General features: G+C 37.2%; 135 protein-coding genes, 8 long non-coding RNA genes and 40 pseudogenes across 179 annotated transcripts; 104 read left to right on the top strand and 79 right to left on the bottom strand.

The window, feature by feature from the left end:
• Positions 1-3,047: 3,047 nt before the first annotated feature.
• LOC148924084 (putative late blight resistance protein homolog R1A-3) lies at positions 3,048-11,370 on the bottom strand. Its single transcript, XM_089061887.1, has 2 exons — positions 8,944-11,370; positions 3,048-3,670 (listed from the first exon to the last, which is right to left on the bottom strand). Exons 1-2 carry the CDS (start codon positions 11,276-11,278, stop codon positions 3,177-3,179), a joined length of 2,829 nt encoding a protein of 942 aa, XP_088918013.1. The 5' UTR covers positions 11,279-11,370; the 3' UTR covers positions 3,048-3,176.
• An 8,609-nt stretch (positions 11,371-19,979) lies between these two features.
• On the bottom strand, positions 19,980-23,860 carry LOC148924082 (putative late blight resistance protein homolog R1A-3). The gene is made up of 3 exons (XM_089060667.1): positions 23,570-23,860; positions 20,581-22,939; positions 19,980-20,356 (listed from the first exon to the last, which is right to left on the bottom strand). The coding sequence occupies exons 2-3, from the start codon at positions 21,767-21,769 to the stop codon at positions 20,232-20,234; spliced, it is 1,314 nt and encodes a 437-aa protein (XP_088916793.1). The 5' UTR covers positions 21,770-22,939; positions 23,570-23,860; the 3' UTR covers positions 19,980-20,231.
• LOC148924083 (disease resistance RPP8-like protein 3) lies at positions 22,109-23,771 on the bottom strand. The gene is made up of 3 exons (XM_089061677.1): positions 23,570-23,771; positions 22,718-22,939; positions 22,109-22,671 (listed from the first exon to the last, which is right to left on the bottom strand). Exons 1-3 carry the CDS (start codon positions 23,769-23,771, stop codon positions 22,109-22,111), a joined length of 987 nt encoding a protein of 328 aa, XP_088917803.1.
• Positions 23,861-25,823: 1,963 nt separating the features above from the next.
• Positions 25,824-28,717, bottom strand: LOC125205663 (putative late blight resistance protein homolog R1A-3). 2 transcript variants are annotated; one of them, XM_089060280.1, is made up of 2 exons: positions 27,969-28,717; positions 25,824-26,462 (listed from the first exon to the last, which is right to left on the bottom strand). In XM_089060280.1, exons 1-2 carry the CDS (start codon positions 28,639-28,641, stop codon positions 25,915-25,917), a joined length of 1,221 nt encoding a protein of 406 aa, XP_088916406.1. In that variant the 5' UTR covers positions 28,642-28,717; the 3' UTR covers positions 25,824-25,914. The 2 variants fall into 2 exon arrangements, with proteins under 2 accessions (XP_088916406.1, XP_088916405.1); XM_089060279.1 differs by having other exon boundaries at positions 25,824-28,717.
• Positions 28,718-30,578: 1,861 nt separating this feature from the next.
• LOC125205669 (uncharacterized) lies at positions 30,579-32,157 on the top strand. Its single transcript, XR_016132355.1, has 4 exons — positions 30,579-30,683; positions 31,527-31,686; positions 31,760-31,804; positions 31,875-32,157. It is a non-coding gene; the product is annotated as an uncharacterized LOC125205669 (long non-coding RNA).
• A 971-nt stretch (positions 32,158-33,128) lies between these two features.
• Positions 33,129-35,911, bottom strand: LOC148924081 (putative late blight resistance protein homolog R1C-3). Its single transcript, XM_089061881.1, has one exon. The coding sequence runs from the start codon at positions 35,809-35,811 to the stop codon at positions 33,238-33,240; it is 2,574 nt and encodes an 857-aa protein (XP_088918007.1). The 5' UTR covers positions 35,812-35,911; the 3' UTR covers positions 33,129-33,237.
• An 8,537-nt stretch (positions 35,912-44,448) lies between these two features.
• LOC148924080 (putative late blight resistance protein homolog R1C-3) lies at positions 44,449-48,027 on the bottom strand. Its single transcript, XM_089060656.1, has 2 exons — positions 47,680-48,027; positions 44,449-47,066 (listed from the first exon to the last, which is right to left on the bottom strand). Exons 1-2 carry the CDS (start codon positions 47,879-47,881, stop codon positions 44,521-44,523), a joined length of 2,748 nt encoding a protein of 915 aa, XP_088916782.1. The 5' UTR covers positions 47,882-48,027; the 3' UTR covers positions 44,449-44,520.
• Positions 48,028-53,194: 5,167 nt separating this feature from the next.
• Positions 53,195-55,463, bottom strand: LOC148924079 (uncharacterized). The gene is made up of 2 exons (XM_089062013.1): positions 54,642-55,463; positions 53,195-54,547 (listed from the first exon to the last, which is right to left on the bottom strand). Exons 1-2 carry the CDS (start codon positions 55,388-55,390, stop codon positions 53,341-53,343), a joined length of 1,956 nt encoding a protein of 651 aa, XP_088918139.1. The 5' UTR covers positions 55,391-55,463; the 3' UTR covers positions 53,195-53,340.
• Positions 55,464-58,048: 2,585 nt separating this feature from the next.
• On the bottom strand, positions 58,049-60,971 carry LOC148924078 (putative late blight resistance protein homolog R1A-3; annotated as a pseudogene).
• A 4,316-nt stretch (positions 60,972-65,287) lies between these two features.
• LOC148924077 (uncharacterized) lies at positions 65,288-69,440 on the bottom strand. The gene is made up of 2 exons (XM_089062014.1): positions 68,705-69,440; positions 65,288-66,155 (listed from the first exon to the last, which is right to left on the bottom strand). Exons 1-2 carry the CDS (start codon positions 69,339-69,341, stop codon positions 66,082-66,084), a joined length of 711 nt encoding a protein of 236 aa, XP_088918140.1. The 5' UTR covers positions 69,342-69,440; the 3' UTR covers positions 65,288-66,081.
• Positions 69,441-73,118: 3,678 nt separating this feature from the next.
• Positions 73,119-76,969, bottom strand: LOC148924076 (putative late blight resistance protein homolog R1A-3; annotated as a pseudogene). Its single transcript, XR_016133039.1, has 3 exons — positions 76,708-76,969; positions 73,620-76,080; positions 73,119-73,495 (listed from the first exon to the last, which is right to left on the bottom strand). The product of XR_016133039.1 is annotated as a putative late blight resistance protein homolog R1A-3 (transcript).
• Positions 76,970-78,917: 1,948 nt separating this feature from the next.
• Positions 78,918-81,773, bottom strand: LOC148924075 (putative late blight resistance protein homolog R1A-3). Its single transcript, XM_089062011.1, has one exon. It carries the CDS (start codon positions 81,682-81,684, stop codon positions 79,042-79,044), a length of 2,643 nt encoding a protein of 880 aa, XP_088918137.1. The 5' UTR covers positions 81,685-81,773; the 3' UTR covers positions 78,918-79,041.
• A 2,242-nt stretch (positions 81,774-84,015) lies between these two features.
• LOC148924074 (putative late blight resistance protein homolog R1A-3) lies at positions 84,016-86,995 on the bottom strand. Its single transcript, XM_089062010.1, has one exon. It carries the CDS (start codon positions 86,873-86,875, stop codon positions 84,125-84,127), a length of 2,751 nt encoding a protein of 916 aa, XP_088918136.1. The 5' UTR covers positions 86,876-86,995; the 3' UTR covers positions 84,016-84,124.
• A 1,196-nt stretch (positions 86,996-88,191) lies between these two features.
• LOC125207009 (uncharacterized) lies at positions 88,192-90,486 on the bottom strand. The gene is made up of 2 exons (XM_089062012.1): positions 89,635-90,486; positions 88,192-89,539 (listed from the first exon to the last, which is right to left on the bottom strand). Exons 1-2 carry the CDS (start codon positions 90,405-90,407, stop codon positions 88,318-88,320), a joined length of 1,995 nt encoding a protein of 664 aa, XP_088918138.1. The 5' UTR covers positions 90,408-90,486; the 3' UTR covers positions 88,192-88,317.
• A 3,010-nt stretch (positions 90,487-93,496) lies between these two features.
• On the bottom strand, positions 93,497-98,031 carry LOC148924073 (putative late blight resistance protein homolog R1A-10). The gene is made up of 3 exons (XM_089061676.1): positions 97,610-98,031; positions 96,645-97,454; positions 93,497-93,551 (listed from the first exon to the last, which is right to left on the bottom strand). The coding sequence occupies exons 1-3, from the start codon at positions 98,029-98,031 to the stop codon at positions 93,497-93,499; spliced, it is 1,287 nt and encodes a 428-aa protein (XP_088917802.1).
• A 365-nt stretch (positions 98,032-98,396) lies between these two features.
• LOC148924072 (uncharacterized) lies at positions 98,397-99,713 on the bottom strand. The gene is made up of 2 exons (XM_089062015.1): positions 99,394-99,713; positions 98,397-98,909 (listed from the first exon to the last, which is right to left on the bottom strand). The coding sequence occupies exons 1-2, from the start codon at positions 99,593-99,595 to the stop codon at positions 98,443-98,445; spliced, it is 669 nt and encodes a 222-aa protein (XP_088918141.1). The 5' UTR covers positions 99,596-99,713; the 3' UTR covers positions 98,397-98,442.
• A 2,061-nt stretch (positions 99,714-101,774) lies between these two features.
• On the bottom strand, positions 101,775-104,668 carry LOC148924071 (putative late blight resistance protein homolog R1A-10; annotated as a pseudogene).
• Positions 104,669-106,063: 1,395 nt separating this feature from the next.
• Positions 106,064-106,465, bottom strand: LOC148924070 (desmethyl-deoxy-podophyllotoxin synthase pseudogene; annotated as a pseudogene).
• Positions 106,466-108,311: 1,846 nt separating this feature from the next.
• LOC148924069 (putative late blight resistance protein homolog R1C-3) lies at positions 108,312-111,249 on the bottom strand. The gene is made up of 2 exons (XM_089060322.1): positions 110,480-111,249; positions 108,312-110,368 (listed from the first exon to the last, which is right to left on the bottom strand). The coding sequence occupies exons 1-2, from the start codon at positions 111,141-111,143 to the stop codon at positions 108,423-108,425; spliced, it is 2,610 nt and encodes an 869-aa protein (XP_088916448.1). The 5' UTR covers positions 111,144-111,249; the 3' UTR covers positions 108,312-108,422.
• Positions 111,250-123,572: 12,323 nt separating this feature from the next.
• LOC148924068 (putative late blight resistance protein homolog R1A-10) lies at positions 123,573-125,888 on the bottom strand. Its single transcript, XM_089061675.1, has one exon. The coding sequence runs from the start codon at positions 125,886-125,888 to the stop codon at positions 123,573-123,575; it is 2,316 nt and encodes a 771-aa protein (XP_088917801.1).
• A 7,802-nt stretch (positions 125,889-133,690) lies between these two features.
• LOC148924067 (putative late blight resistance protein homolog R1A-3) lies at positions 133,691-138,371 on the bottom strand (annotated as a pseudogene). Its single transcript, XR_016132900.1, has 4 exons — positions 138,170-138,371; positions 135,231-137,686; positions 134,302-134,446; positions 133,691-134,209 (listed from the first exon to the last, which is right to left on the bottom strand). The product of XR_016132900.1 is annotated as a putative late blight resistance protein homolog R1A-3 (transcript).
• A 1,991-nt stretch (positions 138,372-140,362) lies between these two features.
• LOC148924066 (putative late blight resistance protein homolog R1A-3) lies at positions 140,363-143,324 on the bottom strand. The gene has a single exon (XM_089060325.1). It carries the CDS (start codon positions 143,220-143,222, stop codon positions 140,490-140,492), a length of 2,733 nt encoding a protein of 910 aa, XP_088916451.1. The 5' UTR covers positions 143,223-143,324; the 3' UTR covers positions 140,363-140,489.
• A 1,837-nt stretch (positions 143,325-145,161) lies between these two features.
• LOC148924065 (uncharacterized) lies at positions 145,162-145,799 on the top strand. The gene is made up of 3 exons (XR_016132380.1): positions 145,162-145,284; positions 145,358-145,402; positions 145,473-145,799. It is a non-coding gene; the product is annotated as an uncharacterized LOC148924065 (long non-coding RNA).
• A 721-nt stretch (positions 145,800-146,520) lies between these two features.
• LOC148924064 (putative late blight resistance protein homolog R1A-3) lies at positions 146,521-149,344 on the bottom strand (annotated as a pseudogene).
• Positions 149,345-151,504: 2,160 nt separating this feature from the next.
• LOC148924063 (putative late blight resistance protein homolog R1B-16) lies at positions 151,505-154,954 on the bottom strand (annotated as a pseudogene).
• Positions 154,955-156,161: 1,207 nt separating this feature from the next.
• LOC148924062 (putative late blight resistance protein homolog R1A-3) lies at positions 156,162-158,982 on the bottom strand. The gene has a single exon (XM_089060133.1). It carries the CDS (start codon positions 158,909-158,911, stop codon positions 156,239-156,241), a length of 2,673 nt encoding a protein of 890 aa, XP_088916259.1. The 5' UTR covers positions 158,912-158,982; the 3' UTR covers positions 156,162-156,238.
• Positions 158,983-161,234: 2,252 nt separating this feature from the next.
• On the bottom strand, positions 161,235-164,050 carry LOC125207017 (putative late blight resistance protein homolog R1A-10; annotated as a pseudogene).
• A 12,238-nt stretch (positions 164,051-176,288) lies between these two features.
• Positions 176,289-179,101, bottom strand: LOC148924061 (putative late blight resistance protein homolog R1A-10). The gene has a single exon (XM_089061182.1). The coding sequence runs from the start codon at positions 179,002-179,004 to the stop codon at positions 176,377-176,379; it is 2,628 nt and encodes an 875-aa protein (XP_088917308.1). The 5' UTR covers positions 179,005-179,101; the 3' UTR covers positions 176,289-176,376.
• A 2,710-nt stretch (positions 179,102-181,811) lies between these two features.
• Positions 181,812-184,662, bottom strand: LOC125205668 (putative late blight resistance protein homolog R1A-3; annotated as a pseudogene).
• A 2,057-nt stretch (positions 184,663-186,719) lies between these two features.
• Positions 186,720-189,300, bottom strand: LOC125205664 (desmethyl-deoxy-podophyllotoxin synthase-like). Its single transcript, XM_048104726.2, has 2 exons — positions 188,391-189,300; positions 186,720-187,469 (listed from the first exon to the last, which is right to left on the bottom strand). Exons 1-2 carry the CDS (start codon positions 189,297-189,299, stop codon positions 186,843-186,845), a joined length of 1,536 nt encoding a protein of 511 aa, XP_047960683.1. The 5' UTR covers position 189,300; the 3' UTR covers positions 186,720-186,842.
• Positions 189,301-192,760: 3,460 nt separating this feature from the next.
• Positions 192,761-194,881, bottom strand: LOC125208356 (cytochrome P450 71D10-like; annotated as a pseudogene). The gene is made up of 2 exons (XR_016132985.1): positions 193,986-194,881; positions 192,761-193,422 (listed from the first exon to the last, which is right to left on the bottom strand). The product of XR_016132985.1 is annotated as a cytochrome P450 71D10-like (transcript).
• Positions 194,882-196,586: 1,705 nt separating this feature from the next.
• On the bottom strand, positions 196,587-198,905 carry LOC125204963 (cytochrome P450 71D10-like). Its single transcript, XM_048103734.1, has 2 exons — positions 198,009-198,905; positions 196,587-197,493 (listed from the first exon to the last, which is right to left on the bottom strand). Exons 1-2 carry the CDS (start codon positions 198,897-198,899, stop codon positions 196,867-196,869), a joined length of 1,518 nt encoding a protein of 505 aa, XP_047959691.1. The 5' UTR covers positions 198,900-198,905; the 3' UTR covers positions 196,587-196,866.
• Positions 198,906-201,629: 2,724 nt separating this feature from the next.
• Positions 201,630-203,907, bottom strand: LOC125208084 (cytochrome P450 71D10-like). The gene is made up of 2 exons (XM_048107638.2): positions 203,005-203,907; positions 201,630-202,395 (listed from the first exon to the last, which is right to left on the bottom strand). Exons 1-2 carry the CDS (start codon positions 203,896-203,898, stop codon positions 201,772-201,774), a joined length of 1,518 nt encoding a protein of 505 aa, XP_047963595.1. The 5' UTR covers positions 203,899-203,907; the 3' UTR covers positions 201,630-201,771.
• Positions 203,908-209,286: 5,379 nt separating this feature from the next.
• On the bottom strand, positions 209,287-211,339 carry LOC125208158 (salviol synthase-like). The gene is made up of 2 exons (XM_048107733.2): positions 210,425-211,339; positions 209,287-210,067 (listed from the first exon to the last, which is right to left on the bottom strand). The coding sequence occupies exons 1-2, from the start codon at positions 211,319-211,321 to the stop codon at positions 209,429-209,431; spliced, it is 1,536 nt and encodes a 511-aa protein (XP_047963690.1). The 5' UTR covers positions 211,322-211,339; the 3' UTR covers positions 209,287-209,428.
• A 2,911-nt stretch (positions 211,340-214,250) lies between these two features.
• On the bottom strand, positions 214,251-217,286 carry LOC125207988 (cytochrome P450 71D10-like; annotated as a pseudogene). The gene is made up of 2 exons (XR_016132572.1): positions 216,399-217,286; positions 214,251-215,099 (listed from the first exon to the last, which is right to left on the bottom strand). The product of XR_016132572.1 is annotated as a cytochrome P450 71D10-like (transcript).
• Positions 217,287-224,083: 6,797 nt separating this feature from the next.
• On the bottom strand, positions 224,084-226,119 carry LOC125204937 (desmethyl-deoxy-podophyllotoxin synthase-like; annotated as a pseudogene). Its single transcript, XR_016133022.1, has 2 exons — positions 225,219-226,119; positions 224,084-224,878 (listed from the first exon to the last, which is right to left on the bottom strand). The product of XR_016133022.1 is annotated as a desmethyl-deoxy-podophyllotoxin synthase-like (transcript).
• Positions 226,120-231,266: 5,147 nt separating this feature from the next.
• Positions 231,267-231,779, bottom strand: LOC148924060 (uncharacterized). The gene has a single exon (XM_089061674.1). The coding sequence runs from the start codon at positions 231,777-231,779 to the stop codon at positions 231,267-231,269; it is 513 nt and encodes a 170-aa protein (XP_088917800.1).
• A 1,245-nt stretch (positions 231,780-233,024) lies between these two features.
• Positions 233,025-235,680, bottom strand: LOC125207014 (desmethyl-deoxy-podophyllotoxin synthase-like). The gene is made up of 2 exons (XM_048106224.2): positions 234,787-235,680; positions 233,025-233,866 (listed from the first exon to the last, which is right to left on the bottom strand). Exons 1-2 carry the CDS (start codon positions 235,672-235,674, stop codon positions 233,231-233,233), a joined length of 1,524 nt encoding a protein of 507 aa, XP_047962181.2. The 5' UTR covers positions 235,675-235,680; the 3' UTR covers positions 233,025-233,230.
• Positions 235,681-239,091: 3,411 nt separating this feature from the next.
• LOC125204938 (cytochrome P450 71D9-like) lies at positions 239,092-242,642 on the bottom strand. The gene is made up of 2 exons (XM_048103712.2): positions 241,593-242,642; positions 239,092-239,933 (listed from the first exon to the last, which is right to left on the bottom strand). Exons 1-2 carry the CDS (start codon positions 242,478-242,480, stop codon positions 239,298-239,300), a joined length of 1,524 nt encoding a protein of 507 aa, XP_047959669.1. The 5' UTR covers positions 242,481-242,642; the 3' UTR covers positions 239,092-239,297.
• A 1,354-nt stretch (positions 242,643-243,996) lies between these two features.
• On the bottom strand, positions 243,997-247,669 carry LOC125204939 (26S proteasome regulatory subunit 7-like). The gene is made up of 10 exons (XM_048103713.2): positions 247,507-247,669; positions 246,867-246,948; positions 246,686-246,777; positions 246,528-246,605; positions 246,235-246,296; positions 245,595-245,739; positions 245,273-245,491; positions 245,000-245,181; positions 244,460-244,635; positions 243,997-244,381 (listed from the first exon to the last, which is right to left on the bottom strand). The coding sequence occupies exons 1-10, from the start codon at positions 247,591-247,593 to the stop codon at positions 244,224-244,226; spliced, it is 1,281 nt and encodes a 426-aa protein (XP_047959670.1). The 5' UTR covers positions 247,594-247,669; the 3' UTR covers positions 243,997-244,223.
• An 831-nt stretch (positions 247,670-248,500) lies between these two features.
• LOC125205536 (uncharacterized protein YDL183C-like) lies at positions 248,501-252,466 on the bottom strand. 2 transcript variants are annotated; one of them, XM_089061065.1, is made up of 9 exons: positions 251,795-252,466; positions 251,535-251,697; positions 250,473-250,537; positions 250,224-250,322; positions 249,767-249,814; positions 249,412-249,481; positions 249,238-249,309; positions 249,030-249,158; positions 248,501-248,884 (listed from the first exon to the last, which is right to left on the bottom strand). In XM_089061065.1, the coding sequence occupies exons 1-9, from the start codon at positions 251,935-251,937 to the stop codon at positions 248,741-248,743; spliced, it is 933 nt and encodes a 310-aa protein (XP_088917191.1). In that variant the 5' UTR covers positions 251,938-252,466; the 3' UTR covers positions 248,501-248,740. The 2 variants fall into 2 exon arrangements, with proteins under 2 accessions (XP_088917191.1, XP_047960506.1); XM_048104549.2 differs by having other exon boundaries at positions 251,535-251,909.
• A 319-nt stretch (positions 252,467-252,785) lies between these two features.
• LOC125205535 (O-fucosyltransferase 36-like) lies at positions 252,786-255,631 on the bottom strand. Of its 2 annotated transcripts, XM_048104548.2 has the most exons (4): positions 255,231-255,360; positions 254,115-255,154; positions 253,782-254,031; positions 252,786-253,412 (listed from the first exon to the last, which is right to left on the bottom strand). In XM_048104548.2, exons 2-4 carry the CDS (start codon positions 255,152-255,154, stop codon positions 253,236-253,238), a joined length of 1,467 nt encoding a protein of 488 aa, XP_047960505.1. In that variant the 5' UTR covers positions 255,231-255,360; the 3' UTR covers positions 252,786-253,235. The 2 variants fall into 2 exon arrangements, with proteins under 2 accessions (XP_047960505.1, XP_047960502.1); XM_048104545.2 differs by having other exon boundaries at positions 254,115-255,631.
• A 1,012-nt stretch (positions 255,632-256,643) lies between these two features.
• On the top strand, positions 256,644-257,625 carry LOC148924059 (uncharacterized). Its single transcript, XR_016132818.1, has 3 exons — positions 256,644-256,770; positions 257,342-257,375; positions 257,546-257,625. It is a non-coding gene; the product is annotated as an uncharacterized LOC148924059 (long non-coding RNA).
• Positions 257,626-257,789: 164 nt separating this feature from the next.
• On the bottom strand, positions 257,790-261,248 carry LOC125205437 (muscle M-line assembly protein). Its single transcript, XM_048104364.2, has 7 exons — positions 261,005-261,248; positions 260,247-260,702; positions 260,117-260,169; positions 259,668-259,705; positions 259,134-259,452; positions 258,701-259,020; positions 257,790-258,532 (listed from the first exon to the last, which is right to left on the bottom strand). Exons 1-7 carry the CDS (start codon positions 261,015-261,017, stop codon positions 257,929-257,931), a joined length of 1,803 nt encoding a protein of 600 aa, XP_047960321.1. The 5' UTR covers positions 261,018-261,248; the 3' UTR covers positions 257,790-257,928.
• A 4,035-nt stretch (positions 261,249-265,283) lies between these two features.
• Positions 265,284-266,946, top strand: LOC125204685 (RING-H2 finger protein ATL3-like). The gene has a single exon (XM_048103392.2). The coding sequence runs from the start codon at positions 265,730-265,732 to the stop codon at positions 266,579-266,581; it is 852 nt and encodes a 283-aa protein (XP_047959349.1). The 5' UTR covers positions 265,284-265,729; the 3' UTR covers positions 266,582-266,946.
• A 182-nt stretch (positions 266,947-267,128) lies between these two features.
• Positions 267,129-270,647, bottom strand: LOC125203242 (ubiquitin-conjugating enzyme E2 34-like). 2 transcript variants are annotated; one of them, XM_048101552.2, is made up of 10 exons: positions 270,456-270,647; positions 269,427-269,543; positions 269,258-269,312; positions 268,687-268,725; positions 268,439-268,502; positions 268,279-268,340; positions 268,148-268,187; positions 268,034-268,061; positions 267,805-267,896; positions 267,129-267,575 (listed from the first exon to the last, which is right to left on the bottom strand). In XM_048101552.2, the coding sequence occupies exons 2-10, from the start codon at positions 269,481-269,483 to the stop codon at positions 267,299-267,301; spliced, it is 714 nt and encodes a 237-aa protein (XP_047957509.1). In that variant the 5' UTR covers positions 269,484-269,543; positions 270,456-270,647; the 3' UTR covers positions 267,129-267,298. The 2 variants fall into 2 exon arrangements, with proteins under 2 accessions (XP_047957509.1, XP_047957508.1); XM_048101551.2 differs by having other exon boundaries at positions 269,427-269,540.
• A 1,021-nt stretch (positions 270,648-271,668) lies between these two features.
• LOC125207575 (uncharacterized) lies at positions 271,669-275,553 on the bottom strand. Of its 2 annotated transcripts, none has more exons than XM_089061882.1 (8): positions 275,242-275,553; positions 275,003-275,141; positions 273,622-273,982; positions 273,274-273,402; positions 273,151-273,200; positions 272,782-272,879; positions 272,421-272,708; positions 271,669-272,315 (listed from the first exon to the last, which is right to left on the bottom strand). In XM_089061882.1, exons 1-8 carry the CDS (start codon positions 275,284-275,286, stop codon positions 271,839-271,841), a joined length of 1,587 nt encoding a protein of 528 aa, XP_088918008.1. In that variant the 5' UTR covers positions 275,287-275,553; the 3' UTR covers positions 271,669-271,838. The 2 variants fall into 2 exon arrangements, with proteins under 2 accessions (XP_088918008.1, XP_088918009.1); XM_089061883.1 differs by having other exon boundaries at positions 273,622-273,874; positions 275,242-275,551.
• A 4,709-nt stretch (positions 275,554-280,262) lies between these two features.
• LOC125207357 (pectinesterase-like) lies at positions 280,263-284,422 on the top strand. Its single transcript, XM_048106656.2, has 3 exons — positions 280,263-280,788; positions 281,908-282,403; positions 283,419-284,422. The coding sequence occupies exons 1-3, from the start codon at positions 280,288-280,290 to the stop codon at positions 284,108-284,110; spliced, it is 1,689 nt and encodes a 562-aa protein (XP_047962613.1). The 5' UTR covers positions 280,263-280,287; the 3' UTR covers positions 284,111-284,422.
• A 1,024-nt stretch (positions 284,423-285,446) lies between these two features.
• Positions 285,447-289,726, top strand: LOC125207585 (alanine aminotransferase 2-like). Its single transcript, XM_048106986.2, has 15 exons — positions 285,447-285,809; positions 286,558-286,608; positions 286,698-286,748; positions 287,013-287,078; positions 287,160-287,221; positions 287,447-287,525; positions 287,622-287,726; positions 287,821-287,931; positions 288,008-288,145; positions 288,223-288,297; positions 288,418-288,538; positions 288,631-288,785; positions 288,863-288,937; positions 289,090-289,293; positions 289,426-289,726. The coding sequence occupies exons 1-15, from the start codon at positions 285,558-285,560 to the stop codon at positions 289,540-289,542; spliced, it is 1,662 nt and encodes a 553-aa protein (XP_047962943.1). The 5' UTR covers positions 285,447-285,557; the 3' UTR covers positions 289,543-289,726.
• A 1,144-nt stretch (positions 289,727-290,870) lies between these two features.
• On the top strand, positions 290,871-293,532 carry LOC125203943 (proteasome subunit alpha type-5). 2 transcript variants are annotated; one of them, XM_048102466.2, is made up of 10 exons: positions 290,871-290,976; positions 291,084-291,121; positions 291,205-291,286; positions 291,406-291,486; positions 291,970-292,083; positions 292,156-292,257; positions 292,689-292,747; positions 292,901-293,003; positions 293,121-293,186; positions 293,282-293,532. In XM_048102466.2, the coding sequence occupies exons 2-10, from the start codon at positions 291,108-291,110 to the stop codon at positions 293,372-293,374; spliced, it is 714 nt and encodes a 237-aa protein (XP_047958423.1). In that variant the 5' UTR covers positions 290,871-290,976; positions 291,084-291,107; the 3' UTR covers positions 293,375-293,532. The 2 variants fall into 2 exon arrangements, with proteins under 2 accessions (XP_047958423.1, XP_047958424.1); XM_048102467.2 differs by having other exon boundaries at positions 290,904-290,966.
• Positions 293,533-296,301: 2,769 nt separating this feature from the next.
• LOC125207967 (Remorin family protein) lies at positions 296,302-300,170 on the bottom strand. Its single transcript, XM_048107493.2, has 5 exons — positions 299,686-300,170; positions 299,021-299,582; positions 298,004-298,487; positions 297,844-297,925; positions 296,302-296,635 (listed from the first exon to the last, which is right to left on the bottom strand). The coding sequence occupies exons 1-5, from the start codon at positions 299,740-299,742 to the stop codon at positions 296,381-296,383; spliced, it is 1,440 nt and encodes a 479-aa protein (XP_047963450.1). The 5' UTR covers positions 299,743-300,170; the 3' UTR covers positions 296,302-296,380.
• A 4,339-nt stretch (positions 300,171-304,509) lies between these two features.
• LOC125205159 (uncharacterized) lies at positions 304,510-305,660 on the top strand. The gene is made up of 3 exons (XR_016133043.1): positions 304,510-304,767; positions 305,098-305,204; positions 305,386-305,660. It is a non-coding gene; the product is annotated as an uncharacterized LOC125205159 (long non-coding RNA).
• Positions 305,661-305,940: 280 nt separating this feature from the next.
• LOC125205158 (1-phosphatidylinositol-3-phosphate 5-kinase FAB1B-like) lies at positions 305,941-313,667 on the bottom strand. Its single transcript, XM_048103977.2, has 12 exons — positions 313,334-313,667; positions 312,308-312,996; positions 311,257-312,003; positions 310,952-311,105; positions 310,525-310,869; positions 309,646-310,449; positions 309,243-309,574; positions 309,017-309,140; positions 308,746-308,916; positions 307,172-308,659; positions 306,664-306,930; positions 305,941-306,578 (listed from the first exon to the last, which is right to left on the bottom strand). The coding sequence occupies exons 2-12, from the start codon at positions 312,919-312,921 to the stop codon at positions 306,228-306,230; spliced, it is 5,397 nt and encodes a 1,798-aa protein (XP_047959934.1). The 5' UTR covers positions 312,922-312,996; positions 313,334-313,667; the 3' UTR covers positions 305,941-306,227.
• Positions 313,668-317,958: 4,291 nt separating this feature from the next.
• Positions 317,959-319,962, bottom strand: LOC148924058 (uncharacterized). The gene is made up of 9 exons (XM_089061673.1): positions 319,857-319,962; positions 319,698-319,777; positions 319,482-319,539; positions 319,321-319,405; positions 319,123-319,240; positions 318,819-318,982; positions 318,619-318,718; positions 318,270-318,509; positions 317,959-318,189 (listed from the first exon to the last, which is right to left on the bottom strand). Exons 1-9 carry the CDS (start codon positions 319,960-319,962, stop codon positions 317,959-317,961), a joined length of 1,182 nt encoding a protein of 393 aa, XP_088917799.1.
• A 4,134-nt stretch (positions 319,963-324,096) lies between these two features.
• LOC125203341 (uncharacterized) lies at positions 324,097-326,570 on the top strand. Its single transcript, XM_048101663.2, has 5 exons — positions 324,097-324,689; positions 325,013-325,165; positions 325,243-325,384; positions 325,868-326,109; positions 326,189-326,570. Exons 1-5 carry the CDS (start codon positions 324,264-324,266, stop codon positions 326,393-326,395), a joined length of 1,170 nt encoding a protein of 389 aa, XP_047957620.1. The 5' UTR covers positions 324,097-324,263; the 3' UTR covers positions 326,396-326,570.
• A 6,523-nt stretch (positions 326,571-333,093) lies between these two features.
• On the bottom strand, positions 333,094-335,857 carry LOC148924057 (uncharacterized). Its single transcript, XM_089061672.1, has 5 exons — positions 335,726-335,857; positions 334,564-334,909; positions 334,175-334,450; positions 333,395-333,671; positions 333,094-333,337 (listed from the first exon to the last, which is right to left on the bottom strand). The coding sequence occupies exons 1-5, from the start codon at positions 335,855-335,857 to the stop codon at positions 333,094-333,096; spliced, it is 1,275 nt and encodes a 424-aa protein (XP_088917798.1).
• Positions 335,858-338,466: 2,609 nt separating this feature from the next.
• Positions 338,467-340,703, bottom strand: LOC125208057 (uncharacterized; annotated as a pseudogene). The gene is made up of 2 exons (XR_016132597.1): positions 339,887-340,703; positions 338,467-339,792 (listed from the first exon to the last, which is right to left on the bottom strand). The product of XR_016132597.1 is annotated as an uncharacterized LOC125208057 (transcript).
• Positions 340,704-341,719: 1,016 nt separating this feature from the next.
• On the bottom strand, positions 341,720-343,909 carry LOC125207012 (uncharacterized). Its single transcript, XM_048106222.2, has 2 exons — positions 343,077-343,909; positions 341,720-342,995 (listed from the first exon to the last, which is right to left on the bottom strand). Exons 1-2 carry the CDS (start codon positions 343,874-343,876, stop codon positions 341,804-341,806), a joined length of 1,992 nt encoding a protein of 663 aa, XP_047962179.2. The 5' UTR covers positions 343,877-343,909; the 3' UTR covers positions 341,720-341,803.
• A 2,130-nt stretch (positions 343,910-346,039) lies between these two features.
• Positions 346,040-346,921, top strand: LOC125208522 (uncharacterized). Its single transcript, XR_016132242.1, has 2 exons — positions 346,040-346,376; positions 346,492-346,921. It is a non-coding gene; the product is annotated as an uncharacterized LOC125208522 (long non-coding RNA).
• Positions 346,922-348,769: 1,848 nt separating this feature from the next.
• Positions 348,770-354,371, top strand: LOC125207294 (AT-rich interactive domain-containing protein 4-like). The gene is made up of 16 exons (XM_048106571.2): positions 348,770-349,165; positions 349,366-349,678; positions 349,764-349,952; positions 350,508-350,561; positions 350,693-350,781; positions 350,935-351,211; positions 351,298-351,354; positions 351,477-351,508; positions 351,679-351,814; positions 351,922-352,095; positions 352,214-352,816; positions 352,903-353,040; positions 353,130-353,228; positions 353,317-353,417; positions 353,745-353,835; positions 353,929-354,371. Exons 2-16 carry the CDS (start codon positions 349,529-349,531, stop codon positions 354,025-354,027), a joined length of 2,289 nt encoding a protein of 762 aa, XP_047962528.2. The 5' UTR covers positions 348,770-349,165; positions 349,366-349,528; the 3' UTR covers positions 354,028-354,371.
• A 5,352-nt stretch (positions 354,372-359,723) lies between these two features.
• On the top strand, positions 359,724-362,588 carry LOC125207313 (subtilisin-like protease SBT1.5). The gene has a single exon (XM_048106600.2). The coding sequence runs from the start codon at positions 359,810-359,812 to the stop codon at positions 362,147-362,149; it is 2,340 nt and encodes a 779-aa protein (XP_047962557.2). The 5' UTR covers positions 359,724-359,809; the 3' UTR covers positions 362,150-362,588.
• A 1,537-nt stretch (positions 362,589-364,125) lies between these two features.
• Positions 364,126-366,704, top strand: LOC125204883 (uncharacterized). The gene is made up of 2 exons (XM_048103643.2): positions 364,126-364,939; positions 365,369-366,704. The coding sequence occupies exons 1-2, from the start codon at positions 364,146-364,148 to the stop codon at positions 366,588-366,590; spliced, it is 2,016 nt and encodes a 671-aa protein (XP_047959600.2). The 5' UTR covers positions 364,126-364,145; the 3' UTR covers positions 366,591-366,704.
• Positions 366,705-369,937: 3,233 nt separating this feature from the next.
• On the top strand, positions 369,938-372,229 carry LOC125207011 (uncharacterized). Its single transcript, XM_089060321.1, has 2 exons — positions 369,938-370,810; positions 370,925-372,229. Exons 1-2 carry the CDS (start codon positions 369,951-369,953, stop codon positions 372,111-372,113), a joined length of 2,049 nt encoding a protein of 682 aa, XP_088916447.1. The 5' UTR covers positions 369,938-369,950; the 3' UTR covers positions 372,114-372,229.
• Positions 372,230-375,473: 3,244 nt separating this feature from the next.
• On the top strand, positions 375,474-378,095 carry LOC125204707 (uncharacterized). Its single transcript, XM_048103423.2, has 2 exons — positions 375,474-376,384; positions 376,696-378,095. Exons 1-2 carry the CDS (start codon positions 375,591-375,593, stop codon positions 377,063-377,065), a joined length of 1,164 nt encoding a protein of 387 aa, XP_047959380.2. The 5' UTR covers positions 375,474-375,590; the 3' UTR covers positions 377,066-378,095.
• On the top strand, positions 377,288-377,884 carry LOC148924056 (protein VACUOLELESS GAMETOPHYTES-like). The gene has a single exon (XM_089061671.1). It carries the CDS (start codon positions 377,288-377,290, stop codon positions 377,882-377,884), a length of 597 nt encoding a protein of 198 aa, XP_088917797.1.
• Positions 378,096-380,897: 2,802 nt separating the features above from the next.
• Positions 380,898-383,139, top strand: LOC125207010 (uncharacterized). The gene is made up of 2 exons (XM_089060299.1): positions 380,898-381,758; positions 381,840-383,139. Exons 1-2 carry the CDS (start codon positions 380,965-380,967, stop codon positions 382,996-382,998), a joined length of 1,953 nt encoding a protein of 650 aa, XP_088916425.1. The 5' UTR covers positions 380,898-380,964; the 3' UTR covers positions 382,999-383,139.
• A 1,858-nt stretch (positions 383,140-384,997) lies between these two features.
• Positions 384,998-387,081, top strand: LOC148924055 (uncharacterized; annotated as a pseudogene).
• A 4,012-nt stretch (positions 387,082-391,093) lies between these two features.
• Positions 391,094-393,249, top strand: LOC125208252 (uncharacterized). Its single transcript, XM_048107833.2, has 2 exons — positions 391,094-391,890; positions 391,981-393,249. The coding sequence occupies exons 1-2, from the start codon at positions 391,094-391,096 to the stop codon at positions 393,164-393,166; spliced, it is 1,983 nt and encodes a 660-aa protein (XP_047963790.2). The 3' UTR covers positions 393,167-393,249.
• A 3,176-nt stretch (positions 393,250-396,425) lies between these two features.
• On the top strand, positions 396,426-398,513 carry LOC148924054 (uncharacterized). The gene is made up of 2 exons (XM_089059860.1): positions 396,426-397,216; positions 397,296-398,513. Exons 1-2 carry the CDS (start codon positions 396,426-396,428, stop codon positions 398,452-398,454), a joined length of 1,950 nt encoding a protein of 649 aa, XP_088915986.1. The 3' UTR covers positions 398,455-398,513.
• A 3,717-nt stretch (positions 398,514-402,230) lies between these two features.
• Positions 402,231-404,376, top strand: LOC125203306 (uncharacterized). The gene is made up of 2 exons (XM_089062043.1): positions 402,231-403,009; positions 403,096-404,376. The coding sequence occupies exons 1-2, from the start codon at positions 402,231-402,233 to the stop codon at positions 404,303-404,305; spliced, it is 1,989 nt and encodes a 662-aa protein (XP_088918169.1). The 3' UTR covers positions 404,306-404,376.
• A 2,644-nt stretch (positions 404,377-407,020) lies between these two features.
• LOC125205010 (uncharacterized) lies at positions 407,021-409,256 on the top strand. 2 transcript variants are annotated; one of them, XM_048103797.2, is made up of 3 exons: positions 407,021-407,812; positions 407,906-408,612; positions 408,709-409,256. In XM_048103797.2, exons 1-3 carry the CDS (start codon positions 407,022-407,024, stop codon positions 409,128-409,130), a joined length of 1,920 nt encoding a protein of 639 aa, XP_047959754.2. In that variant the 5' UTR covers position 407,021; the 3' UTR covers positions 409,131-409,256. The 2 variants fall into 2 exon arrangements, with proteins under 2 accessions (XP_047959754.2, XP_047959753.2); XM_048103796.2 differs by having other exon boundaries at positions 407,906-409,256.
• Positions 409,257-412,581: 3,325 nt separating this feature from the next.
• LOC148924053 (uncharacterized) lies at positions 412,582-414,651 on the top strand. Of its 2 annotated transcripts, none has more exons than XM_089060050.1 (2): positions 412,582-413,375; positions 413,478-414,651. In XM_089060050.1, exons 1-2 carry the CDS (start codon positions 412,582-412,584, stop codon positions 414,649-414,651), a joined length of 1,968 nt encoding a protein of 655 aa, XP_088916176.1. The 2 variants fall into 2 exon arrangements, with proteins under 2 accessions (XP_088916176.1, XP_088916175.1); XM_089060049.1 differs by having other exon boundaries at positions 412,582-413,387.
• A 1,767-nt stretch (positions 414,652-416,418) lies between these two features.
• Positions 416,419-418,579, top strand: LOC125203390 (uncharacterized; annotated as a pseudogene).
• A 3,769-nt stretch (positions 418,580-422,348) lies between these two features.
• Positions 422,349-424,559, top strand: LOC148924052 (uncharacterized). Its single transcript, XM_089059985.1, has 2 exons — positions 422,349-423,136; positions 423,256-424,559. The coding sequence occupies exons 1-2, from the start codon at positions 422,349-422,351 to the stop codon at positions 424,439-424,441; spliced, it is 1,974 nt and encodes a 657-aa protein (XP_088916111.1). The 3' UTR covers positions 424,442-424,559.
• Positions 424,560-425,876: 1,317 nt separating this feature from the next.
• LOC125203906 (uncharacterized) lies at positions 425,877-429,484 on the top strand. Its single transcript, XM_048102417.2, has 3 exons — positions 425,877-426,040; positions 426,906-427,752; positions 428,150-429,484. Exons 2-3 carry the CDS (start codon positions 426,923-426,925, stop codon positions 429,330-429,332), a joined length of 2,013 nt encoding a protein of 670 aa, XP_047958374.2. The 5' UTR covers positions 425,877-426,040; positions 426,906-426,922; the 3' UTR covers positions 429,333-429,484.
• A 425-nt stretch (positions 429,485-429,909) lies between these two features.
• Positions 429,910-432,442, top strand: LOC125207008 (uncharacterized). The gene is made up of 2 exons (XM_089061670.1): positions 429,910-430,708; positions 431,067-432,442. The coding sequence occupies exons 1-2, from the start codon at positions 429,910-429,912 to the stop codon at positions 432,242-432,244; spliced, it is 1,977 nt and encodes a 658-aa protein (XP_088917796.1). The 3' UTR covers positions 432,245-432,442.
• Positions 432,443-435,993: 3,551 nt separating this feature from the next.
• LOC125205647 (ethylene-responsive transcription factor RAP2-2-like) lies at positions 435,994-438,304 on the top strand. Of its 2 annotated transcripts, none has more exons than XM_048104707.2 (3): positions 435,994-436,396; positions 437,062-437,991; positions 438,083-438,304. In XM_048104707.2, the coding sequence occupies exons 1-2, from the start codon at positions 436,123-436,125 to the stop codon at positions 437,943-437,945; spliced, it is 1,158 nt and encodes a 385-aa protein (XP_047960664.1). In that variant the 5' UTR covers positions 435,994-436,122; the 3' UTR covers positions 437,946-437,991; positions 438,083-438,304. The 2 variants fall into 2 exon arrangements, with proteins under 2 accessions (XP_047960664.1, XP_047960663.1); XM_048104706.2 differs by having other exon boundaries at positions 435,994-436,402.
• A 2,225-nt stretch (positions 438,305-440,529) lies between these two features.
• LOC125203595 (uncharacterized) lies at positions 440,530-443,875 on the top strand. Of its 6 annotated transcripts, none has more exons than XM_048101979.2 (12): positions 440,574-440,676; positions 440,750-440,800; positions 440,870-441,043; positions 441,766-441,897; positions 441,977-442,116; positions 442,236-442,322; positions 442,412-442,537; positions 442,623-442,775; positions 442,846-442,947; positions 443,236-443,409; positions 443,479-443,546; positions 443,637-443,875. In XM_048101979.2, exons 3-12 carry the CDS (start codon positions 440,971-440,973, stop codon positions 443,713-443,715), a joined length of 1,134 nt encoding a protein of 377 aa, XP_047957936.2. In that variant the 5' UTR covers positions 440,574-440,676; positions 440,750-440,800; positions 440,870-440,970; the 3' UTR covers positions 443,716-443,875. The 6 variants fall into 6 exon arrangements, with proteins under 6 accessions (XP_047957939.1, XP_047957941.1, XP_047957936.2 ...); XM_089060943.1 differs by having other exon boundaries at positions 440,870-441,355; XM_089060942.1 differs by having other exon boundaries at positions 440,870-441,471.
• An 821-nt stretch (positions 443,876-444,696) lies between these two features.
• Positions 444,697-448,028, top strand: NDHO (NAD(P)H:plastoquinone dehydrogenase complex subunit O). Its single transcript, XM_048102958.2, has 6 exons — positions 444,697-444,932; positions 446,529-446,584; positions 447,008-447,073; positions 447,156-447,197; positions 447,410-447,469; positions 447,853-448,028. Exons 1-6 carry the CDS (start codon positions 444,740-444,742, stop codon positions 447,880-447,882), a joined length of 447 nt encoding a protein of 148 aa, XP_047958915.1. The 5' UTR covers positions 444,697-444,739; the 3' UTR covers positions 447,883-448,028.
• A 1,006-nt stretch (positions 448,029-449,034) lies between these two features.
• LOC125205869 (GDSL esterase/lipase 5-like) lies at positions 449,035-452,930 on the top strand. Its single transcript, XM_048105033.2, has 5 exons — positions 449,035-449,309; positions 449,520-449,653; positions 451,886-452,116; positions 452,203-452,458; positions 452,521-452,930. The coding sequence occupies exons 1-5, from the start codon at positions 449,075-449,077 to the stop codon at positions 452,751-452,753; spliced, it is 1,089 nt and encodes a 362-aa protein (XP_047960990.2). The 5' UTR covers positions 449,035-449,074; the 3' UTR covers positions 452,754-452,930.
• Positions 452,931-453,430: 500 nt separating this feature from the next.
• LOC125205868 (pentatricopeptide repeat-containing protein At4g32450, mitochondrial-like) lies at positions 453,431-455,511 on the bottom strand. The gene has a single exon (XM_048105031.2). The coding sequence runs from the start codon at positions 455,440-455,442 to the stop codon at positions 453,547-453,549; it is 1,896 nt and encodes a 631-aa protein (XP_047960988.1). The 5' UTR covers positions 455,443-455,511; the 3' UTR covers positions 453,431-453,546.
• A 9,784-nt stretch (positions 455,512-465,295) lies between these two features.
• Positions 465,296-471,817, top strand: LOC125207569 (phosphoinositide phosphatase SAC2-like). The gene is made up of 16 exons (XM_089060992.1): positions 465,296-465,793; positions 466,476-466,680; positions 466,779-466,944; positions 467,487-467,709; positions 467,952-468,028; positions 468,149-468,336; positions 468,416-468,513; positions 468,624-468,757; positions 468,850-468,945; positions 469,225-469,660; positions 469,817-469,938; positions 470,056-470,163; positions 470,402-470,590; positions 470,830-471,006; positions 471,112-471,208; positions 471,312-471,817. Exons 1-16 carry the CDS (start codon positions 465,662-465,664, stop codon positions 471,429-471,431), a joined length of 2,568 nt encoding a protein of 855 aa, XP_088917118.1. The 5' UTR covers positions 465,296-465,661; the 3' UTR covers positions 471,432-471,817.
• An 897-nt stretch (positions 471,818-472,714) lies between these two features.
• Positions 472,715-474,370, top strand: LOC125203714 (aldehyde oxidase GLOX1 pseudogene; annotated as a pseudogene).
• Positions 474,371-475,410: 1,040 nt separating this feature from the next.
• Positions 475,411-478,109, top strand: LOC125207366 (putative complex I intermediate-associated protein 30). 2 transcript variants are annotated; one of them, XM_048106667.2, is made up of 9 exons: positions 475,411-475,538; positions 475,622-475,698; positions 475,931-476,047; positions 476,141-476,254; positions 476,449-476,505; positions 476,802-476,893; positions 477,122-477,202; positions 477,355-477,453; positions 477,766-478,109. In XM_048106667.2, the coding sequence occupies exons 2-9, from the start codon at positions 475,647-475,649 to the stop codon at positions 477,955-477,957; spliced, it is 804 nt and encodes a 267-aa protein (XP_047962624.1). In that variant the 5' UTR covers positions 475,411-475,538; positions 475,622-475,646; the 3' UTR covers positions 477,958-478,109. The 2 variants fall into 2 exon arrangements, with proteins under 2 accessions (XP_047962624.1, XP_047962625.1); XM_048106668.2 differs by lacking the exon at positions 475,931-476,047.
• Positions 478,110-478,195: 86 nt separating this feature from the next.
• LOC125207715 (uncharacterized) lies at positions 478,196-482,046 on the top strand. Of its 2 annotated transcripts, none has more exons than XM_089062030.1 (6): positions 478,196-478,290; positions 479,058-479,249; positions 479,817-479,910; positions 480,313-480,386; positions 481,309-481,365; positions 481,552-482,046. In XM_089062030.1, the coding sequence occupies exons 2-6, from the start codon at positions 479,145-479,147 to the stop codon at positions 481,840-481,842; spliced, it is 621 nt and encodes a 206-aa protein (XP_088918156.1). In that variant the 5' UTR covers positions 478,196-478,290; positions 479,058-479,144; the 3' UTR covers positions 481,843-482,046. The 2 variants fall into 2 exon arrangements, with proteins under 2 accessions (XP_088918156.1, XP_088918155.1); XM_089062029.1 differs by lacking the exon at positions 478,196-478,290 and adding an exon at positions 478,639-478,972.
• A 2,248-nt stretch (positions 482,047-484,294) lies between these two features.
• Positions 484,295-487,141, top strand: LOC125208162 (uncharacterized). Its single transcript, XM_048107738.2, has 2 exons — positions 484,295-485,593; positions 485,905-487,141. Exons 1-2 carry the CDS (start codon positions 484,719-484,721, stop codon positions 487,040-487,042), a joined length of 2,013 nt encoding a protein of 670 aa, XP_047963695.1. The 5' UTR covers positions 484,295-484,718; the 3' UTR covers positions 487,043-487,141.
• Positions 487,142-488,092: 951 nt separating this feature from the next.
• LOC125203644 (uncharacterized) lies at positions 488,093-490,116 on the top strand. Its single transcript, XM_048102036.2, has 3 exons — positions 488,093-488,167; positions 489,297-489,353; positions 489,590-490,116. Exons 2-3 carry the CDS (start codon positions 489,300-489,302, stop codon positions 489,878-489,880), a joined length of 345 nt encoding a protein of 114 aa, XP_047957993.1. The 5' UTR covers positions 488,093-488,167; positions 489,297-489,299; the 3' UTR covers positions 489,881-490,116.
• A 2,998-nt stretch (positions 490,117-493,114) lies between these two features.
• Positions 493,115-495,693, top strand: LOC125204735 (uncharacterized). The gene is made up of 2 exons (XM_048103447.2): positions 493,115-494,351; positions 494,426-495,693. Exons 1-2 carry the CDS (start codon positions 493,141-493,143, stop codon positions 495,606-495,608), a joined length of 2,394 nt encoding a protein of 797 aa, XP_047959404.1. The 5' UTR covers positions 493,115-493,140; the 3' UTR covers positions 495,609-495,693.
• A 5,061-nt stretch (positions 495,694-500,754) lies between these two features.
• On the top strand, positions 500,755-503,513 carry LOC125203113 (uncharacterized). Its single transcript, XM_048101399.2, has 2 exons — positions 500,755-502,045; positions 502,121-503,513. The coding sequence occupies exons 1-2, from the start codon at positions 500,808-500,810 to the stop codon at positions 503,295-503,297; spliced, it is 2,415 nt and encodes an 804-aa protein (XP_047957356.2). The 5' UTR covers positions 500,755-500,807; the 3' UTR covers positions 503,298-503,513.
• Positions 503,514-505,373: 1,860 nt separating this feature from the next.
• On the top strand, positions 505,374-508,193 carry LOC125204789 (uncharacterized). 3 transcript variants are annotated; one of them, XM_089060071.1, is made up of 3 exons: positions 505,374-506,658; positions 506,743-507,324; positions 507,427-508,193. In XM_089060071.1, the coding sequence occupies exons 1-3, from the start codon at positions 505,412-505,414 to the stop codon at positions 507,899-507,901; spliced, it is 2,304 nt and encodes a 767-aa protein (XP_088916197.1). In that variant the 5' UTR covers positions 505,374-505,411; the 3' UTR covers positions 507,902-508,193. The 3 variants fall into 3 exon arrangements, with proteins under 3 accessions (XP_088916197.1, XP_088916198.1, XP_047959478.2); XM_089060072.1 differs by having other exon boundaries at positions 506,743-507,386; positions 507,475-507,667; XM_048103521.2 differs by having other exon boundaries at positions 506,743-508,193.
• A 1,938-nt stretch (positions 508,194-510,131) lies between these two features.
• LOC125204953 (uncharacterized) lies at positions 510,132-512,304 on the top strand. The gene is made up of 2 exons (XM_048103726.2): positions 510,132-510,911; positions 511,002-512,304. The coding sequence occupies exons 1-2, from the start codon at positions 510,148-510,150 to the stop codon at positions 512,155-512,157; spliced, it is 1,920 nt and encodes a 639-aa protein (XP_047959683.2). The 5' UTR covers positions 510,132-510,147; the 3' UTR covers positions 512,158-512,304.
• A 2,381-nt stretch (positions 512,305-514,685) lies between these two features.
• LOC125208339 (uncharacterized) lies at positions 514,686-516,933 on the top strand. The gene is made up of 2 exons (XM_048107928.2): positions 514,686-515,524; positions 515,607-516,933. The coding sequence occupies exons 1-2, from the start codon at positions 514,701-514,703 to the stop codon at positions 516,838-516,840; spliced, it is 2,058 nt and encodes a 685-aa protein (XP_047963885.2). The 5' UTR covers positions 514,686-514,700; the 3' UTR covers positions 516,841-516,933.
• A 2,460-nt stretch (positions 516,934-519,393) lies between these two features.
• LOC125208122 (uncharacterized) lies at positions 519,394-521,552 on the top strand. Its single transcript, XM_048107679.2, has 2 exons — positions 519,394-520,181; positions 520,272-521,552. The coding sequence occupies exons 1-2, from the start codon at positions 519,418-519,420 to the stop codon at positions 521,425-521,427; spliced, it is 1,920 nt and encodes a 639-aa protein (XP_047963636.2). The 5' UTR covers positions 519,394-519,417; the 3' UTR covers positions 521,428-521,552.
• Positions 521,553-524,174: 2,622 nt separating this feature from the next.
• Positions 524,175-526,562, top strand: LOC125207001 (uncharacterized). The gene is made up of 2 exons (XM_089060605.1): positions 524,175-525,003; positions 525,303-526,562. Exons 1-2 carry the CDS (start codon positions 524,213-524,215, stop codon positions 526,444-526,446), a joined length of 1,935 nt encoding a protein of 644 aa, XP_088916731.1. The 5' UTR covers positions 524,175-524,212; the 3' UTR covers positions 526,447-526,562.
• Positions 526,563-529,198: 2,636 nt separating this feature from the next.
• LOC125204525 (uncharacterized) lies at positions 529,199-531,353 on the top strand. The gene is made up of 2 exons (XM_048103208.2): positions 529,199-530,018; positions 530,113-531,353. The coding sequence occupies exons 1-2, from the start codon at positions 529,255-529,257 to the stop codon at positions 531,263-531,265; spliced, it is 1,917 nt and encodes a 638-aa protein (XP_047959165.2). The 5' UTR covers positions 529,199-529,254; the 3' UTR covers positions 531,266-531,353.
• A 3,174-nt stretch (positions 531,354-534,527) lies between these two features.
• LOC125207000 (uncharacterized) lies at positions 534,528-536,901 on the top strand. 2 transcript variants are annotated; one of them, XM_089061910.1, is made up of 3 exons: positions 534,528-535,426; positions 535,523-536,143; positions 536,282-536,901. In XM_089061910.1, the coding sequence occupies exons 1-3, from the start codon at positions 534,636-534,638 to the stop codon at positions 536,709-536,711; spliced, it is 1,842 nt and encodes a 613-aa protein (XP_088918036.1). In that variant the 5' UTR covers positions 534,528-534,635; the 3' UTR covers positions 536,712-536,901. The 2 variants fall into 2 exon arrangements, with proteins under 2 accessions (XP_088918036.1, XP_088918035.1); XM_089061909.1 differs by having other exon boundaries at positions 534,529-535,426; positions 535,523-536,901.
• Positions 536,902-539,166: 2,265 nt separating this feature from the next.
• Positions 539,167-545,255, top strand: LOC125206999 (ABC transporter B family member 19-like). Its single transcript, XM_089061911.1, has 8 exons — positions 539,167-540,195; positions 540,497-540,551; positions 540,649-540,824; positions 540,907-541,071; positions 541,268-541,563; positions 541,685-542,001; positions 542,548-544,661; positions 544,733-545,255. Exons 1-8 carry the CDS (start codon positions 539,167-539,169, stop codon positions 545,078-545,080), a joined length of 4,500 nt encoding a protein of 1,499 aa, XP_088918037.1. The 3' UTR covers positions 545,081-545,255.
• Positions 545,256-546,385: 1,130 nt separating this feature from the next.
• On the bottom strand, positions 546,386-549,520 carry LOC125204576 (DNA N(6)-methyladenine demethylase ALKBH1C-like). Its single transcript, XM_048103262.2, has 4 exons — positions 549,225-549,520; positions 548,118-548,768; positions 547,342-547,686; positions 546,386-547,181 (listed from the first exon to the last, which is right to left on the bottom strand). The coding sequence occupies exons 1-4, from the start codon at positions 549,351-549,353 to the stop codon at positions 546,906-546,908; spliced, it is 1,401 nt and encodes a 466-aa protein (XP_047959219.2). The 5' UTR covers positions 549,354-549,520; the 3' UTR covers positions 546,386-546,905.
• A 1,024-nt stretch (positions 549,521-550,544) lies between these two features.
• On the top strand, positions 550,545-553,367 carry LOC125208194 (25.3 kDa vesicle transport protein SEC22-1). Its single transcript, XM_048107778.2, has 6 exons — positions 550,545-550,747; positions 551,331-551,539; positions 551,930-552,090; positions 552,182-552,328; positions 552,526-552,602; positions 553,003-553,367. The coding sequence occupies exons 2-6, from the start codon at positions 551,352-551,354 to the stop codon at positions 553,084-553,086; spliced, it is 657 nt and encodes a 218-aa protein (XP_047963735.1). The 5' UTR covers positions 550,545-550,747; positions 551,331-551,351; the 3' UTR covers positions 553,087-553,367.
• LOC125206998 (3-oxoacyl-[acyl-carrier-protein] synthase II, chloroplastic-like) lies at positions 552,961-556,565 on the bottom strand. Its single transcript, XM_048106207.2, has 13 exons — positions 556,256-556,565; positions 555,757-555,944; positions 555,475-555,678; positions 555,130-555,240; positions 554,909-555,004; positions 554,778-554,823; positions 554,622-554,701; positions 554,446-554,514; positions 554,272-554,356; positions 554,015-554,169; positions 553,862-553,942; positions 553,712-553,771; positions 552,961-553,628 (listed from the first exon to the last, which is right to left on the bottom strand). The coding sequence occupies exons 1-13, from the start codon at positions 556,563-556,565 to the stop codon at positions 553,506-553,508; spliced, it is 1,608 nt and encodes a 535-aa protein (XP_047962164.2). The 3' UTR covers positions 552,961-553,505.
• A 2,005-nt stretch (positions 556,566-558,570) lies between these two features.
• Positions 558,571-561,124, top strand: LOC125208223 (zinc finger CCCH domain-containing protein 62-like). Its single transcript, XM_048107802.2, has 9 exons — positions 558,571-558,812; positions 558,935-559,008; positions 559,322-559,436; positions 559,515-559,576; positions 559,657-559,708; positions 559,796-559,907; positions 560,029-560,127; positions 560,213-560,331; positions 560,434-561,124. The coding sequence occupies exons 1-9, from the start codon at positions 558,667-558,669 to the stop codon at positions 560,984-560,986; spliced, it is 1,332 nt and encodes a 443-aa protein (XP_047963759.2). The 5' UTR covers positions 558,571-558,666; the 3' UTR covers positions 560,987-561,124.
• Positions 561,125-561,203: 79 nt separating this feature from the next.
• Positions 561,204-563,949, bottom strand: LOC125203945 (acetylglutamate kinase, chloroplastic pseudogene; annotated as a pseudogene). Of its 2 annotated transcripts, none has more exons than XR_016132814.1 (2): positions 563,816-563,949; positions 561,204-562,421 (listed from the first exon to the last, which is right to left on the bottom strand). The product of XR_016132814.1 is annotated as an acetylglutamate kinase, chloroplastic pseudogene, transcript variant X2 (transcript). The 2 variants fall into 2 exon arrangements; XR_016132813.1 differs by lacking the exon at positions 563,816-563,949 and adding an exon at positions 562,931-563,069.
• Positions 563,715-569,688, bottom strand: LOC125206997 (protein PHYTOCHROME-DEPENDENT LATE-FLOWERING-like). Its single transcript, XM_048106206.2, has 12 exons — positions 569,432-569,688; positions 569,073-569,112; positions 568,908-568,972; positions 568,714-568,794; positions 568,313-568,393; positions 568,070-568,228; positions 567,893-567,991; positions 566,584-567,818; positions 566,177-566,403; positions 565,951-566,099; positions 565,799-565,837; positions 563,715-565,724 (listed from the first exon to the last, which is right to left on the bottom strand). Exons 1-12 carry the CDS (start codon positions 569,597-569,599, stop codon positions 564,108-564,110), a joined length of 3,960 nt encoding a protein of 1,319 aa, XP_047962163.2. The 5' UTR covers positions 569,600-569,688; the 3' UTR covers positions 563,715-564,107.
• Positions 569,689-571,102: 1,414 nt separating this feature from the next.
• LOC125207636 (oligouridylate-binding protein 1B-like) lies at positions 571,103-575,056 on the bottom strand. Its single transcript, XM_048107059.2, has 12 exons — positions 574,781-575,056; positions 573,955-574,016; positions 573,519-573,621; positions 573,331-573,407; positions 573,192-573,253; positions 572,965-573,052; positions 572,709-572,784; positions 572,598-572,628; positions 572,342-572,455; positions 571,995-572,080; positions 571,719-571,895; positions 571,103-571,585 (listed from the first exon to the last, which is right to left on the bottom strand). Exons 1-12 carry the CDS (start codon positions 574,883-574,885, stop codon positions 571,301-571,303), a joined length of 1,266 nt encoding a protein of 421 aa, XP_047963016.1. The 5' UTR covers positions 574,886-575,056; the 3' UTR covers positions 571,103-571,300.
• A 7,834-nt stretch (positions 575,057-582,890) lies between these two features.
• Positions 582,891-585,210, top strand: LOC125205863 (exocyst complex component EXO70A1 pseudogene; annotated as a pseudogene).
• Positions 585,211-587,073: 1,863 nt separating this feature from the next.
• On the bottom strand, positions 587,074-590,230 carry LOC125206996 (putative late blight resistance protein homolog R1A-3). Its single transcript, XM_048106205.2, has one exon. It carries the CDS (start codon positions 590,221-590,223, stop codon positions 587,089-587,091), a length of 3,135 nt encoding a protein of 1,044 aa, XP_047962162.2. The 5' UTR covers positions 590,224-590,230; the 3' UTR covers positions 587,074-587,088.
• A 6,027-nt stretch (positions 590,231-596,257) lies between these two features.
• On the bottom strand, positions 596,258-599,605 carry LOC125206995 (putative late blight resistance protein homolog R1A-3). Its single transcript, XM_089061013.1, has one exon. The coding sequence runs from the start codon at positions 599,504-599,506 to the stop codon at positions 596,390-596,392; it is 3,117 nt and encodes a 1,038-aa protein (XP_088917139.1). The 5' UTR covers positions 599,507-599,605; the 3' UTR covers positions 596,258-596,389.
• A 2,724-nt stretch (positions 599,606-602,329) lies between these two features.
• Positions 602,330-605,581, bottom strand: LOC125206994 (putative late blight resistance protein homolog R1A-3). Its single transcript, XM_048106203.2, has one exon. It carries the CDS (start codon positions 605,488-605,490, stop codon positions 602,398-602,400), a length of 3,093 nt encoding a protein of 1,030 aa, XP_047962160.2. The 5' UTR covers positions 605,491-605,581; the 3' UTR covers positions 602,330-602,397.
• Positions 605,582-606,570: 989 nt separating this feature from the next.
• On the bottom strand, positions 606,571-609,560 carry LOC125206993 (late blight resistance protein R1-A-like; annotated as a pseudogene).
• Positions 609,561-612,117: 2,557 nt separating this feature from the next.
• On the top strand, positions 612,118-614,062 carry LOC125206992 (exocyst complex component EXO70A1-like). The gene has a single exon (XM_048106201.2). It carries the CDS (start codon positions 612,273-612,275, stop codon positions 613,743-613,745), a length of 1,473 nt encoding a protein of 490 aa, XP_047962158.2. The 5' UTR covers positions 612,118-612,272; the 3' UTR covers positions 613,746-614,062.
• Positions 614,063-615,555: 1,493 nt separating this feature from the next.
• LOC148924051 (uncharacterized) lies at positions 615,556-617,440 on the top strand. The gene is made up of 6 exons (XM_089061669.1): positions 615,556-616,087; positions 616,349-616,444; positions 616,549-616,656; positions 616,730-616,825; positions 616,911-617,111; positions 617,219-617,440. Exons 1-6 carry the CDS (start codon positions 615,563-615,565, stop codon positions 617,438-617,440), a joined length of 1,248 nt encoding a protein of 415 aa, XP_088917795.1. The 5' UTR covers positions 615,556-615,562.
• A 1,972-nt stretch (positions 617,441-619,412) lies between these two features.
• LOC125206991 (uncharacterized) lies at positions 619,413-621,227 on the top strand. Its single transcript, XM_089061668.1, has 7 exons — positions 619,413-619,952; positions 620,055-620,162; positions 620,254-620,349; positions 620,434-620,547; positions 620,637-620,750; positions 620,844-620,948; positions 621,192-621,227. The coding sequence occupies exons 1-7, from the start codon at positions 619,413-619,415 to the stop codon at positions 621,225-621,227; spliced, it is 1,113 nt and encodes a 370-aa protein (XP_088917794.1).
• A 1,378-nt stretch (positions 621,228-622,605) lies between these two features.
• On the top strand, positions 622,606-624,495 carry LOC148924050 (uncharacterized). Its single transcript, XM_089061667.1, has 6 exons — positions 622,606-623,137; positions 623,400-623,495; positions 623,599-623,706; positions 623,779-623,874; positions 623,961-624,161; positions 624,268-624,495. Exons 1-6 carry the CDS (start codon positions 622,613-622,615, stop codon positions 624,493-624,495), a joined length of 1,254 nt encoding a protein of 417 aa, XP_088917793.1. The 5' UTR covers positions 622,606-622,612.
• A 1,710-nt stretch (positions 624,496-626,205) lies between these two features.
• LOC148924049 (uncharacterized) lies at positions 626,206-628,130 on the top strand. Its single transcript, XM_089061666.1, has 6 exons — positions 626,206-626,757; positions 627,020-627,115; positions 627,220-627,327; positions 627,400-627,495; positions 627,577-627,795; positions 627,903-628,130. Exons 1-6 carry the CDS (start codon positions 626,206-626,208, stop codon positions 628,128-628,130), a joined length of 1,299 nt encoding a protein of 432 aa, XP_088917792.1.
• A 2,429-nt stretch (positions 628,131-630,559) lies between these two features.
• Positions 630,560-632,448, top strand: LOC148924048 (uncharacterized). Its single transcript, XM_089061665.1, has 6 exons — positions 630,560-631,111; positions 631,411-631,506; positions 631,591-631,704; positions 631,795-631,908; positions 632,002-632,106; positions 632,200-632,448. Exons 1-6 carry the CDS (start codon positions 630,560-630,562, stop codon positions 632,446-632,448), a joined length of 1,230 nt encoding a protein of 409 aa, XP_088917791.1.
• Positions 632,449-638,238: 5,790 nt separating this feature from the next.
• Positions 638,239-639,584, top strand: LOC148924047 (F-box protein CPR1-like). Its single transcript, XM_089061778.1, has one exon. The coding sequence runs from the start codon at positions 638,296-638,298 to the stop codon at positions 639,397-639,399; it is 1,104 nt and encodes a 367-aa protein (XP_088917904.1). The 5' UTR covers positions 638,239-638,295; the 3' UTR covers positions 639,400-639,584.
• Positions 639,585-639,720: 136 nt separating this feature from the next.
• On the top strand, positions 639,721-645,827 carry LOC148924046 (uncharacterized). 2 transcript variants are annotated; one of them, XM_089061777.1, is made up of 3 exons: positions 639,721-640,712; positions 640,912-642,372; positions 642,454-645,827. In XM_089061777.1, the coding sequence occupies exon 3, from the start codon at positions 643,319-643,321 to the stop codon at positions 644,921-644,923; it is 1,605 nt and encodes a 534-aa protein (XP_088917903.1). In that variant the 5' UTR covers positions 639,721-640,712; positions 640,912-642,372; positions 642,454-643,318; the 3' UTR covers positions 644,924-645,827. The 2 variants fall into 2 exon arrangements, with proteins under 2 accessions (XP_088917903.1, XP_088917902.1); XM_089061776.1 differs by lacking the exon at positions 639,721-640,712 and having other exon boundaries at positions 640,725-642,372.
• A 6,378-nt stretch (positions 645,828-652,205) lies between these two features.
• On the top strand, positions 652,206-655,207 carry LOC148924045 (protein DEEPER ROOTING 1-like). The gene is made up of 5 exons (XM_089061662.1): positions 652,206-652,453; positions 653,849-653,912; positions 654,015-654,078; positions 654,475-654,980; positions 655,076-655,207. Exons 1-5 carry the CDS (start codon positions 652,206-652,208, stop codon positions 655,205-655,207), a joined length of 1,014 nt encoding a protein of 337 aa, XP_088917788.1.
• Positions 655,208-656,274: 1,067 nt separating this feature from the next.
• Positions 656,275-657,215, top strand: LOC148924044 (sm-like protein LSM1B; annotated as a pseudogene).
• A 92-nt stretch (positions 657,216-657,307) lies between these two features.
• LOC148924043 (sm-like protein LSM1B) lies at positions 657,308-661,362 on the top strand (annotated as a pseudogene).
• Positions 661,363-661,455: 93 nt separating this feature from the next.
• LOC148924042 (sm-like protein LSM1B) lies at positions 661,456-665,510 on the top strand (annotated as a pseudogene).
• Positions 665,511-665,603: 93 nt separating this feature from the next.
• On the top strand, positions 665,604-669,658 carry LOC148924041 (sm-like protein LSM1B; annotated as a pseudogene).
• Positions 669,659-669,751: 93 nt separating this feature from the next.
• LOC148924040 (sm-like protein LSM1B) lies at positions 669,752-673,806 on the top strand (annotated as a pseudogene).
• Positions 673,807-677,139: 3,333 nt separating this feature from the next.
• Positions 677,140-677,954, top strand: LOC148924039 (sm-like protein LSM1B; annotated as a pseudogene).
• A 3,333-nt stretch (positions 677,955-681,287) lies between these two features.
• LOC148924038 (sm-like protein LSM1B) lies at positions 681,288-682,102 on the top strand (annotated as a pseudogene).
• A 3,333-nt stretch (positions 682,103-685,435) lies between these two features.
• LOC148924037 (sm-like protein LSM1B) lies at positions 685,436-686,247 on the top strand (annotated as a pseudogene).
• Positions 686,248-689,579: 3,332 nt separating this feature from the next.
• On the top strand, positions 689,580-690,394 carry LOC148924036 (sm-like protein LSM1B; annotated as a pseudogene).
• A 93-nt stretch (positions 690,395-690,487) lies between these two features.
• LOC148924035 (sm-like protein LSM1B) lies at positions 690,488-694,541 on the top strand (annotated as a pseudogene).
• Positions 694,542-701,831: 7,290 nt separating this feature from the next.
• Positions 701,832-703,256, bottom strand: LOC125206987 (uncharacterized). The gene is made up of 2 exons (XM_048106196.1): positions 703,134-703,256; positions 701,832-703,079 (listed from the first exon to the last, which is right to left on the bottom strand). Exons 1-2 carry the CDS (start codon positions 703,254-703,256, stop codon positions 701,832-701,834), a joined length of 1,371 nt encoding a protein of 456 aa, XP_047962153.1.
• Positions 703,257-710,591: 7,335 nt separating this feature from the next.
• Positions 710,592-712,541, bottom strand: LOC148924034 (uncharacterized). Its single transcript, XM_089061661.1, has 2 exons — positions 711,171-712,541; positions 710,592-710,629 (listed from the first exon to the last, which is right to left on the bottom strand). The coding sequence occupies exons 1-2, from the start codon at positions 712,423-712,425 to the stop codon at positions 710,592-710,594; spliced, it is 1,293 nt and encodes a 430-aa protein (XP_088917787.1). The 5' UTR covers positions 712,426-712,541.
• Positions 712,542-715,189: 2,648 nt separating this feature from the next.
• On the top strand, positions 715,190-722,660 carry LOC125208164 (uncharacterized; annotated as a pseudogene). The gene is made up of 16 exons (XR_016132847.1): positions 715,190-715,324; positions 715,468-715,559; positions 715,944-716,032; positions 716,110-716,236; positions 716,310-716,493; positions 716,764-716,909; positions 717,001-717,091; positions 717,867-717,925; positions 717,998-718,075; positions 718,415-718,498; positions 720,229-720,368; positions 720,799-720,925; positions 721,538-721,610; positions 721,839-721,924; positions 722,100-722,186; positions 722,304-722,660. The product of XR_016132847.1 is annotated as an uncharacterized LOC125208164 (transcript).
• Positions 722,661-722,901: 241 nt separating this feature from the next.
• On the bottom strand, positions 722,902-725,423 carry LOC148924033 (NAC domain-containing protein 78-like). The gene is made up of 2 exons (XM_089061284.1): positions 724,566-725,423; positions 722,902-723,186 (listed from the first exon to the last, which is right to left on the bottom strand). The coding sequence occupies exon 1, from the start codon at positions 725,362-725,364 to the stop codon at positions 724,570-724,572; it is 795 nt and encodes a 264-aa protein (XP_088917410.1). The 5' UTR covers positions 725,365-725,423; the 3' UTR covers positions 722,902-723,186; positions 724,566-724,569.
• Positions 725,424-728,662: 3,239 nt separating this feature from the next.
• Positions 728,663-730,892, top strand: LOC148924032 (uncharacterized). The gene is made up of 6 exons (XR_016132673.1): positions 728,663-729,582; positions 729,693-729,864; positions 730,172-730,239; positions 730,322-730,388; positions 730,486-730,544; positions 730,630-730,892. It is a non-coding gene; the product is annotated as an uncharacterized LOC148924032 (long non-coding RNA).
• Positions 730,893-731,206: 314 nt separating this feature from the next.
• Positions 731,207-733,652, bottom strand: LOC148924031 (NAC domain-containing protein 96-like). Its single transcript, XM_089062105.1, has 2 exons — positions 732,735-733,652; positions 731,207-731,492 (listed from the first exon to the last, which is right to left on the bottom strand). The coding sequence occupies exons 1-2, from the start codon at positions 733,572-733,574 to the stop codon at positions 731,460-731,462; spliced, it is 873 nt and encodes a 290-aa protein (XP_088918231.1). The 5' UTR covers positions 733,575-733,652; the 3' UTR covers positions 731,207-731,459.
• Positions 733,653-735,666: 2,014 nt separating this feature from the next.
• LOC148924030 (uncharacterized) lies at positions 735,667-737,900 on the top strand. Its single transcript, XR_016132674.1, has 6 exons — positions 735,667-736,590; positions 736,701-736,872; positions 737,180-737,247; positions 737,330-737,396; positions 737,494-737,552; positions 737,638-737,900. It is a non-coding gene; the product is annotated as an uncharacterized LOC148924030 (long non-coding RNA).
• A 314-nt stretch (positions 737,901-738,214) lies between these two features.
• Positions 738,215-740,660, bottom strand: LOC148924029 (NAC domain-containing protein 96-like). Its single transcript, XM_089062104.1, has 2 exons — positions 739,743-740,660; positions 738,215-738,500 (listed from the first exon to the last, which is right to left on the bottom strand). The coding sequence occupies exons 1-2, from the start codon at positions 740,580-740,582 to the stop codon at positions 738,468-738,470; spliced, it is 873 nt and encodes a 290-aa protein (XP_088918230.1). The 5' UTR covers positions 740,583-740,660; the 3' UTR covers positions 738,215-738,467.
• Positions 740,661-742,674: 2,014 nt separating this feature from the next.
• LOC148924028 (uncharacterized) lies at positions 742,675-744,908 on the top strand. Its single transcript, XR_016132690.1, has 6 exons — positions 742,675-743,598; positions 743,709-743,880; positions 744,188-744,255; positions 744,338-744,404; positions 744,502-744,560; positions 744,646-744,908. It is a non-coding gene; the product is annotated as an uncharacterized LOC148924028 (long non-coding RNA).
• A 314-nt stretch (positions 744,909-745,222) lies between these two features.
• On the bottom strand, positions 745,223-747,507 carry LOC148924027 (NAC domain-containing protein 78-like). The gene is made up of 2 exons (XM_089060124.1): positions 746,751-747,507; positions 745,223-745,508 (listed from the first exon to the last, which is right to left on the bottom strand). The coding sequence occupies exon 1, from the start codon at positions 747,457-747,459 to the stop codon at positions 746,755-746,757; it is 705 nt and encodes a 234-aa protein (XP_088916250.1). The 5' UTR covers positions 747,460-747,507; the 3' UTR covers positions 745,223-745,508; positions 746,751-746,754.
• Positions 747,508-752,247: 4,740 nt separating this feature from the next.
• LOC148924020 (uncharacterized) lies at positions 752,248-828,104 on the bottom strand (annotated as a pseudogene).
• LOC148924026 (disease resistance protein At4g27190-like) lies at positions 761,431-767,702 on the top strand. The gene is made up of 5 exons (XM_089060718.1): positions 761,431-762,005; positions 762,915-766,285; positions 766,696-766,788; positions 766,949-767,059; positions 767,505-767,702. The coding sequence occupies exons 2-4, from the start codon at positions 762,916-762,918 to the stop codon at positions 766,996-766,998; spliced, it is 3,513 nt and encodes a 1,170-aa protein (XP_088916844.1). The 5' UTR covers positions 761,431-762,005; position 762,915; the 3' UTR covers positions 766,999-767,059; positions 767,505-767,702.
• Positions 775,049-780,952, bottom strand: LOC148924025 (DNA mismatch repair protein MSH1, mitochondrial-like). The gene is made up of 14 exons (XM_089060783.1): positions 780,944-780,952; positions 780,668-780,835; positions 780,483-780,588; positions 780,010-780,085; positions 779,729-779,787; positions 778,952-779,019; positions 778,686-778,859; positions 778,370-778,576; positions 777,664-777,920; positions 777,433-777,576; positions 776,951-777,008; positions 776,483-776,782; positions 775,568-776,281; positions 775,049-775,463 (listed from the first exon to the last, which is right to left on the bottom strand). The coding sequence occupies exons 1-14, from the start codon at positions 780,950-780,952 to the stop codon at positions 775,236-775,238; spliced, it is 2,568 nt and encodes an 855-aa protein (XP_088916909.1). The 3' UTR covers positions 775,049-775,235.
• Positions 780,666-783,980, bottom strand: LOC148924024 (DNA mismatch repair protein MSH1, mitochondrial-like). 4 transcript variants are annotated; one of them, XM_089060661.1, is made up of 9 exons: positions 783,851-783,980; positions 783,672-783,769; positions 783,174-783,249; positions 782,924-783,043; positions 782,535-782,582; positions 782,308-782,372; positions 781,724-781,809; positions 781,260-781,450; positions 780,666-780,777 (listed from the first exon to the last, which is right to left on the bottom strand). In XM_089060661.1, the coding sequence occupies exons 2-8, from the start codon at positions 783,758-783,760 to the stop codon at positions 781,305-781,307; spliced, it is 630 nt and encodes a 209-aa protein (XP_088916787.1). In that variant the 5' UTR covers positions 783,761-783,769; positions 783,851-783,980; the 3' UTR covers positions 780,666-780,777; positions 781,260-781,304. The 4 variants fall into 4 exon arrangements, 3 of the variants coding, with proteins under 3 accessions (XP_088916787.1, XP_088916786.1, XP_088916785.1); XM_089060660.1 differs by having other exon boundaries at positions 781,286-781,450; XR_016132599.1 differs by having other exon boundaries at positions 780,673-780,777; positions 781,247-781,450.
• Positions 783,811-785,638, bottom strand: LOC148924023 (uncharacterized). The gene is made up of 2 exons (XM_089060782.1): positions 785,510-785,638; positions 783,811-785,310 (listed from the first exon to the last, which is right to left on the bottom strand). The coding sequence occupies exons 1-2, from the start codon at positions 785,573-785,575 to the stop codon at positions 783,811-783,813; spliced, it is 1,566 nt and encodes a 521-aa protein (XP_088916908.1). The 5' UTR covers positions 785,576-785,638.
• On the bottom strand, positions 786,638-787,989 carry LOC148924022 (F-box protein CPR1-like). Its single transcript, XM_089060658.1, has one exon. The coding sequence runs from the start codon at positions 787,924-787,926 to the stop codon at positions 786,823-786,825; it is 1,104 nt and encodes a 367-aa protein (XP_088916784.1). The 5' UTR covers positions 787,927-787,989; the 3' UTR covers positions 786,638-786,822.
• On the bottom strand, positions 808,598-810,961 carry LOC148924021 (uncharacterized; annotated as a pseudogene).
• Positions 828,105-828,424: 320 nt separating the features above from the next.
• On the bottom strand, positions 828,425-829,928 carry LOC125206990 (NAC domain-containing protein JA2-like). The gene is made up of 5 exons (XM_089061660.1): positions 829,377-829,928; positions 828,990-829,085; positions 828,733-828,840; positions 828,557-828,652; positions 828,425-828,451 (listed from the first exon to the last, which is right to left on the bottom strand). Exons 1-5 carry the CDS (start codon positions 829,926-829,928, stop codon positions 828,425-828,427), a joined length of 879 nt encoding a protein of 292 aa, XP_088917786.1.
• A 2,653-nt stretch (positions 829,929-832,581) lies between these two features.
• On the bottom strand, positions 832,582-834,566 carry LOC148924019 (uncharacterized; annotated as a pseudogene).
• Positions 834,567-837,158: 2,592 nt separating this feature from the next.
• LOC148924018 (uncharacterized) lies at positions 837,159-843,819 on the bottom strand. Its single transcript, XM_089061659.1, has 9 exons — positions 843,288-843,819; positions 842,890-842,985; positions 842,632-842,739; positions 838,450-838,557; positions 838,264-838,359; positions 838,006-838,113; positions 837,776-837,877; positions 837,487-837,687; positions 837,159-837,377 (listed from the first exon to the last, which is right to left on the bottom strand). The coding sequence occupies exons 1-9, from the start codon at positions 843,810-843,812 to the stop codon at positions 837,159-837,161; spliced, it is 1,563 nt and encodes a 520-aa protein (XP_088917785.1). The 5' UTR covers positions 843,813-843,819.
• A 4,905-nt stretch (positions 843,820-848,724) lies between these two features.
• Positions 848,725-850,708, bottom strand: LOC125207411 (sm-like protein LSM1B). 2 transcript variants are annotated; one of them, XM_048106738.2, is made up of 5 exons: positions 850,407-850,708; positions 849,433-849,501; positions 849,248-849,363; positions 849,100-849,162; positions 848,725-849,038 (listed from the first exon to the last, which is right to left on the bottom strand). In XM_048106738.2, the coding sequence occupies exons 1-5, from the start codon at positions 850,465-850,467 to the stop codon at positions 848,961-848,963; spliced, it is 387 nt and encodes a 128-aa protein (XP_047962695.2). In that variant the 5' UTR covers positions 850,468-850,708; the 3' UTR covers positions 848,725-848,960. The 2 variants fall into 2 exon arrangements, with proteins under 2 accessions (XP_047962695.2, XP_088916617.1); XM_089060491.1 differs by lacking the exon at positions 849,100-849,162.
• A 1,287-nt stretch (positions 850,709-851,995) lies between these two features.
• Positions 851,996-853,680, bottom strand: LOC125206985 (protein DEEPER ROOTING 1-like). Of its 2 annotated transcripts, XM_089060254.1 has the most exons (4): positions 853,617-853,680; positions 852,389-852,912; positions 852,117-852,285; positions 851,996-852,015 (listed from the first exon to the last, which is right to left on the bottom strand). In XM_089060254.1, the coding sequence occupies exons 1-4, from the start codon at positions 853,666-853,668 to the stop codon at positions 851,996-851,998; spliced, it is 765 nt and encodes a 254-aa protein (XP_088916380.1). In that variant the 5' UTR covers positions 853,669-853,680. The 2 variants fall into 2 exon arrangements, with proteins under 2 accessions (XP_088916380.1, XP_047962150.2); XM_048106193.2 differs by lacking the exon at positions 853,617-853,680 and having other exon boundaries at positions 852,389-852,970.
• A 5,496-nt stretch (positions 853,681-859,176) lies between these two features.
• Positions 859,177-861,181, top strand: LOC125207406 (exocyst complex component EXO70C2-like). The gene has a single exon (XM_048106734.2). It carries the CDS (start codon positions 859,285-859,287, stop codon positions 860,986-860,988), a length of 1,704 nt encoding a protein of 567 aa, XP_047962691.2. The 5' UTR covers positions 859,177-859,284; the 3' UTR covers positions 860,989-861,181.
• Positions 861,182-862,405: 1,224 nt separating this feature from the next.
• LOC125207402 (putative disease resistance protein RGA3) lies at positions 862,406-866,374 on the top strand. Its single transcript, XM_048106729.2, has 2 exons — positions 862,406-862,915; positions 863,765-866,374. Exons 1-2 carry the CDS (start codon positions 862,616-862,618, stop codon positions 866,249-866,251), a joined length of 2,787 nt encoding a protein of 928 aa, XP_047962686.1. The 5' UTR covers positions 862,406-862,615; the 3' UTR covers positions 866,252-866,374.
• A 5,464-nt stretch (positions 866,375-871,838) lies between these two features.
• Positions 871,839-873,161, top strand: LOC125207408 (uncharacterized). The gene is made up of 3 exons (XM_048106736.2): positions 871,839-872,147; positions 872,250-872,406; positions 872,612-873,161. Exons 2-3 carry the CDS (start codon positions 872,252-872,254, stop codon positions 872,958-872,960), a joined length of 504 nt encoding a protein of 167 aa, XP_047962693.2. The 5' UTR covers positions 871,839-872,147; positions 872,250-872,251; the 3' UTR covers positions 872,961-873,161.
• Positions 873,162-876,437: 3,276 nt separating this feature from the next.
• Positions 876,438-880,419, bottom strand: LOC125207407 (aldehyde dehydrogenase family 7 member B4-like). The gene is made up of 15 exons (XM_048106735.2): positions 880,263-880,419; positions 880,018-880,154; positions 879,554-879,640; positions 879,314-879,445; positions 879,045-879,117; positions 878,909-878,931; positions 878,751-878,814; positions 878,558-878,603; positions 878,037-878,217; positions 877,753-877,929; positions 877,496-877,660; positions 877,278-877,418; positions 877,101-877,198; positions 876,863-877,012; positions 876,438-876,715 (listed from the first exon to the last, which is right to left on the bottom strand). The coding sequence occupies exons 2-15, from the start codon at positions 880,150-880,152 to the stop codon at positions 876,661-876,663; spliced, it is 1,527 nt and encodes a 508-aa protein (XP_047962692.2). The 5' UTR covers positions 880,153-880,154; positions 880,263-880,419; the 3' UTR covers positions 876,438-876,660.
• A 2,296-nt stretch (positions 880,420-882,715) lies between these two features.
• On the top strand, positions 882,716-885,099 carry LOC125207405 (cation/calcium exchanger 4-like). Its single transcript, XM_048106733.2, has one exon. The coding sequence runs from the start codon at positions 883,006-883,008 to the stop codon at positions 884,881-884,883; it is 1,878 nt and encodes a 625-aa protein (XP_047962690.2). The 5' UTR covers positions 882,716-883,005; the 3' UTR covers positions 884,884-885,099.
• Positions 885,100-887,223: 2,124 nt separating this feature from the next.
• Positions 887,224-889,777, top strand: LOC125207404 (subtilisin-like protease SBT1.4). Its single transcript, XM_048106732.2, has one exon. It carries the CDS (start codon positions 887,249-887,251, stop codon positions 889,598-889,600), a length of 2,352 nt encoding a protein of 783 aa, XP_047962689.2. The 5' UTR covers positions 887,224-887,248; the 3' UTR covers positions 889,601-889,777.
• A 4,716-nt stretch (positions 889,778-894,493) lies between these two features.
• Positions 894,494-897,368, top strand: LOC125207403 (putative late blight resistance protein homolog R1B-16). The gene has a single exon (XM_089059850.1). It carries the CDS (start codon positions 894,536-894,538, stop codon positions 897,308-897,310), a length of 2,775 nt encoding a protein of 924 aa, XP_088915976.1. The 5' UTR covers positions 894,494-894,535; the 3' UTR covers positions 897,311-897,368.
• A 1,996-nt stretch (positions 897,369-899,364) lies between these two features.
• LOC148924017 (putative late blight resistance protein homolog R1A-3) lies at positions 899,365-902,773 on the top strand. The gene has a single exon (XM_089059849.1). The coding sequence runs from the start codon at positions 899,391-899,393 to the stop codon at positions 902,637-902,639; it is 3,249 nt and encodes a 1,082-aa protein (XP_088915975.1). The 5' UTR covers positions 899,365-899,390; the 3' UTR covers positions 902,640-902,773.
• Positions 902,774-908,860: 6,087 nt separating this feature from the next.
• LOC148924016 (uncharacterized) lies at positions 908,861-911,952 on the top strand. Its single transcript, XM_089059852.1, has one exon. It carries the CDS (start codon positions 908,929-908,931, stop codon positions 909,808-909,810), a length of 882 nt encoding a protein of 293 aa, XP_088915978.1. The 5' UTR covers positions 908,861-908,928; the 3' UTR covers positions 909,811-911,952.
• LOC148924015 (late blight resistance protein R1-A-like) lies at positions 910,435-911,952 on the top strand. Its single transcript, XM_089059851.1, has 2 exons — positions 910,435-911,441; positions 911,547-911,952. Exon 1 carries the CDS (start codon positions 910,435-910,437, stop codon positions 911,377-911,379), a length of 945 nt encoding a protein of 314 aa, XP_088915977.1. The 3' UTR covers positions 911,380-911,441; positions 911,547-911,952.
• A 1,535-nt stretch (positions 911,953-913,487) lies between these two features.
• Positions 913,488-916,864, top strand: LOC148924014 (putative late blight resistance protein homolog R1A-3; annotated as a pseudogene).
• A 4,453-nt stretch (positions 916,865-921,317) lies between these two features.
• Positions 921,318-924,802, top strand: LOC125206982 (putative late blight resistance protein homolog R1A-3). Its single transcript, XM_048106190.2, has one exon. The coding sequence runs from the start codon at positions 921,420-921,422 to the stop codon at positions 924,666-924,668; it is 3,249 nt and encodes a 1,082-aa protein (XP_047962147.2). The 5' UTR covers positions 921,318-921,419; the 3' UTR covers positions 924,669-924,802.
• A 3,009-nt stretch (positions 924,803-927,811) lies between these two features.
• On the top strand, positions 927,812-931,635 carry LOC148924013 (putative late blight resistance protein homolog R1A-3). Its single transcript, XM_089060331.1, has 2 exons — positions 927,812-931,081; positions 931,255-931,635. Exons 1-2 carry the CDS (start codon positions 927,869-927,871, stop codon positions 931,279-931,281), a joined length of 3,240 nt encoding a protein of 1,079 aa, XP_088916457.1. The 5' UTR covers positions 927,812-927,868; the 3' UTR covers positions 931,282-931,635.
• Positions 931,636-942,857: 11,222 nt separating this feature from the next.
• Positions 942,858-945,822, top strand: LOC148924012 (putative late blight resistance protein homolog R1A-3). Its single transcript, XM_089061005.1, has one exon. The coding sequence runs from the start codon at positions 942,877-942,879 to the stop codon at positions 945,652-945,654; it is 2,778 nt and encodes a 925-aa protein (XP_088917131.1). The 5' UTR covers positions 942,858-942,876; the 3' UTR covers positions 945,655-945,822.
• A 6,599-nt stretch (positions 945,823-952,421) lies between these two features.
• LOC148924011 (putative late blight resistance protein homolog R1A-3) lies at positions 952,422-959,585 on the top strand. 2 transcript variants are annotated; one of them, XM_089061004.1, is made up of 3 exons: positions 952,422-956,607; positions 957,291-957,684; positions 959,091-959,585. In XM_089061004.1, exon 1 carries the CDS (start codon positions 952,530-952,532, stop codon positions 955,752-955,754), a length of 3,225 nt encoding a protein of 1,074 aa, XP_088917130.1. In that variant the 5' UTR covers positions 952,422-952,529; the 3' UTR covers positions 955,755-956,607; positions 957,291-957,684; positions 959,091-959,585. The 2 variants fall into 2 exon arrangements, with proteins under 2 accessions (XP_088917130.1, XP_088917129.1); XM_089061003.1 differs by having other exon boundaries at positions 959,040-959,585.
• Positions 959,586-978,945: 19,360 nt separating this feature from the next.
• On the top strand, positions 978,946-979,998 carry LOC148924010 (putative late blight resistance protein homolog R1A-3). The gene has a single exon (XM_089061658.1). The coding sequence runs from the start codon at positions 978,946-978,948 to the stop codon at positions 979,996-979,998; it is 1,053 nt and encodes a 350-aa protein (XP_088917784.1).
• Positions 979,999-988,973: 8,975 nt separating this feature from the next.
• LOC148924009 (putative late blight resistance protein homolog R1A-3) lies at positions 988,974-992,549 on the top strand. The gene has a single exon (XM_089061744.1). It carries the CDS (start codon positions 989,089-989,091, stop codon positions 992,458-992,460), a length of 3,372 nt encoding a protein of 1,123 aa, XP_088917870.1. The 5' UTR covers positions 988,974-989,088; the 3' UTR covers positions 992,461-992,549.
• A 6,532-nt stretch (positions 992,550-999,081) lies between these two features.
• LOC148924008 (putative late blight resistance protein homolog R1A-3) lies at positions 999,082-1,002,385 on the top strand (annotated as a pseudogene).
• Positions 1,002,386-1,003,276: 891 nt separating this feature from the next.
• LOC148924007 (putative late blight resistance protein homolog R1A-3) lies at positions 1,003,277-1,006,789 on the top strand. 2 transcript variants are annotated; one of them, XM_089061746.1, is made up of 3 exons: positions 1,003,569-1,003,687; positions 1,003,807-1,006,589; positions 1,006,680-1,006,789. In XM_089061746.1, the coding sequence occupies exons 2-3, from the start codon at positions 1,003,864-1,003,866 to the stop codon at positions 1,006,708-1,006,710; spliced, it is 2,757 nt and encodes a 918-aa protein (XP_088917872.1). In that variant the 5' UTR covers positions 1,003,569-1,003,687; positions 1,003,807-1,003,863; the 3' UTR covers positions 1,006,711-1,006,789. The 2 variants fall into 2 exon arrangements, with proteins under 2 accessions (XP_088917871.1, XP_088917872.1); XM_089061745.1 differs by having other exon boundaries at positions 1,003,277-1,006,589.
• Positions 1,006,790-1,010,689: 3,900 nt separating this feature from the next.
• LOC148924006 (putative late blight resistance protein homolog R1A-3) lies at positions 1,010,690-1,014,006 on the top strand (annotated as a pseudogene).
• A 2,007-nt stretch (positions 1,014,007-1,016,013) lies between these two features.
• Positions 1,016,014-1,018,991, top strand: LOC148924005 (putative late blight resistance protein homolog R1A-3; annotated as a pseudogene).
• Positions 1,018,992-1,019,965: 974 nt separating this feature from the next.
• On the top strand, positions 1,019,966-1,023,533 carry LOC148924004 (putative late blight resistance protein homolog R1A-3). Its single transcript, XM_089061747.1, has one exon. The coding sequence runs from the start codon at positions 1,020,064-1,020,066 to the stop codon at positions 1,023,364-1,023,366; it is 3,303 nt and encodes a 1,100-aa protein (XP_088917873.1). The 5' UTR covers positions 1,019,966-1,020,063; the 3' UTR covers positions 1,023,367-1,023,533.
• A 6,935-nt stretch (positions 1,023,534-1,030,468) lies between these two features.
• Positions 1,030,469-1,031,332, top strand: LOC148924003 (uncharacterized; annotated as a pseudogene).
• Positions 1,031,333-1,032,322: 990 nt separating this feature from the next.
• On the bottom strand, positions 1,032,323-1,033,629 carry LOC148924002 (uncharacterized). The gene is made up of 2 exons (XM_089061657.1): positions 1,033,625-1,033,629; positions 1,032,323-1,033,484 (listed from the first exon to the last, which is right to left on the bottom strand). Exons 1-2 carry the CDS (start codon positions 1,033,627-1,033,629, stop codon positions 1,032,329-1,032,331), a joined length of 1,161 nt encoding a protein of 386 aa, XP_088917783.1. The 3' UTR covers positions 1,032,323-1,032,328.
• A 48-nt stretch (positions 1,033,630-1,033,677) lies between these two features.
• On the bottom strand, positions 1,033,678-1,034,403 carry LOC148924001 (protein VACUOLELESS GAMETOPHYTES-like). Its single transcript, XM_089061656.1, has one exon. It carries the CDS (start codon positions 1,034,377-1,034,379, stop codon positions 1,033,678-1,033,680), a length of 702 nt encoding a protein of 233 aa, XP_088917782.1. The 5' UTR covers positions 1,034,380-1,034,403.
• Positions 1,034,404-1,035,980: 1,577 nt separating this feature from the next.
• On the top strand, positions 1,035,981-1,039,494 carry LOC148924000 (putative late blight resistance protein homolog R1A-3). The gene has a single exon (XM_089061058.1). The coding sequence runs from the start codon at positions 1,036,075-1,036,077 to the stop codon at positions 1,039,402-1,039,404; it is 3,330 nt and encodes a 1,109-aa protein (XP_088917184.1). The 5' UTR covers positions 1,035,981-1,036,074; the 3' UTR covers positions 1,039,405-1,039,494.
• Positions 1,039,495-1,045,503: 6,009 nt separating this feature from the next.
• On the top strand, positions 1,045,504-1,048,878 carry LOC148923999 (putative late blight resistance protein homolog R1A-3). The gene has a single exon (XM_089061056.1). It carries the CDS (start codon positions 1,045,585-1,045,587, stop codon positions 1,048,870-1,048,872), a length of 3,288 nt encoding a protein of 1,095 aa, XP_088917182.1. The 5' UTR covers positions 1,045,504-1,045,584; the 3' UTR covers positions 1,048,873-1,048,878.
• Positions 1,048,879-1,053,234: 4,356 nt separating this feature from the next.
• LOC148923998 (putative late blight resistance protein homolog R1A-3) lies at positions 1,053,235-1,056,615 on the top strand. The gene has a single exon (XM_089061057.1). It carries the CDS (start codon positions 1,053,284-1,053,286, stop codon positions 1,056,533-1,056,535), a length of 3,252 nt encoding a protein of 1,083 aa, XP_088917183.1. The 5' UTR covers positions 1,053,235-1,053,283; the 3' UTR covers positions 1,056,536-1,056,615.
• Positions 1,056,616-1,058,054: 1,439 nt separating this feature from the next.
• On the top strand, positions 1,058,055-1,061,370 carry LOC125200345 (putative late blight resistance protein homolog R1A-3). The gene has a single exon (XM_048098003.2). It carries the CDS (start codon positions 1,058,141-1,058,143, stop codon positions 1,061,210-1,061,212), a length of 3,072 nt encoding a protein of 1,023 aa, XP_047953960.2. The 5' UTR covers positions 1,058,055-1,058,140; the 3' UTR covers positions 1,061,213-1,061,370.
• An 8,015-nt stretch (positions 1,061,371-1,069,385) lies between these two features.
• On the top strand, positions 1,069,386-1,072,702 carry LOC148923997 (putative late blight resistance protein homolog R1A-3). The gene has a single exon (XM_089060903.1). It carries the CDS (start codon positions 1,069,444-1,069,446, stop codon positions 1,072,696-1,072,698), a length of 3,255 nt encoding a protein of 1,084 aa, XP_088917029.1. The 5' UTR covers positions 1,069,386-1,069,443; the 3' UTR covers positions 1,072,699-1,072,702.
• Positions 1,072,703-1,076,061: 3,359 nt separating this feature from the next.
• On the top strand, positions 1,076,062-1,079,495 carry LOC148923996 (putative late blight resistance protein homolog R1A-3; annotated as a pseudogene).
• Positions 1,079,496-1,081,007: 1,512 nt separating this feature from the next.
• Positions 1,081,008-1,083,848, top strand: LOC148923995 (putative late blight resistance protein homolog R1A-3). The gene has a single exon (XM_089060904.1). The coding sequence runs from the start codon at positions 1,081,066-1,081,068 to the stop codon at positions 1,083,724-1,083,726; it is 2,661 nt and encodes an 886-aa protein (XP_088917030.1). The 5' UTR covers positions 1,081,008-1,081,065; the 3' UTR covers positions 1,083,727-1,083,848.
• Positions 1,083,849-1,087,036: 3,188 nt separating this feature from the next.
• On the top strand, positions 1,087,037-1,090,444 carry LOC148923994 (putative late blight resistance protein homolog R1A-3; annotated as a pseudogene).
• Positions 1,090,445-1,108,988: the final 18,544 nt, after the last annotated feature.

Below are 1,108,988 nucleotides of genomic sequence, written 5' to 3'. Positions count from 1 at the left end.
CACCTAATTTACTCTCTCTTACTCTATTCTCTCTTCATCTTTACCTTTTTCATTTTCCACTTTATTCTCCCTTTACTTAACTCACCTAACACAATTTTCTTAATTTCATTGCCGAAAAGAAACGTCTCCATTACTATGGAACGAAGGTAGTACTAGCTAAGAAAATTACTTTTAACTTCATTACTGTATTTTTTAAGTTTCAGTGAGACATTTCTTTTTAACAGAAAAAGATAAAAAAAAAGAATTGTAAGATAGAAGAATAATGTGATAAGATAGAAGTATTTTGCAGCTTTCTTGAAATAGTATACGATTGCGATTGTAAGGATGTGGACTTTTCAATTAAAGATTAACCCTACATACAATTATGCATGAATCTTTTGCAGCTGAACGACACAAGTCACAGTTCTCCACTCACAGTTTCCTTTTAGCTAAAGTACAAAATAAACATAAATCTAACAATCACAAATTTGAAATACCAAAACTCAAAAGCCACTTCAAGACAAGAAAATTATATTTTTTTGTAAAATTCTTAACTGAGAAATCCATTAGAAATTAACCCCCAAACAACGTTTCACATACTAATAGTAGTAGCAAAACTTTTAAGGGATGTTCGGCTTGCAAGATTGTATCCGGGATCAAATTTGTAGTGTGTTTGGTTCATGAAATTCAATTCGACAACTCAATCCTAGATGAATTTATAATTAGTCATAGCTAATTCTCAATGACTAAAATAATCCCACAACTCAATCCTAGATAGTATATTGATATTATTATATCTTGGAAACCCAACACCTCTTTAGCCGATTAATGCATGTGAAATGGAACTTTGAAAATGACCCATAGTTGGAATTCAGTTAGGCCCAAAAAATATAATCGGTGCTAAAAGTAATTGTTTTGCGGCCCAAAATATTGTTTTTGGCCCATTAAGTCCATTTGTGCACATCCATTTTTAAGGAATTAAAATTCCAAATGCAACAAATAAGCCCTTCGTTAATGTGGTCCTTAAAAAAATAAGTAGACATGAAACAATATTTTTTCAAAAAAAAATATTATCTAATTCTTTACCATAAAACTCGTTTCAAAATAACCACAAAACAGTCAACTGTTGATATAGTTAGTCCCTCCATCCCTAAATATAGAAATTCTTTTCTTGTAAGTCTGTTCCTAAAAATAGTAACTTTCTTTAACAAGGTGTGACTCATTTTTTACTAACACACTTTTTTTTCAATATCTATCTTACTTTAACAATTTTGCATTAATACTTATGTCGTTTCAAAAGGAATGACAAAAAACCAACAAATTACTATTAAAAAAAATTACTTTAAATATTACTACTACTCACTTTTGCATTACAAGAAAAAATCAACAAAAAACACGGAAAGAAACTTATAATTATGCTCAACTGTATATTTATTACATGTAATAATAAATTAAGAACGAACTATTCTAACGTGACAATCTTGATAACGTCCCAGGGATTTGGTTTGGCGACAAGACCTTTGATCATTCTCTTTGGCTTGGGCCGCCTATCGGTGGCTTATCACTCTCAGGTCGAGCTGTTTATCATCCGTTTGGGTCTATTGCGAACGTCGTCGCTCTTTAGCCCTTAACATCATTCCCTTGTATGGGAACACGGCAGGCCTAAGTTTATGCATTTTCCAAATTTCAATTGGTGCAACAAAATAATCTTCACAATCAATGATTAGTGTGTGTAGATTCCAAAGCAGATTGATTGAAAGAATCACAAGCTCCCTAGCTTTAAAAGCAAGGTATCGTGAATTCAACAAGTGAAACACATTTTCAGAGGAATACTTGCAGTTTGTATATGGGCCATCATGTGCATACAGTGTCCTCAGAAATCTTGAATTTGGCAATTCTTGATCTCCATGTGCATGGCATACATAAAACCGAGCATGCGACATAGAGTCCAAGGCATCACGGCTATTTTCCTTTGAAGTGCTTCCCGAATTGACAATCCGGTGGTGGCTAATTACTCCTCGACGACTCTCTTCTCTCATGACATAAAAAAATCTCTGTTTTTGAGCTTCTTTTACAGATACATCTCTTAATAAATCATGAATTTTGCATAATTTTACATTCCCATATAACCCCAGCTTTTGAACTATAATCAGATTTCTATCAACTAGCTCCTTTAGGTACTCTTTCGCAATCGTTGTCAAACTTTTGTTATCTATAGGTTTAAGAAATCCTTCAGAAACCCATAGCTCGACTATTGTCGAGGATTTTATCTCGCAGTCTTCTTTAAACACACCCATATACAAAAAACAAGGCTTTAGATAGATAGGAAACTGATTATAGCTCAATTTCAATATCTTATTCTCTGAAATTTTCACAATTATTGAGAGATACTTAAAACTTAAAAGCGAGTGCACTATTTATTGGATGATTAATGCAATTGAAATAACAATTCTAAGACCCATCAAGTGTCTAGGCCCAAATAAAGCGGACCGAATTAATTTGGTTTCGGTATATTAAAATGAAGCAGCAGCCTTTTCCAGCCAAGTCAACAAGAAAAAACATCGAATTCTCTGTTTGTTTTCACTTAACATATCGTGGACATCGAATCGAATATATGGTGTGAAATAAATGCAGAATTTCGTGTCATTTTATGAACCTAAATTTAGAAGTCGTTACCCTTTCACTAAAGCCATATGAATGAAAAAAAAATAGAATATGCATATTAAAAATATTCAACTAAAAGTCTTGGTTAACATTTTAACCTATTAAACAAAAGATTTAGAATTACAATACGCTCACTTAAGGTTCTTTTTTTGTACTGTAAAATTTTGACAACAACCAAACTCATGTGTGAATTACTCATTTCAAGCAATAAACCATTTTCTTTCTTTGTTTGAGTTGTAACTGATGCTACCTTTTTTTTGAATTGTGCCTAAAATTCAATTGATTTGAGTGTAGATCTTTCTCCAATTTCTAAAGGGATCCCCTTCAAATAATCTAAAAACCAAACACAAAGCTCCTCAAGAGTTAACTCTCGAGTCGTAAAAGAACAACAGAAACTCAATATGTAAGTGTCAAGCAATTCCAAATTTGTAAGATTATAAATGAAAATTGACCATTTACAAAGAAAGAGAAGACTTCACTAATATTATGCAGGGAAGCATACAAGGTAATGAAGAGCGATCAAATCACTTCAACTAGAGTTTTAACACAAATACTTGAAAATTGGAACTTCTCAGCCTCTGCAACGCTTCATCTTTCTCCCAGACTACAGCACGGACATGAAGGTCTAGTTGGTCTCCTTGTGAATCCTCTTGCTCCTTCAATATCTCATTAGCTGACAACACCAATAATTCATTGCAATAATCCAATTCAATTGATCTGAGTGTTGGTATTTCTCCAATTTCCGATGGAATCTCCTTCAAGTTTTTCATATTACAAAGACCAAGCTTCTGAAGAAATGGAAAATGGGAGCTCTCTGACACTGTCCACTTTTCTAGATCTTGACAATAGACCAAGCTTAGTGACCTGAGGCTGGGGAATTGGCCTTCAACTGTTTCCCACTCGCCTTTTTTGAAGCGACCGGACATTAATGTGAGCTCGTGAAGAAGTGGTAAGGCCCCTATCATTGGCAGTATGTCTTCCCACTCAAAACCGTTTGGGAAAGAGAGTTCCAACTCCTTAAGGGAGTCTGGGATGTTGAAAAGTAAAATGAAGAAAATAAAAGACACTAAAATTTTTATCGACTACATTGTATTGGATTTGAATTGTTATTTGTGATACAATGACATCTTTATTTATAGGACTAGAGATGTAAATGCACCTAAGAACAATACAATTGGAACACTATATTATAAATACAATCTCCTCTTTCCAATAGATTGGGACTCCACACTCTCTCTTCCCAATAGATTGGGACTCCACACTCTCTCTTCCCAATATACTTGGGACACCCCAATTTCTCTTTCCAACACTCCCCCTCAAATTAAGTATCGAGTTTTTAGAAACTTAACTTGCACGATCTTCACTTTGATAAATAGTTTATACTCATATTCAGGAGTCCTTCACTTTTTCTGATAACAATTTAGCTCGGTCTATAGCCATTTTCGGCAGTTTTAGCTCATGCCATAGGAGCCATCTTTGGCAGTTTTAGCTCGTGCCATTATGAGCCATCTTCGGCAGTTTTAGCTCATGCCATTAGGAGCCATTCTGACAGTTTTGACTCATGTCGAGGAGTTAATTCCAGACCATTCTCGATCCATTCCAGCTCAAACCATGAGCCAGTTTCATTCACATCTCAAACCATGAGCCAGTTTCATTCATTTTTGGAAGACCAATATTCTCGGTCCTTTCCACAATTCAAACCATGAGCCATCATCTTTTCATTTTTTTTTTCTTTCTTGAGCCCGACTAGCTCAAACTTTTCTTCTTTTCAAGGAGCCACCGTCCCATTAACTAATGCCACGGACCCACTTTAATGATAATGCCTCCAACTCTCAATCAGCCACCATCATTATTTCTCTTTCTGATGAGCACAGAAAATTACAGGAAGAGTGGGTAGATTCCGGCGTTTGGCGACTGGGAGAATACGAGTGAGATGCCGATAATGCAGTATTTCGAGTGTGCGAGGCAGGCAGGGCTGCTCCACTGCAGCTGCTCAAGCGCCTCCTTCTGGCGATCGCCGTGCCTCCGCCGACCGTGTGCAGGCTCCTCCTCGTCTCTCTCTGTCTCAACCCATCCTATGTGTACTGAATCTAAACATTTCAGTGCTTCCTCCTCTTGACTTCTGGAAATAAGGGGGCAGTCAAATTCAAAGATCTCACGCCACAGCTCGCTGGTGATCCTCGTCATCTCCAAACCGATGGAGACAAAGTCTGCTTCCCTGACGTGGTGCCACAGCTCTGCCAGCGCGGGGCTTGAAATTCGACTTGGTCACCTTTTTCAGCTACACGGCAGCGGCGTAGCAACTCTGAAGACGAGTTGTCTGGTTGGTTATTATCTCGCCCTCTCAGGCGGATAACTCGTCGGCTATTTCTTTGTTCTGGTGGCTGCCTCCATGGTCAGTCTGCTCATCTCCTCAGCCCTTGCCACCGCCGCCTCCCTCGCCTCATTCTGTCATCTATCCTTTCGCGTCACATGCTTGACGCTCCATCGGCGTGTAGGCTGAGCTTCTGCAGCCTTTTCTTCTCTCACCGGCGCGGTCGTCTTTGGCCTACACGTCCAACATAGGTTTGGAGAGGAATTGTTCGATCGCATAATTCTCTCCCCCTAGGCCGGACAAACCGACAACTCCATCTTCTCTGCATCATCAGCTGAACCGGAATTAGTTCTCTCCTCTCCTGATTTTGAGGCTGTTGCGGCGATAGTTTCAAGCCGAGGGATTGGATGCTGGTTGTGGAGCGTCTCTCTCCATTGTTAAGATAGGGGAATCGTCCGGTCGCATGCCTTAATCTCCCCCTAGGCCGGACGTTTCTTGAAAACGGATTTTATCTCCGGATATAGGGCTAGCTTGTCGGGCTGTCTTGTTGACGTCTCACCTTCTCAGCAACCAGACGAGCCCAGCTACTGTTGATGTCTCATAATAAACTAGAGCTTTTGAGATACGGTGGCTCAAGAGAGGTCATCATCGCGATTGATGCTTTCGGGGCCGCCGCTGCTTTCAGGGTCCCGGATAAGGTACTTGAGAACTGGGATTCGAACCTCGTGAGCCCTTGCACCTGGTTCCACGTCCCTGCCTTCGCCTAGCCTCCTCACCGCCACCGCTGCGACACTCTCTCGCCGTCTCCGTTCCTTCCGCGGGGCTGTGGTTGCTCGATCTTGCTGTTGCATCACCATGGTCGGGTTTCGCCGTCGATTCCCGTTTGAAATTCAGCCAACGAGAGCTCACTGTTGTTGTCTCGGTCCAGCCAAGCGCCACCGTCGTTTACAGCGATGCCACCGCCAACCTCAGACTCGGTCGCTGCCGCTGCCGTCATGATGCCGTTTCCGTCGGGTCTTGCTATACGGTCACTTTGTTGGTGAAGAACTTGGCTGTTGGGCAAAGTTTCAGCCCCTTGCTAACTGCAGAGCCTCCTCTTCCTTGATTTTTTTTTTTTGTTTTTTTTTTTTGATATAGAGACAGAGATCGACCCATGTGATCGAACCTGCTCTGATACCATGTTGAAAAGTAAAATGCAGAAAATAAAAGACACTAAAATTTTTATCGACTACATTGTATTGGATTTGAATTGTTATTTGTGATACAATGACATCTTTATTTATAGGACTAGAGATGTAAATGCACCTAAGAACAATACAATTGGAACACTATATTATAAATACAATCTTGATACGATCATCCTCTACCTATTATTAGGGAGTATCTATAGGATATTATTCTATTTAGTTAATTGTGATTCACCGTATCTTTCCCATGTTAGTTTAGATATTATTAGATTTGATTTACTCTATTTCTGTAGGATATCATTGTATCCCCACATATTATAAATATGTGGAGTATTTGCACATGATAGGAATTCAATGAATAAGATTATTTTCCCTAAACGTAAAGTCTTCCACAATAATATATTCGTTCTCTCTTGCCGCTGATCGGAATACGTCCGAGAAAACAGCAAGTCGTGATCTCTCTTTCGAGTTTGTCGAAGGTCCGATCACCTTATCAATCCGAGAAGTTAGTTAACCGGCCTAGTTACGGAGCACGTCTGTAACAACTGGTGCTTTCATCCCGAACTCTTCCTATATCTTAGTTCCATCTATATCCCCAAATTATTCACCAATATCAAAAAAAAAAAAAAAATCAGCCTCTGCACTACCCCACAGCCACACCAAATCGTCCATCTTATTCATCCATATTCCCCAAATACCGAAGAAAAAAAGTCAGCCCCGAGCTTCACCGCCGCCGTTCAACGTCATCATGTCACGCAACTACACCGGATTGGGGCATTATGAACAATTGTTCGATCAATTGGATGCCGCTATCTCCAAGTTGGAATCACGTTGTGACAAAATCGAACGGCGTTTTACAAACTTGCATACGTCAAAAGCAACATATACACAGCAGCCCTATGCGTGCTCCGATTCCCGCAGAAAGCTTTGCCCTCGTCCGCTTCCGGAGCCACAGCCACAGCCGGCTCAAGATCTGCGGTACTATTCGCTGCCTTGCTGGGACCCTCTGGGCTATCGGCAACAGTTCGGTCGGGCCGCATATGAGCCGCTACCTGCTCGCCGGTATTCCACCCGACAGAATGCCTATCAGCCGCCGCGCAATGCCTTCCCCTCTAGGGATCAGTTTGTGGAGCAGGAACGGCCACTCCGACAGCCGCATTGCGCACGCCAAAGCCCGAACTCGGGTTGGTTTTCTCCAGAATCGCATCAGCAGCAATTTCTGGATGCGAAAAGGCAGACTTGCTGGTGTCCACCCTCCCAAACGTCCGGTCGCCGTATTGAAGATATTCGCACTTCCCCGCTGCCAGAACCTCCGCCACAGCCGACTCCACCAGACCTGCTGTGCCAGCAGCCCCAAAACCAGAACCAGCTACCCACGTTCCCAAGCTCCCGTACCCTCACACGACCGCAGCTCGTGCTCGACCAGAAGCCACCGCTGCAGTCAGATCATCCGCTAAAACAGCCAAGTACAACATCGACTATTGAGCTTCCGCCCTACGCCGCATTGAGTCCTTGCCAGCCCTTGCTATCGTTGTCCGTGAAAGCTCCATTATGCGCCTCTCCTCATCAACTGCAAGCGGGTGTCTCAAGCTCAAGGAAAAATGAGTGGGAAATTGATTCGCATAATTGTGAAGAGAAGAGGGAGGAGAAGTTGATCGTATTTACTAGTTTGTGGAATGACTATATGGCCAAAAGAGAAGAAGAGGTCAATAACACTTTTTTGCAGCTACTCGAGAAAGAGAATACAGTTGAAGCCCTTCGATCTAGTTTAGCGACGGAAGAAAACAATTTCATTGTGTTGACTAAGAAGGTGAGCAAGAGAGAGAGCATGGAGATTCAAAACCTTGATGATGACAATAAGGCTGGATTTGATATGAAAAAGCAGGACAGTCGAGTGGAACTGGAAGAGAAGCGAAGGTTGTTCGAGGATGTGCTTAAGTTACAAGCGGAAGATTTGGGTAAGACAGGAGATGCTCACACCGGTTCACAGGGGCTTGCTTGTGTCTATGTGGATTTAAATGTCAGTGATGTTCCAATTATGAATCCTCGATTACCATCGCCCAGCGCCGATGCAAGGTTGATTCCTCCGCGAAATAACAAGTCGTGTTTGCACATTCAGGGATGTGTGGCAGAGCTTTCCATGTTAGCATTGAATTTGGACGACCACATCTGTCCGCCTTTATTGATTTTTTACGGAGGTGATGAAGGGAGACGCTCAGCTGTTTGGTGTGTGTTTGATCCAGGAGGAGATGCCTTGCCAAAGTCGGCTTTCAACTCTCTTTATTGCTTCGTGGTTCCCACCTTGAGGACAAGGTGGTTTTCAACCGTGGGGGAGTTGATACGATCATCCTCTACCTATTATTAGGGAGTATCTATAGGATATTATTCTATTTAGTTAATTGTGATTCACCGTATCTTTCCCATGTTAGTTTAGATATTATTAGATTTGATTTACTCTATTTCTGTAGGATATCATTGTATCCCCACATATTATAAATATGTGGAGTATTTGCACATGATAGGAATTCAATGAATAAGATTATTTTCCCTAAACGTAAAGTCTTCCACAATAATATATTCGTTCTCTCTTGCCGCTGATCGGAATACGTCCGAGAAAACAGCAAGTCGTGATCTCTCTTTCGAGTTTGTCGAAGGTCCGATCACCTTATCAATCCGAGAAGTTAGTTAACCGGCCTAGTTACGGAGCACGTCTGTAACAAATCTCCTCTTTCCAATAGATTGGGACTCCACACTCTCTCTTCCCAATATACTTGGGACACCCCAATTTCTCTTTCCAACATGGGAAGCTCATCTTCTGAACATACCTTCCGTTATTGGTGGAGTGGACGATCAAACTCAAGGATTCAAGCTTAGTAAGACACTGAAGACAGCTGAAATAGTTCACTCCCTCAATTACTTCCATATCATAAGTTATACATAATTTCTTGATATTCGGAATTCTTTGAACAACATCCTCACTCAAATTGAGATTCTTCACTGCTCCGAGCGCCTCTAGATGCTTCATGACAATAATATCATCGTCAGCGCTCGGGGGAGCTCGGAGATGCATCTTCAAATTAATGAACTCGACATGCCTAAGTTTAAGCATTTTCCAGATATCAATTTGTCCCGTAGAATCACCCCCACAAAAAATGATTAGTGTATGTAGATTCCATAGCAATTTGATCGAAGTTTGCACATGAAAAGCATCGTTTCGAAAAGCAAGGTATCGTGAGTTCACAGGTTTTGGGGTATTTCTCTTTGTATAAAGTCCACGTGCATGTAGTGTCCTCAGAAATCTAGATTTTGGCAATTCTAGATCACTAATCTTGTCACACCATAGTAAACAAGAACGAACATGTGACATGGATTCAAAGGCATTGAGGATTTTTTCCTTAGAAGTACTTCTTGGAATAACAATCCGGTGTTGGCTAATTACGCCTACAGGACTTTCTTCTCTCAAAACATAAAAAAACCTCTGTTGTTTTTGAGCTTCTTTCATTGATAAATCTCTTAGTAAATCATGAATTTTGCAGGATTTTGCATTCCCAACTAACCCCAACTCATGAACTAAAATGAGATTCCTATCAACTAGCTCTTGCAAGTACTCTTTTGCAATTGTTGTCCAGCTTTCGTTGTCTAATGGTTTAAGAAACCCTTCAGACTCCCATAGCTCGGTAATTTCTAAAGCACTAAGAACATTGTCTTCCTCAAACACTCCCATGTAAAGAAAACAAGGATTTAGATAGGTAGGCAAATGATTATAACTTAGTTTTAATATTCTCAAGCAATAATCATCATTCTCCGAATTCACTATTGAGCTTATGTTTTCCTTTATGTGCTCCCAATATTCGACTGTAGGTTCGAATTTAGCCATTAAACCCCCTATCACATCAATCGCCAAAGGAAGTCCCTTACACTTTTCCAAAATTTTCTTTCCAATACTCTTGAGTTGAGTAGGGAAACTTTGTTCCCCAAATACAGTTTTGGAGAACAAAGTCCAACTACTAGCCTCATCTAGGAACCCCATCTTAAAAACTCCATAGGAATCAGTTAAGTAGGCAGCCAAGTTGGACATCCTAGTTGTTACCACTATTCGACTGCCCTCACTGCAACCCGGAAAGGAAAATTTCAACCTATCCCACACATCTATGGTCCACATATCATCCAATATAATGAGATACCTCCTACCCCATAAACACTTGTGTAATTTTACTTCCAATTCTTTATCATCCATACTATTCGAGGACCCTCCTGCTCGATAGAGAACTTGCCTAAGAGTTTCTACTATATTATAATCTTGAGAAATTGTAGCCCACACACATATATCAAAATGATCCTTGATAAACTTGTGTTCAAACGCACCTTTTGCAAGAGTAGTTTTGCCGATGCCACCCATCCCTGCGATAGGGATGATTTGGAGATTGGTGTTTCCATCGGTAAGCTTATGCAGGAGTAGATGAAGCACATCATCAAACCCTACCATGTTAGAGCTCTTCTCAGTGGAACTGCTGGATCTTAAATACGCTACGTTCCTCTGGTGCACTACCTTTTCCCTTGTTATTCCAGTCACCTCTTTTTTGATCATATCTACTTCTTCAATCACATTTTGCAGATCCTGATACAAGTGGATGCAACTGATTGGTTCACCATCACCACCAACACCACCGCCATCATCATCATCACCAGCACCACCACCAGCACAACCAGCACCACTACTAGCATCACCATCATCATCATCACTACTAGCACCATCATCATCATCATCGTCATCATCACTACTAGCACCATCATCATCATCATCACCATCACCATCACCATCACCATCACCATCACCACCACCACTAGCACCATCGTTAGTTGCTGCCACAGAAAGGTGAATAGTGTCAATTATATATGACTCGATCACATCTTCGGCCGCTTGAGCTGCATCTACAATGCGCATCTCCAATGGATCTGCTTCGTCGCTGTATGCATAAGGAGACTTATAGCTTTCGAGAAATTCCTGCAAAAAGACAAGTTTTTCGGTGAGAGATTCAACTTGTTGTTTATCGAGAAAAATTGGAGGGGATGGATGAGTTTCAATATCATCTATGACTTTCATAAGAGAAGTCAGAGCTGCATAAGCCGCCATAAATTCTAAGAGACTGAATTGAGAATGAAAATAAGATTAAATTACAGAGATGAAGAAGACTAATATGATAGAATTGTTTTGAAGATGTCTTAAAATACTACTAATAACTTTTTAATTAAAGAATGACCCTACATAGCAATTATGCATGATTCTTTTCAGCTGCTTTCCATTGTCTAAACGACACAAGTGACAGCTCTCACACCCACAATTTTTCCCTTTTGCTAAAGAACAAATAAACATAAAGCAACTTGCTTTTGTGATTTTTAATAACAATCACATCGGAGTATTTGAAATATCAAATGACACTTCAATGTCTTTTTTGAAATTGAATTTTAGCCCTTCAAAATAAGAATATTGAGTTTCTTGTTCTCACAAATAGTAGTAACATTATTAGCCAATAAATCCATGTGAAATGGACTCCTATTTGGAAGGTAAATCTGATGCCCTTCCGTATTAAATACTCTCCCGTCTCCTAATAATTGTCCAATTTGATTCCGACACGATTTTTAAGAAGTGTAAAGAAAAGTAAGTTGCAAAAGTTACTAGAATATGAGTTTCACTTTTATATATTAGTTTTATAATAAAATGTGATTGAAATGAGTTTGTGGAATCTACAACCTACTTACCATTTATAGTAAAACTGAAAGTTGGACACTTAATGGGGGACTGATGAAAATGACAAAAGTGGATAATTAATAGGGAATAGAAGAGTACGTATCTTTTGATCGCAAGATGTAAGAAAGAGAATAAAAGTTAAAGAAAGATTAAGTGAGAAAAATAGAAAAATTAAAGAGGGTAAATAGAGAAAAAAAAAGTACTCCGACCAAGAAATTAAATATATTTCGGTTCCAAATAGTATCATCTAATATTAGCTGTCGGCAATAATTTGCAAAGGTGAAAAAACCAGTCACGCGCGCAACGTTTGTCATAATTATTGAGGAGACATAATAATTAGAGTGTTATAATAAAATATTATTTCATCAATCTTCACCCAAACAGTCATTTGTTTTTGGGTAAAACTGAACTGCAAATTTAGAACCACTCTCCCATGCTATTTGTACTAATTTTTTTTTGTTTTAAACTATTTATATTTTTCTCTTTTAATTAAAATTAAGGTATTTATTTAAGATATTATAATTAATTAAATTTTCTCTTAATATTACATTTTAATGTACTAATTACTCAATTCTTAATTTACGATCCAAAGAGAAAAGTGTGAATAGTAGAGGGAATACTTCAATAAATACTTTGGATCATATTCTAAATTAAATCATCTCTTATTATTAAAGAGAGACAAAGACAATGCCACAAAAGAAGTCTACTTTGTTGAAGCATCATAAGTTCAAAGTCATGAAATTGGGCTTTAGGCCCAAAGAATAAAAATTAGACACCCAAATCAATAGTCCATAAATCCAAGGTCATGTAAAATTCCATAATGTAGAGCCATTTAAAAATCCTAAGGCCCATCAATTTCTTGGCCCAAACAAGGCGGACCAAAATAACTTTTTATCGGCCCATTAAATTTCCAGCCCATTCAACATGAAAAAGCGTCGATTCTTTGCCCTTTTTTTAACTGAACACATCACCGACATCGAATGTAAGGTTAAAAATGAGTGCAGAATTCATGTCGTCGTTCTGTCGAACACGTAATGTGCAGACGATCAATTCGAATGTTAACAATTTTGTGAAGATGGTTGGCCGCTGACTTGAGCTCAGTCATGAGAGGGAAAGTTGCTCAAGCTGAAGCACGTTTTTAGTTCAGCTGTGATTTTTTAATCTCAGCCGTCAGATCAGTTTCAGATAGATAGCTTGAATCTGGACCATTTATTTTTCCTTCTTTTTGTTTTGCCTTTTCTTACTTAGTCGAAGAGTAAGGGTTTTAATCCCCAATTCTGTAATTCAATTTGTACTGGTACACAAGATTTGATTCACAGAATATATTCAAGATTCCTCTTCCGTTCCAATTCAATTCTTGTTCTTGTTTTACACTTGTTGCTCAATCGATTCCGGACGTTCTCGCCAACAAGTGGCGCCGTCTGTGGGAAGTGTTTTGTTCAGAGAAGTTCGGAGATTGGTCGAGAATGGCTTCGCGATTTGAAGCAGAAAAATTCAATGGCAAGAATGACTATGGGCTCTGAAGATGAAGATGAAAGCTCTATTGATCCAGCAAAGATTAGCGAGTGCGTTACAGCCAAAGATCCAGAGGAGAAGGGGAAAGAACCGCTCGACGAGAAAGCGAAGCAACGACAGGAAGAGGTGTCGATGAAGGCGCATAGTGCGGTGATCCTCTGTCTTGGGGATAAAGTGCTGCGGGAAGTGCTGAGGAATTCTCAAGAAACTGGATGAATTATATTTGGGTAAGTCTTTAGCTAATCGACTTTACCTTAAGAGAAGGCTGTATTCCTGCTGTTTTGTGGAGGATAAGTCGATTATTGAACAATACGACGATTTCACAAAATCAGTAGATGACCTAGAGGATGTGGATGTTAAGATGAGCGATGAAGACAAGACGATTCTTGTGTTGAATGCCTTGCCGAAGTCATATGACCAGATGCGAGATGCTATACTATATGGGAGAGATAAGCCAATAACTCTGGCTGAAGTTCACTCAGCTTTGATGGCAAAAGAACTGCAAAAGGGTATGGGCAGACATCAAGATATGAAAGGGCAAGAATCCCAAATCCCAGAGAGCCTGAATATCGAGAAATTCAAGTCCAAGAAAGGAGGCTAGAAGGACTCTACTAAGCCTAATTCTAAGGATCAAAAGGAGACAAGATCCTGCCACTGGTGCAAGAAGCCAGGGGATTTGAAACGAGACTGCTTCGCGTGGAGGCCGAAGAAGCTGCTGGAAATAAGCAGACCTTTGATTGTGTGCAAGAAGTGGAGAATGCTTATGCTCTTAACATAATGGAGGAGGTAGAAGAGAGCTCCTGGATTCTTGACACGTGATGCAGCTTCCATATATGTTCAAAGATCTGTTGGTTTGATTCTATTACTAAGGCAGAGGGCTCAGTGGTTCTTGGAAATAATCAGGTGTGTAAAGTTGATGGGATTGGAAATATTAGGCTGAGGCTTACTGATAGATCAATCAAAATTCTTACTGAAGTGAGATATATCCCTGAAGTCAAAAGAAACTTGATTTCACTTGGTGCACTTGAAAGAAAAGGGTATTCCTTCTGCTCCTCAAAGGGTGTGATGGTTGTAGGGCTAGGTGGAGAAATGATATTGCAGGCTGAGAGGAAGGGTAGTCTGTATTACTTGAATGCCACTGTGGTCAAACATGGTGAACTAAACTCTGTAAAAGCTGAATCAGTAAAGTGCTGGCATCAGAGGCTAGGCCATCCTGCCTTCGGGAGTATTGATCAACTGGTGAAAAAAGAAGGTGATCAGCAGTGATGGTAAGAAGAATGATCAAACTGTGAGGAGTGTATTTTGGCAAAATCTAAGAAACTATCTTATCCTAAAGGTAAGCATACTTCATCACCTCCTTTAGATTATGCTCACAGTGACCTTTGGGGTCCTGCTCCTGTAAATTTTGTTGGGGGAGGGAGATATTACATGAGCATAATAGATGACTATTCTAGGAAAATTTGGTTGTATGTGTTGAAGGAGAAGAGTGAGGCCTTTGGGAAATTCAGAGATTGGTTCAAAATGATGGAAACTGAAAAGAGGGGTTGTTTGAAATGCTTAACAACAGACAATGGCCTGGAATTTCTATCAAAGGAATTTGAAAATTTCTGTCTTGAGAAGGGAATTAAAAGGCATAGGACTGTGCCTCTAAATCCTCAACAGAATGGAGTTGCACAGAGAGCTAATAGGACAATCCTTGAGAGGGTGAGGTCTATGTTGCAGGCATCTGAATGGAGAAGAAATTTTGGGCTGAAGCTGCTGCTACAGCAGTAAAGTTAATGAATATGTGCCCATCCTCCAGCATAGGAGGTGATACTCCAAATTTCAGATGGTATGGGGAATTTGGTGATTATTCCCATCTCAGATTTTTTGGTTGTAAGGCCTATGCACATTTGAAGCAATCTAAGCTTGATGCAAGGGCACTAAGGTGTGTTATGTTGGGGTATCAGTCAGGTGTGAAGGGCTATAGGCTGTGGTGTGTAGAGCCTGGAAATCACAAGGTAATCATTAGTAGAGATGTGGTATTCTCTAAATCAGAAATGCATTTCAAACCGACTGGAGTCAGTATGGAAGAGGAGCTGGATTCAGGAGTTGAGGTGGAGAATTAGCCAGAATCTAGTGCTAAGATTGGGTCTGAGATTAGTAGTGATGAAGGAGATGATGATGTTCCAGGTGTTCACACAGATGCCACCAGATTTGAGAAATTATCAATTGGCAAGAGATAGAGTCAGGAGGATCAATATCAGACCTCCAGCCAAATATGTAGATTCAGAGATGTTGTATTTTGCATTGTGTGTGGCTGAGCAGGTGGTGTTCTCAGAACCTGACTCATATCAGGAAGCTATGAACTGTGAAGAAAGAGATAAGTGGCTATTGGCAATGATTGAGGAAATTGATTCCTTGATAAAGAATAAGATTTGGGTTCTTGTAGACAAGGTTGAGGGCAGAAAGGTTATAAGCTACAAGTGGATTTCAAGAAAAAACTAGAATCTGCAGAGAATGACAAGGTAAGGTTCAAAGCAAGATTAGTAGCAAGGGGATTCACACAGGAGGAAGGGGTTGATTATAATGAAGTCTTCTCTCCTGTGGTGAAGCACACATCAATCAGAATCCTACTTGCGGTTGTGGCAAAGAAAGATTGGGAACTTGAGCAATTGGATGTCAAGACTGCCTTTCTACATGGTGACTTGGAAGAAACCATTTATATGCAGCAGCCTCAAGGCTTTGTAAAGCCAAGAGAAGAGAGCAAAGTTTGCTTGCTTAAAAGAAGCATTTATGGGCTCAAACATGCTAGCAGACAGTGGCATAAGAAATTTGATGAGCATGTGTTGAGTAATGGTTTCAAAAGGTCAAGATATGATGAATGTGTCTATATCAAGAAGAGAGGTGGAGCTGTGGTTGCGTACTTGCTACTATATGTAGATGATATGCTAGTGGCAGGTGAATGCAAGAGAGAAATCCAAAGAGTGAAGGATGATCTCAGCAAGGCCTTTGATATGAAGAACCTTGGTTGTGCTAGCATAATTCTTGGCATGGATATTGTAAGAGACAGAGGCAAGAAAGAGATATGGCTCAGTCAGGCTGATTATGTCAGGAGAGTGATTGAAAGGTTTAAGATGGAAGAGGCTAAGGAGGTTGGAACTCCACTGGCATTACACTTTAAGCTGTCAAAACAGCAAATACCAAAGAGTGAAGAAGTAAAACAGGAAATGCAACTAACACCTTATGCTAACGTTGTGGGTAGCATTATGTATGCTATGATTGGTACTAGGCCTGATGTGGCTCAAGCTATTAGTGTCTTGAGCAGATTTATGGCAGATCATGGCAAACATCACTGGTTGGCTCTCAAATGGACCCTTAGGTATCTGAAAGGTGCAAAGAAGTATGGTATCTTGTACAGGGGCAATGAGGAGCTGAAGGGGGAAGCTTTGGTGGGGTATTGTGATAGTGATCTTACTGGCAACATTGATAACATGAAATCACAGACAGGTTATATTTTCACTTTGTTTGGTGGGGCTATCAGCTGGAAATCGACATTGCAGAGTGTGGTGGCCTTGTCCACCACTGAGGCCGAGTATATGGCTATCACAACTGCGGTGAAGGAAAGTTTTTGGCTGAGGGGCATTGCTGGAGAGTTTGGAGTGGTGCATAGGACGATTCCTATAGGCTGCGACAACAGTGGTGCTATAAGTTTGGCGAAGCACCAGGTTTTTCACGAACGCAGCAAGCACATAGACGTGCGTTATCATTTTGTGAGGGAAGAGATTGAGAAGGGGAACATACGTGTGTTCAAAGTGGACACAAAGAATAATCCGGCCGACATGCTAACTAAGCCACTGAACAGAGAAAAGTTTGAGTTGTGCAGGGAGTTGGCCCTTGTAAGATGGAAATTCAGAAAATTAAAGATGATCTGAAGATGAAGTTTGATATGAAGGATCTGGGAGATGCTAAAAGAATTCTTGGTATAGATATACTCAGAGATAGAAGGAAAAAGGAGTTAAGGCTGGTGCAGGCAGATTACATCAGTAAAGTGATCAAGAAATATCAGATGGAAGATACTAAGTCTGTATCCATTCCTTTGGCTAGCCATTTTAAACTTAGCAAAGAACAGATGCCAAAGGAGGAAAGGGATAGAAGAGAAATGAATCAGATCCCATATGCAAATATTGTGGGCAGTATCATGTATCTAATTATCTGCACAAGGCCTGATGTGGCCCATGCTATTAGTGTGGTTAGCAGGTATATGTCAGACCCAGGTAAGGAACATTGGCTAGCCTTGAAGTGGATTATAAAATACCTGAAGGGATCTGTGAGTGTTGGGTTGTTTTTTGGAGGTGGAGCCTGGTCTGAAGGTGATGATGCTTTGGAGGGATTCTGTGATTCAGATTATGCTGCGAATTTGGACAACAGAAAATCTCAGAGTGGTTATATCTTCACGTTATTTGGCACTGCAGTGAGCTGGAAATCAAATTTGCAACCTGTGGTAGCATTATCTACAACAAAGGCTGAATATATTTCATTAACTGAGGCTGCAAAGGAAGGAAAATGGCTGCAGGGCATCCTCCATGATTTTGGTTTGGAGCAGGCTGGGGTGAGAATAAAGTGTGATAGTAACTCTGCCATATGTCTGGCCAAGCATCAAATGTTCCATGAAAGGTCGAAACATATTGATGTAAGGAGGCATTTCATTCGTGATGAGATTCAGCAGGGAAGTATAGATGTTGTGAAGGTTCCAACTGAAGAAAATGCATCTGACATGTTGACAAAAGCTTTGCCAGTATCCAAGTTCAAGCACTGTTTGGATTTGGTGAAGGTGGTGTATTGCTGAAGTGAGTAACAAAGTTGAGAAGGGAATTTAGATATTGGTGGTTGTATTACAAGCACAAGGTGGAGATTTGTGAGTTTGTGTCCTTGCAATACAATGGCTTAGCCAAGAGAATAGAGCCGTTGGAGCTCAAAGGGAAGATCAAGAAAGAGAGCTCAGTTTGTTGAGCTAAAAGTAGCCGTTGGTTTTGACGGTTATAACTGATTCTTTGTGAAGTGTTTGGTTAGTTTTCTTCTTCTTCGTCTCATATATAGCTCGGTGATTCAGTTGTAAAAGAGCAGAGTGAATAACACACAATTACACACACGATTAGGAGATTACTACTTGAGCTTGCGATTAGTCTTGAGTGGTTGTATTGTGAGTGTATGATTCTTGTTCTTGAGAGTTCATCCATCAATAAAATTCCAGTCATCTTCTCCGTGGATGTAGGCAAAATTGCCGAACCACGTAATTGCCTCGGTGTGCTTTAGCTTCTTGTTTGTGTGTGTGGTTTTCAATCGGTAGCTAGATCCTAACAGAGTTGGTCGGCATGAAGAAGAGGAGTTAGTGAACTCAAAGTCAGGCAACCAAGGTGAAGATTTGTGAAGATGGTTGGCTGCTGACTTGAGCTCAGTCATGAGAGGGAAAGTTGCTCAAGCTGAAGCACGTTTTTAGTTCAGCTGTGATTTTTTAATCTCAGCCGTCAGATCAGTTTCAGAGATTGAATCTGGACCATTTATTTTTCCTTCTTTTTGGTTTGCCTTTTCTTACTTAGTCGAAGAGTAAGGGTTTTAATCCCTAATTCTGTAATTCAATTTGTACTGGTACACAAGATTTGATTCACAGAATATATTCAAGATTCCTCTTCCGTTCCAATTCAATTCTTGTTCTTCTTTTACACTTGTTGCTCAATCGATTCCGGACGTTCTCGCCAACAAATTTTTCCCACATGATTTCGATATAAACGTATTTATGAAGTTGCATTACATGAATTTATCACATTACATAATATTCTCGACCTTTTTTTTTATTAAAAATTTATAACTGTGCAGGAATTTTAAAAGCTTTCATATTCTTAAATGAAATTAACAAATTTGCGGACAAGTACTTACTGCATAAAGGAACACTCTGATCTTAAAATTTCGGCAGCTAAAATAAAGAAATGGATTTTTTCGATAATATTCTAAAGCATGAACCCGTTTGAAAATAAAAAAAAACCTACCTTTATCAAATACTCCCTTCGTCCCATAAAGATTGTCCCATTTTTCTATTTCGGTCCGTCCCACAAAGTTTGTCCTATTTCACTTTTTACCTTTTTTGGTAGTGGATCTCATGAATCACTAACTCATTCCTATTCACATTTTATTATAAAACTAATATATAAAAGTAGGACCCACATTCCACTAACACTCACTTTCCATTACATTTCTTAAAACCCGTGCCCGGTCAAAGTGGGACAATCTTTGTGGGGGTCGGAGGGAGTAAACAATTTAAATGGAATTCTATTTTAAAAGTTGATTCAAGCCTCCGTCCTCTATTATGTCCCAATTTTTCATTTAGGTTAGTTCCTTATTAATTCACATTCTACTAACCTATTTTTCTCTCACATTATATTATTAAATTAATATATAAAAGTATGACTTGCGTACCACTAACTATTTCATTTTACTTTTCCTTAAATTTATTAAAATCTATGTCAAATCAAAGTGAGACATATATTGAAGGAGCAGATGAAATATTACATTTGTGGAAATAGTGGTCCACACAAAAATCAAAATGATCTTTATAAATTTGTGTTTAAAAAGCACCTTATGCCCCTAAGGATCACCTATGACAATCCACAGGAATTTGTCACAGGTGATCCTTACTCCCTTTTGCCTGAGTGGTTTTTGCCGATTCCACTCATTCCTACTACGATAAGGATGATTTGGCGATTGGTGTTTCCATCAGTCATCAGTAAGCCTATTCCCCAAACCTCTCTGGTTGACGTGTCTGTGGTCGCGGGTGCTGTTTCTTGACCTACGTCGGTTCTTCTCCCGCCGCTGTCTCGAAATTCACTTCTTCCCTTTGTTCAGAGCTCAGAGCTACCACATCCTTATCCATCAGGCCCTCGGTGTCTTGGACATATAGCTTTCGAGAAATTCCTGCAAAAAGTCAAGTTTTTTTTCGTGAGAGATTCAACTTCTTGTTCATCGGCACATATTGGTAGGAAATAGGGAATGGATGAGTTTAAATATCATCTGTGACTTTGATAAGAGAAATTAAGAGACTGAAGAGATGAAAATGAGATAAAATTGCAGAGGTGAAAGTAGTAAGATTGAAGTATTTTTGCAGTAAGAGCAATGAAATCAGACTATTCAGTACTTACCAATCACTTCAACTTCAAAATTGGAAGTTGCCAACTTCTGCAGCGCTCCATATTCTGCTCGAATCAAAACGCGAACATGAAGGTCTAGTTCGTCTCCATTTAAATCCTCTTGCTCCTCTAATATACGCTTAGCTGACAACACCACTGATTTACAGCAAAAATCCACTTGAATCGTTTCGAGTGTTGGTATTTCTCCAATTTCCGAAGGGATCCCCTCCAGTCCATCTAAATACCGAAGACGAAGCTCCTGGAGAAGTGGAAAGTGGGAACTCTCCGACACTATCCAGTTTTCAAGATCACTACATCCGAACAATGTTAGTGACTTGAGGCTGGGGAATTGGCCTTCAATTGTTTCCCACTCGCGTGTTCTGAAGCAACCTTCAAATAATGTGAGCTCGTGAAGAAGTGGTAAGGAGCCTATCGTTGGCAGTATGTCTTCCAACTCAAAACCAGTTGGTAGCTCGAGAAACAACTTCTTAAGGGATGGCGGGAAGCTCATCTTCAGCACACACTCTCTATTATAGGAGGAGGGGTAGAGCCGCAGAGCCAAGCTTTCCAGTTTACTAAGACAATGAAGATAGCTGAAATAGTTTACTCCCTCAACTAGTTTCACTAAGTAGTTCATATCCAATTTCTTGATGTTGGGAATTCTTTTAACAACATCTTCACTTAAATAGAAATCGCGCACTCCTTTGAGCGCCTCTAGATTCTCCATGATGACAATATCACTATCGATGATCGAATGATTTAGGAGATGCAAATTCCGAGTTAGGAAGTCAACATACCTAAGTCTGTGCATTTTCCAAATTTCAACTGGTGCAATAAAATCATTCCTACAAGAAATAATTAGTGTGTGTAGATTCCAAAGCAGATTGATTGAAGGAATCGCGCACTCCCCATTAGCTTTAAAATAAAGGTATCGTGAATTCACCAAACGAAACACTTTTTCAGGGGAATATCTGCAGCATGTGAATGGGCTATCATATGCATATAGTGTCCTCAGAAATCTAGAATTTGGCAATTCTTGATCTCCGTCTTCATGACATACATAAGACCGAACATGTGACATAGAGTCCAAGTTTTCCTTTAAACTGCATTCCGAAATAACAATGCGGTGTTGGCTAATTACTCCTTCAGAACTTTGTTCCCTCAAGACATAAAAAAACCTTTGTTTTCGAGCTTCTTTCATAGATAGATCTCTTAGTAAATCATGAATTTTGAAGAATTTTACATTCCCCAATACTCCCAACTTTTCAACTAGAATGAGATTTCACTCAATTAGTTCCTTCAAGTACTTCTTCGGAATTGTTGTCAAACTTTTGTTATCTATCGGTTTAAGAAATCCTACAGAATCCCATAGCTTGACTATTGTTGAAGCACTAATCTCACGGTCTTCCTTAAAAACTCCCATGTAAAGAAAACAAGGCTTTAGATAGATAGGCAAATGGTTATAGCTCAGTTTCAATATCCTCAAGCAATAATCATCATTCTCCGAATTCACTATTGAGCTTAAGTTTTCCTCTATGTGCTACCAATATTCTAATGTAGGTTCGGATTTTGCCATTAGACCTCCTAGCACAACAATCGCCAAAGGAAGTCCATTACACTTTTCCACAATTTTCTTTCCAATTGTCTCAAGTTGAGTAGGAAAACTTTGTTCCCTACATACAATTTTGGTGAACAAAGTCCAACTACTGAACTCGTTTAGAAATCCCATCTTAAAGATTCTATAGGAACTAGTCCAGTGGGAAGCCAAGTTCGACATCCTAGTTGTTACCACTATTCGACTACCCTCATTGCAATCAGGAAAGGAAAATTTCAACTTATCCCACACATCTATACTCCACATATCATCCAATACAATGAGATATCTCCTACCCCATAAATACTGGTGTAATTTTACTTCCAATTCTTTCTCATCCATACTACTAGAGTAGTCCCCTTTTGCTTTGAACAGAACTTCCTTAAGAGTTTCAATTATATTATAATCTTGGGAAATGGTAGTCCACACAAAAATATCGAAATGATCCTTAATAAGCATGTGCTCAAACGCACCTTTTGCAAGAGTAGTTTTGCCGATGCCACCCATCCCTACGATAGGAATGATTTCGAGATTGGAATTTCCACAAATAAGCACTGGATCTTACACCAGCCAAGTTTCGCAGCTGCCCTTTCATCTCCCTCATTATCATAGTCACCTCTTTCTTGATCAAATCAATTTCTTCTATCACATTTTGCAGATCTTGATAGAAATGGATGCAGCTGATTTGTTCATCACCACCCTCATCAGTTGTTGCAGACAGCTGAATAGTGTCGATAATATAGGATTCGATCACATCTTCAGCCGCATGAATTGCATCTGCAGTGAAAATTAAATTGTCATGGAGTAAAGAACACAAAAGAACAAGTAGAATAAAACTCAAAGAAAAAAAAATAATCTTCCAAAGAGGCCTACACCTAAACACTTTAATTTCTATGAAATCTAAACATGTCAAGCAAATCAACTTAAACACAAACAATGGAGATGTCCATATATATATATATATTAGTTTATAATAAACCAAACATTTACATAAGCTTACAATAATAATAGGACTAGTAATCTACATCAACAATTACATCATAATCTTAAATAAGTCAATAATGATTTGAAAATACTGAACCATCCAATGTCATGGTTATTAATTTTAAATAAGAACAAAAATAATAAAAAATCGATCCTAAAAAAAGAATTTGGACCCATTTTCCACATTCCATTTCATCTGAGTTATTCGACTGATTTGACTTAAAAGTAATTGAACTTAATTATCTAAAATAGTACCAAACTACCCAAATTTAATTCTATAATCAAGCTAAAATTCATAAATGATCAAATAGTTATTTTTACTATTCCAATTTTTTTTCCCAATAATATACATGGAAAATTAAATAATCAGCATGTTTTGGAAGATATAACAACTGCTTAAGCATTTTGAAAAGATCTACTCACCCATAATGCGAATCTCCAATGGATCTGCTTCGTCGCTGTAGTCATAGGGTGATTTGTAGCACTCGAGAAATTCCTGCAAGAAGGTAACTATTTCTACGAGAGATTCCACTTGTTTCTTGTCGAGAGAAATCGGAGGGGAAGGGTGAGTTTCAATATCATTTATGATTTGCATAAGAGAAACCAGAGCTGCATAAGCATCCATCTTAATTCTTTGAAACTTAATGCACAAACATAGTGTAAATTGATTTGATAGGAAATTATCAAAGATGAATTTGGTATTTGGGCACTGTAATTGAGACTTAGAAACTTTTCGATAAACATTAGCATCATCGTTTGGCCTAACTACTTTATTTATTCATTTAATTATTGCCTTTAGCTTGACTAATTATTTTGTTTATATATGAAAAGCATAAACAACTGGCCGTGACAGGCTGGTTATTCTTTGATAAAATATTACTACCACTTGACCAATTATTACTAAAAATTACACTTTTTCCATTCCTAATAATTTGATCTGGCACCTGTTTTAAGAAATAGAATAGAATGGATTTAAAAAGTTAGTTCATTTAGCAATTCATGAACTATAAATGACCTACAATTAGATTTCTGTTAGGTCCAGACACAATAGGTAGTAACAACCTGATGTCGGACGCAAAAAAAGAAAGCGGGGCTATGCTTTCCGAATATTAATTGAAAGTATATTTTTAAGTAATTTATATTATTAATAAAAGCTTTGTATAACAATTTACACAAAATTTAGATGAATTTTAAAAATTTGTTAAAGAAATCTACAAATATATAAAAGGGGAGTTTTGGTGATATTTACAAGAATGCCATTTAAATTAAAAAATTATAAGTATTAAATTGAAAATATAATATTAAATGGAAAGATAGTGGGAGGTTTTATAATGAGTGGGAGGTTTCATAATGTATAGTGAACGGCTAATATTGACATGAATCAAAATTAAGTTATTGAATTGCAGAGGCAAGCGATTGAGTGGGAGAACGGGGAAAGGATGAACTACAATTGCAAGTAAGTGTTCGCCTTGAATTTCGGTTGAATTTGTGTAGATTTAGAGGGTTTGCATTCCTTTTTTGTTGATCTTATTTTTGTGGATATGTGATTCTAAATTTTGCAGTTACATTAAGAATTATGTGCATAATATTTAGCCTATAAATATGTCATTTAAAGGTTGGATATCCACACATACCTACTTACCTTATAGAATTCAAGCATATCATTTTTAGTCTTACTATAGGAGGAAAGCTTAATGTCATTTAACCATTCAACTCTATGCTCAGTGATTTCAAGGCTTCCTCAATTTCTTTGGTTGACTAATTTTGTTCTTTTTAATTATGTTTTTGTTCCTTTTCATTTTAATAATTATATATGATTTAATGTTTAAATATTATATTATGTGATTTATTTATTATGCTTCAAAGTTGATTTGTATAGATTTTTTATCTCATATAACTAATATTCTTACTCATATTGTTCATTGTTAATATTGATTCTAATTTTATTTAATTAATTTAAAATTAAAAGTTACTCCCTCCGTCCCACATAATTTTACCAAATATTCCATTTCAGGTCGTCCCACGTAATTTTACACACTTCACTTTTACCATTTTTGGTAGTGGACCTCGTATTCCATTAACTCATTCCTACTCACATTTTATTATAAAACTAATACTTTTAAAAGTAGGACCCACATCCCACCAACTTTTTCAACTCACTTTCCTTTAAATTTCTTAAAACCCGTGCCGGGTCAAAGTGAATAAAATTATGTGGGACGGAGGGAGTAATATTTTAAAAATATGTTAATATGTGGCACAGGCGTGATACTAGTTACCTTAAAAAATGAGTTCTTACGGGCTTAAGCCAAACACAATTGCTAGTAAAACCTAGGAATTAGTTGTTCGAAAATCCCATAGCCCATTTAATTTAGAGGACCAAAAAAATTGATTTCGGCCCATTAAGAGAATTTGTCATTAATCGGTATTGCGAGTAAGACCATTGTTGCTAGACATATACATATCCAAAAGGAACATTTAGATATTAAAATTTCAAAAGCAACAAAGCCCTCCGTTAATGTTGGCCTTAAAAAAACTAGTAATATATTTTTATGACTTAAAACAACAAGATGCACATTTTTTTCTTTTCAGATACAAAATCTATGTATGTTACCTTTAGACTTTAGAATTGGCAATGACGATGAGATTTAGTAGAAGAGAAATCTATGGGAGAAAGGAAAGCAAAGAACAATAGTGTCAAAGCAATTCCAAATGTACAAGATGAGAAATGAAAATCGACCATATTAAGTTTACAAAGAAAGGAAGAGCGATCAATGCACAATAGCCCTGGACACTCGAACTACAAAATTGGAACTTGTCAAGCTCAGCAACGCTTCATCTTTCTCCTCGACGAAAGCACGGACATGAAGGTCAAGTTGGTCTCCTTGTAAATCCTCTTGCTCCTTCAATATCTCTTTAGCTGACAACACCAACAATTCATTGCAACGATCCACTTCAATTGATCTCAGTGTTGGTATTTCTCCAATTTCTAAAGGAATCTCCTTCAATTTTTTCATTTCACAAAGACGAAGCTCCTGAAGAAATGGAAAATGGGAGCTCTCCGACACTGTCCAGTTTTCTAGATCTAGACAAGAGTCCAACCTTAGTGACCTGAGGCTGGGGAATTGGCCTTCAACTGTTTCCCACTCGCCTTTTTTGAAGCGACCTCCAAGTAATGTGAGCTCCTGAAGAAGTGGTAAGGCCCCTATCATTGGCAGTATGTCTTCCCACTCAAAACCGATTGGGAAAGAGAGTTTCAAATTCTTAAGGGAGTTTGGGAAGCTCATCTTCTGAACATACCTTCCGTTATTGGTGGAGTCTACGAACAACCACAAGAATTCAAGTTTAGTAAGACACTGAAGACAACTGAGATAGTTCATTCCCTCAATTACTTCCATATCATAAGTTATGACTAATTTCTTGATATTGGGAATTCTTTGAACAACATCCTCACTCAAATTGAGATTCTTCACTCCTCTAAGCACCTCCATATGCCTCATGACAATAATATCATCGTCAGCGCTCGGGGGAACTCGGAGATGCATCTTCAAATTAATGAACTCGACATGCCTAAGTTTAAGCATTTTCCAGATATCAATTCGTCCCTTAAAATAATCACCCTCCCCAAAAATAATTAGTGTTTGTAGATTCCAGAGCAATTTGATTGAAGTTTGCACATGCAGAGCAAGGTATCGTGAGTTCACAGGTTTTGGGGAATTTCTCTTTGTATAAAGTCCATGTGCATCTACTGTCCTCAGAAATCTAGATTTTGGCAATTCTAGAACACTATTATTGTCATACCATAGTAAACAAGAACGAACATGTGACATGGATTCAAAGGCATTGAGGATTTTTTCCTTAGAAGTACTTCTTGGAATAACAACCCGGTGTTGGCTAATTATGCCTACGGGACTTTCTTCTCTCAAAACATAAAAAAACCTATGTTTTTGAGCTTCTTTCATTGATAAATCTCTTAGTAAATCATGAATTTTGCAGGATTTTACATTACCAAGTAACCCCAACTTATGAACTAAAATGAGATTCCTATCAACTAGCTCCTGCAGGTACTCCTTGGCAATTGTTGTCAAGCTTTTGTTGTCTAATGGTTTAAGAAACCCTTCAGAATCCCATAGCTTGACAATTGTTGAAGCACTAAGCACACGGTCTTCCTCAAACACTCCCATGTAAAGAAAACAAGGCTTTAGATAGGTAGGCAAATGATTATAACTTAGTTTTAATATTCTCAAGCAATAATCATCATTCTCCGAATTCACTATTGAGCTTAAGTTTTCCTTTATGTGCTCCCAATATTCTACTGTAGGTTCGGATTTAGCCATTAAACCCCCGATCACAGCAATTTCCAGAGGAAGTCCCTTACACTTTTCCACAATTTTCTTTCCAATACTCTTGAGTTGAGTAGGGAAACCTTGTTCCCCAAATACAGTTTTGGAGAACAAAGTCCAACTACTAGCCTCATCTAGAAACCCCATCTTAAAAACTCCATAGGAATCAGTTAAGTAGGCAGCTAAGTTGGACATCCTAGTTGTAACCACTATTCGACTACCCTTACCACAATCAGGAAAAGAAAATTTCAACCAATCCCACACATCTATGGTCCACATATCATCCAATATAATGAGATACCTCCTACCCCATAAACACTTGTCTAATTTTACTTCCAATTCTTTATCATCCATACTACTCGAGGACCCTCCCACTCGAGAGAGAACTTGCCTAAGAGTTTCTACTATATCATAATCTTGAGAAATTGTAGCCCACACACATATATCAAAATGATCCTTGATAAACTTGTGTTCAAACGCACCTTTTGCAAGAGTAGTTTTGCCGATGCCACCCATCCCTACGATAGGGATGATTTGAAGATTGGTGTTTCCATCGGTAAGCTTATGCAAGAGTTGATGAAGCACATCATCAAACCCTACCATGTTAGAGCTCTTCTCAGTGGAACTGCTGGATCTTAAATCCGCCACGTTCCTCTGGTGCACTACCTTTTCCCTTGTTATTCCAGTCACCTCTTTTTTGATCATATCCACCTCTTCAATCACATTTTGCAGATCCTGATAGAAGTGGATGCAACTAATTTGTTCACCATCACCAATACCACCACCATCACCACCACCACCACCATCAACATCATCATCATCATCATCATCATCACCACTAGCACCACCATCACCATCATCATCACTAGCACCATCGTCAGTTGCTGCAGCAGAAAGGTGAATAGTGTCAATGATATATGACTCGATCACATCTTCAGCCGCTTGAGCTGCATCTAAAATTCGCATCTCCAACGGATCTGCTTCGTCGCTGTATGCAAAAGGAGAGTCATAGCTTTCGAGAAATTCCTGCAAAAAGACAAGTTTTTCAGTGAGAGATTCAACTTGTTGTTTATCGAGATAAATTGGAGGGAATGGATGAGTTTCAATATCATTTATGACTCTCATAAGAGAAATCAGAGATGCATAAGCCGCCATGAATGCTAAGAGACTGATTAGATGAATAGTGTGAATGAAAATAAGATTAAATTGCAGAGATGAAGAAGACTAATATGATAGAATTGTTTTGAAGATGTCTTAAAATACTACTAATAACTTTTTAATTAAAGAATGACCCTACATAGCAATTATGCATGATTCTTTTCAGCTGCTTTCCATTGTCTAAACGACACAACTGACAGCTCCCCACCCACAATTTCCCTTTCGCTAAGGACAAATAAACATAAAATTAAAGCAACTTGCATTTTTGCTTTTGAGTAACAATCACATATTTGAAATATCAAATGCCAGAATTTTAGTCCTTCAAAAATAGTAGAATATTGAGTTTTTTGTTCTCACAAATAGTAGTAAAATTATTAGCCAATAAATCCATGTGAAATGGACTCCTATTTGGAAGGTAAATCAGATGCCCTTCCGTATTAACGTTTCTTTTGATCACGACGGTAAATCGAAAAATAAATTGCTAAGAAATTAAATATATTGACTTTTGTATAAACAATAAAGTCAATAAATAAATACAATTCGATTTCAAAATATCATCTAACCGTGTTCGGTTGGTTTAGTTGATTGGTTGAAATTGGCTTTCTATAAGACTAAATAAATATTGGAGAAAGATAATGGGGAACAAAAGAGAGATGTGGAGAGATAAAATAGTCGGAGGGTTGAAGCTCCGATTAATAGTCGGTATTTCAGTATTTCAATGCAGAAAATATATCATGTAGATGGGCCGACCACTGGCCTTTATTTGTATTGGGCCAACATAATTTCCAATATTAGCAATTGAACACGTTAAAGTTGTCAGCCAAATTATATCATGCTAATCTCTCCAACCGAACGCCGTCTAATAATTTATTTGTGACTAAAAAATGTTTATCATCTTAGCAGTCGGAAATAATTTGCAAAGGTGAAAAAATCACCCAAACAGTCTCACAAGAGACAAGGAGTGAATAGTTTATGGAATTTGTTTTTGGAACCACTCTCCCATGCTATTCGTATTATTCTTTTTGGTGTATGCTTTAAACTATTCATATTATATCTCTTTTAAATAGGAATTAAGGTGCCCATTTAAGATATTAGAATTCTTAAATTGCGACCAAAGAGAAAAGTGCAAATAGCACGAGAGAATACTTCAATAAACATTTTGGATCATATTCTAAATTAAATCATCTCTTATTATTCAAGAGATTTGTTGAACCATCATAAGTTCAAAGTCATAAAATTGGGCTTTAGGCCCAAAGAATAAAAATTAGTCACCCAAATCAATAGTCCATAAATCCAAAGTCATGTTAAATTCCATCAATTTTTATCACTGAACACATTATGGACATCAATTTAGCACATTAATTTTGATTACTGTCTATATTTTCTCAAACATTGCTACCTCAAAAATAATTATATTTACATCTCGTTATTTTGTAAGTAAAATGGATCGAAATAAATGTTGAATAATGTAAGTTAGCCCAAATTTGTGACAATTTTAGGTGGGGATGCTGCCGGTTTACCGATTTCGATTTAAAACCAGAGATTTCTTGGCAATCTTCAATGGTTTTTACTGTTTTTTCCTTCTGCTGAAAGACCATATGAAGCTTGATTGTTCTTAAAGATTGTTCTGAGCCTTTTTCTGAGCTTCTTAGGTGGAAGGCAAAGAAGGCCTTGTTTCGGGTTTTTTCAATGGTTTTTTTTACCATGGTTTCCCTAGGCTTATCTCGGTTTTGGGCAAAAATTGATGGTTTTTAGTGTAGCTCACTCTTTTTTTGAAATTAAATGGTGAATATGGATTTGAAAGCACACCACCAGTTTTGTGATTTAAAGCTACTTAATGTTATGTGGTTTCACTTGTCAAATCGTACGACTCAATTGCTTACCCTTCTCAAGAATTTGGTGCAAATTCTTGTTTACTAGAAAACTTGATAGTTATTGAATTGTTCGTTATGGGGTTCTAATTTCCGTGGCAGGAGAGCCAGTGTAGTCCGACGGTTGATGAACTGACATCCGCAAAGTGGGCTGTCCTCTTTAGTAGGGTAAGTGAATGAGATAATATGATGAGTAAAGGCCAAATGTGGTCCCTAACATATGACTATTTTATCAATTTGGTCCTTAACATTATCTTTTTTATTATTTGGTCCCTCACAAATAAACTCGAATCCGAATCGGTCCTCACTTAACAGAACCGTCAAAAAATAGACGATGACCGCAATTTGACTGTATTAAATTACTAATGGTAATTAATTATACCTAATTATAATTCTTTTCCTATTAGCAAAATTGGAAAAAAGATAGTATAAGTTGTAAAATGAAATGAATAATTTGTAATTTAATAGGAATTAAGAATTATAATTAGGTATAATTAATTACCATTAGTAATTTAATATAGTCAAACTGCAATCACCGTCTATTTTTTGACGGTTTTGTTAAGTGAGGACCGATTCGCGTCCGAGTTTATTTGTGAGGTACCAAAAAATCAAAATGATAATGTTAAGGACCAAATTGATAAAACAGTCATATGTTAAGGACCATATTTGGCCTTTACTCTAATATGATACTACTATTTTCTGGGAATATTTGCACATTGGGCTTGATTGATTGGTGTTGTAATGACAAATACTCCCTCCGTTCCATAGTAGTAGAGTCATTTTGCCATTTTGGTACGTTCCATAGTAGTAGAGTCATTTCCTTTTTTAGTAAAAGTCAACACATTTTTCCACACCTACTTTACTCTCTCTTACTTTATTCTCTCTACATCTCTCTACCTTTTTCATTTCCTACTTTATTCTTCATTTACTTAACTCACCTAACAAAACTTTTTCTTAATCTCCGTGCCGAAAAGAAATGCCTCTACTACTATGGAACGGAGGGAGTATTAGGTTGGTGATAATCTATTGATGTATCTGTTGAAGTGTACTTCAATATTTCTTCCTCTTCCTCGGAAGAAGCACCATCAGATTTGTGGCCGTTCCGTTGCCAAATTGTTCTCCAACTTCCCAAGAGGCATGCCTAAGTCTAGAGCTCCGCATCATCCACCAAGTAACGTTTATTGAGTCGTGACTTCTCACTTAACTTTAGCAATGCTTCAAGATTTTGATGATTCTTTGATCAGGACACGAGGCTAGGAGGCAAAGGGTGGTTAAGAGACTTCCATGAGGTATGTATCGAATGTCACACGGTTTGATATTTGGCTTTACACTAGGCATGATGTGTTTCCACTTCTTTAGGTGTACACGAACAAGCTAAACGGAAGGAGGGTGTATTCTTTCAAATGTGCTGGTTTTCGTCCCAGGTACGACGTGGAAAGGAAGAATGTTATTTGGTTGGGTTTGCATGCTTACAGAAGGGTGCTGCTGAAGAAGCACTTATGGTGAGGTGGAGAACATGTGACCTGAGCTCAAATATTGATTTTGTGATGCATCAATTCATATTCAGTTGGGCATGGGATGGATGTTCTCTTCTTTTGTACAGTATCCTTTTGGCTTTCTATGCAATCGAATGCCCAAAATATATGGCTTTTATCCCAATTATCTTATGCCAAGATAATTTATTCTTGTTATCTCATCTATATTTTATTATCTATTCATTTAATTAATTAAATATTGTTTTTTAAAATTTTTATAAAAAAATAAAATGCATCACTTAAATTAGGCGGAGAGACTAGAGATTAATGATTTATTTTGTCTAGTGAAGAAGAGTCTCGGTTCACTTTTACCATAAATGGTACTCCCTCCGTCCCATGTTACTTGCATTATTACTTTTCGGCACGTCACAAACTCCTTAAATTATTTATAGTTTAAGTTAGAATTAATGCATATAATTAATATGTTAGTTTAAGTTAAGAGGTCATTTATTAAGTGATGTCTCATTACACTTAAAATTCTAACTTAATTACATAAAAAAATCAATCTCAAATTTACGGCCTAAAATGAAAAGTGCGAGTAGCATGAGACGGAGGGAGTAATAGGTTGATAGGTCCCACCTTCCACTAATTCATTCCACTCACATTTCCTTTGAAACTAATATATACAAATGGGATCCCTAATTTACTAACTTTTTTTCGTCCACTTTTCTTAACATTTCTTAAAATCCGTGTCGCCCATGAATGAGACTTCTAAAGGCGAACGGAGGGAGTAACTCTTAACCAATCCATTTGAAAATAACCATGAAACATGTAATTCCTACGTACCAACTAAGTTGAGCACTAAAAAAAATCTACCGCTCTCAAAGAAGCCAATTTGAAATGGAATTCTATTTTATAGACTACTCTAGCATTTCATCGAATTATCCTCGCGTAAATCAAAATCTGGGCATTTAGCGTTTCAGAATCGGGGAATGAATATTTCATCAAATTTTTCATCAACACTCAACAATTTTGATATACATACTGGAAATTGACGACTGTAACATGTGCTCATTAATGTAGAAGGTATATGGTCTGACTTAAACAAGATGCATTATCACTTCAAAAACTCAATGTGTAGTATCAAAGCAATTCCAAAGTTGCAAGATGAGAAATGAAAAATTGATCTGATTAAGTTTACAAGGAAATAATTAAGAAAAAAGAAGAGCGATCAATACACATTAACACTAGAAAGTAGACACAACAACTTCAAAATTGGAACTTGCCAGCCTCTCCAAGGCTTTATCTTTCTTCTCGACTAGAGCACGAACATGAAGGTCTAGTTGGTCTCCTTGTGAATCCTCTTGCTCCTTCAATATCTCTTTAGCTGACAACACCAATAACTCACTGCAATATTGCAATTCAATTGATCTCAGTGTTGGTATTTCTCCAATTTCTGAAGGAATCTCCTTCAAGTTTTTCATTCCACTAAGACAAAGCTTCTGAAGAGATGGAAAATGGGAGCTCTCTGACACTGTCCAGTTTTCTAGATCTTGACAATAGACCAAGTTTAGTGACCTGAGGCTGGGGAACTGGCCTTCAGTTGTTTCCCACTCGCCTTCTTTGAAGCGACCTCCACGTAATGTGAGCTTATGAAGAAGTGGTAATGCCCCTATCATTGGCAGTATGTCTTCCCACTCAAAACCCTTCTGAACATACCTTCCTTTATTGGTGGAGTAGACGGACAAACTCAAGGATTCAAGCTTGGTAAGACACTGAAGACAGCTGAGATAGTTCACTCGCACAATTATGGATAATTTCTTGATATTGGGAATTCTTTGAACAGCATCTTCACTCAAATTGAGATTCTTCACTCCTCCGAGCACCTCTAGATGCTTCATGACAATAATATCATCGTCAGCGCTCGGGGGAGCTCGGAGATGCATCATTCGATCATAGAACTCGACATGCCTAAGTTTAAGCATTTTCCAGATACCAATTCGTCCCATAGAATCACCCTCACAAACAATGATTAGTGTATGTAGATTCCAGAGAAATTTGATCGAAGTTTGCAAATGAAAAGCAACGCTTCGAAAAGCAAGGTATCGTGAGTTCACAGGTTTTGGGGTACTTCTCTTTGGATAAAGTCTATATGCATGTAGTGTCCTCAAAAATCTAAGTTTTGGCAATTCTTGAACACTAATATAGTCACCCCATAGTAAACAAGAACGAACATGTGACATGGATTCAAAGGCATTGAGGATTTTTTTCTCAGAAGTACTTCTTGGAATAACAATCCGGTGTTGGCTAATTACGCCTACAGGACTTTCTTCTCTCAAAACATAAAAAAACCTCTGTTTTTGAGCTTCTTTCATTGATAAATCTCTTAGTAAATCATGAATTTTGCAGGATTTTACATTCCCAAGTAACCCCAACTCATGAACTAAAATGAGATTCCTATCAATTAGCTCCTGCAAGTACTCTTTTGCAATTGTTGTCAAGCTTTTATTGTCTAATGGTTTAAGAAACCCTTCAGAATCCCATAACTTGACAATTTCTGAAGCACTAAGCACACGGTCTTCCTCAAACACTCCCATGTAAAGAAAACAAGGCTTTAGATAGGTAGGCAAATGATTATAACTTAGTTTTAATATTCTCAAGCAATAATCATCATTCTCCGAATTCACTATTGAGCTTAAGTTTTCCTTTATGTGCTCCCAATATTCTACTGTATGTTCGGACTTAGCCATTAGACCCCCTATCACAGCAATTGCCAAAGGAAGTCCATTACACTTTTTCACAATTTTCTTTCCAATACTCTTGAGTTGAGTAGGGAAACTTTGTTCGCCAAATACAGTTTTGGAGAACAAAGTCCAACTACCAGCCTCATCTAGAAATCCCATCTTGAAGACGTTATAGGAATCAGTCAAGTGGGCAGCCAAGTTCGACATCCTAGTTGTGACTAGTATTCGACTACTATTACAACAATCAGGAAAGGAAAATTTCAACTTATCCCACACATCTATACTCCACATATCATCCAATATAATGAGATATCTTCTACCCCATAAATACTGGTATAATTTTACTACCAATTCTTTCTCATCCATACTGCTCGAGGACCCTCCTGCTCGAGAGAGAACTTCTCTAAGAGTTTCTACTATATTATAACCTTGGGAAATGGTAGTCCACACACAAATACCAAAACGCTCTTTAATAAGCTTGTGTTCGAACGCACCTTTTGCGAGAGTAGTTTTGCCGATTCCACCCATCCCCACGATAGGGATGATTTGGCGATTGGTGTTTCCATCAGTAAGCCTATCCAAGAGTTGAAGAAGCACATCATCAAACCCTACCATGAGATGCTTCTTTTCAGTGGAACTACTGGATCTTAAATCTGCCACGTTCCTCTGGTGCACTACCTTTTCCCTTGTTATTCCAGTCACCTCTTTTTTGATCATATCCACTTCTTCAATCACATTTTGCAGATCCTGATAGAAGTGGATGCAACTAATTTGTTCATCATCACCACCACCACTAGCACCAGTTGCTGCTGCAGAAATGTGAATAGTGTCAATTATATATGACTCGATCACATCTTCGGCCGCTTGAGCTGCATCTACAATGCGCATCTCCAACGGATCTGCTTCGTCGCTGTATGCATAAGGAGAGTTATAGCTTTCGAGAAATTCCTGCAAAAACACAAGTTTTTCAGTGAGCGATTCAACTTGTTGTTTATCGAGAAAAATTGGAGGGAATGGATGAGTTTCAATATCATCTATGACTTTCATAAGAGAAATCAGAGCTGCATAAGCCGCCATGAAAGCTCAGAAACTGAATATTTGAGCAGTGTGAATGAAAATGAGATAAAATGCAAACATGAAAGAAGAAGACCAAAGTGATATTGTTGAAAATATTGCAATTGTGTGGCTATGGACGTTTCAATTCAAGAATGACCCTACATTATAATTATCCATGAAATATACATAATCTTTGCAGCTGGCATCCATTCTCATCTCTGTCGGCAATTATGTGGAGAAGGCAATTATTGAGAAGAAAAATTGGTTATGACATTAAAATGCACAAAATTAATTTTAAATAATCACCGATTAGTTTAATCTTATACTAAAATATCCAGACAAATTAATAGTATTGACACAACTCAAATACTTCTAAAAGTTCAAAATTCAAACATTTTTCCTGACTCCAGTTTCAAAATTTGTATTGCAATATATTTTAGAAATTTACTGGTTCTAATGCGAAATAATTCATTATCTATTTATGTACTGTAATAAAATTGAATAAAATAATGGACGAATTTATGGCCAAATCGATGAGAAAACCAATAATTTAGTTTTTTTTTAGATAATTTATTTACATAGATCGCTCCATAACCTCATTGGGCTCAGCTCAAAAATAGACATATTTCCAAATCTATTGTTCAAAATGTGGGCTTCTACAAACATCACTTTTTTACAAAGCCCAGAAGTGAGCCTGACTATGTGGCCCAGATCTAATATAAATCTATAAGTTTTAGAAAGAATAATATCTTTATTTTTTTCTATTCATAATTTACTCTCTTTATTAACTCAAAAAAATATTACCCTAAATCTCTCGGGTATAAACTTCTCAGCATCATTCCAATACTCAGGGTCTCTTCCAAGTACCCATCCCTGCACTACCACTCTTGTTCCGGCTGGGATTTCGTATCCATTTATTTCACATCGTGGGCACTCATTCTTGGAACTAGGAGTGGCAACGGAGGGTGCAATCTTAGAGTCTCCTTGATGATTAATTTAAGATATTTAGAGTCTCTTTGATGATTAATTTAAATGGACTATCTCTTCTAACAAACTAGACTTTTAAATTGAGTTCTCATGTTTAGTGTGTATCACTGTCATATCATAGAACTCCTACTGTGTGTAAACATTCAAACAATTTATAAAACACAGCATATTCATACGATAATTCCAAATCATATAGTATTATTCAACAAGCATTGAACAATTACTATGAGACTAACATATCATATATATAATTCAAGAGAGACGTTGCTATCAAAGAGTTCACAATAATAAATTCGAATTCATCAAATTGGGCTTTAGGCCCAAAGATAAAATTCGTCACTCAAATCAACGGTCCCCATCTCCAAATGCATTAAACAATCCAAAGCCCATCAATTTTCAGAGCCCAAGCAAGGGTGGACCAAATAATTTTTTTCGGCCCAATAAATTTTCCACCCAACATGAAAAAGCCATTAGGAGTAACACTTTGACCGGGCACGGGTTTTAAGAAATGTAAAAAAAAATTGGTTGAAAAAGTTAATGGAATGTGAGACCCACTTTTTTATATTGATTTTATAATAAAATGTTAGTGAAATGAGTTAGTGGAATGTGAGACCTACTATCACTTATGGTAAAAATGAAGTGATCCTCTTAATTTGGGACATACTAAAATGGAAATTGGTAACTCTTATTCGGAGACGGAGGAAATAATAAATAGTATTTCATCTATCACACGAACCATAGAGAGAATAGTTTATGGATTTTGTTTTTTTTTAAAACTTAAACATTCAAATTATATCTACTAGTACTCCATAAAACATGGCATATTCATACGACAATTCCAAATCATATGGAGTACTATCTCTGTCCTATCCTATGCTATGCACATTTTTCTTGTTCAACCCATCCTAAACTTGCTGCACTATATTTATTTTAAGTAAAAAAATAAAATACTACTCTGTAGTTAATTACTTCGTCCGTCTCCGATTAAGAGTTACACTTTTTCCATTTCGGACCATCCTCAATTATGAGTCACATTTCATTTTTACCATAAATAGTAAGTAGGTCTCACATTCCACTAGCTCAATTCACTCACATTTTATTATAAAACCAATATAAAAAATGGGTCCCACATTCCACTAACTTTTTCAACCAACTTTTCTTCACATTTCTTAAAATTCGTACCCGGTCAAAGTGTGACTCTTAATCGGGACGGAGGGAGTAAAATATTAAAGTTAAATAAATGTTCTTTTATTATATTTAATATTACACTAATTACTCAATCCTTAATTTATGATCCAAATAGAATATTTCAAGAGAGAACATTTTGGATCATATTCTAAATTAAATCATCTCTTATCATTCAAAAGAGACATTGCCATAAAAGAAGTCCATTTTGTTGAAGCATCATAAATTCAAAGTCCATAAAATTGGGCTTTTGGCCCAAAGAATAAAAATTGGTCACCAAATCAGCAGTCCATAAATCCAAGGTAATGTAAAATTCAAGAATGTAGAGCCATTTAACAATCCTAAGGCCCATCAATTTTCTAGGCCCAATTACTTATTTAGAAAATAAGTAATGAAATTCAATTTTTTTTTCCTCTCTTTATTCCTTACTTATTTAGAAAATAAGTAATGAAATTCAATTTTTATTCTTCTCTTTATTCCTCTCTCCTACTGTATTTTATAGGTCGATCTAGCATTTCGAACACTGATCGTCCTCGCTTGGACATTGAATAATTCATCAATTTTTTTTATCAACACTCAACAAATTCAAAGGTAAAGTATACTCCCTCTGTGTCATTAGAAATGAAACGTTTTCCTCTTTTGGTTGTCTCAATAAAAATGAAACATTTCTTAAAATAGAAACAACACTATTTCTACTCTTTCTCTCTCTTACTTTACTCTCTCTTCATTAACTCACAAAACAACACTGCATAAAATCTCATGACGGAAACCAAATGTTGCATATTTATTGGGACGGAGGGAGTACTACATACTCGAAATTGACGACCGTAACATGTGCTCAATAATGTAACATAAACAAGATGCATTTTTTCGAAATGAGAACTATATGAAGGTCTAGTTGGTCTCCGTATAAATCCTCTTGCTCCACTAATATCTGTTTCGCTGACAACACCACCGATTCACTGCAATCGCACAATGTAATTGATTTGAGTGTTTGGTATTTCTCCGATTTCCAAAGGGATCTCCTTCAATTCTTTCAAAAACAAAAGATGAAGATTCTGAAGAAGCGGAAAGTGGGAGCTCTCTAACACAGTCCAGTATTCCAGATCAATACAGCCGGACAACTTCAGTGACCCGACACTACAAAAAAAGGCGCCGGTTGCTACCAAATATTTGATAGCACCAGGGTGTGCTCGCAAAATTCGAAATATTTTCTAGCACATTTGCGAGCATATATAAAAAAACAACCATGTTTCGAAATATTGAGTGTATTTCTAGCACTGGTATGTGCTAGAAACATTGTGAGCACCTAATGCTAGCAAATTTACCAACTAGTCAAATTTCCTTCAGTTTGCGAGCACTCGTATGTGCTAGCAAATGCTTTTTTATGTAAAAAGGAAATATAATCATTTTCCGCCGACTATTTTGCGAGTGGGAGTAAAATTGCTAGTAACTTTGCGAGTGACAGTAAATGTGCTAGCAAATTTGCGAGTACACGTACAAGTGCTAGTAAAATTGTGAGCACAAAATGCTAGCAAATTAACCAACTAGTCAAATTTCCTTCAGTTTGCGAGCACTCGTATGTGCTAGCAAACGTTTTTACATTTAAAAAGGAAATATAATTATTTTCCACGGATTGTGCTAGCAAATTTCCTCGCGAGGCTAAGGAATTGGTCTTCAATCGTTTCCCACTTGCGTGTTCTGAAGCGGCCTTCATATAACGCGAGCTTCTGAAGAAGTTCAGCTCCAAGGATTCCAGTTTACTAAGACGTTGATGATAGCCGAGATAGTTTACTCTCTCAACTAGTTCCGAGCGATACATCATTTTCAGTTTCTTGACATTAGGAATTCTTTTAACAACATCTTCACTTGGCATGAAAGAGGTTGGACAGAAGGTGTTCGATCAAATATCTAGTCCAATACCTGGAAAAGTGAACGGATGAGGGGTGGTTATATATCCAAATCTCTAACCTTGTGTCTTAAAAAATATTAATATAAAGTTCCTATGTTAGTGAAAGTATGCTAAAAAGCAATCCCATGATGTCATTCAAATGTTGTAACAATAATTTCCAAAATGAGGAATAACATTTTAAACAAGCCAATATTTTAATTAATAATTCGGCTTATATAACAAAACCTCAGCCCACTCCCATTTCCAAAATTTTCAAGTAAGGAATCACAATTTAAACAAGCCAATATTTTAATTCATAATTGGGCCTAAAACAAGCTTGGGCTATGAAATATCCTAAGCCCACTCCCATCCAGCCCAGTTGTGGAATTACAAAATAATAATAATAAAAAAAAGGAATATTTTAATTAGGACCATTATGATGTTAAGCAACAATTAAGCTCTTTGTTAAAATTTTCCATTACAAAATAACATAGGGATTTATGAATAATATTCTTAACCATGAAACCCATATGAAAATAAACACCACATAAGCAATAAATATAAATTATTTTACCATTTATAAAGTATTCTATTTGAATGTCGACTCTAGCATTTCATCAATTCATACATGGGCGTTTAGCGTTTAAGAATTGGACGATGAATAAATATTTCATCAAATTTTCATCAGCAATTAAAATTTACAATTTCAAAGGAAAATATAAATTACTATAATTTGACCACTGTAACATGTGATAATCTTGAAGGTATATATGCCTGACTTAAACAAAGATGCAATGTTCTTTTTCCACTTCCAGAGCAATTCCAAATTTGCAAGATGAGAAATGAAAATTGACCATATTAAGTTTACAAAGAAAGAGAAGACTCAACTAGACCAGACACTACAACTTCAAAATTGGAACTTGCCAGCCTCTGCAACGCTTTATCTTTATTGTCGACGAAAGCACAAACATGAAGGTCTAGTTGGTCTCCTTGTAAATCCTCTTGCTCCTTTAATATCTCTTTAGCTGATAACACCAATAATCCATTGCAATGATCCACCAGAATTAATCTCAGTGTGGGTATTTCTCCAATTTCTGAAGGAATCTCCTTCAATTTTTTTCATTTCACAAAGACGAAGCTCCTGAAGAAATGGAAAATGGGAGCTCTCCGACACTGTCCAGTTTTCTAGATCTTGACAAGAGTCCAACCTTAGTGACCTTCAATGTCTTTTTTGAAATAACAATCACATAGGAGTATTTGAAATATCAAATGACACTTCAATGTCTTTTTTGAAATTGAATTTTAGCCCTTCAAAAATAGAATATTGAGTTTTTTGTTCTCACAAATAGTAGTAAAATTATTAGCCAATAAATCCATGTGAAATGGACTCCTATTTGGAAGGTAAATCTGATGCCCTTCCGTTTTAAATACTCTCCCGTCCCCCAATAATTATCCAATTTGATTCCGACACGAGTTTTAAGAAGTGTAAAGAAAAGTGAGTTGCAAAAGTTATTGGAATATGAGTCTCATTTTTATATATTAGTTTTATAATAAAATGTGAGTGAAATGACAAAAGTGGATAATTAATAGGGGATAGAAGAGCTGCATAAGTCGCCATGAAAGCTCAGAAACAGAATATATGAGCAGTGTGAATGAAAATGAGATACAATGCAAACATGAAAGAAAGAAGACCAATGTGATATTGTTGTATAGGAAAGCATCTCTTGAATATATTGCAATTGTAAGGATATAGACATTTCAATTCAAGAATGGCCCTACATTGCAATTATCCATGAAATATACATAATCTTTGCAGCTGGCATCCTGATACGTGATATCTCTAAGAATATTCCCTCAACCCTATTATTTAGTTAGTTATTGATTTAGCATATCTTGCCAATATTTTCTCATATATCTCTTAGGATCTTTTGTCTTGCTCATTAAGTTAGTATCCTATTATAAATAGGGTCTTTGTTATTCCTTTCCATTAATCAAGAAATATCATTAATCCTTCTATTTTATTTTTACGCTTCTACTTCATTTCGGTATTGATCTTGGTTTGATCGACGGGCAAAGCTCCCGCGACTACCTCGTCTACCTTTTATCCCTCCGACGATCGCCTCTGCGACGCCGGAATCTTGTTAAGAGAAATCATCTCTTAACACATCCATTGTCTAGGCACAAGTGTGATTTGCTCTTTATTCTGCACTCACAATTTCCTTTTAGCAAAATATCAACCACACACCGAAAATATCAAAATCCACATATAAGACCTTTTAGAAATTGAATTTTAGCCTTTCAAACTAAGGAAATGGATTTTTTTGGTAATGTTAGCTGAGAAATCCATTCGTAAATAACCATCAAACATGAAAAATTTTAGCCTATCAATAGTAAAATTCTTAGCCGAGAAAACCATCTGTTTTGAAGGTAAATCAAATGTATAATCCATGATTTTTGTTGAGGAAACACCTAGTGTGCATTCAAAAGTTTTATTAGTGGAGTTTCCCTTTTTTTGTTACATTTTTTTGTTGATTTTTAAGTTAATAATTGGAAGATTAAGGCAACTAATTAAGTTAATCTTTAGAAACATGAGAAATTATTGAGACCTCTTCTAAACCAAAGATTCTCTTCTGACGAATTTCAATCACAATTTAACAGTAACTGCAATTTGTCACAAAATTAGGGCATTTCAAGAAAGCCAGACATCAATGGAAAAATAAATTAAAACTCCCCTAAATTTTTCTGACTAATTTTAATCAATAAAAAAGAATTTTTTTGAATTACGATTATTCCCAATTAAGAACTGGAAAAGGAAAAGAAAAGAGAAAAGATGCTACCTTTGGCCAACTAAGAATTATTAGCTCAAGAATCTTGCTGAATTCAGCTGTGGTGTTTTCTTTGAAAATGGGAAAAAGGAGTTGAATTTCAAGAAAATTAAATAATACTCCATCTGTCCCATTAGAAATGAAAGTTTTCAGTTTGTCCCATTAAAAATAAAACGTTTCTAAAGATAGAAACAATACCCTCTGTACTTTTTCTTCTCTCTTACTTTACTCTCTCTTCATTAACTCACAAAACAGCACTACCTAAAATCTTGTACCGAAAAATAAATGTTGCATATTTAATGGGACGGAGGGAGTATTAGCTAGCTTTTAAATAGTCACGATTGTTTATGACATTGAAAATTAATTTTTAGTTTTTTGAAATTATTTACATAGATCTCTCGCTCCATAACCTCATTGGGCTCATACCAAAAATAATCTTACATTCCAAATCTATTGTTCAAAAAGTGGGCTTCTACACGTATCAGTTTTTTACAAAGCCCAGAACTGAGCCTGAATATGTGGCCCGATTTAAGATAGATCTATAAGTTTAGAAACATCACTATCTATTTTTCCTTCTCTTACTTTATTATATCTTCATTAACTCACAAAATAACATTCTCTAAAATTTCGTGTCAAAAACCAAATTTTCATATTTATTAGGATAGAGAGAGTATTTACTTGCATTGGAATCTATAACACAATACATACAATATTAACTTAACGCACTCTACATTAAAAGTAAACGCTCCCTGGATAAGTCAAACACGCGCATGTAAAGGTCTCTTAACAATAGGGATCAAGCGCAAAGGGTGTTTCCTATTAACAGTTGCGCCAAAGGCCTCCGTCATATCCAATTCATCATGCTTCATCCCATATAGCATTTTCCAATCGAAATGAAAAAGAAGCATAGCAAGTGGAATCTCCACATTTGCCAGACCGAACAACATGCCGGGACATATTCTCCTTCCCGCACCAAAGGGCATGTATTCGAGATTGCTCGCATGGAAATCATGCGAGCTTTCCTCAAATCTCTCAGGTATAAACTTCTCAGCATCATTCCAATACTCATGGTATCTTCCAAGTACCTATCCCTGCACTACCACTACCACTGTGATATTGTGATATAGGAAATAAGTATGGAGCTGCTTTTCTGGAATCCATTGAGATAATATCAAAAGGATAACAAAGCTTAGCCCCACAACGTTTGCTACAATTATTGAGGAGTTAATTTGAGTTTTATTTGTCGTTTCTGGCATATCATCAAACTCCTACTCTTCATTCTCGCTTGTATAGATATCTTCATTAATGGAATTTCCCTTTTTATTGCTTTTTTTGTGCTGCTATTAAGATCAATGGGTGTATTTGAATAGATATTGTTAAATTCTCTAAATTCTGTCCCACATCGACTTGGTGATGATCCAATCTAATCTATATAAGTGTGAATAACTCTCCCCTTATGAGCCCTTTTAAGGGGTGAGTGGCCCATTTCTAATAGATATCTTTATTAAAGGAAATGATCTGTTTGGTAAAACTTAATTTGCCGCTGTAGAACTGTGGGGCCAACATAGAGATAAGGGAGAAATCTCATTAGAAAAGAGAGTTTTTTCAGCATCAATCTTATTAGAAGTCTGAAAATAATTGTGAGTTTTTTAATATGAAATTACTTTATGAAAATTGATCAATATATTGTTTAAAACAAATCACTGTATAATGCACAAAAGATTCTGTGAATATTACAATGAAGCTATACATATTGCAATACGAATTGGTATTTCTGTTCAAAATGAAGTTGTATACATTGTAAAATGAGTATGTATTTTTATTCAAAATGGGCTGTCTGAATCAGATAACTTCAAAGTTGGAACTTGCCAACTTCTCTAGCATTTCATCTTTCTTCGAAACTAAAACATGAACATGAAGGTCTAGTTGGTCTCCCTGTAAATCCTCCTGCACCTCTAATATTTGTTTCGCTGACAACACCACTGATTTATTGCAATGTTGCAATTCAATTGATCTAAGTGTAGGTATTTCTCCAATTTCCGAAGGGATCTCTTTCAACTCTTCCAACCCAAAAAGACAAAGCTCCTGAAGAAGTGGAAAGTGCGATCTCTCTAACATTGTCCAGTTTTCTAGATCACGACACGTGGACAATGTTAGTGACCTGAGATTGGAGAATTGACCTTCAATTGTTTCCCACTTGCTTGTTCTGAAGCAACCATAATATAATGAGAGCTTCTCAAGAAGTGGTAAGGAACCTATTGTTAGCAGTGTGTCTTCCAACTCAAAATCATATGGTACAAAGAGTATCAACTTCTTAAGGGAGCATGGGAAGCTCATCTTTTCCACAAAATTTTCAATATCGATGGAATAGATCTTCAACCACAAGGATTGCAGTTTACTAAGACATTGAAGATTATTGAGACGGTTCACTCTCTCAATTTGTTTCCCATCGTATTCCATATACAATTTCTTGATATTGGGAATTCTATTAACAGCATGTTCACTTAAATTGAAATTCTTCAGTCCTTTCAGTGCCTCTAAATTGTCCATGATAATAATATCCTCTTCGGCAATTGGGGGATCTGGAAGATGCAATTTCCTATACGTGAACTCGACATGCCTAAGTTTATGCATTTTCCAGATTTCTATTGGTGCAATAAAATCTTTCACACAAGCAATAATTAGTGTATGTAGATTCCAAAGCAGATTGATTGAAGGAATCATGCACACATCGTAAACACTAAAAGCAAGGTACCTTGAGTTCACTAAATGAAACACATTTTCTAGTGAATACACGCATCCCATCTCTCCATTTGTGCTATCATATGTATATAGTGTCCTTAGAAATCGAGAATTTGGCAATTCGAGAACTCCACTGTAATAACATACATAAGAACGAGCACGTGACATAGATTCCTTCATTATGAAATTGGCATTGTGGATTCCTGACTCTGAAGTGCTTCTCGGAATAACAATGCGATGTTGGCAATGATTTTCTAGGGAATACAGACAACCCATCTCTCCATTTGGACTATGTTCCTTGAAGACATAAAAAAACCTATGTTTCTGAGCTTCTTTCAATGATAAATCTCTTAGTAAATCATGAATCTTACATGATTTTATATTCCCAAGTATCCCTAACTTATGAACTAGAATGAGATTTCTGTCGACTAGTTCTTTCAAGTACTCATTGGCAATTGTTTTCAAGCTTTTGTTACCTATTGGCTTAAGAAATCCTTCACAAACCCATAGCTTGACGATTGTTGAAGTACTGATTGCACAATCCTCCTTAAACACTCCCATATACAGAAAACAAGGCTTGAGATAGGCAGGCAAGTGGTTATAGCTCAATTTCAATATTTTCAAACAATAATCATCATTCTCAGAATTCACTATTGAGCTTATGTTTTTTGATACATGCTGCCAATTTTCTAGTGTATGTTCGGATTTTCCCATCAGACCCCCTATCACAACAATCGACAAAGGAAGTCCATTACACTTTTCAACAATTTTCTTTCCAATACTCTCGAGTTGAGTAGGAAAACTTTGTTCTCCAAATACAATTTTAGAGAACAAAGTCCAACTACTAACCGCGTCCAGAAATTCCATCTTAAAGAATCTATTGGAATCGGTCAAGTGGGAAGCTAAGTTTGACATCCTAGTTGTTACGATTATTCGACTACAATTACCGCAATCAGGAAAGGAAAATATCAACTCATCCCACGCATCAATACTCCACATATCATCCATTATGATTAGGTACCTCCTATTCCATAAATACTTGTGTGATTCAACTACCAAATCTTTCTCATCCATACTGCTCGAGTATCCTCCTACTTGAGAGAGAACTTCCCTAAGAATTTCTACTATATTATAATCTTGAGAAATGGTAGCCCACACACAAATATCAAAATGGTATTTTATAAGCGGGTGTTCAAACGCACCTTTTGCAAGGGTGGTTTTGCCGATTCCACCCATCCCTACGATAGGGATGATTTGGCGATTCGTGTTTCCATCAGTAAGTGTATCCAAGAGCTCAAGCAACATATCGTCAAACCCTACCATGAGATGGTTCTTCTTCTCGGTGGGACTGGACCTTACACCTGCATCATCGGAAGCAAACTTTCTCTGTTTGTCTTCCTTTTCATTGTTTCTCAAACTGGCATCATCAAAAGCCACTCTATCTTTCTGTTCATTCTCCCTTGTTATTATCCCAGCCACCTCTTTCTTGATCATATCCATTTCTTCTATCACATTTTGCAGATCTTGATAAAAATGGATGCAGCTGATGTGTTCATCACCACCTTCATCAGTTGCTGCTGCTGCAGACTGCTGAATAGTGTCAATAATATAGGACTCGATCACATCTTCAGCCGCATGAGTTAAATCTGCAATGCAAATTAGGGGTGAGTTACATTTACAACCCTAATAATCATAGTAAGTCATTATATTTTGAAAATATCAAACCATCTAGGAACAAATAGGAATTATAAATTAAATAGATCACAAGTCGGATTTCGAGCAGATCAAAGCAGCTGGATCTTAATATTCATGACCTAAATTCAGATCAGATCCGATCCAGATCCATTGGATACTTTCTTTGGAGCACCCAGATCCTAAAATATGGATTTGGATTCCTCTTCCAGGTCCATCCATATTCTATCTTATCTTAATTATCAGGTGGATTTGACTTAAAAAGTAAATAACCTAAATTTTTTAAAATACAACAAAACGAACCGAATTTACTTCCGTAATCAAACTAAAATAACCTGACTAATCTAATGGTTTTTTAGGGTTTTTCCAAATTTTACCAAAAGAAATCCGATTTTATTCAAATTTGTTTTCATCGCAATCAATAATTTAATAAAATCCTTGTCAAATACCTATACCATTTATCATCAAGACCAACAAAAAAAAATTAATAGAACAAATAGTCAGCTTTTCTTGAATTTCAACAAATAATAGAGCTCGCTTAAACATTTTGAAAAAAAAATTACTCACCAATAATGCGAATCTCCAATGGATCTGCTTTGTCGCTGTATGCATAGGGTGATTCGTAACCATCAAGAAATTCCTGCAAGAAGGTAACTATTTCTGTGAGAGATTCAACTTGTTGCTTGTCGAGAGAAATCGGAGGGGAAGGATGAGTTTCAACGTCTTCTATGATATGCATAAGAGAAATCAGAGCTGAATAAGCCGCCATCTTAATTCTTTGAAAATTAATGCACAAACACAGTGTGAATAGAAATGATGAGACAAATGTATCTAATATGAACTGGTATTTTGATGATTTTTATGATATACTCAAAAATAAAGAAAAGAATGTGCAACGAATGCTACATGGAAGAGTATGAAATGAGACAAAACTATAAGGATGAAAAGAATGTGATAATTGAAAGACAAGTTTAATAGCATTATATATAGAGCATCATACTGTGATACTCCCTCCGTCCCGGCTAAGCTGACACATTGCTTAGCCGGCACGGGGTTTTAGGAGTTATTGGTTAAAGTGTTTAATTGAAGAGAGAGAAGGTGGGTGTAAGTATTAAAGTAGAGAGATAAAGAAAGATGGATATTTTAATAGGAGTGAGAAAAAGTGGTTGAGTGTATTAATTGGAGAGAGAAAGTTACCAAAAAAGAAAATGTGTCATCTTAGTTGGGACAAACTAAAAAGGAAAACGTGTCATCTTAAGCGGGACGGAGGGAGTATAATTTTATTTATTCTATTTGTTGTCAGAAATGCTTAAAAGATAATTAGTGTGACAGGCTGGAAATGAGGCCAGACTATATTTCTGGGAATATGATAGTTTTAGAAAATGGTAAGTCAACTTTCATTATGTTGACGTTTTGTTTTAACCTTGTTAAAGTATTGTGTTAAAGTTTAAAGTGAAAAGAGTAAAGTAAGATATAAAAAGATAGTAAAATATGAGAAAGAATAAAGTTTGTAAATTGACTCAACTCTCATAGAACAAAACTTGGGACAGAGGCCATATATGAATTTCATAAAAATTAGGCGTGACAGCTGGTTTATGTTGATAAAATATTGCTATGACTTGACCAATTATTGCTGAAATGTATAACTAATTAGAACGTTTGCCTCAGCTTCAGTAAAATATTTAATGTAAATATTCTATATTATCACAACAAAGCCACCAAAATCATTACTATTCCATACTAAAACTTGGTCCTCGTGACGTTATCACAAAATTATCGAAATCATCCACCCATTATAAATTACTGATCCAGTTGTGAAGGTTGAGGTCAAAAGTCTTAAATCCGGTGTGTTTAAAAAAATCTCTAATCCTATTTAAAATTTAGAAAAAACCTGGGCCTGAAAATTATCAGCCCACTCCCAATTCCACAAATCCAAATAGAGAATCATAAAATAAAAAATCCAATAATTTATTATAGTACATAATTTGGCCAAAACAAACTTCACTTTTACTCTCGCACTACCTCCGTTCCCCAAATATTCTTTCACTTTGACCCGACATGAATTTTAAGAAATGTAATAGAAAGTGAGTTGAAAAAGTTAGTAAATTGTGGGTCCTACTTTTATATATTAGTTTTATAATAAAATGTGAGTATGTATGAGTTGGTGGAATATGAGGTCCACTACCAAAAATGGTAAAAAAAAGAAATGGAACAAACTTTGGGGGATAGACGGAAATGTAAAAATGGGACAAATTTTCAAGGACGGAGGTAGTATTATTGATCGAATAAATATTACTACCTCCGTCCACCAAAATTTGTCCCACTTTGACTCGACACGGGTTTTAAGAAATGTAATGAAAAATGAGTTGAAAAAGTTAGTGGATTTTGGGTCCTACTTTTATATATTAGTTTTATAATAAAATGTGAGTAGGAATGAGTTAATGAAATATGAAGTCCACTACTAAAAATGATAAAAGTGAAATGGGACAAATTTTGGTGGACGGAGGTAGTAATTCTTAAATCCCAAAACACTCTAATATCATTTTCTCGCCATAGTTTACAAATTAATCTTGATCGGTCGAGTTAGTTTCCCGTCGCAACAAACTTATATGAGTTGACTAAGTGGCAGAGTGATTGGCTAAGTCAAAAGGCGTCGGGCTTTAAATCTTTTGTTGTGCAATCTTTAAATTTATGTTTAGTATTTAACAATAATATCACACAGCTATTTTAATTTAATTCCGAAAAAATATTTTACTAAGTCTAATGGAGTATTTTTTTTTAGTTTACTAATTTTTGCATTAAAATTCTGTTGTCCATTCTAAAATATAATGAAAAAGGTAATAATACAAGCACTATTAAATGTTTCTATCTCTGCAACTTGTCTGCGTCAAGTGAGAAGTAGGTGAAAATTGAATGTTATAATCCTGGAAAAAAAGTTCTTTTATCTCGATTTAAGTGACAAATGGTTTGAACAGAAAATAATGATTCAACTCAACTATAGATGTTATATGCATATATAATTAGACACACTACATAGTTATGTGGCAGATACAAACACTTGCAATTGTATTATCAGATAATTTATTTATCCAAGATTCATTACAATTAATAATTAGAGTTAATCGTCTATTTAATGGTATAGTAAATATTAATCTTTTGTATAAATAATTAAATTATGCTAACCAAATTTTGGACAATACTTAATTATTTGCCATTAGTGAGTCCTAATTAACTAAGGAAATAGTGCACGTATATGTGAAAAAAAAAGTTTCACTTAATGCAACAGGCTAACAATCTATTGAACAAATATGAAAACTCATCCTAAAAAACTAGTCTTTTATTCAAAAAAAATCTATTAGTCCTAAAAGACTAATTTATTAGGAGAAAAAATTCACAACTAGCTAGTATATAAACCTCACACTGTCTTACGCAAGTGATGTGTTATAAGTTTATTATGTTGTTTTACACACTTGATGTAGGATATATTTACCTGCATTGGAATCCATAACATAATTAATACAAATCATTATCAACTTAATGTACACTCTACCACTCAAAGTAAACGCTATGTAAATAAGTCAAACATGTGCACGTAAAGGTCGCTTAACAATAGGAATCAAGCGCAACGGGTGTTTCCTATTGACAGTCGCGCCAAACGCCTCCGTCATATCCAATTCATCATGCTTCATCCCATATGGCATTTTCCAATCGAAATGAAAAAGAAGCATAGCAAGTGGAATCTCCACATTTGCCTGACCGAACAACATGCCGGGACATATTCTCCTTCCCGCGCCAAAGGGCATGTATTCGAGATTGCTCGCATGGAAATCATGCAAGCTTTCCTCAAATCTCTCAGGTATAAACTTCTCAGCATCGTTCCTGTAGTGATCAGATCATTCGGGATTCACTAATTACCGAGACCTCTTTATTGCAATTGACCTAAGATGACTAATCTCAGAGTTACAAGCCAAGTTACAGAGCGTACAATCGAACTATACAATCTACAGATGCTGCAAGATACAGAACCCTAGTACTAATCAGAATCTCACTCCATGGCTATATCCTTAGTTCTTGACTTGCACACTAAGTAGAACGAATAGTATAGTAAGAACTCAGATCCTAAAGGATCTGAAACAAGAAAGTAATATGAAGAACACAAGTAAGAAACCGAGGGACAATGGCTCAGGTTGCACACGCAACTTCACAAGGGCCAGAGACCTCCACCGTCTGCACCGCGAGTCACAAGGGAGCACCGTGAGACTGAAAAACCCCCAAACCCTAGGGATTAACCGATTACTCCTTCACAGAAGCGATTCACCACAGAAATCACAAGGACTCGTCTCAATCACCAAGAACACTGCCAGAACATCACCAATTGTTCCTCACACATCGAGATCTTCTCAAATCTTCACCAAATGCAAAAAGATCATAACTCAACCGTTCGATCACCAACAGATCCACCACATCAACACAACGTTGAAAGGATCACACTCTTCCTCACACAACAAGAGAGGGAATGGTCGGAGAAGATGACCGAAGAAGAGAGAGAGAGATAAAGCAATCACTAGAGAGAGAGTCTAAGATTCAGAATGAATGAGGCGGAAGAGAGAGATGTGAGTTTAACCACTCACAACAAAAACACCTTAGATCCAACGACCTGCATTCAAGATCCGGGTGACTATGCCACGTGGCAGCCATCGGTTAATCCCAGGTAAGTTTTGGGCCACAACACATTGGGCCACAAATAATAGAATTTGGGCTCCGAATTAATTAAGCCCACAATTAATTCCTCCAGCCCAATTCACAATTGGTCCATATATCTCACGGTTCCAATACTCAGGGTCTCTTCCCACCAGAACCCATCCCTGCACTACTACTCTTGTTCAAGCTGGGATTTCATATCCATTTATTTCACATCTTTGGGCACTCATTCTTGGAACTAGGAGTGGCAACGGAGGGTGCAATCTTAGTGTCTCATTCTTGAAATGGACTCTCTCTTGTAATAGACTAGTTTTTTGAACTGAGTTCTCTGTATCATTGTCTTAGAACTCCCACTGCGTGTAATCATTCAAACAATTTATAAAACACAACATATTCATACGATAATTCCAAATCATATATTCAATAAGCATTGACAAATTACTATGAGACTAACATATCATATAATTCAAGAGAGACATTGCTATCAAAGAGTTCACAATAATAAATTCGGATTCATCAAATTGGGCTTTAGGCCCAAAAAATAAAATTCGCCACTCAAGTCAACGGTCCCCATCTCCAAAGTCATGCAATATTCTACAATGCATTAAACAATCCAAAAGCCCATCAATTTTCTGAGCCCAAGCAAGGCGGACCAAATTAATTTTTTTCGACCCAACATGAAAAAGCACCGTTTCTCTGCCCTTTTTTCACTTAACAGATCATGGACTTCTGTCGAATCTCCAAATGGATCTATCAACAACATTCCAAACAAATCCCTTAATTAGTTAGGATTTCACGGGTGGCCAGCTCACATAAATTGGAATAGAACGAATCATACAAAACCTCCAATATGAGAAAAGAATGTAGTATTATGACAATCTTCACTTAATTTAATTCCAATCCAAGATTCTCCTATTTTTTTTATTTATGCGTATGTGCCTTTTTTGTCTTTTGTCTTTCTCTTTGTCTCATTGTTTGTCTTTTGCTGTCCTCACATTTTGTCTTTATATCTTTTACTTTCCTCTTTGAATCCAGTTCAAAGATTTCTAGCATTTCTTGTAGTACACTATATTGTTACGGATTCAATTCCCACCTCGGTTGTGAGAACAACTGGTATGGAATATATAGACTAAATGAGCTCTCTCTCCTAACAGGCTAGTCTTTTGGGCTGAGTAATCCTATTTAGACTTAATTAGTTATCGCATGGTTAGCTCAGTTGGTCTCTAGAACATTAATGCGTCCTCTTTTCAAAAAGAGTTAAATATTTATTTGAATTGATGTTCAATCACTACCAAGAAACACACAATAACGGGTTAATATAACTACAAAAGATGTCCTTAATCTTTAAGCAGGTGAAGAAGTGAAAACTTGTGCAACTGTATTTTTAAAAGCAAGCTACAATCTTCATTAAATTAAAAATAGTACACTCAAACAAATATGGTAAAAAAAACTCAAGTAAAGAAGAAGAAGAAGAAGAAGAAGAAGAAGAAGAAGAAGAAGAAGAAGAAACATTGAGCCTTGTTTTTTTCAATCCACGGCCTCAATGTTGCCATCTTTGATCATATCTTTACCGCAGCCGTCGAAACAAATGAAGAAGTTGCAGAATGCACAGTAAAAACCAGTCTTTTCATGCATATCCTTACCACAAACGTCGCAGCAGTGTTTTGTAGTGAGAATTTGATAGGTGAGAAGGTGGCAGTGGGCTCTGGCGATCACATATTTTTGACCAAACTTGATGTTTCTATACTCGCCGGATGTATTTTTAAAGCAGCTCGGATGGAAGGATATATCACAACTGCGGCAATGATACATCCAACGCTTGGGATTCATTTCTTCCTCGCATTCATTGCAGTAGAATTCACCGGGATGGTTAAGAGTGGCATCGTGCGTCAGAAGCAGTGGGTGGTGCTTGTCCCATCTACGGCTGGTGGTTGAAGCTGGCAAAATCGTGCATCCAAAGTGCACGATGAAATCACAGCTGCCACATGCATACCTTTGTTCACTAGGGAACCATAATATACCATTACAGGCATCACATGTATCGCCATCTCGCCTCCAAGTATCTTCTGTGGAGAGAAGGTTGAGGGGGTGTGGAGGGTGAGCTCCGTGATATATGGTGTCCGGCATTGAAGCGCACTTTATATCTACTTTGAAGTCTTCACATTTTGTGCAACTATAAAACAGACCATTCGTATATTTACGGCAGACTCTGCAAAATGACGCATTCCATGGTTTAAGTTTATCACCGGATTGAAGGACAAGGCTGTGATCATTCTCGTTCTCATGTTTGTGGAGGAGAGGAAGAGAGGAGAGCTGACGTGGCATGTGGAAGCATGCCAAGTGGAGATAGTATTTGCACAATCTCATGCTACATCTCATGTAGTAGTAATCTTTACTACTACTACTACTAGTACTTAAACAAGAAGAAGTGGAAGATGAAAATGATGTTTGTTTAAGAAATATTGGAGTAATGCACCCATTGCATATTAACTCCGATTTTCTACAAGAGTTGTCTTCCTCGTCATCATCATCATCACTATTTTTTTCTTCTTGTTCTTGAAATGATGATGAGGAGGAGACAAATGTGAGTTTGTGATGGTGGAACTCATAATCAACATCATCTTGATGAGGAATGAGTGTATGTGCATCAACTCCTAGTCTCCTCAGAAAAGCTCCAATTAGGTCCTCTCCCACAGCCATATCATTTATTGGAAACTCCATAATCCCTTTCTCTCTACATTCAATGCAACAAAGCACACATTTCAACATAAATAAACCAACATTTTTTTGAGGTAACATAATTAGATTTACATGAGTATCGATTATACCTAGTGATGGCAAGTGTTTTGTTGAAGGTGCAGGCGAGATGGACAACATAGCTGCAAAGCTCGCAATGATATATCCAAAGTTTGGATATTAATCTTTTTCTGCACACTTCACAGCGGTAGTCATATCTGAGATATTGAGGAGGGACATGATAAGAGAGAGAGAGGGAGTGGTTGTGATCTTCCCTTTGGATATTCTGAGGCAAAGAAGCACATCTCTCATGGATCCAATACTCACATGCAGGTGTGGTGCATGTGTAGGAACTTCCTTTGGCGCCTGTGGTGCCACAAGCATCGCACTGGAATGAACAACTTCTCTTCAGAAACAAGAGTTGATGCTCAGGGTGACTCGGATGATGGATGATGCTGCTGCTCCTCTGCTGCTCCACATCTTCTTCAGCTGCATACATCATGTCGCTGCCCTGTGCGCATCTGACATGTGCCACGAACGTGCATTCTGCGCCCGTGCATCTGTACACGATGCGTTGGTAAACTCGTGACCTGCAGATAGAGCAGCGTATTTTCCAAGGGAAAGCGAATTTTTGAGTGAGTGTGTGTTGAGGGTGCATTGCGTGTCTGATCTTCCTCGGCGCCTCTGCACAGTCTTCATGTAGTTGGACACCATACCCACATTTCTGGCTACATCTATAACCTATGTCTCCTCTTCTAAATCCCCCACTACAACCATTACAATATAAATCAACAATCCTCACCAGAGAAAGTGGATGCTCGTGGCTCCAATGATGAAGCATCTTTCTCTCCTCTTCTATCTCATTCTCTGCTCACTCATTCTTATGTGTGTGTGTATTTTCTTTTTTACTTCTTGTGTTTGTATATCAAAACTTATATAGACTGTTTATTGGAGTACTATCTTTATTACGCATAACTTCTAATGTAACAACTCTTCTTTTTTCCTTTTTCTTTTTCTTTTTCTTTATCTTTATCTTTATCTTTTTCTTTTTCTTTCTCTTTCTCTTTTGTCTTTGCTTTTCCGATATTATTAGTATATTTTTCTAACGTCTAATTTAACTTTTGCTTTTTTCCTTTGCTTTTTCCGATATTATTAGTACATTTTGTTATTTTTGTATGTTCCATAGTAATAGAGTTATTTCCTTATTTTGATCAACACATTTCTCCGCACCTAATTTACTCTCTCTTACTTTATTCTCTCTTCATATCTTTACCTTTTTCATTTTCCACTTTATTCTCCCTTTATTTAACTCACCTAACACCATTTTCTTAATCTCCTTACCGAAAAGAAACGCCTCCATTACTATGGAACGAAGGTAGTACTAGCTAAGAAAATTACTTTAACTTCATTACTGTATTTCTAAGTTTCAGTGAGACATTTCTTTTTAATAGAAAAAGATAAAAAAAGAATTGTAAGATAGAAGAATGATGTGATAAGATAGAAGTATTTAGCAGCTTTCTTGAAATAGTATACAATTGCGATTGTAAGGATGTGGACTTTTCAATTAAAGATTGACCCTACATACAATTATGCATGAATCTTTTGCAGCTGAACAAAACAAGTCACAGTTCTCCACTCACAGTTTCCTTTTAGCTAAAGTACAAAATAAACATAAATCTGACAATCACAAATTTGAAATACCAAAACTCAAAAGCCACTTCGACGTCCTTTTTGAAATTGATTAAGCCCTTCAAGACAAGAAAATTATATTTTTTTGTAAAATACTTAACCGAGAAATCCATTAGAAATTAACCCCCAAACAACGTTTCACAGACGTATCTTGTAAGCTGTGCAAAGGTGAAATTGTCACTATTATTGAGAGATTCATAATTCTAAGGCCCATCAAGTGTCTAGGCCCAAATAAAGCGGACCAAATTAATTTGGTTTCGGTATATTAAAATGAAGCCGCAGCCTTTTCCGGCCCAATAAACAAGAAAAAACATCGAATTCTCTGGTTTTTTTTCACTTAACGTATCATGGACATCGAATATATGGTTCGACATAAATGCATAATTTCATGTCATTTTATGAACCTAAATGTAGAAGTCGTTACCCTTTCACTAAAGCTATATGAATGAAAAAAAAAGAATATGCATATTAAAAATATTCTACAGTCTTGGTTAATATTTTGACCTATTAAACAAAAGATTTAGAATTACAATACGCTCACCTAAGTTTTTTTTTTGGATACTGTAATAAACAACAACCAAACTCTTGTGTGAATGACTCATTTCAAGCAATAAATCATTCTTTCTTTATTTGAGTTGTAAATAAAGTTACTTTTTGCATTGTGCCTAAAACTTAATTTGGTTTACCCAAACGCTTATAACTCTGTGATGACTATTTATGCTTCTTAAAAACAAAGAAATTCCAAAATTGTAAATGAGATATGAAATTGAATTGACTTGTAGTCACAGAAACGGAAGAGAGAGAAGACTTCTAATAATTGTTTATTGCAATAATACAATTTAATTGATTTGAGTTTAGATATTTCTCCAATTTCTGAAAGGGATCTCCTTCAAATCATCTAAAAACCAAAGACAGCTCCTCAAGAGTTAACTCTCGAGTCGTTAAAGAACAATAGAAACTCAATATGTAGTCGTTAATCGGTATTGCGAGTAAGACCATTGTTGCTAGACATATACATATCCAAGAGGAACATTTAGATATTAAAATTTCAAAAGCAACAAAGCCCTCCGTTAATGTTGGCCTTAAAAAAACTAGTAATAGATTTTTATGACTTAAACAACAAGATGCACATTTTTTTCTTTTCCGATACAAAAACTATTTATGTTACCTTTAGACTTTAGTATTGATCTCAGGGTTGGTATTTCTCCAATTTCTGAAGGAAACTCTTGTGCAAATGACTCATTTCAAGCAATAAACCATTTTATTTCTTTGTTTTGTGCCTAAAACTTTATTCTGTGATGACTATTTATGCTTCTTAAAAACACAGAAATTCCATATTTGTAAATGAGATATGATATTGAATTGACTTGTAGTCACAGAAACGGAAGAGAGAGAAGACTTCTAATACTCCCTCCGTCCCACTTAAAATGCAACATTTGGAAATCGGCACGGGATTTTATGTAGTGTTGTTTTGTGAGTGGATGAAGAGAGAGTAAAGTAAGAGAGATGAAAAGGTAGAGATAGAGTTGTTTCCATTTTAGGAAACGTTTCATTTTTAATGGGACAATTAAAAAAGGAAAACGTTGCATTTTTAATGGGACAGAGGGAGTATCTGTTTATTGCAATAATACAATTTAATTGATTTGAGTTTAGATCTTTCTCCAATTTATGAAGGAATCTCCTTCAAATCATCAAAAACCAAAGACAGCTCCTCGAGGTTTAACTCTCGAGTCGTAAAGGAACAATAGAAACTCAATATGTAAGTGTCAAGCAATTCCAAATTTGCAAGATTATAAATGAAAATTGACCATTTACAAAGAAAGAGAAGACTTCACTAATATTATGGAGGGAAGCATACAAGGTAAAGAAGAGCGATCAAATCACTTCAACTCTTGATATACACAAAAACTTCAAAATTGGAACTTGCCAGCCTCTGCAACGCCTCATCTTTCTCCTCGACGAAAGCAAGGACATGAAGGTCTAGTTGGTCTCCTTGTAAATCCTCTTGCTCCTTCAATATCTCTTTAGCTGACAACACCAACAATTCATTGCAACGATCCACTTCAATTGATCTCAGTGTTGCTATTTCTCCAATTTCTGAAGGAATCTCCTTCAATTTTTTCATTTCAAAAAGAAGAAGCTTCTGAAGAAATGGAAAATGGGAGCCCTCTGACACTGTCCAGTTTCTAGATCTTGACAAGAGAACAAGCTTAGTGACCTGAGGCTGGGGAATTGGCCTTCAACTGTTGCCCACTCGCCTTTTTTGAAGCGACCGGAAATTAATGTGAGCTTGTGAAGAAGTGGTAAGGCCCCTATCATTGGCAGTATGTCTTCCCACTCAAAACCGATTGGGAAACGGAGTATCAACCTCTTAAGGGAGTCTGGGAAGCTCATCTTCTGAACATACCTTCTGTTTTTGGTGGAGTCTACGAACAACCACAAGGATTCAAGTTTAGTAAGACACTGAAGACAGCTGAGATAGTTCACTCCCTCAATTACTTCCTTATCATAAGTTATGGCTAAGTTCTTGATATTGGGAATTCTTTGAACAACATCCTCACTCAAATTGAGATTCTTCACTCCTCCAAGCACCTCTAGATGCTTCATGACAATAATATCATCGTCTGTGCTCGGGGGAGCTCGGAGATACATCTTCCAATTAGTTAAATCGACATGCCTAAGTTTAAGCATTTTCCAGATATCAATTCGTCCAATAGAATCACCCTCCCAAAAAATGATTAGTGTATGTAGATTCCAGAGCAATTTGATTGAAGTTTGCACATGAAAAGGAACGTTTCGAAAAGCAAGGTATCGTGAGTTCACAGGTTTTGGGGTATTTCTCGTTGTATAAAGTCCATATGCATGTAGTGTCCTCATAAATCTAGATTTTGGCAATTCTAGAACACTAATATTGTGACACCATAGTAAACAAGAACGAACATGTGACATGGATTCAAAGACATTGAGGATTTTTTCCTTAGAAGTACTTCTTGGAATAACAATCCGGTGTTGCCTAATTACGCCTACAGGACTTTCTTCTCTGAAACAATAAAAAAACCTCTGTTTTTGAGCTTCTTTCATTGATAAATCTCTTAGTAAATCATGAATTTTGCAGGATTTTACATTCCCAAATAGCCCCAATTCATGAACTAAAATGAGATTCCTATCAACTAGCTCCTGCAAGTACTCTTTTGCAATTGTTGTCGAGCTTTTGTTGTCTAATGGTTTAAGAAACCCTTCAGACTCCCATAGCTCGACAATTTCTGAAGCACTAAGCACCCAGTCTTCCTCAAACACTCCCATGTAAAGAAAACAAGGCTTTAGATAGGTAGGCAAATGATTATAACTTAGTTTTAATATTCTCAGGCAATAATCATCATTCCCCGAATTCACTATTGAGCTTAAGTTTTCCTTTATGTGCTCCCAATATTCTACTGTAGGTTCGGATTTAGCCATTAAACCCCCTATCACAGCAATCGCCAAAGGAAGTCCATTACACTTTTCCACAATTTTCTTTCCAATGCTCTCGAGTTGAGTAGGAAAACTTTGTTCCCCAAATACAGTTTTGGAGAACAAAGTCCAACTACTAGCCTCATCTAGAAATCCCATCTTGAAGACGTTATAGGAATCAGTCAAGTGGGCAGCCAAGTTCGACATCCTAGTTGTGACTAGTATTCGACTACTATTACAACAATCAGGAAAGGAAAATTTCAACTTATCCCACACATCTATACTCCACATACCATCCAATATAATGAGATATCTTCTACCCCATAAATACTTGTATAATTTTACTACCAATTCTTTCTCATCCATACTGCTCGAGGACCCTCCTGCTCGAGAGAGAACTTCCCTAAGAGTTTCTACTATATTATAATCTTGGGAAATGGTAGTCCACACACAAATACCAAAACGCTCTTTAATAAGCTTGTGTTCGAACGCACCTTTTGCGAGAGTAGTTTTGCCGATTCCACCCATCCCCACGATAGGGATGATTTGGCGATTGGTGTTTCCATCAGTAAGCCTATCCAAGAGTTGAAGAAGCACATCATCAAACCCTACCATGATAAGGTTCTTCTCAGTGGAACTACTGGATCGTAAATCCGCCACGTTCCTCTGGTGCACTACCTTTTCCCTTGTTATTCCAGTCACCTCCTTTTTGATCATATCCACTTCTTCAATCACATTTTGTAGATAATGATAGAAGTGGATGCAACTGATTTGTTCACCATCACCATCATCATCACCATCACCATCACCACCATCATCATCATCATCATCACCACTAGCATCACCATCATCATTATCATCACCACCACCAACACCACCGCCATCATCATCACCACCACCATCGTCAGTTGCTGCCGCAGAAAGGTGAATAGTGTCAATGATATATGACTCGATCACATCTTCGGCCGCTTGAGCTGCATCTACGATGCGCATCTCCAGCGGATCTGCCTCATCGCTGTATGCAAAAGGGGAGTCATAGCTTTCGAGAAATTTCTGCAAAAAGACAAGTGTTTTAGTGAGAGATTCAACTTGCTGTTTATCAAGAGAAATTGGAGGGGATGGATGAGTTTCAATATCATCTATGACTTTCATAAGAGAAACCACAGCTGCATAAGCCGCCATCAAAGATCAGAAAATTAGTTCAAATTGAGGAGATGAAAGAAGAAGAGAAATGTGATATTGTGGTAGAGAAATGGAATATGTGCTGCTTTTTGAAATCAAATGCGAAAATGAATTGAAGTTGTTGGACTATGAATTATCATACCTACCAAGTACTTGTCCATTCATGTTTAAAGCTGCCATTCTTTTTCTTACCGCTGTCACGTGGCTGCAATTGTTTTGTCACACCGTAAATAATACTCGGACCGTTCTATAGCAGTGGAGACGTTTCTTTTCGGCATAGAGAAAATAAAATAAGAAAGACTAAAGTAAGTGAAAAAAATATGTTGACTTTTATTATAAATAAAAATGATTCCAATACTATGAAACAGATGGAGCAGTACTCATTAAATATGAAACGTTTATTTTTTAGCATGAGATTTTATTTATTGCTATTTTATAAGTTAATAAAAAGAGAATACAGTAAGAAAGATGTAAAAGGTAGAAATAATAGTGTTTTCATTTTGAAAACGTTTCATTTTTAATAAGACTACAAAAAAGAAAAGCATTTCATTTTTAATAGGACAAAGAGAGTAATTTATACATACGGAGTACTACTAATTTATTGAGTATGGAGTATATCTTAATGAATTTAATTGTTTGTAGAGAATGAACTCAATTTGTTAGAAATAAATATCAATAAAAAATAAAAGTACACTCATTTTTATACATGAAAAGAGAATATTATATTTAATTTTGTTAAAATTATTTTATTACTCCATGAGTAAATTAATTAAAAAAACATTATAAATTTAAAATGTTGCTAACATAGAAAATCAAATTTAAAAATAATAAAAGTACGAATAAATAAATTAAATACTAAAGAATAAACTGAATTTAGAATAAAATTTTAAAATAATGATAGTACGAGCAAATAAACAAATTAAATGAAGTATTAATAGAAGATGGAAGATAAAACGAATTAGGTAAAAGTACAATAAATGAAAGGTAAAAAAAAAAGAACGTGTAGGTCATAGGTAAAAGTACAATAAATGAAAGGTAAAAAAAAAGAACGTGTAGGTCATAGGTAAAAGTACAATAAATGAAAGGTAAAAAAAAGAACGTGTAGGTCATCAGTAATAAATATCAATACAAATAAATATTGGAAAATAAACTCAAAATATGAGCAGTATGAATGCGTATGAGATGATGAAGTAGTTCTACTACGATCATAAATGAAGGCAAAGGACAAGTATTATTATTGCAAAAGGTTGAAATCCCTAACCCAAAGGATTCGATCGTATTATGAGGGGTGTTCATATCCATAAGAGTGCGCAGTAATCCGCTAAGGGAGAGGATCGTAATCCACCGTCCTTCCAGAAAATCATTTCCCAAGTCTTCACACTTGTGCCGAAAAATATTGCAATTGCACTGCAATGGTAAGAATCAATCCTTAATTATATATTCTTATAAATCTCACAGTGCAGAATCAACTTCTCCCTCCGTTCTATAATAATAGAGTTATTTTGCTATTTTGGTACGTTCTATAATAATAAAGTCATTTCCTTTTTTAAGTAAAAGTCAATACATTTTTCCACACCTACTTTACTCTCTTTTACTTTATCCTCTCTTCATCTCACTACCTTTTTCATTTTCCACTGTAATCTCCTTTTGCTTAACTCGCCTAATATAATTTTTCTTAATCTCCGTGTCGAAAAGAATATCTCCATTATTATGGAACGAAGTGAAGTGAGTACTTGTCTACGTGGGCTTGCCCCATGTGAGCAAAATGACAAAGTATTATTGTTTACACAGCTTTCTTCCCTTGTTTGATAGCATTCACGTGGCTTACCCTAGTATTGTCAAATCAACAATAATAATTTACCTATCTTCATTTTCATTTTAATATAAATTAGTAATAATTATATATAGTATTCCCTCTGTTCTCCATATTTTGTCCTCTTTTGACTGGGCACGAGTTTTAAGAAAATGTGTTTGACTTTGTATTAAATAGAGATGTGGTGGAGTATGGGTCCCACATTGAAATTTGAGGGGAAAATGAAGGGTATTTTGATAGTCTATTTTTGGTAAATTCTAAAGGGGACAAATTTTATGGGACGGACGAAAAAGGAAATAGAGGATAAATTTTCAGGGACGGAAGGAGTACCTCCTTTTCGTGAAATAATATTCACTTTATTTCATCTATCATCACACGAACCAAAGAGTGAATAGTTTATGGATTTTGTTTTTTTTTTAAAACTTAAACATTCAAACCATATCTACTAGTACTCCATAAACCATGGCATATTCATACAACAATTCCAAATCAAATGGAGTACTATCTCTGTCCTATTCTATACTATGTACATTTTTCTTGTTCAACCCGTCCTAAACTTGCTGCACTATATTTATTTTGAGTAAAAAAATTAAAATACTATAATTATTCCCTCCGTCTCCGATAAAGAGCCATACTTTTCCATTTCGGTCCGTCCTAAATTAAGAGTCACAATTCATTTTTAGCATAAATAGTAAGTAGGTCTCACATTCCACTAGCTCAATTCACTCACATTTTCTTATAAAACCAATATAAAAAATGGGTCTCACATTGGGGAACTTTTTCAACCAACTTTTCTTTACATTTCTTAAAACTCGTATCCGGTCAAAGTGTGACTCTTAATCGGGGAAGGAGGGAGTAAGATATTAGAGTTAAATAAGTGTTTATTTATTATATTTAATATACCAATTTAATATTACACTAATTACTCAATCCTTAATTTATGATCCAAAAAGAAAAATGCGAGTACGATGAAACAAATAGAGTATTTCAAGAGAAAACATTTTGGATCATATTCCAAATTAAATCATCTCTTATCATTCAAGAGAGACATTGCCATAAAAGAAGTCCATTTTGTTAAAGCATCGTAAATTCGAAGTCATAAAATTGGGCTTTAGGCCCAAAGAATAAAAATTGGTCACCAAATCAACAGTCCATAAATCCAAGGTCATGTAAAATTCAAGAATGTAGAGCCATTTTACAATCCTAAGGACCATCAATTTTCTAGGCCCAAATAAGTCGACCCAAATTAATATTTTTCGGCCCATTAAAACATTGAATATATGATTTGAAATAAATGGAGAATTCATGTCTATCGTTCTGTCAAACATGTAAATGTGCATGTTGATCAATTCGAATATAAACAATTTGTCCTACATGATTTTGATAAAAACCTATTTATTTATGATGGTGCATACATGGATTTGTCACATTGCATAAGGAGTAATAAGTTTATTAAGTACATGCACAACATTAGTGGAAAGTGGTAGCTCTCTAACATTGTCCAATTTTGATATAAATTAAACCTATTTATTTTATGATGGTGCATCAATTAGGACTCAATCGCATCTCCAGTGGCATGAGCTACATCCACAATGCTATTTGAAACAGGAGTATCAAATAAACATTAAAGCTACTTGCTATTGTACTTGTGAATAACATTCACGTACTATTTGAAATAGGAGTATCAAATACTACTCCCCCGTTCCCTTAAATTTGATCACATTTTGACCAGGTACGAGTTTTAAGAAATATAATGAAAAGTGAGTTGAAAAAAATAATATGAAGTGGGTCCTACTTTTATGAATTAGTTTTGTAATAAAAATGTGAGTTGTAATGAGTTAGTGGAATATAAGGTTCACTAAAAAAATGGTAAAAAGTAAAATGTGATAAATTTTGTTGGAAAAAATGAAAAAATTATTTAGAGATACTATTCTGAGGCCCATTAAGTATCTAGGCCCAAATAAAGCGGACTGAATTAATTTGGTTTCGGTATATTAAAATGAAGCAGCAGCCTTTTCCAGCCCAATCAACAAGAAAAAACATTTAATTCTCTGTTTTTTTTCACTTAACATATCATGGACATCGAATCAAATATATGATTTGAAATAAATGCAGAATTTCATGTCATTTTATGAACCTAAATTTAGAAGTTGTTACCCTTTCACTAAAGCCATATGAATGAAAAAAAAAAAAAATAGAATATGCATATTAAAAATATTCAACTAAAAGTCTTGGTTAACATTTTAACCTATTAAACAAAAGATTTAGAATTACAATACGCTCACTTAAGTTTTTTTTTGGGTCTGTAAAAAACAACAACCAAACTCATGTGTGAATTACTCATTTCAAGCAATAAACCATTTTCTTTCTTTGTTTGAATTGTAACTGATGCTACTTTTTTTTTGCATTGTGCCTAAAATTCAATTGATATGAGTGTAGATCTTTCTCCAATTTCTAAAGGGATCCCCTTCAAATCATCTAAAAACCAAAGACAAGCTCCTCAAGAGTTAACTCTCGAGTCGTTAAAGAACAATAGAAACTCAATATGTAGTGTCAAGCAATTCCAAATTTGCAAGATTATAAATGAAAATTGACCAGATTAAGTTTACAAAGAAAGAGAAGACTTCACTAATATTATGGAGGGAAGCATACAAGGTAAAGAAGAGCGATCAAATCACTTCAACTCGAGTGAAGCACAGAAACTTTAAAATTGGAACTTGCCAGCCTCAGCAACGCTTCATCTTTCTCCTCGACGTAAGCACGGACATGAAGGTCAAGTTGGTCTCCTTGTGAATCCTCTTGCTCCTTCAATATCTCTTTAGCTGACAACACCAATAATCCATGGCAATGTTCCAATTCAATTGATCTGAGTGTTGGTATTTCTCCAATTTCTGAAGGAAACTCCTTCAATTTTTTCATATAAGAAAGACGAAGCTTCTGAAGAGATGGAAAATGGGAGCTCTCTGACACTGTCCACTTTTCTAGATCTTCACAACTGAACAAGCTTAGTGACCTGAGACTGGGGAATTGGCCTTCAACTGTTTCCCACTCGCCTTTTTTGAAGCGACCGGACATTAATGTGAGCTCGTGAAGAAGTGGTAAGGTCCCTATCATTGGCAGTATGTCTTCCCACTCAAAACCGATTGGGAAAGAGAGATGTAACTCCTTAAGGGAGACTGGGAAGCTCATCTTCTGAACATACCTTCCGTTATTGGTGGAGTTAACGTACAAACTCAAGGATTCAAGTTTAGTAAGACACTGAAGACAGCTGAGATAATTCACTCCCTCAATTACTTCCATATCACAAGCTATAGATAATCTCTTGATATTGGGAATTCTTTGAACAACATCCTCACTCAAATTGAGATTCTTCACTCCTCTGAGCACCTCTAGATGCTTCATGACAATAATATCATCGTCAGCGCTCGGGGGAGCTCGGAGATGCATCTCCCAATTAATGAACTCGACATGCCTAAGTTTAAGCATTTTCCAGATATCAATTCGTCCCATAGAATCACCCCCACAAAAAATGATTAGTGTACGTAGATTCCAGAGCAATTTGTTTGAAGTTTGCACATGAAAAGGAACGTTTCGAAAAGCAAGGTATCGTGAGTTCACAGGTGTTGGGGTATTTCTCTTTATATAAAGTCCATATGCATGTAGTGTCCTCAGAAATCTAGATTTTGGCAATTCTAGAACACTAATAAACTCACACCATAGTAAACAAGAACGAACATGTGACATGGATTCAAAGGCATTGAGGATTTTTTCCTTAGAAGTACTTCTTGGAATAACAATCCGGTGTTGCCTAATTACTCCTTGAGGATTATCTTCTCTTAAAACATAAAAAAACCTCTGTTTTTGAGCTTCTTTCATTGATAAATCTCTTAGTAAATCATGAATTTTGCAGTATTTTACATTCCCAAGTAACCCCAACTCATGAACTAAAATGAGATTCCTATCAACTAGCTCTTGCAAGTACTCCTTGGCAATTGTTTTCAAGCTTTTGTTGTCTAATGGTTTAAGAAACCCTTCAGAATCCCATAGCTTGACAATTGCTGAAGCACTAAGCACACGGTCTTCCTCAAACACTCCCATGTATAGAAAACAAGGCTTTAGATAGGTAGGCAAATGATTATAACTTAGTTTTAATATTCTCAAGCAATGATCATCATTCTCCGAATTCACTATTGAGCTTAAGTTCTCCTTTATTTGCTCCCAATATTCTACTGTAGGTTCGGATTTAGCCATTAAACCCCCTATCACAACAATCGCCAAAGGAAGTCCCTTACACTTTTCCACAATTTTCTTTCCAATGCTCTCGAGTTGAGAAGGAAAACCTTGTTCCCCAAACACAGTTTTGGAGAACAAAGTCCAACTACTAGCCTCGTCTAGAAATCCCATCTTAAAATCTCCATAGGAATCAGTTAAGTAGGCAGCCAAGTTGGACATCCTAGTTGTTACCACTATTCGACTACCCTAACTGCAACAAGGAAACGAAAATTTCAACCTATTCCACACATCTATGCTCCACATAACATCCAATATAACGAGATACCTCCGACCCCATAAGCATTTGTGTAATTCTACCTCCAGTACTTTCTCATCCATACTACTCGAGGACCCTGATACGATTCAACCCCAGCGACGTGAGGCGGAGCAGCAGAGGAAGGATCGCGAGCCGCCGGTGGTGCCACCGTCGATCGCGATGTCGAAGCCCAAGCGAGCCGTGCGACCGCCCAACAAGTTTGGAGACTTCACGTCCTAATTAGATTAGGAATCTTTTTACTTTTAAGTATTTTTCCTTTTGAGTAATTATTTCTTTTTACCTTTTGAGTCGAGCATATCTATAAGTTCCGTTTCGGGTTTTCTTTGTTGGTTCTTTCCCGAGATGTATTAGGATTAGGTGTCGAACCAACCCTAGGGTCCTTAGTCTATAAATAGGGAGTGTGTTAATTGATCATTCATTCATAATTTTAATAAACACATGTTTTGTGCCCTAAACCTTGTGAGACAAGTCAATTCTCAAATTCTCGGTACAACGCTGCCCGACGGGGAATACCCCGCGCACAGCATCTGTTCCTCGCCGCCGACCCATCCAAGGGCGCCGGCAATCGTTTCGGTCACGCACACTGCTGACCGATTCCGTTAGGGGGAAGAAAACCCTTAACAACTGGTGCTTTCCGTTAGGGGGAAGAACGACGAATGTTATGGCATGATCGAGAGCCAAAGGAGCACGTACTGATTCGTTGGTCCGATGGTACTGAGTCGCCAACCTGGGAACCGCTGGAAATGGTGCAACGTCGGTTTCCAAATGTGCTCCTTGAGGACAAGGAGGTCGCTATGGGGGAGGGAGTTGATACGATTCAACCCCAGCGACGTGAGGCGGAGCAGCAGAGGAAGGATCGCGAGCCGCCGGTGGTGCCATCGTCGATCGCGATGTCGAAGCCCAAGCGAGCCGTGCGACCGCCCAACAAGTTTGGAGACTTCACGTCCTAATTAGATTAGGAATCTTTTTACTTTTAAGTATTTTTCCTTTTGAGTAATTATTTCTTTTTACCTTTTGAGTCGAGCATATCTATAAGCTCCGTTTCGGGTTTTCTTTGTTGGTTCTTTCCCGAGATGTATTAGGATTAGGTGTCGAACCAACCCTAGGGTCCTTAGTCTATAAATAGGGAGTGTGTTAATTGATCATTCATTCATAATTTTAATAAACACACGTTTTGTGCCCTAAACCTTGTGAGACAAGTCAATTCTCAAATTCTCGGTACAACGCTGCCCGACGGGGAATACCCCGCGCACAGCATCTGTTCCTCGCCGCCGACCCATCCAAGGGCGCCGGCAATCGTTTCGGTCACGCACACTGCTGACCGATTCCGTTAGGGGGAAGAAAACCCTTAACAGACCCTCCTGCTCGAGTGAGAACTTGCCTAAGAGTTTCTACTATATTATAATCTTGAGAAATGGTGGCCCACACACATATATCAAAATGATCCTTGATAAACTTGTGTTCAAACGCACCTTTTGCAAGAGTAGTTTTGCCGATGCCACCCATCCCTACGATAGGGATGATTTGGAGATTGGTGTTTCCATCGGTAAGCTTATGCAGGAGTTGATGAAGCACATCATCAAACCCTAGCATGTTAGAGCTCTTCTCAGTGGAACTGCTGGATCTTAAATTCGCCACGTTCCTCTGGTGCACCGTCTTTTCCCTTGTTATTCCAGTCACCTCTTTTTTGATCATATCCACTTCTTCAATCACATTTTGCAGATCCTGATAGAAGTGGATGCAACTGATTTGTTCACCCTCACCACCACCATCACCATCACCATCACCACCACCACCACCACCACCACCATCATCATCACTAGCACCATCCTCAGTTGCTGCCGCAGAAAGGTGAATAGTGTCGATTATATAGGACTCGATCACATCTTCGGCTTCGTGAGCTGCATCAACAATGCGCATCTCCAACGGATCTGCTTCGTCGCTGTATGCATAAGGAGAGTTATAGCTTTCGAGAAATTCCTGCAAAAAGACAAGTTTTTCAGTGTGAGATTCAACTTGTTGTTTATCGAGAAAAATTGGAGGGGATGGATGAGTTTCAATATCATCTATGACTCTCATAAGAGAAATCAGAGCTGCATAAGCCGCCATGAATGCTAAAAGACTGATTAGATGAATAGTATGAATGAAAATGGGATAAATTTGAAGAGAAGATAGAGAATATATGATTGTTGTGATAAGGGTGAGAATATTTTCTTAAATAAAATTTGTCATGTATTGTCTTAGTGGGGTACAATGATATCTTTGCAAGATAATTTATAATCTAAAATAATTGTTTGTCACTTTAATCTACTCATGTTTTGTCTTAGCTTTGATATAATATATTGCCACTAGCATATGCAGCCTTTCTCTTTGTGTCCTAATTTTGTTTTTTCTTTTCCTTTTCTCGTTATCTCGTCCCTTTTTTATTCTCTGAATTGTTTTTATTTTGCATACATTTTTCTTTGTAAAAAATTTATTAATTGTATATTTCCTTCATCCCATTCCCATTGTAATTGAGTTTAGTCGTCTCAATATAGCAAACAACAACATTATTATTTATCATACTTTATTCATTTTTTACTTCATTTTCATTCCATTTATCTGGTTAAACATTACTTTTTTACATAGTTTTTCCGAATGAAATGCATCAATTACGATTTGGTTGATGAAATATTACTTTAAAAAAATATATAAATAAAACGTGTATTTATGTAGATATGGTTATATAGTAGGATTATTAGTAGTAAAACAAATGAAAAGGATTAAAGTAGCAGAAATTTGGACTGGATTAAAATTAAGATGTGACATATTGAAAGAAGTAATATGTACCTATCCTGAAATCAATTTAATGAAAATAACAAATACTACTATCGTAATCGAGTGTTCAATTCTAGAATGGCCCTACATAATTTGGGAAAAGTGAGGATTTGAGAGAAACAAAAACTTTTTAATCAAAGTGGGATCGGAGAATATAATATAGTAGGAGCATTGTCTAATTAAAAGCCTGAGTAATAATTAACGCTTTAGTTCTCCACTCACAATTTTTTTTAACAAAAACAAACATTAACAAATATAAAGCTCATTACTTTTGTGCTTGTGCCTAACAACCCACCTACCCACCCACATACATTATCTCACACGCCACAATTTACACATAAGCCCAATTAAAAAGGTTATGTATTGGCGTATTGAGTCCAATTTCATGTACTAGAAGAGAAATTCAATCTCCTATTTATCAATTCATGAACTAGAAGAAAAATTCAATGAAAAGATAGGCGCTTCTTTGTTGCGTAAACGATGAGAAAATACTTGCTTATTATTTTTTCTATTTAGAATTTTTTTTTTGCATAGATCACCAATAAGTTTCAAGTCCAAAGTGGATTATGCATGATTCTTTTCAGCTGCTTTCCATTGTCTAAACGACACAACTAACAGCGCTCTCCACCCACAATTTCCCTTTTGCTAAAGAACAAATAAACATAAAGCAACTTGCTTTTGTGCTTTTGAGTAACAATCAGATACTGTATTTAATATTTGAAATATCAAATGCCACTTCAACGTCCTTTTTGTTGAATTTTAGCCCTTCAAAAATAGAATATTGAGTTGTTTGTTCTCACAAATATTAGTAAAATTATTAGCCAATAAATCCATGTGAAATGGACTCCTATTTGGAAGGTAAATCTGATGCCCTTCCGTATTAACCGTCCCCCAATAATTGTCCAATTTGATTACGACACTAGTTTTAAGAAGTGTAGAAAAAAGTGAGTTGCAAAAGGTACTGGAATATGAGTTTATAATAAAATGTGAGTGAAATGAGTTAGTGGAATGTAAATGAAAATGGCAATAGAAGAATGTAGGCAGCAGAACTTCATTGTGCAAGTTTTGAATTGCATTTCTGATATGATTTTTCGAATGATCAACAAGTTATAAGCTATATATATATAGTCATCTAATGCAACTGACAAAACGTGCAATCCGAAACTAACTAGATCATGGTCCATCATCCTTTCTTCTAACCACGTTGTTAGTGGCCCAACAGAGCAGCTTTCCAATTCATGAGCTGAGGTGGAACTGCTTTGGTTTCCTTATCTTCACGATCAATTTCCACACGAGCTGCATTACATCCATATTTTTCGCTCGAGCTCATTTCTTCATTCATCAAGTCGTGAGTAGTTTCAACATAATGTATAACCTACTTACCATTTATAGTGAAACTGAAAATGGACACTTAATGGGAACCGACGAAAATAACAAAAGTGGATAATTAATAGGGGATAGAAGGGTACGTTTCTTTTGATCACGAGAGGTAAGAAAGAGAATAAAAGTTAAAAGAAAGATTAAGTAAGAACAATAGAAAAGGGTAAATAGAGAAAAAAAAGTACACCTACCAAGAGTATATTGATTTTTGTATAAAAATAAAGTCACTAAATAAAATACATTTCGATTCCAAAATAGTATCATCTAATATTTTATTTGTGACTAAAAAAATGTTTTATCATCTTAGCTGTCGGCAATAATTTGCAAAGGTGAAAAAACCAGTCACGCGCGCAACGTTTGTCACAATTATTGAGGAGACATAATAATTAAAGTGTTATAATAAAATATTATTTCATCAATCTTCACCCAAAGTCATTTGTTTTTGGGTAAAACTGAACTGCAAATTTAGAACCACTCTCCCATGCTATTTGTACTAATTTTTTGTTTTGTTTTAAACTATTTATATTTTTCTCTTTTAATTAAAATTAAGGTATTTATTTAAGATATTAGAATTAATTAAATTTTCTCTTAATATTACGTTTAATATATTAATTATTCAATTCTTAATTTACGATCCAAAGAGAAAAGTGCGAATAGTAGAGGGAATACTTCAATAAATACTTTGGATCATATTCTAAATTAAATAATCTCTTATTATTCAAGAGAGACAAAGACAATGCCACAAAAGAAATCTACTTTGTTGAAGCATCATAAGTTCAAAGTCATGAAATTGGGCTTTAGGCCCAAAGAATAAAAATTAGACACCCAAATCAATAGTCCATAAATCCAAGGTCATGTAAAATTCCATAATGTAGAGCCATTTAAAAATCCTAAGGCCCATCAATTTCTTGGCCCAAACAAGGCGGACCAAATAATTTTTTTTCGGCCCATTAAATTTCAGCCCATTCAACATGAAAAAGCGTCGATTCTTTGCCCTTTTTTTCACTTAACACACATCATGCACGTTGAATGTAAGGTTTAAAATGAGTGCAGAATTCATGTCGTCGTTCTGTCGAACACGTAATGTGTATGACGATCAATTCGAATGTTAACTATTTTTCCTACATGAGTTCGATATAGACCTATTTATATGGTGCATACATGAATTTATCACATTACATAATATTCTCGACCTTTTTTTTATTACAAATTTATAACTGTGCAGGAATTTTAAAAGCTTTCATATTCTTAAATGAAATTAACAAATTTGCAGAGAAGTACTTACTACATTAAGGAACACTCTGATCTTAAAATTTCGGAAGCTAAAATAAAGAAATGGATTTTTTTGATAATATTCTAAAGCATGAACCCGTTTGAAAATTAAAAAACCTACCTTTATCAAATAAACAATTTAAATGGAATTCTATTTTAAAAGTTGATTCAAGCCTCCGTCCTTTATTATGTCCCAATTTTTCATTTAGGTTAGTTCCTTATTAATTCACATTCTGCTAACCTATTTTTCTCTCAATTATATTATTAAATTAATATATAAAAGTATGACTCGCATACCACTAATTATTTCAATTTACTTTTCCTTAAATTTATTAAAATCCATGTCAAATCAAAGTGAGACACATATTGAAGGAGACCGAATGATATATTATATTTGTGGAAATAGTGGTCCACACAAAAATCAAAATGATCTTTATAAATTTGTGTTTAAAAAGCACCTTATGCCCCTAAGGATCACCTATGACAATTCCAGGAATTTGTCACAGGTGATCCTTACTCCCTTTTGCCTGAGTGGTTTTTGCCGATTCCACTCATTCCTATTACGATAAGGATGATTTGGCGATTGGTGTTTCCATCAGTCATCAGTGAGCCTATTCCCCAAACCTCTCTGGTTGACGTGTCTGCAGTCGCGGGCGCTGTTTCTTGACCGACGTCTGTTCTTCTCCCTCCGCTGTCTTCACTTCTTCCCTTGGTAAGTCCGTCACATATAGCTTTCGGGAAATTCCTTGCAAAAAGTCAAGTTTTTTTCGTAAGAGATTCAACTTCTTGTTCATCTGCACATGGTGGGAAATATGGAATGGATGAGTTTCAATATCATCTGTGACTTTGATAAGACACTGAAGAGATGAAAATGAGATAGAAATGAAGAGCAATGAAATCAGACTATTCAGTACTTACCAATCACTTCAACTTCAAAATTGGAAGTTGCCAACTTCTGCAGATCTCCATCTTCTGCTCGAATCAAAACGCGAACACGAAGGTCTAGTTCGTCTCCATTCAAATCCTCTTGCTCCTCTAATATACGCTTAGCTGACAACACCACTGATTTACAGCAAAATCCACTTGAATCGTTTCGAGTGTTGGTATTTCTCCAATTTCTGAAGGGATCCCCTTCAGTCCATCTAAATACCGAAGACGAAGCTCCTGGAGAAGTGGAAAGTGGGAACTCGCCGACACTATCCAGTTTTCTAGATCACTACATCCGAACAATGTTAGTGACTTGAGGCTGGGGAATTGGCCTTCAATTGTTTCCCACTCGCGTGTTCTGAAGCAACCTTCAAATAATGTGAGCTCGTGAAGAAGTGGTAAGGAGCCTATCGTTGGCAGTATGTCTTCCAACTCAAAACCAGTTGGTAGCTCGAGAAACAACTTCATTAGGGATGGCGGGAAGCTCATCTTCAGCACACACTCTCTATTATAGGAGGAGGGGTAGAGCCGCAGAGCCAAGCTTTCCAGTTTACTAAGACAATGAAGATAGCTGAAATAGTCCACTCCCTCAACTAGTTTCACAATGTAGTTCATATCCAATTTCTTGATGTTGGGAATTCTTTTAACAACATCTTCACTTAAATAGAAATCGCGCACTCCTTTGAGCGCCTCTAGATTCTCCATGATAACAATATCACTATCGATGATCGGAGGATTTGGGAGATGCAAATTCCGATTTAGGAAGTCAACATACCTAAGTTTGTGCATTTTCCAAATTTCAACTGGTGCAATAAAATCATTCCTACAAGAAATAATTAGTGTGTGTAGATTCCAAAGCAGATTGATTGAAGGAATCGCGCACTCCCCATTAGCTTTAAAATAAAGGTATCGTGAATTCACCAAACGAAACACTTTTTCAGGGGAATATCTGCAGCGTGTGAATGGGCTATCATATGCATATAGTGTCCTCAGAAATCTAGAATTTGGCAATTCATGATCTCCGTCTTCATGACATACATAAGACCGAACATGTGACATAGAGTCCAAGTTTTCCTTTAAACTGCATTCCGAAATAACAATGCGGTGTTGGCTAATTACTCCTTCAGAACTTTGTTCCCTCAAGACATAAAAAAACCTTTGTTTTCGAGCTTCTTTCATAGATAGATCTCTTAGTAAATCATGAATTTTGAAGAATTTTACATTCCCCAATACTCCCAACTTATCAACTAGAATGAGATTTCTCTCAGTTAGTTCCTTCAAGTACTTCTTTGCAATCGTTGTCAAACTTTTGTTATCCATCGGTTTAAGAAATCCTATAGAAACCCATAGCTTGACTATTGTTGAAGCTCTAATCTCATGGTCTTCCTTAAAAACTCCCATGTAAAGAAAACAAGGCTTAAGATAGACGGGCAAATGGTTATAGCTCAGTTTCAATATCCTCAAGCAATAATCATTATTTTCCGAATTCACTATTGAGCTTTGTGCTCCCAATATTCTAGTGTAGGTTCGGATTTTGCCATTAGACCTCCTAGCACAACAATCGCCAAAGGAAGTCCATTACACTTTTCCACAATTTTCTTTCCAATTGTCTCAAGTTGAGTAGGAAAACTTTGTTCCCTACATACAATTTTGGTGAACAAAGTCCAACTACTGAACTCGTTTAGAAATCCCATCTTAAAGATGCTATAGGAACTAGTCCAGTGGGAAGCCAAGTTCGACATCCTAGTTGTTACCACTATTCGACTACCCTCATTGCAATCAGGAAAGGAAAATTTCAACTTATCCCACACATCTATACTCCACATATCATCCAATACAATGAGATATCTCCTACCCCATAAATACTGGTGTAATTTTACTTCCAATTCTTTCTCATCCATACTACTAGAGTAGTCCCCTTTTGCTTTGAACAGAACTTCCCTAAGAGTTTCAATTATATTATATTCTTGGGAAATGGTAGTCCACACAAAAATATCGAAATGATCCTTAATAAGCATGTGCTCAAACGCACCTTTTGCAAGAGTAGTTTTGCCGATGCCACCCATCCCTACGATAGGAATGATTTCGAGATTGGAATTTCCACAAATAAGCCTATCCAGGAGTTGAAGAAGCACATCATCAAACCCTACCATGAGATGGCTCTTTTCAGTGGAACTAGATCTTATACTAACATCATTAGAACCCTCATTTCTCTCCACTTCCTTCTCACTGGATCTTACACCAGCCAAGTTTCGCAGCTGCCCTTTCATCTCCCTCATTATCATAGTCACCTCTTTCTTGATCAAATCAATTTCTTCTATCACATTTTGCAGATCTTGATAGAAATGGATGCAGCTGATTTGTTCATCACCACCCTCATCAGTTGTTGCAGACAGCTGAATAGTGTCGATAATATAGGATTCGATCACATCTTCAGCCGCATGAATTGCATCTGCAGTGAAAATTAAATTGTCATGGAGTAAAGAACACCAAAGAACAAGTAGAATAAAACTCAAAGAAAAAAAAATAATCTTCCAAAGAGGCCTACACCTAAACACTTTAATTTCTATGAAATCTAAACATGTCAAGCAAATCAACTTAAACACAAACAATGGAGATGTCCAGATATATACATTAGTTCATAATAAACCAAACATTTACATAAGCTTACAATAATAATAGGACTAGTAATATACATCTACAATTACATTATAATCTTAAATAAGTCAATAATGATTTGAAAATACTGAACCATCCAATGTCATGGTTATTAATTTTAAATAAGAATAAAAATAATAAAAAATCGATCCTAAAAATAGGATTTGGACCCATTTTCCACATTCCATTTCATCTGTGTTATTTGATTGATTTGACTTAAAAAGTAATTGAACTTAATTATCTAAAATATAACCAAACTACCCAAATTTAATTCTATAATCAAACTAAAATTCATGAATGATCAAATAGTTATTTCTACTATTCCAATTTTTTTTCCCAATAATATACATGGAAAATTAAATAATCAGCATGTTTTGGAAGATATAACAACTGCTTAAGCATTTTGAAAAGATCTACTCACCCATAATGCGAATCTCCAATGGATCTGCTTCGTCGTTGTAATCATAGGGTGATTTGTAGCACTCGAGAAATTCCTGCAAGAAGGTAACTATTTCTACAAGAGATTCCATTTGTTTCTTGTCGAGAGAAATAGGAGGGGAAGGGTGAGTTTCAATATCATTTATGATATGCATAAGAGAAACCAGAGCTGCATAAGCAGCCATCTTAATTCTTTGAAACTTAATGCACAAACATAGTGTAAATTGATTTGATAGGAAATTATCAAAGATGAATTTGGTATTTGGGCACTGTAATTGAGACTTAGAAACTTTTTGATAAACATTAGCATCATCGTTTGGCCTAACTACTTTATTTATTCATTTAATTATTGCCTTTAGCTTGACTAATTATTTTGTTTATATATGAAAAGCATAAACAACTGGCCGTGACAGGCTGGTTATTCTTTGATAAAATATTACTACCACTTGACCAATTATTACTAAAAATTACACTTTTTCCATTCCTAATAATTTGATCTGGCACCTATAGAATAGAATGGATTTAAAAAGTTAGTTCATTTAGCAATTCATGAACTATAAATGACCTACAATTAGATTTCTGTTAGGTCCGGACACAATAGGTAGTAACAACCTGATGTCGGACGCAAAAAAGAAAGCGGGGCTATGCTTTCCGAATATTAATTGAAAGTATATTTTTAAGTAATTTATATTATTAATAAAAGCTTTGTATAACAATTTACACAAAATTTAGATGAATTTTAAAAATTTGTTAAAGAAATCTACAAATATATAAAAGGGGAGTTTTAGTGATATTTACAAGAATGCCATTTAAATTAAAAAATTATAAGTATTAAATTGAAAATATAATATTAAATGGAAAGATAGTGGGAGGTTTTATAATGAGTGGGAGGTTTCATAATGTATAGTGAACGGCTAATATTGACATGAATCAAAATTAAGTTATTGATTTGCAGAGGCAAGCGATTGAGTGGGAGAACGGGGAAAGGATGAACTACAATTGCAAGTAAGTGTTCGCCTTGAATTTCGGTTGAATTTGTGTAGATTTAGAGGGTTTGCATTCCTTTTTTGTTGATCTTATTTTTGTGGATATGTGATTCTAAATTTTGCAGTTACATTAAGAATTATGTGCATAATATTTAGCCTATAAATATGTCATTTAAAGGTTGGATATCCACACATACCTACTTACCTTATAGAATTCAAGCATATCATTTTTGGTCTTACTATAGGAGGAAAGCTTAATGTCATTTAACCATTCAACTCTATGCTCAATGATTTCAAGGCTTCCTCAATTTCTTTGGTTGACTAATTTTGTTCTTTTTAATTATGTTTTTGTTCCTTTTCATTTTAATAATTATATATGATTTAATGTTTAAATATTATATTATGTGATTTATTTATTATGCTTCAAAGTTGATTTGTATAGATTTTTTATCTCATATAACTAATATTCTTACTCATATTGTTCATTGTTAATATTGATTCTAATTTTATTTAATTAATTTAAAATTAAAAGTTACTCCCTCCGTCCCACATAATTTTACCAAATATTCCATTTCAGGTCGTCCCATATAATTTTACACACTTCACTTTTACCATTTTTGGTAGTGTACCTCGTATTCCATTAACTCATTCCTACTCACATTTTATTATAAAACTAATACTTTTAAAAGTAGGACCCACATCCCACCAACTTTTTCAACTCACTTTCCATTAAATTTCTTAAAACTCGTGCCGGGTCAAAGTGAATAAAATTATGTGGGACGGGGGGAGTAATATTTTAAAAATATGTTAATCTGTGGCACAGGCGTGATACTAGTTACTTTAAAAAATGAGTTCTTACGGGCTTAAGCCAAACACAATTGCTAGTAAAACCTAGGAATTAGTTGTTCGAAAATCCCATAGCCCATTTAATTTAGAGGACCAAAAAAATTGATTTCGGCCCATTAAGAGAATTTGTCATTAATCGGTATTGCGAGTAAGACCATTGTTGCTAGACATATACATATCCAAAAGGAACATTTAGATATTAAAATTTCAAAAGCAACAAAGCCCTCCGTTAATGTTGGCCTTCAAAAAACTAGTAATAGATTTTTATGACTTAAAACAACAAGATGCACATTTTTTTCTTTTCAGATACAAAATCTATGTATGTTACCTTTAGACTTTAGAATTGGCAATGACGATGAGATTTAGTAGAAGAGAAATCTATGGGAGAAAGGAAAGCAAAGAACAATAGTGTCAAAGCAATTCCAAATGTACAAGATGAGAAATGAAAATCGACCATATTAAGTTTACAAAGAAAGGAAGAGCGATCAATGCACAATAGCCCTGGACACTCGAACTACAAAATTGGAACTTACCAGCCTCTGCAACGCTTTATCTTTATTGTCGACGAAAGCAAAGACATGAAGGTCTAGTTGGTCTCCTTGTAAATCCTCTTGCTCCTTTAATATCTCTTTAGCTGATAACACCAATAATCCATTGCAATGATCCACCAGAATTAATCTCAGTGTGGGTATTTCTCCAATTTCTGAAGGAATCTCCTTCAATTTTTTCATTTCACAAAGACGAAGCTCCTGAAGAAATGGAAAATGGGAGCTCTCCGACACTGTCCAGTTTTCTAGATCTTGACAAGAGTCCAACCTTAGTGACCTGAGGCTGGGGAATTGGCCTTCAACTGTTTCCCACTCGCCTTTTTTGAAGCGACCTCCAAGTAATGTGAGCTCCTGAAGAAGTGGTAAGGCCCCTATCATTGGCAGTATGTCTTCCCACTCAAAACCGATTGGGAAAGAGAGTTTCAAATTCTTAAGGGAGTTTGGGAAGCTCATCTTCTGAACATACCTTCCGTTATTGGTGGAGTCTACGAACAACCACAAGAATTCAAGTTTAGTAAGACACTGAAGACAACTGAGATAGTTCATTCCCTCAATTACTTCCATATCATAAGTTATGACTAATTTCTTGATATTGGGAATTCTTTGAACAACATCTTCACTCAAATTGAGATTCTTCACTCCTCTAAGCACCTCCATATGCCTCATGACAATAATATCATCGTCAGCGCTCGGGGGAACTCGGAGTTGCATCCTTCCACCAGTGAAATGGACATGCCTAAGTTTAAGCATTTTCCAGATATCAATTCGTCCCTTAAAATAATCATCCTCCCCCAAAATAATTAGTTTTTGTAGATTCCAGAGCAATTTGATTGAAGTTTGCACATGCAGAGCAAGGTATCGTGAGTTCACAGGTTTTGGGGTATTTCTCTTTATATAGAGTCCATGTGCACGTAGTGTCCTCAGAAATCTAGATTTTGGCAATTCTAGAACACTAATATTGTCACACCATAGTAAACAAGAACGAACGTGTGACATGGATTCAAAGGCATTGCGGATTTTATCCTCAGAAGTACTTCTTGGAATAACAATCTGGTGTTGGCTAATTACGCCTACAGGACTTTCTTCACTCAAAACATAAAAAAACCTCTGTTTTTGAGCTTCTTTCATTGATAAATCTCTTAGTAAATCATGAATTTTGTAGGATTTTACATTCCCAAGTAACCCCAACCCATGAACTAAAATGAGATTTCTATCAACTAGCTCCTGCCAGTATTCTTTTGCAATTGTTGTCAAGCTTTTGTTGTCTAATGGTTTAAGAAACCCTTCAGACTCCCATAGCTCGAAAATTCCTGAAGCACTAAGCAAAGTGTCTTCCTCAAACACTCCCATGTATAGAAAACATGGCTTTAGATGGGCAGGCAAATGATTATAACTTAGTTTCAATATTCTCAAGCAATAATCATCATTCTCCGAGTTCACTATTGAGCTTAAGTTTTCCTTTATGTGCTCCCAATATTCTAGTGTAGGTTCGGATTTAGCCATTAGACCCCCTATGACAACAATCGCCAAAGGAAGTCCATTACACTTTTCCACAATTTCCTTTCCAATGCTCTCGAGTTGAGTAGGAAAACCTTGTTCCCCAAACACAGTTTTGGAGAACAAAGTCCAACTACTAGCCTCGTCTAGAAATCCCATCTTAAAATCTCCACAGGAATCAGTTAAGTAGGCAGCCAAGTTGGACATCCTAGTTGTTACCACTATTCGACTACCCTCATTGCAACCGGGAAACGAAAATTTCAACCTATCCCACACATCTATGCTCCACATATCATCCAATATAATGAGATACCTCCTACCCCATAAACACTTGTGTAATTTTACCTCCAATTCTTTCTCATCCATACTACTCGAGGACTCTCCTGCTCGAGAGAGAACTTGCCTAAGAGTTTCTACTATATTATAATCTTGAGAAATGGTGGCCCACACACAAATATCAAAATGATCCTTGACAAACTTGTGTTCAAACGCACCTTTTGCAAGAGTAGTTTTGCCGATGCCACCCATCCCTACGATAGGGATGATTTGGAGATTGGTGTTTCCATCGGTAAGCTTATGCAGGAGTTGATGAAGCACATCATCAAACCCTACCATGATAGAGCTCTTCTCAGTGGAACTGCTGGATCGTAAACCGGCATCATCAGATGTCACCATTCGCTGGTGAACTACCTTCTCCCTCGTTATTAAAGCCACCTCTTTTGTGATCAAATCAATTCCTTCTATCACATTTTGCAGATCTTGATAGAATTGGATGCAACTGATTTGTTCGTCACCACCGCCATTGTCAGTTGCTGTTGCAGAAATGTGAATAGTGTCAATTATATATGACTCGATCACATCTTCAGCCGCTTGAGCTGCATCTACAATGCGCATCTCCAACGGATCTGCTTCGTCTCTGTATGCATAAGGAGAATTATAGCTTTCGAGAAATTCCTGCAAAAAGACGAGCTTTTCAGTGAGAGATTCAACTTGTTGTTTATCGAGAAAAATGGGAGGGGATGGATGAGTTTCAATATCATCTATGACTTTCATAAGAGAAATCAGAGCTGCATAAGCCGCCATGAATGCTAAGAGACTGAATAGATGGAAAGTGTGAATGAAAATGAGATGAAATTGCAGAGATGAAAGTAGAAGACTAATGTGATAAGATACAAGTATTTTGCAGCTTTCTTGAAATAGTATACAATTGCGATTGTAAGGATGTGGACCTTTCAATTAAAGATTGACCCTACATACAATTATGCATGAATCTTTGCAGCTAAACGACACAAGTCACAGTACTCCACTGGTCCACTAACAGTTTCCTTTTAGCTATAGTACAAATAAGCATAAATCTACTTGCTTTTGAAAATAACAATCACAAATTTGAAATATCAAAAGCCACTTCAACGTCCTTTTTGAAAATTGATTTAGCCCTTCAAGACAACAATATTACTCCCTCCGTCCACAAACAATAGATATATTGTTGTTCGGCACGGGTTTTAGTGTAGAATTGGTAAAGTAAGAAAAAGGAGGAGAAAAAGTAGGTAAAGTAAGAGATATAGTGAAAAAAAGTGAGTAAAGTATGAGAGAGGGAAGAAAAAGTGGGAAAAGTATGTGAGATAAACTTTCCATTTTTAGAAAGTGATCTATTTTTTTTGGACGTCCTAAAATGACAAAAGTGATCTATTTTTTTTGGACGGAGGGAGTATATTTTTATTGTAAAACTCTTAGCCGATAAATCCATGTGAAATGGAACTTTGAAAATGACCCATAGTTGGAATTCTGTTAGGCCCAAACACTATAATCGGCACTAAGAGAAATTGATTTGAGGTCCAAAATAAGCGGCCCAAAATACTTTTTTGTCAATATCCATTTGTCATTGATTTGATGATTCTTTTCCTCTCTATCTTTGATCAGGACACAAAGTTAAGAGGCAAAGGGTGGTTAAGAAGAGACTTCTATGAGGTATGTATCGAATGTCACACGGTTTGATATTTTGTAATTTATTCTTATTCTCTCATCTATCCTATATTTTACTCCCTCCGTTTCACCATAGTTGAGGCGAAACTTTTCGGCACGGAGTTTAAGAAATGGATGTTGAGTGTGTTGAATAAATAGATAAAATAAGTAAGAGAGAGAAAAAGGTGGAGAGAATAAAGTAGAAAGTGAATAAAGTAGAGAGAAAAAAGTAAGAGAGAGTAAAGTAAGAAAGAGAAAATAATTACTATATTTGGAAACGACTCAACTATGAAGAAACTTTCCGAAATGGTAAAATGACTCAACTATGGTGAAACGGAGGGAGTATTATCTTTTCATTTAATTAATTAAATATTGTTTTTTAAATTTTTTATAAAAAAATAAAATGCATCACTCAAATTAGGTGGAGAGACTAGAGATTGATGATTTATTTTGTCTAGCCATATCACCGCTACTAGAAGAACTCATCCCCATATTTATCAATTCATTAACTATAAGAAAAATTCAATGAAATGATGAGAGATTCTTTGAAAGTACATAGGAGTACTTATTTGTTTTTTTAATAAATGTAGTAATTTATTCCCATAGATCACCAATAACTTTGTAGTCCAAAGTGTGCTTCTCCAGACATCAATTCCTTACAAAGCCCAAATTTGCAGCCCAAAATTGAGCATAATTATTGTTCATTTTCGTGTTATCAATACTACTATTAATTCTCACGTAAAATGTGCAAATTTAATATTAAGCCCTTTGTTAGTTTTGCACTTTAACAAAAATAGATTTGATTTTATGATAATACTCTTAATTCTTACTCTCTCAGTCCGCGAATAAGAGTCTCGTTTTTCCATTTTAGTCCGTCTGCGAATAAGAGTCTCGGTTCACTTTTACCATAAATGGTAATAAGTTAATAGGTCCCACCTTCCACTAACTCATTCCCCTCACATTTCATTTGAAACTAATATATACAAGTGGGATCCCTATTCCACTAACTTTTTTCCATCCACTTTTCTTAACATTTCTTAAAATCCGTGCCGCCTATGAATGAGACTCCTAATGGCGGACGGAGGGAGTAACTCTTAACCAATCCATTTGAAAATAACCATGAAACAGACAATTAATTGTAATCCCCACGTCCCAACTAAGTTGAGCACTAAAAAAATCTACCGTTCTCAAGGAAGCCAATTTAAAATGGAATTCTATTTTATAGACTACTCTAGCATTTCATCGAATTATCCTCGCGTAAATCAAAATCTGGGCATTTAGCGTTTCAGAAATGGGGAATGAATATTTCATCAAATTTTTCATCAACACTCAACAATTTCGATATACATACTAAAAATTGACGACTGTAACATCTGCTCATTAATGTAGAAGGTATATTGTCTGACTTAAACAAGATGCATTGTTCCTTTGTCACTTCAAAAACTCAATGTGTAGTATCAAAGCAATTCCAAATATGCAAGATGAGAAATGAAAAATAGATGTGATTAAGTTTACAAGGAAATAATTAAGAAAAAAGAAGAGAGATCAATACACATTAACACTACACTAAAACTTCAAAATTGGAACTTGCCAGCCTCAGCAACGCTTCATCTTTCTTCTCGACTACAGCAAGAACATGAAGGTCTAGTTGGTCTCCTTGTAAATCCTCTTGCTCCTTTATTATCTCTTTAGCTGAAAACACCAATAATTCACTGCAATGATCCAGTTCAATCGATCTGAGTGTTGGTATTTCTCCAATTTCTGAAGGAATCGCCTTCAATTCTATATTAAAAAGACGAAGCTTCTGAAGAAATGGAAAATGGGAGCTCTCTGACACTGTCCAGTTTTCTAGATCTTGACAAAAGGACAAGCTTAGAGACCTGAGGCTGGGGAATTGGCCTTCAACTGTTTCCCACTCGCCTTTTTTGAAGCGACCGGACATTAATGTGAGCTCGTGAAGAAGTGGTAAGGCCCCTATCATTGGCAGTATGTCTTCCCACTCAAAACCGATTGGTAACTTGAGATTCAACTTCTTAAGGGAGTCTGGGAAGCTCATCTTCTGAACATACCTTCCGTTATTGGTGGAGTAGATGAACAAACTCAAGGATTCAAGCTTAGTAAGACACTGAAGACAGCTGAGATAGTTCACTCCCTCAATTACTTCCATATCATAAGTTATGGCTAAATTCTTGATATTGGGAATTCTTTGAACAACATCCTCACTCAAATTGAGATTCTTCACTCCTATGAGTGCCTCTAGATGCTTCATGACAATAATATCATCGTCAGTGCTTGGGGGAGCTCGGAGATGCATATTTCGACCAATGAACTGGACATGCCTAAGTTTATGCATTTTCCAGATTTCAATTCGTCCAATAGAATCACCCTCCCAAAAAATGTTTAGTGTATGTAGATTCCAGAGAAATTTGAATGAAGTTTGCACATGCAGAGGAACGTTTCGAAAAGCAAAGTATCGTGAGTTCACAGGTTTTGGGGTATTTCTCTTTATATAAAGTCCATATGCATGTAGTGTCCTCAGAAATCTAGATTTTGGCAATTCTAGAACACTAATAAACTGACACCATAGTAAACAAGAACGAGCATGTGACATGGATTCAAAGGCATTGAGGATTTTTTCCTTAGAAGTACTTCTTGGAATAACTATCCGGTGTTGCCTCATCACACCTACAGGACTTTCTTCTCTCAAAACATAAAAAAACCTCTGTTTTTTAGCTTCTTTCATTGATAAATCTCTTATTAAATCATGAATTTTGCAGAATGTTACATTCCCAAGTAACCCCAACCCCTCAACTAAAATGAGATTCCTATCAACTAGCTCCTGCAAGTACTCTTTTGCAATTGTTGTCAAGCTTTTATTGTCTAATGGTTTAAGAAACCCTTCAGACTCCCATAGCTCGACAATTTCTGAAGCACTAAGCAGACGGTCTTCCTCAAACACTCCCATGTAAAGAAAACAAGGCTTTAGATAGGTAGGCAAATGATTATAACTTAGTTTTAATATTCTCAAGCAATAATCATTATTCTCCGAATTCACTATTGAGCTTATGTTTTCCTTTATGTGCTCCCAATATTCTAGTGTAGGTTCGGATTTAGCCATTAGACCCCCTATCACAACAATCGCCAAAGGAAGTCCATTACACTTTTCCACAATTTTCTTTCCAATGCTCTCGAGTTGAGTAGGAAAATTTTGTTCCCCAAATACAGTTTTGGAGAACAAAGTCCAACTACTAACCTCGTCTAGAAATCCCATCTTAAAATCGCCATAGGAATCAGTTAAGTTGGCAGCCAAGTTGGACATCCTAGTTGTTACCACTATTCGACTACCCTCACTGCAACCAGGAAACGAAAATTTTAACCTATCCCACACATCTATGCTCCACATATCATCCAATATAATGAGATACCTCCTACCCCATAAACACTTGTGTAATTTTACCTCCAATTCTTTCTCATCTACACTACTCGAGGACCCTCCTGCTCGAGAGAGAACTTGCCTAAGAGTTTCTACTATATTATAATCTTGAGAAATGGTGGCCCACACACAAATATCAAAATGATCCTTGACAAACTTGTGTTCAAACGCACCTTTTGCAAGAGTAGTTTTGCCGATGCCACCCATCCCTACGATAGGGATGATTTGGAGCTTGGTGTTTCCATCGGTAAGCTTATGCAGGAGTTGATGAAGCACATCATCAAACCCTACCATGTTAGAGCTCTTCTCAGTGGATGAGCTGGATCGTAAATCCGCCACGTTCCTCTGGTGCACTACCTTTTCCCTTGTTATTCCAGTCACCTCCTTTTTTATCATATCCACTTCTTCAATCACATTTTGCAGATCCTGGTAGAAGTGGATGCAACTGATTTGTTCACCATCACCATCACCATTACCGCCATCATCATCACCACTAGCACCATCATCATCATCATCATCATCATTATCAGTACTAGCACCATCATCATCATCATCATCATAACCACTAGCACCATCATCACCACCATCGCCAGCGCCATCGTCAGTTGCTGCCGCAGAAAGGTGAATAGTGTCGATGATATATGACTCGATCACATCTTCGGCCGCTTGAGCTGCATCTACAATGCACATCTCCAACGGATCTGCTTCGTCGCTGTATGCATAAGGAGAGTTATAGCTTTCGAGAAATTCCTGCAAAAACACAAGTTTTTCAGTGAGCGATTCAACTTGTTGTTTATCGAGAAAAATTGGAGGGGATGGATGGGTTTCAATATCATCTATGACTCTCATAAGAGAAATCAGAGCTGCATAAGCCGCCATGAAAGCTCAGAAACTGAATATTTGAGCAGTGTGAATGAAAATGAGATAAAATGCAAACATGAAAGAAGAAGATCACGGTGATATTGTTGAAAATATTGCAATTGTGTGGCTGTGGACGTTTCAATTCAAGAATGACCCTACATTATAATTATCCATGAAATATTCATAATCTTTGCAGCTGGCATCGTGACACATCTCTGTCGGCAATTATGTGGAGAAGGCAATTATTGAGAAGATAAATTGAGGACTATTTGTCGTGGGTACTCATTCTTGGAACTAGGAGTGGCAACGGAGGGTGCAATCTTAGAGTCTCCTTGATGATTAATTTAAGATATTTAGAGTTTCTTTGATGATTAATTTAAATGGAATATCTCTTCTAACAAACTAGTCTATTAAACTGAGTTCTCATGTTTAGTGTGTATCACTCTCTTAGAACTCTCACTGTGTGTAAACATTCAAACAATTTATAAAACACAGCATATTCATACGATAATTCCAAATCATATAGTAGTATTATTCAATAAGCATTAATTGTTAAATCATATAGTAGTATTATTCAATAAGCATTGAACAATTACTATGAGACTAACATATCATATAATTCAAGAGAGACATTGCTATCAAAGAGTTCACAATAATAAATTCGAATTCATCAAATTGGGCTTTAGGCCCAAAGAATAAAATTTGTCACTCAAGTCAACGGTCATTCAATATTCTATAATGCATTAAACAATCCAAAGCCCATCAATTTTCTGAGCCCAAGCAAGGCGGACCAAATCAATATTTTTCTGTTGAATCTCCAAATGGATCTATCAACAACATTCCAAACAAATCCCTTAATTAATTAGGCCAGCTCACATAAATTGGAATAGAACGAATCATACAAAACCCTCCAATATGAGAAAAGAATGTATATGACAATCATCACTTAATTCAATTCCAATCCAAGAATCTCCTTTTTTTATTTATGCGTATGTGCCTTTGTCTATTTGTCTCATTGTTTGTCTTTTGCTGTCCTCACATTTTGTATTTATATCTTTTACTTTTTCTCTTTGAATCCATCTCAAAGATTTCTAGCATTTCTTTTAGTACACTATATGATCGATGTACATTAAGACGTCTTTAATTTGGAAAGTCGTGAGAGTTGGATAAGCCAGAATTGCTCATATTTTATGCTAGTACGTAGTGATAAATTGTGTTAATTAATGTAGGCAAAAAATCCGTACGAATAACTTGTACTTGTAGCCAAGAAACACACAATAACGGGTTAATTAATATTACTACAGAAGATGTCCTTAATCTTTAAGCATGTGAAGAAGTGAAAACTTGACAACTGTATTTTTAAAAAGCAAGGCTACAATCTTCATTAAATTAAAAATAGTACACTCAAACAAATACGGTATGAAAAACACAAGTAGAAGAAACATTGAGCTTTTTTTTTTTCAATCCACGGCCTCAATGTTGCCATCTTTGATCATATCTTTACCGCAGCTGCCGAAACAAATGAAGAAGTTGCAGAATGCACAGTAAAAACCAATCTCCTCATGCCTATCCTCACCACAAACGTCGCAGCGGCATTTTGTAGTGAGAATTTGATAGGTGAGAGGGTGTGGATGGGTTTCTGCATTCACATTATATTCCTGCCCAAACTTGATGTTTCTATACTTACCGGACGTAGTTTTAAAGCAGCTCGGATGGAAGGATGTATCACAGCTGCGGCAGTGATACATCCAACGCTTGGGATTCATTTCTTCCTCGCATTCATTGCAGTAGAATTCACCGGGATGGTTTAGAGTGGCGTCGTGCGTCAGAAGCAGCGGGTGGTGCTTGTCCCATCTATGGCTGGTGGTTGACGCAGGCAGCATCGCGCATCCAGCGCCCACGATGAAATCACAGCTGCCGCATGCATACCTTTGATTACTAGGGAGCCATAAGATACCATTACAGCCATCACATGTATCGCCACGTCGTATATAATTATCTTCTTTGGAGAGAAGGTTGAGGGGGTGTGGAGGGTGAGCTGCGTGATATATGGTGTCCGGCATTGAAGCGCACTTTATATCTACTTCGAAGTAATTGCATTTTGTGCAACTATAAAACAGACCATTCGTCTCTTTATAGCAGACGCTGCATTGTTGCCAATTCCATGGTTTATGATTGTCACCAGATTGAAGGACAAGGCTGTGATCATTCTCATTCTCATTCTCATGTTTGTGGAGGAGAGGAAGAGAGGAGATCTGAGTTGGCAAGCGGAAGCACGCCAAGTGAAGATAGTATTTGCATGAGCTGATGCTACATCTTATGTAGTAGTAATCTTTACTACTAGTACTACTACTACTACTTAAACAAGAAGAAGAAGATGAAAATGATGTTTTTTTAAGAAATATTGGAGTAATGCACCCATTGCATATTAACTCCGATTTTCTACAAGAGTTGTCTTCCTCATCATCATCATCATCACAATTTTCTTCTTCTTGTTCTTGAAATGATGATGAGGAGGAGGAGACTAATGTGAGTTTGTGATGGTGGAACTTATAATCAACATCATCTTGATGATCAAGTATGAGAGACTTTGTATGTGTATCAACTCCTTGTCTCCTTAGAAAAGCTCCAATTAGGTCCTCTCCCACATCACTTATTGGAAACTCCATAATCCCTTTCTCTCTACATTCAATGCAACAAAACACACATTTCAACATATATAATCCAACATTTTTTTTGAGGTAACATAATTAGATTTACATGAGTATCGATTATACCTAGTGATGGCAAGTGTTTTGTTGAAGGTGCAGGCGAGATGGACAACATAGCTGCAAAGCTCGCAATGATATATCCAAAGTTTGGATATTAATCTTTTTCTGCACACTTCACAGCGGTAGTCATGTCTGAGATATTGAGGAGGGACATGATAAGAGAGAGAGAGGGAGTGGTTGTGATCTTCCCTTTGGATATTCTGAGGCAAAGAAGCACATCTCTGATGGATCCAATACTCACATGCAGGTGTGGTGCATGTGTAGGAACTCCCTTTGGCGCCTGTGGTGCCACAAGCATCGCACTTGAATGAACACCTTCTCTTCAGAAACAAGAGTTGATGCTCAAGGTGACTCGGATGATGGATGATGCTGCTGCTCCTCTGCTTCTCCACATCTTCTTCAGCTGCATACATCATGTCGCTGCCCTGCGCGCATCTGACATGTGCCACGAACGTGCATTCTGCGCCCGTGCATCTGTACAAGATGTCTTGGTAAACTCGCAACCTGCAGATAGAGCAGCACATTTCCAAACCTGTTATCATGTAAGAGAATTTTTGAGTGAGTGTGTGTTGAGGGTGCATTGCGTGTCTGATCTTCCTCGGCGCCTCTGCACAGTCTTCATGTAGTTGGAAAAAAGACGTACATTCCAGGCACCTATAACCTCTCTCTCCTCTTCTAAATCTCCCAGTACAACCATCACAACCATATGAAATACCAACCCTCACCAGAGAAAGTGGATGCTCGTGGCTCCAATGATTGAGCATCTTTCTCTCACTCATTCTTATGTGTGTGTGTGTCTATTTTCTTTTTTACTTCTTGTGTTTGTATATCAAAACTTATATAGACCGTTTATTGGAGTACTATCTTTATTACGCGTAACTTCTAATCTCAACAAAGTACCTACTCCTATATACACAACTCTTCTTTTTTCCTTTTCCTTTTCCTTTTCCTTTTTCTTTTTCTTTTTCTTTTTCTCTCTTTCTCTTTTGTCTTTTGCTTTTCCGATATTATTAGTATATTTTTCTAACGTCTAATTTAACTTCGTACGATGTACTCCCTCCATTCCATAGTAATAGAGTCATTTTGTCATTTTGGTACGTCCATTACATCATTTCCTTTTTTAATAAAAGTCAACACATCTCTCCACACCTAATTTACTCTCTCTTACTCTATTCTCTCTTCATATCTTTACCTTTTACATTTTCCACTTTATTCTCCTTTTACTTAACTCGCCTAACACAATTTTCTTAATCTCTTTGCCGAAAAGAAACGTCTCCATTACTATGGAACGGAGGTAGTACTAGCTAAGAAAATTACTTTTGAGTTCATTAAGTTTAAGTGAAACATTTCTTTTTAACATAAAAAGATAAAAAAAAGAATTGTAAGTCAGAAGAATAATGTGATAAGATAGAAGTATTTTGCAGCTTTCTTGAAATAGTATACAATTGCGATTGTAAGGATGTGGACTTTTCAATTAAAGATTGACCCTACATACAATTATGTATGAATCTTTGCAGCTGAACGATACAAGTCACAGTTCTCCTTTTACCTAAAGTACAAAATAAACATAAATCTAACAATCACAAATTTGAAATACCAAAACTCAAAAGCCACTTCAACGTCCTTTTTGAAATTGATTTAGCCCTTCAACACAAGAAAATTATTTATTTTGTAAAATTCATAACCGAGAAATCCATTAGAAATTAACCCCCAAACAACGTTTCACGGACTAATAGTAGTACCAAAACTCTTGGGGGATGTTCGGCTTGCAAGATTGTATCCGAGATCAAATTTGTAGTGTGTTTGGTTCATGGAATTCAACCCCACGACTCAATCCTAGATGGATAATTAGTCATAGATAACTCCCTATAAATAAAATAATCACACACAACTCAATCCTAGATAGTATCTTGGAAATCGAACACCACTTTAGCCTTAGCCGATAAATCAATGTGAAATGGAACTTTGAAAATGACCCATAGTTGGAATTCTGTTAGGCCCAAAAAATATAATTGGTACTAAGAGTAATTGTTTTGTGGCCCAAAATATTGTTTTTGGCCCATTAAGTCGCTGGACATTTGTGCACATCCATTTTTAAGGAATTAAAATTTCAAAAGCAACAAATAAGCCCTTCGTTAATGTGGCCCTTAAAAAAAATAAGTAGACATGGACTTTTAGACAATATTTATTTTTTTTGAAGAAAAAAATATTGTCTAATTCTTTACCATAAAACTCGTTTCAAAATAACCACAAAACAGCCAACTGCTGATATAATCCCTCCATTCCTAAAAATAGGAATTCTTTCCTTGTAAGTCTGTTCCCTAAAAATAGTAACTTTCTTTAATAAAGTGTGACTCATTTTCTACCAGCACCATCGCCAGTTGCTGCTGCAGCACCATCGCCAGTTGCTGCTGCAGAAAGGTGAATAGTGTCAATGATATATGACTCGATCACATCTTTGGCCGCTTGAGCTGCATCTACAATGCGCATCTCCAATGGATCTGCTTCGTCGCTGTATGCATAAGGAGACTTATAGCTTTCGAGAAATTCCTGCAAAAAGACAAGTTTTTCGGTGAGAGATTTAACTTGTTGTTTATCGAGAAAAATTGGAGGGGATGGATGAGTTTCAATATCATCTATGACTTTCATAAGAGAAATCACATATGCATAAGCCGCCATGAATGCCAAGTAGATGAATGGTGTGAACGAAATTAAGATTAAATTGCAGAGATGAAGAAGACTAATATGGTAGAATTATTTTGCAGATATCTTAAAATACAACTATTAACTTTTTAATTAAAGAAAGACCCTACATAGCAATTATGCATGATTCTTTTCAGCTGCTTTCCATCGTGAGTAGTTTCAACAGAATGTACAGCTTACTTACCATTTATATTGAAACTGAAAGTGGACACTTAATGGGGACCGGCGAAAATAACAAAAGTGGATAGTTAACAGGGGATAGAAGAGTACGTTTCTTTTGATCACGAGAGGTAAGAAAGAGAATAAAAGTTAAAGAAAGATTAAGTAAGAAAAATAGAAAAATTAAAGAGGGTAAATAGAGAAAAAAAAGTACACCTACCAAGAAATTAAAAATATATTGATTTTTGTATAAAAATAAAGTCACTAAATAAAATACATTTCGATTCCAAAATAGTATCATCTAATATTTTATTCGTGACTAAAAAATGTTTATCATCTTAGCTGTCGGCAATAATTTGCAAAGGTGAAAAAACCAGTCACGCGCGCAACGTTTGTCACAATTATTGAGGAGACATAATAATTAAAGTGTTATAATATACTATCTTCGCCCAAACAGTCTCACAAAGAGCCAAAGAGTGAGTAGTTTATGGAATTTGTTTTTGGGTAAAACTGAACTGCAAATTTAGAACCACTCTCCCATGCTATTTGTATTATTTTTTTTTTGTTTTAAACTATTTATATTTTTCTCTTTTAATTAAAATTAAGGTATTTATTTAAGATATTAGAATTAATTAAATTTTCTCTTACTATTACATTTAATATACTAATTAATCAATTCTTAATTTACGATCCAAAGAGAAAAGTGCGAATAGTAGAGGGAATACTTCAATAAATACTTTGGATCATATTCTAAATTAAATCATCTCTTATTATTCAAGAGAGAGAAAGAGAATGCCACAAAAGAAGTCTACTTTGTTGAAGCATCATAAGTTCAAAGTCATGAAATTGGGCTTTAGGCCCAAAGAATAAAAATTAGACACCCAAATCAATAGTCCATAAATCTAAGGTCATGTAAAATTCCATAATGTAGAGCTATTTAAAAATCCCAAGGCCCATCAATTTCTTGGCCCAAACAAGGCGGACCAAGATAATTTTTTACGGCCCATTAAATTTCAGCCCATTCAACAAGAAAAAGCGTCGATTCTTTGCCCTTTTGATCACTGAACACATCATGGACATCGAATGTAAGGTTTAAAATGATCAATTCGAATGTAGATAATTTTTCCTACATGATTTCGATATAAACCTATTTATGATGCTGCGTTACATGAATTTATCACATTACATAATAAGTATTCTCGATTTTTTTATTACAAATTTATTACTCTGTTCCCGATTAAGAGTCACATTTTACCATTTCGGTCCGTCCCCAATTAAGAGTCACACTTCATTTTTACCATAAATAGGAAGTAGGTCTCACATTCCACTAATTCAATTCACTCATATTTTATTGTAAAACCAATATAAAAAATGGGTCCCACATTCCACTACCTTTTTTAACTAACTTTTTTTTATATTTCTTAAAACTTGTGAGCAGTAAGTGTGACTCTTAATACATTCACACTCACATTTTCAACCAACTTTTCTTTATATTTCTTAAAACTTGTGAGTAGTAAGTGTGACTCTTTATACATTCATACTCACATTCCAATAGTAAGTGTGACTCTTAATCGGGGACGGATGGAGTATTTACCTGTGCCGGAATTTAAAAAGCTTTCATATTCTTAAATGAAATTTACAAATTTGCAGACAACTACTCCCTCCGTCCCTGATTAATTATCACTCTTTTCCATTTCGATCTATCCCTCAATAATTGTCACATTTCATTTTTACGTGAGTATGTCCTATATTCCACTAACTCACTCCACTCACATTTTTATTATAAAACTAATATAAAAATATGGGTCCCACATTCCACTAATTTTTTCAACAAACTTTTCTTTATATATCTTAAAACCCTTACCCAGTCAAAGAGTGACTATTAATCGGGGATGGAGGAAGTAGTTACTACATTAAGTAAAATGAGAAATAAAAATTGATCCATTAAGATATGACATATCAACTTGCAAGTCGCAAGAAACGAAAGAGAGAAGAGCGATCACACTATTCACCAAACACACTAACTTTAAAGTTGGAGCTTGCTAACATCTTCAAGGCTCTATCTTTCTTCATACCTGTAACGCTTACTCGAAGGTCCGGTTGGTCTCCATATAAGAGCATCTCCAATGGTCGGCTAGCCACCGGCTAGCCGATTCATCGCGCTAGCCGGTCGGCTAGCCGAACCATTGCAGTAGGCGAGAGCGTTTTCGGCTAGCAGATCGGCGTGGGCTGGCCGATCGGTGGGCGCTGGCCGATGCGCTTGCCGATCTGCAAGCCGCTATTGTGGCAGCCCGATCGGCCAGCGACCGGCTAGCGCCGATTTTTGGTTTTTTTTTTTTAAAAAAAAAAACCTATATAAACGCGATTTTCGTTTCATTTTCATTTGCACCACTTGTTTTAACGAGTTTTCTCCCTCTCTAACTTTCTGTACAAGAGCATCATCGAGCAATGGATCACAACAACGAGTTCAGTCCAGCGACTAGTGGATCTCAGACTCCCACGGTACCTGTGGGATCTGGATGGGGGCAGATGGGCCCGGGGTTTAACATCCCTTCGAATCAGATGATGGGGATGATGGCCGATGCGCCGGGGGGTATGCCAGGCGGCGGGCAGTCAGCACCCGGGTGGGGGGGTACGCCCCAGATGCAGCAGCAGCAGATGATGCTGTAGCAGATGATGATGTGGCAGGGCGGGGTGCCGGGGGGATGCAGCATGGTATGCATCCCGGGATGCAGGAGGGGGTTCAGGGGTCACCGGGAGGGGACACGGTATATCGGCCCTCGCTTGATTTTTTGACGGCTTCGTCTCACACGTCGACCCCAGTGGAGACGCAGTTTACTGGCGATGACCTTCTGTCATTGCATGATATGAGGATCGATCTCGACGATCCGGATACTCCCGTTCCGGCGAGGCGGGCCGCGCCGAAGAAGAAGACGAGGGGGAAGGCCAAGGCCAAGGCGGTCGGGGAGTCATCGCAGCCCACTGTTGACCACACCCCTGGCCGGAGGAAGTGGACGGAGGATGAGTACGCCGGGGTGGCCAGGGGGTGGTTGGAGGTGTGCGACGATCCGCTGGTTGCGAACAACCAGCGGGTCGTCAACATGTGGTCGAAGATCAGAGTTGCCTATAGGAGACACTGCCCGTATGGGAAGGACTTCAGCAACGAGGAGGTCCGGAAGGGGTGGGAGCGCACCAGGGCCGCGGTGGGCCGTTTTGCGAATTTGTACGCCAACGCCCTCCGTCAGCTCAGTAGTGGACAGAATGAGGACGACGCCCGGAGGATAGCCGCGAGTCAGTTCTCCTTGGAGGGGAGGTATAAGGACTTCACCTTCTGGGAGTGCTTCTTGTTGCTGAAGGACTCCGAGAAGTTCCGGGCGGGGTGCGACGCTGGGTGGTCGAAGAAGCAGCGATTGAACTATAGCGGCGACTACAGCGGCAGCAGCGGCGGATCCCACGACCTCCCCCCGGATGTTGAGGAGTTTCCATCCCCTTCTTCATTTGTTGGTCGCCCTCACCCGGTTGGACAGAAGGGGGCGCAACGGGCTGCTCGGGGCGGATACCCCCTCTCGCCCCGATCGGTCCAATCCTCCGCCCACCCACCCGCCCCACTCGAGTACACTCTCCATTCGCGTAACCAAACGCGCGAGCAGATGTACAAGGTCTTCTAAGAGTGGAAGGCCGCCACTGACGCCACGGAGAAGATGTTTCATCACGAGATGCTCGAGAGCATGCGGGTTGATTTGGAAATCGCGCGGGCATGGCTAGCGGGTTCCGACGTGGCCTCAGATACCACGGGTGGCGGCGGCAGCGGCGGCGGCGGTGGCGGTAGCGACGAGGGCGACGGCGAGGATACCGGCGACGGCGATGAGGAGTAGAGAGTGGTGGGGCTCGTGTGTGGAAGCCCTTTTTTTTAAAAAAATTCATGTACTTTTTTAAAAATCTTTGTACTTTTTTTTAATGGAATGGATTATTTTTTCCGTATATGTCTCGTAAATTTAATTCCGTATTTTAATCGTAATTTTAATTCCGTAAAATGTAGTATATTTTGAATTACTTTTATTGCGGCTGGCCTATGGCTGGCCTAAATCTGATGTGGCAGGTGGATTTTTTAGTGTTGCTGACGTGGCAGGGGAGAGAATGGCTGGCCTAAGCACCATTGGAGATGCTCTAAATCCTCTTGCTCCTCCAATATCCATTTAGCCGACAACACCGTCGTTTCACTGCAACTGTGCAATTTAATCGACCTGAGTTTGGGGATTTCTCCAATTTCTAAAGGGATCTCCTCCAATCCATCTAAATATAAAAGATGAAGCTCCTCAAGAAGCGGAAAGTGGGAGCTCTCTAACACTGTCCATTTCTCAAAATCACGACATTCCCACAATGTTAGTGACTTGAGACTGAGGAACTGGCCTTCAACTGTTTCCCACTCGCGCGTTCTGAAGCGACCATCGTATAATCTGAGCTTCTGAAGAAGTGGTAACGAACCTATCGTTGGCATTACGTCTTCCAACTCAAAGCTACTCAGTAGAGAGAGTGTCAACTTCTTAAGAGAGAGCGGGAAACTCATCTTCAGCACATAGTTTCTATCCTTGAGGGAGTAGATCCACATCCTCAAGGATTCCAGTTTACTAAGACAATGAAGATAGCTCAGATAGTTCACTCTCTCAAGTAGTTCCACACTGTAATTCACATCCAATTTCTCGATATTGGGAATTCTTTTAACGACATCTTCACTTAAACTCAAATCATCCATTCCCTTCAGCGCCTCTAGATTCTCCATGATAGTAATATCATTGTCGATGCTCGGAGGATTTGGGAGATACAAATTCCAGTTTGGGAATTTGACATGCCTAAGCTTATGCATTCTCCAAATTTCAATTGGTGCAATAAAATCTTTCTCACAACAAATAATTAGTGTACTTAGATTCCAAAGCAGATTGATCGAAGGAATCACGGACTCCCAACTAGCTTTAAGAGCAAGGCATCATGAATTCACCAAATGAAACACTTTTTCAAGGGAATACAAGTTTTCAAACCCTATATATTTGCTATCATATGAAAATAGTGTCCGAAGGAATCTAGAATTTGGCAGTTCTTGAACTTCATATTTATGACGTACATCAGACCGAGCGTGTGACATAAACTCCGAGGCATTGCTAACTTCATCGATAGATCTCTTAGTAAATCATAAATCTTGCAGTGTTTTATATTTCCAAGTATGCCCAACTCATGAACTACAATAAGATTCCTATCAACTAGCTCTTTTAAGTACTCTTTTGCAGTAGTTGTCAAGCTTTTATTGTCTATTGGTTTAAGAAATCCTTCAGAAACCCATAGCTCCACGATTGTAGAAGCTCTAATCACACTGTCTTCCTCAAACACTCCCATATACAAAATACAAGGCTTTAGATAGGCGGGCAATTGATTATAGCTCAGTTTCAATATCCTCGAGCAATAATCATCATTCTCTAAATTCACTATTGAACTAAAGTTTTTCTCTATAGACACCCAATATTCTAGTGAAACTTCAGATTTTGCCATTAGGCCCCCCCGTCACAACAATTGTCAAAGGAAGTCCATTACACTTTTCCACAATTTTCTTTCCAATACTCTCGAGTTGAGTAGGAAAACTTTGTTCCCCACATACAATCTTGGAGAACAAAGTCCAACTACTAACCTTGTCTAGAAATTTCATCTTGAAGACGCTATAGGAATCAGTCAAGTGGGAAGCTAAGATCGAAATCCTAGTTGTGACTAGTATTCGACTACCATTACCACAATCAGGAAAGGAAAATTTCAACTTATCCCACACATCTATACTCCACATATCATCCAATATAATGAGATATCTTCTACCCCATAAATACTGGTATAATTTTACTACCAATTCTTTCTCATCCATACTGCTCGAGGACCCTCCTGCTCGAGAGACAACTTCTCTAAGAGTTTCTACTACATTATAATCTTGGGAAATGGTAGTCCACACACAAATACCAAAACGCTCTTTAATAAGCTTGTGTTCAAACGCACCTTTTGCCAGAGTGTTTTTCTGATTCCACCCATCCCTACAATAGGAATGATTTGGCGATTGGTGTTTCCATCAGTAAGCCTATCCAAGAGTTGAAGGAGCACATCATCAAACCCTACCATGAGATTCTTCTTTTCAGTGGAACTACTAGATCTTAAAGCAGCATCATCAGAAACCAACTTCCTCTCCTTCTCTTCCTTCACCCTCGTTTTCCCGGTCACCTCTTGCATGATCAAATCCATTTCTTCTATCGCATTTTGCAGATCTTGATAGAAATGGGTGCATCTGATTTGTTCATCACCACCATCATCATGATCAGTTGCTGCTGAAGAATGCTGAATGGTGTCAATTGTATATGACTCGATCACATCTTCAGCCACTTGACTTGCATCTGCAATGCGAATTAAAGATGCCAATCAGTTTTATTCAAAAATAGAACAAGTTATACCAAATATGGTTTCATCTCAATCAACAAGTCAAATACCTATATCATTTCCAATCAACGCCAGAAAATAAATAATTTTCAATATTAAGTACTAGTAATATTTTGAAAATATCACAGCAACCCACGGTCAATCCTAAGTTATGACGTTTGGATATAAATTTATCTAAAATATAAATTGAATAGATCATAATAATATGGGTGTTTTCGTTTTAAAAATAACTTAACTAACACTTTTTTAGAATATAATTTTATCCTCAAACTAGAACATGTACAAAATTTGGTTTCATTACCATCAGCAATCATAAAATCCTGTCATAATTTGCAATATTCATAAAGTAATTCGTAGTAATTTATTGCAAATATGAGAAAATATTATAAACTTCAAAAAACACACCAAATGAAAAATAAACATTTTTAAAAAACAACTCACTCATAATGCGAATCTCCAATGGATCTGCTTCGCTGTTGTATTCATTGGGTGATTTGTAATCTTCAAGAAATTCTTGCAAGAAGGTTACTATTTTTTTGAGAGATTCCACTTGTTGCTCGTCGAAAGAAATCGGAGGGGAAGGATGAGTTTCAATATCATCTATGATATGCATAAGAGAAATTAGAGCTGCATAAGCCGCCATCTTAATTCTTTGAAATTAATGTATGAATTAAAATGATTAGACAAATATATCAAAGATGAATTTGGTATTTTGATGCAACAATTAAAATTTGACTTTTTATGAGAAAGAAAGAAAGAGGAATAAGTTTTGAATGTGGAAGAGTATGAAAAAGATGGAATGTATTATGTAACATAATCTTAACTTTATACTACTATAATCTTAACTTTTGAATGTGGAATGTATTATACTATAATCTTAACTTTATTGAAATTGGTTCTTATAAATTCTTAAAAATAATTAGCATGACAGGCTGGAAACTTATTTCTAGGAATATGATAATCTTAAAAAGGGGTAAGTCAACTTTCATTAAGTTGACGTTTTGCCATAACCACATGCATAAAAACTGGGCGTGACAGGCTGGTTTCTCTTTGAAAAAATGCAGCCACGACTTGACCAATTATTGTATACTCCCTCCGTCCCACAATAATAATCAATGCTTATTGTGGCATGACTTTTAATAAATATAAAAAAATTTGGTTGAAAAAGTTAGTAGAATGTGAGACTCACTTCTCTCTTCGTTCCGCGGTAGCTGAGTCACTTTGCCATTTCGGTACGTTCCATAGTAGTTAAGTCATTTCTTTTTATAGCAAAAGTCAACACATTTCTTATCTCTTACTTTACTCTCTCTTAATTTATTCTTTCTTCATCTCTCTACCTTTTTCACTTTTTACTTTATTCTTCCTATATTTATCCCACTTAACACAATTTTTCTTAAATCCCGTGCCGGAAAGAAACGCCTCTACTACCGCGAAACGGAGGGAGTATTAATTTTATAATAAAATGTGTGTGAAGTGAGTTAGTGGAATGTGAGACCTACTTGCATTTATAGTAAAATTAAAATGTGATAATTATTGTGGGACGAACTGAAATACAAAAGAGTAACGATTATTGTGAGACGAGAAAGATAAGAGAGTATTTACGTGGAGCTGCACTCCTATTTGAGTCAAAAGAATATGTCAAACAAATATGAAATCAAATATTGCGGCTAGCCTCCAACCATATATGCTATAAATGATTCACACTCATCCACCTCAATAATGAAGGCTATTTCTCATTATGAATTTATCACACTTCCGCAACTCTGTACCCTTACAATATAAAATAAATATTCTCAATATTATCACAACTTTGAAAAGTTAACAAGAATTCAAATCTACCACTATCCTAATGAATAGAACAATTATTAAATGAATATTAAAATTCTAAATCCTACCATATCTATTGCAATTGGAAAGCTTTCCCTAGAGAAGTCCGAATCTATACTCCAAGAAGTGGGCTTCTCCACATAACAATTCTTTCAAAGCCCATAAATAGGCCCGAATATGTGGCCTGCATCGAAGCATTGGCTTTTTTTGTTTTAGGCCTAATTTACCTTAGTTACAAAATCGATCACGACTTATTTAACATATATTTTTTAATTTAATTACTTTAATTGAGTTCAGAAGAAGTGTCACAGGTTTTGAAGCACAGTTTACTTCCCTTACATTGAGTCAAAAATAGAATATACTAGTGATTTTTTCAATTCTATTTCAAATTTCCATCTAAATTAGTAATAATCTAAATATTATATTCTACCCGTTCCACAGTAATAGAGCCGTTTCATTTTGAGCACTCATTTTGAAAAAATAATAATAAATAGTTAGAGTGAAGAAAGAGTAAAGTAAGAGAAATAATATTGTAGATAAGACTTTTCACTACATTATTCTCTTTCTTACTTTACTCTCTCTCCACTTTAACTATTTATTATAATTTTTTCAAAATGAGAACTCAAAACGAAACGCCTCTATTACCGTGGAACGGAGGGAGTACTTGTTCCTAACCATTCTCTTGCATACATGAATTAGTCACATTAAAAATTATCCAAATTCGTTTTACCAAAATTATTACACTTATAAAAGTATATACAACATATTCGACTTAATTTCATAATTGTTGGTTTGGGTTATAATTCTTGAATTTTTATTTTTTATTTTTGCAAAATAACTATATATGCTGGAATTTAATAAAGTTTTCATAATCTCAATTGTACTAACAAATTTTTGAAATATTATGCGGGAGCAATTCCAAATTTGCAAGATGAGAAATGAAAATTGATATGATTAAGTTTACAAGGAAATACTAACAACTTGAGGCACAGAAGGAAAGAGAAGGCTTCACTAAAATTATGGAGGGAAGAATACAAAGAAAAGAAGAGCGATCAATACACACTAACACTAGAAAGGAAGCACTACAACTTCAAAATTGGAACTTGCCAGCCTCTGCGACGCTTTATCTTTCTTCTCGACTACAACACGAACATGAAGGTCTAGTTGGTCTCCTTGTAAATCCTCTTGCTCCTTCAATATCTCTTTAGCTGACAACACCAATAATTCATTGCAAAGATTCAATTCAATCGATCTGAGTGTTGGTATTTCTCCAATTTCTGAAGGAATCTCCTTCAATTTTTTCATTTCACAAAGACGAAGCTTCTGAAGAAATGGAAAATGGGAGCTCTCTGACACTGGCCACTTTTCTAGATCTTGACAAGAGACCAAGCTTAGTGATCTGAGGCTTGGGAATTGGCCTTCAACTGTTTTCCACTCGCCTTTTTTGAAGCGACCGAAAATTAATGTGAGCTTGTGAAGAAGTGGTAAGGCACCTATCATTGGCAGTATGTCTTCCCACTCAAAACCGATTGGTAAATCGAGATTCAACTTCTTAAGGGAGTCTGAGAAGCTCATCTTCTGAACATACCTTCCGTTATTGGTGGAGTCTACGAACAGCCTCAAGGATTCAAGTTTAGTAAGACACTGAAGTATCTTCAGCTGAGATAGTTCACTCCCTCAATTACTTCCATATCATAAGTTATGGATAATTGCTTGATATTGGGAATTCTTTGAACAACATCTTCACTCAAATTGAGATTCTTCACTCCTCTGACCACCTCTAGATGCTTCATGACAATAATATCATCATCAGCGCTCGGGGGAGCTCGGAGATGCATCATTCGATTATTGAACTCGAAATGCCTAAGTTTAAGCATTTTCCAAATATCAATTCGTTCCATAGAAACACCATCACAAAAAATGAATAGTGTATGTAGATTCCAAAGCAATTTGATTGAAGTTTGCACATGAAAAGGAACGTTTCGAAAAGCAAGGTATCGTGAGTTCACAGGTTTTGGGGTATTTCTCTTTGTATAAAGTCCATATGCATGTAGTGTCCTCGGAAATCTAGATTTTGGCAATTCTAGATCACTAATCTTGTCACACCATAGTAAACAAGAACGGACATGTGACATGGATTCAAAGGCATTGAGGATTTTTTCCTCAGAAGTACTTCTTGGAATAACAATCCGGTGTTGGCTAATTACGCCTACAAGACTTTCTTCTCTCAAAACATTAAAAAACCTCTGTTTTTGAGCTTCTTTCATTGATAAATCTCTTAGTAAATCATGAATTTTGCAGAATTTAACATTCCCGAGTAACCCAAACTCCTCAACTAAAATGAGATTCCTATCAACTAGCTCCTGCAAGTGCTCTTTTGCAATTGTTACCATGCTTTTGTTGTCTAATGGTTTAAGAAACCCTTCAGACTCCCATAGCTCGGCAATTTCTGAAGCACTAAGCACACGGTCTTCCTCAAACACTCCCATGTAAAGAAAACAAGGCTTTAGATAGGTAGGCAAATAATTATAACTTAGTTTCAATATTGTCAAGCAATAATCATCATTCTCCGAATTCACTATTGAGCTTATGTTTTCCTTTATGTGCTCCCAATATTCTACTGTAGGTTCGGATTTAGCCATTAGACCCCCTATCACAGCAATTGCCAAAGGAAGTCCCTTACACTTTTCCACAATTTTCTTTCCAATACTCTTGAGTTGAGTAGGGAAACCTTGTTCCCCAAATACAGTTTTGGAGAACAAAGTCCAACTACCAGCCTCATCTAGAAATCCCATCTTGAAGACATTATAGGAATCAGTCAAGTGGGCAGCCAAGTTCAACATCCTAGTTGTGACTAGTATTCGACTACTATTACAACAATCAGGAAAGGAAAATTTCAACTTATCCCACACATCTATACTCCATATATCATCTAATATAATGAGATATCTCCTACCCCATAAATACTGGTATAATTTTACTACCAATTCTTTCTCATCCATACTGCTCGAGGACCCTCCTGCTCGAGAGAGAACTTCTCTAAGAGTTTCTACTATATTATAATCTTGGGAAATGGTAGTCCACACACAAATACCAAAACGCTCTTTAATAAGCTTGTGTTCGAACGCACCTTTTGCGAGAGTAGTTTTGCCGATTCCACCCATCCCCACGATAGGGATGATTTGGCGATTGGTGTTTCCATCAGTAAGCCTATCCAAGAGTTGAAGAAGCACATCATCAAACCCTACCATGATAAGGTTCTTCTCAGTGGAACTACTGGATCGTAAATCCGCCACGTTCCTCTGGTGCACTACCTTTTCCCTTGTTATTCCAGTCACCTCCTTTTTGATCATATCCACTTCTTCAATCACATTTTGCAGATCCTGATAGAAGTGGATGCAACTAATTTGTTCACCATCACCATCACCATCACCATTACCGCCATCATCATCACCACTAGCACCATCATCATCATCATCTCCACCAGTACCATCGCCAGTTGCTGCTGCAGAAAGGTGAATAGTGTCAATGATATATGACTCGATCACATCTTCGGCCGCTTGAGCTGCATCTACAATGCGCATCTCCAACGGATCTGCTTCGTCGCTGTATGCATAAGGAGAGTTATAGCTTTCGAGAAATTCCTGCAAAAACACAAGTTTTTCAGTGAGCGATTCAACTTGTTGTTTATCGAGAAAAATCGGAGGGAATGGATGAGTTTCAATATCATCTATGACTTTCATAAGAGAAATCAGAGCTGCATAAGCCGCCATGAAAGCTCGGAAACTGAATACTTGAGCAGTGTGAATGAAAATGAGTTAAAATGCAAACATGAAAGAAAGAAGACCAAAGTGATATTGTTGAAAATATTGCAATTGTGTGGCTATGGACGTTTCAATTCAAGAATGACCCTACATTATAATTATCCATGAAATATACATAATCTTTGCAGCTGGCATCCATTCTCACAATTTCCTTTTAGCAAAACAACAAATAAACTTAAAGATAAGTTACTTTTGTTCTTGTGAATAACAACCACACACTGAAATTATTAAAATCCACTTATAAGACCTTTTACAAATTGAATTTTAGCCTTTCAAAAAAAGGAAATGGATTTTTTGGTAAATCTGTTAGCCGAGAAATCCATTGGTAAATAATCATCAAAAATGAATTTTTTTTAAGGTAAATCAAGTTAATCAACTATAGTCAAACACCTAGCGTGCATTCAAAGTTTTATTAGGATGCTTTTAAGTTAATCTTTGGAAGATTAAGGCAACTAAGTTAATCTTTAGAAACATGTAAAATTATTGTGACATCATCTAAACCAAAGATCCTCTTCCGACGAATTTCAATCACAATTCAGTAGCAACTGCAAACTGCCACAAAATTAGGGGCAAAATATTACTCCATCCGTCCCGCTTTAGCAGTCCCATTGACTTTTCTGTCCTCTTTTTGTAAAAACAATAAAAAATAGTTAAAAAGGAGAAATGAGAAATTAAGAGAGAGAATAATATAGAAAAACGTCTTATCTACGTTATTGTCGCTCTTACTTTACCATTTTTCTACTTTAACTATTTTTTATCATTTTTACAAAAAGATGGCAGAAAAGTCAATGGAACTGCTAAAGCGGGACGGAGGGAGTACTAATTTCACCTCTAAATTTGGCGGTAATCGACAAGGAGCGATTTCAAGAAATTTATATCAATAAAAAAATTGAATAAAATGATTCTAATGCGATTTCACCTCTAAATTTGTACTGCAATAGTATTTTAGAAATATACTGGTTCTAATGCGAATAATAATTCATTTATCTATTTATGTACAGTAATAAAATTGAATAAAATGATGGACGATTTATTTATGGCCGAATTGATGTGAAAGTTAATAATACTTTTTTAGATCATTTATTTATGTGGATCGCTCCATAACCTCATTGGGCTCAGCTCAAAAATAAACTTCTATTCCAAATCTATTGTTAAAAAAGTGGGCTTTTTGCACATATTCACTTTATTACAAAGCCCAGAATTGAGCCTGAATTTGTAGCCCAGATTTAATATAAATCTATAAGCTTAGAACCAACCCTATCTTTTTTTATCATCTCTATTATTTTATCCTTTCTTCGTTAATTCACAAAATAACATTGTCTAACATCTCGTACCAAAAACCAAATATTTCATATTTATTGGGATAGATGGAGTATTTACTTGCGTTGGAATCTGTAACACATTACATACAATATCAACTTAACACACTTACCACTCAAAGTAAACGCTCATTGAATAAGTCAAAAACGTGCACGCAGTAAAGGTCGCTTAACAATAGGAATCAAGCGCAACGGGTGTTTCCTATTAACAGTCGCGCCAAAGGCCTCCGTCATATCCAATTCATCATGCTTCATCCCATATGGCATTTTCCAATCGAAATGAAAGAGAAGCATAGCAAGTGGAATCTCCACATTTGCCAGACCGAACAACATGCCAGGACATATTCTCCTTCCCGCGCCAAAGGGCATGTATTCGAGATTGCTCGCATGGAAATCATGCGAGCTTTCCTCAAATCTCTCAGGTATAAACTTCTCAGCATCGTTCCAGTACTCGGGGTCCCATCCAAGTACCCATCCTTGCACTACCACTCTTGTTCCGGCTGGGATTTCGTATCCATTTATTTCACATCTTTGGGCACTCATTCTTGGAACTAGGAGTGGCAACGGAGGGTGCAATCTTAGAGTCTCATTCTTGAATGGACTCTCTCTTCTATCAGTCTATGCTTTTGGATCATATTCTAAATTAAATCATCTCTTGTCATTCAAGAGAGAGCCAGTGTAGTCCGACGGTTTTGATGAACTGACATCCGCAAAGTGGGCTGTCCTCTTTAGTAGGGTAAGCGAATGAGATAATATGTAGTACTATTTTCTAGGTATATTTGCACATTGGGCTTGATTGATTGGTGTGGTAATGACAAATATTAGGTTGGTGATAATCTCTTGATGTATCTGTTGAAGTGTACTTCAATATTTCTTCCTCTTCCTCGGAAGAAGCACCATCAGATTTGTGGCCGTTCCGTTGCCAAATTGTTCTCCGACTTCCCAAGAGGCATGCCTAAGTCTAGAGCTCCGCATCATCCACCAAGTAACGTTTATTGTACTCTCTTACTCGTTTATTGAGTTGTGACTTCTTCTCATTTGATTTCAGCAATGCTTCAAGAGTTTGATGATTCTTTTCCTCTTTATCTTTGATCAGGACACAAAGTTAAGAGGCAAAGGGTAGTTAAGAAGAGACTTCTATGAGGTATGAATCGAATGTCACACGGTTTGATATTTTGTAATTTATTCTTACTCTCTCATCTATCCTATATTTTATTATCTCTTCATTTAATTAATTAAATATTATTTTTTAAAATTTTTATAAAAAAATAAAATGCATCACTTAAATTAGGTGGAGAGACTAGAGATTGATGATTTATTTTATCTGGCCATATGATCACAGCTACTAGAAGAACTCATCCCCATATTTATCAATTCATTAACTAGAAGAAAAATTCAATGAAATGATGAGCGATTCTTTGAAAGTACATAGGAGTACTTATTTTTTCTTTTTAGATGGAGTAATTTATTCCCATAGATCACCAATAACTTTCTAGTCCAAAGTGGGCTTCTCCTGACATCAATTCTTTACAAAGCCCAAATTTGAGCATAATTATTGTTCATTTTCGTGTTATCAATACTACTATTAATTCTCACGTAAAATGTGTTAATTTAATATTTTTCTTTTCAAATTATGATATTTAATATGATGCTCGAATTATGTTGTTGTTTTATTAAGCAACGTTTTGATATTAAAATTTCGAAACCAACAAATAAGCCCTTTGTTAGTTTTGCACTTTAACAAAAATAGATTTGATTTTATGATAATACTCTTAAGTCTTACTCCATCCGTCCCCGAATAAGAGTCCCGTTTTTTTCCATTTTAGTCCATCAGCAAATAAGAGTCCCGATTCACTTTTACCATAAATGGTAATAAGTTAATAGGTCTCACCTTCCACTAATTCATCCCACTCACATTTCATTTGAAACTAATATATACAACTGGGACCTCTATTCCACTAACTTTTTTTCCACCCACTTTTCTTAATATTTTTTAAAACTCGTGCTGCCCATGAACAGGACTCCTAATGGCGGACGGATGAAGTAACTCTTAACCAATCCATTTGAAAATAACCATGAAACAGACCATTAATTGTAATCCCTACGTCCCAACTAAGTTGAGCACTAAAAAAAATCTACGTCCCAATTAATTTTATAGACTACTCTAGCATTTCATCGAATTATCCTCACGTAAATCAAAATCTGGGCATTTAGCGTTTCAGAAATGGGGAATGAATATTTCATCAAATTTTTCATCAACACTCAACAATTTCGATATGCATGCATACTGGAAATTGACGACTGTAACATGTGATCATTAATGTAGAAGGTATATATTGTCTCTCTTAAACAGGATGCATTGTTCCTTTATCACTTCAAAAACTCAGTGTGTAGTATCAAAGCAATTCCAAATATGCAAGATGAGAAATGAAAAATTGATCTGATTAATTTTACAAGGAAATAATTAAGAAAAAAGAAGAGCGATCAATACACATTAACACTAGAAAGTAGACACTACAACTTCAAAATTGGAACTTGCCAGCCTCTGCAATGCTTTATCTTTATACTCGATGGAAGCACGGACATGAAGGTCTAGTTGGTCTCCTTGTGAATCCTCTTGCTCCTTCAACATCTCTTTAGCTGACAACACCAATAATTCATTGCAAAGTTGCACTTCAATTGATCTGAGTGTTGGTATTTCTCCGATTTCTGAAGGAATCTCCTTCAAGTTTTTCATTTCACAAAGACGAAGCTTCTGAAGAAATGGAAAATGGGAGCTCTCTGACACTGTCCACTTTTCTAGATCTTGACAAGAGGCCAAGCTTAGTGACCTGAGGCTGGGGAATTGGCCTTCAACTGTTTCCCACTCGCCTTTTTTGAAGCGACCGGAAATTAATGTGAGCTCGTGAAGAAGTGGTAAGGCCCCTATCATTGGCAGTATGTCTTCCCACTCAAAACCGATTGGGAAAGAGAGTTGTAACTCCTTAAGGGAGTCTGGGAAGCTCATCTTCTGAACATACCTTCCGTTATTGGTGGAGTAGACGAACAGCCCCAAGGATTCAAGTTTAGTAAGACACTGAATGCAGCTGAGATAGTTCACTCCCTCAATTACTTCCATATCATAAGTTATTTCTAAGTTCTTGATATTGGGAATTCTTTGAACAACATCTTCACTCAAATTGAGATTCCTCACTCCTTTGAGCAGTTCTAGATGCTTCATGACAATAATATCATTGTCAGCGTTCGGGGGAGCTCGGAGATGCATCGTTCCATCATAGAACTCGACATGCCTAAGTTTAAGCATTTTCCAAATATCAATTCGTCCCATAGAATCAACCTCACAAACAATGAATAGTGTATGTAGATTCCAGAGCAATTTTATTGAAGTTTGCACATGCAGAGGAACGTTTCGAAAAGCAAGGTATCGTGAGTTCACATGTTTTGGGGTATTTCTCATTGTATAAAGTCTATATGCATGTAGTGTCCTCAGAAATCTAGATTTTGGCAATTCTAGAACACTAATATTGACACGCCATAGGAAACAAGAACGAACATGTGACATGGATTCAAAGGCATTGCGGATTTTTTCCTTAGAAGTACTTCTTGGAATAACAATCCGGTGTTGTCTAATTACGCCTTCAGGACTTTCTTCTCTCAAAACATGAAAAAACCTCTGTTTCTGAGCTTCTTTCATTGATAAATCTCTTAGTAAATCATGGATTTGGCAGTATTTTACATTCCCAAGTAAATCCAACCCACGAACTAAAATGAGATTCCTATCAACTAGCTCCTGCAAGTACTCATTTGCAATTGTTGTCAAGCTTTTATTGTCTAATGGTTTAAGAAACCCTCCAGACTCCCATAGCTTGACAATTTCTGAAGCACTAAGCACACGGTCTTCCTCAAACACTCCCATGTAAAGAAAACAAGGCTTTAGATAGGTAGGCAAATAATTATAACTTAGTTTCAATATTGTCAAGCAATAATCATCATTCTCCGAATTCACTATTGAGCTTAAGTTTCCCTTTATGTGCTCCCAATATTCTAGTGTAGGTTCGGATTTAGCCATTAGACCCCCTATCACAGCAATGGCCAAAGGAAGTCCATTACACTTTTCCACAATTTTCTTTCCAATGCTCTCGAGTTGGGTAGGAAAACTTTGTTCTCCAAATACAGTTTTGGAGAACAAAGTCCAACTACCAGCCTCATCTAGAAATCCCATCTTGAAGACGTTATAGGAATCAGTCAAGTGGGCAGCCAAGTTCAACATCCTAGTTGTGACTAGTATTCGACTACTATTACAACAATCAGGAAAGGAAAATTTCAACTTATCCCACACATCTATACTCCACATATCATCCAATATAATGAGATATCTCCTACCCCATAAGCGTTTGTGTAATTGTACTACCAATTCTTTCTCATCCATACTGCTCGAGGACCCTCCTGCTTGAGAGAGAACTTCTCTAAGAGTTTCTACTATATTATAATCTTGGGAAATGGTAGTCCACACACAAATACCAAAACGCTCTTTAATAAGCTTGTGTTCGAACGCACCTTTTGCGAGAGTAGTTTTGCCGATTCCACCCATCCCCACGATAGGGATGATTTGGCGACTGGTGTTTCCATCAGTTAGCCTATCCAAGAGTTGAAGAAGCACATCATCAAACCCTACCATGACAGGGTTGTTCTCTGTGGAACTACTGGATCTTAAACCACCGTCATTAGAACCCATGTTTCTCTGGTGAACTTCCTTCTCCCTGTTAATCCCAGCCACCTCTTTCTTGAGCAAATCAAGTTCTTCAATCACATTCTGCAGATCCTGATAGAAGTGGATGCAACTGATTTGTTCACCACCATCTTCATCATTATCACCACCACCACCACCATCATCATCATCATAACCACTAGCACCATCATCATCTCCACCAGCACCATCCTCAGTTGCTGCTGCTGCAGAGAGCTGGATAGTGTCGATGATATATGACTCGATCACATCTTCGGCCGCTTGAGCTGTATCTACAATGCGCATCTCCAACGGATCTGCTTCGTCGCTGTATGCATAAGGAGAGTTATAGCTTTCGAGAAATTCCTGCAAAAACACAAGTTTTTCATTGAGCGATTCAACTTGTTGTTTATCGAGAAAAATTGGAGGGGATGGATGAGTTTCAATATCATCTATGACTCTCATAAGAGAAATCAGAGATGCATAAGCCGCCATCAAAGCTCAGAAAATTAGTTCAAATTGAGGAGATGAAAGAAGAAGAGAAATGTGATATTGTGGTAGAGAAATGGAATATGTGCTGCTTTTTGAAATCAAATGCGAAAATGAATTGAAGTTGTTGGACTATGAATTATCATACCTACCGAGTACTTGTCCTTTCATGTTTAAAGCTGCCATTCTTTTTCTTACCGCTGTCACGTGGCTGCAATTGTTTTGTCACACCGTAAATAATACTCCTTCCGATCCATAGTAGTGGAGGTATTTCTTTTCTACACATGATTTAAAAAAATTAAGTTAAATGGGTCAAGTAAAGGAAGAATAAAATATGAAATGAAAAAATAGAGAGAATAAAATAAGAAAAAGAGTAAAGTAAGAGAAAAAAATATGTTGACTTTTATTATAAATGAAAATGACTCCACTACTATGAAACATATCAAAATGGCAAAATGACTCCACTATTATGAAACAGAGGGAGTAGTACTCATTAAATATGAAACGTTTATTTTTTAGCACGAGATTTTATTTATTGCTATTTTATAAGTTAATAAAAAGAGAATATAGTAAGAAAGATGTAAAAAGTAGAAATAATAGTGTTTTCATTTTGAAAACGTTTCATTTTTAATAAGACTACAAAAAAGAAAAGCATTTCATTTTTAATAGAACAAAGAGAGTAATTTATACATACGGAGTACTACTAATTTATTGAGTATGGAATATATCTTAACAAATTGTTTTTCTTACCTACCAAGTACTTGTCCATTCATGTTTAAAGCTGCCATTCTTTTTCTTACTGTTGTCACATGGCTGCAATTGTTTTGTCACACCGTAAATAATACTCGACCGTTCCATAGCATTTGAGGCGTTTCTTTTCGGCATGCGATTTAAAAAAAAATTAAGTTAAATGAGTTAAGTAAAGGAAGAATAAAATATGAAATGAAAAAATAGAGAAAATAAAATAAGGAAGACTAAAGTAAGTAAAAAAATATGTTAGACTTTTATTATAAATAAAAATGACTCCACTACTATGAAATATGAAACGTATCAAAATGATAAAATGACTCCACTACTATGAAACGTTTATTTTGTAGCACGAGATTTTATTTATTGCTACTCCATTTTATAAGTTAATAAAAAGAGAATACGGTCAACATGGTAAGAATCAATCCTTAATTATATAAAGTCATTTCCTTTTTTAAGTAAAAATCAATACTTTTTCAACACCTACTTTACTCTCTTTTACTTTATTCTTTCTTCATCTTACTATCTTTTTCATTTTCCACTTTACTCTCCTTTTGCTTAACTTACCTAATATAATTTTTCTTAATCTCCGTGTCGAAAAGAAAAGCCTCCGTTCTTACATAACGAAGGGAGTACTTTTCCATGTGGGCTTGCCCCATGTGGGCAAAGGACAAAGTATTATTGTTTACACAGCTTTCTTCCCTTGTTTGATAGCATTCACGTGGCTTACCCTAGTATTGTCAAATCAACAATAATAATTTACCTATCTTCATTTTCATTTTAATATAAATAAGTAATAATTAAATATAGTACCTCCTTTTCGTTCGTGAATAATATTCACTTTATTTATCTATCATCACACGAACCAAAGAGTGAATAGTTTATGGATTTTGTTTTTTAACATTCAAACCATATCTACTACTCCCCCTGTCTCGCTTAAGATGACACGTTTTTCTTTTTAGTTTATTCCAACTAAGATGACACATTTCCTTTTTTGGTAACTTTATCTCTCCAATTAATACACCCAACCACTTTTTCTCACTCCTATTAAATTATTCATCTCTCTTTCTCTCTCTATTTTAATACTTACACCCACATTTTCTCTCTCCAATTAAACACTTTAACCAATAACTCCTAAAATCCAGTGCCGACAAAAAATGTGTCATCTTAGCCGGGACGGAGGGAGTAGTACTCCATAAAACATGGCATATTCATACAACAATTCCAAATCATATGGAGTACTATCTCTGTCCTATTCTATGCTATGCTATGCACATTTTTCTTGTTCAACCCGTCCTAAACTTGTTGCACTATATTTATTTTAAGTAAAAAAATTAAAATACTATAATTACTCCCTCCGTCTCCGATAAAGATCCACACTTTTCTATTTCGGTCCGTCATAAATTAAAAGTCACAATTCATTTTTACCATAAATAGTAAGTAGGTCTCACATTCCACTAGCTCAATTCACTCAAATTTTCTTATAAAACCAATATAAAAAATGAGTCTCACATTCCACTAACTTTTTCAACCAACTTTTGTTTACATTTCTTAAAACTCGTATCCGATCAAAGTGTGACTCTTAATCGGGGACGGAGGGAGTAAGATATTAGAGTTAAATAAATGTTTATTTATTATATTTAATATACCAATTTAATATTACACTAATTACTCAATTCTTAATTTATGATCCAAAAAGAAAAATGTGCGTATGATGAAACAAATAGAGTATTTCAAGAGAAAACATTTTGGATCATATTCCAAATTAAATCATCTCTTATCATTCAAGAGAGACATTGCCATAAAAGAAGTCCATTTTGTTGAAGCATCATAAATTCGAAGTCATAAAATTGGGCTTTAGGCCCAAAGAATAAAAATTGGTCACCAAATCAACAGCCCATAAAAGGTAATGTAAAATTCAAGAATGTAGAGCCATTTAACAATCCTAAGGCCCATCAATTTTCTAGGCCCAAATAAATCGACCCAAATTAATATTTTTCGGCCCATTAAAATTTTTTCATTTTATAAAGACGAAGCTTCTGAAGAAATGGAAAATGGGAGCTCTCTGACACTATCCAGTTTTCTAGATCTTGACAAGAGTCCAATCTTAGTGACTTGAGGCTGGGGAATTGGCCTTCAACTGTTTCCCACTCGCCTTTTTCGAAGCGACCGAAAATTAATGTGAGCTCGTGAAGAAGTGGTAAGGCCCCTATCATGGGCAGTATGTCTTCCCACTCAAAACCGATTGGGAAAGAGAGTTTCAACTCCTTAAGGGAGTCTGGGAAGCTCATCTTCTGAACATACCTTCCGTTATTGGTGGAGTCTACGAACAACCACAAGAATTCAAGTTTAGTAAGACACTGAAGACAGCTGAGATAGTTCACTCCCTCAATTACTTCTGTTGGTGCTGATCGGTGTTGCAGCGGATTCGAATTGAGAAACAAGAACTTGATTGAGAGGAATTTTTGGGGAATTTTCGTGTATTGCGTCGAGAAGAAAAAATTGGGAAAAACAACGCTCATTCACCGAGTTAACATTTGACCTAACTAACATCTCTTTTTATCTAACAGAAAACTAAGATACTTAAATCCTATGGCCAGGATTTAATCTCCCACAATCTCTGAGATGGACGGCTGCTGAAGCTCCCAACCCAAAACAGCTAAACAAATCAACGATCCTTCCTTCTCTCTCATTCCTTGTGCCTTAGCCATTGCAACTAAGCAATTAACTCTCACAAATCTCCACCTTCATTGCTTAGATGAAATCACTCAGTATTCCCGCCTTTCATACCAACCATCTCTAGACAAAGCTCAAACTTCTCCTTTGGCAGTGGTTTGGTTAGCATGTCGGCCGGGTTATCTGTCGTGTGAACTTTGAACAGCTTTACCGTTCCTTTCTCCACCTCTTCCCTCACAAAATGCAGCCGCACGTCGATGTGCTTACTGCGCTCATGGAAGACTTGGTGCTTTGCCAAACTCAAAGCCCCATTGTTGTCACAGCCAATAGCTACAACCTGCTGCTCCACCCCAAAATCAGCAGCTATTCCCTTGAGCCAAAAGCTCTCTTTCACAGCCGAAGTTAGGGCCATGTACTCAGCCTCTGTGGTGGACAAAGCCACCACCTTTTGCAGGCTTGATCTCCAACTAACAGCCGCTCCATACATGGTGAATATGTATCCAGTTTGAGATTTTCTGGTATCTATACTCCCTGCAAAATCACTATCACAGAAACCTACCAGAGCATCTTCCCCATTGTATGAGCTGCTACTAAACAATATTCCCAGATCCCCTGCTCCCTTCAGATACCTAAGAATCCACCTTAAGGCCAACCAATGATCTTTACCATAGTTGCTCATGAACCTACTAGTAGAGCTAATGGCCTGGGCTACATCAGGTCTGGTCCCAACCATAGCATACATTACACTCCCCACTATGTTAGCATAGGGAATGTTCTGCATCTCCAGCCTCTCTTCTTCGCCTTTTGGTGCCTGCTCCACAGTCAACCTGAAGTGTTGGGCCATAGGTGTTGCAGTTGATTTTGTAGTCTCCATTCTTAACCTCTTGATGATTCTGGAGATATAATCACTCTGGTTCAGCCAAATCTCTTTTCTTTCTCTGTTTCTCACAATATTCATGCCTAGAATACGTTTGGCTGCCCCCAAATCCTTCATCTCAAAAGCTAGACTCAAATCATCCTTGACCTTCTGAACCTCAGCCTTTGAAGCACCTGCCACCAACATATCGTCTACATATAGTAGCAGATAAGCAACTGCCACACCTTTCTTCCTCTTTATGTATACACATTCATCATAACTTGATCTTTCAAAGCCATTCCTCAGCACAAAATCATCAAATTTCTTGTGCCATTGCCTACTAGCTTGCTTTAGTCCATATATGCTTTTCTTGAGTAGGCATACCTTGTCTTCCATCCCTTGCTTCACAAAACCTTCTGGCTGGCTCATATATATGGTTTCCTCCAGATCCCCATGTAGAAAAGCTGTTTTCACATCTAGTTGTTCCAACTCCCAGTCCAGCTTAGCCACAACAGCCAATAAAATCCTAATCGAGGTATGCTTAACAACTGGTGAGAATACCTCAGTGTAGTCCACTCCATGTTCCTGAGTAAACCCTCTTGCTACAAGCCTTGCTTTGAACCTAATGAGCTCATTGTCTGCTGTCTCTATCTTCTTTTTGAATAGCCACTTGCAGCTCACAAGCTTCCTGCCATCCACCTTATCCACCAGAATCCACGTACCATTCTTGATGAGGGAATCAATCTCATCAATCATTGCTTTAAGCCATTTATCTCTTTCTCTGCAATTCATTGCTTCTTTATAAGATCCTGGTTCTGAAAACTCTATCTCCTCAGCAACACATAATGCAAAATACAACAAATCTTCATCTGCAAATCTGGCCGGAGGTCTCACATTTTTTCTTCTGGTTCTATCTCGAGCCAGTTGATAGCTCTTGATGCCTGGTTGTGGAGGTTCATTTTCAACTTCATCCTCATTTTCATCTGAACCCAGCATCTCACTTTCATTAGGCCCACCAGCCTCAGCCTGCACAACATGTTTCTGACTCTCAACTCCCATCTCAGTGTCTATCAGGGAATGTTGGGCTTTTTCTTCAGATCTCTTGAAAGGCATATCATCCTCCACAAATGTTACATCTCTGCTGATAACCACTCTTTGATTCCCTGGTTCAATACACCACAGTCTGTAACCCTTTACACCTTGTTGATAGCCTAACATCACACATTTCTGAGCCCTTGCATCAAGCTTGGTCTGCTTGAGATATGCGAAAGCCTTACAGCCAAAAGTTCTCAGCTGAGAGTAGTCTCCATAGCTGCCACACCACCTTAAGTCTGGTGTATCACCACCTATGCTGGAAGATGGGCATTTGTTGATGAGCTTCACTGCAGTGGCAACAGCCTCGGCCCAAAATCTCTTCTCCATACCAGAAGTAATCAACATACACCTCACCCTCTCCATAATTGTCCTGTTGCCCCTCTCTGCAACTCCATTCTGCTGCGGATTTAAGGGAACGGTTCTGTGCCTCTTAATGCCCTTACTTTGACAAAATTGCTCAAATTCTCTTGACAGGAATTCCAAGCCATTATCAGTCCTTAAGCACTTCACAACACAACCTTTTTCTTTCTCAACAATGGCACACCAATCTCTGAACCTAGAGAAGGCCTCTGATTTCTCCTTTAGGATGTAAGTCTAGAATTTCCTGGAGTAATCATCTATTATAGACATGTAATACCTCCCCCCACCAACAGATACAACTGGAGAAGGCCCCCACAAGTCACTGTGCACATAATCAAGAGGTGCAACAGAGGTATGTTTACCTTTCTGATAAGGCAGCTTCTTTGCCTTACCAAGAATGCATTCCTCACAAGGATGCTCTCCTCTATCACCACTACCAGATATGACCTCTCTCTTGATCAATTCCCTGATTCCTCCATCACCAGGATGCCCCAACCTAAGGTGCCAAGCTGCAATTGAATCTGCCTTCACTGTGTTCACTTGGTCAGGGGACTTTATTGCAAATCCGCATAGGTAGTATAGACTACCATTCCTGCCTCCCTTCAGCATCAGCTCTCCTCCTTTCTTGATTTCCATAACTCCACCAGATGAATAAAAAGAACACCCCTTTCTCTCCAGTAAGCCTAAGGAAATCAAATTTCTTTTGACCTCAGGAATGTATCTCACATCACTGAGGACTACAGTTGAGCTATCCTCCAACCTAAATCTAATTTTACCAATTCCCCGAATTTGGCAAACTTGATTGTTTCCCAGCACCACTGAACCATTTGCTTCTATGATCTCCTCAAACAAATCTAGTCTGGGACACATATGAAAACTTGCACCCGAGTCTAGGATCCATGATTCCTTACACAGCCTCTCCATCACAGTTAAGGCATGTGGAGTCTCCTCCTCCTGAACACAATCAAAGCTTGGTTTTGCAGCCCCATTTTCAAGGGCTTGCTTCCTCTTCAATGCAAAACAGTCCTTCTTGATGTGGCCTGGTTTCTTGCAATGATGGCAGCTTCTTGTCTCCTTAAATTCTCCTACCTTCTCCTTATCTGCCTTCTTGTTAAATTTCTTCTTGGTGGGAGGGAATTTCTTGTCATTCCCCTTAGTGTATAGGCTCTCTGGGGCTGGATATGTAGTCTTTTCTTCTGATCTCAGAGCATCTGCTTCTTCCACATCCTTGAGCTTTAATGCCTGATATACTTCTTCGTAACTCACCTTGGTCTCCCGGCCAAGAAGTATAGCCTCCTTGAAATGTACATAGCTTCTTGGCAAGGCATGCAACAGCATCAATGCCTTGTCTTCATCCTTCATGGATTCCTCAATTGCCTCTAAATCATCAAGAAGTCTATGAAATTCTTCAAGTTGTTTCAAGAGAGCTTCTGAGTCTGTAATCTTGAAGGCCAATAGTTTGTTCTTCAAATGTAGCCTATTGGTGGTGGATTTCGTAGCATATAGAGACTCTAATTTCACCCACACATCAAGCGCGGTCTCCTCCTTCTGCACCTCCCGTAGAACTCTGTCATTAAGGTATAGAAGGAGAGTGCTATACGCCTTGTACTCCAATTCCTCCATCTTCGCCGCCTCCTTCTCCGGCAGCCCCTCAATTGAAAGCGGTTTGCCATCCTTCAAGATTCTCCACGCACCTTGCTGCATCAGGACGGCCTTCATCTTGACCTTCCACAAACCAAAATCGTTCTGGCCTGTGAACTTCTCAATCTCGAACTTTGCCGCTGCCATTCTTCAACACTCCGTCGATCTGAACAAACTTCGAAGATCCTTCCCACAGACGGCGCCACTTGTTGGTGCTGATCGGTGTTGCAGCGGATTCGAATTGAGAAACAAGAACTTGATTGAGAGGAATTTTTGGGGAATTTTCGTGTATTGCGTCGAGAAGAAAAAATTGGGAAAAACAACGCTCATTCACCGAGTTAACATTTGACCTAACTAACATCTCTTTTTATCTAACAGAAAACTAAGATACTTAAATCCTATGGCCAGGATTTAATCTCCCACAATCTCTGAGATGGACGGCTGCTGAAGCTCCCAACCCAAAACAGCTAAACAAATCAACGATCCTTCCTTCTCTCTCATTCCTTGTGCCTTAGCCATTGCAACTAAGCAATTAACTCTCACAACTTCCATATCATAAGTTATAAATAATTTCTTGATATTGGGAATTCTTTGAACAACATCTTCACTCAAATTGAGATTCTTCACTCCTCTAAGCACCTCCAGATGCCTCATGACAATAATATCATCGTCAGCGCTGGGGGGAACTCGGAGTTGCATCCTTCGATCGATGAAATCGACATGCCTAAGTTTAAGCATTTTCCAGAAATCAATTCGTCCCTTAAAATAATCACCCTCCCCCAAAATAATTAGTTTTTGTAGATTCCAGAGCAATTTGATTGAAGTTTGCACATGCAGAGCAAGGTATCGTGAGTTCACAGGTTTTGGGGTATTTCTCTTTATATAGAGTCCATGTGCACGTAGTGTCCTCAGAAATCTAGATTTTGGCAATTCTAGAACACTAATATTGTCACACCATAGTAAACAAGAACGAACGTGTGACATGGATTCAAAGGCATTGCGGATTTTATCCTCAGAAGTACTTCTTGGAATAACAATCCGGTGTTGGCTAATTACGCCTACAGGACTTTCTTCACTCAAAACATAAAAAAACCTTTGTTTTGTGCTTCTTTCATTGATAAATCTCTTAGTAAATCATGAATTTTGTAGGATTTTACATTCCCAAGTAACCCCAACCCATGAACTAAAATGAGATTCCTATCAACTAGCTCCTGCAAGTACTCTTTTGCAGTTGTTGCCAAGCTTTTGTTGTCTAGTGGTTTAAGAAACCCTTCAGAATCCCATAGCTCGACAATTGTTGAAGCACTAAGCACACGGTCTTCCTCAAACACTCCCATGTATAGAAAACATGGCTTTAGATAGGTAGGTAAATGATTATAACTTAGTTTCGATATTCTCAAGCAATAATCATCATTCTCCGAATTCACTATTGAGCTTAAGTTTTCCTTTATGTGCTCCCAATATTCTAGTGTAGGTTCGGATTTAGCCATTAGACCCCCTATGACAACAATCGCCAAAGGAAGTCCATTACACTTTTCCAGAATTTCCTTTCCAATGCTCTCGAGTTGAGTAGGAAAACCTTGTTCCCCAAATACAGTTTTGGAGAACAAAGTCCAACTACTAGCCTTGTCTAGAAATCCCATCTTAAAAACTCCATAGGTATCAGTTAAGTAGGCAGCCAAGTTGGACATCCTAGTTGTTACCACTATTCGACTACCCTCACTGCAACCGGGAAACGAAAATTTCAACCTATCCCACACATCTATGGTCCACATATCATCCAATATAATGAGATACCTCCTACCCCATAAACACTTGTGTAATTTTACTTCCAATTCTTTCTCATCCATACTACTCGAGGACCATCCTGCTCGAGAGAGAACTTGCCTAAGAGTTTCTACTATATTATAATCTTGAGAAATGGTAGCCCACACACATATATCAAAATGATCCTTGAAAAAATCACCCAAACAGTATTACAAAAGACAAAGAATGAATAGTTTATGGAATTTGTTTTTGGTACCACTCTCCCATGCTATTCGTATTATTCTTTTTGGTGTATGTTTTAAACTATTCATATTATTTCTCTTTTAAATAGGAATTAAGGTGTCTATTTAAGATATTAGAATTAATAAATTGCGACCAAAGAGAAAAGTGCAAATAGCACGAGGGAATACTTCAATAAACATTTTGGATCATATTCTAAATTAAATCATCTCTTATTATTCAAGAGATTTGTTAAACCATCATAAGTTCAAAGTCATAAAATTGGGCTTTAGGCCCAAAGAATAAAAATTAGTCACCCAAATCAATAGTCCATAAATCCAAGGTCATGTTAAATTCCATCAATTTCTAGGCCCAAACAAGGCGGACCAAATAAATTTTTTTGGCCCATTAAATTTCCAGCCCATTCAACGTGAAAAAGAGTCAATTCTTTGCTCTTTTTATCACTGAACACATTATCGACATCGAATGTATGGATTAAAATGAGGACTCTAAAATTTAAGCTTGACCAGTCTAGTTAGTTTCCAGTCGCAACAAACTTGTAGGAAATTCAAATGGTATCAACTACTTTAATTTAGAATTTAGAATAGTTTTAGCCATTACTTAAGTAAACATTGTATTACGCGTATAAAACAGAAATGCCTATCTCAAAAGAATATCTATCAAGAGATAATAGCGTATTTGGTATACATATTGCACATCAGTTTTTCTTTTAACACAATCGATGCGGGATATATTTACTTGCATTGAATTCCATAACACAACACATACAGTATCTACAACATCATACTAACACACTCTGCCACTCAAGTAAATGCTCCCTGAATAAGTCAAACACGTGCACGTAAAGGTCGCTTAACAATACGCAACGGGTGTTTCCTATTAACAGTCGCGCCAAAGGCCTCTGTCATATCCAATTCATCATGCTTCATCCCATATGGCATTTTCCAATCGAAATGATAGAGAAGCATAGCAAGTGGAATCTCTACATTGCCAGACCGAACAACATGCCAGGACATATTCTCCTTCCCGCACCAAAGGGAATGTATTCGAGATTGCTCGCATGGAAATCATGCGAGCTTTCCTCAAATCTCTCAGATATAAACTTCCCTGCATCCAGGGGCGGAGCCACGGTAATTTGGACCCCCCACCGTAAAACTTCAGGCTCCGCCACTGCCTGCATCGGTCCAATACTCAGGGTCCCTTCCCAGAACCCATTCCTGCACTACCACTCTTGTTCCGACTGGGATTTCGTATCCATTTATTTCACATCTTTGGGCACTCATTCTTGGAACTAGGAGTGGCAAAGGAGGGTGCAATCTTAGAGTCTCATTCTTGAAATGGACTCTCTCTTCTATCAGACTAGTCTTTTGAACCGAGTTCTCGTGTTTAGTGTGTATCACTGTCTTAGAACTCCCACTGTGTGTAAACATTCAAACAATTTATAAGACACGGCATATTCATACGATAATTCCTAATCATATAGTATTATTAAATAAGCATTGATCAAATCACAATGAGACTATAACATATCAAAGAGTTCACAATAATAAATTGGAATTCATTATATTATGTGGGCTTTAGGCCCACAGAATCAAATTCGTCACTCAAATCAACGGTCCCCTTCTCCAAATGCATTAAACAATCCGAAGCCCATCAATTTTCTGAGCCCAAGTCAAGGGGCTTTAGGACCAAATTAATTTTTTTCGGCCCATTAAATTTTCCACCCAACATGAAAAACCACCGTTTCTCTGCCCTTTTTTCACTGAACAACAACATTCCAAACAAATCTCTTAATTAATTAGGCTTTCATAGGTGACCAGCTCACATAAATTGGAATAGAACGAATCATACAAAAACAAATCCCTTTGTCTTTTGTCTTTCTCTTTGTCTCATTGTTTTTCTTTTGCTGTCCTAACATTTTGTCTTTATATCTTTTACTTTTCTCTTTGAATCCAGCTCAAAGATTTCTAGCATTTCTTGTAGTATACTATATGATCGATGTAACATTATGACGTCTTTAATTTGGAAAGTCGTGAGAGTTGGTGATACGATCCTATATCTTATTATTTAGTTATATCTTTTGATTCACCAAATCCTTCTATATAATTGTTATCTTGGTCAATAAGTTAGGGTATAGTATTTGAGTATTATAAATAGGAATAGATGGTTATTATTTGCATTCATTCAGTAAATCAATAAATTCATTATTTTTCCAACATATTGTGGAATTCTCCACGAACCCTAGTTATCGCGTTGCCCGACGGAAAGAACCCGCGCACAACTCGAAACTATTATTTCCGCCGACCCGACGAAGGGCGCTGGAACACTTTTCGATCGCCACAAACACGCTGCAGATCGCAGTTAAGGAGAAGGTCCTTAACAAATTGGTGCTTTTCGATAAGCCATAATTGCTCATATTTTATACTAGTAGTACGTAGTGATAAATTGTGTTAATTAATGTAGGCAAAGAATCCGTATGAATAACTTGTAGTTGTTTACCATATGATGTACATTAAGACGAATGTCCTTGATTTGAAAAAATTAATACTAAAAATCTAAAATATATAATTTGAACTGATGCTGAATCACAAGTTAGGACAACAAAGAAATAGTTGCTTAGTTAGTCACCCGCCCGGATAGCTTAGTTGGTCTTCAAGAAGAGACAATTAATGCGTCCTCAAACCAAGAAACACACAATAACGGGTTAATATAACTACAGAAGATGTCCATAATATTTAAGCATGTGAAGAAGTGAAAACTTGAGCAACTGTATTTTAAAAAAGCAAGGCTACAATCTTCATTAAATTAAAAATAGTACACTCAAACAAATACGGTATGAAAAACACGAGTAAACATTGAGCTTTTTTTTTCAATAATCTTGAAGCTATATATGCCTGACTTACACAAAGATGCAATGTTCTTTTTCCACTTCCAAAAACTGAGCAATTCCAAATTTGCAGATGAGAAATGAAAATTGACCAGATTAAGTTTACAAAGAAAGAGAAGACTTAACTAAAATTATGGAGGGAAGAATACAGAGAAAGGAAGAGCAATCAATACACATTAATACTAGACACTACAACTTCAAAATTGGAACTTGCCAACCTCTGCAACGCTTTATCTTTCTTCATGACTACAGCACGAACACGAAGGTCTAGTTGGTCCCCATGTAAATCCTCTTGCTCCTTTAATATATCTTTAGCTGACAACACCAATAATTCATTGCAATATAGCAATTCAATTGATCTGAGTGTTGGTATTTCTCCAATTTCTGAAGGAATCTCCTTCAATTTTTTCATATGAGAAAGACGAAGCTCCTGAAGAAATGGAAAATGGGAGCTCTCTAACACTGTCCACTTTTCTAGATCTTGACAATTGAACAAGCTTAGTGACCTGAGGCTGGGGAATTGGCCTTCAACTGTTTCCCACTCGCCTTTTTTGAAGCGACCGAAAATTAATGTGAGCTCGTGAAGAAGTGGCAAGGCCCCTATCATTGGCAGTATGTCTTCCCACTCAAAACCGAATGGGAAAGAGAGTAATAACTCCTTAAGGGAGTCTGGGAAGCTCATCTTCTGAACATACCTTCTGTTATTGGTGGAGTCTACGAACAACCACAAGGATTCAAGTTTAGTAAGACACTGAAGACAGCTGAGATAGTTCACTCCCTCAATTACTACCATATCATAAATTATATATAATTTCTTGATATTGGGAATTCTTTGAACAACATCTTCACTCAAATTGAGATTCCTCACTGCTCCGAGCACCTCTAGATGCTTCATGACAATAATATCATTGTCAGCGTTCGGGGGAGATCGGAGAAGCATCTTTCGACCAGTGAAATGGACATGCCTAAGTTTAAGCATTTTCCAGATATCAATTCGTCCAATAGAATCACCCTCACAAATAATGATTATTGTATGTAGATTCCAGAGCAATTTGATTAAAGTTTGCACATGAAAAGCAACGTTTCGAAAAGCAAGGTATCGTGAGTTCACAGGTTTTGGGGTATTTCTCTTTGTAGAAAGTCCATATGCATGTAGTGTCCTCATAAATCTAGATTTTGGCAATTCTAGAACACTAATCTTGTCACGCCATAGTAAACAAGAACGAACATGTGACATGGATTCAAAGGCATTGACGATTTTTTCCTTAGAAGTACTTCTTGGAATAACTATCCGGTGTTGCCTCATCATGCCCACAGGACTTTCTTCTCTCAAAACATAAAAAAACCTCTGTTTTTGAGCTTCTTTCATTGATAAATCTCTTAGTAAATCATGAATTTTGCAGGATTTTACATTCCCAAGTAACCCAAACTCATGAACTAAAATGAGATTCCTATCAACTAGGTCCTGCAAGTACTCTTTTGCAATTGTCACCATGCTTTTGTTGTCTAATGGTTTAAGAAACCCTTCAGACTCCCATAGCTCGACAATTTCTAAAGCACTAAGCACACGGTCTTCCTCAAACACTCCCATGTAAAGAAAACAAGGCTTTAGATAGATAGGCAAATAATTATAACTTAGTTTCAATATTGTCAAGCAATAATCATCATTCTCCGAATTCACTATTGAGCTTATGTTTTCCTTTATGTGCTCCCAATATTCTAGTGTAGGTTCGGATTTAGCCATTAGACCCCCTATCACAGCAATCGCCAAAGGAAGTCCCTTACACTTTTCCACAATTTTCTTTCCAATACTCTTGAGTCGAGTAGGGAAACCTTGTTCCCCAAATACAGTTTTGGAGAACAAAGTCCAACTACTAGCCTCATCTAGAAATCTCATCTTAAAAACTCCGTAGGAAACAGTTAAGTAGGCAGCCAAGTTGGACATCCTAGTTGTTACCACTATTCGACTACCCTTACTACAATCAGGAAAAGAAAATTTCAACCTATCCCACACATCTATGGTCCACATATCATCCAATATAACGAGATACCTCCTACCCCATAAGCATTTGTGTAATTCTACTACCAATTCTTTCTCATCCATACTGCTCGAGGACCCTCCTGCTCGAGAGAGAACTTGCCTAAGAGTTTCTACTATATTATAATCTTGGGAAATGGTGGCCCACACACAAATACCAAAACGCTCTTTAATAAGCTTGTGTTCAAACGCACCTTTTGTGAGAGTAGTTTTGCCGATTCCACCCATCCCTACGATAGGGATGATTTGGAGCTTGGTGTTTCCATCGGTAAGCTTATGCAGGAGTTGAAGAAGCACATCATCAAACCCTACCATGTTAGAGCTCTTCTCAGTGGAACTGATGGATCTTAAATTCGCCACGTTCCTATGGTGCACTACCTTTTCCCTTGTTATTCCAGTCACCTCCTTTTTGATCATATCCACTTCTTCAATCACATTTTGCATATCCTGGTAGAAGTGGATGCATCTTATTTGTTCACCATCACCATCACCATCACCGCCATCATCATCATCACCACCAGCACCATCATCATCATCATCATCGTCTCCACTATCACCATCGTCAGTTGCTGCTGCAGAAATGTGAATAGTGTCAATGATATATGACTCGATCACATCTTCAGCCGCTTGAGCTGCATCTAAAATTCATCTATGACTCTCATAAGTGAAATCAGAGCTGCATAAGCCGCCATGAATGCTAACAGATTGATTAGATAATAGTGTGAATGAAAATAAGATTAAATTGCAATGATGAAGAAGACTAATATGATAGAATTGTTTTGAAGATATCTTAAAATACTACTAACAACTTTTTAATTAAAGAATGACCCTACATAGCAATTATGCATGATTCTTTTCAGCTGCTTTCCATTGTCTAAACGACACAACTGACAGCTCCCCACCCACAATTTCCCTTTTGCTAAGGACAAATAAACATAAAATTAGAGCAACTTGAATTTTTTGCTTTTGAATAACAATCACATATTTGAAATATCAAATGCCAGAATTATAGTACTTCAAAAATAGTAGAATATTGAGTTTTTTGTTCTCACAAATAGTAGTAAAATTATTAGCCAATAAATCCATGTGAAATGGACTCCTATTTGGAAGGTAAATCAGATGCCCTTCCGTATTAACGTTTCTTTTGATCACGAGATGTAAGAAAGAGCATAGAAGTTAAAGAAAGCGTAAGTAAGAAAAGTAGAAACATTAAAGACGGTAAATCGAAAAATAAAGTGCTAAGAAATTAAATATATTGACTTTTGTATAAACAATAAAGTCAATAAATAAATACAATTCGATTTCAAAATATCATCTAACCATGTTCGGTTGGTTATACTATAAATTAGTAGTTGATTGGTTGAAATTGGCTTTCTATAAGACTAAATAAATATTGGAGAAAGATAATGGGGAACAAAAGAGAGATGTGGAGAGATAAAATAGTCGGAGGGTTGAAGCTGAAGCTCCGATTAATAGTCGATATTCCAGTATTTCAATGCAGAAAATATATCATGTAGATAGGCCGACCCTGGCCTTTATTTGTATTGGGCCAACATAATTTCCAATATTAGCAATTGAACACGTTAAAGTTGTCAGCCAAATTATATCATGCTAATCTCTCCAACTGAATGCCGTCTAATAATTTATTTGTGACTAAAAAATGTTTATCATCTTAGCAGTCGGCAATAATTTGCAAAGGTGAAAAAATCACCCAAACAGTCTCACAAGAGACAAGGAGTGAATAGTTTATGGAATTTGTTTTTGGAACCACTCTCCCATGCTATTCGTATTATTCTTTTTGGTGTATGCTTTAAACTATTCATATTATATCTCTTTTAAATAGGAATTAAGGTGCCCATTTAAGATATTAGAATTCTTAAATTGCGACCAAAGAGAAAAGTGCAAATAGCACGAGAGAATACTTCAATAAACATTTTGGATCATATTCTAAATTAAATCATCTCTTATTATTCAAGAGATTTGTTGAACCATCATAAGTTCAAAGTCATAAAATTGGGCTTTAGGCCCAAAGAATAAAAATTAGTCACCCAAATCAATAGTCCATAAATTCAAGGTCATGTTAAATTCCATCAATTTCTAGGCCCAAACAAGGCGGACCAAATAAATTTCCAGCCCATTCAACATGAAAAAGCGTCGATTCTTTGCCCTTGTTATCACTGAACACATTATGGACATCAATTTAGCAATTTAATTTTGATTACTGTCTATATTTTCTCAAACATTGCTACCTCAAAAATAATTATATTTAGATCTCGTTATTTTGTAAGTAAAATGGATCGAAATAAATGTTGAATAATGTAAGTTAGCCCAAATTTGTGACAATTTTAGGTGGGGATGCTGCCGGTTTACCACTTTCGATTTAAAACCAGAGATTTCTTGGCAATCTTCACTGGTTTTGATACGAGCATATCTCCTAAAATATTCCCCATATCTATTATTTAGTTAGTCATTGATTTTCCATATATTTTCATATATTATTAGGATCTTTATTTTCTGTTCCCTAAGTCAGAGTAGTTTATAAATAGGAGATATTGTATTCTTCTATGACATTGAAGAAACATAATTATCCTTTTATTTTATACTTATGCTTTTATCGTAACATTCCTGGTTTGATCGACCGGCAAAGCTCCGGCGACTACCTTTTATTCCATAATTTGACGCCGGATTGATCGACGGGCAAAAGCTCCCTCGACGTTCGACGCGAATTATTCGAGTTAAGGAACTTCATCCTTAACAGGTTTTTACTGTTTTTTTTCCTTTTGCTGAAAGACCATTTGAAGCTTGATTGTTCTTAGAGATTGTGTTTGAGCCTTTTATGCGATGCTTAGGTGGAAGGCAAAGAAGGCCTCGTTCCCCGGGTTTTTCAATATTTTTTTACCACAGTTTCCCTAGGTTTATCTTGGTTATGGGCAAAAATTGATTGTTAATTGCTGAATACAGTTCAGACAATTTTAGTGTAGCTCACTCTTTTTTTTGGTGGATATGGATATGAAAGCACACCACCAGTTTTGTGATTTAAAGCTACTTAATGTCATTCACCAAGCAAAGGAATGGAATCAATCAAGGAATATCAATTCCTTTCCATTTGTATTCCTTACATTCACCAAGCATAAGAATGGAATGGAATCCTCATTCCATTTTTATCCTCATTTCATTCCAACCTCCATTCCATTCCACACCCATTCCTTTCCATCATACCAAGCATGGCCGTGTTTCAGAATTCGATAATGAATATTTGATCAACACTCAACAATTTCAAAAGTAAACTATAGTAGTGCATACTAGAAATTGACGACTGTAAATGCGCTCAATAATGTAGCAGGTAAACGTGACATAAACAAAATGCACAAAATGTGTAGTTAATGTGCAGCAAAAAAAAAGTTTAATTATGCTTTTTGTTTAGAGTGTCATTAGTAGGTTGGCTGATTATGACACTAGTCATTAATTCTCTAGCATGTGTTTTCATTTCCTAGAAAAGGTGTCTCGTATTCCATCTTTAATTAGTAGAGATGGAGAGTCTTTTGTAAGTTGAACCATTTTTTTCATCTATCTAATTATCAGACTTTCTCCCTTGAAAACTCACCTCCATAAGAACTCCTAAAACAGAGACTATACAACCATCATCTCAATCAAAAACAAAGGAGAAATTCTAGTGCCAACGATCCAACAGTTTGGCATCAGAGCCTAGTTGAAATACTAGGATTTCTCCAACAAAAAAGCCTCAAGAAGGTGAAAGGAAGAGCAATAGTTGCTGTCAAGTTTCAGCAGAGTATCTCATACAAAATGGAGAACTCACAACATGTTTCTCTACCAATCTTTGCCGGAGAGAACTTTGAGTTTTGGTGCAAGAAGATGAAGACACTACTTGCCTCATTGGACTTGTGGGAGCTCGTCGATGAAGGCTACGACGACGAAGCAAACGAGAATCCTACGGCGGCTCAAATAAAGGAGTTAAAGAAGACGAAGCAAAGAGATGCTGCAGCTTTGTCAAAGATCCAACAAGCCGTCGCCGATTCGATTTTCCCTCGAATCATGGGAGCTGAAAAATCAAAGGAGGCATGGGAGATTCTTCAAAAAGAATTTGGAGGAGATGAAAAGGTTAGAGCCATTAAACTCCAAACTCTACGAAGAGATTTTGAGAATACAAAAATGAAAGACAATGAAACCTTAAATCAGTTTCATTCAAGTTTTATTGAGCTCACAAATCAAATGAGAGTGTATGGTGAAGAGCTTTCAAATCAGAGAATGATAGAAAAGATTTTGATATGTCTTCCAAAAAGGTTTAATGCTATAGTTGCTGTTATTGAGCAAACTAAAGACATTTCTCAAATGAGCATTCATGAGTTGATGGGTTCTTTGAAATCATATGGAGAAAGGCTGTTAAGGCAATCGGAAAAGCCGATTGAGAGTGCATTTCAATCAAAACTGCATTTGAATGTTAAAAGCGTTGGTGAATCTTCATTTAGTGGTGGCCAACAAAATCGTAGTGGAACCTATGGTCGTGGAAGAGGTCAAGAGAAAACCAAACATGGTGGTAGAGGTTTTCACAAAGCTGAAAATGGGAAGAAGTGTACTCACTGTGGAAAGAGTAACCATGAGTACAAGGATTGTTGGTTCAAGGACAAGCCAAAATGCCACAAATGTAGTCGGTTTGGTCATCTTCAAAAGGATTGCTATGCAAACAATCAACCACAACAACAGCAACATGCAAATTTTTTGGAAGAAAAGCAGAGTGAAGAATATATGTTTTATGCTTCACAAAGCAAAAAACAAAAAGATGAAGATGTGTGGTACATCGACAGTGGTTGTAGTAACCACATGACAGGTGATGAGTCCATCTTTGTGAGCATTGATACATCTGTAAATTCTCAAGTGAAGATGGGAAATGGTGCTCTTGTCAAAGCTCAAGGAAAAGGAACGATAAGGGTCGACACGAAGAAAGGGATGAAGCGCATAAGTGATGTGCTACTTGTACCAGATTTGAGGCAGAATTTGTTGAGTGTTGGACAACTTATTGAACATGGATACACTGTCCATTTCGAAGGAAATTCATGTGTCATACTAGATAAAGAGGGGGCGAAGCAAATTGTGGCAAAAGTTCAAATGGAGAAGAGTCGCAGCTTTCCTCTCACATTCAAGTATGCTGAAAATGTGGCAATGAAAGCTCAAGTAATGGATGAATCATGGTTATGGCATTTGAGACTTGGACACTTGAACTTCAATAGTCTCAAGCTACTACACAACAAAAATATGGTCCATGGTCTGCCAAAAATTGGAGAAACACAGCAGCATGTCTGTGAAGGATGCGCACTTGGAAAGCATCACCGACTACCGTTTCCAAAAGGAGTTGCTTGGAGAGCAAAGGAACCTCTAGAGCTTGTACACACCGATGTGTGCGGACCAATGTCGATAAATTCTAATGGTGGAAACAGGTACTTCATTCTCTTCATTGATGATTTTACTCGTATGACGTGGGTTTACTTCTTGAAGCAAAAATCCGAAGTGTTTGAAGTCTTTCGGAAATTCAAGCTCTTTGTGGAGAATCAAAGTGGTCGTACCATCAAAGTGCTAAGAAGTGACAACGGAAAGGAGTACACTTCAAATCAATTCACCAAGTATTGTGAAGAAGAAGGCATTGGAAGACAACTAAGTGTTGGATACACACCACAACAAAATGGTGTATCCGAACGCAAGAATAGGACGGTGATGGAGATGGCAAAATCAATGATACATGCCAAAGGATTGCTTAAAAGTTTTTGGGCAGATGCCGTTCATACAGCAGTATACTTGCTGAATCGATGTCCAACAAAAGCTGTGATGGATAGAACTCCAACTGAAGCATGGAGTGGAAGAAAGCCATCAGTGAAGCATTTGAGAGTTTTTGGGTCAGTTTGCTATGCCCAAATTCCAAAAGAAAAAAGGCAAAAGCTTGATGAAACAAGTGTGAAATGTATACTTGTTGGCTATAGCAACATGTCCAAAGGCTATAGACTTTACAACTTGAAGACGAGAAGTGTTATCACAAGTCGAGATGTGATATTCGACGAAAATGCAAGTTGGAATTGGGAAGTAAATAAAGTGCAAAAGAGTGGATCAGTCATTGATGAAACACAGCAAGCTCCAACTGTTGAAGATGAGGGAGATGGTGATGAAGGTGCAGATTTTTCATCCCCAAATGATTCAAGCTCTAACTCGGATCCAAGTTCGTCCACATCATCATCAAGTCCTGCACCTAGAATGAAAAGCTTGCAAGATGTCTATGAGAGATGCAATGTTTGCCTCATAGAACCTGAAAATTTTGATGAAGCAATGGAGCAAGAAGCTTGGAGAAAAGCTATGCAAGAAGAAATTGATGTGATTGAAAAGAACAAGACATGGGAGTTGGTCGAACGCCCACGAGAAAAAGAAATCATTGGAGTGAAATGGGTCTACAAAGTTAAAGTAAATGAAGATGGATCATTTCAAAGAAACAAGGCAAGACTTGTAGCAAAAGGCTACACACAACAACCCGGAATTGACTACGATGAAACATTTTCGCCGGTTTCACGTTTGGATACAATCCGGATGCTCATTGCTCTTGCAGCTCAAAAGGGGTGGTTATTATACCAACTTGACATCAAATCAGCCTTCTTGAATGGAGAATTGACCAATGAAATTTATGTGGAGCAACCTCAAGGTTTTGTAATCGAAGGTGCCGAAGATAAAGTTTATCGGTTGAAGAAAGCATTGTACGGATTGAAGCAAGCATCAAGAGCTTGGTACAGCCAAATCGATGCATATTTCATTGAGCACGGATTTGAAAGGAGCAAAAGTGAGTCTACTTTGTATGTGAAGACTCAAGGTACATCTACTCTCATTGTTGCTTTATATGTTGATGATTTGTTGTTTTGTGGTGATGATGAGAAGATGATACATGATTTTAAAATTGAGATGATGAAGAGATATGAAATGAGTGATATGGGGCTGCTACATCATTTCTTGGGTATGGAGATATACCAAGAAAATGATGGGGTGTTTATTTGTCAGAGAAAGTATTCAAATAATATTCTGAAAAAATTTGGAATGGGTGATTGCAACCCAACTTTGATTCCATTGGTGGTGAATGAGAAAATGAAGAAAGAAGATGGTGAAAAGAAGATTGATGCTTCTATCTATCGAAGTATGGTTGGAAGTTTGTTGTATCTTTGTGCGACAAGACCGGACATTATGTTTGCTTCTAGTATGTTGTCAAGATTCATGAATAGTCCAAGTCAAATCCATCTTGGTGCAGCAAAGAGAGTTCTTAGATACATCAAAGGCACAACAAATTTTGGGATCAAGTATGTCAAAGGTGCCCAAATTAATTTGCAAGGCTATTGCGATAGCGATTGGGCCGGATGTTTGGATGATATGAAGAGTACTACGGGTTACTCATTTTCTCTTGGTTCAAGTGTGTTTTCTTGGAGTTCAAAGAAGCAGGAGAGTGTGGCACAGTCAACTGCCGAAGCTGAATATGTTGCAGCTGCTATGGCGACATCACAGGTGTATTGGCTGAGAAAGATTCTTGGTGATATTGGAATGAAGCAGAAGGAGGCTACCGAGCTGTTTTGCGACAACCAATCAGCAATTGCTATGAGCAAGAATCCTGTTTTTCATAACCGCACTCGACACATCAACATCAAATATCATTTCATCCGTGAAGCCATTGAAGAAGGTGAAGTTCAGCTCACATTTTGCAAGTCCGAAGATCAAGTGGCAGACATCTTCACCAAAGCACTTCCAAAGGAAAAGTTTTTCAAGTTCAGAGAACTTCTTGGTGTCATGGAGCAGCACATTAAGAGGGAGAACTGTAGTTAATGTGCAGCAAAAAAAAAGTTTAATTATGCTTTTTGTTTAGAGTGTCATTAGTAGGTTGGCTGATTATGACACTAGTCATTAATTCTCTAGCATGTGTTTTCATTTCCTAGAAAAGGTGTCTCGTATTCCATCTTTAATTAGTAGAGATGGAGAGTCTTTTGTAAGTTGAACCATTTTTTTCATCTATCTAATTATCAGACTTTCTCCCTTGAAAACTCACCTCCATAAGAACTCCTAAAACAGAGACTATACAACCATCATCTCAATCAAAAACAAAGGAGAAATTCTAGTGCCAACGATCCAACAAAATGAGTAATGAAAACTGATCAGATTAAGTTTACACAGAAATATTAACCTGCAGTAGCAGAAACTAATTAAAGAGAGAAGACTTCACTAAAATTAGGCTAATAATCAATCACTACAACTTCAAAGTTGGAACTGTCCAACCTCGCATGTTCTTTATCTTGCTCCAGAACTACAGCGGTTACCTTGAGGTCTAGTTGGTCTCCATATAAATCCTCTTGTTCCTCTATTATCTGTTTAGCTGACAGCAAAACTGATTCACAGCAATATTCCAATTCAATTGATCTGAGTGTTGGTATTTCTCCAATTTCTGAAGGGATCTTCAATCCATTTATACCTCGAAGACAAAGCTCCTGAAGAAGTGGAAAGTGGGAGCTCTCTGACACAGTCCAGTTTTCCAGATCATCAAAGAAGGACAATGTTAATGACTTGAGGCTCGGGAGTTGGTCTTGTATTGTTTCCCACTTGCCTGTTCTGAAGCGACCTCGCCATAATACGAGCTTCTGAAGAAGTGGTAACGAACCTATCATTGGCAGTATGTCTTCCCACTCAAAAACATTTTCTAGAAAGAGACTCAACTTCTTAAGGGATGGTGGGAAGCTCATCTTCAGCACGAACTTGGTACCAGTTTACTAAGACATTCAAGATAGCCAACCCAGGACACTGTATTACAAAACCTTATTTTCAATTTTTTGACATTGGGAATTCTTTCAACAACATCCTCTCTTAATATGAGATCCCTCGCTCCTTTGAGCACCTCTAGATTCTCCATGATAATAACATCATTGTCGATTCTCGGAGGATTCGGGAGACACAAATGCTTGTATGGGAAGACGGCATGCCTAAGTTTATGCATTTTCCAAATTTCAATTGGTGCAACAAAATAATCTTCACAGTCAATGATTAGTGTGTGTAGATTCCAAAGAAGATTGATTGAAAGAAACACATGCTCCCTAGCTTTAAAAGCAAGGTATCGTGAATTCACCAAGTGAAACACATTTTCAGAGGAATAATTGCAATTGAAATAACAATTCTAAGGCCCATCAAGTGTCTAGGCCCAAATAAAGCGGACCGAGTTAATTTGGTTTCGGTATATTAAAATGAAGCCGCAGCCTTTTCCGGCCCAATAAACAAGAAAAAACATTGAATTCTCTGGTTTTTTTTCACTTAACATATCATGGACATCGAATATATGGTTCGACATAAATGCAGAATTTCATGTCATTTATGAACCTAAATTTAGAAGTCGTGACCCTTTCACTAAAGCCATATGAATTAGAATATGCATGTAAAAAATATTCAACTTAAAGTCTTGGTTAATATTTTAACCTATTAAACAAAAGATTTAGAATTACAATACAGGTTTTTTTTTGTCTGTAAAAGACAACAAGCAAACTCATGTATTGTGAATGACTCATTTCAAGCAAAAAATCATTTTCTTTCTTTGTTTGAGTTGTAACTGAAGCTAGTTTTTGCATTGTGCCTTAAACTTTATCTAGTTTACCTAAACGCTTATAATTCTATGATGAAAGAAATTCCAAATTTGTAAATGAGATATGAAATTGAATTGACTTGTAGTCACAGAAACAGAAGAGAGAGAAGAAATGAATTCAGTCTAAACATCACATTTTAACACTCAAGTTGGAACTTTTAACTTCAAAGTTGGAACTTGCCAAGCTCTGCAGCTCTCCTTGTGCCTTGTAGACTTCAACGCGAACATGAAGGTCTAGTTGGTCTCCGTATAAATCCTCTTGCTCCTCTAATATCTGTTTAGCCGACAACACTGCTGATTCATTCAATAATACAATTCAATTGATTTGAGTGTATATATTTCTCCAATTTCTGATGGCATCTCCTTCAAATCATCTAAAAACCAAAGACAAAAAGCTCCTCAAGAAGTGGAAAGTGGGAGCTCTCCAACATTGTCCAGTTTTCTAGATTGCTACATTCAGACAATCTTAGTGACTTGAGACTGGGGAAATGACCTTCAATTGTTTCCCACTTGCGTGTTCTGAAGCGACCATAATTTAATACGAGCTTCTGAAGAAGTGGTAACGTACCTATCGTCAGCAGTGTGTCTTCCAACTCAAAATCAAATGGTACAGAGAGAATCAACTTCTTAAGGGAGGGCGGGAAGTTCATCTTGTTTACGTAGTTCCCAATATCGATCGAGTCAATCCACAATCGCAAGGATTCCAACTTAATAAGACATTGAAGATAGCTGAGATCACACACTTTCTCAATCAGTTTCCCATCGAATCCCATATACAATTTTTTGATATTCGGAATTCTTTTAACAACGTCTTCACATAAATTGAGATTCATCACTCCTTTGAGCGACTCCAGATTCTCCATTATAATGACATCGTCATCAGCCATCGGAGGATCAGGGAGATGCAATTTCCCATGTGTGATCTCCACGTGCATAAGCTTATGCATTTCCCAGAATTCAATTGGTGAAATAGAATCCCATGAATCAATAATTAGTGTATGCAGATTCCATAGCAGATTGATTGAAGAAGGAATTGCCAACTTTTGATGAGTATTAAGAGCAAGGTATCGTGAGTTCACCAAATGAAACACATATCCTAGGGAATACTTCTCTTCACTTATCCTACCACCAATATAAGCATTCAAAGTCCTCAAATATCTAGAATTTGGGAATTGCTCAACTTTGTGATCATGACATATATATGGACGAGCATGTGCCATAGATTCTAATGCATAGTTGATATTTTCCTTTGAAGTGCTTTTCGGGATAACAATACGCCGTTGGCTAATTATTCCATGAGGCCTCTGTTCTTTGATGACGTAAAAAAACCTCTGTTTTTGAGCTTCTTTTATCGATAGATCTCTTAATAAATCATGAATTTGAAGTATTTTACGTTCCCAAGTGACCCCAATTCATGAACTAGAATGAGATTTCTATCGACTAATTCTTTTAAGCACTCCTTGGCAATTGTTTTCAAGCTTTTGTTGCCTGTTGGCTTAAGAAATCCTTCAGAAATCCATAGCTTGACGATTGTTGAGGCAACAATTGAACGATCTTCCTCAAACACTCCCATATATAGAAAACAAGGCTTTAGATAGGAAGGCAAGTACTTATAGCTTAGTTTCAATATTCTCAAGCAATAATCGTTATTCTCTGAATTTACTATTGAGCTTATGCTTTCCCCTATGTGCTCCCAATATTCTAGTGTATTTTTGGATTTTTCCATTAGACCCCCTATCACAATAATCGACAAAGGTAGTCCATTACACTTTTCCATAATTTTCTTTCCTATTTTCTCGATTTGAGTAGGAAATTTTTTTTTCCCCAAATACAATTTTGGAGAACAAATACCAACTACTGACCTCGTCAAGAAATCTCATGTAAAATTTGTTATAGGAATCAGCCAAGTGGTCAGCCAAGTTTGACATCCTAGTTGTTACTATTATTCTACTACCATTACCGCCATGAGGAAACGAAAATTTCAACTTATCCCAAGCATCTATACTCCACATATCATCCAATATAATGAGATACCTCCTACCCCATAAACACTTGTGTAATTTTAGTTCTAATTCCAAATCTTCCTCATCCATACTGCTCGAGTACCCTGTTGCTTGAGAGAGAACTCTCCTTAGCGTTTCTCTTATATTATAATCTTGGGAAATGGTAGTCCAAACACAAATATCAAAATGATCTTTAATAAGCTTGTGTTCAAACGCACCTTTTGCAAGTGTAGTTTTGCCGATGCCACCCATCCCCACGATAGGGATGATTTGGAGATTGGTGTTGCCATCAGTAAGCCTATGCAGGAGTTGAAGAAGCACATCATCAAACCCTACCATGAGATGGTTCTTCTCAGTGGAATTGGATCTTAAACCAGCATCATCAGAACCCACGTTTCTCTGGTGAACTACCTTCTTCGTCGTAATCCCAGCCACCTCTTTCTTCATCATATCCAAATCTTCTATCACATTTTGCAGATCTTGATAGAAGTGGATGCAACTGATTTGTTCATCAACACCATCAACAGGAAAGTGAATAGTGTCAATTATATAGGACTCGATCACATCTTCCGCCACATGACTTGCATCTGAAATGCGAATTAGAGGTGAGTTACAGAGATCCCCATGGCCGGATTCAAACATGATTTAGTTCATAAAAACCAACATTTACATAAATTTACAATAAGAATTATAGGACTACCACATCAACAATAACATCAAAAACCCTAAATAAGTCAATAATGATTTGAAAATATTGAACCATAATAAAAAAATGAATCCTATCTTTGGAGGACCCGGATGCTACAAAAGGGATTTGGATCCATTTTCCATATTCCATTTCATCTGAGTTTTTTGATTGATTTGACTTAAAAAGTAATTGAACTTAATTTCTAAAATATAACCAAACTACCCAAATTTAATTCTATAATCAAGCTAAAATTCATGAATGATGAAATAGTTATTTCGGTTATACCAATTTTTTTTACCAATAATATACATGGAAAATTAAATAATCAGCATGTTTTGGAAGATATAACAACTGCTTAAGCATTTTGAAAAGATCTACTCACCCATAATGCGAATCTCCAATGGATCTGCTTCGTCGTTGTAATCATAGGGTGATTTGTAGCACTCGAGAAATTCCTGCAAGAAGGTAACTATTTCTACGAGAGATTACACTTGTTTCTTGTCGAGAGAAATAGGAGGGGAAGGATGACTTTCAATATCATTTATGATATGCGTAAGAGAAACCAGAGCTGCATAAGCAGCCATCTTAATTCTTTGAAACTTAATGCACAAACATAGTGTAAATTGATTTGATAGGAAATTATTAAAGATGAATTTGGTATTTGGGCACTGTAATTGACACTTTAGAAACTTTTTGATAAACATTAGCATCATCGTTTGGCCTAACTACTTTAATTATTCATTTAATTATTATCTTTAGCTTGAATAAATATTGCCGTTATTTTGTTTATATATGAAAAGCATAAACAACTGGCCGTGACAGGCTGGTTATTCTTTGATAAAATATTACTACCACTTGATACCAATTATTACTAAAAATTATACTTCTTCCATTCCTAATAATTTATTAGCATTTGATATGGCACCTGTTTTAAAGAAATAGAATAAAAAATGAATTTAAAAAGTTAGTTCATTTAGAAATTCATGAACTATAAATGACCTACAATTAGAAATCTGTTAGGTCCAAACACAATAGGTAGTAACAACCTGATGTCTCACATTCCACTAACTTTTTAATCAACATTTCTTCATATTTCTTAAAACTCATAATCGGTCAAAGTGTGACTCTTAATCGGGGACGGAGGAAGTAAGATATTAGAGTTAAATAAGTGTTTTTTTATTATATTTAATATACCAATTTAATATTATGCTAGTAACTCAATCATTAATTTATGCTCCAAAAAGAAAAATGCGAGTACGATGAAACGAATAAAGTATTTCAAGAGAAAACATTTTGGATCATATTCTAAATTAAATCATCTCTTATCATTCAAGAGAGACATTGCCATAAAAGAAGTCCATTTTGTTGAAGCATCATAAATTCGAAATCATAAAATTGGGCTTTTGGCCCAAAGAATAAAAATTGGTCACCAAATCAACAGTCCATAAATCCAAGGTCATGTAAAATTCAAGAATGTAGAGCCATTTAACAATCCTAAGGCCCATCAATTTTCTAGGCCCAAATAAGTCGACCCAAATTAATATTTTCCGGCCCATTAAAATTTCCAGCCCACAGCATCGATTCTCTGTCCTTTTTCATTGAACAGATCATGGACATGGAATATATGATTTGAAATAAATAGAGAATTCATGTTATCGTTCTGCCAAACATGTAAATGTGCATGCTGATCAATTCGAATATAAACAATTTGTCCTACATGATTTTAATACGGGGTGCGATCATATCATTAACTCATATTTTTGTGATAACCTAATAACCCTGTCATTTTATGGGTCAAAAGTATCATTTTTACTAAAAATGATATTTATACACGATAAAATGATATTTTTTCAGCATGCATAAAATGATACTTTTATTCTATAAAATGATATTCTGTTTCATAAAATGATATTTTTCGTTCATAAAATGAGGGTTATTAGGTTATCACCATAAATATGGGTTATGATATAAAGCTATTTTATAGGTTATCACATCCCATTTTAATACAAACCTATTTATTTCTGATGGTGGATACATGAATTTGTCACATTGCATAAGGAGTAATAAGTTTATAAAGTACATGCACATTAGTGGAAAGTGGGAGCTCTCTAACATTGTCCAATTTTGATATAAACCTATTTATTTTATGATGGTGCATCGATTAGGACCTCGATCGCATCTCCAGTGGCATGAGCTACATCCACAATGCTATTTGAAACAGGAGTATCAAATAAACATTAAAGCTAATTGCTATTATACTTGTGAATAACATTCACGTACTATTTGAAATAGGAGTATCAAATAAACATTAAAGCTAATTGCTATTATAATTGCTATTTAAATTTTGTCACATTTTGACCATGTATAAGTTTTAAGAAATATAATGAAAAGTGAATTGAAAAAAATAGTGGGGAGTGGATCCTACTTTTATGAATTAGTTTTATAATAAAAATGTGAGTTGTAATGAGTTAGTATAATATAAGGCTCATTACAAAAAATGGTAAAAAAATAAAATGTGATAAATTTCGTTGGAAAAAATGAAAAAAATGTGAAAAAATTTATGGGACGCAAGGAATATCTTATAAGCTGTCGGCAATAGTTTTCAAAGGTGAAAAAAACAGCCACTCGACGTTTGTCACATTTATTGAGAGATACTATTCTAAGGCCCATCAAGTGTCTAGGCCCAAATAAAGCGGACCGAATTAATTTGGTTTTGGTTTATTAAAATGAAGCAACATCCTTCTCCTCGCCGGAAGCACAGAAACTTTAAAATTGGAACTTGCCAGCCTCTGCAACGCTTCATCTTTCTCCCAGACTACAGCACGGACATGAAGGTCTAGTTGGTCTCCTTGTGAATCCTCTTGCTCCTTCAATATCTCTTTAGCTGACAACACCAATAATTCATTGCAATATCGCAATACAATTGATCTGAGTGTTGGTATTTCTCCAATTTCTGAAGGAATCTCCTTCAATTTTTTCATATTAAAAAGACGAAGCTTCTGAAGAAATGGAAAATGGGAGCTCTCTGACACTGTCCAGTTTTCTAGATCTTGACAAGAGTTCAAGCTTAGTGACCTGAGGCTGGGGAATTGGCCTTCAACTGTTTCCCACTCGCCTTTTTTGAAGCGACCGAAATTTAATGTGAGCTCGTGAAGAAGTGGCAAGGCCCCTATCATTGGCAATATGTCTTCCCACTCAAAACCGATTGCGAAAGAGAGTTTCAAGTTATTGGTGGAGTAGACGAACAAACTCAAGGATTCAAGTTTAGTAAGACACTGAAGACAGCTGAGATAATTCACTCCCTCAGTTACTTCCATATCATAAATTATGGATAATTTCTTGATATTGGGAATTCTTTGAACAACATCCTCACTCAAATTGAGATTCTTCACTCCTAGGAGTGCCTCTAGATGCTTCATAACAATAATATCATCGTCAGCGCTCCGGAGATGCATCTTTCGACCAAGGAACTCGACATGCCTAAGTTTAAGCATTTTCCAGATATCAATTCGTCCAATAGAATCACCCTCACAAAAAATGATTAGTGTATGTAGATTCCAGAGCAATTTGATTGAAGTTTGCACACGAAAAGGAACGTTTTCAAAAGCAAGGTATCGTGAGTTCACAGGTTTTGGGGTATTTCTCTTTGTATAAAGTCCATATGCATGTAGTGTCCTCAGAAATCTAGATTTTGGCAATTCTAGAGCACTAATATTGTCACACCATAGTACACAAGAACGAACATGTGACATGGATTCAAAGGCATTGGGGATTTTTTCCTTAGAAGTACTTTTTGGAATAACAATTCGGTGTTGTCTAATTACGCCTTCAGGACTTTCTTCTCTCAAAACATAAAAAAACCTTTGTTTTTGAGCTTCTTTCATTGATAAATCTCTTAGTAAATCATGAATTTTGCAGGATTTTACATTTCTAAGTAACCCCAACTCATGAACTAAAATGAGATTCCTATCAACTAGCTCCTGCAAGTACTCTTTTGCAATTGTTGTCAAGCTTTTGTTGTCTAATGGTTTAAGAAACCCTTCAGAATCCCATAGCTTGACAATTGTTGAAGCCCTAAGCACACGGTCTTCCTCAAACACTCCCATGTAAAGAAAACAAGGCTTTAGATAGGTAGGCAAATGATTATAACTTAGTTTTAATATTCTCAAGCAATAATCATCATTTTCCGAATTCACTATTGAGCTTAAGTTTTCCTTTATGTGCTCCCAATATTCTACTGTAGGTTCGGATTTAGCCATTAAACCCCCGATCACAGCAATTGCCAGAGGAAGTCCCTTACACTTTTCCACAATTTTCTTTCCAATACTCTTGAGTTGAGTAGGGAAACCTTGTTCCCCAAATACAGTTTTGGAGAACAAAGTCCAACTACTAGCCTCATCTAGAAACCCCATCTTAAAAACTCCATAGGAATCAGTTAAGTAGGCAGCTAAGTTGGACATCCTAGTTGTAACCACTATTCGACTACCCTTACCACAATCAGGAAAAGAAAATTTCAACCAATCCCACACATCTATGGTCCACATATCATCCAATATAATGAGATACCTCCTACCCCATAAACACTTGTGTAATTTTACTTCCAATTCTTTATCATCCATACTACTCGAGGACCCTCCCACTCGAGAGAGAACTTGCCTAAGAGTTTCTACTATATCATAATCTTGAGAAATTGTAGCCCACACACATATATCAAAATGATCCTTGATAAACTTGTGTTCAAACGCACCTTTTGCAAGAGTAGTTTTGCCGATGCCACCCATCCCTACGATAGGGATGATTTGAAGATTGGTGTTTCCATCGGTAAGCTTATGCAAGAGTTGATGAAGCACATCATCAAACCCTACCATGTTAGAGCTCTTCTCAGTGGAACTGCTGGATCTTAAATCCGCCACGTTCCTCTGGTGCACTACCTTTTCCCTTGTTATTCCAGTCACCTCTTTTTTGATCATATCCACCTCTTCAATCACATTTTGCAGATCCTGATAGAAGTGGATGCAACTAATTTGTTCACCATCACCAATACCACCACCATCACCACCACCATCACCACCACCACCACCACCATCAACATCATCATCATCATCATCATCATCACCACTAGCACCACCATCACCATCATCATCACTAGCACCATCGTCAGTTGCTGCAGCAGAAAGGTGAATAGTGTCAATGATATATGACTCGATCACATCTTCAGCCGCTTGAGCTGCATCTAAAATTCGCATCTCCAACGGATCTGCTTCGTCGCTGTATGCAAAAGGAGAGTCATAGCTTTCGAGAAATTCCTGCAAAAAGACAAGTTTTTCAGTGAGAGATTCAACTTGTTGTTTATCGAGATAAATTGGAGGGAATGGATGAGTTTCAATATCATCTATGACTTTCATAAGAGAAATCAGAGATGCATAAGCCGCCATGAATGCTAAGAGACTGATTAGATGAATAGTATGAATGAAAATTAGATTAAATTGCAGTGATGAAGAAGACTAATATGATAGAATTATTTTGAAGATATCTTAAAATACTACTAATAACTTTTCAATTAAAGAATGACCCTTCATAGCAATTATGCATGATTCTTTTCAGCTACATTCCATTGCCTAAACGACACAACTGACAGCTCCCCACCCACAATTTCCCTTTTGCTAAGGACAAATAAACATAAAATTAAAGCAACTTGCATTTTTGCTTTTGAGTAACAATCACATATTTGAAATATAAAATGCCAGAATTTTAGTCCTTCAAAAATAGTAGAATATTGAGTTTTTTGTTCTCACAAATAGTAGTAAAATTATTAGCCAATAAATCCATGTGAAATGGACTCCTATTTGGAAGGTAAATCAGATGCCCTTCCGTATTAACGTTTCTTTTGATCACGACAGTAAATCGAAAAATAAAGTGCTAAGAAATTAAATATATTGACTTTTGTACAAACAATAAAGTCAATAAATAAAATACAATTCGATTTCAAAATTTCATCTAATAATTTATTTGTGACTAAAAATGTTTATCACCTTAGCAGTCGGCAATAATTTGCAAAGGTGAAAAAATCACCCAAACAGTCTCACAAGAGACAAAGAGTGAATAGTTTATGGAATTTGTTTTTGGGTAAAACTGAACTGCAAATTTGGAACCACTCTCCCATGCTATTTGCATTATTCTTTTTGGTGTATGTTTTAAACTATTCATATTATTTCTCTTTTAAATAGGAATTAAGGTGTCCATTTAAGATATTAGAATTCTTAAAATGTGACCAAAGAGAAAAGTGCAAATAGCACGAGGGAATACTTCAATAAACATTTTGGATCATATTTTAAATTAAATCGTCTCTTATTATTCAAGAGATTTGTTGAACCATCATTAGTTCAAAGTCATAAAATTGGGCTTTAGGCCCAAAGAATAAAAATTAGTCACCCAAATCAACAGTCCATAAATTCAAGGTCATGTTAAATTCCATCAATTTCTAGGCCCAAACAAGGCGGACCAAATAAATTTTTTTGGCCCATTAAATTTCAGCCCATTCAACATGAAAAAGCGCCGATTCTTTGCCCTTGTTATCACTGAACACATTATGGACATCAATTTAGCACATTAATTTTGATTAACATTGCTATCTCATAAATAATTATATTTAGATCTAGTTATTTTGTAAGTAAAATGGATTGAAATAAATGTTGAATAGTGTAAGATAGCTCAAATTTGTGACAACTTTAGGTAGGGATTTAAAACCGGAGATTTCTTGGCAATCTTCACTGGTTTTTACTGTTTTTTCCTTTTGCTGAAAGACCATATGAAGCTTGATTGTTCTTAGAGATTGTTTTTGAGTCTTTTCTGTGCTGCTTAGGTGGAAGGCAAAGAAGGCCTCGTTCCCGGGGTTCAGTAGTTTTTTACTATGGTTTCCCTAGGTTTATCTCGGTTTTGGGCAAAAATTGATGGTTTTTAGTGTAGCTCACTCTTTTTTTGAAATTAAATGGTGAATATGGATTTGAAAGCACACCACCAGTTTTGTGATTTAAAGCTACTTAGTGTAATGAGGTTTCACTTGTCAAATCGTACAACTCAATTGCTTACCTTTCTCAAGAATTTGGTGCGAATTCTCGTGCACTAGAAGACTTGATAGTCATTGAATTGTTTGTTATGGGGTTCTAATTTCTGTGGCAGGAGAGCCAGTGTAGTCCGACGGTTGATGAACTGAAATCCGCAAAGTGGGCTGTCCTCTTTAGAAGGGTAAGTGAATGAGATAATATGATACTATACTATTTTCTGTGTATATTTGCACATTGGGCTTGATTGATTGGTGTTGTAATGACAAATATTAGGTTGGTGATGATCTATTGATGTATCTGTTGAAGTGTACTTCAATATTTCTTCCTCTTCCCCAGAAGAAGCACCATCAGATTTGTGGCCGTTCCGTTGCCAAATTGTTCTCCGACTTCCCAAGAGGCATGCCTAAGTCTAGAGCTCCGCATCATCCACCAAGTAACGTTTATTGAGTCGTGACTTCTCACTTAACTTTAGCAATGCTTCAAGATTTTGATGATTCTTTGATCAGGACACGAGGCTAAGAGGCAAAGGGTGGTTAAGAGACTTCCATGAGGTATGTATCGAATGTCACACGGTTTGATATTTGGCTTTACACTAGGCATGATGTGTTTCCACTTCTTTAGGTGTACACGAACAAGCTAAACGGAAGGAGGGTGTATTCTTTCAAATGTGCTGGTTTTCGTCCCAGGTACGACGTGGAAAGGAAGAATGTTATTTGGTTGGGTTTGCATGCTTACAGAAGGGTGCTGCTGAAGAAGCACTTATGGTGAGGTGGAGAACATGTGACCTGAGCTCAAATATTGATTTTGTGATGCATCAATTCATATTCAGTTGGGCATGGGATGGATGATCTCTTCTTTTGTACAGTATCTTTTTGGCTTTCTATGCAATCGAATGCCCAAAATATGACTTCTATCCCAATTATCTTATGCCAAGATAATTTATTCTTATTCTGTCATCTATCCTATATTTTATTATCTCTTCCTTTAATTAATTAAATATTGTTTTTTAAAATTTTTATATAAAAAAAAATGCATCACTTAAATTAGGCGGAGAGACTAGAGATTAATGATTTATTTTGTAAGAAGAGTCCCGGTTTACTTTTACCATAAATGGTACTCCCTCCGTCCCATGTTACTTGCACTATTACTTTTCGGCACGTCACAAACTCCTTAAATTATTTATAGTTTAAGTTAGAATTAATGCATATAATTAATATGTTAGTTTAAGTTAAGAGGTCCTTTATTAAGTGACGTCTCATTACACTTAAAATTCTAACTTAATTACATAAAAAAATCAATCTCAAATTTACGGCCTAAAATGAAAAGTGCGAGTAGCATGGGATGGAGGGAGTAATAGGTTGATAGGTCCCACCTTCCACTAATTCATTCCACTCACATTTCATTTGGGATTCTATTTTATAGACTACTCTAGCATTTCATCGAATTATCCTCGCGTAAATCAAAATCTGGGCATTTAGCGTTTCAGAATCGGGGAATGAATATTTCATCAAATTTTTCATCAACACTCGATTTCGATATACATACTGGAAATTGACGACTGTAACATGTGCTCATTAATGTAGAAGGTATATATTGTCTGACTTAAACAAGATGCATTGTTCCTTTATCACTTCAAAAACTCAATGTGTAGTATCAAAGCAATTCCAAATATGCAAAATGAGAAATGAAAAATTGATCTGATTAATTTTACATGGAAATAATTAAGAAAAAAGAAGAGCGATCAATACACATTAACACTAGAAATTAGACACAACAACTTCAAAATTGGAACTTGCCAGCCTCTCCAAGGCTTTATCTTTCTTCTCGACTAGAGCACGAACATGAAGGTCGAGTTGGTCCCCGTGTAAATCCTCTTGCTCCTTCAATATCTCTTTAGCTGATAACACCAATAATCCATTGCAATGATCCACTACAATTGATCTGAGTGTTGGTATTTCTCCAATTTCTGAAGGAATCTCCTTCAATTTTTTCATATTAAAAAAATGAAGCTTCTGAAGAAATGGAAAATGGGAGCTCTCTGACACTGTCCACTTTTCTAGATCTTGACAACTGAACAATCTTAGTGACCTGAGGCTGGGGAATTGGCCTTCAACTGTTTCCCATTCGCCTTTTTTGAAGCGACCGAACATTAATGTGAGCTTGTGAAGAAGTGGTAAGGCCCCTATCAATGGCAATATGTCTTCCCACTCAAAACCAATTGGGAAATAGAGTTCCAACTCCTTAAGGGAGTCTGGGAAGCTCATCTTCTGAACATACCTTCCGTTATTGGTGGAGTCGACGTACAACCTCAAGGATTCAAGTTTAGTAAGACACTGAAGACAGCTGAGATAGTTCATTCCCTCAATTACTTCCATATCATAAATTATGTCTAATTTCCTGATATTGGGAATTCTTTGAACAACGTCTTCACTCTAAATGCTTCATGACAATAATATCATCGTCAGCGCTCGGGGGAGCTCGGAGATGCATCGTTCCATAATATAACTCGACATGCCTAAGTTTAAGCATTTTCCAGATATCAATTCGTCCCATAGAAACATCCTCACAATATATGATTAGTGTATGGAGATTCCAGTGCAATCTGATTGAAGTTTGCACATGCTGAAGAGCTTTCGGAAAAGCAAGGTATCGTGAATTCACAGGTTTTGGGGTATTTCTCTTTGTACAAAGTCCATGTGCATGCAGTGTCCTCAGAAATCTAGATTTTGGCAATTCTAGAACACTAATATCGTCACACCATAGTAAACAAGAACGAACATGTGACATGGATTCAAAGGCATTGCGGATTTTTTCCATAGAAGTACTTCTTGGAATAAAAATCCGGTGTTGCCTAATTACGCCTACAGGACTTTCTTCTCTCAAAACATGAAAAAATCTCTGTTTTTGAGCTTCTTTCATTGATAAATCTCTTAGTAAATCATGAATTTTGCAGGATTTTACATTCCCAAGTAACCCCAACTCATGAACTAAAATGAGATTCCTATCAACTAGCTCCTGCAAGTACTCTTTTGCAATTTTTGTCGAGCTTTTGTTGTCTAATGGTTTAAGAAACCCTTCAGACTCCCATAGCTTGACAATTGTTGAAACCCTAAGCACATTGTCTTCCTCAAACACTCCCATGTACAGAAAACATGGCTTTAGATAGGCAGGTAAATGATTATAACTTAGTTTCAATATTCTCAAGCAATAATCATCATTCTCCGAATTCACTATTGAGCTTAAGTTTTCCTTTATGTGCTCCCAATATTCTAGTGTAGGTTCGGATTTAGCCATTAGACCCCCTAAGACAACAATCGCCAAAGGAAGTCCATTACACTTTTTCACAATTTTCTTTCCAATGCTCTTGAGTTGAGTCGGAAAACTTTGTTCCCCAAATACAGTTTTGGAGAACAAAGTCCAACTACTAGCCTCATCTAGAAACCCCATCTTAAAAACTCCATAGGAATCAGTTAAGTAGGCAGCCAAGTTGGACGTCCTAGTTGTTACCACTATTCGACTACCCTCACTGCAACCAGGAAACGAAAATTTCAACCTATCCCACACATCTATGCTCCACATATCATCCAATATAACGAGATACCTCCTACCCCATAAGCGTTTGTGTAATTCTATCTCCAATTCTTTCTCATCCATACTACTTGAGGACCCTCCTGCTTGAGAGAGAACTTGCCTAAGAGTTTCTACTATATTATAATCTTGAGAAATGGTGGCCCACACACATATATCAAAATGATCCTTGATAAACTTGTGTTCAAACGCACCTTTTGCAAGAGTAGTTTTGCCGATGCCACCCATCCCCTCGATAAGGATGATTTGGAGATTGGTGTTTCCATCGGTAAGCCTATGCAGGAGTTGATGAAGCACATCATCAAACCCTACCATGATAGAGCTCTTCTCAGTGGAAGAGCTGGATCGTAAATCCGCCACGTTCCTCTGGTGCACTACCTTTTCCCTTGTTATTCCAGTCACCTCTTTTTTTATCATTTCCACTTCTTCAATCACATCTTGCAGATCCTGATAGAAGTGGATGCAACTGATTTGTTCAGCACCACCACCGCCATCATCATCACCACCATCGTCATCACCACCACCACCACTAGCACCATCCTCAGTTGCTGCCGCCGAAAGGTGAATAGTGTCGATGATATATGACTCGATCACATCTTCGGCTGCTTGAGCTGTATCTACAATTTGCATCTCCAACGGATCTGCTTTGTCGCTGTATGCATAAGGAGAGTTATAGCTTTCGAGAAATTCCTGCAAAAACACAAGTTTTTCAGTGAGAGATTCAACTTGTTGTTTATCGAGAAAAATTGGAGGGGATGGATGAGTTTCAATATCATCTATGACTTTCATAAGAGAAATCAGAGCTGCATAAGCCGCCATAAATTCTAATAGACTGAATTGAGAATGTTGTGAATGAAAATAAGATTAAATTGCAGAGATGAAGAAGACTAATATGGTAGAATTATTTTGAAGATATCTTAAAATACAACTATTAACTTTTTAATTAAAGAATGACCCTACATAGCAATTATGCATGATTCTTTTCAGCTGCTTTCCATTGTCTAAACGACACAACTGACAGCGCTCTCCACCCACAATTTCCCTTTTGCTAAAGAACAAATAAACATACAGCAACTTGCTTTTGTGCATTTGAATAACAGTCAAATAGTGTTTAATATTTGAAATATCAAATGCCACTTCAACGTCCTTTTTGAAATTGAATTTTAGCCCTTCAAAAATAGAATATTGAGTTTTTTGTTCTCACAAATAGTAGTAAAATTATTAGCCAATAAATCCATGTGAAATGGACTCCTATTTGGAAGGTAAATCTGATGCCCTTCCGTATTAAATACTCTCCCTTCCCCCAATAATTGTCCAATTTGATTTCGACACGGATTTTAAAAAACTGAAAAAAAAGTGAGTTGCAAAAGGTACTGAAATATGAGTCCCACTTTTATATATTAGTTTTATAATAAAATATGAGTGAAATTGGTTAGTGGAATGTAAACGAAAATGACAATAGAGGAAAGTAGCAAAAGAACTTCATTGTGCAAGTTTTGAATTGCATTTCTGATATGATTTTTCAAATGATCAACAAGTTACAAAATAAGCTATATATATAGTCACCTAATGCAACTGACAGAACGTGCAATGGGTCCATCATCCTTTCTTCTAACAACCATTTCAACCACGTTGTTAGTGGCCCAACAGAGCAGCTTTCCAATTCATGAGCTGAGGTGGAACTGCTTTGGTTTCCTTATCTTCACGATCAATATCCACACGTGCCACATTACATCCATATTTTTCGCTCGAGCTCGTTTCTTCATTCATCAAGTCGTGAGTAGTTTCAAGCCTGCTTACCATTTATAGTGAAACTGAAAGTGGACACTTAATGGAGACCGACAAAAATGACAAAAGTGGATAATTAATAGGGGATAGAAGAGTACGTTCCTTTTGATCGCGAGATGTAAGAAAGAGAATAAAAGTTAAAGAAAGATTAAGTAAGAAAAATAGAAAAATTAAAGAGGGTAAATGGAGAAAAAAAATGTACTCCTACCAAGAAATTAAATATATTGATTTCTGTATAAAAATAAAGTCACTAAATAAAATACACATCGATTCCAAATAGTATCATCTAATCTTTTATTTGTGACTAAAAAAATGTTTATCATCTTAGCTGTCGGCAATAATTTGCAATGGTGAAAAAACCAGTCACGCGCGCAACGTTTGTCACAATTATTGAGGAGACATAATAATTAAAGTGTTAATAATAAAATATTATTTCATCAATCTTCACCCAAACATTCTCACAAAGAACCAAAGAGTGAGTAGTTTATGGAATTTGTTTTTGGGTAAAACTGAACTGCAAATTTATAACCACTCTCCCATGCTATTTGTATTAATTTTATTTTGTTTTAAACTATATATATTTTTCTCTTTTAATTAAAATTAAGGTATTTATTTAAGATATTAGAATTAATTAAATTTTCTCTTAATATTACATTTAATATACTAATTACTCAATTCTTAATTTACGATCCAAAGAGAAAAGTGCGAATAGTAGAGGGAATACTTCAATAAATACTTTGGATCATATTCTAAATTAAATCATCTCTTAGTATTCAAGAGAGACAAAGACAATACCACAAAAGAAGTCTACTTTGTTGAAGCATCATAAGTTCAAAGTCATGAAATTGGGCTTAAGGCCCAAAGAATAAAAATTAGACACCCAAATCAATAGTCCATAAATCCAAGGTCATGTAAAATTCCATTATGTAGAGGCATTTAAAAATCCTAAGGCCGGAATTTACCTGTGCCGGAATTTAAAAAGCTTTCATATTCTTAAATGAAATTAACAATTTGCAGACAACTATTCCCCCCGTCCCCGATTGATTATCACTCTTTTCCAGTTCGATCTATCCTTCAATAATTGTCACACTTCAATTTTACATATTCCACTATCTCACTTCACTCACATTTTTATTATAAAACCAATATAAAAATATGAGTCTCACGTTCCAGTAATTTTTTCAACCAACTTTTCTTTATATATCTTAAAACCCATGCCAAGTTAAAGAGTGACAATTAAGCAGGGATGGAAGAAGCACTTACTACATTAAGCAAAATGAGAAATAAAAATTGATCCATTAAGTTTACAATGACATATCAACTTGCAAGTCGCAAGAAACGAAAGAGAGAAGAGCGATCACACTATTCACCAAACACACTAACTTTAAAGTTGGAGCTTGCTAACATCTTCAAGGCTCTATCTTTCTTCATAACTGTAACGCTTACTCGAAGGTCCGGTTGGTCTCCGTATAAATCCTCTTGCTCCTCCAATATCCGCTTAGCCGACAACACTGCCGATTCACTGCAACTGTGCAATTTAATTGACCTGAGTTTGGGTATTTCTCCCATTTCTAAAGGGATCTCCTCCAATCCATCTAAATACAAAAGATGAAGCTCCTCAAGAAGTGGAAAGTGGGAGCTCTCTAACACCGTCCATTTCTCAAAATCACGACATTCCCACAATGTTAGTGACTTGAGACTGAGGAACTGGCCTTCAACTGTTTCCCACTCGCGCGTTCTGAAGCGACCATCGTATAATCTGAGCTTCTGAAGAAGTGGTAACGAACCTATCGTTGGCATTACGTCTTCCAACTCAAAGCTACTCAGTAGAGAGAGAGTCAACTTCTTAAGAGAGAGCGGGAAACTCATCTTCAGCACATAGTTTCTATCCTTGAGGGAGTAGATCCACAGCCTCAAGGATTCCAGTTTACTAAGACAATGAAGATAGCTCAGATAGTTCACTCTCTCAAGTAGTTCCACACTGTAATTCACATCCAATTTCTCGATATTGGGAATTCTTTTAACGACATCTTCACTTAAACTGAAATCATCCATTCCCTTCAGTGTCTCTAGATTCTCCATGATAGTAATATCCTTGTTGATGCTCGGAGGATTCGGGAGATACAAATTCCGGTTCGGGAATTCGACATGCCTAAGCTTATGCATTCTCCAAAATTCAATTGGTGCAATAAAATCTTTCTCACAACAAATAATTAGTGTACTTAGATTCCAAAGCAGATTGATTGAAGGAATCACGGACTCCCAATTAGCTTTAAGAGCCAGGCATCGTGAATTCACCAAACGAAACACTTTTTCAAGGGAATACAAGTTTTCAAACCCTATATATTTGCTATCATATGAAAATAGTGTCCGAAGGAATCTAGAATTTGGCAATTCTTGAACTTCATATTTATGACGTACATAAGACCGAGCATGTGACATAAACTCTAAGGCATTGCTAACTTTTTCCTTTGAAGTGCTTCTCGGGATAACAATGCGGTGTTGTCCAATTACTCCTTGAGGACTCTGTTCCCTCGATACATAAAAAAACCCTTGTTTTTATGCTTCTTTCATCGATAGATCTCTTAGTAAATCATGAATCTTGAAGTGTTTTATATTTCCAAGTATCCCCAACTCATGAACTACTATGAGATTCCTATCAACTAGCTCTTTTAAGTACTCTTTCGCAGTAGTTGTCAAGCTTTTATTGTCTATTGGTTTAAGAAATCCTTCAGAAACCCATAGCTCCAAGATTGTAGAAGCTCTAATCACACTGTCTTCTTCAAACACTCCCATATACAAAAAACAAGGCTTTAGATAGGCGGGCAATTGATTATAGCTGAGTTTCAATATCCTCGAGCAGTAATCATCATTCTCTGAATTCACTATTGAACTAAAGTTTTCCTCTACATTCTCCCAATATTTTAGTGAAACTTCAGATTTTGCCATTAGGCCCCCGTCACAACAATTGCCAAAGGAAGTCCATTACACTTTTCCACAATTTTCCTTCCAATACTCTCGAGTTGAGTAGGAAAACCTCTCCCCCCAAATACAGTTTTGGAAAACAAAGTCCAACTACTAACCTTACCTAGAAATTTCATTTCAAAGATGGTGTTGGAATTTTTCAAGTGGGCACCCAAATTTGATATCCTAGTTGTTACTATTATTCGACTCCCATTATTGTGTTCGGGAAAGAAAAACTTCATCTTATCCCATACTTCTATGCTCCACAAATCATCCATTATAACAAGATATCTCCTACCCGATAAAGATTTGTGTAGTTTTTCTCCCAAGTCCTCTTCACTCTCATTGCTCATGCTTACTCTTACTTGAGAGAGAACTTGCCTAAGTGTTTCTATTATATTATACTCTTGAGAAATGGTGGCCCACACACAAATATCAAAACGCTCTTTAATAAGCTTGTGTTCAAACGCACCTTTTGCCAGAGTGGTTTTTCCGATTCCACCCATCCCTACAATAGGAATGATTTGGCGATTGGTGTTTCCATCCGTAAGCCTATCCAGGAGTCGAAGAAGCACATCATCAAACCCTACCATGATAGGAGTGGAACTACTAGATCTTAAAGCAGCATCATCAGAAACCAACTTCCTCTCCTTCTCTTCCTTCGCCCTCAATGTCCCGGTCACCTCTTGCTTGATCAAATCCATTTCAACTATCACATTTTGCAGATCTTGATAGAAATGGATGCATCTGATTTGTTCATCACCACCATCATCATCATCAGTTGCTGCTGCAGAATGCTGAATGGTGTCAATTGTATATGACTCGATCACATCTTCGGCCACATGACTTGCATCTGCAATGCAAATTAGGGGTGAGTTACAGCCGAATTTATTTCGGTTATAACCGAACTTTTAGAAAAAAAGAAATCAGATTTTATTGAAAATGCCACAGTCAACAATTAATAAATCCTAGTCAAATACCTAGATCATTTCTAATCAACGGCCGTATTTAAATGGTAAAGTAAGAGAGAATAATGTAGACATGCAAGACTCAGCTTTTCTACATTATTATCCCTTTTACTTTACCACTTCTCCACTTTAACTATTATTTTTATAATTTGAGTGTAGAAAAGTCAAAGTGACTTCTAATGCGGGACGTATGTAATACTATTTTTAAAATATCATAGCAATCCACGGTCAATCCTAAGTTTATGACGTTTGGATATGAATTTATCAAAAATATAAATTGAATAGATCCTAATAAAATGGATCCAGATCGGTCCATATTCCATGGTATCTTTCCTAGATGAGTCCTGAATACTAAATTATTTGTGTGATTTGATTTTAAAAGGAACAGAACTATAATTTATTAGAATATAATTTTATTCTCAAACTAGAACATGTAGTACAAAATTTGGTTTCATTACAATCAATAAAATCCTGTCACAATTTGCAATATCAATAAAGTAATTAGTAATTTATTGCCAATATGAGAAAATACTATAAACTTCAGAAAACACACTAAATGAAAAAAAAAAAACATTTTAAAAAAATCTACTCACTCGTAATGCGAATCTCCAACGGATCTGCTTCGCTGCTGTATGCGTAGGGTGATTTGTAATCTTCAAGAAATTCCTGCAAGAAGGTTACTATTTTTGTGAGAGATTCCACTTGTTGCTTGTCGAGACAAATCGGAGGGGAAGGACGAGTTTCAATATCATCTATGATATGCATAAGAGAAATCAGAGCTGCGTAAGCCGCCATCTTAATTCTTTGAAAGTTAATGCATGAATTCAAATGATTAGACAAATATATCAAGATGAATTTGGTATTTTGACGCAACAATTAAAACTTTGTACTACTTTTTATGAGATAGAAGAAAGAAAGAAAGAGGAAGAAGTTTTGAAGTGTGAAGTAGAATATAATGAGAGTATTAAAAAAGACGGAATGTAATCTTAATTTTTTTGAAATTAGTTCTTAATTACAAATTCGGAAAGTCATTAAGTCAACTCTCTATTTTGACAGGCTGGTTTGATAAAATATAGCCAAGACTAGACCAATTGTATAAGAATATCTCCAAGGGAAAAGATAAAAGAAGAGGTAAACTAATATAACTACCATATTTACTTTTTATTCATGAAAAATCATTTTCCAAGAGGAGAGGTATTTGAGAAGGTATTATACCTTTTTTTCATTTGATAAAATATAGCCACGACTAGACCAATTATTGTATAATTAGGACATCTGGCTCAACTTCAGTTAAATATTTAAAATAAATACTCTCTATATTATCACAACATTAACAAATTAACAAGAATTCAAATCTACCACTATCTCCGAATCTATACCCCAAGAAGTGGGCTTCTTCACATATCAATTCTTTCAAAGCCCATAAATAGGCCCGAATATGTGGCCTGCACTTGACTTTATAGTTTTAGGCCTAATTTACCTTAGTTGCACAATAATCATGTCTTATTTAACATATTCTTTTAGTTTAATTATTTTAATTGAGTTTAGAAGAAGTGTCACAGGTGTTGAAGCATAGTTTTATCACCCTTGCATTGAGTAAAAAATAGAATATACTAGTGATTTTGTCAATTCTATCTCAAATTTCCATCTAAATTTATAGTAATCTAAATTATACTTGTTCCTAACCATTCTCTTGCATACATGAATTAGTTACATTACAAATTCTCCAAATTCGTTTTACCAAAATTATTACACTTATAAAAGTATATACAACATATTCGACTTAATTTCATAATTGTTTGTTTGGGTTATAATTCTTGAGTTTTTATTTTTTATTTTTGCAAAATAACCTATATACGCTGGAATTAATAAAGTTTTCATAATCTTAATTGAATTAACAAATTTTTGAAATATTATGCGGGAGCAATTCCAAATTTGCAAGATGAGAAATGAAAATTGATCTGATTAAGTTTACAAGGAAATACTAAACACTTGAGGCACAGAAGGAATGAGAAGGCTTCACTAAAATTATGGAGGGAAGAATACAAAGAAAGGAAGAGCAATCAATACACATTAACACTAGAAAGGTAACACTACAACTTCAAAATTGGAACTTGCCAGCCTCTGCAACGCTTTATCTTTCTCCTCGACTACAGCACGAACATGAAGGTCTAGTTGGTCTCCGTGTAAATCCTCTTGCTCCTTCAATAACTGTTTAGCTGACAACACCAATAATTCATTGCAACGATCCACTTCAATTGATCTCAGTGTTGGTATTTCTCCAATTTCTGAAGGAATCTCCTTCAAGTTTTTCATTCCACAAAGACGAAGCTGCTGAAGAAATGGAAAATGGGAGCTCTCTGACACTGTCCAGTTTTCTAGATCTCGACAACTGAACAAGCTTAGTGACCTGAGGCTGGGGAATTGGCCTTCAACTGTTTCCCACTCGCCTTTTTTGAAGCGACCGGAAATTAATGTGAGCTCGTGAAGAAGTGGCAAGGCCCCTATCACTGGCAGTATGTCTTCCCACTCAAAACCGATTGGGAAATCGAGTTGTAACTCCTTAAGGGAGTCTGGGAAGTTCATCTTCTGAACATACCTTCCGTTATTGGTGGAGTAGACGAACAACCGCAAGGATTCAAGCTTAGTAAGACACTGAAGACAGCTGAGATAGTTCACTTCCTCAATTACTTCCATATCATAAGTTATGGCTAAGTTCTTGATATTGGGAATTCTTTGAACAACATCCTCACTCAAATTGAGATTCTTCACTCCTATGAGTGCCTCTAGATGCTTCATGACAATAATATCATCGTCAGCGCTCGGGGGAGCTCGGAGATGCATCGTTCGATAATAGAACTCGACATGCCTAAGTTTAAGCATTTTCCAGATATCAATTCGTCCCATAGAATCACCCTCACAAATAATGAATAGTGTATGCAGATTCCAGAGGAATTTGATTGAAGTTTGCACATGAAAAGGAACATTTCGAAAAGCAAGGTATCGTGAGTTCACAGGTGTTGGGGTATTTCTCTTTGGATAAAGTCTATATGCATGTAGTGTCCTCAGAAATCTAGATTTTGGCAATTCTAGATCACTAATAAACTCACACCATAGTAAACAAGAACGAACATGTGACATGGATTCAAAGGCATTGAGGATTTTTTCCTTAGAAGTACTTCTTGGAATAACAATCCGGTGTTGCCTAATTACGCCTACAGGACTTTCTTTTCTCAAAACATAAAAAAACCTTTGTTTTTGAGCTTCTTTCATTGATAAATCTCTTATTAAATCATGAATTTTGCAGGATTTTACATTCCCAAGTAACCCCAACTCATGAACTAAAATGAGATTCCTATCAACTAGCTCCTGCAAGTACTCCTTTGCAATTGTTTTCAAGCTTTTGTTGTCTAATGGTTTAAGAAACCCTTCAGAATCCCATAGCTTGACAATTTCCGAAGCACTAAGCACATCGTCTTCCTCAAACACTCCCATGTACAGAAAACATGGCTTTAGATAGACAGGCAAATAATTATAACTTAGTTTCAATATTGTCAAGCAATAATCATCATTCTCCGAATTCACTATTGAGCTTATGTTTTCCTTTATGTGCTCCCAATATTCTACTGTAGGTTCGGATTTAGCCATTAGACCCCCTATCACAGCAATCGCCAAAGGAAGTCCCTTACACTTTTCCACAATTTTCTTTCCAATACTCTTGAGTTGAGTAGGGAAACCTTGTTCCCCAAATACAGTTTTGGAGAACAAAGTCCAACTACTAGCCTCATCTAGAAACCCCATCTTAAAAACTCCATAGGAATCAGTTAAGTAAGCAGCTAAGTTGGACATCCTAGTTGTTACCACTATTCGACTACCCTCACTGCAACCAGGAAACGAAAATTTCAACCTATCCCACACATCTATGGTCCACATATCATCCAATATAATGAGATACCTCCTACCCCATAAACACTTGTGTAATTTTACTTCCAATTCTTTCTCATCCATACTACTCGAGGACCCTCCTGCTCGAGAGAGAACTTGCCTAAGAGTTTCTACTATATCATAATCTTGAGAAATTGTAGCCCACACACATATATCAAAATGATCCTTGATAAACTTGTGTTCAAACGCACCTTTTGCAAGAGTAGTTTTGCCGATGCCGCCCATCCCTACGATAGGGATGATTTGGAGCTTGGTGTTTCCATCGGTAAGCTTATGCAGGAGTTGATGAAGCACATCATCAAACCCTACCATGTTAGAGCTCTTCTCAGTGGAACTGCTGGATCTTAAATTCGCCACGTTCCTTTGGTGCACTACCCTTTCCCTTGTTATTCCAGTCACCTCTTTTCTGATATTATCCACTTCTTCAATCACATTTTGCAGATCATGATAGAAGTGGATGCAACTGATTTGTTCACCATCACCATCACCACCACCATCACCACCACCATCATCATCACTAGCACCATCGTCAGTTGCTGCCGCAGAAAGGTGAATAGTGTCAATGATATATGACTCGATCACATCTTCAGCCGCTTGAGCTGCATCTAAAATGCGCATCTCCAACGGATCTGCTTCATCGCTGTATGCATAAGGAGAACTACAGCTTTCGAGAAATTCCTGCAAAAACACAAGTTTTTCAGTGAGAGATTCAACTTGTTGTTTATCGAGGAAAATTGGAGGGGATGGATGAGTTTCAATATCATCTATGACTTTCATAAGAGAAATCAGAGATGCATAAGCCGCCATGAATGCTAACAGACTGATTAGATGAATGGTGTGAATGAAAATAAGATTAAAGCAGTGATGAAGAAGACTAATACGATAGAATTATTTTGAAGATATCTTAAAATACTATTAATAACTTTTTAATTAAAGAATGACCCTACATAGCAATTATGCATGATTCTTTTCTGCTGCATTCCATTGTCTAAACGACACAACTGACAGCTCCCCACCCACAATTTCCCTTTTGCTAAGGACAAATAAACATAAAATTAAAGCAACTTGCATTTTTGCTTTTGAGTAACGATCACATATTTGAAATATAAAATGCCAGAATTTTAGTCCTTAAAAAATAGTAGAATATTGAGTTTTTTGTTCTCACAAATAGTAGTAAAATTATTAGCCAAAAAATCCATGTGAAATGGATTCCTATTTGGAAGGTAAATAAGATGCCCTTCCGTACTAACGTTTCTATTGATAACGACGGTAAATCGAAAAATAAAGTGCTAAGAAATTAAATATATTGACCCTTGTATAAACAATATAGTCCATAAATAAAATACAATTCGATTTCAAAATTTCATCTAATAATTTATTTGTGACTAAAAAATGTTTATCATCTTAGCAGTCGGCAATAATTTGCAAAGGTGAAATAATCACCCAAACAGTCTCACAAGAGACAAAGGGTGAATAGTTTATGGAATTTGTTTTTGGGTAAAACTGAACTGCAAATTTGGAATTAAGGTGTTTATTATTCTTTTTGGTGTAGGTTTTAAACTATTCATATTATTTCTCTTTTAAATAGGAATCAAGGTGTCTATTTAAGATAGTAGAATTCTTAAATTGCGACCAAAGAGAAAAGTGCAAATAGCACGAAATGGAGGGAATACTTCCATAAACATTTTGGATCATATTCTAAATTAAATCATCTCTTATTATTCAAGAGATTTGTTGAAGCACATAAGTTCAAAGTCATAAAATTGAGCTTTAGGCCCAAAGAATAAAAATTAGTCACCCAAATCAATAGTCCATAAATCCAAGGTCATGCTAAATTCCATCAATTTCTAGGCCCAAACAAGGCGGACCAAATAATTTTTTTTTGGCCCATTCAACATGAAAAAGCGTCAATTCTTTGCCCTTGTTACCACTGAACACATTAGGGACATCAATTTAGCACATTAATTTTGATTACTGTTTATATTTTTTCAAACATTGCTATCTCATAAATAATTATATTTAGATCTCGTTATTTTGTACGTAAAATGGATCTAAATAAATGTTGAATAATGTAAGATAGCCCAAATTTGTGACAATTTTAGGTGGGGATGCTGAAAGACCATATGCGGCTTGATTGTTCTTAGAGATTATTTTTGAGCCTTTTCTGCACAACTTAGGTGGAAGGCAAAGAAGGCCTCGTTCCCGGGGGTTTTCAATGGTTTTTTACCACGGTTCCCTAGGTTAATCTCGGTTTTGGGAAAAACTTGATGGTTAATTGCCTGATTACAGTTCTGAAAATTTTAGTGTAGCTCACTCTTTTTTTTGAAATTAAATGGTGAACATGGATTTGAAAGCACACCACCAGTTTTGTGATTTAAAGCTACTTAATGTTATGAGGTTTCACTTGTCAAATCGTCAAACTCAATTGCTTACCTTTCTCAAGAATTTGGTGCAAATTCTTGTGAAGACTTGATAGTTATTGAATTGTTCATTATGGGGTTCTATTTCTGTGGCAGGAGAGCCAGTGTAGTCCGACGGTTGATGAACTGACATCCGCAAAGTGGACTGATAGGCTAGCATTCGTCACCATTTTGGAGTCACATTTCATGCTATATTGTTGAAAATTTGCATATAAAGATGCATGTTTTGGTAGGAAATGAATGGAGTGGCCCGACGAGAATGCTAATGGAATGGATTCTAGATTACATGCAAAAGTAGAGGCAAATTGGATACAAATTCAGTATTTGGAGAAGGAATGAATCCACAAGACACAAACTGCCCAGTTTGATGGATTGGCCAGTGTTTGAGCAATGCTGACAGCTCTTCAAAGTCGCATTTCAAAGTTAAATTGACGAGTCTTTGTGCTACCAATGGCCACAAGAGACACTTTTGCAGGCAAAAGAAGCCAACTACCATCATGGGGAGTGGAGAAGCCTTCCACATCAGATTGGTTGGAAGCCTTCCACGAAAGTAACCACGAAATCTACCATTATCAAAGTAGCCAATTTGAAATGGAATTCTATTTTATACGTGACTCTAGCATTTTCATTGAACACCTGCTGATCATCTTTGCTTGTATGCGTTTAGCATTTCAGAATTCGATAATGAATATTTGATCAACACTCAACAATTGACAACTGTAACACGTGCTCAAGTAAATGTGACATAAACACGATGCATTTTTCCAATCTCGCAAAATGAGAAATGAAAATTGATCCGATTAAGTTTACACAGAAATATCAACCTGCAGCAACACAACAGAAACGAAAGAGAGAAGACTTAGGCTAATAATCAATCACTATAACTTCAAAGTTGGAACTTGCCAACCTCACCCGTTCTTTATCTTGCTCAAGAACTACAGCGGTTACCTTGAGGTCTAGTTGGTCTCCATATGTTTCCTCTTGCTCCTCTATTATCTCTTTAGCTGACAGCAAAACTGTTTCACTGCAACCATACAATTTAATTGATCTGAGTGTTGGTATCTCTCCAATTTCAGAAGGGATCTTCTTCAATCCATATATACCTCGAAGACGAAGCTCCTGAAGAAGTGGAAAGTGGGAGCTCTCTGACACTATCCAGTTTTCCAGATCATAACAGCCGTCCAGTGTTAGTGAGTTGAGGCTCGGGAATTGGTCTTCTATTGTTTCCCACTCGCCTGTTCTGAAGCGACCTCCATGTAATATGAGCTTCTGAAGAAGTGGTAACGAACCTATCATTGGCAGTATGTCTTCCCACTCAAAAACATTTTCTAGAAAGAGACTCGACTTCTTAAGGGATGGTGGGAAGCTCATCTTCAGCACAAACTTGGTTCGAACGTAGGGGATTTCAATCAGATTAAATGATTCCAGTTTAGTAAGACATTGAAGATAGCTGAGACGGTTCACTCTCTCAACTACTTCTGCACTATTCCTTAATTCAAATTTCAAATTCAATTTCTTGATATTCGGAATTCTTTTTACAACATCTTCACTTAAACTGAAATCCTTCACTCCTTTGAGCACCTCTAGATTCTCCATGATAATAATATCATTGACGATGCTTGGAGGACTTGGGAGATGCAATCTCACAGTGTAGAAGCTGACATGCCTAAGTTTATGCATTTTCCAAATTTCAATTGGTGCAATAAAATCATCCAAACACTGAATCATTAGTGTATGCAGATTCCAAAGCAGATTGATTGAAGGAATCACATTCTTCCAAATAAAACTAAAAGCAAGGTATCGTGAATTCACCAAATGAGACACATTTTCAAGAGCATAGAAGTGTTTATATTGGGTATCATATGCATATAGTGTCCTCAGAAATCTAGAATTTGGAAATTTTGAAACTTCACGCTTATGATGCACATAAGACCGAGCATGTGACATAGAGTCCAACACATCACAAATTTTTTCCTTTGAAGTGCTTGCCGAAGTAACAATGCGGTGCTGATTAATTACACCTTGAGGACTCTGTTCCCTTAAGACATAAAAAAACCTATGTTTTAGAGCTTCTTTGATAGATAGATAATAAATCATGAATCTTGCATGATTTTACATTCCCAAGTAACCCAAACTTATGAACTAGAATGAGATTTCTATCGACTAGCTCCTTTAAGTACTCTTTCGCAATAGTTGTCAAGCTTGTGTTGCCTACTGGTTTAAGAAATCCTTCAGAATTCCATAGCTCCACAATTTCTGAAGCTCTAATCACTCGGTCTTCCTTAAACAATCCCATATAAAGAAAACAAGGCTTTAGATGGACAGGCAATTGATTATAGCCCAGTTTCAATATCCTCAAACAATAATCATTATTCTCTGAATTTACTTTTGAGCTTAAGTTTTCTTCTATGTACACCCAATATTCTAGTGTAGCATCTGATTTTGCCATTAAACCTCCTATTACAGCAATCGCCAAAGGAAGACCATTACACTTTTTCACAATTTTCTTGCCAATTTTTACAAGTTGAGTAGGAACACTTTGTTCTCCAAAGATAGTGACGGAGAATAAAGTCCAGCTACTAACCTCATCTAGAAATCCAATCTTGAAGATGTTATAGGAATTAGTCAAGTGGGCAGCCAAGTTCGACATCCTAGTTGTGACTAGTATTCGACTACCATTACCACAATCAGGAAAGGAAAATTTCAACTTATCCCACACATCTATACTCCACATATCATCCAATATAATGAGATACCTCCTACCCCATAAGAGTTTGTGTAATTCAACTACCAATTCTTTCTCATCCATACTGCTCGAGGACCCTCCTGCTCGAGAGAGAACTTCTCTAAGAGTTTCTACTATATTATAATGTTGGGAAATGGTAGTCCACACACAAATACCAAAACGCTCTTTAATAAGCTTGTGTTCGAACGCACCTTTTGCGAGAGTAGTTTTGCCGATTCCACCCATCCCTACTATGGGGATGATTTGGCGACTGATGTTTCCATCAGTTAGCCTATCCAAGAGTTGAAGAAGCACATCATCAAACCCTACCATGAAAGGGTTGTTCTCTGTGGAACTACTGGATCTTAAACCACCATCATCAGAACCCATGTTTCTCTGCTGAACTACCTTCTCCCTCGGAATCCCAGCCACCTCTTTCTTGAGCAAATCAAGTTCTTCTATCTCATTCTGCAGATCCTGATAGAAGTGGATGCAACTGATTTGTTCATCACCACCATCCTCAGTTGCTGCTGCTGCAAAGAGCTGGATAGTGTCGATTATATATGACTCGATCACATCTTCGGCTGTGTGAGCTGCATCAACAATGCGCATCTCCAACGGATCTGCTTCATCGTTGTATGCAAAAGGAGAGTCGTAGCTTTCGAGAAATTTCTGCAAAGAGACAAGTGTTTTAGTGAGAGATTCAACTTGTTGTTTATCAAGAGAAATTGGAGGGGATGGATGAGTTTCAAGGTCATCTATGACTTTCATAAGAGAAACCACAGCTGCATAAGCCGCCATCAAAGCTCAGAAAATTAGTTCAAACTGAGGAGATGAAAGAAGAAGAGAAATGTGATATTGTGGTAGAGAAATGGAATATGTGCTGCTTTTTGAAATCAAATGCGAAAATGAATTGAAGTTGTTGGACTATGAATTATCATACTCCCTCCGTCCCGTAGTATTAGACTCACTTCTTTTTGGCACATGATTTAAGGAATTGATATTTAAATAGTTAAATTGGAGAGAGTAAAGTATGAGAGAGGGAAAAAAGTAGGGGAGAGAAGGGAGAAAAAAGTAGGTAGAGAATAAAATAAAAGAGATGCTTTTTGCTAAAAAAGGAAATGAGTCTAATATATTGGGACATCCCAAAAGGGAAAGTTGGTCTAATACCCTGGGACGGAGGGAGTATACCGCTGTCACGTGGCTGCAATTGTTTTGTCACACCGTAAATAATACTTGGACCGTTCCATAGCAATGGAGTCGTTTTTTTTCGGCACGCGATTTAATAAAGATTAAGTTAAATGAGTTAAGTAAAAGAAGAATAAAGTATGAAATGAAAAAATAGAGAAAATAAAATAAGAAAGAGTAAAGTAAGTGAAAAAAATATGTTGACTTTTTATTATAAATAAAAATTACTCCACTACTATGAAACGTATTAAAATGACAAAATGACTCCACTACTATGAAACAGAGGGAGTAATACTCATTAAATATGAAACGTTTATTTATTAGCACGAGATTTTATTTATTTCTACTATTTTATAAGTTAATAAAAAGAGAATACAGTAAGAAAGATGTAAAAAGTAGAAATAATAGTATTTTCATTTTGAAAACGTTTCATTTTTAATAAGACTACGAAAAAAAATAACATTTCATTTTTAATAGGACAAAGAGAGTAATTTATACATACGGAGTACTACTTATTGAGTATGGAGTGTATCTTAATGAATTTAATTTTTTGTAGAGAATGAACTCAATTTGTTAGAAATAAATATCAATCAAAAATAAAAGTACACTCATTTTTATACATGAAAAGAATTAGAAAATTAAAAAATATGGAGACAAAGAGATTATTATATTTAATTTTGTTAAAATTATTTTATTACTCCATGAGTAAATTAATTAAAAAATCATAATTATAAATTTAAAATGTTGCTAACATAGAAAATCAAATTTAAAAATAATAAAAGTACGAATAAATAAATTAAATACTAAAGAATAAACTGAATTTAAAATAAAATTTTAAAATAATGATAGTACGAGCAAATAAGCAAATTAAATGAAGTATTAATAGAAGATGGAAGATAAAACGTACTCCCTCCGTTCCATAGTAGTGGAGGCGTTTATTTTCGGCACGGAGATTAAGAAAAGTTGTGTTAGGTGATAAAGAATAAAGTAGGAAATGAAAAAGGTAGAAAGATGTAGAGAGAATAAAGTAAGAGAGAGTAAAGCAGGTGGGAAGAAATGTGTTGACTTTTACCAAAAAAGGAAATGACTCTACTACTATGGAACGTACCAAAATGGCAAAATGAATCTAGTACTATGGAACGGAGGGAGTATTAGGTAAAAGTACAATAAATGAAAGGTAAAAAAAGAACGTGTAGGTCATCAGTAATAAATATCAATACAAATAAATATTGGAAAATAAACTCAAAATATGAGCAGTAAGAATGCGTATGAGATGATGAAGTAGTACTACTACGATCATAAATGAAGGCAAAGGACTAGTATTATTATTGCAAAAGGTTGAAATCCCTAACCCAAAGGCCATCAAATTCGACCGTATTATGAGGGGTGTTCATGTCAATTAGAGTGCGAAGTAATCCGCTAAGGGAGAGGATCGTAATCCACCGTCCTTCCAGAAAACCATCTACCAAGACTTCACATTTGTGCCGAGAAATATTGCAATTACACGGCAACATGGTAAGAATCAATCCTTAATTATATATTCTTATAAATCTGCCTGTGCAGAATCAACTACTCCCTCCGTTCTATAATAATAGAGTCATTTTGCTATTTTGTTACGTTCTATAATAATAAAGTCATTTTCTTTTTTAAGTAAAAATCAATACATTTTTTCACACCTACTTTACTCTCTCTTACTTTATTCTCTTTCATCTTGTAGGGATCAGATTAGTCTAGGTTCACTAATTACCGAGACCTCTTTGTTCTTGTACAAGAGAGCTCAGCCAAACTCTCACCCACGCGGCTGATTTTAACAAGTAATACAAACTAAGATCACTAGAATCTAGTTCTAACTATTACAAGACCTTGAAGCTACAGTTCCAACTTCAATTGCACTCAAATGTACCTGCACACTCAAGGAACACGTTAGTACAACTAAGAGAGATCCTCTCGGATCTAAACACAAGATATTAACTAAAACACCAAAGAGTAAGAACAAGATATCAGAGGATCTTGGCTCAGAACCCGCCACACGAACACAGATCTATTATTCCAGAACTTAGATCAAAGGGAGCACAAGTGGATTGGATAGAGTTAACCCTCAGACCACCAATACCTCCACCGTAAAAGCCCCTCACACCAGATCAAGATCCACCGGACAAAACCTCCACTCACAAACCCTAGAACTTCTCTAGAACTTAAGCAATCGAAGAGATTGCTTCACACCAGCACTCACACAAGATCTTACTCTCAAAGAACCGAGAAAGATCACCAAGAGATGGCCGGAAGAACACCAGAGAGAAAAGGAGAGAAGAGAGAGAAGTTCTCAGTCACACACAGAAGAGAGAGATATCAGATATGAAACGGCTCAACGAAGCCACAACACATAACAACTCTCAACCCTACATCCAACGGTCAGGAAACAATCATCCAAAGAGAGGACACGTGGCAGCATCTGGTGAGAGGGGTTAAGTTATTGGGCTCAACCCAATTTATAACATCTGGGCTTAACAAATAAACACAGCCCAAATAATAGTCCATCAACAAACATCCAACATACTCCACCTTGGACTTTTATTCTGGGAAACCAATCAAGTGTTGTGGGCTAAGGTATTCTCATCATAGCCTACAAGGCAGATCCCTTAGCATCATGTCCACAAGTATTTTGGGAACTACCAGGTTGCCTTTAGACACCAGAGGGGCTGACACCCATTAGTCTAAAGGACTTTATGCCTCCAGTCACCTACCACCCTTACCACAGCAGATAAGGTGACTGAGGTCTTTCCCCCGGGACATGCAACCTATCCTAGATCAAAGTGCAAGAATTTTATGCAGAAAAGAAGTTTTTCTAAAGGTAAGGGCTTAGTTCCCATGTCAGCTGGGTTCTTATCAGTATGCACTTTATGAAGAAACACTTCACCTTTTTCTACAATATCCCTAATGTAATGAAATCTTACATCTATATGCTTTGTTCTATCATGAAAGACAGGGTTTTTACACAACTGTATAGCAGATTGAGAATCAGAGAACAACACAGGAGAGGGTTTCACAAACTTAAGTTCAGAAAGTACTCCCTTTAGCCATACAGCCTCTTTCATTGCCTCAGTGATGGCAATATACTCTGACTCAGTGGTGGACAGGGCCACAATGTGCTGCAGCTGTGATTTCCAACTTATGCAAGACCTACACACTGAAAATACATAGGAGGTTGTTGACTTCCTCTTATCTCTGTCATTAGCATAATTGGAATCCACAAAACCAGTTAGTAAGACACCATCATCACATTTAGAATAGCATAAACCATACATAGCAGTTTGCTTCAAGTATCTAAGAAGCCATTTCAGAGCTTACCAATGAATAGGACCTGGATTAGACATGTATCTACTGAGGCATGATACAGCATAGGCAATGTCAGGCCTGGTGCTAACCATTAAATACATAACAGATCCAATAGCATTAGCATAAGGGACTTTCTTCATGGCATCAATATCAGACTGAGACTTGGGGCATAGATCTTTACTCAACATAAAATGAGCAGCAAGGGGAACAGAGGCAGGCTTGGCATCAAACATGTTAAATTTCTTCAACACTTTATTCACATAAGGCTCCTGATGCAAAATAAGAGAATAATTCTTCCTATCTCTATCAATGCATATGCCAAGAATTTTCTAAGCATCCCCTAAGTCTTTCATGTCAAAGTTATCACTCAGAGAAGATTGCACAGCCTTAATAGTTTTCAAACATGGACCCATAATGAGCATATCATCCACATATAACAACAGAAACACAGGAACAGAATCAAGATCTTTAATATACAAGCATGCATCAAAGGTGCTTCTAGCAAAACCTAACTTATGCATGCAATTATTGAACTTGATGTTCCACTGCCTGGGAGATTGCTTCAAACCATACAGGGCCTTTTTTAACAAACACACATGATTAGGGAACTTAGGATCAACAAAGCCTTCAGGCTGTTTCATGTAAATAGGTTTATCTAAGTCACCATGCAAGAAGGCAGTCTTAACATCCATCTGTTTTAATTCCCAATCAAAATGAGCACATAAGGCAAGCATTAATCTCACAGTGATAAATTTAACAACAGGAGCAAAAATCTCTGTATAATCTACCCCCTCTTGTTGGGTAAAACCTTTTGCCACAAGTCTAGCCTTGTACCTAAGGCCCTACACCTCATTTTTCAATTTATAAAGCCACCTGCAATCAACTACAGAAGCACCAGGAGGCAAAGGTACAAGAATCCAGGTAAGGTTAATCTTTAAAGAATGCATTTCCTCCATCATGGCTGTATGCCGCTGACTCCAAAATTTAGATTTCGTAGCTTGCTTGTAGGTTTGGGGTTCATCCCCATCAGACTTATGAACATTGAAAGCTAAGTTTATAAGAGCAACTAAACCAACAAAGCCATCAAACTTAACAGGTTTCTTAACATTAGTTCTTCTAGCTCTATCTCTAGCAAGCACATAATCCTGTAAGTTAGGAACTTCAATAGCATTTTGAATACCACTAGGGCTATTAATCACATTTTGGACAGGGGGAGGAGGAATATTTCTAGCAAGACTATCATGCATATCAGGCAGGTTGTCACAAACATTTTGAACATTATTTGGTTGTCCTTCATTAAGTGTCTCATTAGGAGTATAGACTGGATAGGTGTTCCAGAATGGCTGCTCCACCTCACTTGGAGCACCAATAGGCTGCTCCACACCAGTGAGTGTATCTGTGGACTCCACCTCAATGAGAGGTTCATTGTCCACATCTATAGGATCTGGGCTCAATGTCAGTGTTAAGCAGGGGAATTCATCTTCATTGAAGACTACATCCCTACTTATTATGACCTTGAAACCAGGTTCATCCCTTAGCCAGACTCTATATCCTTTGACACCCTCAGGGTAACCTAGAAAAACACCTTTCCTAGATCTAGGCTCAAGTTTGTCAGACTTATTATGCACAAAGGCAGTGCAGCCAAAAACCCTAAGGTGAGAAAAATCAAGAGGCTTGCCATAGAAAACATACTCAGGACACTGACCAACCAGAGGCACAGAAGGAGACCTATTTACCAAATAAGTAGCAGTTAATAAAGCTTCACCCCAAAACTTTTTTGACAATCCAGACTTAGAAAGCATGCATCTCACTTTTTCAAGTAAAGTCCTGTTCATTCTCTCAGCAACCCCATTTTGCTGTGGGGTATAAGGCACAGTTCTATGTCTTTTAATTCCAAAGCTATCACATAAATCATTCATCTGATTATTACAAAACTACAGGCCATTATCAGTCCTAATAGCCTTAATCTTCTTACCAGTTTGAGTTTCAATCAAGGTTTTCCAAGTTTTAAGTTTTTCAAAAACATCAGACTTGTGTCTCATCAAAAAACACCACACTTTTCTTGAGAAATCATCAATCACAGATAAGAAGTAAACACATCCAAAGTGAGAGGACACAGAGGCTGGACCCCAAACATCCATATGCAGATATTCCAGAATACATTTACTCACATTAACAGGAGCAGGGGTATTAGGGAAAGAAACTCTGTGTTGTTTACCCAGCACACAAGAATCACTAAAGGGGAACTCACTTTGAAAATCATTATCATAGAGAAAGGCATGCTTTTTTAGGATACTCAAACCTTTTGCACTCATATGACCTAGCCTATTATGCCACAACATGGTTCTATCAGTTTTAACTATATACAAGCCACTATCAGTTTTAACTATATACCAGCAAAGCCTATTATGCCACTACATTGGCATAAGCTTTTTCACATGCAAGAGGCACAACATTACAAATATACAAGCCACATTTCTTCTTAGCTTTGAAAAGACACATAGAACCTCTGCAAATTTTCATACAACCTTCTCCCCACTTCCCTCCCATACCCTCATTTTCAAGGGCAGTACAAGACATCAAATTATAGCATAGATCAGGAACATATCTGACATCCTTTAGGCTGAGCACATAACCATTTTCAAACTTCAAACACACAGTGCCAATACCAAGAATTTCACACTTCTTGTCATCAGCCATTGACACAAAAGTCTTAGTTACAGGTTTCAGCTCAGAAAACACCTCCTTAAAAGGACTTACATGATAAGTACATCCAGAATCACACAGCCAATCATTTGAAGTAAAAGGACATGCAGGGGAGGCATTAACAAATTGCAGATCATGTACCATAAAAACAGAGTCATTTACATTATCATAAGCAACAACATTGACAAGGGTTTCAACTTGGGGATTGTTGTTAGGAAACTTATTCTTTTTAGGTTTAGTGCACTCTCTCTTATAGTGCCCAACATCACCACAGTTGAAACACTTCCTATAGGTTTTAGGGTCCTTGCTTCTAGATCTAGACCTAAACTTTTTCCTAGGGTTTGAGGAATTACCAGAACCACTACTGGGTTCATTACCCCCTCTTGATTTAGATCTAGCTCTAACATTCAACACCTTATTATAAGCATTCTTATCAGCAGCCCTTTCCCTAAGCTCAAGTTCTTTGGATTTCAGGGAGCTAATAATCAGGTTTAGAGGAGCAGAGTCTCTTCCATACTTAATGGCAGCCTTAACATCACTATAGGAGTCAGGTATGGCATTCATCAGGGCTATACTTGTGTATTCATCTATAGTTTTATCACCTCAACATCTTAACTCTCTATTTAATGGTTTTTGGAGGCTGATCTTTAAGAGCTTTGGTGTATTTATTTCTCTACTGTTAAAGCATTTACTCTTAGTTCTTGGGTTCTTGTTTAGAGTTTAAATCACCTAGATTAATTAGTTTAGCATGTTTTAAGTGTAATGTTTGTGGCTTAATTTCTTGCCTTGCTATTCATCCTCCATTGTTGTTGTTTTTAAGCTTCTTTCATCATGTTTAAGTGCTTTAATATTCAGCTTTTCATTTGGTGTTTTCAATGCATGTTTAGGTAGTTGTTGATTTTGTGTTTCTCCTTGTATTTGTAATTATGTAGCAGCCAAGTAGTCTTCCCTCTCACTTATTTTCGTGCCTTTAGTGTAGAATTAGGAGCCACTTTTAGGAGTTAAGTGGAAGAACCATTAGTTGTAGGCTTTTATCCAATGGTTTTACACCTTCGGTTAATAGAAGTTGGGAGACAACAAGTACATGCTTTCTTTTCACTTTTGGCAGGCCTTTTAGCTTAGTTAATTTCTGCACTCAACCTTTATTTACATGTGATTTAGTTTACCTTTTAGGAGTTAATTAATCTAGCCACTTTTAAGGGTCACAATCCTAGTTTTCTAGCTTTCTTTTAAGAGCCAACACTTAGTTTATTTTCCTTAGCTCTTTCAACTTAGTTCCTTTTGCTTTCTAATTTTAGAAATGCTCATGCAAGTTGCTGATCTATTTTCATTTTCGAAATGTTCTTATTTTCGCCAAGTGTTAATTTCTCTGCTAAGTTGCCCAGTTTATCAGATTGTCCAGTCTGTGTTCCAGTTTAATTGCTTTCTTCTTATTGTATTTTATTTGCATGTTTAGTTCCCAACTTAGCTTAGGTGTTATTTACATTTTGTAGTTCAGTTCTCACCCCCAATTTAGAGCGTGGCGGCATCGCCAAAACCTTAAGTGTGGAAATGCATAACGGATGCTACCGTTCCTCGTGGGTTCGACACCCTAACTTACCATATGCTAATTAATAGTATTTTGGAAAGTGGGAACTTATAAATCTTGTTGAATAGGAAGGAACACATGTCGTTGCATGCATGTCGAAATGAAGAGAGAGTAAAGTAAGAGAGAGATTGCATGAGATTTTATGCAGTGTTGTTTTGTGAGTTAATGAAGAGAGAGTAAAGTAAGAGAGAAAAAAGAGTAGAAAAAGTGTTGTTTCCATTTTAGGAAACGTTTCATTTTTATTGAGACAACCAAAAAAGGAAAACGTTTCATTTCTAATGAGACAGATGGAGTATATTTTACATTTGAATTTGTTGAGTGTTGAAAAAAATTTTTTATGAATTATTCAATGTCCAAGCAAGGACGATCAGTGTTCGAAATGCTAGATCGACCTATAAAATACAGTAGGAGAGAGGAATAAAGAGAGGAAAAAAAAATTGAATTTAATTACTTATTTTCTAAATAAGTAAGGGGTTATCTTTCTTGGACGTGCGGAAAAAGGAAAGTGAGATGGAGGAATAAGTACAAAGATTAATTATTGGAACTATAATCTTTGTATATTGATGGTCGAGACGTCTTCCTTTTGGGCTGCGTAGAGACCACAACCACTTGGGCTTGGTCGGCAGGCATGATTGGTTTAGCCGATGGATTGAGAACCTAACGTTAGGTTCCTTACCACTTCTTCAGAAGCTTGACTTATCTTATGGTCGCTTCAGAAAAGAAAAATAGGAAACTATTGAAGGCCAATTCCCGAATCTCAAGTCACTAACGTTGTTCAGTTGGTGTGATCTAGAAAATTGGACAATGTTAGAGAACTCCCACTTCCTATTTATAATGTGACAAATTCATGTATGCACCATCATAAATAAATACTCCCTCCGTCCCATATAATTCGAACTAGTATTTCATTTCGGATCGTCCCACATAATTTGTCCCACTTCACTTTTACTATTCTTGGTAGCGGAGCCTACATTCCACTAACTCATTCATACTCACATTTTATTATAAAACTAATACTTTAAAAGTAGGACATACGTCCTACCAACTTTTTCAACTCACCTTCCGTTACATTTCTTAAAACCCGTGCCGAGTCAAAGTGTCCCAAATTATATGGGACGGAAGGAGTAGGTTTTTATCAAAACATGTAGGACAAATTGTTTATATTCGAATTGATCAGCATGCACATTTACATGTTTGACAGAACGATGACATGAATTCTCCATTTATTTCAAATCATATATTCGATGTCCATGATCTGTTCAATGAAAAAGGACAGAGAATCGATGCTGTGGCCTGGAAACTTTAATGGGCCGAAAAATATTAATTTGGGTCGACTTATTTGGGCCTAGAAAGTTGATGGTCCTTAGGATTGTTAAATGGCTCTACATTCTTGAATTTTACATTACCTTGGATTTATGGACTGCTGATTTGGTGACCAATTTTTATTCTTTGGGCCAAAAGCCCAATTTTATGACTTCGAATTTATGATGCTTCAACAAAATGGACTTCTTTTATGGCAATGTCTCTCTTGAATGATAAGAGATGATTTAATTTAGAATATGATCCAAAATGTTTTCTCTTGAAATATTCTATTTGGATCATAAATTAAGAACATTTATTTAACTCTAATATTTTACTTTCTTTGTCTCCGATTATGAGTCACACTTTGACCGGGTACGAGTTTTAATAAATGTGAAAAAAAGTTGGTTGAAAAAGTTAGTGGAATATGGGACCCAGTTTTTTATATTGGTTTTATAATAAAATGTGAGTGAATTGAGCTAGTGGAATGTGGGACCTACTTACTATTTATGGTAAAAATGAAATGTGACTCATAATTGAGGACGGATCGAAATGGAAAAAGTGTAACTCTTAATCGGAGACGGAGGAAGTAATTAACTACTGAGTAGTATTTTATATTTTACTTAAAATAAATATAGTGCAGCAAGTTTAGGGCGAGTTGAACAAGAAAAATGTCCATAGCATAGGATAGGACAGAGACAGTATTCCATATGATTTGGAATTGTCGTATGAATATGCCATGTTTTATGGAGTACTAGTAGATATGGTTTGGATGTTTAAGTTTTAACAAAAAAAACAAAATCCATAAACTATTCACTCTTTGGGTTCGTGTGATGATAGATGAAATAAAGCGAATATTATTTCAGGAACGAAAAGGAGGTACTATATTTAATTATTACATATTATATTAAAATGAAAATGAAGATAGGTAAATTATTATTGTTGATTTGACAATACTAGGGTAAGCCACGTGAATGCTATCAAACAAGGGAAGAAAGCTGTGTAAACAATAATATACTTTGTCCTTTGCCCACATGGGGCAAGCCCACATAGACAATTACTCACTTCGTTCCGTAAGAATGGAGACGTTTCTTTTCGGTACGGAGATTAAGAAAAATTATATTAGGCGAATTAAGCAAAAGGAGAATAAAGTGGAAAATGGAAAAGGTAGTGAGATGTGTTGGATGTTTGTTGATGGACTATTATTTGGGCTGTGTTTATTTGTTAAGCCCAGATGTTATAAATTGGGTTGAGCCCAATAACTTAACCCCTCTAACCAGATGTTGCCACGTGTCCTCTCTTTGGATGATTGTTTCCTGACCGTTGGATGTAGGGTTGAGAGTTGTTATGTGTTGTGGCTTCATTGAGCCGTTTCATATCTGATATCTCTCTCTCTCTTCTGTGTGTGACTGAGAACTTCTCTCTCTTCTCTCCTTTTCTCTCTGGTGTTCTTCCGGCCATCTCTTGGTGATCTTTCTCGGTTCTTTGAGAGTAAGATCTTGTGTGAGTGCTGGTGTGAAGCAATCTCTTCGATTGCTTAAGTTCTAGAGAAGTTCTAGGGTTTGTGAGTGGAGGTTTTGTCTGGTGGATCTTGATCTGGTGTGAGGGGCTTTTACGGTGGAGGTATTGGTGGTCTGAGGGTTAACTCTATCCAATCCACTTGTGCTCCCTTGGATCTAAGTTCTGGAAGAATAGATCTGTGTTCGTGTGGCGGGTTCTGAGCCAAGATCCTCTGATATCTTGTTCTTACTCTTTGGTGTTTTAGTTAATATCTTGTGTTTAGATCCGAGAGGATCTCTCTTAGTTGTACTAACGTGTTCCTTGAGTGTGCAGGTACATTTGAGTGCAATTGAAGCTGGAACTGTAGCTTCAAGGTCTTGTAATAGTTAGAACTAGATTCTAGTGATCTTAGTTTGTATTACTTGTTAAAATCAGCCGCGTGGGTGAGAGTTTGGCTGAGCTCTCTTGTACCAAAACAAAGAGGTCTCGGTAATTAGTGAACCCAGACTAATCTGATCCCTACAGTGGTATCAGAGCCACGGGGGGATTAGTCTAGCACGCCGAGTCGCTTAAGGAGGTGGGCAAGTGGAATCCTCCTTCGAGTGGGGGTTCACTCTGGTAAATTGGCTTAACTCTTTCTTGTTTAAATTTCTGTTTAGTGCCAACTATAGGCTTGGGCTTTTATTTCTGGTAGACAGTCTTTGGCAAGGACTTAGGACTTCTGTGTTTTCTTTTCTTTGTGTTGCTTCCGCTGTTTCTTGTGCTCTTTGATCTGTGATCTCAAGTCACTTGACCACCAAGCATCTTGTACTGCCCAAGTGACCCCCTGCGCCCTCCAGTAGTGAGTGATTGCGAGCTGGGATAGCCTTGGCCAGTCTTGCTCGTGACAGTCAAGGATTTGAGTCCCTTTCTGTTGTGTGAAAGCTTTTGGTCTGTTCCTGCTTTGCTGGTGTATGTCTCTGTGCTTTCAGGTGTGTAAGGCTGTGTGTTTCTGTCTTGCTTCCTGTGTTCTTGCAAATTTTCTTGCTAAAATGGCTCAACCTGTTGGTGTGGTTCCTTACAATGGTAAAAATGATTTTGCTATTTGGAAACAGAAAATGAAATGTGTTTTGATTCAACAAAAGGTGTTTAAAGTTGTTGATGGTACATTGCCTGATGGTACTGCTTAGGATAAAATTGATGAGATGAATGAATTGGCAAGGGCTACTATTGTGTTAAATCTATCTGATTCTGTGATTAGGAAAGTTGATCATGAGGAATCTGCTGATGAAATGTGGAAATTACTTGATACTCTGTATACTGAAACCTCCATGTCTTCCAGAATGTATTTGCTTGAAAAATTGTTTAAATTTAAGCTTGATCTTGCTAAAGACATTGTTGACAATGTGGATACTACATGTGTAGTATCAAAGCAATTCCAAATATGCAAGATGAGAAATGAAAAATTGATCCGATTAAGTTTACAAGGAAATAAATAAGAAAAAAGAAGAGAGATCAATACACATTAACACTAGAAAATAGACACTACAACTTCAAAATTGGAACTTGCCAGCCTCTGCAACGCTTTATCTTTCTTCTTGACTTCAACACGAACATGAAGGTCAGGTTGGTCTCCTTGTAAATCCTCTTGCTCCTTTAATATCTCTTTAGCTGAAAACACCAATAATTCATTGCAATGATACAATTCAATTGATCTCAGTGTTGGTATTTCTCCAATTTCCAAAGGAATCTCCTTCAAGTTTTTCATTTTACAAAGACGAAGCTCCTGAAGAAATGGAAAATGGGAGCTCTCTGACACTGTCCAGTTTTCTAGATCTTGACAAACGACCAAGTTTAGTGACCTGAGGCTGGGGAACTGGCCTTCAGTTGTTTCCCACTCGCCTTCTTTGAAGCGACCTCCACGTAATGTGAGCTTATGAAGAAGTGGTAATGCCCCTATCATTGGCAGTATGTCTTCCCACTCAAAACCAATTGGTAAATCGAGATTCAACTTCTTAAGGGAGTCTGGGAAGCTCATCTTCTGAACATACCTTCCTTTATTGGTGGAGTAGACGGACAAACTCAAGGATTCAAGCTTGGTAAGACACTGAAGACAGCTGAGATAGTTCACTCGCACAATTATGGATAATTTCTTGATATTGGGAATTCTTTGAATAACATCTTCACTCAAATTGAGATTCTTCACTCCTCCGAGCACCTCTAGATGCTTCATGACAATAATATCATCGTCAGCGCTCGGGGGAGCTCGGAGATGCATCATTCGATCATAGAACTCGACATGCCTAAGTTTAAGCATTTTCCAGATATCAATTCGTCCCATAGAATCACCCTCACAGAAAATGATTAGTGTATGTAGATTCCAGAGAAATTTGATCGAAGTTTGCAAATGAAAAGCAACGCTTCGAAAAGCAAGGTATCGTGAGTTCACAGGTTTTGGGGTACTTCTCTTTGGATAAAGTCTAAGTGCATGCAGTGTCCTCAGAAATCTAGATTTTGGCAATTCTAGAACACGAATAAAATCACACCATAGTAAACAAGAACGAACATGTGACATGGATTCAAAGGCATTGACGATTTTTTCCTTAGAAGTACTTCTTGGAATAACTATCCGGTGTTGCCTCATCACGCCCACAGGACTTTCTTCTCTCAAAACATAAAAAAACCTCTGTTTTTGAGCTTCTTTCATTGATAAATCTCTTAGTAAATCATGAATTTTGCAGGATTTTACATTCCCAAGTAACCCAAACTCATGAACTAAAATGAGATTCCTATCAACTAGCTCCTGCAAGTACTCTTTTGCAATTGTCACCATGCTTTTGTTGTCTAATGGTTTAAGAAACCCTTCAGACTCCCATAGCTCGACAATTTCTAAAGCACTAAGCACACGGTCTTCCTCAAACACTCCCATGTAAAGAAAACAAGGCTTTAGATAGATAGGCAAATAATTATAACTTAGTTTCAATATTGTCAAGCAATAATCATCATTCTCCGAATTCACTATTGAGCTTATGTTTTCCTTTATGTGCTCCCAATATTCTACTGTAGGTTCAGATTTAGCCATTAGACCCCCTATCACAGCAATCGCCAAAGGAAGTCCCTTACACTTTTCCACAATTTTCTTTCCAATACTCTTGAGTTGAGTAGGGAAACCTTGTTCCCCAAATACAGTTTTGGAGAACAAAGTCCAACTACTAGCCTCATCTAGAAATCCCATCTTGAAGACGTTATAGGAATCAGTCAAGTGGGCAGCCAAGTTCGACATCCTAGTTGTGACTAGTATTCGACTACTATTACAACAATCAGGAAAGGAAAATTTCAACTTATCCCACACATCTATACTCCACATATCATCCAATATAATGAGATATATTCTACCCCATAAATACTGGTATAATTTTACTACCAATTCTTTCTCATCCATACTGCTCGAGGAACCTCCCGCTCGAGAGAGAACTTCTCTAAGAGTTTCTACTATATTATAATCTTGGGAAATGGTAGTCCACACACAAATACCAAAACGCTCTTTAATAAGCTTGTGTTCGAACGCACCTTTTGCGAGAGTAGTTTTGCCGATTCCACCCATCCCCACGATAGGGATGATTTGGCGATTGGTGTTTCCATCAGTAAGCCTATCCAAGAGTTGAAGAAGCACATCATCAAACCCTACCATGATAGAGCTCTTCTCATTGGATGAGCTGGATCTTAAATCCGCCATGTTCCTCTGGTGCACTACCTTTTCCCTTGTTATTCCAGTGACCTCTTTTTTGATCATATCCACTTCTTCAATCACATTTTGCAGATCCTGATAGAAGTGGATGCAACTAATTTGTTCACCATCACCACCACCACTAGCACCATCGTCAGTTGCTGCTGCAGAAATGTGAATAGTGTCAATTATATATGACTCGATCACATCTTCGGCCGCTTGAGCTGCATCTACAATGCGCATCTCCAACGGATCTGCTTCGTCGCTGTATGCATAAGGAGAGTTATAGCTTTCGAGAAATTCCTGCAAAAACACAAGTTTTTCAGTGAGCGATTCAACTTGTTGTTTATTGAGAAAAATCGGAGGGAATGGATGAGTTTCAATATCATCTATGACTTTCATAAGAGAAATCAGAGCTGCATAAGCCGCCATGAAAGCTCAGAAACTGAATATTTGAGCAGTGTGAATGAAATAAGATAAAATGCAAACATGAAAGAAGAAGACCAAAGTGATATTGTTGAAAATATTGCAATTGTGTGGCTATGGACGTTTCAATTCAAGAATGACCCTACATTATAATTATCCATGAAATATACATAATCTTTGCAGCTGGCATCCATTCTCATCTCTGTCGGCAATTATGTGGAGAAGGCAATTATTGAGAAGAAAAATTGGTTATGACATTAAAATGCACAAAATTAATTTTAAATAATCACCGATTAGTTTAATCTTATACTAAAATATCCACACAAATTAATAGTATTGACACAACTCAAATACTTGTAAAAGTTCAAAATTCAAACATTTTTCCTGACTCCAGTTTCAAAATTTGTATTGCAATATATTTTAGAAATTTACTGGTTCTAATGCGAAAAATAATTCATTTATCTATTTATGTACTGTAATAAAATTGAATAAAATAGTGAACGAATTTATGGCCGAATCGATGAGAAAATCAAATTTTAGTTTTTTTTAGATAATTTATTTACATAGATCGCTCCATAACCTCATTGGGCTCAGCTCAAAAATAAACATATTTCCAAATCTATTGTTCAAAATGTGGGCTTCTACACACGTCACTTTTTGACAAAGCCCAGAACTGAGCCCGACTATGTGGCCCAGATTTAATATAAATCTATAAGTTTTAGAAACGATAATATCTTTATTTTTTTCTATTCATACTTTACTCTCTTTTCATTAACTCATAAAATAATATTATCCTAAATCTCGTGTCAGAAACCAAATATTTCATATTTATTTAAATAGAAAGAGCATTTACTTGCATTGGAATCTATAACACAATACATATAATATCAACTTAACGTACACTCTACCACTCAAAGTAAAAGCTCCCAAAATAAGTCAAACACGTGCACATAAAGGTCACTTAACAATAGGAATCAAACGCAACGGGTGTTTCCTATTAACAGTCGCGCCAAAGGCCTCCGTCATATCCAATTCATCATGCTTAATCCCATTAGGCATTTTCCAATCGAAATGATAGAGAAGCATAGCAAGTGGAATCTCCACATTTGCCAAACCGAACAACATGTCGGGACAGATTCTCCTTCCCGCGCCAAAGGGCATGTATTCGAGATTGCTCCCGTGGAAATCATGCGGGCTTTCCTCAAATCTCTCAGGTATAAACTTCTCTGCATCGTTCCAATACTCAACTGCACTACCACTCTTGTTCCGGCTGGGATTTCGTATCCATTTATTTCACATCGTGGGCACTCATTCTTGGAACTAGGAGTGGCAACAGAGGGTGCAATCTTAGAGTCTCATTGATAATTAATTTAAGATATTTAGAGTCTCTTTGATGATTAATTTAAATGGACTATCTCTTCTAACAAACTAGTCTTTTAAACTGAGTTCTCATGTTTAGTGTGTATCACTGTCTTAGAACTCCCACTGTGTGTAAACATTCAAACAATTTATAAAACACAGCATATTCATACGATAATTCCTAATCATATAGTATTATTCAATAAGCATTGAACAATTACTATGAGACTTAACATATCATATTATTCAAGAGAGACGTTGCTATCAAAGAGTTCACAATAATAAATTCGAATTCATCAAATTGGGCTTTAGGCCCAAAGATAAAATTCGTCCCTCAAATCAACGGTCCCCATCTCCAAATGCATTAGACAATCCAAAGCCCATCAATTTTCAGAGCCCAAGCAAGGCGGACCAAATTAATCTTTTTCAGCCCAATAAATTTTCCCCCCAACATGAAAAAGCCATTAGGAGTAAGACTTTGACCGGATACGTATTTTAAGAAATGTAAAAAAAAGTTGGTTGAAAAAGTTAGTGGAATATGAGACCCACTTTTTTATATTGATTTTATAATAAAATGTGAGTGAAATGAGTTAGTGGAATGTGAGACATACTTATCATTTAATTTGGGACAGACCAAAATAGAAATTAGTAACTCTTATTTGGGGACGGAGGGAGTAATAAGTAGTATTTCATCAATCATCACACGAACCAAAGAGTGAATAGTTTATGGATTTTGTTTTTTTGGTAAAACTTAAACATTCAAATCATATCTACTAGTACTCCATAAAACATGGCATATTCATACGACAATTCCAAACATGTAAATGTGCATGCTGATCAATTCGAATATAAACAATTTGTCCTACACGATTTTGATAAAAACCTATTTACATGATAGTGCATACATGAATTTGTCACATTGCATAAGGAGTAATAAGTTTATAAAGTACTTGCACAACATTAGTGGAAAGTGAGAGCTCTCTAACATTGTCCAATTTTGATATAAACCTATTTATTTTATGGTGGTGCATACTGCATCCAATTAGGACTCAATCGCATCCCCAGTGGCATGAACTACATCCACAATGCTATTTGAAACAGGAGTATCAAATAAACATTAAAGCTACTTGCTATTGTACTTGTGAATAACATTCACGTACTATTTGAAATAGAAGTATCAAATATTACTCCCTCCATCCCTTAAATTTTGTCACATTTTGACCAGGTACGAGTTTTAAGAAATATAATGAAAAGTGAGTTAAAAAAAATAGTAGAGAGTTGGTCCTACTTTTATGAGTTAGTTTTATAATAAAAATGTGAGTTGTAATGAGTTAGTGGAATATAAAGTTCACTACAAAAAATGGTAAAACAATAAAATGTGATAAATTTCGTTGGAAAAAATGAAAAAATGTAATAAAATTTAACTCTCAAGAGAACAACAGAAACTCAATATGTAAGTGTCAAGCAATTCCAAATTTGTAAGATTATAAATGAAAATTGACCATTTACAAAGAAAGAGAAGACTTCACTAATATTATGGAGGGAAGCATACAAGGTAAAGAAGAGCGATCAAATCACTTCAACTCTTGATATACACAAAAACTTCAAAATTGGAACTTGCCAGCCTCTGCAACGCCTCATCTTTCTCCTCGACGAAAGCAAGGACATGAAGGTCTAGTTGGTCTCCTTGTAAATCCTCTTGCTCCTTCAATATCTCTTTAGCTGACAACACCAACAATTCATTGCAACGATCCACTTCAATTGATCTCAGTGTTGCTATTTCTCCAATTTCTGAAGGAATCTCCTTCAATTTTTTCATTTCAAAAAGAAGAAGCTTCTGAAGAAATGGAAAATGGGAGCCCTCTGACACTGTCCAGTTTCTAGATCTTGACAAGAGAACAAGCTTAGTGACCTGAGGCTGGGAAATTGGCCTTCAACTGTTGCCCACTCGCCTTTTTTGAAGCGACCGGAAATTAATGTGAGCTTGTGAAGAAGTGGTAAGGCCCCTATCATTGGCAGTATGTCTTCCCACTCAAAACCGATTGGGAAAGAGAGTCTCAACTCCTTAAGGGAGTCTGGGAAGCTCATCTTCTGAACATACCTTCCGTTATTGGTGGAGTCTACGAACAACCACAAGAATTCAAGTTTAGTAAGACACTGAAGACAGCTGAGATAGTTCACTCCCTCAATTACTTCCATATCATAAGTTATGGCTAAGTTCTTGATATTGGGAATTCTTTGAACAACATCCTCACTCAAATTGAGATTCTTCGCTCCTCTGAGCACCTCTAGATGCTTCATGACAATAATATCATCGTCAGCGCTCGGGGGAGCTCGGAGATGCATCTTCCAATTAATGAACTGGGCGTGCCTAAGTTTAAGCATTTTCCAGATATCAATTCGTCCTCACAAAAAATGATTAGTGTATGTAGATTCCAGAGCAATTTGAATGAAGTTTGCACATGCAGAGGAACGATTCGAAAAGCACAGGTGTTGGGGTATTTCTCTTTGGATAAAGTCTCTGGGCATGTAGTGTCCTCAGAAATCTAGATTTTGGCAATTCTAGATCACTAATCTTGTCACACCATAGTAAACAAGAACGAACATGTGACATGGATTCAAAGGCATTGCGGATTTTTTCCTTAGAAGTACTTCTTGGAATAACAATCCGGTGTTGCCTAATTACGCCTATAGGACTTTCTTCTCTCAAAACATAAAAAAACCTCTGTTTTTTAGCTTCTTTCCTTGATAAATCTCTTAGTAAATCATGAATTTTGCAGGATTTTACATTCCCAAGTAACCCCGACTCATGAACTAAAATGAGATTCCTATCAACTAGCTCCTGCAAGTACTCTTTTGCAATTGTTGTCAAGCTTTTGTTGTCTAATGGTTTAAGAAACCCTTCAGACTCCCATAGCTCGACAATTTCTGAAGCACTAAGCACACGGTCTTCCTCAAACACTCCCATGTAAAGAAAACAAGGCTTTAGATAGGTAGGCAAATGATTATAACTTAGTTTTAATATTCTCAAGCAATAATCATCATTCTCCGAATTCACTATTGAGCTTAAGTTTTCCTTTATGTGCTCCCAATATTCTAGTGTAGGTTCGGATTTAGCCATTAGACCCCCTATGACAACAATCGCCAAAGGAAGTCCATTACACTTTTCCACAATTTCCTTTCCAATGCTCTCGAGTTGAGTAGGAAAACTTTGTTCTCCAAATACAGTTTTGGAGAACAAAGTCCAACTACCAGCCTCATCCAGAAACCCCATCTTAAAAACTCCATAGGAATAAGTTAAGTAGGCAGCTAAGTTGGACAACCTAGTTGTTACCACTATTCGACTACCCTCACTGCAACAAGGAAACGAAAATTTCAACCTATCCCACACATCTATGCTCCACATATCATCCAATATAACGAGATACCTCCTACCCCATAAGCATTTGTGTAATTTTACCTCCAATTCTTTCTCATCTACACCACTCGAGGACCCTCCTGCTCGAGAGAGAACTTGCCTAAGAGTTTCTACTATATTATAATCTTGAGAAATGGTGGCCCACACACATATATCAAAATGATCCTTGATAAACTTGTGTTCAAACGCACCTTTTGCAAGAGTAGTTTTGCCGATGCCACCCATCCCCACGATAGGGATGATTTGGAGATTGGTGTTTCCATCAGTAAGCCTATGCAGGAGTTGTTGAAGCACATCATCAAACCCTACCATGATAAGGTTCTTCTCAGTGGAACTACTGGATCTTAAATTCCAGTCACCTCTTTTTTGATCATATCCACTTCTTCAATCTCATTTTGCAGATCCTGATAGAAGTGGATGCAACTGATTTGTTCACCATCATCATCACCAGCACCATCATCATCATCATCATCATCATCATTATCATCATCATCATCACCACTAGCACCATGGTCAGTTGATGCCGCAGAAAGGTGAATAGTGTCAATGATATATGACTCGATCACATCTTCAGCCGCTTGAGCTGCATCTAAAATGCGCATCTCCAACGGATCTGCTTCATCGCTGTATGCATGAGGAGAGTTATAGCTTTCGAGGAATTCCTGCAAAAACACAAGTTTTTCAGTGAGAGATTCAACTTGTTGTTTATCGAGAAAAATTGGAGGGGATGGATGAGTTTCAATATCATCTATGACTTTCATAAGAGAAATCAGAGCTGCATAAGCCGCCATAAATTCTAAGAGACTGAATTGAGAATGTTGTGAATGAAAATAAGATTAAATTGCAGGGATGAAGAAGACTAATATGATAGAATTGTTTTGAAGATGTCTTAAAATACTACTAATAACTTTTTAATTTAAGAATGACCCTACATGGCAATTATGCATGATTCTTTACAGCTGCTTTCCATTGTCTAAACGACACAAGTGACAGCTCTCCACCCACAATATTTCCCTTTTGCTAAAGAACAAATAAACATAAAGCAACTTGCTTTTGTGATTTTTAATAACAATCACATAGGAGTATTTGAAATATCAAATGACACTTCAATGTCTTTTTTGAAATTGAATTTTAGCCCTTCAAAAATAGAATATTGAGTTTTTTGTTCTCACAAATAGTAGTAAAATTATTAGCCAATAAATCCATGTGAAATGGACTCCTATTTGGAAGGTAAATCTGATGCCCTTCCGTATTAAATACTCTCCCGTCCCCCAATAATTGTCCAATTTGATTCTGACACGAGTTTTAAGAAGTGTAAAGAAAAGTGAGTTGCAAAAGTTATTGGAATATGAGTCTCATTTTTATATATTAGTTTTATAATAAAATGTGAGTGAAATGAGTTAGTGAAATGACAAAAGTGGATAATTAATAGGGGATAGAAGAGCTGCATAAGTCGCCATGAAAGCTCAGAAACAGAATATTTGAGCAGTGTGAATGAAAATGAGATAAAATGCAAACATGAAAGAAAGAAGACCAATGTGATATTGTTGTATAGGAAAGCATCTCTTGAATATATTGCAATTGTAAGGATATAGACATTTCAATTCAAGAATGGCCCTACATTGCAATTATCCATGAAATATACATAATCTTTGCAGCTGGCATCCATTTTCTAATAGGCACAAGTGTGATTTGCTCTTTATTCTGCACTCACAATTTCCTTTTAGCATCAACCACACCGAAAATATCAAAATCCACATATAAGACCTTTTAGAAATTGAATTTTAGCCTTTCAACAAAAAGGAAATGGATTTTTTGGTAAATCTATTAGCCGAGAAATCCATTCGTAAATAACCATCAAACATGAAAAATTTAACCTATCAATAGTAAAATTCTTAGCCGAGAAAACCATCTGTTTTGAAGGTAAATCAAATGTATATAATCTATAATTTTTGTTGAGGAAAAGTTGTTTATCCCTTTCAACGGCGTGAACATATCTCTGTCGGCAATAATGTGGAAAAGGCAATAAATAGTGGAGTTTCCCTTTTTGGTTACATTTTTTTGTTGATTTTTAAGTTAATCATTGGAAGATTAAGGCAACTAATTAAGTTAATCTTTAGAAACATGAAAAATTATTGAGACTTCTTCTAAACCAAAGATTCTCTTCTGACGAATTTCAATCACAATTTAACAGTAACTGCAATTTGTCACAAAATTAGGGCATTTCAAGAAAGCCAGACATCAATGAAAAAATAAATTAAAACTCCCCTAAATATTTCTGACTAATTTGAATCAATAAAAAAGAATTTTTTTGAATTACGAGTACTCCCAATTAAGAACCGGAAAAGGAAAAAGAAAAGAGAAAAGATGCTACCTTTGGCCAACTAAGAATTAGTAGCTCAAGAATCTTGCTGAATTCAGCTGTGGTGTTTTCTTTGAAAATGGGAAAAAGGAGTTGAATTTCAAGAAAATTAAATAATACTCTCTCTGTCCTATTAGAAATGAAAGTTTTCCCTTTTAGTTTGTCACATTAAAAATGAAATGTTTCTAAAGATAGAAACAATACCATCTATACATCTTGTGCCGAAAAATAAATGTTACATATTTAATGGGACGGAGGGAGTATTAGCTAGCTTTTAAATAGTCACGATTGTTTATGACATTGAAAATTAATTTTTAGTTTTTTGAAATTATTTACATAGATCGCTCGCTCCATAAACTCATTGGGCTCAAACCAAAAATAAACTTACATTCCAAATCTATTGTTCAAAAAGTGGGCTTCTACACGTATCAGTTTTTTACAAAGCCCAGAACTGAGCCTGAATATGTGGCCCGACTTAAGATAGATATATAAGTTTAGAAACATCACTATCTATTTTTCCTTCTCTTGCTTTATTATCTCTTCATTAACTCACAAAATAACATTCTCTAAAATTTCATGTCAAAAACCAAATTTTCATATTTATTGGGATAGAGAGAGTATTTACTTGCATTGGAATCTATAACACAATACATACAATATTAACTTAACGCACTCTACACTAAAAGTAAACGCTCCCTGGATAAGTCAAACACGTGCACGTAAAGGTCTCTTAACAATAGGGATCAAGCGCAAAGGGTGTTTCCTATTAACAGTCGCGCCAAAGGCCTCCGTCATATCCAATTCATCATGCTTCATCCCAGATGGCATTTTCCAATCAAAATGATAGAGAAGCATAGCAAGTGGAATCTCCACATTTGCCAAACCGAACAACATGCCGGGACAGATTCTCCTTCCCGCACCAAAGGGCATGTATTCGAGATTGCTCGCATGGAAATCATGCAAGCTTTCCTCAAATCTCTCAGGTATAAACTTCTCTACATCGTTCCAGTACTCGGGGTCCCTTCCAAGTACCCATCCTTGCACTACCACTCTTGTTCCGGCTGGGATTTCGTATCCATTTATTTCACATCTTTGGGCACTCATTCTTGGAACTAGGAGTGGCAACGGAGGGTGCAATCTTAGAGTCTCTTTGATGATTAATTTGAGATATTTTAGCTTATCGAACTTATCTTCGTCTACGTATCCCTGCTCTTCAAAAACCATCCTTACTTCTTCTTGAGCCTTGTTGAGTTTGCTAGGGTTTCTTATCATTTCTGACATTGCCCATTCCACTGTGGTGGCTGATGTGTCAGTTCCAGCAACAAACATGTCCTGAAATGGAAAAGGTGCAGTCAGATCATACATCAGTTCCATTATGTGTTCTATTTTTCATTTTGATCCGCCCCTTCACAAATAATACCTCCGTCCCCCAAAATTTAATACATATTACCATTTCGGTCCGTCCCTGAAAATTTGATACACTTCACTTTTACCATTTTAGGAAGTGGACCCCATATTCCACTAACTCATTCCTACTCACATTTTATTATAAAACTAATACTTTAAGAGTAGGACCCACATTCCACCAACTTTTTCAACTCACTTTCCATTACATTTCTTAAAACCCGTGTCGGGTCAAAGTGTATCGAATTTTAGAGAACGGAGGTAGTAACACTAATATGGACCATGTCTTTACACAATACAAAAAACACCAAATATCATAAAAATCATACTCATCAATATTTTCACGTTTTCATAGTTAAATAAACAAAACTTTTAAATGTCACATCGCGATTAACTGGAACTCAAAACTTCCTGCGTCAAAAATAATCACTCTACTACTCGACTAACACACATGCACATCCACATATTTTTGTAGAACGAAAAGAGTCATAAAGAGACAGGCTACTCTAAGTCCATCAAATATAGGAAAATAAATGCAAAATCATTATTCCACGATTTTGAAGGGCATTTTAGTACTCCCTCCATTCTATAGTAATAGAGTCATTTTGTTATTTTGATACGTTCCATAGTAATAGAGTCATTTCCCTTTTTAATAAAAGTCAACACATTTTTCCACACTTATTTTACTCTCTCTTACTTTTTTCTCTCTTCATCTCTCTACCTTTTTCATTTTCCACTTTATTCTTTCTTTACTTAACTCACCTAACACAATCTTCCTTAATCTCCGTACCGAAAAAAAATGCATCCATTGCTATGGAACGGGGGGAGTAATAAATAAAAAAGACATACCACAAGCAAAGCTTTGACGAGGTCAGTAGTTAGAGTCCCATCCTTTTCAAACTTGAGAAGAACATCCACAAACCTCGCACCACCATCACCATCACCACCGTCGCCGTCGCTCGCTGCCGCTCTGTGCTGCTCGATGATGCCATCGAGCACTCTGTCCAGTCTCCTCCGCATCCGCCTGATCTTAAACCAAGCACCAGTAATTAGCGGCAGAAATTTCACCGAAGGAAACAGATCAGCCAGCATGAATCCCGACCCCAGCCTCAGCGACTCCACCACCACTGCGATCATCATCTCCCGCTCCTCCGTCTTCGCCTTCACCGCCGCCCTGGCCACCACATCGTACGTGGCAAGGTAAATCTTTTCCGAAAGATTAACCAACAATCCTTCGCAGGAAGCGATTTCTCTGCAAAGATTCAAATTCTCCTCTTCCCTGATCCCGCGGAACGACCGCACTGGCCGGGCGCTCAGGAGGCCCTCCATGCAGATCCTCCTGAGCCGGCGCCAGTGCGGGCCGCAGGGGGAGAAGACGATGTCGGAGAGGCTGTAGAGGAGCGTCTCCGGCACCAGGCCCGGGGGCCGGTTCGCGAAGGTGGCGTCGTGGGTTTTGACAATTTGTCTCGCGGCGTCGACGGAGGAGACGATGAGGAAGTGGAGCTCGCCGAGCTGGAGGTGCATGAGGGGGCCGTGCTCGGCGGCGAGGCGGCGGAAGAGGTGGTGGGGGGCGGTGGCGCGGAGCATGAGGTGGAGGTGGCCGATGATGGGGAGGGGTTTGGGGCCGGGGAGGTGGGAGTAGAGGGAGGAAGTGGCTGTGGATTTTGAGGTGAGTAGACATTTGAGAAAGGTGAAGAGGAAGAGGAAGAGGAGGAAGGAGAGTAGAGGTATGAGTGTTGATGAGGTGTTGAATTCCATGATTTTAGTTGAGGAGTTTTTCTCTTTGGGTTGAATTAGTATATATTGACATATTAGCCAAGCAAAAGAAACGTGATAGATTATTCCTCTATTTCAATATAAGCGAAACGTATTCCTTTTCGGATGTTTCAATCGAAGTGAAACATTTTATTTTTAGCAATAATTAACTCGCTTCTCTATTTTTACTTTGTCGTCTTATCTCTTGTGGTGTTTAAAACACTAAACACCACTGTCTAAATTTGTGTAAAAATAAAAACTCCTCACTTGTACCGAACGGATAGAGTATTTATTTTAAATATATCATTAATATTTTTATATGATATCATCAAAAAGATAAATCAATTCATACAACAAATTAGGCTTCCTTGATAGACTATTTTTTCAATATCATACTTTATTTTCTACTTAATTTAATAAATTTAATTTTTTTAAATACCAAGCCTAAAAGAAACTCTTCTTATGTAGTGGACGAATGAACTATATATTCCTCCGTCCTATTAAATATGCAATATTTGCTTTTCGACATAGGATTTTATATATTGTTGTTTTGTGAGTTAATGAAGAAAGAATAAAGTAAGAGAGAAGAAAAAGTAGAGAGAATATTGTTTCTATTTTTAAAAATGTTTTATTTTTAATGGAACAAATCAAATAGAAAAATGTTTCAATTCTAATGAAAAAGAGAAATATAGTTAAATTTGTTTGAATACTTTTGCATGTTGTTATTATAGCAAGTACTCCCTCCGTCCACGAATAAGAGTCTCGTTTTTTCATTTTAGTCCGTCCACGAATAAGAGTCACAGTTCATAATTACCATAAATGGTAAAGAGACCCCACATTCCATTAACTCATTCCACTCACATATCATTTAAAATTAATATATACAAGTGGGACCCTTATTCCACTAACTTTCTTCCACTCACTTTTCTTTAACATTTCTTAAAACCCGCGCCATTTAGAAATGGGACTCTTAATCGTGGACGGAGGGAGTATTTTCTATGCATGAGTGGGCGTCAATCCCAAAGATTCTCATTGGAAACGAACATATTGATGGTTCCTTTCCCTAGGCTACTATTATGTGGGCCACCACTTCTAGACGTGGGCTCCCAAACATTTTCATTAATCAAGATTAGGTTTTTGTTCTTTCATGTCACCACTATGAGTTGCCGAATATTTTAATATAAGTAATATTAGAGATTAAATAAAATTTCATTAACATACCAAAAGAGAGAGTTCATTATATTTCAAATTTATAATTGTATTTAGCCGAAATAAGACAAGTTTCCTTATAATGAATTCATAACATTAAACCATAAATTTGTAGGGTTTTTCATTAGTTCCATACTTCCATACATATATCTATAAATTTTAAACTATATCATATTAGTGGCATGTTAGGGTACCACCACCCCTTAAAATAATACCATATCACTATTTCTATCCAATCATTTGTACACGTGGACGAATAATAAGCTGCCACGTGGCAAAAAAAAAGAAAAAAAATTCTGAAAAACACGGCCAGTAATATGCTGGTCTTTAACCAGCAATATTTCTTAACCAGCAATATCCGACACACTATACAGCAATCTATAGATTGCTGTGTAGTGTTTGTAATATTGCTATATATCGTTTATAATATTGTTGTATAAGTATTGTCACGTTATCATTTTAAGAGGTGGTGTTATTTTAACACAAACCTATCATATTATTCATAAATAATAGAAGGACAATATATTGATAATTAGTCCCTTTTTTGTCGAATTCGACCAACTTTTTCTCGGTTGTGAGATCCATTGTGAAACAAGCCCATCAAGCCAGAGCCCACTTGGAGATGGGCTTATTTAGTAGCAGCAGAGATAAAATATTGATAGGACTCCATTATTTATTTTAATTTCTCTAAATATTAAATTGACACTATTGAACTTAATTTTTTGATAATTCAAAAATATTTTAAAACAGGAAAAAGAAAAAAAAATATATTTGGTACCAAGGAGCTTTTTCTTATTAGTTCCACCATTGCAAATGATCAACCTCCAAGCCAGCTACAAGGACTTGCTATGAGTCCATGCGACCTTTTATCGAGTCTTTAGTCCGGTTAGTTGAGTCGAGTATTTATACACTTAAGAGAAAAATTGTTTAAAATTTTAAAATGGCCCTTTTTAATGGGTTTTATAAATTGACAAACTCAATTAAGTAATGAGCCTCATAATTTTTCTTCTTTTAATAAAATATGCAGATACTATAGTAATAGGTTTGTTTTTACTTAATTAAATAGATTATGTAATGTAATCTACTAATTGATTTAATCAATATTTTTTAATTCGTTAAAAAATTAATACTACGTATGTATACATATGTTTCCACTTGTATTATCGTTTAAAATAAGTAGCATAGAATTTCCTCCGTTTGTCGACTGTTGAAATAATCTAAATGACTTTTCGTGTTAGTTGTTAGTATTACTGCACAATTGATTTTTTTTTTCGAAGTTTTCAATAATATTTTGGATCCATGTCTTATGCAGTATAATTAGTTTGACTTTCAGTTGATGATCTATACAATTGTCAGCATATATATTTTTATTTTATTTTATTTTATTTTATTTTATTCTTATATGTAACCGTGATAGTGATATATGCAGAATCCATGGTGAATATAGGGAGCGACGACCACTAGATCGATTGAAAACCTACTAACTTGGAATAAATAATGCCAGTATTAATTAGTCAAGCCGCCCAACGCAAAGGTTTAACTAGAAGCATATATAAAATGGAGCATTTACTTTAATACTCCCTCCGTCCCGCTTTAGAAGTCCCGGTTGATCAATTTTGGGCGTCCTGCTTTAGGAGTCCCGGTTGAGATAAATTAATAAAAAATGCCTACAAGTATTAAAAGTGGGTCCCAACATCCACTACAACTAATAAAAAAGTGTTAAAAGTGAGTCCCAACATCCACTGCAACACTGTATTGGACAATCAATTAAAAGTGGGTCCCAACATCCACTACAATATTTGTTTATTACACACTCAAACACTTTTTTCTTAAAACATGTGTCCGACTCAACCGAGACTCCTAAAGCGGGACTGAGGGAGTAATAAATTATGCTTACATTACATATTTTTGGGAAATACTCCCTCCGTCCTAGATAATTCGGGTCACTTTGACCGGGCACGAGTTTTAAGAATTGTAATGAAAAGTGAGTTGAAAAAGTTAGTGGAATGTGGGTCCTACCTTTATATATTAGTTTTATAATAAAATGTGAGTAGGAATGAGTTAGTAGAATATGAAGTCCACTACCAAAAATGGTAAAAGTGAAATGGGACAAATTATGTGGGACAGCCCGAAATGGAAAACTGGGACGAATTATCTGGGACGGAGGGAGTAAGACATACTAATACTATCACAAAAATATTTATTTTTCGTAAATTATTCTTGCATTACAAATTTTTACACATTTGAGATTTCTATGAGTTTAACCATCTAAACGCTTTTGAATCAATCAAACACGTGCACACAAAAGTCGCTTAACAATGGGAATCAAACGCAAATGGTGTTTCCTATGAAGAGTGGAGCCGAGGCCCTCTGTCATATCCAATTCTTCCGCTTTCTTCCCATTTGGCATTTCCCAATCAAAATGATAGAGAAGCATAGGAAGAGGAAGTTCCATATTTGCCTGCCCCAACAGCATCCCGGGACACATCCTCCTTCCCGCACCAAAGGGTATGTATTCGAGATTGCTCCCGTTGAAATCAATGGAGCTTTCTTCGAATCTCTCGGGTATAAACTCCTCTGGATCATTCCAATACTCGGGGTCTCTTGCCAGTGCCCATGCATTCACTATCACTTTGGTTTTTGTTGGGATTTCGTACCCATTGATTTCACATCTTTGGGTGTTCAATCTAGGGACTAAAAGTGGGACTGGTGGGTGCAATCTCAGAGTCTCTTTGATAATTAGTTTGAGGTATTTTAGCTCACTCAACTTGTCTTCATCTATATATGATCCCTCTTTATCAAAAATGTTTCTGACTTCTAGTTGGGCTTTGTTGAGTTTGCTAGGGTTTCTTATCAGCTCCGATATTGCCCAATCTATGGTAGATGCTGACGTATCCGTTCCTCCAAGTAATATATCCTGAAATAAAAAAAAATTAATTATAAATGAATGCATATAAGAGATTATTTGAAAAGAGCAAGAGAAAAGACGTGGAAAAAGATTATTCACATAATATACTAAGAAAATAAAACAAATACTAACAACTGCTCCCTCCGTACCTGAAAATTTGTTACCTACTTCCATTTTCGTCCGCCCCTAAAAATTTGTCACCTTTAATTTTACCATTTTTGGTAGTGGATCTCGCATTCCACTAACTCATTCTTATTCGCATTTTATTATATAACTAATATATATAAGTCGGACACACATGTCATTTACTTTTTCAACTCACTTTCTATTACATTTCTTAAAACCTGGTCAAATGATGACAAATTATAAGGGACTGGATGGAATATGAAAAATTAATTAATCTTTAACAACTATGAAAACTAAATTGAAATCCTAACAACTTAATAGTAAGAAGATTATTGTATAGGAGTAGATGCTAGATCCCTATCAAGGATGGTGTCAAATTATAAAGTCAATTCATTTTAAATTTTTGCATCATTAACTAAAAATTTAAAAATATGGGGAGAATATACCAGTAACACTGCCTTGACATTGTCTGTAGTCAAAGTCCCATCTTTTTCATATTTGAGGAGAATATCCAAGAATCCTTCCAACTCAGCATCATCCGCAGCCGCTCTCTGCTGGTCGATCATGCCATCGAGCACCGCATCCAATTCGCGGCGCAGCCGTCGGATCTTGAACCGCGCTCCGTCGGCAGCGATTTGACGGACGGATAGAGATCCGCCATCATGAATCCCGTCGCTAACTTCACCGATTCCATGAAAATAGAAACCATCACCTTCCGCTCTTCGCTCTTCGCCTTGACGGCCGCCCTCACGATGACGTCGTACGACGTCATGTGAAGCCTCTCCGAGAGATCAATCGCTGATCCCTCGCGAGAGGCGATCCAAGTGCACATTTTGGTGACCTCCTCCTCCCTTATCCTGCGGAAGGACCGCACGCGCCGGGCGCTGAGGAGCTCGACGGTGCAGATCTTCCGCAGGTGGCGCCAGTAGGCGCCGTAGGGGGAGAAGGCGACGCCGGAGGAGCTGTAGGCCAGCTCCTCCGTGGCAAGCATCACGGGGCGGTTCGTGAAGTTGGCATCGTGAGTTTTCATCACTTCCTTTGCGAATTCGGCGGACGAGACGATGAGGAAGTGGAGCTCGCCGAGCTGGAGGTGCATTAAGGGGCCGTGTTTGGCGGCGAGGGAACGGAAGAGGCTGTGGGGCCCGGAGGAGTCGCGGAGCATGAGGTGGAGGTTTCCGATGAGAGGGAAGGGTGTGGGGCCGGGGAAGTGTGAGTAAATCTTTGCTGATTTTGAGATTGTTTGAGATTTGAGGAACATGTAGAGGAAGAGGAGAAAGGGAATTAGAGCTATGAGTGTTGATGAGATAACAAACTCCATATTTTACAATTTCTCTTGTCTCCTGATGTGAAGCTATTGCACATGTTATTCATATATTTATAGAGACTACTTAAGTTGCAAGTTGTCTAACTTAATCGTTGTCTAATCATATGGGTTCACTATAATATGTGCAACTGTCCCCACCACGTTAGTTGCATTTTCACTTTCCATCTAATTTTTTAAATATTCCTAGAAATTAAGTTAATTTTCTTTATTACTCCCTCCGTCCATGAAATATTGTCAAGGTTTGACTTGACACAGGTTTTAAGAAATGTGAAGAAAAGTGAGTTGAAAAAGTTAATGGAATGAGGGTCCTACATTTATATATTCCCTCCGTCCACAAAATATAGAGCAAAGTGTGTATGGCACGGGTTTTAATGTATAATTGGTAAAGTAAGAGAGAAGTAATGTTAGTGGAATGTGAGGTAAGAGGGAAGAAGAAAAAGTAAGAGAGAATCTTTCTATAAATTATTGTGCTCTATTTTTTTTAGACGGCCAAAAATGGTAATTGTACTCTATTTTTTTTGGACGGAGGGCAGTGGCGGACACGGAAAATAATATTAGTAGGGGCAATATTTTTAAAATTTTCTGTAAAAGTTTATTTTTGAGTAATTTAAATTATTAATAGGGGCTTTTATATAATAATTTGGATAAAATTTAGATAAATCTTTAAAATAGTTCATAGAAAACCATTAAAATATTCAATTCATTAGGGGCTTAAGCCCCTTGTAGGTTGTATGTAGTTCCGCCATTAACGGATGGAGTATTAGTTTTATAGTAGGTTGTATGTAGTTCCGCCATCGACGGATGGAGTATTAGTTTTATAATAGAATGTGACTGTAAAGGGTTGGTGAATAATAGGGTCCAGTTACCCAAAAAAATATATACTCTCTCCGTCACATAATAATAGTCACACTTATTATTGACAAGGGCTTAAAAAATGTAAAAAATAGTGGGTTAGAAAAAATAGTGGAATATGAGACTCGCTTTTCTATCATTTTGTAGAGATACAAAACGACGTGTACCAAGTTAGATATTATTTTTCCTAAATCTGAACTTATTAATAACTTATTACAAATTTATAGGATTAACCATAATTTGACCGAGTATTACATATTTTTCGCAATTTACCTATTAACAAATTTCCACAATTAATAATATAGCAAGTGTGGTAGTATCTGCCACTGCCACACCATTTTATAGTATTTTCTTGCCATGATAGCGTGTCCCTAATTATATTATACTCCAATAATTGCGTTGAATTATCGTTAATGTTCAAACCTGTGTCACTTAAATTGATATAAAAAAAAGTGACATAGTCAACAAAATAGAGGAAAAAAAAAACTAACAAGATGGAACCATTTCACATATTATAATATTGAAACGATTGAATCAACTATGGTCAATTATGTACTAAATTAAGAAGTTTTAACTTTTTATATTGACATTTTTAATACATTGCATTGATGTGTTAGCTGCAGAATTAACAACTTAAAAATTTAGCAATATAACGTACTCTTAATTTAATATTTCCTATATGAGCGAGTGTCCCACCACATTAGTTTATTTTGTGACCGTGTTGGTTGTTAATTTTCTTGACAATTAGGTTAGTTTCATTTTTCAACTTTTTTATCCAAGAGTATCTTCGAGGGTCAATAAAGAGATAAAAGAAATAACTACTATATTTATTTCTTTTCTATAAAATTCTATAATCCAATGGAAAGGTATGTGAGAGGTAATGTACCTTCTTTCATTTTGAAAATGTATCTTTACCTCTTCTTAATAGAAAAGGTAAAAAGTTAACGTTGAACAATTAGTCGCCATTTTCACAATAATTGGCATCTAAATAGTTCCTTCATAATAGTACATCTTAGTTGACTTTTACTTGAGATCTCAATTGGAGACAGTGAAAGTGATGAACATCATTAATAGAGTATCAACACAACTGTCCACGTCTATTTTATTTTTTTCTTACATGTGACAATGACAATAATGTCTAATAGTATTAGTCAAGCACCTCCACGCAAAGGTCGCTTAACGATGGGAATCAAACGCAAAGGGTGTTTCTTATGAAGAGTGGCGCCGAAGCTCTCTGTCATAGCCAATTCTTCTGCTTTCTTCCCATTTGGCATTTTCCAATCAAAATGATAGAGAAGCATTGCAAGCGGAAGCTCAATATCGGCCTGCGCCAACAATATGCCGGCACATATTCTCCTTCCTGCACCAAAGGGTATGTATTCGAGATTGCTCCCGTTGTAACCAACAGAGCTTTCTTCGAATCTCTCAGGTATAAACTTCTCTGGATCGTTCCAATGCTCGGGGTCTCTTCCCAGTGCCCATGCATTCACTAAAACTCTAGTTTTTGCTGGGATTTCGTACCCATTGATTTCACATCTCTCGGAGTTCAGTTTGGCGACTAGTGGTACCGGTGGGTGCAATCTCAGAGTCTCTTTGATAATTAATCTGAGGTATTTTAGCTCATCGAACTTGTCTTCATCTACGTATGATCCCACCTTGTGAAAAACATTTCTGATTTCTTGTTGAGCTTTGTTGAGTTTGCTAGGGTTTCTCATTAGCTCTGACATTGCCCATTCTATGGTAGAGGCTGACGTGTCTGTTCCTCCAAGTAATATATCCTGGAACGAAGAGGATGTTGTGTTGTCAAATCATATCCTAAACCCTAAATTATACTCCCTCCGTCTGCAAAGCAAAATATTGTCCATGTTTGACTCGGTGCAAGTTTTAAGAAATATGAAAAAAATTAAGTGAAAAAAGTCAGTTGAACGTAGGCCCCACATTTATATATTAGTTTTATAATAGAATATGAGTGTATTGAGTTAGTAGAAAGTGAGGTCCATTTACCAAAAATTTATATAAAAAAAAAAAAGCAAAATGGACAACGTTTTACAAACCGACCGAATTGGGAAAACTGAACAATATTTCACGGACGGATGGAGTACTCCGTTTACTAACTAAGGATTTAAATTAGATCATTATGAAGTCTAGTTCTTAAAAACGAAAAAAATAAACATATCTATGCTAAGCCACCAAGAGAAAGTATAAGATGTGACGATGAAGCCAGCTCAGTTAATAAGAACGTGAAATCATTATTGATCCTTTTTAAAAAAAATAAAAAAATAAAAGCACATACCTGTAGCACTGCTTTGACATGGTCTGTAGTTAAAGTCCCATCTCTTTCAAATCTGAGGAGAATATCTAAGAAACCTTCAACCTTAGCCTCATTGCCGCGATGCGCGGCCGCTCTCTGCTGCTGGATCATGCCATCGAGCATCTCATCTAATTTTCGATGAATCCTTCGGATCTTAAACCGGGCTCCGGTGACCAGCGGCAGTAATTTGATGGAAGGATAGAGATCGGCCAGCATGAATCCCGAAGCCAGCTTTGTGGTTTCCATGGATAGAGAAATCATCGTTTCACGATCTTCGGCATCGGCCTTGGCGGCGGCCACCCTCACGATAACGTCGTAGGCCGACAAGTAGAGCCTCTCCGAGAGATCAATCGATGATCCCTCGCGAGAGGCGATCCAATTGCACATGTTGGTGACCTCCTCTTCCCGTATGCTGCGGAAGGACCGCACGCGCCGGGCGGTGAGGAGCTCGACGGTGCAGATCTTCCGCAGGTGGCGCCAGTGGTCGCCGTAGGGGGAGAAGATGAGGTCGGTGGAGTTGTAGGCCAGCTCCTCCGTCGCAAGCATCGGAGGCCGGTTGGAGAAGTTGGCGTCGTGGGTTTTCATCACTTCCTTTGCGAATTCGATGGAGGAGACGATGAGGAAGTGGAGCTCGCCGAGCTGGAGATGCATTAAGGGGCCGTGTTTGGCGGCGAGGGAACGGAAGAGGCGGTGGGGGCCGGAGGAGGCGCGGAGCATGAGGTGGAGGTTTCCGATCAAAGGGAGGGGTTTGGGGCCGGGGAAGTGTGAGTAAATCTTTGCTGATTTTGAGATTGTTTGAGATTTGAGAAACATGTAGAGAAAAAGAAGAAAGGGGAGTAGAATTATGAGTATTGATTGGATGTTGAGCTCCATATTTTACAATTTCTCTACTCTCTTGATGTGAAGTTATTGCACATGTTATTCATATATATAGTAGAGAGACTACTTAAGTTGTCAACTTAATCGTTGTCTGTACACATGGTTTCACTATAATATAATGTAACGGTCCCCACCACGTTGGTTGCATTTTCATATTCCATCTAATTTTGGATCTAAGTTTATTTGAGATATCATTTAGAGATAGTGACAGTGACAGAGGGATGAGATCAAATGAAAACTCTAAATATTGTACGAACTCAAAACTATGATCTGGACAATTGAAAAATGTTAACAGATCACAAAAAAACATCAACAGGAAAATGTCAACAGAATTTCAACGGTAGCCAATGGTTGATGTTGTGTTGATACTGTGTTGACATTAAAATCTTAAAATTTTTCATTGTGTATTGAAACTGTGTTGAAGCTGTATTGAGAAGTTTTGAGTTTGTAAAATATATAAGTTTGCATTTTATCACTACCCGATAGTGATATAGCTTTATTCTTTAATATGAAAGATCCTATATAGACCTGCTCAAGATTTATCGAACCGGTAGTTAAAACCGTAACCGTCGGTTACAGTTCTGAACCGAAATCGTGAGAATTTATCCGAACCGAAACCATAACCGCGAAACACCCTCGCAGTTCGGTTCCGATTCAACAATTTCCAAAACCGGAACCGGTGGTTCCTAAATCGTGGGCACCTCTAATCCTATATGTACATATAAGTGTTTTAGGCCCAGTAATAGTTTCTATTATAATTAGAGTTTGTTTCACTAAGATTAGTGTTACGAGGCAGCAATCACCGCAAGCCCATAATGCAGGCCCAACATCCATCAACATAAGATACGGAACAGGTAGATGCACTTGAGAATCCAATCGGTGGCCCGATATTGCAAGCCCATCGTAGATGGGCCCATGCTAGTACAAAGCCCACATATTTGAACATTTTCGATTGAATAATATGGAGAGCATTTCGATTGAAAATCAATTAATATCATCAATCATTTTGATTTTTTTTAGTTTAGGGCATCCACAATGGGACGCCTTAAGCGACGCCCTATGCACCGCCACGTCAGCATTTTATCCTTCTCCTATTCCACCTGCAGTGGGCGGACTATAGCCCGTCCTAAGCGACACCCTAAGCATTTCACTATTTTGTATTTATATTTTTATTATGTTTGCAAATGTAAATAAAAATATTAAACAAATAAAAACAACACAATTAAAGGGAAATTTTAATTTTACTTAAATAAAAAAAAGTTACAAAATAAGAAATAAAAAAAAACTGAAAATACAAAAAAAGGAGGCTAGTCTAAAGAAGTCCCAACTTGCGGCTGAGGCCATCGATCATCCGCTGGATGCCCTCGATTTGAGCCGGGTTGGTCGCCTGCATGAGGGCGGTGTGCGCGTCCAACAACGTCCGGTAGTCGGAGGAGGCCGCCAAATCTGCGTACGCATGGGCCGCGGTCGAAGTCGCGGACGGCGTCGAACTCGGGGTCGGCGACGGGGCTTGCTCAGGCGGCGCGACGGAGGAGGATGTGGCCTTGCCCTTGCCCTTGGCAGCCTTGAAACCAGGGGGACGCCGGGAGGACATCGGTGTGCCGGAACTCTCATCCTCGAACACCGGACTGTTGAAGTCCATCGGAGACGCGCCACTATCGCTACTTGTATAATCATTGAAGGTGCGCTTCGACGCCCTCCTCCTCGACGCCGTCGATTGGGGAATCACACCACCAACGAACTTTTGCTTGTCCCTCAAGAGCGCCCAGGAGTGGTAGTGCTTGAAATCGCCGTATAATGAAATGTACGACTGCATCGCTTTGTCCCGCATATCCGCGAGACTCTCGCCACTGGCCTGCTCCCTCTCGCACTTCTCGTACTCCGCCGCGAACAAATTTACCTACTTCTTTATTTGATCCCAGTGCTTGCGGAGCTGCTCCCTGTGGCCCTTGTACGCATTCGCCGGCTTGGCCGCGTTGTATTTCTCGGCGATGCGCTCCCAATACGCGGTCACCCTCTGGTTGTTGGCGTACACCGGATCCTCCGAAACATCAATCCAACATCTCGTCAAGACGATGGATTCGGGGTCGAAGTAGTTTGTCGGGGGCGAACTCTTCACACACCTCCGTTGTAGGCAACTTCTGGGCTCGTGCCTTTGTCCGCTTCTTCTTGGTGGCGGACCCGGAAGCGGCGGCGGCGGAGGGAGCGGCGGCGGCGGCGGGGCGGTGTGGAGACGCTCCATATCGGACAGCCCGTATGAGTCGGTGGAAAAGTCGGGATCGTACTCGGCGTTGGCGTCGAATGGCCGGTATTCGTCGGGTTCTGTACCCGGCCATCGTGCATCACCGAACATCGGACTATTCGGATAATCTTCGGAATCCATTTTGCTTGAAAATGTAGTGAATTTGATGAGAGTGAAGTGAGAAAAATGAAGTGTGAAAAATGAAGTGAATTTGATATATACAGGTTTTGAAAATTTAATAAAATTAAAAAAAAAAACTAAACTGCGTCGCATCGTCCGTGACCCATCGTCCGCCTCGTCCACAGTGGCGGACGATGCGACGGACGATGGATATCCTCCGCGCATCATCCGCGGATGATGTAACGGGCGCGGACGATGGGTTACCCATCTTCCGCCCCATTGCGGATGCGCTTGTTATCCCATGAACTTGAATTTATGGCAGTAAGAAAATATTACGTGGACAATACACCCAATGTCGTTCGTATCACAACAAAATGACGCCATTTTATTTCAAACTTGTGGTATATGAAATGACATTTGCTTTAAGTGATAAAAAAGTGTATGAAGAACCATTCTAAACTAACAAATTCTATCACTCAAATAAATCCTCCCTAAATTAATTAATCACCTCTGCAAAGGTCGCTTAACAATAGGGATTAAACACAAATGGTGTTTCTTACGAACAGTGACGCCAAAGCCCTCTGTCATATCCAATTCTTCATATTTCATCCCGTTCGGCATTTCCCAATCAAAATGATAGAGAAGCATAGCCAGTGGAAGCTCCACGTTGGCGAGCCCGAACAACAAGCCGGGACAGATTCTCCTTCCCGCCCCAAATGGTATATACTCAAGATTGCTCCCATTGAAATCATGAGAACTTTCCTCAAATCTCTCGGGCATAAACTTCTCAGCATCGTTCCAGTACTCGGGGTCTCTTCCGAGTGCCCATCCATTCACTATAACTCTGCTTCCTGCTGGGATTTCGTAACCATTGATTTCACATCTTTGGGAGTTGACTCTAGGGATTAAAAGTGGGGCCGGTGGGTGCAATCTCAAAGTCTCTTTAATGACTAATTTAAGGTATTTTAGCTCATGGAACTTGTCTTCGTCTATATATGATCCCTCGTTGTCAAAAACCTTTCTGACTTCTTGTTGAGCTATGATGAGTTTGCTATGGTTTCTAATCAGCTCTGACATTGCCCATTCTACGGTAGTAGCTGACGTGTCGGTTCCTGCCAGAAACATATCCTGAAATGGAAAGTATGAGCTCAAATTGAAAATACAACCATATATATTATAATTGGGCCTAAGGGAAAGGTTAAGCTGTTCCATAGCGAACAACTACAAACATTCTATGGACTACAAAAATTCCCCAATTAGTGACGGATTTTTCGTCACTAACAGTGAAATTTCTTCACATAAATTAGTGGCAAATCAAAGTTTCAGCAGATCTGTCACTAATAACTTGTCAGTAAAAAATTTAGTGACGGAAATTTCCGTCACTAAAGTCACTGTGACGGAAATAATAGGCAACTATATCGCATTAGTGACGGAAGTCTGTCAATAATTATTAACTGACAGTTTTCCGTCACTAATTGTTGAGCTATTTGATTCTGTCACTATTTCCGTCATTATTTCACGCCTTTTTTTGTAACGCAGAGGCTGACGTGTCAATTCCTCCAAGTAATATATCCTGTCAATTTATATCCTAAGCCCTAAATTATACTCCATTTATGACTAAGGATTGAAATTAGATCATTACTATATGAAGTCTCTAGTTTTGAATTTATGCATCATTAACTTAAAAACAAAAAATAAGCATATCTATGCTATATAAAAATAAATAAAAAAACATACCAGTAGCACTGCTTTGACATTGTCTGCAGTTAAAGTCCCATCTCTTTCAAATTTGAGGAGAATATCTATAAAACCTTCAACCTTAGACTCATTGCCGCGATGTGAGGCCGGTCTCTGCTGCTCGATGATGCCATCGAGCATCTCATCTAATTTTCGATGTACCCTTCGGATCTTGAACCGGTCTCCGGTGATCAGCGGGAGTAATTTGATGGAAGGATAGAGATCAGCCAGCATGAATCCCGAAGACAACTTTGAGGCTTCCATGGATAGAGAAATCATCATTTCACGATCTTCGGCACTGGCCTTGGCGGCGGCCACCCTCATGATGACGTCGTACGACGTCATATAAAGCCTCTCCGAGAGATCAATGGTTGATCCCTCGCGAGACGCGATCCAATTGCACATGTTGGTGACCTCCTCTTCTCGTATGCTGCGGAAGGACCGCACGCGCCGGGCGGTGAGGAGCTCGACAGTGCAGATCTTCCGCAGGTGGCGCCAGTAGTCGCCGTAGGGGGAGAAGACGATGTCGGTGGAGTTGTAGGTGATCTCCTCCGTCGCAAGCATCACGGGGCGGTTCGCGAAATTAGTGTCGTGAGTTCTCATCACTTCCTTTGCGAATTCGACGGAGGAGACGATGAGGACGTGGAGCTCGCCGAGCTGGAGGTGCATTAAAGGGCCGTGTTTGGCGGCGAGGGAGCGGAAGAGGCTGTGGGGGCCGGAGGAGGAGTCGCGGAGCATGAGGTGGAGGTTTCCGATGAGAGGGAGGGGTTTGGGGCCGGGGATGTGTGAGTATCTCTTTGCTGATTTTGAGATTGATTGAGATTTGAGGAATATGAAGAGGAAGAGGAGAAAGGGAATTAGAGGGATGAGTGTTGAAGGGAGGTCAAACTCCATATTTTACAATTTCTCTTCTCTCCTGATGAGAGGTTATTGCCCATGTTATTCATATATATAGAGAGACTATTACTACCTCCGTCCCTGAAAGTTTAACACAGTTTACCATTTCGGTCCGTCCCTGAAAGTTTAACACACCTTACTTTTTACTATTTTTGGTAGTATATGTAAGACATTATTTATCATCATATATTCAAGAATACATAATTGAATATAAACAAAGCAAGATCTTCGAACAACATGTATTTCACGTACAACCCTAAACATAATTGGATCGAAACATACCTTGGCGATCCATAGCGGAAGCGATTGAGGAAGGAGGAGACGAACTTCCCCGGACTTTCTTTGGCGTAGTGGCGTAACTCCAATTCCAAGGATTTGTTTCTCTCTCTTTCCCTCGTTTATGTGTTCTCTTAATGTGTGTGATTTGATGGGATCACCACACTTGTATTTATAGGCAGAGAGAGGACAAACCCTAAGTATCAAACCCTAAAAGCCCTTTCCATCAAAGAGGCCCAAAATAATTAGTAAATACGTTTCTTATTGACCAAGAATATAATCTTCCGTCTATTAATATTACTAATGGATCACAATCAATTCTAATCAAATCTTAATAATATATACGCATGATTCTTTACTTGATGGCCAAGGGAATGAATATTTATTCCATAAAAAGATTATATAATCAATCTTTTCCATTCATTGGCAATCAATTGACATATATATATATATATATATATATATATATATATATATATATATATATATGAAAATATATTCTCTTTGGAGCAATATAACATGATTATTTGATTAATTGATATGTGACAATAATTAATTGATAGTCAATTAATTAGGGTAAAATGTGTCTTATACCAAATATATGTATTATACTAAAAATCCAATTCTATTTAGGATTCTATCACATGTCACATATGTGAGACATAAAACTTACAGTATACCTCATATTCCACTAACTCATTGTTACTCACATTTTATTCTTAAAAAAATACTTTAAAAGGAGGTCCCACCTCCCATCAACTTTTTCAACTCACTTTTCATTACATTTCTTACAAATTTTGCCGGATTAAAGTGTGTCAATATTCGAGGGACGGAGATAGTAAGTTGTAAGTTGTCAACTTAATCGTTGTCTATTCAAATGGGTTCAATATAGTATGTGTAACTGTCCCAATCACGTTAGTTGCATTTTCATTTTCCATCTAATTTTCTAAATATTCCTAGAAATTAAGTTAATATTCTTTATTACTCTCTCCGTCCATGAAATATTGTCAAAGTTTGACTTGGCATCGATTTTAAGAAATGTGATTTGAAAAAAGTTAATGGAATGAGGGTCCTACATTTATATATTAATTTTATAATAGAATGTGACTGTAAAGTGTTGGTGAATAATGGGGTTCATTTATCAAAAATAAAAATAAATAAAGTGTCATTGATGAACCAAAATGGCAAAACCGAATAATATTTCATGTAGGGGGGAGTAGCTTTTAGCTGATTACCCAGATAAGGTATTTAGCTTGAAAGCACCAAGATAAAAAAAAATATATATATATATATATATATATATATAATTAAAATTTTATGATTTAATATTTATACTGATTACCCAGATAAGGTATTTAGCTTGAAAGCACCAAGAATTAAAAAAGGTTAAAATTTTATGATTTAATATTTATATAAGTTACTTTAGTTGATTCACTCGTTTCAATATTATAATATGTGAAATGGTTCCATCTTGTTATTTGTTTTTCGTTTATTTTGTTGACTGTCACTCTCTTATATCGATTTAAGTAACACAGGTTTGAAAATTAACAAAACTTTATTTACATAATTAAACTTAAGTTGATTCAATCGTTTCAATATTATAATATGTGAAAACGGTCCATCTTGTTAGTTGTAATTATCTGACTATGCCACTTTTTTATATCGATTTAAGTAATACTACAGGTTTGAATATTAAAAATAATTCTACGCAATTATTAGAGTATAATATAATTAGTCGCTATCACGGATAGAAAACACATAATGATGTGGCAGATACTACCACACTTGCTATTTTATTAATTAATTGTGGGAATTTGTTAATAGGTAAATTGACGAAAAAATCTGTAATACTTGGTCAGATTATCGTTAATCCTATAAATTAGTAATAAGTTATTTATGATTTTGACATTTTTTCAATCATCCCATAAATTCAGATTTAGGAAAACTCATAAGAGCATCATTAACGTGGGGTCCGGGCCGGAGTTCCGGCCCATCCCCCATCCCGCGGTGTTGGAGTAGTGAGTTTTCTGGCCTGGGCCGGTCCCAGGGCCCGGCCCGGCTCAGCGTTAGCAGTGGGGTCTGGCCCGGGGTTAAATGGTGTTCGGGCCGGGACGGGCCACAATTTAAATATATATATATATATATATATATATATATTTTAATAAATTCAAAATTTAATCAATAAAATGCATGAATGAAGAACAACTTTTCCGTGTTTTAAAATGTTCGGCATTTTTTATTTTACGAGTGAAATATGTTGAAGTGGTGAATAGTGCAATTTAATAGTTGTGGCTCGGGTTGGGGCCTGCAGGGTTGGAGGAGTTTTGGGCTGGGACTCAAATTTAGGAAAATGATGACGTGGAGGGGACTTGGGGCCTGAACTTGGGATGGAGTTAATGATGCTCTAAGTATCTAACTTGGTATTGAGGTTGATCGATATAATAACTGATCCAATTGTTAATATTGAGGTTGGACTTCGATAAAATGTTTTACAACTTGTGTCTTGAAATATAGGAAAAGGGTCTTACAAAATATACGCCCAATCCTAATTTCAAAAGCCCAATGGGAGAATCACATAATATAGTACAAACCTATAATTTATGTCATAATAATTTTCCTTTTCCTGGGCCATTGTTCCGTGGGCCCCCACTTCGATACGTGGACTCCCAGACATTTTTATTAGACATAGATCATATTTTTGTCCTTTTACGCCACCACTATGAGTTGTCTAATGTATTTTAATTTAATAAATTACCAACATTAGAGATTAAATAGGAATATCCATTCTTAGAGACAAGAGATAGTTAATCAAAATAGGGTCTCTTCCCGTGCCCATGCATTCACCATCTCTTAAGGAATGATGAATTTCTTTAACTCGGATAATTCACGTCAAACGTCGCGGGAGCTATTGCCCGACGATCACTCCGGCGTCAAATTTAGGGATAAAAGGTAATCGCGGGAGCTTTGCCGGTCGATCAAACCAAGATTTAGGATTGAGAAAGAAAGTAAAATACGATAAAAAGGAAAATAAGATAATTCGATCTTTCTTGAATGAAATAGAAGAATACAATATCTCATATTTATAAGACTACCTAACTTAGAGAACAAGAAAATAAAAATCCTAATAATATATGGAAAATATATGCTAAATCAATATTAAACTAAATAATAGAGATATGAGATATGAGATATTCGTAGAGATATTCTCGTATCACCATCCCTCTGGTTCCTGCTGGGATTTCGTAACCATTGATTTCACATCTTTGGGAGTTCAATTTGGGAATAAAAGTGGGGCAGGTGGGTGCAATCTCAGAGTCTCTTTGATAATTAATTTGAGGTATTTTAAGTCATGGAACTTTTCTTCGTCTATATATGATCCCTCGTTGTCAAAAACCTTTCTGACCTCTTGTTGAGCTTTGATGAGTATGCCATGGTTTCTTATCAACTCTGACATAGTCCATTCTATAGTAATAGTTGACGTGTCAGTTCCTGAAAAAAACATATCCTGAATTGGTAATGATTCTTGTTAAATTTCTGCATCATTGCCCAAATCAATAAAATTCTTTAACAAAAAATGACCAAAACTAGTAAACAACTTGATTAAATGCATGCACAAGCATTAAATGTTATTTAATTCTTCCGTCCACAATTAAGTGTCTCAAATTTCTTTTTTTATCCGTTTGATAAAAAGAGCACATACCAGCATGTCAAAGTCCCATATTTTTCATATTTGAGGAGAATATCGCTTCACCTCCGTCATCCGCGGCCGCTCTCTGCTGCTAGATCATGCCATCGAGCTCCTCATCCAATTTGCAGTGTAACCGTCGGATCTTGGACCATGCTCCGGTGATCAACGGCAGCAATTTAACGGAAGCATAGAGGTCCGCCATCATGAACCCCGAAGCCAACGTTATGGATTCCATAAAAATCGAAATCATCATTTCACCGCCGCTGATACGGATCAAAGAGGAGAACTCAGCCCAAAAGACTAGCATGTTAAGTGAGAGAGCCCAGTTAGTCTATTACCCACACCAGTTGTTCTCACAGCCGATGTGGGAATGGAGTCCGTAACAGCCGCCCTCACAATAACATCGAACGACTGCATGTAGAGCCTCTCTGAGAGATCAATTGTTGATCCTTCGCGAGAAGCGATCCAATTGCACATGTTTGTGGCTTCTTCTTCCCTTATGCTGCGGAAGGACCGCACGCGCCGAGCGCTGAAAAGCTCGACGGTGCAGATCTTCCGCAGGTGGCGCCAGTAGTCGCCGTGGGGAGAGGTGGTGATGCCGGTGGAGGAAAATTTTTGTATATGGTTATTCATCTATTTATAGAGGAATATTTTGTCAACATGCATGTTAATTGTTTTGTCAATGATTTATTCGGTAAATTAACCTCCACACCAAAGAGTTGGAGAACTCATACTAAAAGACTGGTCTGTTAGAAGAAAAAACTTATTTAGTCTATAAATCGTACATCGGTTGCTCTTACGGCCAGGATGAGACATCGAGTCCGTAATATGATTCACATGATGGTTCTACCATATGTAAATAGGAGTAATTCTTATCAATAATACATTACATGTTGTACTTTGTACTCCCTCCGTGAAATGTTGTCCAGTTTTGATTCTTCGATCCGTCAGCGAAATGTGTCCACTTTGCTTTTTTTCCATTTTTCGTAAATGGACATCACTTTCCACTAACTCATTATACTCACATTTTATTTTATTATAAAACTAATATATAAATGTGGGACTTACATTGCACTAACTTTTTCGATTGACTTTTCTTTACATTTTCTTAGAATACACGCCGAGTCAAATTTGGACAATATTTTGCCAACGGAGGAAGTATATATTCATTGTTAGTACGATATTATATGTATCAATTTAGGTTTCTTAAGAAAAGAAAACATAAATAGTAATTTTCATTGTTACTTCTAGCTTTTAGCCCGATGGAAAAACTCAGAACCCAATCATTTGGATAAGCATTTGAAAATTCTAATAGGCAAACGCAAATTGACGGAAAAATTAAAGAGTTATATCAAATCATGGTTAGTCCCGCGAGTTTAAAAATCAGTATATTTTTTGCAATTATCCCATGAGCTCGGACAATACACCTAGTCACTCATATTTATCACTACAAAATGACGCCATTTTATTTCAATGATAAATAATAGACTGGCATTACATAGTGAGAAGTGTATGAAGAACCATTCCAAATTAAAAAACTCTATCACTCAAAATAAATCCACCCTAAATTAATAAATCACCTTTGTGTAAAGGTCGCTTAACAATAGGGATCAAATGCAAAGGGTGTTTCCTATGAACAGTGGCGCCAAAGCCCTCTGTCATATCCAATTCTTCACATTTCATCCCGTTCGGCATTTCCCAATCAAAATGATAGAGAAGCATAGCCAGTGGAAGCTCCACGTTGGCGAGCCCGAACAACATGCCGGGACAAATTCTCCTTCCCGCGCCAAAGGGTATGTACTCAAGATTGCTCCCATTGAAATCATGGGAACTTTCCTCAAATCTCTCGGGCATAAACTTCTCAGGATCGTTCCAATACTCGGGATCTCTTCCCAGTGCCCATCCATTCACTATAACTCTTGTTCCTGCTGGGATTTCGTAACCATTGATTTCACATCTTTGGGAGTTCACTTTTGGGATTAAAAGTGGGGCCGGTGGGTGCAATCTCAGAGTCTCTTTGATGATTAATTTGAGGTATTTTAGCTCATGGAACTTGTCTTCATCTATATATGATCCCTCGTTGTCAAAAATCTCTCTGACTTCTTGTTGAGCTTTGACGAGTTTGCTAGGGTTTCTAATCAGCTCCGACAATGCCCATTCTACGGTAGTGGCTGACGTGTCAGTTCCCGCGATAAACATATCCTGAAATGGAAAGTATGAGCTCAAATTTAAAAAAACAACCATATCTATTATAATTGGGCATAATGGAAAGGATAAGCTGTTCCATAAAATCCGTGCATTAGATGACTTTTAGACTTTTAGTTATGTAAATGTTTTTTTTTAGAGTTTTAATGATATTAATAGTCTTTACATGTGACATTAAAGATTAAAAAAAATAGTCATCAATCTTAACTACAAAATGATTAATTGCCTATTTTAGCCTTATATATAAAATAAATCTTATAAATCTATCATAATTTAGGCGATCGATCGCCTTAATCTAATGGCTCTAATTTGGCCTCGGTTTCATATTTGGATTAAAAAAGAAACAACACATACCAATAGCACTGCTTTGACATTGTCTATAGTTAAAGTCCCATCTTTCTCAAATCTGAGGAGAATATCCAAGAAACCTTCAAACTTGGCCTCATCATCATCCCCGTCATCCGCGGCCGCTCTGTGCTGCTGGATCATGCCATCGAGCACCTCGTCCAACTTGCGACGCATCCCCCGGATCTTGGACCGGGCTCCGGTGATCAAGGGAAGCAATTTGACGGAAGGATAGAGATCCGCCAACATGAACCCCGAAGTCAACTTTACAATTTGCATCAGTATCGAAACCGTCATCTCCCGCTGCTCGGTTTTCGCCTTGTTCACGGCCGCCCTCACGATGACGTCGTACGACGTCATGTAGAGCCTCTCCGAGAGATCAATCGCTGATCCCTCGCGAGAGGCGATCCAACTGCGCATGTCTGTGGCTTCCTCTTCTCGAATGCGGCGGAAGGAGCGCACGCGCCGGGCGGTGAGGAGCTCGGCGGTGCAGATCTTGCGGAGGAGGCGCCAGTGGTCGCCGTGGGGGGAGAAGGTGATGCCGGAGGAGTCGTAGGCGAGCTCCTCCGTGGCCAGCATGAGGGGGCGGTTGGCGAAGATGGTGTCGTGAGTTTTCATCACTTGCTTTGCGAGATCGGCGGAGGAGGCGATGAGGAAGTGGAGCTCGCCGAGCTGGAGGTGCGTTAGGGGGCCGTGTTTGGCGGAGAGGGAACGGAAGAAGCGGTGGGGGCCGGAGGAGGCGCGGAGCATGAGGTGGAGGTTGCCGATGAGAGGGAGGGGTTTGGGGCCGGGGATGTGTGAGTAACTCTTTGCTGATTTTGAGATTGTGAGAGATTTGAGGAACATCAAGAGAAAGAGGAGAAAGGGAAGAAGAGGGATGAGTGTTGAAAGGATGCTAAACTCCATGGTTTACAAGTTCTCTACTTTCCTATGTGAAGTTGTTACTCTCCTTATATGAGCTTTTAGTTAACTTGTTAATTCATGTAACTATCATGAATAGGCTATTTAGGGATAACACGGGTTTTAATGCGTAATTGGTATACGAAGAAAGAATGATAAAAAAGTACTCCCTCCGTTTCACTATAGTTGAGGCGAAATTTTTCGGCGCGGAGTTTTAGAAAGTAATGTTGGGTGTGTTAAATATATAGATAAAAAAAGTAAGAGAGAGAAAAAGGTAGAGAGAATAAAGTAAGAGAAAGTAAAGTAAGAAAGAGGAAAAAGTTACCATATAAGGAAATGACTCAACTATGAAGAAACTTATCGAAATGGTAAAATGACTCATCTATAGTGAAACGGAGGGAGTGCTAGTTGAACTTATATAGTGGAAGGTGAGATTCATAAATTATAAAGTAAAAGAGAAGGAGAAAATGTTATTGTAGATTGATATGGAATATTTTTATGGGACGGACGAAAAAGAATATTCTGCCTATTTCTATAGCTTCAAATTTATCAAAAAATATTAGTACTCCCTTCGTCTCACTACAAGTGAGGCATTCTTATGTAGACGTTGTTTTATAAAAATGATAATAAATTGTTAAAATAATAATACATGCACAACTTTCTTCTATATTTTTTTCTCTCTTATTTTACTTTCACTCCACTATAACTATATTTATTATCATTTTTGCAAAATAACGTTAAAAAAGAAAAGCATTAATTGTAATGGGACAAAGGGAGTATTAGTTTTCAAACTTTGTTTGTCATATTGACAGGACACGTACTATGTGATAAAGTCTATATTCTAAAAAAATTAGTAACATTAATACGAGTAATTTTTCTTGCATTGATCATACATTTCCTATTGTATGATTTCTTTAATCTTAAATTCAAATATTTATGTATTACTTCCTCCGTCCCTGATTAAGAGTCACACTTGTATTTCTGCACTCGTTTTGTAAAAATAATGATAAATAGTTAAAGTGGAAAAATGGTAAAGCTCTATCTTATTCTCTCTCTTACTTACATTATTCTCTCTCTTATTTTACCATTTTTCTACTTTAACTATTTATCATTATTTTTACAAAATGAGTGCAGAAATACAAGTGTGACTCTTAATCAGGGACGGGGGGAGTATCAATCTAGATTCCTTAAAATTTAGGATTATGATTTAAAATTTTAAACCTCGAAATATTCTATTACAATTAGCCGCCAATCCAGACTAACGTGAAATACGTCGGCCGTCACCATGGACTTATATAAAAAATTTTAGTTGTATAGCATGTGAAAATGTCCAATCTTGTTAGTTGTTTTTCCCTTATTTTGTTGACCGTGTTTGTATTTGTGAAAGGATCATGGTTTTAATAATTTCAATGGAATACTATAAAGTAAACAAAAAATTCAACGCAATTATGAAGTGTCGTCTATATAATATAATTACACGCTATCACTGAAATAAAATAAATTTAAAATGGAAAGATTCGGTCAAACTGTAGTATCCCATAATTTAGGTGTCCTTACATCATATTTAGATTACTAATGCAAAAACTGTTTTATTTTGTTGTTAGTTGTCTCCATCCACCAAAATTTGTCCAACTTTGATTCAGCACCGATTTTAAAAAAATTAATGAAAAGTTAGTTGAAAAAGTATGTGAGTCCTACTTTTATATATTAATTTTATAATAAAATGTGAGTAGGAATTAGTTAGTGGAATATGGGGTCTATTACCGAAAATGGTATAAGTGAAATGCGATAAATTTTGAGGGACGGATGGAAATGAAAAAATGGGATAAATTTTGGTAAAGGGAGGTAGTAATATTTTTGGATCTCAGTTTACATAAGATCTCATTAAAAGAGAGTGATAGTGATACAACTTTATCATTTTTATAAAAAATCCTAAAGTGTACATATAAGTGTTTTAGATCCAGTAATATATTCTATTCTATTAATTAAATTTGTTTTCGTAGGATTAGTGTTATGGAGGCAGTATCCACCATGAGCCCACTAGTTTAGGCCCAATATCCATCAGCATTAGGTATGGAGTAGGCAGATCACAGATGCACATGAGAATAGCCCACATATTTGATCATCCCATACTAGTAAATAGCCCACATATTTGAACATGTTCTATTGGTTAATATTGTGAGCATTTTCCTCTTTCCTAGGAATTCCATTATAATCCCTCGGTCCACGAAATATTATCTACATTTCACTCAGTGCGGGTTTTAAATAATTGTCTGACTTTGTTAAAAAAAGTGATTGAAAAAAATTAGTGAAATATAAGTCTCACATTTATATATTAGTTTTATATCAGAATGTGAGTATGTGAGTGTAATGAATTAGTGAAAAGTAAGATTCATTTATAAAAACGAAGAAAAAAAATGGATAATATTTTGTGGACCGAAATGGCAAAAGTAGAGAACATATCTCAGACAAAGGGAGTACTTAATTAGTTAGTTATTGATAGTATTGCATGTTTTCCTTTTCTAGTAGTGGATAAGATAGCACGTTTCCATTTCTAAGTAGTGGTTAGTAGCTTATAAATCTTGTAATCCCTGTTGGGGCAATCATCGAACACCAAATCTCCTTAATTATTACTCCTTCCGTCCGTGAATAGGAGTCCCGATTCACTTTTACCATAAATGGTAATAGGGTCTCACCTTGTACTAACTCATTCCACTCACATTTCATTTAAAACTAATATATACAAGTGCGACCTCTATTCCACTAACTTTTTTCCACTCAATTTTCTTAACATTTCTTAAAACTCGTGCCACCAAGAAATGCGACTTCTAATAGCGGACAGAAGGAGTATATATGACTGAGTGTCCTTTATACCTAAGAATCCATCTCAAATTTCTTTAAGGAGTAAGATCCTACTCCAAAGGATCTATTTTGTAAAAATTAGAGATCTATATATTGCATTCGATAATCCTAACAAAACGTGCTACATGTCTCAAAAGTAGACGATCCCAAATCAATCATACAGACACACGCATATATGAAGAGTGGCGTTTATGTCAAACGATAAATTATGGTGGGCTGGTGGCATTATATATTACTATGTGTTCATATTCTACGTCTTGGAGGAAGAAAGCGATGTGATGTCTTCAGTTGCTTGCTCTTTTTCCCTTAAGCGAGGTGTCAAGCACCAGGCAAAGGTCGCTTGATAATAGGAATCAATCGCAAAGGGTGTTTCCTATTAACAGTGGCGCCATATCCCTCTGTCATGTCCAATTCCTCGGGTTTCGCCTCATTTGGCATTTTCCAATCAAAATGATAGAGGAGCATCGCAAGCGGAAGCTCCACGTTGGCCAACCCGAACAACATGCCGGGACATATTCTCCTCCCCGCGCCAAAGGGTATGTATTCAAGATTGCTCCCATTGAAATCATGCCCGCTTCCCTCAAATCTCTCGGGTATAAACTTCTCTGCATCTTCCTAGTCCCCATCCATTCACTATCACTCTGGTTCCTGCTGGGATTTCGTAACCGTTGATTTCGCATCTTTGGGAACTCATTCTTGGGACTAGAAGCGGCAATGCAGGGTGCATTCTCAGCGTCTCTTTGATGACTAATTTGAGGTATTTTAGCTCATCAAACTTTTCTTCGTCTATGTATCCCCTGTCATCAAAAACCTTTCTCACTTCTTGTTGTACCTTGCTGAGTTTGGCAGGGTTTCTTATCATCTCCGACATTGCCCATTCTGTAGTAGCGGCTGACGTGTCTGTTCCTCCTAGAAACATATCCTTAAAATGGAAAGGATTTTAAATATAAAACTACTACTGTCTTTATTATTTATGCATCATTAATGAATACTCTCTCCATCGGCCATCAGATGTCACACTTTGATTCAGTGCGGAATTTAAGAAATGTAATGGAAAGTGGATTGAAAAAGTTAGTGGAATGTGAATCTTACTTTTATATATTAATTTTATACTCCCTCCGGCCCTCATTGATTGACACCAATTTCCTTTTTCGTTTGTCCCCAATTAATTGACACCCTTATTGTTTACAATTTTTTTGTAATGGACATCATATTCCACTAACTCATTCCACTAACATTTTTATTATAAAGTTAATACTCTCTCCGTCTCATTTTAAGTTATTGACTGCTTTTCGGCACGTGTTTGGGAAAAATTATACTCCCTCCGTCCCAGATAATTCGACCCAGTATTCCATTTCGGATCGTCCCACATAATTTGTCCCACTTCACTTTACCATTTTTGATAGTGGACCCCATATTCCACTAACACATTCTACTCACATTAAATTATAAATCTAATACTTTAAAAGTAGGACTCACATCCCACCAACTTTTTCAACTCATTTTTCATTAGATTTCTTAAAACCCGTGCCGAGTCAAAGTGTCCCGAATTATCTGGGACGGGGGGAGTAATAAATAGTTAAAGTGGAGAGAAAGTAAAGTAAATAAGAGAATAATGTAGATACGACTCTCATCTATATTATTATCGCTTACTTTACTTTCTCTTCACTTTTACTATTTATTATCATCTTCGCCAAACAACGGCCAAAAGAAATCAATCACTTAAGCTGGGACGAAGAGAGTGTATAAAAGTAGGACCCACGTTCCACTAACTTTTTCAACTCACTTTCTACTACATTTCTAAAAACACGTGCCAAGTCAAACGGTGTCAATTAATAGGGGATGGATGTAGTAATAAAAAATGAGTGAGAATAAGTTAGTGGAATGTGAGTTCCATTACTAAAAGTAGTTAAAGGTAAGTGTGACAAGTATTAGCGACGGATCAAAAAGGAAACTAGTGACATTTAATGGCAGACGGATGGTATAATTGAAAAAGTAACCATATATTTAGCACTACTATAATTACTCCCTTGTTCCACAAGAATATGCACTCTTTCATTTTTAGTCCGTCCTACAAAAATTTGCTTTAATTGCTTTTTCTCTAAACCTTTTTCTCTTACTTTTTCAATTTTGCATTAAAACTCATGCTGAACTCAAAATGCATATTCTTTTAGACGGATAGACGGAGTGTAATTTAGCAAGAGAATGGAGGAGAATATACCAGTAGCAGTGCTTTGACGTTGTCTATAGTCAAAGTCCCATCTTTTTCATATTTGAGGAGGATATCCAAGAAACCTTCCAACTTGGCATCATCATCACCATCCCCGTCATCCGCAGCCGCTCTGTGGCGCTCGATAACGCCATCGAGCACCTTATCCAATTCGTGGCGTAACCATCGGATCTTGAACCGGGCTCCGGTGATCAACGGCGCCAATTTCACGGAAGGAAAGAGATCCGCCACCATGAATCCAGAACCTAACTTGAGCGATTCCAACAACAGATAAACCACTCTCTCACGCTCTCCGGTCTTCGCCTTGACAGCCGCCCTCGTCGTAATATCATACGCGGCCACGTATAGCCTCTCTGACAGATGAACCGGCGATCCACATTGAGAAGCAATCCATTCGCACATGCTCGCGTTTTCTTCCCCTCTTATGCTGCGGAAGGACAACACGCGCCGAGCGCTCAGAAGCTCGGCCGTGCAGATCTTCCGCAGCTGGCGCCAGTAGGCGCCGTGGGGGGAGAAGCCGACGCCGCAGGAATTGTAGGCGAGCTCATCGGTCGCCAGCATGCGGGGCCGGTTCGCGAAGACGGCGTCGTGAGTTCTCAACACTTGCTTTGCAGAATCGACCGATGAGACGACGAGGAAGTTGAGCTCGCCGAGCTGGAGGTGCATCAAGGGGCCGTATGCAGCGGCGAGATCTTTCAGCAGGCGGTGGGGGGTGGCGGCGCGGAGCATGAGATGGAGATTTCCGATCAAAGGGAGGGGCTTGGGGCCGGGGATGTGTGAGTAAGCGTTTGCGGATTTTGAGATTGTGAGAGATTTGAGAAACATCAAGAGGAAGAGGAGAAAGGAAACAAGATAGTATATTGATATGCTAAACTCCATACTCTGCAATTTCTCTTATCTTCTCCTCATTTTGTATCTATTTATATAAAATTTGAGTTGTTAACTTACTAAGTTTCTAATTTAACCTTTTGTGATTCACATGGGTTTGTTTATTTTTGGGTTGGGATTTTGTCAAAACTTAAACCAAATTAAGGTAAGTTGTATCGCTAACTCACCCTTAAATTATTAACTACAACTAAATAGATTTGGGTTGGGATTATTAAATCAGCACAAGATCATACAACCACGGATATCACTACAGTGTAAAAAAAATGACAACAATTAGGGTATTAATGTTAATTAACAAAAAGTTAATTATAACTAACTTTTAAAAAATTTCTCAAAACTTTAAACAATTATAACTATCTTAATTTAAATTATTTTTTCACACTACATATATCAAATTAAAGATAATTTTATAAGGATTCTAACGAGATTTTATATGCATATGTTCTGATGTCAAAATCTTTAAAAAAATTATAAGTTTTCAATTTTTCAACAAACAGCCTAATATCAATATAGATAACATAATTTGTCAACATAAGAGTAAAGGCCAAAACTGGTCCTGAACATATGTCCATTTTATGATTTTGGTTCTATACTTTATCTTTTAAATTTTTGCATCCTGAACATTTCAACTCAGATCACAATTGGTCCTACACTAACAATTCCGTCAATTTTTAAACGGTTTTAACCCGATTTTTAAACGGTTTTAACTCGAATGAGACTGTTAAAACCATCAAAATCAGTAAAAATCGGGTTAAAACTATTTAAAAATTGACGGAATTGTTAGTGTAGGACCAATTATGATCCGAGTTGAAATGTCAGGATGCAAAAATTCAAAAGATAAACTATAGGACCAAAATCGTAAAATAGGCATATGTTCATGACCAGTTTTTGCCTTTACTCATTATTATGTGTACAATGTCGTCAATATTAAATTGTGTTGACATATTCAATGCATTGTGTTGATATCTTTAATACATTGTATTGACATTACGATTCAACACCCTAAACATGGTAGTTAATCTTATATTTTTAATATAAAAATATGAAAAATGAATTTACACATGACAAAGATCATTAGATCTCTTAATTCATATGGTCTTAAATTAGTTATAGTTAGCAATTAATGAGTGAGTTAGCAATTGATGACTCCCCATTAAATCAAGCTATAAAAATCAATTCGAACTGGAAAATCATAAATTTACATGTATATAAATATTGGACCAGCTAATTAGGGAGTGAATGTTTTGTATTTGAGTTACTAGAATCATGACCATATTCTCACGGGTGAGAAATTTTAGTATTGTAATAAGTTCTCAATACATAGTGATAACTTTACCGGCTCAATGCCATGATTTTTCCCTCCAATTACTAGGGCCTTACCAAGTGTCCCTATTTTATTTGATAAGTATTGATGAGCCCTAAACCCTAAATCTTAGATGATCACATGGTTTCAATATACACTTTCTTAGAAAATTTCAGTTGTCAACTTAAAAGTTTCTGTCACTGAGATTTAATATTCATTAACCCTTAGATGATTCAAATGGCCGGATTAAATATACAATTTATTAGAAATTTTCAGTTGTCAACTTACAAGTTTCTGTCACTGATTTAATATTCATTAACCTTAGATGATTCACATGGTTTCAATATACACTTTATTAGAAAATTTCAGTTGTCAACTTATAAATTTCTGTCACTGATTTAATATTCATTAACCTTAGATGATTCACATGGTTTCAATTTGAGCTGTCAACTTATAAGTTTCTGTCACTGATTTAATATTCGTTAAATTAATCATTAGATGATTCACATGGATTCAATAAATATTTTATTAGAAAATTTCAGCTGTCACTGATTTAATATTCATTAAATTAACCTAGACGATCCACATGGATTCAATATTATAATCCTTTCGTTCGCTGATAGATTTCTCAGTTGCTAATAGATTTCTCAGTTGTGACCGATTCGTATTTATAAAAAAGAGTGAACTACGTAAACGGTATCTGATCTTTCACTTTCGCACATAAATGATACCTGATCTTTATTTTATATCGTTTTTGGTACCCCTTGACAAAAATAACCGTATGTACTAAATATGTGATTTTTTCGTTATGGAGGATATTTTTGTAAATTTAAATCAAATAGAACCAAATATGTGATTTTTTTAACTTTTTTATTTCTTTTTTTTTCTTTAGTTTTATTCTTCTTCTTTCTTTTTTCTTCATTTTCTTCTTTTTTTTAGTATTTTATCGTCCTTTCTTCTTTCTCTTTTCCTTAGTTTAAGTTTCCTCTTTTTCTTTTCTTCTTTTTCTTCTTTCTTTTTAGTGTTTTATACATACATCTAATTGTATTCATAATATAAATCAATAACAAAACACCTAATTAAATTAATTATTTTAAGTAATTAAATTAATTAAATATTTTAATTAAAATTATTTATACTCATTTTAGGGTTGAAACACCTAACTAAAAATATTCAACTCTTTATCATTATAAATATAATTCACAATTTTAAATTTTGACTAAGACTATATTGATTAGTTATTAATTTAATATAAAATAATAATTATTATTTATTAATTATTACTAGTTTTTACTATTATAATAGTAATATTATTATAATAATTAAATATAATTATAACTATAATTATGATTAAATATATATTAAAAAATAAATTAATTATTAATTTATAACATCAAAATAGTAATATTAATATTGATTAATCATAATAGTAATATAAATAGTGAGGAGAATGAGAGAATGCATTATAATATCACTTTTGGTACTAGTTTTGTCAATGCCCAAAATACCCTTTATGACACAAATGGAAAAATGAATTTATTTAGAGGGTATTTTCGGATGAAAATTACATCAGATACCAAAAATGTGATTAATAGGTACCAAAAATGATATAAAATAAAGACCAGGTACCGATTATGTAATTCACTCTATAAAAAATTGATTATTTGATTTTACAGAAGAAAATGGTAGATAAAATTAATAGATTTGACTCAAATTTTTACAAAGTGATTTCGTAAAGTAGTAAAAATGAAATGAGTTACTCAACGACGGACAAATAAAAAGTACTTCCTCTATCCCAAAAAAATATGGGTTCAGTACAGGTTTTAATGCAAATTGTTAAAGTAAGATAGAGGTAGAGTGATAAGGTAATTAAAGTATTATTAGTGGAGAATGGATTCCACCTTATTAAAAAGAAAAGAGTTTACAAAATTAGAAATGCATATTATTATGGGACGAACTAAAAAAAATAGTAGTACATATTCTTGTAAGATAGAGGAAGTACTGAAACTTTGAAAGTGTTCCATCATGTTAGTTGTTTTTCCCTATTTTGTTGATTGCGTAATTTGTAATTTACTCGAGGACGCTATGCCACTTAATATATTCGTTTTGCAACTTGTATTTATCTAAATAGATGTTTCATTTATTGTTTTAAGAAACTATACAACTTTGTAAAAAAGTACTATTAAAAAAATTAGTAATATATGAATTTTACTTTTATATATTAAATTTATAATAAAATATAAATAAAGTAACTCAACGAAACATAAAGTCAACCTGCAAAAAAAATAAAACATATACTGACTGATATTTTATGTCAAATGGAGGAGTATCATCTTAAGGACACATGGTTTGAACGTTAATACTAATTCAACACAATTATTGAAGTTTCATCTATATAATACTCCATTCAGTTCCTAATAAATGTCCCATATTTAAATGATACAATAAAATAGAACAGCTGGGAAAATTTACTTCTCTATTCTCATAATCCTTAACAAAATTCCCAAATCTGAACCTTAAATATCTAAAGAGTGAATTATATAAATGGTATCTGATCTTTCACTTTTATACATAAATGGTATCTGATCTTTATTTTATATTATTTTTGGTATCTATAAATCACATGTTTGTTATCTGATGCAATTTTTACCCCAAAATATCCTCTAAACAAATTTATTATTTCATTTGTGTCATAAAGGGTATTTTGGGCATTGACAAAACAAGTACCAAAAAGCGATGTTATAATATCTTCTCTCATTCTCCTCACTCTTTAGAATATTATTATTAACCAATATTAATATTATTATTTTGATATTATAAGTTAATAATTAATTTATTTTTTAATATCATTTAAATATAGTTAATCAGGGTCTTATTCTAATGCTCCCTAATCCAAAATCAATACCAAATCTCCACCCTAGATTTTAAAATGAGTGGACGAGATTAAATCTTACGAATCTCAATAAATAGTAGACAAAATATTAACAAAAGGGTAATATCGTCATTATATTATCATATGATAATTTTTGTGAATGTTTTTTTATATCAACATAGTGTATTACAAATATCAACAATATGACATAAGAATATCAACACTAGTATAAGATAATATCAACACATATTTATTGAGATTTTACATGGTTTTATTGATATTTTTACATGGTTTTATTGAGATTTTTTGATGTATTTGTTGATAAAAATCTGGTTATCAACATTTACGAAAACTAAAATAAAAAATATCAAATTTCATCATCCGAACGTCGTCGGAACATATGCAATTGAGATCTCGTTGGAATCCTTATAAAATTATCTTTAATTTGATATATTTTTTGCGAAAAAATAATTTAAATCGAGAGAGTTACGTAAATTTAAAGTTTTAAGATGATTTTAATGAGAGGGAATCGGCATTAATACCCTCTAATTTTATTTATTAATTTTCTTAATTAAAAATATAATTCATATGATATTATTTTAACTACTAAATTTTCTAATCTAATGGCTAAGATTTAGTTTTAATCTGAAATTACTATTACTTAGCAATTGATCAGCCCACAGTAAGACTGATACAACTTTTATCTTTTTCAAAAAAAACCTTATTCCATGTTTTTAGGCCCAGTATATTAGAGGCAGCAATCACCGAAAGCCCATTAATGCAGGCCCAACATACGGGCCCGTTGAAGATATTATACATTACCTTTGTACTTTTTTGGTATTAAATGTCAATGTTATATGTATCAATTTAGGCTTTTTAGGGAATAAATAATATATAATTTATCATTTTAACTTTTAGTTCACTTTGGGGATTAAAAGTGGGATCGGTGGGTGCAATATCAGAGTTTCTTTGATAATTAATTTGAGGTAATTTAGCTCATGGAACTTGTTTTCTTCTATACATGATCCCTCGTTGTCAAAAACCTTTCTGACTTTTTGTTGAATTTTGACAAGTTTGCTAGACTTCTACTCCCTCCGTCCCAGATGTCTCAGTTTTCCATTTCGGTCTGTCCCACATAATTTGTCCCATTTTATTTTTACCATTTTTTGTAGTGGACCTCATATTCCACTAATTCATTTCTACTCACATTTTGTTATGAAACTAATATATAAAGGTAGGACCCACATTCCACTAACTTTTTCAACTCATTTTTCATTACAATTCTTAAAATCTGTGTCCGGTCAAAGTGATTCGAATTATCCGGGACAGAGGAAGTAATTATCTCTGACATTTTTCATTCTATCGTAGTTGCTGACGTGTGTCAATCATGCAATGAAAATAACCCGAAATGGAAAAATATAAGCTCAAATTGAAAAAAGTAACCAACTGATAAGCTGTTCCATAAAATCCGTAAACAATAATTGACCAAAGCTACAACTACTAACAAGAATTGAATGGTTTTGTCGTAATTGCTTAGACTGAAAATTTGTCTATTTTTACCTTTCAATACATTTTTTTAATATTTTATAGTCAAAGTAATGTATTCCCTCTGGTTTTATTATTTCCAACTTCCATAAATTAAAGTCTCATTTTTTCAAAAAAAGAACTTAATAAATAGATTTCATACTCTATTAAATTATCATAGTCGCATTATAAAAATAGACTAACTTTCTTCACTTACATTTTTTCTACAAAATCTAATATTTTCTAAAAATTTGTGTGTCGAACCAAAATAAGACTATAAATGACGGACTGAGGTAGTACTTCCTCCATCCCATTAAAAATGACTCACTTTCATTTTTGGTTTGTCTCAACCAAGATGACTCATTACTTAAAATGGAAACCCCTTTATCTCTACTTTATCTCCTCCCTCTTACTTTATTCTCTGCATTTAACACACAAAATAAAGTTGCATAAAATCGCGTGTCGCCCAAGAAAGGGGTTATCTTCCTTTGGGCGGAGGGATTATTTGTTAATACGCATTTAGCATGTATAAATTCAGCACATACGTTTTGACTAAATATTTTATGTACACGCGTCGATTCTGTTGATCTTACCGTCATGCAGTATTTTATATACATGAAAATGTCGGAAATATTAGAAAAACTAAATAAATGAAACGAATTTATTTTTGTCGGATGTATAAATTCTAATTTGACCTCTAAATAAATGAAAAATACAAGTGATGATAGCAGAAGAAATTAATTTTTAATGAATCTTTTCAATGCTTGAATAAATGAATACTAGTATTAGTTGAGAAGTTGAAATCTGCTCTTGACAAGCAGGAAGTCATGAACATGATTTTCTATGAATAGAATATCGGTAAAGGTAGTACTCATGCCGATTTATCCCACAGTCCAAAAGGTGTTTGCTGAAAGTCCTGTCCAAATAAATTAAAAAGAACAAAGAAAGCATGCCAATGCTCGAACGCACAACAGATGTTTGCTGAAATTCCCAGCATAATATAGTCAAAAAGTCAACCACAAGACCAAAACGAAGAACAGCTTGGGGGGGGGGGGACTGTTGACTTAGGCCCACCAGGTGTTCGTTGAAATTCCCGAACAAAAAATAGATCGCAGAAAAAAAGAGTACTCGATGACTTGACAATGGAAATCATTCCTTTTTGTGATCTTCAGCACATATGATTTTAAGTAGTATTTAAAATTTACAATATCAAGCAAACAAACTCCCATCGCTCAAAGTAAAGACTCCCTAAATCAGTACAGCACTTGCACGCAAAGGTCGCTTAACAACGGGAATCAGACACAAATGGTGTTTCCTATTAACCGTGGCACCAAAGCCCTCCGTCATATCCAATTCTTATGCTTTCATCCCATTTGGCATTTTCCAATCAAAATGATAGAGAAGCATTGTAAGTGGAAGCTCAACATTGGCAAGTCCGAACAACATGCCAGGACATATTCTTCGTCCTGCACCAAAGGGTATGTATTCGAGATTGCTCCCTTTGAAATCATGCTCGCTTCCCTCAAACCTCTCGGGTATAAACTTCTCTGCATCGTTCCAATACTCAGGGTCCCTTCCTAGTCCCCATCCATTCACTATCACTCTGGTTCCTACTGGGATTTCATAACCGTTGATTTCGCATCTTTGGGAACTCACTCTCGGGACTAGAATCGGCAATGGTAGGTGCAACCTCAGAGTCTCTTTGATGATTAATTTGAGGTATTTTAGCTCATCAAACTTTTCTTCGTCTATGCATCCCTTGTCATCAAAAACCTTCCTTACTTCGTGTTGTGCCTTGTTGAGTGTGGTCGGGTTTCTTATCATCTCCGACATTGCCCATTCTAACGTAGCAGCTGACGTGTCGGTTCCTCCAAGGAACATATCCTTAAATGGAAAAGATGTTGGAAAAAATGAAATAAGTGTATGTAAATGGAGAACTAGAACAATTATGTAAGGCTTATCAATAAATCTACTTGTCATCAATTGTTTTAAAATGAAATCCATGAACTTTTAACATGGTATCAATAGGATTTCCGATTATGCCTTAAACAAAATCGGGTTAAAACCGTTTAAAAATTGACGGAACTGTTAGCGTAGGACCAATTGTGATCCGAGTTGAAATGTAGGACCAAAATCGTAAAATGGGCATATGTTCAGGACCAGTTTTACCTTTACTCTTTTAAATTTATGCATCATTAATATAAAAATTGAAAAAACAACATACCAGGAGCACTGCTTTGACGTTGTCGATAGTTATAGTCCCATCTTTTTCAAACTTGAGAAGGATATCCAAGAACCCTTCAAACTTCGCATCATCATCATCATCATCGCCGTCGTCAGAGTTGGCTGCTGCTCTATGCTTCTCGATGATGCCGTTCAGCACCTCATCCGACTTGCGACGCATCCGTCGGATCTTGATCCATGCTCCACTGATCAACGGCAGCAATTTAACGGAAGGATAAAGATCCGCCAGCATGAATCCCGAAGATAACTTCAAGTATCCCACAATGATCGAAACCATCGCCTCGCGCTCTCCGGTTTTCGCCTTCACGGCCGCCCTCGAAGTGATGTCGTACATCGCCAAGTAAAGCCTCTCGGAGAGATCGATTGGCGATCCATCGGGAAGCGATGGATTCGCATAGATTTGAGCTCTCCTCCTCTCTTATGCTGCGGAAGGACTGCACGCGCTTGGCGTTCAGAAGCTCAGCGCTACAGATCTTCCGCAGCTGGCGCCAGTAGGCGCCGTAGGGGGAGCTGCCGACGCCGGTGCTGCTGTAGGAGAGCTCCTCCGACGTCAGCAGCGCAGGGCGGTTCGCGAAGACGGTGTCGTGGGTTCTCAACACTTGCTTCGCGAGGTCGACGGAGGAGACGAGGAGGAAGTGGAGCTCGCCGAGCTGGAGGTGCATTAAGGGGCCGTGTTTGGCGGCGAGGGAGCGGAAGAGGCGGTGGGGGGCGGAGGAGCGGAGCATGAGGTGGAGGTTGCCGATGAGAGGGAGGGGTGTGGGGCCGGGGAAGTGTGAGTAAATCTTTGCTGATTTTGAGATTGTTTGAGATTTGAGAAATATGAAGAGGAAGAGGAGAAAGGGAAGTAGAAGTGTGAGTGTTGATGGAATATCAAACTCCATAGTTGTGTGTTCAAATTTCTCATGCAGTGTTTGAGTTGAAATTGTTGTTATTATATACCGAAAATTTCAGCAGTAATTTGTTAATATCGGTCAAAGATTTAAGAGTGTCCACTAGAGTAGAGGCGGAAAAGCTACGCCACAGCCACAAAAACTTGTCCGCCTAATCATCAGAAAATAAATTAAGAAAATTTAAAAAAAAAAAACATTTTTGACCGCCGCGGCGGTCTTGGCGGCTCATAATAGGCCGCCAAGGAACCGCCGCTCCGCCTCGTCCACCGCCACGGCGCCCTGCAATAGACTGCCGCGGCGGTTCCACTGTGGACTCTAATATGTCCCACAATGTTACCCACTCTGTCCCTTAAAGTTTGTCCCATTTTTCTTATTTGACTTTTTACCATTTTTTGTAATGGAGTCCATATTCCACTAACTCATTCCTACTCACATTTAATTATAAAACTAATACTCCCTCCGTCCGTGAAATGTTGTCCAGTTTTGTCATTTTGGTCCGTCCATGAAAAGTTGTCCACCTTTTTTTTCTATTTTTGGTAAATGGACCCCACTTTCCACCAACTCTTTACACTCATGTTTTATTATAAAACTAATATATAAATGTGCGACGCTCATTCCACTAGCTTTTTCAACTCACTTTTCTTCACATTTCTTAAAACTCATGTCGGATCTAACTTGGACAATATTTCATGGAGGAAGGAAGTATATAAAAGTAGGACCCTCGTTCCAACAACTTTTTCAACTCACTTTTTCAACTCATTTTTCATTACATTTCTTAAAATCGTATCAAGTCAAAGTGGGACAATATTTGGAAAACGGAGGGACTAGTTTTTAATTTGTGTTTTTGGTTGACTATAAAGGTTTAAAAAATACTTTTAATATTGAAGTAGTCAAGCACGAGGTGTGATGATTGAATGTCTTGGCTATAGTGAAAGCTAGTGTACCTGTTTGTGCAAAGAAAATAAAATTTGTGACTATCTATTTTTCGTAGCTTTGACTAAAGATTGTAGAATTTTTAATCAAAGCATCTGTTTGGTCAAATAGTTTGTATGAATTAAATAACAGCCAGTAATCAGTATACACGTTTTGACTTGGATGCCTTATTGATAGGTTCACTCAAACCATCTAGAAGAGCAGATATAGGTTGGCTAGAAGGATGGCTGAATAAACTGAATCATGAACAAATCCACAAAATAAATTCACTTTCATTCTGATCAAATTACATTTAAACAAGAAGAGTTCGGTACAGAGTGAGCAGAGATACTAAATGCCAATGTCAACTGAAATAAAAGGTGAATAATGTGGTTTCTAACTCACAAATCTCTCACTCTCTTCTCTCATATATCTGCTTGAATAAGCAGAGATTATAGCTCTAAATTGCTTTGAATAATAGAGAGTAATATGAGAAAAGATGAAGACAGAGAGATGATCGAGTGTAGAACTTGAAATTTAATTTGTGATGATCACTCGATCTTAAATAGACAGAAAAAATACTAGCTTAACCACTAAAACACGTAATGCAGCAACTAATCCACTAACTAAGCAACTAATAAGACTCCTAAAAAATAGCAACTAAACTTGACTAGAAAGATACTGCAGAGAACAAGTCAAGACTTGCTGTTACAGATTATTCGAATAACAGAAATACTAAATTTGAAATACGAAACTTAAAATTCAAATCCAAGTCTAATTCACTTCACCACATATCTCCTCCTTGGATTAGACCCCTGGACACACTCCAACTTCATGAATGAGTTGACTGAACCTGCTCACAGCAAGAGGTTTAGTAAACACGTCAGCAATTTGATCTTGTGTTTTTGCAGTAGCTCAACTTCACTTCATCATCTTGCTGCACTTCTCTAAGATAGTAGATACTTAGCTTGAAATGCTTTGTCTTGCCATGAAACACTGGATTTTGTGAAATGGCAATAGCTGCTTGGCTGTCCACATGTAGTATTGTTGGATTGCTCTCCTTCATGCCCAGATCGATCACACAACAATTTCCTTAGCCAAACAGCATGTTTAGCAGCTGCTGTTGCTACTACAAACTCAGCTTCTGCAGTGGATTGTGCAACTACTTCTTGCTTCTTTGTGCTCCATGAGAAGCATCTTGATCCCAAAGAAAACAAAAACCTGTTGTACTCTTCATGTCCTCTGCTGAACCACCCCAATCACTATCCACATAGCCAACCAGCTTCATTTCTTGAACTTCCATAAATCTCACACTATAGCCTTGAGTTCCTTTCAAGTACCTAAGTACTCTCTTTGCTGCTGTAAGATGTTCTTCATTTGCACAGTGGAGAAATCGAGACAGCACAGCATGTTGAATATCCGGTCTGGTAGCTGTTAAGTACATCAAGCATCCCACCATCTTCCTGTATTCACCTTCAAGTTCTGACTCCTGCTCGCTTCCCTTCTCAACTTCTCCTTCTGATTCGCAGGAGTTGAAACTGACTTGCATTCACTCATATTGAAACGCTTTAGCACCTCCTTGGTATACTTCTTTTGACATAGAAAAATGTCACCTTTCTTCTGATGAACTTCCATGCCTAAGAAATATGCCATTTTTCCAAGATCAGTCATTTCAAACTCCTTCATTAATCCATCTTTTAGCTTCTGAATTTCACTTTCTTCATCTCCAGTAACTAACAGATCATCCACATAAATGGACACCACAACCAGACCACTCTTATTTTGTTTAAAATAAAGAGTCACTTCACTCAAGCTTTTCTGAAATCCGAGCTGCTGAAGATGAGCATCAATCTTGTTGTACCAAGCCCTTGGAGCTTGTTTTAAACCATATAAAGCTTTGTTGAGTTTGTAGACTTTCTCCTCCTGACCTTCAACAATAAAACCATCAGGCTGGTTTACATAAATTTCCTCACTTAGCTCACCATTGAGGAAGGCTGATTTTACCTCTAACTGGTAGACATTCCATCGTCTCTGAGCAGCAACAGCAAGTAATAGCCTGATAGTATCCATTCTAGTAACTGGAGCAAATATATCAGAGTAATCAACACCACTTACTTGAGCATACCCTTTGACAACTAGCCTGGCTTTATATTTGTTCACCGTGCCATTTGGATTCAACTTTGTTTTGTAAATCCATTTGACACCTATAGCCTTTTTGTGTGAAGGCTTATCCACCAGCTCCCAAGTATTGTTCTTGTTAATCATCATCAATTCTTCCTTCATCGCATTCAACCATTCTCCACTTGCTTTAGCTTCCTCTATGGAACTTGGTTCGATCAATGCTACATTACACCTAGCATAGATCTCACCAAGTGACCTGGTCCCTCTTACAGGTTCATGGTCGATTGATTCCTCAATCAGGAACTCAGTTTCAACTTCACCATTTTGCTCGTTTTTGCTCTTCAATGCAGTCACTTCTGGAGCTTCATTGTTCCCCTTTTCATCTCCTGTCTCCTCCCATTTCTTATCTTCAAAAAAGGTCACATCTCAGCTTACAATAACCTTATTCTCGGCTGAACAATACACTCTATAAGCCTTTGATTGTGGATCTATAACCCATAAATATTCCAGCCTTCTCTTTTTGATCTAACTTGTCTCTTCCAATTGAATAAGATAGAAACATAAACATCCAAATATTCTCAGATTACTGACATTTGGCTTGTAACCATGCCAAGCTTCAAATGGAGTGAGATTGGTAAGTGCCCTCGTTGGCAATATATTCAGCAAAAGCACCGCAGTATTCACAGCTTCTGCCCAGAAAGGTTTGGCCAGCTGTTTCCCATGGAGCATACATCTTCCCATCTCCACGATACTTCTATTTTTCCTTTCACTCACTCCATTTTGTTGAGGAGTGTAAGGAACGGTGAATTGGTGTTTAATACCAGCAGCTTCACATATTTCTTTGAATCTGTTGGAGGTGTATTCACCTCCATTGTCTGTCCTCAAGATCTTGATCTTGCAATTTGTCTCATTCTCCACCTCATGTTTGAACTTGAGGAAGATTCCATCAACTTTTGCTTTATGTCTAAGGAAGTTTACCCAACAAAATCGTGTAGAATCATCTATGATTGTCACAAAATACCTGCTCCCATTCAGAGACTTTTCTCGCATTGGACCACAAATATCTGAGTGGACCAGCTGAAGCTTTTCCCTCGCTCTCCAGCTTGATCTCTGAAATGGTTTCCTTGAAAGTTTCCCTTCCAAACAAGTCTCACAATCATGCATTCTTTCTTCCAGCTGAGGCATATCTTCTGCAAGACCATTTCTTTGCATATACTCCGGGCCTTTGCAATGAAAATGACCCATTCTCCTATGTCATAACTCCTCCTGTTCACCTTGCACACAAGCCATAGCTGTGCTCCCTCTTTTTGCAGGATCAAATGAAAAGACTTATTTTGCATTGGAATTTTGAAGAGTAATTTCTCATCTTTGCTGGAAATGACACATCTTTGATTTTCGAAAGTCACACTCATTCCCTTCTCCACCAACTGTCCTACACTTAGAAGGTTTTGGTCTAATTTGGGAACAAAGTAGAAATCAGATAATAGCTTCATACCTCCGGTTCCTTCAAGCAATACATTGTCTTTGCCTTTTACTTCTAGCAATTCTCCATTTCCTATCCTCACAGTGATATCAACATCTTTGTTGTCTATCTCAGTGAAGATAGATTAGTTTCCAGACATGTGGTTTGAACACCCACTATCCACCAACCATCCTTCACTTGTAGTTCCAGTGGCATGACACGAAGCAACAAACAATTGCTCCACTTCTCCTGTAGCAGCATGTGCCTCTCTTTGTGGTGAGTTATTCCCCTTGCAAATCCTTTCAATATGGCCCATCTTTCCACATTTTCTGCATTTAACATCTGGTCGCCTCCAACATTTAAAGAACGGGTGACCAGTCTTCCCACAATGTTTGCAGGCTTCGTTACTACCTTCTCCAGAATGAGATCCAGCAGCATCAGTATTGGATATTTTGGTGTCTGCCTTCTTCTTCCAGGGACTAACATGCTTCACTTTGGCTCGCATTGCACCTTCAATAGTTGTTTCACCCGACCTCAACATCTTCCTTTGCTCTTGTGCTTGAAGAGCATTCACAACTTCAGCAAATAACATCTCCGAGATTTTTTTGGTGTTTCAAGAGAGGCTATTGTTGCTTCAAATTTTTCAGGCAGAACATAGGAGTTTTTCAATCAGTCGTTCATCTCCTAGATCAGTGCCTAAAATAGCCAATTTGTTGCCAGTCTCCAGTAGCTTATCTGCAAATTCTTGAATTGATTCACCATCCTTCATCTGCAGCCTTTCAAGTTCCCGTTTCAGATTCATCACCTTCATGGCTTTGATTCTTTTGTTTCCTTCATACTCCTTCTTCAAGAACTCCCAAAAACTCATAGCAGAATCTAGATGCATGATTATGTTGAATATTATAGGAGTGACAGCAGCATATAGACTGGATCTCACCTTCGCTTTCCTGGTAACACGTTCCCTGTTAGCCCTGATTTGGGCTACTGTTGGATTGTCTCCCAAAGGAGGTACTTCGTAGTCATCCTCCACAGCCTCCCACAAGTCAGCCCCTTCCAGAAAGGCCTGCATCCTTATTTGCCAGATCTTGTAGTTGCTCCCATCAAGAATTGGAGAAGCAACACTCATGACTCCTGCAGCCATTAATCCAGTTTCCATCGCCCTTAAGATGCTAAAGGCTCTAGATACCACTTTGTGGTTTCTAACTCACAAATCTCTCACTCTCTTCTCTAATATATCTGCTTGAATAAGCAGAGATTATAGCTCTGAATTGCTTTGAATAATAGAGAGTAATATGAGAAAAGATGAAGACAGAGAGATGATCGAATGTAGAACTTGAATATTAATTTGTGATGATCACTCGATCTTAAATAGACGGAAAAAATACTAGCTTAACCACTAAAACACGTGCTGCAGCAACTAATCCACTAACTAAGCAACTAATAAGACTCCTAAAATATAGCAACTAAACTTGACTAGAAAGATACTGCAGAGAACAAGTCAAAGACTTGTTGTTACAGATTATTCGAATAACAGAAATACTAAATTTGAACTACTAAACTTAAAATTCAAATCCAAATCTAATTCACATCACCACAAATAAAGCCAGGGTTTGCCACTGCGTACCATTTCGAATTGGCAACCAAGATCGAAACGTATGTTGCTCCAGCTGTTGTATCTCGTACGATACAGAAAGAGTAACGTGATAGAGTGATTAATTGTAAACCATATACTTGGTGGTGGCACTGAATTTCTGATATCCTTTGATGACTTTGTTGACAGCGTCCAGAAAATCTTTCTTGGTGACCGTCTTCCTTCTAGCACGGATAGCGTACATTCATGCTTCTGTGCACACACTTCTAATGTCGGCACCTGAATGTCGGTGCACACACTTTTTACCATTTTTGTAGTGGAATCCATATTCCACTAGCTCATTCCTACTCCTATTTTATTATAAAACTAATACTCCCTCCATCCGTAAAATGTTGTCCAGTTTTGTCATTTTGGTCCGTCCATGAAAAGTTATCCACTTTGTTTTTTTTCTATTTTCGGTAAATGAACCCCAATTTCCACCAACTCTTTACACTCATGTTTTATTATAAAACTAATATATAAATGTGGGACGCTCATTCCACTAACTTTTTTCAACTCAATTTTTTTCACATTTCTTAAAATTTACGCCGGATCTAACTTGGACAATATTTCATGGAGGAAGGGAGTATATAAAAGTAGAACCCTCATTCCAGCAACTTTTTCAATTCACTTTTTAAACTCATTTTTCATTACATTTCTTAAAATCGTATCAAGTCAAAGTAGGACAATATTTAAGGAACGGAGGGACTAGTTGTTAATTTGTGTTTTTGGTTGACTACTAAGGTTTGAAAAATACTTTTAATATTGAAGTAGTCAAGCAAGAGGTTTGATGATTGTATTTCTTGGCTATAGTGAAAGCTAGTGTAACTGTTTATACCACGTGCCACTAACTTTTTCAATCCACTTTTTATTACATTTCTTTAAACCCGTGCCGGGTCAAATGGTGACAAATTATGGGGGACGGAGGGAGTACAATATCAAGCAAACAAACTCCCATCACTCAAAGTAAAGACTCCCTAAATCAGTAGACCACCTGCACGCAAAGGTCGCTTAACAACGGGAATCAGACGCAAATGGTGCTTCCTATTAACCGTGGCGCCAAAGCCCTCCGTCATATCCAATTCCTCATCTTTCATCCCATCTGGCATTTTCCAATCAAAATGATAGAGGAGCATCGCAAGCGGAAGCTCCACGTTGGCCAACCCGAACAACATGCCGGGACAAATTCTCCTCCCCGCGCCAAAGGGTATGTATTCGAGATTGCTCCCATTGAAATCATGCTCGCTTCCCTCAAATCTCTCGGGCATAAACTTCTCTGCATCGTTCCAATACTCAGGGTCCCTTCCCAGTCCCCATCCATTCACTATCACTCTGGTTCCTGCTGGGATTTCGTAACCGTTGATTTCGCATCTCTGGGAACTCATTCTTGGGACTAGAAGCGGCAATGCAGGGTGCAATCTCAGAGTCTCTTTAATGATTAATTTAAGGTATTTTAGCTCATCGAACTTATCTTCGTCTATGTATCCCTTGTCATCGAAAACCTTCCTCACTTCGTGTTGTGCCTTGTTGAGTGTGGTCGGGTTTCTTATCATCTCCGACATTGCCCATTCTAAGGTAGCGGCGGACGTGTCCGTTCCTCCTACGAACATACCCTTAAATGGAAAAGATGTTGGAAAAAATGAAACAAAATGTCTCACAGTGTAAATGGAGAACTATAACAATTATGTAACTCTTCTCAATAATTCTACTAGTCATCAATTGTTTTAAAATGAAATTCCATGAAGTTTTTTAACATGGTATCAAGAAGATTTCCAAATATGCCTTCAACAGAATAAAGTGATTTATCTAAATTTATAATGTGTTGGGCCAATCCAAGCCCACAATTGAATCGGGTTGGGCTTTTTTTTGGTAAATTTGGACTCTGCTTACTTCCACTTGATAGAAGGAACATATACTCCCTCCGTCCCCCATTACTAGACACGGTTTGACCCGGCACGGGTTTTAAGAAATGTAATGGAAAGTGTGTTGAAAAAGTTGGTGGGATGTGGGTCCTACTTTTAAAGTATTAGTTTTATAATAAATGTGAGTAGGAATGAGTTAGTAGAATACGGGATCCACTACCAAAAATGGAAAAAGTGAAGTGTGTCAAGTATTCGGGGACGGACCAAAATGGCAAACTGTGTCAAGTAATGGGGGACGGAGGGGGTATAAAATTATGTTAAAATCATAGTAATAAACTAATAATTAAAATATAGGATTAGTAGTTGTGGGTCTTATTTGGGCTGGTCCCTGGGCTAGGCTTATGATGGGCCTAAGTTGGCTATAGGGTAAAAAAATGACCCAATTGGAGCTCACGTCAACCAATGAGCCTATATCATGGTTTCACTGGTAGGCTAAGCCATACAAGGTTTAAGTCGTGCCGACCCAGTTGACAACTCTTACTCAAGTAATGAGTTACGGCCCGGAATAGAATATGATTCAAGTAATTTGGGACAGAAGTATTAGAATTTTAAATTCTAATTCTAAATTTATGCATCATTGAATAAAAATTGTAGGGAAAAAAAAAACATACCAAGAGCACTGCTTTGACGTTGTCGATAGTTAAAGTCCCATCTTTTTCAAACTTGAGAAGGATATCCAAGAACCCTTCAAACTTCGCATCCTCGTCCGCGTCGCCGGCTGCTCTATGGCGCTCGATGATGCCATCGAGCACCTCGTCCAGCTTGCGACGCATCCGTCGGATCTTGATCCGCGCCCCGCTGATCAACGGCAGCAGTTTAACGGACGGATAAAGATCCGCCATCATGAATCCCGAAGCTAACTTTAACGACTCCACAATGATCGAAACCATCGCCTCGCGCTCTCCGGTTTTCGCCTTCACGGCCGCCCTCGAAGTGATGTCGTACAGCTCCAAGTAAAGCCTCTCGGAGAGATCGATCGGCGATCCATCTCGGGAAGCGATCCATTCGCAGAGATTCGAGCTCTCCTCCTCTCTTATGCTGCGGAAGGACTGCACGCGCTTGGCGTTCAGGAGCTCAGCGCTGCAGATCTTCCACAGCTGGCGCCAGTAGCTGCCGTAGGGCGAGGTACCGACGCCGGTGCTGCCGTAGGCCAGCTCCTCCGCCACCAGCATCTGAGGCCGGTTTGCGAAATTAGTGTCGTGAGTTTTCATCACTTGTTTTGCGAAGTCGACGGAGGAGACGATGAGGAAGTGGAGCTCGCCGAGCTGGAGGTGCATCAGGGGGCCGTGTTTGGCGGCGAGGTCACGGAAGAGGCGGTGGGGGCCGGAGGAGGCGCGGAGCATGAGGTGGAGGTTGCCGATGAGAGGGAGGGCTTTGGGGCCGGGGATGTGTGAGTAAATCTTTGCTGATTTTGAGATTGTTTGAGATTTGATAAACATGTAGAGAAAAATAAGAAAGGGGAATAGAGGGATGAGTGTTGATAGGATGTTAAACTCCATGGTTGTATGTTCAAATTTCTCTTGTGTTTGAGTTGAAGTAGTTGTTATGATATATAAAAAATTTCAGCTGTCAATTTGTTAATATCGGTCAATGATTTATTATGTCCCACCATGTTAGTTGTTAATTTGTATTATTGGTTGACAATTTTAGATGTTGCTATGATCGATGAAAATTAAGGTTTAAAAACTACTTCTTTTGTGAAAAAAAGGTTGTATCGCCGACCCTCATGCGCCCCCGGGCCCGACATCAGTGAGGGGAGTAATTTTAAAAACTACTTTTAATATTGAAGAAGGAGGTGTGATGATTGAATGTCTTGGCTTTAGTGAAAGCCAGTAGTGTCTAGCTATTTTATAGCTTTGACTAAAGATTGTACTCTCTGTTACTCTTTGTGGAACATGAGACCCACCTTTTTATACTCCCTCCATCCTAAGATATTAGATCCACATTTTTTTGGCACGGGAATTTAGAAAGTGTTGTAAATGGAGTTGGTAGTAAAGTAAATTTTTACCATAAATAGAAATGGATCAAATATGTTGAGACATCCCAAAATAGTATATGAGTCTAATATCTTGAGACGGAGAGAGTATTAATTTTACAATAAGAGGTGAATTAAAGCAAGTTAGTGGAATATGAAACCTACTTACCGTGATATTGAAGTGTGGGTGTTATTATGGGACTGATCAAAATGGCAAAGTGTTACTCTTATCGTGGGACAGATGTTGTAATAATTTATAATAAAAGTAAAAAAATCTAAATCAAAGCATCTGTTTGGTCAAATAGTTTGTATAAATTAAATAGCACGCAGCATGCACGTTTTGACTTGGATGCCTTACACTGATAGGTTCACTCAAACCATCTAGAAAGATATAGGTTGGCTAGAAGGATGGATGAATAAACTGAATCATGAACAAATCCACCAAATAAATTCGCTTTCATTCTGATCAAATTACATTTAAACAAGAAGAGTTCGGTAGAAGGATGGCTGAATAAGCAGAGATACTAAAGCCAATGTCAACTGAAGTAAAAGGTGAATAAAGCCAGAGTTTGCCACTGCGTACCATTTCAAATTGGCAGCCAAGATCAAGACGTATGTCGCTCCAGCTGTTGTATCTAGCATACGGAAAGAGTAACGTGATAGACTGATTAATTGTAAACCATATACTTGGGTGTAGCACTGAATTTCTGATATCCTTTGATGACTTTGTTGACAGCGTCCAGAAAATCTTTCTCGGTGACCGTCTTCCTTCTAGCACGGATAGCATACATTCCTGCTTCTGTGCACACACTTCTAATGTCGGCACCTGAATATAGACAGAGAGCCAGTTAGCATCCCATCAAATTAATATGGCCCATCTTTCCACATTTTCTGCATTTAACATCTGGTCGCCTCCAACATTTAAAGAACGGGTGACCAGTCTTCCCACAATGTTTGCAGGCTTCGTTACTACCTTTTCCAGAATGAGATCCAGCAGCATCAGTATTGGATATTTTGGTGTCTGCCTTCTTCTTCCAGGGACTAACATGCTTCACTTTGGCTCGCATTGCACCTTCAATAGTTGCTTCAACCGACCTCAACATCTTCCTTTGCTCTTGTGCTTGAAGAGCATTCACAACTTCAGCAAATAACATCTCCGAGATTTTTTTGGTGTTTCAAGAGAGGCTATTGTTGCTTCAAATTTTTCAGGCAGAACATAGGAGTTTTTCAATCAGCCGTTCATCTCCTAGATCAGTGCCTAAAACAACTAATTTGTTGGCAGTAGCTTATCTGCAAATTCTTGAATTGATTCACCATCCTTCATATGCAGCCTTTCAAGTTCCCGTTTCAGATTCATCGCCTTCATGGCTTTGATTCTTTTGTTTCCTTCATACTCCTTCTTCAAGAACTCCCAAATACTCATAGCAGAATCTAGATGCATGATTCTGTTGAATATTATAGGAGTGACAGCAGCATATAGACTGGATCTCGCCTTCGCTTTCCTGCCTGTTAGCCCTGATTTGGGCTACTGTTGGATTGTCTCCCAAAGGAGGTACTTCGTAGTCATCCTCCACAGCCTCCCACAAGTCAGCCCCTTCCAAAAAAGCCTGCATCCTTATTTGCCAGATCTGGTAGTTGCTCCCATCAAGAATTGGAGAAGCAACACTCATGACTCTAGATATCACCTTAAGATGCTAAAGGCTCTAGATATCACTTTGTAGTTTCTAACTCACAAATCTCTCACTCTCTTCTCTAATATATCCGCTTGAATAAGTAGAGATTATAGCTCTAAATTGCTTTGAATAATAGAGAGTAATATGAGAAAAGATGAAGATAGAGAGATGATCGAATGTAGAACTTGAATATTAATTTGTGATGATCATTCGATCTTAAATAGACAGAAAAAATATTAGCTTAACCACTAAAACACGTACTGCAGCAACTAATCCACTAACTAAGCAACTAATAAGACTCCTAAAAAATAGCAACTAAACTTGACTAGAAAGATACTGCAGAGAACAAGTTAAAGACTCGCTGTTACAGATTATTCGAATATCAGGAATAATAAATTTGAAATACTAAACTTAAAATTCAAATCCAAGTCTAATTCACTTCACCACAAATAAAGCCAGAGTTTGCCACTGCGTACCATTTCGAATTGGCAACCAAGATCGAAATGTATGTTGCTCCAGTTGTTGTACCTCGTACGATACAGAAAGAGTAACGTGATAGAGTGATTAATTGTAAACCATATACTTGGGTGTGGCACTGAATTTCTGATATCCTTTGATGACTTTGTTGACAGCGTCCAGAAAATCTTTCTCGGTGACCGTCTTCCTTCTAGCACGGATAGCGTACATTCATGCTTCTGTGCACACACTTCTAATGTCGGCACACACTTCTGTGCACCAGAAAATTTGTCTCATTTCACTTTTTACCATTTTTGTAGTGGAGTCCATATTCCACTAGCTCATTCCTACTCCTATTTTATTATAAAACTAATACTCCCTCCATCCGTGAAATGTTGTCCAGTTTTGTCATTTTGGTCCGTCCATGAAAAGTTATCCACTTTGTTTTTTTTCTATTTTTGGTAAATGAACCCCACTTTCCACCAACTCTTTACTCTCATGTTTTATTATAAAACTAATATATAAATGTGGGATGCTCATTCCACTAACTTTTTCAACTCAATTTTTTTCACATTTCTTAAAATTTACGCCGGATCTAACTTGGACAATATTTCATGGAGGAAGGGAGTATATAAAAGTAGAACCCTCATTCCAGCAACTTTTTCAACTCACTTTTTAAACTCATTTTTCATTACATTTCTTAAAATCGTATCAAGTCAAAGTAGGACAATATTTAGGGAACGGAGGGACTAGTTGTTAATTTGTGTTTTTGGTTGACTACTAAGGTTTAAAAAATACTTTTAATATTGAAGTAGTCAAGCAAGAGGTTTGATGATTGTATTTCTTGGCTATAGTGAAAGCTAGTGTACCTGTTTGTACTACATGCCACTAACTTTTTCAACCCACTTTTTATTACATTTCTTTAAACTCATGCCGAATTAAATGGTGACAAATTATAGGGGACGGAGGGAGTACAATATCAAGCAAACAAACTCCCATCACTCAGAGTAAAGACTCCCTAAATCAGTACAGCACTTGCACGCAAAGGTCGCTTAACAACGGGAATCAGACGCAAATGGTGCTTCCTATTAACCGTGGCGCCAAAGCCCTCCATCATATCCAATTCCTCATCTTTCATCCCATCTGGCATTTTCCAATCAAAATGGTAGAGGAGCATCGCAAGCGGAAGCTCCACGTTGGCCAACCCGAACAACATGCCGGGACATGTTCTCCTCCCCGCGCCAAATGGTATGTATTCAAGATTGCTCCCATTGAAATCATGCTCGCTTCCCTCAAACCTCTCGGGTATAAACTTCTCTGCATCGTTCCAATACTCAGGGTCCCTTCCCAGTCCCCATCCATTCACTATCACTCTGGTTCCTGCTGGGATTTCGTAACCGTTGATTTCGCATCTCTGGGAACTCATTCTCGGGAGTAGAAGCGGCAATGCAGGATGCAGCCTCAGAGTCTCTTTGATGATTAATTTGAGGTATTTTAGCTCATCGAACTTATCTTCGTCTATGTATCCCTTGTCATCGAAAACCTTCCTTACTTCGTGTTGTGCCTTGTTGAGTGTGGTCGGGTTTCTTATCATCTCCGACATTGCCCATTCTAAGGTAGCGGCGGACGTGTCCGTTCCTCCTAGGAACATATCCTTAAATGGAAAAGATGTTGCAAAAAATGACATTAAGTGTATGTAAATGGAGCAACTCTTATCAGCACTTCTACTTGTTATCAATCGTTTTAAAATGAAATTTCATAAACTTTTAACATGGTTTTTTTCGGAGCGGATCACCTCATTCAAATAATACACCATTTCATACTACACTAATAAAATAATGACATATGGATATTTTTTAATCAGCGCCATTTCAGTGAATATTAGGCTGAAAAACAACTGAATCATCTTCTTTCTCTTCACTCGCTGCCTTCTGCTGCTGCTGCTAGTTTTTCAATTTTCAGTAGCTCGACAAAATCTAAATTTATGGCATGGATGGGATGGATGAAATCAGAGATGGAAGAATGGGGTTTTATTTTAATTAGAGGGATTCATAATTTTGAAATGAATGTTTTTTGGTGATTAGGGCTTTGATTTTATTTTTTTTCAAATTCTTCCTCCGCGTTGCCTAAGTGCCATCATTAATACGGATTATATTATTAATTTCTTGTAATTATAATTTTAGTTTATATTGATTCCTTTCTGTATTTCTGAATACAAATTTATCATAGACAGGATGAACAACCACAATTAAAAAACATCAGAGTGGAATTTCTATTGGGAAGAAAAAGGGGAAAAAATAAAAGAATGATAAATAACAAAGTGAAAGTGAAATTTCAAGAACAATAATGGTGTTTCAAGAATGAGCAGCTCGAAAATTTGCATTCATGACTTGAAGTAATATGGTGTATCTCCTCCAACAAGATGGAATTGGAAGTACGTTTATTTATTGGTTTGATTAATTAAAATGTTGGTGTATGATGATTAATCTTTTAGTCTTTTATTTTATTAATTTAAAAAATATCCACATGTCATTATTTTATTAGTGTAGTATGAAATGGTGTATTATTTGAATAAGGTGATCCGCTCCAGGTTTCTAAAGGAGTACGTTCCGAATATGCCTTAAACAAAATAAAGTGATTTATCTAGATTACAAATGGGCTGGGCCAATACAAGCCCACAATATAAGGGGGTTGGGTTGGGTTGGGTTTTTGTTATAAATCTGGACTCAGCCCAGTCCCACTTGGTAAGTGGTTACACATAAAAATTACTTTTATTAGATATAATAAATTAAAAATTTAGGATAAACATACACAAAATGACAATTATTAAAATCATAGTAGTAGAAGTAATTAAGATATAGAATTAGTAGACTTGGGTTTTATCTGGGCTGGTCTTGGGCATGGGCTGTGTGCCTTTAAAAATGACTCAATTGAAGTCCATTTCAACCAATAAGTCTAGATCATACCTGTTTCGTTTCACTGGTGGGCTGATACCGAGTGACAACCCGAAACGGAATACGAGTCGTAACTTTGAGATGGATATTACTCCCTCTGTCCCCTATTAGGAGTCACTTTTTGGCCGGACACAGATTTTAAGAAATGTAAAGAAAAGTTGGTTGAAAAAGTTAGTGGAATGTGGGACCCATTTTTTTATATTAGTTTTATAATAAAATGTGAGTGAATTGAGTTAGTGGAATGTGGGACCTGCTTACTATTTATGGTAAAAATGAAGTGTGACTATTAATGGAGGACAGATAGAAGTATAATTTTAAATTCTAATTCTAAATTTATGCAGGGAAAAAAAAAGACATACCAGGAGCACTGCTTTGATGTTGTTGATAGTTATAGTCCCATCTTTTTCAAACTTGAGAAGGATATCCAAGAACCCTTCAAACTTCGCATCATCATCGCCGTCGCCGGCTGCTCTATGGTGCTCGATGATGGCATCGAGCACCTCGTCCAGCTTGCGACGCATCCGTCGGAACTTCATCCGTGCTCCGCTGATCAACGGCAGCGATTTAACCGAAGGATAAAGGTCCGCCATCATGAACCCCGAAGCTAACTTGAGGGACTCCAGCAACAGAGAAATCATCTTCTCACTCTCTCCGGTTTTCGCCTTGACAGCTGCCCTCGTCGTAGTATCGTACGCGGACGTGTAAAGCCTCTCGGAGAGATCAACCGGCGATCCATCCCGAGAAGCGATCCATTCGCACATGCTCGCGCTCTCCTCCTCTCTTATGCTGCGGAAGGACTGCACGCGCCGAGCGTTCAGAAGCTCGGTCGCGCAGATCTTCCGCAGCTGGCGCCAGTAGGCGCCGTAGGGGGAGAAGCCGATGCTGCTGGAATTGTAGGACAGCTCATCGGCCCCCAGCATGTGGGGCCGGTTCGCGAAGACGGTGTCGTGGGTTCTCATCACTTGCTTCGCGAAATCGACGGATGAGACGATGAGGAAGTTGAGCTCGCCGAGCTGGAGATGCATCAGGGGGCCGTGTTTGGCGGCGAGGGAACGGAAGAGGCGGTGGGGGCCGGAGGAGGCTCGGAGCATGAGGTGGAGGTTGCCGATGAGAGGGAGGGGTTTGGGGCCGGGGATGTGTGAGTAACTCTTTGCTGATTTTGAGATGGTTTGAGATTTGAGAAACATGTAGAGGAAGAGGAGAAAGGGAATTAGAGGGATGAGTGTTGATGGGATGTCAAACTCCATAGTTGTGTGTTCAAATTTATCTTGTGTTTGAGTTGAAGCACATGTAGGATTATATAGAAAATTTTGTTAATATCGGTTAAAGATTTAAGAGTATCCACAATAGAGGCGGAACAGTACAGCCACAAAAATTTGTCCGCCTAGTCATCACCAAATAAATTTAGAAAATATAAAAAAAAAACGTTTTTGACCGCCGCTCCGTCTCGTCCACCGCCGCGGTGGTCCCCTGTGGACACTCTAATAGGGGTGGGGAAACGGTCGGTTCAGTTTAACCGAACCGATTAGCCGGTTAACCGACTCCCTTTTTAACCAAATACGAGAACCGTAACTGAACCTTTAGTCGGTTCGGTTCCTTGAGGAACTGGTCGGTCCTAACCGACCGGTTCTTCGATCCACCGAAGGAACCAAAGGAGAGAGCATCGGCGTGGAGAGTTGGACAGCAGCCTCGTCGAAGAGAGCAGCAGTGTGGCGAGAGCAGCAGCCTCGTCGTCGCCGGCGTGAGAGAGAGCAGCAGCCTCTCGTTGCCTCGTCGGAGAGAGCAGAGCAACGAGGAGAAAGCAGTTGCCTCGTCATCGCCGGCATGGGAGAAAGCAGTGGCGCCAGTGTGCTACGAGAATTTAGATGAAAGAGCTCACGAGATATTTGAATTGACTTCATTGCAAACACTATGTAATTTTTCATGGAAGATAAGTCGATGTACCTATATCAATATGAGAATTTTAAGTTATTTGCTAATGATCCATATTTATCTAATACATTGATGTTCCAAATTTAATAAACAAAGTAGCTGTTATGAGATTGGTTATTGAATCAGAGAGATGATTCGTGGTTTCTCTTGTTTGAAATGCAGACAAATTACAGGGATATAGAGTTTGGTTTCTATCACAGCATTGTTTTTTCAAAACTTAAAAGGTGTAGGGTTTATGAAATTAAAATAATCTACAAAAAATTAAAATTAAACTCACTAATCAATTCTTCGATTCTAACCTTTCAGTTCTTGGTTAGAACCGAGAACCGCCTATATCCCAAATCCACTATCCGGGACCGAACCTTAACCTTATTTTTTCAGTTCTTAGTTAACCGATAACCGAAAAAATAAGGTTTGGTTCTCGGTTAACCAAGAACCTAGAACCGTTTCCCCACCCCTACACTCTAATATGTACCACAATGTTAGATATTAATTTGTGCTTTGGTTGACTAAGGTTTAAAAAATACTTTTCATATTAAAGTAGTCAAGCACGAGGTGTGATTATTGAATCTATGGATATAGTGAAAGCGAGTGTACCTGTTTGTGCAAAGAAAGTAAAATTTGTGACTATCTATTTTTCGTAGCTTTGACTAAAGATTGTAAGAATTTTATAACCAAAGCATCTGTTTGGTCAAATAGTTTGTATGAATTAAATAACAGCCAGTAATCAGTATTCACGTTTTGACTTGGATGCCTTATTTGATAGGTTCACTCAAACCATCTAGATATAGGTTGGCTAGAAGGATGGCTGAATAAACTGAATAATGAACAAATCCACAAAATAAATTCACTTTCATTCTGATCAAATTACATTTAAACAAGAAGAGTTCGGTACAGAGTGAGCAGAGATACTAAATGCCAATGTCAACTGAAATAAAAGGTGAATAAAGCCAGAGTTTGCCACTGCGTACCATTTCGAATTGGCAGCCAAGATTGAGACGTATGTCGCTCCAGCTGTGTATCTCGTAGCATACAGAAAGAGTAACGTGATAGAGTGATTAATTGTAAACCATATACTTGGGTGTGGCACTGAATTTCTGATATCCTTTGATGACTTTGTTGACAGCGTCCAGGAAATCTTTCTCGGTGACCGTCTTCCTTCTAGCACGGATAGCGTACATTCCTGCTTCTGTGCACACACTTCTAATGTCGGCACCTGAATGTAGAGAGAGAGCCAGTTAGCATCCCATCAAATTAATTTCAGGTACAATGCAGGCATTAGTTAACATCTTACCAGTAGAATTTGGGCAGAGCCGAGCAAGAAGCTCAAATCGAATGTCCCTCTCACAGTTCATTGTGCGTGTGTGAATCTTGAAGATCTGGGTCCTGCTCTCTAGATCTGGCAGTCCGAATTCGACTTTCCGGTCCAGTCGTCCAGGACGTAAAAGGGCCGGGTCAAGGGTGTCAGGTCTGCATAGAGAGAACATGTTAAATGAATGAAGTGCTTGGAAAATTTATGCAAAGCTCAGTGACCAAAAGCAATCATATTATGTTCAAACACATTGCTTTATTAAAGATTCAGTCAATAATGCATTTAATGTGGCTCTTGTATCCTTAACTTAAGAAAGTAGACAACTCTGGCTTCAAAAATGCATAAATAAGCTAAGCTAGTAAGTACTTGTTATAATTCATCAAATGGAAAAGGGATGATGAACCGGTGTAGGTGCATCTCCTACATATTTGATAGTTATGATCCTACTACTGTGCATGCTAAAAGTGATGCCCACTGTGAAAAAGCTACAAATTAAGGCAAAATACAGTACCAAGTACGAACCTGTTTGTTGCCATAAGAACTTTGATGTTCCCACGAGCATCGAATCCGTCCAGTTGATTCACGATTTCGAGCATGGTGCGTTGAACCTCATTGTCTCCACCAACCCCATCATCAAATCGTGCACCTCCAATGGCATCTACTTCATCAAAAAATACAATACAAGCTTTTTTGGAGCGAGCCATCTGCAGAGGGGAACAGAGAAAAGATACATCAAGTACATTCCAATTAAGATGATAATGTGCAAGGAAAATAGCAAATCAGAGGGTGTGGCACCTGAAATAGTTCACGAACCATGCGAGCTCCCTCACCAACATATTTCTGGACAAGCTCACTACCAATAACACGGATAAAGCATGCATCAGTTCGATTAGCCACAGCTCTTGCTAGCAGAGTTTTGCCAGTTCCAGGAGGACCATAGCACAGAACACCCTTTGGAGGATCAATCCCCAGCTTAACAAACTTTTCAGGGTGAAGCATAGGCAACTCAACCACCTGAGGATAACCGTTAATATTCATAAATTCAGTTCCGGTTGATAAATTAAACCTATAATTATAGGGCATGCCGACAACATTACAGCATCATCACATAACAAACCTCTCTCATCTTTTCAATTTGCTCCTTGCATCCCCCAACATCATTATATGTAACATCTGGCTTTTCCTCCACTGTCATCATTGTAACACTTGGATCAATCTTTGGAGGTAAAGGGATCTGAACTTGATATTTATTCCTGTCCACACTGCAAGAGAACAGGCATTAAACTTCAGATTACGGGCAGCAAAAGAAACAAATAAGAAAACCCCACACGACCAGCAATCAGAATCTCAGGCTTAAGCATGCCGACTCCAGAAAGATAATGTATACAGTTTATCTTCTATATCTGCTTATCAATAAAAAGTAACAACTGTGGATTGGTGAATTCTTTTAGGTCCTAAGCCATCTCACTTTCGCAATGAACAAGATAAGAGGAGAAGACAAATATTCAGGTCCTAAAGGACAGGAATTCTCAGATCACAATATGTTCAGAGTCAATGGATATTCATGCGCTGATTAACCCAATTCTTAGTGGGAGACAGTGAGTTAACATCACACATACAGTTCAGTAAAGAGAAGAATAAACCATGAAAACTCCAACTGTGCAATGCATCAAGACACTTTAGGTCCACAAGAAAAAATGACTGCTACAGATAAACCGATTGCTTGGACAGATGAAAATAAAGATGGAAAATCTCACCCGACACGCATGCCTTCTTCAATATCAGTAGGTGAAACTTTATCACCCAGTCCCACAACAAACTGCAACAGAAAAAACACATGAATCATGATAAACAAGATTAACCACACAACATTAGCAACAAAAGAAAAGTATAAATGTCAATCAAGTACTGCCACTAGTATGAGGTAGGATACAAGAGAGGTTAGATATATGTATAGATAAGGCGGTGTTAACCCATCTCTTCTTATTTTTACAGGAATGAACAATAAAAACATTATTGGGGCAAATCTAAGAATGAGGCAAGAACATACCTTGGCAATCTGCTTGACATTTATAACATATTTAGCATCCTCTGTGTTTGGATTGATAATCTTTGTGCATCGTGCAACCTATACCAAGAGGGGGGGAAAAGCTATATCACAAGTTGTGAGTCTAGAGGGATGTTTAGTAGACATCTAGAAAGTAATACCTGAAGAGGTTGTTCCTCCTGCATCATTTGCTTATCAGATACAAGATCCCACTGACTTGGTGCAGCTAAACCTGTGTCCGATTCCTTAATACCTGTTATGAATTGGAAAACTGCAGATTAGCAACAAAATAGTATACTAACTAGGCACAAAAATGAGAGCGGAAGCAGCACATTTGCATACCACATAAATCATTAATCTTCTTTGCCATCTCCTTGATTTCCTTCTCAGCTTTCTTTATGCTGTTCGAGTAAGGTCCCAAACCCTGCATATACCAACATACAAACAATTTCAATTGCCACACCGAAACATACCATGTGTCCCCATACAAAGCCAGTCGGCGTAACAACTGCTTACACATTAAAAAAAAAACTTTCCCAGTTCAAAATACAGGAATTAGAAATTATTAAGCTCAAAAATAGTAAACAGAAAGTTCTCTAAATTTTCAGCAGATACTAAAAGCACTTGCTAATTGAGCTAAAAATTAGCAAAAAGCAGAAATTTCAGCACATCCCAGTTCAGAACCAAAACCATCTACAATTAGCATACACGAAGCATCATCAATAACATTAAAACTACCTAAGTTCAGTCCGACAATCAGCTAATTAAATTCATGGAAAACTAAACAAATCCAATTTCCACTAAAAACATTCATCAGCTAGATCCTAATTCCCTCAGTCTACAAAAATAAAAAAAGCACGAGTTACAAAGATAAACAGCACCGAATTTCAGCTATTTAATGTCCAGAGACACAAACACACAAGCAATAGAATCCGGTAAATTAGGGCTAATAAACAAAATTGAGAGAAGAGAAAACACTTACATAGGTTTTGAGGAGGGCGATGTCATCCTCATCGAGTGGCTTAGGGTTCTTCTCGTCCTTGATCTCATCCTCTGGATCGTGCGCCATCTCCCCAAATTGTAATCAAATTTTTCTTCTGGTTTTCGGTGAAGTGAAACCTTTCTTGGGGAGAAAGAAGAAGTGAGCAATTTTAAGGAGTGAAAAACAAGTTATTACTATTCGAATTGTATTGTGAAATTAGTAATGGGCCGATTTGCAGGCCTAATAAGATATGGGCCTAGTGTGTCACAAAGCCCAGTTTAGGAAATTCTAGTTTTTTATTTTATTTTTTTATTGTCAAATTTAACACAATCTTTTACTAAATTCATAATCACATACTATGATAGGGATATTATGATAGGGATGTGATCAAATCAATAGTGAAATTCTATCAAAAATGAAAGCAAATTCCAGTTGGATTTTGTGATGCAATCGTTAGCTTAATGTCACGTGTTATCTAATAATGTAGATTATGTAGTCTAATAATGTATTCCCTCCGTTCTATAGTAGTGGAGGCATTTCTTTTCGGCACGGAGATTAAGAAAAAGTTGTGTTAGGTGAGTTATGTAAATGAAGAATAAAATAGGAAATGAAAAAGGTAGAGAGATGTAGAGAGAATAAAGTAAGAGAGAGTAAAGTAGGTGGAAAGAAATGTGTTGACTTTTACCAAAAAACGAAATGACTCTACTACTATGGAACGTACCAAAATGGCAAAATGACTCTACTACTATGGAACGGAGGGAGTACGTTTTTTTGTTTAATAATATAGATTGTGTAGTCTAATAATGTGGCTCGGCTAATAATGTAATGCTTTAAGTGTAATGATTCAAGAGCTAAAATTTGCCTTGATTTTTTACAGAATTTCATTTATTGACGATAGTGCACCCTATGATAATAATAACAATCTTTAAGTGATATTCTTTCATGAACTGAAAATAAGTAAAAAAAATAGTATAAGCATTTGGCAAAAATGGAGTTACATATCTAAAATAACAAATCCATTGCATTTGTCCCAATTTCAGAATTCATGAACCCAGATTATAGTTTATTGCACCATTGCCTTAACTTAATGGGCAATTTTTATTGCTTTTTCTACAAGGGACATATACAGATTTGCTCAAATTCTAACCAGGAAAACAAGGGTAAATAGCAAAGAATTTCTCAAGAATGAATGGAATTCACTAAACTGGAAAGTAGCATCTAACTAAACTGATGGCTAAACAGAATCTCTGTATTTCTTCACATCTGCATCTATCAGGTAGTGTTTCTGGCAAATCTTCGATATCGCGCACTCACTCAGACCATTCTCGCTGTCCTTCTTTTGGATAAGCTTTTCCAGTTCTTCCGACGGCTGAAAAACCTAAGCAAGATAACAAAACATCCCGAGGCAATTAGTTTCTAGCGGAACCTAATAAGCCATGTTACGAACTTTCACACATCAAACTATTGGCTGGCATAAATTTTTATTCCAAGATGTGGAGGTAAGTTGGAAATGATGCTCTTACGAATAGAGAATTCGTCGAATTTCCACTGTTTTTGTCTTGAGTGGAACTATCTTCGGTTTTGGACGTCTGATCAGAAGGATTAGGTCGATAGGAGGCATCAGTGACTAAGTGCATCAGCTTTTCACTTCCCTAAAAGGAAAATGAAAGTCGTAAGCAAATAAAGAAAACGGTTGTGTTTTTGACAAAATGTTTTCTGATGATCCCATACCTGTGATGCTCTCCAGTGAGAATAGGCGCGGAACGAGAGCCAAAAGAATGGGATGTTAGGCAAAGGAAGAACCTGCATATGATTACCAAGATTTGATGAAAAAGGATTGACTTATTGAATAGAGGAAATAGAGCACAAGATAAAATCGAATCATATTTAGGTTCAGTGGCATACCATGAAAACTGATGTCAAAGGCACCATCATGGCTGAGCAGTAGAAGTATTTTGTGTGAATAACCGATCCCCTGGTAATCATGTTTCACATTTTATTCGAATGATAAATGTTTAAGGGGTATGCATTCATTGCCAGAAAGATTAACAACCTAATCAAATAACAGTAAAAAAATGGGGAAGCCGGAAGTCTATAGACGATGAAACCTAGGCACAGAAGCCATGCTACATTTATGATACTCATGCCTTGGCACAATAAAGCCAGAGTACAACATGAGATATAGTGCTACTCTTCAATTAAAAATCGATGATTATGATCAAGCTTGCGAAAATTATCACATAAGATTCAATAAAGTTACCTGAATGCTAGATGTCGGAGTCTTCGACGAACAAGTCTTGGATTCAAACTGCCACGGGTAGACGCAGAGTATAAAGAAAATATATCTCCACAAATCAAATCATGTAACAACTGCATGACATTTTAATCTTCTAATAACTAATTTTGTTTTCCCATAAATTTCTGGTTGCTTGAACTTTTAAATTCTAAAAATTATTCCTAGTTCTATCATTTTGTGAGGTGCATAGCAGTATGCATGCACTAATGAAAATGGGCTTCGCAATATACACCAATATTATGATCTTTCCCCAATGATTTCTCTTGCACAAGATTTCACATGCTGTTCTCCAGCAAGATATGCAGCTCAAAATTTGCATTTTCATTTTATCTTAGATTTTAGGCCGGCTTCAAAATAGGTGGAGAAGAGAGGGGTACTGACTAAAGATGTCATGATCATACATGGAATGGAATCAGATTACCTCGATGGATACACAATATCCACTCTATTAATCTCCTTTGGAATAGATTTAAAGAAGATTTCTGATGGCTTCACACGTGACAATAACTTCACTCCCAACCTACATGTTAGAAAGATCAGCTAAATTTAAACGGTACTGAGAACACATTTTCCCCATTCCACAAACTCTAGCTTAGTGGCTAGTGAGCTGCAAAAATAATTCACAACTCAAAAGAAAAGACCACGAATAATATCATGCATGTAAATATACCCATGAATTTTACTCTTTAAAGTTCCTTGGGGCGCCTTCTCCAGCTTAGTCCAAGCTCCATTCATCTATATATATTACCAATGCTAACAGTTAGATTGACACACTCAAAACCTAGTAACTTTCCAAACATTAATTAATCCATTCACACTTCATATCAAGATACCATTATTGGTACTACTACTTTGTGATGTCAAATATGTTCATCTTAATTTCTTATAGCAACCGATCTTTCATAGTACTATGTGACAAACTTTACACGGAGTATTACTCAATGATAACAACACTATCCAATGGAGAAGAAGGGATGTATTCTAGTAGAAATACATGAACAAAGAAGATAGACATATAAATTGATCAGTAAGATAACAAAACAAAATCAATCAATGACAACTCAGAGAGCCACAACCATAATGCATTATGTGACTGGTTTCATATGATATTACTGTTACTTATCACTCACCACTCACCAGTGAGATCATTCACCAAAAAACAATTCATGCAATCAATCAAAATCACACGAACCTTCTCAATGATAACAACACTATCCAACGGAGTATTACTCAATGATAACAACACTATCCAACGGAGAAGAAGCAATGTATTCTAGTTGAAATACATGAACAAAGAAGATAGACATACACTGATCAGTAAGATAACACAAAATCAATCAATAACAACTCAGAGAGCCACAACCATAATGCATTATGTGACTGGTTTCATATGATAACACTGTCACTTATCACTCACCACTCACCAGTGAGATCATTCACCAAAAACAATTCATGCAATCAATCAAAATCACACGAACCTTCTCCTTATACATTTCCAGCCAAATGCAATATCAGTACTGAATTTTCACATTAGTCGCCCAAAAATCCCTAGAAACACCAAATGCACAATAAACTACGCAGCACAAAGCAACAGCGACGGTATATCCACTTAAACAAGTGTAAATCATCGCAAGTGACAAAATCATTTACCACTAAACCGTTCCGCACGAATCAAGATGAAGATAAAACAAAATGCAACCGATCAGAAACAAACAAAATCCAACATCAAGACCTTGTTTGCGAAGAAATCAACGGCGAGCTCGACTTTCGAGTCCTCGGATGGCTTATCGCTGGAGAGTTTGCTCCAGAGCTCCTTCACCGTCGACGGAGCGGTGGATGGCTGAGCGGCGGCCGCAGAAGGATCAATCGATCGGCTGAAACACCAATTCCTCCCTCTGATCGGAAACACCACAACTTTAGCCCTCATTTTGTTAAAAAAAATAAATTAAAATCGCTGAAATTGGAGCTATTTGTGTTTGAGAAGAGATTCACGGTGAGGGAACGTTGTTTTCGGAAATTCGAGACGAAGAACTGATTCCTATTAGAGAAATGAAATCTGAGAGCGAAAATGTTTGCAAATTTACAAAATTCAGCGGCGGCGGTTGTTGAGTGCTTAATTTTCTACATTTTTGCATATGTTAAACGTGACCGAACCGAAAATGTTGAATCTCGGTTAACCGACAATCGAAAATTTTCGGTTATTGGTTCAGTTCGGTTCCGGTAGCAAGGCATTGATCGGTTATCGGTTCGGTTCCGATGGTTAGAACCGAGAGAACCGATTAATTTCATGTTTATATATTTATTTTTATTAAAAACCGAGAGAACCGATCATATTTATGAACCGCAATTTTTTTTTTTAACTTCAGTTCAGGTTCGGTTAACCGAGGAACCGAACCGAGGCCAATGTGGTTTCAATTTGGTGCTTCAATTTCGGTTAACCGGATATTCGGTTCGGTTAGAACCGAACCGATCGAATACCCTGTGCTAATTATATTCAAGATTCATATTTGTGGTTATAAACTTATTTGAGTTCAATTTAATTCTTTAAAAATAATCAAATATAAACATAATTTGCTAGTAAGATTAAAAATTCAATTGAAGTTTTTTATGAATGTGTACATAAATCGAGTAGTAAATATGCCTATACAATTCAAAACAGTTAAATCAAAGGGAATCAACAATGCACCGGGAAAAGGGTTCGCAAACGAAAGACGAGACTTCCCAGCAGCGAGACGTGATCGTGGCCGAGGAAGCTCGTAAACGAGAGTCAACAGCTCGCTGTGAAGGGAAAACGTCACAAATTGTGATAGTGTGTCCAACCCAAAATTACCAAAATCAAAACATACCGAACTTTCGAATCAAACCATACTCAGACAGTTCTAGTTATAATCGATGAATTCTTCACACATACGAACCACATGTAGATAGACGATAAATGCATCATCGAACGAAATTGATCAAGTCTCGCATCGACAAGAAAACATAGTGACAAAGGAACTTCAAAATTTGGTTCAGAGATAGTTCACAAGGGATATTCAACATTTTCTCTAATGTACATAAGTAGACCTAACCTAAAGATTAAATGGCACTGTATACAACAAACAGACTCCTACTAAGGCTAACTTTTATGGAGAACAAAACTGCATAGCAAGTAGAAATTTATGGCTGAAGCTCTTATTACATTTATGGAACAATATAAATCAGGTAAGATCACATTTACACTCAGTGTCCAAATAAATATAGCCGTCCCGTCCGTCACCCTCAGCTTCCCATGGTAGCATATTCAACGGATTCCACGAAAATAAATAAAGATTCAGCAGTTTAAGCTATTAGATTAGTAGAGTCGACTCAATTTTGAAGGATTGGCATGTCAAACAGTAAAAGAGAGCAGAAGAATCTTCACAGGGAGAGATGGATGTACAAGATTCGAGATTCACTCATCTTCTGCAATGAAGTTTGGAAGCTCGCCCTGGCACAAGTACTCGTCACATTGTGATGATGATCCCCAGTCCTTGCGGAGGCGTAGAATATCATCGGTGAAAGTGGATCCAGAAGATCCAATGAAGACGGAAGAAAGAGCGCAAATAGTCTTGTCCAGCATCGCCTCAACCTTCACACATTTGAGAATTACAGTGTTGGGTAAATTTATTCAAATAGTAGTATCCAAAAGTCTCTGATATCTCACTAATCACTCCAAAGTTGGGTTTGATAATCTAAGTATCCTCCAAATCTATCAATTCTATCAATCTTATCTATCCTATCGACCAAAACGAAATTCCACCCCCTAGACAACGCCATGCATAACCAAGAAGATGTAAAGCTAGTTCTTAGTATGTATAGATTCAAGATCAAGTGTCTATTTTTTATTCTTAAGAGTGAAACAATTGTTTGAAACCAGACCCAAACAGTGATAGACTCATAGAAGCAACAAAATGGAATGAAATAAGATTAGAGAAACCAGAAAAAAAGGTAAGCCCACCTGAGAATCTCCCTCAAGTCCGTGTCTGTACAATAAAGCATCCCACTTTTCAGCTGAATTACGAGCTGGTCTCCGAACAAGTGGTACAGTCTTCCCATTCAAGACAACAAGTGATTGAAGTAAACCAGTTTCACTTTCTGCAGCATCGGTAGATAGATATATTACTGGAGTACTAGCCCTCTCAACAACTCGATTGATGCACTCTGCAGCTTGCGGAACAGGATAAAAGCAGCTCGGTTGTTTGGCATTGCTGAGAAACCATTGAGAAATTCATGTCACATAGAATCACTAACTAACATGTAACAATGCCTGAAAAGATAGCGTAAAAAGTACCAGAATTTCAAGAAGCCGTGGCGCCTGAAATGAAGAGCCACGAAGTCTTTCCCCAAGAACGTCTGTATGAAACGTTGAGCAGTAAGCAAAATAAGCCTACTAGGCTCAATCAAAGTCTTGCATTTATGTGCAATCGGACCTCCTGGCTGCATCACCCACTCTCTCTCAACATCAGCAAAGAACACATCTCCGATTGCAATGACATCACTGTCTGAAGAAAACTTTGCCAAAACATCCTCAACAGTCCTCTGATTTGGCTTCTTAACATCCTCCTTCCAAACAGCCTCAACCTTACTCAAAGAGACCCCCGACCCCTTCAACTTCTTCACACGCTCATCATCCATAAAGCACGGCTGTGGCAACGAGAAATAACACATAAACTTGTCAATATGCAAATGGTTCTTCTTGCTCTCTGCAAACTCTTCAAAGGTCACCACAACTTTCCTCCCCAAGCACTTATTAATGTGATCAATATCCAACACCCGATGGAACTCATAGTCCACCTTTGAACTTGGGATCACCAAAACCCGATTCAACAAAGCCGCAAAGAACATATGCTTCTCCAAACAAATCAAATGGTTTGACATTTGGCCTGACACACAAATAGCAAACAAATACTTGTTCGGTTTAGGATTCCACTCTATCGTCTTCCTATCAGCCAATCTCTGATCCACCTTCTTGCACCTAGTCCAGTCAGACAAACTCGAATCCGAGTAATTTGCAGACAAATCCACAGAAGCCTCACTCTCATGACCTGACAAAAGAGTCCCCTGAATTTGCCTATTCAACGAAATTTGCCCAAAAACTCGCGATTTAAAGTCCTCCAACACGCTATCATCACTACCAGAGTTCAAATTCACTGAGCCACTACCATTTACCAAGCTAAAATTCGATCCACCAACCACTGTAGTATAATTCCACATCTTAACAAGCTCAATTTCCTGCTGCTTAAGCAAATACAAAGCACGCAGCTCAGATTCACGCATTCGATTCACCACAAGACCACCACCCCCAATATCCCTAACCGACGGCACTCGCATCTGGAACACGCTCTTCAAATCGGTAGTCAAATACACAATCAAAATCACCAGGGGCAGAAAAATCGCGAGAATGTACCTCTTATTGAACCTTCGCGCGGCGCCGGAGACTCTGCCCCTCAATTCGTCTTCGATTCGGAAAGCCGAGCGGTGATTGTGGCGATCGGGCGACTTTACGGCGTCGTTCTGGTTCCGCCTCGCATTTTGCGAAATCAGATTCTCCCGATCCCCCTCCTCATCCGATAGCTCCCTCTCCATCACACTAATTCACGCACTGGGCGTGAAATCGAGGAAATGCGGCTGTAGAAGTAGCAATTAGGCTTGTATGCTTATTCTCTCCGGTAATAGACGTATCGTTTTTGTGTGAGAGAGGGAGAGGGAGATTAAGGCGTGTTTGGTTGGAAGGGAAGAGTGAGAAGCCACAGCTAACTCTGTATAACTGGTTGATCGGAGAAGAAGATCGTCGGTGGAAAGTGACCTGCAACCGTCTCAGCCAGCTGCAACATTACCCGTTTTATATGGGCTTTGTTTACATTTATCGGCCCAAAACTTTTATTGGGCCCGGCTCATATTTTTTAAGACTATCGGCCCATTACCGAATTTATTATGTGTTTAAAAAGTGACTAGTTTTTAATAAGGCAAATTGTGGTTTGGGTTTTTCCGTTAATTTTAATTATTGCATGAAAAGTCATGAATTTTATCGGACTGTGTAAATTTCACATCTGATCCGATTCGATAGATTTTTGACACAAACTTATCCTACGTGGCGCACCGAAGGCGTGATTTGACAAAACTCCACTAATTATAATTGTTTCTCTTGTATCTTTGCAATCTTTGACCTGGATTTATCACAAACACATAAGTAATACAAATGAAAACATACAAATTGAATTCAGCATACAAATCGACATAAACATACAAATCGAATTCAGCATAAAAGTAGCATTAGTTCCACGATTCGAATTGAACCCTAAATTTGGCATTTGCCAAGTCACGCCTCCAGCGTGCCAAGTAGGATAAGTTTGTGTTGGAAATCTATCGAGTCGGATAGGACGTGAATTTTACACAGTCTAATAAAGTTCATGACTTTACATACAATATTTAAAATTCACGGTAAAAACCAAACTATTTTGAAAATAAATAAATTTAGAGGCAATTTGTCCGACATCATGAATTCTGGTTGGTATTTTTGCACAAACTTAAAATTTATAGACTTAAACATTGTAGTGACTAGTGAATTAGGCACGAAAATTCACTGTCAGACATATATTTATGAATTTTATCACCAAAATTAATATGTTTAACTAAATTTGTAAAAGAGAAAAACCATGACATAATCATGGATATCGGTGGGATTGCCATGTGGCAGTTTTCAATATTCCAGATGTCTCTAGACCAGACTACTTAGTTCTCTTGTGTATTTATGATTGTTTTCCCACTCTATCATGCAACTAATTAGTTGAATTCAAGGCGAAAATATGTTGGGAATAACCAAGGCGCTGAGCAGAAACCACGGCGGAGCTGCCGTGTTCCGCCTCGGGCAGCGGTGGATGGTTGGCAAAGCGGCCAACCGCGCTGCCGTCCATGGCACTAAGCTCCCGGTGCCTAATGCGATTCCGGTGAGTTTTTTTGCCCTTCAGTTTTATCAGCTCATAAATCCAAATTTCTTTATACCTTTGGCTTTGGAGCTAATTATAATAATTTTCTTGAAATAGAAGTTTATAGTTAAATTGAACGTGAGTATATTAATTTTATACTCTCTCCGTCCCAGATTAAGATTACTTTTTGCTATAAAAGTCCATCAGTTTAAGATTAGAATTTTTCATATTTAATCATACAATTTTACTTACCTCATTGTTTATCAAAATTACATCAAAATGTCATTATCTACATAAAAATAAACCAAAATAAAAATAAAAAACTTAACCTACCCCAAAAAGTCAAGAGGGAACTACATTCAAACAACTCACTTCATTTATTACACACTCTACTATCTCACTTCATTTATTACACACTTCAACTCTTTCTTAAAATCTGGTGACTCATAATCTGGGACGGATAGAGTAATAAAATATGAGTAGAATATATCAATAGAATGTGGATCTATTTACCATTAGTAGTAAAATTGAATTGAGGTTTTTATTGGCCGGTGGATCAAACTGGCAAAATGAGACTTTTATTGCCGAACAGGTACTGGCAAAATGAGATTTTTATTGTCGAACAGGTACGGTATTTATTGGTGGAAAGAGGAAGTATTTAACTCTGGTTTAATGGATGACATAAATGGTGTTCAAATTATTTGAATTCAAATAATTTGATTAAGCTTTTGTGTACCATTCCTTAATTAATTTGCATTGCATATTTCATACTAGTAATCATAGTAAGCTTTTGCAGGACAAGGAATTGGATATGGAGATCCACCAATCTATAGAAGAAAAGACAAGAAAGAGAAGGGAGATAGAAAATACAGTTGATTCCCATCTCAAAAACTGGCCACTTCTCTACTTTGAACAAGTAGTGTGCTCTAAGTAAAGAGCATGTGACATTTGTTACATTTCTTGTCTCCAAATAATCTTCATCACATGTATAAATATAATCCCATCAATGTAATGATATTTTGACACTTGAAACATGAAGATGGAATGAATCAGATTCATGGCTTTTACTGAGATTTAAGTATGATTCTTGGACATCAAAACCTAGTATTGGACACTCTATACTTCCTAGCACAAATGTATAGAAACTATGCATGAATTCTAAAACTTGCTAGAACTAACCTAGGCTGCTTCTTCCTCTTCGACTTCAACGAGCCTCCCACGAACCCATTTCTTGGTCACGTTCGCCTCTCTCTTAGCCACCTTTTCATCCTCCGGCTCCAGCCGGTTGACGACCGGAGTTTGTTTATGAGCTGAGATCCCGTTAGGGTTTGGTTTATTATCAGCGCAGGTCGAACCAGAGCCGTTGATCATGCCATCCAACACTGATGAGATACAGCCATTGGACCCGGTTGCTTCTGTTTCAAGAGGGTAAGGACTCGAGCCGTTGCTGTTGCCGTTGATGAAATCTGCGAAAATGAACTCATCGAAACTGAAGCTGTCGGATTCTTCAAGATCTTCGGAGATGCTGTGGACCCCGTTTACTTTCATTGGCTCTATGAGTTCCAAATTTTGCTCGTCTGCATACGTTTCGTTTTCAAGATTTTGAATTCCATTCTCGTCTTCAACGGATGCTGTTGCATCTTCGCTTTCTATTGATTCGATGAGCTTATGTGCTTCCGCGATCAGCATCCGGCTTTCCATCAAAGAGGCGTGCGCGAGAGGGCTCGTCTTAGCAGCTATTTCAAGCGCCTTGGCTGCCTTCTCAGCTTCTGCAATCAACGACCTGCGTATACATATATGCACACACAGAGAGGATCAAATGAGAATAGGTTTATTATACAAACACATAAAATCAATTAACCTAACATAAACAAATAGAAGTATTATCTACAACCACATATAAATTCCAGAAATCAAATAGAAGCAATCGACTATGGATATAAGAACTTACTTGGCCTTCATGACGGCTTCAGTTTTCGGGTCGTCAACAGCAGCAGCTCTCTTGGCTCGAATGTTTTTCAGCATCTCCAGTTTGGTGCTTGCCAGTGGGTCCTTGTATGATGGTGCTTTGCTTCTCTTTGCTCTAATTCGTTGGTTTACGCTTTTCGTCTTGCGAGTATCATTGTTCTCGTCTTTGTCATTGTCTTTGTCTTTACGACCTCTGTTTTGAGTCTGTCTCTCACCAGGAGGTTTTCTCTTACGCTTCCATTCTGTCCCCTCTGGTATGCCATGATATTTCGCTAGACCAGAGTAAACCCGAGTCCGGTATTCCTAATTTATACGAGAAACGTAAATGCAAGATTCAGATGCTGGCTTAGGACATGCAGTAAAACATATAGAAACTTTAGAAAACAGAAGTTCGATGGAAGGAACAGAGATCTTACGGGATCAGCCCATTTTGCAGCTATGGCCTCTGATATCTTCCTCTTCTGCTCTGCTGATTTGGGCGCTCTCTTGCTTCCCTTCAGTCTAGGCATGCTTCTTCTTTTTTCAACACTCTGCTGCCATTCCTGCTGGAGCTCTTTATCCAAGATCTTGTACGAGTCCCATTGCAATTGTTCCTCGCCTTGAAGACCCTTCCGGGCAGTCTCTGCAATTAGATTTTGCCAGCTGTAGTAGCAAGTATCCTGGACCATCAATTTCTTACGGCGTTTCTCCCACCCAAGTCGGACACCAGCTCCAATTTTCAACCTCGTCTTTTCACTGCACGGATGCAGAAAAACAGTGATCTCCAAAGCCAATGAAGACATACAAATGAGATCAGTTTCCTTAAATCTATCAAATGCAGCCCAAATCATGTGAACTCTAGCATAAACACCTAAGGCACTCATTTTCATAGCCTAAAGGAAAACAAGTAAAAATAGTGGCTAAAATGCCAGACCAAAGAATGTGCGAAATATACGGGAAAATTAGCCTACCTTTGAGCATGCCCCAGGTTAATCAGTTTGGCTTTAACCTACATTGTCATAAATCATTAGAACGTCAGAAATCAATACATAACTTAATGATAGAACTGATAAGTGGAATAGATGAAGCTAACAATGAAAGAGAAGGCCTTACCAAAAGAGATGCAACAGAAAGCAATAACGCAGTGATCAAGAACTAGATTATACTCCATTAGACAACAATTAAACAACATCAACATGATGTTTTAAAACTGCTAGGCCTTTAGATTTATATTTGATTCAAGACAACTTCCAAGTCTATTCAGAAAGAGATACAAACAAATATACCAAATTATCACCAATCATATAAAATTTAGTTAGAAAGTTTATTTAACTATGATACCACGAAATTGGTTCTCCTATTTTCTCGTTCCTATATTGATGTTTTCACAGAACTATCTCAGTTTCTTACATGACATCACCTTAGGATTTTGCATTGCCAGCCTTGTTCTTTCTTTTATCCGCCTCAAGGTTTCTGCACATAAACAACAATTTAAAACATTGCTCGATTCATTAATATGATTCACTTAATAATGCCGAGCATTGCATCACCTGGGCTGTGCTTCCTGCCTTTGTTCCACGGCGTATTCCCTTTATTCGCTTTGGAAATCCTCATCCGTCTCAACCTCTCCCTCTCGTCCACGTCTGTTGAGTCTTCACTTGAAGATTGTGGCGGTTCAATTTCAGTGGAATTCGACCTCACTGAATCAACATCCATCATCAACACATTCTGAAGCCTCTTCACCCCTCCACTTTTGCAAGTTACACTCGCAATTTCAAGCGTACCAACGGCCTTTATCGTCAGCCTACCCCGCCATACCCCGGCTCTCCCCGAGGTGAAGCCCCCACCAAATTTTCCTCCATTACAAAAGCCCCTCCCCGAAAATGTGGATGCCAATACCAATCTCCTATCATTCCCAACTACAACTCTCTTACCAAGATCGAATTCCGGCCTAAATGCTATTATATTGTTGAGGAAACAAGAGCAAGGCTGTGAAATAGCAATATCTGCAACACAAACACAGAGACAAAAAAACATTCCACTTTTCAAATTCATTCAGGCAATTACACAAACAGTTGTAAATCACCAAAACAAAAGCATTGTAAATCAACAATTATATTGTTGAGGAAACAAGAGCAAGGCTGTGAAATAGCAATATCTGTGACACAAAACACAAAAAAACACTCAACGTTTTCAAATTCATTCAGGCAATTACACAAACAGTTGTGAATCACCAAAACAAAAGCATTGCAAAACCCTCACAGCTGCACAAGCACAATAAAGTAGGGGTTTTTTCGAGGTAATTCACCTAATAAAGGCATGGGGAGCTCATTAAGTCGGGAATCCAAGCTCACTGTTCAGGTACAGCCACAAATCGCCGCCGGTTGATGGAATTCCATGCAATAACTTCAAAAATCGGAAAAGCAGAGTGGAATTCGGATTAATCCGGAAGAGAATTCGAGAATTGATAGAGAAAGGAAGTGAAATGTGATAAAACGGAGGAGCGAAGTGAGAGCCACACACAGATTGTTTTGGTGTGGGAGACCGCCGGTGGATAATGATAATATATTTTTACATTTTTATTATTTGTTTTTTCTACAAAATTTTAGTATTTTCTTTTACATTTACCTATGTTTATTTGACGACGTCGTATTAAGATTATGGTTTACTTAATTTTTTTTTTTTTTTTAACCACATGTAAGATTATGGTTTACAAGTCTCTCCGCGGATGGCAGGGTTTGAAGTCGTGACCTCAAGGTCACCACAGCTCCGCTGCCAACTGCGCTACGTCCCGTTGGTTTTTACTTATTGTTTTTGCTATTACTTATGTGATTGTTTCTACACTATTACTTCATTGTTGGCCAATATTAAGCTCTAAGCAAATTTTATCAAAAAAAATTTACTATACTTGATAGAATTGGTGGTTTTTTTAATCAAATTATAGGGTATGCATATATTTTTGTTCTTTCGAGTTGATTTTTATGAAGAAATTGTTAGTATTGGTCATAATTGAAATACAATCACAAAATATATAAACAATAATTTGTTTGTAATTAATACTATGAATAACTTATTTAAGGTTATAAGGTCAAAAGTAAAAAAAAATTATTAAATAAGGTTGTACTCTACCCACTAAAAAGGAATTATTGCAATGTAGTATACTTTTAAAATTAAAACTGAAAAATTAATGGGCTTTTTTCACAATGTTTTAAATTGGGCTTGAACCTAGGAGACATGGTTAATTGGGTCTAGTTTGGAGCAAATAAATCATTTTTCTACTATTTTTGATTGGACATAATTATATTTATATGTGTCCAAATTGAGAGGGTGAAGACAATAATATACGAATAAAAATCGTGAAAAAAGTATAATGCCAAAAAACTTTACAACACAACATCAATCGATTAATTTGGTTGTCACTTGTCCCATGTAGAGATACACATTAATTTTGTCTAAACATTAAAAATTTAAAACCAACATACCATCATTAATTCTTTTACAAATATAATTTCTTCAATAATGCTTATTGCCAACACTCTAATTAATGCTTAATGCTTAATGTCACTTGTCCCGTGAAGACAATAAATGCTTATCCGAATTTTTTAAGTTTTGGTTTATAGTTTCGATTTCGATTCCGTTTCGATTATAATTGACAAGGTCAATTATCAATAACAAGATTCGTTTAACTGAAGTATGAGTTTTATTGGCCATGTTAAGTAAAAAATTGAACATCATACTAGTCAATTTTGATCGAGTAGTAAATACAGATTTTATCGAAGAAAGTTGTGAATACGACTAGCACAATTTTGCTATAGTTTATCCTCAAACACCAACAAAAGTCATCGAATTGCACCTTAAAAATGTTTGGTCCTAATATGGTCGATTAAGTGCATGTACCACTTGAACAAATCTTGTATTAATAGGAATGAAAAGAGTAACATTTTACTCGACATTACTTTTAGTGTTGCCTAATAGTACTAGTACTACTAGTATTGAAAGTAAATTCATGAATTGGGCTATAATTGATTTTTTTTTTTTTCCAAAATTGTTATATTTGAAAGCTTTTTCGGTGTGCCACATTTATTATAGTTAAATCGTAGAGTGGAACAATACCTAGGAGTCAAAATGAAAAAAAAAAAAAAAAAAAAGAGAATGCTATGATTTTGTCCCAACTACATACACTAAATATGTCATAATTATCGTCGCAAAACCATGGCTTAAGATTTAATCATTACATCTTGTGGGCTGGCTTTCACCCTTGTCGACAAAATTGACTTTATACAATGTGACAACATTGTATTATTTCATAATATGTGATCGATTTTCTTATTACATTTTCATATTAAATTCAATGTTTCTTTTAACTTCAATGTAGGATATAATAGTCGTAATAAAATATTTTTATAGATAAATTAAATAGTTTTACTAATTAACTAATCAATAAATCAATTTTTATTTAAATTTAATTGTGCCAATTAATATAATGGCATTACTCTTTAAAAAGTGGCTATTATATTAACAATATAAATTTAAACCAGCAGTACTTATTAACTAACAACAATACATAGACACTTTAGAATATAAATAGCGAAATCAACATAACAAAAAAACGGTATAACTAAAATAATACAGTAACATAAAACACGCGAAACATACACAAGAAAATAAGAGCAAATGTGCAACATCAACACACACACATTCTGGTATTATCTGTCAATCTCATCCATCGTAGAGCAGCACTCGTTTTACAACCGCTTCAAACCAAATAATTGTTCCAAACAACAATTATAACACACGATCACACACAATGTGGCCTTTTAATTGAAAAATAATGAATTCGAATAATGATATTGATATAATAATTAAAAATTTCAATCTAATTTAAAAAATTAAACTAAATTAGTATGTATACCATCCGTAGCCCTATTTCAAAATTTGAAAGGTGGATCATTTTTAACTATTATAATCCTATCCACATCTATTCGTCCCATAATTAATCACAGATCTTGTCGCATGTTCCTATTCAAACTTAAATAATTAGGCTATGGACTAGGCTACTTAAACGTATATTAAATTCAAATCGTAATCAAGTAAAGAGTAAGTAAAAAATATGATATGATTATATCTAATTAGGAGGGAAAATCATTTCATATTCATCATTTTGTCCTAATATGGTTTAATAAATTTCAAGAATTCATATATACGCACCACTTTTGACTTTTTTGTCTACCTTACCTAAGTTAGGAGAAATATTTCTTTCGGTGGGAGAAAATAAAATCAAACTTTTGGAAAGTTTGTTGACCAAAAATCCTAAATTATGGGGGAAATGATAGGTAAATGGCTGAATATGTTGAGACCATGATCAAAATCATTTTTTTAATGTCTAATATCAATAATTATTTGAATCAAAATTAAGTTTTCAAGAGGATAGGTTAGGTAAAAATGGGTTTAATTCGAACTCAATAGGTTTAAATAACAATAAAATTATACTCCATCTACATTATAACAATAAGTTTTTAATTGTTCTATTTAATAATTTATCTATATTTTAAATTTTGATATAAATAATTCTATTTTTAAAAATATGTCAACATCTTGGCAAATTCAAAAATTGAGTGGTTGAACAATGCAAAAGCCAAAAGGAAATGCTTATCGTTATCAAATTTGGCTAGATTAGTTATCAACAAACTTCTTGATCTTTACTAATAACAAGATAATTAATCTCAATTTATGTCTAATGAACCATGCATAAGTCAAGACTCATCATCATAATGGAAAATTGCCATTTTGATGAAAATAACTTTATTTCGAATTTATTATCTTTAATTGACATCTCCACAAATATTTTTTCAATCACTTCTGTTTTTTATTTATTTATTGAGTTATGCCAACCTTAGCTTTAGTACTATTTTCTGTATTTTATATGGTGCTCTAAGTATTCGACTGCTCAACATTAAATCGATATTATTTGATATTAAATCCCTTATAATAAAAATAAAACTCGATTTTATTGTATTCAACCAATAAAAACCAAACTAGCACCCCAATATATATTCTATATTATCACTTTGAACGCATGATGGGATGCGTGCTGCGTGCATATGAATATATTGATTTGAAGTAATAAATGTACATGTGATAAAACCCATAAATTTATTGTAAATTTAATATTATTGGATAAAAAAAATCCATAATCTTATCCCAAATCATCCACATACATCTCACATATACTTAGTAATTAGTAATTACTCCTTCCATCTCATCTAAAATTGACACATTTTTTTTACCTATCTTACAATAGTAGTAATAAATAGTTAAAGCGAAGATAAAGTAAAATCAGATAGAATAATATAGAATAGGCTCTCTTCTATATTACTTTTATTTTCTCTTTTATTTTATTTTCTATTTAACATTAACTATTTATTACTATTATTTTCTCAAAATATATGCCAAAAAGAAGAATATCATCTTAACTAATTACCAAATTGTTCAAAAAATTAATATGAGTAAATAGGAGTAATACACATATCCTCTTCCTATATCACTTCAATTGGAAATTTAGAATCATTCTTCAAATTGCAGTTGGTCTTTGGCCCCTATTCTAGGCGCCTATCTCTCTCTCTCTCTTTGCCTCACACCATTTCATCACCTTCACTACTTCCATAGCCAGCTTCTTTTTATTCTATGCATTTAGAATCCAATCACATTCCTCAAAAGATCACATTTTCCAGTAGCAAAATATCACATTTTTTCACTTAATTGGATTTTCAAACTTCATCTTCAAATTCTAGCCCCCTTTTCACCCTCTTTGAACCTCAAGAGCTCATCTCAATTTCAAGAATCACTCCCCTCAGCCGTTTGAAGGAGCCCTTTTGAGTTCTTGAATCACTTCACAAAAAGATTCAATCTTTCAAGAAACCCATTTCATTTCTCTCATCACATCACGAAAAAGATTCAATCTTTCAAGAAACCCATTTCATTTCTCTCATCGCATCGCAAAAAAGATTCAATCTTGGCCCAATTCTTGAGAAAAATGGGCGACGCGGCGGAGAGAAGCGGCGGCAGATTCGGAGACACGGGAGTGATAGAGCTGACAGGGAAGATACTGGTGGTGGCGATCGTCCTCCTCTTCTTCGTCGTGGTGTTCGTCTTCTGCCTCCACCTCTACGCCAAGTGGTTCTGGTACCGCCGCCAAGAAACCAGCACAGCCACCGCCACGAGGCGGCGCCGCCGCCTCGAGTTCCCCCACGACGCTCCGCCGCCGCCCTCCGCCCTCCGCCGCGGATTGGACCCTTCCCTCCTCAAAACCATACCCATCACAATGTTCGATCCAAAGGAGTTCAAAGAGGGGCTGGAATGCGCTGTGTGTCTGTGTGAAGTCTCTGAGGGGGAAAAGGCAAGACTTTTGCCCAAATGCAACCATGGATTCCATGTTGATTGCATTGACATGTGGTTCCAATCGCATTCCACCTGCCCCCTCTGTCGAAACCCCGTGGCGAGCTCCTCGGATTTCGCCACGGGTGATGCTGAGGAGGGTGTGATTCAAGCTCCGGCGGTGGAGGATTCGGTTGTTGTTGCAATTGAGATACCTAATTTCCCAACCAATGTGTTGATTTGGGGGAATGAGACTCAAGTTAGCACCTTTGGCCCTTGTGCTGAAGAGGGCCATCAAGGCAATGCAGAGACCTCGAGCTCATCATCACCGTCGTCGTTGTCTTCGTCTTCAGTGGCTTCCACGAGTAGTGGGTCTGAGGAAGACGAGCAGAAATCCGCAGTCCCAACGAGGCTGAGGTCGTTGAAGAGGCTGCTTAGTGGCAGTAGAAGGGTGAATCCTTCTAGTCCTAGAATTCTTGATCTTGAACAAGGAGTTAGAGGGTTGAGTTGATTGATATATGGTTCAAGAAATGAGCTTTGATTTGGTTTTATGATCAAATTGGAGATTGAGGCTTCACTATTTGATTGATTGAGACGATTATGGTTCAAAACTTTTGAGCTATGATTTGCTTAGAATGATGGAGAGGTGGTGAGATGGATAATTTGTTCTATTTCCTTTGATTCTTGAAGCATATGAATTGGAATATGCTAAAATTGTTGTATAAATGTATAGGTTGGCTTCTCTGTTTGAGGGAGGAGATGTTGCCTCATCCTCTTAACAGAAGAGTGTTTGGATAGAAATCTTGTCAATGTAATAGCTATCTATGTATTCAAAGAGCTTATTATATCTATCAAGATTATCCAAGTTTGATTCTTTGCCTCATCTTTGATATCCTCATCTCCTTTTCTCATTCTATATTGTTAGAGATTGGTACATATTTCAGAACAATAATTTTTCTTACCACATGCTAACCCATAGTGCAGTAGCCCCGTCCCAACGAAAGGAATAAACGCACACAAAAAACGAAAAATGGGGCGGACGATTAAGAGTATGGAGATGGATACAAATCACATTTTCTTCATTTGCACGACCACTGTATAGGTCCTGTTTAGGTACATTAAGACTTATAAGATATCAAGTAATTTGACAGATTGCGACATCATTACAGATGCTAATATAACACCTAAATCACACTCAAAATATCCCTTTCAAGGTGGTCATATGTCATCAAAGTTGAAGCAGGGGCAGAGCCATTACGGCAGCAAAAATGCAAACAAGCATCAGCGACAGCCAGGTAGGGAAAGACCGGCGTTTCTGCTGGATATTCATCTCTTTCGGGACATCTATATTATTCTGGTCCACCTTGGATCCGCGTTTCTTTAAAGTGGGGCGGGGGTTTTCATCCCTGACGGGTTCTTGTGCTGCCTGATTTGCAGATTGCTCGCTTGCCAACTGTTGTTCGTATTTCTCTAGGTACTCTGGAAATAGTTTCCTAAAAGTTGGGCTGTTTTGAATGCAAAACAAGTAATTTATGTTTCTCACTAAATAGCAATATATTGGTGAATGAATTATCACATTCCCCTAAACATATGGTGGAGCAGTGCAGATTTAGCTAATGATTTACCAACAACAAATGAAATGAAATGAAAGTTACATGTGGCAACCTCCAATTCATCTTATGCAGACAAAGAAATGACGATAAAAGAGAAGCCATTGCTTTAAGTAAGACTTACTTTTTACAATTGAAAGCCAGAGAGGCACTTGCAAGCCTCTTTTTCTCCGCTTCTGTACTTGAGACACTGCCAGTGGTAGGGCTGTTATCCATCTGCAACAAAATAGGAGACAAACAGCACATGGTTGTAAATTTCGACTGTGGAAACTAGTTTAATATGTAAGGGATTAAATGTCAAACATATATAATAAAATGAACAAACTCTCCTCTACAAATAGTATGGAACCCACCATGAATGAGAGGAGCCCATTCAGTATGCTGCATAGAAATGGGAAAAATCAGCACAATATACTTGAATTTGGTAGAGAAAATGAAGTGCAATATTTTTCTCGACAACCCTTTACCTTGAGACAGACCACATGGGGTTCCAACTCTCAGGATGGTCTGAAAGGAAATCAAGCAAGAAGTGTGACACAAGAAAATGAGTACAAAAAACACGAGGAATAATATGCCTATTCAACCCCGAGTAACTTACAATCACTCATGGACAGGCACAACTTCTTTTGTGTCATAAAGCGTCCATTTGGAGTAGTCATGCTACAGAGAAAATAGAGAACATTCAGACTAAAATATTAAACAGTAGAGTTCCAGATCATGCCTAAAGCAGTACACATGGCATAATGTCAAAAACTTACGTGATCCCTGGAGGTTTAAATGGGTACTCTGGTGGAAACTTTATTTTTCCATAGTAATATCCACCTTGAATGGTCAGAGATTGTAATAGAAAATCAAAGACAATAATTTAGTACAAAGATATAAATCATTCAAGAGTTAAAAGAATTAGTAGTTCATCTGCAGATAAACATGATACACATGCAACCCATTTATAACTTTTATCCAGACTCGGACATGCTGAAGATGAAAAAAAGTTAAGAGCCAAAACCTGCAAAGGGTGTTCCTTGACTTCCCTCCAAAACATAATCTGATCACAGAATTAGGAAACAGAGCCATATCATTAGTAGATGAAACAGTCACAAGATATCATTAGAAGTTGAGAGCAAAATAATCAACATCAAAGGCTCTAAACTTCACGAGCATATAATTGAAAAGAAGAAACCCATCACACAGGAAATACCCTCTTCGTCTTTTCAACAGTCAGTACCATGAAGAACATCTTAGACAAGAATAAAAGATGGGAAATAACCTCCCATCAAGGCATCAACTAATATGATTCAGCAGGAAAATGTGGATGAGCAGCCATTATTAGCTGATCTTATAGTTTAACTATGTTACTTGTGGACAAGTAAATTTTGTCGAATGAATGAGAAATAAACTAATGTATATTCATGAGGGGAAAAAAAAACGAAAGCAAACAATGCTTATGAACATGTTTGTAATTTATATAGAGAGATAACAAGACCATGAAAATTCAGAAAGAGTTGGGAACCACATCCTGTTTAAAAATTATAAAAACATTGAGGTCAAATTAAATGAATAGGCCGGGAGAAACTCACGCCACTCAAGAATGTCATTTGGTAGAGGGCGTGCCACCACATTGGAGACAGGTTCCTGCATGTGACATTATTAGAATATACTTATAATACTAATGAAGTTCACTATAAAGAATACCCATAGCCTGATGCCTGAGATTTCAAACATTTCCAGAAGTTAAAGACAACTTACTTTACATAGGGCTCTATATTCCTTTTGGAGGCGCTTTAAACATGCTTTTTCGCCCATTTTAAGGTCACCTTGCAGGGGATATTGCTCTTGCCACTGTCTCTAATGGGTAGTTCACTGCTAAATGAAAGTTTATCTCTACAGTTAGAAAACATTTTTTCCCTTCCTTCTTTAAATTGCCAATAGGCGATAAGACTGACACTCTGTGAAATTTCTACAATAGGTGTTCCAAAGACAAGACAAATGAAGCAATTCCATGATAGACACAACAAAACAGAAGATCAAAATCAGATAGTACACATACAAAAAAACAGTTGCCAAATTGGAAGAATATCAAATTCAGATGCTTTCCATACATATACATACAAACCACGCACATTGTACAGTGTAGAGAAAAACCTTTAGTGCACTGGAGCATTTGGAAATATCGATAATTACACCAAACACCTATTTAAGGTATTATCCATTATTTTTAAGCAACCTGCTCCTACTCTCTAAATCCTCGTGATTTAGGACTAAGCCCCCGCTAACCCCCCTACCATCCTGATCAGTATTCAGCAAAAGTAATCACTATTCCTTGTAAGCATAGCTACATAACATAAGGAATCACAAAAGTTCAATCAATTGATGCACAGAATGGTGTTTACACAGCCTGAGACCAAATCAATGAGGAAATGTTCACAGCACCTTCTTCTCCACAATTACAATTGCTACAAAATCCAAAGATTGGTCAATGAATAAGCACATATTTTCCTAGAATCCAATCAACACCATAGCTCTTATTCCCCAACACTCCCGAACGAATATGCTGGCATTTCTAAAATTCGATGATTTGATTTCCCAATTTGATCTAGCCCCAATTTCGCACACAAACAGAACCAATTATCAATCAAAATCAGAAAATTACACAAATCGGTGATCTCCATCTCATTCTAGAATTGAAAAACAGTAAAATCTCAACCTAATTAGCAAACGAAACAAAAATCGAAAAATCAAAGCAGCCAAATACAGTAGCACATACTGAGTCCTTACCGGAGTTTGAAAACCACAAATTAAGCGAAAAATTGAACGAAAATCCTTCAACAGAATTCAACTTCCAGCTAAATTTTCAGCACGGATAATACAAATTCGATTAATTTTAAGAAATGATTCAACAAATCTGCGCGTTGAATTTGGGAGGAAGATAAACATTTGGGCTTTTAAATTGTGAATTTTTTTGGGGGGGAATGAAATGAAAAGACGATTATAGCCCTAGACGATTTGTAGAAGTTTAAATAGTTTGGTGAACTTTAAACATAACCCTTCAAGTTTAGTTAAATTCCATCCGGCCCCTAAACTTTACTACTTCATTCGCCATTAGTAGTCTCATTTATGGGTGGCGCGGGATTTTAAGAAATGTTAAGAAAAAAATGGATGGATAAAAAGTTGGTGAAATAAGGGTCCCACTTATATACTCCCTTCGTCCGCCATTAGGAGTCTCATTCATGGGCGACACGGGTTTTAAGAAATGTTAAGAAAAGTGGGTGGAAAAAAGTTAGTGGAATAGGGGTCTCACTTGTATATATTAGTTTTAAATGAAATGTGAGTGGAATGAGTTAGTGGAAGGTGGGACCCTATTACCATTTATGGTAAGAGTGAACCGGGACTCTTATTCGCGGACGGACTAAAATGGAAAAACGAGACTCTTATTTACAGACGGAGGGAATATATATTAATTTTAAATAAAATGTGAGTGAAATAAGTTAGTGGAAGGTGAGACCATATTACCATTTATGGTAAAAAGCGAACCGGGACTCCCATTCACGAACGTACTAAAATGAAAAAACGGGACTCCTATTCGCGGACAGAAGGAGTATTTTTTAATTTTGGTATATTTTGGTTTAAAATCTCAACATCAAGATTGTTAAAATGAATTTTGCAAGTAGCCGTTTTGGCATTTCAGTTGGGAAGAATCAATCAATTGCTCAAGCTTTGGTGAAGTGCAGATTCTATATACTCCCTCCGTTCCATAGAAATTGGCCCTTTACGGTTGGCACGGATTTTAATGCGTAATTTGGTAAAGTAGGAGAGAAGGAGAAAATGTAATTGAAATTGTGTGGTGGATGATAGCCCCATAAATGAAAAGTAAAAAAGAAGAGAAAAAGGTTACCATAAATAGATATGTGACTATTTGTATAGAACTGACGGAAAAAGAAATATGGTCAATTTCTACGGGACCGAGGGAGTATTTTGTTAGTATATGTACTTTTACTAAATGTGAGCCATGCTTGAATATATAATTAGTTGAACACAGCCAATTCAAAAGGAGAAAACAAAGAAAGAAACAAAAAAATTGATCTGACTATAATCACCTAAATAGTAGTACAAAAAAGCAAAAATTAGTAAAACTGAAGCAACCAGAAGTCCAGAACCATCTCATTCTTCCTTCTTGGCAGCTTCGTCTTTCTCTTTCCTCACATCCTCAACGAGCATGCGGAGAAGTGCTTCGCACACTTGAGACGCGTCTGCTTCTAATGGATCATCGTTCAACGATGAGTACACCATCCAGGCGTGGTCTAGCTTGCGCTCTGGCCTGACCACGATCGAGCCAGGAACCTCTGCATCGCGGCAAGTGACAAGCCCATCGCTCTTCTCACCGTACCTAATCTGAAGCAGCTGCGCGCAGGCAGCCATTGCAGCACCCAGAGGTACGATCACAGGCAGCGTTGTAGGTTGCCCAGAGAACATGGGGAGCTCTGCATGAGCAACACGAGATAATGTGGCCAAAACTGCAGGGGAGATCCTCGCCTCGGTGTGGAAGGAAACGACAGGCAGCTCCCTCGGTAATTGGTATTTCCTCAAGAACTCTTTCCTTTTCTCATAAGTCAAGTCTTCTAAAGCCTGCATATCGCCCTATATAACACGTGCAACATTAGCACAATGTTAAAGTGTTAAACCATACGAGCAAGCGTAGTGTAGCCTTCCAAATTCATAAAATCATACGTATAACTTCCATACCTTGATTACTTTACATATGAGGATCTCCATCAGCTTACGCATGTTTACATAATCGCCAAGTTGACCTTCTCGGAGGATATCAGAAGCGATTGGACTTCCACCGTATGGACTCTGCGCTAACGCTAATCCAGCAACCTTGTCTTTCAGTTCATCCCAATATATGGACAAAGCGGCCGCAGCATCTATTCCGCCTTTACTATGACCGAGCAGCAACACACGTTTCTTGGAACCCCAATATATTTCTTCTATATAGTCCTTAATCTCTTTGGCATTCTTTTCCACTGAAGCCTAAAACTTTACTTCGTCAAGGAACAGAAGAACTAAGAAGCACACAATGGACAGCACAATTAATCACACATACCTCACTGTGAATTTTGGCTATATGACAAGTGAGCCCCATCTTCAAAAAACTTGTCTTTGTGCTCATGAAATAAAGAGGACCGTGGTTGCTGAAGAGACCTAACGAACAGCGCAAAACTACAGTCAATATTGGCAATGTCCTCACAGATTTTATGATATAACAGCAAGAGAGAAGCTATCTTTATAGCCTTTTATACAGTATGAAATGTTGACAATGTCCTCACAGATTTCGTTCTCGACCAATTTTCCAACCATATAATAGAAACTGAAGATTCATCATTTTCTTTCATATATACGTGATATTGACACTGAACTGCTCGATTGCATTGAAATCAAGAGAAAGTGAATACAAGGAGAGAAACATCAGTACCTGGGACTAACAAGTAAATCATTGTGTTTGGCAACCGGTGCACACCATGTCTGATTCACAAGGCCAACACCCTGTTATAACGTTGGACTATGGGACTAACTTGTCAGATTTAAGACTAAATACCGTATTTCATCAAGTATTTCTGTAAATCTTTCAGTTCCATCTTCAACCGGTGGCATGTCTGGATCTTTTTGTAGCCAGCCAATATCATCGGCAGAGCCCTGAACTGTCCGCCTAACCTTTTCAATGAGGCTAGTAGCAGAGGAAAGTTAGAGAAATCAATTCCCGGAAGGAACAAGATAATATGGTAACAGAATATAATTGTAAAGCATCCAAGATAGCTATTTAGAAAGAATTTTAAAGGACAGTTGCAGATATTGGTTTTTAGCATGTCATGCCAATATACCGACTCCTAAGTGTCGTGTCCATAAATAAAAGATATATCCACAAGTGGGTTTAAACTATATGTACCCCTGAAAAATGGAACTGCCATTTGGGTTGGTATTTGCTGGCACAATCGCATTAGAATTTTGAGAAGACGCTCGACCCGAGCCCATAGTGATTGCACCATGGACTAACGGAGCATCAAATTCGGAAGCAGATAAATCATGTCCACTTGAAGAAACATTTCTGTTAGTTACTAAAGATCTGGTCTCTTCTATAGCATCTCCCGACACAAATTGAACCATTTCATTTCCAGGAGGTTCTTCAGATGCAGGGATTACTGCAATGAGCGTGGAAGCAAATGTGGCATCAGAGGAGAGTTTGACTAAGATATGTATACTGAACATAGCAACTATCTTATCTTTTGTGTTTTTGTTGAGAGAGGCATCTGAACAACAAGAAACATATAAAGATGGAGGAGCTGTCATCAAAGTAAAATCTTGCACGAAAAACTTACAAGAACTAACATGGGAATTTGTTACTACTAAACAAAAGATTAGTTCCGACCATTATCCATCTTAAAAGCTTAGCTTAAACAGACGATGCATCCTTCATCCCTCGACTCAAACTTCACACAAATCTCATAATTTGTCTAGCTCATGCTTCTAGCACGATATCGTATTCGAACACCATGCCTCCTTATTGAACATCAATTCTCAGTAAGGTTGCATCCCATCACAAAACATATTCTGAATCAACAGACAACATCCTAACACAAAATTTTGTCCAGTAAACATCATGAAATCAAGCAACCACGCTTCCCTGTCACTGAAATTCAACAATCAAACCCTAGCATTTAGCCCACATAGCATCCAGTTTCAAGATTTTCCTCCTAATGCAAACAAAAGATGAGCTAAAGAAAACAAAATTGAATCCCGACTTCCAACAGTTGAAATTCTAAAACATACAAGAACTAATTGAGTTGACCAAGGTAAGGGATAGCAAAATCACAAAACATGCGAATTTGTTACTACTAAACAAATGATTAGTTCCGGCCATTATCCATCTTAAAAGCTTAAACAGACGACGCATCCTTCATCCCCCGACTCAAACTTCACACAAATCTCATAATTTGTCTACCTCATGCTTCTAGCACGATATCGTATTCGAACACCATGCCTCCCCTTATTAAGCATCAATTCTCAGTAAGGTTGCATCCCATCACAAACATATACCGAATCAACAGATAACATCCTAACACAAAACCTTGTCTAGTGAACATCATAAAATCAAGCAACCACGCTTCCCTGTCACTGAAATTCAACAATCAAACCCTAGCATTTAGCCCACATAGCAACCAATTTCAAGATTTTCCTCCTAATGCAAACAAAATATGAGCTAAAGAAAACAAAATTGAATCCCAACTTCAACAGTTAAAATCCTAGGTCAATAGCGATTAAGAAATTACTTGAAATATCAGGGAAACAGCGGGTGAAAATCGACGTGGTTCCGGCGAGATACGCCGCCGCCTCATTCAGAGATGGCACTGAGCTAAATAATTGAGGAATCCCGGGACGATCGTCTCCCTCCGCCGCCGCGGCGCTTCCCTTTTTCATTGCAATCCAGAAACAAATGCAAATTATATTCGAAAGTATATCAATAACGAAAAAAAAAAACAATCTTTTTTTTAACAAAGGGGATAACTACCATAAGCGGTGCGCCCTCACCGCTATCGGAGCCTCTTTCTTCCATACCCAAGAGGGTTTTTCCTAAAATTGAAGGAGATGAGATTACGCAGCAAAGCCCCCTTTTTCCCAGATGATGATATGCTGCAAATATTCAAAGATTCTTATGTCTAGAGTTGAAATTCGAAGAAATTAATCATGGGGCGGATAAAGAATGTAGAAAATCGTTAACTGCCAAGCAATATTAACGATTTTCAGAAAAAAAATTAACAGAATGAAGGAATTTGAGAAACTTCTCCATGTGAGAGATTGTGTAGGTGGCCAAGAAAATGCTACCTGGGCAGGGTAACGACGTCGTTTCTCTATTCTAGTTTTCTTTTAGAGAGAAAATACTAGTAATAAATTATATTTTAAAAAAAAGAGTTCATCTTGATAAGCACAAATAAGAGTACATAAATATATCTATGTAGATAAAAGAAATAGAAAACAACTGGAGCTACTACACGTAGCTTTTGAGGGTAATTATAACTTTCATACGCATCAAAAGATTAATTAGTGTTTAAAATTAGTTCATTCCGTTAAAAATCATTAACACCGTTATTTTATCTTATTTTTCATCTTATTCACTCTAAAATTATCATTTAAAAATATTATTAGAATAGATAAATATCTTCACGAGAAGTTTGCATAACGAAATTGGGGTGGAAGAAGGTCATTTCGGTGCTGCAAGTCATCCAAAAACTAGCTACTATAGTTGTAGCAGCGCATTCATTTTTTTTTTACTATTTTTTTTAGAGAAAGAGATTGAATCTATGTGTGTTTGTCTCTGAAAAAAAAGGCTAAAATCAATTAAGAATAGGATAAAGGAAATAGAAAAAATTACATGGTCAGCTAGAAGGAGATGAATCATTTACTGAAATATTATAGTATACTATATGGAAATATTATAGTATACTGTATGACTTATATACGTTATCTTTTCAAAGATAACGTGGAATTGTTTGTGCATGCGTTCAGTTAGGGAGGATGAAAAATTCGTTGAAAATTATTTATATAGATTAGCTGCAATTATTTGCATATTTGTTGTGTGATAAGATGCCTATATGCAATGCACGAGGTATTATTTGAAGAAATAATATCAGTAAGAAATAATTTTGAAAAAAAATAAGATAAAAGTAACGGTGATAGTGGTTTTTTAACGGAATGTACTAATTCGAAATACTAGTCAAACTTGTTGTATGATATATGCTAATTTAAAACTATTTGTACTAATTTAAAACAGTGGTTAAACATTTTGTATGTAATAGTGTAATTACCCCAACTGTCTGAAGTTCATATTTTGTTGTATTTATTTATTAATTTTTCTCAATATGCATAGTTTTACTGTTCACGAAATATTTAGAGTTAGAAAACATTTTTTTAACTCTATGAGAGTTATGAACCACAAAATGGGGACTAGGAAAAAAGTCAAATATGACTAGTTTGGCCATACCAATGAGAATATATGGGAATGGCATAGGAAAAGAGTCAATAGTGACTAACGAGGATGCTGACACTTAGGAGGAATTGGTTGTATAGATTGTACTGAGATACTCATCTCAAATCAGTTAATAGGACAAATAGACAGTCTCACAATTTATTTCAACTTTTTTTTTTCTTTTAAACGTGTAGAGTGCAATGTGTACAAATTGTGTTATTTTGGCTACTCGTAACGATCATTTCATCTTTACGAGTATGCAATTCCCGTCTCGTCGAGCACCCGAGCTTCTATTCTTCCAACTGACCATGAGAAACATCCCAAATTCCTTTGCAAGCCCGATACCTTCTGCATGGAAAAAGTCATTCGAAATTGTAAATGTTAACAATTTAAATTGAACATTTAATAATTGAATCTTATTTCCTTAAGGAAATCCCATTAATGAGGCCGATAGCATCTACAAGCCCAAAGTCGATGCATTATTGATTAATGGGTCACGTTTGATAGGTAACATATTAGGGGCCTTTCAATTTGTTTAATTTGATGTGTGATTCAAATAAAAAAGTGGGCTAAAATTCACTATATTCTCATAATAATTTACACAAGTAGCCTAAAAAAACTATCAAATCTGATCAAATTTCGTTCCATTAAAAGTTGTCTGAAAATCATAAATATTGTTCTATAATTTCACGGGATTTAAATAAGCCGTTTTGGACTAAAAGCCAATTTTATAGAGCTTGTATAATGAAGAGGAATTCAACTCTAAAATATTGTTCGTACACACAAATAAAAAAATTTAAAATAAAAAGAATATAAATAGTCATTTTTAGGCTAAAGGGCAATTTTATAGAGTGTATAATTATTTTTGATATATCCATGAAATAAATAAAATACGTGACCAAATACAATGAAAACACGTAATTGTTTAGAACCCACAACCCATTTCAATCGAGGATCGAAAATTCTTCATATATATAATATATTCTTGAGTTCATTCGATTTGTGAGAAAAAAACTCAAACCCAAATAGGAATAATTTTTACAATAGAAACATGCCAATAAATTCGGGAATATATTAATACTTGATATATTATATTTTATATCTATATTCTATAAGCCGCATAGTCATAGATCTATAAATTACTATTAACACTTTCGAAAATTGGGTCTGTTTTTTATGATTTTTTTGAAATTTAAATTGCAAATTTATAATTAAAAGGTATACGGTCTTGCTTTAATCCATTTACACATTATGTAAGATGAGTCGAATAATTATCCGAATAAAGGAAATCCCCTTTATTAGTGGGCAGTGGCAAACGAATCCATTTAATTAATTCAACGTGTACCGTGATTGGTGCGACCAAAAAAGATAATAAAAAGATATAAAGACACAAATTTTCCTTAATAAAATATTGTCAACTTAATTGAATTGAGCAATTTTTATTAAATATCTAAAATTGATTACGTTTTTTTCAAACACAATAATTTCGATAATAATCAATTGGCCGATAATACAAAGTGGGGCTTTAGCATAAGTTGTTGTAGTGTATTGTAAATTAAATTTGTACCAATTAATCTGCTTAACTTAAACCATATAATAAATTTAATACATGATTATAACTATAGAGACACAGGATAAGACAACAGAAAATCATTAGCCAGGACTCAAAATATTGTCTAATAATTAATTAATACGTCTACAACTATTCACCTACCACATGCATGTGAAGGTTTGACTAAATGTCCTCAAAATACAATTAAATTAAAATTGAATAAAATTAAAACATATATTCTTTCAGCATACCATAGCTGTACACTTATCATACACATATCCAAAAAAAATTATTTATAAATCGGCTTGAAGAATAATGCATTTTTATAAGCCAATTTAACAATGCGAAGAATATATGGTAGTTACATACATAATATAGTGCCGAAAATGAGGCATTAAACAAAAGAAAGCCTACAAAAAAAAATATATTTACTTGATCATTTACATGGTGATTGATTTTAATTAAATTAATTTTTTTTTCAATTGATCAGTCGAATTCGAACTATCATACCGTTTTTGGTCATGATTAAAAGGTGTAGACGTCATTTTGATATTACTAAAACTAATTAATGATTGTATATTTTACTGTGATTTATTTTATTCATATAATTTGTAGATTATTCCATTTTTATAGTTCTTAAAAAGTGCGACGTTTCCAAATATAATCATAATCATGTTTCCCATAGGTAGTTTACTAGTAATAAATTACTACAATTTGCTGGAAAAGGGTTAAAAAGTAGTAATTGTTTATATTTAACAGCTAGTAAAAAAAGGTTATGTAAATTGTATAATATTATCAAGTAAATACTTTTATTAATCCATCATTTCATGACAACCAATCAACTAACAATAGGGTTATCATGAGGAATGTATTCGTTGTTATAATAAATATATTACCACATGGTCACACAGCTACAATAAATCAGAGATAAACTTTAAGCAAAATCTCACATAAAATATTTTTTGCTTGTCCTCAACATTCATAAAATTGCTAAGAGTCGATTAATTAATTATTTTCTTTGTTAATGAATTCTTTCACGAGTCGAATCAATCCTAATGTCCTAAATAACAAGAAATAACAAGAACTTTTTATTATTTGTGTTTTACGTCTGCAAAACTCTAAATTCCTCTCGAATTGTCAACGGGATTTGTTACCGCAGCTTTCAATTCTCCGAGCATTGGGTATTATCTCGCCGCCGATCTTGATAAGGGATCCGCACCCTTATCACAACCTAAACAATTATAAAAATTAAATTATTCTATTCGTTATCATCTTAAAATAATTAAAGGTGCATGTAGACGCTCTAACATGCATCCTACTCTATGATTTCTATTTTTATTTTAAATTGGCACATAAATGGACCACGTAACCATATATGATGTGCGTATGTTTCAATAATACATACTATATAAGATTTTATTTAGTAACCTATGTAGATTGTATTTCCTTTTTGTTCTTTCGATAATTCCAAACTTATAAGTACTATAAAATGTTTTGATGAGGCAATTATATTTCGACGAGCGGTGCTTGAATATATTTTATTTTCTAGTTAAAGAAAAGGAATTAACAACTAACAAACACAATTCAATTATCCAAATATCCACGTGTCATCTAAAATTGATATTGTCATCATACATGCATTGTATATCTTTTGAAATAATTCAAAGAATTTAAACCTCGCTATAATATTCTAAAGCTAGATTAAATTAATACTTACGTCATTTCTCTTTTTCAGTTAGTTATAACACTCATCATTTATAAAAAAATCAAACTTCGTCATATTTTGTTGATTAAATTCGATAAATTTTAAATTTTGTTTTCATAATCATAAAAATACAATGTATCCTAATCCTACTATAGAAAATATTACACGACTCTACACTAAACAATCCAATTCTCAAAATGGTCCATTGTATAAACTTTTTATACTATAATAAAATATTAGTATTAATAATTAAATATTAATCTTTAACATTATAAATTAAAGGTTCACTCATTCTCTCCATACCCCAAAATCCACTTTTCCAAATAAAAAAAAAATGTTACACTTTCAACAATTCTTCGCCGGAAAGTCATTTTCCGGCGAAAAAAAACTCCTCCTCGCCACAATCATACTCGCCGCTGCCGTGGCCGCCGCCGGCGACAGCGCCACCCTCAAAATCTCCGCCGCACACGCCCTCGCCCGATCCTCCTGCAGCGGCACATTGTACCCCGAGCTCTGCTACTCAGCCATCGCCGCCTCGATCGACGGCGGCAAGAAGGTGGAGTCCGGCAAGGACGTCATATTTCTGTCGCTGAACGTGACGATCGCCGCCGTGCAGCGCAACTACGCCGCCATCGGGAGGCTGATCGCCGACAATAAGAGCAACTTCACGAAGCGGGAGAAGTTGGCGTTGAACGACTGCCTCGAGACGCTAGACGAGACGCTAGACGAGCTCAAGACTGCCGTTAAGGAGCTCAACGAGTATCCTTTTAAGAAGTCGATCGAGGCTCATGTCGACGACCTCAAAACCCTACTCTCGTCCGCGATCACCAACCAAGTACGTTTTTTTTTTGGTAACTGCAACATTAAATTTTAAAAATCGACTAGGAACTCTGACACGTAACGTAGTCTAGTTCCTAAAATAGAAAGTTCAGCTCTCATATTTTATCAATCATGAGCCTATTTTTGGGGATTATAATTTACTTGAGATATCAATTTTTAAATTGATTTTAGATCAAAATTAGTTCACTTTAGTTATTGCCGACGGCCGAAATGATTTTATTTGTTGGGATATTAATGTTTATAACTATAGTGAAATTAATTCGCGCCTATATAAGTGGCGGCTAGTAATAAGAAATTAAATAATATAACGCACCTAACTTATAGCCATATCTTATTATAAATTTTCAAATAGGTTGAATATTGTTACAATTTAATGATGACCGCTTGAAAATGGTATAGTGACAAATTAGTTGACGTTAGTTACCAAAATATTAGTTTATTTCCAGCTGACATGCATATTATCAACTTACATCCATTTGAATCATGTTTCATTACGAAAACAATATTAAATTTGATATTCCCTGAATTATTAGACAGTTTTAATTGATTCGCAAATCTAAATTTATGCTAAATTAGAAAATCATCAATATTAAATTCAGATTCAATAATTACTCCCTCCGACCACGAAAATTCGTCCCGGTTTAACCGAACATGAGTTTTAAGAAATGTAATGGAAAGTGAGTTTAAAAAATTAATGGATTATGGGTTCTACTTTTATATATATTAGTTTTACACTAATAAAATGTGAGTATGAATGAGTTAGTGGAATATAGGGTCCACTAACAAAAAAAAAAGTGAAATGAGACAAATTTTGGGGGACGAACAGAAATAAAAAAATGGGACAAATTTTGGTGGACGGAGGAAGTATTAAACAACTTTTAATTTGAGTTGCAAAACCTAAATTTGATCAAATCTCAACGAATTTTCGAGTTATTATTCCAAATTATGAATTAAACTAAGATAAGTTTCCCTCTTTAATATTTCAACTCGTTTTTTTCTCCAACCATTTTCTTATTTTACCGATTTTACGTTTATTAAAATCTGTATCGTTCATTGCCAAGATATTTTTGCGTAACGATCTGACACAAAAAATTAATTTTATTTCTCAATTTAGGAGACCTGCCTAGACGGCTTCTCGTACAGCGACACAGACAAGCACGTACGAGAAGTCTTCATCGGGGGGCAGGTCGTTCGCGTCGAGAAGCTCTGCAGCAACTCGCTCGCGATGCTGACCAACATGACGCGGAAGGACATCGACGACGAGAGGAGGCTCCACGGCGGGAGGCGGCTCGCGGAGGGGGTGTGGCCGGAGTGGCTGTCGGCGGGGGATCGGCGGCTGCTGCAGTCCTCCGCCGTGACGCCGGACGCGGTGGTGGCGGCCGACGGCACCGGAGACTACAAGACGGTGGCGGAGGCCGTCGAGGCGGCGCCGGAGAAGAGCAAGACGAGGTATGTGATCAGGATCAAGGCCGGGGTTTACAAGGAGAACGTGGAGGTGCCGAAGAAGAAGACGAACATCATGTTCGTCGGCGATGGGCGGACCACCACCATCATCACCGCCAGTAAAAACGTTGTCGATGGAAGCACGACTTTTAAATCCGCTACAGTTGGTGAGTTACGGTTCTCGCTTTTTTGTTTGTTAGTCGCGTTTGATTTTTAATATTTTGCATGCATTTATCATTTTTCACCGATTTTGGTTTTTCCTTTTTTCTTTTATGTTTCCACTTTACCATTATCATTTTTTTCTTCTTTTATATTTAGAATTACTCCATCCGTCTCAAATAATTTGGGACACTTTGACCCGGCACAGGTTTTAAGAAATCTAATGAAAAGTGAGTTGAAAAAGTTGGTGGTATGTAGGTCCTACTTTTAAAGTATTAGTTTTATAACAAAATGTGAGTAGGAATGAGTTAGTGGAATATGTGGTCCACTACAAAAAATGGTAAAAGTGAAATGAGACAAATTATGTGGGACGATCCGAAATGGAATACTGGGTCAAATTATATAGGACGGAGGAAGTAATATATACGTATATGCATGAATTGATAAAGTTGGACGCGCGCTGCGATTTCACTGCAGCAAGATCTGCCCCTCTATTGTCAACTGCACTGCTCCTGCGGGGTACGTTTCGACTTCATTCCTTTTTAGATTTAGGTGTTGACTAATTTATTTGTTGATGTGATGGATGTGATGTTTCATAAGTTAAATTACATGTTCTTCGCCTATTTCCCTCCTGTAGTTACGCTTTTAATTGACATTTACAACCCGGGCCCCACCTATTTCACCGACACAAAATATTTGATTGCTTTGTTTGTCTAACATAAATTAATAACTCTCCGTAATTTATGAAGTTCGCATTAGGAATTTAGGATAGATTTAAATCTTATTTTTTTTACTTAGATATAGTTATTTATGATAGGTTATGTGCATGTAAAATATTATGATGTCAACATCATGTATAGTCTAACGCTTATACATTATGATGTCATACTTTTGCATTTCAACTTGCTTTAATGCTTTAGACATTTTAGTTAATGACATTACTTTATGAAGTAGGTGATATCCATTTTTTAACAATTTTCTTGAAATAGCATCTAACATTTTTCAAATGTTGTTGGTTTGCAGCTGTGGTGGGAGAAAAGTTCTTGGCCCGAGACATCACATTCCAAAACACGGCGGGGCCCTCTAAGCACCAAGCCGTGGCGCTACGGGTCGGGTCGGATCTATCCGCTTTCTACAAATGCGACATATTAGCCTACCAAGACACGCTCTACGTCCACTCCAATCGTAATTTCTTCATAAATTGTCTCATAGCTGGCACGGTTGACTTTATTTTTGGCAACGCAGCCTCTGTGTTTCAAGATTGCGACATCCACGCCCGCCGCCCTAATTCAGGCCAGAAGAACATGTTCACGGCTCATGGCCGCACCGACCCAAACCAGAACACGGGCATCGTGATCCAAAAAAGTAGGATCGGTGCGACTTCTGACTTGCAATCCGTCCAGAAGAGCTTCCCCACGTATCTGGGACGGCCGTGGAAGGAATATTCTAGGACCATCATCATGCAGTCGTCCATAACGGACGTGATAGACCCGGTCGGGTGGCACGTGTGGAGTGGCGATTTTGCCCTTGACACTCTGACTTATAGAGAGTACCAAAACACTGGGGCCGGGGCATCCACGTCGGACAGGGTTGATTGGAAAGGGTACAAGGTGATCACGAGCACGGCCGAGGCGGAGGGCTACACGCCGGGGGAGTTCATCGCCGGTGGGAGTTGGTTGCCTTCAACTACTTTCCCTTATTCACTAGGGTTGTGATTATTGTGATTATTGTGTTTGAAATATTATTTGATGAGATTTGTTTCCATTATTGTGGCCCACATATATTGCCCATAACTAAAGGCTTTTTGAGTTGGATTAATAATCCTAAGTGTGTATTCACTTTTTAGTGGCGAAATTAAGAATAACTTGTATCTTGTGGATTGTCAAAAATGAGAGCAAGGCCCATCTTGGTATTGTAAAATTAATTGGAGTATGTTCCAACAGGCCATCAAACCAATATTTTTACAATGTGGACTTCTTTTGGCCCATCAAGGACCAATTTATGGTTAGTGATCTGATCATTTTTCACATCTCTATCAAAAACTATAAAAAATTAAATCAAATACTCTCCCGTCCCACATTTGGAGTCACTTAGGGTGTCTCCAACGGTGCCCTTCCCACTCGCCCATCGGGGACGGGCGCCATAGTGGGCTGGAAGGGCGCCCACGCCCGTCCTGAGTGCCCCTGCGATGGCCTCGCCCCTCAGCTCGACGTCCTACCTGACGGACGCCACTGTGGCGTGGGTAGGACGTCCCACCGATTTATTTATTTATTTATTTTTTAAAAAAACTCTATAAATACGGCTCGTGTCGAAATTTTAATTCTGTAAATTTTAATTTCGTAAATTTTAATTTTAATTGTGAATTTATTAATTTTATTGCGGGAAGTCCTAGTGGGAAGTCCTAGTGCTGTGGGAAGGGCTAGTGATGTGGCAGTGGAATGGGAAGGGCTAGTGCTGACGTGGCATGAGAAGGGCTAGTGGGAGGGGCGCCATCGGAGACACCCTTACTGTTATGGCTCGGGTGTTAAGAAAGAGTTGAAGTGTGTAATAAATGAAATTAGATGGTGGAGTGTGTAATAAATGAAGTGAGATGGTGGAGTTGGTTGAAGGTGGGTCCCTTTTGACTTTTGATTTTTGTTTTGATTTATTTTAACGTAGATAATGACATTTTTATGTAATTTTGATGAAGAATGAGGTAAAATTGTATGACCAAATATGAAAAATTATAAAAGTGACTCTTAAACTATGACAGACTTTTATGGCAAAAAATGACTCTTAATCTAAAACGAGGGGAGTACAAAAATATTTGAGGTAGGATCATGTTTTAGTATGTAGTAAAAACGTTCTATGCATAAAAGTAATCACTCTTGTTTAGAGAGAGTTGCAATAAATTTCACAAATATTTTAATATAAAAACCACTATGATATTGATAGTAGTAGAACAAGGTTTTTTAACACACAGACTATCAATAGGAATATAACCAAAAGTGGGACCCAAATTGTAGGCCATATATAATTTCTTTTTTTAATATTAGAGGTGTAAAGTTTGGTGGGCAAGAAATCCATAAACAATTCATCACTCTTCGCCATCTGTGGCAAAAGAGATTAAATCTTTGGGCAGCTGCGGAAAAACCCAGCAAATCCCGTCACGCAAACTCCAAGATGAGGAAATTTGCCGCTGAAAAATCCAAAAATTTATTAGCCCACAGGAAATTCCTGGCTGGCGGTTTGCTGCATCCCACCGCTTCTTCTTCTTCACTCGTCTCGTCGCATTCACATCATAATCTGCTGCCTCATTCGTCGCTCCTCCTGCGTTTCCTGACCACTTCTGCTGCCAATCCCTCTGCCCCTTCTGAATCCATGTCTTCTGATTATTCCTCCACTCCTGTTAAGATTGATTCCATCAATCCCAAGGTGATTCTTTTGGGGGTTACCCTTATTTTTGTTTTTTGGTGTTTTTTTTGGTTTTGTTTTATTAATTGTGATTTGGAAATTGGGGGTGATTCTGAATTTGTGCCAATTTTTAGTTGAATTGACTTGTTGAGGTACAGTGAGCTTGATTAATTTGATTAGATTCTGCAGATTCTTGTTTAAATGAGCTTGTGGAATTTGGACTATCGCTTTCCACTAAAAAAGTGATCTTTTATCTATGTTAATTGGTTATGGTTTGAGTGCTAAGTGTTTCTTAGCTGAATTAGGTGATCTATGATTCTATATCCACTGTGTGACTGTGTGCAAAGAATGTGATACCATCTCTCAGATTTGTTCCCTTTTCTTTTCATATTAATTTGGGGGTGATTCTGAATTGGTGTCAATTTTTAGTTGAGTTGACTTTGTTTTTTTGTTGAGGTACAGTGAGCTGATCACTACTCTGAATCTGCTTTTATGGTTGATTAATTTGATTAGATTCTGCAGATTCTTGTTTTAACTGAGCTTGTGGAATTTGGACTATCACTTTCCACTGAAAAAGTAATCTTTTATCTATGTGAATTGGTTATGGTTTGAGTGCTAAGTGTTTCTTAGCTGAATTAGGTGATCTATGATTCTATATCCACTGTGTGACTGTGTGCAAAGAATGTGTTGCTTAGTGTCTCTGCATTTAATTGCTTTTTCAAATACTAATATTGGAGGAAAACTTGTAATAATTGAACTTCTTTACCAGGTTTTGGAGTGTGAGTATGCAGTCCGCGGTGAAATCGTGAACCTTGCCCAGGTAAACGAGTTCTCCCTCTATCGTTGCGATGCATCATCTCTTCTGTGAACTCTGAGCCTGGTTGTTATTTTATTTTTTCCTTTTGATAGAAATTGCAAGAAGATTTGAAGGTCAATCCGGATTCTCATCCTTTCGATGAGGTGAGTTGAGTTGCTTTGATGTGTGAAGTATGCTAGAAATTTGATCCACTTGTTGTATGAATTAAAAAGCGAGGATAGAATAAGTAGGATCTTCGAATTTTCTTGAATGTGTTTTTAGAGTATGATGTGATTTTTAGTGATTGTAGAAGCTTGCTTTGGTGATTATAATCTCCATGAAGGTTTCGGTGCTGTTACAGTTTACTAGAACCGCAATGACTTTGATCGAAAAACTGCTTTTGTTCATTTTCCTCATTGTTTCCGCAGATCATATACTGCAATATTGGAAACCCTCAATCTCTTGGCCAACAGCCAATCACCTTTTTCAGAGAGGTGCGTATACTGTAATGGTGTAACGAAGTTCAAAATTTTGTCGTTACTGTATTCAAAACATCATATAATCTCTTATTTCAGGTCCTTGCTTTATGTGATCATCCTGCCATTTTGGATAAAGGTGAAACACAGGGGATATTTAGGTAAATTTGTCAAAACTGCGTTTACCTAACATTTAATGGTTGGATTTGTTATGCTTTTAGAGTTTTTTAGTTGTTTGAGTTATGCGGCTGCCCTCTTCAAAGGATCTTGATATGTGTAGTTTCAACGAGATTTTAGCACTGTTTTTGTCGAATGTATATATGTGAAGCACTTAGTTTTGGTAGAATCTTCGATTTGCTAACAAAATCTATGTTGTGGATCGCTAGCGCTGATTCCATCGAGCGGGCATTTCAGATACTTGACCAGATTCCTGGACGAGCCACTGGAGCTTATAGCCACAGCCAGGTAATAACGGGCACTTTTGAGACCTAACTCACCAGATGAATCTATGGCTCGTGCACTGATGTATTGAAGTTTATCGTCTTGTACTCATCAAAATAGGGTGTCAAAGGCCTGCGCGACACAATATGCGCTGGCATTGAAGCTCGTGATGGATTCCCAGCTGATCCCAATGATATCTTCTTGACAGATGGTGCAAGCCCTGCGGTATTCACAAATCCTTGTATATCTATATTCTATCACCGTTGAGACGAAACGGGTACTGATTCTAGATGCAACGATGTCTGCATTTTATTTTCAGGTGCATATGATGATGCAGCTATTGATAAGATCGAAAAATGACGGCATCCTTTGTCCTATTCCTCAGTACCCTCTGTATTCCGCTTCGATTGCCCTGCATGGAGGCTCTCTCGTACGTTTCACATACTTTTTTTTTTCTAAAATGAAGGATGATAGAAAGTCATCACATCACTTTATTTGTCTCATAGGTTCCTTATTATCTCGACGAGGCAACAGGATGGGGTTTAGAAGTCTCTGATGTTAAGAAGCAATTGGAAACTGCAAGATCAAAGGGCATCGACGTCAGGGCTTTAGTTGTTATAAATCCAGGCAATCCCACCGGGCAGGTAAAAAATGGTTGATCCTCGTGTTTGTTCAATTTAATCAATGCTCGCGATTCACATATTTATCGCTTTCTCTGAAGGTTTTGGCTGAGAGCAACCAACAGCAAATTGTCGAGTTCTGCAAGAAGGAAGGACTCGTTCTTTTGGCCGATGAGGTGACTTTGTTATTCATATCTTAATTAACTTCTCGTCAACTTTTACACGCATGATTGGGCTGAAAACAATGAACTTCAGATAAAAATAGTCATTTGCTGATGTGGGCCATGCCTCTGCAGGTATACCAAGAAAATGTATACGTGCCCGACAAACATTTTCACTCGTTCAAGAAAGTTGCACGTTCCATGGGCTACGGGGAGAAAGATATTTCCTTAGTTTCATTCCAATCCGTGTCGAAAGGTACGACAACAAGCACCCCTAGTATCGTGATTGTGATATTCTAAGGTGCTTTCTCAATGAAGTAGTTGAATATTTTTGCTCGATGCTCCCAGGTTACTACGGAGAATGTGGGAAACGAGGAGGTTACATGGAAGTAACTGGTTTCGCTCCCGAGATAAGGGAGCAGATGTACAAACTAGCATCAGTTAATCTTTGCTCTAACATATCCGGTCAGATTCTTGCAAGCCTCGTCATGAGCCCACCAAAGGTTAGTACTTTTCGCAACATCTCAGCTCGATTTCATGTGCGCCATGTATCGAGAAGTTCATATTTGATGCAATGCAGGTCGGTGATGAATCGTATGAATCTTACACCGCTGAGAGAGATGCAATTTTATCCTCCCTAGCGAGACGGGCCAAGGTTAGCCCTTCCTCTCGAACCTTAGTAATGAAACATCAATGAAAACCTGAACGAAACACAAGCAAAAAAATGAAATGCGAATAAAACTTGCAAGTATCGATTGAAAGAGGCGTAAAGATTCGATTTTTAACTCGATTTTTGTGCATTTTCAGACTCTTGAAGATGCACTGAATAGTTTGGAAGGAGTAACCTGCAACCGGGCCGAAGGAGCAATGTATCTGTTCCCTCGCATTGCCTTGCCAAACAAAGCAATCGAAGCTGCAAAGGCGGTGAAATCTGCCCCAGACGCATTCTATGCCCGTCGCCTCCTCAATGCCACCGGAGTGGTAGTCGTTCCTGGTTCTGGCTTCGGACAGGTAACAACCAGTAACTCGACTTATCTTAAATTGAGTATATGTTCGATTGAGTATACGGATCAAAATTGTCCATGAAATTTCCAAACCAACGTGACATCGAATAGCAATGATGATGCACCTGTCTCGTTGTAGGTTCCCGGCACGTGGCATTTCAGATGCACGATTTTACCTCAAGAGGACAGGATTCCAGCCATCGTGTCTCGCCTCACGGAGTTTCACCAAGCGTTCATGAACGAGTATCGCGACTGAGCAACGCTCGGTAGTTCGAATTCTACGCACCAAGGTTATGTCTGTACAATTTAGGACCATACAAAAATGGTTTTGGTGAGCTAGATTTGGGTAGCTCAACATTATATCTTGGAATTTTGGGTTCATAAATTGGTTGTTTCTTGACTCACAATAATAAATGAATTCGACTTGGATGTTTGATATTTTTCTTTATCTTGGAAATATCGATTCATGTTTGAATTTGTTCGGTATTTTCTCTTTTTTTGCCTATGGCGGATTTTTTTTTGTTCATCTTTAGTAACTAAATTTTACTACATACTACTAGTAATTTATTCTACTCACATTGTAAAATATAAAACATTAATTAACATTTAACTAACTTTATACTGCATATGGTTATTTTATTCATTACACATTTTTAAAAATCCTATCAAATCAAAGTAGGACTCTAAGTTGGCGAAGAAAGTATATATAATGATGCTAAGAATGTGTTAAAAATTTTAACTAATTTTTTCATTCATATAGTTATTTCATCCATATAGTAGTGATATTATGATAGATTCAATAAAATTAAGATGTGTAATATTATGAGAGATTCAATAAATTAAAAGTATTAAATATTTTACTTCGGTAAAGTCAAGATTTGTAAAATTATGATAGAATCAAAATTACTAGAAATTTTGATTTATACTCCCACCTTTCGATTCAAGTTGCAAAATAGTATGCTCCCACCTTTCGATTAAAATGACTCATTTTTCTTTTCCTAACCTCCTATTCATGCAGACATGTCCAAGATTTATCGAACCGACGGTTAAAATCGAAACTGTAACCGCCGATTACGATTCCGAACCGAAACCGTGAGAATTTATCCGAACCGAAACCATCGATTTTTAAACTGGTTTAAAAATTTTCAAACTGAAACCGTATCGGAACCGCGAAAAACCGCCGGAAAACCGTGAAACCAAGCCAGAACTGCAAAAAACCGACGGTTTAAAATCGTAAAAAAAACGCCGGAAAATTGCCGGTTCGGAACCGAAATCGAAACCCGCGGTTTTGGAACCAGAACCGTAACCGCGAAACACCCTCGGGGTTCGTTTCTGATTCGACAATTTCTAAAATCGGAACCAGCAGTTCCGAACCGTAACCGCCGGTTTCGGAACCGTGGCCACGTCTATATCCATATATTTCCTAAATATAGAAACATTTTTTCTCCACTTTAATCGTGACGACAGCAGTATTAACTAGGCCCAGGCCCAGGCCCAGTAGCTCCCAAATATATCACAAACGGGCTTTTTAGCCCAAACCCAAACCCAAACCCGGGTAGCTCTTCCGGGTAACCCGAATATCATCTCATTTTTTCTTGCTTCACACGAAGGAGAAAAGCTCAGTTGCAGAAATATAAAACTGAAATCCACTCCGAATTAATCACAATCCAAATTCATTTGGTGAGCTAAGGTTTGTCGGATTTAGATCCGTTTCAAGTTTTTTCTTCTGCTAAAATCGTTATTGTGAGAACGCACTTGATTCATCGAAATTTAGCTGTTGATTTGATCTGTTTGCAGGAAAGTTTGGGGTCGGAATCGAAAATGTTTCTCACAAGGTAATGAGGATGAGATTTTTAGGGTTTCACTGAGGTTTTTGAGCTGATTTATTGTGATTTGAGTTTTTTTAATAAAATTTTAGGACTGAGTATGATAGAGGAGTCAATACTTTCTCCCCTGAAGGGCGATTGTTTCAAGTTGAATATGCAATTGAGGCGATTAAGGTATTATTATGCTGATTTGAATCCGCCAATTGTGTTTCTGAGAATCATTTGTGTGTGTGTGTGTGTGTGTGTGTGTGTAATTTTTGAATAAAGAAGGTTGTTTTTGTGCATTCCTTTAGTTGGGTTCAACTGCAATTGGTGTAAAGACTAAGGAAGGAGTTGTTCTTGCTGTCGAGAAGCGGATTACCTCCCCGCTGCTGGTATGTTTAGCATCCTTTGTAATGACCAAGGAAGGAATCATTGTTTAGGAGCTTGAGTTTTAGCTAATTTGAGCTTATACTATTATCATTATGTGAATAATATAGATGAAAATAAGAAGTGTATATTGTAAATTATTGAATGGTTGAAGGAGTCAGCTGTTTTTTAGGCTCTGTCGATCGACATGACATGGCATTTTCGTTATAAAATGATGTTGGCTGGCCGTATTTGTCTTCGGTGAAACGTGAATTAGATTTGTTATGTGTAGTAGTAGCATTGAGGTAAAGAATGATGAAGGGAGAATAGTGAAACATCAAATGATACTGGCGAAAGCTTTAGCTTACTCCACTATCTAATCTTGCTTGAATGCGTTTTTTACACGCTTTTTGAAAACCAGGTTGGATTTTTTTTTGTTTTTTGAGGCTTTCTATGATGATTGGTGATCTATACTTATTTGAATGGATTTCACATTTTACTGCTCATAGGAGCCGAGCAGTGTGGAGAAAATTATGGAAATTGATGAACATATAGGGTGTGCCATGAGTGGCTTAATTGCTGATGCCCGCACACTGGTTGAACATGCACGAGTTGAAACTCAGGTACTCTTCAGTTCACAATCCTATCGTGATTTGGTTTCTTAGTTGTTAACTTGAATCTCTTGTTTCCTCCAGAACCACAGATTCTCTTACGGTGAGCCGATGACTGTTGAGTCTACTACTCAAGCCCTTTGTGATCTTGCTCTACGATTTGGTGAAGGTGATGAAGAATCAATGGTTAGTCTCTTAACTTACAAGTTTCATACATATATCTTGATTTATATTAAGAATTGTAGCTATCTGTAAATCCGGGAATCCCCAAGGTAGTGCAGTGTTCAAAATTCATTGCTCCTTACATAAATCTTCTTGATGATGCCAAAATCTTAGAGTTGAATGCTAAATTACTTTCTTTACTATATCACCGGAGACATTGTTATTACTAGTTAGATCTTCTTGAGCTGTTTGTTTCACGCTTCTATCTTGTCATTTCAATGCCTTTCAACAGTATAAATGCCTATAGTTTTATGTGTCATGAAAGTTCAGTGTTTGATATGAGGAAGTACTTGTGTCAAAGTGTTCTCGATCCTGCCAGGCTCTACTTCAGTGCAAATTAAGTTACAAATCATATGCTTGTGCTTTTCTTATTTTTGTATCTCTGTTTCGTGCAGTCCAGACCTTTTGGCGTATCTCTTCTCATTGCTGGTCATGATGAGAATGGCCCTTGCCTGTAAGTATTGTTTTTATTCAATTAGGATCAAGCTTATATGGCCTTTGCGAAAGCTGATGCTGCTTGTAAAGTGGTTGTGCCACTCTACACTTGCTAACTGAGATGAATATAGCTCTCCTTCATTACAACTTACACAAATTGCGTTACACACAGGTACTACACCGACCCATCGGGCACTTTCTGGCAATGCAATGCAAAAGCCATCGGGTCAGGTTCTGAAGGTGCAGACAGCTCTTTGCAGGAGCAGTATAACAAGGTATCTAATTCTTCCCCATTTTACATCTAAGCAATGATAAATCCCAGAAACACAATTATCTGCTCAATTGGTTATCAAGATTTCTTTCGTTACATGATTCATTCGTCATGCTTGCAGGAACTGACCCTCAAGGAAGCTGAAACCATCGCACTCTCCATTCTGAAGCAAGTCATGGAGGAGAAGGTAATAACTATGTATACTACTTTCTCATCAGTTTCTTCGAATAAGCTTCCCTCTCTCACGTATTGTTTCTCGATCGCCACGTCATTTGGTCTCAGGTGACGGCCAACAATGTCGATATTGCTAAGGTTTCGCCAAAATACCATCTCTACTCCCCCTCAGAAGTTGAAGAAGTCATCAGCCGCCTATGAGGATAGGGATTGGTCTGTTTCTGATGGCTTTTCTATTGTTGCAATAAGTTAGTTTTAAACCTTTATTTTCCCTTTTTCACTTCAATGTTCTTGTGACTTTTTATTTTTGGGGTTACATTGTGATCTTACATTTCTAAAATCAAAACTTTACTTTTTCATATCAATCTAAAATTTAAGAATCAACTAAGCTAGATTTGGTATTTATATTTTATATCAATTTAAGTGTGTATGCATCTTGTTTATTGTATAATACTCACATTTTGTTACTCCTATAAGATTACCAAAACATGAAAAGCAAACAAAAACGAAAATTCAATAATTATTAGAATAAAGTGTGGAATGGTGAAGACTAGTCTGAACTGAATTTTAGAAAATTCATGCATGTAAAATAATATCACCATTTTATTAATTATTCAAAGAACCCCACCTTTTTTGCTATGTTTTTGTTGCATGAAATGCATATTACTAAATGCCATCATATTTTATCAACACTAAGCAAAAAAAATATATACTCACTCCTCTCTCTATAGTAGATTATTTCTATTTGGCACATAATTTTAAAAATTGTGGTAAAAATGAGTTAAAAGAAGAGAAAATAAAGTAGGAAAAGAAAAAAATGTATAGAAATAATGAGAGAATAAAGTGAACGAGAATAAAATAAAAGATAAAAAAATAAGTAGTTTTTTGCAAAAAGAAAAAAAAATTGACTTAACTAAAGTTTGACAACACAAAGAAATACGACTTAGCTGCATATAGACATGCCACGGTTCGTAAACCGGCGGTTCCGGTTTCGGGAAATGTGGAACCGGAACCGAACCGTGAGGCTATTTCAAGGTTCCGGTTTCGGTTCGAAAACCGGCGGTTCCGGTTCCGGTTTGGTACCGTCGGTTTTCCGGTGATCTTTTACGGTTTTTCACGGTTTCGAACCGCCAGTTTCCGGTAGTTTTTCGCGGTTCCGGCTCGGTTTCACGGTTTTTCACTATTTCGGTTCGTTAAATTTAAAACCGAAACTAGCCCACGGTTCAAAATATGGCGGTTTCGGTTCAAGAAAAAAGTCACGGTTCCGGTTCCACGGTTAACCGCCGGAACCGAAAACCTTAAGCATCTGTAGGTGCACAGAGAGATATCGGGGGAGTACAAATCACCATGCAATATCAAGAAAACATAGTGTGTGAGAGAGAGAAAAGAGATTTTTATCTTGTCCAAAAGACCAAACAATCCATGCAGGAAATGCAGCCTTTTGATATATCAAAAGGTGGAAAAAAAGCAAAAAAGAAAATACTAGAGAGTATAGTATTAGTAGTAGTGATATGATGACTGCAGCTTTAAAGCTTTACAATCTTCATACGTAAAGATTTGCAGAAATATCGATTGCTCCTACTATTATCCAAACCCCTTCTTCTTGTCATTTTCTCCATTTTTCACTGTGTGAGCTGTGTTTTTCTTGCAATGCAACACATCTAGAAATTGCTTTTTACATTTAGAACCTGTTTTCAATAGCTTTTCCTTTCTCCTTTCCCAATTAAAGATCATTTTAGGAACTTATCATTGTAAAATAATCGAATGAAATAGTATTTCAAATAAAATAATTGGGTTTCTTTACCTTATTTTTAATAATAGTAGTGTAGTACTCCATCCGTCCCCTATAATTCGTCACTATTTGACCCAGCACGGGTTTTAAGAAATAGTAATAGAAAGTGGGTCGAAAAAGTTAATGTCAGTGGGTCCTACTTTTATATAGTCCCTCCGTCCCAGATTTATAGTCACATTTAGTTATGGCACGAGTTTTAAGGAATTGGTTGAGTGTGTAATTAATGAAGTGAAATGGTGGAGTGTGTAATAAATGAAGTGAGATGGAGGAGTGAGATAGTGGAGTGTGGAGTGTGTAATAAATGAAGTGAGATGATGGAGTGTGTAATAAATGAAGTGAGTTTGTTGAAGGTGAGTCCCTTTTTTACTTTTTTGTTTTTTATTTTTGTTTTGGTTTATTTTTGTGTTGATAATGACATTTGGGTGTAATTTTAGTGAATAATGGGAAAAAATTTTATGTCCAAATATGGAAAATTCTAATGTGACTATAAATGTGGGACAGACTTTTATGGCAAAATGTGACTATAAAATTGGGACGGAGGGAGTACGTTTTATAATAAAATGTGAGTGAGAATGAGTTAGTGGAATATAAGGTCCACTACAAAAAATAGTAAAAATGAAATGTGACAAATTTTTAGGAACGGACGAAAATGAAAATAAGTGATAAATATTTAGGGACGGAGGGAGTATTATTTTTTATCCTATGCACTTTATCTAATGCATTCTTGTTCAATTTTGCACGTCTATTTTTATTTATTTTTACCCCCAATCAATCATTTTCCCCCTGTACCTACAATTTTTCTGTTTATTTTCACACTTTCCCAAGTTGTTTTTTTTTGTATTTTAGCTCTTGGAACACTGCAAAAAGACATAAAGAGGGAAAATGTAAATGTCAAAATAAAAGGGGTAAAAGTTTATTTTTTAGTACAATATGAAATTAGCAAAATAAATTAAAATGCAGTGATAAATGAGGAAAGTACAGCTTAACATTATTTTTTATGTCAGTAAAGACCTAAATTTGAACAGTGTTCAATTAGTACTACCCATCATCACCTGAAAGCTGAAACTAAATATGATCTGTCACTCTTTCTAGTCAAACTAAAATTGTTCTTACATTTTTAGACAATTGAAAATAGCAATTATAGACATTTTTTTTGAAAACATAAGCCCCATGAGAAGACATCTTTTGCCCTTTCCCACATCAATAATTTGTCATATTGCAAGGCATTACATTTAAACTTGTCGTATTGCCTTTCCCCATCATGCAAAAATGATCAAATTTCATCAACAAAAGTGAATCTTTTTACTGAAAAATATTCATGTGCCATCCTCCTAGATTTTGCATTAAACTACAAGATTCTCTCAAAGCTAAAATATTTATGTTTTTTTTTTTTTTTTTTTTTTTTCATTTTACATCTATAGATGGTTATTACAAGGGAAGCAGCCACAAGACTTGTGCCCTGAGAAGTGAGAGTTATTGTTGTTGGTGTTGTTGTTTTTGCTATGTTTCCTTCTGTTCATCACCTTCTGTGCTTGCAGCCCGACTTTCCGAACCTGCTCCGAATGCTGAAACTGCGCCTCGGCCCTCCACTCCTCAGCCTTCCTATGCACGTCCGCCATCCTCTTCATCAGCTTCTCCTCCAAATTGGCCCTCATTTTCTGTATCTTCACCTGATGCAAAACCAGAAAAAAAAATTGGATCTTGGAAAAATTCGAGTTGTCATCCGCACGAACACGACTCAAACATGGATATCGAGATCAATTAAAAACGTGGGATCACTAAAGATAGCATTTTTTTGCTTATGACAAGGTCCTGAATTATCGTGTAAGAAACCGACAGCGACTTTTATCCACACGACGAGCTAATTTAGTACGGAACAAGCAACACAATCAAGAATTGGAGCCACTTTGAGAACATGTTGCAAGAGACAAGAATGGCTCATTTTAAAATTCATGCAGAATAATGTGTGTTGTGTGTGTGTGTGAAGATGCACATCCTAATGTGTGTGAGAGAGTGAGAGAGTAAATGTGAGAAGTGGACACCACCAACTGCATAGAGTTCTGCAGCAATGCACATGAGTTTCAAGTTTCCAATGCTAATGGCCTTGCAAGAAATATTATGATAATGCAAAAAATGCTGACAATTTCTTGCTCTTTCCTTGCTTCTTCTGAAGCACGAGCATATTAAATTATGGTGAGAAACAGATTAGGCCTCAGCACGGGACTAAAGGGTGTCGTTGTCCGGTGGGGGGCTCGATGTCTATGAAGACAAAAACAAGCCTCCAAAGTCCACTATATGGTCAATCCAGCCTGAAATATTGAGATTAGTTAAAGGGGAGAGTGAAGGGTGAGCATTGCTAAATGACCATTTTGCCCTCCATCACCAAAATGTCGTTATGAGACTACGATCTCCGGTTCTGTAGGAAGCACGTGTAAAAGAAATACCTTGAACTAGAGAATTGGAGGGAATGAGCAAGGAAGGATCTCTTAGCTAGTGGCTATTTGTATTAAATAAAATTAAGAACTAACTCTAGCTTTTAGTAAGATCCAAGAAACCAAACTCGAGGACCTAAGACGACTGCCTCAATTGAAGGAAAAACATCCCTAAGCCCGAGCATAATTACAGGTGAAAGAACCTATTGTGCATATAGATTATATAAAATTCTAGGCCATTCTCTACACCATTAATGTTGGTAAATATCTTGATTCCAATGTACTAACTTGTTTCAGTACATGATGCCTTGGAATTCACTGCACCATTAATGTTGGTATATATGAGTGGTTATGTGACACTATTGGAACTAACATAGACAGAAAAAACACTATTGAATTCAGGAGTTAAATTGCATGAATATGATAAAATTAAGTAAAATAGCTACCTCAAGCTTTCTTGATTCAGCTTCTGCTTTTGCACTTTGTAGATTCACCCAAGCTTCAATGTTTGCTTCTTCTCTTTGATACCTGAAATCCCACCTCATTTTAATGCCACCAAACTCCAAAAATATGATAAAAATTAATAAAAGCCATCATTTTCCACACCTTAGGCAGCTCTTGGTTTTCTCCTCTTCCTGCCAGCCGGCACTCCTGGACTCCGATACGCTTTTCCTGCACTCGGTGCTCATCTCGAAGTGCCTCAAGCTCTTCGAGACGTCTTCCTCTTCCTCCTCCCTCGAGCTCCAATTTGAGGCGACCGAATCAAACTGTGTGCCAAGGTGCAGCTTTGCTAAATGGCACTCCTGCAGCTGAGTTATGTCCATGGTGTCTGCGCCACTCGGGCCCAACGGGCCGGACCGGTTGGCGGGCGTGGTGTGGCGCGCGGGGGACGTGCTCTTGAACGGAGTCGGGCACCTCGAGGTGGTGGAGCTGCCAAGAGGAGTCATTTCTGTGCCAATGTCTCTGTGTTTCACTTCCTCTGTTATTTCAGTTGATTTCTTGAAACTGTTTCCAAATAGAAACCCTTCTTGCATTGGCTCAGAGCATCCAAATTTGGGGATTATTTGATTCAACTCATTTGGGAATTTATCTGCATTGGCTAAATACATGAGCTATGAACAATTCAAAGTAATAAAAATTGAATCTTGAAACTGAAACACTGAAATATCAAATCAAAATCTCCCAACCAATAAAGCTGGATTCCCCCTTTAAAGAAAAAAACCAAACATCATTATCAAAAGGAATCTTCTCAATTCTCTCAAAATATAATAAACCAAACTCCCAAAGCCAAGCCCTTATTTTATTTACAAATTTCCTTGCAAAAACACAATAGTAAATTTTGTGGGTGCCATAAAAACTGAATCTTGAAACACAATAGCAATGTGTTAATGATAAAAACTGAATCTTGAAACACAGAAACATCAAATCAAAATCTCCCAACCAATAAAGGTGGATTCCCCTTTTAAGGAAAAACCAAACCTCATTATCAACACAGCCACATTTCACTTTCAAGAACCAAGCTTTGTTCAAGCAAAACTCCAAAAAACACAGAAGCAACACATGGGCCAATGTAATTATCACAAAGCTTATAGAGGCAAGAATTAATGGGTTCTAAGTTCCAACCTTTTAAAAGTACATCTTCTGAGGCTGAAAGTGCAACCCCATTTACTGGTCCACCTCTGCTGTGATGGTGATCAAGAACCAGAGGCCCTTGAAAAGATGAAATCACCTTTGAGACCTTCTCCTCAGTGATCCTTGACTTCTCAGCACAGATTTCACCAAGGTTGGGCTTGTACCCACTGCATTGCCTGGAGTACATCCTTGAGGTAGTGTGATCCAGTGACTTGAACAAGCCATGATTGTTAGCAGGGGAGTCATTGCAAGAACTCCCACCAAGAATCCATTTCTCAGCATCATCCCATTTTGAAGGGAAGCTCTTTCTTGCAAAATTTGAAGTGTTGCTGAAGCTGAAAACAGGCCTCCCAGGAGTTGGGGGAGCCTCCACATTCCTCCTTGTCACTGAAATCTCAGAAATGCCCCTGCCCTCTCCCACTGGAAATGACTTGACAAAGTCTGAGGTCTCCTTGAGATTCAGCTTGCAAAGAGGGTCAGAAAAGGAATCCAAAAATGGGTTCTTTAAACCCCCCTTGCACAGCCCATTATTCCCCTCCATTGCTCCTTCTCCCTAAAATAAAATTCAAAACAATATTTCTTAAAAAAATCCATTCTTGGACAAAACCCACATTTCTTAAAACAATTACAAGCATGAAAAAAAAAATTACACTCACCCCTTGACATGAAAACAAGGTTGCAGGCTCTAAATACTTGGTGCTGCTGAGATCCATGGCAGCAAAACTTGTCAAGATTTGAGCTTTTTTAAGCTGTATTTGGGTGGGAAAATAAATAGTACTCCTACATGCTTTATTGTTCAAAGTTATGCAAAATGCAGAAGGAAAAAAGAGAAAATTGAGTGTGGAGGTTTGAAGGAGGAGGAAGTAGAAAGGGTGGTGGCTACTGGCAAAAAATGAGGCTGGTCTAAATTACTGTTCAACAATCACTAACATGCAAAAAAGGACAAAAATTGTTCAGACCAAAGCTCTTTCCCCTAAATCATCTACAACTCTATGGACTATGTGATTAGTCTTACAGATAGGGGTGTGTGGAGTATAGTTGGGAATAAAATATTTTATCTTGATTAGAGGAAGATTTGTTTTTCTTAGTTACAATTACTTTTTTACTATTGTGTTTAGGCTTAGCAATGGAATTTGTAAATTAGATAAAGGGTTTGGCTTTGGGAGTTGAGAGAGGAATTATTTTTTGAGAATTGAGAAGCTTCTTTTTATGCGGGTTGTTTTTTTTATATATATACTCCCTTCGTCCCATTTAAAATGAAATATTTGGGAATCGGTACAGGATTTTATGTAGTGTTGTTTTGTGAGTTAATGAAGAGAGAGTAAAGTAAGAGAGATAAAAAAGTAGAGATAGAGTTATTTTTATTTTAGGAAACGTTTAATATTTAATGGGATAACCTAAAAAGGAAAACGTTGCCTTTTTAATGGGACATATGGAGTATTTTTTTAAGTTTTGATTAGTGTATCCTGGTTGTCACCATAGTTCCAAACACAGCCTTTGGCTTTTTTCTTGATTACAGAATTATTGGAAATGACGATTTTGCCCACCGGTTAACACTCTTTTACATGATGGAACAAGTCCCCTTTGCTCAATGCTAGTACTATTTCATTAGATGACAAATAAGTACCTTTGTAAACGCGATTTTGAAAATGCCAATGTATAAATCCATCAATAGGCTGTCGAATAATTGTTAATTTGTCATTTATAAATAGAAAACTTAGGGCATCCTTAACCCTATCTCGGATTTGTGCAGCAAGTCCCCTCTACGTCATCATTCTCCTAAATTTAGGAACCCAGGCCACAACTTCATTAATCCCGCAGGCCACAACTCAAGCCACAACTATTCATTTGGACTATTCACAACTACAACCTATTTTACTCGTAAAATAGAATACGTTGAACAATTAAAACCGAGAAAATTCATTGTTCAGTTGAAAAATAGAAAATTATAACTTTGAAATTTAAAAATTCCAAAAATATAGTGTGAGAGTGAGAGAAATGAAGTTGAAGTAATATGAAAATGGAGGGAAGAGTGGTATTTATATATAAATTTTTGAATTTTATAAAAAAAATTTATTAAGTAGAGTCTCGGTCTGGCCCGAACCCCAAATAATGCTGGGCTGGGACTCTTTGCGGCACGGCCCGTAACAATTAACCCTAGGCCAGGGCGGGACTCGGGAGCGGCCCAGGGACGCAACTGCGTCCTCAGGACCGTCCCGAGCCGTGACTCTCCTCCCTCCAACGCTGATTTCGGGCCGGGACTCGCGAGTTGCGGCCCAGCCCCGTAGCATTAAGGATGCTCTTAGCTCTTTTTTAGAGATTTTTTATGAATAAAAGTTCATGGTTATTTTTATAAAAGAAACAGTCCATCAGTAGTTTACAAAATATTTGGGGAAGTCCTATAATTTTTAAAAGTGTTTGGCCCAATACCAATTAATTTTGATGATTGGGCTCTCGCTTCCTCTCCTTGTCAACCAATATTTTTTCCACATTATCAATAGTTAATAATTAATGGTGTCATTAAATTAGTGGTTAATCATTTTGTTATCAATTAGTTATCATAGTCACTTCGTTCATGTGTGTGATTGTGAATGAATATGAAATGTTAAATTAATTGAATGAACAATGCATAAATATTTTAATAATGATTAACCAATAATAATGGAGAAGAAGAAACGTACTTTAATACATATTAAATTGAATGGTGGAATTACTCTGCCACCGTTATGGATCTTTTCAGATTATCAAAGACGTTATTCAGAGTAGTCTGCAGAAAGAGAATACCAAAGATATCGAAATGTTATTCTGAAATCTGAAAACCATAGACTAGCTTATATATTTATATAAAATATAAGACCTACTATTTGACAATAGTATTATTATTTCGTTAATTTCATTTTCGATTGGAACAATAGTTAATTTCACTACTCTTTGATTCTTGTTTATATTCTGAATTTTTTATTGGAAAGTAGCTAATTTTTTGTTTAAGCGTATTGATCTCCATTAAGAACAATGATCTCTTGTTATTTCTTAGATCTGTCAACAAAGTGACATAATGATATTTTATGAGTAGTATTAAATTACTAATATATTGTGTCTTAATTAAGACCACATAATTGTATGACCCCATTCCTATTTTACCTGATATAGTTGGTATGAGAAAAGGAAAGTTGATTAATAATTTATACAACTATTATCAGTGGCGGAACCAGAAATACAAACAAGCAGGTGCTGAAATATTATTAATAATAAAATAATTTTAAAAATGATACTACCTCCGTCCACCAAAATTTGTTCCAGTTTTTCATTTCCATCCGTCCCCCAAAATTTGTCCCCTTTCACTTTTACCATTTTTGGTAGTGGACCCCATATTCCACTAACTCATTCCTACTCATTTTTTATTATAAAATTAATATAAAGTAGGACCCACAATCTACTAATTTTTTCAACTCATTTTCCATTACATTTCTTAAAACCCCGTACCGGGTCAGAGTGAGACGAATTTTAGTGGAAGGAGGTAGTTATATATTATACTAGTACTAATATTTACTTTTACATATAACCTTTTTACAAAAGTTAAAGAGAACATTTTTTCAAGTTAAATCATATGCCAAAATTCTAGGACACTTGATATAAAAAAAATATAATAATTCAAAATAAAACTATAAAAATTATAAATTTATGAAATATTACCATTTTTTCATATTAAATCATATCCCTAAACTCTTGCTCTCATTACTAATTAATATATGACATTTAAATAAAGTAAATAAATCAAAATAAAGAGAACATAATCTAATAAGGAGTAATATACATAATAAATATATTAATTATTGATGGTACAAGGAATTATAAATTCATACACCATACATATTGATAGTACATGAATTAGAATTAACAAATTGATAGTATAATATTTTGTAGGAAAATTAATGGAAAAGGAATTAAATATATGAGTTAGAGTTAATAAAACTAATGGCTTCGATTTGATCAATCAAAATATTAGTAGTACTACTTCTTGAAAAAAAATTACTAATAAATGAGTAATTATCTGTCAAAAAGAGAAGTGAGATGTTGGTCCAAGAATTAAATAGGAGTATGAGTATTATTTAATAGCTGGGCTAATATTAAAAACGGGCCAATTAATTCTATTTTGAAGTTACAGCCCAATATCAAAAAACCTAAATCTGTAACTTTCTTCTTCCTCGGCACTTCACGGAGCTTCTGCAACTGGCGGCGCCCTTAAAGTTTCCGGTGATATTTAGTGATCAGGAACCGGCCAAGCCCCCGCTGGCGCGGGGGCTTGTCCTACGCTGGTTCCGCCACTGACTATTATATTCAGTTGTAATTTAGTAGGAGTATATAATTAATTAACGATAGCAATGATCACAGCTAAATTACATTTTTAGGAAAAAATAAAAATAAATTACATTTTAAGAATCGACTGTAATTTGATCCAATTAACATGATTATCCATGAAATTACGTTTTTAAAACTGGCATTGAGTCAAAATAAGATTTAATTCGTAAAAAGACAAAGTAATTTATTTTTCATATAATATTGCAGAATATATAACATTGTGATAGTTCTTTTCAAACATAATTACATGACTTATCTATAGACCCACACATTGTTTTGTCAAGTTGAATTATTGTATAATATTAATTGGTACGAAGATTCACTCAAAGAAATTTATGCCTGTATTGAAAGGCTACAATAGTTTGGCAAATGACATTTTACCTAATCCTGTATTTTAATTCAGTATTTATCACCTAAACTAATTAATTCTAAAGCTTTGAAAATCTCCTGAATTTTAGTTCACTTCAAAGAATTAATTATAGTCTACTGACAAATTAAGTCATGATAACTTCGAGTCTCTTAAACAGCCTATTATAATTAATTATAAAAAAAAATATTTTGAGAGTTTAATTATAAATAGTGTAAATTTTGAACAGAAAATTGAGTATAGATGACTAATGAGATTGTGAACTTTTGAGATTATATATTGGAAATATCAAATAGTGTAATTATTTTTGTGAGCTTTTTGTTTATAAGATTGTGAAAAAATAGAACAAGGTTTATGGATTTATATTTTTCGAAGCACATACGCTATTTAAGCTTAAGTTTTTTTTTTATTAAAATATGATCAATAACGACTCTCTAATTATCTTATGATAACTCGAACTATCGACCTATTATTATTAGAGAGGAAACGTGTTACCGCTAAACACTCCTTCAAAAGCTTATTTTTAATGGAAAAAACATAAATTTGAAATATAGATCACATTTTAATAACAAGTATGACTCATTTTTCATCACCATCAATAAGTTGAATATAAGCTAAGTGGGACCTCCAACCATTGTAATTATTTAATTTAACATGAGATAATGTAAAAGATTAGGCAGCATACAATGTCCTTGTTTCTTCCAAAATTATTTAATTAGTATTGACTTTGTAGTAAACCTAAAAGCCAAGAATCCCAAACCTCAAATCAACCATTTCTTTATATGTGAACCAATGTAATCTTTGATACACCATTCCCTCTTCTTTCTCCTCTTCACAAAACATATATGATTTCATGGCTACGAGTTTTTCAACCGGTGTTTCATCTTCTATTGCAATATTGAGCCGAACTTCGAGCAAACGGGCCTCGAGGGGTAGTATGGTCATTATGTGTGTCACCAAACCCGTCCCAATCGGCCTCCGAATCAAATCATATGATCACAACGAGATTAAGGTAAGTAATGTCTTTTAGATTTCGAAGATTAATCAAATTCTGATCAGTTAGTAGTAGTATTTAAAAAATAAAATATTAAATCACAGAGTTTCATTTTTTCTCAATTGTTTCATCGGTGCACGAAACAGCACCAACATTTGGCGATGTTCAAAATTATGTCATTTCATTAAAATAAGTAGATAAAATTACTTATTGAAATGAAACGACGTCATTTTAAGCATCACCAATGTAGACTAATGAGAGATGGTTACTAAACTAAAACTTCGTAATTTAAACTACTATTATTCCTATTATTTATATTTTTTTCTTCTTTTTTCACATGATATATAGGTGTTTGAAGATAAATTAAATGGTATCATATGCTACAAGGATAGAAATGGTGAAATTATTTGCGAAGGATACGATGAAGGCCCTCGTTTTTCCCAACCAATTTCAAGGTAACATAACATTTTGTACATAGTATTTGTAACACTAACATTTATTTCACGTGTTTAAGACAAGAAAAGTTCTGAGTTTGAGTTCGAACCCGTTCGAACTCGCCCCAAAAAATCAATTTGCCGATAGGTCTTTTAGTAACTCGACTCGTATTTGACTTGACTATTTATTGAAAATTGACAGTGAAGATGCTGAGAGAGTTGGCTTGCTTCAAAGATGTTGGCTTCATGAGTGTGATGAGAAAGAGCTGCCTAAATTTTGACATCATAGAATTATGTTTTTGAAGATTTAGAAGTTTTTTGTACATTTAAACAAAAAGTATTTATCATCATGAACAAAACCCAATGTCCATAGTTCTTTGAAGCCATGTATTTCTTTCTTGAATTTTCTTTTTTTTTCGAGAATTCGATAGTGTAAAGGGATGTAAACGAGTCGAATCGAATAAAGAATGTTAACTATATCCCAAGCTTGATTCAAATTTTTGTGATCAAGCTCGGTTTGGATCTGAGTTATGAAGCTTTTAAGTAGCTCGAGTTCGATAAATAAATGACTTAATTAGATGAAGTGTCGAAACTTCAAACAAAGGATCGTGAATGAACCTTCTTCGCTCGAAATTGAGGTTTAAGCTTGACTCGTTAATTAAATGAGTGAAATTCGTATAGCTCGTGAGTAGGTCTGATTCATCTACAAACGTACGAGTTAAATACAATGATACGAAAGCGATCGAAAAACGAGAGATCTGCAAAACTGCATCGATATATATTCCAATCGATTTACAAGTTACAACTTCAAATTCTTCCAATTCATGGTAGAGAACAAAGCAACACAAAAAAATGTGTACAGGGGAAGGGGGATTTTAATATATTTTCCCCTAAAAAATAATAATGAAATCTACCTATAAAACAAGATTCAAATGGCCATTGCTTACAAAAAAGAATATAGAAATGAAGAAAAATAGATATACAAAAAAAAAAAAAAAAGAATGAAGAAGTGAGCTTCAAAATATACAAGCAAATGAGGTTTCTTCACTCAGCAGAGGGCAGCATACTAATATGTGCAGCATTCTGTGCCTGTGAGTTCTCTTCTGGCATCTCCGTCTGCGACTGGCTACGGACGATCTTAGAAGGTGACCATTGGTCCGGGACCATCAGGAAATACGTCGTCATGGCCTTCCTGAATCTCCTCTTGTACTGCTTCGGAGAAATCACGGTTGGTGAGGCGTTCTTGGGCCCGCCCAGAATGCCCGATGCCTTCACCCATGTCTCGAGATGCTTGTCCCATGTGTACTGTCTCATGAAGTCGATGATTCCAAGTACAAGCTCGTGCTTCTCTTCATCAACCCCGACTAGTAGTGAGTAGTCCATCACATCTATAGACTGCAGCCAGAGATAGGAAGCAATGAAATGTAAGTCGAGGTGGGGTGAGTTCGTGGATGATAAAGAGAGGAGATGAGAAACTTACAGCGAGAAAAGCAGTATCGTTCCACACAGCTCTTTCTAGTACTCGTTTGGCCTTGTTTCCGACAAATATGGGAGAAGTGGGCATTGCTTCGATCAAGTTCTGATCCAACAACACCTTATTACTTCCGGAAGAATCTGGATTGTATCGCGACCTGGATGAACCTTTGAGATCATAGAGACGTGTCACGTTTCTTCCGAATAGCAGATTCTCCATCACCAGCACATCCATTTTGGTTTCTTTCCCTCCTTTAAGTTGTTTCGAAAATACCTTTTCGACAAAATTCAAACAGTGTTATAATTTACCAAGATTTCCATCACTTCAAACCAAGAAAACTAAAGATCAACTTTTTTCTCGACTAGCATATGTTGTATGATGTACCATTGAAAGAAATTGTCTACACTAGACACGAACCCCAAAGATAGCTCGATAGCTCATTCGTGGCAAATATCAGGAAGTGATAAATTATTCAGCAATAAAGATTCAGCTTTTTGGATGAAGACAGAAATACCTGATAGATACCGAGGACCTTTGCCAGGCAGGTGGGGCTTCCTGTCCCAATTGATTCAGACATGTATTTGAAGTAGCCCGGGGCGAACTTGATGAACGACTCCAGCTCAGTCTTCGTCACTTGCTTGATGATAAACCGATCATCCAAAGTTTTTGCAAAGAAGACGTTGCTCTTCCCACCTTGGGCGCCCCACTTCTTGCAACGGCTGAGGGATCTGACGAAATCCACCTCCGATGGGCAACTTATCCTCCTCAGTGCATCAAAACGTTTTGCATAGTAACAGGTGACCATGTATTTAACCTTCCCAAGGGGTCCATCATCTGTAAACGACACTCTGGCGTGCAAAGCTTTTGTGTACGAGACAGGGTCCGAATTCAAGGAACTACGGAAGCTTGACAGCATGCTCTCGTCTCCCGAGCCAACGCTTTTGTACGATTCCAACATCACCTCGTCCAAAGATGATAATGACGGAAAGGCCCCGACATCAAGGGAGTGCATTGAATACATCGGTTCTGCAGTGTCCCTGGGTTTCTCGGGCTCATCAGAGATTTGGGCAAAGTATTCATGAGAAACGAGGGCGTGGGATATAAGACTCGTTGGCTCATCATCATACACCGGGATGACAGTCCCATTAATCCCCATCGGGAGAAGTAACATGGCCTCACCTTGGAGTTCAGGGTCCTGGAACAAGGAAATGTACACTGGATTATATCCACTTAACGTATCCAGCTTCAGGTCTGGCCACGAGGAATTCTTGCTTGGTGACCGGTAGTAGATAGAAAACGGAGTGGTCAGCCAGCTCTCAGCATCATCCAAATCACCAGAACTTTTGGTAGACGAGCCGGAAGGCGAGTCCTCTCTCTCATACTCTGTATCCAACTTGTCAACACCTTTGACAGCGGATGAAGTATCAACGTCAGCTAATTCCGACACATTGCACTTTTTAGGGACGTCTATACCTGGATGACTCTCACCAGTCCATGCAGCATCAAGAGTATCCGACAGAGATATAGGACTTTGACCATCTAAGTGAGCCAGAGGATCCGTTACATCAGTGAACCTTACTTCATGAGAGAGTTCAAGCGGATTCTGCTTTCCATGATCAAGATTCAAGGATGAATCAGTTCTTTGTGGAACCACCTCAAGGTGATTGTTGAGCAGACCGATTTGGCTATGATCAGGATTTTCTTTCAGCTTTGCATCAGCAGCAGTGGACTCAGAACTGCTTAAAGTTTTACTGGTCGGAACTGGGACATTTACATCGAACATTCTTTCAGTGTCACCGAGAGATTTCTGAACAGCCACAGAAGTGGAGACCTCCACCTTATTTGGTTTGCTATTGGAATCTAGGCTAGCTGCATATATCAGGCGCCGGTCCCACACATAAGACTGGAAGACTAGCTCTCTGCGCAGCTGATTGAGCTCAAGAATATCAACGAGTGGTTGCCCTATTGTTGCCTCCTTTCTCAAGATTTTCCGGAGCATTTCCTGACAAAAGAAAAAGAAATTGAACATAAGAAGCACATAAACATTGCTTTGAAAATGAAACTCTTGATTTGAAAATGAAACCAGACCTCAAATATTGACTTCTCCTTCTGCAAGAGCCCTTCTAGATCTATAATCAGGTGCCTAGATTCATGATCATTCGTGCCACCATTCATCGCACCTACACCACATTTTCTTTCTGCCAAGAGGCGAAGAGCATTGAGCACCTCGGAGAACAGAAGTTCAGCTCGCCCAACCACCTGAGAGATAGTTAGGAAGTGTAAACGAAAGAGTATTTGACATATCTCAGGAGACAAGAGATCCCCAGGGAATAGAAAGAGAGAACGACGATGGTTTCACCTCATTTATTTCTTTTTCTATCCACTCTTGATTTTTGTAGTTGAAATCAAGTTTTGAGGGAGGTAGGTACACCGAATGAACATCAATCGATGCATACCGAAAGCAAGCAACCATTTGTCCGAAGCTGCATCAACCCAAGTGGACTTGATTGTAAAAAGATCCAATATGCATTCATGATGCTCAAAGGGCGGTAATTATATTAAGGACAATGAGAAATGGATCATACCCGTAAAACCGAAGACAGTCTCTATGCAAAGAATGGCCACAGCTCGCCACTCTACTCGCAGCTGCATGGTTCGAAAAGCTTAGCTCCAAGAACTTTCCAAAGGACAACCCCCATGCAGCATCTGACATCGGAACCCGTCTAGTTGCAGGTGGATATCCATTAGCCCTAGGACATCTCAAGCAACGGTGCCACATCCAAATCTTACCGTCCCCTTCACCAGGTAAAATAATTTCAGGTAGTTTCTTCACTGAAATTGTCAGAGTGCCTTGTCGATGAGTGTAGCACTGAACATGAGCCTCGGCAGCCATCTCACATGAGCGGCATACAAAACTCTGTTGCATATGTTAGACCTATCAGTAAGACTGAGAAGTGTGTTCAGTTTGAGAGAGGGAGAGAGAGATACCTTATCAAACAAATGATCGCGTAGAAAACGGCCTAGTGGCTTGTCAAAGCTACCATAATATTTGATCCGGAACAAATGTGACCTTTCACAGACAGTTCCCTTCCATACACATCTCGATGACAACGAGACTAAGATGCTTTGATGGTCTGAGGGAGAGGGTGGAAATTCTTCTTTCAAAGAAGATTGTTCATCAGGAATCTTTAGACCATCCGTTTGCAAAGATGCCAGATTTGAAAATTTGCTCTTAGTATCTATGTTATAGTCATCTGTTTCCATAATTTTGACATTTGAATCTTCAAAATGATTAGAGGAGTGGATATCTACAGCCGCGCCAGCAGGTTCGTCTAATTCACTAGGTTTTGCCTCGGTGGACAAGCCCAAGTCTAGAATAGCTTTTCCTTCAGCAGAAGATGATATAGGAGGCTCACCATACTGAGAGCTCAAAGAAGCAGGGAGATTATGTGTGTCTGAATATTCGTGAACCGATGCAATTGTTTCCCTGATTAGATCTGAAGGGGGTAAATCATTCGACCTCTGTGGATCACCAACAGATTGTGGTCCGGGAGTCTTATCCCCAGATGGAACTGAAAAACCAGGTACAGTTGAGATTGATCGGTCAATTGTCGATTGCTTATCTGGTAGTGCCACCTTGATAGGAGAGTTCAACGGAAGTGCTGGCAAGGAAGCACCTTCGTCAGCAAGAAAAGATGTCTCCAGAGCCAAGTGATAAGCCGCAAAAACTCCATACTGTACGACATGCTTCACTTTCTTCAATTCATCCCCACTGGCGCCTCGAAGTATTATCTGAATAAATCAACCCCTAAGACAGCTAAATTTAAATAATGAATTTTCCAAATGATAAATTTGTCACAAACTTACAGTGCATCCTTGTGGCTTTGGGCAACCTTCGAAATACATCAGAGTCTTCACCAGCTTCTTTCCAGCCTGACCAGCACTACCATGCTCTTCCGTAAACTTCATTACGTTGAACATATCACAATATCCCACCTTCTCTGATGATAGGTGATCAATTGAAGGAACGATTTGGGCACCAGTGCAACGGGCTATGCGCTCCAGAAGTGGTCTTTTAATATTTAGAACAAGAGATATTTCTTTTGCGAGAAGGTACTCTTGTGCGTGGCGCGAAACAGATTTCTCAACAAGAAGAATATTAGGAGTGTGCACACTTATCTTTGCAACGGCCATCTTCAGATGATCCATTTCCTGTGAACAAATCACAAGTCAAATGCTATGACAAAGGAAAATATGCACTCAGTTAAGCAGAAGTGAAGTCAATAAATTTTACCTGTTGTAACAGTGTATCAAAGCTTGAAAGAGCATTAGAAACCCGCTGGTACTCAAGAGCCCCTCCGAGGATCAGTAAGCGAGGCTTCTCTACTTTTGATGTCATCCGTCGATGAGCCACATTTTTCTTGCAAACAACCCCTCTGACCACCAAACTGATAAAGTGAAATTGTCACCATCAGAGGAATGCTAGGAAAAACATAATGATACAACAGCATATACACAAGAATGATGTTCTACTTTCAACCTCCATAATCATCTGCATTGACTGTTGCAAGAAATCCAAAAATAGTTCAATGTACTTACCTCTCGCTTCGAAGCCCTGAAGCTAAACATTTTACTTTGACATATCCTCCGGGGTCCATTTGCCCCCCCTGGCTCATATCTGGTTTTAACAATGTGGCAGCCTCCCATGACAAGGCAATGATTATTTCCAACCAGCTCTCTTTGTCATTTTCATCCTCTGAAAGAAGATTGTCTACCTGCAAGAGTTGAGCTACTAAAGCCCGAAAATGGCCTTCGACCACACTCTTCATGACTCTCTTATGCTCCTCATTTGATTTTTCCCGACTACGAAACTCCCCGCTCCCAGAGCTGTTTGAATTGTTCAGATATCCCCATTCTCCTGCAGCATCCCCATCACCGTCGTCCTCGAATGAAAGTGCTTCCCTTTCATCTTCTTCGTCCTCAGGATCGGGAGGGAGCCACAAAACTCCATTGTTTTCAAAATCTACAGGCTCAATATTGACATCTTCTGCCACATATATAGAAGAAGGTGCCTCACATTCGTCACCAAAGTCGTGCTCAGCATCTTTCTCGCCAATCTGCTGTGATTCTTCAGAGTTTTCAGAATTAAGACCATATGGCCACGGGGAGCTGGTCGTACTTTTTGAATCAACCGCATCTCCATCAGGATGAACTTTACGTGAGTTGTAATCACTGTTGATGTCCTCAAATTTAACAGGACCATAGTAGCCATTAACCTGGGAGAAGTCACTAGCTATGGGATCTAACTGAGATATTCCATATTCATCATCATCGTCGTCATCACTCCTGCTAAACATACAATGATGAGATTCATATAGCAAATGTCAACAGGAAATATCAACCATTGATTTCATTGCTTATATTCATGGTCTTAAAATTTTGGCTACATTATGCACATATATTACACAGCCAGCACTGTTTCAACGTCTATACAACTTATCACCATTACCATCATGTAATCATAATAAATTCCTTCATCAGAAATAAAAGTTGAGCTCCTGTCCCTCTGTTCAGACTTAATAAAATCTCTTTATATGCTCCCAAATAAACGTGCTATCTATAAAATTATTGAAGGAAGATCAGAAGTAACCTGTTTCGAAAATAATCAAATTGGTCTTCACACATGTTTTGCTCCTCCGAAACCACACCAGCATCATTGATCTTTGCTGCTCCAGCATTCTGCCTATCTAAATCTGCTTCAGTCGACGGTGATTGCATCGGGCTGGGTGCAGGCGACTGTGACACTGACATAAATGTAGTGCTACTGCTACCACAGGTGCCACTTGAAATGGTGCTAAGGAAACTGGCTGATGATGGAGAAGTACAGATGGCGTCGGGCAGATCCACCTGGCGCCCATCATCAACTGCCCCAATCGACTCTTTTCCCCATTGCTCTTTCTCCCTTTGCTTGAAACAGTAGTTGCAGACCCTAATCCTATCCCAGTCTTCTGATGAAATCTTTGGCCCACTATGCCCACTATGAAGCCGATTTGACGTACACTTGGCACAGAAAATCCGGCCACAGAGGCGACAATGATGTCTCCGGTTAATCAAGTTAAACTGTGAATCACACTCGTAGCACACCCTGCAACTCTGGTCGGGCATCCAGAAATCCCTCGACACATGTGCAGGTTCCGACGGCCATGACATCCAAGATCTAAATAAGCCTACCAGAGCAGAAAATGTCCTATCAGGCTCATCCATCGACTCAACAACCCTCCATCCCCTCTCATTGTGACATGCTCATTTCTTTCCAACTCAAACATCCATTCCCAAACCCTGACACATACAATCACAAGAAATTAATAATGAATCTTCTCCAACACAAAAATTAACCCAGGCAGTATAAACAAACTAATCCAATCTAATTGGCAAACCTAAATCCTTTCTTCAGCTCACAACACTCAAATTCAATGACTAAACAGCTGCAACAAACTCGATCCACTCAAAATTCAACACAAAACTCAAATCCAATAGTCGAATTTTCCTTGATCAATAACTAATAGCCCTAAATCCCCAATTTTAGCAAATTCCACAGCTACAACAATCACAATAACTAAAAGCAATCCACGATCAATCAATCCCTCACATAAAACAGAGCAACGAAAAAACGAACCTTTATACATACAACCTCCGAATCGGAAATTCGGAGAAACACGCAATCAGTGGATTAAATTAATCAATCAATCAATCTGTATCCTCTCTGTCACAAAATTCACTGAAAAAAACGCGGGATTTCGGGGTGAAAAGCAGCTGTTCCCTTCACATACAAGATTAATCACCGAATGTCTGCCCTAATTCCTTGATCCTCAAATAAATGGGAAATCGGAAGTTGAATCACCGAATTAATCAGAATTGGAGCGTGGATTAATACAATTAATTAACCAATTTTTCGAGATGATTCTTCCTCGTCAGAGATTCCATGATTATAGTAAAGGTTGGAAAAGCGACTGAATGGATGGTGTGAGCTTTATTTTTAATATAAATTTAATATTAATAATTTCTCAAACTTTTATCTTAATTTGCTGACTAGATTTGTTTTATTCGGCAATATAAAATACTCCCTCCGTCCTAGATAATTTGGGACACTTTGACCCGACACGGATTTTAAGAAATCTAATGAAAAGTGGGTTGAAAAAGTCAGTGGAAGGTGAGTCCTACCTTTATATATTAGTTTTATAATAAAATGTGAGTAGGAATGAGTTAGTGGAATATGGGTTCCACTACCAAAAATGGTAAAAGTGAAAGACGACAAATTTTTAGAGACAGACGAAAATGGAAATAAGTGACAAATTTTCAAGGACGTAGGGAGTAATAATTTCTCAAACTTTTATCTAAATTTGCTGACTAAATTTGTTTTATTCGGCAATATAAAATAAATGGTTTTGACTAGTTCAATTTGATACAATAATTTGATTGATGACTTGAAAATAATGAATTTGTCTTAATCAATTACCAATTCATTAGGTGTTATTGAATTGGAAAATGAAATAAATTATGCATTGTGGAGTATATGAGGTTCTTGGAAGGACTACCAAAAAGGTATTTTCGTCATGAAACAGTGAAAATGACCATTTTCGAGATAAACGCTTAGTCCAAGGTTGTTTGGGGATATTTTGAAAGTCTAGGGTTCATTGGCGAGATAAACGCATAGTCCAATGACTATTTTCGTAGTTCACTCTTATTTTTAATATAAAATTAATAATAATCTCTCAAACTTTTATCTAAATTTGCTGACTAAATTTGTTTTATTCGGCAATATAAAATAATTGGCTTTGACTAGTTCAATTTGAAACAATAATATTTGCTTGATGACTTGAAAATAATGAATTTGTCTTAATCAATAACTAATTCATTAGGTGTTATTGATTTGGAAAATAAAATGAATAATGCATTGTGGAGTATATGAGGTTCTTGGAAGTTTCCTTTCATGGAAAAGTTTTGCATATAGTAGTAGTTTAAAGTTTTGCATAAAGTTTATAGTTTTGCTACCTATTTCATAGCTGTTCTAATTTTTGTGAACTAGTTTTACCACCCGTGCTATGCACGGGCCAAGTAATTTTTAAAAAATAAGAAAATATATTTAAAACAAATTAAATAAAAATAAGGAATATATAGGAAATATGTAAAAACTATTGAAAATAAAGAATAGAAACTATTTATATTTAAGCCTTGGAAATAGTCGAGATGGTGGAATCGAATTAGACTGCGTTCATATTTTTCTAATTCAATGGGGATTTTGGATTGGTTTGAGTGGAATGTTTAATATCTAATTTAAAACAAATACCCAAACAAAAATACTAAATAATGAAAAAAATATTAATACTTTAAACTTCATTGTACATAATATACCAAATTACATAATATTATGGCTGAAATAAATAAAACAAATTAAATACACCTTATACACAATTAGATGGCCAAACACAATTAAAAAAATTCATACTACTTATTACATATTCATAATACACACCTAAATAACCCAGCACATTAAATAGAATTTCATACTTATACAAAAAATTTCAAACATTATTTAAAAATAATTGTTCATAATATTACTAATTACATGAAATTATAAGAAAAATACATACCATAAACTTTATAATTAACCTATAAACTAATAAAAAATTAAAAATTATCAATTAAAATAAAATTTAATATTTATATATATTTATATATAAATATTAAACAAAAATATTAGATAATAATTAGAAAATGTTATATTGGCCCAATAAACTGGAAACAATACCCAAAAAAATTTATTAAAACCCAAAACGATTTTTAACTTAGGCCCAATAATTTTGAACCGAAGCCCAATTCTTATATAAAATACGTTATTGGGGAATTAATTAAGATTTCTAAGCTATAGATTTAGTATTAATTAACACACTTAAGGATTAAAACAATACCTTAAAATATATATATATATATATATATACACATTTTCGAGAATGAAAATGTCGGCGCCTTAGAGAAAGCCCTAGTTCACAACCATCTCCTTCGGCGGAAGACGACGTCTTCTCCTCTCAATCGGCGCTGACCGGACACCACAATACCTTATCGACTACATACCACAACTAATCTCCAGATTTGCAACTAAAATCTACCAAAACAACCCTAAAATCTACAAAATCGACAACGAAAAAAAATCGCCAACAATTTCTTCGCCGACTGCTAAGCGTCGCCTCCGTCATCGGTTCAAGAATTGCGACAGAACGGCAGACCACAGATCGAAATCGGAATCTATTACAGGTATATTCCAACAAAATTTCGCGAATATACCAAAATAGTCGAAGATTAGGTCTATTCTAACTTTATCAATTGTTTTTTTCACAGTATCGGAGAAGGATTGGATGCCTTTCGAAGATTCAAATCATAGATCCAAAGTATTGCAAAGTCAGACAACAATTATTTCGAGAATGATGTTCAAATCTACCAGACTGAGATAAGTTACCTCAAACAAAGTTCATTTTTTTCAGATTGATGTCAATTTCATTCAGCAATGTTGTTAGTAGACTATATTCAAGCATATTTTTCATTCGGAAAATAGAAAAAAAAGGGATATCACTATTAGGTTTCAAAATTTAGCAAGTTATTGAAAATATGAAGATTTTGATAAATTTCAGAAGTGATATAGCACTTGTGTTTGATTATTCTGCTGTGAAATGGAGACTACATAACAGTATACTTCAAAATGAAAGTTATATGCGTATTAAACTGTTATGCATTTCTGGGGTCTTAAAAAAGTACTTACATTGTTCATTGACAGGAAAAAAATTGAAAGAAAGTGAAATATGCAAGAAGAAGGAAGATAAAAGGGGATTAGAAGGCAGTTCAGCAAGAAACTCAGAGGTATAATACTCACTTGAAGCATCAGATGATACACCCTGAGATGAGCAACCCTTTATGATTGTAGAACTCTTCAACTTTTTCATTGCAAATAGCACAAAATCTGTTTAACTTTCTCTCTTCAAAGTTGAATGATATATTTAAAGAAATTGTGTTCTTAAAAGGTGTTCATTCCAAAAGCAACACAGATTTCAACATGACCTTTGAGTTTCCAAAAAAAAAAGGATTGATGGTTCTTTTAGGTGTTAAAAACACCTGGATATGAATATTTAGAAAAAATATTGCAGAATTTGTAACACATGCTGATAGCTAAGATCTGTTTATATGAATGATAGGAAAATTTAAATACTATGTATAATGTTAGTGAAAGATAGTTTCAGAAATATTTTTAAGAGAATATCTGTTTGAAATTTTTTTTATTCTATATGATTGTAAAAACAGATGCATGCAATGTGATAGTATTGAATATAAATCAAGAATTTTGGCTCCATTAAGTAGATTTGACACAAATAAATTATTAATTTGAACCTACAGCACTTATAATTCTTAATTTTCATGAGATTTACATAATTTAGAGGAAGTATTATTTGGTTTCAAATAATACTTATTTGTAGTATGGTATATAGATATATCAGAGACTGCCTCCTTTTGCTGCAGAGAGTTACTAATGTTGTCCTCTAGTAAGGTTTTAGGTTGGCTTATACTTGACCGACATAAAACATGAATATATTTTAGAAAAATAGTTTCGGATGTCTTTAGGCTGATTTAGAAAGAGAAAGTATGTCATTTCTGATTGAGTTAGAAAGTTGAGTTAGAAAGTTGAGTTAGAAAGCTGAGTTAGAAAGAGATGAACATGCAAATTAATAGGTACAGAAGCCTTTAAAAAACTTACTAATTTGAAGGCATAATTTTTAAGATACTTAGGATTTAAGTATGTCCTTTAAGATACTTAGGACTTTTAAGATAATTTTTAAGATACTTAGAATATGCTAAACCATTTTATAATTCTGTATATTTACTTTAAAAACCCTTTCTTTACACTGTCTATTAATATAACAGAAAAAGAGATAGTGAAAAACCAACACAGAATATGGGATTGCAAAAATAAAGATTAAAGAGAAAGAGTGCAAAATCTTTCTCTTGATTAAACAAAAATCAGAATGCCTTATCCTACATCCCCACTGGAATGCAACAAAAAGATACAAAAGTGATGAAAAAGACATAAACCATCATTACAAAGAACTACCAAAAGAACACAGAACTGATAAGAGTTGTAAGATAGTCCACTAACAATCCACCAACTAAACCAACTAACCAAAATAGAAGTTTAGATAAGTTCAAAAAACACTTCAACTAACTTAAAACAGTTAAGAACTTAAAACATGTCTTCAATTAATCAGCACCAGATAAATCCTGAGTGTAGCTAATTGCTTCCTCATAATCATCATCTTCAATGACATTCACCTTCTTCATTTTCTTCTTGATCTTATCAGAACAGATTACTTCCTCTGCATCAAATTCATCTAACAAACATCGCTTTACACTTCCTTCACCGATGTTTTCATAACCACTTTGCTTAGTAATAGTTGAGAAATCAGGAGTGACAAATTCTTTGCTACATACCTAAAATAATAAGATAATAAGAATTTCAGATGACTAAGAAGATAAATAACAAAGCTGAGCATAATTTCTCAAAAAAATACCTCAACAATATCAGCTCCAAAGAGTAAATCAGCAAGCTTGACATCGGTATTGAGAACTTGTGAAGCAATATTCTTAGGAACATATTTCTCAACAATTTCTGGAATATTACAAATCTTGTTAACCGTATATGGATATCTACGGTAAAATTCCTTGCTATTCTTGTTTTGAATCTTAAACAAAATTTCTTTCCCCAACAAAAGCTCCTCAATTTTCTTAGGAAGATACTCCATAACAGAATTCTGGAACAGAAAAAAGAAAGACTGAGTAAAATATAATTGGATAACACTAATGAATTTAAGATATGTCACTAATTTGTAATTATCTCCATATTACTCCCTATCATGTCACTGACCATTTTTCCAATAAGTTGAACCACTTCTCTTCTCTGTCCCATAATAGAAGTGATACATTACTTGAGTCATCAACAATGTTCACCACAAACCTAAACCTGAGAAAGAAGGGATTGAACTTAATAACTTCATTAAAATTCAAATAAACTGTAAAGAAACACAAATCTTCAGAATTAAAAATGAGAAGATGAATAATACCTTTTCACAGCAACATCAAAGTTCTTAATACAAAAGTCACATCTATACTTCTTGTCATCCAACACTCTAAGTTTCTTAACACAAGTCTTGCATGCTAAATAATACCATTCACCAAAATGAGGCTCAATTGATTCCACTTTTCCAAAAACCCAATATGATCCATCCTGATGACCAAAATAAGAAATATACTATTCCAAATTTAGTACTTCAAAAATAAAAATTCTGGATATAAAATGACTATCTGACCTTTAATAAGATTTGCATTTACACTACAAAACTATTTACAAACAGGAAATTAAAATACCTCCAAACAGCCAATATCACCAAGGGACTTCACATCAAGATCATCGAACTCTCTACTAAGTTTTACTCCAGATTGATCAACCATTCCTTGTGCAACAAATTTATCATCATGCTTTATCCTATAGATTACATTTAAAATTTGTTATAGTCAATCACTAAACAAACTATTTATATAGCATTGGGTATTAGGTAACAGTACCTGCTCCTAAATTCCTTCACAACATCAAGATCAGCATTAATCAAAACCTTGGAAGCTTGATAATGAGTAGACACACCAACCTCACCTAAAAATATAATAAGGAAACATTAAACCAATACATCACTTTTACAAAACTACAAATAAAAAAGATAGAAACAGACCTCTGAATATATTAGGCTTACAAAACTGTACAATGATTATAGGAACAGTCCCTTCAGCCTTAGACAATTGAGACATATAAGATTCCACATTGGCATCCCAAATTGTACAGAATATCTTGTTATGGCTGTCAAAAAAGTAGCAAATTTAGTTTCAATATGAAAAAAAGAAAAAAAAAATAGCAAACAAAAAAAATGAGCAGCAAGTATAAAACATACTTCACTGATTTGAACTTCAATTAGTCTGTATCTACTTTGCTTCACTACACTACCTGGGGAAGTGATGACACCAATGATGTCTGCAAAGTAAAATGAAATACATGATCAATAAAGTGAAAAATAAGTTCAAAAACAATAAATATAAACAAAGAGTTATACCAAAAAAAGGTGCATGCTCATCAATCTCATTGATGTTTGATATATCCCCAAATGGTTTAAATGAATACACTATAGGTGGAAAATCATTGTCTCTGACTTCATACATCTCAGTCTTATAGTTCATAAAGAGTCTAAAAAGATGATTAGTGGCTCTGTTTCTAAGTGTGTTTTTCCTAACAAAGAAGTTTTTGATATAATAGATCCCTCATTCTCTAGGCTTGTGTTGAAGGTTCTGTAGAACCATTTTTGGGAATGTGGCTTGGATGTAGGTACCCTGAAAATAAGAGGAATAAGCCCTTAGATATAAGCAAGATATAAGACAATAGAAATGGAAGAATATAATAGATAATAGATATTACTACTGTTAGAATTATTAAACTTATTACACTTAATTAGACTTATTAGACTTATGTCAGAAACATAACACTTCAACTAACTTAACTGTGCATTCTTTTGTAGGTGATTATTATTACATTCCAGATTCCAAATTCCATATTCCATATATGATAAAGGGTAATGACATGAAGGATGAAAAGGAAAACTACTAAATGACAGAGACATGGTAAATTTCAGGCATACCTTAGCATCATGAAAGACAGATTCTGTGCTGATATCTCTATTGTCATCCGGAAGACCTCCAAACACACGAACACAATAGACCTTGATGACAGAATTAGTAATGGCTGTATGGAGATTCTTGAGCAAGGTAACATAGGGGGCCATGGTGGACACTGATATATCACTGTAAGATAAATAGATAAAGTTCAGAATCATAAACATATAGACTAATATATGCTTATTCTTTGCAGGTGCTAAGCATAAACATTCCATAAGATGAAGAAGAGAGGAAGGAAACTATAAAAAGTTGCTGACAATGAAGCTGAAACTACTCAAAAAAGGTGGTGATCAAAACACAAAAAAGAAGAAATAAAGAAATGACAGAGACACAACACAGGTAAAATATATACAAAAGAAGTTCAGAAACTTCAATATAGTAGCTACAACTGAAATAGTAATATAGAAGAAAAGAGTTTTGTTGGAAAGAAATACCAAAAAGAACTATAGAAACTGCATGTAAGATTAGGAAGAAGAACTTAATAAGTTACAATTTTTTGAGTAGTTTCAGAAGTTCAGAATTCAGATGTACATAGGTGGGAGAAATAAACAATGGAACTACACCATACCAAAAGAACAATGGAACTGTATGATAGAGAAGAAGCTATTGCAGGGTGAGTTAAAGAGAGGTAGAAGAGAGTATTTATAGTGATTTGGTGAAGTTATTTAGCAAATAAATAATAAAAAAAATTACTTGGGAAACAGAAATAATGATAGCTGAGACCTTTCAAGTAATCAAATAAATGGAATAACCTGTTTCATTTCGATTACCAATAAATGCTGAAAATATAATATATATTAGTCTATAGAAATACTAAATATCCATATGCATATACGTATATACATATATTCAATAAATGTGAATTTTATGCTTTCTATATTATTTATTAGGAGCATTTATTGGGTCTAATGACAGCCATAATTAATGTCTGTTAGTTAATGTTCCCCTATTAATAATGAACCTATTTTGCAGGGATACCATAACAAATATATAAACCCTAATCTGAGAGGAGCCGCCCTACTTTCTAAGAAGGAAGAGAGAGAGCCAATGCTAGAACCAATAAGAATAGGATCCAGACAGAGGAGCCACGCCTATAAGCCTCTTCATCTCTGCAAATAGGTGGCTTTGTGAAGGAGAAGGAGAGAGAAAAATATAGACAATGATTACAGAGAGAACCAAGAGAGAAGAAGAAGAAACAACTTATAACAGGTAACTTGTTCCATTTATTAGCTTAAATAAATACATTTTGCACATATAATGAATATAACCATAGCTTTATTTTGATTGCAAATTGCATATTGCAATATACATTAAGAGAAGAAGAGGATGAACAATAATTTCCAATTATTGGTATGTGCATTAATGACAGTGACTGTTAATACCTATTTTAGTTCCAAATTAAGATTTTAATCAACAAATGATTACTACTGCAGATGTGTGAATTTTAATGGAAGAGAGATAAAAACAACAAAACAGGTAAAACTCTTCAATTACCTGATTTTAATACAATGCATATCTATTATAAATAACATTAAATGAATGATCTTTAGAAATGGAGCTTAACATAATTTATATAGCACATAGATAAATGGATAAATCAGCCTATCCAATTACGAATAAATGATTCCATAGAAGATATACAGATGCTATCCAATTCATAATTTTTACATTATTAAGATCTCATCAACTTCCTCCTTTGCATTTTCAGAGTTCTCTTTTGTGTCGTGTGTAAATATTGTGTGTGACTTTGAAACAATATTATGACTTTTAATTATGTTTTATGTGTGCATCTAATGTGCATGTTATATTTTGGACAGATTCCAACAAATTAGGTTATATGGTTGTCAGATTCGAATAAATTATGGTATATTTTGGACAGGAGCTTATGAAAAATATAATACTAACATTCTGTGATTTATTAATGAGGTGCTATTAAATTAATATGTTTAGTTTCCAATCGTTAATATTAGAAAAATTGAGAATATACTTATTCTAATGTATTTTTATACTTTTCAGGTAAATAAAGCTTTGGAAACAAATGAAGAACTGAATCTCAATCATTTTAGAAAAGTGGGATTTATTTGTTTAATACATGATGTAAAAAAGCAAAATATAGTGAACTGCACAAAACCAATCAAAATAAAGCTAAAAATATGCAATTAAGCCTAAAAACACAGCAGCATTGGAACCATAAATGATGGTAAAAATATTCACAAAAAAAACCAAGAAAAATACAAAATAGCCAAACTGCAGAAACTCATTTTCCCGCCAAAATGCTGCCAGGTGGCAGTAAAAAAAACTGCCCCTTTATATATTGATAGATTTAATTAAAATTGCCAATGAATTCAATTTTTGTGTATGTAATCAGTCAATACTTGCTCCGTGGAATACTCCATGAAAGAAATGATACATTAGAGTATCCATAATAGGGAGGGCACTTCTTTGGATAAGCCATTTCTTTTTATCCTCGACCATTTCTGATTTGTCTACGGTCACAAAAAAAAGTTTCTACAACAATAGTAGACACTTTTTGGCCATATTTCAATATATTTTATTTTTGTATATTTTAATTCAATTAGAAATAAAATTATGGGTTAAAAATAATTAGAGAAAAAACATATAATTTAATTAAAAAAAATTAAAACTAATTACCAAAAAACAAATCATTTTGATTGGACTCATTTGACCAAAGTAATCAAAACCCATTTAAAAAGCCCAAAATTAACCTATATTCTTCCTCATTTAAAAAAGCCCAAAATTAACTAAATCAAAACCCTACTTATCATCTTCTTCCTCATTCTTCTCCCCTTTTTCCCTTCCTCATTCTACTGATTTGAAAACGAAAAATAAAAATATAAAAAAATAAAAATTTGAAATCGGTGCCGCCGGGGCTCACCCGCCTCACAATAGACCGCCGCGGGCACTGCCGCGCTGTGTCCTCACCGAGTAGTCGTTAACACATGGAATAATTCTTTAATCATATTTCCGTCCCCTCCCATCTGTCCACACCGCGCCGCCCGCATCCTCCACTATGGATCGCCGCGGCTAAGGCGACTCCAGGCAGCCGCCACACCTCCCCTATTGTGGATGCTCTTACATACATTTTGTGAGCTCCACTCTAGTTCGAAACATGTTTCGTAATTATTTATTTTATTTTATATATTGGTTTGATTATAATACAATAGTAATTAGTAAGGTAGAACAGATAGAAAGAAAGAGAGAGGAAAAAAGTAATAGTAGTAGTTATGCTAGTGGATTGTGGGATACACGTTATTAGTTGTGCGCAAATTGTTAAAAACTTACCGTATTTAGATTTAATTTAAATTTAGAGAACGACCTAAAATGATAAAATTAGCCTAAAATCATAAAACTAGTCTACTTTTTTAGCACAAAAGAAATATTTTTAAAAAATTTAATTTATAAAATTTATGCAAATGAAAGTTCAATTTACTTATTTTCTAAATAAAATAATAAGAACTTTAATAATAATATAGTCACTTTTATTAAAATATAGGAGTAATTAAACATGGAAAACTTCCAACCGTCGATCCCTACAGTTTGATGACATGGCGACCATCTAAGACCGCACCGCAGCACACCACTTGATTATCGAACCGTAGAGAACTATTCCCCAAATCCACCCAATTCCTATCTCTCAATCCCGCCGGAAACTTCCAAAACCCCGCCGGCGACGTCGTTTTCACGGCGGAATCGCACAAATTCCCGATCACTACTTCCACTAATCGCGAATCGACCCCTCAAAAACGCACTAATTCAACGAAAAGCGACAGATGTGGCATCGATCCGCGTCATTCATCATCGACAAGCAGGAGCAGCAGCGGAGCGACGCCGCCGAGAGCCGACCGATCTCCCCCGCTCCCACCGCCATGGCGGAAATCCCCAGCGCTAACGTCTCGATGTACTACCAGACGCGCGCGGAGCACCACGGCGTCGTGACGAGCGACTGGCTGGCTCAGGCGCAGGCCGCCGTCGCCGGAAATTCGGACGGCGACGCAGCGGAGAGCAACGCTTCCGGCATCGAGGAGATGGGCAAGAGGTTCTCGGTGGTGGATGAGTTTAACAATTGGCGGAAACAGCCGGATTTGGCGGAGGCTGTGGCGGCGATTAGGGCTTTAGCTTCGGCGATTCGGTCCAGCCAAGCTAAGACGATGATGGAGCTTGAAATTGAGCTCAAAAAGGCATCCGATTCTCTTAAAGTATGTGTATATTTCATCTGTTAAATCGATTAGATAGATGATTAAACAATTATTGGCATCAATTACTGAATTTGAGCTCAAAAAACGTCTGAGTATCTGAAAAAGTGCAAATTACCTCGATTTTGTTGAGCTAATTGTTCTGTTTCTGTTATGTTTGAATCTCTGCAGCTGAGTTTGTAAAGTTCACATCATCACTGTTAATCTAATTGTTTAGATCATAAGAAGTAGCAAATGCTAGTTTGAATCGATTAGATTAACGAAACGATGAGTTTAGATAGTGATCAGAATACATAATGTTTACAAATTCCTGTATTTTTATGCAGTCGTGGGACACTACTTCAATCTCCTTAACGGCTGGTTGTGACCTTTTCATGCGTTATGTGACTAGAACTTCAGCTTTAGATCGTGAAGACTTCGGTTCAGCCAAGTCCCGACTACTTGAGCGTGCTGAGAAGTTTGGCGAGATATCATATAAGGTGTTCATTTGTTTGATAGTTTTGGTTTTTTAGCATCATCATGAATTGAAAGATTTAATGAAGCTTTCTCATGATAGGCGCGGAGGATAATAGCTATGCTCAGTCAAGATTTTATATTTGATGGCTGCACCATTTTGGTCCATGGCTTCTCCAGGGTTGTGCTCGAAGCTTTGAGAACAGCAGTTGAGAATAAAAAAGTGTTTCGAGTTCTCTGCACAGGTAACCTTGTAACCTCGTAACTTATCTGGATGAATGAATAGTTCTTGACTTGACTCAGCAACCTTGTGAATTACTATTTGACTTACTTCATCACACCACCATATGGATTTCTTTAATCCGAGGCAAAAATGATAGAAGGAATACAAATTCACTAAGATATTTGGGATTCTTTTTAACATTAATTAGTGCAAGTACAATACATGTTGCTTTGGTAAGGATGATATTATGTTATCATTTCAAAAGTCATATGGATTTTTTATAACCGGGACGAAAATGAGAGAGTGAATATATATTTACTAAGATCGTTGGTATTCTTTCTAATGATAAGTAATGCAAATATTTTTGCAAGTAGTAACCGGCTTGCATATCTGAGATTTAGAAAAGGAGAGAACAATGCGTGTTTCTTTGGAAAGGATGGATTTTATGTTATCATTTCAATATAGAAGCAAGGTATTTAGCGTGTGAGATGCCTCTGGGATGCAGAGGGAAGGCCCGACAGGTCAGGGTTACGTGTATCCAACGAGCTCGCCAAACTGGATGTTCCCGTTAAGCTCTTAATCGACTCTGCTGTGGCATACAGCATGGACGAAGTGGACATGGTGCTTGTCGGAGCAGATGGCGTTGTTGAAAGTGGAGGCATTATAAACATGATGGGAACCTACCAAATCGCATTGGTTGCCAAAGCCATGAACAAGCCAATGTACGTTGCTGCTGAAAGTTACAAGGTGATTAATCCAGTCCTCACTAACTAAATCTTTCTGCATTTCCAATTATTTTGTAACGTATGCACGCCTGTTCTTGCAGTTTGCGCGCCTTTACCCGTTGGATCAGAAAGACATGGTGCCAGCCCTACGCCCAATTGAATTTGGAGTACCGATCCCATCAAAGGTGGAGGTTGAAACATCCGCTCGCGACTACACGCCCCCACAGTATCTTACCCTGCTATTTACTGATCTTGGGGTCCTATCACCGTCTGTTGTAAGCGACGAGCTCATCCAACTTTACCTATAGACTAATCGCGCAATTCGCTTCGCCACTACATCATTTTTCTATCAGTTCTTCAAGATTGTAGATTACCATTGCTGAATATAGTCCTTGTCTTTGGAATTATTTGATATCTTGGTGGAATAAACAGTGTGAAATATGAATCCCTTTTTTGACTTATAATAAAGTAGAGTTACAGAAATGATAATTGCAGCTTTAATGTAGTCTTGATTCTTGACAGAAAAATGAGATTCATCTATATTAATAAATAGAGAAATATTTAGTTGGAAGGTGATGAAGAAGTTGGCTTCTTGGACAAGAGTTTGGATCTGAGGTCGGCAACATCAACTTCTCCAAAGTGATTCTCAGGAATCCAGTTTCCTGTGATGGGGTCTCTCATCCAGAATGCTGCTACTTTCGCATCGGCAGCTTCGGCTGCGGCCTTTATGATGGGCGGTGCAGTCGAACGGACTTTGACGTTCTCGGCTGCCACGGAATATGCCCTCCGGCTGCATTTTTGAAGTTCGTGGTTCAGTAATATAATTATTTTTATGTAGTACAAATGCTCAAGCTAAAAATATATCGAGCTAGTATAAAAAAACAGTTCATACTTCATAATATAAACAATAACAAAACAAGCGATTCATAATATAAACAATAATAAAACAAGCGAACAAGAAAACTTAAGCAAACAAGGAACACGCGTCTAGATGATAAGATTTCAGAATACGAGTCTCAATTCAAAAAATATAATAATGTCGTGTATCTAAACATAATAATGTGAGCATATATGTTTCCTATGATAGTAACTATGTATAGCATATTATCCAAAATAAATGTTCTCTAATTGAAAAAATATATGCTAAATTGCTCTAAAATAATTTATTCTGAGATTATTTTAGATTGAATTGGTCTGAAATTATAAAATTAATTTTGTCAATTTTGTGATAGAGGAAAGCCCCCAATACTCTATTTAGTCTATAGAACATCATTCAGTACAAAAATTCATGACTATCTAATTCATCAAGTCGAGCACCAATATACATTCTCTTGTACAAACTTATGAATCCATTATCCCGATCTAAAAAAATGCTAACAAAAATCTTTATCATCATAAAATTCAATCTTATCTAATCTATCAAATCGAACATCACGGGACCATATAATTTCTCTTGAACTAATGAATCTATTTCTCTAACACGAGACACACACATAAACACAAACAAACCATCAAGAATTAAAAAAGGAGAGGAAGATTGCAATGTAGTATATATAAGAGAACTAATACTTGCCTCATCGATAAAAGGCTGCTCGAAATCTTCGCCATAGCTTCAGAAAAAAGGTTAGAGGTGGCTATTATTTTGCAAGGAATTTCTAGGGTTTAAACAATAAATTGTTTATGTATATATAGATGATAAAAAATAGTTATATTTAATGCAAAGTATTAATATTCCATTTATTTAGACTGGATTTGACAAGATTTATTCGAAGAATCCGTTTCATAAATTTCAAATTTATTTCCTATTTAAATCACGTGCATTCTCTACCTTAATTAATATTTGCCAAAAGCATCTTATCTTATTTAATTATAATTTAAATGTAACTTGCCCATTCGGAGAATGGGATTGATGGAGGAAGAACAAATCATATATTCGGATACACTGAAATAAAACTTTTGTCTATCTTTAATAAAAAAAAAAGTGATTTATTATAATTGCTTCACAACTAGTTTTGCACTTTTGCCGCTTGAATTAGGTTTCATTAACATTTAACATTTTAAGTAAATAAGTTATGCCATAGTTGTTTAATATAAATTTCAACTATTTGGTGCTTTATTTATCATGATTAAATACAAATGAATTTATTACATTAAATACCCACTATCATAAAGGTCCATAATTTGGGTTATTAAAATCACAACCTTTTCTGAATAATAATTATCACAATAATATTGCAGATGACATTAATATTGTGTAATCAAATTGGAATAAGGTTCTTGCCATATTATTCCAACTTTTGACAACCAATTCACAATTATTGATAATTTTTTGTGTTGCATTATTATTCGAACTATTCGAATAAAATATTATACCTAAGCGTGATTGTTATGTTAGGAGTTTGATAGGAGTATGTTTTATAATTACATAAAAATGCAATTCTACTACAATTTGATATACTTCTCAAATTATTTATCTGGACGTGAAGATAAGATATTTAATGAGGACACGAAGGAATAATGTCTTTTCAAAACTGAATCACACAAAACTTCTAATACTATTATTAAGGGATATTAATTAGCCTCTAATATTATAAAATTTTAAAAAAGTTGAGTTTTTTCCACGAATTTTAAAATTGGCAAATAATATCATGAATTTTACCATGGATTTGTTTTTTTCCCATGAATAAAAAAATTCATGTTATTTTAATAGATTGAAGAACAATTTTGGAGGGCGTGCTTCAAGAAAAACTATCTTCAAAGATTGAAAAACTTGAAGTTCTTAAAATTGTTGTCGAGAAATTACGAAAAAAATCTGTATCATAATATTATTTGTGGGAATTTTTTCATTCGTGGGAAAAAACAAATCCGTGGTATAGTTCGTGATATTATTTACCAATTTTAAAGTTTGTGGGAAAAACTCAACTTTTTAAAAATTTCATGATATTGGATGCCAATATCCTTAAATTAAATATTAGCAAAGTTTATAGAGTAGTCTCTTCTTTCTCTTTTCTCTTTCTCTTTCTCATTCTCTATTCTCTATTCTCTATTCTCTATTCTCTTTTGCTTTTCCAATATAATCCTATATCTATCACGTCTAATTTTACTTTGTACGGCAATATATTGAGTATAATGTAGGAAGATATTCCCTTCGTCCATTGAAAAGTATATCACATTTTTTATTTTTAGTTGTCCACAAAAAATAGACAAAATTTGAAAAAGGACTCCACATTTGTTACCTAACACAATCAAACACTACAAATAATATGGACCCCACATTCTACTAACACTACTTCTCTTCTATAGTATTTTTTCCTTCTCTCCTACTTTACCAATTCCACATTAAAACTCGTGTTATTCAAAATGTGGTCTATTTTTCGTGAACGGAGGAAGTATTTTATTTTTGTCCTCAAACAGGCGCTAACTACTCTTTAGGCCTCTATTAGTTGGGCCATTAAAATGGTTTATTCTGCCCAATTTACACCGGTAAATGGCCTTTAAGAGCATCCACAATGGATGCCCTAGTGGAAGCCCTAGTGAGAGCCCTAGTGGTTGCCACGTCAGCATGCCTATCTTTCTGCAATGGTGGAGCCCTAATGCATGCCCTATCTCTTATCCACTTTTCATTTCAATTTTAAATCATTGTTTTTTTAATTTGTTTTTAATTACTATAAATTATCAAAATATATTATTTCAAACACCACAAATACAAAAAAAAAAAACTACATTACTTAATAGAAAAGTGGAACTACGTCATACTTAGATTAAAAAAAAAAACTACATTAAAACTAAAATACTAAAAAAAAAGAAAAAACCAAACTAGTCATCTAAATTCAACCTCTGCGCCAAATTCTTGATCATATTCTTAGTCCTCTGTCGGGCTTCCGGATCGGTTTCTTCACGAAGGCTGTTTTGGGCGTCAAGTATAAACCTATACTCAACCACCTCGCGATAACCTCCGAACTCCTCGATCGCCCTGTCCATGAGCTGAACAGAGCAGGCGCAGCCTGCGGGGGGGCCGCTGATCCAGACGCGCCCGCCTTCGCCTTCCCTTTGGCCTGGGCTTTGGCAGCCTTGGTACCAATGGGACGTCTAAAAGTAGACGTAGGCGTGCCGGAACTCCCTTCCGGCTCATCGTTCAGATACACAGGAGATGGGCCGCTGCTCGTGTAATCGCCAACGGCGGTGTTCTTTGTCCGCTTCGGAGCCGAGGATCCAACCGGTATCCCTCCGTTGAACTTCCCCTTGTCCTTCAAGATCAGCCAAACATTGTATAGCTTGAACTGCCCGAACTGCTGTTGGTACTCGGACAACGACTTGTTGAGGACATCCTCCATGCTCTCACCGCTAGCTCTTCCATCCCTGTTCCTGTTGTAGATATAGCAGAAGTTGTTGACGTGGAGCTTGATCCGATCCCAACACTTGCGCAGCTGAACCTTGGTCCGCTTGAACGCCCACTTCGGTTTCACCTCGTTGTAGCGTTTCTCAATGCGATCCCACATCCTGGTCGAAGTCTGGTTGTTGGAGGCTATCGAATCCTCCGATACATCGACCCAACACTGAGCCACCTTCAGGTACTCATCCAACTCGTAGTCAGTACGCCCTGTTGCGTACTCCTCGTTCGGCTCATCGTCTGGGAGTGGGACTGGGACCGATGGTGCCTTTTCTTTCCGCGCCATCTTCTTCTTCCCTTTCTTCGGCGGCGGCCGAACAGGGGCAAGAGGTTGCCCACAACTAGGCTCCATATCCTCAACCCGATACTCCTCGGTGCCGAAGAACGGATCGAACTCAGAGTCGGAGACGAAAGTGGATCCTACAGATCCAGGCGTCTCAACCCGGTAGTCTTCGTGGCCGGGCCACCGGGCGCCGCGGCCGCCGCTTCCTCCTCCAAACATCGGCATATCGTCGTCGACATTATTCGGGCTCGGGTATTATCTCGGATCCATTGTTGAAAGTGTGGATATTGAGAGAATATAGAAGAGAAAGTGAAAGGTTTGGTGTGTGAAAAGTGAAGAAAATGGAGTATTTATAGTGGTTTAAATTAGGGTTAAATAATTAAAAAAAATAATTATGGCTCGGGCTCGGGCTCAGGCGCGCCTCTGCAATGGGCGCCCGAGCTCACGCCCGATCGATCGGGCTCGGGATCGGCCGCGACCGAACTATCGGTCGCGCTCGGGCGTGACCGAGGGCTGCAATGGATGCCCGACCACGCCCGAGCCAGATCTCGGCCGATCGGGCGCGCGATCGGGCATCCATTGTGGATGCTCTAACCCTCTACAAAATTAGAAATATGAATAAAACGGAAAGAAGAATTTTCTGTCAAAATTTTCAATGTGATGAATCTAATATATTCAAATTAACATGGAACGAGACATTGTTACCATACGAATTGTAAATCATATAATTTCATGGCTTATTTGCATGTAAATTAAATACATTGACTTTCAATTTTTTTCTAATTTTCCCACTAAATTTTAATTTTTGAATGTAAATAGCTTTTTCCAGTTTTTCCCCAAAATAAAAAAATCGATACTGATGTGGCTAATCAAAACTACATCGTTTTGATTTAATTAAGTTTAAAATTTATAAAAAAAAATCCATGTCATCATCTTCCACACCTATCTTTCAATTCTCCCCTTTCTAAGGCTTTGTGGGTGACTAGCTCACATAAATTAGAATAGAAGAACTTAAGAAAGAATCATAGTACAAAACTTCCAATATGAGAAAAGAATGTAACTTTTGCTTTCATATATTCTTTTTATCTTTTGCTTTTTCTCTTTGAATTCAATTCAAAGATATTTAGCATTTTTACTATCTACTACAGTCTTTTGAATTGAACTGAATTTGAATCACAAGTTAATACTACAAAGAAATACCTTGGAAAATGATCAATACAAAAATTGATCCCAATACAAAATCCAGACCAAATCCTGACCATGAGATTTAACAATCGAATGGTCAATAATTAAAGAAAAACACGGGGGTCATTATAACACAATTTTAGGTCATATTATAAACTAGGGGTGTCAAAATGGATATCGGGAATTGGATACCCGATATCCAAACCCGAAATAGCGGGTAATTGGATATCCGATATCCGATTTTTCGGGTTTCGGGATCGGGTTCGGGTATAGAATTTTTGGATTATCGGGTATCGGGTTATCCGATACCCGATCGGGTATACCCAAATTACCCGATTTTTTTAATTAAATATAATAAATTATGTATTTATTTTATTATTTTAAAATTTTGATTAAAAGTTTATAGTTAATTTTCTTAAAAAATAATAAAAAAATAAAATTAAAATCCAAAATCGGGATTGGACACCCGATTTTTCGGGATTGGATACCCGAGTCGGGTATTTGGGTACCTAAAATTATTTTCGGATCGGGTATCGGGTATTAGATTTTAGGAAATTCGGGATCGGGTACCCGAAATTTTCGGATCGGGTACCCGCGGGTATCCAATTTGACAGGCCTATTATAAACTTTGGGGTTGAGGTCATGTTAAGATCCTTTTATGTCATCCTTATTATAATGACGTAAAAATAAGCTTACGATGACCTAAAAATGACCTCCATATGCTTGGTTCTGTATTTTTGTATTAAAAATGAATTTGCATAGATCAAAACCCCTAGGTGCTTAATCTGTTAATCATATGCACGAAGACGAAGGGGTAAAACTATGAGCAATTGTAATTAAAAAACAAGATACAATCTTGATTGAATTAAACATTACACACACAAACAAATACGGTATACAAGAAGAAAAAGGTAAACATTGAACTTTTTTTTGTCAATCCGCGGCCTCAACGTTGCCATCTTGGATCATTTTTTCACCGCAGGCTTCGAAACAAATGAAGAACATGCATGGTGCACAGTAAAATCCTTTCTCTTGATGCATATTTTGACCACAAATGTCGCAACGACGTTTTGTAGTGAGAAGTTGAAAGGTGAGAGGATGGCAGTGAGCTCCGGCAATGAGAAATTTCTGACCAAACTTGATGTTTCTTAACCAGCCGGATGTAGTTTTAAGGCAGTGTGGATGGAAGGATATATCACAAAGTGATACATCCAACTCTTTGGATTCATTGAATATTCACATTGATTGCAGTAGAAATCACCGGGACGGTTTAGATTGGCGTCATGAGTCAAAAGCAGAGGGTGGTGCTTGTCCCATCTACGGCCGGTGGTTGATGCTGGCAATATCGCGCAGTTAAAGTGCACGACGAAATCATAGCTGCCGCATGCATAGCTATGTTTATCACCAAACAAGAAGAGACAATTACAGTGTTAGAAATGAGCCACTCACCTTTTTGTAGTGAGAAGTTGAAAGGTGAGAGGATGGCAGTGAGCTCCGGCGATGAGAAATTTCTGACCAAACTTGATGTTTCTTAACCAGCCGGATGTAGTTTTAAGGCAGTGTGGATGGAAGGATATATCACAACTACGGCAGTGATACATCCAACTCTTTGGATTCAATGAATCTTTACATTGATTGCAGTAGAAATCACCGGGACGGTTTAGATTGGCGTCATGAGTCAAAAGCAGAGGGTGGTGCTTGTCCCATCTACAGCCGGTGGTTGATGCTGACAATATTGCGCAGTTAAAGTGCACGGCGAAATCACAGCTGCCGCATGCATAACTATGTTTACCACCGAACAAGAAGAGACAATTACAGTGTTAGAAATGAGCCACTCACCTTTTTGTAGTGAGAAGTTGAAAGGTGAGAGGATGGCAGTGAGCTCCGGCGATGAGAAATTTCTGACCAAACTTGATGTTTCTTAACCAGCCGGATGTAGTTTTAAGGCAGTGTGGATGGAAGGATATATCACAACTACGGCAGTGATACATCCAACTCTTTGGATTCAATGAATCTTTACATTGATTGCAGTAGAAATCACCGGGACGGTTTAGATTGGCGTCATGAGTCAAAAGCAGAGGGTGGTGCTTGTCCCATCAACAGCCGGTGGTTGATGCTGACAATATTGCGCAGTTAAAGTGCACGGCGAAATCACAGCTGCCGCATGCATAACTATGTTTACCACCGAACAAGAAGAGACAATTACAGTGTTAGAAATGAGCCACTCACCTTTTTGTAGTGAGAAGTTGAAAGGTGAGAGGATGGCAGTGAGCTCCGGCGATGAGAAATTCTGACCAAACTTGATGTTTCTTAACCAGCCGGATGTAGTTTTAAGGCAGTGTGGATGGACGGATATATCACAACTACGGCAGTGATACATCCAACTCTTTGGATTCAATGAATCTTCACATTGATTGCAGTAGAAATCACCGGGACGGTTTAGATTGGCGTCATGAGTCAAAAGCAGAGGGTGGTGCTTGTCCCATCTACGGCCGGTGGTTGATGCTGACAATATTGCGCAGTTAAAGTGCACGACGAAATCACAGCTGCCGCATGCATAGCTATGTTTACCACCGAACAAGAAGAGACAATTACAGTGTTAGAAATGAGCCACTCACCTTTTTGTAGTGAGAAGTTGAAAGGTGAGAGGATGGCAGTGAGCTCCGGCGATGAGAAACTCTGACCAAACTTGATGTTTCTTAGCCAGCCGGATGTAGTTTTAAGGCAGTGTGGATGGACGGATATATCACAACTGCGGCAGTGATACATCCAACTCTTTGGATTCATTGAATCTTCACATTGATTGCAGTAGAAATCACCGGAAAACAAACCATTCGTATATTGACGGCAGACTCTGCAATATGCCCACTCCCATGGTTTACGATTGTCACCGGATTGAAGGACAAGGCTGTGATCATTCTCATTCTCATTCGCATGTTGGTGGAGGAGAGGAAGAGAAGAGATCTGAGGAGGCAATTGGAAGCACGCCAAGTGAAGATAGTATTTGCATGAGCTGATGCTACATCTCATGTAGTAGTAGCAATCTTTACTACTTGATGAAGACGAAGAAGAAGATGATGTTTGTTTCAGAAATATCGGAGTAATGCACCCATTACATGTTAACTCCGATTTTCTACAAGAGTAGTCTTCCTCATCATCATCGTCTTCTTCTTTATTTTCTTATTGAAATGATGATGATGATGAGGAGGAGACTAATCTGAGTTTGTGATGATGGAACTCATAATCAACATCATCTTGATCATTGATGATCAAGGATGAGTGAATTTGTATGCGTATAAGCTTCAACTCCTTGTCTGATTAGAAAAGCTCCAATTAGGTCCTCACCCACATCCACATCATTTATTGGAAACTCCATAATCCCTTTCTCTACATTCAATGCAACAAAAACACACATTTCAAATTTTTGTGATGTAACATAAAAATATAGTAAGATTTACATAATGAAGAAAGACATAGTTATACCTAGTGGTGTGTGGCGATTTGGTGAAGGCGCAGGTGAGATGGGCAGCATAGCTGCAGAGCTCACAGTGATATATCCAATGTTTGGATATTAATATATCTCTGCACACTTCACAACGGTATTTATAGTTGAGATATTGAAGCGGGACACGGAAAGAGAGAGAGAGGGAATGATGGTGGTCTTCCCTATGAATGGTGCGAGGCAAGGAAGCACATCTCTCATGGATCCAATACTCACATGAAGGTGTGGTGCATGCGTAAGAACTCCCTTTGGCTCCTGTGGTGCCGCAAGCATCGCACTTGAATGAACAACTTCTCCTCAGGAACATGAGTTGATGCTTGGGGTGACTCGGATGACGTATGATGCTGCTCCTCCTCATCATCCTCGGCTCCATACATCATGTCGCTGTCCTGCCCGCATCTGACATGCATCTGGAACCCACATTCTGCGGTTGTACATCCGTAGGAGATGCGTTTAAACAGAAGATTGGCAGATTGAACACTGCGCTCTCACATCCTCATTGTTGATTTGTTGAGTGAGAGTGTGTTGAGGGTGCGTTGCGTGCCTGATCTTCCTCCGCGTGTCTGCACAGTCTTTATGTAGGACACCATCACTGCATTTCTGGCTACATTCATAACCTTTCTCTCCACTTCTAAAAAGTCGTCGACAACTATAACAAGCACGAAATCCAACAATTTTCACCGGAGCAAGTGGATGCTCGTGGATCCAATGATCAATCATCTCTCTCCACCACCTTCTCTTCTATCTCACTCATTGCTTTGTGTGTGTTTTTTCTTTTTACTTCTTGTGTTTGTGTTTGTGTTTGTGTTTGTGTAAGAGGAGGTGTCCAGACGAACATACATATATAGTACTAGGGAGGTAAATATTAGTATTCAAAAACAAAACACTTATAGTCCAATGGATCTTGTGATCTAACGGTTAGATTAAAACCACGTGTCATCTAACACTATAGATTGTGAGTCTAATAATGTACTACTATTTTAGTAAAATAATGTAGCATCTTAATCTAATAATGTGGCTCATCACAGCCATCAAATCCAAGGATACAAGGTTTTGTGATTTGTGCTGTGTTTGATACTAAAGAGATGTAAGAATCCTAATACATCTCGTAGCACTATATAGTAAAGGTCTGAGCCATGGAAATATAATAATGATATAATTATAAATTTATAATACTAGTGTTCGTGTACCCCCGTTCCTTATAATTTGTCACCATTTGACTAGGTACAAGTTTTAAGAAATGTAGTAATAGAAAGTTAGTTTTTTTTTTTTTTTTACCAAGTGAGTTGAGAAAGTTAGTTGCGTATGAGTCATACTTTTATATTCCCTCCATCTCATAATAGATGTCACACTTTGCTTTTCAATTTGTCCCACAAAAGATGTCACATTTCCTTTTTTTTTTGGAAAAAGCCCTGTCTCACGTTAATATAAATATACTATTTTCTCTTTCACACCTAACCCACAAAACAACATCATCTAAAATCTCGTGTCAATCCCCAAGTGTGCCATCTATTATGGAACAGAGGGAGTACTATATTAGTTTTTACAATAAATGTGAGTGAGAATGAGTTATTGAAATGTGAGGTCCACTACCAAAAATGGTATGACAAATTTTTATGGACGACGAAGAGAGATGTTTTTTTTGCTCAAAAAAAATGACTCACTTATGGTGAGTCATTTTAAAAGGGAAAGCGACTCGCTTGTAATGGGACGGAGGAGTACTAGCTATATATGAAGAAATGTTCTTTATACATGCATTTGACTGGAATAAATACTAGCAAATTGGAATAAACCAAACTTCAAATGTGAGAAAAGAATGTCTTATAAGTATTTTGCTTTTCTCATAGTCGAGTGGGTGCTACGGATTCTAATGACCCACACTGAATTGCAATAGGTGTGAGATTTATAATCCAACACTAAATCTCATCCCTTAAGACTGACATATTAGAAGAGAGAGCTTATTTGATTTATAAAGCTCACACACGTTGGTCTTCACTACCGGCCTCGTTCATTAATTATTCATATGTTATTTGATCAAAATTTTCATTCTTGTGCTTCATTTTACCATTGTATCATAGTTATTGCTATATGGAGTACGAATCAACAACAACATTTCAAACAAATCCCTTTGACCACTTAGGCATGAAATTAATTAGGCTTTTTCATAGGTGACCAGCTCACATAAATTGGATTAGAACGAATTATACGAAACTTCCGATATGAGAAAAGAATGTATAAAAATCACCACTTAATTCAATTCCAATTCAAGAATCTCCTTTTTTTTATGTATGTATTTGCCTTTGTCTTTTGTCATTCACTTTGTGTCGTTGTTTGTCTTTAATTTGCTGTCCTTACATTTGAAAAGTTGTGAGAGTTGGATAAGCCATCATTGCTCATATTTGACAGTAGTAATAAATTGTGTTAATTAATTTCGGCAAAAATTCCGTATGAATAACTCGTAATCCCTCCGTTCCACCATAGTTGAGTCGTTTTTCCAATTTGGTAAGTTCCTTCATAATTGAGTCATTTCCGGGTATGGTAATAATTATCTTACTGTCCTTTCTTACTTCATTCACTCTTTTACTTTACCATCTCTGCTGTATGTCATTTTAGGTCAAATATCTCCAAGATAGAGATAGAGGAGTTATCTATCCTACCAAACTACCCCCGCAGTATATATATTATCTACATTAAGATGCGTGCCCTTAATTTGAAAAAAACAAATACTAAAAATCTAAAATATATAATTTGAACTGATGTTGAATCACAAGTTAATACAACAAAGAAATAGGTGCTTAATTAATCGCTCACACGGCTAGCTCAGCTGGTCTTAAGAGAGACAATTGAGTTTAAGGTTTAATTTAGGAACTCGTAGTGTGATATATGATGAACATTAATACGTGCTGATTTTAAAAATATAAATATTGTTTTGGAATTGATGTTCAATCACTACCAAGAAACACATAATCACGGTTAATATGACTAAGAAAGATGTCCTTATATCTTTAAGCATGTGAAGAAGTAAAAATTTCAGTATTTGAAGGCAAGCTACTCTCTTCATTAAATTAAAAACAACAAATTAAACACACAAATTAATAATGCAGTATGAAAAACATAACTCTACTAAACATTGAGCTCTTTTTTTTCAATCCACGACCTCAATGTTGCCATCTTTGATCATATTTTCATCGCAGAATTGGAAACAAAGGAAGAAGTTGCATGATGCACAGTAAAATCCAGATGATCCATGCTTATCCCTACCACAAACGTCGCAGCGGAGTTTTGTAGTGAGAATTTGATAGGTGAGTGTGTGGCAGTGAGCTCTGGGGATGAGAAATTTCTGACCAAACTTGATGTTTCTATAGCATCCGGATGTTGTTTCAAGGCAGTCCGGATGGAAGGATATATCGCAATCGCGGCAGTGGTACATCCAGCTCTTTGGGTGCATTTTTTTCTCGCAATGGTTGCAGTAGAAATCACCGGGACGGTTAAGAGTGGCGTTGTGCGTGAGAAGCAGCGGGTGGTGCTTGTCCCATCTACTGCTGGCAGCACCGCGCATTTAAAGTGCACGGTGAAATCACAGGTGTCGCATGCATACCTATGTTTACCATCATACAAGGTATGGCTACAGGCATCACATGTATCGCCATCTCGTCTAAAACTTTCTTCTCTGGAGAGAAGGTTGAGTGGGTGTGGAGGGTGAGCTGCGTGATATATGGTGTCCGGCATTGAAGCGCACTTTATATCTACTTTGAAGCTATTGCATTTTGTACAAGCATAGTATAAACCATTCGTATGCATGAAGCAGACGCTGCACTCTGTCATCTCCCATGGTTTATGTGTGTCGCCTGATCGAAGGACAAGGCTGTGATCATGTCTGTGGAGGAGAGGGAGAGAGGAGAGTTGAGTTGGCGAGCGAAAGCACGCCAAGTGGAGATAGTATTTGCATGATCTTATGCTACATCTCATGTAGTGGTAGTAATCTTTAGTACTACTACTACTTGAACAAGAAGAAGAAGAAGACATGGATGATGATGCTTGTTTCACAGGTATTGGAGTAATGCACCCATTGCATATTAACTCCGATTTTCTACAAGAGTAGTCTTCCTCGTCATCATCGTCATCACCATTTTCTTCTTCTAAAACTTCTTCTTGAAATGATGATGATGACGACGAGGAGACTAGTATGAGTTTGTGATGGTGGAACTCATAATCAACATCATCTTGATGATCAAGGATGAGTGAATGTGTATATGCATCAACTCCTTGTCTCCTTAGAAAAGCTCCAATTAGGTCCTCACCCACATCCACATCACTTATTGGAAACACCATAATCCCTTTCTCTCTACATGCAATGCAACAAAAACACACATTTCAACATATATAAACCAACAATTTGTTTTGATGATTACATAATCAAGAAAGATATACTACAATACCTAGTAGTGTGAGGCAATTTGGTGAAGGCGCAAGTGAGATGGACAGCATAGCTGCAAAGCGCACAATGATATATCCAATATTTGGATATTAATCTTTTACTGCACACTTCACAACGGTAGTTGTATATGAGATATTGAGGAGGGACATGGAAAGAGAGAGAGAGGGAGTGATTGTGATCTTCCCTTTGGATATTCTGAGGCAAGGAAGCACATCTCTCGTGGATCCAATACTCACAATCATCATTGGTGCATGTGTAGGAACTCCCCTTGGCTCCTATGGTGCCGCAAGCATCGCACTTGAAGGAACAACTTCTCCTCAGGAACAAGAGTTGATGATGAGGGTGACTCGGATGGTGTATGGTTCGCTTGTCACCTTCGGCTACTGCATACATCATGTCGCTGCCCTGCGCGCATCTGATATGTATCTGGAATGCACATTCTGTGCTCGTACATCTGTAGACAATTCCCCAGGCATACAATTGGCAGATTGGACAGCGCTCATCGATGGCCCAAGTGTTGAGTTGTTGAGTGAGTGTGTGTTGAGGATGCATCGCGTGCCTGATCTTCCTCGGCGCCTCTGCACAGTCTTCATGTAGTAGTTTTCCATACCCACATTTATGGCTACACCCATAACATTTATCTCCTCTTCTACAAGGCGTTAGACACCCATAACAGTATTCTCCTCTCTGAGCTTCCACCAGAGTAAGTGGATGCTGGTGGATCCAATGATCAACCATCCCTCTCTCCTCCCTCTCTTCTATCTCATTTTCTACTTTCTCACTCATTCTTATGTGTGTGTGTGTGTTTTCTTTTTTACTTCTTGTGTTTCTCTGTGTGTATGTGTACGAGAGGAGAACTTATGTATATATAGTGAAACACACTATGGAATCATATAACAACTTCTCATGTCAGCAAAGAATAATGTACTCACATAATTCACTCTTCCTTTGTCTCATCTCTTTTGCCTTTTGTTTTTCGCAATTAGACACGCACATAAAAAACTATATTATGTCCTCATTAAATGTCACATTTCAAACAAATCCCTTTGACCACTTAGGCATGAAATTAATTAGGCTTTCATAGGTGACCATCTCGCATAAATTGGAATAGAACGAATCATACGAAACTTCCAATATCAGAAAAGAATGTATAAATCACCATTTAATTCAATTCCAATTCAAGAATCTCCTTTTTTTATGTATGTATTTGCCTTTGTCTTTTGTATTTCACTTTGTGTCGTTGTTTGTCATTAATTTGCTGTCCTTACATTTGAAAAGTTGTGAGAGTTGGATAAGCCATCATTGCTCATATTTGACAGTAGTAATAAATTGTGTTAATTAATTTAGGCAAAAATTCCGTATGAATAACTTTTAATCCCTCCGTTCCACCATAGTTGAGTCGTTTTTCCAATTTGGTAAGTTCCTTCATAATTGAGTCATTTCCGGGTATGGTAATAATTATCTTACTGTCCTTTATTACTTCATTCACTCTCTTACTTTACCATCTCAGCTTTATGTCATTTTAGGTCAAATATCTCCAAGATAGAGATAGAGGAGTTATCTATCCTACCAAACTACCCCCGCAGTATATATATTATCTACATTAAGATGCGTGCCCTTAATTTGAAAAAAAACAAATACTAAAAATCTAAAATATATAATTTGAACTGATGTTGAACACAAGTTAATACAACAAAGAAATAGGTGCTTAATTAATCGCTCACACGGCTAGCTCATCTGGTTTAATTTAGGTTAAGGTTTAATTTAGGAACTCATAGTGTGATAAATGATGAACATTCAAATTTCAGTATTTGAAAGGCAAGCTACTCTCTTCATTAAATTAAAAATAACAAATTAAACACACTTAAATAATGCAGTATGAAAAACATAACTCTACTAAACATTGAGCTTTTTTTTTTCAATCCACGGCCTCAATGTTGCCATCTTTGATCATATTTTCAGCGCAGAATTGGAAACAAAGGAAGAAGTTGCATGATGCACAGTGAAATCCAATAGCCTCATGCCTATCCTGACCACAAACGTCGCAGCGGCGTTTTGTAGTGAGAATTTGATAGGTGAGTGTGTGGCAGTGAGCTCTGTGGATGAGAAATTTCTGACCAAACTTGATGTTTCTAAACCAACCGGATGTTGTTTTAAGGCAGTGCGGATGGAAGGACAGATCGCAGTCGCGGCAGTGATACATCCATCTCTTTGGATTCATTTCTTGCTCGCATTGATTGCAGTAGAAATCACCGGGACGGTTAAGAGTGGCGTCATGTGTCAAAAGCAGCGGGTGGTGCTTGTCCCATCTACGACTGAGGGTTGATGCGGGCAGCACCGCGCATTGAAAGTGCACGATGAAATCACAGGTGCCGCATGCATACATACCACCATACATGAGTCCATTACAGCCATCACATATATCGTAAGATTGTCTCCTAGTATCTTCTCGGGAGAGAAGGTTGAGCGGGTGTGGAGGGTGAGCTGCGTGATATATAGTGGCCAGCATTGAAGCGCACTTTATATCTACACTGAAGCCATTGTCACATTTTGTACATGCATAATATAGACCATTTGTATATTTCCAGCAGACTCTGCAATATGCCCACTCCCACGGTTTACGATTGTCACCGGATTGAAGGACAAGGCTGTGATCATTCTCATTCTCATTCTCATGTTGGTGGAGGAGAGGAAGAGAAGAGATCTGAGGTGGCAATTGGAAGCACGCCAAGTGAAGGTAGTATTTGCATGAGCTGATACTACATCTCATGTAGTAGTAGCAATCTTTACTACTTGATGAAGACGAAGAAGAAGATGATGTTTGTTTCAGAAATATCGGAGTAATGCACCCATTACATGTTAACTCCGATTTTCTACAAGAGTAGTCTTCCTCATCATCATCGTCATCACCATTTTCTTCTTCTTGAAATGATGATGATGATGAGGAGGAGACTAATGTAAGTTTGTGATGGTGGAACTTATAATCAACAACATCATGATGATCAAGGATGAGTGTATGTGCATCAACTCCTTGTCTCTTTACAGAAGCTCCAATTAGGTCCTCACCCACAGCCACATCATTTATTGGAAACACCATAATCCCTTTCTCTCTACATTCAATAAAAACACACATTTCAACAATACAATATAATTAGATTTACATAATGAAGAAAGATGTGGATGATTTATACCTAGTGGTGTGTGGCGATTTGATGAAGGCACAGGTGAGATGGACAACATAGCTGCAAAGCTCACAATGATACACCCAATGTTTGGTTACTAATCTTTTTCTGCACACCTCACAACGGTAGCCATATCTGAGATATTGAGGAGGGACATGAAAAGAGAGAGATAGGGAGTGAGGGTGTTCCTCCCTTTGGATATTCTGAGGCAAGGAAGCACATCTCTCGTGGATCCAATGCTGACAATCATCTCTGGTGCACAAGTAGGAACTCCCTTTGGCGTGTGTGGTGCCGCAAGCATCGCACTTGAAAGAAGAACTTCTCCTCAGAAATAAGAGTTGATGCTTGGGGTGACTCGGATGAGTTATGCCGCCGCCGCTGCTGCTCTGCTGCTCCTCGCCATCTTCGGCCGGATACATCATGTCGCTGCCCTGCGCGCATCTGATATGCATCACATACGCACATTCTGCGCTCGTACATCTGTAGAAAATTCCACAGACAGACAATTGGCAGATTGAACACTGCCTTACAACGTCAATGTTGAATTGTTGAGCCAGTGTGTGTTGAGGGTGCATTGCGTGTCTGATCTTCCTCGGCGCCTCTGCACAGTCTTCATGTAGTTTGACACCATACCAGCATTCCTGGCTGCATCTGTAATATGTCTCTCCCCTTCTATAAAGCGTTAGACACCCAGAACAGTATTCTCCTCCAGGAGCTTCCACCAAAGTAAGTGGATGCTCGTGGTTCCAATGATCAACCATCTCTCTCTCCTCCCTCTCTTCTCTCTCATTTTCTACTTTCTCACTCATTCTTATGTGTGTGTGTGTTCTTTTTTACTTCTTGTGTTTGTGTGTGTGAGAGGAGAACTTATGTATATACAGTGAAACATACTATGGAATCATCCAACAACTTCCTATATCAGCGAAGAATAATGTACTCACATAATTCACTCTTCCTTTGTCCCGTGTCTTTTGCCTTTTGCTTTTCTCAATTAGACACACATAAAAAAACTATAGTACTCCCTCCGTCCCGCTTTAACAGTCTCATTGACTTTTTTGTCATCTTTTTGTAAAAATGATAAAAAAATAGTGAAAGTAGAAAAATAGTAAAGTAAGAGAAACAATAATGTAGATAAGACTATTTTCTATATTATCCTGTCTCTTAATTTACCATTTCTCTTCTTTAACTATTTTTTTTTATCATTTTTACAAAAAGGGGCAGAAAAGTCAATGAGACTGCTAAAGCGGGACGGAGGGAGTAATTTGTTACTCTCTTCGGTCCTCATTAAATGTCACATATTTAACCAGTCCAGGTTTTATATACTACTCTCTTCGTTCCCTAAAAACATAAACTCTTTTCAATTTTGGTCTGTCCCCTAAAAATGAAAACTTTTTATTTAATGAAATTTATTTCTCTCTAGTAAGGTGAGAACCATTTTCCACTAATACACTTTTGTTTTAATTTCTCTTCTATTTTACTAATTTTGTATTAAAACTCCGTTCTGCTTCAAAAGTTTCTATTTCTAAGAGACGGAGGGAGTATTAATTTTATAATAATTGTGAGTAAAATCAGTTAATGGAATATGAAGTCCACTTATCACAAATAACAAAAATGAAATAGAATATTTAATGAGGATCGTCCAAATTAATTAAAAGAATGACCAACAAATTTTTAAGTACAACACCACTCCACTCAACTCCAAAAAATAGTACTCCCTCCGTTCCATAGTAATGGAGGCGTTTTTTTTCGGCACGGAGATTAAGAAAAATTGTGTTAGGTGAGTTAAATAAATGGAGAATAAAGGGGAAGATGAAAAAAGTAAGAGAGAGTAAAGTAGGTGTAGAAAAATGTGTTGACTTTTACTAAAAAGGAAATGATTCTATTACTATAGAACGTACCAAAATGACAAAATGACTCTATTATTATGGAACGGAGGGAGTATTACATCTGGAAAAAATAATCTTGTTTTTCATTTCAGGCTGTCCACCATAGTCAATCTTTATGTATTTATAATATTAGTAATTTTTTCCCCACTAATAAAATGAGTCTCACTTACCACTTTTCTATTTCTATGTCTTTCTTTTACCTTAGCAAATTTACATTAAAATATGTGTTTATAAGGAGTATTTATTATGGAAAGAGTAGTATTAATATTTTTGTATTCCAATAAAATTTAGACAATTTTCATTAATAGACACTCAAAATATATTGATCTTCAATATTTAAAATTATTTATATACTCCACTTTCGATCACACTCAACCTATCTCCCTTCATTCACTGATTACAATAAGGTTATGAATAATTATTAACATATGGAATAATTCTTCAATCATAATACATCATTAACTATTACTACTATTAAAATCCATGTCGCATTCATCAAACCCCTATTCTAAAAAAATAATCACTTCGTCCCAAAAAAGTTGAGTCGTACTGTATTACTACTTTTTAATCCGTCCCAACAAAGTTGGAGTCATTTTTTTTAAAAAAAAGGAAAAACATTTAATCACTTTTTTTTTATTCCATCATTTATTTTACTCTCTCTTATTTTTTAATCACTTTTTTTTATTCCATCATTTATTTTACTCTCTCTTATTTTTCCTACTTATTTCATTTTTCCTATTTATTTAATATAAATTCTTAACTTCGTGCCCAAAAATTTTGTCTCAACTTTTATGTAACAGAGGGATTATTAAATTAGAAAACTACAAATTAAATAAACTTATTTTTTTCATGAAACAATCCGTACAGGCAGCCGAGTACAATGCCCAACATGCTTACAAAATTAATATCTACTACACTACTTCCACGTTTATATCACAACATAAAAACTATTAAAATGTGGAAAACTTGTGACACCATTTATTATAAAATATCTCAAATGAAAGACAAATTTCCATCCATTTCAACAATCTCACAGTTTACTCACCGCCACAGAAAACATGTGTGTCCATATTTATCACACAATGTCTCCTCGAATTGTATATAAATTGAACATAATCTTCTTGAAATCATAGAAATTTAATATCCCAATTTACACACACACACACACAATATTGTCACATAATTTTAGCAGGTAAATCATCATGCTATCATTAATGTGGAGAGTCAAGAGAAGGGATTCTTCTAATTCCGAGAAAAAAAATATTTTCGATTTTTTTCCGAATAGAAGTAGTTATTCGAGTGAAGAAAATATGAAATCCGAAGATGGAGCTTCTTGCGACGATTATCAGTATTCTTACAATTTTCTCAACTCTTGCCACCTCTGTCACAAGCCATTGATTGGCAAAGAAATTTACATGTATAGGTAATTGATTATAATTCATATATACTGATATTGATTGATTAATTGAAAAGTTTCAATGTATTGTAGAGTGTTGCTTAGTTTTATACTTAACTGATAATGCTGTTTATTTTTTCAGAGGTGAAATAGGATTTTGTAGTGATGAATGCAGAAGCAAGCAAATGTATTTGGATGACATGAAGAAAATCGAAATTTCTACGAAAAGAATCTTGGCATCTTTTCATGAGCGACGCCGCAATGGAGGTGGCCGGTGTGAAGCTAGAGGCGTTGGAAGAGCCGAGGTGGCGGCGGCGACACCCATTTTCGTCTTGCAGTAGAGAAGGTTTTTAGTTAATGGAAAGGTGGTTTAGTGACAAATTTAGCTCGTATGGGAGTTAGGTTAATTAATTAGCTTATTTAGCTCATGTAATTTTTTATCGTTCACAAAAACTAGTCCTATAATTGAGTAATGTACTTCGATTTTAAGAAATATGGTAGAGTAGTATGTTATACTAATAGGTGTTGTGAGTAGAAATATGAGTTGATTTTAAGGTGAAACTTTATTATTAGTGTTTGGTTAGTTTTTGTTTCTCTTATAAATTCTCAACGAAATGTAACGACAATATATAATGTCATATGATTTGTTATTATCATATCTTAGAGTATAAATGTTTGCATTCTTACAAATTTTTATTATTCATTATTTGTTTTAATATAAATTTATTTTGATAAACAATGTTTAACGTTTTATTCAACGTATATATCGATAAAAAGGTTGTATCTATAATTATATGTGTGCCACATTTTAAAAAAAAAGATATTCTAGCGTATATAATGGGCCATGTATTATCAAATCCAAGCCCAATAACAGATAAAATTTTGAAATGTACTAATAACATTATTAATTTTTAAAATTGTTCGATAGTATTATTTCATCAACATTAAAATCGACTAATTTATATTCGACCATATATCATGGCATCCTTTATCATGTTTAAATCAAATAATTTTTAATTTTTATTTCCAAATTTGAAATCGATTTTTAGGATGCGTTTGATATATAGAAAAAGTCAAGAAAAATCGTATTTTATTGGTTTTTTCTATGAATAATATATGTAAGAGATATAGGGGTGTTGAAACGGGTACCCGTAGGTACCCAAACCCGATTTTGCGGGTACCCGTACCTGAAAACGTCAATATTATACTATTAAATCCCGACCCATATAGTTAAACGGGCAACCCCATACCCGCATCGGGTATCCCAAACCTGCAGGCATAATTTGAACTGTGTATTACTATATTATTCAATGGTAGCATTGTGTTTTTAGTTTTTGCGTATCATCAATGCTAGTCATCTAATACAATATTTTATATACATTTGAAATTCTAGTATTTTTTAAACTTTGTTGTATTTGCATAATTTCCGACTATTACTTATGCACAAAATATGGCGATTTCTCATCTCTTAGATATAATATGACTACGTACGATATATAATGCAAATCCAAATTTCAAATAAACAAATATGATAGAAACATCAAACATATCTAAAATTAAATCACCATTAAAAAATTTAATATAAAACCAAATATAATTCACTTTCATCAAAAGTCTAAATATAAATTTCAACTAAAAGTCTAAATATTTTAAATCTCTAATCTCTAATAAAAGTTTCACTTTCACCAATCTTGCAATCCTTCATTTGGCAACGGATAAATAATTGGAAATAAAGTGTATCATCGGGGAGTATATATAGATTTGAAACTAATTAACTAAAATAAAATATTTAAAAATCTTAACCCTAAAAATAACGGGTATTATCGGGTTTAACGGGTATACCCGTGCGGGTATACCCATACCCGCAAAAATTTAAAACAAACTACCCGATCCCACCCCGTTTCCCATTGTCGTCGAGTACCGGGTACCCGTTACCCGATGGGTAGTGGGTCGGGTTGAGGGTTTCCCGATATCCGCTACCCGTTTCGAGACAATGACAATCACATAATGAAATCATTAATTTAAATAATACTACTATATTGCATTTTTCTATTTTAGTTAACAAATTATTAAGGAGGAAGGCAAGTTTATATGAATTACGCAACGATCAACATTTATTTATAAAAAAAACTAGCTAAAATAATTTTAAAAATAAATAAGCTGAAAGAGGAAAGATATACTCAATATAAAATACTCAATATAAACTGAAAATAAATACAAAGAAATATTTTTTTAAAAAAAGAAACAAAAATGAAGGAAAATAGAGACAAAAAGAACAATACGACACTCGTACAAAGCGCCCAGAAAAATACATTCAAAATTCATCTAATTTGTAACAACAAATCGATCAAACCATGATTAAAAAGGGGAAGAATTAAACAGTGTTTAAACTCAAACACAACTACCGATTGGAAATTGACTTTGATAATCCAACAAATGGAAATTGCTGCAATTAAAGCTGACACAACATTCCTAACAAAAACAGGATTCAAGATTTAACAAAGGAAATTTGGTTTATTGCCGCATTATATTAATTGATTAAACACTTCAATTATTTTCTGGATGGCGATGATTTAGCGGTGGATAGAGATAGTCCATCACTCGTTTCCAAGATCAATTGATAGAGATTCTTGAAACACACGATTTTCCTTCTTTTATTTCCCCTTTTCCTATTGGATTTTTATTGGGCTGGGGTTGAAATTAGAAAAAAGGCAGTGGCATTAGGGTTTTCTATTCTTTCCTTCCCTCTTTGTGCGATAGGAGATTTGTTTTGTTGCGAAAGCTGCGATCTTTGTTGATTTCTCCATCTGGGCTGTGTAAGTTGCTCGATTTCTCCATCTGGGTCGTTGAGTTTGCTTGTTTTTGTAATCTGGGTGTTCACAATCTTGAATCTTTGTTTGTGTTTCTGCTGATTTTGGGTGTTCTGAGAGTTTTAAGTGATTCTTGTGTGGTTTTTATGAGCTGTGTTTGGTGATGTTGCTGAAAAGGTCTTTGCTTTATTTGATTTTTTCTGCAGATCAAGCATCGATTTTTCTGAATTTTGGAATGAGTTGTGAATTTGGGGCTAGAATTGAAGTGAGGTCTCATTAATCATGTGGTTTTTGAAGTGGATTTTGTGAGAGATAAGTGGTTTGGATAAGTTTTCCTTCTCTTTTTGAGTAAGACACACTGATTTGGATATGTTCCACACCCAAGGAGCTCTGAAACACACCTGCAATCTCCTCGCCGTCTTGTGTTCGGAGGCAGCAGAGAGTACGCGAAATCAAGATGTTTCGGAGGAGAGGAGGAGGTTCCCCTTCCCGGAAATTGCATCTTCGGGGCGTTTGGAGGTGCAAAACCAATGCTCATTAGCTCATGTAGTCGAATGTGATGTTGTTTGCTGCAGTTTTACATCTGTTATGTTTGTGTTGTTAGGTTCAAACGTTGAAGAATCCGACACCAGATGAGTTCCGCAAGTCTCTTGATTCGTGGCAGCCAAATCTCGTCTACTTGCAAGGGAAACAGCTGGATAATGAGGAAGTTGGGTCAATCTCGTGGGGAGGGGTGGAGCTATCCTCTCCCGAAGCTGTTTCCGGACTTTTTAGCTCCACAATGCCGACTACTGTATGTTGTTGCTTTGTCGACCTAGTTGTCATTATGTTTCCACGTTTTTACTATTACCTTCTGTTTAGTTGTAGCTTGTGACTTTTCCTAGGAGTTTAAGATCAATGATTTGAATTCAGAGTATTTCCTACAGGTCGACTTTAAATGTGAATTTAGAATTTCAAGAAACCACTCATGGAAAGTGCTATTATTTAAAGATTAGGTCTTTTGCATTTTGTAGTATTATCAGCCGAGAAGTGATAATGCTAGTGGAAGTATTGAAAACCGAACTGTTTCATGATATGATTTGGTAGAGTTATCATTTTACGACAAACCCGTTGAAAGTATATTCTATTTTCTTATCAGCTTCCTTAGATGATTTTGTGGAGTGAGAGCGAGATAATTAACGTAAGAATTATGACTTCTAGAATATGAGAAAGGCTAACCGCAATGAATAGTTTATAGTAGGGAACTCAAATCTCTTGTTTTTAGTGTCTATTTTTATTTCTGATGTTCGTGCTTTGCATAATCAAATTTATTTCGAAGTCTGATTGGAATTAAACCTTTATTTTGAAGGTTTATTTGGAGGTTCCACATGGTGAACAGTTGGCCAGGTCTCTACATTCAAAGGTAAGCAAAGAGGAGTAGCTTCGATTGTCGTAGATGTTTGCAATTTTTGACAAGAAAAGAAACATGCATGCAGAAGCCTGTGAATAATTCACCAATGGTTTGCTTCGAGCTCACCATCTCTGTCTGCGCAGGGCGTTGCTTATGTAATATACTGGAAGAGCTCGTTTTCGTGCTATGCAGCTAGCCATTTTCGTAATGCGTTATTATCCGTAATACAAAGGTAAATATATTTGTTTCGACAACTAAATGGTTCAATTATGTTTTCCACACCACCACCTCTTATGCTTTGTTTGCGTTGAAGCTTTGGTGTATTCACGTAAACTAGGTTTCTCGTGCATAAAATCTTGACCCAATTTTATTTTATCTACTGTAGCTCATCGTGCCATACATGGGATGCATTTCAACTAGCTGATGCCTCCTTTCGGCTTTACTGTCTTCGCAATAATTGTGTCCTCCCTCATGGCATGGAGGTCGATGATGAGTTGGGCCCTAATCTTTTCGGGGAGCCTCCTAGGATCACTGTCGACGTTCCTATGATTGAGGATGCAGCGGAAGATGAAGAAAGTACTTCTGGTTCCCTTCCTGAGATAAAGATATACGACGATGATGTCAAAATGAGGTTTCTCGTCTGCGGAGTTGCTAACTCCTTGGTAATGACACTAAAATTTTAAACATACCAAGCGTCGTTTTGAACAGAGAAGAAAAACTAAGAACTCACTGATTACTATTTTTTCAGGATGCTTCCTTGTTGAGTTCGTTGGAGGATGGTTTGAATGCCCTCCTCAGTATCGAAGTAAGCATCCTCCAGAAAAATTATAGAAAAACTCATTTTTCGGTTATTGGTAATTTAATTCTTGAAATGATGATCTGTTTGAGTACTCATTTGGTGTACTTTTGTTATTTGTGCTAATTCAGATGCGAGGGAGCAAACTCCACAATCGGGTTAGGTGAGTTTGTCTTCAAATTCGTTTGTTGTCGATTTTCTTTTCATCTTGTTTTGTTACACATACACCTATGTTTAAACATAGCTTGGAAACTTGACCTAATGATTGCCGCAAGACCTGCAATTGTCGAGCTTCATATGCGTTTCTGAATGTAAACTCGTATCTTATTCTAGTGCTCTTCCTCCACCCCTCCAAGCTGGCACATTTTCTCGGGGTGTCGTGACAATGCGATGTGATCTGTCAACCAGTAGTTCAGCTCACATTTCTCTTTTGGTATCGGGGAGTGCTCAGACATGTTTTGATGATCAGGTGATGTGTTATAGCTTTTCTGATAACTAATACCGGCTTTGCTGGTTTTTTCCTTATTATTTATGCATTTTGGCTGAATTCGGACGATACTCGACCTATTCTCACAGCTGTTGGAAAATCATATAAAGAGTGAAATCATTGACAAGAGCGAGCTGATCCACGCACTGCCGAATTCTGACGAAAACAAACCGCCCACATCCGAGCCTCGAAGGTCAGTCTCGGTAGCGTGTGGAGCAGCAGTATTTGAAGTCTGTATGAAGGTCCCGTCGTGGGCTTCCCAGGTACTAAATTTTAGTAACCACTGGTCTTCCGAGATCGATCCTTACAGTTGATACATAACTGCGTCTGATTTATCGAAACACATTTTTTTTTCTTATTGCTTCTTGGCTTCGATTTCAGATTTTGAGGCAACTAGCACCTGATGTTTCGTATCGTAATTTAGTAGCACTCGGAATTGCCAGCATCCAGGGATTAGCAGTAGCTTCATTCGAGAGAGAAGATGCAGAACGGCTCCTATTTTTCTGTTCGAGGCTTGGGGAGAATGGTATCTCGAATAATCTAAAAATCGGAAGCCCTCCTTCCTGGTTAAAGCCACCTCCTCCTAGTCGAAAGAGGCCCTCTATTTGCCACGAACTAAACACCAGCGTCGCAAACGGGACCTTCGTAAAAAAAGAAGAGAACGAACTTGTGTTATCCAACGGAGTCACCTTGCCAAGTACGACTCATAGACGAAGAATCAAGATAGCCGCCTTGAGGCCCATCCCTCACGTTCGTCACCAAAAGATGCTTCCGTTTTCTAGAATATCGGAGGCAGATGTGCACAATGGAGGCCCAGTGAAGGCTAACTTGCCTCCTCCTCCGCCAAAACATAATGCTGGGACGACACCAGCCTCCCACCGGAAATCAACTTCAGCTTCATTAGCTAAGCAGGTCATATCTTTAAATCCTCTCCCGCTAAAGAAGCACGGTTGTGGGAGAAGCCCGTTGCACGTGTGCTCTGAGGTAAATTGCTCTTCAATGTAAATACTGCCATTCGTCTCTATTTTGATTTTCGCAGTTTTCATCGTTCTGCTCCTTGTTTTCCGAAGGAGGAGTTTCTCAAGGATGTGATGCAATTCCTCATCCTTCGAGGGCATACTCGTCTCATCCCTCAAGGGGGCATTGCCGAGTTCCCAGATGCCATACTAAATGCAAAGCGCCTCGACCTATTTAACCTGTACCGGGAGGTGAGACTCCTCTCTAGTAATGCATATTGAAGGATCAGAATCGTAACAATCAGTAGCTAGTTTGATGATGCTTGTCGTCTCGTGATCAGGTTGTCACACGAGGGGGTTTCCACGTCGGGAACGGCATTAACTGGAAAGGACAGGTTTTCTCAAAGATGCGCAATCACACGGTCACCAATAGAATGACCGTACGCCCCAAAACTCGATCTCTTGATTTTGATACTTTTATGTGTTTTTTCCTACTTACACTCGGTGTTCGTTCGTTTCTTGGACCAGGGGGTTGGAAATACGCTCAAACGCCACTATGAAACTTACCTTTTAGAATACGAATTGGCTCACGACGATGTGGATGGCGAGTGCTGCTTATTATGCCACAGGTTCTTCCATAGTCCCCCCTTTTTCTCTTTTCTTGATTTTTCATAGCACACGCACACACGCACACACGCCTATGGACTTTTGCCCTTGAGTCGATCACGAAACTTCGATATTTCTAAAATATCCGCCAATTGCCACTACTCACCCCGATTTCTCTTTTCTAATATATGCACACACTTGCCCTCGTGTGTGTACGAAGCACTACACTTTATTTTTAACAGTTGAGTCAAGCAATGTCGATGCTTTGTGACGTGCACACAGAGCTATTGTGGATTTTGTGTAACCCTCGAGTCGATCACTAATGCTCGACGTTTTTAAACATTCACCAGTAGCGCGCCGGGAGATTGGGTCAACTGTGGTTTGTGTGGCGAGTGGGCGCATTTCGGCTGCGACCAACGCCCCGGTTTGGGCGCCTTCAAAGTAACATCTCAAATCCTCAATGACCAAGCTCATTGTTTATGGTATTATTGGTTATATTTTTCTTAAAAAAACAATTTCTTGAATTTTTTTTAGGATTATGCCAAGACAGATGGACTGGAATACATATGCCCACAATGCAGTGTTTCAAATTACAAGAAAAGGATGAACAAATCAGGAAATGGATATTCTTGAGTCTTTCCATAATTCTTTATGACCCCTCATATTTTGGGTTATTACATTCTACTCTATTTTGTGTGGAGAAAATGTGTTTTCGCCTCCCATTTTACTGCAGAGAAGTATCGAGTTTGCAGAGAAGGCCCGCGGAAAGGGGTGAAATGCAGAATATTAAATACATGGTGGGGAGGAAAATGTAATTTGGGGAAAATTTTAGGTGGTAGGAAGTGCTCCCAAAGAGGAAATTTGTGGGGGCTAATTGGATATAATAGCCAAATTAGTTGCTTAATTTGTAATTATATGGTTTTTGAGCCAAGATATTTTGTAGCTTTTGTAGTTTTATGGAAAATGTTATTTACCTATCTTTTGGAATTGCACTTGATAGGAACCACTCTCTAAGTTAGGAAGATTTCTTTTTTGGTGAATTATAGTTGGAGTATTTATTTTAGTTGGTACCTGAGTGTAATTTTCAAAAGTATATACTGTATGAAATGATGAACTTCTCTCTTTTATCATTTCTATAGATTTTGGATTAGTATAGAGTTCTTATAATTTCACAAGGTTGCTTCTCCTCCTCATTCATCAATTTGTGTGAGAAAAAGATGAGAAGTTATTATTAATAACTAAGATGTCATTAATGGTTATAACTTTGAGGGAGTCGAATACTAGATCATTGGAGTACAAGTGGCTGCCCAAACCTCCTCCACGACACTGATGTCGATCGATCTAGTGCACATTTTGGAGTGAAAATTGATACCAATTTTGTGTTGTTGCTGTTGACGTTTCTTTGGCTATTTGGGTGATTAGCGTTTATCATATTTGTTGGTGTTTGACTGGGATGTTGTACTCTTCTTTTTTCGGTTTTTGCGGTCTGGCTTCTGGCCGCTTGTCTTGAAACTTTGCTCGCTATTTGCCAGCTCGAGCCTTTTCTGATTTATCGAAAAAGTAGATTATTGGAGTATTTGAAATCACACTAATACTTCATCAATTTCATAGTAATTGAACCGTATTTTTTAGGGGTGTCCCGACTAAAGTGGGTCATTCCATCTTTTTGCAAAAGTTCATCTTTTTAATCTCTAACACTCCACTCTACTACATCTTTATTTATTTCTCTCATACAGTCTCTACTTAATTCACCAATTATTATTTTCATTTTTTCTATCGTGGGAGAAATGTCTTACTAATCCGAAGTATTTATTTTTAGTTATAAAATTACAACAAATTATAAATATGCTACGAAAGTATGAAAGCAATCTTACATAAGTTTTTACGATTGTGGATCGCTAAAAAGGAGGATAGGAACACATTTCCTTTACTTTTTTTCAAAAAATAAGAACAATTATTGACACACACAAACAAAAGTGGATAAATTTAATTATTAACATGCTTTCAAAAAACTTAAGGGCATAGTTTGAGTTTGAAATCCTACTTTAAGAGGCCTTCAAAGTTATATCTTTATCGATCTATATTCCCATAATATAAGTCCCCACACTATTAAATCAAGGCTTTAATATATGTAAGTCCCACCTCTAGTCTGTCTTTGGAAAAAAAAAATGAAAATTCTATATTTGACTATATCCATCCCCCATTTACTTGGCAAGACCCATCATAACTTGAGGTTTTATATTTTTGTTTGTGGACTACTATAAATAAGTGGGGAATTTAAATAAATCAGACACAAAAGCTATCTGTGTTTGTTCTCATACAATAGTTAAAGCATAATATTTGTTTTATACTTCAATGTATTTTAGGTAGCAACATTGTCTTCATCTTTATCTCATGATTTTTATTGTTTTAGTGTCAGTCAAATTTGGTTTATTTTATTGTTTAACTTTTACTATGAATAATATGATGACATTTTGAATATAAATAAGCATTTTTCTTGGTGCTTGTAACTGTAAAGGGTGACCAAAAAGTATATTTCCACTGCAATAGCCAATATCAGTCAAATATTTTTTTAAGTATATTCATTTGTGTACAAAAATTGACATGATTCCAAATTCATAATCTAAAAATCAGAATATATTGGAAATCATACTCCCTCTATCCCAGCTTATTGACGGCTTTTTTGCACGTGTTTGGAGAAAATGATAATAAATAATTTAAACGAAGAGAAAGTAAAATAATAAAGATAATAATGCAGAGGAAACTCTATTTTATAATTATTCTTACTTTCACTTTACTTTCTCTCCACTTTAACTATTTATTACTCCATTACTTTATCAAAACACCGATAAAAAAGAAATTAATCACATGAGTTGGGACGGAAGGAGTAATAATTTACAAAATTGATAAGAGAAACTCCCTTCATCCATGAACGAATTATAGAAGTCTTATTTTTTTCAATACAAAATTTGAAAAATGTGAAGAAATATTAATTAAAAAAATTAATAAAATGTGAAAACTAAGATTATTTAAGATTGATTAAACAAAGATTAATTAAGATTGAACAGAAAGGGTAAAAGCCAAAAGGTAAGAATAAGTAAAAGATATATAAGGGCATGTTTGGGGTCTGTTTTACGGTGAAGAAATTCAGCTCGGAGACGACGACAAGTCTTCCCGAAACACGACAAACCAAACGTGTCCCAACACCTCCACTTCATATTTTCCCCACATTTTTTAATTATACTATATATTTGCACGACATTCCATCTATATACTCTTCAACACTATATCACATTAATATAATGATTCATGATTTAATATAATTATTTTTTAATCAAGAGTTAACATAATCTAATAGTAGAAATATATTAATATTGATGTGCGCATCAAGTGGATTTATCATATTCAGATTAAATTTGATTTCAATTTTGTTTATTTATACAGTTATTAAATTTGAATTTATATCAGTGGGGGAGTGTCATCTACAAAATATTCCTATTTTTTATGGCCGACTATCTTTATATATTTTGGTAAAATATAGTATCACTATATTTTTTTTGTACTTAGAACTATTTATTTATTATTGGTGAAAAAAAACAAAGTTTTTGTAACTTTGGCATCCCGTGATTATTATACTGTAGCTGTACTTTTTTTCCTTTTTTTTTGCCAAAACTTTTTTCCTTCAAAAAGAAAATAAACATAAGTTAGTCTTATTTTCATAATTATATTTTTGAATATGCGCTTATCACATACTATCATCAAAATCAAAATGAGCAAGGAATCGAACAAAGTAAAAGAGATACGACATATCCATCGGAAGGCGTAGCGTAAGTGGTGCAACGATTAATGGAGGATAAAAAATAAAATTAAACCTTAACTCTAAAGTATTGGCCGGAACTGTTACACATGAGTTCAACGACAACTCCAAAGATCATATTCTACTTTTTTCTACCCTCAAAATTACTCATTATAATTGGGATTAAGCATTCAAAATTTGAATTATTGAGAACTTGAGAAATCAAGCATAAAAATAAAAAGGAAAATATGTTTCCTTTCATAATTAGACAGCAACTACCTTTCATTTTTATGTTCCCCTTCAAAATTCAACTTTTACCTTTTCATCAATAATTTTGCCCTTTACAAAGCCAATAAATGATTTTTTAAAGCTGAACAAATGTAGGCATAAAAATAGAGCCTATTTATTTACGAGTTTAAGTTGTGTAACACCAAAACCAAATAAATAAACATTAGAGAGGCTTTTCATGTTCATTTCCCTAACTTTAGCTTATGCAATTTTGCTTATTTTAATCATATTGTATAAAAACAAGAATAACAATAACAACTTACATACAAATTGCAACTGTTTGATTTGAAGCTTTCACTTTTTTAACTTGGGTCCCATTTTCATTTTATGAATTTTTTTGGTTGTATCCTCTTTTTTGACTCTACACAAACCACAAATAATCTGAGACATATTAAAATGAATTAATAGAATATCATCTAATGCTTGATGTGTCAAATTTGATATTTCATCACATTTTTGAACAATATTAAAATAAATAAAAACTGAATTTTGAAGCTAATGTAAAATAGTCTAAATAAATTCAAAATCTATTATTATTATTATTATTATTATTATTATTATTATTATTATTATTATTATTATTATTATTATTATTATTATTATTATTATTATTATTATTATTTATTTATTTTTATTTTTTATTTTTTTTTATTCTTTTGGTTAGTAGGAGGGAGGAAGTCCATAGTTTAAAAGGACTATGCTTTAATTGCTGGAATTAAACGACAAACGAATATGTCTTGTTTCACTCAACAACTATTGCAGCACACGTGACAATCAATTAGTACTAAAATTTAGCCTCACTTATGCATATTATTTTATTTTTGTAAATTTTCATTTATTAAAGTACTTATATTATATTACTACTACAAGATAAAAAATTAGCTTTGCCTAAAAGTGTAATTCTCATGTGATAACATGGCTCGTCCCTATCACAATAAATCACACGATAATGTAGAATAAACTAAAATGATATAGTAATTAAATATTATTACAAGATTGTACCTTTCGCAATACAAATTGATACATTTCACCATCAAGTTACCAAATTCATACATATGGGATTTAGGAATAGATTTATGCATCACTTAATTTAGCCCAAAAATTGACAGTGAACTAACCGCCAAAATGAATTGTTTGTTCCCCATAAATCTATTCTTGGATAAAGAAGAGTAGATGCATTCAATTAAATAATTAATTCACATTATAAGCTATACAAAGCATTCAATTAAACAATTGATAGTAATTCACATTAGCGTATCCACAATGGGGCGAACTATAGCCCGTCCTAAGAGCATTCCCAATGCTCTCCCTAAAAACTCCCTTATTTCTCCCTAACTCCTGCCACATCAGCGCCACATCAGCACCAAAATTTATCCCCAGTTTTTAGCCAACTGCTCCAATGGTTTCTCCCTTATTTCTCCCTTATTTTGGGAAAAAAAAAACGCCGAAAATCGCCGAATCGCGCCTACAGTGGGCGCCGATGATTCGGCGATAAATCGGCCATGAAACGGGAGTTGGCGTTAATTCGGTAGAATTAACGCCGAAAAAACGCCGAAACACTCGGCGATTTTCGGCGAAAAATCGCCGAGTGTTATCGCCGGATCATTGGGAATGCTCTAAAGCCCCTTCTATGCATTGTCACATCAACATTTTATTCTTCAACCCTTCCACCTGCAATGGGGCGGACTATAGCCCGCCCTAAGCATTTTACTTCTATTTTATATTTATATAATTTATGCAAATAAAAACAACACAACTTTAATAAGGCAAATCCTACATTTACTTCATTCGGACTTGGGTAATCGCCGGGATTCATTTTGTTTGATATGTAGAAAATATAGTGTGAATTTGAGAGTGAAAGAAGTAAAAAGTGAGGGTATATTTAGGTTTTGAAAATTGATTAAAATAAAAAAAAAAAACTGAAAACACGTGTGCATCGTCCGCGCTTCGTCCACGGACGATCGATCGAGCGCTAAACCATCGTCCGCGATGACTGTCGCATCGTTCGCCCCATTATGGCTGCCGGCTGGCCTTATGAGCTATAAAAATATGAATTTTTCCACATTAGCATGTGACTAGTAAAATATTTGAGTATCATTAATAATGAGATATGTTTTGATAAAGTGTTGTGATAATTCAATTTCATAGATTAAATGGTTCGATTAATTATATAATGACGATTAAATCCCAATTTGAATCTCAGCCGTTGATTCAAAAAATCCATCATTAGAGAGTGCAGTCATCCAGCTCACAGTGTGGTCACCTTCTCCAAAATTCCCAATCCCATAAATCCTCACACAATTGAAACCACTGCATGAATCCGGACCTCCAATGGCGATTTCTCCTCTCTCCACACTCTCTCTCCTAATCTCGCTCCTTTTCACCGCCTCCTCCGCGCTCAATCCGCCGGAGTATCGCAAAACCTTCATCGTCCGCGTCCAGCGCGACGCGAAGCCCTCGGTCTACCCCACGCACACTCACTGGTACGAATCGACGCTGAGATCTATCTCCGATTCCGCCGGTGCGGCTTCCGGACGGGTGCTACACTCGTACGACAGCGTCTTCCACGGATTCGCGGCGGAGCTGTCGGCGATTGAAGTGGAGAAGGTGAGGAGCTCGCCTGGAGTGATTGCGGTGCTGCCGGAGCAGGTGAGGCACCTGCACACCACTCGATCGCCGGAGTTTCTAGGGCTGAAGACGGGGAATAGCGCTGGATTGCTGAAGGAGTCGGATTTCGGGTCGGATCTCGTCATTGGAGTCATCGACACGGGGATCTGGCCGGAGAGGGAGAGCTTCAATGATCGGGATCTAGGTCCGCCGCCGGCGAAGTGGAGGGGGAAATGCGTTGCTGGTGAGAAATTTCCGGCGAATTTGTGCAATCGGAAGCTGATCGGAGCTAGGTACTTCTGCAGCGGTTACGAAGCGAGTAATGGAAAGATGAATGAAACGACGGAGTTTCGATCTCCGCGAGATTCAGACGGACACGGCACCCACACAGCTTCAATTGCCGCCGGGAGATACGTTTTTCCGGCGTCGACTCTCGGCTACGCCCGCGGCGTAGCCGCGGGGATGGCGCCGAAGGCGCGCCTCGCCGCTTATAAAGTGTGCTGGAACGCCGGATGCTATGATTCCGACATCCTAGCGGCATTCGACGCCGCCGTAGCCGACGGCGTCGATGTGATTTCGTTGAGTGTTGGTGGAGTGGTGGTGCCGTACTATCTCGACGCAATAGCAATCGGAGCTTTCAGCGCTTCGGATGCCGGCGTTTTCGTCTCCGCCTCCGCCGGAAACGGTGGCCCCGGCGGATTGACGGTCACGAATGTCGCACCGTGGGTGACTACCGTCGGTGCGGGGACAATTGACCGCGATTTTCCTGCAGTCGTCAAGCTTGGGAACGGAAGGGAGATATCCGGCGTTAGTATCTACGGCGGTCCGGCGCTGGCGCACGATAAGCTCTACCCGCTAATCTACGCCGGGAGCGAAGGGAGCGATGGATACTCTTCCTCCCTCTGTTTGGATGGCTCGTTAGATCCTAATGTGGTGAAAGGGAAAATCGTTTTGTGCGACAGAGGGATTAATTCGAGGGCGGTGAAAGGCGAAGTTGTGAAGAAGGCCGGCGGCGTCGGTATGATTTTAGCTAACGGAGTTTTCGACGGCGAGGGATTGGTGGCGGATTGCCACGTGCTTCCGGCGACGGCGGTGGGGGCGGTGGCGGGTGATGAAATAAGAAAATACATCCAATCCGCCGAGAAATCGAAATCTCCGGCGAAGGCCACGATCGTATTCCGCGGAACGCGGCTCAACGTCGCTCCGGCGCCGGTCGTGGCCGCGTTCTCGGCCCGGGGTCCGAATCCGGAGACTCCGGAGATTCTGAAGCCGGATTTGATCGCCCCGGGCCTGAACATCCTCGCGGCTTGGCCCGACAACGTCGGGCCGAGCGGCATTGCTTCGGACAAGCGGAGCACGGAGTTCAACATACTCTCGGGGACGTCGATGGCGTGCCCCCACGTCTCCGGCCTGGCCGCCCTGCTGAAGGCGGCGCACCCGGAGTGGAGCCCCGCCGCCATCAGGTCGGCCCTGATGACGACGGCGTACAGCCACGACAGCCGCGGGGAGACGATGCTGGACGAATCCACCGGCAACGCGTCCACCGTGATGGACTACGGCGCCGGCCACGTCCACCCCCAGAAGGCCATGGATCCCGGCCTCGTCTACGACATCTCCTCCTACGACTACGTCGACTTCCTCTGCAGTTCCAACTACACGGCGAAGAACATTCAGGTGGTGACGAGGAAGGCGGCGGCGGTTTGCCGGCGCCGGCGCGCCCACATTGGGAATTTGAACTATCCCACATTGGCGGCAGTGTTCCAGCAGTATGGAAAGCATAGGCTCTCCACACATTTCATCAGGACGGTGACGAACGTGGGCGATCCGGATTCCGTCTACACCATGAAGATCCGGGCTCCGGCGGGGGTGGAGGTGACGGTGGCGCCGGAGCGGCTGGCGTTCAGGAGGGTTGGGCAGAAGCTGAATTTCCTGGTGAGGGTTCGGACGGAGGCGGTGGAGCTGTCTCCCGGGAGCTCGGTGGTGAGGAGCGGGTCGATCTCGTGGTCGGACGGGAAGAGGGATGTGAGGAGCGCGGTGGTGGTGACATTGCAGCAGCCTCTTTGATCAAGATTCTTGAATTGATCAAGTTGGTTTGGTTTGGTGGTGATGAATTGATGATTATCAATGTGAGGATGTGTTAATTATGATGATGGAAGGGAAGAGATGGGGGAGAGAGGGAGATCTCTTTCTTGGTGGGAGAAAAAAGGGTTGGATTTGGTGTATGGAGGTGTTGATGGTGGTGGTGGTGTGGTGATGAAGATGGTAGTGTTTTGTAAAAAAAGAAATAGGGGAATGTTGATGTTGGTGGAGGTGTACAAGATTATAAAAAAGTGATCATAATTCATGATCCTCTTGTGTTTATGAAATTATGTACATGGGAAATGCCTTATTCCAATCACAATCTTTACTTGGTGTTACTAAAACATTATGATCTTGGGCTTGGGAGCATGCAACTAAAAATGAATTCATGGAATTTATAATGGTTGGTCTTAATTTGCAAAAAGTTTTTCAAGTTTGAGGTTTTTCTGTTTTAGTCAAATCGTTTCAAGAATACTGTTTGGAGCTTTTTGCTATAAATTACTTCCTCCGTCCCCTATTAGCAGTCACTCTTTGACCGGGCACGGGTTTTAAGAAATGTAAAGAAAAGTTGGTTGAAAAAGTTAGGGGAATGTGGGACCTATTTTTTTAATATTAGTTTTATAATAAAATGTGAGTGAATTGAGTTAGTGGAATGTGGGACCTACTTACTATTTATGATAAAAATGAAGTGTGTCTCTTAATTGAGGACGGACCGAAATAGAAAAGTGTGACTTTTAATGGGAGACGGAGGGAGTAGTAAAAATAATGTTAAAAGCATCCCCTATGTTGAATGCTCCACCAAGTTAATTATGTCTCATTCGTGTATTTAAATATGTCTCATTCGTGTTAATTTAAATATACTGTAGATTCATAACATTGAAATTTTTGAAGGAAAAATTTTCTTCCGATTTTGTTCATATTTCTAAAACACTGAGCCTACACTCACCCAACCATTTTTTTTTTATGTTTTCTTTAAAAAAAATGAAATATCTCACTAAAATGAAAAAAATCTACTAATTAATGATTTTCACCAGCCCAATCGTAGTGGTATAAAGGCCTCGACCAATGTAAATTGGGCTGAATGCCTTTTAATAGGCCCAAACAAATACCACATAGCCCTAAAGCCTTAATTGAATTACTGCTATAGATTTCATAGCAATCATATAGTGGCTGTTTGCGTAATAAAAATAAAGTAGTATCATATTAATAGTAATCATACAAAGTAAAATTAGACATGATAGAAATATGATTATATAAGCAAAAGCAAAAGACAAAAGAGAAAGAGAAAAGGAAAAGAGAAAGAAAAAGAAAAAGAAAAAGAAAAAGAAAAAGAAAAAGAAGAAAGAGTTGTTACTTAAATATTACAGAAAGAGAAAAGAAAAAGAAAAAAGAAAAAGAAAAAGAAGAGTTGCTACTTAAATATTACTCTGTAGGGGTGCGTTATGGTGACACCATCTTTAAAGTGACAACGTATCACCAACCTCGGGCTGCCATGTGACACACTATCCTGCAATATTAGGGGCGTATCCAACAATATCATAGTAGACGTTTTAGATGGATTTTTACGGATTGCATGATAGTATTACGTAAATTGCAGTGTAGATTGTTTAATATTGTATTATTGTCTACAATGCAACATAACCGTATATGTCTATATATATACTGCAATTGAAATATTCTATGCCTATACTGCAATACTCAACAATCTATACTGCAATCCATATATTACAATCTGTACGCCTACTAAATGAATATTGTTGGATACGCTCCTAATATTGCTGGATAACGTGCCACGTGGCAGCACGAGATTGGTAGTATGTTGTCACTTTAAGAATGGTTATTAACCAAAGGAAAATATTATTTGCATAGCTCAAAGGTCTGTTTTACATTGCACTACTCACTATATATATGCTGGTGTGGACGCATCGTACACAAACATACACAAGAAGTAAAAAGAAAAAACACACACACAACAACAACAATGAGTGGGAAGGAAAATGAGATAGAAGAGAAGGAGGTGGAGATGGTTGATCACTGGAACCACGAGCATCCACTTTCTCCGGTGGAGAATGTTCAACGACGTGCTTGTGATGGCTGTCGACGGTCATTTAGAGGTAGTGAGAAAGCCTATGGATGTAACCAGAAATGTGGGTATGAAAGGCTACTACATGAAGACTGTGCAGAGGCGCCGAGGAAGATCAGGCACGCAATGCACCCTCAACACATACTCACTCAGCAATTCAACACTTGCGATGTTGTAGCAAAGTGTTCAATTTGCCAATGGCTCACCTGGGGATTTTTCTACAGATGTACGAGCACAGAATGCACGGTTGTGATGCATATTAGATGCGCGCAGGGCAGCGACGTGATGTATGCAGCCGAAGATGATGAGCAGCAGAGTAGCATCATCATCATACATCATCCGAGTCACCCCAACCATGAATTGAAGTTGTTGAGGAGAAGGTGTTCATTCAAGTGCGATGCTTGCGGCACCACAGGCGCCAAAGGGAGTTCCTCCTACACATGCACCGCAGATGCTTGCCAGTATTGGATCCACGAGAGATGTGCTTCATTGCCTCAGAATATCCAAAGGGAGGAACACCATCACTCCCTCTGCCTCTCTTTCCATGTCCCACCTCAGTATCTCAAAAATGACTACACTTGTGAAGTGTGCAGAAAAAGATTAATATCCAAACATTGGATATATCACTGTGAGCTTTGCAGCTACGCTGTCCATCTCAGCTGTGCCTTCATCAAATCGCTCCCAATTACTAGGTATAATTCGTCCATATATCTTTCTTCATTATATAAACGGTAAAGGTCAATTTTGGTCCTAAACAAATGACCAAAATACGAATTTGGTCCAAAACCTTCACTTTTAAAAAAACAGGTTCATAACAAATGAAAAACTCGACAACGTAGTCCTTTTTATGACGGTTCCGTCAAAAAACTAATGGTCAACGCTAATTGCACAGTGGCATGACTGTTAGTTTTTTGACAGAATCGTCAAAAAAGGACCACTTCGACAAGGATTTCATTTGTTATGGATCTGTTTTTAAAAAGTAAAATGTTTGGACCAAATTCGTATTTTGGTTATATATTTAGGACCAAAATTGACCTTTACTCTTATGCAAATCCAATATTTTATGTTACAGCACTGGTTTTCTAATGATTAAATGTGTATTTTTGTTGCATTGCATATAGAGAGAAGGGGATTATGGAGTTTCCAATAAGTGATGTAGGTGCGGACCTAATTGGAGCTTTTCTAACCAGACAAGGAGTTGATACACATACACATACAAATTCACTCATCCTTGATCATCAAGATGATGTTAATTATGAGTTCCACAATCACAAACTCAGATTAGTCTCCTCCTCCTCCTCCTCCTCATCATCGTTTCAAGAAGAAGTTTTAGAAGGAGAAAATAGTGATGATGATGACGAGGAAGACTACTCTTGTAGAAAGTCGGAGTTAATATGTAATGGGTGCATTACTCCGATACTTGTAAAACAAACATCATCTTCCTCTTCTTCTTCGTCTTCTTGTTCAGATAATAGTAGTAGTAGTAAAGATAACTACTACAACTACATGAGATGTAGCGTCAGATCATGCAAATACTATCTCCACTTGGCGTGCTTCCGCTTGCCAACTCAGCTTCCCTCTCTTCCTCTCCTCCACATACATGATCACAACCTTGTCCTTAAATCCGGTGACAAACTTAAACCATGGGAGTGGTCATATTGCAGAGTCTGCAACACATCTACTAATGGTTTGTTTTATGCTTGTACAAAATGTGAAAATTTCAGAGTAGATATAAAGTGCGCTTCAATGCCGGGCACCCTATATCACGTAGCTCACCCGAACCACTCCCTCAACATTCTCTCCCGAATATATACAACGGGACGAGGTCACCTATTTTATTGTAATTCCTGTGGATTCAGGATACATAATATAAATGGCTACACATGCGGCACCTGTGATTTCATCGTGCACGTTGGATGCACGGGGCTTCCGGCATCAACCACCAGCCGTAGATGGGACAAGCACCACCCGCTGCCTTTGACACACGACGCCACTCTAAACCATCCTGGTGATTTCCACTGCAATCAATGCGAGCGGGAAATGAACCCAAAGAGCTGGATGTATCACTGCCGCAGCTGTGATATATCCTTCCATCCGGAATGCCTCAAAACTACTTCCGGCCAGTTTAGAAACATCAAGTTTGGTCAAAAATACGCGATCGCCAGAGCTCACTGCCACACACTCACCTATCAAATTCTCACTACAAAACGCTGCTGCGACGTTTGTGGTGGGAATAGGCATGAAGAGAATGGTTTTTACTGTGCATTATGCAACTTCTTCGTTTGTTTCTACCGCTGCGGTAAAAATATGATCAAAGATGGCAACATTGAGGCCGTGGATTGAAAAAAAACCCTCAATGTTTACCTTTTTATTCTTCTAGACTTATGTTTCTACTAAAATTTTCACTTCTTCACGTGCTTAAAGATTAATGACATTTTTCTTAGCTATATTAACCCGTGATTATGTGTTTCTTGGTAGTAATTAAACATCAATTCAAATAAATATTTAATTTTTTCGGAATATTGATGCATTAATGTTCATCATATGTCACACTACCATTTATTTCCTAAATTAAACCTTAAATTCCATTGTTTCTTTGAAGACCAACTGAGCTATTCGGGCGGGTGATTAATTAGGCACCTATTTCTTTCTTGTCCCAACGTGTGATTCAACATCGATTCAAATCATATGTTTTAGATTTTTAGTATTCATTTTTTCAAATCAGTGACATTCGTTTTAATATACACCAAATAGTATAAAACTACAAGTTATTCATGCAGATTTTTGGCCTACATTAATTAACACAATTTATAAATACTACTCCCTCCATTCCACAGTAGTGGAGTCAATTCCCTTTTTAGTAAAAGTCAACATATTTCTTCTCACTTACTTTACTTTCTCTTACTTTTTCATTTCTGACTTTATTTTTCATTTACTTTAACTCACCTAACACATATTTTCTTAATCTCCGTAGCAAAAAGAAATGTCTTTCACTACTATGGAATGAAGGGAGTATAAAATATGAGCAATTATGGCCTATCCAACTCTCACAATTAAAGACGTCTTAATGTACATCATATAGTAGGAGTATACATGATAGAAATCTTTGAAGCTGAATTCAAAGAGAAAAGTAAAAGATATAAAGACAAAATGTGAGGACATAAAAAGACAAACAACTATGCAAAGAGAAAGACAAAGGCAAATACACAGAAATAAAAAAGGAGATTCTTGGATTGGAATTGAATTAAGTGTTGATTGTTATCCAATCTTTTCTCATATTGGATGTTTTGTAAATTGTATGGTCACCTGTGAAAGCCTAATTAATTTCATGCATAAGTGGTCAATTATAAGGGATTTGTTTGAAATGTGGTAAAATGAAGCACAATAATGATGATTTTGATCAAATAACACGTCAGTAGTGAAGATCAATGGGTGTGAGGTTTATAAATCAAATAAAATATCTCTTCTATTAGGTCAGTCTTTCAGGATGAAATTTACTGTTGGATATTTTTGGTGTTTGTTTCGCCGAAAGATGCTACAATCTAGACGATGTAAAGTTGTAAGAAATGTAGATGAATATTGATAGAGAAAGATTAAAGGATTCAATCATGTATTTATCTTTTAAGAATAAAAAGAATAATTTTTAAATTAAAATTACTTTTGTTATAGTATGATATATATGGTCATGTTAAAATGTATATAGTATCCAATTTTCTGATTTAGTCAAATCGTTTCAAGAATAAAGAAGTATACTAGTATAAGTTTGGAGCTTTTTGTTCCAAATCATAAAAATAGTATCATTGCAAATTAATTATTGGAGCTGATTTGGGTGCTGCTTTTTATGATTTGTGATGCACATAATTTTGTATTTCATCTGTTTACAAACATCATGCACCCCCTATGTTGAATGTTATTTATGCTCCACCTACTTGCAATGAATTTATACTTCAATACAAGAAAAATAATTATGTTATACACATGGTAGAATTAAAGCATAAAATAAATTGTTGCATCTAGTATACGATGACCGAGTTATGGAGTGATCAGAAATGAAATTATATGATTGAGAGCATCTCCAATGGGACAGACTTCCCATCGCCCTTCCCAAAAACACCTCCTGTCACGTCATATTGGGAAGTCCGCGCCGGACGTCCGCGACTCGCCACAATGGCGCCCTTCGCGGCGGACGTCGGCACGCCCCTCCCGTGTCCTTAAGGGACGTCCGCGTCCTTCCCACGCAGCCCCAGTGGCAGACTTCCCCGACGCCCTTCCCGGAAGCCTTTCCGAAGGGCGACGGGAAGGGCGCTGCTGGAGATGCTCTTACAATTCGTATGGTAATGATGTCTAGTTCCATGTTAATTTGAATATACTATTAGATTCATCACACTGAAAATTTTGACAGAAAATTCTTTGTTTCCATTTTATTCATATTTCTAAAATTTAGGCGCACATTAGCCCATTTTTTTAATGGTTTTCTATTAAAAGGAAATGTCTCATTAAAATAAAACAATAATGATTTTTTCCAGCCCAATTGTAGTGGTCTAAAGGCCATCCACCAGTGTAAATTGGGCTGAATAAACCTTTTTAGTGGCCCAACTAAATACCATAGAGGCCTAAAGAGTAGTTTTCTTAGCCATATGGAGTAGCATATAGCGGCTTGTTTAAGGACAAAACTAAAGTATCTTATTATATTATACTCTTGCAATAGTAGTGGACTAGTGGTAGTCATACAAAATAAAATTAGACGTGATAGATATTTGACTATATCGGAAAAGCAAAAGCAAAAGTAAAAGCAAAAGCAAAAGCGAAAGCGAAAGCGAAAGAATGGTTGCTTGATATTATCACCGTCCAATAATAGCAGTCACATTTAGTATGAGCACAAATTTTAAGAAATGTAAAGTAGTGGATTGAAAAAATTAGTAGAATACGAAGTCCACTTTTTTATATTGATTTAATAATAGAATGTGAGTGAAGTGAGTTAGTGGAATGTACGGTCTATTTATAATTTATGATAAAAATAAAATATGACTCTTATTGTGCGATGGACCGAAATGATAAAATGTAACTTTTATTATGGGACGGAGGTGTAGTGCTGCTCTATTTAATTTGCTAACGTTATTAGAAGTTTTTTGTGATTTTTCAATTTTGAAAAGATAGTATTCCTTCTATCAAATACCTTATATTTTTTTTATTTGCATGATCATCAGTAAATGTTCCATTTTATTTTTATTATTTGTTACAAGTGAACCTCACATTCCATTAACTCATTTGACTCACAATTATTATAAAACTAATACTCCCCCCGTCCCTTAGAAATAGAAACTTTTGAAACGACATGAGTTTTAATACAAAATTAGTAAATTAAGAGACATAGAAAGAAAAGTATGTTAGTGTAAAATGGATCCCGTCTCATTAGAGAGATAAATTTCGAAAGTTTTAATTTTTAGGAGACAGACTTAAAAAGGAAAAAATTCTATATTTAGGAGATGAAGGGAATATAAAAGTAGATTCACATTCCACTAAATTTTTGACCATTTTCCTTTATGAAATTAAATAATTTTTTAAAATCTGGAATGGTCAAATATGTGAAACAAAAGACACGAGACAAAGGGATAGTGAAACAAAAACACTTTGAATTTTGCGATACATTATTCTTTGCTGACATGGGAAGTTGTTGTATGATTCCATAGAGTATGTTTCACTATGTATACATACGTTCGTCTGGACACACACACACAAACACAAGAAGTAAACAGAAAATACACACACATATACACAATAAGAATGAGTGAGAAAGTAGAAAATGAGATAGAAGAGAGGGAGGAGGAGAGAGAGATGTTTGATCATTGGAACCACGAGCATCCGCTTAGTCTGGTGGAAACTCGTGGAAGAGGACAATGTGATGGTTGTCTAAAGTATTTTAGAAGAGGAGAGAAATGTTATAGATGTAGCCAGAAATGTGGGTATGGTGTCCATCTACATGAAGACTGTGCAGAGGCGCCGAGGAAGATCAGGCATGCAATGCACCCTCAACACACACTCACTCAACAAAACAGCCTTGACGGTGGCCACTGTTCAATCTGCCAATTGCTTGTTTGGGGAATTTTCTACAGATGTATGAATGCAGAATGTGCGTACATGGTGCATATCAGATGCGCGCAGGGCAGCGACATCATGTATGCAGCCGAAGGTGACAAGCGCACCATACACCATCCGAGTCACCCTGAGCATCAACTCTTGTTTCTGAGGAGAAGTTGTTCATTCAAGTGCGATGCTTGCGGCACCACAGGCGCCAAGGGGAGTTCCTACGCATGCACCAATGATGATTGTGAGTATTGGATCCATGAGAGATGTGCTTCCTTGCCTCAGAATATCCAAAGGGAAGATCACCATCACTCCCTCTCTCTCTCTTTTCATCTCCCATCTCTATATCTCAGATATGAGTACAGTTGTGAAGTGTGCAATAAAATATTAACTCCCAAACATTGGGTGTATCATTGTGAGCTTTGCAGCTATGCTGTCCATCTCACCTGCGCCTTCAACAAATATATCCCCACCACTAGGTATTGTATATCTTTCTTCATTATGTAAATCTAATTATATTGTAATGTTCTTCATTATGTAAATCTAATTATATTGTAATGTTGAAATGTGTGTTTTTGTTGCATTGAATATAGAGAGAAAGGGATTATGGAGTTTCCAATAAATGATGGGGCTGTGGGAGAGGACCTAATTGGAGCTTTTCTAGGGAGACAAGGAGTTGATACACATTCACTCATCCTTGATCATCAAGATGATGTTGATTATGAGTTCCACCATCACAAACTCACATTAGTCTCATCATCATCGTCGTCATTTCAAGAAGAAGAAGAAGATGATGATGATGACGATGAAGAAGATTACTCATGTAGAAAATCGGAGTTAATATGTGATGGGTGCATTACTCCGATATTTGTGAAACAAGCATCATCATCCCCGTCTTCTTCTTCTTGTTCAGGTAGTAGTAGCAGTAGTAAAGATTACTACTACTACATGAGATGTAGCATAAGATCATGCAAATACTATCTCCACTTGGCGTGCTTCCGCTTGCCTCCTCAGCTCTCCTCTCTTCCTCTCATCCACGATCACAGCCTTGTCCTTCAATCCGGTGACAAACTTAAACCATGGAAAGGGCAAGAATGCAGCGTCTGCCGTAAATATACGAATGGTTTGTTTTATGGCTGCACAGAATGCGATGAATTCAAAGTAGATATAAAGTGCGCTTTAATGCCGGACACCATATATCACGCAGCTCACCCTCCACACCCCCTCCACCTTCGTTCTGCACAACATACGAGTATGAGACGAGGTTTCATCCATTGTGATGCCTGTGGAGGCTTCATATATGATGTTAACAGCTACGAATGCGGCAGCTGTGATTTCACAGTGCACGTTGAATGCGTGGGGCTGCCTGCGTCAACCACCATCTACAGATGGGACAAGCACCACCCGCTGCTTCTCACGCACGACGCTACTCTAAACCATCCCGGTGAATTCTACTGCAATGAATGCGAGCGAGAAATGAATCCCAGGACTTGGATGTATCACTGCCGCAGCTGCGATATATCCATCCATCCGAGATGCTTTCCAACTACATCCGGCTACTATAGAAACATGAAGTTGGGGCAGGAATGTCATGTGAACGCAGAAACCCATCCACACCCTCTCACCTATCAACTTCTCACCACAAAACGCCGTTGCGACATTTGTGGTCGGGATAGGCATGATTATCTTGGATTTTACTGTGCATCATGCAACTTCTTCATTTGTTCCTACCCCTGCGGTAAAAAAATGATCGAAGATGGCAACATTGAGGCCGTGGATTGAAGAAAAAGCTCAATTGTGGACTTATGTTTTTGTTTTATCTTATCTTGTTTGTTGAGTGTGTTTTTAATTTAATGAAGGTTGTAGCTTGCTTTTTTTTAAGGACATTTTTCTAACTTACTTATACTTAACCTGTGATTATGTGTTTCTTGCTAGTCATTGAACATCAATTCAAACAAATACTGTATTTATTTTTCAGAATCAGGACGTATTGATATGTTCATCATATACGACTCTAAAAGTTATCAGTATGATTTTTTTACTGAAGTAATACTATAACCCAATTTAATATTATAAAATATGAGCAATGACTGATTATCCAATTCCCAGACTTTTCCTAGAAGTAAGATGGAAAAAAATCTATAAGCTGAATCCAATGCAATGTTGTACTCTTGTCACAAACTGTGAGAAAAGCAAAAGAGAGAGACTAAGATAAAGAACAGAGAAATAAAGAAAAAAAGATTCTTTGATTGAATTAAGTGGTGATGGCTTCATATTCCTTTCTCATATTGGAAGTAGTGTATGATTCATGTACTCCAATTTATGTAAGCTGGTCACCTATATGTAAACTTGTGATTCAACATCAGTACCTTCAAATTAAATTTTTTAGACTTTTAGTATTTGTTTTTTAAAATTAAGGGAACGCGTCTTAATGTAGATTATATATGTATACTGCGGGATAGTTTGGGGTAGATAACTCCTTTATCTCTATCTTGGAGATATTTGACCTAAAATATAGAGAATAAAATAAGAGAGTGAATGAAGTAGGAAAGTAAGATAATTATTACCATATCGGAAAATGACTCAACTATGAAAGAACTTCCCAAAACGACTCAACTATGGTGGAATGGAGGGACTACTAGTTATTCATACGGAATTTTCGTCTAAATTAATTAACACAATTTATTACTACTATCAAATATGAGCAATGATTGCTTATCCAACTCTCACAACTTTTCAAATTAAGGACGTCTTAATGTACATCATATAGAAATGCTGGAAATCTTTGAGCTGAATTCAAAGAGAAAAGTAAAAGATATAAAGACAAAATGTAAGGACAGCAAAAGACAAACAACGACACAAAGTGAAAGACAAAAGACAAAGGCAAATACATAGAAATAAAAAGGAGATTCTTGAATTGGAATTGAATCAAGTGGTTATTTTTATACATTCTTTTCTCATATTGGAAGTTTCATATAATTCGTTCTATTCCAATTTATGTGAGCTGGTCAACTATGAAAGCCTAATTAATTTCATGCCTAAGTTGTCAAAGGGATTGGTTTGAAATGTTATTGTTGAGTCATACTCCATATAGCAATAACTAGCAGTAAGGCATTCTATTTCTTTGTTGTATTAACTTGTGATTTAACTTCAGTTCAATATTCACTTTTTCAAATTCAAGACATATAAATGTATATCATAGTATACTACTAGTAATAACAGTAAGAAATGCTAAAAATCTTTGAGTTGAATTCAAAGAAAAAAAGCAAAAGAGTAAAAAACAATATATGAGAAAGCAAAAGACAAATCACAAGACAAAGGGAAAAGCAAAAGTTGATGGTGGTGGTGATGATTATCAATGTGAGATGTTTTAATAAGTAAAGGTCCAAATCATAAAAATAAAATCATTGCAAATTAATTATTGAAGCTGATTTGGGTGCTGCTTTTTATGATTTGAGATGCACATAATTTTGTAGTATTTCATCGATGAACAAAGTTAAATATCAAACAGATAAGTTTAAGCTGTAACTTGCAATGAATTTTGTTATACACATGGTCATAAAATAATTTTGTTTACTTCAATACAAGACAAATAGTTTTGTTATACACATGGTCATAAAATAAATTGTTGCATCTAGTATATGTAGACAAATATCAAATCTTAATTCTAGTTTCCGAGTTATGGAGTGATCTGAAATGAAATTATAGTATGATTTACAATTCGTATGGTAACAATGTCTCGTTCCATGTTAATTTGAATATATTAGATTCACCACATTGAAAAATTTGACAGAAAATTCTTTCTTTCCATTTTATTCATATTTCTGAATAAACCTTTATAGTGGCCCAACTAAATACCATACAGGCTTAATGAGTAGCTTTCTTAGCCATATGGAGTAGCATACAGCGGCTGTTTAAGGAAAAAAATAAAGTATCTTAGTATTATACTACATCAATAGTAGTATAGTCATGCAAAATAAAATTAGAACGTGATAGATATATAATTATATCGGAAAAGGAAAAGGAAAAGGAAAAGAGAAAGAGAAAGAGAAAGAGAAGAGTTGTTGCTTGATACTACTGTATTAACTTTGTTAAGACGGTGTTTGGTTTTCTAAATAAAATAATACTACTAAAATATAATTTAGGATTAAGCTAACTAATTATCCCATGATTATATATCTAGGATTGAATTGTAAAATTGAATTTTTATGAACCAAACACCCTACATACTTAATCCCGGGATACAATCTTGCAAACCGAACACCCTCTAATAGTATTAGAAGTTTTGTGTGATTCAGTTTTGAAAAGATAGTATTCCTTCATGTCTACCTATTAAATACCTTATATATTTTTTTTATTTGGACGATCATCAATAAATGTTCCATTTTATTTTTATTATTTGTGGTAAGTGGACCTCACATTCTATTAACCCATTCTACTCACAATTATTATAATACTCCCTCTGTCCCTTAGAAATATGTACTTTTGAAACGGCACGAGTTTTAATGCAAAATTGGTAACGTAATGAAGATAGAATGAAAAGTGCGTTAATGTGAAATGGATCCCGTCTCATTAGATAGAAGGAAATTTCAAAAGTTTTACTCCCTCCGTCCCGGATAATTCGGGTCACTTTGACCGGGCACGGGTTTTAAGAATTGTAATGGAATGTGGGTTGAAAAAGTTAGTGGAATGTGAGTCCTACCTTTATATATTAGTTTTATAATAAAATGTGAGTAGGAATGAGTTAGTGGAATATGGGGTCCACTACCAAAAATGGTAAAGTTGAAGTGAGACAAATTATGTGGGACGGACCGAAATAGAAAACTGAGACAAATTATCTGGGACGGAGGGAGTAATTTTTAGGAGATGGACTTAAAAGGAAAAAGAAATTACAACTATTTTTAGGGGATGAAGGGAGGGGATGAAGGGAGTAGTATTATTCCACTAAATTTTTAACCATTTTCTTTCATAAAATTAAACAATTTCTTAAAATCTGGACTAGCCAAATATGTGACATTTAATGCGGATCGGATGGAGTTAGAAACCGGTTTTTATGTGTGTCTAATTGAGAAAAATAAAAGGCATAAGACACGAGACAAATGGAGAGTGAAAGATACATTATTCTTTGCTGACATGAGAAGTAGTTGTATGATTCCATAGTATATTTCACTATATATGCATATGTTCGTCCGGACACCTCCTCACACACACATAGACAAACACAAGAAGTAAAAAGAAAATACACACATACACATAAGAATGAGTGAGAAAGTAGGAAATGAGAGAGAAGAGAAGGAGGAGAGGGAGATGGTTGATCATTGGAACCACGAGCATCCACTTACTTTGGTGGAAGTTCCTCCTGGAGATAGATTTTGTTTTGGGTGTTTTAGGAATTTTACAAGAGGAGAAAAATGCTATGGGTGTAGCCAGAAATGTGCGTATCAAAGACTACTACTACATGAAGAGTGTGCAGAGGCGCCGAGGAAGATCAGACACGCGATGCACCCTCAACACACACTCACTCAACAACACAACTTTGAAGATGTGTTAGTGTGGTTGCAGTGTTCAATCTGCCAAAGGTCTGTCTGGGGAATTTTCTACGAATGTACGAGCGCAGAATGTACGTTTGTGATGCATATCAGATGCGCGCAGGGCAGCGACATGATGTATCCAGCCGAAGGTGACAAGCGCACCATACACCATCCGAGTCACCCTGAGCATCAACTGTTATTTCTGAGGAGAAGGTGTTCATTCAAGTGCGATGCTTGCGGCACCACACACGCCAAAGGGAGTTCCTACACGTGCACCAATGATGCTTGTGAGTATTGGATCCATGAGAGATGTGCTTCCTTGCCTTCAACCTTCAAAAGGGAAGACCACCATCACTCCCTCTCTCTCTCTTTTCATGTCCCTTCTCAATATCTCAGATATGACTACCGTTGTGATGTCTGCAGAAAAAGATTAGTAACCAAACATTGGGTGTATCATTGTGAGCTTTGCAGCTACGTTGTCCATCTCACCTGCGCCTTTGACAAATCGCTCCTCACTACTAGGTACGTGCGCGTGTGTAATCAATATTCTTGATTATGTATGTTAGTTAGTACTCCCTCCGTCCCAATAAATATGAAACGTTTGCTTTTCAGCACAGGATTTTATGTAGGGTTGTTTTGTGAGTTAAAGAAGAGAGAGTAAAGTAAGAGAGAAGTGAAAATAGAGATAAAGTTATTTCTATTTTAAGAAACGTTTCATTTTTAATGGGACAACCCAAAAAGGAAAACATTTCATTTCTAGTGGGACAGAGGGAGTACATCATAAATTTTTTTTTGTAATATTGAAATGTGTGTTTTTGTTGCATTGAACATAGAGAGAAAGGGATTATGGAGTTTCCAATAAATGTTGTGGCTGTGGGTGAGGACCTAATTGGAGCTTTTCTAAGGAGACAAGGAGTTGATACAAATTCACTCATCCTTGATCATCAAGATGATGTTGATTATGAGTTCCATCATCATAAACTCAGATTAGTCTCATCGTCATCATCATCGTTTCATGAAGAAGAAGAAGAAGAAAATGGTGATGATGACGATGACGAGGAAGACTACTCTTGTAGAAAATCGGAGTTAATATGTGATGGGTGCATTACTCCGATACGTGTGAAACAAGCATCATCTTATTCTTCGTCTTCTTCAAGTACTCCTACTAAAGATTACTGCTACTACATGAGATGCAGCATGTGATCATGTAAATACCGTCTTCATTTGGCGTGCTTCCTCTTGCCAACTAAGCTCACTTCTCTTCCTCTTCTCCACAAACATGATCACAACTTTCTCCTTCAATCCGGTGACAAACTTAAATCATGGGATGGGTCGGTTTGCAGCATCTGCCGTAGATATACGAATGGTCTGTTTTATGTCTGTATAGAATGCGATGAGTTCATATTAGACATAAAGTGCGTTTCAATGCCGGACACAATGTATCACGTAGCTCACCCTCAACACCCCCTCAACCTTCTATGGAAAGAAGATACTGAGATACGAGCTTTCGATTTATGTGATAGCTGTAATGATGTCGTCCGGGATTATGATTATAGGTATGCATGCGGCAGCTGTGATTTCACCTTGCACTTTCAATGCGCGGTGCTACCGGCATCAACCACCAGCCTTAAATGGGACAAGCACCACCCGCTGCCTTTGATGAACGATGCCACTCTAAACCGTCCCGGTGATTTCTACTGCAATCAATGCGAGAAACAAATGAATCCTAAAAGGTGGATGTATCACTGCCGCAGCTGCGATATATCCTTCCATCCGCACTGCTCTCCAACTACAACCGGATACCATAGAAACATCAAGTTTGGTCAAAAGTATGTGATCCCCACAGCTCACTGCCACACACTCACCTTTCAAACTCTCACTACAAAACGCCGCTGCGACGTTTGTGGTCAGGATAGGCATGAGGATATTGGATTTCACTGTGCATCATGCGTCTTCTTCATTTGTTTCGACACCTGCGCTACAAAAATGATCAGAGATGGCGATGTTGAGGCTGTCGATTGACATGCTTACCTTTTTCTTCTTGTATACTACTCCCTCTTTCCCATTTAAAATGCAAGATTTGTGAATCGACACGGGATTTTATGCAGTGTTGTTTTGTGAGTTGATGAAGAGAGAGTAAAGTAAGAGAAACGTTTCATTTTAAATGGGACAACCAAAAAAGGAAAACGTTTCATTTTTAATGAAACAGAGGGAGTACTACTTTGTGTTTCTAGTCTTACCGTATTTGTTTGTGTGTGTTATTTCTCTGCTGTGTTTACTTGTGATTCAATTTGGTCCTTAACATATAACGATTTTTTGATTTTGGTCCATAACATTTTCTTTTGAATTATTTGGTCCTTAACAAATAAAAATCGATCACATTTGGTCCGAAATGGACGGAAATGGTTAAATCTAACGGTCAACGAATATTACTTGAATTTTGACCTGATTAATATTCAATTAACTATTTTTTTTATTTTTACAAATCAATTAATATTCAGCAATAGAGAGGAGAGCGGTCAATCACGACGCCGATTTCAGGTTTCTGCATGATTGCATTTCCGATCTCTTCGCGGATCGATTGAGATTGGACATGGAGATGTTGAAATTGGGGAAATTGAACCGAATTAGCCTCGCCGCGAAATGGTGCCCCTCTCTGTGTTCATCGTTTGACAGAATCACACTGCTGTGTGAGACCATAGCGAAGAAGGTGTTTCCGGTGGCGGAGTTTCCGGCGTATGAAAGCGTGGAGGAGACGTATTATGCGTATAGAGTGAGGGATCGGCTGATGAAGGAGGTGCTTGTGCCACTACGGAAGGCGTTGCAACTGCCGGAGGATGAACACGGCGGTGAAGTGGCGGAGCTGCAGTGGAGGAGAATGTGTGCCGGAGATTGTGTTTTGGATTCGAGGGCGCGGTGCCGGCGAACCAGAAAGGGGTGGCGTACTGCCGTAGTTGATTGAATATTAATAAAAAAACAGTTAATTGAATATTAATCCGGTCAAAATTCAATTAATATTAGTTGACCGTTAGATTTAACCATTTCCATCCAATTCGGACCAAATGTGACCGATTTTTATTTGTTAAGGACCAAATAATTCAAAAGATAATGTTATGGACCAAAATCAAAAAATCGACATATGTTAAGGACCAAAAAGGACCTTTACTCTTCATTTTTTCAAATTCAGGACGTATTAAAAGCAAGAAATGCTAACATCTTTGAATTGAATTTAAAGGAAAAAAGCAAAAGATAAAGACAATATATTAGTAGAAAGCAAAATACAAATCACAAGACAAAAAGAAAAGCAAAAGTTACGTTCTTTTCTCATTGGAAGATTTGTATTGTATCCGATCTACATGAGATGAAGCTGATTTGCGTGCTGCTTTTTATGATTTGAGATACCCTTAATTTTGTACTTCATCGATGAACAAAATTAAATTTCAAACAGATAAGTTTCAGCTGTTTATAAACATCATGTTAAAAGGAGGCACCCCCTATGTTGAATGTTATTTATGCTCCACCAACTTGCAATGAATTTTATACTTCAATACAAGACAAATAATTATGTTATACACATGGTAGAATTAATGCATAAAATAAATTGTTGCATCTATAAAATGTAGACAAATTATCAGATCTTAATTCTAGTTTCGGACTTAAAGGATGACCGAGTTATGGAGTGATCAGAAATGAAATTATATGATTTACATTCGTGTGGTAACGATGTCTCGTTCCGTGATAATCTGAATATATTAGATTCATCACACTGAAAATTTTGACAGAAAATTCTTTCTTTCCATTTTGTTCATATTTCTAAACACTCTGGCACACATTAACCCAACATTTTTTTAATATGTTTTTCTATTAAAATGAAATTTCTCACTGAAATAAAAAAATAATGATTTTTGCCAGCCCAAATTGTAGTGGTCTAAAGGCCATCCACCAGTGTAAATTGGGCTGAATAAACCTTTTTAGTGGCCCAACTAAATACCATAGAGGCCTAGAGAGTAACTTGGATCAACTATATTATTTCCTACTCTATCTACTAAATGATGGTAGAGTTCATCACTTATGTTTGTATGTATAGTAGATGAATAGGAAATGACACAGGTGATCCTCATCGGAAAGAGTAGTTTTCTTAGCCATATGGAGTAGCATATAGCGGCTGTTTAAGGACAAAAATAAAATATCTTAGTATTATACTCCATCAATAGTAGTGTAGTGATATAAAATAAAATTAGACGTGATAGATATATTATATATCGGAAAAGCAAAAGAGAAAGAGTTGTTGCTTGATACTACTACTTTCAAAAGCTAAAGAGAAAGAGAAAGAGAAATAGTTGTTGTGTGAGTGATTCAGTTTTGAAAAGATAGTATTCCTTCATGTACTATTTTTTTTATTTGGACGATCATCGATATATGTTCTATTATTTTTACTATTTGTGAGAAGTGGATCTTACATTCCATTAACCCATTCTACTCACAATTATTATAATAGTCTCTCCGTCTCTTAGAAAGAGGAACTTTTGAAACGACACGAGTTTTAATGCAAATTAGTAACGTAAGAGAGATACAAAGAAAAGTGTTTTAGTGGAAAATGGATCTTGTCTCATTAGAGAGAGAAATTTTGAAAGTTTTTATTTTTAAGAGAATGACTAAAAATGTGAAAAAATTTATATTTTTAGGGGACGAAAGGAATAGTATAAAAAAGTGGGTCCACATTCCACAAATTTTTTGACCCACTTTCCTTCACAAGAACAAATAATTTCTTAAAAACTGCACTGGTTAAATATGTAACATTTAACTAGTCAAATATGTGACATTTAACGGGAATCGGAGGGAGTAAGAAATACTAGCAGTAGCTTTAATGTGTGTGTCTAATTGAGAAAAGCAAAAGACAAAAGACACGAGACAAAGGGAGAGTGAAACACATTGATTTTTGTGATACATTATTCTTTGGTGACATGGGAAGTTGTTGTATGATTCCATATAGTAGTATGTTGCACTATATATACATATGTTCGTCTGGACACCTCCTCTCACACACACATACAAACACAAGAAGAGAAAAAACAAACACACACACACACACACACATAACAATGAGTGAGAAGGTAGAAAATGAGAAAGAAGAGAAGGAAGAGAGAGAGATGGTTGATCATTGGAACCACGAGCATCCACTTAAATTGGTGGATGCTCCAGCTGGTCCTGGAGGAAGATTTTGTTATGGGTGTCTAACACATATTAGAAGAGGAGAGAAAGGTTATAGATGTAGCCAGGAATGTGGGTATGATGTGATACTACATGAAGAATGTGCAGAGGCGCCGAGGAAGATCAGACACGCATTGCACCCTCAACACACACTCACTCAACAATTCAACCTTGACGACGTGGAAGGAGGCCACTGTTCAATCTGCCAAAAGCATGTCCTAGGAATTTTCTACAGATGTATGAGCGCAGAATGTACACTTGTGATGCACATCAGATGCGCGCAGGGAAGCGACATGATGTATGCAGCAGAAGGTGACAAGCGCACCATACACCATCCGAGTCATCCCGACCATGAACTGAAGTTGTGGAGGAGAAGTTGTTCATTCAAGTGCGATGCTTGTGGCACCACAGGCGCCAAAGGGAGTTCCTACACGTGCACCGATGATGCTTGTGAATATTGGATCCATGAGAGATGTGCTTCCTTGCCTCAGAATATCCAAAGGGAAGATCACAATCACTCCTTGTCTCTCTCTTTTCATGTCCCACCTCAATATCTCAAATATGACTACAGTTGTGATGTCTGCAGAAAAAGATTGTTATCCAAACATTGGATTTATCATTGTGAGCTTTGCAGCTACGTTGTCCATCTCACCTGCGCCTTTGACAAATTGCTCCTCACCACTCGGTATAATCAATACTCTTTCTTGAAAAATTGTTGTTTTATATATGCTGAAATGTGTGTTTTAATTTGTTGCATTGCATGTAGAGAGAAAGGGATTATGGAGTTTCCAATAAATGATGGGGCGGACCTAATTGGAGCTTTCCTAAGGAGACAAGGAGTTGACACACATTCACTCATCCTTCATCATGATGTTGTTGATTATGAGTTCCACCATCACAAACTCAGATTAGTCTCCTCCTCATCATCATCATCATCATTTCAAGAAGAAGAAAATGGTGATGACGATGATGATGAGGAAGACTACTCTTGTAGAAAATCAGAATTAATATGTGATGGGTGCATTACTCCGATACTTATGAAACAATCACCATCATCTTCTTCAGGTAGTAAAGATTACTACTACATGAGATGTAGCATCAGCTCATGCGAATACTATCTTCACTTGGCGTGCTTTCAATTGCCAACTCAGCTCTCTTCTCTTCCTCTTCTCCACATACATGATCACAACTTTGTCCTTCAATCCGGTGACAATCGTAAACCATGGCGGTGGTCCATTTGCGGCGTCTGTGGCACATTTACTAATGGTTTGTTTTATGGCTGTACAAAATGTGATTATGGCTTCACAGTAGATATAAAGTGTGCTTCAATGCCGGAAACCATATATCACGCAGCTCACCCTCCACACCCCCTCAACCTTCTCTCCCCAGAAGATACTGAGATACGAGCTTTCGATACATGTGATGGCTGTAATGGCCTCATCTGGGGTGCTAATAATAGCTATGCATGCGGCACCTCTGATTTCATCGTCCACTTTCAATGCGCGGTGCTGCCGGCATCATCCACCAGCCGTAGATGGGACAAGCACCACCCGCTGCCTTTGACTCACGACGCCACTCTAAACCATCCCGGTGATTTCTACTGCAATCAATGCGAGCAAGAAATGAATCCAAAGAGTTGGATGTATCACTGCCGCAGCTGCGACATATCCTTCCATCCGGAGTGCCTCAAAACTACATCCGGCGGGTTTAGAAACATCAAGTTTGGTCAAAAATATGTGATCGAGGGAGCTCACTGCCACACACTCACCTATCAAATTCTCACTACAAAACGCCACTGCGACCTTTGCCGTTATGATATGCATGAAGGTCTAGGATTTTACTGTGCATCATGCATCTTCTTCATTTGTTTCGAACCCTGCGGTCAAAAAATGATCGAAGATGGCAACGTTAAGGCCGTGGACTGACAAAACAAGTTCAATATTTACCTTTTTCTTCTTGTATACTAGAAGTGTTTTTATCTCACCGTTTATGTTTATGTGTGTTGTGTTTAATTCAATCAAGATTGTAGCTTGTTTTTAATTTACATTTTGTGATACTTAATTTTACTCCTTCTCATGCACCTACAAGTATTTCTTTGTTGTACAGTATTAACTTGTGATCATTCAACTTCAGTTCAAATAATATTTTAATATTCATTTTTCCAAATTCAGGACGTTTGTAACAGCAAAATCTTTGAGTTGAATTCAAAGAAAAAAGCAAAAAGTAAAGACAATAAGTATATGAGAGAACAAAAGAAATATTACAAGACAGAGAAAGGCAAAAGTTACATTCTTTGCTGAGATGGGAAGTTTTGTTATGATTCGATTTCTGGCCTGTTAATGTTTCCATATAACTCTGTTTGAAATTAGGAGTTCTAATTGAGTCAGACACGAGTTTTAAGAAACACTCCTCTATAAAAGAAGGTTGATGGAAAAAGATAATGGAACACATAGTCTCATTTTTATATATTAATAGTTTTATAATAAAATGAGTTGAATGAAGTCAGTGGAATGCGAGACCTATTGTCATTTATGGAAATAGTGTACCAGGACTCCTAATGTGGGATGAACTTAAATGAAAAATTAAGACTCCAATTGTGGAACGGAGGGAGTACTGCATATATACACACACAAGCATAAGAAGATTAAAAACCACAGGTATAATAATGAGTGAAATAGAAAAAAAGATAGAGATGGGAGGGGAGGAGAAGGATGAGGAGAGAGAGGTGGTTGATCATTGGAGCCACGAGCATTCACTTACTTTGTTGGAGTGATCAGAAATGAAATTATATGATTTACAATTCGTATGGTAAAGATGTCTCGTTCAGTGTTAATGTGAATATATAAGATTCATAATATTGAAATTTTTGACAGAAAACTTTTTCTTTCCATTTTATTCATATGTCTATAACACTGATTAACCAAACATGTTTGTGTGTGTGACTGTGTCTCTATTATAGAGAAATGTCTCACTGAAATTGAAAAAAAATTATGATTTTTACCAGCCTAATTGAAGTGGTCTAAAGGCCATCCACCAGTGTAAATTGGGATGAATAAACCTTTTTAGTGGCCCAACTAAATACCATAGAGGCCTAAAGAGTAGTTTTCTTAGCCATATGGAGTAGCATATATGATTATATCGGAAAAGCAAAAGAGAAAGAGAAAGAGAAAGAGAAAGAGAAAGAGAAAGAGTTGTTGGTGTATGGTAGTGGTGTGGTGATGAAGATGGTAGTGTTTTGTAAAAAAGAAATAGGGGAATGTTGATGTTGGTGGAGGTGTACAAGATTATAAAAAAAGTTATCATAATTCATGATCCTCTTGTGTTTATGAAATTATGTAGATGGGAAATGCCTTTTTCCACTCACAATCTTTACTTGATTTTACTGGACTACAAAATTATGATCTTGGGCTTTGAGATCATGATTTAGTCAAGTATAGTTTCAATGAGAATAGTTAAAGGTACAAATCATAAAAATAATATCATTGCACATTAGTTATTGTAGATGATTTGGGTGCTGCTTTTTATGATTTGAGATGCACATAATTTTGTATTTCATGAACAAAATTACATTTCAAACAGAGAAGTTTCAGCTGTTTATAAACATATGTCATTTTCTACTCTATCTACTACTACATATACACAAACATGATATATGATGGTGGAGTCCATCACTCATATATGTATATATGTAGTAGGAGATGGAGTAGGAAATGACATAGGTGATACTCATCGAAAAGAGTAGTTTTCTTAGGCATATGGAGTAGCATATAGCGGCTGTGTAAGGACAAAAATAAAATATCTTAGTATTATACTCCGTCAATAGTAGTGTAGTCATACAAAATAAAATATCTTAGTATTTCACTATATATAGATATGTTGGTGTGGACACCTCCTAACACACACAAACACAAGAAGTAAAAAGAAACACACACACACACACACACAACAATGAGTGGAAAAGTAGAAAATGAGATAAAAGAGGAGAGAGAGATGGTTGATCATTGGATCCACGAGCATCCACTTACTTTGGTGAGATCTCGTGGAGGAGAATACTGTTATGGGTGTCTAACGTATTATAGAAGAGGAGAGAAAGGTTATGGGTGTAGCCAGAAATGTGGGTATGGAAAACTACTACATGAAGACTGTGCAGAGGCGCCGAGGAAGATCAGGCACGCAATGCACCCTCAGCACACACTCACTCAACAGTTCAGCCTTTTCGGCGTGGAAGGAGGCCGCTGTCCAATCTGCCAATGGTATGTCTGGGGAATTTACTACAGATGTACGAGCGCAGAATGTACAATTTTGATGCATTCCAGATGCGCGCAGGGCAGCGACATGATGTATGCAGCCGAGTGTGACAAGCGCACCATACACCATCCGAGTCACCCTGAGCATCAACTCTTGTTCCTGAGGAGAAGTTGTTCCTTCAAGTGCGATGCTTGCGGCACCACAGGCGCCAAGGGGAGTTCCTACTTGTGTACCAATGATGATTGTGAGTATTGGATCCATGAGAGATGTGCTTCCTTGCCTCAGAATATTCAAAGGGAGGAACACAATCACTCCCTCTCTCTCTCTTTCCATGTCCATCCTCAATATCTCAGACATAAATACCATTGTGATGTCTGCAGAAAAAGATTAGTAACCAAAAATTGGGTGTATCATTGTGAGCTTTGCAGCTACGTTGTCCATCTCACCTGCGCCTTCGAAAAATCGCTCCTCACCACCCGGTATAATCAATATTCTTGTCTCATCCATATCTTTATTGAAAAATTGTTGGTTTATATATGTTGAAATGTGTGTTTTATTTTGTTGCATGTAGAGAGAAGGGGATTATGGAGTTTCCAATAAGTGATGTGGGTGAGGACCTAATTGGAGATTTTGTAAGGAGACAAGGAGGAGATACACATACACATTCACTCATCATTGATCATCAAGATGTTGTTGATTATAAGTTCCACAATCACAAACTCAGATTAGTCTCCTCATCATCATCATTTCAAGAACAAAAAGAAGAAAATAGTGATGATGATGATGAGGAAGACTACTCATGTAGAAAATCGGAGTTAATATGTGATGGGTGCATTACTCCGATATTTTCTTCAGGTAGTAATTGTAGTAGTAAAGAATACTACTACATGAGATGTAGCATAAGATCATGCAAATACTATCTCCACTTGGCTTGCTTCCGCTTGCCACCTCAGCTCTCCTCTCTTCCTCTCATCCACGATCACAGCCTTGTCCTTCAATCCGGTGACAAACTTAAACCATGGAAATGGCAAGAATGCAGTGTCTGCCGTAAAGATATGAATGGTCTGTATTATGCCTGTACAAAATGCTATAGCTACAAATTAGATATAAAGTGCGCTTCAATGCCAGACACTATGTATCATGCAGCTCACCCTCACCATTCCCTTAACCTTCTCTCCAAAGAAGATACTAGGAAACGAGATAACCTTAAATGTGATGGCTGTCCTGATTCCTTCTTTGTTGCTTGTAATAGCTATGCATGCGGCAGTTGTGATTTCATGGTACACTTTAAATGCGCGATTTTGCCAGCATCAACCACCAGCCGTAGATGGGACAAGAACCACCCGCTGCCTTTGACACACGACGCCACTGTAAACCGTCCAGGTGATTTCTACTGCAATCAATGCGAGAAAGATATGAATCCCAAAAGCTGGATGTATCACTGCCGCAGCTGCGATATATCCTTCCATCCATATTGCTCTGAAACTACATCCGGCCGGTATAGAAACATCAAGTTTGGTCAGAAATTTCTCATCCCCAGAGCTCACTGCCACACACTCACCTTTCAAATTCTCACTACAAAATGCCACTGCGACGTTTGTCGTTACCCTCAGCATGAATCACTTGGATTTTACTGTACATCGTGCGTCTTCTTCATTTGTTTCCACTCCTGCGGTGAGAATATGATCGAAGATGGCAACGTTGAGGCCGTGGATTGAAAAAAAAAGCTCAATGTTTAGTAGACTTATGTTTTTCATACTTTCAAATACTGAAAATTTTTACTTCTTCACATGCTTAAAGATTAAGGACATCTTTCTTAGTCATATTAACCGTGATTATGTGTTTCTTGGTAGTGTCTGAACATCAATTCAAAAAAACAACATTTATATTTTCAAAATCAGCACGTATTAATGTTCATCATATATCACACTACAAGTTCCTAAGTTGAACTTTAAGCTCAATGGTCTCTTTGAAGACCAGCTGAGCTAGCCGTGTGAGCGATTAATTAAGAACCTATTTCTTTGTTGTATAAAATTGTGATTCAACACCAGTTCACATTATATTTTTTAGATTTTTTGTATTTGTTTTTTCAAATTAAGGCACGCGTCTTAATGTAGATCATATATATACTGCGGGGTAGATAATTCCTCTATCTCTATCTTCGAGTTATTTGACCTAAAATGACATAAAGTAGAGAGAATAAAGTAGAAAAGTGAATAAAGTAAGAAAGAAATTAAAGTAAGATAGTACTTAATTATTACCATATCGAGGAATGACTCTACTATGAAGGAACTTCCCAAAATGGAAAAACGAATCAACTATGGTAGAACGGAGGGATTACTAGTTATTCATACGGAATTATTGCCTAAATTAATTAACACAATTTATAATTACTATCAAATATGAGCAATGATGGCTTATCCAACTCTCACAACTTTATAAATTAAGGACGTCTAAATGTACATCATATAGAAATGCTGGAAATCTTTGAGCTGAATTCAAAGAGAAAAGTAAAAGATATTAAAGAAAAAAATGTAAGGACAGCAAAAGACAAACAACGGCACAAAGTGAAAGACAAAAGACAAAGGCAAATACATAGAAATAAAAAAGGAGATTCTTGAATTGGAACTGAATTAAGTGGTGATTTTTATACATTCTTTTCTCATATTGGAAGTTTGATATAATTCGTTCTATTCCAATTTATGTGAGCTGGTCACCTATGAAGGCCTAATTAATTTCATGCCCAAGTGGTCAAAGAGATTTGTTTGACATGTTATTGTTGAGTTATATTCCATATAGCAAAAACTATGGTACAATGGTAAAATGAAGCACAAGAATGAAAATTTTGATCAAATAACAAATGAATAATTAATGAACGATGCCGGTAGCAACGGGTGTGAGGTTTATAAATCAAATAAGCTCTCTCTTCTAATAGGTCAGTCTTTAGGGACGAGATTTAGTGTTGGACTATAAATCCCACACCTGTTGCCATTCAGTGTGGGTCATTAGAATCCGTAGCACCCACCCGACTCTGAGAAAAGCAAAAAGACTAAGACATAATTTTCTCACATTTGAAGTTTGGTTTATTCCAATTTGCTTGTATTTTACTCCACCATGCATGTATATGACTAATGATTAAGCAACTCTTTCGTTGTTAAGTTGTGATTCAACTTCACTTCAAGTTATAACAGTAAGAAATGCTAAAAATCTTTGAATTGAATTCAAAGAAAAAAGTTAAAGATAGAGGCAATATATGAAAAGCAAAAGACAAAGAGAAAAGCAAAAGTTACATTCTTTCCTCATATTGGAAGTAATTCCATGCCTAATTCAGTGGTTAATGAAAATAAATGAATAAAAGTGAAAGTAAAAAAAGAATCAGGAAATAAAGTATTTTGACTTTGATGTGTTGTTCTGTTCTCAACTACTAATAAGTTGTGAGCTAGCTAGAGTGGTTTTTTTTGAAAGATAATAATGCTTCGTTCATTCAAACAATATGTGAGCACTGAAATTTTCAAGGAATCGTAAAACTCATGAAATCAGTGCTGATTAGCTCCAATACAACTATTCTAAAATCAACTGAACCAAATTAAGATAATGAATAAACACAGTAATAAATAAAGCAAAGTAATAAATAAAGCAAAGTAAGATAAGAAGTAGATCATTTTCTATGAACTTACATAAGGACTTACATAACAATCTTTCTGCAACTCTGCGTTGAAATCGTTTTCTATGAACATTACCCTTTTCTTGTTTGGTAATGGATTGGTCTTGAAAAAGTTGCAATTGGGCCGTTGGATAAAGCATTGCCACTCTTATAAATTGGGCTTAACCTTTTCAGTGGCCCAACTATATACCATAGAGCCCAAAAGCTTCAATTTTGATTATAGTTAGAGTAGTTTTATTAGCTCCTCCTCCGTCGCCCAAAAATTTATCACATATTTCTATTTTCATCTGTCTAATAATATTTGTTATATTTCATATTCCTTCCGTCCAATTCAAGATGATCACCTTTTCTTTTTTGTTTGTCCCAATCAATATGATCACTCTTCAATTTTGGAAATAACCTCTTTCATTTCTCATCATTAAAATATTTAACTACTTTTTTTCTCTCTACTTTATTCTACCTAACAACACCTCCTAAAATTCCGTGCCACTCAAGAATGTGGCCATCTTGAGTGAGACGGAGGGAGTATTTGATAGTGAGTCTTATATTCCATTAACTCATTCTTAAAAATATATGTATTATAAAGTGATTGTTTGAGGACCAAAGATAAAGTATTACTCCCTGCGTCCCTAATAATTCGTCAATATTTGATCCGACATGAGTTTTAAAAAACTATACTCCCTCGTTTCTTCATAGTTGAAGCGGAACTTTTCGGCAAAGAGTTTTAGAAATGAATATTGGGGGGAGTGATCAATTGCTAACTCATCATTTAATTGCTAACTACAACTAATTTAAGACATAAGATTTTAGAAAACTTGTGGTCTATAATTTGCCACGTGTAATTTTCAATTTTATTAATAAAATAAAAAAAGATAAAAAAAATTCACAAATGAGGGTTTTGTATGAAAATGTCAATATAGTGTTTTGAAAATATCAACACAATACTTTGAGAATGCCAACACAATGCTGTGAGAATGTTATCACATTGCTTATATTGATATTCTACATGTATTATATTAACATATTTTAAATACTATGTTGACATTTGTGCCGTATGAAAAAAAGTTAAAATTTTTTAATTTTTTTTCAAATTTTGACATCGGAACACATGCAAGTGAGACCTTGTTAGAATCCTTATGAAATTATCTTTAATTTGATATATGTTGTGCGAAAAAATAATTTAAATCGAGAAAGTTATATGCGTTTTAAAGTTATGGGATATTTTTCAAAAGTTAGTTACAACTAATTTGTTGTAAATTGACCTTAATATCCTAATTGACGTTTTTTGTTGATCGTATTGACATTTTGGTATTGATGATTTTGGGCCTTAACTTAAATATATAATGGTTACTATTTAGTTGTAGTAATTAAGTATTGAATTAGCAATATAACACTCCCCTGAATATTGGGTGTTTAAATAAATAGATAAAAAGGTAAGAGAGAGGAAAATGTAGAGAGAATAAAGTATAAAGTGAATAAAGTAGAGAGAATAAAGTAATAGAGAGTAAAGTAAGAAAGGGAAAAAAGTTACCATATATAAAGAAACTTCCCGAAATGGAAAAATGACTCAACTATTAAGAAACGGAGGGAGTAATAAAAAGTGGGTTGAAAAAGTTGGTGGAATGTGAGTCCTACTTTTATATATTAGTTTTATAATAAAATGTGAGTGCGGATAAATTAGTGGAATGTAGGGTCCACTACCAAAAATGGTAAAATTGAAAGGTAACAAATTTTTAGGGACGGACGAAGACAGAAATAGGTGACAAATTTTAGGGACGCAGGGAGTATTATATCAATAGTAATCATACAAAGTTAAACTAGACGTGATGGAATTTATGATTTTATTCGAAAAGCAAAAGACAAAAGAGAAAAAGAGAGAAAAGGAAAGAAAAAGAAAAAGAAGGAATTTAATGTGTGTGTCTACTTGAAAAGACAAAAGGAAAAAGAGCGAGACAAAGGGAAACACATTGATTTTTATGATACGTTATTCTTTGCTGACATGGGAAGTTGTTGTATGATTCCATCACTATATATAGATAAGTTCGTCTTGACACCTCCTCACACACACACAAACACAAGAAGTAAACAGAAAACACACACACACAAGAATGAGTGAGAAAGTAGAAAATGAGAGAGAAGAGAAGGAGGAGAGGGAGATGGTTGATCATTGGAACCACGAGCATCCACTTAGTTTGGTGGAAGCTCGTGCAGGAGAATTTTGTTTAGGGTGTATAGCGCCTTTTAGAAGAGGAGAGAAATGTTATAGATGTAGCCAGGAATGTGGGTATGCTGTCCTACTACATGAAGAGTGTGCAGAGGCGCCGAGGAAGATCAGGCACGCAATGCACCCTCAACACACACTCACTCAACAATTCAACATTGACGATATAAGAAGGTGTTCAATCTGCCAAAGGAATGTCCGGGGAATTTTCTACTCATGTACGAGCACAGAATGTACGTTTGCGATGCATACCAGATGTGCGCAGAGCAACGGCATGATGCATGCAGCAGCCGAAGATGATGAGCAGCAGAGTGGCAGCACAATGATACATCATCCGAGTCACCCTGAGCATCAACTCTTATTTCTGAGGAGAAGGTGTTCATTCAAGTGCGATGCTTGTGGCACCACACACGCCAAAGGGAGTTCCTACTTATGCACCAGAGATGATTGTGAGTATTGGATCCACGAGAGATGTGCTTCCTTGCCTCAGAATATCCAAAGAGAGGATCACAATCACTCCCTCTCTCTCTCTTTTTATGTGCCTCCTCAATATCTCAGATATGACTATCGATGTGATGTCTGCAGACAAAGATTAGTAGTCAAACATTGGGTGTATCATTGTGAGCTTTGCAGCTACATTGTCCATCTCAACTGCGCCTTCAAGAAATTGCTCCCCACCACTAGGTATGTGCGCACATGTAATCAATATTCTTGAATCTTGATTAGTACATCATAATTGTAATGTTGAAATATGTGTGTTTTTGTTGCCTGTAGAGAGAAGGGGGTCATGGAGTTTCCAATGAATGATGTGGCTGTGAGTGAGGACCTAATTGGAGCTTTTCTAAGGAGACAATTAGGAGTTGAAGCATATACACAACCACCCATCCCTCATCAAGATGATGTTGATTATAAGTTCCACCATCACAAACTCACATTAGTCTCCTCATCATCATCATCATTTCAAGAAGAAAAAGAAGAAAATAGTGATGATGATGATGAGGAAGACTACTCTTGTAGAAAATCAGAGTTAATATGTGATGGATGCATTACTCCGATACTTGTGAAACAAGCACCATCATCTTCTTCTTCGTCTTCTTCAGGTAGTAAAGATTACTGCTACTACTACATGAGATGCAGTATGAGATCATGCAAATACTATCTTCACTTGGCGTGCTTCCAATTGCCACATCAGCTCTCCTCTCTTCCTCTATTCCACTATCGTGATCACAGCCTTGTCCTTCAATCCGGTGACAAACTTAAACCATGGAGGTGGTCATATTGCAACGTCTGCTGTAAATATACGAATGGCCTGTATTATGCCTGTACAAAATGCGAAGATGAGTTCAAAGTAGATATAAAGTGCGCTTCAATGCCGGACACCATATATCACGTAGCTCACCCTCCACACCCCCTCAACCTTCTTTTCCCAGTTACTTGGACACGAGGTCAAAATTTATGTGATGGCTGTGATGATCTCATCTGGGATAGTGATTATAGGTATGCATGCGGCAGCTGTGATTTCATGGTGCACTTTAAATGCGCGGTGCTGCCGGGATCAACCACCAGCCTTAAATGGGACAAGCACCACCCGCTGCTTTTGACTCACGACGCCACTGTAAACCGTCCCGGTGAATTCTACTGCAATGAATGCGAGACAGAAATGAACCCAAAGAGCTGGATGTATCACTGCCGCAGTTGCGATATATCCTTCCATCCAGATTGCTTTCCAACTACAACCGGATACTATAGAAACATCAAGTTTGGTCAAAAATATGTGATCGCCGGAGCTCACTGCCATCCTCTCACCTATCAAATTCTCACTACTAAACGCCGCTGCGACGTTTGCCGTAATAGGCATGATTCTCTTGGATTGTACTGTGCATCATGCATCTTCTTCATTTGTTTCTACCGCTGCGGTAAAAAAATGATCAAAGATGGCAACGTTAAGGCTGTGGACTGACAAAACAAGTTCAATGTTTACCTTTTTCTTCTTGTATACTAGTAGTATTTTTATCTTACTGTTTATGTTTGTGTGTGTTATGTTTAATTCAATCAAGATTGTAGCTTCTTTTTAATTTACAGTTTCTGATACTTAATTTTACTCCTTCATGCACCTACGAGTATTTCTTTGTTGTACAGTATTAATTAACTGGTGATCATTCAATTACTTCAGTTCAAAAATCATATTTTAGTATTCATTTTTTCAAAAATTCAAAGTAAAAAGCAAAAGGTAAAGACAATAAGCATATGAGAGAGCAAAAGACAAATTACAAGACAAAGAGAAAAGCAAAAGTTACATTCTTACAGTAGTGTTTGTTTGTGTATGATGAAGATTGCCGCTTGTATTTAAAGTATGATAATATTACATTTTTATTCCATGCTTATGATTAAAGATTAGCACCTTATATTACTTGTGATTCAATGAAAGTGAGGAGTTTGCACCTTATAAATATAGGAAAAGGTACAAACATATGCTAGCTAGAAATTAATATCTTCACGTATAAATACGATATCAATCTAATTATAGTTATAGCATTGTCAGTGTCACTGATCATACATTGTTAACTAGATACTTATAAAAGGAAAAGGAAAAGGAAAAGACAAAAGGAAAAAGAAAAAAAGGAGATTGTTTGAGTGAAGTACTTTTGTCAATGATTTGCATTATTCTTTGCTGAGATGGGAAGTTTTGTTATGATTCCATTTTTGGTCCGGTTAATGTTTCCGTATAGCTCTGTATAAAATTAGAAGCTCTAATTGAGTCGAACACGAGTTTTAAGAAATGCTATAAAAGAAGGTTGGTGAAAAAAGATAATAGAACGCAGAAATACTATGATGTCATCTGCTACGAGTGTGGCAGCTGTACACTAGTACTATAAGTTTGGAGCTTTTGCTCCAAATCATAAAAATAATATCATTGCAAATTAATTATTGAAGCTGATTTGGGTGCTGCTTTTTATGATTTGAGATGCACACAATTTTGTATTTCATTGATAAAAAAAATTAAATTTCAAACAGATAAGTTTAAGCTGTTTACAAACATCATGTTAAAAGGAAGCACCCCCTATGTTGAATGCTATTTATGCTCCACCAACTTGCAATGAATTTCAAACAGATAAGTTTAACATCATGTTCTAACGATGTCTTGTCTTGTTCGGTGTTAATTTGAATATATTAGATTCATCACATTGAAAATTTTGACAGAAAATTCTATCTTTCCATTTTATTCATATTTCTAAAATTGAGGCGCACATTAACCCGACATTTTCTTTATATGTTTTTCTACTATTAAAAGGAAATGCCTCATTGAAATGGAAAAATAATGATTTTTGCCAGCCCAATTGAAGTGGTCTAAAGGCCATCCACCAGTGTAAATTGGGTTGAATAAACCTTTTTAGTGGCCCAACTAAATACCATAGAGGCCTAGAGAGTAACTTGTATCACCTATGTCATTTCTTACTCTATCTACTATTCCCTCCGTTCCTTGGTAATAGAGACATTTCTTTTCGGCACGGAGTTTAAGAATAATATGTTAAATGCATGGTGGAAAAAGTAAGAGAGAATAAAATAAGACATATGAAGAGAAAATAAAGTAAAAAGGAGAATTACTTTTGGCCAAAAATAGAAATGACTCAATTAACTTGGAACTTTCTGAAATAGAAAAATGACTCTATTAATATGGAACGGAACGAAGGGAGTACTATATACACACAAATATGATAAATGATAGTGAAGTCTATCACTCATGTTTATATATATGTAGCAGGAGATGGAGTATGAAATGACATAGATGATCCTCATCGGAAAGAGTAGTTTTCTTAGCCATATGGAGTAGCATATAGCGGCTGTTTAAGGACAAATATAAAATATCTTAGTATTATACTCCATCAATAGTAGTTTAGTCATACAAAATAAAATTAGACGCGATAGATATATGATTATATCGGAAAAGCAAAAGCAAAAGCAAAAGCAAAAGCGAAAGCGAAAGAGAAAGAGAAAGAGTTGTTGCTTGATACCCCTCCGTCCCATAAAAGATGGCACACTTGGGTAGTGACACAGCATTTTAGGAGATGTTATTTTGTGTGTTGAGTAGATAGAAAAAATAGTATATTTATGTTAATGTGAGAGAGAACTTTTACCAAAAGAGAAACTGTGACATCTTTTGTGGGACAAACTAAAAAAGAAAATGTGACATCTATTATGGGACAGAGGGAGTACTACTTTCGAAAGCTAAAGAGAAAGAGAAAGGTTGTTGCTTGATACTCTCTCCGTCCCAGATAATTCGTCTCAGTTTTCCATTTCGGTCTGTTCCACATAATTTGTCTCACTTCACTTTTACCATTTTTGGTAGTGGACCCCACATTCCACTAACTCATTCCTACTCACATTTTATTATAAAACTAATATATAAAGGTAGGACCCACATTCCACTAACTTTTTTAACTCACTTTTCATTACAATTCTTAAAAACCGTGCCCGGTCAAAGTGACCCGAATTATCCGGGACGGAGGGAGTACTACTCTATTAACTTTGCTAATAATATTAGAAGTTTGGTGTGATTCAGTTTTTAAAAGATAGTATTCCTTCATGTACCTATCAAATACTTTATGTTCTTTTTATTTGGACGATTATCAATAAATATTCTATTTTATTTTTATTATTTGTGGTAAAGTGGATCTCACATTTCATTAATCTATTCTACTCATAATTATTATAATACTCCCTTTGTCCCCTAAAAATAGGAACTTTTGAAACGACACAAGTTTTAATATAAAATTGATAACGTAAGAGAAATAAAAAGAAAAGTGTGTTAGTAGAAAATGGATATCGTCTCATTAGTGAAAAAAAAAGTTTCAAAAATTTTAATTTTAAGAGACGGATTAAAAAGAAAAAAAAGTTTCTATTTTAGGGGATGAAGGGAGTAGTATATAAAAGTGGGTTTACATTCCACTAAATTTTTGACCACTTTTCTTTATAAATTTAAATAATTTCTTAAAACATTACTGATCAAATATGTGAAATTAATGGGGATAGAAGAGAGTAAGAAATTACTCCTAGTTTATTATGTGTGTGTCTAATTGAGAAAAAGGGAACTTCAATTATCGTGATACATTATTCTTTGCTGACATGGGAAGTTAGTGGTATGATTCAATAGTATGTTTCATTATATATACACACACACAAATAGAAGAAGTAAAAAGAAAATACACACAAACATAAGAATGAGTAAGAAAGTAGAAAATGAGATAGAAGAGGAGGAGAGAAAGATGGTTGATCATTGGATCCACGAGCATCCACTTACTTTGGTGAGATCTCGTGGAGGAGAATACTGTTATGGGTGTCGAAAGTATTTTAGAAGAGGAGAGAAAGGTTATAGATGTAGCCAGAAATGTGGGTATGAAGCGCTACTACATGTAGACTGTGCAGAGGCGCCGAGGAAGATCAGGCACGCAATGCACCCTCAACACACACTCACTCAACAATTCAGCCAATTCAGTGTTGGCGGAGGCCGCTGTCCAATCTGCCAATGGTATGTCTGGGGAATTTTTTACAGATGTACGAGCGCAGAATGTACACTTTTGATGCATTCCAGTTGCGCGCAGGGCAGCGACATGATGTATGCAGCTGAATGTGACAAGCGCACCATACACCATCCGAGTCACCCTGAGCATCAACTCTTGTTCCTGAGGAGAAGTTGTTCCTTCAAGTGCGACGCTTGTGGCACCACAGGCGCCAAGGGGAGTTCCTACTTGTGTACCAATGATGATTGTGAGTATTGGATCCATGAGAGATGTGCTTCCTTGCCTCAGAATATTCAAAGGAAGGAACACAATCACTCCCTCTCTCTCTCTTTCCATGTCCCTCCTCAATATCTCAGACATGACTACCATTGTGATGTCTGCAGAAAAAGATTAGTAACCAAAAATTGGGTGTATCATTGTGAGCTTTGCAGCTACGTTGTCCATCTCACCTGCGCCTTCAAGAAATCGCTCCTCACCACTCGGTATGATCAGTACTCTTCTTTCATCCATATCTTTCGTGAAAATTTGTTGGTTTATATATGTTGAAATGTGTGTTTTTGTTGCATGTAGAGAGAAGGGGATTATGGAGTTTCCAATAAGTGATGTGGCTGTGGGTGAGGACCTAATTGGAGATTTTGTAAGGAGACAAGGAGGAGATACACATACACATTCACCCATCATTGATCATCAAAATGTTGTTGATTATAAGTTCCACAATCACAAACTCAGATTAGTCTCCTCATCATCACCATCATTTCAAGAAGAAGAAGATGAAAAAAATAGTGATGATGATTATGAGGAAGACTACTCATGTAGAAAATCGGAGTTAATATGTGATGGGTGCATTACTCCGATATATTCTTCAGGTAGTAATTGTAGTAGTAAAGAATACTACTACATGAGATGTAGCATAAGATCATGCAAATACTATCTCCACTTGGCTTGCTTCCGCTTGCCACCTCAGCTCTCCTCTCTTCCTCTCATCCACGATCACAGCCTTGTCCTTCAATCCGGTGACAAACTTAAACCATGGAAATGGCAAGAATGCAGCGTCTGCCGTAAATATACGAATGGTCTGTATTATGCCTGTACAAAATGCTATAGCTACAAATTAGATATAAAGTGCGCTTCAATGCCGGACACTATGTATCATGCAGCTCACCCTCACCATTCCCTTAACCTTCTCTCCAAAGAAGATACTAGGAAACGAGATAACGTTAAATGTGATGGCTGTCCTGATTCCTTCTTTACGGCTTGTAATAGCTATGCATGCGGCAGCTGTGATTTCATGGTGCACTTTAAATGCGCGATTTTGCCAGCATCAACCACCAGCCTTAGATGGGACAAGAACCACCCGCTGCCTTTGACGCACGACGCCACTGTAAATCGTCCTGGTGATTTCTACTGCAATCAATGCGAGGGAGATATGAATCCCAAAAGCTGGATGTATCACTGCCGCAGCTGCGATATATCCTTCCATCCGAGATGCCTCCAAACTACATCCGGCCGGTATAGAAACATCAAGTTTGGTCAGAAATTTCTCATCCCCAGAGCTCACTGCCACACACTCACCTTTCAAATTCTCACTACAAAATGCCGCTGCGACGTTTGTCGTTACCCTTGGCATGAATCACTTGGATTTTACTGTGCATCGTGCGTCTTCTTCATTTGTTTCCACTCTTGCGGAGAAAAAATGATCAGAAAAGGCACCGTTGAGGCCGTGGATTGAAAAAAAACAAGCTCAATGTTTAGTAGACATATGTTTTTCATACTGCATTTATTTGAGTGTGTTTGTTATTTTTAATTTAATGAAGAGTGTAGCTTGCCTTTCAAATACAGAAAATTTTTACTTCTTCACATGCTTAAATATTAAGGACATCTTTCTTAGTCATATTAACCGTGATTATTATGTGTTTCTTCTTGGTAGTGACTTAACATCAATTCAAAAAACAACATTTATATTTTCAAAATCAGCACGTATTAATGTTCATCATATATCACACTACAAGTTCCTAAGTTAAACTTTAAGCTCAATGGTCGCTTTGAAGACCAGCTGAGCTAGCCGTGTGAGCGATTAATTAAGGGCTTTGTTGTATTAACTTGTGCTTCAACATCAGTTCAAATTATATTTTTTAGATTTTTAGTATTTGTTTTTTCCAAATTAAGGGCGCGCGTCTTAATGTAGATCATATATATAGAGAGAATAAAATAGAAAAGTGAATAAAGTAGGAAAGAAAAAAAGATAATTATTACCATATCGAGAAATGACTCTATATGAAGGAACTTCCCAAAATGGAAAAGCGAATCAACTATGGTGGAACGGAGGGATTACTAGTTATTCATACTAAATTTTTGCCTAAATTAATTAACACAATTTATTATTACTATCAAATTTGAGCCATGATGGCTTATCCAACTCTTACAACTTTATAAATAAGGACGTCTAAATGTACATCATATAGAAATGCTGTAAATCTTTGAGCTGAATTGAAAGAGAAAAGTAAAAGATATAAAGACAAAATGTAAGGACAGCAAAAGACAAGCAACGACACAAAGAGAAAGACAAAAGACAAAGGCAAATACATAGAAATAAAAAAGGAGATTCTTGAATTGGAATTGAATTAAGTGGTGATTTATACATTCTTTTCTCATATCGGAAGTTTCGTATGATTCGTTCGATTCCAATTTATGTGAGCTGGTCACCTATGAAAAAGCCTAATTAATTTCATGCCTAAGTGGTCAAAGGGATTTGTTTGAAAGTTGTTGTTGAGTCGTACTCCATATAGCAATAACTATGATACAATGGTAAAATGAAGCACAAGAATGAATATTTTGATCAAATAACATATGCATAATTAATGAACGAAGCCGGTAGTGAAGACCAACGAGTGTGAGGTTTATAAATAAAATAAGCTCTCTCTTCTAATAGGCCGGTCTCTAAGGACGAGATTTAGTGTTGGACTATCTGTTGCCATTCAGTGTGGGTCATTAGAATCCGTAGCACCCACCCACTCTGAGAAAAGCAAAAGACTAATGCATATATATGACTAATGATTAAGTACCTCTTTAGTTGTTAAGTTGTGATTCAACTTCACTTCAAGTTATAACAGTAAGAAATGCTAAAAACCATTCAATTGAATTCAAAGAAAAAAAATTAAAAGATTAAGACAATACATGAGAAAGCAAAAGACAAAGAGTAAAGCAAAAGTTACATTCTTTCCTCATATTGGAAGTTGTTTTCTATTCTTGTATTCCAATATATGTGAGCTGGTCACCTCTCTAAGATTCTAAGCCTTAAGTAATTTCATGCCTAATTCAATGGTTAATGAAATTATATGAATAAAAGTTAAAAGTAAAAAAAAATCAGGAAATAAAGCATTTTGACTTTGATGTGTTGTTCTGTTCCCAACAACAACTAATAAGTTGTGAGCTAGAGTGGATAAAACTAATTTATAAACAAAATGGGCCTTATAGATTCACAAAAGTTGTAATTGGGCCGTTGGATAGTATTAGTCACCCCTCCGCGAATAAATATCCTCTCTTTGGCCCGACTTAAAATTTAAGAAATGTAAAAGAAAATATGTGAAAGTGGAATGAATCAGTGCAATGCAAGATCTATTTATTAAAAATAGTAAAAAGTAATAGAACACGTAAGTGCAATGCAAGGTCTATTTACTAAAAGTAGTAAAATGTAATAGGACACGTAACGACGGACGTACTGAAAATAAAAATATGGGAAGAGTATAGCAACAGATGAGGTAATATTGATGTAGAGTGACCGCACCTCATGTGAGTGAGAATTACCAAAATTAGAAACAGACTAATTTTTATGGATAAAATCAAAATTTAATACTTGTTTCGCTCACGAAAAATAATCTTATTTAGGATGACACAGTTTTAATAAAAGAAATAATAAAATAAGAGAAAAGAGATAGAAAAAACAGATAAAGTAGAAGTGTGAAAGACAAAAAGTAACAAGAGTAAATGTGAAAAAATGAAAAGTACGAGAGAGTTTCTATTTTGAAACGTGACTATTTTTTATAGATACTTTAAAAATGATAAAATGAGACTATTTTTCGTGAATGAAGGGAGTATAAAAGGGAAACTTACACATACCATTAAAATAAGTGCTGATTAGCTCCAATACAACAATTCTAACGTCAAATGAACCAAAATTAGATGACGAGTAGATGCAGTAATATAAGTATAGGAAAGTGAAATAAGAACTGGAATATTTTCCACTTCATACAACCATCACATTAGAAGAACATCAAAAAATAATATTTCTGCAACTCTACGTTAAAATCGTTTTCTATAAACAGTACCCTTTTCTTGATAAATTCACCCTGAAATGGTAGAACATGTATTGGTCTTGAAAAAATTGTGATTGGGCTGAATGAACATTTTCTGGCCCAACTAAATACATAGAGCCTAAAGCCTCGATTTAATTAGAGTTGGAGTAGTTTTCTTAATCATTTAGTGGCTGTTTGAGGACAAAGAAATAATATATTTTAGTGTTATATCAATAGTAAAGTAATCATGCAAAGTTAAATTAGACGTGATAGAAATATGATTATTATATACGAAAGTAAAAGACGAATGAGAAAGAGAAGAAAAAAAGAAAAAGAAAAAGAAAAAGAAAAAGAAAAAGAAGAGTTGTTACTTAAATATTCCTTCGTTCCACCCCAAGTGATATAGGTGTATAATTTTTTGGGATGTCCCATTCCAAATAAACGAGACTCCTAATGACGGACAGAGAGCAAATATTTTAATATTCATTTTTTTAAATCATGAGGTATTAATTAACACATTATATAGTATACGGAGTACACAATTATTCATTCGCTTTTGTGCCTAAGTTAAACATGTGCAATGATGGCTTATCCAACTCTCACGACTTTTTATAGGAGTAAGAACGCTACTTTAAAATCTTTAAACTGAATTTAAAGATAAAAGCAAAAGATAAAGACAGTTTATGAAAAAGCAAAAGACAAATCACAAACAGAGAAAAGCAATAGTTACATTTTTTTTCTCATATTGGAAATTTTGTACTCCCTCCGTCCCCGAATACTTGACACAGTTTGTCATTTCGGTCCGTCCCCGAATACTTGACACAGTTTGATTTACTAAATATGGACACTAAATATGCCCCTCCTTGTTCATTGAATTTACACATTTATGCCATTATACTCACCATTCTCATTCTCCCTCCCTTACATTTATAAATAGTGTGGGACCCAAACTCCACTACACACCTTCATTTAATACAAAGTCAAACACTTTCTTAATTCCCGTGCCGGGTCAAACTGTCTCAAGTATTCGGGGACGGAGGGAGTATGATTCTTCTATTCTAATTTATGTGAGCTGGTCACCTATCAAAGCCTAAGTAATTAATGAAAGTAGAGCATTCAGGAGATAAATATTTCCATAGCTCTCAAGCCTCTCTTGCACACACAAACATAAGAAGTAAGAGGAAATCACACACACACACACACACGCACAACAATGAGTGGGAAAGTAGAAAATGAGATAGAAGAGGAGAGAGAGATGATTAATCATTGGAGCCACGAGCATCCACTTACTTTGGTGGAAACTCGTGAAAGAGAATACTGTCTTTGGTGTGCTGGGTTTTTGAGAAGTGGAGAGAAAGGTTATGGGTGTAGCCAGAAATGTAGGTCTTCATGTGTACTGCATGAAGACTGTGCAGAGGCGCCGAGGAATATCAGACACGCAATGCACCCTCAACACACACTCACTCAACATTTATCCGGCTTCGAATGGCGAACGCCCTGCTCTATCTGCCAAGACTACTTACAAAACATCTTCTACAGATGTACGAGCGCAAAATGCAGGTTTCAGGCGCATATCAGATGCGCACAGGGAAGCGACATGATGTATGGAGCCGAAGATGACGAGCGCAGCATCATACACCATCCGAGTCACCCCAACCATGAATTGAAGCTGTTTAGGAGGTTTTGCACCTTCAAGTGTGATGCTTGCGGCACCACACATGCCAAAGGGAGTTCCTACACATGCCTTGATGTCGACTGTCAGTATTGGATCCATCAGAGATGTGCTTCATTGCCTCATACCATTGAACGGGAAGGCCACCATCACTCCCTCTCTCTCTCTTTCCATGTCCCGCTTCACTATCGCAAGTATAACTACCGTTGTGAGGTGTGCAGAAAATTTTTAATATCCAAATATTGGATATATCATTGCGAGCTTTGCAGCTATGCTGTCCATCTCAACTGCGCCTTCACCAAATCGTCCCACGTCACAAGGTATAATCATCCATGTCTTTCTTCATTATGTAAATATGATATTATTATACGTGTTGAAATGTGTGTTTTTGTTGCGTTGCTTGTAGAGAGAAAGGGATAATGGAGTTTCCAATAAATGATGTGGCTGTGGGTGAGGACCTAATTGGAGCTTTTCTAAGGAGACAAGGAGTTGATGCACATACACTCATCCCTCATCATGATGTTGTTGATTATAAGTTCCACCATCACAAACTCACATTAGTCTCCTCCTCAGCATCATCATCACTTCAAGAAGAAGAAGATGAAGAAAATAGTGATGATGATGATGAGGAAGACTACTCTTGTAGAAAGTCGGAGTTAATATGTGATGCGTGCATTACTCCGATATTTCTAAAACAAACATCATCTTCTTCTTCTTCATCTTCTTGTTCAGGTAGTAGTAGTAGTAAAGATTACTACTACATGAGATGCAGCATGAGATCATGCAAATACTATCTTCACTTGGCGTGCTTCCACTTGCCACATCAGATCTCTTCTCTTCCTCTCCTCCACCAACATGAGAATGAGAATGAGAATGATCACAGCCTTGTCCTTCAATCCGGTGACAAACATAAACCATGGGAGTCGACATATTGCAGACTCTGTTGTACACATACGAATGGTCTGTATTATGCCTGTACGAAATGTGATGATGGCTTCAAAGTAGATATAAAGTGCGCTTCAATGCCGGAAACCATATATCATGCAGCTCACCCTCCACACACCCTCAACCTTCTATCAAAAGAAGATACTGAGATAAGAGCTTCCGATACATCATGTGATGGCTGTAACGATCATTTCTGGTGTGCTAATAATAGCTATGCATGCGGCAGCTGTGATTACATCGTGCACTTTGAATGCGCGGTGCTGCCGGCATCAAACACCAGCCGTAGATGGGACAAACACCACCTGCTGCTTTTGATGCACGATGCCACTCTAAACCGTCCCGGTGATTTCTACTGCAATCAATGCGAGAAACAAATGAATCCCAAGCGTTGGATGTATCACTGCCGCAGCTGCGATATATCCTTCCATCCGAGATGCCTTGTCACTACATCCGACTGGTTTAGAAACATCAAGTTTGGTCAAAAATATGTGATAGCCGGAGCTCACCGCCACACTCTCACCTTCCAACTTCTCACTACAAAACGCCGCTGCGACGTTTGTCGTGAGTATAGGCATGGATGGGAAGGATTTTACTGTGCACCGTGCATGTTCTTCCTTTGTTACTACTGCACAAAAATGATCAAAGATGGCAACATTGAGGCTGTGGATTGAAAAACAAAACTAAATGTTTACCATTTTATTCTTCTACATTTCATACCGTATTTGTTTGAGTGTGTTTGTTATTTCTAATTTAATGAAGCTTGCTTTCTAAAATACACTTGCTCAAATTTTTACGTCTTTAACCCGTGATTATGTGTTTCTTGGTAGTGATTGAATATCAGTTCAAATACATATTTATTTTTTTCAAAATCACGATGTATTAATGTTCACCATATAAGAGTATTTCCTAAATTAAATATGTAACCCAACTTAATATAAAATGTGAGCAACGGTGGATAATCCAACTCTCAGACTTTTCCTAGAAGTAAGAAGGCAAAAAAATCTATGAGCTGAATCCAATGCAATATTGTACTTGTGAGAAAAGCAAAAGACAAAGACAAAAACAAAACAAAGAGGAAAAATAAAAAAAAGGTGATTCTTTGATTGAATTAAGTAGTGATGTCTTACATTCTATTCTCATATTGGGAGTTTTGTATGATTCTTCAATTCCAAGTAATAAGTTGTGAGCTGGATTGTTTTTTTTTCTAAAAGATAATACTACCTCATTCAACATTCTTTTCTCATATTTGAAGTTTGGTTTATTCCAATTTTCTCACGTGTTTCTGAAGGTTTGTGTTATTATCAATCAATCAATTTAATATGAAAGCTTTATTTATTAGAAGACTAGGTTACCCTCACCTAATCAACCTACTATTATAGACCCCATCTTCTTCATGAACATGGCATGCGTTCTCTTCTTCACACACTCATACACTAATTAAAAACCTCTCTACGTACACTAGCAGTAGGGCATTCTATTTCTTTGTTGTATTAACTTGTGATTTAATTTCAGTTCAATATTCACTTTTTCAAATTCAAGACATATAAATGTATATCATAGTATACTACTAGTAATATCAGGACGAAATGATAAAAATCTTTGATTTGAATTCAAAGAAAAGAAGCAGTAATAATGTCTCATTGACATAACATTTCTTTTATATATTTTTTTTTGTTAAAAAATGTCTCATTGACATAACAAATAGTAATAATGATTTTAGCCAGCCCAATTGTAGTGGTCTAAAGGCCATCAATATCCACCAGTGTAAATTGGGCTGAATAAACCTTTTTAGTGGCCCAACTAAAGTCAATAGAGGCCTAAAGAGTAGTATTCTTAGCCATATGGAGCAGCATATAGCGGCGGTTTAAGGACAAAAATAAAGTACTGCCTCCGTCTCCCAAACTTTGACACATCTTAGCCCAGTACAGATTTTAAGAAATGTAATGAAAAATGAGTTGAAAAAGTTGATGGGATTTGGGTCCTACTTTTAAAGTATTAGTTTTATAATAAAATGTGAGCAGGAATGAGTTAGTAGAATATGAGATCAACTCCAAAAAATGGTAAAAAGTGAAATGTGTCAAAATTTAAGGAATGGATCGATAACTGTGTCAAAATTTGGGGGACAGAGGTAGTATCTAATATCTTAGTATCATACTCCATCAATAGTATTGTAGTCATACTCATACAATATAAAATTACACGTGATAGATACTCCATCGTCCAAGAAAGATTGTCCCATTTTTCCATTTTCGTCGATTCCACAAAATTTGTCCCATTTTAATTCTTACCATTTTTGGTAGTGGATCACATATTACACTAACTCATTCCTACTCACATTTTATTATAAAATTAATATATAAAAGTAGGACTCATGTTCCACTAACTTTTTCAACTCACTTTTCATTACATTTCTTAAAACCCGTGCCCAGTAAAAATGGGACAATCTTTATGGGACGGAGGGAGTATATGATTATATCGGAAAAGGAAAAGGAAAAGGAAAAGGAAAAGGAAAAGAGAAAGAGAAAGAGTTGTTGAAAAGATAGTATTCCTTCATGTACCTATTAAATAGGAGTACCTTATACTCCCTCCGTCCCAAGATAAGCGACTCATATTCTTTTTTGGGACGTCCCAAGATAAGTAAGTCATTTCCTTTTTTGGCATTCTCATTCTTACTTTTTCCTCTCTACTTTATTAACTTTCTTACTTTATTCACATTTCACTTTACTAACAAAATCCCATTTTCTTAAATCTCGTGCCGAAAGTTTTGGCTCACTTATCTTGGGACGATGGAAGTATTTTTTTTTTGGGACGATTTTCAATAAATGTTCCATTTTATTTTTATTGTTTGTGGTAAGTGGATCTCGCATTCCATTAACCCATTCAACTCACAATTATTATAATATTCTCTCCGTCACTCAAAAATAGGAACTTTTGAAATGACATGAATTTTAATGTAAAATTGATAACGTAGTGTGTTACTGGAAAATGAATCCGGTCTCATTAGAGAGAGAAATTTTGAAAGTTTTCATTTTTAGGAGACGGACTAAAAAAAAAAAATTCTATTTTTAGTATATAAAAGTGGGTTCACGTTCCACTAAAATTTTGACCACTTTTCTTTATAAAACTAAACAATTTCTTAAAACTTGGATGGGCCAAATATGTGACATTAATGGGGACAGTAGGAAGAAACAGTTTTTTATGTGTGTGTCTAATTGAGAAAAACAAAAGATACGAGATAAAGGGAGAGTGAAACACTTTGATTTTTGTGATACATTATTCATTGCTGACATGGGAAGTTGTTGTATGATTCCATAGAGTACTTTTCACTATATATTCATAAGTTCGTCTGGACACCTCCTCACACAAACACAAACACAAACGATAAGAATGAGTGAGAAAGTAGAAAATGAGATAGAAGAGAAGGAGGAGAGGGAGATGTTTGATCATTGGTACCACGAGCATCCACTTACTTTGGTGGAAGCTCGTGGAAGAGGAACCTGTTATGGGTGTCTAAGGTATTTTACAAGAGGAGAGAAATGTTACGTATGTAGCCAGAAATGTGGGTCTCCCTTGCTACTGCATGAAGACTGTGCAGAGGCGCCGAGGAACATCAGGCACGCAATGCACCCTCAGCACATACTCACTCAACAATTTTACATTGAGGATTTGGCAGGGCGGTGTTCAATCTGCCAAAGGACTGCCTTGAGAGTTTTTTACACATGTGCGGATGCAGAGTGTTCGTTTGTGACGCACATCAGATGCGCGCAGGGAAGCGACATGATGTATCCAGCTGAAGATGGTGAGAAGCAGAGCAGCAGCGGCATAAGTCATCCGAGTCACCCCAAGCATCAACTCTTGTTTCTGAGGAGAAGTTGTTCATTTAAGTGCGATGCTTGTGGCACCACACGGAGAGGGAGTTCCTATGTGTGCAACGGAGATGATTGTGAGTATTGGATCCACGAGAGATGTGCTTCCTTGCCTCAGAATATCCAAAGGGAAGATCACCATCACTCCCTCTCTCTCTCTTTTCATGTTCCACCTCAATATCTCAGATATGACTACCATTGTGATGTGTGCATAAAAAGATTACACTCCAAACAATGGATATATCATTGTGAGCTTTGCAGCTACGTTGTCCATCTCACCTGCGCCCTTGACAAATCTCTCCTCACCACTCGGTATAATCAATACTCTTGTCTCATTCATATCTTTTTGGAAAAATTGTTGGTTTATATATGTTGAAATGTTTGTTTTTGTTGCATTGCATGTAGAGAGAAAGGGATTATGGAGTTTCCAATGAGTGATGTGGTAGTGGGCGAGGACCTAATTGGAGCTTTTCTAAGGAGACAAGGAGTTGATACATATCCACATTCACTCATCCTTGATCATCAAGATGATGTTGATTATGAGTTCCACTATCACAAACTCAGATTAGTCTCATCCTCATCATCATCATCATTTCAAGAACAAAAAGAAGAAAATAGTGATGATGATGATGATGAAGAAGACTACTCTAGTAGAAAATCGGAGTTAATATGTAATGGGTGCATTACTCCGATACTTGTGAAACAAACATCATTATCATCATCTTCTTCTTCGTCTTCTTGTTCAGGTAGTAGTAGTAGTAAAGATAACAACTACTACTACATGAGATGTAGCATCAGCTCATGCAAATACTATCTTCATTTGGCGTGCTTCCTCTTGCCAACTCAGCTCTCCTCTCTTCCTCTCCTCCACAAACATGAGAGAGATTACTGCAGCCTTGTCCTTCGATCCGCTGACAAACTTAAACCATGGGAGTGGTCATTTTGTCTAGTCTGTAGGAAAGATACTAATGGTCTGTATTATGCTTGTACAAAATGCAATGGCTTCAGAGTAGATAAAAAGTGCGCTTCAATGCCGGACACCATATATCACGCAGCTCACCCTCCACACCCCCTCAACCTTCGTTCTGCACAACATACGCTTAAGAGACAAGGTTTCATCAATTGTGATGCCTGTGAATACTTAATAGATGAAGATAACAGCTACGAATGCGGCAGCTGTGATTTCAGCGTGCACTTTAAATGCGCAGGGCTGCCGGCATCAACCACCAGCCTTAAATGGGACAAGCACCACCAGCTGCTCTTGACTCACGACGCCACTCTAAACCGTCCCGGTGATTTCTACTGCAATCAATGCGAGCAAGAAATGCATCCCAAGCATTGGATGTATCACTGCCGCAGCTGCGATATATCCATCCATCCGAGATGCTTTCTAACCACATCCGGTGAGGATAGAAACATCAAATTGGGACAGGAATATGATGTGAATGCAGAAACCCATCCACACCCTCTCACCTTTCAACTTCTCACTACAAAACGCCGCTGCGACGTTTGTGGTAAGGATAGGCATGAAGAGACTGGTTTTTACTGTGCATTCTGCAACTTCTTCATTTGTCTCAACTTCTGCGGTGAAAAAATGATCAGAGATGGCAACATTGAGGCCGTGGATTGAAGAAAAAGCTCAATTTTGGACTTATGTTCTTGTCTTACCTTATTTGTTTGAGTGTGTTTTAAATTTAATGAAGGTTGTAGCTTGCTTCTTTTTAAAATTTTTACAGTTGCTCAAATTTTTACTTCTCCATATCCATAAAAGTTAAAAGATTAAGGGCATCTTTCTTAATTAGTTATACGTAACCTGTGATTATGTGTTTCTTGGCAGCCATTGAACATCAATTCAAACAAATATTTTGTTTTTTCAGAATCAGGACGTATGAATGTTCATCATATACCACCCTCAAAGTTAATAATATGATTTTTGGGTTGTGTTAGTGTGCTAACTAATTTACAGTAATAACTAATAACTTTCAATATTGTGTGTTAAAATTATCAATACAAAGACATAATTATATCAATACAACATGTAAATTTAAAATGTCAACACAAAGAGACATAATTTTATCAACACAAGAAGATTGATAAATTTATGTCTTTGTGTTGATGTTTTTAACATACAAAATTGATATTAGTTATTAGTAATTACCGTAACTTAGTTAGCATTTGAGCACACACCTATGATTTTTTTACTAAACTAATACTATAACCAAATTTAATAGTATTATAAAATATGAGCAATGATTGCTTATCCAATTCTCAGACATTTCCTAGAAGTAAGATGGCAAAAAATCTATGAGCTGAATCCAATGCAATATATGTTGTAGTCATGTCACAAACTGTGAGAAAAGCAAGACACAGAGACAAAGATAAAGAAAAGAGAAAAAGAAAAAGATTCTCTGATTGAATTAAGTGGTGATTGCTTCATATTCCTTTCTCATGTTGGAAGTAGTGTATGATTCATGTATTCCAATTAATGTAAGCTGGTCACCTATATGTAAACTTGTGATTCAACATCAGTTCAAATTAAATTTTTTAGATTTTTAGTACTTGTTTTTTTCAAATTAAGGGCACGCGTCTTAATGTAGATTATATATATACATTGCGGGGTAGTTTGGTAGGGTAGATAACTACTCTATCTCTATCTTGGAGATATTTGACCTAAAATGAACAGTAAGATAATTATTATCATATCGGGAAATGACTCAACTATGAATGAACTTTCCAAAATAGAAAAACGACTCAACTATTGTGGAATGAAGGGATTACTAGTTATTCATAGGAAATTTTTTGGCTATATTAATTAACACAATTTATTACTACTATAGAATATGAGCAATGATGGCTTATCCAACTCTCACAACTTTTCAAATTAAGTGCTGATTAGCTCCAATACAACAATTCTAACATCAAATGAACCAAAATTAGATGACGAGTAGACGCAGTAATAAATAAAGCAACATAAAAATAATAATATTTCTGCTTGTTTTCGACAAACAGTACCCTTTTCTTGATAGATCCAACCTGAAATGGTAGAACTTGTATTGGTCTTGAAAAAATAGTGATTGGGCTGAATGAACATTTTCCGGCCCAACTAAATACATAGAGCCCTAAAGCCTCAATTTAATTAGAGTTAGAGTAGTTTTCTTAATCATTTAGTGGCTGTTTGAGATTATATCAATAGTAAAGTAATCATACAAAGTTAAAGTAGACGTAATAGAAATATGATTGTATACGAAAGTAAAAGACGAAAGAGAAGAAAAAAAGGAAAAGAAAAAGAAAAAGAAGAGTTGTTACTTAAATAATCTCTTACCCATCTAAGTGATAAACTTTTTCTTTTTGGGATGTCCATTCCTAAATGACACATTTGTGAGTTAGAAATGTCTGTCTACTTTTTATTCTCTCTTACTCTATCGTCCGCTATTAGGAGTCCTAGTTTATTATTTTAGTCTATCCACCATTGGGAGTCCTGGTTAATTTTTGCTATAAAGAGTAGGTAGACCTCACTTTCCACTAAACTTATTTCAATAACATCGAGCAAGAAATAGTATGAGAAAAGCAAAAGACAAAGACAAAGACAAAGGAAGATTGTTTGTGTGAAATAGTACTCCCTCCGTCCCACAAAAGATGGCACACTTTCCTTTTTAGTTTGTCCCACAAAAGATGTCACATTTTCCCTTTTTGGAAAAAGTTCTCTCTCACATAAATATAAAAATTATATTTTCTCTCTCCATTTAACACACAAAACAAAACCTCCTAAAATCTTGTACCATTTACAAAGTATGCCAACTTCTCTGGGATGGAGGGAGTAGTACTTTGGTATTTGTGATACATTATTGATTATCCTTTGTTGAGATGGAAAATATTTCCATAGCTCAAAGGTCTGTGGACACCTCCTCACACACACAAACGCAAAGAAGTAATCATACAAAGTTAAATTAGACACACACACAAACACAAGAAGTAATCATACAAAGTTAAAATAGGCGTGATAGATATATGATTACATCAGAAAAGCAAGAGACAAAGGAAAAAGAGAAATATAAAAAAAAAAAATAGAAAAAGAGAAAGAGAAAGAAAAAGAAAAAGAAGAGTTGTTATTTAAATATATAGTACTCCACATTGCTAACCTTAGATGTTTTGTGTGATTCATTTTTGAAAAGATCATGAGTCATTAATCAAAGAAAATATTGTCGGTCATCTAATGATATATTGCGCAAATCATAGACTAAAAAAAAATTACTGAATGGAATTGCATGTTTGACAAGTTAATCAAACACACAAAAAACACTCATTTGTTGCTTAATTATGCAAATTTTTGCTATTTAATTAAGCGACGTTCACTTTTCGATTTTTTATCAAGTGATTTTCAAATTTTAACACAGTATATAGTAATTTTTAAACAACTCCCGTTACAGAAAGTAGTTTTGTTGAATTGGGATTGGATTTTTGAAAAAAGGAGTTTTGACTGATTTGTTGATGGATTTAAGTCTGAATTGGGATTGGATTGTTGGAAAAAAGGAGTTTTGACTGTATTATTGATGGACTTAAGTCCCATTGTGGATGCTCAAAAGCCAACCTCGAGTTTCCCTCTTCAACTAATATATGAGAAAAGCAAAAAACAAAAGACAAGGGTAAAATAGTACTCCCTCCGTCTCGGATAATTTGACCCAGTATTCCATTTCGGGCCGTCCCACATAATTTGTCCAATTTCACTTTTTACCATTTTTGGTAGTGGACCTCATATTCCACTAACTCATTCTACTCACATTTTATTATAAAACTAATACTTTAAAAGTAGGACCCACATCACATCAACTTTTTCAACTCACTTTTTATTACATTCTTAAAACCCGTGCCGGGTCAAAGTGTCCCAAATTATCCGGGACGGAGGGAGTACTTTAGTATTTGTGATACATTAATCTTTGTTGAGATAAGAATATATTTCCATAGCCCAAAGGTCTGTTATACTCTCTATATATATAGATATATAGACACCTCCTCACACACACAAAACAAACATAAGAAATACTCCTACTACAAAGAAAACACACACACACGTACACACTACAATGAGTGAGAAAGTAGAGAATGAGATAGTAGAGGAGAGAGAGATGGTTGATCATTGGAGCCATGAGCATCCACTTGCTCCGGTGAAATTTGATAAATTATTATATTGTAATGCTTGTTTTAAGCCTTTTAGAAGTGGAGAGAAAGGTTATGGGTGTAGCCAGAAATGTGGGTATGAAAGGCTACTACATGAAGACTGTGCAGAGGCGCCGAGGAGGATCAGGCACGCAATGCACCCTCAACACACACTCGCTCAACAATATGGCGTTGTGGATTGGCCAACGTGCTGTTCTATCTGCCAATGGACTGTTCATCCCATTTCGTACATATGTACGAGCGCAGAATGTACATTTGTCACGCATATCAGATGCGCGCAGGGCAGCGACATGATATATGCAGCCGAAGATGATGAGCAACAGCAGAATAGCAGCAGCATCATACATCATCCGAGTCACCCTGAGCATCAACTCTTGTTTCTGAGGAGACGTTGTTCATTCAAGTGCGATGCTTGCGGCACCAAAGGGAGTCCATGTTCATCCTACACATGCACCACACCTTCATGTCAGTATTGGATCCATGAGAGATGTGCTTCCTTGCCTCAGAATATCCAAAAAGAGGAACACCCTCACTCCCTCTCTCTCTCTTTTCATGTCCCTCTTCAATATCTCATATATGACTACCATTGTGAAGTGTGCATAAAAAGATTAAACTTCAAACAATGGATATATCATTGTGAGCTTTGTAGCTACGTTGTTCATCTGAACTGCGCCTTCAAGAAATTGCTCCCCACCACTAGGTACGTGCGCACGTGTAACCAATATTCTTGATTATATATGTTTGTTAGTACATCATATATATAATTGTAATGTTGAAATATGTGTGTTTTTGTTGCATGTAGAGAGAAGGGGGTCATGGAGTTTCCAATAAATGATGTGGGTGAGGACCTAATTGGAGCTTTTTTAAGGAGACAAGGTGTTGAAGCATATACACAACTACCCATCCTTGATCATCAAGATGATGTTGATTATAAGTTCCACCATCACAAACTCATACTAGTCTCATCTTCATCATCACCATTTCAAGAAGGAAATGAAGAAGAAAACTATGATGATGAGGAAGACTACTCTAGTAGAAAATCGGAGTTAATATGTGATGGGTGCCTTACTCCAATACCTGTGAAACAAACATCATCTTCTTCTTCGCCTTCGTCAAGTAGTAAAGATTGCTACTACTACATGAGATGCAGCATGATATCATGCAAATACTATCTTCACTCGGCGTGCTTCCAATTGCCAACTCAGCTCTCCTCTCTTCCTCTCATCCATGAACATGATCACAGCCTTGTCCTTCAATCGAGTGACAAACTTAAACCATGGGAGTGGTCATATTGCAGTGTCTGCTTCAAACCCACTCATGGTCCGTATTATGTGTGTACAAAATGTTACAACTTCAAAGTAGATATAAAGTGTGCTTCAATGCCGGATACCATATATCACGCAGCTCACCCGAATCATCTCCTCCACCTTCTCTCCCCAGTAAATACTTTGACACGAGCTCCCAATATATGTGATGGCTGTAATAATTTCGTGTGGGATATTCATCATAGGTATGCATGCGGCAGCTGTGATTTCATCGTGCACTTTGAATGCGCGGTGCTGCCGGCATCAACCACCAGCCTTAAATGGGACAAGCACCACACGCTGCTCTTGACTCACGATGCCACTCTAAATCGTCCCGGTGAATTCTACTGCGATCAATGTGAAGATATAATGAATCCCAAGAGTTGGATGTATCACTGCCGCAGCTGCGATATATCCATCCATCCGAGCTGCTTTAAAACTACATCCGGCTACTATAGAAACATCAAACTGGGACAGGAATACAATGTGAATGCAGAAACCCATCCACACCCTCTCACCTTTCAACTTCTCACTACAAAACGCCGCTGCGACGTTTGCCGTAAGGATAGGCATGAGGATATTGGATTTCACTGCGCATCATGCAACTTCTTCATATGTTACTACTGCAGTAGAAAAATGATCGAAGATGGCAACATTGAGGCCGTGGATTGAAAAACAGAAGCTCAATGTCTACCTTTTTTATTCTTGTGGACTTATGTTTTTGTCTTACCGTATTTTTTATTTTGAATTTAATGAAGATTGTAGTCTACTTTTTTAAAATACAGTTGCTGAAATTTTCACTTCCACACATATATGTATAAAGATTTAAGGACATCTTTCTTATTTATACTTAACCCCTGATTATTACTATGTGTTTTTTTGTAGTGATTGAACATCAATACAAATAAATATTTATTTTTCAAATTCAGGACATAGTAATGTTCATATATCACACTACAAGTTATGAAAAATATGAGCAATGATGGCTGATCCAACTCTCAGACTTTTCCTAGAAGTAAGATGGCAAAAAATCTATAAGCTGAACCAATGCATTGTTGTACTACTTGTCTGAGAAAAGCAAAAGACAAAAGACAGACAAAGAAAAGAGAAATTAAAAAAGGAGATTCTCTGATTGAATAAGTGGTGACTGTTTTACTTTCTTTTCTCATATTAAAAGTTCATGTATTTATAGGTAAATAACCCATGAAATTATATGATTTACAATTCGTTTGGTAACGATGTCTTGTTCCATGTTAATTTGAATATATTAATTCTTTCTTTCCATTTTATTCATATTTCTAAAATTGAGGCGCACACCCAACATTCTTTTTATGTTTTTAAATGTCTCATTGAAATGCAAAAATAATGATTTTTGCCAGCCCAATTGTAGTGGTCAAAGGCCCTCCACCAATGTAAATTGGGCTGAATAAACCTTTTTAGTGGCCCAATTAAATTCCATAGAGGCCTAAAGAGTAGTTTTCTTAGCCATATGGAGTAGCATTCATATAGCGGCTGTTTAAGGACAAAAATAAATTATCTTAGTATTATACTCCATCAATAGTAGTGTAGTCATACAAAATAAAATTAGACGTGATAGATATATGATTATATAGGAAAAGCAAAATCAAAAAGCAAAAGAGAAAGAGAAAGAGAAAGAGAAAGAGAAAGAGAAAGAGAAAGTGAAAGTGAAAGTGAAAGTAAAGAGAAAGAGTTGTTGCTTGATACTACTCTATTAACTTTGCTAATAGTATTAGAAGTTTTGTGTGATTCTGTTTTGAAAAGATAGTATTCCTTCCGGTACCTATTAAATTTGGACGATATCAACAAATGTTTCATTTTATTTTTATTATTTGTTGTAAAGTAAATCTCACACATTCCATTAACTCATTATACCCACAATTATTATAATATTTCCCCCCCCCCCCCCTCCCTTATAAATAGAATGAAATGGCACGAATTTTAATGCAAAACTGGTAACGTAAGAGAAATAGAATGAAAAGTGTGTAAGTGGAAAATGGATCTGTCTCATTAGAGAGATTCGAAAGTGAGACAGACTAAAAAGGAAAAAAAAATGTTTCTATTTCTAGGGGATGGAGAGAGTAGTATATAAAATTGGATTCACATTCATTCCGCTAAATTTTTAACCACTTTTCTTTATAAAATTAAAAAATTTCTTAAAACCTGAACTTAGTCAATTATGTGACATTTAATGGGGTCTAGAAACAGTTTTTATGTGTGTGTCTAATTGAGAAAAACAAAAGGCAAAAAGGCAAAAGACACGAGACAAAGGGAGAGTGGAACACTTTGATTATTGTGATACATTACTCTTTGCTGAGATGGGAAGTTGTTGTATGATTCCATAGTATATATACATATGTTCGTCTGGACACACACACACATACAAACACAAGAAGTAAACAGAAAATACACTCAATAAGAATGAGTGAGAAAGTAGACAATGAGATAGAAGAGAAGGAGAGAAAGATGGTTGATCATTGGAACCACAAGCATCCACTTAGTTTGGTGGAAGCTCCATGTGGAGGAGGAGAATACTGTTATGGGTGTCTAAAGTATTTTAAAAGAGGAGAGAAATGTTATAGATGCAGCCAGGAATGTGGCTATGATGTGATACTACATGAAGACTGTGCAGAGGCGCCGAGGAAGATCAGGCACACGATGCACCCTCAACACATACTCACTCAACATTTCAAAACTGGGGCCGGGGAAGGGAGCTGTTCAATCTGCCAAAGGAATGCGTGGGGAATTTTCTACAGATGTACGAGCGCAGAATGTGCGTATGTGATGCATATTAGATGCGCACAGGGCAGCGACATGATGTATCCAGCCGAAGGTGACAAGCGCACAATACACCATCCGAGTCACCCTAAGCACCAACTCTTGTTTCTGAGGAGAAGTTGTTCATTCAAGTGCGATGCTTGTGGCACCACAGGAGCCAAGGGGAGTTCCTACGCATGCATCAATGATGCTTGTGAGTATTGGATCCACGAGAGATGTGCTTCCTTGCCTCAGAATATCCAAAGGGAGGAACACCATCACTCCCTCTCCCTCTTTTTTCATGTGCCGCGTCAATATCTCAGATATTACTACCGTTGTGAATTGTGCAGAAAAGAATTAATACCAAAAGATTGGATATATCATTGTGAGATTTGCAGCTATGCTCTCCATCTCACCTGCGCCTTCACCAAATATATCCCCACCACTAGGTATTCTATATCTTTCTTCATTATGTATATCTAATTACATGCAAAAAAAAAAATTATTGTTTGTATTGTAATGTTGAAATGTGTGTTTTTGTTGCATTGAATGTAGAGAGAAAGGGATTATGGAGTTTCCAATAAATGATGTGGCTGTGGGAGAGGACCTAATTGGAGCTTTTCTAAGGAGACAAGGAGTTGATGCACATTCACTCATCCTTGATCATCAAGATGATGTTGATTATGAGTTCCATCATCACAAACTCAGATTAGCCTCCTCCTCATCATCATCATCATTTCAAGAAGAAGAAAATGGTGATGACGATGATGATGAGGAAGACTACTCTTGTAGAAAATCAGAGTTAATATGTGATGGGTGCATTACTCCGATACAAGCACCATCATCTTCTTCTTCAGGTAGTAAAGATTGCTACTACTTGAGATGTAGCATCAGCTCATGCAAATACTATCTTCACTTGTCGTGCTTCCGCTGCTAACTCAGCTCTCCTGTCTTCCTCTCCTCCACACAAATAAGAATGAGAATGATCACTGCCTTGTCCTTCAATCCGGTGACAAACTTAAACCATGGGAGTGGAAATGTTGCAGAGTCTGCTATAAATATACGAATGGTCTGTTTTATAGTTGCACAAAATGTGAAAACTTTAAAGTAGATATAAAGTGCGCTTCAATGCCGGACACCATATATCACGCAGCTCACCCGAATCACCTTCTCGACCTTTGTTCAGCACAAGATACAATTATGAGACACGGTTTCTTCAATTGTGATGCCTGTGGAGGCTACATAGATGTTGGTAACAGCTACGAATGCAGCAGCTGTGATTTCAGCGTGCACGCTGAATGCGCGGTGCTGCCGGCATCAACCACCAGCCTTAGATGGGACAAGCACCACCCGCTGCTTCTCACGCACGATGCCACTCTAAACCATCCCGGTGAATTCTGTTGCGATCAATGTGAAGATATAATGAATCCCAAGGGCTGGATGTATCACTGCCGCAGCTGCGATATATCCATCCATCCAGGATGCCTTCCAACTACATCCGGCTGGCATAGAAATATCAAACTGGGACAGGAATATCATGTGAACGCAGAAACCCATCCACACCCTCTCACCTTTCAAATTCTCACTACAAAACGCCACTGCGACAATTGTGATCGGGATAGGCATGATTATCTTGGATTTTACTGTGCATCATGCATCTTCTTCATTTGTTTCTACCCCTGCGGTAAAAAAATGATCGAAGATGGCAACATTGAGGCCGTGGATTGAAGAAAAAGCTCAATTGTGGACTTGTGTTTTTGTCTTACCTTATTTGTTTGAGTGTGTTTTAAATTTAATGAAGGTTGTAGCTTGCTTCTTTTTTAAACTACAGTTACTTAACCCTAAACCCTAAACCCTTACTTAACCTGTGATCAGAGACGAAGCCAGAAATTTTTTATTGAGGGGCCCGAATTTTAGGTATTTGTTAGTGTCGGTATGGCCAAAAGTTGTTTCAATAAATAGATAGTTGCAAGCTATATAGATGAATAATTAGAGGAAAAAAAATTAGAGATACGTAGTAGAACCTAGATATAGATATGTTGGTCATTGTTAGAAAATAAAGTTTAAGTAAATTAGAAAATAAGACAAAAATCGGATATATATGAAAATAAATAGCAGTTCGAGTAAAACTCTTCGACATAAAAGTGTAAAAAATAAAATAAAGACTCTTATGAATATAACTCACGTCAAATCTCAAATGCAATTTCACATAGTAAAATTGAAGGGATCTAATAAATTGCAATGATTGCTAGAGCTAGCTGTAAATGATTCTAAAGATTAGGTATTAAATTACAAATAACCAAATGGGGTTACAAGCATACAATCGTCAAATAAAGCGGTCGATAAATTCATTTTATTTGATATGTTAGTTTATCTAATTAGGTAAATTATTTTTCTATAATTAGTTTTAATTTACTAAGATTTGTAAAATTTTAATCAATTCAAATGATTATTGGCATATAATGTACAAATGCATTTATTTTAGATTATAGAAAAAAGAGTGTTAGACAATATAATTGGACATAAAACAAGGAGAATAAATCGATTTGTTCAAGAGGGAACTCGAACTTGGGACACAAAACAAGGAAAATAAAATAGTGGGACATAAAAAAAGAAAAATATAGGGATTTGTCCATACCAGGATTCGAACTTGGGACACTAAGACTAGAGGCTTGGGCCCAAACCAACTACACTAGGTGAGATTTTATGTATTTGTGTAGAATATATATACTAATAATAACATAAGCTGGGGGGCCTCTAGGCCCCCCAGGCCCCATAGTGGCTTCGTCCCTGCCTGTGATTATGTGTTTCTTGGTAGTCATTGAACATCAATTCAAACAAATATTTATTTTTTCAGTAAGATGGCAAAAAATTTAGAGCTAAATCCAATGCAATGTTGTATACTTCTCACAAACTGTGAGAAAAGCAAAAGACAGAGAAAGACGAAACAAATTAAAGAAAAGAGAATTAAAAAAGAAGATTCTTTGATTGAATTAAGTAGGGATCGTTTTACATTCTTGTCTAGCATACTGGATATTGTTGTCTAGCATATTGGATATTGTTGGCAGAGAAAATTTACCCATGAACATTTTTTATGATTGCCACATGGCAGCTGATAATTCGTCCACGTGTATAAATAATTGGCTATGAATAGTGGTATGGTGTTATTTTAAGAGGTGTTGTTATTTTAACGCACTCCATTAATCTAATATTGAAATAGTGTAGTTTATTTTACCTCAATTTTTCGATAAGCACCAAACGGTATTTCATTGGTTAGTTTAATTTTTTTTGTCCTCAACAGCCACTATATGATAGCTAAGGCCTAAGAAATCTATTAACTCTAATTAAACTTATGGCATGTTTGGTATGGATGATAACTCATCTAGGGATAGAATTTTTTATATGTTTGGTAGGGGTGATAATTCGTCTAGGATGGAATTTTATGTATCACCCTACCAAACATGCCATCTTATACGTTAATTTCCTTCATTAATATAACCCAAACTACTAGTGTAACACTGGAGTGCAAGTTACTAATATGATTATTTAATTTCCTTCATTATTACTATAACCCAATTTAATGTAAAATGTGACCAATGATGGTTTATCCAACTCTCACACTTTTTTTAGCAGAATCCAATAAATTCTTGTAATTGTCTTAAAATGTGTATAAACAAAATACAGCGACAAAGACAAAGTAGTGAAAAAAATCGTAGAGCTGAATTCAAAGCCAAAGCAAAAGATAAAGACAAACGACAAACGGAAAAGCAAAAGACAAAGAGATTTTTGTCGATTGAATTAAGTTGTGATTGTTTTACATTCTATTCTCATATTGAATGTTTTGTAATGATTCTTCTATTCCAATTTATGTGAGCTGGTCACCTTCGAAACCTGAGTGATTTCATGCCTTTAAACGGTCAATGGAAATATATGAAAGTAAAAAAATCAAGAAATAAAGTATTTTGAATTTGATGTTGTCCTAGAGTAATAAATTGTGAGCTATAGTGGTTTTTTTCTGAATAATACTCCCTCCGTCCCGGATAATTCAGGTCACTTTGACCGGACACGAGTTTTAAGAATTGTAATGAAAAGTGGGTTGAAAAAGTTAGTGGAATGTGGGTCCTACCTTTATATATTAGTTTTATAATAAAATGTGAGTAGGAATGAGTTAGTGTAATATGGGGTCCACTACCAAAGTGGTAAAAGTGAAGTGGGCAAATTATGTGGTACGGACCAAAATGAAAAACTGGGACGAATCATGTGGGATGGAAGGAGTAATAATCATACTCATATCAATCAATATGTGATAACTAAAATTTTGGAGGAATCACGAAACACATGAAACTTACTCATATCAAAATCAGTGCTGATTAGTTCCAATACAATAATTATAAAATCAACTGAACCAAATTAAGATAATGAATAAACGCAGTAACAAATGAAGAAAAGTAAGAGAAGAAGTAGACTAATATCTCTCTACAGCAGAGATGATGCGATGAAATCTGATTCTATAAACAATGATAGAACATGGATTGGTCTTGATAAAGTTGTGATTGGGCTATCGGATAAAATTTAGTTATAAACAAAACAGGGCCATAGAGAATTTGAAGTACGAACGGGCAGCTAAGGGGAGGGCTATAATCCACTGTCAAGCCCATCTCCAAAGTTTCACACTTGTGCTCGAGAGATGTTGTAACTACACTCGTACCGTAATGATGTCCGTTACTTATTCGTTCCAATTTATTCATATTTTTAAAACACTGAGGTTCACTTAACCCAACAATTTTTTTAGTATTGAAAAGAACTGTCTTAGTTATTAAAAAATACTCCTTTCGTTCCTAAAAATTTGCCGCTTATATCCATTTTCGTCCATCCCTAAAAGTTTATCATCTTTTACTTTTACCAGGTAATGGACTCCACATTCAACTAGCTCGTTCTCACTCATATTTTGTTATAAAACTAATAATTTCTCTGTCCCATTAGAAAAGAAACGTTTTTCTTTTAGGTCTGTCCCATTAAAAATGAAACGTTTCTAAAAATGGAAACAATACTCTCTCTACTTTTTCTTCTCTCTTATTTTACTATCTCTTCATTAACTCACAAAACAACACTACATAAAATCTTGTATCGAAAAGCAAACGGTGCATATTTAATGGGGCGGAGGGAGTATATAAAAATAGGATCCACATGCCACCAACTTTTTCAATACACTTTCTATTACATTTCTTAAAACTCGTGTCAACTCAATTGGTGACAAATTATTAGGGACGGATGGAGTTATGATTTTATCCAGCCCAATTGCAGGCCTCTATTTAAGTAGAATTCGAGTAGTTTTCTTATAGTAGGTGTTTTAGGACATAAAGTAAATTATATTAGTATTATAAAGTTAAATTAGACGTTAGAAAAATTTAATTATATCGAAAAAGCAAAAGACAAAAGAAAAAGAAAAAGAAAAATAAGGGAAAAAGAAGAGTAGTTACTTTGATGTATACTTTGTGCAATTCAATATTGAAAAGATAGTGAAAAATAGTGTATACTATAAGTTTTGATATGCAAACACAAGAAGTAACAAAGAAAACACAAACACACATAAGATGAGTGGAAAAGTAGAAAATGAGATAGAAGAGATGGAGGAGGAGAGGAAGATGCTTAACCATTGGAGCCACGAGCATCCACTTTCTCTGGTGATGATTCATAGTTTCAGAAATTGTGATGGTTGTAGTGGGAGATTTAGAAGAGGAGAGAGAGGTTATGGATGTAGCCAGAAATGTGGGTATGATGTCTTACTACATCAAGACTGTGCAGAGGCGCCGAGGAAGATCACACACGCAATGCACCCTCACCACACACTCGCTCAACAATATGCCCCCACGGATTGGGTAACGCGCTGTTCGATCTGCCAATTCTATTTGAAACGCATCTCCTACAGATGTACGAGCGCAGAATGCACGTTTAAGGCGCATGTCAGATGCGCACAGGGAAGCGACACGATGTATGCAGCCGAAGATGAGGAGCGCAGCATCATACATCATCCGAGTCACCCCAACCATGAATTGAAGCGGTTGAGGAGGAGTTGTGCATTCAAGTGCGATGCTTGCGGCACCAAACATGCCAAAGGGAGTTCCTACACATGCCTTGATGTTGATTGTCAGTATTGGATCCATGAGAGGTGTGCTTCATTGCCTCATACCATTCACAGGGAAGACCACCATCACTCCCTCTCTCTCTCTTTTCATCTCCCATCTATATATCTCAGATATAAATACAGTTGTGAAGTGTGCAATAAATCATTAACTCCCAAACATTGGATATATCATTGTGAGCTTTGCAGCTATGCTCTCCATCTCACCTGCGCCTTCACCAAATATATCCCCACCACTAGGTATAATCCATATATCTTTCTTCATTATGTAAATCTAATATTTTTATGTTACATCATCATAACAAATTGTTGGTTTATAGTATGTGTTGAAATGTGTGTCTTTGTTGCATTGCATATAGAGAGAAAGGGATTATGGTGTTTCCAATGAATGATGTGGTTGTGGGTGAGGACCTAATTGGAGCTTTTCTAAGGAGACAATTAGGAGTTGATACAAATTCACTCATCCTTGATCATCAAGATGATGTTGATTATGAGTTCCACCATCACAAACTCACATTAGTCTCCTCCTCATCGTCATCATCATTTCAAGAAGAAGAAAATGGTGATGACAATGATGATGATGAGGAAGACTACTCTTGTAGAAAATCAGAGTTAATATGTGATGGGTGCATTACTCCAATACTGCTGAAACAAGCACCAACATCTTCTCCTTCAGGTAGTAAAGATTGCTACTACATGAGATGTAGCATCAGCTCATGCAAATACTATCTTCACTTGGCGTGCTTCCACTTGCCAACTCAACTCTCCTCTAGATCTCTTCCTCTCCTCCACACCAATGAGAATGATCACAGCCTTGTCCTTCAATCCGGTGACAAACGTAAACCTTGGGAGTCGTCATTTTGTATAGTCTGCTGTGAATGTACGAATGGTTTGTTTTATGGTTGCAAAAAATGTATCTTCAAATTAGATATTAAGTGTGCTTCAATGCCGGACACTATGTATCACGCAGCTCACCCTCCACACCCCCTCAACCTTCGTTCTACACAAGATACGATTATGAGAGATGGTTTTCTCTATTGTGATCCCTGTGGAAGCTTCATAGATGATGACTACTGCTACGAATGCGGCATCTGTGATTTCATCGTGCACGTTGGATGCGCGCAGCTGCCTGCGTCAACCACCAGCCGTAGATGGGACAAGCACCACCCTCTGCTTCTGACGCACGACGCCACTCTAAACCATCCCGGTGAATTCTACTGCAATGAATGCGAGAGAGAAATGTATCCCAAGAGTTGGATGTATCACTGCCGCAGCTGCGATATATCCATCCATCCGAGTTGCTTTAAAACTACATCTGGCAGTTATAGGAACATGAAGTTGGGGCAGGAATGTCATGTGAATGCAGAAACCCATCCACACCCTCTCACCTTTCAACTTCTCACTACAAAAAGGCGCTGCGACATTTGTCGTTGCAATGAGAATGGAAATCAAGGGTTCTACTGTTCATTATGCAAATTCTTCATTTGTTTCTTCTATTGCGGTGAAAAAATGATCGAAGATGGCAACATTGAGCCCGTGGATTGAAGAAAAAGCTCAATTGTGTGTTTTTGTCTTACCTTATTTGTTTGAGTGTGTTTTAAATTTAATGAAGGTTGTAGCTTGCTTCTTTTTTAAATTACAGTTGCTCAAATTTTTACTTCTCAATATGCTTAAAGATTAAGGGCATCCTTCTTAATTACTTATACTTAACCTGTGATTAGGTGTTTCTTGCTAGTCATTGAACATCAATTCAAACAAATATTTATTTTTTTACAAACTGTGAGAAAAGCAAACTGTTTTACTTATTTGTTTATGTCTTACCTTATTTGTCACAAACTGTGAGAAAAGCAAAAGACTGAGATAAAGATAAAGAAAAGAGTAGGAAAAAAAAAAGATTATTTGATTGAATTAAGTGGTGATTGCTTCATGTATTGTTGTACTTGTCTGAACCAATGCATTGTGGTACTACTTGTCTGAGAAAAGCAAAAGACAAAGACAGACAAAGAAAAGAGAAATTAAAAAAGGAGATTCTCTGATTGAATAAGTGGTGATTGTTTTACATTCTTTTCTCATATTGGAAGTATTGTATGATTCATGTAATCCAATTTATGTAAGCAGGTCACCTATATGAATGCCTAGTTAATTTCATGTCTACATGGTTAAAGGAATATTATTGAAATGTTTGTTGTTGGAGTCATCGCTGTAATTATGATGCAATGGTTAAATGAGGCACAAGAATGAAAATTTTCATCAGAAATTTACAAATTAATAGGCAATGTGCATATATACTGATAGTAATTACTAATTCCCAATACATCCATTAGAAGGATTTTGAAAGAAATTCATAAATTAATAGGCAATGCAAATATAATGAAAGTAAAATATCAGGGGTGAGAGAAGGGTATGCGTTTGGAATTGGAGTCTTTAATTTCAAATTCATTCTTTGATATCACAAAAATGTTTGAACTTAAAATTGATTTAATTACGATTGTAGCTTGTTTTTTTTTCAAATGCAATTGCTCAAAATTTAACTCTTACATCCACTTGAGAAAAAGCAAAAGGGAAAGATAAAGAAGAAATGAGATTCTTTGAGTAAATGAAGTTGTGCTTGTTCAACATTATATTCTTTCCTCATATAGGAAGTTTGCTTGTTCCAATGAAGAGTGAAAACGTCATACATTCCAACAAATAATCAGAAATCAAACACATCTATGAAGAATATTTCTTTCTCAAGTTTATACCTTTTTTAAAATTACTTCATTCGTCCCACTTTACTTGACAAATTTTATGTTCCGCACATAAATTTTGTCGAGTAGGAAATCCCGAAAAGACTCGCGGGAAAATAATGTCTCATTCCAAAAGACCACGTTACCCTTAGCTAAATGTGAATGGATTGTTTTACTAGCCCCTAGCAAGATATTCCCCTACAACCTTATAAATACCACCCTCTTCTCCACATATTCATACACTAAAAACACTCTCTACATTAGAGTTTTCTTTTTGAGAACCATCACTTCTAAGTTTTTGAGCGTTTTGTTGTGACTAAGTATAGAGTCTCTACAGGGACGGCCATTCCGGACTTGTACGTCTTCACTAGTGCGCATACACCTATCTCGGGTTCACCTTCGGTCCGGTTACCGGAAGGTATTTTTTTTCAATCTCCCTTTATCAAACTATATAGTTTATTACAACATATTCTAATCTTAGTTATAAGTAATTTTAGTTTTGATTATAAATGATAAGTGTCGGAAAATTATGTAAATAATACTTCATCCATCCAATGCACACTTGCTACATGGGATTAAATAAAAGTTACTAGTAGGTAGTGTGTTTTATGAGAAAATTAAGAAATGACTATGTTGTATTGTTGTTATGTTAGTTAATGACATGACATTGATAATGGTAAGTTTTCTGAGAGAGAATACAAATTAAAGGGTACAATTTTAAATTAAAGTGAATTTTTTAACAGATTATTGTATAATAAGAGTAGGATAGTTTAAATCAATCTCAAACTTCATTCGACCATAAGTTTCTTATTTCACACTCTTTTTTGTACACCGTATAGATTAAAGATTTTATAACTCCCATATGAAGGAGGAAATTACAACGGAAGTCAAGAGGGACATACAATAATGTCTAAGCTCCTTGCCGCTAGGACAAAGGTTCTGATTAATATAAGATGAGATAGGCCCAAAATAAGCTTGAATCGAACCTCTATAAAATTGTTTACTCATTATTCGATTTTCTTGTTCTATAAGTTGAGAATTTCAATAAGAAGTTTATTCATGTGTACGACAATAAGAAACTTTAGCATTTTTTTTTTTATATTTCTCTTTTACTTTACCAATTTAAAATTAAAATCTGTGTTCATGAGCTATTTTCCGTGGACGGAGGAACATAACATGCTAGAAACGGTGCATTAATGTACATCCGTGTTCATGAGCTATTTTCTTGTTGGGAATGTTTGATAGCTAGAAGGTAACAACATTATTTACATGTATTTCTACAGAACAAGAAGAAGACATAATGATGAGGGAGAATGATACGAGCAACCCGAGCCACCAGCTGGAGGCAATCGTCAAAGAAAAGGAGGAGAAGGAGGGGAAGAGAAAAATGGTTGAGCATGGTAGCCACGAGCATCCGCTTACTTTGGTGGAAAGTTGTAGAAGAGGTGCATGTAGAGGTTGTCACAGGCCTATTAGTAGTGGAGACCAAGTGTATGAATGCAGCAGGAAATGTTGGAACTCAGGCTTGTTACATGAAGAATGTGCGGAACTTCCGCAAAAGATGAGACACGCACTGCACCCACAACACACGCTCAGTCAAGAATGGACCAAAGTTTACATGACTTGTTCAATCTGCAGAACTTATCGAATTTATACAAATGGAATGTTGTACAGATGTACGAGCGAAGGATGTAAGTTTGTGTTGCACTATGGATGCGCGGTGAAGGATGCAGCCTCTTATGATTATGAGGATGAGGATGACAGAAGAATGAAGATAAGCCATCCGAGTCACCCCAAACATGAACTGAAGTTGTTGAGAAGGGATTGTTCCTTCAAGTGCAATGCTTGCGGAACCACAAGCAAAGAGAGTTCCTACACATGCACCGCAGATGCTTGTCAATACTGGATCCATGAGAGATGTGCTTCCTTGCCTCAAACCATCGAAAGGGAAGACCACGATCACAATCTCTCCCTCTCTTTTTGTGTCCCTCTCGAGTATATCAGATTTAACTATAAGTGTGATGTATGTAGCAAATATTTTATGCCCACGTACTGGATATATCATTGCGAGCTTTGCAGATATGTTGTCCATCTCAAGTGTGCCTTCAAGAAATTGCCCCACTACACTAGGTACGTACATACTGCCTCCGTCCTACAATAAGACTTACTCCACATTTTATCATATAGGTTCGTACAATAAGAGTCACATTTCACTTTTACTAAGTAGGCCTCACATTCCACCAGCTTATTCCACTAACATTTTATTATAAAACTACGAATACATCTATATATATATATATATAAGTGGGGCACATAGTCCACTAACTTATTCAATTCACTATTCTTTACATTTCTTAAAACTCGTGCCCAGATTGTGGGTCAGAGGTAGTATTGAATTTACTTCATCATAACATAACGCAGATTGTGTGAATCCAGCAATATTTTCGTAAACGAATGTCACATTAATGAATAAAATTACTTAGCCTTAGCTGTTAATAAATTTATGCTTCATATTTGTTGGTTGCAGAGGAAAGAATGGTTGGATTTTGGAGTTTCCAGTTGCAATAAACGATGTGAGTGAGGATCTAATTGGAGCTTTTGTAAGGAGACAAGGAGTTGAAGCATATACACAACCACCCATCCCTCATCAAGATGATGTTGATTATGAGTTCCACCATCACAAACTCAGATTAGTCTCCTCCTCATCATCATCATTTCAAGAAGAAAAAGAAGAAAATGGTGATGACGATGATGATGAGGAAGACTACTCTAGTAGAAAATCGGAGTTAATATGTGATGGGTGCATTACTCCGATATTTCTGACTTCTTCGAGTAGTAGTAAAGATTACTACTACATGAGATGTAGCATCAGCTCATGCAAATACTATCTTCACTTGGCGTGCTTCCGCTTGCCAACTCAGATCTCCTTTCTTCCTCTCCTCCACAGACATGATCACAGCCTCCAACTTCAATCCGGTGACAATCGTATACCATGGAATCGGCAACGATGCAACGTCTGTCATGAATATACGAATGGTCTGTATTATGTTTGTACAAAATGTGATGGCTTCAGAGTAGATATAAAGTGCGCTTCAATGCCGGACACCATATATCACGCAGCTCATCACCCGAACCATCTCCTCGACCTTCTCTCCAGAGACGATGCTCGTAGCTTAGCTTACTTCAAATGCGATGCTGGGTGTGATTCAAGTCCGGTTCTTAACAGAGCACCATACAAATGCAGAAGCTGTGATTTCACGGTGCACCTCAAATGCGCAGGGCTGCCGGAATCAGCCACCAGTCGTAGATGGGACAAGCACCACCAGCTCCATCTGACGCACGACGCCACTCGTAACCGCCCTGGTGATTTCTACTGCGATCAATGCGAGCAGCAAATGAATCCCAGGAGTTGGATGTATCACTGCCGCAGCTGCGATGTATCCTTCCACCCGGACTGCCTCAAAACTACATGCGGCGAGTATAGAAACATCAAGATTGGTCAAAAATATGTGATCGCCGGAGCTCACCGCCACACACTCACCTATCAACTTCTCACTACAAAACGCAAATGCAACACGTGTGGTGAGGATAAGCATGAGAGGCCTGGATTTTACTGTGCGTTATGCAACTTTTTCATTTGTTTCAACTGTTGGTTCTCTGATTTTTGGAAATACTTACTCCGTCCCGAGGCAGATGTCACACTTCTGTGATGACACGGGATTTTAGGAGATGTGTGTTGTTTTGTGTGTTACATGGAAAGATTTTTACATACTCCTAGTAGAGAGGACACTTTTTCAGTTTTTTTAAAAAAAAGATACTACATGAATTGGTTAGTGATTGAACATCAATCCAAATAAATACTACTGTGTATGTATATTTTCAGACTCAGGACGTATTAATCTTCATCATATATACCACACTAAAAGTTATTAATATGAGCAATGATGGTTAATCCAACACAATTTGTATATAAATGCGCAATGATAGCAGTAAGTAACGCGAAAAATTTTAGAGCTGAATTCAAAGCCAAAAGCAAAAGATAAAGACACGACAAAGGGAAAGCAAAAGACAAAGACAGAAATAGTAATCATACGAAGTTATATTAGACGTTAGAAAAATATAATTATATTGGAAAAGAAAAAGAAGAGTTGCTACTTTGATATATACTTTGCTGAGATTAGAAGTTTTGTGCAATTCAGTATTGAAAAGATAGTACTAAGAAATAGTCTATATAAGTTTTGATATACAAACACAAGAAGTAACAAAGAAAACACACACACACACAATATGAGTGGAAAAGTAGAAAATGAGCTAGAAGAGAAGGAGGAGGAGGAGAGAAAGATGCTTAATCATTGGCACAACGAGCATCCACTTTCTCTGGTGGTGATTGGTAGATATTACAATTGCGATGGTTGTACTGGGACATTTAGAAGAGGAGAGAGAGGTTATAGATGCAGCCAGGAATGCTTGGATGATGTGATACTACATGAAGACTGCGCAGAGGCGCCGAGGAAGATCACACACGCAATGCACCCTCAACACACACTCACTCAGCAATTCTCCTCCCCTCGGGATCGGGAAACGCGCTGCTCTATCTGCCAGGACGATTTACGACGCATCCTGTACAGATGTACGAGCACAGAATGCACGTTCAAGGCGCATATCAGGTGCGGGCAGGGAAGCGACATGATGTGTGCAGCCGAAGATGAGGAGCGCAGCATCATACATCATCCGAGTCACCCCAGCCATGAATTGAAGCTGTTGAGGAAGAGCTGTGCATTCAAGTGCGATGCTTGCGGAACCATAGGGAGCTCATGTTCGTCCTACACATGCCTTGATGTTGATTGTCAGTATTGGATCCATGAGAGGTGTGCTTCCTTGCCTCGTACCGTTCGAAGGGAAGACCACCATCACTCCCTCTCTCTCTCTTTCCATGTCCCTCCTCAATATCTCAAGTATAACTACCGTTGTGAGGTGTGCAGAAAATTTTTAACGTCCAAATATTGGATATATCATTGTGAGCTTTGCAGCTATGCTGTCCATCTCACCTGCGCCTTCACCAAATATATCCCCACCACAAGGTATTGTACTCCCTCTGTCCCCAATATTTGGCACCATTTGACCAGGCACGGATTTTAAGAAATGTAATAGAAAGTGAGTTGGAAAAGTTCGTGGCATATGGGTCCTACTTTTATATATTAGTTTTATAATAAAATGTGAGTGGGAATGAGTTAGTGGAATATGGGATCCACTACCAAAAATGGTAAAAGTGAAAGTTGACAAATTTTTAGGGACGGTAGAAAAAGGAAATATGTGACAAATTTTCAGGGACGGAGGGAGTATATTTTTATATTACATCATCAAAACAAATTGTTGCTTTATAGTACTCCACATGTTGAAATGTGTTTTTTTTTTTTTTTTTTGCATTGAATGCAGAGAGAAAGGGATTATGCAGTTTCCAATAAGTGAGGGGGCTGTGGGAGAGGACCTAATTGGAGCTTTTCTAAGGAGACAAGGAGTTGATACACATACAACAAATTCACTCATCCTTGATCATCAAGATGATGTTGATTATAAGTTCCACCATCACAAACTCAGATTAGTATCCTCATCATCATCATCATTTCAAGAAGAAGAAAATGGTGATGACGATGATGATGAGGAAGACTACTCTTGTAGAAAATCAGAGTTAATATGTGATGGGTGCATTACTCCGATACGTCTGAAACAAACATCATCTTCGTCTTCTTCTTCATTTTCAGGTAGTAAATACATGAGATGTAGCATCAGATCATGCAAATACTATCTCCACTTGGCGTGCTTCCGCTTGCCAACTCAGCTCCCCTCTCTCCCTCTCCTCCACAGACATGATCACAACCTTGTCCTTCGATCCGGCGACAAACATACACCATGGAAGGAGACATTTTGCAGCGTCTGCTTCATTTATACTAATGGTTTATACTATACTTGCGCAAAATGTAGTAGATTCAGAGTAGATATAAAGTGCGCTTCAATGCCGGAAACCATATATCACGCCGCTCACCCTCCACACCCCCTCAACCTCCTATCGCTACAGGATCTCGACAGACGAGGTCCAACTCCAACCGAGTGCGACGCTGACTGTGAACACTTCATATGCGGAATCAGGAGCAGCTATGCGTGCAGCGCCTGCGATTTCGTCGTGCACCTCAGATGCGCGGGGCTGCCCACCTCATCTGCCAGCTGTCGATGGGACAAGCGCCACCCGCTGCTTCTGATGCACGACGCAACTCTAAACCGTCCTGGTGAATTCTACTGCGATGGCTGCGAAACGATAATGAATCCCAGGAGCTGGATGTATCGCTGCCGCAGCTGCGACGTGTCCTTTCACCCGGGGTGCTTGTTGACTACGACTGGCCGGTGGAGAAAAATCAAGTTTGGCCAAAGATATACGGCCGGCGGAGCTCACTGCCACGCGCTGACATATCAAATTCTCACTACGAAACGCCGTTGCAACGTTTGTGGTGAGGATCAACATGAAGACCGTGGATTTTACTGCGCATTATGCATCTTCTTCATTTGTCTCGGCGTCCATTGTGGTCAAAAACTGATCCAAGATGGCAAACTTGAGGCCCTAGATTGACAAGTAAAAGTTCATTTTGTACTACTTGTGTTTTTTTACGATATGCAATATCTAAATATTTTACAAACTCTAAACTATGAGTTGGACCGTGAGAAAATGTCAATAGATGACAAAACAATTGCAACAAAAAATGTCAACACAGTATCAACTGTGGACGCTGTATTAACATCAAAATCTTGATATTTTAAATTGTTTTAACTGTGCTGAGGAGTTTGAAGTTTATACAATATATAGAGTTAGTTTACATTTATTACTGCCGAATAATTGCTACCGCTCTATTTGATCAAAGATTAACCATCTATTTCTTAGCTAAACTGACTTGCCATGTGTTTCATGGTAATAACATTTTCTAATCATTCAATATCACTTCAAATAATATGGTGTATATTTTATTTTTATTTTCGTCCAAATTAATACTCATTTTCCGTCTCTAATAGATGTCTCACATTTGACCAATGATATTTTTAAAATATTTAATTTTGTGAAGAAAAAGTCAATAAAATATGAACTCTATATGCTCCACAGTAATAATAGCTTGACTCGACTTCCCCGAGTCTCATACTGGAAGACTCAATCAAATAGGAAACATGTTGAGTACAAAAAAAAAACTACTACTAAAATGGAACTAGTGACATTAGAGTTTATAAGTCGACATATACTATATAAACTTGAAATTGTTTTATTTTATTTTATTTTATTTATAACTGATAATTGTGTGTGGGACATAGTGGACCTCTTTTTTGTTTTATTTATGAGTAGTTTTTTGTGCTTTCTTCCCGGTGAAGAATGGTGGGTATAATATTTTTTATTGATGCACTTATCCAACCAGTTGTACAATTGAAGGACAAAACAATTATTGATTAGCCAACTTGAACTAAAAGCAGGACACATATCTACAAGAAACCAATATTATTCATCATCTTGTATATTTTATCCTATATATTTGGCACACATTAATATGAATGTTATCTAGAAAATTACCATTATTATATGCTTAGTGGTGATATAAAAAATCACTAATTAAATGGTTTAGTACCCTCTATGAGTATTACAGCCATATCGGTAACGATCAAGCAACATTTGGCCTTTGGAGCTTTTAAGTGGGGGCAGTTGACAGTCTAATCCAATTTTAACACTAAAATCATATTTATAATCATGCGAATACAAAATCTCATTATAGGTTCGTGTTAAAATGACAACCCCTCTTAAAGTGACACTGTGACACCACGTATCCAGGAATATTATAAACATTACACTGCAATAGTATAAATGCTATTGCTGTCTAGCGTATTGGATATTGCTGGTCGAGAAAAAATTATTGTCTAGCGTATTAAATATTGCTAGTCAAGAAAATTTATCCTTAAGCATTTTTTATGATTGTCACATGCCAGCTGACTATTCGTCCACGTGTATAAATGATTGGGTAGGAATGATGGTATGATGTTATTTTATAAGATGTTGTCATTTTAACGCACTCCTACCACGAAGTGTTTTTATTTTATATGTACGTATATCATTTTTATATAATTTTATTATAAGGGATTGATTTTCATTTTTAAAAAAAGTGCGTCATAAATCATGAAATTATTATTTAGCCACTAAGTCCACGAGATATTTTGACACAAATTATCAACACGATTAATTTATTATTATAGTCTACTCAACCAAATCCTTCCACGTGCAACTGCCACATAATGAACGAGGGTAAAAAGGTTGATTAAGAAATAAAATTTGTGGTTAAAAGTGATTTATCAGTTTAATCTAAATAGTCAATTAAAGTTAGGTTGTTTTCCAGTACTTTCTAGAAAAGATAAGAAAAAATCACATCGACTAATAATTGATGTATTCGAATCTATCGAATCGGTTAGGCAATATATGTGAAATCTAAGAATCTTCACTTTATTTTGTAATTTATGTTAAATTCTCTATTATCTCAATTAGTTAATTATTAATGTTCTGAGATACTTTCAATTTAATTGATATAAAAAAACGTAATTATAATTAATAAATGTTAAATCGGATGTGAGATTAATTTATTCCAAATATACAAGAAAATATTTATTTTTTAAAACGTCATACCAGAAAAGAGAACATAAAATAAGCATATAAAATTAAATTAATTAACAAGAACAAAAAATCAACAAACAAAGATGTGAACGAATAAAATATAAAATTGTCACCAATTTTTATCATTCCCACGACATCACTTTCCCAATATTAATATATTTGTATGTATGTATATATACAGTATTTTTTTTATTCAATTTAATTCACTTGACGAAATTCATAAAAGTAAATAATAATCAAATGGTAATTTTTTCTGTACCTGATAAATATTCTATAAGATTGAAAGTTAGATTTAGATACTCCTTTCAATGAATGACAGCTCCGGTCTATATTCTACACCAAATAATTTTCAATTTGAATTAAAAAAATTTGTAGATAGAATCTATCTTAAAATTACAAAGACGTGATTGCCCTCTAAACACTATGAAAAATATCCAGAATTAATTATACTTAATCAATTGAATTTTCCATTTCCAAATGTGAGAGAATTACAATAAGTCAATAAGAAGAATTAAATAATAAGTATAACACATTTAAATTTGTTAAATAATCATAAAAGCCGATTTCCTTTTAATTTTCATGGAAAATTACACCAGCCCTTACCCACATGGTCGCATAGGACTGGCATTTATTTTAAACTACTATTGTATTAAAGAAATTATTTTGACATGAACAGTGTTACAGATAGAATAGTTACTACTAGAATATTGTGGATGATGTAATGCATATTAAAGTATCTCAATAAATTAAAAAAAGCAGAAAATCATAATATAACAAAATTTTAATAAATTTTCCATTTCAATAACATCTACATACATCATATTTCAATATTTTTTTCTATGACTAAAGGCTAAAACTGGTCCTGGACATATATCCATTTTATGGTTTTGGTCTTATACTTTATCTTTTGATTTTTTGCATCCTCAAAATTTCAACTCGGATCACAATTGATCCTACACTAACAATTCCGTCAATTTTTAAACGGTTTTAACGCGATTTTGTTAACCCGAATGGGACTGTTAAAACCATCAAAATCGAGTTAAAACCGTTTAAAAATTGACGGAATTGTTAGTGTAGGACCAATTGTGATCCGAGTTAAAATATTCAGGATGCAAAAATTTTAAAAATACTCCCTCCGTCCCACTTTAGGAGTCCCGGTTGAATTCGGCATGGATATTAAGAAATGTAAAGAAAATTTGGTGAAAAAAGACGGTGGAATATGGGTCCTACTATTTTATATTAGTTTTATAATAAAATTTGAGTGAAAAAAGGTGAGTGGGATGTGGAGCCTAATACCATTTATGGAATATTCCAACCGAAACTCCTAAAATAGAACACCCAAAAATAATAAATCGAAACTCCTAAAGTAGAACGGAATAAATAAAGTATAGGACCAAAATCATAAAATTGGACCAGTTTTACCATTTCTTTCTTTTTTCCCGACTCACAAAATACACTCCATGCTGTCATGCATTATTAGCAAAATTAATCACACGCAACTAAGCTTAATTAAAGCAGATAATCCTCCAACCCAGGGGTATTTCCGTCAAAACAACACCCTCCACAATAATTACTCCCCCTCCGGCAGGGGCAAAATCGTCAAATCGCTAAACGACACCACCTCGTTCCTCACGATTTCTCACCTGCCTCTTTTTGCGCACCTCTGCATATAAAAAATTAAACCCCACTGCCATTTTCTCTCTCTCTCTACCTTCATTTCCCCCAAAAACCAAAATCAAAGCCAATTTTTCCAATTCACGAAACCGAGGAAGAATTCAATCGACGAATCGAGGAACAACTGCACCCTCGCAATGTGTGGCGGAGCGATCATATCGGATCTCGTGGCGCCGGCGAGCCGGTCGTCGGCGAGGCTGACGGCGGATTTGCTCTGGGGAAGCGCCGTGGCTGGTCTGAGCAGGAAGAAGAGCAATCGCTTTAGGCATGCGAGATCTGCGCCGATCGTCGACTTGGAGGATGATTTCGAGGCGGATTTTCAGGAATTCAAGGATCGCTCCGACGGCGAGGACGAGATTGGCGCGAAGAAGACGTTCGGTTTCTCAGCTCCGAAGAGCTCTGGTGTGAAAGGTGAGGGTGAGTTTTCTTCTTCTTGTGGTGATGTTTGTTGTTGTTAGGTTGGTCAGCATGCTATTTCTGGAATGGAGTTGTGAATTTTTTATTTTTTTTTGTTATTTTCATTTATTTGTGGTAAATGCTCAGTGGTAGGTAGCTGAACTTTCTAGTTATGATGTGTTTTTGGTAGTATTTGCGTGGTTTTGACTGATGTTTATTTTAGTTTTTGTTTTGATGATTCTGATTGAATTAGATGAATGAATGTATGAAGGCCTGATCGAATCATAAGTTTTAATTATTGAATCGGTGTCACTAGCGATTATTGATCGAATTCCTTTTTTGTGAAGCCGATATTTTATAATTTAGCTTTTGTGTGATGATTATTTGTGTAGTTTGAATTAATGTTTGACAAATTACAGCGAGGTTCTTTTAGAATGATTAATTGCTCAGGAATAGCTGGAAATTTTGGAATAATTTTATTCTCCCCCAACTTGTATCTAAGAGAGAGAAAATATACAATTTGGCCTAGATAATATCTAAAATAACAAGTATGTGCTCTTTTTATTGGACTAATCATATGTTTTCTTTTAATTTTTGTTGTAACCCTTTGGATAATGGATCTAATTTGTCAACAGCGAGTATTGATCATATTCCTTTTTTTCTTGTTGCTTTTTATGAAGGTATGACACCTACGGACGCTGTTGAATCTGAGGAGGAGGCTGAGAAATCCTCGAAACGAAAGAGGAAGAATCAGTATAGAGGGATCAGACAGCGCCCTTGGGGAAAATGGGCGGCTGAGATCCGTGACCCGAGGAAAGGGGTTCGCGTGTGGCTTGGTACATTCAACACTGCGGAGGAAGCTGCTCGAGCCTATGATGTTGAGGCTCGGAGAATCAGGGGCAACAAAGCTAAGGTGAATTTCCCTGAAGACGCTCCGCCTGCTGCCTCGAGATGTACTGTTAAGGCGAACTCGCATCAAGAGGTTCCTAAGGGAATCCCGGAGGCAGTTCAGCCCAATGAGAATGAGAGTCTGAATTTCATGAACATGCTAAATGATGATTACTTCGATTCATTTGGTGTCGTTGAAGAGAAACCACAGATGAAGCAGTTCTGCTATCCTGAGACCTACCAAACAGCTGACGGGAGCAATCTAAAACCACTTACTCCTACTGATGGATCAAATGTTTGCTTCAGCTCTGATCAGGAAAGCAACTCTATCGATTGCTCAGACTTCGGTTGGGGTGACAACTGCATAAAAACTTCAGAGATTTCGTCTATGCTGTCGACAGTGCTCGAGGGTGAACAAGCTGACTTTGTGGAGGATGCTGGCCAAGCGAAGAAAGCCAAAACCAATCCCGTTCCCAGTGATGAGAAGAACACTGTCTCTGATGATCTATCAGCATTCGACTCCCAGATGAAGCTCTTTCAGACACCATATCCCGAGAGCAACTGGGACGTCTCACTCGAAGCTTTCCTTAATGGCGACGCAGCTCAAGATGGTGGAAGCGCAATGGATTTCTGGTCCTTTGATGACGTCCCGGCTATGCTGGGCGGCATCAACTGAGGCTGCTTAGCTAGTTAATGCTGACTTTATGTAAATAAGGCTACATGTTAGTGCTTTTTCTGCTTTTCATGTCGTAATACAATTTTTCGCGATTGCTGTGTTGTTGATTGGTCGCGCTTTCTCTTGATTTTCTCCAGGTGCGGTTGCTGCTGGTGATCAAGAACGGCAAGATCCAGAAACATGCCTAAGCCATGGACGGTGTTCTACTAGGACTCTGCATAAGGTGCATTACATAGGTAAAAACTAGGCGGAATTCGCGTTTGAGACTTTGAAAAACCAACGATGATATATGTCTGTACGGATTATTTTTTACGCGTTTTAAACTTATATCATACCGTATCTGCCGAAGTTTGTTTTCAGCATTATATGTCTGTTATTGCATCAAATCATCTCCAGAAAGAGAGGTTGCAGTTATAAATCTGGATCTTGGAGGCAGCATGCATCTTTCAAAACCTGCTTTATTACTGGTTTTCTTGATTCATATCATACATTAGAAATGTTGTAAATTTGCCAAATTTTGATGAAAATGTCTTTATTCTCATTTTAAATTATCTTCAATGATGTTGGTTGTTTGATTTATGCAAGCTGTGAAAAAGTATACTCCCATCGTCCCAAGTTACTTGAGCAGATTCTATTTAGGTAACCCGCTAAATGAATTTTCTTAAATCTCACGTCAAAAAAAATGATTCAAGCAATATGGGGTGAAGGGTTTTTTTTTGAATTGGTTGTGGAATTCAATCATTCATATTTGGCAACTGGTGAAAAAAATGTATTGTTAGGTGAAAATTGAAAACGTTGTGTTTGTTAGGGAAAAAGGTTGATTTTTAAAATTATTTATCTCATGCAATGACTGAATAATTTAAGATATGACTCAGTCGCCATAAAGTTGGTGACTGCTCGGTCATTGGTTTATTAGTGCAAACATTACTTTTGGGGCTCAAATCATTTGACACCGATGAATAAGAAAATTGTAGAAAAGTTGCAAATAGTAATACATTACTGTCACATTGTTCTATTTTAATCAATTTTATGGTTTATATTTTTTATATTGTAGTAGCAACTTTTCCCTGTTATAAAGTGAGTCACATTCTTCACTAAAAATATTCAAATCACTTTTTCTCCCTTTTCTCTCTCATACTTTTGCTAATTTTGCAAAATTCGTGTTGTTTATGAAGTCCCGGTTTTTAAGAGGTGGAGGGACTATAAGTTTGGGTATACACATTGATGCATCATGTTTCTTCACATTTACCATTTCAACATGCTATCGCAGAACATCAGTAATGAGAATTAATATATTCTCAGTATCTCTACCTCTTACTTTCATTTTCTAGATCGAAAAAGATTATGGCTTTGAGATTTTAATTTCCAATAATTTTTTTAGAAAAAAAAAACACACACAAAATAACCGATCGAGATTTGATAAGTTTTTTGAATTTCTTGTGGAATTGGGTCGCGAATTCAGTAAGTTACGGCACAGTATATAAAAATAAATAACAGCAAAATAATAATTTGTATAACGAATAAGAAATTAAATTAAAATATCAACTGCATGAATAGCTATTTTTTATTTGATCTAATTGGGTAATTTTTACTTATCTTTTTTATCTTTCAATTTCTGGGCTTTGAGCAAACAAGATTTATTCCTTCGGGCCTCTAGAGGCCCAATATTTTAAATAAACCAACAACAAAATACTACTTCCTCCGTTCCATAGTAATAGTGTCGTTTCTTTTCAGTACGGAGATTAAGAAAAATCATGTTAGGTGAGTTAAGTAAATGTAGAATAAAGTGAAAAATAAAAAAAGTAGAGAGATGAAGAGAGAAAAAAGGTAAGAAAGAATAAAGTAGAGGTGGAAAAATATGTTGACTTTTACTAAAACGGAAAATGACTCTATTACTATCTTAAGTACCATAATAGCAAAATGACTCTATTACTATGGAACGGAAAGAACAGTATCTACAATTTAATAAAAATAGATTAAACAAATTATCACCTACCTGGATATCAAATACCACCTCCGTCCATCAAAATTTGTCCCATTTTTCCATTTCCGTTTGTCTCATTTCACTTTTACTATTTTTCATAGTGGACCCCGTATTCCATTAACTCATCTCTACTCACATTTTATTATAAAACTAATATATAAAAATAGGACCCACAATCCACTAACTTTTTTAACTCACTTTTTATTATATTTCTTAAAATCCGTGCCGGGTCAAAGTGGGACAAATTTTGATGGACGGAGGTAGTAAGTAGTATGTACTCCCTCCGTCCGCGAATAGGAGTTCCGTTTTTCCATTTTAGTACGTCCGCAAATAAGAGTCCCGGTTTACTTTTACCATAAATGGTAATAGGGTCCCACCTTCCACTAACTCATTCCACTCATATTTCATTTAAAACTAACATATACAAGTGGTACCCCTATTCCACTAACTTTTTTCCATCCACTTTTCTTAACATTTCTTAAAACTAGTGCCGTCCATGAATGGGACTCCTAATGATGAACGGAGGGAGTATTTCTTAATTATATGTTATTCTTTATTATAAATGAATAATTTATCTTAATTTATTGCCATTGGAATTTGGATTAATAGTTTTGGGCATTTCACTATCCACAAACTAAAAAAAAAATGATCAGCAGCTAAACTATCTCCTGAAGAAGAATTGCTCTGGATCGGTTAAAATTGATTCCTCCAAGAACTTGAACGCCATGGCTTCTCTTCCTGAAATTGGTAACTAACTTGATTAAACTCCCTATTGCATTCACTCTTCTTGATTCCATTTCACAGTCGGTAAAAATGGCAGGTTCAGCGATTTTCGAAGCTGCGGCTAAAGGAGACCTTAAACAACTCAAAGGTGAAGTCTTGTTTCTTGATTTCCAATTCTTTCAATGTGGGATTCTAGTAAATACTTTTAATTTCGCAGCAATTAGCAAAAAGGTTGATGACAAGTGGGAGCTGCGGCAAATCTGCGATGAATACTAAGATTTCTCCACCGGCCGGAATGTGCTGCATATTGCAGCTGGAATGGGGCATTTTGATATCTGCAAATTCTTGATCGAGGGCCTCCAAGTTTACATAAATTCCTTCACTTTCAAGAGTTGTCTTTCTTCCAAGATTCCTTTTTTTTGAATAATTTGATACTTTAATGTCCAATTTTATATAAATTCCTTTACTTTCAAGAGTTGTCTTTCTTCCAAGATTCCTTTTTTTTTTGGATAATTTGATACTTATAATTCTTGAAATTTGCAAATTCTTGATTGTGGGCGTCCAATTTTGTATAAATTCATTTACTTTCAAGAGTTGTCTTGATTCCTTATTTTGAATAATTTGATAGTACTTATAATTCTTGAAATTTGCAAATTCTTGATAGAGGGCGTCCAATTTTACATAAATTCCTTCACTTTCAAGAGTTAGTCTTTCTTCCAAGATTCCTTTTTTTTGAATAATTTGATAGTATAATTCTTGAAATTTGCAAATTCTTGATAGAGGGCGTCCAATTTTATATAAATTCCTTCACTTTCAAGAGTTGTCTTTCTTCCAAGATTCCTTTTTTTTGAATAATTTGATACTCCCTCCGTCCTCGATTAATCGTCACTCTTTGACCTGACACGAGTTTTAAGAAATGTAAAGTTGGAAAAGCTAGTGGAATGTGGGACCCACATTTTTATTACTATCATTTATGGTGAAAATGAAGTGTGACGATTATTGAGAGACGGACCGAAATGGGAAAGAGTGACGATTAATCGGGGACGGAGGAAGTACTGCTTATAATAATTCTTGAATTGTTTGATCTGAGGATTGGATTGTATGCTTGATCAGGGGATACTCCTGTGGCAGAGGCTGTGAAAGGGGGAAACATGAAAATTGTGAAGTTTTTCATCAAACATGATGCTGTAACTGGTTATGCAAATATTGGGGGATTCACTCCATTGCACTATGCAGTTCTAAAAGGTCAGTGGCTGTGGCTGGTTTTGTAGTTGTAATGGTGTTGTGAGCTCGAATCGATTGGTTTGGTTTGGTTTGTTTTCAGATGATATCGAGCTTGTGCGATTGTTGGTGATGCAAGGTGGTTTGATGGATCGAGATTCTGGAGATGGAACGCCTTTACAGATTGCTGTTTCTCGTGGAAACGTTGAGGCTGTCAAGTGTCTCCTATCTCGTGGCGCAAATGTGAGTGTTGTCGATGATAGTCTTTGTTCAAATCATTGTTTGTTTTGTGTTTCTTGATACACTTGGTGATGATATATGATCTTTTGATTAAGCTATGAATATATTTCTTGTATTTGCAGCCGTCTTATTATGATGCACTAGCCGACACGCCTCTTTTATGTGCACTCAAGTCTCGCTCGTTTGAATGCTTCGATGTGCTGCTTGAGGTATGTTTATGTGAAATGAAAATATCTATCTATCTTGTTATGCTTGATAAACTTCGTATTTCAGTTGCTTAAGTAGTTTCTCTTGGCAGGCTGGTGCGGACCCGAATGTGTATTACTTCGGGTTAAGTCCTTTGGGATTTGCTGCAAAACAAGACGACACAAAAATTGTAACGCGTTTGCTTGAAGCTAAAGCAAATCCAGATTCATTTCAAGCAGTTAAATTCTATGCCTCTCTTGTTGCACACATCCATCCTTCTTTAAAACCAATTACCTGTCGTTTAATTCTATGTCGACTTGCAGGATTTTACTAAACCAATTCAGGATGCTGCTATGGTGCGTAATCGTGCTGCTGTGGAGATTTTGTTTCCCGTGACTTCACAAATTGCAGATTATCCAAATTGGAGCGTTGATGGCATAATCGAGCACACTGATTCGGAAGAATTCAAAACAAAGGTTTGAAAGTTGAAACTAATTTTGATCTTCGATTGAATTTGCAACTTACATAACATGTGTATTTATGCAGATGGCGAAGAAAATGAGAGTCGGCTTGGCAGAAGAAGACATCAGAGGGAAGCAATACGCGAGCAATAAGGAATACCGCGATTCCGTCTTAAACTATAGAATGGTACTGCCTCCGTCCCTGAAAGTTTGACACAGTTTACCATTTCGGTCCGTCCCTGAAAATTTGACACACTTCACTTTTTACCAGTTTTGGCAGTGGACCCCATATTCCACTAACTCATTCTTACTCACAGTTTATTATAAAACTAATACTTTAAAAGTAGGACCCACATCGCACCAACTTTTTCAACTCACTTTCCATTACATTTCTTAAAACTCGTGCCGGGTCAAAGTGTGTCAATATTTGGGGCAGGTAGTAGTAAACTTTTCTTTCTTCCTATGTGATGCGTAGGCTACGCACCTTGAACCGTCAAACCCCACGTGGGTATTAAAGCTAAGCACGTGTGAAGCGCGCATGGGTCAATGCAACCGTGCTCTGTTTAACGTTCAGAAATGCATTCGACTCGAGCCAGACTCGGCCGTCCCTTACCATGAAGGAGAAAAAATTGTTTATGAGATAGTCAAGGTATTAATGTGATCTTCGAACGACATATTGATTCGTCATCTAACGTTTAATGATTGTGTTTTTGTGAAGAAATTCCTCATGGCATGCCTTGCCTTCTCCTTGGATCCTCACAACAGGAACACTGGTGATGCATTTAGGTAACTAACTACTCAAATTCTAATGTTTTTTTTTGTTAGTAAAAGTAAAACATTTCTTGAAACTAATTGTGTTTTGTTTTTTGGTGGCAGAGTTTGTTTGTTTGATTACTTTGTTTGGTTGAGTCAGATGAGCAGCCCTGACCAGATTTTGAGTTGTATTCTATTGTAGATAGCATTGTTGAATTTCCCCATTTTTTGGAGGAGATAATATTTTGGATCATATTCAATTGTCACAAATCATATACTCCACATTGATTCATAATTCATGCAAATATTTGTTTCATATACTCCACACTGATCAATTTATAATGTTAATTTAATTCTTACTACTACTATTTTACCTCCTCAATTTTTTTTAATAAAATTAATATTATATTATATATAACCGTCGCCTAGTGACATCTCCAATAACAGAATTCCTAGGGTCGGAATTTCTTTATACAACCAATATCTCGGTCAATTGGTCATCTCTCATCTTATTTCGCAGCTCTGACATTACCTTTTTTTCACCAGTTGACCATTTTACATCGACGAATAAGAAAGTTTTAGAAAAGTTGCAAATAGTAGTAATATATTAACATCTATTATCAAATAAGTCTTCTTTTTTTAATCTATCTTATAAAATTAGTTTACCTTTATTTTTGATAACTTTTTCGCTGTTATACAGTGAGTCATATTCTTCGCTAACAATATTCAAATCACTTTTTCTTCTATTTTTCTCGTACCTTTGCTAATTTTGCAAACTCACTTTCATTCTAGATCAAAAAAGATTATGGCTTCTAGATTTTAATATCCAATAATTTATAAAAAAAATTAACCGATCGAGATTTGATAAGATTTTTGAATTTCTTGTGGAATTGGGTCGCGAATTCAGTAAATTAAAAATAAATAATTATTTTGTTTAACGAATAAGAAATTAAATTAAAATGTCAATAAATAAATATTTTGTTTAATCTTCTTATTTGATATAATTGGGTAATTTTACTTAGCTTTTTATCTTCGATTTCTGGGCTTTGAGCAAACAAGATTTTTTCCTTTGGGCCACCAGAGGCCCAATATTTTAAATAAACCAACAACAAAGTAACAATTTTACAAAATAAAATAAAATGCAATAAAAAAAATAGATTAAACAAATTATCACGTACATGGATATCAAACCTTATCATATCTAACACAAGTCACTAAAATTCTTTATGGCGTTGCTCTCTCACGGCTCCTTCTCCGGCGCGGCCATTTTCCGCCACGCCGCCACACCGCGAAGCCCGATTCCAGTCGTGATAAGGGCCGTGCAATCCGCCGAGAACGAGAAGAAGGTTGCTGACACCAAAGATGAGCAAAAACCTCCTCCGGCTGCTGCTGCCAAGCCCAAGAAACCAGTTTACTCCAGTCAGTTTTATATGCATTCGTCTTTCGTAAAATTTACGAGCATTTCGCTTAATTTGTAGAGTAATTGCACTTTAACGGTCTGTAGTTAGGGGCGGACACAGAAAAAAAATATTGTTACGGACTTCAATTGCTTAATTTGTAGAGTAATTGCACTTTAATGGTATGTAATTAGGGGCGGACGCAGAAATAAAATATTGTTACAGACTTCAATTGCTTAATTTGTAGAGTAGTTGCACTTTAACGGTCTGTAATTAGGGGCGGACACAGAAAAAAAAATATTGTTACAGGCTTCAATTGCTTAATTTGTAGAGTAGTTGCACTTTAACGGTCTGTAATTAGGGGCGGACACAGAAAAGAAAAATATTGTTACAGGCTTCAATTGCTTGATTTGTAGAGTAGTTGCACTTTAACGGTCTGTAATTAGGGGCGGACACAGAAAAAAAATATTGTTACAGGCTTCAATTGCTTAATTTGTAGAGTAGTTGCACTTTAACGGTCTGTAATTAGGGGCGGACACAGAAAAAAAAAATATTGTTACAGGCTTCAATTGCTTAATTTGTAGAGTAGTTGCACTTTAACGGTCTGTAATTAGGGGCGGACACAGAAAAGAAAAATATTGTTACAGGCTTCAATTGCTTGATTTGTAGAGTAGTTGCACTTTAACGGTCTGTAATTAGGGGCGGACACAGAAAAGAAAAATATTGTTACAGGCTTCAATTGCTTGATTTGTAGAGTAGTTGCACTTTAACGGTCTGTAATTAGGGGCGGACACAGAAAAAAAATATTGTTACAGGCTTCAATTGCTTAATTTGTAGAGTAGTTGCACTTTAACGGTCTGTAATTAGGGGCGGACACAGAAAAAAAAATATTGTTACAGGCTTCAATTGCTTAATTTGTAGAGTAGTTGCACTTTAACGGTCTGTAATTAGGGGCGGACACAGAAAAGAAAAATATTGTTACAGGCTTCAATTGCTTGATTTGTAGAGTAGTTGCACTTTAACGGTCTGTAATTAGGGGCGGACACAGAAAAGAAAAATATTGTTACAGGCTTCAATTGCTTGATTTGTAGAGTAGTTGCACTTTAACGGTCTGTAATTAGGGGCGGACACAGAAAAAAAATATTGTTACAGGCTTCAATTGCTTAATTTGTAGAGTAGTTGCACTTTAACGGTCTGTAATTAGGGGCGGACACAGAAAAAAAAATATTGTTACAGGCTTCAATTGCTTAATTTGTAGAGTAGTTGCACTTTAACGGTATGTAATTAGGGGCGGACACAGAAAAGAAAAATATTGTTACAGGCTTCAATTGCTTGATTTGTAGAGTAGTTGCACTTTAACGGTCTGTAATTAGGGGCGGACACAGAAAAGAAAAATATTGTTACAGGCTTCAATTGCTTGATTTGTAGAGTAGTTGCACTTTAACGGTCTGTAATTAGGGGCGGACACGGAAAAAAATGTTGTTACATACTTCAATTGAGCCTACTTTCTAAATTTATATAGTTAAAATGCAATTACTTTGTATATTGATTTTTATGTGGTCAGTAGTTTTTATTTTCCTATCTAAAAGTGTTATGTTTCTTGATATGGTTTTGTTAGTGAAGAAGGGACAGATCGTCAGAGTCGACAAGGAAAAATATCTCAATAGTGTAAATGTAAGTTGATTTCAATTTAGAGTTTTTATTTAATTTGGCTGGAATAAGATTTATGACACAAAACAATGGTATCAAGTTAACTGGGGCAAGTATTCATGCTATTTACTTGAGTTTTCTATTTAAGGTCATGGTTTAGAGTTATTGTTTAAATGGGTAGGTTTTCTATTTCTATTGCTTACTATTTGTGGTTATCGGATTTTTTTTTTTTGCTATTAAGGTTGTCGGATAATCGCAAGAGTTCTGAATATTTATGTCGCTTAATATTGTCGACTTGTTTATATTTTCTTGTGTTCTTCCGCTACTTTTAAAGTAGTAGTATTCGATTGAGTGTTTGCAATTTCGTTACAATCTCACTGTTGAATTGGCGATGTTTCTATTTTTAAGATATACAGTATACTAAACCGATAAATTTCCCATCTCTAGTATCTATCAGTCGGGCATCCGCCTTTCTACAAAGGGTTGGACTATATATACGAAGACCGGGGTGAGGTAGCATAACATTTCCCTCTATATATATTATTGATAATTGGCACGTCTTAGTTAATTAATATATGATCTTGGCATTAGCTAGGTGCTGGACTTGCGCATATTCGAGACCGGTGAATACGCTCTTGTAAGTAACTTAACTGTCGGTGTGTGTGCGCACGCAGAAATTTATTTTGATACGATTGTATATTTAAATTTCGAGTGTGAAATTTCAAGATAATAATTTTAATGCGCTTTTTGTGATGATATGAACTTTTGCATAATAATTCATAAAAAAATATCGAACCAAAAGAGAAATTATGTAATTTTTCACTAAAGATACATTGATTTTGGATGCAGATTGCATGGGTTGGAATACCAACTGCACCAGCTTGGTTACCAACAGAAATGCTAATACTGGTTAGTACTAATTAATGATTATAGTGTCATAACATTTGTGAATTACTCCCTCCGTCCCCGATTAAGAGTCACACTTTTCCATTTTGGTTCGTTCCCAATTAAGAGTCACACTTTATTTTTACCATAAATAGTAAGTAGGTCCCACATTTCACTAACTCAATTCACTCACATTTTATTATAAAACCAATATAAAAAAATGGGTCCCACATTCCACTAACTTTTTCAACCAACTTTTCTTTACATTTTTTCTTAAAACCCCTGCCTGATCAAAGGGTGACTCCTAATCGGGAACGGAAAGAGTATATGAAAATTCAAATTAAATATTCCAATTTTTTGAACAATGGATAGATTTGTGATCAAGGATTTAATGACTTGTTTTGCAGTCGGATAAGCTGGATTACGAGAGAATATAATACAGATTAATGCCGATGGAGATCAAAGTAATCATGTTTGGTAATTGTGATTAGAGTTGCAAAATGTTGGGTATTGATAAATATTATGTTAATAATTCCTTCATTTTATCAGTAACTTAATAAAGTATGTAAATCAATTTCAAGTATTATGTTGCTGCAATCTTGAGTTTAGGGAACAGTTTATTTTCCCATTTTTTTGTTAATATTGAATATATAGTTTGCAAATATGCCACTTTATTTCCAGCCCAAATTAAAGCCCAAACTCCTATTTGTCTAGAGATTTGTTAAATGCAGCCCAATTATTAATTTTTCTTTGTTTTGGGTAGTGTGGAACGAAGTTAGTATCTACACATAAGATGAATCAAAGAATCATTACCCCACCAATGGGTCGCAGCACAGTTGGCAGCGCGGAGCTGTGGTGACCTTCAGGTCACAGGTTCAAACCCTCCTCAAGCCCGGTCGAGCAGGAATAGTCGGATTCCGCCAAAAGGCGGGTTCGGTACACCTGTGGTTAAACCAAAAAAAAAATCTTTACCCCTCTATTAACTTATAAATCAAAATCTTGTTATAGATTTATACAATTTGTAAACTAGTGTACAAGGATAAAATAATAGAGTACTCCATTCGTTCTATATCAAAATGACAAAATACTCTATTACTATGGAACGGGAGAAGTAGTATTTAAAGACTAATTTGCATGTGAGAGAGCAATGTATAGATATTCAAAGACCAATTTTTTAAGAAGATACTGAACTTTTATATTTCGAAGTCTCCCATTTCAAAGATATTCAAAGACCAATTTCACACCACCTAATACGATACATGAATACAATAAGTAGTAGTAGTATTTATTTTCAATCTAATCTCCGAATATCTTAAAAACAATCTTCCCCGACCACCTTATTAGTCCAAAATGTACAACTATTTATTTTATTTTATAAAATTATATACTCAAGTCAAGCTATTATAATTTATAACATGTTTTATGTCACTATAGTATCTTTCGAAATCCCAAAAGTCAAACTCTTCTTGTGTCATTCATATCTCAGCACGTGAAATATAAATATCCAAAGTCAACTCTATACTAACTACTAAAATTAAATAACAGTATATAATATTATCTACACCTATTGGCTTAAATATTTTTCTTTACCATACAAAAATACACACATTTGGCTCTACACATCTAAATATGGAGAAGCTAAGTCTCTTCCTCTTCTTGATCTCAATCCCTCCCATCCTCGGCTGCCGGAAACAGGCGGCGCCGCCTCTATTCATCTTCGGGGACTCCCTATTCGACCCCGGGAACAACAACTACATCAACACCTCCACTCTCGACCAAGCCAATTTCTGGCCCTACGGAATCTCCTACTTCCGCCACCCCACCGGAAGATTCTCCGATGGCCGCCTAATCCCCGACTTCATCAGTAAGCCCGGTCACGACCTATATTTAAATATTTATTTTTAATCAATTTAAAATTTACTTTTTCAATTTTTTCGCGAGTTCAAAGTATCTTCAGAAAGCTATCGTCGAGAGCTTCCTGATGATAAATTAAAATTTCCTAGTAAAAAATGAAATTGGTTAAATTTAATTTGTAGATTTATAATGTGTTTAAGTATTTTGTGCAAGGTTATAGCTGAGCATGCAGAATTGCCATTGATTCCACCATATTTAGAGCCAAGAAATTACCATGAATATTTACATAATTACCATGGGGTAAATTTTGCATCAGCTGGAGCTGGGGCTTTATCAGAAACATTTCAAGGGCTGGTATGTTTTCTTTTTTTAAAAAAAATTAAATTACTCTTAAATTAATTTTCAGACTAATGCAAATTAATTATGATTCATGCAGATTTTATGTTTTTTTTTTTTTTTTGACAAAGAATAAGATGTCGACAGGTGTTTGTGACAAGATAAAAGTGAATGGAATTATGGATGTGATATCCATATATTATAACTAGTCCAACCAATTATAAGATATATGAGCAATATGTAGGTTCTCTATAGGTTATTTTCATATATTTTCAACAATTTACTTGAACCCTATTTTGAATTTTTTTTTTTTTACATACATATAGTGCGAATTTAATTTTGTGAGATATTGTTTGATTTTTTACGTCATAGTATTTTTTAAAAAAATTAAACATTATTTTATTATGGAAACTTTTTCTACTGCTAAAGATACTTTTATGGGACTAATTGATAATGATGTTTTAACTAAGTTAATAAGGGGACACAATCATTAACTGCAGAAAGTTGAAGTAAATGAAAGCCAATATTATAAGCTAGTTATTCCTATACCAATTAATATTCTTCTTAGGTTAGGTTGATCCCCACCTTTGTCGTAAATTTTATTTCAATTAATTAACTTTGTTTACATTAGCTTGTAGATGAATATAACATGATGTAAGTGAAAGTTTGCCAAACTAATATGCTCGCCTCAAATAAAGAGTGACAAGATCCAAAGAAATAGAGTCATTAAAATCAACATCGGATATGGAGTAACAAACAAAATTTGCAGAATCTATGTTATTTAGTGTGGGATTGATGGTAACTTGGAACACAAATTTTATAGAATATTCTCATACTTTTGGACCAATGGTGGAGTTATAATTAAACAATTAGCAAGTGTGTTATAATGGATCTGTGCGTGTGATCAAATACTAACTAAGTTACAGTAATAATTAATAATTAATATCAACTTTATATGTTAAAAATATCAACACAAAAATATAAGTTTATCAATATTGTATTGATTAACTTATGTCTGTGTTGATATTTAAATTTATATGTTGTATTGGTATAATTATGTCTTTATAGGACATTAGATAATGTAATCACTGTATATATTTTTGTGGATGGGGATAGGAGTACAAGTTAATCCATAGATTTACTTTCAAGACATAATTTATTTGAACTTAATAATACTTCCTCCGTCCTATAATATGAGTTCTATTTAGTTTGACCATAGATTTTAAGAAATATAAAAAAAATGAGTTAAATAAATTAGTGAAATACGATGAATCCTACTTATATAGAGTATATGTGGTTTATACTAGTAATAAAATGTGAATGATATAAGTTGTGGACGTGAGATCTACTTGTCATTTATGATAAAAGTTAAATATGACTCTTATTGTAGGACGGATGAAAATGACAAACTATGATTCTTATTGTGGAACAGATCGAGTAATCGAATTGTTTCTAGACTTAGGTTTAGTAGAGATGGGCCCAAAAATAAATAATTGTTGGATTTATATAGAAGATGGGCAGGTCCAATAACGACAAAATATCTGAGAAACTCACATGGCTATGGCCCACCAACCTAAGTTTCTAGAAATAGTCATTGTAATGTCATAATCAAAGACTTATGCCCTACACAAATTTGCACCTAGAGTGTAGTGTATACAAACTACAAACAAATAATTTCCAATCGAATTTGAACCAATCTAAATTTTCAATATTTGAGATATTATAAATTCGAACTCTAAACTTTTAATTAGGCCATGTAAAATACTCCATTCCATTTTTAATCCTTATTTTTTGTCACATAGCTCTTCACTTTCATCATGTAGTATATTTCTTACTCATTATTAATTATTAAACTATTTTTAGTTTAAGGCTCATTCTATTCACAATACTCCAACCAATTCTTAGGGTCAATTGCTTTAATGTCACTAAATTTCAATATTTTCTCAATCGTCTTATGGTAACTTAATTAGGGACAAATTCGATAACAAATTGATGCACGCATGTAAAATTTTAGAGTTGTCAATGAATAGTGACGTAAATGTGTATTATTATGACGACGTGGACAACTATACGACACCATTTTGAGCTTAAGAAACTAAATAATAGCATAAGTTACGTCATCTTTTGTTTCACTTTTGTATATTTCATGTTCATGATAAGTTGTGCTTGAACTCACAAGTATTGTGAAGAAAAGTTTATATAGTACTATAAAAGAAATGTTATTTGTTTTAAATTTATGCTTTTTTATAGGTAATTGATCTCAAAACACAGCTAAAATACTACAAGAGAGAAATTGCTGAACTAAGCAAGAAAATAGGCAAAGCTGAAGCAGCAAGAATATCATCAACTGCAGTTTACATGTTCAGCATTGGCAGCAATGATTATATGAGCCCTTTCCTCTTAAACTCCACTATCCTCTCCTCTTATCCCCACTCGACATACGTCGACATGGTGCTCGGGAATCTGTCAACCGTTGTGAAAGTAAGTTTCCGGCAGAGAGACGGACGCATAAGAAAACTCGCGATTCTCTTAATTTCAGCTTCTTGATGCTAGTAACTTTTTTGCAGGCAATACACAAAAAAGGGGGCAGAAAATTCATATTCCTAAATTTAGGAGAGCTGGGATGTTTACCGGGCTTGAGAATTCTCAACCCAGAAACAGATGGTGGATGTTTGGAAGAAGCTTCAGAGCTATCGAAACTGCATAACGAAAAACTCGAGACTTTGCTGGTGAAAATGGACCAACAGCTGTACGGTTTCAAGTATTTCCTCTATGACTTCAAAACCAGTCTAGCGGAAAAGACAACCCGGCCCCTCAAATACGGTATACACACATTTTTGCACTTTTACGTCCCTCCTAGTGTTTCAATGAAGCATGTCTTGCAGGGTTTGAGGAAGGGAGGATGGCGTGCTGTGGGACGGGGCGTTTGAATGCGGTGTTCAGCTGTGGGGGGAAGAGGCCAGTGAAGGAATTTCAAGTGTGTGAGAGTCCAAGCAAGTATGTGTTTTGGGACTCTTATCATCTTACAGAGAGGGTTTACAAACAAATGGCAGATGAAATGTGGAATGCAAGCACAGAGAGAAACAACAGCCTGAAGGAACTATTCCTATGTTTCTAATGTATTTCTTCGGTAATTTATCATAGTTTTCGGTTTTTTCTTTACGTTTAGAGCAATTAATTCCTGATTTATATTTTATACTGGTATTCTGTTGTCAAAAACTCCACCTCTCCTAATGTCGAACAATCCATAAGGGCAATCAGTTATGGTTCTAAAAGCTCGTTACAGTCTGTTTAATTAAGGCGGCTCGTGAATTACAGGTGACAATTGACATTCTTCCTCGGTCTGAATCAAGATCAAATTTTTCACCTAGGAAGAAGACTTCATCTCTAAACCTAATCATACCTTAATCCTAAAATCCTTTTCTATAGTCTCAAAATTTGAAAATTGAAACCAACAAGCAAAACTAAATAGGATATATACACACCCGCCCAAGTAACAGAAGAAACCAGGGTCTGACTAAATAAAGCAAGGTTATGCAAAAATTCCAAGCATAATTTCATGAAAAATCTAAAGGTTCAGATGGAAAGAATACGGCATACCTAAAAACCCGGCATTTAACATCTCCCCTTTCATCCGCACCATAGCGTTTACTTCCATATATCAGGTCTTGATAGAATCCTGTCACGTTTCAAGCTGGCAGAAAAAGGGTGAGTACGTGGCGAAGTAAAAACATAGTAGCACGACAAATCAAAAGAACACCAATATATATATATGGAATTGAGTAACTCCAGAAAGACTGCAAATTTTCCAGCTTTGTTAAAATAAGAAGAATTACAGCACAAGCTTAGCTGTATATGACAGAGAACAATAAGGTAAAATTCCTGAATAATCTCAAATCAAGCAGTCTCTTTCACCAAAAATCATTACAACTACACGATCCATCTCTAAAATGATGAAATCTCTTGCTGTCTCGTGCAACAATTTCCCTGCCAACTATCTTTGATATGATCTTAAACACATTGTGGCAATCGGTGCACACACGGAGATTCTTTATTATACGTATAGAGGCACGGGCTGGAGAAGTCAAGAAACCATGTGCGGCTGCAAGTCTCTCGCTATGAGCCATAAGAGCTTCCTCCTTGGTTTCTTGGTCCACATCATGGAGCACACATCTGATCTCTGGTATGTATCCAACCTCTTTCATATGCTGCTTCAATGACCTCAGCAATCCGTATAGTCTTTCATTATCGGGATGGGATCTATCTCCTGCTCTGTATTCGTGGACTCTATGCCTAACATCGAGGGGGCCTTGACCAGTTGATTTCTTTTTCTCTTTCTCTTTGTTCATATCACTGGCAGACAGTGGTATGAGGCCTTCCCTTGATTGCTCATTCAGGCGTGTGGGATCAAGGAGTTGAACAAGCTCAGCACATTGATCACCAAGCACCACATTTCCGTGTATTCTACAAAACTTCATCAAGGTCTCCCATATTTCCACAGATGGCTCGACTGGCATACTTTGAATGAATTCCATGGCTTCATCTACGCACCCTGCAGTTCCCAACATGTCCACTATGCTAGCATAGTGCTCCATACCAGGAACGACACCATAATCTCTCATCATGGACTCGAAGTGCAGCATTCCTTCAACAACATCACTTATTACACCACACGCAGAAAACACCCCAAGAAACATCAGTCCATCAGGTCTTAGCCCGGATTGCTTAAACTCTGCAAACAATTCGAGGGACTCTTCTCCATGGCCATTCTTAGCAAGCCAAGATATCATAATATCCCAAGACGTCAGATTACGTTCAGGCATTTGATCAAAGACTGCAAAAGCATCTTCCATAGAACCACATTTGGAATACATCTCAATTATCTGATTATACATTCTCACTTCAAGATGAGCCATCGACTTCACAAGATGCTTGTGGACAGATTTAGCTTCAGCCAAAGCCTCATTCTCACCACATGATTTAACCAATGCCATAAACCGAGGTATATCAACTCGGATCCTCTCCTTCTCAAGCAACTCCAGCAGCTCCACTGCTTCCTTCACTTTCCCACCCCTTGTGAGTTGATCAAGATCATCCAGTTTGCTAGTGGCTCGACTCTCCGCATTCATAGCCAAATCAGCCGATACTCCATAATCCGTTACTACTCCACTCTGAGATTCACTAACAGTTCTCTGGTAGTTCCCTGCATTAAAATGATAACTCCCAGCAACATTTTGCGGATGAACTCCATAATCACCACCATTCTTCACCTGCATATCCGCCCTCCCACCATAAGAACCTCCCCTCGAATTCTCTAAACGCATTCCGCCATGATTAAGTGGCATCGCATCCAAACCTCCGCCATTAGAGCTCACATTCTGCTGAAACGTTCCATTTCCCATCTGCCCCCCAAAACTCCGGCCATGATTCCAACTATCAAAACTCGAAGAATTATAACCCGATTGATTCCGAACACCACCGCTACCATTACCATACGAATCGGATAAATTCAATCTTTTACCCCCAATTTGACCATAAACCCTACTAGGGTTTTGGTCCTGCTCAATCCCCCCTGAAATACTTCCAAACTGATCATTTCGATTGAAATTCACGTAACCAGATTGATATTCAGCGCTATCCCCATCAAAATTGCTGTAAACATCAGCTGTTTCAGCTCCAGCTCTGAAACTTCTACCAAAATTAGGGATTTCCACGGAGCAGCTAAAATCGGAGGGATTTCTCCGACATACGTTGATTGCGCGTCTCAGAGAAGTGAGCGAGACGACGGCAGCTCTCCTTGTGTACATGGCCTGAGTGGACTCGCCCGATGCAACTCAGTGAGTCGATCGATTTTAGGTCGCGGCGTTGCACAATTTTTGGTGACGGCTGAAATGCAGAAAGTGAAACGCAAGTAAAATGGGTAACCATAAATGGGTCGGGTCGGGTCTATAATTCGAATACCAGATCCGTTTATGTGAGGCCCATTTTTTCGACCCAATTGAAAATTTTCCAGATATTTTTACTGCTGATTTGAAAATTAGTACTCATAAATTAGACTAATGGTTACCAGAGAATAATCCATTGCTAACTCATTATTTAATTGCTAATTATAATTAATTTAAGGTTATAAGATTTTAGAAAACGTGTGGTCTACAATTTGCCACGTGTAATTTTCATTTTTATTAATTAAATCGAAAAAGATTAAAAAAAAACTCCAAATTAGAGTTTTGGATGAAAAATGTCAATATTGTGTTTCGAAAATATCAGCACAATGCTTTGAGAATGTCAACATAATGCTTTAAGAATGTTAACTCATTCTTATATTGATATTCTACATGTAATATATTGATATATTTTACGTAGTAGTATATTGACATTTTTGCTGTATGAAAAAAATTTAAAAAATTTGAATTTTTTTTTCAAATTTTGACGTCGGAACATATGCATGTAGTATATCGTTGGAATCCTTACAAAATTATCTATAATTTGATATATGTTATATGAATTTAAAGTTTTGGGATTTCTTTTAAAAGTTAGTTATAACTAATTTTGTAGTTAATTGACATTAATGGTTATTGATATTTTTTGGAATTAATCATATGGCCTTATTGACGTTTTTTGTTGATCGTATTGACATTTTGGGACTGATGATCTAGACCTTTAATTTAAATATCTAATGACTATTATTTAAGTATAATTAATAATTAAGTATTGAGTTAGCAATATAACACTCCACACTAGTTACTACTACTAATAATTATATAGTATGATTTATCTATCAATAATCTCATATAAATGATCTATGGTTACTACTTAAAGAGACGATCAACTTAACTTCAAATTCATAGACAACTTAATACACATGACTTCCATTATTGTTTGTATTCAACTTGTTTTGATATAAGAATCATCAATTTCTTATTTCACACATAGTTTATATGAGAAATTGCCTTTTAAAATTATTTTGTTTCGTAATACCTATGGTATATTCTTATACTAGTATCCCACATATCTCATATCTCTTATATTTCTATTATTCAATATAGTATATTATTGATTTATCGTATCTTTTTCTTTTTCATATATTGTTTTCCAATCCGCTAAGTCAAAGTAGTTTTATACATCATTATAAGACTACACTGATTTTACAAGAAAACAATAATCCAGAAATACTATTATCTTAACTATAATCAAGAAATACAATTAGTCAATTACCTTTATATTATAAGACCATGGGATATTTCGATCAAATTGACAAGTTGTAATAAAAGGATTTGGTCTTCGTAAGCACGTGTTTCGGCCACGTATGGATTTCAATTTCACTAAATAATCTTAATATATGGTTTAGGTATATTCAACACTTCAAGCATGGAAAATTGGAAATAGCTAAATATATTTTAAAATCACAAAATAGCTATCAAACAAAATAATTGAATACATATATTGGGGTTAATTTGTGTTAAAATGACAACCCCTCTTAAAGTGACACCGTGACACCACTTATACAATAATATTATAAATGTTACACAACAATATTACAAACACTACACAGCAATCTATAGATTGCTGTATAGTGTGTCGGATATTGCTGGACAAGAAAAATTGTTGTATAAAGACCAACAAATTGTTGACCGTCTTTTTCAGATTTATTTTTTTGGCCACGTGGCAACTTATTATTCGTCCACGTATACAAATAATTGACTAGGAATTATGGTATGGTGTTATTTTAAAGGATGGTGGCACCCTAACATGCCTAGAATATATTATCTATACGTGTATAAATAATCAAACCTAAATATAAAACGACCACCAACAAAGTTCTACCAACTTACTCCCATATTTTCGTCACTCAATCTTCATATATATATACTTAAAATCACTCTCAAATACTCCCTTAAAATATAAAATAAATATGTAGTAAATCATAGTATACATCGTATTACAATTAATTAAACCTTAATTGAAAATATCTCTAGACTCTAGAGCCATTTCCCTTCACAACGACTAATCACCGTTTTTTAAAGACATCGTCATTATTTTGGGCCCCATTGGCCAACACATTTTACACGCCCACAATTATCAATATGATAGTATTATCTTTGTCTTTTATTTTAAAAACAATTTCACTATGTGATAAAAAGTTGTCTTGTGAACCTGAAAAATATATTTTGTCGGTAACATCCATGAAAAAATAAATATATGAGTATAAAAAGAAAGTACGACACAAACATGAATCATATTATTTTTTTAATAAATATATATGTCCATAACCAAATAGTCTTGCTAGCTAACAATTTTAATAAAAAATTGATAAAATATGAAAGAGAGGCAATAAATTATTACATTAAATTAGAAATTTGGACTAACTTTATTTACAAAGAGAAACAATTAGCATTAAATTAGAAATTTGGACTAACTTTATTTACAAAGAGAAACAATTGGCACAGTTAAGGAGGCTAACTTATATATACACTCTATTGAAATATAGTATAAAGTACTATCCCCGTCACCCATTAAATGCCACATTTAGTATGGACACGGGTTTTAAAAAATAAAAAGTAAAATGAGCTGAATACGTTAGTGTATTATATGTTCCACTTATATATATTACTAATTTTATATAAAATGTGAATAGAATTGATTGGTGGAATATGAGGTCTACTTACTCTTTATGGTAAAAATGAAATATGACTCTTATAGTGGAACGGACCAAAATGACAAAATGTGGCACTCATTATGAGACCGAGATAGTACAAGAGTATTGACTATGAACAGAAAAAAGTACTAAGAACTGAGAGTTTATATGACTCTTGTACAGGGTAACTTAATATGTCGTGTCAATGCAGAGTGAATGGTGTTACTATAGTAAGTTGGTATCATAATTATGTTTATCTTATGAAACAACTTCACAACGATCACAACTGATCGTGTTTGTGTTTGACCTTATCAAATTGTGTCATAAGACCTCATATAATATCGAGATATGGATGAATTGTCCATTCTAAATAAACCCATGATTTTCACAAGCTATAATTTACAACCACACTTTCAATTTCTCAAAGGCCATATCAATATCTAAGTCCACTTTCACATTAAGTGCTTTTGCTGTCCAAAGTTGTTAGCCACTTAAAATTACAATTTGATTTTGGCAATTGATTGATGATATTGCACGTGATTTTTTTTGTTGATGTCATATTCATTTTACAGGCTTATGTCTCTTAATCATGCTTGTATAATTATTTTATTGGTCGATGTTTTTTCGTGTAATTATTTTAGTAAGATAAGATATAGTGACTCTTCCATGTAGTATTAATATATGACAAGAAGTAAACAGAAAATTAATTAAATGACAATGATATTGTTATTGATGCATCTCTCTTGACATATAAATACATACACGCGTTCGAATTCTAGAGAAGAGTTGCCCCTTTTATTGGGTTTAGGTTCGCAGACCCCGTCGAGCAGGATTAGTCGGATTCCGCCAAGGGCATGTTCAATACAATCGTGATCAAACCAAAAAATTAACAAAATAGGGGGACAATTATCTTTTTGTTTGTCGTAATTTATCGGATTTTTTTTAATATGAAAACACATGTAAATACTCTTTTAATACGAACATTATAATTCGATGATTTTAAAAGAAACTAATAACCCATATTTATGAATAAAATATTGGCGCATGTTCGGTACAACCGTGATCAAACCAAAAAATTAACAAAATAGGGGGACAATTATCTTTTTTTTTGTCGTAATTTATCGGTTTTTTTAAATATGAAAACCACATGTAAATACTCTTTTAATACGAACATTATAATTCGTTGATTTTAAAAGAAACTAATAACCCATATTTATGAATAAAATATTGGCGCATGTTCGGTACAACCGTGATCAAACCAAAAAATTAACAAAATAGGGGGACAATTATCTTTTTATTTGTCGTAATTAATCGGATTCTTTTAATATGAAAACCACATGTAAATACTCTTTTAATACGAGCGTTATAATTCGATAATTTTAAAAGAAACTAACCCATATTTATGAATAAAATATTGGCGACTTTCCGTTTTGAATGTTTTTTAGGAGAAAATGGAAGTAAAATATAGTAAAGCAATTCATGATTGGTATGAACTTTGATTAGCACAATGCTCGAGTTATGGAATACGACGTGATTGTAGAAAAATATATAAATTAATCATCACGTAATTAATTAATAATTACAAGTATATATACCACCAAACCAATAGAAGTTTCTAACTTAGTGACAAATTTCTTTACTTTGTCGATAATATTCTATAGTCTCGAGTCTCATTCCTCAATAATTCACTTCTCTCTTCCTCTTTCACGTTTCTGTGTGTGTACTTAATTAGACTTAAATTATAATCCAAAAATTACGAAATTTACTAGGTCAAAATATCAGCCTAGCAAGACAAGTTAGTATATTGATTTGATAATTGCAAACAAAATAAGCATGATGTTGTTCAAATAAAAGAAATTATTTTTTCATGTTATAAAACGTTAAAAAGACGCCGAATAAAAACTAATACTATTAGAAAAAGTAATTTAAAATATAAATAGCAATAGAAAATGATGAAATCAACTTTCAGCAAAATCAAACGTTATATCCAATTTTATAAAAAAAAAATGTGAACAAATTTAATGCCTAACTCAGTACACGCTCTTATTCGCGGACGGAGGAAGTACTTATTAAACCATGATTATAGGAGTATACAAAATTGAGGTGGTCAATTAGATATTCCATTATTCTCGTTTCATTAAATTTAATTACTAATATAACTTTAGGAATGCCATAATTTATGGGATTATGTCGCAATATAATAAACTAACTTATTTAGATTTTTGTGGATGAGAACGATTACTCTATTTCAAAATAATATTCTGCATTGTCATGCAATTTAAAACTATTCTAAATATTAAATAAATAGAAGCATACTCCTACATTTTGAATCGAACCATTTTTATTATTGACCTCGTTTATTTTATTTTGAAATGGTAGTGTTAGAAAATTCATCGATAAGTATTAAGGTCAAGCTTGAAAAAGCAATAGCATCCACATGATTTAATTATGTGTACATATTACTTAAAAGCCCACACCATTTATATATGATATAAGAGGGGTTGCTATCAAAATTATTGTTATTAAAGTGCAACAAAGAATTTGCTTGAGATCATATTTGAGGCCATCTAATTATGATTCACACAACTTCAAATTTTAAATTCTCATTTGTCAATAACTCGCGATTGGTATGTAGACAATGTATGTATATCTATATGTGCAATAGTTTATACACGCTAAACAGATCTGAAAAAGAAGCTCTGAAAAAGAAGAATATGCGTGTTTTCATTATGTTTTCATTCGATTAACGAATTAAGGCCAAATGTCTTAGCGAGTGGCGGGGTTTGGACCCGTGACCTCAAGGTTACCACATTTCCGCGCTGCCAACTGCACTATGACCCGTTAGTACAAAATATCCGTATTTAGTAAGCTCTCAATAACTTAAATATCATTTTTTTTAATTCAAATGAGACCCCACAATTATTACAATCGACTAAGAAGTTTCAATCAAATTTACGGCATATTGTTTTCATTTTAAAAGAGTGAAGAGAAGTTAAAAAAATTCAGTCATTATGCCAATTTAAATGCAATATTTTCAAAAATCAAATCAATCCAAGTTAGATGAAACCGTTAGCAGTTTAATTTGAATTCAAATCATAGAAAAATAATACTACTATATGTCAGTATTTATTGGCACATAACAATTTTTTTCCAACATTTAATTCACGAATAAATGTTGTCTTTTAAAAAAACTAAATAGGGGCAGTTTGTGAGTATATGTATAGTTGAGGGGCCAATTTGAGAAAAACAAAAAATAATGATGATATTGATTTTTAATTTTTTATTATTGAGCGTGAAAGCACGTATACATCACTGTTGTATAAACACGTGGCAAAGCTGTCATCTCAACAAATTGCGTGTACGTGAAAATTAGCATTAAAATAATTTTTAAATATTTTTTCAGATGTATTTACCTCTTAATTAAACAAAATTCATTACATAAAATACTCTTATTAGCTTGATATAGTTGCAACCGACGAAAAAATAATTCAATCGTATGGTTTACACTTTTAAGAAAGATAAAAAATTTGTGTGATTTTTTAAAAAATATAGTAGATTATATTGTTATGAGGTTGATTTACCAAAAATTGAGATACGTACGTATTCACAAATGGACCGAAAAAAATACTATGAAATAAATACTCCTTCTGTCCCAATAATTCGATCCATTTTAACTGGGCACGAGTTTTAAGAAATGTAATGGAAAATGAGTTGGAAAAGTTGGTGGGATGTGAGTCTCACTTTTAAAGTATTATTTTTATAATAAAATGTGAGTAAGAATGAATTAGTAGTGTTGGGTCTCGGTGGCACACACCCGAACTCCACATTAGTATGATATTGTTCGCTTTGGGCAAAGCCCTCACGGTTTTGCTCTTGGGGTACTCCCCAAAAGGCCTCATACTAATGGAGTAGGGGTAGCCCATTTATACACTTGCAAGTCTTGTTCATTCTCCAATGTGGGAATTGTTTTGCCCTCACAATCCTCCCCTCAAACCAAGACCACCAGACCAAGACCACATGTGTGCCTCATGTTACAGGTCCACCGGTCACCACAGGTCTTGGTCGAGACCGTCACATCGGAGAACTTGCAAGCGCAACCACCGAACCCCGAGCCACACAGGCCCAGCCCTGAACCAGGGCTCTGATACCACTGTAGGGTCTCGGTGGCGCACACCCGAACTCCACATTAGTATGATATTGTCCGCTTTGGGCAAAGCTCTCACGGTTTTGCTCTTGGGGTACTCCCCAAAAGGCCTCATACTAATGGAGTAGGGGTAGCCCATTTATACACTTGCAAGTCTTGTTCATTCTCCGATGTGGGAATTGTTTTGCCCTCACAAGTAGAATATGAGATCCACTACCAAAAATGGTAAAAGTGAAGTGAGACAAATTATGTGGGACGGACCGAAATGGAATACTGGAACGTATTATCCGGGACAGAGGGAGTAATAGAGTAGGAATGGAGTATTGTAAAGGCTTTCGCGAATTACATGCTTTGAGTACTTTCTTATTATTTAAAATTCGTCGTATACAAGATACAATAGTTTTTTTGAACGGCATCGGTTATGCGATTTTAGATATTTTTAATTTAACAACTTTTATTAATTTGGTCTTGAAAAGTGTTTAGTTAAATAAAATAAATGAGCGCTTATCGATCACTAAAAACAATAGATATTAGACTTGTTTGAAACTATCGAGTAAGTAGTTATAATATTATTGAAAGCTCTCGTATTCTCGCTAATTAACTAGACAGTAGACGCCATGTATTCTCGAAATGTCTTCTATTTAAAATGAACCATTTGTTTTCGACAAGTGCCCGGTAATTAGCAAGCGCCAAATGCTAGTTAACGAGTGCTCGCTGAAAGCCATTTTTCTAAAAAAATTTATTTTCACTCCTCTTATAATTGACATTAAGTCGTGGAGTATTTATTTATAGTACTTATATTAACGATATATTTGTATCATTGTATGCATTACGCAAAATATTTTGTGGATTGTGCATTACTTAGTAGGAAAATTGTTGATAAGGAGGAATATAGATAATAACCAGAGAATCTTAATTTCTTTATTTTATAGATGAAATTGATGAATATCTTCTCAAGAGGCCCACAATTAATATATTATGCATATACAATGTGCTGGTCAATTTCCATTTATATGGGAATTAGGTGTTTAGGAATCAACGTGATTTTTCTTTATTTCGTTGAATATTTATTTATTGTTGAAATGAATTAATGATGGGAAGTTAAAACCAAACATAGTTAATATTTATATTAAAACTAATACTATTTCATTAAATAAAACATTGTTGAAAGATCTGGTTTTTGATATTTTTATAACTTTCATTTTTGGATTTGATAATATGTGTGGAAAGAATAACGTGGGACAAAATTTTGCTGCAAAAATAAATTTATACTACTAATAATTAGGTAAAATTGGATGGTAAATTGGAAAATATAAGAAAAAAGGTAATAAAATAAAAATAAAACAAAGCCACCGAATATTTGACTTATGTGAGTAGGAACACTAATTAAGCATATGCTGTAAACAGCTGGCATATTCTGGATGGTGAACCACAGCATCTTATTAATTAATTAAATAGAATATTATTAAAAGTCATTTTTAACCATTTCAAAAATCACACACAATATTCAACGAAAGCGAAATTTATTTCATATGTTGATGTAGTGTTTAATTTAATTATTTCAGTTTATTTCATGTCGACATAATGACACACTAGTATTTGATTAGTCCTTACATATGACAAAATTATTCTCAAATAATTTTGAATCTAATAACTAATTAAACTTAAATTTTAAAATTCACATATTAGGATTAGCATTTTAATATTGATTTGATCTCGACCATAATTAAGAAGGAAACATATCCTACCACACAAAAACATACACAAGATTCAGTTAGTCAATCAAAATCAATTAAAATCAATTAATCTAATTAATGCAATCTCACATGATTTATAGCTATAGGGACAATTAGCTAGACTCAATGACAAATTTATTTCCAATTTTATTAATTAAACACACTTCTTTCCGTATGGACCATTATTAATAAATATTTATCAATATTGTTTAATAAAACATAAATTAATTAATTACTTTAAATAAAGCATAATACTATAATTAACATCGGTCAATGAATTTCTATGATACGTGGAAGTAAAGTAGGATCAAAATCCGTAGAAATATTTATTCTTCAATTATAAAAGGAAAAAAATCCGTCAAGCATCAATCTTATAACACTATTTATTTTAATTAGTATTTCAAAAATTATTTATCGACATTATCAATTCTATAAATTATTAAAAAAATAAGTCCAATTTATCCATTATCCATATATTTTCAAATAATTATTTAAATACACAATTAAGCATACGAGTAACGGTTTGTGTTAAAATGAAAACCCCTCTTAAAATGACACCGTGACACCGCTTATACAGCAATATTATAAACGCTACACAACAATATTACAAACACTACACAGCAATCTTTAGATTGCTGCATAGTGTGTCGGATATTGCTGGACAAGAAATATTGCTGGTTAAAGACCAGCAAATTGCTGAGCGTTTTTTTCCAGATTTTTTTTTGGCCATGTGACAGCTTATTATTCGTCTACGTGTATAAATGATTGGCCAGAAATGATGGTATATTATTATTTTAAGGGGTGGTGGCACCCTATCATGCCGGTACGAGTAACACTTTAAAAGAAAGATGATAAAATGTAATAATTATGTTGGGACAATTAAATATCATAGACTACGATGATTGCGTGTGAATATAATAAAACCAATTTTTGACCTAAAAAAACATGATATTCATTATCGCCTTATAATATTAAGAGCCATAATTATGGAACAACTGCCGCAATTAATAAAATAAAATTTATTTCATTATTTAGTTAAAAGGAAAGAAATAAGCTGTGAAAAATAGGCTTCTTTAAAAATCGAAGACACCCAATAATTACAAAGCTACAGAATAAATATAAAAAGAAAATATAATATTCCTTATTCTCTCTACACGCCAATTTTGTGTGGACGCAGTCGCCGGAGCTCTGCTTCTCAATCTCCTCTCTCGATCTACGCGCAGAGGCGCCTAATTCCAATCTCAGCCTCCTCAATTTGCACAATTTCTGCTGTCTCCGTGTTTTGCGGGATTTTTTGCGGTTTTTTAGGTCGAAATCGAGTCTCATTGTAGTGAATTGATAGTTGTTGGTGTGGTGTAGAGTTTAATTTTTTTGGATTTCGGATGCGTGTGTGCGTGAGGTGAGTTGGATTGCCGAAGCTAGGGTTTATGTAGCGGAGTTGACTTGCAGCTGCTGATTGAGAATTTGTATGCGGTAATTGGATTTGGGAAGCCCGAGCTCGAGGCTCGGGGATGGGAAGTATGGAGATGGAGAGTGAAACGAACTTCAAATCCAATGCGGAAGCGAGGTTTGACGACGTTAGCGGCGGCGGCGGAGGAGGAGATGGAAAGTTTCAGAAATTCATGCTATATGAAACGCGTTCGGTATAGCGCTCTGATCTCGGTGCTGCTTGCTTGTTTGAACGTGAATTAGTGTTTTTTATGTCGGATTTTTGCTTTGTGTGGTTTGAATTTGGGAAGAAAGTTGCTGATTTTTGATTGGTGGAGCTGCGTTAAGTTTGTTTTTTTTGCTTAATTTGCAAGGAGTAGAACTGTTTTGACGTTAACATCAGATTTCAATCTGTTGAGATGTGATCGTGAATAGGAGAAGGATTTTTGGAGGTGGAAATTCTTCAGATTTGTAAAAATCCAGTCTTTAACGCAGCTTTTTTAGTCTTTTACCCTGTACGCTGCTGGGGCTTAGCTTTAGTGTTTTCCTTGAACCATCGTTTTGGATCCTTTTACTTATATTCATTGAATTTATTGTGGTATAGAACTTAGATCATTGTTGGGTGCTATATGAAACCAAGATGGTTTGGAAGAGAAAATTATAATTGCATTTTTGTTGATTGAAGATGAGATAACATGCGTTGGGTAGATTGTTTAACGAAAGGTCTTGCAGACTGTATACTAGCATTATTTGCTTTCGTTAGGGAGCTTGACAGTACCTGTCTTTACGTTCTTTTCTTTCTATTTCAGAGTTTGTTGTATGAACATATCTGACTGAGTCTATGACACATATGTTTGTCCCTGACTCCGCTTTCTCATTTTTTTCTTGCTGCTCCAGAACTTTTATATGTTTGGATTTGAGAGAAGGAAAAAGTACTGGAAAGTCTTGAAGATAAGCAGATTAGAGCAGTCCGAGCTTTGTATTGTTGAAGATTCGACAATATACTCCCAGGATGAACAATCTGCACTCCTGCAAACAATTGCTGATGGAAACAAGTCTACTGGTGGACTAAAATTTGTCACCATATGCTATGGAATTGTTGGTATGCTAAATCTTGTTAATATCACAGCCAGCAAATAGATTTTGCTTGACTATATATATTGCTTGACTTTGTTTTGATTTTTCTTCTCTTGGTTACAGGATTCATAAAATTCTTGGGACCGTATTACATGATTATTATCACTAAAAGAAAGAAGATTGGCATGATTTGTGGTCATGCTGTATATTCCATTGCCAAGAGCGAGATGATCCCAATACCCCATTCTTCTGCCAACTCAAATATGGCTTATTCTAAGAACGAGAACAGGTCTTTTGCCAATTCACATGTAAAAAGTCGCTTTGTTATGAGAGGACAGAACTATAAGATTAAATATGCTTTTTACGATTCTGTAGCTTCTTATTTGTTGTTTACTGTTAATATAGTTGTTCTTAAGCTATTTAATGCTTTTCCTTTTCATATTATAGCGGTCTTTGCCAGTTCTATATTTCCGATGCTTCTTTAATGTCTGTCGATTACTTGTATGACACTCATTGTCTACGCCATTTTAGTATCTGAGTGTTATTTTCATATATTCCTTTTAGAGATATAAGCACAGTTGTTAGTGTATCAGCCTTAGTTAAATTGTTCTTAGTGCCCATTGCTAGCTATTCTCAGTTAATGTGCAGGGAAAACCACATTGGTGTTGTGGTGTTAGTTTAACATGTTGAATCAGGCAAGGTATCATCAGAGTTCAGGGGGACATTTCTTGCCTTTTTAATGTTTATTAGAATTGTTCTCTTATATCTAACTTTTGAAATGGACTTCTATTAAATTCTTTTGCCTCCGCCTTCTCTTTTGTTGATAACTAGATACAAGAAGCTCTTGCGCAACGTGGATCTCACCAAGGACTTCTTTTTTAGCTACTCCTACCATGTCATGCTTAGTCTTCAAAGGAATCTAAGCAATCATGAAACAGGATTGTCCCTTTATGAGACAATGTTCGTCTGGAATGAGTTCTTAACTCGTGGTATTCGTAATCAACTGAAGAATTCGGTTTGGACTGTAGCACTGGTTTATGGATTCTTTAAACAGGTAACTATGTTTGAAAGTAGTCCATAAGTGCCCCATTGTCTTTATTTTCTAAATATGTTATAGAACTTATTGTTTATGAGATTATCTCTAAAGGGTTTACCAACCATGCCTTTTTTATGCTGTTGGCTTCATTCATATTAAATTTTAACATTCCATGGTAGTATATTATAGTTTTTGTGATTTATATAAGATGTTTCATCAACTACTTGCTCGCTGGTTTTCTAATTTTGAATCTTTAACAGGTTAAGCTCTCAGTATCTGGCCATGATTTCAGTCTGATTCTTATTGCTAGACGGTCACGTCACTATGCTGGAACCAGGTCCTTGGAATTCTCGCATTATTAATGCTATGATTTATCCCTTCAATGGGTCTTTAACTCTTTATAGCTTTAATTCAACTATGTAAAAATATTGTACTAAAATCCACTTGTCTGACGCAGATACTTGAAACGAGGGGTGAATGAAAAGGGTCGTGTGGCAAATGATGTTGAGACCGAACAAATTGTGCTTGAGGATGTGATGGGAGGAAGACCGAGACACATATCTTCTGTTGTGCAGAACCGGGGTTCAATACCACTCTTTTGGTCACAAGAGACCTCAAGATTGAATATTAAACCTGATATCATATGTATGACTCATAAAATTGTTAATATTCTCTTAGTGCTTAACTTCTTATAAGACACTTTTCTAACTGTATTTTTATGCAGTGTCAAAGAAGGATGATGCATATCATGCCACTAAGCTTCATTTTGAGAATCTAGCTAAGAGATATGGGAATCCTATAATTATTTTAAACTTGATTAAGGTAAAGTTTTGCATAAATGTTTGGGCTGATGCGGCTAATGGAGCAGATTCCCCATTTACATTCTCCTAATAAGTACTCAAAATTTTAAATCTCCTTTCCTCAATTTCCAGACTCGTGAGAAGAAGCCACGGGAATCTATTCTTCGTGCGGAGTTTGCTCATGCTATTGAAGTCATCAATAAAGATCTAGCGCATGAAAATCGCTTGAAGTTCCTTCATTGGGATTTGAGTAAATACTCACGAAAGTATGAATGCAAAATTCTTCCTTTCCTTTCTTACCGTATTTTTCCTTCACTCTTGAATATTTTAACCTTAAGATCTGCGTTTCTATCTACAGCAAAGCAGCAAGCGTGCTGGCGTATTTAGTCAAAGTAGCAGCTAATGCATTGGACTTAACCGGCTTCTTCTACTGTGAATTACCTCCATTTTTAAGGTGAGGAATGCAATTGAACCACTGCTAAATACTGAAGGGTTAACTGGGTGTGTTATTGCTTATTAGTTATTTAGTGTTGAAGACTATGATGTCTTGTGATAACCCAAGTGCTTTGTTCTTTTTTAGATAGTTTGTGTTCTGAATTTTTATTGCATAATTTTTTGGATCAATATGTTTGTTATGGTCTAATATTACCTCTTTTTGTTAAGTACTTTGTTTGGATTATATACCCTTTTCTCTGTTACACCCTTTTTTAACCAATTGATTCTCCTTATGCAGCCAACTCCCATGCAGTAATAATTGTAACGATGATTGCCTGGATGAAGACCTCTTCGTTATGACTGAGGATGGGCATGCTGTGAATGCTGAAGATAAAATTGTCTCTGATGTGAATGCTGAAGATAGAACTGTCTCCGATGTGAATGCTGATGATAGAATTGATGCCTCTGATGTGAATGATTCTCATGTTGTAAAGTCTCCATTGTTTCAAAAAGGGGTATTAAGAACAAACTGCATAGATTGTTTGGACCGGACAAATGTTGCTCAATATGTGTTTGGGCTCGTTGCTCTTGGTCATCAGTTGCATGCGTTAGGGTATATTAGTAGTCCTAGTATTAGTTTAGACTCCCCGTTGGCAGATGATTTAATGAAGATTTATGAAGCTATGGGTGACACTCTTGCCCTGCAGTACGGTGGATCTGCAGCCCATAATAAGGTACCTTAGTACTTATATTTAAACTGAGAAGTAAAAAAAGGAATTCATATTGATCTCTAACACCCTAAATATATACGTCAATTAGATGTTATATTTTGGGAATAATCCACCCTTCTTTTTTCTTCTTGACAACCTTATTCATGCTACAATGAACAGATCTTCTCTGAGAGACGAGGACAGTGGAAAGCAGCAACGCAGTCCCAAGAGTTTTTGAGAACTCTTCAGCGTTTTTATAGTAACGCCTACATGGATGCTGATAAACAAGACGCCATCAATGTGTAAGCAAATTGGTCCTAAAAAAGAAGTTTATCAAATACTATATTTCACTAAAGTGTTCATTTAGGTATAACATTTGATTGATGTTTTATGTGATATGATTAATTTCTTGTGAGCAGGTTCTTGGGTCATTTTCAGCCGCAGCAGGGTAAGCCAGCTCTTTGGGAGCTGGATTCTGATCAACATTATGGTGTTGGAAAGCGTGGTTCTGATTTGGAAAATTCTAGGTATTTGACAATGCCTGTCTGCACCCACCACTTCAAAGCTCATGTGGGATACATGATATATGGATACTTCAATTTGTTCATAATATGATTATGATTTTATGAAAAAGTAAACAAAACAATTTTGCTCACCAAAATGCTTATTGAGAAAAAGGGTGGATTGTATGTATGTAACTGAAAACACTGCAAGTTTTTGTTGTTATGCTTTGCATTGCTAATGGCAATACAAATGAATTTGCAGGTCAATAATCAAAAGATCATTTTCTGATGGTAACATTCTCTGTGACAACTCGCCCATTGTTGACGAGAAGGACCTTGAGATGGATAGTTCTCAAAGGCCATTAGCTGTTCAGGTTCAAGACTGTAACGTGGGTCTTTCCGAATCAACTCCAGAATTTTCAACTGCTGAAACTGCTATAACTTATTCCCGGTACGAGTTATCACATCTCCAGAAGTAAATGTTACTTTGAGCACATAAAACCTCTCGATAAAAAATGTGAAACATATCACGCGCCACTGAAATTGACAGTGGTAAACTATACTACTACATTATAAGTTATAACTACCATGGATGTGTCAAATGCTTGGATTAAGAAATAATTAAGGGAAGCATGAATTATCCGCGAGCTTCTATTTTTTATTTGTGATCTTATATTGGTTGCTTCTTAGGTACACTCCCTCAATGTCACGCAAGCAGCTGTTCCCTGATGTCCAAGAAGAGCAATTTCTCGAAAATGAGAGCACATATTTTGTTGATCGTGTAGATTCTTTCAACTGTTCCAACTTTCTCGATGTTGATTGGCTATCTTCATCCGGCAACTCCTGTGAAGAAGAAACCTACGAAAGGTAACCATTAACCAACCCCTTTTCATAAAAAACAGAAATCGAAAGTTTGTGCTGGTTATCATTGCTAGCTTTGCTCGTTGCTAACTGTATCTTTGCTCGTTGCAGATCATTGCTAATCGGTTCTCCAAGCCTAGGGATGTCTTCTGGCGAAATTAAAATGGAATCAACTCCATGCCATCATCACTCCGGATCAAGCTTGAAGGTCAGTTTTCATTTTCATCACTTTCAATCCGCAACCTCAAAACAGTTGCTAAATCCGATAAAAATAAGTTAGAACCGGCCATTTACAACACCTATGATTCCAGGGAAAGGAACTGGCCAGCGGAGACCTCGGAGGTGGCTCTGCCAGCAGCTCTGCCGACCTCTCCGAATACTCCGACCGCTTTGTGCATTGGGTCAACCACAGCAACATGCTTTTCCTTTAAGACTAACGAACGATTGTTCGTTCCGTGGAAAAAGCGCAGTAAACATTGGCTCCGTTATTTGACTTGGTGAATCCATCCAAAGGATGTGGATCAGTAGGTGACTGAGAAATAAATGGAGAAGAAACGAAGCAAGAAGAGAAGGGATGGAGAAATTTTGGGTACAGAAAATTGTACATTCAACCAACTAATTTTACCGGTGTAGTAATTGTTCACAGCTTGAGGAGTTAGTAGAGATAGTAACACTGCAGTACTTTTCTTTAGCTTTTGATTTGTAAATATTAGTTTCCATTTTATCCGTTGTTGGGAATTCTGTGTTTCGCCTTTCGTGTACATATATTGTTATCAAGTTTATTTATCATCTTATGTAACCTTCTTTGTTTTAATTAGTTTACTTGTGTCGAATTTTTTGATATTTATTTAGCCTAAAATTAACATCACGAGATCAATTTTATCACACTTCATATTTAAGCATATCCGAGGTGATTAATTTATATAAAGAAAAAATCAACTCAAACCTTATATTCAACCAAACACTTAATGTAACTTGGAGTATCTGACCTAGTTCAAGATGATTCATATTCTTAACCTAATCTGATGTGATTCGAATATCCTGACCTATTATTTTGAGGACATATGTTTTATCAACGTGACTCAAATCTATGGACGTTTAAAAAAAAATAAATTTCAACTCACTCCTCATATTCAAGTATTCAACCACACCTAATGTGACTTTAGTATCCGACCTAGTAAAAGATAATTCAAATTCTTAATCTAATTCGATATGACTCGAATATCCGACCTATTAATTTGAGGACACATGTTTTATTAAAGTGACTCAAATCCAAGAACTAATTTAAAGTGACTCAAATTACAGATCTAAATATTTTTTTTGATAGAAGGAAATATCTTACCAATTAGGTTGTGGTTCAACCTATTTCAACTATATATTATAGTTTCCATTTCATTATACAAATTTAAGTTAATTAAATTTTATACTCTAGGCCCAGTAAAATTTAGGGTTTCCTCACTTCTCAAATACAGTACTACGGATATTTATTACACATAATAGTTATAGTGTAGTGTAATTATAGTACACACATTGGAATGAGAATATGCATATTAATATTGTTTAGTCTTACCTTAGTTACCTATAATCTTTTTCCATGTATAATTAGATTTTGATTTGTTAATAAAATAACTTATTTCCATGTGAAATTAGATTTTAGGGTAAAGCCGCTCTATAAATGATCCCACCGTGACCACAATTCTCCCATTATTCCAACATGACTCCACCCTTCCTTCCTCTTTGCCTCTTCCTCCTTTGCCTTCCCCTTTGGCCCGCCCTCGCGGCGGCCGGGGGCGGGGGCAGGTGGGACCTACTCCTCTCCAACCTCGGCATCTCCGCCATGCACATGCAGCTCCTCCACACAGACCGCGTCGTCATGTTCGACCGCACAAATTTCGGCTCCTCCAACATCTCCCTCCCGAACGGCGAATGCGTCCACGACCCCGACGACCCCCCTTCCCGCCTCGACTGCACCGCCCACTCCGTCGAGTACGACGTCGCCTCCAACTCCGTCCGCCCCCTCACCCTCTCCACCAACATCTGGTGCTCCTCGGGCGCCGTCCTCCCGGACGGCACCCTAGTCCAGACAGGTGGAAACGGGCGAGGCGACCATGCCGTCCGCCTCTTCAAACCCTGCACCGGCAAAAACGACGACAACAACAACAGCTCATGCAACTGGCAAGAAACCACAAAGGCACTCTCTCAGAGAAGGTGGTACGCCACCAGCCAAATCCTGCCAGACGGCCGCCAGATCATAGTTGGCGGCCGCGACAAGTTCAACTACGAGTTCTACCCCAAAAAAACCGCGGGGGAGGGCTCCTACAACCTCCCCTTTCTTTACCAGACCTTCCAGTCTGGTAAAGAAAACAACCTCTACCCCTTTGTCCTCTTAAATACCGACGGTAACTTATTCATTTTCGCCAACAATCGCGCCATACTGTTCAACCACACCAACTCCAGGGTCATCCGCACCTACCCCACCCTACCCGGTGGGGACCCCAGGAACTACCCCAGCACAGGCTCTGCAGTACTGCTCCCACTGAACAGCAGCAGTACTGCAGAGGTCCTGGTCTGCGGGGGCGCCCCCACAGGCTCCTACGAAAGCGCATACAACAATCGCGATTTCGTAGAAGCCCTCAACACGTGCGGGAGGATCCGGATCAACGACCCGGACCCGCACTGGGCCATGGAGACCATGCCGCTGTCCCGGGTCATGGGCGACATGCTGTTGCTCCCGGACGGAAACGTCCTGATCATCAACGGTGCCGCCTCTGGCACCGCGGCCTGGGAACTGGGCCGCGGCCCAGTTCTCTCGCCGGTTCTCTACTACCCAGAGAACCAACCCGGTTCGAGGTTCGAGGTCCAGAACCCGACCTCGACCCCCAGAATGTACCACTCCTCCGCCATACTACTCCGCGACGGCCGAGTCATCGTCGGCGGGAGCAATCCTCACGAGTTCTACAACTTCACCGACGTGCTGTTTCCGACGGATTTAACTCTCGAGTCGTTTTCACCGCCTTATCTGGATCCGCAGCTCGGGTATCTCCGGCCGCGGATCCTCTCGCCCGTATCCGGATCCTACGCCGGGTACGGGCAGGATGTCATGATCCGGTTCAGCGTCGGGTCGGGTCGGGTGGTGGAGAGTGAAATCATGGTGACGATGATTGCGCCGGCGTTTGCGACTCATTCGTTCTCGATGAATCAGAGGCTGCTGATTCTCGACGGTTGGGATGTGAAGGCGGTCGGGAGATTCAAGTATCAAGTTCGGGTCACGATGCCGGGTTCGGGTAATTTTGCACCGGGTGGGTATTACCTTTTGTTTGTGGTTCATAGAGATATTCCGAGTGAGGGAATTTGGATCCATATTAGTTAATGATTAGTTAATGATAACTACGCGTTATTATTTGTGTGCAAATTATTTATTTATGGGATGAATATTTGTGTGCATTTTATTCAGAATTATATGGATTATTTATTTATGGGATGAATATTTGTGTGCATTTTGTTTAAATTAAATTATATGTGAAGAAAGTTTCATGGTATTTAAGGAATGGATTCGGAGGAGCTGCCAAAAAGATTAAGAAGAATTTGATCTCTAATTAATGTATAAACTCAAAAGCTAAAGAAAATAATTTTTTGGTAATTCGAATCTTTATTTTAACTCTGAATAATTGTCATCATTTATTCATTTTAGTGTGCCTCAAATATTCATGAATTAATTTTCTCTTGTTTAGATATTACTTCTATAGAGTAATTAAGTAATGGCATTGGTGGGTAAAGGTTATTATGTGTTGATTTAAACTTTTTTCTATTTTATTTTAGGATGTTTAATTTTAAGTGTGTGGGTTTTGGTCCTTTTGATTTATATTTAACTCATTAATCAAGCTAAAATGTAGTTGTTCGTTAATTTTTGATGAAATCATTAAAATATGAATCAAAATATAGTACTTCCTCGGTCCCATAAAAATATGCACTATTTTCTTTTTTATTTCATCTCACAAAAATATACATTTTTGAATTTTAGAAAATCCCTTCTTTCTAAGATGAGATCAATTTTCCACTAACAATATTTTAATTACTATTTCTCTCTCTCTCTCCATTATTTAGGACTAGAAGGTAATATATTTAATGGGTAAAATCAATTTATTTTGGAACAAATATATTAGACCAATTTGAGACTTTAGCATGTAGTAGGACAAAACAAATGAATAAAGCGATAAAAAAGTTGTATATTACTACTACATATTTTAAGGCATTTAACACTTTATATTGAAATCTAAACACTTAAAATTAAATTAATTCCATTGTTATATTAATGTAGCAAAAAAAAAAATTGAATATTCCAAATTTAGTACTCTACGACCACCAGTAGAAAACACAAAAAGAAAATAGTAGTAACAATTAAGAAGAGAAATATACAGATAAAGAAATTGTTTCTAACGACGCCGTTTAGATGATCCTCTCAAACTTCAGCTCGAACTGCACTCGGAATCAGTGAAAATAGAATCAAATTTCTTCCTCGACTTCGAATTCCATCACAGGTAATTCCTTTTCTTCTTCTGTTTTCGCAGCTCAGATCACGCGGATTGATGTTATGCTTGAACTGAATTTTGTTCGATTTCAGAATTCGCGATAAAATAATCGAGAAGATGTCTAGGTTTCGTGGATTGTGGCAAGCTTCCGTTAATGCTACTAAAAGAGGTATTTTTTCTATTCAATTTGCCTTTCTTCGTCAGCAAACGAGTTTGATATTGTTATTTTCATTTTCTTTGAGGTGTTTTTGCTTAGTTATTCGCATTATAGATTTGTTTGCTCAGCTGGTTTCAGAAGATGAATGAATATAACGCGAGCTTTTTATGTCAATTTATGCATTTTTAAGTATTAATGAAAACATATAGTCAGTATATTGGTTTTAAAGTTATAGTTGTTGCAGGGAACTATGGAGTTTCAAAAAGAGGAAATTTAGAAAAATCAATGTTTGTTGATGATGTGGGGGTTGTGAGGAGGGTGGTTAGAAAGGAAATAATCAGAATTATACGCGCGTTTTTAGGTAGTATGGCGCTCGTAGTTATCTTTGAGTATATGAAGAATCGAGTTGAATACATCGTAATTTCTTGCCATATGGTTTTCTATTGTGTTGCAGCTCTTTTGTGGAGACCTGAAGACTTGCTTCCTCCGAGCGAACGATACATCTTTAAGTTTGACTCGAAGGAGGAGCTAAAGCGATGGCATTTGTATGCAGATTCCGAATTTAATGGTATCAGCGTTAGAAATTTCGATGCTCAGTTAAAAATGATAGTTTTATTAGCTTTGTCCGATCAATGATATGTATGTTCATAGTGAGCAGTATGTATGAAAGACTTCTGCTGAAAATTGAAAAAGTTAGAATAGGAATAAGGGAAATGATAGGTGCGAGTGAGAATCTTTAAACGTCGGGCTTTACTTTTTCAGGTTTGTCGTCAGCTTCGCTGCAGATACAAGAGTCCACCAATGGATCAAGTGGCACTGGTTAGTGAAATTTTAACTTTCTCATGCGATCGACTCATATTAGTTTTCACAGAAATAGTACTGTTTTGAGCATTCAAATTCTCTTAATTGGGTGGTGGGGCATCGTCAGTTTCCTGTTCATGTATCAATGAAAACTTGAATCTTCTTATTGTGTCTTGTATTTGTTTGTACGAGACTTGTTTTTTTTATCATGAAAACTTGTTATATATGATCAGTATTTATAAGTTACTCCTCCACCTTTTCAAATCTCATACTATTTCAGATGGTACTTCGTCTAAATCTACTTCGTCTCATAGGTGTATTCTCTGGAAACCTTTCCTTGGATGTCAGCGAAGGTACTAAGTGGAATATAAGTAGAAGCGGATTCTGTGGAATGAGATCTAAGAAGGTAAATGGCAAACTGTGCTCGAGAAATAGAGATCATGCAGCACTTATCAGTTAGATATCCTTAAACTCTCTTTATTCAAAATGATTCTTATAACACTAGTATTCGGCTTTATCTACATTTGCACCCAATGATTGTTGTATTGCAAAAGTTAGAATGAATATGCTTAACATAGATTTGCCCTTGAAAGTTTTCTGTATATCACTAGCTTCACATTTCACTTGTTTGCAGTTTGATGGCTTCATCGATCTTGATGGGTATGACACGTTGGCTCTAAAAGTTAAAGGAGATGGGCGATGCTACATTTCCACTGTGAGTAATTTGACCCTGTTATGAACTTTGGAGAGATCGAAGAAGATTTTTTCTTTGATGCCTTAAGTGAGTTGAATTCAGTCATATGCTGTTTTAATGATTCTTATATGAATGGAACGAGCTAATCGAGGATAAATCGAACTTCTATGCAGATTTATACAGAGAATTGGGTGAATTCTCCGGGACAACAAGAAGATAACTCGTGGCAGGCATTTGTTTATGTGCCTAAGGACAACTGGTACATTGCCAAGGCAAGTCTCCCTCTCTCTCTCATGAGCGCCTCTCAAGTAGATAACTAAACTTAGAGAGATGAGGATCATTTTATCTTAATGAAAACCTTGCAAGCATATATTATTCCTTCCAAATAATTTGAAATTGAAAATTTAACGATTTTCTTCTTTCCGCAATAGTGTTTTCGCTTCCCTAATGGAACTATTTTTTTGTCAAGAGAGTACTTTGCGGTATTGAAGAACATGAAACAGAAACATCCGTATTCTTGTACACGAGCAATCAGAAACTCAACTCTCTTACTAATCAACGACTGTTTTCCAATCCATGATCAGATCCCCCTTGCTCGATATCTACCAACATGGCGGGGCAATGTGATAGATGCAGAGCTCGAGATGAACCCATCTCGTGTAGTTGGCATGTCTCTCTCGCTGAACGCAGAAGGCGGAATCCCAGGCTCCGTCACCGGCCCAGGTGATTTTCGAGTCGAGATAGACTGGATCAAAGCTCTCAGAACGTTGAGTTAGTCCATTTCTGGTTGCTGGCGATGAGACAGAATAGACACAATTCAGTTTTGTTCTTACTAACTGCTATTTTGAATCTCTGCCTTGTGAAGAAATATCAAAATTGAGTGGTTTCTAATTACATACAGTGAAAAAGGCCAGTGGGGTTTATTCTTTGTGGATACTACAATTTTCTTCCTTTGTCTTTGATTGCTGAAATAGCTAATTTTTGTTAGAGGCACGTGAGTCGCATCTGTTTGTCACGTGATCCCCGCATTTGGAATTTGGACCACATCAGTTTCTAACACAACACAAGTTGAAGTTGTTGCTAGCCAATCGAAGTGGGGTTTCACTACAGTTGAGTATCTTCATGATGTTGAGAGACAATTTTCATGAGCCAAAACAAGATATTTTTGAGTTGTATGTGTTAGTTGTTAAGTCGTTTCTCTTCTTCAATTGGAGATTATGTAAAGATATGAAGTGAAATTTCAATGATTAATTCTAGAGGTTGGTCACAGAATATGGAAAGTAGGAGAGAAAACCATAACATCTTCACCACCTCTTTGATGAATGAAAGATTGGATTTTTATTCTTGAATGAAATTCATTACTTCAACAATAGTTGATTTCTCACCCTTAACAATAGAATTCTATGGTTGCATCCACTGTCTTAATTTGGGGGAGCTTTAGAACTCCTCCAAAGTCTCCTTTCCCATCCATAGGCCACAAACTAGAATAGAAAAAAATGCAATAGAAGTTTCTGGAGAGTGTGACAGACCCTATAAAATATCTACTTCAACATTCAATCCAAGCCGTTTAACCATTTCAACCCAACAAATCCTTATCAAAGACACCACCCCAAAATATTTTAAACTAACCATATTTTAGCATTTGTTTTCTTGGAATTGAACATGACATTAACGTAGTATTATATTAGTATATATACACACTACTCTGCTTCTGGAGACTTCTAAATAGAGAGAGAGATTGATGTTTCTCTCTGCAACACTTGCAAATGGCCTTTTAGTATTTATTGAGAAGTATACGTATAATACTTGAGTAGTTGTGTACGTACACTTTCTACTATATATTCATCATAATCACAATTCACTCACACATTTGCAGGAAAAGGGTGCGTTGGAACAAGAAAAAGATTGTATTTTTAATCTCTTTTGTGAGTGATTATTTTGGTTTTTGAGCTTGATCGATGAAATGGCTGGCGAAGAAGATAAAAGCTGTGATTTTTATGCTGTTTTGGAGTTGAAGAAGGAATGCACATCAGCTGAGCTACGGCATGCCTACAAGAAACTTGCTCTGGTTAGAATCACAAATTTACAAGTCCTATTTTTTCTCTTATAATTGTGTGTATATGTGTGTGTGTTTAATTTAAGCAAATCAAACTAAAAAGACCGTAAATTTGTCGGGATTGAGGTTGCTGGGAGTGGTTTTGAACTGTTTTTGTAAGATAAAAATGTGATTTTACTCAGAATTGTAGTAGCATTGAAAGTGTTGTACATGAAGATCAAAAGACAAACTGAAAAATACTCAATTTGTTGTGATTAATTTAAAAGTGTGATATTTCCTCAGTTTGATGATAAAAATGTGATCTTTACCTGATTATGGATTGAAGAACTGAAAAGCATAGTAAATTTGTTGTGATTTATATTGTTTTGGAGTGGTTTTGAACTGTTTTTTGATGTTGAGATGAATGTGATATTTCCACAGTTTAATGATAAAAATGTGATCTTTCTTGATGAAGAATTGAATGTCAAATCACTGAGACAGAGACAGTTTAGTTTGAAGTGATTTCTCTTCAAAATCAAAACTTTTAATCTGGGAATGAGTTGAATTTTGTGAAAATTCATGTCTTTTTTTTGGTGATAGAAATGGCATCCAGATAGATTCTCTGCTTCAGGGAAATCAAAGTATTTAGATGAGGCAAAGAAGAAATTTCAAGCTATTCAGCAAGCATATTCAGGTAAAAAAATACTTAAATTTTCTTTATTTCTGTTCATTCAAAGAAAAGACAGGCTCTTGATCATAATAAAAAAATAGGTCAAATTAGAACAAAAATTTTGCTAGTGGTTTGGTGGGCCATCTTGATCAATTTTTATAAGAATTTGTGAATTCTAATTCAAATGTTTGAATTCTTTGGTCTTGATTCTTGTTGCAGAGAATGCCCAATTTTTTAGATCACTAGTCATTTTTGTGGATTTCCTTTTGTGTTGATGTGTTGGTGAGTAGTTTCTATTCTCTGTTTTAACTAAAAAACAACTTGCTTCATCATTGAAAGTGTACTTGTTTTTTTTATTTTGTCAAATTTCTTGAATTCTTGAAAATTTTGCAAGTGGACTTACCATATGATGTTGTTGGAAAACAGTGCTTTCAGACACCAACAAGAGGTTTTTGTACGATGTAGGAGTCTATGACTGCGATGATGACGACGATAATAATGTAAGTCTCATAAACACGTGACTATTTGTTTATCAAACATGAGATCTTTGGCCTCAAACATTAACTTTATTAGTAATTTTTTGGGCGTCGAGATGCCTTGATTGATTCTTCCTATGTTGTACTACTTTTTTAGGTCCATGATTTCAATATATAGACTTGGGAAAATCAATTACTCCATGATTTATGGTAGGAGCAAGTTGCTTGAATAGATAATAATCAAATGTTTTAGTGGTTTTAGTGGCTAGGGAGGAGATGAGATATCTAATTAAGAATTTGTAAGAAAGTTTGAGTGAGAATGTGGTCCCAATTTGTCATTGTTGAAGGAGTTTGATAGAATTCTTTAATGGCAACATGAAGAGAGCCTAATTAGTTCAGTAATTAGATTGTTAGAGGATGATAATGGCCTTTTTACCTAGATACTTTTGGCTATTTTTTGGGCATGATTCTTAATTATGGTTGGTGTGTGGTGATTGGAATGATTATTGTCTAACTTACATAAATATAATTTGATGAAAAATCATGAATTTTGATAAATTTTTGTTAGTTTTGATACTATAAAAACGTTTAAGGTTGTATTTGTTCACAATTATCTAACTATATTTTTTTTTATCAAAATGTATTTAATATGATATTCGAGAAATTGTACAAGATTTTCACCACCGATGAGTTAAACAATGATACCGAAAATGACATCATTTGGTTGAAACTCATCAATAGTATATTAGTATATAGACAATTAGATTTTTTTCGTTATAGGATAATTGCCAATAAATTTAAACTCCATTATTTTCTTGGGTGATTTTTAAAGTTATTGGATAGATTATAATTATGACCAAATTTCTTTATTCTTCCGGCAATGTCCCTTCATTTAAATAGTTGATATAGGTGATCAATTCTTTTTGTGCACTTATATTTAATGCAGGGAATGGGTGAATTCTTGAATGAGATGACAACAATGATGAGCCAAACAAAATCCCAAGTAAGTTCTATCCCCAATGGTTTTATTCTACAATGATTTGGTGATTTTTTCTTTAATCTTAAAATTTGACTTGAATAATTGGACTAAATGGATAAGGTTTTCTCATGGTAGGATTTTATTTATGACCTAAATCACCCATGACTAAGTAGTGTGTTGTGATTTCAAACAAAGTTTTGTGTATGGTAGGAGAGTGGGAACGAGACATTGGAAGAACTTCAAGAACTATTCGATGAGCTCTTCGAGAGTGACATCAATGCCTTCGCTGGCTCATCTCGGTCATCTACGCCCCCAACGCGCTCCTCCTCATCGTCCTCAGCCTCAGGCAACGAGGCCTATGGCGTATCCAGCAAATGGGACTCGAAGGAAGCTGAAGCTTCCCATTTTGAAGGATTTTGCTTAGGGACAGGTGGAGGGTCGGGGAAGCGCCCTAGTGGAGAGAGCAGTCGGAAAAGGAGTGCAAGGTTAGGTCGGAGGTAGTTTCCGACCTAGCTAGCTCACTAATATGTGTGGCCATCACTATATAAAGTCGGGTTACGACTAAAAAAGGTCGGGTTGCAACCTATTTCCACCTCTAGATATTTATGGAAGATTTGAATCCATAACAACAATGATTTGATTAGATCTCTCTTGTAACATTGTTGCATTGGTTTTCTTGTATTTCCTCAAGTTTCAACGTTGTTATTTTTGGGCTCAATTTTAACTACAAGTTAGACCACTTAATTAAAAAAAATTCAAATACGTTAGTCGAATATATATGGTGATTTACTTGGCATGAGAAACTAACAAAAGGAATGTAATGTTTATGATGTTTTAGACCAATTTTAAAATTGGTGAAGATACCAATATCCCTTAAAAAAATTGTGAACTTGTGCATTGATATATCAATTACTCCCTCTGTCCCAGATATTTGACCCAGTATTTCATTTTAGTCCGTCCCAAATAATTTGACCAATTTAACTTTTACCATTTTTGGTAGTGGACCCCATATTCCACTAACGCAATCCTACATATATTTTATTATAAAACTAATATATAAAAGTAGGACCCACGTCCCACTAATTTTTTCAACTCACTTTTCATTACATTTCTTAAAACTCGTGACCGGTCAAAATGAGTCGAATTATCCGGGACGGAGGGAGTATCACTCAAAGTTGAATCAAAAGAAATGAAAACATAATTATGTTGGAAAAGAAAAAAAAAAGAAAAAGAAAAAGAAAAAAGAAAAAGAAAAAGAAAAAGGAAAAGAAGATTGATTGAATGAATAACTAGTTTGTTATTAGTATGATTTAGTAACAAACAATCTCAGTGTCTATATATAGATAAACAGAGTAAAAGGAAATTAAAAGGAGGAAAAATGAGTGAGAAAGGAAAGGAGATAGTAGTAGTTGAGAAGGAAATATCACTTGACCATAATCTTAATACTCCCTCCGTCCTGGATAATTCGGGTCACTTTGACCGGGCACGAGTTTTAAGAATTGTAATGAAAAGTGGGTTGAAAAAGTTAGTGGAATGTGAGTCCTACCTTTATATGTTAGTTTTATAATAAAATGTGAGTAGGAATGAGTTAGTGGAATATGGGGTCCACTACAAAAATGGTAAAAGTGAAATGAGACAAATTATGTGGGACGGACCCAAATGGAAAACTGGGACAAATTATTCTGGACGGAGGAAGTAGTTAATATCACTCGCAGCTCTTTCAGATTCTCAATTTCTTGCATAATCGAGTATATCATCCATATTAGTTACTAACAGAAGGTAATTGAACTATATACTTTTAATAGAATTATTTTAAGAATATGGAATAGTTAATGAACTTCCAATTCTTAAAATGTGGACCACCATACCTAGGCCCAAGTAAATACATGCTTATTGTCCCTTTCTTTGTAGGAGTTTGCAGTGTAATTGATAGCTCATGTATTTAGGAATAAATGATATGCTATCTTATAGGAACATTATCCATTTGATGTACGTCTAGTTATATTTATTTTGTTTTATATGTTTAGTTTTTGATATCAAATTATTATAAGAAATAATATTACAATGGGGTATAGCATAATCTTTTTAAATTTTTCCTCTAATGAATGTTATGGACTTATACCAAAAGCTAAAGAAGAAAGAGAAAGAAAAAAAGAAAAGAAAAGAAATTTTCTTTATTTTTCATAGTTTTAAACATTATGAAAATATAATTATATTGGAAAAGCAAAAGACAAAGGGCATAGAATCTCTCGGAGAGGATCTCCTACTCCACTCCTACTCCACCTCTCACAATTCAATAAAATAATCCACCATCACTTGTTAAAATTGGTCATAATTATAATATTATTCTATTGCATTGTGAGAGGTGGAGTAGGAGTGGATTAGGAGATCCTCTCCGAGAATCTACGCACATGCTAGACTAATACTCCCCCCGTCTGTCATTAGGAGTCCCATTTATGGGCGACACGATTTTTAAGAATTGTTAAGAAAAGTGGATGGAAAAAAGTTAGTGGAATATGAGTCCCACTTGTTTATATTGGCTTTAAATGAAATATTAATGGAATGAGTTAGTGGAAGGTGGGACATTATTACTATTTATGGTAAAAATAAACTGAGACTCATATTCGCGGACGGACTAAAATGGAAAAACGGGACTCCTATTCGAGAAGTATTAAAGTTTAGGAACATACCAAAATTCAACCAAAATTTATAACATTAAAGACCAATATCTGAAAATGAAGTTGCGCTGCTAGAATCTGTGCATTGATATGTCAATAGTTATCACTCGAAGTTAAATAAAACGTTAAGAAAGAAAAAGAAAAGAAAAAGAAAAAGGAAAAGGAAAAGGAAAAGGAAAAGGAGATTGATTGAATGAATTACTAGTTTGGTAACAAACAGTCTATATATATAGAGACGTGTGATTTGAGTAGACAGCCACACACAGAGATAGAGTGAGAGGGGAAAAAAAAAAGAGAAAGAAAAATGAGTGAGAAAGGAAAGGAGATAGTAGTATTTGAGATGGAAATAAAAAAAGGAAAAATGAGGGAGACCTGGAAGGAGATAGAGGGGGATGAGAGGGAGATGGTGCTTCACTGGAGCCACGAGCATCCACTTAGTTTGGTGAAAACTCGCGAAGGAGAATACTGTTATGGGTGTGAAGAGCGGTTTAGCAGCGGAGAGCATGCTTATGGATGCAGCATTGAGGGATGTGAGTATTCAAACTTATTACACGAAGATTGTGCAGCGATGGCGAGAGAGATACAGCATCCGTTGCACCACCCTCGGCACATCCTCATCCAACAACATCTTTACACTCTAAAAGATGTGACATCTGTAAACAGATTATTCGGTCCATTGGCTACAGATGTACCTCCCAGATGGATGCCATGATTAATGCAACAACGGGTGAAGACGACAGTGATGGTGATTATGAGGAGGAGGACGGATACTGGGGCAACTTGGAACATCCAAGTCACCCCATTCATCCGTTGAAGCTGACGAAGAGAAGGTATTACCTCAACTGCAATGCCTGTGGCACCACACGCAGAGGGAGTTCCTTCATGTGCACCATAGATGCTTGTGGATATCTGATCCACCATAGATGTGCTTTGTTGCCTCTCACCATGCGTGGGGAAGAACATCATCACTATCTTTCTCTCTCTTTTCAAGTCCCACAAGAATATATTGACAATGGCTACAAATGTGATGTATGCACCAAATCATTGTTACCCGACCACTGGATATATCATTGTCGACTCTGCAGATATATTGTCCACATCGCATGTTCCTTCAGCGAGCTGTCTCGCCTATGTACCATCCAGATGCACCTGAGATGCGCACAAGCTAGTGGCATGATCGATGCAACAGGCGATCATGATGAGCAACGGAGCGACATCATAGATCATTCAAGTCATCCTGACCATAAATTGAAGTTGTTGAGGAAAAGGTGTTCCTTCAAGTGCGATGCTTGCGGAACCACACGCAGAGGGAGTTCCTACACATGCACTGCAGATGCTTGCCAGTATTTGGTCCATGAGAAATGTGCTTCCTTGCCTCAGAACTTGAAAAGGGAAGACCATCATCACTCTCTTACTCTGTCTTATCATGTCCCACTAGAATATATAAAATTTCGCTACAAATGTGATCTATGCAACAAATCCTTTCTATCCAAAACTTGGATATATCATTGTCAAATTTGCAGATTTATTGTCCACATCAAGTGCGCCTTCAACAAGCAACCTCGCATCACTGAGTATGTGCTACTATACTGTATTTTTAGGTTTTAATGATTAATTAGGTGAATTTTTTTATATTCTGGCTAGATATTCTGGCATGCCACCTCAGACCAAAACACATAGTTTTGGACATTCCGAAATGTCACATTGGAATTAGATTTAGTTTAGGCGAAATATGATTTGTGTGTGAAGTTAACTACACGCTAAAATTCATGTATATTTGTGTGGGATATCCCTATAATTGATGTACTATGTTTCAGCTATTATCCCTATTAGATTATCCTCTCCTTTTTCTTAACTATAGTGCTGTGTTTATTATGTTGACCAGAAATATTGGGAAAGACATAATCCATCTTCCGACAAATAAGGTGGCTGAGGAACTCATTACACCTTTTGTGATGAGACAAGCCGGAGGAGAAACATTGATACCACCCATTGCCATACCTAATAATGTTGATGAGTTAGTGAATGTGAAACACTATGAGTTTCTTCATCACCAACATCAACTCACTTTAGTCTCATCTGGCAATCGAAGCCAAGAAGAAGAAGAAGAAGAAGAGGAGGAGAATTATGGAGTGAGATCGGAATTGATATGTAATGGGTGCATCACTCCTATATCATCAACTAATAAGTTTTACTACATGAGTTGTAGTGAATGCAAATACAATCTTCACCTGGCCTGCTTTCACTTGCCGCCTCACCTCCTCTCTCTACCACTCCACCTTGATAATCACCCCCTACACCTCCGATCCTGTAACAAATTCCAGCCTTGGAAATGTCGTCGTTGCAGCATCTGTAAGTATGAAATGAATGGGTTGTTTTACACTTGTGCAACGTGCAGCTTCGAAGTTGATATCAAGTGTGCTTGTATGCCGGATACCATACACCATGCAGCTCATCCGCGACATCTCCTCAATTATGTGACTAATTGGAATACGCGGCGCTTGTCGTGTGCTGCTGAATGTGGCAGAGACATACTCCATCGAGATTGCTACAGGTGCTCCAGCAGCACATGTGATTTCATCGTGCACTTTTCATGCGCGGTGCTGCCGGCATCAACCACCAGCCGTAGATGGGACAAGCACCACCAGCTGCTGCTGACGTACGACGCCACTCTCGACCATCCCGGTGATTTCTACTGCAATCAGTGCGAAACACAGATGAATCCCAAGAGTTGGATGTATCACTGCCGCGCCTGCCATCTATCCTTCCATCCTAAATGCTTTCCAACTACATCCGGCGAGTTTAGAAACGTGAAGTTGGGGCAGGAATATGAAGTGAGTGCAGAAACCCATCCACACCATCTCACCTTTCAACTTCTCACCACAAAACGCCGCTGCGACATTTGTCAAATAGATAATTATGAACATGAAGGATTTTACTGTGCATTATGCAACTTCTTCATTTGTTACTATTTCTGTGGTGCAAAAATGATCAAAAATGAGGACATGAAGGCTTTCGATTGAGAGATTTTTTTGTTTGTTTGTTTGTTTCAGATCATTAGTTCAGTAGTATGTTGTTTACCGCTTCCTCTTGTATTCTTATTAGTACGTCTTTGCAATTGCTATGAGTGTTAGTTTTGAATTTAATTCTACTTTGAGAATTACTATGATATCAACTGTTTCACAGATAAAAGAAAAAAACAAAAAATATCCATTTGTTGTCGAATATGTGAAATTTAAATGTACCAGAATTAAATGTACTAGGTTGAGATGTTAGAATTTCAATTTCCCCTTATGGTAATACCAAGGTAGTCACTTTTTCAGTTTACTTTTGCATGTCTCGACACATCTTATAGCTAGTATTTTTATATGGCTGGTTTGGTAATAGGATATGACAAGATAAAAGTCAAGTTTTGGTTCAAGATAATAGTAAATTGTATTCCTTCTGTCCGCTATCAGGAGTCTTGGTTTATTATTATAGTCCGTCGGCCATTAAGAGTACCGATTTACTTTTACTATAAATAATAGGTACACCTCACTTTCAACGAACTCATTCCACTAACATTCTATTATAAAACTAATATATAAAAATGAGTTTGATATTCAATATTTTTTTTCACCCACTTTTCTTTATATTTATTTAAACCCGTGTTAAACTCAAATGAGACTTCTAATGGCGGACGAATGGAGTATTGTTATTTAGTACTCAACCGTCCTATAATAGATGTCACACTTTTTTTTTAATTTGTCCCACAAAAGATGTCACGTTAGAAAAGACAAAATTTTGTTAGTGGTTTGATGGGCCATCTTGATCAATTTTTTTTAAGAATTTGTGAATTCTGATTCAAATGTTTGAATTCTTTGGTCTTGATTCTTGTTGAAGAGAATGCCCAATTTTTTAGATCACTAGTCATTTTTGTGGATTTCCTTATGTGTTAATTCTATTCGTTGTTTTATTGTTTTAACTCGAACACAACTTGCTTCATCATTGAAAGTATACTTTTTTTTGGGTCAAATTTCTTGAATTCTTGAAAATTTTGCAAGTGGACTTACCATAGATGATGTTGGAAAACAGTGCTTTCAGACACCAACAAGAGGTTTTTGTACGATGTAGGAGTCTTTAACTGCGATGATGACGATGATAATAATGTACTCTTGCATAAGCACGTGATTGTTTGTTTGTCAAACTTGAGATCTTTGGACTCTAATATTAACTTTTATCAGTACTCCCTCGTCCCATAATAGATGGCACACTTGGGGATTGACACGAGATTTTAAGTGATGTTGTTTTGTGTGTTATGTGGAGAGAGAAAATAGTATATTTATATTAATGTGAGATGAAGCTTTTTCCAAAATAGGACATGTGACATCTTTTGTGGGACAAATTAAAAAGGAAAGTGTGACATCTGCTACGGAACGGAGGGAGTACTTTTTTGGGGGTTGGAGATGCCTTGATTGATTCTTCCCATGTTGTACTTTTTTAGGTCCATGATTTCAATATAGACTTGGGGAATTAAATTGCTCCATGATTTATGGTAGGAGCAAGTTGCTTGAATAGATAATAATCAAATGTTTTAGTGTATTAATTTAGTTTTGGTGGCTAGGGAGGAGATGAGAGATCTAATTAAGAATTTGTAAGAAAGTTTGAGTGAGAATGTGGTCCCAATTTGTCATTGTTGAAGGAGTTTGATAAAATTCTTTAATGGCAACATTAAGAGAGCCTAATTAGTACAATAATTAGATTGTTAGAGGATAATAATGGCCTTCTTAGCTAGATACTTTTGGCTATTTTTTGGGCATGATTCTTAATTATGGTTGGTGTGTGGTGATTGGAATGTTTATTATCTAATTATCTAACTTACATAAATACAATTTGTTGGAAAAATAACACATTATGATCAATTTTTGTTAGTTTTAATACTATAAATACGTTAAAGGTTGTATTTGTTTGCAATTATCTTACGATGTTTTTTTTATGAAATTGTATTTGATACAACAGTCGAGAAATCATACGGGACTTCACTACCGATGAGTTAATAATGATACGTAAAATGACATCGTTTGGTTTAAAATCATCAACAATATATTATACGTAGACGATTAGATTTTTTGGTTGTCGGATAATTGCCAACAAATTTAAACTTCATTGTTTTTTTTCCTAATTTTTAAAGTTGGATAGATTATAATTTTGACCAAATTTTTTATTCTTCCTGCAATATCCCTTCATTTAGGTAGTTGATATTTGATCGATTCTTTTTTGCACTTATATTTAATGCAGGGAATGGGCGAATTCTTGAATGAGATGACAACAATGATGAGCCAAACAAAATCCCAAGTGAGTTTTTTGCACAATGGTGTTTTTCTAAAATGATTTGGTGATTTTTTTTATATAATCTTAAAATTTGACTTGAGATCATGAAATATTGTTGTCTTCATTCTATAAGAAAAGCCTACTTTGAATAATTAGACCAAATGGATAAGGTTTTCTCATGGTAGGATTTTATTTATGATCTAAATCACCCATGACTAAGTAGTGTGTTGTGATTTCAAACAAAGTTTTGTGTATGATAGGAGAGTGGGAACGAGACATTGGAAGAACTTCAAGAACTATTCGATGAGCTCTTTGAGAGTGACATCAATGCCTTCACTGGCTCATCTCGGTCATCTACACCCCCAACACGCTCCTCCTCATCGTCCTCGGCCTCAGGCAACGAGGCCTATGGCATATCCAGCAAATGGAACTCGAAGGAAGTTGAAGCTTCCCATTTTGAAGGGTTTTGCTTAGGGACAAGTGGAGGGTCGGGGAAATGCCCCAGTGGAGAGAGCAGTCGGAAAAGGAGTGCAAGGTTAGGTCGGAGGTAGTTTCCGACCTAGCTAGCTCACTAATATGTGTGGCCATCACTATATAAAGTCGGGTTACGACTAAAAAAGGTCGGGTTGCAACGTATTTCCACCTCTAGATATTTATGGAAGATTTGAATCCATAACAACAATGATTTGATTTAGATCTCTCTTGTAACATTGTTGCATTGGTTTACTTGTATTTCCTCAAGTTTCAATGTTATTTTTGGGCTCACAAGTCACAATTTTAACTACAACTCTTTTTTGTTTAATTGCCGGCTGGCCCTCCAACTTTACGAATGGCCTAGATTCAGCCCACAAAAAAATCAAGCTACACGACATTTTCACCCCACTTGTTTATATCTTATTGCATTCTCCACCCCCACTAATTTGCAACTTGTGTTTGTACTAACTATCTTATGAAATTCAGCTTCAACTATCTTGTCCTACATTATCACTTTCTACATTAAAGTCTGTCTCATTTTACAGGTGGATATTCCGGGACCGACTCGAAAAAAGTTTGTTCATAGCTCAATTCAATAGCAAATGAGCCGAACTTGATCTCGAGTATGTACTACTTGGTTCGTGAGCTTGTAAATCGAGCACGTTCGTGAGACTTCAATCAAGTTCGTACATGACCTCTTAGTCGAACTTTTGACCAGTCGAGTTTGAATAACATGTTGATCAAAAACACATTTGAAATTTTTTTAAATGATTTGGAAAAGATAACTAAGATATGAAAAAGCAAAAGCAAAAGTAAAAACAAACGAGGAAGACGAAGGAGATTATTTATGAAGGAGATAGCTGTCACTACTACCAAGGAAGGTATTTTTGAGTGGAGAGGAAATATTTTGGGTGGTGACTGGTGCATGAAATGTGGGTCCACAAATGAAGAATGTTTAGAATGTCTTATTTATAATTGGCATTAGGGTCTTATTCTAATACTTATAGCACCCTAATCCAAAATCAAGACTAAATCTCCACTCTTGGATTTTAAAATGAGTGGATGAGATTAAAGCTCACAAATCTCAATAAATAGTAGACAAAATATCAACAAAAGGGTAATATCGTCATTATGTTATCATATGATAATTTTCGTGGGCGTTTTTTTATATCAACGTTGTGTATTACAAATATCAACAATATGACATTAGAATATCAATACAAAGACAAAAAAATATCAACACATTTTTATTGAGATTGGACATGCATAATATTGAGATTTTGTCTACAATATATTGAGATTTTTTGTTGCATTTGTTGATAAAAGCTGCTTATCAACATGTACGAAAATTGAAATATAATTTATCAAATTTCATCACCCGAACATCGTCGGAACATATGCAATTGAGATCTCGTTGGAATCCTTATTAAATTATCTTTAATTTGATATATTTTTTGCGAAAAAATAATTTAAATTGAGAGAGTTATGTAAATTTAAAGATTTGAGATGATTTTGAGGAGAGAGAAAGTAGTTAGTTATAATTACTACATATAGGATTTGACATTAATACCCTTTTAATATAATTAATAAATTATTTAAATTTAAAATATATTACACTTGGCATTATATTAACCCTAAGATCTTCTAATCTAATGGTTAAAAATTAGTCTCAATTTGAAATTGATAATTAGTTAGCAATTGATTACGTTCCGTTGGCATTATATACAATCATTTTTTCTCATATTGAAAGACATTTAAGTGATCGATGATAGTTGTCTTGTCAAGGATAAAACACACCAATGAAATACAATTTCGTTTTTCTCGAAATATACGGAAGGGATATTTAATTTTTAAAATGATACTTCAGTCGTACAAGAAATGTTATTCATGTTTGATTCGGCACGAATTTTAAAAAATGTGAAGTAAAGTGAATTGAAAAAGTTACTAGAATGTAGGTTCCACATTTTTATAGTACGTATTAGTTTTATAATAGAATGTGAAATGAGTTAGTGGAAAGCGACGTCTATTTACTCCCTCCGTTCCTTCATAGTTGAGTCATTTTTCCATTTCGGGAAGTTCCCTCATAGTTGAGTCATTTCCATTTATAGTAATTTTTTCCTCTCTCTTACTTTATTCTCTCTACTTTATTCACTTTTTACTTTATTCTCTCTACCTTTTTCTCTTTCTTACTTTTTTATCTATTTATTTAACACACTCAACATTCATTTCTTAAACACCGTGCCGAAAAGTTCCGCCTCAACTATGAGGGAACGGAGGGAGTACTAGAAATGGAAAAAAGCAAAGTGGACAACATTTCACGGACGGAGGGAGTAATTATCTTTGATCAAATTCAATAATTCTATGAACTTTAAAATTGGTTTAAAATATCATAAAATTGATTCACTCCGTGTTTTCAAATTCATGTTGTGAAATAAAATGCCTTTATAGTGAACTGAATTGCTCTTACAGTGAACTAAATTTGTGTTCTCTAGTTATGGATTTAAGCAGTAGTTGCCCTCTATCATTACTCACAATGAATTAGTAGAATATGAGATCCACTATAAAAAATGGTAAAAGTGAAATGTGACTTTATAGAACAGACGGAAATGAAAATATGTGACAAATTTTGTGAGAGAAGGGAGTATGATAATTTAGATCACTTTGTAAGTTCATGGCAAGTAGGATAAAAAATCACGTAGAAAACCACATTGATTTAGTCGTACTAAGTAGGATTAAAAAAAGCCACACACTTAAGTCTTATATGGTGATTTACTAGGCATGAGAAATTAACAAAATGAATATAGTTGGGGATCTATGATGCACAACCGAACTCTACATTAGCATGATATTGTCTGCTTTGGGCAAAACCCTTACGATTTTGCTTTTAGGGTACTCTCCCACAGGCCTCATACTAATGGAGTTGGGGTAGCCCAAATATATATTTGCAATTTTTGTTCATTCTCCAATGTGGGATATTGTTTGTCCCTACAATATTCATGATATTTTAAATTAATTTTAAAACTGATGAATTACCAAAATTCAACTAAATTTATTCCATAATTTCAAATACCAATATCCCTTTTAAAGTTGAATATGAAAACATAATTATGTTGTAAAAGAAAAGGAAAAACAAAAGGGAAAGAAAAAGAAAAAGAAAAGAGAAAGTAAAAGAAAAAGAAAAAGGAAAAGGAAAAGGAAAACAAGAATGATTGAATGAATTACTAGTTTGTTATTATGGTAACAAACAATGTCAATGTCTATATATAGATAAACAGAGTGAAAGGAAATTAACTAACAATTTCAGTGTCAGAGTGAAAGGAAATTAAAAGGTGGAAAAATGAGTGAGAAAGGAAAGGAGATAGTAGTAGTTGAGAAGGAAATAAAAAAAGAAAAAATGAGGGAGAAAGGGAAGAAGATAGAAGGGGAGGAGAGGGAGATGATTGATCATTGGAGCCACGAGCATCCACTTACTTTCGTGGATGCTCGTGGAGGAGAATACTGTTATGGGTGTGAAGATCGGTTTGGTAGCGGAGAGAAAGCTTATGGATGCAGCACCGAGGGATGTGACTACTCCAGATTATTACACGAAGAATGTGCAGTGATGGCGAGAGAGATACGACATCCATTGCACCAGTACCCTCAGCACATCCTCATCCAACACCACCAGGACCTCTATGACAGATGTCACATCTGTGAACAGAGAATCCTGTCCATTGTCTACAGGTGTAGCTTCCGCGGTTATGGTGATGAGCAAATCCCCAACATCGATATCATACAGCATCATCCAAGTCATCCCGACCATGAGTTGAAGTTGTCGCAGAGAAGGTCCACCTTTGAGTGCAATGCTTGCGGCACCATACACAGAGGGAGTTGGTACGTGTGCACCACAGATGGCTGTGGATATCGGATCCACCAGAGATGTGCTTTCTTGCCTCAAACTATCGAAAGGGAAGACCATCCTCACTCTCTTTTTCTTTCTTATAAAATCAGATTTGAGCTCTTAGGATTCTGTAGTACATGTGGCAGACTTATTGAACACAAGGGTTGGATATATCATTGCCGAATCTGCATATATTTTTATGTCCATATCACGTGTGCCTTCAACGAGCCACTGTGCGGGTTCAAGATGCACCTGAGGTGCGCACAAGGGGTTGGCGTGATTGATGATGATGATCAAAGGCGCAGCGTCATTCATCATCCAAGCCATCCCGGCCATGAATTGAAGTTGTTGAGGAGAAGGTGTTCCTTCAAGTGTGATGCTTGCTGCACCACACGCAAAGGGAGTTCCTACACCTGCGCCAATGATGATTGCCAGTATTGGATCCATGAGAAATGTGCTTCGTTGCCTCAAAGCTTCAAAAGGGAAGACCACCATCATTCTCTCTCTTTATCATTTGACGTCCCTTATGAATATCTCAATTTCAACTACAAATGTGATGTGTGCAACACATTTTTGCTACCCAACTATTGGATATATCATTGCCAAATCTGCAGATTTATTGTGCACGTCAAATGCGCCTTCAACAAGCCGCCTCCTCGCATCACTCTGTATGTTTTTATTTCAACGTTAATTCATTATTAGATCATCCTTTTCATAATTACTATGTTTTCATGTCCAACAGTGATATCGGGAGAGACATAATCCGTCTTCCTCTTCCAACAAATGAGGTAGCTGAGGAGCTAATTACACGTTTTGTGATTAGAGAAAAAGGAGGAGCATTCATGCCTAATGATGATGTCCATGAGTTGGCAAATGTGAAATACTATAAGTTCATTCATCACCAACATCAACTCACTTTAGTCTCATTTGGTGACCGAAGCCAAGAGGAAGAAGAAGAAGAAGAAGACGAGGAGAATTATGGAGTGAGATCGGAATTGATATGTGATGGGTGCATCACTCCAATATCATCAACATCAAATACTCCTAGTAGTAGTAGTAATAGTAAACATGACTACTACTATATGAGTTGCAGTGAATGCAAATACAATCTTCACGTGGCCTGCTTTCACTTGCCACCTCAACTCTCCTCGCTTTCACCTCACCACCAAAAACACCACCTACTTCTCCAATCTTGTGACAAACTTCGACCTTGGAAATGTCGACGTTGCGAGGTTTGTTGCCATCCTATGAATGGGATATTTTACAGTTGTAGAGAGTGCGACTTCAAAGTCGATATCCAATGCGCTTGTATGCCGGATACCATACACCACGCAGCTCACCCGCACCATCTCCTCAAGCATGTGACCAAGTGGGATCTAGAAAGAGATGACAACTCATGGCGCTTGACGTGTGCTGCTGGTTGTGGCGAAGACATAACCAATTATGATTGTTACAGGTGTTGCAGCAGCAGCCTCTGTGATTTCACTGTGCACCTTAGATGCGCTGTGCTGCCGGCATCAGTCAGCAGCCGTAGATGGGACCAGCACCACCCGCTGCTGCTGACGTACGACGCCACTCTCAATCGCCCTGGCGATTTCTACTGCGATCAATGCGAAAAACAAATGAATCCCAGGAGTTGGATGTATCACTGCCACGCCTGCGATCTATCCTTCCATCCGCGATGCTGTACAACTACATCCGGCAGGTATAGAAACATCAAGTTTGGTGAAAAATATGTGATCCCCAGAGCTCACTGCCACACACTCACCTATCAAATTCTTACCACAAAATACCGCTGCGACTTTTGTGGTGATAATAGGCATGAAGAGGAAGGGTTTTACTGTGCATTATGCAACTTCTTCATTTGTTTCGACCTCTGCGCTTATAAAATGATCGAAAATGGGGACACCGAGGCTGTTGGTTGAGTGATAGGAAATCATCATATTTTTATGTGTATTCTCTATGTGTTATTTTTAATTTAAAACTATAAAATTAATATCATTTCTTACATTATTTATTATCACAAAAAAGAAAAAAAAAACCTAAACTTATTACTGATAAAAGTTATTTGCCTATTATGTTTTTTTATCTCCAACCTTGAGGGCTAACTAAGCTTGATTTAATTTCTATTCTTACAATTGGTAGAATTTAATGTACCAAGATCATCATGATGTAATCAACACTTTATATTTTAAAATGTTTTTGAAACGATAACTATATATAGATATGAGAAAAGCAAAAGAGAAAGAAAAAAGAAGATTCTTTGTGAAGGAGATGTCTGTCACTGCTATTGAGGAAGGTATTTTTGCAGTGATGGTGCATAAAAATGTGGGTCCACAAATTTATTACTACATGATGAATGTGTAGAATGAAATACAATTTGGTTCAACAAAAAATGAACATGCACACATGCTAGAATTTGTGCATTGATATATCCAGTTATCACTCAAAGTTGAATCAAACGTTATGAAAACACAATTATGCTGGAAAAGACAAAGAAAAAGAGAAAGAGGCAGAAAAAGAAAAGGAAAAAAGAAAAAGAAGATTGATGAATGATTAATTTGTTACTAATTTAATACAGCTTGCTGGCATTGGAAGTTTTTGTAGTAGTATGATTTAATAGGAATAAGTAACTAACAGTTGGATGTTTTAATAGTGTTTATATATATGCATATGGTTGCGATTGACTGTTAAGTTGAAATAATGATAAGTGGATTATATTTTAAATTAAATGAATTATTAAATAAACTTAAAGAATATTAATGGTAGTTTTTATATTGTTCCCATCAAGTGTGTCTTCAACAAGCAGCCTCGCATAATTGAGTATGTGAAATATATGGAAGGGATATTTGATTTTTAAAATGATACTCCCTCGTTTACGAAATGTTGTCCATGTTTGACTTAGCGCGAGTTTTAAGAAATGTGAAGAAAAGTGAATTGAAAAAGTTGGTGGAATGTAGGTCTCATATTTATGTATTAGTTTTATAATAGAATGTGAGTCTAATGAGTTAATGTATAGAGGGTCTATTTACCAAAAATGAAAAAAAACAAAGTGGACAACATTTTGCGGACGGGCTGAAATGACAAAGTAGACAACATTTTACTCACGGAGGGAGTAATTATCTTTGATCAAATTATGATATTTTCTATAAACTTCAAATTAGTTTAAAATATCATAAAATTGATTCTCTCCATGTTTTCAAATTCGTGTCGTGAAATAAAATGCCTTCATAGTGAACTGAATTGCGTGAACTAAATTCATATTCTCTAGTTATACATTTAAGTAGCCCTATATCACTACTCATAATGAATTAGTGGAATGTGAGATCCACTATACAAAATGTGACAAATTTTATAGAATTGATGAAAATGAAAATAAGTGACAAATTTTTTAGAGTATGATAACTTAGACCACTTTGTAAGGTCATGACAAGTAGAATAAAAAACCACGTAGAAAATACATTGATTTGGTCGTAATAAGTAGGATTTTTAGAAAACCAATTACTTTAGTCGAATATGGTAATTTATTTTGCATGTGAAATGAACAAAATGAATGTAATGTTTATGATATTTTAGACTAATATTAAAACTGGTAAAATACCAAAATTCAATAAAAGTTTACTTTATAAGTTTAAAGACCAATATACAAAGAAGTTGCGCACATGATGGAATTTGTGCATTGATATAACAATAGTTATCACGCAAAGTTGAATCAAACGTTATGAAAGCATAATAGTGTTGAAAAAGAAAAAGAAAAAGAAAAAGAAAAAGGAAAAGGAAAAGGAAAAGTAAAAGAAGATTGATCGAATGAATAACTAGTTTGTTATTAGTATGATTTGGTAACAAACAATCTCAATGTCTATCTAGGGTTATGTTATATACTAAATTAGTTATAAATGCTAAACGCCAAACACATCATTATAAAATAACGCAGAGTTCATTACAACTTTATCTTAGTTCATTATAGGGAATTATGAGATTTAAAACAATGACATCATCATGCATAATTTAGAAATATGAAGTTCATTCTAAGTTTGTTATTAGTTCATTATACTTCAGATTATCAAATAATGATGTTGTTCGACGTTTATGGTTTAAGAGTGGTTTGGTATTGATCATAGTCCTGTCTATATATAGATAAACAGAGTGAAAGAAAATTAAGAGGAAAAAATGAGTGAGAAAGGAAAGGAGATAGAGGGAGATGAGATGGAGATGATTGATCATTGGAGCCACGAGCATCCACTTACTTGAAGAAGAAGAAGAAGAAGAAGAAGAAGAAGAAGAAGAAGAAGAAGAAGAAGAAGAAGAAGAAGAAGAAGAAGAAGAAGAAGAAGAAGAAGAAGAAGAAGAAGAAGAAGAAGAAGAAGAAGAAGAAGAAGAAGAAGAAGAAGATTTACTGTGCATTATGCAACTTCTTCATCTGTTTCCACGACTGCGGTGAAAGAATGATCGATAATGGTGACATCGAGGCCGTCGAATAAATGATGATAGAGATGTTGTCTACCTCTTTCCATTTTATTTTTATATTTATGCTTTTTTTATTTAATTAAGAATTACTGAGTTAGTAGATAGTGGATCTCACTTTTATATGGAGTATTAGTTTTATAATCTATTTGAGTGAAATAATTTAGTTTAATGATAGATCTGCTTACCTAAAATGGAGAAAAATAAATAAGATTTTAAATAGCGAACATCTCGAAATACCAATTGAACATTTTTTTTTTGTGATGGAGGGAGTAGTATATCATTTCTTATACATTAAATATCAGAAAAAAAAACCCATAAAATTAATGTAAAGTGAAATTTAATTTTCCTATTTTGTCCCCAATATGTTAAAAAACCCATAAAATTAATGTAAAGTGAAATTTAATTTTCCTATTTTGTCCCCAATATGTATTTAGTCTAAGGACTAATATGTTATACTTTCATACTTACCTATTATTGTTATTATTATAAATTTGTATGCTTATTGAAATTGATCTTTTTATGTGTATTAATTGTTTAAATCTAATACACTTATGAGCATCACACATATCCTCTTACTAGTCATTGTAAAAGATCCATGAAATATTGTTGTCTTCATTCTCTAAGAAAAGCCTACTTTGAATAATTCGACCAAATGGATAAGGTTTTCTCTTGGTAGGATTTTATTTTATAACATAAACCACCCATGACTAAGTAGTGTGATGTGATTTCAAACAAAGTTTTGTGTATGATAGGAGAGTGGGAACGAGACATTGGAAGAACTTCAAGAACTAGTCGACGGGCTCTTTGAGAGTGACATCAATGCCCTTGTTGGCTCATCTCGGTCAAGTACACCCCCAACGCCCTCCTCATCATCTTCCTCAGCCTCAGGCAACGAGGCCTATGGCATATCCAGCAAATGGAACTCGAAGGAAGCTGAAGCTTCCCATTTTGAAGGGTTTTGCTTAGGGACAGGTGGAGGGTCGGGGAAACGTCCCAATGGAGAGAGCAGTCGGAAAAGGAGTGCAAGGTTAGGTCGGAGGTAGTTTCCGACCTAGCTCACTTATATATGTGGGCATCACTATATAAAGTCGGGTTACGACTTAAACAAGTCGGGTTGCAACCTATTTCAACCTCTAGATATTTAAGGAAGATTTAAATTCATAACAAAAATGATTTGATTAGATCTCTCTTGTAACATTGTTGCATTGGTTTTCTTGTATTTCCTCAAGTTTCAGTGTTGTTATTTTTGGGCTCACAAGTCAACATTTTAACTACAAGTTAGACCACTTTGTAAGTTCGTGATAAGTAGGATAAAAAAATCACGTAGAAAATCACATTAATTTAGTCGTGTCAAGTATGATTAAAAAAAATTCAAATATGTTAGTCGAATATATATGGCGTTTTACTTGGCATGAGAAACTAACAAAAGAAATGTAATGTTACGATGTTTTAGACCAATTCTAAAATTGGCGAAAATACCAAAATTCAACTAAAATTTACTCCATAATTTTAAAGACCAATATCCAAGTTGCGAACTTGTGCATTGATATATCAATTAGCACTCAAAGTTGAATCAAAAGTTATGAAAGCATAATTATGTTGGAAAAAGAAAAAAAAAAGAAAAAGAAAAAGAAAAAGAAAAGAAGATTGATTGAATGAGTAACTAGTTTGTTATTATTATGATTTGGAAACAAACATTCTCAGTCTCTATATATAGATAAACAGAGTGAAAGGAAATTAAAAGGAGGAAAAATGAGTGAGAATGGAAAGGAGATAGTAGTAGTTCAGTAGGAAATATCACTCGACCATAATCTTAATATCACTCGCAGTTGTTTCAGATTCTCAATTTCTTGCATAATCAAGTATATAATCAATATTAGTTACTTTTAATAGAAATTTTTTAAGAATATGGAATAGTTAATGAACTTCCAATTCTTAAAATGTGGACCACCATACCTAGGCCCAAGTAAATACCTACTTGTAAAATAATATATATGGGCTTTATATCGAAATACATGCTTATTTTCCCTTTCTTTGTTGGAGTTTGCAGTGTAATTGATAGCTCATGTATTTAGGTATAAATGATGTGCTATCTTATAGGAACATTATCCATTTGATGTACGTCTAGTTATATTTATTTTGTTTTATACGTTTAGTTTGATATCAATACATTATGAAATAATATTACAATGGGGTATAGCATAATCCTTTTAAAATTTTCCTCTAATGAATGTTATGGATTTATACCAAAAGCTAAAGAAGAAAGAGAAAGAAAAAAGAAAAGAAATTCTTTATTTTCCAAAGTTTTAAACATTATAAAAGTATAATTGTATTTGAAATGCAAAAGACAAAGGGCATAGAATCTTGTGCACATGCTAGACTAATTTTAAAGTTTAGGAAAATACCAAAATTTATAACATTAAAGACCAATATCTGAAAATGAAGATGTGAATAGTTATCACTCAAAGTTAAATCAAACGTTAAGAAAGAAAAAGAAAAAGACAAAGAAAAAGAAGATTGATTGAGTGAATTGCAAGTTTGTTATTTATGGGATTTGGTAACAAACAGTCTCTATATATAGAGAAATGTGTGATTTGTGTAGATAACCACACACAGAGAGAAGAGTGAAAGGAAACAAAAAAAAAAAAGAGAGAAAAATGAGTGAGAAAGGAAAGGAGATGGTAGTATTTGAGAAGGAAATGAAAAAAGGAAAAATGAGGGAGAAAGGGAAGGGGATAGAGGGGGATGAGAGGGAGATGGTGGATCACTGGAGCCACGAGCATCCACTTACTTTGGTGGATACTCGCGAAAGAGAATACTGTTATGGTTGTGAATTGAGGTTTGGTAGCGGAGAGAAAGCTTATGGATGCAGCATGAAGGTATGCAGGTATGCAAAGCTATTACACGAAGAATGTGCAGCGATGGCGAGAGAGATACGGCATCCATTGCACCACCTTCACCCTCAGGCTCAGCACATCCTCATCCAACAGCACCAGCCCCACTTTGACATATGTGACATCTGTCAACAGACTATTCGGTCCATTGTCTACAGATGTAGCTTCCGTGGTTATGGTGATGAGCAAATGGCCAACATCGATATCATACAGCATCATCCAAGTCATCCCGACCATGAGTTGAAGTTGTTGCAGAGAAGGTCTATCTTTGAGTGCAATGCTTGCAACACCATACACAGCGGGAGTTGGTACATGTGCACCACAGATGGCTGTGGATATCGGATCCACCGGAGATGTGCTTCCTTGCCTCAAACTATCAAAAGGGAGGACCATCCTCACTCTCTTTTTCTCTCTTATCATGTCCCACTAGAGTATAGATATAGAGGTATCAGATATGAGTACAAATGTAATGTTTGCAGCACGAGTTTTCTACCCGAGTGTTGGATATATCATTGCCAAATCTGCATGTATATCGTCCACATCACGTGTGCCTTCAAGGAGCCACTATGCGGGTTCAACATACACCTGAGATGCGCACAAGGGGGTGGCGTGATTGATGATGAGGATCAAAGGCGCAGCGTCATTCATCATCCAAGCCATCCCGGCCATGAATTGAAGTTGTTGAGGAGAGAATGTTCCTTCAAGTGCGATGCTTGCAGAATCAAAGGGAGTTCGAGTTCATCCTACACATGCACCAATGATGATTGCCAGTATTGGATCCATGAAAAATGTGCTACTTTGCCTCAAAGCTTCAAAAGGGAAGACCACCATCACTCTCTCTCTTTATCATTTGAAGTCCCTTTTGAATATCTCAAATTCAACTACAAATGTGATGTGTGCAACACAATTTTGGTAGCCAATTATTGGATATATCATTGCCAAATCTGCAGATTTATTGTCCACGTCAAGTGCGCCTTCAACAAGCCGCCTCCTCGCAATCTGTATGTTTTTATTACAACATTTATTCATTATTAGATCATCCTTTTTCTTAGTTACTATGTTTTCATGTCCAACAGTGATATTGGGAGAGACATAATCCGTCTTCCTCTTCCAACGAATGAGGTGGCCGAGGAGCTAATTGCACCTTTTGTGATGAGACAAAGAGGAGGAGAAACATTGATACCACCCATCATCATCCCTGCTGCTGCTACTGATGAGTTGATGAAGGTGAAATATGAGTTCCTTCATCACCAACATCAACTCACTTTGTTCTCATCTAGCGATCCAAGCCAAGAAGAAGAAGAAGAAGAAGAAGAAGAAGAAAATGAGGAGAATTATGGAGTGAGATCAGAATTGATATGTGATGGGTGCATCACTCCTATATCATCATCATCAAACTACTTTATGAGCTGCAGTGAATGCAACTACAACCTTCACTTGGCTTGCTTTCACTTGCCACCTCAACTCTCCCCACTTCCACTCCACCAACGTGCTGATCACCAGCTAGTCCTCCAATCTTTGGACAAACACCAACCTTGGGAGAGGCTATCTTGCATTGTGTGTGGGTATGAAACAAATGGGCTGTTTTACACTTGTACAAAGTGCTACTTCGTAGTTGATATCAAGTGCGCTTGTATGCCGGATACCATACTTCACGCAGCTCACCCGCAGCATCTCCTCAAATACGTGACTCCGTCGGAACCAGGCATAGAGCTCGACTTATGGCACTTGTCGTGTGCTGGTTGTTACAACAACGACAACATGTTTCTTCATAATTATTACAGGTGCAGCAACAGCTCATGTGATTTCATCCTGCACATTGAATGCGCTGTTTTGCCGGCATCGGTCAGCAGCCGTAGATGGGACGAGCACCACCCACTGCTGCTGACGTACGACGCCACTCTCAATCGTCCTGGCGATTTCTACTGCGACCAATGCGAAACACAAATGAATCCCAGGAGTTGGATGTATCACTGCCGCGCCTGCGATGTATCCTTCCATCCTAAATGCTTCCCAACTACATCCGGCTGGCTTAGAAACATCAAGTTTGGGCAGGAATATGATGTGAATGCAGAAACCCATCCACACACTCTCACCTTTCAACTTCTCACCACAAAACGCCGCTGCGATATTTGTGATCGGGATATGCATGAACAAGAAGGATTTTACTGTGCATTATGCAACTTCTTCATTTGTTTCCACGACTGCGGTGAAAGAATGATCGATAATGGTGACATCGAGGCCGTCGAATAAATGATGATAGAGATGTTGTGTACCTCTTTCCATTGTACTTTTATATTTATGCTCTTTTTATTTGATTAAGAATTACTGAGTTAGTAGATCGTAGATCTCACTTTTATATGAAGTATTAGTTTTATAATTTATTTGAGTGAAATAATTTAGTTTAATGATAGATCTGCTTAGTGAAATAATGATAGATCTCGAAATACCGATGGAACATTTTTTTTACTGTGGAGGGAGTAGTATATCATTTCTTATACATTAAATATCAGAAAAAAGAAAAAAATAAACCCATAAAATGAATGTAAAATGAAATTTAATTTTCCTATTATGTCCCCAATATGTATTTAGTCTAAGGACTAATTTATTATACTTTCATCTTATAGTATTATTATTATTATTATTATAAATTTGTATGCTTATTGAAATTGATCTTTTTTATGTGTATTAATTGTTTAAATCTAATCCTCTTACTAGTCATTGTAAAATATCATGAAATATTGTTGTCTTCATTCTCTAAGAAAAGCATACTTTGAATAATTGGGCCAAATGGATAAGGTTTTCTCTTGGTAGGATTTTAAGTATGTGACCTAAATCACCCATGACTAAGTAGTGTCCTGTGATTTCAAACAAAGTTTTGTGTATGATAGGAGAGTGGGAACGAGACATTGGAAGAACTTCAAGAACTATTTGACGAGCTCTTTGAAAGTATCTCGGTCATCTACACCCCCAACGTGCTCCTCACCATCGTCCTCAGCCTCAGGCAACGAGGCCTATGGCGTATCCAGTAAATGGAACTCAAAAGAAGCTGAGGCTTCCCATTTTGAAGGATTTTGCTTAGGGAACCTCTATATATTTAAGGAAGATTTAAATCCATAACAACAATGATCTGATTAGATCTCTCTTGTAACATGGTTGTATTTGTCTTCTTATATTTCCTCAAGTTTCTATTTTGTTATTTTTGGGCTCACAATTCACAATTCTAACTACAATTCCTTATATCTGTTTATTTGTTGATTCGGTCATTCTCGTATAGTCTCATGTCATGAGGTGCCTACTCTTTTTTGTATAATTGCCGGCAGGCCCTCCAACTTTACAAGTGGCCTAGATTCAGCCCACAAATATCGTACTACATGACAGTTTCACCACATTTGTCTATATCTTATTGCATTCTCCACCCCCACTTTGCAACTTATGTTTGTACTAACTTTTCTCTTATCAAATCCAGATTCAACTATCTTGTTCTACATTATCAACTTATGTTTGTACTAACTTTCCGGGACTGATTCGAAAGAAGTTTGTTCATAGCTCAATTCAATAGCAAATGAGCCGAACTTGATCTCTACTATATACTACTTGGTTTGTGAGCTTGTTAATCGAGCACGTTCGTGAGACTTCAATCAAGTTCGTACACGACCTCTCAGTCGAACTTTTGACCAGTCGAGTTTGAATAACACGTTGATCAAAAACACATTTGAAATAATTTTGGAAATGTTTTGGAAAAGATAACTATAGATATGAAAAAGCTAAATCAAAAGAGAATGACACAGATTATTTATGTTTAGTTTGATATCAATTGATTATAAGAAATAATATTACAATGGGGTATAGCATAATCCTTTTAAAATTTTCCTCTAATGAATGTTATGGATTTATACCAAAAGCTAACGAAGAAGGAGAAAGAAAAAAGAAAAGAAATTCTTTATTTTTCAAAGTTTTAAACATTATAAAAGTATAATTATATTTGAAAAGCAAAAGACAAAGGGTATGTGCACATGCTAGACTAATTTTAAAGTTTTGGAAAATACCAAAATTCAACCAAAATTTATAACATTAAAGACCAATATCTGAAAATGAAGTTGAGTTATTAGAATATGTGCATTGATATGCCAATAGTTATCACTCGAAGTAAAATCAAACGTTAAAAAAGAAAAGAAAAAGAAAAAGAAAAAGAAAAAGGAAAAGGAAAAGGAAAAGGAAAAGAAGATTGATTGAATGAATTACTAGTTTGTTATTTATGTGATTTGGTAACAAAGAGTCTCTATATATAGAGAAATGTGTGATTTGTGTAGACAGCCAAACACAGATACAGAGTGAAAGGAAACCAAAAAAAAAAGAAAGAAAAAATGAGTGAGAAAGGAAAGGAGATAGTAGTATTTGAGAAGGAAATACAAAAAGAAAAAATGAGAGAGAAAGGGAAGGGGATAGAGGGGGATGAGAGGGAGATGGTGGATCACTGGAGCCACGAGCATCCACTTAGTTTGGTGGATGCTCGTGGAGGAGAATACTGTTACGGCTGTGAAGTGCGGTTTGGCAGTGGAGAGAGAGCTTATGGATGCAGCATGGAGGGATGCGAGTATGAAAAGCTGTTACACGAAGAATGTGCAGCGATGGCGAGAGAGATACGGCATCCATTGCACCAGTACCCTCAGGCTCAGCACATCCTCATCCAACAACACCAGCCTAAATATGCCATATGTTACATCTGTAGACAGAGAATTCGGTCCATTCTCTACAGTTGTAGCTTCCGTGGTTATGGTGATGAGCAAATGGCCAACATCGATATCATACAGCATCATCCAAGTCATCCCGACCATGAGTTGAAGTTGTTGCAGAGAAGGTCCACCTTTGAGTGCAATGCTTGCGGCACCATACACAGCGGGAGTTGGTACGTGTGCACCACAGATGGCTGTGGATATCGGATCCACCAGAGATGTGCTTCCTTGCCTCAAATTATCAAAAGGGAATACCATCCTCACTCTCTTTCTCTCTCTTATCATCTCCCACAAGAATATACGAATATTAGTATCAGACTTGTGTACAAAATATTTAGGTGTTATATATGCCAGATGAGTATTCTACCCGAGTGTTGGATATATTATTGCCAAATCTGCAGATATATTGTCCACATCACGTGTGCCTTCAATGAGCCACTATGCTGGTTCAAGATGCACCTGAGATGCGCACAAGGGGGCGGCGTGATTGATGATGAGGATCAAAGGTGCAGCGCCATTCATCATCCAAGCCATCCCTGCCATGAATTGAAGTTGTTGAGGAGAAGGTGTTCCTTCAAGTGCGATGCTTGCTGCACCACACGCAAAGAGAGTTCCTCCTACACATGCACCAATGATGATTGCCAGTATTGGATCCATGAAAAATGTGCTTCATTGCCTCAAAGCTTCAAAAGGGAAGACCACCATCACTCTCTCTCTTTATCATTTGAAGTCCCTTTTGAATATCTCATATTCAACTACAAATGTGACGTGTGCAACACATATTTGCTACCCAGCTATTGGATATATCATTGCCAAATTTGCAGATTTATTGTCCACGTCAAATGCGCCTTCAACAAGCCGCCTCCTCGCATCAATCTGTATGTTTTTATTTCTAGATCTACAACATTAATTCATTATTAGATCATCCTTTTTCATAATTTCTACGTTTTCATGTCAAACAGTAATATTGGGAGAGACATAATCCGTCTGCCTGCAAATGAGGTGGCTGAGGAGCTAATTACACCTTTTGTGATGAGAGAAAAAGGAGGAGGAGCATTCATGCCTAATGATGACGGGGATGAGTTGGTGAAGCTAAAATACTATAAGTTCATTCATCACCAACATCAACTCACTTTACTCTCATCTGGCGATCCAAGCCAAGAAGAAGAAGACGAAGAAGACGTGGAGAATTATGGAGTGAGATCAGAATTGATATGTGATGGGTGCATCACTCCTATATCTTCATCAAGTAGTAAATGTTACTACTACATGAGCTGCAGTGAATGCAAATACAATCTTCACGTGGCATGCTTTCACTTGCCACCTAACGTCCAATGTCTTCCAATCCACGACCAGGAACACCCGCTAGTCCTCCAATCTTTGGACAAACACCAACCTTGGGAGATCCAATATTGCAGTGCCTGTGGGTATCCTATGAATGGGTTGTTTTACAGTTGTAGAGAGTGCGAGTTCAAAGTAGATATCAAGTGCGCTTGTATGCCGGATACCATACTTCACGCAGCTCACCCGCAACATCTCCTCAAGTGCGTGGCTAAGGATGACCTACGCAAAGATATCAACTCATCACGCTTGTCATGTGCTGCTGGTTGTAACTGCTACAACGTGATCGATTTCGATTGTTACAGGTGTTGCAGCAGCAGCTCATGCGATTTCATTGTGCACTTTTTCTGCAGTGTGCTGCCTGCGTCGGTCAGCAGTCGTAGATGGGACGAGCGCCACCCACTGCTGCTGACGTACGACGCCACTCTCAATCGTCCTGGCGATTTCTACTGCGACCAATGCGAAGAACAAATGAATCCCAGGAGTTGGATGTATCACTGCCGCAGCTGCGATATATCCTTCCATCCGCATTGCTTTCCAACTACGTCCGGCGTGTATAGAAGCATCAAGTTGGGGCAGGAATATGATGTAATTAATGCAGAAACCCATCTACACCGTCTCACCTATCAACTTCTCACCACAAAACGCCGCTGCGACATTTGTCATCATGATACATATGAAAGGGATGGATTTTACTGTGCATTATGCAACTTCTTCATTTGTCTCTACAACTGCGGGGAAGAAATGATCGAAAATGGTGACATGAAGGCCGTTGATTGATTGAGAGAAAATCATCTGTTTCAGATAATTCGTTTAGTACTATGTCTAGAGACTAGAATGATGATGCTATACCTTAGCTTGCTGTATGTGTGTGTGTGTGTGTGTGTTTAGTTCTCCTCATTTCCATCCCCCCAAAAAAACCCATTGTGATTGAGGTTGTTGGAAGTGGTTTTGAACTGGTTTTTTTTTTCAAAGATAAAAATGTGATTTTACTCAGAATTGTAGTAGCATTGAAAGTGTTGTATATGAAGATCAAATGACAAACTGAAAAACATTAATTAGTTGTGATTAACGTTCTTAGGAGTGGTTTTGAACATGGGTTTTTCCAGTTTTCTTGATGTTAAAAAATGAAAGTATGATATTTCCTCAGTTTGATGATAAAAATGGGATCTTTATTGATGATGAATTGAAGAACTGAAAAACATAAATTTGCTGTGATTTATACTTTTATGAGTGGTTTTAAACTGTTTTTCAACAAGAAAGATCACATTTTTAAGAATTTGTGAAATTCTAGTTCAAATGTTTGAATTCTTTGGTCTTGATTCTTGTTGCAGAGAATATCCAAATTTTTAGATCACTAGTCATTTTTGTGGATTTCCTTTTGTGTAATGTGTTAATGTGTTGGTGAGTAGTTTCTATTCGTCGTTTTTAACTCAAACAAAACTCGCTTCAACATTGAAAGTATAGATTTTTTTTTTGTTTTGTCAAATTTCTTGAATTCTTAAAAATTTTACAAGTGGACTTACCATATGATGTTGTTGGAAAATAGTATTTTCAGTTTAGACACCAACCTGAGGTTTTCTCCTACTTTATTAATTATGCATTAATTCACGCGTCATTTAAAATGTCTTTATTTATTGGGACGGAAGAAGTACAATTACATTGGAAAAGCAAAAGACAAAGGACAAAGAGAAAGAAAAAGAATTGTTGATCGTGAAATAACTTGTTACTTTCATATACAATATTCGGTTTGTGTTCTTAAAAAAGAGAAATCCTCAAAGCATAATTTGTAATGATTGAGAATATATATTTAATCTCGTGAATCGAGAAAAAAAATTATTGTTCCACATGGTAAAATTAGACCCATCACAAAAAAGATAATTACATGAAAAAAACAAATTAAGGCAATGCCAAAGAAAAAAGAGATTTCTTTGACTGAAATGCTTTGGTTTTGTTAAACTCTATTCTTGCCGAGGTTGGAAGTTTTGTATGATTAAAATTGTTTGAAAGATGCGATAGTTTATCAAATTTTTTTCGAAATTAGTCATCACTCAAAGTTAAATTAAACGTTATATGAATATAAGTACTATTGGAAAAGAAAAAGGCAAGGACAAAGAGGAAAGAGGATTGTTTGGGTGAAATAAATTAAAATCCATTCATGATTATGTATTCCAAACTGTTTTAGTAACAAAGAGTCTTCATATAATTAAGTATGTCAAAGAGATACATTATCTGTTTCAGATCATTGATACAAATGTTGCACACCATTATTTTTAATTCAATTCAATTTGGTTCTTCTCTGAAAATCAAGGAAAATGAAACAAGGCACATGCATATGTTAGAAGAAATTGTGCATGGATGATGGATGTACAATTTAGTATTACTATCATTAGTTATTAGGAGTACAAAAGTTAAATTAAACATTATAATTATATGGGAAAAGCAAAAGACAAAGAAGAAAGAGCAAGGAGAAAGAAAAAGAAGATTGTTGAGTGATTAATATGTTATTAATTTGATATATACTTTGCTGACACAGGAAATCTTGGAATACTACATTATATTCCAAAAGAGAAATCATCAAAGCACAAAACATAATAATTGAGAATGTATATTTATTCACACAAAAAGAAAGAATTATTAACTCATCAACAAACGGTAATTACATGAAAAAGAGAAAGACAATGCCGAAGCAAAAGGAGATTCTTTGAGTGATGAACCTTCTCAAAATTATTACACAAAAGTATTGTATCATTAATAGTTGTCAGTCAAAGTTAAACCTAAACAGTTATGAAAATATAATCAATTATAAAAGCAAAAGACAAAAGAGAAAGAAGATTGTTTGACTGAATTACTTGTTTATTATACTTTAATGGAGTACATACTTTTGGTGAGATTGGAAGGATTGTATGATTCTTGCATTTTAAAATGTTTGAAAGAGAAGTAGTATAAATAGTGTTTATATGTATGGTCTAGACACCCACACACAATTAGTGAGATACATATTGAGAAGGACAAAAAAAAGGAGAATGAGTGAGAAAGGAGGGGAGATGATTGATCATTGGAGCCACGAGCATCCACTTACTTTGGTGGAAATTCGTGGAAGAAATTATTGTTATGGGTGTGAAGAGTTGTTTAGTATCGGAGAGCAAGCTTATGGATGCAGCACTGAGGGATGTGACTACGCAAGATTATTACACGAAGAATGTGCTGCGATGGCAAGAAAGATACGACATCCATCGCACCACCCTGAACACGTACTCATCCAACGCCACGAACCGCAATTAGGGACTTGTTGTATATATCAAAGGACTATTTGGAGCATTGGTTACAGATGCTCCATATGTGAATTCCAGATGCACCTGAGATGCGCACAAGGTGGTGGCATGGTCGATGCAACGGGCGATGGTGATTATGATGATAAAAGGCACAGCATCATACATCATCCAAGTCACCCCGGCCATGAACTGAAGTTGCTGAGGAGAAGTTGTTTGTTCAAGTGCGATGCTTGCTGCACCAGACGCAAAGGGAGTTCCTACACCTGCACCAATGATGCTTGTGAGTATTGGATCCATGAGAAATGTGCTTCATTGCCACAAAGCTTCAAAAGGGAAGACCACCATCACTCCCTCTCTTTATCCTTTCGCGTCCCTTTTGAATATCTCAATTTCAACTACAAATGTGATGTGTGCAACACATATTTGCTGCCCAACTATTGGATATATCATTGCCAAATCTGCAGATTTATAGTCCACGTCAAGTGCGTTTTCAACAAGCAGCCCCGCATCACTGAGTATGATTCATTAATTTCTATGTCATTACTTGTTAGATATATTATCCTCGTGTTAGCTTAATTATTGTCATCTGTTTTTTTGTTTACCAGAAACATTGGGAAAGACATGATTCATCTTCCAACAAATGAAGTGGCCGAGGAACTAGTTACACCGTTTGTGATGAGACAAAGAGGAGGAGAAGTATTGATACCACCCACCATCATCCCTGCTGCTGCTGTTGATGAGCTGGTGAAGGTGAAATATAAGTTCCTTCATCATCAACATCAACTCACTTTAGTCTCATCTGTTGATCGAAGCCAAGAAGAAGAAGAAGACGAGGAGAATTATGGAGTGAGATGGGAATTGATATGTGATGGGTGCATCACTCCAATATCATCATCATCAAACTACTATATGAGTTGCAGTGAATGCAAATACAATCTTCACTTGGCTTGCTTTCACTTGCCACCTCAACTCTCCTCATTTCCACTCCACCTCCACGATTATCATCACTCGCTGGACCTCCGATCTTGCAACAAACTTCGACCTTGGGAGATTAAAGAATGCAGTGTGTGTGAGTATGATACGAATGGGCTGTTTTACACTTGCACAGCGTGCGGCTTCAGAGTCGATATCCAATGCGATTGTATGCCGGATACCATACACCACGCAGCTCACCCTCGGCATCTCCTCAAGCATGTGACTTGGTCCAATCTACACAGAGATATCAACCGACGGCGCTTGTGGTGTGCTGCTGGTTGTGGCCAACACGCACACTATTATGATTGTTACAGGTGTTGCAGCAGCAGCCCATGTGATTTCATCGTGCACGTTAGATGCGCTTTGCTGCCTGCGTCGGTCAGCAGCCGTAGATGGGACGAGCACCACCCGCTGCTGCTGACGTACAACGCCACTCTCAACCGTCCTGGCGATTTCTACTGCGACCAATGTGAGACACAGATGAATCCTAGGAGCTGGATGTATCACTGCCGCGCCTGCGATATATCCTTCCATCCTAAATGCTTTCAAACTACATCCGGAAAGTATAGAAACAGGAAGTTGGGGCAGGAATATGTGATCACTGACACAATTCATCCACACCCTCTCATCTTTCAACTTCTCACCACAAAACGCCGCTGCAACATTTGTCGTTGCAATGAGAATGAACGCCAAGGATTTTACTGTGCATTATGCAACTTCTTCATTTGTCTCTACATGTGCGGTTTTGAAATGATCAGAAATGGAGACATGAAGGCTGTCGATTGAAAGAAATTATCTGTTTTAGATCATTAGTTCGTTCATTACTATATCTTCTTATGTTTGTGCTGTGTTATGTTTAATTCAATAATATTACTACTCTCGTACGATTTGTTTTACATTAAATATGAATGTGAAGGATTTTATTATGCATCATGCAACTTCTTCATTTGTCTGAACATGATAAAACTTAGATGGGGAAATGCGCAGTGTTTCCGGCGTCGGTCACCAGCCGTAGATGGGAGAGACACCACCCGTTGTTGCTGACGTATAACGCCACTCTCAATCGTCCTGGCGATTTCTACTGCGATCAATGCGAAACACAAATGAATCCCAGGAGTTGGATGTATCACTGTAATAGGACTAGCGATCCTATTGATGAATTGAGCACTCAAACTTGCAGAAGAACTTGATCAAAAACTCTAGCAATGACCCAAAGTTTGTAACGTGAAAATAAAAGTTTTTTATTGCTTTATTTCTCTGACTCGATCTAAGGGAATTCTATAATTTATAGAATTCCCCCTGCTTGATTCGGACTTACGATGCGGGAAAGAATCAAGAAGAAAACCGAAAAGATTTGACTCAATCTTAAAAGGAAAAACGTTCAGCAGAATAAGGAAAATAACAATTAAAAATATCAAAACAAATCTAAAGGAAATCCATGGTCTAATAGGTGACGAAGTCTTTATACTTCATGTTCCGAGATTGGACACGTTTGGGCCGATCATTCTTCGATGGTCTACTCATGCTTCGTCCTCTTCCACCAGCTTCTTCCTTCCTTGCCGCCGGCGACGTACGATCCGGCGTTACTTGTGTGTCAAGCTCCATGGTCGTATCACACTGCCGCCCCTGCGATATATCCGTCCATCCTAAATGCTTTCCAACTACATCCGGAAAGTATAGAAACAAGAAGTTGGGGCTGGAATATGTGATCACTGACACAATTCATCCACACCCACTCATCTTTGAACTTCTCACCACAAAACGCCACTGCAACATTTGCCGTTTCAATGAGAATGAAAATCAAGGATTTTACTGTGCATTATGCAACTTCTTCATTTGTCTCTACAGCTGCGGGTATGACATGATCGAAAATGGGGACATCAAGGCTGTCGATTGAGAGAAATTATCATACTACAATCTAGGATTTTGTTACTTGACGTCCTCTATTAAAACCTTTGTATTTCCCGTTTTCACTTATTTTGTTCTAGCGTAATTAAATAGAGCTGTTTTATTTCTTTTTAATTTTAATATTTCATCAACTTTTGAGCTACCATGTCTAGGCCCAAGTATATAAAAACTTGTCAAATCACATATTTGGGCTTTATTTTCATGCCATAATTTGGAAGTCCCTTAATCTTTTATAACATCAATTTTATCTCCGAACTTGAGGACTAATTAAGCTTGATTTCATTTCTATTCTTTTGTTGGAGTTTGATGTATCATTGATATGACACATTTAGGATATGACAATTACATATTGTGGGGTATAACAGAATAACTTTTTCTAACTCCCCACTAATAATTCTATTCATGTTGGGCTTTGAAGCTAGTTTTAATTTTGCAATTGTTAGAATTTAATGTACCAAGATCATTGTGCTGTAATCAACACTTTATTTTGAAATCTTTGGAAAAGATAACCTTATACTTCATCCATCCACGATTAAGAGTCTCATTTCTAAATGACACAGGTTTTAAGAAATGTTAAGAAAAGTGGGTGGAAGAAAGTTAGTGGAATAAATGTCCCACTTGTATATATTAGTTTTAAATGATATGTGAGTGGAATGTACGATCTCTTTACCATTTGTGGTAACTTTGAACCGAGACTCTTATTCGTGGACGGACCAAAATGGAAAAACGAGACTCTTAAGGAAGATTCTTGAGGAAGGTATTTTTGCAATGGATAGGAAGGTTTTGGATGGTGCAAGAAATGTGGGTCCACAAATTTATTACATGAAGAAGAATGTGTAGAAATGACTTATTTGTAATTGGCATTATACTACTCCCTCGTCCCATAAAAGATGTCACATTTGTGGGACGACACGAGATTTTAGGAGATTTTATTTTTTGTATTAAATGAAGAGAGAAAATATAATTTTTATATTCATGTGAGAAAGAACTTTTTCCAAAAAGGAAAGTGTGACATTTTTGTAGTATGGGAGTATATAATTAAGACGATTATGTGATCGATGGTAGTTGTCTTGTCGTGTATAAACACACCAATGAAATACAATTTGGTTCTTCTCGAAATTAACAAAAACGAACTTGCTAGAATTTGTGCAATATTTATCACTCAAAGTTAAATTAAACATTTTTGAAAATATAGATAAAGAGAAAGAAAAAGAAAAAGGGAAAAGAAAAAGGAAAAGGAAAAGTAAAAGATGATTGATTGAATGAATTACTTTGTTAGTAGTATGATTGAGATACTTGCTGACATTGGAAGTGTTGTATGATTTGATTGAATGAATTACTTTGTTTATATATAGATTGCTAGACAGCCACTCACAGAGACCGAGTGAGATAGTAGTTGAGAAGGAAATTGAAAAGAAAAAATGAGTGAGATGGTTGAGAAGGAAATGAAAAAAGGAAAAATGAGTGAGAAAGGAAGGGAGGGGGATGAGAGAGAGATGGTTGAGCATTGGAGACACGAGCATCCACTTTCTTTGGTGGAAACTTGTGGGGGAGAATACTGCTATGGTTGTGAAGATCGGTTTAGCAGCGGAGAGCAAGCTTATGGATGCAGCATGGGGGGGTGTGACTACTCAAACTTATTACATGAGGAATGTGCAATGATGGCAAGAAAGATACGACATCCATCGCACCACCCTCAACACATACTCGTTCAACAATATGAACCGGCTTTCATATATCGTTGTTCTATATGTGAAAGGTTTATTTGGAGCATTGGCTACAAATGTACATATTCTGAATGTAAGTTCGAGATGCACTTGAGATGCTCGCAAAGTGATGGGCTGATCAATGCAGTAGCAGACGATGGCGTTGAGCAAATCCGCGACATTATACGCCATCCAAGTCATCCAGACCACGACATGAAGTTGCTGAGAAGAAGGTGTCCCTTCAACTGCGATGCCTGTGGCACCACGCGCAAGGGGAGTTCCTACACATGCACCGCGGATGCTTGCCAGTATTGGATCCATGAGAGATGTGCTTCTTTGCCTCAAAACTTGGAAAGGGAAGACCATCATCACTCTCTTTCTCTCTCTTTTCATGTCCCACTTGAGTATATGAGATTTGACTACAGATGTGATGTATGTAACGGAATTCTGCTGCCCAAAAATTGGATATATCATTGTCAAATTTGTAGATATATTGTCCACATCAAGTGTGCCTTCGACCAGCCGCCTCACATCATTGAGTATGTGCTAGCCAATATCGTTTGTTATTACTTACTTAGCCTTCCTTTATCTTAGTTATTCATGTGTATTTATGTCCAACAGAAATATAGGGAAAGACATTATTCATCTTCCAGCAAATGAGGTAGTCGAGGAACTAATTACATCATTTGTGATGAGACAAGGAGGAGGAGAAGGAGAAGCGAAATTGACACCACCCATCATCATCCCTGCTGCTGCTGCTGATGAGTTGATGAAGGTGAAATATAAGTTCATTCATCACCAACATCAACTCACTTTAGCATCATCTGGTGATCGAAGCCAAGAAGAAGAAGAAGAAGAAGAAGAAGAAGAAGAAGAAGAAGAAGAAGAAGAAGAAGAAGAAGAAGAAGAAGAAGAAGAAGAAGAGGAGAATTATGGAGTGAGATCAGAATTGATATGTGATGGCTGCATCACTCCTATAACTAGTAGTAAATGTTACTACTACATGATTTGCAGCGAATGCAAATACAATCTTCACATTGCCTGCTTTCACTTGCCAACTCAACTCTCCTCACTTCCAATCCACCAAGAAAAACATGATGATCACCAGCTTGTCCTCCGATCTTGTCACAAAAATCAACCTTGGGAGATCCAATATTGCAGTGTCTGTGGGTGCGGAACTAATGGGCTGTTTTACACTTGTACAAAGTGCCACTTCAAATTAGATATCCAATGCGCTTGTATGCCGGATACCATACACCACGCAGCTCACCCGCGACATCTCCTCAAGCAAGAGACTCCGTCCAATCTATGCATAGATAGCAACCGACGACGCTTGTCGTGTGCTGCTGGTTGTGACGACATCATAGGATATTACGGTTGTTACAGGTGCAGCAACAACTCATGTGATTTCATTGTGCACGTCAAATGCGCTTTGCTGCCTGTGTTGGTCAGCAGCCGTAGATGGGATGAGCACCACCCGCTGCTGCTGACGTACAACGCCACTCTCAACCGTCCTGGCGATTTCTACTGCGACCAATGTGAGAAACAGATGAATCCCAGGAGCTGGATGTATCACTGCCGCGCCTGCGATATATCCTTCCATCCAGATTGCTTTAAAACTACATCCGGCGAGTATAGATACATCAAGTTGGGGCAGAAATATGTGAATGACGCAGTTCACCAACACCCTCTCACCTATCAACTTCTCACTAAAAAACTCCGCTGCGACAGTTGTGATCAGAATATGCATGAAGAGGAAGGATTTTACTGTGCATTATGCAACTTCTTCGTTTGTCGCAGATACAGATGCCGTAAAAAAATGATCGAAAATGGGGATATGAAGGCCGTTGATTGATTGAGAGAAAATCATCTGTTTCAGATCATTCGTGTAGTAGTACTATGTCTAGAATGATGATGCATATATATATTAAATGTTGTTTACCTCTTTTTTCCTCTTGCATTGCTATTATACCCTTAGCTTGCTGTATGTGTGTGTGTGTGTTTTTAGTTTAATAAGTATTTCATTCAGCACCAAAAAGAAACGTGTTTTTAATTACGTGTATAAGTCATGATGTTATCCTCATTTCCATTCCGTCCGAGATTGAGTCCCACAAAAAAAAAAAAACCCTCTCATTTGACCTCTAGCCTCGAATATTAACTAATGTACTACTAAATTAATATACACACGCTAAAACTGTAGTAGCATTGAAAGTGTTGTACATGAAGATCAAAAGACAAACTGGAAAACATGAATTTGTTGTGATTAACGTTCTTAGGAGTGGTTTTGAACATGGGTTTTTCCAGTTTTCTAGATGTTTAAATGAAAGTGTGATATTTACTCAGTTTGATGATAAAAATAGGATCTTTATTGATGATGAATTGAAGAACTGAAAAACATAAATTTGTTGTGATTTACTCCCTCCGTCCCCGATTAAGAGTCACACTTTTCCATTTCGGTCCGTCCCCGATTAAGAATCACACTTCATTTTTACCATAAATGGTAAGTAGGTCCCACAATCCGCTAACTTTTCAACCAACTTTTCTTTACATTTCTTAAAACCCGTGTCCGGTCAAAATGTGACTCTTAATCGGGGACAGTAGTATATTTTTATGAGTGGTTTTACACTGTTTACAACAAGAAAGATCACATTTTTAAGAATTTGTGAATTCTAATTCAAATGTTTGAATTCTTTGGTCTTGATTCTTGTTGCAGAGAATATCCAAATTTTTAGATCACTAGTCATTTTTGTGGATTTCCTTTTGTGTAATGTGTTAATGTGTTGGTGAGTAGTTTCTATTCGTCGTTTTTAACTCAAACAAAACACGCTTCAACATTGAAAGTATAGATTTTTTTTTTGTTTTGTCAAATTTCTTGAATTCTTAAAAATTTTACAAGTGGACTTACCATATGATGTTGTTGGAAAATAGTATTTTCAGTTTAGACACCAACCTGAGGTTTTCTCCTACTTTATTAATTATGCATTAATTCACGCGTCATTCAAAATGTCTTTATTTATTGGGACGGAAGAAGTACAATTACATTGGAAAAGCAAAAGACAAAGGACTAAGAGAAAGAAAAAAATTGTTGATCGTGAAATAACTTGTTACTTTCATATACAATATTCGGTTTGTGTTCTTAAAAAAGAGAAATCCTCAAAGCATAATTTGTAATGATTGAGAATATATATTTAATCTCGTGAATCGAGAAAAAAAATTATTGTTCCACATGGTAAAATTAGACCCATCACAAAAAAGATAATTACATGAAAAAAACAAATTAAGGCAATGCCAAAGAAAAAAGAGATTTCTTTGACTGAAATGCTTTGGTTTTGTTAAACTCTATTCTTGCCGAGGTTGGAAGTTTTGTATGATTAAAATTGTTTGAAAGATGCGATAGTTTATCAAATTTTTTTCGAAATTAGTCATCACTCAAAGTTAACTTAAACGTTATATGAATATAAGTATTATTGGAAAAGAAAAAGAAAAGGACAAAGAGGAAAGAGTTTGTTTGGGTGAAATAAATTAAAATCCATTCATGATTATGTATTCCAAACTATTTTAGTAACAAAGAGTCTTCATATAATTAAGTCTGTAAAAGAGATAAATTATCTGTTTCAGATCATTGATTCGGTAATCTGTAAGAATATATGATGATACAAATGTATTTTTAATCCAATACAGTTTGGTTCTTCTCTTAAAATCAAGGAAAATGAAACAAGCACATGCATATGTTAGAAGATATTGTCCATGGATGTACAATTTAGTACTATCACTAGTTATCACTCAAATTAAATTAAACTATTAATTATATGGGAAAAGCAAAAGACAAAGAAGAAAGAGCAAAGAGAAAGAAAAAGACAAAGAAGATTGTTGAGTGATTAATTTGTTAGTACTTTGATGTATACTTTGCTGACACAGGAAACTTGGAATACTACATTATATTCCAAAAGAGAAATCACCAAAGCACAAAACATAATAATTGAGAATATATATTTATTCACACAAAAAGAAAGAATTATTAACTCATCAACAAATGGTAATTACATGAAAAAGAGAAAGACAATGCCGAAGCAAAAGGAGATTATTTGAGTCATGAACCTTATTACACAAAAGTATTTGATACATGTCAGTCAAAGTTAAACGTAAACTGTTATGAAAATATAATCAATTATAAAAGCAAAAGACAAAAGAGAAAGAAGATTGTTTGACTGAATTACTTATTTATTATACTTTAATGGAGTACATACTTTTGGTGAGATTGGAAGGATTGTATGATTCTTGCATTTGAAAATGTTCGAAAGAGGAGTAGTATAAATAGTGTTTATATGTATGGTCTAGACACCAACACACAATTAGTGAGATACATATTGAGAAGGGGAAAAAAAGGAAAAACAGTGAGATACAGATATTGAGAAGGAAAAAAAAAAGGAGAATGAGTGAGAAAGGAAAGGAGATAATCGATCATTGGAGCCACGAGCATCCACTTACTCTAGTGGAAATTCGTGAAAGAGATTACTGTTATGGGTGTGAAGAGCTGTTTGGTACCGGAGAGCAAGCTTATGGATGCAGCACCGAGGGATGTCACTACGCAAGATTATTACACGAAGAATGTGCAGCGATTGCGAGGGAGATACGCCATCCATCACACCACCCTCAACACATACTCATCCAACGCCACGAACCGCAATTAGGGACGTGTCGTATATGTCAAAGGACTATTTGGAGCATTGGTTACAAATGCTCCATATGTGAATTCCAGATGCACCTGAGATGCGCACAAGGTGGTGGCATGGTCGATGCAACGGGCGATGGTGATTATGATGATAAAAGGCGCAGCATCATACATCATCCAAGTCACCGCGGCCATGAACTGAAGTTGCTGAGGAGAAGTTGTTTGTTCAAGTGCGATGCTTGCTGCACCAGACGCAAAGGGAGTTCCTACACCTGCACCAATGATGCTTGTGAGTATTGGATCCATGAGAAATGTGCTTCATTGCCACAAAGCTTCAAAAGGGAAGACCACCATCACTCCCTCTCTTTATCCTTTCGCGTCCCTTTTGAATATCTCAATTTCAACTACAGATGTGATGTGTGCAACACATATTTGCTGCCCCACTATTGGATATATCATTGCCAAATCTGCAGATTTATAGTCCACGTCAAGTGCGTTTTCAACAAGCAGCCCCGCATCACTGAGTATGATTCATTAATTTCTATGTCATTACTTGTTAGATATATTATCCTCGTGTTAGCTTAATTATTGTCATGTGTTTTTTTGTTTACCAGAAACATTGGGAAAGACATGATTCATCTTCCAATAAATGAAGTGGCCGAGGAACTAGTTACACCGTTTGTGATGAGACAAAGAGGAGGAGAAATATTGATACCACCCATCATCATCCCTGCAGCTGCTGTTGATGAGCTGGTGAAGGTGAAATATAAGTTCCTTCATCACCAACATCAACTCACTTTAGTCTCATCTGTTGATCGAAGCCAAGAAGAAGAAGAAGACGAGGAGAATTATGGAGTGAGATGGGAATTGATATGTGATGGGTGCATCACTCCAATATCATCGTCATCAAACTACTATATGAGTTGCAGTGAATGCAAATACAATCTTCACTTGGCTTGCTTTCACTTGCCACCTCAACTCTCCTCATTTCCACTCCACCACCACGATTATCATCACTCGCTGGACCTCCAATCTTGCAACAAACTTCGACCTTGGGAGATTAAAGAATGCAGTGTGTGTGAGTATGATACGAATGGGCTGTTTTACACTTGCACAGCGTGCGGCTTCAGAGTCGATATCCAATGCGCTAGTATGCCGGATACCATACACCACGCAGCTCACCCGCGACATCTCCTCAAGCATGTGACCAAGTTGGATCTAGACAGATATATCAACCGAAGGCGCTTCTGGTGTGCTGCTGGTTGTGGCCTACACGTAGACTATTATGATTGTTACAGGTGCTGCAGCAGCAGCCCATGTGATTTCATCGTGCACGTTAGATGCGCTTTGCTGCCTGCGTCGGTCAGCAGCCGTAGATGGGACGAGCACCACCCGCTGCTGCTGACGTACAACGCCACTCTCAACCGTCCTGGCGATTTCTACTGCGACCAATGTGAGACACAGATGAATCCTAGGAGCTGGATGTATCACTGCCGCGCCTGCGATATATCCTTCCATCCTAAATGCTTTCAAACTAGATCTGGAAAGTATAGAAACAGGAAGTTGGGGCAGGAATATGTGATCACTGACACAATTCATTCACACTCTCTCATCTTTCAACTTCTCACCACAAAACGCCGCTGCAACATTTGCCGTTGCAATAAGAATGAAAATCAAGGATTTTACTGTGCATTATGCAACTTCTTCATTTGTCTCTACATGTGCGGGTATGACATGATCGAAAATGGGGACATGAAGGCTGTCGATTGAGCGAAATTATCATACTACTATCTAGGATTTTGTTACTTGACGTCCTCTATTAAAACCTTTGTATTTCCCATTTTCACTTATTTTGTTCTAGCGTAATTAAATAGAGTTGTTTTATTTCTTTTTAATTAATCTTCTTCGTACGTAACAGTCGTGTATCTGGTGGTGCCTCCTTCCAATTAGTATACTACTCCCTCTGTCTCCGATTAAGAGTCACACTTTTCCATTTCGGTCCGTCCCCAAGTAAGAGTCACACTTCATTTTTACCATAAATAATATGTAGGTCTCAAATTCCACTAACTCAATTCACTCACATTTTATTATAAAACCAATATAAAAAAATGAGTCCACATTTCACTAACTTTTTCAACCAACTATTCCTTACATTTCTTAAAACTTGTGCCCGGTCAAAGTGTGACTCTTAAAAAGGGACGGATGGAGTATAATTTTAATATTTCATCGACTTTTGGGCTACCATGTCTAGGCCCAAGTATATAAAAACTTGTAAAATCAGGAATTTGGGCTTTATTTTCATGCCATAAATTGGAAGTCCCTTATCCAATTACTCTTTAATAACATCATTTTTTATCTCCGAACTTGAGGACTAATTACGCTTGATTTAATTTGTATTCTTTTGTTGGAGTTTGATGTATCATTTTCTTCAAATTCGACTAATTCACCCGCCATTAGAATTATTTTTCCTAACTCCCCACTAATAATTCTATTCATGTTGGGCTTTGATGCTGGTTTTAATTCTTGCAATTGTTAGAATTTAATGTACCGAGATCATTATGCTGTAATCAACACTTTATTTTGAAATATTTGGAAAAGATAACTATATATATGAGAAAAGCAAAAGCCAAAGAGATTGAATAAAGGAGATTCTTTAAGGAAGGTATTTTTGGGTGGTGCAAGAAATGTGGGTCCACAAATTTATTACACCACATGAAGAATGTGTAGAAATGACTTATTTGTAATTGGCATTATATTTAATTAAGAAGATTATGTGATCTATGGTAGTTGTCTTGTCGAGTTTAATTAAATGATATTTTATGTATTAAGTGGAAAAAGAAAATATTATGTTTATATTAATGTGAGAAGAATTTTTTTCGATAGTTAATATAATTATATTGGAAAAGCAAAAGACAAATTGCAAAGAAGATTGCTTGGGGCGGGTGAATTAGGACATTAGGTTGCCACTTTGATAATGGATTGGAAGTTTTATTTTTATTCCAAAATGTATGAAACATATAACAACTACTATATGCCTATCTAGAGACATGTTCGCTCAATCAAATATCTCATATTTATTTTACATTTGCGCATAATTAAATATCTCATTTTATTTTTACTTTGTATTATTTTTGACAAATGACTCATTACACTAAGTAATTTTATTCACATTTTCTTTATACTCCCTCCCATCCCTGTTAAATAATTCATATTTCTTTTTTTATATATTTATTAATAAATGTCTTATTTCATTTTTACAATTAATAGTAAGTGGACTGCACATTTTATTAATTCATTCTACCCACAGATATTATTAAACTAATGATAAAAGTAACAACAATATTCCACTAATTTTTTCATTCCAATATCTTCACAAAAGGTAAAAGATAAATTTTATAAAACCCCCGCCAACCCAATATGGGACATCATTTATTGGAGACCAGAGGGAGCATTTCTTAAAGTATGTATCAAGTCTAAGACATTTGACGACATGGAGCTTGATTTATTATTTTCTTTTGTTGGAGCTTAAGTTTCATTGATATATACTATGATAGGGTTACATTTCTGAATGGAACATAACAATGGAGTAAATCATATAGTATTATATATAGTACTTCCTTTGTCCACGAAAAATAGTTTCATTTTGCTATTTTGGAGTGTCCATGAAAAATAGTCCTGTTTTAAAAATAAAAACTTTCTCTAATCACTAAAAAAAATGCTGATTAGTTGATGGCATAATTTTCCTCACAAATTAGTGACGGAATTGCGTGATTCACTAATTAATTACAGACTATTCTGTCACTAATTGAAACTTACTCTAAGTTTTCCGTCATTGGGGCTGTAGTAACCTTAGTGATAAGCTTTTTGAATTATGATTCTAATCTGTCACTAACTTGTTTAGTGACAATAATTCATTGATAGTAAATCCGTCACCAAATGGCTAGTTTTTTTATACTTTACCAATTTTTTCTCCACCTCTCTTTTTTAATTTACTAGTTTATCATTTAAAAGCCATGTCTTCCAAAAATGAGACTATTTTTCATGGACAGAGGGAGTAATATTTTTCCCTAACTTTCCTTCTATACTACTCCATTAATCATGTTTGGGTTTTGAAGTTAGTTTTCGTTCTTGCCATTGGTAGAATTTAATGTACAAAGATCATGCTTTAATCATCACACTAGTTTGGATGCTTTTGGAAAAGAGAACTACATATATGAGAAAAGCAAAAACACAAAGAGGAAGATAAAAAATAAAGGAGATTCTATTGTTGGATTTATTATTGCTGTGGAGAGGATGGTTATGGATGGAGCAAGAAATGTTGGTGCACAAAAATTAGTATTGGAAAACAAAAAAGAAAAAGAAAAAGAAAAAGAAAAAAGAAAAAAAGAAAAAAGAAAAAGGAAAAGGAAAAAAGAAAAGAAAAAGAAGATTGTTTTGAGTGAATAATTTGTTCAAAAAATGTCTAGTACTACATTTGAGTGTTTAAATGTCTGTCCAGTCACCCACACACGTAGAGTGAGATATTTGAGAAGAGAGAGACAAAAAAAAGAAGAGAATGAGTGAGAAAGGAAAGGAGATAGAGAAGGATGAAAGAGAGATGTTTGAGCATTGGAGCCACGAGCATCCACTCAGTTTGGTGGAAGCTTGTGGGGGAGAATACTGCTATGGTTGTGAAGATCGGTTTAGCAGCGGAGAGCAAGCTTATGGATGCAGCATCGACGGATGTGACTACTCAAACTTATTGCACGAAGAATGTGCAACGATGGCAAGAAAGATACGACATCCATCGCACCACCCTCAACACATACTCATCCAACAACACGAACCGGTTTTGAGTCGGTGTTATATCTGTGAAAAGATTATTTGGAGCATTGGTTACAAATGTACATGCTCTGAATGTGAGTTCGAGATGCACTTGAGATGCTCGCAGCAAAGTGGTGGGCTGATCAAAGCAGTAGCAGACGATGGCGTTGAGCAAATCCGCAAAATTGTACGTCATCCAAGTCATCCTGACCACGAAATGAAGTTGTTGAGAAGAAGGTGTACCTTCAACTGCGATGCATGTGGCACCACGCGCAAGGGGAGTTCCTACACATGCACCGCGGATGTTTGTCAGTATTGGATCCATGAGAAATGTGCTTCATTGCCTCAAAGCTTGAAAAGGGAAGACCATCATCACTCACTTTCTCTCTCTTTTCATGTCCCACTTGAATATATCAGATTTGACTACAAATGTGATGTATGCAGCAGAATTCTGCTGCCCAAAAATTGGATGTATCATTGTCAAATTTGTAGATACATTGTCCACATCAAGTGTGCCTTCGACAAGCCGCCTCGCATCATTGAGTATGTGCTAGCCAATATCGTTCCATGTTATTACTTACTCCCTCTGTCCCATTCACGATGGCCACCTTTTTTTGTTTGTCCCAATCAAGTTGACCACTTTCCAATTTGAAAATAACCTCCCCTCTCCTCTCTCCTCATTAAAATATTCAACTACCTTTTTACTCTCTACTTTATTCCACCTAACAACACTTTCTAAAATCCCATGCCACTCAAGAGTGTGGCCATCTTGAGTGGGGCGGAGGGAGTATTAGATTAGCCTTCCTTTATCTTAATTATTCATGTGTATTTATGTCCAACAGGAATATAGGGAAAGACATTATTCATCTTCCAGCGAATGAGGTGGCCGGGGAACTAATTACACCGTTTGTGATGAGACAAAGAGGAGGAGAAACATTGATACCGCCCATCATCATCCCTGCTAGTGCTGCTGATGAGTTGATGAAGGTGAAATATAAGTTCATTCATCACCAACATCAGCTCACTTTACTGTCATCTGCCAATCGAAGCCAAGAAGAAGAAGAAGAAGAAGATGAGGAGAATTATGGAGTGAGATCAGAATTGATATGTGATGGGTGCATCACTCATATATCATTATCATCAAACTACTATATGAGTTGCGGTGAATGCAAATACAATCTTCACTTGGCGTGCTTTCACTTGCCACCTCAACTCTCCTCACTTCCAGTCCACCAACGTGATGATCACCAGCTAGTCCTCCAATCTTTGGACAAACACCAACCTTGGAGGTGGAAAGAGTGCAGTGTTTGCGAGTATGTAACTAATGGGCTGTTTTACACCTGTACAAATTGCAGCTTCAAAGTCAATATCCAATGCGCTTGTATGCCGGATACCATACACCACGCAGCTCACCCGCGACATCTCCTCAAGCATGTGACTCAGTCGGTTCTACGTAGGGATATCAACCGACGGCGCTTGTCGTGTGCTGCTGGTTGTGACTATTACATAGACGATTATGATTGTTACAGGTGCAGCAACAACTCATGTGATTTCATAGTGCACGTCAGATGCGCTTTGCTGCCTGTGTCGGTCAGCAGCCGTAGATGGGACGAGCACCACCCGCTGCTGCTGACATACAACGCCACTCTCAACCGTCCCGGCGATTTCTACTGCGACCAATGTGAGACACGGATGAATCCCAGGAGCTGGATGTATCGCTGCCGCGCCTGCGATATATCCTTCCATCCTAAATGCTTTCCAACTACATCCGGCGAGTTTAGAAACAAGAAGTTGGGGCAGAAATATGTGAATGACGCAGTTCACCAACACCCTCTCACCTTTCAACTTCTCACCACAAAACGCTGCTGCGACATTTGTGGTCGGGGTAAACTTGAACAGGAAGGATTCTACTGTGCATTTTGCAACTTCTTCATTTGTTACTACTACTGCAGCACAGTATTGATTAGAAATGCGCCCGTTGATTGAGAGAAATTGTCATACTTTGTCTAGAAATAGTGAATTAGGGACGTCGTCTAACCTTTCCACTCGTATTTGTATGTTATTATTATCATGACTTATTATTATAAATTTGTATACTTATTCAAATTGATCTTTTTTATGCTTATTAATTATTTAAATCTAATACATTATGAGCATCACACCATTTGACGATTCATAGGATTTAGGAACATGGAGTACTGTTTAGGTAACGTTAATTTATGATTCTCTATTTCTCGGTGACGACATCTCCTCTTTCCTATTATATTATCTTTTTATTTAATACATTCCACATTTTCTTTAATCTCTATTTTATTAAACTTTTTATTAATTATTTAAATTGATCTAGTTGCATTGCTCTCTCTTTTTTTATTTGATAAAAGAGATACTCTAATTAATTGCTACTTCGTCTCCCACTGGCGTATACACATTGTAACAAGGGGTAGAACTGTACCTCCAATTTCTGTGCATTAATTCTATATGTAGTCCAACTTTTACAAAAATTCGTCAGTAGCCTAGTGGTAAGTTGTCTCTCTTTACAAGCTAGAGACTAAACTTAGTGACCACATTTTCTACTCTTAATCCTACTTTCCCCTTCTCTTCTCCAAGCTAAATTTGTTTTAATCTATATCATATCTAATTCAATTTAATTATGTATTCTTTCATATTTATAAAACTAACATCCTCATTATATTCATATCTATATTATATATTGCTAATTAAAAAAAAACACGGATACTTGTATTTCAAATGTATAATTTACGTGATACTTTAAAAAATAGTTTATTTTTAGTTAAAATGAATTTTTTTTGATAAAAATAAAATAACAACAAATATTTTATTAAAAAAAATAATTGAAAAAGCATAACAAAGAAAATAAAAAAGATCACTCACATTTTGAAATTTTAAGTCGTAATTATTTTTGCACCCCAAAATTGAAAATCCTGGATACGCCACTGCCGTCTCCCGCTCCTCATATGAGTTGTGAATGTTGTTTATTAACCAAGAAAAGAGGTAAAAAGTGTTGTGAAACCAATCATTTTCTTTTCTTTTGTCGAAGTTTTGAGGTATCATTGTACTGTAATCAACACTTAATTTTGAAATGTTTGGAAAAGATAACTATATGGAGTTATTAGATGAAGAATGTATAGAAAGACTAATATATTTGTACTAATTGGTAGTATGGGTGTAATTAAATGGTAACTAGCTTAATGTGATATTAACTTGTCAACTCAGTATGAAAAAATGTCTAACACAATATCATTAGTATGTCAAATATGTCTTTGAGTTGGCTTGTGTATATCTATATTTAAATGTCAATACAAAGACATAGTGGACGTACTCATGTCATTTTGTTAACATTTTTAATATACTGAGTTGGTGAGTTATCTCAATTATTACTACTTTTCTTCCTAACATGACCCTTGGTACGTAGTATTACATATAATGAGTCTTAGTATTCTTATTTTTCTTCTTTTGCACAAGATTGTGTGATTGATATTGGTAGTTATAAACACATCAATGAAATACAATTTGATTCTTCTTGGTGAAATCAATAAAAAAAATAATGAACATGCACATGCTAAATTTGTGCATTTATGACAATCTCAATTTAGTATTATATCAATAGTTGTCGCTCAAAGTAAATTAAACGTCATGAAAATATAATGATATTGGAAAAGCGAAAGAAAAAGGACAAAGAGAAAGAAAAAGTAATGTTGAGTGAAATAATACATTCAAAGCAATGATTGAGAATATATATCTAATCACATGAATCGAGAAAAAAAGTATTATTCCACATGATAAAATTAGACTCATCACAAAAAAGATAATTACATGAAAAAGATAAAGGCAATGCCAAAGAAAAAGGAGATTTCTTTGAGTGAAATGCTTTGTTGTTGTTAAACATTATTGTTTACTGAGGTTGGAAGTTTTGTATGATTCAAAATGTTTGAAAGATGAGACAGTTTATCAGTTTTTTTTCAAAGTTAGTCATCACTCAAAGTTAAATTAAACGTTATTATTATTGGAAAAGCAAAAGCTAGACAAGGACAAAGAGGAAAGGGACTGTTTGGGTGAATTAAATATTATTGCATGCATGATTGTGTTCTAAACTGTTTAAATGATGGTAAAAAACAGTCTTCAAATATGTCTATCTAGACTGAAGAAATACTCACACATGAAGGTCGTCGATTGAGATAAAAATGATGATACAAATGTTGTTTACCTCTTTCATCCTGTAAAAGTATTTTTAATTCAATACAGTTTGGTTCTTCTCTGAAAATCAAGGAAAATGGAACAAGCACTTGCATGCTCGAACAAATTGTGCATGGATATTGTAAAGTCTCAATTTAGTACTAGTATTATATCCTTTGTTATGACTTAAACTTAAATTAAACATAATAAGGTTATAATTATATTGGAAAATAAAAAGACAATAGAGCAAAGAGAAAGAAAAATAAGATTGATGGCCTTCTCAAATTTATTACACTAATGTATTGATATCATTAATAGATGTCAGTCAAAGTTAAATCTAAAGTGTTACGAAAATATAGCAAAATTGGAAAAGCAAAAGACAAAAGAGAAAGAGAAAGAAGATTGTTTGAATGAATGAATTTATTACTTTAATGGAGTACATACTTTTGGTGAGATTGGAAGGATTGTATGATTCTTGCATTTGAAAATTTTTGAAAGAGTAGTAGTATAAATAGTGTTTATATGTATGGTGTAGACACCCACATACAAATAGTGAGATAGAGATATTGAGAAGGAAAAAAAAAAAAAGGAAAAGGGAGAATGAGTGAGAAAGGAGGGGAGATGATTGATCATTGGAGCCACAGGCATCCACTTACATTGGTGGAAACTCGTGAAAGAGATTACTGCTATGGGTGTGAAGAGCTGTTTGGTATCGGAGAGCAAGCTTATGGATGCAGCACCGAGGGATGTAACTACGCAAGATTATTACACAAAGAATGTGCAGCGATTGCGAGGGAGATACGCCATCCATCGCACCACCCTCAACACATACTCATCCAACGCCATGAACTGGAATTACAGGGGTGTCGTATATGTGAAAGGACTATTTGGAGCATTGGTTTCAAATGCTCCAAATGTAAATTCCAGATGCACCTGAGATGCGCACAAGGTGGTGGCATGGTTGATGCAACGGGTGATGGTGATGATGATAATAAAAGGCGCAGCATCATACATCATCCAAGTCACCCCGGCCATGAACTGAAGTTGCTCAGGAGAAGTTGTTCGTTCAAGTGTGATGCTTGTTGCACCACACGCAAAGGGAGTTCCTATACCTGCACCAATGATGCTTGTGAATATTGGATCCATGAGAAATGTGCTTCCTTGCCTCTAAGCTTCAAAAGGGAAGATCATCATCACTTTCTCTCTTTATCCTTTCATGTCCCATATGAATATCTCAATTTCAACTACAGATGTGATGTGTGCAACACATATTTGCTGCCCAACTATTGGATATATCATTGCCAAATCTGCAGATTTATAGTCCACGTCAAGTGCGTTTTCAACAAGCAGCCCCGCATCACTGAGTATGATTCATTAAATTCTGTGTCATTACTTGTTAGATATATTATCCTTGTGTTATCTTAATTATTGTCATGTGTTTTTTTTTTTGTTTACCAGAAACATTGGGAAAGACATGATTCATCTTCCAACAAATGAAGTGGCCGAAGAACTAGTTACACCGTTTGTGATGAGACAAAGAGGAGGAGAAACATTGATACCACCCATCATCATCCCTGCTGATGCTGTTGATGAGTTGGTGAAGGTGAAATATGAGTTCCTTCATCACCAACATCAACTCACTTTAGTCTCATCTGGTGATCGAAGCCAAGAAGAAGAAGAAGAAGACGAGGAGAATTATGGAGTGAGATCGGAATTGATATGTGATGGGTGCATCACTCCTATATCATCATACTACTATATGAGTTGCAGTGAATGCAAATACAATCTTCACTTAGCTTGCTTTCACTTGCCACCTCAACTCTCCTCATTTCCACTCCACCACCACGATTATCATCACTCGCTGGACCTCCGATCTAGCAACAAACTTCTACCTTGGAGTTGGAAAGAGTGCAGTGTGTGTGGGTATGATACGAATGGGCTGTTTTACACTTGCACAGCGTGCGGCTTCATAGTAGATATCCAATGCGCTTGTATGCCGGATACCATACACCACGCAGCTCACCCGCGGCATCTTCTCAAGCATGTGACTGGTTCGGATCTTCTAACAGATGTCAACCGAAGGCACTTGTGGTGTGCTGCTGGTTGTGGCCTACGGGTAGACTATTATGATTGTTACAGGTGTTGCAGCAGCAGCCCATGTGATTTCATCGTGCACGTTAGATGCACTTTGCTGCCTGCGTCGGTCAGCAGCCGTAGATGGGACGAGCACCACCCGCTGCTGCTGACGTACAACGCCACTCTCAACCGTCCTGGCGATTTCTACTGCGACCAATGTGAGACACAGATGAATCCCAGGAGCTGGATGTATCGCTGCCGCGCCTGCGATATATCCTTCCATCCTAAATGCTTTATAACTACATCCGGCAGGTTTAGAAACAGGAAGTTGGGGCAGAAATATGTGAACGACGCAGTTCACCAACACCCTCTCACCTATCAACTTCTCACCACAAAACACCGCTGCGACATTTGTGGTCAGAATGTGCATGAATATCCAGGATTTTACTGTGCATTATGCAACTTCTTCATTTGTTGCTACTACTGCAATACAGGATTGATTGAGAGAAATTATCATACTTTGTCTAGAAATTAGTCAATTAGGGACGTCGTCCACCTCTTTCCACTCGTATTTGTATGTTATTATTATCATGACTTATTATTATAAATTTGTATGCTTATTCAAATTGATCTTTTTATGCTTATTAATTATTTAAATCTAATACATTATGAGCATCACACCATTTGGCGATTCATAGGATTCAGGAACATGGAGTAGTGTTTAGGTAACGTTAATTTATGACATCTCCTACTGATTCAACGTTAATAGAACATAGTATAATACTATTAGACAAAAAATTTAATATAACTAAAGTTTGTGGAACGATCGGTTATCCATCCAAAGTATACATGGATACATATGAGGTGGATTAAACAACTTGGTTTAAAATTAAATATTCTATTCCATAGTAGTGGAGTTATTTTGATATTTTGGTACGTTCGATAGTAGTGTAGTCATTTCCTTTTTTAATAAAAATTAATATATTTCTTCGCACTTACTTTTCCCTTTTGCTTATTTTATTCTTTCTACTTTTTCCTCTTTCCTGTTTTTTATTATCTTTTTATTTAATACATTACACATTTTCTTTAATCTCTATGCCGAAAAAAAAATCTCCACTACTATGAAACTGAAGGAGTGTATTTTTACATATAGTTAAATTAATGATAATATTTTTAAAGTTTTTTAATTAAAAATATAAATTGCCAATAGTGGAGGCATAGCCCCACCATGAACATCGTGGCTCATGCGATAACTTAATACTCTGTGCGACATCGACCTACGATAAATAGTTTCAATTGTGAAATTTTAATTGATAAAGTAAGAGGTTAAAATCATTAATTTGTTAGTGAAAATGAGATTATGCTCTTTTTCAAAAAAAGTTACTTTAAATAAATTGCAATTAATTTTACTCCAAAAAAGTCAAGTATAAAATAAAACTATATGAAATAGTACAAAATTAAATTTAGTAATACTCCCTCCGTCCAAGAAAATTTGTCCCATTTTTCCATTTCCGTCTGTCCCCCAAAATTTGTCCCATTTTCACTTTTACCATTTTTGGTAGTGGACCTCATATTCCATTAACTCATTCCTACTTAAATTTTATTATAAAACTAATATATAAAAGTAGGACCCACAATCCACAAACTTTTTCAAACTCACTTTCCATTACATTTCTTAAAACCCGTGCCCGATCAAACCGGGACGAATTTCCGTGGACGGAAGGAGTATCTTTTACTTTGACGTACACAAATACCTAAAATACTGTACTCCACAAAAATCGTGCCGGTGTCCATAGTCAAATATCAAGAAAAATACAAAGCCGGATTTATTGAAAAAGTGAAATAAGAGACATAAACACATCGATGAAATACAAATTTGACTCTTCTTGATGAAATCAATAAAAATTAATGAACATGCACATGCTAGATTTGTGTAGTATATACTCCCTCCGTCCCATTAAATATGCAACATTTGTTTTTCAGCACATGATTTTATGTAGTGTTGTTTTGTGAGTTAATGAAGAGAGAGTAAAGTAAAAGAGAAGAAAAAGTAGAGAGAGTATTGTTTCCATTTTTAGTAACGTTTCATTTTTAATGGGACAGACCTAAAAGGAAAACGTTTCATTTCTAATGGGACAGAGGGAGTATATTATATTATCTCCATCCACCAAAATTTGTCTCATATTTTCATTTCCGTCCGTCCCCCAAAATTTGTCTCATTTCACTTTTATTATTTTTGATGGTGGACCTCATATTCTACTAACTCATTCCTACTCACATTTTATTATAAAACTAATACATAAAAGTAGGACCCACAATCTACTAACTTTTTCAACTCACTCTCCATTACATTTCTTAAAACTCGTACCAGGTTAAAGGAAGACAAATTTTAGTGGACGGATGTAGTATCAAATTATCAATAGTTATCACTTATCAATCAAAGTTAAACTTAACGTAATAAAAATACTAAAACGATATTGGAAAAGCGTAAGACAAAGGACAAAGAGAAAGAAAAAGAAAAAGAATTGTTTGTGCTCTTGAAAAATAGTAATCCTCAAAGCATAATACATAATGATTGAGAATATATATCTAATCACATGAATCGAGAAAAAAAAGTATTATTCCACATGATAAAATTATACCCATCACAAAAAAGATAATTACATGAAAAAGACAAAGGCAATGCCAAAGTAAAAGGAGATTTCTTTGAGTGAAATGCTTTTGTATGATTCAAAATGTTGAATGAAAGATGAGATAGTTTGCCAGTATTTTTGCGAAGTTACTCATTACTCAAAGTTAAACTAATCGTTATATAAATGTAATTGTTAATATTGGAAAAGCAAAAGACAAGGACAAATAGTAAATTAATACTCCCTCCGTCCCGCTTTAGGAGTCTCGGTTGATCAATTTTGAGCGTCCCGCTTTAGGAGTCCCGGTTGAGATAAATTAATAAAAAATGCCTAAAAGTGTTAAAAGTGGATCCCAACATCCACTACAACTAATTAAAAAGTGTTAAAAGTGGGTCCCAACATCCACTACAACATTAATTTATTGGACACTCAACTAAAAGTGGGTCCCAACATCCACTACAATATTTATTTATTACACACTAAACATTTTTTTCTTAAAACATGTGCCCGACTTAACCGGGACTCCTAAAGCGGGATGGAGGGAGTACTATGTTACTTTGACACATACTTTGCCGCCATAGGAAATTTTAATTCTAGTGTATGATACTCCAAAAGAGAAATCATCAAAGCTAAAAACGAGTAATAATATTTGAGAACATATATTTATTCACACAATCAAGAAAAGAATTACTCCCTCCGTCCCGGATAATTCGGGTCACTTTGACCGAGTACGAGTTTTAATAATAAAATGTGAGTAGAAATGAGTTAGTGGAATATGAGGTCCACTAACAAAAATGATAAAATTGAAGTGGGACAAATTATATAGGACTGACCGAAATGGAAAATTGAGACGAATTATCTAGGACAGAGGGAGTATTAATTAGACCCACCAACAAACGGTAATTACATGAAAAAGGGAAAGACAATGCCGAAGAAAAAGGAGATTCTTTGAGTGATGAACCTTCTCAAAATTATTACACAAAAGTATTGTATCAATAGATTCAGTTAAAGTTAAACCTAAACTGTAATGAAAATATAATAAAATTGGAAAAGCAAAAGACAAAAGTAAACAGAAAGAGAAAGAAGATTATTGTTTGACTGAATTAATTTATTACTTTGATGGAGTACATACTTTTGGTGAGATTGGAAGGATTGTATGTTTTTTGCATTTGAAAATGTTTGAAATACATTACATATAGTGTTTATATGTATGGTCTGGACACCCACACACGCAGATAGTGAGATCGATATTGAGAAGTAAAAAAAAACGAGAGAATGAGCGAGAGAGGAAAGGAGATAGAGAAGGATGAGGGGAGTGAGAGAGAGATGCTCCATCATTGGAGCCACGAGCATCCACTTGCTTTGGTGAATACTCGTGAAAAAGTATACTGTTATGGGTGTGAAGAGCTCTTTAGTGTCGGAGAGCAAGCTTATGGATGCAGCACAGAGGGATGTAACTACTCAAGGTTGTTACACGCAGAATGTTCTGCGGTTGCGAGAGAGATACGCCATCCATCGCACCACCCTCAACACATACTCATCCAACGCCACGAACGAGAATTCAAGGGGTGTGATATCTGTGGAAGGACTATTTGGAGCATTGGTTACAAATGCTCCAAATGTAATTTCCAGATGCACCTAAGATGCGCACAAGGTGGTGGCATGGTCGATGCAACGGGCGATGATGATGATAAGAAAAGGCGCAGCATCATACGTCATCCAAGTCATCCTGACCATGAGCTGAAGTTGTGGAGAAGAAGTTGTTCCTTCAAGTGCGATGCTTGTAGCACCAGACGCGAAGGGAGTTCATACACATGCACCAATGATGCTTGTGAATATTGGATCCATGAGAAATGTGCTTCCTTGCCTCAAAGCTTCAAAAGGGAAGATCATCATCACTTTCTCTCTTTATCCTTTCATGTCCCTTATGAATATCTCAATTTCAACTACAAATGTGATGTGTGCAACACATATTTGCTACCCAACTATTGGATATATCATTGTCAAATCTGCAGATTTATTGTCCACATCAAGTGCGTTTTCAACAAGCAGCCCCGCATCACTGAGTATGATTTATTAGTTTCTATGTTATCACTTACTTTATTAGATATATTATCCTTGTGTTATCTTAATTAATGTCATGTGTTTTTTTTGTTTACCAGAAACATTGGGAAAGATATGATTCATCTTCCAACTAATGAAGTGGCCGAGGAACTAATCACACCTTTTGTGATGAGACAAAGAGGAGGAGAAACATTGATACCACCCATCATCATCCCTGCTGCTGTTGATGAGTTGAGGAAGGTGAAATATGAGTTCCTTCACCACCAACATCAACTCACTTTAGTCTCATCTGGTGATCGAAGCCAAGAAGAAGAAGAAGAAGACGAGGAGAATTATGGAGTGAGATCAGAATTGATATGTGATGCTTGCATCACTCCTATATCATCATCATCCACAACTAGTAGTAGTAATAGTAATAGTAAATGTTACTACTACTATATGAGTTGCAGTGAATGCAAATACAATCTTCACTTGGCTTGCTTTCACTTGCCACCTCAACTCTCCTCGTTTCCACTCCACCACCACGATTATCATCACTCGCTGGACCTCCGATCTTGCAACAAACTTCGACCTTGGGAGAGTAAAGAATGCAGTGTGTGTAAGTATAATACGAATGGGCTGTTTTACACTTGCACAGCGTGCGGCTTCAGAGTCGATATCCAATGCGCTTGTATGCCGGATACCATACACCACGCAGCTCACCCGCGACATCTCCTAAAGTATGTGACCAAGTTGGATCTACGCAGTGATATCAACCGGTGGAGCTTGTTTTGTGCAGCTACGTGCGGCCAAAGCATATCGTCTTTTGATTGTTACAGGTGCTGCAACAGCTCATGCGATTTCATTGTGCATTTCAGATGCGTTGTGCTGCCGGCATCAGTCACCAGCCATAGATGGGACGAGCACCACCCGCTGCTGTTGACGTACGACGCCACTCTCAATCGTCCTGGAGATTTCTACTGCTATCAATGCGAAACACAAATGAATCCCAGGAGATGGATGTATCACTGCCGCAGTTGCGATCTATCCTTCCACCCGCGATGCTTTAAAACTACATCCGGCTGGTATCGAAACATCAAATTGGGGCAGGAATATGATGTGAATGCAGAAACCCATCCACACCCTCTCACCTTTCAACTTCTCACCACAAAACGTCGCTGCGACATTTGTCGTTACAGTAGGCATGAAAAGGAAGGATTTTACTGTGCATTATGCAACTTCTTCATTTGTCTCTACGGCTGCGGTATAGAAATGATCAATAATGGTGACATAAAGGCCGTCGTATGAATGATGATAGAGATGCTATCTTCCTCTTTCCACATGTATTTTTATGTTTATGCTCTTTTTATTTAATTAAGAATTAGTGTTGAGTTGAGTTAGTAGATCTTAGATCTCACTTTTATGTACTCTAAAAAAAAGGATTAGACTTTAAATTGCAGACATATTGAAATGGCAAATGGAACACTTTTTTTACTAATAGACGGAGTAGTATATCATTTCTTACACATTAAATATCAAGAAAAAAAAAAGAAAAAAACTGTAAAAATATTATAATGTAAAATGGAATTTAATTTGCCTATTATATCCCCAATGTGTATTTAGCCTAACAACTAATAGTTGTTGTTGTTGTTGTTGTTGTTATTATTAATTTGTATGCTTACTGAAATTGATCTTTTTTATGTGTATTAATTATTTAAATCTAATACATTTGTGAGCATCACACATCCTCTTGCTAGTCATTGTAAAGATTAGTTGTTAATTAAGTGTCAGTTTATGTTCAATTTCAAATCTTCAATTCAATTTTCTTCCCAGTTTACGTGCCATTTGGCTATTCATAGAAACATGGAGAGATGTTTAATCTCTGTTTTTTGGTGATGACATTAGTTCAAATAATACTACTCCCTCCCAGAGTATTAGACTCGCTTCTTTTGGGCACAGGATTTTAGGAGGTGATATTTAAATAGTTAAAGTAGAGAGAGTAAAGTATGAGAGAGGGAAAAAGTAGGGGAGAGAAGAGAGAAAAAAGTAGATAGAGAATAAAATAAGATAAATGCTTTTTGCTAAAAAAGGAAATGAGTCTAATATGTTGGGACATCCCAAAAAGGAAAGTTGGTCTAATACTCTGGGACGGAGGGAGTAGTATATTTTAATGTTCTTATGTATGCTTAATAATGTACTAATCATATATCAGACTAGTTATTAATATAATTTATTGCTTCTATTATCATAAATTTTAAAATAACAAAAATTTGTGCAGCGGTCGGTTATCCATCTTACAATGAGACTTTCATCTCAAATTAAATTGATTTTTACATATAGTTGATATAATAATACTCCCTCCGTCCCAGATAATTCGTCCTAGTTTTCCATTTCGGTCTGTCCCACATAATTTGTCTCATTTCACTTTTACCATTTTTGGTAGTGGACCTCATATTCTATAACTCATTTCTACTCACATTTTATTATAAAATTAATATATAAAGGTAGGACTCACATTCCACTAACTTTTTCAATCCACTTTTCATTACAATTCTTAAAACTCGTGCTCGGTCAAAATGACCCGAATTATCTGGGACGGAGGGAGTAATATTTTTAAAGATTTTATTAACTAAAAAAATTTCCATAGAGGCATGCCCCACTATGAACATAGTGACTCCGTCGATATTTTCACATCCATCTTTAAAAAATAGTCTTAATTATTAACACTAAAGAATTTAATTCAAAATTAATGAAATAAGAAAACTAAGTCTATTTTTCACTAACAAAGTCATACTACCTTTGTCCCCCAAAATTTGATACATATTACCATTTCGGTCCGTTCCTGAAAATTTGATACACTTCACTTTTACTATTTTGGGTAGTGGACCCCATATTCCACTAACTCATTGCTTAGCCGGCACGAGATTTTAGGAGTTATTGGTTAAAGTGTTTAATTGTAGAGAGAGAAGATGGATGTAAGTATTAAAGTAGAGAGATAAAGAAAGATGGATATTTTAATAGGAGTGAGAAAAAGTGGTTGAGTGTATTAATTGGAGAGAGAAAGTTACCAAAAAAGGAAATATGTCATCTTAGTTGGGACAAACTAAAAAGGAAAACGTGTCATCTTAAGCGGGACGGAGGGAGTACTTTAAAAGTAGGACCCATATCCCACCAACTTTTTCAACTCACTTTCCATTACATTTTTTAAAACCCGTGCCGGGTCAAAGTGTATTGAATTTTGGGGGACGGAGGTAGTATATGAGATCCAATTCAATAATATTTTTTACTTTGTGCTTTTTTTTAATGTCGAGATCGTCCCAAGAAGACTCCATTGACCACCATAATACAAACAACCAAAATAGGGAGTACTTTTAAACTACAAAAATCACTAAAATCGAGCCGGCGTCAATAGTCAAATATATCAACAAAAAAAATAGTACAAAGCCGGCTTGTCACAACTACTATGTAAATTAAATTTCAATCCAATTTACTATTGTCTTATTAATCCAACACATTGTTACAACAAATAATCGAAGCATCGGTTTCTAACTAAATTAAACAAGAACCTAAAAAAACATTTAGCTAAATCCAATGCATTGCTGCAGGTGTCTCAAAACTGCAGCTAGCATCTGAATTCTCCAAGGAAAAAAAAAAGTGACGATTTCCCCAATTTTGCTAAATTGGGAATATACTTGATTCATCAATATATCTTCTTAACTCATCAATCAAACAAAAAAGAAAAGCATAGGTTCCGTCGAAGATCATGGCCGATCACTCGCTCGAGGCCGAGAATTCCCCGGCCTTCCGCCGCGGGAGGCGGAGGCACACTACCCCGGTGAGGTCCGAGTACGTCTCCACCTCCTCATTCTCGACCTCGAGCTCCTACGTCTTCCCCCACCTAGGGGGGGCCGGGAGGGCGACCCCGGCCTCCCCCTTTGCCACGGACGGCGACCGGTCGTGGCAGGGGGAGCTCTCGTGGCAGTTCGAGCCCTCGGGCTGGCACGAGAATCGGGGCCTCGGCGCTGCTGCGTTCGGGCCCTGGGCCACGAGCCCGTCTGCTACTCCGCGCAGCAGGATCTTCAGAAGATCGGCTAACGACTACTTTATGTCGCGTACTTATGGCGGGATCCCGAGTCGTGACTTCTCGGGATCCGGATATGATCTTACGCCGCAGGCCCGGCCGCAGAGGCTGGAGCTGCATAGTTACGTTGGGCCGGCCCAGGCCGGCCCAATGGTGACAATTAATGAAGGGAGTGGGAGAAGTTTAGTGGATGAGACCGCGAGCCTTGACCAGTTGCCTGGCGACATGGACCGCCAGATGCGCCTGATCAAGACGTACCGCGACCTCAACCACAAACGCGAACACGAACAGGACCAGCGATGGCTCTCTGTTTCCCATGCTTACATGGACAGGAATGATCATGATCATGACCATGATCATCGCGGTCATGAACATGGTCATGATCATCATAAAGTTGGGAGAGGTGACTTGGAAGGCGGCGGGGGCCACTCCATGCCGGTTGTCGTTGATTATCACGACGAGGGTGAGGGTGATGATGAGGATGAGGACGAAGAGGAAGAGGATGAGGCTGTGGCGCGGAGATCGGTTGGGCTGTTTGGTTTGTTTAGGTATGCGATGGTGCTAGATTTTGTGTTGATATTGTTTGGAAGCTTGGGAGCTTTCATCAATGGAGGATCTTTGCCTTTTTATTCTTTGCTTTTTGGGAAATTTGTGAACAAGCTTGCCCTTGGAGGATCTGATAAGGACAAGATGATGGACGAAGTGGACACTGTATGTATCTTCTTTATCTGTTAACGTTGCCTATAAATACACGAACTTTCGATTTTCGAAAAATTTGGCATGAGAGTAAATTGCATTTCCTAATACCTTTGGATTTTATTCCAAAAATTTGAGTTATTGACCAATTAAATGTATACTCATGAAAATTTCCAAAATAGTAAAATTTCTATGAGAAAATTAGAGTTGGTTAAAAGTTAAAATTTAGCTACAGTTTGTATTGCAGTCAACGGTCCTAACAGTTACTGTTTATTACTTTGAATAAGTAACTATGATTATGTTGATAATTTTTCAGATATGTCTATATATGACTGGACTTGCAGCCATTGTTATGGTGGGAGCTTACTTAGGTAGGTCATCGCACGGGAGTAAAACTAGTTTTTTTTTTTTTAAATACTAACATTAACACATTTTTGTGTGATTGAAAATGCTCTTGATCCATGGTAGAGATCGCGTGCTGGAGGCTGGTTGGCGAGAGGTCAGCCCACCGGATCAGAACCGAGTATCTGAGAGCCGTCCTAAGGCAGAACGTGGCGTTTTTCGACACAGAGATAACCACCAGCGACATAATGCACGGGATCTCGAGTGATGTTGCACAAATTCAAGAAGTCATGTCCGAAAAGGTTGCCTCATTCAAATAGTGATGGAATCTGTTGTTGTGTATAATTAATAAGCCAAATAATCGTGTTTGTATTTGTGTTGCAGATGGCGCATTTTGTGCATCACGTTTTTACCTTCTTTTGTGGATATGCCGTTGGATTCAAGAGCTCGTGGAAGGTGTCTCTAGCCGTTTTCGCAGTGACGCCGTTAACTATGTTTTGTGGCATCGCGTATAAGGCCATCTACGGCGGCTTAACGGCCAAAGAAGAGGTACGCAAAATGACATCAAACCAAATTTTATAAAATGACTTAAAGTTGGTTAATAATGACCTTCCGTGTTTTTGGTTAATTATTGACAATTAGATCACATGATCCTAGCGCCAAGACTTAGCTGCATTTCTGAATTTAGATACATTCTTGTTTGGATTATCTCCCCTTGAATAACTCCTTATTTTACGTGCAAAAGGGTTCGTACAGAAAGGCCGGGAGCATAGCGGAACAAGCCATAAGCTCAATCAGAACTGTGATCTCCTTCGCAGCAGAGGAAATTTTGGCGGGAAAATACAGCGAGCTTCTCGAGAGGTCGGTGCCTCTCGGGGCGAAGCTCGGGTTCGCGAAGGGGGCCGGGATGGGGGTGATTTATCTCGTCACGTATGCCACTTGGGCTCTTGCCTTTTGGTACGGCTCCATTTTAGTTGTAAATGGCGATCTCTCCGGTGGCTCCGCCATTGCCTGCTTTTTCGGTGTCAACGTCGGCGGAAGGTATTGAATTTTCCCGCCCTTTTCGGGTTTAATTTGATCTTAAAATAGATGCAAAATACATAAGGATTATATACTTAAAATTACATTGAATTGTTGAATAATTAATTTTTTTTTATTGCAGAGGCCTAGCATTGGCCTTATCTTACTTTGCGCAGTTCTCGCAAGGAACCGTGGCCGCGAGCAGAGTGTTCGAAGTGATAGAGAGAGTTCCCGAGATCGATCCTTACAGCTCCGAGGGGAGGAAGCCCTCGAGCATGCGCGGCAGAATCGAGTTCAGAGGAGTCTCCTTCGCTTATCCGTCGCGCCCCACCGTCCCGATTCTTCAAGCTCTGGATCTCGTCATCCCGCCTTCGAAGACTCTGGCACTCGTCGGAGCAAGTGGTGGCGGGAAATCGACCGTTTTTGCTCTTATAGAGAGGTTCTATGATCCAACACAAGGTGAGTTTTTGACGTACCATTTTGCTCATGAACTAATGAGAAATTCAAACCGAACCGAACCGAACCGAATTAACTGAGTTGAGTTTTAAGTAAAATAGCCAAAAACTTAAACTATTTTTTATTGAGTTATAATCAATGTCGAACTAATTTTAATGACCGAACTTCTGAACCTGTCATGGTTAGCTTGTTTTAGGTCATATTAAGACATTGTTAGTTGGTTTTAGGTCATGATATATAAATCTGGATTTGAAAAATACGGATGTCATATTAAGATCATTTTAAGTCATGCTTACTATCATGACATAAAACCGACTAAGCACGACCTACATGTTCTCCAAATATTCGGTCTTTAAGACTGGATTTATGAATAATGAGACTTATTTTTTATTTTAACTAAAATAACCCGAAATTCGGTTCGGTTATTTTAGTTAAAATGGTCATCTTTATTAGAAAATTCGATTTTTCGATTTTCCGATTGAATTTGGATAAGTTAAAAAGAATGCAGATAAAATTGATTCACAATCTAACGAATAAAACTAAGTGCAGGATTTATCAACATCGACGGCTACGATTTGAGGACTCTGCAGGTGAAGTGGCTGAGGAATCAGATAGGCATGGTGGGCCAAGAGCCGGTTCTCTTCGCAACCACAATCCTCGAAAATGTGATGATCGGAAAGGAGAACGCAACCAAGAAAGAGGCCGTCGCCGCCTGCGTCGCCGCCAACGCCCACTCCTTCATCTCCGGCCTGCCCCAGGGCTACGACACCGAGGTCGGGGACCGCGGGACGCAGCTCTCGGGCGGGCAGAAGCAGCGCATAGCGCTGGCCCGCGCCATGATCAAGGATCCGCGGATCCTGCTCCTGGACGAGGCGACGAGCGCGCTGGACGCGGAGTCGGAGGCGGTGGTCCAGAAGGCCATCGACAAGATCTCGGGCGGGAGGACCACCGTGATCATCGCTCACAGGCTGGCCACGGTCAGGAACGCCCACACGATCGTGGTGATTGACCGTGGCACGGCTGTGGAGAGCGGTGATCACGGGGGGCTGATGGAGAAGGGAGGCGCGTATTTTGATCTCGTCAAGCTGGCGTCCCACGGGGTGTCCCAGGCGGGACACCCCGTGGCGCAGCGGGCCGGGGAGGCTAAGGGTGTGGATGTGGCGGAGGCGGGGAGGCCGGTTTGGGGTGGAGAGATGAGCAATGTGGAGAAATCTATGAATGTGGAGATGGGAAATGAAGAGAGGGAGGATAGTTATAGGTTAGGGGAGGTTTGGAGTTTGCAAAGGCCAGAAGGAGGTGTGTTGATTCTTGGTTTGGTTTTAGGTATGTTTGCAGGGGCAATTTTGTCAATTTTCCCATTTATTTTGGGTGAGGCTCTTAGGGTTTACTTTGATGATTTGGATGATTTGAAAGAGGAGATTAATAGGCTATGTTTGGTGTTGCTTGGTTTGGGATTTGGGTGCATCTTGACCATGATTGGGCAGCAGGGGTTCTGCGGCTGGGCCGGGACGAGGCTGACTAGGCGCGTCCGGGACTCGTTGTTCCGGGCGATGCTGAGGCAGGAGCCCGGCTGGTTCGACGCACCCGAGAATTCCGGTGGGATTCTTGTGTCAAAGCTGTCTATTGATTGTGTTAGCTTCAGATCAGTTCTTGGTGATAGGATCTCTGTTTTGTTGATGGGCCTGAGCTCGGCCGGGGTCGGGCTAGGGATCTCGGCCCGTCTGGAGTGGCGGCTAGCGCTCATGGCGCTGGCCGTCACTCCCCTGACGCTCGGGGCGAGCTACTTGAATCTGATCGTCAACATCGGGCCGAGGTTGGATAACGCGGCCTACGAGAAGGCCAGCACTATTGCCGCGGGGGCCGTGTCGAGTATAAGGACCGTGGCGACGTTCGGGACCCAGGAGACCGTCGTCCGGTCCTTTGACCGGGCCCTGGGGGAGCCCAGACGGACCTCTGTCAGGCGGTCCCAGATCATGGGGTCCGTCCTGGGGTTCTCCCAGGGCGCGATGTACGGTGCGTACACGCTAATTCTGTATTTCGGCGCGTTTCTTGTGAAGAAGGGGTACACCAACTTTGGGGTTGTGTACAAGATTTTCTTGATTCTCGTGCTCAGCTCGTTCTCGGTCGGGCAGCTGGCCGGGCTGGCGCCCGACACTTCTATGGCCGTGACGGCCATACCGGCCATTTTTAGGATCCTGCGCCGCAAGCCCTGCATTAGCAGCGAGGGCAGGCGGGGCAGGAGGCTCGAGGGCGCAAAATCAGTGGACCTCGAGCTCAAGAAAGTGACGTTCGCGTACCCAACGAGGCCGAATGTGGCCGTGTTGAACAATTTCAGCCTCAAGATTAGGGCAGGGAAGATGGTGGCGTTGGTGGGAGGGAGTGGATCAGGGAAATCAACGGTTGTGTGGCTAATACAGAGATTTTATGATCCTAAAAGAGGGAGAGTTTTGATGGGAGGTTTTGATTTGAGGGAGTTTGATCTCAACTGGTTGAGAAGGCAGGTGGCTCTGGTCGGCCAAGAGCCATCCCTCTTTGCCGGGAGCATCCGCGAGAACATCGCGTTCGGGGATCCAAACGCATCATGGTCGGAGATCGAGGAGGCGGCGAAGGAGGCCTACATTCACAAGTTCATATGTAGTCTGCCTCAAGGATATGAAACTGAGGTAACAAAATAAAAATCAAATCTTCTTAGTTAACAGATTTTGTATCTTATGTTGTGTTTTTGTAATTGTAGGTTGGGCAGAGTGGTGTGCAGCTATCGGGCGGGCAGAAGCAGCGGATCGCGATAGCGCGAGCCGTGCTAAAGAAGGCGAGGGTGCTGCTGCTGGACGAGGCTAGCAGCGCACTGGACTTAGAATCGGAGAGGCACATCCAGAATGCGCTAAAGAAGGCCTCAAGGCGAGCCACAACCGTCGTGGTGGCCCACCGCCTCTCCACGATCAGGGAGGCGGACTTCATAGCCGTCATACGCGACGGCTCCGTGGCCGAATATGGCGACCACGAAACCCTGCTGGCTGCCAACCTGGATGGCATCTATGCCAACTTGGTTAGAGCAGAGACAGAAGCCATGGCATTTGCTTGACATGTCAAAAATGTGCATTAGAATGTTAAGAAAAATAGAAAAAAACAGCATGTTTTTCATTCCATTTTTGGCTTAAACTAGGTTGATTGCTCTAATTGTTCGAAAATTCATTGAGCACATTTCAAATGCCATTATTTAATTTGTAGGTGAAAAAATAAAGTAAGAAAGATTACCTCTTTTTCTTCTAACATTCTAACTTCATCAGAATGAGGGAAGAAGATGGAGGGACAGGGCACACGCCGGATTTTCAAAGAAAACATGAGGTGAAAATCGGGCATGTGCCCTGCTTCTCCACCTTCATTCGGCCACATTCTATGTACTGCTGCACATTTGGATTCACCCATGAAGAAATTTTTATAGTCATCAAAGCTAGTATGTCTTAACACAATTTTTGACAAATGTAACATGATAGTACATAACTATACATATATGCTTTTATATACCACACATTCCACCAAGATCACCAGAAAAATATATTTTTTGGTTGGGTGGAGTTTGCTTGAAAATGTGAGATCTAATTTATTTTATTTATTCTTTTTATTTTTGGTAAAGTAGATTATGTCTTCAAAATAGTGGGTATTGGAGTTTGGCTGCCAAAAAGAGAAGTAAAAATGATGATAGAAAATGAAATTTACCAACAAAAGCTCACAGGCTGGCCACCCACCAACCATTGGCTTCATATTCATCCAACTAATGGAGAACTAAATCAAAAGTGCAAAAAAAGTTGTTTAAATTGGCTTATCAAATTAGATCTATATTCACCATTTTAATCAAAGCAAAGAGTTGATTTTTAATGACTAATTGTAAGTGTAGATAAGATATCTCGACCAAGAAGGTGTTGTACATATTCCGATATTCTTACTGTTTCAGTCATGAAATCACCGGGGTGGGATCCTCTGCTGTGCTATTTAGCACAACAGCCCATGTTGTTCCTAATACAGCATTAAAATAATGTATAAATACTTAATTTATTTTATGTTATTTACTTGAATTTTTTATTATCATGTGTGCAGCAGTAGGAGCTGATGTGCTGAATAGCACAGCAGAGGATCCCCGTCCGAAATCATCACTCCATCAAAAGATGTTAGAAGGATTTTGGGTCTATGGGCTTGGTAGGATTTTTTAGAGTTGGTAAAACAATGAGCTTGAGCCCCATTAGTAATTTTAAGTTTTACTAATAACCTCTTTATTCTTAGGTATATATTGAGATTCTTGATGTCTGATTTTTGCATTTTACTGATGTTTTGCCTTAGAACGACGCCAATTTAATTTTATTCAATTGTGACTAAAAATGGACGAAAGATATCTCTGATGCAATATGATAGTCTGGGTTTTAATTAATAATTCATAAAACAAAAACTGTTGATAATTTAAGATGATACTACTAAGTACTTCTTAATTTAATTATGTACAAGCAAGCAAAAAGGCAAAGGCAAATAACACACTTCAAACACTCTAAACAGACTAAAAAATCCCACACTCTTCTCATCACTCTTTCTTTCACTTGCGATATCACAGGACAGGCTTCTTCTCAAGAACTGAATAGCAATGTCACTCTAGCAGGCATTTGTCACTTTGTATTAACGCATCAATAGCGACCGTGAAGACGTACCCGTTAATCCCGAAAGCACGAGTTGATGTTGTTTGTGGCGTCCTGCTTTTAGAGAAGGTGATTGAATCGACACACACAAATCTTGCAGGAATTTATTCCTTCTCGTTCAGTGCATCTGATATGGTCTTGCTCAACGTCCCAGAGTTGTGTCACCTTAAAGTCAAAATGCCAGCCAACTCGCGCGTGCGTGTTTGATCCTTCTGAATGTACACATCAGTACTCTCTGAATGTGAGATTCAAACGACCGGGTTTTAGAAGCGTTTCATCCATAAGATATCTCGGAGCAGTGTCTGCTAAAATGTTACTAACTCCATGGAAAATGTGCCTAGATTTGCCACCAAAAACCAACACATCCCCTGATTCCAGTTCAACTTTATCTGCCTTGTTGACATCCCTCTCGTCCCCAAACAGAAATTCAGCTGTGTCCCCAAGAGAGAAAGAAACTACTGGAAGTCCATCCAGTAAACTTTTCGAACTTTCATCTTTGTCCTACATGTAACAGGAACAAAATCAGTACTTCAAACAAGGGGCAAAATCAGTAGTAGCACCTTAACTACGACCCAGCAGAGTTCGATAGACAGAATAATTTAAATTCATTTAAGAAAAATTTCACCATCAGGAATCAGTAGGGAAAAATGAATGCACAAACCTGATGAAGACCAAGCTTGCCCGTCTTTGTGTAAAAATTGATGATGCATATGTTTGGAGTCATTGTTGGAAGAATATTTCTTGCTTTCAGCACCTTATTATCTGACTCTAAATACTGATGGCACTTCTCGATTGCTCCTTTGACCAACAACTGAAACTCATTGGGAATTGGGGGAGGTTTGGTTTGATCACCAGGCCTCAGATCACCATATTCACCTTTCTCAGGATCCCAATTTTTACCAAGGCACATCATCTTCAAATGTAACTTTGCCCCATCACGAAAACCAGGCTGGTAAAAGCCTCCAGGGCCCCTACCAAGATCTCGGCATGACTTGACCATTTTGACCTAAACACAGGTAAAAACCGAGTTATTCAAAGGACTAATGCTTCATAAATCCTCCATCATAATGTTTTTTAGCAGTCATTAACATATTCCTAAGATGAGTGCCTCCATTTTTCTAAATTTATCATTTTCTTATACATTCTGCAAGCCAGGGACAGAAAGGGCTGGCATGATGAGGTTGAATGAGCATGCTACACAATAACTGCCCTTCTTCTCTATTATGGCCAAATCATAAAGAAAGAATTGAACTAACTGCGTAGGCCCCAAAATTGCATGAAAGGTTTCAACTTTCAACCCTTTTCAATCTAATGAACTACATTGACAAAGCAAAGCTACCTTCATCCGATGTTCAATTATATGCTAGCAATTCAAAGTATATTACTGAAGTGATATAATGTAAATACTTCAATGATTGGATAAACATAATATGTCACCTGATCATCTAAAGATAAATAACCCTTCAGAAGAATCATGCCAGGCCTAAAAACCTTTATATTGTCTCCTTGCATTCGGAGTTCTTCTTTCCTCTTGGCTTTATTTATTTTGTGCAGAGGGGTTTTCAGCTTCACACCGCTACTCCTTCTCTCCTCACAGATATCAAAAGAAAATCCATCGTGCTGCGAAACAGAGCTACCAAATTTAGTTTCCCCACTAGCTCCCTCAGAAGTTGCCTTCTTCCCACTTTGAACCTCAGGAGAGAATTGACAACCTACTGTCTGAGGAAACGTGGAGATGTAGTGTGATGGACTGCAACTTTTTAAATTCCGATCCCATGATTTAACACTCATACTGCTCTCACTCAGCTTAGAGTCTGTTGGTAATGAAGGAAAGCTATTGTTGTAACATGGAACAATCGGTTCTGTTTTAGGAACACATTGCACTCCCTTGAAATTCACATCTTTAGGTGGCACGTTAGGAGATCCACGAGATTCAGAGCTAGACTCCCTTGGACATTCTGAAGACAACAACACATCACCAAACTTCTTCCTTACATCATCAACAGATGCTGTTTCTGTATTTCTCCTCACAATCTCGGCAGATCCACTACCGGAAGAAGCATCATCGAGATGACCTCCAGCTCCAGCCTGAAATCGCAAAGTAGAACAGTGACACGTCTATAGAAATTCCGAGCACCTCGAACCCGGCACTCTTCACAAGATAAAAAAACATAGGTAGGGAAAATAGATTCCTAACTATATCTTATAAAGGTCTGGCACATATAATTTGATATTTATCCACTTTAGTGTGTTAAAACATAGCAAGATCATATATTGTGATCATATTGTAACAAATGAGGTAGTCTTCACTCCAGCCGCACCTCCATCGCCACATAAACACAAAATCCAGAGGATGACTCATAATTTGATCAATTTCCGGACTCTAAACTCTAATTGACCTAAATTAACATTATGTATTTGCTCTATAAATATATATCATCCACGGAAAACCTACTAAATTGAACGCAAAAATCAATCAAAGCACTCGATGGCAACGGAGCCAGCAAAAAATGACATCGACATTCAACAATAAAGTGAAATTACCACGCCACGAGCCACCCATTGACCCGTCGGTTGCGGCGATCGCCCTCTGGCAGCAAAGTGCTGCCTACCACCGCCACCTCCGCCGCGATTTCCTCCGTCGCGGCGGTTGTTGCCTCTGCCACGGTTCATCTTGCGTGAGCTGATACGGCGGTTAAGGATCACAAAATTAGGTCTCGCAGCTGCACAAATTGGTTGGAGAAACGAATGATTTAGCGAAAAGTAGAACAAAGTGAAGAAGAGATTGAATATATAATCAGAATTTGGGGAATCTGAATAGGCTTTGGCATTGTTGAATGTTGAAAAGCTGAAGAGTTTATACTGAACAGTTTTTAGTGCGAAATTGGAGTGCTACAAAATTCGGAAAATTACAGTTTGATCCTTCTAATTTCTTTAATTACAATTTGGGTGTTGTAATTAGGGGTGTAAATTCGGGTACCCGTGGGTACCCAAACCCGAAATCTCAAAAATACCACACCTAATATCTGACCCGTATGTGAAATCGGGTATCCTAATACCCGATGCGGGTTCCCGAACCCAACTAATCGGGTACCCATAAACCCGGAATTATTATATTTGAAATTTATTCTTTTATATAAATTAAATTGTGTTGAGAATATAAATTATTAAAATAACACAATACTTATACTATTTATTGACTATAATTTTACTCCTACATTATACTATAAAATAGACATTAGACAAATAGACACTACTTAATTTTAAAACAAATTTTTTTTTTAGTATAAATTGAAACCTAAAAGAGATTAATTTTTTAAGATATTAACTGAACATGTAAATAAAATGGAGAAATCTTAACTAATTAACTATATATTTTCAAAAAATAACAAGTAATAAATAATGCAACATGAACTGAACACAAATGTAAAGAAGTATTAAAGTCGAGATAATAGAACAATGAAATGTCAAAGCAACCAAACATATTATCTAAATAATGTCAAAGCAACCAAACATAATCCAAATAGTAAACTAAGAACTTTATAACCCAAAATATTTATCACAAATACATAATTAATCGGGTTTAATTGGGTATCAGTCGGGTACCCTAATACGGGTTTCAGATACCCTAAACCCAAAGAATCCTAACATTAACTACCCGAACCCATAATTTCGGGTTTCAAGCTGGGTCGGGAATACCCGAAACCCACGGATTAAATTTTCAGGCCTAGTTGTAATTAATCTACTTTTAATTTAATATATTTCACGGGTTTATACCGATATTTGAGAAAATTGATTTTGGGAATATTGTCAAAACAAAATTAAATGCATATTCCTGAAATTGATAACAGCAAAAAAAAAAAAAAAAAAGTTAACGCCCTCACAAATTTAGTCAAAATTAGGACAACATCTCATTACCCTCAAATTTCTGAGATTGCAATCGCGATATTTCCTTCAGATCGTTCGAATTTTGAGCGGAGGATCTATTTGCGGGGCACAATTCTGTATATTGTAGATCGGGGATTCGCGAAAAGCACACGGAAGGAGCTCACAGACGCATGTCAAAGGTAGCTGATTCAGCTCATTTGCGTTTTTGAATTCGATTTTACATTCTGATTTTTAGGTTTCGTGCTGTTGATTTGTTTCGGAAATTGGCTGAATTCGTGTGTGGATGTTCGGGATGGTATTTCATTTGTTTTGTGGTAGTGTAATTGTTGTTAAATTGGTAGAGCAGTTGATTAGGGCTTGGAGATCAGGATCGATGATGGTGAAAGTGAAAGGGAAAATCGGTGATTGCAGGATTTTTTTGCTTTTTTTATGCGATTTTCATGAAATTTTTGCCTGCGTTTCATTTCAGTTGTTCATTTCCATGTAAATGTGTTGAAGGTTAATTTTCTAGTGTTTTCCTGTGTTCAATTTGGGACATTTTGTTGAAGTGCGTGAATTCTATCCATTATCGGTGTATAAGTACACGGATTGGAATCGAAGAAAACGAAGTAGATGACTGGAATTCGGGATGTAGTCTTCTTAGAAATAGCTAAAAAGTGTAACTCCATTTGTTACTTCTATAGGGAAATTAGTTTTACTCTTTCTACAAGCTGATTTAATTGTTAGTATTCATTGATTTTGATAGACATCTTGATCTTGCAGGTGTGAGCTCAGGAAATAAAAATGGTGAAGTTGACTATGATTGCTCGTGTTACTGATGGCCTTCCGTTGGCAGAGGGATTGGATGATGGGCGTGATGTGTCCGATGCAGACTTTTATAAACAACAAGTGAAGTCTTTGTTCAAAAATCTGTCGAGGGGTCATAATGAGGCGTCAAGGATGTCTGTCGAAACAGGGCCTTATATATTTCAGTATCCTTTGGATGCTTTTTAATAATTATGATTTTTTGTTGCTTGTTTGCATGCATTGTGTTTAAGCTGGTGGCTACTTTTACTGTACTGACTCACCAAAATGTTGTATCGGAGATGCATGTGTATAGATTTGCTGACATCTACCTGTCTTCCTTGTGGCTATTTTTACATTAGTAGTTTGCATGTAACGTCACAGTTTTACTTTCTTGGTTATGTTTCCCTCTGTGTGATGTTAACTGTTGAATTATAATAGCTGCACAACATAATTTAGGTATTAGATAAGTAGTATATTAAATATTAGCAGGCAACGTGATTTTAAAATGTTACTATTATTAGTGTTATTGCTTTCTTATCTTCGCTGTAAAGTTAAGCCTTAATGTGGCTGCTTAGTTATATTATTGAAGGCCGTGTATGCTACTTGACAATGTGCGACCGTGCTTATCCTAAGAAGCTTGCCTTTCAATATCTCGAAGATCTCAAGAATGAATTTGAGCGTACATATGGGAATCAGATCGAAACTGCTGCAAGACCCTATGCTTTTATCAAATTCGGTGAGTCATTTCATTATCTTTCTCTTAATATCATTCTTCTTATTTCAATTACTTCATGTTTTTAATCGAGATCTTGTCTTGTATTCGCTAGACACATTTATACAGAAGACAAAAAAATTGTACCAGGACACAAGAACTCAACGGAACATTTCAAAGTTGAATGATGAACTCTATGAAGTTCACCAGATAATGACCCGCAATGTACAAGAAGTTCTTGGTGTTGGTGAAAAGTTGGACCGTAAGTGGCTCCTTGTCAAACTTAGTATTCAGTCCCGAGTTAATTTGTATTTGATGAGCATTGTGTTTCACTACCATTAACTAGAAGGACACTTGTGTCACGAAGAATATGCTTATTTCCTTGTTTGAATTTTGTAGACTTTTACTTATATTCATGAATCCTTGTCGTGTGCATATCTAATGATCTATATTTTGCAGAGGTCAGCCAGATGTCCAGTCGCTTAACATCAGAATCCCGCATTTATGCAGAGAAGGCAAAAGATTTGAACCGTCAGGTATGACTGATTACAGCTTTCACTTATGCACACTAGTAAGTAGTAACAGGGTGTTTTTCTATTTCTGAGAAAAGTAATTTTAGATAACTCCTTCAAAAATATCACATACAACATCACCCTCTTAAATTTTACTAAACCCCTTTTACTGTTGAAAATTGCTGATTTCAGCACCAACTTTTGAGGTCTTAATGTGAGAAAACCATGTTTGTATGTTCATAAATATAAATAAGAAACATGTGTTTCACCAGCAAGGTTTGATCCACAAAACAGACTTCAGAGGCGTGAAGGATCGCGCATGCAAAACTGATCAGTTGTTTATAGAAAGATGAATCTGTTGAGTGTTGTTATTGAACTATCATACTCTATTAACGTATTTATCCGTCATTGAACTATCATGTAGGCTCTGATTCGGAAATGGGCCCCCGTTGCTGTTGTTCTAGGAGTTGTGTTTCTCGTCTTCTATATCAAGAGCAAGCTTTATTGATCATTCCCCCATTTGCTGTTTGATGAGCTGCTCCGATCTTGCTAACGTGGTATTGCAGTTTCTTGGCTCATTCTATCATTTTATCTTTTGAAACCACTAGAAAAGGGATCTGCTTCCAATTTTTTGGCGGATTTTGGAAACTAAGCATGTCGGAAAATATAGAGATTTCGTACTATGAGACGAATTGATTCCAAGATGTCTGAGAAACATATAGCTTATGCTTGTTATCTTCCTCTGTGTTTCCCGTTTTATAGAAAAAAAACATGAGTATTCTAGTTTTATGCATTTATCTTTGATACCCGCCCGCACCTTACTCGAATCAGCCTCACACGCCAACTCGTATCTCATTGTGATATTATTCGAACAGATGTGGAACATTGCATTTTAATTATATGCCAATTGCTATATATACACAATGATCAGTCTCCGTAGTAAGGGGCAAACAAAATCGACGAGCTAGGCCCCCCAAATCCGAATGAGTTAGAGAGTGCTACTTTAACGTCGAGGCGTTCCTTCTCGTGGCCAACGAGAACACTTGAATCCTGAAACGTATTGAATGACATCATAAATGTGCACGTGATAGAAAAACCGAATAGGAAAACGAGCACGAACACGAAAATAGTACCAGGCCTCGGTTTGGATGCTCAAGGTTGATATTTGGATGGATCCATCCTGTCTCTATAGCCTACACCATGAAATCAAAATCAAATCTTCTAGCATGAAGATTCAAATTGACTAATTACTATTACAATTTACAAAATTTGATCAAGTTTACCTTGATAGTTGCTATAGCTTCGACAGCCCCAGCAGCCCCTAATAGGTGACCGATCATAGATTTTGTTGAGTTCATTCTTAGCTGAGGTAAAAATAAATTAAAAATCACAACATAAATCCAAACAAGAGATGAGATGAGATATAAAGTAATAACCTCAGAATTTTGTGCAAACAAATGTGTAATAGATTGGTATTCAGCTAAGTCGAATGCTTGTATCGATGCAGCATGAGCATTTATGTAGTTGATATCTTCTCTATCGACTCGTGATTCAGCCAACGCAGTCTCTATACAACGAGCACAACTTTCACCTGAATTCGCAATAAACAAACCCGAGAATCGTTCAATTTGGAACGTAAAGCGTATGAGTAGTAGTTGGAGGTGTTTGTGTAGCTAAGAACACGAACTTCTACCATGAGCGTGTGGGTCCGTTGTATAACATGGATCGAATGCAAAGCTTCCCCCTAGAAACTCGGCGTATATAGGCGCGCCTCTTTGCTACAATTGAGAGAAATAGAGGAAGTAACGTATTTGAAATAGAGTTTCTCGCGTGCTAGATTATTTGCTTTAGTAAAATCGAAGCTTACCTTTGCATGCTCCAATTCTTCGAGTAGTAGCACGCCCGCCCCCTCTCCGATGACCAATCCATCGCTTTGCTACTCCGTTATACATATCGTACATCGAATTTTAGCGTAAGTTAATTAATTTGAAATATTAGTAAAATTTTAATTGAATTTTTTAAATGTGACATAATTTAAAATACCATATCCCATGGACGAGAAGCTTTTGTTGGCTCATCATTCTTCCTTGAAAGTATTCCACAAGCAGAAAATCCTCCAATTCCTTTTTATTTAGATAACATTGATTAAATCATGTAACAATTGGAGATAAATTTGATCACAAATGAATCAAAACTAACCTATTGGAATTATTGCAGAATCAGAGCCACCACATAGCATAACATCCTGCACGTTTCCGCTCAGTCCGGATTTCAGACAAGCGTAAACGAGTAATGAAACACGAGATGTAACACGAAACACGGTCACTTACGGTTTCCCCTTGTATGATATGCTTTGCTGCATTTAGTATGCATATATTGCTCGTGGCGCATGCTGCAGAAATTGCGTAGGTCGGACCCATCCACCCCTGCAATGCAATTTACGCACAAAATTTCATCGTTCGCTATCTTGACCTTTCGACCTTTCGTGGTTTTATGAATTTTATCATGATTTTAATCCGTCTAAAAATCTTAAACCGCGAACGCAACTCACCAACTCCATTGCTAGAACGGCTGAGCCCATGTTCGTCGTAGCAAAAGGCACACAGAAAGGGTTCATCTTCTTATGCGACACGGTCAATGCTTCAACACTATCGCCAAAGACCTACCAAAAGTACACAAGGAACACAGTCAACGACATAAACCCGAAACCGCTACTAGAGCCATCAAATCAAGACACAACCCGATCTCGGGCTGCACCACGTTCTAAGGCCCAAAATGCCAACCCGGCCCGGCCCGACCCAATTGTCATATCATAGCGGGCCTCTAAAAAAGCCCATTTGACAGCTCTAGCAACAACTTAAGACAAGATCTCTCATCGATCGCGGAGCCAAATTACCTTCATGCCCCCGAGGGCGGAACCGATCAAAATGCCACATTTACCCTTGTCTAACTCCTTCATGACATCATCTGTAACTTTACCGTCTGTTAAAGCCTTCTTACCAGCAACAAGAAGGTAAAGCATGTATTTGTCTGCTCTCTTTGCAATCTTCTTTGAGATGAAACCATCTGCTGAGAAATTCTTGATCTCTCCTGCAATTCTCTGTTGATGAAAAGCATCAAACACCACTAAATTTTGAGGAAATTTTACAGTGAGGAAAAAGTGAAAAAAAAAATTTACTGTGGGAAACTGAGTAGTGTCAAATGACTCAATCTGGCTAACTCCACTGATGCCTTGAAGAAGATTGCCATAAAATTCATCCACATTGTGTCCAAGTGGTGACACGACGCCCAATCCCGTAACGACGACGCGTCTTTTCTTCGATTTTGGTTTCTTCGTCTCTGTAGACGCTACGGCTTTCTCCTCATCTGACGTGGAATTTAATTTAAAGTTAATGATCTGTCTTAACAGCTGAGTTGCACTTCGTCGTCGTGTTATAATATTAAATTTGTGCATACAACTTATATATATTTTGACTTTCAAAATATGTTAAAAAAAAAGTAAATATTCGATTCTGTCTCATCGTTTTAGCTTTTTTAACTAAAACATCTCGATCTTAGAACAATTGCAAGGAAAACCAATGTTTCAATTTTGAGACATTTTCCTATATGATATACTAAAACGATGTGACAAAATCGAATAATTACCAAAAACAACAACCTTTATAACACTTATTTACCTGAACCACGGGCTCGGCTCAATTGCTTTGGCCTCCGGTTCTTGGATCCAAGATCCGCAAATGCACGCACACCAAACAACGCGCGAGAACTGCAATACTCTTCGCAAGGCTCGATACGACAAAACTCCATCAAAGAGCTGAATCCACCATTTTTGCTACTAAGAGCCACCAAATTCCTCCTCCTCACCTTCTTTTGGCATTGAAAATAACTTGAATTTTTATCTAAATTCTTACTCTCACTTGATGAACTCAAGCATGTTGCCACTAACCATGTGCAAAGAGGAGAGACAAGAGATGATGCTACCACCATTTTTTTCAACTCTGTAAAAATATAGAAAAAATAAATGCTGAAATATATACTAAACATAACACATGATTCACAACAAATTTTTCATGTCACATAAAAAAATTGTAGTTCAATTTTTTGGTTAATTTGAGAGAAAAAGAGAAATTCACACCTCAACTTGAGCCTGCCTTTCTCTACTTGCTAAGAGACTCTTAAATGAGTGAAACTTATCGTGTGGTTTTCGTTTTGTGAAGTGAAAGACAAGTTTTGAAGTATTTTAATAGTCTTATGATCCAATAAGAGAAGTAATTTATTCTTAACCAAATTGTTTACAATTGTTTTGAAAGACATTACAAAGCATATTCTCACACATCTTGGAATATGAGAAGCCTTTCTTGTTGTATTCTCTAACTTCCCATCATTGAAAAGGTTGTGGAGAAGTATCAAAACCAGACTACTAATTAAATTAACATAGATATATACTTTGCCTAAAAGTTAGAAAGTTGAAATTCAAATAGTATTCAAATTCTTCTGATAGGCCAAAACGATGTCATTTCAAGGTAAAATACATAAAAATTTCAAATTGGATATGAAAAACTATGTTGACTTGTTGGTGACAAAAGTTCCTACAATTTTTCACCATATTCGAAGTTAGTAGTATTAAAAATGTGAAGCGGTTTTTAATAAGGATAAATAGCCATTTAAATCATTAAGTTTGGTCAAAATCTGGTCTTTCCCACAAAATTCGAAATCCGCTAATTAAATCATGAAGTTTCAATTTTTCTAGTTTATCCCACGAGTCGAATTTTAGGTGGAATCTAAAATAGATGAAGATTGAGATTTCGAAGTTTCAATCTTTGTTTCAGTCTGCTAATTAAATCATGAGTCAAAGTTTCAATCTTTATTTACGTGAATTGAGATATCAAGATGGGTTGAGATTTAAATCACGAAAAATATGCGTATATAATCCAAAGTGTGATCACAAGGAGCTTGATCTTGTTGGATTGAGATTTCAAGATGGATTTCAATGTAAAGATGCAAATATTCAACCTAGAATTCGACCCATGGGATAAATTAGAAAAATTGAAACTTTGTGATTTAATTAGCAGATTTTAAACTTTGTGGGACAAACTAGATTTTGACCAAACTTGTGATTTAAATAAGAGTAAAGGTCCAAATTGGTCCTAAACATATAGCCAGAATACCAATTTGGTCCAAAACATTCACTTTTTGAAAATCGGGTCCAAAACATTTGAAACCGTTAAAGAAGTAATCCTAAACATTTGACATCGTTGTCGAAGTGGTCCTTTTCCGTAAAAAACTAACGGTCAACGCCTAATTAATGGTTTTTTAACTTAATGAATATATTAATGCATAATTAATTAAACAAGATTAAACATAAAATTAATAAATTGCTAAAAAATTCCAAAATCGACTATTTCTCCCTCTTTTTCCTTCTCTTCCAGCAATGGACGGCGACAACAATGGTGGACGACGACGATTTTGATATCGGACAGCAGCAATGCGGAGAAACACACGATGACGACGATTTGTGGAAGAGCGAGCAGAGAGAGAAAGACGCGACGACGTTGAGCGCCGGAGAGAAGAATAGAGAGATTCCATTTAGGAAGAACGAAGGAGAGATGGAAGAGAAGGAAAAAGAGGGATAAATAGTAGATTTTGGAATTTCTTAGCATTTTATTAATTTTATATTTAATTGTGTTTAATTAATTATGCATTTGTATATTATTAAGTTTAAAAAATCATTAATTAGGCATTGACCATTAGTTTTTGACGGAAAAAGATCACTTTAACAACGATGTCAAATGTTTAGGACCACTTCAATAACGATTACAAATGTTTAGGACTCGATTTTCGAAAAGTGAATATTTTGAACCAAATTAGTATTCTGACTATATGTTTATAACCAATTTTGACATTTACTCTTTAAACAATTATTTACCCTTTTAATAATAATCTATTTCAAGAGGCCTCATTTACTTTTGCCAACGGTTACATTTTTTGAAAAATGGAAGAACACACAAATCAAAGAAATTAAGCAGCCAATTTAAACCTCCCAAAATCCCTAGCTTTTCAATCGGTCTCAAGGTTTCGATCTGAATCAATGGAATTTCCAGAGGAAGATTGCTACACCGAATCGGAATCTGGTTCACAATTTTCCGATGATTCGCTAAACGATCCGAATTTCGACATTGAGGAGACCCGATTGACGCTATCAAATCTCTCGCTAAAGCGAAAATCGAAGATCAAGTAATCGACTAGCTCTTTCTCGATATTGCGTTTAATCTCGTGTAAATTGGTTGTTTATTGAGATTCAGCTTCTATATTTTGCGTTTGTTTTGAAATTGGATTTTTTTGGTTGTTTGCATCAGTCGCGATGAAGAGGGAGATGAGCTTGATGAGAAGGATAAAAAGAGCTATGAAGTTATTAGGAAAATGATTGAAGGTTTGCTTTTGTATTCTGGCTCGATTGAGCAATTTCATGACTGTGTGTTTGTGTGTGTAATCATACATTTTCTCAGAATCAATAAGGGCGTGCTTGGTATGATGGAATGGAACGAGGGTGGAATGAAATGGAGGTTGGAATGGAATGAAGATAGGAATGAAATGTTAATTTCCTTGGATTTCCTTTGCATTTTCATCCATTCACTCGTTCATTCCATCACACCAAGCAAATGAATAGAATGGAAGTAGGAATCACATTCCATTCCATCGTACCAAGAAGCCCCTAAGGTGTTAATGTTATCCGATAATGGCAGGTGGTGAGGTTGAAAAATTGAAGGTGGATGAATGCAAGATTTATTTAAGGAATCATGGATTAAGGCTGAGTGGGAAGAAAGACATACTGATAGAGAGGATTAAGGAGCATGTGGAGTAATGTTCTACGCATTTTCGATTCGATTTTTGTGTTTTTAAGCCAGTGTCATTGATCTCCGTGGTTATGTTTTTCAGTATTGTCAATGGTGGTGGGGAGGCTAAGTATCCACAGTCTAGTTTTGTGTTTAACTGCAAAGGTGAGTTGTGTTATTGTTTGGGTTCGAGAGGCTGGTGTTTTTGATGTTCCGTGTCTGATTTGAACTTCGTATTCGAGCAGGTGATGCTTGCAAGGGAGACGTAGTCATCTTTGAACAGAATGTTTATGACGAGTAACTCTTTGTCTCTATTGAGTTTTATCGATTCTTTACATATTTGAATGGAGATAGTTACCATGGATCCACCTTGATGTTGTTCAGGTTCAGTATTGTGTCTCGTAGTTCCAAAGGGGGTGTCTGTGGAACGAGGATTGTTGCGGGGAGGATTTTGAAGGAGAGCTATGGTGCTGCCAAGCAGCAACACACGTTCACGGTGAACACATCATTCGTCTTTGATTTTGTTGTAGTTCTTGCAATGTATTAGTAGCACTCGGCTCTCTTTGTCTATCTCTCTCGCGTGGAGTATAAAATAGCGTTCTTCGTTGTTTGAGCAGATCGAAGTGCTGTGGAGTAAAGGAGAGAAACCACTGCCTCCACTTCATCCTCTGCTCATCAAAGGCAGGAATCTCTATAGGTTGAAAACAATGAGACAGGTGTGTTTTGTGTGTGTGTTTGTTTGTTTATAATTTTGCATATATCCACCATTCAAGTGTTAAAACTACCCTTATTGTAAATCAGAAATGGGAAGATGAGGGAGAGAGGCAGAGAATTTTGTTCGAAAAGCATGCTAGAGGTGGCGCTGCTCGTTCCAACAGGGAAGCGCGCATACAGCAGAAGGAAAAGCGACAAACGCAGAGGTGAGTAAACCTCTCTAGTTAAAGAAAACACAGATCCAATTTGAACATCATAGATTAGCTTCTACCCTAGTTAGTGATTATCGCTTCACTTGTATATATCAGGGCTGCAATAAACGAGCAAGGAAGACACGAATACAAGAGAAACAAGCCAGACCAACAGATCAACCGCCCTCAACAGCTGCAGCATGAAGCTCACTTTTATACTGCAACTCAGGAATTGAAGATTCCAACTCAGCCAGTAAAGCTGGATGCGAATCCTAATTATAGCCGAAGACAGCCTTTGATGGCTACCAACTGCAACTTTCAAAGAGCCCAAAAGACAGATCCGCGTCCCGGTATGGTTCCTATTTTGAAGAGCCCGACTCAAGAAGAACGACATCTGAAGTATCCAATTTACAGAAGTCCTGTAAGAGGGCATCCTCAGATCTTTCCTTCATATCCCAATCATCGCGATTTTCCAGTACAAAGGCATGCATTCAAGGAAAATATGGGATACTCACAGCAAAGTTTCGCTTACCATATACGGAATACAAATGCAGTAGGGATTCGACCAGTTTACCAGCAAAATCAACAGAAATGTCGTTACTTTGGTCAAGGAAGGTGTCACTTTGGGGATCGATGCAAGTTTTCGCATGAATTAGCTTCAAATAGATGAAAGGTAGAATCCAAGTTCACCTTTTTATCATCTGTGATTTGATTCTATCTTTTTGTTGAGTGGAAATTTAGTTTCCCATTGTGCAAGAACATGATTGGAATCCATTTGAATCAGATATAATGAATTTTCCTTCTTGAATGTGCAATGTTCATTTTGTAAATTGTGTCTACATTTTGCTTAGCAAATTTATGGAAAAAAAGCATGACAAAGTCTCAACTTTAAGGGGAAATCAAAAATAAATATCAACTCCAACATGGTTCCATTTCATGAGAAATTATAAATTGACATTTCCAAAAAAAAAACAAGATTAGTTTACTGTTTACCAGCAATACTTCTCAGCCAGAGATCATCGTTCCAGCACCTTCACCTGTGAGAATCTCAAGAAGTAGAGAATGCTTCAGCCGCCCATCGATGATGCTCGTCGTCCGAACACCTTGAGCCAGAGACCTCACGCAGCAGTTGACCTTCGGGATCATCCCACCAGCCACCTTCCCCTCTTCAATCATCTTCTTAACTCCCTTGATGTCGATTTCCTTCACCAAGCTCTCCGGATTGTTCCGGTCCTCCAGTATCCCGGCCACGTCCGTCAACAATATCAGCTTCTCCGCGCCCAATGCTGCTGCCAGCTCGCCAGCCGCCGTGTCTGCATTTATGTTGTAGGCCTGTCCCGTCGGATCAGCAGCGACGGAGGCGATCACGGGGAGATGGTTATTGTCGATAAGCGGGCGGATGACCGTGGGGTCAACACTTGCAATGTCCCCAACAAAACCAAGCTGCGCGGCGTTGGGAGATGGCCGAGCAGTCAAAAGCCGGCCATCGATTCCCGATAACCCGACCGCAGTCCCGCCAGCTTTGTTGATCAGCGCAACGAGCTGCTTGTTCACTTTACCAACCAACACCATCGACACAATCTCCATGGTTGATGCATCCGTGACACGGAGCCCATTAAGAAAATTTGGCTCGATATTCAGCTTGCCAAGCCAGTGGTTGATCTCAGGCCCGCCTCCGTGGACAAATACAATACGGAGACCGACACAGGAAAGAAGTACGACATCATCAATCACAGATGCCTGCAGGGCCTCAGATTTCATCGCTGCTCCTCCATATTTGACAACAATAGTCTTGCCACGGAATTTTTGGATGAAGGGCAACGCTTCAGATAAAATCTTAACCCGGGTTTGAGCAGAGGTGAAGTCTTTATCAACCTCTGGAGCTACAACCGACTGTAAAGACGATCTGATGCCTGTGCTTACACGGTTGGGCTTGCATTTGGCCTTAAGTACTGCATTTTTCCGTGAAACAGCGAAACTACTAGATTTTTCAAGACCTACTTCTAAAGGGGAACTAAATGAGAGCACATTGGCAGCTAACATAGTTCCTTCAACTGCTTCGAAAACGAACTTATTCAAGACTCCAAACTAGCTCATCGCCTCATCTGTAAGGACAGGAAGCACGAAAACTATGCATAAACATACACGGCTATTAAAAATTTCATACTCAGTAAAGACGGAACATAACCAAGCATCGCGGTACGAGCTTCAAATTTCATTTCCGAGTTGTTGAAGAAAGGCAGACATGAATTCTCTCAATTATATGAATCTAAAGTCTATCTATCCAATCTGAAGATTCAAGCATTACTACATAATCAAAAGTGAAACAAACTTTTTGACATCAAAATTGTTCTGGAAATGCTAATCAATAAACATATAATGTTAAAGATCATATAAAATCATTTGCTGCTCTTTTTAAAACAATAGAAGAAATGAAATTATAATTCAAATCAAAATGGTGCAGAAATAGATTTATCTCTGAAATGCAACATTATTAATCACTCTAGACTTGATAAACCATTGCCTTCTGATGTTCAAGCAACATTTCAATTTCCTCGTGCAATGCTATATTTCAGTAGCAGAAAAAAAAAATTAAGTGGAAAAATCAACTTACCTCTTTCACAAATCTGCAAGAAAATTAGGGATTCGGAGTGAAGGATGAATAGAATTAGGGATTCTGACTAAATTGAGAAGTGGATTTTAGCAATAAATATGAAGATCAGCGACAAACAGAATCCGAATCATGTTAATTAAATAAAATAAGTACTATTTGGATTTAAATAAACTGACTAAATCATCAATCAATTATACTAGTAGAGTGTAAAAAAATTAAACTGCTCAGTCCATAAAATATTTTCAATTTTTTATTAATGTACTATGTCTTTTATTTGAATGGCGATCACGTGTTCCATTCCAAAGTTTTAAGCTTTGATAATTGATACTCTCTCCGTCCGTGAATAGGACTCTCATTTTTCCATATTAGCCCGTCCGCAAATAAGAGTCCCGGTTCACTTTTTCCATAAATAGTAATAGGGTCTCACCTTCCACTAACTCTTTCCACTCGCATTTCATTTAAAACTAATATATATAAGTGGGACACTTATTCCACTAACTTTTTTTCACCCACTTTTCTTAACATCTCTTCAAACCCGTGCCGCCCATGAATGAGATTCCTAATGGCGGACGGAGGGAGTATTGATCATGTTCCATTTTTTATAAAACAAATGCAGTTTCTACTAAAAAAAAATCAGATGCAGCTGTGATCTTAAAAGATTCAGTGCATGTGTAAAACACTGTTTCATCTACACATTTATATTTTTGAGGAATCTTGTATAGATAGCAATGCCTAATTCATCCTGGTGCAATTTGAGGAACTGAGAAGGAAGAGAGCTAACAGCTTAAACAAAGCTATGTATGCTAACTTAACAATAAATAAACCTAATCCAACAAAGGAGAATATAGTATCTCCTATATTTACAAAATCAGTATCAGTAATTACCACTGTCTCACTTTGAAGGAGGAAATGTATTATGTACTCTTTTCCCACTGAAAGGGCTTCTTCATTCTACGTTTTATTTGGTCCGAACAACAATCATCAATGCTTCTCGGTTCAGCTTCAACTTCTAATTTGGTCCTAGTATGTATATATACGCAGTTCCTGGTTCACAGCCAAGCCGGACCGGAAGGAACTCATCAGCACTATGTATTATTGACAGAGTTACTTTTTTGGGCACCCTGCAACTCCATTGGAGAGTTTGGGATACTTGCGACTGAGCCCATTGTGTGTGAGCTCAACTGATGACTACTGGACAGGCTTCTGAACTGCCAGCAGCCATCGGATGAATGGCTCGTGAACTCAGCTGTGGGCTCATAGGAGTTCTCTGACTCATTTTCTGGGGCTGTTGCTTATTCATTTGGTGGGGTATCCCCACGCTTGGGGGTGATCCGACATGTGGAGGAAAAACGACAGCTTGCAATGGTGGAGTTGTTTCTTGCTGCTGTGGCTGTGGATGCTGCTGTAGTTGTTGTTGTTGCTGCTGCTGCTGAGGCTGCTGAAGCTGGTGTTGTTCTTGTTGCTGCTGAAGCTGCTGTTGAGGCTGCTGGTTCTTGTTATGATTCATTCCTGGTACCTTAGGTCTAGTTGCACGTTTCATCCGGCCTGTATTGGCCCGGTTTATGGAAACACCAGATCCTGGATGCATCTGTTTAGCTCCAGGTATGCCTCCAATGCTCGATTGCGGGTTCCCCAACATATTCGCTCGGTTCTGCTTTCCCATCGTCTTTTTCATGTAAGCTGCTTGCTGCGGAGTGAGCGCCCCGGATCTAGTGGTATTAGTAAGACTTGCAGCGGAAGTCAGATTCATCGGGTTCTGATTCATGTTTCCTATGTTTGGCACAGACCCCACCGGCGCAGAAATGCTGGATCCACTCACCTCCCTAGCCCCATCAATTCCCGTGGCATTACCCAAACCTCCACCTCCAGGCCCCGCCATATTACTGCTAATATCGCCGTTGCTGACATTTCCAATGCCAGGCATCATTTTTCTCTGCACTGTTGACTGCTGCTGCGGCTGAAGAAGTTGCGATGGTTGCTGCTGTTGCGTCAGCTGACACTGGGGAGCTGTAGTCTTGTTTGTCATTTGAGGTCCCAACTGCATATTAGCATTCTGAGCTACATGATTCGGATTCTGCATCGGCTTCGTTGAGGGCATCCTTTGGGACTGGGGATGCTGCTGTGGCTGTCGAGGTTGCTGTTGCTTAGGCGGCAGTTGTTTGGATGCTGTAGTCTTGTTTGTCGTTTGAGGTCCCAACTGCATATTAGCATTCTGAGCCACATGATTCGGCTTCTGCATTGGGTTCGTTGAGAGCATCCTTTGGGACTGGGGATGCAGCTGTGGCTGTCGAGGTTTCTGTTTCTTAGGCGGCAGTTTTTCGGGAGCTGTAGTCTTGTTTGTGGTTTGAGGTCCCAACTGCATATTAGCATTCTTAGCTACATGATTCGGATTCTGCATCGGGTTCGTTGAGAGCCTCCTTTGGGACTGGGGATGCTGCTGTGGCTGTCGAGGATGCTGTTGCATAGGCGGCAGTTGTTCGGGTTGCTGAGGCCTTGAAGACACTGAAATCCCAGGTAGAAGTCCTTGAGACATTTGAACCGCCTGAGTATTGCCTGGAGGCAGCATCCTTGGGCCTTGTAGGTTCTGCAATGAGGTTGAATTACCACTATTACTAGGTTTTGCAGCATCGCTCGGTTGTTGCAACAGAACACCTTCGAGAAACTGCTGCATCTCAGATGATGCACTAGGGGGAGAAATTCTCGGAGTATTGGGCTGGGTCCCTGAGCTGTGATTCATCCGAACAAGTTCTGGTTGACGACCGCGATCCTCCATGTAATAGCCTTCCCGAATCATCTGCTCACGTATATATTATTAGCAACAAATTGGAATAAATCGCAGATTTTTTTAACTTAGGGATGCTAACATACCAGTTTAGAATACTGCAATGCGAGTAGGTCGGCCATATGCTGCACAAGCAAACACAAGGAAAGAGCGAGATGAGTAATCAAATACAGAACTATGGCCATTTTGGTCATAACCAATGTGCTTATAAAAGAAAATTGATACTCGAAAAGCTTACAGTATTTGGCAATGTTGGAAGGTAATTCTCTGCGGCCAAGTATCCAGCACTCTCTATTTCCCCTATATGAATTACAACGGCACCGTCATCTGGTTTCTCCGACATGATCATCGTAGTTCTGGAGTTCGGAACAACTTGGAAGGTATTACCTGACAGATCAATTATCAGGATCAGCCAAGTTCAGTTTTCCGATAATATAGTAAATATGTTTAGAATGTTAATTCACCTTGAAGAATCCGCTCTGTTTGAATGAAGTTCAAAATCTTGCTTTTGCAAACATTCATGCTGCAATCAACCAGGGAATTTGACAGTGGCATTTGACGCGTTTTATCTTTCAAACTCTCATTGTTTGAATCACTCGACAAATGAGACATCAGCTGTTGAGTTGAATACGTGCTAGACTTGCTCATAGGATACTCATCGTCCCTACCCTTTTTGCAATTAAGTTGATACCTGAAAGCAAAAGATAATGTCACAAGGAACACAAAGGAGATCTCATTATATCTGACATCAAACTAACAGTTAAAGACAAGACAGAATATGAAAATATGGAATCTAGGTTGATGATTCGGTGGTGTGAAAACTAAATTAAAATGCTGATGAAAATTATGGCATATTGATTTTCAGAGATACCTCATAGCTACTGTTTCTATCTTCGAGAATCTCTCCGTGGTCTGATCACCCAATGCCTGACTTCCAACAGGAGGGCAGCTTGCATTTATTGGGATGCTCATATTGCCAACACTTGCTGGATATCCAACCCCATTTACTGCAGGAGTCTTAGGAAGAGAATTAGATCTGCGTTTTGCAGCTGCCTGTGCGTGATGTTGCCTCTGCACCGAGTCATTAGCACTTGAAGTGAAAGACGGATTGCCACCAACGCCAACAGATGTGACTGCATTTTTATCCTTTTGTGAAGCAAGCCTACTAGTTACAGCAGCTCCAAATTGATGCCCCATGGAACCACTAGAACAATCCCCAGATCTTGTCGACAAAGGAGATTGAGGTAGGCCACCACCAGAAACACGAGGAATCTGAACCAATTTTCTCTTTTGGAAAGGGTCCTCCTTTCTGGAGTTATTATCAAGAGGCTCTCCAAGATTGTTCCAAGGAGATTGCGATAAGCCGGATCTCATCATCTGATGCAGCATCTCTTGTTGCAAATGTGACTGCTGGGAGTCAATAATTGCCAATTCTGTTTCTCCCATGGCCACACAACCATCAGGCCCTCTTACCTGATTTTGGACCCCTTCAAATACCTGCTGAGGGAACTTTTGAATGCCATTGTCAGTATACTGCATTTCTCTTCCAATTGACTGCTGCTGTGATAATGTGTTCTTCCAGTGCAGTTCAGAACCGTGAAAAGTATCCATCTGTGAACTTAAATGCTGTATATTCCCCTTAGCCCCTGTATGCGTAAGCCTAGCCTTCTTGTTGGTCAACAGAGATGGCTTCCCATCTTGATTATCCCTCTTTCCATGAAGAGAAGCCGAAGTGTTATCAGCGGATGGGATCATCATGCCCTGCCCACCAGGAGAACCTACTGATGCATTCAAAAGTGCTCCTGTCCGCTGATCCTTCATCATTCTTGGGCTTCCACCACCACTATACTTTGGCTGGTGAGATGCCATAGGTGAAGGCAGAAGAGAGCCATCCGACCCAAAGCTATTGCTTCTTGGTTGAAGCATAGCACTCGGAACATTATTTTGACTGTTTGTATTCTCATAGGCAAGTTGCTGCACTAAAGTTACTGTGTCTCCCAACCTAGAACTTTCCGAAACTCTACCAAGACTTGCTCTCTGGAGGTTATTCGCTTCAGAAATTTGCCTCAATCTTTTCCTTCGCATGCTGTGTGGTTCTAAATTTAACTAAACACAACGGCAAACCAAATATTAAATCATGAAAATTAATCACCATATAGGAAAATGAAGAATAGACAAACCTTATTTTGAACTGGATCTTCAGATAGTTTGTCTAGCTGTGGGGATGGATCTAGGCAAAGTTGTGGTAGTGTAGCTCTCAATATTCTAGACTCCACTTCCTTTACCCAAAAAAAATAATAATTCCAAGTAAGAAAGTCATCCTTCCACTGCAAGAGTTAGAGCAGAGGATCACTTACCATCAGATCACCATATGTCCAACCATTTTCAGAAATAGATGGAATATCCTTCACTATATTTTCAAGTGTCATTTTAAGGGACACTCTGTTAATTGTAGCTGAGATTTTTCCAGAAGCCACATTAACTCCTTCAGCAAAGCACTTCCGATAATCCCGCACCTGTGATAACATAAATTTTGTTGCATATTTATGTTTCACTTAAAAAGCATTAAGAAAAACTATTGTGAACATTGGATAGCTTACTTCGCAGACAAGTGTCCCATCAATATATTTGCATGGTATATCATCCAGAATATCTCCAGGAAATCGACCAGATTCAATCGCCTGTCACCAAAAAAAAGTAAGTTTCATCTTCAAAGTAGTAATTAACACAAAAATGTAGATAGGTTCTAATATGAAGACATTGACTAGAGAGTTGCGATAAAACATGTGAATATGTGATCCAGATTTGCAACTCAAAACTTCTTCACCACAAGAGTGACCTACTGATCCCAATATATATGTTGATCCGAGCACAACATTACAAATGCATATCCAACATTAAAAGGACTATGGGTGATGAGATCACTTTTCCTAACAAACCATATCAAGTGAATCAACAACTAGTCAACTACATAAAGTGGAGACATAAACTGCAAACCTACCGAAAAGAGAGCCTCGGATGCTCTATCAAATGGACGCAAGAGCTTTGGTACATCGATTGATGTCTGATTCCCGGATTCATTCTGAAGATTCATAGCAAACACAGTCAAGCAACACATACCAAAAAAACACTTTTAACATGAGAGCCTTAATTACTCCCATGCAAAAATTAAAAGGTGCAGAATGTGTGGCAGACCTCAACAGGTTTCCCAATTGCATATCCATCCGGAAAAAGCTTAAGAGTGAATGAAACTTCATTCTCTGGGAAGAAGAAACAGAGAAAAAAGCACAGTAGTTATTAAAATTTAATCACCATGAAGCTATATATTTTAAGATAAAGGAGCAGAAGACTTTTGTATACCATCAATTTTAGATATTCCATTATTCTCCCTGTCATCTCCCTGTCCAATTAAAAGAGATATAATTACAAAATGAACTCGATTCAATCATTCAAGCAACAAAGCAGAGAAAAAAAAAATCAAAATTCCCTTTTTTCTCACTGTGTCAAAACAAAATTAATCATCTTTATCTTTAAACCAAACATCTCAATTAAGTGAATTAACATTTATTTCGCGGTCTCATATCTCCCAATGCAATTGCATTCAAAACCCCAAAATCCGACGTAATTCTACAATCCATATAACCTATAAGTTATAACAGCGGATTGCATTCGAAAATCGCCAAATTACGCAAAACTAAGGCGGAAATCAGCAATCGCACCAGCTTCCGAGCAGCAGGAAACGCGATAGCATCGGTTTTCTGCTTCGACGCAGCAATCGGCGCATCGTTCAAATCTTCGTCGTTGGCGCGCAAAACGACGGCGTTCGACAGCGGCGGTTTCGGGCGAAACCGCCGGCCGGTTTTGGAAACCTTAAACGAGATCCCCATAGCTGTAGCGTATAGTGATTTCTACAAACTGAATTCACTATCGCAAATTCATATTTGAAGAAGATGATACAGAAATTGAATTCCTTTTACTCCATCGTGAGTATAAGATTTTGTGTATCTCGATATTTATGGCATATTGTTTTTGTAATTATGGACAAGATTAATTGAATAGGGTTTTGTTTAATTGTCTTTATTAATATTAGTACTTTAGTAGTAATTGAGATAGTATTTAATACTCCCTCCGTTTACGAATAATAGTCCCGTTTTTCCATTTTGGTTCGTCTACGAATAAGAGTCATGGTTCATAGTTACCATAAATGGTAAAGACACCTCACATTCCACTGACTCATTTCACTCGCATATCATTTAAAAATAATATATATACAAGTGGGACTTCTATTCCACTAACTTTCTTCCGTCACTTTTCTTAACATTTCTTAAAACCTGCGCCATTTAAAAATGAGATTCTTAATCGTGGACGGATGGAGTAATTCATTAAAAAATAAGATTAGTAGTATTTGAAGTTTAATTAAATTCAGATTAGTTTAACATCAAAATATTAAACTACTGAGTATTAATTTCAATTTTTCTCAACTATCATAATTTGTGTATAAAAAAACATCTTTGTGTGATGTTTTTTAGTGATGTTTAACATGACATTATTTGTTTAAAAATATTTATCTCATTTTGAACATGGTTAAAAATAGTAGGACTAGTATCATTTTGCATATATAAAGCAATTATGAAAATTAAAAGTTTATAATATAATATTATATTTTCAAATGCTAGTAATAATTTAGACCACATATCATGATTTAAACTGGTAATATTCCCAAATAAATTAGTACTAGTACTATAATTTTGATTTTTAAGTCCTTTTATATTGCCACGGGAAAATAATGGTACATTTTAGAGACTTTTTAACTAAATATTTGTAGTATAGAAATTTGATTGTTTACAAAAGGTAACTGTATTATGTAAAATACAGTGTAAAATCTACATAATATGAATGGGAAATTGTAATTTATTGCCCCAACTTTTACAATTATTTGGCCCAATTTCATCCAAAATTTGAAGCAATTAACTTTCAAAGCATTTAATATCACATTAATAATTTCGGCAAGTATATAAAATTGATTGTCTGTGTTAAATAGTTGATTTAAACGACAATGATGATAAATTAAAGAAGTTATCTTTCAAGAAACAAATAATTGAATTCTCAAATATCAAATGAAAATGATTATAAATTTTAAATTAAAAAAAAACTGGTTTTCCCTCCAAAAACAAAATAATGACCTCAGCAACCAGAAACATGTTTTTTCTTTTCTATTTCCACCAATCAAATGAAGGGCTCGAATAGAACCTCAAAACTACCAACTTTTAAAGGAAAAAAAAAATTTAAAAACCTAATTTACATACCACAATCTGAACAAAAAAAAATAACAAACTATGAAGTGATCCTTACCAAATAAAATAGAAGTATATATAGCTAGGCAACATGACTAAAGAAACCACTCAACATTCATGAAGGAAAAAAGAGAAGCGTTACATAGGTCGTATACGACATACATGGACGACCGAATTTCGGGTCTCGGCCGGCCGCCATAAATCTTACAGGATACCCTACAAACATAAAACACTCGGAAACGACGGCTTCAAACCGTTGTTTTAGGTTTTCACAGACCGATAAATCTGTCATCATTACTGGTAGTACATGAGGTGGTGCTGGGCTGCAGCAACGTTCTGATAGCCACCGTCGTAGATGGCCTGGCTTGCACCGGCGCCCATCCCCATGGACGCTTGCTTCAGAGGATGCTGCCCCTGTGGATGCATTAGAGGATGCACGCCGCCCATTTTGGCTAGTGCAAGTTGCCGCTCATAGGCCAGGAGGTCAGCTGCGGAGAGGCCTGGCATGGATGCAGGCCCGGGTGGGGGAAGTGGGTTTGAGCCCGTTCCAGCTGGAGTTGGCTTGTTTCCCCACGAACACTGGACCACAAGAGTATATTAACAAAGTTACGCCATCAAACGATAGAGCTGGACGAAGAAGTCATAATGCACGTAGTGGGAGTTGGATCGGAAATGAGTAGCGAAAAAAATCCAAAACAAATGGAGTACATACCTTGATTGGTTTACCGCAGAGGTAGGACTGACCATTTCCCATTGAAATAGCCATTGCTGCGCCTGCATGAGTACTATACCGAACAAAGCCAAAACCCTTATCACGTTGGACCCTTACTTCCTCAATGGATCCTGCACCAAGTGCGTGGAAGTGGCGATGGAGGTCAACCTGGGTTACCTGGCGACCACAACCAAGAAAGAAAGATTTAGAAATGCTTCAAGGCTCGGGAGCATGAAATGCTTCAAGTAAAAGAGACGTAGCAAAGAGAGGACTTGCCTCTGGGGCAAGGTTGCCGACGTACACAGTTGTATATTGAGGGTTATTCTCAGGAGCATCACTACTTGCGGCCTCATTAACATCCTCTGTAAAAGTAAAGTCACTTTCAGCATTTTTCTTTTGGCTAAGAAGATCATAGCCAATTTTTGTGCAGCCAAAATATCATCTCATAAACTCAAAAAACTTCTGATAGATATATTGATTTTATGCTGTTAAAAGATTCAACAATTAATTGTAAGCCTTCTTAATTGCGCTAGCACAACTTAAGTCGAACTGTTTTTTTTTTCCTGTTTTTCCAATCAGTTGTTAATATCATCCATTCCATCCATCCATCCATCCTTACTGACCTGAGGCTGTAAGTTCTACAACACCTTTAGAATCTGAGCTCTGTTTGTCCTCACTGGTCCCAGCACCCTTTGTGGCCCAATTGCAACGTATCTGCCTGCTGCCAAGCCATTTACCTGAGAAGTTTCCGTATCAAAAGTGGTAAGTGTTCTCCCCTAATTGATTTAAAGAGATCAAAGATGCCAAATGACAATTCTTTTTTCTAAATCAAGAGAAGTAATCCAAAGATACCAAATTACCAATCCAAACCGTTCTCACCAGTTAAATCATTAATTGCACTCTGCGCTTCCTGTAAAAGAAATCCAAATAATTCAGCTGAATGAAGGAAATTATTATTTTCATATGGCACGGGTAATGTCTGCCCAATACCTGTTGGCTTCTGAAAGACACAAATCCAAATCCCCTTGAACGGCCAGTCTTTTGATCCCACATAACCCTTGCATCTCTATGACCAAGAGAGAGAGAACCATCAAGTACTACACTAGATCAATAACTCCTAGCTACCAAAAGAAACTTATGACGCTGCTATTCATTTGTTATTAAGAACAAAGTTAAAGTAATCTGCAGTGTCAAGGCCATGTGCCCCATTCTGAATGGAGGAACAAAGAAATAGAGAGGAACTTACGAACAACTAGGGTAAACAGAAAAGCAGGAATACAGCATTGCATCAGTAACCTCTGGGCTTAGATCACCAACAAAAATGTTGTAGTGGCCTGAATGGTAGACAATATTAAGTTACAAAAAGAGATTATATGGAACCAAAAACAATACTACTATGGCATCTTGTTATATACCAAAAGTTAACAAATACCACACGAATGTTAAACATCAAACATTATAATGTAAACTCACTTGATGTGTCCTCCCTCTGACCACTGGCATATGCCCAGTTAACTTTGATAGGCTGCCCAAACCTAAGCAACAGAATATATATTACTAGCAAAATTCAAATGAAAATGCAAGATCTAACATTCAAATATATCCTACTTACAGATGTCTCCCATTTAGAGTCAATATTGCAAGTGAAGCTGACCTACGATCAAAGTAGTGTATAAATCCATAGGATGACTGCATAGAACAAAAAGGTAACATATGTCAACATCAGCTCTACATACACAATGCAAACCGGTACATGAATTAATTTGTGGGAAAGAGGGTAGGAGTATTTCTTATGAGTACCTTTTCCTTTCTGATAAGCTTGCAAGCCTCGACAGGACCAGTACTAGCAAAAACTTCTTGAAGAAGTGGTTCAGTCACCTGTGTATGAATATTTCCCACATACCTGCATTGTCTCAAACGATCAAAAACCATGAACTTACACATACAAAATAATGAAATATCGTAGTAACCTTCTCCAGATACAACTTCACATATAAGACAGTGACAGGAGAGATGGAGACAATTACAAAACCACCAACATATTGCACTCATGTTGATCATAATGGCATATCCAATAAGTAAAGAGAGAGAAGTATAACTCACTCACAATCTAATCCCCCAAAAAAAAGTAAAATTGTGACTTAACTATATAAGGCATTTGCAAGCTACAGGAGCATGCATCGAAGAGGGCAAACAATAAAAAGAAAAAGGTAAAAAATGCCTGAACAACACTCACACACTGCGGCATGTACTTGGATCAAACCCAGGAGGCAGATTTCCACTTGGAATTGGTTCGATCTGCAAAATGGAAAGGCGAAAAGAAAAAAGAAATAAAAATAAAGAAAAAAAATCCTAGTCTATTCCGCCCATATTCACTACATCCACCCCTAAGTTAATTCAATCTCCTGAATATGGAAATAAGACCATATGTACATGGTACAAGTCTTGAAATGCCATTACTGAACTAAACTTGACTTGCCACATAAATTGAGAAAACGACCTTCAAAACACTAAACGAGCTAAAATTAAAAGACATATAAGTGTATAACCAAGAAATTGGCATCTATGGGGAAATACAAAAAGGCAACGAGCTCAATCTTCTAGATAATCACACTACCACCGAAACCATCTGAAACTTTTACACAATCAAAAGCAGCATAGCAAAACACACAATTTCAAACTTCATGTCTTCATCACATCGCGTAAATTGACGAAATGAACTTTTGCACAATCAAAAGCAGCATAGCAAAACACACAATTTCAAACTTCATGTCTTCATCACATCGCGTAAATTGACGAAATGAACTTTTACACAATCAAAAGCAGCATAGCAAAACACACAATTTCAAACTTCATGTCTTCATCACATCGCGTAAATTGACGATTTTTACACAATCAAAAGCAGCATAGCAAAACACACAATTTCAAACTTCATATCTTCATCGCATCGCGTAAATTGACGAAACAAACATCCACATCCTCTTCAATCTTCTTCGAAAATCGAAACGGTGAAACGCAATACAGAAAAAAACGCTCAATCAATCATCAATTTCACTCCGAACCTGCGGAGCAGCTAAGAGACCGGGGTGATACAGAGATTGCTGCTGGAGGAGAGCTTGCTGCATCAACGCCTGGTGCTGCTGCTGCTTCAATCTCTGATTCAGCATTTTCGATCGAATTCGAACCGAATATTTTATCCGGATGAAATGATCGAAGAAATTTTTTCTCTCAGTGTTAGGGTTCGCGAAGGAAAGAGAAAAAAAGAAAAAAAATGGAAAAAAAAAATAAAAAGAGAAAAAGGGAAGGGCAGATGAGAATTAAAGAGAGGCGTCACAGAAAAGCAGGAATTTTTTGGTATTTTTAGAGCTATATATAGTTGAGCTTTTACCGAGTCGTGCACCCATATTGGGCCTTGATTTTTCTACTAACCCATTATTTTGGCCCAAATAAAAAATACGATCCGTCCATAAAAAATAATCCTGAGGAGATGGTTGCATGATTTTAATTCAAATTTAACAATAAGCGAGAAATGGAAACTAAAAGTAATTGAAGTATTGCTGGTGTAAAATGAGACTCGTTTTATTAGAGAAAGAAACTTGCCATAAATAGATAAAGATTAATTTTTAGTAGGCAACACAAATTAGAAAAGATAAGACTTTTTTTTTTTCGTGTACGGATGTAGTATAATTATTTTCTATTTGTATTTCATTGGAAGGGAGAATTTTATTACTAATGTTTGTGTCGTCAATGGCGGAATCAATAGCAAAAGTGAAAAAAATAATCAGTGACGTAGAAAGGCAGAGGTTAATGATCATGTTACAACAATCGTTGTTATTCTGCAAATCGCAGACAAGCAAAATAGCAAAAGTGAACTTAACCTCAAACGGTTGAGACAAAAGTGAACTCCGATCTCATCTAAAGAAAATCCACGCAAGTTTAAAGTTTGTGAATAGAGGATTAGTACATAAAACTCGGCGGGATTAGACATAGTGAAAAAGAGTAATCGGCAACATATGCATAGACAGTGCGATATTTAGCACCTTATGAACCACCCAAGTGTATTTTTGATTCTTTAACACTAATATACATAATAACATAAATGAACTCCGATCCCACCTAATGAAAATCCACGCAAGTTTAAAGTTCGTGAATAGAGGATGATTAGTACATGAAATTCTGTAAAACTCTGTAAAAATTAGGCATAGTGAAAAAAAGGAATCGGCAACCTAGGCATAGACAGTGCAATATTTAGCATCTTATGAACCACCCAAGTGTATTTTGATAGTTTTAACACTAATATAAAAGTGTGAAAATGGAAGTAGATAAAAAATATATCCCAAAATGAATTTTTAATAGATATTGTCTTAATTAATTTGACTGTTATTGAATATTCGCACGTCTATCAATTTTTCAGATGCAGAATTACTCTATTGAAGTAGAACCTCAGTCAACACTCAATGAATAACGAATTATAATTATAGAATATTAATTTTGTAAATTAGATCATTCATAATATACGTCTCTATCGTGAATTACGAAGTAAAGTTCCTCACGCTTCTTTCTGTGATACAATTTCTAATTAATTTGATCTCGTGAATAAATAATTTTATTAATTGGTCATCTATTTTTTCTCTCTCTAATTATTGACTAGTGAAATTAATTTCTTACCTAAAAAGAAATAATTTGAACGATATATCAGTCCAATTATTATCATGGTAAATCAAAAGTTAGTTACGTGTAATGACTAACGCAGCTTCTAAATATAGTCATTATTACACAGACAACCTTAACATCGGCATTAACGGCTTTCCACTAATAAAATAGTCAAAAACAAAAATCAACCGTTTTGACTCACATTTCCCACTTTGGTAAAATCCAACATGAAGAAAATCAACAAGCTGCACTATGAAATTGAACACACCAAGAAAAAAGGGGGAAAAAATCATAAAAGAGGCATTCTTGGAAATACTTCCAATATTTTTCAATTTTCTTGCTAAAAGCTTTATGCCCATTGAGGTGAAATGTAATACATTATCTACTTTCTAGGAGTTATGATCCTCGAGATTCTTGTGAGGAAATTTCCCTCTCGGTACCCCAACAACGCTCAGGGTGATACGGACCTAGTCCTGTGGGCACGCTCAGCGGTTGCTGAGGGGCGAGAGGGGAATCTGCTCGATCCTGACCTAGCTAACACAGACGATTCCATGCAGAAAAATGAAACAGTTAGCCCGCACTGCTCTAGGTTGGATGGAAGATGACCTTGAGAGACGTTTCAGTCTTAAAAAATGTGTTCTTAGGATAGAAGGTTTGTGTGTTGATGGGAAAAAGGAGTGAACACTGGGCAAGAGGGTATGAAATCGTGCCAGATGGTTATAGTGATTGACGTTGTTCTTCGGGGAGAAGGCGTGGAAGCTTCGGAGACGAGCCCGGGCAAGGGAGCTTTCCTTTTGAAATTCCTTGATTATTTTCTATGTGTTTGTTTGGATGTGAGAAATGCAATGTTGATAAGAAATATGGGGTTGGAGTTGGTTTTTGGTGTTGAAGAGGCGTTTAAAGGATTCAATTTGGACCAAAATTTGTCTTCATATAGTGAACAAAAAAGATTAGGAACTTTTTCACACCTTATACCCTTTCCCATGTTTTTAGAGGTCACAATTTTAATTTCGAACCGCAAAATTAAATTAATTATAATATAATCAATTGTAAGTGACTATTAACTAAGAGTGGAAAATAATATAATTCTGATTTGTGTAGTAATCAACCTTGGTAATGAATTAAACTCTGTATAATTCATCGATATTACAAATTTAATTTATTTTTTAAATTGATAAACTTTGTCATTTTTGTCAAAGTGACGAGACTCTAGCTTTTAATATTTTAATTAGCTTACCAAATTTTAAAAGATGCAATAAAGTATTTATGTCAATCAAAATGTGACAGTATAATTAGAGCACTCCCAATGGCACTCCCTTATTTCTCCCTTATTTCTCCCTAACTCCTGCCACATCAGCGCCACATCAGCACCAAAATTTATCCCCAGTTTTTAGCCAAGTGCTACATTGGTTTCTCCCTTATTTCTCCCTAACTCAACATTTCATTTTTACATCATTATTTTTTATATTATTTAATTTTCCCTACAAATGTATTTAATAAATAGACTAATAATGAACAATTCATCGTTGTATTAATCATTGGAAAATATAATACAACGAGAAAAAAAAACTACAAATAAAAAACGCAAATAAACAAAGATTTAAAAAAAAAATCTAAGACGGAGGGGCCGGAGGGGCGTCGGGATCGAGGCCCAGCGTACTCTGCAGGTGTTGGATGCATTTCCAGAGGGCCGCCTTTTCTTCAGGGGTCCCGCCGCCGGTGAAGTACAGCGTGTACATCTGGGTCAGATTGGCGACATTGCTCGAATAAGTGGCTTTTTCTAAGTCGATGAGGGATTCCGACGCGACTTCCGACGTTGTGCCCTTCCCCTTCCGCCTCCCCTTCGCCTTCTTCACTCCCTCCGGGCGCTCGTGCGGACCATCCCCACTCAAGTCGATGTGGGCCGCGCTCCCCTCGCTCTCCGAAACGCTAAGTCGCGAGCGCACCGATTTCCCGTGCAGCGCGTCGTGCATTCCCGTCCGGAATTTGGGGAGATCCTTCAGCTTATCGTAGATGTTCCAATACTTGAAGCCCTTCGACGACAAGTACTGGCTACTATACATCCGGATGGCCTCATCTCGGACCATGTGCTCGTTCTGGCCACTCGTCATGTGAGTCATCAAGTTAGAATAAATACCGTTGAAGTGGCCGCAGTCCCTCATGAGGCGCTCCCAATGCCGACGGATCGCCTCGCTGCCATGGTCCTTCATTGAGGCAGTCTTGTGGCTCCTGTACTTCGCGGCAATCCGCTCCCAGAATATGATCTCAGTCTGGTAGTTGCTGCGCTCCGCGTCCTGTGACGTGTCCGCCCAGCAGGTGGCTATCAGCTCGGACTCTTGCAGAGTGTAAGTAGTCCTTACCCGCTTCGGCCTCTCATCGGAACCCGTATCAGTCGCAGCCGACGACGCCGGCGCCTTCCCCCTCCCGCTCCTAGAAGGCGGCTCGGTGGGCGTTTCTTCCACCTCGAAGTCCTCCGCGCTCAGTGTCGCGGCCTGAGATTCTTGGTCGCCTGGGGTTGATCCGGGGGTGTCGAACTGGGGCCGATACACATCGTCGGCTGGAAAGGGCATTCTGCCGGCAGAGTTGAAGTACGGAGAAAGTCTCCGCGCCGGAGGAGTCTGCAAAGGAGACGGACCCCCGTATGGAAGTTGGCCGGGAGGAGAACCCATGGCCAACAACGAGTGCATCCACTGCTCGTTTGCTTCATCCGTGTTGGGAATTTGTGAACTCGACTCTTTCCCCTTACCCTTATCCTTACCCGATCGGGAACTTTTCTTCCAAAAGCTCATAATTTTGATGAAGATTGAAGATTGGGAGAAGAGATTGAAAATGGAGAGAATGAAGATTGTGGGTGATGAATGGAGGAAGTGGAGGAAATATTTATAGGGGTGGGATGTAAAATAGCCGTTGGGTTCAAAAAAAAATAAAATAAATTAAATTATCGCCGATTATCGCCGAGCGTCGCCCACAGTGGCCGGCGATCGCTCGGCGATAATCCGGCGATAAAACGCCACTCGGCGTAACAACGGTAACATTATCGCCGAATTATCGCCGACTTCGCCACAACGGTCGGCGATAATCCGGCGATTTATTGCCGAGCTTTCGCCACCTCCATTGGGAGTGCTCTTACGAAGTTAATTTTCACCTCATTTATTGTATCGCCAACCATAAACTTAAATTCACTAGTTTGAACCATAAACTATACTTAATCAAAAAATTTCAATCTTATCTCCATTTAATGCTTTGATCGAACAATATCTTTTTTTGGGATTTTATTGTCAATGTAGCTCACTGTCGTTTTAATTTTGATAATACATTATTGAAACATAAGTTCTTTTAACTGTAATTAATACTACTACTATCATTTTGTGTACGTGCGAGCATATTTGCACGTGTGAGTGTCGGTCACCTCCTGCTATAAGTTGACTTCATTAAATTCTCTTTTTATTTAATAATTTAAATTCTCTGTTAAAAACTAAGATAATTTGGTGTGAGTATTTACTATAATAAAACTAAAAAATAAAAGTTGGTTAAAATCTGTGGAGTAGATTGTATCACTACAGATTTGGCTTGCTTAGCAAATTTCTATCGTGCTCGTGACATAATAATTTCATATGAGAATCATGTAATTAATCATCACTAATTATTATTGTTTTTATTAATAAATTATTTGATTCGTGGTGTAGTAGTTAGAGGTTCATTAAGAAGTACTCCATCCGTCTCAGATAATTTGGGACACTTTGATCTGTTACGTGTTTTAAGAAATCTAATAGAAAATGAGTTGAAAAAGTTGGTGAAACGTGAGTCATACTTTTAAAATATTAGTTTTATAATAAAATGTGGGTACGAATGAGTTAGTGGAATATGAGGTCCACTACCAAAAATGGTAAAAGTGAAATGAGATAAATTATGTGGGACGGCCCGAAATGGAATACTGGGTCAAATTATCTGGGATGGAGGGAGTATTTAGGGGTGGCAAATCGTGCGTGTCCGGTCGTTATCGTGTCGACACGATAACGACACGAACACGATAACAACAAACACGAACACGACCCGTTAAGAAAACCTCAAACACGAACACGAACATGACCCACTACTCTCAGACACGAACACGACACGAACCCATTAACGACACGAACCGTTTCGGATCAACACGACACGAACCCATTAATGACACGAAAATAAATATTGAAAAATGAAAATAATAAGAATAATAATATAAAAATATTATGTGTAATAAGAATAATAATATTAAAATATTATGTGTTAACGGATAACACGAACACGACACGAACACGCATTGTTAACGGATAACACGAACCCGACACGAACCCGACACGAAATTTTCGTGTCCTTAATGGGTCGACCCGATAAGGACACGAACACGATAAGCTCTGACCCAAACCCATTAATTTCGTGCCGGTTCGTGTCGTGTTATCGTGTCGTGTCAAAAATTGCCAGCCCTAGGAGTATTAGTCTTTTACTCCCTCCTTCCACCAAAATTTGTCCCATTTTTTCATTTTCATCCGTCCCTCAAAATTTGTCTCACTTCATTTTTACCAAACCATTTTTTGCAGTGGATCTCACATTCCAGTAACTCATTTTTACTCACATTTTATTATAAAACTAATATATAAAAGTAGGATCCACAATCAACTAGCTTTTTCAACTCATTTTCTATTACATTTCTCAAAACTCATGCTCAGTCAAATTAGGACGAATTTTCGTGGACAGAGGGAGTAACTTTTAAGAAGTAAAAATTTGTTGAATATTGTGTTGTGTGAAACCGGATTTATTGTGTTGAGTAATTTGTGTTGTGTCTATGTTAATATGAGTCATGTATGTTCATGTCGATGTCATAGTAACTTGGCACGTATGGATTCCTAGACTTAGAAAGAAGGGAAATAGTATGTTATAACAAGGTAATTTAGATTAACAATAAAGAACTCCACTATAGGACATGCACATATTATAAAGTAAACGCGCCACATATAATACTATGGAAAATAAAATTTTGAACCTTCTAGAAGCAATAGAGAATCACACAAATGCTTCTAGATTTATTGCTTCTTATAATTATAAAACCATTTAAAATGAAATAGTAATATAGTAACACCCTTGGAGCGACGTTTGATGCGAAAATGTATAAAAAAATATTGAAATATAACTCATGAATTGAATTTTTTTAAAATTATGAATAAATTAAAAGATTTAAATAAAATTGATATAATGGATATTCAACCTATTTCTAAAAAACACAAAACGAAAGAATTTTTTGGAAATTTTAAGAGCTTTGCAAACAGTGGGACCCGTAATCGGAATATCCGTTTTGATTCCCACCGTCGCTCAAAATGCTCCATGCTGTAAAAAGTTTATTGACCTTTATCTAAGGTGAATAGGCCACGTAATTATATGAGTATATATATATACATAATCAAAAATTTTCTTTAATTGATCTCCTTTACTCTACTAGTATGAGTATAAATTACAAATTGAAAGCTTACTAAGTAGTAGCATATAGTAGTAGTATGTTTTTATTTGAAAAAATTATAAAATTTGATCATTTTCTAGTTATCCCGTGATTTATAAAAGCACAACAATTATTATTATAATTTAATACTCCTTCCATCTCACAAAAGATGTCACACTTTCCTTTTTAGTTTGTCCCACAAAAAATGTCACATTTTTCTTTTAGGAAAAAAAATAACTCTACATGAATATAAAAATTATATTTTCTCTCTCCATTTAACACACAAAACAAAACCTCCTAAAATCTTGTGCCGTTCCATAAGTGTGACATTTTTTGTGGGACGGAGGGAATATATTTTTCTAATTATTCCACAATTTTGAATTGGAGAAAATTATTTATGATGCGAAACACGGAATATACTATGAATAAAAGACGTCATTTAGTATATTTAGGCAATCACATTCCTTAGTTTTTACTTTTTCATTCATATATTCGTCATCAATAAATTCAGACACACAACATATTTAGATTTTTCACCATGAAATAATTGAATAAATTGTCAGAATAATAATAAAATCAGTATTTTTTAAAATTACAAATGAACTAGAAATTAACAAAACTAATTTTTTTTCAATAATATGTGCCTTTTATTTTATAAGTAATGACATGAATAAAATTCAACAATTTAAGAAAATGGTTGTTTCTCAAATTTGTAACTTTATCAATTTAGTTTAAATACTAAAATTCAAAATTTCAGTCAGTACAAAACCAGTAAAGATCACCTGCAAGTCCCGATTATCTTTTAATACACACTCACAAACATAATAAATGATGGTGGGTCCATCACTTATGCTTGAGAGTGTGTATAGGAAGATGGATCGGGATTTGCCGCAGGTAATCCTCTCCGAAAACCACTCAAGTAAGAACCAATCTTCATCTTCTTCACTTGTATGATTGTTCAATAATTCCACAGTAAAAAGATGAAAAGAAACTGTAAAATCGAGAGAGATAAAGCCCGAACCGAAAGCCCGGCAATCAAGAAGAAGCAAAGCCCCTCCCTCTCTCTCTCTTCTCTCTCTCTCTCCATATTCAATTCCTTCCACCACCATCAAAATCAATCATCACCCTTTCCCAAAAAAAAAAAAAAAAAAAAAAAAGAAAAAAAACCCCAACCTCCCCACGATTGACCATCCATGGAGCCGCCGGAATCCGCCCTCTCCTCCGCCGAGGACGTCATCCTCCGCTGGGACTCCTCCGCTTCCGAGGACGCCCGCGACAAGATGATCTTCAGCAGCGACCGCCACGAAATCGACCGCTACCTCGACGCCGTCGACGAGCTCCAGAAATCCATGGACTCCGCCTCCCTCTCCGACTCCTCCCCCGCCCTCCAGATCGCCATGGCCCGCCTCGAGGACGAGTTCCGCACCATCCTCCTCTCCCACACCTCCCCGATCGAGGCCGAGTCGCTCAGCGAGTCGACTCACCCCGAGTTCGCCTCTCAGGAATTCGACAGCAACGAAGCCGAGATCGGCGAGAGCAGCAGCTACGAGAAGCAATTGAGCAGCAGCAGCACCGCCAGCAGCTGCTACAAGTCCACCAGCAGCATCCGCGAGGTAGATCTCATCCCCGGCGACGCCGTCTACGACCTCCGCTGCATCGCCGAGCGGATGATCGGCGCCGGCTACCTCCGCGAGTGCATCCAGGTCTACGCCAGCGTCCGGAAGTCCGCCGTCGACGCCAGCCTCCGCCGCCTCAGCGTCGAGAAGCTCAGCATCGGCGACATCCAGAAGCTCGAGTGGGAGACGCTCGAGACGAAGATCCGCCGCTGGATTCGCGCCGCCAGGATCTGCATCCGCGTGCTCTTCGCCAGCGAGCGCCGCCTCTGCGAGCAGATTTTCGAAGATTTAGGAACCTCCGCCGACGATTCCTGCTTCATGGAAACAATCAAAGGTCCTGCTATTCAGCTCTTCAATTTCGCAGAAGCGATTAGCATTAGCAAGCGATCGCCTGAGAAACTGTTTAAAATTCTCGATTTACACGATGCTTTATCTGATTTGTTGCCTGACATCGATTCCGTTTTCGAGTCAAAATCTAGCGAGTCAATTAGGGTTCAGGCTGTTGAGATACTCTCTAGGCTAGCCGAGGCGGCCAGAGGGATATTATCCGAATTCGAGAGCGCTGTGCTTCGCGAGCCCTCGAGAGTTCCGGTTCCTGGCGGAACGATTCATCCATTGACTAGATACGTGATGAATTACATAAGTTTGATTTCGGATTATAAGCAGACTTTAATCGAATTGATCGTGTCGAAGCCCTCCACCGGGCCGAGGTACTCGAGCGATCCCAATGTTCCGGATATGGACTTCTCTGAGTACGAAGGGCAGGCTTCGACGCTGGCCCTTCATTTGATTTGGATCATTGTGATTTTGCAGTTCAATTTGGATGGGAAGTCTAAGCACTATAAGGATACTTCATTAGCTCACATCTTTATGATGAATAATGTTCATTACATTGTGCAAAAGATCAAGGGGTCGCCGGAGTTGAGGGAGATGATTGGGGATGACTATCTAAGGAAGATGACGGGGAAGTTCCGGGTCTCTGCAACTAGTTACCAGCGGGCAACGTGGGTGAAAGTGTTGTACTGCTTGAGGGACGAGGGCTTGCACGTAAGTGGAAGTTTCTCATCCGGTGTGTCAAAGAGTGCTCTGAGAGAGAGGTTCAAGGCTTTCAATTCCATGTTTGAGGAGGTGCACAGAACTCAGGCGACATGGTTGATTCCCGAGACACAGCTCCGCGAGGAGCTCAGGATTTCCATATCGGAGAAGCTCCTCCCTGCGTATAGATCGTTTCTTGGGAGGTTCAGAAGCCATATCGAGAGTGGGAGGCACCCTGAGAATTACATCAAATACTCAGTCGAGGATCTTGAAAGCGCAGTCTTGGACTTCTTCGAGGGTTACCCTGTGTCGCAGCATTTGAGGAAGAGATCTCAGTGACCCGAGTGGGATTGGTTGAGCTTGCCACGTAGATTGTAGGACGACATTCTTTGAATTTTTGGTGGAGTGTTATGGGATGAGGTTCCTGTTGTTCGGGATTGTGCCTGCAATCTCTTTGGATGGGACGACCGTATTGTCTCCAAACGATAATTGGATGCCGTTAGGACCGAAGGTGCTGTTTTCGGACTGTTGATAGCTGCCACCGCCTCCTCTCCCTGCCCTGTAACTGTAAGCATGTGTTGTCTGTACTTTTTTATCTTTTAGATTTTGCTTCATTTGTTTATATGGAAATGGTTGTAATTGTTGTTGTACTTTACGAATCCTCGCATGCAATTATTATGGTCTGCAAAGAAATTTTAGAAAGTTCGTTGAATGATTAGATGAGCATCTATGATCTTCTGCTGACTGCAGTTCATTCGGTTTGATATATTGAATCAAACATTGATTTCTTTCCTAGTGATGCATAAGCTGTTGTTGTGCTTGAAATATTTCCTCCGAAGCATTTCAACATCTCTTATAATTCTAGTGACTATTTGATGAGTTTGTTTTTATATAACATAATTTACTGGATTATATAGCTTTGTCTTGTTGGTTCTAATTTTTTTCGTAGATTTCTACGGTGGGAGTGAGAAGGATAAGACTGTAGGTAAGTAGTTTCCTAGTTTGAAATACAACCATTGAGTTACCTATGCTGAGTTACCGTATTTGGCTGATTTGACGGTCATCTTAGTTCCGTATTTGGCTGATTTGTGTAGGAAGAACAATATATAGAATGAGGCTTTAAGTTTCCATGGGATTGGAACCCCTCTCTTGTTTTTTTTCACTAACTTATGAGAACATATTTGTGGAAATGGTATGGACTAAATTAGGCTATTTTCACCATGTTGATATGGTTAATTAGGATTAATATAGGCCAGTGTTACTTCCTGTTGATAGAATAATTTTCTTGATATGCAACTTTGATGTCTTTGATGATCAATGACTGCCTTCAGAATGTTGTAGATGACTTGTGATTTTTCTTCAACTTCTTCCTTTTGTTTCGATGGTTAAACGCATGAGTGAATGTCATGTGTATATGTTGGTCGGGTTTTCTATAGGGATGACTTATAGGATCTCGTCTGACCCTCCGGACAGTGTGTATATCCGGCGAGCCAATGCTTATAGCTGATAGGGCGCAGAAAAAATGGGAGGCAGGACTTGGTAGCTATGGCTTATCAAATTGAGGGAAATTAGTTCATTTATTTATATAAACCTAGAGCGATTATAATGTTTCATCAGCCATCGTTGGATGAATTTTCGTTACCCATTCCCGTGGATTGCGGGTTTCGTAGACCCGCTCCGCGTGCGACAATTCCCGTGGTCGCTGGATGAATTCTGCGGGTTTTGTTCTGATCCACCTGAACATTTCCCACGGGTCAGTGCATGGGGTTCGTGGACTACCTCCACAGACTGTGGGGAACATAGCCAAGCCCGCGGGCCGCGGTCCGTCTGCATCCACTTCTTATTTCCACCCCAAATACATGATGTGCTCGAACTTGCCATGAAACTTGGGCAAATGAAACTCAGGCAAAGTGTGCTTGAAGTTTCATGTGGGAGCATTTATCTATTCTTTCTCTTTCCCTTTAATATTTACACCTATATTTTCTCTCTTTAGTTATATATATAAGTCAACAATTCTTAAAATCCCGTGTTGACGAAAATATCTTGTGTTAATAGATTAAGACATCGCTTAAATCGGAACGAAAAGAGTACTACCTAGATACTAATTAATAAAATCAAACAACAACAACAATTGCTAAGATTTGCTACTTACTCCGTCCTACTTAAAGATGACACGTTTTTTTTAGTTCGTCTCAAATAAGATGATATATTTCTTTTTTTAGAAACTCTCTATATTTAATACATCCAACAAATTTTTCTCACCCACATTAAAATATTCATCGTTCTTTCTCTCTATTATAATACTTACTCTCACATTTTCTGTCTCCAATCAAACACTTTAAATAATAACTCCTAAATCTCATGCCAACCATGTAATGTGTCATCTTAGCCGGGACGAAGGGAGTAATTATTTCTAAATAACTATAAAATCTCAATAATTGAAAAAATCAACCCTAATAGTTGATTAACAAAAAATTAAGTCATAAACAAACCTATCTAAGGTTGTGTATGAGAACAACACAACACATGACGTTATGTGCAATATATGGAAAACAAAAACTAGTAGTAGTATTATTGACAATCTAAGGAATCTCACTCAAACAACTTTGAAGTTGGGAGTTGCCAAGCCCCTCACTAGCGTAGAGTCCTCATTGTAGTGGATTTTAACTTCAACTTGAAAGGATAGTTGATCTTCTCCTTGCAATTCCTCTTGTTCCTCTACCATTCTCTTCGCACTCTTCGCTGCTGATATGCTGCATTGACTCAACACCACGGATTTCAGTGTCGGAATTTCACCAACTTCTGCAGGGAGCTCCAAATTTTTCATGCAGTGAAGATGAAGGTGCTCGAGACATGGGAAGTGAGAGCTTTCCATCGTCCAACAGTCCAAAGTTGCGATGTCTAAGAACAAAAATTTGAGACTAAGAAACTGGTCTTCAACTGTTTCCCATTTGCGTGTTGCGAAGAATCCACCCAGCTTGAGCTTTTGAAGAAGAGGTAACGTACTTACCTTATCCAATACGTCTTCAATTTTATTTACAAACATCGAAAGAGTCAGACTCTTAAGAGAGTGCGGAAAGGTAAGCTTTCGAAACAAATCAGATCTTGAAGGCTCCCTAAACGCGCAGCTAAGAGATTCCAGCTTTTGCAGAAGTTTGATATTCTGGACACAAAAGTGATCGCCATGAGACTCGATTTCCCTAAATCCAGTAATTCCATCTCCGTAATACTGAAGTCCCAATTTCTTAATGTTGGGAATTCTACGAACCATCATCTCATCACACTTTAAATTCAGTATTCCTTTCAGGCTTTGTAGATTCTCCATGATCACAATGTTGTCACTCGGAGGATCCGGGAGAAGCAACATTGAATCCTCGGCCTTAACATGCCTCAGTTGAGACATGTTCCAAATTTCAACTGGTGCATTAATTGTTATTTCAGAAGAAAAAACAATTAATGTCTGTAGACTCCAGAGGAAATTCAAGGAAGAAAGAACTTGGCTAAGGTAGTTAAAACGAACGACAAGAAGCCTCAAGTTAACCAACTCATATAATTTTTCCAGAGAGTGCCCAGGAAATCGACCCTCATCGCGTAGTCTCAATGTCCTCAACAATTTCCAATACGACAATAGTTCAATTGTTTCAGAATCACTTATACATGTACGGGCATATGGTCTAGATTTCATGGCATCAACCACTTTCTCCTTTGGAGTACTTTCCATAATAGCTACACGTCGTTGGCTACACGTACCTTGAGGACTATGTGGCCTGACCACATCATAAAACCTCTCCTTTTCAGCTTCTTTTATGCAAAGGTCTCTTAATAGATCATGGATTTTGCAGTACTTCATGTTTCCAGTTGACCCCAACTTGTGAATGATAATCAGATTTCTGTTAACTAGTTCATCTAAGTACTCTTTTGCAATTGTTTCCAAACTCTTGCCGCTTATTGGTTTTAGAAAACCTTCCGAAACCCATAACTTGATGACTCTCGACACTCGAATTTTACTATCCTCCTCAAACATTCCCAAATATAGAAAGCATGGTTTAAGATAGACTGGCAAATGATTGTAGCTCAGCTTCAATATTTTCAAGCAATGCTTATCATTCTCCAAATTCACTAATGAACTCATGCTTTCCCTAATAGATTCCCAACATTCTTTTGTTTGTTCCATTGTTTCCAAAAGACCACCTATTGCAACAATTGATAATGGAAGTCCTTTGCAACTATGCACAATTTTCTTTCCAATTTTCTCCAATTCCAAAGGACAACTTTTTCCCCTAAACACAATTTTGCAGAACATTTTCCAACTACTACTCTCATCCATAAATTTCATTTCAAGGTCATAATTGGTATCCAAGTGAGATCTCAAATTTGATAACCTAGTTGTCACCATTATCCGACTACCATTACTATTATCAGGAAAATATCGTTGTAGCTTCTCCCATGTCTCAATACTCCACATATCATCCAACACAATTAGATACCTTCTATGTGTGAAACATTTGTGGAGTGCTAGTCCTATTTCATCTTCTTTACTCATTCGACTTAACCCTTGTTTATTGGCTTGGGATAGAATTTCACGAAGAAGATCTTTTGTGTCATATTGTTGTGAGATCGTAACCCAAACACAAATATCAAAATGATGACTAATAGATGGATGTGCATAAACATGTTCCGCAAGAGTGGTCTTACCAATTCCTCCCATCCCTACGATTGGGATGAGTTGGCGACCTAGTTCTCCATAAACGAGCTTCTCCATGAGTTGGAGCATGACATCATCAAAGCCCACCATGGTTGTGTTGTTCAGCATAGAAAGAGAAGATTCCTTAGAAGATGTTGATGGGCTAGCAAATGATGAGACTTGCTGATCTTTCAGTGCAACAACTTCTTTCTTGATCACGTCCATGTCTTCTATCACTTTCTGCAAACTCTCATGCAAGTCTGAAGATGTTGAGGCTCGCCTCTCTTCGAGTGCAACGATCTCCATCACTTCTTTCTTGATCAAATCCATGCCCTCTATCACCTTTTCCAGACTCTCAAAGACTGGAGCTCTTGGGATACCAGATTCTGAGTATATTCTATTCAGCTGATCTTTAAGTGCAAAGATCTGCATCACTTCTTTCCGGATCAAATCCATGTATTCTATCACCTTCACCTCACTCTCATACAACAAGTCTACAGATGTTGAGGAATCAGCCGATGATGAGGCCTGTCTCTGCAACAGCTCACCTTTGACTGCGATGATCCAATCCATGTCTTTTATCACTTTGTCTTCTCTCAAACACTGAATCCGAAACACAATTGTATCCAGTATGAGTGTTGATGATTTTTTGATCAAACCCATTCTTTCTATCACACCACGCAGAGCCTCGTACCAGACCACGACAGAAGGCCGACTTTGATGCACAATGTGAGATTCGATGACATCTTCAGCAGCATAAACCGCATCAGCAATGCGCATCTCTAACGGATCTGCCTCATCCCCCTCAGCGTAAGGAGATTTGTAACCTTCGAGAAATTCCTGCAAGAACATAACAGTTTCAGTGAGAGATTCAACTTGTTTTTTGTCCATAGAAATCGGAGGCGAAGGATGATGTTGGAGCTGATGGAAAATCTGCATAAGAGAAACCAGAGATGCATAAGCCGCCATATTTCCAATTGATATAGTAATTTTTTTCTTAGGATGCAGAAAATACAGAGAGAATATGAAGGAAGAATAGGTGAACATCAATGGCAAGTCATGACATTACTTTGATGAATTATTGTCAATGGCTAATAAAGTATTATTTTAAAATGTTTGGATATGGAATTCTTAACTATAAGCATCTTGAAATTAGTATGAACATGGAAGGTGCATGCTAAAATAATTCATACTTTTTTAAAGTTGTGGCTTTTTCTAACTTCTTTTAAATAATTAATATTACGCACTTTGGCCACCAAGTATTGATACAATTGGTTTGTGCAAAGTTTTACAATAAATTGCTTGATTATGTTTTAAGTGGAATAGATAAAAGTCTCATTTTCATTATAATTTTAAATTAATTAATTTAGATGATGTGTTATGACTGAAATATGATATCAATTTTATTTAGTAATATAAATTGTGATGAGTCCGGTGACAATAGGAATGTCAATGTAGCCTGCAATCTGTGGGTTGGCCCGAATAGCCCGCCAAATTTATAGGGTTAGGGTCGAACTTTTATATCCCGAAAGAAATCACAACCCGACTAGCCCGCACCCGATTAACCCGCAACCCGTTAGGGCCAGACCCGAAAATCCGATGGGCTGGTCCGAAAACCCGATAAAATTTTTATTATTCCAATTTTTACTCCTAATTCGACACTTCATTGATTGATTTTATAATTATACATAACTAAAAAAAGTAACTTTCAATTTTATATTAAATATATAAATTATATATTGAATTTTTATTAATTTAATAATAGATAAATAAACTAAAAGCTTTAAATTCACTAAAAAATTATTTAAATTTCTAAAATATGAATTGAAATTTTACGAAATATCTCAAATATTAGTACTTGATCATGTTTATGATTGAATTTAAGCATATATCTCAAATTTGTCATTATTAAACATTTTACATTTTATGAATATAACTAATTTTCATCATTATTTATGAGATTGATCGCATGTTAATCTTATCGGTAGCAACCCGATTAACCCGCTGGGCTAGCCCGAAACCCGAGCTTTTAGGGTTAGGGTTGAATTTTTATAATCCGAAAGAAATCACAACCCGACTAGCCCGCACCCGATTGACCCGCAACCCGAATAGGGTTGGCCCGAAACCCGGTGGGCCGACCCAATTGACATCCCTAGGTGACAACAATTTTTAAAAATAGGGATATAGGCACGTAAAACCGTAAACTTTTAAAAAAATTTGATATTTTCCACCAACTTTATAATTGGCCCCTAATGCTACCAACTTTCTTGGATTGTGGCTTTTTCCAACTCGATCCGAATTAAAAATTTTCCGATCAAACACTCTCCACGCCGGCAGCCATTGAATCTACATAGGTTACCGGAAAATATTAAAGGAAATAACGTCATTTCCAACTCTAATTTCAAATTAACTCTAATACTAAAATAAAAAAGAAGAGTATCGAATTATTCTAATCACATGTACATGGGACTGCGGGGGAGAAACAATATTAAATATTAAATGATGTAGGACCCGAACACAATGATTTAAGAACTTAGGCGCTCTTCTTTTAGAGCATTCGCAATAGTACTTAGGCCAGCCATAGGCTAGCCATTCTCTTCCCTGCCACATCAGCAACACTCAAAAATCTATCTGCCACATCAGATTTAGTCCAGCCATAGGCCAGCTATAGGCCAGCCGCAATAAAAATAATTCAAAATATACTACATTTACGGAATTAAAATTACGAATACGGAATTAAATTTACGACACATATACGGAAAAAATAATCCATTCCATTAAAAAAAAGTACAAATATTTTAAAAAAAAACACATGATTCTTTTCTAAAAAAAAAGGGCTTCCACACACGAGCCCCGCCGCTCTCTACTCCTCCTCGCCGTCGCCGTCGCCGCCACCCGTGGTATCTGAGCCCACGTCGGAACCCGCTAGCCGTGCCCTCGCGACGGCTAAATTGGCACGCATGCTCTCGAGCATCTCCTGAAGAAACATCTTCTCCGTGGGTTCAGTGGCGGCTCTCCACTCTTGTAAGACCTTGTACATCTGATCCCGCGTATGGTTACGCGAATGGAGAGTGTACTCGAGTGGGGCGGGTGGGAGGGCGGAGGACTGGACCTCGCGGGGCGATAGGGGGGATCCGTCCCTCGCAGCTCGTTGCGCCCGCTTCTGTCCAATCGGGCGGGGGCGGCCAGTAAATGAAGGAGGGGATGGGAACTCCTCAGCATCCGGGGGGAGGTCGTGGGATCCGCTGCTGCTGCCGCTGTAGTCGCCGCTATAGTTCAGTCGCTGCTTCTTCGGCCACCCAGCGTCGCACCCCGCCTGGAACTTCTCGGAGTCCTTCAGCAACAGGAAGCACTCCCAGAAGGTGAACTCCTTATACTTCCCCTCCAAGGGGAACTGACTCACGGCTATCCTCCGGGCGTCATCCTCGTTCTGCCCACTTCTGAGCTGACGGAGGGCGTTGGCGTACAAATTCGCAAAACGACCCACAGCGGCCCTGGTGCGCTCCCACCCCTTCCGGACCTCCTCGTTGCTGAAGTCCTTCCCGTGCGGGCAGTGCCTCCTATAGGCAGCTCTGATCTTCGCCCACATGTTGACGACCCGCTGGTGGTTCGCAACCAGCGGATCGTCGCACACCTCCAACCACCCCCTGGCCACCCCGACGTACTCATCCTCCGTCCACTTCCTCCGGCCCGGGGTGTGGTCAACAGCGGGCTGCGATGACTCGCCGACCGCCTTGGCCTTCCCCCTCGTCTTCTTCTTCGGCGCGGCCCGCCTCGCCGGAACGGGAGTATCCGGATCATCGAGATCGATCCCCATATCATGCAATGACAGAAGGTCATCGCCAGTGAACTGCGCCTCCACTGGGGTCGACGTGTGAGACGAAACCGTCAAAAAATCAAGAGAGGACCGATATACCGCGTCCCCTCCCGGTGACCCCTGAACCCTCCCCTGCATCCCGGGATGCATACCGTGCTGCATCCCTCCCTGCCCCCCGCCCTGCCACATCATCCCCATCATCTGCTGCAGCATCTGGGGCATACCCCCCACCCGGGCGCTGACTGCCCGCCGCTCCCCTGCCCGCCCATCATCCCCCCCGGCATACCCCCCTGCCCCCCCCCCCCCCCGGCGCACCGGCCATCATCCCCATCATCTGATTCCAAGGGATGTTAAACCCCGGGCCCATCTGCACCCATCCAGAACTGTGGGATCTGAGATCCACTCGTCGCTGGACTGGACTCGTTGTTGTGATCCATCGCTCGATGATGCTCTTTTACAGAAAGCTAGAGAGAGAGAGAAAACTCGTTAAAACAAGTGGTGCAAATGAAAATGAAACGAAAATCGCGTTTATATATGTTTTAAAAAATAAAAAAATAAAAAAATCAAGAATCGGCGCTGGCCGGTCGCTGGCCGATCGGGCTGCCACAATGGCGGCTAGCCGATCGGCTAGCGCTTCGGCCAGCGACGAGCGATCGGCCAGCCCACGCCGATCTGCTGGCCGATTTGCCGCTGGCCGATGGCAATGGTTCGGCTAGCCGATCGGCTAGCGCGACGAATCGGCTAGCCGGTCGCTAGACGACCATTGCGGATGCTCTTATATATTAGAATTTTCACAAAGATATGTAAAATGAAATGTTATGTTGTTTTATGGTATTTATATGTGAGCATTATTTATAGTTATTATTATAGTTTAGTTTACATTATCATTATTAATATTAACTTAATTTTACAAGTTACTTTAAAATAAAATTTGAATTTTCTATTTTTCCTATAGTAACCTTTAATAGTATATGAACATACCACAAATAATGAACACAATGCTTGATTCAACCTAAAATGGTGGGACATATTTGAGTCCAAATATGTTCTTTTATTTAGTGAGAAATGATCCGATTAAATAGTGTTGATTCGAAGCAATTAGCCTAAACTTATTCAAAGTAAATGGGCTCGGCTCGGCACATATCAATTAATTATACTATTAAATAAATGGGCTTGGCCCATCCCAAATCAATTATAAATAATTTTCTGCGAGTACCATTAATAAACATTATTTTTAATTAACCAGCCGATGTATTTTTGTTTTAATTTTTTATTCTGATGGTCTTATAAAATATTACTCCCTCCGTCCCCCATTAAGAGTCATGGTTTGACCGGGCACGGGTTTTAAGAAATGTAAAGAAAAGTTGGTTGAAAAAGTTAGTGGAATGTGGGATCTACTTTTTTATATTGGTTTTATAATAAAATGTGAGTGAAGTGAGTTGGTGGAATGTGGGACCTACTACCATTTATGGTAAAAATGAAGAGTGACTCTTAATTGGGGACGGACCGAAATGGAAAAAAGTGACTCCTAATGGGGGACGGAGGGAGTATCTACCACTATTATCATAATATTTATTTATTTACCGAATAAAGACGTGTTAAATAAGTACGAAGGCTAAAAAAAAACACGAAGGCGCATAAGCCAAAATATAAATACTATTCTCTCCGTCCTAGATAATTTGACCCGATATTTCATTTCGGTCCCTCCCAATAATTTGACCTATTTCATTTTTATCATTTTTAGTAGTGGACCCCATATTTCACTAACTCATTCCTACTCATATTTTATTATAAAACTAATATATAAAAGCAGGATCCACGTCTCTTTAACTTTTTCAATTAACTTTTCATTACATTTCTTAAAATCTGCGTTGGGTCAAAGTGAGTCGAATTATGCGGGACGAAGGGAGTAGTGATTACTATAGTATTTTAAATTTAAAAATTCGTCCGAGTACTATTTAAAATTTATTGAAAATTAATTCTTCACCACAAATACCAAACACCCGCCAAACTCTGTTGATTTGAGCCGCCGGTAGCCACCGCCGCTCCGCCCCTCTCCGCTCTCCAGAGACTAAAACCCTTCGCCGGAACTCCGATCCGCCGGTTAATCCACGTCCTAGAATGAATTCAGGCGAATTAAACGCAGTCAATAAAATCCCCAAATTCTGTTGATAGCTGCCACCGCCTCCTCTCCCTGCCCTGTAACTGTAAGCATGTGTTGTTTCTATTATCTTTTAGATTTTATTTCATTTGTATATATATGGGAATGGTTGTGATTGTTGCTGTAATTTATGAATCCTCATATGCAAATTGCAATTATTATGGTCTGCAAAGAAATTTTACAAAGTAATTGAGTTATAATTTGGTTTGTCTTTTCTTAGTTCCATATTTGGCTGATTTGTGTGTGAAGAACTATATATGAAATGATGGTTAATTAGGATTGATTCAATCTAATGCTAGTTCTTGTTGATAGAATATGCTTCTTGCTATGCAGTTTACTGAATTTTCATAGGTATTAAAAGTGTACCTATGTAGTAGAGTGGAATAAATGGACTACTATTAGAGACTAGAGGACATTTCTCTGTTCAATATACACATGGACATGCATATATTGATGATCATTTCCTACCGTCATGATGTTTTAGTTGACTTGTGATTCTTGTTCTACGTTTTTTTGTTTCGATGGCTAGATGCATCGGTGCAGTCGTGTGTATATGTTGGTCAGGTTTTCTATATGATCTCATCTATCCCTCTGGCCTAGCAATGGATTATCAAACTGTGGGAGATAAGTTCATCTATTTATATAAAACTCGAGAGATTATGATCTTTCATCAGCCATCTGAATAGGATGAGTTTTCGTTGCATCATTTGGATGAAGTCCGCAGGTTTTGTTCTGATCCACCGGTACCGTGGGGTTTGCGTAGGCGGCTTCTGTCTGGCCGCATCCACTTCTTATTTACATGACGATTCTTGTGGCCGGATCATCTTATCAAGACTCTTGTTCCTCTTCATCCTATCTATCCCTACCATGATCTCCATATCCTTCACGCTGTCTTCGCCCTTCCTCGTTTCCTATGTACCCTCTTCGTCCTTGATGATGTCCAACGGATTCAGAGGGCAGCGAGTCAGTGTGTTCGTTGTCCCCTAAGGTGGTCACGTCTCCATGTAGACGTGCTATTGGATGAAATTATGCTAATTGTAAACTCTAATGAAATTATACTTATTAGCACTAATTAAAAAACTATAAAATCTCAATAATTGAAAAAAATCTCAATAATTAGCTGATTAATAAAATAAATAAATCCTAAAAGCACATTAGCAATAGAGATATAGAATCGTGTCTCAATGGACCCTTTGAACAACATGGAAAACAAAAAAATTAGTAACAAACAAAGTTTATCTCACGAGTCGCTTCTTAACAACGTTAAAGTTGGGAGTAGCCAACTTCAACAGCTCATCGTTGTCCTCATCGTTGTGGAGATGAATTGCGACTCGAAAGGTGAGTCCTTCTCCTTGCAAGTCCTCTTGTTCTTCTACCATTCTCTTCGCACTCTTAGTAGCCGATTCACTGCAATTGTACAAAGTCACGGATTTAAGTGTTGGAATTTCACCAAGTTCTGCAGGGATCTCCTTCATATCATTCGAGACTAAAACATATAGGTGCTCGAGACACGGGAAGTGAGAGCTTTCCATCGTCCAGCATTCCAGATCACCACAGCTTAAGTTCAAATATTTGAGACCGGGGAACTGTCCTTCAACTGTTTCCCATTTGCCTGTTGTGAAATCTCCACCAATCAAAATGAGCTTTTGAAGAAGAGGTAATGTACTAACCTTTTTCAATATGTCTTCCATTCTACGACCATATGGTATTTGAAAAAATAGACTCTTGATTTTAACAGAGTGTAGAAAGGTAAGCTTTCGCAAAAAATTAGCCTCGGGATAGCTAAAACATTTAAGCGATTCCAGCTTCTGCAGATGTTTGATGTTGTGGACACAACAGTCATCATCACTAGACTCAATTCCGTCATACTTGAGTCCTAATTTCTTGACATTGGGCATTCTCCGAACCATCCTCTCATCGAACTTGAAATTTTTTACACCTTCGAGGGTTTGCAGATTCTCCATGACGGCAATGCTATCATTCGGAGGATCTGGGAGATGAATTTCTCCGCTCCATAAATGAATATGCCTAAGTTGAGACATGTTCCAAATTTCGACCGGTGCATGTATAACCTCTATTATAGGATAATCAACAATTAATGTCTGCAGACTCCAAAGGAGATTGAGTGAAGAAGGAAGGTGGAGGTACATATCGGATTTAACATCAAGAAACCTCAAATTAACCAACTCAAACAATTTTTCCACAGAACACTCACACATCCCTAGAACATTATCTTCATCCCATGTTTTCAATGTCCTCAACAATTTTGGATTGGGCAACCGTTCATATCTTGTACAATCACTTATACAAGTACGGGCATATGGTCTAGATTTCAAGGCATCAACGACTTTCTCCTCTGGACTGCTTCGCATAATAACTACACGTCGTTGGCTACATGTGCCTAGAGGACTATGTTGCTCGACAACATCATAAAACCTCTCCTTTTGAGCTTCTCTCAAGCAAAGGTCTCTCAGTAGATCATGGATTTTGCAGTACTTAATGTTTCCGGTTGACCCCAACTCGTGAACTAGAATTAGATTTCTATCAACTAGTTCAACTAAGTACTCTTTTGCAATTGCTTCTAAACTCTTGCCGCTTATTGGTTTTAGAAATCCTTCAGAGATCCATAGCTTAATGAGTCTCGAGACTCGAATTACACGATCCTCCGCATATGTTCCCATGTACAAAAAGCATGGCTTAAGATGAATCGGCAAATGATTGTAGCTCAACTTTAGTATTTTCAAGCAATGCTTATCATTCTCTAAATTCGCTAATGAACTTATGCTTCTCCTAATAGATTTCCAATATTCTTTCGTTAGTTCCATTTTCTCCAAAAGACCTCCTATCACAACAATTGATAATGGAAGTCCTCTGCAACTGTTAACAATCTTCTTTCCAATTTTCTCAAAATCCAAAGGGCAACTTTCCTCCCCAAACACAATTTTGCAGAACATATTCCAACTAGTTTCCTCATCCATAAATTTCATTTGAAAGCCATAATTGCTATCCAATTGAGATCCCAAATTCGATAGCCTAGTTGTCACCATTATCCGACTACCATTACTATTGTCAGGAAAATAGCATTGTAGCTTATCCCATGCCTCAATACTCCACATATCATCTAACACAATTAGATACCTTCTATATGATAAATATTTGTGGAGTGATAGTCCTATTTCATCTTCTCCCATTTCACTCGACCGTTCATTCTCTTCTTTATTGGCTTGAAATAGAATTTCACAAAGAAGTTTTTTCGTGCTAAATTGTTGAGAAATCGTAACCCAAGCACATATGTCAAAATGGTGAGTAATAAGAGGTTTTTCATAAACATTTATGGCAAGGGTGGTCTTACCAATTCCTCCCATTCCTACGATTGGGATGACATGGCGACCGACTCGTCCGTCAGTGAGCTTATCCATCAGTTGAAGCATGACATCATCATATCCCGCCATGGTTGTGCTGTTCAGCCTAGAGAGAGAAGATGCCGAAGAATTGTTCCTCAACATGTTCGAAGATGTTGACGAACCACCACATGCGAGTGGAACGATCTCCATCACTTCTTTCTTGATCAAATCCATGTCTTCTATCGCCTTTTGCAGACTCCCGTGCAAGTCTGCAGAAGTTGACGAACCAAGGGATGCTGCTGCAACTTGTATCTGCAGCTTATCTTTGTGTGCAACGATCTCCATCACTTCTTTCCGGATCAAATCCATGTCTTCTATCACCTTCACCAGACTCGTACACATGTCTGCATTTTCCATGGCTTGTGTTTGCAGCTGATCGTTGGCTGCAACAATCTCCGTCACTTCTTTCTTGATCAGATTCAGGTGTTCTATCACCTTCACCGCACTCTTATACAAGTCTGCAGATGCCGTGACTTGATCATTGATTGCATTGATCAAATTGATCTCTTTGATCACCTCGCCTTCTATCAAATCCATCCATTCTATCAAATCCACCAGAGTTTCGTACCACTCTACAAATGTTGAGGAACCATTTAAGATTTGTCTCAGCAGCATACCTCCAAATGCAATGGTTGCATCCATCTCTCCCATCGTATCCCACAGAGCCTCGTACGAGTCTAAGACAGGTGGACGAATTCGATCCACAATGTGAGATTCGATGATATCTTCAGCCGCATAAACTGCATCAGCGATGCGCATCTCCAACGGATCTGCTTCGTCCCCCTCAGCATAATGAGACTTGTAACCTTCGAGAAATTCCTGCAAGAACATAGCGATATGAGTGAGAGATTCAACTTGTTTTTCGTCCATAGAAATCGGAGGGGAAGGATGATGCTCGATCTGATGGATGATCTGCATAATAGAAAGCAGAGAAGCATAAGCAGCCATCTCAGACTGGTATAATCGTTTGTCAGAAATGCAGAAAGAGTAGGAAGGAAAGACTTCAAGTCAACATGCTTTGATGAAATATTTAACAATGTTTGGTTGTTGAAATGCTTAAACAGTTAGCAACTCTGGCATATTGGAATGAGTATAGTTTCCACTAGGAAGGTGCAATGTAATTGCCTAGCTATTTCCATCTTAAAGTAATAAAGTTGTACTAGTGTTTATTAGAAAATTTGTCATACCAATTATATTGGACACAAATTTTAATTAATTGTTTGAATATGCTATGAGTGGAATGACAACCCATTTTTTAATTGATTAATTTAGTTAAATACTTCTATTAAATAGTAATAATTGTGTTGACCGATGAGACAAGTTATAATAATATTGATAAGAGCTAATATTGAGGACTATAATTCACGTAAATTAGTACTTTCTGATATACTTCAGATCCAGTATCCACATATAATATAATAATGAAGATGCACATATTTTGATAAATTTATTATTATTATTTTAGGGGTAGGGTTGAACTTTTATAACCCGACTAGCCCGCACCCGATTGACCCACATCCCAAATAGAATTGAAATCTGGTGGGCCGACCCGATTGACACCCTTAATTAAAATGCACGATATACATATGCAACTTGTAGCTATATTACCTATTTTTATAATCTTTTATAGTACTACTAGTATTTTAGTAGTATATCATTAATTAGTAAAGCCCATGTCTATTGGGCCGAGATAGCTAATCAGGGCGAACGGCTTTACGGTGAACCAACTAAATCTCAAATATTTGTAAAGCCCATGTCTATAGAGTACTCTTTCATAAAACATCTCTTGTCTATATTATTGCCTCCCTTTCTTGCTAACAAAGACATTTATTTTCGATACGAAATTTAATAATAGTATATGAAATAAATGGTGGAAAAAGTAAGAGAGAATAAATTAGGCCCTGCGCGATATTAGTAGTAATTTTTAAAAGTATTATGGGCTTGGCTCGGCCCTTATAAGCTAGTTATGCGAAATAAATGGGCTCAGCCCAGCCCAATTCAATTATTCAATACTCCCTCCGTCCCAAGGTATTAGATCAACTTTCCCTTTTGGAATGTCCCAACATATTAGACTCATTTCCCTTTTTAGCAAAAAACATCTATCTTATTTTATTCTCCACCTACTTTTCTCTCTCTTCTTTCTCCTACTTTTTCCATCTCTCATACTTTACTCTCTCCACTTTAACTATTTAAATATCAATTCCTTAAATCATGTGCCTAAAAGAAGTGAGTCTAATACTCCGGGACGGAGGGAGTATTATTTTTTCATGATTTAAAAAAAAAAATCAATGTAACATTGACTGATTTGTCTATTTTTTTCAAAAACTTTAAATAGATTAATCAAATAATAAATAAAGTTTTGATATAAATAACTTGTAAATCAATAATATAAATAAATATTATCAAGTCAAATACATTAAATAAAATAATTAACCAAAATGGATTAAATAATACTACATTCGTCCCTTATAAATAAATATTTCTAATATTGTGGATTTTATAATTCACTAATATTTTTATGCCATTTCAAAATTTCTTATTTTTAAGAGATGGGTTAGTGATAATAAGCTTGCACATAGCAATATTTTGAAATGACTCAATTTGTTGAAATCCAGTTATTGGATGAATTCCTTCCCTCTCCAGAGACTAAAACCCTTCGCCAGTTAATCCAATCCACGTCCTAGAATGAATTCAGGCGAATTAAACGCAGTCAATGAATCCCCAAATTCTGTAAGCATGTGTTGGTTCTACTTTTTTATCTTTTAGATTTTGTTTCATTTGTTTATATGGGAATGGTTGTGATTTTTGTTGTAATTTATGAATCCTCATATGCAAACTGCAATTATCATGGTCTGCAAAGAAATTTTACAAAATAATTGAGTTATAATTTGGTTTGATATGTCACATGAAGCATTGATTTCTTTCCAACTGATGCATAAGCTGTTGTGCTTGAAATGTTTCCTCTGAGGCAGCTATAAGCATCTCTTTATCTATTGACTGTTTGATAGGTTTGGTTTGACTTAGTTCCATATTTGGTTGATTTGTGTGGGAAGAACTATATATGAAATGATGGTTAATTAGGATTGATTCAATCTAATGCTAGTTCTTGTTGATAGAATATGCTTCTTGCTATGCAGTTTACTGAATTTTCATAGGCATTAGAAGTGTACCTATGTAGTAGAGTGGAATAAGCTATTGGACTAAAGGATTTTTCTCTGTTCAATAAAAGAGACTGGTTTTAGACACTCAAGACAAAACTAGTATACATTGATATGCATATATTGATGATCATTTACTACCTTCAGAATGTTTTAGTTGTCTTGTGATTCTTGTTCGACGTTTTTATTTTGTTTCGATGGCTAGATGAATCAGTGAAGTCGTGTGTGTATGTTGGTCGGGTTTTCTATTCTGATGACATATATGATCTCATCTATCCCTCTGGACGGTACCTGGTAGCAATAGATTATCAAATTGTGGGATATTAGTTCATTTATTTATACAAAACTCGAGAGGTTTTGTTCTGATCCACCGGAACATTTTGCAACCTCCACGTACCGTGAGGTTTGCGTACATTGCTTCTGTCTGGCTGCATCTACTTCTTATTTCCACCCCAAATACATGACGTTGCTGGCGGGATCATCTTATCTAGGCTCTTGTTCCTCTTCATCCTATCTAATTAGCTGATTAATAAAATAAATGAATCCTAACACCACATTAGCAATAGAGATATAGGATTGTGTCTCGATGCACATATGAGTTTTCTTTGGAAAAAAACGTTTCATTATCACAAACAGAATGCAGGTTAAACAATGGGCATGGTAATGGTACACTTTGAGCAACTATTTAACAACTTTAAAGTTGGGAGTAGCCAACTTCAACAGCTCATCGCTGTCCTCATCGTTGTGGAGACGAACTGTGACTCGAAAGGTGAGTCCGTCTCCTTGCAAGTCCTCTTGTTCCTCTACCATTCTCTTCGCACTCTTAGTAGCCGATTCACTGCAATTGTACAAAGTCACAGATTTAAGTGTCGGAATTTCACCCAGTTCTGCGGGGATCTCCTTCATATCATTCGAGACTAAAAGATGTAGGTGCTCGAGACACGGGAAGTGAGAGCTTTCCATCGTCCAGCATTCCAGATGACCACACCATAAGTACAAATATTTGAGACTGAGGAACTGGCCTTCAACTGTTTCCCATTTGCATATTGTGAAATCTCCACCAATCAAAATGAGCTTTTGAAGATGAGGTAATGTACTAACCTTTTCCAATATGTCTTCCATTCTACGACCATATGGTATTTGAAGAAATAGACTCTTAATTTTAACAGAGTGTAGAAAGGTAAGCTTTTGCAAAAATTTAGCCCCGGGATAGCTAAAACATCGAAGAGATTCCAACTTCTGCAAATGTTTGATGTTGTGGACACAACAGTCATCATCACTCTCATCATCACTAGAATCGATTCCATCGTACTTTAGTCCCAATTTCTTGACATTGGGCATTCTTTGAACCATCCTCTCATCAAACTTGAAATTTTTTACTCCTTGAAGGGTCTGTAGATTCTCCATGACGGCAAGGCTATCACCTGGAGGATCTGGGAGATGAATTTCTCCGGTCCATAAATGAACATGCCGAAGTTGAGACATGTTCCAAATTTCAACCGGTGCGTGTATAACCTCTACTATAGTATGATGAACAATTAATGTTTGTAGACTCCAGAGGAGATTGACCGAAGAAGGAAGGTGGAGGTACATATCAGATTTAACATCAAGAAACCTCAAATTAACCAACTCAAACAATTTTTCCACAGAACACTCACACATCCCTAGAACATTATCTTCATCCCATGCTTTCAGTGTCCTCAACAATTTTGGATTGGGCAACGGTTCATATCTTGTACAATCACTTATACAGGTACGGGCATATGGTCTAGATTTCAAGGCATCAACGACTTTCTTCTCTGGAGTGCTTCGCATAATAACTAAACGTCGTTGGCTATACATGCTGTGAGGACTATGTTGCTCGACCACATCATAAAACCTCTCCTTTTGAGCCTCTCTCAAGCAAAGGTCTCTCAACAGATCATGGATTTTGCAGTACTTAATTTTTCCGGTTGATCCCAACTCGTGAACTAGAATTAGATTTCTATCAACTAGTTCAACTAAGTACTCTTTTGCAATTGCTTCTAAACTCTTGCCGCTTATTGGTTTTAGAAATCCTTCAGAGATCCATAGCTTAATGAGTCTCGAGACTCGAATTACACGATCCTCCGCATATGTTCCCATGTACAAAAAGCATGGCTTAAGATGAATCGGCAAATGATTGTAGCTCAACTTTAGTATTTTTAAGCAATGCTTATCATTCTCTAAATTCACTAATGAATTTATGCTTCTCCTAATAGATTTCCAATATTCTTTCGTTAGTTCCATTTTCTCCAAAAGACCTCCTATCACAACAATTGATAATGGAAGTCCTCTGCAACTCATAACAATCTTCTTTCCAATTTTCTCCAAATTCAAAGGGCAACTTTCCTCCCCAAACACAATTTTGCAGAATATATTCCAACTAGTTTCCTCATCCATAAATTTCATTTGAAGGCCATAATTGCTATCCAACTGAGATCCCAAATTCGATAGCCTAGTTGTCACCATTATCCGACTACCATTACTATTGTCAGGAAAATAGAGTTGTATCTTCTCCCATGGGTCAATACTCCACATATCATCCAACACAATAAGAAACCTTCTATATGATAAATATTGGTGGAGCAATAATCCTATTTCATCTTCTCTCATTTCACTCAACCGTTCAAAGTTCTCTTCTTTATTGGCTTGAAATAATATTTCACAAAGAAGTTTTTTCGTGCTAAATTGTTGAGAAATCGTAACCCAAGCACATAAGTCAAAATGGTGAGTAATAAGAGGTTTTTCATAAACATTTCTGGCAAGAGTGGTCTTACCAATTCCTCCCATCCCTACGATTGGGATGACATGGCGACCGACTCGTCCGTCAGTGAGCTTATCCATCAGTTGAAGCACGACATCATCATATCCCGCCATGGTTGCGCTGTTCAGCCTAGATAGAGAAGAGGTCGAAGAATTGTTCCTCGAAGATGTTGACGAACCACCAGATGTGAGTGGAACGATCTCCATCACTTCTTTCTTGATCAAATCCATGTCTTCTATCGCCTTCTGCAGACTCTCATGAAAGTCTGCAGATGTTGACGAACCAAGTGATGCTGCTGCGACTTGTATCTGCAGCTGGTCTTTGAGTGCAATGATCCGGATCAAATCCATGTCTTCTGTCACCTTCTCCAGACTCGTACACATGTCTGCGTTTTCCGAGGCTTGATCTTTGGCTGCAACAATCTCCGTCACTTGTTTCTTGATCAGATTCACGCGCTCCATCTCCTTCACCACACTCATATACAAGTCTGCAGAAGCCTTGACTTGACTCGGCAGCTGACCATTGATTGCAATGATAAAATTCATCTCTTTTATCACCTCGTCTTCTATCAAACCCATCCATTCTATCAAATCCACCAGAGTTTCGTACCACTCTGCGAATGTTGAGGAACCATTTAAGATTTGTCTCAGCTCCTCAACTCCAAATGCAATGATTGCATCCATCTCTTCCATCTTACTCCACAGAGTCTCGTACGAGTCTAAGAAAGCTGGACGAATTTGATCCACAATGTGAGATTCGATGACATCTTCAGCCGCATAAACTGCATCAGCAATGCGCATCTCCACCGGATCTGCTTCATCCCCCTCAGCATAAGGAGACTTGTAACCTTCAAGAAATTCCTGCAAGAACATAACGATACCAGTGAGAGATTCAACTTGTTTTTCATCCATAGAAATCGGAGGGGAAGGATGATGCTTGATCTGATTGATGATCTGCATAATAGAAAGCAGAGAAGCATAAGCAGCCATCTCAGACTGATATAATCGTTTGTCAAAAATGCAGAAAGAGTTTGGAGGAAGACTTGAGTCAAAATGCTTTAATGAATTATTTTACAATGTTTGGTTGTTGAAATGCTTAAACAATTAGCAACTCTGGCATCTTGGAATGAGTATGGAAGGTGCAATGTAATTGCCTAGCTGTTTCCATCTTAACTTTTAGTGTTTTAATTAATCAGAAAATTTGTCATACCAAATTTAAAAGTTACGAGATTTTTGAACTTTTTATTAAAGAATAAATATTTCCCCCTCCTTCCTCTACTAGCAAGTATTAACCCAATTATATTGGACACTAATTCTTATAAACTGTTTGAATATACTATGAGTGGAATGATAACCCATTTTCAATTGATATAATGTAGTTAAATTTATTACGAAGGAAATAGGATCACACTTTATTAAGTAATAATAATTGTGATGACTGCTGAGACAAGCTATAATATTATTGATAAGTAAGAGCTAATATTGAAGATTAAAATTCAGGTAAATTATATTCCATCTTATATATAGTTACTTCAGATCCAATATCAGCATTAATATAATAATGACAATGCACATATTTTGATAAACTTAGTATTTATATATATATTTTTAATATAAAATATTTTTTTTTGTATTTATTTTTAAAATTTTTAGTTTATTGATTGTACAAATTGCATAACCAAGGCTTAAATTTTCTATTTTCTCTATAATTTCAAAGCTTAGTTCCGTATTTGGCTGATTTGTGTAGGAAACCTCTCTCTTGTTTTTTTCACTAACTTAAGATTTCTGTACATGGTGTGGACTATGCACATATGCATATATTGATGATCACTGACGGCCTTCATAATGTTTTAGCTGTCTTGTGATTTGTGTTCGACGTTCCGTTTTTTGTTTCGTTGGTTAGATGCATGAGTGAATGTCGAGTGTATATGTTGGTCGGGATTTTATAGGGCGTGGAGAAAATGGGAGGAACAAACCTATTTATTTTCTCCCTACTTACTTAATAAACGCCACTCTCTTAACTCCTATATCTAAAAGAAATGCCTCAATTATAGCGAGACGAATTTGGAATTCGAACATGTTTGGTGTTTATAAACAGTATGTGATGCAATAAAGATTAATTCGGGATCCCACCGTGCGCTCAGCTCAACCCAAAAGCACGGTGATGCGGATGCCTTAGAGATCAGGAGTAGACATCTACTTCATACAATAGAGTAACTTGAAAGTTGGGATTTGCACTCAAACAACACAAGACATCTAAATTACTCAACGTCAACGGTCAAACAATACAGTAACTTGAAAGTTGGGATTTGCCAAGCTCTGCAGCTCTTTGTTATAATTCAAGAGCGTAACTTCAACTTTAAAGGATAGTTGATCTTCTCCTTGTAATTCCTCTTGTTCCTCTACCATTCTCTTCGCACTCTTCACTGCTGATTCGCTGCACTGACTCAACACCACAGATTTCAGTGTTGGAATTTCACCAACTTCTGCAGGGATCTCCTTCAAATTCTCAGACCCAATATCAAGATGCTCTAGACATGGGAAGTGAGAGCTTTCTATTATCCAAAGTACCAAATTGTAACAGTTAAACATTGACAAATATTTGAGACTGAGGAACTGGCCTTCAACTGTTTCCCATTTGCGCTTCGGAAATTCTACATTATCCAACGTGAGCTTTTGAAGAAGGGGTAACGTACCTACCTTTTCCAACATGTATCCTATTCCACCATTTATGATGCATCTCAGAGCTAGACTCGTAAGAGAGTATGGAAAGGTAACCTTTCGCGAAAAATCAGCCACACGGGAGCATTGCAAGTTAAGAGATTCCAGCTTTTGTAGATGTTCGATGTTGTGGACACAAAATTCACCATCACGAGACTCGTTGAAATAAATTGGTTCCAATTTCCTAATGTTGGGAATTCTACGAGCCATCGTCTCATCAAAATTGAAATCAATAACTCCTTTGAGGGTTTGTAGATTGTGCATAATGATAATGCTATCACTCGGAGGATCTCTGAGACGTATTGGTCTCCAAAAATGAACGTGCCTAAGTTGAGGCATGTCCCAAATGTCAACAGGTGCATTAGGTTTTTCATCATAACCAATAGTTAATGTCTGTAGACTCCATAGGAGATTGATTGAAGGAAGTTTGGTGGAGTTACATATGGAATAAACAAATAGAAGCCTCAAGTTAAACAGCTTAAGCAATTTTCCTCTTGGACAGACATCTCCATTGTGTGCTCTCAATGTCCTCAACAATCTTAGATTGGGCAACGATCGAACTCTTTCATGATCACTTGTATAGGAACGGGCATGTGGTGTTGATCTTATTGCATCAAGGACTTTTTTCTTGGAAGTGCTTTCCGGAATAACTACACGGTACTGGCTACGCCTGCCTTGAGGACTATGCTGTCCTACCACATGATAAAACCCCTCCTTTTGAGCTTCTCTCAAACAAAGGTCTCTCAACAAATCATGAATTTTCAAGTATCACATTTTTCCAGTTTTCCCAAACCTATGAACTAGAATTAGATTTCTATCAACTAGTTCATCCAAGTACTCTTTTGCAACTGTTTCCAAACTCTTGTTGCTTATTGGTTTTAGAAATCCTTCAGAAACCCAAAGCTTAATGACTGTCGAGACACGAATTTCCCTATCCTCCTCAAATATTCCTAGATATAGAAAGCATGGCTTAAGATAAACAGGCAAATGGCTATAGCTCAACTTCAGTATCTTCAAACAGTGCTTATCGTTCTCCGAATTCACTAGCAAACTTATGCTTCTGCTAATAGATTTCCAACATTCTTTGGTTCTTTTCTTTTTTCTCAAAAGACCTCCCATCACAACAATTGATAATGGGAGTCCTCTGCAACCCTCCACAATCTTCTTTCCAATTTCATGCAATTCCAAAGGACAACTTTCCCCTCCAAACACAATTTTGCATAACATATTCCAACTACTTTCCTCATCCATAAATTTCATTTCAATGCCATAACTGTTATCCAGTTGAGATCCCAACTTCGATAGCCTAGTTGTCACCATTATCCGACTACCATTACTATTGTCGGGAAAATAGCATTGTAGCTTTTCCCATGCCTCAATACTCCACATATCATCTAACACAATTAGATACCTTCTATATGATAAATATTTGTGGAGTGATAGTCCTATTTCATCTTCTCGCATTTGACTCAACTCTGCCTTCCCCTGTTTAGTGGCTTGAGACAGAATTTCGCAGAGAAGTTCTTTTGTTTGAAATTGTTGAGAAATGGTAATCCAAGCACATATATCAAAATGACGAGTAATGAATGGCTTTGCATAAACATTCACAGCAAGAGTGGTCTTACCAATTCCCCCCATTCCTACTATTGGGATGACATGGCGTCCGAGTCGTCCATCAGTGAGCTTATCCATGAGTTGAAGCATGACATCATCAAAGCCCGTCATGGTTGTGCTGTTCAGCATAGAGAGAGAAGGTGCTGAAGAATTGTTCCAAGCGACTGCAAAGTCTTGTTTCTGCATCTGATCTTTGACTGCATCGATCTCTATCACTTGTTTCTTGATCAAATCCATCTCTTCTATCACCTTCTGCAGATTCTCAAAGAATTCTGCACCAATGATTTGTGGGTCATATTTTTTGGACTCCGTTGGGCCTCGAAAGCAGTTGAGGAGGAGTCCAATCAGATTCTTTCTAGCAGGAATGATTTGATCGACAATGTGAGATTCAATGACATCTTCAGCCGCATAAACTGCATCAGCGATGCGCATCTCCAGCGGATCTGCTTCATCGCTGTCAGCATAAGGAGACTTGTAACCTTCAAGAAATTCCTGCAAGAACATAACAATATCAGTGAGAGATTCAACTTGTTTTTTGTCCATAGAAATCGGAGGGGAAGGATGATGCTCGATCTGATCGAAAATCTGCATAATAGAAACAAGAGCTGCATAAGCGGCCATCTCCAATTGATATAATCTTTTTCTTATGATGCAAAAATATGCAGAAAGAATATGAAGGAAGAATAGGTGAAAATGAATGGGAAGTATGATTCAGGACATAACTTTGATGAATTATTGCCAGCAGATATAAAAGTATTATTAAACAATGTGTGGTCTTGTGGAATTCTAGTTAGCAATAAGTATCTTGAAATGGGTGTCAACTTGGAAGATGCATGCTAAAATAATTCATCATCTTTTTTAAAGTTATGGCTTTTTCTAACACTTTTATTAATAAATTAATATTATGCACTTTGGCCACCACTTTGGCACAGTTGCTGCTTTGGGTAAAGTGCTGCTAATATTGAAGTTTTAATAAATAAACTGTATGAGATATAATTACCTAGAATAGAATAAAATTATAAAATGGTCTAAAATGACTAAATGAATAAAATAAATTACAGACTGAATAATATAGGATTAATATCAAGAAGCCTCAAATTTAAATACATAAATTTTAAATTTAAAGAAATAGTCTTCTCTCCACCACCAAGTATTGATCCAATTATTTTGCACACAAATTTAATAAATTCTGTGGATATGTAAAGTGGAATGACGAACCCATTTATACATTTTTAAATTGATTAATTTAATCGACTGCATTATGAACGAAATAGGATCAAACTTCTATTAAGTAATGATAATGATAATTGTGATGAGTCTAGTTATAAAAAAATTGATAAATAAGGGCTATAATTGAGGTCTAATTTAGGTATATATATATAGTTACTTCATACCCATACAATGATCAAATTCTTTGGTAATATTTTAATTTTTTATATTTATTTTTAAAAGTTTATGTTGATATTTAGTAAAACCCATGTTCATTGGGCCGAGATACTGTATCCCATATAAGGACTTCAAGCCCAATAAAGTAAAGCCCAAACATTTGACTTGAACAACACTTTGCTCTGTTCAAGAGAGACTAAGCTCACTCAACTAGTTTACATGGATATGCATATATTGATGATCATTGAATGCCTTCAGAATGTTCAATGTGCTTTGTTTTGTTTCGATGGCTACGACACATCAGTACATGTCGCGTGTATATGTATTATGTAGGTCGAGTTTTCTATAGGAATGACCTATATAATCTCACATGTGTGATGATATACATACCCGGACCCTGGTGGGCCCAAGCTCGTTGCCTCGCCCGCCGGGGTATAGTTGATAGGGCGTGTAGAAAAATGGGAGGGACAACCACAGTAGCAATGGCTTTTCTAGATACTAAATTTGTTAGCAACAAAAAATTACAAAAAAAAATTATATTACTATTGATAATTAAAGGTATCTGACGAGTCATTTAACAAGTTTAAACTTCAATATCTCTATGTTTGGCCCTTTTTTAACGTGTAGTGGACTAGTGATTGTACTTGTATTTAAGTACATGCAATTATATTAAAATCAACTTGCCTAAATACTTGAGGCCCGATATCAGTTAGTTATTCAAAATAAATGGGCTTGGGTCAGCCCGTATCAATTAGTTATATAAAAAATTAATGGGCTTGGCCCACCCCAATTCAATTATCAATAATTTTTTTATGTTAGTATCATTAATAATCATTATTCCTAATTATTCAGCGGATATATTATTTGTTTTATTTTTATTCTGATACCTAATTTTTTTTATTACATTATTAATTTTACAATTTGCATGAACATTGATCTGTCCATTTTCAATAAACTAATAAAATAAAAAATCGAAGTTTGATTAATTTGTAAATTATCCATAAAAATATTATTTTTTAAGAAATTAGAATCAAGCAAAATATATTAAGTGGGTATTTTAAAAATACTGTCAATGCCTTAAAGTTGACCTTGAAATCCAATTATTGGTCATCGGCACTAACATAACAATAATTTTCAAAGTCTTTGTCGTGTTCAAGACTTTCGGTTTGTATTTATCTTTAGAAATATAAATAATCAGACTTAGTCCACATATATATTCAATTTATTATAGTTTTCTTGATAATTTTATAAATAAAAAAATTATTGATTTTCAGAATAGAAACGTGAAGATTAAGGAGAATGACCGTCTTGCCTATTTAGAGTGTCAATTTCTAGCCAAAATTTTCATGAAGAACTCCCCTGTCCCTCAAAATTTATCACCTATTTTCTTTTTTATCCGTACCTAAACATTTGTCACCTTTTACTTTTATCATTTTTAGTAGTGAATCTTACATTACACTAACTCATTCACACTCACATTTTATTATAAAACTAGTATATTAAAGTAAGACCCACGTGCTACCAACTTTTTCAACCCACTTTCTACTCCCTCCTCCGTCCCATAAAAGTTGAGACATAACTTTTGGGCACCGAGGTTAAGAATTTATATTAAATAAATAGGAGAGATGAAAAAATAGGAAATATAAGAAAGATTAAAGTAAATAATTGAATAAATAAAAGAGTGGTTAGATGTTTTGTGTTTTGCTAAAAAAAAAAAAGGAAATGACTCAACTTTGTTGGGGCAGACTAAAAAGGAATACGACTCAATTTTTTTGAGACGGAGAGAGTATTACATTTATTAAAACTCGTGCCGGGTCAAATGGTGACGAATTATTAGTGACGGAGGGAGTAATATGTAAATTAAATTTAAAAAAATGCTAAATTTCCTACGCCTCTCTTCTCCACAAATACAAAAAACCCGCCAAACTCTTATCCTTCTGTATAAAATCCCGCGCCATTTTCACTGAGCCGCCGGAAGCCACCGCCGTCCCTCTCCGGTGATTAAAATCCTTCGCCGGAACTCCAATCCGCCACAAAATTCACGTCGCAGAATGAATTCACGCGAATCAGACGCCGCCACCGAATCCCCAAATTCCACTCCGCCGCCGCTCAAGGACGAATTCCGATCAGCTCTCCTCTCCTTCGCCTCCGCCTACGCAAAAGGACCGCTCGCAGGCCACTCCAGCACCTCCGATTTCAGCTCCTTCTCCGTCGAAGTGATCCACGACAGACCGGAACTCAATCCACTCCTCCACGACGCGATCCGAGATCTCCGCCGCATCGCCGGCCGCATGATCGCCGCCGGCGATTCCAGAGCCTGCGTCCGCGCCTACGCCGCCGCGCGGAAGTCCGCCCTGGACGAGAGCTTCAAAATTCTAGGAATCGAGAACTCGAGCGCGAAGATCGTCCAGCGCCTCGAGTGGCGCGTCCAGCAGCAGAAGATCCGCCTCTGGATCCGCAACGCCGAGATCTGCGTCCGAGTCCTCTTCGCCGAGGAGCGGCGACTGGCGGAGCAGATCTTCAGAGGTTTGGGAAATTCCGATCTCGACGATGCTTGTTTCGTCGAAACCGTCGCCGATCACGCCGATTCGCTCTTCAATTTCGCCGCGGCGATTAGCAACGGCCGGAAATCGCCGGAGAAACTGTTCAGCGTTCTGGATCTGTACGTAACGATCTCGAATCTGTTGCCTGATGTGAAATCTGTTTTCCAGTGGAAATTTGGGATTTGTGTGTGTAAAAAAGCTGTGGATCTGTTGCTTAGCTTGGCTAATTGTGCTAGATCTATTCTGTTAGAGTTCGAGGCGGCGGTGATCGGAGAGCCGACGAAGTTTCTGATCACCGGAGGCTCGATCCACCCGCTGAACACGGCGGTGATGGACTACATCGATTCAATCGTCGATTACAGGAAGATACTGACGCTGCTGATCGTGCGCAAGCCTCTGCAGATCGATCTAGACTTCTCAACGGAATCGTCGAATTCGCCATTAGTGCTTCACTTGCTCTGCATCATCGAGGCTCTGTATCTCAACCTCAAGGCCAAATCCAAGCACTACAAAGACGCAGCGTTGTCTAATTTCTTCGTGATGAACAACGTGCACTACATCGTTCATCGGATCAGAGGCTCGTTCGAGCTGAGGGAGATGGTCGGGGAGGAATTCACGAAGAGGTTAGCCGATGAGTACGATCTCTCAGCCAGTTTCTACCTGAATCTATGGAAGGGCGTGTTTGATTGCTTGGAAATCGGCTGTTTTGAGAGGCTCGGGGGCTTGTTTGGTGGCTCGTTTTTCTCGAGGCTGAGGTTTAAGGCCTTCCAAGCCAGGTTTAAGGAGGTTGTTGAGGCGCAGAGTGGCTGGGTCTTGGCCGAGGCTGAGCTTCGGAAGGAGCTTCGGATTTTGGTTTTGGAGATGATCATGCCTCTTTACACTGCGTTTCTTCATAGGCATGGGAGAAATGTTGAGAGGCTGAAGCAGTTTGGGAATTTTTGCGATGTTGAGAAAGTTGTGATGTGTTTGTTTGAAGGATAGTGTGAAGTTTTTTGTTCGATTTTGCAATATAGAACTAGCAAGATGAAAAAAAAGATGTGTATTTTTTTTTTGATTTAATCACATGTATACCGAACCCGCCTTTTGGCGGAATCCAACTAATTTTGCTCGACCGGGCTTGCGAATCCAACTAATCCTGCTCGACCGGGCTTGCGGATTAAGGCTGAAAGTCTCCCAGCGAGTGGCGGGGTTTGAACCCGTGACCTCATGGTCACCACAGCTCCGCGCGGCCAACTGCGCCGCGACCCGTGGGTAGATGTGTATTTTTTATTTGTATAACAATATGTTTTTATAGTTGATGAGGTTGAAGCAAGAGGTCACTATTTACTAATCTTAACTTATTTTATGAATATTTGTTTTACTATTCTTCTAAGGAGGTGTTCAGCTTGTAAGATTGTATCCGAGATTAAATTAGTAGTGTATTTAGATCATGAAATTCAACCTCACAACTCAATCCTAGATGGATAATCATGGGATAATTAATCATAGCTAACCACTATGACTAAAATAATCTCAGAACTCAATACCAGATTGTATGTTGGAAACCAAACGCCACCTAAGATTATACCGACGACCATAACACATCTGCCACTTAATCGAACCACCAGACAACACGAAAAAAACACTTGTAAAAAGCTTCTAGGGTTTCAAGAGAATGAATCACTTACACATGACCACTCGCACACGTTTTAGTGAGAAGAGGAAGAGAATATCAAAGATCGAGGCGAAGAAGAATATGGAAACAACCCTAATTCATGAGTAGATAAAATAATCAAAATATTGAATATTGAGAGGCGAATGAGTTGGGTTGGGTTTATAGCCTGGCAATCAAAGTTGGGCCTTAGACTATAAACGAATTGGGCCTTTACTATCCAAAAGATTAGCCCGAAACAACTCAAAAATTACAAATAATATTATCTCAAATTCTAACACGGATATATTTTACTATAATTATTAATATAACTGAAAAAAAAAAACAGAATTTAGAATCCGATCCCCCCCAAAAAATACTAAGTAATACTCCATTTGTCCGTCATTAGGAGTTTCATTTCTTGGCGGCACGTGTTTTAAGAAATGTTAAGAAAAGTAAGTGGAAAAAGGGTCCCACTTATATATTAGTTTTAAAAGAAATATGGATGGAATGAGTTAGTAGGAGGTGAGATCCTATTACTCCCTCTGTCCCATAAAAGTTGATACAAAACTTTTGAGCACGAAGATTAAGAATTTATATTAAATTAATATGAGAGATGAAAAAAGTAGGAAATATAAGAGAGTACAGTAATGATGGAATAAAATACGAGTGATTAGATGATTTGTCTTATGTTAAAAAAGAAATGACTCAACTTTGTTGGGACGGACTAAAAAGGAATACGACTCAACTTTCTTGGGATAGAGGGAGTACTATTTATGGCAAAAGTGAACCGTGATTCCTATTCGCGAACATACTAAAATGGAAAAACGAGACTCCTATTCACTGACGGAGGGAGTAGAATCTAACAAAAAAGGAAAATTGTTATCTACATGAAATTGTAAAAATATATGGTAACTAAATCTATATATTATCCCGATTCCGAAGATGAAGCTTAACATCTCTAACCCCTGAAAACAACAAATATTACAATATAAATTAAATATGTTACATTGAATAAAACCTACGCATAAAGCCTTCTATATATGTACTATAACACTTGCAAACAAGAGCATACGTACAAAGCAAACACGAGAGAGAAAGAAAGAAAGATTTTAAACATTGTGAGAGAAAAAAAAAAAAAGCAATCATGTTCATGTTTCCGATTGGAATGGAGTTCAATCCGACCGGTGAGCAGCTGATCGAAGCCTACCTGCTGCCGTGGGCCAAGGGGGAGAAGCTCGGGTGGAACGGCATCGTCGAGAAGCAGATGTACGGCGAGAACTTCCCGTGCGAGCCGTGGAAGGTCTTCAGCGACATCGAGTCGGCTTTTCACTCGAAGACCGAGGAGAAGGGCGCGATTAGGTACACCATCCACGCCTTCACAAAGCTTATTAGGCCTTCGAATTCGAAGAGGGTTTCTAGAAGGGCCGGGAAGGGCACGTGGGACGGCCAGACGGGCCCCAAGAAGATCCAAAACTCCGACACCGGATGCATCATTGGGCAATCAAAGATGCTAACGTTCAATCACTCAGGCAAGGCGGACGTCGGGGTCGGTCATTGGATACTGCATGAGTATTCTCTTAGTGAGGAATCGGTTAAGAAGAGCGGCCGAGCAAACGCCGCCGATCTCGTCGTGTGTAAGATCACTAAAGTTGTCAAGAAGAAGGACAAATCCGATCGCAACACAAATCAGGTATTTAGGTTTATTTTTTAGTAATTTCTTGGAACTTTTTACGTATTATAATCTAATTTTTTTGTGAAGTCACTGGTGGCGATTGGTTATGGTGACTTTAATGATGCTATGGCTGCGCAACCAGAGTCGAACGGCGAGAGTTGCAATTTTGTGAGATTCGCGCAGGAAACAAATGAGGTACTTATTTTTTTAATTTTTTTTTTAGGGTTTACAAATTTGTGCAAATTGTTACTCAATTTTTTTTTCCTGCGTTTTGCTTAGGGAATTTTTAACGGTGACTATCAAGTCCAATGTGCGCAACCAGAATCGTACGACGATGGTTCAAATTATGAAAGATTTGCACCGGACACATATCAGGTACTTAGGTTAATTTTTTTAGTAATTTCTTGGAACTTTTTACGTATTATAACCTAATTTTCTTGGAACTTTTTACATATCATAATCTAAATTTTTTTGTGAAGTCACCGGCGGCGATTGGTTACCGTGACTTTAATGATGCTATGGCTGCGCAACCAGAGTCGAATGGCGAGAGTTGCAATTTTGTGAGATTCGCGCCGGAAAAAAATGAGGTACTTATTTTTTGTAGGGTTTACAAATTTGTGCAAATTGTTACTCAACTTTTTTTTTCCTGCGTTTTCCTAGGGAATTTTTAACGGCGATTATCAAGTCCAATGTGCACAACCAGAATCGTACGACGATGGTTTAAATTATGAAAGATTTGTGTCGGACACGAATGAGGTACTTTTTTTTATAATTATGTTAGAGTTTACAAATTTATGCAAATTGTTACGTAGTATACTAATAATTTTTTTAATGTGTTCAGCCTACAATTCCAGTTCCGGCCTCCCCGACTGTATCAATGAAGAGGGGGGCGGAGGTCGATCTTCTTCGAAATGGAGAGGATTCGGATATGAAGAGACTGAAATTCGACGGCGGAGAATTTTCAGGTGCTAGGCCTGACTGGATGAAGGAGTATGGAGATATGTTCCCTTCTGAATTTCACCAGCTAATGGAGGCAGAGACGGTAATTTTATATATATTTTTTATAATTTTCTTTTACGAGTTTTTGATTTTATCCAAATTTTACATAAATTGCTTTCTAAATTTTTTTTTCTGCGTCTGCCCCTGCAGTTGTTGTCACCGGGAAATGAAGCTCCATTTGCAAACCCCGGCGTTGTTCCGACTTTGGAGCCGTACTATGGTGGTTATGAAGCTCAAGTTCCAGTGCCAGTTCCAGTTCCGGCCTCTCAGACCGTGTCGATGAAGAGGGCGGCCGAGGTTGATCTTCTAAATGAAGAAGATTCAGATCTTCTTATTGACTTGAAGCAATTAGAAGATATGTTGGGCTTCTAAATTTAGCAATGAATTTTCACCATTTTGATTTGAATTTGTAATAACATTAATGTAGTAGTATATTTTTATGCGGTGTACATGTTTTGGACAGAATAATTAAACTGTTAGTAATCAAATATCGATAGTTATTTTCTTTTATTTTCTTTGGACCGATTAATTAACAACTTAGTTATTCTATTTAAATTAATCTACATATCCGAGCACACTTTAGGAAGTCAGCGCTTGTTCAGTTGATTTATTTAGAATATTTATTTAATGACCAAAAACAATTAAATACTCCTACTATTAGCCGTTCAAATCCCATCATTGAAGTATATTATTTTACAGTTAATTTAATTTACAGTATTGTCTTTCAATCAAAAGTAAGCTTACTTTTCAATATGAACAAGAACTATCGGATAGCTTAAACAAGTGAAACAACAAATTCTATTAATCTTTTTACATTTTGTAACTAACAATTACTACTAACAGTTAAATTTTAGGAAATTATATCCAAGTATGAAATAACATTAATTAAACTTATTACAAGTGATACTCCCTCCATCCCCTAATAATTGTCTACTTTGGTTTTGGCGTGAGTTTTAAGAAATGCAAAGGAAAATGGGTTGGAAAGGTTAGTGGAAAGACGGCGGCAGATGTAGATCTTCCGGCTGACGTTTATTGACGTCCATAATTAAATGAGACATTTATTGATGGATGGATGGAAAAAAAAATGATATATTTAATAGCGGACGGAAGGAGTATTAGCTACGACGATAGGCCGTAGTTTAAATCTATATTTCCACATAAAAATATTACTATGAAATACAGTTTGATTATTGAATGTGGGAGCACATATTTTACTCCGAGCTTCACTTCTGTTTATTTTATGTTAATTAATGAGATTGATAGCATAATAAAATATGCAATTAGCTAATGACCTTTCTCAAGCTGAGCAATGTGCTATTTATCTAACTAGCAAACAATCGAACAGATTAATAGTGCTATTTTATGAAGTCACCCGCAAGGATCGGTTGCCATGACTGTTATGATGCTCCGGCTGCGCTACCAGAGCCGTATATCGACGGTTCGAATCATGTGAGACTTGCACCAGACATAACTGAGGTAATTATATTTTTAATTATTTTCGTCTAGAGTATACAAATGTTTTATGCAAACTGTTATGTAACCTTTTTTTTCCTACGTTGGATTTTTATCGGAAAATCGAGGAAACGATAGCAGTTATTTTTAGAATATTAATAAATAAATTAAATTTTTTAACTGAAATATCTAGATATCGTATAAATATTTAGATATTAGGTAGAATTCTAATATTTGGATAAGATTCTAATATGAATACAGTTAATTGTTATCTGTATTTCCTTGTTTATTCAAAATATAGAATCTATGTACATCTTACCTTAACTATTTATGGTATCTATGTTCTTTTCATGTGTTTCGACCTAAATCCCCCTATGTTTTGGATAACAATCTTCCTTGTTTAGTTAATTATAGGATGTATTATATTATTTTATAATATAATTTTTAAAATAGTCCAAAATTGAAAGTATTTATAGCAATGATGTTTAATTGTTATGGTTATTAAATGAATAATTAAATAATGAATAACTTGTTTGCTCTCTCTCCCATTGCTTTTTCCCTCTCAATCTTTTCTCTCTATTCCAATCGGTAACACGTTTGTATAGGTTTTAACTTATAGATTTGGCGCGTAACCCCTGATTTTTCGGATCATAAATTTAGTTGATTATAGTATTTCTTATTTGGATAATTAACTAACTAAACAGAATTTAGAATCTTATTAAAAAAACTAACTAGAATCTAACAAAAAAGGAAAATCGTGATCTATGTAACATGATATCGGATTTCTACGTTAAATAAAACCTACACACAAACTCTTTATATATTCATAACACAATCAAACCTAATCCATTGCAAAGCAAACACGAGAGAGAAAGAAAAATCGAGAGAGAAGATGTGTGATAACTTGAAAACCCGGATCAATCAGGGATTCGAGTTAAATCCGACCGGAGAGAAGCTGATCAGTGACTACCTGTTTCCGTGGGTGACGGGACAGAATCCGATATGGAACGGCGTCGTTGAGAGGGCGATCTACGGCGACTCCTCCCCGTGGGAGATTTTCAGCGACATCGAGTCGCGTTGGCACTCGAAGATGGAGGAAAAGGGCGCCATCTTCGCCTTCGCTTCTCTGGTGAGGGCTCAAAATTCCAAGAGGTTTTGTCGAAGAGCCGGGAGAGGCACGTGGGACGGCCAAACGGGCCCCACGATGATAAAAAACTCCGACACCGGATGCATCATTGGGCATTCGAAGATGCTAATGTACGGGCAATCAGGCGAGGCGGACGTCGGGGTCGGGCATTGGATAATGCATCAGTATTCTCTTAGTGAGGAATGGGTTAAGAAGAGCGGCCGAGCAAACGCCGCCGATCTCGTCGTGTGTAAGATCACTAAAGTTGTCAAGAAGAAGGACAAATCCGATCACAACACAAATCAGGTATTTAGGTTTATTTTTTAGTAATTTCTTGGAACTTATCACGTATCATAACCTAATTTTCTTGGAACTTTTTACGTATCATAATCTAATTTTTTTGTGAAGTCACCGGCGGCTATTGGTTACGGTGACCGTAATGATGCTATGGCTGCGCAACCAGCGTCGAATGGCGAGAGTTGCAATCTTGTGAGATTCGCGCCGGAAACAAACGAGGTACTTATTTTTTTAAATTATTTTACTTTTAGGGTTTACAAATTTGTGCGAATTGTTACTCAACTTTTTTTTTTTCATGCGTTTTCCTTAGGGAATTTTTAACGGTGATTATCAAGTCCAATATGCGCAACTAGAATCGTACGACGATGGTTCAAATTATGAAAGATATGCGCGGGACACAAATGAGGTGCTTATTTTTTAAAAATTATGTTAGGGTTTACATATTTATGCAAATTGTTATGTAACTATTTTTTTCATTCGTCCACCTTAGGGATTTTCATCGGAATATATAGCCAACAACGGCGATTATGAACTCCAGGCTGCGCCACCAGAATCGTATGGCGATGGATCAAATTTTGCAAGATTTGCACCGGACACAACTGATGTAATTATATTTTTAATTATTGTCGTTTAGAGTTTACTAATTATTTATGCAAATTGTTATGTAACCTTTTTGTCCTATGTCCGATCTAGGGATTTCCATCGGAAAATAGAGGTAACGATGGCGGTTATCAAGGTCCGACTGCGCAGCTAGAGTCGTACGGCAACGGCCCAAATTACATGGGACTTGCACCCGACACAAATGAGGTACTTTTTTTTATTAATATTATTTTCGTTTCGAGTTTACTAATTTATGCAAATTGTTATGCATACAACTTTTTTTCCCTGTGTCCGCCCTAGGGAATTTTACTGGAAAATATAGGCCACGACGATAGTCTGCCTGCACTACCAGAGTGGTATAGCGACAATTCCATCTATGAGACACATGCGCCGAACACACATGAGGTACCAATTTTTTTTAAATAATTTCTTTTAGAGTTTACCAATTCATGCAAATTGTTATGTAGTAATTCTTTTTTTCTGCATCCGCCCCTAGGGATTTTCGTTGGCAACAATGGGCAGCAACGACTATTGTCAAGTTGCGGCTGCGCAACCGGAGGCTGAAAGTCACAGCTCCGCGCGGCCAACTGCGCCGCGACCCGTGGATAGATGTGTATTTTTTATTTGTATAACAATATGTTTTTATAGTTGATGAGGTTGAAGCAAGAGGTCACTATTTACTAATCTTAACTTATTTTATGAATATTTGTTTTACTATTCTTCTAAGGAGGTGTTCAGCTGGTAAGATTGTATCCGAGATTAAATTAGTAGTGTGTTTAGATCATGAAATTCAACCTCACAACTCAATCCTAGATGGATAATCATGGGATAATTAATCATAGCTAACCACTATGACTAAAATAATCTCAGAACTCAATACCAGATTGTATGTTGGAAACCAAACGCCACCTAAGATTATACCGACGACCATAACACATCTGCCACTTAATCGAACCACCAGACAACACGAAAAAAACACTTGTAAAAAGCTTCTAGGGTTTCAAGAGAATGAATCACTTACACATGACCACTCGCACACGTTTTGGTGAGAAGAGGAAGAGAATATTAAAGATCGACAAAGGAGAAGAAGAATATGGAAACAACCCTAATTCAAGAGTAGATAAAATAATCAAAATATTGAATATTGAGAGGCGAATGAGTTGGGTTGGGTTTATAGCCTGGCAATCTAAGTTGGGCCTTAGACCATAAACGAATTGGGCCTTTATAATCCAAAAGATTAGCCCAAACAACTCAAAAAGTACAAATAATATTATCTCAAATTTTGACGCGGATGTATTTTACTATAATTATTAATATAACTGAAAATAAAAACAGAATCCGTCATTAGGAGTCTCATTTCTTGGCGGTATGTGTTTTAAGAAATGTTAAGAAAAGTGAGTGGAAAAAGGATCCCACTTATATATTAGTTTTAAATGAAATATGAATGGAATGAGTTAGTGGGAGGTGAGATCCTATTACTCCCTCTGTCCCATAAAAGTTGATACAAAACTTTTGAGCATGAAGATTAAGAATTTATATTAAATTAATATGAGAGATGAAAAAAGTAGGAAATATAAGAGAGTACAGTAATGATGGAATAAAATATGAGTGATTAGATGGTTTGTCTTATGTTAAAAAAGAAATGACTCAAATTTGTTGGGACGGACTAAAAAGGAATACGACTCAACTTTCTTGGGACAAAGGGAATACTATTTATGGCAAAATGAACCGTGATTCCTATTCGCGGACATACTAAAATGGAAAAACGGGACTCCTATTCACTGACGGAGGGAATAGAATCTAACAAAAAGGAAAATTGTTGTCTACATGAAATTGTAAATATATATGGTAACTAAATCTATTATCCCGATTCCGAAGATAAAGCATTACATCTCTAACCCCTGAAAACAACAAATATTACAATATAAATTAAATATGTTACATTGAATAAAACCTACGCATAAAGCCTTCTATATATGTACTATAACACTTGCAAACAAGAGCATACGTACAAAGCAAACACGAGAGAGAAAGAAAGAAAAGCAATCATGTTCATGTTTCCGATTGGAATGGAGTTCAATCCGACCGGTGAGCAGCTGATCGAAGCCTACCTGCTGCCGTGGGCCAAGGGAGAGAAGCTCGAATGGGAAGGCATCGTCGAGAAGCAGATGTACGGCGAGAACTCCCCGTGCGAGCCGTGGAAGGTCTTCAGCGACATCGAGTCGGCTTTTCACTCGAAGACCGAGGAGAAGGGCGCGATTAGGTACACCATCCACGCCTTCACAAAGCTTATTAGGCCTTCGAATTCTAAGAGGGTTTCTAGAAGGGCCGGGGAGGGCACGTGGGACGGCCAGACGGGCCCCAAGAAGATCGAAAACTCCGACACCGGATGCATCATTGGGCAATCAAAGATGCTAACGTTCAATCACTCAGGCAAGGCGGACGTCGGGGTCGGTCATTGGATACTGCATGAGTATTCTCTTAGTGAGGAATCGGTTAAGAAGAGCGGCCGAGCAAACGCAGCCGATCTCGTCGTGTGTAAGATCACTAAAGTTGTCAAGAAGAAGGACAAATCCGATCACAACACAAATCAGGTATTTAGGTTTATTTTTTAGTAATTTCTTGGAACTTTTTACGTATCATAACCTAATTTTTTTGTGAAGTCAATGGTGGCGATTGGTTATGGTGACTTTAATGATGCTATGGCTGCGCAACCAGAGTCGAACGGCGAGAGTTGCAATTTTGTGAGATTCGCGCAGGAAACAAATGAGGTACTTATTTTTTTAATTATTTTTTTTAGGGTTTACAAATTTGTGCAAATTGTTACTCAATTTTTTTTTCCTGCGTTTTGCTTAGGGAATTTTTAACGGTGACTATCAAGTCCAATGTGCGCAACCAGAATCGTACGACGATGGTTCAAATTATGAAAGATTTGCACCGGACACATATCAGGTACTTAGGTTAATTTTTTAGTAATTTCTTGGAACTTTTTACGTATTATAACCTAATTTTCTTGGAACTTTTTACATATCATAATCTAAATTTTTTTGTGAAGTCACCGGCGGCGATTGGTTACCGTGACTTTAATGATGCTATGGCTGCGCAACCAGAGTCGAATGGCGAGAGTTGCAATTTTGTGAGATTCGCGCCGGAAACAAATGAGGTACTTATTTTTTTTAGGGTTTACAAATTTGTGCAAAATGTTAATCAACTTTTTTTTCCTGCGTTTTCCTAGGGAATTTTTAACGGCGATTATCAAGTCCAATGTGCACAACCAGAATCGTACGACGATGGTTTAAATTATGAAAGATGTGTGTCGGACACGAATGAGGTACTTTTTTTTTATAATTATGTTAGAGTTTACAAATTTATGCAAATTGTTACGTAGTATACTAATAATTTTTTTAATGTGTTCAGCCTACAATTCCAGTTCCGGCCTCCCCGACTGTATCAATGAAGAGGGGGGCGGAGGTCGATCTTCTTCGAAATGGAGAAGATTCCGATATGAAAAGACATAAATTCGACGGCGAAGAATTCTCAGATGCTAGACCTGACTGGATGAAGGAGTATAGAGATATGTTCCCTTCTGAATTTCACCAACTAATGGAGGCAGAGACGGTAATTTTATATATATTTTTTATAATTTTCTTTTACGAGTTTTCGATTTTATCCAAATTTTACATAAATTGCTTTCTAAATTTTTTTTCTGCGTCCGCCCCTGCAGTTGTTGCCACCGGCAAATGAAGCTCCATTTGCAAACCCCGGTGTTGTTCCGACTTTGGAGCCGTACTATGGTGGCTACGAAGCTCAAGTTCCAGTGCCAGTTCCAGTTCCAGTTCCGCCCTCTCAGACCGTGTCGATGAAGAGGGCGGCCGAGGTTGATCTTCTAAATGAAGAAGATTCAGATCTTCTTATTGACTTGAAGCAATTAGAAGATATGTTGGGCTTCTAAATTTAGCAATGAATTTTCACCATTTTGATTTGAATTTGTAATAACATTAATGTAGTAGTATATTTTTATGCGGTGTACATGTTTTGGACAGAATAATTAAACTGTTAGTAATCAAATATCGATAGTTATTTTCTTTTATTTTCTTTGGACCGATTAATTAACAACTGAGTTATTCCATTTAAATTAATCTACATATCCGAGCACACTTTAGGAAGTCAGCGCTTGTTCAGTTGATTTATTTAGAATATTTATTTAATGACCAAAAACAATTAAATACTCCTACTATTAGCCGTTCAAATCCCATCATTGAAGTATAGTATTTTACAGTTAATTTAATTTACAGTATTGTCTTTCAATCAAAAGTAAGCTTACTTTTCAATATGAACAAGAACTATCGGATAGCTTAAACAAGTGAAACAACAAATTCTATTAATCTTTTTACATTTTGTAACTAACAATTACTACTAACAGTTAAATTTTAGGAAATTATATCCAAGTATGAAATAACATTAATTAAACTTATTATAAGTGATACTCCCTCCATCCCCTAATAATTGTCTACTTTGGTTTTGGCGTGAGTTTTAAGAAATGAGCGATGTGCTATTTATCTAACTAGCAAACAATCGAACAGATTAATAATGCTATTTTATGAAGTCACCCGCAAGGATCGGTTGCCATGACTGTTATGATGCTCCGGCTGCGCTACCAGAGCCGTATATCGACGGTTCGAATCATGTGAGACTTGCACCGGACATAACTGAGGTAATTATATTTTTAATTATTTTCGTCTAGAGTATACAAATGTTTTATGCAAACTGTTATGTAACCTTTTTTTTTCCTGCGTCGGATTTTTATCGGAAAATCGAGGAAACGATAGCAGTTATTTTTAGAATATTAATAAATAAATTTAATTTTTTAATTGAAATATCTAGATATCGTATAAATATTTAGATATTAGGTAGAATTCTAATATTTGGATAAGATTCTAATATGAATACAGTTAATTGTTATCTGTATTTCCTTGTTTATTCAAAATATAGAATCTATGTACATCTTACCTTAACTATTTATGGTATCTATGTTCTTTTCATGTGTTTCGACCTAAATCCCCCTATGTTTTGGATAACAATCTTCCTTGTTTAGTTAATTATAGGATATAGTATATTATTTTATAATTTAATTTTTAAAATAGTCCAAAATTGAAAGAATTTATAGCAATGATGTTTAATTGTTTTGGTTATTAAATGAATAATTAAATAATGAATAACTTGTTTGCTCTCTCTCCCATTGCTTTTTCTCTATCAATCTTTTCTCTCTATTCCAATCGGTAACACGTTTTTATAGGTTTTATGTGTTAGTTTTAAATTATAGATTTGGCGCGTAACCCCTGATTTTTCGGATCATAATTGATTATAGTATTTTCTTATTTGGATAATTAACTAATTAAACAGAATTTAGAATCTTATTAAAAAAACTAACTAGAATCTAACAAAAAAGGAAAATCGTGATCCAAAAGATAAGGGGATATAGCTCGAAAAACCTAAATATTACAAATATACCCTGAATATGTAACATGATATCGGATTTCTACGTTAAATAAAACCTACACACAAACTCTTTATATATTCATAACACAATCAAACCTAATCCATTGCAAAGCAAACACGAGAAAGAAAGAAAGAAAGAAAGAAAGAAAAATTGAAAGAGAAGATGTGTGATAACTTGGAAACCCGGATCAATCAGGGATTCGAGTTAAATCCGACCGGAGAGAAGCTGATCAGTGACTACCTGTTTCCGTGGGTGACGGGACAGACTCCGATATGGAACGGCGTCGTTGAGAAGGCGATCTACGGCGACAGCTCCCCGTGGGAGATTTTCAGCGACATCGAGACGCGTTGGCACTCGAAGATGGAGGAAAAGGGCGCCATCAAGTACACCATCTTCGCCTTCGCTTCTCTGGTGAGGGCTCAAAATTCTAAGAGGTTTTGTCGAAGAGCCGGGAGAGGCAAGTGGGACGGCCAAACGGGCCCCACGAAGATCGAAAACTCCGACACCGGATGCATCATTGGGCAATCAAAGATGCTAGTGTACGGGAAATCAGGCGAGGCGGACGTCGGGGTCGGTCATTGGATACTGCATGAGTATTCTCTTAGTGAGGAATCGGTTAAGAAGAGCGGCCGAGCAAACGCCGCCGATCTCGTCGTGTGTAAGATTACTAAAGTTGTCAAGAAGAAGGACAAATCCGATCACAACACAAATCAGGTATTTAGGTTTATTTTTTAGTAATTTCTTGGAACTTTTTACGTATTATAACCTAATTTTTTTGTGAAGTCAATGGTGGCGATTGGTTATGGTGACTTTAATGATGCTATGGCTGCGCAACCAGAGTCGAACGGCGAGAGTTGCAATTTTGTGAGATTCGCGCAGGAAACAAATGTGGTACTTATTTTTTTAATTATTTTTTTTAGGGTTTACAAATTTGTGCAAATTGTTACTCAATTTTTTTTTCCTGCGTTTTGCTTAGGGAATTTTTAACGGTGACTATCAAGTCCAATGTGCGCAACCAGAATCGTACGAAGATGGTTCAAATTATGAAAGATTTGCACCGGACACATATCAGGTACTTAGGTTAATTTTTTTATTAATTTCTTGGAACTTTTTACGTATTATAACCTAATTTTCTTGGAACTTTTTACATATCATAATCTAAATTTTTTTGTGAAGTCACCGGCGGCGATTGGTTACCGTGACTTTAATGATGCTATGGCTGCGCAACCAGAGTCGAATGGCGAGAGTTGCAATTTTGTGAGATTCGTGCCGGAAACAAATGAGGTACTTATTTTTTTTAGGGTTTACAAATTTGTGCAAATTGTTACTCAACTTTTTTTTCCTGGGTTTTCCTAGGGAATTTTTAACGGCGATTATCAAGTCCAATGTGCACAACCAGAATCGTACGACGATGGTTTAAATTATGAAAGATTTGTGCCGGACACAAATGAGGTACTTTTTTTTATAATTATGTTAGAGTTTACAAATTTATGCAAATTGTTACGTAGTATACTAATAATTTTTTTAATGAAGAAGGCGTCCGATGGGATAGGTGTGGCCGAAGCTCACGTTCCGGTTCCAGTTCCAATGAAGAGGGTAGCGGAGGTCAATCTTCTTAGAAATGGAGAGGATTCATATATGAAAAGACAGAAATTCAACGGCGAAGAATTCTCAGATGCTAGACCTGACTGGATGAAGGAGTATGGAGATATGTTCCCTTCTGAATTTCACCAACTAATGGAGTCAGAGACGGTAATTTTATATATATTTTATATAATTTTCTTTTACGAGTTTTCGATTTTATCTAAATTTTACATAAATTGCTTTCTAAATTATTTTTTCTGCGTCTGCCCCTGCAGTTGTTGTCACCGGGAAATGAAGCTCCATTTGTAAACCCCGGCGTTGTTCCGACTTTGGAGCCGTACTATGGTGGTTATGAAGCTCAAGTTCCAGTGCCAGTTCCAGTTCCAGTTCCGGCATCTCAGACGGTGTCGATGAAGAGGGCGGCGGAGGTTGATCTTCTAAATGAAGAAGATTCAGATCCTCTTTTTGACTTGAAGCAATTAGAAGATATGTTGGGATTCTAAATTTAGCAATGAATTTTCACCATCTTGATTTGAATTTGTAATAATAGTATTATATTTTTATGCGGTGTACATATTTTGGACAGAATAATTAAATTGTTAGTAATCAAATATCGATAGTTATTTTCTTTGGACCGATTAATTAACAACTTAGTTATTCCCAATTTTTAAGTTCATATAATTTTTTTTTAAAATTTAAAGAAATAGTCTTCTCTCCAATTAGGTATATATATATATAGTTACTTCATTCCCAATTAGGAGTAACTTTTTTTAAAGGTTTATGTTTAATTTATTGTACTATTTAGTAAAGCCATGTCCATTGGGTCGAGATACTAAATCCCATAGAAGGACTTCAAGCCCAACAAAGTAAAGCCCAAACATTTGAAAAGCCCGATCCTAACAGGTTTTATTTCAAAGAGGCAATTAGTCTAGCACACTCAAACTAGTATTCATGGATATGCGCATATTGATGATCATTGAATGCCTTCACAATGTCCAGTTGAATTGTGAATTTTGTTCAACGTGCTTTGTTTTGTTTTGTTTTGTTTCGATGGCTAGATGCATCAGTACATGTCGCTTGTATACGTATTATGTAGGTCGAGTTTTCTATGGATTGACTGCAAATAGTGTCAGGGATGCTGGCCTTTTAGAAGTATAACCGGGCTGGAGAGCCGTGCCTCTGCTCTCGTGGTACTTGGGCTAATCTAGCACCATAAAAAAAGCTCGAGTTCTTATGTAGCGTGATAAAAAAGCCCATATTAATCTGCGGATAAAGTATAGACAAAGTTGATGAAATTGCATTGGAAGTTTATTGTTCATTTGTGATGATTATCTTTTAATTTGAGCTTTATTACTATTATTTTTAAATTAGATAAGTATATTATTTTAAATTTAATTTAATTTAAAGTATTGTCTTTCAATCAAAAGTAACACTAAAAAAAATTAGTGACGGAATTCAATAGCTAAACAACTAGTGACACAATTAGTTACTGAAACGTGTATGTCACTAATTGTGGCAGAGTACTCCGCACTAATGCGAAACAGTCGCTTATGATTTCTGTCACAATAACTTTAGTGACGCAAATTCCATCACTAAAAATTTTTACTGACAAGTTTATTATTGACGGATCTGCTAAAACTTGATCAGTCACTAATCTATTATGTGAAGAAATTTCAGTATTTTAATAGGCGATTTTTTTTGTACTCTAAGTTTACTTTTCAATATGAACAAGAACTATCCGATAGCTTAAATAAGTGAAAAAATAAATTCTATAAATTACTTTACATTTGGTAATTAACAGTTAAATTTTAGGAAATTATATCCAAGTATGAAATAACATTAATTAAACCTAAGTACCTCGATACTTGTCTACTTTGGTTCTGGCGTGGGTTTTAAGAAATGCAAAAAAAATGGGCTGAAAATGTTCGGGGAAAGACAGTGGCAAATGTAGATCTTCGGGATGACGTTTATTGCCGTTCATAATTAAATGAGACATTTATTGACGGATGGATGAAAAAGGGGAAATGAGATATTTAATGGGATCACATATTTTACTCCGAGCTTCACTTTTGTTTATTTTTAATTAATGAGATTGATAGAAAAATAAAACATGCAAATAGCTAATTGACCTTTCTCAAGCTGAGCAATATGCTAGCATTTATCTAATTAGCAAACCATCGAACAGATTAATAATTAGATGTCGTGATCATTATTAGATTAAATTATTTATTTAAATTAATAATCTTATCCAAACAACAAAATATACTATTAGAATCCAATAAAAAAGGGAAATTTATATATGATCTGTAAAATAAGGGGTTACGCGCAAAATCTATAATTTAAAACTAACACATAAAACCTATATAAACGTGTTACCGATTGGAAGAGAGAGAAAAATAAAAAAAATACTACTAGAATCTAAAAAAAAGGAAATTAATTATCCAAAAAATCTACGGATTACGCGCGAAACTAACACAAATTCTATAATTTAAATAAATTAAAACTAACACATAAACCCTCTACGGCTATATAATGTGTAACACTATATGTTAAGCTTTGATTAATAAATTTAATAAAATAACAGCTTTAATTAATTTATAAATTATTAAGCAAAATATATTAAGCGGATAAATCACTAATATAATTTCTTGAAAAAATTACCATAAATACAACTCTAAGTTAAACTCGAAACACATGAAATTGTACATATATGGTAACTAAATCTATATATTATCCCGATTGCGAAGATAAAGCTTCACATCTCTAACCCTTGAAAACAACAAATATTAAAATATAAATTAAATATGTTACATTGAATAAAACCTAGCATAAAGCCATCTATATATGTACTATAACACATACAAACAAGAGCATACTATACGTACAAAGCAAACACGAGAGAGAAAGAAAGAAAGAAAAATCGAGAGAGAAGATGTGTGATAACTTGGAAACCCGGATCAACCAGGGATTCGAGTTAAACCCGACCGGAGAGAAGCTGATCAACGACTACCTGTTTCCATGGGTGACGGGACAGAATCCGGTATGGAACGGCGTCGTTGAGAGGGCAATCTACGGCGACAGCTCCCCGTGGGAGATTTTCAGCGACATCGAGTCGCGTTGGCACTCGAAGATGGAGGAAAAGGGCGCCATCAAGTACACCGTCTTCGCCTTCGCTAAGCTGGCGAGGGCTCAAAATTCCAAGAGGTTTTGTCGAAGAGCCGGGAGAGGCACGTGGGACGGCCAAACGGGCCCCACGATGATCAAAAACTCCGACACCGGATGCATCATTGGGCATTCGAAGATGCTAGTGTACGGGCAATCAGGCAAGGCGGACGTCGGGGTCGGGCATTGGATAATGCATCAGTATTCTCTTAGTGAGGAATCGGTTAAGAAGAGCGGCCGAGCAAACGCCGCCGATCTCGTCGTGTGTAAGATCACTAAAGTTGTCAAGAAGAAGGACAAATCCGATCACAACACAAATCAGGTATTTAGGTTTATTTTTTAGTAATTTCTTGGAACTTATCACGTATCATAACCTAATTTTCTTGGAACTTTTTACGTATCATAATCTAATTTTTTTGTGAAGTCACCGGCGGCTATTGGTTACGGTGACCGTAATGATGCTATGGCTGTGCAATCAGAGTCGAATGGCGAGAGTTGCGATCTTGTGAGATTCGCGCCGGAAACAAACGAGGTACTAATTTTCTTAATTATTTTCTTTTAGGGTTTACAAATTTGTGCAAATTGTTACTCAACTCTTTTTTTTTCATGCGTTTTCCTTAGGGAATTTTTAACGGTGATTATCAAGTTCAATATGTGCAACTAGAATCGTACGACGATGGTTCAAATTATGAAAGATATGCGCGGGACACAAATGAGGTGCTTATTTTTTAAAAATTATGTTAGGGTTTACATATTTATGCAAATTGTTATGTAACTATTTTTTTCATGCGTCCACCTTAGGGATTTTCATCGGAATATATAGCCAACAACGGCGATTATGAACTCCAGGCTGCGCCACCAGAATCGTATGGCGATGGATCAAATGTTGCAAGATTTGCACCGGACACAACTGATGTAATTATATTTTTAATTATTGTCGTTTAGAGTTTACTAATTATTTATGCAAATTGTTATGTAACCTTTTTTTTCCTACGTCCTATCTAGGGATTTCCATCGGAAAATAGAGGTAACAATGGCGGTTATCAAGGTCCGACTCCGCAGCTAGAGTCGTACGGCAACGGCCCAAAGTACATGAGACTTGCGCCCGGCACAAATGAGGTACTTTTTTTTATTAATATTATTTTCGTTTCGAGTTTACTAATTTATGCAAATTGTTATGCTTACAACTTTTTTTCCCCGTGTCCACCCTAGGGGTTTTTACTGGCAAATATAGGCCACGACGATAGTCTGCCTGCACTACCAGAGTGGTATAGCGACAATTCCATCTATGAGACACATGCGCCGAACACACATGAGGTACCAAATTTTTTTAAACAATTTCTTTTAGAGTTTACCAATTCATGCAAATTGTTATGTAGTAATTCTTTTTTTTTCTGCATCCGCCCCTAGGGATTTTCGTTGGCAACAATGGGCAGCAACGACTATTGTCAAGTTGCGGCTGCGCAACCGGAGGCGTCTTATCAGGAGATTAATCCAATTGTGCAGCGGGAGCGGTGTAGGAGCTCTATATCATATGCTTGGGCACATCAACCTCAGATTATCAGCGAGGCAGCCCCGAGAAAGAGGGCGGCAGATGTAGATCTTCCGGACGATGTACACGTTGGTGGTGGTGGCTTCAAGAGACACAAGGGTGACTAAATTTAGTTCTCATTTAGCCCCGATGATATGCTATTGTATTACACATAATGTTAATGTGATTGATAGCATAATAAAATTTGCAATTTTGCTATTTCTAACTAGCAACTATGTTATCTCTTCGTAGCAAACTCAACTGAATTATGGACGGAATTTTACTAATCACGTGAATATGGTTACACAATCGAAGTTGAACTTTCGATTGATAAGTCGACAGGTTTGCTTCAGAATTCAAACACTTTATTTCAAGATTGTCACAAGATCGAAGAAGTAGGTGTGGATGAGAGCCTCAAAATAGCTTAAAGGTTGCCTCATTTAGATTAATTAAATCACAGCAAATCCCTTCCCCGCCCAAAGCCCAATATAATAAAAGTGTTCGATGAATTGACTGACTGAGATCTTTATTTATCACGCATGCAACTGCGATTAAAACGTGTTTGATAAAATATCTGAAACGATTTCTTGGTTTTCGTGTTAAACACTCTATTATTGGACTTCCTTTCTTTCGTTGACTTTTTAAAAGTAAATTCTGATACATAATCAAAGTTGACTAATGATTAAATTTATTATTAATATCTATAATTAACTAAATAAGGAAATTTATTATCCGAAAAATCAAGGGTTATGCGCCAAATCTATAATTTAAAACTAACACATAAAACCTATATAAACCTATATAAAGCAATGGGAGAGAGAGCAAACAAGTTATTCATTATGTAATTATTCATTTAATAACCAAAACAATTAAACATCATTGCTATAAATACTTTCAATTTTGGACTTTTTTAAAAATTAAATTATAAAATAATATACTATATCCTATAATTAACTAAACAAGGAAGATATTTATCCAAAATATCAGGCACTAAAATAACATGTAACACGAACACGACACTATACTAATACTAAGTGCTCAATAAGACTAAACCTAATTTAAAATTTAACATAAATAAAATAATAATATTATTTCTTAACGAGTAACACGAACATAAAGACGACACGAAATATTCGTGTCGTTATCGTGTTGAAATGATAACGATATGAACCCAATAAGCTTTGACACATATCCATTAACTTCGTGCCGGTTCGTGTCGTGGCAAAAATTGACAGTCCTACTACGGACGAAATTTTATGAATCACATGAATATGGTTACACAATCGAAGTTGGACTTTCGATCGATAAGTCAATAGGTTAGCTTTAGAATTCCAACACTTAATTTCAAGATTGTCACAAGATTGAAGAAGTAGGTGTCATGATCAAGTTCGTGGATGAGAGGGTGATAAGCTCGTAGTTAGCAAGTGTTTTGGATGTTTAAAAGTGCATATTTCAGTGTTTTATAGCACATTACCTGAGTTTTCATCTATATCCCCTATTTTAGTGTTTTGATGAGTTTGTCGAGTTTTTTAAGTCACAACAGGTGGAAACAGACGAAACAACAGCCAAAGAGCAGTGGCCTGGCGTTTTACTGCACTAGGCCGGGCGTTTCTCCCACAAGACTGGGCGTCCTCACTGTCATTGGGCGTTTTGTGCAATGTTGGGACTCAAGAAAAACGCCCGGGTTGGGCGTTTTGTCACTTAAAATCGTCTGGCCGGGCATTTTGCTTATACGCTGATTTGCTTCTATTTTTTGCCCCAGGTATAAATACGACCTAGGTTCGACTTCAGCACACTTTCCACACGCCCCAGAAGTAGTTTTCACATTTTGAGAGCCGATTGAAGTGACAAGAGTCCGATTCATCAACAAGGTTGAAGACGAAGACGATTTGCCCATTCAATGCACCTTTGGGAGCATCTTAATTAGTTTTCCTATGTTCAATTCACTTTCTATGGATTTCTCTTGAGAATTTGCGTTGAATATGAGTAGCTAAATCTTTTGTAGAGTTTTGGTGAAGACTACAATGAACACTTTTGATTAATTCAAGGACTTTTGATTACCTTTGCTCTTGTGATTCCTTTGTTTCATTCTTGTGCTTTTTTCAATTCAATTGCCTAGCTATCAATTGGGTTTGTTGAACTAGTTTTGAGTAATCGAGAGATACCTAATTAGGATTGATAAAAGAATGAACAACACCTAGACTCGAGAGAAGGAATTCTAGAGTGAGGGCTTGAGCCTTTTGTTTTAAGGAGTTAATTGTGAAGTATTAAAAGGAGACTTCAATATTAATAATTAATTAACTGGTTGAGTGCACTCGAGAGAGGGCTTAGCCTAGACTAGAGGCTTTCCTAGTAATCCTAGAGACTTTAATTGGGTAGTCGAAGTTGTTGAATTATTGTATTGTGTCGTTGTAGTTGGATCAAAGGCTCTACCATGTTCTCTTATTCTACGTATTCATAAAATTAAAAATGATATACATTATTTTAAAAATAAATTAGTAATAAAAAGTTATAAATATTGAAAACATGTGTCATAGACAGTTTTATATAAAATGGCGTATTTAATGGGGGATGAGGACTCATATGTTGCACAAACAGACCAAGACACATTGCTTTGGATGTTGCAGTATTTGGTTACTTGTGCTATGTGTGAATGTAAAATGTGATTAGGAAGGATTTAGTTATAATGTTAGCATAAATTGGTCATATTTCACATTTGGCTGACTGATTCAGTTTTTTCTTGAAAACGAGTATATATGGTAATAATTGCATGAAAATGATATTTTTTAAGTTGGCTTGAAAGTGTTAAATTTAAGTTAAATTCTTTGAACTGTTCACTTAAATTTAAGCATAATCTGAATTGTCTGTAATGGACAATCTTGTGCTGCAACCACTTCCTTATCTGCGGATCAGGGCAGTGTTTGCGCGCCTCTGCTGCATAATTCCCTCGGCTGCTTCAGCGAGTGATGGGGTTGAGAGCATGTGATACGGAGATAACTACAACTCTGATCAAGGAGACCACGACGGCCGAACCCACAACAGAGGCAGAGGCCGGGGGACCACGAACAGAGGAGGTGGCAGCAGAGTTTACGACAGCAGAGGAAGAAGGAAGACCATCTGAGGTTTGGAACGTGAATGAGCGACCCCGGAGACAGCCGAAGCCGGTGGTGAGATATGGAGACTTCGTCTCACGTTGAGGGGGCAGAGGATGCTTTATTTTTTGCTTAGTTTAATAGTTGTTATTTTCGGATGTTATTTTGCGTTTTGGACTGATTTAATTAAATATTTGAGTCGAGCCCAATAAGCTCCTTTCCGGGTTTTCTTGGTGATTCTTTCCTGGATCGCAAAAGAGAGTCGAATCATCTAGGGTCCTTAGAATATAAAAAGGAGTGTGTTATGAATTGATTAAACAAGAAATAACATATTTTTCCCAGTTTTCTCGATCCCTTTATTTTTCGCAAACCCTAGTTTGGAGCTGATCCCGGGGAAAGCCCGAGACGTCCACTTTACAAAACCGCCGTCGATCTCTCGTCGACGTCGAAACCGTGTTAAGGGACTCTACCCTTAACAATTGGTGCTTTCATTGAGAGCCCAAACGGCTCGGAGTGGTGGCCGGGCAACGAACTCACCGTGACCAACGAATGCGTTTGGGGCCGACTCGGAGTGGTGGCTGGGCAAAGAATCCGCCGCGACCAATGAGGAACTCGGAGTGGTGGCCTGGCAAAGAACCAGCCGTGACCAACGAGGACGTTGGCCCTTAAAGGAGGATCGAATGTTACGGACTCAATTCCCACATCGGTTGTGAGAACAATTGGTGTGGGGTATATAGGCTAAATGGGCTCTCTCTCCTAACAGGCTAGTCTTTTAGGATGAGTTATCCTACCTCGAAGCCTGGGACTGTCCGACCTTACAGATACCCCTATTTCCAGTGTCAAGTTAAGGAGATGCTTGACACGGACATCATTAGGCGGAGTCATAGCCCTTTCTCGTCGCCTGTGCTTTTAATTAGAAAGAAAGATGGCTCGTCCCGATTTTGTATTGCTACAGTGCCGGACCAATTTCCGATTCCGACCACAGATGAGTTATTTGATGAGCTTGGCGAAGCTCGGGTCTTCACTAAACTGGACCTATACGCCGGTTATCACCAGATCAGGATGCACTCCGAGGATGTGTTCAAAACGGCGTTCCGCACACATGACGGACACTTTGAGTTCCCGGTGATGCCGTTTGGGCTCACAAGCGCTCCTTCGATGTTTCAGGCGGCAATGAACGAGATCTTCCGACCTCTTCTACTCCAGTCAGTAATTTTGTTTTTTGACGACATTCTAATTTACTGCCCATCTATGGAGTGTCACACTCGCCATTTAAATGAGGTGCTTTCTATTCTTGCTTTGCATAGTTTCTTTGTGAAATTTTCCAAATGCACTTTCTGTTATTCCACTGTGGATTACTTAGGCCATTTAATCGAGGAAGGCCAGTTAAAGGCAGACCCAGGGAAAATTGAGGCGATGGTTGCGTGGCCGGTCCCCTCCACAATCAAGCGGATGCGTGGTTTTTTGGGACTAAGACGGTTTATCGCAGGATATGCATCAATTGCTGCCCCATTGATAGCCGGATGACAATTTCATCGCCAACCCATATGCAATAGCTAAAAGAAAGGCAATCCCTTAAAACAGACAACTCCCTAACTCCAACCATCACAGGAGGAGGGGAGTATATTATTTAAATTTTTGATTGAATTTGGCTTGAAATGAGCTATATATTGGCTTTAATTTGAGCATAATATTTTATTCATAGTAATTGTTCCCTGGTTGGTTTTTTTTATTTTGATTGGGATTGTGATTTTTATTCGAAGTTTTTAAAGATCGTAGTTGTTCCACCTTCACTATTTATTTATTTTTGTCTAAATCCTAGCAATTACTCCTTCTGTCCCAAACTATGCAGAGAATTTTTGTTCTCATATGAGATCTAGTTCAGTATTATTTTACAAGTTAAGTCGAGATGGTAAAGTAAGAAAGATAAAGAAAGTAGAGAAAATGGCGTTTCTATTATTAGAAATATATAATTTTGATTATACATTTCGAAGAGGAAAATGGTTCACTTGTAGTAAAACATGAGTAGTTATACACTTAGAATATGAAGAGTATGATTTCCAAATTCTTCTGGTTTATCAACAATTAAAATTTTTGACCTGAATTAGAAAAAATATCCCTGCAAAAATATAAAAAATGGAAAATATAAAAGTAACTCCTCATTTTCCAATAAAAATTAATATAAATACATCAGTCTCCAATTTAAATTTTAATTCTGTTTTTTAAATTCTTAATTAAAAACCCTAACTATTATTAAAAATACTCTTTTAAAAAGATTTATAATTAAGGATTTAAAAAGATTTTTAAAAGATTTAAAAGAATATTTTTAATAATAGTTAGGGTTTTTAATTAAGGATTTAAAAAACATAATTAAAACTTAAATTTGGTCAAAATCGGATTTAAATCCGTTGACCGTTAGTTTTTAACGGAAAAGTTAATAGAGGACCAAAATGATCAAATTCTCATATGTTCAGGACCAAAAAATCCAAAAGATAATGTTTAGGACCGAAAAGGTAAAATGACCATATGTTCAGGACCAATTTTAACCTTTACTCTTAGAAATATATAATTTTGATTATACATTTCAAAAAGGAAAATGGTTCATTTAGAGTAAAACATATGAGTGGTTATTAAATTAGAATATGAAGAGTATGATTTCCAAATTCTTCTGGTTTATCAACAATTAAAATTTTTTAGTGAACTTAATTTTTACGACCTGAATTAGAAAAAATATCCCTGCAAAAATATAAAAAATGGAAAATATAAAAGTAACTCCTCATTTTCCAATAAAAATTAATATAAATACATCAGTCTCCAATTTAGCCCCAATTCTCAGCCGTTGCCTCTTTTCTTCTTCTTTCTTCTCAGTGATTCAGTCCATCAATGGAGCGTGATTTCTTCCAATATCTACCATCAGAACTCACCACCGACATCCTCTCCCGCCTGCCCTTCCGAAGCCTCGTAATCAGCAAGTCCGTTTGCAAACCATGGCTCAATTTAATCGATTCCGACGATTTCCGCAAATCCGAAATCAAAACCCCTCCCGCCCTAGTCCTCTTGACAGAGAAGGCGAGGGGTTCAACTTGGTGCTCGATTTTCGAATTTGAAGACGAAGATGCGGAGAAGAGCCATGATTTTCGCCACATTCCGCTCATGGATTTGGAAATCCCTCACGGAAACAGAGCAACAACGGAAGGTATCACTGCTAATGGATTACTTCTTCTCTACTCAATATCAACTAAAGGTATTCCTGTTTACATATGCAATCTGATAACTCGTGAATATACGGAGCTCTGTTTGCCCGCGGACTACATCCCGGGTCATTTCTTGAGTTTTGGATTCGGTGTGAGCAAAATAAGTGGGCAATGTAAGGTCGTCTGCAACAATGACTGCACCGACTCTCATCATGTATACACCCTCGGAACAGGAACTTGGAGGCGTGTTGAAGGCGGGGCTGCTTCTGGTTTCACATGTCATGGTCAAAGCGTTGAATATAATGGCAACATTCACTGGAGAGCATTTGATGTGAGTGGTGACATGTCGATTTGTGGTTTTGATGTTGAAACGGAATGTTTTAGACTCTTCTCAATTCCTCCCGTGGAAGACGGTGGATATCTAAATGGGTATTATTGTGTTTTAAGGGATTGTCTGTGTTATTATTACACGGTTGATTATGAGATTAGGATCTGGATGATGAAGAAATACCTAGTCGAGGATTCTTGGACCTTGGAGTACAAGTTGAGTACTATGGTTTTTGATATTAATATGGATTATGTGTATGTTCATCCGATTAAACATTTTAAGGACGGTGATATTTTGATGTTGCTGGACGATGATGATCTCGTCTACTACTCCAACAAGACAAGAACGTTTCAACAAGTCGGTATGTTTAGGGATGGATATGTGCGTTGCCTTAGCGCCCTGACTTTCACTCCTAGCCGTTTCTCACTCAAGAATTTCGGATTCAAGAATGTGATCTCGTTTTAGTCCAGGTTCTAATGTTTGTCTGTTGTCCAGTGTTTCATGTAATGTTCGGGTTCTAAGGTTTCTTTGTCTTGTAGTGTTCGTGTTTGGTCTTATCGTGTCCATCTTGACATAAACCATCGTAGATGCATCTGTAATGTGTTACTAGTGTTTGTCATCAAATTCGAATGCCTCTTTTATTTGGACTATTAATGTTTTTTTTATTAAACTTTGTTTATTGCCCTCTTCGTTGACCTCGTCACTGAAGACAGCCAGACTCTCGTAGTCCACCTTCGGGAATCACGGAAACATGAACTTCATTGATGTTGTTGACGTTAGAGGCGTAGTGAGGTGATTATAGTACCATATGACAATTACATTCGATGATCAATAAACTGCAAATAAAGCAGTCCAAACACTTCCTTTATATGTGAAAGTTTTTCCCCTTTTTCTTTTTCTCCCAAGTGAGAAACACTGTAACTTTCTTCTACTTCAAGATAGAACACAAAATAGCAAGAAAGATACAAGATGATTACATATGTCAGATAATTAAGAAGCCGCAACATCTCCATAAAATATGGGAACAACATTGGAAAAATAAGCTATGTGAGGGCTTTGAGATTGCATTCTTAATCTCTTACTGGATTATTTATCATGGTAGGGATAACAGGGAATGGAGGGTGGCATTTTAGTGTTGAGGGTTTGAGATGATTGAATCAATTTGCTGAAGCTGCTTTCAGATAATTATAGTCTTGAAAGAACACAAAGATCTTTTGTTAATTGATTGCAAATTTTACAATGGTAGCAGGATGTTGGAGCACAAATTGTTTTTAGCTATACTCCAAAATTTCAATTTCGTAAACTACATCCCAATTGAAAATTTGATTGCTGTTTACACAAAACAGAACATTAAAAACTTGGACCAGTAATTGGTGGATGCATTTCCTGCTGTATTTGATGATTTGTTACAGTATTTTTTTGAGATTTTTATGTGATTGCAGTTTATTGATCATCGAATGTAATTGTCGTACTCGTATGGCTTTCTTACAATCTAAACTATTTTGTGTTTTACATTGGATAAGAACAAAGTTACAGCGGCGCCAAAGTGTGTCATTGAAGTACAGCACGCCCTGCTGTGTTTATACGCACAGCAGAGGGATCTGTGCCCATCGATGTGTTCAAAGATTGGCAACATCTTGATGTTGTGAGGGGAACGAATTGATGGTTCTGAAGATATCGATATTGGCGGTACTTAATTTATTAATTTCTACATGATCTTCACTACATTCCGCTCAAAGATTTCAATATCCCTCGTGCATGCTCAGAATCAACGGAAGGTATCGCTGCTAATGGATTGCTTCTTCTGTTGACAATGTTGTCAAAATTGCAATTGATTGTGAGAAGCCAATGAAGGAAATAGATGGTGTTGATTCCTTCTTTTACATTGATAGTTCAAAGTTATTTTATGAATTGGATTATTTGGGCGTGACCAATATACAGCTCCCGAATTATGTAGTGGATGATACTATCTTGCAGGGTGGGCCCCTACATATTCAACAGGTTTCGAATGATGCAACGAGCTTCCTTGTTCTACACGGTGATGCTCGCACAATACCACCGGGCAATCCATTTCCAAGCCAAGCCTTGACTTATGGCCTCTCCGAAACTGAGGTTAATAGAATCAGCCAGAGTTTTTTGGGATTCAAAACATATGTAGAAGGAGTTATTGATGGGTTCTACTCTCATCCCCAACTTCTTCTTCACCGTGACCATTTCTGGTGTTTGCTGATCCAACCAATGACTACTCAAGAGGGTACAAGAGATCAACTTGAGAAACATAGATACATTTGGATATTCTGCAGCAATCAATGCGTTAGAGGGAAGACGTTAAGAGGTCATGTGACGGTTCATGTAGCCCAAATTTCTAAATATGCAGTTGGGATCATTGTGGTGGAATTTGAAGGTGGTGATTATCACACCAGCTATGACTTGAGCAAGAATATGAACTCTTGGATGATTTCTGATCCTGAACCCACCTTTATTGCAATGACTGCAACCTCCTGCAGAGAATGCGACATGGAATTTGCCTCCTTAAGGCTGGTTTCTGGACATACCAAGAGTATATCTGAGAAAGTGATGAAGGTGTCTAGTGTGGAATTTCTGCATGATTCTTCGGAGGATGGAATCCCTCACTAAGTTTTCGAGGGTTGTGAATCCCTTGTTTGTTAATGTGGTTGTTTCTCATTGTGACGTATCCAAGCAGGATGAGTCAGAGGACGTTGCTGGGTGCTTAATGAAACTGGTTAGAAGTGTTGTAAGTTCCCTCAAGTTCAAATCTATCGTAGAGGATTATGATAATTCTGATTACTTAGGAAGTGTTATTGCATTTCGTGGGAGTAAGTTATTTCGTGGGAATGATGGAGATTTCGTTCCAAATACATTAATTATTAAAAAAAAGGCGCCCGAATTTAGTGACCTAGATGTGAACATCGATGATGTCGAGAGGTTTAGGGTTGAAAATGGAATGAAAGACCATAGGTGTGATGATGCATGGCTTAAAAATTGTGGCGGTGGAGGTCCAATTGCACTAGCTAAATTTCTTGATGGTGAAATCTATGAATCGGTTTGGGAGGCGTCTTTATCCACAATCGGTGGTGACTTAGATGAAAGAGCATGTTGTCACTCAATTGGGCTACTGCATGGAGTTTTGATTCATGAAGTCCTTATTCATGATTTGGATGAGATTAGAAATACAGTTATCCATGGAGATGGTTGCAATTTAGTCGAGGAGGGTAGCAGGATTGCTGTTGCAGCAGACATTTTTTGTTGGAAGATAGTTGCGTTCACATTGGAAATACAGTCAACTATACCACTGTCCCTGTTCACATTTTTTGCTTCAAAGAGAGAAAGCATTATACAAAAACTTCAAAGAAGCTTAAAGAATCGAAAATTTCATTGGAAGATAAAGATTATGCTCATATTATCTGGTGGAAGGAGGTTAGATATATCTCCGCTTCTCCTAGTTTGCCATATATAATTCAATCAGCAAGTTTGATTGTATTGTGTTTCTTGTCTCAGAAACTGGAAATGTGCAGAAAGCCTTCTCCATCGTACGCGTGCTCTTTTTGCATCGATAGAACCTCACGTTATATCAATTGGTGCTTCCATTGACTACTCTTCTCCCTCAACACGCTGTAACAATGGTTTCCAAGCCCCTACCCTTGCCACGGTTCTTTGGTTCTGATTCATTGAGTAAGAAGCTGGAAACTCTAGCTTTTGGTGGACACGTGTCCGAGGAAAGACACAAAGAACCGCCAGACCCAGTTATGGAGATATCTACGCCGAAGCAGGGGTGGGAACCACCACCATCTCGGACTACTGCGCCGGCGACCACCAGCCTGGGTTCAATTCACTGTCCCCGCATGGAGCCGCCACGTTTCACAGGTATGGATGCTTCTAATTGGATTATTAACATCCAGAGATAGAGATACTTCAATCATAGTTATACTCCGGAATCTGATCGCCTCTACCTTGTCACGTTGTTATTTGACCCACCGGCATACGATTGGGCAACATATTGGAAGGAAAATAACACGGGAAAAAGTTGGGAAGATTTTTTGATAGCAGTCAAGCATCGTTTTGACCCAAATTTCGATGAAGATTACGCGAGCAACAAAACTGCAATCGAACCGCCTGACTCACCTGCTTTTCCTTCGGACACAAGCGGGTGGAGATTGCCTCCGTCGCTCACACAGCCGTTGACAGGAGTGGTGCCCATGGCATGGCCTTACCTCACCCTCGTTTTGATGCTCCTCGTTTTGATGGTGAGAACATCGTCGAGGGGATTCATGATATGCAATTGTACTACAACCACTACTACTCACCTCTATCCGATCGGCTATACCTAAATAAATTCTTGTTTGATCACCCGGCGTCGACATGAATGGAACACTGGAAGGATAGCAATGCCGAAAAGGGTTGGGATGATTTTCTATTGGCAGTCAAGCAACGATTTGAACTCGATGATGACTACGGCGGGCATGTTCAGAAGCCTCATACCTCCATTTCGGATATGCCCACTTCCTCAGAAGCTCGGTCTCCAGCAGCTTCCTCGACCGCCACCGCCGCTTGTGATGAAAAGGAATTTGTTGCTGAAATTTTGACCGAAGAATCTAGCAACAGTGTCAATAATGAGATTGGGTCGGAGTACAACGGACTTGTGTCTACTCCCTTTTCTACAATTAACAATCCTATAGTTCCTCACCATTCCAGTGTTGAAGTTAGTGGATCGGTTTTTGCTGATGAAGAGAGCATATCAAATTCATTCACTTTTGTTTATACAACAATTTGTGATGAGAATTTTGGACCAAATGACACGGATGATGATGAAGCTGGAGACAATGTTGTCAAAATTGCAATTAATTGTGAGAAGCCAATGAAGGAAATAGATGGTATTGATTCATTCTTTTACATTGATAGTTCAAAGTTATTGTATGAATTGGATTATTTGGGCGTGACCAATATACAGCTCCCGAATTATGTAGTGGATGATACTATCTTGCAGGGTGGGCCCCTACATATTCAACAGGTTTCAAATGATGCAACGAGCTTCCTTGTTCTACACGGTGATGCTCGCACAATACCACCGGGCAATCCATTTCCAAGCCAAGCCTTGACTTATGGTCTCTCCGAAACTGAGGTTAATAGAATCAGCCAGAGTTTTTTGGGATTCAAAACATATGTAGAAGGAGTTATTGATGGGCTCTACTCTCATCCCCAACTTCTTCTTCACCGTGACCATTTCTGGTGCTTGCTGATCCAACCAATGACTACTCAAGAGGGTACAAGAGATCAAGCTGAGAAACAGAGATACATTTGGATATTCTGTAGCAATCACTGCGTTAGAGGGAAGATGTTAAGAGGTCATGTGACGGTTCATGTAGCCCATATTGCAGCTTCTAAATATGCAGTTGGGATCATTGTGGTGGAATTTGAAGGTGGTGATTATCACACCAACTATGACTTGAGCCAGAATATGAACTCTTGGATGATTTCTGATCCCGAACCCACCTTTATTGCAATGACTGCAACCTCCTGCAGAGAATGCGACATGGAATTTGCCTCCTTAAGGCTGGTTTCTGGACATACCAAGAGTATATCAGACTTAAGGCTGATGAAGGTGTCTAGTGTTGTTGAAGATGATGAGAGTTTATCAGACTTAAGGAATTTCTGCATGATTCTTCGGAGGATGGAATCCCTCACTAAGTTTTCGAGGGTTGTGAATCCCTTGTTTTTTAATGTGGCTGTTTCTCATTGTGACGTATCCAAGCAGGATGAGTCAGAGGACGTTGCAGGGTGCTTAATGAAACTTGTTCGAAGTGCTGTAAGTTCCCTCAAGTTCAAATCTAGCGTAGAGGATTATGATAATTCTGATTACTTAGGAAGTGTTATTGCATTTCGTGGGAGTAAGTTATTTCGTGGGAATGATGGAGATTTCGTTCCAAATGCATTAATTATTAAAAAAAGGCGCCCGAATTTAGTGACCTAGATGTGAACGTTGATGATGTCGAGAGGTTTAGGGTTGAAAATGGAATGAAAGACCATAGGTGTGATGATGCATGGCTTAAAAATTATGGCAGTGGAGGTCCTATTGCACTAGCTAAATTTCTTGATGGTGAAATCTATGAATCGGTTTGGGAGGCGTCTTTATCCACAATTGGTGGTGACTTAGATGAAAGAGCATGTTGTCACTCAATTGGGCTACTGTATGGAGTTTTGATTCATGAAGTCCTTATTCATGATTTGGATGAGATTAGAAATACAGTCATCCTTGGAGATGGTTGCAATTTAGTCGAGGAGGGTAGTAGGATTGCTGTTGCAGCAGACTTATGTATGGAAGTCCATGTGATCTCAAGTGAGTTTGAATGGGTTGTTCTGAACATAGTTGACGCTGCTGCCCGAGATTCGCATTACGTGCTGTATTGTTGTCAAGCTCCAGCTACAAAGAGTACAAGCATAGAGGGAATTACAAGTGGAACTCCTATTGTTGAGAGTGATCCGCCAATTATTCGGATTTGTGCGGAAGATGAGCTAGAAGTTCAAATGGTATTAGAGATGGCAAGCTTGGACACATGCAATTAGCTGCAGAGGAAGTGTAAATGCCTAGTGGTAACCTATGTGTTACTCCAATTTCGAGCTTTAGCACATGGAGTAATAAAGTTCATCGTATGCTACACCGTCATCTCCGCCTTGCGGACAAGGCGATTGTTATCGGGGGAGGGAGTTGATAGGGACCTCGAGCCCCAAACCCAAACGACCAACTAAGCCGTGGCCCGACATCTTTTATTGTTAGTTTATTATTTATTTCCTTGTCTAGCTATAGTATTTTTGGGACACAAATCTTGCTCCTCAAGCAAGATATTTACCCTATTTTAGCATATGATTTATATAACTCTTTTCAAGTTTTCTTCTTGATTCTTTTCTGAATCGTAGAGTCGAATCAAGCAGGGTCCGGACTCTATAAATACTAGAGTCCATTAGAGAGTCAAAAACATTGAGAATTAAATAATAAAAACGCTTTTTCTCACTCTCGAAACCCTAGCACTTCAACTAGGTGTGTTTATCATATTTTATCATATTTTCAGATCAATCTCCGTCGTACGCGTGCTCTTTTTGCATCGACACGTTCTATCAGCTACCATGACAACCAAACCTTGTTTCAAGAGTTAAAATTTGGATTTAGTGTGACCAAAATATGTGAACAATATAAGGTGGTCGGTATCCATCTGGCAGCCGGATCCTCCTTTCATCATGCATACACCCTCAGAACAGGAACATGGAGGCGCCTTCCAGCTGGCGCAGCTTTTGGTTTCACATTCTTTTCCGATGGATGTATTCTATTTAATGGAAACCTCCATTGGAAAGCTTTTAATTCGTTTCGTAACATATGGATTCCTGGTTTTAACCTTGAACCACAAGGTTATAGCTAGACAAGCGGCTTTAATTGGGTAATCGAAGTTGTTGAATTGTTGTATTGTGTCGTTGTAGTTGGATCCAATGCTCTACCATGTTCTCTTACTAGAAACTTTTCTTTGTTGCGTGCTTTTAGCTAGTTTACATTTAATTGTTTTTAAAATCAAACCAAACTTTCCAGATTCTCTAGATAGTAGATAACGTCGGTTCGTGGTACTTAAATTTGCACAATTTGTCTCTGTGGATACGATACTCTTACTTGTTTATTGCTACACTAGCCCCGTACACTTACGGATATTTCTCGTGTTAAAAATAATTCGAGTCAGAGGGAGAGAGAAGAGAAGCATTTTGGCGAGTTAATAATTAACTTAATTTATTTACAATAATAGACAACCAAAGTTTAAGTCATTGTTGGACTCCCTTTCTTTCGCACGCGGATAAAAATTTGTACTCCCTCCAATTCTTCATAGTTGAGGTGAAACTTTTCGGCACGGAGTTTTAGAAATGAATGTTGGGTGTGTTAAATAAATATATAAAAAAGTAAGAGAGAGGAAAATGTAGAGAGAATAAAGTATAAAGTGAATAAAGTAAGAGAGAGTAAAGTAAGAAAGAGAAAAAAGTTACCATATATGGAAATGACTCAACCATGAAGAAACTTTTCGAAATGGAAAAATAACTCAACTATGAAGAAACAAAGGGGGAGTAATTATTAATATGTGGAATATTATCCAAATAATAACAGAAAATACTAGAATCTAACTAAACAAGGAAACTTGATATCCAAAAATCAAGGGATTCTAGTCGAAACGTACCTGAAGAACAAAGATTCCATGAATACATATTATAATCTTTTTCAGATAACAAAAAAATACTTCCTCCGTTCCTTCATAGTTGAGTCATTTTTCCATTTCGGGAAGTTCCCTCATAGTTGAGTCATTTCCATATTTAGTAATTTTTTCATCTCTCTTACTTTACTCTCTCTTACTTTATTCTCTCTACTTTATTCACTTTTTACTTTATTCTCTCTATCTTTTTTCTCTTTCTTACTTTTTTATCTATTTAATTAACACACTCAACATTCATTTCTTAAACTCCGTGCCGAAAAGTTCCGCCTCAACTATGAGGGAACGGAGGGAGTACTATTTAAAAAAAAACAAATTAATTAACCTAAAAATCAAGGGCGCGAAACTAACGGATAAAATCTATATAAGTGTAACACCTAATGAAGCCGACCCCACATTGAGATTGTAAACATTGAGAAAGAAAGAAAGAAAGAAAAATCGAGAGAGAAGATGTGTGATAACTTGGAAACCCGGATCAATCAGGGATTCGAGTTAAATTCGACCGGAGAGAAGCTGATCAACGACTACCTGATTCCGTGGGTGACGGGACAGAATCCGATATGGAATGGCGTCGTTGAGAAGGCGATCTACGGCGACAGCTCCCCATGGGAGATTTTCAGCGACATCGAGTCGCGTTGGCACTCGAAGATGGAGGAAAAGGGCGCCATCAAGTACACCATCTTCGCCTTCGCTTCTCTGGTGAGGGCTCAAAATTCCAAGAGGTTTTGTCGAAGAGCCGGGAGAGGCAAGTGGGACGGCCAAACGGGCCCCAAGATGATCAAAAACTCCGACACCGGATGCATCATTGGACAATCAAAGATGTTAGTGTCCAATAACTCAGGCGAGGCGGACGTCGGGGGCATTTGACCATGCATGAGTATAGCCTCAGCGGTGAATCTGTTAAGAAGAGCGGCCGAGCAAACACCGCCGATCTTGTTGTGTGTAAAATCACTAAAACTGTCAAGAAGAAGGACAAATCCGATCACAACACAAATCAGGTATTTTAGGTTTATTTTTTAGTAATTTCTTGGAACTTATTACGTATCATAACCTAATTTTCTTGGAACTTTTTTACGTATCTTGACCTAATTTTTTTGTGAAGTCACCGGCGGCGATTGGTTACGGTGACCGTAATGATGCTATGGCTGCGCAACCAGAGTCGAATGGCGAGAGTTGCGACCTTGTGAGATTCGCGCCGGAAACAAACGAGGTACTAATTTTTATTAATTATTTCCTTTTAGGGTTTACAAATATGTGCAAATTGTTACTCAACTTCTTTTTCCTGCGTTTTCCATAGGGATTTTTTAACGGTAATTATCAAGTCCAATGTGCGCAACCAGAATCGTACGACGATGGTTCAAATTATGAAAGATTTGTGCCCGACACGAATGAGGTACTTATTTATTTAAAAATTATGTTAGGGTTTACAAATTTATGCAAATTGTTATGTAACTATTTTTTTTTCATGTGTCCACCATAGGTGTTATCATCGGAATATATAGGCAACAACAGTGATTATCAAGTCCAGGCTGCGCAATCATATGACGATGGTTCAAATTATGCGAGATTTGCACCGGACACAAACGAGGTACTTATTTTTTTTATATTATACTTCATTCTTTTAGAGTTAACAAATTTATGCAAGTTGTTTTGTAACTTGTCTTTATTAAATTCTCCATCCAAATTTAATGAATTTAAATTTTTTTGGAACATTTTTCACGTATCCAAATTTTATGTCTGTAGCGGGAAATAAAATTTAGAAAACATAATCTTTAACCATATTTTTTTATGAAGTCACCCGCTGGGATCGTTTACGGTGACCGTTATGATGCTATGGCTGCGCAACCAGAGTCGAATGGCGAGAGTTGCAATCATGTGAGATCTGCCGTGGACACAAACGATGTACTTATTTTTTAATTATTTTCTTTTAGGGTTTACAAATTTGTGCAAATTGTTACTCAACCTTTTTTCCCACGTTTTCCTTAGGGATTTTTTAACGGTGATTATCAAGTCCAATGTGCGCAGCCAGAATTGTATGGCGATGGTTCATATGAAAGATTTGCACTGGACACATATCAGGTACTTATTTTTAATTATATTAGAGTTTACAAATTTGTACAAATTTTTATGTAACTTTTTTTTCATGTGTCCACTCTAGGGATTTTCATCGGAATATGTTGGCAGCAATGGCTTTTATCAAGTCCAGGCTGCGCAACCAGAATCGTATGGAGATGGTTCAAATTTAGCAAGATTTGCACCGGACACAACTAATGTAATTGTATTTTTAATTATTTCCGTTTAGAGTTTACTAATTATTTATGCAAATTGTTATGTAACCTTTTTTTTCCTACGTCTATTCTAGGGATTTCCATCGGAAAATAGAGGCAACGATGGCGGTTATCAAGCTCCGGCTGCGCTACTAGAGTCGTACGGCAACGGCTCAAATTACACGAGACTTGCGCCCGACACAAATCAGGTACTTATTTTTTTTGTTATTTTCTTTTCTTGTTTACTAATTTATTCAAATTGTTATGTAACATTTTTCTTCATGTGTCCACACTAGGGATTTTCATCAGACTACATAGGCACCAACGACGATTATCAAGTCCAGGTTGCGCAACCAGATTCGTACGGCGATGGTTCAAATTATGCAAGATTTGCGCTAGACAAAATTCAGGTACTTATTTTCTTTTTTAGTTACATTCTTTTAGAGTTTACAAATTCATGCAAATTGTTTTGTACTCCCTCCGTCCCCCATAATTTTACCCAGTATTCCATTTTGGGCCGTCCCCCATAATCTTACTCACTTCACTTTTACCATTTTTGGTAGTGGACCCCATAATCCACTAACTCATTCCTACTCACATTTTATTATAAAACTAATACTTTAAAAATAGGACCCACATCCTACCAACTTTTTCAACTCACTTTCCATTAGATTTCTTAAAACCCGTGCCGGGTCAAAGTGAGTAAAATTATGGGGGACGGAGGGAGTAACTTTTTTTCATTAAATTCTCCATCCAAATTTAATAATTTTAAATTTTTGTGGAACATTTTTACGTGTCCAAATTTTATGTATATCATGGGAAATAAAATTTAGAAAACATAACCCTTTCCCATACTTTTTTATTAAGTCACCCGGGGGGATCAGTTACCGCGACCGTTATGATGCTATGGCTGCACAACCAGAGTCGAATGGCGAGAGGTGCAATCTTGTAAGATTTCCAATTCCGGCCTCCCCGACTGTATCAACGAAGAGGGTGGCGGAGGTCGATCTTCTTCGATATGAAGATCTAGAAGGTGATGGTACGAAAAGACAGAAATGCGATAACAAAGAATTTTCAGATTATTGTTTCGACTGGAAGAAGGAGTTTAGAGATTTGTTCGAAACGGATTTTGAGCAACTAATGGAGGCAGAGAAGGTAATTAATGAGTTTATTTTGAGTATTTTTTATACATTCATCGTAAAATATTTAGGTAACATAGTCCGTATTGATTTATTTTTTTTGCATTCATATTCACTCATGAATATTGGCTTCTGTACAGCCGCAGCCGAACCCTGAAGGTTCCGGTGATGGAAGGATTTGGCATCCGATGAACACACACGGGGCGAATGCTGTTTAGTTTTATTTTAAGTTTTCGCGCTGAAAAAGAATTATGTAACTGTAGACAGAATTTTTTGTGACGATGAAGAGCATCAGCTTTGAGTCACCAAAGGGGGTAAATGGGGAACCATTGTCGATCCTCTTTTAAATATACTTTTATTTTTTCTTCTTGTATTGTTAATAAAAAAAATTATTCTGTATAAGAATGTTGTGTTGTAATTACAATGTCCCATCCAATTTCCAATGTTGGTAACTCTGTATATTTTAATTAAAGAATATTGCTCGTGTTTCATGTCAATTTAATATATGGAGTACAGTATGTTTTAAGTTATTCCATAATTCTTTATAAATAGTTTGATGAATTGACTGAGTGAAAGCTTTATATATCACGCATGAAACTGCGATTCAAACGTGTTAGATCAATTGTTATTGGATTTGATCCCTTTCTGGGTTAGCGTGCTCAATTGTTATTGGATTTCCTAGCTTTCGTCGATTTCTTTTTCAAGGATATTTTCAAAGAGTAAATAATACTCTCTCCGTCCTACAAAGTTTGTCAGTTGACCCGGCACAGAATTGTTTGATTTTGTATTAAATAAAGGCGGTAGTGGTATAATAGTCTGAGGAGATTGAGGAGCATATTTAATGTCTAAGATCATTCAACCCTTGAGTATCAATATCGTGCACAAAAAATATCAATAAGGGTATTAATGTTAATTAACAATAAATTAGTTATAACTAACTTTGAAAAATATTCCAAAATTTTAAATTTATATAACTATCTCGATTTAAATTATTTTTCCGCATAACATATTTAAAAGTAAAAATAATTTTATAGGGGTTCCAACGAGATCGAACATGCATATGTTTCAATCTCAAAATTTGATAACTACAATAACCTATCTTTATACAAATAAAAAAGACACTCTCCTTCCAATAAACACATCACTAATACAGTATGAAATACATCAACACAAAGATATGACAATGTCAATACAATTTTAACGAGGATGTATTTTACTATAATTATTAATATAACTGGAAAAAAAAACAGAATTTAGAATATGAACCCCCCAAGAAAATACTAATACTCCCTTCTCCCGCCATTAGGAGTTCCATTTCTTGATGGCAATTGTTTGTATATTAGTTTTAAATGAAATATGAGTAGAATGAGTTAGTGGAAGATGGGACCCTATTGCCATTTATGGTAAAACTCCCATTCGCGGACAGACTAAAATGGAAAAACGTGACTCCTATTCACGGACGGAGGGAGTAGAATCTAACAAAAAAGGAAAATTATTATCTAAGTTGAAACACATGAAATTGTACATATATGGTAACTAAATCTATATCCCGATTCCGAAGATAAAGCTTTACATCTCTAACCCCTGAAAACAACAAATCGAGAGAGAAGATGTGTGATAACTTGGAAACCCGGATCAATCAGGGATTCGAGTTAAATCCAACCGGAGAGAAGCTGATCAATGACTTCCTGATTTCTTGGGTGATGGGACAGAATCCGATATGGAACGGCGTCGTTGAGAAGGCGATCTACGGCGACAGCTGCCCGTGGGAGATTTTCAGCGACATCGAGTCGCGTTGGCACTCGAATCGTACGACGATGGTTCAAATTATGAAAGACTTGCACATGACACAAATGAGGTATTTATTTTTAATTATAAATAGAGTTTAAAAATTTATGCAAACTATTATGTAATTTTTTTTTCCATACGTCCACCCTAGGGTTTTTCATCGGAATATATAGGCGGCAACGACGATTATCAAGTCCAGGCTGCGCAACCAGAATCGTATGGCAATGGTTCAAATTAGGAATGTGATTAAACCTCATGAACTTCAACAAATAGTAAACAATATATCAACAAAGGGGTAAGATCATCATTTAGTTAACATATTATATTTTTTTGGTTTTTTTTATATCAACCTAGTGTATTACAAATATCAACACAATGACATGCGAATCTGAACACAAGGACCAAAAAATATCAACAAAGTTTTATTGATATTGTGCATGCATTATTTTGAGAGTGTTTGAGGCATTTATAGATAAAAATCTGTTCATCAAAACTGAAATAAAAATTATCAAATTTCATCATTCGAATGCCATCGGAACATATGCAGTCAGATTTCGTTAGAATCTTTATAAAATTATCTTCAATTTGATATATTTTTTGCGAAAAAATAATTTAAATCGAGAGAGTTACGTAAATTTAAAGTTTTGAGAAGATTTGAAAAGATTTAAAGTTTTGAGAAGATTTGAAAAGAGAGAAAGTAGATAGTTTTAATTACTATATTTATGAATTGACATTAATACCCTTTGAATTTATTTAATTATTATTTAAATTTATATTATAATACACTTGGTATTATTTAAACCACTATATCTCCATATCTAACTGTTATAAAGTGGTCTCAATTTTGGATTACTAAATAGTTAGCATTTGATCTAGAAGAATTCTCTAGATTTTTATATAGAAAAGTCTAGATATTTAGAATATAAAAGAATTAAGTAAAGAATTCTAGAATGGGTTGGGAATGCCTATAAATATGAGAGAGTTAGTATCATTTTGCAAACTTGAGAAAGTTTGAGAATAAAGTGTTCCTTAGTTTTCCCACGTCACCAATGTTAAAAAAGGGTGCGATCAATTACTCCATCTACGCCATCAGCTGCATCATCGGCTATCGAAGATGCTTGCATACGAGCAGACGTCGGGCGCTGGACGATGCACGAGTATTACGGCTGAGGCAACTCGTGCATCGTCCAGCGGTAATATTCATGCATTGTCCAGTGCCCGATGTTCGCCTCGTACGCGAGCATCTTCGATTGGCCGATGATGCATCCAGTTTTGGCGTGCAATTGTGTCATTTGGCGTGCAAGATGATCAAGACTGATCATTTGCTCATATTGTTCGCCATGCATCTCATGGACCACATTGTATATATACATATATTTTGGAATTTGCACCAATAGAAAAAGCAGTTCATCCCACTAATATAATCTATAATTGTTGTTAAAGTTCAAATTTTATTGGCTTCTAGGATATGCTTCTTCAAGACTTTCTTTTTCTTCACCGAAATCTCTACACCCCACCATCTCTTAAGAGTAATTCTTGCACAATGAAGGTGAAAGATTGATCAATTTAAGTATATCTTTTATTCAATATTTTTCATTTCTTATGTTACAAAATGTGTTGTTTTTGTGCAGTTCTGCAACTGGATGCAGAGCAAGTTCAATGGAGATAAGAGACCTAATTCTGTTCCTATTACAAGTAAGTGCTTTTTTTAACTCTTTCAAGATCCAATTTTAATCAAAAGTTTGACATATCATATTGCAATAGTAGATAATTCACTCTTTCAAGATCCAATTTTTATTTAAATGTGACACATATTCATTCTTTCAAGATCTAATTTTATTCAGGTGTGAGACATATCATATTACAGAAGTAGATTTCTACTTTTTTTCATGTGTGACATGTCATATAGCAAAACTAGATAATCCACTCTTTCAAGATCCAATTTCTATTCAAATGTGAGACATATCATATTGAAAAACTAGTATTTACTATCAAATTAAGAGACGCAACATTACGCAACAATATTGAAAATGAGTCCTTTAAAATAAACCAAACCTAACACCAATCATCTTTGCAGATCAAAAAAAAAAGAGCCACCAAAGGAAGAGTTCAGCGACTGGCCCCACGGCCTACTCACCATCTGGACTTTTGGAAACACAGCCCGAACAGACAGCAAGGAAGAAATCCAAGCAGCGGAGGAGCAATGCTCATCTCCTGATCTCTCAGAATTCACAGTTGAGGAAGTATGGAAGCTGCAAAAGGAGCTAAAGGAGCTCCTAACGCGAAAGCCAGCTGCTGAGGAGCAGCCGGCTGATCTCCCATTGGACAGATTCCTCAACTGCCCTTCTAGTTTGGAAGTGGACGGGACTAATTCATACAGGTTCAGCACGTACTCAGACGACAAAGATGAGGAGGAGATTGGTCGGACGATCAGGATCATCCTAGGCAGATGCAAAGATGTGTGTGAGAAGAAGAAGAATAAGACAATCGGGAAGAAGTCCTTAGCCTTCCTTGTCAAGAAAGTTTTTGCTTGCAGAAGTGGCTTTGCCCCGGCTCCTAGCATTCGAGATACTCTTCAAGAATCAAGAATGGAGAAGGTATGATTAAGATTTTGTATCAAAGTTAAGTTTCCATTTTTGGACATTACTTAACTAACTAGTGCTTGCATTGTTTGATTGTTTTTGGGATTCAGCTTATGAGGCTAATGCTGACCAAGAAAATGAACTCTCAAAAACCTTCAAGAATGGCATCAAAGAGATGCATAGAGGATTACGGGGCGAAATCCGAGGCAGACGAAGATCAGGAATCACACTATGAGGGTTGAGAGGGATCATCTAAATGGGACAAGACTGATTCTGATTGTGAGTTCTGTTTTTGAAATTTGATCATTATCTTTTATGTGTAGGAAAAATGAATTATACGTATATATGTATGAAGACTAATAGTTATAGTGTTTTTATGTGCAGCTATTGTGCTAGAGATTTAGAATATGCACAAGTTCATCAAGAATTGAAGAGAGAAGGGACTCTGAGGTGATAAATATGGATCATGGGAGATTTATGAGCAAATATTTTCAATAAAAATATTTATTTTACAAGTTGACATGTATGTGTTCTTCTTGTCGAGGGAAGGAAATTCTCCTCCTCTTTTTCCATGTGATTACATCGATTCGGATGAATTTATCACATGTTGTGTAATATTTCACCGGTTTTTCTATAGTACTCCTATAGTATAGTTTAGATACAACTCACAATTATGAATATCACACTTCGTTTCATAAGTAATACTACTACTATAACACTTGCATGTGTGCATGTGAATTCCCTGCTTCTTCAGTAACACGTTGAATGTGCCCGATGAAATATAATACAAGACTGGAAAACAAGACAATAGAAGAGCCCTTAAGGTTTAGTGCAATTACATAACTCACTACACCTTGTGAATATCTTCAATATTTATCCCTAAAGATGACTAGATTTTAATTATCCAAATACTAAGACAATAGAAAATTCAAGCTCAAGGAAAACAGAAGTACTGTAAATAAATAAAAAAGGACCAAATATTTCGAAAGCTTGACATTAATGGGGTGAAAATATAACTATATAAAACATAAGTCTTGGAAGATATATGAGATTGATTTGCATCAATGTAGTTTATCTCTGATTTAAATGTGGTAGATTGTGTAAGTAAATATAGTGGCAGTATTTTCCACAGTGTAAGAGGTTATTGGTCGGGAAGAATTGTTACGAAAAAATGCTGTCAACGAACGTTTCTTGGGTAATTTGGCCCGTGTGAACATAGTTTCTAGCATTTAGCGGAATTGATGGGTGCACGAGGACTTGAAATATGCAATGTCTCAAGACGAAAGATAGTAGTGCTAGTTTCTTTCAAATGTATAGAGAAAGCAGTTTGATTCTCGAACAATTTGGACCGGTTAAGGACAAGGAACACTCTGATTCTGCGTTTCTGTCCCAAAGACTCTCTGTTTTTATGCCTATATGCAATTACAAATGTACAATGTTTGATGTAATATTTTCTAAGACGGAATATAATGAGATTGAAAAAGCAAGTCTGTGATTTTGCTTTGTCATAAGTTCGAAAATTGTGAGTCTGTGACGGGTTTTTTATAGCTAAAAACAACTAACAAGCTGTGCCTTTCTAATCTTCACTTACCAAGTTGTAAAAATCCTTAGCTATATAATCTGTCTAATGTGAAATACATTGTATTTGTATAATGTCATGCTCGTTTAGATTAATCTTACCTTTTGACTCGAAATTTTTCTTTCCACAGAGAAACTTCTTGTATTACTTCGAGATGGCCGGAAGCTATTAGGGATCCTTCGCTCCTTTGACCAGTTTGGTACGGCTGTGAATTCACCATAGAATCTGCCCGCAACGTCTCTAACAAATCTTGATATCTCATTTGTAGCTAATGTTGTCCTAGAGGGTGCGTGTGAGCGTGTTATTGTAGGCGAACTATATTGCGATATACCCCTGGGTCTACATAATCCATGGAGAAAATGTCGTCTTGATTGGTGAGCTGGTACGTGCGTTTAAACTCTGCAGAAATTACTTTCTCCATCTCCCATTTTCCCGTTGTCTTTTGTCTTACGCGATCATGGTTGGTTAGGAATTGAACAAGGATGAGCTTCCATCTCACATGACCCGCGTTTCATCAGTTGAGAAAAAGAGGGTAAAGCTTCAGTCATGATATCTACTGACGTCTCGTTTAGTTAACATCCCTCTTTGTGCAGGCGCAGAAGGCAGAAAGGGAGGCTTCGGAGCACAAGGGTATGATGATAAAAAGGATGGACTTTCTTGACATGGATTGATTTTTTCGGCAATCCAGTTCATTCGAAGCTCATCCTTGTTCAATTCCTAACAAACCATGATCGCGTAAGGTAAAATACACTGGGACTGGGAAATGGAGAAAGCAATTTCTGCAGAGTTTAAACGCACGTACCAGCTCACCAATCAAGACGACATTTTCTCCACGGATTATGTACAGACCCAGGTGTATATCGCAATAAAGCTCGCCTACAATAACACGCTCACACGCACCCTCTAGGACAGCATTAGCAACAAATAATTCTATGGTGAATTCACAGCCGTACCAAACTGGTCAAAGGAGCGATGGATCCCTAATAGCTTCCAGCCCGCCCCGAAGTAAGACAAGAAGCTTCTCTGTGGAAAGAAAAATTTCAAGTCAAAAGGTTATATTAATCTAAACAAGCGTGACATTATACAAATACAATGTATTTTACATTAGACAGATAAGGATTTCTGTATTCAAACTAGAACTAGATAACAAATCATGAATCATCGGACTATATTACAAGGACTGTTATGAAAATGAAATAAATGTGTAATATGGCATATACAAACTGATCTATGATTTTTACAATTTGGTAAGTGAAAAGATTAGAAAGGCACATCTTGACGCTTGTTAGTTGTTTTTAGCTTTAAAAAAACCCGTCACAAAACTCACAAGTTTTCGAACCTATGACAGAGTAAAATCTCAGACTTCAGTCTTAGAAAATATAAAATCAAACATTGTAAATTTGTAATTGCGTATAAACATAAAAACAGAGAATTTTTGGGAAAGAAACTCAGACTCAGAGTGTGTCTTGTCCTTAACCGGTCTAAATTGTTAGAGAACGATATCAAACTGCCTTCTCTATACATTCGAAAGAACTAGCACTACTATCTTTAGGCTTGAGGCATTGCATATTTCAAGTTCTCGTCCACCAAACAATTCCGCTAAACTCTAGTAACTACATTCACACGGGCCAAATTACCCAAGAAACCATTCGTTGACAGCAATATTCGTAACAATTCTTCCCGACCAATCACCTCTTAACCTGTGGAAAATAATGCCACTATATTTACATACACAATCTACAACTTTAAATTCAGAGATAAACTACATTGATGCAAATCAGTCTCATATATTGTTAAGAGTATTCCTCTCAACGTAGATCGGAAAAGAGATTGAAGAAGTCACGGGAGGCATATTCCCGACGACCGCTTAGGGTTGAAGAAAACAGAGAATTAAGAGAAGATAAAGTAGGCGAATTTCGATCCTCTTTATTGATGAATTCAGCGCCTATTTATATTCTAAGGACCCTAGGGTTGGTTCGACTTTACGGCCCGAGAAAGAACCAACAAAGAAAACCCGGTACGGAGCCTATAATTTGCTCGACCCAATTGTTCAAAACATAATAATAAAAATAACTAAAGCAAAACATAAATATAACTGAAATAATAAAAAACTCCCCACGCCTTATTTGGAGACGAAGTCGCCAAATCTAATGGTGGCCTTGTTCTCCTTCTCGGCTTCTTGTTCGTCTCTTTCGGCGAGGGCCTTCCGCGTTCCACCGTCTCACAACTCAGCTCTGGCCCCGGCAGCTCCTCAACCTCTGTATCTTCAATAGTCTCACGCCGCTGCTCCACCTGGACTAAAGGGGCACTCGTATCATATATCTTCCAAAATTTCACACACTATTTACCACTCAAATTTCATAGAATAATGCTACAGAGAATCTCCTCAACAATTCCATTACAAAACAGAAAATTCAAGAGCTCAACCGATACAAAAATAAATCCAAATTCAGATTTCAACAAGTCACAATTTCACTCGAATTAAAACACAATAAACCCATAAATCACACAACATTCAAACCATCAAATTCCAAATTAAATTATTTTTTCTGAAAAACAAAAGCAAAAGAAGAAACTCACTGTCAAGATAGCTAGCTAGGGAAGTCGTGAGATAGACATCTTCAAGGTCAGCCCACGATATTGATGAAAGCTCGAGTCTTTTCGGTATTAACAAAAGAAACCACCGAAAAAACCCAAGAATTCCGACAAAATAAATCGCATTCTCCAAGTGACACAATTGCACGCCAAAACCGGATGCATCATCGGCCAATCGAAGATGCTCGCGTACAAGGCAGATGTCGGGCACTGGACGATGCATGAGTATTACCACTGGACGATGCACGAGTTGCCTCAGCCGTAATACTCAGCATCGTCCAGCACCCGACGTCTGACCAGAGTGCTCGTACGCAAGCATCTTCGATAGCCGATGATGCAGCTGATGGCGTAATTTACGACCCTTCCCAACCCTTTTATAAACCCTCTTTGAATAGGGATTCCCAACCCTTTTATAAACCCTCTTCGAATTGGAAACCCTCAGCAGAGTAGTGAAGGCGTAGATGGAGTAATTGATTGCACCTTTTTTAACATAGGTGACTTGGGAAAACTAATGAACACTTTATTCTCAAACTTTCTCAAGTTAGCAAAATGATACAACTCTCTCATATTTATAGGCATTCCTAACCCATTCTAGAATTCTTTACTTAATCTTTTATATTCTAAATATCTAGACTTTTCTATATAAAAATCTAGAGAATTCTTCAACACTAGGCTAGAGATAGAATTTTCTTGAATATAGATATTATTTAAAGATATCTAGAATGAAATAGAAAGTTTCTAGAATAAGTTAGGTGTGACTATAAATATAAGTGAGTTGTATCATTTTTCACAAGTTAAAGTTAGAAAAATTAGACGTTTCTTAGTTTTTGCACATCAGCATCTTCTAAATCATTTGTCATATATCAGCATCTTCTAAATCAATTGTCATATATTAATATAGACAGTAATATAATATAACAAAACAAACAGAATCAATTGTCATATATTAATATAGACAGTAATATAATATAACAAAACAAACAGTAAATACAACACAAACATTTACCTTCACTATGAACAGTTAAATTTTTAAAAATAATTATCTAACTTTTTTTTCTGCGTCCGCCCCTTTAGTTTTTGCCCCTAAAAATTGAGTTTAGTTTTAATTATGTAATACGTTTAACTGTAGACCAGAATTTTTTGTGACGATGAAGAGCATCGGCTTTGAGTCCCCAAGGGGAAAATGGGGAACCATTATCGATTCTCTTTAAATATAAATATACTTTTTCTTTATGTATTGTTATCAAAAAAATTATTCTGTATAAATATAGTGCTTGGAATGTTGTGTAGCAATTACAATGTCCCAACCTATTTCCAATGGTGATTATTTCACAAGGAACACTCTGATTCTGCGTTTCTGTCCCAAAGACTCTCTGTTTTTATGCCTATATGCAATTACAAATGTACAATGTTTGATGTAATATTTTCTAAGACGGAATATAATGAGATTGAAAAGGCAAGTCTGTGATTTTGCTCTGTCATAAGTTCGAAAATTGTGAGTCTGTGACGGGTTTTTTATAGCTAAAAACAACTAACAAGCTGTGCCTTTCTAATCTTCACTTACCAAGTTGTAAAAACCCTTAGCTATATAATCTGTCTAATGTGAAATACATTGTATTTGTATAATGTCATGCTCGTTTAGATTAATCTTACCTTTTGACTCGAAATTTTTCTTTCCACAGAGAAACTTCTTGTATTACTTCGAGATGGCCGGAAGCTATTAGGGATCCTTCGCTCCTTTGACCAGTTTGGTACGGCTGTGAATTCACCATAGAATCTGCCCGCAACGTCTCTAACAAATCTTGATATCTCATTTGTAGCTAATGTTGTCCTAGAGGGTGCGTGTGAGCGTGTTATTGTAGGCGAACTATATTGCGATATACCCCTGGGTCTACATAATCCATGGAGAAAATGTCGTCTTGATTGGTGAGCTGGTACGTGCGTTTAAACTCTGCAGAAATTACTTTCTCCATCTCCCATTTTCCCGTTGTCTTTTGTCTTACGCGATCATGGTTGGTTAGGAATTGAACAAGGATGAGCTTCCATCTCACATGACCCGCGTTTCATCAGTTGAGAAAAAGAGGGTAAAGCTTCAGTCATGATATCTACTGACGTCTCGTTTAGTTAACATCCCTCTTTGTGCAGGCGCAGAAGGCAGAAAGGGAGGCTTCGGAGCACAAGGGTATGATGATAAAAAGGATGGACTTTCTTGACATGGATTGATTTTTTCGGCAATCCAGTTCATTCGAAGCTCATCCTTGTTCAATTCCTAACAAACCATGATCGCGTAAGGTAAAATACACTGGGAACTGGGAAATGGAGAAAGCAATTTCTGCAGAGTTTAAACGCACGTACCAGCTCACCAATCATGACGACATTTTCTCCACGGATTATGTACAGACCCAGGTGTATATCGCAATAAAGCTCGCCTACAATAACACGCTCACACGCACCCTCTAGGACAGCATTAGCAACAAATAATTCTATGGTGAATTCACAGCCGTACCAAACTGGTCAAAGGAGCGATGGATCCCTAATAGCTTCCAGCCCGCCCCGAAGTAAGACAAGAAGCTTCTCTGTGGAAAGAAAAATTTCAAGTCAAAAGGTTATATTAATCTAAACAAGCGTGACATTATACAAATACAATGTATTTTACATTAGACAGATAAGGATTTCTGTATTCAAACTAGAACTAGATAACAAATCATGAATCATCGGACTATATTACAAGGACTGTTATGAAAATGAAATAAATGTGTAATATGGCATATACAAACTGATCTATGATTTTTACAATTTGGTAAGTGAAAAGATTAGAAAGGCACATCTTGACGCTTGTTAGTTGTTTTTAGCTTTAAAAAAACCCGTCACAAAACTCACAAGTTTTCGAACCTATGACAGAGTAAAATCTCAGACTTCAGTCTTAGAAAATATAAAATCAAACATTGTAAATTTGTAATTGCGTATAAACATAAAAACAGAGAATTTTTGGGAAAGAAACTCAGACTCAGAGTGTGTCTTGTCCTTAACCGGTCTAAATTGTTAGAGAACGATATCAAACTGCCTTCTCTATACATTCGAAAGAACTAGCACTACTATCTTTAGGCTTGAGGCATTGCATATTTCAAGTTCTCATCCACCAAACAATTCCGCTAAACTCTAGTAACTACATTCACACGGGCCAAATTACCCAAGAAACCATTCGTTGACAGCAATATTCGTAACAATTCTTCCCGACCAATCACCTCTTAACCTGTGGAAAATAATGCCACTATATTTACATACACAATCTACAACTTTAAATTCAGAGATAAACTACATTGATGCAAATCAGTCTCATATATTGTTAAGAGTATTCCTCTCAACGTAGATCGGAAAAGAGATTGAAGAAGTCACGGGAGGCATATTCCCGACGACCGCTTAGGGTTGAAGAAAACAGAGAATTAAGAGAAGATAAAGTAGGCGAATTTCGATCCTCTTTATTGATGAATTCAGCGCCTATTTATATTCTAAGGACCCTAGGGTTGGTTCGACTTTACGGCCCGAGAAAGAACCAACAAAGAAAACCCGGTACGGAGCCTATAATTTGCTCGACCCAATTGTTCAAAACATAATAATAAAAATAACTAAAGCAAAACATAAATATAACTGAAATAATAAAAAACTCCCCACGCCTTATTTGGAGACGAAGTCGCCAAATCTAATGGTGGCCTTGTTCTCCTTCTCGGCTTCTTGTTCGTCTCTTTCGGCGAGGGCCTTCCGCGTTCCACCGTCTCACAACTCAGCTCTGGCCCCGGCAGCTCCTCAACCTCTGTATCTTCAATAGTCTCACGCCGCTGCTCCACCTGGACTAAAGGGGCACTCGTATCATATATCTTCCAAAATTTCACACACTATTTACCACTCAAATTTCATAGAATAATGCTACAGAGAATCTCCTCAACAATTCCATTACAAAACAGAAAATTCAAGAGCTCAACCGATACAAAAATAAATCCAAATTCAGATTTCAACAAGTCACAATTTCACTCGAATTAAAACACAATAAACCCATAAATCACACAACATTCAAACCATCAAATTCCAAATTAAATTATTTTTTCTGAAAAACAAAAGCAAAAGAAGAAACTCACTGTCAAGATAGCTAGCTAGGGAAGTCGTGAGATAGACATCTTCAAGGTCAGCCCACGATATTGATGAAAGCTCGAGTCTTTTCGGTATTAACAAAAGAAACCACCGAAAAAACCCAAGAATTCCGACAAAATAAATCGCATTGGCCAAGTGACACAATTGCACGCCAAAACCGGATGCATCATCGGCCAATCGAAGATGCTCGCGTACGAGGCAGATGTCGGGCACTGGACGATGCATGAGTATTACCACTGGACGATGCACGAGTTGCCTCAGCCGTAATACTCAGCATCGTCCAGCACCCGACGTCTGACCAGAGTGCTCGTACGCAAGCATCTTCGATAGCCGATGATGCAGCTGATGGCGTAATTTACGACCCTTCCCAACCCTTTTATAAACCCTCTTGGAATAGGGATTCCCAACCCTTTTATAAACCCTCTTCGAATTGGAAACCCTCAGCAGAGTAGTGAAGGCGTAGATGGAGTAATTGATTGCACCTTTTTTAACATAGGTGACTTGGGAAAACTAATGAACACTTTATTCTCAAACTTTCTCAAGTTAGCAAAATGATACAACTCTCTCATATTTATAGGCATTCCTAACCCATTCTAGAATTCTTTACTTAATCTTTTATATTCTAAATATCTAGACTTTTCTATATAAAAATCTAGAGAATTCTTCAACACTAGGCTAGAGATAGAATTTTCTTGAATATAGATATTATTTAAAGATATCTAGAATGAAATAGAAAGTTTCTAGAATAAGTTAGGTGTGACTATAAATATAAGTGAGTTGTATCATTTTTCACAAGTTAAAGTTAGAAAAATTAGACGTTTCTTAGTTTTTGCACATCAGCATCTTCTAAATCATTTGTCATATATCAGCATCTTCTAAATCAATTGTCATATATTAATATAGACAGTAATATAATATAACAAAACAAACAGAATCAATTGTCATATATTAATATAGACAGTAATATAATATAACAAAACAAACAGTAAATACAACACAAACATTTACCTTCACTATGAACAGTTAAATTTTTAAAAATAATTATCTAACTTTTTTTTCTGCGTCCGCCCCTTTAGTTTTTGCCCCTAAAAATTGAGTTTAGTTTTAATTATGTAATACGTTTAACTGTAGACCAGAATTTTTTGTGACGATGAAGAGCATCGGCTTTGAGTCCCCAAGGGGAAAATGGGGAACCATTATCGATTCTCTTTAAATATACATATACTTTTTCTTTATGTATTGTTATCAAAAAAATTATTCTGTATAAATATAGTGCTTGGAATGTTGTGTAGCAATTACAATGTCCCAACCTATTTCCAATGGTGATTATTTCACAAGGAACACTCTGATTCTGCGTTTCTGTCCCAAAGACTCTCTGTTTTTATGCCTATATGCAATTACAAATGTACAATGTTTGATGTAATATTTTCTAAGACGGAATATAATGAGATTGAAAAGGCAAGTCTGTGATTTTGCTCTGTCATAAGTTCGAAAATTGTGAGTCTGTGACGGGTTTTTTATAGCTAAAAACAACTAACAAGCTGTGCCTTTCTAATCTTCACTTACCAAGTTGTAAAAACCCTTAGCTATATAATCTGTCTAATGTGAAATACATTGTATTTGTATAATGTCATGCTCGTTTAGATTAATCTTACCTTTTGACTCGAAATTTTTCTTTCCACAGAGAAACTTCTTGTATTACTTCGAGATGGCCGGAAGCTATTAGGGATCCTTCGCTCCTTTGACCAGTTTGGTACGGCTGTGAATTCACCATAGAATCTGCCCGCAACGTCTCTAACAAATCTTGATATCTCATTTGTAGCTAATGTTGTCCTAGAGGGTGCGTGTGAGCGTGTTATTGTAGGCGAACTATATTGCGATATACCCCTGGGTCTACATAATCCATGGAGAAAATGTCGTCTTGATTGGTGAGCTGGTACGTGCGTTTAAACTCTGCAGAAATTACTTTCTCCATCTCCCATTTTCCCGTTGTCTTTTGTCTTACGCGATCATGGTTGGTTAGGAATTGAACAAGGATGAGCTTCCATCTCACATGACCCGCGTTTCATCAGTTGAGAAAAAGAGGGTAAAGCTTCAGTCATGATATCTACTGACGTCTCGTTTAGTTAACATCCCTCTTTGTGCAGGCGCAGAAGGCAGAAAGGGAGGCTTCGGAGCACAAGGGTATGATGATAAAAAGGATGGACTTTCTTGACATGGATTGATTTTTTCGGCAATCCAGTTCATTCGAAGCTCATCCTTGTTCAATTCCTAACAAACCATGATCGCGTAAGGTAAAATACACTGGGAACTGGGAAATGGAGAAAGCAATTTCTGCAGAGTTTAAACGCACGTACCAGCTCACCAATCATGACGACATTTTCTCCACGGATTATGTACAGACCCAGGTGTATATCGCAATAAAGCTCGCCTACAATAACACGCTCACACGCACCCTCTAGGACAGCATTAGCAACAAATAATTCTATGGTGAATTCACAGCCGTACCAAACTGGTCAAAGGAGCGATGGATCCCTAATAGCTTCCAGCCCGCCCCGAAGTAAGACAAGAAGCTTCTCTGTGGAAAGAAAAATTTCAAGTCAAAAGGTTATATTAATCTAAACAAGCGTGACATTATACAAATACAATGTATTTTACATTAGACAGATAAGGATTTCTGTATTCAAACTAGAACTAGATAACAAATCATGAATCATCGGACTATATTACAAGGACTGTTATGAAAATGAAATAAATGTGTAATATGGCATATACAAACTGATCTATGATTTTTACAATTTGGTAAGTGAAAAGATTAGAAAGGCACATCTTGACGCTTGTTAGTTGTTTTTAGCTTTAAAAAAACCCGTCACAAAACTCACAAGTTTTCGAACCTATGACAGAGTAAAATCTCAGACTTCAGTCTTAGAAAATATAAAATCAAACATTGTAAATTTGTAATTGCGTATAAACATAAAAACAGAGAATTTTTGGGAAAGAAACTCAGACTCAGAGTGTGTCTTGTCCTTAACCGGTCTAAATTGTTAGAGAACGATATCAAACTGCCTTCTCTATACATTCGAAAGAACTAGCACTACTATCTTTAGGCTTGAGGCATTGCATATTTCAAGTTCTCATCCACCAAACAATTCCGCTAAACTCTAGTAACTACATTCACACGGGCCAAATTACCCAAGAAACCATTCGTTGACAGCAATATTCGTAACAATTCTTCCCGACCAATCACCTCTTAACCTGTGGAAAATAATGCCACTATATTTACATACACAATCTACAACTTTAAATTCAGAGATAAACTACATTGATGCAAATCAGTCTCATATATTGTTAAGAGTATTCCTCTCAACGTAGATCGGAAAAGAGATTGAAGAAGTCACGGGAGGCATATTCCCGACGACCGCTTAGGGTTGAAGAAAACAGAGAATTAAGAGAAGATAAAGTAGGCGAATTTCGATCCTCTTTATTGATGAATTCAGCGCCTATTTATATTCTAAGGACCCTAGGGTTGGTTCGACTTTACGGCCCGAGAAAGAACCAACAAAGAAAACCCGGTACGGAGCCTATAATTTGCTCGACCCAATTGTTCAAAACATAATAATAAAAATAACTAAAGCAAAACATAAATATAACTGAAATAATAAAAAACTCCCCACGCCTTATTTGGAGACGAAGTCGCCAAATCTAATGGTGGCCTTGTTCTCCTTCTCGGCTTCTTGTTCGTCTCTTTCGGCGAGGGCCTTCCGCGTTCCACCGTCTCACAACTCAGCTCTGGCCCCGGCAGCTCCTCAACCTCTGTATCTTCAATAGTCTCACGCCGCTGCTCCACCTGGACTAAAGGGGCACTCGTATCATATATCTTCCAAAATTTCACACACTATTTACCACTCAAATTTCATAGAATAATGCTACAGAGAATCTCCTCAACAATTCCATTACAAAACAGAAAATTCAAGAGCTCAACCGATACAAAAATAAATCCAAATTCAGATTTCAACAAGTCACAATTTCACTCGAATTAAAACACAATAAACCCATAAATCACACAACATTCAAACCATCAAATTCCAAATTAAATTATTTTTTCTGAAAAACAAAAGCAAAAGAAGAAACTCACTGTCAAGATAGCTAGCTAGGGAAGTCGTGAGATAGACATCTTCAAGGTCAGCCCACGATATTGATGAAAGCTCGAGTCTTTTCGGTATTAACAAAAGAAACCACCGAAAAAACCCAAGAATTCCGACAAAATAAATCGCATTGGCCAAGTGACACAATTGCACGCCAAAACCGGATGCATCATCGGCCAATCGAAGATGCTCGCGTACGAGGCAGATGTCGGGCACTGGACGATGCATGAGTATTACCACTGGACGATGCACGAGTTGCCTCAGCCGTAATACTCAGCATCGTCCAGCACCCGACGTCTGACCAGAGTGCTCGTACGCAAGCATCTTCGATAGCCGATGATGCAGCTGATGGCGTAATTTACGACCCTTCCCAACCCTTTTATAAACCCTCTTGGAATAGGGATTCCCAACCCTTTTATAAACCCTCTTCGAATTGGAAACCCTCAGCAGAGTAGTGAAGGCGTAGATGGAGTAATTGATTGCACCTTTTTTAACATAGGTGACTTGGGAAAACTAATGAACACTTTATTCTCAAACTTTCTCAAGTTAGCAAAATGATACAACTCTCTCATATTTATAGGCATTCCTAACCCATTCTAGAATTCTTTACTTAATCTTTTATATTCTAAATATCTAGACTTTTCTATATAAAAATCTAGAGAATTCTTCAACACTAGGCTAGAGATAGAATTTTCTTGAATATAGATATTATTTAAAGATATCTAGAATGAAATAGAAAGTTTCTAGAATAAGTTAGGTGTGACTATAAATATAAGTGAGTTGTATCATTTTTCACAAGTTAAAGTTAGAAAAATTAGACGTTTCTTAGTTTTTGCACATCAGCATCTTCTAAATCATTTGTCATATATCAGCATCTTCTAAATCAATTGTCATATATTAATATAGACAGTAATATAATATAACAAAACAAACAGAATCAATTGTCATATATTAATATAGACAGTAATATAATATAACAAAACAAACAGTAAATACAACACAAACATTTACCTTCACTATGAACAGTTAAATTTTTAAAAATAATTATCTAACTTTTTTTTCTGCGTCCGCCCCTTTAGTTTTTGCCCCTAAAAATTGAGTTTAGTTTTAATTATGTAATACGTTTAACTGTAGACCAGAATTTTTTGTGACGATGAAGAGCATCGGCTTTGAGTCCCCAAGGGGAAAATGGGGAACCATTATCGATTCTCTTTAAATATACATATACTTTTTCTTTATGTATTGTTATCAAAAAAATTATTCTGTATAAATATAGTGCTTGGAATGTTGTGTAGCAATTACAATGTCCCAACCTATTTCCAATGGTGATTATTTCACAAGGAACACTCTGATTCTGCGTTTCTGTCCCAAAGACTCTCTGTTTTTATGCCTATATGCAATTACAAATGTACAATGTTTGATGTAATATTTTCTAAGACGGAATATAATGAGATTGAAAAGGCAAGTCTGTGATTTTGCTCTGTCATAAGTTCGAAAATTGTGAGTCTGTGACGGGTTTTTTATAGCTAAAAACAACTAACAAGCTGTGCCTTTCTAATCTTCACTTACCAAGTTGTAAAAACCCTTAGCTATATAATCTGTCTAATGTGAAATACATTGTATTTGTATAATGTCATGCTCGTTTAGATTAATCTTACCTTTTGACTCGAAATTTTTCTTTCCACAGAGAAACTTCTTGTATTACTTCGAGATGGCCGGAAGCTATTAGGGATCCTTCGCTCCTTTGACCAGTTTGGTACGGCTGTGAATTCACCATAGAATCTGCCCGCAACGTCTCTAACAAATCTTGATATCTCATTTGTAGCTAATGTTGTCCTAGAGGGTGCGTGTGAGCGTGTTATTGTAGGCGAACTATATTGCGATATACCCCTGGGTCTACATAATCCATGGAGAAAATGTCGTCTTGATTGGTGAGCTGGTACGTGCGTTTAAACTCTGCAGAAATTACTTTCTCCATCTCCCATTTTCCCGTTGTCTTTTGTCTTACGCGATCATGGTTGGTTAGGAATTGAACAAGGATGAGCTTCCATCTCACATGACCCGCGTTTCATCAGTTGAGAAAAAGAGGGTAAAGCTTCAGTCATGATATCTACTGACGTCTCGTTTAGTTAACATCCCTCTTTGTGCAGGCGCAGAAGGCAGAAAGGGAGGCTTCGGAGCACAAGGGTATGATGATAAAAAGGATGGACTTTCTTGACATGGATTGATTTTTTCGGCAATCCAGTTCATTCGAAGCTCATCCTTGTTCAATTCCTAACAAACCATGATCGCGTAAGGTAAAATACACTGGGAACTGGGAAATGGAGAAAGCAATTTCTGCAGAGTTTAAACGCACGTACCAGCTCACCAATCATGACGACATTTTCTCCACGGATTATGTACAGACCCAGGTGTATATCGCAATAAAGCTCGCCTACAATAACACGCTCACACGCACCCTCTAGGACAGCATTAGCAACAAATAATTCTATGGTGAATTCACAGCCGTACCAAACTGGTCAAAGGAGCGATGGATCCCTAATAGCTTCCAGCCCGCCCCGAAGTAAGACAAGAAGCTTCTCTGTGGAAAGAAAAATTTCAAGTCAAAAGGTTATATTAATCTAAACAAGCGTGACATTATACAAATACAATGTATTTTACATTAGACAGATAAGGATTTCTGTATTCAAACTAGAACTAGATAACAAATCATGAATCATCGGACTATATTACAAGGACTGTTATGAAAATGAAATAAATGTGTAATATGGCATATACAAACTGATCTATGATTTTTACAATTTGGTAAGTGAAAAGATTAGAAAGGCACATCTTGACGCTTGTTAGTTGTTTTTAGCTTTAAAAAAACCCGTCACAAAACTCACAAGTTTTCGAACCTATGACAGAGTAAAATCTCAGACTTCAGTCTTAGAAAATATAAAATCAAACATTGTAAATTTGTAATTGCGTATAAACATAAAAACAGAGAATTTTTGGGAAAGAAACTCAGACTCAGAGTGTGTCTTGTCCTTAACCGGTCTAAATTGTTAGAGAACGATATCAAACTGCCTTCTCTATACATTCGAAAGAACTAGCACTACTATCTTTAGGCTTGAGGCATTGCATATTTCAAGTTCTCGTCCACCAAACAATTCCGCTAAACTCTAGTAACTACATTCACACGGGCCAAATTACCCAAGAAACCATTCGTTGACAGCAATATTCGTAACAATTCTTCCCGACCAATCACCTCTTAACCTGTGGAAAATAATGCCACTATATTTACATACACAATCTACAACTTTAAATTCAGAGATAAACTACATTGATGCAAATCAGTCTCATATATTGTTAAGAGTATTCCTCTCAACGTAGATCGGAAAAGAGATTGAAGAAGTCACGGGAGGCATATTCCCGACGACCGCTTAGGGTTGAAGAAAACAGAGAATTAAGAGAAGATAAAGTAGGCGAATTTCGATCCTCTTTATTGATGAATTCAGCGCCTATTTATATTCTAAGGACCCTAGGGTTGGTTCGACTTTACGGCCCGAGAAAGAACCAACAAAGAAAACCCGGTACGGAGCCTATAATTTGCTCGACCCAATTGTTCAAAACATAATAATAAAAATAACTAAAGCAAAACATAAATATAACTGAAATAATAAAAAACTCCCCACGCCTTATTTGGAGACGAAGTCGCCAAATCTAATGGTGGCCTTGTTCTCCTTCTCGGCTTCTTGTTCGTCTCTTTCGGCGAGGGCCTTCCGCGTTCCACCGTCTCACAACTCAGCTCTGGCCCCGGCAGCTCCTCAACCTCTGTATCTTCAATAGTCTCACGCCGCTGCTCCACCTGGACTAAAGGGGCACTCGTATCATATATCTTCCAAAATTTCACACACTATTTACCACTCAAATTTCATAGAATAATGCTACAGAGAATCTCCTCAACAATTCCATTACAAAACAGAAAATTCAAGAGCTCAACCGATACAAAAATAAATCCAAATTCAGATTTCAACAAGTCACAATTTCACTCGAATTAAAACACAATAAACCCATAAATCACACAACATTCAAACCATCAAATTCCAAATTAAATTATTTTTTCTGAAAAACAAAAGCAAAAGAAGAAACTCACTGTCAAGATAGCTAGCTAGGGAAGTCGTGAGATAGACATCTTCAAGGTCAGCCCACGATATTGATGAAAGCTCGAGTCTTTTCGGTATTAACAAAAGAAACCACCGAAAAAACCCAAGAATTCCGACAAAATAAATCGCATTGGCCAAGTGACACAATTGCACGCCAAAACCGGATGCATCATCGGCCAATCGAAGATGCTCGCGTACGAGGCAGATGTCGGGCACTGGACGATGCATGAGTATTACCACTGGACGATGCACGAGTTGCCTCAGCCGTAATACTCAGCATCGTCCAACACCCGACGTCTGACCAGAGTGCTCGTACGCAAGCATCTTCGATAGCCGATGATGCAGCTGATGGCGTAATTTACGACCCTTCCCAACCCTTTTATAAACCCTCTTTGAATAGGGATTCCCAACCCTTTTATAAACCCTCTTCGAATTGGAAACCCTCAGCAGAGTAGTGAAGGCGTAGATGGAGTAATTGATTGCACCTTTTTTAACATAGGTGACTTGGGAAAACTAATGAACACTTTATTCTCAAACTTTCTCAAGTTAGCAAAATGATACAACTCTCTCATATTTATAGGCATTCCTAACCCATTCTAGAATTCTTTACTTAATCTTTTATATTCTAAATATCTAGACTTTTCTATATAAAAATCTAGAGAATTCTTCAACACTAGGCTAGAGATAGAATTTTCTTGAATATAGATATTATTTAAAGATATCTAGAATGAAATAGAAAGTTTCTAGAATAAGTTAGGTGTGACTATAAATATAAGTGAGTTGTATCATTTTTCACAAGTTAAAGTTAGAAAAATTAGACGTTTCTTAGTTTTTGCACATCAGCATCTTCTAAATCATTTGTCATATATCAGCATCTTCTAAATCAATTGTCATATATTAATATAGACAGTAATATAATATAACAAAACAAACAGAATCAATTGTCATATATTAATATAGACAGTAATATAATATAACAAAACAAACAGTAAATACAACACAAACATTTACCTTCACTATGAACAGTTAAATTTTTAAAAATAATTATCTAACTTTTTTTTCTGCGTCCGCCCCTTTAGTTTTTGCCCCTAAAAATTGAGTTTAGTTTTAATTATGTAATACGTTTAACTGTAGACCAGAATTTTTTGTGACGATGAAGAGCATCGGCTTTGAGTCCCCAAGGGGAAAATGGGGAACCATTATCGATTCTCTTTAAATATACATATACTTTTTCTTTATGTATTGTTATCAAAAAAATTATTCTGTATAAATATAGTGCTTGGAATGTTGTGTAGCAATTACAATGTCCCAACCTATTTCCAATGGTGATTATTTCACAAGGAACACTCTGATTCTGCGTTTCTGTCCCAAAGACTCTCTGTTTTTATGCCTATATGCAATTACAAATGTACAATGTTTGATGTAATATTTTCTAAGACGGAATATAATGAGATTGAAAAGGCAAGTCTGTGATTTTGCTCTGTCATAAGTTCGAAAATTGTGAGTCTGTGACGGGTTTTTTATAGCTAAAAACAACTAACAAGCTGTGCCTTTCTAATCTTCACTTACCAAGTTGTAAAAACCCTTAGCTATATAATCTGTCTAATGTGAAATACATTGTATTTGTATAATGTCATGCTCGTTTAGATTAATCTTACCTTTTGACTCGAAATTTTTCTTTCCACAGAGAAACTTCTTGTATTACTTCGAGATGGCCGGAAGCTATTAGGGATCCTTCGCTCCTTTGACCAGTTTGGTATGGCTGTGAATTCACCATAGAATCTGCCCGCAACGTCTCTAACAAATCTTGATATCTCATTTGTAGCTAATGTTGTCCTAGAGGGTGCGTGTGAGCGTGTTATTGTAGGCGAACTATATTGCGATATACCCCTGGGTCTACATAATCCATGGAGAAAATGTCGTCTTGATTGGTGAGCTGGTACGTGCGTTTAAACTCTGCAGAAATTACTTTCTCCATCTCCCATTTTCCCGTTGTCTTTTGTCTTACGCGATCATGGTTGGTTAGGAATTGAACAAGGATGAGCTTCCATCTCACATGACCCGCGTTTCATCAGTTGAGAAAAAGAGGGTAAAGCTTCAGTCATGATATCTACTGACGTCTCGTTTAGTTAACATCCCTCTTTGTGCAGGCGCAGAAGGCAGAAAGGGAGGCTTCGGAGCACAAGGGTATGATGATAAAAAGGATGGACTTTCTTGACATGGATTGATTTTTTCGGCAATCCAGTTCATTCGAAGCTCATCCTTGTTCAATTCCTAACAAACCATGATCGCGTAAGGTAAAATACACTGGGAACTGGGAAATGGAGAAAGCAATTTCTGCAGAGTTTAAACGCACGTACCAGCTCACCAATCAAGACGACATTTTCTCCACGGATTATGTACAGACCCAGGTGTATATCGCAATAAAGCTCGCCTACAATAACACGCTCACACGCACCCTCTAGGACAGCATTAGCAACAAATAATTCTATGGTGAATTCACAGCCGTACCAAACTGGTCAAAGGAGCGATGGATCCCTAATAGCTTCCAGCCCGCCCCGAAGTAAGACAAGAAGCTTCTCTGTGGAAAGAAAAATTTCAAGTCAAAAGGTTATATTAATCTAAACAAGCGTGACATTATACAAATACAATGTATTTTACATTAGACAGATAAGGATTTCTGTATTCAAACTAGAACTAGATAACAAATCATGAATCATCGGACTATATTACAAGGACTGTTATGAAAATGAAATAAATGTGTAATATGGCATATACAAACTGATCTATGATTTTTACAATTTGGTAAGTGAAAAGATTAGAAAGGCACAGCTTGACGCTTGTTAGTTGTTTTTAGCTTTAAAAAAAACCGTCACAAAACTCACAAGTTTTCGAACCTATGACAGAGTAAAATCTCAGACTTCAGTCTTAGAAAATATAAAATCAAACATTGTAAATTTGTAATTGCGTATAAACATAAAAACAGAGAATTTTTGGGAAAGAAACTCAGACTCAGAGTGTGTCTTGTCCTTAACCGGTCTAAATTGTTAGAGAACGATATCAAACTGCCTTCTCTATACATTCGAAAGAACTAGCACTACTATCTTTAGGCTTGAGGCATTGCATATTTCAAGTTCTCGTCCACCAAACAATTCCGCTAAACTCTAGTAACTACATTCACACGGGCCAAATTACCCAAGAAACCATTCGTTGACAGCAATATTCGTAACAATTCTTCCCGACCAATCACCTCTTAAACTGTGGAAAATAATGCCACTATATTTACTTACACAATCTACAACTTTAAATTCAGAGATAAACTACATTGATGCAAATCAGTCTCATATATTGTTAAGAGTATTCCTCTCAACGTAGATCGGAAAAGAGATTGAAGAAGTCACGGGAGGCATATTCCCGACGACCGCTTAGGGTTGAAGAAAACAGAGAATTAAGAGAAGATAAAGTAGGCGAATTTCGATCCTCTTTATTGATGAATTCAGCGCCTATTTATATTCTAAGGACCCTAGGGTTGGTTCGACTTTACGGCCCGAGAAAGAACCAACAAAGAAAACCCGGTACGGAGCCTATAATTTGCTCGACCCAATTGTTCAAAACATAATAATAAAAATAACTAAAGCAAAACATAAATATAACTGAAATAATAAAAAACTCCCCACGCCTTATTTGGAGACGAAGTCGCCAAATCTAATGGTGGCCTTGTTCTCCTTCTCGGCTTCTTGTTCGTCTCTTTCGGCGAGGGCCTTCCGCGTTCCACCGTCTCACAACTCAGCTCTGGCCCCGGCAGCTCCTCAACCTCTGTATCTCCAATAGTCTCACGCCGCTGCTCCACCTGGACTAAAGGGGCACTCGTATCATATATCTTCCAAAATTTCACACACTATTTACCACTCAAATTTCATAGAATAATGCTACAGAGAATCTCCTCAACAATTCCATTACAAAACAGAAAATTCAAGAGCTCAACCGATACAAAAATAAATCCAAATTCAGATTTCAACAAGTCACAATTTCACTCGAATTAAAACACAATAAACCCATAAATCACACAACATTCAAACCATCAAATTCCAAATTAAATTATTTTTTCTGAAAAACAAAAGCGAAAGAAGAAACTCACTGTCAAGATAGCTAGCTAGGGAAGTCGAGAGATAGACATCTTCAAGGTCAGCCCACGATATTGATGAAAGCTCGAGTCTTTTCGGTATTAACAAAAGAAACCACCGAAAAAACCCAAGAATTCCAACAAAATAAATCGCATTGGCCAAGTGACACAATTGCACGCCAAAACCGGATGCATCATCGGCCAATCGAAGATGCTCGCGTACGAGGCAGATGTCGGGCACTGGACGATGCATGAGTATTACCACTGGACGATGCACGAGTTGCCTCAGCCGTAATACTCAGCATCGTCCAGCACCCGACGTCTGACCAGAGTGCTCGTACGCAAGCATCTTCGATAGCCGATGATGCAGCTGATGGCGTAATTTACGACCCTTCCCAACCCTTTTATAAACCCTCTTGGAATAGGGATTCCCAACCCTTTTATAAACCCTCTTCGAATTGGAAACCCTCAGCAGAGTAGTGAAGGCGTAGATGGAGTAATTGATTGCACCTTTTTTAACATAGGTGACTTGGGAAAACTAATGAACACTTTATTCTCAAACTTTCTCAAGTTAGCAAAATGATACAACTCTCTCATATTTATAGGCATTCCTAACCCATTCTAGAATTCTTTACTTAATCTTTTATATTCTAAATATCTAGACTTTTCTATATAAAAATCTAGAGAATTCTTCAACACTAGGCTAGAGATAGAATTTTCTTGAATATAGATATTATTTAAAGATATCTAGAATGAAATAGAAAGTTTCTAGAATAAGTTAGGTGTGACTATAAATATAAGTGAGTTGTATCATTTTTCACAAGTTAAAGTTAGAAAAATTAGACGTTTCTTAGTTTTTGCACATCAGCATCTTCTAAATCATTTGTCATATATCAGCATCTTCTAAATCAATTGTCATATATTAATATAGACAGTAATATAATATAACAAAACAAACAGAATCAATTGTCATATATTAATATAGACAGTAATATAATATAACAAAACAAACAGTAAATACAACACAAACATTTACCTTCACTATGAACAGTTAAATTTTTAAAAATAATTATCTAACTTTTTTTTCTGCGTCCGCCCCTTTAGTTTTTGCCCCTAAAAATTGAGTTTAGTTTTAATTATGTAATACGTTTAACTGTAGACCAGAATTTTTTGTGACGATGAAGAGCATCGGCTTTGAGTCCCCAAGGGGAAAATGGGGAACCATTATCGATTCTCTTTAAATATACATATACTTTTTCTTTATGTATTGTTATCAAAAAAATTATTCTGTATAAATATAGTGCTTGGAATGTTGTGTAGCAATTACAATGTCCCAACCTATTTCCAATGGTGATTATTTCACAAGGAACACTCTGATTCTGCGTTTCTGTCCCAAAGACTCTCTGTTTTTATGCCTATATGCAATTACAAATGTACAATGTTTGATGTAATATTTTCTAAGACGGAATATAATGAGATTGAAAAGGCAAGTCTGTGATTTTGCTCTGTCATAAGTTCGAAAATTGTGAGTCTGTGACGGGTTTTTTATAGCTAAAAACAACTAACAAGCTGTGCCTTTCTAATCTTCACTTACCAAGTTGTAAAAACCCTTAGCTATATAATCTGTCTAATGTGAAATACATTGTATTTGTATAATGTCATGCTCGTTTAGATTAATCTTACCTTTTGACTCGAAATTTTTCTTTCCACAGAGAAACTTCTTGTATTACTTCGAGATGGCCGGAAGCTATTAGGGATCCTTCGCTCCTTTGACCAGTTTGGTACGGCTGTGAATTCACCATAGAATCTGCCCGCAACGTCTCTAACAAATCTTGATATCTCATTTGTAGCTAATGTTGTCCTAGAGGGTGCGTGTGAGCGTGTTATTGTAGGCGAACTATATTGCGATATACCCCTGGGTCTACATAATCCATGGAGAAAATGTCGTCTTGATTGGTGAGCTGGTACGTGCGTTTAAACTCTGCAGAAATTACTTTCTCCATCTCCCATTTTCCCGTTGTCTTTTGTCTTACGCGATCATGGTTGGTTAGGAATTGAACAAGGATGAGCTTCCATCTCACATGACCCGCGTTTCATCAGTTGAGAAAAAGAGGGTAAAGCTTCAGTCATGATATCTACTGACGTCTCGTTTAGTTAACATCCCTCTTTGTGCAGGCGCAGAAGGCAGAAAGGGAGGCTTCGGAGCACAAGGGTATGATGATAAAAAGGATGGACTTTCTTGACATGGATTGATTTTTTCGGCAATCCAGTTCATTCGAAGCTCATCCTTGTTCAATTCCTAACAAACCATGATCGCGTAAGGTAAAATACACTGGGAACTGGGAAATGGAGAAAGCAATTTCTGCAGAGTTTAAACGCACGTACCAGCTCACCAATCAAGACGACATTTTCTCCACGGATTATGTACAGACCCAGGTGTATATCGCAATAAAGCTCGCCTACAATAACACGCTCACACGCACCCTCTAGGACAGCATTAGCAACAAATAATTCTATGGTGAATTCACAGCCGTACCAAACTGGTCAAAGGAGCGATGGATCCCTAATAGCTTCCAGCCCGCCCCGAAGTAAGACAAGAAGCTTCTCTGTGGAAAGAAAAATTTCAAGTCAAAAGGTTATATTAATCTAAACAAGCGTGACATTATACAAATACAATGTATTTTACATTAGACAGATAAGGATTTCTGTATTCAAACTAGAACTAGATAACAAATCATGAATCATCGGACTATATTACAAGGACTGTTATGAAAATGAAATAAATGTGTAATATGGCATATACAAACTGATCTATGATTTTTACAATTTGGTAAGTGAAAAGATTAGAAAGGCACAGCTTGACGCTTGTTAGTTGTTTTTAGCTTTAAAAAAACCCGTCACAAAACTCACAAGTTTTCGAACCTATGACAGGGTAAAATCTCAGACTTCAGTTTAGAAAATATAAAATCAAACATTGTAAATTTGTAATTGCGTATAAACATAAAAACAGAGAATTTTTGGGAAAGAAACTCAGACTCAGAGTGTGTCTTGTCCTTAACCGGTCTAAATTGTTAGAGAACGATATCAAACTGCCTTCTCTATACATTCGAAAGAACTAGCACTACTATCTTTAGGCCTGAGGCATTGCATATTTCAAGTTCTCGTCCACCAAACAATTCCGCTAAACTCTAGTAACTACATTCACACGGGCCAAATTACCCAAGAAACCATTCGTTGACAGCAATATTCGTAACAATTCTTCCCGACCAATCACCTCTTAAACTGTGGAAAATAATGCCACTATATTTACATACACAATCTACAACTTTAAATTCAGAGATAAACTACATTGATGCAAATCAGTCTCATATATTGTTAAGAGTATTCCTCTCAACGTAGATCGGAAAAGAGATTGAAGAAGTCACGGGAGGCATATTCCCGACGACCGCTTAGGGTTGATGAAAACAGAGAATTAAGAGAAGATAAAGTAGGCGAATTTCGATCCTCTTTATTGATGAATTCAGCGCCTATTTATATTCTAAGGACCCTAGGGTTGGTTCGACTTTACGGCCCGAGAAAGAACCAACAAAGAAAACCCGGAACGGAGCCTATAATTTGCTCGACCCAATTGTTCAAAACATAATAATAAAAATAACTAAAGCAAAACATAAATATAACTGAAATAATAAAAAACTCCCCACGCCTTATTTGGAGACGAAGTCGCCAAATCTAATGGTGGCCTTGTTCTCCTTCTCGGCTTCTTGTTCGTCTCTTTCGGCGAGGGCCTTCCGCGTTCCACCGTCTCACAACTCAGCTCTGGCCCCGGCAGCTCCTCAACCTCTGTATCTTCAATAGTCTCACGCCGCTGCTCCACCTGGACTAAAGGGGCACTCGTATCATATATCTTCCAAAATTTCACACACTATTTACCACTCAAATTTCATAGAATAATGCTACAGAGAATCTCCTCAACAATTCCATTACAAAACAGAAAATTCAAGAGCTCAACCGATACAAAAATAAATCCAAATTCAGATTTCAACAAGTCACAATTTCACTCGAATTAAAACGCAATAAACCCATAAATCACACAACATTCAAACCATCAAATTCCAAATTAAATTATTTTTTCTGAAAAACAAAAGCAAAAGAAGAAACTCACTGTCAAGATAGCTAGCTAGGGAAGTCGTGAGATAGACATCTTCAAGGTCAGCCCACGATATTGATGAAAGCTCGAGTCTTTTCGGTATTAACAAAAGAAACCACCGAAAAAACCCAAGAATTCCGACAAAATAAATCGCATTGGCCAAGTGACACAATTGCACGCCAAAACCGGATGCATCATCGGCCAATCGAAGATGCTCGCGTACGAGGCAGATGTCGGGCACTGGACGATGCATGAGTATTACCACTGGACGATGCACGAGTTGCCTCAGCCGTAATACTCAGCATCGTCCAGCACCCGACGTCTGACCAGAGTGCTCGTACGCAAGCATCTTCGATAGCCGATGATGCAGCTGATGGCGTAATTTACGACCCTTCCCAACCCTTTTATAAACCCTCTTGGAATAGGGATTCCCAACCCTTTTTATAAACCCTCTTCGAATTGGAAACCCTCAGCAGAGTAGTGAAGGCGTAGATGGAGTAATTGATTGCACCTTTTTTAACATAGGTGACTTGGGAAAACTAATGAACACTTTATTCTCAAACTTTCTCAAGTTAGCAAAATGATACAACTCTCTCATATTTATAGGCATTCCTAACCCATTCTAGAATTCTTTACTTAATCTTTTATATTCTAAATATCTAGACTTTTCTATATAAAAATCTAGAGAATTCTTCAACACTAGGCTAGAGATAGAATTTTCTTGAATATAGATATTATTTAAAGATATCTAGAATGAAATAGAAAGTTTCTAGAATAAGTTAGGTGTGACTATAAATATAAGTGAGTTGTATCATTTTTCACAAGTTAAAGTTAGAAAAATTAGACGTTTCTTAGTTTTTGCACATCAGCATCTTCTAAATCATTTGTCATATATCAGCATCTTCTAAATCAATTGTCATATATTAATATAGACAGTAATATAATATAACAAAACAAACAGAATCAATTGTCATATATTAATATAGACAGTAATATAATATAACAAAACAAACAGTAAATACAACACAAACATTTACCTTCACTATGAACAGTTAAATTTTTAAAAATAATTATCTAACTTTTTTTTCTGCGTCCGCCCCTTTAGTTTTTGCCCCTGACAATTGAGTTTAGTTTTAATTATGTAATACGTTTAACTGTAGACCAGAATTTTTTGTGACGATGAAGAGCATCGGCTTTGAGTCCCCAAGGGAAAAATGGGGAACCATTATCGATTCTCTTTAAATATACATATACTTTTTCTTTATGTATTGTTATCAAAAAAATTATTCTGTATAAATATAGTGCTTGGAATGTTGTGTAGCAATTACAATGTCCCAACCTATTTCCAATGGTGATTATTTCACAAGGAACACTCTGATTCTGCGTTTCTGTCCCAAAGACTCTCTGTTTTTATGCCTATATGCAATTACAAATGTACAATGTTTGATGTAATATTTTCTAAGACGGAATATAATGAGATTGAAAAGGCAAGTCTGTGATTTTGCTCTGTCATAAGTTCGAAAATTGTGAGTCTGTGACGGGTTTTTTATAGCTAAAAACAACTAACAAGCTGTGCCTTTCTAATCTTCACTTACCAAGTTGTAAAAACCCTTAGCTATATAATCTGTCTAATGTGAAATACATTGTATTTGTATAATGTCATGCTCGTTTAGATTAATCTTACCTTTTGACTCGAAATTTTTCTTTCCACAGAGAAACTTCTTGTATTACTTCGAGATGGCCGGAAGCTATTAGGGATCCTTCGCTCCTTTGACCAGTTTGGTACGGCTGTGAATTCACCATAGAATCTGCCCGCAACGTCTCTAACAAATCTTGATATCTCATTTGTAGCTAATGTTGTCCTAGAGGGTGCGTGTGAGCGTGTTATTGTAGGCGAACTATATTGCGATATACCCCTGGGTCTACATAATCCATGGAGAAAATGTCGTCTTGATTGGTGAGCTGGTACGTGCGTTTAAACTCTGCAGAAATTACTTTCTCCATCTCCCATTTTCCCGTTGTCTTTTGTCTTACGCGATCATGGTTGGTTAGGAATTGAACAAGGATGAGCTTCCATCTCACATGACCCGCGTTTCATCAGTTGAGAAAAAGAGGGTAAAGCTTCAGTCATGATATCTACTGACGTCTCGTTTAGTTAACATCCCTCTTTGTGCAGGCGCAGAAGGCAGAAAGGGAGGCTTCGGAGCACAAGGGTATGATGATAAAAAGGATGGACTTTCTTGACATGGATTGATTTTTTCGGCAATCCAGTTCATTCGAAGCTCATCCTTGTTCAATTCCTAACAAACCATGATCGCGTAAGGTAAAATACACTGGGAACTGGGAAATGGAGAAAGCAATTTCTGCAGAGTTTAAACGCACGTACCAGCTCACCAATCAAGACGACATTTTCTCCACGGATTATGTACAGACCCAGGTGTATATCGCAATAAAGCTCGCCTACAATAACACGCTCACACGCACCCTCTAGGACAGCATTAGCAACAAATAATTCTATGGTGAATTCACAGCCGTACCAAACTGGTCAAAGGAGCGATGGATCCCTAATAGCTTCCAGCCCGCCCCGAAGTAAGACAAGAAGCTTCTCTGTGGAAAGAAAAATTTCAAGTCAAAAGGTTATATTAATCTAAACAAGCGTGACATTATACAAATACAATGTATTTTACATTAGACAGATAAGGATTTCTGTATTCAAACTAGAACTAGATAACAAATCATGAATCATCGGACTATATTACAAGGACTGTTATGAAAATGAAATAAATGTGTAATATGGCATATACAAACTGATCTATGATTTTTACAATTTGGTAAGTGAAAAGATTAGAAAGGCACAGCTTGACGCTTGTTAGTTGTTTTTAGCTTTAAAAAAAACCGTCACAAAACTCACAAGTTTTCGAACCTATGACAGAGTAAAATCTCAGACTTCAGTCTTAGAAAATATAAAATCAAACATTGTAAATTTGTAATTGCGTATAAACATAAAAACAGAGAATTTTTGGGAAAGAAACTCAGACTCAGAGTGTGTCTTGTCCTTAACCGGTCTAAATTGTTAGAGAACGATATCAAACTGCCTTCTCTATACATTCGAAAGAACTAGCACTACTATCTTTAGGCTTGAGGCATTGCATATTTCAAGTTCTCGTCCACCAAACAATTCCGCTAAACTCTAGTAACTACATTCACACGGGCCAAATTACCCAAGAAACCATTCGTTGACAGCAATATTCGTAACAATTCTTCCCGACCAATCACCTCTTAAACTGTGGAAAATAATGCCACTATATTTACTTACACAATCTACAACTTTAAATTCAGAGATAAACTACATTGATGCAAATCAGTCTCATATATTGTTAAGAGTATTCCTCTCAACGTAGATCGGAAAAGAGATTGAAGAAGTCACGGGAGGCATATTCCCGACGACCGCTTAGGGTTGAAGAAAACAGAGAATTAAGAGAAGATAAAGTAGGCGAATTTCGATCCTCTTTATTGATGAATTCAGCGCCTATTTATATTCTAAGGACCCTAGGGTTGGTTCGACTTTACGGCCCGAGAAAGAACCAACAAAGAAAACCCGGTACGGAGCCTATAATTTGCTCGACCCAATTGTTCAAAACATAATAATAAAAATAACTAAAGCAAAACATAAATATAACTGAAATAATAAAAAACTCCCCACGCCTTATTTGGAGACGAAGTCGCCAAATCTAATGGTGGCCTTGTTCTCCTTCTCGGCTTCTTGTTCGTCTCTTTCGGCGAGGGCCTTCCGCGTTCCACCGTCTCACAACTCAGCTCTGGCCCCGGCAGCTCCTCAACCTCTGTATCTCCAATAGTCTCACGCCGCTGCTCCACCTGGACTAAAGGGGCACTCGTATCATATATCTTCCAAAATTTCACACACTATTTACCACTCAAATTTCATAGAATAATGCTACAGAGAATCTCCTCAACAATTCCATTACAAAACAGAAAATTCAAGAGCTCAACCGATACAAAAATAAATCCAAATTCAGATTTCAACAAGTCACAATTTCACTCGAATTAAAACACAATAAACCCATAAATCACACAACATTCAAACCATCAAATTCCAAATTAAATTATTTTTTCTGAAAAACAAAAGCGAAAGAAGAAACTCACTGTCAAGATAGCTAGCTAGGGAAGTCGAGAGATAGACATCTTCAAGGTCAGCCCACGATATTGATGAAAGCTCGAGTCTTTTCGGTATTAACAAAAGAAACCACCGAAAAAACCCAAGAATTCCAACAAAATAAATCGCATTGGCCAAGTGACACAATTGCACGCCAAAACCGGATGCATCATCGGCCAATCGAAGATGCTCGCGTACGAGGCAGATGTCGGGCACTGGACGATGCATGAGTATTACCACTGGACGATGCACGAGTTGCCTCAGCCGTAATACTCAGCATCGTCCAGCACCCGACGTCTGACCAGAGTGCTCGTACGCAAGCATCTTCGATAGCCGATGATGCAGCTGATGGCGTAATTTACGACCCTTCCCAACCCTTTTATAAACCCTCTTGGAATAGGGATTCCCAACCCTTTTATAAACCCTCTTCGAATTGGAAACCCTCAGCAGAGTAGTGAAGGCGTAGATGGAGTAATTGATTGCACCTTTTTTAACATAGGTGACTTGGGAAAACTAATGAACACTTTATTCTCAAACTTTCTCAAGTTAGCAAAATGATACAACTCTCTCATATTTATAGGCATTCCTAACCCATTCTAGAATTCTTTACTTAATCTTTTATATTCTAAATATCTAGACTTTTCTATATAAAAATCTAGAGAATTCTTCAACACTAGGCTAGAGATAGAATTTTCTTGAATATAGATATTATTTAAAGATATCTAGAATGAAATAGAAAGTTTCTAGAATAAGTTAGGTGTGACTATAAATATAAGTGAGTTGTATCATTTTTCACAAGTTAAAGTTAGAAAAATTAGACGTTTCTTAGTTTTTGCACATCAGCATCTTCTAAATCATTTGTCATATATCAGCATCTTCTAAATCAATTGTCATATATTAATATAGACAGTAATATAATATAACAAAACAAACAGAATCAATTGTCATATATTAATATAGACAGTAATATAATATAACAAAACAAACAGTAAATACAACACAAACATTTACCTTCACTATGAACAGTTAAATTTTTAAAAATAATTATCTAACTTTTTTTTCTGCGTCCGCCCCTTTAGTTTTTGCCCCTAAAAATTGAGTTTAGTTTTAATTATGTAATACGTTTAACTGTAGACCAGAATTTTTTGTGACGATGAAGAGCATCGGCTTTGAGTCCCCAAGGGGAAAATGGGGAACCATTATCGATTCTCTTTAAATATACATATACTTTTTCTTTATGTATTGTTATCAAAAAAATTATTCTGTATAAATATAGTGCTTGGAATGTTGTGTAGCAATTACAATGTCCCAACCTATTTCCAATGGTGATTATTTCACAAGGAACACTCTGATTCTGCGTTTCTGTCCCAAAGACTCTCTGTTTTTATGCCTATATGCAATTACAAATGTACAATGTTTGATGTAATATTTTCTAAGACGGAATATAATGAGATTGAAAAGGCAAGTCTGTGATTTTGCTCTGTCATAAGTTCGAAAATTGTGAGTCTGTGACGGGTTTTTTATAGCTAAAAACAACTAACAAGCTGTGCCTTTCTAATCTTCACTTACCAAGTTGTAAAAACCCTTAGCTATATAATCTGTCTAATGTGAAATACATTGTATTTGTATAATGTCATGCTCGTTTAGATTAATCTTACCTTTTGACTCGAAATTTTTCTTTCCACAGAGAAACTTCTTGTATTACTTCGAGATGGCCGGAAGCTATTAGGGATCCTTCGCTTTGACCAGTTTGGTACGGCTGTGAATTCACCATAGAATCTGCCCGCAACGTCTCTAACAAATCTTGATATCTCATTTGTAGCTAATGTTGTCCTAGAGGGTGCGTGTGAGCGTGTTATTGTAGGCGAACTATATTGCGATATACCCCTGGGTCTACATAATCCATGGAGAAAATGTCGTCTTGATTGGTGAGCTGGTACGTGCGTTTAAACTCTGCAGAAATTACTTTCTCCATCTCCCATTTTCCCGTTGTCTTTTGTCTTACGCGATCATGGTTGGTTAGGAATTGAACAAGGATGAGCTTCCATCTCACATGACCCGCGTTTCATCAGTTGAGAAAAAGAGGGTAAAGCTTCAGTCATGATATCTACTGACGTCTCGTTTAGTTAACATCCCTCTTTGTGCAGGCGCAGAAGGCAGAAAGGGAGGCTTCGGAGCACAAGGGTATGATGATAAAAAGGATGGACTTTCTTGACATGGATTGATTTTTTCGGCAATCCAGTTCATTCGAAGCTCATCCTTGTTCAATTCCTAACAAACCATGATCGCGTAAGGTAAAATACACTGGGAACTGGGAAATGGAGAAAGCAATTTCTGCAGAGTTTAAACGCACGTACCAGCTCACCAATCAAGACGACATTTTCTCCACGGATTATGTACAGACCCAGGTGTATATCGCAATAAAGCTCGCCTACAATAACACGCTCACACGCACCCTCTAGGACAGCATTAGCAACAAATAATTCTATGGTGAATTCACAGCCGTACCAAACTGGTCAAAGGAGCGATGGATCCCTAATAGCTTCCAGCCCGCCCCGAAGTAAGACAAGAAGCTTCTCTGTGGAAAGAAAAATTTCAAGTCAAAAGGTTATATTAATCTAAACAAGCGTGACATTATACAAATACAATGTATTTTACATTAGACAGATAAGGATTTCTGTATTCAAACTAGAACTAGATAACAAATCATGAATCATCGGACTATATTACAAGGACTGTTATGAAAATGAAATAAATGTGTAATATGGCATATACAAACTGATCTATGATTTTTACAATTTGGTAAGTGAAAAGATTAGAAAGGCACATCTTGACGCTTGTTAGTTGTTTTTAGCTTTAAAAAAACCCGTCACAAAACTCACAAGTTTTCGAACCTATGACAGAGTAAAATCTCAGACTTCAGTCTTAGAAAATATAAAATCAAACATTGTAAATTTGTAATTGCGTATAAACATAAAAACAGAGAATTTTTGGGACAGAAACTCAGACTCAGAGTGTGTCTTGTCCTTAACCGGTCTAAATTGTTAGAGAACGATATCAAACTGCCTTCTCTATACATTCGAAAGAACTAGCACTACTATCTTTAGGCTTGAGGCATTGCATATTTCAAGTTCTCGTCCACCAAACAATTCCGCTAAACTCTAGTAACTACATTCACACGGGCCAAATTACCCAAGAAACCATTCGTTGACAGCAATATTCGTAACAATTCTTCCCGACCAATCACCTCTTAACCTGTGGAAAATAATGCCACTATATTTACATACACAATCTACAACTTTAAATTCAGAGATAAACTACATTGATGCAAATCAGTCTCATATATTGTTAAGAGTATTCCTCTCAACGTAGATCGGAAAAGAGATTGAAGAAGTCACGGGAGGCATATTCCCGACGACCGCTTAGGGTTGAAGAAAACAGAGAATTAAGAGAAGATAAAGTAGGCGAATTTCGATCCTCTTTATTGATGAATTCAGCGCCTATTTATATTCTAAGGACCCTAGGGTTGGTTCGACTTTACGGCCCGAGAAAGAACCAACAAAGAAAACCCGGTACGGAGCCTATAATTTGCTCGACCCAATTGTTCAAAACATAATAATAAAAATAACTAAAGCAAAACATAAATATAACTGAAATAATAAAAAACTCCCCACGCCTTATTTGGAGACGAAGTCGCCAAATCTAATGGTGGCCTTGTTCTCCTTCTCGGCTTCTTGTTCGTCTCTTTCGGCGAGGGCCTTCCGCGTTCCACCGTCTCACAACTCAGCTCTGGCCCCGGCAGCTCCTCAACCTCTGTATCTTCAATAGTCTCACGCCGTTGCTCCACCTGGACTAAAGGGGCACTCGTATCATATATCTTCCAAAATTTCACACACTATTTACCACTCAAATTTCATAGAATAATGCTACAGAGAATCTCCTCAACAATTCCATTACAAAACAGAAAATTCAAGAGCTCAACCGATACAAAAATAAATCCAAATTCAGATTTCAACAAGTCACAATTTCACTCGAATTAAAACACAATAAACCCATAAATCACACAACATTCAAACCATCAAATTCCAAATTAAATTATTTTTTCTGAAAAACAAAAGCGAAAGAAGAAACTCACTGTCAAGATAGCTAGCTAGGGAAGTCGAGAGATAGACATCTTCAAGGTCAGCCCACGATATTGATGAAAGCTCGAGTCTTTTCGATATTAACAAAAGAAACCACCGAAAAAACCCAAGAATTCCAACAAAATAAATCGCATTGGCCAAGTGACACAATTGCACGCCAAAACCGGATGCATCATCGGCCAATCGAAGATGCTCGCGTACGAGGCAGATGTCGGGCACTGGACGATGCATGAGTATTACCACTGGACGATGCACGAGTTGCCTCAGCCGTAATACTCAGCATCGTCCAGCACCCGACGTCTGACCAGAGTGCTCGTACGCAAGCATCTTCGATAGCCGATGATGCAGCTGATGGCGTAATTTACGACCCTTCCCAACCCTTTTATAAACCCTCTTGGAATAGGGATTCCCAACCCTTTTATAAACCCTCTTCGAATTGGAAACCCTCAGCAGAGTAGTGAAGGCGTAGATGTAGTAATTGATTGCACCTTTTTTAACATAGGTGACTTGGGAAAACTAATGAACACTTTATTCTCAAACTTTCTCAAGTTAGCAAAATGATACAACTCTCTCATATTTATAGGCATTCCTAACCCATTCTAGAATTCTTTACTTAATCTTTTATATTCTAAATATCTAGACTTTTCTATATAAAAATCTAGAGAATTCTTCAACACTAGGCTAGAGATAGAATTTTCTTGAATATAGATATTATTTAAAGATATCTAGAATGAAATAGAAAGTTTATAGAATAAGTTAGGTGTGACTATAAATATAAGTGAGTTGTATCATTTTTCACAAGTTAAAGTTAGAAAAATTAGACGTTTCTTAGTTTTTGCACATCAGCATCTTCTAAATCATTTGTCATATATCAGCATCTTCTAAATCAATTGTCATATATTAATATAGACAGTAATATAATATAACAAAACAAACAGAATCAATTGTCATATATTAATATAGACAGTAATATAATATAACAAAACAAACAGTAAATACAACACAAACATTTACCTTCACTATGAACAGTTAAATTTTTAAAAATAATTATCTAACTTTTTTTTCTGCGTCCGCCCCTTTAGTTTTTGCCCCTGACAATTGAGTCTAGTTTTAATTATGTAATACGTTTAACTGTAGACCAGAATTTTTTGTGACGATGAAGAGCATCGGCTTTGAGTCCCCAAGGGGAAAATGGGGAACCATTATCGATCCTCTTTAAATATACATATACTTTTTCTTCATGTATTGTTATCAAAAAATTATTCTGTATAAATATAGTGCTTGGAATGTTGTGTAGCAATTACAATGTCCCAACCTATTTCCAATGGTGATTATTTCACAAGGAACACTCTGATTCTGCGTTTCTGTCCCAAAGACTCTCTGTTTTTATGCCTATATGCAATTACAAATGTACAATGTTTGATGTAATATTTTCTAAGACGGAATATAATGAGATTGAAAAGGCAAGTCTGTGATTTTGCTCTGTCATAAGTTCGAAAATTGTGAGTCTGTGACGGGTTTTTTATAGCTAAAAACAACTAACAAGCTGTGCCTTTCTAATCTTCACTTACCAAGTTGTAAAAACCCTTAGCTATATAATCTGTCTAATGTGAAATACATTGTATTTGTATAATGTCATGCTCGTTTAGATTAATCTTACCTTTTGACTCGAAATTTTTCTTTCCACAGAGAAACTTCTTGTATTACTTCGAGATGGCCGGAAGCTATTAGGGATCCTTCGCTCCTTTGACCAGTTTGGTACGGCTGTGAATTCACCATAGAATCTGCCCGCAACGTCTCTAACAAATCTTGATATCTCATTTGTAGCTAATGTTGTCCTAGAGGGTGCGTGTGAGCGTGTTATTGTAGGCGAACTATATTGCGATATACCCCTGGGTCTACATAATCCATGGAGAAAATGTCGTCTTGATTGGTGAGCTGGTACGTGCGTTTAAACTCTGCAGAAATTACTTTCTCCATCTCCCATTTTCCCGTTGTCTTTTGTCTTACGCGATCATGGTTGGTTAGGAATTGAACAAGGATGAGCTTCCATCTCACATGACCCGCGTTTCATCAGTTGAGAAAAAGAGGGTAAAGCTTCAGTCATGATATCTACTGACGTCTCGTTTAGTTAACATCCCTCTTTGTGCAGGCGCAGAAGGCAGAAAGGGAGGCTTCGGAGCACAAGGGTATGATGATAAAGAGGATGGACTTTCTTGACATGGATTGATTTTTTCGGCAATCCAGTTCATTCGAAGCTCATCCTTGTTCAATTCCTAACAAACCATGATCGCGTAAGGTAAAATACACTGGGAACTGGGAAATGGAGAAAGCAATTTCTGCAGAGTTTAAACGCACGTACCAGCTCACCAATCAAGACGACATTTTCTCCACGGATTATGTACAGACCCAGGTGTATATCGCAATAAAGCTCGCCTACAATAACACGCTCACACGCACCCTCTAGGACAGCATTAGCAACAAATAATTCTATGGTGAATTCACAGCCGTACCAAACTGGTCAAAGGAGCGATGGATCCCTAATAGCTTCCAGCCCGCCCGAAGTAAGACAAGAAGCTTCTCTGTGGAAAGAAAAATTTCAAGTCAAAAGGTTATATTAATCTAAACAAGCGTGACATTATACAAATACAATGTATTTTACATTAGACAGATAAGGATTTCTGTATTCAAACTAGAACTAGATAACAAATCATGAATCATCGGACTATATTACAAGGACTGTTATGAAAATGAAATAAATGTGTAATATGGCATATACAAACTGATCTATGATTTTTACAATTTGGTAAGTGAAAAGATTAGAAAGGCACAGCTTGACGCTTGTTAGTTGTTTTTAGCTTTAAAAAAACCCGTCACAAAACTCACAAGTTTTCGAACCTATGACAGAGTAAAATCTCAGACTTCAGTCTTAGAAAATATAAAATCAAACATTGTAAATTTGTAATTGCGTATAAACATAAAAACAGAGAATTTTTGGGAAAGAAACTCAGACTCAGAGTGTGTCTTGTCCTTAACCGGTCTAAATTGTTAGAGAACGATATCAAACTGCCTTCTCTATACATTCGAAAGAACTAGCACTACTATCTTTAGGCCTGAGGCATTGCATATTTCAAGTTCTCGTCCACCAAACAATTCCGCTAAACTCTAGTAACTACATTCACACGGGCCAAATTACCCAAGAAACCATTCGTTGACAGCAATATTCGTAACAATTCTTCCCGACCAATCACCTCTTAAACTGTGGAAAATAATGCCACTATATTTACATACACAATCTACAACTTTAAATTCAGAGATAAACTACATTGATGCAAATCAGTCTCATATATTGTTAAGAGTATTCCTCTCAACGTAGATCGGAAAAGAGATTGAAGAAGTCACGGGAGGCATATTCCCGACGACCGCTTAGGGTTGAAGAAAACAGAGAATTAAGAGAAGATAAAGTAGGCGAATTTCGATCCTCTTTATTGATGAATTCAGCGCCTATTTATATTCTAAGGACCCTAGGGTTGGTTCGACTTTACGGCCCGAGAAAGAACCAACAAAGAAAACCCGGAACGGAGCCTATAATTTGCTCGACCCAATTGTTCAAAACATAATAATAAAAATAACTAAAGCAAAACATAAATATAACTGAAATAATAAAAAACTCCCCACGCCTTATTTGGAGACGAAGTCGCCAAATCTAATGGTGGCCTTGTTCTCCTTCTCGGCTTCTTGTTCGTCTCTTTCGGCGAGGGCCTTCCTCGTTCCACCGTCTCACAACTCAGCTCTGGCCCCGGCAGCTCCTCAACCTCTGTATCTCCAATAGTCTCACGCCGCTGCTCCACCTGGACTAAAGGGGCACTCGTATCATATATCTTCCAAAATTTCACACACTATTTACCACTCAAATTTCATAGAATAATGCTACAGAGAATCTCCTCAACAATTCCATTACAAAACAGAAAATTCAAGAGCTCAACCGATACAAAAATAAATCCAAATTCAGATTTCAACAAGTCACAATTTCACTCGAATTAAAACACAATAAACCCATAAATCACACAACATTCAAACCATCAAATTCCAAATTAAATTATTTTTTCTGAAAAACAAAAGCGAAAGAAGAAACTCACTGTCAAGATAGCTAGCTAGGGAAGTCGAGAGATAGACATCTTCAAGGTCAGCCCACGATATTGATGAAAGCTCGAGTCTTTTCGATATTAACAAAAGAAACCACCGAAAAAACCCAAGAATTCCAACAAAATAAATCGCATTGGCCAAGTGACACAATTGCACGCCAAAACCGGATGCATCATCGGCCAATCGAAGATGCTCGCGTACGAGGCAGATGTCGGGCACTGGACGATGCATGAGTATTACCACTGGACGATGCACGAGTTGCCTCAGCCGTAATACTCAGCATCGTCCAGCACCCGACGTCTGACCAGAGTGCTCGTACGCAAGCATCTTCGATAGCCGATGATGCAGCTGATGGCGTAATTTACGACCCTTCCCAACCCTTTTATAAACCCTCTTGGAATAGGGATTCCCAACCCTTTTATAAACCCTCTTCGAATTGGAAACCCTCAGCAGAGTAGTGAAGGCGTAGATGGAGTAATTGATTGCACCTTTTTTAACATAGGTGACTTGGGAAAACTAATGAACACTTTATTCTCAAACTTTCTCAAGTTAGCAAAATGATACAACTCTCTCATATTTATAGGCATTCCTAACCCATTCTAGAATTCTTTACTTCATCTTTTATATTCTAAATATCTAGACTTTTCTATATAAAAATCTAGAGAATTCTTCAACACTAGGCTAGAGATAGAATTTTCTTGAATATAGATATTATTTAAAGATATCTAGAATGAAATAGAAAGTTTCTAGAATAAGTTAGGTGTGACTATAAATATAAGTGAGTTGTATCATTTTTCACAAGTTAAAGTTAGAAAAATTAGACGTTTCTTAGTTTTTGCACATCAGCATCTTCTAAATCATTTGTCATATATCAGCATCTTCTAAATCAATTGTCATATATTAATATAGACAGTAATATAATATAACAAAACAAACAGAATCAATTGTCATATATTAATATAGACAGTAATATAGTATAACAAAACAAACAGTAAATACAACACAAACATTTACCTTCACTATGAACAGTTAAATTTTTAAAAATAATTATCTAACTTTTTTTTCTGCGTCCGCCCCTTTAGTTTTTGCCCCTGACAATTGAGTTTAGTTTTAATTATGTAATACGTTTAACTGTAGACCAGAATTTTTTGTGACGATGAAGAGCATCGGCTTTGAGTCCCCAAGGGGAAAATGGGGAACCATTATCGATCCTCTTTAAATATACATATACTTTTTCTTCATGTATTGTTATCAAAAAAATTATTCTGTATAAATATAGTGCTTGGAATGTTGTGTAGCAATTACAATGTCCCAACCTATTTCCAATGGTGATTATTTCACAAGGAACACTCTGATTCTGCGTTTCTGTCCCAAAGACTCTCTGTTTTTATGCCTATATGCAATTACAATTGTACAATGTTTGATGTAATATTTTCTAAGACGGAATATAATGAGATTGAAAAGGCAAGTCTGTGATTTTGCTCTGTCATAAGTTCGAAAATTGTGAGTCTGTGACGGGTTTTTTATAGCTAAAAACAACTAACAAGCTGTGCCTTTCTAATCTTCACTTACCAAGTTGTAAAAACCCTTAGCTATATAATCTGTCTAATGTGAAATACATTGTATTTGTATAATGTCATGCTCGTTTAGATTAATCTTACCTTTTGACTCGAAATTTTTCTTTCCACACAGAAACTTCTTGTATTACTTAGAGATGGCCGGAAGCTATTAGGGATCCTTCGCTCCTTTGACCAGTTTGGTACGGCTGTGAATTCACCATAGAATCTGCCCGCAACGTCTCTAACAAATCTTGATATCTCATTTGTAGCTAATGTTGTCCTAGAGGGTGCGTGTGAGCGTGTTATTGTAGGCGAACTATATTGCGATATACCCCTGGGTCTACATAATCCATGGAGAAAATGTCGTCTTGATTGGTGAGCTGGTACGTGCGTTTAAACTCTGCAGAAATTACTTTCTCCATCTCCCATTTTCCCGTTGTCTTTTGTCTTACGCGATCATGGTTGGTTAGGAATTGAACAAGGATGAGCTTCCATCTCACATGACCCGCGTTTCATCAGTTGAGAAAAAGAGGGTAAAGCTTCAGTCATGATATCTACTGACGTCTCGTTTAGTTAACATCCCTCTTTGTGCAGGCGCAGAAGGCAGAAAGGGAGGCTTCGGAGCACAAGGGTATGATGATAAAGAGGATGGACTTTCTTGACATGGATTGATTTTTTCGGCAATCCAGTTCATTCGAAGCTCATCCTTGTTCAATTCCTAACAAACCATGATCGCGTAAGGTAAAATACACTGGGAACTGGGAAATGGAGAAAGCAATTTCTGCAGAGTTTAAACGCACGTACCAGCTCACCAATCAAGACGACATTTTCTCCACGGATTATGTACAGACCCAGGTGTATATCGCAATAAAGCTCGCCTACAATAACACGCTCACACGCACCCTCTAGGACAGCATTAACAACAAATAATTCTATGGTGAATTCACAGACGTACCAAACTGGTCAAAGGAGCGATGGATCCCTAATAGCTTCCAGCCCGCCCGAAGTAAGACAAGAAGCTTCTCTGTGGAAAGAAAAATTTCAAGTCAAAAGGTTATATTAATCTAAACAAGCGTGACATTATACAAATACAATGTATTTTACATTAGACAGATAAGGATTTCTGTATTCAAACTAGAACTAGATAACAAATCATGAATCATCGGACTATATTACAAGGACTGTTATGAAAATGAAATAAATGTGTAATATGGCATATACAAACTGATCTATGATTTTTACAATTTGGTAAGTGAAAAGATTAGAAAGGCACAGCTTGACGCTTGTTAGTTGTTTTTAGCTTTAAAAAAACCCGTCACAAAACTCACAAGTTTTCGAACCTATGACAGAGTAAAATCTCAGACTTCAGTCTTAGAAAATATAAAATCAAACATTGTAAATTTGTAATTGCGTATAAACATAAAAACAGAGAATTTTTGGGAAAGAAACTCAGACTCAGAGTGTGTCTTGTCCTTAACCGGTCTAAATTGTTAGAGAACGATATCAAACTGCCTTCTCTATACATTCGAAAGAACTAGCACTACTATCTTTAGGCTTGAGGCATTGCATATTTCAAGTTCTCGTCCACCAAACAATTCCGCTAAACTCTAGTAACTACATTCACACGGGCCAAATTACCCAAGAAACCATTCGTTGACAGCAATATTCGTAACAATTCTTCCCGACCAATCACCTCTTAACCTGTGGAAAATAATGCCACTATATTTACATACACAATCTACAACTTTAAATTCAGAGATAAACTACATTGATGCAAATCAGTCTCATATATTGTTAAGAGTATTCCTCTCAACGTAGATCGGAAAAGAGATTGAAGAAGTCACGGGAGGCATATTCCCGACGACCGCTTAGGGTTGAAGAAAACAGAGAATTAAGAGAAGATAAAGTAGGCGAATTTCGATCCTCTTTATTGATGAATTCAGCGCCTATTTATATTCTAAGGACCCTAGGGTTGGTTCGACTTTACGGCCCGAGAAAGAACCAACAAAGAAAACCCGGAACGGAGCCTATAATTTGCTCGACCCAATTGTTCAAAACATAATAATAAAAATAACTAAAGCAAAACATAAATATAACTGAAATAATAAAAAACTCCCCACGCCTTATTTGGAGACGAAGTCGCCAAATCTAATGGTGGCCTTGTTCTCCTTCTCGGCTTCTTGTTCGTCTCTTTCGGCGAGGGCCTTCCGCGTTCCACCGTCTCACAACTCAGCTCTGGCCCCGGCAGCTCCTCAACCTCTGTATCTTCAATAGTCTCACGCCGCTGCTCCACCTGGACTAAAGGGGCACTCGTATCATATATCTTCCAAAATTTCACACACTATTTACCACTCAAATTTCATAGAATAATGCTACAGAGAATCTCCTCAACAATTCCATTACAAAACAGAAAATTCAAGAGCTCAACCGATACAAAAATAAATCCAAATTCAGATTTCAACAAGTCACAATTTCACTCGAATTAAAACGCAATAAACCCATAAATCACACAACATTCAAACCATCAAATTCCAAATTAAATTATTTTTTCTGAAAAACAAAAGCAAAAGAAGAAACTCACTGTCAAGATAGCTAGCTAGGGAAGTCGTGAGATAGACATCTTCAAGGTCAGCCCACGATATTGATGAAAGCTCGAGTCTTTTCGGTATTAACAAAAGAAACCACCGAAAAAACCCAAGAATTCCGACAAAATAAATCGCATTGGCCAAGTGACACAATTGCACGCCAAAACCGGATGCATCATCGGCCAATCGAAGATGCTCGCGTACGAGGCAGATGTCGGGCACTGGACGATGCATGAGTATTACCACTGGACGATGCACGAGTTGCCTCAGCCGTAATACTCAGCATCGTCCAGCACCCGACGTCTGACCAGAGTGCTCGTACGCAAGCATCTTCGATAGCCGATGATGCAGCTGATGGCGTAATTTACGACCCTTCCCAACCCTTTTATAAACCCTCTTTGAATAGGGATTCCCAACCCTTTTATAAACCCTCTTCGAATTGGAAACCCTCAGCAGAGTAGTGAAGGCGTAGATGGAGTAATTGATTGCACCTTTTTTAACATAGGTGACTTGGGAAAACTAATGAACACTTTATTCTCAAACTTTCTCAAGTTAGCAAAATGATACAACTCTCTCATATTTATAGGCATTCCTAACCCATTCTAGAATTCTTTACTTAATCTTTTATATTCTAAATATCTAGACTTTTCTATATAAAAATCTAGAGAATTCTTCAACACTAGGCTAGAGATAGAATTTTCTTGAATATAGATATTATTTAAAGATATCTAGAATGAAATAGAAAGTTTATAGAATAAGTTAGGTGTGACTATAAATATAAGTGAGTTGTATCATTTTTCACAAGTTAAAGTTAGAAAAATTAGACGTTTCTTAGTTTTTGCACATCAGCATCTTCTAAATCATTTGTCATATATCAGCATCTTCTAAATCAATTGTCATATATTAATATAGACAGTAATATAATATAACAAAACAAACAGAATCAATTGTCATATATTAATATAGACAGTAATATAATATAACAAAACAAACAGTAAATACAACACAAACATTTACCTTCACTATGGACAGTTAAATTTTTAAAAATAATTATCTAACTTTTTTTTCTGCGTCCGCCCCTTTAGTTTTTGCCCCTGACAATTGAGTTTAGTTTTAATTATGTAATACGTTTAACTGTAGACCAGAATTTTTTGTGACGATGAAGAGCATCGGCTTTGAGTCCCCAAGGGGAAAATGGGGAACCATTATCGATCCTCTTTAAATATACATATACTTTTTCTTCATGTATTGTTATCAAAAAAATTATTCTGTATAAATATAGTGCTTGGAATGTTGTGTAGCAATTACAATGTCCCAACCTATTTCCAATGGTGATTATTTCACAATTTTGGGTAACTCTGCATATTTTAAATTATCGAATTATTGCTCGTGTCTCATGTCAATTTAATTGTACATATTAACTGAAAGCTTTATATATCACGCATGAAACTACGATCCAAACGTGTTCGATAAAATGTCTGAATTATTTCTGGTGATCGTGCTCTATTGTTATTGGATATTTGAAACAAAAACAAAGTTGACTAATAATTTAATTATAATATACTCTCTCCTTCCCAACTTAATTGTCACTCTTTTCCATTTCGGTCCGTCCCAACTTAATTGTCACGTCACACTTTATTTTTACCATAAATGGTAAGTACGTCCCACATTCCACTATAAAGCCAATATAAAAAAATGGTTCTCACAGTCCACTAACTTTTCCAACCAACTTTTCTTTACATTTCTTAAAACCCGTGCCCACTCCAAGTGCTCTAGTTATCTCTAGGAGATACCTATTCTTCCTTTCGGCTACCTCGTTTTGTTCTGGTGTATAAGCACAAGTTGTTTGGTGGACGAGACCTTTATCAGTAAAGAATTTTTGCATTTTCGAGTTGACATATTCAACCCCATTATCAGATCTAAGTATTTTGATGGTTTGATTAAATTGTGTTTTCACATGGGTGTAAAACTGGGTAAAAGTCTCAAAAACCTCAAATTTTTTATTTCAGAAAATACACCCAAGTCATTCGAGAATAGTCATCAACAAAAAACAAGAAATAACGAAGACCATGACCACCAGTAACAGGAGCAGGACCCCAGATATCAGAGTGAATTAAAGTAAAAGGAGTTTTCATTCTAGTATTGTTCAATTGAAACGAATTTCTGTGGCTTTTGGCCAAAAAACAAGTATCACACTGCATAGAAAAAGAAGTAGCTATCTCGGGAAAAAGTAAACGCATATATCCCAAGGATGGATGCCCTAATCCACGATGCCAAAGCCTGCCTTTCTGTCAGTCTGTGAGTAAGCAACGCAGCCCTCTGTTGGGTTGTCTCGTCCAAATAATACAGTCTATGTCGTTCAGTGCCACACCCAACTATCGTTCCCGTCTTTGAATCCTGCAACATGCAAAAATCAGGCTGCATTAGTAACTTGCAATGGAGCTCTTTAGTCGCATGACTAACAGATAAGAGTTTGTAAGACAATGATGAGACAAATAGACAATTGGAAAGTTGTAAAGTAGGTGAGATAATAATAGTGCCCGCCCCTTGGACTGGTGCTAAATCAGCACTAGTTGTTTGGACATAGGATTTTTTTGACTAGGTAATGGCTAAAAGATCAGAGGAGTCAAAGGACATGTTATCGGTTGCCCCACAATCGAAAATTCAGTGACTATCTTTCTTTCCTAAAATGGAGGTCGGGGAATTGGCTAGAGCTTCAAAAGAGTTTTTACACTCAATTGTGGGTTTTTCGGCTAGATTTTTGCATTTTGGGTCAATAGGAATATATAGTGATGGGACCAAAATAGACATTGGTCGTTTGTGATGGGCCTGTTGGGTATATATAGTGAGATGGAGGGTCAAGTTGGGTGTTTGAGGTATATATAGGGTCTGTTTTGAAAATAGGACAAGATGGAGGGTAAGTTTTAGAGTCTGGGTGGGGTAAATTCTATGTTATTTGGGGAATTCTTGGGGCCAATTTGAGATTTCCTAAAAATTGGGGTATTTAAGGTAATCCCCCCAAAACCTCCGCCGCCTCTCTTCCTCCCCAAATTCTAGCACTCTCCACATGCATTTATAAGGTGATCAGTCAAATAAATGTATAAGCACAGAAGAAATCAAAATAACCACATGAGCCAAGGCATAGAAAAAGGAAATCACTTAAACATAAGAATCATTGTATCTCCCCCGTAGAACTCTACGAAGCATTTAGCTACTCATGTTCAACACAAAAGTCAAAGAAATATTCAAAGAAAGATTCAAAAACATTGTTTGAACAAGAATAAAACTAAAGGTAGAAACCCCTAGAATTGGATTGGGCGGATTGGAGGTCTCGTCTTCAATCTTGCGATGAATACTCGTCCTCTGCTCGTTCTTCTCTTCTTCCTAGGTGAAAAAGTAGTATATTTGGGGTTGAAGGCGTGTAGGTTGCGTTTGGAGGCGTTTCCTAGGCATATATATACCTAGGGTTGACTTTGGGCCCGAAATAAGCTGTCCGACGAAGCTGGCGGGTGCTTACGGCGTTTTCTTCGTGTTTTGCTGGCGGGTCGCCAGGTTCGTTTGCATGCAAACCTGGCGGGTCTCCAGCTATGTCACTGCTCTGCGCAGTCTTGGTAAAACGGCCATAACTTCTTCTACCGAACTCCGATTAAGACGTTTAATATATTCACGTGAATCTCTCTCGAAGATGAAGAGAATGGTATGCATTACATGCAAATCGGAATTCAAAATCTCCAGAAAAGCTGTCTCGAACATTGAGCAGCTGCACATCCACATATTTTGTACATTTTTCTACACATTCTTCACAAAATGGTCAAAATACCAACATAATAGAGAAGTATCTATAACCATGTCTCAAAGTACACAATATATGATCAAAACCAAGTAAAACTACCCTCTAAAATCATGTAAAATCCAAGTGAATCAACTCCCCCAAACTTAAACAATTGCAAGTCCTCGAGCAATGAAGAAAAATAACTAGAAGAAACTTGGATTCAAAAGAGTTTTAGTCATCATCATCGTCTCAAAGAATACGAAATAAAGGAGCATATCACAATACAAATTCCATCAAGTTAAGCCGTCGAATGCACTTTTACTACTAACTCGTATATCACCTTGGATTCATGCTTCGGGATGTATATATGTGTGTATATTCACCTCACTCAAAAGTGTATAGGATATCAAGGAACACTCAAATCAATCAAAAATGCATGGTTTACCATAGGCTTGCTCAATGTCTAACCTCTCCTCTACTTCGTGTGACAATAAATCTAGAGTCCGAAAGGTCTTTTGTTTAGGTTATAATGTAGGCTCTTTGGTAAGGTAGGGTAATATTTGGCTAAAGTGACTAAATTCCCAATAAGATTTGAAATTCTAAGACATTACACAATCCACTTTCAACTTCAACCATTCACCAAAACACTTCTCAACAATAACTAGACTTTGTCTAATTTCTTCCAAACTTCCAAAGATCTTGAATTATTCTCTATATACTATTTTTTTTCCTTTTTTCTTTCTTTTGTTTTTTTCTTTTTTTTTCTTTCTTTTCTATTTTTTTTCTAAGTACAACCAACTTTCAACTTGATAAGCTAAACACGACCAATTTCTTTCAACAACTAAACTCTCCAAATTCTTCTTTTCACAACTTAACAATTCTAGAGTCTAGGATTCCCAACCCACTTGATTAGCTTGACAAAAGAAAAGGCAATAGGCTCAAACTTGGCTATCAAGGGTATTATTATAATAAGGTTAGTGTTAGGTAAAAATAAGGCTAACAACAATGGCCTAACATCTTCCCCTATCTCTAAGGTCACTAATTGATGATAAATCACACATGAAAGAATTAAAAGCTCAAGTCTCACTGGGCAAATAGCATGAATCAACCCAAACAAGCAATTCGTTACTTATGCATCCTATTTCTTAAACTCTCAAGTCAATGGTCAAGTGATAGCTCAAAGTGGAAGGTTCTTTTATCATAGACGACTAGTCTTCACCCAAATTACTACCAAATTTTTCAATTCAATTTCAAAACCCAACCAATCAAAGTAAGCATTCAAAGAGTTCTAATAAAATAATCATTCAAAGAGTTCTAACAAAATAATTCTATCCTAAAACAAAATAAAGCAACAAAAGCAATAAGATACGTACCTCGTTAGTGTCCCTATCCACCATATCATCTCCCCAAACTTATTCAAAGCTAAGTAAAGAATAAGTTTGAAAAGTTGGTGGAGAAGGGAGACATACATGGTAAGCAAGCAAAAAAAAAAAAAAACACCAAAAACAAAATGAAACGATAAAATTAAAAGTTACCTACTAGGGGTTACCTCCCCTACAGTGCCTTTGGTTATCGTTGTTGGCTCGACGTCCTCCATGAGTTGCATCATGTCACGCCATAAATGGTGGTGTTGGATTTTCTATCAATCTTGGAAGCATATGATCTAGCCAATCTCTTCTTCCACCAAGTAGTTTTCAAAGCTCCATCACAAATTTTGGTTTCCACTTTGGGTGTATTTGCAGCTTTTGCTTTCTTCAACTTCACTTTAGAATTTGGTGCATTCTCTTCTCTAGAAAGTGATCCACCACATGAACCAAACATCCACTGTGGCAATGAAAAATCCCCCAATGTGGACTCAATTGCTTGTGTCTTTTGGACCTCTACAACGTGCACAGCTTTGCACTCCATCTTCATAACAAGTTCCTCATCTTCACGACTCTTCATAGCATTATAGATAGACAAAATGTGTCGTATGTTTCCCATACGAAGAGTGAGCTCTCCCTTTACTATATCTATCAATGCTTTTCCCGTTGCTAGAAATGGACGCCCTAGGATAAGCGGCACATTCATGTCTTCCTCCATATCCAATACTACAAAATCGACGGGAAATATGAAGTCGTGTACCTTCACCAGTACATCCTCAACAATTCCTTTAGGATATGTGACTGATCTATATGCCATCTGCAGTGTGATTGTAGTCGACTTGAGAGTGTCGATCTTCATCTTTCTGAAAAATGATAATGGCATCAAATTTATGCTCGCCCCCAGATCACATAATGCCTTTGTCTGTCTATTATTTCCAATGACGCATGAGATATTGAAACTCCCAGGATCTTTAAGCTTGGCAGGTAGCTTCTTTTGAATTATCGCACTACAGTTTTTGGATATGTTCACCGTCTCATAATCAATCCACTTCTTCTTCTTGGAGAGCACATCTTTTAGGAACTTTGCATATGTAGGCATCTCTTGCAGAGCTTCCACCAATGTTATATTAATGTGCACCTTCCTAAAAATATCGAGAAATTTGGAGAATTGCTCATCCAACTTCTTCTTCTTCACCGCAAATGGGAAGGGCACTCTAACTGTCGTAGGAATGGAGGGAGGGGGCAGCTTTTCTGGCACTGCGTCTTTCTTGGTCTGAATGTCTACCTTATTCTTTCCCTTGGAATTCTCTTCTGCTCTGACATCTTCCTCTGGAGTACTCTTCTTTTCCTCTACAGGCATGGAAGGTCCTTCATAGCTTTTACCACATCTCAAGTGTATGGACTTGCAGTCTTTGGGATTATTTATGGACTGTGTTGGAAATTGCCCTGGCTGATGTTGGACACCTACAGCTTGAGAAATTTGACTAATCTAAGTATCAATGCTCTTCATATGCATATTCAAGCTTTGCACGTCGTTTTCAACCTTCCCCGACCTTTGACTAGTGCTCTCTATGTACTTGTCAGTTTTCTCCATGTACTTGGTAGTCTGAATCATGAATGCTCCCAAGATATCTTCTATAGTAGGCTTCTTCTGCTCATTAACCATTCCATTAGCTACTGTGAATCCCGGTGGTGGTTGCAAAACATTGTTAGGATTACCATAGGAGAGATTGAGATGCACCTTGTTACCATAGTGGTTATAGTTACCACCCCCTTTGGTTGGGGCGATAGTTGTTGATGTTCATGTTGTTCCCTCCTTGGTGCACATAGTTCACATCTCCAACTCTTCCCTGCAGTTCTGGTCCAGGTTGTCTCATCTCCATGATCCCCAGTTGAGTGGTCAAAAGATCTAGCTGCTTTGACATTTTGTCTATCCTATCATCTTCTGTAGCAGAGGCCACCCTGTATGACTTGTTTCTTTCATTATTCCATCTTTCATCAGTGGAAGCCACTCTCTCAGTCACTTTCATGGCATCATTCTCTCCTAATTGAAGTAGTGCTCCTCCGGCGCTCCAATTCAGTTCACGCATTGCATCTGGAGTACACCCCCTATAAAAAGTTATGACTTGGTGTCCCGGACTTAGACCATGTTTGGGGCATCTTTTCAGCAGTGTCTTGAATCTAGCCCATGCTTCTCGGATTGTCTCATGAGGTTTCATTTGGAACTGAATTATCTCTGCTTGCCTCTTTAGAACTTCGCTGGGTGGGAAATACTTATCCAAAAATAAGTCTACCATGGCATCCCATGTTTTAACAGATCTTGACCCTGTGCTGTCGTACCAATCTCTAGCATCATCTCTCAAGAAAAATGGGAATAGCCTTAGTCTGATTTGTTCATCTCTCACCCCATTAAGCTTCATCGTGTTACTGATCTGAATAAACTTAGTAAGATGCTTGTTGGGATCTTCATTGGCCTTCCCCGCGAAAGCATTAGCCTCAGCCATATTTAGCAATCATGGCTTGAGCTCAAAATGATTGGCATCGATCTCATCGTTGCCAATTGGTGGGTCCTCTACCCCTCTGTAAGCGTACATGTTTTGCACTGGCACCATGACTTGTTGTTCATTTTTTTCTTTAACCTGTTTCACCAAATCTGCAAGTTGTAGTTGGAGCTGTTGGACTACCGGATCTGGATGTGGTGCATTGTTCTCTCCGTTGTCCGCCATTGTTATTGCAACAGGAATAGGCGGTTTTCTCTTATGAGGCGAAAGTGATCGCCTTTGGTTGAGCCTTCTCTGAGCGTTTCTCCTTCGATTGGATGCTTCGATCTCAGGATCGAATAACTCTAATGGTTGCCCCTTAGAGCGAGTGAGCATACAACCTGAAAAGAAAAACAAAAAAAGTGAGAATAACTCAAAAAAAAAGAAAAATAAAGCAAGTAAAATCTAGATTAGTAATCTTAATTTTTATCACGATATTACGCTATAATAACACAAAATTGTCCCCGGCAACGGCGCCAAAAACTTGACTCGACTTATTTTTAACACAAGTATACCCGCAAGTGTACGGAGCTAATTTAGCAAATAGCAAGCAAAGAGTATCGTATCCACAGAGACAATGATTGTCAACCTAATTACCACGAACCAACCTCAACTACTATCTAAATGAATCGGAATTTTGGTTTTTCTAAATCTACTTAAAAACAAGGTAAAAACAATTAAAAACAACTAGAGAACTAAGAGCAAATAAGAACACCGATGTAGATCAAGGATGGGAAGGGTAGAATCCTACGGGATCGATGACAACTATCCTATGCTCAACTAACTTCCTAACTATGCCAACAAAGGGTCTGAAGGGTTATTAAGCTATCACTAAGGTAAAACTATATCTTTTCTCAAAACATATAATTTGTAGATTGCTACCTAGAACCGAAGTCTCCTTCCTAGAACTAAGGCAACAACTCCTAATAGCTCCTAAGATACTTAGCTTCATTCAAAGGCTCAAATCTCTCGATTATATTGGCAAAGACGTCAATTTCTTCTCTTTCAAATTAAACTACTCACTTCTCAGTTCTTGTAGTAAAATCCACATGCATTTATAAGGTGATCAGTCAAATAAATGTATAAGCACAGGAGAAATCAAAATAACCACATGAGCCAAGGCATAGAAAAAGGAAATCAATTAAACATAAGAATCATTGTATCTCCCCCGTAGAACTCTACGAAGGATTTAGCTACTCATGTTCAACACAAAAGTCAAAGAAATATTCAAAGAAAGATTCAAAAACATTGTTTGAACAAGAATAAAACTAAAGGTAGAAACTCCTAGAATTGGATTGAGCGGATTGGAGGTCTCATCTTCAATCTTGCGATGAATACTCGTCCTCTGCTCGTTCTTCTCTTCTTCCTAGGTGAAAAAGTAGTATATTTGGGGTTGAAGGCGTGTAGGTTGTGTTTGGAGGCGTTTCCTAGGCATATATATACCTAGGGTTGACTTTAGGCCCGAAAAATCCACATGCATTTATAAGGTGCACATCACCGCCGACTCCCCTTCGGTGCACATCACCGCCGACTCTCCTGCCTTCGGCTTACCATCATTCCACACTCGTGAAACCGACCCACTTTTAACATTTTTTTATTAGTTGTAGTGGATGTTGTGATCCACTTTTAAAACTTTGTATGCATTTTTTATTAATTTATCTAAACCGGGACTCCTAAAGCTGGACGGAGGGAGTAAAGGTTAGGATGGACCAAAATGGACCCTAATTTTGTATAGTGTTTTAATGGCAATTATCCCTTTTATTTATCATAATTACATAAAATGGAGTATAAGATTAAGAAGACGGAAATTGTTTTTAATTATAATAATGCGGAGTTTCAAATTGCAAAAGCTCATGGTTTGGATTGGTTTACAATGCTAGCACATACTTCATGCACATAACCCACATTTATATGCGAACAATAAAATTAAAAACTAATAGTATCTGATACGAATCATATATTTTAGGATCTACAAATTATTTAGTTAAATTTTGATTTACCATATATTTCCTATATTTGTTAGATATTTGCTTCTTGCTCATTAAGTTAGGGTAGTAGTATCTTATTATTATAAATAGGAGAGATTATATCATTGTATTGGGGAATCAATTAATCCAATTAATCAATGAAATACTTTTCCTAAACTTGTCTTGAGCAACAAGAAGATTATCTTCGTTCCTAATTGTTGTTCGTCGGAGAACGTCCGAAAATCAGCAATTCGTGGTCTATCTTTCGAGAACGTCGAAGGTTCGATCATCTTATCCCTCCGAGAAGTTAGTTAACCGGCCTCGTTACGGAGCACGTCTGTAACAACTGGTGCTTTCATCCCGTACTCATCCTCCATCTTCGTTCTTCCATATCCCCCAAATTATTCACCAACACCGATCTGCCGAGCTTCACCGTCACCATTCAACGTCATCATGTCACGCAACTACACCGGATTGGGGTGTTATGAAAAACTGTACGATCAATTGGATGCCGCTATCTCCAGGTTGGAATCACGTTGTGACAAAATCGAAAGGCGTGTGACAAACTTGCCTGCGTCAAAAGCAACGTATGCACATCAGGCGTGCTACGATTCCCGCGGAGAGATTCGCACTCGTCCAACCTGCTGGGATCCGCCATCCCGAACACACTGTCGCCGTGTTGAAGAGATTCGCGCTCCTCCATTGCCGGAGCCACCGCCACAATACACGCCGCCTACACCGTCTCAACATTTGTTGCTTGTGCAGACCCGCAGGTCTATTTACTGGGACCCTCCCGGCCAGCGGCAATCACGGGGAATCCCGACCCATGATCAGCCATACGTTGTTCCCCCTTATGAACAGCCACGATCCCCACCCGACGTGTATACTGGCCGGCAGCGAGACTGCCAGCAGCCCCAGAGGCGGAACCAACACTTCACGTTCCCAAGCTCCCATAGCCCGCCACAACCGCAGCTAGTGCTCGATCAAAAGCCACTGCCGCAGCTCATGCTCGACCAGCAGCCACCGCCAAGTCACCGCTGCTCAGCAGCGCCACCCCTCGCTGCTGCTGCACCACCGCCACCGCTACGATCTGATCTTCCGCTGATGCAGCCAAGTACAGCATCTACTATTGAGCTGCCGCCTACACCGCCCCCAGACCGTGTCAGCCCTTGCTACCGCTATCCGTGAAAGCTCCATTATCATCCTCTACTCGTCAACTGCAAGGTGATGTCTCAAGCTCGAGGAAAAAGGAGTTGGAGAAATATTTCTTCAAATGTATATCAGGCATGGTTAGGAGGAATGTAGGAGAAAAAGAGTGTTTATTGTGTATTCCTTGATGATCTCTACTTCACATATTGCACCCTTTTTATAGGTGTTATACGAATACATACAAGGCATGGTATCAATGATATCAATCTATATTTAATGCTATCACTCTATTTTTCCTGATTATATGGAGTATCAATGTGATTGGCAGCTCACAATCTTTTCTTTATTTAACACTCCCCCTCAAGTTGAGTGGTGGGATCCCCAAAGCTCAACTTGTTCAGTACACTTGTGAAGCTTCTTGAGTTCACAGCTTTGGTGAGAATATCTGCCAATTGATCCTCTGACCGAGCAAATGGTAGTTCCACAGCTCCACTTTTAATGTTTTCTTTGATGAAGTGTCTGTCAACTTCAACATGTTTGGTTCTATCGTGTTGCACTGGGTTCTCAGATATGCTGATTGTTGCTTTGTTGTCACAAAAAAGTTGGCTCGTTTCTGGAGACAGTCCAATTTCTCTCATCAATCTTCGTAGCCACAAGATCTCCATTAGCCCGTTCCTGATTCCTCTGAATTCTACTTCAGCGCTGGATAGTGCGACCACCTTTTGTTTCTTGCTTCTCCAAGTGACTAGATTACTTTCAACAAAGGTAAAATAGCCTGTTGTAGATTTCCTGTCCACTGGATTGCTTGCCCAATCAGCATCTGTATATCCATACACCCCTTTATGTCCATTTTTTCTGAACATCACTCCATGTCCGACTGTTCCCTTGAGATATTTGACAATTCTCAGTGCAGCTTCATAATGATCCTTTTGTGGTTGATGCATAAACTGACTCACAATTCCAACTGCATAGGCAATATCAGGTCTAGTATGGGAGAGATAGATGAGTTTTCCCACCAAACGCTGATATTTACCTTGGTTTGCTAGCTCTGCCCCTTCTGAGATTTGTAGGCCATGGTTTACTACGATAGGTGTGTCGACTGGCTTGCAGTCCAGAAGTCCTGTCTCAGCTAGAATGTCCAAAGTGTACTTCTTCTGCCTTAAAAATATTCCTCCTTCTGATCTTAGCACTTCTATTCCCAGAAAATACTTAAGGCTCCCCAAATCCTTCATCTCAAATTCTTGGAATAAACTCCCTTTGAGTCTTTCGATCTCCTTTGTATCATCTCCGGTGATGATCATATCATCTACATAGATGATCAAGCAAGTCATTTGGCCATCTCGTTTTTTTAGGAATAGCGAATGGTCCGACTGGCTTTGTTTGAATCCATACTTTGCCATAGCCTCGGTGAACCTTCCGAACCAAACCCTGGGGGACTGCTTAAGTCCGTACAAGGTTTTCTTCAGTCGACATCCTTCTCCCTTCTTGTACCCCTCTGAAAATCCCGGTGGTGCCTCCATATATACTTCCCTCTTCAATTCTCCATGGAGGAAAGCATTTGTGACATCAAACTGGTGTAATGGCCAGTCTCGATTTGCAGCAACTGATAATAGCACTCGGATGGTGTTCATCTTTGCTACTGGGGAAAAAGTGTCGTCATAGTCTACTCCATAGGTTTGTGTGTATCCCTTTGCTACCAATCGTGCCTTGTACCTTTCTATAGAACCATCTGGCCTTCGTTTGATAGTGAACACCCACTTGCAACCAACTGCCTTCTTTCCGTCTGGTATCTTGCATTTTTCCCAGGTGCCGTTTCTTTCTAACGCCCCCATTTCTTTGAGCATTGCCTCTCGCCAATGTTTGTGTCTCCAGGCTTCTTCTACTGTGCAGGGGATTTCTTCTTCTTCATATAGCGCTGCCTCAAATGCGTGAGCCATTTCTGAGAGTTGTCCTTTGGCCATGTTGACTATTGAGTACTTGGCCTTTTTGCCTATAACATCTGGGCTGTATCTCTTTGGCGGGACTCCTCTGTTGGGTCTTGGTGGTAGTTTATATCCTCCAACTCCTTCACTCATTTGTTCTTCCACCAAATCACAGATCTCTGGTTCATTTTGGTTGTCAGAATCCCCCTCAATATCTGTCTCATGGTCAGTTTCACCATGTGTAGTAGCATCAATATCAATACTATCATCATGATCAGGAGATGTATCAGAAGTACTTACAGTGGATATCAGTAGAGGATTTCCTTGGATGGTGTCACTGACGAGTGAGGGCTGTATTTCAGAGATCTGTTCGATGTTTTTGAGGGGCTCCCCTGGTGGCCCTACTTCTGCGGAGGGACCTGACTTTGATAACCGGCTTAGTAGGTCACTATCACTACTCTCCCCCTGACCGCTAAGGTGGTTAAAAAAATAGTCTGTCTCAAGAAAATCACAGTTCAGAGTAGTGAACATGCGATTGGCCTTGGGGTCGAAGCAACGGTACCCTTTCTGAGAGGCCCCATATCCCACAAACACACATTTTACGGCACAAGGTGATAGTTTAGTTCGTTCATGTTTCGGTATATGGACAAAAACTGAGCATCCGAACACTCGAGGCTGAAGTGTCAAGGGTAAAGGAATTTGGGCGTGTGTTGAGAGAGTTTCTAGTGGGGTGTGGAGTTCCAGGGAGCTAGAGGGTAATCGGTTCGTTAGATAGGCGAAGGCTGCAACGGCTTCAGGCCAAAAATATCTAGGGGTATTTGATTCAATGAGCATAGCACGAGCCATTTCTAGGAGAGTGCGGTTTTTTCTCTCAGAAACACCATTTTGTTCTGGGGTATATGGACATGTAGTTTGGTGAACCAGGCCTTTATCATGACAGAAGGTTTTCATCTTTAAGTTTACAAATTCCCCCCCATTGTCAGATCGAAGGATTTTTATATTTTTCTGAAACTGGGTTTGCACAAGGGCATAGAAATGGCTAAAGTGTTCAAAAACCTCATTTTTTTGTTTCATAAAATAAACCCAAGTCATGCGTGTGCAATCATCTATAAACAGAAGGAAATATTTGAACCCTTGTCCCCCCACGACTGGAGATGGGCCTCACACATCAGAATGAACTAGTGAAAAAGGAGAATCAACCCGGGTATTATTTGATTTATAAGAGTGTCTATGGCTCTTGGCCAACACACAAGTCTCACAATACATATCTTGATTAAATTTAGGAAAGAGAATTTTTAAATAACCCGTGGAAGGATGTCCTAAGCGACGATGCCAAAGCCAAGCCTCTCTACTTACAGATCCGTGAGTTAGTAAGGCGGTTCCTTGTTGGGCTATCTCATCGACGTAATACAGCCCGTCCCGCTCAGTGCCACGTCCAATAATTTCCCCTGTCCTGATATCCTGCAACAGGCAAAAGTTTGGTTGCATTAGGAGAGTGCAATTTAATTCTTTTGTCACATGACTGATTGATAACAATTTGTGTGACATGGAAGGAACATATAAGCAGTTGGATAAGGTCAGAATGGGTGAAATTCTGACAGTTCCTGCTCCTTCTACAGACGTAAATTCTCCACTTGCAGTTTGAATATGACTTTTCGGTGCCCTATGCATATCAGATATATCAGTGATATCGTAAGTAATGGTGTCAGTAGCTCCGCAATCAAAAATCCATTTATCATTTTATTTTCGGATGAAACAGACAAGGCGTAGGCCGTAGGCAAATTTTCGAGCACTTGAAATCTGTTTTCACAAATTAGTGGGGCAGATTTGGGATTTTCGTGATTTTGGGAGTCGGTTTGGGGTTTATTTTCATTTCGGGGGTCTCTTTGGAATTTATCAATGTCTGGGGGTCTAATTTTTGGAGTTTTTTTAGTGTAGGGTTTAAATTGGTATAATTCAAAGAATGGGGGGTTTGAGAATAAATTCTCAAACCCTAATTTACCTCCTCCCACATCTCCCACATTCGGCGCCTCCACATCAAAAAATTCTCTCCGTTCTGGAAGTGCTCTGCCTCCGCCTCCGCCTCCTCTGGCGACGGATGCTATCCCGACGGCTATTCCCTCAGTTCCCTGTCCGCCGCTGCCTCGGTTGGCCACTGAGTTGCTTCCGACGGCGGCAGCGGGTGTTTCTTCTCCTCCCGCCACAGCTGCAGCAGCCCGACCCCCTCTGAACGGTGCCGGTGACGGATTGTTCTTGGCCTTCCTCTCCTGCCACCACTCCGGGTAGCCGTGGAGTTCAAAGCATGTTTCCCGTGTGTGCTTTTTCTTTCCACAGTGAGAACACACCAATTTTGATTTGTCTTCGTCCGGCCGTTTGCTCCAATTTCCTCCATTCCCGCCACCGCTTCGTTGAGAGGAGTTGCGGTGTGCTGCCGGATTTTGCCACGGATGGGTCACTGCTAACCCAGCTCCAATCCCTTGTGTGCTGGAGTCACCTGCTTGTAGGACAGCGGATCTGGTGTCTTCTCGCCGGAGCATAGCGTATGCATTCTCCACCGAGGGAAGTGGTTCTACCCTTAGTATTTCCTTTTTGATGTTCTCGTACTTGCCGTTTAAGGCTACAAGCAACTGGAACAGCCTCTGTTCTTGTTTCTCGGTGTGGTATATTTCAATATCTTCGGCGTACTTCATCCGATTTGGTTGTCTCCGGTCTATGGAGATCCATAGATCGTTCAAAGTTGTCCATATGTCCTCCAAAGATTCCTCCTTTTGTTTTAACGTTATTGCCTTTGCGTACAGGTCGTAGACTTGAATTTTGTCGCCTCCGCTAGCATATGTAACTTCCAGGCTGGTCCATATTTCCTTAGCCGTTGGGTATTGAGTCAGACGGCTGACCAATTTTTGTTCCACATTCTGAATCAACCATGTAAATACGCAGTGATCCGCTTGCTGCCATCTCTCGAAGGTTTGGCCGGTCCTTGCCGGAGGGGTTGGGACTCCTGTGATGTGAGATATCAGACCCCTCCCACTGATTGCCGCCTTCATGAGAATCGCCCAAGTGGAATAATTTTTGCCGTTTAGTCTTTCTCCGATGACTAACGGTGAAGAATCAATTCTCTGAGACTCTGGTTTGTGTGGAGATTCTTGGGGGATTATTTGATTTTGGGTGTGCGCCATACTTGTGCGCATGAATTCGGCAAACATTCGAGCAAATTGCTCTGTTTCCGTTGGTTTTGGTTGTTCATCGTTTTCTGACATGGTTTATGGTTTTGGCAGGATCTGCCGGATTTTGGTTAAAGGGTTCGGGATTGGTCCGAGACAGTGATGAGACTACTCTGAGTCTCACCCCTGCTCTGATACCATCTTCAAATGTATATCAGGCATGGTTAGGAGGAATGTAGGAGAAAAAGAGTGTTTATTGTGTATTCCTTGATGATCTCTACTTCACATATTGCACCTTTTTATAGGTGTTATACGAATACATACAAGGCATGGTATCAATGATATCAATCTATATTTAATGCTATCACTCTATTTTTCCTGATTATATGGATTATCAATGTGATTGGCAGCTCACAATCTTTTCTTTATTTAACAATATTTGCACGATAGTGAAGAGAAGAGGGAAGAGAAGTTAATCGTACTTAATAATGTGGGGAATCAAAAAGAGATAGAGGTCAACAACACTTTTCACAAGCTGATCGAGAAAGAGATAAGACCTGAAGCTCTTGGATCCAGTTTAGAGACAAAAGAAAAAGATTTAAGACCTGAGAGGAAGCAGAGAAAAATCAAGAAGATAGAGATTCTATGCCTTGTTGAAGATGGCAAGCCTGCATTTGAGAGTCAAAAGCACGACCATGAAGTGAAAATGGAAGATATATAGGAAAGGGTTATTTGAGAATGAGATTAGAGTCGCGACTGAAAAATTGGTTACGAAGAAGACCACAATCAGCAATACTATGAAAATATTGAAAAAGAGAGGGCAGTCTTGTGCGTTTGATCCCGGAGGGTTTCTTCGTCGTGTCGTTGTTCCCACCTTGAGGACAAGGTGGATTTCAACCGTGGGGGAGTTGATACGAATCATATATTTTAGGATCTACAAATTATTTAGTTATATTTTGATTTACCATATATTTCATATTTTTGTTAGATATTTGTTTCTTTCTCATTAAGTTAGGGTAGTAGTATCTTATTATTATAAATAGGAGAGATTATATCATTGTATTGGGGAATCAATTAATCCAATTAATCAATGAAATACTTTTCCTAAACTTGTCTTGAGCAACAAGAAGATTATCTTCGTTCCTAAATGTTGTTCGTCGGAGAACGTCCGAAAATCAGCAATTCGTGGTCTATCTTTCGAGAACGTCGAAGGTTCGATCACCTTATCCCTCCGAGAAGTTAGTTAACCGGCCTCGTTACGGAGCACGTCTGTAACAGTATCTCATAATGAAAATACAAAATTACGCAATTACACTAAATAACTAATACTCCCTCCGTTCCACATTTATAGTCACATTTAGTTAGGGCATGAGTTTTAAGGAATTGGTGGAGTGTGTAATTAATGAAGTGAGATGGTGGAGTGTGTAATAAATGAAGTGAGATGGAAGAGTGAGATGGTGGAGTGTGTAATAAATGAAGTGAGATGGAAGAGTGAGATGGTGGAGTGTGTAATAAATGAAGTGAGATGGAAGAGTGAGATGGTGAAGTGTGTAATAAATGAAGTGAGATGAAGGAGTGTGTAATAAATTAAGAGAGTTGGTTGAAGGTGGGTCCCTTGTTGACTTTTTGGTTTTTAATTTTTGTTTTGGTTTATTTTTATGTTAATAATGACATTTGAGGGTAATTTTAGTGAATAATGGGGTAAAATTTTATGTCCAAATATGGAAAATTCTAAATGTGACTATAAATGTGGGACGGACTTTTATGGCAAATTGTGACTATAAAACTGGGACGGAGGGAGTAGTATATATAGATCTAGAGTCTCAAATTCTCCTCAATAACTGTGAAAAACGAACGTGCTTATATAATTGAGTCATGTTAATCTGTAAATTGCTTATTACTACTATATTCGTGTTTCACTTTGAAGCTTCTTTGTACTAATATTCATGCTGTGTTTTGTTTATAATGCAAATATCTTTGTTATGTCATCTAATCTATAAAGTTCTATGCTCCTACAACTCGAAGCTTGATTACGAGAGAATCTAGTTTATTTATCAAACTCCCTTAATAGTGTGATCTTCAGCTACTGCCGCAGGTCATTAAAAAATAACATTAATAAGAACATTAATTAGGATACCGGGTTACCAGAATTAGGATGAAAGATGTAATCTTGGAGAAGAAAGAAAAAGTAAGTACAATTAAGTACTGTAAATATTCTTGAGTTATTGGAAAAATTATTCACATGATTAATAATGGTGATGTTATTATAATGAAAAAACATACTCCCTCTCTTCCACGTTATTTAAGTCATTTCTTTTTTGCACTCGTTTTGAAAAAATAATAATAAATAGTTAAAGTCGAGAGAAAAAAAAAGTAAGAGAGAGAATAATATACAGAAGAGTCTTAACTATAGTATTCTCTTTTTTACTTTATTTTTTCTCCACTTTAATCATTTTTTATTATTTTTTTCAAAACGAAACGAATGCGAAAAAGAAGTGACTCAAGTAACGTGGGACAGAGGGAGTAGTAGTACTTGTTTTTAAAAGTATTTCATGAATAAAATTTTATGTGAGTGTGAAATAGAAAATGTATAATTAAAAAGTGATGACTATTCATAAAGGAGTAGTGATATTGTTTTAATAAAAGCTAGTGATCGGTGTAATAGTTTTTTGTTTTAAAATTTATCTCCAAATATAAATCTGGGCCTTCGATATGACAAATCACGGAATATTGGGCCTTGAAATTGGTTAGGCCAAAAGGCCCAAAACTGCGTCGGTGGTGGCGCGCCATTGTCAAAGCCGCACCATCGAGATCTCAGTTTAAAGAATTTCGTAATAAACCATTCAATGGCCGCCTCGTGGTCGAATTAATTCGAGCACAATCATTTGTAATGAGTGGAACAATTCAGAAAATTAGAGGGCGCCCACTTTCTGACTAAACAAATACTCTCTCCATTTTGATGCGTGCTAGAATGCGCCCACTTTCCACAACCACTGTAAGTTTTGTTGCTTTCACCTCAATTTACTGCCCCAATTATGCCTATTTTTTTTTAACAATTTGATCTGGTAATTGTTTGATTTATTTTGTTTGTGTTTCACGGATTTTTGATTGCTGAATTCCGTGTGTATGAATGAGCAGAACAGAATGAATCAAATGCGATTCCCGCCAATCGATGGCGTTAGGAACGGCAAAGTTTCTACTTCCTAGGAGGCCTCCGCCACTCTCCACACGTATGTGATTATAGTGTTATTTTTTTCGAGTGATTTGATTTGTACCACACAGAGAAAGCATGCTTGTTTTTGCTATGTATGTGCTGATGCATCTTATATATATTTGTGGTTTTTAATGTGGCACCGGAGCGTGCCACATTATTCAGAATTTACCATGTTTCAGAAGGCCTGCCTAGGAAATTATTCAGAATTTACCATGTTTTTTTTCAAATACATATTTACTGGAATAATCAATAGGTGCACTACCATCAGCTACTAGATGTTTGCATATTGTCTCCACTGCTCCATTAACTACTAGTAATTTACAACAAGTTTTGTGTATGATCCTTGCTAATATAGAGTAAACATATAGTGGAATTAACTCTTGAAGTGAATGTTGTAAAGATTTTGTGAGAGTGCAACAATCAATGCATGCTGCTATGTCAATGAACAAGACAGAGATTCTAGATGTTGCGCTAGATGATTTTTCTGAGGTGGGTTAAAGTTTCTGCACATGCCAACAAATTATTGTTAAGTATCTTTTGGTACTGATTTCACAATAGGAATGCAGGGTTACTATGGCCTTCCCAATGAGAACCGTCGGGCTTTATTGTTCGCACTTGCTAGAGAATATGATCTTAATCGGAAGCAAGTTCGTGATTTGATGAAACAATATCTTGGGCTTGAACTTCCAAGCAGTAAGATTGGTATTTCTTGTTCCAGTTGTTCTTTGCGATTGTTCTAATCTTTTTAACCTTTAGATTCTTTCAGGTGATAAGCCGCTGGAAAATGCACATGAAGGCAAGGGATCATTCTCTGTTTTCTACAGGATTGAGCGGAATTTGAGGGAATCGCTCAAGCCAATGTACGAAGTTCTTTTTGACCTGCTGAACACACACCCTGGAGGACTAAGATTCTTATCAACTATGAGGGCTGACATACTATCTTTTCTCGCATAAGGTTATGCACCAAATTTACACTTTCACTTTTCTCCATCTCTTTCGTTTTAGATCTAGGAGAAAACTTCATGGATGGAAGTTGACTCTTGTTGGGCAATAGAGAAATTAAAGGAGCAAGGGGTATTTAGCTTTTGTGAATTACTATTAGATTGATAAAACGTACTTACTACTATTATTGTGTATTGAATGATTAGATGATAAAGAAAAAGTTGGACTTAATTGCTTATGGACTCCTAAAAGGGCACATATTTTATTAATTTTTCAAGGGAGGAGAATACTGCCGTGCTGAGAGCATTGGACTCTTTACTTGAAAGAGAAGCTTATTACATGGCTCAGTCCTGCAAATCTTCAGCTTCATCACATAACTTGGGATGATTCAGCATCTCTTTTGGAAAAGATTGTAACACATGAGGTAGATTACATGTAATTGGCTAAACTCTCCATTGACTTCTCCCATCTGTATTCCATTAAAATATGGGACTCCCGTCTCTGGTCATTTGTAGGCAGTACATCCAATCAGTAATCTCTTAGATCTGAAGCGAAGACTGGGTATGGGACGCCGCTGTTTTGGGTACTTACACCCAGCGATTCCAGGTTAACTTTCTTTCTTATGCATGTGCATTGAAATTCTGACTTGGTAGATAGGGATATTTTCATAATGCTCACTGTAGATAATGAAGATGCGGAATGAGTTCACTCAGATTTTGCAAAATTGGCATTTTAAATCCCTCTCAACATCTAATAAAGACAATAATTATAGAGACTTTTAACAATTTGATTTTAGTTACAGTAAATAAAATTCTTAATAATAATTCTTCTTAATTATCTTAATGATTTATTTTGGGATTACCTAAATGCTTGAGTTAGAATTCTAAATACAAGGATTCCATAAGATGTCTATATTACAACTCATAAGTACCTTAATACAGGAGTAATAAATAACTTCGTATAATCTCGTGCTATTTTAAATGTATGATAGTGCATACAAAATTTGATATGATTATATCCTCTGTTAGTAATTAATTGAAGGAAAATACTGTTCATAGTAATTCCTTCAGAATCTAATAGGAAGTATAAACTTATTAGATACCTTCGCAATTAGATTTCATTGGTATGTGATATATAAAGTTGCTACAAAGTATGGTCTCTTCGGCCTTCACACACCAAGCTGTGGATCTCACTCGTATGAAAAGGAGAGGTCTCAATTCAATCCTCCTCTCCTCTCCTCCTACTTAAAATAAAAATAAAAATTGTACAAATTATGACAACATTATAGTTTAAACCTAACTACATAACTTGAGTCCATATGCACTTACAAAAGTTGCGGTTCTGTATATTTAGACTTTAGAGTTATAATTTCTTTCTACAGGCGAACCATTAATTTTTACTGAAGTTGCACACATGAAGCACGTGGCTCAAACAATAGAGGTGAACATTTTTCTGCCGTATACTATAGTGTGGATTTGAAGCTATTATTCACTTATGACAATATTTCTACAGGAAGTTCTATGGGATGATCCTCCAATACCTGAATGTGAGGCAACATGTGCACTTTTTTATTCCATCTCTTCTACTCAGGTGATATGAATGTCATAATTTCTTCCAAAAATATTTTGCAAATTTTCAAAAATATATTTTTCTTCAACCTTCAACCTTCCTCTTCACTGGACTAGATGATTCTCTTTAAAATTCTTTGAGCTGTAGATACAAATCTGAAAGAATTTATGCTTTCACTGGAAATCAATAATACCTTTTATCATCAACCAACTATTTGTGCACCCATGTCATGTTTCACTTGGATAGTCTTTCAAGAATCAAGAGTAAACTTAACATGATTTAGTACCATTGCCTCATAAATAGTTTGAATGTCATGATTTGAAAACGTTTCTCTTATGAATTTACTGCTGTGATTTGCAGCCAGGTTTATCTGGAATCAACCTGGGAAAGTTTCTAATAAAACGTGTGATTGATGTCGTTAGAAGAGACATGCCAACAATTTCGGTAAGTTTGTACTTTTAGATACTTTACGATTTTGATAGGTAACACTTTTATCTAACTTCCTCAAATGGGAAGTTAAAACCTAGGCTCAAATCAATCTCTCCCCTTATATTCCTATGCTAATGATGTCCCCCTTCATTTCTTAACACTTTTTGGGGCGAAAATATCTTCTAGAGAAATAAGTAATTCTATGGGAAATATTTACATTATGCTCCGATGCAGCAAAAAAAACGACATCCACTAGGAGATATGATGTGAGCCTCGTTACGGACGAGATTCACGAACGAGACTCACGTGCCCAGGATGTGAAACGGACCCGAATACGAGTTCCCAAAGGTTGAAAACTCACACAGAACATTGCAAACTTGCTGATGCAGTCAGCAACTTAGCAACTTGGAAAACCCTCTTTGACACCTTTCTTCGAACAGCTGGTGCGCGAGGTTGTGCAGTGCTGGAACAACACCTGATCTTAAAATTCCGGCAGCCCTCGGAGTAAGAACACGAACTGGAACGTTGGTGAGTCGTTGAGACTCGGGTTGGTGATGGAACTGATGAGAAACGTCGTGAACAATAGAGATGTATGATGGAGTTGAATGACGCCACGCTCAACTGTGGAAGATTGAACAATAAGTCGATAATCTTGATTGAAATCGAACACTTTGCTACGAGAAATCAATCAAGGAAGATGCAGAATCGATTGGACTCTAAACACACGAAATCTTATTACTCAAAAACTCCCTGAAAAACAATGCAAAAACTCCACCTATTTTTAGGCGTAAAAGTGACGAAAATAATCTAATCCTAAAAGATATTGAAAAATAATGAGATTAACTAAATCCTAACAACTAGACGCCCTAATCCAGCTCTATCCTTGAGGGATTTAGCTTTCATAAAAGATACACGAATCTGAATTTTAAAGAAATAAAAACAATTCCAAACAACCCTATCTTCAACCCTTCATCTCAATCTCATATTTCCCTCTCCTTGCCTTTGTTTCACGCGACCCCAGCCTAGATGAATATTTGTTGGGGGCCCATGCTTGGCCCCATAAGCCTTCGTCGCGTTCCCGAGCCCATACGAAGCATTTGGGCTGCCAAGACAGAACTGCACTCCATATGTTCGATGAAATGCCTGAACGTCAGTTTACCTATTTTCAGCCTTCTTCTTTCTCTTTTCTCGATTCTTTGGGCTTGGATTCATTCTAGAATTAGCGCAACACATTCTCAAACACCCCACTCGACACTTTCTTTTATTATGCGTATGCTCTCGCCGGCGCGTACTCGAGCTCATATCAAGATATTACCAGACAGATTTGTAACCATCTCTTGTATGAATTAGGCTGGGCTAGTTTATACAGTTGTACTGATTAGGACCTAGGGGAAATTCAATGCTGTACCCATTCTAGAAATGCAAATCCAACAGAACCTTTCCGGAAATTTTCTTGAGAAACTGTTTGAAAGGAACTTCATTCTACATTTATAAACAGGTATCGAACCAGGTGTCATGGTTAACTTAAGACATAACAACAGCACCTCATATTATCTCACATAGGGTAGTATGGGCAAGTAAATGTTTAAGCTTGATCATTTTGTGCTACACACAATATAGTGGGCCGTTTAATGAGCTTTCTTGTTGGTTCTTTCTTACTCTGTCAGGTTTATTGTGAAATTAGCTGCAGAGTGCATGATGATATTTTAAGTCCTTTTTCTTGTTGCAGAATTTATCCCCTGCAGACATTTGCGACACTTAGTCCTATACCAGGTTACATGCAATGGCTTTTGTCAAAACTGGCACCAACTGAAATATCTGATTCAACTTTCAGTGAGAACTTGCAAACACCTGAAGAAGAAAGTGCACTTCTCGAGGCTACCAAGTAAGCTTATCTGTGAAGCTTTACGAAAACACCAAATCTCTTTTTAGTTTTTACATGCTATAAAAAGCATCATACCACTAAATCTACTACATAATCTGACTAGATTCACTGCACTTGCAACGAATCATTATAGAACCTGCATAATATTTGCGACATCTTGTGGGTCAGTTTTTAACTTTTTATGTGGCAGGCAGGTTAATGTTGATCTCACTTTTACATGACTTTTTCTATTAGTGCTAAGTTTTTATATATTTAATTGCCCCTTCAGTCCTTCCTTAAAGGTATAATAACATCTATTTTCTCTTCACTCCACCTTAAGGAACTGTAATGCACTCTCCATGAAGAATTAATCTCTCATTCTCTATTTATACCTTATCTATTGTCAGCTTCACAAAGATATCATCTTTTTAATTCCGTTTCTTATCTTTAGAGAACTTACCATGGGAAAAAATGGGATGGAAGTATTGCAGAAATTGTTGTCCTCAAGTGAAAAGTGGATTCATTTAAGAAAAGTTGGCATCTGTGCTGAGAATTCCTCTAATGAGGCTCTGTGCCAGGTGCGTTTCATGAGCTGAAGAGGCTACTGTGTTGTTTTATTCCATTTTTATGACATTAATGAAGATTTTGTATTTGATGCTAGATGAAATATTTCATAGTTTCATACTCATTAAGCCTAATAGTCTCGAGTTTTGTTTTAACATTGTATTCTTGATCCGGGTTAATGATATAACACTGCAAATCATTTCATTTATAGTATTATAGTTACTACAGACACTTTCTATTTCTGTAATACATTTGAACGTTAATTTCTACTTCTGACTTATTTCTGCAACCTTATGTTGGGAGCTGAGTTGATTTCATTTCAGAATATACAATTCAAATAAGTTAGTTTATTCGAAAGCAATACTTGATTTTGTAGTTTATCATCACTGTTATTTTTTGTCCTAATTGTTTTTAACAATTATCTCAACTGTTATTTAAGGTTATTGGATGCTAAAGTTGATTCATTCTTAGCTTAGCTTTTCTTTTTTTGAAGGGTTTCATAGTTTAGCTTTTATTTTAGTTTTAAGTCATATTGAGTAATATCACGATGACATGCTTCAATGCATCAGGGTCTTTTTCTATTGTGTTGCTATAGTATCTTATCCTCATTTATGCTTTGACTGAAGGTATCTTCTTCAAGAGAAGAAGAGAGGGAAGGCTCTGGATTCTGTTGGAAATTTTCACTTGCAAAATGGAGCGGTTGGTTATGCATCTTATATCTCCAAATAGCACCTCTTTTTGCTACTTGTGGTGCTTTCTTTTCTTCTGTTTTTCTGAAACATCTCACATCCCATATCTACTCTTTACTATAAACTCATATTGAAAAAAAGGGAAGAACAAAAAACATATATGTAAATCAATAAATATAGTAGCAGAATTAATGTTGGAGAACTTCATTCTAATCAACAGCTCATAATGTTGATACAGATGGTGGGAAGGATTAATTGGATGGAAGATCTATCCAAAAAGGGAATAAAGCAAAGTGCGAGCATAATGGTTAACTACATTTTTGAGTAAGACTCACTTCTGAATCTATGCATCCTACCACTGGTCCTGATCTTCTCGTAGACTTGAATTTGCATTTCACCTCACAAAATCTGCTGATAGCCTATTTCTGCCCATTAATGCTACTTTGTACCCATTCATGGATATGAAAATTGACATTTAGACTGACTGCACTTTATGCAGGGTGGAGCATATTGAGGAAAATGCTCAGTCGTATTTTGGTGATGGGGAAATTGGAGCTTCTGATGAAGTCATAGATCTTGGCTTGAGGTGAACTGTTGATGTCAAGATTTTTTTCATCTCTCGATTGTCCTCATACGAATGAAACTGTTCATAAGCACATAAAGCCAAGGCTCATGCTAAAACGAAGATTGGTTTATATTTCAGCCACGTCAAGAGGATCACCAAGAAGAAATCAAAGATTAGAAGGTTGGTGAAGGCCTCAGCATCTCCTCTAATAGTAAGCATTTTTCGCAATATGAATGTATATATACCGATGTTTATGTAAGAATCATTCATCTTTTGCTTAGGAGAAGCTATGACAAGCTATGGCCTGCATCTGTATAGTTTACAACAAACAAGTAGGATTAAACAAATCAAGCTGCTTCATCCCAGGCTTGTATTTCAAAAATTTGGATCTTTTTTTAACAGTAACATATTTGTAATTGCAAAATTGTATGCAGTAATGCATTTACTTGGTTTGTATGTTTCTTATTTGGATGCCAAATGCTAACTTTCTGAAGAGTCGGCAAGACTCGATTAGAACAATGTTATGAATATATAACAACATTGTGAAGCTCCACTATCATAAATGTTCCTGTCGATAGAGCTTCACAAAAGTTCATGATTATAAAAATTAAACATTTCCAAAAAAATCATAAAATTAGCTTACATTATGATTTGTTAACTTGTTGTACGCAAACAATAACAACATATTTGTAATTGATCGAAAAGAAAACTGAAAACCATCATAAGAGATATGAACTAACACAAAAGAGCATTTTGAAGTGGAAAGTTGATCTGAACTAACACAAAAGAGCATTTTGAAGTGGAAAGTTGATCCAAGTATCATCATAAGAGATCTGAATCAATACAAAAGAGCATTTTGAACTGAGCATTTTGAACTGGAAAGTTGATCCAAGTATTTTAAACAAATTAAAATCATGACATTCCAAAGATCTAACTCATCACTTTCCTTATCACTTTCCTTCTTCTTCATCACTTTCCTTCTTCTTCATCAACTGGAAGATTTCATTATGATGCTCACCACCTGCAAAAAACATAATGCAAATTCAAGATCTCCTTATAACGGTATTGAATTTTCATAGTATTGAGAAAAAAACACAAACAAAGAGAGACTATTATGACAATTCTACAAACTGTTTAGATAATTATGCATAACATGCAAATCATGAGGATAAACACAAAACCTAATACAAATGATGCAAAGTCTTCATCAAGCATGATCGTGAGGAAAACCGAAAACCACATATAATAGCAGCAAGAGATATGAAGATGTAACTTCTAACATGTCTGTTCAATAATCTACCTTGGTAGCTAGTTACATGTATATACAATTCCATAAAAGGTAACCTACTCAAATATGGCACACCCATATTGTTGTAAAGCACAAAAACTTGCACAATTCATATGGAGTATACCACACAGAGCAGGTTATCAATTATACAACAATCAAGTAGCACACTAATGAGAGGACGACAAAAAAACCACAGTAAGTAAACAGCTGAACAAAAGGTCACTTACAAGGAACCCCTGTAGCAAGAGAAGTGGACACATAAGTCATAACTTCAAGCATGTCTGTTCAATCAGCTAGCTATCTAACTAGCTACAATTCCATGAAAAGCAACCTAATCTCAAATATGGCACAACCCTATTGCTGTAAAGCACAAAAACTTGCACAATTGATAATCGCGCAGAGCAGTTTATCATGCAATAATCGAGTAGCACACTACCTACATCAATTCTACAAAGCATCCATTGTAAAAGCATTGAATAGAATATGCAAAACAAAGTAGACAACATTACAAGGAAAATGAATATTAGGATAGCAGTAGCCAATGTTTCCTGGGCATTATTTAGGAACCTGATTTCTCATCCTACAACACTAACAAGAGGAGTAAAACATAGATATCATATACTCACTACAATTTTCAAAAGTGTGCCCCTTTTAAGCCAAGAGACTTAAATACCAATCGCCATTATCAAATTGCAACCCTAAACAACATTAAGCCATCAATTAATTAATCGAAGATCACCAAAAAAAACACAAAATTCAAAATCCCCAATTCCAGAAAAATAAAAAAAATTTAAAATTCACTGATCACGGCAGGATATATCGTTTCAAGTAGGGTTTCTCTGAAGATAACTTATGAAATTTGTTTGCTTTTTTGCATCGTGGATCTGGATCCACACTGATTGATTACAAGGTACTTATACAAAAGAGCATTTTGACTGAAAAGTTTATCCAAGTATTTAGAACAAATTGAAATCATGAGATTACGAAACTTGGAAGATGAACAAAAAACACAAATAAAGAGAGAGACTATTGTGACAATTCTACAAACAGTTTGGATACATGTTGATGCAAAATAATGAAAACCTGAAACGCATGATAAAAGAGTGATCTACCTCATCAGGTTCCCTTTCCCTTTCCCTCTTCATCTTCATCAACTGGGGCTCCCTTTCCCTCTTTTCCCTTTCCCTCTTCATCTTCATCAACTCGGGCTCCCTTTCCCTCTTTTCCCTTTCCCTCTTCATCTTCATCAACTCGGGCTCCCTTTCCCTCTTCATCCTCTTCATCTTCATCATCTTCATCAACTGTGGTGTAGTCAATCAGCTTCTTTTCATCAACTGGGGACTTTACCGTTTTGGTGATCTTACAGACGACGAGATCGGCGGCATTTGATCGGCCGCTCTTCTTAACAGATTCATCGCTGAGGCTGTACTCCTCCATAGTCCACTGGCCGATTTCCGCCGCCTCCCCGGAGTGTACGTATGCGAGCATTTTGGAATGGCCGATGATACAGCCGATGGTGTAGTTTACGATCTTCTTAGGGCCTGTTTGTTCCACCCACGTGCCATTCCCGGAGCTTCTAGAAACCTTCTTGGAATTGGAATCCCTAAGAAGCGTAGTGAAGGCGCAGATGGTGTACTTGATTTCCCCCAATTTCTCTTCCTCTGTGCTCGTCTTCGAATGATAAGCCGACTCGATGTCGCTGAAAACCTTCCACGGCTCGCAAGGGAAGTTCTCGCCGTACAGCTGCTTCTCGGCGATGCCTTCCCATTCGAGCTTCTCTCCCTTGGCCCACGGCAACAGGAAGTCTTCGATCAGCTGCTCCCCGCTCGGCTTGAACTGAATTCCTCTCGGAAACGTCTTTGCGTTCAGCATCTCCGCGGTCGGTACGAACTCATCCATCGGAAACACCATTGCTTTTTTTCTCTCTGCGCCGCTTTCTCCCTCAATGTTTTCGTTAACCCTAAACCCTGAATGAATGATCCAGCTAAATAGTGCTGATTCCAAGCATTTTTTGGGCCAATATCAGTTACTTATTCAAAGTAAATGGGTTCGGCCCACCCCAGTTCAATCATCAATGATTTTAATATTTATGTGAGTACCATTAATTAAGTATGGATGTAATTATTTATGTTTTATTTTTATTCTGATACCTAAATTTTTTTATTACATTATTAATTTTTCAAAATTCATAAACAGTGATTTGTCCATTTTCAGTAAATTAATAATAAAACAACTAATGAAGCTCTGATTAATTTATACTTCCTCCGTTCCCTCATAGTTGAGGCGAAACTTTTCGGCACGGAGTTTAAGAAATGAATGTTGAGTGTTTTAAATAAATAGATAAAAAAGTAAGAAAGAGAAAAAGGTAAAGAGAATAAAGTAAAAAGTGAAAAAAAGTAAGAAAGAGTAAAGTAAGAGAGAGTAAAAAGTTACTACCTCTGTCCCTGAAAATTTGATACATATTACCATTTCGGTCCGTCCCTGAAAATTTGATACACTTCACTTTTACCATTTTTGGTAGTGGACCTCATATTCCACTAACTCATTCCTACTCACATTTTATTATAAAACTAATACTTTAAAAGTAGGACTCACATCCCACCAACTTTTTCAACTCACTTTCCATTACATTTCTTAAAACCCGTGTCGGGTCAAAGTGTAGCAAATTTTGGGGGACGAAGGTAGTACTATATATGGAAATGACTCAACTATAAGGGAACTTCCCAAAATGGAAAAATGACTCAACTATGAAGGAACGTAGGGAGTAAATTATTAAGCAAGATTTGTCAGGCATTGGACTATGCATGAGTATTCTCTTAGTGAGGAATTGGTTAAGATGAGCGGCCGATCAAATGTTGCCGATCTGGTCGTGTGTAGGATCACTAAAACTGTCAAGAAGAAGGACAAATCCGATCACAACACAAGTCAGGTACTTAAATTTATTTTAGTACTCCATCCGTCCCGGCTAAGATAACACATTCCTTAGCCGGCACAGGACTTTAGGAGTTATTGGTTAATATGTTTAATTGGAGAGAGAAAAGGTGAGTGGAAGTACTAAAATAAAGAGAAAGAAAGATAAATATTTTAATAGAGGTGAGAAAAAATGGTTGAGTATATTAATTGGAGAAAGAAAGTTTCTAAAAAAAAGGAAATGTGTCATCTTAGTCGGGACAAACTAAAAAGGAAAACGTGTCATCTTAGTGGAACGGAGGGACTAATTTTTTTGGAATTTTTTACGTATAGAAAGCATAATCCTAACATGAGTTTTTTGTGAAGTCACCGGCGGCGATTGGTTACGGTGACCGTAATGATGCTCTATGGTTGCACAATCAGAGTCGAATGGCGAGAGTTGCAATCTTGTGAGATTCGCGCCGGAAACAAATGACGTACTTATTTTTTTTAATTAGTAGTATTTCCTTTTAGGGTTTACAAATTTGTGCAAATTGTTACTTATTTTTAATTATAATAGAGTTAACAAATGTATACACATTGTTATGTAACTTATTTTTTCATGTGTCCACCCTAGGGATTTTCATTGGAATATATAGGTAGCAACGACAATTATCAAGTACCGGACAAATTAAAATGAGGTACTTAATTTTTTTAGTTACATTCTTTTAGAGTTAACAAATTTATGCAAATTGTTTTATAACTTTTTTTTATAAATTTCTCCGTATAAATTTAATTTTTTGGAACACTTCTGCGTATCCAAATTTTATGCATGTAACGGGTAATAAAATTTATAAATCATAATCCTTACCCATATTTTTTTATGAAGTCATCCGCGGGATCGGTTACCATGACCGTTATGCTGCTTTGGCTGCGCAACCAGGGCTGCATAGTGAGGGTTCGAATCATGTGAGACTTGCGCTGGACACAACTGAGGTAATTATAATTTTAATTATTTTCGTTATGTAACGGGTAATAAAATTTATAAATCATAATCCTTACCCATCTTTTGTCGTGACTCGTGTTCAAGACTTTCGGTTGTAATTTAATTTTCTTTACATATAAAAATAATTAGACTTAGTCCATATATATTCAACTTATTTATTTATAGATGTTTTAAAAGCCGGACTGGACCGGACTGACTGGTTCAACCGGTTTGACCGCAAACGGGCAGGCAGTCCGAGTTAGGCCTTAAAATCCGCCTACATGTTAAAACGGTGTGAACCAGTGAAACCGGCCGGTCGAACCGATAATCGGGAACCGGTTTTTTCATTTTCTACCAACCATGGCCTCTCCTCCAAATACCCAACACCTCTACCACTTCATCATAAGCCTTCTATAATGAACGTCAACTATTTTTATACACACATGAAATTTTATACGCCCAAGTTAATACAATAATTCATTTTAGTTATATATTCTTTAAGTAATTACTTAATTATGATATATATATTTAATTAGTATATCGTAAAGTTTCATCATACTTAGTAACTAAATTTTATTGTTATTTTTATAAGATATAGTTAGTAACTAAATTTCATCATACTTAGTAACTAAATTTTATTGTTATTTTTCATCGGACAATGATTATAAAACGGAAAACTAATATAGACATATCTTCAAACAGGTTGTGTGCATGTGAATTCTCCATTTCTTCTTTAACATGTATAATGCGCCGGTCCGATGAAATATAATACGAGACTGGAAAACGAGACCATTAGAAGACTTCAATGGTAAGACAATGTACATTTTTCTAAAGCCCTCAAGTTCTGACGATAGAAGAGAGAGCTTACTTTCAAATATTTCTTGATATTATTGGAATGAGAAGGGTAGTGATAAAATGCAAACTCTAAATATTATACAAACTCCAAGCTATGATCTGGATCATCAGAAAATGTCAACCGATGATAAAATGACAGCAACAAAAATTTCAACACAGTTTCAACACAATATCAACACAGCATATCAACCGTTGATACTGTGTTGACATTTTCTGATGGTCCAGATCATAGTTTGAAGTTCGTACAGTATTTATAGTTTGAATTTGATCACATCCTGGGGTGAGGATATATAATTATATAAGTCGAGTTACTTCCTTTTTGATAAAAAAATAAAATATTAAATTACTTTTATTTTATTCTATTATTTATTTACTAGTATTATTTTTCTTATTTTATTTTTTTGTTTTAGTTTTCGACACAATATATTAGTTTCGCTGCATAAAGGGAACGAGGAAATAAAACATCACAACATAAATTAAAAAAAAAAAAAAAAAAAACAAACAAACAAAGAAGAAAGATATCCGCCTCGCTTTTCCCATATCCGATCTTCAACAATTAGCCAACATTACGCCGCTCCAATTTCAAATCTTCCCCCTATTTTGTCAAATTTCTTGATTTAGGGTTCAGCGCAGCTGTCAAATTTCGGATATTCACTCAATTGGGGTTGGTGAAGAGAGTAATTCGAGTGGCCAATGCGATTTATTTCGTCGGAATTCTTGGGTTTTTCGGTGGTTAATACCGAAAAGGCTCGAGCTTTAATCAATGTCGTGGGCTGGCCCTGGAATTTGGATTTATTTTTGTGTTGGTTGAGCTGTTGAATTTGCTTTTGTGATGGAATTGTTGAGGAGATTCTTTGTAGCATTATGCTATGAAATTTGAGTTGTAAATAGTTTGTGGAATCTTGGAAGACATATGAGACTGATTTGCATCAATGTAGTTTATCTCTGATTTAAAGGTTGTAGATTTTGTATGTAAATATAGTGGCATTATTTTCAATAGTTTAAGAGGTGATTGTTCGGGAAGAATTGCTACGAGTAAATGCTGTCAACGAATGGTTTCTTGGGTAATTTGGCCCGTGTGAACGTAGTTACTAGCATTTAGTGGAATTGATTGGTGCACGAGAACTTGAAATATGCAATGCCTCAAGCTGAAAGATAGTAGTGCTAGTTCTTTCGAATGTATAGAGAAGGCAGTTTGATATCATTCTCTAACAATTTAGACCGGTTAAGGGCAGGGCACACTCTGAGTCTGTGTTTCTGTCCCAAAAATTCCATGTTTTTCTAAGACACTGAATATAATGAGATTGAAAAGGCAAGTTTCCAAGCCTAGTGTGCCTTCGTCATCTGGAGATCGTATTTTTGCCAGTCCGCTTGCCAGAAAACTTGCAGAAGATCATAATGTAAATTAGATGACCCTATCTTTGATATTTATCTGACTAAACTAATACTAGGTTTTTTTGTTCTCATGTTACATATGTTAAAGCATTATACTTGCACAATATTAATGCAGGTTTCTCTTGCAAACAACTGGTCCTGATGGACGCATTGTCAAAGCAGACTTTGAAGATTATCTTGGTAGGTATAGGGTTTAGGGCTGTGTTTATGTGGTTTGATGCCATCAAAACTCATTGCAAGAAGCTTCAGGCGGGAAAAGGATTTCCGTTAACGATCTTGTTATTAAGGTATATTAGGCCTTCTTCGAGGGAGTACCAACTTGTTCTCATCATGTGATGGAAGACATATGCATGCTCATCTGCACTTTCTCTTCTTTCTCCTTAATCAAGTTCCTTCTCTTTGTGAGAACTGACTTCCTCTTTGTAAGATAGATTATTTGCTTTAGGAAACATTTTAGCTGTTTTTTAGTACTTATTTATTTTCTAGGTCGTATAGATGATTCTCTTGGAGAATTACATTTTTTTACGGACCTAAATATAGTGTTTGGATTGATTTTCCCACCAACAATTCATTAGAAGACTTTTTTCACCGCAGGCTGCTGCCTTGGCCCTTAAAAAAGTCCCTCAGTGCAACAGTTCATGGACCAATGATTATATTCGCCAGTAAGTGTACTTGGTAAATAAGGTTGTAGACTTGTATAGTTTAACTCATGCTTCTTACTTGCGACTTCTTATGTGCACACAGGTTCAACAATGTGAATATCAATGTTGCTTTGCAAACAGAAAATGGATTATATGTGCCTATAGTCAGGGTAAGTCATCTTAGGAGTTTAATGCTTATCACGTAAAGGGGCAGCCCCTTCCCACTTGATAGGAATGATCTGACAAATCTGCCTCTTTGCCTCTTAGGAGTTAAGCATTTAGCTCAAAAAGCCAAGGAAAACAGCTTGAAGCCAGAAGATTATGAGGTGAAAATTGAAACAGGAACTTCAACGATCATTCTGAAAGACTTAGTTGCTGATCATATCAATCTAAACTGTATCTGGTTTGCAGGGTGGTACATTCACAGTATCAAACTTAGGAGGTCCTTTTGGTATCAAGAAATTTTGTGCCATTATCAATCCACCTCAAGCTGGCATTCTCGCAGTTTGCTCAGGAAACTTGAGCTCTCGCAGTTCGTCTTTTGGATGGTTCCAAGGCATATTCTCTATAGATTTGATGTTTCAAGGCAAATTTTTTTTTTATATTCTATTATGCTTCTGTTAATACTGAAAATTTCAGATCCGAACACAAACTGAATTTGGATTGTTTGACCATTTCCTTTGCACATTAATTAAGTCCAAGAAAACAGTATTGCATATGCACAAATTTTAACCAAGTATTATCATCTGAAAAATCACACCCAATGGTAAGGACATTAACAAAAAGAACAGCAGTTTCAAAGCAAGTCCAAAAAAATCATAAAATTAGCTGACATTATGATTTGTGAACTTAAGTCCAAAAAAATCATAAAATTAGCTGACATTATGATTTGTTAACTTTCAACAAACAGTTGGTACGCAAACAATAACAGCATATTTGTAATTCATCCATCGAAAAGAAAATTGGAAACCATCATGAGAGATCTAAATCAATACAAAAGAGCATTCATCGAAAAGAAAACTGGAAACCATCATGAGAGATCTGAATCAATACAAAAGAGCATTTTGAACTGGAAAGTTGATCTGAAAACCATCATGAGAGATCTGAATCAATACAAAAGAGCATTTTGATCTGGAAAGTTGATCCAAGTATTTTGATCAAATTGAAATCATGACATTCCGAAGATCTAAACTAATCACTTTCCTTCTTCATCAACTGGAAGATTTCACTTTCCTTCTTCATCAACTGGAAGATTTCATTGTGATTCTCACATCCTGCAAAAAACATAATGCAAATTCAAGATCACCTAATAACGGTATTGAATTTTCATAGTATTGAAACAAAAACACAAACAAAGAGAGAGACTATTGTGACAATTCTACAAACGGTTGAGATAATTATGCATAACATGCAAATCATATGAGGATAAACACAAAACCTAATATAAATGATGCAAAGTCTTCATCAAGCATGATTGTGAGGAAAACCGGAAACCACATACAATAGCAGCAGGAGATATGGAGACGTAACTTCTAACATGTCTGTTCAATAAGCTACCTTGGTACCTAGCTACATGAATATACAATTCCATAAAAGGTAACCTACTCAAATATGGCACACCCATATTGTTGTAAAGCACAAAAACTTGCACAATTCATATGGAGTATACCACACAGAGCAGGTTATCAATTATACAACAATCAAGTAGCACACTAATGAGAGGACGACAAAAAAACCACAGTAAGTAAACAGCTGAACAAAAGGTCACTTACAAGGAACCCCTGTAGCAAGAGAAGTGGACACATAAGTCATAACTTCAAGCATGTCTGTTCAATCAGCTAGCTATCTAACTAGCTACAATTCCATGAAAAGCAACCTAATCTCAAATATGGCACAACCCTATTGCTGTAAAGCACAAAAACTTGCACAATTGATAATCGCGCAGAGCAGTTTATCATGCAATAATCGAGTAGCACACTACCTACATCAATTCTACAAAGCATCCATTGTAAAAGCATTGAATAGAATATGCAAAACAAAGTAGACAACATTACAAGGAAAATGAATATTAGGATAGCAGTAGCCAATGTTTCCTGGGCATTATTTAGGAACCTGATTTCTCATCCTACAACACTAACAAGAGGAGTAAAACATAGATATCATATACTCACTACAAATTGCCCATTTTAAGCCAAAGACTTGAATATCTATCGCCATTATCAAATTGCAACCCTAAACAACATTAAGCCATCAAAGATCACCAAAAAAAACACAAAAGTCAAAATCCCCAATTCCAGAAATATAAAAAAAAAATTAAAATTCACAAAAGAGCATTTTGACTGAAAAGTTTATCCAAGTATTTAGAACAAATTGAAATCATGAGATTACGAAACTTGGAAGATGAACAAAAAACACAAATAAAGAGAGAGACTATTGTGACAATTCTACAAACAGTTTGGATACATGTTGATGCAAAATAATGAAAACCTGAAACGCATGATAAAAGAGTGATCTACCTCATCAGGTTCCCTTTCCCTTTCCCTCTTCATCTTCATCAACTGGGGCTCCCTTTCCCTCTTTTCCCTTTCCCTCTCTTCATCAACTGGGGCTCCCTTTCCCTCTTTTCCCTTTCCCTCTTCATCTTCATCAACTCGGGCTCCCTTTCCCTCTTTTCCCTTTCCCTCTTCATCTTCATCAACTCGGGCTCCCTTTCCCTCTTCATCCTCTTCATCTTCATCAAACTCTTCATCCCCTTCATCTTCATCAAATGGGGTGTAGTCAATCAGCTTCTTCTTCTTAACCGTTTTGGTGATCTTACAGACGACGAGATCGGCAGCATTTGATCGGCCGCTCTTCTTAACAGATTCATCGCTGAGGCTGTACTCCTGCATAGTCCACTGGCCGATGTCCGCCGCCTCCCCGGAGTGTTCGTATGCGAGCATTCTGGAATGGCCGATGATACAGCCGATGTCGTAGTTAATGATCTTCTCGGGGCCCGTTTCTTCAACCCAAATGCCATTCCCGGAGCTTCTAGAAACCTTCTTGGAATTGGAATCCCTAAGAAGAGTAGTGAAGGCGCAGATGTTGTACTTGATTTCCCCCAATTTCTCTTCCTCTTCCTCCGTCTTCGAGTGATAAGCCGACTCGATGTCGCTGAAGACCTTCCACGGCTCGCACGGGAAGTTCTCGCCGTACATCTGCTTCTCGACGATGCCGTTCCACCCGAGCTTCTCCCCCTTGGCCCACGGCAGCAGGTAGGCTTCGATCAGCTGCTCACCGGTCGGATTGAACTCCATTCCAATCGGAAACGTCTTCAGCTGCTCCGCTGTCGGTACGAACTCATCGATCGGAAACATGATTGCTTTTTCTCTCTGCGCCGCTTTCTCCCTCAATGTTTTCGTAACCCTAAACCCTAAATGAATGATCCAGCTAATAGTGCTGATTCCAATCAATTTTTGGGCCAATATCAGTTACTTATTCAAAGTAAAAGGGTTAGGCTCAGCCCGTAATTAATTATATTAAATAAATGGGCTTGGCCCAACCCAGTTCAATATTTTAATCTTTATGTGAGTACCATTAATTAAATATGGATGTAATTATATTTGTTTTATTTTTATTCTGATACCTAAATTTTTTTATTACATTATTAATTTTTCAAAATTCATAAACAGTGATTTGTCCATTTTCAGTAAATTAATAAAATAACTAATGAAGCTCTGATTAATTTATAAATTATTAAGCAAGATTCGTCGGGCATTGGACTATGCATGAGTATTCTCTTAGTGAGGAATTGGTTAAGATGAGCGGCCGATCAAATGTTGCCGATCTCGTCGTGTGTAAGATCACTAAAACTGTCAAGAAGAAAGACAAATCCGATCACAACACAAGTCAGGTACTTAGATTTATTTTAGTACTCCCTCCGTCCCGGCTAAGATAAGATAACACATTCCTTAGCCGGCACAGGACTTTAGGAGTAATTGGTTAATATGTTTAATTGGAGAGAAAAAAGGTAAGTGGAAGTATTAAAATAGAGAGAAAAAGAAAGATGAATATTTTAATAAAGGTGAGAAAAAGTGATTGAGTATATTAATTGAAGAAAGAAAGTTTCTAAAAAAAGAAAATGTGTCATCTTAGTTGGAACAAACTAAAAAGGAAAACTTGTTGTCTTGAAGGGAGTAATTTTTTTGGAATTTTTTAGATGAGTTGAAGAAATGAGAGATATGTTCGCTTCTAAATTTAGCAATGAGTTTTCACCATTTTTATTTGAATTTGTATTAACATTATTGTAGTAGTATGTTTTTATGGGGTTAACATATTCTAGACGGAATAATTAAATTCTTAGTAATCAAATATCGATAGTTATTTTCTATGGACCGATTAATTAACAACTTACTTATTCCATTTAAATTAATCTACATATCCGATCGAGCACACTTCAGGATGTCAGTGCTAGTCATTGTTATTTAAATAGTTATTTAATGACCAATACAATTATATATCATTAGTTGTTCAAATCCTTTTAATTTTGGCTGTTGTATACTGCAAAAATAAATAAAGACTGAGCAAATTCAACAAGAAAGAAATCGAAGCAAATTGAACATGAAAAGTCGAAGTTCATTCGATCATTTCAACAAACAGTTGGTACACACCAGTAACAGCATACATTTTATTTCTTCGAAGAGTTGAATTTAGAAATATGGAAACCATCATGAGTAAACTGATTCAATACAAAAGAAAGCGAATAATCTCACATGATTTCGCCGGTCATCTCAACCATGATTATAAAACGGAAAACTAATATAGACATATCTTCAAACAGGTTGTGTGCATGTGAATTCTCCATTTCTTCTTTAACATGTATAATGCGCCGGTCCGATGAAATATAATACGAGACTGGAAAACGAGACCATTAGAAGACTTCAATGGTAAGACAATGTACATTTTTCTAAAGCCCTCAAGTTCTGACGATAGAAGAGAGAGCTTACTTTCAAATATTTCTTGATATTATTGGAATGAGAAGGGTAGTGATAAAATGCAAACTCTAAATATTATACAAACTCCAAGCTATGATCTGGATCATCAGAAAATGTCAACCGATGATAAAATGACAGCAACAAAAATTTCAACACAGTTTCAACACAATATCAACACAGCATATCAACCGTTGATACTGTGTTGACATTTTCTGATGGTCCAGATCATAGTTTGAAGTTCGTACAGTATTTATAGTTTGAATTTGATCACATCCTGGGGTGAGGATATATAATTATATAAGTCGAGTTACTTCCTTTTTGATAAAAAAATAAAATATTAAATTACTTTTATTTTATTCTATTATTTATTTACTAGTATTATTTTTCTTATTTTATTTTTTTGTTTTAGTTTTCGACACAATATATTAGTTTCGCTGCATAAAGGGAACGAGGAAATAAAACATCACAACATAAATTAAAAAAAAAAAAAAAAAAAACAAACAAACAAAGAAGAAAGATATCCGCCTCGCTTTTCCCATATCCGATCTTCAACAATTAGCCAACATTACGCCGCTCCAATTTCAAATCTTCCCCCTATTTTGTCAAATTTCTTGATTTAGGGTTCAGCGCAGCTGTCAAATTTCGGATATTCACTCAATTGGGGTTGGTGAAGAGAGTAATTCGAGTGGCCAATGCGATTTATTTCGTCGGAATTCTTGGGTTTTTCGGTGGTTAATACCGAAAAGGCTCGAGCTTTAATCAATGTCGTGGGCTGGCCCTGGAATTTGGATTTATTTTTGTGTTGGTTGAGCTGTTGAATTTGCTTTTGTGATGGAATTGTTGAGGAGATTCTTTGTAGCATTATGCTATGAAATTTGAGTTGTAAATAGTTTGTGGAATCTTGGAAGACATATGAGACTGATTTGCATCAATGTAGTTTATCTCTGATTTAAAGGTTGTAGATTTTGTATGTAAATATAGTGGCATTATTTTCAATAGTTTAAGAGGTGATTGTTCGGGAAGAATTGCTACGAGTAAATGCTGTCAACGAATGGTTTCTTGGGTAATTTGGCCCGTGTGAACGTAGTTACTAGCATTTAGTGGAATTGATTGGTGCACGAGAACTTGAAATATGCAATGCCTCAAGCTGAAAGATAGTAGTGCTAGTTCTTTCGAATGTATAGAGAAGGCAGTTTGATATCATTCTCTAACAATTTAGACCGGTTAAGGGCAGGGCACACTCTGAGTCTGTGTTTCTGTCCCAAAAATTCCATGTTTTTCTAAGACACTGAATATAATGAGATTGAAAAGGCAAGTTTCCAAGCCTAGTGTGCCTTCGTCATCTGGAGATCGTATTTTTGCCAGTCCGCTTGCCAGAAAACTTGCAGAAGATCATAATGTAAATTAGATGACCCTATCTTTGATATTTATCTGACTAAACTAATACTAGGTTTTTTTGTTCTCATGTTACATATGTTAAAGCATTATACTTGCACAATATTAATGCAGGTTTCTCTTGCAAACAACTGGTCCTGATGGACGCATTGTCAAAGCAGACTTTGAAGATTATCTTGGTAGGTATAGGGTTTAGGGCTGTGTTTATGTGGTTTGATGCCATCAAAACTCATTGCAAGAAGCTTCAGGCGGGAAAAGGATTTCCGTTAACGATCTTGTTATTAAGGTATATTAGGCCTTCTTCGAGGGAGTACCAACTTGTTCTCATCATGTGATGGAAGACATATGCATGCTCATCTGCACTTTCTCTTCTTTCTCCTTAATCAAGTTCCTTCTCTTTGTGAGAACTGACTTCCTCTTTGTAAGATAGATTATTTGCTTTAGGAAACATTTTAGCTGTTTTTTAGTACTTATTTATTTTCTAGGTCGTATAGATGATTCTCTTGGAGAATTACATTTTTTTACGGACCTAAATATAGTGTTTGGATTGATTTTCCCACCAACAATTCATTAGAAGACTTTTTTCACCGCAGGCTGCTGCCTTGGCCCTTAAAAAAGTCCCTCAGTGCAACAGTTCATGGACCAATGATTATATTCGCCAGTAAGTGTACTTGGTAAATAAGGTTGTAGACTTGTATAGTTTAACTCATGCTTCTTACTTGCGACTTCTTATGTGCACACAGGTTCAACAATGTGAATATCAATGTTGCTTTGCAAACAGAAAATGGATTATATGTGCCTATAGTCAGGGTAAGTCATCTTAGGAGTTTAATGCTTATCACGTAAAGGGGCAGCCCCTTCCCACTTGATAGGAATGATCTGACAAATCTGCCTCTTTGCCTCTTAGGAGTTAAGCATTTAGCTCAAAAAGCCAAGGAAAACAGCTTGAAGCCAGAAGATTATGAGGTGAAAATTGAAACAGGAACTTCAACGATCATTCTGAAAGACTTAGTTGCTGATCATATCAATCTAAACTGTATCTGGTTTGCAGGGTGGTACATTCACAGTATCAAACTTAGGAGGTCCTTTTGGTATCAAGAAATTTTGTGCCATTATCAATCCACCTCAAGCTGGCATTCTCGCAGTTTGCTCAGGAAACTTGAGCTCTCGCAGTTCGTCTTTTGGATGGTTCCAAGGCATATTCTCTATAGATTTGATGTTTCAAGGCAAATTTTTTTTTTATATTCTATTATGCTTCTGTTAATACTGAAAATTTCAGATCCGAACACAAACTGAATTTGGATTGTTTGACCATTTCCTTTGCACATTAATTAAGTCCAAGAAAACAGTATTGCATATGCACAAATTTTAACCAAGTATTATCATCTGAAAAATCACACCCAATGGTAAGGACATTAACAAAAAGAACAGCAGTTTCAAAGCAAGTCCAAAAAAATCATAAAATTAGCTGACATTATGATTTGTGAACTTAAGTCCAAAAAAATCATAAAATTAGCTGACATTATGATTTGTTAACTTTCAACAAACAGTTGGTACGCAAACAATAACAGCATATTTGTAATTCATCCATCGAAAAGAAAATTGGAAACCATCATGAGAGATCTAAATCAATACAAAAGAGCATTCATCGAAAAGAAAACTGGAAACCATCATGAGAGATCTGAATCAATACAAAAGAGCATTTTGAACTGGAAAGTTGATCTGAAAACCATCATGAGAGATCTGAATCAATACAAAAGAGCATTTTGATCTGGAAAGTTGATCCAAGTATTTTGATCAAATTGAAATCATGACATTCCGAAGATCTAAACTAATCACTTTCCTTCTTCATCAACTGGAAGATTTCACTTTCCTTCTTCATCAACTGGAAGATTTCATTGTGATTCTCACATCCTGCAAAAAACATAATGCAAATTCAAGATCACCTAATAACGGTATTGAATTTTCATAGTATTGAAACAAAAACACAAACAAAGAGAGAGACTATTGTGACAATTCTACAAACGGTTGAGATAATTATGCATAACATGCAAATCATATGAGGATAAACACAAAACCTAATATAAATGATGCAAAGTCTTCATCAAGCATGATTGTGAGGAAAACCGGAAACCACATACAATAGCAGCAGGAGATATGGAGACGTAACTTCTAACATGTCTGTTCAATAAGCTACCTTGGTACCTAGCTACATGAATATACAATTCCATAAAAGGTAACCTACTCAAATATGGCACACCCATATTGTTGTAAAGCACAAAAACTTGCACAATTCATATGGAGTATACCACACAGAGCAGGTTATCAATTATACAACAATCAAGTAGCACACTAATGAGAGGACGACAAAAAAACCACAGTAAGTAAACAGCTGAACAAAAGGTCACTTACAAGGAACCCCTGTAGCAAGAGAAGTGGACACATAAGTCATAACTTCAAGCATGTCTGTTCAATCAGCTAGCTATCTAACTAGCTACAATTCCATGAAAAGCAACCTAATCTCAAATATGGCACAACCCTATTGCTGTAAAGCACAAAAACTTGCACAATTGATAATCGCGCAGAGCAGTTTATCATGCAATAATCGAGTAGCACACTACCTACATCAATTCTACAAAGCATCCATTGTAAAAGCATTGAATAGAATATGCAAAACAAAGTAGACAACATTACAAGGAAAATGAATATTAGGATAGCAGTAGCCAATGTTTCCTGGGCATTATTTAGGAACCTGATTTCTCATCCTACAACACTAACAAGAGGAGTAAAACATAGATATCATATACTCACTACAAATTGCCCATTTTAAGCCAAAGACTTGAATATCTATCGCCATTATCAAATTGCAACCCTAAACAACATTAAGCCATCAAAGATCACCAAAAAAAACACAAAAGTCAAAATCCCCAATTCCAGAAATATAAAAAAAAAATTAAAATTCACAAAAGAGCATTTTGACTGAAAAGTTTATCCAAGTATTTAGAACAAATTGAAATCATGAGATTACGAAACTTGGAAGATGAACAAAAAACACAAATAAAGAGAGAGACTATTGTGACAATTCTACAAACAGTTTGGATACATGTTGATGCAAAATAATGAAAACCTGAAACGCATGATAAAAGAGTGATCTACCTCATCAGGTTCCCTTTCCCTTTCCCTCTTCATCTTCATCAACTGGGGCTCCCTTTCCCTCTTTTCCCTTTCCCTCTCTTCATCAACTGGGGCTCCCTTTCCCTCTTTTCCCTTTCCCTCTTCATCTTCATCAACTCGGGCTCCCTTTCCCTCTTTTCCCTTTCCCTCTTCATCTTCATCAACTCGGGCTCCCTTTCCCTCTTCATCCTCTTCATCTTCATCAAACTCTTCATCCCCTTCATCTTCATCAAATGGGGTGTAGTCAATCAGCTTCTTCTTCTTAACCGTTTTGGTGATCTTACAGACGACGAGATCGGCAGCATTTGATCGGCCGCTCTTCTTAACAGATTCATCGCTGAGGCTGTACTCCTGCATAGTCCACTGGCCGATGTCCGCCGCCTCCCCGGAGTGTTCGTATGCGAGCATTCTGGAATGGCCGATGATACAGCCGATGTCGTAGTTAATGATCTTCTCGGGGCCCGTTTCTTCAACCCAAATGCCATTCCCGGAGCTTCTAGAAACCTTCTTGGAATTGGAATCCCTAAGAAGAGTAGTGAAGGCGCAGATGTTGTACTTGATTTCCCCCAATTTCTCTTCCTCTTCCTCCGTCTTCGAGTGATAAGCCGACTCGATGTCGCTGAAGACCTTCCACGGCTCGCACGGGAAGTTCTCGCCGTACATCTGCTTCTCGACGATGCCGTTCCACCCGAGCTTCTCCCCCTTGGCCCACGGCAGCAGGTAGGCTTCGATCAGCTGCTCACCGGTCGGATTGAACTCCATTCCAATCGGAAACGTCTTCAGCTGCTCCGCTGTCGGTACGAACTCATCGATCGGAAACATGATTGCTTTTTCTCTCTGCGCCGCTTTCTCCCTCAATGTTTTCGTAACCCTAAACCCTAAATGAATGATCCAGCTAATAGTGCTGATTCCAATCAATTTTTGGGCCAATATCAGTTACTTATTCAAAGTAAAAGGGTTAGGCTCAGCCCGTAATTAATTATATTAAATAAATGGGCTTGGCCCAACCCAGTTCAATATTTTAATCTTTATGTGAGTACCATTAATTAAATATGGATGTAATTATATTTGTTTTATTTTTATTCTGATACCTAAATTTTTTTATTACATTATTAATTTTTCAAAATTCATAAACAGTGATTTGTCCATTTTCAGTAAATTAATAAAATAACTAATGAAGCTCTGATTAATTTATAAATTATTAAGCAAGATTCGTCGGGCATTGGACTATGCATGAGTATTCTCTTAGTGAGGAATTGGTTAAGATGAGCGGCCGATCAAATGTTGCCGATCTCGTCGTGTGTAAGATCACTAAAACTGTCAAGAAGAAAGACAAATCCGATCACAACACAAGTCAGGTACTTAGATTTATTTTAGTACTCCCTCCGTCCCGGCTAAGATAAGATAACACATTCCTTAGCCGGCACAGGACTTTAGGAGTAATTGGTTAATATGTTTAATTGGAGAGAAAAAAGGTAAGTGGAAGTATTAAAATAGAGAGAAAAAGAAAGATGAATATTTTAATAAAGGTGAGAAAAAGTGGTTGAGTATATTAATTGAAGAAAGAAAGTTTCTAAAAAAAGAAAATGTGTCATCTTAGTTGGAACAAACTAAAAAGGAAAACTTGTTGTCTTGAAGGGAGTAATTTTTTTGGAATTTTTTAGATGAGTTGAAGAAATGAGAGATATGTTCGCTTCTAAATTTAGCAATGAGTTTTCACCATTTTTATTTGAATTTGTATTAACATTATTGTAGTAGTATGTTTTTATGGGGTTAACATATTCTAGACGGAATAATTAAATTCTTAGTAATCAAATATCGATAGTTATTTTCTATGGACCGATTAATTAACAACTTACTTATTCCATTTAAATTAATCTACATATCCGATCGAGCACACTTCAGGATGTCAGTGCTAGTCATTGTTATTTAAATAGTTATTTAATGACCAATACAATTATATATCATTAGTTGTTCAAATCCTTTTAATTTTGGCTGTTGTATACTGCAAAAATAAATAAAGACTGAGCAAATTCAACAAGAAAGAAATCGAAGCAAATTGAACATGAAAAGTCGAAGTTCATTCGATCATTTCAACAAACAGTTGGTACACACCAGTAACAGCATACATTTTATTTCTTCGAAGAGTTGAATTTAGAAATATGGAAACCATCATGAGTAAACTGATTCAATACAAAAGAAAGCGAATAATCTCACATGATTTCGCCGGTCATCTCAACCATGATTATAAAACGGAAAACTAATATAGACATATCTTCAAACAGGTTGTGTGCATGTGAATTCTCCATTTCTTCTTTAACATGTATAATGCGCCGGTCCGATGAAATATAATACGAGACTGGAAAACGAGACCATTAGAAGACTTCAATGGTAAGACAATGTACATTTTTCTAAAGCCCTCAAGTTCTGACGATAGAAGAGAGAGCTTACTTTCAAATATTTCTTGATATTATTGGAATGAGAAGGGTAGTGATAAAATGCAAACTCTAAATATTATACAAACTCCAAGCTATGATCTGGATCATCAGAAAATGTCAACCGATGATAAAATGACAGCAACAAAAATTTCAACACAGTTTCAACACAATATCAACACAGCATATCAACCGTTGATACTGTGTTGACATTTTCTGATGGTCCAGATCATAGTTTGAAGTTCGTACAGTATTTATAGTTTGAATTTGATCACATCCTGGGGTGAGGATATATAATTATATAAGTCGAGTTACTTCCTTTTTGATAAAAAAATAAAATATTAAATTACTTTTATTTTATTCTATTATTTATTTACTAGTATTATTTTTCTTATTTTATTTTTTTGTTTTAGTTTTCGACACAATATATTAGTTTCGCTGCATAAAGGGAACGAGGAAATAAAACATCACAACATAAATTAAAAAAAAAAAAAAAAAAAACAAACAAACAAAGAAGAAAGATATCCGCCTCGCTTTTCCCATATCCGATCTTCAACAATTAGCCAACATTACGCCGCTCCAATTTCAAATCTTCCCCCTATTTTGTCAAATTTCTTGATTTAGGGTTCAGCGCAGCTGTCAAATTTCGGATATTCACTCAATTGGGGTTGGTGAAGAGAGTAATTCGAGTGGCCAATGCGATTTATTTCGTCGGAATTCTTGGGTTTTTCGGTGGTTAATACCGAAAAGGCTCGAGCTTTAATCAATGTCGTGGGCTGGCCCTGGAATTTGGATTTATTTTTGTGTTGGTTGAGCTGTTGAATTTGCTTTTGTGATGGAATTGTTGAGGAGATTCTTTGTAGCATTATGCTATGAAATTTGAGTTGTAAATAGTTTGTGGAATCTTGGAAGACATATGAGACTGATTTGCATCAATGTAGTTTATCTCTGATTTAAAGGTTGTAGATTTTGTATGTAAATATAGTGGCATTATTTTCAATAGTTTAAGAGGTGATTGTTCGGGAAGAATTGCTACGAGTAAATGCTGTCAACGAATGGTTTCTTGGGTAATTTGGCCCGTGTGAACGTAGTTACTAGCATTTAGTGGAATTGATTGGTGCACGAGAACTTGAAATATGCAATGCCTCAAGCTGAAAGATAGTAGTGCTAGTTCTTTCGAATGTATAGAGAAGGCAGTTTGATATCATTCTCTAACAATTTAGACCGGTTAAGGGCAGGGCACACTCTGAGTCTGTGTTTCTGTCCCAAAAATTCCATGTTTTTCTAAGACACTGAATATAATGAGATTGAAAAGGCAAGTTTCCAAGCCTAGTGTGCCTTCGTCATCTGGAGATCGTATTTTTGCCAGTCCGCTTGCCAGAAAACTTGCAGAAGATCATAATGTAAATTAGATGACCCTATCTTTGATATTTATCTGACTAAACTAATACTAGGTTTTTTTGTTCTCATGTTACATATGTTAAAGCATTATACTTGCACAATATTAATGCAGGTTTCTCTTGCAAACAACTGGTCCTGATGGACGCATTGTCAAAGCAGACTTTGAAGATTATCTTGGTAGGTATAGGGTTTAGGGCTGTGTTTATGTGGTTTGATGCCATCAAAACTCATTGCAAGAAGCTTCAGGCGGGAAAAGGATTTCCGTTAACGATCTTGTTATTAAGGTATATTAGGCCTTCTTCGAGGGAGTACCAACTTGTTCTCATCATGTGATGGAAGACATATGCATGCTCATCTGCACTTTCTCTTCTTTCTCCTTAATCAAGTTCCTTCTCTTTGTGAGAACTGACTTCCTCTTTGTAAGATAGATTATTTGCTTTAGGAAACATTTTAGCTGTTTTTTAGTACTTATTTATTTTCTAGGTCGTATAGATGATTCTCTTGGAGAATTACATTTTTTTACGGACCTAAATATAGTGTTTGGATTGATTTTCCCACCAACAATTCATTAGAAGACTTTTTTCACCGCAGGCTGCTGCCTTGGCCCTTAAAAAAGTCCCTCAGTGCAACAGTTCATGGACCAATGATTATATTCGCCAGTAAGTGTACTTGGTAAATAAGGTTGTAGACTTGTATAGTTTAACTCATGCTTCTTACTTGCGACTTCTTATGTGCACACAGGTTCAACAATGTGAATATCAATGTTGCTTTGCAAACAGAAAATGGATTATATGTGCCTATAGTCAGGGTAAGTCATCTTAGGAGTTTAATGCTTATCACGTAAAGGGGCAGCCCCTTCCCACTTGATAGGAATGATCTGACAAATCTGCCTCTTTGCCTCTTAGGAGTTAAGCATTTAGCTCAAAAAGCCAAGGAAAACAGCTTGAAGCCAGAAGATTATGAGGTGAAAATTGAAACAGGAACTTCAACGATCATTCTGAAAGACTTAGTTGCTGATCATATCAATCTAAACTGTATCTGGTTTGCAGGGTGGTACATTCACAGTATCAAACTTAGGAGGTCCTTTTGGTATCAAGAAATTTTGTGCCATTATCAATCCACCTCAAGCTGGCATTCTCGCAGTTTGCTCAGGAAACTTGAGCTCTCGCAGTTCGTCTTTTGGATGGTTCCAAGGCATATTCTCTATAGATTTGATGTTTCAAGGCAAATTTTTTTTTTATATTCTATTATGCTTCTGTTAATACTGAAAATTTCAGATCCGAACACAAACTGAATTTGGATTGTTTGACCATTTCCTTTGCACATTAATTAAGTCCAAGAAAACAGTATTGCATATGCACAAATTTTAACCAAGTATTATCATCTGAAAAATCACACCCAATGGTAAGGACATTAACAAAAAGAACAGCAGTTTCAAAGCAAGTCCAAAAAAATCATAAAATTAGCTGACATTATGATTTGTGAACTTAAGTCCAAAAAAATCATAAAATTAGCTGACATTATGATTTGTTAACTTTCAACAAACAGTTGGTACGCAAACAATAACAGCATATTTGTAATTCATCCATCGAAAAGAAAATTGGAAACCATCATGAGAGATCTAAATCAATACAAAAGAGCATTCATCGAAAAGAAAACTGGAAACCATCATGAGAGATCTGAATCAATACAAAAGAGCATTTTGAACTGGAAAGTTGATCTGAAAACCATCATGAGAGATCTGAATCAATACAAAAGAGCATTTTGATCTGGAAAGTTGATCCAAGTATTTTGATCAAATTGAAATCATGACATTCCGAAGATCTAAACTAATCACTTTCCTTCTTCATCAACTGGAAGATTTCACTTTCCTTCTTCATCAACTGGAAGATTTCATTGTGATTCTCACATCCTGCAAAAAACATAATGCAAATTCAAGATCACCTAATAACGGTATTGAATTTTCATAGTATTGAAACAAAAACACAAACAAAGAGAGAGACTATTGTGACAATTCTACAAACGGTTGAGATAATTATGCATAACATGCAAATCATATGAGGATAAACACAAAACCTAATATAAATGATGCAAAGTCTTCATCAAGCATGATTGTGAGGAAAACCGGAAACCACATACAATAGCAGCAGGAGATATGGAGACGTAACTTCTAACATGTCTGTTCAATAAGCTACCTTGGTACCTAGCTACATGAATATACAATTCCATAAAAGGTAACCTACTCAAATATGGCACACCCATATTGTTGTAAAGCACAAAAACTTGCACAATTCATATGGAGTATACCACACAGAGCAGGTTATCAATTATACAACAATCAAGTAGCACACTAATGAGAGGACGACAAAAAAACCACAGTAAGTAAACAGCTGAACAAAAGGTCACTTACAAGGAACCCCTGTAGCAAGAGAAGTGGACACATAAGTCATAACTTCAAGCATGTCTGTTCAATCAGCTAGCTATCTAACTAGCTACAATTCCATGAAAAGCAACCTAATCTCAAATATGGCACAACCCTATTGCTGTAAAGCACAAAAACTTGCACAATTGATAATCGCGCAGAGCAGTTTATCATGCAATAATCGAGTAGCACACTACCTACATCAATTCTACAAAGCATCCATTGTAAAAGCATTGAATAGAATATGCAAAACAAAGTAGACAACATTACAAGGAAAATGAATATTAGGATAGCAGTAGCCAATGTTTCCTGGGCATTATTTAGGAACCTGATTTCTCATCCTACAACACTAACAAGAGGAGTAAAACATAGATATCATATACTCACTACAAATTGCCCATTTTAAGCCAAAGACTTGAATATCTATCGCCATTATCAAATTGCAACCCTAAACAACATTAAGCCATCAAAGATCACCAAAAAAAACACAAAAGTCAAAATCCCCAATTCCAGAAATATAAAAAAAAATTAAAATTCACAAAAGAGCATTTTGACTGAAAAGTTTATCCAAAGTATTTAGAACAAATTGAAATCATGAGATTACGAAACTTGGAAGATGAACAAAAAACACAAACAAAGAGAGAGACTATTGTGACAATTCTACAAACAGTTTGGATACATGTTGATGCAAAATAATGAAAACCTGAAACGCATGATAAAAGAGTGATCTACCTCATCAGGTTCCCTTTCCCTTTCCCTCTTCATCTTCATCAACTGGGGCTCCCTTTCCCTCTTTTCCCTTTCCCTCTTCATCTTCATCAACTCGGGCTCCCTTTCCCTCTTCATCCTCTTCATCTTCATCAAACTCTTCATCCCCTTCATCTTCATCAAATGGGGTGTAGTCAATCAGCTTCTTCTTCTTAACCGTTTTGGTGATCTTACAGACGACGAGATCGGCGGCGTTAGATCGGCCGCTCTTCTTAGCAGATTCATCGCTGAGGCTGTACTCTTGCATAGTCCACTGGCCGATGTCTGGTGTGCCCTCCCCGGAGTGCTCGTACGCGAGCATCTTGGAATGGCCGATGATACAGCCGATGTCGTAGTTAATGATCTTCTCGGGGCCCGTTTCTTCAACCCAAGTGCCATTCCCCGACCTTCTAGAAACCGTCTTCGAATTGGAATCCCTAATCAGCGTAGTGAAGGCGTGGATGCTGTAATTGATCGGCGCGTCTTCGTCTTCCTCGTCCTCCATCCTCGAGTGATAAGACGACTCGATGTCGCTGAAAACCTTCCATGGCTCTTTCTCACCGTAAATCTGCTTCTCCTCGATGCCATCCCATCCGTCCCGTTGGATCTTCTCTCCCTTCACCCACGGCAACAGGTGACCTTCGATCAGCAGCTCCCCGCTCGGTTTGAACTGAAATCCCATCTCAAACAACATTGCGCTCTGTTTCTTCTCTGTCTCTCAATGTTTTCGTAACCCTGAACCCTAATTAATGATCCAGCTGCCTATTCCAAGCAATTTGTGGGCTCAGGTCAGCCCGTATCAATTAATTATATTAAATAAATGGGCTTGGCCCACCCCAATTCAATTATCAACAAATGTATTAAAAAATCTCAAATGAAATGCATGTACAATTTTAATAAAATTATATTAATATTTCTAGATACTTGTATTAAAATTCTCGTATCACTGTTTTGATATTTATATTATATTATGTTGATTTAAAAAAATTCGTATGGCATAAAAGATTGGCCATTTTACCCTTTTTTGATATATAATTTACTCCCTCTGTCCCATAGAAATTGCCCCTTAAGAGTTGGCATGAATTTTAATGCGTAATTTGGTAAAGTAAGATAGAAGGAAAAAAATTAGTTTGAAATTGTGTAGTGAATGGTGGGCCTATAAATGAAAAAGTAAAAAAGAAGGAGAAAAAGGTTACCATAAATGAAAATATGACTATTTGTATGGGACAGATGAAAAAAAAAATATGGCCAATTTTTATGGGACGGAGGGAGTATTATAAATTGAAATCCGTGAGCTTTAATCTCATCCACCCATGTTAAGATCTAATGTTGTAGGATTGGTATTAGTTGTGGATTAGATATTACTCCCCCCGTCCCCAATAATTCGTAACCATTTGACTCGACACGGGTTTTAAGAAATGTAATAAAAAGTGGGTTGAAAATGTTGGTGGAATGTGGATCCTACTTTTATATATTAGTTTTACATGGAAAACTCTCTTCAATGTGATGAGATAAAAACTACGAGACCCACTGGTTCACCAAGGAGAGAATACAAACAAGAAGTTTACAATAATATCTAATCCTTAACAACATTACGAAGGCACTAGATAATCAACACAACTTCAAAATAGATGAAATAAACATCTCTATAACAATAGTCACATTCAGAGATTTATAACTAAAGATCTAACCGTTCAAATTGAATTTTCCGTCTCTCAAAATGAAGAACCACAAGTCTTCTATCTCCAATTAAAATTTAAAGATGATCGGACAACGTTTGGACTCCCGATCGAGACAAAACCCGAAACTGCGCTGTGTAGAAACTTGGAGAACACTCTTTTCCCCATTCTTTCATTCTACACGTTTCACTCTCTCTCTCTCTCTTCTCTCAATTGTTGCGGCTCCTACACTCTTGGTAGGTATTTATAAGTTCTCTATTGACCTATTTAAGTAAATAAATGAGCCAATAATATATGGGTCTTTTTCCCACAAGTTGGGAGCCCTAACCCAACAAATCTCCCTCACAACTGTGTGGAGGATCTTGCCATTCTGGCAAGAGAACAACAAGCTTCAAACTTACGTCTTGGCAAAATCTTGGCCATCATTTGACCAAACCCACAATGGTCACAACTAGTCTTCGTGTAGCCTTGTTGCCTGATCACAAACTCACATTTCTTGAACCATTGTTTCGAAGCTTGCTTCAAATCGTACAAGCTCTTTTTCAACTTGCACACATAATCCTCTTTAACTTTCACCCTAAACCTTTTAAGTTGCTCCATGTCAATTTCTTCAGTCAAATCACCATGAAGAAATATAGTCTTCACATCCATTTGATCAATCTCCAAATCAAGGCTTGCAGTTAGCCCCAACACATCTCGGATTGAAGACATCTTTACCACGGCTGAAAAAATATCATCAAAACCAACTCCCTTTATCTGAATGAAACCCTTAGCAACCAATCTTGCCTTGTACCTTGGTTTCGAAGAGTTCTATTCTTGTTTCAGTCTGTAGATCCACCTATTCTTCAAAGCTCTCTTACCTTCGGTACTAGCATCAAATCAAAAGTATCATTATCAGGAGAATACTTCATCTCTTCTTTCATTACAAGAAACCAGTTTTGCTGTCTACACCCTTCATAGCTTCTTCAAAGTACTCGGGCTTTCTCCCGTTAGTCAAGAGGACATACTCACTTGAAGAATATCTAGTAGGCTATTGTGTATCTCTTGTAGACCTTCTGGTATCAATATCTTGTGGATAATCATTATAACTATTTGGAGGATTTTCCAAATATTCACTGGGCATCAGCAAAATCATCAATCCGCATTTCAACTTCAACTGCATTAACACCATCTATAGTAGGCAAGTGTGGGATAGAACTTGAATCAATATCAATGAGGTCATCACGAGAGTGAAAATCTAAACTCTCTACCTTATCAATGTCACCAAGTCTGGTCTTCACAACCAAACACCCTTAAATGATTATAAGAGGTGTTCTTTCCTGTCCAAACATTTTCTGGAACATCACCCGCGAATCAATCGTAGGAGTCATATTAATAACATAAGAAGCAACACATAAAGCTTCTCTCCAAAATGATTGTGGAAGTTTCGACTCCACTAGCATGCATCTGACCATATCCATTAGTGTTCTGTTCATCCTTTCAGCCAACCCATTCAGGCAACAACGGTTATTATCAAGTTCCGGATGGGAAACCGGCTACGTCTTATCATGAGTTTAATCTTATTCCACAGTTGGAATTAGATGCTTGGGCTCCGCAACCCCAAATTATCAGAGATGCCCATGATTTTAACAATATTTTTGACCCGACAGCCCTGAGTTCATCTAGAAAGAGGGATGCAGACGTAGATCTTCCAGGCGATGTACAAGGTGGTGGTGGCTTTACGAGACATAAGAGCGACCAAGTTTAGTTCTCATTTAGCCCCTATGATATGCTATAGTATGTAATACACTATATTGGAGAATGTTTGATCGCATAATTTAATCCAAATTTGAGTTTTGTTTACCATATTGTTAATGAGATTGATAGCATAATATAGTTTTCAATTAGCTAATGACCTTTCACAAGCTGAACAAATATGCTATTTCTAATTAGAATTCGAACATTTTATTTCAAGTTTGTCACAAGATTGAAGAAGTAGGTGTCGTGATCATGTTCGTGGATGAGATGGAGAGAGAAGAGAAGCATTTTGGCGAGTTAATAATTAACTAAATTTATTTACAATAATAGACAACCAAAGTTTTAAGTCATTACTGGACTCCCTTTCTTACGTTGACTTCTGTTAAGGATATTCTGATACAAAATCAAAGTTGACTAATGATTAAATTTGAAAATAATATAGGAAACACGCGGATAAAAATATCTAGAATCTTATCCAAATAATAATAAAAAAAAATACTAGAATCTAATTAAACAAGTAAAATTGATATCCGAAAAATCAGGGGATTTAATTTGGTCGAAATGTACATGAAAAGAACAAAGATTCCATAAATACATAAGATAAGATGTACATAGATTCTATATTTTGAATAAACAAGGAAACAAAATTGACTGATTCATATTATAATCTTATACAAATAACAAAAAAAATACTACTAGAATCTAAAGAAAACGAAATTAATTATATACAAAATACCCTTTAATGTTTATTGTTTAGTATAAGCTTGAGTTTCAAATCTGATTTACAACATGTGTCGTAGCAGTATAAGGGTAACAACTGGACATGAACTCATTTATATCCTAGGGAATTTTAGTCCAATATGACACCAAATCTGAGCACAAGCCCATTGCTAAACCCAAAGCCCTGTATTAAATGCTAAAATAATCCGAGTTCTTTAATATGAAAGGTCACCATGTTTTTTGCGTGAATAGTAGAGAAAAAAAGTATATTAATTTATAATTTAATTTTTAAAATAGTCCAAAATTGAAAGTATTTATAGCAATGATGTTTAATTGTTTTGGTTATTAAATGAATAATTAAATAATGAATAACTTGATTGCTCTCTCTCCCATTGCTTTTTCCCTCTCAATCTTTTCTCTCTATTCCAATCGGTAACACGTTTGTATAGGTTTTATGTGTTAGTTTTAGATTATAGATTTGGCGCGTAACTCCTGATTTTTCGGATCATAAATTTCCTTGTTTAGTTGATTATAGTATTTTCTAATTTGGATGATTAATTTTTATCCGTGTTCTCTAGCTATATTACTACCTCTGTCCCCCAAAATTTGCTATACTTTGACCCGACACGGGTTTTAAGAAATGTAATGGAAAGTGAGTTGAAAAAATTGGTGGGATGTGGGTCCTACTTTTAAAGTATTAGTTTTATAATAAAATGTGAGTAGGAATGAGTTAGTGGAATATGGGGTCCACTACCAAAAATGGTAAAAGTGAAGTGTATCAAATTTTCAGGGACGGACTGAAATGGTAATATGTATCAAATTTTCAGGGACAGAGGTAGTATTTTATAAGTCAATCATTAGTCAACTTTGATATTGTATCAGAATTTACTCAAAAGAAGTCAACGAAAGGAAGGAAGTCCAATAATAGAGTGTTTTAGGGTTTAGGGTTCAGGTATTTACTTAAAAGAAAACAAAGAAATCGTTTCAGATATTTTATTGAAACACGTTTTAATCGCAGTTACATGCGTGATAAATAAAGATCTCAGTCAGTCAATTCATCGAACAGCTTTAAGCTATTTTGATGCTCTCATCCACAAACATGATCACGACCCTACTTCTTGTGACAATCTTGAAATAAAGTGTTGGACTTCTAAAGCAAACCTTTCGACTTATCGATCGAAATTTCAACTTCGCTTGTTTAAACATACTAAGAGATAACATAGTTGCTCACCATCTGTTCGACAGTTTGCTATAAGAGACAAAATAATTAATCACCATCTGTTCGATGGTTTCAGCTTGTGAAAGGTCATTATCTAATTGCAAATTTTGTTATGCTATCAATCTCATTAGTCTCCCTTGTGTCTCTTGAAGCCACCACCACCTTGTACATCGTCTGGAAGATCTTCATCTGCCGCCCTCTTTCTCGGGGATGCCGGGGCAATAATTTTGTCGCTGATAATCTGGTGTCTCTGTGCCCAAGCATAAGACGTCTCCGGTTGCGCAGCCGCAATTTGATAATAGTCGTCGTTGCCCATAGATGCCAAGGAAAATCCCTAGGAGCAGACGGAGAAAAAAAAGAATTACTACATAACAATTTGCATGCCAACTCTAAAAGAAATTATTTAAAAAAAATTGGTACCTCATGTGTGTTTGGCGCATGTGTCTCATAGATGGAATTGTCGCTATACCACTCTGGTAGTGCAGGCAGACTACCGCCGGCGCCTATATTTGCAAGTAAAAATCCCTAGGGCGGACACGGGAAAAAAAGTTGTAAGCATAACAATTTGCATAAACTAGTAAACTCGAAACGAAAATAATATTAATAAAAAAAGTACCTCATTTGTGTCGGGCGCAAGTCTCATGTAATTTGCGCCGTTGCCGTACGACTCTAGTAGCGCAGCCGGAGTTTGATAACCGCCATCGTTACCTCTATTTTCTGGTGGAAATCCTTAGAACGGACGTAGGAAAAAAAAGGTTACATAACAATTTGCATAAATAATTAGTAAACTCAAAACGACAATAATTAAAAATATAATTACATCAGTTGTGTCCGGTGCAAATCTTGCAAAATTTGATCCATCGCCATACGATTCTGGTGGCGCAGCCTGGAGTTGATAATCGCCGTTGTTGGCTATATATTCCGATGAAAATCCCTAAGGTGGACGCATGAAGAAAAATAGTTACATAACAATTTGCATAAATTTGTAAACCCTAACATAATTTTTAAAAAATAAGTACCTCATTTGTGTCCGACGCATATCTTTCATAATTTGAACCATTGTCGTAAGATTCTGGTTGCGCACATTGGACTTGATAATCACCGTTAAAAAATCCCTAAGGAAAACGCAGGAAAAAGAAGTTGAGTAACAATTTGCACAAATTTGTAAACCCTAAAAGGAAATAATTAAAAAAAAAAAGTACCTCGTTTGTTTCCGGCACAAATCTCACAAGATCGCAACTCTCGCCATTCGACTCTGGTTGCGCAACCATAGCATAATTATGGTCAATGTAACCAATCGCCGCCGGTGACTTCACAAAAAAATTAGGTTATGATACGTAAAAAGTTCCAAGAAATTACTAAAAAATAAACCTAAAGTACCTTATTTGTGTTGTGATCGGATTTGTCCTTCTTCTTGACAACTTTAGTGATCTTACACACGACAAGATCGGCAGCGTTTGCTCGGCCGCTCTTCTTAACCGATTCCTCACTAAGAGAATACTGATGCATTATCCAATGCCCGACCCCGACGTCCGCCTCGCATGATTGCCCGTACACTAGCATCTTCGAATGCCCAATGATGCATCCGGTGTCGGAGTTTTTGATCTTCTTGGGGCCCGTTTGGCCGTCCCACGTGCCTCTCCCGGCTCTTCGACAAAACCTCTTAGAATTTTGAGCCCTCGCCAGCTTAGTGAAGGCGAAGACGGTGTACTTGATGGCGCCCTTTTCCTCCATCTTCGAGTGCCAACGCGACTCGATGTCGCTGAAAACCTCCCACGGGGAGCTGTCGCCGTAGATCGCTGTAAGGTCTATACTTCAGCCAAGATTACAAGTAATACAATCAAGAAACTGATCTAGCTATTACACCACTAGATCTGCAGTCTTCTACTTCTTCTATTGCACCTGAAACACTTAACACACGGATTAAAAGCGTTCACCTCAACAATGGATTGTAGAAGGACTCAGAAATAACCAAAGAAAAGAAACAAGATCAAGAACAATTTATAGGCTCAAGTTGCACCAGGTACAACTGCACAGGTCTATAAATCCGACCCTCAATTCCTTATTCACCAATTGATTTGCCCCTCAATAGAGAAACCTTAGTAGATAACCAATCTACTCCACCGTATCCACAGAAACCCTAGATCCAGCAACCTCCTCGTTGCAGAGACAATCCCAGGCAAAGCCACGGCCAAATCACCAGTCACCCAATCCTCTGGAACCACAAGAAACCACTTCACACACAGACAGATTTGTCTGACCAGAAACCAGAGGTTTCTGGTAATGACACACAGACTAATGAAGTGGAATATAATGACTTATCCCTGATAACACTTGATAACACTGTATCAACTTTTAAATGGCAATGATATACAGAATATCACAACAAACAGGGCAACCCACCCTAGGTATGCTGCATAAACGTAAACTACCAAACGGATTCAATCCAGCACCTAGGATGCAAGCATCAATACCTATAGACTCATAAAAATCTCCGACCTTGAATAGAGACAAAAAGTGGTGAGAGTGGATCACAAAATTCAGTGTTAGCGAAGCACGGTACCAGAATGAAAGATGAAGAGGTGAAACCAACTACATTAGAAGATTAAGGGAAACCATATAGAATAACCCTGTAGAGTAAAACTTCACGCTGAAATGTTGACTTCAATTGCAACATTTCGCCATTAAGATTTCCTTCTTTGAGGATACAATATAAGCAAGAAAGATATAACCAAATATATTCCATGCTATTCGTGTCACGATAGTTCTAAAAATTCAATGTTCATTCGTAACACTGAATTGCAACAATAGACAAAGTAGTAAATGCAACAATCGAAGAATAATTTAGTCTATGTTGTTGTTTCAACATAAGACAACCCATACTTACGTGTTTAATGGATTGATGAGCGCTATGATGCACATGTATATAAAAACATATGAGATACAAATGCATGTAAAGAAAAATCATCATTCCACATACAATTGAGTTTAGAACAAGGAGAAGAGTTGTGAAAATAAGCACGGTGGGACCATACAGTTATGTGCCTTCATTAGTCATGCTCACATAATGTCACATTACAATTTTAATTCCTTCAATGAGCACAACAAGATAAGATAACTTGATTAATAAGTAAAAGAATGTGACATCAGGCGTTTCCAGCAGACACAGAGAGACTTGTACCTTCCATTCTTTAAGGTACTATCAACACCCAGCAAATTAGTAAATGCCAACCACTTGACCAGTAGAACAGAAGAAGGCTTTCTGCACATTTCCAGTTTCTGAGACAAGAAAAACAATACAAATCAAACTTGCAGACTAATTTATGTGGTAATCTAAGAGATTCAGAGACATATCTAACCTCCTTCCACCAGATAATATAAGCATAATCTTTATCTTCCAATAAAATATTTGATTGGCTTCTTTGAAGTTTTGGTATAATGCTTTCTCTCTTTGAAGCAAAAATTGTGACTGAGCTGTCCGGTACTGTAACAGAAGAACAATTATGCAATTGAAATATAGATATCATGTTTTGTAAAATCCATACCAGTTTCAAGATATAGCACTATTACATTTACATATGCATTTCTAATTACCAATATAACATGAGGTCTAATATGATGGAGAAACTGTATACAATGGATAACAATATTACAATAGTTGGTCCTGCAGACTATACATGAATCCACAATAAGTATGTACAGTGAAAGGAAATTTATGCTACTATGGGATTCTATATAGTGTACGAGATCAGATATTTACAAATAGAGTACAACATATGTAAATACTTTAAAAGTAAATAATAAAAAAAAAGCTGATCAAAGCTGTAACATCCTAATACATCCCCCTCAAGTCAGTGTCCATTCTGAAAAATCAACCTTCATGTTGCCAGTTGCCTACAATCAAATCAGATAATGATTGGCATTGGGCACCAGCACCAGCTGGGGAAGAGTGCATGGATCTAAAAATGTGGACGCCAACAACAACAGCAACAAGAAGTGCGAGACAGTGCAAAGAGGATGGCCACTGCAGCAGCCAAGGAAGTCCATAGTTCAAACAGAAGAGGCGCACAAGTAGAAAAAGAAGCAGTCAGGTGGTGGTTCACATGGTAGAGCCAGTGGTGGGTCGACTACAGCGAGACTGAACAATCATATTATCACATTCGTTTTTTGTGTCAGCACTGGCTGTTTGAACACAATGAGTATCAGCACATAGTTCTTAGTGTAGTGGTTCCCAAAGACAAATGTGGCAGCAACAAGCTGCAGAAGTTGGATGAAACAGAATAACTGCAACAGAGCTCCGGTTACATTACATCCAAACAATCATGAATTATGATGATCTAGTTAGTGGAATGACGACCATCGAGCAACAAACAGCACATGTCCAAAGATCAGAACTTCATGAGAGTTCAATAGGGCTGGGGGCTAGGATCTGGCTGTTCCACCCTTCACCAAAGAACGTTGTCTCGCCCTCTCCATCTTCCTCTTGCGCCACTCCTCAAGTGCTGCAGATGCTTACACAGTTATAATAGACGAAACCTGAACTTGCGCATAGTTTTTCAATATACTGTAAGCCAATATCTAATGGCAGCAAAGTTAGCTCTCTCAATACAAAACTATGGATGCCTATTACATCTCCGACTAACATTTAAACAAGTTACAGAAGCCAACGAATAAAGCCAAGAGAAAAGACGAGCAGCTCCAATAACAAAATGGAAAGGGAATCACCTTTTTTTGCCTGCATCTGTATTCGAACGGAAATTATCCATTCTTGATGTAAGGTCCACTGTAGCTGTTTTCTTCGCATCTTTCTGTAGGACCTGTTCTGTTTCAACATATACATCCTCTCCAATTTCTCTAACCTAAGCAGATAATCGAATTGGGTTTAAGATGCTCTCACCAAACATGGAAGAGCAGCTGTGTTTTTTGCTTAATAGAGATGCATTATTAAAATGTACTAGTTCAGAAGGCACAGAACCATGAGAATACTCACTCTCTTGATGAGATCACGAGGAATCAAGGTGTGTCTTATGGCTTCGGATTCCTTTATATGCCTGTATAAAGCTGTGCCACAAAGAATCAGTAGCACATCCAACTTTAGAAGCAAACAAACCTTTTGTTTTACAACATAACTAATTTCATCTACAAAAGGTAAAAACTACAACAAACAATAAGGTTGCGGTGAAGAATCCGCATTCGAGCTATAATTTACCGAATTTGGATAAGTGAACTGGTTTGGTCAAGCTTTAGCTTTTGGAATTTATTTAAAAAAACATTTACAACAACACAAAATGGAAGAATGGGGATGCTTAACACACTTGGAACAATGACCATCCTTCACTTCTTTTCGACATAAAGGCGAGAACAAAGAACTCAAAATTTCATGATTACCATTAGACCAAACACTAACCGTAGAGAGACAATTTACAAATACTTGAATAAGACAGCTTTTCAGCATGCATTTTAAAGTGAATAACTAACCATGATCTTCAGAATTCAAGTAATAAATCCATATAAAAATCTTACCTATAATTCCACATTCCAAAATCATGACTCAAATCAAATGCACTAAAAACAAATTTATGCTCCTTATTTATTTCAACCAATTCCCACAGCAATACATAATTTCAGATAGCAATCAATTGTTTCAGTAATTAATATGTCTAGCCTAAGCCCAAATCTACGAAAGCATAGTTAATTACTTAATTAATTGCTTCAAGATTTGATACAGTCAGAAAATAAACCCCCTATTTTAGCATAGACCGCAGAAACCCACACAAGCGGATACCCTATATCTAAACAAGAAGAATATATATTTTGATAAAATTTGTTAAGAAGATAGTAAATTAAGATAGATGAGACCTTTATTGGAGGTGTGGAATCTGGAAGAGGAAGAACAGAGGAAGCCATGCAGCAAGAGAAGAACAGTGGTAGTTGAATAAGCAGACAAGTATTGGGGCGTTCTTGTAAGATAACCATGATTTCACCATCGATGTTGCTTCAGTATCTCCATTTTCTACTGCATTGTTTGTTACTGTCTTCCTTGAGATCGATTTCATGTGAAATTGGTAGAGACCTAATTCACTTTACAATTTCAATTTTTAATTATATGTGTTTTTTAGAACGAGAATATTTATATTTATACAATTTATTATTATTGGGAAAATGTCTTTGTATTAGTATTATTATTATTGGGAAGTTTTGTGCTGCAAATCATACATAAGAGTTATACAATTGGGTCAACAAATTGTAACATTGATTCAAAAATAAAATCATTAAAAGTTCAAAGATAATGTTGTTACTTGAACATATTTTTTTCACATCTTATATACATGTACTACTACATAATGTATTATTCACATTAAGTTATTTTTTCATATATTATATGCATGCATGCATGAGCACCATGCACATTAATTAAATAAGGCAAAATACATTCTTAGGTCCTTATACTTTAGTCAAAATATTCATTAGGTCCTTATACAATTTTTTCACTTTAATAGGTCCTTATACTTTTCACAATATATTTTTCAGGTCCTCGTACAATTTTTCATTTTAGTAGGTCCTTATACTTTTATCATAACTTTCATTAGGTCCTTGTACAATCTTTTATTTTAGAGACTTTTTTACATTTATCTTGGATAATATTTAAATTTAATTAAACTTAATGAACTTTTTAATATTCCAGTCTATAAAGATAATATCATCTTATTATCCAATAATCTCAATAAGTTGTAGAGAATAATAAAAAGATTAATCGTGATGATTGAAGATTAAAATCGAAGTTTTTTTCAGAATTAATATCCGAATTTTCAATTGATTTTTTAATTTATATTGAAAGATACGCTTTCCTAAATATTTATAATCATAAGATAAGTTAAATAATAAAATTAAAAGGTTCATTAAATTTGATTAAATATAAATTATTATCTAAGATAAAAGTAAAAGAATATCTTAAAATAAAAAATTGTATAAGGACCTAATAAAAGTTATAATCAAATTATAAGGACCTACTAAAACGAAAAAATTGTACGAGGATGTGATGAAATTTATGAGAAAGATATAAGAACCTATTAAAACGAAAAAATTGTACGAGTACCTAATGAACATTTTGATTAAAGTATAAGGACCTAAGAATGTGTTTTGCCATTAAATAATAATGAATTGATTTGTCATATCATACACATTTTTATACTAGTAATTACAGTAAACACGCATATTTGGAAATTTTCTAAACAAAATATAAGATTTGATTTATAGTTGGGATATTCTAAAAAAATATCTATGAAAATGAAATTGGATAACACTACTATAACATAATTGGGATGGTAGTGACACCCAATCACGTTGGGACGACGAAAATGATGACACGACGGATGTTGCATCTGCGGCACTGGTTCATACTCTCAAACATTGTTGGGCTAATACAAGATGTACATAACCGAAACCGATGATGATAAAATAAAGAAGCAATTCGGTTCTCTATGGAAATGAAATTGTATAGTACATAATTTTATATTTGTAAGTGTTCTTATGGTAATTAAGGCAGCCAAATATTTTGAACTAAAAAAAAATATTTTAGTACTTTATGCTAAAATTATACTCTTTCCATCCCATAAAAATAGGAATTTTGGGAACGACACATGTTTTAATATGAAATTGATAAAATAAGAGAGATATAGAAAGAAAAAGTGATAATTTGTCGGAGACTCACCTGAGAATAGATTTGCCAAAAATAAAAAGTAACTATATTTGTGGGATGGACCAAAATAGAAAAAAAAAAGATTATTTTTTGGAGTATATTTAATTAGTTAAATGTGAGAATAGGAAATTTATTCCATACTGGAGCATTAAATCCTATGGCTAATTCATTTCTCTATTATTTTTCTTTGTTTTAAGATCAATAAAAATAGTAAGATTGGTATTTTTCCTTCTTAGAAAGTTAAATCCCAGAACGTTAAAGGTCTCAATCCATCACTAGTATCATCTAACGATGAAAGATATACATCAAGAAAAATAGTATTCCATCTGCCAACATACAGTATAGATTTATAGTTCATCCATTCATTCAAAGTAATCTTTTCAAGATGTCAAAATTTAAGTTCAAGATCCAACATGTTTAAAACATTAATTCCTTAATTCTCACGTCTCAAACATAAATGGGGCAAATAGCTTAATTAAAACAGAGGGATAATTATAAATAATATTAAAGATTTACTTGTCTAATATTGTTGGTTAAGTTTTAATAAAGAAATTCTTCTGATGATAAAAAATTACATTTGTTAAATTCAAGCGATGATAAGATAAACAAGTGGTGTAGTAATTTATATGGAGTGCTATTTATGGCTTTAAAGGAAAAATATTACGTGAGTTATCTAAAATGTGAATTTTTTTTTTACTTTAGAAACAGTGGCGGACGCAGAAAATTTTTTTTGTAGGGGCTTTACTGTATATGTGTGTGTGAAAGAATAACTACTAGTACTCTCTCCATCCCAACTAAGTTAAGGCACAATTTTTGGGTACAAAAATTAAGAAAATTGTGTTGAAAAATAGGAGAGAGAAATAAAATAGGAAAGAAAAAAAAACAGTAAAGTAGGTGATGAAATAAAGTAAGAATGATGGGATATATAGCTTTTTTTGTTAAAAAAGGAAATGTCTCAACTTAATTGGGACATCACAAAAAGAATACAACTCAACTTAATTGGGACGGAGTGTGTACCATTTATTACATGAAAAAATAACTTTGATAATGATAATATGAGTTGCAAATCAAAGAGTGAATGAGTGATTTTTAAAATATTATTATTTTTTATAGACAGAATCATAGAAAAATTCACAATTATAACAACTATAACTTTTATAATATGAATCGATGATAAAATACTCCATCCGTCACATTAAATATGAAACATTTGGTTTTTGACACGAGATTTTATGTAATGATGTTTTGTGAGTTAATAAAGAGAGATGAAAAAATAGAGAGAATAACGTTTCATTTTTAATGAAATAAATGGAGTATAATATTAAAATTCAAATAAAATAAATAGAAATATCAGCCTAAATAGAAATAAGAATAAATAAATAATACAATCAATTTTATAACATCTTCTAATTCTCTACTATAAGATAAATAAATTACTCCATGTTCTAACAATTTCTAAAACAGCTGCCCATTTTTTTAAATCCTTAACAAAATGCATAACAATTTGTCGCCCCACACGTCATCTCCAGGTGTCATCTATAATAGTGTAGTACTACTACTGTAATTATTATTAATTGGGCCAAACAAGTCATCTTCTTCCTAATAACCTAGCCGCCATTGTTTTTCTCTGCAATTTTATAATTTCAGCCCCTTATTTTCTTTAACATCCGACAATTTATTCTTTTACGGCATGAGTTTGGTAGGGGCTAAAGATCAGTTTATGAAAATTTTGGAAATTTTTGAAGAAGAAAAATATGAAAAAAAATTTTTGGGGAAGGGCTTAAGCCCCCTCCCCTCTCCTTACTGCGTCCGCCAGTGTTTAGAAATCCAAAATACCAATTCTAAATTTATGTAACAAATTAGACTAGAATTGAATTGACGTGTTTAATAAGGACAAAATAGTCAATGTAGCTGATTTTCCCTCCATTCGAACACATTTCCTTCAGCTTTTAATAAATTCAAATAGAGTTTTCTGATCACTATGAACACTCTCTCTTACACAAATCGAAGGATCCTTTCTTGTCTTTTTTCCTCCAAGCAGCAGTTTATGAGAAAACCTAGGGCCAGGCTTCAGTGACTCAGCTTTGAATCTCAAAACATCATATCGTTTGGTTTTTGCTGAATTTCCTACAGACGAGCGCATTTTGCGCGTAGATCTAACAGAGTTGTCAGTTGGAGAAGTAAAGGTAACTTTTGCATCTTTCGAAGTCAATTGCTACTTTACTTTCCCTAATTACGGCTTAATTTTGGATTTACTTTGCAATTACCCGTTAATGTCGATATTAAGTGTTTGCATGTGACATTGTATTAGTTTCTTGAGCTTTTGGAAGAGTAACCCTAGGAATTTATGCTGCTATATGTCGATTTGTTAGGAATAAGATCTTGTTGTTTAAGAAATTATTAAGAGTCTAAGGATGATAAAGTTATCATGCTTGATAAATATAATCATGCCCTCATTCATATTAGAAATTACTAAATTTTGACACAGTTTTTCTACAATTTATTTATGGTTAAGAGTTGTCTGTCTATGAGATGGCTAATTGGTTAACTTAAACCGATATTTTCGTTAATTGTTATTACGATAAATATTTTACTTATATTATATTTATTTACCAGTTAACCAGAAGGACTTCAAATGACTCTGTATTTCATTTTTTTGTATAGCCAATTGTATATTAACCAAATCATGCTCTCCCTAATATATTATGTATAGTGTTTTTGGATTAACACGAATTTTACTTCGAAAATGTTTAGATATATATTCTAAGTAACAAAATTTAGTACTCCGTTATATGCATTCAATTCTAATATTTAATGCTTATTTTAAACGCTGTAAAAGATCCCTTATATGGCTAAGTTTTCTTCTGACTTAATACCTAGTTACCTACTGATTAAGCTTCTTAAAAAGATGATCCACTACAATATGTTTCACACCTACAGGTTTATGATTAAGCTTATCAAAAAAATGATCCACTACATGTGCAAAAATAGTTTTGAAAATCTTTATCTATATATTGAGGTGTTTTATCTATATGGATTTAATGGTTTATGTTGATGATCAGTTTGAATATGCACTATCTGACATAATTTTACAGGATGCTTTATGAATTATCAACACTGGTGTTGCGAGCTTTCTCGGCTGGGTACAAACCTCTTAAAGACATGTATAAATGCATGAAGAACAAGAAGAAATTTGTCAAAAAGTTAGAAGACAATTTGACAAAGCTGATCAGTGAGTTGGCAACCTTTTATTCGAGGAAGGAAAAGATTGATTGTAGGCTTGATGCATCTGTGTCTGAGGAAAAAAATGGTGAATACGATGTGTTGGTTAAGCAGATGGAGTTTCATCACAGACGATACGATGAGTTTGTCAACAAGTACCAACATTATTGTCGAGATCTGCCGAGTTTTGAGATTCATGATGTTTCGAGTGCAACAAAAGTGATGGATGCTTTGCAAGAGAGAAAACCAACCATCAAGATACAACAGTTCTTCAAACTTGCAACACTCGGTAAAGAGATTAAAGAGCTGCTTGCTGAGATATCTATGGTTAGTTGCAAAATGGAACCAGAAAAGGTGTTACGTGATAGAAAAATCAAATCTGTTAAAGTGAAATACGATGATGTTGATCTTCCTTTATCCAATGAGTATGTAAAGGAAATCTTAGGGTTTCTAAGTGAAGATGGAAATAGATCAGTTGGCATTTCGGGTCCTATTGGAGTCGGAAAAACTACTGTTATGAAAGAGTTGAATAATCAACTCAAAGATTCTTCATCTCTGAATAGAATGACAATGAGTACAAAATTTGATTTTGTCATTTGGATAGAGTGTCATAAAAACTGTGAGGGAGAAGACAATGTTGTTGAAGGGATTCAAGGTGAGATAATGGGACGATTGAAGTTAAAAGGAGAGAAAGTAAACAGCGTAGAACAAAATGCAGAAATCATTTCTGATTTCCTTTGTGACAGAAGGTATCTCCTGCTTATTGATCAAGTTTCATCAACTATCAACTTAGATGAAGTTGGGGTTCATAGAGATCACAAATTTGGCAGAGTTGTACTTGCATGCAACAGCAAGAAAGTTATCTCACCTATGACTGATCAACAGGTTGAGATCAAGCCGCTATCTGACAACGATGCACTGAAACTCTTCTTGAAAGTTAATGGAAAGATTAATGACACACGAATCAAACATATTGCTGAGAGCATGGTCAAGTATTGTGGAGGGCTACCATTGGTGATCAAGTTAGTAGCTTGTCATTTAAAAGGGCAGAAAGATGAACAAGTGTGGAGTGACGTGAAGCGAATTCTGAAATCTGATTCAAAAGCTAATTTGCTAAACTTGGACGGAATCGGGCATGCTTACAAGCTGGCATATGATAGATTGGAGATGAGTCATAAAAAGTGTCTACTTTTTGTGACGTTGTTTACAAGTGACCATCAAATATACAAAGATTACCTTATTGAATGTTGGAATGCAGAGAGATTTCTTGAAGTTGATGTTCCGGAACTTAGGGCTGCACGAGAGTGTGGAGCATCAACTTTGAGAGAGTTAACAGATCAATATCTACTGCAAATTCTCTCAGACAAGCGTGTTAAGATTCCAGAATACTTCAGAAAAGTGCTTGCTAAGCAAGAATACCCAGGTGAAAACGGTTGCTTAAGTTGGATGCCACAAAACAATCAACCCCTTACAGAAGAAATCTGGAGGACGACTAGAAGGTTGTCGTTGATCGGTTGTAAATCTACACTACCCAGCAAACCAAGAAGTGACAATATGTCAACGTTGTTAATGCAGAGTTATCACGATTTGGTGGAACTTGAAGATCCGTTCTTTGACCACATGCAGAAGCTTCTCATTTTGGACTTGTACAAAACAAAGATAGAATCACTTCCAACTTCTATCTCCAGTTTGGTCAGTCTCAGATGTTTATATCTGAATGATTGTCATCAACTTGCTAAGTTACCACCAACAGTACAAAAGTTGGAGAATCTTGAAGTCATTGATATTCGGAGAACTTCAGTTTGCTCATTGCCCAATGAAATTGGTGATATGTTTCAGTTAAAGTGTTTGCGATTTTCATTTGGCCAAACAGGGTGCAACCGCAAAGGGAAATGTAAGGGGGCAGAAATGACGATTCCTCTTAATATCATCCGTCGTCTTCATAAGCTTGAAGAGTTGACAATTGAGGTAGGGTGCTGCAATGAAGCCTGGAGTAGTATTGCTGATCAAATAGTCATCGAGGTTGCCAGTTTGGAGAAGTTGAGTACTCTTAACTTTCACTTCCCAAATGTGACTTGTTTTGAACTATTTGTGGCTAAGAGCAAATCTCTAAAAAACAAAGACACACATTGGAGTACAAACACTTTAAGATCGTTTAGTATTTCCATTGGTTGCTGTGATACAAGACAGTCGTATGGTTCGAAAATCTCTGCAATTTCACCAGAAAGATTGTTGAGATTCTCTACAGGCGAAGAAATTTCTTCGGTGAAAGAACTACTACGGCAAGCCAACACGTTCGAATTAGTTGGTCATGGGGGTGTAGGGAGCTTGACTGACTTCAATTTGATAAATGCTGGAACACTTAAAGTTTGTATGGTGGACGGTTGTAGAAACATGACAAGTATTGTGGATGGTTTCACAATAAATGTGATGCAAATGGAAATTACCGAAGAATCTGATTGTGCTATACTTCAGTGTTTGGAGAAACTGTATTTGTTTGATCTTAAAACATTACAGACTATTTGGAAAGGACCGGTTAGTTCAGGAAGCCTTGGAAACTTGAAGGAACTTATCTTATTTGGTTGTCCAGAGTTGACTACAATTCTCAATCATGAACAAGCGACCGCCCTTGCAAGCTTGGAGTATATCAAAGTTGAGAATTGTTCCAAGGTTGTAGAAATCATCCATGAAAATATTGACGCGGACAGCACTGTTGATCTCTCTAATATGCTAAACAAGGTGAAGATTGTCGACTTGGTGGACTTGCCAAAGCTGCGAAGTATATGCAAGACTACTACGTCCATGAAATGGAGGTCACTTGTGAAAATTGCAATAATAAGTTGCAATGGATTGAGAGATATTCATTTGAGTTTGAGGAATGCTGAGAAGCTGGAAATTGTGGAGTGTGAACAGAGTTGGTGGATTCAGTTGACAGAGGAACCAAATAAAACAATTCTTCCTTGCTGCCACTTCGTTTTCTTGGAACATACACCAACTAATCAAGCCTGCCATCAAGGAGAGTCATCTGAACATGGAAGATCAACTCATCCTCTGTCATCTAATGGCAGTATTTCTAGCGATTGCAACGGTATAATAATGTCGAGAGATGAAAACAACCTGCTCATATCAAACACAAATTCTGGGCCTCAAGACATGCTGGAACCATCAAACGGAGCAGAGCACGTTATTCATCAGTCAACAAACACCATTGCTCCAGCAAACAAAGAAGCATCGTCTAGTAAAGGTTAGTACCACAAGTTTTGTTGCTCAGTATTGTGCCTTAGAATATCAGTCCTTGTTTTTAAGTAGTATATCACTTTCTTCCATTCGTTTTATGACTTCGTTAATCATGAGTTTTCTTTTAGCATTATCTGAAAGTTCATCTAAATCATTATTTAGACATGCTGAAACCATCACTGGGAGTAGTAGAGCACGTTATTCATCAGTCACCAAACACCATTGCTCCAGCAAGCAAAGAAGAATCGTTTAGTAAAGTTTAGTACTACAAGTTTGTTGCTGAGTATTGTGCCTTAGAATATCAGACCTTGCTTTTAAGTAGTATGAAGTATCCCTTTCTTCCATTTGATTAATGACTTCGTTAATCATGAGTTTTCTTTTAGCATTATCTGAAAGTTCGTCTAAATCATTATTTAGACATGCTGGAACCATCACAGGGAGTTGAGCACGTTATTCATCAGTCACCAAACAACATTGCTCCAGCAAGCAACGAAGCATCGTCTAGTAAAGGTTAGTACTACAAGTTTGTTGCTGAGTATTGTGCCTTAGAATATCAGTCCTTGCTTTTAAGTAGTATCACTTTCTTCCATTCGTTTTATGACTTCGTTAATCAAGAGATTTCTTTTAGCTTTATCTGAGAGTTTGTCTAAATCATTATTTTTACCTAAAGAAGCAAACAAAGAAGCATTGCAAACACAATTGCTCCAGCAAACAAAGTAGCATCGTCCCTTCCAGTAGAAAGATGTTCAAAATACGATTCTTCAATCTGTCACTAGGAAAGGTTAGTACTACTACAAGTTCTGTTGCTGAGTATTGTGCCTTGGAATATCAGTCCTTGTTTTTAAGCAGTATATCACTTTCTTCCATTCATTATATGACTTCATTAATTATGAATTTTCTTTTAGCATTATCTGAAAGTTCGTCTATATCATTATTTTTGACCTAAAACTCAATAATACCAACCAGTCAACCACTGCTGTGTGTGGTCTGTCTTTTTATCAGTTCTAGATTAATTCCAAGGGAAACATAAGAAACAATGGTTTAATTTTCCTTATAAGCATCTTGTTAAATCTAGTTCATATTTGTATCTAAATCCATATCTGATTTGTAAGCATCTAATTGCAATATATGCTTATTAGTTCCTTGTTGAATTTAGCTCTTGCATCTAAGATCTGCTGGGGTTACTTCATCTGTATTTATCTCATATATCCATTCCTACCTTATAGGTTTTCGGACAATGGGTGATGCCGTGATGGTGTGCAGGATCAACTGAAAATGGGAACTTCTCTTTTGGTGGTTGAAATGTGAAAATCTCAGATTCCATTTGTTTTAGTTGTGCAAATATGGAAACAACATGGATTAACTGTACTTTCACCCAAATGTTAAATTTGACATTCTGACGTTTTCCTAACATTTGTTTGATTAATCTTGTGTGACATTATGATGCTTGATGTCGATGTTCCTCATGGCAGCTTTGCCCTTTGCATATTAGTTTGTTCTATACTTTACAACTAAGAAAATACACATCAATTGTAAATTGCTGGATTTTGGTTGCACTATACCGCTTAATGGTATCATGAATAAAATGATGATGAAATGGAACGAATGTAGTAAAAGAACGAGAATTCTCTTGCTTGGTAGATCTGAGGAAAAGAATGAAATTGCTCCCGTTAAATTCTCCAAATACTTGTCCCACATCGACTTGGTGATGATCCTAACTTCTTTATATAAGCGTGGATAACCCTCCCTTATGAGACCTTTAAGGGATGAGTGGCCCATTTCTCATAGCTCCTATACTTAATATATGATGTATGAAAAAAAATATTTGATATTACTATAGTACACTTCAAATAAGAATCAATTGAACTAACTTTTTATGTATCTCATCCCATTCACACACACATAACATAACATACACTTTTAGGAAGGAGATAACAAAGCAGGAGAGATGAAAAGGTGTAGATGATGTTGTTTAGGAACGTTTAATTTTTAATGTGACAACCAAAAAGAAAAACGTTTTATTTTTAATGGGACATAGAGCGTACTTGTAAGATTGAAGTCATTTTTTAGTCATAAACATATGACTATTTTACGAAGTTAGTTTATAACATTCGCTTTTCAAAATCGAGTCTCAAACTAATTAGAACAACGCCAGAGTCCTATTTTGACGAAATAGTAAAAAAATGACTGTTAGCGCCGCCAGTTTAACGCGATTTTGACTGGATTAGTGATTTTAATTAAATTTCTTAGGAGGAGAGAGAAAGAGAGGGACCGGATGATACAATCTCGTATCGTTAAAGCATAATTATGGAATCGGTGTTCAACAAGAATTAGAATTTTGCTTGTTAAATTAGAATTAGAGCATGAATCGGCAGTTATTCATTATGAACGAATTAAAGGGGTTTTTATAGGACTATGCGGTTCAACTCCTAATACGATCAGGGAAAGAACCGTCAAAATAACCCGGAAATGAGCCCATAATTGAACTCGACTCAAAAGGAAATAAAATCGTTCAAAAAGGAATTTAAATAACATAAATACTCCCTTCGTCCGCCATTAAATGTCTCATTTTTTCATTTTTTCGTCAATCCACCAATAAATATCTCATTTCACTTTTACTATATTTGGTAAGTGGACCTACATTCCACTAACTCATTCCAGTCACATTTATTATAAAACCAATATATAAAAGTAGGCACCACATTCCACTAACTTTTCTACTCATTTTACTACATAAAGTCAAACAATTTCTTAAAACTCGTGCCGGTTAAATATGAGACATGTAATAACAAACGGAGGGAGATATAACTAAAAAAGGAAAAAACTAAGCGTAATCTCCAAGCATCTATGGTGAACCCCGTTTTCTTTGAGAACGCCTCACGGTCGTCGACTCCTGTAACACACAGTGGATGCAGCAAAGATGGCGGTGTCGGAGCTCCACTGTCTGTCTCGCTTGGCTCTGGGTCCATATTAGTCCTGTCGGATAGCAACGACATTGTCCCCAAGGTTGATATGAGGAAAATTCTCCCGAAAAATGATAGTTGGTTCCCACGACCCTTCGCCTGTTGGGCTATCGGGCCTTGTTCTTATGGCATTCCGTTTACCAAAATTGTGCAAAGTCGTAGCTATGGGAACTGGTGAGCTTTAGATAAATGGTTGCAGCTAACTTGAAATACATTATGAATGCGGGCCTCAGGAGGCAACACCAGTTCGTATGAAACCTTGCCTACCTTCTTGGTAATTTACGGCGGTAGCTTTATGGACGTCGGACGAGCTACAGAATGTTGACGGTAGGGTTGTAACTTCAAAATTACCAAGACTCCTTCCACAAATGATACCTCTCACGACGATGTTTATCAGCTTGGATGCGCATGCGCTGCTGCGCTTTTTCCAGATTTTCCTTGAGCTCTCGCAACACTGCAGCTCGTTCGACCAAAATTTCTGCCACGTTTAGAATTGATGACTGGTCGAGCGAGTCGGAAATAGGGAGGGGGCTCACGATCGTACAAAACTTGAAAAGGTGACATTTTGAGGCCTTCGTGGGTGCTGTAATTGAGAGCTAACTCAGTACATGCATGGCAATAATGCGGACCAACAAAATGGATGATCAAACATGAATGCGCGGAGGTATTGCTCAAGCGTCCTATTTGTTACCTATGTCTGACCATCCGTTTAGGGGTGATAAGCAATAGCGCTATAGTGCGATGTTGTGTCGCTTAGCTTCGTTAGCTCTATCCAAAACTTATTAAAGAATATTGCATCATGATCTGAAAGGAGATAGGACGGAAATCCGTGATGCTTTGCTACGATATCCACAAATAGCTGGCCCGCGTGTGGGGAATCAAAGCCACTGGGTAAGGGTCCGAAATGAGCATACTTGGATAGCCTACCAATAACCACCATAATGGTCGTGTAACCGCGCGATGGTGGTAATCCGACTATGAAATCCAATGATGCAATGTCCCACACCTTGTTTGGGATCGGCAACGGCTGAAGTAGGCTGCACGTTTTCTGGGTTGAGTACTTATTTGATGGGCATGCTAAACACGGTGCCACGAATGTACGCACATCTCGTTTCATATTTGACTAGAAAAAAATAGAAGCCAACCGATGGAAAGTATTGTCGACTCGTTGGTGACCGCCAAGAGGAGAACCATGAATTTTGGTCAGCAATTGGTGTCGTAGCGGAGAATCCGAGCTTATGTATATCCGTCTCTTGAAATAGATGATACCATCGTGCACATATACGTGAGCTTGGGGTTGATCCGTTGGCGAGGGTGGAGTAAAGTAGTCGTACGTGGTTCGAGTTTGTATTCTCCTTGTGAATTGTTTTCATCATATTAGAAATTGGGTGCACCATTGTTTGAAATAATGTCATTGCGAGCCTAACTAGCTCGGCGTCACAGTGGGATAAAGCACATGCCGCCCTATTATAGGCTCCCGTTTTATATTCAATGCGGAACTTGAATCTTATGAGCTTGCGAATATAAAATTATTCAACCAGCATCTTGATTACTTGCAATAGTAGCTCCTTCATGATGCGTTGGTCACTACGAATAGCAAATTAACGACCCAACAAATATAGTCTACATTGTTGCACGGCATCGCCAATCACATAAATTTTTTTGTGATAGGGACCTCAACGTCCACTCCTGCAACACCAAGAGCTAGACTCATTGGCTGCTCCAGTCGAGGACTAATAGCTCGATACCGTCGCTTCACAACTGCCAGTCCAATCATTCCCATGCAGCCGCCCGAACGTCGAGTAGAGCTGAGCCCAGCAAAAGACGCCAAAAGGTCGAGAACGCAGCTCACCAAATCCGTAGATATCATTGCAAGATATCTCTCCCAATATCTAGGATTTGGTGTATCAATAAGGATCATGCAACCTTATCTCTCGTATCTTTTACTACCTTCGTCCCTGAAAGTTTGACACAGTTTACCATTTCGGAGCGTCCCTGAAAGTTTGACACACTTCACTTTTTACCATTTTTGGTAGTGGACTCATATTCCACTAACTCATTCCTACTCACATTTTATTATAAAATTAATACTTCTAAAGTATGACTCACATCCCACCAATTTTTTCAACTCACTTTCCATTACATTTCTTAAAACCCGTGCCGGGTCAAAGTGTGTCAATATTTGTAGGACGGAGGTAGTAGTTATTAAGTCAATTATAGATTCCTATAAATTAGTGTCATGTTTAGCATTATTATCATTGAGAATAAAACTAATTAACGGTTCTCATTCATAGTATCGGCGTTAAACGCCACCCCTAGAACCTCAACTAGGGTTTATCTTTTTCTTTCTCCATACTTTGAACGAGTGCCCATCAATCCTGACGTCAGACAATCTCGAGGTCTATCAAAATGCTACACGACGTCTCGGTCCCAGTTTCTTGCTGAAGAAAGCTATCAGATGGTAATCTTGGAAGAGCACAGCGCTGATGCCAGCGTCAAAAGTGTCGGTCTCAACATAAAATGTTTTCGCAAATTTGGGTAGGCGCAGGACCGGCGCGCTCAACATAGATTTCTCCAATTCTTCACAACTAACGGTTGTTGCCGTCATTCAAAAGAATCTTTTTTCAATAAATATGTCAAAGGAGCGACGATTATGGCATGATTTTTAATAATACTCTCTCCGTCCACAAAAAATAGGGCTATTTCATTTTTATTCCTCGTTTTAGAAAAATGATAATAAATAGTTAAAAATGAGTGAGTATCTCAAAGTAACCAGTCAGTCATAGAAATCCGCAAAGTTGCTTGGTTGTGGATGGCACCGGTTAGTCGGTCATGGCCTTTATTTACGATAAAAAGACCTTGAGACCACCCTCCATGATTATTTGCCCGAGGTAGTCGATGATTATTCTACAAAATAAACATTTTGCCAATTTGACAAAGAACAAGTGCGTCGAAAGAATTGTAAATACCTCGGCGAGATGGTGGACATGCTCCTCGGCGGATGAGCTGTAAATAAAGATATCATCAAAGAAAATGATAATGAATTTGCATAGGAAAGGCCGAAAAAATTGTATTCATGGCTGATTGGAATGTGGAGGGTGAGTTTGTAAGACTAAATGGCAATGACCAAAAATTCGTAATGGCTAATGTGCGTTCTAAACACATCCTCGTTATGCATCCGTATTTGATACCCGAGCACAGGTCTAACTTTGAGAAATAACTTGCGGCTCCTAATTTGTCAAATAGCTCATCTGCCATTGGAATCGGGAAATGGTCTGGTGTCGTAGCTGCATTTAGAGTCCGGTAATCAATGCAAAATCTAAAGGTCCATCCCTTTTACCAAGAAAATGAGAGACGAGAAGGGACTAACGTTGGGCTGAATAATACCATGTGAGAGCATCTCTTGAACCTGCTTTTCTATCTCTGCTTTCTGGAAGTATGGATAACGGTATGGCCTTACGTTCACTTGTTTTGAACCAGGTAACAAGTGAATCTAGTGGTCCCTGTGGCATTCTGGTGGAAGAGCCGTCGGATCCTTGAATATGGCCACATGAGCTTGTAGTGTATCAACTATTTGGGGTGGCAGTCTGGGTGGGAACTCGATGGCCTTTTCTATGACCACTTGGGTCGTGTCATGTATGCAGAGCAGCTCATATATCTCAAGCTGGTTGTTGGCCTAGATCAATGTTGTGAGGGTGTTTAAAGAGATTTGTCATGGCTGTGCTGTGTCTCCCGCCAAACGCATCGTCAAATCTTTCCAATTAAACTGGACCGTGAGTTTGGAATAGTAGTGTGATAGTCAAAATGGTTTTATGACTAGTGCTCATGATTTATGCGCTACGTGTGCATACATACAGATGAATTCAACTGTCAGGAGGACACCTAGACCTAGTCTTGTCGTTGGGCACTTGTCTAAACCTTATCAAAACTTTAACCCAATTACTACTTAGTATAAGAGAGTAAGGATCGATCCCGCGAAGATGGATAAGACGCAGTACACTTGTGAAGACATTTTGGAAGGGTTGATTATCGCCGCACAAATTTGTGGGTTAAGTGAGCAAACATGATTCCTATCTAAACTGGTCAGTTGTTCCACCAACTTTGGCAAAGAAAATGCAAATAAGGGTTTCGGTATGACTAAGTAACTTACCAACACCTGAGCTTCGGACGTGAGACGGAACCTTCTAACTTAGCCTAGACAATGAAAAGGGTGATAGGGGACAATAATCCTAACTAACCGACATGATGCTGAAAAGCTGAAATTTGCATGCATGTACAAACAGCATAAAGCAACCCAGAATTATATGCAAAACGTTCTCCTGACATCTTCTTCTCTACGATTCTATTAACAAGAAACTAAACCTCCACTGATGAACACAAAATCAAAATGAAACCAAACTGCAAATTTTAAATATAAGCACAAGAGTTAAACTCGTAAACTAAGGATCTACATAACTAACAGACCATTACAGAATGGTGAATCAAGCATATTTTGAGAATCTGAACTCGTAACTCATGCGCAATCACCGGGAAAACTATAGATCTAACACAAACAGATACAAATCAACCGCCAAAAGCATCCAAGCATGAGCGAAGTAAAGGTAAACGTTATGTCGTAACCCAACAACAACAAAAAAAAAAACTTTAACTAGATTAGCATGTGAAACAAGATCCAAAGATTCAACACAAACAATCAAAAGTAAGCTAGGTTAACTAGAAATTCTCAGATCCTAAACATCAGCAGGATCAAAAATTGAAAGCAAAACAAGATTGAATGTAAAATGTTCCTCGCTCCTAAGAGTTGTAGGACTGATAAGCTAGCTAAGATGGCTCGACAACAACTCGCATGGTGATCTCCTACTCCTTCATAATGGACTTCTCCTTGAAACCTTCGAACTCTATCCTAAGATTGCAGAACTGGAGTGGAGACATTTTTTATCATGTTTCTTCCTCTATTTATAGGACGGTTTGGCTTCAATCCCTAGGGATACTTCCTTCGTGTTTTCACATTTTTTCCCCTTAAGAATGGGCAGCTCCCAGAACTTGTCGTATCCTCCTTGCTCTAGCTATGTTCATCAGTTTACATCAATTTACTTCTATTCCACATAGTTTTCCTTCAGCACTTCTTCCACGCAATTCTACCCCTTTCCTGCACACTAAGCAACTTGGTTGAGCATATTATCCGTTTAAGCCCATCAAACTGACCCGTAACCGATGCACAAAACACGTCTTATCATTGTGTGTCACATCACCCAAGGTCCGGAGCCACTGCAATCCTAAGACAACATCTGGTCCATGGATTGCCAAGATGTACAGATCAATCTCAAAATCGTGGCCCTGTAGGTGTCAGGAGAACGTTTTGCATATAATTGTAGTTTGTTTATATTTCTTTCCAACGAACATTTTTAGCCCTGAAATTATATTTCCTTTTCTCTCTTATATAAAATTTCCAAATTTCACTATATTTTCAAAAACAAACTTCATCTTCTAACTTTCCAACTCTATGCACATGATTATGGCCAAAAATCACTCGTCAATCCTACAAATCAATTGTTCCTGTTTGGTATTTCTTTTTATTTATGGTACTGTAAGAAACGATCGTTGTTCTTTTATGGAATTATTATCGTTGTTCTGTTACCCATCAAATTAACTGTTCCTGTAATTTATTTCTTTTATGAAAGTTTTTACATGAATTATATGGTAAACAAAAAGAAACATAAATTTTGATCATACATTTGAAAAGTGTTGCAGTGCACAAATCAATAATTAGCATATATACAAATAAAAAACAGAAAACCTCTGGAAAATTAATTGAAGACAAACGTTGTACCACATATTGAAAAGTGTTGTGACAAACGTAGCTTACCAGTTTTACCAAAATAATCCGAGTGAAGCAGCTGAAATGGATCCAAAATTGCTGCAACTCTATCTACCTTTCGTAGTAAATAGTTGTATTTACATTTTCTAGACATCAATTTCCAGTCTCAACAAATATCATCTGATCATCATCTCGCTTCCTAACACATTACTAGTGCCAAAGTTTCGATGTTTTCCGTCAGCTAAATTAGTTATCTGAAAACCTTGTGCCGGGAGTTGGTTGATCAGAAGCGTCTCTATTTGACAGGCCACGCTCTTCCCTGCTACCAACATGTAGAGAAACGACGCCTTCTGCATTCCCTCCTTGGAACGATGAGTACGGATCCGACCTTGAAGGTCATCTGTCTGATAAATGAAAAGACAAAAATCAAGCAAACTCGTGTCACTTTGGAATGGACCACATGAAACTATATGTTCTGCTCATAAGAAAGCATTGGCATAAAAATTACCTCTCCGACGTAGAGCTTTCTGTCGGGTCTAAGCATGATATAAACGCTCGAAGCACCAATGGTGGACGGAGGCGGCTGTTCCTTAGCGCCAATCAAGACACATCTCAATGGTGAAGGCTCCAAGAGATGATGCTTCTTGTACAGCTCCATTAAACTCTCCTCACATATGCTAATCACGGCTTTCTCTACTTCCACACTCAAAGTCTCAGCAGATCTCACAGATTTCACCGATGGAGAAATTTCCATTTCAGGATGACTTGGTCTACTCGTCACCATGTTAGATGCTTCAACAACGGCCGAAGCAGAGAACCGTTCGTCTCTTCTTAAAGAGTCTTTTGCATAAACTGCAGCGTATAATTCCTTGGCTCTCTCGATTAATTCACTAGGAACTCCTTCTCTTTGAGCTGTTTCAAATGCAAGACTCTCTCTACAGACCCCATCAATTAATTTCCATGTGGGCATGGTTTGGTTATTGACATGTTCCGCTCCCATAGCTTTGAACACGACATTTTTTGTTTTCAGTGGTAGATCAAATATTCCGTGAAGGTGGGTGGACACGATACCCAAACAACTAACTGCATCAAGAGTTTCAATGACACCACCGGCAATACATGTACCTTTCGCTGTTTCAGTACCTCGACATATTTCATCAATAAGTACGAGGCTCTTTGAAGTGGCTCTAGTAATAATAGATCGAATCTCCGACATCTCAACCTGAAAAAATCATATTACATACAAATTGAAATTATAAATACTTGAATATGCAAGAACTCCTACATCCCCAACTCAAACATTAGCCCATCTATCGGCATATTCAGATTGTAGGTTCAAGCACTAATAGTCTACATGTATATATTTCCATCATAAAATGCAAAATTTAGCAAAAGTCGAGTAAACAAATTGAGCAAGTCTCACCTGAAACGAGCTCTTTCCATCTGCAGGACTGTCGTAGGATTTCATATGAAGCATAATGGCATCGAAATGAGGAATAATAGCAGATTCAGCTGGGATCATCAGTCCACATATTCCAAGTAGAGCAGCGGCACAAATCGATCTTAGCAGACTTGATTTCCCACCCCCATTAGGTCCTGTTAATAGAAACAATGACTTCATATCAAAAGTATTCCGCACAGCACCACCTTGAGCTGCATCAAACCAATAAGGGGATAATCCGACGAACTTCATCCCTTCAGCTCCATGTAGCATTCCTGTATCCTGCATGCATCCGAATTTAAAATACAATCAGAATTACTGAATATCTAGGAGAACCGTTAGCATATTTGAGACGCATCAAATGTAGATCTCAACCTACGAACAAGCTCTATGAGTCAAACAGCAAGAAATCATAACCAGGCATGAGATGACGGTGCTTCAGTAGACTACCTCAGATTTGTGGTGATGAGTGAGAGTAGGAAAAACCCATTTTCTCCTTCTTCCTTCACTGAATAAAAACGGCAAATATTCAGACAGCGTGCATGCGAAAATGGAATTAACTATAAAATAAAAAGAGTTAACATTAAGGAGAAACATATGTAACTGAGAATGATCGACTCTAGTCCCCAGATCTAGCAAAAGAGGTTGTTCGAGCATATCTACCATGGCACGCTTCTCTTTATGTTGTTGAATAAATAATAAAAGAGTGACATGCAGCATATATTGGTACCAAGCTGTAATAGCCGTCATCAGTTTGATGGATAAGCAATCCCATTCTAATACCAATATGTTCAAAAAGTTATATTCCCAGTTTTCTTCGGAGAATGAATCACCAGAAATAAAAGAACATAATAGCTAGAAAAGAGATTCCTAATAGATGGGATTTTGAAGGAATATTCAGCTGTCAAGTCTGAAAGAAGGAAAAAACAAACCTGACATGGCCAAATAGTGCCTTTGCAATGACAAGCAACATTGATGCAAAAACTAGCACATTGATCTTTGTTTGTAGTTCAACAGATAATTCTCGTAAAAGTTCTAAAACTTTTCTTTTTGCCTTGTCACCAGCCTCATGATATCTGATGCAAAAACAGGTAATCGTGAAGTAAAGTGGAGGAAATATTAATGAAATTATAGAAATTATCTTCATGGATGACAAAGGTTACCTTGTCAATGCATCCTCCACCTTTATTGTGGTAAACCATTCTTCACCAACTTTTTTGCCTTTGGAATCTAAGGCAGGTCTGAGCTGTTTGATTTTTTCTTCTAATTGGGAATCGGAGTGTACAATTGGAGCAAAACGTTTTCCCTTGAACCAGACAGCTTCATGCTCACGAGCATATAGTATCTCTCCTTTTGGTCCACCAAGAGGAGCCATCACTGCTTTGATTCTTGAAATTATAGGGATGAAGTCTTCTTTAATCTAGGATGCATAGAGCATACTAATTAGCATACAACTTTGAAGTTCATGATTACTATCTATACACAGTTGCACTATTCAATATAAAGAAAGATACTACTGTTCAGATAGCATTGTGGTAATCTCGAAAGAGAAGATCGCTTCTTAATATTTTCATAGATTCAGCCATTCAGGTCAACTTTCTGTTTATCTTCGTTTAGTTATCCTCCTCATGCAATCCACAGACCACAATTTTTCTTGCATCAAAGGACTAATGTTACAAAATTTATTTGTTCAATTATTAATCATATCTTAACAATCATAATTTTCAATCCTACATGTCCCCAATCATACAAATTACTGTGTCCTGCCTATTGGATTATTTTTAAGTGTCTGAGTCATAGGCTCGATGAAGTGGTTACTGCTATCGAATGTATATAATGATCACATAATCTAAAAGAGCTCAGTCTTACAGCAACTGATAGGGCCTTGGCAGCTTCATCTACTTCAGCATATTCTTCTTCTAAATGGATCCTCTTGACACGACCTTTCCAGGAAGACTCCATATCTTCAAAAAACTCATTTGGAATTGTGGAAGATGAGGTTATCTTTTGGTCACTTTCGCCATCTAATGAGATAATTTCACCAATTCTAGAAGAAACTGATCTACATTCACTCACCTGGAACGAAAAAAAACATAGTGTAAAGTTTCCATATGAAAAAAATGGTAAGCAAACTGACAAAGTAGTAATCATAAGTGATTCACAACAAAAAAGAAAAGGCACTCACTAATGTCTCTAATTCAACTTTGAGTCCAGTTGCTACCCATGTAGGATCCATTAACAACTTTAGAATCTCTCTAAGCTCAGAATTTGAATACAGTTGTATTGTGTCATCAAGAACATTTTTTATCTTGCAAAACTCAATATGATTGGTCTCTCTCAACTCAAGCAACTTCACCAGCTGCAGATAGAGTTTGTCATTTGACCATTTAGAAATTCAATAGTGAACGGAAAAAATAATTCGGCAACTATAAAGTACAATGTTCAACCAACCTTGGCAGAGGGAACACATGTAAATTCAGGAATGGAGCATGTAATGTTGCTCATCAATTTACAAGCTTCTGTAGGAGAGAAAAAATGTAGAGCAAGAATCAGAAAAATTATGACGCAAGTAACAATCACATTTAAAAATGCCAAGACACAAGGCCAGCTATGGAAAGAGTCGGTGATCGACTCTTCTCTCGAGCATAAGCACATTACCTTTGACCATGTTAGTTTGATATAGGCAAACAAATTGCCAGTTTTTATCGTACTAATAAAAAAAGTTAAAGTTATTTTTATGTTATTTCAATGAAAATTTCTTTCTAATCATATATTAAAATCCATAACGAATTTATTAAAAAATTATTTTTAAACAAAGTATTCGAATACACGAATTTTAGTTTTAATATTGATAGTTGCAATCACTCAGGTTCTAAATTGATCAAAAAAATCTTGAAAAGGGGGCTATGTATCTCAGAAAAGTAAAGTTAAATTCTGCATATTCAATAGGACGTGAGTAAACTTCTGCATGTTAGAAAACTGCAGGTCAACTTATTTTCTTTCACTTTTGGCCCATGATCACCTATTATTGTTAGTCATAGTGGTCGTAACCTGAACACTGAACTAATTATTGAAACAACACAACCTGGATGAATGATATGTTTAACTGCTGAATAGAAACAGAATTTAGTACAACAAATTCTAATACTATTGTCTTGAAGCAAATGTAGCAGCAGCCACCATATGTAAATGCTACTGGAAATAAATATTTAGTTTATAATAACTGACCTTGTACTTTTGATGCAATCTCATAGGCAGGAGGGTTCAAAAGAAGATCCCTGATATACCTATAGAAGAACAAGTGTAGGATATGCATCCATGATGAGAGTCAAAATCATATTAAACAAAAATCTCGACATAGTGAATATATCGATATCTTTCTTTGAAGTAACCTTTTATAATATACAGAAAGAATGGACGTGGAAATGGGGTGTTTGCTGATACTAATGATGGACTAATAAAATTTGCTATGTAATGTGAACTAGATCCATAATCAACTTCCCACTCACATGATAGGTAGGCCAACACAACTTGGTGGAAGTAGAACCCTCAGTAAACAGGGAATTCCTTCAGTTGGAATAGCACCTGACAAGATGTGGTGCAGAAAAAAAATCATTTACTACATATCCAGGCATATATTCCCTTAAATACATTAAGTGAACTGAAAGCACCAAATTGCTGTCTGTTACATTTTCAACAACAAATGCCCTACAGATGCAATTTTTTTACACCGTCACCTATTTAAAGGAAATATTATGTTCCATTCTATGTTTTCCTATACTATCAGGATGACTGACATAGACTTCCAAATTAATCTAATCAGTAGCAACAATCAATAGTTAAAATTGGGTTCAAGAAAATGGAGCAGATACCGTGCCATTAAAATTATACTCCCCCCGTTTCCTAAAAATAGGAACTTTTGAAATGACGCGGGTTTTAATGCAAAATTGGTAAAGTAAGAGAGATAGAAAGTTTGTATTACCAATTTGTGTGGCTGTCCCAAGGTACAAAGGACTTGGCCTATTTTCTGGGGCAACCGTAACATTTCTGAATGTTATATTATCTTCAAGGCCATAGAGCTCTTTAACCTGAATAAGTTCAAGCTAATGTCATATACAAATAATACAAGAGGGCACATAAATAAATAAGTAATGCTCAAACTGAGACCTTGTATAAGAGCTCGTTAACTGGATCAACGTTAAACCACTCAAATTGCCTAGCATTACATTCACCCCATAAAAGTCCACCTTCACCAAACTCTCCCCAGCGACAAGTACCTATACAGTGACATTGGTGGTAAAAATATATGAAGAAGAAGCCATCAAAAGAATCAACCTAATTCCGTCACAATCTTCTATTTTCTCCCTTCTCAAAAGGGTATAAACTACATCCTTCATCAAGACGCACAAATATTTAATCAAGTCACTAAGACACAAAAGTGACAATAGCCATTTATGTAGCCACACCCTATTCCACAGCATGAAGGTAAGTTACGTATAAGCCATTTCAAGGAAACCCATCTGTGGCATCAGAAGAGATACACCAGACAACAAAATAAGCTATATTAGAGTAAAACATCATAACCCACCCTACCTTTTACAAAATATAGTTTTGGGAGTTCAAAACAACCATCTAACTGTTTCTTGAATAACTTAAACAGTGTCGTTTTCGAAGCAAACTTATTTAACTTTAGACAGCTATGACGGATACAAATAGTTCAATATCTCAATCAACAAATAGCAGTACCCTTCTACCATACCGATGATGACACGTCATATTATAAACCTGAAGAACTGTTCCTCAATTATGTGTGGAGGAACAAGTGATGGCACCGACAAGTACGAAGTTTGGCAACCAATGCTTCTTCTGTTAGATTATCCTCAACAGAATAAGTCTTCATTGTCTCAAGCACCGAAAGCATACAATATCCCTTAGCTGAGCGAGATATCCCTAGAACCGAAAAAAAACATTTCTAGTGAAAAGGAATATAAGTGATGGAATTTGAAAACAGTTATGCATCAACGAGATTATCGTTCGGAACGTGTTCCAACTAAATCAATTAGCCAAGAGTATTTCCTGTCATTTATAGAACATTGGCAACTTAGTTCATCTTTGAATGATAAGTGATTCTCCAGAAATAGTGAGAATATGGATTGAGCCAAAAAGAGAATTCATCAACATGCATTAAAAGAAGGTCCTTCACAAGATCCAATTGGCTTTTACCTACTACAGGCATAGGGTCAGGAAAATCCAGATCGTGATTGTCTTCAACAAGCCCAAACACATAAGGACTACCAGGATGTGCATGCCTGAAAGCACACACGGAGTTAGGACATGTACTGGACGTGCAATGAAGGATATGAAAAAATGTCTGATGAACTTATTAAGAAATTATCAAAATGCACGCCTGATAAGAGTTAGATACATAAGCTAAACAATACTAACAAACTAAAAAAAATCACGAGCTTATAATCAGCAGATATATCAAATCAATTATGAGGAACACTCTCTTGTTGATGTGTCAATTAATTATGAAACTATAGCCACCCATATATGTGTCACAGTTGTTGCATAGCAGCATAAAATAGGATGAGTAGTTTTTTTTTATAGATAAGTACGGATAAAAACATCTTCATCAAAGTGGTTCTCATCAGTTATCTCATTGTGGTTCTATTCGTTGAGATTCGCCAAATTTCTATAAAAATATGGAATCATACAATCAGGACAGTGTCCTCCAGTCTAACTCAAAGTCAGAGCAACCCTTGAGAGGAAAATTAAATTCACAATCAAGTTTTTAGGTAAATTACCCGGATATAAAACGACTTTTGCGTGTCCGGGCATGAGTTGGACCCTGAACTTCCTCCACTATGCACTACAAATGAATAACAAACCAAGAAAAAAAATCTATAAATCAACTCTGAAACCAATCAATCAGAAGTTATTATTTTCTCCTTCCACTTGATACACAAAGTTGTGTAACATATATTAATTACAATTCGAGACCAAAGCAACTAATTCAGGGCATTGTACTTACAACAGAAAAACCATTACGGGTCAGATCATCCAAAGTCTGTCGTAAATTCTGCAGGAATAATTACGAGCAGTGTCACAAATTTTCAAGTAATGATTTAAGTAGTTGTGATAGAGCAAAGAATTTCAACAAAATTTTCCTACACCAGTAGACAATAGGAGTATATGATAGATAGCAGAAGATAAAATAGTCCCAGCACATAGAATGAAAAAATATAGTTGAGTTAATTAAACAATTAAATAGTAACATAAAATGTGAAGTGGAATAAAAAGACTTTTCCCTGATAACACTGTATCCACTTTTAAATAAAAATGATATAAAATAGTAGCACAGCAGACAAAGGCTTTGTGTGCCCTAAAAAGAGTTAAAATTACACATGGGAAACCACATACCACCACGGGGCAACCTGCCCTAGGTATGCTGTCTGAACGTAAACCACCAAAAGGATTCAATCCAGCATATTCTACTAGGATGCAAGCATCAATACCGATAGCCTCATAAAAATCTCCGACCTTGAATAGAGACAAAAAGTGGTGAGAGTGGATCACAAAAATCTGTGTTAGCGAAGCATGGTACCAAATTGAGAGATGAAGATGCGAAACAAAGTACAAAAGAAGATTAAGGAAAACCATATAGACATACCCTGCAGAGTAAAACTTCACGCGGAAATTTTGACTTGAACTGCAACATTTCGCAATTAAGATTTCCTTCTTTGAGGCTACAATATAATCAAGAAAGAAATTACCAAATTTAATGTCAGTTGTGTCAAGATAGTTGTTCTAAAAATTAATATTCATTCCTAACACTGAACTGCAACAGTAGGACAGAATAGTAAATGCAACAATCAAGGGATAATTAGTCTATGTTTCTGTTTCAACATGAGAAAGCCCATATTTGATTACATCTTCAAAGGATTGATGAGCACTATGATACAAATGCATGAAAAGAAAATTCATATTCCACATACAGTTGAGTATAGAAAAAGGAGAAGAGTTGTGAAAATAGCACATTGAGACCTTAAAATTCTCTGCTTCACAGAATGTCACATTATAATTTTAATTCTTTCAATGAGCACAAGAGGATTAATAAGTAAAAGAATGAGGCATCAGGCAATTCCAGCAGACATAGAGAGACGTGTACCTTCCATTCTTTAAGGTACTATCAACACCCAGCAAATTAGTAAATGCCAACCGCTTGACCAGTTGAACAGAAGAAGGCTTTCTGCACATTTCCAGTTTCTGAGACAAGAAACACAATACAATCAAACTTGCTGATTGAATTATATATGGCAAACTAGGAGAAGCGGAGATATATCTAACCTCCTTCCACCAGATAATATGAGCATAATCTTTATCTTCCAATGAAATTTTCGATTCTTTAAGCTTCTTTGAAGTTTTTGTATAATGCTTTCTCTCTTTGAAGCAAAAAATGTGAACAGGGACAGTGGTATAGTTGACTGTATTTCCAATGTGAACGCAACTATCTTCCAACAAAAAATGTCTGCTGCAACAGCAATCCTGCTACCCTCCTCGACTAAATTGCAACCATCTCCATGGATAACTGTATTTCTAATCTCATCCAAATCATGAATAAGGACTTCATGAATCAAAACTCCATGCAGTAGCCCAATTGAGTGACAACATGCTCTTTCATCTAAGTCACCACCGATTGTGGATAAAGACGCCTCCCAAACCGATTCATAGATTTCACCATCAAGAAATTTAGCTAGTGCAATTGGACCTCCACCGCCACAATTTTTAAGCCATGCATCATCACACCTATGGTCTTTCATTCCATTTTCAACCCTAAACCTCTCGACATCATCGATGTTCACATCTAGGTCACTAAATTCGGGCGCCTTTTTTTTAATAATTAATGTATTTGGAACGAAATCTCCATCATTCCCACGAAATAACTTACTCCCACGAAATGCAATAGCACTTCCTAAGTAATCAGAATTATCATAATCCTCTACGATAGATTTGAACTTGAGGGAACTTACAACACTTCTAACCAGTTTCATTAAGCACCCAGCAACGTCCTCTGACTCATCCTGCTTGGATACGTCACAATGAGAAACAACCACATTAACAAACAAGGGATTCACAACCCTCGAAAACTTAGTGAGGGATTCCATCCTCCGAGAATCATGCAGAAATTCCACACTAGACACCTTCATCACTTTCTCAGATATACTCTTGGTATGTCCAGAAACCAGCCTTAAGGAGGCAAATTCCATGTCGCATTCTCTGCAGGAGGTTGCAGTCATTGCAATAAAGGTGGGTTCGGGATTAGAAATCATCCAAGAGTTCATATTCTTGCTCAAGTCATAGCTGGTGTGATAATCACCACCTTCAAATTCCACCACAATGATCCCAACTGCATATTTAGAAATTTGGGCTACATGAACCGTCACATGACCTCTTAACGTCTTCCCTCTAACGCATTGATTGCTGCAGAATATCCAAATGTATCTATGTTTCTCAAGTTGATCTCTTGTACCCTCTTGAGTAGTCATTGGTTGGATCAGCAAACACCAGAAATGGTCACGGTGAAGAAGAAGTTGGGGATGAGAGTAGAACCCATCAATAACTCCTTCTACATATGTTTTGAATCCCAAAAAACTCTGGCTGATTCTATTAACCTCAGTTTCGGAGAGGCCATAAGTCAAGGCTTGGCTTGGAAATGGATTGCCCGGTGGTATTGTGCGAGCATCACCGTGTAGAACAAGGAAGCTCGTTGCATCATTCGAAACCTGTTGAATATGTAGGGGCCCACCCTGCAAGATAGTATCATCCACTACATAATTCGGGAGCTGTATATTGGTCACGCCCAAATAATCCAATTCATAAAATAACTTTGAACTATCAATGTAAAAGAAGGAATCAACACCATCTATTTCCTTCATTGGCTTCTCACAATCAATTGCAATTTTGACAACATTGTCAACAGAAGAAGCAATCCATTAGCAGCAATACCTTCCGTTGATTCTGAGCATGCACGAGGGATATTGAAATCTTTGAGCGGAATGTAGTGAAGATCATGTAGAAATTAATAAATTAAGTACCGCCAATATCGATATCTTCAGAACCATCAATTCGTTCCCCTCACAACATCAAGATGTTGCCAATCTTTGAACACATCGATGGGCACAGATCCCTCTGCTGTGCGTATAAACACAGCAGGGCGTGCTGTACTTCAATGACACACTTTGGCGCCGCTGTAACTTTGTTCTTATCCAATGTAAAACACAAAATAGTTTAGATTGTAAGAAAGCCATACGAGTACGACAATTACATTCGATGATCAATAAACTGCAATCACATAAAAATCTCAAAAAAATACTGTAACAAATCATCAAATACAGCAGGAAATGCATCCACCAATTACTGGTCCAAGTTTTTAATGTTCTGTTTTGTGTAAACAGCAATCAAATTTTCAATTGGGATGTAGTTTACGAAATTGAAATTTTGGAGTATAGCTAAAAACAATTTGTGCTCCAACATCCTGCTACCATTGTAAAATTTGCAATCAATTAACAAAAGATCTTTGTGTTCTTTCAAGACTATAATTATCTGAAAGCAGCTTCAGCAAATTGATTCAATCATCTCAAACCCTCAACACTAAAATGCCACCCTCCATTCCCTGTTATCCCTACCATGATAAATAATCCAGTAAGAGATTAAGAATGCAATCTCAAAGCCCTCACATAGCTTATTTTTCCAATGTTGTTCCCATATTTTATGGAGATGTTGCGGCTTCTTAATTATCTGACATATGTAATCATCTTGTATCTTTCTTGCTATTTTGTGTTCTATCTTGAAGTAGAAGAAAGTTACAGTGTTTCTCACTTGGGAGAAAAAGAAAAAGGGGAAAAACTTTCACATATAAAGGAAGTGTTTGGACTGCTTTATTTGCAGTTTATTGATCATCGAATGTAATTGTCATATGGTACTATAATCACCTCACTACGCCTCTAACGTCAACAACATCAATGAAGTTCATGTTTCCGTGATTCCCGAAGGTGGACTACGAGAGTCTGGCTGTCTTCAGTGACGAGGTCAACGAAGAGGGCAATAAACAAAGTTTAATAAAAAAAACATTAATAGTCCAAATAAAAGAGGCATTCGAATTTGATGACAAACACTAGTAACACATTACAGATGCATCTACGATGGTTTATGTCAAGATGGACACGATAAGACCAAACACGAACACTACAAGACAAAGAAACCTTAGAACCCGAACATTACATGAAACACTGGACAACAGACAAACATTAGAACCTGGACTAAAACGAGATCACATTCTTGAATCCGAAATTCTTGAGTGAGAAACGGCTAGGAGTGAAAGTCAGGGCGCTAAGGCAACGCACATATCCATCCCTAAACATACCGACTTGTTGAAACGTTCTTGTCTTGTTGGAGTAGTAGACGAGATCATCATCGTCCAGCAACATCAAAATATCACCGTCCTTAAAATGTTTAATCGGATGAACATACACATAATCCATATTAATATCAAAAACCATAGTACTCAACTTGTACTCCAAGGTCCAAGAATCCTCGACTAGGTATTTCTTCATCATCCAGATCCTAATCTCATAATCAACCGTGTAATAATAACACAGACAATCCCTTAAAACACAATAATACCCATTTAGATATCCACCGTCTTCCACGGGAGGAATTGAGAAGAGTCTAAAACATTCCGTTTCAACATCAAAACCACAAATCGACATGTCACCACTCACATCAAATGCTCTCCAGTGAATGTTGCCATTATATTCAACGCTTTGACCATGACATGTGAAACCAGAAGCAGCCCCGCCTTCAACACGCCTCCAAGTTCCTGTTCCGAGGGTGTATACATGATGAGAGTCGGTGCAGTCATTGTTGCAGACGACCTTACATTGCCCACTTATTTTGCTCACACCGAATCCAAAACTCAAGAAATGACCCGGGATGTAGTCCGCGGGCAAACAGAGCTCCGTATATTCACGAGTTATCAGATTGCATATGTAAACAGGAATACCTTTAGTTGATATTGAGTAGAGAAGAAGTAATCCATTAGCAGTGATACCTTCCGTTGTTGCTCTGTTTCCGTGAGGGATTTCCAAATCCATGAGCGGAATGTGGCGAAAATCATGGCTCTTCTCCGCATCTTCGTCTTCAAATTCGAAAATCGAGCACCAAGTTGAACCCCTCGCCTTCTCTGTCAAGAGGACTAGGGCGGGAGGGGTTTTGATTTCGGATTTGCGGAAATCGTCGGAATCGATTAAATTGAGCCATGGTTTGCAAACGGACTTGCTGATTACGAGGCTTCGGAAGGGCAGGCGGGAGAGGATGTCGGTGGTGAGTTCTGATGGTAGATATTGGAAGAAATCACGCTCCATTGATGGACTGAATCACTGAGAAGAAAGAAGAAGAAAAGAGGCAACGGCTGAGAATTGGGGCTAAATTGGAGACTGATGTATTTATATTAATTTTTATTGGAAAATGAGGAGTTACTTTTATATTTTCCATTTTTTATATTTTTTCAGGGATATTTTTTCTAATTCAGGTCGTAAAAATTAAGTTCACTAAAAAATTTTAATTGTTGATAAACCAGAAGAATTTGGAAATCATACTCTTCATATTCTAATTTAATAACCACTCATATGTTTTACTCTAAATGAATCATTTTCCTTTTTGAAATTTATAATCAAAATTATATATTTCTAATAATAGAAACGTCATTTTCTCTACTTTCTTTATCTCTCTTACTTTACCATCTCGACTTAACTTATAAAAATAATACTCTTTCCGTCCCAAGGAAGATGACCCCTTTCTTGGGCGGCACGGAATTTTATACAGTTATATTTTGTGTGTTAAGAAGAGAGAGTAAAATAAGAAAGAGAGAATAAAATAGAAACAAAGATGTTTCTATTTAAAGTAATGTGTTATCTTGGTTGGGACAAAGTAAAAAGGAAATATGTCATCTTGAATGAGACGGAGAGAGTACTAAACAACATCTCATATTAGAACAAAAATTCTCCACATAGATCGGGACAGAAGGAGTAATTGCTAGGATTTAGACAAAAATAAATAAATAAATAAATAGTGGACGTGGAACAACTACGATCTTTAAAAACTTTGAATAAAAATCACAATCCCAATAAAAACTAAAAAAACCAACTAGGGAACAATTACTATGAATAAAATATTATGCTCAAATTAAAGCCAATATATAGCTCATTTCAAGCCAAATTCAATCAAAAAATTAAATAATATACACCGCTCCTCCTATGATGGTTGGAGTTAGAGTTGTCTGTTTTAAGGGACTGCCTTTGTTTTAGCTATTGCATATGGGTTGGCGATGAAATTGTCATCCGGGTAACGAAGTACTAATTCGAAGAATCTTGGACTATAAAATATAGGTTTAGTACAATTTATTTTGATCCGATTAAATTGCCATTTTCTCATCCCATCAAAGCTTTCAAAAATGGAGACATTTTGATGTTGCTGCATGAGAAGAACTATTCCAACAAGACAAAAACTATTCAACCCGTCGATATGTGTAAGGATGTAGCTAGAGAGCATTACTCTACTTATGCTATGATTTTCACTCCTAGCTTTTTCTCACTAGAGAGTTTTGTGTTTGAGAATGTTATCTCGTTCTAGTTCATAATATTAATCTACATTTTTGTCTAAGGTTTCAAGTAAATCATGGCTATTTATGTTCCTTAAACATTGTCTAATGTCTAACAAAAAGACAAGCATTTCCATATACTAAAACCAGTTGACTTCATCTCAATGTCTACAACGAGGAAATTCCCGTGTCGCAGTACTTAGTGTTGTTCCGAATGCACCACCACCACAAACCACCTTCAACAACAGACAACGTGGCCAACACCGCCACCACAACCACCCATGCTGTTAAGGGTAGAGTCCCTTAACACGGTTTCGACGTCGACGAGAGATCGACTGAGGGTTTGTAAAGTGGACATCTCGGGCTTTCCCCGGGATCAGCTCCAAACTAGGGTTTGCGAAAAATAAAGGGAACGAAAAAACTGGGAAAAATATGTTATTTCTTGTTTAATCAATTCATAAAACACTCCCTTTTATATTCTAAGGACCCTAGATGATTCGACTCTCTTTTGCGATCTGGGAAAGAATCACCAAGAAAACCCGGAAAGGAGCTTATTGGGCTCGACTCAAATATTTAATTAAATCAGTCCAAAACGCAAAATAACATCCGAAAATAACAACTATTAAACTAAGCAAAAAATAAAGCATCCTCTGCCCCCTCAACGTGAGACGAAGTCTTCATATCTCACCACCGGCTTCGGCTGTCTCCGGGGTCGCTCATTCACGTTCCAAACCTCAGATGGTCTTCCTTCTTCCTCTGTTGTCGTAAACTCTGCTGCCACCTCCTCTGTTCGTGGTCCCTCGGCCTCTGCCTCTGTTGTGGGTTCGGCCGTCGTGGTCTCCTTGATCGGAGTTGTAGTTATCTCCATATCAACTCCCTCCTCGTTAAGCAACTCCTTGTCCACAAGGAAATCCGGAAAATGCTTCTCAATCAAAGACATCAGCTCCCAAGTCGGGGATGCCCCTCCATCATCACTCCATTGCAACTGACCCTCCTCCATTCGCACCACACTACTCTTCGCTGTAACAGCTTGGTCGGGCGGGCAATGGAATGCCCTCTTGGCAAAAACCACGGGAAAGTCCGGCATCTCACGTCGCGATCCTTCAACAAACGGCCGCAACAGGCTTTCATGGAATACATCATGGATTCTACTACCCTCCGGCAACTTCAAACGGTATGCCACCTGACCAATGCGCTCAAGCACCTCAAATGGACCATAGAAACGGCGAGCTAACTTAGCTGAGATTGGCCGCGCGACTGAGTGTTGGCGATACTGCTGCAGCTTTAAGAGGACACGATCGCCCACCTTAAACTCCAAGTGCCATTTGCTGCTGTCCGCATACGATTCTGGGCTTTTTCCAAGTTCTTCCTCAATGTTACAATTAATTCTCCCCTCTGACGAATGTGTCGAGCTACGTCGGGCGGTGTCGCAGCCGACGGAGGCGCTGCTATCTATCAATGCTAGCGGTTCGCGAGCGTACAGGGCATGGTATGGCGACGTCCCGAGCCCCTCATGATAGAAACAGTTTAGGGCCAACTCCGCCCAAGGTAAAAAATTTGCCCACTTGGCCGGACGATCAGCTACAAATGTTCTTAAATACTGCTCAAGACCGCGATTTCTCACCTAAGTTTGCCCATCTGATTGAGGGTGGTAGGAGGTCGTGAAATGTTGCTTAGTCCCACTCAACTTCTGCATATGCTCCCTCATTTCATTCAGAAACAACGGATCCCTATCCGAAACTAGCGTCTTCGGAAATCCATGATGTTTGACCACAGTGTCAATGAAAAGGTTTGCTACCCGCCACGCATCAAATTTCGTCGGCAATGGTGCAAAGTGTGTGTACTTAGACAACCTGTCCACCGCCACTAAGATTGTGGTGTACCCGCGAGATTGCGGTAAACTAGTTATAAAATCCATGGACACGTCCTCCCAAACTTACGACAGGATAGGCAATGGTTGTAGAAGACCCGCGGGCTTTTGGGTTGAATATTTCGTAGTTTGACACTCGAAACACACCTCGACAAAGTGCTTAACATCCGTGCGCATCTGCCTCCAAAAGAAAGAAGCTGCCAGCTTTCTGAAAGTGCGATCAACACCACGGTGCCCCGCCAACGGCGTACTGTGGTGCTCATACAGTAGAACCTCCTTCGCCGAAGATGCCTTAGCCACCATAATGCGCCGGCCGAAATATAGCATTCCATCCACCACCGAAAAATAAGGCTTCGCGGTTCCATTCTTAATCGCAATTTGCAGTTCCAGCATATCACCCAAAGTACGATTTTCTTCCCTCAAAATTTCCATAATATCCGGAATCGGATGACTTACTGCCGACAGTAGGTTCGCATCTTTCCTTGCTTCCTCAACGTCCATATCTCGGCGAGACAAGCAATCCGCCGCTTTGTTCGATGCCCCCGTCTTGTACTCAATACGGAACTTGTATCCCATCAGCTTCCTCGCATATAATTGTTGGTCTGGCGTGTGAATCACTTGTTGCAGTAACTCCTTCAGACTCTTCTGGTCGCTCCTTATAACAAATTCTCTACCCAGTAAGTACTGTCTCCACTTCTGCACCGCCTCGACGATCGCGTACAACTCCTTGTGGTAAGTCGAAGTCACACGCCTTCTAGGGCCGAGTTTCTTACTGAAAAAGGCCAAAGGGTGGCAGTCTTGTAGCAAAACTGCGCCCACGCAAAAATCTGAGGCGTCGGTCTCCAGGTAAAAAGTCTTGGAAAATTCTGGCAACCGCAACACTGGCGCAGATGTCATCGCGGCCTTAAGGGCGATAAAACTCTCCTCCGCTCGAGGCGTCCAATCAAACGCATCCTTTTTTAGCAACTCCGACAATGGGGCAGCAATTGATGCATATTCTGCGATAAACCGTCTGTAATACCCTGTTAGTCCAAAAAAACCACGCAACTGCTTGATTGTGGAGGGGACCGGCCACGCGACCATCGCCTCAATTTTCCCTGGGTCTACCTTTAACTGGCCATCCTCGATTAAATGGCCTAAGTAATCCACAGTGGAATAACAGAAAGTGCATTTGGACAATTTCACAAAGAAACTATGCGAAGCAAGAATAGAAAGCACCTCATTTAAATGGCGAGTGTGACACTCCATAGATGGGCAGTAAATTAGAATGTCGTCAAAGAACACAATTACCGACTGGCGTAAAAGAGGTCGGAAGATCTCGTTCATTGCTGCCTGAAACGTCGAAGGAGCGTTTGTGAGCCCAAACGGCATCACCAGGAACTCAAAGTGTCCGTCATGTGTGCAGAACGCCGTTTTGAACACATCCTCGGAGTGCATCCTGATCTGGTGATAACCGGCGCGTAGGTCCAGTTTAGTGATGAACCGAGCTTCACCAAGCTCATCAAATAACTCATCTGTCGTCGGAATCGGAAAGTGGTCCGGCACTGTAGCAATACAAAATCGGAATGAGCCATCTTTCTTTCTGATTAAAAGCATAGGCGACGAGAAAGGGCTATGACTCCGCCTAATGATGCCCGTGTCAAGCATCTCCTTAACTTGACGCTCGATCTCCGTCTTCTGGAAATAGGGGTATCTGTAAGGTCGGACATTCACAGGCTTCGAGGTAGGATAACTCATCCTAAAAGACTAGCCTGTTAGGAGAGAGCGCCCATTTAGCCTATATACCCCACACCAGTTGTTTGGTTCTTTGCCAGGCCACCACTCCGAGTTCCTCGTTGGTCGTGGCGGATTCTTTGCCCGGCCACCACTCCGAGTTGGCCCCAAACGCAGTCGTTGGTCAGGCGAGTTCGTTGCCCGGCCACCACTCACAGCCGTTTGGGCTCTCAATGAAAGCACCAATTGTTAAGGGTAGAGTCCCTTAACACGGTTTCGACGTTGACGAGAGATCAACGGCAGGTTTGTAAAGTGGACGTCTCGGGCTTTCCTCGGGATCAGCTCCAAAATAGGGTTTGCGAAAAATAAAGGGAACGAGAAAACTGGGAAAAATATGTTATTTCTTGTTTAATCAATTCATAACACACTCCCTTTTATATTCTAAGGACCCTAGATGATTCGACTCTCTTTTGCGATCCGGAAAAGAATCACCAAGAAAACCCGGAAAGGAGCTTATTGGGCTCGACTCAAATATTTAATTAAATCAGTCCAAAATGCAAAATAACATCCGAAAATAACAACTATTAAACTAAGCAAAAAATAAAGCATCCTCTGCCCCCTCAACGTGAGACGAAGTCTCCATATCTCACCACCGGCTTCGGCTGTCTCCGGGGTCGCTCATTCACGTTCCAAACCTCAGATGGTCTTCCTTCTTCCTCTGCTGTCGTAAACTCTGCTGCCACCTCCTCTGTTCGTGGTCCCCCGGCCTCTGCCTCTGTTGTGGGTTCGGCCGTCGTGGTCTCCTTGATCGGAGTTGTAGTTATCTCCGTATCACATGCTCTCAACCCCATCACTCGCTGAAGCAGCCGAGGGAATTATGCAGCAGAGGCCCGCAAACACTGCCCTGATCCGCAGATAAGGAAGTGGTTGCAGCACAAGATTGTCCATTACAGACAATTCAGATTATGCTTAAATTTAAGTGAACAGTTCAAAGAATTTAACTTAAATTTAACACTTTCAAGCCAACTTAAAAAATATCATTTTCATGCAATTATTACCATATATACTCGTTTTCAAGAAAAAACTGAATCAGTCAGCCAAATGAGAAATATGACCAATTTATGCTAACATTATAACTAAATCGTTCCTAATCACATTTTACATTCACACATAGCACAAGTAACCAAATACTGCAACATCCAAAGCAATGTGTGTTGGTCTGTTTGTGCAACGTATGAGTCCTCATCCCCCATTAAATACGCCATTTTATATAAAACTGTCTATAACACATGTTTTCAATATTTATAACTTTTTATTACTAATTTATTTTTAAAATAATATACATCATTTTTAATTTTATGAATACGTAGAATAAGAGAACATGGTAGAGCCTTTTGATCCAACTACAACGACACAATACAACAATTCAACAACTTCGATTACCCAATTAAAGTCTCTAGGATTACTAGGAAAACCTCTAGTCTAGGCTAAGCCCTCTCTTGAGTGCACTCAACCAGTTGATTAATTATTAATATTGAAGTCTCCTTTTAATACTTCACAATTAACTCCTTAAAACAAAAGGCTCAAGCCATCACTCTAGAATTCCTTCTCTCGAATACAAATTATCTATGTGTTGTTCATTCTTTTATCAATCCTAATTAGGTATCTCTCGATTACTCAAAACTAGTTCAACAAATCCAATAGCTAGGCAATTGAATTGAAAAAAGCACAAGAATGAAACAAAGGAATCACAAGAGCAAAGGTAATCAAAAGTCCTTGAATTAATCAAAAGCGTTCATTGTAGTCTTCACCAAATCTCTACAAAAGATTTAGCTACTCATATTCAACGCAAATTCATAGGAGAAATCCATAGAAGGTGAATTGAACATAGGAAAATGACAAGGAAGAGGTTTTACTAATTATAGGCGGCGACTCTTTTGTGTGTGCGTGTCAACTGGCCAGGAGGGTACCTAGACCTAGCTGTGTCGTTGGGTCTATGCCTAAAACCTCTTGTCAACAAAAATACCTCAACCCACTTCTACTGGCTAGTATAGTGGAGTAAGGGTCGATCCCACAGAGATGGATGTAGGCGAAGTGCAATTGGAAAGACATTTTGGAAGGGTTGGTTTGCTACCACGCTTTTGGGGTTGAGTTCTACCTAGGCGTAAAATTAAAATGAGACTCTACCTATACTGACCAGTAAGTAACTAAATGTTTAATGCTACTGGATGTGTACGTGAGTATGAAAGTTGGACACCTAGTTATGCATATGAGAAGCTACTAGACGAAACATACTAAAAATGGCTAGACAAAAGGTAAAGGGAATCAAAGTACATGCTGGCAGACTGGCTGTTGGGTTTAGAAAAGCTAAAAAAATGCAAGTACAAAAGCAAAAAGTAACAAAAGCAACATATCTTTGACTATGACATTTTCTTCTTCACCAAGCTAAATTAACCAGATCTAACAAACTCCATTGATGAATGCTCAAGTTCAAAAATTCGTAAATGCAATATTTAACTTGAAATTGAGAACGAAAGCAAGAAACTTAAGATCTAGCTTACTAAAGAGACGAATTCTAGATCTAACTAAGCTAGGCATATTCAAGCACTTAAACAACATAAATCACCATAAAACTATAAGATCTAGCTTACTAAAGAGATTTAAAGAAATAATAAAGCTGTAATTCAAATAAAACCATAAAAACTTAACTTCATTCAAACATTCAAACCAAAAGATGCTTCAAACAAACAGATTAACTACTGAAATCCGAGACAAATGCAAGTAAAACAAGTTCTTAAACTAAGAAAGCATGTAATTGGCTGATGGCTTCTTCTGAAACTGGAAGTGGACTACGGCGGTTGGAATGAATCAGGCATGATGACTCCTCGCCGACTGGTGGCCGGAATCTTCATGGCAGGCTGCTGGATTTAGAGAGTGGAACTTAGAGCTAATGGAGCTATTCTCCCAAAAAGTGTTCTCAAAGTGATGATTCAAAAGTGATGATAAAGATAAGTCAAAAATTATATGTCCAAAGTGATTCCTCCTTATGTTCAACTCCTATTTATAGGGTGGATTGCCCTAATTTCTAGGGCTCCCTCTTCATGCGAAATGACAATTTTGCCCCTCTTTAGTGGTTGATTGTTCCAAGCAAGTCTTTCCTTCTCGTGTTCAGTTCCGTAGCATCCATCCTGGCCAGTTCGCACCTTTTCTGCTCATACTGACCAGTTTGCACACTTTTGCTACTTTTTCACACCAATTCCTTCTGATCTTTTCCTCCTGATTTAGTACCTCAACCTGCACACTTTAGCAACTATTTTGCAGATATTATCCAATAAAGCACGTTATACTGACCGGTAACCAAGGCTTAGAACGAGACTAATCAGAAAAATAATTAAGATACTGCCAAAGGTGCATTGAATGGGCAAATCGTCTACGTCTTCAACCTTGTTGATGAATCGGACTCTTCGTCACTTCAATCTGCTCTCAAAATGTGAAAACTACTTCTGGGGCGTGTGAAAAGTGTGCTGAAGTCGAACCCTAGGTCCTATTTATACCCGGGGCAAAAAATAGAAGCAAATCAGCGTATAAGCAAAACGCCCGGCCGGTGATACGCTCGGATTTTGCACTATTTTAAGGCCATTATTTGGTTCGCTTTTACTATCAAAATCACTTTACATGTCCATTATTTGCATATTTTATACATTTTGGTATTTTGATGTGTTTTGTGAGAAATGTGCATATTCGAGCCGAAAAGGGGAGTAAAAACGCATAGTCTGGAAATCTGGAGTCAGACGGCGACCAGCGACCGCCGCGAAGTTGTACGGCGACCGCGGCGCCCGGCGGTTAGAGCCATGTGGCGGTCCGCCTCGGAAATTTACGCTAGGAGAAGAGTCTCGCCGGGCGACCGCCGGAGGACATGTGGCGGTCCGCCACCGAAGGGTCAGAGTCTCTGGACTCCAACGCGGCGACCGCCGGCCAAGGTGCGGCGGCCCGCCGGAGAAAGGCGGCGAATCCGACCAGCCCTAGATTTGCTCCAAGATTTACCAAATTTTGAAGATCTTTTCCTTCTATGATGAGGAATAATTTTCCCCTATAAATAGGACCTCAAGCTTCATCAAAGGAGAACACATTCATAGAGAGAGAGAGTTACTACTTGCAACATTCATAGAGATCAAAAGCTAGAGTACTTCAATTGTGCAAGGAGTTGGAGAAGGATTTCAAGAACATCAAGAACGACAAGGATTCTACCTACGGGTTATATTTGCTTTAGTTTTATGTTCAAATTGTTTTCCCTTCAATCTATGTTTTTAGTTTATTCAATTATGTGTAACTAAACTCATAGGATTCTAGGGATGTGTTAGTAGCAACTTTGGTTATACAATTCCGTTTTCTATTTAATATCCGTTTTGTTTTTACTTTGTTTCTTCCCTAAGTTAATCATGATGCTTCGTAATTGAGTGACACAATTATGTATGATTTAATATAACTTGCTTCATAACTGTGACAGAGTTCTAGCGAGTTAGATCCACTTAGTAGACACTACAGTTAGCTTCCTTTAAAACGGCACTGTTAATTGAGAGTGAGGACTTTTCAAGGGTCTTAGGAGCTTTTTGGAGTTACGTATTAGGATTGACAACCCTAATGTTAGTAATCAACGTTTGTATCGCATGAGCATAAGCTAGGTGACTCGTCCTTTCAAAGTATTAACTGTGCTAGGGTATTGTAGTTGGAATTTGTATAACCATAAAAGTGAAAGCACATCCCTGGAATTCCCTTATCTCTATACTTTTCTCTCCGTGATTTGTTTGCATTTAATTGTTTACTGTTTTCAATATTTTCTGTTTTCAAAAGTTTCCAAAAAAATTCTTGTTTCTCCAGATAGTAATTGAGTTCTAGTAGGAGATAGACACTTTGTGTACGTCTTCCCCGTGTTCGATATCCGGTACTAACCTTTTGCTATACTATACCTACTCTGTACACTTGCAGGTATTTATAGTGCAAATAAAAAGTGCATCAGCCGGACGATTTTAAGTGACAAAATGCCCGACCCGGGCGTTTTTCTTGAGTCCCAACATTGCACAAAACGCCCAGTGACAATGAGGACGCCCGGTCTTGTGGGAGAAACGCCCGGCCTAGTGCAGTAAAACGCCAGGGCACTGCTCTTTGGCTATTGTTTCGTCTGTTTCCACCTGTTGTGACTACAAAAACTCGACAAACTCATCAAAACACTAAAATAGGGGATATATATGAAAACTCAGGTAATGTGCTATAAAACACTGAAATATTCCCTTTTAAACATCAGTAACACTTGCTAACTACGAGTTTATCACCCTCTCATCCACGAACTTGATCATGACACCTACTTCTTCAATCTTGTGACAATCTTGAAATTAAGTGTTGGAATTCTAAAGCTAACCTATTGACTTATCGATTGAAAGTCCAACTTCGATTGTGTAACCATATTCATGTGATTCATAAAATTTCGTCCGTAGTAGGACTGTCAATTTTTGCCACGACACGAACCGCACGAAGTTAATGGGTATGTGTCAAAGCTTATTGGGTTCATATCGTTATCATGTCAACACGATAACGACACGAATATTTCGTGTCGTGTTCATGTCCGTGTTACACGTTAAGAAATAATATTAATATATTATAATAATATTATTATTTTATTTATGTTAAATTTTAAATTAGGTTTAGTCTAATGGAGCACTTAGTATTAGTATAGTGTTGTGTTCGTGTTACATGTTATTTTAGTGCCCGATATTTTGGATAACTATCTTCCTTGTTTAGTTAATTATAGGATATAGTATATTATTTTATAATCTAATATTTAAAATAGTCCAAAATTGAAAGTATTTATAGCAATTATGTTTAATTGTTTTGGTTATCAAATGAATAATTAAATAACGAATAACTTGTTTGCTCTCTCCCCCATTGCTTTTTCTCTCTCAATCTTTTCTTCGATTCCAATCGGTAACACGTTTAAATTATAGATTTGGCGCGTAACTCCTGATTTTTCGTATCATAAATTACCTTGTTAAGTTGATTATAGTATTTTTCTTATTTGGTTAATTTAATCCGTGTTTCCTATATTATTTTAATTTAATCATTAGTCAACTTTGATATTGTATCAGAATTTACTTAAAAGCAGTCAACGAAAGAAAGGAAGTCCAATTATAGAGTGTTTAACACGAAACCAAGAAATCGTTTCAGATATACACGTTTTAATCGCAGTTGCATGCGTGATAAATAAAGATCTCAGTCAGTCAATTCATCAAACACTTTTATTATATTGGGCTTTGGGCGGGGAAGGGATTTGCTGTGATTTAATTAATCTAAATGAGGCAACCTTTAAGCTATTTTGAGGCTCTCATCCACACCTACTTCTTCAATCTTGTGACAATCTTGAAATAAAGTGTTTGAATTCTGAAGCAAACCTATCGACTTATCAATCGAAAGTTCAATTTCGATCGTGTAACGATATTCACGTGATTAGTAAAATTCCGTCCAAAATTCAGTTGAGTTTGCTACGAAGAGATAACATAGTTGCTAGTTAGAAATAGTAAAATTGCAAATTTTATTATGTTATCAATTACATTAACATTATGTGTAAACAACAACCAAACATTCTATAATAAAGTGTATGACAATACAATAGCATATTATCGGGGCTAAATGAGAACTAAACTTAGTCACCCTTGTGTCTCTTGAAGCCACCACCACCAACTTGTACATCGTCTGGAAGATCTACATCTGCCGCCCTCTTTCTCGGGGCTGCCGCAGCAATAATATTGTTCAAATCACGGGCGTCGCTGATAATGTGGGGTTGATGTGCCCAAGCATATGATATAGCGCCCCTACACCGATCCCGCTGCACAATTGGATTAATCTCCTGATAAGACGCCTCCGGTTGCGCAACCACAACTTAACAATAGTCGTTGCTGCCCTTTGTTGCCAACGAAAATCCCTAGGGGCGGATGCAGAAAAAAAGAATTACTACATAACAATTTGCATGAATTGGTAAACTCTAAAAGAAATTATTTTAAAAAATGGTACCTCATGTGTGTTCGGCGCATGTGTCTCATAGATGGAATTGTCGCTATACCACTCTGGTAGTGCAGGCAGACTACCGTCGTGGCCTATATTTTCCAGTAAAAATCCCTAGGGCGGACACGGGGAAAAAAAGTTGTAAGCATAACAATTTGCATAAATTAGTAAACTCAAAATGAAAATAATAGAAAAAATAAGTATACCTCATTTGTGTCGAGCGCAAGTCTCACATAACTTGAGTCGTCGCCGTACGACCCTAATTGCACAGCCGGAGCTTGATAACCGCTATCGTTACCTCTAATGATAAATAATTAGAATATAATTGTTTTTATAATTTAACTGTTCGCTGTGAAGGTAAATGTTTGTGTTGTATTTACTGTTTGTTTTGTTATATTTTATTACTGTCTATATCAATATATGACAAATGATTTAGGAGATGCCTGATGTGCGAAAACTAAGAAACGTCTAACTTTTCAAATTTCAACTTGTGAAAATGATTCAACTCACTCATATATATAGTCACACCTAACTTATTCTAGAAACTATCTACTTCATTCTAGATATCTTTAATATATCTATATTCAAGAAAATTCTGTCTCAATAGTTAATTTTTCTCAAATAGATATTTTCCTACCTAATTCTAGATAATTCTATATAATATCTATAATTCTTGTGTTTATTGTTCTTTAATATTTTCAGTCAATTATACTTCGTCCGTACCCTAAAAGTAGAAACTTTTTGACATGACACGTGTTTTAATAGAAAATTGGTAAAATAAGAGAGATAGAAAGAAAAGTGTGTTAGTGGAGGTTTTTACATTTATCAAGCATGATTCATTATATTTTATTACTCCATCGGTCTCCCATTAATTGTCCACTTTTGTCACTTTCGTTTGTCCCTCATTAATTGTCTGTTTTCACTTTTTTTTATCATAAATGGTAGTAAGTAGGTCTCACATTCTACTAACTCATCCCACTCACATTTTATTATAAAATTAATATATATAAAAGTGAAACCCATATTAATCAATGAACAATTTTCAACCAACTTTCCTTTGCAATTCTTAAAATCCGCGCCAGAACCAAAGTGAACAATTATTAGGAGATGGAGAAAGTATCATTTATAATAGGCTTTAGGCTTTTTAGCAGTTAATTAATGATTATTTCATACATGGAAAAATTTCCGAAAATTTAATCGTTGATTGTTAGGTACACATATAAAGTGATTTAGAGAATTTGTTTTTTTACTTGTTTAACCTATACGATAGTTCTTGATCTCAATGAAAAGTAAACTTAGTGTGTTGATTGAAAGATAAGACTGTAAATTAAATTAAATGAAAAAAACTATACTTTCATTTAATTTAAAAATAATAATAAAGCTCAAATTAAAAGATAATCATCAATAAATGAACAATTAACGTCCAATGCAATTTCACCAAGTACTTTGTGTATACATTATCCGCAGATTGTACCGGTACCCTTAAGCTCCGAAGCCTCCCTTTCTGCCTTCCGCGCCTGCACAAAGAGGGATGTTAACTAATCGAGCCGAGGAGAGAGGTGTTCTTCAATTAGACAAGAGCTCTACAATTAGACCTTTGCAAATGCAATCGTTATTTGCATTGTGTGTGAAACATGAGTAAATAATCAACATGAACGAAAAAAATATGTTATTGTGCATTACCTACCTAATGTTTATTGTTTAATGTAATTTTTTGCAAGCTTGAGTTTCAAATCTGATTTACAACATGTGTCATAGCAGTATAAGGGTAACAACTGGACATGAACTCATTTATATCCAAAGGAATTTTAGTCCAATATGACACCAAATCTGAGCAGAAACCAATTGCTAAACCCAAAGCCCTATATTAAATGCTAAAATAATCTGAGTTCTTTAATATGAAAGGTCACCATGTTTTTTGCATGAATAGTGGAGAAAAAAGTATTTATATGATTTATAATACTATATGTTAATAAATCTTAAAGTATTGTTAATTATCAGTTTAATATTCACTCCGTCCACAAAAAATAGTCTCATTTGTGAACGGCATGAGTTTTAATAATAAATTGGCAAAGTAAGAAAGAGGTGGATAAAAAGTAGGTAAAGTATGAGAGAGAAGGGAAAAAGTACGAGAGAGGATGAGAAAAATAGATAAAGTGGAAGAAAAAGTTTCCATTTTTGAAATAGGACTATTTTTCGTGGACACCCCAAAATGGCAAAATAAGACTATTTTTCATGGAGGGGGGAGTATTTGTTAGACTAATACTATGTTAATGATATAACTACTATACAGCCAGCAATGCGACGGTTTTAAAAACTAAACATTTCCAAAAAAACAAACAAAGCAACTGTCGTTATTTCTTTAATTATTTCCTTTTATGGTGTACAAATTTGTGCAAATTGTTACGCAACATTTTCTCCCTCCTTTTCTCTAGATACAGTGACGGACCCAGGATTATAGTATTGGGTCCAATCTCCTGGTAACAATTGTAAGATATTTTTTATATCGATGTAACCAATTAAGATGCGGGGAGGTGAGTAATGATATAATAATAATTAATGAGACGAAAAGTAGAGACATGTTTTGTATTAAGTTGAGTTTTGATGAATATATAACATGAAATTTTTTTTTGCATAATAATATTTGTAGAAAATTATATCATAAAAAATACTAGCAATAAAACAATTTAAAATATTAAAAGACCATCTAAGCTTGAAGAGAATCATACACTGGCTTACACAGGATGCAAGACTTGAATGCTCACCACTTCTTAGGTCCGCCACTACCTAGGCAATTTTATCGGCAAAATCGGTGATTGTCAAGTCCAATGTGCGCAACCAGAATCGTACGACGATTATCCGCAGATTGTACCGGTACCCTTAAGCTCCGAAGCCTCCCTTTCTGCCTTCCGCGCATGCACAAAGAGGGATGTTAACTAATCGAGCCGAGAAGAGAGGTGTTCTTCAATTAGACAAGAGCTCTACAATTAGACCTTTGCAAATGCAATCGTTATTTGCATTGTGTGTGAAACATGAGTAAATAATCAACATGAACGAAAAAAATATGTTATTGTGCATTACCTACCTAATGTTTATTGTTTAATGTAATTTTTTGCAAGCTTGAGTTTCAAATCTGATTTACAACATGTGTCATAGCAGTATAAGGGTAACAACTGGACATGAACTCATTTATATCCAAAGGAATTTTAGTCCAATATGACACCAAATCTGAGCAGAAACCAATTGCTAAACCCAAAGCCCTATATTAAATGCTAAAATAATCTGAGTTCTTTAATATGAAAGGTCACCATGTTTTTTGCATGAATAGTGGAGAAAAAAGTATTTATATGATTTATAATACTATATGTTAATAAATCTTAAAGTATTGTTAATTATCAGTTTAATATTCACTCCGTCCACAAAAAATAGTCTCATTTGTGAACGGCATGAGTTTTAATAATAAATTGGCAAAGTAAGAAAGAGGTGGATAAAAAGTAGGTAAAGTATGAGAGAGAAGGGAAAAAGTACGAGAGAGGATGAGAAAAATAGATAAAGTGGAAGAAAAAGTTTCCATTTTTGAAATAGGACTATTTTTCGTGGACACCCCAAAATGGCAAAATAAGACTATTTTAGACTATTTGTTAGACTATTTTTTGGAAATGTTTAGTTTTTAAAACCGTCGCATTGAAAAAAGTAATGATATAACTACTATACAGCCAGCAATGCGACGGTTTTAAAAACTAAACATTTCCAAAAAAACAAACAAAGCAACTGTCGTTATTTCTTTAATTATTTCCTTTTATGGTGTACAAATTTGTGCAAATTGTTACGCAACATTTTCTCCCTCCTTTTCTCTAGATACAGTGACGGATCCAGGATTATAGTATTGGGTCCAATCTCCTGGTAACAATTGTAAGATATTTTTTATATCGATGTAACCAATTAAGATGCGGGGAGGTGAGTAATGATATAATAATAATTAATGAGACGAAAAGTAGAGACATGTTTTGTATTAAGTTGAGTTTTGATGATGAATATATAACATGAAATTTTTTTTTGCATAATAATATTTGTAGAAAATTACATCATAAAAAATACTAGCAATAAAACAATTTAAAATATTAAAAGACCATCTAAGCTTGAAGAGAATCATACACTGGCTTACACAGGATGCAAGACTTGAATGCTCACCACTTCTTAGGTCCGCCACTACCTAGGCAATTTTATCGGCAAAATCGGTGATTGTCAAGTCCAATGTGCGCAACCAGAATCGTACGACGATGATTCAAATTATGAAAGACTTGCACCGGACACAAATGAGGTACTTATTTTAAATTATAATAGAGTTTACAAATTTATGCAAACTATTATTTAACTTTTTTTTTTCATGCGTCCACCCTAGGGATTTTCATCGGAATATATAGGCGGCAATGGCGATTATCAAGTCCAGGCTGCGCAACCAGAATCGTATGGCAATGGTTCAAATTATGAATGTGATTAAACCTCATGAACTTCAATAAATAGTAAACAAAATATCAATAAAGGGGTAAGATCGTCATTTAGTTAACATATTATATTTTTTGTTTTTTTTATATCAACCTAGTGTATTACAAATATCAACACAATGACATGCGAATCTCAACACAAGGACAAGAAAATGTCAACAAAGTTTTATTGATAATGTGCATGCATTATATTGATATTGTTTGAGGCATTTATTAATAAAAATTTGTTTATCAACATATACGAAAACGAAATAAAATTATCAAATTTCATCATTCGAACGTCGTCGGAACATATGAAATTCAGATGTCGTTAGAATCCTTATAAAATTATCTTCAATTTGATTTATTTTTTGTGAAAAAATAATTTAAATCGAGAGACTTACGTAAATTTAAAGTTTTGAGAAGATTTTGAAAAGAGAGAAAGTAGTTACTTTTAATTACTATATTTATTAATTGACATTAATACCCTTTTAATTTATTTAATTATTATTTAAATTTATATTATAATACACTTGGTCTCAATTTTGGATTACTAAATAGTTAGCATTTGATCACCACCCTTGTGTAGAAGAATTCTCTAGATTTTTATATAGAAAAGTCTAGATATTTAGAATATAAAAGAATTAAGTAAAGAATTCTAGAATGAGTTAGGAATGCCTATAAATATGAGAGAGTTGTATCATTTTGCAAACTTGAGAAAGTTTGAGAATAAAGTGTTCGTTGATTTTCCCAAGTCACCTATGTTAAAAAAGGTGCAATCAATTACTCCATCTACGCCTTCACTACTCTGCTGAGGGTTTCCAATTCGAAGAGGGTTTATAAAAGGGTTGGGAATCCCTATTCCAAGAGGGTTTATAAAAGGGTTGGGAAGGGTCGTAAATTACGCCATCAGCTGCATCATCGGCTATCGAAGATGCTAGCGTACGAGCACTCTGGTCAGACGTCGGGTGCTGGACGATGCTGAGTATTACGGCTGAGGCAACTCGTGCATCGTCCAGTGGTAATACTCATGCATTGTCCAGTGCCCGACATCCGCCTCGTACGCGAGCATCTTCGATTGGCCGATGATGCATCCGGTTTTGGCGTGTGATATACATAATTGTGAGTTGAATCTAAACTATACTATAGGAGTATTACAGAAAAACAGGTGAGAATATTACACAACATGTGATAAATTCTTCCGAGTCGATGAAAACACATGAAAAAAGAGAAGGAGAGTTTCCTTCCCATCAACAAGATGAACACATACATGTCAACTTGTAAAAAAATATTTATTTGAAAATATTAGCTCATAAATCTCCCATGATCCATATTTATCTCCTCAGAGTCCCTTCTCTCTTCAATTCTTGATGAACTTGTGCATATTCTAAATCTCTAGCACAATAACTGCACATAAAAACACTATAACTATTAGTCTTCATATATATATACGTATAATTCATTTTTCCAACACATAAAAAATATGATCAAATTTCAAAAACAGAACTCACAATCAGAATCAGTCTTGTCCCATTTAGATGATCCCTCTCAACCCTCATAGTGCGATTCCTGATCTTCGTCTGCCTCGAATTTCGCCCTGTAATCCTCTATGCATCTCTTTGATGCCATTCTTAAGGTTTTTGAGAGTTCATTTTCTTGGTCAGCATTAGCCTCATAAGCTGAATCCCAAAAACAATCAAACAATGCAAGCACTAGTTAGTTAAGTAATGTCCAAAAATGGAAACTTAACTTTGATACAAAATCTTAATCATACCTTCTCCATTCTTGATTCTTGAAGAGTATCTCGAATGCTAGGAGCCGGGGCAAAGCCACTTCTGCAAGCAAAAACTTTCTTGACAAGGAAGGCTAAGGACTTCTTCCCGATTGTCTTATTCTTCTTCTTCTCACACACATCTTTGCATCTGCCTAGGATGATCCTGATCGTCCGACCAATCTCCTCCTCATCTTTGTCGTATGAGTACGTGCTGAACCTGTATGAATTAGTCCTGTCCACTTCCAAACTAGAAGGGCAGTTGAGGAATCTGTCCAATGGGAGATGAGTGATAGGTTTGAATAACCTATCGGTGGAACAGAGCACCTGTTTTGCAAATGAAAAAAAAAGAAGGCGGCGGAAATAAGAACAAGGGTTTCGAGAATAAGCTTTTTATTTCTTCTTCTCGATGTTTTGACTCTCTAATGAACTCTATTATATAGAGTTCGGACCCTGCTTGATTCGACTTACGATTCGGGAAAGAATCAAGAAGAAAACCCGAAAAGATTTAATAATAAAAATAAAAGATCTACCCTAGTGCAATCTTCGAAAAAAAGGAAAGCAAATAAAAATACAATAAGGTCTTATTCTAGTGAGATATGAAATCTTTGAATTTAGCAGGTCTCGGTGCCTCTCTTCTTGGTCTGACCTTCTGGGCTGGTTCTTTCCTCCTTCCTTCTCGTCCTCTCGATGTTCTTCCCTCATGCACGTCTGCATGGCGCCCCTGGGTCGTTGGGTCCCTATCAACTCCCCCCTCGATAAAAGCAGCCTTGTCCTCAAGGAGGAGTGTCGGGAAATGACGCAGCAAATCGTCCCGGGGCTCCCATGAAGGAATCGACGGGTTTGCTGACCAACGGGTGAGCCATTGAACTTGAGGGACTCCATCCACCAGTACCACTCTCTCGGCCGCCGCTTGCACAGGAGAATCAATCGGTCTACTACCCTTGAAGCTGTTGGGCAGTTGAGATAGTACTGAGTCCGATAGGGGGAAAACAAACGGCTTGAGGAGAGACACATGGAATACATCATGGATGCGACTCTCTAGGGGTAACCGGAGGCGGTAAGCCACGGCACCGATATGTTCAGTAACCTCATACGGGCAATAATACCTCCGACCGAGCTTGGCGGAGAGCGGCTTCCCCACTGAAACCTGGCGGTATGGCTGCAGGCGTAACAACACCTTATCCCCCACGCGAAATTCGACATCGCGGCGACGTTTGTTAGCCGCATGTGTCAATGCTTACGTTGACGCTACAATTCATGGCGAGCTCTGCCCATGGCAAATAATCAAACCACTTTTTTGGCTGTTCGAATGTGAATGCTCTGAGGTACTGCTCGAGGGCGCGGTTGGTCACCTCCATCTGCCCGTCCGTTTGCGGGTGATAAGCCGTTGTAAACTGCAGCTTAGTCCCACTCAGTGACAGCAGCTCTGTCCAAAAATCACTCATAAAAATGGCATCGCGATCCGAGAGCAACCTCTCCGGGAAGCCGTGTAACTTGACCACGGTATTGACGAACAACTTAGCTTCCTTGGCAGCATCGAAACCTGGTTGTAAAGGCCCAAAGTGGGCATATTTGGAAAGACGGTCCACGACCACCATAATTGCGGTGTACCCATAAGATGAAGGCAAGCCCACAATAAAATCCATGGAGGCAGCCGACCACACCGTGTCGGGGATCGGAAGTGGTTGTAGAAGGCCAGACGGTTTATCTGTGATATATTTCGTTGCTTGGCAGACGACGCAAGCCGCGACGAAGCGACGGACGTCAGCCCTCATCCAGGCCAATAGAAGGAGGCGACCACCCTCGCAAAGGTGCGTTTTTCTCCCAGGTGGCCAGCGGTTTTCACGCTGTGAGACTCCTCCAAAATATCGATGCGGACGGCTGAATCGCGACTGAGATAGAGTCGGTGCTTAAAAAATAGGATTCCATCCGCCACCGAGACATGTATAGGGGATGTACCGGCAGTCACAGCTTGGTGCGTGCGTACATAGTGACCAATGCAGCCTCATCCGCTTGGGGATCGGGGTCACGGCGGGAGAGCGCGTCAGCGACCCGGTTGGATGCCCCTGATTTATATTCGATCCGAAACTTGAATCCCATGAGTTTCCGGATGTAAAATTGTTGGTCCGGTGTCTGCACAATCTGAGACAAAAGGTCATTCAAACTCCGTTGATCGCTTCGGATAATGAACTCGCGCCCCAACAAATATTGGCGCCACTTTTGTACGGACTCCACGATCGTGTACAGCTCTTTGTGGTAGGTTGACGCTATGCGACGTTTGGGCCCCAATTTTTTGTTAAAGAAAGCCAATGGGTGACCGTGTTGGAGCAGCACCGCTCCGATGCCGAAGTCGGAAGCATCTGTTTCAATAGTAAATGGAGCTTCGAAGTCGGGTCATGGCCCGCTTGAGGGCAGCGAAACTCTCCTCCGCTACCGGAGTCCACTGAAAACCTTCCTTACGCAGCAAATCAGTGAGGGGGGCAGCGATGAGTGAATATTGCTTGACGAAACGGCGGTAGTAGTCGGTCAAACCAAGGAACCCTCACAACTGCTTGACCGTGGTGGGCGTTGGCCAAGCCGTCATTTCCTCAATCTTTGCTTGATCGGCCCGAAGTTCCCCCGCTGATATGATATGACCGAGGTAGTCGATCGTTCCCACGCCGAATGCACATTTCGAGCCTTTGATGTAGAATGAATTGAGCTGCAAAATACCAAGGACCTGCTCTAAATGGGTAACGTGCTCGACCATCGTGGAGCTATAGACGAGTATATCATCGAAGAATACGATCACGAATTGTCGCAGAAAAGGCTTGAAAATACTGTTCATCGTAGCTTGGAAGGTTGACAGAGCATTCGTCAGCCCGAACGGCATGACGAGGAACTCGAAATGACCGTCGTGTGTGTGGAACGCCGTCTTATGCACATCCGCCATATTCATACGGATTTGATGATATCTTGAGCGCAGGTCAAGTTTAGAAAATACCCGCGCCTTGTTGAGCTCGTCAAACAGCTCATCCGCCGTCGGAATAGGGAAGTGGTCCGGGGTTGTAGCTGCATTTAGTGCCCTATAGTCGACACAAAATCGAAAGGACCCATCCTTTTTTCTCACCAAGAGGACAGGTGAGGAAAACGGACTGGTACTCGGTTGGATGACGCCTTGAGAAAGCATCTCTTTCACCTGCTTTTCGATCTCCATTTTCTGAAAATAAGGGTATCTGTACGGCTTCACATTGATTGGACGTGTACCCTCCGGTAAGTGAATTCTGTGATCCCACTGCCTCGGTGGGGGAAGAGTAGTCGGGACAGAAAAAACAGAGTCGAATGCGTCGAGGACAGCCGCAATAGTGGGTTCCCCTTGAATGGCCTCAGAGGGCCTAGACGGAGTGGGCGCCGAGATGATTTCAAAGACCGCACAGTCAGGTTCCTGCCCAATGAGCGAACATAGATTATTGTATGAGATCTGCCGTGGGGTTGTACTCTCTGCCTTCAAGAAGACCTGTTGGTTTCCCCATTCAAACTGCATGGTCAGATTGCGATAATTTTTGGTAACATCGCCCAATTCCTGCAGCCACTGGACGCCCAGGATGACGTCCGGCCCTTCCACCTGTAGTATAAATAGGTCGATGTCGAACGCATGACCTTGCAGTAAAATAGGAGTTCTTAGGCAGGCAAAATCACTTGAACACTTGAACACTGGAAACATCACCATGTAAAATAGACCGCGGTTTCAGTTTCGGCCCAATCACTTGAACACTGGAAACATCACCTGTAATCACCATGTTTTCTCCCTCCACGTCCGTCTCTGCTTCAGGATCTGACAGCGGGGTTTCATCCTCTTCATCTGCTCCTATCAGAGCGTAAAATTTCTTGCTGCAGACATGTTCCTGAGAGTACTTTTCTGGGCAATAATAGCACAACCCCTGTCGGGCGCGCTCACTCCGTTCCGCTGCAGAGACGCGGACCACCGGAATGTTCGAACGTTCTGGGCATCCGGTGTTGAACGCTGAAACCCAGCCGTCGGCAAGGCTGATGACTGCTGTTGTCGGGGTCGGGCCTCCTTTTCTGACCAATGTTGCCGTTGGCGCAGTTTATGGAGGGACGATAGCTTATGGCACGCAGCTGATCGTTGAGCAAGGGCGAAGGTCTCAGCCAGAGACGATGGTCGCTTGGTGAGGAGTTCGTGTTTCATCAGGTCCTGAAGACCCGCGACGAAGAGCTAAATCAGTGTCTCCTCGCCCACGTCTGATGCCTTCTGCATGATATCCTCAAAGGCAGACTGATACGCCTCAACAGTGGATGTCTGTTTCAGCCCCGCGAGAGAGCCCACATGGTCGACGTAGAGATCCGGGTCAAAGCGGTGTTTAATCGCCATTAGAAACTGATCCCAAGATTTGTTCTTGCAGTTATCTTCCCAGTAAGTCAGCCAACTGGAGGCCGGGTGATCAAACAGATACGCCGACAAGTAGATGCGATCCTGCAGTGGGGTGAAGTGGTGATTGAAGTAGCGTTGTATCTTACGGATCCAATCAGCGGCGTTATCTCAGTTGAAGCGAGGAGCTTCAGGTTCGACCCGAGGTAGGGGTTCAGTCTCCGCGCCCGTTGGTGGCTGGGTGAGTGACGGAGGCAATTTCCAACCCCTAGTGGCAGACGACGCGGTGGCTGCGTCAGGGAGGCGAGGCTTCAGACTCGCGTCGATGAGGATAGAGAGACTCTCCTCGATCTTGCGATTCGTTGCTTCCTGCCGGCGAGAGAAAGCCTCGAGGTCGAACTGATTCGACATCAGTTTCTTATCCTGGCTGGCGTAGCGGATTTTCATGTCGATCAGCATCTGGGTAAGTTCTTCGTTGGAGTAGGGGGTCGGTGGTGGAACGTTGTTGGTGTCGGTTGAACCCGAACCGGAAGCCATGGTAGGATAGTGTATGGGTGAGAAGGATAGTGTATGGGTGATGGGAGAAGAGGACTCAATGTAAAGCACCAATTGATAGGTTTGAGTAACCTATCGGTGGAACAGAGAACCTGTTTTGCAAATGAAAAAAGAGAAGGCGGCGGAAATAAGAACAAGGGTTTCGAGAATAAGCTTTTTATTTCTTCTTCTCGATGTTTTGACTCTCTAATGAACTCTATTATATAGAGTTCGGACCCTGCTTGATTCGACTTACGATTCGGGAAAGAATCAAGAAGAAAACCCGAAAAGATTTAATAATAAAAATAAAAGATCTACCCTAGTGCAATCTTCGAAAAAAAGGAAAGCAAATAAAAATACAATAAGGTCTTAGATATGAAATCTTTGAATTTAGCAGGTCTCGGTGCCTCTCTTCTTGGTCTGACCTTCTGGGCTTGGGCTGGTTCTTTCCTCCTTCCTTCTCGTCCTCTCGATGTTCTTCCCTCATGCACGTCTGCATGGCGCCCCTGGGTCGTTGGGTCCCTATCAATCAGCCGGCTGCTCCTCAGCAGATGACTTTCGCGTTAGGAGCTTCTTTAGCTCCTTTTGCAGCTTCCATACTTCCTCAACTGTGAATTCTGAGAGATCAGGAGATGAGCATTGCTCCTCCGCTGCTTGGATTTCTTCCTTGCTGTCTGTTCGGGCTGTGTTTCCAAAAGTCCCGATGGTGAGTAGGCCGTGGGGCCAGTCGCTGAACTCTTCCTTTGGTGGCTCTTTCTTTTTTTTATCTGCAAAGATGATTGATGTTAGGTTTGGTTTATTTTCAAGGACTCATTTTCAATATTGTTGCGTAATGTTGTGTCTCTTAATTTGATAGTAACTACTAGTTTTTCAATATGACATGTCTCACATTTGAATAAAAATTGGATCTTAAAACAGTGGATTATCTAGTTTTGCTATACGACATGTCACACATGAATAAAAAATGAATCTTCAAAGAGTGAATGATCTACTTAATATGATATGTCACACATATGAATAAAAATTGGATCTTGAATGAGTGAATGATCTACTTTTGCAATATGACAATATGATATGTCTCATATTTAAAATTGGTTTTTGAAAAAAAGTAGAAATCTACTTCTGTAATATGATATGTCTCACACTTGAATAAAATTGGATCTTGAAAGAATGAATATGTGTCACATTTAAAAAAAAATTGGATCTTGAAAGAATGAATTATTTACTTTTGCAATATGATGCGTCAAACTTTTGATTAAAATTGGATCTTGAAAGAGTTAAAAAAAGTACTTACTTGTAACAGGAACAGAATTAGGTCTCTTATCTCCATTGAACTTGCTCTGCATCCAGTTGCAGAACTGCACAAAAACAACACATTTTGTAACATAAGAAATGAAAAATATTGAATAAAATATATACTTAAATTGATAAATCTTTCACCTTCATTGTGCAAGAATTACTCTTAAGAGATGGTGGGGTGTAAAGATTTCGGTGAAGAAAAAGAAAGTCTTGAAGAAGCATATCCTAGAAGCCAATAAAATTTGAACTTTAGCAACAATTATAGATTATATTAGTGGGATGAACTGCTTTTTCTATTTGTGCAAATTCCAAAATATATGTATATATACAATGTGGTCCATGAGATGCATGACTAACAATATGAGCAAATGATTATTAGTCTTGATCATCTTGCACGCCAAAACCAGATGCATCATCGGCCAATCGAAGATGCTCACGTACGAGGAGAACGTCGGGCACCGGACGATGCATGAATATTACCGCTGGACGATCCAGGAGTTGCCTCGGGCGTAATACTCATGCATCGTCCAGCGTCCGACATCTGCTCGTATGCAAGCATCTTCGAAAGCCGATGTTGCAGCTGATGGCGTATTTTACGACCCTTCCCAGCCCTATTATAAACCCTCTTGGAATTGGAATCCCTAAGCAGCGTAGTTGAGGCGTAGATGGAGTAATTGATCGCACCTTTATTCTCAAACTTTCTTAAGTTTGCAAAATGATACTAACTCTCTCATATTTATAGGCATTCCTAACCCATTCTAGAATTCTTTACTTAATTCTTTTATATTTTAAATATCTAGACTTTTCTATATAAAAATCTGACATACTTGGATTTTGCTTGGTTTTAGAGAGTAATCTTGCATGGTTTTGATCAAATTTCGTCTATTATCGGGTATGATTATGATTACTTCTCTATTATTTTGGTATTTGACCATTTTGTGAAGAATGTGTATAAATATGTGCAAAACAAGTGGATGTGCAATAGCCTTAGTTCGAGGTAGTTTTTCTGGAGATTTCGAAGTCCAATCAGCCCTTATTTCATACCATTCTCTTCGTCTTCGAAAGGGCTACACGTGGGTATCTTGCACGCCTCAATCGGAGTCCCGTAGAAGAAGTTATGGCCATTAGACGAACACTGCCCAGTCCAGTGAAAACGCCCGACTTAGGGAAGAAAATGCCCGGTTCGAGAAGAAACGCCCGGGGATAGACTGAACGCCCGGTTTGAGAAGAAAATGCCCGGGCACGGCGCCCGGGCGGGTGTTTTGCTTTATATATATGTGCAGCACCTAGGGTTCACGGATTTTTCATGCCGATCCGCCTCCTACACCATTCTTCCGCCTCCAAACATCCATATACACCAATTTTCTCCAAGAGCAAGAAGAGGGCGATTGAGAAGAGTTCAACCATCAAGACGAAGGATTCTCAACCCCCAATTCATCTCTGGGATATTTAATATCAATTTACTTGTGTTTTCCATGTTTTCTACCGATGATTTTGTTGAATTCTTGTTAAACATGAGTAGCTAGATACATTTGTGGAGCTTTGGGTGAAGACTACTTTGAATATGTTTTGATTTAATTGAATTGAACCTTCGCCTAGCTCTTGTGGTTATTTTGCTTGTTCTTGTGCTTTTATTGTTCTTTTGTTTGGCCAACTTTAGAACCATGTCCGTTTAACTAGATTAATCGAGAGATAGCTAGTTTTATATGGTAAAAGGAATGAGTACAACACATGGTTTATCTACACTCGAGAGAGGGGACCCTATGTGAGGGCTTGAGTCTTAGGAGCTTAAGGAATTAGAATCTAATCTATTGGAAGGAGACTTTGATAGTTAGAATCTAATCAACTGGGTAGGTGCACTCGAGAGAGGGCTTATACTATGGTAGCGACTTTCCTAATAATTCTAGAGACACAAATAGGTGAATCGATCTTTTAATGTTATGCTTAGCTTATGTAGTTATTTGTCATTCCCGCGCCTTTACATTCATTGGATTAGCTACCCGTTTGAATGCATCTTTACATTGTTACAATATACGAGAGTTGATTAACAAATGTGTGATTTAGGAGCCTTTTGGAGTTGTGTGCTTACACTATAAGGAGACTTTGGGCTTAGCATGCAACCTACAAGTCATGTGCATTCGAGAGAAGGCATGATCTTACCTTCGTGATAGCTTAGTAACTCTTGAGACCCTAGTCGGCATAGCTTGAAGATTGATTTAGAGGTTTAGTGAGATTAATCAAGACTATAACATTGTAGTTGGATCCCAAAGCTCTACTCTTTCTCCACTTTCTCTTCAATTCACTCATCTTCATTTTATTTACTTTGTTTTGATTCATTGTTCTTAGGATTTAGATACAAAAACTCAATCTTTGGTTGTCTAAATAGCGAATGATCTTGGTTCGAGGTACTTAAGCACTTAATTAGTCTTTGTGGATACGATACTCTTGACTTGCCTATACTACGATAGCCTCGTACACTTGCGGGTATTTCTCGTGTTAAAATAAATCGAGTCAAGTTTTTGGCGCCGTTGCCGGGGACTAATTAAGTTCTAAGCTTGATATCTTGAAGATTTTGAATTTGCTAGTTTAGACATTATTTACTTGTTTTTATTTTTTTAAATTTTGTTCTCAAATCCGAGCTTAAATTGTGTGTGTTCTTTGTGAATAGGAGTACACACACATTGTTTTCGGAGGACCATTAGAGTCGATCGATCCCGAGATCGAGTGGTTCTTGTAGACAAAGCTTGGAGACGTCGAGCTAACGACGTTAAACAAAAGCGCTTGTTGGGAGGCAACCCAACCAGGTTTTCTATCTATGTTTTTGTTTGTTTCTTTAACCCCTCAAAATTCACAACTTTTCTCTGAACTTATTCTTCGCTTTGCTCGGAATAAGTTTGGGGGATTAGGTTGTTGTGGATTTTGAGTAGTTCGTTTTGCTTTTGGTTTTTAGTTTGATGTTTTAGTTGATTAGTTGTTTTGTGACTAAATGCTTTGAGTTGGAATTGAATTTGAACTTGTTTGAATTTTGGTTTCTTGGGGTAAAGACTAGTTGTTAATGATAAAAACATCATCCATCTTTTAAACTATCATGGTCTTTGACTTAAGAGTTTGAGTAATAGGTGTATAAGTAACGAATTGCTTGTTTGCCTTGATTCATGCTATTACCCGAGTGAGATTTGAGCCAAACATTCATTTCAGTGTGATTTTATCATTTACTTGATGTTGTTTCTAGAACTTGCTTCAGATCATATTAAGTCTATATAGTGAATGTGAGTTTAGGAGATTCTAGTTTTTTTAAATAAGTCTAACTAGAATATTATTTTTCGAGCTATATCCCCTTATCTTTTGCATCACGATTTTCCTTTTTTGTTAGATTCTAGTTAGTTTTTTTAATAAGATTCTAAATTCTGTTTAATTAGTTAATTATCCAAATAAGAAAATACTATAATCAACTAAACAAGGAAATTTATGATCCGAAAAATCAGGGGTTACGCGCCAAATCTATAATTTAAAACTAACACATAAAACCTATACAAACGTGTTACCGATTGGAATAGAGAGAAAAGATTGATAGAGAAAAAGCAATGGGAGAGAGAGCAAACAAGTTATTCATTATTTAATTATTCATTTAATAACCAAAACAATTAAACATCATTGTTATAAATATGAGTAGTGATTTAGAGACATAATGTCTCCAAGACATAATACCCTTATGGCATTTTGACATAGATATATTTTTTATAATGACTACTTTATCCAATATCATATTAAATGGATACAAATCTAATTAAGGAATATTAAATCAAATTAAATATCTTTATCTAAATGCATATTTAATGATTTGATTAGAGATAAGCTACAATCATGCTTAAAACTTTTTATATGTTTACGTCATTTTTTTATGTTAAATTTATACTATATTATTTATTTAAAAATCATGAAATTAGATTATAAATTAGTTATTATAATGCATACTATATTATTATTTAATAATAAAATAATTTGATAACTTCATATATTATTATTTTTCCAAATAAATTTTTATCTAACCAGTTGATAATTTAATTATGAGTTATTTTCTTTTTTTTATGTTACACTTTCATAGCCGGTTAATCTTATTATTTTTTTTTATTAAATTTCTTATCCAAATTTGAATTGTATGATTAAATAATAGCAGTAGTTATTATGATGAATCATTTATTTGCATTACCTTTTGTATTTTTATATTGATTTTCTTAACTTTTATCACATGTAATATTCTTTTTATATTTAAATTGACAAGTACTAGTTAAACTTCGACTCTATAAAATTATGCTTAAAAAATTAACATTATAATGTTTCAAAAATAAAAAATTATTGTATTTTTTAATACGAAAATAATTGGATGAATCAACTCTTCTCATTCTAGATTATTTAATACATCGTACATCAACTAATTATATTAAGAATCGTAAGCTCCATTAATAATATCCTTTTTTAGTTAGTAATTTTAATATAAGAAAATGAGAAGATTTTAAATATATAGCTTTAAAATGTTAAATATAGGAATATTAGTTATGAACATGTGATTTTTTTTTTTGTTGAGTTGTAATTACAGAAATAATAGTAAAAATGAAATGTAAAGAATCAATATTAAAATTTAAAAAAATTTAAAATCAAAATTACGTACTCAATTAGTATTAAAATCAAAAATTGCATCTTAAATAATTTTAAAATCAAAATTGCATACTCCAAATTTGTTGCTACATGATATAGTAAAATTTCAATATTTAATAAAAAAAAAAGTAAATATTAATTATGGTCAATTCCAGCATTAACAATGATGTAAAAAAATAATAATTTAAAGTTATTTATATTTTGAAATATAATTTAATTTTTCTTGATATAGTAAATTTAGTTAAGAACTCTATATTTTACAAATAATCAAATTAACCTTATCAAGATCTTAATTAATACTACTTCCATATATAAATGCAGGGGCAACAAAGTACATATACAAAATTTAAATTTAATTTAAAATTAAATATAAAATAAAATTACTACTTTAACCTCATTATGTCTTAGACATTATGTCTCCAAAACATTTTTCTATAAATATTTTCAATTTTGACTATTTTAAAAATTAAATTATAAAATAATATACTATATCCTATAATTAACTAAACAAGGAAGATTTTTATCCAAAACATAGGGGGATTTAGGTCGAAACACATGAAAAAACATGGATACCATAAATATTTAAGATAAGATGTACATAGATTCTATATTTTGAATAATCAAGGAAATACAGATTACTATCCATATTAGAATCTTATCCAAATATTAGAATTCTACCTAAGGGGCGCACTATGGTCCATAAGGCACATTCTGTCAAAAATCAAAGCAAATCTCAGCTCTTGGATCCTCAGATTAGATGGTTGTGATCATAATACTCGAGATACATTATTACACTAAAAGCGTTACATTATTAACTAGGTTACATTATTAGAGTGCACAATCTACATTATTAGACTACAGCGTGTTACATTATTAGACTACATGATCTACATTATTAGGTGACACATGGCATTAATCTAACGGTTACATTACATGATCCAATGGTTGAGATTTGCTTTGATTTTTGACAGAATTTCACTTATGGACTTGATCACGTCCCTTCTACCTAATATATAAAATATTTGTACGATATCTAGATATTTCAATTAAAAAATTAAATTTATTTATTAATATTCTAAAAATAACTGCTATCGTTTCCTAGATTTTCCGATAAAAATCCGACGTAGGAAAAAAAAGGTTTCATAATAGTTTGCATAAAACATTTGTATACTCTAGACGAAAATAATTAAAAATATAATTACCTCAGTTATGTCCGGTGCAAGTCTCACATGATTCGAACCGTCGATATACGGCTCTGGTAGCGCAGCCGGAGCATCATAACAGTCATGGCAACCGATCCTTGCGTGTGACTTCATAAAATAGCACTATTAATCTGTTTGATTGTTTGCTAGTTAGATAAATAGCACATTGCTCAGCTTGAGAAAGGTCATTAGCTAATTGCATATTTTATTATGCTATCAATCTCATTAATTAACATAAAATAAGCAGAAGTGAAGCTCGGAGTAAAATATGTGATCCCACATTCTACAATCAACCGTATTTCATAGTAATATTTTTATGTGGAAATATAGATTTAATCTACGGCATATCGTCGTAGCTAATACACCTTTCGTTCTCTATTAAATATCTCATTTTTCCTTTTTCATTCATCCGTCAATAAATATCCCATTTAATCATGGACATCAATAAACATCATCTGGAAGATATACATCTGCCGTTGTCTTTCCACTAACATTTTCAATCAATTTTCCTTTGCATTTCTTAGTATCCACGCCAGAACCAAAGTAGACAATTATTAGGGAACAAGGGGATTGTTATTTATAATAGGTTTCATTAATGTTATTCATACTTGGATATAATTTCCTAATATTTAACTGTTAATTGTCAGTTACCAAATGTAAAGTGATTTATAGAATTTGTTTTTTCACTTGTTTAAGCTATCTGATAGTTTTTGTTCATATTGAAAAGTAAACTTACACTACAAAAAAATGGTCAATTAAAACAGTGAAATTTCTTCACATAATAGATTAGTGACAGATCAAGTTTTGGCAGATTCTTCAATAATGAACTTATCAGTAAAAAGTTTTAGTGACGAAATTTGCGTCACTAAAGTTATTGAGACAGAAATTATAAGCGGCTGTTTCGCATTAGTGACGGAGTACTCTGTCACTATTAGTGACAGACACGTTTCAGTCACTAATTCTATCACTTGTTGTTGAGCTATTGAATTCTTTCATTAATTCTGTCACTATTTTGCGTTTTTTTTTTTTTTTTTTAGTGTTACTTTTGATTGAAAGACAATACTGTAACTTAAAATAAATGTAAGATAATATACTTTCCTTGTACTATTATCTAATTTAAAAATAAAAGTAATAAAGCTCAAATTAAAAGATAATCATCACAAATGAACAATAAACTTCCAATGCAATTTCATCAATTTTGTCTATACTTTATCCGCAGATTAATATGGGTTTTTTTTTATCACGCTACATAAGAACTCGGGCTTTTTTTTTATGGTGCTAGATTAGCCCAAGTACCACGAGAGCAGAGGCACGACTCTCCATCCCGGTTATACTTCCAAAAGGCCAGCATCCCCGACAATATTTGCATTCAATCCATAGAGAACTCGACCTACATAATACATATACACGCGACATGTACTGATGCATCTAGCCATCGAAACAAAACAAAACAAAGCATGTTGAACAAAAATCACAATTCAACTGGAAAATTGTGAAGGCGTCCAATGATCATCAATATGTGCATATCCATGTAAACTAGTTGAGTGTGCTAGTCTAATTGCCTTTTTGAAATAAAACCTGTTAGGATCGGGCTTTTCAAATGTTTGGGCTTTATTTTGTTGGGCTTGAAGTCCTTCTATGGGATTCAGTATCCCGGCCCAATGGACATGGCTTTACTAAATAGTACAATAAATTAAACATAAACTTTTAAAAAAAGTTACTCCTAATTGGGAATGAAGTAACTATATATATATACCTAATCGGAGGGAAGACTATTTCTTTAAATTTTTTAAAAAAAATATGTGAACTTTAAAAAGTGTGTGTTAATTTTATATTAATCCTATATTATTCAGTCCGTAATTTGTTATACTCATTTTAGTCCATTTCATTCTATTCTTGAGGGATTCTATTCTTGAGAGAGAAGGAGAAGAAAAGAGCGCAAAGATGTTTGAGATGATGGGACTTGAACAACTAATAGTATTTAATTGTTTTGGTCATTAAACAAATATTTAAATAATAATGACTCGGCATCTATATTCTAAATAAATCAACTGAATTTGTGGAATAGATTATCGAATCTTTGCATCATGGGGAAGGATTCGGAAATCGTTGACCCGCATCAATCAGGGATTCGAGTTAAATCCGACCGGAGAGAAGCTGATCAGTGACTACCTGTTTCCGTGGGTGACGGGACAGACTCCGATATGGAACGGCGTCGTTGAGAAGGCGATCTACGGCGACAGCTCCCCGTGGGAGACTTTCAGCGACATCGAGTCGTGTTGGCATTCGAAGATGGAGGAAAAGGGCGCCGTCAAGTACACCATCTTCGCCTTCGCTTCGCTGGTGAGGGATTAAAATTCCAAGAGGTTTTGTCGAAGAGCCGGGAGAGGCAAGTGGGACGGCCAAACGGGCCCCAAGATGATCGAAAACTCCGACACCGGATGCATCATTGGGAAATCGAAGATGCTAGTCTACGAGCAATCAGGCGAGGCGGACGTCGGGGTCGGTCATTGGATACTGCATGAGTATTCTCTTAGTTAGGAATCAGTTAAGAAGAGCGGCCGAACAAACGCCGCCGATCTTGTCGTGTGTAAAATTTCTAAAACTGTCAAGAAGAAGGACAAATCCGTTCACAACACAAATCAGGTATTTAGGTTTATTTTTTAGTAATTTCTTGGAACTTTTTACGTATCATAACCCAATTTTCTTGGAACTTTTTACATATCATAATCGAAATGGAGAAGATTCAGTTATGAAAAGACAGAAATGCGACGGCGAAGAATTCTTAGATGATAGTTTCGACTGGAACAAGGTGTTCAGAGATTTTTCTGATTCTGACGATTGAGTCACCAAGGGGGGAAATGGGGAACCATTATCGATCCTCTTTAAATATACATATACTTTTTCTTCTTGTTTTGTTATCAAAAAAATTATTCTGTATAAATATAGTGCTTGGAATGTTGTGTAGTAATTACAATGTCCCAACCTATTTCCAATGGTCATTATTTCACAATTTTGGGTAACTCTGTATATTTTAAACTATCGAATTATTGCTCGTGTCTCATGTCAATTTAAGTTATTCCATACTTCTTTATAAATTGTTTAATGAATTGACAGACTGAAAGCTTTATATATCACGCATGAAACTGCGATTCAAACGTGTTAGATCAATTGTTATTGTAATCAAATATAGATAGTTATTTTCTGACCGATTAATTAACAACTTACTTATACTATTTAAATTAATCTACATAGCCGAGCACACTTTAGGAAGTCAGTTCTTCAGTTAATTTATTTAGAATATAGATGCCGAGTCATTATTATTTAAATACTTATTTAATGACCAAAAACAATTAAATACTATTAATTGTTCAAATCCTTTTAATTTTGGCTGTTGCATACATTAAAAAAAAAAAGTAATGATGTAACTACTATACAGCCTGCAATGCGGTGGTTTTAAAAATTAAACATGTCCAAAAAAAATAAAGCAACTGTCATTATTTCTTTAATTATTTCCTTTTATGGTTTACCAATTTTTGCAAATTGTTAAGTAACATTTTCACCCGCCTTTTCCGTATATACAGTGGCGGACTCAGGATTTTAGCATTGGGGTCCAATCTCCCGGTAACAATTCTAGGGTATTTTTTATATCGATGTAACCGAAAATTGTGACATTATTAAGATGCGAGCGAAGTGAGTAATGATATAATAATAACTAAATGATATGAAAAGTAGAGACATGTTTTGTATTAAGTTGAGTTTTGATGTATATATTGCATGGAATTTTTTTTTTTGCACAATAATAGTTGTAGAAAATTATATCATAAAAAATACTAGCAATAATACAATTTAAAATATTAAAAGACCATCTAAGCTTGAAGAGAATCATACACTGGCTTACACAGGATGCAAGACTTGAATGCTCCGCCACTACCTAGGCAATTTTATCGGGCAATAGCAGTGATTATCAAGTCCAATGTGCGCAACCAGAATCGTACGACGATGGTTCAAATTATGAAAGACTTGCACAGGACACAAATGATGTATTTATTTTTAATTATAAATAGAGTTTACAAATTTATGCAAACTGTTATGTAATTCTTTTTTCATGCGTCCACCCTAGGGATTTTCATCGGAATATATAGGCGGCAACGGCGATTATCAAGTCCAGGCTCTGCAACCAGAATCGTTTGGCAATGGTTCAAATTATGAATGTGATTAAATCTCATGAACTTCAATAAATAGTAACAAAATATCAACAAAGGGGTATGATCGTCATTTAGTTAACATATTATATTTTTTTGGTTTTTTTTATATCAACCTAGTGTATTGATAAAAATCTGTTAAAAATTTGTTTATCAACATATAACAAAATTGAAATAAAAAATATCAAATTTCATCATTCGAACGCCTTCGGAACATATGCAATTCAGATTTCGTTAAATCCTTATAAATTTATCTCCAGTTTGATATATTTTTTGCAAAAAATAATTTAAATCGAGAGAGTTACGTAAATTTAAAGTTTTGAGAAGATTTGAAAAGAGAGAAAGTAGTTAGTTTTAATTACTATGTTTATGAATTGATATAAATACCCTTTCAATTTTTTTAATTATTATTTAAATTTATATTATAATACACTTGATATTATTTGAACCACTATATCTCCATATGTAACGGTTATGAAGTGGTATCTATTTTGGTATACTAAATGGTTAGCATTTGATCATCACCCTTGTGTAGAAGAATTCTCTAGATTTTTATATAGAAAAGTCTAGATATTAGAATATAAAAGAATTAAGTAAAGAATTCTAGAATGAGTTAGGAATGCCTATAAATATGAGAGAGTTGTATCATTTTGCACACTTGAGAAAGTTTGAGAATAAAGCGTTCCTTAGTTTTCCCATGTCTCCAATGTTAAAAAAGGGTGCGATCAATTACTCCATCTAATTTAATTAAAATAGGTTGTCACGTGGCAGCTTGAAAATCATACGACCTTCAGATCTAACGGCCTAAATTGGTGATATGGTGTTATAATAAAGAGTGTTATCATATTAATACGTCCCAATAGATACAAAGTCAATTATAAAACAATAAAGCAAACACGCGGATAAAAAATAATTATTAATATCTAGAATCTTATCCAAACAATAACAGAATATACTAGAATCTAATTAAACAATGAAAATTGATATCCAAAAATCAGAGGATTCCATAAATACATCAGATACGATGTACATAGATTCTATATTTGAATAAACAAGGAAATATTCATATTATAATCTTATGCAGATAACAAAAAATACTAATCTAAAAAAAATAATAATTATCCAAAAAATCAAGGGCGCGAAACTAACGGATATAACCTATATAAACCTGATGAAGTCGACCCCACATTGAGATAGATTGTAAACATTGAGAGAGAAAAAGAAGCAATCATGTTTCAACGATTAATTCTAATAATGATCACGACGTTTAATTATTAATATGTTCGATGGTTTGCTAATTAGATAAATAGCATGTTGCTCAACTTGAGAAAGGTCATTAGCTAATTGTGTATTTTATTATGCTATCAATCTCATTAATTAACATAAAATAAAGAAGTGAAAGTCGGAGTAAAATATGTGATCCCACATTCTACAATCAACTGTATTTCATAGTAATATTTTTATGTGGAAATATAGATTTAATCGACGGAATATCGTCGTAGCTAATACTCCTTTCTTTCGCTATTAAATATCTCATTTTTCCTTTTTCATCCAGCCGTCAATAAATATCTCATTTAATCATGGACATCAATAAACATCATCTGGAAGAAATACATAAGCCGCTGTCTTTCCACTAACATTTTCAATCAATTTTCCTTTGCATTTCTTAATACCCACGCTAAAACCAAAGTAGACAATTATTAGGGACAGTGGGGTTATTATTTATAATAGGTTTCATTAATGTTATTCATACTTGGATATAATTTCCTAATATTTAACTGTTAATTGTTAGTTACCAAATGTAAAGTGATTTATAGAATTTATTTTTTCACTTGTTTAAGCTATCCGATAGTTCTTGTTCATATTGACAAGTAAACTTACACTACAAAAAAATCGCCAATTAAAACAGTGAGATTTCTTCACATAATAGATTAGTGACAGATCAAGTTTTAGCAGATCCGTCAATAATAAACTTGTCAGTAAAAAGTTTTAGTGACGGAATTTGCGTCACTAAAATTATTGTGACTGAAATCATAAGCGACTGTTTGCATTAGTGACGGAGTACTCTGCCACTATTAGTGACATACATGTTACAATAACTAATTATGTCACTAGTTGTTGAGCTATATTGAATTCCATCACTAATTTTTTTTTAGTGTTACTGTTGATTGAAAGAAAATACTGTAAATTAAATTAAACGTAAAATAATATGCTTTCCTTGTACTACTATCTAATTTAAAAATAATAGAAATAAAACTCAAATTAAAAGATAATCATCACAAATGAACAATAAACTTCCAATGCAATTTCATCAACTTTGTCTATACTTTATCCGCAGATCAATATGGGCTTTTTTTTATCACGCTACAGAAGAACTCATGCTTTTTTTTATGGTGCTAGATTAGCCCAAGTACCACGAGACCAGAGGCACGACTCTCCTGCCCGGTTATACTGCCAAAAGGCCAGCATCCCCGACAATATTTGCAGTCAATCCATAAAAAACTCGACCTAGATAATACATATACACGCGACGTGTACTGATGCATCTAGCCATCGAAACAAACAAAACAAAGCACGTTGAACAAAAATCACAATGGCACGTTGAACAAAAATCACAATTCAACTGGAACATTGTGAAGTCATTCAATGATCATCAATATGTGCATATTCATGTAAACTAGTTGAGTGTGCTAGTCTAATTGCCTTTTTGAAATAAAAACTGTTGGATCGGGCTTTTCAAATGTTTGGGCTTTACTTTGTTGGGCTTGAAGTCCTTCTTTAGGATTCAGTATCTCGGCCCAATGGACATGGCTTTACTAAATAGTACAATAAATTAAACATAAACTTTTAAAAAAAGTTACTCCTAATTGGGGATGAAGTAACTATATATATATACCTAATCGGAGGGAAGACTATTTCTTTAAATTTTTAAAAAAAAATTATGTGAACTTAAAAAGTGTGTGTTAATTTTATATTAATCCTATATTATTCAGTTTGTAATTTGTTTCACTCATTTTAGTCCATTTCCTTCTATCCTTGAGAGATAAAGAGAATTAAAGAGCGCGAAGATGTTTGAGATGATGGGACTTGAACAACTAATAGTATTTAATTGTTTTGGTCATTAAACAAATATTTAAATAATAATGACTCGGCATCTATATTCTAAATAAATCAACTGAATTTGTGGAATAGATTATCGAATCTTTGCATCACGGAGAAGGACGTGAAAATCGTTGAAACGCCATTGAATAATCAACAACTAGAGTTGGGGGTTCGAAGGAATTTGATGGAATTAATTGTTTAGACCTACAAGTACAAATCTCAGATTTTAGAATTGACGAGGGAGAGAGATGAATTGGGTATCACCGGCGAGAGAGGGGGAGGGAAAAGAGATATGAGAGAGATTTTATTTTAGATTTTTTTTTGTTTTAATTAATTACTAATATGGGCAAAATTTAGTTGATTCACGGGCTGACCGTCAAAAAAGTTGACGGAATCGTCAAAAAGGACCAAACCGACAACGTTTTCGTATCTTATGGACTCATTTTTCAAAAAGTGAATGTTTTGGACCAAATTGGTATTCTGGCTATAAGTTTAAGACTAAAATTGACCTTTACTCTAAATGGAATAACTAAGTTGTTAATTAATCGGTCCAAAGAAAATAGCTATCGATATTTGATTACTAACAATTTAATTATTCTTTCCAAAATATGTACACCGCATAAAAATATACTACTACGGTAATGTTATTACAAATTCAAATCAAAATGGTGAAAATTCATTGCTAAATTTAGAAGCCCAACATATCTTCTAATTGCTTCAAGTCAATAAGAAGATCTGAATCTTCTTCATTTAGAAGATCAACCTCGGCCGCCCTCTTCATCGACACAGTCTCAGAGGCCGGAACTGGAACTGGAACTGGAAGAGCTTCGTAACCGCCGTAGTACGGCTCTAGAGTCGAAAAAACACCGGGGTTTGCAAATGGAGCTTCATTTGCCGGTGGCAACCACTGCAGGGGCAGACGCAGAAAAAATAATTTAGAAAGCAATTTATGTAAAATTTGGATAAAATCGAAAACTCTGTAAAAGAAAATTATAAAAAATATATATATAAAATTACCGTCTCTGCCTCCATTAGTTGGTGAAATTCAGAAGGGAACATATCTCCATACTCCTTCATCCAGTCAGGCCTCGCACCTGAAAATTCTCCGCCGTCGAATTTCAGTCTCTTCATATCCGAATCCTCTCCATTTCGAAGAAGATCGACCTCCGCCCCCCTCTTCATTGATACAGTCGGGGAGGCCGAAACTGGAATTGTAGGCTGAACACATTAAAAAAATTATTAGTATACTACCTAACAATTTGCATAAATTTGTAAACTCAACATAATTATAAAAAAAAAAAGTACCTCATTCGTGTCCGGCACAAATCTTTCATAATTTAAACCATCGTCGTACGATTCTGGTTGTGCACATTGGACTTGATAATCGCCGTTAAAAATTCCCTAAGGAAAACGCAGGAAAAAAAAGTTGAGTAACAATTTGCACAAATTTGTAAACCCTAAAAAAAATAATTAAAAAAAATAAGTACCTCATTTGTTTCCGGCGCGAATCTCACAAAATTGCAACTCTCGCAATTTGACTCCGGTTGCATAGCCATAGCATCATTACAGTCACCGTAACCAATCGCCGCCGGTGACTTCACAAAAATATTAGATTATGATTATGTAAAATGTTCCAAGAAAATTAGGTTATAATACGTAAAAAGTTCCAAGAAATTACTAAAAAATTAACCTAAATACCTGATTTGTATAAATTTGTAAACTCTAATATAATTAAAATAAGTACCTGATATGTGTCCGGTGCAAATCTTTCAAAATTTGAACCATTGTCGTACGATTCAGGTTGCTCCCATTGGACTTGATAATCACCGTTAAAAATTGCCTAAGGAAAACGCAGGAAAAAAAAATTGAGTAACAATTTGCACAAATTTGTAAACCCTAAAAAAAATAATTAAAAAAATAAGTACCTCATTTGTTTCCGGCGCGAATCTCGCAAAATTGCAACTCTCGCACTCCGGTTGCATAGCCATAGCATCATTACAGTCACCGTAACCAATCGCCGCCGGTGACTTCACAAAAAAAACAGATTATGATATGTAAAAAGTTCCAAGAAAATTAGGTTATAATACGTAAAAAGTTCCAAGAAATTACTAAAAAAATAAGCCTAAATACCTGATTTGTGTTGTGATCGGATTTGTCCTTCTTCTTGACAACTTTAGTGATCTTACACACGACAAGATCGGCGGCGTTTGCTCGGCCGCTCTTCTTAACCGATTCCTCACTAAGAGAATACTGATGCATTATCCAATGCCCGACCCCGACGTCCGCCTCGCCTGATTGCCCGTACACTAGCATCTTCGAATGCCCAATGATGCATCCGGTGTCGGAGTTTTTGATCTTCTTGGGGCCCGTTTGGCCGTCCCACGTGCCTCTCCCGGCTCTTCGACAAAACCTCTTGGAATTTTGAGCCCTCACCAGCGAAGCGAAGGCGAAGATGGTGTACTTGACGGCGCCCTTTTCCTCCATCTTCGAATGCCAACACGACTCGATGTCGCTGAAAGTCTCCCACGGGGAGCTGTCGCCGTAGATCGCCTTCTCAACGACGCCGTTCCATATCGGATTCTGTCCCGTCACCCACGGAATCAGGTAGTCACTGATCAGCTTCTCTCCGGTTGGATTTAACTCGAATCCCTGATTGATCCGGGTTTCCAAGTTATCACCCATCTTCTCTCTCGTTGTTTCTTTCTTTCTTTCTTTCTTTCTCTCTCGTGTTTGCTTTGCAATGGATTAGGTTTGATTGTGTTATGAAATATATAACGTAGAAATCAATTTATGTAAAATTTGGATAAAATCGAAAACTCGTAAAAGAAAATTATATAAAATTACCGTCTCTGCCTCCATTAGTTGGTGAAATTCAGAAGGGAACATATCTCTATACTCCATCCAGTCAGGTCTAGCATCTGAAAATTCTCCGCCGTCGAATTTATGTCTTTTCATATCGGAATCTTCTCCATTTCGAAGAAGATCGACCTCCGCCACCCTCTTCATTGATAGAGTTGGGGAGGCCGGAACTGGAATTGTAGGCTGAACACATTAAAAAAATTATTAGTATACTACGTAATAATTTGCATAAATTTGTAAACTCTAACATAATTTAAAAAAAAAAAAAAAAGTACCTCATTCGTGTCCGGCAAAAATCTTTCATAATTTAAACCATCGTCGTACGATATCGGTTGCGCACATTGGACTTGATAGTCACCGTTAAAAATTCCCTAAGCAAAACGCAGGAAAAAAAATTGAGTAACAATTTGCAAAAATTTGCCCTAAAAAAATAATTTAAAAAAATAAGTACTCCATTTGTTTCCGGCGCGAATCTCACAAAATTGCAACTCTCGCAATTTGACTCCGGTTGCATAGCCATAGCATCATTACAGTCACCGTAACCAATCGCCGCCGGTGACTTCACAAAAAAAACAGATTATGATATGTAAAAAGTTCCAAGAAAATTAGGTTATAATACGTAAAAAGTTCCAAGAAATTACTAAAAAAATAAGCCTAAATACCTGATTTGTATAAATTTCCACACTCTAATATAATTAAAATAAGTACCTGATATGTGTCCGGTGCAAATCTTTCATAATTTGAACCATCGTCGTACGATTCTGGTTGCGCACATTGGACTTGATAGTCACCGTTAAAAATTCCCTAAGCAAAACGCAGGAAAAAAAAAATTGAGTAACAATTTGCACAAATTTATAAACCCTAAAAAAATAATTAAAAAAAAATAAGTACCTCATTTGTTTTCGGCGCGAATCTCACAAGATTGCAACTCTCGCCATTCGACTCTGATTGCACAGCCATAGCATCATTAAAGTCACGGTAACCAATCGCCGCCGGTAACTTCACAAAAAAATTAGATTATAATACGTAAAAAGTTCCAAGAAAATTAGGTTATGATAAGTTCCAAGAAATTACTAAAAAATAAACCTAAAATACCTGATTTGTGTTGTGATCGGATTTGTCCTTCTTCTTGACAACTTTAGTGATCTTACACACGACAAGATCGGCGGCGTTTGCTCGGCCGCTCTTCTTAACCGATTCCTCACTAAGAGAATACTGATGCATTATCCAATGCCCGACCCCGACGTCCGCCTCGCCTGATTGCCCGTACACTAGCATCTTCGAATGCCCAATGATGCATCCGGTGTCGGAGTTTTTGATCATCGTGGGGCCCGTTTGGCCGTCCCACGTGCCTCTCCCGGCTCTTCGACAAAACCTCTTGGAATTTCGAGCCCTCGCCAGCTTAGCGAAGGCGAAGACGGTATACTTAATGGCGCCCTTTTCCTCCATCTTCGAGTGCCAACGCGACTCGATGTCGCTGAAAATCTCCCACGGGGAGGAGTCGCCGTAGATCGCCTTCTCAACGACGCCGTTCCATATCGGATTCTGTCCCGTCACCCACGGAATCAGGTAGTCACTGATCAGCTTCTCTCCGGTCGGATTTAACTTGAATCCCTGATTGATCCGGGTTTCCAAGTTATTACTCATCTTCTCTCTCGATTTTTCTTTCTCTCTAGTGTTTGCTTTGTTCGTATGCTCTTGTTTGCAAGTGTTATAGTACATATATAGAAGGCTTTATGCGTAGGTTTTATTCAATGTAACATATTTAATTTATATTGTAATATATGTTGTTTTCAAAGGTTAGAGATGTGAAGCTTTATCTTCGGAATCGGGATAATATATAGATTTAGTTACCATATATGTACAATTTCATGTGTTAGAGTTGTATTTATGGTATATTTGTTCTTATCAGGTGCTTAGAGTTGTACAGCTATATCTTTATGGTAATTTTTTCAAGAAATTGTATGAGTGATTTATCCGCTTAATATATTTTGCTTAATAATTTATAAATTAATCAAAGCTGTTATTTTATTAATTTATTAATCAAAGCTTAATATATAGTGTTACACATTATATAGCCGTAGAGGGTTTATGTGTTAGTTTTAATTTATTTAAATTATAGAATCTGTGTTAGTTTCGCGCGTAATCCCTAGGTTTTTTGGATAATTAATTAATTTCCTTTTTTTTTAGATTCTAGTAGTGTTTTTAGCTTTTTCTCTTTGAATATTTTCTCTCTCATCCAATCGGTAACACATTTATATAGGTTTTATGTGTTAATTTTGAATTATAGATTTCTAATTGTATATTTTATTATGCTATCAATCTCATTAATTAACATAAAATAAACAAAAGTGAAGCTCGGAGTAAAATATGTGATCCCATTAAATATCTCATTTCTTATTTTTCATTCATCCGTCAATAAATGTCTCATTTAATCATGGACGTCAATAAACGTCATCTGGAAGATCTACATCTGCCGTTGTCTTTCCACTAACATTTTCAGCCCATTTTTTTTTACATTTCTAAAAACTCACGCCAGAACCAAAGTATACAAGTATTAGGGTAGGGGGGAGTATCATTTATAATAGGTTTAATTAATGTTATTTCATACTTGGATATAATTTCATAAAATTTAACTGTTCATTGTTAGTTACAAAATGTAAAGTGATTTATAGAATTTGTTTTTTCACTTGTTTAAGCTATTCGATAGTTCTTGTTCATATTGAAAAGTAAACTTACTTTTGATTGAAAGACAATACTGTAAATTAAATTAAATGTAAAATCTTGACCTATCCCAATGGACAATTTCACATAAAAGTTCCCCACATTTATCTTCACCAAGTGTTATACCGTATAACATTTAATGTTGTCCCTCCCATTTTTCTTCACGCCCTATTAACTATACCTTGGCAGGCGAAGCAACGAGTTTTGGCCCACAAGGGTCCGGGTATATATATAATCACTCATCAGGATGGACATGTGCGATTATATAGGTCATTCATATAGAAAACTCGACCTACTCAATACATATACACGCGACATGTACTGATGCATCTAGACATCGAAACAAAACAAAACAAAGCACGTTGATCAAAAATCACAATTCAACTGGAACATTGTGAAGGTATTCAACGATCATCAATATGCGCATATCACGTTGAGTGTTCTAGTCTAATTGCCTTTTTGAAATAAAACCTGTTGGATCGGGCTTTTTCAAATGTTTGGGCTTTACTTTGTTGGGCTTGAAGTCCTTCTTTAGGATTCAGTATCTCGGCCCAATGGACATGGCTTTACTAAGAGCATCCCCATCCGTGCTCTTAGCTAAGAGCACGGAAGTGGGCCCGGACCTACTTTTACTCCTTGTCCTTACCTAAGAGCACAACACCCACATCCGTGCTCTTAGCTAAGGACAAGCTCAAGGGTCCCACCATTCTATTATTCAATTTAAATACTCCAATTATTAAAAACATTTCTACATTATAAAAATACATTAAAAAATAAAAATTACATAATTAAAATCCTAAAAAATAAAAATTACATAATTAAAATACTAAAAAATAAAAATACATAATTAAAATCCTAGAAAATAAAAAAATACATAATTAAAATCCTACAAATTAAAAATTACACACGTGGGGAGAAAATGGGAGTATTCATAGATGAAAATGTGAATTTTGGGGGAAAAAATTGAAAAATAAATTAAAAGTGGGGAGAAAACGGATATATTTTTTTGGGAAGTGGAAAAATATTTTTTTTTATTTAAAAACATTTTTTTTAATTAATTTCGCATTTAAAAAAAAATTAAATAAGCCAACGGCTATGCCGTTGGCAAATAAGGCGACGCCACGTGTGCTGATCAGCGGCACGGACGTACTCTTAGCTAAGAGCAGCGCCGTACCGCTGGCACGGACGGACACGCTCCATCAGCGGACGGACGAGGCGGTGCTCAGCGGCACGGACGGACGAGCACGAAAGTGTTTACCGCTGCGGATGCTCTAAATAGCTATAAAATTAAACATACTTTTAAAAAAAGTTACTCCTAATTGGGAATGAAGTAACTATATATATACCTAATTGGAGAGAAGACTATTTGTTTAAATTTAAAATAAAAAAATTTATATGAACTTAAAAATTGGGAATAACGAAGTTGTTAATTAATCGGTCCAAAAAAATAACTATCGATATTTGATTACTAACAATTTAATTATTCTTTCCAAAATATGTACACCGCATAAAAATATACTAGTACAGTAATGTTATTACAAATTCAAATAAAAATGGTGAAAATTCATTGCTAAATTTAGAAGCCCAACATATCTTCTAATTGCTTCAAGTCAATAAGAAGATCTGAATCTTCTTCATTTAGAAGATCAACCTCGGCCGCCCTCTTCATCGACACAGTCTCAGAGGCCGGAACTGGAACTGGAACTGGAATAGCTTCGTAACCGCCGTAGAACGGCTCCAGAGTCGGAACAACGCCGGGGTTTGCAAATGGAGCTTCATTTGCCGGTGGCAACAACTGCAGGGGCGGACGCAGAAAAAAAATTTAGAAAGCAATTTATGTAATATTTGGATAAAATTGAAAACTCGTAAAGGAAAATTATAAAAAAATATATATATAAAATTACCGTCTCTGCCTCCATTAGTTGGTGAAATTCAGAAGGGAACATATCTCCATACTCCTTCATCCAGTCAGGCCTAGCACCTGAAAATTCTCCGCCGTCGAATTTCAGTCTCTTCATATCCGAATCCTCTCCATTTCGTAGAAGATCGACCTCCGCCCCCCTCTTCATTGATACAGTCGGGGAGGCCGGAACTGGAATTGTAGGCTGAACACATTAAAAAAATTATTAGTATACTACGTAACAATTTGCATAAATTTGTTAACTCTAACATAATTATAAAAAAAAAAGTACCTCATTCGTGTCCGGCACAAATCTTTCATAATTTAAACCATCGTCGTACGATTCTGGTTGTGCACATTGGACTTGATAATCGCCGTTAAAAATTCCCTAAGGAAAACGCAGGAAAAAAAAGTTGAGTAACAATTTGCACAAATTTGTAAACCCTAAAATCAATTATTCAAAAAATAAGTACCTCATTTGTTTCCGGCGCGAATCTCACAAAATTGCAACTCTCACAATTTGACTCCGGTTGCATAGCCATAGCATCATTACAGTCACCGTAACCAATCGCCGCCGGTGACTTCACAAAAAAAACAGATTATGATATGTAAAAAGTTCCAAGAAAATTAGGTTATAATACGTAAAAAGTTCCAAGAAATTACTAAAAAAAATAAACCTAAATACCTGATTTGTATAAATTTCCACACTCTAATATAATTAAAATAAGTACCTGATATGTGTCCGGTGCAAATCTTTCATAATTTGAACCATCGTCGTACGATTCTGGTTGCGCACATTGGACTTGATAGTCACCGTTAAAAATTCCCTAAGCAAAACGCAGGAAAAAAAAAATTGAGTAACAATTTGCACAAATATATAAACCCTAAAAAAAATAATTAAAAAAAAAAAATAAGTACCTCATTTGTTTTCGGCGCGAATCTCACAAGATTGCAACTCTCGCCATTCGACTCTGATTGCACAGCCATAGCATCATTAAAGTCACGGTAACCAATCGCCGCCGGTAACTTCACAAAAAAATTAGATTATGATACGTAAAAAGTTCCAAGAAAATTAGGTTATGATACGTGATAAGTTCCAAGAAATTACTAAAAAATAAACCTAAAATACCTGATTTGTGTTGTGATCGGATTTGTCCTTCTTCTTGACAACTTTAGTGATCTTACACACGACGAGATCGGCTGCGTTTGCTCGGCCGCTCTTCTTAACCGATTCCTCACTAAGAGAATACTCATGCAGTATCCAATGACCGACCCCGACGTCCGCCTTGCCTGAGTGATTGAACGTTAGCATCTTTGATTGCCCAATGATGCATCCGGTGTCGGAGTTTTGGATCTTCTTGGGGCCCGTCTGGCCGTCCCACGTGCCCTTCCCGGCCCTTCTGGAAACCCTCTTCGAATTCGAAGGCCTAATAAGCTTTGTGAAGGCGTGGATGGTGTACCTGATCGCGCCCTTCTCCTCGGTCTTCGAGTGAAAAGCCGACTCGATGTCGCTGAAGACCTTCCACGGCTCGCACGGGGTGTTCTCGCCGTACATCTGCTTCTCGACGATGCCTTCCCATTCGAGCTTCTCTCCCTTGGCCCACGGCAGCAGGTAGGCTTCGATCAGCTGCTCACCGGTCGGATTGAACTCCATTCCAATCGGAAACATGAACATGATTGCTTTTCTTTCTTTCTCTCTCGTGTTTGCTTTGTACGTATGCTCTTGTTTGCAAGTGTTATATTCAATGTAACATATTTAATTTATATTGTAATATTTCTTGTTTTCAAGGGTTAGAGATGTTAGCTTCATCTTCGGAATCGGGATAATATATAGATTTTAGTTACCATATATGTACAATTTCATGTGTTTCGAGTTGTACTTAGAGTTGTATTTATGGTAATTTTTTCAAGAAATTGTATGAGTGATTTATCCGCTTAATATATTTTGCTTAATAATTTATAAATTAATCAAAGCTGTTATTTTATTAATTTATTAATCAAAGCTTAATATATAGTGTTACACATTATATAGCCGTAGAGGGTTTATGTGTTAGTTTTAATTTATTTAAATTATAGAATCTGTGTTAGTTTCGCGCGTAATCCCTAGATTTTTTGGATAATTAATTAATTTCCTTTTTTTTTAGATTCTAGTAGTGTTTTTAGCTTTTTCTCTCTGAATATTTTCTCTCTCATCCAATCGGTAACACATTTATATAGGTTTTATGTGTTAATTTTGAATTATAGATTTCTAATTGTATATTTTATTATGCTATCAATCTCATTAATTAACATAAAATAAACAAAAGTGAAGCTCGGAGTAAAATATGTGATCCCATTAAATATCTCATTTCTTATTTTTCATTCATCCGTCAATAAATGTCTCATTTAATTATGGACGTCAATAAACGTCATCTGGAAGATCTACATCTGCCGTTGTCTTTCCACTAACATTTTCAGCCCATTTTTTTTTACATTTCTAAAAACTCACGCCAGAACCAAAGTATACAAGTATTAGGGTAGGGGGGAGTATCATTTATAATAGGTTTAATTAATGTTATTTCATACTTGGATATAATTTCCTAAAATTTAACTGTTCATTGTTAGTTACAAAATGTAAAGTGATTTATAGAATTTGTTTTTTCACTTGTTTAAGCTATTCGATAGTTCTTGTTCATATTGAAAAGTAAACTTACTTTTGATTGAAAGACAATACTGTAAATTAAATTAAATGTAAAATCTTGACCTATCTCAATGGACATTCACATAAAAGTTCCCCACATTTATCTTCACCAAGTGTTATACCGTATAACATTTAATGTTGTCCCTCCCATTTTTCTTCACGCCCTATTAACTATACCTTGGCAGGCGAAGCAACGAGTTTTGGCCCACAAGGGTCCGGGTATATATATAATCACTCATCAGGATGGACATGAGGCGATTATATAGGTCATTCATATAGAAAACTCGACCTACTCAATACATATACACGCGACATGTACTGATGCATCTAGACATCGAAACAAAACAAAACAAAGCACGTTGATCAAAAATCACAATTCAACTGGAACATTGTGAAGGTATTCAACGATCATCAATATGCGCATATCACGTTGAGTGTTCTAGTCTAATTGCCTTTTTGAAATAAAACCTGTTGGATCGGGCTTTTTCAAATGTTTGGGCTTTACTTTGTTGGGCTTGAAGTCCTTCTTTAGGATTCAGTATCTCGGCCCAATGGACATGGCTTTACTAAGAGCATCCCCATCCGTGCTCTTAGCTAAGAGCACGGAAGTGGGCCCGGACCCACTTTTACTCCTTGTCCTTACCTAAGAGCACAACACCCACATCCGTGCTCTTAGATAAGGACAAGCTCAAGGGTCCCACCATTCTATTATTCAATTTAAATACTCCAATTATTAAAAACATTTCTACATTATAAAAATACATTAAAAAATAAAAATTACATAATTAAAATCCTAAAAAATAAAAATTACATAATTAAAATACTAAAAAATAAAAATACATAATTAAAATCCTAGAAAATAAAAAAATACATAATTAAAATCCTACAAATTAAAAATTACACACGTGGGGAGAAAATGGGAGTATTCATAGATGAAAATGTGAATTTTGGGGGAAAAAATTGAAAAATAAATTAAAAGTGGGGAGAAAACGGATATATTTTTTTGGGAAGTGGAAAAATATTTTTTTTTATTTAAAAACATTTTTTTTAATTAATTTCGCATTTAAAAAAAAATTAAATAAGCCAACGGCTATGCCGTTGGCAAATAAGGCGACGCCACGTGTGCTGATCAGCGGCACGGACGTGCTCTTAGCTAAGAGCAGCGCCGTACCGCTGGCACGGACAGACACGCTCCATCAGCGGACGGACGAGGCGGTGCTCAGCGGCACGGACGGACGAGCACGAAAGTGTTTACCGCTGCGGATGCTCTAAATAGCTATAAAATTAAACATACTTTTAAAAAAAGTTACTCCTAATTGGGAATGAAGTAACTATATATATACCTAATTGGAGAGAAGACTATTTGTTTAAATTTAAAATAAAAAAATTTATATGAACTTAAAAATTGGGAATAACGAAGTTGTTAATTAATCGGTCCAAAAAAATAACTATCGATATTTGATTACTAACAATTTAATTATTCTTTCCAAAATATGTACACCGCATAAAAATATACTAGTACAGTAATGTTATTACAAATTCAAATAAAAATGGTGAAAATTCATTGCTAAATTTAGAAGCCCAACATATCTTCTAATTGCTTCAAGTCAATAAGAAGATCTGAATCTTCTTCTTTTAGAAGATCAACCTCGGCCGCCCTCTTCATCGACACAGTCTCAGAGGCCGGAACTGGAACTGGAACTGGAATAGCTTCGTAACCGCCGTAGAACGGCTCCAGAGTCGGAACAACGCCGGGGTTTGCAAATGGAGCTTCATTTGCCGGTGGCAACAACTGCAGGGGCGGACGCAGAAAAAAAATTTAGAAAGCAATTTATGTAATATTTGGATAAAATTGAAAACTCGTAAAGGAAAATTATAAAAAAATATATATATAAATTTACCGTCTCTGCCTCCATTAGTTGGTGAAATTCAGAAGGGAACATATCTCCATACTCCTTCATCCAGTCAGGCCTCGCACCTGAAAATTCTCCGCCGTCGAATTTCAGTCTCTTCATATCCGAATCCTCTCCATTTCGTAGAAGATCGACCTCCGCCCCCCTCTTCATTGATACAGTCGGGGAGGCCGGAACTGGAATTGTAGGCTGAACACATTAAAAAAATTATTAGTATACTACGTAACAATTTGCATAAATTTGTTAACTCTAACATAATTATAAAAAAAAAAAGTACCTCATTCGTGTCCGGCACAAATCTTTCATAATTTAAACCATCGTCGTACGATTCTGGTTGTGCACATTGGACTTGATAATCGCCGTTAAAAATTCCCAGATTCTGGTTGTGCACATTGGACTTGATAATCGCCGTTAAAAATTCCCAGAGGAAAACGCAGGAAAAAAAAGTTGAGTAACAATTTGCACAAATTTGTAAACCCTAAAATCAATTATTCAAAAAATAAGTACCTCATTTGTTTCCGGCGCGAATCTCACAAAATTGCAACTCTCGCAATTTGACTCCGGTTGCATAGCCATAGCATCATTACAGTCACCGTAACCAATCGCCGCCGGTGACTTCACAAAAAAAACAGATTATGATATGTAAAAAGTTCCAAGAAAATTAGGTTATAATACGTAAAAAGTTCCAAGAAATTACTAAAAAAAATAAACCTAAATACCTGATTTGTATAAATTTCCACACTCTAATATAATTAAAATAAGTACCTGATATGTGTCCGGTGCAAATCTTTCATAATTTGAACCATCGTCGTACGATTCTGGTTGCGCACATTGGACTTGATAGTCACCGTTAAAAATTCCCTAAGCAAAACGCAGGAAAAAAAAAATTGAGTAACAATTTGCACAAATATATAAACCCTAAAAAAATAATTAAAAAAAAAAAATAAGTACCTCATTTGTTTTCGGCGCGAATCTCACAAGATTGCAACTCTCGCCATTCGACTCTGATTGCACAGCCATAGCATCATTAAAGTCACGGTAACCAATCGCCGCCGGTAACTTCACAAAAAAATTAGATTATGATACGTAAAAAGTTCCAAGAAAATTAGGTTATGATACGTGATAAGTTCCAAGAAATTACTAAAAAATAAACCTAAAATACCTGATTTGTGTTGTGATCGGATTTGTCCTTCTTCTTGACAACTTTAGTGATCTTACACACGACGAGATCGGCTGCGTTTGCTCGGCCGCTCTTCTTAACCGATTCCTCACTAAGAGAATACTCATGCAGTATCCAATGACCGACCCCGACGTCCGCCTTGCCTGAGTGATTGAACGTTAGCATCTTTGATTGCCCAATGATGCATCCGGTGTCGGAGTTTTGGATCTTCTTGGGGCCCGTCTGGCCGTCCCACGTGCCCTTCCCGGCCCTTCTGGAAACCCTCTTCGAATTCGAAGGCCTAATAAGCTTTGTGAAGGCGTGGATGGTGTACCTGATCGCGCCCTTCTCCTCGGTCTTCGAGTGAAAAGCCGACTCGATGTCGCTGAAGACCTTCCACGGCTCGCACGGGGTGTTCTCGCCGTACATCTGCTTCTCGACGATGCCTTCCCATTCGAGCTTCTCTCCCTTGGCCCACGGCAGCAGGTAGGCTTCGATCAGCTGCTCACCGGTCGGATTGAACTCCATTCCAATCGGAAACATGAACATGATTGCTTTTCTTTCTTTCTCTCTCGTGTTTGCTTTGTACGTATGCTCTTGTTTGCAAGTGTTATATTCAATGTAACATATTTAATTTATATTGTAATATTTCTTGTTTTCAAGGGTTAGAGATGTTAGCTTCATCTTCGGAATCGGGATAATATATAGATTTTAGTTACCATATATGTACAATTTCATGTGTTTCGAGTTGTACTTAGAGTTGTATTTATGGTAATTTTTTCAAGAAATTGTATGAGTGATTTATCCGCTTAATATATTTTGCTTAATAATTTATAAATTAATCAAAGCTGTTATTTTATTAATTTATTAATCAAAGCTTAATATATAGTGTTACACATTATATAGCCGTAGAGGGTTTATGTGTTAGTTTTAATTTATTTAAATTATAGAATCTGTGTTAGTTTCGCGCGTAATCCCTAGATTTTTTGGATAATTAATTAATTTCCTTTTTTTTTAGATTCTAGTAGTGTTTTTAGCTTTTTCTCTCTGAATATTTTCTCTCTCATCCAATCGGTAACACATTTATATAGGTTTTATGTGTTAATTTTCAATTATAGATTTCTAATTGTATATTTTATTATGCTATCAATCTCATTAATTAACATAAAATAAACAAAAGTGAAGCTCGGAGTAAAATATGTGATCCCATTAAATATCTCATTTCTTATTTTTCATTCATCCGTCAATAAATGTCTCATTTAATCATGGACGTCAATAAACGTCATCTGGAAGATCTACATCTGCCGTTGTCTTTCCACTAACATTTTCAGCCCATTTTTTTTTACATTTCTAAAAACTCACGCCAGAACCAAAGTATACAAGTATTAGGGTAGGGGGGAGTATCATTTATAATAGGTTTAATTAATGTTATTTCATACTTGGATATAATTTCCTAAAATTTAACTGTTCATTGTTAGTTACAAAATGTAAAGTGATTTATAGAATTTGTTTTTTCACTTGTTTAAGCTATTCGATAGTTCTTGTTCATATTGAAAAGTAAACTTACTTTTGATTGAAAGACAATACTGTAAATTAAATTAAATGTAAAATCTTGACCTATCTCAATGGACATTCACATAAAAGTTCCCCACATTTATCTTCACCAAGTGTTATACCGTATAACATTTAATGTTGTCCCTCCCATTTTTCTTCACGCCCTATTAACTATACCTTGGCAGGCGAAGCAACGAGTTTTGGCCCACAAGGGTCCGGGTATATATATAATCACTCATCAGGATGGACATGAGGCGATTATATAGGTCATTCATATAGAAAACTCGACCTACTCAATACATATACACGCGACATGTACTGATGCATCTAGACATCGAAACAAAACAAAACAAAGCACGTTGATCAAAAATCACAATTCAACTGGAACATTGTGAAGGTATTCAACGATCATCAATATGCGCATATCACGTTGAGTGTTCTAGTCTAATTGCCTTTTTGAAATAAAACCTGTTGGATCGGGCTTTTTCAAATGTTTGGGCTTTACTTTGTTGGGCTTGAAGTCCTTCTTTAGGATTCAGTATCTCGGCCCAATGGACATGGCTTTACTAAGAGCATCCCCATCCGTGCTCTTAGCTAAGAGCACGGAAGTGGGCCCGGACCCACTTTTACTCCTTGTCCTTACCTAAGAGCACAACACCCACATCCGTGCTCTTAGATAAGGACAAGCTCAAGGGTCCCACCATTCTATTATTCAATTTAAATACTCCAATTATTAAAAACATTTCTACATTATAAAAATACATTAAAAAATAAAAATTACATAATTAAAATCCTAAAAAATAAAAATTACATAATTAAAATACTAAAAAATAAAAATACATAATTAAAATCCTAGAAAATAAAAAAATACATAATTAAAATCCTACAAATTAAAAATTACACACGTGGGGAGAAAATGGGAGTATTCATAGATGAAAATGTGAATTTTGGGGGAAAAAATTGAAAAATAAATTAAAAGTGGGGAGAAAACGGATATATTTTTTTGGGAAGTGGAAAAATATTTTTTTTTATTTAAAAACATTTTTTTTAATTAATTTCGCATTTAAAAAAAAATTAAATAAGCCAACGGCTATGCCGTTGGCAAATAAGGCGACGCCACGTGTGCTGATCAGCGGCACGGACGTGCTCTTAGCTAAGAGCAGCGCCGTACCGCTGGCACGGACAGACACGCTCCATCAGCGGACGGACGAGGCGGTGCTCAGCGGCACGGACGGACGAGCACGAAAGTGTTTACCGCTGCGGATGCTCTAAATAGCTATAAAATTAAACATACTTTTAAAAAAAGTTACTCCTAATTGGGAATGAAGTAACTATATATATACCTAATTGGAGAGAAGACTATTTGTTTAAATTTAAAATAAAAAAATTTATATGAACTTAAAAATTGGGAATAACGAAGTTGTTAATTAATCGGTCCAAAAAAATAACTATCGATATTTGATTACTAACAATTTAATTATTCTTTCCAAAATATGTACACCGCATAAAAATATACTAGTACAGTAATGTTATTACAAATTCAAATAAAAATGGTGAAAATTCATTGCTAAATTTAGAAGCCCAACATATCTTCTAATTGCTTCAAGTCAATAAGAAGATCTGAATCTTCTTCTTTTAGAAGATCAACCTCGGCCGCCCTCTTCATCGACACAGTCTCAGAGGCCGGAACTGGAACTGGAACTGGAATAGCTTCGTAACCGCCGTAGAACGGCTCCAGAGTCGGAACAACGCCGGGGTTTGCAAATGGAGCTTCATTTGCCGGTGGCAACAACTGCAGGGGCGGACGCAGAAAAAAAATTTAGAAAGCAATTTATGTAATATTTGGATAAAATTGAAAACTCGTAAAGGAAAATTATAAAAAAATATATATATAAAATTACCGTCTCTGCCTCCATTAGTTGGTGAAATTCAGAAGGGAACATATCTCCATACTCCTTCATCCAGTCAGGCCTAGCACCTGAAAATTCTCCGCCGTCGAATTTCAGTCTCTTCATATCCGAATCCTCTCCATTTCGTAGAAGATCGACCTCCGCCCCCCTCTTCATTGATACAGTCGGGGAGGCCGGAACTGGAATTGTAGGCTGAACACATTAAAAAAATTATTAGTATACTACGTAACAATTTGCATAAATTTGTTAACTCTAACATAATTATAAAAAAAAAAAGTACCTCATTCGTGTCCGGCACAAATCTTTCATAATTTAAACCATCGTCGTACGATTCTGGTTGTGCACATTGGACTTGATAATCGCCGTTAAAAATTCCCAGATTCTGGTTGTGCACATTGGACTTGATAATCGCCGTTAAAAATTCCCAGAGGAAAACGCAGGAAAAAAAAGTTGAGTAACAATTTGCACAAATTTGTAAACCCTAAAATCAATTATTCAAAAAATAAGTACCTCATTTGTTTCCGGCGCGAATCTCACAAAATTGCAACTCTCGCAATTTGACTCCGGTTGCATAGCCATAGCATCATTACAGTCACCGTAACCAATCGCCGCCGGTGACTTCACAAAAAAAACAGATTATGATATGTAAAAAGTTCCAAGAAAATTAGGTTATAATACGTAAAAAGTTCCAAGAAATTACTAAAAAAAATAAACCTAAATACCTGATTTGTATAAATTTCCACACTCTAATATAATTAAAATAAGTACCTGATATGTGTCCGGTGCAAATCTTTCATAATTTGAACCATCGTCGTACGATTCTGGTTGCGCACATTGGACTTGATAGTCACCGTTAAAAATTCCCTAAGCAAAACGCAGGAAAAAAAAAATTGAGTAACAATTTGCACAAATATATAAACCCTAAAAAAAATAATTAAAAAAAAAAAATAAGTACCTCATTTGTTTTCGGCGCGAATCTCACAAGATTGCAACTCTCGCCATTCGACTCTGATTGCACAGCCATAGCATCATTAAAGTCACGGTAACCAATCGCCGCCGGTAACTTCACAAAAAAATTAGATTATGATACGTAAAAAGTTCCAAGAAAATTAGGTTATGATACGTGATAAGTTCCAAGAAATTACTAAAAAATAAACCTAAAATACCTGATTTGTGTTGTGATCGGATTTGTCCTTCTTCTTGACAACTTTAGTGATCTTACACACGACGAGATCGGCTGCGTTTGCTCGGCCGCTCTTCTTAACCGATTCCTCACTAAGAGAATACTCATGCAGTATCCAATGACCGACCCCGACGTCCGCCTTGCCTGAGTGATTGAACGTTAGCATCTTTGATTGCCCAATGATGCATCCGGTGTCGGAGTTTTGGATCTTCTTGGGGCCCGTCTGGCCGTCCCACGTGCCCTTCCCGGCCCTTCTGGAAACCCTCTTCGAATTCGAAGGCCTAATAAGCTTTGTGAAGGCGTGGATGGTGTACCTGATCGCGCCCTTCTCCTCGGTCTTCGAGTGAAAAGCCGACTCGATGTCGCTGAAGACCTTCCACGGCTCGCACGGGGTGTTCTCGCCGTACATCTGCTTCTCGACGATGCCTTCCCATTCGAGCTTCTCTCCCTTGGCCCACGGCAGCAGGTAGGCTTCGATCAGCTGCTCACCGGTCGGATTGAACTCCATTCCAATCGGAAACATGAACATGATTGCTTTTCTTTCTTTCTCTCTCGTGTTTGCTTTGTACGTATGCTCTTGTTTGCAAGTGTTATATTCAATGTAACATATTTAATTTATATTGTAATATTTCTTGTTTTCAAGGGTTAGAGATGTTAGCTTCATCTTCGGAATCGGGATAATATATAGATTTTAGTTACCATATATGTACAATTTCATGTGTTTCGAGTTGTACTTAGAGTTGTATTTATGGTAATTTTTTCAAGAAATTGTATGAGTGATTTATCCGCTTAATATATTTTGCTTAATAATTTATAAATTAATCAAAGCTGTTATTTTATTAATTTATTAATCAAAGCTTAATATATAGTGTTACACATTGTATAGCCGTAGAGGGTTTATGTGTTAGTTTTAATTTATTTAAATTATAGAATCTGTGTTAGTTTCGCGCGTAATCCCTATATTTTTTGATAATTAATTTCCTTTCTTTTAGATTCTAGTAGTATTTTTTACTTTTTTCTCTCTCAATCTTTTCTCTCTCTTCCAATCGGTAACACGTTTATATAGGTTTTATGTGTTAGTTTTAAATTATAGATTTCGCGCGTAACCCATGATTTTACAGATCATAAATTTCCTTTTTTTTTTGGATTCTAGTAGTATTTTTTGCTATTTGGATAAGATTATTAATTTAAATAAATAATTTAATTTAATAATGATCACGACGTTTAATTATTAATCTGTTCGATGGTTTGCTAATTAGATAAATGGTATATTGCTCAACTTGAGAAAGGTCATTAGCTAATTGTATATTTTATTATGCTATCAATCTCATTAATTAACATAAAATAAACAAAAGTGAAGCTCGGAGTAAAATATGTGATCCATAAAATATCTCATTTTTTATTTTTCATTCATCCGTCAATAAATATCTCATTTAATCATGGACGTCAATAAACGTCATCTAGAAGATCTACATCTGCCGATGTCTTTCCACTAACATTTTCAGTCCATTTTTCTTTACATTTCTATACACTCACGCCAGAACCAAAGTATACAAGTATTAGGGTAGGGGGGAGTATCATTTATAATAGGTTTAATTAATGTTATTTCATACTTGGATATAATTTCCTAAAATTTAAATGTTAATTGTTAGTTACAAATTGTAAATTGATTTATAGAATTTGTTTTTTTACTTGTTTAAGCTATCCGATAGTTCTTGCTTATATTGAAAAGTAAACTTACACAATACAGTAAATTAAATTAAATGTAAAATCTTGACCTATCTCAATGGACAATTTCACATAAAAATTCCGCACATTTATCTTCACCAAGTGTTATACCGTATAACATCTAATGTTGTCCCTCCCATTTTTCTTCACGCCCTATTAACTATACCTTGGTGGGCGAAGCAATGAGCTTCAGCCCACCAGGGTCTGGGTATATATATAATCACTCATCAGGATGGACGTTTGAGATTATATAGGTCATTCATATAGAAAACTCGGCCTGCATAATACATATACACGTGACATGTACCGATGCATCTAGCCATCGAAACAAAACAAAACAAAACAAAGCACGTTGAACAAAAATCACAATTCAACTGGAACATTGTGAAAGCATTCAATGATCATCAATATGTGCTTATCCATGTAAACTAGTTGAGTGTGCTAGTCTAATTGCAGTTTTGATATAAAACCTGTTGGATCGGGCTTTTCAAATGTTTGGGCTTTACTTTGTTGGGCTTGAAGTCCTTCTATGGGATTCAGTATCTCGGCCCAATGGACATGGCTTTACTAAATAGTACAATAAATTAAACATAAACTTTTAATAAAGTTACTCCTAATTGGGAATGAAGTAACTATATATATATACCTAATTGGAGAGAAGACTATTTCTTTAAATTTAAAATAAAAAAAATTTATATGAACTTAAAAATTGGGAATAACTAAGTTGTTAATTAATCGGTCCAAAAAAATAACTATCGATATTTGATTACTAACAATTTAATTATTCTTTCCAAAACATGTACACCGCATAAAAATATACTACTACAGTAATGTTATTACAAATTCAAATCAAAATGGTGAAAATTCATTGCTAAATTTAGAAGCCCAACATATCTTCTAATTGCTTCAAGTCAATAAGAAGATCTGAATCTTCTTCATTTAGAAGATCAACCTCTGCCGCCCTCTTCATCGACATGGTCTCGGAGGCCGGAACTGGAACTGGAACTGGAAGAGCTTCATAACCACTATAGTACGGCTCCAAAGTCGAAAAAACACCGGGGTTTGCAAATGGAGCTTCATTTGCCTGCAGGGGCGGACGCAGAAAAAAAATTTATATAGCGATTTATGTAAAATTTGGATAAAATTGAAAACTCGTAAAAGAAAATTATAAAACAATATATATAAAATTACCGTCTCTGCCTCCATTAGTTGGTGAAATTCAGAAGGGAACATATCTCCATACTCCTTCATCCAGTCAGGCCTAGCACCTGAAAATTCTCCGCCGTCGAATTTCAGTCTCTTCATATCCGAATCCTCTCCATTTCGAAGAAGATCGACCTCCGCCCCCCTCTTCATTGATACAGTCGGGGAGGCCGGAATTTGAATTGGAACTGGAACCGGAACGTGAGCTTCGATTGGCTTCTTCTTGACCGTTTTGGTGACCTTACACACGACGAAATCGGCCGCGTTTGACCTTCCGCTCTTCTTAACAGACTCACTGCTGAGGCAATACTCGTGCAACGTCCAATGCCCGACGTCCGCCTCGCCTCTGTGCACGTACGTGAGCATCTTCGACTGGCCGACGATGCATCCGGTTTCGGAGTTTTGGATCTTCCTGGGGCCCGTCTGGCCGTCCCACGTGCCCTCCCCGGCCCTTCTAGAAACCCTCTTCGAATTCGAAGGCCTAATCAGCTTTGTGAATGCGTAGACTGTGTACTTGATCGCGTCCTTTTCCTCCATCCTCGAGTGATAAGCCGACTCGATGTCGCTGAAGACCTTCCACGGCTCGCACGGGAAGTTCTCGCCGTACATCTGCTTCTCGACGATGCCTTCCCATTCGAGCTTCTCTCCCTTGGCCCACGGCAGCAGGAAGTCTTCGATCAGCTGCTCCCCGCTCGGCTTGAACTGAATTCCTCTCGGAAACGTCTTTGCGTTCAGCATCTCCGCGGTCGGTACGAACTCATCAATCGGAAACATGATTGCTTTTTTTTTCTCTCTCAATGTTTATACAATCTATCTCAATGTGGAGTCGGCTTCCTCAGTTTATATAGGTTTTATCCGCCCTTGATTTTTTTGCATAATTATTTTTTTTTTTAGATTCTAGTAGTATTTTATGTTATTTCGATAAGATATAATATGAATACAGTTAATTTTTAAACTTTATTTCCTTATTTATTCAAAATTTGGAATCTAAGTATATCTTATCTTAACTATTTATGGTATCTTTGTTCTTTTCATGTGTTTCGCCCTAAATCCCCTGATATTTTGGATAACAATCTTCCTTGTTTATTTAATTATAGGATGTAGTATATTATTTTATAATTTAATTTTTAAAATAGTCCAAAATTGAAAGTATTTATAGCAATGATATTTAATTGTTTTGGTTATTAAATGAATAATTAAACAATGACTTAAACTTTGATCGTCTATTATTCTTTATCTCTGAGATAAATGAATTTACTTGCTACTAAGGGCATGTTTGATAAGTTAGTAATACCAAGATAGAAAATTATATATGGATATTTCTAATTGTTTGATATCATAGTTAAGTTTAACTCAAAGCCCAATATAAGACCAGACCCTATCTAATCTTACCAAAATTATAACATTAACCTTGTTTATGTATCCCACCAATTTGTCAAGTTAAGTCATGTTATTTAATATACAATACAAATTTAAATAATTTCTTTTCTATCAAACAACAACGGGAAAAAATCATATCTTTGCATATCTTGACACGAAGCCCGTATTTCTTATCTTGTTTTACATATCTTCTCATATCCCATCTTTTTTATCAAACGAGTCCTAAGTTTACTGATATGTCGGTCTTTGATTTAAATTTTCCTCTCTTTCTTGTGTTTATATATGTGCGCGTATTTTGTGGTAAAGGCCCAATTTATCAATAAAACTGTATAGTACTATTAAATAAGAAGTGATATAGAAATTTTATGTCGAATTGTAACATGATTTCAGCTTGATTTGAATTAGTTATACAATATTTACGAAGAAGTATTTTTTTGCTTAAATATACAAATATTTAAGTAAAAGTTAAAAAAAAATTGAAGTGTTGCAAAATGAGTAGTATGAGAATTATTTTAAATTAATTAATGTTTATAAAACAATTTTCAATGTAAAATGTTAAAAAAAAAAGTTCGGTTATGTACGTACAATTATGTACATTTTAATTTTTATCCGCGTGTTTCCTTTATAATTTTATAATTGACTTTATCAATATCCTTAAAAGAAGTCAACGAAAATAATGACTTAAACTTTGGGTTTCTATTATTCTAAATAAATTAAGTTAATTATTAACTCGCCAAAATCCTCTCTTCGTAAATTTCCGTCCGTAGTAATAAAATAATTAATACTAAAATATATCCGTGTTTCCTTTGGTGTTAGTGTTTTAATTTTTTTACATTTAACAACCATGATTCTTTGTCTTTTATTATCATTTGTAATATGTTTTAGGATTTTAGCAGTTAATTATAATTTCCTAGAATTTCATTTTTAGTTACAAATGTACAGTGATTTATTGGTTTTATTTTTTTCACTTGTTTGAGCTACCCGATAGTTCTTTATCATATTGGAAAGTAAATTTACTTTTGATTGAAAGATACTACATTGTATCGAATTAAATTAAATGTAAAATTCTAATAAAACACAAATTAAAAGATAATTATCAACAGATGAAATGAACAATAAACTTCCAATGCAATTTCATCAGCTTTGTCTATACATTATCCGCAGATTTTGGGCTTTTTTTTTTATCATGCTACAGAAGAATTCGGGCTTTTTTTATCGCGCGAGGTTCGCCCAAGTACCACGAGGGCAGAGGCACGAATCTCCACTTCCAAAAGGCCAGCATCCGCGACAATATTTGCAGAGCCCGGCATTGGAGCACAACGAATGAACTGGATTGCCGAAAAAATCAATCCATATCAAGAAAGTCCATCCTCTTTATCATCATACCCTTGAGCTCCGAAGCCTCCCTTTCTGCCTTCTGCGCCTGCACAAAGAGGGATGTTAACTAAACGAGACGTCAGTAGATATCAAGACTGAAGCTTTACCCTCTTTATCTCAGCTGATGAAACGCGGGTCATGTGAGATGGAAGCTCATCCTTGTTCATTTCCTAACCAACCATGATCGTGTAGGCAAATTACAACGAGAAGTGGGAAATGGAGAAAGCGATTTCTGCAGAGTTTAAATGCACGTACCAGCTCACCAATCAAGACGACATTTTCTCCACGGATTATGTACAGACCCAGGGGTATATCGCAATAAAGCTCGCCTACAATAACACGCTCACACGCGCCCTCTAGGACAGCATTAGCTACAAATAAGATATCAAGATTTGTTAGAGGCGTTGCGGGCAGATTCTATGGTGAATTCACAGCCGTACCAAACTGGTCAAAGGAGCGAAGGATCCCTAATAGCTTCCGGCCATCTCGAAGTAATACAAGAAGCTTCTCTGTGGAATGAAAATTTTCAAGTCAAAAGGTAAGAACAAGCGTGACATTATAGTTTATACAAATACAATGTATTTTACATTAGGCAGATAATATAGCTAAAGGATTTCCGTATTCAAACTAGAACTAGATAACAAATCATGAATCATCAGACTATATCACAAGGACTGTTACGAAAATGAAATAAATGTGTAATATGGCATATAAGTGAAAAGATTAGAAAGGCACAACTCGACGCTTGTTAGTTGTTTTTAGCTATAAAAAATCCGTCAGACTCACAATTTTCGAACCTAAGACAGAGCAAAATCACAGACTCGCCTTTTCAATCTCATTTCAGTGTCTTAGAAAAACATGGAATTTTAGGGACAGAAACGCAGACTCGGAGTGTGCCTTGTCCTTAACCGGTCTAAATTGTTAGAGAACGATATCAAACTGCCTTCTCTATACATTCTAAAGAACTAGCACTACTATCTTTCGTTATTTCAAGTTCTCGTGCACCAACCAATTCCGCTAAACGCTAGTAACTACGTTCACACGAGCCAAATTACCCAAGAAACCGTTCGTTCACAGCATTTATTCGTAACAATTATTCCCAACCAAATCACCTCTTAAACTGTGGAAAATAATGCCACTATATTTACATACACAATCCACAACCTTTAAATCAGAGATAAACCACATTGATGCAAATCAATCTCATATATCTTCCAACACTTCACACACTATTTACAACTCAACAATTCCATCACAAAACAGCAAATTCAACAGCTCAACCAATACAAAAATAAATCCAAATTCAGATTTCAACAAGTCACACAATTTCACTCGAATTAAAACACAATTAACCATCAAATTCCCAATTAAATTATTTTTTTCTGAAAAAACAAAAGCAAAAGAAGAAACTCACTGTCAAGATAGCTAGCTAGGGAAGTCGAGAGATAGACATCTTCAGTGCCAGCCCACGACATTGATGAAAGCTCGAGTCTTTTTCGGTATTAACAGAAGAAATCACCGAAAAAACCCAAGAATTCCGACGAAATAAATCGCATTGGCCACTCGAATTACTCTTGTCACCACCCCCAATTGAGTGAAAATCCGAAATTTGACAGCTGGGCTGAACCCTAATTCAACAAATTTGACAAGATTGGGGGAAGATTTGAAAGTGGGGAAAGCCCAATCTGACTATTTTGGGGAAAAGCCATTATCGATTTTGTGAAGGATTATTCTTCTTCGTTTTTTATTATATTGTAAATAGAGACTTATGTTTTGTATAATTGTATTTTCACCCCATTAATGTCAAGCTTTAGAAATATTTGGTCCTTTTTATTTATTTACAGTACTCCCTCCGTCCCAGGGAAGATGACCTCTTTCTTGGATGCCATGGGATTTTATGCAAATTTATTTTGTGTGTTGAGAGGAGAGAGTAAAGTAAGAGAGAGGAATAAAGTAGAGATAAATGTGTTTCCATTTTAAGTAACGGGTCATCTTAGTTGGGACAAACTAAAAAGGAAAGTGGGTTATCTCCAAGGGGACGGAGGGAGTACTTCTTATTTTATTATTTTTCCTTGTGCTTGAATTTTCTATGGTGTTATTTGGATAATAAAAATCTAGTCATCTTTAGGGATAAATATTGAAGATAGTCATAAGGTGTAGTGAGTTGTGTAAATGCACTAAACCTTAAGGGCTCTTTTTGCAATTTAAGAGAAGAAGTCATCTCAATATGTAAAACAAAATAGAACGCAATTGGAATTTGGAATTTAAGAAGAACTTGATATGTTTAGAAAAATGTATACATTGTGCTACCATTGAAGTATGTTGTCTCTTCTACTTGTCTCGTTTTTCATTCTCGTATTATGTTTCATCGGGCACATTCTACGTGTTACAGAAGAAGCAGAGAATTCACGTGCACACATACAGGTGATATAGTAGAAGTAGTATTCCCTCCATTTCACTATAGTTGAGTCATTTTACCATTTCGGGATGTTTCTTTATAGTTGAGTCATTTCCTTGTATGGTAACTTTTTTCTCTTTCTGTCTCTTACTTTATTTTCTCTACTTTGTTCACTTTATACTTTATTCTCTCTACCTTTTCTTCTCTCTTACTTTTTTTATCTATTTATTTAATACACCCAACATTACTTTCTAAAACTCCGTGCTGAAAAAGTTCGCCTCAACTATAATGAAATGGAGGGAGTATTAGTTATGAAACGAAGTATGGTATACAAAAGTGAGAGTCAAATCTAAACTATAGTATACTACTATAGAAAAACTGGTGAGAATATTACACAACATGTGATGAATTCATCCATATCGATGAATGCTCACATGAAAAAAGAGAAGGAAAGTTTCCTTCCCATCAACAAGAAGAACACATACATGTCAACTTGTAAAATAAATATTTTTTATTGAAAATATTTGCTCATAAATCTCCCATGATCCAAGTTTATCTCCTCAGAGTCCCTTCTCTCTTCAATTCTTGATGAACTTGTGCGTTTTCTAAATCTCTAGCACAATAACTGCACATAAAAACACTATAACTATTAGTCTCCATACATATATACATATAATTCATTTTTCCTACACAAAGATATGATCAAAATTCAAAAACAGAACTCACAATCAGAATCAGTCTTGTCCCATTTAGATGATCCCTCTCCACCCTCATAGCGCGATTCTTGATCATCGTCTGCCTCGGATTTAGCCCTGTAGTCTTCTATGCATCTCTTTGATGCCATTCTTGAAGGTTTTTGAGAGTTCATTTTCTTGGTCAGCATTACCCTCATAAGCTAAATCCCAAAAAAAACAACTTCAATGTATGTCCAAAAATGGCAACTTAACTTTGACCCAAAAATCTTAATCATATGAAACACATGTTTCTAAGGCACATACCTTCTCCATTCTTGATTCTTGAAGAGTGTCTCGAATGCTAGGAGCCGGGGCAAAGCCACTTCTGCAAGCAAAGACTTTCTTGACAAGGAAGGCTAAGGACTTCTTCCCGATTGCCTTATTATTCTTCTTCTTCTCACACACATCTTTGCATCTGCCTAGGATGATCCTGATCGTCCGATCAATCTCCTCCTCATCTTTGTCGCCTGAGTACGTGCTGAACCTGTTTGAATTAGTCCTGTCCACTTCCAAACTAGAAGGGCAGTTGAGGAATCTGTCCAATGGGAGATCAGCCGGCTGCTCCTCAGCAGCTGGCTTTCGCGTTAGGAGCTTCTTTAGCTCCTTTTGCAGCTTCCCTACTTCCTCAACTGTGAATTCTGAGAGATCAGGAGATGAGCATTGCTCCTCTGCTGCTTGGATTTCTTGCTTGCTGTCTGTTCGGGCTGTGTTTCCAAAAGTCCCGATGGTGAGTAGGCCGTGGGGCCAGTCGCTGAACTCTTCCTTCGGTGGCTCTTTCTTGTTATGATCTGCAAAGATGATTGGTGTTAGGTTTGGTTTATTTGTCAAGAACTCATTTTCAGACATTAGTTGATTAGCCCAACCTGCTGTCTTTATGTAATGTTGTGTTTCTTATTTTGATAGTAATATGATATGTCTCACATTTGAATAAAAATTGGATCTTGAAAGAGTGGATTATCTAGTTTTGCAATATGACATGTCACACATGAATAAAAAATGGATCTTCAAAGAGTGAATTGGTCTACTTTTCCAATATGGTATGCCTCACATTTGAATAAAAATTGGATCTTGAAAGAGTGAATTATCTACTTTTGCAATATGATAAGTCTCATATTAAAAAAAAAAAAATTTGCAAAAGAGTGGAAATCTACTTCTGTAATATGATATGTCTCACACTTGAATAAAAATTGGATCTTGAAAGAGTGAATATGTGTCACATTTAAATAAAAATTGGATCTTGAAAGAGTGAATTATCTACTTTTGCAATATGATAAGTCTCATATTAAAATTTGATTTTTGCAAAAGAGTGGAAATCTACTTCTGTAATATGATATGTCTCACGCTTGAATAAAAATTGGATCTTGAAAGAGTGAATATGTTTCACATTTAAATAAAAATTGGATCTTGAAAGAGTGAATTATCTACTTTTGCAATATGATATGTCACACTTTTGATAAAAATTGGATCTTGAAAGAGAAAAAAATACACTTACTTGTAACAGGAGCAGAATTAGGTCTCTTATCTCCATTGAACTTGCTCTGCATCCAGTTGAAGAACTGCACAAAAACAACACATTTTGTAACATATGAAATGAAAAATATTGAATAAAAGATATACTTAAATTGACCAATCTCTCACCTTCATTGTGCAAGAATTACTCTTAAGGGTGTAGAGATTTTGGTGAAGAAAAAGAAAGTCTTGAAGAAGCAGATCCTAGAAGCCAATGAAATTTGAACTTTAGCACTAACAATTATAGATTAGATTAGTGGGATGAAGCTGCTTTTCTATTGGTGCAAATTCCAAAATATATGTATATATTTAATCTTGAATTCTTTTTGGCAAGAGATTAACTCAACCTAACCTAGTATCAAATTTAAAATCTCAATGCCTAAATGCATGCCCAATGCAAAAACAAGGTCAATTCTTATACTTATATAGTTATATGTTAATCCAAGAGTTTAATGCTAATCTTGAGGTAGAGTGAAGATTAGTGTGTAATGATCTCGAAAAATGAGAGGCATAATATATCATAAGGCCACCTATTTTACACGGGGCTAAAGTCCTAATCTTGCGGATTAAGGCCTTAATCACCACTAATCCAAGAAAAAATAAATACGAAAGAATATATTAGCCCTATGTGTGAAGAAGCATTATTAATAAATTAGTGTTTGGATTTAATTAACTTGTAAGTTAAAGAAAAACTAAAAATTAAAAGAATTGGTTTAAGGGGATAAAATATTTAGTAGGAGTAGACCTAGAAGCTGCAAGAACTATACAAAGTTCAAAAATGGAAAATACACGCAAACACACGCAAATATAATATACTAATACACATAGTTTCCCACATAGATTGGATTAGTATTAATTGATTAGTTATTACTCTAATTCAACTTGAAATCCATCATAAATTGTATACACTCATTTTTCTAATTTTTCACTCTCGAAGAATTCTTGGAAATTAAAAAGTCACATCTCCTTAAAAATACTATTATTAAATTAAATACCCTTCGAAAATATGTAAATTGATAAAATAAAATTATAATTATAAAAATATGAATATAAAGTTGAATGTTAATCGATTCGTTCGATTCAAAGAACCTAGACATATGGCGCCACGGTATGAACTATGAACAAGTTGTGTTTTTGACAAAATAAATATATGCAATTAATATACTTAGTTACTTAATTAGTTATCACATACCGATGTGAAGAAATTTCCTAATTTCATTTCTTTGCGATTTACATTTTTTTTATTTTTAATAAATATACGTGTGCATAATTCCAATGCAATTTTAAACTTAAATACGTACATCAAATGAAACGTGACAAAAATGCATCATAATTCGTGATAGGGTAATATTTATGCATTTAATTATTTGACAAGCTGGTCAAGATCAATGGCTTCATGAGAATCTGATATGTCTCTAATAAAATCCTCCTAAATTTTCTAACTTTTAAGTCATATTTTTTGTCTAACATGAGGATAACAATAATAGTGAATCGATTTAACAAGTGGATGATTCAAACTCTCAATTTATTAATTATAAAGAAAAAAAAAGTTTTGTCACTTGAAATATGATTCATTTTACTAAATGAGATTACGATTAAACACCGTTGTTTCTATTTTGGATTACTAGGCGTGTGCTACTATTTTCCACGTCCACAAAAGGTAAAATTTGCTAGATTGAATATTCATGAAATAACTAGCTTTTAGTAGTATAAAAATAGAAAAATGTCCCTAATATCATGAACTTTGCTTAGATTTTGGTTTTTTCCATAAACTTTCAAATTAGTACCATAAATCATGAATTTTCAGATTGGTTTAGTATTTCCCACGGCGGATCAAGTGTAAAATCTGGCTAATTTGTATAGCATTTTCAATCCTATTTAGCAGCATTCTTATAAGTGGAATGTCATGTTGGCATATCTATTTGGAATATTAAACACAATACTACTTTTATTTGACAAAACAAAACTCTAAAAATAAAGAAAACAAAATAAATTTAATAAAAACACAAAGAATTTAATTAGAAACACACATCTATGACGCTACGCTACAAAAATTAAAACACAAAACCTTGTTTCTCTCTTTCACAAACGCTAGGAACACATTTTAGGGAATTTCCTAAAAAAATCTTGGATTATCGGAGATATACCAAACCAATTTGAAAGTTCATGATTTAAGGTACTAATTTAAAAGTTCATGGGAAAAATCAAAATCGGAGCAAAGTTCATAATATTAGGGACCAATTTCCCTATGAAAATAGTCAACTGTCCCTTTAATTAATTCAAATGTATAATTGGATGGAAGGGAATAATGCATTCATATTTCATCTCCTTTTAGTTAGTTATTAAATTAAAGTTATTAGTTCTCATAGTATAAGTTGAGAGCGAATAGTAGATCGACAAGTGTCCCAAATCTCCCTTTAAATGTCAACACGTGTGCCAAGAGGTCGGGTTTGACTTCAAAAATTAGATTTCCAGATATGACATGTGTCATCAAAATTAGCAAAATTAGCAATTTTAATGTAAATGAGTATCCCTGTCTTGCTCTTGTGTGTGGTTCCACTCTACAAGATCATTGAATTATTTCAACCCTTTTGAATTTTAATAATAATAATATAACAAAACTAATAATATGAGTATTAGATAATTTTATTAGAACTTTCTTTTATTTTAAATTGTTTTCTTAAAATGTTGATAAATTAAACGTGAACATTGCTTATCTATATATGTATAAATTATAATTAAGTGACCTATAAATCCTATTTAAATCCCAATAAAAGATCACAAAATACTTTTGTTTATAAAGTTTTATTTTCTTTAGCATGACAACTACAATACACTTTTCATTACATTGAGTTAATGGAAAAAATTCACTTGTTTCGAACACGTTTCAAGTTTGGTCCCCGCCAATCAAAACCTTACTAGGTTTGGCATGTTACTTCATGATGGTGGGAGAAAGTATCCACCAAGTATCTATATATATATATCTCAATAAAATAATTTTTAATTTATTTTATAATTATTCATTCTTTATTAAATGATATCTCACAACTTATTAATATATTTTATTTACCTTATTAATGGTATGCATTTACAATATATTTATTAATTCTTAAGTATTATCCCCTGTTACGCAGTAGTAGAGTCATATTTTGTCACGTTAGTACGTTCCATAATATTAGAGTCATTTAATTTTCTAGCTAAAGTTAACACATTTCTTCTCTTTCAATACTTTATTTTCTCTTACTTTATTCTCTCTACTTTTTCCATTTCTTACGTTATTCTTCTTTTATCTAACTTACGTGACATAATATTTCCTAAATTGCGTGCCGGAAAAAAAAACGTCTCTACTACCGTGGAACAGAGGGAGTACTATAACACTACTGCTTAAACGTCATGCAAACCGTCACCCTCTCAATTTCAGACTTCCTTGAGCTTCTATATAGAATTTGCAGATATCCCTCGAGATGCATGTAAATAGACACTAGTTAAAGAAAAAGGAAAAGTTAAAGAAACCTCAAGAAGTCACACCATTCAAGAAAGAAAAAATCACCCCCATTATTTTATTATTCGTTTAAAGAAAAAAAAAGCCATAGCCATGTGAGAATGAGTAGAACTAGCAAATGGTCTAGAATTTGAGAAATCCAACTCCCCATTGCCATAAGTGGTGCAATTGAAACTCGAAAACTTACCAAATTTGGAATATTTTGCTGTTTCAACACCTTAAACAAAGGGTGCTGATTAAGTTGATGTGGTCTACTATCCTCCATAAAGTGGCTAATAGTGAAAATCTCATTGGATCTTGGATACTAAATAATCTTTGAGCACAAAAATGTACTCTTGTATCAACTTGGCCTTATTAGTATTCAACGAAGTTGTACTAGACAACATGCGGCAACAGTTCATTTTCCTTGATAGGCATGAAGATGTTATGAATCTCAGTGCAACGAAACTTGTTACACGTCATAGATGTTTATAGATCAGACGAGCTCTCTATCCTGATAGACTGATCTTTTGAGATGTGTTCTTTTATTTGGCATGTAACATTGCTATTTCAATGAGGCCCGACTTGGACAAGGAACCGTGGCCGTGTCCAATGAGGGCTTTTGAGAGCTAGTTATCATGTTTGGTATGTAAGATTGTTGGCTGTATTATTGGGAAATTCGATAAATTCATGCCCATAGTAATTTGAATCTTGAACTTAATAGTTGGAGAATAAATGTCTTAATAGTTGAATCTTGATACATTAATGGAAGTTTATTTAAAAGATGAAATGAAGGAGAAGAAAATAATTTGTATAATGTGTGGCCTTGGGCATGAAATTGACCTGAGCCCATAGAGAGTAAGCCCAATAATAGTGTTTCAGTGTCAGCCCAATAATAGTGTTTCAATGTCAGCCCAATAGAGAGCCTTCAATCTCTCCACTCATAAAAATTAAATCATCAATATCAACAAGTTACAGCCCAAATGTAGCAATTGAAAAGGAAATGAAGCAAGCTACCATGGTTTTCTTTTTCATCATCCAACTACATTACCTAAGAAAAATTTAGCACTGTATTTTCATTGATTTATAGTATTTCTTAAATGTTGTAACCATTAATTACATTTCACTTCAAATAAACCTAACATTTTAAGTTGAATAAGTACATAGCTATTCAAGTGGGAGAAGCTATATAGCATTGATAAAGGTAGTACTCCCCCCGTTCCATAGTAAAAGAGTCATTCTCTTTTTAGTAAAAGTCAACACATTTTTTTACATTTACTTTACTCTCTTACATTTTTTTTTTCTTTTTATCTTTCTACCTTTTTCATTTTTCATTTTATTCTCCCTTTACTTAACTCAGCTAACACAATTTTTCTTAATCTCTGTACGGGAAAAAAACGTCTCAATTACATGGAACGGAGGGGGTATTTTCTTTAGTGAAATATCTTGCCATTGTTTAATACTCCTATTCGAATCCGTTAAATTTGCCTTAATGATTAGGCCAAGATTAGATGGATGCTTTCTTTTCCTCAATCTTTTCACCAATCAAAAAAAAAAAAAACAAAAGTCTCTATTATCAAATTATTGGTGAATGGGACCTAAACAAATTAAATTCCCCAATAAATACACTTCTCTCTCTTCATCCCCCAAAGTCTTCTAGGTCAACCATCAATGAATCCATCTCCCATATTTACGTGTTGATTTCGTGTATCCTTCAAATTTCAATATATACTAATTCAATTTTATTTCATTTTCCCCCAAACGCGTCCTTCAATAACTCACTTAATTTAAGCTCATGCTAATTACTACCTCCGTCCCCCAAATTTTGACACAGTTTACCATTTTGTTCCGTCCCTTAAAATTTGACACACTTCACTTTTAGTATTATTTTTGGCATTGATATTTTAAAAGTTAGAACCCACGTCCCACCAACCTTTTCAACTCACTTTCCATAAACATCTTTTAAAACCCGTATCAGGTCAAAGTGTGTCAAAATTTAGGGGACGAAAGTAGTAAATAACTTAATCCCACATACTTATAAGCTCATGAGTTTGAATTTTCCACAGCCATCAAACATGACCACTTCTCACTAACCAAAAAAAAACTCAATCATCAAACATTTTCATCAAATCAAATTCATCAAATCCAAAATCCCAATTTTTTCAGCTTAATGCTGAAAACACTTTTATCAAACATCATGGGCGCAACCCTCAGCCAGCAATCCGCCGTCGACACTGTCAACCAGTGGCGGTCGCGGCCGCGCCACGAGCTGATCTTCGACTCCGGCCTCGGCGAGATCCGCCAGTACTTCCAGGCGATCGACAAGCTCCACGACGCCAATGCGCGCGGCTCCAACGACCGGCTCCTCGCCACCGCCGCCGACCGCCTCCGATCCGAATTCGACGCCGTCCTCCGCCGCGCCGCCGCCGCCCTCCCCGCCTCCACCACCGAGTGGAGCTCCTCCGTCTCCGACAGCACCGCCAACGCCTTCCGCTTCGAGGACTACCTCGCCGGCGCCGGCGCCGGCGACGCCGTCAGCCCCGACGCCGCCGATTTTCTCAAAAACGTCGCCGCCAGATTGAATTTTCGCGGGAAAATCGAAGACTGCGTTAGGGTTTACAAGAGCGTGCGAAAGCCCCAATTGCAATCTCAGCTGAAACGACTGCGTTTCGATGAGCTGAGAGGCGATTTTCACAATCAGAGGAGATTTATCCAAGACGAGCTCAAGGTGAAGATGGAGCTATGGATTCAGATCTCCAAAATCTGCGTCAAAATCCTCTTCGAGAGGGAGAAGAAGCTCTGCGATCAGATCTTCGGAGACGTCGACGCCGCCGCCGCCGACGACTGCTTCATCGGAACAGTGAAGGACTCCGCGGTCCTCCTGTTCCGATTCGCCGAGGATCTCAGCCAGAGGAACCAGCCGCACCACACGATGGGGGCGGTTCTCGCCGTTTACGACGCGTTCCTCTGGGTGCTCCCCGGCGCAGAGGCGCTGTTCGCCTCTGCGCCGGGGAAGGGGGTCCGGGACGTGTGCTCCCAGGCACACTCCCTCATCCGAGACGACGCCGTCAGGATGCTGTACGAACTTCAGCACGACATCCTCCACGACGCCGCCGCCTCGGACGACCGGGGCGGGGTCCACCCCACCACGAACTTCGTGGTGGGGCAGATCGAGGTAGTGGTGAAAAATAAAGACCTGCTGACGGGGCTGATCAGATCCGCCCCGTCACTGAATTTCGGCGACACCGCAGTTCCAGACGAGGAACTGCGGCAGTACGCCAGTAACAACGGTTTCCTGGAGCAGTACCTGGTCCTGACCGTCATAGTACTGCTCAGGAACCTCGACAAGAAGTCGAGGAGCTACGAAGACCCCTGTCTAGGGCATCTGTTCACGATGAACAACCTCCGTAGCGTCCTGAAGGCGATCGAGGCGTCCCCCGACCTGCAGGAGATGGTCGGGGGACGTCTGATCACCAAGATGAGCGACGACCTAGCGTCCGCCCGGGTGAGCTACGAGACGACCACGTGCGAAAAGTTCCTAACGTGCTTGCGCCGCGACGGGATCTATACGAGCCGTTGCTGCTTCCGATCGCGGCCATCGAAGGCCGCGGTGAAACGGCGGCTGAACAGCTTCAACGAGGTGTACAAGAGAGTTGATGAATTGCATTCTCTTTGGAAGATTCCGGATCTTCAGCTAAGAAATGAAGTTCGTCATCGTATGTCGGAAATTTTGGTACCACGTTATAGAAAATTTATTGAAGAATTTGGTAATAAACCTGAGACAAGGCTACTAGTTGAAGGTAACATGAAGCATCGGCCTGAGGAACTTGAGGCCTTAGTTCAACAAAGATTGTTTGCAAATAGTGATTCTTGATTCTTGATTCTTGATTCATGTGTAAAATATTGTGTTGGAGATATTTAAATTCCACAATTTTTTTCCTTTTTGGCTGTCGTCATGTGTATAATATGGAGACCTTTTCTATAAAATGAAAAGGTTTAGAGTTCAAATATCTCCATTGTTTTACCCTAAATTGGAAAAAGGAAACAAATGACCAATTTCAAATGTAGTGAAAGTGGCATTTTTTTTTTGGTATGATTGAATGCTATAGTTATGATCCATAGATTAGGCTAGGGATGTCGTTGGTCTTGGTCCCAACTTTTTACACATTTTCAATATTTTTTTTTTGTTTTTAATTCATAATCAAGCATAATAGTTTCAAAATTCTAGAATCTAAATCGGATCATAGAGCTAGCATAGGTTTAATCCAAGAGAGATAGTGGTTACGTTCAAAAATCAGAATTGTTAGATTTGATTCCAATTTAATCATGCATCTCTGTTTTTTTTTCCAAGACTCAATTTTTTTTTCTAAAATAGGCTACGTATGCCCTTATCTTTCACAAATTATTTTTTCCCTATTTTTTACTATACTGGTTTTTCTAATTTTATGCCGAAACTAGTTTTTAAAGTTCGAAAATCATGGAACCAAAATCGAACCATAAGACAGTATAAGTTCAACCCGAAAGACAAGGGTTATGGTCCGAAAACTAGAACCTTTCATTCCAATTTAACCAAACATTTTAGATTATTACAAGGCTTCAAGCTTGTTATTGCTAGTAGAAGTCAGCTAAATAAAATTATTTAAAGACCCAAATTGATTTTTAAAGTCGTTTATTTCCGCCTTTTTCGGTGACAACAAAGAAATGGAATTTGGTATGAAATTTCTCAGACATTACTCTCTCTTGCCTACTCCCTCCGTCCCAGATAATTCGATCCAATATTCCATTTCAGGCCGTCCCACATAATTTGTCTCATTTCACTTTTATTATTTTTGGTAGTGGACCTCATATTTCACTAATTCATTCCTACTTACATTTTATTATAAAACTAATACTTTAAAAGTAGGACCCACATTCCACCAACTTTTTCAACTCACTTTCCATTAGATTTGTTAAAATCCGTGTCGGGTCAAAGTGTCCCAAATTATCTGGGACGGAGGGAGTATTAAGTAGTCCCGTTTTTCCATTTTTGTCCGTCCACGAATAAGAGTCTCGGTTCATGATTACCATAAATGATAAAGAGACCCCACGTTCCACTAACTCATTCCGCTCACATATCATTTAAAATTAATATATACAAGTGGGACCCATATTCCACTAACTTTCTTCCACCCACTTTTTTTAACATTTCTTAAAATCCGCGTCATTTAGAAATGAGACTCTTAATCGGCGACTGAGGGAATAACTCTCAAGTACATTAGAGTATTGACTATTGGACTTTTGAATAACGCTGCAATCACGAAGACAGAGTCGCCTCTGCTCCATCACTCCCTTCGTTTGCTCATTTTCTTCAAAAATCGAATTTCCCACACAATTTCTAACCTTCTTCCTCTCAAATTTCATGTTACTAACATTCAACATCACCAAGAATAACACATAAAAGCCTCAAACACCTCTTAAAAATTCAATCTTTACCCCAAATCCAGTCCCTCTCTCTCCCAACCATGTCCGATGCAGTCATCACAGTCATCCTCACGCAGGTCGCCACGATCCTCGAGAAGCAGATTCGCGAAGAGCTCAGCCTCGTCTGCGGCGTCGGCCACCAATTCAAGAAGCTCAGGAGCGAATTCGAGTCGATCAGAGCAGTGATCGCCGACGCAGAGAAGCGTCAGGTGAGAGAAGAGTCCGTCAAAGTCTGGCTCGAAAAGCTCAGAGACGTTTCCTACGACACCGAAGACGTTCTCTCCGAATGGATCGCCGCGATGCAGAAAGTCGAAAGCGACGGCTGCCGTCGCTCTAGAAAGGTAAAATCCCTCTTTCTCTCTCGACTGTGAATAGGGATGTCAATCAGGCCAGCCCACCGAATTTCGGGTCAATCGGGTGCGGGCTAATCGGGCTGTGATTTTTTCGGGTTATAAAAGTTCAACCCTGACCCTAAAAGCTCGGGTTTCGGACTAGCCCCGACCGATAAAATTAACATGAGTTCAATCCAATAAATAATAGTGAGAATTAGTTATATTTATAAAATGTAAAAATATTTAATTATGATAAATTTGAGATATATACTTAAATGCAAATATAAACATGATTTATGCAAAATAAAACATAAACGTCAACAAATTTTAAAGATGTTTAGAAATTTAAATATATTTTTTAGTGAATTTGAAATTTCTAATTTATATATCTATTATTACGTTAATAAAAATTTAATATATAATTTATATATTTAATATATAGAATTGAAAGTTATTTTTCTAGTAATCTATATTATAAAATAACCAATGAAGTGTCGAATTAGAGTCAAACAAATAAAACGATAGAAATTTTATCGGGTTTTCGAGTCTGATCCTAACAGGTTGCGGGTTAATCGGGTGCGGGCTAATCGGGCTAGAAATTTTCAGTCCTAATCCGGTAGATTTGGCGGGCTATTCGGGCCGGCCCACGGGTTGCGGGCTACATTGACGTCCCTAACTGTGAATGAATTGAGCCCTAAATTGGAAATCCCTAATTTCGAATTGGGGATATTTTATGTCTTCAATCCAATTGATTTTTCAAATTCGAGACTGAATTGAAGCAAATAATCAGAAAACAGAATCAAAATTTGAACTTTAGAGGGAAAGTCTTATCAAATTGAGATTTGGCTTCTTTGTTAGGTGACATCTCTCTTCACCATGCCTTGCTTCGGTTTCGATAGAGTTGCATTTCGCCGTGAAATCGCGATGAAGATAAAGAAAATCAACGAGAGGCTCTCCGATATTGCAGCTGAGAAAGTTAGGTACAATTTCAGTGAGGTTTTGAGTAATGAGACTTTGGAGAGGCCCAAAACGGCGTCGTTTATCGACGATGCCGAGGTGGAAGGGAGGGATGTGGATAAGGAGAATTTGATTGGTCGATTGCTGGGGCGCGAGAATCGAGCGAAAGGCCTAAATGTGGTGTCCTTGGTGGGGCTGGGTGGGGTCGGGAAGACGACCCTCGCCCAGCTGGCATTTAACTCTGACGAGGTGGTCAGCCACTTCGACAGAGCGGTGTGGGTGTGCGCGTCCGACCCTTTCGACGAGGTGCGGATCGCGAGGGCGATTTTGGAATTTATCGAGGGGAGTGCCCCTTACTTGTTTGAGCTTGAGACGTTGGTTACTAAAATTAGGAACTATGTGGAGGGGGAGAGGTTCTTGCTGGTCTTGGATGATGTGTGGACAGAGGACTTTAGGAAGTGGGAGCAGCTTTGGATGTCTTTGAAGACGGGGAAGGCCGGGAGCACGATCCTCGTGACCACGAGGAAGGAGAGCGTGGCGAGGATCATGGGGAGTAGCGACCTGATCCGGCTAGGGGGGCTCTCTGTGGCGGATTCGTGGGCCTTGTTTGAGAAGATCGCGTTCCTTGAGAGGAAACGCGAGAGGTTTGAGGAGGTCGGGAGGAAGATAGCGGAGAAGTGCAAGGGGTTGCCTCTTGCAATCAAGGCGATAGCCGGTTTGATGAGGTTTAAAGCCACGTTGAAAGAGTGGGAGGACGTGCTCAGGAGCGAGTTTTGGGAGTTGGAGGAGGCGGAGGCGGAGGGGCTTTTCCCGCCCTTGATGTTGAGCTACTATGACCTTCCTTCGAATGTGAAGCGATGCTTCACATTCTGTGCGTTTTTCCCGAAGGACCACGCCATCGAGGCTAGCAACCTCGTGCAGCTCTGGATGGCGCACGGCTACATGGCCGCCTCGACTGGGAAACTCCCAGTCGAGGCGGAGGCCGAGAGAGTAGGGCAGGGCTACTTGCATACCCTTGCAATGAGGTCCTTTTTCCAAGATGTGGTGAGGGATAGGGATAGGATTGTGAGTGTTAGAATGCATGATATGGTCCATGATTTCGCGCACTATATCGCGAAGAACGAGTGCTCTGTCGTCGAGTTCAACGCGGATTTCCAACGGAGGATGGAGTCCTCGCACAAGCGGGCTCGACACCTAACCGTGGTCCGGGCAGAAGGCAGTCAGTTCCCGAATGTTACTAATGTGGAGAAGCTCTTCACATTGTGGGTTCAGTCTTTCTACGACACACCGCCTATCATATCTCAGCTCGACCGCGTTGATCCGGACTTCATACGCCGTCTCCTCTCCCTCCGGGCGCTGGATTTCAGCCGGAACCGGCTAGGGGAGCTGCCTAAAGAGATAGGCCTTTTGATCAAGCTGAAACACCTCAACTTGTCACATAATCCATTTTGGGAGCTTCCTGAGACATTGTGTGATCTCTATAATCTGCTGACCTTGAAGCTCTCTGGTTGCCATCATCTCCGTAGATTGCCCTCGAAAATCGAGAAACTGACAAATCTCCGACACCTCGAGATCGACAGGACTAGTAGCCTCAAGATGCTGCCAAAGGGAATAGCAGAGTTGGCCTCACTTCAAACATTGAACAAATTCATCATCATGAATGACAGAAGCAATGCTGCTTGTGGGCTTGTGGAGTTGAAGAGCCTGAACAATCTGCGCGGTTGTCTGAAGATCGAGGGGCTCGGGTTTGCAGCAGGCGCAGCTGAGGCGAAGAAGGCCGAGCTGAGGAACAAATCGCACCTCTCTGACCTTGAGATGGACTTCAGCCCTTTGGTCAAGAGTGGTGACAGCCAATACGAGGTGATCGAGGCGCTTGAGGCGCCCGAGAATCTCGAGTCGTTGCAGATCACGTCGTACGGGGGCACGAGCCTGCCTCGATGGATCATGAATCTCGCTAAGCTGCAGAGGATCATCCTCCAAGACTGCCAAAACTGCGCGGCTCTGCCTCCTCTGGCCTCGCTCCCGTTGCTCGTGACGCTTCATTTGGAGGGGCTGAACTCTATGAAGTGCCTTGATTTCGACTCGTTGGGGGCGCGGGCGGATGGGGGCGCCACGGTGGCCTTCCCGGCCTTGAAGAAGCTGAAGATTTCGAGGATGGAGAGGTGGGAGGAGTGGGATGTGAGCGTGGGGGGCGCTGCGATGCCTCGTCTCCGGTGCTTGAAGATCTCGCATTGTGGCAAGGTGAAGGCGCTGCCACCGCTCCTCCGTGGCTCGATGCTGAGGAAGCTGCGAATCGACGGCTGCCCCGTGCTCCATCGGCTCTACAACAAGGAGAGTGGGGAGCTTTGGAGTGAGATTGCACACATTTCAAAAGTTAGAGTTTCTTGAAGATGCATTTCACTAGGAATGAGAATTTGTGTGTTGTTTTGGTGTGGTTTATTTAAATTGTTAATGATATTGTTTGTGAGTTTAAACTTTTGTGTTTTGGGCTTGATTGATATTGTTTCCTAACTTACTCAAATTTCCTAACTTAACTTACTCAAATTTAACAAATTTCCAAAATTATATTTTTACTAAAATTAAACTTAAAAGAGATAACAATGACAGAGAAATGAATTAGCCATAGGATTAAAGTTTTGGCATGGAACAAATTCATATTGTCAAATTTACCTAGTTAAATAATACTTCCTCTGTCCTATTAAAAATGAAACGTTTCCTAAAATGGAAACAACTCTATCTCTACTTTTTCATCTTTCTTATTTTACTATTTCTTCATTAACTCACAAAACGACATTACATAAAATCCCGTGCTGATTCCTAAATGTTTCATTTTAAGCGGGACGGGGGGAGTATTAACATAGAAATACTAAATTACCTATAGATATAATTTTTATTAGATAATCGTAATTGTTTGAATCAGAAGAAAACCAAATATTATGATGTGTGATCGACTTCCTAAGATGCTTATAGAATGATTGAAAGCATAAATAATTTGTATGATGATTGAGATTATAGAGATCAAATAGTTTAAATGTATTTGCTTATTTTATTCTCAATCATAAATATAGTGATTAGTCTAACACTCAACCTGTTGAACATGTGGGGCAGTATTTTATTTATTTTGCAACTGTATTATCTAATATTCTATAGACACAAGTCTCAATCATATATCGACTATAGTTGATTTCACAAGTTCAAATCATGTGCAAACTAGCATTTGATTTCGTTTGATACATATTAAATATTTTAATCGTAGGTTGAGATTACATTTATCGACTCATATGAACGCATTTGATCGTCTTTATGAAGAAATTAAATTATAATTATAAATTATTGGAAGAAGTTTGCTTTTTTCAAAGAAAACAGGTAACGACTTTAGGCATGTTGATCTTATGGAGTATATGTTAAATCGATTGTTTAATCAGAAAAAATATATACAATATCTTTTTTATTTTTTATAAAAATTACTTTTGTACATGATGAAATTTAAAATTGTACAACATTTAATAACTAAATTAGTCTTAAATTTAATAATGTAAATTTTATAAACTCGCCTTAACGACATTATAAGAAATAGAACTCGTGAGGTCGGAACAATGAAGAAGGTCAGAAGGCAAAAGCGGCATGGCAATTGTTGTGGACATTGGATGAAGGTAAAAAACGAAAGTGAACCCCAATCCCAAAATATTGGAGCCAGCGGCGTATCCATTTTTCAGTCTATGATGCGATAAATAATTATAACTTGAGAATTGAATTGAAGCCCTTAAGCCTGAGAAAAGATGGATTTGTTATAAGGTGATCTCAATACATTATTATGAATTTTAGGCACGAATACACCTCTTGTTCTCATGTGGATTCACCGTTGATTGGGGTGATGTTGCCTTGTGGAATCGGTAGTGACCAGTCGGCCACCGATCCTACCTCGATCCGTCATTGTCCGTACTGATCACGTGAAGGAGACAAACATGCAACAACATAGTTTGGGATGTTTATTTCCACATCACACCCCTTATTTAATATTGTACTCATATAAACCACATAAAAGATAATAAAACTATATCAAAATGTCCTTGTTCCATAATATTCTTTCCATCCATATGAATTATGATGGCAATCCAAGTACAATGGGAAATGGCAATGTGACACGCAATATATCAATAATGTCACATACCAATAAATGTGGCACAAATTAAACAGGTAATGAGCTGCATTTTTGTACCTTAGATTTCATACAATGTAGGTGTTTTGTAGGTCTAGGTGTTTATATTAATTTGGATTTCAGACGACAAGAAATAGACTTTTTATTTGGGGTGTGATAATACAACCCAAGCACCCTTTTTAGGTATATTTGTCCACTCTTTATTAGGGCAGACATTATTTTTTTTGCTTTTTTAAATAATTATTATATAATGGTGGAGTTAATCAGTTAGCTAGGGGGACTATGAACCAAACATTTGTCACAAAAGTATCAATGTATAAAAATTATTATTTTCCTTGCGTGACAGATTTTTCAAAATTAATTGCATTTATGTGTACTACCTATGTGTGGTGATTGATGAAGAGTTTAATGCTTGTTCTTTAGGGAAAATTTAGAGGGATGAGTGGTGTTGGAATAAATGAATAATTCAAGTAGTTGTAAACATATTGGGAAAAATACAATTTTCCCTAACATATACTACAAATTTCAATAATATTTCGGTTTCGGTTGGGGCATCATCTAACCTTTTGGTAGAGATATTTTTAAAGAATAATTAAGTATTGAGGAAATATATACGTATTAGCTCTTGCTATTATTGAAACAAAATATTAAAAAAAGATAAATAATGTGCTTTTGATGAATGATGTGAAAGTTCGATTAAAAAAACAAATTCTAGAGTATATTATAAAAATTCCAATAAAATCGAAAGGGGATAAACATTTGATAAAATCCAATAATATTATCTTGGAAAATAGAAGTGTATTTGTATTTATATGCAGAATAAAACAAACCAATCAAAATAAAACGTGCAAGAGAATATGAAAATGGGGACAGCCATGTGAAAGAAACTTGGTTGCTTTGTGAAACATTTAGAAATGGAATACATAAAAACTAGTAAAATATTATTTAGCTATAATGTGACTTGTCATAATTTGAGTCCAAATAAAACAATTTATTTGCTAGAAGTTTAGTAGTAAAACATTCAATTCACCTAAAAAGCCTAATTTTTATAGTGAATACTACACCTTAATTTGATTCAAATCATCATTTATAATATAAACAGAAATTGATAAAAATATAAGAAAATTGAGCATTAAATTATATAATTAATTTATTATTTTTATTAAAATTAAATAAAAATCTTCTATGGCTAATCACAATATAACTACACAACTTTATTATATATTGACTGTCATTTTAGTTCCTATAATAAAATAGACCCTTTTAATTTATAGTAACTATATTAATGATGAGTATGAATGTGATCAAATGAAAACTCTAAATATTGTACAAACTCAAAACTATGATTTGGACTATTGAAAAAGTCAACAGATTACAAAAAACATCAACATGAAAATGTCAACAGAATTTCAATAGTATAGTCAATGATTGATGTTGTGTTGATATTGTGTTGATATTGTGTTAAGATTAAAATCTTGAAATTTTACACTGTGTTGATATTGTATTGAAACTGTGTTGAAGTTGTGTTGAGGAGTTTTGAGTTTGTACGACGTATAAGTTTGCATTTTATCACTACCCATGATAAGTATTTAATAAATTTGTTCACTTATAATATATTTTGAAATAATCACTAACATTAATATGAGTTTTAACTCATTCTCTAATAATATTATTTTAACTATTTTTATTAAACTTATGCCATGTTAATAGGGCTAATTTTTAGTAGATCGATGGAGTACCCCCACAAAAGTGCATGAAAAATTGAAAAATTGTCATTATCATTTTATTTCATTTTCATACGATTACGACTAATTATATTTATCGTAGTTGGACTGTGACATATTTCCCTTTTCAGATCATGCAATTTATTTTATATACACGCATTCTTAGCCTATTGGCTTATTCTATATAATCATTAATTAATATGCGTGATTCATCATTTTCAATGTACTTGTCATTACAATACAAATTATATAAATTTTTTATATGAGTTGAGTTCGTTTTTTTAGCTTTAAGTGGGAAAATAACTCATAGTAGTAATCTATAACATGTGTAAGATAAAATAAATATACTTGAAATTCAACTAGTTTAAATTCTATGAAAGCTTCTAGATTATGCATAAATTAAGCTAAAATATTGGATTTACATGAAATTTGATTAACCCACGTAAATAAATTCCTATTAGTGTAAGGATAATAAATGCATGATCTAATGCTTAAATGCGAGGCTATCAATTTAAATTTTAAATTTCATAGTACATTTTTATATTGAATTGGTAAATCGTAATTTGAAAAATAAAACAAATGATAATTAACTATAAATATGTATTTATCGTTGAACGCTTTATTTTAAGTGGGATATATTTTCTAAGATTGAAAAACAAAATAGACTTTACATATATAGTTTCTTTTTGAAAAGAGAAGGCTTGAACTACAAAAATATGCCGACATATTATTTAATATACACTATTTTTTCAAAGGATAAACGAATAAATTTATATTTTCTTTCAATATCAATTTTCTTATATGTTCATTAAAATTAATACATCAATTAATTGAAAAGGACGGCACCAGTTCCTGTTGTCTTTTACTTCAACCCTTAGCCTATCAATTTTATTTAATTTAATTGATGGAGTCTCCCTTAACTTATTCTTCACTTAATTGACCACTCAATAAAAATATTAAATATGTACATAGAAAGAGTTATTTCAAGAAACATTCTTCCCACTTATTTTCCTTGTTAATTTAAATACGATATTAAAGTAAAAAGATTCGACTAAATTACTTGTGATCAAATCAAACTTTCAAGAAGATACGATCATTAATTCCATAATAACTACAGTACATATTTTTGAAAAATTATTTTTGGAGAGTATTTTTCGTGAAACGTATTTTTTATAAAGGTTTCCAAATTTAGTTCCGTATTTTCGAAATTTTATTTTTAGTTCCATAAAGTAAACATTCAACTAAAATAATTGTGATATAAAATACACAATCAAAGTTATTTCAAGAAACTTTCGTCCCTCAATAATCCTCTTATTTTAGTTGTTAATTTAAATAAGCTAATTAAGTAAAGATTCAACTAAATAACTCGTGATCAAACCAAATATTCAACAAGATACAATACCCATAAGTCATAATCATTAATTCCATAATAAACCCATTCGTTATCAATGCAATCAAATTTAGCTCCAATTATCTTTAGAAAAAAAAAATTTATAACACGTATTTTTGACAAAGGTTTAAGTACAATTTTAGTTCCATAATTTTCGGTAAAAAAAATAAATCAGTTCCATATAATATCCATATAGGTTTGTATTAAAATGATAACATCTTTTAAAGTGACACTGTGAAATCACGTATCCAACAATATTATAAACGCAATATTGCTGGATACGTGATTTCAGCTACACATCAATTATATAAACGCAAGACAACAATCTATAGATTGCAGTCTAGTGTATTGATATTTTTGGTCGAGAAAAAAATTGTTGTATAGTGTATTGAATATTATTGGCCGAGAAAATTTACCTTTGAACATTTTTTATGATTGACACATGGCAGCTGATTATCCGTCTATGTGTACAAATGATTGGTTAGGAATGGTAGTATAGTATTACTAGGTGTTGTTATTTTAACGCACCCTAGTTGATGTTTAATTTGTAAAGATTAATTTAAATATGTATTTTAAATAAAACACAGTCAATGATGACGTGTACCCCCACCCCCACCCTCCACCCCCCACCACACCACACCAATCATTGATCCCCTTTTCTCTATAAAATGCACAAAAAAAATTCTTTTTTTCTCCAATCTCTCTTTCATTAAGCAATCCTCTCTCTAAATTGCCTCTTCACTTCAATAAAGCCCAAGCAAGAATATTTGATTTATCTCTAAAACCCATTCATTGATTGAAAGATTCTGTCTTGAACCAGCCAAATTAAGAGAAGAAAAGGTGAAATCTTTCCCATTCTCTCTCTTCGATCGAATTGGGCCTTTTCTCGAATGCCTTTCATGTACACATTCTTCATCCCAGAAGAGTTAGAAGAAGTAGAGTGGGAGAAGGAACGATAGAAAAACAAGAATAAAGATCGAATTTTTATTTCAATTTCTCCCCAATTTCTAGGTAAAAATTGTAAATTTGCTCTCTCCCTCTCTTAATTCCTAATTTCATGAATTACCCAGTTTAAAAGTTTTGATTTTGCTTGTGAATTTGCCTTTTTTTTAGGGATGTCTACGAGTATAATCAACGATTCAATGGTGATGGCTGTAAACGGGCCCTTGAGCACTATTTCGGGCCAGGCCGAGGTGGAATTCGCTACGTGCGCCTGCTGCGGGCTTACGGAGGAATGCACTCTTCCTTACATCGAGACTATTCGCGAAAGGTAATAATTAAAAAAAAAATTCAATCTTGAAAAAAATGGAGTCTAATTCTGTTAAAAAAAAAACCGTTATTCGGAAAAAAATTCAATCTTGAAAAAAATGGAGTCTAATTCTGTTAAAAAAAACCGTTATTCGGAAAAAAATTCAATCTTGAAAAAAAATGGAGTCTAATTCTGTTAAAAATAACCGTTATTCGGGCTTTTTCAGATATGGCGGGAAGTGGATTTGCGGGCTCTGCGCGGAGGCGGTGAAGGACGAGATCGTGAGGTGTCGGAAGCTGATAAGCCCGGACGAGGCCGTGGCCCGGCACATCAGCTTCTGCAGCAAGTTTCGGGCCGGCGGGCCCCCGGAGGACCCGACGGCCCACCTGATTCGGGCCATGGGGAGGCTCATGAGGAAGGGGCTGGAGAGCCCGAAGTCGGCGCCGTGCAGCCCGAGTATTAATAAGCTCGAGCTAGAGGGCGTTGGCGTGTTTACTCGGTCGGAGAGTTGTATGCCGAGTTTAGCCCTGGTGGATGCCTCGGTGTATCGCGGGTTGGATGAGGGTTGCGAATGAGGTTTCTAAGGGTAATATGGTAAAGTTGGTATAGTTCAGATGAAAAAGAGAAATGAAGAGAAAAAATAGTACTAAGTTGTTTAGTTGAAATGCTTAATTTACGTGTTAGTTTTAGTACTATGTTTTAGAATAATGGTATAAATCTTTAACTTTACAATAGTTTGATATGCTACTAATTAAATCATCTTATGGTTGGTGTTATATTTTCATAGTCGTCTTATTTTTTACATTTTGACCTCATTAACTAATTCACCAAATATGCAGTAATTAACTTTAATTATCTTATTGCTCTTAAATTTTCTTTTCTTCCATTTGATTAAAATTTACTAATTAATGATATTCTCTTACAATTACAATTAATTAAAAATTTATTATCAAATACATTACTATAAAATTAGATCTTTTGACTTTTTAAGTTTAGTTTCATAGTACGTTGTTTGGTTAGAATGTTGGATAGTTTAGCCATGTAACATAGAATTAATCCTGAGTTATAAGTCTTAGCTTCTTTTTTTTTTTTTCTCATAATACTCCCTCCGTCCCACAAAGATTGTGGCATTTTTTCATTTCTGTTTGTCCCATAAAATCTAACTCATTTCACATTTTACTATTTTTTATAGTTCGGACTAATTCAATCACAATAAATCAGACACATCCTAAAAAGAATGGAACCGGATAAGCATATGACACGAAGCTAGAAAAATGCCTATCTCTTTAATGATGTGTTTGTGCTTTACTTAAAAGTGGGTGCTCTTTGCAGCCATAAACTATAAGATTAGGGCATCTTGGCTTATTGGTGAGTATCTTTTGACAAATTGCTTCAACAATTTAGGGTTCTTTAGAATCATGGGTTGTGAAGTCTTTGTCAAAGCCTCTGTGGACTTGTAAGAGATGTCTCTGTTTTATCATCTCAATTTTAGCTGCCCCCAAACTATATATAGCCAATCTGTCACTTTGCTAAATGTCCAAAATATAATTACTTGCTAGTACAATTTAGATGTGGTCAATAATTGGCTTAGAAAAACTTCATGCAATTCTAATACTCGCTCTGTCCGCGAATAGGAGTCCCGGTTCACTTTTACAATAAATGGTGATAGGATTCCACCTTCCACTAACTCATTCTACCCACATTTCATTTAAAACTAATATATACAAGTGGGACTTTTATTCCACTAATTTTTTTTACTCATTTTTCTTAACATTTCTTAAAATCCGTGTCACCTATAAATGAGACTTCTAATGACGAACGGATAGAGTAATTCAATAGTTCAGGAGTTTTCGCGGATGATTGTCTAAAATTAAATTGACCCGAGATTAATTATGTCACGGGAAAGACCAAGATTCTTGGTTCAAAATTAATCATATGTAATCTTATTCTGAAATTAACTATCAAGACTTTATATGGTGAACAAAATATTTATTATTAGACTCAATCTTATTTAATTTATCTAGCCGGACGTCAACTTAGTAAAAAGATAAAGTGTAAGAAAAAATACTAACCAAATTTGGTGTGTGGATGATGAGATAATCTTGACTGGCAGCTAGAATTGCTATATATAATAAGATATAAATTGGGCCCAACTCCCATTTTCAATCAATTATTGAAGTATATTTTTAATTTCATCCACACCAAACGCCGATCATATTTAACCTATTTGAAAATGGCCAATTTCAATAAGTGCGTCTTTTCCTCGAGCCCCTTTCCCTTTTGATGGCAACTTATTTTTCTATTTTAGACCAAGTACCAATTACTCTCTTCGTCCCAGATTTGTAGTAACATTTTGCCATAAAAGTTCGTCCCACATTTGGAGTAACATTTAGAATTTACCATATTTGCACATAAAATTTTACCCCATTATTCACTAAAATTACACCCAAATGTCATTATCTATATTAAAATAAATCAAAACAAAAATAAAAAACCAAAAAATCAAAGAGGGATCCACCTTCAACCAACTCACTTCAGTTATTACACATTTCATCATCTCACTCCACCATCTCATTTCATTAATTACATACTCTACTCAATTCCTTAAAACCCGTGTCATAACTAAATGTTACTACAAATGTGGGACGGAGGGAGTACAAGCTATAATCGTCACATTAATGAATGTCGGATGAAGAATGCAAGTGAAATCCAATCACAAAGGATTGGGATGGAGCTGCTGCATCAGAGGTCGGAATTAATGGAGTTTTCCAATAATTATGGATTAGCGTGAATCAGTCGACCCCTGAACTCTATCTAGATCCGTCATTTACTCAAGCAATAACAAACTATTTTGAAGAGTAACTACTCAAAAATCTTTAATTGAATTGTGGTGCACAAGAGTTATATAGGTGAAGAACTTATATTTGGATTGTTCATGAGAAATTTAATTGTGACCCCAAATCAAACATAGAGTTGAATTAATTTCAATCAAATTGATTTATGTTCGGGGACTGCATTAATACATTATAGGAGTAGTAAAAATTGAAAGTTTTTCCATTTTTTATTGTCTTCCTTCCATCACCAAAAAGGTCAAATGTGTCAATTTATTAAAACCACAAGTTGATTGGGCCTAGGCGTGGAATATTTGTTGTGCTGATCATGTATATTTGATATTAATTTTTTAAAGAAAATTCAAACTAAATTATACTACTAGTAAATATTAAAAACATTAAAATGTACATTAATCAAAATGATATTATTCTATATGTTACGATACCGACTAATACGTGCGATTAGTATAATCTCCATGATTCTCCCTAATAAGTGTACAATTATAAATAATAAAAAACAAAAATTCTTTATTTGTTTCTATTGTTTGACAAATGAAGTAATCATCATCTCAAGTCACACACGAGCAAGATGACAAAAAATAATGCAGCCGATTTCTGCAAAAAGAAGTCAATTAAAACAACTAATATCAATCATAGATGTCACATTTCTATGGCATAGTAATAATTTTTTCAATTTCAAATATATTTGGTGAACAACTTTTTGAAGTGAAAAGGATGAGTTGGATTACTTTTTATTTTGTTAAGTATCACTTTATCAAAGACATAAACCCCAATTTAGAGATAATGACAGTCTAGTTAATTAATAATTGTATAATCCATATACCCAATGTAAGTGGAATTAGAAAGTATGATTTCACAAAATGTGACACTAGACCTATCTTTCAATGGAGTTTGACTAGTTGCTAAATAGTGTTTCATCCAATTTGGTTTATTTATTGTACATATAAAATCTTCTATTGACTTATAGATGGTTGCCAGTCAAGAAAAAAATTAGGTATCTACCAATTTTTGCTTTATGAAAATTCAAAAAAAATTGCATGTAGAAAATTATTAACAATTTCATAAACAAAATTTGGTAATTTTTTTCCTTTTATCTTCTTTATTTCCAAACTTAGTACTACTAGCATACAACAAAGATTTTAATTATTTAAATTCTTGAATTTTTGGGGCATTACACTATCCAATAGTAAGAAGAATAGATGATACAAAGAGAATGTAGGAGTTATTTTTTCAAACCCTTTTAATAGTAATAAGTATACAACAGCATTTATTTCATAAATAGTTTGAAACATTCTGGACATAGAGATAGAGCCATATCTCCTTAATTAGAATCTTCTCCAGCAAGAAATTCTGATAATATAGATTCTTGCCATTAGAAGCATACCCACCCGAGTCGAGTCGAGCTTTCCCGTGTTCGTGTTCACTAACCGAAGTTGATCCCTTGAGCCAGAGGCAGCTCGCTTCCGTAGTTGATGGTGCTGCATATACAAATGGAAACAAGTTCATAGTCAGAAAGGAAATTGGATCGAACGAGCTTCGTTAGCTCTGACCGTGATTCTCGATAGGATTTTGACACGATATGAGATACAAAGATGGAAACTTGAAAACATAATTGGGTTTTTTACCAAGTTGAGCGCCTCATGTATTGTTTCCAAGAATCGCTTCCAGCTTCACGGCCGCCCCCAGTTGCCTTCTCGCCACCAAATGCACCTCCGATTTCAGCACCGTTTGTCGGGATGTTTACATTTACGATGCCACAGTCACTTCCTTGGGGGCTGTATCAAGATATAGGTTTTAAGTCAGTAACACGAAAACATTCTTCTATCTTAAAAACAGCAAAGAAGAGAGCGTCGCATCACTCACCCGATCCATTTGAATATGATTTCAGGTCTCCGAGTGAAGATGGAACTACTTAGACCTTGAGGCACGGAATTGTTTATTTCAATCGCTTCCTTTAACGTCTGCAAAAAAAAATAGACGCTTGAAACCATTGTAACGACACAAACTGGAGATCTTCGGACAGCTGAAAACTAGCCATACCTGAAACTTCATCACATGGAGAACGGGAGCGAACAACTCTTCCTTAACAATGTCAGCACTAGAGGATATTTCGACTATTGTGGGCTGCACGAAGTTTCCTTCAGACTCTATAATGCTGCCACCAACGAGAATCTTTCCTCCCTGAAACGTGTCAAAAACAACTAAGATTTGCCTCTTAGATGAATATGGCAATAATTGAGAAAGATCCAGGCACATACCTGAGATTTGATTTTCTCGATTCCCTTCACAAAATTTTCCCTCGAAACAGGAGTGTGCAACGGTCCAAGTAAGGTACCTTTCTCTAACGGATTTCCGACTTTGACTTGCTTGTAGACATCACATAACCGGTCAAGTACTTTCTGATAAACGCTTTCGTGAAGAAGCTGCAATTTCAGGATGAGGAAAAGAAGTTATGCACCAAACATCGACTATCTCGTCCACTAAGGTGAGTGGAAGGTACTTATCAATTTCATACCAATCTACGGCAAGTTGTGCATCGCTGACCAGCAGTACCAACAGCAGCAAACAGAATAGAGCGAACAGCGAGTTCAATGTCAGCATCATCCATGACAATGATGGCATTATTTCCACTTAGTTCGAGCAGGCACTTGCCATATCTTTGATTCACTGTTTGTTGGACCATTAGACCCACCTGGAGTCAAACACAAATCAAACTTTTAATACTTCGGAAAAATGAAATGTTCTTAGTCTTAGACAATTAGACTCATTCGGGTAAGTGGTGAGTACATAAAATAGTACCTTTGAACTCCCAGTGAATGAAACTAGGGGAACACGCGGATCTTTTGCTATAGCTTGACCGATTTCAGCACCTCCGCAGAATGCTGTGAAAATTGCTCCAGGTAAATTGTTTTTCTCGAATACTCCAGCGATTATCTTCGTCATAGCTATGGTAATGAGAGGTGTGGTTGGAGCACCTTTCCTGAAAATTTTAATATGATTCGTGAAATTCATAAATGCAACCTTCTGAATTCAGTTTTGGCAAAAACACTGCTTAATCGTGATATGTATCATAAAGAGGAAAGATAGATTGAAGAAACTAAACCTATTGTATACAGATACATTAACCAATTTTTGCTCTGGCTTTAAATCATGGTATCCAAAATAGAACTATTTCCGATAAAACAGAATGATTCTATAATAGCTAACATTGACATATTAGATTAAAAATATGCCAAATGATAATGGAATTTACTGATATTTATGGTTGGGACTAACATAAACAGATTGTAACATCGGTTATAGCAGAGCAAAGGACTCACCACACAACAGAATTTCCACAAACTAGAGCTATGCACGCGTTCCATCCTACAATCACACAATAAAAGATAACATTAGAACTTAAACATAAACTGAAACTATTGATTTTTCCTAATATGATTTGGAAAAGTTGAAGGCTGTAATAACGCCAACTATATAATACCAAAACTCACTAGCCTCATTCGATATACTCACCAAGAACAGCGCAAGGGAAGTTGAAGGCTGTAATAACACCAACTATCCCTAAGGGATTCCACATCTGCTCCATAGTAGGATGCACGAATGTCAGATACAACAATGTTTACAGTAACCGGAAATCATGAGCTGAGAAGAAAATGATAGCTCTTGCTTACCTCCAACATCATGTGATTAGGTCCTGCAACCAAAATTGAAGACAATAACGACATTAGTTACTTTTGAATCACATAAGCCTCTAAGCTTGTATACATGATTCATTCAGTACTCGAAAGCAAAATATGTCAAGCTTACGTTCGGAAGGTATAACAGATCCATTCAGCTGACGGCTTAATCCCACAGCAAAGTCACACATGTCAATTATTTCCTGCAATGATTTTCCCCAACAAAAGAGAATAAGCTGAACACCATCTTAAAATTTATCGAAGTTCATAGAAAGCAAGATCCATCGGATTTAATCCACACAAATGAACATGACTATAGAAGAAGACTATACACAATAAGAATATAACGTAGAAATGTATTACACAAGAGTGTTTCACTTCCCAATTTTTCAAACAAACCTGAACTTCCCCTATTCCTTCAGCAAGAATTTTCCCCATTTCAAGGGATACAAGTCGGCCGAGATGATGGAGTTTGGTTCTCAACGCATCACCAATTTGCCTCACGATTTCACCTCTCTTCGGTGCTGGAATCTGAAACAAGACGAGACGTCATATATAATAGTCCTAACTCATTTCTAAACGCATCGAAAAATCTTTTGCATCACGATGAGTAAATTCGTGAAGAAATCGAAACAGAACCTGCATCCATATCTTTGTAGCATCAGCACATGCTTCCATTCCATCCTCGTAGTCTCCAGTGGATGCTTCAGAAACTTCAGCAATCGGCTAAACCAGGAAACGATTCACACCCGATTTAGTAATCACATAACGAAATGTATCTTACAACATCCTTACCTAGCTTTTTTGATGGAAAAACTCAGCAAAAAGGAGCATAAATCTCAATTACATGAACAATTGATTGAGTTTATAAATGAATCATAATCTGAAGCTTCATCGTTCCCAATCAATGATGCACAAATTAAGATCGTCTGAGTTCATGTAATCGTGCACTTTCCCGGTTTCCCCCCAATTCAAATCCAATCGATCAATTTCAAATTCAACAACATGATCTGATCATCCAATCACTAAAACAGTAACTCCAACTTTTCTACAACTTCTCAAATTAGCTAAAAATGGATCGAAATTAGTTCAAAATCAAAAACCTGATTATCAGCAGGATTCACAGAAGAAACAACGGGCCCGTGCCCTTGCCAAGCCCCATTGACATAGCAGCCCGAATTCCTCGGCCCGAGCCCGATTTCCTTCAGGAACTCGTACTCCCTCTTCGCGAAGCTCATCTCTGCAAATTCCAAAATCGCAAAAAAATCATAGGTGGTTGTACATTAAGCATGAGAAGTAGTACCTTAATTCACACATTGCGATAGAAAAAAAATTGAACAAGGCTTACATTCAGATAGAGTTTTGTGCAGTTAAATTGCAACGATCGAAGGAAGAAGAAGCAGATTAAGAAGAAGATTAAGAAGAAACGTGTATGCTGAGAACTCTACGTGTGTGAGTGATGGCAGCAAATTTGTGAATGCAAAAATCCAATCTTTATGTCCCTATTTAACGACGATGATCATTTTATCACTTACTTTTTTATATTTTAAAAATCAATAATAGAGTAATTATTTATTTTAAAATTTTGAAGATAACTAGAACTCGAGTCATTAGCTTTAGTTTGTGAGAAAACCTTATCGACTACTTCCTCCGTCCTCCAAAATTCGTCACATTTTGATCCGGCACGAGTTTTAAGAAATGTAATAGAAAGTGGGTTGAAAAAGTTAGTGCAATGCAGGTCCTACTTTTATATATTAGTTTTATAATAAAATGTGAGTGTCAATGAGTTAGTGGAATGTAGGGGGTCCACTATCAAAAAATGGTAAAAGTGAAAGGTGACAAATTTTTAGGGACGAACGGAGATGGAAATAGATGACAAATTTTCAGGGACGGAGAGAGTACTACTCCCTCCGTCCGCCATTAGAAGTCTCATTCGTGGGTGACACGGGTTTTAAGAAATGTTAATAAAAGTGGGTGGAAAAAAGTTAGTGGAATAGGGATCTCACTTGTATATATTAATTTTAAATGAAATGTGAGTGAAATGAGATAGTGGAAGATGAGACCTTATTACCATTTATGGTAAAAATGAACCGAGACTCTTATTTTCGGACAATCTAAAATGAAAAAATGGGACTGCTATTTCTGATGGAGGGAGTATTATATAAAAAGATTGAAATCTCAATCCTAAGGGTCTCATACATCCGATCTGACATTATTGTGAGGGGTATTAAAACCTTATCAGTCATAGTACTACTAAATTCCATCATCTATGCTTGTACATTCTCAAAAATTTTCAATAAGTTAACTTAATTTTTGATAATTTTGTGTTACTTTTAATTATCAAAGTAGATTTATTAAGAAAAAGAAATGAACTCTTTAGTTGGAAATAATGTATAGGAGCCACCTTGGCAAATTCTATCCACTGGTGCAAACTTTGTCGTGTGGTACTATTTTAACTTATCTGAATGGAGTGGAGTATAAATTATTGCGTGTCAAAAATTGATGGATAGATTTAACAACCCACGTCCTAATTCAATCATCGGACTACTCTATTATCCGAAGGAGTATTTAATTTATTAGTGCGTGTCGACAAATTGAATAATTGTAACATAGTATTTTACAACAAATTTAGATCTTGGCCAATCACCCATGACTTATGAGCCATTGTTATTGTTACAAAAGGTTGTATAGCCAACCCAGGCGGGCCCCATCCCCGGCCCGACATCAGTGTGGGGAGTTAAATCATGGTACTCAGCGGCCCACTAGAGGAGAGAGTTCAACCCGCTGTTCCACCGGAGATCCACCTCCACAGAGGCCTCACGCTTGTACCCGAGAGGTGGCAGTATCCTCACGGTGGTAGTGGGATTCGAACACCCGCTCATTGTTACAGATCTCCACCTCTGGAGGCAACTGAGCTAGTCCGTGCGGGCATGACTTATGACTTATGACTTATGAGCCATAGATACATAGGAGTTAGGTACAAATTGAAATATAGAATGTATTGAAAGGAAATAAGCTAGAATTGGATTAATATAGATTAAGTGATTATAGTTGGGCTATAATTATAGTATTAATTAATAAGTCCAATAATTTTGGAGCTTTAGTGATTTTTCAATTGTCTAATTCTTCATTTACTTAATACGGAGTAGTTATTTAATTCTTCATTGTGAAGAATGAGATTTGACTCTTCACTTACTTAATGGTTATTTATTCTTCACTGTGAAGAATGAGAAATCGCATAACACAGAACAAGAGAGTCATAAGATAGAAAACACGTAAAGCTCTTCTACATAACAATTGTATCGGAATAGTTCCTGTATCGGATTGAATTGCACGTGGACCTCGATAGTAGAGGATTCAACCAGCATAATTCAATAAGTGGAAACAAACTACACAACAAGTAAGTGTATCTAATTGTTGTGTTTACCACCGAACGTGCAACATCTATTTGAATCTAGATCTGTTTCCGTTGCGCTCATTAGATGAATACAATAATTCCTTACACGTACTATGTAAAAATAGAGTATCCCTCTTTTGGGAGTAACTCTTTTCACTCGATATGAAATGTGAATCCTAAGCAAATATGTATTTCTCTCCAATAATTTAAACTTCGACTTGCTTCTCTTCCACTATCATTAGATATTTTTTTCTTTTCCCGTGACCTCAAGATTACCACAGCTGCACGATAATCCGGTGGTAGAAAATGAGACATTTTAGTTATTAAGCATTACCCAGGGGGCAAAATGTAATTATAAAACATCAAATTACAAATGATTGAAAAATCCGTATTTATATTCCGGCAATTGAAAATTCAGTTTTCCGAGAGAAGCTTCTCGGAAAGAACAAATTTTTGGTCATACAGTGAAATCCAATAACCCGATTGCCATCTGATTGAGCTATCCTAATTCAATTTCTGAACCCTAGTTCCCAATTTCTCGAACCCGATTGCCATCCGATTCATTTCGTTATTTGCAGGTTAGTCAAATCAAGACACGGTTTTTTTCCTTTTCGGGTTCAATTTTGGGGATTAGGGTTTAGGGGAATTATTCTTAGCTCTGTAATTGCAGTTACATGTGTAATTAGAGGGGGAGATGAGGCATATGCATTTATTTTACGGCAGAAAAAGCTCTCGATTTCGAGGGTTTTTCAATGGGTTATGTACCTTAGCTTTGATCATTATGTTTTACGATCATGGGTATGCATTGACGAAACTGAGCTCAAGAGGGGATTTTTCTGGGTTTAGGAGGAGAATGGTTGAATTGGGTGTAGATTCCAATTTGATTGTAAATGGGACTGATCCTACTTATGTAGATAGTGATGGATCTGAGCTTTGTTTGGGGCTGCTCGATCACAAGGGGTACGATAATAGTTGCGAGTTCTTGAAGGCGCGGCCTCAGTGCAAATTGAATGGGTTTCTCGACTACCTGAACTTCTACTACTGTGATTGCAGTGGTAGTCCTTGGACTTTCTTGTTGTTAGCTGTTTGGCTTGCTGCATTGTTCTATCTGTTGGGCAACACTGCAGCTGATTATTTCTGTTGTTCGTTGGAGATGCTTTCGAGTCTATTGAAGCTTTCTCCGACTGTTGCTGGGGTTGCCCTGCTTCCGCTTGGAAACGGCGCTCCTGATGTGTTTGCGAGTATTGCAGCCTTCGTAGGGACGGGAGCTGGAGACGTGGGGCTTCATAGTGTGCTGGGAGGGGCGGTGTTCGTTACTTGCATTGTTGTTGGGGCTGTTTCCCTTTCTGTAGCTGATCAGGATGTTCAGATTGATAAAAAGTGCTTTATAAGGGATATTGTGTTTTTCATATTTACACTTATGGCCCTTCTGTTGATCTTGATTGTTGGTGAAGTGACTGTTGGTGCCGCCATTGCTTTTGTAGCGATTTACGTAGTGTATGCCTTTGCTGTTGCTGCTAATGAGATTTTGAGGGAGCAAGTGCAGAGGCTGAAATTGGATGTTGTTACGCCTCTGCTCCCTGTCAAGGGCAGTGTGTTTTCGGGAGGTCAAGACGATGAGTCTGCATTTGGCTCGTTGCTTGAACTTGAAACCAATGGCGATGGGGGCCAGGCTCATTCTTCCTTGCCACAGTGGATGTGGGCCTCAAACGTGGCAATATATTCAAATCAAGTTAAGATTCCTGATGACAAGAATGTGTGGGGATGGAATGAAGAAGACAGAGATGCAGAGCAACGATTACTCTCGTTTTCAAAGATATGTGCACTTCTGGAGTTGCCTTTGACAATTCCAAGGCGACTCACTATCCCCTTAGTGAAGGAGGAAAACTGGTCAAGGGTATATGCTGTCGGATGTGCTCTGTTTGCACCAATTCTCCTCGCTTGCCTATGGAATACGCAGGACAAACTGAGTTCTCAAAGTAGAATAGTTTCGTATATCTTGGGTGTTTCAGTTGGTTGTGTGCTCTGTGTTTTCGCATACAAGCACACAAGGAAAGAACATCCACCACGGAGATTGTTACTTCCATGGGTTTTAGGAGGGTTTTTAATGAGCATAGTTTGGTTCTATATGATAGCAAACGAGCTCGTTGCTCTGCTTGTTGGATTGGGTATGATTCTTGGTGTCAATCCTTCCATTCTTGGAGTGACTGTATTAGCTTGGGGCAACTCGATGGGCGATCTGGTTTCGAATCTTGCATTGTCCATGAATGGTGGGGAAGGCGTGCAGATCGCTATGTCTGGATGCTATGCGGGTCCCATGTTCAATACGCTTATTGGATTGGGCATCTCGATGCTGCTGGGAGCCTGGTCTGAGAAACCCGGCTCGTTCGCTATCCCACAAGATCCTAGCTTGTACTACACTTTGGGGTTTATCTTGATTGGACTTATATGGGCACTCGTCATCTTACCCCATAATGATATGCGTCCTAACAAGATGCTTGGAACGGGCCTCATCGCACTTTATATGTTATTCCTCTCTGTCAGGGTCGGATCTGCTATGGGTTTCCTTTGATTGGCTGCACTCAAATGACATTAATCTACGACAGGTATATTGTGAATGTACTATTGTATTTGTATACGATTGAGGAGAATATATTAACACTGGTACATTGTAGCTTGTCTGGGTTTATCTTGTTGACTTGTAAATGCTACGATGATGAAGCGGGCGTTTTGCCTGGCTTATGAAACACCGTTTCAAAATTCTATATCTAGTATGAACTCGCCCACATCGTTGTTTTCCTTGATTAACTACTTCTTGACTGCTTGTGTTTACAAATTATATTCTTGTTCTGGCAATGAATTTAGTTTCGAGTATTTTGTCGACTTTATTTGGAGTAATATCTTGAGGTTAATGCTTGTCTTATATCTGTAAACCTTGTTGTCTAACTCTGCATTTGGCATCTTGATTGCACGAATTTGATTCCGGCCGTTTGTCTCTACCTTCTTGACTTCATTGTTCTTGAATTTTTCCTACCGGCCAAGGTGATTGTAACGGTATAAACTAGACGTTCATGATCACGTCCCGGTTCTGGTGTGTTTCTAAATTGGAGTGCTTCGTAGTTTTTACAATCTGGTATTGTTGGTAAGACAATGTGCAAAGAGCCCCTCTGTAATATATTTTGTCTTTTACTTTGTTATAATGAATTGTTGCTTATGTAGAGTTTTATCTCAGTTGATGATTTTAGGGCAAATGAATCCTTGTCCCATTGTGTGTGACAAAGATAGGAAGAGGGAGAGATTTTCAAGTCTTGGAGTTATGTCATATGCAATAATTGACTTAGATAAAACGCCCTTGATTAAAATGAAATATCTAAACTTTAAAGAAAACAACTGAGAATTCAAGTGACGTGTCACGAGCCAGAAAATTCCATTAAATTCGGTCTTTGGAGCATCCAAACCCTAGTGTGGCAGTTCCTGTTTGGATTCATTTCCGTTCTTCGTCCATCTGACAACGCCGTTATTCACTTTTATCGAGCAAACGACTTTTGTTTTTGACTTTGAAAGAAAATGATAGGGTTGTAATATCTTCTTCCAACAGTAGACGCTATTTAGACTAGATTCATTTCACACACACAATCAATCACTCAAAATCACATATCTTCTTCCTACATAGACGCAATTCAGGCTAGGTTCATTTCATATATTCGTTTGATCTTTGTTGGTTTAATTTTAATATTTGTTGCTGATTTCATCCTAATATTGCCCACGCATGATTTAGCCACATTCATAACATCAATAAATTCTTATTTGTATTTGAACTTATGGATACAATAGAAATGAAAGCACTTCTATTAAATCATGTGAACTCAGTTATATTAGTAATAAATAATTACCTTATTTATTTAAATAAACAAAGTTGCAATTAAATTTTTACCCACAAGTCCACAACTACCCCCTCATCCACCCTTATCCACCCACCACAAACCCCACCTAACCCCTTTTGGCTATGGCAAAATTAATTGGCAATGGCAACTGTGACACAAATTATGGCTGAGTTATTATTATTATTATTATTATTATTATTATTATTATTATTATTATTATTATTATTATTATTATTATTGTTATTATTATTGTTAAACATACAGATTGAAAGTAATACTCCATCCGTCCCACAAAGATTGTTCCATTTTTCTATTTCGGTCCGTCCCACAAAGTTTGTCCCATTTCACTTTTTACAATTTTTGGTAGTGGACCCCATATTCCACTAACTCATTCCTAATCACATTTTATTATAAAACTAATACTCCCTCCGTCCCGGCTAAAATGACACATTGCTGAGCCGAGACGAGATTTTAGAAGTTATTGGTTAAAGTGGTGAATTGGAGAGAGAGAAGGTGGGTGTAAGTATCAAAGTAGAGAGATAAAGAAAGATGAATATTTTAATAGGAGTGAGAAAAAGTGGTTGAGTATATTAATTGGAGAGAGAAAGTTACCAAAAAAGGAAAACGTGTCATCTTAAGCGGGACGAATGAAGTATATAAAAGTAGGATCCACATTCCACTAACTTTTTCAACTCACTTTTCATTATATTTCTTAAAACCCGTGTCCGGTCAAAGTGAGACAATCTTTGTGGAACGGATGGAGTAATATAAAAATAAAGTAAACCCATACCTGCGAAAGTGTCTTATTATTAGGTTCATTATTTTTGAAAATGACTGAAAAATGAAAAATAGTGAAATCATAAGCCACCAATTATTAGAGGGCACATATATAATAAAATATTGCTACTAGTATGATTCAAATAATATCTCATCAAATATCTCCAAAAGATTATCCCCAAACGTGGCCCTATCCGAACCCACCAATCCCTCCTCACTCCCATTTTATAGCCCTCCATTTATCTGGTCACAGAGATTCTCACTTCCACTCACAAAATGAAGCCTCATCCAAACACGCCCTTACTCTCTCTCTACCTCATCGCTCTCTCTCTCCTCCTCTCCTCCGCCGCCTCCTCCTCCGACGACGGCGAGCAGACCTTCATCGTCCACGTCTCCCACTCTCACAAGCCCCTCACCTTCCCCACCCACCGCCACTGGTACTCCAGCATCCTCCGCTCCCTTCCGCCGCACCACCGCCCCGCGAGGATCCTCTACGCCTACAGCCGCGCCGTGCGCGGCTTCTCCGCGCGCCTCTCCGCCGATCAGGCCGCGGCGCTCCTCCGCGTCCCCGGCGTCGTCTCCGTCGTGCCAGACGCGATCCGTCAGGTTCACACTACGCAAACCCCTAAATTTCTAGGTTTAGCTGATTCGTTCGGTATCTGGCCGAATTCGTACTACGGCGATGATGTGATTGTCGGTGTTTTGGACACCGGTATCTGGCCGGAGCGGGAGAGCTTCTCCGATGAAGGCCTCGGCCCCGTTCCGGCGCGGTGGAAGGGGAAATGTGGAGATTTCCCCGATTTCCCGGCGAATTTGTGCAATAAGAAGATTATCGGTGCGAGAGCGTATTATCTAGGTCACGAATCTGCGAACGGCGAATCGGAGGGGGAATCGGATGAATTGAAGTCTCCTAGGGATACGGAAGGCCACGGCACGCACACAGCGTCGACCGCTGCCGGAGCGGTGGTGAGGAACGCGAGTTTGCTCGGATATGCGAAGGGTGAAGCTAGAGGAATGGCGATTAAGGCGAGGATCGCGGTGTATAAGATCTGCTGGACGTTCGGATGCTACGATTCCGATATTTTAGCTGCGTTTGAGCAGGCGATCGAGGACGGAGTCGACGTGATCTCGCTTTCCGTCGGCGCTAATGGCTACGCGCCGCCGTACGACCACGATTCGATCGCGATCGGAGCCTACGCAGCGACGGAGGAAGGAATCGTCGTGTCGTGCTCCGCCGGAAACTCAGGACCTGGCGCTTACACTTCGGTCAACATCGCGCCGTGGATTTTGACCGTCGGAGCTTCCACGCTCGACCGCGAATTCCCCGCTGACGTCGTTCTCGGCGACGGAAGAGTCTACGGAGGCGTCTCTCTCTACTCCGGCGAATCGCTCGGCGCAGATCTGCTTCCGTTGGTCTACTCCAAGGACTGCGGAAGCCAGTACTGCTACACCGGAAAACTCGATCCGTCGAAAGTCGCCGGGAAGATCGTGATCTGCGATCGCGGCGGCAATGCGAGGGTCGAGAAAGGCGAAGCCGTCCACGTCGCCGGCGGAGCCGGCATGATCATGGCAAATCTAGACGAAAACGGCGAGGAGCTTCTCGCCGACGCTCACTTCATCCCGGCTACAATGGTCGGAGCCGCCGCGGGAGACCAAATCCGAGCCTATGTCACCTCAGATCCAAATCCAACGGCCACAATCGTATTCAAAGGAACCGTCATCAGCAATTCCCCTTCCGCGCCTCGGATCGCGGCCTTTTCAAGCCGAGGCCCGAGCTACCGGACCGCGGAGATTCTGAAGCCGGACGTGATCGGGCCCGGCGTCAACATCCTCGCGGGGTGGACGGGCGCGATCGGCCCCACCGACATCGACATCGACACGAGGAGGGTCGAATTCAACATCATCTCGGGGACCTCGATGTCGTGCCCCCACGTCAGCGGCCTCGCGGCGCTGCTGAGGAAGGCGCACCCGGCGTGGACGCCGGCGGCGATCAAGTCGGCGATGATGACCACCGCCTACGTCGTGGACAACACCGGGAAGGATCTCAGCGACCTCGCCGGAGGCGAGTCCAACGCCTACATCCACGGGTCGGGCCATGTCGACCCGAACCGGTCCCTGGACCCGGGCTTGGTCTATGACTTGGAGACGTCGGATTATTTGGGATTTCTCTGCACAATCGGATTCGATTCGAAGAAGATCTCCGTGTTTTCGAAGGATGCTTCCTCGGTGGATTGTGATGCGTTGGGATTCAAGAATCCCGGAAACTTGAACTACCCTTCGTTTTCCGTTGTGTTCACCGGCGGTGACGGCGTGATCACGTATAAAAGGACGGTGACGAACGTCGGGGGGGCCGGGGCCGTGTACGAGGTGGGGGTGGCGGCGCCGCCCGGGGTGGAGGTGAGTGTGTCTCCGAGCAAGCTGGTGTTCGGTGAGAAGGGGGAGAAGTTGTCGTATGAGGTGACGTTCGAGGCCAGGGCGGGCGCGGTGGATGCTGCCGGATTCGCGGTTGTGGGTGGGGCGAAGTCGTCGTTCGGGTGGCTGGAGTGGAGCGATGGGGGTGGGCACCGGGTGAGGAGCCAGATCGCGGTGCTGTGGAAGGAGAGCGGCGGCGCGGTGGCGGCGATGTGAAGGTGATGTTGCCGGAGAGGGGGAAGGGAGAGTGAAGGTTTTTGGGGCTTTGCTTGTTTGTGCTCTCCATTGTTGTGTGTAGAATAAGGATTGTAAACAAATGGAAGCACATGACTTTAAGCTTATTTTCATGGTGGAGAATTAATTTGAGGTTTATTGAGCAAGAGCTTTGTGAAATTGGGTTTATTGCAAGCCTTGGCTTTCCTGTTTTTATCCACTTCTATGTTGGAGCTTTGCAATCTTAAATTGCTACTTTGTCGATTTTATGTAGAAACTCATGGATTGTGCTTTTGGACTATATTTAGTTATAGGTTGACAATATTGCAGCATACTCTACAACAATTAAATATGCTTCTCTACCATTTAACATAAATAGGATTAAATTTTCTATATTAATTTCTTTGAATTATTAATCCAACTTAGCAATTCACTTTCAACCCACTTTTCATTACAATTCTTTCGTGCCCGATCAAAGTAACCCGAATTATCCGGGACTGAAGGAGTATATATTTAAATTAAATTTAGATTAACATACTCCCTCCGTCCAACATAATTTTACCCAGTATTCCATTTTAGTCCGTCCCACATAATTTTACCCATTTCACTTTTACCATTTTTGGTAGTGGACCTCATATTCCACTAACTTATTCATACTCACATTTTATTGTAAAACCAATACTTTAAAAGTATGACTCACATCCCACCAACTTTTTCAACTCACTTTCTATTACATTTCTTAAAACGCATGCCAAGTCAAACTGTGTAAAATTACGTGGGACGGAGGGAGTAATACAAATCGTTGCTTGGGCCGAGTGGTTAAGGCCCAATAATTCGAGACATTTGTTTCGATAAAGCCAATGTTTCAAGTCATTTCAGGCCAGGCCTACCATTCAGTTGGGCTTTTGACATATGACCAATAGTGAATATTTATGAGCTAATAGCCTAATACAAATATTTGGTGGTTAAGCGAAATTATCTAAAGTGGCACAACAAATACAAACTGTTATCTTTTATAAGAGGGATTCAGTTCAACTTGGTATTTAGATAATAGTGAATCCATGAAATTGATTTCCAAAACCCGGTCTTTATCAAAAGCCATGTATATTTAAAAATATGTGGAATCTTTTTTCTAATTAAAACTGGATTTTAGGATGGAGATATAGCAAAGTAAGCCAATAATTGAATTGAACCTAATAGTTTGGTGGATGGCATCACTGTTAGGTTTAAATTAAATCACTTTAAATAAGTCTACATGCTCTATCACTATTCACTACCTTATACGGAAATGAGGTTAGGATATTTTAGTATTGTAGTGTATAAAATCAAATTAACTATGAAAAATACAATTAATTACTTTATATTTGCTTTCATTCAGCAATTAAAATTTCATGTTTTTGCGGATTGTATTCTTGAAAATAACGTTATATATAAAGATATATATTAAAATATTAAACCAATGTTATGAATAAAGATGAAGCTAATATACGTCATACGTGAGATTAGTTGGAACGACCACCTCATATTTATTATTTTTATTGCATGCTTAGTCAAATAAATACATTAATTTACTTACCGACAACAGTAATTGCCAATTGTATTATTTAAATGATGATAATTTACGAACTAATAACAATATGACACAAAAAAACTAAAAAATTCAATCAACATACATTTACGAAATTAGCCACGTTAGATGTATACATGTAACGTAGTAATGTCACACCTTATAATAGATGCAAAAGTTGTTCAATCCCACTTCTATTTAGTCAACCATTCTTCTCTCTCTTCAAATTTCACTCCACCAAAAAAATGTCTTCCAAAACTGAACTCATCAAACAAAAAAGCCTCAGCCAACGCCGCCACTCCGCCTCCTCCTTCCGGTGGAGCCTCCGGTCTCGGCCGCGGCTCCCCACCGTCTGCCTGGGTGGGAAGAAGCCGCGGCGCGGCTTCTTCCTGCTCAGGCTATGCAAGAGGGCGAAGCTCAAGTGGCTAAAGCTCAAGTACTTGAGCATGCTTAAAAAATTGAAGAGATATTATAATGATTTAGTGAAGGATATGATCGAAGGGAGCGCGACGATTGAGTCATTTCAGCAACGCATGCTTCTAGAAACTTCTTTCGCTATTCCGGTCATGGGCCTTTCGTTGAATAGTTATCCATCAAGCAATCAACACTGGTGAATGGAAGAATGACAAGGTTTGATTTTTTATGTAACAAATTGCATTTTTCGCGTCTCGGTGTTGTTGTATTAGTTGGTATGTGTAAAATCATGGTGTTGAAATAGATGTATATTGATGAAATTGAGAATCTCTTGTGATTTTATGCTTTGGATTTGTAATTATAACTTTTTTTTTTTTTTTTTTATTTTTTATTTTTTTTATGTTTTTGAGAAATTGTAAGAATGTAGTAACAAATAGGGGAGGAAAGGAGTTCATGATCAATCACTTTCTTTTGTGTAAAAGTGATTGAAGAATTACATGTATGGATAAAGACTACTTACAAAAGAAACAAATAAAAAATCCTCTTATATTATGCTATTATGAGATTTTTACATTTAAATTTATATCACTTATGAGTTCATCATGCATATCTTCCATATTTTTGTTTTCAAAGAACATTATATATGTATAATAAATTAGTATAAAGTTTTATACAAATGAATTCACCCCCTTTGAGTCTTCATAATTTATTAGGTATTTTGGTTTATATATATTGTATAATGTGGTGTATAACTTAACTACAGTAGTCAATATAACGCCTCTCTCTCTCTTTGGAATATTGAAATTTACTATGAATTTAAATGTAGTACTAGCTACTTGTTTTCTTATTAATGGGGTAAGAGAAGATATATATAAAATGAAGGTATATGCATGTATTTTACATGGATCGAGAATTAATAATATTTGTAGAGATAGTTGTTCAGACAACGAATCTCATCATGATGCACAAATCAAGAAAGTCAAGTTACAATAAAAAAAAGGAAAAAATTAGTACTAATATTTTTCATAATTCAAACAGAAAATGTGCAAACAACTATTTTGCACATGATATCAAAATTATAATCCACTGTACGTACGTCCATCATATAAGCTCATCATAGTATAGATAAGTTCATTATTTGTAGCACATGATTTTCATAAACACAAGATTACTATTATCAAGACAATAATTAAACATACTCCCTCCGTCCCAGATAATTCGGGACACTTTGACCCGATACGGATTTTAAAAAATCTAACTGAAAGTGAGTTGAAAAAGTTGATGGGATGTGAGTTCTATTTTAAAGTATTAGTTTTATAATAAAATGTGAGTAGAAATGAGTTAGTGGAATATGTGGTCCACTACCAAAAATGATAAAAGTGAAGTGGGACAAATTATGTGAGAGGGTCCGAAATAGAATACCGAGTCGAATTATTTGGGACAGAGAGAGTAGAAGCCAGAACATTTAATTGAACTGCGCACAACCTAAAGTTACAATTTTTTTTTATTATTACATAAAGAATACCTTCAAAATAACCTAAAAGGAATAAAGGAAAATAAATTAATTTCTCTTCACATAATCACACATGAATGATATCGTACCATGGAGACAAAAGCATTAATGTTTAATTATTTATAACTGGTATGGTCCTGTTTTTTGTTAAATTTAATTAATTATGTAGCTTTCAGCACTAGCTTCCAATAAATATAATACTGTACAATAAGATACAACGCATGCAAAAATATTAAATAATTGAGCTAGTTATATGAAATGAGACAATTTAAGGTGAATAAATTCATAGTAATGATGTTGTTGTAGGGTTAGTTTTGTCTTTAAATAGTTAATATAAGTTGATATTTATACCAAACACCTCTTTTAATTTATCTTTCTTTTAGTAGTTACTTGTCTACTAATTTACCATACGGCATTATCTATCTTGGTTTATGAAATGAAATTTTGTAACTGCTCCCTCCGTCCCACATAATTTTACCCAGTATTCTATTTTGGGCCGTCCCATATAATTTTACACACTTTACTTTTACCATTTTTAGTAATGGACCTCATATTCCACTAACTCATTCCTACTCACATTTTATTATAAAACTAATACTTTAAAAGTAGGACCCACATCCCACCAACTTTTTCAACTCACTTTCCATTAAATTTCTTAAAATCCGTGCCGGGTCGAAGTGGATAAAATTATGTGGGACGGAGGGAGTATAAATTAACTACAGCTATTTTACATGTAAAATACTTGTAGGACATTTTGTTGGGTTAGCAATTACAAAATGTAACAAGATGATAAAGAAGTGAAATTTCTTTTAAACTAATTAATTACTACTCCCTCCGTCCCGCTTTAGCAGTCCCATTGACTTTTCTGCCATCTTTTTGTAAAAATGATAAAAAATAGTTAAAGTGGAGAAATAGTAAAGTAAGAGAGACAATAATGTAGATAAGACTTTTCTCTATATATATTATTCTCTCTCTCAATTTAGCATTTCTCATTTTTAACTATTTTTTATCATTTTTATAAAAAGAGAGTAGAAAAGTCAATGAGACTGCTAAAGTAGGACTGAGGGAGTAACATTAAATTAATTGTAATTTAAATATTAAAACCTAGTTAATATTACTACCCCTATTTTCAATTTACAAAACACAAATACTACTATTGATTTGGGGGTCTTGCCCGATGTCCGGAAGGGTACAAAACCCGATCCTAGACATCCCGGCCTCACCACACCCGGAGGCCAGGGCGGTCCAGCCCCAAAAATTCCATCAGTTATGGATGGCCCAAGTCTATTGGGCCAATGAGACAAAATGTATTTGGGCCCGGCCTTTAATATTTCCATCTCCCCCTTTCATTTCCACCACTCATCCATCATATTCTCTCTTCATTTTCAGCAACCTGAAAAAAATTATCTCATCTCAAAAAAAAAAAGAAAAGAAATTCATATCAATGGCGGCTTATGCAGCTCTGGTTTCTCTTATGCAGATTTTGGATCAGATCAAGCATCATCCTTCGCCTCCGATTTCTATGGACAAGAAACAAGTTGAATCTCTCACTGATATTGCTGTGTTCTTGCAGGAGTTTCTTGAAGGCTATAAGTCTCCTTATGCTGACGGCGATGAAACAGATCCGTTGGAGATGCGCATCGCTGATGCGGTTTACGCGGCTGAAGATGCCATTGAATCTCACATTGTGGATCAACTTGTTCCTGCTGAGGCAGCATCTGCTGGTTCATCAACATCTGCAGAGTTGTATGATAGTTTGATGAAGGTGATAGAGGATATGTATTTGATCAAGAAACAAGTGATTGAGATGGTTGCAGCCAAAGAGCAGCGGAAGACGCAAGTCTCAGCATCTTTATCTTCATCTACAAAGTCATCTTCTCCCTTTGAGCCGAATAGCACAACCATGGTGGGCTTCGATGATGTCATGCTTCAACTCATGGATAAGCTCACTGATGGACGACGCGGTCGCCAAGCCATCCCAATTGTAGGAATGGGTGGAATTGGTAAGACCTTTCTTGCCAGAAATGTTTATGAAAAACCACTTATTGCTCACCATTTTGATAAATGTGCTTGGGTTACAATTTCTCAACAATATGACACAAAAGAACTTCTTTGTGAAATTCTATCTCAAGTTGATAAAGTAGGGAAGGAAAGGTTGGGTAAAATGAGTGAAGATGAAATAGGAGTAGCACTCCACAAATGCTTATCATATAGAAGGTATCTAGTCGTATTGGATGATATGTGGAGCATTGAGGCATGGGACAAGATACAACTCTATTTTCCTGACAATGGTAATGGTAGTCGGATAGTGGTGACAACTAGGCTATCAAATTTGGGATCTCAATTGGATAACAATTATGGCCTTGAAATGAAATTTATGGATGAGATAAGTAGTTGGAATATGTTCTGCAAAATTGTATTTAGGGGGAAAACTTGTCCTTTGGAATTGGAGAAAATTGGAAAGGAGATTATGGAGAGGTGCAGAGGACTTCCATTATCCATTGTTGTGATGGGAGGTCTTTTGGAAAAAATGGAACCAACAAAAGAATGTTGGGAATATATTAGGGGAAGCATAAATTCATTAGTGAATTTAGAGAATGATAAACATTGCTTGAAAATACTTAAGTTGAGCTACAACTATTTGCCCGTGTATCTTAAGCCGTGCTATTTATATTTGGGAGTATTTGAGGAAGATTGTAAAATCCGAGTATCAACAGTGATCAAACTATGGATTTCTGAAGGATTTGTAAAACCAATAAGCAACAAAAGTTTGGAAACAGTAGCAAAAGAGTACTTAGATGAACTAGTTGAGAGAAATCTAATTCTTGTTCACAAGTTGGGGCTTACCGGAAGCATGCAGTACTTGAAAATGCATGATTTGTTGAGAGACTTTTGCTTGAGAGAAGCTGAAAAAGAGAGGTTTTATCATGTGGTAGGCCAACATAATCCGTTAGGCACGTCTAGCCAACGCTGTCTAGTTATTCCGAGAAACACTTCAAAGAAGGAAGTCCTTGATGCCATAAGATCTACACCACATATCCGTTCCTATATAAGTGATTATGAAAGAAATCCATTTTTGCCCAATCCCAATTTCCGATTGTTGAGGACATCTACACCACATATCCGTTCCTATGTAAGTGATTATGAAAGAGATCAATTGTTGCCCAATTTAAGATTGTTGAGGACATTGCTAGCATGCAACAAATTTTCTCATACAAACGAACATGAGTATTCCCTGAGAGAATTGTTCAAGTTGGTTAATTTGAGGTTTCTTGCCGTTTCTCAAAAAGAAGGTCCCCAACTTCCTTCTTCAATCAATCTCCCCTGGAGTCTACAGACATTAATTGTTAAATCTCCAAAAAACATCAATGCACCGGTTGAAATTTGGAACATTCCTCAACTTAGGCATGTTCATTTCTATGTTTATGGCTGGAGCACAAGTGCCTATGGAGTATTGCATCTCCCAGATTCTCCTCCTCGTGACAACATTGTGATCATGGAGAATCTACAAACCCTCAAAGGAGTAAGTAATTTCAAGTGTGATGAGATGATGCTTCGTAGAATTCCCAATATCAAGAAATTGGGAATCATTTATAAAGAAGATGAGGGAATTGAGTCTCGTGATGATGACTATTGTGTCCACAACATCGAACGCCTGCAAAAGCTTGAATCTCTCAGCTGTAAAGGCCATGGTAGGAGTGGCTTGTTGAAAAAGCTTACCTTTCCACGCTCTCTTAAGAGTCTAACTGTGGATTTCTATCATTATAGACTGGAAGACATGCTGGAAAAGATAAGCGCGTTACCCCTTCTTCAAAAGCTCGATTTGAGATGTGGAGTGTCCACAACAGGAAAATGGGAAACGGTTGAAGGCCAGTTCCCCAAGCTCAAATATTTGTCACTTGGCCTGTGTTATGGCTTGCAATGGTGGATGATGGAGAGCTCCCACTTCCCATGCCTCGAGCACCTCAACTTTTACAAGATATCTTTGAAGGAGATCCCTGCACAACTAGGTGAAATTCCGACACTGAAATCCGTGAGGTTGTATGAGTGCAGGGAAGAATCAGCAGTGACAAGCGCGAAGAAAATGGTGGAGGAACAAGAGGAATTGCAAGGAGAAGATCAACTATCTTTTAAAGTTAAAGTTATCCTCGGCGACGTGTACGATGAGAACGATGAGGTGATGAGCTTAGCAAGTCTCAACTTTAAAATTGAGTTCTGAGATCCTTGAATTGTCAATAACCATTTAGATGTCAGGGTTGCTCCATATATTCCATGTTGCTCAGAGTATCCATGTGTTTTTCCATTATATATAGGATATGGCTTGTAAGTTACTCCCTCCGTCCCCCGTTAAGAGTCACACTTTTCCATTTCAGTCCGTCCCCAATTAAGAGTCACACTTCATTTTTACCATAAATGGTAGTAGGTCTCACATTCCACTAACTCAATTCACTCACATTCTATTATAAAACCAATATAAAAAAGTGGGTCCCACATTCCACTAACTTTTTCAACCAACTTTTCTTTACATTTCTTAAAATCCGTGCCCGGTCAAACTGTGACTACTAATGGGGACGGAGGGAGTACTTAAATACCTCCTTTCATCTTTAAAAAAGAAAGAAATGATAAATTTTAATATGAAATTGATATAATTGGACATGGAGAGTTATCGATTGCTAACTCATCATTTAATTGCTAACTACAACTAAAGCCATAGGATTTTAGAAAACGTGTGGTCTATAATTTACCACGTGTAATTTTCATTTTTATTAATAAAATAAAAAATATAAAAAAACTTCAGATTATGATTTTGGATGAATATGTCAATATAGTGTTTCGAAAATATCAACACAATGCTTTGAGAATGTCAACACAATGCTTTATTAATGTTAACCCATTGCTTATATTGACATTCTACATGTATTACATTGACATATTTTATATAGTATGTTGACATTTCTGGTTGTGCGAAAAAATTAAATATTTTTGAAATTTTTTTCAAATTATGACGTCGGAACATATGCATGTAGGATATCGTTGGAATCCTTATGAAATTATCTTTAATTTAATATATGTTATATGAATTTAAAGTTTTGGGATTACTTTTAAAAGTTAGTTATAACTAAACATGTAGTTAATTGGCATTAATAACCCTATTGATATTTTTTGGAATTAATCATAAAGCCTTATTGACGTTTTTTTTGATCGTATTGACATTTAGGGATTAATAATCTAAGCCCTTAATTTGAATATCTAATGACTATTATTTAGTTGTAGTTAGCAATTAAGTTATGAATTAGTAATATAACACTTCCTAATTGGATATAATTTAAGTATTGTTAGTAAAGAATGAGGTCGATTTCATTGGAAAAAGACTTGTTAAAAATGACAGCATATTAATTTTGAGGAATAGACTAAAGTGACAAAAGTAGACTAATATTTTTTTTTTTGGTAAAGAAAGCAGGCTAAGCGTGAGAAGAAAGGAAATTAACGACAATAAGAAATGCCTAACCTATCATGAAGAAGCCAAATATTAAGACCTGATGGTAGTTGATCCAAAACATGCACCCCATGAGCAAAGCTATAAGCATGGTGCGATAAGAAGTCCGCCGCAAAATTCCCCTTGCGATGCACATGGCGCACCACTGCTGAGTCAAATTTTGAGATTAAATTACAAATCCTTCCAACTACAGCCTTGCAACTAACAGACACTTCAAACTTCCCCAGTATTACCGTGTCTATGGATATGTATTAAAGGACGAAATTGAAACTAATTTATCAAGAATATAATGGAATTGTGACATCCCAACCGCTTCGAGGCCCTATCTCAAGGTGCAGTTTAACTTTTGAGAATACTCAAGAAATAATTGAGATTTTAATTGTATTTGTATTCGTCTAATTAATTATGTAAATTTTGGATTTTAATCATACAACTTTTTGTTTCAATATAATTTTTTCCTAATTTAACGCAATTTTGTAACTTAAAAATTATTTACATGTCAACTTAAATCTATGAATATGATATGGGAATCACATGTAATAGCATGCTTTGTGGACGTTGGAAACAAACAGGACCTAGAAATTTTATAAGAGAAGAGCCAGCCTGCAATGCTAATTGTTTAAGCATTTCGACAACCAAACATTGCTAATTGTTTAACCATTTCGACAACCAAACATTGTTAAACAATAGCTAATGGCAATAATTCATCACAGTAATGCCATTACTCTGTCTCCTTTTCATCTACACCCATTTTTCCTTCATATTCTTTCTGCAATTTCTGATCATAAAAAAGATTGTATCAATGGCCGCTTATGCTGCTCTAGTTTCCGTTATGCAGATCATCCATCAGATCGAGCATCATCCTTCGCCTCCGATTTCTATGGACAAGAAACAAGTTGAATCTCTCACTGAAATTGTTATGTTTTTGCAGGAATTTCTCGAAGGTTACAAGTCTCCTTATGCTGAGGGGGATGAAGCTGATCCGTTGGAGATGCGCATTGCTGATGCGGTTTATGCAGCTGAAGATGTCATCGAATCTCACATTGTGGAGCAGCTTCGTCCTGACGTCTTAGTCTTGTACGAGGCTTTGAGGGACGTGATAGAAGACATGGATTTGATCGTTGAAGTCAAAGAAGGTATGCTGCTGAGACAAGTCTCAGATATCTCGATATCTTCCGCAGACACACACCCAGATGAGATTTTGGAGGATTTGATGCAAGACATTGAATTGGTAGAAGAAAGGGTGATAAAACACATGGAATTGATCTTAGCACTCAAATATCATCTGCAGAGACAAGTCTCAGATTCATCAGACTTGTATAATACTGTGGTGAAGGTTATACAACACATGGATTTCATCAAGAATGAAGTGATGGAGATTTTTGCATTCAAAGATCAACTGCAGAGACAAGTCTTGGCATGTGCTGATTCCAAAATGTATGAATTTTATCCCAAGACTGAGGTGATGAATTTCATAGAAGACGTGAATTTGCTTAAGAATGATGTGATGGAGATTTTTGCATTCAAAGATCAGTTGCAGAGACAAGTCTTGCCATCTGCTTATTCCTCCACATATGCAGACATGGATTTGGATTTGATCAACAAAGACATGATGGAGATCATTGCAATCAAAGATCAGCTAGAGATACAAGTCTCAGCCTCTTCTGATTCCTCAACATCTGCAGACTGTCACGAGAGTTTGCAAAAGGTGATTGAAGACATGGATTTTATCAAGAAAGACGTGAAAGAGATCGTTGCACTCAAAGATCATACACAAGTCTCCGGTGGTTCCTCAACATCTTCTTTCTCTAGGCCAAACAGCACAACCATGGTGGGCTTTGATGATGTCATGATTCAACTCATGGAGAAGCTCATTTACGGACAATCCAGTCGCCAAGTCATCCCAATCGTAGGAATGGGAGGTATTGGTAAGACTACTCTTGCCACAAATGTTTATACGCATCCATCTATAGATGACCATTTTGATATATGTGCTTGGGTTACAATTTCTCAACAATTTAGCTTAAAAGAACTTTTTGGTGAAATTCTTTTTCAAGCTAATAAACAAAGGTCGGGTGAAATGAGAGAAGATGAAATAGGACTATCACTCCACAAATTTTTATCGTATAGAAGGTATCTAATTGTGTTGGATGATATGTGGAGTATTGAGGCATGGGAGAAGCTACATCGCTATTTTCCTGATAATAGCAATGGTAGTCGGGTAATGGTGACAACTAGGCTATCAAATTTGGGATCTCAATTGGATAACAATTGTGGCCTTGAAATGAAGTTTATGGATGAGAAAAGTAGCTGGAATATGTTTTGCGAAATTGTATTTGGTGGAAAAACTTGTCCTTTGGGATTGGAAAAAATTGGAAAGAAGATTGTGGAGAGTTGTAAAGGACTTCCATTATCAATTGTTGTGATGGGAGGTCTTTTAGAAAAAATGGAACAAACAAAAAAATGTTGGAAATCTATTGAGAGAAGCATGAGTTCATTAGTGAATTTGGAGAATGACATGCATTGCCTAAAAATACTGAAGTTGAGCTACAACCATTTGCCCGTTTATCTTAAGCCTTGCTTTCTATATCTGGGAATGTTTGAGGAGGATAGTAAAATTAGAGTCTCGAGACTCATTAAGCTATGGGTTTCTGAAGGATTTGTAAAACCAGTCAAGGACAAAAGTTTGGAAATAATAGTTAAAGAGCACGTGGATGAACTGGTTGCGAGAAATCTAATTCTTGTTCACGAGTTTGGGGGAACTGGAAACATGAAGTACTTGAAAATCCATGATTTGTTGAGGGACCTTTGCTTGAGAGAAGCTGAAAAGGAGAGGTTTTATCATGTGGTCGGGCATCATAATCCTCTAGGTACGTCTAGCCAACGTCGTGTAGTTATTCCGAGAAGCACTCCGGAGAAGGAATTCCTTGATGCCATGAGATCTACACCACATGTGCGTTCGTGTATAAGTGTTTATAAAAGAGTACAATTGTTGCCCAGTTTAAGATTGTTGACGACATTGCGAGTGCACGACAAATTTTCTCATTCAAAACAACATGAGTATTCCCTGAGAGAATTGTTCAAGTCGGTTAATTTGAGGTTTCTTGCTGTTTGTCATAGACAAGGTCCCCAACTTCCTTCTTCAATCAATCTCCTCTGGAGCCTTCAGACATTAATTATTCATCCTCCACCATACATGAATTTCAACATGAATGCACCGGTTGAAATTTGGAACATGTCTCAACTTAGGCATGTCGATATCCATGTTAATGGCTGGCAGATTGGTGGAGGATACCGTCTCCCAGATCCTCCGAGTGACAAGATTGTGATCATGGAGAATCTACAAACTCTCAAAGGAGTAAGAAATTTCAAGTGTGATGAGATGATGGTTCGTAGAATTCCTAATATCAAGAAATTGGCAATTGATTATGAGGATATTGGGGATGGTGATGACTATTGTCTCCAGAACATCGAACGTCTGCAAAAGCTTGAATCTCTCAGCTGCAAAGGCCATCTTAGGAGGAGTGCTTTGTTGCAAAAGCTTACCTTTCCACACTCTCTTAAGAGTCTGACTCTTTCGGCGTACTTAAATAGAATGGAAGACATATTGGAAAAGGCAAGTGCATTGCCCCTTCTTCAAAAGCTCAAGTTGTGGGGTGGAGATTTCACAACAGACAAATGGGAAACAGTGGAAGGGCAGTTCCCGAGTCTCAAATATTTGGAACTTGACTCGTGTAGTGGCTTGGAATGGTGGATGACGGAGAGCTCTCACTTCCCATGCCTCGAGCACCTTAGTCTTGGCGCGGAATCTTTGAAGGAGTTCCCTGCAGAACTTGGTGAAATTCCGACACTGAAATCTGTGACAATGGATCATTGCAGTGAAGAGTCAGTGATAAGTGCAAGGAGAATGGTTGCGGAACAAGAGGAATTACAAGGAGAAGAAGAATTATCTTTTAAAGTTTCCGTTATCCTCAGAAAGTACTACGCTGAGAACGGTTTTCTGATGACCTTAGCAAATCGCAACTTTAAAGTTGAAAGAGGGCCTTACTAGTGAGATCCTTTGATTGTCAATAATAATTTAGATGTCCATTTGTTTTTGCATTATATATTAATTTTTGAATTCATATTTTCGAATTACTATTCTTTTACAGAAGCATATATGCTATGTCAATGATCTTGTATGTTTTTCTTTTTGAGGTGTATATTATACCTATCCATACTCTCTTAAGATCAATCTAACTCTTGATATCAAATGGAAGAATGGAAGACATATTAGAAAAAAGGTAAGTACATTGCCTCTTCTTCAAAAGCTCATGTTGATATATGGAAGTTTTACAACTGGTAAAAAGTTTTGGATCTAAACTGTCAGCATTTGGAATGGTGGACAATGGAAAACTCTCACTTCCCCTATCTCGAGCGCCTTCATCTTGTTTTCCTGAATGATTTGAAGGATGCGAAGAATGCGAATCGGTTGTGAAGAATGCAGTGAATCTTGTTGATGAATCGGTTGTGAAGAATGCGAAGAGAATGGTAGAGGACCAAGAGACATTACAAGTAGAAGAACAACTATCCTTTAAAGGAGAAGAACAACTTCTGGCTTTGTTATTGTTGGTTTTTTTGTGGAACTGTCTTTACTCCTTATAAAAACACTATTCAGCTACTAAGGTTTATTTCTTCTATTATTGAGATTTAAATTTTAGTTTATAATCCTTGGTTAGCTATTGGGGTTGTTGGTTCTAATTACTCCCTTCACCCATTACCAATAAACTTGGTTTTGATGGCATGTGTTCTAATGTAAAATTTATAAAGTATGAGAGATAAACTAAAACATAACTATTGATTATGCACAAAGTATTTTAATTTTTTAATATCTAACTAGTGATTTAAGTTGCCATTGCATCCCTGCATATCCATTCCATTGTCCTGCAAAATTTGAGGTTTCTTCTCTTGTTTGGGCTTGGTTTTGGATTTCAATCTTGAGCTAATGGGCTTGGTTTGGAATGGATGTAACTGAGGGCCCATGATTTGTTTTGCATGTGTTTTATCTCTGATTATCTTGTAGTATTGGGCTTTGTATTTTATTGCTCACCATGTTCTAAATTGTTCTCGTCTTCCACTTTATCGAGAAAATGTAGAAGATAAAATTGTTTCAAAGACTAAAAAGTCTAAAATTAAGTCCTAACATTTGCTTAAAAAAAATGGTTATATACATTAAACATGTTATATTTTGATACCAAACAATATGTTTTGGTCTATAATTTACGATTCCATAAAAAATTAACGATCAACCGCGTCTTAAAATCCAAGGTTGAACTATTATCTTTCAAACGAGTCGAACGTCACCATACTTTTATTTTATAAATTTAAGGGGCACTGGTGTGAAGAATCTTCACTCAAAAATAGTTGTGGAAATGCAAAAATGTGGAGAATATAATGTATTGGCAAAAACGTTTGGCATGACTAAACAAATGATTTTTATTTTTATTATTTATAATTATATGATGTATTTACATGTAGTTTTATTTTAATGTATATTAGAGCATCTCCAATGGTCGGCTAGCGACCGCCTAACCGATTTGCGGCGCTAGCCGATCGGCTAGCCGAACCATTAGAGGCAGCCAGCGGGAAATCGGCCAAAATTTCAGCGTGGGCTGGCCGATCGCGACGCGCTGGCTGATGCACTGGCCGGCATTGTGGAGTGCCGATCGGCCAGCGCCAAATTTTGATTATTTTTTTTAAAACCTATATAAACGCGATTTTAGTTTCATTTTCATTTGCACCGCTTGTTTTAACAAGTTTTCTCTCTCTTTAAATTTCTGTATAAGACCATCATCGAGCGATGGATAACAACAATGAGTCCAGGCCAGCGACGAGTGGATCTTAGACTCCCACGGTACCTGTGGGATCTAGATGGGGCCAGATGGGCGGGCAGATGGGCCCAGGGTTTAACATCCCTTAGAATAAGATGATGGGGATGATGGCCGGAGCGCTGGGGAGTGGGAACCGGGGAGGGGGGATGTCGTGGGGTATGCCGGGCGGCGGACAGGCCACGGGCAGGGGTGGGGAGGAATGCCCCAGATGCAGCAGCAGATGATGCAACAGATGATGGGTATGCATCCCGGGATGCAGGGGTCACCGGGGAGGGGGGGACACGGTCTATCGTCCCTCTCTGGATTTTTTGACGGCTTCGTCTCACACGTCGACCCAGGTGGAGACGCAGTGAACTGGCGATGACCTTTTGTCATTGCATGACATGGGGATCGATCTCGGGGATCCAGACACTCCCGTTCCAGCGGGGCGGGCTGCGGCGAAGAAGAAGAAGACGAAGGAGAAGGCCATGGCGGTCGACAAGTCGTTGCAGCCCGCTGTTGACGACACCACCGCCCAGAGGAAGTGGAGGAGGATGAGTACGCCGGGGTGGCCAGGGGGTGGTTGGAGGTGTGCGACGATCCGCTAGTTGCGAACAACTAGCGGGTCGTCAACATGTGGGCGAAGATTAGAGATGCCTACAGGAGGCACTGCCCGCATGGGAAGGATTTCAGCGGGGAGGAGGTCCGGAAGGGGTGGAAGCGCATCAGGGCCGCGGTCGGCCGTTTCTCGGGGTTGTACGCCAACGCCCTCCGCCAGCTGACTAGTGGGCAGAATGAGGAGGACGCCCGGAGGATAGCGGAGAGTCAGTTCCCCGTGCCGGGAAAGTACAAGGATTTCCACTTTTGGGACTGCTTTGAGTTCCTGAAAGAGTCCGAGAAGTTTCGGACAGGGTTCGACGCTGGGTAGCCGAAGAAGCAGAGGCTGAACTATTCCGCGACTACAGCGGCAGCAGCGGCGGATCCCACGACCTCCCCCCGGATGCTGAGGAGTTTCCGTCCCCTACATCCTTTGCCCGTCGCCCTCGCCTGGTTGGACAAAAGCGGGCGCAACGGGCAGCGAGGAGAGGATCCCTCCTATCGCCTAGGAGGTTGTCTCGGCACCCCCCACCCGAGTTCACCTTCTTCTCACGGCAAAAAACGCGGGAGCAGATGTACAAGGTCTTCCAAGATTGGAGGGCCGCCACTGACCCCACGGAGAAGATGTTTCTTCACTCGATACTCGAGAGCATGCCCGTTGATTTGGATGCAGCGAGGGCACAGATGGGGGGTTCCGACGTGGGCTCGGATACCCCCGGGTGGCGACGACGCGGACGGCGGCGGCGAGGACGACGGCGATGAGGACGGCGGCGACGGCGACGAGGAGTAGATGGTGGCGAGGCTCATGTGTAGAAGCCCTTTTTTAAACAAAAAATCATGTATTTTTTTTAATCTATGTACTTTTTTTTAATGAAATGAATTAAGTTTCCCGTATCTGTATCGTAAATTTAATTCCGTAATTTAATCGTAATTTTAATTCTGTAAATGTAGTATTTCTTGAATTATTTTTATTGCGGCTGGCCTGTGGCTAGCCTAAATCTGATGTGGCGGGGGATTTTTAGTGCTGCTGACGTGGCAGTGAGAGAGTGGCTGGCCTATGGCTGACCTATTTGCATTGGAGATACTCTTACAATGTCGTTGCCTACATAATTAATAGTAGTAAATTGATTATTTATGTTTTGTGTCGTACAAATATTGCTTTATTTTATAAACTTGAATAAATGTAAATTAAATTAATTATGTGTTCAATACCAGTTATTTATAACAGGCATGTTCCTGTTTCTTTTTTTGAATTTAATTAATTAAGTAGCTTTCAGCACTAGCTTCCAAATTAAATACTGTACAATAATACAACGCATACAAAAACATTTAATAACTGAGCTAGATATATGAAAAGACACAGTTAAAGGTAAATAAATTAGTTATGATACTGTTGTAGGGTTAGTTTTGTCTTTAAATATTTAATACTCTCTTCTTCTGTCAAAAACATCTCATTTATGGATGACAACATGTTTAAATGAAAAATTGATAAAGTAAGAAAAAATGAGAAAAAGTAGATAAAATAAAAGAGATGTGGAGAGAAAGTAGGTAAAGTCTAAGAGAAATGAGAAAAGGTGGATAAATATAAGAGATAAACTTTCTATTTTTAGAAATGTGACTATTTTTATAGAAGAGTAGTACTCCCTCCGTCCCACAAAAGATGTCACACTTTCCTTTTTAGTTTGTCTCACAAAAGATGTCACATTTTCCTTTCTGGAAAAAGTTCTCTCACATGAATATAAAAATTATATTTTCTCTATCCATTTAACACACAAAATAAAATCTCCTAAAATCTCGTGCCGTCTCACAAGTGTGACATCTTTTGTGGGACGGAGGGAACATATAAGTTGCTCTTTATACCAAACACCACTTTAATCTACCATGCGGCATTATCTATCTTGGTTTATGAAATGAAGTTTTTGTGACTATAAACCACCACCTTGAGATAACGTATGTTATTTCCTACTCCATCTCCTACTATAAACGCACAAATATAATAAGTGATGGTGGAGTTTTACATGTAAAGTACTTGTAGGACATTTTTGTTGGTTAGAAAATACAAAATGTAACAAGATGATAAAGAAGTGAAATGTTCTTTTAAACTAATTAAAATTTAATAAAAATATTTAATTTTTGTAAGGATTAGGTCATACCAGACTATATTCGAGTCTTACATGCAAAAAGTCTCTCATGTTGGTGATGCAACGCTCACCTTGTTGTTTATCGCGAGGCTGAACCCTCCGATCTCATAGGAACTCCTTACCTGGAGCACACTGCAGGAGGCTTTCCTGCACGTAAAATAAATCATTACCCGGACGACATGCGATTTTATGCAAGTTAAATTTATTGAACATAAGAACTCCACCGACTTTGGAGAAGATCCTAGAATTTAGTAGATGACATTTGAAAGTTTGCCTATCCCAAGCTGTGCGAAGGAAGAAAAACTTGAAGAAATTGGAAATGAAAAGTTGGTCAAACAAGTGACCACATCAAGTCAAGAGCTGGAAGATCAAGAGCTGGGTGATTCATTGTCGACATTCAAGTTTCAGTTACACCTTTTGGTATCTTGGTCTTTTAGCATTCTAGTTTATCCATTGTTTTCTTAGTCTAGACTCTTCTTAGACCTCTATATAAGTTGATTTTCTTGGTATTGTATCACACCATTTTAAGTGTGAAATATTCAAGCAATTCATTTCCTTCATCATGTGGAACACTATTCTGTTCACTTACATTTCTCTTTTTATCCATGGATTGTTGGTTTCTTTCAACATTTAACTAGAATAATCTAGTTGATCTAGCCGACATAGTATTAAGAAATAAGAATTAGGAATATTAAATTAGAATAGTTAGAAGACTAGAATTATCTAGTTTGGTGAAGTCGGTTCTTAACCGACATAGATTGCCTATAAATAGGCATTAGGTGTTTAGTAGTAATATGTACCCAAGAGAGTGAGTGAGTGCACTAGCTAAGTGTGCGTGAGTGTGTGAGTGTGTATGAGAATTAGTGTGCGAGGTGTGTCCTCGTAGAGCTAGAGGTGTGTCCTCGGGTGTCTTGTGAGGTGTATCCTCCAAGAGTCGTAGTGTTGTGTTGGTGTTGTGTACACCACTGTTGTGTTGTGTATTGGTGTTTCATATACCGTTGTCGGGAGCTTAATAAAATTTTATTTGTGTGTCGATCCTGAAGTACCGCTGATACCCAACAAAATCTGTGTATTAATTTGAGAAAATAAAGTAAAAAAAAGAGTACCATAAAGTGGAAATAAAAGTGTTTTTATTTTTGGTAATGAATCATCTTGATTGAGATAACTTATAAGGAAAGTTGGTCATTTTTAGTAGGACGTAAGGAGTACTTTTTATGTCCTATTAAAAGATATGTACCGACTATTTTTTTTAACACGAAATTTAAGAAAATTATACTCATGAGTAAGATACTAAAGAAAGAATAAAGTAAAAATAAAATAGAAAAATAAAAAGAAAATAAAGAAAAAAATGGAAAAAAATACTTATCTTTTGCTAAAAGCTAAAATGAATCAATTTAAGTGGAAAAAAATACTTATCTTTTTTAATCACGAGTATTTTTTAATATGAAGGTTAGGTGTATTATTGATGTACTTCACATGCACATTCAATTGGCAACATCACGCTTATATAAAAATGGCCAAACAAAGATGAGAATTGATAAAGAAAGTGTGGACTTGTTGATATAACAATGGAGTCCATCAGTAGCATTGATATCAATGACACAAGTCATGGCACATGGGCCATTTAATATCCACCTAAGAGTTGAAATATATTGATGTCAGTTTCCCCTTGCATTTCCACAACTCTTTCTTCGTATTCTTATCTTCATTTCCGGCTACCTGCAAAAAATAGGAAAAAAAAAACATTATTTCAATGGCGGCTTATGCAGCTCTGCTTTCTATTAAGCAGATTTTGGATCAGATCGAGCACCATCCTTCCCCTCCGATTTCTATGGACAAAAAGCAATTTGAATCTCTGACTGAAATTGTTATGTTCTTGCAGGAATTTCTCGAAGGTTACAAATCTCCTTATGCTGAGGGGGACGAGGCAGATCTACTGGAGATGCGCATTGCTGATGCGGTTTATGCGGCTGAAGATGTCATCGAATCTCACATTGTGGAGCAGCTTCGTCCCGGTGTCTTAGCCTTGTACGAGGCTTTGAGGAATGTGCTAGAAGACATGGATTCGGTCGTTGCAGTCAATGAAGGTATGCTGCTGAGACAATTCTTAGATATCTCGTTATCTGCAGCAGACTTGGATAATACTATGGAGGATATAATGCAAGACATTCAATTGGTAGAAGAAAGGGTGACAAAACACACTGATTTGATCTTCACACTCAAATATCATCTGCAGAGACAAGTCTCAGATTCCTCAGACTTGTATAAGAGTGTGGTAAAACACATGGATTTCATCAAGAATGAAGTGATGGAGATTTTTGAATTCAAAGATAAGCTGCAGAGACAAGTCTTGGCATATGCTGATTACAAAATATATGCAAACTTGTTCAAGACTGAGGTGGTGAATTTCATAGAAGACGTGGATTTGCTTAAGAATGAAGTGATGGAGATTTTTGCATTCAAAGATCAGTTGCAGAGACAAGTACTTTCACCATCTGCTACTTCCTCAATATATGCAGAGACTCTTGTGTATTTCAGAAAAGACATGGATTTGGATTTGATCAAGAAAGACATGATGGATGGAGATCATTGCAATCAAAGATCAGCTAGAGATACAAGTCTCAGCCTCTTATGATTCCTCAACATCTGCATACTTTTATGAGAGTTTGCAGAAGGTGATAGAAGACATGGACATGATCAAGCAAGAGGTGATGGAGATCGTTGCACTAAAAGATCATACACAAGTCTCTGGTGGTTCCTCAACATTGGCTTTCTCTAGGCCGAACAGTACAACCATGGTGGGCTTTGATGATGTCATGATTCAACTCATGGAGAAGCTCGTTTATGGAGAACAGAGTCGCCAAGTCATCCCAATTGTTGGAATGGGAGGAATTGGTAAGACCACTCTTGCCAAACATGTTTATGCACATCTATCTATTACTCACCATTTTGATATATGTGCTTGGGTTACAATTTCTCAAAAATATAACACAAAAGAACTTTTTCGTGAAATTCTATCTCAAGCCAGTAAACAAAGGTTGAGTGAAATGAGAGAAGAAGAAATAGAACTATCACTCCACCAATGTTTATCACATAGAAGGTATCTAATAGTATTGGATGATATGTGGAGTATTGAGGCATGGGAGAAGATATAACGCTATTTTCCTAGCAATGGAATGGTAGTCGGATAGTGGTGACAACTAGGCTATCAAATTTGGGTTCTCGATTGAATAACAATTATAGCCTTGAATTGGAATTTATGAATGAAGAAACTAGTTGGAACATGTTCAGCAAAATTGTGTTTGGGGAGAAAAGTTGTCCTTTAGAATTGGAGAAAATTGGAAAGAAGATTGTGGAGAGTTGTAGAGGACTTCCATTATCAATTGTTGTGATGGGAGGCCTTCTTGAAAAATTGGAACGAACCACGGAATGTTGGGAATCTATTACGGGAAGCGTAAATTCATCAGTGAATTTAGAAAATGATAAGCATTGTTTGAAAATACTGAAGTTGAGCTACAACCATTTGCCAATTTATCTTAAGCCGTGCTTTGTATATATGGGAATGTTTGAGGAGGATAGTAAAATTCGAGTCTCAACCTTCATCAAGCTATGTGTTTCTGAAGGATTTGTAAAACCAGTAGATGGAAAAAGTTTGGAAACAATAGTTAAAGAGTACTTAGATGAACTGGTTGCGAGAAATCTAATTCTTGTTCACGAGTTCGGAAGAACTGGAAGCATGAAGTACTTGAAAATCCATGATTTGTTGAGGGACCTTTGCTTGAGAGAAGCTGAAAAGGAGAGGTTTATTCATGTGATCGGGCAACATAATCCTCTAGGCACGTCTATCCAACGCCGTGTAGTTATTCCAAGAAGCACTTCAAAGAAGGAAGTCCTTGATGCCATGAGATCTACACAACATGTGCGATCCTATATAAGTGATTATGAAAGAGTTCAATGGTTGTCCAATTTAAGAGATTATGAAAGAGTTCTATTGTTGCCCAATTATAGATTGTTAAGGACTTTGCGAGCATACAGCAGATTTTCTCATCCAAAAGAACCGATGTATTCCGTGAGAGAATTGTTCGAGTTTGTTAATATGAGGTTTCTTGCTTTTAGTCATGAAGTAGGTTCCAAACTTCCTTCTTCAATCAATCTCCTCTGGAGCCTTCAGACATTAATTCTTCCTCAGCCAGCACTACGATGAGGACGGTTTTCTGATGACCTTAGCAAATCGCAACTTTACAGTTGAAATAGGGCGTTACGATGGTGAGATCCTTTGATCGTCAATAATAATTTAGATGTCCATTTGTTTTTGCATTATATACTACTATTCATTTTTGAATTCGTAAATATGAATTTTGTCTCGTGTAGCCATGGATGACATGTTGGAGTATTTAAGTAAATTCTTGTAAACAAGTTGGAGTATCTCTCAGCAATTCTTGTAGATTGTTTACATGAGAAAGCTGGAATCTCGTAGCTTCCATTGCTGTAGAAATGATTTTTCGCGAAAGCCGATTACCTTTCCGTACTCCCTTAGGAGTCTAACTCTTGAAATCAGAAATGGAAGAATGGAAGCCTCATTGCCTCTTCTTCAAAAGCTCATGTTGAGATATATATGGAAGTTTTACTATTGTAAGTTTACACATGTTTTTTAGTTTCTTCTCATATTTGGGCTTAGTTTTGGGTTTCAATCTTGAGCTAATGGGCTTGGTTTGGAATGGATGTAACTAATGAGCTAATGAGCTAATGGGCTTGGTTTTGGGCCCATCATTTGTTTTGCTTGTGTTTTATCTCTGATTATATTGGGCTTTGTATTTTATTACTCACCATGTTCTAAATTGTTAAGTCTGTCATTTTACCGAGAAAATGTAGAAGATAAAAATGTTTCAAATATCGATATCTGACATTTTCAGACTAATAACAATGTGACACAAAAAACTAAAAAATTCAATTTAACAAGTATTTACGAAATTTGCCACGTTAGATGTATACATGTAACGTAATAATGTCACACCACCAAAATTTCTCCTTAATACCTAATATATATAGATGCAAAAGTTGTTCAATTCTAATTAGACATTAGTCAACCATTCTCTCTCTCTTCAAATTTCACTCCTCCAAAAAAATGTGTTCAAAATTTCAATTTGATTCGATTTGGATATTTGGTTTTCGGTTTTTTTCTCATCCCTACAGGTGGTTGAAGCTCAAGTATTTGAGCATGCTCAAAAAATTTGAAGAGTTATTATAAAGATTTAGTGAGGATATAATCGAAGGGAGCGGGACAATTGAGTCATTTCAGCAACGCATGCTCCTAGAAGCTTCTTTTGCTATTCCGGTCATGGGCCTTTCGTTGAATAGTTATCCATCAAGTAATCAACACTGGTGAGTAGGAGAAGGTTGGAGTTTGAATTTGTAGTTGCAAGTATTTTTTTGCGTCTTAATGTACGGTTGTATTAGTTGGTACGTGTAAAATCATGGTGATGAAATAGAAGATGTATATTGATGAATTGGATCTATTGTGCTTTTATGTTTTGGACTTGGAACTAATACTAACTTTTTACGTTTTTTGTGTTAATACGAAATTCGACGAATTTTATGAGATTTCAAATTTTAATTCACTTTCCACTATATGTTTTAAAATTCATGTCCGGTCAAAGTGTGACAAAATTTAAGAGACGGAAGGAGCAGGAAAGAATATATAAATTGGTATAAGTTTGGGCTTGATTTTGAATTTCAATCATAAGATAATGGGCTTTGTTTGGAATGGATGTAATTGAAGCCCATGATTTGTTTAGCTTGTTCTTTCTCCGTGATTATCTTGTATTGGACTTTTTATTATATTGCTCACCATTTTAAAAATTGTTCAAGCCTTTCATTTTATTGAAAAATTGGAGAATGATAAAATTGTTTCAAATATCGATGATTTATTCACATTTCATTTTGATTGACAAGTGAGAAATATGAAAGATTAAAATTGAATATTATATATACTACTCCAGTATTAAAGCCGACTACATTTTCTAAGTGCTTTTTTAGCTAAATGTGAACATAGAACTGCAGTAGTTTTAGTAGGCGTATAATGGTACAAATTTCATTTTGGGAAAAACATTAAATAAAAATGGTACAAATTACATATTTTTTCGTATATTAGTGGACATTGAAATGTTGTTATTACATTGACTTGTATAATTTGATAACATTATTGGACGGAATCAACACGAGGAAACAAACGATAGGAGAATGTGATTTTTCTTCTTATATTAAACATGCAATCGGGCCAGGCCTTAGATATTTAGTCTGCATAATCAATAATGCTTGACTCCAATTCCCCCATTTATTCCCACCACTCATCCTTCGTATTCTATCTTCATTTTCAGCAAACAGAAAAAAAAAATTACTCTTATCTTATCTCAAAAAAAAAAAAAAAAGTTCATATCAATGGCGGCTTATGCAGCTCTGGTTTCTCTTATGCAGATTTTGGATCAGATCGAGCATCATCCTTCGCCTCCGATTTCTATGGACAAAAAGCAAGTTGAATCTCTTACTGGAGTTGTTATGTTTTTGCAGGAATTTCTCGAAGGTTACAAGTCTCCTTATGCTGAGGGAGATGAAGCAGATCCGTTGGAGAAGCGCATTGCTGATGCGGTTTATGCGGCTGAAGATATCATCGAATCTCACATTGTGGAACAGCTTCGTCCCGGTGTCTTAGTCTTGTACGAGGCTTTGAGGGACGTGATAGAAGACATGGATTCGATCGTTGAATTGGTAGACGCACACCCGGATGAGATTTTGGGGGATTTGATGCAAGACATTGAATTGGTAGAAGAAAGGGTGAAAAAATACATGGATTTGATCTTCACACTCAAATATCATTTGCAGAGACAAGTCTCAGATTCTTCAGACTTGTATAAGACTGTGGTAAAGGTGATACAACACATGGATTTCATCAAGATTGAAGTCATGGAGATTTTTGCATTCAAAGATCGGCTGCAGAGAAAAGTCTTGGAATATGTTAAGTACGGGACTGACGTGGTGGATTTCATAGAAGACGTGGATTTGCTTAAGAATGAAGTGACGGAGATTTTTGCATTCAAAGATCAGTTGCAGAGACAAGTCTCTCTATCTGCTAATTCCTCAACATATGCAGAGACTCCAGTGTCTTTCAGAAAAGACATGGATTTGGATTTGGATTTGGATTTGATCAAGAAAGACATGGTGGAGATAATTGCAATCAAAGATCAGCTAGAGATAGAAGTCTCAGCCTCCGCTGATTCCTCAGCATATGCAGACTTTCACGAGAGTTTGCAAAAGGTGATAGAAGACATGGATTTAATCAAGAAAGAAGTGATGGAGAACGTTGCACTCAAAGATCATACACAAGTCTCTGGTGGTTCCTCAACATCTTCTTTCTCTAGGCCGAACAACACAGCCATGGTGGGCTTTGATGATGTCATGATTCAACTCATGGAGAAGCTCATTTATGGGCAACCCGGTCGTCAAGTCATCCCAATCGTTGGGATGGGAGGAATTGGTAAGACTACTCTTGCCACAAATGTTTATGCACATCCATATATAGGTGACCGTTTTGATATATGTGCTTGGGTTACCATTTCTCAACAATATAACACAAAAGAACTTTTTTGTGAAATTTTATCTCAAGCCGGTAAACAAGGGTTGAGTGAAATGAGAGAAGATGAAATAGAACTATCACTCTACCAATTTTTATCATATAGAATGTATCTAATAGTGTTGGATGATATGTGGAGTATTTAGGCATGGAAGAAGATACAACTCTATTTTCCTGACAATGGTAATGGTAGTCGAATAATGGTGACAACTAGGCTATCAAATTTGGGTTCCCAATTGAGTAACAATTATAGCCTTGAAATGGAATTTATGAATGAAGAAAGTAGTTGGAGTATGTTCAGCAATATTGTGTTTGGGGGAAAAGGTTGTCCTTTAGAATTGGAGAAAATTGGAAAGAAGATTGTGGAGAGTTGCAGAGGACTCCCATTATCAATTGTTGTGATGGGAGGTCTTTTGGAAAAAATGGAACGAACCACAGAATGTTGGGAATCTATTAGGGGAAGCATAAATACATTAGTGAATTTGGAAAATGATAAACATTGCTTGAAAATACTGAAGTTGAGCTACAACCATTTGCCAGTTTATCTTAAGCCGTGCTTTGTATATATGGGAATGTTTGAGGAGGATAGTAAAATTCGAGTCTCGACACTCATCAAGCTATGGGTTTCTGAAGGATTTGTAAAACCAGTAAATGGCAAAAGTTTGGAAACAATAGTTAGAGAGTACTTAGATGAAATGGTTGCGAGAAATCTAATTCTTGTTCACGAGTCCGGAAGAACTGGAAGCATGAAGTTCTTGAAAATCCATGACTTGTTGAGGGACCTTTGCTTGAGAGAAGCTGAAAAGGGGAGGTTTTATCATGTGGTCAGGCAACATAATCCTCTTAGCACGTCTTGCCAACGTCGTGTAGTTATTCCGAGAAGCACTTCAGAAAAGGAAGTCCTTGATGCCATGAGATCTACACCACATGTGCGATCCTATATAAGTGATTATGAAAGAGTTCAATTGTTGCCCAATTTAAGATTGTTGAGGACATTGCGAGCATACGACAGATTTTCTTATTCAAAAGAAAGTGAGTATTCCCTGAGAGAATTGTTCAAGTTGGTTAATTTGAGGTATCTTGCTGTTCGGCCCAGTAAGTGTTCCCAATTTCCTTCTTCAATCAATCTCCTCTGGAGCCTTCAGACATTAATTATTAATCCTCCATTTATGAATTTAAACATGAATGCACCGGTTGAAATTTGGAACATGCCTCAACTTAGGCATGTTGATTTCAACTCAGGCTGGAGCGATGTTGGAGGATTGCATCTCCCAGATCCTCCTTCGAGTAACAAGATTGTGATCATGGAAAATCTACAAATCCTCAAAGGAGTAATAAATTTCAAGTGTGATGAGATGATAGTTTGTAGAATTCCCAATATTAAGAAATTGGGACTATTTTTCCCCATACCTGGTGATAATGAGGACTATTGTCTCCACAACATCGAACGTCTACAAAAGCTTGAATCTCTCAACTGGAAAGGCGAAGGTAGGAGTACTTTGTTGCAAAAGCTTACCTTTCCAAACACTCTTAAGAAACTGACTCTTGAAATGTCTAGTAATAATAGAATTGAAGACATATTGGAAAAGGCAAGTGCATTACCCCTTCTTCAAAAGCTCAAGTTGCATAATGGAGAATTCACAACAGGCAGATGGGAAACAGTGGAAGGCCAGTTCCCCAGTCTCAAATATTTGGAACTTGTCACGTGTAGTGGCTTGGAATGGTGGATGACTGAGAGCTCTCACTTCCCATGTCTCGAGCACCTTAGACTTCACAAGGTATATTTGAAGGAGTTCCCTGCAGAACTTGGTGAAATTCCGACACTGAAATCCGTGACAATGTGGCGTTGCAGTAAAGAATCAGTGATAAGTGCGAGGAGAATGGTCGAGGAACAAGAGGAATTACAAGGAGAAGAAGAAATATCTTTTAAAGTTTCCGTTATCCTCAGCCAGCGCTACGGTAAGGACAGTTTTCTGATGAGCTTAGCAAATCGCAACTTTAAAGTTGAAATAGATATTTACTAGTGAGATCTTTTGATTGTCAATAATAATTTTGATGTCCATTTGATTTTGCATTATATACTAGTACTAATTTTAACTTAAATATGAATTTTGTGTCGTGTAGCCTTGGATGAAATGTTGGAGTATTTAAGTAAATTCTTGTAAACAAGTTGGAGTATCTCTCAACAATTCTTGTAGATTGTTTAAATGAGAAAGCTGGAACCACTTAGCAAAGATTTTTCACGAAAGCTTACCTTTATACTCTCTTAGGAGTCTAACTCTTGAAATCAGAAATGGTACATTGCCTCTTCTTCAAAAGCTCATGTTGAGATATAGAAGTTTTACAAGTTTACACATGTTTTTGGTTTTGTTTTTGTTTTCTATCATTGTTTTGTTTTCCGTGTTGGTGTTAATTGCTGAGAAAGATATGGAACAAAACAATACTATTGAAAATCTATTAGCAAAATTCATTAAGTCACTAAGATTTTTTATTTATTTTTCTTTTTCTCTTGCACACATGAAGCATTGAATAGTAAATGGAGAGATATATTTGAGCTTTCCCAGTGTTTGGGCTGTGTTGATATTGCTTCAAGGTCTTCTTATGGATTTAATATCTCAGCCCAATAGATATGGATTGTCTTTATCAAAAACCATATATATTTGAAAACTAATAAGGAATCTTCTTTTAAATAAAATTTAACTTTATCATTGAGACGTAGCAAAGTAACCAAAATTGAGTTGAATTACCTAAAAGTTTGGTGGGTGACCTCATACAGTTAGGCTTAAATTCACTTTAATTAAGTCTATGTTTATCACTCATTAAATTATACGGAAACGATGTTTTAGATTATTATAGTCTTCAATACAAAAATCAATTTAACAATGAAAAAGACAATAGTATATATACTTGCTATTATATTTGCTCTATTTTAGTGTAGCTATATCATGCAATTGAAATTTAATAATTATGAGTAGCATAATCTTTAAAACATGTGTATATACAATAAAAATATACAGTTATAGGCTATCTCACGAATATAAGTAAATGTAAACCATAATTAGGTTGAAGAGAAAACATAAATAAATTCCACTGTGATTGACCTATTTATCATTTTTTATATACAGATTAATGCAAATTAAACTAATTCAAATATTAATCCATTGTTAAGAATCAAGATGTAGCTAATACGTGAGATTAGTTGGAATGACCACCTCATAATTCTTTTTCTATTGCATGCTTAGTCAAATAAATAAATTAATAAACTTACCGACAACAACAATAACTAATTGTTTACTTACCAATTTTGTCTTTTATTCAAATGTAGAGAATTTACAGATTAGTTTATATACGGTTGAAACTTGAAATTTCCCAATTCAATCCAATTATGCACAAATCTGAATTAAATCCATTAATTCTTAGTAATATTTAAAGTTGATCTGTTTGAAGATTAGTGAACTCCAAAATCAATTTTCTTTGAGTTGGATTCACTTTAGGCTAAATTAAACTTAATTAGTACTTCAATCATAGTACTGGCTCATGTCTCCATCACTTCAATAATTAGTCACGATATAATTATTATTTTATTTAACACATTAAAAAAGACATACTCCATGTAACGTAATAATGCCAAACCACCAAAATTTCTCCTTATATATATACATATAGATGCAAAGTTATTCAATCCCACTTCTATTTAGTCAACCATTCTCTCTCTTCAAATTTCACTTCACCAAAATTAAAATGGCTTCCAAAACTGAACTCATCAGCCAGCTCCGCCCGTCCGCCACTTCCTTCCGGTGGAGATTCCGGTCTCGGCCACGTCTCCCCACCATCCGCCTCGGTGGGAAGAAGCCCCGACGTGGCTTCTTCCTGCTCAGGCTATGCAAGAAGGCGAAGCTCAAGTGGCTAAAGCTCAAGTACTTGAGCATGCTCAAAAAATTGAAGAATAATTATAAAGATTTAGTGAAGGATATGATCGAAGAGAGCGGGACAATTGAGTCATTTCAGCAACGCATGCTTCTAGAAACTTCTTTCGCTATTCCGGTCATGGCCCTTCTTTGAATAGTTATCCATCAAGTAACCAACATTGGAATAGAAGATGTATGTTGATGTAAATGAGTGAGTTATGTTTTGTACTACTTGAAATTATTACTCATTTTGTTTATTTTTTTCGATGTTTTTGAGAAATTGTAAGAATGTGTCATGTGTTACAATGAGGAAAGGAAAGTAAGTGCATGATCAATTGTAAAACCGGAAAAGTAATTGACGAATTCATGTATAATCAAGAACTTACAAAAGAAAAACAAATAAAAAAGCTTCTTATATTATGCTATTTTGAGATTTTTAAATTTAATTTTTATATCACTTGTGAGTTCAACATGCATGTCTTTAATATTTTTGTTTTTAAAGAACATATACATATATAAATAGGAGTGTATAAGATTTTATATAACGTCTCTATCTATCTCATTGGAACATTGAATTTATTAACAAAGATATCAAATGAAGTATGTGCATGTAGGGGTATGTTAGGGTGCCACCACCCCTTAAAATAACACCATACCACCATTCCTAGCTAATCATTTGTACAAGTGGACGAATAATATGCTGCCACGTGGCAAAAATTCTGAAAAAGACGGTATTTGCTGGTCTTTATCCAGCAATATCCGACACACTATACAACAATTTATAGATTGTTGTGTAGTGTTTGTAATATTGCTGTGTAGAGTTTATAATATTGCAGTATAAGTGATGTCACGGTGTCATTTTAAGAGGGGTTGTTATTTTAACACAAAGTTTTTCATGTATTGTATATATGGATCAAGAATTAATAATATTAGTAGAGATGAGTTGTTCAGACAACGAATCTCTTAATGAATTAATCATGCAAAAATGAAGAAAGTCAAATTACTGTAAAAAAAAGAAAAATATTAGTATATTTTTCTTAATTTAACCAAAAAAACTGTGCAAACAGCCATTCAGCACATGGATATAAAAATTGTTCTCCGCCGTCCTTCGAATAATTAAGCTCATTATGGTATATTTATTCATTGTTTGTAGCACATGATTTTTTCATAAAATAATACTATTATCAAAGTAAATAATAAACACATAAGATTTAATTCTATTGCAGATAACCTAAAGTTACAATTTTTGGTTTTTACATAAATAATACTACTCCGTAACTTCATATAAACCTAAACAGGATAAAGGAAAATAAATTGTTGATTATATCTTCACACATGAATGATATCATACCATATTGGAAACAAAAGCATTCATGTTTACTTATTTATAACAGGTATGGTCTTTTTTTTTAAGAAAAATAAATTTAGCTTTCAATATTTTTCCTATAAGTCTCATTTATAACTTGATGATGACAAAGGAATAAATTAATTATAAAATTGCTCATAAACAAGTTAATCATCAAAGTAAGACAAATCACCTTATCTTTCGGCTATAATTTAGTATAAATTGTACTATGTCCCACAAAAGATGTCACACTTTCCTTTTTAGTTTATCCCATAAAAGATGTCACATTTCCTCTTTTAGAAAAAGTTCCTTCTCACATCAAATATAAAATTATATTTTCTCTCACCACTTAACATACAAAATAACATCTCCTAAAATCTTGTGTCATTTCCCAAGTTTGACATCTTCTCTGGGACGGAGAGAGTATAATAAGTACTCCTGGACAACTATAATATAACAGTATGCCTGCAAAATTTTTTTACTGTTTCACTTATTCGATACATTGGGTTTAGTAACAATGAAAATTTGACTGAGGAGTTTCAAAACCCAAAACAAAATCCCAAATCCTGAAGCCCAAAAATTCAAAAGGCCGAAGTTAGAAAACCCAAACAAAATTAATTTCCTTAAAACAAAGTGATTCCTAATTTCTAATAACAACACCATACCATCTTTTCTCTCTCTATTATTTTATCAATTTTGTTTTAAACTTGTTTGTCCACTGCCAATACTAATTAAGGAGTATTAAAGTTGATAGAAATGGTCCATAATCATAATAATTGAAACTATCTCCTCCCACACATCATGCCCTGTTCTTGAGAGTGCTATTATTTATCATTTGTGCATGTTTTTTTTTTTCATTTTTGTGTTGATTTGAGTTTAATGTTGATTCTTCAGTATCATTTTTTGTACAATTTGATTTGAATTTGTTGATTCTTTAATATCCTTTTTTTAACTCGAGTAAGTAATCTGCTGCCCTTCATCAAGAGGCTGTTTTGATGTTTGTTGAGTCCAATGAGGTATAATACTATCAAAATTACTGAATTTTACTAATAAGAAACAGTCAAACAGATGTTACAAAATTTATAGGATCAAAATTTTCTAAGAAAAGGACATGTGAGACTCTTTCTTGGATTCCCTTGCATTGCACTTTCCAAGACCCAAGTTGGCATATTGTAATGCTAATTAAATATTTAAGCAGTTCAACAACCATACATTGTTAAATAATATCTGCTGGCAATAATTCATCAAAGTAAAGACTTCACTCAAGTCTCTTGTTTGTCTCCCCTTGCATTTTCACCTGTTCTTCCTTGTTACTCTTTCTACATTTTTTTGCATCCTCAGAAAAAAGATTATATCAATCGGAGATGGCGGCTTATGCAGCTCTAGTTTCTCTTATGCAGACCATCCATCAGATCGAGCATCATCCTTCGCCTCCGATTTCCATGGACAAAAAACAAGTTGAATCTCTCACTGAGATTGTTACGTTCTTGCAGGAATTTCTTGAAGGTTACAAGTCTCCTTATGCTGACAAAGATGAAGCAGATCCTTTGGAGATGCGCATCGCTGATGCAGTTTATGTGGCTGAAGATGTCATCGAATCTCACATTGTGGAACAGCTTCGTCCTGACGTCTTAGTCATGTACGAGGCTTTGAGGGACGTGATAGAAGACATGGATTTGATCGTTGAAGTCAAAGAAGGTATGCTGCTGAGACAAGTCTCAGATATCTCGATATCTTCCGCAGACACACACCCAGATGAGATTTTGGAGGATTTGATGCAAGACATTGAATTGGTAGAAGAAAGGGTGATAAAACACATGGAATTGATCTTAGCACTCAAATATCATCTGCAGAGACAAGTCTCAGATTCATCAGACTTGTATAATACTGTGGTGAAGGTTATACAACACATGGATTTCATCAAGAATGAAGTGATGGAGATTTTTGCATTCAAAGATCAACTGCAGAGACAAGTCTTGGCATGTGCTGATTCCAAAATGTATGAATTTTATCCCAAGACTGAGGTGATGAATTTCATAGAAGACGTGAATTTGCTTAAGAATGATGTGATGGAGATTTTTGCATTCAAAGATCAGTTGCAGAGACAAGTCTTGCCATCTGCTTATTCCTCCACATATGCAGACATGGATTTGGATTTGATCAACAAAGACATGATGGAGATCATTGCAATCAAAGATCAGCTAGAGATACAAGTCTCAGCCTCTTCTGATTCCTCAACATCTGCAGACTGTCACGAGAGTTTGCAAAAGGTGATTGAAGACATGGATTTAATCAAGAAAGACGTGAAAGAGATCGTTGCACTCAAAGATCATACACAAGTCTCCGGTGGTTCCTCAACATCTTCTTTCTCTAGGCCAAACAGCACAACCATGGTGGGCTTTGATGATGTCATGATTCAACTCATGGAGAAGCTCATTTACGGACAATCCAGTCGCCAAGTCATCCCAATCGTAGGAATGGGAGGTATTGGTAAGACTACTCTTGCCACAAATGTTTATATGCATCCATCCATAGGTGACCGTTTTGATATATGTGCTTGGGTTACCATTTCTCAACAATTTAGCTTAAAAGAACTTTTTGGTGAAATTCTTTTTCAAGCTAATAAACAAAGGTCGGGTGAAATGAGAGAAGATGAAATAGGACTATCACTCCACAAATTTTTATCATATAGAAGGTATCTAATTGTGTTGGATGATATGTGGAGTATTGAGGCATGGGAGAAGCTACATCGCTATTTTCCTGATAATAGCAATGGTAGTCGGGTAATGGTGACAACTAGGCTATCAAATTTGGGATCTCAATTGGATAACAATTGTGGCCTTGAAATGAAGTTTATGGATGAGAAAAGTAGCTGGAATATGTTTTGCGAAATTGTATTTGGGGGAAAAACTTGTCCTTTGGGATTGGAAAAAATTGGAAAGAAGATTGTGGAGAGTTGTAAAGGACTTCCATTATCAATTGTTGTGATGGGAGGTCTTTTGGAAAAAATGGAACAAACAAAAAAATGTTGGAAATCTATTGAGAGAAGCATGAGTTCATTAGTGAATTTGGAGAATGACATGCATTGCCTAAAAATACTGAAGTTGAGCTACAACCATTTGCCCGTTTATCTTAAGCCTTGCTTTCTATATCTGGGAATGTTTGAGGAGGATAGTAAAATTAGAGTCTCGAGACTCATCAAGCTATGGGTTTCTGAAGGATTTGTAAAACCAGTCAAGGACAAAAGTTTGGAAATAATAGTTAAAGAGCACGTGGATGAACTAGTTGCGAGAAATCTAATTCTTGTTCACGAGTTTGGGGGAACTGGAAACATGAAGTACTTGAAAATCCATGATTTGTTGAGGGACCTTTGCTTGAGAGAAGCTGAAAAGGAGAGGTTTTATCATGTGGTCGGGCATCATAATCCTCTAGGTACGTCTAGCCAACGTCGTGTAGTTATTCCGAGAAGCACTTCGGAGAAGGAATTCCTTGATGCCATGAGATCTACACCACATGTGCGTTCGTGTATAAGTGTTTATAAAAGAGTACAATTGTTGCCCAATTTAAGATTGTTGACGACATTGCGAGTGCACGACAAATTTTCTCATTCAAAACAACATGAGTATTCCCTGAGAGAATTGTTCAAGTCGGTTAATTTGAGGTTTCTTGCTGTTTGTCATAGACAAGGTCCCCAACTTCCTTCTTCAATCAATCTCCTCTGGAGCCTTCAGACATTAATTATTCATCCTCCACCATACATGAATTTCAACATGAATGCACCGGTTGAAATTTGGAACATGTCTCAACTTAGGCATGTCGATATCCATGTTAATGGCTGGCAGATTGGTGGAGGATACCGTCTCCCAGATCCTCCGAGTGACAAGATTGTGATCATGGAGAATCTACAAACTCTCAAAGGAGTAAGAAATTTCAAGTGTGATGAGATGATGGTTCGTAGAATTCCTAATATCAAGAAATTGGCAATTGATTATGAGGATATTGGGGATGGTGATGACTATTGTCTCCAGAACATCGAACGTCTGCAAAAGCTTGAATCTCTCAGCTGCAAAGGCCATCTTAGGAGGAGTGCTTTGTTGCAAAAGCTTACCTTTCCACACTCTCTTAAGAGTCTGACTCTTTCGGCGTACTTAAATAGAATGGAAGACATATTGGAAAAGGCAAGTGCATTGCCCCTTCTTCAAAAGCTCAAGTTGTGGGGTGGAGATTTCACAACAGACAAATGGGAAACAGTGGAAGGGCAGTTCCCGAGTCTCAAATATTTGGAACTTGACTCGTGTAGTGGCTTGGAATGGTGGATGACGGAGAGCTCTCACTTCCCATGCCTCGAGCACCTTAGTCTTGGCGCGGAATCTTTGAAGGAGTTCCCTGCAGAACTTGGTGAAATTCCGACACTGAAATCCGTGAGAATGCGTCGTTGCAGTGAAGAATCAGTGATAAGTGCGAAGAGAATGGTCGAGGAACAAGAGGAATCACAAGGAGAAGAAGAATTATCTTTTAAAGTTTCCGTTATCCTCAGCTGGAACTACGATAAGGACGGTTTTCTGATGACCTTAGCAAATCGCAACTTTAAAGTTGAAATAGATCGTTACTAGTGAGATCCTTTGATTCTCAATAATAATTTAGATGTCCATGTTTTTTTGCATTATATATTAAATTTTGAATTCATATTTTCGAATTACTATTCTTTTACAGAAGCATATATGCTATGTCAATGATCTTGTATGTTTTTCTATTTGAGGTGTATATTATACCTTTCCATACTCTCTTTAGATCAGTCTAACTCTTGAAATCAGAAATGGAAGAATGGAAGCCTCATTGGAAAAGGTAAGTACATTGCCTCTTCTTTAAAAGCTCATGTTGAGATATGCAAGTTTTACAACTGGCAAATGGGAAAAAGTTGATGGCAATTTGGAATGGTGGACAATGGAAAGCTCTCACTTCCCCTGTCTCGAGCGCCTTCATCTTGTTTTCCTGAATGATTTGAAGGAGATCCCCGCACAACTTGGTGATCTTGTTCCAGTGCAGTGAATCGGTTGGGAAGAATGCGAAGAGAATGGTAGAGGAACAAGAGAAATTACAAGGAGAAGATCAACTATCCTTTAAAGTTGTAGCTATTGGGGTAGTTGGTTCTTATTACTCCCTTCACCCATTACCAATAAACTTGGTTTTGATGAAATGTGAACGTTCTAATGTAATATCTATTAAGTATGAGAGAAAAACTAAAACATAACTATTGATTATGCACAAAGTATTTAAATTTTTTAATATCTGACTAGTGAATTAAGTTGCCATTGCATATTTGCATATCCATTCCATTGTCCTGCAAAATTAGAGCTTTCTTCTCTTATTTGGGCTTGGTTTTGGATTTCAATCTTGAGCTAATGGGCTTGATTTGGAATGGATGTAATTCAGGGCCCATCATTTGTTTTGCTTGTGTTTTATCTCTGATAATATTAATGTAGTATTGGGCTTTGTATTTTATTGCTCACCATGTTCTAAATTGTTCAAGTCTTTCATTTTATCCAAAAAAGAAGATAAATTGTTTCAAAGACTAAAGTCTAAAATTAATTCCTAACATTTGCTAAAAAAAATGGTTATATACATTAAACATGTTATCTTTTGATACCAAACAATATGTTTTGGTCTAAAATTCACGATTCCATAAAAAATTAACGATCAACTGCGTCTTAAAATCCAAGGTTGAACTATTATCTTTCAAACGAGTCGAACGTCACCATACTTTTTTTTATAAATTTAAGGGGCACTGGTGTGAAGAATCTTCACTCAAAAATAGTTGTGGAAAACAAAAATGTTGGAGAATATAATGTATTGGCAAAAACGTTTGGAATGGCCAAACAAATGATTTTTATTTTTATTATTTATAATTATATGATGTTTATATATGTAGTTTTATTTTAATGTATATTGTCGTTGCCTACATAATTAATAGTAGTAAATTAGTTATTTATGTTTTGTGTCGTACAAATATTGCTTTATTTTTATAAACTTGAATAAATGTAAATTAAATTAATTATGTGTGCAATACTAGTTATTTATAACAGGTACGTTCCTGTTTTCTTTATTTGAATTTTAATTAATTAAGTAGCTTTCAGCACTAGCTTCCAAATTAAATACTGTACAATAATACAACGCACACAAAAATATTAAATAACTGAGCTAGATATATTAAAAGACACAGTTAAAGGTAAATAAATTAGTTAAGATACTGTTGGAGGGTTAGTTTTGTCTTTAAATATTTAATACTCTCTTTTAACAAAAAATTGATAAAGTAAAAAAAATGAGAAAAAGTAGATAAAATAAAAGAGATGTGGAGAGAAGTAGGTAAAGTCTAAGAGAAATGAGAAAAAGTGGATAAAATATAAAAGATAAACTTTTTATTTTTAGAAATATGACTATTTTTATGGAAGAATAGTACTCCTTCCGTTCCACAAAAGATGTCACATTTTCCTTTTTGAAAAAAGTTCTCTCTCACATGAATATAAAAATTATATTTTCTCTATCCATTTAACACACAAAATAAAATCTCCTAAAATCCCGTACCGTCCCACAAGTGTGACATCTTTTGTGGGACGGAGGGAGTATATAAGTTGCTCTTTATACCAAACACCACTTTTATTTATCTTTCTTTTAGTTACTAATCTACCATGCGGCATTATCTCTCTTGGTTTATGAAATGAAGATTTTGTGACTATAAACCACCACCTTGAGATCACGTATGTCATTTCCTACTCCATCTCCTATTATAAACGCACAAATATAATAAGTGATGGTAGGGTTTTACATGTAAAGTACTTGTAGGACATTTTTGTTGGTTAGAAAATACAAAATGTAACAAGATGATAAAGAAGTGAAATGTTCTTTTAAACTAATTAAAATTTAATAAAAATATTTAATTTTTGTAAGGATTAGGTCATACCAGACTATATTCGAGTCTTACATGCAAAAAGTCTCTCATGTTGGTGATGCAACGCTCACCTTGTTGTTTATCGCGGGGCCGAACCCTCCGATCAAATAGGAACTCCTTACCCAAAGCACACTGTTTGAGGCTTTCCTACACGTAAAATAAATCATTACCTGGACGATATGCGATTTTATGCAAGTTAAATTTATGTGATAATTGGAGAAAATAAAGTAAGAAAAAGAGTACTAGATATAAAAATGTTTCTATTTTTAGTAATTAGTCATTTTGGTTGGTACAACTTAAAAATGAAAGTTGGTCATCTTTAGTGGGACGTAAGGAGTACTTTTTATGTCCTATTAAAGGATATGTACCGAGTATTTTTTTAAAATACGATATTTAAGAAAATTATACTCTTGAGTAAGATACTAAAGAAAGAATAAAGTAAAAATAAAATAAAAAAATAAAAAGAAAATAAAGTAAAAAATAGAATAAAAATATTATCTTTTGCTAAAAAATAAAATGAGTCAATTTAAATGAAGCATTGGAAAAAAGAAAATGCAGAGTATTTTTTTTTTAATATGAAGGGTAGGTGTCATATTAAAAACATGCACATTCAATTGGCAGCATCACGCTTAAAAAGGGCCAAACAAAGATGAGTGTGGACTTGTTGATATTTCAATGGAGTCCATCAGTAGCATTGATATCAATGAGATGAGTCATGGCACATGGAGCATTTAATATCCACCTAAAGCATTAAAAGTTGAAATATATTGAAGTCAGTCTCCCCTTTCATTTCCACCACTCTTTCTTCGTATTCTTATCTTCATTTCCTACTACCTGAAAAAAATTGGAAAAAAAAAAATTATTTCGATGGCGGCTTATGCAGCTCTGGTTTCTATTATGCAGACCATTCATCAGATCGAGCATCATCCTTCGCCCCCAATTGCTATGGACAAAAAACAAGTAGAATCTCTGACTGAAATTGTTATGTTTTTACAGGAATTTCTCGAAGGTTACAAGTCTCCTTATGCTGAGGGGGATCAAGCAGATCCATTGGAGATGCGCATCGCTGATGCAGTTTATGCGGCTGAAGATGCAATCGAACCTCACATTGTGGAACAGCTTCGTCCTGATGTCTTAGTCTTGTACGAGGCTTTGAGGAACGTGATAGAAGACATGGATTCGGTTGTTGCAGTCAAAGAAGGTATGCTGCTGAGACAAGTCTCAGATATCTCGATATCTGCAGATTTGTATGATAGTCTGCGGGATTTGATGCAAGACATTCAATTGGTAGAAGAAAGGGTGACAAAACACATGGATTTGATCTCCACACTCAAATATCATCTGCAGAGACAAGTCTCAGATTCTTCAGACTTGTATAAGATTGTGGTGAAAGTGATACAACACATGGATTTCATCAAGAATGAAGTGATGGAGATTTTTGCATTCAAAGATCAACTGCTAAGACAAGTCTTGGCATGTGCTGATTCCAAAATGTATGAATTTTATCCCAAGACTGAGGTGGTGAATTTCATAGAAGAAGTGAATTTGCTTAAGAATGAAGTGATGGAGATTTTTGCATTCAAAGATCAGTTGCAGAGACAAGTCTCGCCATCTACTAATTCCTCAACATATGCAAAGATTCGTGCATATTTCAGAAAAGACAAGCCAGAGATACAAGTCTCAACCTCTTCAGATTCATTGCAATCAAAGATCATTGCAATCAAAGATCAGCTAGAGATACAAGTCTCAACCTCTTCAGACTTTTATGAGAGTTTGCAAAAGGTGATAGAAGACATGGACTTAATCAAGAAAGAAGTGATGGAGGTCGTTGCACTCAAATATCATAGACAAGTCTCTGGTGGTTCCTCAACATCTTCTTTCTCTAGGACGAACAGCACAGCCATGGTGGGGTTTGATGATGTCATGCTTCAACTCATGGAGAAGCTCGTTTATGGAGAACAGAGTCGCCAAGTCATCCCAATCGTAGGAATGGGAGGAATTGGTAAGACTACTCTTGCCACAAATGTTTATAAAAAAACAGTTGATAGTTGTCATTTTGATAAATGTGCCTGGGTTACAATTTCTCAACAATATGACACAAAAGAACTTCTTTATGAAATTCTATCTCAAGTTGATAAAGTAGAGAAGGAAAGGTTGGGTAAAATGAGTGAAGATGATATAGGAGTAGCACTCCACAAATGTTTATCATATAGAAGGTATCTAGTCGTATTGGATGATATGTGGAACATTGAAGCATGGGACAAGATACAACTCTACTTTCCTCACAATGGTAATGGTAGTCGGATAATGGTAACAACTAGGCTATCAAATTTGGGATCTCAATTGGATAACAATTATGGTCTTGAAATGAAATTTATGGATGAGGTAGGTAGTTGGAATATGTTTTGCAAAATTGTGTTTGGGGGGAAAAGTTGTCCTTTAGAATTGGAGAAAATTGGAAAGAAGATTGTGGAGAGTTGCAAAGGACTTCCATTATCAATTGTTGTGATGGGAGGTCTTTTGGAAAAATTGGAACGAACAACAGAATGTTGGGAATCTATTAAGGGAAGCATAAATTCAGTAGTGAATTCAGAGGATGGTATGCATTGCTTGAAAATACTGAAGTTGAGCTACAACCATTTGCCAGTTTATCTTAAGCCGTGCTTTTTATATATGGGAATGTTTGAGGAGGATAGTGAAATTAGAGTCTCAATACTCATCAAGCTATGGATTTCTGAAGGATTTGTCAAACCAGTAGATGGCAAAAGTTTGGAAACAATAGCTAAAGAGTACTTAGATGAACTGGTTGCGAGAAATCTAACTCTTGTTCACGGGTTTGGGGAAACTGGAAGCATGAAGTACTTGAAAATCCATGATTTGTTGAGAGACCTTTGCTTGAGAGAAGCTAAAAAGGAGAGGTTTTATCATGTGGTCGGGCAACTTAATCCTCTAGGCACGACTATCCAACGCCCTGTAGTTATTCTGAGAAGCACTTTAAAGAAGGGATTCTTTAAAGTCAGGATACATACACCATATGTTATAAGTGATTACGAAAGTGGTCAGATGTTGCCAAATTTACAATGGTTGAGGACATTGCGAGCATATGACATATTTTCCCATCCACAGTATTCCAAGAGAGAATTGTTCAAGTTGGTTGATTTGAATTTGAGGTTTCTTGTTGTTTGTCATGAAGCAGCTTCCCAACTTCTTTCTTCAATCAATCTCCTATGGAATCTTCAGACATTAATTCTTCATTCTTCATCAACCTTGAATTTAATGAATGCACCCGTTGAAATTTGGAACATGTCTGAACTTAGGTATGTCGATTTACATTTTCCAGATCTTGGAGGATTGCATCTCCCAGATCCTCCTCATGACAAGATTGTGATCATGGAGAACCTACAAACCCTCAAAGGAGTAAGAAATTTTAAGTGTGATGAGATGATGGTTCGTAGAATTCCCAATATAAAAAAATTGGAACTATTTTTCATCATACCTGAGGGAACATATTCTGGTGATTATGAGGATATTGAGTATGGTGATGAGTATTGTCTCCACAACATCGAACGTCTGCAAAAGCTTGAATCTCTCAGCTGCAAAGCCCGTGGTAGGAGTGCTTTGTTGCAAAAGCTTACCTTTCCACACTCTCTTAAGAGTCTGACTCTTTGGACGTATATAAATAGAATTGAAGACATATTGGAAAAGGTAAGTGCATTACCCCTTCTTCAAAAGCTCAAGTTGGACGGTGGATATTTCACAACAGGTAAATGGGAAACACTGGAAGGTCAGTTCCCCAGTCTCAAATTTTTGCAACTTAGCTTGTGCAGTGGCTTGGAATGGTGGATGACGGAGAGCTCTCACTTCCCATGCCTCGAGCACCTTAATCTTTACGAGCTATCTTTGAAGGAGTTCCCTGCAAAACTTGGTGAAATTCCGACACTGAAAACCGTGACAATGTATCATTGCAGTAAAGAGTCAGTGATAAGTGCGAAGAGAATGGTCGAGGAACAAGAGGAATTACAAGGAGAAGAAGAAGTATCTTTTAAAGTTTCCGTTATCCTCAACAGGATCGACGATGAGGTCAATTTTCTGATGAGCTTAGCAAATCGCAACTTTAAAGTTGAAATAGAGCGTTATTAGTGAGATCCTTTGATTGTCAATAATAATTTAGATGTCCATTTGTTTTTGCATTATATACTAGTATTAATTTTTGAATTCATATTTTACTTAAATATGAATTTTGTCTCGTGTAGCCTTGGACGAAATGTTGGAGTATTTAAGTAAATTCTAGTAAACAAGTTGGAGTATCTCTGAGAAAACAGCTGGAATCTCTTAGCAATGATTTTTCACGAAAGCTTACTCTCTTAGGAGTATAACTCTTGAAATCAGAAATGGAAGAATGGAAGACATGTTGGAAAAGGTAAGTACATTGCCTCTTCTTCAAAAGCTCATGTTGAGATATGGATGTTTTACTACTGTAATTTTCAAATGTTTTTGGTTTTGTTTTTGATTTCCTTGTTGGTATCATTGTTTTGTTTTCCATGTTGGTGTTAATTGCTGAGAAATATATGGAACAAACAATACTATTGAAAATCTATTAGCAAAATCATTAAGTCACTAAGATTTTTTATTTATTTTTCTTTTGCACACATGAAGCATTGAATAGTGAATGGAGAGATATATTTGAGCTTTCCCAGTGTTTGGGCTGTGTTGATATTGCTTCAAGGCCTTCAAAATCCATATATATTTGAAAACTAATTAGGAATCTTCTTTGAATTAAAATTTAACTTTATCATGGAGACGTAGCAAAGTAACCAAAAATTGAGTTGAATTACCTAAATGTTTGGTGGGTGACTTCATACAGTTAGGTTTAAATTCACTTTTATTAAGTCTATGTCTACAAAAATCAATTTAACTATGAAAAAGACAATAGTATATATACTTGCTATTTTATTTGCTCAATTTAGTTTAGACTTTAGCTATATCATGCAATTGAAATTTAATAATTTTGAGCGTAATCTTTAAAATATATGTGTATAGTGTATTATACAATAAAAATAGAAATATAGGCTATCACGCGAATATAATTAAATGTAAACTATAATTAGGTTGAAAAGAAAACATAAATAAATTCCACTGTGATTGACCTATATATCATTTTATTTATATACAGATTAATGCAACACTAATCCGAATAGTAATCCACTGTTAAGAATCAAGATGTAGCTAATACGTGAGATTAGTTGGAACGATAATTCTTCTTTTTATTGCATGCTTAGTCAAATAAATATATTAATATACTTACCGACAACAACAATAACTAATTGTTTTTCCAATTTGTTTTTTATTCAAATGTAGACAATTTACAGATTAGTTTTGTACAATAATGAACAAATCTGAATTAAATCCATCAATTCTTACTAATATTTAAAGTTGATCTGTTTGAAGATTAGTGAACTCCAAAATCAATTTTCTCTGATTTGAATTCACTTTAAGCTAAATCAAACTTAATTAGTACTTCAATCTGCATCACTTCAATTAGTCACGATATAATTATTACTTTATGTAACACATCAAAATTCCACTTAAAAAATATTACGAAATTGCCCACGTTAGATGTATACTCCATGTAACGTAAACGTAATAATTCCACTTAAAAAATATTACCAAAATTTCTCCATATATATATATATATATAGGGTCTTGTTAGGTTGAGATTATTTAGCTAAATTGAGAAATGAGATGCAATATGAGCCACTAATCCATAAGATTAAGAAAATGTCAACAAATACCAAATAATGTCAACAAGGGGGTATAATTGTAATTTTATTAATAAAAAAGCTGAAAACATAAAAACGTGTTTCAATCCAATTTCAAAAAGCTCTCTAAAACTCTGCTGAAATCTTCGAACCTTCGTGCAATTCGAACCCCTTCAAAATCTGCAAAAACTCGGTAATCTTCACAATTCAAACCGTAAACATTCATACAGAGTTTTATAGAATGACGATTGAAGAGAAAAATCGAAAAGAATCGGTTGAAACATCGATTGAAGTTGAATTGACTGAAGCAGCGGTCGAAGAGAATCGGCATTTGAAATCGGCGACGGTTGAAGCGACTTCTTCAGGTTAAGAAATTGATTCAAATTTTAAGTATATTACTTCGATTTTGGTGTATTAAATTTCATTTTTTATGAATTCGATTCCTGCTGAATTTTTTTGTTGATTAGCGATGGTAGAATCGGAAGAGATGGAAACGAACAATGTTGCTGGAAAAAACGGAAGAGATCAAGCATTACCTTCCAGTTAAGGATTTGTTTAAATTTTGAAGATTATTGACATTTTATATACTAGCTATTGACATAGCTATAATATTATACTGTTAACAGTAGTGTATGCTTGTTTGAATAGGCGTTGACATAATTATATTAACATAATGTATGTTTGTTTGAATGACTGTTAGGATGGCTGTAGAAAACATACAATTTTATGGCGGTAGTAGTATGTCAACAACTATTGACATAGTGTATGCTTGTTTGAATGACTGTTAGGATGACTGTAGAAAACATATGTATAGTTGTAGTAGTATGTCAATAGCTATTGACATATTGTAAGCTTGTTTAAATAGTTGTTGACATAGTCATACTTATGTAATCAGAGTATGCTTGCCATAAACTTTATAAGATAATCGACAGGGTATGTCAACATTATAAACCTTAACTATTGACATAATAATAATGATAATAAGATAATTGTGGTTGCTATATATAGGATATACGTTTTAATTGACAGAGTATACTTCATAAATGAACTTCTGTTAGTTGTGCTTGCTATATCTATTGACATAGCTATAATAATATACTATTGACATAGTCTTATTTTTGTAAACAGAGTATGCTTGCCATAAACTTTATAAGATAATCGAGAGGTTATGTCAACATTATAAACTTTAACTATTGACATAATAGTAATAATATTTGTTCTAACTATATATGAAAAATACCTGTTAATGACAGAGCATAGTTAATGCCTGAAATTCTGTTAATTGTGCTTGGTATATCTAATGAAATAACTTTAGTAATATACACACGTTTGATGTCAACAGAGTACACTTGTTATTGTCATAATACTTTGTATAATTGATATAGATTTTTATTATGTTTGATTTTAAACCAGAAAACAGAAGAACATCCAAGCGAAAAAGGAGTACCTCAATATCTCAGAAAGAGTTAATTATTGTTAAGAAAAAGCAAAAGAAAAGTGTAGATAATGGAAAACAGATTGTTATTGCTGAAAATCTATCTCAAAGGCTTATAGTGAAAAGGAAGCCGATGTATTTTGTTGATGCAATAAGCAGACTGAATGAGGAACAGATTAATTCTGTGAAGGAGTTGGGTTTCAAGAGTGTCCTACATTTCAAGATTGATTACATTCCTAGCAGATTAGCATTAGCAGATTAATACTTGTTTTTATAAAATGACTGAATTGTTGTTGAAATGGCTTGAAAGTGTGGTTGACATTTGGTTATAATTGTTATTGACATGATTTGTACGTGTAGTTGACATGTCTTATAATCGTTGTTGACATGATTTGTATGTGTAGTTGACATGTCTTATAATCGTTGTTGACATGATTTGTATATGTAGTTGACTTGTTGGCATGAAATTTATTTGCTGTTAACATGGTTCTATGTGTAGCAGACATAGTACGTACAGTAATTTACATAATTATACTAGTTGTTGACATAGCTAGTATATATAGTTGACATGATTTTTAATTGAAACTAACATGAATTTTATTTGCACTGACAGAAGACTGTTGTTCCATTCTCTGAGATTCCACTGACAGAAGCTAGTGAGAAAAGGTATGATGATAAAACGCATTCCAACCCATTCTTATGCTCTCCAGTTGACATAAGAGCTGTAGATACAAAAACATACCTGGAATCTTATGAAAGAACTGTCTACTACTACCTACTAGAAACAGAAGGAACAAATGAGTATGCATTATTTAATTATTTCATTGATTTAAAAGGTATTTTTAGTTTTCTATGCAGTAAACATAATTTATGAATATTGTTCATATGTCATTTGAATAACTTCATTTCAGAAATGCATGCGTTTATGAAGACGATTTTACTTGGGCGACCAAGGAAATGTTTTTATCACTGAAGCCCCATGTTGAAATTAATGTGGGTGTAATTAACGCGTGGGCTTCACACCTGAACAACAGAGAAAATGAAAGGTCAACAACATCACTTTCACGCTTTTTCATGAGTACATCTCCATGTGTAAGTAATCTTAAATTATATGTAAACTATTTCAGTCAGATGTCTCCCTAACCAAAAATGTTAAATGCAAAACTTCAATGTAACAAATCGGCAGGAAAATTGGGATGCTTCGTCAGCAAAGAAAAATTTTATTTCTCAGATAGATAATGAGGTTGAAAGAAGACCAGATTTCAACTGGAGAAAAATTGATTTGGTAATAAGATCTAACAATAATATCTATGTTAGAATATGAACAAGTATTCTATGAATATAATTTTATCTTTCATGTCATACAGGTCTTCTTCCCAGTTTGTGCAGATAATCATTACTACCTTGTAGTATATTAGATGAAGAAAAACAATTGACATCATAGATAATATGAAGCCAGCTAAAGATACAGATCCGTTGAAGAATTATGACATTGATATTGACTTAATGGTATGCTTTTATCTATGTTATAGACATATTCTCTACATTGTGTTGAAATGCTTTGTATGTGTAGTTTAATTTAGTTATTTATATATTTTGCAGAAAGATATGTTCGAAGCATACTTCATAGAGAAGAAATTGCTAGATCTTTCAGAAAATATAAACAAGTCTTCATTCAACTTTCTGAATTTAGAATGGGCGACAACCACAAACATAAAGGACTGCGGTGTCTATTTGATGAGGCACATGAGGAACTATGTTTGGAAAAATGGCAGTGATTGGGATATCGGCTTCTCTGCGCGTAGTCTGAAGATTATCCAAGTACTCAGGGGAAGATATTGATGCACGATGATTGCATCAATTTACAATAACCAGAGATCGCCAATGTTACAATTGGCTCATGATTGGATGGAAGCAAACATGGACAAACTGCTTAAGCTAAACAACAAATACATGAAATTGTTTAGTTGTAGAAAGAGGAAGTGAACAAAAACTGATTTTAATGTTTGATGTTAACTTATTTTTTGGATTGGATTTAAAATGATTATTATGCATTCTGACTTGTGAAATTAGCAACTTTATGCTAATGTTGTTAACTTTCTTGTTTTGGGATGGATTTCAAAACAGCTACTATTGTGGTTTCTTACTTTTGAATGAATGTATATTTTCTGTTAATTTTATTATGATTCACATTACTTATTATTATTGTTGACATGGCTTATAATTGTTATTGACATGACTCATAATTGTTGTTGATATGGTTCTATACGTACTTAAAATCGTAAATAATATAGTTAACACGGCTTTAACGTGTAATTGACATGACTTTTATGTACTGTTGACACTATATGAAACATAGTTGATATAATTGTTATTCACATGACATATAATTGTTGTTGACATGGCTTATACTTATTGTTGACATAGTTCTGTGCGTAGTTGACATGAATTATAATTGTTGTTGACATGAGTTATAATTTTTGGTGACGTGGTTCTATGTGTGGTTAACATAGTATGTAATATATCTGACAAGACTTTAACGTGTAATTGACATGACTTTCATGTACAGTTGACAAGATATGCACCATAGTTGATATAATTATTGTTGACATAGTTCTGTGCATAGTTGACATGATTTATAATTGCTGTTGAAATGATTCTGTGCGTAATTGACATAGTATGTAACGTAGTTGACATGGGTCTATACGTAGTTGACATGACTTATAATTTTTGTTAACATGATTCTATGTGTAGTTAAAATACTATGTAATATAGTTGACATGCTTGTAGGTGTAGTTGACATGGCTTGTAACATAATTGACATGACTTGTGCGTGTAGTTGACACGATATTAGGCGTAGTTGACATGACTGGTATGTGCCGTTGTCACGATGTGCACCATAGTTGACATAATTATATTACTTGTTGACATCGCCAGTATATATAATTGACATAATTTTTAAGTTGTTGACATGTGCACCTTTAAAACATGAAGGAGCATGAAAGCAAGGCAGGTCCAACTTATATTGAAATGTCAACAACTCATAACCAAATGTCAACACCTTGTATAAAGGTTTACAACTCAGAAAACAAATCTTAAAATAAAAAAAAAAAAAAAACAGAATCATAAATAGATGTCAATAGAGAGTAAAATAAGATATAAAAATGTCAATAATTTATAGTCTATGTCAACAACTAAAAAACAACTCTGACTATTAAAAAAAAACAATCATGTCTACTTTCTGTCACAACTTCTAGCATTATGATCAGTAACTTTATGACACTTTCCACAACGCCTATGAGGTTTATTTTCTTTTTCAATTGCTTTCTCTATGCTTGACTTAATCCTGTTTTTCTTGTTACTTGCACCTCCTTTTGTACTAACCACATCTGGAGCATGGGCAGTTGTGAATTAACATAACATGTTATCCCTGCCAAGTCTACACCATAATTGCTTTTTTTTTTAGTTCCACTTCCTGTGAGTTAAGGACCATCAAATTTACGACTGTGAATAGGCTTCAATAATGAAGTAGTATCCTCCAGAAAGAAAAGAAGAGAGTGTAATTAAGAAAAGAGTGTAATTAAGAGGTGTAATTAAAAGGTGTAATAATTGAATAGGCTTGCAAATTGGAATAACAGACCCTACAACACAGAATATTTACCAAGGAACATAAATCATGTCAACAGAGTTTTCAAGTCATGTCAACAGAGCATAAATCAACAACATAACACAACAAAATAAAGGTAATGAAACAGAATGACAACAAAAAGCATAGCAACAACACAGAATATTTACCAAGAAACATAAATCATGTCAACAGATTTTTCAAGTCATGTCAACAGAGCATAAATCAACAACATAACACAACAAAATAATATTAATGAAACAGAATGTCAACAAAGAGTTCATAACCCATACTTCTCCCTTAAAAACTCAGAACTAATTAAGAAAAAAGGGTTAAACAGTCTGCACCTAAAGTATCCATGGATTCCGAACTCAGCCATGATTCTTAACCTTATCAGGCCTTGTGATCATTTGCTTAGCCAATAACTAACCAATTTTTTTTTATGTCAAATTAAGGACTCTCATCATGGTTATATCATATGGACTTTTACATTCAAGAAAATCCAACAAAACATTGATCCACTTAGACTAACCTTTACTTCCTCGGTCAAGAATTAATGAGCTGATTTCTCAAGTAGCTTCAATTAAAACATAAAATTACACCTATAGTTATATCTAAAGAGGTGGCTCCACTCTTGTAAAATTCTTAGACAATTGTTATAAGTTATGTAAGGCAAAATATCAGAACATGCTTCAAATTACTAGGATCAAAATGTCCAGTTTAATTAGAATACACCAATTCAAACATACGATGTCAACAGAATATTTAACAAGTACACATAAATCATGTCAACAGAGCATAAATCACCAACATAACACAACAAAATAATGTTAATCAAACAGAATGTCTACAAAGAGCATAACAACAACATAGAATATTTACCAAGTAACATAAATCATGTCAACAGATTTTCAAATCATGTCAACAGAGCATAAATCACCAACATAACACAAAAAATTCATGTTAACGAAAATCAAACCAGACAACCTCCACCATTCATCGACGTAGACTCGGAATAAGATGAAGAATCTATCAAAGAACACTTAGCGGTTGATACACATCAAACAACGGAAGCTAAGAACCCTAATTTATCAAAATGTGGAGATATGCATCACTCAGTTCAATTAGTTTAGCCGAAAAACGCAGCGAGCGATCTCCAATCAAAATGAAATGAATAAATCATAAGCTGAGTAGATTTTCCCCAATTATATCAAATTCAGGTAGAGAGAGAAATAGAGAGTACGACGCAGGTGGTGAGACTGAGGAATTAAATGTGGCGGTGAGAGAGGATCAGCTGAGGCGGAGATCCGACGGAGGCAGTGAGTTGCGAGGTGGCGGAGGGCTCCGACGTGGCATTCTCGACGGAGAGAAGAGTGAAAGAAGCGAAGCGGCGGGGAGCGGGCAGCCGGGGACTCTGCCGGCTAGGAGGGGAAACAATGCCGCCATTTCCGCCGCTGGAGGTTCACAGAATCTGCCCGCCGCCGCCTAGATCAGAAGATCCGCCTCCGCCTCTCCGAGATATTCTTCATCAATCGTGGTTTCAACTGATTTTGGTATTGCAATTCCCCTTCCTCATTAAAACATGAAATTACCGTTTTGTCCTTTTATAATTAATTAATCTAAAAATATTTATTGTGTGGCAAAATCTGGACCACCCATTTAATAAAAATGAGTGACTGATATTGCATCTCATTTCTCAATTAGCCTAAATAATCTCAATTGATCACAATCCTATATATATATATATATATATATATATATATATATATATATATATATAGGGGTGTATTCAGATTAAAACCATAATGTATATTAAAACATCAAACCATGTAAATAATGTACACTATATACACTAATAATGTACATTTTATTCATGTGTAATGTACTGTTTTAAATAATGTACACACTAATAATGTACATTTACATTATATGAATTCTGTACATTATGCTGACAGTACATTATACATGAATAAAATGTACATTATTAGTGTGTATAATGTACATTATTTTACATGGTTTGATGTTTTAATATAAATTATGGTTTTAATCTGAATACACCCCTATATATATATATATATATATATATTGATGCAAAGTTGTTCAATCTCACTTCTTGTCACTAATAATTTACAAGTGACGTGACAATAAAATTAAAGTGATCCTACATGTAAAATACTCATTTTTAATACATTTTTTGGATTAAAAAAAATATAAAAAGGGCAAAGCGTAAAAATGGCTTTGGTCATTATTAGTGAGAAATGTAACAAGATGATAAAGAAGTCCAATTTTCTGTAAACTAGTTAATTAGCATTTAATTAATTGTAATTAAACTATTTAACTAGTTAATATCATAACCCTTTTTTTTCAATTTACAAATAAAAAACAAATCATAAAAACAAAAATAATAAAAATATTGATTTGTTGGAGGAGTACGAAACCCGACCCGAACCTCCTCTAGTCCGGCCCAAATATTCTAGCAATGCTATTGGGCCATCGAGAGATCGAACCGTAATTGGGCCTTGAATGAACTATGTAAATCTATTTAAAATGTTGCAAATTTAATATAGCTTGACCTGAAAATAATCCATTTTAATAATGCACTGTTTACATTGATGGATTTAGTTAGACTCATTAAATTCTAGCCTTTTCATAATCTTATCGTTCAAATAAAAACCTCTTATTGTGAAGGTTGTCAAAATTCCCGCACTAAAAATTATACTACTATCCCCCCAAAATAGTCCATTGTTATCATTTTAATCGGTCTCATAAAATTAGTCTACGTCTATTTTATTTTAAAAAATTCATCGCACATTACACTACTAATTATATGGGCCGACGCGCTATCCACTCATATTATTTCAACTGCTTTATCTCTTTCTCTTCTAATTAATAAAAAATGTTTAGTGATTTGAATTAAAAAATAAAGTACTAGGAAATTAAATAAAATAAGAGTAAATAAATTAAGAGAGAGAAACAAAGTTAATTTTTGCCAAAAGATGAAATGAATCATTTCACTTCGTACGTTTTAGAAAGCAATACGAATCAATTAACTTAGAAAAGGAGAGAATACATACGCCATGTGTAAAGGCCATCTTAAAATAAAATCTGCGTGTTTATTGGACCGGGCTTCCCAAATATCTGGGCTGGCTTGAAGACCTCCTCTTGACCCAATAAACCTGGGCTTTACTAATACTCCTAAATGAATGAATAGAAAATACTCTCTCCATCCCAGTTTTATAGTCACATTTTGTCATAAAAGTTTGTCCCACATTTATAGACACATTTAGAATTTTTCATATTTAGACATAAAATTTTACCCCATTATTCACTAAAATTACACCAAAATACCATTATTAACACAAAAATAAACTAAAACAAAAATAAAAAACCAACAAGTCAAAAAGGGACCCACCTTCAACCAACTCACTTCATTTACTACACACCCCATTATCTCACCTCATTTATTACACACTCCACCATCTCACTCCTCCATCTCACTTCATTAATTACACACTCCACTAATTTTTTAAAATCCATGTCATAACTAAATGTGGGACGGAGGGAGTAATTCTTATTTTATAAAAACAGTATTTAAAAGTATAACTATATCAAAATAATTAAGAATCAAACAAAGTTGCAATACCTAATTAATTAACCAACAATTATCGAGAAAGTGGAATCTAAGCAAAAGAGCGCCAAATTTTGAAATTCGGATAGACTCCCTCTTACGGCTTACCCCTATTTATAGTCTTACTTTAACTTACACCAATTTTAAAAAATATAAAAAATTTATATTAAAAAAATTAGTGCAATATAATTTCCACATGATAAAATTTTAGTAGATTATGCGACTCATTTATTTATTTAAAATAAAAAAGTACTGTAAATGATATTTTAAATTGAATATTCCAAAATCATAATTAATTTTATTTCATGGATGGGGTAGGAAATACATCATAATAAGTTCATAAAAAGTGAAAAGTTGTTCCGTGACTAAAAAACTTTTGTAAGGTAACTTTTTATATTGGATGCCACTTACATTGCACCTTCCAATTGTTTAATGCTAATTATTGTTTAAGCATTTCACCAACCAAACATTATTAAATAATATCCGCTAGCAATAATTCATCAAAGCAATACCTTTACTAAGGCTCTTGTCTCCCCTTTTGTTTTTCACCTGTTCTTCCTTCTTACTTTTTCACCATTTTTTGCATCCCAAAAAAGGGTTATAGTACAATTTTTGGATTCTACATGTAAAACACTTGTAGTAGATTTTTGTTGGTTAGAAAATACAAAATGTAACAAGATGATAAGGAAGTGAATTTTCTTAGAAACTAATTAGAAAAAGACTTATAAAAAATGACAGTATCTAATGTTGAGGCCCTATGTATCTGAAGGTGCAGTTTGACCATCGTGAGCCCGCACACGTTAAACAACAACATGACTGACTCCAATTTGATTTAATTAATTGAACAAATTTAGGCACGCTTTGGTCCCTTCAATCAATAATTTATGTAAATTTTTGGATTTTAATCATACAATTTTTTGTTTCAATGTAATTGTTTCCTAATTTAATGCAATTTTGTAACTTAAAATTATTTAAATGTCAACTTAATTAGAATATATGAAATGAGAAAAAATAAATATATTAATTAATGACATGCCATTGTGGACGTTGGGAAACAGGACCTAGAATGCTACTACCTCCGTCCCTCAAATTTTGACACACTTTAACCTGGCACGAGTTTTAAGAAATGTAATGAAAAGTGAGTTGAAAAAGTTGGTGGGATGTGAGTCATACTTTTAAAGTATTAGTTTTATAATAAAATGTGAGTAGGAATGAGTTAGTGGAATATGATGTCCACTACCAAAAATGGTAAAAGTGAAGTGTGTCAAATTTTTAGGGACGGACCTAAATGGTAAACCTTGTCAAAATTTGGTGGACGGAGGTAGTAATTGTTTAAGCATTTCGACAACCAAACATTGCTAATTGTTTAACCATTTCAACAACCAAACATTGTTAAACAATAGCTAATGGCAATAATTCATCACAGTAATGCCATTACTCAGTCTCCTTTCCATCTTCACTCATTTTTCCTTCATTTTCTTTCTGCAAATTCTGATCATAAAAAAGATTGTAACAATGGCCGCTTATGCTGCTCTAGTTTCTATTATGCAGATCATCCATCAGATCGAGCATCATCCTTCCCCTCCGATTTCTGTAGACAAAAGACAAGTTGAATCTCTCACTGAAATTGTTGTGTTCTTGCAGGAATTTCTTGAAGGTTACAATAAGTCTCCTTTTGCTGACAACGATGAATCAGATCCGTTGGAGATGCGCATCGCTGATGCAGTTTACGCGGCTGAAGATGCTATTGAATCTCATATTGTCGATCAAATTAGTCCTGCTGGCTCCTCAACATCGACATCTGCAGAGTTGTATGAGAGTCTGGTGAAGGTGATAGAAGAAATGAATTTGATCAAGAAAGAGACCGTTGCGGTAAAAAATCAGCTGCCAACATCTTCCAAGATGCCGAGTAACAATTCTTCGGCATCTTCTCTCTCAAGGGTAAACAACACAACCATGGTGGGATTTGATGATGTGATGCTTCAACTCATGGAGAAGCTCGTTTATGGAGAACAGAGTCGCCAAGTCATCCCAATTGTTGGGATGGGAGGAATTGGTAAGACCACTCTTGCCATAAATGTTTACGCACATCCATCTATTAGTCACCGTTTTGATAAATGTGCTTGGGTTACAATTTCTCAAAATTGTAACACAAAAGAACTTCTTGGTGAAATTCTATCTCAAGCCAATAAACAGGGTAATAAAGAAGAGATGGAAGGGTTGAGTAAGATGAGTGAAGATGAAATAGGACTATCGCTGCACAAATATTTATCATATAGAAGGTATCTAATTGTGTTAGATGATATGTGGATTATTGAGGCATGGGATAAGCTACAATGCTATTTTCCTAACAATGGTAATGGTAGTCGGATAATGGTGACAACTAGGCAATCGAAGTTGGGATCTCAATTGGATAACAATTGTTGCATTGAAATGAAGTTTTTGGATGAACAAAGTAGCTGGAATATGTTTTGCAAAATTGCATTTAGGGGGAAAACTTGTCCTTTGGAATTAGAGAAAATTGGAAAGAAGATTGTGGAGAGGTGCAGAGGACTTCCATTATCCATTGATATGATGGGAGGTCTTTTGGGAAAACTGGAACAAACAAAAGAATGTTGGAAAGCTATTAGGGGAAGTATAAATTCATTAGTGAATTTGGACAATGATAAGCACTGCTTGAAGATATTGAAGTTGAGTTATAACCATTTGCCAGTTTATCTTAAGCCATGCTTTCTATATCTAGGAATATTTGAGGAGGATAGTGAAATTCGAGTATCGAGAGTCATTGAGCTATGGGTTTCGGAAGGGTTTCTAAAACCAATATGCGGCAAGAGTTTGGAAACAGTTGCAAAAGAGTACTTGGATGAACTAATTGATAGAAATCTAATTCTAGTTCACAAGTTCGGGTCAACTGGGAATAAGAAATACTGCAAAATCCATGATTTATTGAGAGACCTTTGTTTGAGAGAAGCTCAAAAGGAGAGGTTTTATGATGTGGTCGGGCAACATAGTCCTCAAGGCACGTGTAGCCGACGACGTGTAGTTATTCCGAGAAGCACTTCAGAGAAGGAAGTCGTTGATTACATGAAATCCAGACAATATATCCGTACCTGTATAAGTGATCGTGAAAGATTTCAGTTGTTGCCCAATTTGAGATTGTTGAGGACATTGAAAGCACACGACAAATTTTTCAATGAAGGACATGAGTATTCCCTAGGAAAATTGTTTGAGTTTGTTAATATGAGGCTTCTTGTTGTTCATTCTGATGGGCACTCTCAACTTCCTTCTTCGATCCAATTCCTCTGGAGTCTACAAACATTGGTTGTTTCTCTTTCTACAAGAGACATTACTGCACCAGTTGAAATTTGGAACATGCCTCAACTTAGGCATGTTCATGTCCGGAATGGAGCATTGCATCTCCAAGATCGTCCGAGTGATAGCATTATAATCATGGAGAATCTACAAACCCTCAAAGGAGTAAGTAACTTCAAGTGTGATGAGATGATGGTTCGTAGGATTCCCAATATCAAGAGATTGGGACTATTTTATCGCGAAGATGATGGAACCGATTATCATGATGATGACAGTTGTGTCCACAACATCGAACGTCTGCAGAAGCTGGAATCCTTTAGCTGCTATTGTTTTTGTAGGTGTGATTTTTTGCAAAATCTCACCTTTCCAAACTCTCTTAAGAGTCTCACTCTTGAAATAAAATATGGTAGAAATGAAGACATATTGAAAAAGGTAAGCACACTGCCCCTTCTTCAGAAGCTCAAGTTGAAAAATGGAAGTTTCACAACAGGCAAATGGGAAACAGTTGAAGGCCAGTTCCCCTGTCTCAAATTTTTGTCACTGGCTTATTGTCGTCATTTGGAATGGTGGACGATGGAAAGCTCGAATCACTTCCCATGTCTCGAGCACCTTCATCTTTTATGTATGTTCGATTTGAATGAGATCCCTGCAGAGCTTGGTGAAATACCGACACTGAAATCCGTGACCTTGGAGCAGTGCAGCGAGTCAGCTGTGAAGAGTGCGAAGACAATGGCTGAGGAACAAGAGGAATTACAATTCAAAGTTGCAGTTAGCCTCTGGTTTGGGAATAACGAAGAACTCCAAAGCTTAGCAAATCCAAACTTTCAAGTTACTGCTCCCGAAGTAGTACATAGAAGCGATGGGTATGTCGACGTGTTAATGAAACGTTTGTAGACCGGACTCGTTTGTCTGAACATGTTTGAGCCTCTTTAGAGGACTATTTTTTTTTAGTTTCAATTTCTTCTGCCTTTGTTCTTGTTAGTTTTTGTGGAACTGTCTTTACTCCTTACAAAAACACTATTCAGCTACTAAGGTTTATTTCTTCTATTAATGAGATTTAAATTTTAGTTTATAATCCTTAGTTAGCTATTGGGGTTTTGGATCTTATTAATCCCTTCACCCATTACCAATAAATTTGGTTTTGATGGCTTGTGTTCTAATGTAAAATCTATAAGTACTATGAGAGAAACTAAAACATAATTATTGATTATGCACAGAGTATTTTAATTTTTTAATATCTAACTAGTGATTTAAGTTGCCATTGCATATTTGCATATCCATTCCATTGTCCTGCAAAATTAGAGGTTTCTTCTCTTATTTGGGCTTGGTTTTGGATTTCAATCTTGAGCTAATGGGCTTGGTTTGGAATGGATGTAACTGGGGGCCCATAATTTGTTTTGCTTGTGTTTTATCTCTTATTATCTTGTAGTATTGGACTTTGTATTTTATTACTTACCATGTTCTAAATTGTACAAGTCTTCCACTTTATTGATAAAAATGTAGTACAGTAGAAGATAAAATTGTTTCAAAGATTAAAGTCTAAAATTAATTCCAAACAATTGCTAAAAAAAAGGTTATATGTATTAAACATGTTATCTTTTGATACCAAACAATATGTTTTAGTCTATAATTAATGGTACCGTTAAAAATTAACGGTGAATCGCGTCTATCCAAGGTTGAACTTTATCTTTCAAACGAGTAGAACGTCGCCATACTTTTTTTTATAAATTTTAGGGGCACTGGTGATACGGAGTCAAAGCAGTGCGAAGAACAACCATCAGCCCAAGAAGCGGAGGCTCTGCCTCAGCTTCACCAGCCCGCGGCGATCGAAGGAAGACAGAAAAGGAATTGTGGACCGCCCAAGAGATATGGAAATTTTCTTTAATTATTGTTTCCAAGTTTAGTTTATTAGCTTACATTATTTAATTCCTTTTGAGATATTTTCTTTCCTTTTGAGTAGGACGGCTTAGTCCTATAAATAGTCCTACTTCATTCATTATGCAATAAGAAAGAATTGGAATAATTGAATTCTTCTTCTTTCGCTTAAGTTCTCTCGCAATTTTACAAATCCTCAACATCCATCGATACTCCAAGTTCTTGCCTCGGAAGACTTGGGGGTATCAATTGGTGCTTTCATCCCGAACTCTCTATCATTGTACTCTAAACACCACCGTCATGCCTGTGATCACGGAACCATCAACGTCCTCAGGGGACGGCATCGCCAGCCGCCTGGACGAGCTCTTTGAAGCCATCACGCACTTGACATCGGAGCTGGGTACAACTAACAAGGTCCTCGCCGACACACGAGCTGATCAGGTGAACCTCCGTGCGGCTGTCCGCGACTTCACCGGGACTGCCGGGAACAACGACAACAACAACAATCATAACAACAGCAACAACAATTTCCGCAACCGGAACCGTCAGGACAAGCCACCAGACGCCGGCCCAAGAATTCGCCTCGATCCTCCACGCTTCAACGGTGAGAATACGGAGGATTGGATCGACCATGTCGAGACATATTTCGATTACAATGAGACACCAGCTACAGAACGCCTTTTTTTGGTTAGAATGCTCATGGACCCTCCGGCTTCAGCTTGGTTTCGCTATTACCGTGCGAACAATTGCGACTCATCATGGGAGGACTTCCTTCAAGCGATCCGCCATCGTTTCGACCCGGATTACTATGTGGATTATGTGGGTGTCCTTTCAAACCTCAAGCAAACAACCTCTGTGCAAGACTATCAAGCTGCTTTTGAAGGCAACTTAGAGAAGATTTCCGGAACGGCGGAGTCGACTTTGATCTCGTTATTCATCGCAGGGCTCAAGCAACCGGTTCAGCGCGAGTTGAATATTCGCCGCCCAACTACTCTCTCGGCAGTCTTCGCTCTAGCTCGGGAACTGGAGGCGTGTCACCAAGCAGCTGCTCCGTCGGTTTCACACCAATCTAGAAGACAATGGCAAAACAACTACCCAATGTCAGGTAGTAAGCCGGTCATTCCAGCCGCAGCACCAGTCCACCGGGCGACTGCTTTTCCATCGCCGCATACAATACCAGTTGTTCGCGTATCACCAGCTGAGAAAGCGGATCGCCAGCGACGGGGTCTGTGTTATTTCTGTGAGGAAAAATGGATCCCAGGCCACAAGTGCAGCAGCACATTCCTCGCCTTTATGGGTGACGACGACGGTACAGCCTGCCCGGAGATTCCAATGCTACCGCCACCACCAGACTTGATCGAGGCTACTACAATGGAACCTACGGTCATCACCGCGGACGTATCTAGCATACACTCTTTGTCCGGCATGCAGAACCCGCGCTCGCTTCGGATAGTGGGGCTTATCCGTGACACTCCGTTCCAGGTCTTACTTGACGGAGGGAGTACTCATAACTTTATTCACCCATCTATTGTGGAGAAGCTAAGCTTACCTTTAACAACGGTCAATCCGTTCCGTGTTTACGTCGGAAACGGTGATTCCCTCACCTGCACGGCCTTCTGCCCGAAGACACCAATAGTACTCCAAGGCCATAACTTCGAGATCGATCTATATGTTTTAGCCATCCACGGCCCAGATATTGTCCTCGGCGTTCAGTGGCTGCAAACCTTGGGTGACGTGACTCATGATTATGCAAATCTTACTGTCAAATTTTATTGGAGGGATCAGTTGGTCCGACTCACAGCCGCGGATGCACGTCCGCGACCAATTTCGTTCAACGCTTTGACGGCGCTAATAGCAGAAGATAACGACGTTGAATTATTCGAGCTCGTGCAGTACAAGGACCCGATCCCTGACAATAACATGATCGCCGAACTCCCAATGGATCTTCCCCCTTCTATTCAAGAAGTGCTGCACGCGCACACACAGGTATTTCGACTGCCGGAGGCTCTGCCCCCGTCTCGCCCATGGGATCATAGGATCAGGCTTCAACAGTCAACAAAGCCTATCAATGTACGCCCGTATCGATATCCATATTTCCAGAAAACGGAAATCGAAAAACAGATTCAGGAAATGTTGAACCAAGGAATAATTCGTCCAAGTGTCAGCCCTTTCTCATCCCCGGTTTTGCTCGTTCGCAAAAAAGATGGCACTTTCCGCTTCTGCATTGACTATAGGGCATTAAATGCAGCCACAGAGCCTGACCATTTTCCAATTCCGACGGCTGACGAGCTGTTCGACGAACTAGGTGCAGCGCGGTGCTTTTCAAAGCTGGATCTCCGGTCGGGATACCACCAAATACGGATGCACGAGGAAGACATTTTTAAAACTGCATTCCGCACACACTCAGGACACTGCGAGTTCTTGGTGATGCCATTTGGATTGACGAATGCTCCATCCACCTTTCAAGCTGCAATGAATGCAATTTTTCGACCATTCCTCCGAAAATTCGTAATTGTGTTCTTTGATGATATATTAGTCTATAGTACCACTATCGTCGAGCATGTTCAACACTTGAATGAAGTACTCACTATACTTTCCTCGCATTCGTTCTTCGTGAAATCGGGAAAATGTTCGTTCTGCAAATCGACAATAGATTACCTTGGCCACATCATCGGCGCTGGGAATTTACAAGCAGACGCCACTAAAATCCAAGCCATGACCGATTGGCCAGTTCCCACAACTGTTAAACAATTGCGAGGATTTCTAGGCCTCACGGGGTATTACCGTCGGTTTGTAAGTCAATATGCAATGATCGCAGCCCCACTCACTGACCTGCTCAAGAAAGACAGTTTCATCTGGGGCGAGTCCGCTTCCGCCAGCTTCGAGAATTTGAAGAGAGCAATGACTTCTGCACCGGTCCTTCGTCTTCCAAACATCAACAAAGTATTCATTGTGGAAACAGATGCCTCTGACTTAGGTATTGGAGCAGTCTTGTTACAAGAGGGGCACCCAATAGCCTTCTTTAGTAAGAAACTCGGTCCTCGGCGTCGCATCGCATCAACATACCACAAGGAACTCTATGCAATCGTGGAGGCAGTTCAAAAGTGGAGGCAATATTTGCTTGGCCGTGAATTTGTGATAAAAACTGATCAACGCAGCCTCAAGGAACTCTTGCTCCAAGTCATTCAAACCCCGGACCAACAATTCTACATTCGGAAATTGATGGGTTACAAATTTTGCATCGAATATAAAACGGGAGCGTCAAATAAAGCTGCAGATGCATTGTCACGGAGGGAGGCAGAGTCAGGAGCAACATTGGCGACTCTGTTCACCGTCGTGGCTCAGCCAATTCCGAACATCTTGGCTGATATTCAGACGGAAAATAGGGAAGATGATCACCTCCGTCTTCTGCACTCCGCAGTCAAAACGGGAACAGCTTCGTGCCATATATCAGTACAGGATGGCCTCCTATATTATAAACGGAGAATATACATCAGCCCGATTTCTCCGCTCCGTGCTAGATTATTGGAGGAATTTCACGGTTCCCCAGTGGCAGGACATCAAGGCATTGATCGTACATTTCATAAGCTTGCGGCAGTTTTTTACTGGCCAAATATGCGACGAGACGTACGCGCCTTTGTGGGTGCCTGTCTCGCATGTCAAGTAACAAAGTACTCAACCCAGAAACCGGGCGGCTTAATCCAACCGCTGCCCTTACCGAGCCAAGTATGGGATGCCGCAACGTTAGACTTTATTACGGGTTTGCTGCAGTCCCAAGGGTTCACCGTCATTATGGTCGTGGTTGACCGTTTATCGAAATATGCCCACTTTGGACCGCTACCCACCGGATTTGATGCTATGCGTGCAGCCAAGTTATTCACGGAAATTGTGGCCAAACACCATGGGTTCCCAAAGTTCCTACTCACAGATCGGGATCCAATCTTTATGAGCCAATTCTGGATCGACTTGATGCACCTAAGTGGTACTACTCTTCAACATACAACAGCCTATCACCCGCAGACGGACGGGCAAACTGAAGTGATGAACCGAACATTGGAGCAATACCTGCGCTCCTTTACATTTGACCGGCCTAATCGGTGGGCGACGCTCCTCCCTTGGGCTGAATTAGCCATTAATTGCAGTGTACATGAGGGGCTCCGAGTTTCCCCTTTTCAGGCTTTATACGGTCGGGAACCACCTTCGTTGTTTCCCACCCTTTCGGTCCAAGCCAAGCATCCGGACGTAATAGCTACGTTAGAGGAAAGAGCATCTGTCTTACAGGAACTAAAGGAAAATCTTCTAAAGATGCAGCGACGAATGAGCACTCAGGCAAACAAACATCGACGCGACGTGGAGTTTCAGGAAGGCGATATGGTGTTACTCAAACTTCAACCATATCGTCAGCACTCAATAGCACGTCCAACGTCGGCGAAATTGGCTCAAAGATACTATGGTCCGTTCCGCGTTGCCAAGAAGATAGGAAAAGTCGCGTATATGCTCGACCTGCCGCCTGACGCTCGGATTCACAATGTGTTCCATGTGAGCCTCCTTAGGCCGTTTGTCGCAGGAACCTCCCCACCTCCGAGTACGAAGTTGCCACGAGACACATTGGGCAATCGACCAGTGGTGGTACCTGTTACAGCGACCGAAAGTCGCACCGTTCTGGTCAACAACACTCCGCAAGAACAATGGAAACTACGTTGGACAAATGATGAAAACGATGAAGGGACGTGGGAGCCGAGGGATCATGTTCAACAACATTTTCCCGACGTCCACCTTGAGGACAAGGCTGTTGCTAACAGGGGGGGAGTTGATACGGAGTCAAAGCAGTGCGAAGAACAACCATCAGCCCAAGAAGCGGAGGCTCTGCCTCAGCTTCACCAGCCCGCGGCGATCGAAGGAAGACAGAAAAGGAATTGTGGACCGCCCAAGAGATATGGAAATTTTCTTTAATTATTGTTTCCAAGTTTAGTTTATTAGCTTACATTATTTAATTCCTTTTGAGATATTTTCTTTCCTTTTGAGTAGGACGGCTTAGTCCTATAAATAGTCCTACTTCATTCATTATGCAATAAGAAAGAATTGGAATAATTGAATTCTTCTTCTTTCGCTTAAGTTCTCTCGCAATTTTACAAATCCTCAACATCCATCGATACTCCAAGTTCTTGCTTCGGAAGACTTGGGGGTATCAACTGGTGTGAAGAATCTTCACTCAAAAATAGTTGTGGAAATACAAAAATGTTGGAGAATATAATGTATTGGCAAAATCGTTTGGTATGGCCTAACAAATGATTTTTATTTTTATTATTTATAAGTATATGATGTATTTATATGTAGTTTTATTTTAATGTATATTACAATGTCGTTGCCTACATAATTAATAGTAGTAAATTAGTTATTTATGTTTTGTGTCGTACAAATATTGCTTTATTTTTATAAACTTGAATAAATGTAAATTAAATTAATTATGTGTGCAATACTAGTTATTTATAACAGGTATGTTCCTGTTCCTGTTTTTTTTTTTTTTTTGAATTTTAATTAATTAAGTAGCTTTCAGCACTAGCTTCCAAATTAAATACTGTACAATAATACAACGCATACAAAAGTATTAAATAACTGAGCTAGATATATGAAAAGACACAGTTAAACGTAAATAAATTAGTTTTGACAGTTAATCAATGGAGTCCATCAGTAGCATTGATATCAATGACATAAGTCATGGCCGATGGGGCCGGGCATTTAATATCCACCTAAAATATTAAAAGTTGAAAAATATTGAAGTCAGTCTCCCCTTGCATTTCCACCACTCTTTCTTCGTATTCTTATCTTCATTTTCAGCATCCTGAAAAAATTACAATCTTATCTCAAAAAAAAAAAAAAAAAAATTCATATCAATGGCGGCTTATGCAGCTCTGGTTTCTGTTATGCAGATTTTGGATCAGATCGAGCATCATCCTTCGCCTCCGATTGCCATGGACAAGAAACAAGTTGAATCTCTCACTGAGATTGTTACGTTCTTGCAGGAATTTCTTGAAGGTTACAAGTCTCCTTATGCTGACAAAGATGAAGCAGATCCGTTGGAGATGCGCATCGCTGATGCAGTTTATGCGGCTGAAGATGTCATCGAATCTCACATTGTGGAACAACTTCGTCCTGGTGTCTTAGTCTTGTACGAGGCTTTGAGGAACGTGATAGTAGATATGGATCCGGTCGTTGAAGGTATGCTGCTGACAAGAGTCTTATCTGCAAAACCCATTCAATTGGTAGGAAAAAGGGTGAAAAAACACGTGGATTTGATCTTCACACTCAAATATCATCTGCAGAGACAAGTCTCAGATTCTGCAGATTTGTATAAGACTGTGGTAAAGGTGGTACAACACATGGATTTCATCAAGCATGAAGTGATGGAGATTTTTGCATTCAAAGATCAGCTGCAGAGACTAGTCTTGGCATATGCTGATTATAAAAATATGTATGCATTTTGTCACAAGACTGCCGTGGTGGATTTCATAGAAGGCGCGGATTTGCTTAAGAATGAAGTGATGGAGATTTTTGCATTCAAAGATCAGTTGCAGAGACAAGTCTCACTATCTGCTAATTCCTCAACATATGCTAAGACTAAAGCTTATTTCAGAAAAAACATGGATTTGGATTTGGATTTGATCAAGAAAGACATGATGGAGATCATCACAATCAAAGATCAGCTAGAGATACAAGTCTCAGCCTTTTCTGATTCCTCATCATCTGCAGACTTTCATGAGAGTTTGCAAAGGGTGATAAAAGGCATGGATTTAATCAAGAAAGAAGTGATGGAGGTCGTTGCACTCAAAGATCATACGCAAGTCTCTGGTGGTTCCTCAACATCTTCTTTCTGTAGGCCGAACAGCACAACCATGGTGGGCTTTGATGATGTCAAGATGCAACTCATGGAGAAGCTCATTTACGGACAACCAGGTCGCCAAGTCATCCCAATCGTAGGAATGGGAGGAATTGGTAAGACTACTCTTGCCGAACATGTTTATGCACATCCATGTGTACGTGACCATTTTTATATATGTGCTTGGGTTGCCATTTCTCAACAATTTAGCTTAAAAGAACTTCTTGGTGAAATTCTTTTTCAAGCTAATAAACAAAGGTCGAGTGAAATGAGAGAAGATGAAATAGGACTATCACTCTACAAATATTTATCATATAGAAAGTATCTAATAGTGTTGGATGATATGTGGAGTATTGAGGCATGGGAAAAGATGCAATTCTATTTTCCTGACAATGGTAATGGTAGTCGGATAATGGTGACAACTAGACTATCAAATTTGGGTTCCCAGTTGAATAACAATTATAGCCTTGAAATGGAATTTATGAATGAAGAAAGTAGTTGGAGTATGTTCAACAAAATTGTGTTTGGGGGAAAAAGTTGCCCGTTAGAATTGGAGAAAATTGGACAGAAGATTGTGGAGAGTTGTAGAGGACTTCCATTATCAATTGTTGTGATGGGAGGCCTTCTTGAAAAATTGGAACGATCCACGGAATGTTGGGAATCTATTAGGGGAAGCATAAATTCACTAGTGAATTTGGATAATGATAAGCATTGCTTGAAAATACTGAAGTTGAGCTATAACCATTTGCCAGTTTATCTTAAGTCGTGCTTTGTACACATGGGAATGTTTGAGGAGGATAGTAAAATTCGAGTCTCAACACTCATCAAGCTATTGGTTTCTGAAGGATTCGTAAAACCAGTAAATGGAAAAAGTTTGGAAATAATAGTTAAAGAGTACTTAGATGAATTGGTTGCGAGAAATCTAATTCTTGTTCACGAGTTTGGGAGAACTGGAAGCATGAAGTACTTGAAAATCCATGACTTGTTGAGGGACCTTTGCTTGAGAGAAGCTGGAAAGGAGGGGTTTTATCATGTGGTCGGGCAACATAATCCTCTAGGCACGTCTATCAAACGTCGTGTAGTTATTCCGAGAAGCACTTCAAAGAAGGAAATCCTTGATGCCATGAGATCTACACCACATGTCCGTTCCTATATAAGTGGTTATGAAAGAGTTCAATTGTTGCCCGATTTAAGATTGTTGAGGACATTGCGAGCATACGACAAATTTTCCCATCCAAATGGACATGTGTATTACCTGAGAGAATTGTTCGAGTTGGTTAATTTGAAGTTTCTTGCTGTTTGTCATGAAGAAGGTTCTCAACTTCCTTCGTCAATCAATCTCCTCTGGAGTCTTCAGACATTAATTCTTTATGCTCCATCAATCATGAATGTAAACATGAATGCACCGGTTGAAATTTGGAACATGTCTCAACTTAGGCATGTCGATGTCTATGTTCATGGCTGGCGCCCCGATGGAGGATGCCATCTCCCAGATCCTCCGAGTGACAACATTGTGATCATGGAGAATCTACAAACCCTCAAAGGAGTAATCAATTTCAAGTGTGATGAGATGATGGTTCATAGAATTCCCAATATCAAAAAATTGGGACTATTTTTTATCATACCTGGAGGAATTGATTCTGGTGATGACTATTGTCTCTACAACATCGAACGTCTGCAAAAGCTTGAATCTCTTAGATGCGATGGTGAAGTTAGGAGTGCTTTGTTGCAAAAGCTTACCTTTCCACACTCTCTTAAGAGTCTGACTCTTTCAATGTTTGCAAATAGAATTGAAGACATATTGGAAAAGGCAAGTGCATTACCCCTTCTTCAAAAGCTCAAGTTGTGCAGTGGTGAGTTCACAACAGGCAAATGGGAAACAATGGAAGGCCAGTTCCCCAGTCTCAAATATTTGGAACTTGGCGGGTGTAGAGGCTTGGAATGGTGGATGACGGAGAGCTCTCACTTTCCACGCCTCGAGCACCTTAGTCTTTCCGAGGTATCTTTGAAGGAGTTCCCTGCAGACCTTGGTGAAATTCCGACACTGAAATCCGTGACAATGTATTGTTGCAGTGAAGAATTAGTGATAAGTGCGAGGAGAATGGTCGAGGAACAAGAGGAATTACAAGGAGAAGAAGAATTATCTTTTAAAGTTTCCGTTATCCTCTACAGGCACGAGGTTAAGGACCATTTTCTGATGACCTTAGCAAATCGTAACTTTAAAGTTGAAATAGAGCGTTAGTCTTGAGATCCTTTGATTGTCAATATATAATAATTTAGATGAGATGCCACAGATCTGTGAGATCTTTGATGTTTGGGGCATGGACTTCATGGATCCATTCCCATCTTCATAGGAAATACATATATATTGGTTGTTGTGGATTACGTGTACAAATGGATAGAGGCCAAGACTACAAGTTCAAGCGACGCGAAGGAAGTTTCAAAGTTTCTAAAGGCCAATATATTCAACCGATATGGAGTGCCCCGTGCGATCATCTCAGACCAGGGGACTCACTTCTGTAATAGGACGATTGAAGCACTGATGAGAAAATATGGAGTCCACCATGGGTTATCTACTCCGTATCACCCCAGTCAAATGGGCAGGCTGAAATCTCAAATCGAGAGATCAAGAGCATCCTGGAGAAGACGGTGAATACCTCTAGGAAAGATTGGAGTAAGCGTCTTGGTGATGCCCTCTGGGCCTATAGAACCGCTTACAAGACACCAATTGGAATGTCACCCTACAGATTGGTATTTGGAAAAATGTGCTACCTGCCCGTTGAGATAGAACACAAAGCGTATTGGGCAGTAAAGGAAATGAATATGAAGGCTCATGCCTGTGTGAGGAAGAGAGAAAGATGCAACTGCAGGAGCTAGAGGAATTGAGGCTGGAGTCATATGATTCAGCCATGTGGTATAAGGAGAGGGCCAAACTCTAGCACGATAAAAACCTTCGGGTCAAGGAGCTGCAGGTTGGGCAGAAAGTACTCCTTTTTCAGTCAAAGCTCAAGCTCATGCCTGGAAAGTTGAAGTCCAAGTGGATAGGCCCATACACAATCGTTGGCATTCAAGCGCATTGAACAATGGAAATTCAGGTTGTCAATGCTAACTCTGTTCCTTCCCTTATTAATATTATAGAGTGAAGGTGTTTAGGGATAGTTCGGAGTTTTGTGAAGTGGTAGAAATTTCACTCCACGCACTTTCCACTATTGCCTAGTAAGCCATGTTTAAATATTCTTCGGGAATTACTAGGTCAAGTAGATAGGGTAAAATTTTTTCGATCAACTGACTGGACCAACTAGTTCCCAAGAATATTTAAACATTTAGATGTAAATAACTTGAATAAGTTTTTTTTACAAAAGTACAAAAATATATACTTCTATAACCCAAAAAGATTTTTGAAATTCTTAGCGTCTGAGAAAATGCACAAATTTGAAAAGCTTATCACTTTGACCCAGATGCTCAGCAAATTTCGTTTTTTTACTAAGTGTTTAAGTTAATCGGTCTAAGGGAAGCAGAGAAAAATCAGGGGGAAGTTTAAAATTTGAATTTCAAAAAGCTGGCGAGGCGTACGGTTGCTTGCGTCAGAGACGCGACCATTCGCCTGCAGCCAATCATGACATTTTATTTTATTTTCTTTTAATTTTTCTTTTATTTCTTTTCTTTTTCTTTTATTTTCCTTTTCCTAAAATAACTTACCTAAAAAACTAATTAACTTCCCTCTCCTAAAATAATTTCCTCACAACTCCCAATTCACAATTTTCTTTTCTCTCTGCAGTTCCGAAAACCACCACCGCCGCCGTACGAAGATGTAGAGAAATCCGATGACGCGCTCAGCCCGCGAAAAAAATAAACCCAAGGAGAAGGTCAAGGGAGAGTCGACGGAGGCGACGAGTTTAAACCCTGCTACCGAGAAACCACCGTCACAACTAACCCCAGGAGTCATCTCTGAGCAGCCAGCATCCAGCGTCGAGGAAATACCATAAGCCAGGAAGAGAAAGGACAATGAGACCACCACCAGTGTAACAGCGAAGAAGGATACCCCTAGGCCAGAGGAACAGAAGGCCAAGAAGGATGATGAACCCAAATCAAGCCAGAAGAAAGTGAAGACGGTGTCCAAGAAGTCTGGTCCCACGGGGGACCAGAGCCAGAATTAACCCCCCCCTAACCAAGTAATTTTAAGTTTCTGTTTTTTTTAATGTCTTTTTATGTTTTAGTTTTTTTTTTACAAAGCATGCCCGTATATATTTGTCTGTGAATATTTGTGTTATCTTCATGTGTATATGTGTTAGGTATCTTCTCCCACTTAGCCCGATTCTCGATCTAAGTGTGAGAATTTTGTTTTAAAATATGTGTTTTGTGAGTCTGTTGAGTGTCGCACTAACTTAGCCCTAATTTCCACTTCACCGAAAATACTTGGGGACAAGCATGGTGAAGTGGGAGTTGGGAGGGAATTAGTGCAAATTAGTGTCAAGTATGTGTGTCTGTTTGCTAGGTCTAGGAGTTAGTAGTAAGTTGTTTAGTAGGTAATTCTGTGTTTATGCATAATTGATGAATAGAAAGCTAAAGCCCCTTAGTGAGAGTAATTGAAGAGGGAATGCATGTCAACTTTGATGCCCTTTTCCTTAATAAATCAAAATCGGTTTGGATGAAGTAAGGACGATAGAATATGCCTCGACTGATCTAGTTGTGAAGCCCTCCATAAAAGTGAGTTATAAGCCTTAAACACTTCATACTAACACAAAATGAGAGGGCTGCCACTTGATGCTTAGGGAGAGAACTTAGAAGGAGAAAAGTTTTGGTGATTGAAATAACCTCTCGGGTCTAGGGAAAGGGTACTGGAGGTATAAGCTGGACGAAGTCCAGGGTATAAAAAGGAGGAATAAGCTGGACAAAGTCTAGAGAGTATTAAAAAAAAAAAAACTAGAGGTATAAGCTGGACGAAGTCCAGAGAGGTATAACCTGGACAAAGTCCAGGAGGAAAGGAGAAAAATTATAATAAGAGTAAAGACATCAGAACTCTCTGACCTGAAGTATCAGTGGTATGGCAATATAAGAGTGAACGATCCTAACATCCCTGGTGAGGAATGAGTGATCGAGCGAATCCAACAATTAGTAAACTTAGAGGCTATCTTGACAAACTGACAAGCCGATTAGATAGAAGAAGGGAAGGGGAAGATTCAGAGACTGTAGGTTCTTGGTTTGACCTTAATCTTGTGGGGATGGCTGCTAGAAAATGAACTAGTTTATGCATTTATGTCTTAATGTGTTTTATTATGTGTCTTTGTATGTTTTCTTTGTCTAAGTCCTTTAGCGTCTAGGTCTAGTAGTTTGAGTCTTTTTCCTTTTAGTAGAGTCGGTTAAGGGGAAACCATGCATTGAAACTTGCCTTATTCCTTTTTCTTGTCTTTATACTTGAGGACAAGTATGGTTTAAGTGTGAGCAGTTTGATAAGGCTCGTTTCATGCATTGGTTGTGGGTTAAAATTCTGTGCATTTGGGGCGCTAATCTGTGTTTATGAGTTCAGGTGCGTAGTAAATCTGCCGAACCTAGGAGTTGATGTTACCTAACCTGGCAGATGCAAAAGAGATGGAGTTGAAGTAAAAATCAGAAGTCGTCGTTCGGAACTGGGAGAATCAAAAGTTGGCGACAGGAGTAGAATGGAGCAAGAGTATATTATTTTAAAGGGTCTTATTTAAGGGAAAAAGCGTCTAACTACCAGAGGGATATCATAGGGAGCAAAGCCTCACATATATAAAGAGCTTAACCTTGAAGAACAAGGGGGCCACTTCTACACACTTTTAGTTCAAGCTCTCGTTCCATTCCTTAGTGAAGGTGAAGAAACATCGTTGGAGATGGAGTGATTCTGGCCACCGTGGTTCACATCGTTGTTTTGCTGCTGTGTAACACCGCCTTGTGAAGGTGAAGAAACAATATTTACTTTGCTTTGTTTAGTTTGCTTTCGGTTTCAAGTACTTGGTTTTTAAGTTTCATAACTCTAGTTCTTGCTTTGATCTAATGGATTTGAACCTATTTCTTTTTATTATGGAAGTTTATTTTGGTTTTTGTTGGATCTCGCTGAGTTGATGTTTATTTCTTGCTTTTTTACTTTCGTTCTTGTTTATTGTTGGATGCTTGGAGCTGAAATCTGTTGGTTTGTTGTTGGAGGTTGTAGATTTGTGTATGGAGGAGATGTTTGGATTTGTTGAATCTTGGTGGATTTGAGTTGGAGTTTCGTGTATCTGGTGTCTGCTGTTTACGTTGTGCATGATTATGACTATTTACTTTCTGTTTCCGCATCCTTTAGGTCCAGTAGCGTAGATCTGTTAGTTTAGGCTTTAGTTTCTTGTTTTAAGTTTAGATATGAAGTTTGATCTTTTTTCATGGTGTTTAATACTCTGTTTTATATGCTATTCTCGTTTGATTCCCGAAAAAGATGAAGTTGTTGGTAGTTAGAACCGGATCTGCTTTTGTCAGTACTTTCTGCGCATGTACTTTGCTTTTTCTGCATGTCCCGCAGACCCTGTCAATACTATCTGCATTGTCTTTTTACTTTTATGCATGCTTTTACAGACCCTGGTAGTTTAAGGAAACTTGTCCCCACTTTTCGCTTTATACTTGTGTGTCCAAATTAGAAAAGCTCGTCTAGTTAAGTTAACTCCAGTTGTCTTATAACTTTAAAATATCTCATTTATCTAAGTCATGCATATTCCATATGTTCTTAGTTTTTAGACCCAGTACGTAGAGTAAAGTTTTTCTTATCTCTCATACCCAGTAGTTTTAAGTTCTCGACCCACAAAAATTGTGTGGCAGCAGCCAACCTCTTTTTCCCAAAACATCCTCAGTTTCGTAACACATTCGTACTCGTGGGATCGATATTTACTTCCCTGTGCTAAGTTGTAGTATAGTGGGTTCAGGTTTTGAAGAAATAGAGTGCATCCAACGACCCTTGTCTGATAGTTTCATTATCTTCTAGCCTCTGAAGTTTAGTCGAATCCTCTGTACCTGTTAGATTGAGTGATATCACACACCGCACCACACATCTCTATTACACTCTTCAGTAGCCTTGTTTGAAATGTTGGAGTATTTAAGTAAATTCTTGTAAACAAGTTGAAGTGTCCCTGAGCAATTCTCGTAGATAACCACAACTTGTTTACATGAGAAAGCTGGAATGTCTTAGCGATGATATTTCACGAAAGCTGACCTTTCCATACTTTCTTTGGAGTCTCAGAAGGTAAGTACATCGCCTCTTCTTCAAAAGCTCATGTTGAGATATGGAAGTTTTACTATTGTAAGTTTACACATGTTTTTGTTAATGTTGAAAATCTATGAGCAAAAATCATTAAGTCACTAAGATTTTTTATTTATTTTTCTTTCGCACACATGAAACATTGAATAGTCAATGGTCAATGGAGAGAGATATTTGAGCTTTCCCAGTGTTTGGGTTTGGGTGTTACAAATGGTCAATGGTCAATGGTCAATGCTCTTGTGGATGTTACAAATTTTAACATCCTCAAGAACTATATGAACTATGCAAATCTATCAAGCCAAATTTCTTCGCTACTTAGAAAGGTGACTAGAAAGGTTATTGGACAAATTTAATATGGCTTGACCCAAATATGATCCAATCTCATACACTGTTTACTTTAATACTCACCCCGTCCCTAAAAATTTGTCACCTATTTCCTTTTTCATCCGTCCCTAACAATTTTCCACCTTTCACTTTTACTATATTCGGTAGTGGACCCTACATTCCACTAACTCATTCATGCTCACATTTTATTTTAAAACTAATATATAAAAATAGGACCTACATGCCACTAACTTTTTCAATCCACTTTCTATTACATTTCTTAAAACTTTTGCCCGGTAAAATGGTGTCAAATTTTAAGGGACGGGGGGAATATTTAGTATGACCCAAATATTACTGTACTAAGCTTTTGCTTCAGTTGCATTATAACAGTATGAATGATCAGCACGAATGATTGTGATAATCAACAGATGCAAATAAAGAGCATTTTGAAATATACATTATTGAGCGGATGGAGTTTTAACTTCTTCCGACAAAACCTGACACATTTTGTCATTTTGAGTGTCCGTCATTTAAAGACACATTTACCCTTTTTCTACTTTTAGTAAGCGGACCACAAACTTCACTAACGCATTACACTCACAACCCTCCATAAAAAAAACAAGAGATTGAATCCATATATAAATAAGGATAAGATAGTTCATTTATGCGGATGCTCTTGTGGATGTTACAAAAGTACTTCTTCCATTCCATAAATTTTATCACACTTTGATCGGGCACGAGTTTTAAGAAATGTAATGAAAAGTAAGTTGAAAAAGTTAGTGGATATGGGTCCTATTTTTATATATTAGTTTTATATTCCTACCTAAATATGAGTGAGAATCAATTATGGGTTGCACTACCAAAAATGGTACTACAAAGTGAAATGTGACAAATTTTATAGGACGGTAAAGCAAAATGTGACGAACTTTCTGGAACGGAGGAACGGAGGGAGTAGTTTATAAGACCAAAATAATTTAAGGAAAGGACACGAGACATTCCTTCGTTAAATGCACCTTTCAAGGTGACAGACTGTAATGCTAATTGTTTAAGCATTGCAACAACCAAACATCGTTAAATAATAATATCTGCCGGCAATAATTCATCAAAGCAATACCTTCATTCAATCTCTTGTGATTCTCGTCTCCCCTTTCATTTTTCACCTGTTCTTTCTTCTTACTCTGTCAGCAATTTTTCCATCCTAAAAAAAAAAAGATTTTGTCCAATCGAGATGGCCGCTTATGCTGCTCTAGTTTCTGTTATGCATATCATCCATCAGATCGAGCATCATCCTTCCCCTCCGATTTCGATGGACAAAAAACAAGTTGAGTCTCTCACTGAAACTGTTATGTTTTTGCAGGAATTTCTTGAAGGTTACAAGTCTCCTTATGCTGAGGGGGATGAGGCAGATCCGTTGGAGATGCGCATTGCTGATGCAGTTTATGCAGCTGAAGATGTTATCGAATCTCACATTGTGAAACAGCTTCGTCCTGATGTTTTAGTCTTGCACGAGGCTTTGAGGAACGTGATAGACGACATGGATTCAGTCGTTGCAGTCAAAGAACGTATGCAGAACATTCCATTGGTAGAAGAAAGGGTGACAAAACACATGGATTCGGTCGTTGCAGTCAAGGAAGACATGAAATTGTATAATACTCTGCTGGATTTGATGCAAGACATTCGATTGGTAGAAGAAAGGGTGAGAAAACACATAGATTTGATCTTCACACTCAAATATCATCTGCAGAGACAAGTCTCAGATTCTGCAGACTTGTATGAGACTGTGGTGAAGGTGATAAAACACATGGATTTCATCAAGAATGAAGTGATGGAGATTTTTGCATTCGAAGATCAGCTGCAGGCATATGCTGAATCCTCAATACATGCACGCTAGTGCCAGACTGAGGTGGTGAATTTCAAAGAAGACGCGCATTTGCTTAGGAATGAAGTGATGGATATTTTTGCATTCAGAGCTCAGTTGTAGAGACAAGTCTCGCTATCTACTAATTCCTCAACATATGCAGAGACTCGGGCGTATTTAAGAAAAGATATGGATTTGGATTTGGATTTGATCAAGAAAGACGTCATGGAGATCATTGCAATCAAAGATCAACTAGAGATACAAGTCTCAGCCTCTTCTAATTCCTCAACATCTGCAGACATTCATGAGAGTTTGCAGAGGGTGATAGAAGACATGGATTTAATCAAGAAAGAAGTGGTTGAGGACGTTGCACTTAAAGATCATAGACAAGTCTCTGGTGGTTCCTCAACATCTTCTTTCTCTAGGCAGAACAACACAACCATGTTGGGCTTTGATGATGTCATGATTCAACTCTTGGAGAAGCTTGTTTACGGACAATCCGTTCGCCAAGTCATCCCAATAGTAGGAATGGGAGGAGTTGGTAAGACTACTCTTGCCACAAATGTTTATGCACATCCATCTATAGGTGACCATTTTGATATATGTGCTTGGGTTACCATTTCTCAACAATTTAGCTTAAAAGAACTTCTTAGTGAAATTCTCTCTCAAGCTAATAACCAAAGATCGAGTGAAATGAGAGAAGATGAAATAGGAGTATCACTCCACAAATGTTTATTATATAGAAGGTATCTAATTGTGGTGGATGATATGTGGAGTATTGAGGCATGGGAGAAGATACAACTCTATTTTCCTGACAATGGTAATGGTAGTCGGATAATGGTGACAACTAGGCTATCAAATTTGGGTTCCCAATTGAATAACAATTATAGCCTTGAAATGGAATTTATGAATGAAGAAAGTAGTTGGAACATGTTCAACAAAATTGTGTTTGAGGGGGAAAGTTGTCCTTTAGAATTGGAGAAAATTGGAAAGAAGATTGTGGAGAATTGCAGAGCACTTCCATTATCAATTGTTGTGGTGGGAGGTCTTTTGGAAAAAATGGAACGAACCACAGAATGCTGGGAATCTATTAGGGGAAATATAAATTCACTAGTGAATTCGGAAGATGGTATGCATTGCTTGAAAATACTGAAGTTGAGCTACAACCATTTGCCAATTTATCTTAAGCCATGCTTTATACACATGGGAATGTTTGAGGAAGATAGTAAAATTAGAGTCTCGAAACTCATCAAGCTATGGGTTTCTGAAGGATATGTAAAACCAGTAAATGGAAAAAGTTTGGAAACAATAGCTAAAGAGTACTTAGATGAACTGGTTGCGAGAAATCTAATTCTTGTTCACGAGTGCGGGAGAACTGGAAGCATGAAGTACTTGAAAATCCATGATTTGTTGAGAGACCTTTGCTTGAGAGAAGCTGAAAAGGAGAGGTTTTATCATGTGGTCGGGCAACATAATCCTCTAGACATGTCTAGCCAATGTCGTGTAGTTATTCCGCGAAGCACTTCAGAGAAGGAAGTTGATAAGTCGTATTCTGAGCCTTGGTTACTGGTCAGTATGTCGAGAATTACATGTATTATCTGCAAAACAGTTGCTTAAGTGTGCAGGATTAGAGGTTCCAAGTCAGCAGGAGACAGTAGAAGGTTACAGGTGAAAAGAGCGCAAGAAGGGTGCAATACTGATCAGAATGCATGCCGAAGAAGGGCTCGAGATGGAGAGAGAGGATAGCTGGGATGATCAATTAACAAGGGGGCAGAATTGTAATTTCGCGAAAGAAAGGCTACCCTAATCAAGGGCAAGCCTCCCTATAAAAGGAGCCACTTGAAGAGAGAGAAGAGGAGAACTGGGGAATCCAACCACCACACTTAGTTAAAATTCTCTCTAGATCAGTTCTTTCAGCATTATCCATCGTTCTCGTTCCTCGCCACAGCTATGATCACCTGAGTCTGAGAGTCCGCCGGAGAAGCAATCGTTCCACCGTTCCAGCCAGTTCGCCGTCGTAGTATAGCAGTTTCACCGCCCAGAGTGGCAAAACAATCTTTAATCGCTTTCTTAGTTTAAATATTTACTTGCTTTCGTCTTGGATCTGTTGCAATTTAAACTTTGTTGCCTTTTGAAGTACTTTGCCACGATCTAATTCGCCTAAGTTATGAAATTCCTATTTCGCATGTCTCTTTGGTTTGAGTTTGTTTCGTTTTGCATAGGGAAGTTAGATTTAGTTATCGCTTTTAATCTTTGAGTATTTTCTTATCTGTAGTTGTTAATTTGCATTTGTTATTATGTCGCAATTTAAGTTTTCTCGTATGATCTTGTTCATTTCCTTGTCTGTCGCCACCTTGCATGCCGATCAGTAGGAGTAAAATTGCAGTTCTACAGTTAATCGAAGTCTTTGGCATTTTTAGTTAATCGATCTTAAGTTTAGGTTCGAATTCTGAAGTTTGGTTATGGCAACTGCAAATCTCTGATTTCCTTGTTGATACTTGGTGAAGAAGAAAACATCAACATCAAATTTGTTAGGACCACTTACTTTTAGCTGCTTTTTGCTTTTGTCCTTTACTTTATGCATTGTACCTTCCAGATCTGTCAGAAATGTCCCCCCAGCCAACAGATATACCTGCTGTCCCATATTTCCTTAATTAGTAATTGTCTACTTTCCACATGCCTCTGATATCCTTAGTCCTTTATTTTCACGTACACCACCACGGCATTGTTACTTTCTCACCACCCAGTCAGTAGGATACCACCTTTATATTCCAGCCTAGGTAGAATCTCAACCCAAGCGTGGTAGCTAACCAAACCACCCAGAAATGTCACCACAGTTATCCAAACGCGTCCATCCTTGTGGGATACGACCCTTACATCCACTATACTAGCCAGTAGGAGTGGGTTGAGGAATTTATTTGGAAGGCAGGTTTAGGTTGTCGTGACAACGACCCAGCTAAGTTAGGATTTCCATTCTGACCAGTTGGACATACTCATCTTTTCACACGCGCCGACCCATCACATCTGTAACCTACCAAAATGGCGCCGTTGCCGGGGATGGATAGCGCTCATATCTGTTATTGTGTGTGATATTTTGGTGTACATACTGTTTATAAATTTTTCTTTCTTTTTGTTCCAGTTTATGAGAAGAGGCTCGAATCCTGACCAGTGGAGACCAAGGATACTTCCTCGAGGATCTATACTCGTGACCACTCGTTCTGGCTTGTCTACGGCCCTGTCCGATTTAGGCACGAGTAGTGACGAAGAGCAAGACATCATAGAGGGAGGAATACCACTACCATTGATTCAGTTCGACGAGGAGGACGAGAAAATGGCAGATCTGATTGAAGATGATCCAGAGCTCGCAACGTTGAACGCGCATGCCAACGGAGACCCTCCTCAAGCCATAGTAGTCACTCCGGGCCAAACCGCGTGTGACGTCAAACCCCATGTCATCGCAATTCTGCCTACGTACCATGGAAAGGGTTATGAAGGATCTTACGAGTTCCTTAATGAATTCTGCAAGATTTGTAAGGCGCAGAGGAGGCCGGCAGGAGCCACTGAGGATGACTACCGACTGAAGGCCCTACCATTTGTTCTGAAGGGGGAAGCCAACACTTGGTTCATGCGCCTACCAGCCGACTCCATCAACACATGGGCAGATTTCAAGTCAGCATTCCTTGCTGAATACTTCCCTTCGTCGAAGACTAGTGCACTGAAGAGGAAGATATCATGCATTAAACAAGAGTATGATGAAACCTTAAGCGAGTACTGGGACAAGTACATGAGCCTTTTAGAGTCTTGCCCGAATCACCGCATGAAGGAGATCGAGATACATCATACATTCTATGAAGGAATGAACAAGGAAACCAAGGATCTAGCTAACTCGTCATCAGGAGGAGACTTCACGACGCTGAGAGTCAGTGAGGCAAAGAGGGTCCTGCGTAAACTGCTGAACGCAAAGAAGACGTACGACCACTCGAGGGATGAGTACGGCAGGGAGAGAGTAGCGAGTGCTTCGGCTGCTGATCAGGAAGAGAAGATGGATCTGAAATTAGAGGAAATGAAGAAGGAGTTGCTGAACGCAATCAAGCAGAACACACCACCACCTTCCCCAACTGGAGGCGGCCAAGCTCCCGAGCTACCCTACAATCAGCCAGCCGACGTGCCCAATATGGAGCAAGCTAACGCCGCAGGATATTGGAACCAAAATGGCGGATGGAATCCAGGGAAGCCAAGAGATGCACCATGGAGGGACCACCCTAATTTTCGATGGGGGGACGGTAACCAGAACCATAATTTCAACCAAGGCCAGGGACAAAATCAAACCAACCCCAACCAGAACCAAAACTTCAACAGGGGCCAAACCAATCCAGATCCCCAGTTTAACTGGGCAGGGAGGAACCAGCAACCTCCGAACCAAAACTCTCAAGGACCAAATCCCAACCCCGTGTATGTACCACCCCACCGTCAAAATCAACTCCAAAACCAAAACCCGAGCCAGTATAATCAAGCCAACAGCCAACACCAACCCCACAGCCAAAATCACCCAGACCAATACAACCCTCCTGCCCAGTACAACCAATACCCACCGAACCAGAATTACTAGCAGAACCAGAACCCCCAATATAACCAATACCAAGGGTCGAATCAGTTCCATTACCCCAACAGGTCAAGGAGGTCTACAGAAGACATGATGGGAGAGATGCTCGCCTCGCAGCAGAGTATCAAAAATGAGTTGCAATCCCATAATGAAGTTGTGCAGGGAATGCAAAATGCCCAGAAGGAGCAAAAGGCTAATATGGACATGATGAACAGGCAGTTAGCCCAGCTCGCAAGCTCGATGGGTGAAATGAAAGGGAACTCAGGGAAACTCCCATCCACGGTTCATGTGCCTGAGAAGGCAAACGTGAGTAAAATTACATTGCGGTCTGGAACAGCTTATGATGGTCCTCAAATCGAGAAACCAATGGGAAGATCCAGTGAGGTGAAGATACTGGGCGATACCATCTCCGCGGAAGAGCTAAAAAGGCCTCTACCTCAAATGAAGGAACCATTTTTCTTGGACCAAGAGCCTATCGAAGGGGAAAGGAAGGAGGAGAGAAGGCCTGATAACAAATGTCCAGAAGAAGTGGTACCCACATCAGAGCCTCGAACCCAGCAGGAAACCGAGAAGAATTCAAAAGGAACCACTGCAGAAGCCAAGGGGGAGAACCTATTTCCTTATCGGTTGGTAACTAGAAGAAAGAAGGAAAGTCCAGTGGATTTCTTATCAATCTTTGGGAAACTGGATGTGACCATACCATTCCTCCAAGCCGTGAGACTACCCCCACTGGGGAAGTTCATCAAGGACTTCATAGCCGGGAAGGCCCAGGAAGCTGGAAAAATTGTAGTGGAAGGGATCGCATCAGCTATTGTGCAAGAAGGACTGCCGCCCAAACGAGCTGACCCAGGTATGTTCACTTTACCCATAACAATTGGAGATGTCAAGATTAAGCATGCCATGTGTGATTTGGGAGCATCCATTAATGTTATGCCCCTATCCATTTATAATCAGTTGAAGGGGGTAAAGTTATCAAACACTAGGGTGTTAATCCAACTGGCCGATAGATCATGTATAAGTCCTGAAGGGGTGTTAGAAAACGTGTTGGTAAAGGTGCATGAATTTGCATATCCTGCTGATTTTTATGTGATCAAGATGAGTGAACCTGAAGCTAGGGAGTCCAGTGGAATGTTGTTAGGCAGGCCATTTTTGAGAACAGCCAAAACGATTGTGGATATGGCTGAGGGGACAATTTGCATTGATTTTAATGGTGAAAAATTTGTTTTCAACATTAATGAGGCCATGAAAAAGCCAATAGACTCTGAAAACATATGCTTTGTTGATATAATTGACCCTCTAGTCCAAGATTTTCTTGAGACCGAGTTATTGCAGGAGAAACTCCAAACTTTGGATGTGTATGAACAGGTAGATGTAGAAGCAGCCGCATGGTGTAATCTGATCAGTAGCCAAGGGTTAACTGACGAAGAAATTGAAGGAGCAATTAAGGAATTTTGCCAAAAATCAGAAATGGCGGGAGCAACGAAGGTTTCCCTACCAGTCAGTATGGAAGAAACATCAGATGTGGAGCAAGAGCAAAATGAGGATCCAAAGAAGAACCCCCTACCAACAGAGACACTACCACCGCAAGTCGAGTTGAAAAGGCTACCAGCAAACCTGAAGTATGCCTACCTTGGGGAGGAAGATTCGTTTCCCGTAATCATCAACAGTGGGTTAACTGAAGAACAGGAGGCGAGGCTACTGACTGTGCTGAGTAAAAATAAGAAGGCGATTGGATGGAGCCTTACTGACTTGGTGGGAATAAGCCCAGATGTATGCATGCATCATATCAGGTTGGAAGACGGGGCAAAGGCACACAGAGACTCACAGAGGAAGGTGAACCCCAATATGCGAGAGGAGATACTAAGGGAAATCTTGAAGTTACTCTCGTTGGGAATCATATATTCGGTGCCCGATAGTGAGTGGGTCAGTCCGATCCATATGGTTCCCAAGAAATCGGGGATCCAGGTGGTTCAGAACGAAAAGAATGAATTGGTGCCCACCAGACTGGTCACTGGATGGCGGATGTGCATAGACTACCGCAAGCTCAATACTGCCACAAGGAAGGATCACTTTCCGCTGCCTTTCATCGATCAGATGCTCGAGCGACTGGCTGGAAAGAAGTACTTCTGTTTTTTGGATGGATACAGTGGCTATTTCCAAATTTATGTGAACCCCGAAGATCAGGATAAGACTACCTTCACATGCCCGTTTGGGACCTATGCGTACAGACGCATGCCCTTTGGCTTATGCAACGCCCCGGGTACGTTCCAACGCTGCATGATGAGTATATTCTCAGATTTGATAGAAGATTGCATAGAGATATTCATGGACGACTTCACTGTCTACGGAGATTCCTTCGGTTCATGCCTACAACATTTAGACGTGGTTCTGGAAAGGTGCCAAGCTAAAAGTCTTGTTCTGAACTTCGAAAAGTGCCATTTCATGGTTACAGAAGGCATCGTTTTGGGCCACGTAGTATCAGAAAGAGGTATCCAAGTCGATCAAGCCAAGGTGGACGTAATATCGAAGCTACCCTTCCCTACTGATCAGAAGGGGATAAGAGGCTTCCTGGGACATGCTGGGTTTTATAGGAGATTCATCAAGGATTTTGCCAAGATTACCCAGCCTCTTACCAGACTTCTTCAGAATGAGGTGGAGTTTATTTTCGATGATAATTGCAAGACTGCCTTTAATCTCCTGAAGGAAAAGTTGGTGTCTGCACCGATCATTCAAGCTCCTGACTGGGATTACCCTTTCGAGGTGATGTGCGATGCCAGTGACTATGCAGTAGGGGCCGTGTTGGGTCAGAAGAAAGAAGGGAAGCGGTACGTAATTTTCTATGCGTCGAAAACCTTGAATCAAGCTCAACGGAATTATGATACTACGGAGAAAGAGATGTTAGCAGTGGTCTATTCCTTTGAGAAATTCCGGCAGTATTTGCTAGGGTCCAGGGTGACGGTCTATACTGACCACGCAGCCATCAAGTATTTAGTCGCAAAAAAGGAATCAAAACCCAGACTGATCAGATGGGTACTCTTACTACAGGAATTTGACTGGGAAGTGGAGGACAAGAAAGGAATTGAAAACAAGGTGGCAGACCATCTGAGTAGGATAGTGCTAGAAGCCAGTAATGATGACGTTCATGACAAATTTCCCGAGGAACACCGTGAAGTGAGTTTTTCCACAAAGAAGATTAACTGGGAAGAGGTACTGAAGCTTACTGGCCAAGATGAGTTTGAGAAAGGAAAGGGGAAGATAGGACAAGAACCCTGGTTTGCAGACATAGCCAACTACATAGTAACAGGAGAGCTCCCAGAAGTACCAAACATCACGAAGGCCCAGAGGATGAAGATCAAAAGTGAGGCAAAATACTATTTCTGGGACGATCCATACTTGTGGAAGGCGGGAGCTGATCAAGTTATAAGGAGGTGTGTTCCTGACTGGGAGCAAAGGGACGTACTCATACACTGCCACTCATTGGCATGTGGGGGGCATTTTGGACTAAGGAAAACCGCAAGAAAGGTACTGGACAGCGGATTCTACTGGCCAACTTTAAACAGAGATGCATACGAATTCTGCAGAAACTGCGACCGTTGCCAACTGACCGGTGGGATCTCCGCAAGAGACGAAATGCCACAAGTTCCAGTTATAGTTTGTGAGGTGTTTGACGTTTGGGGTATGGATTTCATGGGTCCTTTCCCCTCGTCTTTTGGAAACTCTTACATCTTAGTGGCAGTTGACTACGTGTCAAAATGGGTCGAAGCAAAAGCCACAAGCACTTGTGAGTCGAAAGAGGTTGCTAAGTTCCTAAGGAGTCAAATTTTCAGCCGGTTTGGGATGCCAAGGGCAATCATATCGGATCAAGGGACACATTTTTGCAACCGTACAGTTGAAGCCTTGATGAAAAAATACGGAGTTCATCACCGCCTATCCAGTCCTTATCACCCACAAGCCAATGGGCAAGCGGAAATCTCTAACAGGGAGATAAAGAATATCTTGGAGAAGACAGTCAACCCCTCGAGGAAGGATTGGAGTATGAGATTGGAAGATGCTCTGTGGGCATATCGAACGGCCTACAAGACACCTATAGGGATGTCACCTTACCGCATCGTTTTTGGGAAGATGTGTCACTTACCAGTGGGAGTTGAACACCGAGCGTACTGGGCAGTGCAGAAGGTTAACATGGATGCTAAAGCCTGTGAGGAGGAAAGGAAGCTACAACTACAGGAGCTTGAGGAACTTAGGTTGGAGTCATTCGACTCAGCCATGTGGTACAAGGAGAAAACAAAAATATGGCACGACAAGAATCTGAGAACCAAAGATCTCCAAGTTGGTCAGAAAGTACTACTCTTCCAGTCGAGACTGAAGCTAATGCCTGGGAAGCTCAAGTCAAAATGGACAGGACCATACATCATCACCGCACTTCGTTCAAATGGAGCGGTTGAAATTTCAGGGAGTCTTCCGAACTCTGAACCCTTTATTGTAAATGGACATAGACTTAAAATATATAGGGAGAATGCTGAGATAGGAGTAGTGGAAGAAATTCCACTACCTCTTAGTATGGCCTAGTGATCAGTAGAGTAGGGGTTTGGGATTCCACCTGGCCGATTCTATGCAGTTCAAACTTATTGACCAGGTAGAATTCCAAATACCCTAAGTAATGTTGTAAATATTGTAAATATTTAGTGATTTACTTGAGCATAAGGAAGCAGAAAAAAAAATATGAAAATGCCAAAAAGATTTTCGGACCTCAAATATTAATTGCGAGTATGTACTGACTGCAAGCATGCTAAATTAGTGAAAAACTCCAATTTATATTTAAAGGTCTCTTTCACTTTATTTCCTATTTCAGCAAATAAAGAGGGAAATGATGATGGGGAATTTGAATATTGGCGCGTGGTACTATTTTGCAGGCGAAGGCAGTGACCAGTAGGCGCGTGGGCAGAAATATGGCAGAGCATGTCCAATCAGCTGCAATAACACTCAACCGCCTCCATCCAAAGTGACGCGACTGGAACCGTCTGCAACCGGTCAAAACCCTAACCTGCCATCCCTCTATAAATACCCAAACCGCCTATTCCCTTTCATATTTCAAACCCTTACCTGCAATTTCCTCCCCAAAAACAACCGCTCGATAACCACCGTAACCCGCCGTGAACCACTAATCAGCCATGGGAAAGAAGAAGATGACCCGTGAGAAAACCGACTCCACCAGTGAAAGACGGCCGGAAGCCCCAACGACAGAAGGAGGGCCGCCACCAAACCCCCAACAAACCCAACCAGTGCAGCCGACGCAGATACCGGTGATGGTCCAGTTAGACGCACTGGCCGCATATCTCCGACAACAAGACCCAAATAGGGACTGGACGGCAACTTTGGCAGGATTTGGCCAAATCGGAGGAGTACCGACGGTACCGAACCCTACCCCGGAAATTCCAACCACTGATAACCCTAACCCCGTACCAACATCTCCGAAGCCCTCATCAGAAAAAACCTCTCCGATTGCAACCCCACATCAACATATTGAGCCGTTAGACATTAGCCCTCTTTCCGCTTACCAAGATCCTGGCCCAGTAGAAGAAGAAGAAGTCGATCAGGAACCCAACGAGGAGGACGACGGCGACAAAGAGAAGGCAGAAAGGAAGGGCGAGGAAGAGGAAGATAAAATGATGGAGACGCCGGCTACAAACACTGTGCCTCAAGACAGTAGAGAGGGGGGAGATCTGAACGAGACGGCCAGGAAGCAAGGGATAATGACCGACGAAGAATTCCAGGCAATTCTCGATGGGGTAGTTGGGAGGAACGTGGATACTGGCGAGATGGCTGAGGGTCTGGACCTCGCATCTCAGACGGAAAAGGGAAGTGGAGTATCTGGAGTGGAGAAGGGGTCGGGGAGTGTTGCCTACCAGGCAGTAGGAGAGGCGAAAGAAAAGGAACCCAGGAATGAGGAACAGAAGGGGGAGGAAGCGGAAGAAAGCCAAGTCGAACAGGAAGCCCACCAGCCAGTAAACAAGGAGGCAGAAGGAAAGCAGAAGTCAGAGGCATCCCAGCCAGAAGCAGAGGGGTGCGAGGAAGAAACAGAGAAAGAAAGTGATCCACAACCGGAGATAAGGGTACCAGAAGTATTACGGCCGAAAGGAGTCAAGAGGAAGTTAGTGTTGAAGAATGATACCAAGGTGGCGGGGAAGAAACCGACACGGGTCTCGCAAAGATGTTTGGGGAAGTGGACGTCCAGCAAGGCCAAGGCAAATACGGTAGAGGATGCAGTGGAAGTGTTAAGTGGAAGTGAGAGGACTACTCCTACAAAACCTGGGGAGGAACCTCTTCAAACTAGCCAGGAGGGCAACCCAATAGCAGCCAGGACAGTTCCACCACTAACCACTGACCAGGAAGCTGACAGGGTGGCTGAGGGTCTGGACCTCGCACCCGAGCCAGTGGATCAGGGGGAGAAAGTAGATGATGACACTATCATTTGTATGGTGACCAAGTCTGCGACCCGAGAGGAGACTTCAACACCAACTAAGGAAGAGGCCGAAAAGGACGAGGAGGAGGAAAAATATGACATGGAAAGGAAAAGAAAAGGGAAGAGTCCCATGAAGAAGAAGAAGGTCAGCAAGAAGCAACGGACCACCAATACCAGCGTAGTGATCCGAGAGCCAGAAGAAGGAAGGGAAATTAGCGACAGCGAGTACAGTTCCAATGAGGAGTCAGAGTCCGAGAGTGATGTATCCATGGAGGGCGAAGAATACCACGAGCGACAACTCCCAGGAGACCACTTTGAGCTAGCCCACCCACAGGCCGAGAGGATAGAATACCGGCGCTGGCACGTAGAGCTCACGAATGAAGTCATGGAGGATATGAAGTACTATAACACGAAAAAGCTTCAAGACGCTTTTGACGACAAAGAAGACAACAGCAAGCAATTAAAAAGCGGCAAGGTACTCCATTTACCCTCGTTGGCTGAATTATCTGTGCAAGAGTCATTTCTGGCTAGTATTGAAGCGCTAGGATTTGAGTGGTTGTTGGGGAATAGAGATCCCGAGATAAGCGTGCGATTGGCAAAGGAATTTTTCACCACATTTAGGTTTCAAGTCACCACAGACCTAGATGAGGTGTCAATTTCATTTAGAGTGTTTGGAGCTGAGTTAACAATGAGTCTGATTGAGTGGACTGTGAGGCTGGGGATGTGTACTCTGGAGGAAGCAATCGGCCCAGAATGGAGGAACAGAGAGAGGGGGATACCGAGGAGGCATGTAGAATTCGACCCCCAAAGAACCTGGGAAGAGTTGACTCACCCTGCGTCTGGGCAGTTTGTCTCCACCATCTCCAGATCAACCAATTTCAATAACCCCATGCTCAGATTGGTACAACTTTATTTGGGATACAACTTGCTGGGCCAGACTAACTCGGCGGCCAGGACGTCCATGACCGAATTATACCTGGTCTGGTGTGCAAGGCATGGGAGGAGATTGCATCTGGGGTTCTGGACAGCTTACCAGTGCCATTTGATAGCCACCCACCCAGCTAGGAACCTGTCGCTTTGCCATATACCGGGAGCTTTTGTGCGCAATAACATCATCGTCACTGAAGCAGAAGATTTATCTCCGATGTATATGGTCGATGCCCCCGGACTGTTTGATGTTCCCTTCTTCGTTCGCACCAACGTTGTCTACTACAGAGAAGGTGTCCCCCAGTTCTACCGGATGGGGGAAGTTCCTGGTGGAAGGGCCCAACAAAGACCAGGGGAACCAGCCGGGCAGAATGACCAAGCTCAAGGGCAGAGGCAGGCCAACTTGGAACGGGCCGTGGCGGACCTAGCTGAGGAGAACAGGCAGTCGAGGGCAGAGATGGCTAAGCTGACATCCCTAATGGAAAGTGTACTGAAGGAATTAGCGAGAGAAAAAAAGAATGAGGAAGCTGGAACGAGTGGCCATGGAAGCCAAGAGGATGAACCCGCGGAACGAGGAAGTGAGGAGGAAGAAGAATCAGACGAAGACCAACCGGAACCTGCTGAGGAACCACAAGATCCACCTGCACCGACCCCTGCCCCAAGGAGGAGCAGGAGGAATGTTTGACCCACCCCGCCCAACTGACCAGTTAGTTTTCCTTTTCTTTTATTTTAGTTTTTAGTTTTACTTGTTTTTTTATGTTGCGTAAAATGTCTTTATGTGTTATTATGTTGTGTTTGTGATCGAACAACTCACACTTAGCCTATTACATAGTCTAAGTGTGAGGAGTTTATGTATGTATATATTGTGTTTGTTGGTTTCTATTTTGTTTAGGTATTTACCTAAAACTCTCCCACTTAGCCTATTGTATAGCCTAAGTGTGAGAAGTTTTTTTAGATATAATATGTGTTGTATATTGTGTCCGTCATACTAGCCATTCCTATTTTCACTTCACAGCCCGTATCTGAGGCAGACACTTGTGAAGTGAGAGGGGGGAGCAAATGGCCAGTATGACATGTAAATATGTGTTATTTGAGTCAGTGCATGTTAGTTTTTTTTTAAGGGTTGTTTAGGTCTAGGAATTATGTGTTGTGAGTCATGAATAGGCTTAAAACTCAACTGCCTCAAACTGAAGGTGAGGGGAATTGAGGGAGATAAGGCATGCTGGAAAACAGAAACCACCCCCTCCAGTATCCCCTAGTCAGTATAGATGATGCGAGTATGAAGGAAAAACCATCCTTTAGGTCAAACACGAAAGCCCTCTTAAACAGTGAGTTAAAGGCCTAAAGTGGAACTACTTTCCACTAAACACTTATGAAAAATGAGAGTGGCTACCACGTGATGTCTAGGGCTAGGTGATCGCATGTAGCAAACCCTGAAGGCAGTAGGAAACCCCCCACACAAAAAAAAAAAAAAAAAAAAAAATCCCTACCCTTAGAACCCTATTTTCTAGCCTGACTTATACCCCGAAATAACCCATCAGCCACTAGAACTGTGTGCGTGCAAGGCGTGAGGCAAGGAAGCAACTGCCTAGGAGGACATACAAAAGGAACCAGCTGAAGAAAAGAAGGAAGGAGAAAATCGATCTGAATTTCCAGATCCAAAAAAAATAGAAGAAGGAACAAGGGTGGCAAAGCCACAGAAAAGAAAATTGAAGAAAATGGTCACAGATACTTGACCACAAAAGAGAAGGAGGAAGAAGGAATAAGGGTGGCGAAGCCACAAGGAAGCTACTGACCAGTTGGAAGCCAATGTTAGAGATTGTCCAGCCGAAGGAGAAGCCCTAGCCAGAAGCCCGAATGCACACAGTTCTCCCTCATCGAATAAGAAGTCAGTCTTTGAACCATAGAGCCTTAGGAACAACTACCCTAAACATTATAAACCACTAGCCCCATTACAAGCCTTAAAAGACCTTCAGGAGCTGCATGCGAGATCTGAGTCCGAAACATCCGTGGTATTGCATTGAGTGAAAACAGTCCTAACATCCCCTGTGAGGAATGAGTGACTGAGCGAACCCAGTGTTTGGCCTAGGGTTGAGTGATCCTGACAAGCAAATGTACTGACTGGGAAGAAAAGGGGGGTGGCGGAAGTTCAAGGCTGCCTAAGGCCGGATTGCACCTGATCTCGAGGCGAGGGGTGGTTGAAAATATAGCCTGTTTTATGTGTTTTTAAGTCAACTATGTGTTTGTGTCGTGTTTGTTTTCTTTTCTTTTTGTGATTAGAATCTTGAGTCTAGTTAGGTAGAGTCGGTCAGGGGAAGTAACCAGGCCCGAATTCGACTTATTTCTTTTGTTTGTCTTCACGCTTGAGGACAAGCATGTGGTAAGTGTGAGCAGTTTGATAAGTCGTATTCTGAGCCTTGGTTACTGGTCAGTATGTCGAGAATTACATGTATTATCTGCAAAACAGTTGCTTAAGTGTGCAGGATTAGAGGTTCCAAGTCAGCAGGAGACAGTAGAAGGTTACAGGTGAAAAGAGCGCAAGAAGGGTGCAATACTGATCAGAATGCATGCCGAAGAAGGGCTCGAGATGGAGAGAGAGGATAGCTGGGATGATCAATTAACAAGGGGGCAGAATTGTAATTTCGCGAAAGAAAGGCTACCCTAATCAAGGGCAAGCCTCCCTATAAAAGGAGCCACTTGAAGAGAGAGAAGAGGAGAACTGGGGAATCCAACCACCACACTTAGTTAAAATTCTCTCTAGATCAGTTCTTTCAGCATTATCCATCGTTCTCGTTCCTCGCCACAGCTATGATCACCTGAGTCTGAGAGTCCGCCGGAGAAGCAATCGTTCCACCGTTCCAGCCAGTTCGCCGTCGTAGTATAGCAGTTTCACCGCCCAGAGTGGCAAAACAATCTTTAATCGCTTTCTTAGTTTAAATATTTACTTGCTTTCGTCTTGGATCTGTTGCAATTTAAACTTTGTTGCCTTTTGAAGTACTTTGCCACGATCTAATTCGCCTAAGTTATGAAATTCCTATTTCGCATGTCTCTTTGGTTTGAGTTTGTTTCGTTTTGCATAGGGAAGTTAGATTTAGTTATCGCTTTTAATCTTTGAGTATTTTCTTATCTGTAGTTGTTAATTTGCATTTGTTATTATGTCGGAATTTAAGTTTTCTCGTATGATCTTGTTCATTTCCTTGTCTGTCGCCACCTTGCATGCCGATCAGTAGGAGTAAAATTGCAGTTCTACAGTTAATCGAAGTCTTTGGCATTTTTAGTTAATCGATCTTAAGTTTAGGTTCGAATTCTGAAGTTTGGTTATGGCAACTGCAAATCTCTGATTTCCTTGTTGATACTTGGTGAAGAAGAAAACATCAACATCAAATTTGTTAGGACCACTTACTTTTAGCTGCTTTTTGCTTTTGTCCTTTACTTTATGCATTGTACCTTCCAGATCTGTCAGAAATGTCCCCCCAGCCAACAGATATACCTGCTGTCCCATATTTCCTTAATTAGTAATTGTCTACTTTCCACATGCCTCTGATATCCTTAGTCCTTTATTTTCACGTACACCACCACGGCATTGTTACTTTCTCACCACCCAGTCAGTAGGATACCACCTTTATATTCCAGCCTAGGTAGAATCTCAACCCAAGCGTGGTAGCTAACCAAACCACCCAGAAATGTCACCGCAGTTATCCAAACGCGTCCATCCTTGTGGGATACGACCCTTACATCCACTATACTAGCCAGTAGGAGTGGGTTGAGGAATTTATTTGGAAGGCAGGTTTAGGTTGTCGTGACAACGACCCAGCTAAGTTAGGATTTCCATTCTGACCAGTTGGACATACTCATCTTTTCACATGCGCCGACCCATCACATCTGTAACCTACCAGAAGTCCTTGATGCCATGAGATCTACACCACATGTCCGATCCTATATAAGTGATTATGAAAGAGTTCAATTGTTGCGCGATTTAAGATTGTTGAGGACATTGCGAGCATACGATATGTCTTACCATCCAAAAGGACATGAGTATTATTCCCTGAGAGAATTGTTCAAGTTGGTTAATTTGAGGTTTCTTGCTGTTTATCATAAAGGAGGTTCCCAACTTCCTTCTTCAATCAATCTCCTCTGGAGTCTTCAGACATTAATTCTTGATTCTCCATCAATCATGAATTTAGAAAACATGAATGCACCGGTTGAAATTTGGAATATGCCTCAACTTAGGCATGTCGATTTCTGTCTTCATTGCTGGAACCCCGATCGAGGATTCCATCTCCCAGATCCTCCGAGTGACGATATTGTGATCATGGAGAATCTACAAACCCTCAAAGGAGTAATCAATTTCAAGTGTGATGAGGTAATGGTTCATTTAATTCCCAACATCAAAAAATTGGGACTATTTTTCATCATACCTGAGGGAATTGATTCTGGTGATTATGAGGATATTGACAATGATGATGACTTTTGTCTCCGCAACATCGAACGTCTGCAAAAGCTTGAATCTCTCAGCTGTGAAAGCTACGATAGGAGCGCTTTGTTGCAAAAGCTTACCTTTCCACACTCTCTTAAGAGTCTGACTCTTTCGGTGTTTACAAATAGAATTGAAGACATGTTGGAAAAGGTAAGTACATTACCCCTTCTTCAAAAGCTCAAATTGTCTTTTGGAGATTTCACAACAGGCAAATGGGAAACAGAGGATGGCCAGTTCCCGAGTCTCAAATATTTGGAACTTGACTCATGTAGTGGCTGGGAATGGTGGATGACGGAGAGCTCTCACTTCCCATGCCTCGAACACCTTAGTCTTTCCGAGGTATCTTTGAAGGAGTTCCCTGTAGAACTTGGTGAAATTCCGACACTGAAATCCGTGAGAATGCATCTTTGCAGTGAAGAATTAGTGATAAGTGCGAAGTTAATGGTCGAGGAACATGAGCAATTACAAGGAGAAGAAGGAATATCTTTTAAAGTTTCCGTTATCATCATCAAGCACTACGATGAGGACAGTTTTTTGACGACCTTAGCAAATCGCAACTTTACAGTTGAAATAGATCGTTACTAGTGAGATCCTTTGATTGTCAATAATAATTTAGATGTCCATTTGTTTTTGCATTATATACTACTATTAAGAGCTCAGCAACATCCACCAAGAAAGGCGAGACGACCTCAGCAACACCAGCCGGGAAGAGACATGACACAGGAGAAGACATCCACACTATGAACGAGAAACTTGATGATGCAATGTCAGATGCTCTACCAAATGAAGATGACCAGGAAGTCCACAACCACCCCAAACTCCGTCGCACCAGAAGACCTCCAACCCGCCTTCAAGATTATGTTAGTCGTTAGTTATTGTTGTCTGGTTCAGTTATCTTAGTTGATGTAATAGGATTAGAGAGTCGAGTGGGTATATGAGCTCTATGTCGGGTTTTCTTTGTTGGTTCTTCCCGATATGCAAAAGAGAGTCGAACCAACCCTAGGGTCTGACTCTTGAAATGAGAAATGGAAGAATGGAAGCCTCATTAGAAAAGGTAAGTGCATTGCCTCTTCTTCAAAAGCTCATGTTGAGATACGGAAGTTTTACTATTGTAAGTTGAAAGGAACGGAATTTTGCACGTGTGTCGTAGGCACGTGTTCCTTCCTATTCAACAAGATTTATAAGTTCCCACTTTCCAAAATACTATTAGTTAGCATATGGTAAGTTAGGGTGTCGAACCCACTAGGAGCGGTAATATCCGTTATGTATTTCTACACTTAAGAAGGGTTTTGGCGATGCTGCCTCGCTCTAAATTGGGGGTGCGAACTGAACTACGAAATATAAATAACACTTAAACTAATGTGGGAACTAAACATGAAAATAAAATACATTAAAAAGAAAGTAATTAAACTGGAACGCAGACTGGGCAATCTGATAAACTGGTCAACTAGAGATATAGAGCAGTAGCGAGAAAATTACAACACTTGGAAAAATAAGAACATTTGAAAATAAAAACAGAGCAGCAACATGCATGATTACTCCTAAGTTCAGATAAGCAAAAGAGACTAAGTCCAAATGCTAAGGAAAATAAACTAAGTGTTGGCTATTAAAGGAATCTAGAAACTAGGATTGTGACCTATAAAAGTGGCTATACTAATTGAATCCTAAAAGCTAAACTAAATCAGATTTAAAAGGTGGTTGAGTGTAGTGTTTAACTAAGCTAAGTGGCTGCCACAATTGAAAAGAAAGCATGTACTTGTTGTCTCCCAAACCCTATTATCCAAGGTGTAAAAACAATGGATAAAAGCCTACAACTAATGGTTCTTTCACTTAACTTCTAAAAGCTGATATCTCTCCTAAATCTACACCAGAAGGCACGAAAATTAAGTGAGAGGAAAGACTACTTGACTGCTACATAATTAAAAATACAAGGAGAAACAAACACTAAATGAACATGTAAACTACCTAAACATGCATTGAAAACACCAAATGAAAGCTGAATATTAAAGCACTTAAACATGATGAAAGAAGCTTAAAAACAACAACAATGGAGGATGAATAACAAGGCAAGAAATTAAGCCACAAACATTACACTTAAAAAAAAGCTTCTTATATTATGATATTATTTAATTTTTACATTTAAATTTAGTATCACTATGAGTTCATCATCATATTTTTGATTTCAAAGAACATATATAGTAGTATGAGGTTACTAAAATGAATCCACCCCCTTTCCTGTGTAATACACGAGTATAAATATAACGTCTCTCTCTCTCTCATTGGTATATTGAAATTTATTATGTATACTTTTTTTACATGTTTTTTTTTCTTTATGGGGTCAGAAAGATATCAAATGAAGTATTAAAAATTAATAATGTTGGTAGAGATGAGTTGTTCAGCGTAGTTCACACAACCAATCTCATCATGATGCAAAATTCAAGAAAGTCAAGTTACAATTAAAAAAGAAAAAAGAAATACTACTAATAATTTGCTTAATTTGACCAAAAAATGTCCAAACAGATATTCTGCACATGATATCAAAATTGTAATCCACCGTCCATCATATAAGCTCATTAAAGTATATATGTGTTCATTATTTTCATAAACACAAGACTATTATCATGATAAATAAAACATTGAAGCCAGAAGGTTTAATTGCATTGCAAACAACCTAGAGTTACAATTTTTGGTTTTTATGAGTAGTAAATAATATCTTCAAATTAACCTAAAAGGAATAAAGGACAATAAATTGTTGAAATTTCTCTTCACGCATGAATGATATCATATATACCATGGACTCATGGACACAATAGCATTAATACTTAAATATTTAGGCATGGTCCTGTTTTTTTGCCAAATTTTAATTAATTAAGTAGCTTTCAGCACTCGCTTCCAAAATGAGAAGTATAGCATGCAAAAATATTTATATGAAAGGACACAATTAAAGGTAAATAAATTCATATTTATGATATTGTTGTAGCGTTGGTTTTGTCTTTATATAGTTAATTATATTTATACCAAACACCTCTTTTAATTTATATTTCTTTTAGTTACTAATCTACCTTACGGCATTAATTATCTATTTATGAAGTGAAGTTTCTGTGATTATAAACTAAAGTTATCCTACATGTAAAACACTTGTAGTACATTTTTGTAGGTTAGAAAATACAAAATGTAATAAGATGATAAAGAAGTAAATTTTCTTTGAACCTAATTAGAAAAAGACTTGTCAAAAATGACAGTATCTAATTTTGAGGCCCTATCTCAAGGTGCAGTTTGACCATCGTGAATCCGCACACATTAAACAAATACATGACTGAGTCCAATTTGATTTAATTAATTGAACAAATCTAGGCACGCTTTGGTCCCTTCAATCAATAATTGAGATTTTAATTATACTAGTATTCTAATTATGTAAATTTTTGGATTTTAATCATACAATTTTTTGTTTCAATGTAATTTTTTCCTAATAAAATGCAATTTTGTAACTTAAAATTATTTACATGTCAACTTAATTAGAATATAATGACATGCCATTGTGGATGTTGGGAAACAGGACCAAGAAATTTGCTAATTGTTTAAGCATTTGGACAACCAGACATTGCTAATTGTTTAACCATTTCGACAACCAAACATTGTTAAACAATAGCTAATGGCAATAATTCATCACAGTAATGCCATTACTCTGTCTCCTTTTCATTTACACCCATTTTTCCTTCATATTCTTTCTGCAATTTCTGATCATAAAAAAGATTGTATCAATGGCCGCTTATGCTGCTCTAGTTTCTGTTATGCAGATCATCCATCAGATCGAGCATCATCCTTCGCCTCCGATTTCTATGGACAAGAAACAAGTTGAATCTCTCACTGAAATTGTTATGTTTTTGCAGGAATTTCTCGAAGGTTACAAGTCTCCTTATGCTGAGGGGGATGAAGCTGATCCGTTGGAGATGCGCATTGCTGATGCGGTTTATGCAGCTGAAGATGTCATCGAATCTCACATTGTGGAGCAGCTTCGTCCTGACGTCTTAGTCTTGTACGAGGCTTTGAGGGACGTGATAGAAGACATGGATTTGATCGTTGAAGTCAAAGAAGGTATGCTGCTGAGACAAGTCTCAGATATCTCGATATCTTCCGCAGACACACACCCAGATGAGATTTTGGAGGATTTGATGCAAGACATTGAATTGGTAGAAGAAAGGGTGATAAAACACATGGAATTGATCTTAGCACTCAAATATCATCTGCAGAGACAAGTCTCAGATTCATCAGACTTGTATAATACTGTGGTGAAGGTTATACAACACATGGATTTCATCAAGAATGAAGTGATGGAGATTTTTGCATTCAAAGATCAACTGCAGAGACAAGTCTTGGCATGTGCTGATTCCAAAATGTATGAATTTTATCCCAAGACTGAGGTGATGAATTTCATAGAAGACGTGAATTTGCTTAAGAATGATGTGATGGAGATTTTTGCATTCAAAGATCAGTTGCAGAGACAAGTCTTGCCATCTGCTTATTCCTCCACATATGCAGACATGGATTTGGATTTGATCAACAAAGACATGATGGAGATCATTGCAATCAAAGATCAGCTAGAGATACAAGTCTCAGCCTCTTCTGATTCCTCAACATCTGCAGACTGTCACGAGAGTTTGCAAAAGGTGATTGAAGACATGGATTTAATCAAGAAAGACGTGAAAGAGATCGTTGCACTCAAAGATCATACACAAGTCTCCGGTGGTTCCTCAACATCTTCTTTCTCTAGGCCAAACAGCACAACCATGGTGGGCTTTGATGATGTCATGATTCAACTCATGGAGAAGCTCATTTACGGACAATCCAGTCGCCAAGTCATCCCAATCGTAGGAATGGGAGGTATTGGTAAGACCACTCTTGCCACAAATGTTTATGCACATCCATATGTTAGTCATCATTTTGAAATTTGTGCTTGGGTTACAATTTCTCAACAAAATAACACAAAAGAACTTCTTTGTGAAATTCTATCTCAAGCCAATAAACAAGAGTCGAGCCAAATGAGCAAATATGAAATAAGACTATCACTCCACAAATGTTTATCACATAGAAGATATCTAATTGTGTTGGATGATATGTGGAGTATTGAGGCATGGGAAAAGATACAACTCTATTTTCCTGAAAATGGTAATGGTAGTCGGATAATGGTGACAACTAGGCTATCAAATTTGGGTTCCCAATTGAATAACAATTATAGCCTTGAAATGGAATTTATGAATGAAGAAAGTAGTTGGAATATGTTCAGCAAAATTGTGTTTGGGGGGAAAAGTTGTCCTTTTGAATTGGAGAAAATTGGAAAGAAGATTGTGGGGAATTGCAGAGGACTTCCATTATCAATTGTTGTGATGGGAGGTCTTATTGCAAAGATAGGACGAACCACAGAATGTTGGGAATCTATTAGGAGAAGCATAAATTCACTATTGAATTTGGAGAATGGTATGCATTTCATGAAAATATTGAAGTTGAGCTACAACCATTTACCAGTTCATCTTAAGCCATGCTTTGTACATATGGGAATGTTTGAGGAGGATAGTAAAATTCGAGTCTCAACACTCATCAAGCTATGGGTTTCAGAAGGATTTGTAAAACCAGTAAATGGCAAAAGTTTGGAAACAATAGTTAGAGAGTACTTAGATGAACTGGTTGCGAGAAATCTAATTCTTGTTCACGAGTTCAGGAGAACTGGAAGCATGAAGTACTTGAAAATCCATGATTTGTTGAGAGACTTTTGCTTGAAAGAAGCTGAAAAGGAGAGGTTTTATCATGTGGTCGGGCACCATAATCCTCTAGACATGTCTAGCCAACGTCGTGTATTTATTCCGAGAAGCACTTCAGAGAAGGAATTCATTGATGCCATGAGATCTACACCACATGTGCGTTCCTGTATAAGTGATTATAAAAGAGTTCAATTGTTGCCCGATTTAAGATTGTTGAGGACATTGCGAGCGCACGACAAATTTTCTCCTTCAAAACAACATGTGTATTCCCTGAGAGAATTGTTCAAGTCGGTTAATTTGAGGTTTTTTGCTGGTCGTTATAAAGGAGGTTCCCAACTTCCTTCTTCAATCAATCTCCTCTGGAGCCTTCAGACATTAATTCTTCATCCTCCACCATACATGAATTTAAACATGAATGCACCGGTTGAAATTTGGAACATGTCTCAACTTAGGCATGTTGATATCTATGTTAATGGCTGGCAGATCGGTGGAGGATACCGTCTCCCAGATCCTCCGAGTGACAAGATTGTGATCATGGAGAATCTACAAACCCTCAAAGGAGTAAGAAATTTCAAGTGTGATGAGATGATGGTTCGTAGAATTCCTAATATCAAGAAATTGGCAATTGATTATGAGGATATTGAGGATGGTGATGACTATTGTCTCCAGAACATCGAACGTCTGCAAAAGCTTGAATCTCTCAGCTGGACAGGCCATGGTACGAGTGCTTTGTTGCAAAAGCTTACCTTTCCACACTCTCTTAAGAGTCTGACTCTTTGGGTGTACTTAAATAGAATGGAAGACATATTGGAAAAGATAAGTGCATTACCCCTTCTTCAAAAGCTCAAGTTGTGGGGTGGAGTTTTCACAACAGGCAAATGGGAAACAGTGGAAGGCCAGTTCCCTAGTCTCAAAAATTTGGAACTTGGCTGGTGTTTTGGCTTGGAATGGTGGATGACGGAGAGCTCTCACTTTCCATGCCTCGAGCACCTTAGTCTTCGCGCAGAATCTTTGAAGGTGTTCCCTGCAGAACTTGGTGAAATTCCGACACTGAAATCCGTGAGAATGTATCGTTGCAGTGCAGAATCAGTAATAAGTGCGAGGAGAATGGTCGCGGAACAAGAGGAATTACAAGGAGAAGAAGAATTATCTTTTAAAGTTTCCGTTATCCTCCGCAAGCACAACGACAAGGACCATTGTCTGATGACCTTAGCAAATCGCAACTTTAAAGTTGAAATAGATCTTTACTGGTGAGATCCTTTGATTTGTTTTTGCATTATATACCGATTACTATTAATTTTCGAATTCATGACTCGTGTGATCCTTTGATTGTCATTAATAATTTAGATGCCCATGTGTTTTGCATTATATATTAATTTTTGAATTCATATTTCCGAATTACTATACTTTTCAGAAGCATATATGCTATGTCAATGTTTGTCTTGTTGAGGTGTATATTATACCGCTCCATACAGTCTCTTAAGAGTCTATCTCGCTTTTTTCTTGTTAGTTTTGTGTGGAACTTTCTTTACTCCATTATTGAGATTTAAATTTAGTTTATAATCCTTTGTTAGCTATTGGGGTTGTTGGTTCTTATTACTCCCTTCACCCATTACCAATAAACTTGGTTTTGATGGCATGTGTTCTAATTATGCACAGAGTATATAATTTTTTTTTAATATCTAGCTAATACTACATTAGAGGCTGCAATAAGCATAATTTCCAAAGTCACATGGATCGGAAATTAGAAGATCCAATGCGGTTTTTTCTGCAAAACATTAATGGGAAAGGTTTCTTCTTATTTGGGCTTGGTTTTGGATTTCAATCTTGAGCTAATGGGCTTGGTTTGGAATGGATGTAATTGAGGGCCCATGATTTGTTTTGCTTGTGTTTTATCTATTATTATCTTGAAGTATTAGACTTTGTACCATATTCTAAATTGTTCAAGTCTTTCATTTTACCGAGAATATGTAGAATTTGTTTCAAATATCGATATTTGTAATTAACCACCTCTTCTTTCAAAACAGAAGAGGAGGATTATATTAATTATTCAAATTTCATTTGATTGACAAGTGAGAAATAGTATAAAAGATTAAAATTGAATATTAAGTATATCTATTAAAGCCGACAACAATTTCTAAGTGTTTTTTAGGTAAACGTGAACGTAGAACTGTAGCAGTTTTAGTAGGCGCAAAATGGTATTTATTTGGGTGAAACATTAAATTAAAATGGTACAAATTACATAATCATTTTATTTTTTATGGACGAAGGGATTACTAGTATTATTTATGTTTTTCAGAAGAAAAATATACATTCCATCTTAATAAGATGATCATATTTTTGCGTGGCATGGAATTTTAGTTAGAGTTGTTGAGTAGAGTGATATAGAGATAAATAAAATGGTTGAATATTTTAACGAGTAAAGAAGATAGAAAATTTAGTCCAAAATCTAATATGACATTTTAAATAGAACAAATAATTATATAAAAAAAAATAGTCATTTCGAAGATATCTATAAATATATAAAGGGGAGTTTTGGAGGAGTTTATAAAAATGCCATTTACTTTAAAAATTTATATTAAATTGAAAATGTATAATTAAAAGGAAAGTGAATGGGAGGTTTTTATTTTTTTATTTTATATTTGGCGAATTTCCATTAACTAATGGTCTTCGTTTGTTGTGGCTTGTCCGATTAGACTATCTGCGCCCTTTTCGTTTTTTCTTCTTGAGTTGGAGAGGCAAGCGATTGAGTGGGAGAATGGAGAAAGGATGAACTACAATTGCAAGTGAGTGTTCCCTTGAATTTCGGTTGAATTTGTGTAGATTTAGAGGCTTTGCATTCCTTTTTTGTTGATCTTATTTTTGTGGGTCTGTGATTCTAAATTTTGCAGTTACATCAAGGATTATGTACATAATATTTTAGCCTATAAATATGTCATTTAAAGCTAGATATCCGCACATATCTACTTACCTTATAGAACTCAAACATACCATTTTTGGTTTTACCATAGGAGGAAAGCTTGATGTAATTAAACCATTCCAACCTATGCTCAATGATTTCAATGCTTTCTCAATTTCTTTGGTCGACTAATTTTGTTCTTTTTAATTATTTTTTCATTGCTTTTCATTTTATTGATTATATATGATATAATGTTTAAACATTATATTATGTGATTTATTTATTATGCTTCAATGTTGATTTGTATAGATTTTTTATTCTCATATAACTAATATTCTTACTCATATCGTTCTTTGTTAATATTGATTCTGATTTAATTAATTAAAAATTAATATTTTAAAAATATATTAATATGTGGATAGCACATGATACTAGTATTAAATAGAACCCCAAATAAACGATTCCTGTATGTTTAGCAACTGTCTACTCTGCTTAATTGTAATACTCCTACTAGTTGACAATGGTGTTCTTCTCCATAATTTATCTTACTTATTTTCATAAGAGGGAATACTAATAAAAATAATTTAAATTTCAGTTTCAAAAAAATTTCATGATTAACTGTAGATATTTATTTGAATGTCAATATAATTAGGATATAGAATAACAAAAAAAAAAATAGGTTGTATCCATAAATAATGATAAGATTGTTGATTTATTCACATGCTCTTGTGGATGTTACAAAAGTATGAGTAGTTTATAAGATCAAAATATTCTAAGGAAAGGACATGAGACATTCTTTGGTGGATGCCACTTACATTGCACCTTCCAATTGTTTAATGCTAATTATTGTTAAAGCATTTCAACAACCAAAACGTTGTTAAACAATAATATCTGCTGGCAATAATTCATCAAAGCAATACCTTTACTCACTCTCCTGTCCCCCCTTTCATTTTTCACCTCTTCTTCCTTCTTACTCTTTCACCATTTTTCCATCCTAAAAAAAAAGTTATACTAATCGAGATGGCCGCTTACGCTGCTCTAGTTTCTGTTATGCAGATCATCCATCAGATCGAGCATCATCCTTCCCCTCCGATTTCTATGGACAAAAAACAAGTTGAATCTCTCACTGAAATTGTTATGTTTTTGCAGGAATTTCTCGAAGGGTATAAGTCTCCTTATGCTGAGGGGGATCAAGCAGATCCGTTGGAGATGCGCATTGCTGATGCGGTTTATGCGGCTGAAGATGTCATCGAATCTCACATTGTGGAGCAGCTTCGTCCCGGTGTCTTAGCCTTGTACGAGGCTTTGAAGGAAGTGATAGAAGACATGGATTCAGTCGTTGCAGTCAAAGAAGGTATGCTGCTGAGAGAAGTCTCAGATATCTCGATATCTGAAAAAGACTTGTATGAGATTCTGCAGAATATGAGACAAGGCATTCAACTGATAGAAAAAAGGGTGAAAAAACACATGGATCTGATCTTCACTCTCAAATATCATCTGCAGAGACAAGTCTCAGATTCTGCAAACTTGTATAAGACTGTGTTAAAGGTGATACAACACATGGATTTCATCAAGAATGAAGTCATGGAGATTTTTGCATTCAAAGATCAGCTGCAGAGACAAGTCTTGGCATATGCTAATTCCTCAACATATGCAGGCTTGTTCAAGACTGAGGTGGTGAATTTCATAGAAGACGTGGATTTGCTTAAGAATGAAGCGATGGAGATTTTTGCATTCAAAGATCAGTTGCAGAAACAAGTCTTGCCATCTGCTAATTCCTCCATATATGCAAACATGGATTTGGATTTGATCAAGAAAGACATGATGGAGATCATTGCAATCAAAGATCAGCTAGAGATACAAGTCTCAGCCTCTTCTGATTCCTCAGCATCTGCAGACTTTCACGAGAGTTTGCAAAAGGTGATTGAAGACATGGATTTAATCAAGAAAGAAGTGATGGAGATCGTTGCACTCAAAAATCATACACAAGTCTATGGTGGTTCCTCAACATCTTCTTTCTCTAGGCCGAACAACACAACCATGGTGGGCTTTGATGATGTCATGCCTCAACTCATGGAGAAGCTCATTTACGGAGAACCAGGTCGCCAAGTCATCCCCATCGTAGGAATGGGAGGAATTGGTAAGACTACTCTTGCCACAAAAGTTTATGCACATCCGTTTATAGGTATCCATTTTGTTAAATGTGCTTGGGTTACCATTTCTCAACAATTTAGCTTAAAAGAACTTCTTCGTGAAATTCTTTCTCAAGCTATTAAACAAGGGTTGAGTGAAATGAGTGAAGATGAAATAGGACTATCACTCCACAAATGTTTATCACATAGAAGGTATCTAATAGTGTTGGATGATATGTGGAGTATTGAGGCATGGGATAAGATACAACTCTATTTTCCTGACAATAGGAATGGTAGTAGGATAATGGTGACAACTAGGCTATCAAATTTGGGATCTCAATTGGATAACGATTATAGCCTTCAAATGAAGTTTATGGATGAGGAAATTAGTTGGAATATATTCTGCAAAACTGTGTTTGGGGGGGAAAGTTGTCCTTTAGAATTGGAGGAAATTGGAAAGAAGATTGTGAAGAGTTGCGGAGGACTTCCATTATCAATTGTTGTGATGGGAGGCCTTCTTGAAAAGTTGGAACGAACCATGGAATGCTGGGAATCTATTAGGGGAAGCATAAATTCACTAGTGAATTTAGAAAATGATAAGCATTGCTTGAAAATACTGAAGTTGAGCTACAACCATTTGCCAGTTTATCTTAAGCCATGCTTTGTACATATGGGAATGTTTGAGGAAGATAGTAAAATTAGAGTCTCGAGACTCATCAGGCTATGGGTTTCTAAAGGATTTGTTAAACCAGTAAATAACAAAACTTTGGAAACAATAGTTAAAGAGTACTTAGAAGAACTGATTCAGAGAAATCTAATTCTTGTTCACGAGTGTGGAGGAACTGGAAGCATGAAGTATTTGAAAATCCACGATTTGTTGCGAGACCTTTGCTTGAGAGAAGCTGAAAAGGAAGGGTTGTATCATGTGGTCGGGCAGCAAAATCCTCTAGGGCCGTCTAGCCAACGTCATGTAGTAATCCCGAGAAGCACTTCTAAGAAGGAAGTCCTTGATGCCACGAGATCTACACCACACGTGCGTTCCTATATGACTGATTGTGAAAGATTTCAATTGTTTCCCAATTTAAGATTGTTGAGGACACTGCGAGCAGACAACAGATTTTTCCATCCAAATAGACACGAGTATTCCCCGGGAGAATTGTTCAACTTGGTTAATTTGAGGTTTCTTGCTGTTCGTCACAAAGTAGGTCCCCAACTTCCTTCTTCAATCAATCTCCTCTGGAGTCTTCAGACATTAATTGTCTATTCTGAAGATGACGTTGATGCACCGGTTGAAATTTGGAACATGTCCCATATTAGGCATGTTCATTTCTGTATTTATAGCTGGAACAGACAAGGAGCATTGCGTCTCCCAGATCCTCCGAATAACAACATTGTGATTATGGAGAATCTACAAACACTCAAAGTTGTAAGTAATTTCAAGTGTGATGAGATGATGGTACGTAGAATTCCTAATATCAAGAAATTGGGTCTATTTCTCACCATACCTGAGGGAATTGATTCTGGTGATGATGAGGATATTGAGTATGGCGATGATGAGGATATTGAGTATGGCGATGGCGATGATGAGGATATTGAGTATGGCGATGGCGATGATGAGGATATTGAGTATGGCGATGATGAGGACATTGATTCTGGTGTTGATGACTATTGTCTCCACAATATCGAACGTCTGCAAAAGCTTGAATCTCTCAGCTGCGAAGGCTATGGTAGGAGTGCTTTGTTGCAAAAGCTTACCTTTCCACACTCTCTTAAGAGTCTGACTCTTTCGATGTATATAAATAGAATGGAAGACATATTGGAAAAGGCAAGTGCATTGCCCCTTCTTCAAAAGCTCAAGTTGACTGGTGGAGTTTTCACAACATGCACATGGGAAACAGTGGAAGGCCAGTTCCCCAGTCTCAAATATTTGGAACTTAGCATCTGCAGTGGCTTGGAATGGTGGATGACGGAGAGCACTCACTTCCCATGCCTGGAGCACCTTCGTCTTTATGAGGTGTCTTTGAAGGAGTTCCCTGCAGAACTTGGTGAAATTCCGACACTGAAATCCGTGGGTATGCATGATTGCAGTGAAGAATCAGTGATAAGTGCGAAGAGAATGGTCGAGGAACAAGAGGAATTACAAGGAGAAGAAGAAGTATCTTTTAAAGTTTGCGTTGTCCTCAACAAGCGATACGATGAGGACCATTCTCTGATGGCCTTATCAAATCGCAACTTTAAAATTGAAATAGAGCGTGAGTAGTGAGATCCTTTGATTGTCAATTTATAATAATTTAGATGTACATTTGTTTTTGCATTATATACTACTATTATTTTTGAATTCATATTTTACTATTTTGTCTCGTGTAGCCTTGGATAGTATTTAAGTAAATTCTTGTAAACAAGTTGGAGTATTTCTGAGCAATTCTTGTAGATTGTTTACATGAGAAAGCTGGATTCTCTTAGCTTCCATTGCCGTAGCAATGATTTTTCACGAAAGCCCAATAGATATGGATTGTCTTTATCAAAACCATATATATTTGAAAACTAATGTGGAATCTTCTTTTAATTACTCCCTCCGTCCCTGAAAATTTGTCATCTATTTCTTTTTTCGTCCGTTCCTAAAAATTTGTCACCATTCACTTTTACCATTTTTGGTAGTAAACCCGACATTCCACTAACTCATTCTTATTCACATTTTATTTTAAAACTAATATATAAAGGTTGGAACCACATTCCACTAACTTTTTCAACCCACTTTCTATTATATTTCTTAAAACCCGTGTTGGGTCAAATGATGACAAAATTTGGGGGACGGAGGGAGTAAAATTTAACTTTGTCACGGAGACGTAGCAAAGTAACCAAAAATTGAGTTGAATTACCTAAATGTTTGGTGGGTGACCTGATACAGTTAGGTTTAATTAAATTCACTTTCATTAAGTCTATGTCTCATCACTCATTAAATTAAACGGAAACGATGTTAGATTTTTCTAGTCTTCAATACAAATATCAATTTAACAATGAAAAAGACAATATATGTGTATAGTGAATTATACAATAAAAATAGTAATATAGGCTATCTCACGAATATAAAGTAAATGTAAACTATAATTCGGTTGAAGATAAAAGGTAAATAAATTCCACTCGATTGACCTATTTATCATTTTCTTTATGTACAGATTAATGCAATACTAATTCAAATATTAATCCACTGTTAAGAATCAAGAATGACCATTGAAGGGAACATGTGCAAAGCTATTCTGAAGGGAACACCATTGGTATATTTTTCATAGAGCGTGTAACGTGGCCACTACCATAGTTCAAGTTTCTCACAAGATCGGAGAGTTGAAATGGTTTGTGCCAGTGACGGATTCTGTATAGGTGGGGCAAAATTTCATACAAAGACATTTTAAGGATTTTAGAAGGGGCATTTATAATGGCATTTAAAAAAAAATAAAAATAATGATCAATATAGCACTAATGAATTTTTTTGAGGTGGGGCATTTGCCCCCCTGTATTTGCATGTACATCCGTCCCTGGTTTGTGCCGAAACTTTAAAAATGGCCCGTGAAAGTCACTAATTTAACATTTTTTTAATATTCTCATGATGAAATATTTTTATTTCTATCTATAATATATTATTGATATAGAGCATGTAACATGTGTATTTTTTTCTTAACTTAACATGTTTTTAAAGATTAATATTTAGTACTATAATCTATTTGACACAACTCGGATTATCTGCTTCTAAAATTAATTTTTAATATGTTTGCAATGAAGAATACTATGAATTAATTTGTGAATTAGGATTATATTTTTCTAAATTATTTCTAATGGACAAGTATTGTAGTACTATCTGCTTTTTTTCTATACTATGCTGCTTTTCTTAAATTTTGTCATTTATTTTTTACTTTTCTCTTTTACTTATACTTTTACTTTATCTAAATTAATCTGAGAGTTGGATAAGCAATCATTGCATTATTACTCCATATTGTGTTATACGGACTGCTTATTAATTCAGGCAAAAAGATCGAATGAATAGATTGTCCTCCTTCCATCACTCTATAGCTGAATTGTTTGTTAGTTTAGTCGTATTCCTTTTTAGTTTGTTCCAAATTAGTTGAGTGATAACCTTTTTTGGAAAAAAAAAACTCCCTCCTCTTTAACTTTTAACACCTTAATTTCTTAATTCTCGTGCCCAAAAGAAATTCTCAACTATCTTGAGACGGAAAGAGTACTCCCTTCGTCCACCGTTAATTATCACTAGTTTCCTTTCTGGTTGCCAACCAATACTTGTCACACTTTACTATTTACTACTTTTGATAATGGAGTCTACATTCCATTAACTCATCTCACTCACATTTTATTATGAAATTAAAACCAATATACAAAAGCAGGATCCATGTACATCCAATTTTTCCCATCAACTTTCTTCACATTTTTTAAAATTCGTACCTGGTCAACTTGTAATATTCATTGGCAGATGGAGGGAAAAATAAATAGCTAAAGTGTAAAGGAGTAAAGTAAGAGAGAATATTATAGAGAAACCCTTTTCTATATTCATTCAAATACAAGCCACAATCATGATTGAATTAAACATAAGCATATAAAAAGAAAAAGACACACATTGAGTTTTTATCTCTTTCAATCTACGGGCTCAATGCCGCCATCATATTCTATACTATTCATACCGCAGTGGTAGAGACAAATGAAGAAGATGCATAATGCACAGTAAAATCCGCGCTCTTCATGTTTATATCCACCACAATCGTTGCAACAGCGTTTTGTAGTGAGAATTTGATAGGTGAGCGCGTGGCAGTGAGCTCCGGGGATCACATATTTTTGACCAAACTTGATGTTTCTAAACAGGCCGGATGTAGTTTCAAAGCATGATGGATGGAAGGATATATCGCAGGCGCGACAGTGATACATCCAACTCCTGGGATTCATTTGTATTTCACATTGATCGCAGTAGAAATCACCTGGACGGTTTAGAGTGGCATCATGCGTCAGAAGCAGCGGGTGGTGCTTGTCCCATCTACGGCTGGCGGTTGATGCTGGCAAAATCGCGCATTTAAAGTGCACGATGAAATCACAGGTGCCGCATGCATAGCTATTACTACCGCCTAGGATGAGACTATAATTATAGGCATCACATGAATAGAAAGCTCGTCTGTTAGTATCTTCTCCGGAGAGAAGGTTGAGGGGGCGGTGAGGGTGAGCTGCGTGATGTATAGTGTCCGGCATTGAAGCGCACTTTATATCTACTCTGAAGTTGTAACATTTTGTACACACATAAAACAGACCATTTGTATCGATATTGCAGATGCTGCATAGTTGCCACTCCCATGGTTTAAGTATGTCACCGGATCGAAGGACAAGGCTGTGATCATGTTTGTGGAGGAGAGGAAGAGAAGAGAGCTGAGGTGGCAATTGGAAACACTCCAAGTGAAGATAGTATTTGCATGATCTCATGCTACATCTCATGTAGTTGTAGTAGTTATCTTTACTACTACTACTACTACCTGAAAAAGAAGAGGAAGACGAGGATGATGATGCTTGTTTCAGAAATATCGGAGTAATGCACCTATTACATATTAACTCCGATTCTCTACAAGAGTAGTCTTCCTCATCATCATCATCACTATTTTCTTCCTTTTGTTCTTGAAATGATGAGGGGGAGACTAATGTGAGTTTGTGATGGTGGAACTCATAATCAACATCATCTTGATGATCAAGGATGAGTGAATTTGTATCAACTCCTTGTCTCCTTAGAAAAGCTCCAATTAGGTCCTCACCCAAGCCCCATCATTTATTGGAAACTCCATAATCCCTTCCTCTCTACATGCAATGAAACAAAAATACACATTTCAACATATTCTATAAACAACAACTTGTTTCGATGATTGCATAATGAAGAAAGACATAGTTATACCTAGTGGTGTGTAGCGATTTGGTGAAGGCGCAAATGAGATGGAGAGCATAGCTGCAAAGCTCACAATGATATATCCAATATTTGGATATTAATCTTTTACAGCACACTTCACAACGGTAGTTATATATGAGATATTGAGGAGGGACATGGAAAGAGAGAGAGAGAGGGAGTGATGGTGTTCTTCCCTTCGAATGGTATGAGGCAAGGAAGCACATCTCTGATGGATCCAATACTGACAATCAACATCAAGGCATGTGTAGGAACTCCCTTTGGAATGTGTGGTTCCGCAAGCATCGCACTTGAAGGTGCAAAACCTCCTAAACAGCTTCAATTCATGGTTGGGGTGACTTGGATGGTGTATGATGCTGCGCTCGTCATCTTCAGCTCCATACATCATGTCGCTTCCCTGTGCGCATCTGACATGCGCCTCAAACGTGCATTCTGCGCTCGTATATCCGTAGGAGATGCATTGTAAAGTGCCTTGACAGATTGAACAGAATGTTAGCCAATCCGTAGGGGCATATTGTTGAGCGAGTGTGTGTTGAGGGTGCATCGCGTGTCTGATCTTTCTCGGCGCCACTGCACATTCTTCATGTAGTACACATGGAGACTCACATTTCTGGCTACATTCATAACCTCTCTCTCCTATTCTAAAAAGCTGTGAACAAGCAATACAGCTAACTAATGCATCAAATTCCACTAGAGCAAGTGGATGCTTGTGGCTCCAGTGATCAACCATCTCTCTCTCCTTCTCTTCTCTGTCATTTTCTACTTTCTCACTCATTCTTATGTGGGTGTGTGTGTATTTTCTTTTTACTTCTTGTGTTTGTGTGCGTATGAAGAGGTGTCCACACCAACATATATACATATACACACCTTTGAGCAATGGAAATATTTTTCATCTTAATAATTTATCACAAATCCAAAAGCATTTCATTAAAATATGCCTTTAGGACATCCACCATGGTCGACTTAAATTTTGGTCTCGTTAAATTGGCTGAAAATTTTTGAAGTTTGGATTATTTCGCAACTATCGTAAGACATGAAAATAAGGTGTCTATGTGTAATAAATATATGACCGAAGTTTTCAACCAAATGAAGTCGTTTTTTGTATGAATAGACGTCATCGTTTAATTCACCAGCGATGACATACATATATAATTTTCGGACTTAATATCAAATTCAATTTCAACAAAAAAAGCTTGGTCGTGGAATAATGTGAAGAAATAAAAACTAATAAAACTGCATGATGAACTAAAAATTTCATGGTTTTCTACCAATTTTCGGTACGATATCATACAAAACTCCCTATCTTATTGAAATATGAGAATCATACGAAATTTCCAATCGAAGCAAAGTATGTATCACTATAACATTATTAATTAATTTACTTAATTATAGAATCTTCTTTCTCTTTCGACCTCTCTTTGTCCATTGCCTTTTGCTTTTTTGCATATAATTGTGTTTTTACAACGTTTAATTTGATAATGAGAGATTTAAAAAAAAGTGAAAAACCATTTTTTATAAAAAAGAATGAAAAAGATAAGAGGATTAGGAACAAAGAGAAAAGAAACCAACAATTTAAAGCAAAAAAGTAAACATTCCGCTTTTGTATATAGTATTTGGAAAAATAAATTGATGATGGAATAATTTAGACTGTTTATTACTACTTCTTTCATCCACATAAAATAATCTATATCTTTTTACTTTTGTTTATTCACTAAAATTAATCTTGTACTATTAAATAAATACTTCTAATTTATCTATTTATTCTCCTATTTTACTCACTTTATTTATTTCACAGTACTTCTGCTTTACTTATTTTCCATCAATGCTATTGGGCCATTGAGAGATTCAAAGGGAAATTGGGCCTTGGATTAGACTGTATAATGTTAGATTCCAACTCATTTTCCCTTTCATTTCCACTACTCAACCTTCATATTCTTATCGAAAGAATATGAAGTTAATTTTTACCGAAAGAGGAAATGAATCATTTCACTTGGTACGTCTCGAAAGCAATACGAATCAATTAACTTTGTAAATGAGAGAATACATACTCAATATATTTGCAATACCTAATTAACAAACAATTATCGAGAAAGTGGAATCTAAGCAAAAGAGCGCCAAAATTTGAAATTCGGATACACTCCCTCCTTCCTCTTATTTATAGTCTTATTTTGACTTGCACAAATTTTAAGAAATTCAAAAATATTAGATTAAAAAGGTTAGGAATATAATCTCCACAGGGTAAAAAATTTAGTAGATTATGAGACTCGTTTATTTATTTAAAATAGAAAAAAGAAATGAGTGTTTAAATTGTGGATATCCTAAATCAGAATTGGTATTATTTCACAAAGGGAGAGAGTAGGAAATGCTTCATGCTAAGAAAGAATATTGATAATAAGAGATTGAATGCATAAAAATTGAAAGCTTGCTGCGTGGCTCAAAAACTTGGTAACTTTCTATCGTGGATGCCATTTACATTGCACCTTCCAATTGTTTAATGCTAATTGTTAAAGCATTTCAACAATCAAACTGTTAAGGATAATCTCCTTAACGCGATGCCGGAAGATAGATTAGAAGTCCCGGGAGGCGAAATCCCGTCGACAACTAGGGTTTGCAAAAAAACGATAAAGAAAACAAGAAAGACGATAAACGATTATTTCATTGATTCGATGAACTAAAGGAATAACAATGACACCTATTTATAATGATAAATACCATAACTTAAGGAACAAGAAAATAGATATAATAAATCACTAATTAACTAATTAATAAAGATATCAGGATCTTCATATAGATATGCACGTATCACAAACATTGTTAAACAATAATATCTGCTGGCAATAATTCATCAAAGCAATACCTTTGCTCAATCTCCCCTTTCATTTTTCACCTGTTCTTCCTGCTTACTCTTTCATCATTAAAAAAAAGATTATTCCAATCGAGATGGCGGCTTATGCTGCTCTAGTTTCTGTTATGCATATCATCCATCAGATCGAGCATCATCCTTCCCCTCCGATTTCCATGGACAAAAAACAAGTTGAATCTCTCACTCATATCGTTATGTCTTTGCAGGAATTTCTTGAAGGTTACCAATCTCCTTATGCTGAGGGGGACGAAGCAGATCCGTTGGAGATGCGTATCGCTGATGCAGTTTATGCAGTTGAAGATGCAATTGAGTCTCACGTTGTGGAACAGCTTCGTCCTGGTGTCTTAGTCTTGTACGAGGCTTTGAGGAATGTGATAGAAGGCATGGATTCGGTTGTTGCAGTCAATGAAGGTATGCTGCTGAGACAAGTCTCAGATATCTCGATATCTGCACCAGGCAGAGACTTGTATAATACTCTGCTGGATTTGATGCAAGACATTCAATTGGTAAAAGAAAGGGTGAAAAAACACGTGGATTTGATCTTCACGCTCAAATATCATTTGCACAGACAAGTCTCAGCTTCCTCGACATCTGCAGACTTGTATAAGACTGTGGTGAAGGTGATACAACACATGGATTTCATCAAGAATGAAATGAAGGAGATTTTTGCATTCAAAGATGAGCTGCAGAGACAAGTCTTGGCATATGCTGATTACAAAATATATGCAAACTTGTTCAAGACTGAGGTGGTGAATTTCATAGAAGATGTGGATTTGCTTAAGAATGAAGTGATGGAGATTTTTGCATTCAAAGATCAGTTGCACTCGCCATCCGCTAATTCCTCAACATATGCTGAGACTCACAATTATTTCCAAAAAGACATGAATTTGGACTTGATCAAAAAAGACATGATGGAGATCATTGCAATCAAAGATCAGCTAGAGATACAAGTCTCAGGCTCTTCTGATTCCTCAGCATCTACGGACTTTTATGAGAGTTTGCAGAAGGTGATAGAAGACATGGACTTGATCAAGAAACAAGTGATGGAGATCGTTGCACTCAAAGATCATACACAAGTGTCTGGAGGTTCCTTAACATCCTCTTTCTCTAGGCCGAACAACACAACCATGGTGGGCTTTGATGATGTGATGCTTCAACTCATGGAGAAGCTCGTTTATGGAGAACAGAGTCGCCAAGTCATACCAATTGTTGGGATGGGAGGAATAGGTAAGACTACTCTTGCCACAAATGTTTATTCACATCCATCTATAGGTGACCATTTTGATATATGTGCTTGGGTTACCATTTCTCAACAATTTAGCTTAAAAGAACTTCTTTGTGAAATTCTTTCTCAAGCCAATAAACTAAGGTTGAGTGAAATGAGTGAAGATGAAATAGGACTATCACTCAATGAAGATGAAATAGGACTATCACTCCACCAAAGTTTATCATATAGAAGTTATCTAATAGTGTTGGATGATATGTGGAGTATTGAGGCATGGGAAAATATGTAACTCTATTTTCCTGACAATGGTAATGGTAGTCGGATAATGGTGACAACTAGGCTATCAAATTTGGGTTCTCAATTAAATATCAATTACAGCCTTGAAATGGAATTTATGAATGAAGAAAGTAGTTGGAATATGTTCAGCAAAATTGTGTTTGGGGGGAAAGTTGTCCTTTAGAATTGGAGAAAATTGGAAAGAAGATTGTGAAGAGTTGCAGAGGACTTCCATTATCAATTGTTGTGATGGGAGGTCTTTTGGAAAAACTGGAACGAACCAAAGAATGTTGGGAATTTATTAGGAGAAGCATAAATTCAATAGTAAATTCAGAGAATGATAAACATTGCTTGAAAATACTGAAGTTGAGCTACAACCATTTGCCAGTTTATCTTAAGCCGTGCTTTGTACACATGGGAATGTTTGAGGAGGATAGTAAAATTCGAGTCTCGAGACTCATCAAGCTATGGGTTTCCGAAGGATTTGTAAAACCAGTAAATGGCAAAAGTTTGGAACAATAGTTAAAGAGTACTTAGATGAACTGGTTGCGAGAAATCTAATTCTTGTTCACGAGTTTGGCGGAACTGGAAGCATGAAGTACTTGAAAATGCATGATTTGTTGAGAGACCTTTGCTTGAGAGAAGCTGAAAAGGGGAGGTTTTATCATGTAGTAGGCCAACATAATCCCCCAGGCACATCTAGCCAACGTCGTGTAGTTATTTCGAGAAGCACTTCAAAGAAGGAAGTCCTTGATGCCATGAGATCTACACCACATGTACGTTCCTATATAAGTGATTGTGAAAGAGTTCAATTGTTGCCCAATTTAAGATTGTTGAGGACATTGCAAGCATACAAGGTATTATCTCATCCAAAAGAACCTGAGTTTTCCCTGAGAGAATTGTTCAAGTTGGTTAATTTGAGGTTTCTTGCTGTTAAAGAAGATTCCCAACTTCCTTCTTCAATCAATATCCTCTGAAGCCTTCAGACATTAAATCTTCATCCATCAAACATATATTTATCTGAGTCCCCAGAAAACATGAATGCACCGGTTGAAATTTGGAACATGCCTCAACTTAGGCACGTTGATTTCTATGTTAAAGGCTGGAGCGACGAAGGAGGATTGCATCTCCCAGATCCTCCTCCGTGTGACAAGATTGTGATAATGGAGAATCTACCAACCCTGAAAGGAGTAAGAAATTTCAAATGTGATGCGATGATGGTTCATAGAATTCCCAATATTAAGAAATTGGGACTATTTTTCACTATGGATATTGAGAATGATGATGACTATTGTCTCCACAACATCGAACGTCTGCAAAAGCTTGAATCTCTCAGCTGCAAAGGCCATGGTAGGAATGCTTTGTTGCAAAAGCTTACCTTTCCACACACTCTTAAGAAACTGACTCTTGGAATGTATGGGAATAGTGTTGAAGACATATTGGAAAAGGCAAGTGCATTACCCCTTCTTCAAAAGCTCAAGTTGAAGGATGGAAGATTCACAACAGGCAAATGGGAAACAGTGGAAGGCCAGTTCCCGAGTCTCAAATATTTGGAACTTGGCTTCTGTAGTGGCTTGGAATGGTGGATGACGGAGAGCTCTCACTTCCCATGCCTCGAGCATCTTAGTCTTTCCAGGGTATATTTGAAGGAGTTCCCTGCCGAACTTGGTGAAATTCCCACACTGAAATCCGTGAGAATGTATAGTTGCACTGAAGAATTAGTGATAAGTGCGAGGAGAATGGTCGAGGAACAAGAGGAATTACAAGAAGAAGAAGAATTATCTTTTAAAGTTTCCGTTATCCTCAGCAGTTACTATGATAAGAACGGCTTTCTGATGACCTTAGCAAATCGCAACTTTAAAGTTAAAATAGCGCGTTAGTCGTGAGATCCTTTGATTGTCAATATATAATAATTTAGATGTCCATTTGTTTTTGCATTATATACTACTATTAATTTTTAAATTCATATTTTGGAATTACTATACTTTTCTGAAGCATATATGCTATGTCAATGATCTTGTATGTTTTTCTTGTTGGAGTGTATTTTATCTAAAAGTTTGGTGGTTGACCTCATACAGTTAGGTTTAAATTCACTTTAATTAAGTCTATGTCTACAAAAATCAATTTAACTATGAAAAAGACAATAGTATATATACTTGCTAATATATTTGCTCAATTTAGATTAGCTATATATCATGCAATTGAAACCCTCCGATCAAATAGGAACTCCTTACCCGGAGCACACTGCAGGAGGCTTTCCTGCACGTAAAAGGAAAGTTGGTCATTTTTAGTGGGACGTGAGGAGTACTTTCTATGTCCTATTAAAAGATATGTACCAATATTTTTTAATAAAGAAATTTTAGAAAATTATACTATTGAGTAATGTATTAGAGAAAGAATAAAGTAAAAATAAAATAGACAGAAAATAAAGTAAAAAATGGAATAGAAATATTATCTTTTGCTAAAAAAATAAAATGAGTCAATTTAAGTGAAAAATTGAAAAAGAGAAATACGAGTAATTTTTTAATATGAAGGGTGGTGTAATATTGAATACATGCACATTCAATTGGCAACATCACGCTTAAAATTGAAGGGCCAAACAAAGATGAGTAGTGATAAAGAAAGTGTGGACTTGTTGATAGTATTTCAATAGAGTCCATCAGTAGCATTGATATCAATGGCATGAGTCATGGCACATGGGGCATTTAGTATTCACCTAAAAAACATTAAATGTTGAAATACACTCCTATTGAAGTCAGTCTCCCCTTTCATTTCCACCACTCTTTCTTTGTATTCTTATCTTCATTTCCTGCTACTTGAAAAAAATTGGAAAAAAAAAATTATTTCAATGGCGGCTTATGCAGCTCTGCTTTCTATTATGCAGACCATTCATCAGATCGAGCATCATCCTTTCCCTCCGATTTCTATGGACAAAAAGCAAGTTGTATCTCTGACTGAAATTATTATGTTTTTGCAGGAATTTCTCGAAGGTTATAAGTCTCCTTATGCTGAGGGGGATGAGGCAGATCCGTTGGAGATGCGCATTGCTGATGCGGTTTATGCGGCTGAAGATGTCATCGAATCTCACATTGTGGAACAGCTTCGTCCTGGTGTCTTAGTCTTGTACGAGGCTTTGAGGGACGTGATAGAAGACATGGATTCTGTCGTTGCGGTCAAAGAAGGTATGCTGCTGAGACAAGTCTTACATATCCCGATATCTGCAGTCAAAGACATTCAATTGGTAGAAAAAAGGGTGACAAAACACATGGATTTGATCTTCACACTTAAATATCATCTGCAGAGACAAGTCTCAGATTCTACAGACTTGTATAAGACTGTGTTAAAGGTGATACAACACATGGATTTCATCAAGAATGAAGTGATGGAGATTTTTGAATTCAAAGATCAGCTGCAAAGACAAGTCTTGGCATTAGCTGATAACAAAAGTTATGCAGTTCATCACAAGACTGCCGTGGTGGATTTCATACAAGACGTGGATTTACTTAAGAATGAAGTGATGGACATTTTTGCATTCAAAGATCAGTTGCAGAGACAAGTCTCGCCATCTGCTAATTCCTCCACATATGCAGACATGGATTTAGATTTGATCAAGAAAGACATGATGGAGATCATTGCAATCAAAGATCAGATAGAGATACAAGTCTCAACCTCTTCTGCCTCTTCAACATCTACAGACTTTCATGAGAGTTTGCAAAAGGTGATAGAAGACATGGATTTAATCAAGAAAGAAGTGATGGAGATCCTACTCAAAGATAAGCAAGTCTCATCGTTTGCTAGTTCGTCAACATCTTCTAAGGAATCTTCTATTTCTATGCTGAACAACACAACCATGGTGGGCTTTGATGATGTCAAGCTTCAACTCATGGAGAAGCTCGTTTACGGACAACCCAGTCGCCAAGTCATTCCAATCGTAGGAATGGGAGGAATTGGTAAGACTACTCTTGCCATAAATGTTTATGCACATCCATCTATAGGTGACCATTTTGATATATGTGCTTGGGTAACCATTTCTCAACAATTTAGCTTAAAAGAACTTCTTGGTGAAATTCTTTCTCAAGCTAATAAACAAAGGTTGAGTGCAATGTGTGAAGATGAAATAGGATTATCACTCCACGAAATAGGATTATCACTCCACAAATGTTTATCACATAGAAGGTATCTAATAGTATTGGATGATATGTGGAGTCTTGAGTCATGGGAGAAGCTACAACTCTATTTCCCCAACAATAGTAATGGTAGTCGAATAATAGTGACAACTAGGCTATCAAATTTGAGATCTCAATTGGATAGCAATTATTCCATTGTTATGCAATTTATGAATGAAGAAAGTAGTTGGAATTTGTTCTGCAAAACTGTGTTTGGGGGGAAAAGTTGTCCTTTAAAATTGGAGAAAATTGGAAAGAAGATTGTTGAAAATTGTAGAGGACTTCCATTATCAATTGATGTGGTGGGAGGTCTTTTGAAAAAACTGGAACCAACAAAAGAATGTTGGAAATCTATTAGGAGAAGCATAAATTCAATAGTAAATTCAGAGAATGATAAGCATTGCTTGAAAATACTGAAATTGAGCTACAACCATTTGCCAGTTTATCTTAAGCCATGCTTTGTACACATGGGAACGTTTGAGGAGGATAGTAAAATTCGAGTCTCAACACTCATCAAGCTATGGGTTTCTGAAGGATTTGTAAAATCAGTAAACGGAAAAAGTTTGGAAACGATAGTTCAAGAGTACTTAGATGAACTGGTTGCGAGAAATCTAATTCTTGTTCATGAGTTTGGGGGAACTGGAAGCATGAAGTACTTGAAAATCCATGATTTGTTGAGGGATCTTTGCTTGAGAGAAGCTGAAAAGGGGAGGTTTTATCATGTGTTAGGCCAACATAATCCTCTAGGCATGTCTGTCCAACGCCGTGTAGTTATTCTGAGAAGCACTTCAAAGAAGGAAGTCTTTGATGCCATGAGATCTACACCACATGTGCGTTCCTATATAAGTGATTATGAAAGAGTTCAATTGTTGCCCAATTTAAGATTGTTAAGGACATTGCGAGCATACGACATATATTCTTATCGAAGAGGATATGAGTTTTCCCCGAGTGAATTGTTCAAGTTGGTTAATTTGAGGTTTCTTTTTGTTTATAATAAAAAAGGTTCCCAACTTCCTTCTTCAATCAATCTCCTTTGGAGTCTTCAGACATTAACTCTTCATTCTCCATTAAGGATGAAATTAAACATGTATGCACCGGTTGAAATTTGGAACATGTCTCAACTTAGGCATGTTCATTTCTATTCTCCTGGAGGATTGCATCTACCAGATCCTCCAAGTGACAAGATTGTGATTATGGAGAATCTACAAACACTCAAAGGAGTAAGTAATTTCAAGTGTGATGAGATGATGGTTCGTAGAATTCCCAGTATCAAGAAACTGGGACTAATTTTCAGCATACCTGATGGAATTGATTTTGGTGATGACTATTTTCTCCACAACATCGAACGTCTGCAAAAGCTTGAATCTCTCAGCTGCACAGCCCATTGTAGGAGTGCTTTGTTTCAAAAGCTTACCTTTCCAGACTCTCTTAAGAGTCTGACTCTCTGGATGAGTATAAATAGAATTGAAGACATATTGGAAAAGGCAAGTGCATTACCCCTTCTTCAAAAGCTCAAGTTGATTGGTGGAGATTTCGTAACAGGCAAATGGGAAACATTGGAAGGCCAGTTTCCCAGTCTCAAATATTTGGAACTTAGCTTGTGCAGGGGTTTGGAATGGTGGATGACGGAGAGCTCTCACTTCCAATGCCTCGAGCACCTTATCCTTTCCCGGGTATATTTGAAGGAGTTCCCTGCCGAACTTGGTGAAATTCCGACACTGAAATCCGTGAGAATGCATTGTTGCAGTGAAGAATCAGTGATAAGTGCGAAGAGAATGGTCGAGGAACAAGAGGAATTACAAGGAGAAGAAGAACTATCTTTTAAAGTTTCCGTTATCCTTAGCAAGCTTTACGATGAGGACAGAAAAAGTTTTCTGATGACCTTAGCAAATCGCAACTTTAAAGTTGAAATCGAGCGGTACTTGTGAGATCCTTTGTTATTGCATTATATACTAGTATTAATTTTTGAATTCATGTTTTACTTAAATATGAATTTTGTATCGTGTAGCCTTGGACGAAATGTTGGAGTATTTAAGTAAATTGTTGTAAACAAGTTGTACTCCAACTTGTTTACATGAGAAAGCTGGAATCTCTTAGCAATGATTTTTCACGAAAGCTAATTTCCATTCCATACTCTCTTAGGAGTCTAACTCTTGAAATCAGAAATGGAAGAATGGAAGCCTCATTGCTTCTTCTTCAAAAAGCTCATGTTTAGGGTTTGCACATGTTTTTGTAAGTGTTGAAAATCTATTAGCAAAAATCATTAAGTCACTAAGATTTTTTATTTATTTTTCTTTTTCTCTTGCACACATGAGGCATTGAATAGTCAATGGAGAGATATATTTTAACTTTCCCAGTGTTTGGGCTGTGTTGATTTTGCTTCAAGGCCTTCTTATGGATTTAATATCTCGGCCCAATACATATGGATTGTCTTAATCAAACACCATATATATTTAGGAATCTTCTTTTAAGTAAAATTTAACTTTATCATTGAGACGTAGCAAACTAACCAAAAATTGAGTTGAATTACCTAAAAAATTGGTGGTCGACCTCACACAGATAGGTATAAATCCAATAGTTAAGTCCATGCTTATCACTCATTAAATTATACTGAACCGATGTTAGATTATTATAGTCTTCAATACAAATATCAATTTAACTATGAAAAAGACAATAGTATATACTCCAGTTGCTATTATATTTTCTCTATTTAGTTTAGCTATATCATGCAATTGAAATTTAATAATTTTGAGGAGCATAATCTTTAAAATATATGTGTATTAATGTAGGCTATCTCACGGATATAAGTAAATGTAAACTATAATTAGGTTGAAGAGAAAACATAAATGAATTCCACTGTGATTGACCTATTTATCATTTTTTTATATACAGATTTATGCAAATTAAACTAATTCAAATATTAATCCATTGTTAAGAATCAAGATGTAGCTAATACGTGAGATTAGTTGGAACGATAATTCTTTTTATATTGCATACTTAGTCAAAGAAATAAATTAATATACTTACCGACAACAACAATAACTAATTGTATACTTTTACTATTTTTCTTTTATTCAAATATAGAGAATTTACAGATTAGTTTATATACGGTTTGAAACTTGAAAGTTCCCAACTCAATCCAATAATGCACAAATCTGAATTAAATCCATTAATTCATAGTAATATTTAAAGTTGATCTGTTTGAAGATTAGTGAACTCCAAATCAATTTTCTTTGAGTTGGATTCAATTTAAGCTAAATTACAGTTAATTAGTACTTCAATCATAGACTCATAGTACTGCCTCATGTCTCCATCACTTCAATAATTAGTCACGATATAATTACTATAGGAGTATTATTTAACACATTACAAAGTCCACTTAAAAAAGATATACTCCATGTAACGTAATAATGCCAAACCACCAAAATTTCTCCTTATATATAGATGAAAAAATTGTTCAATCCCACTTCTATTTAGTCAACCATTCTCTCCCTTCAAATTTCACTTCACCAAAATTAAAATGGCTTCCAAAACTGAACTCATCAGCCAGCTCCGCCCGTCCGCCACTTCCTTTCGGTGGAGACTCCGGTCTCAGCCACGGCTCCCCACCGTCCGCCTCGGTGGGAAGAAGCCCCGACGTGGCTTCTTCCTGCTCAGGCTATGCAAGAAGGCGAAGCTCAAGTGGCTAAAGCTCAAGTACTTGAGCATGCTCAAAAAATTGAAGAATAATTATAAAGATTTAGTGAAGGATATGATCGGAGAGAGCGGGACAATTGAGTCATTTCAGCAACGCATGCTTCTAGAAACTTCTTTCGCTATTCCGGTCATGGCCCTTCTTTGAATAGTTATCCATCAAGTAACCAGCATTGGCATGTGCAAAATCATGGTGATGGAATAGAAGATGTATATTGATGTAATTGAGTGAGTTATGTTTTGTACTACTTGAAATTATTACTCATTTTGTTTATTTTTTTCGATGTTTTTGAGAAATTGTAAGAATATATGTGTCATGTGTTACAAAGAGGAAAAGAAAGCAAGTGAATGATGAATTGTAAAACAGGAAAAGTGATCATTGACGAATTCATGTATTAATCAAGAACGACATACAAAAGAAAAACAAATAGAAAAGCTTCATATATTATGCTATTATGAGATTTTTACATTTAATTATTTATATAACTTGTGAGTTTAACATGCATGTCTTCAATACTTTTGTTTTCAAAGAACATATACATATGTAAATAGGAGTATAATTAATTAAGGTTTTATTGAAATGAATCCACCCCCTTTTAGTCTTAACTAGAGTAGTCAATATAACGTCTCTATCTATCTCATTGGAACATTGAATTTATTATGTACTTGTTTTTTTCTTAACGGGTAACAATTAACAAAGATATCAAATGAAGTATGTGCATGCATTGTATATATGGATCAAGAATTAATAATATTAGTAGAGATGAGTTGTTGAGATAACGAATCTCCTAATGAATTAATGATGCAAAAATGAAGAAAGTCAAATTACTGTAAAAAAAGAAAAATATTAGAATATTTTTCTTAATTTAACCAAAAAAACTGTGCAAACAGCCATTCAGCACATGGATATAAAAATTGTTCTCCGCCGTCCATCGTATAATTAAGCTCATTATGGTATATTTATTCATTATTTGTAGCACATGATTTTTTCATAAAAGAATACTATTATCAAAATAAATATTAGAGTAAACACATAAGATTTAATTGTATTGCAGATAACCTAAAGTTACAACTTTTGGTTTTTACATAAATAATACTACTCCGTAACTTCATATAACCTAAACAGGATAAAGGAAAATAAATTGTTGATTTTATCTTCACACATGAATAATATCATACCATATCGGAGACAAAAGCATTCATGTTTACTTATTTATAACAGGTATGGTCTTGTTTAAGAAAAATAAATTTAGCTTTCAATATATTTCCAATAAGTCTCATTTATAACTAGATGATGACAAAGGAATAAAATTAATTATAAAATTGCTCATAAACAAGTTAATCATCAAAGTAAGACAAATCACCTTATCTTTCGGCTATAATTTAGTATAAATTGTATAATAAGTACTCCTCGACAACTATAAGTCTATAACATAACAGTATGCCTGCAAAATACTCCATCCGTCCCATTAAATATGCAACATTTAGGAATCGGCACGGGTTTTTATTTAGAGTTGTTTTGTGAGTTAAAGAAGAGAGAGTAAAGTAAGAGAGATGAAAAAGTAGAGATAGAGATGTTTCCATTTTAGGAAAAGTTTCATTTTTAATTGAACAAACTAAAAAGGAAAACGTTCTATTTCTAATGGGACAGAGAGTATTATTTATTGATGATGAATAAGCAATAATCTCGAAAGGAGAGAATATAATATTTGATTTCTTAAATAAAAGCGCGTGCTTTGTTGGACTTGGCTTTCTGATTATCTGGGCTTGGCTTGAAGTCCTAATCTTGGCCCAATAAACATGGGCTTTATACACTAAATATGAATAAATAGAAAGGAAATCTTATTTTTTTTTAAAAACATTTAAAAATTATAACCATATCAAAATATGTGCATTATCAAAATAATAAAAAATCAAATCGAAGTTGCAATACCTAACTAATCAACAATTACCGAAAGTGGAATCTAAGCAAAAGAGCGCCAAAATATTGTGAAATACCCTATTTATAGTCTTTCTTTGACTTGCGTGAATTTTAAGAAATACAAAAATTAATTAAATTAAAAGAATTTTAGGTTATTACTACTAGTTTTCTAATGAATATGAGTGTAATAAATTAATGAATTGTAGCGCCCATTTACTTTTAAAAAAAGACTTTTAATTATGGACATTCTAAAATGACAATTGATATTATTTTATGGAAGGATGGAGTAGGAAATACTTCTTGCTAAGAATAATGAGAATAAGAGATTGAATTCATAAAATGTGAAAAGTAAGGATATGATACTTTCTATCGTGGATGCCACTTACATTGCACCTTCCAATAATTCACACCTTTACTCAATTTCTTGTATCCCTTTTCATTTCCCCTGTTCTTCCTTCATATTCATTTTGCATTTTCTGCATCCTAAGAAAAATATTATATTTCCATCAATGGAGAGATGGCGGCTTATGCATCTCTGGTTTCTATTATGCAGATCATCCATCAGATCGAGCATCATCCTTCCCTTCCGGCTTCTTTCGACAAGAAACAAGTTGAATCTCTCACTGAAATCGTTATGTTTTTGCAGGAATTTCTCGAAGGTTACAAGTCTCCTTATGCTGAGGGGGACGAAGCAGATCCGTTGGAGATGCGCATCGCTGATGCAGTTTACGCGGCTGAAGATGTTATCGAATTTCACACTGTGGATCAAATTCGTCCTGACCTCTTAGTCTTGTATGGGGCTCTGAACAAGGTGATAGAAGACATGAATTCGATCGTTAGAGATAATCATTGGCTGCTGAATTTTCTCTATCGTTCCACATCTTCTTTAGAGCATAAAGTCATGTTGTTTTTTAATAGAGTTCAATGTATTGAAGTCATGGTGATAAAAGACATGGATTTGATCATTGAAGTCAAAGGTCAGCTGCATAGACAAGTCTCAGCATCTACAGTGTTGTATACTAGTGTGGTGAAGGTGATAGAACACTTAGATTTTATACGGAAAGAAGTGGGGCAGCTCTTTGCACTTGAATTAGCTGGTAGCTCAACATATCTGGATATGGTGAAGGTGGTAGAACACATGGATTTGATCAAGAAAGAAGTGTTGGAGATAGTTGCTATCCAAAATCAGCTGCATAAACAAGTCTCGGCATCAGCTGGTTACTCAACATCTGCAGACTTGCATAAGAGTCTACAGAAGGTGATAGAAGACATGGAATTGATCAAGAAAGAAGTGAAGGAGATCGTTGTACGCAAAGATCATTCTGCATCTGCTAGTTCCTCAACATCTTCTCTCGCTAGGCTAGTAGCACAACCATGGTGGGCTTTGATGATGTCCAACTTCAACTCATTGAGAAGCTCATTTATGGAGAACATGATCGCCAAGTCATCCCAATCGTAGGGATGGGAGGAATTGGTAAGACCACTCTTGCCGAACATGTTTATGCACATCCATCTATTCGTCACCATTTTGATATATGTGCTTGGGTTACTATTTCTCAACAATATAATGCAAAAGAACTTCTTTGTGAAATTCTATCTGAAACAAGTGAGCAAATGTTGGGTCAGATGAGTGAAGATGAAATAGGATTAGCACTCCACAAATGTTTATCATATAGAAGGTATCTAATTGTGTTGGATGATATGTGGAGTATTGAGCCGTGGGAGAAGATACAACGCTATTTTCCTAACAATAGTAATGGTAGTCGGATAATGGTGACAACAAGGCTATCGAATTTGGGATTTCAATTGGATAGTAATTATAGCCTTAAATTGGAGTTTATGAATGAGGAAAGTAGTTGGACAATATTCTGTAACATTGCATTTAGGGGGAAAAGTTGTCCTTTCGAATTGGAGAAAATTGGAAAGATGATTGTTGAGAGTTGTAGAGGACTTCCATTATCAATTGTCTTGATGGGAGGACTTTTAGAAAAACTAGAACCAATAGAAGAATGTTGGGAATCTGTTAGAAGTAGCTTAAATTCTTTAGTGAATTTAGAGAATGATAAGTATTGCCTGAAAATACTGAAGTTGAGCTACAACCATTTGCCAGTTTATCTTAAGCCGTGCTTTATGCATATGGGAATGTTTGAGGATGACTGTGAAATTCGAGTCTCGACACTCATCAAGTTATGGGTTTCTGAAGGATTTCTAAAGCCATTAAGTGGAAAGAGTTTGGAAACAGTTGCAAAAGAGTACTTGGGTGAACTAGTTGATAGAAATCTAATTCTTGTTCACAAGTTTGGTAAAACTGGAGACATGAAGTACTTGAAAATGCATGATTTGTTGAGAGACCTTTGCTTGAAAGAAGCTGAAAAGGAGAGGTTTTATCATGTGGTAGGGCAGCATAGTCCTCAAGGCACATGTAGCCAACGACGCATAGTTATTCTGGAAAACGCTTCAGACGAAAAAGTGGCTGATGCCATGAACTCTAGACCATATGCTCGCACCTGTATAAGCGGTGGTAAAAGAGTTCAATCTTTGTCCAATTTAAGATTGTTGAGGACATTGAAAACATACAACAAGGATGATTATCTACAAGACTATTATTCCCCGGGAAATTTGTTTGATTTGGTTAATTTGAGGCTTCTTATTGTTCATTCCGGAAAGCACTCGACCAAATTTCCATCTTCAATCAGTCTTCTTTGGAGTCTACAAACATTAATTGTTGGTTCCGAAGAAAACATTGATGCACCTGTTGAAATTTGGAATATGCCTCAACTTAGGCATGTTCATTTCTATGGTTTTGGCGTCAGTAAAAATATCACCGTGGCATTGTATCTCCCAGATCCTCCTAGTGACAAGGTTGTGATCATGGAGAATCTAAAAACCCTCAAAGGAGCAAGGAATTTCACGTGTGATGAAATGATGGTTCGTAGAATTCCCAATATCAAGAAACTGGGACTCGTTTATGAGCGCATACATGATGGCTATTGTCTCCACAACATTGAGCGTCTGCAAAAGCTGGAATCTTTTCACTGTAAAGGCTTTATTACAGATGATGATTCGTTGCGGAAACTTACCTTTCCACAATCTCTTAAGAGTATAGCTCTTAAAATACCAAAAGGTGGAATGGAAGACATAATGGAAAAGGTAAGTGCATTACCCCTTCTTCAAAAGCTCAAGTTGTATGGTGGATATTTCACAACAGGCAGATGAGAAACCGTTGAAGGCCAGTTCCTCAGTCTCAAATATTTGTCACTTGTATGGTGTCATCAATTGGAATGGTGGATGATGGAGAGTTCCCACTTTCCATGCCTCGAGCACCTTTACCTTTATAGGACGTCTTTGAAGGAGATCCCCGCGGAAGTTGGTGAAATTCCAACACTGAAATATGTGACCTTGATAGGTTGCATTGAATCAGCGGTGAAGAGTGCGAAGAGAATGGTAGAGGAACAAGAGGAATTACAAGGAGAAGATCAACTATCCTTTCAAGTTACGGTTCGGCTCAGCCTCAAGGACTACATAGAGCGCAATGAGCTGCTGAGTTTGGCGAATCCCAACTTTCAAATTAGGTTTAATATTTAGCACTAACTCGCCAAACTACACTAGTATAAGAATTTTGTCTCTTTTTTTCCAAGATTTTTATATGCATGGAGTATATTTTAATTAAACAGTTGAAGTATGTTTTAGAGTTATAAAAAAGTGGATGTCAGCTTCTATACATTTTATACGTGGAAAAACTCCTGCATATTTTGCAACTTTCAGGTGCTTAATAATTCGACTCTTCTCCATAATTTATTTTAATTGTTTTCTAAGTGGGAATATTAATACAAATGAGTCAAAGTTCAATTTCAAAACCCTTTCATGGTTTTTGACTGTAGATATTATTTCAATGTCTCTGAAAACGGGCCCTTATATTTTATCATTTTATTTTTTGATAAGGTCAGAAAGAAATCGAATGAATTATGTGCATGTGTATATGGATCAAGAATTAATTAATACTAATATTAGTAGAGATGAGTTGTTCAGACAATGAATCTCATAATAATAATGGACAAATCAAGAAAGTCAAATTACAATTAAAAACAATATATATAGTACTCCCTCCGTCCCCCATTAAGAGTCACATTTTTCCACTTCGGTCCGTCCACAATTAAGAGTCACACTTCATTTTTACCATAAATGGTAGTAGGTCCCACATTCCACTAACTCACTTCACTCACATTTTATTATAAAACCAATATAAGAAAGTGGGTCCCACATTCCACTAACTTTTTCAACCAACTTTTCTTTACATTTCTTAAAACCCGTGCCCAGTCAAATGGTGACTCCTAATGGGGGACGGAGGGAGTAGTATATTTTTTTTTCTTAATTTTCCCATGGTTCAAGATCAGAGAGTTTAAATGGTTTGTGCCGCAACATTAAAAATTGGCCCGTAAAAGTCACTGATTTAACATTTTTTTTTTCATGACGAAATATTTTGATTCCTATTTAGAATATATATATTGTTGATATAGTACATGTAACATTATGGGAAAATCGAGAAAATGTTAGAATTCATTATTTTATAAGTAATTTAATATTTAGGGAACAAACTACAGTTTAACCATAATTCATTGATTTTTCAGGATATACTACTATATAAATAGACCTTTTGAATCAGACCTTTTGACTCATGTAAATAACTAGACCGACAATTTAATCATAGAAAGCATCACATCTCTGCAAATTTATAAAAGTACTCCAAGAATCTCCTTTTTCTTTCGAATTTCACCTTTTGCTTTTTCACATTAATGGTATGTTTATCGGTATTGTATGCTACAATGGAACATGGAATATAAGACAGAATTCTACCACATCGTGCACATACATATTAGTTATAAAAGAATTAAAATGATATAATTCCAAGTTTTGTAGGAACTCTTGAGCTATACACATTTGTTACCGTAAGAACTCGATTGTCATTCAGTTCATATTAGTTGCGCGTGTGTGTTTTTTCTTAACTTAACGATGTGTTTAAAGATTAAGAATTCATACTATGGGCTATAATCAAATGCTAACTAATTCCCAATCTAGAACCCAGAACTTCAACATTATGTTAGAAATCTCTCAACATATAAGTATAACTTTCTCAACATAACATGAAAATTTAAATCTCAACACAAAGACATAATTTTATCAACACAAATCTATTGAGAAAGTTTTGTCTTTGTGTTGATAATTTTAATACATAATATTGAGATAGTTATGAATTCTCAACATAACATGAAAATTTAAATCTCAACACAAAGACATAATTTTATAAACACAAATCTATTGAGAAAGTTTTGTCTTTGTGTTGATAATTTTAATACATAATATTGAGATAGTTATGAATTCTGGATTAGAAGGTTGGTTTTATTTTAACGCGACCCTTCGTACTATAATCTATTTGACACAACTCGGATTATATGTTACTAAAATTAAGTTTTATATGTTTGCAATGACAAGTACTATGAATTAATTTGTGAATTAGTATCATATTTTTCTAAATTATTTCTAATGGACAAGTATTTTAGCACTATAATCTTTTTTCTCTACTACTATGCTCTTGTCTTTTGCTTTTCTGAAATTTTGTCTTTTATCTTTTACTTTTTCTCTTTGAATTCAGCCAAATAGTATTCTTACAGCTATAAAAAGTTTGAGAATTGCTTCTTTTTTTGCACTCAGTTTAAAAAATAATTCTCCATACGTCCCAATTAAATACTCCTTTTTATTTCCACCACTCAGTATTCTATCTTCATATTCGCCAACCTGAAAAAAATTATCTTATCTCAAATAAAAAAAGAAAAAAAAAACACATATCAATGGCGGCTTATGCAGCTCTTGTTTCTATAATGCAGATTTTCGATCAGATCGAGCATCATCCTTCTCCTCCGATTTCTATGGACAAAAAACAAGTTGAATCTCTCACTGAAATTGTTGTGTTCTTGCAGGAATTTCTTGAAGGCTATAAGTCTCCTTATGCTGACGGGGATGAAGCAGATCCGTTGGAGATGCGCATTGCTGATGCAGTTCATGCGGCTGAAGATGCTATTGAATCTCATATTGTCGATCACATTCTGCCTGCTGCTGCCTCTGAAAGTAAAAGGGATCGGATTGGATTTTTCAATTGCTTTCGAGGTCTGAAAAATGATCGTCCAAAAATCACTTCGGCTGACTTGTATGAGAGTCTAGTGAAGGTGATAGAAGAACTGGATTTGATCAAGAAAGAAGTGATGGAGATCGTTGCACTCAAAGATCAGCAAGTCTCATCATCTTCTGCAGGTTCCATAACATCTTCTAAGGAATCATCTCTTTCAAGGCTCAACTCAACCATGGTGGGCTTTGATGATGTGATGCTTCAACTCATGGAGAAGCTCGTTTATGGAGAACACGGTCGCCAAGTCATCCCAATAGTAGGAATGGGAGGAATTGGTAAGACTACTCTTGCCAAAAATGTTTATGAAAAACCACTTATTGCTCACCATTTTGATACCTGTGCTTGGGTTACAATTTCTCAACAATATAACACAATGGAACTTCTTTGTGAAATTCTATTTCAAGCCAATAAACAAGGGTTGAGTAAAACGAGTGAAAATGAAGTAGGTGTAGCGCTGCACAAATGTTTATCATATAGAAGGTATTTAGTCGTGTTGGATGATATGTGGAGTATTGAGGCGTGGGAGAAGATACAACTATATTTCCCCGACAATGGTAATGGTAGTCGGATAATGGTGACAACTAGGTTATCAAATTTGGGTTATCGATTGGATAGCAATTATGCCATTGTTATGGAATTTATGAATGAAGAAAGTAGTTGGAATTTGTTCTGCAAAATTGTGTTTGGAGGAAAAAGTTGTCGTTCAGAATTGGAGCAAATTGGAAAGAAGATTGTGGAGAGTTGCAGAGGACTTCCATTATCAATTGTCGTGATGGGAGGTGTTTTGCAAAAATTAGAACCTACTAAGCAATGTTGGGAATCTATTAGAAGAAGTATAAAGTCACAAGTCCTAAATTCGGAGAATGAGAAGCTCTGCATGAAAATACTGAAGTTGAGCTATAACCATTTGCCAGTTTATCTTAAGCCGTGCTTTCTACATCTCGGAATATTTGAGGAGGATCGTAGAATTCGAGTATCGACAATCATCAAGCTATGGGTATCTGAAGGTTTTCTAAAACCAACAAGTGACAAGAATTTGGAAACAGTTGCAAAAGAGTACCTATATGAATTAGTGGACAGAAATCTAATTACGGTTCACAAGCTTGGGCCAACTGGAGGAAGTACCGCAAAATCCATGATTTATTGAGAGACCTTTGCTTGAGAGAAGCTGAAAAGGAGAGGTTTTATCATGTGGTCGGGCAATGTAGTTCTAAAGGCCCGTGTGGCCAACGACGTGTGGTTATTATGGAAAGTACTTCAGAGGAGAAAGTGGTTGATGCCATGAAATCTAGACCATATGCACGTACTTGTATAAGCGATCATGAAAAAGTTCGATTGTTGGAAAATTTAAGATTGCTGAGGATATTGAAAGCACACGACAAAGATTTCTTATACCGAGGACAAGAGTACTCCTTGGAAAAATTGTTTGAGTTGGTTAAATTGAGGCTTCTTTTTGTTTATTCTGAAGGAAAGTCTGCACAACTTTCTTCTTCAATCAATCGCCTCTGGAGTCTACAGACATTAATTGTTGATTCTGCTAAAAACATGAATGCACCAATTGAAATTTGGATCATGCCTCAACTTAGGCATGTTCATTTCTATGTTTATCCCTGGGGCACCTATGTAAAAGGGGCATTGCATCTCCCAGATCCTCCGAGTGAAAACGTTGTGATCATGGAAAATCTACAAACACTCAAAGGAGTAAGTAATTTCAAGTGTGACGAGACGATGGTCCTTAGAATTCCCAATATCAAGAAATTGGGAATAATTTATTATGAAAATGTGAGAACTGAGTCATGTGATGATTACTATTGTGTCAACAACATGGAACGTCTGCAGAAACTGGAATCTCTTGACTGTAAAAGCTTTGGTAGGGGTGATTTGTTGCGAAAGCTTACCTTTCCACACTCTCTTAAGAGTCTATTTCTTAAAATAGAAAATGGTAGAATGGAAGACATATTGGAAAAGGTAAGTATATTACCCCGTCTTCAAAAGCTCAAGCTGGCGTATGGAGTTTTCGCAACAGGCAAATGGGAAACAGTTGAAGGCCAGTTCGTAAGTCTCAAGTATTTGTCACTTGGCATTTGTCCGAGTTTGGAAAGGTGGGTGATGGAGAGTTCCCACTTCCCATGCCTTGAGCACCTTTTTCTTTTCAATGTATCTTTGGAGGAGATCCCTGCAGAACTCGGTGAAATTCCAACGCTGAAATCCGTGGTCTTAGATGGTTGCAGCAAAGGAGTAGCAAAGAGTGCAAAGAGGATGGTAGAGGAACAAGAGGAGTTACAAGGAGTAGAGCAACTATCGTTTAATGTTGCAGTTATCATCGAAGATGAGGTTGATGAGGATGATGAGTTAGATGAGTTGCTGAGTTTGGAAAATGCCAACTTTCAGGTTACTTTATTATAGTGCATATAGCTAGTCTCCTTATTGTGACAGAATAGAGCAATTGTGTAATCGCGAGATAAACTGAAACGTAAAGAGACACAGAATTTACGTGATTCACCAACGTTGTGTTAGCTACGTCGTTTTCAGATTACAGAGTTACGCGCCCTACTTTTATATAAATAGGCACACACACGGCGAGTTAGGCCCAATATAAAATTAAGGCCTAAAACAGAAACATATACCCTCCAAAACGCAAAACACAACAAACACATATTTCCGTTTTCATCGTTTACAAACACACATTTTTTGTAGAAATTTTATTCAAGATCCATTCTTCATTGTATTTTTAAACGGGCTGAGAGGAGAGAGAAGGTTGAAATTAACTCAGAAGTTTTAAGCCAAAATCGAAAAAAAGCAGAAAGCCTAAAGCCCAAACCCAAAATTAAAAAAAAAAGCCCATAAGGTTAAAATTAACTCAGGAGTTTAAAGCCAAAATCCAATAAAAAAGCAGAAAGCTTAAAGCCCTAAACCCAAAAATTTTTTTAAAAAAAGCCCATTTTCCATAGCCCAAATGATAAGTTTATAATAATTCCATTCAAAAGGTTAAAACTTAAAACAATTAATTAAATTTAATGCAACAACGGAAACTTTCTTCTGCAATTAACTCTGAAGCAAAATGCGAACTTGGAGGTATTTATCTCTACATTTATCATATTTTTCCAGTTAATGAATCAAAATTTCAGTTATGAGCGTTTGGTTGTCATCTTCGGGGGTACTCCGGTCCCCTCGATCAATGAATAATTACGATTTTAATTATGTATTTTCAAATTTCAATAAAATTTTGTATTTTAATTTATTTGAATGTCAATTTAATTAGGATATAAGAAAGAAAAAAGAAAATGAGATAATTGATTTATGTACATGCTCTTGTGGATAAGACCAAAATTTTCTAAGAAACGGACATGAGAGTTGAGACGTTCTTTCGTGGATGCCACTTACATTGCCCCCTTAATTCCAATTGTTTAATGCTAATTGTTTAAGCATTTCAACAATCAAACGTTGTTAAACAATAATATCTGCTGGCAATAATTCATCAAACCAATACCTTTACTTACTCTCTTGTCTTGTCTCCCATTTCATTTTTCACCTGTTCTTCCTTCTTACTCTTTCACCATTTTTTCCATCCTAAAAAAAAAGGTTATACTAATCAAGATGGCCGCTTATGCTGCTCTTGTTTCTCTTATGCAGATTTTGGATCAGATCGAGCATCATCCTTCTCCTCCGATTTCCATGGACAAAAAACAAGTTGAATCTCTCACTGAAATTGTTATGCTTTTGCAGGATTTTCTTGAAGGTTACAAGTCTCCTTATGCTGACGACGATGAAGCAGATCCATTGGAGATGCGCATCGCTGATGCGGTTTATGCTGCTGAAGATGTTATCGAATCTCACATTGTGAAACAGCTTCGTCCTGATGTCTTAGCCTTGTATGAGGCTTTGAGGAACGTGATAGACGACATGGATTCAGTGGCTGCAGTCAAAGAAGGTATGCTGCTGAGACAAGTCACAGATATCTCGATATCTGCAGTAGGCATAGATAAAAGGGAGATATCTCGATATCTCGATATCTTGTATAATACTATGCACTATATGGGACAAGACATTCAATTGGTAGAAAAAAGGGTGAAAAAACACATGGATTTGATCTTGACACTCAAATATCATCTGCATAGACAAGTCTCAGATTCTGCAGATTTGTATGAGACTGTGGTGAAGGTGACAAAACACATGGATTTCATCAAGAATGAAGTGATGGAGATTTTTGCATTCAAAGATCAGCTGCGGAGACAAGTCTTGGCATTTGCTGTTTCCGGACAGTATGCACTCTTCCTCAAGAATCAGGTGGAGTATTTCATAAAACAAGTGGATTTGTTCAAGAATGAAGTAATGGAGATTTTTGCATTTAAAGATCAGCTGCAGCAGGGACAAGTACTCTCGCCATCTGCTAATTCCTCAACATATGCAGAGACTCAGGCGTATTTCAGAAAAGACATGGATTTGGATTTGATCAAGAAAGACATGATGGAGATCATTGCAATCAAAGATCAGCTAGAGATTCAAGTCTTAACCTCTTCTGATTCCTCATCATCTGCAGACTTTCATGAGAGTTTGCAGAAGGTGATAGAAGACATGGATTTAATCAAGAAAGAAGCGATGGAGATCGTTGCACTCAAAGATCATACACAAGTCTTTGGTGGTTCCTCAACATCTTCTTTCTCTAGGCCAAACAGCACAACCATGGTGGGCTTTGATGATGTCATGCTTCAACTCATGGAGAAGCTCATTTACGGACAATCTGATCGCCAAGTCATCCCAATTGTAGGAATGGGAGGAATAGGTAAGACTACTCTCGCCACAAATGTTTATGCACATCCATCTATAGGTGACCATTTTGATATATGTGCTTGGGTTACCATTTCTCAACAATATGACACAAAAGAACTTCTTTATGAAATTCTATCACAAGCCAATAAACAAAGGTTAAGTGAAATGAGTGAAGATGAAATAGGACTATCACTCCATAAATGTTTATCATATAGAAGGTATCTAATAGTGTTGGATGATATGTGGAGTATTGAGGCATGGGAGAAGATACAACTCTATTTTCCTGATAATGGTAATGGTAGTCGGATAATGATGACAACGAGGCTATCAAATTTGGCGTCCCAATTGAATAACAGTTATAGCCTTGAAATGGAATTTATGAATGAAGAAAGTAGTTGGAATATGTTGAGCAAAATTGTGTTTGGGGGGAAAAGTTGTCCTTTAGGATTGGAGAAAATTGCAAAGAAGATTGTGGAGAGTTGCAGAGGACTTCCATTATCAATTGTTGTGATGGGAGGTCTTTTGGAAAAACTGGAACCAACAAAAGAATATTGGGAATCGATTAGGAGAAGCGTAAATTCACTAGTGAATTTGGAGGATGATATGCATTGCTTGAAATTGCTAAAGTTGAGCTACAACCATCTGCCAGTTTATCTTAAGCCATGCTTTTTATATCTGGGAATGTTTGAGGAGGATAGTAAAATTCGAGTCTCAACAGTCATTAAGCTATGGGTTTCTGAAGGAATTCTAAAACCAATAAGCGGCAAGAGTTTAGAAACAGTTGCTAAAGAGTACTTAGATGAATTGGTTGCGAGAAATCTAATTATTGTTCACGAGTTCGGGAGAACTGGAAGCATGAAATACTTGAAAATCCATGATTTGTTGAGGGACCTTTGCTTGAGAGAAGCTGAAAAGGGGAGGTTTTATCATGTGGTAGGCGAACATAATCCTCTAGGCACGTCTAGCCAACGTCATGTGCTAATTCTGAGAAGCACTTCAAATAAGGAATTCCTTGATGCCCTGAGATCTACACGACATGTGCGTTCCTATATAAGTGATTATGAAAGAGTTCATTTGTTTCCCAATTTAAGATTGTTGATGACATTGCGAGCATACGACGTATTTTCTCATCAAAGAGGATATGAGTATTCCCTGAGAGAATTGTTCGAGCTGGTTAATTTGAGGTTTCTTGCTGTTTGGCCCAAAGAGGGTTCCCACCTTCCTTCTTTAATCAATCTCCACTGGAGTCTACAGACATTAATTGTTAATTCTAAACATGACGTTGATGCACCAGTTGAAATTTGGAACATGTCCCAACTTAGGCATGTTCATTTCTATGTTTATATCTGGGACAGCGGAAGAGCATTCTATCTCCCAGATCCTCCAAGTGACAACATTGTGATAATGGAGAATCTACAAACCCTCAAAGGAGTAAGGAATTTCAAATGTGATGAGATGATGGTTCGTAGGATTCCCAATATCAGGAAATTGGGACTATCTTTCGTCATATCTGAGGGAATTGATTCTGGTGGTGATGACTATTGTCTCTACAACATCGAACGTCTGCAAAAGCTTGAATCTCTCAGTTGCGAAGGTTATGGTAGGAGTGCTTTGTTGCAAAAGCTTACCTTTCCACATTCTCTTAGAAGTCTAAAGTTTGTAATGTATGGTGGTAGTAGAATGGAAGCCATACTGGAAAAGGCAAGTAGATTACCCCTTCTTCAAAAGCTCAATTTGTATGGTGGAGATTTCACAACAGGCAAATGGGAAACAATGGAAGGCCAGTTCCCCAGTCTCAAATATTTGGAACTTCGCTCGTGTAGAGGCTTGGAATGGTGGATGACGGAGAGCTCTCACTTCCCATGTCTCGAGCACCTTAGTCTTTCTGAGGTATCTTTGATGGAGTTCCCTGCAGAGCTTTGTGAAATTCCGACACTGAAATCCGTGAGAATGCATCGTTGCAGCGAAGAATCAGTGATTAGTGCAAAGAGAATGGTAGAGGAACAAGAGGAATTACAAGGAGAAGAAGAAATATCTTTTAAAGTTTCCGTTATCCTCAGCCAGCACTACGAAGAGGACGGTTTTTTGATGACCTTAGCAAATCGCAACTTTAAAGTTGAAAAAGAGTGACTCGTGTGATCATTTGATTGTCAATAATAATTTGGATGTCCATGTTTTTTTGCATTATATATTAATTTTTGAATTCATATTTTCGAATTACTACACTTTACAGAAGCATATATGCTATGTCAATGATCTTGTACGTCTTTCTTGTTGAGGTGTATATTATACCTTTCCATACTCTCTTAAGTTAGAGTCTAACTCTTGAAATCAAAAATGGAAGAATGGAAAAAAACATATTGGAAAAGAGGTAAGTACATTGCCTCTTTCAAAAGCTCATGTTGATATATGGAAGTTTTACAACTGGCAAATGGGAAAAAGCTGATGGCCAGTCTCAAAGCTTTGGATCTAAACTGTCAGCATTTGGAATAGTGGACAATGGAAAGCTCTCACTCCCCTGTCTCGAGCGCCTTCATCTTGTTTCCTTGAATGATTTGAAGGAGATCCCCGCACATCTTGTTACCAATAAACTTGGTTTTGATGGACTGCGTTCTAATGTAAAATCTATTAAGTATGAGAGATAAACTAAAACATAACTATTGATTATGCACAAAGTATTTTAATTTTTTAATATCTAACTAGTGATTTAAGTTGCCATTGCATATTTGCATATCCATTCCATTGTCCTGCAAAATTAGAGGTTTCTTCTCTTATTTGGGCTTGGTTTTGGATTTCAATCTTGAGCTAATGGGCTTGGTTTGGAATGGATGTAACTGGGGGCCCATCATTTGTTTTGCTTCTGATTATCTTGTAGTATTGGGCTTTGTATTTTATTGCTCACCATATTCTAAATGTCACGTTAGATGTATACATGTAACGTAATAATGTCACGCCACCAAAATTTCTCCTTAATACGTACCTTATATATATAGATGCAAAAGTTGTTCAATGCAACTTCTAATTAGACATTAGTCAACCATTCTCTCTCTTCAAATTTCACTCCACCAAAAAAAAAATGTGTTAAAAAACTGAACTCATCAACCAAAGAAGCCTCAGCCAACGCCGACACTCCGCCTCCTCCTTCCGGTGGAGCCTCAAGTGGCTGAGGCTCAAGTATTTGAGCATGCTCAAAAAATTTGAAGAGTTATTATAAAGATTTAGAGAAGGATATGATCGAAGGGAGCGGGACAATTGAGTCATTTCAGCAACGCATGCTTCTAGAAGCTTCTTTTGCTATTCCGGTCATGGGCCTTTCGTTAAATAGTTATCCATCAAAGTAATCAACAGTGGTGAGTAGGAGAAGGGTAGAGATTGAATTTGCAGTTGCAAGTATTTTTTTGCGTCTTAATGTATTGTTATATTAGTTGGTATGTGTAAAATCATGGTGATGAAATAGAAGATGCATATTGATGTAACTAATATTGGATCTACTGTGCTTTTATGTTATTACGAAATCGACAAATTTTATGAGATTTCAAATTTAAATTTGTACCACTTATGAGTTCAACATGAATTTCTTCCATATTTTTGTTTTCAAAGAACATATACATATGTAAATATAAGTTTTTATACAAATGAATCCACCCCCATTGAGTCATCATAATTTCTTAGGTCTTTTTTTTTAATCTTTCCTGTGCAATAAATCTACTTATCTATAGTCTAGACAATATAACATCCCACTCTGACTCTGTCCTTGGAATAATTTACCACAACTTTAAAAATTGGCCCGTGAAAGTCACTAATTTAACACATTTTTTTTATAATTTTCTCATGACAAAATATTTTTATTTCTAGTTATAATATATTGTTGATATAGCGCATGTAACATTATGGGAAAATTGAGGAAATGTTAGAATTCATTACTATTTTATAAGTCATTTTTATAGTTACGGAACAAACTACAGTTTAACCATAATTCATTGATTTTTTAGGATATACTAGTACTATATTAGCAGACTTTTGAGTTATGTAAATATTTACTAGACCGACAATTGAATCATAGAGAGCATCCCATCTAAGCAAATTTAAAAAAGTATATCATAATAATCAAAGTATTTCTCTCCAAGAATCTCCTTTTTCTTTCGAATTTCACCTTGTGCCTTTTCACATTAATGAGCTGGAAGCGAATTAAAAAAAGAAAAGAAAAGAAAAGAAATCTGACTCAATTAATGTGACATGGAGTATCTACAATAAGGACAAAGCAAAAACAACGAACAAAATAAACTGAAAGATCCACCACATCGTACTCTGATACGCTCCCACTGCCACAGGAGCAGCCGGTGGCAGTAGATCAGCAACCGGAGGCAGGACGGACGGAAGAGGTAGAAGTTAGACCGGACCCCCAACCGTCCATCGCGAAGTCAAAGGCCAAGAGGCAACTCCGGCAGCCGGTCAGGTTCGGGGACTACACCCCGAAGTAGTTTCGACGTAGGACTCGTTCTTTTTGGTTATTTACTTATTTTTGTTATTTATTTTCGTTATTTGTTTTATTTGTTTTTGCGTTGAGTCGAGCGTAATTATAAGCTCCGTTTCGGGTTTTCTTTGTTGGTTCTTTCCCGAGATGAATTAGGATTAGGAGTCGAACCAACCCTAGGGTCCTTAGTCTATAAATAGGGTGTGTGTTATTTGATCATTCATTCATAAATTTAATAAACACACGTTTTGTGCCCTAAATCTTGTGAGGCAAGTAAATTCTCAAATTCTCGATACAGCGCTGCCTGACGGGGAAAACCCCGCGCACAGCATCTGTTCCTCGCCGCCGACCCAGCCAAGGGCGCCGGCAATCGTTTCTGTCAAGCACGCTGCTGACCGATTCCGTTAGGGGGAAGAAAACCCTTAACAACTGGTGCTTTCACTTCGTGAACTCATGAGCCATTTTTACAACAACGGTAAAGGACCTTGGGCGCCTCGCCCTGATAATGTAGCGACTGGTGCCCGCCGGGGGCTAGGGAGAGGCCGACGGGATTCTCTGCCGCCGCACAGATTTCCGACGGAGGAGGAAACCGAATCGCCTCGCAGGGATGAGGGTCCGTTTGATGATCCTTTGGGAAGCAAGTTAGATCGTTTGATTGAACAATTCGATTCTTGGAAAGACGAGACGGAACGCCGTCTCGAATCGCTGCAGTTGTCGACACGGCGCAACGCTGACCGGCCGACGGGGTACGAGGAGGAGGATGACGCTGATTGGGGTGATTTGAGCCGGGGGAGATACGGCGAAAACCCTAGAGGCGTTCGGGATGTGCCGCCGGAGGGACGGAGACAGCGCGGCGGGTTCGGCCGTGACGGGCGATGAGGCGAGCAGCCGTTGGAGCGTGCGAACCGCCGCCAGTACGGTCAGCCGTTACAGCGTGCGATCACGTGTTGGGACCCTCCCCAGCATTCGGGGTTTGATCAATCCCATCTTGTGAAGATGACACCGCCACGTTTCGACGGTTCTAATGCAGTAAACTGGATTTCACGCGCGCAGTACTACTTCGATCATATTTCGATGCCAGACGCGCAGCGCATGCACTACGCGGTCATGCTCTTTGACCCGCCAGCCGCGGATTGGGTGTTTAATTACTGTGCGAACAATGACTTTGTTACTTGGCAGGATTTTTTGGAGGATGTCCGTCACCATTTCGATCGCCAGAGCTTTAAAGATTATTATGGGTTAATAGCGAAGCTGACACAGACAGGGTCGGTGTTGGATTACCATGATACTTTTGAGAAGTACTTCAACCGCGTGCGTGGCGTGTCCGAGTCCGATCTATTTACTCTTTTTATTGCAGGTCTGAAAACAGATGTCCAGGAATGTTTACAGTTGCATAGGCCCCAATCTCTCGCAGAAGCAATGTCGTTAGCGGTCGAATTTGGGGATGAACAGGCAGACCGTAAGCCCTGCGACGCAACCGGTCCCGCCGCAGAGACGCCAATGGCAGAATCGGGACGCCAGAGCGAGCTCGACGCCCACACCGGTCCAGCAAACGAACCAGGGCCAATCAAGTCGCGCCCCTACCACCCAGAAGTTTCCCCTAATTCTGGTATCCCAGGCAGAGAAGGCCGAACGGAGACGCTTGGGACTTTGTTATCACTGCCCTGAGAAGTGGGTGATCGGCCATGAGTGCAAACAGAGACTGTTGTGTTACGCTGACGAGGTGGAGGAGTTGGAGTCTGGACCTATCGATAGCTGCGCGGAGGGGTCCCCGGGGGCCGACACGGTGCACATTAATTCGATGCAGGGAGACCACAAATCGCGACCCTTGAGGATCGTGGGCTCTATCCAGGACCATGATGTGAGTATTTTGATTGTTACAGGTAGTGATAGAGATTTTTTGCACCCAGCAATCGCAGAGCAGTTGCATATTCCGCTATCTCCTATCCGGCCCTTTAAGGTGTTTGTCGGGAATGGAGCCGCTCTGCTTTGCACGCACATGGCGAAGCAGACGAAAGTGGAGGTACAGGGAACGGAGTTCTTGGTGGATCTCCACATATTGCCCGTCCATGGCCCTGTCATTATTTTAGGGATGGATTGGTTGGAGTCCTTGGGCAAGGTGACGGCGGATTTTGTAGGGAAGACATTGGAGATTAAGCAAGGGGATAAGCCGATCACGTTACAGGGCATTCTGCCCCCGCCACGCCGCGCATCCCTCCACTCCCTTGCTTCGTGGTTACCCTACCAGGGTGACATGGAGTGTTATGAGATCTTCATGCTAGCACCGGGGGAATCGGGTTCAGCGCCGGCTGGCAAGGAGGATTTCCCGACAGACCTTCCCACCGGGGTGGTGGCGGTCTTGCGACAATTTGAGGACGTATTTGGCCTGCCTGAGGGCATGCCCCCGCCACGGGCCTTTGATCATCGTATCCACCTTTTACCGAGTGCCTGACCAGTGAATGTCAGATCTTACAGATACCCATATTTTCAAAAGAATGAGATTGAACGCCAGGTACGAGAAATGCTTGATCAAGGAATTATTCAGAGAAGCAGTAGCCAGTTCTCATCGCCTGTCCTGCTCATTCGCAAGAAGGATGGATCGTTCCGTTTTTGCATCGATTATCGCGCGTTAAATGCGGCAACGGTGCCGGATCACTTCCCTATTCCGACGGCTGATGAACTATTTGATGAGCTGGGGAAGGCTCGGGTTTTTACCAAATTGGATCTTCGTTCAGGCTACCATCAAATACGAATGCAGGAAGGCGACATTCACAAAACGGCGTTTCGGACGCATGATGGCCACTTTGAATTTTTGGTAATGCCGTTTGGACTGACGAATGCCCCATCCACGTTCCAAGCTGCAATGAATGCAATTTTCCAACCAATGCTCCGCAAGTTCGCAATAGTTTTTTTGATGACATACTTGTGTACAGTCCGTCGTAGGAATTGCACGGCCAACACTTGGCTTCGGTCCTTGCGGTGCTGAGGGAGCACAAATTTTTGGTGAAAATGTCCAAGTGTTCTTTCTGTAGCACTTCGGTAGAGTATTTGGGTCACATTGTGACTGACGGACTGTTAAAGGCGGATCCGTCGAAGATTGCGGCTATGACTGCTTGGCCGGTCCCGAAGAGTGTAAAGCAGTTGCGTGGATTTTTGGGCTTGACAGGGTATTATCGCCGCTTTATAGCGAATTATGGCCTTATTGCCGCCCCTCTCACGGATTTGCTAAAAAAGGATGCGTTCACCTGGTCTGATGAGGCAGGGGTGAGTTTTGAGAAGCTCAAGGCGGCAATGACAGCAGCACCGGTCCTGCGTTTACCGGATTTCGACAAACCTTTCTGCATTGAGACTGATGCGTCGGATACAGGCATCGGTGCGGTGCTATTACAGGATAATCATCCCATTGCGTTTTTTAGTAGGAAGTTGGGGCCGCGAAGGAGGGTCGCTTCTACGTATCATAAGGAGTTGTACGCGATTGTGGAGGCGGTTCAGAAGTGGCGGTAGTACCTCTTGGGTAGGGAATTTATTATCAGAAGTGATCAGAAGAGTTTGAAGGAGTTGCTTTTGTAGGTGGTCCAGACACCAGACCAACAGCTGTATGTTAGTAAACTCATGGGCTATAAGTTTGCAATTGAGTATAAGAAAGGGAGTTTAAACAAGGTAGCCGATGCGCTGTCCCGCCGTGAGGAGGATTCTCAACCCGCGCCGGACGGTGGCCGGTTCGCAACAGAGGCAGACGAGGCAGCAGCTGCCCGCGACTGTGCGCTCCTTGCAGTAGCAGCGCATCCTATTCCCCGTTTGCTGGAGTTGCTACGAAGAGAGACGAAACCGTCCCCTGAAATGAGGGAGATCACCGCAGCTATTAAGGCTGGGAAGAGCCCTCCTCACTTGTCGTTCGTTGATGACCTAGTGTTTTATAAGCGGCGGATATTTGTTAGCTCCCGTTCCGAAGCTAGGACGCCTATTCTCACCGAATATCACGCCTCTCCTTCGGCTGGTCATCCGGGGTTTGAGCGTACTTTGAGGCGGGTAGCGGGAAGTTTTTATTGGCCGAACATGAGGAAAGAAGTGCGGCGATTTGTTGAGGCGTGTGTGGTCTGCCAAACGTCTAAGTATTCGACCCAGAAGCCTGCAGGTTTGTTACAACCGTTGCCTATTCCAACACAAGTTTGGGAGGACGTATCGATGGATTTTATTACTGGCCTGCCGCAGTCTCGCGGTTACACGTCAATTATGGTGGTGGTCGACCGATTGTCCAAGTATGCTCATTTCGCCGCCTTACCAATATGGTTCGATGCGTTGAGAGTAGCGCAGTTGTTCGTCAACACAGTCGTCCGACATCACGGGTTTCCTAAAACATTGGTGTCGGATCGTGACTCTGTCTTTCTAAACGAGACTTGGGAGGAGTTAATGCGCTTGAGCGGTACTAAGTTGAATTTTTCGACGGCATATCACCCGCAATCTGATGGGCAAACCGAGGTCCGTAATAGGGGCCTGGAGCAGTATTTGCGAGCTTTTACAGCAGAGCGACCGGCTAAATGGGCGAATTTCTTGCCGTGGGCTGAACTCGCTCTCAATTGTTTCCATCATGAGGGGTTGGGCATGTCACCTTTTAAGGCTTTGTATGGGCGCGAGCCACCGAGCTTGATTTTTGCACGACCATCGATGGCGACGCCTCCGTCAGTAGCGGATTTAATTCGTCAGCGGGGGGAGCTGTTGGTCGAGCTGCGGGGTAATTTGGAATGCGCTCAATAGAGGATGCGTGATTCAGCCAACAAGCACCGGCGTCATGTGGAGTTTTCGGTCGGGGATCGTGTTTTGTTGAAATTGCAACCCTACCGCCAGCATTCAGTGGCGCGTCCTTTATCTGCGAAGTTGCACGTCGCTTCTATGGGCCGTTCGAGGTATTGGAGAGGATTGGGCAAGTGGCTTACAGGTTACGTTTGCCGGAGGGAAGCCGCATCCATAATGTTTTTCATGTTAGTTTGTTGCGGCCTTTTGTCGAAGGAGGTGTCGAGAAGGGTGCTGGTTTACCATCTGACTTTTGCGGCGACAGGCCGCTGGTGTATCCGGTTCGAGTGTTGGATCGCAGGACGTTGTGGCATGACAGGGAGCCCAAGGAACATGTGCTAGTGAGGTGGTCGGACGGCTCTGATTCGCCGTCATGGGAGCCGTTGGAGGTGGTGCGTCGCCGGTTTCCTAACGTACTCCTTGAGGACAAGGAGGTTGCTATGGAGGGGGGAGTTGATACGCTCCCACTGCCACAGGAGCAGCCGGTGGCAGTAGATGAGCAACCGGAGGCAGGACGGATGGAAGAGGTAGAAGTTAGACCGGACCCCCAACCGTCCATCGCGAAGTCAAAGGCCAAGAGGCAACTCCGGCAGCCGGTCAGGTTCGGGGACTACACCCCGAAGTAGTTTCGACGTAGGACTCGTTCTTTTTGGTTATTTACTTATTTTTGTTATTTATTTTCGTTATTTGTTTTATTTGTTTTTGCGTTGAGTCGAGCGTAATTATAAGCTCCGTTTCGGGTTTTCTTTGTTGGTTCTTTCCCGAGATGAATTAGGATTAGGAGTCGAACCAACCCTAGGGTCCTTAGTCTATAAATAGGGTGTGTGTTATTTGATCATTCATTCATAAATTTAATAAACACACGTTTTGTGCCCTAAATCTTGTGAGACAAGTAAATTCTCAAATTCTCGATACAGCGCTGCCCGACGGGGAAAACCCCGCGCACAGCATCTGTTCCTCGCCGCCGACCCATCCAAGGGCGCCGGCAATCGTTTCGGTCAAGCACGTTGCTGACCGATTCCGTTAGGGGGAAGAAAACCCTTAACATACACATACTTATAAAAGAATTAAAATGAAATAATTCCAAGTTTTGTATGCTCTTTTGCTTTCCTGAAATTTTGTCTTTTATCTTTTACTTTTCTCTTTGAATTCAGCTCAAAGTAGTATTCTTGTAGCTATGAAGAGTCTGAAAGTTGGATAAGCCATCATTGCACATATTTATTACTCCATATTGTGGATTATTAATTTAGGCAAAAAATCTAATGAATAGATTGTCCACCAATTATTTTCTATTTTGCACTCAGTTTAGAAAAATAATACTCATGCGCCCCTAGTATTTTAGTCGTATTCATTTTTAGTTTGACCAAAATTAGTTGAGTCATCACCTTTTTTGGATAGAAACTCTCTCCTTTCTAACTTTTAACACCCAAATTTCTTAATTCTCGTTCCAAAAGAAATGTCTCAACTACCTTAAGACGGAAAGAGTACTCCCGTTGTTAGCCAATACTTTTCACATTTTACTATTTACTACTTTTGGTAATGGAGTCTACACTCCACTAACTCATCTTACTCACATTTATTATTCAACCAATTTTTTCCATTAATTTTTCACATTTCTTAAAACTCGTACCAGGTCAACTTGTGGCATTTATTGGCGGATGAAGGGAAAAATAAATAACTAAAGTGTAAAGGAGTAAAGTAAGAGCGAATACTTGAGAGAATTCATTTAAATACAAGACACAATCATGATTGAATTAAACATAAGCATATAAGAAGAAAGAGATACACATTGAGCTTATTCTTTTTCAATCTATGGGCTGAATGCCTCTATAACCGCAGAGGTTGAAACAAAGGAAGAACATGCATAATGCACAGTAAAAATCCATGGTCTTCATGTTTATTCTCACCACAAAAGTTGCAATAGCGTTTTGTAGTGAGAATTTGATAGGTAAGCGCGTGGCAGTGAGCTCCGACGATCTCATATTTTCGACCAAACTTGATGTTTCTAAACCGGCCGGATGTAGTTGAAAAGCATTTAGGATGGAAGGATACATCACACGCGCGGCAGTGATACATCCAACTCTTTGGATTCATTTTCGTCTCGCACTGATCGCAGTAGAAATCACCTGGACAGTTTAGAGTGGCGTCATGCGTTAAAAGCAGCGGGTGGTGTTTGTCCCATCTACGGCTGGTGGTTGATGCAGGCAGCCCCGCACAGCGAAGGTGCACCATGAAATCACAGGTGCCGCATGCATAGCTTTTACCACCGAACAAGATGAGACTATCATTACAGGCATCACATGACTCGAAATATTGACTCGAGGGGAGAAGGTTGAGTGGGTGTGAAGGGTGAGCTGCGTGATATATAGTGTCTGGCATAGAAGTGCACTTTATATCTACATTGAATATTTTGCATTTTACACAGGCATAATACAGACCATTCGTATTGATATTGCAGATGCTGCAGCGTTGCCACTGCCATGGTTTAAGTATGTCACCGGATCGAAGGACAAGGCTGTGATCATGTTGGTGGATGAGAGGAAGAGATGAGAGCTGAGGTGGCAATTGGAAACACTCCAAGTGAAGATAGTATTTGCATGATCTTATGCTACATCTCATGTAGTAGTAGCAATCTTTACTACCTGAAGAAGATGAAGACGAAGAAGAAGAAGAAGATGATTGTGCTGGTTTCACAAGTATCGGAGTAATGCACCCATTACATATTAACTCCGATTTTCTACAAGAGTAGTCTTCCTCGTCATCATCATCACTATTTTCTTCGTCTTCTTCTTCTTGAAATGATGATGATGATGAGGAGACTAATCTGAGTTTGTGATTGTGGAACTTATAATTAACATCATCTTGATGATCAAGGATGAGTGAATTTTTATGTGTATCAACTCCTTGTCTCCTTAGAAAAGCTCCAATTAGGTCCTCACCCACAGCCACATCATTTATTGGAAACTCCAAAATCCCTTTCTCTCTACATGTAATGCAACAAAAACACACATTTCAACATATATAGTATAAACCAACATTTTTAAAGAAAGATATGGATGAGACAAGAGTGTTGATTATACCTAGTGATGGGAAGTGTTTTGTTGAAGGACAGCTTAGATGGACAACATAGCTGCAAAGCTCACAATGATACACCCAATGTTTGGTTACTAATCTTTTTACGCAGACATCACAACGGTATCTATATATGATATATTGAGGAGGGACATGAAAAGAGAGAGAGAGAGGGAGTGATGGTGTTCTTCCCTTTCAATGGTATGAGGCCAGGAAGCGCATCTCTCATGGATCCAATACTCACATGCTGGTGCGGTGCAAGTGTAGGAACTCCCTTTGGCGTGTGTGGTGCCGCAAGCATCGCACTTGAAGGAACAACTTCTCCTCAGAAATAAGAGTTGATGATGAGGGTGACTCGGATGATGTACCATTGTGCTGCTACTCTGCTCATCATCTTCGGCGGCTGCATACATCACGTCGCTGCCCTGCGCACAACTGATATGCATCACAAGCATACATTCTGCACTCGTACATCTGTATAAAATTCCCCAGGCATTCCTTTGGCAGATTGAACAGCGGCCTCTTTCTTGGCCAAGGCTGAATTGTTGAGTGAGTGTGTGTTGAGGGTGCATTGCGTGCCTAATCTTCCTCGGCGCCTCTGCACATTCTTCAAGTAGTGTCACATCATACCCACATTCCTGGCTACATTCATAACATTTCTCTCCTCTTCTGAAATGCGTTAGACACCCATAACAAAATTTTCCTCCAGGTGCTTCCACCAATTTAAGTGGATGCTCGTGGTTCCAATGATCAACCATCTCTCTCTCCTCCTTCTCTTCTCTCTCATTTTCTACTTTCTCACTCATTCTTGTGTGTGTGTGTGTGTTTTCTTTTTACTTCTTGTGTTTGTATGTGTGTGAAGAGGTGTCCACACCAACACATACATATATATGTACACCACTCCATATAGTAAAACAGACCTTTGAGCAATGGAAACATTTTCCATCTTAATAATCTATCACAAATACAAAAGCATTTCATTCAAAAATTCCCCCTTTTTCTTTTTTGTCTTTTGCTTTTCTCATATAATTGTTGTGGAGAGACACTCAAGGTCGGCTTCAAGGCAATTGCCTTTAGGACACCACAATGGTCGACTTAAATTTTGGTTTATCCCGTAACATTAAATTGGCTGAAAAATAATGAAGTTTGGATTGTTTCCCAATTCTCTTAAGACATGAAAATAAGGTGTCTATGTGTAATAAATATATGATGTTTACAGCCAAACGAAGACGTTTTTTTTGTATGAATAGACGTCGTCGTTTAATTCACCGGCAATTGCATACATATATAGTTTTCCGACTTAATATCAAATTCAATTTCAACAAAAAAAGCTTGGTTGTCGAATAATGTGAAGAAATAAAAAATTAATAAAACTGCATGATGAACTAAAAATTTCATGGTTTTCTACCAATTTTTGGTACAGTATCATACAAAACTCCCAATCTTATTGAAATATGAGAATCACACGAAACTTCCAATCGAAGCAAACTAGCAAAGTATGTATCACAATAACAATACTAATTAATTTACTTAATTATAGAATCTTCTTTCTCTTTCGACTTCTCTTTGTCCGTTGCTTTTTGCTTTTTTGCATATAATTTTGTTTTTATAACGTTTAATTTAATAATGAGAGATTAAAAAAAAGTGAAAAACCATTTAAAAATAAAAGAATGAAAAAGATAAGAGGATTAGGAAAAAAGAGAAAAAAGACCAACAATTTAAAGTAAAACAGTAAACATTCCGCTTTTGCATATAGTAAGACCATATTCGAGTCTTACGTGCAAAAATGCCCCCCATGTTGGTGATGCAACGCTCACCTCGTTGTTTATCGCGGGGCTGAACCGTCCGATCAAACACGAACTCCTTACCCGGAGCACACTGCAGGAGACTTTCCTGGATGTAAAGTAAATTATTACCTGGACGGCATGCGATTTTAAGCAAATTAACTATGTGTGTAAGGGGTGAGATCAATTGCTAAACTTTTTTAAGTTGCTAACTCCGTTAACTCATCAATGCAATGTATTAAAAATGTTAACACATAATTTTGTTGACATTTCAAATATACTGCGTTATGTTGACATTATGTGTTGAAAAGTTTAGAAAATTATACTTTTGAGTAAGATAGTAAAGAAAGAATAAAGTAAAAATAAAATAGAAAAATAAAAAGAAAATAAAGTAAAAAATGGAATAAAAATATTATTTTTCATAAAAAAATAAAATGAGTCAATTTAAGTGAAGGAAGCATTGGAAAAAAGAAAATGCAGAGTCTTTTTTTTTTTTTAATATGTGTGGACTTGTTGATATTTCAATGGAGTCCATCAGTAGCATTGATATCAATGAGATGAGTCATGGCACGTGGAGCGTTTAATATCCACCTAAAGCATTAAAAGTTGAATTATATTGAAGTCAGTCTCCCCTTGCATTTCCACCACTCTTTCTTCCGTTTTCTTATCTTCATTTTCTGCGACCTGAAAAAACTTGGAAAAAAAAAAATTATTTCAATGGCGGCTTATGCAGCTCTGGTTTCTGTTATGCAGATTTTGGATCAGATCGAGCATCATCCTTCGCCTCCAATTGTTATGGACAAAATACAAGTTGAATCTCTGACTGAAATTGTTATGTTTTTGCAGGAATTTCTCGAAGGTTATAAGTCTCCTTATGCTGAGGGGGATGAGGCAGATCCGTTGGAGATGCGCATTGCTGATGCAGTTTATGCGGCTGAAGATGTTATCGAATCTCATATTGTGGAACAGCTTCGTCCTGGTGTCTTAGTCTTGTACGAGGCTTTGAGGAATGTGATAGAAGACATGGATTCGGTCGTTGCAGTCAAAGAACGTATGCTGCTGAGACAAGTCTCAGATATCTCGATATCTGCAGTAGACACAGATCTGTCTGAGATTCTGTGGAAGATGGGAGATGACATTCAATTGGTAAAAGAAAGGGTGACAAAACACTTGGATATGATCTTCACACTCAAATATCATCTGCGGAGACAAGTCTCAGATTCCTCGACATCTGCAGACTTGTATAAGACTGTGGTAAAGGTGATACAACACATGGATTTCATCAAGAATGAAGTGATGGAGATTTTTGAATTCAAAGATCAGCTGCAGAGACTAGTCTTAGCATATGCTGATTACGAAACGTATGCAGCTTATCATCAGACTGGCGTGGCGGATTTCATAGAACACGTGGATTTGCTTAAGAATGAAGTGATGGAGATTTTTGCATTCAAAGATCAGTTCCAGAGACAAGTACTTTCGCCATCTGCTAATTCCTCAACATATGCAGAGACTCGGGGGTATTTCAGAAAAGACATGGATTTGGATTTGGATTTGATAAAGAAAGACATGATGGAGATCATCGCAATCAAAGATCAGCTAGAGATACAAGTCTCAGCCTTTTCTGATTCCTCAACATCTGAAGACTTTCACGAGAGTTTGCAGAAGGTGATAGAAGACATGGACATGATCAAGAAAGAAGTGATGGAGATCGTTTCACTCAAAGATCATAGACAAGTCTCTGGTGGTCCCTCAACATCTTCTTTCTCTAGGCCGAACAACACAACCATGGTGGACTTTGATGATGTCAAGATTCAACTCATGGAGAAGCTCGTTTATGGAGAACAGAGTCGCCAAGTCATCCCAATTGTTGGGATGGGAGGAATTGGTAAGACTACTCTTACCACCAATGTTTATGCACATTCATTTATAGGTGACCATTTTGATTTATGTGCTTGGGTTACTATTTCTCAACAATATAACACTAAAGAACTTCTTGGTGAAATTCTATCTGAAACAAGTAAACAAGTATTTGGTCAAATGAGCGAAGATGAAATAGGATTAGCACTCCACAAATGTTTATCGTACAGAAGGTATCTAATTGTGTTGGATGATATGTGGAGTATTGAGGCATGGGAGAAGATACAACACTATTTACCTAACAATAGTAATGGTAGTCGGATAATGGTGACAACTAGGCTATCAAGTTTGGGTTCCCAATTAAATAACAATTATAGCCTTGAAATGGAACTTATGAATGAAGAAAGTAGTTGGAATATGTTTAGCAAAATTGTGTTTGGGGGGAAAAGTTGTCCTTTAGAATTGGAGAAAATTGGAAAGAAGATTGTCGAGAGTTGTAGAGGACTCCCATTATCAATTGTTGTGATGGGTGGCCTTCTTGAAAAATTGGAACCAACCGCTGAATGTTGGGAATCTATTAGGGGAAGCATAAATTCACTAGTGAATTTAGAAAATGATAAGCATTGCTTGAAAATACTGAAGTTGAGCTACAACCATTTGCCAGTTTATCTTAAGTCGTGCTTTTTACATATGGGAATGTTTGAGGAGGATAGTAGCATTCGAGTCTCGACACTCATCAAGCTATGGGTGTCCGAAGGATTTGTAAAACCAGTGAATGGCAAAAGTTTGGAAACAATAGTTAAAGAGTACTTAGATGAACTGGTTGCAAGAAATCTAATTCTTGTTCACGAGTTTGGGAGAACCGGAAGCATGAAGTATTTGAAAATCCATGATTTGTTGAGAGACCTTTGCTTGAGAGAAGCTGAAAAGGAGAGGTTTTATCATGTGGTCGGACAACATAATCCTCCAGGCACGTCTAGCCAACGTCGTGTAGTTATTCCGAGAAGCACTTCAGAGAAGGAAGTCCTTGATGCCATGAGATCTACACATGTGCGTTCCTGTATAAGTGATTATGAAAGAGTTCAATTGTTGTCCAATTTAAGATTGTTGAGGACATTGCGAGCATACGACATATATTACTATGAAACAAGACATCAGTATTCCCTGAGAGAATTGTTCAAGCTGGTTAATTTGAGGTTTCTTACTATTTATCATAGAGAAGGTCCCCAACTTCCTTCTTCAATCAATCTCCTCTGGAGCCTTCAGACATTAATTCTTCATTCTCCATTAGTCATGAATTTAAACATGAATGCACCTGTTGAAATTTGGAACATGTCTCAACTTAGGCATGTCGATTTCTATGATCATGGCTGGCGGAGCGATGAAGGATTGCATCTCCTAGATCCTCCTTGTGACAAGATTGTGATTATGGAGAATCTACAAACCCTCAAAGGAGTAAGTAATTTCAAGTGTGATGAGATGATGGTTCGTAGAATTCCCAATATCAAAAAATTGGGACTAATTTTCATCATTGGGGGAATTGGTTCTGATGACGACGATGAGGATGAGGATATTGAGTATGGTGATGACTATTGTCTCCACAACATCGAACGTCTGCAAAAGCTTGAATCTCTCAACTGCGAAGGCTATGGTAGGAGTGCTTTTTTGCAAAATCTTACCTTTCCACAATCTCTTAAGAGTATAGCTCTTAAAATACCAAAAGGTGGAATGGAAGACATACTGAAAAAGGTAAGTACATTGCCCCTTCTTCAAAAGCTCAAGTTGAAGGATGGAGAATTCACAACAGGCAAATGGGAAACAGTTGAAGGCCAGTTCCCCAGTCTCAAATATTTGGAACTTGGCTTGTGTAGTGGCTTGGAATGGTGGATGACGGAGAGCTCCCACTTCCCATGCCTCGAGCACCTTAGTCTTTCCAAGGTATCTTTGAAGGAGTTCCCTGCGGAACTTGGTGAAATTCCAACACTGAAATCCGTGAGAATGTATCGATGCAGTGAAGAATCAGTGATAAGTGCGAAGAGAATGGTCGAGGAACAAGAGGAATTACAAGGAGAAGAAGAATTATCTTTTAAAGTTTCCGTTATCCTCGGCTGGAACTACAATAAGGACTGTTCTCTGATGACCTTAGCAAATCGCAACTTTAAATTTGAAATATTGCGTGACTACCTTTGATTGTCAATAATAATTTAGATGTCCATTTGTTTCTGCATTATATACTAGGAGTACTATATAGTATTAAATTTTGAATTCATCTTTTTCTTAGATATTAATTTTGTCTCGTGTAACCTTGGATGAAATGTTGGAGTATTTAAGTAAATTCTTGTAAACAAGTTGGAGTATTTATGAGCAATTCTTGTAGATTGTTTACATGAGAAAGCTGGAATCTCTTAACAATGGAGAGATGTATTTGATGAGCTTTCTCAGTGTTTGGGCTGTGTTGATATTGCTTCGAAGGCCTTCTTATGGATTTAATATCTCAGCCCAATAGATATGGATTCTTTATCAAAAACCATATATAATTGAAAACTAATAAGGAATCTTCTTTTAAATAAAATTTAACTTTATCATTGAGACGTAGCAAAGTGACCAAAATTGAGTTGAATTACCTAAAAGTTTGGTGGGTGACCTCAAATATTTAGGTTTAAATTCACTTTATTTAAGTCTATGTTTATCACTCATTAAATTATACGGAAACAATGTTAGATTTTTATAGTCTTCAATACAAAAATCAATGTAACAATGAAAAAGACAATATATGTGTATAGTCATAGTGTATTATACAATAATAGTAATATAGGCTATCTCACGAATATAAAGTAAATGTAAACAATAATTAGGTTGAAGAGAAAACATAAATGAATTCCACTGTGATTGACCTATTTATCATTTTTTATATACAGATTAATGCAAATTAAACTATTTCAAATATTAATCCATTGTTAAGAATCAAGATGTAGCTAATACGTGAGATTAGTTGGAACGACCACCTCGATCATAATTCTTTTTTTATTGCATGCTTAGTCAAATAAATAAATTAATATACTTAACGACAACAACAATAACTAATTGTTTACTTTCCAATTTGTCTTTTATTCAAATGTAGAGAGTTTAAGATTAGTTTATATACGGTTGAAACTTGAACGTTCCCAACTCAATAGAATAATGCACAAATCTGATCAATTAAATCCATTAGTTATTACTAATATTTAAAATTGATCTGTTTGAAGATTAGTGAACTACTACAAAATCAATTTTCTTTGAGTTGGATTCACTTTAAGCTAAATTTCAGTTAATAATTAGTACTTCAATCATATAGTACTGCCTCATGTCTCCATCACTTCAATAATTAGTCACGATATAACTATTATGTTGTTTAACACATTAAAAATCCACTTAAAAAAGATATACTCCATGTAACGTAATACTCCCTCCGTTCCATAGTAACAGAGGCGTTTCGTTTTAAACACTCATTTTGAAAAAATAATAATAAATAGTTAAAGTGGAAAAAGAGTAAAGTAAGAGAGAGAATATTGTAGATAAGACTCTTGACTATATTATTCCATCTTTTACTTTACTGTTTCTCCACTTTAACTATTTATTATCATTTTTTTGAAAATGAGAGCTCAAAACGAAATGCTTCTATTACTACGGTGGAACGGAGGGAGTAATTAATGACAAACCACCAAAATTTCTCCTTATATATACATTGATGCAAAGTTGTTCTATTTAGTCAACCATTCTCTCTCTTCAAATTTCACTCCACCAAAATTAAATGTCTTCCAAAACTGAACTCATCAGCCAGTTCCGCCCGTCCGCCACTTCCTTCCGGTGGAGACTCCGGTCCCGGCCGCGGCTCACCACCATCCGCCTTGGTGGGAAGAAGCCCAGACGTGGCTTCTTCCTGCTCAGGCTATGCAAGAAGGCGAAGCTCAAGTGGCTAAAGCTCAAGTACTTGAGCATGCTCAAAAAATTGAAGAATAATTATAAAGATTTAGTGAAGGATATGATCGGAGAGAGCGTGACAATTGAGTCATTTCAGCAACGCATGCTTCTAGAAACTTCTTTCGCTATTCCGGTCATGGCCCTTCTTTGAATAGTTATCCATCAAGTAACCAACATTGGCATGTACAGATGTATATTGATGTAATTGAGTGAGTTATGTTTTGTAATACTTGAAATTATTACTCATTTTGTTTATTTTTTTCGATGTTTTTGAGAAATTGTAAGAATGTGTGATGTTTTACAAAGAGGAAAGGAAAGCAAGTGCATGATCAATTGTAAAACAGTATCAAGAACTTACAAAAGAAAAACAAGTAAAAAAGCTTGTTATATTGTGCTATATATTATGAGATTTTTACATTTAATTACTTATATCGCTTGTGAGTTCAACATGCATGTCTTCAATATTTTTGTTTTCAAAGAACAAATACATATATAAATAGGAGTATAATTAAGGTTTTATTGATCAAATGAATCCACCCCCTTTGAGTCTTAACTAGATTAGTCAATATAACGTTTCTATCTATCTCATTGGAATATTGAATTTACTATGTACTACTCTCTTTGTGCCACACTAGATGTCACATTTCCTTTTCTGAAGAAAAACTCTCTCACATTAATATAGATTACTGTTTTCTCTTTTCACCTAACACACAAAACAATATCGCCTAAAATCCGTGACAATTCCCAAGTATGCCATCGATCATGGGACGAAGAGAGTAGTATATTTATATACACTATACAGTACTAGCTTGTTTTTTTGCTTAATGAGGTAAGAAAGGTATCAAATGAAGTATGTGCATGTATTGTATATGGATCAAGAATTAATAATATTAGTAGAGATGAGTTGTTCGGACAACGAATCTCTTAATAAATTAATGATGCAAAAATGAAGAAAGTCAAATTACTGTAAAACAAGAAAAATATTAGAAAATATTTTTCTTAATTTAACAAAAAAACTGTGCAAACAGCCATTCAGCACATGGATATAAAAATTGTACTCCGCCGTCCATCGTATAATTAAGCTCATTATGGTATATTTGTACATTATTTGTAGCACATGAGTTTTTCATAAAATAATACTATTATCAAAGTAAATAATTAAATTTATCTTTCAATATTTTTCCAAATAAGTCTCATTCAAAACTTGATAATGACAAAGGAATAAATTAATTATAAAATTGCTCATAAAAAAGTTAATCATCAAAGTAAGGCAAATCACCTTATCTTTCGGCCATAATTTAGTAAAAATAAGTATATATAATAGCATGCATGCAAAATATTATTTATTGATGTTGAATAAGCAATAATCGCGAAAGGACAAAATTAAGGGAAATTTCATAATTATGATATTGTTGTAGGGTTAGTTTTATCTTATGTAGTTTGTAGATTTATTTTTTTTTAATTAGTAGAAGTTGACATTATACAAACATCTCTATTAATTTATCTTTATTTTCGTCACTAATAATTTACAAGTGACGTGACAATAAATTATTAGAAAAAGAAGGAAATTCTTCATTATGTTGTATGCATGTAATTTCTTATACCTAAACTGCATGAACTATCTATTAGAAAGGTGATTAGGAATGTAGCAAATTTAATATAGCTTGACCTGAAAATAATCCATTTTAATAATACACTGGTTTACAACGATGGATTTAGTTATAGTTTGATTAGATTTTGATAATCTTATCGTTCAAATAAAAACCTCATATTGTGAGGGTTGTCAGAATTCTTGCACTAAATCCATACACTATGTTCCCAAAAAATAGCTCATTTTTGTCATTTTAATCTGTCCCATAAAATAAGTCTATTTTATTCCTAGAATTTTTTTCACACACATTACACTACATACTAATAATGTAAATCTCACTATCTAATAATATTATTTCATAAATTAAGAAAGAAAAACAGAGTTAATCTTTACTAAAAGAAGAAATGAATCATTTCAGTTGAGATATCCCGAAAAACAATAGCACAAAACAATTAACTTAGAAAATGAGAGAATATATTATTTGTGTATTAGGCCTTCTTAAATAAAAGCGCGTGCTTTGTTAGATTGGGCTTTCCAAATATCTGGGCACTTATATAATTTAAAAAAAATAAAAAATCAGACGTCGAATTTACATTTAATAATTGTTTATATAATACAAGTAATTAATTTTCAAGCCCTTATGAGTGTTCAAAACCGGTTATCCCTCTCATTTTATTTTTTATACGCTGAAAATCATTGTGACAAGCAAAACATTATAATTATCATTAATGACAATAACAATTATTAATATATTCGAATTAAACGACATGGTTTCATAGGCATTGGCGGATGCACATATCGACTAAGGGGTACGAGTGTACCCCAAAAGTGCCTAATGGTAATATGCACATCCTTCACAGCAACAACCTGGGTTCGTTCCCCATGTGGCGCAATTTTGGCTATTCTGTATTATTTTGGCTCTTTGTTATATAAATATTTAAGAACCTTCATTTTTTATATTGAAATATTTTAGTTGCAAAAAAAAAAAAAAATCACGGGAGATAGCCGAAGAAAAAAGCTCGATTAAATTTAAAATTTTTAAGTAAATGTAATTATTTTCATACCCCCAATATGAAATTTCTGGATCCGCCACTGGTCATAGGTAATGATCCTTTTTTGGAATAACCAATTGTTTGAATTGATTAATTGTTTTACAATTTGTATACACACAAAATAGTTGTGTCAAATGAGCGAAGAATATTTTTAGGAGTAACACTCCTAAACCAAAAAAAAAAAAGCAGAAAGCCTGAAGCCCAAGCCCAAAACCCAAAATGGAAAAAGCCCATAGTCCAAAGCTCAAAAAGTTCTATTAATACCATTTCAAAAGGTTAAAACTTTAAACAGTAAATTAAAGCAACAAACCATTCTTCTGCAACTCTGAAGCAAAATGCGAATTTGGAGGTATTTTATCTCTATATTTATCATATTTTTGCGAATTGAATTCAATTCGGTTGTCATGTTACGATGTAGTATGTACTACAGTCCCCTCGATCAATGTAAATCACGTAAGTTTTAATACTTTAAGTATGTATTTTTTTTATTTCAATTTAATAATATTCTAATTTTGAATTAAAAAAGTAGTATTTTATTTATTTGAATGTCAAGTTAATTATGATATAAGAAAGAGAAAAGATAATAAGAGATTGAATCCATAAGTAATGATAAGTACATGCTCTTGTGGATGTTACAAATTTTAACATCAACAAGAACTATGCAAATCTATCAAGCCAAATTTCTTCGCTTTTCAGAAAGGTGATCAGAAATGTCACTGTACAAATTTTATATGGCTTGACCTAAATATGATCCAATCTAATCATACACTGTTTACTTTAATACTTAGTACTCTCTCCGTCCCAGATAATTCGACCCATTATTCCATTTCGGGTCGTCCCACATAATTTGGCCCACTTCACTTTTACCATTTTTGGTAGTGGACCCCATATTCCACTAACTCATTCCTACTCACATTTTATTATAAAACTAATACTTTAAAAGTAGGACCCACATCACACCAACTTATTCAACTCACTTTCCATTAGATTTCTTAAAACTCGTGCCAGGTCAAAGTGTCCCAAATTATCTGGGACGGAGGGAGTATAACCCAGATGTTACTGTACAATATAAGCTTTTTTTCTTTGCATTATAACAGTTTGAATGATCCGCACGAATGACTGTGATCATCAACAGATTTTAACTTCGTCCGACAAAACCTGACACATTTTGTTATTTTGAGTGTCCGCCATTTAAATACTCATTTACCCTTTTCCTACATTTAGCAAGTGGACCCCGAATCCCACCAACTCATTACGCTCATATTCTTCCAAAAAAAAAATAAGAGATTGAGTCCATAAATAATGATAAGATAGTTTATTTATGCAGATGCTCTTGTGGATGTTACATTTCGTCCGATAAATTTTGTCACATTTTGTCCGGGCATGGATTTTAAGAAACATAATGTAAAGTGAGAATGAGTTAGTGGAATATGGGTCTACTACCAAAAATGATACAAAGTGAAATGTGACAAATTTTGGAAGTCGGACGGAAATGAAAAAATGTGACAAACTTTCTGAGACGGAAGGACTAGTTTATAGGACCAAAATATTCTAAGGAGAGGACATGAGACGTTCCTTCGTGGAAGCCACTTACATTGCACCTTTCAAGTTGACAGACTGTAATGCTAATTGTTTAAGCATTTCAACAACCAAACAATGTTAAACAATAATATCTGCTGGCAATAATTCATCAAAGCAATACCTGTTCTTCCTTCTTACTCTTTCACCATTTTTTTCAACCTTAAAAAAGATATTATTCCAATCGAGATGGCGGCTTATGCTGCTCTAGTTTCTGTTATGCAGATCATCCATCAGATCGAGCATCATCCTTCCCCTCCGATTTCTATGGACAAAAAACAAGTTGAATCTCTGACTGAAATCGTTATGTTTTTGCAGGAATTTCTCGAAGGTTATAAGTCTCCTTATGCTGAGGGGGATGAGGCAGATCCGTTGGAGATGCGCATCGCTGATGCAGTTTATGCGGCTGAAGATGTCATCGAATCTCACATTATGAAACAGCTTCGTCCTGATGTCTTAGTCTTGTACGAGGCTTTGAGGGACGTGATAGAAGACATGGATTCAGTCATTGCAGTCAAAGAAGGTATACCTGCAGCAAACTTGTATGATACTCTGGAGGATTTGATACAAGGCATTCAATTGGTAGAAAAGAGGGTGAAAAAACACATGGATTTGATCTTCAGACTCAAATATCATCTGCAGAGAAGACAAGTCTCAGATCCTGCAGACTTGTATAAGACTGTGGTAAAGTTGATACAACACATGGATTTAATCAAGAATGAAGTGATGGAGATTTTTGCACTCAAAGATCAGCAGCGGAGACAAGTCTTGGAATATGCTGATTATTATGTATATGCAAGCTTGTACAAGACTGACGTGGTGGATTTCATAGAAGACGTGGATTTTCTTAAGAATGAAGTGATGGAGATTTTTGCATTCAAAGATCAGCTGCAGCAGGGACAAGTACTCTCGCCATCTGCTCATTCCTCAACATATGCAGAGACTCAGGCGTATTTCAGAAAAGACATGGATTTGATCAAGAAAGACATGATGGAGATCATTTCAATCAAAGATCAACTACAGATACAAGTCTCAACCTCCTCTTCTAACTCTTCAACATCTGCAGGCTTTCATGAGTGTTTGCAAAAGGTGATAGAAGACATGGATTTAATCAAGAAAGAAGTGATGAAGATCGTTACACTCAAAGATCATACACAAGTCTCTGTTGGTTCCTCAACATCTTCTTTCTCTAGGCCGAACAACACAACCATGGTGGGCTTTGATGATGTCATGATTCAACTCATGGAGAAGCTCATTTATGGACAATCCGTTCGCCAAGTCATCCCCATAGCAGGAATGGGAGGAATTGGTAAGACCACTCTTGCCACAAATGTATATGAACATCCATCTATAGGTGACCATTTTGATATATGTGCTTGGGTAACCATTTCTCAACAATTTAGCTTAAAAGAACTTCTTGGTGAAATTCTTGCTCAAGTTAATAAACAAAGGTTGAGTGAAATGAGAGAAAATGAAATAGGACTATCACTCCACAAATGTTTATCACTTAGAAGATATCTAATAGTGTTGGATGATATGTGGAGTATTGAGGCATGGGAGAAGATGCAACTTTATTTTCCTGACAATGGTAATGGTAGTCGAATAATGGTGACAACTAGACTATCAAATTTGGGTTCCCAATTGAATAAAAATTATAGCCTTGAAATGGAATTTATGAATGAAGAAAGCAGTTGGAATATGTTCAGCAAAATTGTGTTTGGGGGGAAAAGTTGTCCTTTGGAATTGGAGAAAATTGGAAAGAAGATTTTGGAAAGTTGCAGAGGACTTCCATTATCAATTGTTGTGATGGGAGGTCTTCTGGAAAAAATGGAACGAACTACAGAATGTTGGGAATCTATTAGGGGAAGCATAAATTCACTAGTGAATTCGGAGGATGGTATGCATTGCTTGAAAATATTGAAGTTGAGCTACAACCATTTGCCAGTTTATCTTAAGCCGTGCTTTGTACATATGGGAACGTTTGAGGAGGATAGTAGAATTCGAGTCTCGACACTCATCAAGCTATGGGTTTCTGAAGGATTTTTAAAACCAGTGACCGGAAAGAGTTTGGAAGCAGTTGCAAAAGAGTACTTAGATGAACTGGTTGCGAGAAATCTAATTCGTGTTCACGAGTTCGGTAGAACTGGAAGCATGAAGTATTTGAAAATACATGATTTGCTGAGGGACCTGTGCTTGAGAGAAGCTGAAAAGGGGAGGTTTTATCATGTGGCAAGCCAACATAATCCTCTAGCCACTTCAAAGAAGGAAGTCCTTGATGCCATGAGACCTACACCACATGTCCATTCCTATATAAGTGATTATGAAAGAGTTCAATTGTTGCCCAATTTAAGTTTGGTGAGGACATTGCGAGCATTCGACATATTTTCCTATCGAAGAGGACATGAGTATTCCCTGAGAGAATTGTGCAAGTTGGTTAATTTGAGGTTTCTTGCTGTTTGTCATAAAGAAGGATCCCAACTTCCTTCTTCAATCAATCTCCTCTGGAGTCTTCAGACATTAATTCTTCATCCATCAATCATGAATTTAAACATGAATGCACCGGTTGAAATTTGGAATATGTCTCAACTTAGGCATGTTGATTTCTATGTTTATGGCTGGTTCAGAAATGGAGGATTGCAACTCGCGGATCCTCCGAGTGACAAGATTGTGATCATGAAGAATCTACAAACCCTCAAAGGAGTAAGGAATTTCAAATGTGACGAGATGATGGTTCGTAGAGTTCCCAATATAAAAAAATTGGGACTATTTTTCATCATACCTGAGGGAATTGATTCTGGTGATGATGAGGATACTGAGTATGGTGATGACTATTGTCTCTACAACATCGAACGTCTGCAAAAGCTTGAATCTCTCAACTGCAAAGGCTATGGTAGGAGTGCTTTTTTGCAAAAGCTTACCTTTCCGTACTCTCTTAAGAGTCTGAATCTTGTAATGTATAAGGGTAGAATGGAAGACATGTTGGAAAAGGTAAGTACATTACCCCTTCTTCAAAAGCTCAAGTTGAGTGATGGAGAATTCACAACAGGCAAATGGGAAACAGTGGAAGGCCAGTTCCCAAGTCTCAAATATTTGGAACTTGACTCGTGTTGTGGCTTGAAATGGTGGATGACGGAGAGCTCCCACTTCCCAAGCCTCGAGCACCTTAGTCTTTCCAAGGTATCTTTGAAGGAGTTCCCTGCGGAACTTGGTGAAATTCCAACACTGAAATCCGTGAGAATGTATCGATGCAGTGAAGAATCTGTGATAAGTGCGAAGAGAATGGTTGAGGAACAAGAGGAATTACAAGGAGAAGAAGAATTATCTTTTGAAGTTTCCGTTATCCTCAGCCCGTTTTCTGATGACCTTAGCAAACCGCCCTACGATAAGGACGGTGGTTTTCTGATGACCTTAGCAAACCGCAACTTTAAGGTTACAAAAATGAATCCACCCCCTTTCCTGTGTAATACAGCAGTATAAATATAACGTCTCTCTCTCATTGGAATATTGAAATTCATTATGTATAATTTTTAACATGTTTTTTTTCTTTATGGGGTCACAAAGATATCAAATGAAGTATTAAAAATTAATAATGTTGGTAGAGATGAGTTGTTCAGAGTTCAGACAACCAATCTCATCATGAGCACAATATTGAGTTATCCATTAAGTAACCAACATTGGAATATAAGATGTATATTTATATGTAATTGAGTGAGTTATGTTTTGTACTTGAAATTATTACTCTTTCGGGGTTTTTTTTTCCGATGTTTTCGAGAAATTGTAAGAATGTGTCATGTGTTACAAAGACGAAAGGAAAGTAAATGCATGATCAATTGTAAAACAGTAAAAGTGATTGACGAATTCATGTATAAATCAAGAACTTACAAAAGAAAAACAAATAAAAAAGCTTCTTATATTATGCTATTTTGAGATTTTTAAATTTAATTTTTATATCACTTGTGAGTTCAACATGCATGTCTTCAATGTTTTTGTTTTTAAAGAACATATACATATATAAATAGTAGTATATAAGGTTTTATTCAAATGAATCCACCCCCTCTAAGTCTTAACTAGAGTAGTCAATATATATAACGTCTCTATTTATTAAATAGTACTTGTTTTTTTTGCCTAACGGGTAACAATTAACAAAGATATCAAATGAAGAATGTGCATGCATTGTATATATGGATCAAAAATTAATAATATTAGTAGAGATGAGTTATTCAGACAACGAATATCCTAATGAATTAATGATGCAAAAATGAAGAAAGTCAAATAACTGTATAAAAAAGAAAAATATTATATTTTTCTTAATTTAACCAAAAAAAATGTGCAAACAGCCATTCAGCACATGGATATAAAAATTGTAGTCCGCCGTCCATCGTATAATTAAGCTCATTATGGTATATTTGTAGCACATGATTTTTTCATAAATTAATACTATTATCAAAATAAATAATAAACACATAAGATTTAATTGTATTGCAGATGACCTAAATTTACAATTTTTGGTTTTTACATAAATAATAAGTGCTCCGTAACTTCATATAACCTAAATGGGATAAAGGAAAATAAATTGTTGATTTTCTCTTCACACATGAATGATATCATGATACCATATTGGAGACAAAAGCATTCATGTTTACTTATTTATAACAGGTATGGTCTTGTTATTTTTTTTTTTTGAATAAATTTAGCTTTCAATATTCTTCATTATGTTGTATGCATGTAATTTCTTATACCTAAACTGCATGAACTATGCAAATCTATTAGAAAGGTGATTAGGAATGTTGCAAATTTAATATAGCTTGACCTGAAAATAATCCATTTTAATAATACACTGGTTTACAACGATGGATTTAGTTATAGTTTGATTAGATTTTGATAATCTTATCGTTCAAATAAAAACCTCATATTGTGAGGGTTGTCAGAATTCTTGCACTAAATCCATACACATACACTATGTTCCCAAAAAATAGCTCATTTTTCTCGTTTTAATCTGTCCCATAAAATTAGTCTATTTTATTTTTAGAAATTTTTTCACAACACATTTCACTACGTACTAATAATGTAAATCCCAATAGTACAAAACAATTAACTTAGAAAATGAGAGAATATATTATTTGTGTATTAGGCCTTCTTAAATAAAAGCGGGTGCTTTGTTAGATTGGGCTTTCCAAATATATGGGCACTTATATAATTTTAAAAAAATAAAAAATCAGACGTCGAATTTACATTTAATAATTGTTTATATAATACTAGTAATTAATTTTCAAGCCCTTGTGAGTGTTCAAAACCGGTTATCCGTTTCATTTTATTTATTATATGCTGAAAATCATTGTGACAAGCAAAACATTATAGTTACCATTAATGACAATAACACAATTAATAATATATTCGAATTAAACGACGTGGTTTCATAGGTAGTGGTCCATTTTGGAATAGCCAATTGTTTGGATTGATTAATTGTTTTACAATTTGTGTACACAACGAAGAAGATGAAATAGGAGTAGCACTCTAAACCAAAAATAAAAGCAGACAGCTGAAGCCCAAAACCCAAAATTAAAAAAGCCCATAGTCCAAATTTCAAATAGTAACAAGTCTCTATAATACCATTTCACAATGTTAAAATTTTAAACAGTAAATTAAAGCAACAACCGTAAGAAATGCAAACCATTCTACTGAAACTCTGAAGCAAAATACGAATTTGGAGTTATTTTATCTTTATATTTATCATATTTTTGCGAATTGAAATTTCAATTCTGGGCATTCGGTTTTTGTGAGATATATGGACCAATTGTGAATTGGGCTGGAGGAATTAATTGTGGGCTTAATTAATTCGAAGCCCAGATTCTATTATTTGTGGCCCAATGTGTTGTGGCCCAAAACTTACCTGGGATAATCCGATGGCTGCCACGTGGCATTATCACCCAGATTGTGAATGCTGGCCGTTGGATCTAGGGTGTGTTTGTTGTGAGTGGTTAAACTCCATCTCTCTCTATTCCGCCTGATTCATTTTGATCTTCACACTCTCTCTCATCTCTGCCTTCTCTCTAGCGATTGCTCTCTCTCTCTCTCTCTTTCTTCTCTGGTCATCTTCTCCGATCATTCCTTCTCTTGTTGTGTGAGGAAGAGTGAGATCCTTTCAACGTTGTGTTGATGTGGTGGATCTGTTGGTGATCGAACGGTTGAGTTCTGATCTTTTGCATTCGGTGAAGTTTTGAGAAGATCTTGGTGTGTGAGAGACAATTGGTGATGTTCTGGCAGTGTTCTTGTGATTGAGACGAGTCCTTGTGATTTCTGTGGTGAATCGCTTCTGTGAAGTAGTAATCGGTTAATCCCTGGGGTTTGGGGGTTGTTCAGTCTCACAGTGCTCCCCTTGTGACTCGCAGTGCAGACGGTGGAGGTCTCTGGCCCTTGTGAAGTTGCGTGTGCAACCTAAGCCAAAGTCCCTCGGTTTATTACTTGTGTTTTCAGATTATTCTTGTTTCAGATCCTTTAACATCTGAGTTTTTACTATACTAATTGTTCTACTTAGTGTGCATGTCAAGATCCAAAAATATAGCTATGGATTCTGAACTGGTCAAGGGTTCAGATTAGTGCTAGGGTTCCTTTGTATCTTGTAGCTTCAAGTAGATTGTATAGTTCGGTTGTATACCTTGTATCTTGGCTTGTAACTCTGAGATTAGCCATCTTAGAACAATTGTAATAAAGAGGTCCCGTTAATTAGCGAATCCCGAGTGGTCTGATCCCTACAGTTTTCATGTTGCGATTTACTACAGTCCCCTCGATCAATGTAAATTACGTAAGTTTTAATATTTTAATTATGTATATATTTATTTCAAATTAATAATATTCAAATTTTAAATTAAAAACTACTATATTTTATTTATTTGAATGTCAATTTAATTAGGATATAAGAAAGAAAAAAGATAGTTATTATAGATTGAATCCATAAGTATTAATGATAAGACAATTGATTTATGTACATGCTCTTGTGGATGTTACAAATTTTAACATCCGCAAGAACCATACTAACCATGCAAATCTATACAAATTTAATATGCCTTGACCCAAATATGATCCAATCTAATACTCCATCCGTCCCTTAAAATTGGCACCATTTGACCCAGTACGAATTTTAAGAAATGTAATAGAAAGTGGGTTGAAAAAGTTGGTGGCATGTAGGTTCTACTTTTTATATATTAGTTTTAAAATAAAATGTGAGTGAGAATGAGTTGGTGGAATGTGGGGTCAACTACCAAAAATAGTAAAAGTGAAAGGTGAAACATTTTTAGGGACGGACGAAAAAGGAAATAGGTGATAAATTTTCAGGGACGGAGGGAGTAATACACGTTTACTTTGATTAATTTAGTTAGATTGATTAAACTTGAATTTGCTTGACTATATTATCTTCAAATAAAATGCAGTTATTGTGTCCGTCATTTAAAGACACATTTACCATTTTTTCCCACTTTTAGTAAGTGGACCTCAAACTCCATCAACTCATTACACTCATATTCTTCCATAAAAAAAATTAAGAGATTGAATCCATAAATAATGATAAGATAGTTTATTTATGAAGATGCTCTTGTAGATGTTACCAAAAGTAGGAGTAGTTTATAAGACCAAAATATTCAAAGGAAAGGACATGAGACATTCTTTGGCGGATGCCATTTACATTGCACCTTTCAAGATGGCTGACAGTAATGCTATTTGTTTAAGCATTTCAACAATCAAACATTGTTAAATAATAATATCTGGTGGCAATAATTCATCAAAGCAATACCTTTACTCACTCTCTTGTCTCCCCTTTCATTTTTCACCTGTTCTTCCTTCTCACTCATTCCCCATTTTTTTCATCCTAAAAAAAGAAGTTATACTAATCGAGATGGCCGCTTATGCTGCTCTAGTTTCTGTTATGCAGATCATCCATCAGATCGAGCATCATCCTTCCCCTCCGATTTCTATGGACAAAAAACAAGTTGAATCTCTCACTGAAACTGTTATGTTTTTGCAGGAATTTCTCGAAGGTTATAAGTCTCCTTATGCTGAGGGGGATGAAGCAGATCCGTTGGAGATGCGCATAGCTGATGCAGTTTATGCGGTTGAAGATGTCATCGAATCTCACATTGTGGAACAACTTCGTCCTGGTGCCTTAGTCTTGTACGAGGCTTTGAGGAATGTGATAGAAGGCATGGATTCGGTGGTTGCAGTCAAAGAAGGTATGCTGCTGAGACAAGTCTCTGATATCTCGATATCTGCAGTAGACACAGACCTGTCTGAGATTCTGTGGAAGATGAGAGAAGACATTCGATTGGTAGGAGAAAGGGTGACAAAACACATGGATTTGATCTTCTTACTCAAATATCATCTGCGGAGACAAGACTCAGATTCCTCGACATCTGCAGACTTGTATAAGAGTGTGGTAAAGGTGATAAAACACATGGATTTCATCAAGAATGAAGTGATGGATATTTTGGCATTCAAAGATCAGTTGCAGAGACAAGTCTTGGCATTTGCTGATTACAAAACGTATGAAGTTTATCACAAGACTGCCGCGGTGGATTTCATAGAAAACGTGGATTTGCTTAAGAATGAAGGGATGGAGATTTTTGCATTCAAAGATCAGTTGAAGAGACAAGTCTCGCCATCAACATATGCAGAGACTCAGGTGTATTTCACGAAAGACATGGATTTGGGTTTGATCAAGAAAGACATGATGGAGATCATAGCAATCAAAGATCAGCTAGAGATACAAGTCTCAGCCTCTCCTGATTCCTCAACATCTACAGACTTTCATGAGAGTTTGCAAAAGATGATACAAGGCATGGATTTAATCAAGAAAGATGCGATGAAGGTCGTTGCACTCAAAGATCATACGCAAGTCTCTCAAGGTTCCTCAACATCTTCTTTCTCTAGGCCGAACAACACAACCATGGTGGGGTTTGATGATGTCATGATTCAACTCATGGAGAAGCTCGTTTATGGAGAACAGAGTCGCCAAGTCATCCCAATTGTTGGGATGGGAGGAATTGGTAAGACTACTCTTGCCACAAATGTTTATGCACATCCATTTATAGGTGACCATTTTGATATATGTGCTTGGGTTACCATTTCTCAACAATTTAGCTTAAAAGAACTTTTTGGTGAAATTCTTTTTCAAGCTAATAAACAAAGGTCGGGTGAAATGAGAGAAGATGAAATAGGACTATCAGTCCACAAATGTTTATCACGTAGAAGGTATCTAATTGTGTTGGATGATATGTGGAGTATTGAGGCATGGGAGAAGATACATCACTATTTTCCTGATAATAGCAATGGTAGTCGGGTAATGGTGACAACTAGGCTATCAAATTTGGGATCTCAATTGGATTACAATTGTGGCCTTGAAATGAAGTTTATGGATGAGAAAAGTAGCTGGAATATGTTTTGCAAAATTGTATTTGGGGGAAAAACTTGTCCTTTGGAATTGGAAAAAATTGGAAAGAAGATTGTGGAGAGTTGCAAAGGACTTCCATTATCAATTGTTGTGATGGGAGGTCTTTTGGAAAAAATGGAACAAACAAAAAAATGTTGGAAATCTATTAAGAGAAGCATGAGTTCATTAGTGAATTTGGAGAATGACATGCATTGCCTGAAAATATTGAAGTTGAGCTACAACCATTTGCCCGTTTATCTTAAGCCTTGCTTTCTATATCTGGGAATGTTTGAGGAGGATAGTAAAATTAGAGTCTCAAGACTCATCAAGTTATGGGTTTCTGAAGGATTTGTAAAACCAGTAAAGGACAAAAGTTTGGAAATAATAGTTAAAGAGTACTTAGATGAACTGGTTGCGAGAAATCTAATTCTTGTTCACGAGTTTGGGGGAACTGGAAGCATGAAGTACTTGAAAATCCATGATTTGTTGAGGGACCTTTGCATGAGAGAAGCTGAAAAGGAGAGGTTTTATCATGTGGTCGGGCATCATAATCTTCTAGGCACGTCTAGCCAACGTCGTGTAGTTATTCCGAGAAGCACTTCAAAGAAGGAAGTCCTTGATGCCATGAGATCTACACCGCATGTGCGATCCTATATAAGTGATTATGAAAAACTTCAATTGTTGCCCAATTCAAGATTGTTGAGGACATTGCGAACATACGACATATATTCTGATTCACGACATGAGTATTCCCTGAGAGAATTGTTCAAGTTGGTTAATTTGAGGTTTCTTATTGGTTGTCATAAAGGAGGTTCCCTTATTCCTTCTTCAATCAATCTCCTCTGGAGCCTTCAGACATTAATTCTTCATCCTACATCAATCATGAATTTAAACATGAATGCACCGGATGAAATTTGGAACATGCCTCAACTTAGGCATGTTGATTTCAACTCAGGCTGGAGCAATGTTGGAGGATTGCATCTCCCAGATCCTCCTCCGAGTGACAAGATTGTGATCATGGAGAATCTACAAACCCTCAAAAGAGTAACAAATTTCAAGTGTGATGAGATGATAGTTTGTAGAATTCCCAATATTAAGAAATTGGGACTATTTTTCCCCATACCTGGTGATAATGAGATCTATTGTCTCCACAACATCGAACGTCTACAAAAGCTTGAATCTCTCAGCTGCAAAGGCTATGATATGAGTGCTTTGTTGCAAAAGCTTACCTTTCCACACTCTCTTAAGAGTCTAAATCTTGTAATGCATAAGAGTAGAATGGAAGACATATTGGAAAAGGCAAGTGCATTACCCCTTCTACAAAAGCTCAAGTTGAGGGGTGGAGATTTCACAACAGGCAAATGGGAAACAGTGGAAGGCCAGTTTCTGAGTCTCAAATATTTGGAACTTGGCTTGTGTAGTGGCTTGAAATGGTGGATGACGGAGAGCTCTCACTTCCCATGCCTCGAGCACCTTACTCTTTCCGAGGTAGATTTGAAGGAGTTCCCTGCCGAACTTGGTGAAATCCCCACACTGAAATCCGTGAGAATGTATAGTTGCACTGAAGAATCAGTGATAAGTGCGAGGAGAATGGTCGCGGAACAAGAGGAATTACAAGGAGAAGGAGAAATATCTTTTAAAGTTTCCGTGATCCTCAACAAGCACTACGATAAGGACAGTTTTATGATGACCTTAGCAAATAGCAACTTTAAATTTGAATAGAGTGACTCGTGAGATCCTTTGATTTGTTTTTGCATTATATAAATATGAATTTTGTCTCGGGTAGCGTATACCCTATGTTACCAACATTATTAATTTTACACATGTTTTTGTTTTTTTTTTTGTTTCTAGTTTCCTTGTTGGTATAAATGGTTTTGTTTCCCATGTTGGTGATAGCGTCCATATTGTTTATTGCTGTGATTGGAGGTCTTCAGAAGAAAGATTTGGAACAAAACAATACTATTGAAAATCTATTAGGCTTCGTTTGGTGCACGAAACTGGAATTGAATTGGAATAGGAATTATGTGGAATTGAATTGGAAGAAATTGAATTCTAATTCTTTCCAAATCATATGTTTAGTAAAATGAAGTAATTGATATGAAATTGAATTTGAATAATATGTGCACAAACACTGTACATACACTATACACAAAATACGCACTCACACACACTTCATACAAAATACACATACTACACACACATAATACACACACTGCACACACTACATACATTTCACACACTACACACATTTCTCAAACTTCACACACTAAAAAAAATTCACACACTTAACACACTACACATACTATACACACTATACAAATTTCACACACTACACACACTACATAAATTTATTAGGTATTTTGGTTTTACATTTCTTGTGTAATATGGAGTACATAGCTTAACTATAGTAGTCAATATAACGTCTCTCTCTTTGGAATATTGAAATTTATTATGAATTTAAATATAGTACTCCACTACTTGTTTTCTACTTAATGGGGTCAGAGTATATAAAATGATGGTATATGCATGTATTGTATTTGGATCGAGAATTAATAATATTAGTAGAGATAGTTGTTCTCAGACAACGAATCTCATAATGATGCACAAATCAAGAAAGCCAAGTTACAATAAATAAGAAAAAAATACTACTAATACTTTTCACAATTTAACCAAACAATGTGCAAAAACAGCTATTTTGCATATGATATCAAAATTGTAATCCACCTTCCATCATATATGCTCATTATTGCCTCTTATACAATATATAAGTTCATTATTTGTAGCACATGATTTTCAAGATCAAGATAAATAATAAACATAGATTACAATTAGTGGTTTTCACATTAATAAGTACCTTCAAATCACCAATAACGGAGAAATGAAAATAAATTGTTGATTTTCTCTTCACACATGAATAATATCATACTACCATAATTGTACCATGAAGTAGGGTCTTGTTTTTGTTAATTTTTAATTAATTAAGTAGCTTTCAGCACTCGCTTCTAAAATTTGTATAATACTCTACAAAAAGTATAATAACACAATGCATGCAAAAATATTAATAATTGGAGCGGCCCGGCCCGGCCCGGCCCCAAAGATTCCATCAATTACCGATGGCCTAAGTCTATTGGGCCAATGAGAGAAAATGCAATCGGGCTGGGCCTTTGATATTTAGTCTGTAAAATCAATAATGTTTGAATACAACTCCCCCTTTTATTTCCACCACTCATCCTTAATTAGATACTATTCTATCTTCATTTTCAGCAATCAGAAAAAAAATTACTCCTATCTTATCTCAAAAAAAAAAGAAAAAGAAAAATCATATCAATGGCGGCTTATGCAGCTCTGGTTTCTCTTATGCAGATTTTGGATCAGATCGAGCATCATCCTTCGCCTCCGATTGCTATGGACAAGAAACAAGTTGAAACTCTCACTGAAATAGTTATGTTTTTGCAGGAATTTCTCGAAGGTTATAAGTCTCCTTATGCTGACAGCGATGAAGCAGATCCGCTGGAGATGTGCATTGCTGATGCGGTTTATGCGGCTGAAGATGTCATCGAATCTCACATTGCGGAACAGCTTCGTCCGAGTGTCTTAGCCTTGTACGAGGCTTTGAGGAACGTGATAGAAGACATGGATCTTATCGTTGAAGTCAAAGAAGGTAAGCTGCTGGGAGAAGTCTCTGACGACATGTTTAAGACTCTGCGATATTTGATACAAGACATTGAATTGATAGAAGAAAGGGTGACTAAACACATGGATCTTATCTTTGCACTCAATGGTAATCTGCATAGGCAAGCCTCATATTCCTCAACATCTGCAGACTTCTATAAGATCTTTGCATTCAAAAATCAGCTGCAGAGACAAGTCTCGGAAACAACTGATTCCTCAACATATGCAGACTTGTATGAGACTCGGGTGGATTTCAGAGTAGACATGGATTTGGATTTGATCAAGAAAGACGTGAAGGAGATCATTGCAATCAAAGATCAGCTAGAGATACAAGTCTCAGCCTCTTCTGATTCCTTAGCATCTACAAACTTTTATAAGAGTTTGCAAAAGGTGATTGAAGACATGGATTTAATCAAGAAAGACGTGAAGGAGATAGTTGTACTCAAAGATCATACACAAGTCTCTGGTGGTTCCTCAACATCTTCTGTCTCTAGGCCGAACAGCACAACCATGGTGGGCTTTGATGATGTCATGATTCAACTCATGGAGATGCTCATTTATGGACAACCCTGTCGCCAGGTCATCTCAATCGCAGGAATGGGAGGAATTGGTAAGACTACTCTTACTACAAATGTTTATGCACATCCATCTATAGGTGACCATTTTGATATATGTGCTTGGGTTACCATTTCTCAACAATTTAGTTTAAAAGAACTTCTTGGTGAAATTCTTTCTCAAGCTAATAAACAAAGGTCGAGTGAAATGATTGAAGATGAAATAGGACTATCAGTCCACAAATGTTTATCACGTAGAAGGTATCTAATTGTGTTGGATGATATGTGGAGTATTGAGGCATGGGAAAAGATGCAACTCTATTTTCCCGACAATGGCAATGGTAGTCGGATAATGGTGACAACTAGGCTATCAAATTTGGGTTCCCAATTGAATAACAATTATAGCCTTCAAATGGAATTTATGAATGAAGAAAGTAGTTGGAATATGTTTAGCAAAATTGTGTTTGGGGGGAAAAGTTGTCCTTTAGAACTGGACAAAATTGGAAAGAAGATTGTGGAGAGTTGCAGAGGACTTCCATTATCAATTGTTGTGATGGGAGGTCTTATGGAAAAACTGGAACAAACCACAAAATGTTGGGAATCTATTAGGGGAAGCATAAATTCACTAGTGAATTTAGAAAATGATAAGCATTGCTTGAAAATACTGAAGTTGAGCTACAACCATTTGCCAGTTTATCTTAAGCCGTGCTTTGTACATATGGGAATGTTTGAGGAGGATAGTAAAATTCGAGTCTCAACACTCATCAAGCTATGGGTTTCTGAAGGATTTGTAAAACCAGTAAATGGAAAAAGTTTGGAATCAGTAGTTAAAGAGTACTTAGAGGATCTGGTTGCGAGAAATCTAATTCTTGTTCACGAGTTTGGGAGAACTGGAAGCATGAAGTACTTGAAAATCCACGATTTGTTGAGGGACCTTTGCTTGAGAGAAGCTGAAAAGGAAAGGTTTTATCATGTGGTCGGGCAACATAATCATCTAGGCACGTCTATCCAACGCCGTCTAGTTATTCCGAGAAGCACTTCAAAGAAGGAAGTCCTTGATGCCATGAGATCTACACCACATGTCCGTTCCTATATAAGTGATTATCAAAGAGTTCCATTGCTGCCTAATATAAGATTGTTGAGGACATTGCAAGCATACAACAGATTTTCCCATCCAAAAGGACATGAGTACTCCCTGAGAGAATTGTTCGAGTTGGTTAATTTGAGGTTTCTTAATGTTTGTCATAAAGAAGGTTTCCAACTTCCTTCTTCAATCAATCTCCTCTGGAGCCTTCAGACATTAATTCTTCATTCTCCATCAATCATGAATTTAAACATGAATGCACCGGTTGAAATTTGGAACATGTCTCAACTTAGGCATGTCGATATCTCTGTTTATGGCTTGTTCAACTATAGAGGATTGCATCTCCCAAATCCTCCGACTGACAAGATTGTGATCATGGAGAATCTACAAACCCTCAAAGGAGTAAGAAATTTCAAGTGTGATGAGATGATGCTTCGCAGAATTCCCAATATCAAAAAATTGGGATTATTTTTCACCATACCTGAGGGAATTTATTCTGGTGATGACTATTGTCTCCACAACATCGAACGTCTGCAAAAGCTTGAATCTCTCAGCTGCAAAGGCCGTGGTAGGAGTGCTTTGTTGCAAAAGCTTACCTTTCCACGCTCTCTTAAGAGTCTGACTCTTTCGACTTTAACAAATAGAATTGAAGAGATATTGGAAAAGGCAAGTGCATTACCCCTTCTTCAAAAGCTCAAGTTGACTGGTGGAGAATTCACAACAGGCAAATGGGAAACAGTAGAAGACCAGTTCCCCAGTCTCAAATATTTGAAACTTGTCTTGTGTAGTGGCTTGGAATGGTGGATGACGGAGAGCTCTCACTTCCCATGCCTCGAGCACCTTGGTCTTTACCAGGTATCTTTGAAGGAGTTCCCTGCAGAACTTGGTGAAATTCCGACACTGAAATCCGTGAGAATGTATCATTGCGGTGAAGAATCAGTGATAAGTGCGAAGAGAATGGTTCAAGAACAAGAGGAATTACAAGGAGAAGAAGAAATATCTTTTAAAGTTTCCGTGATCCTCAACAAGCGCTACGATAAGGACAGTTTTATGATGACCTTAGCAAATCGCAACTTTAAATTTGAATAGAGTGACTCGTGAGATCCCTTGATTTGTTTTTGCATTATATTAATATGAATTTTGTCTCGGGTAGCGTATACCCTATGTTACCTTGGATGATAGGAGTATCTCTGAGCAATTCTTGTAGATAACCATAACTTGTTTACATGAAATGTTGCTGCGACTTATTTTGCTTGGTTTTGTCATGTTATTATATATACTTCCCAAAAGGTCTAAACATCTTAGGAGACTTTTAAGTTTGTAATATATCCAACTTTGAGTGATTTGAAGGAGATACCCGCAGAACTTGATACTCGTGATCTTGTTCCAGTGCAGTGAGTCGGTACGTGAAGAGTTCGAAGAGAACGGAAGTGGGACAAGAGGAATTACAAGGAGAAGTATAACTCTCCTTTCAAGTTATGGAGGAGAATAAAGAAGTGGAGAGTTTGGCAAATCTCAACTTTCAATTTGCCAGCTACTGACTTGTGAGTCACTTTGATTTTTTTGTGTTTCCAAATTCGATAGCCTAGTTGTTGTCATTATTCGACTACCATTATTATTGTTTCCCATGTTGGTGATAGTGTCCATATTGTTTAATTGTTGTGATTGGAGGTCTTTTGAAGAAAGATATGGAACAAAACAATAATATTGAAAATCTATTAGCAAAATCATTAAGTCACTAGATTTTTTTAATTTTTCTTTTACACACATCAAGCATTGAATAGGGAGATATATTTGAGCTTTCCCAATGTTTGGGCTGTGTTCATATTGCTTCAAATCCTTTTGGATTTAATATCTCGGCCCAATAGATATAGATGGCATAAGTGTTGCGACCGTCGATGGATTGTATTTATCAAAAACCATATACTCCATCCGTTTTTCTTGAAATTATAAATTTTTGGAACGACACGAGTTTTAAAACTCTCCACCATCCGCCTCGGCGGGATGAAACCCTGGCGTGCAGTGGCGGACACAGTAGGAGGAGATGAGGGGCTTAAGGACCTCCATATAGTAAAACACACCTTTGAGCAATGGAAATATTTTCCATCTTAATAGTTTATCACAAACACAAAAGCATTTCATTCAAACATTCAACCTTTTTCTTTTTTGCCTTTTGCTTTTCTCATGAAACTGTTGAGGAGGGAGACTCAAGGTCGGCTTCGAGGCACTTGCCTTTAGGACATCCACAATGGTCAACTTAAATTTCTTTTTTGCCCATAACATTAAATTGGCTGAAAAAATTATGAAGTTTGGATTATTTCGCAATTATCTTAAGACATGAAAATAAGGTGTCTATGTGTAATAAATATATGACCGATGTTTTCAACTAAACGAGACGTTTTTTGTATGAATAGACGTCATCGTTTAATTCACCGGCAATGACATACATATATAGTTTTCCGACTTAATATCAAATTCAATTTCAACAAAAAAAGCTTGGTTGTGGAATAATGTGAAGAAATAAAAAATTAATAAAACTACCTGAGAGCATCCACAATGGATGCCCGATCACGCGCCCGATCGGCCGAGATCGGGCTCGGGCGTGGTCGGGCATCCATTGCAGGCCTCGGTCACACCCGAGTGCGACTGAGAGTTCGGTCGCGACCGATCGCCCGCCCGCCCGATCGGGCGTGAGATCGGGCGCCCATAGCAGAGGCGCGCCCGAGCCTGAGCCCCACTTTTTTTTTTTTTAAATTAATTAACCCTAATTTAAACCACTATAAATACTCCATTTTCTTCACTTTTCACACACCAAACCTTTCAATTTCTCTTCTATATTCTCTCAATATCCACACTTTCAACAATGGATTCGAGTCAATACCCATGCCCGAATAATGTCGACGACGATATGCCGATGTTTGGAGGAGGCGGCGCCCGGTGGCCCGGCCATTAAGACTACCGGGTTGAGACGCCCGGATTTGTAGGATCCACTTTCGTCTCGGACTCTGAGTTCGATCCGTTCTTCGGCACCGAGGAGTATCGGGTAGAGGATATGGAGCCTAGTTGTGGGCAACCTCCTGCCCCTGTGCGGCCGCCGCCGAAGAAAGGGAGGAAGAAGATGGAGCGGAAAGAAAAGGCGCCAACGGTACCAGTCCCACTCCCACACAACGAGCCGAACGAGGAGTACGCAACAGGGCGTACTGACTACGAGTTGGATGAGTACCTGAAGGAGGCTCGGTTGGGTCGATGTATCGGAGGATTCGATAGCCTCCAACAACCAGACTTCGGCCAAGATGTGGGATCGCATTGAGAAACGCTACAACGAGGTGAAACCGAAGTGGGTGTTCAAGCGGACCAAGGTTCAGCCGCGCAAGTGTTGGGATCGGATCAAGATCCACATCAACAACTTCTGTTATATCTACAACAGGAACGGGGATGGAAGGGCTAGCGGTGAGGTCATGGAGGTTGTCCTCAACAAGTCGTTGTCCGAGTACCAACGGCAGTTCGGGCAGTTCAAGCGCAATGTTTGGCCGATCTTGAAGGACAAGGGGAAGTTCAACGGAAGGATACCGGTTGGATCCTCGGCTCTGAAGCGGACGAAGAACACCGCCGCTGGCGATTACACGAGCAGCGGCCCATCTCCTATGGATCTGAACGCTGAGCAGGAAGGGAGTTCCGGCACGCCTACGTCTACTTTTAGACGTCCCATTGGTACCAAGGCTGCTAAAGCCCAGGCCAAAGGGAAGGAGAAGGCGGGATCGTCTGGATCAGCGCCCCCCCCCCCCCCCCGGCTGCGCCTCCTCCATCTGTTCAGCTCATGGATAGGGCGATCGAGGAGTTTAGAGGTTATCGCGAGGTGGTTGAGTATATGTGTAACACCCCGACTTTTTGCTACTTTTTTTTTATTAATTCTTGAAGGGATCGTTTATGCATCTGGATATTTTTTTCGCATTTGTTTCTTTTGCGGGAGAGAATGATTTTACAATTTGGGCTTAAACAATTATTCTTTTGCTAGCCCAATTCTTTTACTTGAGGAAACCACTTATTCAAAGCCCAAGACTTCTTATTTTTCGTTTTTCTTTAACCCAGTTTATTAGAAAAGCCCAATCACACAAATATGATGAAAACCACGCTCTAAATTATCAGTTACGGGAAATCTTGGCCATGATCTGCACTACCAATAAAATAGGAACCAAATCAGTTTCAAATAAAACTAGAGACAATCTATATAATTCATCTCCTCTCCACGTCTCTTTACATTCAATCAATTTAAAAAGCAGAGAGAAACCTACCCAAGAGTTGGAGAAAGAGACGAGAGTGAGGCGTTTTTGACCTAACAGCGATGAAAGAGGAGAAAGGCGGCGCTGCATCTACCGGACAGCAGCAGCAACGTTGAATGATCAGCAACGACGATGGATGGCGATGGTGGCGTGGCTCTGAGCGGGCCAGAGCAGCGGCGTGAGTGGATACCGGAAACGGCGCTGAAGCCACCGCGATTTCGACGGAGACCGAAGGAGGAGATGAAGAGGACGATGGTACAGGCATCGGGTGCGAACAGCAGCGCTGCACCGTGACAGCAGCGGCGCTGCGTTGTGATCGGAAGAAAAAGGAGAGGAAGAAACAGAGACGGCGACGGTGGAGTTATGTTTGTGAAAAGAGCGAGATTTGGAAGAAGAAGAAGAAGAAGAAGCCACGAAATCCCTAACCGTAGTAGTAGCCGGACGGGCGGCAATGTGAATATCCCGCGGCAAGGGAGCGAGGCGGCAGCGGCTGCCGGAGTTTCGACGGCAGACCGTGGCGGCGGTGCGAAGGAGAGGCAGCGGCGGCCACGGAGACAACTTTAGTTGAGCGGCAATGATAGATGGAGGAGTGACAGCGGCGGTGCGAAGCTAATCAACAACGATGATGGAGAGTCGCGGATGCGGCGAATCACGGCGGCCATGAGAGAAGGAGATAGGCGGAGAGCTGAGCCTTCGAGCTCGCCGACAGTGACGACGGAGTACAGATTAGAGGAAGAGAGAGTGCGTGAGTTGAGAAGAAAGTGGGAAAGGTAGTTGGTTTCTCTGAATTTGGGAACGTGAGATAGAGATAGGAGATGCAGCGACGTTGTCTTGAAGTGATGGACGAATCGCTGTTTTCACGGCGGTGGTAGAGCTGCGAGCGACAGAGGGCTAATCAGTGGGCAATAGCGGCGCGATGGTGAATCATGTTGTGGGAGCAGCAGACGACGGCGAACTGCAGCAGCAGCAGGGCTGCAACGATCCAGCAGCGGTGACTGCTGCGTTAGACGATGAGGCTGGGCAGACGGTGGCTGGAGGTGATGGCGTGAAACCGCGCGAGGGAGACAGAGGAGGCTGGAGGCTTCAACTGCGACAGTGTCGGCGGTGGTTCTATGTTTTGCGTGAAGGAGAAGAGAGATGGGATGGCAGCCGTGAATTCATCGGAGACGGCAGAGTTTATATATTGAAGAAAATGGCTGGCTTGGAATTTAATAAGATGAAATTGGTTGGGAGGCAATCATGGCCAAGAGGATAAATTCTAAGGCAACAAGAGTACTGATTTTATTTCGAAGAGTTCAGAATTTCCTAATTAAGATCGAAGGGTAAGAGTTAATATTGTTAAGGATACATGCACTGTTTTAGTTGAATTATTTTCTTCAAGTCTAATTTGTGCATATTATATTCTTCCATAAAAAGGGTGAATTTTTGCAAGCTATTTGGGAATGGAAAGGATTGACAAGTGAAGGATTTAAGAGAACAAGGTGGGTTTTCTTTTTAAATAAGGGCAATGCCCTAAGTATATTTTTTTTTGAAAATGAATATTTGTCATGCTGTGTTTTGTTTTATCTATGGAACCTATCTGCTGTGGCTTTTGCCATCTATGGATAATCGAATTCGGGTCTGATTAGGGAGTGAGTTCCTACTCAGGCTAGTGTACACCAATGGGGATCATGAGCCGTCTTTTGGGTCGGCCGGTCTAGTGACTTGGAATGTGGCCACATTCCTTGTCATCAATGGATCAGATATGGTAAACATCTATGGGAAAATGGTTGATCAACCGAATTTTACTATGGAAATGATTTTAGTGTCTTGGGTATTTTTTTTTAAAGTTAAAACCCCGAGTTCACTCAATGGTGGCATGATAAAATACGTTTTATAAAATGTTTTTGGCATGAGTCCACTGATTGCATCAAGTACTCAGCCTTGCATTTCTTTTTAAAAATGTGCAGGTTGAGCTGTGACGAGCGCGGTGAGTGTTGAGCATAAAAGTGAAGAAGATAACAAATAAAGATTTTGAATATATTATGTCTTCATACATAGTATGATTCGTCTCTCGAATGCTTCCGTTGAATGTTGTTTCTTTTGAGTTCATTTATTGATGAGATATTGTATCCCTTTGAGTTGTCAATTATTGAGATGATACTCTGATTTTATTGGAGATATTCCATTTAGTTTGAGCTATGGTAGAGTTTTGTTGTTTCCCCCTTTCTTTCCCGCTTCTTTAGCCCTCCCCTAGTCGCGATCAACCGTTTTTTTTCTATCCTTAGAAAATGCGGGCGTGACAATATGTTTATACTTGACGCCCAAAACAGCCTTCGTCAAGAAACCGATCCGGAAGCCCGACAAAGGACTAAGAATATGATCAAGAATTTGGCGCATAGGTTGAATTTAGATAACTAGTTTGGTTTTTTCTCTATTTTAGTATTTTAGTTTTAATGTAGTTTTTTTTTATCTAAGTATGATGTAGTTCCACTTTTCTATTAAGTAATGTAGTTTTTTTTTTTTTTTTCATTGTGGTGTTTAAAATAATATATTTTGATATTTTATAGTAATTAAAAACAAAATTAAAAAACAATGATTTAAAATTGAAATGAAAAGTGGATAAGAGATATGGCATGCACTAGGGCTCCATTATTGCAGAAAGATAGGGCATGCTGACGTGGCAATCAATAGGGCTCTTATTAGGGCTTCCACTAGGTCATCCATTGTGGATGCTCTGATAAACTAAAAATTTCATGGTTTTGTACCAATTTTCGGTACAGTATCATGAACTAAAACTCCCAATCTTATTGAAATTTGAGAATCATACGAAACTTCCAATAACATTATTAATTAATTTACTTAATTATAGAATCTTCTTTCTCTTTCTCTTTCGACTTCTCTTTATCCATTGCCTTTTGCTTTTTTTCATATAATTATGTTTTTATAACGTTTAATTTGATAATGAGAGATTTAAAAAAAAGTGAAAAACCATTTTTTATAAAAAAGAATGAAAAAGATAAGAGGATTAGGAACAAAGAGAAAAGAAACCAACAATTTAAAGCAAAACAGTAAACATTCCGCTTTTGTATATAGTAAGATTCGGAAAAATAATTTGATGATGGAATAATTTAGACTGTTTATTACTCCCTCCATCCCATAAAAGTTGAGACAAAACTTTTGGACGTGGAGATTAAGAATTTATATTAAATAAATAGGAGAGATGAAAAAAGTAGGAAAGATAAGAGAGAGTAAAGTAAATGATGGAATAAAGTAAGAGTGATGAGATGTTTTGTCTTTTGTTAAAAAAAGGAAATGACTCAACTTTGTTAGGACGGACTAAAAAGGAATACGACTCAACTTTTATGGGATGGAGGGAGTACTTCTTTCATCCACATAAAATAATCTCTATCTTTTTACTTTGGTCTATTCACTAAAATTAGTCTTTGTACTATTAAATAAATATTTCAAATTTATCTATTTGTTCTCCTATTTTACTCACTCTATTTATTTCACACTTCTACTTTACTTAATTTATCAATGCTGTTGGGCTATTAAGATATTCAAAGCGCAATTGGGCCTTGGATTAGACTGTATAATGTTAGATTCCAACTCATTTCCCCTTTCATTTCCACCACTCAACCTTCATATTCTTATCGAAAGAATATGAAGTTAATTTTTACCGAAAGAGGAAATGAATTGTTTCACTTGGTACGTCTCGAAAGCAATACGAATCAATTAACTTTGAAAATGAGAGAATACGTACTCAATATATGTGTTTTGTTGGACTGGGCTTTCCAAATATCTGGGCTGGCTTAAAGACCTCCTCTTGGCACAATTGACATGGGATTTACTAATAATATAAATAAGTAAATATGAATGAATAGAAAAGGATTCTTATTTTATAAAATAATATCTAAAAATTATAAGTATATCAAAATATGTGCATTATCAAGTCAAAGTTGCAATACCTAATTAACAAACAATTATCGAGAAAGTGGAATCTAAGCAAAGGAGGGCCAAAATTTGAAATTCGGATACACTCCCTCCTTCCTCTTATTTATAGTCTTATTTTGACTTGCACAAATTTGAAGACGTTCAAAAATATGAGATCAAAAAAAAGTTAGGAATATAATTTCCACAGGGTAAAAAATCTAGTAGATTATGAGACTCGTTTATTTATTTAAAATACTAGAAAAAAGTAATGAGTGTTTATTTATTTAAAATAGAAAAAAAATAATGAGTGTTTAAATTGTGGATATCCTAAAATGACAATTGGTATTATTTCATGGAGGGAGGGAGGGAGTAGGAAACGCTTCATACTAAGAAAGAAAATTGATAATAAGAGATTGAATTCATAAAAATTGAAAAGTTGCTAAGTGACTCAAAAACTTTGTAAGGTAACCTTCTATCGTAGATGCCGCTTACATTTTAGTATTAATTTGGGAAAACATTAAATTAAAATGGTACAAATTACATAATGGACGGAGAAAGTACTATAGAAGAAAAATATTCATTCCGTCCTATTAAGATCGTATTTTTGAGTGGCATGAAATTTTAGGTATAATTATTGAGTGAATAGAGATAAATAAAATGATTGGATATCTTAACGAATAGAGAAAATAAAAATTAGTCCAAAATCAAATATGATATCTTAAATAGGACAAAAAATTAAAACAGAAAAGATAGTCAATATTAAATAGCACTCCTAATAAAAATCTGGATATCATCTTCTCCACTTTTTGACGTGGAAAATTCCTGTATGTTTAGCAACTGTCTGCTGCTTAGTTGATTTATTCACATGCTCTTGTGGATGTTACAAAAGTAGGAGTAGTTTATAAGACCATAATATTCTAAGCAAAGGACAAGAGACATTCTTGTGGATGCCACTTACATTGCACCTTCCAAAATACTGTTTAAGCATTTCAACTACCAATAATTCATCAAAGCAATACCTTTACTCAATTTCTTGTCCCCCCTTACATTTTTCACCTGTTCTTCCTTCTTACTCACTCTTTCACCATTTTTTCATCCTAAAAAAAAAAGATTATTCCAATCGAGATGGCGGCTTATGCAGCTCTGGTTTCTCTTATGCAGATTTTGGATCAGATCGAGCATCATCCATCCCCTCCGATTTCTATGGACAAAAAACAAGTTGAATCTCTCACTGAAATTGTTATGTTTTTGCAGAAATTTCTCGAAGGTTACAAGTTTCCATATGCTGACGGCGATGAAGCTGATCCGTTGGAAATGCGCATCGCTGATGTGGCATATGCAGCTGAAGTTGTCATCGAATCTCACATTGTGGAACAGCTTCGTCCTGGTGTCTTAGACTTGTACGAGGCTTTGAGGGACGTGATAGAAGACATGGATTCGGTTGCAGTCAAAGAAGGTATGCTGCTGAGACAAGTCTCAGATATCTCAATATCTGCAGCAGGCAGAGGCTTGTATAATACTCTGCTGGATTTGATGCAAGACATTCAATTGGTAAAAGAAAGGGTGACAAACCACATGGATTTGATCTTCACACTCAAATATCATCTGCAGAGACAACTCTCAGATTCTGCAGACTTGTATAAGACTGTGGTAAAGGTGATAAAACACTTGGATTTCATCAAGAATGAAGTGATGGTGATTTTTGCATTCAAAGATGAGCTGCAGAGACAAGTCTTGGCATATGCTGATTACGAAATGTATGCACATTATCACGAGAAGGCTGGCCTGGTGGATTTCATAGAAGACGTGGATTTGCTTAAGAATGAAGTGATGGAGATTTTTGCATTCAAAAATCAGTTGCAGAGACAAGTCTCAACATATGCAAAGATTCGAGCATATTTCAGAAAAGACATGATGGAGATCATTGCAATCAAAGATCAGCTAGAGATACAAGTCTCAGCCTCTTCTGTTTCCTCAACATATGCAGACTTTCACGAGAGTTTGCAAAAGGTGATAGAAGATATGGATTTAATCAAGAAAAAAGTGATGGAGATCGTTGCACTCAAAGATCATACACAAGTCTCCGGTGGTTCCTCAACATTTTCTTTCTCTAGGCCGAACAGCACAACCATGGTAGGCTTTGATAATGTCAAGATTCAACTCATGGAGAAGCTCATTTACGGACAACCCGGTCGCCAAGTCATCCCAATCGTAGGAATGGGAGGAATTGGTAAGACTACTCTTGCCACAAATGTTTATGCACATCCATTTATAGGTGACCATTTTGATATATGTGCTTGGGTTACCATTTCTCAACAATTTAGCTTTATAAAACATCTTTCTGAAATTCTATCCCAAGCCAATAAACAAAGGTTGAGTGAAATGAGAGAAGATGAAATAGGACTATCACTCCACAAATGTTTATCATATAGAAGGTATCTAATAGTGTTGGATGATATGTGGAGTATTGAGCCATGGGAGAAGATACAACTCTATTTTCCTGACAATGGTAATGGTAGTCGGATAATGGTGACAACTAGGCTATCGAATTTGGGATCTCAATTGAATAATAATTATAGCCTTGAAATGGAATTTATGAATGAAGAAAGTAGTTGGAATATGTTCACCAAAGTTGTGTTTCGGGGGGAGAGCTGTCCTTTAGAATTGGAGAAAATTGGAAAGAAGATTGTGGAGAGTTGCAGAGGACTTCCATTATCAATTGTTGTGATGGGAGGTCTTTTGGAAAAAATGGAACGAACCACAGAATGTTGGGAATCTATTAGGGGAAGCGTAAATTCACTAGTGAATTCGGAGGATGATATGCATTGCTTGAAATTGCTAAAGTTGAGCTACAACCATTTGCCAGTTTATCTTAAGCCATGCTTTCTATATCTGGGAATGTTTGAGGAGGATAGTAAAATTCGAGTCTCGAGACTCATCAAGTTATGGGTTTCTGAAGGATTCCTAAAACCAATAAGCGGCAAGAGTTTGGAAACAGTTGCTAAAGAGTACTTAGATGAATTGGTTGCGAGAAATCTAATTCTTGTTCATGAGTTCGGGAGAATTGGAAGCATGAAGTACTTGAAAATCCATGATTTGTTGAGGGACCTTTGCTTGAGATTAGCTGAAAAGGGGAGGTTTTGCCAAGATAAACCTCTAGTCACGTTTAGCCAACGCCATGTACTAATTCCAAGAAGCACTTCAAAGAAGGAGGTTCTTGATGCCCTGGGATCTGCACGACATGTCCGTTCCTATAAGCGTGATTATGAAGGAGTTGAATTGTTGTCCAATTTAAGATTGTTGAGGACATTGCGAGCATACGACTTATTTTCCCATCAAAGAGGACATGAGTATTCCCTGAGAAAATTGTTCGAGTTGGTTAATTTGAGATTTCTTGATTTTCATCATAAAGAAGGTTCCCAACTTCCTTCTTCAATCAATCTCCATTGGAGTCTACAGACATTAATTGTTGATTCTAAAGATGACGTTGATGCACCAGTTGAAATTTGGAACATGTCCCAACTTAGGCATGTTCATTTCCGTGTTTATACCGAGAGCACCGGAGGAGCATTTTATCTCCCAGATCCTCCAAGTGACAACATTGTGATAATGGAGAATCTACAAACCCTCAAAAGAGTAAGGAATTTCAAATGTGATGAGATGATGGTTCGTAGGATTCCCAATATCAGGAAATTGGGACTATCTTTCGTCATATCTGAGGGAATTGATTCTGGTAGTGATGATGATATTGAGAATGGTGATGACTATTGTCTCTACAACATCGAACGTCTGCAAAAGCTTGAATCTTTCAGCTGCGAAGCCCGTGGTAGGAGTGATTTGTTGCAAAAGCTTACCTTTCCACATTCTCTTAGGAGTTTAAAGTTTGTAATGTATGGTGGTAGTAGAATGGAAGACATACTGGAAAAGGCAAGGACATTATCCCTTCTTCAAAAGCTCAAGTTGAAAGGTGGATATTTCACAACAGGCAAATGGGTAACAGTGGAAGGCCAGTTCCCGAGTCTCAAATATTTGAAACTTGTCTCGTGTAGTGGCTTGGAATGGTGGATGACGGAGAGCTCTCACTTCCCATGCCTCGAGCACCTTAGTCTTTCTGAGGTATCCTTGAAGGAGTTCCCTACAGAACTTGGTGAAATTCCGACACTGAAATATGTGAGAATGTATTGTTGCAGTGAAGAATCAGTGATAAGTGCGAAGAGAATGGTCGAGGAACAAGAGGAATTACAAGGAGAAGAAGAATTATCTTTTAAAGTTTCCGTTATCCTCAGAAAGCACTCTGCTGAGAACGGTTTTCTGATGACCTTAGCAAATCGCAACTTTAAAGTTGAAATTACGCGTTTCCCATTAATTATCCATTGTTAGTCAATAATAATTTATCCATTTGTTTTTGCATTATATATTAGTATTAATTTTTGAATTCGTATTTTACTTGGCTACACATCTCGTGTAGCCTTGTTGGATGAAATGTTGGGAGTATTTAAGTAAATTCATGTAAACAATGTTGGATGAAATGTTGGGAGTATTTTACATGAGAAAGCTGGAATCTCTTAGCAAGATTTTTCACGAAAGCTAACACTACAAAAAAAAGTCAGATTACCGACGGAAATTACCGACGGAAAAAATTCGCTACGACTTACCGACGTAATTAGCGACGGAAATTTCCGACGGTAATTTAATTCCTTTTTAATTAATCTACTTTCCGTCGGTAATCCGTCGGTAAATAAAAAATTACCGACGTGCTCTTTACCGACGGATTAGGGTTTAGGGAAAATTTTCCGTCGGTAAAGAGCTCGTCGGTAATTTATTTTTTTACCGACGAATTACCGACGGTAAGTAGATTAATTAAAAAAGGAATTAAATTACCGACGGAACAATCTGTCGGTAATTCCTTCGATAAATCCTTGCCAAAAATATTCTGTCGGTAATTCCTTCGATAAATCCTTGCCAAAAATATTCTGTCGGTAATTCGTAGCGAACATTTTCCGTCGCTAATTCCGTGGTAAATTGACTTTTTTATGTAGTGTAATTACCTTTCCATACTCCCTTAGGAGTCTAACTCTTGAAATCAGAAATGGAAGAATGGAAGCCTCATTGCCTCTTCTTCAAAAGCTCATGTTGAGATATGGAAGGACCAAAATTGGGATTAAATCGGTTGACCGTTTGTTTTTAACGGAAATGTTGACGAAAGACCAAAATGATCAAATTTTCATATGTTCAGGACCAAAAAATCCAAAAGATAATGTTTAGGACCAAAAACGTAAAATGGCCATATGTTCAGGACCAATTTAGGCATTTACTCAAGTTTTATTATTTTAAGTTTACGAATGTTTTATGTTTTGTTTTTGTTTTCTATTATTGTTTTGTTTTCCATGTTGTTTAATTGCTGAGAAATATATGAAACAAAACAAATCTATTAGCAAAATCATTAAGTCACTAAGATTTTTATTTATTTTTCTATTGCACACATGAAGCATTAATAGTCAATGGAGAGATATATTTGAGCTTTCCCAGTGTTTGGGCTGTGTTGAGTCTTATTTTTATTTTGGATTGTCTTACTGTAATTGAGCTTGATACTCACCTCCCTAATCTGTTTGGAGAATCTTAATTTTTCTTGAGCAATGATTTTTTGTCATGGCTTTGAATTGTTTAAAGGCTGAGAAAACATCACTTTTGTTTTTGAGAAGATATACCCAAGTGAATCTACTGTAATGATCAATGAATGAAACATAGTAAACAAAACCATTCCTAGATATCACAGGAGAAGGACCCCAAAGATCACTATGAACCAGTTGAAGAGGAGCAAATGAAGATTTAGACAAAGAATAGAGCAGTCTGTGAGATTTTGAGAGACAACATGATGGACAGAGAGAAACTGATTTCATTGATGTAAAAGAAACATTACAACTATTTAGCGCAATTTTAACAACATCTAGAGCTGAATGTCCAAGTCTCTTATGCCACAAGTCAAGACTAGAGTTAACAGGTCTAGAAGATGAAGCAGAAAAAGAGTTGGATCCTATAAATGTGGTGTGCACAGGAGGTGAACACTTGTCTTGTTTGAAGGAAAAGCTGGGGCTACTGCCTCTCTTGATCGGGGATTGCTTCACAAGGAAGTGATAAAGGCCATGATCAAGGGTTCCCTGTAGGACGACCTCCTTGAATACCTGATCTTTGACAAAACAGATTGAAGGATGAAATTCAAAGAACACCATCTTAGAAAACAGATTTGAAAATAATGTGCAAACAGCTATTCTGCACATGGTATCAAAGTTGTAATACACCGTCCTACAAATTCATAATTTGTAGCACATGATTAATTGTCATAAACAGATAAATACTTTAGTAAAACATAGAAGCCAAAAAGGTTTAATTGCATTGCAGACAGCCTAGCCTATACATAGTTACAATTTTTGGTTTTTACATAAAAATGAAATACCTTCAAAGTAATCTAAAAGTTAGAAATGAAAATAAATTGTTGATTTTCTCTTCACACACGAATAATATCATACTATGGGGACAAAATCGTTAATGTTTAATTATTTATAACAGGTATGGTCCTGTTTTTTGTTAAATTTTAATTAATTAAGTAGCTATCACCACTAGCTTCCAAAATGAGTATAATTAATACAGTACTCTACAATAATACAACTCATGCAAAAATATTAATAATTGAGCTAGATATATGAAATTACACAATTAAGGGCAATTTCATAACTATGATATTGTTGTAGGGTTAGTTTTGTCTTAATATAGTTAAAAAGTTGACATTTTAACAAGAGTTATCCTATATGTAAAAAACTTGTAGGACATTTTTGTGGGATAGAAAATACAATATGTAACAAGATGATAAAGAAGTGAAAATTTCTTTTAAACTAATTAATTAGTATTTAATTAATTGTAATTTAAATATTAAATCATACTCCCTGCATTCTACAGTAATAGAGACGTTTCGTTTTGAGCTCATTTTGAAAATATAATAATAAATAATTAAAGTGAAGAAATAGTAAAGTAAGAAAGAAAATATTGTAGATAAGACTCTTCACTACATTATTCTCTCTCCTACTTTACTCTCTCCGTCCCAGATAATTCGTCCAAGTTTTCTATTTCGGTCCGTCCCACATAATTTGTCCCACTTCACTTTCACCATTTTTGATAGTGGACCCCATATTCCACTAACTGATTCCTACTCACATTTTATTATAATAATAATATATAAAGGTAGGACCCACATTCCACTAACTTCTTCAACCCACTTTTCATTACAATTCTTAAAACCCGTGCCCGGTCAAAGTGACCCGAATTATCCGGGACGTGGGAAGTATTATTTTTTCAAAACGAGAGCTCTAAACGAAACGCTTCTATTAATTTGGGGCCCAGCCCGACGCCTGATTACACAGCAGCATCCGGAGCCAGGCCACAAATCAAACCCGGACTTATAACCCCGGACGGGTACAAAACCCGATCCTGGGCCTTCCGCCCTCACCAAACTCGAAGGCCGGAGTGGTCCGGCCCGGCCCCATAGATTCCATCAGTTACCGATGGCCTAAGTCTATTGGGCCAATAAGAGAAAATGCAAATGGGCTGGGCCTTTTATATTTAGTCTGTATAGTCACAATGATTGACTCCAACTTCCCCATTTATTCCACCACTCATCCTTCCTATTCTATCTTCATTTTCAGCAGCCTGAAAAAATTATCACAAAGATAAAAAAAAAAGTTCATATCAATGGCGGCTTATGCAGCTCTGGTTTCTCTTAAGCAGATTTTGGATCAGATCGAGCATCATCCTTCGCCTCCGATTGCTATGGACAAAAAGCAAGTTGAATTTCTCACTGAAATTGTTATGTTTTTGCAGGAATTTCTCGAAGGTTATAAGTCTCCTTATGCTGAGGGGGATGAAGCAGATCCGTTGGAGATGCGCATTGCTGATGCGGTTTATGCGGCTTAAGATGTCATCGAATCTCATATTGTGGAACAGCTTCGTCCTGGTGTCTTAGTCTTGTACGAGGCTTTGAGGAATGTGATAGACGACATGGATTCAGTCGCGGCAATCAAAAAATTTATGCTGCTGAGACAAGTCTCAGATATCTCGATATCTGAAATAGACTTGTATGAGATTCTGCAGAATATGAGACGAAGCATTCAACTGAGAGAAAAAAGGGTGAAAAAACACATGGATTTGATCATCATACTCAAATATCATCTGCAGAGACAAGTCTCCGATTCTGCAGACTTGTATAAGACTGTGGTAAAGGTGATACAACACATGGATTTCATCAAGAATGAAGTGACTGAGATTTTTGCATTCAAAGATCAGCTGCAGAGACAAGTCTTGGCATATGCTGATTATGAAGCGGATTTTTTCATAAAATATGCAGACGACAGGCCTCGGGTGGAGTACTTCATAAAACAAGTGGATTTGTTCAAGAATGAAGTGATGGAGATTTTTGCATTTAAAGATCAGCTGCAGCAGGGACAAGTACTCTCGCCGTCTGCTACTTCTTCAACATATGCAGAGACAGAGGCGTATTTCAGAAAAGACATGGATTTGGATTTGATCAAGAAAGACATGATGGAGATCATCGCAATCAAAGATCAGCTAGGGATACAAGTCTCAACCTCTTCTGATTCCTCAACATCTGCATACTTTTATGAGAGTTTGCAAAAGGTGATAGAAGACATGGATTTAATCCAGAAAGACGTGAAAGAGATCGTTGCACTCAAAGATCATACACAAGTCTCTGGTGGTTCCTCAACATCTTCTTTCTCTAGGCCAAACAGCACAACCATGGTGGGGTTTGATGATGTCATGCTTCAACTCATGGAGAAGCTCGTTTATGGAGAACAGAGTCGCCAAGTCATCCCAATTGTTGGGATGGGAGGAATTGGTAAGACCACTCTTGCCGAACATGTTTATGCACATCCATCTATTCGTTACCATTTAGATATGTGTGCTTGGGTTACTATTTCTCAACAATATAACACGAAAGAACTTCTTTGTGAAATTTTATCTCAAGCCAATAAACAAAGGTCGAGTGAAATGAGTGAAGATGAAATAGGAGTATCACTCCACAAATGTTTATCACATAGAAGGTATCTAATTGTGTTGGATGATATGTGGAGTATTGAGGCATGGGAGAAGATACATCGCTATTTTCCTGATAATAGCAATGGTAGTCGGGTAATGGTGACAACTAGGCTATCAAATTTGGGATCTCAATTGGATAACAATTGTGGCCTTGAAATGAAGTTTATGGATGAGAAAAGTAGCTGGAATATGTTTTGCGAAATTGTATTTGGGGGAAAAACTTGTCCTTTGGAATTGGAAAAAATTGGAAAGAAGATTGTGGAGAGTTGCAAAGGACTTCCATTATCAATTGTTGTGATGGGAGGTCTTTTGGAAAAAATGGAACAAACAAAAAAATGTTGGAAATCTATTAAGAGAAGCATGAGTTCATTAGTGAATTCGGAGAATGACATGCATTGCCTGAAAATACTGAAGTTGAGCTACAACCATTTGCCCGTTTATCTTAAGCCTTGCTTTCTATATCTGGGAGTGTTTGAGGAGGATAGTAAAATTAGAGTCTCAAGACTCATCAAGCTATGGGTTTCTGAAGGATTTGTAAAACCAGTAAAGGACAAAAGTTTGGAAATAATAGTTAAAGAGTACTTAGATGAACTGGTTGCGAGAAATCTAATTCTTGTTCTCGAGTTTGGGGCAACTGGAAGCATGAAGTACTTGAAAATCCATGATTTGTTGAGAGACCTTTGCATGAGAGAAGCTGAAAAGGAGAGGTTTTATCATGTGGTCGGGCATCATAATCCTCTAGGCACGTCTAGCCAACGTCGTGTAGTTATTCCGAGAAGCACTTCACAGAAGGAAGTCCTTGATGCCATGAGATCTACACCACATGTGCGATCCTATATAAATGATTATGAAAGACTTCAATTGTTGCCCAATTCAAGATTGTTGAGGACATTGCAAACATTCGACATATATTCTGATTCACAACTTGAGTATTCCCTGAGAAAACTTGAGTATTCCCTGAGAAAATTGTTCAAGTTGGTTAATTTGAGGTTTCTTGTTGGTTATCATAAAGTAGATTCCCATATTCCTTCTTCAATCAATCTCCTCTGGAGCCTTCAGACATTAATTCTTCATTCTACATCAATCATGAATTTAAACAATGCACCGGGTGAAATTTGGAACATGCCTCAACTTAGGCATGTTGTTTTCAACTCAGGCTGGAGCAATGATGGAGGATTGCATCTTCCAGATCCTCCTCCGAGTAACAAGATTGTGATCATGGAGAATCTACAAACACTCAAAGTTGTACGTAATTTCAAGTGTGATGAGATGATGGTACGTAGAGTTCCTAATATCAAGAAATTTGGTCTATTTTTCTCCATACATGGTGATAATGAGGACTATTGTCTCCACAACATCGAACGTCTACAAAAGCTTGAATCTCTCAGCTGCAAAGCCCATGGTAGGAATGCTTTGTTGCAAAAGCTTACCTTTCCACACACTCTTAAGAAACTGACTCTTGAAATGTCTAGTAATAATAGTATTGAAGACATATTGGAAAAGGCAAGTGCATTACCCCTTCTTCAAAAGCTCAAGTTGCATAATGGAGAATCCACAACAGGCAGATGGGAAACAGTGGAAGGCCAGTTCCCCAGTCTCAAATATTTGGAACTTGGCTGGTGTAGTGGTTTGGAATGGTGGATGACGGAGAGCTCTCACTTCCCATGCCTTGAGCACCTTAGTCTTTCCTGGGTATCTTTGAAGGAGTTCCCTGCAGAACTTGGTGAAATTCCGACACTGAAATCTGTGACAATGGATCATTGCAGTGAAGAGTCAGTGATAAGTGCAAGGAGAATGGTTGCGGAACAAGAGGAATTACAAGGAGAAGAAGAAATATCTTTCAAAGTTTCCGTTATCCTCAGATGGCACTACGATGAGGACGGTTTTCTGATGAGCTTAGCAAATCGCAACTTTAAAGTTGTAAAAGAGTGACTCGTGTGATCCTTTGATTGTCAATAATAATTTGGATGTCCATGTTTTTTTTTGCATTATATATTAATTTTTGAATTCATATTTTCGAATTACTATACTTTTACAGAAGCATATATGCTATGTCAATGATCTTGTATGTTTTTCTTTTTGAGGTGTATATTATACCTTTCCATAACCTCTTAAGAGTCTAACTCTTGAAATCAGAAATGGAAGAATGGAAGATATATTGGAAAAAATGTAGGTACATTGCCTCTTCTTCAAAAGCTCTTGTTGAGATATGAAAGTTTTGCAACTGGCAAATGGGAAAAAGTTGATGGCCAGTTCCTCAGTCTCGAAGCTTTGGATCTAATGGAAAGCTCTCACTTCCCCTGTCTCGAGCGCCTTCATCACTTGGTGATCTTGTTCCAGTGCAGTGAATCGGTTGTGAAGAATGCGAGGAACAAGAGGAATTACAAGGAGAAGAACAACTATCCTTTCAAGTTTTTTTTAGTTTCAATTTCTTCTCGATTTAATTTGTTCTTGTTAGTTTTGTGTGGAACTGTCTTTACTCCATTATTGAGATTTAAATTTAGTTTATAATCCTTAGTTAGCTATTGGGGTTGTTGGTTCTTATTACTCCCTTCACCCATTACCAATAAACTTGGTTTTGATGGCATGTGTTCTAATGTAAAATCTATTAAAGCATAACTATTGATCATGCACAAAGTATTTTAATTTTTTAATATCTAACTGGTGATTTAAGTTGCCATTGCATATTTGCATATCCATTCCATTGTCCTGCAAAATTAGAGGTTTCTTCTCTTATTTGGGCTTGGTTTTGGATTTCAATCTTGAGCTAATGGGCTTGGTTTGGAATGGATGTAACTGGGGGCCCATCATTTGTGTTGCTTGTGTTTATCTCTTATTATCTTGTAGTATTGGGCTTTGTATTTTATTGCTCACCATATTCTAAATTGTTCAAGTCTGTCATTTTACCGAGAAAATGTAGAAGATAAAAATGTTTCAAATATCGATATCTGTAATTCACAGACCAATAATAATATGACACAAAAAACTAAAAAATTCAATCAACAAATATCGATATCTGTAATTCATTGTTGTAGGGTTAGTTTTGTCTTTACATAGTTAAAAACTTGACATTTTAACAAGAGTTATCCTACATGTAAAAAACTTGTAGGACATTTTTGTGGGATAGAAAATACAAAATGTAACAAGATGATAAAGAAGTGAAAATTTCTTTTAAACTAATTAATTAATATTAATTAATTGTAATTAAAATATTAAATCCTAGTTAATATCACTACTCCTTTTTTCAGTTAAAAAAAACAAAATAAAATATTAATTTGGGGTCCGGCCCGACGCCCGATTACACAGCAGCATCAGCATCCGAAGCCAGGCCACAAATCAAACCCAAACTTATAACCCCGGACGGGTACAAAACCCGATCCTGGGCCTTCCGCCCTCACCAAACCTGAAGGCCGGAGCGGTCCGGCCCGGCCCCAAAGATTCCATGGCCTAAGTCTATTGGGCCAATGAGAGAAAATGCAATTGGGTCCGGCCTTATATCTTTTGTCTGTATAATCAATAATGATTGACTCCACCTCCCCCTTTTATTTCCACCACTCATCCTTCCTATTCTATCTTCATTTTCAGCAACCTGAACAAATTATCTTCTCTCAAAAAAAAAAAAAAAAAAAAAAAATCATATAAATGGCGGCTTATGCAGCTCTGGTTTCTCTTATGCAGATTTTGGATCAGATCGAGCATCATCCTTCGCCTCCGATTTCTATGGACAAGAAACAAGTTGAATCTCTCACTGAAATTGTTATGTTTTTGCAGGAATTCCTCGAAGGTTATAAGTCTCCTTATGCTGATGGCGATGAAGCAGATCCGTTGGAGATGCGCATTGTTGATGCAGTTTATGCGGCTGAAGATGTAATCGAATCTCACATTGTGGAACAACTTGTTCCTGCTGCCTCAGCATCTGCAGACTTGCATGAAAGTCTGGTGAAGGTGATAGAGGATATGTATTTAATCAAGAAACAAGTGATTGAGATCAAAGAGCAGCAGCAGACACATGTCTCAGCATCTTCATCTGCATCTACCAAGTCATCTTCTCCTTCTGAGCTGAAAAGCACAACTATGGTGGGGTTTGATGATGTCATGCTTCAACTCATGGAAAAGCTCATTTTCGGACAACCTGGTCGCCAAGTCATCCCCATCGTAGGAATGGGAGGAATTGGTAAGACCACTCTTGCCAAACAAGTTTATGCACATCCATCTACTAGTCATCATTTTGATATTTGTGTTTGGGTTACGATTTTACAACAATATGCCACGAAAGCTCTTATTCGTGAAATTCTATCCCAAGCTAATAATCAAGGGTCAAGTCAAATGAGTGAAGAAGAGAAAATAGGAGTATCACTCCACAAATGTTTATCACATAGAAGATATCTAATTGTGTTGGATGATATGTGGAGTATTGAGCCATGGGAGAAGCTACAACTATATTTTCCTGATAATAGTAATGGTAGTCGGATAATAGTGACAACTAGGCTATCGAATTTGGGATCTCAATTGGATAACAATTATAGCCTTGAAATGGAATTTATGAATGAAGAAAGTAGTTGGAATATGTTCACCAAAATTGTGTTTGGGGGGAAAAGTTGTCCTTTAGAATTGGAGAAAATTGGAAAGAAGATTGTGAAGAGTTGTGGAGGACTTCCATTATCAATTGTTGTGATTGGAGGCCTTCTTGAAAAATTGGAACGAACCACCAAATGTTGGGAATCTATTAGGGGAAGCATAAATTCATTAGTGAATTCGGAGGATGATATGCATTGTTTGAAATTGCTAAAGTTGAGCTACAACCATTTGCCAATTTATCTTAAGCCATGCTTTCTATATTTAGGAATGTTTGAGGAGGATAGTAAAATTCGAGTCTCGAGAATCATCAAACTATGGGTTTCCGAAGGATTTGTAAAACCTGTAAATGGCAAAAGTTTGGAAACAATAGTTAAAGAGTACTTAGATGAACTGGTTGCGAGAAATCTAATTCTTGTTCACGAGTTCGGGAGAACTGGAAGCATGAAGTACTTGAAAATCCATGATTTATTGAGAGACCTTTGCTTGAGAGAAGCTGAAAAGGAGAGGTTTTATCATGTGGTAGGGAAACATAATCCTCTAGGCACGTCTACTCGACGCCGTGTAATAATTCCGAGAAGCACTTCAAAGAAGGAAGTCCTTGATGCCATGAGATCTACACCACATGTGCGATCCTATATAAGTGATTTTGAAAGAGTTCAATTGTTGCCCAATTTAAGATTGTTGAGGACATTGCGTGCATACGACATATATCCCCATCCAACAGGACATGAGTATTCCCTGAGAGAACTGTTCGAGTTGGTTAATTTGAGGTTTCTTGCTGTTCGTCATAAAGATGGTTCCCAGATTCCTTCTTCAATCAATCTCCTCTGGAGACTTCAGACATTAATTCTTCATCCTCCACCAGTCGAGAATTATAACTTGAATGCACCGGTTGAAATTTGGAACATGTCTCAACTTAGGCATGTCGATATCTATATTTATGGCTGGCACGACGATAGAGGATTGCATCTCCCGGATCCTCCTCGCGAGAAGATTGTGATCATGGAAAATATACAAACCCTCAAAGGAGTAAGAGATTTCAAGTGTGATGAGATGATGGTTCGTAGAATTCCCAATATCAAGAAATTGGGACTACATTTCACCATACCTAAGGGAATTAATTCTGGTAATGATTACTATTGTCTCCACAACGTTGAACATCTGCAAAAGCTTGAATCTCTCCGCTGCGAAGGCCGTGGTAGGAGTGCTTTGTTGCAAAAGCTTACCTTTCCACACTCTCTTAAGAGTTTGACTCTTTCGATGTGTATAAGTAGAATAGAAGACATATTGGAAAAGGCAAGTAGATTACCCCTTCTTCAAAAGCTCAAGTTGTATTATGGAGTTTTCAGAACAGGCAAATGGGAAACAGTTGAAGGTCAGTTCCCCAGTCTCAAATATTTGGAACTTGGCATGTGTAGAGGCTTGAAATGGTGGATGACGGAAAGCTCTCACTTCCCATGCCTTGAGCACCTTAGTCTTTGCGCGATATCTTTGAAGGAGTTCCCTGCAGAACTTGGGGAAATTCCGACACTGAAATCCGTGAGAATGTATTGTTGCAGTCAAGAATCAGTGATAAGTGCGAGGAAAATGGTAGCGGAACAAGAGGAATTACAAGGAGAAGAAGAAATAACTTTTAAAGTTTCTGTTATCCTCAGTCACCGCTACGATAAGAACGGTTTTCTGATGACCTTAGCAAATCGCAACTTTAAAGTTGATATAGAGTGACTCTGTGAGCCTTTGATTGTCAATAATAATTTGAATGTCCATTTGTTTTTGCTTTATATACTACTACTATTAATTTTTGAATTCATATTTTACTTAAATAAATATGAATTTTGTCTCGTGTAGCCTTGGATGAAATGTTGGAGTATTTCAGTAAATTCTTGTTAACAAGTTGGAGTATCTCTGTGCAATTCATGTAGCAATGATTTTTCACGGAAGCTTACCTTTCCATAATCAGAAATGGAAGAATGGAAACCTTATTTATATAAGATTAATGCAAAACTAATCCAAATATTAATCCACTTTTAATTAAGAATCAAGATTTAACTAATACTACTATTGGGATGTGATCAAATGCAAACTCTAAATATTGTACAAACTCCAAACTATGATCTGGACCGTTAGAAAATATCAACAGATCATGAAATAATAGCAACAAAAAATGTCAACACAATGTCAACGGTTGATGTTGTGTTGAAATTGTGTTGACATTGTATTGATATTGTGTTGATATCAGAATCTTGAAATTTTATACTGTGTTGACATTATGTTGATATTGTGTTGAAAAAGTTTGGAGTTTGTACAATATATGAGTTTGCATTTTATCACTACCCTACTACTATTTATGTAAGATTAGTTGACCACCTCATAATTCTTATTTTTATTGCATGCTTAGTCAAATAAATAAATTAATATACTTACCGACAACAACTGTTGGAAGAAGATCTTGCAGAATAAAAAAGATTGGAAGAAATCAAGGAGAAGATCACTCAAAATCATTCACGAGATATTAGGAAGATAATTTGAAATCTTTTACCTTATTATAGTTATTCCTCCACCTATATAAGATGTACAAATCACTGTGAATAAAATCATCAGAAAATTCTCCCACTCCTTTTTTACGTTTCTACAACAACAATAACTGATTGTTTACTTTAATTCTAATTTGTCGTACATTTAATGTAGAGAATTTCCAGATTAGTTTATATGCGGTTGAAACTTGAAATTAAAGTTAAAACCACATTATTCAGTATTCACTTTCTGAAAAAATCTGAACTAAATCCATTAATTCTTAATATGTAAAGTTGATCTGTTTGAAGATTAATTAGTGAACTCCAAAATCAATTTCTTTGAGCTGGATTCACTTTAAGCTAAATTAAAGTTAATTACTACTTCAATCCTAGTACTGTCTCGTGCCTGCATCACTAATGTATTGTTATATTTGTTGGTATGTGTAAAATCATGGTGATGAAATAGAAGATGTATATTGATGTAATATTGGATCTATTGTGCTTTTTTGTTTTGGACTTGGAACTAATTAATAACTTTTTTACGTTTTTATAGTTTTATAGTTATGATATTATTGAGAAATTGCAAGAAGTTTACAAAAATTAAAGCAACGAAAGGACGTGCATGATCAATTACTTTCTTGTGTTATTACGAAATCTACGAATTTTATGAGATTTCATATTTTAGTTTGTACCACTTATGAGTTCAACATGAACGTCTTCCATATTTTTGTTTTCAAAGAATATATGCATAAGTAAATATAAGGTTTTATACAAATGAATTCAACCCCTTTGAGTCGTCATAATTTCTTAGAATATTGGAATTTATTATGAATATTTTATAATTTTATTTTTTTTAATGAGGTCAGAAAGAAATCAAATGAAATATGTGCTTGTATATATGGATCAAGAATTAATTAATATAATATTAGTAGAGATGAGTTGTTCAGACAACGAATCTCATAATGATGGATAAATCAATAAAGTCAAATTACAATTAAAATTTTAAAACAATATAATAGGGTAGTGATAAAATGTAAACTTATATATTGTACAAACTCAAAACTCCTCAGCACAGCTTCAACACAGTTTCAATACAATATCAACACAGAATAAAATTTTAAGATTTTAATGTCAACACAGTATCAATACAACATCAATCATTGACTATCATTGAAATTCTGTTGACATTTTCCTGTTGATGCTTTTTTGTGATCTGTTGACATTTTTCAATGGTCCAAATCATAGTTTTGAGTTTGTACAATATTTAGAATTTTTATTTTTGATCACATTCCTAGGAGTATTTTTTTTTCTTGATTTTACCAAAACATGTGCAAAGCAATTCTGAAGGGAACACCATTGGTATATTTTTCATAGAGCGTGCAACGTGGCCATTCCCATGGTTCAAGTTTCTCACAAGATCGGAGAGTGGAAATGGTCTGTGCCGCAACTTTAAAAATTGGCCCGTGAAAGTCACTAGTTTACCATATATTTTTTTAATTTTCTCATGACGAAATATTTTGATTCCTATTTATAATATATTATTGATATAGCACATGTAACATTATGGGAAAATTGAGAAAATGTCAGAATTCATTATTTTATACGTCATTTTTAGAGTTACGGAACAAACTACAGTTTAACCATAATTCATCCAATTTTTTAGGATAGAGTGAACTACAAAAATAGTCCTTGGACTATGCGTTTATCTCTTCAATGAACCCTGGACTTAAAAATATCCCCAGACAACCATGGACTAAGCGTTTATCTCGAAAATGGTCATTTTCACTGTTTCGTAACGAAAATACCCTTTTAGGGGGTTTTGGGGGTTTTGGAGGGTTTGGGAATTTGGTCTTTTTACATTTTAAATCTGATATTATTTCAGTGACGTATTAAATCTGATATTATTTTAAAATTATCATTTTTCTTTCCTTTTACCATCCTTCACTTTGTTTCTTTATTTTAATATTAGATTTAATTTTATAAAATTAAATTTTAAATTTCAATTTTTAAATATCAATAAATTTTTTTAAGTATTAAAATGACTATTAAATAACAAATTAATAGTTTTAATCAATATTTGATAGTGTCTAATTCTAAATAACATGGATGTCCACCATTTAAAGACATATTTACCCTTTTTCCACTTCTAATAAATGGACCTCAAGCTTGGACTAACTCATTACATTCACATTTTTCTAAAAAAAAAATAAGAGATTGAATCCATAAATAATGATAAGATAGTTTATTTATGCAGATGCTCTTGTGGATGTTACAAATGTAGTTTATAAGACCAAAATATTCTGAGGAAAGGACATGAGACGTTGAACCTTTCAAGTTGACAGACTGTAATGCTAATTGTTTAAGCATTTCAACAACCAAACATTGTTAAACAACATTATCTGCTGGCAATAATTCATCAAACCAATACTTTGACTCAATCTTTTGTCTCCCCTTTCATTATTCACCTCTTCTTCTTACTCTTTCACCATTTTTTCATCCTAAAAAAAAAAAGATTATTCCAATCGAGATGGCCGCTTATGCTGCTCTAGTTTCTGTTATGCATATCATCCATCAAATCGAGCATCATCCTTCCCCTCCGATTTCTATGGACAAAAAACAAGTTGAATCTCTCACTGAAATTGTTATGTGTTTGCAGGAATTTCTCGAAGTTTACAAGTCTCCTTATGCTGAGGGAGATGAAGCAGATCCGTTGGAGATGCGCATAGCTGATGCGGTTTATGCAGCTGAAGATGTCATCGGATCTCACATTGTGGATCAAATTCGTCCACCTGTCTTAGTCTTGTACGAAGCTTTGAGGGACCTAATAGAAGACATGGATTCAGTCGCTGCAGTCAAAGAAGCTATGCTGCTGAGACAAGTCTCAGATATCTCTATATCTGCAGTCAAAGAAGGTATGCTGCTGAGACAAGACATTCAATTGGTAGAAAAAAGGGTGACAAAACACATGGATTTGATCTCCACACTCAAATATCATCTGCCGTGACAAGTCTCTGATTCTGCAGACTTTATAAGACTGTGGTAAAGGTGATACAACACATGGATTTCATCAAGAATGAAGTGATGGAGATTTTTGCATTCAAAGATCAGCTACAGATACAAGTCTTGGCATATGCTGGTTTCTATATGTATGCACTTGATTACAAGAGTGACGTGGTGGATTTCATAGAATATGTGGATTTGCTTAAGAATGAAGTGATGGAGATTTTTGCATTCAAAGATCAGCTGCAGCAGGGACAATTACTCTCGCCATCTGCTAATTCCTCAACATATGCAGAGGCTCAGGCGTATTTAAGAAAAGACATGGATTTGGATTTGATGAAGAAAGACATGATGGAGATCATTGCAATCAAAGATCAGCTAGAGATACAAGTCTCAGCCTCTTCTGATTCCTCAACAATTTCATACTTTCATGAGAGTTTGCAGAGGGTGATAGAAGACATGGATTTAATCAAGAAAGAAGTGACGGAGATTGTTGCACTCAAAGAGTATACACAAGTCTCTGGTGGTTCCTCAACATCTTCTTTCTCTAGGCTGAACAGCACAACCATGGTGGGCTTTGATGATGTCATGATTCAACTCATGGAGAAGCTCATTTTACGGACAACCCAGTCGCCAAGTCGTCCCTATCGTAGGAATGAGAGGAATTGGTAAGACCACTCTTGCCGAACATGTTTATGCACATCTATCGATAGGTGACCATTTTGATATATGTGTTTGGTTTACCATTTCTCAACAATTTAGCTTAAAAGAACTTCTTCTTGGTGAAATTCTTTCTCAAGCTAATAAACAAAGGTTGAGTGAAATGAGAGAAGATGAAATTGGACTGTCACTCCACAAATGTTTATCATATAGAAGGTATCTAATAGTGTTGGATGATATGTGGAGTATTGAGGCATGGGAGAAGATACAACTCTATTTCCCTGACAATGGTAATGGTAGTCGGATAATGGGGACAACTAGGCTATCAAATTTGGGTTCCCAATTGAATAACCATTATAGCCTTGAAATGGAATTTATTAATGGAGAAAGTAGTTGGAACATGTTCAGCAAAATTGTGTTCGGGGGAAAAGGTTGTCCTTTAGAATTGGAGAAAATTGGAAAGAAGATGGTGGAAAGTTGCAGAGGACTTCCATTATCAATTGTTGTTATTGGAGGTCTATTGGAAAAATTGGAACAAATCACAAAATGTTGGGAATCTATTAGGGGAAACCTAAATTCACTAGTGAATTTGGAAAATGATAAGCATTGCTTGAAAATACTGAAGTTGAGCTACAACCATTTGCCAGGGTTGACTTAAGCCGTGGTTTGTACATATGGGAATGTTTGAGGAGGATAGTAAAATTCAAGTCTCAACACTCATCAAGCTATGGATTTCTGAAGGATTTTTAAAACCAGTAATTGGCAAAAGTTTGGAAACAATAGCTAAAGAGTACTTAGCCGAACTAGTTGCGAGAAATCTAATTCTTGTTCACGAGTTCGGGAGAACTGGAAGCATGAAGTACTTGAAAATCCACGATTTGTTGAGAGACCTTTGCTTGAGAGAAGCTGAAATGGAGAGGTTTTATCATGTGTTAGGCCAACATAATCCTCTAGGCGCGTCTACCCGACGCCGTGTAATAATTCCGAGAAGCACTTCAAAGAAGGAAGTCCTTGATGCCATGAGATCTACACCACATGTGCGATCCTATATAAGTGATTTTGAAAGAGTTCAATTGTTGCCCAATTTAAGATTGTTGAGGACATTGCGAGCATACAACAGATTCTCTCATTCAAAAGTACATGAGTATTCCCTGAGAGAATTGTTCGAGTTGGTTAATTTGAAGTTTCTTGCTGTTTGTCATAAAAAAGGTTCCCAACTTCCTTCTTCAATCAATCGCCTCTGGAGCCTTCAGACATTAATTCTTTATTCTCGTCCAACAATGAATTTAAACATGAATGTACCGGTTGAAATTTGGAACATGTCTCAACTTAGGCATGTCCATATCTTTGTTCATGGCTGGAGCCCCGATGAAGGATTGTATCTCCCAGATCCTCCTCGTGACAAGATTGTGATCATGGAGAATCTACAAACCCTCAAAGGAGTAAGAAATTTCAAGTGTGATGAGATGATGGTTCGTAGGATTCCTAATATCAAGAAATTGGGTCTATTTTTCTCCGTAGGACTTGATTTTGATGATGATGAGGATATTGAGAATGGTGATTACTATTGTCTCCACAACATCGAACGTCTGCAAAAGCTTGAATCTCTCAGCTGCAAAGGCTATGATTGGAATCCTTGGTTGCAAAAGCTTACCTTTCCACACTCTCTCAAGAGTCTGACTCTTTCTACGTATATTTATAGAATGGAAAACATATTGGAAAAGGCAACTGCATTGCCCCTTCTTCAAAAGCTCAAGTTGATTGGAGGATTCACAACAGGCAAATGGGAAACAGTGGAAGGCCAGTTCCCGAGTCTCAAATATTTGGAACTTGTCTCGTGTAGTGGCTGGGAATGGTGGATGACGGAGAGCTCTCACTTCCCATGCCTCGAGCACCTTAGTCTTTACGGTGTATCTTTGAAGGAGTTCCCTGCTGAACTTGGTGAAATTCCAACACTGAAATCCGTGAGAATGCATTGTTGCAGCGAAGAATCAGTGATTAGTGCAAAGAGAATGGTAGAGGAACAAGAGGAATTACAAGGAGAAGAAGAAATATCTTTTAAAGTTTCCGTTATCCTCAGCCAGCACTACGAAGAGGACGGTTTTCTGATGACCTTAGCAAATCGCAACTTTACAGTTGAAATAGGGCGTTACGATGGTGAGATCCTTTGATCGTCAATAGTAATTTTTTTAAATATGAACTTTGTCTCGTGTAGCCTTGGATGAAATGTTGGAGTATTTAAGTAAATTCTTGTAAACAAGTTGGAGTAACTCTCAGCAATTCTTGTAGATAACCACAACTTGTTTTACCTTTCCATACTCTCTTAGGAGTCTAACTCTTAAAATCAGAAATGGAAGAATGGAAGCCTCATTGGAAAAGGTAAGTACCATTGCCTCTGCCCTCTTCTTCAAAAGCTCATGATGAGATATGGAAGTTTTACTATTGCAAGTTTACACATGTTTTTGGGTTTGGTTTTTGTTTTCTATCATTGTTTTGTTTTCCATGTTTGTGATAGCGTCCATATTGTTTAGTTGCTGAGAAAGATATGGAACAAAACAATACTATTGAAAATCTATTAGCAAAATCATTAAGTTACTAAGATTTTTCATTTATTTTTCTTTTGCACACATGAAGCATTGAATAGTCAATGGAGATGTTTGGGCTGTGTTTGATATTGCTTCAAGGCCTTCTATATGGATTTAATATCTCGGCCCAATAGATATGGATTGTCTTTATCAAAAACCATATATATTTGAAAAGTAATGAGAAATCTTCTTTTAAGTAAAATTTAGACGTAGCAAAGTAACCAAAAAGAGTTGAATTACCTAAAAGTTTGGTGGGTGACCTCAGGGCATCCGCAGCGCCATCTCTTCGTTGTCTCTATCTCATCTCTCAGAGACGAGACGGATATGAGACAGTGATGCAAGCTCCGTCTCGTCCCTATCTCGTCTCTTATCTCTTCCAGAAGAGCAAGGTGGCGACATGGCGCGCTCTTGTTCGTCAGACGAGTGGGCGTCGTTTATATCCGTTAAATTTTTTTTTTTTTGTGTATTTTTAAAATTCAGAAAAAATTCAAAAACTAAAAAAAAGATCCCAAAAATTATACTAGCTGTTTATAGCCTTTTTTTTTATCAAATTTTTAATTTTCTTTCAATTTTTTTAAGCCTCCAATCACTTCTATAAATACCAAATCATTTCCACAATAAAAAAATGAGATGGTTAAGAAATGGATAAGAGATAAGGATAAGAGATAAGGATCTGGATGGCCTCATACGGTTAGGTTTAAATTCATTTTAATTAAGTCTATGTTTATCACTCATTAAATTATACGGAAACGATGTCAGATTTTTATAGTCTTCAATACAAAAATTAATTTAACAATGAAAAAGACAATACATGTGTATAGTGTTATACAATAAAAATATAGTAATATAGGCTATCTCACGAATATAAAGTAAATGTAATCTGTAACTAGGTTGAAGATAAAACATAAATGAATTCCACTGTGATTGACCTATTTATAATTTTTTTATATACAGATTAATTCAAAAATTAATCCACTGTTAGGAATCAAGATGTAGCTAATACGTGAGATTCGTTGGAACGATAATTCTTTTTTTATTGCATGCTTAGTCAAATAAATAAATTAATATACTTACCGACAATAACAATAACTAATTGTATACTTTCAAAACCGGTTATCCCTATCATTTTATTTTTATATGCTGAAAACCATTGTGACAAGCAAAACATTATAATTATCATTAATGACAATAACACAATTAATAATATATTCGAATTAGTTTCATAGGTAGTGATCCTTTTTAGAATAGCCAATTGTTTGGATTGATTAATTGTTTTACAATTTGTGTACACAATGAATAAGATGAAATAGGAGTAGCACACTCCTAAACCAAAAATAAAAGCAGACAGCCTGAAGCCCAAAACCCAAAATGAAAAAAGCCCATAGTCCAAATTATAAACAGTAATAAGTCTCTATTAATACATTTTCACAATGTTAAAACTAACAGTAAATTAAAGCAACAACCGTAAGAAATACAAACCATTCTATTGAAATTCAGAAGCAAAATGCGAATTTGGAGGCATTTTATCTCTATATTTATCATATTTTTACGAACTGAAATTAATTCTGGGCATTCGGATTTCATGTTACGATTTACTACAGTCCCCTCGATCAATGTAAATTACGTAAGTTTTAATATTTTAATTATGTGTTTTTTATTTCAAACTAATAATATTCAAATTTTAAATTAAAAAAATAGTATTTTATTTATTTGAATGTCAATTTAATTAGGATATAAGAAAGAAAAAAGATAATATATAAGAGATTGAATCCATAAGTAATCATGATAAGATAATTGATTTATGTACATGCTCTTGTGGATGTTACAAATTTTAAAATCCGCAAGAACTATATGAACTATGCAAATCTATCAAGCCAAATTTCTTCGCTTTTTAGAAAGGTGATAAGAAATATTACTGTACAGATTTAATATGGCTTGACCCAAATATGATCCAATCTAATCATACACTGGTTACTTTAATATTTAGTATGACCCAAATATTACTGTACCAAGCTTTTGCATCAGTTGCATTATAACAGTATGAATGATCAGCACGAATGATTAGTCTGTTGATGCAAATAAAGAGCATTTTGAAATCTAAATTATAGAGCAGATGGAGTTTTAACTTCGTTCGACAAAACTAGACACATTTTGTTATTTTGACTGTCCGCTATTTAAAGACACATTTACCCTTTTTCTACTTTTTAGTAAGTGTGTTAGAAATGGAAAGGAGAATCAAATCAGCACCAAATCAGACATAGAATAATTGTAATTGATCTTATTCCTAATTTATCATAGTTACCTTGTATAGGGGATGTACAGACTCTATTTAAAGAGTAATTTACAGAGGAATAATATACACTGAAATTACAAACCAGAATTATCATACGCTCTTTTTCTCCCTTCCTTAATCCAATATGTTGTCTGCACCATTTGAGATGGTATCAGAGCAGGGGTGAGACTCAGAAGAGTTTATCACTGTCTCAACCAATCTCGACCAATTAACCAAGATCCGTAGCCCTTTCCTGTTCTCAAACACCAAAAATGTCAGAAAATAACGAAGAAGCCAAACCAACTGAAACAGAGCAGTTTGCTCGAATGTTCGCAGAGTTTATGAGCCATAGTTTGGCACACACTCAGCAGATGGTACCAGCAACCCCACCGACTCCCAAACATGAAGAATATAGAGTCGACTCTACGCCACTAGTTGTCGGATTCAAGATGAACGACGATAACTATCATTTATGGGCGGGGCTCATAAAGAAATCGATTAACAGCAGGGGGATGGTTTCTCACATCACTGGAGTACCACCCCCACCACCAGAAATTGATCCAGACTTCCTCTGATGGCAGCGAGCAGACAACCTTGTGTTCACATGGTTGTTCCAAAATCTGGAACAAAAAATTGTCAATCGAGTATCACAATATCGAACAGCAAATGAGGTTTGGGATATTCTAGCAATCACATATGCTAGCAGCGGTTATACCATACAGGTATACGATCTTTATAGGAGAGCAATTACGATAAACAAAAGGAAGAATCACTGGAGGGGCTTGACTCGACTTATTTTAACACAAATAGTACCCGCAAGTGTACGGGGGGCTAGTGTAGCAATTAGCAAACAAGAGTATCGTATCCCACAGAGACAAGATTCAAGATTGTATCAACTCAAGTACCACGAACAAATTTCGACTACTATCTAGACAATCCAAAGAGAAATGGTTTTGTTCTAAAACTACTATAAGCATAAAACCCGAACAAGTAAATAATAGAAACAAGAGGAAATAAACACAATTGAAAGATACCACAAAGAGGAGAGTAGAGTTTTGGATCCAACTAAAATGGAATTGTCATGTGATTGATTCAACAACTTCGATTACCCATTTTATGTCTCTAGGATTACTAGGAAAGTCGCTAGTGTAGGTTGAGCCCCCTCGCGAGTGTACTCACCCCATTGATTAATCCTTAATATTGAAGTCTCCTTCTAATATGTTTAGATTAACTCCATAGAACAAAAGACCCAAGCCCTCACTAAGGTTCCCCTCTCTCGAGTGTAGATTATCAAAGTGAGGCTCACTCTTTTATCAAACCTAGATAAGTATCTCGATTACAACTATAAAGGTAAACAAACCCAATTGGTAGCTAAGCAATTGAATTGAAAAGGCACAAGAATGAACAAAGAAACCACAAGAGCTAAGCAATCAAAAGAAGTCCTTGAATTAATGACAAACATCCATTTAGAGATGCCCAAGGTTTTTGGTTCCGGCGGTTAACCGCGGAACCGGAACCAGAACTTTTTTCTTGAACCGGAACCGCCATATTTTGAACTGTGGGTTGGTTCCGGTTTCAAATTTAACGAACCGAAATCGTGCCGGAACCGTCGGTTCCGGACGGTTCCAAACCGAAACTGTGAAAAACCGTCGGGAAACCATGAAACCGCTGAACCGCGAAAAACCACCGGAAACCGACGGTTTGAAACCGTGAAAACCGTAAAAAAACCGCCGGAAAACCGGCGGTTCCATATTTCCCGAAACCGGAACCGGCGGTTCCGAACCGGAACCGCCGGTTTACGAACAATGGGCATGTTTACATCCATTGTAATCTTCACCAAAAATCCACAATAAATTTAGCTACTCATGTTCTTCATGAAAACCAAAACAATTGATTCAATCAAATACATAAAAGAAAGCAAATAGATACTCCTTGGAACGATTCTATGGATTAGAGACTCCAATCTCTCTCGATTTGTAGTCTGCAATCTTCAAATCTCTCTTCAAAGTGTTCTTCGGGAAGTGTAGAATGTGTGGTTGGCGGTGGAATGTAGAATCCTTAAAACCTAGATCCCCTTCCTCTTTTCTTCTTTCGAAAATCGTAACTACAGACCCGTCTGCTGACTTAACGGACCCGGCCGGGTAGGGTTTCTGCAAAGGAAATTCACCCGGCCGGGTAAAGTTTTTGAACTGGAAATTCACCCAGCCGGGTGGTGTTTATAGAGGCTTCGCTGCCCTCTAAGCTTCCACACCCGGATTTTCACCTTCTTTTCATCTGTTTTTGCCTAAAACACTTAACAAACAATAAAACCCCAAAGGATAGAATAAATGGCTAGGATTAGACAATCTCGAGTGAGAAATCGGCATTTAGTACTTTAACAAGCCAATTAAACCGATGAAAACATGAGTTTGTCAACTCCCCCAAACTTAGAATCTTGTTTGTCCTCAAATAAGAAGAAGGACACCAAAATTAACAAACTCATACAAGAGCCGTAATTAGGCTTTGCTTCAGATAAAGATTTTAAAAGATAAAGGCAAGGAATACACGAAATCAATCAAACATTACCTTGAGCTACTATCTCGTGTATCGCTTGGTTTCAATGCCCTCACAAGTTTAAGAAATGTGATTTTTCATAGCTTATTCACTCTCAAGTGTATAGAGGTTCAATAACAATCACTCAAATCAAAATACAAGCAGTGTTTACCATAGGCTTGCTCCAAATCAACATCTCCTCTACTAGAATTGTAAATGTGAATCTAGAATCAGAAAGGACTTTATTAAGGTTGTAATGTGGCTCTTTGGACGGTAAGGAAAATTTTGGCTAAAGTGGTTGAAAAGTAAGAGAAGCACTAGTACTTACATATTACAAACCCCAACAAAAGACCATATCCCATAACAAATCTCATAAAAGTAAGACTTTGTCAAACTTCTTCCTCTCGTATGGTCCGCACTTATTTAGATAACCAACCAGAAACCCCTCTAGACTTCGTCTAGCTTATACCTCCACAACTTTATTGTTTTTCTTATATTATTTTTTTTCTCTAGACTTCGTCTAGCTTATACCTCCATTATTATTATTATTATTATTATTATTATTATTATTATTATTATTATTATTATTATTATTAAAGCTTTTCAACCCCCATATATGTGCTTCCATGTTCGTAGGCTTGCACTTTTGAGAGTGAATTAAGGGTTTAGGCTAGGAGGGTTAACTAGGGATAAAAATATATACACTAGGGAAGGGAAAATGAAAAGGGCCTAACATCATCTCCTAAACTCACATTCACTATGTAGACTTAATATGATCGGGAACAAGTTCTAGAAACAACAAGTATATGATAAAATCACACAGAAATGAAGGTTTGGCTCAAACATCACTGGAAATCGGCATTGAACAAGCAAACAAGCAATTCACTCAAAAGCAAATCATAACCAATAACGCATATTCCCGCCATTTTCACAAATCATTTTTCACAAGAAATCATCATAAGCGCCCAAAGTAAACACCTCATAATATGAATAGTTATAAGATCAGTACATGCCCAAGTTCAAGTCCCACAGGAGGGACGTACACAAATCAAATAGAAACAAAATAAAGATCAAAATAGTTCAACAAACATCGACCATAACAAAGGTTCAACATCACAGAGATAATGGAGAAGGAGAGCACATCACCAATCCACGTCAGACCCCTCCTCCCCAAACTTATTCAATACGAAGGAATGAATAAGTTTGAAAGGAATTGGATGGTGTGGGTTACCTCTACTCGGATGGAGGCGGAAACCTCGTGTAGTAGGCTCTGTAGAATGCTTGAGCCTCGACCCACCTGGCGTCGCCTTGAGCATGGAGGTGATCTATCCGCGTCTCGCAGGCCTCTAGACGAGATTCTTGACGGGCCATCCACAGCTGGTTCTCCTCTCTCCAATGGCGCATATATTCCCATTGGTTGTCCTGACCGAGCTGCAGTTGGTGAATCCCGGAGGCTATGTTTGCCATATGACTGTCCCTAGAAGGGCGGCCAACAGGTCGGCTTCTCTTCGGACGACTGTCTTCCCCTGCTTCGTGCTCCGTGGTGACCTCTTCATCCACGTCCTCCTTGTCTGATGTATCATCTGGAGTTTGTAGGGGCTCTTCGGAGATCTCGGGGCGTGGGATCTGATGTGCGCCCACACGCATCGGGGTCTGACCAGTAAACCCGTCGCCATGGGGTGGGTCACTAGCTATTTTCGCCAAATGATCGGCGGAGTTCATCCTCTAGTTGTCCTGATAGCCCCATCCTCCAACGGCAGTAAGCAGAGGGTCGGGGAATTTGAAAAATGTCTTTGGGGCTAGAACAAAGTACCCAATGCCCCTACTATCCACAGTGATCAAGCCCGATTTCTTCATAATATCCCAATCGATGGACATGCTTCCTGAATCTTCGTCCCGCTCCTCAAGATCAATCTGAAAATGGAGGGCCAGGCGGGTGATTATACCTCCACAGCATAGCGTTCCACTCCTCTTCTTTGAGTGCCTCTCCAAGTGCCTGATCATGTAATATCCGGTATTGATCCTCCGGTGGGCCAACATGCCCCATAGATGAATAGAATGTCGGAAGAAATGCTTCCCAGTTCTTTGTGAGCGAACGAGAGGCAGACCAAGGCCTTGGCCATATATTTCAGGACCGAATTACGAAGTGAATTGATCTTCGCGCGGGAGGGAAGATAAGCGGGGCCCTGGCTAGACGACGTCTCCTCTAGTGTAATTCGACCCCAGAATTCATTTCGATTGTAATCTTGGGGCTCGTCAACGATCCCTTCCTCATCCTCGTCTAGTAATTGGAAGATGGTGTTAAATTCCGCCAGCGTGAGCATGTGCTCGACATTCTCCAAGCGGAAGGTGATGGAGACCAAGACTTTATTTACATAGTTCACCTGGAGAGTGGACAAGAACTCCAAAGTTAACGCTTTATACAACGCGCACTGGTGTGCAAATAGGGATGTGAGGTGGGCTGCTTCCGTAAGGCCTTACCAAGAAGTTTGGAAGCCCATATCGGTGATCAAGTGGGTGACCGGGTATCGGGATGGCATGCTATCCAATGGTGCAAGAGATGCCCATCTTGTCTTCTCCTCCTTGTCTCGTAAGATGACGTTCACATTCCGAGGGTTAGAAAAGTTGACCGTCTTAGATGTACCTGAGATAGACCACAACAAACAGCCAACTCCCCGAAACATTAGTTCATAAAGACGGATTTATAAATGTAGACAAGACAAAGTGAAATTAGGAAGATAGACTCAGATTCCTAAAATCAAGGACAAAAGCCTCAAGCTAGGGAGATAGACTCAATCCCTATTGTTTCCATGAAAACACCTATCAAACCAATTTTCACCCATTAATGGCAAGCAACACGAAGAATTTTAGAAAGATAGACTCAATTTCTAAAATCAACAAAACACAACACAACCATTCTAGGGAGATAGACTCAATCCCTATAGCTTACCAAATCATCAAATTCACCCCCCATCATGTAGCAAGTAATCAACCAACAAGCTGCACTCCCAACATCAAGTAAAAACTCCATAGTTGACAATGTAGCACCAAAACTTTACCAAATCATAATCCAAAGCTTCTCAACAAGCAAAATTCATCAATTAAGCAACATATATCACCCAATCAGCATAATAAGTAATAAACTTCATGCCCATCATAAAGAACATGCTTCAAACATGAAAAATATCAAAATTCATGCTCATAATATACCAAAATTAAGAAATTCGAGCACATTCATAGCAAGGCATGCAATTTCTCCAAATCTGAGGCCAAACTCAACAATTAAGCACCACATTACGAGAAATTCAACCAAATATCACCAAAATAGAGGAATTATAAGTAGGAGACGTACCTTTGAAGCTTAGATTTTGGGCAAAAACGAAATCCTACTTCTTGTGAGTGAGAAAGTCGAAAATCCTCTAAATTTTCTCAAATTAATCGGACAAAACACTTCAAAGTATGGATAATTAGAGATGGGTGAGTCAAATTTGGGTTGGGTGTAGTGATTTGTGAGTGAAAATTGAGTTTGGGGAGGGAGTGAAGCCGCCGGTTGGTGAAAAATTGAAGAGGAGCGAAAAATTCGTACCTTTTAAAGACTTAGGGTTCGCCGCGATTGACCCGGCCGGATCGGATTTGTGTACAGAAAATTCACCTGACCGGGTACCATATTTCGATACCTCTATGACCTTTTATGCTATCGCACAACAGACCCAGCCGGGTGGATTTTTTGAACTGGAAATTCACCCGGCCGGGTGTAAGTTTCCGACCCCTTGCTGGAATTCGGGGGCAAACATTGACTAACCCGGCCGGGTACCTTATTTGTACTGAAAATCCACCCGGCCGGGTGTATGTTTCTGGGCAGTTTCTGTCCAAATTTTTATTTTTATTTCTCTTCATTGCCCCATCCTTGTAAAATTCGAATTCCTACACCAAAATCAACACCAAACCAAGCATAATACCTACTCCAAACACCCAAAAGAGACTACGCCTATTAAACAAACTAAAGAAAAAGAAACACGCCAAACCAAAAACACACACTAAATCACAAACAAGCCAAAAACAATAAAACAAAAATCACACATAAAAGCAAATAAAATTACCTACTATGGGTTGCCTCCCATATAGCGCAACCTCTCCTTGTATATAGAGGAATCAACAAAGGCTTCATTCCTAAATTCTTCAAGTAAGTTGAGGTGGAGCTTCCCCTCCTTCCTGGCCTTGATGAAATCCGCGTTCAATTGCCTTACCGCCCCATATGATGAATGCTTCAATTCAACCGGAAGGTGGCACGATTTGCCAAAGACTAATTGGTAAGGCGACATTCCGATTGGAGTCTTGTATGCCGTTCTATATGCCCACAAGGCATCATCGAGCTTTAGGGTCCAATCTTTCCGGTCGGGGTTGACGCTCTTTTGGAGGATTTGTTTGATCTCTCTTTTGGCCAACTCCGTTTGGCCATTAGCTTGACGGTGATAAGGAGTTGTCACCCTATGCTTCACTCCATATCTTGCTAGGACCGCCTCAGGCCACCTATTCTTGAAATGGGAACCACCATCACTTATAATAGCCCGTGGTGCGCCAAATCGCGTGAATATATTCTTTTGGACAAACTTAATCACCACCTTGGAGTCATTGGTTTGGGTAGGAATGGCTTCCACCCACCTTGAGACGTAGTCCACGGCTAGAAGTATGTATTGGAACCCCTTTGATGAGGGGAAGGGTCCCATGAAGTCAATTCCACACACATCGAATAGTTCAACGTCTACAATGGTCTTCATTGGCATCTCATTCTTCTTGGAAATACCCCCCATTTTTTGGCACTCGTTGCATCTACTCACAAACTCTTGGCAATCTTTGAAATGCTTGGCCAATAAAGACCGCTTTGGAGCACTTTCATGGCGGTTCGGTCGGCTCCAAAATGACCCCCACTAGGTGCGGAGTGACATTGCATCATAACTTCTTCCCATTCTTCTTGAGGCACGCATCTTCGAATCACCATATCGGCACATCTTCTAAAGAGACAAGGCTCGTCCCAAAAATAGAACTTCACATCATGGAAGAACTTCTTCTTTGCATAGTTCGAAAGTCCTTTCGGGATCACCTTAACAACAAGGTAATTTACAATATTGGTATACCATGCCACCTTTCCCTTAGCAACATAGAAATGCTTTTGAAATGCTTGGCCATCTTTTGAAATGCTTGGCCAATAAAGACCACTTTAGAGCACTTTCATGGCGGTTCGGTTGGCTCCAAAATGACCCCCACTAGGTGCGGAGTGACATTGCATCATAACTTCTTCCCATTCTTGGCAATCTTTTGAAATACTTGGCCAATAAAGACCACTTTGGAGCACTTCATGGCGGTTCGGTTGGCTCCAAAATGACCCTCACTACGTGCGGAGTGACATTGCATCATAACTTCTTCCCATTCTTCTTGAGGCACGCATCTTCGAATCACCATATCGGCACATCTTCTAAAGAGATAAGGCTCATCCCAAAATTAGAACTTCACATCATGGAAGAACTTCTTCTTTGCATAGTCCGAAAGTCCTTCTGGGATCACCTTAGCAACAAGGTATTTACAATATTGGTATACCATGCCACCTTTCCCTTAGCAACATAGAATAAGTGCTCATCGGGAAACTTTTCATTTATCACCGTCTTCAAATTCTCATCCTCATTAGCATGTTCCAACCTTGACAAGTGGTCCGCTACCACGTTTTCACACCCTCTTCTATCCCGGATCTCCAAATCGAACTCTTGAAGGAGTAAGATCCACCTTATGAGCCTTGGCTTCGCATCTTGTTTTGCAAAGAGGTGCCAGATTGCAGCATGATCGGTGAAGATGATGGTCTTGGCCCCAATGAGGTAGGGGCGGAACTTGTCGAAAGAATAGACCACCGCTAGCATCTCTTTTTCAGTGGTAGTGTAGTTGGCTTGAGCTAGATCCAAGGTCCGGCTCGCATAGTAAATCACCCGAAAGATCTTGTCTATCTTCTGTCCCAATGCTGAGCATCACTCGCATCACACATAATTTCGAAGGGCTGGGACCAATCTGGAGAGATGAGGATGGGGACGCTCACCAATGCCAAATTCAATTTCTCGAATGCCTGCACACAATCAGGGGAGAAATTAAATTTCACATATTTGGCTAACAAATTACAAAGAGGTTTAGCAATCTTTGAAAAATCTCTGATAAAACGCCTGTAGAAGCCGGCATGTCCAAAAAGCTCCTCACTCCCTTTTCATTGGATGGGGGAGGTAGTTGTTCAATAGCAATGATCTTCGCTTTATCAACCTCCAAGCCACCTGTAGAAATTTTGTGACCAAGGACAATACCATCCTTTACCATAAAATGACACTTCTCCCAATTCAACACAAGGTTAGTCTCCTCACACCGCTGCAAAACTTGAGATAAATTGTCAAGACAATTGTCAAAAGAATCACCAAAAATAGAGAAGTCATCCATAAACACTTCCATTATATTTTCAATCAAACCATGAAAGATAGACATCATGCATCTTTGGAAAGTAGCAGGGGCATTGCATAAACCGAAAGACATCCTCCTATAGGCATATACACCATAGGGACAAATGAAGGCTGACTTGTGTTGATCTTCGGGTGCTATATGGATTTGGTTGTACCCTGAGTACCCATCTAAGAAGCAATAGTACTCATGCCCGGCTAGCCTATCCAACATTTGGTCAATAAAAAGGGAAGTGGGAAGTGGTCTTTCCTAGTGGAAGCATTCAAAGCTCTATAGTCTATACAAACTCTCCACCCGGTGACCAACCTCGTAGCTATCATCTCATCATTCTCCCCCTTCACCACAGTTGTACCCCTTTTTTTGGCTACCACTTGAGTAGGAATAACCCACTCACTATCAGAAATGGCATAGATAATGCCGGCATCTAGCAACTTCAAGACCTCCTTCCTAACCACATTTTGCATAATCGGGTTGAGATGCCTTTGGTTTTGCACCTTAGGTTTATACCCTTCCTCAAAGTGTATTCTATGCATACAATTTGTTGGGCTTATCCCCTTCAAATCAGAGATAGACCACCCAATTGCCCCTTTGTAAGTCCTAAGCACTCTCAACAACTTATCCAATTCTGAACTTGAGAGAGAAGATGATACAATTACCGGAAAGGTGTCACTCTCTCCAAGGAAGGCATACTGCAGATGTGTAGGCAACGGCTTCAACTCCAACTTCCTGTCTTGCTCTTCCTTGGCATCCTCTTCTTCGTCCCTAAGAGGTAGGAACTGCTGACGGTGTGGTCTAGGAATCTCCCTTGCTGATTCTAGGGAACCTACAAATTCCAACAAATCAGAATTAAAGTCCAACATATCAAACGAGTGTGAAGAATAAAATGATTGAAAGAGGCATCTCTCGAGTTGATCCTGTGAAGAGTTGGCATGGGCTACTTCTCTAACACACTCATCGACTACGGTCACCACATTGCAATGGAGGCTCCCTCCTGTATATGCATCGTGCCTCTTCAAGGCTTCATAAATAGAGAAAGTCACACTCTCATCATTAAGACGAAGGGTAAGCTCCCCCTTCCGCACATCAATCATGGCCTTCCCTGTGGGTAGGAAAGGTCTCACCAGGATAAGAGGTACGACCTGGTCTTCTTCCATCTCCAACACAACGAAATCCACTGGAAAGATGAAGTCATTCACCCTCGCTAGGATGTCCTCCACTATCCCCGTAGAATATGATACCGATCTGTCTGCCATCTGCAGAGTAATGGTGGTGGGCTTCAAGGTACCAATGTTCAGCTTCTCAAAGAAAGAGAAGGGCATAAGGTTGATGCTTGCCCCAAGATCACACAAAGCATTCCTTACGTGACAATCTCCTATTGTGCAAGCAATAGTGAAGCTCCCCGGATCTTTCATCTTAGCTGGGAGCTTCCTCAGTATAATCGCGCTGCAGCTCTCTGTCAGGTTGACCGTTTCATACTGCCCCCACTTCTTCTTATGAGAGACAACATCCTTAAGGAACTTGGCATAGCTGGGCATCTTCTGTAGAGCCTCCACAAGTGGTATGTTAATCTGCACTTTCCTGAAAATATCCAAGAATCTTGCAAACTGTTCCTCCTTCTTCTTCTGCACGATCTGAGGAAAAGGAACTCTGACTGCTGCAGGCTAAGGTGGGGAGGAAACCTCAGCATGAACTACCGGTGGTAGCTTAGGCTCCTCCTTCTCTGGCTCTGATTCTACCTCTGGCTCAAATTCTGCTTCTTTCTCTTTTTCAACTGCAGTCTCGGGCATAGAAGGGCCATCATAGGTTTTGCCACTCCTAAGCTGAATTTCCTTGCAATCTTTGGAATTCACAATTGGTTGCCCCGGGAAGTGGCCGGGAGTATGTAATTTGCTCACAGATTGAGCTATCTGACTCATTTGATTGTCCATACGCTTCATGTGTGTACTCAAGTCTTGCACCTCTGTCTCTACCTTTTTCAGCCTCTTATCAGAGTCGTCCATGATATCCCCTGTTTGTTTCATAAATGCCATCAAGACATCATTGATCTCAATCTTCTTTGGCTCCTTAATCTCGCCATTTGACACTTGGAACCCCGGAGGTGGCTGCAGGGCATTTTTAGTTGCCGCCTTGATGCACATAATTTACATCTTCACTTTCGAGACCAGTTGGCTCTGTTCCCATGAAGCCCAACTTGCTTGTCAAGAAGTCCAGTTGCTTGGACATCATGTCCATCCTGTCAATGTCCGATGTGGATGCTACCCTGTAGGTCTTTCTTCTTTCATTCTTCCATCCCTCATTGTTGGAAGCTACCCTTTCAATCACCTCTGGAGACTCCTCTTCTCCCAACCTAAGGAGTGAACCCCATGCACTCATAATCAACTCGCGCACTGCCTCTGGAGTGGGTCCTCTGTAGAAACTTATGACTTGTTGTCCTGGGTTCAAACCATGGTTAGGGCATCTCTTCAGATATTTAAATCTCTTCCATGCCTCTTGAATATTCTCCTGAGGCTACATTGCATAGGAGATAACCTCAGCTTGTCGCTTTAGTGCCTCGCTAGGCGGGTAGTATTTATCCAAGAACAGCTCAACCATTGCATCCCAAGTTGCGACCGAGTTGGGATCCATATTATCATACCAATCTCTGGCATCGTCCTTCAAAGAAAAGGGAAATAGTCTTAGGCGAATCTGATCATCAGAGACCCCATTAGCCTTCACCGTGTTGCTGATTTGTATAAACTTGGTCAAGTGCTTGTTGGCATCTTCTGATCCTGTTCCACCAAATGCCCCTGTTTATCAACCCCGGCTTCAATTCAAAGCTATTAGCGGCAATCCCGCCATTGTTGATCAGTGATTAGCCACTCGTCTGTATGCAAACAAATTTTGCATGGGGTTTAGTCTCACATTTTGCGCATCCAAACGCCTTTGCATATTAGCCATTCACTGAAGAAGTTGATGGACAACGGGAACGGGGTGCTCCACATTATTGTTCTCATTGCTATTCTCCTCGTTGTTCTCATTGTTTTTTTCATTATGATTATTCTCCTCGATGTTCTCCATCAGAATTGGAGACTGCTGTCCGTTCTGTATGGGAGTGGAGATGGACTAGGTGAAGGAGTACTTTGAATAAGAGAAGGAAGACGCCTATGACCTGGTGAAGATACCCGAATCCTTTGGTTTAACCTCCTCTGTGCGTTCCTCTTCCTGTTCGATGCTTCGATCTCAAGATCGATTGGCTCTAAAGGTGGACCTTTAGAATGCGTGTGCATACAACCTGCCCAAGGAAACACAAAGATTAGAGAACTCAAAAATAAAAATAAAAATAAAGCAAATAAAATCTAGATTAGTAATCTCTATTTTTATCACGACATTAAGCTATATTGACACAAAATTTTCCCCGCCAACGGCGCCAAAAACTTGACTCGACTTATTTTAATACAAATAATACCCGCAAGTGTATGGAGCTAGTGTAGCAATTAGCAAGCAAGAGTATCGTATCCCACAGAGACAAGATTGTATCAACTCAAGTACCACGAACAAATTTTGACTACTATCTAGACAATCCAAAGAGAAATGGTTTTGTTCTAGAACTACTATAAGCATATAACCCGAACAAGTAAATAATAGAAACAAGAGGAAATAAACACAATTGAAAGATACCACAAAGAGGAGAGTAGAGTTTTGGATCCAACTACAATGAAAATGTCGTGTGATTGATTCAACAACTTCGATTACCCATTTTATGTCTCTAGGATTACTAGGAAAGTCGCTAGTCTAGGTTGAGCCCCCTCGCGAGTGTACTCACCCCGTTGATTAACCCTTAATATTGAAGTCTCCTTCTAATATGTTTAGATTAACTCCATAGAACAAAAGACCCAAGCCCTCACTAAGGTTCCCCTTCTCGAGTGTAGATTATCAAAGTGATGCTCACACTTTTATCAAACCTAGATAGGTATCTCTCGATTTCAACTATAAAGGTAAACAAACCCAATTGGTAGCTAAGCAATTGAATTGAAAAGGCACAAGAATGAACAAAGAAACCACAAGAGCTAAGCAATCAAAAGAAGTCCTTCAATTAATTACATACATACATTGTAGTCTTCACCAAAACTCCACAATAAATTTAGCTACTCATGTTATTCATGAAAACCAAAACAATGGATTCAATCAAATACATAAAGAAAGCAAATAGATACTCCTGTGGAACGATTCTATGGATTAGAGACTCCAATCTCTCGATTTGTAGTCTTCAATCTTCAAATCTCTCTTCAAAGTGTTCTTCGGGAAGTGTAGAATGTGTGGTTGGCGGTGGAATGTAGAATCCTTAAAACCTAGATCCCCATCCTCTTTTCTTCTTTCTAAAATCGTAACTACAGACCCGTCTGCTGACTTAATGGACCAGGCCGGGTAGGGTTTCTGCAAAGGAAATTCACCCGGCCGGGTGGAGTTTTTAAACTGGAAATTCACCCGGCCGGGTGGTGTTTTTAGAGGCTTCACTGCCCTCTAAGCTTCCACACCCGGATTTTTACCTTCTTTTCATCTGTTTTTCCTAAAACACTTAACAAACAATAAATCCTCAAAGGATAGAATAAATGGCTAGGATTAGACAATCTCGAGTGAAAACTCGACATTTAGTACTTCAACAAGCCAATTAAACCAATGAAAACATGAGATTGTCAGGGCTAACCTCAAAGACCTATGGGTGTCCATAGATCAGAAGAAACCAAATCGGATGATCGATTCGAGAGATATCAAAATGTACGATCAAGATGTACAAGAACAGAGATTATATCAATTCATGAGTGCGTTGAATGACCAATATGAAACTATAAAGAGGGAAATATTGAGGAATGACCCACTTCCCTCAGTAGAAGCGGTGTACGCCTCACTCTGACAAGAAGAGGCCCGATTGTTCGTCCTTTGACAGGGAAATACCAACGAGAATGAGGCCTCGCACGGAATAGGTGCCGGATTGGCTGCCCGACGCCTACCGGGAAACCAGCGACAGAATTACCAGGGCGGCGGAGGAGGCAGAGGTGGCGGAAACTGGAATAGGCGAACTGAGGAAGACAAGCTCAAGTTGGTCTGCTCCCACTGTGGCCGGAAAAAACACACAAAAGAAACGTGTTTCGAACTGGTGGGCTTCCCAGAGTGGTGGGAAGAACGTACCGGCAAACCGCCCCCGCCGCACAGGGGAGGAAAAGCGGCAGTCGCAGTCGCACGAAACAGAGGAGAAGCCGTCGCCACCATCGGAGGCAACTCAGGAGGAGCTGCTACCGTCCAAGGCGGCAGGCTATAACCGGTGGGCGAGGGTACAAGGACCGGAAATGCCTTGGTCGGAATTTCAACAGAGAAGGCTTCATCTTCGACGGAGGCGACGCAGATGGAGTGGGATGGTAAGTTAGGGATAGGTAAAGGGAGTTTAATCCTAGAGCCTCCAACTTCCACCCAATTGAATTTTGACCCCAAAAACTCTCTTAAATTCCACCTAGTACCCCATCCAAACAATCCCTCTCTATTTCGCCTACCTAAAACCCAAATATTTCAAAACCGACCCCAGAAAGCCAGAACACCCAAAAATAGCCCCATACTTTGTCAAAATTCTTTTCAGCCCCTCAAAAAATTGCCCAATTCCTATGCCTTATGTACATCGTCAGTCAGTAAAAGTAAGAACTTGATTTTTGATTGTGGAGCCACCGACACGATGACCTATGATGCATCAGATATTATTAATATGCACGATGCACCACAAAATTACATCCAAACCGCGAGTAGGGAGTTAACTGAAGTAAAAGGGGCGGGAACCGTGGAAATTTCACCATCCTTAACATTGTCAAACTGTTTATATATTTCGTCCCTATCTCACAAATTGCTCTCCATAAGCCATGTTACTAAGGAATTAAATTGCACGCTTCTAATGCAACCGCACTTTTGTCTTTTAGAGGATATAGAACAGGGCGGATAATTGGACGTGGCACTGAGAGGGACGGTCTCTACTACGTTGATGAGATAGCTCAATCCGGACCGCTATGCTGACTCACGGATCTACGGAAAGGGAGGCTTGGCTTTGGCATCGCAGATTGGGGCATCCATCCACGGGTTATCTAAAAATACTTTTCCTAAGTTTTCTCTAGATTTAAATTATGAGACTTGTTCATTGGCCAAAAGTCATAGACATTCCTACAAATTGAATAATACTCTTGTTGGTTCACCTTATGATCTTATTCATTCTGATGTGTGGGGTCCATCACCAGTTATTGGGGTCAAGGTCTTAGATATTTTCTTATTTTGGTGGATGATTGCACTCATATAACGTGGGTATATTTTCTGAAACAAAAAAGTGAGGTTTTTGATAACTTTGTTCATTTATTAAAGAAAATACAAACCCAATTTCAGAAAACTATCAAAGTCTTGCGGTCTGACAATGGGGGGAGGGGGAATTTGTTAATTCCACTATGAAAAACTTCTTCCATATACTCCTGAATAGAACGGCGTCTCCGAAAGACGAAACCGTACCCTTTTAGAAATGGCTCGTGCCATGCTCGTTGATTCCCATACTCCCTGAAAATTCTGGCCCGAGCTCCAAACCCCACTCAAAGCTCTCTCAACCCATACTCAAATTCCTTTGCCATTAACCCATTAGCCCAGAATATTTGGTTATTCAGTTTTTGTCCATATACCCTAACATGAGAGAGATAAACTATCCGTATGTGCGGTCAAGTGTGTTTTCGTAGGATATGGGTGGATGAAAAGGGATATAGATGTTATGACCTTAAGACAAATCGGGTTATCACCACCATGAATTGTGATTTCCTTGAGAGTGAGTACTTCTTTAACCACCTTAGCAGTCAGGGGGAGAGTGAGAGTGATACCATAGACTCGCTAAGTTGGTCAATGCCAAGTCAGCCCCTGGGCCCACCACCAATGCCGCCACAACTTGAA

The sequence above is a fragment of the Salvia hispanica genome, chromosome 6 (assembly GCF_029641045.1).
Source record: "Salvia hispanica isolate PSC_SH4W2 chromosome 6, Shi_PSC_v1, whole genome shotgun sequence".
In the NCBI taxonomy this organism is placed as follows: domain Eukaryota; kingdom Viridiplantae; phylum Streptophyta; class Magnoliopsida; order Lamiales; family Lamiaceae; genus Salvia; species Salvia hispanica.
Note: the sequence above shows the minus strand (reverse complement) of the source record. Positions and strands in the feature narration are given on the sequence as shown.

Coding starts and splice junctions, on each gene's coding strand:
- LOC148924009 (XM_089061744.1), top strand. CDS start 989,089: ATGGCCGCTTACGCTGCTCTAGTTTCTGTTATGCAGATCATCCATCAG.
- LOC125207585 (XM_048106986.2), top strand. CDS start 285,558: ATGAGGAAATTTGCCGCTGAAAAATCCAAAAATTTATTAGCCCACAGG. Junction 287,727..287,820: donor CAGATGGTGCAAGCCCTGCG/GTATTCACAAAT, acceptor TTTTATTTTCAG/GTGCATATGATGATGCAGCT. Junction 288,938..289,089: donor CCCTAGCGAGACGGGCCAAG/GTTAGCCCTTCC, acceptor GTGCATTTTCAG/ACTCTTGAAGATGCACTGAA.
- LOC148924073 (XM_089061676.1), bottom strand. CDS start 98,031: ATGGCAAAATCTGAAGTTTCACTAGAATATTGGGTGTCTATAGAGAAA. Junction 97,455..97,609: donor TGTCACACGCTCGGTCTGAT/GTACGTCATAAA, acceptor TCTTAAAGCTAG/TTGGGAGTCCGTGATTCCTT. Junction 93,552..96,644: donor GATTTAGAGCATCTCCAATG/GTGCTTAGGCCA, acceptor TGATGTGTTCAG/TGATCAAAAGGGCAAAGAAT.
- LOC125206991 (XM_089061668.1), top strand. CDS start 619,413: ATGTGTGATAACTTGAAAACCCGGATCAATCAGGGATTCGAGTTAAAT. Junction 619,953..620,054: donor CCGATCACAACACAAATCAG/GTATTTAGGTTT, acceptor TTTTTTGTGAAG/TCACCGGCGGCTATTGGTTA. Junction 620,163..620,253: donor TCGCGCCGGAAACAAACGAG/GTACTTATTTTT, acceptor CGTTTTCCTTAG/GGAATTTTTAACGGTGATTA.
- LOC148924046 (XM_089061777.1), top strand. CDS start 643,319: ATGGAACACTGGAAGGATAGCAATGCCGAAAAGGGTTGGGATGATTTT.
- LOC148924031 (XM_089062105.1), bottom strand. CDS start 733,574: ATGTTTCCGATCGATGAGTTCGTACCGACAGCGGAGCAGCTGAAGACG. Junction 731,493..732,734: donor GGGAAAGGGAACCTGATGAG/GTAGATCACTCT, acceptor TGTTTTTTGCAG/GATGTGAGAATCACAATGAA.
- LOC125204707 (XM_048103423.2), top strand. CDS start 375,591: ATGAGTGAGAAAGTAGGAAATGAGAGAGAAGAGAAGGAGGAGAGGGAG. Junction 376,385..376,695: donor AAATCGCTCCTCACTACTAG/GTACGTGCGCGT, acceptor CATTGAACATAG/AGAGAAAGGGATTATGGAGT.
- LOC148924075 (XM_089062011.1), bottom strand. CDS start 81,684: ATGGCGGCTTATGCAGCTCTGATTTCTCTTATGAAAGTCATAGATGAT.
- LOC148924083 (XM_089061677.1), bottom strand. CDS start 23,771: ATGGATGCTTATGCAGCTCTGGTTTCTCTTATGCAAATCATAAATGAT. Junction 22,940..23,569: donor ATTGGAGATTCGCATTATGG/GTGAGTAGATCT, acceptor TTTTCACTGCAG/ATGCAATTCATGCGGCTGAA. Junction 22,672..22,717: donor CTTGGCTGGTGTAAGATCCA/GTGCTTATTTGT, acceptor TTCCTATCGTAG/GGATGGGTGGCATCGGCAAA.
- LOC125207313 (XM_048106600.2), top strand. CDS start 359,810: ATGGCGATTTCTCCTCTCTCCACACTCTCTCTCCTAATCTCGCTCCTT.
- LOC125204685 (XM_048103392.2), top strand. CDS start 265,730: ATGGGCGACGCGGCGGAGAGAAGCGGCGGCAGATTCGGAGACACGGGA.
- LOC125207008 (XM_089061670.1), top strand. CDS start 429,910: ATGAGTGGAAAAGTAGAAAATGAGCTAGAAGAGAAGGAGGAGGAGGAG. Junction 430,709..431,066: donor TATCCCCACCACAAGGTATT/GTACTCCCTCTG, acceptor GCAGAGAGAAAG/GGATTATGCAGTTTCCAATA.
- LOC148924025 (XM_089060783.1), bottom strand. Junction 780,589..780,667: donor TTAACGAGCTCTTATACAAG/GTCTCAGTTTGA, acceptor GAACTTATTCAG/GTTAAAGAGCTCTATGGCCT. Junction 777,577..777,663: donor GTGGAGGATGCATTGACAAG/GTAACCTTTGTC, acceptor TTTTTGCATCAG/ATATCATGAGGCTGGTGACA.
- LOC148924082 (XM_089060667.1), bottom strand. CDS start 21,769: ATGAAAGAAGCTCGAAAACAAAGGTTTTTTTATGTCTTGAGGGAACAA. Junction 20,357..20,580: donor TTTTGAAGTTGAAGTGATTG/GTAAGTACTGAA, acceptor GACTTTTTGCAG/GAATTTCTCGAAAGCTATAT.
- LOC125205535 (XM_048104545.2), bottom strand. CDS start 255,409: ATGGAGAGGGAGCTATCGGATGAGGAGGGGGATCGGGAGAATCTGATT. Junction 254,032..254,114: donor CACGGCTTCTTGAAATTCTG/GTACTTTTTACG, acceptor ATGGTTTCTCAG/CAATGCCAAACAACCGAGCT. Junction 253,413..253,781: donor GACTTGAGGGAGATTCTCAG/GTGGGCTTACCT, acceptor AAATGTGTGAAG/GTTGAGGCGATGCTGGACAA.
- LOC125203644 (XM_048102036.2), top strand. CDS start 489,300: ATGGGCGAATTCTTGAATGAGATGACAACAATGATGAGCCAAACAAAA. Junction 489,354..489,589: donor TGAGCCAAACAAAATCCCAA/GTGAGTTTTTTG, acceptor TGTGTATGATAG/GAGAGTGGGAACGAGACATT.
- LOC148924013 (XM_089060331.1), top strand. CDS start 927,869: ATGGCGGCTTATGCAGCTCTGGTTTCTATTATGCAGACCATTCATCAG. Junction 931,082..931,254: donor TCAACAGGATCGACGATGAG/GTCAATTTTCTG, acceptor TGTCTCGTGTAG/CCTTGGACGAAATGTTGGAG.
- LOC125208223 (XM_048107802.2), top strand. CDS start 558,667: ATGGAATTTCCAGAGGAAGATTGCTACACCGAATCGGAATCTGGTTCA. Junction 559,009..559,321: donor TATTAGGAAAATGATTGAAG/GTTTGCTTTTGT, acceptor CGATAATGGCAG/GTGGTGAGGTTGAAAAATTG. Junction 559,437..559,514: donor AGGATTAAGGAGCATGTGGA/GTAATGTTCTAC, acceptor TATGTTTTTCAG/TATTGTCAATGGTGGTGGGG.
- LOC125204939 (XM_048103713.2), bottom strand. CDS start 247,593: ATGGCGCACGATCCAGAGGATGAGATCAAGGACGAGAAGAACCCTAAG. Junction 245,740..246,234: donor GAAGAAGGCATGCGTGTCGG/GTGAGATTTTCC, acceptor GTTCTCTTGCAG/TGTGGACAGGAATAAATATC. Junction 244,382..244,459: donor GCTCTGCCCAAATTCTACTG/GTAAGATGTTAA, acceptor CTCTACATTCAG/GTGCCGACATTAGAAGTGTG.
- LOC125205437 (XM_048104364.2), bottom strand. Junction 259,453..259,667: donor AACCTGGGGCATGCTCAAAG/GTAGGCTAATTT, acceptor GCATCCGTGCAG/TGAAAAGACGAGGTTGAAAA. Junction 258,533..258,700: donor GAAGCCGTCATGAAGGCCAA/GTAAGTTCTTAT, acceptor ATGTATACGCAG/GTCGTTGATTGCAGAAGCTG.
- LOC125200345 (XM_048098003.2), top strand. CDS start 1,058,141: ATGGCGGCTTATGCAGCTCTGGTTTCTCTTATGCAGATTTTGGATCAG.
- LOC148924024 (XM_089060661.1), bottom strand. CDS start 783,760: ATGTGCAGAAAGCCTTCTTCTGTTCAACTGGTCAAGCGGTTGGCATTT. Junction 782,373..782,534: donor CCCGTAATGGTTTTTCTGTT/GTAAGTACAATG, acceptor ATTCATTTGTAG/TGCATAGTGGAGGAAGTTCA. Junction 781,451..781,723: donor TGACCCTATGCCTGTAGTAG/GTAAAAGCCAAT, acceptor TTTCGGTTCTAG/GGATATCTCGCTCAGCTAAG.
- LOC148924048 (XM_089061665.1), top strand. CDS start 630,560: ATGTGTGATAACTTGGAAACCCGGATCAACCAGGGATTCGAGTTAAAC. Junction 631,507..631,590: donor ATGCGCGGGACACAAATGAG/GTGCTTATTTTT, acceptor CGTCCACCTTAG/GGATTTTCATCGGAATATAT. Junction 631,705..631,794: donor TTGCACCGGACACAACTGAT/GTAATTATATTT, acceptor CGTCCTATCTAG/GGATTTCCATCGGAAAATAG.
- LOC125208084 (XM_048107638.2), bottom strand. CDS start 203,898: ATGGAGTTTGACCTCCCTTCAACACTCATCCCTCTAATTCCCTTTCTC. Junction 202,396..203,004: donor ATGTCAAAGCAGTGCTACTG/GTATGTTTTTTT, acceptor TTTCCATTTCAG/GATATGTTTCTGGCAGGAAC.
- LOC125207366 (XM_048106667.2), top strand. CDS start 475,647: ATGTCTAGGTTTCGTGGATTGTGGCAAGCTTCCGTTAATGCTACTAAA. Junction 476,048..476,140: donor AATTATACGCGCGTTTTTAG/GTAGTATGGCGC, acceptor ATTGTGTTGCAG/CTCTTTTGTGGAGACCTGAA. Junction 476,894..477,121: donor GTGGAATGAGATCTAAGAAG/GTAAATGGCAAA, acceptor ACTTGTTTGCAG/TTTGATGGCTTCATCGATCT.
- LOC125207014 (XM_048106224.2), bottom strand. CDS start 235,674: ATGGAGTTTAACATCCTATCAACACTCATCCCTCTATTCCCCTTTCTT. Junction 233,867..234,786: donor ACGTCAAAGCAGTGCTCTTG/GTATGTTTTTTT, acceptor TTTCCATTTAAG/GGTATGTTCGTAGGAGGAAC.
- LOC125204576 (XM_048103262.2), bottom strand. CDS start 549,353: ATGAACCGTGGCAGAGGCAACAACCGCCGCGACGGAGGAAATCGCGGC. Junction 547,687..548,117: donor ATTTATCTTTAGATGATCAG/GTGACATATTAT, acceptor ACCTGTGTTTAG/GTCAAAATGGTCAAGTCATG. Junction 547,182..547,341: donor GCAAGCTTGGTCTTCATCAG/GTTTGTGCATTC, acceptor TGTTACATGTAG/GACAAAGATGAAAGTTCGAA.
- LOC125208162 (XM_048107738.2), top strand. CDS start 484,719: ATGGATGCCATGATTAATGCAACAACGGGTGAAGACGACAGTGATGGT. Junction 485,594..485,904: donor AAGCAACCTCGCATCACTGA/GTATGTGCTACT, acceptor TATGTTGACCAG/AAATATTGGGAAAGACATAA.
- LOC125203341 (XM_048101663.2), top strand. CDS start 324,264: ATGTGGCATCGATCCGCGTCATTCATCATCGACAAGCAGGAGCAGCAG. Junction 325,166..325,242: donor TTGGCGAGATATCATATAAG/GTGTTCATTTGT, acceptor TTCTCATGATAG/GCGCGGAGGATAATAGCTAT. Junction 325,385..325,867: donor GTTTCGAGTTCTCTGCACAG/GTAACCTTGTAA, acceptor TCTGGGATGCAG/AGGGAAGGCCCGACAGGTCA.
- LOC148924056 (XM_089061671.1), top strand. CDS start 377,288: ATGCCGGACACAATGTATCACGTAGCTCACCCTCAACACCCCCTCAAC.
- LOC125207967 (XM_048107493.2), bottom strand. CDS start 299,742: ATGGATCTCAGCAGCACCAAGTATTTAGAGCCTGCAACCTTGTTTTCA. Junction 299,583..299,685: donor CCTTGTTTTCATGTCAAGGG/GTGAGTGTAATT, acceptor ATTTTATTTTAG/GGAGAAGGAGCAATGGAGGG. Junction 298,488..299,020: donor AGAAGATGTACTTTTAAAAG/GTTGGAACTTAG, acceptor TAGCCAATGCAG/ATAAATTCCCAAATGAGTTG.
- LOC125207000 (XM_089061909.1), top strand. CDS start 534,636: ATGAGCGAGAGAGGAAAGGAGATAGAGAAGGATGAGGGGAGTGAGAGA. Junction 535,427..535,522: donor AAGCAGCCCCGCATCACTGA/GTATGATTTATT, acceptor TTTGTTTACCAG/AAACATTGGGAAAGATATGA.
- LOC125203242 (XM_048101552.2), bottom strand. CDS start 269,483: ATGGGCGAAAAAGCATGTTTAAAGCGCCTCCAAAAGGAATATAGAGCC. Junction 268,503..268,686: donor TCAAGGAACACCCTTTGCAG/GTTTTGGCTCTT, acceptor TGACCATTCAAG/GTGGATATTACTATGGAAAA. Junction 267,576..267,804: donor CTGGCTTTCAATTGTAAAAA/GTAAGTCTTACT, acceptor CATTCAAAACAG/CCCAACTTTTAGGAAACTAT.
- LOC148924072 (XM_089062015.1), bottom strand. CDS start 99,595: ATGGCGGCTTATGCAGCTCTAATTTCTCTTATGCATATCATAGATGAT. Junction 98,910..99,393: donor ATTGGAGATTCGCATTATGA/GTGAGTTGTTTT, acceptor TTCGCATTGCAG/ATGCAAGTCAAGTGGCTGAA.
- LOC148924018 (XM_089061659.1), bottom strand. CDS start 843,812: ATGGAGTTCAATCCGACCGGTGAGCAGCTGATCGAAGCCTACCTGCTG. Junction 837,688..837,775: donor TTGTGCCGGACACGAATGAG/GTACTTTTTTTT, acceptor TAATGTGTTCAG/CCTACAATTCCAGTTCCGGC. Junction 837,378..837,486: donor AACTAATGGAGGCAGAGACG/GTAAATTTATAT, acceptor CCGCCCCTGCAG/TTGTTGCCACCGGCAAATGA.
- LOC125207403 (XM_089059850.1), top strand. CDS start 894,536: ATGGCGGCTTATGCAGCTCTGGTTTCTCTTATGCAGATTTTGGATCAG.
- LOC125205158 (XM_048103977.2), bottom strand. CDS start 312,921: ATGGATGAGCCTGATAGGACATTTTCTGCTCTGGTAGGCTTATTTAGA. Junction 311,106..311,256: donor TCAGGGCTTCGAAGCGAGAG/GTAAGTACATTG, acceptor TCACTTTATCAG/TTTGGTGGTCAGAGGGGTTG. Junction 309,141..309,242: donor GACTGTCTTCGGTTTTACGG/GTATGATCCATT, acceptor GGGTTGATGCAG/CTTCGGACAAATGGTTGCTT.
- LOC125203306 (XM_089062043.1), top strand. CDS start 402,231: ATGAGTGGGAAAGTAGAAAATGAGATAGAAGAGGAGAGAGAGATGATT. Junction 403,010..403,095: donor AAATCGTCCCACGTCACAAG/GTATAATCATCC, acceptor CGTTGCTTGTAG/AGAGAAAGGGATAATGGAGT.
- LOC125206982 (XM_048106190.2), top strand. CDS start 921,420: ATGGCGGCTTATGCAGCTCTAGTTTCTCTTATGCAGACCATCCATCAG.
- LOC125205647 (XM_048104706.2), top strand. CDS start 436,123: ATGTGTGGCGGAGCGATCATATCGGATCTCGTGGCGCCGGCGAGCCGG. Junction 436,403..437,061: donor CTCTGGTGTGAAAGGTGAGG/GTGAGTTTTCTT, acceptor CTTTTTATGAAG/GTATGACACCTACGGACGCT.
- LOC125207294 (XM_048106571.2), top strand. CDS start 349,529: ATGTTCCACACCCAAGGAGCTCTGAAACACACCTGCAATCTCCTCGCC. Junction 352,817..352,902: donor CGTTGCACGTGTGCTCTGAG/GTAAATTGCTCT, acceptor TGTTTTCCGAAG/GAGGAGTTTCTCAAGGATGT. Junction 353,041..353,129: donor TATTTAACCTGTACCGGGAG/GTGAGACTCCTC, acceptor TCTCGTGATCAG/GTTGTCACACGAGGGGGTTT.
- LOC125207001 (XM_089060605.1), top strand. CDS start 524,213: ATGAGTGAGAAAGGAAAGGAGATAGAGAAGGATGAAAGAGAGATGTTT. Junction 525,004..525,302: donor AAGCCGCCTCGCATCATTGA/GTATGTGCTAGC, acceptor TATGTCCAACAG/GAATATAGGGAAAGACATTA.
- LOC148924062 (XM_089060133.1), bottom strand. CDS start 158,911: ATGGCGGCTTATGCATCTCTGATTTCTCTTATGAAAGTCATAGATGAT.
- LOC148924047 (XM_089061778.1), top strand. CDS start 638,296: ATGGAGCGTGATTTCTTCCAATATCTACCATCAGAACTCACCACCGAC.
- LOC125203906 (XM_048102417.2), top strand. CDS start 426,923: ATGATGAGGGAGAATGATACGAGCAACCCGAGCCACCAGCTGGAGGCA. Junction 427,753..428,149: donor AAATTGCCCCACTACACTAG/GTACGTACATAC, acceptor TGTTGGTTGCAG/AGGAAAGAATGGTTGGATTT.
- LOC148924012 (XM_089061005.1), top strand. CDS start 942,877: ATGCCATTACTCAGTCTCCTTTCCATCTTCACTCATTTTTCCTTCATT.
- LOC125206994 (XM_048106203.2), bottom strand. CDS start 605,490: ATGGCTGCTTATGCTTCTCTGCTTTCTATTATGCAGATCATCAATCAG.
- LOC148924027 (XM_089060124.1), bottom strand. CDS start 747,459: ATGTTGTTTGAGATGGGATTTCAGTTCAAACCGAGCGGGGAGCTGCTG.
- LOC125207011 (XM_089060321.1), top strand. CDS start 369,951: ATGTATACATACGTTCGTCTGGACACACACACACAAACACAAGAAGTA. Junction 370,811..370,924: donor AAATATATCCCCACCACTAG/GTATTGTATATC, acceptor CATTGAATATAG/AGAGAAAGGGATTATGGAGT.
- LOC148924016 (XM_089059852.1), top strand. CDS start 908,929: ATGGCGGCTTATGCAGCTCTGCTTTCTATTAAGCAGATTTTGGATCAG.
- LOC125207569 (XM_089060992.1), top strand. CDS start 465,662: ATGGGAAGTATGGAGATGGAGAGTGAAACGAACTTCAAATCCAATGCG. Junction 467,710..467,951: donor TTTATGGATTCTTTAAACAG/GTAACTATGTTT, acceptor AATCTTTAACAG/GTTAAGCTCTCAGTATCTGG. Junction 468,514..468,623: donor TTATTTTAAACTTGATTAAG/GTAAAGTTTTGC, acceptor CTCAATTTCCAG/ACTCGTGAGAAGAAGCCACG.
- LOC148924060 (XM_089061674.1), bottom strand. CDS start 231,779: ATGGAAACTGGATTAATGGCTGCAGGAGTCATGAGTGTTGCTTCTCCA.
- LOC125208339 (XM_048107928.2), top strand. CDS start 514,701: ATGAGTGAGATGGTTGAGAAGGAAATGAAAAAAGGAAAAATGAGTGAG. Junction 515,525..515,606: donor CAGCCGCCTCACATCATTGA/GTATGTGCTAGC, acceptor TATGTCCAACAG/AAATATAGGGAAAGACATTA.
- LOC125204963 (XM_048103734.1), bottom strand. CDS start 198,899: ATGGAGCTCAACATCCAATCAATACTCATAATTCTACTCCCCTTTCTT. Junction 197,494..198,008: donor ATGTCAAAGCAGTGCTACAG/GTATGTGCTTTT, acceptor TCTTCGTTCCAG/GATATATTACTTGGAGGAAC.
- LOC148924053 (XM_089060049.1), top strand. CDS start 412,582: ATGAGTGAGAAAGTAGAGAATGAGATAGTAGAGGAGAGAGAGATGGTT. Junction 413,388..413,477: donor ACCACTAGGTACGTGCGCAC/GTGTAACCAATA, acceptor TGTTGCATGTAG/AGAGAAGGGGGTCATGGAGT.
- LOC125204938 (XM_048103712.2), bottom strand. CDS start 242,480: ATGGAGTTTGACATCCCATCAACACTCATCCCTCTAATTCCCTTTCTC. Junction 239,934..241,592: donor ACATCAAAGCAGTGCTCCTG/GTATGTCTTTTT, acceptor TTTCCATTTAAG/GATATGTTCCTAGGAGGAAC.
- LOC148924068 (XM_089061675.1), bottom strand. CDS start 125,888: ATGCAAAATGTGATTGAAGAAGTGGATATGATCAAAAAGGAGGTGACT.
- LOC148924015 (XM_089059851.1), top strand. CDS start 910,435: ATGAATGAAGAAACTAGTTGGAACATGTTCAGCAAAATTGTGTTTGGG.
- LOC148924058 (XM_089061673.1), bottom strand. CDS start 319,962: ATGTATGAAGTCAGAGACAATGATTTTCCACCTATAGTGTATTCATTT. Junction 319,406..319,481: donor TAAGCCTAATATATTCAGAG/GTCTGTTTCTAT, acceptor TTATATTTTTAG/GTGAGGTTGGTGTGTCTACT. Junction 319,241..319,320: donor GTGAAGGAATTTAGGAGCAG/GTACTGTTACCT, acceptor TGTAATCTATAG/GATAAAGCATGATGATAAAT.
- LOC125203943 (XM_048102466.2), top strand. Junction 291,487..291,969: donor GGATTACCTCCCCGCTGCTG/GTATGTTTAGCA, acceptor TACTGCTCATAG/GAGCCGAGCAGTGTGGAGAA. Junction 292,258..292,688: donor AAGGTGATGAAGAATCAATG/GTTAGTCTCTTA, acceptor TGTTTCGTGCAG/TCCAGACCTTTTGGCGTATC.
- LOC125205868 (XM_048105031.2), bottom strand. CDS start 455,442: ATGTACACAAGGAGAGCTGCCGTCGTCTCGCTCACTTCTCTGAGACGC.
- LOC125204735 (XM_048103447.2), top strand. CDS start 493,141: ATGAGTGAGAAAGGAAAGGAGATAGTAGTAGTTGAGAAGGAAATAAAA. Junction 494,352..494,425: donor CCGCCTCCTCGCATCACTCT/GTATGTTTTTAT, acceptor CATGTCCAACAG/TGATATCGGGAGAGACATAA.
- LOC148923995 (XM_089060904.1), top strand. CDS start 1,081,066: ATGGCGGCTTATGCAGCTCTGGTTTCTCTTATGCAGATTTTGGATCAG.
- LOC148924057 (XM_089061672.1), bottom strand. CDS start 335,857: ATGCATGTCAGATGCGGGCAGGACAGCGACATGATGTATGGAGCCGAG. Junction 334,451..334,563: donor CAACTTCTCACTACAAAAAG/GTGAGTGGCTCA, acceptor CAATATTGTCAG/CATCAACCACCGGCCGTAGA. Junction 333,338..333,394: donor CAACTTCTCACTACAAAAAG/GTGAGTGGCTCA, acceptor TGATAAACATAG/CTATGCATGCGGCAGCTATG.
- LOC148924017 (XM_089059849.1), top strand. CDS start 899,391: ATGGCCGCTTATGCTGCTCTAGTTTCCGTTATGCAGATCATCCATCAG.
- LOC148924026 (XM_089060718.1), top strand. CDS start 762,916: ATGCTTTATGAATTATCAACACTGGTGTTGCGAGCTTTCTCGGCTGGG. Junction 766,286..766,695: donor AGAAGCATCGTCTAGTAAAG/GTTAGTACCACA, acceptor ATCATTATTTAG/ACATGCTGGAACCATCACAG. Junction 766,789..766,948: donor CGAAGCATCGTCTAGTAAAG/GTTAGTACTACA, acceptor TTTTACCTAAAG/AAGCAAACAAAGAAGCATTG.
- LOC148924034 (XM_089061661.1), bottom strand. CDS start 712,425: ATGTCAGAAAACGATGAACAACCAAAACCAACGGAAACAGAGCAATTT. Junction 710,630..711,170: donor TGTGGGAGATGTGGGAGGAG/GTAAATTAGGGT, acceptor TGCCTGTTGCAG/GATATCAGGACAGGGGAAAT.
- LOC148923997 (XM_089060903.1), top strand. CDS start 1,069,444: ATGGCGGCTTATGCAGCTCTGGTTTCTCTTATGCAGATTTTGGATCAG.
- LOC148924051 (XM_089061669.1), top strand. CDS start 615,563: ATGGAGTTCAATCCGACCGGTGAGCAGCTGATCGAAGCCTACCTGCTG. Junction 616,088..616,348: donor CCGATCGCAACACAAATCAG/GTATTTAGGTTT, acceptor CGTTTTGCTTAG/GGAATTTTTAACGGTGACTA. Junction 616,657..616,729: donor TCGCGCCGGAAAAAAATGAG/GTACTTATTTTT, acceptor GCGTTTTCCTAG/GGAATTTTTAACGGCGATTA.
- LOC125207407 (XM_048106735.2), bottom strand. CDS start 880,152: ATGAGCTTCGCGAAGAGGGAGTACGAGTTCCTGAAGGAAATCGGGCTC. Junction 879,118..879,313: donor AAGGAATAGGGGAAGTTCAG/GTTTGTTTGAAA, acceptor AAATCATTGCAG/GAAATAATTGACATGTGTGA. Junction 878,815..878,908: donor CTAATCACATGATGTTGGAG/GTAAGCAAGAGC, acceptor ACTATGGAGCAG/ATGTGGAATCCCTTAGGGAT.
- LOC148924001 (XM_089061656.1), bottom strand. CDS start 1,034,379: ATGAGTGAGAAAGTAGAAAATGAGAGAGAAGAGAAGGAGGAGAGAGAG.
- LOC125208252 (XM_048107833.2), top strand. CDS start 391,094: ATGAGTGAGAAAGTAGAAAATGAGAGAGAAGAGAAGGAGGAGAGGGAG. Junction 391,891..391,980: donor AAATTGCTCCCCACCACTAG/GTATGTGCGCAC, acceptor TGTTGCCTGTAG/AGAGAAGGGGGTCATGGAGT.
- LOC148924080 (XM_089060656.1), bottom strand. CDS start 47,881: ATGGCGGCTTATTCAGCTCTGATTTCTCTTATGCATATCATAGAAGAC. Junction 47,067..47,679: donor ATTGGAGATTCGCATTATTG/GTGAGTAATTTT, acceptor TTTGCATTGCAG/ATTTAACTCATGCGGCTGAA.
- LOC148924022 (XM_089060658.1), bottom strand. CDS start 787,926: ATGGAGCGTGATTTCTTCCAATATCTACCATCAGAACTCACCACCGAC.
- LOC125208158 (XM_048107733.2), bottom strand. CDS start 211,321: ATGGAGTTTAGCATCCTTTCAACACTCATCCCTCTTCTTCCCTTTCTC. Junction 210,068..210,424: donor ATGTCAAAGCAGTGCTATTG/GTATGTGTTGTT, acceptor TTTCCATTTCAG/GATATGTTTATCGCGGGAAC.
- LOC148924023 (XM_089060782.1), bottom strand. CDS start 785,575: ATGATCTTCACTACATTCCGCTCAAAGATTTCAATATCCCTCGTGCAT. Junction 785,311..785,509: donor ATGCTCAGAATCAACGGAAG/GTATTGCTGCTA, acceptor ACTATCTTGCAG/GGTGGGCCCCTACATATTCA.
- LOC148924061 (XM_089061182.1), bottom strand. CDS start 179,004: ATGGCGGCTTATGCAGCTCTGATTTCTCTTATGAAAGTCATAGATGAT.
- LOC125207408 (XM_048106736.2), top strand. CDS start 872,252: ATGTCTACGAGTATAATCAACGATTCAATGGTGATGGCTGTAAACGGG. Junction 872,407..872,611: donor ATCGAGACTATTCGCGAAAG/GTAATAATTAAA, acceptor GGGCTTTTTCAG/ATATGGCGGGAAGTGGATTT.
- LOC148923998 (XM_089061057.1), top strand. CDS start 1,053,284: ATGGCCGCTTATGCTGCTCTAGTTTCTGTTATGCAGATCATCCATCAG.
- NDHO (XM_048102958.2), top strand. CDS start 444,740: ATGGCGTTGCTCTCTCACGGCTCCTTCTCCGGCGCGGCCATTTTCCGC. Junction 447,198..447,409: donor AGACCGGTGAATACGCTCTT/GTAAGTAACTTA, acceptor TTTTGGATGCAG/ATTGCATGGGTTGGAATACC. Junction 447,470..447,852: donor CAACAGAAATGCTAATACTG/GTTAGTACTAAT, acceptor CTTGTTTTGCAG/TCGGATAAGCTGGATTACGA.
- LOC125205663 (XM_089060279.1), bottom strand. CDS start 28,641: ATGGCGGCTTATGCATCTCTGATTTCTCTTATGAGAGTCATAAATGAT.
- LOC125203113 (XM_048101399.2), top strand. CDS start 500,808: ATGAGTGAGAAAGGAAAGGAGATGGTAGTATTTGAGAAGGAAATGAAA. Junction 502,046..502,120: donor AAGCCGCCTCCTCGCAATCT/GTATGTTTTTAT, acceptor CATGTCCAACAG/TGATATTGGGAGAGACATAA.
- LOC125207715 (XM_089062030.1), top strand. CDS start 479,145: ATGGCTGGCGAAGAAGATAAAAGCTGTGATTTTTATGCTGTTTTGGAG. Junction 480,387..481,308: donor ATGATGACGACGATAATAAT/GTAAGTCTCATA, acceptor TATTTAATGCAG/GGAATGGGTGAATTCTTGAA. Junction 481,366..481,551: donor TGAGCCAAACAAAATCCCAA/GTAAGTTCTATC, acceptor TGTGTATGGTAG/GAGAGTGGGAACGAGACATT.
- LOC125206992 (XM_048106201.2), top strand. CDS start 612,273: ATGAATTCACGCGAATCAGACGCCGCCACCGAATCCCCAAATTCCACT.
- LOC125205869 (XM_048105033.2), top strand. CDS start 449,075: ATGGAGAAGCTAAGTCTCTTCCTCTTCTTGATCTCAATCCCTCCCATC. Junction 449,654..451,885: donor CAGAAACATTTCAAGGGCTG/GTATGTTTTCTT, acceptor GCTTTTTTATAG/GTAATTGATCTCAAAACACA. Junction 452,117..452,202: donor ATCTGTCAACCGTTGTGAAA/GTAAGTTTCCGG, acceptor ACTTTTTTGCAG/GCAATACACAAAAAAGGGGG.
- LOC125204953 (XM_048103726.2), top strand. CDS start 510,148: ATGAGTGAGAAAGGAGGGGAGATGATTGATCATTGGAGCCACGAGCAT. Junction 510,912..511,001: donor AAGCAGCCCCGCATCACTGA/GTATGATTCATT, acceptor TTTGTTTACCAG/AAACATTGGGAAAGACATGA.
- LOC125207010 (XM_089060299.1), top strand. CDS start 380,965: ATGAGTGAGAAGGTAGAAAATGAGAAAGAAGAGAAGGAAGAGAGAGAG. Junction 381,759..381,839: donor AAATTGCTCCTCACCACTCG/GTATAATCAATA, acceptor CATTGCATGTAG/AGAGAAAGGGATTATGGAGT.
- LOC148924011 (XM_089061004.1), top strand. CDS start 952,530: ATGGCGGCTTATGCAGCTCTGGTTTCTGTTATGCAGATTTTGGATCAG.
- LOC125206999 (XM_089061911.1), top strand. CDS start 539,167: ATGGCCGATCACTCGCTCGAGGCCGAGAATTCCCCGGCCTTCCGCCGC. Junction 540,825..540,906: donor AAGAAGTCATGTCCGAAAAG/GTTGCCTCATTC, acceptor TTTGTGTTGCAG/ATGGCGCATTTTGTGCATCA. Junction 542,002..542,547: donor GTTCTATGATCCAACACAAG/GTGAGTTTTTGA, acceptor AACTAAGTGCAG/GATTTATCAACATCGACGGC.
- LOC125206996 (XM_048106205.2), bottom strand. CDS start 590,223: ATGTTCACCTATTCTTCCTTCATATTCTCTCTGTATTTTCTGCATCCT.
- LOC125206990 (XM_089061660.1), bottom strand. CDS start 829,928: ATGAGTAATAACTTGGAAACCCGGATCAATCAGGGATTCAAGTTAAAT. Junction 829,086..829,376: donor CCGATCACAACACAAATCAG/GTATTTTAGGTT, acceptor CGTTTTGCTTAG/GGAATTTTTAACGGTGACTA. Junction 828,452..828,556: donor TTTTGCCGGACACGAATGAG/GTACTTTTTTTT, acceptor CTACAATTCCAG/TTCCGGCCTCCCCAACTCTA.
- LOC125207357 (XM_048106656.2), top strand. CDS start 280,288: ATGTTACACTTTCAACAATTCTTCGCCGGAAAGTCATTTTCCGGCGAA. Junction 280,789..281,907: donor CGTCCGCGATCACCAACCAA/GTACGTTTTTTT, acceptor TTCTCAATTTAG/GAGACCTGCCTAGACGGCTT. Junction 282,404..283,418: donor TTTTAAATCCGCTACAGTTG/GTGAGTTACGGT, acceptor GTTGGTTTGCAG/CTGTGGTGGGAGAAAAGTTC.
- LOC125208194 (XM_048107778.2), top strand. CDS start 551,352: ATGGTGAAGTTGACTATGATTGCTCGTGTTACTGATGGCCTTCCGTTG. Junction 552,091..552,181: donor CTATGCTTTTATCAAATTCG/GTGAGTCATTTC, acceptor TGTATTCGCTAG/ACACATTTATACAGAAGACA. Junction 552,603..553,002: donor CAAAAGATTTGAACCGTCAG/GTATGACTGATT, acceptor ACTATCATGTAG/GCTCTGATTCGGAAATGGGC.
- LOC148924054 (XM_089059860.1), top strand. CDS start 396,426: ATGAGTAAGAAAGTAGAAAATGAGATAGAAGAGGAGGAGAGAAAGATG. Junction 397,217..397,295: donor CTCACCACTCGGTATGATCA/GTACTCTTCTTT, acceptor TGTTGCATGTAG/AGAGAAGGGGATTATGGAGT.
- LOC148924033 (XM_089061284.1), bottom strand. CDS start 725,364: ATGGTGTTTCCGATGGATGAGTTCGTACCGACCGCGGAGATGCTGAAC.
- LOC148924069 (XM_089060322.1), bottom strand. CDS start 111,143: ATGGCGGCTTATGCATCTCTGATTTCTCTTATGAGAGTCATAGATGAT. Junction 110,369..110,479: donor CAAAACTACTCTCGCAAAAG/GTGCGTTCGAAC, acceptor TCTCTCAAGCAG/GAGGGTCCTCGAGCAGTATG.
- LOC125207405 (XM_048106733.2), top strand. CDS start 883,006: ATGAGGCATATGCATTTATTTTACGGCAGAAAAAGCTCTCGATTTCGA.
- LOC148924010 (XM_089061658.1), top strand. CDS start 978,946: ATGTCTTACCATCCAAAAGGACATGAGTATTATTCCCTGAGAGAATTG.
- LOC148924052 (XM_089059985.1), top strand. CDS start 422,349: ATGAGTGGAAAAGTAGAAAATGAGATAGAAGAGATGGAGGAGGAGAGG. Junction 423,137..423,255: donor AAATATATCCCCACCACTAG/GTATAATCCATA, acceptor CATTGCATATAG/AGAGAAAGGGATTATGGTGT.
- LOC125205536 (XM_089061065.1), bottom strand. CDS start 251,937: ATGCAAAAATGTAGAAAATTAAGCACTCAACAACCGCCGCCGCTGAAT. Junction 250,323..250,472: donor TTAAAGAGTAAAATTCATGG/GTATATTTACAT, acceptor TCTAACATGTAG/GTTGGGAGTGAAGTTATTGT. Junction 249,159..249,237: donor CTCACTGGAGAGCATCACAG/GTATGGGATCAT, acceptor TTTTCCTTTTAG/GGAAGTGAAAAGCTGATGCA.
- LOC125205010 (XM_048103796.2), top strand. CDS start 407,022: ATGAGTGAGAAAGTAGAAAATGAGATAGAAGAGAAGGAGGAGAGGGAG. Junction 407,813..407,905: donor AAATCTCTCCTCACCACTCG/GTATAATCAATA, acceptor CATTGCATGTAG/AGAGAAAGGGATTATGGAGT.
- LOC125208122 (XM_048107679.2), top strand. CDS start 519,418: ATGAGTGAGAAAGGAAAGGAGATAATCGATCATTGGAGCCACGAGCAT. Junction 520,182..520,271: donor AAGCAGCCCCGCATCACTGA/GTATGATTCATT, acceptor TTTGTTTACCAG/AAACATTGGGAAAGACATGA.
- LOC148923999 (XM_089061056.1), top strand. CDS start 1,045,585: ATGGCGGCTTATGCTGCTCTAGTTTCTGTTATGCAGATCATCCATCAG.
- LOC125206998 (XM_048106207.2), bottom strand. CDS start 556,565: ATGGTGGTAGCATCATCTCTTGTCTCTCCTCTTTGCACATGGTTAGTG. Junction 555,945..556,255: donor GAGCCGAGCCCGTGGTTCAG/GTAAATAAGTGT, acceptor ATTCCACGTCAG/ATGAGGAGAAAGCCGTAGCG. Junction 555,241..555,474: donor CCGCCCTCGGGGGCATGAAG/GTAATTTGGCTC, acceptor TACTTTTGGTAG/GTCTTTGGCGATAGTGTTGA.
- LOC125206987 (XM_048106196.1), bottom strand. CDS start 703,256: ATGGTTAATGAGCAGAAGAAGCCTACTATAGAAGATATCTTGGGAGCA. Junction 703,080..703,133: donor CTAGTCAAAGGTCGGGGAAG/GTTGAAAACGAC, acceptor ATTGATACTTAG/ATTAGTCAAATTTCTCAAGC.
- LOC148924000 (XM_089061058.1), top strand. CDS start 1,036,075: ATGGCGGCTTATGCAGCTCTGGTTTCTGTTATGCAGATTTTGGATCAG.
- LOC148924081 (XM_089061881.1), bottom strand. CDS start 35,811: ATGGCGGCTTATGCAGCTCTGATTTCTCTTATGAAAGTCATAGATGAT.
- LOC148924007 (XM_089061745.1), top strand. CDS start 1,003,354: ATGGCGGCTTATGCAGCTCTGCTTTCTATTATGCAGACCATTCATCAG. Junction 1,006,590..1,006,679: donor TTTAAAGTTGAAATCGAGCG/GTACTTGTGAGA, acceptor TGTATCGTGTAG/CCTTGGACGAAATGTTGGAG.
- LOC148924045 (XM_089061662.1), top strand. CDS start 652,206: ATGTGTGATAACTTGGAAACCCGGATCAATCAGGGATTCGAGTTAAAT. Junction 652,454..653,848: donor TTGCACATGACACAAATGAG/GTATTTATTTTT, acceptor ATTGGCTTCTAG/GATATGCTTCTTCAAGACTT. Junction 653,913..654,014: donor CACCCCACCATCTCTTAAGA/GTAATTCTTGCA, acceptor GTTTTTGTGCAG/TTCTGCAACTGGATGCAGAG.
- LOC148924084 (XM_089061887.1), bottom strand. CDS start 11,278: ATGGCGGCTTATGCAGCTCTGACTTCTCTTATGAAAGTCATAGATGAT. Junction 3,671..8,943: donor TCAGAAGATGAGCTTCCCAT/GTTGGAAAGAGA, acceptor TCAACATCCCAG/ACTCCCTTAAGGAGTTGGAA.
- LOC125207402 (XM_048106729.2), top strand. CDS start 862,616: ATGTCCGATGCAGTCATCACAGTCATCCTCACGCAGGTCGCCACGATC. Junction 862,916..863,764: donor GCTGCCGTCGCTCTAGAAAG/GTAAAATCCCTC, acceptor CTTCTTTGTTAG/GTGACATCTCTCTTCACCAT.
- LOC125207575 (XM_089061882.1), bottom strand. CDS start 275,286: ATGGAAGAAAGAGGCTCCGATAGCGGTGAGGGCGCACCGCTTATG. Junction 272,880..273,150: donor GATTTACTTGTTAGTCCCAG/GTACTGATGTTT, acceptor GCTGTTCGTTAG/GTCTCTTCAGCAACCACGGT. Junction 272,316..272,420: donor TCATATGTAAAGTAATCAAG/GTATGGAAGTTA, acceptor CGTGTTATATAG/GGCGATATGCAGGCTTTAGA.
- LOC148924049 (XM_089061666.1), top strand. CDS start 626,206: ATGTGTGATAACTTGGAAACCCGGATCAATCAGGGATTCGAGTTAAAT. Junction 627,496..627,576: donor TTGTGCCGGACACAAATGAG/GTACTTTTTTTT, acceptor TTTTTAATGAAG/AAGGCGTCCGATGGGATAGG. Junction 627,796..627,902: donor AACTAATGGAGTCAGAGACG/GTAATTTTATAT, acceptor CTGCCCCTGCAG/TTGTTGTCACCGGGAAATGA.
- LOC148924004 (XM_089061747.1), top strand. CDS start 1,020,064: ATGGCCGCTTATGCTGCTCTTGTTTCTCTTATGCAGATTTTGGATCAG.
- LOC125204789 (XM_048103521.2), top strand. CDS start 505,412: ATGAGTGAGAAAGGAAAGGAGATAGTAGTATTTGAGAAGGAAATACAA. Junction 506,659..506,742: donor CCGCCTCCTCGCATCAATCT/GTATGTTTTTAT, acceptor CATGTCAAACAG/TAATATTGGGAGAGACATAA.
- LOC125207406 (XM_048106734.2), top strand. CDS start 859,285: ATGCTGAAAACACTTTTATCAAACATCATGGGCGCAACCCTCAGCCAG.
- LOC125206997 (XM_048106206.2), bottom strand. CDS start 569,599: ATGGGGATCTCGTTTAAGGTTTCCAAAACCGGCCGGCGGTTTCGCCCG. Junction 568,394..568,713: donor CATCCGAGGCTCTCTTTTCG/GTAGGTTTGCAG, acceptor TTTTGGTGACAG/GCGATTGAATCTGGTCGATT. Junction 568,229..568,312: donor ATGGGACACTTGTCTGCGAA/GTAAGCTATCCA, acceptor ATGTTATCACAG/GTGCGGGATTATCGGAAGTG.
- LOC148924077 (XM_089062014.1), bottom strand. CDS start 69,341: ATGGCGGCTTATGCAGCTCTGATTTCTCTTATGAGAGTCATAGATGAT. Junction 66,156..68,704: donor CAAAACTACTCTTGCAAAAG/GTGCGTTTGAAC, acceptor GCTTAAACTTAG/GCATGTCGAGTTCATTAATT.
- LOC148924074 (XM_089062010.1), bottom strand. CDS start 86,875: ATGGCGGCTTATGCAGCTCTGATTTCTCTTATGAGAGTCATAGATGAT.
- LOC125207012 (XM_048106222.2), bottom strand. CDS start 343,876: ATGAGTGAGAAAGTAGAAAATGAGAGAGAAGAGAGGGAGGAGAGAGAG. Junction 342,996..343,076: donor AAATCGCCACACACCACTAG/GTATAAATCATC, acceptor TATTGAATGTAG/AGAGAAAGGGATTATGGTGT.
- LOC148924066 (XM_089060325.1), bottom strand. CDS start 143,222: ATGGCGGCTTATGCATCTCTGATTTCTCTTATGAAAGTCATAGATGAT.
- LOC125204883 (XM_048103643.2), top strand. CDS start 364,146: ATGAGTGGGAAGGAAAATGAGATAGAAGAGAAGGAGGTGGAGATGGTT. Junction 364,940..365,368: donor AAATCGCTCCCAATTACTAG/GTATAATTCGTC, acceptor CATTGCATATAG/AGAGAAGGGGATTATGGAGT.
- LOC125206995 (XM_089061013.1), bottom strand. CDS start 599,506: ATGGCTGCTTATGCTTCTCTGCTTTCTATTATGCAGATCATCCATCAG.
- LOC125205664 (XM_048104726.2), bottom strand. CDS start 189,299: ATGGAATTCAACACCTCATCAACACTCATACCTCTACTCTCCTTCCTC. Junction 187,470..188,390: donor TCGTCAAAGCTTTGCTTGTG/GTATGTCTTTTT, acceptor TTTCCATTTCAG/GACATGTTTGTTGCTGGAAC.
- LOC148924050 (XM_089061667.1), top strand. CDS start 622,613: ATGGAGTTCAATCCGACCGGTGAGCAGCTGATCGAAGCCTACCTGCTG. Junction 623,138..623,399: donor CCGATCACAACACAAATCAG/GTATTTAGGTTT, acceptor CGTTTTGCTTAG/GGAATTTTTAACGGTGACTA. Junction 623,496..623,598: donor TTGCACCGGACACATATCAG/GTACTTAGGTTA, acceptor TTTTTTGTGAAG/TCACCGGCGGCGATTGGTTA.
- LOC125206985 (XM_048106193.2), bottom strand. CDS start 852,970: ATGTCTGAAAATGAGTTCTTGACAAATAAACCAAACCTAACACCAATC. Junction 852,286..852,388: donor AAGAATCAAGAATGGAGAAG/GTATGTGCCTTA, acceptor TTTGGGATTTAG/CTTATGAGGGTAATGCTGAC. Junction 852,016..852,116: donor GGACAAGACTGATTCTGATT/GTGAGTTCTGTT, acceptor TTTTATGTGCAG/TTATTGTGCTAGAGATTTAG.
- LOC148924029 (XM_089062104.1), bottom strand. CDS start 740,582: ATGTTTCCGATCGATGAGTTCGTACCGACAGCGGAGCAGCTGAAGACG. Junction 738,501..739,742: donor GGGAAAGGGAACCTGATGAG/GTAGATCACTCT, acceptor TGTTTTTTGCAG/GATGTGAGAATCACAATGAA.
- LOC125203595 (XM_048101982.2), top strand. CDS start 440,655: ATGGCTTCTCTTCCTGAAATTG. Junction 442,538..442,622: donor ATCCAGATTCATTTCAAGCA/GTTAAATTCTAT, acceptor GTCGACTTGCAG/GATTTTACTAAACCAATTCA. Junction 443,547..443,636: donor AACACTGGTGATGCATTTAG/GTAACTAACTAC, acceptor TTTTGGTGGCAG/AGTTTGTTTGTTTGATTACT.
- LOC125204525 (XM_048103208.2), top strand. CDS start 529,255: ATGAGTGAGAAAGGAGGGGAGATGATTGATCATTGGAGCCACAGGCAT. Junction 530,019..530,112: donor AAGCAGCCCCGCATCACTGA/GTATGATTCATT, acceptor TTTGTTTACCAG/AAACATTGGGAAAGACATGA.
- LOC125207404 (XM_048106732.2), top strand. CDS start 887,249: ATGAAGCCTCATCCAAACACGCCCTTACTCTCTCTCTACCTCATCGCT.
- LOC125207009 (XM_089062012.1), bottom strand. CDS start 90,407: ATGAGTGAGAGAAAGATGCTCAATCATTGGAGCCACGAGCATCCACTT. Junction 89,540..89,634: donor AAAACACTTGCCATCACTAG/GTATAATCGATA, acceptor CATTGAATGTAG/AGAGAAAGGGATTATGGAGT.
- LOC148924079 (XM_089062013.1), bottom strand. CDS start 55,390: ATGCTTCATCATTGGAGCCACGAGCATCCACTTTCTCTGGTGAGGATT. Junction 54,548..54,641: donor AAAACACTTGCCATCACTAG/GTATAATCGATA, acceptor CATTGAATGTAG/AGAGAAAGGGATTATGGAGT.
- LOC125207411 (XM_048106738.2), bottom strand. CDS start 850,467: ATGTCGTGGGCTGGCACTGAAGATGTCTATCTCTCGACTTCCCTAGCT. Junction 849,502..850,406: donor CCTAGCTAGCTATCTTGACA/GTGAGTTTCTTC, acceptor TTCATTCCACAG/AGAAGCTTCTTGTATTACTT. Junction 849,039..849,099: donor CATCAGCTGAGATAAAGAGG/GTAAAGCTTCAG, acceptor CTCTTTGTGCAG/GCGCAGAAGGCAGAAAGGGA.
- LOC125207636 (XM_048107059.2), bottom strand. CDS start 574,885: ATGCTGAATCAGAGATTGAAGCAGCAGCAGCACCAGGCGTTGATGCAG. Junction 574,017..574,780: donor GTCTCTTAGCTGCTCCGCAG/GTTCGGAGTGAA, acceptor TCCATTTTGCAG/ATCGAACCAATTCCAAGTGG. Junction 572,629..572,708: donor TGTCTTTCAGAAGCCAACAG/GTATTGGGCAGA, acceptor TTTCTTTTACAG/GAAGCGCAGAGTGCAATTAA.